General features: G+C 45.3%; 22 protein-coding genes, 4 long non-coding RNA genes and 1 pseudogene across 71 annotated transcripts; 19 read left to right on the top strand and 8 right to left on the bottom strand.

Annotated features, from left to right (window-relative positions):
• Positions 1-2,822: 2,822 nt before the first annotated feature.
• PSMD11 (proteasome 26S subunit, non-ATPase 11) lies at positions 2,823-23,050 on the bottom strand. The gene is made up of 14 exons (XM_083583311.1): positions 22,823-23,050; positions 19,814-19,915; positions 19,016-19,140; positions 18,363-18,434; positions 17,378-17,435; positions 14,442-14,636; positions 12,937-13,081; positions 12,345-12,405; positions 11,863-11,925; positions 10,258-10,383; positions 8,666-8,701; positions 7,098-7,149; positions 5,110-5,252; positions 2,823-5,001 (listed from the first exon to the last, which is right to left on the bottom strand). Exons 1-13 carry the CDS (start codon positions 22,911-22,913, stop codon positions 5,110-5,112), a joined length of 1,269 nt encoding a protein of 422 aa, XP_083439437.1. The 5' UTR covers positions 22,914-23,050; the 3' UTR covers positions 2,823-5,001.
• A 9,206-nt stretch (positions 23,051-32,256) lies between these two features.
• On the top strand, positions 32,257-142,216 carry NSF (N-ethylmaleimide sensitive factor, vesicle fusing ATPase). Of its 6 annotated transcripts, none has more exons than XM_083582864.1 (21): positions 32,257-32,387; positions 63,312-63,397; positions 67,713-67,812; positions 70,654-70,693; positions 75,894-76,060; positions 79,433-79,540; positions 80,603-80,678; positions 90,336-90,491; positions 104,311-104,510; positions 107,161-107,326; positions 111,217-111,291; positions 112,865-113,052; positions 116,101-116,196; positions 116,324-116,480; positions 118,384-118,517; positions 120,739-120,805; positions 123,344-123,423; positions 130,345-130,479; positions 132,763-132,876; positions 138,115-138,170; positions 140,010-142,216. In XM_083582864.1, the coding sequence occupies exons 1-21, from the start codon at positions 32,376-32,378 to the stop codon at positions 140,023-140,025; spliced, it is 2,229 nt and encodes a 742-aa protein (XP_083438990.1). In that variant the 5' UTR covers positions 32,257-32,375; the 3' UTR covers positions 140,026-142,216. The 6 variants fall into 6 exon arrangements, with proteins under 6 accessions (XP_083438990.1, XP_083438991.1, XP_083438994.1 ...); XM_083582865.1 differs by having other exon boundaries at positions 139,860-142,216; XM_083582868.1 differs by having other exon boundaries at positions 138,115-138,180.
• Positions 142,217-145,583: 3,367 nt separating this feature from the next.
• On the bottom strand, positions 145,584-190,921 carry WNT3 (Wnt family member 3). Its single transcript, XM_083583435.1, has 5 exons — positions 190,756-190,921; positions 158,332-158,573; positions 153,971-154,236; positions 150,480-150,963; positions 145,584-147,536 (listed from the first exon to the last, which is right to left on the bottom strand). Exons 1-4 carry the CDS (start codon positions 190,833-190,835, stop codon positions 150,484-150,486), a joined length of 1,068 nt encoding a protein of 355 aa, XP_083439561.1. The 5' UTR covers positions 190,836-190,921; the 3' UTR covers positions 145,584-147,536; positions 150,480-150,483.
• A 27,659-nt stretch (positions 190,922-218,580) lies between these two features.
• On the top strand, positions 218,581-236,826 carry WNT9B (Wnt family member 9B). Of its 2 annotated transcripts, none has more exons than XM_083583404.1 (4): positions 218,581-218,817; positions 231,717-231,973; positions 233,250-233,515; positions 234,441-236,826. In XM_083583404.1, exons 1-4 carry the CDS (start codon positions 218,711-218,713, stop codon positions 234,915-234,917), a joined length of 1,107 nt encoding a protein of 368 aa, XP_083439530.1. In that variant the 5' UTR covers positions 218,581-218,710; the 3' UTR covers positions 234,918-236,826. The 2 variants fall into 2 exon arrangements, with proteins under 2 accessions (XP_083439530.1, XP_083439531.1); XM_083583405.1 differs by lacking the exon at positions 218,581-218,817 and adding an exon at positions 229,587-229,618.
• Positions 236,827-284,658: 47,832 nt separating this feature from the next.
• On the top strand, positions 284,659-298,987 carry GOSR2 (golgi SNAP receptor complex member 2). Of its 2 annotated transcripts, XM_083583623.1 has the most exons (6): positions 284,659-284,786; positions 290,109-290,173; positions 291,982-292,090; positions 294,008-294,140; positions 294,587-294,727; positions 298,269-298,987. In XM_083583623.1, exons 1-6 carry the CDS (start codon positions 284,758-284,760, stop codon positions 298,428-298,430), a joined length of 639 nt encoding a protein of 212 aa, XP_083439749.1. In that variant the 5' UTR covers positions 284,659-284,757; the 3' UTR covers positions 298,431-298,987. The 2 variants fall into 2 exon arrangements, with proteins under 2 accessions (XP_083439749.1, XP_083439750.1); XM_083583624.1 differs by lacking the exon at positions 294,587-294,727.
• On the top strand, positions 298,948-333,178 carry LOC310747856 (la-related protein 6-like). Of its 2 annotated transcripts, XM_083583172.1 has the most exons (4): positions 298,948-299,042; positions 327,077-327,247; positions 329,756-329,969; positions 331,263-333,177. In XM_083583172.1, the coding sequence occupies exons 2-4, from the start codon at positions 327,087-327,089 to the stop codon at positions 332,379-332,381; spliced, it is 1,494 nt and encodes a 497-aa protein (XP_083439298.1). In that variant the 5' UTR covers positions 298,948-299,042; positions 327,077-327,086; the 3' UTR covers positions 332,382-333,177. The 2 variants fall into 2 exon arrangements, with proteins under 2 accessions (XP_083439298.1, XP_083439297.1); XM_083583171.1 differs by lacking the exon at positions 298,948-299,042 and having other exon boundaries at positions 331,263-333,178.
• LOC310748223 lies at positions 317,522-331,136 on the bottom strand. The gene is made up of 3 exons (XR_014541220.1): positions 330,834-331,136; positions 319,816-319,883; positions 317,522-318,125 (listed from the first exon to the last, which is right to left on the bottom strand). It is a non-coding gene; the product is annotated as an uncharacterized lncRNA (long non-coding RNA).
• Positions 333,179-375,897: 42,719 nt separating the features above from the next.
• ITGB3 (integrin subunit beta 3) lies at positions 375,898-437,336 on the top strand. Its single transcript, XM_083582771.1, has 15 exons — positions 375,898-376,310; positions 393,114-393,202; positions 405,081-405,270; positions 406,560-406,812; positions 407,816-407,987; positions 410,031-410,192; positions 411,810-411,905; positions 412,431-412,520; positions 414,001-414,135; positions 415,421-415,850; positions 424,377-424,605; positions 429,236-429,336; positions 431,540-431,659; positions 434,151-434,317; positions 434,949-437,336. The coding sequence occupies exons 1-15, from the start codon at positions 376,247-376,249 to the stop codon at positions 435,015-435,017; spliced, it is 2,367 nt and encodes a 788-aa protein (XP_083438897.1). The 5' UTR covers positions 375,898-376,246; the 3' UTR covers positions 435,018-437,336.
• A 2,666-nt stretch (positions 437,337-440,002) lies between these two features.
• LOC310747770 (uncharacterized protein) lies at positions 440,003-466,476 on the top strand. The gene is made up of 14 exons (XM_083582874.1): positions 440,003-440,241; positions 440,379-440,508; positions 443,141-443,704; positions 447,885-448,100; positions 449,073-449,169; positions 450,499-450,606; positions 453,117-453,262; positions 456,643-456,681; positions 458,008-458,099; positions 460,058-460,219; positions 461,659-461,730; positions 463,049-463,189; positions 464,325-464,396; positions 465,624-466,476. Exons 2-14 carry the CDS (start codon positions 440,480-440,482, stop codon positions 466,058-466,060), a joined length of 2,175 nt encoding a protein of 724 aa, XP_083439000.1. The 5' UTR covers positions 440,003-440,241; positions 440,379-440,479; the 3' UTR covers positions 466,061-466,476.
• Positions 466,477-469,386: 2,910 nt separating this feature from the next.
• LOC310747654 (uncharacterized protein) lies at positions 469,387-584,890 on the top strand. Of its 5 annotated transcripts, none has more exons than XM_083582303.1 (67): positions 469,387-469,672; positions 472,055-472,139; positions 473,090-473,590; positions 475,307-475,480; positions 481,982-482,078; positions 482,375-482,481; positions 485,498-485,583; positions 485,880-486,023; positions 488,143-488,214; positions 490,115-490,258; positions 491,803-491,874; positions 494,114-494,656; positions 503,427-503,570; positions 504,303-504,374; positions 505,375-505,518; positions 507,388-507,459; positions 514,829-514,972; positions 515,203-515,274; positions 516,373-516,516; positions 519,267-519,338; positions 521,037-521,183; positions 522,807-522,878; positions 524,622-524,765; positions 525,032-525,103; positions 527,566-527,709; positions 528,260-528,331; positions 528,865-529,008; positions 530,056-530,127; positions 531,895-532,038; positions 533,520-533,591; positions 535,262-535,405; positions 536,958-537,029; positions 539,528-539,668; positions 541,467-541,538; positions 543,031-543,174; positions 545,461-545,532; positions 546,131-546,274; positions 548,275-548,346; positions 548,479-548,622; positions 549,333-549,404; positions 550,275-550,379; positions 551,117-551,182; positions 554,022-554,135; positions 555,209-555,268; positions 556,361-556,465; positions 557,492-557,554; positions 558,454-558,558; positions 559,666-559,737; positions 560,142-560,246; positions 561,410-561,478; positions 563,175-563,279; positions 563,802-563,870; positions 565,811-565,915; positions 567,333-567,401; positions 567,692-567,793; positions 568,664-568,726; positions 571,039-571,143; positions 572,838-572,909; positions 573,598-573,682; positions 574,828-574,904; positions 577,197-577,340; positions 578,070-578,141; positions 578,904-579,021; positions 579,900-580,096; positions 582,053-582,240; positions 583,336-583,440; positions 584,426-584,890. In XM_083582303.1, the coding sequence occupies exons 2-67, from the start codon at positions 472,111-472,113 to the stop codon at positions 584,717-584,719; spliced, it is 7,827 nt and encodes a 2,608-aa protein (XP_083438429.1). In that variant the 5' UTR covers positions 469,387-469,672; positions 472,055-472,110; the 3' UTR covers positions 584,720-584,890. The 5 variants fall into 5 exon arrangements, with proteins under 5 accessions (XP_083438429.1, XP_083438430.1, XP_083438432.1 ...); XM_083582306.1 differs by having other exon boundaries at positions 469,388-469,672; positions 485,880-486,097; XM_083582304.1 differs by lacking the exon at positions 507,388-507,459.
• Positions 584,891-588,305: 3,415 nt separating this feature from the next.
• LOC310747905 (tRNA N(3)-cytidine methyltransferase METTL2-like) lies at positions 588,306-606,292 on the top strand. Of its 2 annotated transcripts, XM_083583302.1 has the most exons (9): positions 588,306-588,519; positions 589,898-589,989; positions 591,671-592,032; positions 593,835-593,884; positions 595,549-595,609; positions 597,395-597,534; positions 600,071-600,177; positions 602,580-602,645; positions 604,254-606,292. In XM_083583302.1, exons 1-9 carry the CDS (start codon positions 588,314-588,316, stop codon positions 604,445-604,447), a joined length of 1,278 nt encoding a protein of 425 aa, XP_083439428.1. In that variant the 5' UTR covers positions 588,306-588,313; the 3' UTR covers positions 604,448-606,292. The 2 variants fall into 2 exon arrangements, with proteins under 2 accessions (XP_083439428.1, XP_083439429.1); XM_083583303.1 differs by lacking the exon at positions 602,580-602,645 and having other exon boundaries at positions 588,397-588,519.
• Positions 602,997-875,506, bottom strand: NKIRAS2 (NFKB inhibitor interacting Ras like 2). Of its 3 annotated transcripts, XR_014541085.1 has the most exons (5): positions 875,403-875,506; positions 873,931-874,061; positions 869,368-869,609; positions 862,011-863,858; positions 602,997-603,030 (listed from the first exon to the last, which is right to left on the bottom strand). XR_014541085.1 is itself a non-coding variant. In XM_083583646.1 (4 exons), exons 2-4 carry the CDS (start codon positions 874,022-874,024, stop codon positions 863,619-863,621), a joined length of 576 nt encoding a protein of 191 aa, XP_083439772.1. In that variant the 5' UTR covers positions 874,025-874,061; positions 875,403-875,506; the 3' UTR covers positions 861,245-863,618. The 3 variants fall into 3 exon arrangements, 2 of the variants coding, with proteins under 2 accessions (XP_083439772.1, XP_083439773.1); XM_083583646.1 differs by lacking the exon at positions 602,997-603,030 and having other exon boundaries at positions 861,245-863,858; XM_083583647.1 differs by lacking the exon at positions 602,997-603,030 and having other exon boundaries at positions 861,245-863,858; positions 875,072-875,408.
• On the top strand, positions 608,675-646,020 carry TLK2 (tousled like kinase 2). 17 transcript variants are annotated; one of them, XM_083582819.1, is made up of 22 exons: positions 608,675-609,354; positions 614,688-614,770; positions 619,188-619,259; positions 619,707-619,776; positions 621,118-621,161; positions 621,503-621,598; positions 624,935-625,102; positions 627,219-627,314; positions 628,993-629,085; positions 629,530-629,640; positions 630,669-630,805; positions 631,575-631,727; positions 633,365-633,431; positions 634,278-634,375; positions 635,851-635,932; positions 636,517-636,608; positions 637,203-637,292; positions 638,157-638,326; positions 640,140-640,278; positions 640,732-640,843; positions 641,798-641,905; positions 642,790-646,020. In XM_083582819.1, exons 2-22 carry the CDS (start codon positions 614,690-614,692, stop codon positions 642,961-642,963), a joined length of 2,253 nt encoding a protein of 750 aa, XP_083438945.1. In that variant the 5' UTR covers positions 608,675-609,354; positions 614,688-614,689; the 3' UTR covers positions 642,964-646,020. The 17 variants fall into 17 exon arrangements, with proteins under 17 accessions (XP_083438945.1, XP_083438936.1, XP_083438941.1 ...); XM_083582815.1 differs by lacking the exon at positions 608,675-609,354 and adding an exon at positions 609,372-609,514; XM_083582820.1 differs by lacking the exon at positions 608,675-609,354 and adding an exon at positions 609,374-609,576.
• Positions 650,505-661,568, top strand: METTL16 (methyltransferase 16, RNA N6-adenosine). The gene is made up of 9 exons (XM_083583065.1): positions 650,505-650,976; positions 652,881-653,083; positions 654,046-654,186; positions 655,952-656,067; positions 656,302-656,444; positions 657,227-657,296; positions 658,322-658,411; positions 659,638-659,811; positions 659,933-661,568. The coding sequence occupies exons 1-9, from the start codon at positions 650,849-650,851 to the stop codon at positions 660,641-660,643; spliced, it is 1,776 nt and encodes a 591-aa protein (XP_083439191.1). The 5' UTR covers positions 650,505-650,848; the 3' UTR covers positions 660,644-661,568.
• Positions 677,315-688,186, top strand: LOC310748118 (small ribosomal subunit protein uS12-like; annotated as a pseudogene). The gene is made up of 3 exons (XR_014552314.1): positions 677,315-678,169; positions 678,954-679,055; positions 687,723-688,186. The product of XR_014552314.1 is annotated as a small ribosomal subunit protein uS12-like (transcript).
• ZNF385C (zinc finger protein 385C) lies at positions 701,499-856,181 on the top strand. Of its 11 annotated transcripts, XM_083582959.1 has the most exons (10): positions 701,499-701,625; positions 702,892-702,972; positions 758,803-759,057; positions 827,877-828,019; positions 838,599-838,709; positions 842,225-842,396; positions 844,874-845,215; positions 848,855-849,042; positions 851,833-851,946; positions 852,754-856,181. In XM_083582959.1, the coding sequence occupies exons 3-10, from the start codon at positions 758,805-758,807 to the stop codon at positions 852,973-852,975; spliced, it is 1,545 nt and encodes a 514-aa protein (XP_083439085.1). In that variant the 5' UTR covers positions 701,499-701,625; positions 702,892-702,972; positions 758,803-758,804; the 3' UTR covers positions 852,976-856,181. The 11 variants fall into 11 exon arrangements, with proteins under 11 accessions (XP_083439085.1, XP_083439087.1, XP_083439083.1 ...); XM_083582961.1 differs by lacking the exon at positions 702,892-702,972 and having other exon boundaries at positions 851,833-851,931; XM_083582957.1 differs by lacking the exon at positions 702,892-702,972.
• On the top strand, positions 805,090-811,467 carry LOC310748671 (uncharacterized protein C17orf113; the record flags this gene model as incomplete). Its single annotated transcript, XM_083584519.1, is given in 7 exon segments — positions 805,090-805,120; positions 806,639-807,012; positions 807,016-807,121; positions 809,932-810,026; positions 810,278-811,228; positions 811,230-811,270; positions 811,272-811,467. Coding segments are annotated over 7 exon segments (1,746 nt in total). The 3' UTR covers positions 811,420-811,467.
• LOC310748160 lies at positions 856,183-860,567 on the top strand. The gene is made up of 2 exons (XR_014541140.1): positions 856,183-859,530; positions 859,585-860,567. It is a non-coding gene; the product is annotated as an uncharacterized lncRNA (long non-coding RNA).
• A 1,137-nt stretch (positions 875,507-876,643) lies between the features above and the next one.
• Positions 876,644-915,619, top strand: DNAJC7 (DnaJ heat shock protein family (Hsp40) member C7). Its single transcript, XM_083583160.1, has 14 exons — positions 876,644-877,557; positions 891,377-891,465; positions 892,422-892,546; positions 893,409-893,522; positions 893,861-893,935; positions 895,724-895,842; positions 898,054-898,207; positions 900,149-900,313; positions 902,220-902,311; positions 905,309-905,382; positions 905,887-906,033; positions 907,290-907,442; positions 907,836-907,898; positions 908,732-915,619. The coding sequence occupies exons 1-14, from the start codon at positions 877,430-877,432 to the stop codon at positions 908,767-908,769; spliced, it is 1,536 nt and encodes a 511-aa protein (XP_083439286.1). The 5' UTR covers positions 876,644-877,429; the 3' UTR covers positions 908,770-915,619.
• LOC310748255 lies at positions 901,672-902,116 on the top strand. Its single transcript, XR_014541253.1, has 2 exons — positions 901,672-901,723; positions 901,765-902,116. It is a non-coding gene; the product is annotated as an uncharacterized lncRNA (long non-coding RNA).
• Positions 912,206-933,179, bottom strand: CNP (2'',3''-cyclic nucleotide 3'' phosphodiesterase). The gene is made up of 4 exons (XM_083583314.1): positions 932,928-933,179; positions 921,173-921,839; positions 917,594-917,736; positions 912,206-916,331 (listed from the first exon to the last, which is right to left on the bottom strand). Exons 1-4 carry the CDS (start codon positions 932,928-932,930, stop codon positions 915,879-915,881), a joined length of 1,266 nt encoding a protein of 421 aa, XP_083439440.1. The 5' UTR covers positions 932,931-933,179; the 3' UTR covers positions 912,206-915,878.
• Positions 933,180-935,916: 2,737 nt separating this feature from the next.
• On the bottom strand, positions 935,917-955,996 carry ODAD4 (outer dynein arm docking complex subunit 4). Its single transcript, XM_083583024.1, has 12 exons — positions 955,818-955,996; positions 954,440-954,571; positions 953,754-953,907; positions 952,584-952,645; positions 951,963-952,122; positions 950,136-950,360; positions 947,644-947,851; positions 945,445-945,531; positions 943,883-944,079; positions 940,923-941,023; positions 938,101-938,179; positions 935,917-936,492 (listed from the first exon to the last, which is right to left on the bottom strand). The coding sequence occupies exons 1-12, from the start codon at positions 955,929-955,931 to the stop codon at positions 936,185-936,187; spliced, it is 1,827 nt and encodes a 608-aa protein (XP_083439150.1). The 5' UTR covers positions 955,932-955,996; the 3' UTR covers positions 935,917-936,184.
• LOC310748257 lies at positions 941,054-942,752 on the bottom strand. The gene is made up of 2 exons (XR_014541255.1): positions 942,280-942,752; positions 941,054-941,683 (listed from the first exon to the last, which is right to left on the bottom strand). It is a non-coding gene; the product is annotated as an uncharacterized lncRNA (long non-coding RNA).
• A 26,402-nt stretch (positions 955,997-982,398) lies between the features above and the next one.
• ACLY (ATP citrate lyase) lies at positions 982,399-1,039,512 on the top strand. Of its 2 annotated transcripts, XM_083582479.1 has the most exons (29): positions 982,434-982,656; positions 997,026-997,190; positions 999,966-1,000,088; positions 1,000,573-1,000,635; positions 1,000,977-1,001,167; positions 1,003,386-1,003,465; positions 1,005,197-1,005,327; positions 1,007,621-1,007,739; positions 1,008,639-1,008,775; positions 1,010,977-1,011,038; positions 1,011,482-1,011,599; positions 1,012,388-1,012,542; positions 1,013,832-1,013,922; positions 1,014,809-1,014,838; positions 1,018,748-1,018,889; positions 1,020,625-1,020,793; positions 1,022,156-1,022,260; positions 1,022,937-1,023,133; positions 1,024,258-1,024,339; positions 1,025,823-1,025,933; positions 1,027,869-1,027,996; positions 1,028,142-1,028,235; positions 1,029,588-1,029,742; positions 1,031,519-1,031,669; positions 1,032,662-1,032,805; positions 1,032,948-1,033,061; positions 1,034,991-1,035,073; positions 1,036,947-1,037,023; positions 1,038,643-1,039,512. In XM_083582479.1, exons 1-29 carry the CDS (start codon positions 982,462-982,464, stop codon positions 1,038,735-1,038,737), a joined length of 3,507 nt encoding a protein of 1,168 aa, XP_083438605.1. In that variant the 5' UTR covers positions 982,434-982,461; the 3' UTR covers positions 1,038,738-1,039,512. The 2 variants fall into 2 exon arrangements, with proteins under 2 accessions (XP_083438606.1, XP_083438605.1); XM_083582480.1 differs by lacking the exon at positions 1,014,809-1,014,838 and having other exon boundaries at positions 982,399-982,656.
• Positions 1,039,513-1,046,970: 7,458 nt separating this feature from the next.
• On the top strand, positions 1,046,971-1,055,699 carry KLHL11 (kelch like family member 11). Its single transcript, XM_083582872.1, has 2 exons — positions 1,046,971-1,047,642; positions 1,049,838-1,055,699. Exons 1-2 carry the CDS (start codon positions 1,047,011-1,047,013, stop codon positions 1,051,414-1,051,416), a joined length of 2,211 nt encoding a protein of 736 aa, XP_083438998.1. The 5' UTR covers positions 1,046,971-1,047,010; the 3' UTR covers positions 1,051,417-1,055,699.
• A 2,908-nt stretch (positions 1,055,700-1,058,607) lies between these two features.
• NT5C3B (5'-nucleotidase, cytosolic IIIB) lies at positions 1,058,608-1,073,320 on the top strand. 2 transcript variants are annotated; one of them, XM_083583505.1, is made up of 9 exons: positions 1,058,608-1,058,882; positions 1,061,667-1,061,765; positions 1,063,115-1,063,184; positions 1,064,018-1,064,064; positions 1,064,569-1,064,654; positions 1,065,678-1,065,767; positions 1,066,995-1,067,157; positions 1,069,572-1,069,772; positions 1,071,654-1,073,320. In XM_083583505.1, exons 1-9 carry the CDS (start codon positions 1,058,880-1,058,882, stop codon positions 1,071,789-1,071,791), a joined length of 897 nt encoding a protein of 298 aa, XP_083439631.1. In that variant the 5' UTR covers positions 1,058,608-1,058,879; the 3' UTR covers positions 1,071,792-1,073,320. The 2 variants fall into 2 exon arrangements, with proteins under 2 accessions (XP_083439631.1, XP_083439632.1); XM_083583506.1 differs by having other exon boundaries at positions 1,058,632-1,058,882; positions 1,061,667-1,061,745.
• Positions 1,073,321-1,075,347: 2,027 nt separating this feature from the next.
• Positions 1,075,348-1,093,930, bottom strand: FKBP10 (FKBP prolyl isomerase 10). Of its 2 annotated transcripts, XR_014541015.1 has the most exons (11): positions 1,093,243-1,093,930; positions 1,088,563-1,088,708; positions 1,087,142-1,087,331; positions 1,085,999-1,086,144; positions 1,084,146-1,084,335; positions 1,082,333-1,082,478; positions 1,081,375-1,081,564; positions 1,079,996-1,080,138; positions 1,079,034-1,079,197; positions 1,076,788-1,077,822; positions 1,075,348-1,076,751 (listed from the first exon to the last, which is right to left on the bottom strand). XR_014541015.1 is itself a non-coding variant. In XM_083583083.1 (10 exons), the coding sequence occupies exons 1-10, from the start codon at positions 1,093,434-1,093,436 to the stop codon at positions 1,077,640-1,077,642; spliced, it is 1,692 nt and encodes a 563-aa protein (XP_083439209.1). In that variant the 5' UTR covers positions 1,093,437-1,093,930; the 3' UTR covers positions 1,075,348-1,077,639. The 2 variants fall into 2 exon arrangements, 1 of the variants encoding a protein (XP_083439209.1); XM_083583083.1 differs by having other exon boundaries at positions 1,075,348-1,077,822.
• Positions 1,093,931-1,100,824: the final 6,894 nt, after the last annotated feature.

Raw genomic sequence — 1,100,824 nt, 5'->3', positions numbered from 1 at the left:
ACTGGAACAGATCCTTCACAACATGGAAAAGCTCCAAAGGATGGCACCAAGCAGATTTAATGTTGCCGGAAAGGCAAGCTTTCATTCCCTCTGTCGCCACCACAGACTAGACACAAAATGGGCCCTAAGCTACGCTTAATCATACTTGTTTTCAGTTTTTCTCTAGTCATTTTGCTGTTTCAGTGCTCCTAGAGCCTCCGTAAACTAAGGAGCTCTCTGATCTTTAGCACTCATAGCATGGCTTGCAGCACTCTCAAGCACTTTCTTATTAAAGCAGGGATTTTCAGGAAGATAAATTACAGGCAACTTGCAACTTGTGCACATTTAACTTGTGTGCATTCAGCTTTATGCACTTGGTAAAAAATTGTTTATTTTTTTTAAAGGGAGCAGAAAGAGGGCGGGCACCCAAGGGGAGAAACTTCGGCAATCCCACCCACCATTGCAGTCAATGTGTTTCGACTACACAATTTTGGTTTGATGCGCAATCCCCGCATCATAACCCCTGCGTAAATAGAGTCTCGCCTATATATACACATTGCCATGTTTGGTACTTTTCCTGCATTCGTGCAGAATATGGAATCCGGGATACAGATCTGTGCCACAACTAAGTTGCAAATTTGGGGGGTGGGGTGGCGCGGAGGCAGTAGCAGCTGGGCAGGGGAGTCCAAAAATCACAGGAAAAGGAATCAAATTCTTCTTCTTCTTCTTCTTCTTCTTCTTCTTCTTCTTCTTCTTCTTCGATCACTTGTAGCCGAGTAAGATTGTCTTCCATTAACACGGTTTTAACAATAAGAAATATAATAATAAATTTTTATTGATACCCTGCCCTCCCCGGCCAGAACCAGGCTCAGGGCGGATAACACCAATAAAATTACAATAAAACGTAATAGGAAGAAGAAAAAAACAGTTAATTAAAATATGGGTTAAAATGCAGCCTCATTTTAGTATTAGCCCATTAATCAAATGAGTCTGCAAGTGACTATGGAGGCCAGTTCTGGAACCACACGTCCTTCCACAGTGGGTTTGGAAGACGCCTGTGCGTGAATTTGTTTTATGTGTGTAGATCAGTGCACAATGACCAACGCAGTCTTTGCAGTAGGGCTCTGTTCTGATGGCATGAGTTGTCACGACGAACCGGTAGATTTCGATCTGCTGCAGCCTTCATCCGCATTCACAGCCATTGTAACATACCGCTTGTTATCATCCGCCTGTTCTGCCGTTGAGGACTTCTTGGATCATTCTTTGTCTAGCTCCTTCCCTTTGACCTTACCGCCTTGGGTGACCCTGCTGGGAGTACAAGATTCCCAACAGCTTTGCTCACAAGGATCACAGGAACATGCAAGCCCACTCACCACGACACGGTTGATGATCAAAAGCAGGGCACATGAGAATGTTGGATAGGAAAGTTAGAGTAGGGAGCTAACACTTGAAACCAGACCTGCCGTTCCGCCCGCCCCCCCGCTTTTGCTTCTAATGCACACTTCATTCTTGCCATTAGTTCCTGCATTTACAACAGAAACAGAAATGCAAACAATGCATGCACTTAATGGACTTTTGAAACCATCTTTGAATCCCCTGCCAAATGCTGGCTGCTGAGAAACAAATTGCTACTTAATCACAATGTGCAGAAATCCCAGTAAGCAGCAGTTAGGAAGGAAGAGGGGTGCGGGGTTGTACAATATTTGCCACCCAGAAGGGACAGCTGTGGCTTGCTCCCAATAGCCAAGAATTCTTAACAGCAGAGGGAAAAGCGCTGATGGCTACCAACTGGGCTCCTGCGTGTCCACATGTGTTCAAGGTCAAATCAATGGCAAACTGGACGAGGTAAAGAATTTCATTCCAACCACTGACTAACAAGACAGAATGATGCTTGGTAGCTAAGCCTGCTGACATTTTGTCCTGTATCAAAATGTGTCAGAAATTGCAAAGATGACTGCAGTACAGTTTAACCTGCCGTATGTTCTTCATCTCTGCATTTATATTTGAAAAGGCAGATTTGTTATCGGTGTTTTAAAGAACAGAGAAAGCTGGGACTTCAGAGGAGTGTACACTTTAAACACTCAGTACAGTATCGTTTTGAGCATATACAGTGGTGTCTCGGGTTATGCGTTTTCGGGTTGCGCACCACGGTGAAGCAGGAAGTACCGGAACGGGTTACTTCCGGGTTTTGGCGCTTGCACATGCGCAGAAGCACTAAATCACGCTTTGCGCGTAAGCGCCAAATCACAACCCGCACGTGCGCAGACGCAGCGCTGCGGGTCGTGAATGCTGTGGGTTGCAAACGTGCCTCCTGCACCGATCACGTTCGCAACCCGAGGTTCCACTGTAAAGTGTTTCACACGTGCTGTCAATCATCTTTCCAACCCTTAAGAAGATACCCACCCTATTATTCTGATGGGGTGCAAGGCTGAGGCACAGCGGCTTCCCAAAAGCTCCCACAGTGAGCTTATGGCACAGATGAGATTAGGAGTAGAATCTTCCTACCATGTTCTCAGCTGCTATGCCAGCACTATTGCCTGTTAATGCTGCTTCAACGGCAGAGCTGGATAAAAAAAGGGCATGCAGAAGACCACTCTGCTCTTCCCAGGCAGCCACTAAACAGTTCCCTATGGGCCATTGTCTGAACATGGGACGAGAGTCAATAGCAGCTTGACAGAGATGACGGCTGACTGCAAGGAGGTTGTCACTAAGGAATACTGTTGTAAGGAAGACTTCCTGCTGTGTAAGGAAGACCAGCTACAGGGGATAGCCAACAAAGTCACATCATGCTGTTGAAGTTGGGCTTATGTTGCTCCTCTGCGGCTGAAGACAAGAGACGAGTCTTTTTGAAAAAGGTTTTTTTTTTATTTGTATGCCATCTGAACATCAGATATACCTGGTGTGTGTTAGCGTGAACCATTTGTACATTTGAATTCATGGTGCCAAAACCCTCCCCAAGACCAAAAAAAAAACAAAAAAAAACCCACTTCCCCAGAACATCTGGACTGGCTGAGACAGAGAGGAAGATTATAGAGTGCAGGAAGGACAAAATAAAGGGAGAACATTGGGGGGAGAGGGGGAGGAAGGTTCAGCCAGTTGAGAGAGATTTCATGCGAATGCAAAAAATATTTTGTGGCATGGGAGTATCGTTTTGCAAAATGGGAAGGAAAAAAAAAGTGTGAGAAAGCACAGAAAGGAAATGGCGATGCAGAAGGTTGCACTACTCAGATGCCGGTTAACACCTTAAATATACTTCATCGTTCAATGACATAATGCCAGGGTTAATAGCCCCCTGCCTCTTCCACACAAGAACACCACCCTCATGTTCCCCTGGACTTGAACAAAATTGTGGCGTTGGCACTACACTGTTTAGACCTGCCGCAAAAATGCCAGATAAGTGATGCTGAAGGGGCAAGTTATCCCACCTGGTCTAGGGTCAGTAACTAGCTTTCCTGGAAGATTACTTTGAGATGATGATAAGAGTGGCAAGCCAGGATCTCTTTCTTTTAATTATTCCCCACTGCCACAGACACTGCTTCCTCTACACACACACACCCTCTTCCAGGCTGGCAAGTTTCAGGAGGCTAGCTTTTGGCCCTGGGACCACCACAATTGCTGATCTAGTTTTAAGAGTGCTCGCCACATTGCAATCTCCCCTTCCCCAGTCCACACCACTGAGTGCCGTGGTGGGGAAACCCAAAGAAACCACACTGAGTCTTGCGGCAAATCCTCCTAGATCTCAATATATAGATGTGGGAAAACTGCTATGGTAATATGCCGCTTTCGATGGCATCCCCACGGCTGGTGTCATGTGCAGCCCTGACCGCTGCCTAGAACAGCTCATCCGTCTCATTTTGGATGTTCAAGGGGTGGAAAACAGTTTTAAAAGCCTCTGGGTGGCCTCAAGACGGCCAGCTGAAAATAAGACCCATCTGCAGTTTTTTTAAAAAAGGTTAATATTGTACAGAATTTCAGTTCTTTCCAACAGCATATCTTGTGAAGTTAAAAGGCAAGTACATTTCTAGCCTTTTTAAAAAAACAATAATAATAAAGGACAAACGGCATGCAGTACAGAACCAGGAAACCTTTGGAGCCACCGTTCAAAAGTGACTTGGGCCATCTCTCGCTCTTTTTATGACCGTGGGAAAACGTATTCAAGCGGGCTCCTACCTGTTAAGGCCTCAGAATTCAAGAGGGAGTTTTTAAGGTGGCTGGAGGCCTAAAATTCTTTTCACTGACATTTCAGCAGTTGTGGTTGTTGTTGTTGTGGATTAGCAAACTGGTCTCGCTTTGGCTGCCTGAAATCTCTGTATTCTGGACACAAGGTTAAGGGAACTCCCGCTTTCTAACTGGCCACTTCACAGATGACAAAATTCCTACATGGAATGCAAGACTACAAAGAGAGAGTTTGTGGGGAAAACCCACACACAAACTCACAGCTTTTTCTTTTTTTGCTGTGCATGCTCATGCTGAGAAGCTGCAATCAGCCACGGCTTCTCAGGGCATGTACACATGCATACAGTCATGTTATGCTACAGTGTACATGGAAACGCCTTCTGTGTAGGAATTTTGTGGATGTATGGAGGTGCCTTTGGCGGCTGGGTTCCTACCAGTGTCAAAAGACTTGGCCCACCCTTCTGCCGCCCTCAAGAAAATGGGAAGCACTTTTTTTTTGTTTTTTTAAGGTAGCATAAGCCTCTCTCCTTTTATTTAGGATACTGCCGCTGCTCCCTTCCCCCCACCCCCAAGAAACTCTCCTTTTTTTATTATTTTAAACATTATTATTTCCCCATCCCAGTACAAAGTTCAGCAGGTAAAAGGTTACATGGAAACTGGAACACACAATCGTATAGACAAGATGGATCAGATGAGGAAGTCTTAAAACTTTCCGAGTGAGAAGTAAGAGCAAAAGGGGGGGTGGGGAACAAAAAACACCCCACCAGTCTTCTAGCCTTTTGTCCCACCCCCCCCCAAAGGTTTCACGCACCAACTCTCCAAAGCAACAGCCAACAGTTCCCAACTCTGCAAGAAAAAAAAAAGAAAGATAGATGGAGCCACGTCATTCAACTGAACGACACTCTCGGGGGGATGCAAAATCTGTCACAGCTCATACTGTAAAGAGCCCCTCACCTATGTTAGCTTTTTGGCTTTGTTGTATAACGAATCCACTACTTTACTCATATTCTGAATGGTCTCCAGAGCAGCTTCGTACGTTTTGTCTACAGGCGGTTCATCAAAAATAATCAGGACGCCTTCGCCTTGGTCGAGGATCCCTGGCAAAAGAGAAAAGCCCCCGTTAGGCCTCTCGAGTAATGGGGCGCAAACTGATCTAACCCTCAAGTGACTGTTTCCTCAAGAAAACAGCACAAATGCCTTATTTTTCCATGTACAACAAGCCCCCGTGAATAAGACTACCCCTATTTTGGGCGACTCCCAAATTAAGGAAATGGGGGGAGATGGCAAAGAGTTGTTGAGCTTTTTTGGGGGGGAAGGGATGCCGAAAATCATTCACACGACTGAAATACGCTGACAATCAAAACCGTCTTCCCCCTCGCCACCAGCAGCAAGCAATCGCACACGTAATTGCCACAGCAGCAGCCAGTCCTAAGCAGCCCATGCCAAAGCCGCCAATCACCCACCAAATTGGTGCATAAAAGCTCCTGCTCGCGTCTGTAACCCATTGTCTGTCCTCGCTCTGCACTATCTGTGTTTAAGACGACCCCCCCTCCATTTTTTATATAATTTTACAGTAAAAAAGAAAACCTCGTCTTATACACAGAAAAGTACGGTAAGCCAGATATGGAAGGTGCCAGTCTCAACCAGGAGATGTTTTTAAGATATGAATAATGAACAACCCCCAAGGGTGTGAAGCTCCTTAGGTCTAATACAACTATAGTTACCAGATTTTTTTCAATGAATCCAGGGACACTTTTTTTTTTAAAGCTGAGTAGCAACAGGGAGTCAGTAGTGGGGATGGTGAGGCAAAAGACCCTGGGCCCAAGCACACATGCATATTGTATAAAGGTGCAAAGCCCTTCTTTCGCACCCTGTGAAACATAAATGTGCAGAGTTTTTAAAAACCTGGGCAACGTGACTCCCGAGCCTCTCCCGATCTCCTGCCCCCTTCCAGCTTTGTTTTGACTGATCAGGGGAGGCTTGGGAGTCGCGGGTGGGCGGCTGTTTCCCAGTTTTTTAAAAACTCTGCACATTTATGTTTCACAGGGTGTGAAAGAAGGGCTTTGCACCTTGCCAGGCAGAGAAACCGTGCGCCTTGCGCCCCTCCTGGGCAACGGCTGCCCGCCTGCGGCTCCTGAGCCTCCCCCGATCTGTCAAAACAAAGGAAGAAGGGGGCAGGAGATCTGTACCGCCGGACGTCCCTGGTTCCCCCTCGGCAGTGGCGGCGGCAGCCAGCAGCTCCTGAAGCCAGCCAGAGCAAACTGCGCTACCAGGCTGGCTCCGGGCTGCTGAGGCTGCCGCTGCCACGTTTCCTGGGGACAGATTTGCAAATCTGGGGACATTCTGGGGACGGAATTTGTCAGGGACAGATTTGCAAATCCAGGGACTGTCCCCGGGAACATCTGGTAACCCTAAATAGGTAAAGGTAAAGGGACCCCTGACCATTAGGTCCAGTCATGACTGACTCTGGGCTTGCGGCGCTCATCTCGCTTTATTGGCTGAGGAAGCCGGCGTACAGCTTCCGGGTCATGTGGCCAGCACGACTAAGCCGCTTCTGGCAAACCAGAGCAGTGCACGGAAACACCGTTTACCTTCCCACCGGAGTGGTATCTATTTATCTACTTGCACTTTGATGTGCTTTCGAACTGCTAGGTTGGCAGGAGCAGGGACTGAGCAACGGGAGCTCACCCCGTCATCCGGGATCTGAACCACCGACCTTCTGATCGGCAAGCCCTAGGCTCTGTGGTTTAACCCACAGCACCACCCGCATCCCTCAGCCCTAAATACAACTCCTCTTTTGTTTGTCCTCTGGCACATCTAAGCTCTTGTTCGTGCACATCATGTTCTTGGAGGTGGGGAAGCAAGGCAGGACAAGCAACCCAAGACTGTGGTGGGCATAACTCTTTCACATTGCAAAATGTGAAAAGGGGAAGGGGATTTACCGTGGAATTTCTTGTCCAGGATCATCTGAGAGAGTTTCCTTTCCACATCGGCCTGAAAGAGAACCAGGAGACGATCAGCTTCTTAGAGCCAACGACGGACCAGCTGGTTTTGCCAGCCTGAAGTTTTGCGGTTCCTGGGATAGTAATCTTGAGGTAAACCACCTAGAGGTGCCTCACATATGCTCTAGTGACAGAGAGAGTTGCTGCTCTTTTCTCCACACATGTCTCTCACACACTCTTAGCACTGAACTGAACAACGGACGCAAAAGACATGACATATGTCATTCTAATATACACAACATTTATGACACACTCTAAACCATACAGTAAAACTGTTAGTTTATGTATAAATATATTTTCGAAGGCTGAAGGCTCTCTATATAAGCAACTGATTATAACAGAAATAAGAAAGGTTTTAAACAATTCAAGTTTATGTTCTTGTTCCATGTGTTTTATAAAGGGAAGGGGGGGGAGATTATCAAATTGTTTATATTTCTTCCCTTGAATGTACCATTTCAATTAATGCTGTCATTGTGGCAAGGTAATCAATTTTTATTAAGCCATTCTCATTCTGCTGCACTATGACTGTTTGGCAACAGTTTAATTTAAAATTATGATGTTCTGACCTCACATGTTCTTCAAGATGTGCCAAAATTATTATTCAAGGGTTCCTCGGTATGGGTTATCCAATTATTTCTTGCATACACTATCTCCCTCCAAAAACACTCAAATCTTTTTGCATGTCCATAAAACACTAATATAATCTGTGACTTTCTCCCACATTTTCTCCATATTCCACTAATTTATGGATATATCTTTGTTAATCATGGTTAAATACCAGCTGCAAAACACACACATGGTAATAAAGCTGTATTTGTCATAAATCTTTATTTTCACTTTTTGCCTGTCACATTTCTAATCTTTCCCCCCACTTCTTTCTTTATTTTCTTCATATATACGATAACAGATGTTTATTTTTCCTTTGTGTAATTATTTCTCCATCAATTCAATTTTGATTCTACTTTCTCTTAAGATTCTATACTGTGTTCACTTTAGCTGAAAATACTGGTATTAGGGAGGATTATTGGCTTCTAGGCAGTTTGACAATTTATCAAGTGTTAAATAGTGACCATTTTATTATGTTGCTTATTATGCCATAAATCTATTATAATCTGGCAACTGGAAAGTCACATTATATAGAATAGGTTGAACTTATGACACCCTCAGATGTCAGGACTTTCTTATAAATGTCTCCTTCCCAGCACTGACTGAATAATTAAATTTGATTTATTAAATTTAAGACTCTTGGGATTATTTCCTCCCTATGAAATTATGCGTGAAGATCACAGCATCATTACAAGTGTCAGTTTTTGTCACATTCTCAATCAACCGATTACGGAAGTTTAACAAAACTTTAAATGCAGTTTAATGCCTGCTCTGCTCTCTCTTCCCTGAACTTTATGGCGGCAGGTAGGCCCCTTCTTTTTAGCAGCTCCTTACTAACAGGAACATTCAGAGCTGCTCATGTACATGCAAGCTTATGTAGTCTGTTGCATCCATGCTCTTACCTTTGACAGCTTGATAAGGCTAGATATGTGTTCAATCTGCAAAAAGAAATTGAGAACGAGTGCCAACACGATTCGAAAGGAACAAATACACGTGTTATGGTTTTCATTTGCTACACTTAGCTGAAGAGGCAGTCAGTATAGAACAGCTGTGTAGATTCTGACACCTTTTAGGACAGTCTCATGCCAGCAGCCAATTCCACTCATTTTAACTTAACACACAGTTCAAGTCGCTCGCATTATCCATTTATTTCTAGTAACCTTTTGATTAAATCTGCATTCCTTTCCCCAAAATGCAATGCTAGATATAACCTAAAGTCCAGTACAAGCCCAGCAGTCATCCAGTGAGTGCTTTTTTAAAAAATTAAAAATTTAGTTCTTAACATGAAGAAATGTCAGTCAAGGTCTCCAACCTATTCTATGGCCCTCAAATTACCGTATTTTTCGCTCCATAAGACGCACCTAGTTTTTAGAGGGGGAAAGCAAGAAAAAAAATTATTCTGCGAAGAGCATGCAAGCGGCTCTCGCTTTTCTTGCTTTAAACCCTTCTGTCCCTCCTTCTGCGGGATGAGGGACGAAAGGGAGCCTTTACAAGGGAACGCTGAGCCGAGCCTGGCAGCGGCTCTTGCTGGCTTTTCCGGGAGGTGGGGGACGGGACAGAGGGCAGCCCGTCAGTCCCTTCCTCCACCTCACAGAAAAGCCCCCAAGAGCCACACATACGCTCCGCGCAGCTCTTTAAAGGGAGCGCTGAGCAGAGCCTGTATGTATCTCAGATGCGAATGCAGACGGGAGGCTGCAGGCGGGGGAGCACACCAGTCCCTTCTCCCTCCTCGGGAAAAAGCCCCCAAGAGCCGCGCTCCCTTTAAAGAACCGCGTGGAGCGTGTGTGCGGCTCTTGGGGGCTTTTCCGTGAGGTGGGAGAAGGGACTGATGGGCTGCCCTTCTCCCTTCTCAGGGAAAAGCCCCCAAGAGCCGCACACATGCTCCACGCGGCTCTTTAAAGGGAGCGCTGAGCAGAGCCTCCCGCCAGCATTCGCTCCATAAGACACACACAGATTTCCCCATACTTTTTAGGAGGGAAAAAGTATGTCTTATGGAGCGAAAAATACGGTACCCAACCTGTTTATCAGCAATCCATGTTACACAAGTCATACAAACAGGCTTAGTCAGAATAATCAATTCTTAAAATGTAGGGATCTGCCACTTTCAACCATTACCTTTAATAACAAATGTCACTGCAGAATTTGGAAGCAGCAGAAGAAATTCAGCACCCCTGGAACTATCAATCAATGACTCACCTGATGTCTCAAACCACTTAGAGCTCCCCCATCTCTCTCTTTCTGCCCTGCAATTCCAGTTATACTACTCCAGAGCCTAACCAATAGTGTAAGAGAATGTTTTACCACACTCTCGAGAAATGCAAAGGAAAGATCTGCACACAGGGTTTTGAAAACAGTCTGCTGTTACTGCCAATACATTTGGCATTGGGTATGGTAATGGTGGTTTTGGAAATTTAACTGGGAAATCCAAGTAGAGGACCGCCAACCTCATGGAGGCCGAGAAGATGAGAAAGGAAGCTCTTCCAGTGCTTCTTACCTGAACTCTGGAGAAAGGCTCAATGACCCGGATCAGGTTTTGTTCCAATAAGTTATCATAGAGTTTGCCCAAATGTGTGTTGATGATGGGGTCATCCCTGAGTTCCACTTTATAATCTTTCAGAGCCTGTGAAAGATTGGATTAAGTCAGCAATGAGCACAGAGGACCAGGCTGCAACCATTCTTAGGGCCAAGGGAGTGAAAGCTCCTTGGAATCATTCTGAGACTATTTGTGTCTAATATTATACAGGGTTGTGTTTATGCTGCATTTAATAGAATCAAGACACCTGTTCCAAGAAAAGAAGAATTGTGCAAATTTGCAGATGCTTCGGCAATGTACAATTATTTTTTTTAAAAAAAATTCTACTAATCTTAGGTGAGAGTGGAATCTATGCAGAGGCCTGAAACTCCAGTCCTTGACCTCTGGGAATACCATTCACCCTCTGTGCAAGTTTATTCACATATAACTTGGACTAAAACAAAATAAAATAAACAAACGGCTTGCTCTTCATCCCCCCCCCCCATGTTTTTACCCATCCTTAGCCCAGTTACTGGAAACGTCAGGGAGCAGTTGCCAAGCAAATATCTGGAACTCTTAACACAAAAGAAGTGTTTTCACCAAGCAAAAATGTTCCTAGGACTTCAGTTGATTTACATCTGCTACCCTTTTAAAGTGTGTTGTGGAAAGAGGAATTATTGGGTTGTTTTTATTATGTATTTTCTGTTTTTTATGTTGTGATTTTCTGCTGTGAACCGCCCGGAGATTTACGGGTATAGGGTGGTACAGTGGTACCTCGGTTTTCGGACATCTCTGTTACCAAACGTTTCGGTTTTCAAACGCCGTAAATCCAGAAGTACCGTATTTTTTGCTCTATAAGACTCACTTTTTCCCTCCTAAAAAGTAAGGGGTGATGTGTGTGCGCCTTATGGAGCGAATGCAGGCTGCACAGCTATCCCAAAAGCCAGAACAGCAAGAGGGATTGCTGCTTTCGCTGCGCAGCGATCCCTCTTGCTGTTCTGGCTTCTGGGATTCAGAATTTTTTTTTTCTTGTTTTCCTCCTCCAAAAACTAGGTGCGTCTTGTGGTCTGGTGCATCTTATAGAGCAAAAATATGGTAAATGCTTACGTTTTCGAGCACGCCTCAGAAGTCAAACAGCTTCTGCTGAGTGTTTCTCAGTGAAATTTGCAGACTGCCCTCTGCATTACGTTCAAAAACTGAGGTACAAATTTAGTTTAATAATAATAAACCTAATTTCCACTCGTGTTAAGTTCCAATCCATCACAAACACCACTACTCCGGATATTTCCACTCTTCCTATTTTTAAGAACCAAGAAACAAAGCAGGAAAGGTTGCAACTCTACATCCACTTTCCTGAGAATAGGCACTAACTGAACTCAGTGGAACAGCTGAGTGAACATGACTGGATGAGGCCACAGCCTCTCTTTGTCCAACAGTGGCCAGTCAGATGTGAAAATGCCCTTCCCCGCATTCTCCCCAAGTATGCAGAGATCTACTGCCCCTCCATGTGAAAGTTCAGTTTTTAAGTCTATTAATCAACCACCTAGTCGAAGAATAATTAGCCCATTCCCCATTGTGCCTACTCACCTTTTTGAAGTCATCCAGTGATCTATTCTTACTAGCCTGTGCCACACATTTTAGAGCTTCTGTCTGTGAGGGAGAGAGAGGAGCCACCGTTAGCATTTTCTGGGGCACGTGAACGGCAGGTTGTGTTTGCGGCACTCACACTTGAGAAAAATACTTCCCAGAAGTCAGGGGGAAATTCAGGAAAGGACATCAACCAGAACGCTAAGTATCTGTTCTAATTCCATCCTCACTCAAAGCAAAACAGCTGCTATATCACAGAAGAAACAGACTATACAGCTCTAAAGAACAAGCGACCGAGACAGAAGAACCCTAGCTTGGGCAGCAGAGACCCTCAAGATGCAATTGCGCAGCACCTCAAGTCTTCCAAACGCTCCCTACTTCAGAAACCCATCTGCAAGGCAGCCCAATTCATTGAAAAATTAACAGTGGGAGATGGGATCAAAAGACTCGAGGACAAAAAAGGTAGATCGGGGTTTCTGTACCTGTCTGCCTGCATACCGCAGCGCAAGCTTCCCGCTCACCAAGGCCTGCACATCTTCAGGCCTGAAAAGGACAGAATATAAAATGAGAGGTGTTGATTCATCATGTCCCTGGCTGTTAGCAGAGCTCATTATAAGCAAGGCACTTATACATCCATTCAGTTAGAAAAACTGGGAACTCAGAATCTAGTAGCCTTTTCACCCTCCCAAGGATCTTCTTCCTTCAAATGAAGGGAAGCACTGCCTGGCCTCCATAACGACAGAGGGTTTAAGAAATCCAGGCTGCCTTCTTGTGGCAGTGCCATTTCCATGTACGAAAGAGGCTTGAACGAGACATACAGCAGAGAGAGGCAATGACAACTATGCTGCTTATCTCCACCCCTTCCTAAGACCCTTAATCCTTCTTTCTTTCCACTGCCCCCTGCATTCTTGCCTCCCTTCTGCAAGCTTTGACACTCATGAATTATGCCAGTTAAGGACCCCGGTGCTTCATCTAATACCAGAGCATGTGTCTTGACCCAAATGACTGCTGAAAAAGGGGGGGGGGACACAAGGGGCTATTTGCATTCCTTTTGCGATATAATTAGCCACATACAAGTTCAGCATGATCTTGCACAGCAGCATGTATTTCAACGCCGTGATAGCTTTGGGGCTGTCGATGGAATCGTAACCCTCAAATGCCTCGTAAAAATAGGAATATGCCGTCTTCCAGTCCTTTTCTTCCGCTGCATGAATGATGCCTGTTAGAAGGGAAGGTAAACACAAGGACCAGGTTAGAGCATTCAGTTTCGCCGGGAAGGACGGCTGCAAAGTCCTACTTATGGGTCCTTATAGGGAGAGACTGTCTCGAAGGGTCATTTCTCCCCTGCCCCTCTCTTTCTGACAAAAGAAAATCAATGTTATCAAGAGGGCTGCATCAGTTCAGCCAGTCCTCAAATTCTAATGCAATCCTCAAACACTAATGCAAGCTATTTGGCATCAGTTCACCTATGCATCATTTCAAGGGTTGCAACTGAACTGGTTTTAGCGGTTGCCCAAAGGTAAGAGGGGAGAGGCACAGCCATGAAAAATTAAAGGACTAACACAGGCACCTAATATAAAATAATATTAGAAGAAAAAAAACTTGTTTTGATGAATTGGAAGAGCCGCAAAAAGATTCCATTGAGCACATGGATTGATAACATGGACAGACTAGCTACATATGAATGAATTGCTTGTTGACGCAAAATAAGAATGGATAAATATGAAGAAATCTGGAACGAATATTTAAGTGATAAGGCGGATAGTGGAGGGAAGTAGGGGGAGGAGAGAGAGGTGGGAAAATATTGTTTAAAAAGTAGTTATAGGTATATCAGTGTATTCAAATCTGAATTGTCAAATTGTGTTATTGTTATTATGGTTTTTGTTGTATGTGTCTTTTGCGGTTGTTGTTTGTATCGAAAAAATGATTATTATTATTATTTTAAAAAAGGACTAACACAGGCACTGGGGAAAAGAGACCGTCTAAGAATGTACATCAAAAGAAGCTACATTTGTAAAGGGGGGGGGTTCCTAATAGCTCTGATTGCTTCTGCATTTAATTACTTCAGCTTAACTCTGACAAAAGGAGAACTGAGGGCCTTTTCCAAAATCTACCAAGCTCTGGCCAGTTTTGCCTTCATCTTGCATGATATGCATCAGTTAAGACAGCAATTAAGACAAGAGCTCATGTTTTTGTTTTGCTAGATTTCCCCACGCCTGCATTTTGGGTTTCACTACAGAATCTCTAGAGTGAGAGTTGAAAGCGATCCTGCAGATTACCCAGCTCAGCCACATGGCCTAAGAACCAAACCAATCTTCTTTTAAAAACCTCCTAGGGGGAAGATTCTCTAAAGCTCCCTGGGTCGACTGTTCCAATGTAGGATCTCTTTAATCGCATTTATCTTCTTTCCTTCTATTACCTGTCCTATGACAGACTACAAACTCATGATCAAACGAGCACAGCGGCCGCATCTCATTTTCACACAACACACCACGGCTAGTGTTTATTGCACAAGGCAAAGGATAATAATCCCAAACACAGCAAGCATGTATGACACAACTGCTGGCTGCATGACTTACCTGACTGCATGTCCAGCGCCGCCTGCAGCTTGGGTGGGCAATAGATTGCATTGGCTGTGGTTCGGGCAGAGGTTAATGCTGCTCTTGCTTTTGGCAGGTTGCTCAAGGCATGGTAGGTCTTGCTCTCCAACAGCTGCACTTCCACTAGGAGGGCCTTGTCGTCCATCTTTTTCAACTCCCGCAAAAGCTGTGAGCCTGACAAAAGTCATACAGTGGAGCCGGATGTCTCAGAGAATCCCTTTCTGGAGCCCCCCTCTCTGAACTCTCAAATACTTAAAATTTATCTTTGCTACTCAACAGAACTTGTGATATCAAGGGAAGGAATTCAGCACTGTGTTCTCCTGATCAATGCAAGATTTTCTGTTCGCCAGAAAAAATACAAGAGCTGATCTGGAGGAACAAATGTCCCGTTAGCTTCTGCTAGCACACCAGGTCAGTTGAATTGAGACTGGTCGGTGGAAAGCCAGGGTGGTCAACTATGTTTGACTCAAGAGTAGACTGAAATTAATGGACCTGACTCATTTCAGTGGGTCTACTGTGAGTAAAATACCACCCATGGTGTCCAGTATTGATGGGAGAAGGCAGGTTCTATCCCCAGTTCCACTATGAAGCAAACTGGGCTTTCTGTCTCATAGGACTAAGTGACACAACACTATTAGGAAACCGAGATAAGAGTTGGGTACATACAAAGCTAACATATTAAGCATGAAAATGAATCCTGTGTTCTTTGACAACTAACGTGAGACAACACTGCCCTACCTGCCTAATCAGGTCATAGAAAATCAGCCACCGTAATTAAGTATATGTGCATACCACCATTAATAAGAGAGTTAAGTGACGCAACTCTGGGCATGTGGAGAGTTCAGTGCAGATCTCAGTCAGTTAATCAGAATAACTCAGGGTCACTATGACACAGAGAAGAGGCAGAACCTCACTTGGTTATAAAACTGAATCGAAAGCATGGATGGGGAACCTGTGGTCTTCAAACTCCCATAATTCCTGATATTTAGCCATGCTGGCTGGGGCTGATGGAAGTTGGGAGTCCAACAACTTCTGGAGGGCAACAAGTCAGCCAGGCTACCAAAGTCTTACCCCCTGGCAGTGTTAGAAACTGAGTTATAAAAGCTAGGAGCAAAATTGCTCCTGGAACCTGAGTTACAGGCGCAAAAACAGAAAGGTTAGCATCTATTCCCCACCCCATAATGCAGCAGCACTTTTTATTATTATTTTTCAAAAAGCATGAACTGGTATGCAATTCACACCAGTGAGTGACATGTTGTTAATACCATTTTTAATAGCAGTTTTGAACTGGACACCACAAACGCAAATGGGGTTCAGCTCTTGCAATAGTTGCCAAAACCATGTTATTTGAATAATTAATATTTACAGATATCTGTATGGCAACACACACATACACACACACACACACACACACACACAGAGAGAGAGAGAGAGAGAGAGAGAGAGAGCCAGGAACACAAACACAAGAGACACAGCAGTGAACTCTGCAGAGAACTGGAAGGAGGGGAAAGGGGGAAACACAGCAAGCAGAATGTGCTGGATTGGGCTGCGATCAAGAGAAAATGACAATCTGGTAGAGAAACACAACCAATGAGTGCTGCCCCCAATTCAACCCAGAAGCAGACCATTTCATGCCCCCCTCCTTCATGCAACAGTGAGACAGAGAGAGAGAGAAACCAAACAAATATATAGGAACTTTTCCCTCTCTGTACTACCTGGGGAACTCTCGTCTTCAGAGGGCTCACCTTTCCTCCTCCGCCTCTCTGTTCTCTCTGCATTGTATTCAAATGAATCAGGAAACTGCTCTTAAGTTTACTCTGGAGTCCTGCAGGTGGCTTTTCTAGTCCTGCACCTTCAGCGCCAGCCCACAGAGAGAATGGAGAGAAAGGGAGGGAAGGAGGGAGAATAGCTGTTCTACTGCCTTGTGGGATGAGAGGGTCTTAGGGCTGGACGTTAACTCTAATGCAGGAGCTGCTGATGCTGGCGAAGCAGAACAATGAGGCCACCTAAACCAATCGTGGTAAGGACATTCCCTCTCACAAAATGCGACTGTTTGCATTAAGAGTTTCGAACACTGCCTCCAGGAAAGTATGTAAGGCCAAGGGTATGTCAAATGAAAACGGAGCACCTTCATAATTTTTACTTTTAACAATAATCAGGTGAATCGAAGCTTGATGTGAAAGTTGATCTCGTTTCTGCCTGAACCTAGGGAAGGTAGTTTGAGGAGTTGCCAAATCAAGTATTGCCATTTATCCAACAGCCGATACTGTGAACTGAACACATAACATTTAGGGCGAGTAATTTTGGCCTTTGTCCTGATCCAGGACTCACACGTTCTTTGGTTTTGCCCGCTGTGCTATATGCTCCATGTATTTATTTGTTTCTGCATTTAACTGTGTAGTTTCTTAAGTTACAGAAATGTTTAACTTTAAACATGTATTTATATTTGTAACTTTATATTAAAACATATGGTTCCAGACAGTTCTTATTGGAACCCAAAGACTGAATTCCCTCAAGCATCCAGGTCAATACATGATGCTAAAGCAATGAATACACTTCTATGAAGCGGGTTTAGAGTAAGACGCAAGTGAATACAGTAATATCTTCACGAACGTCCGCCTTGTCTAGCGTCATTCCGGTGAACAAACCCAGAATTACCGGAATGTGTTACTTCCGGGTTTGCAGCTCACGCATGCGCAGAAGCGCAAAAATCACACTTTGCACATGCGCAAACCGCTCTGTGAGCGTGCTCAGATGCAGCGCTTTGCCCTGCGTCCTTTTTGGCTAGCAGCCGGGGCTCCAAAACGGATCCTGGCCGCAAAACGAGGTACGACTGTATTAAGGAGCTCTATTCCTTCTAGCCAGTATGAAATCAAAATAGGGGCAAAGCGGTGCCCAGCTGGTAATCTACTTACCTAACTGCAATGCTTCTTGATACCGTTTAGTGTCAAAGTACAAAGAAACCAGCCTTGCCTAGGAGAGAGAAAGGTAAATGATGCATTTCAATGAAAATTAACTCTACGAATGTGAAATACTTATTGCAGACACGTATGAGGAACTTTCCGCCCTCCAGAACTTGTTGGAATTTAACTCCCATCAGCCCCAGCCAGTATGACCAGTGGTTAGTGATGATGGGAACTGGAGTGTGGCAATAGCTGGAGTGCCACAGACTGCTCATTCCTGACTCGGAAAGCAATATATGTGAACCACGGAAGAGGCAAGGCCTTTGCTGAGAGGAATTGCACGGCAATGCAGAGTAAAGTCGGACAGCAGAGAATGCATGGTCGTGCGGTAATAAGTTTGAAGGGGAAGCTGTTCCCAACATAGGAAGAGGCACAACGGGGGAGAAACATGAGCCAAGGAACAAAGAATGTAATTGCAGCTCATTTCTAAGCCACACAGAGCAGAAAGACCGAGAAGTAGAAATCCTCAAATACAAATGTATTTGCAGTCAAATATAAACTTCTCTGCATTGGCTAATCCAGATCATCTTCCATCTCCAACATCCACAAAACAACATCAGTGAATGCAGATGGCGTTGAAAGGATGGGAAAATACCTGTCTTTTCACCAGTCCTATACAGCAAGCACAACCGTGGGTGTTAAGAGGGAACACATGTTGACTGTTTGCATCACAGACAGCGGAGGAAAACTCCCGGAGATGCAAGTCTGCATAAAGGTGGCACGGAACTATCACACCCAAAACCACCATTTGAGAAACCTGGTAACACGTCAGCAATAACCCAGCGAAGCAACGCAGCGGAACGTGAATAGATAACAGTTGCCTGGGTTCAGCGCCCCGTCAGGTAGTATGGCAGGTTTCCAAATCCGGGGAATAAACGAGAGACCAGTGTGCACAACTTAGCTGTACCAAGTCACATGGATATACAGCATACCTTACCTCCAGAGCTTGGCGCAGGAATGTCCTCTTCTCAGATTTGGCCCATTCAATGCATTCAAGACACAGGTCAACCTTAAAAGAAAGAGAAAGAAACCACATTCAAATTGCTTTTTTTCTGGCGCTCTATACTTTCTAGAAACAATGGAAGAGATTTTTGTTTTGACAAGCTTTTCCTGACCGATGCATAGTTCTCTGGCTTAGATATGCCTTTGGTATTGATTTTAAGCATATTTTCTGTTATCTTCTATACTTTAAAAAACTTATTTCCACTTTTTTTAGACAGATAAACTTTATTCGCATTAGCCAACGGCCATAGCAACATAAAACAAGCAATATATACAATTAAAAAGACAACAATGGGTAAAAAGGACAAGTTTATCGTTCAGATAGCCTATTTTCTGTTATCTTCTACACTTTAAAAAACCCATTTCCACGTTTATGATAGGGTGAATATTGTTTATTTCATTAGCCTCATTTTACAAATGTCACAAGAAAATTTACAGTACTTGCTCCAGCACAACCGCCACCGTCTAGAGATGGTCTTTTGTATGAAGTTCTGCGTGCCTTCCTCTGAATAGGATCAGCTATAACAGAACACCTGAAAGCGACTGCAAACACCACGTTTACAGTTTTGCTTGAATTTTAATTCTCACCTCTTGTCCTGTTGCTGCCTCCATGTCTAGGAAAAGATCTAGCAGAGACCGAACCAGGCGAGCTGCCTTCGCCTTGCTGATGGAGTTTAAGAAAGGGCGCACATACTTCAGAAGTCCTCCAAGTTCTGCATTGAAAACAAAGTTGTGAAGCACAGTTCAGCTTCTGAAGCCGTACAAGAACACAACAGAAGCTTAACGGCTCATTCCTGAGGTGGCAATGACCGCACAGTTTAAAATCTAGTGCCAATTATTTCAGACAGAAGAGGAACAATCACACAAACTGGCTCCAATTCTTTGGTATTATTATTTTGGGGGGGTGGGGATTACCTGTAGCATTTTTTCAGGACAGTTTTCCATCTTCTCTATGGTGCTAACTGCATGACAAGCGTTTGTGTGGGTATGTTTCTTTCATTAAATAACAACCATGGGAGGGGAGCTTAAATGCTTGCCCCATATGTCCACCCCCACCCCCAGCAGCTGCTTTTTAGTAAAGAAAAACAAGCACACACTGACCCGTCTTGTGACTACATGTCTAGTTTGGTCTACAGTGACCAAATCCAAAATTAGCATTCTTCTCTTGTCGAGATACTTTTCCAGATCCCACAAACGTGACATTAGAGCAGTAACTATTCAGAGAGCAGTAACTTTTCTACAGTGACATTACATTCTTTTATTCTCTTTCTTATTCGTTATTCACTACCTTTCACCCTAAGGCTGTATGTTACACCATTAAAACACGGTATTAAAAACAGATTAAAACAGTTAGGTGTTATTAAGCTGCTTTAAAACGCAATTTACCTTCCGCCTGCCCCGTCTTGGCCAAGAGACTCCCCAGTTCCAGGATGCTCTGCTCTTTGACTTGTACAGCCTCTTCATCGTTTTCCTGGACATCACGCTTCACTGGAAAAACAAAAGGTTTTCGGAAGTTAAGACAAGCCTCTGCACCTAATCAAGAATTGCTCATGCATGATTCGGCTCAATCATCAGCTAGCTTCTTGTAATACCATAGCACCTGCCTCTCAGATTACGATTCGGAGTTTGTAACACAGAGTAGAGAAATTCAGTAACATGAGGCAGCTCAGTTTTGTGTCATCCAGCATATTTGGCATAATGTAATCACAGCAGTGATGTGGACACAGCTACAGCTGTGAAAAAGCATCTTCATCGCTCTCTAGCGTGTCACCAGATACTGTAAACAAGCCTCTTCACACCAAGAAGAGTGGTTATATCACTAGTTTTAGTGCACTTGCATGAAAGAACATGCACAAAAAATAGTGGTATTCAGAGAAACCAGCACAGTACCATTTCCTGCGGTATACAGCTGCCAATATGTAAAATATCAACTAAGGAATGAAAAACTACAAACCGCCTTTTAAGCATAGAATATTGGCTTCAACATTACAGAAGGACTACTTCACACTATTATAATGGAACTACTTAGGAATCCCCCCATTAGTAGGTAGCCATATCAATACTTTTCTTCTTGCCAAAACTTACATTTCTAGGCAAAGAGGCATCTCTCATAGTTTAATTGTTCCCAATCCACAAGGAACAAACGGTTCCCATCAGCCAAGAGTGAATTCCACCAAAACCTACAGGACTAGATAATTTTGTGCATTTGCATGGGACAGTATCAAGTTTTCCTTTGCTGTACACACGTTCTGCTCCTACTGTCAATCTTAAGACAAGTAAAGCTCCTCTAAGCAGGTGCTGTTCTCAGGCTAATTTTGTTTGGGGAAGGAAGAGAAGTGGTGTCTGGTGGCTTTTTTCATTTAATATGATCTACAGAAATGTAGCTCAAGTCTTGAACTAAAAAAAGGAAAAGAATATATTTTAAAATATGGGAAGGAGGAAAGGAGAGTTTGCAAGGGGCAAGCCAAAACAGAGAGGCCCTCATGTTCCCTGGCACAACACCCACATTCTAAGGGCATTCCATTTCCTAAACTTTTTATAGTTGAAGCTTTGTTTCAAAGGGTGTATTGCAGCTAGTCTTCTTTGTTTCACCCTGATTCCCTACTCTGCTCTTTGTGTGAAGTGCACTGAAGAAAGATGATCAACTCTCAGCTGCTATCAACACATGCAAACTGCAAACCTGTATGAGAACTTCAGTTGTTCTGACAGTAGGCAAAATGGATTACTACTTCCTGATCCCGAAACCCACCTTCCTAGTTATGCCTTTAGAAATCCCAAGCCATAGAACTTATTTGAACAAAGTCCAAATTGTAGAAGATCATAAGAAAATCCCTCCTAGATGTGAACATTGTCCACATAGCCTAGCAGTTTCTCTCAGTGGCTACGCAGATGACTGAGAAACCCACAAACAGGCAGGATGGCAATAGCACTCTCCGGTTGTCGATCTCAGCATTTGGTACTCAGTGGCACATTGCCTCTGAACAGAGAAAAATTCCATATAGTCGTTACGGCTAGTAGCTATAATGACTTACCCATCACAAATTTTAGCAATACCATTTTAAAGCCATCCAGAAACCATCACATTTTGTGTCCCTGTACCTCACTCCCACTCTTCAAATCTAGTTACTGGGTAAAAGAAGACTTGCACATCAATTGTCTTCCTTCCCCTAGTAAAACAGGTATGGGGGGGTGTACACAAAATGCCATCTTTCATAGCAAATATCAAGCATTAACCGTCTCACAAGAAGAAAGAGGTTAGGCACGCTCCGGAGGTGATTTGCCAACACCCTCACTACACAATCCATACTGCTTTCCCATGGAATCTCTTCACCACTAACCCCTCTTCAAATTCATCACTCCCAGTTATCTCCCCATCCTTCGTTCAGGCCTACCCTCTTCTCCTACCTCTTACTCCACAGCAAACCTCCATCACGTCTTCCTCAAAACTCACCACTTTCTTTAAAAAAAATTTTTTTTTAGTAAATAATAACATCTGTCAGGGAGATTGTCTGACTGAGCAGGGGGGGGAAGAGAACCTAGCCAGACCTCCTCCTACAAGAGGGAGAACTGTGATCTCCCAGAACCGGCATCACAAAGCACTCCCTTGTTCGCATCTGCACATCCAGTTGCTGTTAAAAGCATGGGAAACGGGATCCATGTAAAAACCACTAGGAAGCTTATTGTTGGGCCAACTCCCCCCACCCCAAAACTCCCTCTCCTACCTTTACTTCAGCCAGGAATCTCATGCCATCAAGTTGGCACCCTCTCCAACTTCCATCTTGTCGTTCCTTCTCTCCATTGGCAGCACCCACCGAGACAAACCACTTTCAGAAGTCTATGCCAGTCTTCTCCCCCCCCCCCCCGCCCGCCGCCTCTCCTCCCAACAACTTATTCCTACCTTTCTGATTGAAATCAGATTTCGGAGGGGGGGGATGTAGGGTTTGATGGCTGTCCCTAGGCTGAGATTTGGGATGCACCTAACGAGCAGCTAGGAAAGGTTAGGGAGACCTGGCAGCTCAGGACACCCGAGTCCGGCGTTCCTGCCTCCCGCGACAAAGAAGAGGCTGGGGATGGGAGAGGGGCTGGGGGAGCCTGTCAGGGGAGCCCTCCCCACTCCGCTTGCCTAGGCCCTTCCGATGCCGACCCCTGGGCCGGTTTCCGAGGCGGCCCGGACTGCCCCATTCCCACAAAGCCAAGCCTCCTTCCCCCCGAAAACATCCCCGCTCCCCAACTCCCCTCCCCGCCCCGGCTGCCTTCTCCCCCTTCAGAGTCGCTCACGGTGAGTCAGCAGCGGCTCCGGCCGCCAGCCGCCCCTGCCGCCGGCCTCCCGCGCCCGCCGGAGCCCCCGGCAGCCGGCGGAGGACGGCCGGCACTCCCTTCCCTCCGGCTCCTCACCTATGGAGTGCAGGATGCCAATGGAGGCCTCCCGGTCGGTGCTCAGCAAGGACTGGGCGCGCTGGAACTCCAAGCCCGCCGCAGCCGCCATCTTGGAAAAAAAAAGCCCAAACTCGCTCACTCACGCCGGCCGGAACCACAGGGCCTCACTTCCGCCGGAAGCCGCTCGCCCCGCTTCCTTCTCTTGGGCTTTTCCGTGCCGCGAAATCATAGAGATACGAAAGTGCTTTCTTTTTTTCCTTCCTGGCTCTATGGTCGCGGCGTCCGCGGCGGAGCGATGCTTGCTGGGAAATGTAGTACTCGATAGTGCGGGGTTGCTAGGAGACCGGAGGAGGCAGAGTGAGGCAGGTTGCTGCTTACTCATCCAAATGGGTCCAGTCGTTGTTTGACTACACCTCCCATCATCCTGCTCACTAGGAATGATGGGAGTTGTAATCCAACATGTGTAAGGAATGTATTTTTCCGACTATGTTGGGGGCTTTTTTTGTTATAAAGCCCTGGTGAAAAATGTCAAAGCAACTGCAAAAAATGTTTCTGAGCATGCACAAAGTGCAGCTTCCTCTCCCCCCCCCCAGCCCGTATATATCACATGAATATACTGTATAACCTGAGCCCCAGCCGCTATCTTTTCAGCAATGAAATCGGAATCCTGTCCATTTCAATGGAACATACCTGCTTTAAAGAGCAAGGGATCAATTGATCAAACTCTTACTGGGAAATTTCCGGGGAAAATCCGAAGCGTCCCATATTAAATATCTTTGGGAAGACAGGTCAAATGATATTACACTGGGGGTGGCAAAGTTTCTTTCCAAGGTTATAAAAAACAAATATCGTTATGCCCTAGATAAAACAAAATGACTGCCTTGGTTTCTTTCATCTTTCTGTGTGGATGTTTTAACTGTATCTAGTTTTCAAATTGTTTTGTGGGTCTTTGGGCTGCAATAAAGTATTGATTGATACCTGCTTTAAAAGTCGGTGGGCTCATAGCTGTGGTGTGAGACACGCCACAGCCTACAGACTGCTCCTCTTCCTCTTCACTGAAAGTGGTTGGATAACTCAGTTTGTTATGTACTGAGTTGAATAGGATCCAAACTGCAGCAGTCTGATTGGTCCTAGAACAATAGGATCCAAAAGGCAGCAGTCTGATTGGTCCTAGAACAATAGGATTCAGAATGCAGCAGTCTGATTGGTCCTAGAACAATGCAGCAGTATGATTGGTTGGCAGGAACCACCCAATCATGCTCCAGATAGAAGTGAATCCACAACCTGATTGGCTTACAGTAGAATTCCGGAATTAGCCAATCATGTGCAGCCCATTGTGTAAATAATGTATATAAAGCAGATGCTTTGAGGGGACTTTCATTCATTCCTCCTCACCACTATGAGCTGAATAAAGAGCATGAAATCACTTTGCGACTCTGAGTATATTTCACAGTTGATAGAGCACAAGGCTCTTAATCTCAGGTTCATGGGCCCACATTCGGCAAAAGATTCCTGAACTCCTGAGGGTTAGGCTAGATGACCCGCATGACCCCTTCCAGCTCTACAATCCTATGATTCTGTGATTCTCCTTTTTAGCGGCGTAAAAGTAAATCCAAGCTTCAGCCCACAGAGGCAATGACATATAATAAAAAACGCTTCCCGTGCATTATCTCAGTAATTACAGCAGCGTGGTGGTAAGTAAAGGTAAAGGGACCCCTGACCATTAGGTCCAGTCGTGGTCGACTCTGGGGTTACGGCGCTCATCTCGCTTTACTGGCCAAGGGAGCCGGTGTACAGCTTCCGGGTCATGTGGCCAGCATGACTAAGCCGCTTCTGGCGAACCAGAGCAGCGCACGGAAACGCCGTTTACCTTCCCGCCATAGCGGTACCTATTTATCTACTTGCACTTTGATGTGCTTTCGAACTGCTAGGTTGGCAGGAGCTGGGACCGAGCAACGGGAGCTCACCCCGTCATGGGGATTCGAACCGCCGACCTTCTGATTGGCAAGTCCTAGGCTCTGTGGTTTAACCCACAGCGCCACCCGCGTCCCTACATGGTGGTAAGCAGGTCAATATTATTAACCCACGGGTTAAGAATTAAAGCCACCTAAATGAGTTTCAAACATTATCCCTAATCTGATGTCCTCCACTGAAGTCCAGCTCCGAGGGCCTTCTGGTGGTTCCCTCACTGCGAGAAGTGAGGTTACAGGGAAACAGGCAAAGGGCCTTCTCGGTAGTGGCGCCCATCCTTTGGAAAGCCCTCCCATCAGATGTCAAGGAAATAAACAACTGTCTTACTTTAAGAAGACATCTGAAGGCAGCCCTGTTTAGGGAAGCTTTTCATGTCTAATGTTTTACATTTTTTTAATGTGCTGTAAGAGTGGCTGGGGAAGCTTAGCCAGATGAGTGGGGTATAAACAATAATAACATTATTATTATTATTATTATTATTATTATTATTATTATTATTACTAGATCGCTCACCATCCCTAGCTAACAGGACCAATGGTCTGGGATGATGGGAGTTGTCAATAACATCTAAAGGGCACCAGGTTAGAATAGGCTGACTTATTCAGTGAGCCGTGAACCAAGCTCTTCCTAGGTTAAAGGTAAAGGGACCCCTGACCATTAGGTCCAGTCGTGGCCGACTCTGGGGTTGCGGGGCTCATCTCGCTTTTTTGGCCGATGGAGCCGGCGTACAGCTTCCGGGTCATGTGGCCAGCATGACTAAGCCGTTTCTGGCGAACCAGAGCAGAGCACGGAAACGCCGTTTACCTTCCTGCCAGAGCGGTACCTATTTATCTACTTGCACTTTGATGTGCTTTCGAACTGCTAGGTTGGCAGGAGCTGGGACTGAGCAACGGGAGCTCACCCCGTCGCGGGGATTCGAACTGCTGACCTTCTGATTGGCAAGCCCTAGGCTCTGTGGTTTAACCCACAGTGCCACCCATATCCCTCTTCCTAGGTTACACACTACTTATCAGTGACAGTATTGTATTCCACACCATATAGCAGGGATTCAAACAACCTGCTATATGCTTCCTTTCATCTCCGCCCATTGGCCATGCTGGCTGGGGCTGATGGGACTTGGGAGTCCAATTACAACTACTGGAGCCCCGGCATACATACTAGTGCCTATTCCAAGTTTGCATTTCCAACAATGACATATTTAAAGTGACACACCACAGGGGGAGACTGCAGAATTTGCAGCTTCTGTTAGAATTCTGGTTTCCATGGTGATGCTTCCCCTTTCTTCCACGGTAAAGCCTAATATTATCCAGAACATTCTTTAAACGACATTGAAAAACTGCTCCGCTTCTCAGTATTATATATATAAAAATATGACCTTGGGAAACACAACTGTTCTCTACAAGAGAGATCTGTGCAAATAGGCTCCTTCAAACACACAAACACGTATTCAGTACACAAACTGTATGGTTTTTTTCCTGTACAATGCAGCAGTTCCCTTTCTAGCTGCCTCATAGCAACATCCCAAATACTGCAGTATGACCACCACAGACTGCAGTAAACCGACTCTTTAATATAAAGCACGGGAGCAGAACACGGAATTATTAGTGTCATCAATCTAACCAAGCCTTGACCTTCACACGCTCCTCTGCGGACTTCCAGGAGCATCTGTGTGGTTACGGCTGGAAAACAGACTGCTATAATAATTGTGAGATTGCGAGCCTGAGGGAAGAGACTTGGGTTTTTCATTTCTAGGCTTCATCTGCGCCGTACATTTAAAGCATTATCATCCCACTTTAAACAGGCATGACTTCCTCTAAAGAATTTTGGGAGCTGTAGTTTGTTAAGGATGTAGTTGTTAGGAGGCAACCCCCTATTCCCCACGCAAAGCGAACAAATTTCAGAGTGCTTTATTAACAACCAATCCCTTTCTCTAGATAACTCTGGGAAATGTAGTTCTGGAAGGGCAAAAACAAACAAACAAAAAAGGTTTCCTAGCACCCCTTCAGCACCCTTAACTGCCATCCCCAGGATGTTTTGAGGGGAGCCGTGGCTGTTTAAAGTTGTGCAATACTGCTTTAAAATAATAGTGCAAATGGAGCCCTTATACAAACCAGGCATGATAATAAACTAAGATAATGACTACGCTGACCTTGATCAAAGCTCTTTGATCAACAGAACAGTTTGTGAAGGATAGATATTTTGTTGTTTCCATAGTACCTCTGCAGTGTATTTTATAACAATAATTTATTTTATTAAATCTATGGTGGCAGTTGAAGGCAGTGTACATGGTTCTCCTCCTGCCATTTTATTTTCACAACAGTCTTGTGAGGTAGACAGTGGCTAGCCCAGTGGGACTAGGAACACTTTGAGGGTCTGGGCCTGCCTTTGCTCTTCTCACTTCATACATCTCTTGGTCCTGGAAGACCACTGGGTGAGGGGAGAGGAGCTTGTTGCCGCAGGAGGGGGAGACCCCCTAGTTTGTTCACCAGCCCAACTCATTTTTGCCTCTTGGCCTCCCTCCTCTCCTGCTTCAGCTTCTGCCTCTGATTCTGGACTGCTCTCTGCACAGACTCTTCCTGCTCACTAAACCCTGTTACCCCTTCAGCTTCTGACACCTCCTCCTCCTAATCTTCTCTTTCCCACCACCAATCCCCAGGCTCTGAGCCGTCTTCATTCGGGAGAATCCCCAACTAGTCCCTCCAGTCAGTCCATACAGGTGTCAGCAAACTTTTTTAGCAGGGGACTGGTCCACTGTCCCTCAGACCTTGTGGGGGACTGGACTATATTTTGAAAAAAAATAATGAACGAATTCCTATGCCCCACAAATAACCCAGAGATGCATTTCAAATAAAAGCACACATTCTACTCATGTAAAAACATGCTGATTCCTGGACCGTCCGTGGGCCGCATTTAGAAGGTGATGGGCCGGATATGGCCCCCGGGCCATAGCTGTCAACTTTCAGATTTGAAAATAAGGGATCAGCAGCCTCAAAAATAAGGGATCAGCAGCCTCACCTGTCCCGGAGACAGTCTACGGGATATGTAACAATCCGGGATAACAGCGGGAAGCAGCGGGAAACGGTGCTGGAATAAGGGAATTTCCCACAAAAAAAGAGAAGGTTGATAGCTATGCCCCAGGCCTTAGTTTGCCTACCCATGGTCCATGACATGGGCTCCGAATTTTGCACCTCTGCAGCTGCTTCCCTGTTGGGGAGGGGGACACCATTTTGTGGTTTGCCTCGGTTGCCAAAATGTCTTGGGCCAGCCCTGCCTATATCTGATCAGTCCCCCACTCACCCAAAGGTGCCTCCCGACTTTGAACCTGATCCTCTAGGGCAAGAGTTTAGGAATTGTTTGCCCCCCAAGTGCTGTTGGACTCCTCTGCTTCCATCTCTCTCAGCCGGCATGACCGGTGGTCAAAGATGATGAGAGCTGCCATCTAACAAATGAGGAATTGGGTAGATCTGCAATGTCCCTCGGATTTTTTTTTTTAAGTTGTAATTATACTATTAAATATGTGTATTGAATGAATCTATTTAGTCAATAAATATATGTATGTAAGGAATCTAATGTGCTGCTTTGCTGTGGATCTATTAAATCACTTATTAAATTGCCAAAAAAGGAAAATAAAATGCTGGGTTGTTTTATTGATGTATATTGGCAACTCTCCCTACCTCCCCGGGGGACATTTAAAAATGGCTTCTCCTATCTGAACCTGGAAATCACACACACACACAGCCAGATGCCTCTCTCTGTGTAATTATTTTCTTATCTTTGTGGACCAGGCAGTGATAGTAGAGTATGATGTCATTTAGAACGACAGGGCTTGAATGGAAATAGGAGAGGAGGAAGACCTGGCAGTAACAACTGAGCGAGGAAACTGTGGTGCTAACAACAGAGATGAAGCCTGACTGTGTCAGCTGCTCTGTGCAGAAAGACACAAAAAGTGTGGTGAGCGATATACTTTGCATTTTTGGTGGAACAGAACTACAAATCCATCATCCCTGATCATCTGTCACACAGACTAGAGCTTATGGGAGTGGGAGTCCAACATCTGTTGGCTTCACCTTTTGAACATCCTTCTTCTGATGCTTGGATGACAGGTGTCCTTTCCCTCCCGCCCCACCTGGCCCCCCAAAAGAGAGGAGAAAATATAGCAGTAGAGACAGGAATCTCTCATCTAACTAACATTATAGTGTGATTTTGTTATTGAGATTTTGAACAGTTAAAAGCACAAGCTATCTGCATGCAAATCCACAGAGGATGAGGCGTCTGCATACAACTAGGCATTGGATTTGTTTCCAGGGGATATTCTCCATAGGCATTATTATTATTATTATTATTATTATTGTTATTATTACTAAAGGTAAAGGGTAAAGGGACCCCTGACCATTAGGTCCAGTCGTGACCGACTCTGGGGTTGCGGCGCTCATCTCACTTTATTGGCCGAGGGAGCCAGCGTACAGCTTCCGGTTCATGTGGCCAGCATGACTAAGCTGCTTCTGGCGAACCAGAGCAGCGCACGGAAACGCCGTTTACCTTCCCGCTGGAGCGGTACCTATTTATCTACTTGCACTTTGACATGCTTTCGAACTGCTAGGTTGGCAGGAGCAGGGACCGGGCAATGGGAGCTCACCCCGTCACTGGGATTTGAACCGCCGACCTTCTGATTGGCAAGTCCTAGGCTCTGTGGTTTACTACCACTACTTTATTTACAACATAGTCCACAACAACTCATACACACAAACAAACCCACCACCACCGACAATTTAATTATCAAAATTAAACTCCTATCCCCTTTCACAAAGAAAACATGACATAAAAATAAGAGTCTTCCTTTATCCTGTAAATGGCCTCGTTATTTACTTCTTGTATACTGTTTCTTTTATATGTGATTGTTACAATTTTTCCTAATTATGACTTAAAAAACTGCAACGTCTCCTTTAGAAATTAATCGAAACAAGTCCAGGTGTATATTTTGGGGCACTGCTTGGTAAAGCACTCTCTGCATTTCCCCCATTCTTTTTGAAATTCTTGTCTAGGCCTCTCCATAGGCAATTTAAGCAGATTGTCAGCGTGCAACCTAAGGGTTTGTTTTGTATTGGGGTTTCTTTTGCCGGAAATTTAAATCTAAGCCCGATCTCTGATTTGCAATATCAACAGCAGACAGCATTGCAGGGCTAGGGCTGCCATAAAGCCATCTCTTCATCAGGCCCCTCCTACAATATACTGTTAGTATAAAAACAGTGGCCTATATTGCAGGGTTGTTGTACGCTACTTTCTGCAGACTGATATGGCAAAGATAGCGTATCTGAACTGCAGCCCCAACCTGTAATAGGTTCAGCAACTGGACTACATATCAGGGTTGTTGGAAACCATGCAAGGAGCTCCAGCCTGATGCCCACCTTGCAATATTGAGAGGAAACTGTGGGACTATTGTATCACCCAAAGCCTCTTCCGCCTTTTAACATGAGGATAATGGACTGCATTTGTATTGGAATATGCAGTGGTAAGTAAGGTTATTTTTTAAAATGTTGGAAAACGGAAGCGACATTCAGTTTTTCTTTCCCCCCCCTGAATAATATTTATTAAAGTTTCAAAGAAATTACAAAAATAGAAAAAAAGAAAAGAAAAGATAAAAAAAACAAAAATACAAAATACAGAAAAATAAAAAACAATTAAAAACAAATCAGTCTTTCCATGTCTTATCTTTCATTTGCTTGTTTCCCTGACCTCCTCACACCTCCCTTTTTTGTATTCTAGTTCAGTAGTTGTTTCAGCAAGTCCTTACCCTTTTTGCTTTAATCTTAATATTTTATCTTAATATATTGTAACTTTACATTTTCACCTGTTAACAATCCATTTTTACATACCCCTTTATAACATTATTGCTAAAACCACATAACTTCATTCCAGCATCCCTCTAACATTCCTTAATATTTTACAGTGTTTCTGTGAATAGTCTTTAAATTTCTTCCAATCTTCTTCTACCGACTCTTCTCCCTGGTCTCGGATTCTGCCAGTCATTTCCGCCAGCGACATTCAGTTTTTCGAGCAAAATTAAACATATCTTTTAGATTTTACTCTGTTTTAATTTTATGTTCATTGTGACGTATGTGCTATTTTTTGCAAGTCGCTTCGGGTTCCCTTTTGTGAAAAAAAAAAGTGACTAAAAAGTGCAATTATTATTATTATTAAATAAATTACTATTTTGCACAATCACAGCTATCTATGCCTTAGCTTGGACTCCCCTATTCCAAGGTCGGCCAGGAGACATTTAAAAATGGTTTCTCGGATCTAAACCCGGATGCAGCGTATAGAGAAAATGAGACAGTCGTCTTCAATTTTTTCATATCTCTGCCTCTCTGCGGACGTGATTGAAGGCAATTAGAGATGGAAAGGAAAAGAGGATTGCTTAAATATTCAACCCTCACTTCTGGTTCTTATTGGAATGCCTCCTCCGGCGGGGCAGTAATGCAGAGAAAGAGAAATGCGTCTCTTAAGGTCCACGAGTAAGCTTGCAATTCTATACTGCACCCCCTTACCTGGAAGTAAGTCCCATTGAACCGAATGGGACTTACTTCTAAGTAGAAGTAATCTTGGTTAGTTTTCAAGGTGCCGGAATGCAGGGCTTTGTCTTGTCTTAAGCTATTCTTCAGAGTCCGGATACACTTGCAAGACACGATGAGTCATGATTTATTAAGACATTTCTGCGAAGCGACAGATCTCTTTTTAAAATTATTTTTTATTTAATACATAATCATATTGCTATGATTAATGTATGTATTGTGCAAACTGGAAAAATTTCTTCCTTGTAACCCTATCTGTCTAGTTTCCTTTGAAAATAATAATAATAATAATAATAATAATAATAATAATAAAACCTCTGTAATGGGATACCTCTGTCCCTTTATTTGTTTGCATTGATTTTTTTGGGCGTCCCCCCAATATTTTTTAGAGGGATCGCTTCAGTTTTAGCGTTTGCCTATCCCACCACCCTATCCTATAGTATATTATTATTGTATATTGTATTTTAAAATGGGGTTTAAGAGTTGTTAGGGGGTTTTGAATGTAGATTTTCAGTTTCATTGTTCTATGTGGCACAATGACAATAAAGATATCGTATATCCATCTCATTGGGATTTTGATGGCATGTTGACAGGATGTTGACATTTTGCTTGGGGTTTTATCCCTGCAATTCGAGTGAACCCCCCTTAGCACACTTTGGTCGCCTTAAATAGCAATTAAATATTAAAATTAATCAGGGAAATTCCCTTTTCCCCTCCTCCTCCTCGTTTCCTTGTACGTAATTGTTCCCATCTCTCCTTCCCGCACTTTGAACTCAACCTCAGCCGCCGTCGCATTGGACTCCCGTGCGTGTATGCAGGCGGGTGCCTCTCGCGGCTCCCTTAACTCTTGAAGGCGGGGTCAGCAGACGCGAGAACGAGGCGGTTATAAAAAAAGCAGGTCCGGAAGTGGGAGGGGCGAGGACAAGCCCCACCCCTCGCGCTCTGCGTGGCTCCGCCTCCTCCCAGCCGGCTGCTTTCCGCGCTCCGCATCTCGCATCTGTCAGTCGCTGCTTCGTCGCCGGCGGAACAAGATGGCGGCTCGGGTGAGTGGACGGCTGAATGACGGGCGGGGGTGGGGGGGAGATAGTGACGTGTCAGCTTGGCGGCTTCTGCCTCCCATTCATTCTCTTAGCAGCCCACCGCCCTTCCACCCAGCCCAGTTAGGGAGGCTTCCCTGCTCCCTATGACACTGCTGCGTATATGCCGTACATTTTCAGCTCATCCCACATGCGCCCTTTAAAAAACACCCCCTGGGAACTATAGCCTGTTAAGGGTGCTGGGAACTAAGGTTCCCGGGATTCTTAGACCTGGGGGTTATAGCCTGTTAAGGGTGCTGGGAGCTACAGTTCTCGGGATTCTTAAACCTGGGGGTTATAGCCTGTTAAGGGTGCTGGGAGCTACAGTTCCCAGGATTCTTAAACCGGGGAACTATCGCCTGTTAAGGGTGCTGGATGCTACAGTTCCCAGGATTCTTAAACCGGGGAACTATCGCCTGTTAAGGGCGCTGGATGCTACAGTTCCCAGGATTCTTAAAACGGGGAACTATCATCTGTTAAGGGTGTTGGGAGCTACAGTTCCCAGGATTCTTAAACCGGGGAACTATCGCCTGTTAAGGATGCTGGGTGCTACTGTTCCCAGGATTCTTTTGGGGTGTGCTCTTCAAATTCACGGCGTGTGCGCTCTATGGGGGGACCCGAGTGCAGATCCTGCGCCACAGAGCCTTGAGTGATGCCGTGCCCTCCCCCTCAGGCTAGCCCACCTCAGCAGGCTGTTGCGAAGGGGCGCACAGACAACCTCTTTCTACCTTCCGTTTATTCTCGGTGGGTCTGCTTGCTGAAAGATAAATGGGTCTGTTTAGCGTGCTGGAAAAGAAGAAAAGCAGCGCGCCGCTTTCACGCTGGGTCTCTCAGTCATCTGAGCATTGTAGCTGAGACATTGGAGAACAGCTTGCTTTTTTGCATTCTTAATGTAAAATGGCTTTCCTCGAAGGCGGCTTGGCAAAAATGTGGCTGCCCTTCACTCCCCATCTCGCCCCCGGTCTGTTACCCTTAAATAGGACGTTGCAGGAAGAAGGGCAGCCTGAAGGGTTAATGCCGGAATTGTTTGCTGTGTCATAAATACTTCTGGGTGACCTGGAGTTAATAAGCTGTTACTGCAACAAGAGTGTCTGGTGGGTGAAAAGCTGGGAGGCTCAAGCTGTTTATGCGGTGAGCACCTTTACTGCAATGCACACTTGGCTGGCAAGCGGAAGACTCTGTCTTCGGGTTGCATATGAACCAAACTCGTGGCGATGCTGCTGGTTACAATGATGTCAGATTGCTGTTGCTTTATTTTCCCAGTGACCCAACATGTGCCTAGTACTTTGCATCCCCTAGAATGACGGGTTCAGTGCAGACGGGTTAGCAATGGAGCAGTTGGGGAAAGGCTAATGGATGTACCTTTCTCAGGTTTATTTACCTTCTGTTACGCAGATACTCCCCAGCACCAAAAAGGCTTCTTGGCCTTATGCCACGAAGAATATCTGTTTAGTATATAGGAGGAGGAGTGTTGATTCAGGATCATTTAAAATGTTCTCCCTCCCTGCAGATTGTGGCAGATTAAGGAAGCTTCGGGAGGGATGATATATAGGGGAACAAACCAGGACCTAACACAACAGGTGATTGGGGATTTTGGAAGCATAATAGTGGTTTCCCGCAAAAAGGCATCATCCAGAATTGTAGCAGGTTTGGTTCTTCCACTGGTAATGGTTCAATGATAAACCCGTTTCTTGAGTTGTGAGAACAGCAGCGTATGCCTGTAGGATTTGGCTTAAAATGCAGAAACTAGCATTAAAATAAATGGTAGTGAGATCCCTCCATTGGAACACTTCTCCATAAGAGTAAGGAGGAAGTGACAATGGTTGAGTCTCAAATTGCTCGTGATAACTCTGATTGATAACTATAAAAACAATTGTAGGCAAAATGCAAAAGTATTTAAAACCCCATCCATACTTATTGTTTTCTGGTTCAAAGAAGCAGGCATGGCGCAGGCATGGCACAACAGAAAGTGAACCAAAGATTTAACTGGCCCTTTGTCATATAAACTGGTACATACTGGAAAAGATTTCCTAAGTAACTCCTTCCCATTAGTTGCGTTGATTCTGCTTAATTATTGGAGATGCTGAATGCACACTCTGTGGCAAAAATATGTCCTTTCTACCTGCTGCTGCTGCTGCTGCTGCTGCTTCTTCTTCTTCTTCTTATTCTTCTTCTTCTTCTTCTTCTTCTTCTTCTTCTTATTCTTCTTCTTCTTATTCTTATTCTTATTCTTCTTCTTCTTCTTCTTCTTCTTATTATTATTATTATTATTATTATTATTATATTTGAATTTCACAGAACAAAAGCAAAATATAAAACCACAAAATATATAATCAAAATAAAAACAACAACCCAATAACCCCCCCCCCAGCACATTTTAAAAGGGCGTAGGATGCCAAATCAACCAAAGGCCTGTTTATAAATGTTTTTGCCTGGCGCCTAAAGGTGTATAATGAAGGCACCAGGCGAACACCCCTGGGGAGAGCATTCTACAGACGGGGAGCCACTGCAGAGAAGGCCCCGTTCTCGTGTTGTCACCCTCCTGACCTCTCGGTATACAAGACTGAGCAATGGAGATTGCACACATGACACTATCCCTGTAATTGTGACCAGGCCAATGCTTGGGGTATCTCACACTAAGATTGGGGAGAGGTGAAATCAACAGGAACACCATGATGAGGATTTAGAAGATGATGAGGAAGGCTGGTCTCCATCAGTGGAACAGAAGATGGGCAGTCTCACTCTCATATTTGCAGGCCTGGATGAGTGGCGTAAACTTCTTGTCAGACACACATAGGCCATCTTTCCTGCAATGAATTGTGGTGATAAATCACCCTCTGCAATTGCCCATCTTCACATTTCAGCAGACACTAAAAGTTTCTTCTTTCCCTTCGTACAAATCTTGATGTGTGCAAGGAAGAAAGGCATAATTTATCTATCGCTCACTCACCCATAAGTGATCGCTGACATGTATCTCAGGCACATACATGCTCAGTGACCAATGAAATGCACAAATACCATTTTACATAGAGTATTGTTTTGGTCTCCGTCTCTGGGTCACTGGGTTCTCACAACTGAACTGAGAGGTTCTGCTTGTCATATGTGGCCAGGCAGGTCTGCGATTATGAGTGCTCTAAGTCGACACAGAGTTCTCTGTTTATCTTGTCTTGCTCCACCATAAACATGTGAATCACCCTGTGGAATTTCTGTAGGACCCCAGGCACACACCTTGAGTGAATGAGCTCTCAGAAGCATCTGTTGCCCTCAACTGATATTTGGCCTCGTGTGTGGCAGAAATGACACCTCATGTAGGAGGTGCATGGTCTTAGCTGGATAGCTATCTTCTTATATAACAATCTACAGCAAGGAGGGGATCCTTTAGCTGAAACTGCCAGGGCAATTTACTGGCATCAACATCCTAGTGATGAAAAATGTCAGCCTAGTTGCTATTCATATGTTTTCCGTGGAGTAACTTTTTTCAGTGGCCCCCAGAACTAGGGACAGGCAGGTATCTATTTCTAGGTCATCTCATTTTTTTCATATGTTCATTCGTGGTTTATTTCCACCCCATTTCTACCTTTATCTGCAACTTTTATTTTAGTCCTCACAAAAACGTGTGTGTAGATATTAACTTAAATAAGTATCATAAAATGTGTGTTCTCTCAAACTACACATTTCTAAGCATATTTTGAGCATCATAGTGTTTCAGAAGTGTGAAAGGCAGTCCAGAAGTTGCAAATCAGGTCTGTTCTTATAGGAATTCACAATTAACAAATTCCCCACTCAGAGGTTGAGCTAAAAACAATCAAACACATTTCCTGTTTAATGTGTTTGAGAGTTTTGTTCACTCTTCTTAGGAGAACACTGAAACCCAAATAAGATATGATTTGTTTGTGATTTGATTGTTACCTGTTATATAATTTGATACTGTGCATATTTACTCCCAAGTTAAATGTGCATAAGATTGCTGCTTTGGTCATTTTAGGCCACATTCATGGGGAAAAGGACTGGCTAAATTTTACTCGCCATAGCTGAGTGGCTGTTTATAGACCAGATTTATTCTTGTTATGGTCATTAGTATTTAAATTTGTATACCACCCTTCATCCAAAGATCACAGGGCGGCTCATAACATAAAAATGTAGAATGAGAACACAAAATACATCATAAAAAAAAAAATTCTGGAAGCAAAAACCAAACCAATAACCCCCCTTCCCACAAACAAATTTAAAAGGCCATAGAGTGTTGAATCAGCCAGAGGCCTAGTTATAGCGGAATGTTTTCACCTGCTGTCTATGTATATGTAATGAAGGCTCCAGGCGAGCCTCTCTGGGGAGAGCATTCCACAGGTGGGGAGCCATCCCAGAAAAGGCCAATTCTTGTATAGCCACCCTCTGGACTTCTCATGGAGAAGTCACCTGAAGAAGGGCCTTCGATGATGATTGCAGGGTCCAGGTTGGTTCATATGGGGAAAGGTGGTCCTAGAGGTATTGCGGTCCGGAGTCTTTAAGGCTTTGTAGGTGAAAGTCAGCACTTTCACCTACAAGCTATAGAGCAGGGGTAGGTAAACTAAGGCCGGGGGGCTGGATACAGCCCAATTGCCTTCTCAATCCGGCCCGCGGACGGTCCGGGAATCAGCGTGTTTTTACATGAGTAGAATGTGTCCTTTTATTTAAAATGCATCTCTGGGTTATTTGTGGGGCCTGCCTGGTGTTTTTATATGAGTAGAATGTGTCCTTTTATTTAAAATGCGTCTCTGGGTTATTTGTGGGGCATAGGAATTCGTTCATTCCCCCCCCCCCCCAAATATAGTCTGGCCCACCACAGGGTCTGAGGGACGGTGGACCGGACCCCGGCTGAAAAAGGCTGCTGACCCCTGCTATAGAGCTGTAAGGGGTGGCCAACTCCCAAGAGACTGCGATCTACTCGCAGAATTAAAAACTGGCAGTGATCTACCCCCTTTTGGGGGGTTCAGGGCAAAGTTGTTGAGCTTTTTTAAGGAGGAGGAGAGCCCGATTTTTCACAATTCAAGCCTAAGCTCAAGGGAAAAAGGGGAACAGCCAATCACCAACAGCTGGGGAAACAAACAGCCTCACTGAGTAAACTCTCTCTTCTGTTCTGCAAATCGTGCAACAATGGAGGGTGGGGCGAGGGGCTGGGGCCAGATTATATTTTACTAAGGAAAGGGACCCAGCGATCGACCGCAATCTACCAAAACCTCCTGGGGAATCTACCAGTAGATCGCGACCAACCTGTTGGACATCCCTGCCATAGAGTGATGGAGAAGCAGGAGCAAGGTTGCACTCCCGATACACCGCTCTCAGTCAAGGTTGGTTTCATGGCTGGGCCTGAACCCAAATTGAAAATCTGTGTCATCCAAGATTTCCTGCCATGACCCTCTCCATGACATCTCTAGGAAGGGGATATTTGCAGCTGGTCAGTAGCTCTTCCAGACCAAAGAGTCTAGGGCCATTTTCTTTCCGAGTGGCAATGCCACAGCTTTTTTCCAGGTGACAGGGTATCCTCAAATTGTGTAGCCAGGGGACTTCCGGTCAGCGCCGGCGCTTAATGGCGGATCTCAACCGGAGCTCCGGGAGAGATCTGCTTCGTGGGTTCGGGTCCTGTCAGCTACGGCGAAGCGGGGACCCTTAAAAATCACAGGCGCGTTGCCTGTGAACTGGAGACTCGGCGGGCACCTTTGCGCCCCCCCGACGCTGCGAAATAGCCTTTTTAAAGGCTCCGGAGGAGCGGAGGGGTCTTGGAGCGGTGCTGAGAGTCGTCTTCACCCAGCCTGCGAAGCGAAGCCGCGTCGCCATTAGCGGAGAGCGCTGACTTCTTCCCGGGAAATTGGATTAAAAGAACAACTATCCGTGAGTAGGATTGACCGCTAAAATATAACTGGACACTAAAAGTAAAGAAATTGGGCACCGAGACGGACAAGCACTAAAAAGGAAGTCTGCTTTCCGTTCTGTAGCAAGATCAAAGCGAAAGGCACTCTAGCTGTAACTGCTTGAGAGGAAATTTGCGGGATTTAAGAAATCCACCACCAAAGCAAAGAACTCCCCCCCCCCGAAGGCAGGAGGAGGGGGAAGAAGATTTTAAAAGTGTTTCCCTGCCAATTTAAAAGAATTGGATTAAGTATCGCTGCTCTTTAACCTGGGATCGGACTGCCGGAGAAAAGGAACCGGCTAAGGACTGTTGCTATAAGAAGCTAAAAAATATCTCAAATTGACTTTGGTTACTTCCAATTTGAAACACTGTTTCTGTGGCATTACAAAGTTACTTACAGGACATTATTGACTGGGATCCCCTTGAAAAAGGAAAGAAAAATTGAAAGGGACTAGGAAACTTTTATTCCTTCTTTTTTGAAGAGTGTGGGATTACTTTGAGAAGTATAGAATTGACTCTACGCCCCCTAGAGGACCTACAAATTGTTTCAGCAACAAGTGGAGTTTAAAATTTGAGAACTTTGTTTGTGAGTTTCAAAGTCTGGGAATGACCTTGATTAAAAGACTTTGTTATGGCAGATGGTAAAGAGAAAGGGGAGTTACAAGAAACAACCTTGAGATCTGGCAGACAATACAAAATTGACACTTACATGCAAAGAAGGGCTTCTGTAACAGGAGCCTCTGGAACTATAGTGGCTGCAAAGCCAAAAGCGAAAGCAATGTCTACAGAAGAATCATTTGCCAAGGTATTGGAGAAGATAAATGACTCTTTGGAGGAACTAAAAAAGCAAGGGGCGGAGACTAAATTGCAAGTTGCTGAAACTAAAGTACAAGTTGCTGAAACAAATAAAAAAATTGAAGAAATCTCTGGGAAAATTGACCTAAATACTAAAAGTATAACTGACCTAGGGAATAAAGTGAACTCAAATGCAGAAGCAATTGGGAAATTATTGGAAGATTCATCTATAACACGAAAGATAGCCGAGGAAGCTAAGGAAATTGCAACTGCTGCGGAGGAAAAATTTCCACCAGTTTACAAGAAATTGGATGAATATGAACTGGCACTCTCTATGCAGGATATGCAACGCAAGGAGAGGAACCTGAGGATCAGACTTGTGCCGGAAAAGGAAGGAGAGAACTTGGTGGATGATTTGACAAAAGAATTTTCTGACTTTTGGAAGCAGGAGCTGAAGAAAGAAGATTTTAAGATAGAAAGTGCATTTAGATTGGGAATAAGACAGAAGAGAAATCGACCCAGAGATTGTCTTATTACCTTAAGATCAAAGGAGGAGCGAGATAAAATATTGAACCTGCACTACTAAACAGCCCTTCGAATTGAAGACTTTTTTATTGAGATCTTTAAAGACATCCCTAAGAGTATCTTGGACGCAAGAGGACATTATAAAGACCTGGTGACACTGCTGAAGAAGAACTACATACCATTCAGGTGGGAATTTCCCCAAGGCTTGTCTTTTAAATATAAGGGAAAGAAGAGAAGAATAAAGACTGTAAGTGATAAAGACAAGTTCTTGGGAGAACACGAAGAAGACCTACAGAAAGAGACATTTCCAGGACAAGGGCATCCATCACTGGACACGAACACGGTACCACCGACAGACGAGGAACAAAAACAGGGAGCTGTAGGAGGAAGGAGTAAATAATCCCATCATGGCTCTGCAACTTCTAACCTGGAATTGTAATGGCTTAAATATTCCCAGGAAGAGAAAAAATATATTTCATGCCTTAAAGAAAGACCAATTGGACTTGATTTGCCTACAAGAGACCCACGTGACAAGAGCACACAGAAAATTATTAATAAATAAAAGACTGGGACAGGAATTTATATCTTCAGACAGAGTAAAAAAGAGAGGAGTGGTGATCTATGCAAAAGAAAAATTGCAACCGAAACAAATTTTTAAAGATGATCAAGGAAGATATTTGGCAATTGAAATTCAATCTCAAGGAGAGAAGTATTTGATAGTGGGAATCTATGCACCAAACGAAGGGAAAGCTGAATTTTTTAAGAAGTTGCATGAAATTTTGATGGACCATATGGATTACAACTTAATTTTGATGGGAGATATGAATGGAGTGGTTTCAACAAATATGGACAAGGCACAAAGACAGGTAATAACAAAAGATGGAAGACTACCAAAGACTTTTTTTGAAATGACTGACAATATGGACTTGATTGATATTTGGAGAACAAAACACCCATTAGAAAGAGAGGGAACCTTCTTTTCTGAAGCCAAAATGACATGGACAAGGATTGACCAAATCTGGGTGACTAGCAGTATGGCTCCGAATATAAAAAAAGTAGAAATCTGCCCAAAAACTTTCTCCGACCATAATGCTGTAAAGATGGTGATGAGGCAAACAACAACTGGTTCCTTCAGATGGAGAATGAATGACACCTTATTTAGAGACGAGGAGATCTGTAAGAAGGCCCAAAAAATCTTGAAAGACTATTTTGAAATCAACTTAAGGTCTGAAGTAGAAAAAAGAATAGTATGGGACGCTAGCAAAGCCGTGATGAGAGGGTTTTTGATTCAGCAAAATACTTTAAAGAAGAGAAAGCAAAATGAGAAAAAGGAGAGAATTTTGGAAAAGATAAAAGAAGGGGAAAAACAATTAAGATCGAAGCCAAAATCCCAAGAGATTCTAAGAGAAATCAAATTTCATCAAACACAATATATGGAACTGATGAATCAAGAATTAGAGTGGAGAATTAAACAAATGAGACAAAAGACTTTCGAATCTGCTGATAAATGTGGCAAGTTACTGGCTTGGCAAATAAAGAAGAGACAAAAACTCAACACGGTAACAAATATAGAAGTGGAAGGAAAAAACATAAGCAACCCAGCGGAAATTAGGAATTGTTTTCAGAACTACTTTAGACAACTTTACACACAAGGGCCGCAAAAAGAAATGGACATACAACAGTTCCTCGAGGAAAATGGGCTGAAAAAGGTTTCGCATGAAAGTAAGATAATATTGAACCAGGAGATATCAGCACAAGAAATAGAAGATGCCATTCAAGGCATGACGCTGGGCAAATCCCCTGGACCGGATGGACTGACTTCCAAATACTACAAAGTTTTGAAGGAAGGGTTGATACAACCTTTGAAGGAAGTCTGCAATGAGATTATGGAAGGGAAAAGGGCACCCGATACGTGGAGAGAGGCCTACATTACACTTATACCAAAGACAGAGACTGAAAAGACCCAACTTAAAAACTACCGACCCATCTCGTTATTGAATGTGGATTATAAAATCTTTGCTGATATTTTGGCAAAAAAACTGAAGAGAGTTTTGATGGAGGAGATTCACGGGGACCAAGCGGGCTTTCTCCCAAAAAGGCACTTGTCGAACAATGTAAGGAATATAATTGACATTTTGGAAAAGTTGGAAGTGAACATAAACACTAAAGCTGTTTTGATATTTGTGGATGCCGAGAAAGCCTTTGACAACATTTCTTGGAGTTTTATGTTGAAGAACCTCCGGGGGATGGGGGTAGGCCAAGGGTTTGAAAATGGTATAGGTGCAATATACTCTGAACAGAAAGCCAAACTAATTGTAAATAATGTGGTTACAGAAGAGTTCAAGATTGAAAAAGGGACACGTCAGGGGTGCCCTATCTCCCCATTACTTTTTATATCGGTCCTGGAGGTTTTGCTTAATATGATTAGGAGGGACCAGTTGGTTAAAGGGATTCAGGTCGGAGCTAAACAATATAAACTGAGAGCATTTGCAGATGACTTAGTACTTACATTACAAGAGCCAGAAGCTAGCACGAAAAGAGTTTTGGAAATAATTCAAGAGTTTGGTCAAAAGGCAGGATTTAAATTGAATAAGTCTAAGACAAAGGTTTTGGAGAAAAATTTGACACAGATAGAAAAGGAAAGGTTTCAGAACGAGACAGGGTTAACTGTGGTTAAAAAAGTGAAATATTTGGGTATAAATATGACAGCTAAAAATGTGAATTTGTTTAAAGATAATTATGAAAAAACTTGGAGAGAAGTGAAAAAAGATTTGGAGATTTGGTCCAACTTAAAGCTTTCCTTGTTAGGCCGTATTGCAGCTATAAAAATGAATGTATTGCCAAGAATGTTGTTTTTGTTCCAAGCATTGCAAATAATTGATAAAATGGATTGTTTCAAGAGGTGGCAAAAAGACATATCTAAATTTGTCTGGCAGGGCAAAAAGCCCAGAATTAAATTTAAGATACTAACGGATTCAAAGGAAAGAGGGGGGTTTGCCCTGCCAGACTTCAAACTTTACTATGAAGCGGCAGCTTTCTGCTGGCTGAAAGAATGGCTACTTCTTGAAAACACAGACATTTTGGATTTGGAAGGTTTTAATAACATTTTTGGGTGGCATGCATATTTGTGGTACGATAAGGTTAAAGCACATAAAAGTTTTAAAAATCATATTGTCAGAAAAGCACTACTAAATGTCTGGGACAGATATAAAGACTTGCTGGAAAATAAAACTCCAAGGTGGCTGTCGCCAATGGAAGCTAAGGCAGTTAAAAAGTTAAATATGGAGTCCAAGTGGCCAAGATACTGGGAAATTTTGGAAAAGGAAGGGGACAAATTGAGATTGCAGAGTTTTGAGAAATTAAAAGGGAAGGTGAGAGATTGGTTCCACTACCATCAAATTAATGAAGCGTTTAAACTGGACAGTAAAATTGGCTTCCAGGTGGAAAAATCAAAATTGGAGACAGAACTGTTAGAACCCAGTACTAAGAATTTGTCCAAAATGTACAATTTGCTGCTGAAATGGAATACACAAGATGAAACGGTTAAATCGGTCATGATTAAATGGGCTCAGGACATTGGTCATAATATTTTGTTTGCTGATTGGGAAAAGTTGTGGACCACCGGGATAAAATTTACGGCATGTAATGCCTTAAGAGAAAACATTATGAAAATGATATATAGGTGGTACATAACCCCAGTCAAGCTTGCAAAGATTTACCATGTGCCTGACAACAAATGTTGGAAATGTAAAGAAACTGAAGGTACATTTTTTCATCTTTGGTGGACCTGCCCGAAGATTAAGGCATTCTGGGAAATGATCTATAATGAACTTAAAAAGGTATTTAAATATACTTTCCCCAAGAAACCAGAGGCCTTTCTCTTGGGTATTGTCGGCCAAGGGGTGTTAAAGACGGATATAACTTTCTTTATGTATGCTACAACAGCAGCTAGAATACTCATTGCAAAGTACTGGAAGACGCAAGAACTACCCACACTGGAAGAATGGCAGATGAAGGTGATAGACTATATGGGCTTGGCAGAAATGACGAGCAGAATCCGAAACCAGGGAAGAGAAGCAGCGCAAGAAGAATGGAAAAAATTCAAGGACTATTTAAAGAAATATCACAAAGTTAATGAAAGTTAGAATGATGTTGGACTGGAAAGTAAATGGTTACTATTAGCAATGGTTAAGACAAGGAAAATAAGGAAGAATAGTCTAAATTTAAATTAAAATAAGGGAAGATTTGCTGAACAATCGATAAGAATTTGGAATACAGAAAGGGGAAGCATGAGGAAGTCGGGGAAGATAGGATATGAAATTAGGATATGAAATGATACATGTTTTTTGTTTTGTTTTTGTTTTTGTATGTTTATGTTTGTTGTATTGTGTTTATATGGAAAAATAAAAATATTTAAAAAAAAACAAAAAAAACAAATTGTGTAGCCAGGTGGTCATAGCAGGTCCTTTAATGCAGAGGTCCCTTCCCGACAATGGGAGTCAGCAACGTCCAGACTAGCTACTGGAAAATGCAATGCAAGCTGCGAAATGCACCATCTTTGCCAATATGTTGGTTTTCTGGGTCTTAGAAAGTCTCTCTTCTTGTCCCTGCGCAAACGGTTTCCCTTGTTTTCATCTCCCTATGAGGCACAAACGTGGTTTCATTAATAAATTATCTTAATCAGAAATGTTTTGGAACTAAGAACCGTTAAAAGGTTTTCTGAGTAAATATGGATAGGCTTGGACTGTGAGGAGAGTGAAGGTTGTACTGGTATCTAACTGTAACATGTGACACACAAGTTACACAACTCTTGCATAAGGTTTTCTTCTGTATAATAGCAGTGCTTGAAGCTTCTCCTTATGGTCACACGAAGAGCTGTTGTCTTTAGGAAATGCTTCAAGTTCTCCCTTTCCCCCAGGATGCAGAAAAGGATAGATTTCCAGTAATAGAAATAGCCTGTATGTTCATTCCTTGGGGAGAAAACCCCCAGATAATTCTCCCAAACCTAGGCTAGGGGGCTAAGGGGTTCAGCATCGCTGGAAAGCTCTTTCCATTCCATATTACCATCTGCTTGAAAATCCTTTTGCTTCCAAAGTTCATTGCCAGGTGGAATGGGCGATGGGAGGGCTGCCGTTAAAATAACACAAACCAAGAGCCCTGTTTGGGTAACAAGATGGAACTCTGTAGGATGCCAGCAGGCAACTCACATGGTAAAAAGGTAAAGGAGCCCTGGACAGTTAAGTCCAGTCAAAGGCGACTATGGGGTTGAGGCGCTCATCTTGCTTCAGACTGAGGGAACTGGCGTTTGTCCACAGACAGGTTTCCGGGTCGTGTGGCCAGCATGACTAAACCGCTTCTGGTGCAACGGGACACCATGACGGAATCCAGAGTGCATGGAAACACCGTTTACCTTACCGCCACAGTGGTACCTATTTATCTACTTGCACTGGTGTGCTTTCGAACTGCTAGGTTGGCAGGAGCTGGGACAGAGCAATGGGAGCTCACTCTGTTGTGGGGATTCGAACCGCTGACCTTCTGATCGGCAAGCCTAAGAGGCTCAGTGGTTTAGACCACAGTGCTACCCGCATCACATGGTGGCAAGCAGTAGCCACCCATAACTAATGGCTGGCCTTGAGGGCAGGAGTGGCGTCATTGTAGCACAGTGCACTTAGTTCCCAGCCCCTGGAGTCATGTCAGAAGGATGCTATCGCCAGTGGTATCAAAAGTCTTGGAGAGGTTAAGGAGAATGAATAGGGCCACACTCCCTCATCTCTCTCCCAAGAAATGCCACCAGCCTGGACAACCAAGGCAGGCTCAGTGCTGAGACTGGGCTTCAAACTAAACTGAAATGCTGCACTTCAAACTACAGTGGTACTGTGGGTTACATACGTTTCAGGTTACATACACTTCAGGTTACAGACTCCGCTAACCCAGAAATAGTGCTTCAGGTTAAGAACTTTGCTTCAGGATAAGAACAGAAATCGTGCTCCAGTGGTGCGGCAGCAGCGGGAGGCCCCATTAGCTAAAGTGGTGCTTCAGGTTAAGAACAGTTTCAGGTTAAGAATGGACCTCCGGAACGAATTAAGTACTTAACCCGAGGTACCACTGTACCATATTTTTCGCTCCATAAGACACACTTTTCCCCTCCTAAAAGGTAAGGGGAAATGTGTGTGCGTCTTATGAAGCGAATGCAGGCAGGAGGCTCTGCTCAGCGCTCCCTTTAAAGAGCCGTGTGGAGCATGTGTGCGGCTCTTGGGGGCTTTTCTCTGAGAAGGGAGAAGGGCAGCCCATCAGTCCCTTCCAGGAGCTGCACACACGCTCTGTGCAGCTCTTTAAAGGGAGTGTGGCTGTTGGGGGCTTTTCCCAGAAGCCAGAACAGCAAGAGGGATGGCTGCGCAGCGATCCCTCTTGTTGTTCTGGCTTCGCCGTGCGAAGCCTCTTCAGGGTAGGGGGGGGGGGCCTTCATCCCGCTGCCCTGAAGAGGCTTTGCGCAGCTATCCCAGAAGCCAGAACCGCAAGAGGGATCCCTGTGCAGCCATCCCTCTTGCGGTTCTGGCTTCTGGGATTCAGAATATTTTTTCCCTTGTTTTCCTCCTCCAAAAACTAGGTGCGTCTTATGGTCTGATGCATCTTATAGAGCGAAAAATACGGTACATATGGTGTTTTGCATGATGGAATACTCCTTTCATACAAAAATAGTTCCTGCTGTGTAGAAAACCAGGTTGCCAAGGGAAAGCATTCTAACATGTCTCCCTACCTGTTTTCTCTATGTAGGGAAATTTTCTATGTAGTTTATTTTTTGGAGCAGGGAAGATTATTTCATCGTTTGAAAGGTAATTCCATCAGCAAGCTGCAGTGGTACAATCCTGTCACAAGTTGATCAATTAGACTTCTGTCGCTTACTCATTCATCCTACGAAAACACCCTCTTGTCTGTTCTCATAGAATTGAGCACTGAACCTTTCTGAACATTAGAAAAAACCCAGGTTTGCCGTAACTCTGTCACAGTTCCTCCCAGCTGCTGGCTTGAAGATTTGCCCTCTCTACATATGTTCAGTACCATATACCCACTGTGAGGATGGCCAAGGAGAATTGGCCGTTAGGAAAGACAGAGCCTAGATCAGAAAAAAAATGCTTGGGAGGTCAATTCTGCTTTATGAATCAATTCTGAGGTTGCCAGAATCTATACCTGTTTCCTACAGAAATTTGCCTGTGAGGGTGACTGGTGCAACACTTGTTTCAGAGAACAAGCCTAGCAGGAGTAAACTTTCTTACTGAAAAGGTATATAAGTATTGAAGATTTTAAGCGGCACAGAACTCTTTAATCAGCAGAATGGAAATACAGCCTTTTCTGATTAGGCATACCTGCAAGGATGATCTGTATCCAGGATACTGGGTTTATTCTTCTCATCCAGTCCTATGGTTTTTAATCTTTCTGGATAAATTGCTTCTGCCAGCGCAATTGTGGTCGTAATCTCTTTATTCTGTCTCCACTTGCTTTATCTGCTGTAGCATCATGCAACGTGAGGCTGAAAAAAACAAATACTTATTTAACAGGAATGTATATCCTGCCATTTGAATAGATTCCCGGGATAGCTTACAAAACTGCAGTACACTGGTACCTTGCTTCTCAAACTTAATCCGTTCTGGAAGTCTGTTCCAAAACCAAAGCGTTCCAAAACCAAGGCGCGCTTTCCCATAGAAAGGAATGCAAAATGGATTAATGCGTTCCAGACTTTTAAAACAACCCCTCAAAGAGCAATTTAACATGAATTTTACTATCTAACGAGAGCATTGATCCATAAAATGAAAGCAATAAACAATGTACTGCAGTCACACAATCAACCGGTAGCTGAACTCGGTTCCACACAGTCACAAAAACAAAACAAAAAAGCCGCAAAAACAAAGACGCAAAATAAATAGCAAAAAAAGACAGGCCTCAGCGTAACACTCAAAAGGGAAGGGTACCACTCAAAATGGCGCACGTTCAGCTTCTGAAGAATGTTCGCAAAGCAGAACTCTTAATTCCGGGTTTGTAGTGTTTGGGTTCCTAGTTGTTTGAGTACCAAGGTACCACTGTAAAAACCTTTTTAAAACATAAGCACACTATAGATTAAAAGAGGCAGGATCAAGAAACAGGAATTGCTCAGGAATATCTTGACCATATCTGAGCATGACACAATCATAGGAATAGAGGATCAGAGTGGATCAGATTTATTGTGTAGCTAACAGACTGTTGTTGTTTAGTCGTTTAGTCGTGTCCGCCTCTTCGTGACCCCATGGACCAGAGCACACCAGGCACTTCTGTCTTCCACTGCCTCCCGCAGTTTGGTCAAACTCATGCTGGTAGCTTCGAGAACACTATCCAACCATCTCGTCCTCATGTCGGCCCCTTCTCCTTGTGCCCTCAATCTTTCCCAACATCAGGGTCTTTTCCAGGGAGTCTTCTCTTCTCATGAGGTGGCCAAAGTATTGGAGCCTCAGCTTCAGGATCTGTCCTTCCAGTGAGCACTCAGGGCTGATTTCCTTCAGAATGGAGAGGTTTGATCTTCTTGCAGTCCATGGGACTCTCAAGAGTCTCCTCCAGCACCAGAATTCAAAAGCATCAATTCTTCGGCAATCAGCCTTCTTTATGGTCCAGCTCTCACTTCCATACATCACTACAAAGAAAAAATAAGAAAAAATGGACGATGTTATTTGGGAATCATAGAATTGTCGAGTTGGAATGGACCCCGAGGGTCAAACCCACAACCCTGAGATTAAGAGTCTCATGCTCAACTGACTGAGCTTGTTGGACTACAACTCCTGCGAACCCCATCTACCATGGCCAAAGACCAGGGGTGCTGAGAATTGTGGTCCAACAACAAATAGCCTTTCTAGTTAGCCTTTGACAGAGGCGTATTTCTCTGAAAGATCTATATTTACATTGGCCACTGAGACCATATAACACCGGTCCTGAAAGACCTACATGGGCTCCCAGTACATTTCTGAGCACAACTCAAAGTGTTGGTGCTGACCTTTAAAGCCACCCCCATTGTTCAGCCTGGACACTGAGGTCCAGCTCCGAGGGCCTTCTGGCAGTTCCCTCCCCACGAGAAGTGAGGTTACAAGGAACCAGGCAGACGGTCCTTTCGGTAGTAGCGCCCGCCCTGTGGAATGCCCTCCCATCAGATGTCAAGGAAATACCGTATTTTTTGCTCCATAGGGCATACCAGACCATAGGGCGCACCTATGCGCTCCCCAAGCTTCGGGCTGCAGGCTGCTATCCGCAAGCCTTCGGAGCCCGGCAGGAACTCCCGCCACGCTCCGAAGGCTTGCGGATAGCTGCCTGAAGCCTGCATTTGCTCCATAGGAAGCACACACATTTCCCCTTCATTTTTGGAGGGGGAAAAGTGCACCCTATAGAGCGAAAAATACGGTAAATGACTATCTGACTCTTAGAAGACATCTGAAGGCGGCAACCCTGTTTAGGGAAGTTTTTTATGTTTGAGGTTTTATCAAGTTATTAATATTCTGTTGGGAGCCGTCCATAGTGGCTGGGGAAACCCAGCCAGATGGGCGGGGTATAAATAATAAAATATTATTATTATTATTATTATTATTATTATTATTATTATTATTATTATTATTGGAATGCATTTCTTCTCTCCCCCCCCCCCGCCTTGTTTCCTCTGCCTGCCTGCCTGCCACCTTTGAGACCTATGGTCCTGGTTGAAAGGATGTCTCTAGCGCTAAACCTTTCCAGGGATAATTGGTCTCCTGCTGTTTCCCTGCTGCTAAGTGATAGCTTGCTTTTTCCTAGTGAGAAAACAGAAGCATCCGCTTTGTGTGTCCCCCACCCCCAACCAAGGCATTTATTCCCCAGGGCACACACAAACAGTCCATTCTTAGGGAATTCTGCATCCACACCTTGAATCCCCCAGGATTTCGGAGGTCTGAAACAATGTCCTTTGCCTGCAGCAGCCTTGTCCTCATTCCAGAATTAGCATGTCTAACACTGCAGTGTTCTGAGTGGGGATAGGAAGAATACAAGCAGCAGCAGCATTCTGCTACATGTTTAGCTACTAGGATGCTTTCCTGAGACTCCATAGCAGAATTATCACAGTATTATTACCAGTATCAGGGAGTTGTTGACTGCTGGTATTTAGGATTTGCCGATTAGAAGGTCGGCGGTTCGAATCTCCGCGACGGGGTGAGCTCCCGTTGCTCAGTCCCTGCTCCTGCCAACCTAGCAGTTCGAAAGCACGTCAAAGTGCAAGTAGATAAATAGGTACCGCTCCGGCGGGAAGGTAAACGGCGTTTCCGTGCACTGCTCTGGTTCGCCAGAAGCGGCTTAGTCATGCCAGCCACATGACCCGGAAGCTGTATGCCGGCTCCCTCGGCCAATAAAGCGAGATGAGCACCGCAACCCCAGAGTCAGTCACGACTGGACCTAATGGTCAGGGGTCCCTTTACCTTTACCTATAAGACATCATCTTAAATCTTAAAATCCCTCCCCACCTTTCCTTCTTAAGCTTATTCTGTAATTGCTGTGTAGCGCTGCAACTGTTTTCGAAATGCGCACCTCAGGAAAAACCTCTCAGTATTGACTTGTCTCGTCAAGAAAGTCCTACGCAGGACAGTGGATTCTGGGAGCGCCCTCGGTTTTTGCGGCACATTGGGTAGGCCTGTGAGGTCCCACCGTTGCCCTACGTCAGTGATGGCCAAACTTGGCCCTCCAGCTGTTTTGGGACTACAATTCCCATCACCCCTGACCACTGGTCCTGCTTGCTAGGGATGATGGGAGTTGTAGTCCCAAAACAGCTGGAGGGCCAAGGTTGGCCATCACTGCCCTACGTGATATGAGAGTGCACCTTAGAACATGCCCCCTATTCCCAGTGGTTGCATATCAGAGGAACATCTTGTTGGGAGAAGGCAAGGCAACTCTGAGAAGCTCTCCTACCATTTTTGAGCTTTACATTGAGAAATCTTGGATAGTGAAGTCCAGTATTCATTAGAACGGGGAGGGCTCCTTGTGGTCTTCCAGATGTTGGACTACAAACCCCATCACCCCTGGCTATTGGCTGTGCTAACTGGGGCTGGTGGGAGTTACAGTAACATCTGAAGGGCCATAAATTCCCCATTTCTGCCCTTGAACATACTGCCATGTTTTTCAAGCTCTTGGCTTGCATGCTTGAAGCTTTGAATCTAGGTCTGATGGAATGATGCAAGGAAAGGTGGACTGCATTGCTACCAGATGTTTCACTGTGAGGTGTGCGTGTTGGTTATTTAACTTAAGTAATTCTTTAATCACATGCTACTGGTGCTCTTTGCATTGTGTCCTTTCATTCTTGTTAACAGTGCATGATGAACACTGAGCCACAATCTTCTCTAGTCTCAGCCTTCTCCTTTAATTGTGGACACTTTGCTGCTGAAATAAAAAATTAAGGCCTTATATATATATAATAAATGTTCATAAATGTACCAAGCAAACACATACATAAATATCTAAACCACATGTCTGAAGCAGCACAGGAAAACAGCCTGGAAACCATTTTGACTCCCAAACTGACCAAATGATTTCTCTGCAAGGTCAAGGAAAATGGAAAAGCCTCCCCATTGTCTTTTCATTCACAAACCCTGTCTTAATGGTATATCTGTGTATGAATAGGGTGAGCCTGTGACCTGGCTCAGGAACTAAGTATTTATCATTACAAAAGACTGGCCAGGCTCCCCAGGGTATCCAGTCAAGTAAGCATTAAGAGGTAACCTGCCAGACAGGAGGTAAACAACGCACTCAGATTTCTGTTGTGAGCTACACCCTTTTCTGTGATGTGGGTATGATGTGTCTGGGGGTGGTCTTGGACTCCAGGGTGGGCAATTTAAAATATTTATATAAGGGCGGGCACACCTGGGTTCTGGGTCCTCCGCCTTCTCCTGTGTGTGAAGGGGGCACCCTGTTGCAACAGTTCAATAAAGATCAGGCTTACTAGCTGTTTTGCTTCTCCATATTCTCTGGTTGGCCTCTGTTATTTTCTCCGACGGATGGAGAACCCTCAAAGGACTCTATAAGGGCTCTTGTGTCCCCCCATAAGGGAATAAGGGCAGGTTTTCGTTTATTACACTGCAAATGTGGCCTTCTAGGTTGTACTCTGCATTTAAAAATTATTTTTTTTTACAAAAAGTCCAATCCAGCAACAAGATCCGGGTACCAAACAACGGCTTTTGGAATAATGGTGTTAGATGTACACCTAGATTTTTTTAAAACAACAATGTGTCTCTGAGCACATGCCCAGTCCATACTAGAAATGAATTCAGTCCTTTTTCACAAACACCCACTTACAGTTTTTGCCCACACGTTCTTCGTTTCAACAGCATTTAGAAAGAGAGAGCTTTTGTTGTTGTTGTTGTGAGTCAGAAATCCTTCCTGTCAGATGTAGGTTTTCGGATAGCTTCTTTCTATGCCTTCTCTTCTGAGTATATGAGTTAGAAACTGCTGTTACCAGCACCAGAACAGTGGGGAAATGAGACAAGAGCAAAGGCAACATGCACTCGGTTTTCTGCGGGGGAAAGACTATTAACTAGGGTTTTTGGATGGGGCTGATTTTTCTCTGTTTTGGACACCTTTTGAATGTCATTCTACCGAGGAAACTGAATACAAGCTGTACAATGGTACCTCGGGTTACAAACGCTTCAGGTTACAAACTCCGCTAACCCGGAAGTAGTACCTTGGGTTACAAACTTTGCCCCAGGATGAGAACGGAAATCACGCGGCGGCGGCACGGCGGCAGCGGGAAGCCCCGTTAGCGAAAGCGTGCCTCAGGTTAAGAACAGTTTTGGGTTAAGAATGGACCTCTGGAAGGAATTAAGTTTGTATCCCAAGGTACCACTGTATAGTGTTTTGTCCCCCCAAACCTGCTATCTTCCTGTCAAACCCAAATTTCTGTGACTACCTCCAACAGGGGTGGAGAACCTCTGGCGCGTGGCCTGAATGTGCCCCCCTACAAGCTTTCTGTCCTTCTATTGGTACTCTCTTAAGAATGGGAAAATTCACAACCTGTTCTTCAGTCAACAATTTTCTTGCTGATTGGTTTTTCTCTTTTGCCTGTGTCCCAGGGCTATGAGGAGTGGACACTTCTAGCTTTTGCAAGTGGAGGGGTGGGAATGCTTGGGAAGTTGGAATATATGGAAATATGAACCACTCCCCTTTTACATGTGCAAATTATGAATTGTGCTGATCCCTCCTTCCAATTCCTGTGTTCCTGGGAGGACGTGACTTACTCAAGGCCATCCTAAACAAAGAATAAGACCCAGGTTTCCCAGACCAGCAATCCGGCTAGAACTTGTGGGGGCATGGAGCCTGGAGAAAATCAGTTAGATGAAGGGAATTTGAAGGAATATCTGGGACTCTAGGATGAGAAAACTTTTTGTTGCGGTGGTGGTTGTGAATTTCAATTCTGTACAGGTTTAGAACTTAATTCGTTCTGGAGGTTCGTTCTTAACCTGAAACTGTTCTTAACCTGAGGTACCACTTTAGCTAATGGGGCCTCCCGCTGCCGCGCGATTTCTGTTCTTATCCTGAAGCAAATTTCTTAACCCGAGGTTCTGTTTCTGGGTTAGCGGAGTCTGTAACCTGAAGCGTCTGTAACCCGAGGTACCCCTGTACATCAGGGGTAGATAACTTCAGCCTGGCATAGCCTTTTTTATTTTTTACTATATTCCCTGTGGTCTCCCAAAGTGTGTTAGAAACTGAGATATATAATCTAATTGCCAAATGGCACCTTAAACCCTGCGATCACCACAATGGAATGTCTAGGCGCCATATCTTCCCCCTGATTGTAATTAATAATAATAATAATTTCATTTCTATACTACTTTATATTTTAAAGAACAAATCTCGAAGCACATTAAAACATCAAATAAAAGAACCCAGAATAAAACTGATTCAAGCTTCAAGGAAAATATTTCAGATCCTTCTCTAGGTGACATTTTGCTTTCCCCAGTCACCAGCCTGGCACTCAGAGATCTCTACGTGGGCGCGATTGGACCCGCACCAGCCGCAAAACATGCCTGGCGCCTGGCTGGTTTTGAACACTGGTTAAATGTCCAAACCCCAAAATTCCTACTCAGGAGCTCTTAGCAGTTAGGAATTCCTTAGTCTGTGCAGACTCCAATCAAGTCTAAAAGGAGTCCTTGCCGCATTAGCTAAAGAACCTTGCTACCCAGCATTCTTCCTAAGAACCCAGCAATTGTGGTCTAAATTCCTTCCTACGTCTGCATATATACCTCTAGAGAGAAGATCAAACGACTCCATTTTAGAAGCAAGCCAGGTACAGTGGTACCTCGGGTTAAGTACTTAATTTGTTCCGGAGGTCCGTTCTTAACCTGAAACTGTTCTTAACCTGAGGTACCACTTTAGCTAATGGGGCCTCCTGCTGCCGCCGCGCAATTTCTGTTCTCATCCTGAAGCAAAGTTCTTAACCCGAGGTACTATTTCTGGGTTAGCGGAGTTTGTAACCTGAAGCGTATGTAACCTGAAGCGTATGAAACCCAAGGTACCTCTGGGGAGGGCGGGGTATAAATAATAATAATAATTATTATTATTATTATTAATATTTGCCCAGGTGTTTGAGGTCTGGGGTTGCCTCCAGTGCTGCTGTTTCGTTTGTGCAGCAGATATCTGCTTGCACAACAAAACTCTTCCCTCTCCTGGAGCCCCTACCCCAAATAACCTCAAAATTTGCTCCAGAGGGTTGGGTGACCCTTTGGAGCAGATTGTGGGGGACAGGGGGAGCAAAGGGAAGCCCCATTGCATGAGCAGAACTCAGCTTACACACACAGCCCTTAGTCTTTCTACACACCTGCATTTCGGGGTTTCAGATTCCAGATTCCAGACCAGAGTGTATAATTTGTAATGGAGCTTGAGACCTGAAATGAGAAGCATTTTGCTTAGTCTTAACTGGTCCGTTTTATGAGTAATTGCCACAATTTATCCAGAGGTAGAAAAATCGATATGAACAAGAGAATTAGGCTGATTCCAGATCCCTCGAAAGAGACAGTGAATAAAATTAATCTCTGAACATGGTCTGATGATACAGTGCTTTCTTTGACACTCCCCTGAGAGCCAGTGTGGTATAGTGGTTAAGAGCGGTAGTCTCGTAATCTGGGGAACTGGGTTAACGTCTCTGCTCCTCCACATGCAGCTGCTGGGTGACCTTGGGCTAGTCACACTTCTCTGAAGTCTCTCAGCCCCACTCACCTCACAGAGTGTTTGTTGTGGGGGAGGAAGGGAAAGGAGAATGTTAGCCGCTTTGAGACTCGTTAAAGGGATCGCACTCATTTCACACGCTAGCAATGTTATGCTTAAAATTCTACAAGACAGGCTTAAGCAGTATGTGGACCGAGAACTCCCAGAAGTGCAAGCTGGATTTCGAAAGGGCAGAGGAACCAGAGACCAAATTGCAAACATGCGCTGGATTATGGAGAAAGCTAGAGAGTTCCAGAAAGACATCTACTTCTGCTTCATAGACTATGCAAAAGCCTTTGACTGTGTCAACCACAGCAAACTATGGCAAGTTCTTAAAGAAATGGGAGTGCCTGATCACCTCATCTGTCTCCCGAGAAATCTCTATGTGGGACAAGAAGCTACAGTTAGAACTGGATACGGAACAACTGATTGGTTCAACATTGGGAAAGGAGTACGACAAGGCTGTATATTGTCTCCCTGCTTATTTAACTTATATGCAGAATTCATCATGCGAAAGGCTGGGCTGGATGAATCCTTAGCCGGAATTAAGATTGCCGGAAGAAATATCAACAACCTCAGATATGCAGATGACACAACCTTGATGGCAGAAAGTGAGGAGGAATTAAAGAACCTTTTAATGAGGGTGAAATAGGAGAGCGCAAAATATGGTCTGAAGCTCAACATCAAAAAAACAAAGATCATGGCCACTGGTCCCATCACCTCCTGGCAAATAGAAAGGGAAGAAATGGAGGCAGTGAGAGATTTTACTTTCTTGGGCTCCATGATCACTGCAGATGGTGACAGCAGCCACGAAATTAAAAGACGCCTGCTTCATGGGAGGAAGGCGATGGCAAACCTAGACAGCATGTTAAAAAGCAGAGACATCATCTTGCCAACAAAGGTCCGTATAGTAAAAGCTATGGTTTTCCCAGTAGTGATATATGGAAGTGAGAGCTGGACCATAAAGAAGGCTGATCACCGAAGAATTAATGCTTTTGAATTATGGTGCTGGAGGAGACTCTTGAGAGTCCCATGGACTGCAAGAAGATCCAACCTCTCCATTGTGAAGGAAATCAGCCTTGAGTGCTCACTGGAAGGACAGATCCTGAAGCTGAGACTCCAATACTTTGGCCACCTCATGAGAAGAGAAGACTCCCTGGAAAAGACCCTGATGTTGGGAAAGATGGAGGGCACAAGGAGAAGGGGACGACAGAGGACGAGATGGTTGGACAGTGTTCTCGAAGCTACCAGCATGAGTTTGACTAAACTGCGGGAGGCAGTGGAAGACAGAAGTGCCTGGCGTGCTCTGGTCCATGGGGTCACGAAGAGTCGGACACGACTAAACGACTAAACAACAACAACAAAAAGGGAGTGAAAGGCGGGATATCAAATCCAAACTCTTCTTCTTCCCTGTAAAAATAATAAAAAATGGCAGTTCTCCATCACTTAGGAGATACTGTTTAGCATTAGTGTGTGTGAGAGAGAGAAAGATGCTCTTCGTATGACATAGGAAAAAGCTTAACTCTCTAATCCCTGCAGAGCAGGTTACAAAATAGCATTTAAATCTCCAGGAGATTTCGTGCCCCACCACTGTCTAACTCTGGCAGCCTGGGTGACATTTGAAGGCTCTAGGCAGCTTTAAATAATGGGATGCTGATGATTTATTTTCCTTTCTTCCCCCGGGTTGGCATGTGCCTTATATTTAGGCACAGACTCTGGCTTTTGGAACAGTTGTGCTTATAAGCCCAAATTCTTGACCTTTATTTCCAGGCTTTTCAGGGCAACCCTCCCAAGTCCTTCTCCTCCTGCCCCCCCCCCCAGAAGCATTGCAATCTAAGATGGCTTTGTGGACTTTTCTTTTCATGTTTACAGGTTGAGAAAATGCATCTGCTGAGGTGCAAAACGCCAGGGCAGAATCTGAGCAGGCCTCAGCATCAAAGGAGCCCAGAGCCCCTCTGCCTGGTGCTTTTTCCACTCAGCACCTAAGGCAGTTATTTGGACATAAACAAAGCATCAATGACTTAGCATAATTTAGGGCTGCATCTGCAGATCCTGGGCTTGATTTTTCAGAAGCTCTGTGTCTCATGTGGCAATTGCTAGATCTGTACTTTATATAACATGTACCTGGCCAAGAAGCGAGGTTCATTGTGATTTATTGTACAGTGGTACCTCGGGTTAAGAACTTAATTCGTTCTGGAGGTCCGTTCTTAACCTGAAACTGTTCTTAACCTGAGGTACCACTTTAGCTGATGGGGCCTCCAGCTGCCGCCGCACAATTTCTGTTCTCATCCTGAGGTAAAGTTCTTAACCCAAGGTACTATTTCTGGGTTAGAGGAGTCTGTAACCTGAAGTGTCTAACCTGAAGCGTCTGTAACCCAAGGTACCACTGTACAGCTGTAGTAGTGCTGTGATTGGTGGCATGAGAGCTAGGACATCTACCAGATTACTCAGACTATCAGCTTCTTTCTTTCTCTTTCTCTCTCTCTCTCTCTCTCTCTCACACACACACACACACACACACACACACACACAAATTTTCTGGCTAAAGGCTGATAAGCTTAACATGAGTCAACAGTGTGATGCAGCAGCAAAAAAAAGGGCAAATGCTATTCTAGGCTGCATCAACAGAAGTAATAGTACCTCGGGTTACAAACACTTTGGGTTACGCACTCCACTAACCCGAAAGTAGTACCTTGGGTTACAACCTTTGACCCAGGATGAGAACGGAAATCGCACAGCAGTGGGAGATCCCATTAGCGAAAGTACACCTCAGGTTAAGAATGGTTGCAGGTTAAGAACAGATCTCTGGAAGGAATTGAGTTTGTAACCTGAGGTACCACTGTATCCAGGTCAAGGATAGCAATAGCATCACTCTATTATGCCTTGGTCAGACCACACCTGGAATACTGTGTCCCATTCTGGGTGCCACAATTTAAGCAGGTTGTTGACAAGCTGAAACGTGTGCGGAGGAGGTCAACTAGGATGATCAAGGGTCTAGAAGCTAAGCCTTATGAGGAACGGTTAAAGGAGCTGGGTATGTTTAGCCTGGAAAAGAGGAGACTGAGAGGAGATACAATAGCCATCTTCAAATATATCAAGGGCTGTCACGTGGAAGATGGAGCAAGCTTGTTTCCCCCTGCTCTGGAAGGTAGGACTTGAACCAATGGCTTTAAGCTAAGGGGATTTTGACTAAACATCAGGAAGAGCTTTCTAACAGTGAATGCTTTTTGACAGTGGAACGGTCTCCCTCGAAAGGTTGTGGACTCTCCTTCCTTGGAGGTTTTTAAGCAGAGGTTGGATGGCCACCTGTCATGGATGCTTGAGCTGAGATTCCAGCACAGAAAGGAATAATAATAATAATAATAATAATAATAATAATAATAATAATTTATTTGTACCCCGCCCATCTGGCTGGGTTTCCCCAGTCACTCTGGGCCGCTTCCAACAAAGATTAAAAATACATTAAAATGTCACACATTAAAAACTTCCCTGAACAGGGCTGCCTTCAGATGTCTTCTAAATGTCAGGTAGTTGTTTATCTCTTTGACATCTGGTGGGAGGGCGTTCCACAGGGTGGGCACCACCACCGAGAAGGCCCTCGGCCTGGTTCCCTGTAATCTCACTTCTCGCAGTGAGGGAACCACCAAAAAGCCCTCAGAGCTGGACCTCAGCGTCCAGGCTGATCGCTGGGGGTGGAGACGCTCTTTCAGGTATACTGGGCCAAGGCCGTTTAGGGCTTTAAAGGTCAGCACCAACACTTTGAATTGTGCTCGGAAACGTACTGGGAGCCAATGTAGGTCTTTCAAGACCGGTGTTATGTGGTCTCGGCGGCCGCCCCCACTCACCAGTCTAGCTGCTGCATTCTGGATTAGTTGTAGTTTCCGAGTCACCTTCAAAGGTAGCACCACGTAGAGCACATTGCAGTAGTCCAAGCGGGTGATAACTAGAGCATGCACCACTCTGGCGAGACAGTCTGCGGGCAGGTAGGGTCTCAGTCTGCGTACCTTGGGTCCCTTCCAACTCTATGGTTCTGTGATTCTAAGCTTGTGTAAGTGTGTGAGAGAGACAGAGATAGACAGAGGAGTCCCATATTACAGCTTCTTCTGAGACTGACATCTCTCCAGTTCCCAGGAGGGGTGATGCTAGCATGGAAAAGGTCGGGGGGGAGGAAGGCAGTAGACGAATGTGGCATACAAAGGTGTCATTGTGTACGTGTGGTTTGCAGTCAGCATGGGAAGTAAGGCTCACACTTCTCTTTATTCAAAACTGGGGTTCTCAAACTGTGGTCTATAGACCACCAGTGGTCTGCAGACTTCATTCAGGTGGCCCGCGGCAGGTCTGTGGATTTCTGGTTGAATATTCCACCACGTGGCATATTCACATAGCTGTCAACGTTTCCCTTTTTTTAAAGGGAAATTCCCTTATTCCGAATAGGATTCCTCGCAAGAAAAGGGAAAAATTGACAGCTATGAATATTCATAGCGATTTTTAGTTTTATGGCTGCTTTTAAATTGTAACACAATAAGATACCATCTATGAGGAATAAAAGAAATCATTAAAGACATCGCAGAAAATCGTGCAGCATCTAGCATGGTGTGTCACTATTGCTGAAACAGGCTGAAAAATCATGATTTGGTCCACTGAGACCCCTCACCCATTTTCAAGTGATCTGTGGGAGAGGGTGGAGACGTTTAATAACCCCTGATTGAAAAGCATTTATAATCTTCTTAATCTCTAAGCCGTATACAATATCTTTTAAAAATGATAACAGTATCATTAAAAACAAAAATACAACCTGAAGCCAATAAAACCACAGGATGAAAGCATCTGAAAACAAATGCCTGGTTAGCCCACCGTATATTTTATGTAACGAGTTATAATCTGAAGGAAATAAATAATAAACTAAACTAAACTGCATCACTTAGCAGCCTTCTGCGTTGCGTTGTTTTGGAGAAGGCAGATTCACACTCTGCCTCCTGACTGCATCTGGAGACACTGCTTTGAAGAACCTGATGGATCTAACAGGATGAGCCACTAGCACTGTTCCCTTATTCATGTTCCCTGCTGCACTTTTGAGGGCACTCTGTTCTTGGCCTCTTCTCTTTTTGGAAGAGAGCTTGAGGCACCCTGCGTCCTCAGTCACATCACAGATTTTCATATTGCTTTGGGTTCACCCGTTTTGCTCCCTGTTAGGCTGCAGATGACTCATAGATCATTTATGCCGCGCACACTTGCTCCCTTGTCTTGCGGCAGATCAGTGCCCAAGTTAATCTTGTCCTCTGTGTTGTGGAAATTAATGCCAAGGGTTTGCATGTACAATATATGTCAGGACGTGAGGCTCTCCTGGCTTGCAGTTCAGAGCCATTTTTAGATCGTAATCTGCTTGCGAAGCGCCAAATTGTCTATTTTTGCTTGTGCAGCTACATAAGGTACCATGCATGTGGATAACCTGTGATAATCTGTCAGGTCCCAAATGCCTGACTTATGGCCTGTGTTAGAAACTCTGATATACAGTGGTACCTTGGGGTACATACGCTTCAGGTTACATACGCTTCAGGTTACAGACTCCGTTAACCCAGAAATAGTGCTTCAGGTTAAGAACTTTGCTTCAGGATGAGAACAGAAATTGTGCTCCCGCGGCGCGGCGGCAGCAGGAGGCCCCATTAGCTAAAGTGGTGCTTCAGGTTAAGAACAGTTTCAGGTTAAGAACAGACCTCCAGAATGAATTAAGTTCTTAACCTGAGGTACCACTATACAGTGGTACCTCGAGTTACAGATGCTTTGGGTTACAAACTCCGCTAACCAGAAAGTGGTTGCTCCAGGTTAAGAACTCCAGGATAAGAACAGAAATCGCCCTCCAGCGGTGCAGTGGCAGTAGGAGGCCCCATTATCAAAAGCACGCCTCAGGTTAAGAACAGTTTCAGGTTAAGAACGGACCTCTGGAACGAATTAAGTTCTTAACCTGAGGTACCACTGTGTAAGCTTGGTATCAAATGGCTCCTTATACCAGAGTTACAGTTGTCGAAACGGAATGCTTAGTTGCCATTTTTGGATCAGACGGCTCAAAAGTCTTATTTTTTCAAGACGACTTGTTGGTTCCTGAAATTCATCCTGATTGTCCAGATAAAATATAACGGATAGAATTCCACAGGATGTGTTGCTAGTGTGTGAAAACAGTCAAGATCCTGGCATCCCCAGGTAGGCATCTCCAGATAGTGTAGACATCAAGTGCCAACCTGGTGGTGCCTGGGCATCTTCACGTAGCTGATAGCCACGTGCAAAATGTGCCTGGTGCCTGGCAAATTTTGAGCGCTGCTTGTGGGATGTGTGTCTTGGGGGACTCAAGGGGACCCCTGTCTCAACATTATCACAGTCTGGAGATCTGATACAAAGCTTCAGAAAGAAAATATGGGGGTACCTTTTCTTGACTTGTTCCACTTGAAAGAGCAGAAGCTAAGGAACTTATGACTCTTCATTTGCCCGCTAAATATATAAACATTATTCACTTCATCCACTCCAGTAGAACAGCTAATAAAGCCACTTTCCTTAAACCATTATCTTCAATTATTAAAAAAAATGCCTTAGGCCAATGGGCTTTCGATTCTGCCTCCTGTATCTGTAATAGTTTTGGTTGATTTTTAATTGTTTGTTTTCTACGTAAGAGCCTACATAAATCACCAACGGGCAAGAGAAGAAGAAGAAGAGTTTGGATTTGATATCCCGCCTTTCACTCCCTTTAAGGAGTCTCAAACGGGCAAGAGGAATATCATGGCAGTGTGTGATAAAATAATTAAAACATAATAAAATGGGGAAATGGTAACACGGGGCAAATAACCAGCCCTGAATAAAACTCAACTCTCTGTCAAATTAACTCTCTAATTGTTAACGTTGAGGTCTGTTTATTGTATTTTGTATTTTTGCCGCAAGATTCTTTGAGGCCTTTTTTTTTTTTTAGAAAGACGTGACAAATGTGTTAATTAAAACCTCTATCTGGGCACGTTGGGCAATATACTCTTCAACCAGGTCTTTGGCTGATTAATATTCTACAGCCTTTAAAACGTGTTTGTGAGAGGAGGGTTCTTTTGTTCCGTTGTTTCTGTTTTAACTATTTATTTGTGCTTTTATCTTGTATTTTTGTCTTGTGAACCACCCTGGGAACTTTTGATGAAGGGTGGTATACAAATCTGAATAATAATAATAATAATAATAATAATAATAATAATAATAAGTAAAGGTAAAGGTACCCCTGCCCGTATGGGCCAGTCGTGTCCGACTCTAGGGTTGTGCGCCCATCTCACTTAAGAGGCCGGGGGCCAGCGCTGTCTGGAGACACTTCCTGGTCACGTGGCCAGCATGACGAAGCTGCTCTGTCGAGCCAGCACCAGCGCAGCACACGGAAACGCCGTTTACCTTCCCGCTATAAAGCGGTACCTATTTATCTACTTGCACTTAGGGGTGCTTTCGAACTGCTAGGTGGGCAGGAGCTGGGACCGAAAGACGGGAGCTCACCCCGCCGTGGGGATTTGAACCGCCGACCATGCGATCGGCAAGTCCTAGGCACTGAGGTTTTACCCACAGCGCCACCCGCGTCCCTATAATAATAATAAGCAGTAGTAGTATTAGTAGTAGTCAAAGGAAAGCTTGGCCTTTCTCTTTTCTTCCTTGATTTGCTGGCTTTCAATGTACAAGGACCCTTGTATGGTGAAGCCATACAGTCATGAGAGTCTTGTTCCAAAGCGACACAACCCAGCCAGATGGGCGGGGTATAAATAATAAAATTATTATTATTTATTATTACACAGCTTTGCTTCCTCCGTCTGATCAGTTTCCTTCCTTCCTCTATGTCATGAGTGTTCTCAGAACCAGGTTCCCACATGCACAACTAACATGTTTGTTCTGCGGAGGTGTCCCCTTAGGCAGCCTTTCTCAACCTGTGGGTCCCCAGATGTTGTTGAATTATAACTCCCATCACCCCTAGCTAGCAAGGCCAGAGCTCAGGGATGATGGGAGTTGTACTCCAACAACATCTGGGGACTCACAGGTTGAGTACAGTGGTACCTTGGTGCTCAAATGGCTTGGCTCCCAAACAAATTGGCTCCCGAACGCTGCAAACCCGGTAGTAAGTGTTCTGGTTTGCGTACATTTTTCAAAAGCCAAACTTCCGACGCAGCTTCTGATTGAGTGCAGGAAGCTCCTGCAGCCATTTGGAAGCCGCGACTTGGTTTTCGAACGGTTTCAGGAGTCGAAGGGACTCCTGGAATGGATTAAGTTTGAGAACCAAGGATACCGCTATACTAGTATTCTGAATGCCAAGCAAGTGGTAAGCAGCTGATTTGCCTTTCCCGTTCCCTCCGGCTAATTAAAATGTGGACCTTAGAGAGCAAAGCCGTCTTGTATACATGTCCTATGATGTCTTGCTGCTCTGACCTTTCCTTGCGTCTTCTCTGATTCCCTCATAGACTATGCAAGCTGCGAGATGTCCCACAGACGAACTCTCCTTAAGCAACTGTGCGGTGGTCAACGAAAAGGACTTTCAGTCTGGCTTGTAAGTTTTGGTGGTTATTATCCTCACACATTAATGGAGAATTTGCCTTTTCTTGCGGTGACTGGGGGAAATAATTTACAGGAACCTGCTGTTTCCTAGAGCCTTTAGTAGCTCATCTCCAGAGTATTGCAGGACATTGTCTGGGCTGGTTGGACAATATATTGCTCCCAGGTTCCGAACCCCTAAAGGTGGAATGTTGCCAAAAAACAGTCATTCAAATGTTGTTGTTTTAGATTGCTTCTCTTACTAGAATAGAAGGCACTTCATGAATTAATGACATAAATCTAAAACAATTACCTGCTCCAAGCAATAAACCAATGAAAAATACAGCCTGAGCCTCGTAAAAGTGGAACACTCATAACCTGCCAGCCACAGGGCATAGTAAAAAGCTTTCAGGTGCAAATGTGTGTTTATGTTTCCTGAAAGTGAACAATTAGGCATTTGCAGTTTCATTAGTCTAAAGGTCCACCGCTCCGAATGACTCCAATCTCTTCTAGTGGAGATTTGAGGTGGCGCCTTTTGTTAGGAACGATTCTGCTTTGCAGAAGGCATCGCCACACCAAAAACATTCCCTGAGAGACATACGGCACCTCTAACCCAGTTATAGCTGCCTGTTTGATGTGAGAATGTGACTTGGAGGAACAGAGGATGCTTGGACACAACACTGCAAGTTTCATGAGTCTTGCCCCCTCCCAGACCTCTGTCCTTTATTGTCTAATGTTGTAAACAAAATCTTCTCTTTTCCCCTTATGGGGTATCCAAGAGCCCATACAGAGTCCTTACGTGGGTTCCCTATTGGTAGGAGAAAATAACAGAGGCCAACCAGAGAATATTGAGAAGCAAAACAGCTAGTAAGCCTGATCTTTATTGATCACAGGGTGCTCCCCTCACACACAGGAAAGGAGGAAGACCCAGAATCCTAGGTGTGCCTGCCCTTATATAGACATTTTAAATTCTCTGCCCTGGAGCTCAAGACCACCCCTCCATACATCATACCTATGTCACAGAAAAGGTGGATTGCAACAGAAATTTGAATGTTGTTTTTTTCCTGTCTACCAGGTTATCTGATAATGCCTTATCTGATTGCCTTTCCTGGTAGTCTGTCACCCTTTGAGATGGTGATTTCCCATTTCCTGAGACAATGGGAAGGCTCCCTGACCCCCTCCCTCCTTGCAGAGAAAACATTTGGTCAGTTTGGGAGTCAAAACGGTTTCAGGTTGGTCTTCCTGTGCTGATCTATGTACGTGCTTGGTTGGTACATTTATGAATATATATATATATATATATATATATATATATATATATATATATAGACGTGGGTGGCGCTGATCCTAGGGCTTGCTGATCAGAAGGTCGGCGGTTCGAATCCCCGCGACGGGGTGAGCTCCCGTTGCTCAGTCCCTCCTCCTGTCTACCTAGCAGTTCGAAAGCACGTCAAAGTGCAAGTAGATAAATAGGTACTGCTCCTGCGGGAAGGTAAACGGCATTTCCGTGCGCTGCTCTGGTTCGCCAGAAGCAGCTTAGTCATGCTGGCCACATGACCCGGAAGCTGTACGCCGGCTCCCTCGGCCAATAAAGCGAGATGAGCGCCACAACCCCAGAGTTGATCACAACTGGACCTAATGGTCAGGGGTCCCTATTATATATATAAGACCTTAAATTTTATTATTACACTAGCAAGAAGGAGTGTGATGGGCATCAGCAGTTTCCCCCCATGGGGGGGGGGGAGTAAAACACGAAAGGTGAGAGCTAGCTAATTTCTCACCTTAAAATCAGAAGAATTGTGTCTGCACGTTTTGTCTCGTACCTCGGGTTCTACAACAGCTAGAGAAGCCTTTGTTTTTTTAAATGAAAGCTGGGAATCTGGGAGTTACGTTTCACCTCCCTCGCCCCACTGTGGGCGCTCAGCACCCAACTCCTCCTTCTGTGGCGACAGTGAGGTATCAGCTGGGACCTCATAACATCGCCAATCGTGCAACCATGTATGTTTATCAGTGCTGAGAAATGCATATCGTTCTCCATCACAGTCTCATTTTTAGCGACTACATGGATGGTTTTTCTTCAGCACCTGTCACATTTGGGATTAGAAAGGCCCGTGTGGGGGGAGCGTGGTGGTGGAAAAGATGAGGACGCTCCCATGGTAACCAGTGTAAGGGATGGGAAACTCTGCTTTCTCTGTACATTAGTGAGAGAACACTGTTTATGGCACTCTTCCTTATGAGTCAGTGGAGATGTGTGTATGTACATTTGCGGCTTCCTTTGAGTTCCCAATTTTTCTCTGCAACCGTGAAGGCTGACATTCTCATTTCATTTATACTGCAGACCAACGCTGGTAAAATCCCTGAAACAGATATTTGCCCTGCAGAAAACGACCTGCTCAGGCACGCCTTAAAGCTGAAACCTGTGTGGATTGCATACAGATTATGGGCTCAACCACGATTCCACTTGTCCTGCGATTTCCAGTCATGGGTCTGAGAATTTTTAATCTTTTAAAACCCGTTGTTTACTACTGAATCGAGGAAAAGATATTGATCAGGTTTTCTGCAAATCGATGTTTGTCCTGATTCAGCAGTAACCAGCAGGTTTAACCATGGAAAAGCGGCGGAACAAGAAAAAAAGAAACCCTCTCAGACCCATGAAAAGAAATCACAGGAGAAGTGAGCCCCACGTTTGTTGCATTTTGTTCCCATTGAAATCAGTGGGGCTTAAGTTAGTCATGACTAACTTTTCTGAAGGATTTTAATAGAGTCACTGTGCAGATAGCTTGGATCCCAGCCTTATAAGCTATATGGAATCCCCTTATTCTTTCCTGAATGTGCATACAGTGGTGCCTCGCAAGACGAAATTAATTCGTTCCGTGAATTTTTTCGTCTAGCGAATTTTTCGTCTTGCGAAGCACGAAATCCCATAGGAATGCATTGAAAATCAATTAATGCGTTCCTATGGTCAAAAAAAGTCCAAACAAAGCCAAATTTGGTACAACAAGAGTTTATTAAGTGCTCTTTAAACTCACACATACTGTAAAGAGCATTTCAAAATTCAAACCCAGAATTTTTTTTAAAAAACAGCAGAGTGGCCCAATGGTCACAGAAAATCATAAAAATGCAGGGGGAAAAAACAAGCTTCCAGATTCTTGCAAACCCCTCCCCAACACCAAGTCCTTGAATTCCAAACACCCCAACCCAAAATCCAACCCCCCCAAAAAAAGTTTTAAAAGCTTAACTTACCAAATGGCTGCAAAAGAAGTTTTGGAAAAGCTTCAAAAATCACCAAAGTCTTTAAAAACCTCAAAAAAGGCTACTATGTACACTGCATTCTATGACTTGCTCCTCGAAGTCAAGTCGCAACTGTATTAACGGTGTTAAGAAAAAGGAAACAAACTTGCAAGACGTTTTCGTCTTGCGAAGCAAGCCCATAGGGAAATTCGTCTTGCGAAGCAGCTCAAAAAACGGAAAACCCTTTTGTCTAGCGAGTTTTCCGTCTTGCAAGGCATTCGTCTTGCGGGGCACCACTGTATCCTTGAGGGCAGAACTGTGTAGCAGGAAGCTGCCCTGTCCTCCTGGGTTGTACACCGTCACTTGCTCTGCTGCCAGATCTGATGGGAAGGGCACTTCCCACAAGGGATTGCTCTTTTATCAAGGGCAAGGCAGCCAGAAGTGACCCCAGTTGCTCTTCTTGACAGCCAGAATCTGCATGGGAAGAGCTATATAGCTGTGACTTGAAGAACATGTTCTCTGTGTTGGGATGCTTCCAAGGATGCGGGGGCATTTGGCAGGAATATTGTAACAATCTGAGGGTCTTTTGGGCCAAGGGAAACTGCTTTATACTGAATCAGACTGTCGGCCCAGCCAGCTCGATACTGACTGACTACATTCTGCCGTGCTGAAGGAGGATTTCACGAAACAGTGGGTATATCACTGTTCACTACGTCTTCTTGCGGACCACTTCGGCAGCATTGGACATCATTAAAACAAAGCTTTAAGGCTTGTTTTCATCAGATAAGAATCTGACCTGTTGCTTCTTTCAGAGACTTGCATAGTTTACAAAGACTTTCAGAGACTTATAAGACCTATGTTAAATTGGCTCTATGTTTATTTCATATATTTCATATTGTTCAGTGTTTCGTATAGATTATATAAAGAGTTTATATTGACATTGCGTTGTTGTACTTGGTCATCGTGTTGCCTTGGATATTACTTAACAGGGTTTCAGGCAGGGTTCTCTCCCAGCACTACCTGGGAGATGCCAAAGATTGAGGCTGGAACTTTCTGCACGGCGTGTAGCAACCCTTGTCCATTTCTCTTCCCCCTTGCAGGCATGTAGTTGTGAAGACCTCCCCGAACCACAAATACATTTTTACGCTAAGAACTTACTCCTCCGTTGTCCCAGGCAGCATCGCCTTCAGTTTACCGCAGGTATGTTTTTGACTGTTTATTGCTTGATTGGCCAAGAGTGAAATGGAACTTCGTACTAAAAGCTATGGCTGTGTCTTGTTTTTTTAACCCACAAAAATGCAAAACCTGCATATTAAAGTTGGCTTCCCAGGGACATCTGGTCAGTCACTGTTGGGGAGTCAGAGTGTTGGACTTGGAAGCCCCTTTTGGTCTGATGTGGCAAGGAAGAAGAAGAGTTTGGATTTGATATCCCGCTTTATCACTACCCGAAGGAGTCTCAAAGCGGCTAACATTCTCCTTTCCCTTCCTCCCCCACAACAAACACTCTGTGAGTTGAGTGGGGCTGAGAGATTTCAGAGAAGTGTGACTGGCCCAAGGTCACCCAGCAGCTGCATGTGGAGGAGCGGGGAATCGAACCCAGTTCACCAGATTACGAGTCCACCGCTCTTAACCACTACACCACGCTGCGGAAAGCAAGATTGTTTAAGAGTAGAGAGCCATGAAGTATCTCTTATCTCATTCCTCAGAAAGGATGGCTGCTGTCATGTGTTGCATCCTATCAGGCAGCTGCTCCGAGACCATATAACACCGGTCCTGAAAGACCCACATTGTCTCCCAGTATGTTTCTGAGCACAATTCAAAGTGTTGGTGCTGACCTTTAAAGCCCTAAACGGCCTCGGTCCAGTATACCTGAAGGAACGTCTCCACCCCCATTGTTCAGCCCGGACACTGAGGTCCAGCTCTGAGGGCCTTCTGATGGTTCCCTCGCTGCGAGAAGTGAGGTTACAGGGAGCCAGGCAGAGGGCCTTCTCAGGAGTGGAATGCCCTTCCATCAGATGTCAAGGAAATAAACAACTATCTGACTTTTAGAAGACATCTGAAAGCAGCCCTGTTTAGGGAAGTTTTTAATGTTTGATCTTTTATAGTGTTTTTAGTATTCTGTTGGGAGCTGCCCAGAGTGGGCTGGGTAATAATAATAATAATAATAATAATAATAATTATTATTATTATTATTATTATTATTATTATTATTATTATTATTATTTTGGCCTTCTGCTTGGATCCCCTGTCATGGCTTCAGCCCTCTTAAACACAAGCAATGCGGAACAGAGGGTTATAGCTTCCCTGGGAAAGCAGTGCTGCTGCTAAATAATCTCCCAGTGATCTGGTACAGTACTTGCAAATCTCCACTGTAGCGCCAGCATCGCTGGATATTTAGCAGCAACACTTTGCAGTGTGTGATTAATCTCCTTGGCTTCCCTGAACCTCCTGCAGTGTCAGCAAACACTTTGAACCTGTGAATCAAGTGCAGCCTAGCTTGGGGAGTGAACTGCTAGATGAGATTTTTCCTTTCCTCTTTCAACAAAACAGCAAAAGAGGAATAGCCTACAGGGCTGTGAATTGCAAAAGAGGATTTTCTCTCTGTTTTTTCTTTTTTTATTCAACAACTCTGTAAGGGTGCTTGCTTGGGAGACCGGGCTGCAAATCTTTGTTTCTGTCTCTGACTCATCTGGAGGTGTTATGGAAAACCTTTGTTCCCCTGTCTTGAGGAGTGAGGAAGGTAAAGATGAACCACCATGAGGAGATCATGTTCCTAATCAAAAGGCTTAGATGGGTCAGGCTAAATAGCAATCTGAATAAAACTACTAAGTTTCTAATACAGCTAGGCATTTTGCAAAAAATTAAAATCGAGATCCTGTTCACAAGCTTATGCCAGTAATCAAAGCAATCAACAGAGAGGAAGAAAAAACCTGGAGAGGAATCTAAAAATATAGATTGCGTTGGCAAGTGCTAACTGAAACAAGTAGGTTTTGAGACACCTTCTTAAAGTGGGTGGCATTGAACAGATTGGATCTCCCCATTTCAAATGTAGGGAGCTGCTGGCAGAAATGCACACAGTTCAGAAACGGAAGTGGAAATTTCTGGTTCATAAAGCATGCATGCAGAGTTCGAGGCGAGAACAAGTTGAAAGATAAGGACATAGTTCACTTTAAAGTTAATTAGCAGTGCTTTAAACAGAATGAAGAGAAGACTCCCTGGAAAAGACCCTGATGTTGGGAAAGATGGAGGGCACAAGGAGAAGGGGACGACAGAGGATGAGATGGTTGGACAGTGTTCTTGAAGCTACTAACATGAGTTTGACCAAACTGCGGGAGGCAGTGGAAGACAGGAGTGCCTGGCGTGCTCTGGTCCATGGGGCCACGAAGAGTCGGACACGACTAAATGACTAAGCAACAATAAACAGAATATGATAGGGGTTCAGTGGTCAGTGCAACAATGGAGTAGCATAATCCGTGCTATGGATTCGCAAACCTAGGTGAAAAAAATGTGGCTACGAAATTGTTTGAGACCTACTTGCTTGCTTGGCATTGCTCTCTTCCTCAGCAGGCTAGAGGCAAAAACACTTCAAAATGCAGGGGACCTGCATATAATACCTAGCTCTTATAAGGCACTTTAGCATATTCAGAACACATCACATTATCTTTTTGTTTGTCCAAACGACCACCTTGTATGGTAGGCCAGTGGTCTCACCCCCCACCCCGTTGCGTATAGGGTGGGGTATTTGGGAGATAGCTGTCAAAGTAAAGAGCTGTGACAGCGACTTCTTGACATTAGCTCAAACCTTTAGCCACTATGCTGTCCGGACTCTCATACAGGCTATAGTCATGTGAATGTCATAAACTCTTATTGAGGATATGACTTGTAGCATGCTTGCGAAAAATTGCATATCCTTCCTCCAGCTTTGAAATTTTGTTTTTAGTTGTGATGAAGAGATGTTTTTCCTCCTAGCTCCTATATCATCTATCTATCTATCTATCTATCTATCTATCTATCATCTATCATCTTTTTGTTCTCTTTCAGAGAAAATGGGCTGGGCTTTCCATCGGGCAAGACATTGATGGTAAGTTTTTCCTGTAAGTTTGTTTATGGTACAGTCGTACCTTGGAAGTCGAACGGAATCCATTCCGGAAGTCCGTTCGACTTCTGAAATGTTCGAAAACCAAATCACAGCTTCCAACTGGCTGCAGGAAGCTCCTGCAGCCAATTGCAAGCCGTGGAAGCTCCATCGGACATTCGGCTTCCCAAAGAACATTTGAAAACCGGAACAGTCACTTCCAGTTTTCGATTGTTCGGGAGCCGGAACGTTCGACTCCCAATGTGTTCGGTACAACTGTATATAACTTTGTTTTTCTAAAGGTATTTGTATCTTTTCTTGCTCAAATCATTTCTATATTTTGTTTATGAAAGTGGCTTATAGCCTTGTTACTGTTATTTTGGGATACCTGTTAACAGCTAAATCAAAGGCAATATATAAAATAAATAAATGATTGCCACCTGATGCTAGCATGTACCGAGTGAAACAAAAAGTCTTCAGGGTTTATTTGTTTTTAAGAAAAAACAGATGTAACAGATTAAATCCCCTTTAGTGGTGCATTTCAAATACAGACAGCAGTTAAAGGGGGGGGGGGAAAGATGCCATGCTGTCAAAACAGAATTTGTGGTTTTGAAATGAACAATGAAAACAAGGCAGAATGAAACAAAGAAACCAATGAATCAATACATTTAAAAGTTATTGACATGAATGGCAATCTTGTATCCATTTAAATGGGTGCGAGCCCCATTGAATTAAATAGGATTTCTGAGTAAAGGTGCGTAAGATTGTACTGAAAAGCACCAAATGTGGAAAGGATAGGAGAATTAACAAAGATAAATACATAATGGAATAATATGACCATACGAACAGGATAAGTAAGTTGAGCAGAGCAACTAAAAACTGAAATAAAAGGTTGAAGATGAGACCAAGATTAAACCAACTAGTAAAGAATTAAAATAATCCAAATGAGAAAGAAACTAGGGGCAAACTGAATAATGAGCCAAATGAATTTGAAAGAGAAGTCCAAATCTCAGATTAAGCAGTGGGTAGCTACAGACTTTTAGGGACGCAGGTGGCGTGGTGGGTTAAACCACAGAGCCTAGGACTTGCCAATCAGAAGGTCAGCGGTTCGAATCCTTGTGACGGAGTGAGCTCCCGTTGCTCGGTCCCTGCTCCTGCTAACCTAGCAGTTCGAAAGCACGAAGTGCAAGTAGATAAATAGGTACTGCTCTGGCGGGAAGGTAAACGGTGTTTCCATGCGCTGCTCTGGTTTGCCAGAAGTGGCTTAGTCATGCTGACCACATGACCCGGAAGCTGTACGCCGGCTCCCTTGGCCAATAAAGCGAGATGAGCGCCGCAACCCCAGAGTTGGCCGCGACTGGATCTAATGGTCAGGGGTCCCCTTTACCCTTTACCTAGCTACAGACTTTACCAACAGAAGAAATATTCGAAGCAAAAGAAAGAGAAAAACCAGAACATCTAAATTATGAGGCGATGATGGTGAAGCAACAACAGATGAACCAGCAATGGGGGGTGAGAGGAAGGGAAATCCAGTATTACCTTAAGTTTGAGCTATCAACCCAGAAGAAAGTGAAAAGACGCAGAGAGATCAGAAATTGAAAAATATAACTGAATGTTGTCAGTGTAAAAAAAGACAACTTCAAAGGAGCAAATAAGAGGACTAAGAGGATGACGTTATAAAAAATATACCAGTAAAGGACTGTGTGCAGAAATGCAAAGTGTTCTTGGATAGGAATAAGCATGGAACATCTGCTCAGAGCAATATACAGTGGTACCTCGGGTTACATGCGCTTCAGGTTACAGACTCCGCTAACCCAGAAATAGTGCTTCAGGTTAAGAACTTTGCTTCAGGATGAGAACAGAAATCGGGCTCCAGCAGCGCGGCAGCAGCAGGAGGCCCCATTAGCTAAAGTGGTGCTTCAGGTTAAGTACGAACCTCCGGAACGAATTAAGTACTTAACCCGAGGTACCACTGTATATGCCTTATTCACTCTGTAGGCACTTAGTTCTAGTGCTGGGAAACCATGTAACTTGCCCATGCAGTGAAATAGTTGAATTTATTATCTTCCTACACGCTGAACTTCGCCCCAGCTTTGTGCATATTCCTACAGAAAAACGCAAATGTGTGGTGCTGCCCTGGAGACAGTTGTCAAACCTTCCCCCCTCTCCTGTCCCTTATCTTCTAAAACAGGGGTTGGCAACCTAAGGTCCTTGGGCCGGATGCAGCCCAATCGCCCCCTCTTTAAAAAAATAAAATAATTTTTTTTATTAGGAATTTGAACAAAACATATTATCTTAAAACATATCATCCTTAATTCCCCCCATCCCCCCATAAAAGGATCCCCTCCCCTCACCCCCTGACTTCACTCAGCTCCAGTCTCTGGTTTCTCTACAGATGCTACTCCCTGCATGTTACAAAATTGTATAAATCCTTAATTTATCTGACTGGTTATTGTCAATAAAAAGTTTGTGAGTGTTTATTCAAAGCCTGCCAAGGAGTCCAGTTCACTTTGTTGCTTCTTTAAGTACTTTGTGAAAGGTTCCCATTCATCTTTAAAGTCACAGTTATTCTTGTCCCATAGTTTATGTGTCAATTTTGCCAATTCTACATAGTCCATCAGTTTCTCTTGCCCTAGTTCTTTTGTCAGAGTTTCCTCATTCTTCCATCCTTGTGCTATTAAGACTCTTGCCGCCGTTGTCGCATACATGAAGATATTTTTCAGCTTCCTTGGCGGGTCTTTTCCTACAATCCCTAACAGAAATGCTTCAGGTTTCTTAACAAATGTTAGATGGAACATTTTCTTCAATTCATTGTATATCATTTCCCAAAACTTTTTAATTTCATTACAATCCCACCAATCGCCTTCTCAATCCGGCCCACGGATGGTCTGGGAATCAGTGTGTTTTTACATGAGCAGAATGTGTCCTTTTATTTAAAATGCATCTCTGGGTTATTTGTGGGGCCTGCCTGGTGTTTTTACACGGGTAGAATATGTGCTTTTATTTAAAATGCATCTCTGGGTTATTTGTGGGGCATAGGAATTTGTTCATTATCCCCCCCCTTCAAAATACAGTCTGGCCCCCCACAAGATCTGAGGGATATTGGACCGGCCCACAGCTGAAAAAGGTTTCTGACCCCTGTTCTAAAAGGTGCACTCTTAATAGTGATATCGCCGTGCACTGTCCAAGGTGCTGGATAAACAAGTTAATGGAAAAACAAGTTAATGGAAACCTAGGTTGCAGTTGGTATAATTCTGGGGATGGGCAGAGGGATATTAAAGAAGCAGAAAGCTGTGGGTTACCGTGCATTGCGCAGTAAAAGTAAATTTGTACATTGCCCAGCAATATGAAACTAACAGCACTACTGGGCATTGTGTACTGGTGTTTTAGACAAAGCTGTGCCGTCATTAATGATGCCTTAAAGTGGTAATTACATAAGCTGCATCTTTGGTGTGGCTCTTAATTCTCATTCACTCTGAAAATGAGAGCACAGAGGCCCCCATTGGCATTGTGATGCATCGCCAATAATTGGAACTTGCAACGAGAAACGGAAGATCGGTCCCAACTTTCAATGTTTATCTTTTTTGCTAAGAGCAGGAGAAGGCCGGGGAACTACTCACATCGGCGTAATGACTGTATTCTCTTTCCACTTAGAGGTTTCTTTCTGGAGGTTTGTGCCAGGAAGCAAATTCCCTGTAGGCAGCATGGAAACTGTCCCCTACCAATTGGATGCTTACAACATGTGTGCATTATGGAGGTGGCGTTATGCTTCCGAGGGCTGAAGCATATATCAAGTAGATGCATGAATGTCAAATTTTTGTTTCTCTCACCCTTCAGTGTCCCCAAGAAACAGAAACCAGGGTGCCTCTTTTTTCTTCTCTAGCGGAGGCAACCAGGGCTCCCGTCTGCTTTATTTTGTTGTCACAGTATTATGGGGGAAATTGCAAAAATTAGACGGACTGAAAAACAAAACCCCAGATACCATGATACTAGTTAATTTCGTCTCTGAAACAGCCTGATATATTGATTTTGTGGTTTTCACTCTCTTAATAGTCACCAACCATAAAATCTAATTCAAAGTTAATGGCTTTGGTGCTTTTGAAAAATATATATAACACCTGTTGCTCATTATGTTTTGATTTCTGCTTACTTCAGAAATTGTGCTCCTTTTTCCTTTCCTAATGGAGGCACCAGAGCTTCTGCTTGGCTCAAGGAGCACCCAGAAGATCAAGGAGAGTTTCCTGCTCCCCCTTCTTCTTCTTCTTCTTCTTCTTCTTCTTCTTCTTCTTCTTCTTCTTCTTCTTCTTCTTCTTCTCATTTCTATACCGCTTTATATTTTTAAGACAAAATCTCAAAGCACTTTACAACACATTAAAAACATCAAATAAAACAATCCAGAATAAAACATTACTGTACCGAATAAAGTCAAATACATTTATACCTCGGAAGTCAAATGGAAACCGTTCCGGAAGTCCATTCAACTTCCAAAACGTTCGGAAACCAAGGTGCGGCTTCTGATTGGCTGCAGGAAGCTCCTGCAGCCAATCGGAACCCACAGAACTTGCATTGGACATCCGGGTTCCAAAGAACGTTTGCAAACTGGAATGCTCACTTCCGGGTTTGCGGTGTTCGGGAGCCAAAACGTTTGACTCCCAAGGCGTTCGACTTCCGAGGTACGACTGTATAAAGTATACATTCAAAGCAACATAATTAACAGGTAACTAAAATATTATCTTAAAGATTTCAAAATAAAACATCACTGAAGGAATTCAAGTATAAAATGCACATTTAAAACAGCACAGTTAACAAGAGAATGAAATATTATTGTAAGCATTGAACGTATGTACTTCTGTTGCTGCCAGTTCTCCCAGTGGTGGTTTATGGTGGGTGACGGTTGTGGAAGTTCAAGCTGGATGACCTGGGTCTGCACTAAGAGTCAGCCAAGATACTCTTGGTTCATTTTTATACCCTCCAAGGAGGCCTCACCATACAAGGTCATAAAATAGTTGATAATCACATTAAAATGGCACTGCCATTATTCATCATTTCCATTTCCTTGGTTAAGTGTTTGTTGATTTAAGCATTTGTTGAAGACCCTTTCTATGTTCTTTGGGGACGTGGCTCTTAAGGGGATGTTGGCGACTGTCCTGAACTGAGATCCTTCAGCACTCCACTGACGTCTGTGCTTTCCCTGCCTCCCACACAGTTTCCGTGTATAACTTTGATAAGACCAAGCAGTGCGTCGGCACGATGACTATTGAGATAGACTTCCTGCAGAAGAAGAGCGTCGACTCCAACCCGTATGATTCTGACAAAATGGCGGCCGAGTTCATTCAGCAGTTCAACAACCAGGCGTTCACAGTGGGGCAGCAGGTTTGTGGTCTTTATATGCGATTCTCACTTAGCATTGAAACCATTTCTCCCTTCACGGCCTAGGACCCTCGTACCTACAGGACCGCCTCTCCTGGTATGCCCCACGGAGGACCTTAATGTCCATATATAGCAACACCCTAGAGGTCCCAGGCCCTAAGGAAGTTAGATTAGCCTCAACCAGAGCCAGGGCCTTCTCAACACTGTCTCCGGCCTGGTGGAACGCTCTGTTTCTTGAGACCAGGGCCCTGCGGGATCTGATCTCTTTCCGCAGGGCCTGTAAGACAGAGTTGTTCCACCTGGCCTTTGGCTCAGAATCAGTTTGATTCCCTCCCCCTCTTTCTTTTTCCTTTCTCCTCCTATGAAGAGATTGCTCCCTAATTGTTTTAATGTTGTATCTTAATCTTTTAAATTGTATTTTAATCTACTTGTTTTTATTATTGGTTGTTAGCCGCCCTGAGCCCGGTCTTGGCTGGGGAGGGTGGGGTATAAATAATAATAATAATAATAATAATAATAATAATAATAATAATAAATTATTCTTATTCTGAGGACTCGATTACACCAATCTTGCAAATCGACAGCCGCAGTTCACTAGAAAGTGAATCTTTGCTAAGAAATCAGTTGCACGCTCTTTCTTTTATACAGCAAATGATAAAAAGAGTTGTTTGTAGGTGGATGGCCAGTACATTTTTTGTAGACTGGACCCTTTTGAGGATTTATTTGAAAAGAAGGGATTTTTTTTTATGACCAGTGTTAGACAAGGCTCTTTTTTAGAAGCCCATTCAAGGAGTTCTTGACCCAGGATAATGAGCTTGTATATTCAGGCAGAGTTTCTGCAACCACGAAGGATAAAAAAGAGAACCATGAAAGCTGAAATTCTGAGTTGCATTAAAATCAGAAGAATCCTTAGGTTCTGCGCTAGTACCCTTGAGGCTGGAGAGAACATATGCTTTTCATATGGTTTTTTGGCACTCCCCCCCCCTCCCAAAAGCCCTACAACTGGCCAGCATTTTGTGGTCATTTATTTCTCCCTCTTGGGTTTTTTAACCAAAAATGTTACTAAAGATTTTTGGCCTTCCACGAGTCTAGTGCCTCTTGTTTGTGGCTGGTGCCATTTAGACTGCAGAAAGATCCATATTTGAAGAATGAGTTTTCTATTAGTATATAGGAGGAGAATTAATAATAATAATAATAATAATAATAATAATTTTTATTTATACCCCGCCCTCCCCAGCCAAGGCCGGGCTCAGGGCGGCTTACAAACAATAATAAAAACAAGTTGAATGATTCCAACTTAAAAACAAAATTAAAATACAACATTAAAATATTGAAACATTAAAATGTAGCCTCATCGCAGGAGGAGAAGGGGAAAAAAAAAGAAAGAGAGGGAGGGAATCCACAGGCCCTGTGGAAAGAAATCAGATCCTGCAGGGCCCTGGTCTCATGAGGCAGAGCGTTCCACCAGGCCGGAGCCAGTGTTGAAAAGGCCCTGGCTCTGTTTGAAGCTAATCTAACTTCCTTAGGGCCCGGGACCTCTAGGGTGTTGCAATTTATGGACCTTGAGGCTCTCCATGGGGTATACCAGGAGATGCGGTCCCGTAGGTACGAAGGTCCTAGGCCGTGAAGGGCTTTAAAGGTCAAAACCAGCACCTTAAATCTGACCCTGTACTCCACCGGGAGCCAGTGTAGCTGGAAAAGCACTGGGTGAATATGCTCCCATGGCAGAGACCCCGTGAGGAGCCTCGCTGCAGCATTCTGCACCCGCTGGAGTTTCTGGGACAGATATGTGTGAAGGAGGCCAAAGCCAGGCTTGACAAAAGACCCAAGGATCTTGGAGTCTTATCAGAGCCTTTTGGATAGTCTATTGACATACTCATTCATTTCATTCTCTTTTACACACTAAGAGCATGATTCTTTTAAATCTGAAGTGCAAAGTCTACAAGATTTGGTTCAAAATCTTCTGCTTATTTTCTAAGAAGCCATAGCACCAGAGTTACTACCCAAGAAAATGCATTTTTGTACCTGGGCAAAGTTACAGATTGAAAGAAGTATGGTGCATCTCCTCAAATCAATTTATTACTCCCCTTCCCACACACAGAGAGACATTTTTAGAGTACAAAGGATCAGAATCGCCAAAAAATGCAGGCAGCATCTACCAGTTGCCAAACTGACAAAATATTTATTCAGTTTCTGCCCCACCTCATTCCAGCCATATGGGACAAATACAGTCGTACCTTGGAAGTCAAACAGAATCTGTTCCGGAAGTCCATTTGACTTCTAAAACGTTTGGAAACTAAAGCACGGCTTCTGATTGCCTGCAGGAAGCTCCTGCAGCCAATTGGAAGCCCCGTTGGACGTTCAGCTTCCAAAAATAGTTCGCGAACCAGAACAGTCACTTCCGGGTTTGCGCCATTCGGGAGCTGAAACGTTCAAGAACTAAGCTGTTCAAAAACCAAGGTATGACTGTAACAATAAAGTGGAAAAAAAGTAAAAACAGGATGACATATACATATATATAGGCATTGAAGGGACACGGGTGGTGCTGTGGGTTAAACCACAGAGCCTAGGGCTTGCCGATCTGAAGGTCGGCGGTTCGAATCCCCACGATGGGGTGAGCTCCTGTTGCTCGGTCCCTGCTCCTGCCAACCTAGCAGTTCGAAAGCACCTCAAAGTGCAAGTAGATAAAAGGGTACTGCTCCGGCGGGAAGGTAAACGGTGTTTCCGTGCGCTGCTCTGGTTCGCCAGAAGCGGCTTAGCCATGCTGGCCACATGACCCGGAAGCTGTACACCGGCTCCCTTGGCCTGTAAAGCGAGATGAGCGCCACAACCCCAGAGTCATCCGTGACTGGACCTAACGGTCAGGGGTCCCTTTACCTTTACCTATATATAGGCATTATCCCATATACCTTAGCCAGTTGTTAAAAGCCCACCCAAAGAGAAATGTCTTACAGAAGTGCTGCTTGATATTCACAGTTGGACTTGGTCAGACTTGTGAGAGGAAAAGTGCCTTGGTCTAGTGAAAGAGCCCATGGGGCAAACAGAGCCAGGAGTTTCAGAACCATGGAGAGCTCCAGTAAGCAACTTGCTCCAGCAAAGGCTAGAGGTGCAACTGAAGCCTTTTGAGCTTCTGGGTCCAATCTACCTTGCCTAGGCTCCATTCCCTTTGTAAAAACTTCAGTCCTTGAAAGGGCTGGCTTGCAGGGAGGCATTGCCTCTCCTCGCTGTGCTGTTGGACCGGTGTGATGGCTTAGGAGGGAGGGACCCAAATAAATCTTGCACTGGAGCTTCATATGTTTGTTGGCTGCCACTCTAGCCACGAAAATGCAGGCAAGTGTTTCAATAACCTTATTTTCCTTCACTTTGTTTGCACAGCTTGTGTTTAGCTTCAACGACAAGCTTTTTGGCCTCTTGGTCAAGGACATTGAAGCCATGGATCCCAGTATCCTTAAAGGAGAGCCGGCCACAGGGAAAAAACAGAAGGTAAGAACTGGATCTCCCTTTCTGAGCTACCTCAATGTAAATTGCAATGATTGGAAATGGAATATGTGAATAGAGTCCACTAATCCTGAGGCAATGCCCTGATTGTGGACTTTCTGAGAGCACCTTGTCACTCAGTGCTGGACCAACTGTAGCCTTGGCCGTATCTTAGCAAGGAGGTTCATCTTGGGTACAGTGATACAGAAATGCTGATCTGCTTATTTACACATGCGTTTCCCATCTTAATTAGTGGGGAACAAGCATCTGATTAATATCTCCTTTTCATTCTGCAAAATATACAAGCAAAGTCCCAACCCTGGGCTGTCAGGCTAGAATGATTCCATAATCTCACCCCCGCCAAGATAATCCTACTTAACAACGAAATCAATCCTTAAAAAAAATGGAGGAGAGAGGAAATGGGGGGCAGAAGATAATGGAAGACTGCTATACCTAGAGTTTAAAAAATGGAGTATGACTCGCCAGAAGCTTCTAGGAATTAATCTGAAATCCTCCCAAATGTGTCAGGAATATCCTTCTGCCAAAATGGGGAGCATGCTGGCTTGAATCAGCTTTTAATTAACCAGGGTTTGTGCCAATTCCACCCTCCCTGCCCCGGAGATCTGTGTTATTTCATAAAGAGGTAAATCTCTTTTACATCTTTGTTTTCGTTGTGCCCACTTTTATATATGGTGCCAGCACCCCACTGATTTGAGCGAAACAGCATTGTAGCTCTTTCTTCACCTGCCTTCTGTTCTGGCAGCTGATTTCCTTTCCGGAGCCCTGAAGTCCAGGTCCTTTCCCCTGTTTCCGCAGCTTTGAGACGGGGGCGTATCGTCATGAATAGGTCTTCTTTGACCATATGCCGCTAGGAATCTTGTTGAAGCTGAGCACCAGCTGTGCTGGGATGACTTCATCTCCTGCCGCCTGCTGCTTTCTGCTGCTATGGAGCTTGTTTTAATATAAAAATGGCCCTCTCTTTCCATTCTGAGGCTCTCTGGGGAACACGGAGCATGAGTGTCTGTTACTACTCTTCAAGGCTTTTAATTGCGGTTTTCGTTCATTCAGATCGAAGTTGGTCTTGTCGTTGGCAACAGCCAGGTTGCGTTTGAAAAGGCCGAGAGCTCTTCCCTCACTCTCATTGGTAAGTGTGGCCCTGGGGCAACAGTTGTGCATTCCAAGCAGTCTGTTGTCTTCCTTATCGGCAAGTCCATGGAAATTACCGTATTTTTCACCCTATAGGACTCACTTTTTCCCCTCCAAAAATTAAAGGGAAATGTGTGTGTGTCCTATGGGGTGAATGCAGGCTTTAGGAAGCTATCCGCAAGCCGTGGGAGCCCGGCGCGAAGTCGCACAGCTCTCCCATGGCTTGCGGAGAGGTGCCTGCATTCCTAAGCCTGGGCCCGGGCTTCGGGCAGATATCCACAAACCTGGGGAGACCGGCACAACTTCCCGCTGGGCTCCCTAGGCTTGCGGATAGCAGCCTGTTCTGGGGGTGGGAATAATTTTTCCCCCTTTATTTCCCCCCCCAAAAAACTAGGTGCGCCCTATGGGCCGGTGCGCCCTATAGGGCGAAAAATACGGTAGTAGTCCACAGCAGTAGTTACTCGCCTGTCTGCCCTTGCGTCCTTATCTACGTGACTGTCAAACATAAACCTGGGCTGTTCGTTCAAGTTGCATCTTCTCTCCCCTTTTAATTTTTAGCTAGTTTATATAGTGGTACCTGGGTTCTCAAACCCGTTCTAGAAGTCCATTCAAAAACCAAAGTGTTACAAAGCCAACCAGGGCGCCCATTCCGATAGAAAGTAATGCAAAACAGGTTAATCCGTTCCAGACTTTTAAAAACAACCCCTAAAACAACAATTTAACATGAATTTTACTAAGACCATTGATCCATAAAATGAAAGCTATAATCAATGTACTGCACTATAAAATAAATAAGGTAGTATGGTAGATGATAAAAATTAAAATTAATTTTTTTACTTACCTGCACTGATGATAGTCATTGTTTGGATGGGGGGCTTTTATCCATTTCCCCGCAATCAATCAATAGCTGAACTAGATTCCACACAGTCACAAAAAGAAATCAACCAAAAAAACCTCAAAAACAAAAACGCCAAATAAATAGCAAAAACAAAAGCACCCAACGTAATCCGTTCCAGAAGTCCATTTGACTTCTGAAATGTTCGGAAACCAAGGCGCAGCTTCTGATTGGTGCAGGCACCCCAGAAACAATAGCCAACAGCTGCATCGGACGTTCAGCTTCCGAAAAACGTTTGAAAACCGGAACACACACTCCTGGGTTTTGGGCGTTTGAGTACCAAGGCATTTGAGAACTAAGGTACCACTATTACTATTCCAGGTCCTAAAAAACCACACACACACACACACACACACACACACACACGTAGGTTGTATCTTGACCAGTGATTTTGGCTTCCTTCCTTTTCTTTTTTCAAGTGGAAAGATAGCAAGAGTGAACAGGAGGAGATCAAGACACATATCATAAAAGAGAATGACAGGGATTTTAAAAAAAAACTTTACTAGCTGTGCTGCAGAATAAATTCCAATGGCCAGCCACTCTGCAGGTAGCAAAAGGGAATTTCAGTAACAAAGGCCCGTTCTGTTGACATGCAAGGACCAGATGACAGCTGAGGCCTCCTCTCTGATTGCATCCTGTAGCCAGAGCTGGAGAAGGCAAAGCAGCAGGATTCTTTTCCTTGTCTTGCTGGCAGTAGCTGGCTGCTGGCATCTTCTGCTGGGGGCTGGGGTAGGAAAGAGCAGAGACAAGGTTGTAGCATCTCCCAGGGAGACATAGGAAGCTGCCATATACCAAATCAAGCCACTGGTCCATTAACCTTACCATCGCCCATTCCAGTTGTTCTCAAAGGGTATGGCGTGCCACACTGGTGTGACAAAAGAGGATAGCAAGTTTGGCAGGAAGATTCAAGGGTAATCTTTCCCCCCCCAATCAGCACATTTTTTTAAAAAAACAAAATTATGTTTTTCAAGTTCATACATTTCACTAATTTTACAATCATTTTAACATTTCAAAGCTCGACTTCCTTTCCCCTCTTTCTGCGGTTGCTTGAATTTATTTTTAATATCTTCTGCATATCCAAATTAACTTAATTGGTTCATTTATTCATCTACTTTAATTATATACGCTTACAAAACTGCAGGTTATTACAACAATCCTGCCAATGTTCTTATCTGTTTACAATTTATCTGTAAATATTCAATAAACCATTTCCATTCTTTCATAAAAGATTCAAGGATAATCAAAGAAACATTTGAACATTTCAGTGTAGTATAGTATCAATTTTTTTATTTTATTTGCGTAATATGGATAGATACCTTTTCAACACGAAAGCAAGAGTGTCAAGTGTGTGGAAATGATTCGTGTTCTTACGTAGCTGCATTGTTTTATAATTTTTGGATATTGTAAGATAGTTGTGTTCTAGCTACAAATAGAACTTCTCAGCTTGTTTTTGTTTTCCAATGTATTTATATATATATTCTGAAAGTGTGGCCCTGAGGAAAAAAAGATTGAGAATCAAAGTTTGGTCTGTTCAGATTAATGGCGGTAGCTCTCCAAGGTCCTAGACAGAAACCTCTAGTTAAAATCCTTTTTAAATCTTGTGGATTCAACCTTCATTCTCCTCAGCCTTTCATTATTAAGAAAGGAGAGAGTGCCCCCTATCACCACAAGAGATCAGTTGCGATTTGAGCACTCTCACCAGCCAGCTTCGCCAGTTGTGGTTTTGTGTTAGCCGCCTCAAGTTTTATTCGTTCAGATATATAGGTAGCCAGCCCAGCTGAAAAATCAACACGAGACTGCGCAAACAGTCAGCTCTGGAGTAATAAATTAACTTCAAGAATTTCCACACTGTAGGTGATACTGTAAAAAGGTAAAGGAACCCCTGACTGTTAGGTCCAGTCGCGGATGACTCTGAGGTTGCAGCGCTCATCTCGCTTTACTGGCCGAGGGAGCCGGCGTACAGCTTCCGGGTCATGTGGCCAGCATGACTAAGCCACTTCTGGTGAACCAGAGTAGCGCATGGAAACGCCATTTACCTTCCCGCCTGAGCGGTTCCTATTTATCTACTTGCACTTTGATGTGCTTTTGAACTGCTAGGTGGGCAGGAGCAGGGACCGAGCAACGGGGGGCTCACCCCATTGCGGGGATTTGAACCGCCAACCTTCTGATCAGCAAGTCCTAGGCTCTGTGGTTTAACCCACAGCGCCACCCGCGTTCCTAGGTGATACTGTACCCTTGAATAAAATACTGTATAATAGCTTGCATCTATGCCTGTCTGTCCATCTAGCTAAACAACAACAACGTCCTTCCTCTTTTATTTTACAATTACTCCTCACTACAAATCTTCCTTCAGGCTATATTTGCATTTGCCAAATTCAGGAAACACTTAATGGGGGCGTGCACGTTGCCCTTGTGTCCTTCTCTAACCATATTCAAATAATATTTAGTTTTGTGTTCTTGCTAGAGCCTAGCAAGCAGCCCTGGCTCTTAGCTCCATGGATATCTCTCCCCTTAGTAGTTGCCTGGCATTATAATAAAAATTTATTATTATTATTATTATTATTATTACTCTTTCGATGCTCCTTTCCTTTCACACCGTGTAGGCAACAGGTGTTGCATGAAGCTGATAAAAGTGGGGCAGGATGAGGCCCAGAGGCAGGGCATTCATCAAGGTAGAACCACACAGAATAGCGGCAGAATTTTGCCTTCAATTATGGGCTGCTGCCAAGCAGCAGATTAAGTGGGTGAGGTGTTGGCATGGGAAGGTTTGCTGAAACTTTCCGCCTCCCTGTAGCTGCTTTTCTCCTAGCTGGGCTCGGAGCAAGTCTTGTGGGGGAAGGTTTGTGGGAGAAAAGCTTCTGTGGGGGAAAAGAAGCTATGGTAAAACTTCCAAATTCCCAGGAGCTCTTTTAGGCTGAGGGAGTTGACCAAAAAAGGGGTTAGTTGAAGATATGGTGGTACCTTGGTTCTCGAGCTTAATCCGTTCCACGAGTCCGTTCGACTCCCGAAAACATTCGAAAACCAAGGTGTGGCTTCCGATTGGCTGCAGGAGGTTCCTGCACTCACGCGGAACGTTCGGCTTCTGAAAAATGTTTGCAAACCAAAACACTTTCGGGGTTGCAGTGTACTGGAGCCAATTTGTTTGGGAGCCAGGCTGTTTGAGTACCAAGGTACCACTGTATGCCCAAATCAAAGCGGAGTACAGTCGTACTTTGGTTTTCGAACAGCTTAGTTCTCGAACATTTTGGCTCCCAAACACCGCAGACTCGGTAGTGAGTGTTCCGATTTGTGAACTATTTTGGGAAGCTGAATGTCCGACGTGGCTTCCGATTGGCTGCAGGAGCTTCCTGCAGCCAATCGGAAACCGTGCCTTGGTTTCCGGACATTTTGGAAGTCAAACAGACGTCTGGAACAGATGCCCTTCAAGAACCAAGGTACGACTGTATAAGCAACCGAGGTGTGTCCCCGGGGAGAAGATAATGAATGGAAAAAGCCAAGTCTCATCCCAAAGGATAAGAATTAGGGCTTTTCCGGCAGCGAAGACAAGGCCCCCTTGGAGTGTTCAGGTGGGGCGAAGCTTAACTCTGCCAGGTCCCTCTAGAAGGATGGATATTCCACTCGGCTCCCCTTCGTGTCTCTTCTCGCTGCAGGAGGAGACAGGGCAGGCCGTGGGGAAGTGGGGTTATGCCAAAGCATCCAGCAGGAACTTGCATTCTGGTTCTCACTCGTTCCCTTGAATGCCCACTTGCTCTCTGGCTCTCGTTCCTTTGTCCTCTGTGCTCGGAAGGTGCAGAGGAGCTGGCTGGGTGAGTGGGTCAAGCCGGGAGGAAAACTGCTCTGCATGGGCCCCTTTTTAGCTGCTTGCATGGCTGGAACAGGATAGGGTAGGAGGAGCTGCAGGGAGCAAAAATTATGCAAGAAAGAAGAGAAATACCTGTATTGGGGAGGTAGGTGTGAGGGGTAGGGAACTGATCAAATCTAATGGAGCCTTTACTTGTGGTGGGGGGTATCAAAAGGAGAGTTGATAGACAAGGCTGAACTTTTTTAAAAAATTAAAGGTTCAGTGACCAGGCAGTCCCAATTTTGGGTCCGGAGAAGTTGAAATCTGTTAGCATGTATACAGTCGTACGCCGGAAGTCGGACGGAATCTGTTCCAGAACTCCGTTCGACTTCCAAAACGTTCGGAAACCAAGGCGCGGCTTCTGATTGGCTGCAGGAAGCTCCTGCGGCCAATTGGAAGCTGCGGAAGCAGTGTCGGACATTTGAGTTCCAAAGAACGTTTGCAAACCGGAACAGCCACTTCTGAGTTTGCAGCGTTCGGGAGCCAAAACGTTTGACTTGCAAGGCGTCCGGGATCCAAGGTACTACTGTACGTTTCTTCAAATCGAGCAGTTTCTATTACTTTGCATAATCTATTCTGATGTAGCAAGGAGAAGCAAGGGTCTCTAGAGAGAACTGGAGCCCCACCCCAACCACTGGAAATCTTACTCAGCCGCACTTCTGACTTCTGAGATTTCCACAAGTGTTGGTTGCAGTGGATCTCTGCAGCCATAAGTGCCAGAAATATCACGGCAATGCACAAATCCCTGCTCTTACTTACTCATCTCCACTGACTGTGAAAAAGTGCCCTGTCAAAATCAGCTTTTGGCTAAGCAGGGCCCCTCTGTGCTGCCTTTGCAATGTGTTTGGGTATGATCTTTTGGGACCTATTGTGAAATCAGGGCTACTCTATGCTAACCGGTTGGGAAAATGACAATGATGCTTTTCTGCAGCTCTTCCTTTTTGATTTGGACCTGGGGAAACCCTGCCCATGTGGCAGTTAGACTTCACAGTTGCAGGTTTCTGCACCTGGGTGTGGTAGTACTGCAGGGTTGGCATTGAAATTAGCCTCCTTGTGCTGGAAAGCGGGTTCTGCTGGTTTTTGTTTTTCATCAGCATCAATCAACCCACAATCTAGTTTCAACTTGGATATTATTATTGGTGCGTTGTGTACCCTAATAGATGGCCCTCATATATTTAGCACTCATATATTTAGCACTGAGTTAGCGCAAGGTGCTGGTGACTACTTGAGTCGAAACCTTTGCTTTTTCAAAATCAGCTGTGTGCTAATTCCAGCAAGATCTGCCTTGCCTTGCCTTGCCCTGCTTTAAGTGGCTTGTTCTGTTGATAACATCATTTGCGCACATTTAAAACTGCACTCTTTAACAAGGCAGTATTGTAAAATCGGACTCTGGAATCAAGCGAAGAAAGTTTTTCTGAGCGAATGAATGGCCCCAGACATGTTGCTTTCAAATTTTAAAATACGGCCCACAACCAGCGTGTGGCAGCAGAGAATCAGAAAAGTAAAAGGTAAAAATTAAGCAGTCTTAAGAGGCCAGCTAACTCTGGGAAGAGGTTGTATGATTGCAGCCATCCTGCAGGAAACAAAATAAATGAAAACACCAAAAGCCTGCAGACGAAGACTGGCTGAGCTCTTTAAATCAATACATAAATCGCTACATGTGTGCCTCTTTCAGGTCTGCCACCGCTCCTTAGTGTTGATGGATCACAAAGCTACACCCGTATAGCAGTCGGAATCACGGCAGGCAGAATTCACTTGGCTCTAAAGCACTCTGTATGTGAAGCCTGTGGCCCTCCAGAGGCTGATGGGAATTGTAGTTCAACAACATGTGGAAGAGAATCGCAGGTCCCCCATTCCGGCTGCAAACCAAGCAGTCCTAAGCTCACTTGGTGGCATGGCTCCTTGGCCCTCGTTCCCTTGCCTCCTTCCTTCCTGCCAGTTTATATACCCCCACATGTTTCTAGAGCAGGGGTCAGCAAACTTTTTCAGCAGAGGGCCGGTCCACTGTCCCTAAGGGCCGGACTATATATTTTTTTTGGGGTGGGAATGAATGAATTCCTATGCCCCACAAGTAACCCAGAGGTGCATTTTAAATAAAAGCACACATTCTACTCATTTAAAAACACCAGGCAGGTCCCACAAATAACCCAGAGATACATTTGAAATAAAAGGGCACATTCTACTTATGTAAAAACACGCTGATTCCCGGACTGTCCACGGGCTGGATTTAAAAGACGATTGGGCTGGATCCGGCCCCTGGGCCATAGTTTGCCTACCCATGTTCTAGAGTCTAGGCCCTGTGTAGCTCTGCCCCAAACCTACCCCCCCCCCAACCGCCTTAGCACCTCTTTTTATTTCCATATCTCCTGCATCCTTGATTTGCTGAGGTTCTCCTCTGTTCAGGCCATGACCTACTTTGCTCACTTTTTAAGGCCCCTGTCTCATGACCACCTTCCTAACACTCTTGAACCCATATCATACAGGCCCTCCTGACCTCAAGCGCTGCTGAGTTTCGTTTGAGCCACCTCTCCCATTTGCCCTTCCTTGCCTCGACTCTGGCCTTTCTCTGCCCTTTCCTTTGAGCATTCTCTGTGGCAACCTCTTCTCCACCTGTCTCTGTCTGCTCTGTAACTTTCCCCAGCCTTCTTGCATCCTGTCTCCCTGTCCTCTAGCTTCCCTACCTCCCAGCGCCTCTTCCCTAGTCCTCAGCTAGCCTTTGTGTCTGCGCGGTTGTAATTAAATCCCAGCCAAACTGACAACTTCCCCTTCCTTCACTGAAGCTGGACTACGGCTAGCAGACCATTTTTTGCTGTTAAACCAGGTCAGCTAACCAGGAGGCATCACCTCTGCATGTGCATTGCAAGATAAAATACAGAAAGGGGACTTGCTGTGCTTTTGTTGGGGCTGTAAATTGGGAAACAATAACACAGAAGATAAAAGCAACTTTAAGGCTGGAGAGTAATTTTACGCCCTAATTATTATTATTTTTTTACCAACCTATCCAAAAGATGCTGTTTCTCCCGGTTTTTTTCTGATGCTTTTTCATACCGGGTAATTCTCTGCTCTGACCAGAGAATGGAATGGTGGTACAAAGATAGTAACTGGTTTCCTTTCTTCAGAAGAAAACAGTACAGTCATACCTTGGAAGTTAACAGAATCCATTCTGGAAGTCTGTTTGACTCCCAAAACATTCAAAAACCAAATCGCAGCTTCTGATTGGCTGCAGGAAGCTCCTGTAGCCAATCAGAAGCCCCGGAATCCCCATCGGACGTTCGGCTTCCAAAAGAACGTTTGCAAACCGGAACAATCACTTCTGGTTTTGCGGTGTTGGGGAGCCAAAACGTCCGAGTTGCAGGGCGTTCGACAACCAAGGTACGACTGTATTGTTTTTAGGGTTTCTATGTGTTACACAAATGTAAAACGTTATGCATTCTGTTGAAAGTCAGTTCTAAAATGTAATAGAAATATACCGCTGTTATAATAAATAGAATTAAAAAACCAAACATACTGTAATTTTAAAAGTCGCTTGAGTCATTTAGGCTGCATTCCTATAGTCACCTACCTGAGAGTAAGCTCAACTGAACGCAACAGGGCTTGCTTTTGAGTAGATGTGTATAGGACTTGCTGGCTACCTTTTCCAAAGAAATAAATCAAACAAAAACCCACTTTCCCCTTTGATGTCAGGACTACTGCAGTATTGATTTCTACTTACAGTACTTTCAACGTGAAATCAATTATAGGGTCTAGACCAGCAATGCCTGCTACGTGTTCTATATCATCTGTGGCTTCCCTATGCTGCAGTTAAAAGTATATTTAAAACGACAAGAGTGTATTGGCTCCTAGTGCTTGGTGTGTGTTTTTCTTCCATGGAAGAGAACGCTCCTTTCCACACCCTCAAGTTAGCTCAAGTATTTGATCAATTGCTTAAATTAATTGTCAGTCATCAGGATTGATCCTTTCCTATGATGTTCTCTCTCCCCCCCTCCTTCTAAATATGGAATGCATTTAGCTCACATCTTTGTAATCTTTACAATTCTGCAAGGACATCAGGGTTATCATCCCCATGTTAGATTGGTAGTATGGGGCTGAAGCTGAGATATGGTTGCCTTTCTGGGTCCGTTCAGCAGATCCAAGGCTGAACTGAGATGTGAATAGATACTTTCTGCTGGGCTGGATTAACCATTTAGCAAAATAAGGGCATCAAGGGAAGAGGGGCACCACAGAAATTTTCCATTGCTGTTTTTTTTTTTTACATTAACAGTCACAAATTGCTCATCTGAGCATTCATTTTCTCAGCTGAAGTACAGTCGTACCTTGGTTTTCAAACAGCTTAGTTCTCGAACATTTTGGAAGTCGAACGGACTTCCGGAACGGATTCCGTTCAACTTCCAAGGTACGGCTGTATATTAAAAATCCCAACAGAACAACTATTCAACAAGGCAGGCTCGAGGCCTTATCTCTACTAAGTATGGAAGCAGATGTGTATTATGTAAGATTAGTTTTGACAATCTGAGCAAAGACTTTGCAATTAGAAAAAGTAGGAGAATTTTTTATCAAATATAAATAAATTGAAAGTAGACAAAAATATTTTCCATCTTACTGTAGGCTTTGTTTTATTTCAAAAAATAGAAATTTATTTTGCTGGTTGTTATTGTTTATATTTTGAATTAGATATATATGGGGGCACCGAAATCTTTTAAGTGCTTAGGGTCTCTAAAGGTCTTAATCCAGCCCTGAATTTGTGGCTCTTGTTCTTAACCTCTATACACACACACACACACACACACACACACACACAATCTACACTGTGTTCAAAGTTTGCTTTAGCATCTTGCACACAGGAAACAGAACTCTGCAACATTCCCATGCGCTGATTGAATTTGTCATCCTTGAGCTGTCTCCTTTCTCCTTTCCCACAGGCAAATCCAAAACCAGAGAAAACCGCCAGTCAATCATCAACCCTGACTGGAACTTTGAGAAGATGGGCATTGGGGGTCTTGATAAGGAGTTCTCTGACATCTTCCGGCGGGCCTTTGCCTCCCGAGTGTTCCCACCTGAGATTGTGGAACAGATGGGTGAGTACCAAAGCTGAGGGAGAACGAAATCCCACAATGGTGTACAAGGGGGTCTCACAAAGGATGATGACGTAAAGGTAAAAGGTAAGGTAAAGGACCCCTTGGTGGTTAAGTCCAGTCAAAGGCGACTATGGAGCGGCAGCGCTCATCTTGCTTTCAGGCCAACGGAGCCGACGTTTGTCCACAGACGACTTTCCAGGTCATGTGGCCAGCATGCCTAAACCGCTTCTGGCGCAATGAGACACCATGATGGAAACCAGAGCGCACGGAAATACCTATTTATCTACTTGCACTGGTGTGCTTTCGAACTGCTAGATCGGCAGGAACTGGGACAGAGCAATGGGAGCTCCGTCGCGGGGATTTGAACCGCCAGCCTTCTGATCGGCAAGCCCAAGAGGCTCAGTGGTTTAGACCACAGCGCCACCCGCTTCCCACGGATAGTGATGTACAAAGGGGGTGAAATAGGAGATGACTAAGATAGGAGAGGAGAAGTGACAGGAGCAGGAAATGTGGAAAACTCAAGACATGCAAGCCACGAGGACTATCAAATATTACAGCATTTTGCCCCCCTTCTCCCTTAGGCAGTGGTAGCTAAACAAAACAGGGCAGTCTTTTTTTTAGGGTTTGATTTCATGGAGTATAAAGATGAAGTGGAGATTGGAGCAGTGCTTGGTTCCAGGCAAAATCAAATTATACGCCTGAGCTGAACAGCCAGTTATTGCCTGCTGGGTGCCCACTGTGCTTGAGGTTCCTTCTGTGCAACTATTGCAGGCGAACCCTAGGGATTTCACCTGGTTTGGCACCAAAATGGAACGGAAGGGCTCCTCCCGTTGGTTACGGCAGCCGCTGAAAGCAGCTTGAATTGCTAGTGTTAAATTGATGGGATTCCCTCTGAATAATCGAAGCCACAAGATGGGGTGCTGTAACCCACTCTGCTCCGTGCAGCTTCTTGGCTGGCTGGTTCCCATAACTCCAAGTTCATCAAAATGCCTGAGCCTGCAACACTAACTTGTATCTACTCAGGAGTCCCATTTAACTCAGTGGGTCTTACTCCCAGGTAAATGAGATTGGGATTGTAACCCGAGGCATGTAACTGGAGGCACCCTTCACTCTTAACCTCAACCTTATGCGGTTAGAGCAGAGCTTTCCAGACTCTTCATGTTGGTGACACACTTTTTAGACAGGCATTTCAGGATGCAGTAATTCAGTTTTACTAGCAAACTGGAGGTTAAACTAACCCCTTTCCAGTCCCAGTAGGAGCGTTTGTGTGAAATACCTACAAGGTAAAGGACCCCTGGATGGTTAAGTCCAGTCAAAGATGACTATGGGGTTGCTCCGCTCATCTCACTTTCAGGCCTAGAGAGCCGGCGTTTGTCCACAGACAGCTTTCCAGGTCATGTAGCCAGCATGATAATACTGCTTCTGGCGCAACCGGACACTGTGATAGAAACCAGAGCTCATGGAAACGCCCTTTACCTTCCCACCACAGTGGTACCTATTTATCTACTCACACTGGCATGCTTTCGAAGTGCTAGGTTGGCAGGAGTTGGGACAGAGCAATGGGAGCTCACCCCGTCACGGGGATTCGAACCACTGACCTTCTGATTCGCAAGCCCAAGAGGCTCAGTGGTTTAGACCACAGCGCCCACCCGCATTGTAAGGGTGGTATACAAATATACCGAACAACAACAACTTGGGAGCATCCCGTGGAATTGATTGGCAGTGGGTTCAGGTCTTGGAATGAGCTTGCCTCCAGTGAACCTACCATACTAGCAGCTCATTTTCTGATACCCCTTTGTCCATAACAACTTCTTCCCAGTTTTACTGTAAAATATTGAACTTTGACATTTGAAGATAGAATCCTCGTGCTGTTCCAGGGAACATATAAATGAAGCTTTAGAAGCATCCAGATGCACAGTGGAAGTATATGGACTTGCCAATCAGTATCTGTTCCTGCCAGGGTCATTGTTGTTCCTGCTGAACGCTTGTTCCTCACCGTGCTACGGCCCACTTCGAGTTGGACGCTTGCTGCCTCGCAAGCGGAGCTTTAAGCCTTCCATCCCAGTTCCCTTTCTCTTCTTCGACAGGCCTCCCTTAGGCGAAAGAAGCTTATCTGAAATTTGAAGAAAAGTGCCGCTTCCTGACACTCATCCTTCCCCCGCCGTGCATTAGTTATGACTTGCTCTTCCAACTATATTTCAGGGCTCAGATGCCAGGTTGACATCTGCTTGGGTCCGCCGTAATAATTCATGAGGGGGAGGGAAAGGAGAAGAAAGCCATTCCTCAGCCCTGCGCAAAGTAGCAGTCGCAGATCTCCCCCCAAGAACCCCTTTTGTGTTTTCTCTCTCTCTCTTGCCTTTCCCTGCTCTTGTGCCTCACAAGTGAGCAGCAGTAAATATGCCAGCTGCACCTTGGCCAGATTGACCCATCTTGCATTTCTGTTTGCTTCAGTGTGGTTTCCACCAGCTCTTATGAAAGGGAGGAGGAGAGAAGGAGTTTTATAAATCCACTTCAGCGTGCTACATCTGTGAGGCGGTGGGTTTTGGGGGGGCCATTAAGGCTGGCCCCTGGTGGGTCACACAGCCCCTGGTGGGTCACACAGCCCCAGTAAAGCGAACAGGTGTTGTACAAGAGTACGGAGCAAAACTAGGAAGTAACTACCGTATTTTTCGCTCTATAGGATGCACTTTTTCCCCTCCAAAAATTGAGGGGAAATGTGTGTGTGTCCTATGGAGCGAATGCAGGCTCCTTGGCTTCAGCGATAGCAACGCGAAGCCTCCAAAGCGCAGAGGGAGCACTCCCTCTGTGCTCCAAAGGCTTTGCGTTGCTTTTGCTGAAGCCTGGAGAGCGAGAGGCGTTGGTGCGCACCAACCCCTCTCGCTCTCCAGGCTTCAGGGATAGCCGCGCGCAGCCCCTCCGGCAGGGAGAGGCTGCACATGGCTATGGCTTCTTTAGCCCCGCGCAGCCTCTCCCGTCAGGGAGAGGTTGCGTGGGGCGAAAGAGGAAGCCAAAACAGCCAGCGGGATCCATCCCGCTGGCTGCCTTGGCTTGTGACATAGCCGCGCGCAACCCCTCTGGCTCTTTGGGGCTGGGGGGGGGGAATAAGATTTTTTTTCTTGATTTCCCCCCCCTAAAAACTAGGTACGCCCTATGGTCCGGTGCGCCCTATGGAGTGAAAAAAAGGTAAGTTGTCTTGAGCCCCATCCCCAAATTCTAGAAGACAGTGGGTAGCCGTGCTCATTTCTTGTGGCAATAATGCGAATAAATCCATCACGGAATAAAGTTTTGTGGACATTGATGACACAGTAGGTTTTAGTCAATAGAAGATCTTGCCATAATATGTATTAAAGGAACCAAAAACCTCTTTGCTGCTTTCTAGATTGGACTTGAGAGAGAGAGCCCAGAGAGGTGTCTTTCAGCATCCATGACTTGCTGGCTTGCTGGGGTACATAAAAATGAATGGAGGAGGATGGAGGGGCCCTTGGATTTGACATTATGCCTGACCGTCCTAGTGGTAATTAACGTAGCAAAGTTTCCATCCTCTAGGACAATGGAGGGGTTTGCTCCCCAATTATGAGGGGGAAATTGAACTGGGTAGCAGCCTAAAACAGTTTTGGGCTGGGTGTTTTTGTGCTCTGCCTACGGTGGCCTGTCCCATTCTGCTTCCTTCCATTTCAAGTATGGGTTTCCGGCTAAGACCTGGGACATTCCTGTTTGTCCTCACTTATTATAGTGGCTGGTTACAGTGGCAGAATCACTAGTGCTCCATGACCTATCCTAAGCCAAATGTTGACAGCCCTTTGAATTGGTTCCTGCAGAGATTTTGTCTTCCAGCGTAGTTGCTCTTGCATGTTGTTGTTGTTTAGTTGTTTAGTCATGTCCGGCTCTTCGTGACCCCATGGACCAGAGCACGCCAGGCACTCCTGTCTTCCACTGCCTCCCGCAGTTTGGTCAAACTCATGTTGGTAGCTTCGACAACACGGTCCAGCCATCTCGTCCTCTGTCGTCCCCTTCTCCTTGTGCCCTCCATCTTTCCCAACATCAGGGTCTTTTCCAGTGAGTCTTCTCTTCTCGTGAGATGGCCAAAGTATTCGAGCCTCAGCTTCAGGATCTGTCCTTCCAGTGAGCACTCAGGGCTGATTTCCTTCAGAATGGAGAGGTTGGATCTTCTTGCAGTCCATGAGACTCTCAAGAGTCTCCTCCAGCACCATAATTCAAAAGCATAAATTCTTTGGCGATCAGCCTTCTTTATGGTCCAGCTCTCACTTCCATACATCACTACTGGGAAAACCATAGCTTTAACTATACAGACCTTTGCATAGCAAATACTAGACCGGAAGGTAAATTCTATTATCAAGTCAATCCTTTGGCATCTCACTTTTTTTTTTTAAACCAAGCTTCTGGCCCTTGCCTGTAATGCTAAGCTAAACCGTGGCTTATTTCAAATGTGATCACTCCTGGAGAGGAGATCCCAGCTCCTATGCTCCTCCTGCAATCCTCTGGCTATACTGCTCGAAGCTAAGTTATGGTTTGGCTTCGTGTGTTGTCCAAACCAGGGCTTGTGGTTCATACCCTCCCAGCAATCCACAAACTGTAAACTCTATAACAAACATTGGTTAAAACGGTGGAAAGGCTGCAGGACTGGAGAAGGGACAGCTGTGAACTCTTCTCTGGCTTAGCATTATGTGTGAACCGGCTCCTAGCTCCCCAAAGGGAAGCAGGGAGCAGCACCTTTTTGTGCAAAGGAGCAGGATTCAAATGTCCAGGGCCTTCTGGGACGCCTAACCATGGTTAGCCAATTGGTTTGTGTTACGTTGAGCCAGTGTGTCTCAGCGCTTTTGTTCTAGAGGAGACGGAGAAAGAGAGAGGGACTGGATTTATAGCTCTCTATTTGACTATAAGTACCACATTGGCTGAGGGACGCGGGTGGAGCTGTGGGTTAAACCACAGGACATGCCGATCAGAAGGTCAGTGGTTCGAATCCCCACGACGGGGTGAGCTCCCGTTGCTCGGTCCCTGCTCCTGCCAACCTAGCAGTTCGAAAGCACGTCAAAGTGCAAGTAGATAAATAGGTACCGCTCCAGCGGAAAGGTAAACAGCATTTCCATGCGCTGCTCTGGTTCGCCAGAAGTGGCTTAGTCATGCTGGCCACATGACCCGGAAGCTGTACGCCAGCTCCCTTGGCCAATAAAGCGAGATGAGCGCCGCAACCCCAGAGTCGGCCACAACTGGACCTAATGGTCAGGGGTCCCTTTACCTTTACCACATTGGCTGACAGTTGGCCAATGATGAGGGCCAGTCCTGATGCCTAAAAGGCTGCCTGCAATTGATGGCTGAAACTTAAGCCTCAGCGAGCTGCAACCCATTCCTGTGCTGGTGGCCTTTCCTATAATCTTCAAGCAGCTGTTCGGCCGCCTTCTCATTTTCAAGCTCTTAGTGGATGAGGCTGCTGGCATGTCTCCTCTGCGGCTGCGATTTTGCTAAAAGCCTAAAATTACATGATGAAACATAGTTATTATTATTTTTTAAGCAAGCAAGCCTTGAGTCCCACTTTTGGGCTCAAAGTTTTTCTGAGTGTGTGTGTTTGTTTTTAAAAATGTGTGCAATTTTTACTTCGTAGCCCAGGGCTTTTCTGTATGTGTGTTAAGAATTCCTGCTTTAATCTGATCTCCCCCACATTCCATCAGAAGGAGATAATTGTTCTGCAGTTCACATAAATCCTAGAGGTCCGTTGGTTCCAATTCATCTTCCTTCTTTGTTAACTTTTCCTGCAGGTGGTCTTAGGATAAAACATAACACTAGAGGTCAATAGACGTTATGCTAAGTGCATGACAGCCACCAGAAACAACAGTTGCTGTACTGTTGCGTAAAACATGTACATGATATCACAGCACTGTGGTGTGGTGTGAAGTTCCACTTCTTGACTCCTGCCATTGGACACCAATGATGTGTAATTTGAAAATCAGAACAGGGCACGGAATGTGAATGCAAGAGGGCTAACTGGGGTGGTGTTATAGAATGCTCTGGCAGGACTTTGCCATCTCCGCTGGCTCCTTGCTTGGCCCAGGTCAAAAAGTGCTGTTTTTTTATCTTTAAATCCCTTCTTGGTTTGGTAGTTGGACTATTACCTCTCCCTGCATGTACCTTCAGACATTTGCGGCCCTTCTTCAAGTGCCTCTGCGAAGTGAGATACGATAGGGAGCTGTGAGTGATGGAGTCTTTTTAGTGGTGGCTCCCAGTTTGTGGAATGCCATACTTCTCTTGGATGTCAGGCAAAGACCTTCTTTCCGCCCCAACAGATTGTACTGCTGTTCATCATATTGCTTTAGCTTTGCAGGCCATTCAGTTTACCTGCCCCCTGCTTTTAATTGATTTGTTTTGCTCTGGTGTATTAAATGGGTGTGTTTTGTTGCCTTTTATTACGGTATGATTTTTTCATTTGTGTTGACTTATTTTGCGCTGCGCACCACCCAGAGAACTTTCTTCTATGGGGCAGCCTACAAATGGCGTGCCCAAATAAACCAATGATGAGTTCCCTTTTGGCTTAACCCCTTAATTTTAATCCCCAACTAGAACCAGGCTGAAGTTTGCATTTGCTCATATTCAGCCCTTACTATCTTTGACCGTCTCTGCCCCTCCACCTGTTTTCTTCTGCACTGTTGAAATTGAGGACCTTACTGTCTTCAAACAAAAACACCTTGGAGGTCCCAGGCCACAGAGAGGTTAGGCTGGCCTCAACCAGAGCCAGGGCTTTTTCGGCTGTGGCTCCAATCTGGTGGAACGCTCTGTCACAAGAGACTAGGGCCCTGCGGGACTTGACATTTTTCTGCAGGGCCCGCAAGACAGAGCTGTTCCACCAGGCCTTTGGCAAACCTCACAGAACTCTAGCCCAATGGTTGCCATTAATCTGATTTGAACTGATTTTATAACGAACTAATTTTAGAATGTTGTACCATTTTACTGTTGTTAGCTGCTCTGAGCCTGGCTTCGGCTGGGGAGGGCAGGATATATATAAAAAATTATTATTATTATTACTATTAGCTAAAGAGGCTGGAGGCCCCAACCTCACGAAACTCTGTACAATGCTACGTACATTAATGAAGCTGTCAAAATGGGAGCATCTCCCACCTTCCCCCTCCCAACCCATTTTAGTGCCTGCCTTTTGTGGGTACACCTGTAGGATGATGAAATTATCAAATAAAGTCTGTTCTGTTCCCACTGAGCAACATTCCCAGGCTACAAATGTCACTTATGCATGCACCTGAGTAGTATGAAAAGACTGGAAGAGTCGGTGAGTAGGTTGGGAGCAGCTAATCCCATGAATGGCACCTGAAGCTGACCTTTACAGACCAGTTTCTCGAGATACAATGAGAGTACGGTTGTCTCTGTCTAATTTTCACCATATGTCAACCTGCTGAGAATTCCTTTGTTTGTGGGGAGCCTGCTACGGTGATGACAACGTTGTCTTTGGCCCTTGATTTATCTGTTGCTCTTATTTCATTGTTTGGCTTATTTGTTTCCTGTTGTGAGCGGGTGAGCAAGTAATTAAAAGCCTCTCGATAACCCTGGTGCCCTGTTAACGCGAGTGACCTTCGGTGGGGAATGGTCCTCGCGCTAGACGGAGGCATTCAGAAATGCCCACCCAGAGGACGAGGGTGAGTTTTGTAAGGTTCTTTGTTAACCACGCTGACATTTGGAGACACTGCCTGCCTTTCTCCCGGAGCGGAGATAAGCTACGAAGCCAAGTGTTGTCTCGCTGCAGGAGGAGCCCACGGCGCAGTCTCGAGCCGTGACATTTTCCAAGTTTGTCATCACTTTCCTATTTTGAATGGAAGCCTGTCTCCGTGTTCTCATTGCTTCCCATGTTGGCCAGGTGGGCGCGATTTTTAGAGGGATGCTCTCCAGGTGGAGAAGAGGTGAGGGGATGGGGGAAGCAAGACCAGCGGCAGAGAACATGTTTAGTCTCTCTCGAAGGTCCCAGGTTTAATGGATGGTATCTCAAGCTAAACAAAAGACGGCAGATCAATTTTCCCAGGCCACTTTTGAGTTGTGATGGCTTTTGTCCTCATAATGCTAGAACAAAGCTGGGGAGGGGAGATTATTGGGTTGCTTTTGTTTTTACTGTGCATTTTGTGTTTTTATATTGTGATTTTATGTTTTAAGCAGCCTGAGACCTGCAGATGTAGGGCGGTATAGGTCAAAGGTAAAGGACCCCTGGACGGTTAGGTCCAGTCAAAGGCAACTATGGGGTTGCAGCGCTCATCTCGCTTTCAGGCCGAGGGAGCCAGCGTTTGTCCACAGACAGCTTTCGGGGTCATGTAGCCAGCATGACTAAACTGCTTCTGGCGCAACGGGACACCGTGACGGAAACCAGAGCGCACGGAAATGCCCTTTACCTTCCCGCCGCAGCAGTACCTATTTATCTACTCACACTGGTGTGCTTTCAAACTGCTAGGTTGGCAGGAGCTGGGGCAGAGCAACGGGAGCTCACCCCATCGTGGGGATTCGAACTACTGACCTTCTGATTGGCAAGCCCAAGAGGCTCAGTGGTTTAGACCACAGCGCCCACCCGCATTGTAAGGGCAGTATACAAATATACTGAACAACAACAACTTGGGAGCATCCTGTGGAATTGTTTGGCAGTGGGTTCATTTTGCAGTATTGAATTAACAGATGGAGTTCGTCGCCACGAAATGTGGCGGTTGCTGCTCAGTTAGATCACTCTGAAAGGGGGATTAGAAACATTTCTAGAGGTTAATATCTGTGTTTTTAGGTGTTGCATCTAAAACAGAACCTCCCCTGTTCAGAAGCACAGGGACACAGGAAGTTGCCTTACACAGAGTCCGTCCCTTAGGTCCATCAAGCTCAGTGTTGTCCACATAGACTGGTGGCAGAGCTCCAGACTGGAGCACCTCTCAGCCCTACCTGGAGATGCCAGGGAAGAAGAAGAAGAAGAGTTTGGATTTGATATCCCGCTTTATCACTACCCGAAGGAGTCTCAAAGCGGCTAACATTCTCCTTTCCCTTCCTCCCCCACAACAAACACTCTGTGAGGTGAGTGGGGCTGAGAGACTTCAGAGAAGTGTGACTGGCCCAAGGTCACCCAGCAGCTGCATGTGGAGGAGCAGGGAAGCGAACCCAGTTCCCCAGATTACGAGACTACCGCTCTTAACCATTACACCACACTGAGCTATGGCAGTATACCTCTCAGTACTGTAAGCTGTAGGGAGGTTTGTTGCCTTCCTGCCCAGTCTGCAGGTGTCCCAAAGGCACATAGCTGCCATTGCTGGAAACAGGACGGAGCCTTGGTGGCAGAGCAAGGTGGTTGCTGTTATGGACCGGCTGGTTGCAGAGGATTGGTGGCAGGCAGCAGCTGGGGAATCCCCAAGGAAAGCCCCAGAGGAAGAAGGCTCAGAGCCAGGGGACTGGTGGTGGGACGACGATGAGTGGTCAGAAGGAGAAGACGGGGAAACGGAGGTGTTGGAAGTGGAAGATGCAGTAATGGTTTAGTGAGCAGGAAGAGGCTGGGACAGAGAGCAGTCCAGAATCAGAGGAAGGAGTGGAAGGAGACCAAGAGACAGAGATGGGGCGGGCTGCCGAAGAAGCCAAGGGAGCCTGCCCCTTTTGCTGTGACTTGCTTCTCTCATATGTGGACCAGTCTTCCTTGTGATCTACTAGAATTTTCACTTGCTGACACATCATCCCTGCGTGCTGGAATAGCAGTCGCTTACTCCACCAATGGGGATGCGGGTGCCGCTGTGGGTTAAACCACAGAGCCCAGGGCTTGCCGATCAGAAGGTTGGTGGTTCGAATCCCCACGACAGGGTAAGCTCCTCTTGCTCGGTCCCAGCTCCTGCCAACCTAGCAGTTTGAAAGCACGTCAAAGTGCAAGTAGATAAATAGGTCCCGCTCCGGCGGGAAGGTAAACGGCATTTCTGCGCACTGCTCTGGTTTGCCACATGACCCGGAAGCTGTACGCCGGCTCCCTCGGCCAGTAAAGTGAGATGAACGCCGCAACCCCAGAGTCGGTCACGACTGGACCTAATGGTCAGGGGTCCCTTTACCTTACTCCACCAATAATTTAACACTAAACAACCACAGTTTTGTAATGTCTGCACTGACGACTCTGTTTATTCCCTATTGAGTTGGCAACGTGGACAGCTCAGGAGTAGAGTCCTTTAGTGGTGAAGCTATTGCTGGAGTGAACGACTGTTTTCTGAGAGTACAGGTGTGCGCACATCCCCTCTCTGATGCTAAGAGCGTAGTCTTATGATGGGCAAGGAGCAAGTTTTTGAGTATAACCTTTTGGTCCAGCAATGAAATGTGTGTGACTATGTATGCAGATCAATTCACAATAATTCTTGTTATTGGCCAGTTGTCTGATAACGTCGAGTCTCAAATAAGTGAAACCTTTGGGTGTTTCACCTGACCGTGTGGCCTCCTGTTTCAAGGGGGCTAGCACACAGCAGCAAGGGATTACGTCCATCTGGCTTGCCTGACAACAGAAATTCCCTAAACCTGCTTGTGCGAAATCTGCCCCAACTTGCTCGTAGCCTTTCCGTAGCCTCTCTCGTCTCGGCAAGGTGGGATTCCCCTTTGCTGGCATCACTCATCATTCGAATCCCGCCTCACTGTTTTTTTGGCTACACAAGAGATCGTGTTCCCCCAGTATGCTGAATTAACCGGCTCTACCCTGACACTAATTTGACAAGGATCACTTTTAATTTATCACCACCTTGCTGGTTCATGTGTAAAATTAGTCTTTCACCTCCAGTGATATTTTTCTTTCCTCCCCCATTTATACACTGTGTGTATATTTGCTTTTCTGGTTGTCTCTCTCGAATGCCTGAGAGCTGACTAATAAATTTTTTCGTTATCCAACTCTCCATCAAGGCAATAGCAAAGGAGAATCATTTTTGTTTTTCTTTTGTAAAAAACAACAACAACTCACAAATGTCAACAGTATTATCACATTTGCTGCTGTGACTCAGCCCATTTCAGAGCTACACACCAGCCTTTCCAAACCAGGGAACAAGTTTGCCTTAGTTCTGCTCCTGGGAGCTGCAGCGCTGTAAGGTGCCCTTCCGGGTACCACTCAAGATCAAGTGGATAGCAATCCCAGAGACCGGCAGGGAATAATCAACTGCTGCTGTTCCATGTTTGCTTCAGCGTATTTCTCATGATTCAGTAGTAGAGCATATGCCTTGATCTCAGATTCAATCCCCAGTTAAAGGAGCTTGCAAAGCAGGGCTGCAAAAGATCATCAAATTGTACAGTTGGAAGGGACCCAAAGGTTCATTTGGTGCAGGCATAGGCAAACTTGGCCTTCCAGATGTTTTGGGACTACAATTCCCATCATCCCTGACCACTGGTCCTGTTAGCTAGGGATCATGGGAGTTGTAGTCCCAAAATATCTGGAGGGCCGAGTTTGCCTATACCTGATCTAGCACATCCCCCTGCAATGCAGGAATATCAACAAAAGCATTCATGACAGATGGCCATCCAACCTCTGCTTTAAAACCTCTGTGGCAGGAGAGTCTGAGGGAGACTAAGACACTGTCAAACAGCTCATATGCCTTTAATCGGTAGCCAGCATAGTTGTTGCTGGCACCCGTCTGTCTCAAGAAACCATGGAGTGTAAAATGTACAAAACCGGGTCAAACATATGTTGGAAATGTAAAGAGAAAGAAGGGACTTTTTATCATATGTGGTGGGAATGTATATCATTTTGGGAAATGATATATAATGAATTGAAAAAAAATGTTTAAAATGGCATTTGTAAAAAAAAACCCAGAAGCATTTTTGTTAGGGATTGTAGGACAAGACCTGCCAAGAAAAACAAAGAACTTATTTATGTATGCTACAACAGTGGCAAGAGTCTTGATAGCACAAGGATGGAAGAATGAGGAAATCCCAACGAAAGAACAGTGGCAAGAAAAATTGATGAGCTACACAGTGTTGGCTAAATTGACATACAAATTGCGGGACAAGGACAACTGTAACTTTAAGGAAGAATGGGAGCTTTTTACAATTTATCTAAAAAGACAACAAAATGAATTGGACTCCTTGGCAGGTCTTGAATAAACATACACAGATTTATTAGTTGATAACACGGTAAATAGATAATGTAAGGATATGTATAATTTTATAACATGCAGAGAATAATACGTGCTGAGAAATCAGAGACAGGAGCTGAGGGAAGTCTCGGGGGGGAGGGTTTGAAGGGGGGAAAATAACGAATGTGATATGTTTTGATAATTTGTTATGTTGAAATAGTTAATAAAAACTTTTTTTAAAAAAAGAAACCACGGGGTGTGCTTCTGGGGGTGAAGTTAAACTCTTGCATTATCAGCACTGAAATGACCTCTTCAGGGTGCAAGCCTGGGCAGGGTGTCTGGAGGTCCTGGGCTGCCCAGACAACAAGACCTCCCTCTCAGCCTCACTGATATGGTCCAAAGGAAAGCAGAGCAATACGCTTGGCACCAGCTTGGATGCAGGAGTTGCTGGAAGGAGGCGTACAAGGTGCCATCCAGCCATTTTATGGGCTCTACTCCAGATTTGTGTAGGGTTTACTCCTGATCCTCGTCTTCTCCCAAAGATGTCCTGCAAGGCAGTGGAGGTTTAGGATCAGAGTTGTCCTTTTCTTAGATAATAATAATAATAATAATAATAATAATAATAATAATAAAAAAAAATTTTATTTATATCCCGCCCTCCCCAGCCGAAGCCGGGCTCAGGGCGGCTAACAACAATCAAATAATCAACAATCAAATAAACCAACATTCTAAAAATATTTCATTATAAAAATTAATTAAAATCAAGTTGATGGCAACCATTAAGCAAAACTCTGTGCAGGTTGCCAGAGGAGGGAGTCAGGCTGCGCCCTGACCAAAGGCCTGGTGGAACAACTCTGTCTTGCAGGCCCTGCGGAAAGATGTCAGGTCCCGCAGGGCCCTAGTCTCTTGTGACAGAGCGTTCCACCAGACTGGAGCCGCAGCCGAGAAGGCCCTGGCTCTAGTTGAGGCCAGCCTAACCTCTCTGAGGCCTGGGACCTTCAGGATGTTTTTATTTGCGGACCGTAGGTTTCTTTGTGGGGCATACCAGGAGAGGCGGTCCCGTAGGGTCCTAGGCCGTATAGGGCTTTAAAGGTTAAAACCAGCACCTTAAACCTGATCCTGTACTCCACCGGGAGCCAGTGCAGCTGATATAGTACCGGATGAATGTGATCTCGCAGCGAAGACCCCATAAGGAGTCTCGCCGCGGCATTCTGCACCCGCTGGAGTTTCTGGGTCAGTCTCAAGGGCAGCCCCATGTAGAGCGAGTTACAATAATCCAGTCTGGAGGTGACCGTCGCATGGATCACAGTGGCTAGGTCAGGGCGAGAGAGATAAGGGGCCAACTGCTTAGCTTGGCGGAGATGAAAAAATGCTGCCTTTGTTATAGCTGTAATCTGCGCCTCCATAGAGAGGGAGGTATCGAAGATTACACCCAAACTCTTAACGGACGGTGCTGGCACTAACTGCACCCCCGCAAGAGATGGGAGTTGCCCCCTCAATCCCATATCTCCCATCTCCCATGAGATGAGCTACATTCTCAGCTGGATGAGCCTCATCTTCCCCAGGTATCTTGTATAGTTCTGTAAACGCTGCAAAGATTTGATATGGGCACCAGTTACTGACTCAGCTGCTGTATTTTCTGTCAATCACCCTTTTCGAACAGTCCCTTGTAGAACGTGTCATTTTCTTTTGGTTACCTCCAACCAGGAAAGAACCTTTGTTTTGACTTCATGATGAGCTGCCCCTTTTTTCTTTCTTTCCAGGCTGCAAGCACGTCAAAGGCATCCTGTTGTTTGGTCCCCCTGGCTGTGGCAAGACCCTTATGGCCAGGCAGATTGGCAAGATGCTGAATGCCAGAGAGCCCAAAATAGTGAACGGGCCGGAAATCCTCAACAAATATGTCGGGGAGTCGGAGGCCAACATTCGCAAGCTCTTCGCAGATGCAGAAGAAGAACAGAGGAGGGTAAGTCGCCTTTAAAAAAAATATAAAAATGGAAGAATAAGATGCAGGTGGATGAAGATTCTATCTCAGGGGCCTCATTAGGAGGCAGAGGTGGTCCAGCGTATGGTCTGAAGGCATCTGAGGTCACCTTCTAGTTGAAGGCAAGCAGGTCTTGATCTGGTCAGTGCTTGGCTGGGTGATGGAAGAGGAGAGGAGGAGAAGTAGTTTGGATTTGATATCCCGCTGTATAACTACCCGAAGGAGTCTCAAAGCGGCTAACAATCTCCTTTCCCTTCCTCCCCCACAACAAACACTCTGTGAGGTGAGTGAGGCTGAGAGACTTCAGAGAGAAGTGTGACTAGCCCAAGGTCACCCAGCAGCTACATGTGGAGGAGCGGGGACGCGAACCCGGTTCACCAGATTACGAGTCCACCACTCTTAACCACTACGCCACACTGGCTCCCTGGAACACACCTGGGAATCACAAACACATACCCCGTTTGGGTTTGGTGACTGAAGATAGGCAGGGTGTAAATGTCAGGCTTCAGGGAATTTGATCCCTTCCCTGATGGCAGCCAAAAAGCAGATAAAAAAGAAGAGTTCTTACCGTGTAATTTATTCTGTATTCACAGAGAAGAAGGAATGCAGTCTCTATTAAATAATGGCGTTCCTCCGAGTAAAGTCCCTCCCCCACCCCCAGTCTCTCCTATTCTACGTCATCCCTGCACCGGCTGATCTGAGCTTTCTGCCTCTGAGTTTTCTGTTCTACTACTCTCAATGCCCGCCTAGTCCTGGGAGAGGGGTGCTCAGGAATGCTTTCCAAAGACATTGTCAGCTGTCTTTCCCCCAGTGCTTCTTCCTTTCGCTGTTCCTCTCCCAATATTTCTCAGCTTCTCCCCTCTGCAGCCTCTGAACTGCGTCCTTCTGCAAACCACTGTTCTAAATCTATACTGTCCTCCTGTTCTCGGGAAGGTTCAGGCGAAGGGGGAGTGACCACCATTTCTCCTCAGTCCAGCCCCTAACAAATTGTAAAAGTAAATAAACTTTATAGAATCATAGAGTTGGAAGAGACCACAAGGGCCATCGAGTCCAACCCCCTGCCAAGCAGGAAACACCATCAGAGCACTCCTGACATATGGTTGTCAAGCCTCTGCTTAAAGACCTCCAAAGAAGGAGACTCCACCACACTCCTTGGCAGCAAATTCCACTGTCGAACAGCTCTTACTGTCAGGAAGTTCTTCCTAATGTTTAGGTGGAATCTTCTTTCTTGTAGTTTGGATCCATTGCTCCGTGTCCGCTTCTCTGGAGCAGCAGAAAACAACCTTTCTCCCTCCTCTATGTGACGTCCTTTTATATATTTGAACATGGCTATCATATCACCCCTTAACCTCCTCTTCTCCAGGCTAAACATGCCCAGCCCCCTTAGCCGTTCCTATAAGGCATCGTTTCCAGGCCTTTGACCATTTTGGTTGCCCTCCTCTGGACACGTATAATGCTTACTATTATAATGCTGTGGTGTCCAGTATGTGTTGTGCTTAGCTTGCACAAGCTCTTGCATTCCTGGATATGGGCCTATTGCGTTGAAGTTAGTTCCCCCCAGCCCCCGAAGCTCATCCCGTTAAGGGGGGATGTTCAAAAAGTATCTACATGGTGCTTAGAGAATAACTTGCACCTAAATATTAGTAAGACAAAGGAGATGGTGTTGGACTTCCGGGGGAAGAGAGGGGAACCTGCCCTGTTGTATATGGGGGGGGTGTTGTGTGGAGAGAGTCTCCTCCTTTAAATTCCTGGGAGTTTACCTTAGTGATTACTTCACTTGGAAAATCAACACAACTCAGGTGGTCAGAAAGGCCCAACAGAGACTCCATTTCCTCAGGGTCTTGCGAAAGAATAATGTTCAACAACAACTGATGAACTCCTTCTACCAGTCCACAATAGAAAGTGTCCTTTCATATTGTATCACAGTGTGGTATGCTGGCCTGACAGCCACAGACAGAAAGTCTCTACAGAGGGTGGTGAATATAGCACATGATAGCATGGGCTGTCCGTTGGGTCCGCTAGATGATATCGCAAGGGATCGTTGCCTTTGGAGAGCGAGAAAAATTCTCAGGGATGACTCACACCCCGGCCATCACCTTTTTAATCTTCTACCCTAGGGCAGGAGATACAGAAGTATAATAAGCCGTACCAACAGGCTAAAAAATAGCTTCTATCCATGGGCTGTTAGGCTGTTGAACGAAAAATAACATAACAAAATTGACTTGCGAGGTGGTGTGTTGTTTGATAAGAGACTGAGGTTTTTTTTTTGGGGGGGGGAGGCTCGTTTAATTTCATTGTACAATGACAATAAAGGTACAGTGGTACCTCTGGTTAAGTACTTAATTCATTCTGGAGGTCCATACTTAACCTGAAACTGTTCTTAACCTGAAGCACCACTTTAGCTAACGGGGCCTCCTGCTGCTGCTGCGCCGCTGGAGCACGATTTCTGTTCTCATCCTGAAGCAAAGTTCTTAACCCAATGTACTATTTCTGGGTTAGTGGAGTCTGTGACCTGAAGCATATGTAACCCGAGGTACCACTGTATTATTATTATTATTAGAAAGGAAAAAGGAGGAGCAGCCCTTTTGGGGTCCATGATCTCTGGCACGCTTCTGTTTTTCTTCCTCACTAGCTTGGTGCAAACAGCGGTGTCCACATCATCATCTTTGATGAAATCGATGCCATATGCAAGCAACGCGGGAGCATGGCGGGCAGCACCGGCGTCCATGACACGGTTGTGAACCAGCTGCTGTCAAAAATCGATGGGGTTGAGCAGCTAAACAACATCTTGGTCATTGGTATGAAAGCTATTTGTTCTGTTTTGGGGTGGGGGACTCTGCTGTAGTTTCATGTCGGGCGTAGACTCTGCAGGGTTTGTGTTGGGCACCATTTGTTGTTCGAATGTCTTAATCTTCAGATTTTAGGATATCTGAAATACACAAGAAGGTGGCCTCGGGCAAGCAGTTAAATTGGATTTTAGCCAAGCTTTGCTTTGGATGGGTAGAGATTGGCTGATATTTACATTCAGTTTTAAGAATGATTTCATTCCTAAATGGATTATTCCATTCCCTAGGTTTTACAGTTCTTGCGGTAGATGAGGAAAATGCTGGCCAGTTTTTAAAACTTTTGAATTATATAAATAACAGAAAAATCAATGTAAAGCCATATATGGTTTTATTGTACATTGTAACAGTGAATGTTTTCATCTTCTGGTGCAGTTGGTTTGTTGTGTGTTTTAATTATGGATGGATTTGATAGTTGATTTGATAGCTGTAAAGTGCTTAGAAGCCATTAAAAGTGATAAAACCGGTCCAAAAAACACAGTGAGATTAAAACAGCTTTCAGCTAAAACCTTGATCTACCTTCTGTAATAAATGTTTTCGGGAGCCATCAAAAAAACATCAAGAGGTTTCCTGGTGGCTTCTCTGGAAGGGGAGATCCACAAAACAGGATGCTGTCTCTGAAAAGGCCTGCTACTTTCAAAATACAGTCATACTTTGGTTCGCGAACGCCTTGCGAGTCAAACGTGTTGGCTCCCGAATGCCGCAAACCCCGGAAGTGAGTGTTCCGGTTTGCAAATGTTCTTTGGAACACAAACATCCGTTGTGGGTTCCGATTGGCTGCAGGAGCTTCCTACAACCAATCGGACACCGCGCCTTGGTTTCCAAACGTTTTGGAAGTTGAACGGACTTCCAGAATGGATTCTGTTTGACTTCTGAGGTAAACTGTTCAGTATCAAAACGTGCTGCGTTTAAATGCCCGAGTTGTGTTTTTTTTCACCTTTCTGATTATTGGGATTTTTCTTGTTTATATATATAATTTTTATTCATTTTCCAAACATTTTTATACAATCAGCTCATATTTAATCACACATTCATCAATTTTTGACTTCCCTCAGTTTCTCTGCCAATTTTCATTAAAATTTCTATTGTTAACGCATTTCTGAAGATTATTGGGATTTTTCAGTGGCAGAACTATTACTGAAACATGAGCCCACCCCATCCAAAAAATGTTCCGGATAACAATGTAGTCTGTACCTGAAGCTAAGCTCATGGTATTAAACAAGGTAGCTGCAACCCCAGGGCTCATAATATTCGAGTTCCTCAATGCTGAATATCTTGCCCACTCCTGGCTCGTGTTTGCTCTTGAAAGCGTCTCTTCGCATAATATTCTCACAACATTTCTGCATTTCTGCTCTGCCTTGCCCCTTTGCTGAGCTGTGGGGAAGGATTTGTACAAATACTAGATGGTTCAGTTTGAAGATTGCTTGAATAATGCCTGTTTTGCAAGAGAAGAATGCTTATTCTTATTTCTATAGTACCAATTTCACATTATTATAACGTTAGTATTTATTATTATTATCTTTATAGCACCATAATTGTACCTGGCACCTTGGTTTGTATTTCTGTTTTATGAGACGCCTCGTAAAATAAAATCTCTTGGCATCGTATAGGATAAAAATTAAAACGCTGAAATAAAAACCCTTTTGCAAGAAACAGGAGAGCAACATAAACAAGACAGGGCTGTGCTCTGATTGTAAATTCAGCAGAGCAGGAAGCAAACCAAGTAGAGGGTGGGGAAGAGGGAAGGATAAATTTGAATACTACCTAAACTTCTCAGTAAGATGGTGTTTGACGCATCATTATTGCTTAATATTTATACCTTGTTCCTTCCTGTGGGCTAAAAATAGGTTGCAGCAGTACTTCCAAACACACAACAACCTCACTGTCTAATAGCAAGGGAAGCAGAAGAGCTTAGAAATAAATGAATAAAATATAGACAGGCTTGCCCCTGAGTCTGTGTTTAACAAATGGATGTAGCTGCTGAGTCTACCTGTATATTGCGTATTTCCCTGCTCACAGTTTACATTTTTAAGTGTATACGGCCCACGGGCACTTTTTCCAAGGTACTTCCTCGCATTTTTATCGTGGCCACAGCAGCAAATAATTCATCTTGACAAAATATACGGTCTTACTCGTCTAAAAGTTCATATGCTGTATATCAGGCTTCCTCAGACCCGGCCCTCCAGATGTTCTTGGCCTACAACTCCCATGATCCCTAGCTAGCAGGAGCAGTGGTCAGGGATGATGGGAATTGTAGTCTCAAAACATCTGGAGGGCCGAGGTTGAGGAAGCCTGCTGTATATAATGCATTGATCTCCCCATGCATTGAGACACATGGTGGGAAAGACACTTTGCTCTGGGAGAGTCATAGAATGGACAAAACGATAAATAATGGGCTAAGTCTTAGATGCACTAAAAACGTAAGGGGTGAAACAGCTAGTTTCCCTCGCCTTGTCTGTTCAAAGAAGTAAAGAAAAGCCTTTACTTCTTAACCCTGAAAGGCTACCCAAGGAGTGATCTGCATGTTACTGTGTGCAGCTTACGTGTGTGGGTATTTGTGTAAGCAGTCAAACATCAGCTGGCAGCTGGCAGTGCTTAAACATCTCCAGAGCATCTTTTGGAATCTTAGGTACAGTCAAACCTCGGTTTTTGAACATCTCAGCTGTTGAATGTTTCGGAAACCCAAAGTGAATTCTTCTGTTTTTGAACGTGCCTCGGAAGTCAAACGGGCTTCTGAGACACGTTTCTCAATTTCCCCCATTGAACTTGCTGACCTCCCTTTGATCCTCGGTTTTCGAATGTTTCGGAATTCAAACGGACTTCCAGAACGGATTACGTTAGAAAACCGAGGTTCCACTGTACAGTCGTACCTTGGAAGACGAACGGAATCCGTTCCAGAAGTCTGTTCGACTTCTGAAATGTTCAAAAACCAAAGTGTGGCTTCCGATTGGCTCCAGGAAGCTCCTGCAACCCATCGGAAGTCACGGAAGCCCCATCGGACATTCGGCTTCCAAAAGAACGTTCATAAACCAGAACACTCACTTCCGGTTTTCAATCATTCGGGAGCCAGAACGTTTGACTCCCAAGGCATTTGGAAGCCGTGGTACGACTGTATTGTTGGATGTGCTGCAATTTAGCCCTGTGAGCTTGCTGGCTCACACCATTCTGATCAATAGATGTTGTTGTTGTTTGTTGTTTAGTCGTGTCCGACTCTTCGTGACCCCATGGACCAGAGCATGCCAGGCACTTCTGTCTTCCACTGCCTCCCGCAGTTTGGTCAAACTCATGCTGGTAGCCTCGAGAACACCGTCCAACCATCTCATCCTCTGTCGTCCCCTTCTCCTTGTGCCCTCCATCTTTCCCAACACCAGGGTCTTTTCCAGGGAGTCTTCTCTTCTCATGAGGTGGCCAAAGTATTGGAGCCTCAGCTTCAGGATCTGTCCTTCCAGTGAGCACTCAGGGCTGATTTCCTTCAGAATGGAGAGGTTTGATCTTCTTGCAGTCCATGGGACTCTCAAGAGTCTCCTCCAGCACCATAATTCAAAAACATCCATTCTTCAGCGATCAGCCTTCTTTATGGTCAATATCAATAGATAGACACCCCCAAACACACACACACAATGTGTGAGCAAAGCAACCTCAGCTGTAATGTTTGAAATGGCTCCTGCCTCATCCTCTCGAAGGGGTGAGTTCTAAATGGGGATAAGGAACCATTGCACATCCCCATTTGTCCTTGGGGAAATGAGAACTCTGCAAAGAGGGACCAAAGGGTGACAGTGGTTCCTGGGCTCAAGCTATTGAAGGTGCTCTTGATGCTTTGCTAATGGCTTCTGTCTGATACATAGGAATGACCAACAGGCCGGACCTGATAGATGAGGCTCTCCTGCGACCTGGAAGACTGGAGGTGAAAATGGAGATTGGTAAGTAAGTCGAGGGAATGCTCGTGGCCACAGGCTGACGGTGTGAACCAGAAAAAGAACTGAAAGGTTGTTCGATTTGAGCAGACTTGCAAAATGAGTACATAGGAGTTATCATTCTCGCCATGTTTTTGCTGGCCCTTCCCCTCTGCTTTCTGAATGCCAGAGGAGGAGTCTGTAAGCTTTTGTGGTTTTAAATCCTGGCTTGTTCTTGCTAACCATAGTTTAAACAAGCCACAGTTTCTCCAAGTCTGGGTGTCATGGATTTAACTGAGGTTAGTTCATTTATTTATGTCATCTCTATGAATGAATGAATAAATAAATAAATAAATAAATAAATAAAATGAAGAAGAAGAAAAAGTAGGTTTTAAAAAAGACTTCCAAACATTCTCATTGTACGTTATCTGTTAAATACACTTTTACCGCAGTTACTTATTTCTTCTATTTTTTATCATATTTCTATGTCAATTGTCAATTACCTTTATATACTACAAGGCTCAGTCTAGGTCTGGCAGGAGATTACCCTTTATACCATGGTTCTTCAAATATTCTTCAAATATTCTCCATTCCTTGTGGACTTTTTGTTTTGTTTGGCCTCTAACTCTTCCTGTCACCTTTGCTAGCTGCAAGTATTCTACCATTAATGTTTGCCAGTCTGCTATATTAGGTGTTTTAGTATTTTTCCAGTTTCTTGCCACTAAAGTTCTGGCCGCCATTACCCCATACATGAACAATGGTATTTTCAATTTTCCTATTTCAGTTGGCAATATACTTATAAGAAATATTTCTGGTCTTTTTAAAAAATGTTATTTTAAATAATTTTTTAAATTATTCATATACATTATTCCAAAATTCTTGAATTTCCACACAGTTCCACCACATGTGTAAATAAGACCCATTTTCCTTATTGCATCCTTAATTCATTTAGTGGGGTCACCCACAGAAGGGCCTCAGAAGGTAACCTTACAGTCTAGGTAGTAAAAAAATAGTGGTTCACAAATTACAAGGAGAGTGAGCACACAAGCTTGAGAATTGCCAAGGCTCACACGCATATGTCTTTTTCCTGTAAGACCTACTGCAGTCGTTAAGAGTCGTCAACAGGCTCATCACAGCTATCTGCCAATCACCCATTCCCACCACCCTTCTGAGTAATACCCCTCCCCCCTTCTCACTATATAGAAGGATCTGGCAACTTCTGTTTCAGTGTATCTGAAGAAGTGTGCATGCACACGAAAGCTCATACCAAGAACTAACTTAGTTGGTCTTTAAGGTGCTACTGGAAGGAAAAAAATTTTTTTGTTTTGACTATGGCAGACCAACACGGCTACCTATCTGTAACACATATGTCTGAAATCCACCAATCTGATGTCCCATCAGCGCCCTCTGAATGACCCTTTTCATTCTAGATGAAGCTAGAGTAACACGTGACTTCCTTTCTTCTCTCCCAAGAAGCCCATCAGAGCCCTGGGTTTTGGAGAAGGATGGCTTATTGCGTTGCAGCACCTAGTATTGCGGCCGTGGAACGGAGCGTTGTTTTCCAACGCAAATAATTCACAGTGTTGATGATCTCGTTTAGGTTTGCCGGATGAAAAGGGCCGGATGCAGATTCTTAACATCCACACCTCAAGGATGCGGACCCATCAGCTGTTGGCCTCAGATGTTGACATTTCGGAGCTGGCTGTGGAAACCAAGAACTTCAGTGGTGCTGAGCTTGAGGGTCTGGTCCGTGCAGCACAATCCACTGCTATGAACAGACACATTAAGGTTTGCTTCTTCCCTTCAGATGGCATTGGCTATAAATCCAAGATGGATCTTCTGTTGCTTTCCTCCTTCTCCTCCTCCTCCTCCTCCACCATCATTCAATAATGCTTCTGAACATCTCCCCTGCCTCGGTTAAAGAAAAAGAGGTGGACCTTCTCAGATCTCAACCCAGAGCTTCCCTTTCTACTCCCAGCCTCCCACCCTGGGAGATCTTCCCTTCCCAGCCTCTCACACAGGGTCCTTCACCAGCCAGCTGTCACCTTCAACTGTGCACAGTCTCCTCATTAACCCAGAGTAGGGGACAACAAGTAGGGACGCTGGTGGCGCTGTGGTCTAAACCACTGAGCCCTTTGGGCTTGCCGATCAGAAGGTCAGCAGTTTGAATCCCTGCGATGGGGTGAGCTCCCATTGCTCGGTCCCAGATCCTGCCAACCTAGTAGTTCGAAAGCACGCCCAAAAGTGCAAGTAGATAAATAGGTACCGCTCTGGCGGGGAGGTAAACGGCGTTTCTGTGTGCTGCTCTGGTTCACCAGAAGCAGCTTAGTCATATGACCCGGAAAAACTGTCTGCGGACAAACGCCGGCTCCCTTGGCCTGTAAAGCAAGATGAGCGCTGCAACCCCAGAGTCGTCTGCAACTGGACTTAACTGTCTGGGGTCCTTTACCTTTTACCTTTTTAGGGGACAACAAAAGCAAAACAAAGCAAAGAGCAGAGCAAAAAAAGGAAAAGTAACAGAAAGATTAAAGTAAGAAAGAATGAGAAAGTAATCAAGGGGAAGGATTCGGAGGTGGGGAGTTGGTTTGCACCTCTCCAGTCACTGAATACAGTCGTAACTTGGTTGACGAACAGCTTAGTTGCCAAATGTTTCGGTTTTTGAACATTTTCGGAAGCCAAACATCAAATGGACTCCCGGAACACATTCTGCTCATCAACCAAAGTATGACTGTACTGGGAACCCTTCCCCATCCCACTATTGGTGTCTGAACTTTCATAAGACATTGTCACACACTTCTTCTCTGCAGCTCTAAGGAGGGACTAAGATTACGTGAGATACAACTTAAGCTTTCAACAGAAGACTCGTTGCTTCTTGCATGTACTGAACCTATAGATCTGAGGCCTCTTTCTGTGCACAGTTGTTCAGAAAAGCTAAGCATATGTGTCGTGTGCCTGTGTTGCTGTTCAGCTCCCGGAGCTGAGATTTCAAGATGGGATGTAGTTGGTGTTTGTTTCTTCCCCCTGCCCCCCCTTTTTTTAAGTTGTAAAGGTCACTGTGCCTTTAATAGGAAATGAGTGATGCAGGCTGCGAAATGTCAGAGTGAGAAGGTTAGAGATTAGCTGGAACATGCAAAATAAGGGTTTGCTATTGAAGAGTGTTGAAATGCTTATATTATTTTTTTTGTTAGCTTGCCACAGGTGTAGGGCCAGGAATGCACCCTGGAACAGGCAGGCGTTGGTGTAAATGTTTTAATGTTGTGCAGTGATTTCAAGAGGGGGAAGAGTGCTGTGGCTTGAAAAGGCACCCTAAAGATTTGGTGGCGATGGGGTCCAGACCCTTGGCTCCACTAACATCTCAAAACCGCCCCCCCAAAAAAAGCCCTTCGAATTTGCATTACCAAGCTACCGTATTTTTTGCTCTATAAGACTCACTTTTTCCCTCCTAAAAAGTAAGGGGAAATGTGTGTGCATCTTATGGAGCAAATGCAGGCTGCGCAGCTATCCCAGAAGCCAGAACAGCAAAAGGGATCGCTGCTTTCGTTGCGCAGCAATCCCTCTTGCTGTTCTGGCTTCTGGGATTCAGAATATTTTTTTCCTTGTTTTCCTTCTCCAAAAACTAGGTGCGTCTTATGGCCTGGTGCGCCTTATAGAGCGAAAAATATGGTAGTTACCCTCTGCAGGTTTGCCGACCTGCTCACATCCTCAACAGGAACCACATGAAGACTGTACACCAGCGGTTCTCAACCTGTGGGTCCCCAGATGTTGTTGGACTACAACTCCCATCATCCTTGAGCTCTGGCCTTGCTAGCTAGGGGTGATGGGAGTTGTAGTTCAACAACCTCTCGGGACCCACAGGTTGAGAAAGGCTGCTGTACACAAATGCCCCTGTTGTGTAAGAGCAACACAGAAAAGAAGGCCAGGAATGGGGAACATGTGCACCTTCAGATGCTGTTGGACAGAACCCGTTTCAGCCCCAGCCAGCATAGCAAAGGACCAGGGGATTATGGGAGTTGCAGTCCAGCAATACCTGGAAGACCATAGAGCTCAGGCTGATAATTCAAAGCAGCCATCTTGACTGGTTCTCATCATTAGAGGGGATCAGCAAAATATGATTGGGTAGGATGCAAAGAGAGATGGGAAGAAAAGGGGAAAGACTCGTGCAATTCTTCTCCCAAGCTGCTTTTTATCCTCAGAAAGGTCTAAACACATTTCCCCCTTCTGTTTCGACGGAAGCTGAGGCTCTTTAGATTTTTGCAGGGCTTCCAAAGAGCCTCGCCTCATGACCTCAGCAGCTTTCTCTGTGAATACATGCCTCCAGCTGGCTCTCTCTCTCTTTTGGGAAATATTTTTTATTCAGTTTTACAAATACAAATTTGTAACAAATACCATTATAGCTCCATATAAAGAGATTCCCCCAAATCTCCAGACTTCCCCCCCCTCATCCCCTCCATGGGTCCTAATGTCAGCATTTACACCTGCGCATCAATCCATTATCCACATATTTTATCCATCCGAGTTATCCATAGTCTTTGTTACCTTACCAGTGAGTTTAAAATCCTGCTAACGTTTCCATCTGCTTACAATGATCTCCTAAGTAAATTATAAATTTTTCCCATTCTTTTTTGAAGTTCTTGTCCTCTTGGGTCCTGAGCTTTCTAGTTAATTTTGCCACTTCAGCATAGTCCATCAACTTGGTTTGCCATTCCTACCTGGCCAGGATTGTGTCTTCTTTCCATTTCTGGGCTAGTAACATCCGTGCGGCTGTTGTCGCATACATCAGTAGTCTCTGATTCCTGCTGGCTGTCTCACTAACATGCCATCTCCTCTTGCGATCAGGCCACCACCAAAGTGGAAGTCGACATGGAGAAGGCAGAGAGCCTGCAGGTGACAAGGGTAGACTTCTTAACTTCTCTGGAGAATGACATCAAGCCGGTGAGTGAACCCCTTTTAATCCCGCAGACTTTCGTGTTGCTCCCCTCTGTGGAAGACCAGAGGCAGGCTGGAATGAACCGACAATGACGTCCTGATTTTGCATCATCTCCTTTTCTTCAACCTGCAGGCATTTGGGACCAATCAGGAGGATTATGCAAGCTACATCATGAATGGGATCATGAAATGGGGTGACCCTGTCACTCGGGTGCTGGATGACGGAGAGCTTCTTGTTCAGCAGGCCAAAAACAGTGACCGTACCCCGTTGGTCAGCGTCCTTTTGGAAGGTAGGTTTCCCTCTCAACATTGTCTTCTCAGACAGATTAGGACTGGAGAACCTGTGGGTTAAACCACAGAGCCTAGGGCTTGCTGATTAGAAGGTTGGCGGTTCGATCCCCGTGACGGGGTGAGCTCCCGTTGTTCGGTCCCTGCTCCTGCCCACCTAGCAGTTCAAAAGCACATCAAAGTGCAAGTAGATAAATAGGTACCACTCCGGTGGAAAGGTAAACAGCGTTTCCATGTGCTGCTCTGGTTCGCCAGAAGCAGCTTAGTCATGCTGGCCGCATGACCCGGAAGCTGTACGCCAGCTCCCTCGGCCAATAAAGCGAGATGAGCGCTGCAACCCCAGAGTCGTCCGTGACTGGACCTAACTGTCAGGGGTCCCTTTACCTTTAACTGAACATTCAAGCCGGGGCAAGATTCTTTCTTTGCAAGCCTGGCTAGCTGCACGGGACGAATTGGGAACACAGTTTAAGTGTGCTCCCAGTTCTTCCTTTACAAGCCAAACTAAGCCATGCAAGGAAAGAGAAAAAGTCGTCCAATTCAAAAAGTGCTGTATTTTGCCCGCAAAGGAAAAGCCGGGAGCAAATTTAGAGTGTGCTCCTGAGTCCTCCTCACTTCCTGTTCGGACTTAAAGTTTCACAGAGTGTTGGGCAGCTTGAAGCTTCATCACGCCTGCGAAAGGTGGGTCGTCCAAATGGTCTGGCGGGGCTCATTATGGGCTACATGCTGTGCACTCCTACAGCCATTACAGCAAAATTGCTTGACTTAAGTACTTTCTAGCACTTGAGAACTCCTGTAATTTGGATGGGAAAAGTACTGGAATCTTCAATCTTTTTCCTGGTGTAAAAAGAAGACTCATGTTTTCAGGGAATCAATGAGCACTGTTCTGTCACTGATTCCCTCACTGATAACTCGCCATGGCTCAAGTCAGACAACACGTCAGACCATGTTAAGGAAGCTGATTGATGTGATTTCAGTTGACAGGATGTGGTATGTAATCAGCCAGCAAACCAAAATTGGAAACTATGGTTTGAAATGATTTGCAAACCGTGATTCGGACTAGCTATGGTTTAGTGGGATGTATGGCTTCAAATAAAGCCATTGCTCCACTGCCACAGACTCCTACAACCTTGAATTCATGAGTCTGGGTGTAGCTCTGAACTATGATTTGCCTTTTGTGCATTTGAGGGCACCAACTGTAGATTGGTTGCTTAACGATGGTTAGTGCAAACCATTCTTAGTTCTGAACACCATTGCCATGTTTCTTTGGCCAATGGGATGTGAGGCACGCAGAGCAGAATCCTTGCTCTGCTGTGAGTACCCATCTTCAAGGCCGCTCAGAACTGCACATTCAGAACTGCAACACTGCTCAATGGGCACCTGATCAGAATAATTTGAGTTGCAATTCAGGCTATGCAATATTCTAGATCATGGGTAGGCAAATTAAGGCCCGGGGGCCGGATCCGGCCCAATCGCCTTCTAAATCCTGCCCACAGACGGTCTGGGAATCAGCATGTTTTTTCATGAATATGTGCCCTTTTATTTAAAATGCATCTCTGGGTTATTTGTGGGGCCTGCCTGGTGTTTTTACATGAGTAGCATGTGTGATTTTATTTAAAATGCATCTCTGGGTTATTTATGAGGCATAGGAATTCATTCATCCCCCCCCACCAAAAATATATATATAGTCCGGCCCCCCACAAGGTCTGAGGGATAGTGGACCGGCCCCCTGCTGAAAAAGTTTGCTGACCCCTGTTCTAGATCCATGACAAAACAGTAAAAAATAAACAAACCATGGAAACGAATGGGCATCTTTTCATTCGGACATGCATCTTTTATTTTTCCTTGAGCCTTTCTGAATTTGCTGTTACCTCTTACTCAGTTCTGTCTGTCCTGTGATCCTTACAGGTCCCCCACACAGCGGAAAGACGGCCTTGGCTGCAAAGATTGCAGAAGAATCTAACTTCCCATTTATCAAGATCTGCTCTCCCGATAAGATGATCGGTTTTTCAGAAACTGCCAAATGCCAGGCAATGAAGAAGGTATATTTTGCGAATTCCTTCCACGCCACATTTTTTGTCTGATGTCACGGGCATTGTGTCTACTCCGTCTATGTCCTGTGCTACTTTCAAATTTATAAAATGATGCCGCAAACTATAGAAAGTTGCGTGGCAAGGTCCCGACCCCCCACGAGGTTGAATAAAGATACTTGACACCAGTATTTTAGGTTAATGGGCTAAAAAAGGCCACAACTTTATTGGTTACAGATTGTGAGTGGTATTGGCTTAGGCATTGGACCTAACCGACTATATCTGACTCCCGCCTGTCTGCACGGAGTCCGTGAAGGGTTAACCACCAGTAGGGGGAGTCCTGCTGATGCACATTAACTAGGAGCTCCGCCGGGGTCACCAATAGGGGTCATGCCCTAGGCCCTAGCCTCCCCAGGCTTCGGACAGGGCCATTCCCCCAGAATCCTTTAACGCAACGGTTCTCAACCTGTGGGTCCACAGATGTTGTTGGACTACAACTCCCATCATCCCTGACCACTGGTCATGCTGGCTAGGAATGATGGGAGTTGTAGTCCAACAACATCTGGGGACCCACGGGTTGAGAAACACTGCTTTAACGGAATACCCTTCAATGTGTGGAGGAGGTGATAGCGCTACCTCCCTATCTCTCTTCTCCAGCAATATTCCAATGCCTAACCGCCAAACCTTACAAAGTTGTGACAATTTGCTACATGGGGTGGTGCTGTGGGTTAAACCACAGACTTGCCGATCAGAAGGTCAGCAGTTCGAATCCCCACGACGGGGTGAGCTCCCGTTGCTCAATCCCTGCTCCTGCCAACCTAGCACTTTGAAAGCACATCAAAGTGTAAGTAGATAAATAGGTACCGCTCCGGCGGGAAGGTAAACGGCGTTTCCGTGCGCTGCTCTGGTTCGCCAGAAGCGGCTTAGTCATGCTGGCCACATGACCCAGAAGCTGTATGCCGGCTCCCTCGGCCAATAAAGCGAGATGAGCGCCGCAACCCCAGAGTCGGCCAAGACTGGACCTAATGGTCAGGGGTCCCTTTACCTTTAGCTTTTTAGGTGAAAACCAAGTGGCGGAGCCAATTTGCCAAGTGGAAAAAGTCCTACCAGGCCCCTCAATGGCGACCATCTGGATTCCATAGCAAGGTCAAGGGATGAAATAACCTAAAGGGCGGGAGGGTGGGAAAACCGGAGCAGCTGGAAGCGCGGAAAGGTGTGAGATTCCCGCTGCGTCCTGCTTAAATCAAGCAGGCCACCCCCCCAGAGCAATCGGCTTGGTTGCCTGCGCAGTGGCGCAGGTGGGAAACCCCCCAATCGCGCAGGGCTGACCACACCTTTCTAAGGCGGAAGTGGCTTTGTCAAGAATAGATATTAAGCCAGATCATATTAACCGATGGCTCGGTTGAATTGAACAAACAAAGAATTTAAAAATGCAGTAAATCAAAAGGAAGATACCTTCCATTTCCGTGTCTTAAGAAGGAAATAAATGCAGTCTGTCTGCATCTATGTAAAACCTTCACAGAAAGAGAGTAAGATGAAGCAAGCATCCCCTAATGGGATGAATACATAGGGCAAAGAAAAGATTGACTTTAGAATCCTAAATATTATTCCATCTCTAGAAAGCGCATATTCCCCAGAGACATCTGAGCCACAGTTAATTATACGGCTTTCCAAATGTGGGGAAATTGTTGCTTTTTAATTGCTTTTCACCAAGATCTGCACTGGGGGGGAGGTAGTTTGAAAGAACTGAATACGGACAAGCAGAGAGGCGGCTTGGTTTTTCCGAAAAATGGGGGCATTTCCTTTCAAGAATTCCAAACATCTAACAACCTCTCCAGAGGAGGGGAGCAAAATTGCTGGCAATATATAATGTGCATGATATTTCTTCATTAATCTCCGTGTTTTTAGAAAATGACTTCAAAACACCTGTTCTTCAGGCTTGACTGTGCCTGTTCAGGGACAGCAACCATTGCCAAGTTGTTGCTCCTGGAATTTGTCTCGCATTCTAAGAATTTTTTTTTTCACAGCCTTAGAATACGCTGTGTTTTGTGTGGACGCCAACGGTGCATTTGGCTTTTGTCTGCTCCTTCAAAGCAAATAAATAAATCAAATCATGTGTTCGCAACTAAGGATTTAATTTCTTCCCTTCATGGGTCTCTCCCCCCGCCCCTTTAAAGTACAGTCATTGTAGCTAAGAGGTAAAAATTTTAACTTTTCGCTTTCCGAAAAACAGATCTTTGACGATGCTTACAAGTCTCAACTCAGCTGCGTTGTGGTGGACGACATTGAAAGACTCCTAGGTGAGAGAAGTGGAAGACTGTGAGGGGGTCTTGCATGAGGCATTTTTTGAGGCAAGATCTTCCTTTCTGTAGCCTTTTCCCCAATCCTAGGGCTCTTGTTACTGGAGCACCTGAACCTGACTCAAGTAGGTGGTTGTTGAGGGCAGGCTGAAGCGAAGACCAGGGAAGAACGTTGAAGGCCCTCTGTGCATAGACAAGAGCCAGTCTCTTATTTGCTTGGGCAAATAATAATAATAATAATAAATTTTTATTTATACCCCGCCCTCCCCAGCCAAGACCGGGCTCAGGGCGGCTAACAACCAATAATAAAATCAAGTTGATTAAAATACAATTTAAAAAGATTAAAATACAACATTAAAACATTAGGATGCAGCCTCTTCACAGGAGGAGAAAGGAAAAAGAATGAGGGGGAGGGAATCAAACTGATTCTAAGCCAAAGGCCAGGTGGAACAACTCTGTCTTACAGGCCTTGCGGAAAGAAATCAGATCCCACAGGGCCCTGGTCTCATGAGACAGAGCGTTCCACCAGGCTGGAGCCAGAGTTGAAAAGGCCCTGGCTCTGGTTGAGGCTAATCTAACTTTCTTAAGGCCCGGGACCTCTAGGGTGTTGCTACATATGGACCTTAAGGTCCTCCGTGGGGCATACCAGGAGAGGCGGTCCCATAGGTACGAGGGTCCTAGGCCGTGAAGGGCTTTAAATGTCAAAACCAGCACCTTAAATCTGACCCTGTACTCCACCGGGAGCCAGTGCAGCTGGAAAAGCACTGGGTGAATATGCTCCCATGGCAGAGACCCCATGAGGAGCCTCGCTGCGGTTTTCCTCACCTGCTGGAGTTTCTAGGACAGCTTCAAGGGCAGCCCCGCGTAGAGCGAATTACAGTAGTCAAGCCTGGAATTACAGTAGTCAAATCTGACATGGAATCCTTTATAGCAGGGCTAGAGAACCAGTAGCCCTCCATAGAGTTTTGCACTCCCATCATCTGTGACTGGCAGCTATACTGGTCGGCACTAATGGAGAGTGTTGTCGTTGGCATCCATCCGTCTCGAGAAATGATGGAGTGCACCTCCAGGGGCGAAGTCAAACCGCTGCCTTAACAGCACCCATGTGACCTTCCCAGGGCGCAAGCCTCAGCAGTTTTTATGGGGATCCCAGGCTGCCCAGATGACAAGACGCCCTCACTCGGCCTCGACAATGTGGTCCAAAGGAAAGCAGGGCAATACGTTTGGCACCAGCTTGGTTGCAGAAGTTTCCGGAACGTGCCATCCAACCATCTTAGGGACCCCACTCTGGATTTGTGTAGGGTTTACTCCAGTGTTTCCCAAACATGGCTCTCCAGCTGCTGTTGTTTTTTGGACTACAACTCCCATCATCTCTAGCCAGCAGGACCAGTGGTCAGGGATGATGGGAATTGTAGTCCGAAAAAGACCTGGAGACCCAAGTTTGGGAAGTGCTGGTTTATTCTTTAGCCTTTTCTTAGCCCAAACAAAGGCAGCAGAGGATTAGGATCAGAGTTCTCTACTTAACTGTGAAGATAACATAGAATGAAAGGGTTTAAGGTCAGTGAGAAAGAGGAGGATTGGTTTGAGAAGATATTGGATTATTTGAGTAGGTTTGAATAATTTGGGGCAGTTAAAATGTTAAAAGTTAAATAAACCTTGTGGAGGGAGGAGTGTTAAGGTATATAGAAGTGTACATATGGTTAATTTGATTATGTTATTATTGAATGTTATCGAATATGTATATTATTGAATATTGTATGCCCAATGTATCAGCCGCCTGGGGGATTTCACTGTTTGTGTTTTGGTGGTGGGTGGCGCCATGGGTTAAACCACAGAGCCTAGGACTTGCTGATCAGAAGGTTGGCGGTTCAAATTCCCGTGACAGGGTGAGCTCCCATTTCTTGGTCCCTGCTCCTGCCAACCTAGCAGTTCGAAAGCATGTCAAAGTGCAAGTATATAAATAGGTACCGCTCCAGCGGGAAGGTAAACGGCGTTTCCGTGTGCTGCTCTGGTTTGCCAGAAGCGGCTTAGTCATGCTGGCCACATGACCCAGAAGCTGTACGCCTTCGCCCTCTGCCAATAAAGCGAGATGAGCACCGCAACCCCAGAGTCGGTCACGACTGGACCTAATGGTCAGGGGTCCCTTTACCTTTAAAATTTATATATATATATAGAGAGAGAGAGAGTGTGTGTTCTTCTCCTCGGTGGACTGCCTTCCCAGGTTGATGAGCCCCATCTGCCCCTCTCTTCCCTCTACATTACATGCAGAAGGAAACCTGTGGCCCTCCTTATGTCCAACAACATCAGGAGGACTGCAAGTTTTTCCAGCTCTGCTTCTGTCTCCACAGCCCCTTCCCTTTGGACTACCCAGAGTTGGGGGACAGCATAGAAGCCGAATGCTTGCCTTACGTCCCACCCAGACCTGAAAAGAGTGTATGGCGCTTAGCAGCACCGACCCAGACACCAACATTTGAAACAGAGCCACAACTGAACTTGGTTGGAGCTCAGCGAGTCACCTTGTCCCCTTTCCTCTTTCAGATTACGTTCCAATTGGCCCCCGCTTCTCCAACCTGGTGTTACAGGCTCTTCTGGTGTTGCTGAAGAAAGCACCCCCTCAAGTAAGTCTCCCTTTCTCGCAGCAAAGTGGAATGTTTGCAAACTGTGTTGGGCACTCATTCAATGGGCCTTTCACAAATGCCTATCAGTTTTGATACATTCTGCTGAGGTGGCCCATGTGTTTCTCTCCTTGAGCACAGGAGGGCCATGCAGTCTGAGGGAAACCTTCCCGGGCTGGGTGGGCAGGTCTTTCTGACTTTAAAGCCTTAAACGGCCTCGGCCCAGTATACCTGAAAGAGCGTCTCCACCCCCATTGTTCAGCCCAGACACTGAGGTCCAGCTCCAAGGGCCTTCTGGCGGTTCCCTCACTGCGAGAAGTGAGGTTACAGAGAACCAGACAGAGGGCCTTCTCAGTAGTGGCACCCACCCTGTGGAACGCCCTCCCATCAGATGTCAAGGCAATAAGCAACTGTCTTACATTTAAAAGACATTTGAAGGCAGCCCCGTTTAGGGAAGTTTTTAATGTTTGATGTTTTATTGTGCTTTTAATGTTCTGTTGTGAGCCACCCAGAGTGGCTGGGGAACCCCAGCCAGATGGGAGGAGTATAAATTATTATTATTATTAAGTCTTCTGCAGGAAGTGGGACTTCCCTCATAGATCTCAGTCGAATTCTCAGTCGATCCCTTTACCTTTACTACCACAAAGCTGCCAAATCACAGTGAATACAGCCCTTCCTCGTGGATTGTAAGCTACTCAAAGTTTCTAGAGCAAAGTCTGATTTGCTTATTACAGTGGACGCTCGGGTTGCAAATGTGATCCGTGCGGGATGCACGTTCTCAACCCACAGCATCTGCAACCCGCAGCGGCGCGTCTGCACACGCAAGGGTTGTGATTCGGCGCTTCTGCGCATGCGCAAAGCGGATTTAGCGCTTCTGCGCATGTGCAGCCGCCGAAGCTCGAAAGTAACCCATTCCGGTACTTCTGGATTTCGGCAGTCCGTAACCCGAAAAACGCAACCTGAAGTGTCTTTAACCCAAGGTATGACTGTATTATTATTACAGTGGTACCTCGGGTTAAGAACTTAATTCGTTCTGGAGGTCCGTTCTTAACCCGAAACTGTTCTTAACCTGAGGTACCACTTTAGCTAATGGGGCCTCCTGCTGCCACCATGCTGCCACCACACGATTTCTGTTCTCATCCTGAAGCAAAGTTCTTAACCCGAGGTACTATTTCTGGGTTAGCGGAGTCTGTAACCTGAAGTGTCTGTAACCTGAAGCGTCTGTAACCCGAGATACCACTGTATTACGTTGCCAGCAAACCTACAGAATTTGGATTCCCTAAGGCTGATTCCTGCAGGGTGTTTGTGTGTGTGTGTGTGTGTGAACTTACCAAAGACATCAGGCGGCCTCTTCACCTTTGCATCTTTCAGGCAGAAAGGTGTTTGTGCAAGAGGAACCCAATTGGAGCAGGAACGGCCATATTTGCATTAATTGCTTGACCTTGACCAGGCTATTTCCCATTAAGCTCTGGGGTTACTGCTCTTGAGACCATGGGGATAACCCCACGTAGGCACTTCTGAGCCCCTTGAAGGGAAGGCTTGAGGTAGTGGTGTGACAGATAACTAAGTGTATATTATTCCACACGGTGGCACACTTGTCCAGGCACCTCCCCACACGTCATTGGTGAAGCTCCCGTGTGGAGGTTTCCATGCGGTATTTTTGTTCGGTAAGCAGCTGAAACCAGCTGAATAAAAAAAAAAGCCTAGTTTGTGGCGTGACTGCTTCCACGATCCACGTACCAAGAGATGTGAGACGGTTCTGTATGCAGCGGCTGGGTTTTATTATTCCATGTTGCTTGCCAGTCATGCAGCCTGTCTGCCTTACAGCTTCCTATAAATCCCTCCCCCCCCCCAACACACTTCTCTCACAGGGATGAAATCAGATTCTTTTCCTTCCAGAAACCGCTTTGTTGCTCCCACAGAACTCATTAGGAATACAGTGGTACCTCGGGTTACAAACACCTCAGGTTACAAACAATTCGGCTTACAGACTCCACTAGCCCGGAAGTAGTACCTCGGATTGAGAACTTTACCTCAGGATGAGAACGTAAATTGTGTGAGATTATGTTCAACAACCGAGGTTTGACTGTATGCAATGTTTTTGTAAAGAAAAAACAGTGAGAGACGTTGCACATTCTTTGTAGTTCATGAAAATCTTTAATAAAAATTATTTTTTTTAAAAAAAGAAGAGAACGGAAATCACGCGGTGACGGCAGCGGGAGACCCCACTAGCTAAAGTGGTGCCTCAGGTTAAGAACGGTTTCAGCTTAAGAATGGACCTCTGGAACGAATTCAGTTCGTAACCAGAGGTACCACTGTATTGCCGCTTGCAAAGTACCCAGACTTCCTGGGATTCTTCAGCTTTGCAAACATTCGGTGCAAAGCCATTTTGGGAACCTGACAACCCCATACAGTGGTACCTCGGGTTACATACGCTTCAGGTTACACACTCCGCTAACCCAGAAATAGTGCTTCAGGTTAAGAACTTTGCTTCAGGATAAAAACAGAAATCGGGCTCTGGCGGCGCGGCGGCAGCAGGAGGCCCCATTAGCTAAAATGGTGCTTCCGGTTAAGAACAGTTTCAGGTTAAGAACAGACCTCTGGAACGAATTAAGTACTTAACCTGAGGTACCACTGTATTCTGTACCCGCTTCCCCTAACCTGCAAAGTGTTACGATATAAGGCAAGAATACGACATATGACACAACGCCACGTCTATTTATATGTTATAAATAAATAGTCGTGGCGTTCGTGTCGTATGTCTATTTATATGTTATAAATAGTCCAAGGAGAATTTAAAACATCACCAATTTTTTATGTTTTTTGTTTCAAAGCTGTTATGAAATGAAAGGGAATCAAGTAAAACTCTTTTCTTTCTCCCTGCTCTTTTATTTCAGTCAGGTTTCCCTGGGTTTTTGCGAGGGGAAGAGATTGTGGAGGGGAGGAATGGTTGTTGGGGGGGGGGGGAGAGAAGAGAGAGAGGGAGAGGAGACTGAAAAGCGTTGCCTCAGCGGGGAGCCAAGCCAGAGAGAAAAAGGCTTCTCTGAGAACGGAGCAGCAACATCTCGCCAAACCGAGAGGCTCGCTTCATCTACATGCAGAGTCACACAAGGCATCGGATGCTCGGGAACCCCATGGAGGTTTCACATGTGGTTCCCTGCTGGTTCCTCTGAAAAAGCTAACAATTGGGCTCGGAGGGTGAAAGCCCCTTGCGGTATCTCTCCCCACCCCCTTCCCCACTCCCCCCAAAGCCGTCCTTAAGCTGGACAGACAATTTGGTCAGTGTTATAAGACGTCCGGTGGACTCTTTTTTTGGGGGGGTGGAGCGTGCTCCCTAGAAAGGCCTGCTTAAGACTTCTTCCCCAGTTTTTCCCCTGCAAGATTTCCCCAGGGAGGCAGAGGGAAGAAACAAGGATTGACGCCCTTGCGTTACTCCAAAGTTTTAGTGCAGCGACAGCCCATCTAAGGAGCTTGGAGATGCTAAGGGTGTCATCGTCCGCCCCCCCCCCCCCCGCACCCGCAAAGCTGCATTTGCATGTATCTTTGGAAAACTAAACAAAAACTGTGTTAGGTCCGGCTTTTAACTGCTTCTTCTCCGTAGGGCCCGCTCACTTTAAATTCTGCTGCGGTCCTTGCAGTTAAAGTGACCCTGCAGTCCCTTGCAAGAGACTTGCGGGCTTCTGCATCTGAAAAAGCGGCACTCTCTAGACCTGTGTTTTTAAAATAAGCTGTTGCCAGGACATCTGAAGTTCTGCAGAAGCTGTTTCCCGGTTGAAACGCTGGCCTCAGCATTCAGCGCATAGACGTTGGCGACGAACTTGCAATCCTGTTCGGAATTTTAGTGGACGTTGAGACCCCTGTGAAATCTAGAAACCCATATTGGAAATGCCAAAAGCAAAAAAAAAGAAGCTAAACCATGCTATAATGAAGGAAAAGGATGATCAACTGTGGTATTTTTTTTCGTGGCGTTTCCACTCGTGTTTCAAAACTATTTGTGCTACAAGCTCTTTGATGAACCCAGATGGGACATGTTAATTGGCTCAACGCTCCTAGGTCTCTGTTTAATACATCATTTCTGTTTATTTATTCCGCTGTACTTATAGTAATTTAGCTGCCACAGTAATATGAAGCGATGCTCCTCAGAATTATTTCCAGTATTTTTTGGCCTCTTCATAAGACCACCAACAATAAATAAAATCACCTGTTCTCCTTCCAACATAAGCTTGAACAGTCCGTGTTAACCTTAGCTGCCATCACTTTCGCCACAGTTTTCCCCGCAGAGTAGATGTAACTGTAAAAGTTATTGTTTTTCATGCAGTTAGATTTGTTAGGGTAATGCTGCCTTGGATTTTTAAATCGGTATATATTCCAAACTAGAAAGTGTTCCAGCTTGCCCCAGGCCACTTCCTGTCCAATCACTTGAAAAGCAAACTCTCTAATTTGAAGATACTTTTAAAAAAGGGAGAGGGGAAAGCAGGTTGGGGTGGGGGGGAGCCAAATGATGATTAAGAATAATACTCTTGACACAAGTGTCTTGGGTTGAAATCTAGACCCCACCGTGTAAAGGGCAATGGGAGATACGCTAACGTAAAAGGTTTTCCTGCATTTATCCCAAATCTCCTGTAGTCTGTTCACAATTTCTGCATAAACTGCTGTGGCTTACTTATGGAGGGACAGAGGGCAAACCTCAGCAGAGCATTTAGGACACGGGTAGGCAAACTAAGTTCCAGGGGCCGGATCCGGCCCAGTCGCCTTCTCAATCTGGCTCGTGGATGGTCTGGGAATCAGCGTGTTTTTACATGAGTAGAATGTGTCCTTTTATTTAAAATGCACCTCTGGGTTCTTTGTGGGGCATAGGAATCCCCCCCCCCAATATATATATATAGTCTGCCCCCCCAAGGTCTAAGGGACAGTAGACTGGCCCCCTGCTGAAAAAGTTTGCTGACCCCTGATTTAGGACAACTTGTTGTTGTTTAGTCATTTAGTCATGTCCGACTCTTCGTGACCCCGTGGGCCAGAGCATGCGAGGCACTCCTGTCTTCCACTGCCTCCCGCAGTTTAGTCAAACTCATGCTCGTAGCTTCGAGAACACTATGCAACCATCTCGTCCTCTGTTGTCCCCTTCTCCTTGTGCCCTCCATCTTTCCCAACATCAGGGTCTTTTCCAGGGAGTCTTCTCTTCTCATGAGGTGGCCAAGGTATTGGAGCCTCAGCTTCAGGATCTGTCCTTCCAGTGAGCACTCAGGGCTGATTTCCTTAAGAATGGAGAGGTTTGATCTTCTTGCAGTCCATGGGACTCTCAAGAGTCTCCTCCAGCACCATAATTCAAAAGCATCAATTCTTTGGCGATCAGCCTTCTTTAGGACAACTGTGCCGCACTTAAAATCTGAATGTTAGGGTTGATTTTTATAAAGGGGGGAGTCTAGAGGCAAGCACAGGCTTGAGAACCCTACACTTTTTTGCCATAAATTGGCTCCTGTGATTCACTGGAAAGTACAGGCAGGCAAAGGAAGGTGTATAACTACCCTCTGCCCCGCTCTTTCCCCTGCCTTGATGAAACATGTACTGTATGCACCTGAAAGTTGCTTAGCCCCCTCCAACTGCCTCTCACCTCTCTCCCAAAGATTGCACCGACTGTTAGGCAGCAAAGGCTGCTGGCTGAGGTTCCCAGTTCTTTATCCCCAAAGGTTTAGATTGGCTCCTTCATTTCATGGTTTTTTGTTTTGTGGGGGAAGAGGACAGGCTTACCATCCCGTGCGAGTTGGACCCCAGAGCAATTCTAATAATGTAATGTTTTATTGAGCACGCTCCCCGTTCGGATGAAGGGCGTGCCTGACAACCCACTCTCGACATTTTTCAGCAAGCGTTTGATAATCCAGCTCACCAGCGGGCACGTTTAAACTCTGCGACCTTCCTTCCCGCTGGCACCACTGTTATCGTTTTATGGGTGGGCTCCATCTTTCGTCACAGTGATCTCTTTTTATGGCTTTCTGCTTTTCAGCAAGGCTGTTTCTCGTTCGGATGTTTCCCCATTATTCTGGGTTTATAACGGGGAGGAGAACTTGCCAAAGCAATAGCTTGGGTGCTGGGCTGCTCTTGAGAAACAGGAAGGAAATTGATTTGTGAGAAGGTGGCACGTCTTTCATTACTTACTGGGTTCCCCTCAAGATCTTTCAAGCAGAGGCACGGACTTCTCTTGGGTTATGGCCTATGATCTCCAACTTAGTCCTCTAAATGTCTCACCGAGGGGAAAGTAGATGTGTTTGAGAATCAGGAACTGATAGAGTTTAGAACAAAGCTTCAGCATTTTTAGCCCTTTGTGTGTGCTAGGTCCCAGTCTCCAGTTTTTCTGCGCAAGAACAACCAATAATTTGTCTTTCTGTGGCTGTTGGGGAAGCTCATAGGCAACAGAGCACGGCCACTTTTCTCACTATTAAAGGTTAATACAAGCTGCGCTACAAGCATACATAGGCTGTATGGAAATGTTCAGTGAAGAGCAGTTTCAAAATACTGGGAAATAAATGTAAATAAACACAAACTATGGCTGGGTGGTTGTTGCCTTCATATCCATCCTCCTTCAACATTTTCTTGGGTCTCTGGTGGGCTCATATTAGAAATGGAAGTCTAGGCCATTTATTACTATTACTAATAACAAAAAACAAAGTTTAATAATAATAATAATAATAATAATAATAATAATAATAATAATAATGAATAATTGTATTTGTTAGTTGGGGTTTACCAAAAGGTCTCAAAGCTACTTAGCAAGATAAAATGCAACAGTTGGAAAGTTAAAAGCAGGAAAATTTAAAACTATGTATAATGCTAAATGTCTAAAATGCCTATCCGGTAGTACAATAACAATGACTTCCTCTTATTAATTTGCCCCCCTTCTCTCTCCTTGTGCTCTTTTTAAATGTGCAGGGTCGTAAGCTCTTGATCATTGGGACCACCAGTCGCAAGGATGTCCTGCAGGAGATGGAGATGCTGGATGCTTTCAGCACAACTATCCATGTTCCCAATATTGCTACAGGAGACCATCTCATGGAAGCCCTCGAGGTCAGGAGGCACCTGGGAATGGCTGGGGAAGGGAGATGAGAGAGGAGATCAATTTCTTTGGGGCCGTAGGAATGGCAAGATCTGGGCAAGCTGAGTAGTTGAGTCCCTGGCTACTGCCTGCAGTGGGCCCAAAAGCCTGGGCAAACTGACTAGTTGAGTCCCTGGCTACTGTCTGCAGTAGACCAAAAAACCTATTGTGGAGTTGTGGCATGAACATTTCAGCATTCATCCTGGAATTAAGAAGGGAAGAGGGGGCAATTGGAAATACATTAATCTCCCATCATGGTCTGGTTGGGTAAACCATCACCTGAACCATTACCAGATGTTTTCAGGGCATTTACTTGGTCAGATTTGTTAATGCCCAATCTTCCAGCCCCGGGACTTTCACTCCTGTTTTCCCTTCGTGATCTGCCATTGTGCATGAGTCTCCAGGCCCCCACCCCAAAGGTCCAAGCTGGTTTTGCAAAATATTGGAGAACTGTGCTATATAACGCCACGGCTCTGGAACCTGGGGGGTGGGGGGAGGAATTGGTAAATCAGCTTTGCTACTACTTGTAAAGGAATGTCAATCTCTGAGTTATCTGAATTTAAGGAGACGTGAAAGATGAGCTTAGGCACTGGGTTTATATAACCTGAAATGAAACAGTTAAGAACGGAACAATGGGTACTAGGACTGTGACGTTTAATCAATTAATGGCAGAATGAAAAGTGTCCTTAATTAGTAAATCAGCATTCAGATGTACATGATCTTTAAATACAAGTACCATATTTTTTGCTCTATAAGACTCACTTTTCCCCTCCTAAAAAGTAAGGGGAAATGTGTGTGCGTCTTATGGAGTGAATGCAGGCTGCGCAGCTATCCCAGAAGCCAGAACAGCAAGAGGGATTGCTGCTTTCGCCGCACAGCAATCCCTCTTGCTGTTCTGGCTTCTGAGATTCAGAATATTTTTTTCCTTGTTTTCCTCCTCCAAAAACTAGGCGCGTCTTGTGGTCTGATGCGTCTTATAGAGCGAAAAATACAGTACTTATAAAAACTGTGGGTGACACACTCAAACGTTTAAGAAGCATGTCTCTTATATAGCAAACAGAGCCCTTGTCCTTTACAGTTTACTTCCAAGTTTTGGGTCCTAGCTGCGGAATCTGGAATCATTTGCTGTTTCGTTTCGGTTTTAGGAAAAAGCAACCCTCCCCCTCAAAAACCCACCCCTGTTCATTTGCAGGATTATGCGTAGCCTCTCCAGATAGTCTTCTAAGGACTACATACCATGATGGGCATTCTGCAGTAATAAATCTGTTCAATTTAATGGGAGCACCTAAGAGGGAGTACAGAAACTCCCCCCCCCAAAGGTCACCCGCTGAATCTGCGGAGAGAAAAATTGTGGGGAGCAGAGGCACAGCTCCTGTACTCGTATATGTGGGAGTGGCTAGTGGCCTCGATTCTTCTGCAACACACAGCCCCATTCCCCCCGAATTTCTTTGCTCTGCTCTGCTCCTGGGAGCTGCTTTGGTCTGTGAGGAAGTTGTAAATATTAAGAGGCAAGCTGGTTAACCTTCAGCATGCGGATTGCACAGAAAAAGTTCCTGTTTGAGGGGCTGGAGAGGAGCTTCCTTATGGCCCAGGTCCTCTTCTGTTCCCAGCTGATGCTGTACTGGACCAATTTCCCTGTCCTTATGGCTTGTGTGATCCGATACGCCGGTGGCGCTGTGGGTTAAACCACAGAGCCTAGGACTTGACGATCAGAAGGTCGGCGGTTTGAATCCCCGTGATGGGATGAGCTCCCGTTGTTCGGTCCCTGCTCCTGCCAACCTAGCATTTCGAAAGCATGTCAAAGTGCAAGTAGATAAATAGGTATCGCTCCGGCGGGAAGGTAAACGGTGTTTCCGTATGCTGCTCTGGTTCGCCAGAAGCGGCTTAGTCATGCTGGCCACATGACCCGGAAGCTGTACACCGGCTCCCTCGGCCAATAAAGCGAGATGAGCGCTGCAACCCCAGAGTCGGCCACGTCTGGACCTAATGGTCAGGGGTCCCTTTGCCTTTACATATGGCTTGTGTGATCTGATACCTGTGCGCTTGATCAGTAGACAGATCCTTTACGACATTGCCACTCAGTGAAGTAAGAGGCTCTGCGATGGAGAGTGGCATGGAGGATCAATTTCAAGTTCTGTAGCAGTGCGTAGCATCTTCCCAATGTTACCTGTCTTACTTGCTTGTTAGACAAGGTCTTCCATTGAGTGCTGGGCTTTTCTTAACGCAGCCGGCTTCTCTCTTCTGTCCCCTCGCAGCTCCTGGGCAGCTTTAAAGACAAGGAGCGTTCCACCATTGCCCAGAACGTCAAAGGGAGGAAGGTCTGGATTGGCATCAAGAAGCTTCTGATGTTGATTGAGATGTCAATGCAGGTAAGGTGCCTTGCCCTCTGGTCAAGCCAGGGTCTGGAACTGGATTAGCTGTGGGGTAATAAGACACCCACTTGGTTTTGCCTCTCTCAGCTCCCAGGGGCTCAAAGCTCTTGACAACCTAAACACCCACACATTAAAATGTCAGTAATGATTAAGCTAAAAAAAATAGCAGCATGTACTGCAGGGTTTGCTTCCTAGCTACGATTTAACAGTTCAAAAACTACAGACCCTATCCAAGAACTTGTCATCTAGTTTGTGCATCTTTTTCTTCGCTGCAAATTAGATGGGCAAATTGACCATGGAGGACAGGCTGGATTTGCCCCTCCCTGGTGTTTTTCTGTAGCGTCGGAAAAGGAAGATTTCCTTTTTTTTTTTATAAATTTTTTATTGGTTTTTCAACACATATTAAAAGACAAAACAACACAATACATTAACAAACAAACATATAAACACGTATAATTTCTTAACCTTTCTTTCCTAAAACCTTCTTTCACCGACTTCCCCATACCTCCCCTTTCTGCATCCCTGTTTTAAATCCTTCCAGCAACCCCTAATTTCAATTTCTCATAAACACTTTCTTTAACTCTTTTTTCTTTTTCGTATCCAATTGTTTGTCACTGCAATTCTATTTTGCATTACCCAAGACATTTTAACATTCATTAATTTTACAACAATTCTTAAGATAAACTTAAAATTTCTTCCAGTCTTCTTCCACCGTCTCTTTCCCTTGGTCACGGATTCTGCCAGTCATCTCCGCCAGTCCCATGTAGTCGATCACCTTGGTCTGCCATTCTTCCAGTGTGGGTAGTTCTTGTGACTTCCAATACTTTGCTAAAAGTACTCTTGCTGCTGGAAAAGGAAGATTTCCTTAGCGGCTTTTGGTTTTTTTTTACAATAATATTTATTAAATTTCATCAATAGACATAGCAAAAAAGAAAATATACAACAACACAATAGAAAAAGTGAAAAAGAAGGGGGGGGGGAAAGTAACAAACTTAAGACACCTAAACAGAAAAAAAGAACCTCAATTAATTCATTAAAATGCATTTTCATAAACATTTTGGTTGACTTCCTCTAATCTCCTCCATCTGAATTTCCTTTTAATTTGAATGCAGCAGTTTCCAATATCATTATTTCATAAAACAATATTGCAGTCGTATTCCAATTTCTTTACCTTTCTTAGAATACATTTTTTCCTTAGCGGGTTTTTAGCTCTCTTGTTGTAGCATTTCAAAAGCAGCAGGAGCTGCAGCTAGATAACTGCTTTGCAGATAACTCTGCTAACCTGGAAGAGTTACCTCGAGTTGAGAACTTTGCCCCAGGGTGAGAACGGAAATCATGTGCCGGTGGCGTAGCAGCAGCAAGAGGCCCCATTAGCGCCTCTAGTTAAGAACAGTTTCAGGTTAAGAATGGACCTCTGGAACGAATTAAGTTCGTAACTAGAGGTACCACTATATGTAAGATGGGGAACCTGCGACTCTCCCAATGTTTCTAGATTTCAGCTCCCATCAGCCCCAGCTGACGTAACCAATGTTCTGGGGTGATGGGAATTGCATCCCAGCAACATCTGTAGGGCTGCGGGTTCCCCATCTCTGATAAATATAAGCAGAGGATAGATATACCGATGGCTGCTTTAACAACAGCTGGATGGAATTGTTCATATATAGAAGCAGTATGCTTCTGGATGTTGCAGGCAAACGGGGAAAGGCTATCCATCATCACCAAATTTAGCCACTGTTGGAGTTCAGAATATTGAACTTCGGCCTGGCCCAGCAAGCAGTTCTTACTTGGGGTTCAGTGATAAAGCTTGCGCTTTTGCACACGTTCAATTAGAGCGGTAGTCTCGTAATCTGGGGAACCGGGTTCGCTTCCCCGCTCCTCCACATGCAGCTGCTGGGTGACCTTGGGCCAGTCACACTTCTTTGAAGTCTCTCAGCCCCACTCACCTCACAGAGTGTTTGTTGTGGGGGAGGAAGGGAAAGGAGAATGTTAGCCACTTTAAGACGCCTTAAAGGGAGTGAAAGGCGGGATATCAAATCCAAACTCTTCTTCTTCTTCTTCATTTCACTTTTAATCTGTATGCCGCCTTTCGACATTACAAGGTGCTTTGCAAGCTGAAGAAACAGCTTAAATAGACTGCAAAGATCACACACCTAATGACAATCTGATCCAATACGGAAAAGTCATAATTTCAGGTTCACACCTTGGCTTCTCCGGCTAAGGGATCTCTGGCAGCAGGGAAAGATCTCTGCTTGCAGATCTGCAGCTTGCTGGAGCCAACAAACCTGGGAGTGATGGACCAGTAGCTTCATATGTTTATATTCTCACCGTGTACAGCACCATCCCGGTCTGAGTCTTTTGCGGACTCCCGGGAGTTGTGCTTTTTTCCCTTCTGCTCCAACTTTGATGGGAGCTCAAAGGGAGGCTATCCCAGTGTATGGTGCCCTCTGTCATCCGCGGGCAATGCCTCTGCACCCTTCTGGGACCGGGCCCTGTCTTCAGGTGCTACTAAATGAAGAGATTCCTCGCACCTTCCTGGGACAGGCTTCCAGGCGCAAGCCAAGAGGCATGCAGTTCGGCAATGTGTTAAGCCCGTCCCCCGCCCCTTCCCTCCCGTGTGGCTCGTTCTCTGCGATTCTGTTGAAACTTGCACAGGGCTGGGGATCTGCTCTGACTGGATGTCACCCGAGGGTACAGAGTCATTTATCTAGATTACTTTCCCCCCTCTCTCTTCCCCTTGACTCTTTAATTCCATACCCGCAGGCAAAAGTCAGTAAGTTATTGCTCACACCTATTAAAGTGTATATAATGGGCAGAGATCTGCAAGGTTACGGCCAATTTCACCCTTTTCGGGGCGCTTTTTAAAGTTGGATTAGAACTGTGGACGTGCATCCATAAAAATGTTTATCTTTTGGCAGCGGGGTGGCTGGCGGCAGGATTTGAAGTTTAGGGCCTTTCGTTTCCAAGATGCAATGTTTCAGAGGTGGGACAGTGGTATTGTGAGAGAAGAAGGGGTCTGAATGAAGGCAGGAGCCGGAGTCAAATTGTATCGCACGTTCCTTGCGACTGCGATTTCCTAGTGGTGGAGGTGTTTATTCCTGGAAGGCAGGTGGCCTTTGACTTTCCCTGCTACTCCTAGAATATGTTCAGAAACCTGAGTGTGCTGCTTTCAATGAGGTAGCATCCTATAGTCCAAAACTGGACTTGAAACAAGACCAAATTAAGTTTGCATCCCTGTGGTTGGGATATTTTTGAGGGGCTTTAGGGGACAGGGACAGAAGCATGCTTTTTTCTGCACTGACAAGAAGGAGGAAAGTGGATTTATTATATTTTTGTGGCACAGCTGGTGGCATAGGAGCCAAAATAACTCACATAGTAGGTGATATCAATGGTCCATCCAGTTTGCCATTCTTTCTTCTGCCCCTGCTCAGCCAGATGACCCAGGAAACCTCATAAACTGAGCCTGACGGCAACATTGTCCTATTTTGGGGTATTCCCCACAAAGTGAAGAGTTGAGTGCATCTCCAAAAAAGAGTTTAGTGGCTTCTCTCCCACCTCATCCTCCTTCGCCACAGACTTTGGGTTGGTTTTTCTGAGAAGCAAGAGTAGCAAAATGCTTCAACTCAAATCGCAGGATCTGAAGGGCTCCCAAGGCCTGGAACAATCTGTTTTTGAAAGCTCCCCCAGCTTCAAAACCATGTTGCCTTAAAGGGCTGGTGGTAATGGGAGTGAGCACTGCAGTTTAAAAAAATGGGAGCCCCAAGTCCTCTCGGGCAAGTGGAACTGGTTTTGTGGCACTTTGCACACTGGCCCTAACACCTTCTACAAATCGGTTTATCAGAAAAAAGCCATTGACGATTATCCTGACTGCTCATCACCACCCATAAGTTGCTTGCTTGCATTAAAATGTGGCTTCTAAATAATCACACAACCAATCTTGAATTTTATACCTGGGTCAGAATTTTAGACCCCAAATTTATAGCACTATAAGTATTGGAATTTAATGTGAACACTTTTTTTTTTTTTAAGATCACCTACAGATGTTAGATTCCTTACATTTTTCCAAAGTGAAAAATTACAAAACTTTTTAAATAGGCTGTTGCAAGAACCCCTTGGATTAGTTTGCGGATGTTAAAGGGCGGGCAACCCCTCATGCTAAGTTTCCCCCCTCCTCACTGGGGTGCAAAAATTCAGTCACTTACTGGCACCTTAAAAAAAGTGGGTCTGATCAACTGGGTTTCTGAAGGAGGCTGCAGCCCTTTGAAATGTTGACGTCTTAAAGGCTCATTCAGAAGCGTTCAGCATTATTTGTAAGGGGCTGCTTGCTTTCCACTGACAAAACCCAGGTTTAGTAGGGATTCCCTGCAGACTCCATATTTGAGGGGAATTTGAAAAATCTCACCTCACGCCTTCCCTTCCTCTGTCTTCCAGTGTTTTGCCATGTGTTGCCTCCACACTTCTCAGGCCTTTCAGCATCTCGGGCTGCTAAATTGTGCCCTGTGCAAATTTCCAGGCTTGTGCAAAGAACCGCAGAATACAAACTTGAGTTTCAAGAGAGACAGTGTGGTGTAACAGTTATAGTGTTCAGCTAGAACCAGGGTAAGGTATAAGGTAAAGGATCCCCGCGACGGGGTGAGCTCCCGTTGCTCTGTCCCAGCTCCTGCCAACCTAGCAGTTCTAAAGCACACCAGTGCAAGTAGATAAATAGGTACCACTTCGGTGGGAAGGTAAACGGTGTTTCCGTGCGCTCTGGTTTCTGTCACGGTGTCTTGTTGTGCCAGAAGCTGGCCACATGACCTGGAAAGCTGTCTGTGGACAAACGCCGGCTCACTTGGCCTGAAAGCGACATGAGCGCTGTAACCCCATAGTCGCCTTTGACTGGACTTAACGATCCAGGGGTCCTTTACCTTTTTTTTTAAAACCAAGAACCAGGGAGTCCCAAGTTCAAAGTCCCACTCAGCTATGAGTGGCTTTGGGTCGAATCATTGCCTCCCAATCTTACCTACCTCACAGGGCAGTTGTGAGGATGAAATGTGTGTGTGTGTGTGTGTACGATCACAGTCTTGAGCTCATGGAAGAAGGAAGATATAAGCCTAAGAATAAATAATAAGACAGTTTTGAGTTTGTTTAGCCCCGACTGCCCTCACCTGCTCCTTGTCCCTTCAGCAAGTTGAGCTTGCTGTGGTTCACTGGTTGATTTTGTCTCTCTCTTTGTGTCTTCCCTTTGAACTTGTGAAGATGGATCCCGAGTACCGTGTGCGAAAATTCCTGGCACTTCTAAGAGAAGAAGGAGCGTAAGTGACAGTAAGAGCATCTGACAGGGGTGTGTCCGCTTATTCTTGCCTAATCTGCGTGCATGCTTGATAACTCGCCATGTGCCATTGGCCCAGGCCAGAATTTTAGGAAGAGTCCTTTTTGTAAACCTTGGTTTTACAAAAAGAAAAAAGGTTCATCTTCGTCCTTGGTGGCTGTTTAAATTACTCCATTCCTGCTTCATCCTACTTTCGAGGTTTGGGGTTTTTCTTCTTATTTCAACATTTTGCTTATTCACACATGAGTGTGTGCGAAAATGTGTTGCATCCATTCATATGTGTGTGTGTCTGTAAAAAGGGAGGGAGTTTTGTGGCTCAAGCTTGCATAAGAACCATATTATTATTATTCATATGTGTATACTACCCTATACCCGCAGGCTTCAGGGTGGTCGCAGCATAAAATCACAGTATAAAAGCAAACAATACATAATAAAAACAAAAACAAGAATAACCCAATAATTCCCTCCTCTCCAAACATTTTAAAAGGGCATTGGATGTCAGTCAGCCCAAGGCCCAGTTGAAGAGGAACGTTTTCGCCTGGCACCTGAAGGTGTATATTGAAAGTGCCCGGCAAACCTCCTTGGGGAGAGCATTCCACAAATGGGGAGCCACTGCATAGAAGGCCCCGTTCTTGTTGCCACCCTCCAGACCTCTCGAGGAGGAGGCACACGAAGGAGGGCCTCCGAAGATGATCTCAGGGTCCGGGTAGGTTCATGTGGAGAGAGGCGGTCCTTGACGTATTGCGGTCCTGAGCCGCTTAAGGCTTTGTAGGTCAAAACCAGCACTTTGAATTGGGCCTGGAAGCTGATAGGCGTGTCATTTATCCTTTCTGTATAGCCATACTTTCTGACCCCCACAAAGCCCCTTGTTTTCATACGTCTTTTGGCTTGGCTTTGACATCACTGTGAGGGAAAGCGCTCTGAGCATGAGCGGCTAAGAGCAGCTGATGTACTGCCTTACAACCGAACCCCTGGCCACTAATCTGGGTCACCAGCAAGCTGGAACTCAAGATTAAATGCCGCGAGCTGAGCAGCGTGTTGCAAAAAAACCCAGCACCGTTCCTCCTGCTCTGCTCTGTTTCAGGCTGCAGTTGTGTGGGGGATGGTTGTGTTCAGACCCCCTGCATGTAGAAAAGCAACACACAAGGAGGAAGCGAAACTAGACCCCTTCCTCCGTCACATGGAGGGAGGTTCTGATGGAGGGGAATTTACAATCATGCCTGTCTCCCCCCTATGAAGATGTACACTCCCAGATGGCAGTACCACGTGGATATTTTTGAATGCATTGGACTCTGGAGCCATTTCTCTTCCAGTTTTCCCCACGCACGTCTAGTCACAGGGCATGGCCCGCCTCTGGGCCGGCGAGTCTGTAGATTTAGCTCTTTCACAGCGGAAGCGGTGATTCCTGGAAGAGCTCCCATAAGGGGCTAGAAGAGAGGTATAGGCAAATGCGTTCACACGCGGCTTCATGGGTTCAAGGGAGGAGTTTCCGCGGACCCCAGGTTTAGATCTGGACCCAGTTCTGTACCTCTCCAGGGTGAGATAACACAAGAGAGATTCTGCTAAAGATATGGGGCTGTGTGTTTCCCCCTCAGCTTTGGGGCTGTGCTGTTTCCCCCTCAGCCTGCTCCAGTGCAGAGCGATAGCCCGCTGAACCTCTTTCTTTTTGCAGCTTGGAGGATTAATGCCTGGTGCACAGCCATCTTTGTGACTCCGCATGCGCTTCCCATCTCTGGATGCCCAGCTGTGTGTGCCACTCACCACCCCTCCCCCAAGATATGCCCGCCCTTTGTGGAACCGGTTGCCCTCTTTTTATTTGCAGCAGCCCACTGGACTAAGAGGGAAGCCCGGAGCCTTGGGCAGAAGCCGGTGGCTGGGGAAGAAGCCAAGCGAGAGCCCACCTCCTCCAGGACCTCCTTCTCCTCCTCCTCCTCTTCCGTGTGGTGTGTCTGGACAAGAGCCTAACGTTCGGCCTCCTTCAGAGACTCCCCTCATCCCTCCTCTTTGCATGTCGGACGCAGCCGAACACTCCGCCCTTTGTTATCTATCGTCCTCGATATCCTGGTGTCTCGTGGCAAATCAAAACTCTCTATCTAGAGTAACTGCTTTCGTATTATGCTGCCTGCCGCACCTGCTCATTTGGTTTTGGCGCACAGGGGAAGGAAAAAATAAACATGCCCCATGCAGACCTGTCCATGTTAACACGCAAGCTGGCGGTAGCCCCTAAGGCCCCAAACACAGGGAAGTCCTCATTCCAGACCCGTGTATGGTCCTTCTTAAAGCTGGTGGTACCCCAAGTTCCCCCTTTCTCCCACACATTCACACAAGTGGATTGGTCCTCGTGGGTCAATACTGCGTTGTGGAGCTTCAGACTCGTCCCAGGGGAAAACGGAGAATGAAGTATTCATCACAAGACCAGGATCCAGAGAGAGTTTTTAGGAAAGAGGGGAAATGGTGACTGCACCCTTCCCTTCAGAGGCTCAACAACATTTGCAGTGGTGGCGGCTAGTTAATTCCCAGTGGCTATTGGCCACTGGGCATGGACTTTGGACACCCAGCCAGACTTTGGTGCACTAAGGCAGGGGTAGACAGCACAGGGCTACCCCGATGCTGTTGGACTTCAGCTCCCATCATCCCTGACCATTGACCATGCCGGCTGGGGCTGATGGGATTTGTAGTCCCCCCCCCCGCATGGGCTATCCCTTCACTAATGGTTTCCTATAAAACAGGCAACGTGGCCCCACCCGTAGATGCAGACAGCTGAGTATTCCTGCAAAAGTTTGAAAACAGCCTGCAGCTTTCTGTTGCAGCGTCCTTCCTCGCTGGAGTCTGGCCCCTTGTGATGTCCCACAGATCTGTCGCAAGAGGCCTGGTGTGCAGTTTCCTCCGTATGCGGTTGCCACAGGCATGAGCGCATAGCGATCTTCCCAGGTGGCTGCTGGAGACCTTGGTCTCTGCCGTCGGCTTCTTGCTTTTCAGCGTAGCGGCATCCCAAAGGCGAAAAGCTGTTACGCTTCTTCCAGAGAGCCTTCCTTTGCTGTGCACTGCAATGATGAACCAATAGTCCCATTTGCTCTTGGGAAACCACTAAGCAGCTGGCCTCAAGTAGTGTCACGCTTGTTTATGTTAGAGCCAGATGAGCTGTTCCACCTATCAAGAAGTTTCCCCATCGAGAAGTTTCCTCATCATATCAGCAGCAATTTTCTAGCTGGTTTGGGAGTGAGGAAGCTACACAAGAGGGGTGCACATGCACATAGTGCCGAGCTCTGCTAAGCCCACAGGGACAGGAGGGTAAAAAATTAATTACGGAGGTTCTGCTTCCTCTGAATCGGCTCATAACACTGATCTGTAGAAATACAGGTGGTTTAATGGCCCTGAACAATCTTCCTCCACCTCATCCACAACACAAGTGAGTGGCTGGATCGATCTTCCGTCTTGCTGAAACCCCCCTCTATATCGCTGACGGGGTCCTCATTCCCCACCTCTCTCAAGTTGCTACAATCAGGCAGCTGAAAACTACACTTGACTCCTTTCCGCCCTGTGCAGCAAAAGGAAAACAGTTGTGTTAGAAGTTGCTGCAATGTACTTGAATCACAATGGATGCATTTATTATAATGTGGGTTAGCAGCTTTATCCTCTTTTTTAGTTCCACCCCCCCCCCCCCGTTATTAGTGTTGAGGATTATGTGAATCCCTGGTGGAGCTGTAAAATCCCCTCTTCAGTTGTGCGATTGCTCTGTTTCCAGCTGCACCTTTGCCTCCACCCCTGTCCCCACCCGGCCCAAATCTCAAGAACCTTCTCCTTTCTCCACCTTCTTTCATCTTCCAGTGAAAGGGAAACACACATGTTGTATTTAACGTAATGTCTTGGAACCAAATGATGTAAAACATTTTTATTGTGGTTTTTTTTTCTCTTTTTTGTCCAAAGCTATATTCACAGAGAGAGAGAAAAATACAAATATATATGTATATATCGATTGATTGTATGTTTAAAGCGCAAGTGAACTGATGCAATAAAAAGGCACAGATATTCAGGTGTTCGGGTGGTTTGTGAATGGCGTGGGAGGTGAGTCGTTCAGCTCTCCTTGGAATGTCTGCGCAGTCAAAGGCGCATGCGGTGCCACAGAAATGTTTTAACTAGCTTGTTGCAATGTAAAGCTTTAAAGGCCAGAGCTTTGTTCAGCAGATATGTGGCTTGAGAGTGACCCTATTGTCACCGGAGAAAAGTTGGAGGGTATGAGAAGCGTCTGTGTACAGTCGTACCTCGGAAGTTGAACGGAATCCATTCCAGAAGTCTGTTCGACTTCCAAAACCAAAGTGCGGCTTCTGATTGACTGCAGGGGAAGCTCTTGCAGCCAATCGGAAGCCGCGACGGCGTTCAGCTTCCAAAAATTGTTCGAAAACTGGAACACTCACTTCCGGGTTCCGAAAGGGAGCCGATTTGTTTGGGAACCAAGGCGTTCAAGATTCAAGGTACGACTCTGTATGGAAGCAGTACCTGGAGGGTACATTCTCAAGGTTGGGTACCACTGATGCCAGAGATGCAGAGGGTCCTGCTCAGTCAACCAGATGAGGAGCAGAAGGTCAGGATTCCAGGATTTATACCAGGCCTGACCTCATACACAGGCCTTATATTGCCTGCCAGTTGCAAATTTTGCTTACTCCAGTTCCCTTTCATAGCTGAAGACGGTTCTGCCACCTCAGCATAACCAGTGCCAGGAAATTTTAGGTTAGGACTCCGAGATTCCCATTTCAAACCCACAAGTCCCAGATTCCTTTCCCCTCCCCCTCGCCTTAATGAAAAATCGAATCCACTGCCCCCACTCCCTGCTCTCGTTCCCATTAATAATTCTCTCTTTTAAATATTTCAGAATCAGTGCTCTGTGCCTTTAGAAGTCGAGATAAAAAGAACAGGGAGCTAATAACTCCCGAATTGTAAAAGTCCTTGAGTGCAAATTGCCTCCTCCGTTGTGCCTGGTGGGTTCTGACAGTAGCTTTCTCGTGTCTCTTTTCCCTCATGGAACGAGTAATGACATTTTTTAAAATTTCGATTAACCCTAGGCAGCCAACTTCTCTTTTCCACAGCACTTTATGACACACACACACACACACACACACACACACACCCTGCCTTGCACACTAACACTACAAAAAAAAAACATTCCAACAATTCTAAGGTTGCTTTTAAGTGCCTTTAACTTTATTGACTTAAAGAGGACCAAAGAGAGGTGAAATATATTTCTTCTTCTTCAAATATATATATAATATATATATTTATATAATATATAATCTTAGTTAACTCAAAGGTATATATACATTGTATAATAAATAATTATAAAAAGAGCATTTTCTGAATATAACTTTCAAAAAAGGCTGGAAACCCTCTACGGCTTTGTAAAGAACTTTGGATACAGCAGGTTGAGGGGAGGCTGGGGGGGTGGGCGGGACTTAATGTCCCCCAAAAGATGACTGGAATATATAGTTTATTAGTATGCATATGCCTGTACCAGCCCCTTTCTAGTCAAGCATAATGGATAAGAGATCGGGGACAGGCTGAGTGACTGCAGGAATGAAACTAGGATTTCTTTCACCCAGTTTGGTACACACACGGGCTGGGAACCTCAACGTTGCCCCTCTGGAGGCTTCACCCGGGGCAAAAAAACCTGGCTAGCGCCCCTGTAGCTACCACATTGCCTCTCTGGAACAGATTCCTTTTTTTAATCACAAAAATCAGCCGTGAAGTTAAGCACAGTTATTGCTAGCCAGGAATCCAGAATCTGAAGCTTACTGTTGACCGCTGATCAGCATTAACGGTAGCTAACAATACTGACCTCTTCCTCAGTTGCAGATCACAGTTTGCAATGCCATCGCCTGTTCTCAGCTTCAGTGAGTCAACTCCCATGTTAGGTCTACAGCAGCACAGGGGTCTGTTTTTGCTGCTGAGTAGACATCGGGCTTAAATATGTACACTGGCTGGCTTCTGGCTAATGCTATAAACGCCCAGACACTTTGGCTGTGGGTAAAGGTCTACTCAACCAGCATTGTGGAGATGGCTTTAGGAGGTATAGCAGATGAGAAACTTGAGTGTGTCCCATCTCACAAAAGGTCAGTACAGTGGCACCTTGGTTCTCGAACTTAATCCATTCCGGGAGTCCGTTTGACTCCCGAAAACCATTGGAAAACCAAAGCGCGGCTTCTGATTGGCTGCAGGAGCGCCCTGCAGCCAATCGGAAGTTGCGGAAGCTGTGTCAGACATTCGGTTTCCAGAAAATGTGCGCAAACCCGAACACCTACTTCTGGGTTTGTGGCATTCAGGAGCTGATTTGTTTGATAACTAAGCTGTTCGAGAACCAAGGTACCAGTGATAATGCAAGTCTTTTATGTTGCCAACAAAGACCCTTGCTTCCAAGAACTGGAAGTTCTAGTATCAGCCTGTCCCAGGCTTCAAAAGTGGCCATTGACAAGCTGGGAAGGATGAAAAGGAGAGCTGTGGAAATGATTAAGAAGGTAAAATCCCCATGAGGAAAGAAATGGTGTCAGTTCAGACCAGGGGAAACGAAATATTAATGTCTTGCGTCTTTCCAGTGGTTTAAAAAGAAAAAGAAAAAGAAAAAAATTTGGAGGATGAATAATTCTTTTCCATCTCCTTCTGCTTGGAGCTATCCAGTAAGTCTAAGGCAGGGAGCAGAAACCTGTGGCACTCCAGATCTTGTTGGACTCCCAACTCCCTTTGGCCCCAGCCAGCATGGCTAGTGGTCAAAGTTGACGGCAGTGGGGAGTCCTCATCTGCAGAGCCATGGGCTCCCTGCCCCGAAGGCAGTTTGATCTGATGGTGCTGTTGCAGTCTTTTGGAAGCTGGAGCAAGAAAAAAAGAGACATATATAGGACAAAAAGACATAATAAAAGTGATCCTGATTGACAAGATTTTAAGAGAAGCAAGAGGAAAGTATTAGCATGCTTGGGGGACCCCAAGTTGCAGAAGTGTGTGTGTGTGCCAACAACCCTAAAGGGAAAGGTAAAGGACCCCTGACAGTTAAGTCCAGTCGCAGACAACTCTGGGGTTGCGGCGCTCATCTCGCTCTATAGGCCAAGGGAGCCAGCGTTTGTCTGCAGAAAGTTTTTCCGGGTCATGTGGCCAGCATGACTAAGCCACTTCTGGTGCAACGGAACACCGGAACCAGAGCAGTGCACGGAAACACCATTTACCTTCCCGCCAGAGCGGTACCTATTTATCTACTTGCACAGGCATGCTTTCAAACTGCTAGGTTGGCAGGAGCTGGGACCGAGCAACGGGAGCTCGCCCCAGTGCGGGGATTTGAACCGCCGACCTTCTGATCGGCAAGCCCAAGAGGCTCTGTGGTTTAGACCACGGCGCCACCCACGTCCCATCCACAAAAAACCCAACCCATCCAACCCCCCCCCCCCGCAAATTCATTGACCATGAATGTTGCAGAGTGTTGGAATGCCTTGCTTGAAACTCTGAACTCCTTTTGGGAGAGAGGACACATTGTGATGCGCTATTGCAGACCTCACTTGCTCTTACAGCAAACTCCAGTGCTTGAGTCCCTTTCAAAACGGAGCCGCCCCAAAATAAGATGGCGGTCTCTCCCGACTTGCAGAAATACGTGCATTTGCAAATTAAAAGATAACGGTGTTTCTTAACAATCTAAAACCTGCCTGACGGGAACCTGTGAGCATCTTGATGGCAGCTGAGCCTGCAGAGGAAGAAACAGTCTAAAGAAACTGGAAGACTGGGAGGCGATGGGAGTATTCTAATCATGTCTGCATTTTGAGACGAGGAAGGACAGTTGACCAAACCCCCTTCCCCATCAACAGGACAAGTATTATGGGATGAGAAGGAAGAAGTGACTTGCTCAAACCCCTGACAGCTTTTCGTAAGTATCCTAAAATGAGAAGGGAAGGATAAGAGTTGGGGGGTACCTATCCCATCTCCAGAACTGTGGACCTTATAAAATACCCAGGTTTGGGGCTGACAGCCTTTTAGCCAGCTGTAAAGATAAGCAGGGGTGTGTTTTTTATTGCTTCCTTGCTCCTGAAACTCCACCCACCAACCCTGAGCCTTCACAGCACTACAAGGCTCCTATTCCATTGTCTGGAGCCATGAAGAAGCATTTCTCTTAGGGGGCAGAGAAATGCAATGTTTCGTTGCAAGTTCCGCTTGTTTCCTCTAATAGCAAACAGCCAAGTCCCTTTGTCAGTTTGGAAACAAACAAAAAACGAGCAGAAATTTTTACACAGGAAATTCGCTAGGTGTGCCGAAACCCATGTTTGCAAATTTAAAAGCAACGGCCATCGATCTCCACGAGCTGTTGAACGTTGGGTGGAGGAAAATGGAAAAAAGAGGGGAGGGGGTTGGCTTATGTGAGCCCCTAATAGCTTACAATATGCAAGAGGCTGGTTGGCTGGCTGGAACCCTCAAAGGGGAGCGGTAAGGATCCATCTCAACGTTTTGTTGTTGCAGATCCCATCGGTTGCCCTCCTGTTAACTCAACCTGCTGGGAAATGCTGTTAAGGTTTTAACAAAGGTTTACATTTTGAAGGAGGGGCTGGCGCTGCAGCTACTTCCAAGGAGCCCCTGCCACCATGCCAGTTCTTTTGGAATGTGCCCGGGTTATAGCAACACAACTGTATATACACATTAAATAGGGGGTTTGGGGAAACCCCCTGAAAGGACAACGATGAGACGCTCTTTACTCTCCCCCCCCTTCAACACCAAAATCAATCCTGCTTCCACAGTGGATGACTCAAAACTCAGGCCAGGCCTACAGGTGTGTGAGTGTGGAGGGAAGATCAAGTGCTTTTAAGGGTAAGCCCACGTATGAAGCGATTCACAAAACAACCGCAGTCGTCGCTTGATGACTCCGAGGCCTGAGGCAGCCATCACAGGGTTGCTTTTTGTTTTCTTGAGCACCAACATTCTTTTCCTCCACCTCGGTATCTGCAGTGAGCAGCTGCAACCATGCCCCTCTCGTCAGTGTCACTACAGCCTTGCTCAGTCCTTAGGGTTTTAAAAAATATATTATATTCTGATATGTGCAACAACAAAAAAACCAGACCCCTCCCGTACCCCAAAACTGTCTCGGCTTGAAATCAGGAACCTGTTTTGACAAGAAAGAAGGGAGATGCTGGCAGGATTGGCAGAAGGTCCCAGGAAGTCTTGTTATGTTGATTTCCAATGGGGTGGTTCTTCCGCCATTGCCTGCCTTGGCTAGGAAGGAGGGAGAGAAGGGCTCCTGTTTTTTCTTCTCCATGTTCAGGCGTCAGGGGCTGCAACGCTGGTGTTTCCTGGCAGTCTCTTCACATTTATCATTCCGCTCTATCAAGGGCCTCTTTCCAGGAAGACAAAGCAAGAAAAAACAACAACAGCACGATCACTGCCAATGTTTTTATTATTATTATTAAGGTTTCTTTCCCCTGTCTTAACAGCAGTCACCTTGTCCATCGCTGGCTCTCCTGCCTTGATTTTTATTTTTAAATGAAAATCCGCCATAGGGTGGGGAAGGGAGTCAAATTGGGAACATTGTGCTGCTTTGGAAGAGCATCACTGCTTTCTTGACCAAAACGGCTTCCAAAAAGCGTCTGTGCTCCATGGGAGCAAACAACTTCAGGGAAAGGTTTCAGTCGGGGAAACTGCACACTAGGGAACGGCCCACCCAAGTCACCCTCATGGTTGCTTTTAATCGTTTTAAAAAATACAAAGGAGGCCACCAGGACTTCCATACTGTCTTGGTCACAGCTATGCTATACATTTAAAAGCATAACAGTGTTTAACAGTCATAGAGAATCCTGGGAACTGCAGTTGTTTAGGGTGCTGGGAACTTTAGTTCTGTGAGGTCCACATCCTTAAAAAGAAAACCAAAAAACCTGCAGTTCCTAGGATTCCTTGTGAGAGCCCTGACTGCTAGTGATAGAGGAGCGTCTGAACAGGGGACGGTTTCACACTGTTTCACGCAGAATTATTGCCAGGTGTGCCATGTTCTACAGGGAACATGATGTTGGACTCCCAGCACCATGGCCAACGCTCAGGGAAGATAGAAGTCGTCGTTCAGCAACCTCTACAGGGCCACAGGTTCATGAACCATGTCCTAGAATCTCCTTAAAGGAGACAGGAGGCAGACTAAGCAAGAGGGATATTGTTCTGCCATCTGTGCCATAATATGGGTCAGCCTGCATCCTTATCACCTGCTCTGCATCTTGTACATAATCTTTACTCTCATCGTGAAAGGTGTTCATATTGGTGTTGAGATCTCCTAAGCTATTTAACTGTCGAATCAGGGTAACCCAAGACCTAAATAGTCCTTAACATCCCTATCCCTAAACAGCCTCGGTCCTGTATACCTGAAGGAGCATCTCCACCCCAATCATCCAGCCTGGTCCAGCTCCGAGGGCCTTCTGGCGGTTCCCTCGCTGCGAGAAGTGAGGTTACAGGGAACCAGGTAGAGGGCCTTCTCGGTGGTGGCGCCTGCCCTGTGGAACGCCCTCCCAGCAGATGTCAAGGCAATAAACAACTATTTTACTTTTAAAAGACAAATGAAGTTGGCCGTGTTTAGGGAAGTTTTTAATGTCTGACGCTGTATTGTTTTTAATATTTGGTTGTAAGCCGCCCAGAGTGGCTGGGAAAACCCAGCCAGATGGGTGGGGTATAAATAAATTATTATTATTATTATTATTATTATTATTATTATTATTATTATTATCTGTAATGAACTGGCAGGGCAACGGGGAGAAGGAAGAAAAGATCCTGGAGACGTGTCTCCGGAACTGGGATACACCACTGGGGATGGGGAAGGAGAGGTTGGTGCAGGAAGTACTCACAGGATGACAGAGGATGGTGAGGGGGTGGGGGTCAGTGCACACAAACCAGAGCAGCAGGACCCCTCACAAGACCCAGAGGGGCCCCTGTCTCCACCAACATGGCGGTCTCTGAAGTGTAGGGACCGGCGGGCAAGGTGCTCTAGGAGGCTGAGGCAAGCAAGGGTCCACAGCCCAGATCCCTAGCTGGCCCGGGTGGGGCTCACTAGCTCTGAGAGGGGTGTGTGTGATTCCTCAGCTGGAGTAGGCTTGGGACAGGTAGGGGCCCTGTGTACCTGAAGGAGCCTCTTCGTTCAGCCTGGACACTGAGATCCAGCACTGAGGGCCTTCTGGCGGTTCCCTTGCTGCGAGACGTGAAGCTACAGAGAACCAGGCACAGGGCCTTCTCAGTGATGGCACCCGTCCTGTGGAACGCCCTTCCATCAGATGTCAAGGAGATGAGTAAGGATATAACCTTTAGAAGACATCTGAAGGCAGCCCTATGCAGGGAAGGTTTTTTTTTAATGTGTGATGTTTTTATGGTGTTTATCTATGTTGGAAGCCGCCTGGAGTGGCTAAGGCAACCCAGTTAGATGGACGGGGTACAAATATTATCAATCCCAGATGCTGCAATCAGCATGCAATCAACACAACCCACACCTATAGTAATAATAATAATTTATTGCTTATATCACACCCATCTGACCAGGCCTCCATAGCCACACTGAGCGGCTTCCAACAGAATATTAAAAACACAGTAAAACATCACACTTTAAAAACTTCCCTAGACAGGGCTGCCTTCAGATGTCTTCTAAAAGTCAGGTAGTTGTTTATTTCCTTGACATCTGATGGGCGGGCACCACCACTGAGAAGACCCTCTGCCTGTTCCCTGTGAGGGAACCGCCAGAAGGCCTTTGGAGCTGGACCTCAGTGTCCGGGCTGGATGATGGGGGTGGAGGTGCTCCTTCAAGTATACTGGGCCAAGGCCGTTAAGGGCTTTAAAGATCAGCACCAACACTTTGAATTGTGCTCAGAAATGTACTGGGAGCCAATGTAGATCTTTCAGGAGTGGTGTTATATGGCCTGGGCAGCTACTCCCAGTCACCAGTCTAGCTGCCGCATTCTGGATTAATTGTAGTTTCCAGGTCAAATTAGCCCCATGCAGAGTGCATTGTAGTAGTCCAAGCAGGGGATAACCAGATCATGCACCATTCTGGCGAGACAGTTCGCGAGCAGATAGGTCTCAGCCTGATGGAGCTGGTAGACAGCTGCCCTGGACACAGAATTGACCTGTGCCTCCATGGACAGCTGTGAGTCCAAAATGACTCCCAGCTGCGCACCTGGTCCTTCAGGGGCACAGTTACCCCATTCAGGGCCATGGAGTCCCCCACACCCGCCCCCTGTCCCCCCAAAACAGCACTTCTGTCTTGCCAGGATTCAACCTCAATCTGTTAGCCGCCATCAATCCTCCCACTGCCTACCTTTTTATTTGCACGTGTGGACATCATAAACTCGGATGCATTCCTGGCAGCTGACATAGCAGCACCAGTGGAAGATGCAATGGCACTTCTCTTTCCTCTTCTCCGTCCGGGTGTTGTGGCCACGGCCGCAGCAGAGCAAGTCGCACCCGTCGATCCCGTGCGAGGTCACGTTGCACATCCTGTCTCGGGTGCCGAACGAGCCGGTCTCGGGGTTGGGCTCGCAGAAGTTGGGCGAGTTCTCGTAGTAGACCAAGTCGCGCTCCGTTGGCGGCTTGAAGAGGGCGTATTTCGCACGCAGCGTCTCCACCCACCCGCGAGACTCCCGGTGTTTCTCCACCACCATCTCTGAAGCGCTGTCATATTTGTCCTTCAAGTAGTCCCCAATGGCGCGGAAATCCGGCTGGGCCCACCAGCATGTTTTGACCTCGCAGCTGCCCGACAGCCCATGGCACTTACATTTCAGGTGCATGTGGTCCAAGATCGTCTAAACCAAAGCGAAACGAAAACATGCCAGTCAAGTCCAGAGAAGCACAGAGAAGCACCCACAGGGCATCTTCCATCTAGTCGCTATTGGGGCTATGGCCATGGACCAGGCAAGATTATTCTAATACAGTCATACCTTGTGTTGCGTTAGGTTCATGTTGCATCTTTTCGGCTTGCAAACGCGGCAAACTTGGAAGTGTATACAGTGGTACTCTGGTTATGTACTTAATTCGTTCCGGAGGTCCATTCTTAACCTGAAACTGTTCTTAACCTGAAGCACCACTTTAGCTAATGGGGCCTCCCGCTGCTGCCACGCGATTTCTGTTCTCATCCTGAAGCAAAGTTCTTAACCTGAGGTACTATTTCTGGGTTAGCAGAGTCTGTAACCTGAAGCATATGTAACTCGAGGTACCACTGTACTTCCGGATTTTACTGCCCGTGCATGCGCAGAAGTGTTCTGTGCACTTCGCACATGCGCAGAAGTGCTGTATCGCGCTCCGCGCTTGCGCAGAAGCGCTGCTCTAGTTGTGGACTTTTTGGGGTGTGAACGGCACCCCGGAACGGATCATGTCTGCAACTAGAGGTACCACTGTACAGTGGTACCTTAGTTCTTGAACGTCTCCTTTGATGAACGTTTTGGAACCCGAACGCCAAAAACCTGGAAGTAAATGCTTCCATTTTCGAACACGACTCGGAAGTTGAATGCCTTCCGCTGCGTGTTTTTCAATTTTCTCAATTGAATTTGCGGGCAGCCCTTTGCGCCTCGGTTTTCAAACGTTTCAGAACTCGAACGGTCTTCTGGAATGGATTACGTTCAAGAACCGAGGTTCCACTGTACATTATATATAAGATTACAGGGGCAAGATTGTTACATGCACAAGGATGGAAGGCTACAGTCTTGCTATGGAGGAATGGTTGATAAAATGATTGGACTGAGATGGCAAAGTTGACGTGTTTAATTAGAGAGAGAAAATCGTTGGCATTGATTAAGGATTGGAAACTTCTTATGGACTTTTTGCAGGAAAGAGAAAATGGACTTGTAATATATGGATTTGAAGACTGAAAAAATATTGGCTTATAGAAAATAAAATAGCTGGATGTTATTGAGTGAACACTATATTGAGCTGACAGACAGAGAACGGGAAGTCTTTTATCCTTTTCCATTTTCTTTTCTTTCTCTCTCTTTCCTTTTTCTTTTAAATTCTGATTTTATAACCAAAGATTCCACTAACTAGATGTAGTAGTGAAAATTTTGAGTTTTGTGTTTGGTGGTGGTTGTTTTTTTGGATTTCCCAACGATATAATCACATGATCAGCATACAGGTTAATTGTACAGTTGTCTCAGCCTCAACTTCTTCAATGTTAATATTTTGTCATTTGGCCAGGGTTAGCGATTCTAAAGCTATTGAGAAAAATAAAACAGACGAAGAGACATCTTTGCATAGTTCCTTTTTAGCTGTATCATTTTTTTTCTTGAAAGTGAACTCTGCACTCAAATGCTTCTATGCAAATTTCTCTCATTAGACTTCTTCATTAAGGAAAAATGCTACCAACCACTACTTTGCTCCATGAATTGCCATTCAAACCTTAAGGCCTTGATTTAATAAGGAAATTGGGTGGTAATTATGATAGAATAGTAAGCTGTTTGAATAGCGTTTTAGATTGTTCAGCCCTGCAAAGGCAAATTTATTTTATTATCCCCCATATTGCTGATGGGCACTGAGGATGAGAGTAGTTTGTCTAAGCGAAACTAATGGCAGAGGTCAAATTATTTGCAGCTCAGCCGTTTAACTACCATGTTACACTATATATGATTCCTGTCTTGCTAAATCATATCTGCATTTTGGCATGATTTCAGCACAATCCAGTGCACATTTACTTGCTAGTAAATGCAGACAGCTTTCAGCAGCTTTCTTTATCTCTTCTCTGTTGACCAAGGCCTCTATCTCTTCCGTATAATTCTCCTATACTCTTGGATGTCATATTTACTTAACTCAGTTCTGGGTAATATGTCTGAATTTTTATTGGGTGACTAGAAGATCAGTTCATAGGTTATGCTATGTTGAACCATGGTTTAGCACGAAGGAGCAGATGTGCAGCTTTCTGAGGAGAAGATTGTAGTAACTCCTCTCCCAGTACCACAGTCGCTAGACTACCTGGGGCTAAACCATGGTTTGGCTTAACATTGTGTCTAAACTGCAAAGCGCCCATCTGCACCTGCCAAGAGCACACCAGGAAGGCTATGGAACAAGTGCAAATATCTGCTGGAAATGTAAAGAAAAAGAAGGCACCTTTTACCATATGTGGTGGAGGTGTAAGGTAATACAGTGGTACCTCGGGTAAAAAAAGCTTCAGGTTAATACACTTCAGGTTACAGACTCCGCTAACCCAGAAATAGTACCTCGGGTTAAGAACTTTGCTTCAGAATGAGAACAGAAATCGCGCAGCGGCAGCAGGAGGCCCCATTAGCTAAAGTGGTACCTCAGGTTAAGAACAGTTTCAGGTTAAGAACGGACCTCCAGAACGAATTAAGTACTTAACCCGAGGTACAACTGTAAAAGCATTATGGGAAATGATATATAATGAATTGAAAAAAATGTTTAAAATAACGTTTGTGGAGAAACCCAGAGGCTTTTTTATTAGGAATGGTAGGTACCAATATTCCAAAGGAGCAGAAAATACTTTTTATGTATGCGACGACAGCCGCAAGGATGTTACTAGCCCAGAGATGGGAAGAAGACCAAGTCCCTACCAGAGAGGAATGGCAAACTAAGCTGTTGGATTATGCCAAAATAGCAAAACTGACCTGAAGGCTCAGGAACCAAGAAGACCAAAACTTCAATGGTTAGACAAGATGGCCTCCTTAGGCCTGGGTTTAGTCACATTTTGGATTTCTCTGTTCTTATACCAGAGGCCTTTCCAGCGAGTAAGCTAGGCAAAATGGGGCAGGACATCTTTCCCCCATGCTGTCTCGAGAAAAGGACAAAGAGGTGAAGGGGCACACTCACTGTTCTCCCAGCTTCATTGTTGTGCCTGTTCATGGCGGAGCGGGCATCCGGGCGATTTTCCCGGGCGTCGGCAAACTCCCGCGAAACCAGCACGCCAAAGTCGGCGTCCTCGCTGCAGCCTCCCCATTTCCAACCTTCGCCCGGTGGCCCCTTGTGATGCGAGTCGCAACCGCAGATGGTGGACGTGCCTTCAGCACAGGAGCGAGTGACGGCGAAGGCCACGCCGGCTGAGGCGATGGCGTGGACAAAGGCAGATTCTCGCGTGGCTGTGAACAAGAGGGAGAAAAAGACCCGGTTATTTTGCAAGCTGTGATCTTATCATTTGCCTTCCCATATGAAGCAGCTTATGGCTTTTGGATTTGAAAGTTCAGGCCCACAATCAAACAGTCCTCTCTTTGTTCTCTTTTAGCAGAATTAGATTTCTTCCAAGTTCTGCCTCCTGCTATCTGCCCTTTTAGTATTTCTTTTTAAAAAATGAGATTATGTGCTATATTTTATTTTGTATGAAATGTCGCAGAGAGCTGCTTTGAGAGTTTGCGTCCAACAGTGAGGAATAATCCATCGCCGAGCTATGCTCAGAACAGGGACTGGGGCAGAAATGTAGGGATTAGGCTCTTTGGAAAACATGTCGTGGTCCATTCACAAACTCCAGCATAAAGATTTAATTTGTTTTCTGTTAGTAGCTGCATAGCTAGGAACAGCGTATCACTGGAAATCCCAGGTGGAGCTACCTCTTGAGACTGGGTTCAACAAAATTTGGGTTATAGCTAGTTCAGAACGATTAACTGGGCTTAGAAGAATTGCAAATGGGTTTATTATAAAGAACATCTTTGGTGAAACCTGGCCTCCCCTTATTTCATACATAAGGGGAAACGGTTCTCTGTCGGTGGAAAACCTATATGGACTGCCAACATTTTAAGACCGTGTAAAATGATGCCATAGACTTGATGCTTTGTTCTATTCTTTGCGATGACTGTACTGTATAATTAAAAACTACAAAAACAAACACTTTTCAGCTGTAAAAAGAGTGCACCTTCGATTTTAAATCTGGAAAACAAGAGTGCCTCCAGCCTTGGACATTTTGGAACCGACTCGAGCCAAAGTACCTCCCCTCAGGAAGGTTGCCGTCGAAAAATAAAGTAAGATACGGCGTGCGAAGATAAAAATTCTGAGGGGAAAGTTGCTACCTCGAAACCGACGGAGGCTTCCGAAGATTTGGGAAAAGGCCGTCTGGAAGAAAGCCCAACTCTCCACCCCACCCCATGAGGCATGGGGGGTTGCCTGAGAGAGATTTCCCAGTGGCAAAATTGAAAGTTCCCAGAAGCGCTGAGGGGGCCGGGTTGGGGGGCAGAGCCTGGGTGGATTAGGGGCTCTTGACAGAGCTCCACTGTAACGGTCTCCTATCCAGACCCCGTTACCTGCTGGGACACTCAATTTGCCATTGTTTGCGGAGTGTCACACTGTATTACCCACATAATGTGGAATGTTTCTGCCAGGCCCGGCAGTACCCACGGGGCTGGCATTCCCCGCGGCCACCCCTTGGCAACGGGGCCCGCGACCGCCCTGCCCTGCCATCCCCCCGCGAGCCCACCAGTCAGGCTAGGAAATCTCTATTGAGACCTCTGGTGCCGCCGGTCCTCCCCTCCCGGGCTCCGGGTGGCGAAAGGGCGTGTGAATGGCGCGGGGTTGTGAAACAGTTCAAGGTCTGGAACGATATCCCCCTGCCCCGGTGCACAGTGGGGATGGGAGCTTAGCTCTTTTCTCCTGGATATAAGCTCATTTTCTCTCCCTCCCCACCACCCGCCGCTGCCTTTAAATCTCCAGCGTTTATATCCAGTCCCCCTCTTTAAATGCAAATTTGTCATCTGTGTCACAGCTGAGGAACACTGCTGGGTTATCACAATGCTGTAGGGCCATTTCGCAGCCTCTGATTTCCTCAGCCGAGGCCCTGGAGATGCGGGTTTTGTTTGCCACATTTGTTCCAGGGAAATGCAGTCAGCTTCTCTTACACAGAGAGTCATTTGCTACGGCTCCCTGAGGAGGTAGCCTTTTCAGTCCTGGGGGGACCTTGTTCTGCACCATGAGACCCACCTTTAACCATTTTCCCCCCTCAGCCTTTCAGAAACCTTTATTTATTTTTGAGGCCTTGAGGTGGTTAAAAGCCTGTGTCTGAGCTGTGCTACTTCAGGCTGTGGGTGATAGCTGTCAGACTCCTCCATGTAAAAAACACACACAACACACTTCACTTTAGGCCAGTGGTTCCCGACCTTTTTTTGGCCATGCCCCACCTAAAAAAGGTAAAGGACCCCTGACAGTTAAATCCAGTCACGAACGGCTCTGGGGTTGCGGTGCTCATCTCGCTTTATGGGCCAAGGGAGCTGATGTTTGTCTGCAGACAGTTTTCCGGGTCATGTGGCCAGCATGAATAAGCCGCGTCTGGCGAAACCAGAGCAGCACACGGAAACGCCGTTTACCTCCCCGCCGGAGTGGTACCTATTTATCTACTTGCACTCTGACGTGTTTTCGAACTGCTAGGTTGGCAGGAGCTGGGACCGAGCAACGGGAGCTCACCCCATCGCGGGGATTCGAACCGCCAACCTTCCAATCGGCAAGCCCAAGAGCATCTCTAAAATCCTGATGCCCCTCCCCTGTGACATATAATTCTTATTATTCAAAAAGTGAACTCCTATTCACATGGAGGAAGCCTAAAAGGCCATCAACTTGGTCTAACTCATTCTCAAATTGCTCCCCCAAAATCAAATTGGCCCCTCTGTGGGGCGTGTGCTCCACGTTAGGAACCACGGCTTTCGGCAGTGAGATATTCAGGAGATTTATCGTCCTTCAGCCTTTCGGCTGAGAAGCTAGTTTTCTATGTCAAGGAAAATGTCTGCCTGGGGGAGTGTTTGATCATGTTTCCCACCCTCCACAGCCTAAAAGCCAAGACCAGGAAACGGGATTGTTCTTCCACTTTCTTGGTCTTCCTTTAACGTGAAAATATGGTACAGTTAATATGGCCCGTTTTAAGCGTGGCACTAAGTTCAGCTCATATTTCAGATTCTGCCCCACCTTGGTTTTATTTATTAAAATTAAGCTGCTTGTTAGCTTGGGCCTGCACGCATATGCAATTCATATCTTCCCTGGTTCCTTCTTTCCAAATTGATTGATCGTGAGGTTACATCAATCATGTTGTTATGGCTGGCTGGCTAATAAATCACGACTGACTGATACATTAATCACGTCTAGGCAGAGGGGATTTTACCACTTCCCTAGAATTTTTATTATTCAGACGTGGAGTGAAATTCTCTTCCCTTTGCCCATTATTCCAAGTTGCCTCTCGATAAACTGCTGATCTGAAATTTAATGAGATGGGTGGGGGCAATAAGAGAAAACGGGAATTAAATAAACAGCTCCCCGCGAGAATGAAATATCCATTAAAAATGGTGTGTTTTTTACTACCGCGAGTTGTCACCTGTCTCCCTCCCTCGGAAAATAAAATGTACAAATTTAATGGTACGGTAAATGCCAGCGGACCTTGAGCGTGATCCACTGGGAAGGCCACCTGTCCAATGAGATGGCTGAGAACTTTGCAATGGCCTGGTAGGTTACTTTCACAGTTTCCCATTCAATTCATTGGGGTTTCCACAGGAGATCTTATTGCTGGATGGTGTGTTTTGTTCCACAAGGCCTTTATCATTCTCCTGTGGGCTGTTGGGGGTGTCTCTCTGTGTGTACAGTCTCAGTAATTTGTTAATCTGTACTTGCCCTTAAACAGAGAGGATGTGAAGTATACCTGTATGTGAGATCTTAGATCTGACTTATTGAGCAGCTTACAGTAAATGCATTTTTTCCTTCCCTCCCTCCCTGCATGATTATACTGGGACAACCTATGCAGCCTCCCTCTGTTGTTTGCAACAAAGCTGTATATATATATTTCCAGCAACATATAATTTGGTGTTGAAATCATACGTATTTTTTTTTAAAAAGGAGAGTGACACACGCATTATTTTGCAAGTCAACGCTCCACATTAGTGCCTTTAAACTGTTACCATTTAAAAATAAAAGAAATCCAGCTGTAATTTTTTAAAATTAAAATCTTTTAAATTCATGCTTTGCACAAACTGGGTGCCAGTTATTGGCATGTTCTATACGGTAACCCTGAAGCTGCCTTCTCCTTTTGGCTCAATGGGTTGATGCCTTTCAGCCAAAGCCAACTCACAGGGTTGTTGAGGGGAATAAATTAGGACTGGGAGAACCTTGAGCTCCTGGGAGGAGGAAAAAAAGTGGGGGAAGCAATGCATAATGATGAATAAAATGTGGTCCACTACTGGCAAGCTAATCCTCCAACCCGGCTTGTGCTGTACCTTTATCGAGAACAGGCCCGAAAATGGCCAAGCTGTCGTCGATGGTGGTGCAGTTCCAACGCCGCCCCCGGAACTGGTGCTGGCATTCCTGGATTCCTAGCTTCACGCCCTCAGCCACGCTGGGCATGATCTCGATGTAGTTGCGGCAGAACCGGAGCTGCTTGGGCACTAAGCCAGGAATGGAACCGCACAGGATCGGCTGGGAGCCCAACGAGGTATATTGCTGGCCTAATGCGAGGGACCTGCAAAAGGAGAACATATACAACCCCCTGCTTGAAAGGGCATCGGGCACTTTGCACGCCCGCCCTGACTCTTCCACCCGGTGGCAGACTGTCAGGAGCCAGCAGTCAATCACACCCTGCAAATGAGAGTTAACTCTTCATTCGCAAAATCAGGATCTGCACAGGAGGATCTGTCAGGCCTAAGGATCACAGCAACTCTTCTCCAGCAGGTCTTGCCCCCTATGAAGAGGTTGGTGAAACCTCCCCACGGCTGCCTAAGCCCCCTCCTCTCCAGGGTTACCCCCAAGCAATCTGAGACTATGCCTGAAGCCAACCTCTCTTCTGTCCTTTTCATGGCTCTTCTGGTTCTGGGAGACCAGGGTTGCCTTGGGATATTTAAAGTCATAACTAGTCAAAGGGCTGCCCCGGGACAGGATATCATGTATTGAAAACAATCCTGACATCTGCCTATTGAACCTGCTCCCAAGAGAGCTAATTCTTCTCTCTATGTGAAATGTCCCAAACCAAAGGTCCACCCGACTCCACTCTGTTTTCTGAAAATCTTTCAGATGTTTGAAAACAATCTGCATACCCATCCTGTCTTTCTTTAGCATTTGTTTTCTCGGGGGTAAATATGTCTAGTTCATTCGGTTTTTCTTACTATCATTCATTGTGCATGGCAGTTTATCAACGTTCCTAAATCAAACTGAGAACTGTCTCTGCCCCTAAAGATATTGCAGTCTAAAATTAACAATGAGGGAATTCGGGAGGGAGAGAGAGAGGGAAAGAAAGAAAGAAAGAAAGAAAGAAAGAAAGAAAGAAAGAAAGAAAGCGTAGCAAGGGATGGATATGAGCAATTGCATCTACAAGCACTTAAACTTTGCTACAATTGGGAACAACGATTAAGGGATTAGTCCAAAGTCCTTGCAGAAGTGATAGGAGGGAAGAAAGGAAGAAATATAAATGTTGAGGGAGAGACATCCCAGCACAGTGAAGTCATGATTCCAACATAAAACATACTGTTTTTCTTCTACCCTTTATCAATTTGCATAGTTCTCTCCTGAGTCTTTTCCCATGTTTACAATTGTGGTACACAGAGAGCGATCACAGCACCATCACCTCCTGAATCCCAGGATAAACGATGTTTCCTTAATACACCTAAGACAACCTTGTGGTGTGGGGGGATGAATGGATTGTGATATTTCCATTTCCATTTTATAGATTTGGGAGAACTCAGACGGAGAACTTGCGGTTTGCCCCTGAAATGACCCTGCACGTTCATGACCTGGGTAGGATTCGAACCTGAGCCTGATGCTCTGCTGAACCGCACTGCCTCAACCCCTCATTAAGACTGGGGAAGTGCTGCATGCCACGAAAGCACACAGGCAATTATATCACCTCATTATCTTCTTACCAGCGCTGCATTAAGCTGCGGTGCAAAGATCAAAGCCCTTGTTTTCTTTCAGGGTGCTCAAGTCTTGTCGTTCAGAATCTTTTTTTGCTAACTTGGCAGCAGAACCGTTTTCCTTCGCTGTGGTGGAAGCCGGCCTGCTTTCCAGGAAGCGGCAGCTGTAATCTTGCGGAGAGCCCAGGTTCCTCTGCAAATTTATCCCCCCGGAGAGGCATTGCGTGGAGATGATGAAGGGTGCGGTGTTAGCACCCTGCTTGTATTTTCTAGGAACGTCCAATGCTGGGATTAGATTCTACGTACAAGGCTGGTTCTACGTGGAAGCTGCCTTTTGAAGGTTACTTGCAACTACACGAAGCTAGACCATGGGTAGGCAAACTAAGGCCCAGGGGCCGGATCTGGCCCAATCGCCTTCTGAATCCGGCCCACAGACGGTCCGGGAATCAGCGTGTTTTTACATGAGTAGAATGTGTCCTTTTCTTTAAAATGGATCTCTGGGTTATTTGTGGGGCATAGGAATTCGTTAATTCCCCCCCCCCCAAATATAGTCTGCCCCCCCAAGGTCTGAGGGACAGTGGACCGGCCCCCTGCTGAAAAAGTTTGCTGACCCCTGAGCTAGACTCCCATCCTAACTAGGACTAGCCATAGGGATCATAGTACGCCTGTCCTCAAAGAATTTATGTTACCAATTGGTTCCTGGGCATACTTCAAGGGGCTGTGGTCATAACAGTGCCTTTTAAGTCTGCACACTGCTTAGCTGAAGCGAAGTCTCCTTCCAAATAATAATAATAATAATAATAATAATAATAATAATAATAATAGTTGTATTATTTATATCCTGCCCAACTGGCTAGATTGCCCCAGCCACTCTGGACAGCTTCCATCAAAATATTAAAAGCACAGCAAAACATTGACCATTAAAAACTTTATTATTATTGTGCATTGCCCTTTATCTGTAGATCTCAGGCTGTTCACAACTCAGGCCCATTCCTTTTTAGAAAGCATGCACATTTATTTATTTTTTAAATCCAATGGGCATTTGCCTCGCCATAATAAAAAATGGTATTGCAGCCAGCTGCTGTTTTGGACCATAGACGTGCTGTTTTCAATTCTTGTCCACATTTTCTTGATCTCTTGGCTTGTTATTTTAATAAACAGGAGGGGGGGACACACTATCAGATTATACTGATAACTATTCTGAGAACTTCATTCTATACAGCAAATATAGGAATCTGAGGGGGAAATAAGTTTGAGAGGCTGGTGTAGATCTATAAAGCCACCAACAGTTTATTCTATTTTTCAGTTGAAAATATCTCAGTTAAACAAAATAAAGCAAAAAAAATGAAAAAGAAGCAGAAGATGCATATTATTATTATTATTATTATTATTATTATTAAGTATATAAATGAAATTATTATTCTAATACATATATATTTATAACCTGCTATATTTTTAATAAATGCTTTGAAAATATCATAATATTTGTCCACACACAATCAATGCCTGTAAGCTATCATGTCTCTTCTCCATTGATAAAGTCCCCAACATTGTGGCTCATGCAGGTATATTTTTGCTCTCTCTTTTTGGTGACCTGCCCAAAGCCTTTTGGTGTGGCCCCTCTTGGATGGAGAATGGACCGAATGGATGGCCCTCTACGCTGAACCTTTCACAAGGTGCAGGTCAGCAATAACTCACAAGGTGTCAGTGAAGTTAACCCTTTATTCAAAGAAACAAAAGAGCTCAAGCTTAGTGAGCACAGCAACTCTTCCCAGTAGGTCTTGCAGTTGCAAGGACTGAAGGTCCCCCGCCTTCCCACATCTCCCAAAGTCTCCTCCACCCCAGGTCCTTCCCAAGCAATCTGAGGCTCCAACGCCTTGTCTGTCTCTGCTGCACCCTCTTCATACCTCCTCTGGTTCTGGCAAACCAGCGGGAGGGTAGCTAGTCACAGCAGGAGAGGGAGACGCCCTGGTTTTTTCAACAGCCGGCCTAATCTTTGCCTATTGGCCTTTCTCCTCTCAACGTCTGCCCTCTGGCACAGCCTCTTCCTGCTTACTAAACCCTGTTACCTCTTCAGCTTCCAACACCACCTCCTCCCAGTCTTCTCCATCTGCTCCCTCTGACCACTCATCATCATCCCACCACCAATCCCCTCGATCTGAGCCTTCTTCCCTTGGGGTTTTCCCAGCTAGGGCCTCTGGGGAACCGGGTTCGCTTCCCCGCTCCTCCACATGCAGCTGCTGGGTGACTTGGGCTAGTCACACTTCTCTGAAGTCTCTCAGCCCCACTCACCTCACAGAGTGTTTGTTGTGGGGGAACAAAAAAAAAATTTTGTGGGGGGGGACTGTTGTGGGGGAGGAAGGGAAAGGAGAATGTTAGCCACTTTGAGACTCCTTCAGGAAGTGATAAAGTGGGATATCAAATCCAAACTCTTCTTCTTCTTCTTCCCACCGCTCCTCTGAATCCAGCCAATCCATGGCAACAAATCTTGAGCATCTTCTTATACTCCTCCTTTCCAACTACCATAATCTAGACCAGGGGCAGGATGAACCTCAGGTTTGGGGGCAAAGACAGCCTTCCAGGACTCTCTTTTCAGGCCTCAGTATTGTCTGCAGGCCACAAGCTCCATCACCCCCAGTCTGCAACCACCATCGGTCACATCCACTGCCAGGATACACCTGGACGTTTGTCCACAAGGGAATGACACTGCCTTCCCATAGCTCAAGCCATACACATGGTGGCTTACAATAGGAAAAGACTCACATAATTACAAACAAAAGTAGTCATAAGCAATAAATAAAATTCATCAAAAAGCACACAACCAAACTGAACGATTCCCTCATAAATCATAGTAAGATCTAAAAATAAAGGTGCAAAAAATGATATTAAGAATAGCAGCAAAAAACCCCAACAACACCCACTAAAGAACATCCCAGCTCAAGAGTCCTCTCAGCAGTTTAATTTTTTGTAGCTGGAGTCAGTCCAGGTCCCACCGTCCCAGGCCAGGTGGAAAAGGTCAGCAAGGCAGGGAGCATGTCTTCCTGGAGTCAAAGCCAATGTGGTCCTTGAGTTGAGAAAGGTTTCCTACCACGGATCTAGAGTACAATCCCTTGGGGTAGTCAGGGACCTGACTCTCCCTTGCTTTCCTTTAGCCCATAAAAGTGCCGATGGCACTGTATAATAATTAGGCAGTCCTTCTGTTCTTGTTCCACACTGTCTTCTTCAGTGACCATTCATAGCTGCATAGGATTGTCTTCCATGAACACGGTTTTAACAGTGAGTCCGTAAGTGACTGTGGAGGCCAATTCTGGATCCACAGTGGGGACATAGGTTTCCAGGTGGGAGTTGATCATGGTGAGGGCTTGCCAAGTGTGCCTTCCTCTTAGCACATTTCTCCCTTTCATCCTGAGTTTGAGCATCTTCAAAGCCCATGACACCTTTGGTAAAGGCTGTTCTCCAATTGGAGCACTCAAAGCTGGTGTTTCCCCATTGTCGGTGTTTATACTACATTTTTAAAGATTTTCCTTGAGAGAGTCTTTAAACCTCTTCTGTTGACCACCAGCATTACGCTTTCCATTTTTAAGTTCGGAATAGAGTACAGTGGTACCTTAGGTTACATACACTTCAGGTTACATACGCTTCAGGTTACAGACTCCACTAACCCAGAAATAGTACCTCAGGTTAAGAACTTTGCTTCAGGATGAGAACAGAAATCGTGCTCCGGCGGCACGGCAGCAGCAGGAGGCCCCATTAGCTAAAGTGGTGCTTCAGGTTAAGAACAGTTTCAGGTTAAGAACGAACCTCCAGAACAAATTAAGTAGTTAACCTGAGGTACCACTGTAGTTGCTTTGGAAGACGGTAATCAGGCATCCGCCCAACATGAAGCTGATGTTGAAGAATCATTGGTAAGTTTGGCTTCTTCCAGTACACTTACATACTGTATGATCACTGGGGCAGGGACCACTGCAAACTTGTGAGCTCTGTACCAGCCTGCACTGCTGAATGAACTGTTATATACTAGAAGTCACTATTGAGAATTGAGAGCTGTGAATCTTTGTTTCACAAATGGGAAACATTGAATGCTAGCTGGCTGGTCAGTCTCCCTGCACAGGGAGCTATCCAAATGAAGGTGCTGAACCTATGTTTTGGGAGTTTAGCAGCCCACCTGCAGGAGATTTTGAGGCCCCTAATGTGGTAACCTGAGTTGGCTAGGGCATTTCCAATTTAACTGCAATCCATGTCAGTTCATAGGCTATTATTTATAAAGGTATTGGGTGTGGCGGGTAGTCATTTTGTCCTAACAGACTGGATGGGTGTAGGCACACGTATCTCTCTGTCCTAAATGAAACTTTAGCACAGAAGAAGGGATGAAAGGCAGAAGCAAACATCAAAGGCCTTGCCATTTTAATTTTTTTTTTTTAAAAAAAGCATCTCTCCAAAGTCATGTTTACGATTTTGAGATCAGACGTGCCCTCAGTTTGTTTTAAATCTGTGGCACTGAATTGAACTTTAGTCAAAGTCCATGAAGAAACAATTGGGCTTGGGCAAATTCCAAATCTTCAGCCAGATTTGTTTTTAGATAATTTGGCGGGTTGGGGGTGGAAACAACTTTTGAGCCTCTTGTACTTTCGTTGGAAAATCTTGTCCTGAAATAGGGAATGGTGCTTATCTACCCAGCCACACAGTTCCTCCTCAGTCCTCCAAATAAAGAGATTTTTCTTTATTTGCTGCCAGCAGGAAATCTACAAATCTACCAATTTTTACTTCCTAGAATAATCTCATACCTATGCTGTGAGGTGCTTTCAGACAGACAGCAACATGTCTGTCTGAAAGACCAGGAAGACACATATCCGCATTTCAACTCTGCAACACAGCTAACTGGGTGGCTTGGGCCAAATCCCTTTTTCTTAGCTGAACCTAGTTCACAGGGTTAATAGGAAGGTAAAATCGAGTAACCCCATATTTGTGGCCCATATGTCACTGGAAAAAGGGTTATATATGTAACAGTGTTTTATATGGGTGGTGTGGGGGGGGGTGGATAGAAACAGCACCCTTCTCTCACACACACTTGTATTCCTAGTACGGTTTATTGCAGACTCACATGCACAAACATCTATCACAGCTCTGCTTTGCCTTCCCTGAAAATGCAAATCCATGGATGCTGTGCCGCACAACGGAATTGTTCAATTTAGCAGCACCCCAGGTGACTCTTAGTCTTGGTCACACCCCGGCGTCCCCTTCCCTCCCTTTCTCCTTCCTTTCTTAGGGCTCTTGGCTGATTAAAGGATTTTTTTTTTCTTGTTAGATATCTGCTTCTTAGCCTTTTTTGAACCTTTTAAAATTCAAACCTTATCACCAGTGCTTCATAATCGGCACCTCTTCAAGACGAAAACCACGTTTAGCAATTCCACAAGCCTTTGCAAGTGCAATCCCAAGAGCCTTTGCACCAACCTTTGAGGCCTGCGGAGAGTTGGAGTTTGAGAAAGGAGGTTTTCAGGGAGCAATTGCGGTGGAGAGTTTGGTGTATTTTGGAGTGTTTCCAGAGGCTTGCTGGCTTCCTCAAACTCGGCCCTCCAGATATTTTTGGCCTACAACTCCCATGATCCCTAGCTAGCAGGACCAGTGGTCAGGGGTGATGGGAACTGTAGTCTCAAAACATCTGGAGGGCCGAGGTTGCGGAAGCCTGCATTAAAGGGACATTAGGACTGAGTTACTCTGTGTTAGAAGGAAAGTTTGTCTAAGCATTCCCACCCACCCTGATCCCTGTGAATATACCAGAACCAAAAGCTGTCTCCAAAAACGTGCCTGTTGCTGACACTCCACTGATTTAAAAGTCACTCTCCCTAATGAAAATCAACCAACCAACCAATGCTTTCGTCGGGTGGGGGGGCATGTCTGTGCAGATGTTGGGTTTCAACTCCCATCAACCAGAATGACTAACGGTCAGGGCGGATGATCTCGAGGGCCACAGCCTCCCCATGCCAGCATTCGCTGATCTGTCTGACAAATAAATGCATCCAAGTTTGCCATCCTATTAATTATCGTGACTGTATATATTCAAGTCTTCCAGGTCTGCCCCTAACACCGTTTGCTCTCTGTCACACTGTTCTCTATCTTTCAAACCCTCCTCTTTTGGCTCCCCTCCTCTGTTCCCCATTCCTTTACACTTGTAAACATCCTATTTTATTATTATTAATATTATTTTCCTTCTCTTCTCCAGTACAACTAGGGCTAGTTATTCAGTCCCAGGGTTGGGTAGCAATGCTACAGAGCAGTCAACCTCTGTTTCAGGTGATAGTTGAAACTTTGCTTCTGCACCATAGAGTTGCAGAGCTGGAATGAACCACAGGTGGCATTTTATTCAGCTAATTCCATCCCTCCCACCCCTGGCCTGAAAGGATTATCCCTCCATGGTCCACCAATCCTCCACCATTCAGTCCTTTGCAATTCAGCAAACTACAGCCTGCCTCATGCCAGAAGCGGGTGGAATCCAGGGAAACAATTTCTCCCAATTTCATCTGCTAATTGCTTCCTGGTTCGAAATACGGCCTTGAGTCATCTTAAACATGAACCAAACCCATCCCCAATACATAAAATAATGTTTGTACCTTTCATCTTTGGTATGGCTCTGAGGGAGAGGGAAGAGAGGTCTCTTAGGGATGGAAAATCCTGGAGTGTCGTATTGGAACCTGAATATGGGAAGTGACCATTGAGGATCATGAACAGAGTGTCCCTATCACCTGACATGGGGGTTATCTGGACTGTCATTTCCCCAATACATTAACTCAGCAGCGGGTGAAACATCAGCCCTCCAAATGTAGTTGGACTATGTCAGGGAATCAGGAGCAGGAGCACTGGGGAGAGAAGAATTGGAGAGCGAAGGGGAAGAATCCGAGGGAAGCGTAGGGGACTATGACAGTGGCCCGAGAGATTCCAAGAGCTTCTCCAGCGAATCAGAAGATTCCCAGAAGGGGGCTCCGATGGTCAGGGCAAGGGGGGTCCCAGGGGGGACGCACCAGAAACAAGGAGCCAGAGGGGAACCCCAAAGCAGCAGTGGAGGATCGGGACCAGTTTCCCCACCAGAGCGTAGTGGGGGGGAAGAGTCACATGTGTCAGGGCCAGCGTCTCCTCCGGAGGGGAGGGAGAGTGAGTCAGGGCTGACCACGCCTCCATCGGAGAGTGGGGGAATGGAGGGGAGGTCAGTTGCAGCTAGCCCACCCGAAGGGGGAAGCAGTGACAGCAGCAGTGAAACGGTTAGGAGGAAAACGGCTGGCTGGGCGCGCGCGCCAAGTTCAAATGTACAGGCGCGCGGGACAGCAGGAGACCCGGATGGGGAACCAGCTCCTAAAGCCCGCCGGAGGAAGGGAGAAGGCTCAGGGGAATCAGCGTCAGAGGAGGCTAGGAAGGGCGAGACCCCGGTGGGCAGGCGGACCCAGAGGAGGAAGGAGCAGCGGAAAAGGTGGAGCAAGGCTAGGGTCTTAAATTGGTGTACAGGGGGAGGAGATTCAGAAGGGTCATCAGCGGTCTGACAGTTGAGACGTGGGGCTGCGCGCTGCGGCTCTGGAAGTGAAACTGAACTTCAATAAAGACTTTTGTATTTAATTAGAAAGCAGCGTTGGTCCTTTGTGAGCTGGGACCTTGGGCAGCCTTGACAGACTACAACTCCCATCATCCTTGACCACTGACAAGGGCCGATGGGATTTGTAGTCCAATGTCTTTTGGGTCAAAGGTCCCCCAACTCCTCATTAGCTGATGATATATGGTAATATTGTCCTTAATCATTTGGCAGGATGAGCTGGACGGTCAAGTTATGCTAGGGCAAGAAAACTTACCATGGTCATCATCAGTGTAGCGTCAGTCTCCCAAATACACCAGCTCTTCAGTAGATGCAATTTGCACCTTCAGCTGGGACGGGTCCATTGAGCTATTGGGCAATTCATGCATCTCTGCAAATCAAGTCTTAAGGCTTACATACCTTTGGGGATTTCAGAAAACTGGTCAAATTAGCTAAAGGTTTTCTAGTATTCTATCCTTCCCCACCTCCAAGCAAAGGATTTTTCCTTCTCTAGTATCATGGGATGGTCCTCTTCCTTGGGGATCATTGGGGAATACATCATCTGGGGACAATGGATGGTGTTGCAGATTTGACTTCTCTCCCTGCCCCCCGATTTTCTCAGTGGATGGGTGATTGTTCATACCCAGGTTCTGACGGGCCTCCAAATTTAAGAGTCTAGAACAGCCTTTCTCAACCTGTGGGTTCCCAGATGTTGCTGAACTACAACTCCCATCACCCCTAGCTAGCAAGGCCAGAGCTCAGGGATGATGGGAGTTGTAGTCCAACAACATCTGGGGACCCACAGGTTGAGAACCGCTGATCTAGAAGGAATTTTCCCACCCAGATCAACCTTGGCATCCGGCCCTGAATTGTCTACTGTCTCTTTGTGCTTCCAGGCTGCTTTTCTATTTAACAAAAGATAAAACGACAATATAAAATGACACAGCGGACAGTGGCGGTAAAAACAAGGCTATTTAAAAGACAGAGAAGATTAACAGAACATGTATAAAATCAATATAAGTAGCAACAAGAGAGCATTAAAGTGAAAGCCCCTAAAAGGTTTGGGAGATCAGAAAGTATTAAATTGACTTTGAAATGGTGGACCTCAATTGGGCCTCAATTACCTGGTGGGGATAAACAGCAGAGGTTATAATCTGACAGGGCCCCAGAATGTCAATATATCCATGCAACACTTTATGTAAAGAACACCTTGCTGGGTTAATGCCTGCTTTTCTCTAGTACGATGTGGCTTGCCTCAGGACTTGAGTTATCTGAATTTATTACTACGTAGTCTCCTGCTCTCTTTGCTTGTAGTCTAGCGGTCTGTACTACAAAGGTTTATCTGACATGATGTTAGTGGATAATTCACACATAAATGACCATTCCTTGATTTCGCCATCACCAGATTAAGTGATACTTAGGGAAATACGTGATCTGACTCTACTATAAATTGCTGTTGAATTTATGTGCATTACTTTTGAATCGCTGTGAAACTGGCTTGCATTTCAACTGCGATGGCTCATTTACCAATGTCAGTAATTCTAAGCAGTGCAAAATGAAAACGGAATGTGATCATTTTTTGCTTTGGTTTTTAGCATGAGTGCATGCATTAGTGTTTATCAGTAAGCTGTAAGGCAGGGGTAGGCAAACTAAGGCCCGGGGGCCGGATGCGGCCCAATCGCCTTCTCAATCCGGCCCGCGGAAGGTCCCGGAATCAGTGTGTTTTTACATGAGCAGAATGTGTCCTTTTATTTAAAATGCATCTTTGGGTTATTTGTGGGGCCTGCCTGGTGTTTTTATGTGAGTAGAATGTATGCTTTTATTTAAAATGCATCTCTGGGTTATTTGTGGGGCATAGGAATTTGTTCATCCCCCCCCCAAAAAAATAGTCCGGCCCCTCACAAGGTCTGAGGGACAGTGGACCGGCCCTCTGCTGAAAAAGTTTGCTTGTCCATGCTGTCAGGGGTGGGGGAATGCACAAGACGAAATATGCACAAGACGAAAACAACAGCAAACTATGGCAATGCATTTTGAAGGTGACTCAGAAACTACAACTAAACCAGAATGTGGCAGCTAGAATGGTGACTGGGAGCAGCCGCTGGGACCATATAGCACCAGTTCTAAAGGATCTACACTGGCTCCCGGTATGTTTCCGAGCACAATTCAAGGTGTTGGTATTGACCTATAAAGCCCTAAACGTAATGTACACCTGAAGGAGCGTCTCCACCCCCATCGTTCAGCCTGGACACTGACGTCCAGCTCCGAGGGCCTTCTGGCAGTTCCTTAAGTGTGAGAAACGAATTTACAGGGCCTCTTGGTAGTGGCCCCTGCCCTGTGGAACACCCTCCCATCAGATGTCAAGGAGATAAAGAACTACCCAACTTTTAGAAGACATCTGAAGGCAGCCCTGTGTCAGAAAGTTGTTAATGTTTGACGTTTGATTATGTTTTAATACTGTATGTGTCAGAAGCTGCCCTGAGTGGCTGGGGCATAAATATATGAAGAAGAAGAAGAAGAAGAAGAAGAAGAAGAAGAAGAAGAAGAAGAAGAAGAAGAAGAAGAAGAAGAAGAAGAGGAGGGGAAGGAGGAGGAGGAGGAGGAGGAGGTCTTTGGACAAAGTCCAGAAATATCGAAGAACCGTGGGTCACAAGTGTATTAGTGCCCCTCAGGAAACAAGATAGGGTGGTTTAGAGGACAGAGCGATGGGGGGGGGGGAGCAATTTCTTAAGCATTCCTACTTGAAAATGGGGACGTATCATGCATCTGCCACAGCCTGACCTCGGAGCACTTTCATTATAAGACAAGACAGGCCAGGGGGAGTGTCCGACAGGCATTTGAGCATCTTGTGCCTTGGGCATTTTCTAAAGCCTTTCCCCTTGTGATCCTTTATTTTCACCCCTGCTGAGAGTGCTCCTTACCGAAAGGGCAACCGCAGACATTATAGGCATCTTTAACCCCACCGGGCCGTTTCCCTGGCTACCTCATTAGAAGATGCTTATACCCTCTTGTCCGTGGGGGCGGGAGGTTTCTGCTGCTGATCCCACAATGGAATCAGCCCACCATGTAAGCTGCACGGAAGTCTGCCGCTTGCGCCGGGAGGGATGATGGCTGGAGCAGGCGGCCGATGAAGGCACCATCGAAATGTGGCAAATGGAGTCTCTCCTGAGCTTGCAGCCCTAGGCCCCAAGCTTCCTTGGGAATCTAGGGGGCCTTCCCTCTCAGGAAGGCTTGCTACCAGGCAACCTTCTCTGCTCCCCTCTCCTCCGACCTTGTCAGACAAGGGCGGGGAACCTGGGACTCTCTAGATATTGTGGGGCTCCAGCTTTCATCAGCCCCAGGCAGCAGGGCCAACAGTTAGGGGATAAGGGAGTTGTAGTACAGCATGCTACATCTCCCTGCTACATTTGGTGGTAGGCCGCACATTCCTTCATATATGAAAAGCATGAAAATAATAGCAATAATAATAATAATACTATATTTATACCCTGATGGCAAGGAGATGAGTAATGATATAACCTTTAGAAGACATCTGAAGGCAGCCCTGTGTAGAGAAGCTTTTTTTAAATGTGTAATGTTTTTATGGTGTTTTTATTTATGTTGAATGCCTCCTGGAGTGGCTAAGGCAACCCGGTTGGATGGACGGGGTACAAATATTATCAATCCCAGATGCTGCAATCAGTATGCAATCAACACAACCCACACTAATAATAATAATAATTTATTACTTATACCCCACCCATCTGGCCAGGCCTCCCCAGCCACTCTGGGCAGCTTCCAACAAAATATTAAAAATACAAGAAAACATCAAAACATCCCAAAACAGGGCTGCCTTCAGATGTCTTCTAAAAGTCAGATAGTTGTTTATTTCCTTGACATCTGATGAGGGTGGGTGCCACTACCGAGAAGGCCCTCTGCCTCATTCCCTGCAACCTCACTTCTTGCAGGGAGGGAACCGCCAGAAGGCCCTTGGAGGTGGACCTCAGCATCTGAGCTGAACGATGGGGGTGGAGACACTCCCTCAGGTGTACTGGACCGAGGCAGTTTAGGGCTTTAAAGGTCAGCACCAATACTTTGAATTGTGCCCGGAAACGTACTGGGAGCCAATGTAGGTCTTTCAGGACGGGTGTTATATGGTCTTGGCGGCCACTCCCAGTCACCAGTCTAGCTGCCGCATACTGGATTAATTGCAGTTTTTGAGTCGCCTTCAAAGGTAGCCCCACGTAGAGCGCATTGAGGTAGTCCAAGTAGGAGATAACCAGAGCATGCACCACTCTGGCGAGACAGTCCATGGACAGATAGGGTCTCAGGTTGCGTACCAGGTGGAGCTGGTAGACAGCTGCCCTGGACACAGACTTGACCTGAAGAGCACTTATAACAATAGAGCATTAGAATTGTAGACTTGGAAGGGACCACAAGAGTCATCTAGTCCAACCCTCTGCAATGCGGGAATCTTTGCCCAATGTGCGGCTCGAACTCACAAGCCTAAATTAAGAGTCTCCTGCTCTTGCAACTGAGCTATCCAGCTATCCACTCAATTTTTGCATCACCTCTGAGCAATCCCGGGCAATTTCTTTCGAAAAATGAGAGCTGTCAGCCCTGCAATGCACTAGTGAAAATCCTGTGTTTCTCCTGCTGTCCCACCCAGCATGGCCAGGGGTCACCATCCAGCAACCATAAAGAGGGCCCCAGGCTTCCCACCAGTCTTAAGGTATGGTTTCATGAGCCAAGACAAACAGTGTTAGTACAGGGCTTCCTCAGGGCTCAGTGTGAGACCAGGCTCAGCCCCTGAATCAACCCAATTTCAATACAGTGGTACCTTGGGCTACAGATGCTTCAGGTTACAGACTCCGCTAACCCAGAAATAGTACCTCGGGTTAAGAACTTTGCTTCAGGATGAGAACAGAAATCGTGTGGCGGCAGCGCGGCAGCAACGGGAGGCCCCATTAGCTAAAGTGGTGCTTCAGGTTAAGAACGGACCTCCAGAACGAATTAAGTTCTTAACCCAAGGTACCACTGTACTAGCCCTAAAACCTTAGGCTTCAAATGAATCATCATCACCATGGATGCTAGTTTAACTGCCTGTTAGTTGAACCCAACTTTTGCTCCTCCGTACCTACCATCCATCTCTTTGCATCTGATGAAATGGACTCCTAAGTCCACAAGTACTTTGAGCATCTAATGCCAAACCTGGCATTATGGTGCTGACCTATAAAACCTCACGCCTCAGGTCTTCAATATCTTAAAGACTGCCTGTCCCCATACGAGCTGACCCAGACCATGTGCTTGTCGTACGAGGCCCTTGTCTATGTCCCCACTCCCTGAGAGGTTCAGAGGGTTGCCACTAAGAACAAGCCTTTTCTGTGGTGGCTCCTCATATTGAAAGGCTCTCCCTACAGAAGCTCAACGGGCGACAACATTGCAAGTCTTTAGGCGTCTGGCTAAAAACATTCCTCTTTACCCAGGCCAGGCCTTTAGCCGTTAAATAATCTATGGCCTGTGGAAGGTGGTTGTGGGGTCTGTTATTATTATTATTTTACTATTATGCTGTCTGTTATTATGCTTTGTGTTATGTTTATTATTACGATGCACTGTCAAATGTGTTTTTAATGCAATACACTGTCCTGGGATCTTGTGATAAAGAGTGGCATATAAAGCTAATAAATAATGATAATGATAATAACGATGATGCCATAGTAAATGCGCCACCACAAAACTTTTCTATTTTTGCTGCAACAGGAAGGCAAAAAGTCTTTGACACTCATTGGAGCTGAAAAGAGTTTTTCTGAGCATGTGCAAAGCGGCGTTTCCCTGGCTCTGAGTAATCAGGATCAGAAGGTACAGTGATATCCCAGATGCTTTTATTTAGGTTTCTGGCAATCAATTAGAATAAATAAATAAAAGCCCCTTCCAGTTCTTTTACTGGGGGATTTAAAGCGTGGGGTGGGAACCTTTGCCATGCCGTATATTGTTGAACTCTAGCCAGTGGCGTAGCGTGGGTTGTCACCACCCGGGGCAAGGCAAGTAATTTGCACCCCCTAACCCGTGGATTTGCGCCCCCTAACCTGTGGATTTGCGCCCCCTAACCCTAACCCCCAGATGTTGCGCCCGGTGCGGCCGGCCCCCCCTGCACCCCCCACGCTACGACACTGACTCTAGCTCCCATCAGCCCCAGCCAGCATGATGGGAATGGTCAGGAATGATGGGAACGGTAGTTCAACAACCAGTTCCCTGACACTGCTTTGAAATAATATATTCAAATTTAATACTACTGGGGAAATGGGGAAAATTACGAACGTTTCCAGGGGATATGATCTGCAATAAGCACACTGTAAACTCTAAAAGCTCAGGGGGTGGGGTGGGTTATCAGGCCAGATTCGGGGAGTTAGTTGGCAGGACAGGCCCCTGTAGGTATGGAAGGTTTTTCCTCGTACAATGAGAGGTGTGGCCCGCTCTAAAAAGAAGAACCATCTCTGCAGAGCAGCAGTGCTGATCTTTGGCAGCCTTCCCTGCCCCGGGGAAGCGATTAGGTTGAGATAATTGCTCTTTAACTGGCTGCTTGCTTTGTTGTCATTACCTCTGGAGGTAACCTGACTTGGGGGCAAGAAGCAGCGGCTTATTTTTAGCAGCAAGGAGAGGTACGAAGTTGGCACCGGCTCCTTCTGCCAAAGTCAAGAGAACTTCCAAGTTAGGTAACTGGGCTGATGACTTGGGATCTGCGAGTGTTCCTGTTTTGAAGGCTACAAGCTCTGAAGAAAGCGGGGGTCTAAAGAGAGATGTTTGGAAGGAGATCTGGGGTGCTGATGGTTGGAGGAAGCTAAGCGGACATCTTAAAACCAGGGAACACCATGACCAATTGAGATGTCTATGGGGAAAGGGGAGAAGGCCTTTCAGGTGCAGGGAGGCAAGCTTAAAGGACTCTCTTGGAAGTATTCAGAATGGTAAAAACAACCATTAGTAAGATCACTTGCTATTGGTTTGTTTATTTAAAAGCATGGCATGTTGTATAAAGCAGTTTCCTTATAGCAGTTTGTGTGTGTGCACGGGCAGGCAAAATTTTATTTCCCTCCTCTATGCTTGTATGGTGCAGGGAAAGGGGATTTTAACCTCGCAGCACGCACACCCAGTGGCGTAGCATGTGGGGGGAGGGCACGGGGCGCGAAATTCCAACCCCCGGTGCTGCCTCGATACAGCTACATGCCTCTGTCGCTGGGCTCCGTTGAAAACGGCTTCTCCGTGTGATCCAGGAAGTGACCTTGCTAGAGAATGGAACAACTCTTCTTATCTCTGTGATCTCCTGGGTGACGTGGACGCCGTTAGGCAGTTGAAAGTGCATGTGTTCTCCATTTGTTTCCTTCCCTCCCACCTCCCTCTGCATGGCCCCGGGCCCTGGCAACCCACTCTATGCCACTGTGCAACCCTCATCTCCTAACCCCCTGCTTCAGGGCAGCATCCCTCATTCTTAGTCATGCAGTTTAGTGCTGATGGGAAATGCGGATCCAACAACAACAGGAGAGACACAGGTGAACAGGCTTCCTCCGCCCCACACTTTTCTTGCCTCGACTGAACCACAACGTTACGTTTCAGTGTTTAAAAAACATTCCCCCCCCTTCTAATTAAAAAACGCATACATTTACATGTACTAATGAGGGAGTTCCTCTGTATAAGGAAGAACTACTATATCGGTGAAACATCAGAACCACTGATGTTTTATTGTATTTTTAATATTTTGTTGGAAGCTGCCCAGAGTGGCTGGGGAAACCCAGCCAGATGGGTGGGGTATAATAATAATAATAATAATAATAATAATAATAATAATAATAATAATTATTATTATTATTATTATTATTATTATTATTATTATTATTATTATTATTATTGCAGTTCAGTGTTCTCGTTCTACTTCCAAGCTTTTGGGGTGTACACCCCCCTCCCAGATTCTTATGCATTTATACATACAGTGGTACCTCAGGTTACATACGCTTCAGGTTACATACGCTTCAGGTTACAGACTCCGCTAACCTAGAAATATTACCACTATTGCTATGGGCCCAGCATGTTTGCTGTTGCATTTCACACACAAGAGGTTCTGTGTACCAGATTGTACCAGTTACAATCACCTCAAAAAGTCGATTGTAGGGTTGAAAAAGTTTCAGAAAAGGGCAAGTGAAACAGTCAAGGGAATGGAATGATTCCTCTATGTGGAGAGGTTGTAGGGTTTGGGGCTTTTTAGTTGAGAGGGAAGTAAGAGGTGACATCAGTGCTTTTTTTCTGGGGGTACACAGGGGTACGCATACCCCTAAACATTTTGTGAATCTAAGTTTGGCTTCATTGAGGGGCAGTATTTCAATATGAGTAGGAAAATGAGAGTACCCCTAATAAACATTTTTTTTTTAGAAAAAAAAGCACTGGGTGACATTATATAAGTATATGAAATTAAGCACACCATGGTTATCAGGGATAGTTTTCCTTCCTCTTTCGTAACACTTGAACTCGTGGTTATCCAATGAAGTGTTGTTGGAAGGTTCACACAGCTCATAGCCATCGCTGTCAACCTTCCCTTTTTTTGCGGGAAAATCCCTTATTCCAGTGCCGTTTCCCGCTGCTATCCCGGATTGTTAGATATCCCGTAGGCTTTCTCTGGGACAGGTGAGGCTGCTGATCCCTTATTTTCAAGGCTTCTGATCCCTTATTTTCAAATCTGAAAGTTGACAGCTATGCTCATAGTTTAACTGTGGAAATTGCTCCCACAAAGGGATGGCCACCAACTTGGCTGGCCTTAAAAGAGGATAGGACAAATTCATGGAAGAGAGGGCTCTCGATGGCCTCTAGCCACGAGGACCATGCTCAGAGGCAGAAATGCTTCTGAATGCCAGCTGCTGGAAACCCAAATTTGTGGGTTTTCTACAGGCACCCGGTTGGCTTGTGAGAACAGGATGCCAGACTAGATGGTCCATTGACCTGGTCCAGCAGGCTCTTCTTGTGGGAATGTTCAGGGAGGCAGGAGAGGATATATTGTTTAATTATATCCTTCCCAGTTACAGATAGATTCTGTAACTTCCCAGTTACAGAATCACAAGACAGAGAAACCAGTAGGAGAACACTTCAATCTCCCAGGACATTCTATACAAGATCTCAAAGTAGCTGTATTACTACAAAGGAATTTCAGAAATAGACTGGAAAGAGAAGCTGCTGAATTGCAACTCATTACCAAACTTAAAACCATGGAGAAACCTGGTCTGAACAAAGACATTGGATTCTTATCTCATTATACATGACAAAGCCATTTTTCACCTTCTCACCCCTTGCTTTTTCCTGTAAGACCTATTGCAGTCGTTAAGAGTCGTCAACAGGCTCATCACAGCTATCTGCCCATTCCCACCACCCTTCTGAGTAATACCCCTCCCCACCTTCTCACTATATAGAAGGATCTGGCAACTTCTGTTTCAGTGTATCTGAAGAAGTGTGCATGCACATGAAAGCTCATACCAAGAACTAACTTAGTTGGTCTTTAAGGTGCTACTGGAAGGAAAAAATTTTTTTGTTATATCCTTCCCAACTTGTGTTAACAAGTCCTATGATTTAGCAGAGTAACATTCCCATTTTAAACTTACACAGCGGATAGGTTTGCAGGCTTGCATAAGCCTCTAAAATAAGTTTTCTGGTAATTCCTCTTTTATTCCCTCCTGAAAAGAATAGACATGACACAGCCTTGTATGAAAGTATAAAAGAGTTTACTCACACGTTCTGTTCACAAATGGTTCCCAGAAGGCAGACTTAAGTTACAGAATATATACACGTGGAATCTATCCCATGAGGAGATAGTTTCTTTGTCCTCTCTTGGCTGGAAGCCAAGAGAGCATCTCAGGCTAAGGAGATGTTGCTTCTTCAAGGAATGGAATTAGAGAGAGATGTGGTGGCCAGTCCTGTGCTCTCGTTACCTGCACAGGTAAAGTCACGCCCACCTCTGGTCACATGTAGAGGAAGTTTGTCCCAGCACAGGAGGAAACAGGAAGTTTATCTACTGTCTGGACAAACATCCCTCTTCATGTCTAAACATGTCCACTCTAGGAATGTGGTAGTTGACTGCTCTGTGTTTCACACTCCACGCTTCTTAGGAGGCCTGGCATGCAACTCAACTACGACAGCCAGCCAGCAATGCAGGTGTGCCATTTGGGTGGCCCAAAGCCTTTGGGGGGGTGTACTGCCCCGTATTCTTGTTCATATATACGGTATCTATATTGGCAGTTATTGGTTTGGGCACGGTAGCACTGGGTCAGCAATTATGCTTCCTGTAGGGTGCCAGTCTCTCAGTGACATGGGGAAGTCTGGATAGCTCAGCTGGTTAGAGCGTGGTGCTGAAAACGCCAAGGTTGCAGGTTCGATCCCCGTATGGGACAGCTGCATTTTCCTGCACTGCAGGGGGTTGGACCAGATGCGATTCTATGATTCGAGACTTCATACCTCTCCAGGCCACACTTAAGTATTAGGGGCCAAGGGTTTTACACCCCAAAATAACATTTGGGCCATTCCAAATCTAGAGTTGGAAGGGAGCCAGAGGGTCATTAGTCCAGGTCCCTGCAGTGCAGGAATCCTGCCCACAGCTGTCCCTGGGTAGGCTTGAACCACCAACCTGGTTAATGCACTGGCCCATTGTGCATCAAGGGAGGGGTCAGGACACATGCTCCAGCCCAAAGCGTCTTGTGGAGGAGCTAAAGTCTTGCAAAGGGTCTTGGTTTGCCTTGACAGCATTACCTGTGCAGGTTTCATCTACTTAGTCTTGAAAACTGGGTTTCAGAAAAGCTGCGCTCTTGCCGCGGCTGCCGATTTCGTTTCACTGGCTTGGCTCTTGCAAAAAACCACCCAGCTCCTTTGCAGAGGAGCTGAGCTGTTGCAAAGAGCTCTGCTTCAATTGCAGCAACTTAGCGTTTAGAGAGATTTTATTCTGCTCTCTCAATTGGCGGTATGGCTTCCTAAGCGGTTTAGCTGCACTTCTGATGAAGCTAACTCCGAATCGAAAGGCAAAGATCAGCCCTAAATCAGTGCATTTCCCAGGTCTGAGACAATTCATTTCAGCAGGCCACCGTTTCCTAGAAAAGGACCTTCTTTCTAGCGTACATCCTTAGCTGCTCTATAAATAACAACAACGATAAATAAAGACACTCTAGTATTGTCTTCCTGTAGCTACCACTGTTTTCCTGCTTTGTTCCCTTCCCCCCTTCTCTTTTCCATTTTGCAGTCCCTTAGCTCCCCCACCACACCACATCGTAGCACAAAGAAAGAAAGGGGGAAGGAGAAACAGGTTTAAACATTTTTCAGGAGTCTTGTCATCGTTTATCAGATCAGCCTGGAGCTTTTAGGTTGGGAGCTTGTCAAGCTGTGCTCTGTCCCCTTACTGTACAGCAGCAGTTCACATTCCACAAAGTTCGGTCAACTCCTGTTGCACCTTCCAGCTGCCCCAAGCACCTTCCCATCAACCCATTTGCTTGCACTGCCCCAAATCATCATCATCATCAGTAGCAGCAGGCAGGCTTTACTCTCACTTCCAGGTAAATGCATCTCACATATTGCATTCAACAGGGAGCTGCTGCAGGCACTCGTAGTATGATATATACAGATCTTGCAAAAGCAAGTTTGTGACATTTACACACTGGGTTCTTTTTTGTAGCTGTACACTTAATGCGTGAAGTCAGAGCCAGGTTTAGGTTTGAGGAGGCCCTAAGCTACTGAAGGTAATGGGGCCCTTTATATATGCCAACAAAGGTCCGTATAATAAAAGCTATGGTTTTCCCAGTAGTGACGTATGGAAGTGAGAGCTGGACCATAAAGAAGGCTGATCGCCAAAGAATGGATGCTTTTGAATTCTGGTGCTGGAGGAGACTCTTGAGAGTCCCGTGGACTGCAAGAAGATCAAACCTATCCATTCTTAAGGAAATCAGCCCTGAGTGCTCACTGGAAGGACAGATCCTGAAGCTGAGGCTCCAATACCTTGGCCACCTCATGAGAAGAGAAGACTCTCTGGGAAAGACCCTGATGTCGGGAAAGATGGAGCGCACAAGGAGAAGGGGACGACAGAGGACGAGATGGTTGGACAGTGTTGTCGAAGCTACCAGCATGAGTTTGACCGAACTGCGGGCAGCAGTGGAAGACAGGAGTGCCTGGGGTGCTCTGGTCCATGGGGTCACGAAGAGTCGGACACGACTAAATGACTAAACAGCAACAACAAATATGTCCAGCTGTCCTTTGTCAACAACAAATTGTCACTGTTTTTTGTATTGAATATATGCTATATGGTAATTTGTGGACCTAATAGGTATCAAAAGCCATTTCAACATGCAGAATGTAGGCATCCTATATATAAACTAGTGATATTTTAGGGAGCAGGCTAGCAGGCGGGGCCCATGACTTACATCAGAGGAGCCTACACAACACAAAATACTGTTGCTGTATGTAGGCTTTATTTTATTTGTTTTTTATCTTATATTTTGGAAATGTACATCCAGTTTTTTTGGGGGGGCAAGAGAGTGGGGCCATAAGCTATAGTTTGTTTAGCTGATACGTAAATCTGGCACTGTGAAGTGCTCCCTCTGCAAGGAAATTATGTTCTGGCAGTTAGGGGTGCAGGGGAAAAAAATAGATTTGATTTGCATATAAAGCCGTATTTATCAAATTCGTACTTTCCCAACAAGTTGTGAACTCTGCCATCCTTCAAAATCTCGCTTCTCCAAATTTTTCAAAGCAGTTCTCCAACCAAACAATGTTTATCAGAAATGCAATGTGTCTTGGGGGGGGGGACATTTATAAAATATGAATATATTAATGTAAATAACATCAACTTGGATTATATTAGGAGAAAACTCCTGTAAAAAAATGTGTACATTAGTCCAAGCTTCAGAGAAAAAATGTGTGCGCCGGGAGAAATTCACACTACTATCCTGAAGTATTTTCATGAGGATTTTTAAAAAGGAAATTTGCTGCAGAAACCTGGAGAACCGAGCATACGATTGAAAAAAAAAGAGAAACTGAGAGACATTTCCTTCCATCCCTGTAGCAATACAATCCTAAGCATGCTTACTTAAAAGTAAACTTCACTAAGAGTACAATTTTTTATTATGTTTTTATATTCTGCTGGAAGCTGCCCAGAGTGGCTAAGGAAACCCAGCCAGATGGGCTGGGTAATAATAATAATAATAATAATAATAATAATAATAATAATAATAATAAGACGCTCATTCTAGGTAAGTGTGTATAGCATTGCAGCCTAAAGCAGATTTGGATTAAATCCTAATTTTAGACGCCTTTGTTGGAATCCCCATCTGGGGGGGAAAGTTTGAAGTCTGATATTTTGATATGGTTTGAGTCCATTCTGTGTTTCCCAGAAATGTTCACCTTTCAGCTCTTTTTGTTTTCCTTTCAACATTAGCCAGGCCTTTTTAGAATTAATTTTGCTTCTGTTGATTGTTTTTATCTGGCTTCTAAGATCTCGCTGCCTTTTCATTACTGCGCTTCATAATGGTTTTGATTGGTTGTACCTGCCTCATAATTGCTCTGCATTTTCTTTTTATGTAACCTGCCCCGGGAATTTTTGTGGAACGGTAATTTGCAAATACTTATAATAAATGCTATAAATACAACATCCAATCTCTGATGCCCCAGGGAAAGGATGAGGGGAAATCCTTCCTTACTTCATTGGATCGTGATGGAATCACAGAGATGGAAATCGCCCAAACATCTCCATGAATTTATGCAACTGTGTCAAGGCACTTTGCTCCCCTTCTTGCTAGCCTAAACTGACTCCCAAAACATAACAAGGAATTCCACATTAAAAATAAATAAATCAGTGTATATGTTGAAGGGTGTTAGGCAGGCCACAACAGTGGAAATAGGCTAAATAAAATTGTAGACAAGGAGGGCATCTTACGGGAGACGGTGCCAGATAGAAATGTCATGTCCAAACCAGGAGCATTTCTCCCTTTGTGTAAACAGAATATAATCAAGCAATTTGCCATTGCAGCAGATTTCTTCCAAGGTCTCTGATATTGTTATTTGGTTTGCCATTTACTTACGTGGGTACCATTTGCATTCCTAAGCTAGGCACTCAGATGGCAACAGTTTTAAAAGAGTGTAAAATATTAGATTTACACACAAATATACTGTGGTCCATGTCAGGGGAAAGGTGCATCTTAACATTTACGGGCAATTCCTACAATTCAGGTGTCCACTGGGAACGTATGTGTCATGTGCCTTTTTTAAACAATTGAACAGCTGCAGGTTTTCTTTTTCAGGTGGATTGAGCACGACACCTCAACGTTTACTGGAGGCATTTGGTTGTTCTTGAGATTAACCAGTAAATATCAGAATTTCCTGAAATTTCTTACTGGGCATTTTAAAATCTTACAGCTAAACATTAACATGCAGTACATTTATGGCACTCAGTAGAATATATTAAGGGACGCGGGTGGCGCTGTGGGTTAAACAACAGAGCCTAGGACTTGCTGATCAGAAGGTCGGCAGTTCGAATCCCCGTGACGGGGTGAACTCCCATTGCTCGGTCCCTGCTCCTGCCAACCTAGCAGTTCTAAAGCACGTCAACGTGCAAGTAGATAAATAGATACCGCTCTGGCGGGAAGATAAATGGTGTTTCCATGCGCTGCTCTGGTTCGCCAGAAGCGGCTTAGTCATGCTGGCCACATGACCCGGAAGCTGTACGCCGGCTCCCTTGGCCAATAAAGCGAGATGAGTGCCGCAACCCCAGAGTTGGCCACGACTGGACCTAATGGTCAGGGGTCCCTTTACCATACCTTACAATATATTATGTTTTCAAGCATTTAAAAGGGTGCCATAGAGAAAATAAAGGCCACTAAAGAATTGGGATGGGCAGTTGGTTTAGGGCGACTGCAGGGCAGGTGGGAAAATAATGAAGGCGTCTGAGATTGTCCAAAGTGCTTTCATCCTTTCCTCTGAAGGCAGCTTCCATCTTGGGAGGTTTTCACAGAACGGTTGGACAGTCATCTTTCAAGGATGCTCTATTTATCAGTGTCTGTCTCTGAAGTAAGGGTGAGGTGAGATGATCCTACAGATACCCCGTAACACTGTGAATCTGTAGCCTGGCCTAGTAAGTTGGGCAAGGATTTGATGGTATTTAGCTTAGAGCTTGTTTCTACTGCCAAAGCCACTATCTCCCTTCGATGGCTCATCCTCCAAAATTCATTTGCGTCACCTGGAAAGTTGGCACGGATGCTGATTTTTTGGATTTGCACAGGCAAAACGGCGGTGGCATCTCCTTGGTTCACTTCAGCTGCCGCCTGCCCACTGACTGGCAGCTAGCCCGCAACATTATCGGCTGCCAAGTTTTGTTCTTTTTAAGCATCTGAAGCACGCAGTCAAAATTTTGGGTGATGAAAACGAAATCCAGTCTCTAAAAATACTTCTGGGTGCGAGTTCCAGAGTTGGAGAGCAGCCGCCAAGAAAGCCTCTCTGGGTTCACTTCTCTGAGTGCTCTTGTGATGAGACCCCAGGGAACACGTTCCATTTTGTTTCCTGATAATGGTGGGTTTTTGAAACAACCCCAAACCGTGCCACAAAACGTTCACAGCCTTCCTTGTGTCCTTGGAGGGGAATGACTACTTGATTTCACGTTTTACTAGTACAGTTATGAGCCTTGAACAGAGAACCTGTGGAGGTTCAAGTTTGAGTATGTAGGTCGCAGCTGTTAACTCTCCCCACACTGAATTACAGTGAATTATTTTGGTTGCTTCTGCCCTTTCCTTCTTCTGGGATACATATATATTGCAGCTCAGGACCCCCAATATCTTAAGGAATGCCTGTCTCGATATGAACCAGAATCATCTTCTGAGGCCCTTCTTTAGATGCCTCCTCTACGAGAGGTCCGGAGGGTGGCAACATGAAAATGGGCCTTTTCTGCATGCTCCCCCTAGGGAGGTTTGGCCATTATACACCTTTAGGTGCCAGGCAAAATCCAGGCCCCGGGCTGATTGACATCCAATGCCCTTTTAATAAGTGTTGGGGAGTGTTATTGGGTTGCTCTTGTTTTTGTTTTTATTATGTATATTACATTGTGATTTTTCCCCTCCTTGTTAACTACCCTGAGATCTCCAGGTATACAGTGGTACCTTGGTTCTCAAACATTTTGGTACTCAAACAACTTGGAACCCAAACACTGCAAACCCGGAAGTAACTGTTCCGGTTTGCAAACTTTTTTCGGAAGCCAAACGTGCTCCGTTTTGATTGTTATGTTTCCGATTTCAGTGTTACGCTGAGGTCTGCCTGTTTTTTCTATTTATTTTGCGTTTTTGTGGCTTTTTTTGTGACTGTGTGGAACCCAGTTCAGCAACTGATTTATGGTGTGACTGCAGTACATTGTTTATTGCTTTCATTTTATGGATCAATGGTCTCGTTAGATAGTAAAATTCATGTCAAATTGCTGTTTTAGGGGTTGTTTTTAAAAGTCAGGAACGGATTAATCCATTTTGCATTACCTTCTATGGGAAAGTGCGCTTTGGTTTGGAACGCTTTGGTTTTGGAACGGACTTCCGGAACGGATTAAGTTTGAGAACCAAGGTACCACTGTATACAAATTTAATAAGCAACAACAACATATAAGGTATCTTAGGTGTTTCACTTAAACAAGACCTGCCTGCACTTTGAGATCAGCAGATGAGGTCCTCGTAGGAGTCCCTGAGTGGGATGAAATACATGGTATGAGGGCCTGAGAAAGGGCTTTTTTGGTGGTGGCTCCTTTTAAGTAGAACTCTCTCCCTACTGAGGTATGTCTGGCCACACCTCTCTATGGTTATGTGCACATCGCAGCTGACTCCGGCTTCAGTATGCTCCCCCTGCTGGTGTTTGAAGCCAAGTGCACATGATGTTGGCCGCAATCCGTAGGTGTCCTGTAGCTTCTTAAGAAACGCCCCCTTCGATGCACCAGCTTCTATCCCTTTAGAAAACGGAAGTTGAGGTGTGTGTACATTTCAGGCAGCTATTGCGCATGGGGCAGGCGACAGCTTCATTGAATTGGAGTTCAGCACAGGGAAATAAATCAGGTTATGGGCTTTGGGTGGAGACATCCTTGCTCCATTTATGGAGCAATGTAGGAATACCACCTTAGACTCAGCAATGGGGGGGAAGGGGGAGCAGAATGGACTCACTGCATTTCAAACAACTAACGCGTACATGTCTATAGCGTCAGGCAGTTAGTCAAGAAAACACCTATTTTGGGGAGGTTATTTGGAGGAGACCCCTGGTTGCTGCTTCTGCTCTTAGCAATTGCCGTTCAGTGATTTGTTGTGTGTTTTTAATGGACTGTGGTTTTTTTATGTATTTATTTTTACGGATTTTATGTATTCTTATCTACTTGTTTTTCTTGTACGCTGCCTTGTGGCCTGTGCAAGAGGAAGCCATTAAATAAATAAAAAATAAATAAGTGATCCCAAGCGGCATTTCAAATGTGATGAATTGCCTACAGTATTAGGAGCAAATGTGCAAAAAGTGTGTAGATTACTGTATGCGTCTATATTGCTGTGTGTACACATGTTGGGAAGTTGCAGCCAAGTGAGACTTTTCAGAACGCGTAAATCCAGTAAAGCAGATGTATACTAGATACACACACACACACACACACATATACATTTCCCCCAGAAATTTCAGCATGGCACTGCTGTACAATTAGAAAATGCCATTCCATATGAAGCAGCCCTAAGCCTGGTCCTTTCTTTGCAACAAGTTACACCGTATGTAACTGCTCCAGTGATCAAACTGCTTCCCCCATGTTAAACTGATCTCCTTTCATCACCTGATATGCTCGAAACTGTTTCATCTTCATTTAAGTTCCCTAAACATTTCCCCTTTCTTTTGCAATGACAACACACCAGCCTGCCGGGCTCTAGAAACAGAAACACTTTGCAAGACAGCTGCTCCTCTGCAAACCGTTCTAAATAAGCTTTGCAGTAGTTGAGCTGCTGGATCAAATCAAACCAAGGCAACCGCTCCCTCCCTCAATTTTTGTGCCATGGGTCAAATAGAGGGCACAGGGCGGGTAGGCGTCTTCAAGGTTAGGAGGAGGGGTCTAAATCTTGTACGTACGGTGGTACCTCCGGTGATGAACTTAATTCGTTCCGGAGGTCCGTTCTTAACCCAAAACTGTTCTTAACCTGAGGCGCGCTTTCGCTAATGGGGATTCCCGCTGCCGCTGTGCCGCCGGCGCATGACTTCCGCTCGCATCCTGGGGCAAAGTTCACTACCCAGAGAACCTACTTCCAGGTTAGTGGAACTCATAACCCGAATTCGTAAGGAGGACGGTACGTAACACGAGGTTCCATTGTACAGTAGTACCTCGGGTTAAGTACTTAATTCGTTCTGGAGGTCCGTTCTTAACCTGAAACTGTTCTTAACCTGAGGTACCACTTTAGCTAATGGGGCCTCCTGATGCTGCCGCACCCCCGGAGCACAATTTCTGTTCTCATCCTGAAGCAAAGTTCTTAACCTGAGGTACTATTTCTGGGTTAGCGGAGTCTGTAACCTGAAGCGTATGTAACCTGAAGCGTATGTAACCCAAGGTACCACTGTATTTAGTTTCAAGCTTAGTCCTATGCAACAGCACAGCTGTCAACTTTTCCCTTTACTTGCAAGGAATCCTATTTGGAATAAGGGAATTTCCCTAAAAAAAAAGGGGAAACATTGACAGCTATGATGCAACAAGCGGAAAGCCCTGGTGTGTGTGTGTGTGTGTGTGTGTGCGCGCGCACATGTGTGCATGTTCAGGTTATATGTGCTATTTGTACACAAATTTGAATGTTATTAATGTGGACGAGAACAAAGTCATTGAGTGTGCACTGGTTTAAGTAAGCCTTCTGTGGTCTCTGGCCTATAATTTGCGTCTTGTTTTGGTTCTGCTTCCTGACCCTGGCATTGTCACCTTCTGCCTCCAGGAGAAGGCTTTGACCTCTGACCCCTGTTTGACCCAGACATGGCCTAGGTTCATAGAGAACATTGGTACAGTATATCCTCCTGTTTGCAGGTCTCACCTTCGGCTGTGTCTACACATTTTTGCACTCATCCTTGGGCTGAGTTCTGCAAGGCATGAGAATACTGCAAGCACATGCCTTGCTACCCTTTTTTGCTCCATGGCACCCTAGGTCAAATCTCCCTTTCCTTTTCTTTTTAAGACAACAACTCCTAGAAAGACGTTTCCAAATTGTTTGGATGAGCATGCACCTTGAGCAGTGGCAATAACACCCCCCCCCCAGCCTACTTTATTGATGATTTTATTCTGTGAACTGCCCTGACATCTTATAATGAAGGACAGGTATAAAAAGAATAAATCAAATACATAAATAAATGATTTAGGCTGGGTGTGGTCACAGAATTCAACACATTCGTCGCAGAACGATAGCGCCGTCAGAACGGTCTTGCCCAGGAACTGGGAGCTCTCTTTTGGATAGAGATTATTTTTTGCAAAGCTGATCTTCCTGCGACGACTGCTCTTTGCATCTACGGAGCACAGTTAATCCGCAAACACCACTTGCCCTTCCCAACTAACTGCCTGAAGCTATAGCCCTTGCAACAGCTCTCTCCCGTTTCTACAGAACGGGACACACCATTCGATTCATGTCAGTTGAAGGATGCGGAAAACCTCCCCTGGATTGCACTTGACTATGCCTAGTCTGTTTGCCAACAATACCGCTTAATGGCAACTGAATGATGAAATATGCAGCAGCTAACACATCCGATGTGTTAACGGAAGCCAATTAGGACAAGCAGAAACGACAAAGCAGCAGGTAGAAAGTTAGGGAGATAAATCGTTCCCTCATAGCAGGGATATCTCTGCTGTACATGCAGGCAGTTCGTATTCGAGGGTGAAGCTAAATATCTTTCTTGCCCATGCTGCTTGCATTTTGCACACATTGCCGTGTATCCCTCCCCCAGCACAATCGTTGCCTCATCCCCAGAATTCCAGACAAGTTGGAAACTGTGCAAACATTCCTGCTCTTTTCTATTTTCCCCGTATTACTGCCACTCCATCCTTGTTTCCCAGAACCACACCTCTGAATAGCTCCTCTAGAGAAGGTACCACCTGCACCGTGAATTTCAGACTTTGCAGCTGGAATAAACTGGATACTTTTAACCCGACAAGTCTAAATTTGGCCCCATATCCAGAACTGCATTCCTAATTACATTATTTCTTTTTTAGATTGCTGGTTAGACTGGAGAATTAGGGAGGCGTTGTCTGCTTGCTTGTTTGAAACAATGAGGGATAAGCATTTTAAAAGGTAGAAGTGGATTGCGACTCTCCCAACTACCTGGCTTTAAAAGTCTGTGGCTTGCTGCTGATCTACAGCTTCCACCTCATTGCTGAAAAAGAGCTAAGTAATTTATTTAAATACTTGCAAGCATTTGTGTTCTTTCAGATAGCGTTGCTCAGTGTTTGTTAAACCGCCAAACCGTGAAGGGGCTTGAATGGGTATGTTTCAGGCTATAGAATCTATTGCAACCTTCTAATACAACCTTCAAACAATGCCTCTATTGCATTGTTTGAAGGTTGTATTAGGCTGCAATTCTATACACACTTACCTGGAAATAAGTCCCATTGAACTCAATGGAGCTTACTTCTGAGCTGACATGCATGTGGTTAATTTACTGTCTAAGCTCTTCCCAAATGTATTTATCCTGCAGGGGGAGTTGCAAGGGGCTATCTGGCTTGGTCCAGATTTGAAATTCAGCTCTTTGCAACCCACTTCTTAATATCTGGTGAAAAAGGCAAGGTGGAGGAACTAACACTTTCTATCTGGTCTCTCCAATGTGGTGCCCATGGGCACCACAGCACCCTCAGACACCCTCCTTGTCTCATGGCAAAGCTCTATGTCTCTCCAAATTTTAATTTTTATATTTAGTGGTTGTTGTTTTTTGCCTGCTGTTGATGCTTTTTTCTTCTTCAGGGGGCAAGCACTGCCTTTTTTTGTGTCTGTGTTTTATTTGTTTTGGGGATGTGTACAGGTGTTTCAGCTGTTTTGCCTGAACATTGATAGGTTTTCTCTTGGGAAATGAGTATTTTGCGATCTCTGCAATAATTTCTCCCAATATTCCGAAAGGTTGGGGAGCCCTGCGTTATGTCAGCCGAAAACAATAAACTGGACTGGAAGGGGAGGGAAGTAAAAGACTAAAAAGCAGAAAATATCCAGCAAGATTAGAGTAAAAAGATAGATCCAGGTTTAGAACATACATATCAGCTTGTGACAAATGTACACTCAGGTTCAAACGCACATTAATGTACTCAAATCGGCAATCACCTTTAAACGAAAAGCAAAACAAAGTTTGTGGTCTTAGTACTCAACGAAATTTGCCGTCCTACTTCATAATCGTCGAAGCAAAAAGTTCAATTCAGACAATGATATATTGCCTCCCTGAAATGGTTGCTGACCCTTTAAAAACCAATCTCCTAAAATATGATGAATGCAAACCCTGTTAAATTATGTATGTTACGTCATCTAGATTCTCGCAACCAGAAATTTCATCCTTTGTTTTCTATGAGGTCGTTGAAGATACCCCTTAGTGGATCTGAGGAGGTGAGGACAGGTTTTTTTGGGAAACTTTAGGGAAAGAAGGCAATTCATCCCTTCTTATTGCCATTATTTGAGAAGGCTAAAAGAGCAGATCTTGTCATTGAAATATCGAGATACCTCTTTGTGTTTCAAAAGTGGTTGACTTAATTAAGATTTAGGGGCCTGTTTTGGTCAGAAAACCCAACTGGACTCCCTGAAAGCTGTGTTTGGTAACCAAATGCATCTCTCATTAGCACTTTCTCCAATTCTAACAAAGCTTTTAACACTGGTGTTGTTCAGAGGTGCCCAATAAACAATGCAGGAAGCTGGTTTTATCAAACTGGGGTTAAGCGAGATCTGATTAATCTAAATGAAGGGATGTTGAATTGAAGACATATCCAGGCTGTGCCCTCAGTGTATGACTCATGTCCATAGAGCAAGGGAAACGGGCTTGTTTTTGCCAGCATTTAAGTCTCTATATTATTCCCACATAACGAGACAATAATAATATAAAATACTGCCCGATGTGCTAAATGTTCGTTCTTCCATGTTTTTAAAATAGGGAAACCAAGCAGAGCTTTACTGTAAACATCGAATTTCAAAATACGGTCCCTTTTTAGCCTATTTCCACAGTCTACTTTAGCTCATTTCTTTGTTGTGTCGGCTTAGAAAGGACTTAAGGAATGAATAATATGAAAAGGACTCTTGAAAGATGGAAGAGAGGCTTCTTTAGGTATTACTCAAGTTAACATTGCTTTTGTGATTTCTAGTCACATTAGGCTGAGCATTTTCCACCACATATACTTCAAGGAGGAATCTTAACAGATCAGGAGAGAAATTGCCGGGAAGGGAAACTGAATTATTAAATGCTGACATCTTTCAATGAACCTTAGATTTGCCTTTACTGTAAGTCTCTGCCCCCCAAAATACAAAGTCTTTGACCACATTTTCTTTAGTGATTATCTTTTTGGTTTGTTGGAGCCTAGAAACAACTCCAGTAGGAGCGAAAATTGCTTATTTGCTTTTCCGTGCAAAGTGGCGAAGTAAAATTCCAAGCCGTTACAAAAATCTTCGTCAAATCAGAACTTGTAACTTGCTTGGTTTTCGTTAACCGTGTTTCTGTAGCCCAATGACTTTACATACGACCAAATCATTATTATTAAAGAGAACAATTGTAGCATAGCCAAAGAAAACAGACACAGTACCCATTCAGGTCAAGTACTTAAGAGGAGACTGAAGGATGGTCACATTATTTAAAATGAAAAGACACATCTGATGAAGGGCCTTTTGAAAAACATTGTCAGTATTCCATTGTGGTCCTTGCCAAACACTTAATAACAATGAATCTGAATTATACTTCTCCCTCTGAGATGCCATCCTTTCATCCAACTGGCTTTGCAACATTCTCGTCAGCTGCCTAAAAATTACATTCAGAGGCGTTATATGAAGCTACTGAGGGCTGAGGCTGGGAGGCAAACTATCAAGCTATCAATGCAAAAAATTATTAAGAAGCATGTCACCCTTCCAAAGCGAGAAACCTTGCATTAATCGTGGAAAAAGTGGGAGAATAGAAATGTGTGAATGAAAGCAGGGCACTAAGAGAGAGAACTGAGGATGTGCAGAGACAGGATGCAAGTGGACAAAACAAGCTGCCAAAAGTTTGAGGCGAGGGGGAAAGTTAAGCCTTACCACCAAATGGGATAACCGGCTAAAACCTTGGCATCAGCGAGGAGGAAAGCTAAAATTAATCCGAGCACGTGGTAATCCATTAGTCCAGGCTTGGTGCTGAGGAGAAGACCACTCTCCCCGAAGTTTGCAGAAAAACATTTAAGTAAAAACAAGTAAATCAAAAAAACCCAGGCCCTTTCTACCCCCACCCACCCACCCCCACCAAAAACAGCCCAGGGAAAAGTCTTCCCGAAGTGGGGGAAATGACTTTATGCCTTGTCAGAAATGCACCTCACTGAACCTTTTCCCCCACCCACCCCCGACGATCTACCCAAAGCTTCTATTAAAAAGTGCTGCGCTTTGGGGATGTCAGGAGACAGCCAATCAGATTGCATGGCCTAAGGTAAGGGATGAGCCTATAGTTCAGAGCTGTCAATCATTCCAACATCTTTCTCTCTCTCTCTCTCTCTCTCTCTCTCTCTCTCTCTCTCTCTCTCTCTCTTAACCCCCCCTTTGCTTTTGCAACTTTATTCCTACCGCTTGCCAAGGGAAGGGAACAGACAAACCTTGAAAGACAGTTTTCCAGGCTAACAAGATTTCTTCTTTATATATATTTATATATATATATTTAAAATCTCCCAGGGATGTGCATTGCATGGCCCATCTGGTGTGACACGATAAGGCAAGCCTCTTGGAAGGTAAGGAAGGGGGGGCGGGGAGGGGGAGGGAGTAGCCGGATTCTGAATTTCGTTTCAGTGCAGGAAAAATGCACTAGATGCAGCTAAATGGCAAAAAGCAAAATTCAGTGCAGCTCGCAATGTGCAGGTCCATGTTAACTAGGCACCGAGTGACCCGTTCCTATTTTATTTAGACGTCTTTCCCACCCTAGCTCAAGGGCTCAGGTCTGGTTAAAATTCAGCTTTTCGCTCACATTCTTCGCAGGGCACTTTTGAGACTGAGAAGATCAGTTCACTGGGGTGAGGAGAGATTCTCTCCTTCACAGAGGGTTATCCCACACCTATGAGAGGCATGGCATTTTGCCCAGAGCAAAAGATTTTTTGGGGTTTGTGTGTGTGTGTGGGGGGATTTTTGTACACTTGATGTCAGAAACTTCCTCCCCCTTTGCGTGCACGTCTGAATGTTGTTAAGGTGCGAGCAAGAAAGAGGGAGGCAGAGGCGTTTTGAAGGAGATGGACGCCAACAGCCGGTGCAGTTTCATGTTAAAAATTGAGCGCATGGAAAATGCCCCAAGCGATTTATATGAGCAAGAACTTTGGGTGTTGCGTGTCAAACGGGTACGCAATATGGACCTGCCTTATAAATTCACCGGAGGAGTGTTCTGTACAATTACACTGACTTGGCAGGCTAAAGTGGTACAATTCTGGACAGCACCACTTCACATTGCATGAGAGAGGGGATGTTTTCTGAATGCTTCCTGGCTTTAAACAGCGACACCCTGGGAGTAGTAAACAAGCGTATCAGAGAGAGAATTATGCTGCACATTTCTCTCTGGCAGCCTGTTGTTGTTGTTTTTTCATGCCAGCGGAAAGATTTAAATGAGGGAGAAAATTCAAAAATATGACATCGCCCTCACCTGAATTTTTAAGTTGTCCAGTGCAGAATCTTACCATCTCAGCCAACTTCTTCCTTCTGCCTGACACACAGAATGGGCCCTGAATTATAATATCTGTGGACACACACACACAAACACACGCCGCTCACAGCCCACACAGAGACATGAGGGCATGTTGCGGCTTCTTAGACCATGTTAGGTCAATCCATGCGTGTGATCTGACATCCAGTGCCTTGCTCCATATCTTCCTTTTTCAGAAGCCACACTTCAGCTGCAGGAACTACTCCCTGAGTGAGCCTGCGTAGCCCAATCTCTGCTTGCTTCCTGGCAAATTTGGCCATCTGGGGAGGAGTGCTTCGATTTGAAAGCTGGTTGGAGGTTTTATCCAAATGCTGACAGCCGGTGAATTTATTTTGGGGAGATCACTTCACTCTTAATTGATTTTGCACCAGTTATTATCAAATAATTGTTTCACTGTATCTGCTGCTAGCTGCCTTGCACATCAAAATTGCCAGGAAAGATAAGGCATCGAACCCTTTAAATAAATAAAACACTGACACTAAGGGTGGGTGTTACAGTGCTCATACTGTAATATAACGGTAGATTCATTACATATGAAATGTGCCTTGGTGGATGGGGTTCTGCTCACGACCTGAGCTTTGTTTATTGCCAAATCAATCAATATTAATTGATATTGATTGATTGTCATATCTGAGGACTGACGGCTCATCACCAGTAGCAGCCATATGTGTACATTAAGAGTGACTCCGTGCAACATGACTTGAATGGCACAGCTAGATCCAGTGTGTGTCTGTAGATAAACAGATGGTTTTACCTCACAAGCAGGTGAGTACAGCTACAAGACCTTTCGGAGTTCCTACAGCACTCGTGGATCATAGGGTGATTAACAAAGTGCGTTTTGTGACAGAGAGCGGGGATTTCAAATCTGATATCCCGCAAGCAGCGGTTTACCACTCCAAAGGCACTAGAGAGCATGCGCAAGTTATGCAGCTCGCTTTGAAAAGAAGTTGTTATGTACTGAGGTTCTCACCCTGGGCCAGCAGGGGAATACTGTAGATAGTTTTCACTCAGGTCCACATATGCAAATAAGGGATTGAAAGTGAGGTTCAGTGATTGGATAGTTACAGAAAATGGTTACTGTTGCGTTCTAGTGGAGCTCTATATAAGCAGGCTGGCTGAACCCTTCAGTTCAGTTCTGGCCTGTGAATAAACGAGCTGTTTGAAGAATCGCTGTGTCGTCTGATATGTTCACCCACAACTTAACAGAAGTAACTTCATAATTTTAAAATCATAATATAAATGAATGCAAGTGACAAGCTGAAATGGTCATTGCAGATTAATGTGCACATATCACTTAACCCTGAATACTTGCTCCCCTTGAATACTTCTTTTTATTTAGCTACTTTATTGTATCAAACAATGTGGTGATTCAATTGCGGCAAATAGGTGCATTTCTGATTTCCTTTTTCCTTTCTTTAATTAGAGGAATAAAGGAAGCTGCCTTTAACTGAGAGAGACCATATTGGCCTGCCTAGTTCAGCACAGTCTACAGCCGGGATCGCCAACCTTTTTGACCAGTGGGTACATTGGAATTGTCTTGCAGGCCGGTCACAAAATGGCTGCCGGGGGGCACGGCATAGCACAAAATGGCTCCAAAATGGCTCACACGTAGAGAGAAGCTCTTTACACCTCTCCTCCATTCAGAAAAGATGGGAAGCTGAGTACCCAACCCTGACCTCCAATGAAATGTGGACATGTTTCTCTGTGTGGTGTTCAATGCAAGAGAAGCTGAGCCAATGCAAACAGGAACTGAGCAGGAATTTGTTTATGAAGTACAGTGGACGCTCGGGTTGTGAACGTGATCCGTGCGGGAAGCACGATCACAACCTGCAGTGTTCACAACCCGCAGCGCCATGTCTGCACGTGCGTGGGTTGAGATTTGGTGCTTCTGCGCATGCGCAAAGGGCGATTGAGCGCTTCTGTGCATGCGCAAGTGCCGAAACCCAGAAGTAACCTGTTCCAGTACTTCCGGGTTCGGCACGGTGCACAACCCGAAATTGCGCAACTCGAAGCGTCTATAACCCGAGGTATGACTGTATCCCATTTGAGGGAATATTCACAGTGCCATAGGAGGTACTTTAGAGCACTCTGGTGCTCATAGGTATCACGTTGACAATTCCTCTTCTACAATGACCAGCAGTTCCCAGGATTTAAGTTTCCCAGGATTTAAGTTTTTTCCAGTCCTATCTCGTGGACACGTTGTGGGGATTGAATCCTTGCGATCCAAAACATGCCACAGCCCATTTCGATGCATGTGTATCAGTTAAGAGGAGACTGTAACTTACTACACCAAGAGTTGCCAACCATGGCGGTTTTCACTGGCACTGCAGACTCCCACCCCCTTTTTAAAGCAAGTCTCTAGCTCTCCAAGAGAGAAAGTTATGGGGCAAAAGGCACAGGAACCTCCCAAGTGATTTCTGTGCAATGAGAGTGGCGTTGGGACCACCTTGCAAAAAAAGCCATAATGACAGACAGCCTAATAGTAAAATAATCGTCATAATAACAGCGCTCGTCTCCAACGTGCTCCTCGTGGGGTTCCCATCAGGGCATTTGGCTCTTCACATTGGGCAGGCCACATGTGGAACTATGCGGACCATGAAAAGACCCAGCAGGATCTTTTTAATTCCGTTCAGGACACCACAGGTCCAGTTTGAACGTCTGGCGAGCGAACCCCATGCCATTGCTTCCAGGGGCGCACAAGCAAATTTCACCTCACCCGTCCTGTTGCAGCCAGGCTCAGGAAAGAAGGGTCATGTTTTCCATAAAGCTGACTAGCTCTCAACTCCTGGGCTTCTTTGGGAGGGAAGGCACAATATATATTTATTTAAATATATTAGCTATGTTGTTTCTCTCCTGCAGAAAGCTCTCCCCCACTCCTGCCCCAACCCTAGGAAAAAGCCAGAGTGGAAATGGCCGGTGGATTTTGCCACAGGGCGCATGACGCGTCCGAGGAGAGTTTGCCTGTACTTGTCCCGCATTCTGCAGCATAATCAGCCGGCTGGCCTTGCAAAGGTGAAAGCCATCTCCGAAGCAGCTGCCTTGACTTCCACGAAATCTACCCTGAGGGGGAGAGTTTTACGCTGGTTTTGGAAGTCAGGTGAACAATTAGAACGCAGGCAAAGGAATGGTCGGTTGTGTCTAGGAGAGTCAGCAGAAAACAAAAAACTCCTGATCCGAAAAGCCAGACAGGAAGAGGAAAGGGCACAGCCGGAGGCTGTGCTGTGCCAGCTTGTCACATTCAGGAGATCAGGATGTCAGGGCACAAAATCTGACTCTTAAAACTCAACAAGATGTAAAACCATCTCCGATGAATGAGGTTGGGGCCCTATGTAGCTCAGCAGAGGCGGCTGACAGTGCATAGTGCTGATTGGCCCCTGCAACCGCCGCAAAGGAGTTTTGCCACTTAATTTTAAATTTATTTATTGTCGTGGGTTTTTTTTAAGAAAGCAAAGAGATACCGTATTTTTTTGCTCTATAAGACTCACTTTTTCCCTCCTAAAAAGTAAGGGGAAATGTGTTTGCATCTTATGGAGCGAATGCAGGCTGCGCAGCTATCCCAGAAGCCAGAACAGCAAGAGGGATTGCTGCTTTCACTGCACAGTGATCCCTCTTGCTGTGCTGTTCTGGCTTCTGAGATTCAGAATATTTTTTTTCTTGTTTTCCTCCTCTGAAAACTAGGTGCCTCTTGTGGTCTGGTGCGTGTTATAGAGCGAAAAATATGGTATTTAAATAAATAAAAAGTACAGCATGAAAAGGACATGAGGACATAGGAAGAAGAGTCCATCGGGCCCAGCATCTTCTCAGAGTGGCCAACCGGGTATCTCCAGGAAATTCGGGGAATGAAAGCAATAAGAGCCCTCTTTGCTGTCGTCCCCCGACCTCCAGGCAGACAATATTCAGAGGAAGGTTAAACTGTAAACCTAGCTATCATATCTCTGCTATATTCGAAAGGGTTCGAAATTCTGTGCTTGAGAAAAGTTGAATGATATGGCCTGCGTTGTTAATTCTGTAGCTTAAGAAAAATTACAGGGGTTCTCTTGTTTTGCATATTTTCTTGCTAATTTAAGCTGCTTTGCATACTTTGCTTTCTGTTTCTGCTAATCATGCTAATCCGTTAATCACGGGGAAAGCGAAGGAGCTTCGCAGGCCACTGCAGTGAAGTGGCTGACAGACGGATGAGGCATCGTCCACTAGGAAGTCCTCTCATGGAAGCATCCCATTCATTTCAATAAACCTTTTATTATTGCTGTTCATTTTAACATCATAGCTTTCCATAGATTACATCCCACATTTAGTCACTGAGACGGTGGCAGGGATGTTGTTTGGATTTTGTGCCTCGGACGTTGAAATAAAATGGTCCAGTCTTGGTTTAAAGAAGGAGGATTCGGAGTGGGTTACTTCTGAGGAAGAATTTGAGCAGCCATATTGAAGAGCGAATGTTAGCATCGAAGAATCGGAAAGCTCGTTTTCCCCCTCAGTCCCTGTCATAAAACTCACTCGGTGGCCTTAGAGCAGAAATGGAGACTACCAAATGTTGCTTGACTCCTTTCAGCCACAGCAGGGATGATGGAAATTGTGGATCAGAGGAAATAGCTGTGTTGGTTAGAGCATGGTGCTGAAAACGCCACGGTTGCAGGTTCGATCCCCGTATGGGGCAGCTGCATATTCCTGCATCGCAGTGGGTCGAACCAGGTGATCCTCAGGCTCCCTCCCAATACGACAACTCTATGATTCTAGGATGCAGGTTCCCTATCCCTGCCTTAGACAAATCGCTTTGCCTCAGACTGGGTTAAACCACAGAGCCTAGGACTTGCCGATCAGAAGGTGGCCGGTTCGAATCCCCGTGATGGGGTGAGCTCCCATTGCTCGGTCCCAGCTCCTGCCAACCCAGCAGTTCGAAAGCATGTCAAGGTGCAAGTAGATAAATAGGTACCGCTCCATCGGGAAGGTAAACGGCGTTTCCGTGCGCTGCTCTGGTTCGCCAGAAGCAGCTTAGTCATGCTGGCCACACAACCCGGAAGCTAGACGCCGGCTCCCTCAGCCAATAAAGCGAGATGAGCGCCGCAACCCCAGAGTTGGCCACGACTGGACCTAATGGTCGGGTCCCTTTACCTTTTTACCTGTAATAAATATGAGGGCAACATTACCGAGGTGCCGTTCAGTGTTGTAAGAGTTGCAAGATAAGGAACATGTAGTGCTCTGAAAACTAAAGAATTGTATATACACACAAACCTCGTTTGTCAAACGGCTCTGTTTTTGAATGTTTCAGCTCCCAAATGTCAAAAACCTGGAAGTAAATGGTCTGGTTTTCTAACGTTTTCCAGAAGCCGGATGTCCGACGCGGCTTCCGCTTGAATGCAAGGATTACGTTCGACAACTGAGGTTTGACTATATAAAAGGTAGTGACTCTGTGCCCTTCCAGATATCGCTCAGCTACAGCTCCCGTCTTCCCTGACTGGGCTGATGGGTGTTGGAATTCAATATCTGGAAGGCCACACAGTAAACCTTTTAACTGTAGCATCCCTTTTCGGGGACAACCTCCCGCTAAATATCCATGAGGCACCTTCACTGATTTGGGTGGCAGGTTCATTTCCCCCCCACCCCCTTGCAGTGAAAGGGCTTTGTCCTTTAAGGAATTTGGCTCAGTTTTAATGCTGCTTAATGATTTTGTGTCTTCACTTTTGCTTTTATTCGTTGAATTGTTTGATTATACATCTGGCTAAACGCATGCCACTTTGCGTACACAGGTACAAAAGTGGCTTCTTAATGTCATAAATAGACGGTGCCTATGAGAAGGGGTTTGAGTGAAGGATGGGAAGAGGTATAATTCAAAAGCCACCCAATGGGCTCAGTAAAATCCACAGCGTGACATACCGTATTTTTCGCTCCATAAGACACACTTTTTTCCTCCTAAAAAGTAAGGGGAAATGTGAGTGCTTCTTATGGAGCGAATGGCGCTGCGCAGAGAGGTAGATCTGCGTAGCGCCCCTTCAGCGAAGCGGGAGGAGGAACAGAGCCCCTTCTGTTCCTCCTCCCGCTTCGCTGAAGGGGCGCTGCGCAGCTCTCCCTCTCTGCGCAGCACCTGTCCTGCAAAGCCAGAGGAGGAACAGAAGGGACTCCTTCTGTTCCTTCTCCAGCTTCACTGAAGGGGCGCTGCACAGTTTTCCCTCTCAGAGAGGGAGAACTGCACAGCGCCCCTTCAGCGACGCACCTGTCCAGGCTTCTGCCTTGGCCGTGCGCAGCCTCTTCGGGCAGGGGGAGCCTTCATCCCGCTGCCCTGAAGAGGCTTGGCGCGGTTATCCCAGAAGCCAGAACAGCCACACCGTATCCCAGAAGCCAGATTCCTCTTGCTGTTCTGGCTTCTGGGATTCAGAATAATTTTTTTTTGTTTTCCTCCTTCCAAAACTAGGTGCGCCTTATGGTCTGGTGCATCTTTTGGAGCGAAAAATACGTTAATTATGAAGGGGATGAAATGGTTTTTTTCTCCCCACTTTCTGCTGTTGCTACTACCACCATTCCTACTTAGTTCTTGCAGAAAGGTAAATAGGAGATCTGGGGAAGAAGATTTGGGGAGCTGGTGGGGAGTGTTCACTTCCTGAGAGCTTAGATGGTGATGATGAAAATTTATATACCGCCATTTGTCCAAAGATCTCAGGGCGGTTCACAAGATAAAAATACAGGACAAAAGCACAACATAAATACAGTGGTATCTTGGTTCTCAAATGCATTGGTACTCAAACTCCTTGGTTCTCAAACGCCGAAAACCTGGAAGTAAGTGTTCTGGTTTTCAAACATTTTGGAAGTCAAAAGTACTTCTGGAACAGATTAAGTTTGGCGCTTTTGTTTTTTCTATTTATTTTGCATTTTTGTTTTTGAGGTTTTTCCGCTTAATTTGTTTTTGTGACTGCGTGGAACCCAGTTCATCTACTGATTGATTGATTGATTGTGTGATTCCAGAAATGGAAAAAAGCCCCCCAACCAAACAATGACTATCATCAGTGCAGGTAAGAAAGAAGAAAAAAAGTTTTAATTTTATCATCTACAATACTGTCTTATTTATTTTATAGTACAGTACATTGATTATTGGGACGCAGGTGGCACTGTGGGTTAAACCACAGAGCCTAGGACTTGCCGATCAGAAGGCTGGCGGTTCGAATCCCCACGACGGGGTGAGCTCCCATTGCTCGGTCCCTGCTCCTGCCAACCTAGCAGTTCGAAAGCACGTCAAAGTGCAAGTAGATAAATAGGTACCGCTCCGGCGGGAAGGTAAATGGCGTTTCCGTGTGCTGCTCTGGTTCACCAGAAGTGGCTTAGTCATGCTGGCCACATGACCCGGAAGCTGTACGCCGGCTCCCTCGGCCAGTAAAGCGAGATGAGCGCCGCAACCCCAGAGTCAGTCACGACTGGACTTAATGGTCAGAGACATGTTTTGTTGCAGCTGGGGCAGGTGAAGGCGTCCGGTTGTGCTGATGGAGATGCGCCTTTGCGTTTCTTCTCTCTGCGCTCCTCCCAGCAGTCATGACTAAGGTGGCTTATATAACCAACGTAGTCCTGGCTTGTACGGCTAATACCTGGAGGGTGACAAATGCCCCATCATGTCTGTTTCCTGCAGTGGCTGGGTGTGCTGGGAGTTCCAATGAGACATAGGCCGTGTGGGATTGAGTCTGGGCAACGTAATAGGATGGTTGCTTACCAGACATGTAAATTCGTAGAGGCAACAGTCAGTCTCTCTTTGCAGGGAACTTGTTGCTCTGTGAAGGAAATCTTCTTCTTTGGTGATCACTCGTAGCCTAGTAAGATTGTCTTCCATAAACACGGTTTTAACAGTGAGACCGTAAGTGACCGTGGAGGCTAATTCTGGATCCACACGTCCTTCCACAGTGGGGACATAGGTTTCTGGGCGGGAGTTAATCACGGTGAGGGTTTGCCAAGCATGCCTTCCTCTCCCTTTCGTCCTGAATTTGAGCGTCTTCAAAGCCTTTGGTAAAGGCTGTTCTCCAATTGGAGCGCTCACAAGCCAGTGTTTCCCAGTAGTCGGTGTTTATACTCCATTTTTAAAGAGAGTCTTTAAGCCTCTTTTGTTGACCACCAGCATTACGCTTTCCATTTTTAAGTTTGGAATAGAGTAGTTGCTTTGGAAGACGATAATCAGGCATCCGCACAACATGACCAGTCCAACGAAGTTGATGTTGAAGAATCATTGCTTCGACACTGGTGATATTTGCTTCTTCCAGTACACTGGCATTAATTCACTTGTCTTCCCAAGTGATGTGTAAATTCTTAGAGGCAACCGTCAATCCCTGTTTGCAGGGAACGTGTTGCTCTGTGAAAGAAATAGGGGACATGGGTGGCACTGTGGGTTAAACCACAGAGCCTAGGACTTGCCGATCAGAAGGTCGGTGTTCGAATCCGCACGACGGGGTTGCTCTGTCCCTGCTCCTGCCAACCTAGCAATTCGAAAGCACGTCAAAGTGCAAGTAGATAAATAGGTAACGCTCCAGCGGGAAGGTAAACGGCGTTTCTGTGCGCTGCTCTGGTTTGCCAGAAGCGGCTTAGTCATGCTGGCCACATGACCCGGAAGCTGTACGCTGGCTCCCTCGGCCAATAAAGTGAGATGAGCACCGCAACCCCAGAGTCGACCACGACTGGACCTAATGGTCAGGGGCCCCTTTACCTTTAACAACTCCCAGCACCATTAACAAATGACATTTCCCAGAATTCTTTGAGGGAAGCTGTCAGGGAACTGCCATCGGAACTAGAGGAGGAGGAGGCGAGGCTCCACAGCGATGCTGGAGAGGGGCCAAGCAGGGAGAGAGGCAGGTCTCCTGTTGGGGAAGAAAATCAGCGCAACACCAGGGATAGAGGGGGGCCAATGGTCGAAGCAGAGAGCAGGCTCCGGGACTCTTCACTGGACACCAGCGGGGAGAGCACAGGTCCTCCGCTACCCACGCCCTCCCTGCGCAGAAGACTTCCGCAACCCCTAAAGCCATCACAGAAGCCATGACTGTTTAAAGCAGGATGATACTGCTTTAAATGTGTAGTGCAGATGGGACTTGTGACAGGGATTCAAACCTCTCTAGGCATATACACAATGTTGACCTCTTACAGTCGCTCATGGAGAGCACAATGGTAGGACTAGCTGGTTTTGAACCTGGTTCACCAGATTACGAGTCCACCGCTCTTAACCACTACACCACACTGGTTGTGATTGATGGAAAGATGTCATGGGAGTGCAATGAGTGGACTGGCTCTTTCTGTGCTGTTCCTTGTGGGGGTGGTGTCCAGTTCTTTCAGGCTGCCCCCAAAGTGTTTCTGTCATAGATCAGGATGTACTGGCAGATCTCTGAGTGGTCTGCAGTTGATCAGCTAATGACTTTCCCCACTTACGTTAGGCTACTGAAGAAGACTAACTAGAAACCGGCTTTTGCATGAAAGCTCAGTTCTGTTTCGCTGCTGAGGACAAAATTCCTAAGATCCAAATATGCTCAGAGGCACCCTGTTCTTTCATTCTAAATGTAGGTCTTTTGCACCTGGCTCCATTTACTAAATCTTTAGAATTCCAGTAAGAAAACAAAGTAGATCTAAGATAAGCCTGCTCTAGATCTAGGTACACAATCCACTGGGGTGTTGTTTTGTTCCAAGTATCCAACCCAGCAGAAATGAACAGGAGCTGCACAAACAGCACTGCAATTAATTCTGTGCCAAGGCGATTCTATAACTTGAACAAGTTTATGCAAATTAAACAGATGTAGATATGGCTGCTTGTTTTGTATAATTGATTCTGCCTCTGTTAGTCATGCAGAGAGGAGGGATTGAACTAAGCCCATTTCACACTGACTGCTGAAATCCTGCTTAGTTCCCCAATCTTTCCAAACTGCTTCACTTACTTGAGGACTAGAAACTAGATTTTCTAAAAGGGAGGGCAGGGAGTACATAAACTGAGATTGTCCGCATGCTGAATTCTGTGCGCCATTATTTTCCTCAGATATAGCAGTGGGGAACACAAAGCCCTGAGTTAAAATGTATTGTGTGTTAGGAAGCATAATATTCTTGTAAAATTGCCTTGATTTTTTTTGTGTGTGCTGCAATAATAGACCAGCTTTCACCAACCTAGTATCTAGCTGAGCTAGCCAAGGCTGATGGGAGTTGTCGTTCGAAACATCTGGAAGGCCACAGCTTGGTGAAGATGGACATAGACTTTTCTTCTGTTTGTCAACTTCTAGAAATTCTGCTTTTCCACCAGCAGGGAATGGGGTCTTGGGGTCCTCAGATTGTATAATGTGCCACACCACTTCGGAGTGCAGATGAGGGCAAATCTCATTTTTTTAATGCTCCCCTATGGCAAATGGACAAATAAAAATATAAATAACAGCAGGGCATTGTGGCACTTTAAATACTAATAATTTTATTACTGCATTCATGGACCACAGTCAACATCATCAGATGCATCATGAAGTGTAGTCTGCAAAGGGTTATGCCATAATATATTTGTTAGCCCTTAACGTGCGACAAGGATCTTGAAGCCCACCCAGAAGTCGCTCTAATGTAGTCTAAGTGTCCATGCCTGCAAGATTTTTGCTGTGTCCGTATGCCGTTATTCTCACCAAAATGCCAGCCCGTATATTTTCTCCACCATTTAATCTGGATTCACCATTTCTGCTGCGGGGCCGTTATACTCTGCATATTTTCAGCTGAAACAGTAAATCCCAGGGAAAGTAATATGGGATGGTATTTGGGTGAGGCCAACAGCATGTAGACACTTCAAAACATGTACTCGTGGGTCCACAATAAAATTCCCCAGGTAAAAATGGCCTTTGTTGTTTTTGTTGCAAGAGAAAACCCTTCTGGTGACTGGGAGTGGCTGCCAAGACCATATAACACCGTCCTGAAAGATCTGCATTGGTTCCAAGTGCATTTCCAAGCACAATTCAAAGTGTTGGTGCTGACCTTTAAAGCCCTAAACAGCCTCGGCCCAGTATACCTGAAGGAGCATCTCCACCCCCATTGTTCAGCCCAGACACCGAGGTCCAGTTCCGAGGGCCTTCTGGCAGTTCCCTCGCTGCGAGAAGTGAGGTTATAGGGAACCAGGCAGAGGGCCTTCTTGGTGGTGGTGCCCGCCCTGTGGAACGCCCTCCTGTCAGATGTCAAGGAAATAAACAACTATCTGACTTTTAGAAGACATCTGAAGGCAGCCCTGTTTAGGGAAGTTTTTAATGGTTGAAGTTTTATTCTGTTTTTAGTGTTCTAAAAACAGAAGAGTGGCCGGGGAAGCCCAGCCAGATGGGCGGGGTATAAATAATAAAATTATTATTATGAATTATTACCTCCCTGGCTGTAAATGCAGATCTGACCTACAGTACATTGCTGTCACACAAGTTCCAGTGCCTGGCCACTCCTCTGAGCACTTGCACCAGCTTTCAGTCATGGGGGAATTTCAGCACAAGAGGGCAGGTGCTTTCTCAAATCGTAAGAAGAAGAAGAAGAAGAAGAGGAGGAGGAGGAGGAGGAGTTTGGATTTGATATCCCGCTTTATCACTACCCAAAGGAGTCTCAAAGCGGCTAACAATCTCTTTTCCCTTCCTCCCCCACAACAAACACTCTGTGAGGTGAGTGGGGCTGAGAGACTTCAGAGAAGTGTGACTAGCCCAAGGTCACCCAGCAGCTACATGTGGAGGAGCGGAGACGCGAACCCGGTTCCCCAGATTACGAGACTACCGCTCTTAACCACTACACCACACTCCCATCACCGAATTCCCCCATCACCGAAAGCTGGTGCAAGTGCTCGGGCTCATCCACATTTCCCATTGTCCCACTATTCCTTCATTTGTCCTTATATTTCTAGGCATGACTCCGAAAGAGCCTTTCTCTTGTCTCGCCACTCTCCCCAGGAAACCTTGCTTTCCCACTGAATGCGAACAAACTTCAACCTGCAGAAAACATGGTGTACGCTTGTTCCGATTCAGCAGCAAACAGCAGGTTTTCCCAAGAAAGACGACGGCACAAAGGAAAAACCTCTCCTGGAAATCAGGAGTGTGGATGAGCCTCATCTTCATTTCAAGGGACATAAAAGCAGGACATAAACGAAGAAGGATCTGGTGCAGCTGCCATGAGCATTCCTTGATGGAATGGTGGCTCTGAACACTTCTGCAACTAACTTTCTTCTTATCTCCAAATGCATCAAATATTTGTTAATAAAATAATCCCAGCGAAACATGTCCCCACCCAACATTGCACAAATGAAAATAGGGCTGCTCTTGAATATGCGGTTACACCCCTGTTATTTCCCCAAGGATCGTTCTCTGACTTGCTCTCTCTTTCCCACCCCCACTATGCACTGCTGAAGGTTCTTCAGCAGCAGCTAGTCAGCGAATTTACAACATACCCCTGTATTTTCCAGCGTGTTCAGTGGGGCTCGCTTCCTAGCAAATGTGTGTTAAGATTGTAGCCTGATTTGCTCGGGCCTACATGGCCTTCTGAAGCAGGAGTGTTGATAGGCTGTGTACATGCTCAGCCTTTAAAGCACACTCGAAACCAATTCTTTCCCTCAATGAATTATGGGTACTGTAGTTCACCCATCACAAAGTTACAATTCCCAGAAAGCCTCGGCCAACTACGGCACCCAGAATTCTTTCTGGGAATGGATGTGCTTTGACAGCACTTAAAAGGTACAGCATGTATGAAATGACAATTTTGTTCAACCAAGTAACATCTGGTGAGATGCTCAGGGCCAGAATGGTTCTGGTTGTGGCCATTATGGAGTACAATCGTACCTTGGAAGTCATACGGCTTAGATCCCGAACGTTTTGGCTCCCAAACGTTGCAAACCCGGAAGTGACTGTTCCAGTTTGTCAACCATTTTTGGAAGCCGAACGTCCAACGGGGCTTCCGCAGCTTCTGATTGGCTGCAGGAGCTTCCTGCAGCCAATCGGAAGCCATGCTTTGCTTTTCGAACGTTTTGGAAGTCAAACGGACTTCCGGAATGGATTGCATTCGACTTCCAAGGTATGACTGTAATTGAATCATAGAACTGTAGAGTTGGAAAAACCTGAGATGAGGCTCATCTTTTCCAACCCCTTGCAATGCAGGAATCTCAGCGTGCAGTCTCCCATCCAATTTGAAACCATACCCAACCCTGCTTAGCTTTGCAAATGTGCTTGCATTTTTATCGCTCAGAAGTATTCAAAATGTGCTCAGGCAGTTATTGGGGTGGGTGGTGGGAGGGAGAGAAAATCAAGGAATAGAAGCCCTGCAGCAGCTATTGGACCATGTGCCTCCATTTACCCGCACATGTGCTAGAATATCAGGGCACATCTCCCAGAGTTTTAAACTCAAAGACATGAGGGACTCAGGTCCAGAACTCTGGAGCTTGTGTGAAATTTTCAAGAAGGCACCTGAAGGTCTCTTCCGAAAGCAAAATACAAAATGGTACCTCGGGTTACATATGCTTCAGGTTACAGACTCCGCTAATCCAGAAATATTACCCCAGGTTAAGAACTTTGCTTCAGGATGAGAATAGAAATTGTGCTCTGGCGGCGCGGCGACAGCGGGAGGCCCCATTATCTAAAGTGGTGCTTCAGGTTAAGAACAGTTTCAGGTTAAGAACGGACCTCCGGAACGAATTAAGTTCTTAACCTGAGGTACCACTGTAAAGTTTAACGACAGCAGCGATTTACTAGGCACAGACTCTGGTGGGGGGGGGGATAGTCCCTGGCAGATAAATGTCAACTGGGGGAGCCTATAGCAAATTGGGGTGTGTGTGTGTGCTCGCACCCCAAATTGATGGCAGGGGGTGGACGGAGGCTTGGAAAACTGGTTGCTAAACACAGTATCTCTCCAAGTTCCTGGAAAGGGATTCCAAAGAGAGGGAGGGGGAGAGAAGGAGCAGGGATGGGATTGCCCTAGATTCCCTCCACCCCCCTTTTGGCGAGAGGGGAAAATGAGTCGGAGGGGGGGCTGCTGCTAACTAGAGAGGCCGGCCCTTGCGACCAAAAGAGCGCACGTCTCCCTTTATCAATGGCCATAATGCCCTCCATGACTCAAAGGCGGCTGTGAAAAGCGCAGGCCTGGTTCAAACTTCCTTGGGGTCTCCATGGGAACTGGCCCTGCGGGGGGGGGGGCAGGCTTTTCTCACTTTTCTCACTTTCCTCCTTTTCCTCTTTTGTCAGTGGTGGTGGTGGTGGTTGTTGTTTGTGTCATTAAAACTTCCTTTCTCAAGGAACTGGGAGTGAACCTCTTCTTGGCCTCTGTTACAGACTCCCCTCGCCCTCCTTTCCCGCTGCCGCTGATCACAGTCCGACCTCCAGCCTGAACGCAACGGGGGCTAGAATTGTATTTATGACACTTTTAAAGTATTCAAACCGCTCTGCCAGGCCTGTCCCCTATTCCCGACCATTAGAGACAGGGTGTCTTTCTTTGTGAAACCATTCCCAGTCCGCCATCCTCGAGGAAGGTGGACGTGTTCTGTTTGGATTTTGCTTCTGACAGGGCTCCTTCAGCACATTTCACAGCTGCACAATGACAGGTAGATGTTCAACAGGGAAAGCTTTCCCCAATACTGAGATGGAGGGAAACGCAATCATGTCGATTTCTGCGTCTGGTTGCATGGCATTCCCTCCAACATTTTTCTGATGAAAATAGGGATGTTTTATTTAACAACAACAACAGCATTTATCACCTGCCCATCTGAGTTTAATATTTTTAATTAAATTTCTGGTTTACATTTTATAATATTCATTAAACAACCTTAAATTATCAATGGCTTCCCTTCCCCTCTTGCCATGTAGGTAGCCGTGTCGGTCTGCCGTAGTCGAAACAAAATAAAAAAAATTCCTTCCAGTATCACCTTAGAGACCAGCTAAGTTTGTTATTGGTATGAGCTTTCGTGTGCATGTACACTTCTCCAGATACATGCATGCACATGAAAGCTCATGCCAATAACAAACTTAGTGAACATCCTGGCAACGTTTGGTCAGCAAGTGACAAGATGTCACTTCCGTTACCTGATCCTTTGGGGATTGCCAACGTATAAAGGGGGGAAGCACACAGGTTTTTAAGTTATTTTTAAAAAAGCAATGACCCCCAGTTGTGCAGCCCACTTTCTAGCCAGAGGAAGGACCTTGAGAATTTGCGGTGAGATTTTATTTGGGAGGGTACAGTGCCACTAGGTGGATTCTGTGATGAATTGAATAATCAAACTTTTCATTTCTTGAGTGCGGCTATGTTGCCATCTGGTGGAGAACTTGAGAGTCCTACTTTAAAGAAGATTAGCGAATGGAACTTGGCAAACCAGAAATGAGGACTAAAATAGAGTAGAACAGAAAGGAAAAGAGGTTGTGATTGAGGAGGGTTTTTTTTCTCTTAATCTCATTGCATAATATGGGGGAGGGGACACATAATTTTAAAATCCTATCTCATATCTTATGACAGGGTAACGAACAAGGGGACCTCCTGATGTTTTGGACTACCACTCCCATCAGTCCAAGTCAGCACGAACAAGAGCCAGGCATGATGGGATTTGTAGTCCCAAAACAGCTGAAGGACACCCGGTTGACTACACCTGCCTTATGCACTATGTAGGATACAGTTGATCAGTTTGAAGCCCACGGGCTGGTTTGGGACCCTGGAACAACCACAGCCAGCCACCAGCAAGCTAAACCAGATTTTTTTTTAAAAAAAATGTGGAGTTGCATTTGTTTTGGTTTTTTGGCAGACTGCTGCATGTGTGTGTTTTTTTAGGAAAAGCAGCAATGAGTCGTACATTTCATGAAATGTAACTGCACTGGTACAACATGCATGCTCTGTCTGTCTGTCTTTGATATCCTGAAACTCATGGGATTAAATATTCAGAGAATATTTGGTGAATTTCCACCTGTTTCACCGCCTGCAAATAGGATGCAGAATTTTGGGGAGGGCTTTTTTCAGATAGTTTTCAAACGTCATCTAGGGCTGTCTTTGCTTTCCCTCACATTCCAGGCATTGTGGTAGATGTTTAGGTGCCAAACCAGCACTCGTGGTCAGCATTTGCCCAGGGGCTGAGCCACAGGCAGCAGTCAGAGGTGAGGAGGGTGTCAGGAGCTGGACCACGGTGTTGGAGCTGAGGAACTGGGTTAGAGCAACAGAACAAGCCAATAATAATAATAATAATAATAATAATAATAATAATAATAATAATAATAATTTATTTGTACCCCGCCCATCTGGCTGGGTTTCCCCAGCCACTCTGGGCAGCTTCCAACAAAGAACAAAAATACACTAAGATGTCACACGTTAAAAACTTCCCTGAACAGGGCTGCCTTCAGATGTCTTCCGAATGTCAGGTAGTTGTTTATCTCTCTGACATCTGATGGGAGGGCATTCCACAGGGCGGGCGCCACCACTGAGAAGGCCCTCTGCCTGGTTCCCTGTAGCTTGTGCTTGCAATGAGGGAACGAACCGCCAGAAGGCCCTCGGCGCTGGACCTCAGCTTGGGCAAAGGGCTGAACAGTGAGGCCAAAGAATTTGCAGGAATACATCAGCCCCAGGAAGGTTTGTGGCTCAGGAATGGGCGCATTCCTGCCCAGGAGAGTCCAATCACCAGTGAGGCAGGTTGGGCTAGTCTGGAGCTTGAGAGTGTCTTTCTGTCCTAGACAGATGTTCCATGCCACACGGGGCAACTTGAAGATCCCAGTTTGAGCACTGGCAGCTCCAGACAGTAATGATCTGGATGAGGGCAAACAAACTGAAGCTTAAATCAGACAAGACAGTACCTCCATCTGCATTATACATTTAAAGGAGGACCACACCACTTTAGACAGTCATGACTCCCCCTGCAAAGACTCATGGGAAGTGTAGTTTGTTAAAGGTACTGGGAGTTGCTAGGAGACCCCTATTCCCCTCACAAAGCAACTTTTCCCAGAATTCCTTGTGGTGAGGGATTGACAATTAAGCCAGTTTTGCCCAATGAGCCTCTCTGCCCTCAACCATAATAATAATAATAATAATAATAATAATAATAATAATAATAATAATAATTTATACCTGCCCCTCTGGCTGGGTTTCCCCAGCCACTATGGGCGGCTCCCAACAGAATTAAAAGCACAGTAAAACATCAGACATTAAAAACTTCCCTAAACATGGCTGCCTTCAGATGTCTTTTAAAAGTCAGATAGTTGTTGCTTTCCTTGACATCTGATGGGAAGGCGTTCCACAGGGCGGGCGCTACTACCAAGAAGGCCCTCTGCCTGGTTCCTTGCAACCTCACTTCTTGCCGTGAAGGAACCACCAGAAGGCCCTCGGAGCTGGACCTCAGTGTCTGGGCTGGACGATGGGGGTGGAGACGCTCCTTCAGGTATACAAGACCGAGGTCATTTAGGGCTTTAAAAGTTGCCACCAACACTTTGAATTGTGCTCGGAAACGTACTGGGAGCCAATGTAGGTCTTAAAGGGAAATCAGGTCAGCCAACATGCCTTAGTTGGATCACAGCTGGATTAGTGCAATGAGTGCTACCTGAAGCTGCTGTTGAAAACCGTCTGGGAACTTCAGCCAGTCCAGAACATGGCAGCCATGCTGTTGACCGGACCCAGATGTTGGAATCTTCCTACCCACTTGGAGATTTTGGAAGCACAAAGCAGCATGTAGATGCTTTGAAATCAAATCAATAAATATAAATCCCATGACTTCTTTAATAGGCAACTTCACCTGTTTTCAATCCACTTCTAGGCCCAGTTCAAAATGCTGGTTTCTGTCCAGTCATGGCAAAGCGGAGCGCTTGTCAGCCAGGTGTAAGTCCAACACTTAGTCTGGGGCAGAAAGAGAGAACGGACAAGGTTCAGACCCTGAGGAAGAGGATTCTCAAAAATAAAGAGGTTGGGGGTTGGAGGTAGGACCCTGGACAGAGCCCAGGGAGCAGACAACTTATTCTGACAAGAATCTGGCCTCCAGTGAGCCATTCTGTTTGTTGGTTAACTGTTCTAATACGGTGGTTTTCCATATATTTTGGTACCAGTGGTCTATATTCACTCCTGATCGGTCTCCCCTTTATCACACACACAAGATAATGACCCATTCACCGCTACAGAATATGAATTGATATGGCTTATCTGACTCAGCAATACCCTGCTTTCAGGGACGCGGGCGGCACTGTGGTCTAAAACACGGAGTCACTTGGGTTTGCCAATCAGGTGGTCAGCGGTACGAATCCCTGCGACGAGGTGAGCTCCCGTTGCTCTGTCCCAGCTCCTGCCAACCTGGCAGTTCGAAAGCATGCCAGTGCAAGTAGATAAATAGGTACAGCTGTGGCGGAAAGGTAAATGTCATTTCCGTGCGCTCTGGTTTCCGTCACGGTGTCCTGTTGCGCAAGAAGTGTTTTAGTCATGGTGGCCACATGACCCGGAAAGCTGTCTGTGGACAAACGCCGGCTCCTTCGGCCTGAAAGTGAGTTGAGCGTCACAACCCCATAATCACCTTTGACTGGACTTAACCGTCTAGGGGTCCTTTACCTTTAAGGTAAAGGTAAAGGGACCCCTGACCATTAGGTCCAGTCGAGGCCGACTCTGGGGTTGCGGCGCTCATCTCACTTCATTGGCCGAGGGAGCCGGCGTACAGCTTCCAGGTCATGTGGTCAGCATGACTAAGCCGCTTCTGGCGAACCAGAGCAGCGCACGGAAACGCTGTTTACCTTCCCGCCGGAGTGGTACCTATTTATCTACTTGCACTTTGACATGCTTTCGAACTGCTAGGTTAGCAGGAGCAGGGACCGAGCAACGGGAGCTCACCCCGTTGCGGGGATTCGAACTGCCAACCTTCTGATCGGCAAGTCCTAGGCTCTGTGGTTTAACCCACAGCGCCACCCGCGTCCCACCCTTTACCTTTACCTGTTGGTTAACTGTTCTAATAGGGCAGTTTCTCATACATTTTGGTGCCAGTGGTCTATATTGACTCATGATAGCTCTCCCCTTTATCACATTCACAGAGCAAGATTATGACCTATCCCCTGCTACAGCATACAGATTGATATGGCTTATCTGACTCAGCAATGCCCCTCTTCCCCATACAAACAAACCATACTCCAAGCAACTGAACGCAAGCAACCAAGCTTTGGACCTGCCAATCTCTCGCAATGCATATACGGTGGTACCTTGGTTTAAGAACAGCTTAGTTTATGAACATCTTGGATTAAGAACGCTGCAAACCCAGAAGTAGGTGTTTTGGTTTGTGAACTTTGCCTCGGAAGCAGAACGTGTTGAGTGGTTTCCATTTGTAAACTGAGTCCTCCGCTGCTATGGGAAAGCAAGCCTTGGTTTAAGAATGCTTTGGTTTAAGAACGGACTTCCGGAACAGATTAAGTTCGTAAACCAAGGTACCACTGTATATATAATGACCTACCCATGTGATGCTCTCACAAAAACCCTGCGCAAATACTGCACAATAGAACAAAGGATCATGATCTTTCCCCATCTCTTCTCTCTTCCCCCCCAACTGCATAATGTATATGACAACAGATTCTCATACCAAATGCAAATGAACTGCGAAAATACTCAATGAATTGAAAGTGGAGACACTATGTGTACTTTTCTTTGTTTGTTTTGAAATTTTATTTATTTGCTTTTTCAAATTAAAATTTTACAGAGATATATCCAACATAAATCATAAAAATAAGATTCCAAGGAATCTCCTGGACTTCCATCCTACTATTAATAATTTCCTCCAACATCTTTTATGATAATCCAAACTCTTTACCTCTTCCACAATGTCCAGAATTCAACCTTAAACTATAAGTGATATTCCAATCCTACTAACGATTTTAACTGTCTACAATGGTCTTTAAGATAAGTTATAAATCTTCCCCATTCCTTATTAAAATTTTGGTCTTTCTGACTTCTGACTGTTAATGTTTGTTATACAATAAAACCTTTAGTAAAAACTTCTTGTTTTTTTAAGGTAGGGGCTAAGGGTACATGGGGTGTGTGGGTGAATTGATGATGAACATCCGAACATCTTTAATAAAAAGTGTGTTGCTGTTGTTAAAAGGGCCCATCTGTGCTAACTGGGCTGGACTACCCATTTTAGGTTCTGCCTCTCTGCAAAAAAAAGTGCAGAAACTTAAATGGATGCCCTCTCATTTTGGGGCCAAGTCCTCTGGTACTTCTCCATAATCTCACGTGGGGCACACTTGTTGTGTTGGTGAGCTGGATCAGTGATGCACAGTGAGAACACTGCCTGGCCAGTGGAATGAGGTTTGAGGGCTGCAGTCTCTGGGGTCCACAATCCAGAGTCCTTGGGTCTGGGGGGGGGGGCTCTGGTTGCTGGGCTCAGGATGAGATAGGCTTGGTGACTTCCTGCCCTATTTGTTGGTGTCAAAATCATGGCTGGACTTGGGAGTCCTGACACTACTGATCTTTATTTATTGATATATATATATATATATATATATATATATATATATATATACACACACACACACACCACTGTATCATAGAAATATATCACAGAAGTTTACAATGAAATAAAAGCATAAAACCACACAGTGAAATAATAAAAAAATTAAAAACAAGAGCAAAAGAATTAAAAACAAACTTCAGAAGCTCACTGTAAGGGGTGGACTCTTAAATGCCTGTATAGACCTGGCTTACTAGGTGTTGTTGAATTTTTCAACTTTCAAATTCCAAAAATGAAGGATGCTAAAAAGTTGTAACATGGCTTGGGAATTGAAAAAGATATTTTGATGAAAATAGTATAATTTAGTTTTGCTTGGTAAGTAAAATGTGTGTAAAATTGCATAGAAAACATTTAAAATTATTACCACATACATACAGTTATCTTCTATATTATGATTATTTAGCATGGCATTTTCAGAAGGTAAAATTAAAATTCTTTGGTTTTCTGAAAGCAGTTTATGCGCTGCTTCATCAAACACAGACTTACCAAGCTAAATATTGTTGGAGCACAAAAATAATAGTATATCTGAATGCCTCACACCCAAAAACACCTCCCTGAAGAAATTTGCAAAAATTAAGTTTCCCCCCTAAGAGGACACATCCTACTAGTTGGGCTAAGGTGATATCTGGTTTTCAACATCCTGATATATCACCATCTAGACATCACAATATACCAATATATCACAATGTCTGAAATAAGGATGGAGCTATATAGAGGCATTGGCTGGCTTCACGGTTTTTCCTGCATCGTGATTTTTGCCACGACCTGCTCTGGTGAGTTGCTGCCCCCTACATGAGGCAGGGGAAGGCTGAGCAAGCAGAGTTAACAGGCTGAAGGAATCAAGAGACGCATTAGTTTGCTTCCCAGTTTTTCCCACATTGTGATTTTTGCATAGGGCGCACACACACACAATTGTGATTCACAAAATATTGCCAGGTCAAAAATTATGAAACCGATATCACGATACGGACGTCAAACCGGTTTTGGACGATAAATCAATTTATTGCCCAGCCCTACATACTAGCCTATGCATAGCCCTGGCAGAATAGAAGTTTTCAGCAGGTTTTTTAAAGTTGGCACAGATACATTCCACTAGCAGGGGACAAGACCAATGACACTATGCTATGATTGGGGGAGAGTTATTCCTTTCCTTCACGGGCAGCACAGAGATGCAAAGGGCTGCTGGAGGAAGGGAGAAATCATTTTCGATCAAATCTGTGCTTCCAGGTGCTTTAAGAAAGCTGCAGAGATAGTGCAGGATAGTACGCACCCCGGAAATGATCTCTTTCAGCAGCTTCTGCCTTCTGGAAGAAGGTACAGGGTTATAAAGACTAGGACTAGCCGCCTGAGAAAGAGTTTCTATCCAAATGCGATTTTGGTTTTAAACGCAATGTAAGGAGTCTCTAGGTTGGCGGTTCGAATCCCCATGATAGGGTGAGCTCCCGTTGCTTGGTCCCAGCTCCTGCCAACCTAGCAGTTCGAAAGCACCTCAAAGTGCAAGTAGATAAATAGGTACCGCTCCGGCGGGAAGGTAAACGGCGTTTCCGTGCGCTGCTCTGGTTCGCCAGAAGTGGCTTAGTCATGCTGGCCACATGACCCGGAAACTGTACGCCGGCTCCCTCGGCCAATAAAGCAAGATGAGCACCGCAACCCCAGAGTTGGCCACGACTGGACCTAATAGTCAGGGGTCCCTTTGCCTTTACCTAAGGAGTCTCTATGGGGGTGTATTGTATTTTAAAAATGGGGTATCAGAGTTTTTAGGGGGCTAACCAGGTTGGGATAGCTGGGATATCAGCCTTGTTGGTTTTGAATGTCTTATGTAGATTTTTTCCCCAATTTCGTTGTTCTGTATGGGACAATGACAATAAAGATTATCGTATCGTATGCCTAGTCACCTACATATAGTTCCTCATCACCTATAGGACCTCCTTCCCTCCTCGGAGCCTGTCCAGTCATGAAGAGCGGCTTGTGAGGGGCCCTGTTTGGATCCCACCAGTGCTTGAATTGCATCAGGTTGGGTTACAAAGTGCAACGTTATTTTTTTGCTGGATTTTTTCGAAGGGTGGGCTAGAATGACGGAGCCATGCTCCACTCATGCTGTGTTGCAGCTGGAGCCAGCAGAACGGCTGCCAGATCCGACGCACACTCAGCACAGGAGAGGAGGAAAACATACAGAACGCAAAATAGAAGAGCCGTATCGAGATGACAGGTGTGCTCTTGGTGTCCATGGAAGCATCACCAGAGTTCACCTGCCATGTGTGCATCATGCCTGCAGCAACAAGGACCAAATGTGATGTGCAGAGAGAGCGGGTGGCGCTGTGGTCTAAACCACTGAGTCTCTTGGACTTGCCGATCAGGTCGGCGGTTTGAATCCCCGCGATGGAGTGAGCTCCCATTGCTCTGTCCCAGCTCCTGCCAACCTAGCAGTTTGAAAGCACACCAGTGCAAGTAGATAAATAAGTACTGTTGAGGCGGGAAGGTAAACGGCGTTTCCGTGCGCTCTGGTTTCCATCACGGTGTCCTGTTGCATGAGAAGTGTTTTAGTCATGCTGGCCACATGGCCTGGAAAGCTGTCTGTGGACAAAGGCCACCTCCCTTGGCCTGAAAGCGAGATGAGCGCCACAACCCCATAGTCGCCTTTGACTGGACTTAACCATCCAGGTGTCTTTTACCTTTTTAAACTTGCATCATGCCTCCAGCAACAAGGACCAAATGCAATGTCCAACATTTGTGCTGTCAAACTGGGGAGAGGGTGTCTATCATGTCTTCACACCCCCAACAAGGAAGGAACACATAGTTTTCTTAGTTTGACTTAAACCTAGGAGAAAGTTGCAGGAATAAGGGAAGCAGGCTTCTCGGTCATGGGAAAGATGAAAAACATGTATCTCTCTGAGTTTCATAAATTGGCAGGTGTGGGTAATGTTTTATCATTATTAATATTTTATTGGAAGAATTTCATTTATAAACAGAGTGAGAAAAGAAAGGAAGAAATGAGTAAGAATAAAAAAAGAAAAAATACAGTTACATTACCATAAAAGGTAAAGGGACCCCTGACCATTAGGTCCAGTCGTGACCGACTCTGCGGTTGCGGCGCTCATCTCGCTTTATTGTCCGAGGGAGCTGGCGTACAGCTTCCGGGTCATGTGGCCAGCATGACCAAGCCGCTTCTGGCGAACCAGAGTAGCGCATGAAAATGCCGTTTACCTTCCCGCCGGATCGGTCCCTATTCATCTACTTGCACTTTGACGTGCTTTCAAACTGCTAGGTTGGCAGGAGCAGGGACTGAGCAACGGGAGCTCACCCCATCGCAGGGATTCGAACCGCTGACCTTCTGATCGGCAAGTCCTAGGCTCTGTGGTTTAACCGACAGCGCCACCTGCGTCCCTCTACATTACCACACAGGTATGTATATTCTTATTCTAATACACATACAATTGTCAATAACCTAATATATCCTCTGTAAACTCATTCCAAATATCATTGCATTTATCCAAAGTCTGCATCTATAAGCTGTCTGTTCATATATTGCCGATGATGTCCTGTTGTCAAGCCACTGATTAAGGGGCATTGTATCTCTGTTCTTCCAATTCATCAGTATCCGTCTCTTGGCTACCATTAGGGTGCACAACACATATAAATAAGTATCGTATTTTAAACAGTCATAGCTTCCCCCCGGAAGAGTCCTGGGAACTGCAGTTTGTTACGGGTGCTAAGAGTTGCTAGGAGACCCCCATTCCCCTCACAGAGCTACAATTCCCAAAGTTCCCTGGAAAGAAAGATTAACTGTTAAACCAATTTTGGGGGAAATCGTAACTGTTTAAAGTGGTGTGGTGATGCTTTAAATGTATTGTGCATATGGGAGCCCAATACCCTGCAAGCGTCCTGGGGGAAAATGGGACACCCTATTTTTCCACGAGAGCACGGCGGCCATCTTGGTTGCCGTAATCTCGCACAATTTCACGCTGAAATCTCGCCCAAAAAAGTGCCTTTTCAGGGCCACGATCTCATGCGGTGCCCCAAACTGGGCATGAGAGTCCACTGGGAACAAAACTTCTGCAAAGCATTCCCCAGGTGCTGGTCCAGTTGTGGCCATGTGGAGATCTCTGGATACCAGGTTGGCGACTGAAATCTCCAAGGCCTGATTTAGGTTTGAGGAGGTCCTAAGCTACTGAAGGTAATGGGGCCCTTTATATGTCCTTTGTCAACAATCGTTACGTTTTTTGTGTTGAATATATGGTATATGGTAATTTCTGGACCTAATAGGTATCTAAAGCCACTGGCACATGTTGCCATGCAACCAGTCCATGCAGAATGCAGGCACCCTATATATAGAAATGAGCAAACCAGTGATTTTATTTTTTCCCCAATTTTTTAAAAATAATTTCCCCACAGTTATAACAAATATGACATAGAAAAAAGAAAAAATACACACAAAGAAAACACAATACAATGTTGAACAAAAACAAAAGCCAAAATGGGATCTTAAACACCTATCCCTTAAAGAAAAAAAACCAATTTCTCTTACATTGTTAATTGACCTCCTCAGATCCCTCCCTTTTGAATTTCATTATATCTGCAGGTAACAGCTCTCCAATAACATTCTTAACTAAAATTAATTCCAGCAATCTTATTCTCATTTCTTACTATTCTAAATCTAACTTACTCACAATCGCATCCTAATTTAATCCTAGGCCTATTTCGTACTTTGAAGCGATTTATATTACAATATTTATTCAAATAATCCTTAAATTTCTTCCAATCTTCTTGATCTTCCTCTTCTTTCTGGTCGTGGATCCTTCCAGTCAGGTCGGTTAGCTCCAAAAAGTCCAATATCTTCCAGTGATATTTTAGGAAGCAGGCGGGGCCTGTGACTTACATCATAGGAGCCTACACAACACAAAACACTGTTACTCTATGTAGGCTTTATTTTATTTCTTTTTTATCTTATACAGTGGTACCTCTAGATGTGAATGGGATCCGTTCCGGACTCCCGTTTGGATCTAGAAGCAAACATAACCAGCGACGGCACGTCAGCGCACGTGTGTGTTGCTTTTTGCTGCTTCTGTGCACGCGCACGATGCCATTTTGTGCGTCTGCGCAAGCAGCGAAACCCGGAAGTAACACGCTCCGTTACCTCCGGCTTGCCGCGGAGCACAACTCAAACGCGCTCATCCCGAAGCACATTCAACCCGAGGTATGACTGTATTTTGGAAATGTACATCCAGGTTTTTTTTCCTTTAATTTTTTTGGGGGGCCCCCAAGAGAGTGGGGCCCTAAGCTATAGTTTGTTTAGCTTATACAGTGGTTCCTCGGGTTAAGTACTTAATTCGTTCTGGAGGTCCGTTCTTAACCTGAAACTGTTCTTAACCTGAAGCACCACTTTAGCTAATGGGGCCTCCCGCTGCCGCACGATTTCTGTTCTCATCCTGAAGCAAAGTTCTTAACCCGAGGTACTATTTCTGGGTTAGTGGAGTCTGTAACCTGAAGCGTATGTAACCTGAAGAGTATGTAACCCGAAGTACCACTGTACATAAATCCGGCACTGACTCTTCAGCATGATGCTGTGCTGCTACACAGCGGAGAGGGTAGGCGCCAGAAGAGAGCGCGCTCTGCACATGGTCAGGGGCGCCCTTCCCGCGCTTCCCTTCGAAGTTCTCCTTCTTTCCCTCGGCGCGAGGGCGAGTCCCATGAGGTCTCCGCCCCGCACCCCATCCCATCCCACCCCGGGCGGCCCTTTGCCTCTCACCTTCCCGCGCGGGGGCGGGGCCGAGGGAGGGCGCGCCCCTCCCGCCCAGCCAGGTGCCCTTTTTAACGGGCTGCGGAGGCGCCCGGGCGCCGATTGCGCAGCGCCATGCCGAGCCCGGGAGACGGCGGAGGATCGCGACGCAGGAGCAGCGGCCGGCAACATGCGCCCGCCGGAGAAGCCTCTGCTGCTGCTGCCGCCGCCCCTGCGCGTCTCGGTCGCCGCGGCCGCTTGCTGCCTGCTGCTCCTGCAGGTGGACGCCTATTTCGGGTCAGCGGCGCTTCGCTTCCCCCCCTTTTGCGCGATCGGGCTTGCTCAGACTTTCCGCATGCAATTTCCCTTACATTTTCCCTTCCCCAATTTTGTGGTGAGATTTCCCCTCCCTTTTTGCACTTACACTCCTTTTTTTGTCTGTAGTTTCTCTTTTTTGTTGTATAATTTTATATTATTATTTTCTGTTTTGCATTTTGAAATATGCATTTAAACAACCTTAAAATATCAATGACTTATTCTCTTTCCGTGGCTCATTTTGCATACATAAATCCCTGCATATTTTTACATCAACTATACAATTATTAGTCTCTTTCCCTTTTTTTTGGTGCGATCCCGGCTCTTCTGTTTTGAAGTTCCTTCCATTCCTATGCGCAAATTCTACCTTTTCCTTCTCGTTTTGCTTTTCTTTTCCTCCCTTAGCTTTCGACTTTTCTTCACTTCCTCGCCCTGCTTTTCGAAGTTCACGCGCTCCTCTTCTTCACTTTGCATCTTGTTTTCGAAGGTCTTTTTCTTCGGTTAGCCAATCTGCTGGGTTAACTTGCCTTGTGGATTACAGCTTCACGACCTGGCTGCGATCCTAAACACACTTCAAGCCAGCCCCGCAGAATCCGGGATCCTGCTGCACACCAGCTGCTAGGTTGTTGCACATAGTTGAGACACTGGCTCGTGCACATGCACTGGGAAAATGCGGGAGCATTGAAGGGTCCAGCCTCCTGGGTCCTGCATGCATTTTAGGGGTGTTGCAGAATGAGATTCTCTTCCTCCCCTCCTCCTGCCGCTGTTCTGTGAGCTTGTGTTTCCACTTGTAGCAGCAGATCTCTACCAGCAGAAATCTCTTTCATCTGCAAAATGCATCGGAGCAGTTGATAGAAAAGTGATGTTGCTTTGCACAACAGCAATTTTGGGGTGGGAAGAGATCTGTCAGTGTAAATATTCAAGACTGGAGTTTTCAATGCAGGTGATGTTTTCCTGCATGCATGTGTGAATGTAACTGTTTTTGCACAGAGATTGATATTCGGATCTTTCCTTTCTCAATTTTTGTCTGTGAATTTGAAACCGCTTGCATTCAACCTGGTGATGTTTAGGGTTTGTATGACTGACGTACATATTCTGGAGTTCGCTTGTCCCTGTTTCTTTCTTTTTCTTTTTTTTTAAAAAGAGCTTTATCCATAACTTTTGCTAGTATGGGTGAGTTTGTTCTGTTGTGCTTAGGGCGTAATATGCAGGTTGACCTGTGGAGTGGGGAGACAAACATCTTCATTATACAGTGGTACCTAGGGTTAAGTACTTAATTCGTTCCGGAGGGCTGTACTTAACCTGAAACTGTTCTTAACCTGAAGCACCACTTTAGCTAATGGGGCCTCCTGCTGCCGCTGCACCGCCGGAGCACGATTTCTGTTCTCATCCTGAAGCAAAGTTCTTAACCTGAAGCACTATTTCTGGGTTAGCGGAGTCTTTAACCTGAAGTGTATGTAACCTGAAGCATATGTAACCTGAGGTACCACTGTACTCATCATAGAATTACACAGTTGGAAGGGACCACAAAGGTCATCCAGCCCAGCCCCCTGTAATGCAGGAATATTTTGCCCGATGTGGGATTTGAACCCATGACCCTTAGATTAAGGGTCTCATTATTCTCTGTATTTGAACAGGAGCCCTATGTTCTGGTTTAAGAAGGGAAATGCCCCATTTCAAGGCAGTCCCATGTGTCATCTTGCAACCAATTGCATATTTTATGTCTCTTAATCCACAAAGAGTTATGCACCTGCTTATCTTTCCCTGGTCTTTCCAGTAAACACAAGGATCACATGGATGCTGTTTTACAAAATCTGGGTTTGTACTGGAACGGGTGCAAAATTGAGGGATGGACATGTGTGTGCGTGCCTCTGTCTTGAAACGCAGTTGTGTGAAAATCTGGGTTTCTTAAGACTTGGATTTCAAGGGTGCATATTTGTGTGTTTGAAGTATCAAATGACTCTCCCGCTTTGGGGTGAAAAGCACGTGAGTTCCAGCTCTTGAAACGGAAAACTTGTAGTCACAAACGTATTTGACACTGAGCTCCACTTAACTTGGCAATACTGTCTTAAGAGTAACATCCATGGGATTGTGCTGTCAACATTCCAATATTCCGAGGCGATAAACAGTGTACAGTGGTACCTCGGGTTACATACACTTCAGGTTACAGACTCTGCTAACCCAGAAATAGTGCTTCAGGTTAAGAACTTTGCTTCAGGATGAGAACAGAAATTGTGCTCCAGCGGTGCGGCAGCAGCAGGAGGCCCCATTAGCTAAAGTGGCGCTTCAGGTTAAGAACAGTTTCAGGTTAAGTACGGACCTCCAGAATGAATTAAGTACTTAACCCGAAGTACCACTGTATATCGAACCCTTCTTGATGACAACGTGTGGGATTCTTGTTTCGTTTCTCTCATTTTGCTTTACATGCAAGTTTTGGATTCTCAAAACGCAAGCTTCCATTTTGCAAAACTAAGTTCTTAACACTGCACTGACAAATGCAAGTGTTGCTGTGTTTTGATAAAGAAAGAAATGGTGCTCCACTGCGGGCTATTTTTTTTTAATATAATGGTGGATAACAATATTATTTTTGCTGATCTTATTAGTCTATATGTATTTACCTTTCAGTTCTGAGTTTGCACCTCTGCTTGAAATGTTGTTTCTTCCATTGCAAAAAAAAAAAAAATCAAGCTTCCCTTTTTGCAGTCTGAATTTTGAACAGTCAACTTCTACATCAGGTTAGATTAGTACATCAGTTCTTCCCCTCTCCCCCAAACAGAACGAGGGAGCTCTGGAAATAACACCAAATATAATTAGAATAGTCTCATTCTTCATTTGTAAGAAGGCCTTAAAAATGATTCAAATAGACAATGCTGTGTGATCCATTCATTGGGGCTGGCTTCTGTGTTACGCCTGGATAAGTGCAGCCTTAGGGGAAATACGGAATCTGAGACTGCAACCCTATGCACACTTTAAATAATACTCATTGCTTCTTATTTCTGTGAGTAAATATACAAAATTCTGAGTTTCATACTTGGCACCCTGGGGCAGAACCAGAAAAAACAACAACTTGTCAATCAGATTTCTGAGAAAGATGTACAAAGTCGGGAAAACACTAAGAACTAATTAGAATGTGAAATCTTGAATTTCAAAAGTTCCGAATTTTGAGGTGGATTGCATATGCATGTACAAGGGTCATCTGCATTCCTTATACAGTGGTACCTCAGGTTACATACGCGTCTGGTAACAGATGCGTCAGGTTATAGACTCTGCTAATCCAGAAATAGTACCTATTTCTTAAAATAGTACCTAAATAAATTATTATTATTACTATTATTATTATTACTACCTCGGATTAAGAACTTTGCTTCAGGATGAGAACAGAAATTGTGCTCCAGTAGCAGCGGGAGGCCCCATTAGCTAAAGTGGCGCTTCAGGTTAAGAACAGTTTCAGGTTAAGAATGGACCACTGGAATGAATTAAGTTCTTAACCTGAAGTACCACTGTACAAGGAACTTGTTTTGGCTGTGGGAAGTGATAAGAGTGCTCCTGAGTTTGTGCAAAGTGCCTTTGCCTCACAGGCGAGTGGCTCCACTCTGCCTCCACATATCGAGGATTCTTCAGGAGAAAGGTTTTGTGATTCCTGGGCAAGCTTGAGCATCTGAACCTTTTGCAAGCATGTGGTACCGTAAGATGCACCCCAGAGTGAAAAGCAAGCTTGGAAACTCAAACAAGTTGCAAAGTTCCACGGGTACAACTGAATAACCCTCATCCTTAGATGCACAGTGAGGGTGGGTCATGATATGCACTTTCTCAGTCAGAAGCCCAGGAATATAGCTGGCCATCCATTTTAAGGCCAAATGGATGAAATACTTCTGTTTGGGTGCTTTTCGCATCCTGTGTTTTCTTATCCTGCGAGCAGCACATGCCTAGGACTTGGCGATCAGAAGGTCGGCGGTTCGAATCCCCACCATGGGGTGAGCTCCCATTGCTCCCATTTCAACCTAGCAGTTCGAAAGCATGTCAAAGTGCAAGTAGATAAATAGGTACCGCTCCTGCGGGAAGGTAAACGTCATTTCCGTGCGCTGCTCTGGTTCGCCAGAAGCGGCTTAGTCATGCTGGCCACATGACCCAGAAGCTGTACGCCGGCTCCCTCAGCCAATAAAGCGAGATGAGCGCCGCAACCCCAGAGTCGGTCACGACTGGACCTAATGATCAGGGGTCACCTTTACCTTACTTCAGTGTAGAGTCTTAGACTGGGAAACAGAGTATATACTGTATAACATTCTTTTTAAAAAGAAAAAGGCAGAAAATAAATGCTATCAAGCTGATCCTTACAAAGGCATGCCCAAACTATTGGTGTACGGTGTAAGATAGACGCCCCCGCTGTGAGTTGGCAGGTCCCTGATTTCAAATCATAAATCCAATACAGTGGAACCTCAGTTTTCGAACATAATCCTTTCCAGAAGACCGTTTGGCTTCTGAAAAGTTCGAAAACCGAGGATTAATGGGCTGGCCACAAAGTCAATTGGGGTGGGGGAGGAGAAGAAAACTCCCCGGAGGCCGTTCAACTTCCAAAAAACGTTTGAAAACAGAAGCAATTACTTCCGGGTTTTCGGCGTTCGGGTTCCGAATGGTTTGGCTTCCGAGACACTCGCAAACCAAGGTTCCACTGTAATTAATCGCCTAAGGCCACCTAAGTTCAAGACCTGTACTCTTCCAACATGGGACAAATAATACTGGGCTGCCATTTAAAAGGGCTGTTGTAAGGATTAATGTGTGCGAAATACTTGATAAGTGTGAAATGTTAGGTTTCGTAGTGCCTGTTCAGCAGAGAAACGCTCATAACCAGGCCTTTTTTCCAGCTGGAACTAAGTTTTGGCATCTCTCAGGTGGGTGCCATTACCATTTTAAGAGGATATAAACATGTAGGGCCAAGGAGGAGCCTTTTCCGCATCTGATGTTTTGTTGTTGTTTAGTCGTTTAGTCGTGTCCGACTCTTCATGATCCCATGGACCAGAGCACGCCAGGCACTCCTGTCTTCCACTGCCTCCCGCACTTTGGTCAAAGTCATTCTGGTAGCTTCGAAGACACTATCCAACCATCTCGTCCTCTGTCGTCCGCTTCTCCTTGTGCCCTCCATCTTTCCCAACATCAGGTTCTTTTCCATGGAGTCTTCTCTTCTCATGAGGTGGCCAAAGTATTGGAGCCTCAGCTTCACGATCTGTCCTTCCCATGAGCACTCAGGCCTGATTTCCTTAAGAATGGATAGGTTTGATTTTCTTGCAGTCCATGGGACTCTCAAGAGTCTCCTCCAGCACCATAATTCAAAAGCATCAATTCTTTGGTGATCAGCCTTCTTTATGGTCCAGCTCTTAGTGGTAGGTTAAGGAAGTGATGCACAAGAATCACAATGGTTTGTAGATGAGGATGTGTTGTAGTAAGTATTGGGTCAGACCTAGCGCTTTTGAGTTGTGCCTGAAAGCCAACAGAGCTGTCATAAATACTGTTAACACAAGTACAAATTGCTCCTAGCATAATGAGCCTTTGGCTAATTAAGCCGTCTTTTAAACTATGTGTGTGGGGTAGTGGTTATTGTTTCTGTTTGTTATTATGCTATAGATTTTTGTGTTTTTATATTTAAACTGATCTTCGGATGAAGGGCGGTATAAAAAATAAATAAAAGAAACACTGGCCTGGCCCCCATCAAACCTGCATTTTTGCAGATAAAACAGCCTTTTGATGGCCTGGAGAAAAGTGATAGGGCTTGCTCTCTCGTTACACAAATTGAATTGCTGCTTAAAGACACAAGAGAGGAGAGAGGCTGGTGAAAAAAGCAGGCAACTTTCTCCTGGCAACTCGCCTCCTTTTTAAGCTCAGAGGTTGAGTTCTCTCCATAGCTGAGATAGAAGAGGCTTTGCTGAACTTGATGAAACCTGCTTCTTTTGCATTTAAAGGTACCACACAACTCTAGAAGTGTCTGGGCATCATTTCTCTGGACTTAGTACAGATTTGTAAACCTAGGTTTCCCGCCCCCTAAAACACCTTGTATGTATGTTTTGGAAGACTGGAGGATTCACAGTCAATCCTTTTGTTTAAACCTATTTTCCTGGCTGCCCAAGTTCATATTTACAACCACAAATGGCAGCATACTCACTAATACAAGGCCCTTTAGGCACTGGGTGGTACGTAACTTCCTTTTACTCATAGCAGAACCATTGAAATCGTTGGACTGGACCAACGACTACACCAAAACTTGTTGAATACCACCCATTGCTCCTTACTCCTGAGCTCTCTTGTCCATGTTTACCTGTTCTCTGTGGAAACCAGTGGCCTGAGATTTCTACTTTGCAGCGGGTTGGGCTGGATGACCCTCGGGGTCCCTTCGAACTCTACAATTCTATGATTCTATAATTCACTCACCTGTGAATCCTATCAACAATGTTGGCTCCCAGTGTCCTCAGTTGTCCTCTTGTCTATGTGTAGGGATTGCCAGTGACAACTATGGAATTCTGGGACTGGCAGTTCTTGAGAGCACATGCCACTTAGATTGGCATGTTGTTGTTTTTTCCTCTTTGAAGCATCAAGTCCTAGCTCCCTGCCCATCAGTCTTTGCCAGCATGGCACCCTCTAGTTGTATTGGACTACAACTCCCATCAGTTCCAGTTAGCATGGCGGTGCTCATGTTGGCATCCATCAATCTTGAGAGACAGTGGAGTACGCCTCTGGGGATGAAGTCAAACCAAGGGGGAAATATGTCAAAACAGGAAGGTTTCTCTAGAAGCTGCAGGGTATCTCTGGATTGTGGCTAATCTCAAACACCAGCAATGAAAGTGTGCTCTGGAGTTTGCGTTAAGTTTTAGACTCTGCCTGCGCATTGGCATCGTGTTGTGTTTTTTCAGAGTCTGGATGCATCTCTTCCTAGATTTGACAGTCCCTGCTCAATACTGTTGGAGTACCTGCTTCATTCGGTTTTTTAATTTTTGTGGGGGCGGGGAGAGTGGCCCTAGCAGGGTCAGAAGCCGCTTTTAATTGCAGGGAAATTCCTGGAATGGACAGGATACCAAATGGGATTTTTCTCCTTTCAGGAAGTGTACACACGCAAACACAAACCCACACTCATCGGGACTTCTACTAAGCAAGAAGAGGCAATATTCCCTTTTCCTTCCAGCTATCATTTCCTTAACACAAAACAAATATTGATTATTGCCTTAGGTGCCTTATTGCCTTTGGTTGTTTAAGCAACTTAAGGGAGCAGCAGCCTTGTGACAGCTGCCTGCCTTTAGTTCTCGGAACATTTCACCCAGCTGTTTGTCAGAAACGGTGCGTTGGTCTTCAGACTGTCGTTTGGGGGAGAACTCTTACTAGGTGTTTCTTGGCCGCAACAAGAAACTGAGTAACGGCAGGTGATCTTCCGTGAACTTGTCCATTCTTCTCCTGCAATGCTCAGATGCAGGAAGTTCTGGGCACCTGTGTTGCGTTCTCAGTACCTGAAGAGTGATGAGGATGCCTTTTAATCCTGACCAGCACTTTGTCTGTCTGACACACTTGCTGAGGTTGCAAAGTAGGCAAAGGTAAAGGGACCATTAAGTCCAGTCGCGGACGACTATGAGGTTGCGGCGCTCATCTCGCTTTACTATTCCAGTAACATCCAGCATAGCTATCACCCTTGACATTTGGCTTGCTTTAGTAGGGCAAAACCACTGACTTGATCTCAAAACGGAGCTAGCAGGATGGCCTGTAGTTTGATGTCAGAGCATCTTCTTTGTAGGAAACCCAAGACGGACTTTCTGTGCCCAGATCTCCCTATTCCCATCATGCACTGCAGTGCGGAGGCCTTGGATCATCAACAGGCACTGGCATTGTAGCCATTATTGTGGGGTGGCAGTCACCAATGGCGTTCGTGGGGCAGGAGAGAAATGCAGTGGTACCTCGGGTTACATACGCTTCAGGTTACAGACTCTGTTAACCCAGAAATAGTGCTTCAGGTTAAGAACTTTGCTTCAGGATGAGAACAGAAATCGTGCTCCGGCGGCGCGGCAGCAGCTGGAGGCCTCATTAGCTAAAGTGGTGCTTCAGGTTAAGAACAGTTTCAGGTTAAGAAATGATTCAAATAGACACATGCTGTGTGATCCGTTCATTGGGGCTGGCTTCTGTGTTACGCCTGGATAAGTGCAGCCTTAGGGGAAATACTGAATCTAAGACTGCAACCCTATGCACACTTTAAATCATACTCATTGCTTCTTATTTCTGTGAGTAAATATACAAAATTCTGAGTTTCAAACTTGGCACCCTGAGGCTGAACCAGAAAAAACAACAACTTGTGCCAACTCCATTACAGTGGTACCTCAGGTTAAGAACTTAATTCGTTCCAGAGGTCCGTTCTTAACCTGAAACTGTTCTTAACCTGAAGCACCACTTTAGCTAATGGGGCCTCCTGCTGCTGCCGCGCTGCCGGAGCACGATTTCTGTTCTCATCCTGAAGCAAAGTTCTTAACCCAAGGTAATATTTCTGGGTTAGCGGAGTCTGTAACCTGAAGTGTATGTAACCTGAAGCATATGTAACCTGAGGTACCACTGTACTGTGGTGCCAATAAAGATATTTGATTAGATAACCCCAAGCTACGAACCCGCTCCTTCAGAGGAAGTGGAACCCCATCAAGAGCAGGCAGCCTCCCAGCGATCTGGTCTTGGGTACCACCCACAAACAGTGCTTCAGTTCTATCTGGATTGGGTTTCAGTTGGTTGGCTCTCATCATTATCGAGGCAAGACACCGGTCCAGCTCTTCCACTGCCTCACCTGCAGATGTAAAAGAGACAAAGAGATGAGTGACCGGGAAGGATGTCTGGATGCCTTGTCCCAGGGTCCTTGGAGTCCACTAAGCGTGTAGAAACAACTGTCTTCTTTTTGGGTGGAGCCTGTTTTACTTCCTGAACTGATAGAAACCTGGGAGTTAGATGGATGGAGTTGCAGGGAAAAGGACTGCAGCTGTATCAGGGGGCCACCCCGACCTAGAGCTTACATCTCCTTGAAACTGCTACCATCTTGATTTGGTAGTTTGGAAATTTACTCGTTTAATGATTAACCGCCGGCCGGAAGAAGAGTTCTGGAGAGCGGAGACGGTACGAGCATTCCACTGCCGGGGTTGTGGAGGGAGGGCAAGCGATAAGTATCTCTCTGTTGGCTTGTTCTCCTAGTGCTGGAGGCCTTTTGGCTGCACGATGGCAAAGGCATGCTTGATAGATCACAGGTTCTATCGCACAGCATCTTCAAGGGACAAGCTGTGTTGTGTCGGGTCCAGCAAGGGTCCAGCTTTGGGAATTGGCTTTTTGCATCGCAAAAGAAGCGGCCGACCACCAGTTACCCTACTAAAGGGAACATCGGGAGAGAAATATAAAGGGATCATGCTTTTCCTGCTTGCCAAGACAAACCCAGGGGAAAATTAATTGTGAAAAGGGGGGAATATGGTTCATGAACTTGATTGCAGCAGTTGTGTCCAGGGCAGCTGTCTACCAGCTCCATCTGGTACGCAGGCTGAGACCCTACCTGCCCGCAGACTGTCTCACCAGAGTGGTTCATGCTCTAGTTATCTCCCGCTTGGACTACTGCAATGTGCTCTATGTGGGGCTACCTTTGAAGGTGACTCGGAAACTGCAATAAATCCAGAATGCGGCAGCTAGACTGGTGATTGGGAGCGGCCGCCGGGACCATATAACACCGGTCCTGAGAGATCTGCATTGGCTCCTAGTACGTTTCCGAGCACAATTCAAAGTGTTGGTGCTGACCTTTAAAGCCCTAAACAGCCTCGGCCCGGTATACCTGAAGGAGTGTCTCCACCTCCATCATTGAGCCCGGACACTCAGGTCCAGCTCTGAGGGCCGCCTGGCGGTTCCTTCACTGTGAGAATGAGGTTACAGGGAACCAGGCAGAAGACCTTCTCAGTAGTGGCGCCTGCCCTGTGGAATGCCCTCCCATCAGTTGTCAAGGAAATAAACAACTATCTGACTTTTAAGGGACATCTGAAGGCAGCCTTCCCACCAGATGTCAAAGAGGAGAACAACTACCAGACTTTTAGAAGACATCTGAAGGTAGCCCTGTTTAGGGAAGCTTTTAATGTTTAACAGACCACTGTATTTTAATACTTTGTTGGAAGCCGCCCAGAGCGGCTGGGGAAACCCAGCCAGATGGGCGGGGTATAAATAATAAATTATATTAGTATTATTATGTTTTTAATATTCAGTTGGGAGCCACCCAGAGTGGCTGGGGAAACGCAGCTAGATGGGTGGGGTATAAATAAAAATAAATGATGATGATGATGATGATGATGCAGATGCAGGGAGCTTGTGCGTTTCAATCCTTCCCCCCACCCTCACAGATTTTTCAATCCCTGCTCCCAAGCTGCTTTCCCACTTATGGGAATAAAATATGGGGACTGTCTTTTGGTTCTTTTGCAGATGGCAAAGCAACTTTGCTGGGGGTCAGGGTTTTAATTGCAAAAAATAGCCTGCAGTGAAAAGGAACAAATTTTGCAGACCTGAAGGCTATGTGTTTCATTTTAGACTTTTAAAATTTATTTATAGGACCAGTCGTACATCCTTTCATTTGTAGCTTGGCTCAGAGTTTCGCTGCTGATCACAGTTGTTATTGTGCTGGCTGTATGTTGGTGTTCTCTTTAATTGGTGAGAACGATGACATTGGTGACAGCACTGGGCCCTGGTTTAAGATTAAGGAAAGCCTTGGGGTTGAGGGAAGGAGTGGCTGGCAGATGTGTGTTAACTTTATTGGGTGAGCTGTTGCAATAATTTCCATTGTTGGTGTTAAAGGAGTGGTGTCCTGCATGAGTAACTGATATTTCCTCCCTAACTTTTCAGTCTCGTTGGCCAAATACTTTCTTCCTCTCAACTAGGACAATGTAAAACTTGCGCAGTCACAGATACCTGGTTCGGATTCAAATGACACTTGTCGGTGATGTTCAATATTAACAAGCAGCGAAGGCTGGGAAGACACCAAGAAGGCCAATTTATTATATTTATAACATCACTCACATGTCCCAGACTCCCCAAGGAAGCTAACAACAGGAAAAAAAGCTATTCATAACACCAATTAAATATCAAGCACAGCAGCTAGTAAAATTACGAGGAAAAACAACCAGAGGAGGAAGAGGGCAGCATAAAAGCCAACCGGCAATGAAGCCAAAGGCCTGACAAAACCGATAGTGCAATGCCATAGAGGAGGAACAACATCTTGGAGCAAGGAGTTCCATAGGTGAAAAGGTGCTTTCTAACATTCCTGCCAATTATCAGAAGGGTGTAGCAAGTATGCAGGAGAACTTCCACAGCTGGCCTTAGTGGAGGGGCAGGTTGTATTGGAGAAGAAAACCCTTTAGGTATCGTGGTCCTAAGCCATACAGGGATTTAAAGCTAACAAGCTTGTGTCTAGAAATCTTTCGGGATTGGTTCCTAAACCAAGCTGTGCTTAAAACCCTAGCAATTGTGTTTTGCTTGCAGAAGTTAGCAGCTTCCATCCATGTATACTATGTTGACGTCAACCTGTCTTGATTTGACTTAAGACGTATATGAGTCTAGCCATTCTCTGGGCTGTCCTATCCAGAAAAGAGCTGCTATCGATCAATGTAGACAATACGCAGCTAGACGGAACAATGGTCTGACTCTGTATAAGGTAACTTCCTATGTTCCTAGGCGTTTTGGGTTCCACCCATATTTTATATGATATCAGGAGGGATTCTTGGCCTGTAGATACATCTTCAACAAACCATGTAGGTACCACCTCATGGGAGTAGGTTGGAGGGTTGCAATTTGGTTATATTTTTTCCTCCTCTATCTCTTAATACCAAATATTTCCTTTAACTAGCTCCTCACAAGCCGTCAAGCTCAGCTTTTTATTTTTTAATAATATTTTAGGGGTTTTTTTCCATATAGAAAGTGAATTTGTTACTCAAAAATTACATTCCGATTCAAGAAAACTAGTGACTTCCTTCTCACGCAACATCAATGTTTATAGCCCGAATTACATAGAATTGTGTTTTAAGGTTCCATCTTACCTAATTTCATCTTCTCAAGCACGTTTCTTAATATATTCTGCTATTTTCTTACACTTCAAACCCTGCTGTGGTCTTCATACATGGGAAGTAACTTTTGATATAGACTAGAAAGGGTTTCCAGTCCTCTTTAAAAGGTTCTAAATTTGTATCTTTTATCAGCGCCGTCAATTTTGCTATCTCTGGATATTCCAAAATTTTCATCAAACATTCTTCCTTGGAGGGCGTTCCTTCCTCCTTCCATTTCTCAGCTTAGAGGATCCTTGCCGCTGTAGTCACCTACATAAATACCGTCAAGGCTTTCTTTGGGATTTCATTCTGGATACTATTCAAGTCTTGCAATCATCATCATCATCATTAGTGCTTTTTTCTATAAAAATGTTTAGAGGTGCTCTCATTTTCCTACTCATATTGAAATACTGCCCCTCAATGAGGCCAAACTTGGATTCACAAAAATGTTTAGGAGTGTGCATACCCCTGCGTCCCCCCAGAAAAAAATGCACTGATAATAATAATAATAATTCATTCTTCTGCATGTCTGAGCCAGTGTGCATCTTGGGAGCACTGCACATATAACTACATAGAGAGCTTTCCTAGTTCATCTTGGCCTGCTGTAATTTTCAATGGAATCGGTTCACACATTCCCTTGCCATTCGTCAAACGGATAACCACTTGATTTCTTACTTGCATGTGTGAACCAGACCTGTACACACCTGGGAGAAATCCTGCGGGCAGGTGGTTTGCCAATGTTAATCTGCAGCAGGGAAATAGCTGTTGCTGGTTCTACTCTGTTTAAGGCCATAACTTATTTCTTCTACCCTTCAGCCTGACTGGGAAGGAAACGCTAACTCAGTTTCCTCTGCTGGGGCCCTCGAACAACCCTGCCCACTGGAAGGCTCACCTGAAGCAATGCGACCTGCTTCGCTTATCCCGTAAGCAGAAAAGGCTTTGCCGCCGAGAGCCAGGCCTGGCCGAGACCCTACGGGATGCCATCCGCCTCGGGGTTGTGGAGTGCCAGTATCAGTTTCGCAACGAGCGCTGGAATTGCAGTCTGGACGGACGGGCCGACCTTCTGAAACGAGGTATGAGTGCCTGCTTGTTGGTCAGCTTCCGAAAATTGGGGTGGGGAGAAAAATCTAGGCTTTCTCCGTTTGGGTCTTCCCCCTTCTCCTCACCCCCCAACGCCATCATGGAAGAAAGAAAAGCAAACCAGGGTAGAGGTTCTAAGGTTTGCATTTCTGAACATCTTATGGCCGGAGTCGATCAAGTGATAACGTAGAACCCCTGTGAAAACCTTTGCCAGGCTTGTTCGCTACTCTGAGCAACTAGGGTACCTGCTGCTGTTAAAAACAGTTGCTTATTTATTGTGTTTCTATCCTACTTTTTGGGGGGGGATGTGGGTGGCGCTGTGGGTTAAACCACAGAGCCTAGGACTTGCCGATCAGAAGGTTGGCGGTTCGAATCCCCGCAATGGGGTGAGCTCCCGTTGCTCGGTTCCTGCTCCTGCCAACCTAGCAGTTCGAAAGCACATCAACTACAAGTAGATAAATAGGTACCGCTCCGGCGGGAAGATAAACGGCGTTTCCATGCACTGCTCTGGTTCGCCAGAAGCGGCTTGGTCATGCTGACCACATGACCCTGGAGCTGTACACCAGCTCCCTCGGCCAATAAAGCGAGATGAGCGCCACAACCCCAGAGTCGGTCATGACTGGACCTTAATGCTCAGGGGTCCCTTTACCTTTACCTTTATCCTAGTTTTTGCTCCAAGGATATTATTATTATTATTATTATTATTATTATTATTATTATTATTAATACCCTGCCCATCTGAGCGGCTCCCAACAGAATATTAAAAGAATATTAAAAATAGAATTAAACATTAAAAACTTCCCTAAACAGGGCTGCCTTCAGATGTCTTCTAAAAGTCAGTTGTTTATTTCCTTGACATCTGATGGGAGGGCTTTCTACAGGGTGGGCGCCACTACCGAGAAGGCCCTCTGCCTGTTTCCCTGTAACCTCACTTCTCACAGTGAGGGAACCATCAGAAGGCCCTCGGAGCTGGAGCTCAGTGTCTGGGCTGAGCGATGGAGGTGGAGATGCTTCTTCAGGTATACTGGGCCGAGGCCGTTTAGTGTGGCATATATGGTTCTCCCACTCTTCATATAATCCTCACACAAACCCTGCGAGGTATGTTAAGGTTAGGCTTGCCCAAGGTCGCACCGTGAGCTACATGGCCAAGCGGGATTTGAACCCGGGTTTCCCAGTTCGTAGTCGGACACCCTTGCCATTCTTCTACGCTGGCTTTCCTACTCTTTCTTACTTCCTTTTCTCTGGGTTCCCTTGCTTCCTCTCCCTCAGGTTTCAAGGAAACGGCCTTCCTGTATGCGGTGTCCTCGGCAGCTCTGACCCATTCCCTTGCGCGGGCCTGCAGCGCTGGGCGCATGGAGCGCTGCACCTGCGACGACTCTCCGGACTTGGAGAACCGCAAGGCGTGGCAGTGGGGAGTGTGCGGAGACAACCTCAAGTACAGCACGAGGTTCCTGAAAAACTTCCTGGGCCAGAAGAAGGTCGGGAAAGACCTGCGCGCCAAGGTGGACATCCACAACACAAACGTGGGCATCAAGGTGAGGACAGAGGACCCACACAATTTGCCGAGAGAGAGAGAGAGAGAGAGGAGTAGCAAAAGCAGATTGTCCCTGGTTATTCCCAATCTCCAGCCTTCACCTCAAGAGCCAAGCTAGGCCCTGTAATGCCATATCTTTGTCTTTCCCTGAGAACGAATATTCTGTGCTGTGTGCCTTTTCACAGTTGCACGGCGCAAGTGCGTATTAAGCAATAGGACACTAGAGCTTTTCTTTGGAGAGTCCCAACTCTGTGCCTCAGAATCATTTTTCACGGTGAGGGCCATGTTTACCACATGGGGAACCTTTCAAGGGATGCACGCTAGTGGTGGACAGGGTCCAGAATATGGGGAACGTGTGCTTTGTACAGTTAGGGTGCACATTAATGTCTGAGTTTTTATTTTGTTTTATATCTGTTGGAAGCTGCCTGGAGTGGCTAGGGCAACCCAGCCAGAGAGGGGAGGGTACAAACAATAAAATTATTATTATAAAGAGAGAGCACACGAGATAAAGGTAATAACAAAAATGGAAAAAATAAAGAGGACTTCCGTTCAACTGTGACTAGATTTTTAAAAAACGAATACAGTCATACCTTAGTTCTCAAACAGAATCCATTCCGGAAATCTGTTGGACTTCCGAAAACATTCAAAAACCAAACCGTGGCTTCCGATTGGCTGCAGGAGCTTCCTGCAGCCAATCAGAAGCCATGTCAGGACGTTCAGCTTCCAAAAAACGTTACTTCTTCTGGGTTTGCGGCGTTCGGGAGCCAAACCGTTCGAGTCGCCAGGCGTTCGAGAACCGAGGTACGACTGCAAAAGAGTGCGCAACTGTTCAGTGGCCTTGGGATTTCCCCCCTTTATTCCCTCGCAGCGTTTTGGCTTTCCACTCGTGACCCTAGCAAATGCCTGTCTTTCTCTCCCTCCCGCAGGCCGTGAAGAACGGCCTCAAGACCACGTGCAAATGCCACGGGGTTTCTGGCTCGTGCGCCGTCCGGACCTGCTGGAAGCAGCTGTCGCCATTCCACGAGACGGGGAAGCTCCTCAAGCTCCGCTACGACGGCGCCGTCAAGGTCTTCAGTGCCACCAACGACGCGGTGGGCCAGTCGGAGCTGGCGAGCCCCCAGCCCCACAGCCACTTGCCCAAAGTCCCCGCTGGCCCACGCCCCACCGACCTGGTTTACATGGAGGACTCTCCCAGCTTCTGCCGGCCCAGCCGGTACTCAGTGGGCACGGCCGGAAGGACCTGTTCCCGGGAGGCCAACTGCGACAGCATGTGCTGCGGCCGGGGCTACAACATCCAGACGCGCATGGTGACCTTCTCCTGCCATTGCCAGGTGCAGTGGTGCTGCTACGTCGAATGCCAGCAGTGCATGCAGGAGGAAGTGGTTTATAGCTGCAAGCAGTGAGACGCGGGCGCTGGCAGATCTTGCGGGGAGACCGGCCTGCTCCTCCTTGGACCGCACGGAAGGCCGGCAGCTCGACTCGGTCCTCTCCTTTGCATCGGATATGGAAGTTAGCAAGGGGTGGGACTTGGACGCTGCAGGAGTTCTGCAGCCCTGGATTTTACGGTTCTGTGGACCAGCAGCCAATCTCCAGGACTGCCTCTGCTGTGGGAAGGCCGGCACCAAGAAAAGAGTCAAGGACCTATTCTCGTAAGATATCTAAGGAGCTGCCTTGTGTTGTCCATCTAGCCCAGCCCAGGACTCTTGGCTGGGAGTGGTTGCCTGAGGTCTTGTGCAGGGGGTCTTCCCCAGCCAAATTTTCTAAACGGCAAATGAAACTGGAACCTGAGCTGTGCAAAGCATGGACCAAGCTGCCAGAACTTCTCTAGAACAAGGCCCAAGGGTCTGGTTTAAGGCAGGGGTCTTGAGTCGCAGCTACCCCAGGAAGATCTGTTTCGATGAGCTTCCAGGAGGGTGAATGGATGGGTTTTCCATGGCCACAACGCAGCATTTTCTTTGAACCACGTGCCTCTTTCTGGGTAGCGCTGCAGTCTTTAGTCGCAGCGCCAGCTTCGGCCGATGGCACCCTCGGGCAGCTGTTGCAGCCCCGCCAGCAGGGCCCACTACTGATTTCTACACCGGTCCCCCTTTAGAAAAACAGCTGAGCACCTCCATTTAAATCTCCCACAATGCCTGGCGTAACATCGCTTGAGGTCATTGTGAGAAATCTAAATGGTTGCCCCATGCCGGCTGGCGCTGGATTCAGGCTACTGCTGCTGCCAGGACTCATTTGAGGTGTCTTATGTGAGAAGGCACTTTGTCGTGCGCCACAAAAATTTGGACCTGACCCTGCGTGGCCCCACACGACCTGCTCAAAGGGGAACTGGGCTGTACCCCCCTAGGGATAAGCATGGTCTCTGGTTCTGCCCTGCAGTGAATTTGGCGTGGGTTGTGGGGCATCACACCTGAGAAGGCAGAGATGAGGTGCTGCATTCTTAAGGGACCCGAGCACAAAGAGGAGGAGCAGAGAATTCAGGAAGTGCGAATGGACGAAGGCCAGCACCTGCCTCCATTTTGTTAGGCTAAGATTTGGGGGAGGAAGAAGAAGAAGAAGAAGAAGAAGAAGAAGAAAACTCTCATAGCTTGAATTTGCAAATAGAAGCATCTATTGGGCAATGACGGGGGGCAAACCTAGGAATGTGGACACTATTTCCAGTGGAACTATTTATAGTTGTGGGTGAGGGTAGATGGACAGGTCCACTTGTTTTTATGTGAAACGAGCAAAGAGTTAAAGCGGCTAAGGACTGGGCAGCTTCCATGACAGGTCTGTCTGTAAGCCTGAGTCAAACATACTTGCTTTCTTTCATGTGATTTTCTTGGTGTGTGTGTGTGTGTTTTTTAAAAAGAGTGTTTTATTGCATTGCTTAGATGCCGTTCATCATTCATTGCCCTCACAGCCCTTGGCCTCAGCTGCCCACAATACTGGTGTGTTTTTTTTGGTTACTTGGCTGTAGCGGCTTGTGTGATCTTCGTTAGTGTCATGATGCTAAACCAGACGTGAAGTCGCAGCAACAAAGGAGTAAAACGGACCAAAAATCTAAAGTGACCCACCCAATATCAGAAGGAGGGAGCCAGTTTGATGCTGTTTTTACTTCAGCTTGATGCTAGGGGCTTTTGGGCCTTCCCTGAGGCGGAAGTAATAACTACCCATAGAAAACAACAGAGAAATCTTTACTTTTTGTGTAGCTGCGGTTGGGCGGTAACGTTGCTGCTCAGGTAACTAAAAAGATGGGAGTTTTTGTTTTGTTTTTTAAAAAAACTTTGGTCTTATGTAACTTTTTTTAAAAAAGGTTCATAAATATATATATATTTATCCTTCCAATGCTAATAAAATCCACCATTGCTATCCCCATATCGTGGGGGGGAATGGGGGCTGTGGCTAAGGGAGCCTGGCTTACACCAGCCCTGCAAAGTATTAAAGTTTGATGGCCATATTGGGGGGGGGGAGTGGGACAAGTGTATGGCAGCCTTTGTCAACCTGGCCCCCTCCAGGTGTTCTGCACTGCAATTCCCATCAGCCCCTGCTAGCACACTGGCTGACCTGGGAGAGGAGGGTTCAGCCTCCCTGCTCTGCCACAAAACCTTAAGGCCCAGCCATTCCCCTTCAGTTAACTTGACCTCCCCTGGGATTGCTGTGAGAATAAAAGGAGAACTGTTGAACAAGAATGGGTTAAAAAAACTGTGATAGCTTGGATCTCGATGATGTGGAAATAATTTATTTCCTGCTTACTCCTACGCAAGCAATTCTTGTCAGATTCTCAGCCGGTCCCTTGCTGTGAATCATAGTTTCCCCCAGCACCTTTGACAAACTACAGTTCCCAGAATTCTTTGTGCTTTAAATGCATGGTGTGTATGCGGCCTGTCTGTGATGTAGAGGAAGTAGCGACACATCAGCCGCACAGCTATGGGTGTTGTTGCCATCCGTCTGTCTCGAGTGTACCTCCAGGGGTGAAGTCAAACAGCACCAAAGTGATGTTCTTGGCTTGCAAGCCTAGACAGTGTGTCTGGAGGTCCTGGGCTGCCCAGATGACAAGACCCCCTGTTGGCCTCGCTGATGGGGTCTAAAGGAAAACAGAGCAATACATTTGGCACCAGCTTGGTTGCAGGAGTTGCCGGAAGGAGGCGTAAAAGGCTCCAGCCAACCATCTTAGGGACTCTACTTTAGATTTGTGTAGGGTTTACTCCTTGCTTTTTCTTCTCCTGAAGATATCCCGCAAGGCAGCAGAGGTTTAGGACCAGAGTTTTCCTCCTTCTAGATGGGCTACCTTCATGGGTTGACGTGTCCCATCTGTCTTCCCTCTACATCACTTGCAGAAACTGCCTTCTTGACCATTAGACCCACTATTGGTCAGGTCTGCTTGATCCACCGGAGCCTGTCTTCTCATGCAGGGGAAGTCCCTAAGTCACAGAGCGGTTGAGACCCATTTGCTACCCTCACCCAATTTAGCCAGCCGGTCAAAGCCGTTCCCAGGATGTGGCCACGGTCACATGCTGACAGCTTCTAGGAGCCACAGGTGAGAGCTGAGTGCAGGACCAATATACAGCGGTACCTCTGGATGCGAACAGGATCCGTTCCGGAGCCCCGTTCGCATCCTGAAGTGAACGCAACCCGCTTCTGCATGTGCACGGGTTGCGACTCGCCGCTTCTGCGCATGCGCGTGACATGATTTTGAGCGTTTGCGCATGCGCGAGCGGCGATACCTGGAAGTAACGTGCTCCATTACTTCCGGGTCGGTGTGGAGCGTAACCTGAAAACGCTCAACCTGAAGCATATTTAACCTGAGGTATGACTGTACTTAAAGATCAGGTGAAGAGATGGGGAACCTCAGGCTCAGGATCTAATAGTAGTAGTAGTAATAATAATAATAATAATAATAATAATAATAATAATAATAATTTTTATGCCATCCATCTTACTGTGTTGCCCCAGCCACTCTGTGCAGATCCCAACAAATTATAAAAACCACAGTAAAACATCAAACATTAAAAACTTCCCTATACAGGGCTGCCTTCAAATATCTTCTCATCAATCCCTTTGCAATCTCTATAGGTCATGGACCCTCCCAAGCCACAACCCTCACCAGCTCTGCTTTGCACCCTTGGGTCTCCCCTGTGTACTGAGCCATCTAGGGGATGCGGGTGGTGCTGTAGTCTAAAACACTGAGCCCCTTCCCGATCAGAAGGTTGGCGGTTCAAATCCCCGCGACGGGGTGAGCTCCTGTTGCTCTGTCCCAGCTGCTGATAACCTAGCAGTTTGAAAGCACACCAGTGCAAGTAGATAAATAGGTACCGCTCCGGCGGGAAGGTAAACGGAGTTTCCATGCGGTTTAGTCATGCTGGTCACATGACCCAGAAAGCTGTCTGTGGACAAACGCCGGCTCCCTCGGCCTGAAAGCGAGATGAGTGCCGAAACCCCATAGTCGCCTTTGACTGGACTTAACCGTCCAGGGGTCCTGTCCCTTTTACTGAGCTATCTGCCAACACACACAGGAGCAGGTCAGATTATTCCTTCTGTCTTCCACCCCAGCCATTGCTCCTAGCAGCCCTGTTTGTGACCAAGAATGGAAACCTTCCTTTCTTTACAACAAGAGGTTCCATGTTGGGGACCGCATTCTACGTTCCATGGGTCACTGGGGGTTTCACCTTCTCTTTTAACCAGCGCGCAACTGCTGCATTTCTCCTGGCGATCACCCATACTCTTGCATTTGCCAAAGGCATCCTTGGAGCTCAAATCCCATTTGATGCAATGATAATCTCCACATGTTTGCCAGCTGGGCTCTAATTGGTCGTTATTCCCAACCACCCTAAGTACCCTGGCAATTATTAAGCATGAGCTGACCCATTATTTATGTGTTAATCCTTAAGGAACATTCTCTCCGAGGCTTCCCACGGGATTTGAGGACATTTGGCTGGTTTGTTAGATCAAAGGAGGATGGGGGTGGGGAGAGAAGAGGAGGGACTTTTTTATTTATTCTCCCTCCCCCACAACAACCTGCATACAGTACTAGAGCCTGCAGTGGGTCCATATGCAGAGGACAGCTTGACCAAGCCTGTGCTGCTAAATAACTCCAAATGAGTCAAGCCAGTTGCAGGAGCTGGCTCACATGACTTTTGACTTGCCATGCTGCACACAACCTAGTGTGTGGTCTACCAGGTTGGTTTTGCAAGTGTGTTGGGGGGAACTGATCCAATGAGCTGTATATGCATACCCTCCAACATTTCTCTGATGAAAATAGGGACGTCCTATTCTATTATTATTATTATTATTATTATTATGGCACTCTGGGTGGCTTCCAAAATAATAATAAAACATTAAACATTTAAAAAAACCACTTCCCTATACAGGGCTGCCTTCAGATGTCTTCTAAAGATTGTATAGTTACATATCTCCTTGGCTCGGGGGGTCGCATCACTCCATACCGTCAAACATTTCTCCAATGAAAATTAGGATGTCGTATTCCATACTACAGGGACGTGGGTGGTGCTGTGGGTTAAACCACAGAGCCTAGGACTTGCCGATCAGAAGGTCGGCGGTTCAAATCCCCGCGATGGGGTGAGCTCCCGTTGCTCGGTCCCTGCTCCTGCCAACCTAGCAGTTCGAAAGCACGTCAAAGTGCAAGTAGATAAATAGGTACTGCTCCGGCGGGAAGGTAAACGGCGTTTCCGTGCACTGCTCTGGTTTGCCAGAAGTGGCTTAGTCATGCTGGCCACATGACCCGGAAGCTGTACGCCAGCTCCCTCGGCCAGTAAAGCGAGATGAGCACCGTAACCCCAGAGTAGGTCACGACTGGACCTAATGGTCAGGGTCTCTTTACCTTTATTCCATACTACTACTAATAATAATTTTATTATTTACACCCCGCCCATCTGACTGAATTGTGCCAGCCACTCTGGGCGGCTTCCAAATTAGATGAAAACATGAAACATTAAAAAGCTACCCCATACAGGGCTGCCTTCAGATGTCTTCTGAACGTTGTAGAGTTACTTATCTCCTTGGCTCAGAGGTTGCATAACTCCATCCCCTACCAACATTTCACCAATGAAAATAGGGACATCCTAAGGGAAAGTGGGACACTCCGGAATCAAATCAGAAACTGGGACGGCTTCTCTAATTCCGGGACTGTCCCTGGAAAACAGGGATACTTGGAGGGTCTATATTAGGCACTTGTGGTTCAGAGGTTCCTTGCTGGGCTGCTGGCAAAGGCAGGAGGCTTTTCTAATCCTGTTACCCAAGATATTTTATCTGGAGATGCGCAGAATTGGTGCTGAGCTCTTCATGTCCTCTCTTTTACTAGGAAGCTGAGCTGAGGCCTGGGTGGACCTCAAATGAGAAAGGATTCGCACATGAACTCAAACAACTTTGACAAGTGTTTTGATTTGAAGTTCGCACGTTTGGTGCACGGTGACAGATAGGGCTGGGCAATATCCGGTTTTCAACATGGCGATATATCACCCGTTAAACATTGCGATATACCAATGTATCACCATGTCTGAAATGAGGATGGAGCCATGTACAGTGGTACCTTGGGCTAGGAACTTAATTCGTTCTGGAGGTCCATTCTTAACCTGAAACTGTTCTTAACCTGAGGTACCACTTTAGCTAATGGGGCCTCCCGCTGCCGCGGCGGCGTGATTTCTGTTCTCATCCTGAAGCAAAGTTCTTAACCCGAGGCACTATTTCTGGGTTAGCGGAGTCTGTAACTTGAAGTGTCTGTAACCTGAAGCGTCTGTAACTTGAAGCGTCTGTAACCCGAGTTACCACTGTAGAGGCATTGGCTGGCTTCACGGTTTTTCCCAGATTGTGATTTTTCATAGCACACGCGCATCATGATTCGCAATACATTGCCAGTTCCGAAATTATGAAACCAATATCACGATAGAGCCTTCTAACCAGTTTTAGATGATATATCGCCCAGCCCTAGTGACAGAGCAACTGGAGTCATAAGCGGGCAACTTGGTAGGTATCTGAATCATTGCAGAGGACAGTAGATGGCATTTAAAAATTTCAATTCTTGAACGTGGGGAGGTGCAATTGGAGATTTTCTAAGTAGATAGTCTGGGCAGTGGCAGTTAAGGTTTGGCCATTCAAGTGTTGCTGGACTCTCAGGGAATATGGGAACTGTAGTCCAGCAACTTTTCAGATCCAGAAATGTACTCTTGAGAAAGAACTAGATGTTTGTAGACCCGGACTTTGACAATCCTGTAAGGAAGGCAGAATTGATAATGCTGAAAGAATTCTCTCTTTAGTAGAAACATGCCTCCAGAGCAATGCATTGTGGGTACTGCTGACCTGTTTTTTAAAAAGGGAACGGTCTTTTTATCTTTGTTAATTTAACAAACCGCTGGATGCAATGCAAAGTACTGACTGTAATAAACTCTTAATTCTATTAAGGGAAGATGTGGGCTTTTTTCCTACCTCAAAAAATGTACAGCTGTTTAGGCTGGGAGAGAATATTTATATTATTTATGTCCTTTGTACAGTTCCCATAAAGTTGTATGGATAGGGTTTTGTCACTGTCCTCATTGTGTATGACTTTTAATTGTACTTAACACAGTGTGTGTCTTAATTTTTAATGGGTATATATAGATATGTGTATCTTGTACTGCTGTAGCTTTTGTGCTTTTCCAGAGCTGTTGCGCTGATCTTTGACGTGCTCATAAATCCCATAAATATCTTTTGTTCAGTTTTCACTTTTAAAAGGAGCTCTGTTTGTTCAGTTTTAAAGTAGATATGGTCATAGGGGAGGTGGCTGCTGAGCAGAGTGAAAATTATAGCAGTTCAAGGATGCATACACAGTAGACACTGAGGACACTTCCAGAAAAATGAGTATATAGGTTTTGAGTACACTGGATACCTGCAAACCACATTCTTCAACAATTGGGGTAGTTCCTATTTTGATTAAACTTAGCTGCGTCAACCCATTTAAATCACATTACTGATTATTCATCACCTGCCACACTTACAGTATGGTGTTAAACCAGGAATAGCCAATTCACTGCCCTCCACATATTTTTTTGGACTACAACTCCCATCAGTCCTAGCCAGAATGATAAATGATGAGGGATGATGGGAGTTGTAGTAAAAAAACCTGAAGGACACCATCTTGGCTACAACTCTGTGTTAAAGTTACAGACTTGGAGGGAAAGACCCACATTCAAATACATACATGGCCATGAAGCCCATTAGGTGATCTCAAACACTCTCAGCCTAACATTTCTCATGGGATTGTTTTGAGGCCAAGTCTGCTGTCTTGAGCATCCAACGAAAACCTCAGTGTTATGTACTGAGCTTGGATCCTAGAAAAATAGGTAGGTAGGATCATAGAATGCAACAATCTGATTGGCCTGCAGGAGCAGCCCAATCAGGCCCCAGGAGGAAGTTAATCAGCCTATTAGGTCAGTAGGATCCTAGAATGCAACAACCGATTGGCCTGCAGGAGCAGCCCAATCAAGCTCCAGGAGGGAAGCATCGTCAGCCAATCACACGGGACCCATTGTGTAAATAATGTATATAAAGCCTGAGGTTTTGGGAGGGAAAGTCATTCACTGTTTATGAGCTGCAATAAAGAGCATGAAATCACTACGCGACTTGGAGTATATTTTACTCAGCAAAGCAGAGGTGCCTTTCAGAGTTGCTGAAAGAGGATTGAGAGAACTTGCAATTGAATAGAAGCTATTGTTCGTTGCGGAATGACCATTGGAAAAACCATTAGTGCCTCCATTTTATTTCCTTATTGCATATCTCATAGCATGAAAACATGGGAAAGGGTTTCGAAGATGGTGGTCTTGTTGACCGGAATGGCTGCTGCTAGAACACGGTCTAAGATGGAGGGCAAACATCCATTGTGTCCTTAAAGTATGGTGAAATTCTCCATGCATTCCAGATGGTTTAATAAAAAAAAGCAAACATTGGCTATGAGAACTTCTCTCATCCCTGATTCTTCAGAAGCGGGCCTAAAGCCAACTGTCAACTACCACCAATCCATTGCTTATAAAGTTTTATGGAGGTCTGGGGGGAAGGGAGGGAGGAGTGGAGAAGGTGAGGGAGGCAATGGGATTTTCAGCATGGATGAGCAGATTCTTGCTCACTCCGTTTGCCAAGGAGCCATTTCCCATGACATTTTAATCCCAGTTTTGATGAGAACGAGGGAGCCTGAGAGACTTTTTCAAACCCATTACCTCAGCACAGTTCAGAGGCGAAATGTTTGTGGGCATCAGGGAGCAACCTATAGTTTTAGGCTGGGGCATACGAAGGTAGGAGGTAACAATGAAAATGGCCAGGTTTTTAGGAGCTCTTTGGGGCTTCTCTATGAGGTCTCTTCTACAAGTGAAGCAAAACAATGACAAGTGCGGCAAAAACATAGCCCCAGAGAGAGCTTTTTAGTGGTGGCTCCACAACTGGAATTCTCTTCCTGAGCTGCTCAGCCAAGTCCCATCTCCTGACTTCTAAGTGGGCTGTGAATAGGTTTCTATTTCACAAGGCTTTCTAATGAGTGACTTTCCCCTTAGCTCATGTGTACATATTTTGCAACACCGATGTGTTTGTGTGTGTGTGTTAAGACAGGGTACAAATGGTGGAAACATACTGATAAAAGAAATAAAACCTTTGTATGCCTCTCTTGAAATGCAATGCTTTTCAATAGAGTATGTTCCCACACTGAGCTGTGAAGAATGAAATAAATATTAAGGAAAGAGAAATCAGAAGATTGTGCACCTGTATGCACACAGTTTACCTTGATTCTCATCCTACGCCTTCTAATTCATCCCCACCATAACTCTCTCTGCATTTGTTCTCCCAACTGACTTCTCCATCTAGCCAGATCTTTCTCCATTCACCTTGCTCCATTTCTCCGAATAATAATAATAATATTTTTATATATACCCTGCCCACCTGGCTGGATTTCCCCAGCCACTCTGGGAGGCTCCCAACAGAATATTATTATTATTAACAACAACAACAACAACAACAACAACAACAACAACAAAAGCGATAAAAGATCAAACATTAAAAACTTCCCTAAACAGGGCTGCCTTCAGATGTCTTCTAAAAGTCAGATAGTTGTTTATTTCCTTGACATCTGACAGGAGGGCGTTCCACAGGGAGGGCGCCACCACTGACAAGGCCCTCTGCCTGGTTCCTTGTAACTTCTCGCAGTGAGGGAACTGCCAGAAGGCCCTTGGAGTTGGACTTCAGTGTCCAGGCTGAATGACGTGGGTGGAGACACTCCTTCAGGTATACTGGGCCAAGGCCATTTAGGGCTTTAAAGGTCAGCACCAGCACTTTGAATTGTGCTTGGAAACATATTGGGAGCCAATGTAGGTCTTTCAAGACAGGTGTTATGTAGTCTTGGCGGCCTCTCCCAGTCACCAGTCTAGCTGCCGCATTCTGGATTAGTTGTAGTTTCTGAGTCACCTTCACAGTAGTCCGTACTTCATACTGTAGTGACTTTTAATTACAGGTGCGTGAAATAATCTTGAATTTCAGATAGGGGTCTCCTCCTCAAACAGTGCAGACAGTCTTCTACGGAAACAATGGGTTCAGAGTTTCAACAACCAGAGGCCGCTGGGCCATATTTGACCCACCGAGAGAGGTAAATTCTACCTACACACTCTTCACAGGCAAACAATGGACAAAGGATATTAGACAAAGTGGTATGTGTGGTGAAAAATATTTGCTGGCAGGCCAGTTTAGAGTTGTAGTGGTTGAACCACTGGCCTGCTACTGATCACCCTAATGGCCCTCCAGGAAGTCTAGCTGATGACCATGAATCCCTCCGATAATGAATTCCTCATAATTTGCAAAGGAAGCAGTTATCATGCCGTTCCCAAATTGCACGGCCTGCAATGGAAGTTCTTTGGTAGTTGTCAAGTCCCTAAGGAAGCTCAAAGACCAAGACTTGGAGGAAACTGATATCTTAGATTGACTACAATGTGCCAAACACTTTCTCTGAAGGTGTCCCAATGTGTCACTCTTCCAGTCACTGGTGACTCCTTGGAAGTCAACGAGATATACTGGTCATTTATATCTTTTAATCTATCCCTCCAAAACTTGGACTGGGGGCACACACCATTTGTTTAAAGCACACGCCCTTTAAGAATCATGAAGATTGTAGCTTCCCCCTCACAGAGCTACAGAGTATAGTTCCCAGGATTCTTTTGCGTGAAATGTGAGGACAACGGCCAAGATGACCTGGAAACCAAGCCGTATGAGGAATGGTTGAAGGAGCTGGGTATGTTTATCCTGGAAAAGAGGAGACTGAGAGGAGTTGTGATAACCAGATATCTCAAGGACTGACACATGGAAGATTGAGAAAGCTTGTTTTCTGCTCTGGAGGGTAGGTCTTGAATCAATGGCTTCAAGTTACAAGAAAGGAGATTCCGACTACCGTGGTACCTCGGGTTAAGTACTTAATTCGTTCCGGAGGTCCATTCTTAACCTGAAACTGTTCTTAACCTGAAGCACCACTTTAGCTAATGGAGCCTCCTGCTGCCGCCGCACCGCCTGAGCATGATTTCTGTTCTCATTCTGAAGCAAAGTTCTTAATCTGAGGTAATATTTCTGGGTTAGCGGAGTCTGTAACCTGAAGCGTATGTAACCTGAGGTACCACTGTAAACGTCAGGAAGAACCGTCTGACAGTAAGCTGTTAGACTTCCTTGGGAGGTTGTGGACGCTCCTTCCTTGGAGGTTTTTAAGCAGAGATTAGTTGGCCATCTGTCATGGATGCTTCAGTTGAGATTCCTGCATTGCAGAGGGTTGGACTAGATGACCGCTGGGACCCCTTCCAACTTTACAATTCTATGATTCTTTGAAATGTATGGTGTGCATTAATGAGAGACTTAATGCTGATATTTGCCTTATATCAAGTTACTACAATGACGATGAACAACTACTTTTGTTTTCTTTAAACTTACTGTGACTTTTAAAAAATGTATTTTTTGAGCAGTATTACTGAAGCAAGAGTTTGGCCATCTTTTGTATACCCCACGCAAGGCCTAAAGTGCTACGCACCAAGACATGCAAAGAAGCTTTGAGCTACAGCTTTTAGATGATTACGGGGAGCTGCCTTGTGCTCAGAAAGCACCAACTGGTGTCGTGTGCCTCCTTTCTCTCTTTTGCAATAAGTTGATATTAGATCACACACATATCTTGCTCAGACACATATATGTATGCATTTTCCCTTCAGGGCCCAGGTGTGACCTTATTCATAAAGGCATGCGTGTATTCTTCTTAGGTTTCAAGAGCTTCCCAACTTTGCAAACCGCTCGCTACCTTTGCTGTGATGATATTGCAGGTGTTGGGGCTTTTTTCCAAAGTGTTACCTAACAAAGCAGCCACATTCCATACCACTCTCCTAAGGACTTGGCGCATGCTGCCTCTCCTCCCACCGCTCGTGCGGCATACAGGTGTTAATCCTCGGGAGTTTCCCAGAATGCTTCTCTTGAAGGCCAAGGGCCCTTCTCATATTTATATATCTACCTGATTTCTACATCACAAGCCTGCCTAATGGTTATCAGGAGGGCTTGTGGACAGAGAGATAAAATCCAGCACTAGCAAAATTATGCTTTTGGTGCAGAATGTGCAGCTGGGGTAGACAATAATAATAATAAAAAAGGTAAAGGACCCCTGGACGGTTACGTCCAGTCAAAGGTGACTATGGGGTTGCAACGCTCATCTCGCTTTCAGGCCGAGGGAGCTGGCATTTGTCCACAGATTATGTGGGCAGCATAGATAGATAGATAGATAATACTTTATTCGGCTATAAGCCCACAAGGTAAAACCAATCAATAAATAAAATAGCATTTTACATTCTAAAATATCAACTAAAATATTTCAACGCATAATCTCCTTCATGTTACATACAATCTCTAGATGTACCATATTGTGGCCTTGAATATAAAGATGGTGGATAGAGTTTACTAGATTTTTAATAGTCATGCAGCATTCCATGAAGTCTTTTATATGAAAGAACTGAATTCAGGAATCTGGCAACCTGTAATGTTCTATAAGAGTCAATGTCCTGGAGTAGATAGGCTAGATGTAATTCAGGTGGTTTAGCAACAGTTTCCAAAATGATTGAACTCAGAATCCTTGATCGGGGAACAATATATAAAGGACAATTAAACAAGATATGATAAAGGGATTCTATTGATTTGTTGTCACATGCGCATAAAACAGAGGTTTTACCGTTAGAAAATCTATTGCTCAGCACATTTGAGGGGAACACATTAAATCTGGCTCTAACAAAAGCGAATCTATGCGACGCAACCGATAAGGTAGACAGATATTGAGGTATCTGGGACATAAATGTAATGCCCTGATTTATCGGGGAACATGTACCTCCACCTGTAGTAAGATTTTGTTGCAAATCAACCTCCTCCAATCTTTGTTTGATGACCTTTTTTGCTGTAATTAGATCTAAATTTAGTATATCGGAAGGAGAGATTCCATAAGACAACAGTTTGGAATGGATTTTTGTTGCCCATGGGCTATGTGGGCAGCATGACTAAACCCCTTCTGGTGCAATGGAACACTGTGACGGAAACCAGAGCGCACGGAAACGCCGTTTACCTTCCCGCCACAGCGGTACCTATTTATCTACTTGCCCCTTCTTATGTCTTCTTTATCTTTAAACTGGACTCAGACCAGATGTCCCTTCAAATACAGTGGTACCTTGGATTAAGAACTTAATTTGTTCTGGAGGTCTGTTCTTAACCTGAAAGTGTCCTTAACCTGAGGTACCACTTTAGCTAATGGGGCCTCCTGCTGCCGCTGCAATGCCGCTGCACAATTTTTGTTCTCATCCTGAAGCAAAGTTCTTAACCCGAGGTAATATTTCTGGGTTAGTGGAGTCTGTAACCTGAAGCGTATATAACCTGAAGCGTATGTAACCCGAGGTACCACTGTAGAGGAATAACCTCTGGCAGCTGTCCAGATGGACACACGGCCACCCAACAAACACAAATTTTCTGGACACATCACTTGACTGACCTGAAGAAACCACAGCATCCAAGTCAAGGCAGATGCAAGAAATGTTATCCTCAAATTGCTTGGCAAACAGGCCTCAGCTTGCTTCTGAAAGCAGAGGGGGAAATCGGACAGGATGTTGGGTGGTAAAGAAATTCATTCCGTAAAAATTCCCCTGGAGCTTAGAAGAGATGCAATTCCCCTTGCTCCGCGTCCGTTTCTCCTCCTCCTCCTCTTCCTCCTCATGCTTAGGTTCGAACTGAATTGCAATATGTTATGACTGGGAAGAGCTGTGCAATGTATTCTGCTCCAACAGTAATATAAGTTGTGTTGTGATTTATGGGAAGAAAAAACTCTGGTTCCAAACCTCCACTGCCTTGCAGGATATCTTCAGGAGAAGAAAAGACTAAGGAGTAAGTCCTACCAGTGGTGGCCAAACTCGGCCCTCCAGATGTTTTGGGACTACAATTCCCATCACCCCTGACCACTGGTTCTGTTAGCTAGGGATGATGGGAGTTGTAGTCCCAAAACACTTGGAGGGCTGAGTTTGGCCACCACTGCAGTGGAGTCCCTAAGAAGGTTGAGTGATGCCTTGTACGCCTCCTTCCGGCAACTTCTGCAGCCAAGCCGGTGCCAAACATATTGCTCTATTTTTGTTTGGGCCACGTCAGTGAGTCCAAGAAGGGGTCTTGTCGTCTGGGCAGCCCAGGACGTCCAGACACACTGCCCAGGCTTGCACCCCAGGGAGGTCACTTCGGTGCTGCTAACACAGCGTTTTGACTTCCCCCCTGGAGGCACACTCCATTGTCTCTCGAGACAGACGGATGCCAACAAAAACAACAACAACTATTTATTTATTCCCTGCCCTTCACCATGTTATAAGAATTCTAAGGAATGTATGTATGTATGTATTTGCCTTGTAGATTTATGAACATAAGTTTATAAACCACATGTCTGAAATAGTGAAGGTAAAGGTAAAGGGACCCCTGACCATTAGGTCCAGTCGTGGCCGACTCTGGGGTTGCGGCGCTCATCTTGCTTTATTGGCTGAGGGAGCCGGCGTACAGCTTCTGGGTCATGTAGCCAGCATGACTAAACCGCTTCTGGCGAACCAGAGCAATGCACGGAAACGCCGTTTACCTTCCCACCGGAGCGGTACCTATTTATCTACTTGCACTTTGATGTGCTTTCGAACTGCTAGGTTGGCAGGAGCAGGGACCAAGCAATGGGAGCTCACCCCGTCGCGGGGATTCGAATCGCCGACCTGATCGACAAGTCCTAGGCTCTGTGGTTTAACCCACAGCGCCACCCGCGACCCTTGTCTGAAATAGTACAGGAGAACAAACCTGAAGCCATTTTGACTCTTCCACCCACCTTAAAAATTCTCTGCAGTGAGGAAGGAAATGAGAAAACCTCCCCATTTGTCTCTTTGCTCACAAATCCTGTCTTAAGGGCGTATTGTATATGAATAGGGTGAGCCTGTGTCCTAGATTCAGGAACTAAGTATTTAGCATCTCAAAAGGAATGGCTAGGCTGCCCAGGTGAATCAATCAAGTGACCATTATCAGTATCCTGCCAGATAGGAGTTCTGCTGTAGCCCGCCTCCTTCTGTGATGTATGTATGATGTTTTGGGGGGTGGTCTCTGGCTACAGGGTAGGCAACTTCAAAAGTCTATATAAGGGCTTGCGCACCGTTGTTCTGGGTCCCTCCTGCCTCCTGCGTGTGGTCGTGGGCACCCTGTTGCAACAGTTAATGAAGATGAGGCTTACTAGCTGCCTTGCTTCTCAATATTCTCTGGTTGGCCTCTGTTATTTTCTCCTGCCTGTCTCCACTGCCTCCCACAGTTTGGTCAAAGTCATGCTGGTAGCTTCGAGAACACTGTCCAACCATCTCATCCTCTGTTGTCCCCTTCTCCTTGTGCCCTCCATCTTTCCCAACATCAGGTTCTTTTCCAGGGAGTCTTCTCTTCTCATGAGGTGGCCAAAGTATTAGAGTCTCAGCTTCAGGATCTGTCCTTCCAGTGAGCACTCAGGACTGATTTCCTTAAGAATGGATAGGTTTGATCTTCTTGCAGTCCATGGGACTCTCAAGAGTCTCCTCCAGCACCATAATTCAAAAGCATCAATTCTTTGGCGATCAGCCTTCTTTATGGTCCAGCTCTCACTTACATGCATCGCTACTGGGAAAACCATAGCTTTAACTATACTGTTACTGTGCAATTACCTGATTTATATCCTCCTTTTTTTGGCTATTAATGTAGTTGTTAGAATGGGCTGCTTTTTAAAATGTTTATCCCACTTCTCTGTAAGAGTAACCAATAACAAATCTAATTTAAAATCACTTTTATTAAAAAAAACAAACGAAACCTAAAATGCAAATGAAATGAAAACCAGAAAACCTTGCAGGGAAATAATCAGCTGCACATATTAAAAAAAAAAATGTCCTGAGAAACTGAGTTCAAAAGCCTTGGGAAAGAGCATATATATTTCATACACACTCTTTATAGTCGCAAACCTCAACAGTGAGGGGGTTCTTCCACCACAGCCCTGGGGCTGCGATTCACCTTCAGATGTTCTCTCATGGCAGTAATTCCCAGGGCAAAGCCCTAGACCAGGTGTGGGGAACAAGAAGTTGCTGAGCTACAGCTCCCACCATCCCTGCCCGTTGGCCATGCTTGCTGGGGCTGATGCAAGTTGTCGTTCTGCAACCTTCCGCTGAGCTTCCCTATACCTACCTACAGTCAGTGACTGTAATCTACAAGGGAACTTGCATTCTAGGTATTTAAAGTGTTAAGAGATGCATCTATCCCTACCATTGGGCAGAATGAGGCAGTCGCCTGAGGCAGCAGAAGGCTGCGAGTGGCAGAGAGGTCTTGAGAGACAGAGCTGTGTGGCATGGATGGCATCAAGCTAAGGTGGCTTGTTGTTGCCTTCAGGGTGATGGAAGACGATGGAGTCAGATTCAGCTGCTGTTCCAGTTGGTTTTTGTGTGTCATATTCTTCTCTGCCTCAGGTGGCAGAATGTCTTCAGACCTTGGAGACGCATTTCAGGTTTCAAAACACTTGGCATGCTTTGCTGCAGTGACACAGACCCTCCAAGTGTCCCTATTTTCCAGGGACAGTCCTGGATTCACAGAAGCCGTCCCAGTTTGTTTTGGTCCCAGAACGTACTGCTTTTCCTTTGTTGTTGTTGTTTAGTCGTTTAGTCGTGTCCGACTCTTCGTGACCTCATGGACCAGAGCACGCCAGGCACTCCTGTCTTCCACTGCCTCCCACAGTTTGGTCAAACTCATGCTGGTAGCTTCGAGAACACTGTCCAACCATCTCGTCCTCTGTCGTCCCCTTCTCCTTGTGCCCTCCATCTTTCCCAACATCAGGGTCTTTTCCAGGGAGTCTTCTCTTCTCATGAGGTGGCCAAAGTATTGGAGCCTCAGCTTCAGGATCTGTCCTTCCAGTGAGCACTCAGGGCTGATTTCCTTAAGAATGGATAGGTTTGATCTTCTTGCAGTCCATGGGACTATCAAGAATCTCCTCCAGCACCATAATTCAAAAGCATCAATTCTTCGGCGATCAGCCTTCTTTATGGTCCAGCTCTCACTTCCATACATCGCTACGTATGGAACCATGGCTTTAACTATACGGACCTTTGTTGGCAGGTGATGTCTCTGCTTTTTAAGATGCTGTCTAGGTTTGTCATTGCTTTTCTCCCAAGAAGCGGGCATCTTTTAATTTTGTGACTGCTTTTCCTTAGGACATCCCTATTTTCATCAGAGAAATGTTGGAGGGTATGAAGTTATGCGACCCCCCCCCCCCCGAGCCAAGGAGATCAGGAACTAGAAAACCTTTAGAAGACATCTGAAGGTATCCCTTTATAGGGAAGTTTTTAAATGTTTAATGGTTTATTATGTTTTTAAATATGTTGGAAGCCACCCAGAGTGGCTGGGGCAACCCAGGCAGAGGGGTGGAGTATAAATATAACCACCACCACCACCACCATGGAATAGAATGATGACCTAGTATCATTCTGGGAAACTGCAAGAAACCACAAAGTGGCCAGACCCACTGGCCAAGGCTAGATCAGCCTGCCACAGCCCACTGACAGAGGAAGGGCCCCACAAGAGGACATGTTGAAGAGAGCCCCTCAAACCTAGAAGTGGCTCCGTCTCTTGGGCCTGATCCAGGCGGCCACCCCAATAGTGTGACATTGATGAGGTTTGAAGTGTGGGAGGCGGCCCTGTTTAGGGAATTTTTAATGCGTGATGTTTCATTGTGTTTTTAATATTCTGTTGGAAGCCGCCCAGAGTGGGGGAGGCCTGGCCAGATGGGCGGGGTATAAGTAATAAATTATTATTATTATTATTATTATTATTATTATTATTATTATTATTATTGTTGTCATTGTCATTATCATTATCCTCAGTCATTCAAACTTCACCTGCTCAAATGCCCTTTCCGATGAAAGCAGTATATATAGGTAAAGGTACCCCTGACCATTAGGTCCAGTCGCGGACGACTCTGGGGTTGTGCGTTCATCTCGCTCTATAGGCCGAGGGAGCCGGCGTTTGTCCGCAGACACCTTCCGGGTCATGTGGCCAGCATGACTAAGCCGCTTCTGGCGAACCAGAGCAGTGCACGGAAACGCCATTTGCCTTCCCGCCAGAGTGGTACCTATTTATCTACTTGTACTTTGATGCGCTTTCAAACTGCTAGGTGGGCAGTATATAAACAGTTGTATATCGGCCTTTCTTAGGGAATGGAGGAACATTCCAAGGGAAATCAATATTCCCCACCCCACCCCTTTGCCAGCAATTTACTGCCCTTGTGCCCGGACTAGCCCAGGAGGTTTAGATACCAAACTATTTTCAATACTCCTGGCTTCCATTCAGCTTCAGCCCCTGGCATGCCTTGCTCTGAGTAAGGGAATGAAATAGAATCCAGGGGGGAAGGGGGAGGGGGGTCATCTGAAACCGGCATGCTGCAGGTTAAGAAAAGATCTCTTTACCCCCATCCTCCTCCTCCTCCTCTGCTGCACCATGTCATTTCTAAGCCTAAAGGCATCCAAACGGCATAGGAGCACAGGTGTGCGCCTTTCCTGCTCCAGAGAAGGGATCAAGGAACTGCTGATGGGGAAAGAGACACGCAAGTGACATTCTCTCCCTCTCGCTCGCTCGCGTGCACACTCGCTCGCACTCTGCAACCCCATAGCTGCCAGCCTTGCTTCTCATGTTTCCTCCCGCTCAAAGTGCAGAGGATGGTGGGTCAGGTTTAAACATGAGGAATCTCCTGCGACTATTAGCCCCAAGGGGGACTGAGAGCAGGATTCTTTTGGGACAGACAACAACATGTCCCGAGAAATAATAATGCCTTGTGGTGCTCAACTTTGAACTCTGAGGTGTAACTAAAACCAGCGGGTGTGTCTCCAGGAATGTGCAAGGATGCGATAGCACAACGCGGCGTTCTTGCAATCGAGCTTACGCCCCCCCCCCCGCACTGTATTCCAGGGAATCAAGGCGGGTAACGTGACGTCACTGGAGTTAACACAAAAAACGCGAGAGAGCTAAACACGGCCTCCTCGTCGCTGGCCCCAAAGACACAAGTCCATCTAGTGGGGCATCGTGTGTCAGAGTTGGACGTAAGAAGAATCGCCTTGTCGAAAACCCAGCAGAAATCGCCTTGTCCCGTTTTCCATCCCCAGGAGTGCCCTGGTCAGATGTCGCTGCAAAAACCCTCAAGCGCAACTGCTAATACCGGGCACACGGAAATAAATGAAGGAATGAATGAAACCGGAGGCATTCCACTACAGTAACACATTAATGTGCCCCAACCCATAGCTTGGGAGTTACTGTTTTACACAAAACACAACGAACAATTCATTGTCACAAGATAATGGGGTGGGGTGGGGGTTGCCTAACATCTCATTGAAACAGAACAAATGCTCTTGGAATCCCAGCCAGCCAGCCAGCCAGCCAGCCAAGCCCTATCCCATCAGACTCCATTCCAGCTCCACCACCCCTGTCAGTTTTCCTTCCCCCCCCACCCAACAGTCAGCATTTTGTTTCCACAGAGCATGCTCAGACCTTGTTGGGCTGTTTTAGTTCCCCTATTATTATTATTATTATTTAATGAATTTATACACCACTCTATATGCAGAGATCTCAGGGTTCCCTTAGATTCTCACTCTCCCAAACATATATATTCCCCCCTCCAAACTTCTGCAATGTTGGGGATCCCCAACCCTGCAGATACTAACTCTGGTGCGTGGAAGATGTGTCTAATAAAAACTATTAGCCATTGTAAGAGAGAACGAAACATCCATGTTTTTTTAAAATGTATTTTTATTACAGATTTATTGGTTTACAAAAGTAGGTGCAATGTCTCTTTTTTTTCAAGTTACATTTTCTACAGTTCAGTTTCATTTGTTGAGAACATTAGCAAAGAGAACCTGCACAAACGACGCTGACACAAAACCCTACACATAGATTAAGTTAAACGGAAACTTTGCCGCATCTTTCTGCCCGGATGCTGAGGTCCAGCGCCGAGGGCTGTCTGGCGGTTCCCTCATTGCGAGAAGCAAAGCTACAGGGAACCAGGCAGAGGGCCTTCTCAGTAGTGGCGCCCGCCCTGTGGAACACCCTCCCACCAGATGTCAAAGAGATAAACAACTACCTGACATTCAGAAGACATCTGAAGGCAGCCCTGTTCAGGGAAGTTTTTAATGTGTGACATCTTAGTGTATTTTTGGTCTTTGTTGGAAGCCGCCCACAGTGGTTGGGGAAACCCAGCCAGATGGGCGGGGTATAAATAAATTATTATTATTATTATTATTATTATTATTATTATTATTATTATTGTTGTTGTTGGTGGTGGGGCCTGATGCAAAGAATACTTGGGATTATGCTTTTTTCCTCCCTACTCTCACACCGCCCTTGGATGGAATGGAACGGAACGGAATCATGCAAAATCGCAGAATCGTAAGAGACCATGAGGGATTTAGTCTAACCCCCTGCAATGCTTCAATCTTTTGCCCATCATGGGACTTGAACCCGCGACCCTAAGATTAAGAGTCTCATGCTCTACCGACTGAACTATAAGAAACCACCAAAGTACCATGGATTGGAGGCAAACAGGTTTGCTCTAACTTACTCGGAACAACTCTTAGGTTTGCCACCTTTCCTTATACCACTGCTGAACTCGGGCCTACACCTGCTTGCCCTCGTGCTGCTCCAGGATCAGATCTGCTTGATCAAACGGTGGCCAGACTCCCATCTCTTCGGCTGTCTCTGTCACATACATGTAGGTTCCCCTGTTGCTGCTAATGGCTCCCTCATCTCCACCACAACAGGGGTGGAGAAACTGGCTATGCAGATATTGTCAGCGGCCAACTCCCCAGCCTATGCAAGCAGCAGTCCAGCATCTGGGGACACTTGTGGTGGAAACAAGGAACAGATGTCCTGTTCTGGGGATATTTGAGAAGACCAAGGAGACACACACACTGGCAAACTTAACTGGTATGGCTGGTTTAGCTGTAGAAGAAGAAGAAGAAGAGTTTGGATTTGATATCCCCTTCAGGAGTCTCAAAGCGGCTAACATTCTCCTTTCCCTTCTTCCCCCACAACAAACACTCTGTGAGGTGAGTGGGGCTGAGAGACTTCAGAGAAGTGTGACTGGCCCGAGGTCACCCAGCAGCTGAATGTGGAGGAGCAGAGACGCGAACCCGGTTCCCCAGAATACGAGACTACCGCTCTTAACCACTACACCACACTGGCACTGTAGTGGCTAAGGAGCTGAACTATATCTCAGGAACATTGTGACTTGAATCTCACCTCTACCCAGTGTCATTTCTCTGGCAAAAGAGGTGCCAGAACTCACCACAAATGCCTCCTGTGTTAGAAAGGCAATGGCGCCCACCTGAGAGGTGCCAGAACTGAGTTCCGGAAAGTTCCAGCTGAAAAAAAAAGCCCTGCCTGTACCATCAACCCGTAGGTAGGCAAACTAACCCCTGTGTTGGAAAGAGAACGTCAGCAATGTCTAGGCAACACGATGACCATGTACATACACGATAGACAATCTTTATAGAATACCTTCAAACCATAGCAGTACACAATGAAATCTTTAGTCTCAAAGTCTCTGAAAATCTTTAAATGAAGCGAGGTACCAGACTTTGTACGATGAAAAACAAGCTGTGAATTCAGCAAATATGATGTCCAACACTGAAAAGTGATTCCGGATATTGACTACTGTTTCGTAGAAATCTTCGTCAGTGTGGTGGGAGGATATAGAATTGCTTCATAAACCCATCTTATTTTGAATGAATGTACGTAAATGAAAATATAAAATGCTGTAGAACAGTGCTCGTGTAATAATGACTATTGCATGAGCATTGATATTTTCATTTACCTACATTCATTCAAAATAAGATGGGTTTATGAAGCAATTCCATATCCTCCCACCAAACTGGTACCTCACTTCATTTAAAGGTTTTCAGAGACTTTCAGATTAAAGATTTCATTTTGTACTTGTTATGGTTTGAAGGTATTCTGTAAAAAATGTCTATTGCGTATGTACATGGTCATCGTGTTGCCTAGACATTGCTTATGTACCATCAAGAAGAAGAAGAGTTTGGATTTGATATCCCGCTTTATCACTACCCAAAGGAGTCTTGAAATATACTCAGAGTCGCAAAGTGATTTCATGCTCTTTATTCAGCTCATAGTGGTGAGGAGGAATGAATGAAAGTCCCCTCAAAGTATCTGCTTTATATACATTATTTACACAATGGGCTACACATGATTGGCTAATTCCGGAATTCTACTGTAAGCCAATCAGGTTGTGGATTCACTTCTATCTGGAGCATGATTGGGTGGTTCCTGCCAACCAATCATACTGCTGCATTGTTCTAGGACCAATCAGACTGCTGCATTCTGAATCCTATTGTTCTAGGACCAATCAGACTGCTGCCTTTTGGATCCTATTGTTCTAGGACCAATCAGACTGCTGCCTTTTGGATCCTATTGTTCTAGGACCAATCAGACTGCTGCAGTTTGGATCCTCTTCAACTCAGTACATAACAAGTCTCAAAGCGGCTAACATTCTCCTTTCCCTTCCTCCCCCACAACAAACACTCTGTGAGGTGAGTGGGGCTGAGAGGCTTCAAAGAAGTGTGACTAGCCCAAGGTCACCCAGCAGCTGCATGTGGAGAAGCGGAGACGCGAACCCGGTTCCCCAGATTACGAGTCTACCGCTCTTAACCACTACACCACACTGGCTCTCAACCCACCAGGTGGCCTTCAGCTGTGGGGTCTGCTTCCTTGGAGGGTTTTGTATGAGGCAAGAATATGCTGGAGATGTGTTGGGTACTGTTCCTGACAAATAAGACTTCCCCTTGACCACCAAAGGCCTTACATGCACATCCTATTCCTAGAGGCAATCGGTTCACCTCTGCTCATCACCTCTCCTCAACACCACTGCACGCCCCACTGAAAGCAGCTGCAGAGGACAATTATTTTCGTTCTTCGGGGGCTTTTCCCTCACTCTTCTCCTTCTCCCGACTCCCTCCCACCAGTGCCCTTTTGGTTGCTTGTCAGTTTGGATTACAGACCACTGTCATTCCCTTTGACTCAGCTTAAAATACTTGCGGTTTCATAATGTGTCAGAAGACCTGCATAAGGAGAGAGCTTTGCCCGGATGATAGAGGGTGTCAAGGAAGGAATGCATTGCTAGGAATTCCTCAGGGCAGTCATTTATTAGATTCCTCATGGACTATCAGAGGGCAAACGTGTTGGGAGGAGTAGAGGAAGGGATTGCCACTGCCGTAGATGTTTGCTCGGAGAAGTGCCTGAGGTGCGAGGCTGGCAACACGCTAATATTTTGTTGATTCAACTAAGAACAAAAAAGGGAGGGGGCAGAAGAAAAGTTGCTTGGGGTAACCAAAGTTGGGATCTCCAAAGACACTAGACTTTGCCAGGCTCCATTTATGGTTTGCCAGTTTTTGCCAGGTCTGCAATATCCCACTCTGTTGTCCCTAACCAACTTGCCAATCGAAATAAATTTAAAATTTTTTTAAAAAATGTCCAGTAACACCTTAAGTAAAGGTAAAGGGACCCATGACCATTAGGTCCAGTCGTAACCAACTCTGGGGTTGCGGCACTCATCTCGCTTTACTGGCCAAGGGAGCCGGCGTACAGCTTCCAGGTCATGTGGCCAGCATGACTAAGCCGCTTCTGGCGAACCAGAGCAGCGCATGGAGACGCCGTTTACCTTCCCGCTGGAGCGGTACCTATTTATCTACTTGCACTTGACGTGCTTTCGAACTGCTAGGTTGGCAGGAGCTGGGACCGAGCAACAGGAGCTCACCCCGTTGCGGGGATTTGAACTGCCGACCTTCTGATTGGCAAGTCCTAGGCTCTGTGGTTTAACCCACAGCGCCACCCGCGTCCCTGGTTGTTTGTTTGTAGGGAACATTAAAAGAAGCAGCAGAGCATGGAAAGGGGGTGAGAACAGGGGAAGAAACATGTTCGTTGCGTGCTCCATAAATAAAGTAACACACATGGCTGTCAAAAGCACCCCTCTCTCTTGGGTAAGACCATTAAATCCAAGCTGCACCACCGATATTCTCCACCAGCTGCCTCAACCAGTCTCCATCTTTGCTCTTTCTTTTGAAGCATGGAGGAGACGCCCACTCAGGAGACAGGTGTGGGAAGCTGGTAGTCTTCCTAGGAAAGAGGGTGCGGGAAAGCAGTCCTAATACAACAAAATGAAGTTGTAAATATGAGTCAGAAAAATGCAAATAAAGGCCCAAGTTCACGGAACGTGCCCCAGCAGTGGTGTAGCGTGGGCTGCCAGTGCTTGGGGGCTGTGCGGAGGGGAAGGAGGGAGGGAGGGAAATGGACCGAGTACACATGTGCATTCAACTGCCCAACGGCAACTGTGTCACCCAGGAGATAAGAAAAGAAGAGCTGCTCCATTGTCTGGAGAGGTCGCTTCCTGGTTTGCATGGAGAAGCCGTTTTCAATGAAAATGCGCAGCAGTACGCGGGTGGTGCTGTGGGTTAAACCACAGAGCCTAGAACTTGCCGATCAGAAGGTCGGTGGTTCGAATCCCCGCGACGGGGTGAGCTCCTGTTGCTCAGTCCCTGCTCCTGCCAACCTAGCAGTTCAAAAGCACCTCAAAGTGCAAGTAGATAAATAGGTACCACTCCGGCGGGAAGGTAAACGGTGTTTCCGTGCGCTGCTCTGGTTTGCCAGAAGCGACTTAGTCATGCTGGCCACGTGACCCGGAAGCTGTACGCTGGCTCCCTCAGCCAATAAAGCGAGATGAGCGCCACAGCCCCAGAGTCGGTCACGACTGGACCTAATGGTCAGGGGTCCCTTTACCTTTTATTGAGGCAGCAGGTGGTGTTGAAATGTTGCACCCTTAACTATTATGTGCCCGGGGCAACCACCCCTTTGCCCTGCCCGTGCTACGCCACTGTGCCTCAGCTCTCCATAAGGCCTTCTTGTCGAAACACTTGGTAGACGCCATTTTGGGGAGATGTGGAAGGGGAAGCCTCAACAAGGCTCACACACAGGCCTTGGTGGGACTTTTGTTTCATGACTCCTGTTTGTGCAACCTTGCCGCCCTTGTTCTAGGCGGGACGGCTGGTAGAAATCAGTGAGCAGGCCGCCCACGAGATATACCTTTCCAACAAAAAAATGGCGGAGAAAGTAATTATGGCTTCCACCGTGGCTCTGCTTCATGGAGTGGGTGGGTGGGGTCAAGCCTGGGGCGATGGGAGACGCATTAAAGATTAAACCAGAGACATGAAGAATAAAGGTTGACGGCTGGCGTTGCAGGTGGGAGCGAAAGGAAAGGAATAAATATGTTGGAGAGACTCCAGAATGGGCCAGGCCTTGGGCTCGCCAAACGGCTGATCTCCTACTTAGCTGCAGCCCCACACCTTAGATCGCTGAGCTGAACAGCATCTCGCCTGAGACGCCTGCAGCTAAAATTCCACCACCTGACCTCACAGGTTTCCTCTACCACCAACAGAGCGAGCTGAGAGGTGCAGGGCAGGGGGAGCGCTGAAGAGAGGTCAACCTCTAAGCCCGCACCTTCCCTGTGCCTCCTGAGAGGATGCAAGCTTCAGGCTCCCATATACTGTGTCTACATTATACAGTGGTACCTCAGGTTAAGTACTTAATTCGTTCCGGAGGTCTGTACTTAACCTGAAACTGTTCTTAACCTGAAGCACCACTTTAGCCTATGGGGGCCTCCTGCTGCTGCCACACCGCCGGAGCACGATTTCTGTTCTCATCCTGAAGCAAAGTTCTTAACCTGAGGTAATATTTCTGGGTTAGCGGAGTCTGTAACCTGAAGCGTATGTAACCTGAAGAGTATGCAACCTGAGGTACCACTGTATATCCTAGGCCAGCTTTCCCCCAATGTAGTGCCTTGCAGATATTTTGGACTTCAGTTCCCATCGGCTGTACCCGGCACACCTATGTGGGTTCGTGTGTGAACCACAGCATGAGGGAAGGAATTTTTATTCTTTCCTCCTCCGTCATACTCCCGATGACCCCCTGCACACACACACTGTTTGCTCCCATAGTGAGGGAAGAGGGTGGTTTTTGTCAGCCCTCCAGCAGGGGAAAAAGGATATTTGGGGCAGGTTCCCAGATCAGTGATAGAGCATGTTTTGCATGTAAAAATAATAATCCCAAATTCATTTCCCTGGCATCTCCAGTTAAGGAAAAGTCCTAAAAGTTTTGGAAAGTCTCTTGTCTGAAATGCTGGAGGGAGCTGTTGCAGGTCAGTCTAAACAACATGGAACCAGAATAATCATGGCTCGATTCTCTGGCTTGCTATAAGGCAGGTTGCTAGGTTGCTAGGTCAGTATTCTTAGGAGGTGAAGTTCAGAGGCAGTCGCTTGCTGAAGGCTTATGGTAGAGGTGAGATTCAAACCACAACGTTCCTGAGATGTAGCTCAGCTCCTTAGCCACTACAGTGGTACCTTGGTTCTCAGACTTAATCCGTTCCGGAAGTTCGTTCGAAAACCAAAGCATTCCAAAACCAAGGCATGCTTTCCCATAAAAAGTAATGCAAAATGAATTACTCTGTTCCAGACTTTTATAAACAACCCCTAAGACAGCAATTTAACATGAATTTTACTATCCAACAAGACCATTGATCCATAAAATGAAAGCAATAAACAATGTACTGCAGTCATACAATCAATCAATCAGTAGCTGAACTGGGTTCCACACAGTCACAAAAACAAAAAAAAGAGCCGCAAAAACAAAAATGCAAAATAAATAGCAAAAACAGACAGACCTCAGCGTAACACTCAAAACGGAAGCGTAACACTCAAACGGAGCACGTTCGGTTACCGAAAACAGTTCGCAAACTGGAACAATTACTTCCGGGTTTGCAGTGTTTGGGTTCCAAGTTGTTTGAGTACCAAGGCGTTTGAGGACCAAGGTACCACTGTACAGCGAAACCAGCCATACCAGCTAACTTGACCAGTATGGGTTTCTCATTTGTTTTATGCTAGCCAAGGGTGGAGTAAACACCAACAGGAAACCAAACTGATAAAGAGATCAATCAATTGCTTTCATTTGCCCTAATGGGGCAGCCTCTACCAAAAGGACTCAGACGCCAATCCACTGAGAATTAAGTCCCCACCCCCACCCCACCACTGCTGTCTAAGGACATTTCTCAACATGCCTTTCTCTTCAATTCTTTCTCTGACCACCCCGTTTTTAGCTGCAGTCCCTCCAGCCAGACTTTCTTTAACCTCTCTTGTAAAATACCCTCAGCGATGAGTTTGACAAGTTTTTCTCCTGAAGTGTGTCTTTCCTTTCTCTCTCTATCTTCATCTCCCTCAAGGCAGGAATCTTCACACACACACACACACACCCTTCTTTCAGACAACCTATCTTGTGCGTAACAACTTTGCCCTGTACCATTTGTGACACCGAAATGAGCAGCTGAATCTAATGGGTGGGCTGGTGATTAGAAAAGGTCTTGACATGGTCAGCTTCAGCCATTAGTGCAAGGTCAAAGGTTTCTACAAACATTTAGCATTCATTAAAAGCTGAAAACTTCTGTCTGTGTGTGTGTTGTGGGTTTGCCTACTGCTTCAGGCTAGCCACTGGCATGCTTGTGTACTATCAGATATACAGGATGGCCTGGCTTTTATGGAGTCACTAGCAATATCCTCTACTCAAGGCAACTAGCTTCTAAATTTAACAGTGCTTTTACCCAGATCTGACTCTATTTGCTGACGGGGGAGCAGAACGACAACATGCCTTCCTCTTTTGCCACCTGAGGCCTTTGTTCTACCTTCAAGACCACCAGGCAGCCAGATGAGAGTATTCGCGTTCAAATTGGACGTGCACACGTAAAATCCAACACGCATATGTCCAGTGTACACAGTAACTAACACAGATTAAAATATAGGCATTGACTACACCAGGGGTAAAGGTAAAGGTAAAGGGACCCTTGACCATTAGGTCCAGTCATGGCCGACTCTGGGGTTGCGGCGCTCATCTTGCTTTATTGGCCGAGGGAGCCGGCATACAGCTTCCGGGTCATGTGGCCAGCATGACTAAGCCGCTTCTGGCAAACCAGAGCAGCGCACGGAAACACCGTTTACCTTCCCGCTGGAGCGGTACCTATTTATCTACTTGCACTCTGACGTGCTTTCGAACTGCTAGGTTGGCAGGAGCAGGGACCAAGCAATGGGAGCTCACCCCGTTGTAGGGATTCGAACTGCTGACCTTCTGATCGGCAAGTCCTAGACTCTGTGGTTTAAACCACAGTGCCACCCGCGTCCCCCACATAAGCATGCCTAGATCCAGATTGTGTAGCCCAGGGGTAGTCAACCTTTTTATACCTACCGCCCACTAATGCATCTTTCTTGATGGTAAAATTTCCTTTTTTTTAAAGTGGGAATATTTATTATGATTATTTTATTTATTAAATTTATATACCGCCCCTTCATCAAAAGATCTCAGGGCAGTTCACAGAATAAAATACAAGATAAAACACAAGTAAATAATTAAACCGAAGCAACAAAACGACACAATTTATGTCCTATGTGTATACGTCATCATGTCCAATGACGTTATGCGCATGTAAGCTGTATTCAAGAATATTGCTGTCAGGGGCTCGGGAGCAAGAGCACAGGGGAGAGAGGAAATGGAGAGCGAGGGGGAAGAATCCAAGGGCAGCGTAGGGGAGTATGACAGTGGCCCGAGAGATTCCATGAGCTTCTCCAGCGAATCAGAAGATTCCCAGAAGGGGGCGCCGATGGTCAGGGCAAGGGGGGTCCCAGGGGGGACGCACCAGAAACAAGGAGCCAGCGGGGAACCCCAAAGCAGCAGCGGGGGATCAGGACCAGTTTCCCCACCAGAGCGTAGTGGGGGGGAGGAGTCACATGTGTCAGGACCAGCGTCTCCTCCAGCGGGGAGAGGAGATGAGTCATGGCTGACCACGCCTCCATCGGAGAGTGGGGGAACGGAGGGGAGGTCAGTTGCAGCTAGCCTCCCCGAAGGGGGAAGCAGTGACAGCAGCAGTGAAACGGCCAGGAGGAAAGTTGCTGGCTGGGCACGCGCGCCAAGTTCAAATGTACAGGCGCGAGGGACAGCAGGAGACCCGGATTGGGAACCAGCTCCTAAAGCCCGCCGGAGGGAGGGGGAAGGCTCAGGGGATTCAGCGTCAGAAGAGTCTAGAAAGGGTGAGACCCCGACGGACAGGCGGAACCAGAGGCGGAAAGAGCAGAGGAAAAGGTGGAGCAAGGCTAGAGTCTTAAACTGGTGTCTGGGGGGAGGAGACTCAGACGGAGCATCAGCGGTCTGCAGTTTGAGACGTAGAGCTGCACGCTGCGGCTCTGGAAGTGAAACTGAACTTCAATAAAGACTTCCTTACTTAACAACGAAGCGGCGTTGGTCCTTTGTGAGCTGGGACCTCGGGCAGCTCTGACAATTGCGAAGGCAGTCCCCAGCTTCTTAAGATTTGTATGTGTAGCAGACTACACATGTAGGACAACCAGGCGTTAAATGCGACTTTTATTTGCATTTATTCATCACTTACACACCATAAATACCTTAAAGTGGCTTACAATCTCTACTCACAGGTAATAAAGTGGTAAGATGGAGAAAGTTATGGCTACAGCCATCATCCATGAAGCCTTCACCTACTTGTTTTTATTTTTATGAAATATTTATTGAAGTTTTACAAAAACATAAATACAAGAACACATAATAAAAGAAAAAAGAAAAATAAAGATACAACATATAAAAGCACAGAAAAAATAAGAAAAATTAAAAACAACTCCATTTTTCATAACTTAAAACTCATTTGCTTGTTTCTTTGACCTCCTCACACCTCCCCTTCTTGTATTCCCATTTAAATAATCAAATCAGCAAATCCTTACCCTCTTTCATTTATCTTAACTCTATATCTTAACATTTTATAACTCTGTATTTTCATCCATTATCAATTCATTTTTGCATATTCTTATTAACTTTGTTGCTAATACCACTTATTTCCAATCCAACATCATTTTAACATTCATTAATTTTACAATGTTTCTGCAAATAATCTTTAAATTTCTTCCAATCTTCTTCCACCAACTCTTCTCCCAGGTCTCGGATTCTGCCAGTCATTTCCGCCAATTCCATAAGGTCCATCACTTTCATCTGCCACTCTTCCAGGGTGGGTAGATCTTGTGTCTTCCAATACTTTGCAATAAGTATTCTTGCTGCTGTTGTTGCATACATAAAGAACGTTCTATCCTTCTTTGGCACCAATTGGCCGACTATGCCCAGGAGAAAGGCCTCTGGCTTCTTCAGAAAGGTATATTTAAATACCTTTTTCATTTCATTATATATTTTTTTTTTATAATATTTTTATTTTTCCATATAAACACAATACAACAAACATAAACATACAAAAACAAAAACAAAACAAAAAACATGTATCATTTCATATCCTAATTTCATATCCTATCTTCCCCGACTTCCTCATGCCTCCCCTTTCTGTATTCCAAATTCTTATCGATTGTTCAGCAAATCTTCCCTTATTTTAATTTAAATTTAGACTATTCTTCCTTATTCTCCTTGTCTTAACCATTACTAATAGTAACCATTTACTTTCCAGTCCAACATCATTCTAACTTTCATTAACTTTGTAATATTTCTTTAAATAGTCCTTGAATTTTTTCCATTCTTCTTGCGCTGCTTCTCTTCCCTGGTTTCGGATTCTGCTCGTCATTTCTGCCAAGCCCATATAGTCTATCACCTTCATCTGCCATTCTTCCAGTGTGGGTAGTTCTTGCGTCTTCCAGTACTTCGCAATGAGTATTCTAGCTGCTGTTGTAGCATACATAAAGAAAGTTATATCCGTCTTTAACACCCCTTGGCCGACAATACCCAAGAGAAAGGCCTCTGGTTTCTTGGGGAAAGTATATTTAAATACCTTTTAAAGTTCATTATAGATCATTTCCCAGAATGCCTTAATCTTCGGGCAAGTCCACCAAAGATGAAAAAATGTACCTTCAGTTTCTTTACATTTCCAACATTTATTGTCAGGCAAATGGTAAATCTTTGCAAGCTTGACTGGGGTTATGTACCACCTATATATCATTTTCATAATGTTTTCTCTTAAGGCATTACATGCCGTAAATTTCATCCCGGTGGTCCACAACTTTTCCCAATCAGCAAACAAAATATTATGACCAATGTCCTGAGCCCATTTAATCATGACCGATTTAACCGTTTCATCTTGTGTATTCCATTTCAGCAGCAAATTGTACATTTTGGACAAATTCTTAGTACTGGGTTCTAACAGTTCTGTCTCCAATTTTGATTTTTCCACCTGGAAGCCAATTTTACTGTCCAGTTTAAACGCTTCATTTATTTGATGATAGTGCAACCAGTCTCTCACCTTCCCTTTTAATTTCTCAAAACTCTGCAATCTCAATTTGTCCCCTTCCTTTTCCAAAATTTCCCCGTATCTTGGCCACTTGGACTCCATATTTAACTTTTTAACTGCCTTAGCTTCCATTGGCGACAGCCACCTTGGAGTTTTAATTTCCAGCAAGTCTTTATATCTGACCCAGACATTTAATAGTGCTTTTCTGACAATATGATTTTTGAAACTTTTATGTGCTTTAACCTTGTCATACCACAAATATGCATGCCACCCAAAAATGTTATTAAAACCTTCCAAATCCAAAATGTCTGTATTTTCAAGAAGTAGCCATTCTTTCAGCCAGCAGAAAGCTGCCGCTTCATAGTAGAGTTTAAAGTCTGGCAGGGCAAACCCCCCTCTTTCCTTTGAATCCGTTAATATCTTAAATTTAATTCTGGGCTTTTTGCCCTGCCAGACAAATTTAGATATGTCTTTTTGCCACCTCTTGAAACAATCCATTTTATCAATTATTTGCAGTGCTTGGAACAAAAACAACATTCTTGGCAATACATTCATTTTTATAGCTGCAATACGGCCTAACAAGGAAAGCTTTAAGTTGGACCAAATCTCCAAATCTTTTTTCACTTCTCTCCAAGTTTTTTCATAATTATCTTTAAACAAATTCACATTTTTAGCTGTCATATTTATACCCAAATATTTCACTTTTTTAACCACAGTTAACCCTGTCTCATTCTGAAACCTTTCCTTTTCTATCTGTGTCAAATTTTTCTCCAAAACCTTTGTCTTAGACTTATTCAATTTAAATCCTGCCATTTGACCAAACTCTTGAATTATTTCCAAAACTCTTTTCGTGCTAGCTTCTGGCTCTTGTAGTGTAAGTACTAAGTCATCTGCAAATGCTCTCAGTTTATATTGTTTAGCTCCGACCTGAATCCCTTTAACCAACTGGTCCCTCCTAATCATATTAAGCAAAACCTCCAGGACCGATATAAAAAGTAATGGGGAGATAGGGCACCCCTGACGTGTCCCTTTTTCAATCTTGAACTCTTCTGTAACCACATTATTTACAATTAGTTTGGCTTTCTGTTCAGAGTATATTGCACCTATACCATTCTCAAACCCTTGGCCTACCCCCATCCCCCGGAGGTTCTTCAACATAAAACTCCAAGAAATGTTGTCAAAGGCTTTCTCGGCATCCACAAATATCAAAACAGCTTTAGTGTTTATGTTCACTTCCAGCTTTTCCAAAATGTCAATTATATTCCTTACATTGTTCGACAAATGCCTTTTTGGGAGAAAGCCCGCTTGGTCCCCGTGAATCTCCTCCATCAAAACTCTTTTCAGTCTCTTTGCTAAAATGTCAGCAAAGATTTTGTAATCCACATTCAATAACGAGATGGGTCGGTAGTTTTTAAGTTGGGTCTTTTCAGTCTCTGTCTTTGGTATAAGTGTAATGTAGGCCTCTCTCCACGTATCGGGTGCCCTTTTCCCCTCCATAATCTCATTGCAGACTTCCTTCAGAGGTTGTATCAACCCTTCCTTCAAAACTTTGTAATATTTGGAAGTCAGTCCATCCGGTCCGAGGGATTTGCCCAGCGTCATGCCTTGAATGGCATCTTCTATTTCTTGTGCTGATATCTCCTGGTTCAATATTGTCTTACTTTCTTGCGAAACCTTTTTCAGCCCATTTTCCTCGAGGAACTGTTGTATGTCCATTTCTTTCTGCGGCCCTTGTGTGTAAAGTTGTCTAAAGTAGTTCTGAAAACAATTCCTAATTTCCGCTGGGTTGCTTATGTTTTTTCCTTCCACTTCTATATTTGTTACCGTGTTGAGTTTTTGTCTCTTCTTTATTTGCCAAGCCAGTAACTTGCCACATTTATCAGCAGATTCAAAGGTCTTTTGTCTCATTTGTTTAATTTTCCACTCTAGTTCTTGATTCATCAGTTCCCTATATTGTGTTTGATGAAATTTGATTTCTCTTAAAATCTCTTGGGATTTTGGCTTCGATCTTAATTGTTTTTCCCCTTCTTTTATCTTTTCCAAAATTCTCTCCTTTTTCTCATTTTGCTTTCTCTTCTTTAAAGTATTTTGCTGAATCAAAAACCCTCTCATCACGGCTTTGCTTGCGTCCCATACTATTCTTTTTTCTACTTTAGACCTTAAGTTGATTTCAAAATAGTCTTTCAAGGTTTTTTGGGCCTTCTTACAGATCTCCTCATCTCTGAATAAGGTGTCATTCATTCTCCATCTGAAGGAACCAGTTGTTGTTTGCCTCATCACCATCTTTACAGCATTATGGTCGGAGAAAGTTTTTGGGCAGATTTCTACTTTTTTATGTTCGGAGCCATACTGCTAGTCACCCAGATTTGGTCAATCCTTGTCCATGTCATTTTGGCTTCAGAAAAGAAGGTTCCCTCTCTTTCTAATGGGTGTTTTGTTCTCCAAATATCAATCAAGTCCATATTGTCAGTCATTTCAAAAAAAGTCTTTGGTAGTCTTCCATCTTTTGTTATTACCTGTCTTTGTGCCTTGTCCATATTTGTTGAAACTACTCCATTCATATCTCCCATCAAAATTAAGTTGTAATCCATATGGTCCATCAAGATTTCATGCAACTTCTTAAAAAATTCAGCTTTCCCTTCGTTTGGTGCATAGATTCCCACTATCAAATACTTCTCTCCTTGAGATTGAATTTCAATTGCCAAATATCTTCCTTGATCATCTTTAAAGATTTGTTTCGGTTGCAATTTTTCTTTTGCATAGATCACCACTCCTCTCTTTTTTACTCTGTCTGAAGATATAAATTCCTGTCCCAGTCTTTTATTTATTAGTAATTTTCTGTGTGCTCTTGTCACGTGGGTCTCTTGTAGACAAATCAAGTCCAGTTGGTCTTTCTTTAAGGCATGAAATATACTTTTTCTCTTCCTGGGAATGTTTAAGCCGTTACAATTCCAGGTTAGAAGTTGCAGAGCCATGATGGGATTAACTCCTTCCTCCTACAGCTCCCTGTTTTTGTTCCTCGTCCGTCGGTGGTACCGTGTTCGTGTCCAATGATGGATGCCCCTGTCCTGGAAATGTCTCTTTCTGTAGGTCTTCTTCGTGCTCTCCCAAGAACTTGTCTTTATCGCTTACAGTCTTTATTCTTCTCTTCTTTCCCTTATATTTAAAAGACAAGCCTTGGGGAAATTCCCACCTGAATGGTATGTAGTTCTTCTTCAGCAGTGTCACCAGGTCCTTATAATGTCCTCTTGCGTCCAAGATACTCTTAGGGATGTCTTTAAAAATCTCAATAAAAAAGTCTTCAATTCGAAGGGCTGTTTGGTAGTGCAGGTTCAGTATTTTATCTCGCTCCTCCTTTGATCTTAAAGTAATAAGACAATCTCTGGGTCGATTCCTCTTCTGTCTTATTCCCAATCTAAATGCACTTTCTATCTTAAAGTCCTCTTTCTTCAACTCCTGCTTCCAAAAATCAGAAAATTCTTTTGTCAAATAATCCACCAAGTTGTCTCCTTCCTTTTCCGGCACATTTTTCATTTCATTATAGATCATCTCCCAGAAAGCCTTAATCTTTGGGCACGTCCACCAAAGGTGAAAGAATGTACCTTCATTCTCTTTACATTTCCAACATTTGTTATCGGGCAGATGATATATTTTTGCAAGCTTGACTGGTGTCATGTACCATCTATATATCATTTTCATAATATTCTCTCTCAAGGCATTACATGCCGTAAATTTCATACCGGTGGTCCACAACTGTTCCCAGTCAGCAAACATAATGTTATGACCAATGTCTTGTGCCCATTTAATCATAGCAGATTTAACCGTTTCATCCTGCGTATTCCATTTCAACAGCAAGTTATACATTCTTGAAAGTATCTTAGTTTTGGGATCTAACAGTTCTGTTTCCAATTTTGATTTTTCCACCTGGAAGCCAATTTTTTTATCCAAGTTATAGGCCTCTCTTATTTGATAATAATGCAGCCAATCTCGCACTTTATCTTTTAATTTCTCAAAACTCTGCAATTTCAATTTGTCTCCATCTTGTTCCAATATTTCCCAATATTTCGGCCATTTGGCCTCCATATTGAGCTTTTTCTGAGCCTTGGCTTCCATTGGTGACAACCACCTTGGGGTTTTATTTTCCAATAAGTCCTTGTATCTTATCCAGACATTAAACAATGCTTTCCTGACAATATGGTTTTTAAATGCTTTATGTGCTTTAACCTTGTCATACCACAAATATGCATGCCACCCAAAAACATTGTTGAAACCTTCTAGATCCAAAATGTCTGTGTTCTCAAGAAGCAGCCAGTCTTTCAACCAGCAGAATGCTGCTGATTCATAGTAAAGTTTAAAGTCTGGCAGGGCAAATCCACCTCTTTCCTTTGCGTCAGTTAGTATTTTAAATTTTATTCTGGGCTTCTTGCCCTGCCAGACAAATCTAGAAATATCTTTCTGCCACTTCTTGAAACAGTCCATCTTGTCCAGAATTTGCAATGACTGAAACAGAAATAACATTTTTGGCAATACATTCATCTTTATAGCTGCAATTCGACCCAACAAGGAAAGCTTCAAATTTGACCATATTTCCAAATCTTTTTTCACTTCTGTCCAACATTTCTCATAATTATCTTTAAATAAATTTAAATTATTAGCAGTCATATTCACCCCCAAGTATTTTACTTTCTTAACTAATGTTAAACCTGTCTCCTTCTGAAACCTCTCCTTCTCAATTGGTGTAAAATTTTTCTCTAAAACTTTTTAGCTTATTCAACTTAAATCCTGCCACATGACCAAATTCTTGAATCAATTCTAATACTCTTCTCATACTAGATTCTGGCTCCTGTAACGTCAAAACTAAGTCATCTGCAAAAGCTTTCAATTTGTATTGTTTGGCTCCGACCTGAATACCTTTAATCAAACGGTCCCTTCTGATCATATTTAGGAGAACCTCCAGGACCGAAATAAAAAGCAATGGGGAAATTGGGCAGCCTTGTCGTGTCCCTTTCTCTATCTTAAATTCCTCTGTCATCACATTATTGACTATTAACTTAGCCTTTTGTTCTGAGTAAATTGCACTTATACCATTTTCAAACCCTTGACCCACCCCCATTCCCTGAAGATTTTTCTTCATAAAATTCCAAGAAATATTGTCAAAGGCTTTTTCCGCATCTATAAAAATTAAAACTGCTTTGGTATTAATGTTCACTTGCAACTTCTCCAAAATGTTAATTATATTCCTCGTGTTGTCAGACAAGTGTCTACCTGGGAGAAAGCCAGCTTGGTCCTTATGTAGCTCTTCAACTAGTACCTTTTTTAATCTATTAGCCAAAATATCGGCAAAAATTTTGTAATCCACGTTGAGCAGGGATATGGGGCGGTAGTTCTTAAGTTGTGTCTTTTCAGACTCAGTTTTCGGTATAAGTGTAATGTAAGCTTCCTTACCGTATACAACTACCGCCGCGGGAATGTTGATAGCTAAATGGTGGAAGGGAGATAAAATACCAACTAAAATGGAGTGGCAGGTGAAAGTACTTGAATATGTAGAATTGGCAAAGATGACAGGAAAAATCAGGAACCAGACAGACCAAAAGTTTAACAAAGAATGGGATTTATTCAGATTATATTTAAAAGAACATTGTTCTCACATGAAATCCTTGACATGCTTTGGTTAACTTCTGCAATGTAATATGCTACAAAGATTATGGATAATTCATGTTAAGTTAAAGAATATACAAATATGCAGTCAACAAGGAAACGAAGGACCCATACTGAGGGTGACGGAAGTCTCAACATATGGAAGAACTTTATTTTATATGTAACATTTTCTTTGTATTTGATGTGATCTGTTTTTGTTGTTCTTTTTGTGGTGAAGGGACTTCAGTACATAACAAATACATCAAATAATCCAGAAAACAAGTCCAATGAAGAACCATAGCTGTCAAGTGTCCCTTATTTGAAGGGACAGTCCCTTATTCCAGCGCCATGTCCCGCTGCTGTCCCTTATTGATGGATGTCCCTTAAATGATGTCCCTTAAATTTCAAAGGAAGCAGCTCCTCTCCCTCCCTCCCTGCTGGCCAGGGAGGAGGGAGGCTCCAACTGTGTTGCTTGGCTGTGTTGCTCACCCAATAAGAAGTCTAAGAACGACTGGGGGGTGGAACTTGCATGCCTTGTGTGTGGCTAGTTAATGCAAGCTGAGGGGTTTTTTGAATGCTGGACGCCATTTTGTTGCACGTGCTGCTGCAAACTTTGCAGTGCAAAGCCAGGCCGGGGAGCCATCTTAAGTTGAGGCTGCATAGGCCTTGTGGTGCATGTGATTCAGATTCTATTCAGTTGAACTTCTGGTTACAAAGTTGGTTGGACAGTGTTCTCGAAGCTACCAGCATGAGTTTGACCAAACTGGAACGTGTCCAGAGGAGGGCAACCAAAATGGTCAAAGGCCTGGAAACGATGCCTTATGAGGAACGGCTAAGGGAGCTGGGCATGTTTAGCCTGGAGAAGAGGAGGTTAAGGGGTGATATGATAGCCATGTTCAAATATATAAAAGGATGTCACATAGAGGAGGGAGAAAGGTTGTTTTCTGCTGCTCCAGAGAAGCGGACACGGAGCAATGGATCCAAACTACAAGAAAGAAGATTCCACCTAAACATTAGGAAGAACTTCCTGACAGTAAGAGCTGTTTGACAGTGGAATTTGCTGCCAAGGAGTGTGGTGGAGGTCTTTAAGCAGAGGCTTGACAACCATATGTCAGGAGTGCTCTGATGGTGTTTCCTGCTTGGCAGGGGGTTGGACTCGATGGCCCTTGTGGTCTCTTCCAACTCTATGATTCTATGATTCTATGACCAGACTGCAGGAGGACAGGAAGACTGGAGTGCCTGGAACAGGTGAGGCTGCAGGTCCCTTATTTTGGCTGCTGGTCCCTTATTTTCAAGGCTGCTGGTCCCTTATTTTCAAATCTGTAAGTTGACAGCTATGTGAAGAACAGTAGAAAGAACTGGGTGTACTGGGTGTACTCAGCCTGCAGAAGAGAATGTTGATGGAAGGTGTGACAGCTGTTTTCAGATATATCTGAAGTGCCATCATGCAGAAAAGGGAGCAGATTTGGGATGTACGCACCATACAATGAAATCACATTAAAAGCACCTTGCTTCCCCCCCCCCAAACAAAACTTGGGAACAGTAGTTTACACCCCACAGAGCTACAATTCCTGTACCCGTATAACAAAACCCAGTTCCCAGGATTCTTTGGGGGAAATCACGTGCGTTGAATGTGCTTTCAACCTGTGGTGTGTACACAGCCTTCTAGAACCAATGAGTTGAGTGGGCAGGGAAACGATTTTGGCCAAACAAGAGAAGACACTTCCTTGGGGTAGGAGATGTTCTGCAGTGAAACAGTCTGCCTCCGAAAGTTTTCTTTTGCTGGAGATATTTAAGCAGAAGCTGCTCAAGTTGCATCCTGGACTGAGCAGGGCTTTGGGCTCGATATCATCCCAGACCCCTTCCAGAATTAAGATTCCATGCATGGGGGGTCAGAGCTGGGTGACAGTATCCTCTGACCTGGCCCACACTGACTCTGTCTTTCTTCCAACTTTGTTCACACTCCAAGAGCTCAACGGCAGCCAGTCTGAATATCCCAGGGTAAAGTCTAATTACCCCAAACTCCTAGACGCCAGGAATTTCTTTTGTTTATCTGATTTTATGCTTGTCATTAAACTAGCTGTGAGGTGGCTAGGTATTAACCGTGTGGAGAAATTGGGGGCTTTCTGCCAAGTCTTGCTTAATCCTATCTTTGCACCGTTCTTCTTCCTCCGCCTCCATCAACTTGATTGATAGGTGTCATGCTGGGATGCAGGAGAGTGAGGGTCCCTGATCCTGCACCCACACAGAGCTGCAAAAGGCTGGGAACGTGCTATGGCACCCATGGACATACGAGCCCCAGAGTATTGCTAGTCTTCCTAAACTGCTAGAGATGGACCGCATTTCCAGGTTCAGAATAGACAAAAGGAAGTATTGTTATTGTTTAGTCATTTAGTCATGTCCGACTCTTCGTGACCCCATGGACCAGAGCACGCCAGGCACTCCTGTCTTCCACTGCCTCCCACAGTTTGGTCAAACTCATGCTGGTAGCTTCGAGAACACTGTCCAACCATCTCGTCCTCTGTCGTCCCCTTCTCCTTGTGCCCTCCATCTTTCCCAACATCAGGTTCTTTTCCAGGGAGTCTTCTCTTCTCATGAGGTGGCCAAAGTATTGGAGCCTCAGCTTCAGGACCTGTCCTTCCAGTGAGCACTCAGGGCTGATTTCCTTAAGAATGGATAGGTTTGATCTTCTTGCAGTCCATGGGACTCTCAAGAGTCTCCTCCAGCACCATAATTCAAAAGCATCAATTCTTCAGCGATCAGCCTTCTTTATGGTCCAGCTCTCACTTCCATACATCCCTATTGGGAAAACCATAGCATTAACTATACGGACCTTTGTTGGCAAAAGGAAGCATACCTTTGTACAATTGGTAAATAATGTACGCAGACAGTGAGCATGCATGCGTACGATGCCCTTCCAGTTATCTCTTCTGCATAGGGAGAAGTGTAGCTGCACCTGCAGAAACCACCCAAAAGTCTTGCATTTCCAGATGGCATGCATTGTCACAAGTTAACCAAAGTTTTTGTGACAGGCCTGTGCGGCTGTCGGCTGCATTGCAAAAGCCCTGTCCCAAAATGGCTACTAGGTGAATTTGGGTTTCCTATCAGTTCCTCTCTCCCTCGGCAAATATTCTGCGCCATTAAATAGCTACTTGCTAGGCAGAAATTCAACCAGTGCAGTCTGTCTGCCCACCCACCCCGGATCAAAATGCAGTGATGGGGGAAATATTCGTATCCTGAATTGAAGCCCGTCACATATAGCTGTTCAAAGCTAAGAACTCCTGCCAGAGAAATGGTGCCACACAACGGTGGATTAAAAAGTCACAATGAATCATAGCTGGGCCCAGAAGAGTGCCTTCAACTTTTGACCTGTTTCTAATAGCTCTGTTCATGTTCTAGAAGCGATAAGACATTGAATTTCTTTCATGAAACACGTGGAGCCTGGGGGCAATTGTAATTAGACGCAGCTACATTTTTTAATCCCCAATGCACTTAAAAAGAAAAGAAAAGACGTTCTCCGTTTTAAAAAGCTGAAAATATTGCAGTCCCATAGAACAGCATCGCAGGGTCTTTAGCAATGGAAGTGGGGCGAGAGTGAGGGAAATAGTTCTGTGACAAGGGCATCCAAATAGGTTCCAGAAGGTTCCTTCCAGATTTAATACCTACAATGCCTACAGCAGGGATGGCGAATCTGCGGCCTTCCGGTGTTGTCACACTAAAACTGCCATATTTCCAGCAAGTTGGCCAGACTGGGCAGGGGCTGATGGGACCTGTAGCTTAACTGAGAACTGTAGCACACTGAGAGCCAGTGTGGTGTAGTGGTTAAGAGCAGTGGACTCGTAATCTGTTGACCCGGGTTCGCTTCCCCGCTCCTCCACATGCAGCTGCTGGGTGACCTTGGGCCAGTCCCACTTCTTTGAAGTCTCTCAGCCCCACTCACCTCACAGAGTGTTTGTTGTGGGGGAGGAAGGGAAAGGAGAACATTAGCCACTTTGAGACTCCTTTGGGTAGTCATAAAGCGGGATATCAAATCCAAACTCTTCTTCTTCTTCTTAACAACTTTTGGAGACACAACAGGTTCTCCAACTTTGGCCTACAACGAAAAAGCATCCCGGGCCTGGAAGCCTTTTGCCATATCACCTGGCATGTGTGTCTGTGGAGGAGACTCTTTCTAGTTAGTGAGCAGGACAAGGAACACAATCTGTCAAGCAGAAACCTCTCACGGGTACTTAATATTCCAGGTTTCAGAACTTGCACCAAAACCAGGCAAGCTGTGCCCTCAGTTAAGTCCATAAGTAAAGACAGCACCTCACCGTTCTGGTACTCGGTCCTTTTAAGCTTCTTCCCACTGTAGCATACCCTCCAACAATTCTCTGATGAAAATAGGGACATCCTATTCCATACCCTCCAACAATTCTCTGATGAAAATAGGGACATCCTATTCCATACCCTCCAACATGTCTCTGATGAAAATAGAGACATCCTCTCCCCTCCATTATTTCTCTGATGAAAAGAGGGACGTCCTACCATACCCTCCAACGTTTCTCTGATGAAAATAGAGGCATCCTAAGGAAAAGTGGACATTCCAGGATCTTCTGCCATGGTGCTGGGGGCCTTATAGGAATGTGTCCAATGTCTGAGTGGGAAGTAGAGGAAAATGTTAGAATGGGATTGTGTATTATTATGATTTGTTACTTAATAAATTTATATCCCGCCATTCCTCCCAGGAGGGACACGGGTGGCGCTGTGGGTTAAACCACAGAGCCTAGGACTTGCCGTTCAGAAAGTTGATGGTTCAAATCCCCGCGACGGGGTGAGCTCCTGTTGCTCGGTCCCTGCTCCTGCCAACCTAGCAGTTCGAAAGCATGTCAAAGTGCAAGTAGATAAATAGGTACCGCTCTGGCGGGAAGGTAAACGGCGTTTCCGTGCTCTGCTCTGGTTCGCCAGAAGCGGCTTAGTCATGCTGGTCACATGACCCGGAAGCTGTACGCCGTCTCCCTCGGCCAATAAAATGAGATGAGCGCCGCAACCCCAGAGTCGGCCACGAATGGACCTAATGGTCAGGGGTCCCTTTACCCTTTATTCCTCCCAGGGCAGTGAACACATCAACAATAAAACAAAGCAGCTAAAGTCAAACAGATGCAGGCTGTTTTGCATCTGTGGTCCTCTAAACTTTGGATTCTAACTCCCACCAGCCTCAGTCAGCAGTCAAAGGTGAAGAATGATGGAAACCGGGAGTCCAACAACATCCCAAAGGCACTGGTTCCCCTATACCTGTTCTAGAGCAAATAGTGAAGTATGTCAAAATAGAAACCGATCTTTTTCAACAGTCCAGTGCAGTTGCACGAAATGGTACAAAGTGGAAAAGGGAGACTATTACTAGTTGGCGGAGAGAATTTGTGCCAGACCAAGCTGGTTGCGTTCGGTCAAATTAACTATGAATATTGGTGACTTCAACAACGACAAAACACACACACCATCGGAAGAGTGCTTAGCAAATTCCTACCTCACAAGGTCTTCCTGTTCCTTGCACATAAAATCAGGACAGCTGAACGTGACTGCAGAAGCAGCTCATTTTGTAAACTGGGGGAGCCTGTCAAGTGGCCTCCTACGTGGGAACCATAAAATAATGAAAGAGTCTAGATTGCCTTTTTTTTATTTGCCCAGAGAAGTGGTTCCCTCAGAACTGAGGGCCCTCTTCAAAAAATCGAAAAAGGTTTTTTGGTGGAACTGGGATCTCATAAGCCGACTGTCACTCGTAAGCATTTTTGTTGGGGGAGCCTCTGGTACTTTTCTTGTTTTCCTCTTCCCCCTCTGAGGGCTTCGAGGCATTTTTCTGAGCTCTGGCTTGTGTAAGAGCGAATCTGTCAACGTTCGGACAGGCGGGCCCCATCGTGGCCCGAAGGGGGACCAACCAACCAAATGTGGAGGCATCCATCCAGCACTTAACTGAAATTCCTCATTCCTTCACTGTGCCCTCAGGCCCAGCACTCCTTCGCTTTAAAAAAAAAAATCCCAACCCACTATAAAATTATTGGTATTAAGAAGGGCAGGCATGTTTCTTAGACAGCTTAGGAATAGCTAGTAAAACAAGGGACATTTCTGAGCGTCTGGATCAAATTCCAAAAAGGGCAGTTGCATAAAGGCTGCTTTACATCTTGAGGGGTTGTCTCCAACAAACTTTTACTCAGAGTAGATCCATTGACATTCATGGACCTAGGCTAGGCACAGCCGTTTATTTCAGTACATCGGCTCTGAGTAAAAGTTAGCTGAATATAAACTCTCTATAGGGCACCAAGGCTTCTCTTAACAACATAGTTATTTCTCTACCATATTTCAGTAGAGCTTCCTGGATACTTACTAAAGCATGGTAAAATATATACATTTAATATAACAACCTGTGTGTTAAAAGACAAAAAAATATATTAATACACGTTGAAAAGACTTGGAGAAAATAAATATTTGCCAGGCATGGAAAGGTAGCAATGCAGGCACCAGGCAGGTCTCTCTTGGGAGGGAATTCTTAATAAAAGTCACCTCCACTCAGAAGGCTCTGTCTGTCTCTCTCTGGTTACCATTGGCCTTACCTCTGATGGTGGAAACATCTGGAGACTGTCTGAAGATGGGCCACTGTTCCATTTGCTTTGAGTGCTCTCCTAAATCAAGAATCCTCAACCTGTGGCCCTCCAGGTGTTTTGGCCTACAACTCCCATGATCCCTAGCTAACAGGACCAGTGCTCAGTGATGATGGGAATTGTAGTCCAAAACATCTGGAGGGCCGAAGGTTGGGGATGCCTGTCCTAAATGCTTGGAGGCACCTAGTGGATCATTAAAAAAACAAAACACTAAAATTATAACTGCTCTTTAGAAACACTTTGCGGGAGTTGACATTCTTTCAGAGTTGCAACAGGTGGAAAATGTTGCCAACAAACTGCTGATGGGGCAGATTGCCAGCAAAATGTAATGCAGGTGTTTAAAATCTTGCATTGGCTGCCTGTATGTTTCCGGGCCAGGTTCATGGTTCTTGTTAGCAGACTACAAGCTTTACATCAGTCAACAGTGTGATGCTGCAGCAAAAAAAAGCTAATGCTGTTCTGGGCTGCATCAACAGAAGTATAGTGTCAATATCAAGGGAAGTACCGGTAATAGTCCCACTCTATTCTGCTTTGGTCAGACCTCATTGGGAGTACTGTGTCCAGTTCTGGGCACTACAATTTAAGAAAGATACTGACAAGCTTGGAAGGTGACCAAGATTACCAAGGGTCTGGAAACGAAGCCTTATGAGGAACGGTTGAAGGAGATGGGTATGTTTAGCCTGGAAAAGAGGAAACCGAGATAAGATATGACAGCCATCTTCAAATATCTCAAGGGCCGTCACATGGAAGATGGAGCTAGCTTGTTTTCTCCTTTTCTGGAGGGTAGGATTCAAACCAATGGCTTCAAGTTACAAGAAAGGAGATTCCAACTGAACTTCAGGAAGAACTTTCTGACAGGAAGAGCTGTTTGATTGTGGAACAGACTCCCTCAGAAGGTAATGGGCTCTCCTTCCTCTGAGTTTTTAAGCAGAGATTGGGTGTCCACCTGTCAGGAATGCTTTAGTGTGGTGTAGTGGTTAAGAGCGGTAGTCTCATAATCTGGGGAACCGGGTTCGCGTCCCCACTCCTCCACATGCAGCTGCTGGGTGACCTTGGGCCAGTCACACTTCTTTGAAGTCTCTCAGCCCCACTCACCTCACAGAGTGTTTGTTGCGGGGGAGGAAGGGAAAGGAGAATGTTAGCCGCTTTGAGACTCCTGAAGGGGAGTGAAGGGCGGGATATCAAATCCAAACTCTTCTTCTTCTTCTTCTTCTTTAGTTGAGATTCCTGCATTGCAGAAGGGCTGGACTAGGTGACGGTTGAGATCCCTTCCAACTTTACAGCACCATGCTTGACATGCCACAACATTAGAAATTAATAGTTGGAAACTGAGTGTGTCAACATGCATGTTATGACCCTGTATTTTCAGTCCAGAAGGGAAGAGGGTTGGATTGCAGGATCTTTTGTTCCCTCTCAGATTCCGCACCCAACATGGCAATTCTTCTGCATTCTGATGAACAATTCTCTTTTGATATATGCTTTAAAATGACTGATATGGAAAGCTCCTTTGCTGCAGCTTTTTACTGTCCTGGGCAGCGTAGAAGATGAGAAGGCAAGCGTCCTCTGAGGCTTGAGGGGTGAATTGGTGAAAGGCTGTTGTGAGGGATTTGTGCCACAAACAAAAATGGGTAGCTCTCACCCTTGCGGAGGACCAGCAGAGAGGCCATCTCCTGCTTTTGTTGACTGCACGGTATATCTGCAAATCACTCAGTCAGACCAAGGAAATTGTAACCTTTGCCCTCAGAGTTAACAAGATCTGCTAATGTGCAATCGCCTTTTCGCCATCAGATGCTGCTGGCAAGGATCCTGCCCAGGAATGACCTGAGGACACAGCAGACAAGCCTTAAGTGATTGTCTCCATCTCATTCTATCCTGTTTACAATACAACAGCTTTTCCTCAAACAAAATGCTTTCTCTGTGTGTGTGTGCTAAACACACCCCTTCATGCTCCTGGGTGCTGGCTATTTGAGCCAATTTACTGGTCTCCCCCTTCCTCCAAACCATCCACATTTCTCGAGATGTATGTACCAGGTAGCTGCACCTGGACTAAACAAACAAATAAATTCGGTTTTCAAAATATAGAACGAGAGAGGCAGTATCAATTGACCTCTCTCACTGGGAAAGCACAATTGATCGTGTTGGTGGCTTGGTTCACACGACCACCCTGATGCTGTTCTGTCTCGCCATAACTAACTCATACAGGCCTGGATGTGTTATATTTGTGAAGGAGTGGGCCTTTTCCGTGGTGGCACCCCATATTCGGAATACCCGCCTCAACAGATTGTTGACATTACAATCTTTCCAGCCCTAGGTTAAGACTTTCTTGTTTCCCCAGGCCTGTTAAAAGCTTTACACTTGGCATTTAGCTGCTTGTCTTTTAGTTTTTATTGTTTGGGGGTGGTTTTATGATTCTGCTTTATGTTGTGCTCTATGATTGAGCATTGCATCTCCAGCACTTCTCCGATTCAGACTTATAAATTTGAGCAAGTCTGCTCAGATTTAGATACCATCTGTAAATGATTTTCAGATAGTTCTCCTTCAAAGAGGAACACTTTAACACTCTCACAAACTCTCCCTCACAATCGCCTGCCCCCTCCTCACTGTCCGCCCAAGACTTTGCCTCCTTCGGTGCCTTGTGCCTAACAGATGGTGCCAGGTGAACATGCGTCTGGAGAGAGGGCTCTCCTTCGACTGGACATCGTGTCAGAAAAAGTCCTTCTGCTGGGTAATCACCTGCCTGACCCCAGAAGCAGAAGCACTTGGAGCAGGGCCTCTGAAGATTATCTTAATTGGCAGGCAGGTTCATGTGGGAAAAGGCTTTTAGAGACACTCGCCCCAGGCAGTTGAGGGCTCCTTAGAGGTCAAAACCAGCAGATTTGAATGGTGTCTGACAACAAACTGGGAGCCACTGAAGATATTTAACCCTGGAGTGAGATGTTCATGGTGGTCGGTACCAGTTAACTATTTTGGTTACCGTCTTCTGCACTTGTTGGCATTCCTAAAGATTTTTAAAAGGCAGCTCCACAATACGAGAACAAAGATGGGGCAGCGTTAGGTCCAGGGATCCCTTGCCCTCTGTACCCAACCCCCAAGACTCTCCCAGATGATCCACGCTCCTCCCAAACTTCACATCTTGCACCACACCTTCCTCAGGCACCTTAGTATGCAAAAGCCTGCCAGCATAAAAGTGCGCTTACCAGCCAGCAAAAAAACAACAACAACACAAAAAAAACCCCAACAGTAATCCATGTGCATTAATATGACTATATTAGTTGCAGCTCCTCAATGTCCTCTGTTATTGCACCCATACTTACCGGTAATTCATGTTGTGCGGATGCCTGATTATCGCGTTTCAAAGCAACTACTCTATTTCAAACTTAAAAATGGAAAGCATAATGCTGGTGGTCAACAAAAGAGGTTTAAAGACTGTCTCAAGGCAAATCTTAAAAGATGTAGTATAAACACCAACAATTGGGTAACACTTGCCTGCGAGCCCTCCAATTGGAGAACAGCCTTTACCAAAGGTGTCATGGGCTTTGAAGACGCTTGAACTCTGGACACAAGGGAGAAACGTGCTAAGAGGAAGGCATGCTTGGCCAACCTTCGCCATGTCCCCACTGTGGAAGGACACGTGGATTCAGAATTGGCCTCCACACTCACTTACATTGTTAAAACCATGTTTATGGAAGACAATCTTACTCAGCCACGAGTGATCGCCAAAGAAGAAGACTTAATTTACTGGGACAGGACTGTAGGTGCCATTGTTAGCTGAGCTTGAGAAAGACCAACCTACAAGAACGTCACTTAAAATCAGGGGGCATCAGTCCTCAACTCCTAAAGGGCCATACAGGCCCCAGCTGGGGGTGGGAGAACAGAAGTGGGTGGAGGTGGGAGCAACGGTCAAGGAATGTGGAGTTGGCTATATTAGTGGAAAGGTAATTTCCTGTAAATTTGCGAAGTCCTCAGTTTGACCTGTGGCTGAATAATTAGAAGCACGTTTCTCCTTAATCTATTAGCAGTTGAAGGTCATGCCATGAATTTCCTGAAAGGCAATTATCTTCAGATAATACCAAGAAGGTATTTAGAAATTACCCAGCATTTTAAGTTCTCATAAGGTAAACATCAACGTAAGAGTTCCCTTGCTGCATCAGATCAAAAGGTCCCTCTTGTAGTCCAGAATTTTGCAACACCAGCCAGACCAAATGCCTTTCCAGGGGCGGGATTTGGAAAGAGAGCACAGAAAGAGCACAATTGTTCACTCAGGCAAAATATAGTCATTCACACTGGATGTACACCCCACAACAGGTGGGGCAAAGTTTTGGATTTGAAATTCTATTTCATTCCTGTTTGTCTCAATCCAGACAATCAATTAGTGTCCTCAAGAAAGTCAGAAATCTTTCCCCTCCACATCTCCGATTGCTGTTTCTGGTCCTTTTGTTTCTTGCCCTTTTCCTTTTTTAGACTGCCACAATAAGGATCAGAACCTTGAGGTTCTGTTAAATGCATGAATGCTCTTCACAGAAATTTTCCCCTTTCATGAGAGTGGGCATGGGGGGGGGAGCTGAGAAGAATCACGACAGTAGCGAATTTAATGGAAGGTGGACAAGGGTGGTGGGCAACCTTCAGGAAGGTTGAAGTAAACCGTGAGACCCACAAACCCGATACCAGATGCAAAAAGAATTATAGACGGAAGAACTGGACTGAGTTAATAGTTTGTGTGTGGCAACTTTTTGTTAGACTACACCCTCCCTCCTCTTTCCAATTTTCATTCCCGCAACATAACTGGGGTTGGAGGAGTCACTGTTGGTGGCATGGGAATCAGAAATACTTGGTGACATAGGTGTCAACTCCCTGGGGCCCTGGGTTCCCGAACACCCACAAAATTCCCCATTAAGGGGTTGGACACCCACAAATCTGGGTGCCAGGGCCATGCACACTGCATGGCACCCACGGCCACAGGGCCAAGTTGGCACTCCTGCTTGCTATCTACTTCAGATTACCCAGAGACCTACGCATCTCTGGAGCAGAGGACAAATAACATTATCCTATTCTACACTTGAGGAAGTAGTGATGGATGGAAGTGAGAGCTGGACCATAAAGAAGGCTGATCGCCAAAGAATTGATGCTTTTGAATTATGGTGCTGGAGGAGACTCCCGAGAGTCCCATGGACTGCAAGAAGATCAAACCTATCCATCCTTAAGGAAATCAGCCCTGAGTGCTCACTGGAAGGACAGATCCTGAAGCTGAGGCTCCAAGACTTTGGCCACCTCATGAGAAGAGAAGACTCCCTGGAAAAGACCCTGATGTGGGGAAAGATGGAGGGCACAAGGAGAAGGGGACGACAGAGGATGAGATGGTTGGACAGTGTTCTCGAAGCTACCAGCATGAGTTTGACCAAACTGCGGGAGGCAGTGGAAGACAGGAGTGCCTGGCGTGCTCTGGTCCATGGGGTCACGAAGAGTCGGACACAACTAAACGACTAAACAACAACAACAACACTTGAGGAAAAGAGAGAAAAGAGCGGAGCCACTGTTATTATTGTTTTATTATTCAGTTGCGCGTGTCCATTTCAGCGCGTGAAAATAACAACACGTCCAGCAGACTGAGGACAGATAGGGTTATTTTCGCCTACTGTACTCTTGCAGAACGCGGAGAGAGAGATGGAATGGACTTTGCCATTAATGTTATTATTCAGCTGCATATGTCAATTGCAGCGCATGCAAATATGAAAACGTACTGCATGATTGCAAACTGACATCAACTGTGTGTAGTAGTAGTAGTAGTAGTAGTAGTAGTAGTAGTAGTGGGGAGGCAGTTTAAATCCAAAACCCCGGCTTAGAAAGCGCAGCGACTTGATTTGATAAAAATCAACCCGGCCGCCTCTTCTGCCAGCTCCGCCCCGCTCCCCGCCTCCCCGCCTCCTTTCTCTGCAACAGTTGCTCAGGCGCCGGCAGGGGCAGACGGCGCCGAGCGGGTGACGTCACAGGCAAGGGGCCTTCGGCAAGCCGGAAACCGGAAGCGCCGGTCTAGGGACCGGGTGACGTGTTAAAGAGTGGGAGCTGTGGGGGAGCCCAGTCAGCCGAGCGGCCGCCATGGAGGCGCTTTACCACCAGACCAACAAGTGCGTGTGCGGGGCGGGAGGTTGCAGTAGTAGTAGTAGTAATAATAATAGTAATAATAATAGTAATAACAAGAGTACCTCGTTCTCGGGAGGGAAGACGGCGGCGGGGCGGAGGTGTTTCAGTAAATGGGGGGAAACCGAGGGAGAGCCGTGGGGTGGAGGGAGGTTTCAGTGGGGTGGCTGTGGGGGAGGGGAGTGGTAGTCATGGTAATGGGACGGAGGGCAGTAATATTCCAACTCATAATCTGCATTTATATGCCCCCCCCGTTCGTATATGTGAATCGTAGCAACAGCCCTGCTGTACTAGGTCAGCACTGAGGACAGTGGTACCTCGGGTTACATACGCTTCAGGTTACAGATTCCGCTAACCCAGAAATAGTGCTTCAGGTTAAGAACTTTGCTTCAGGATGAGAACAGAAATTGTTCTTCGGCGGCGCAGGAGGCCCCATTAGCTAAAGTGGTGCTTCAGGTTAAGAACAGTTTCAGGTTAAGAACAGACCTCCAGAATGAATGAAGTTCTTAACCCGAGGTACCCCTGTATTTATATCGAGAAGGAGGGGCTGAGTGGAAGGCCACGTAAGTAAAAAGTCTGTGGCAGTTTGAACGAAGTGTAACTTGGTTCTGGTGCCTGCCTGCCTGCCTGCCCACTGAAAGATCTTCATGCAACGTCTCTTAATCATTCGCCTGACAGTGTTTGAACATGAAGCACATCGCCTTCTATATTGCGGGGGGGGGGGGTTAGCCTTAGTGCTTTTGTCACTGATTCTCGGCCGAACAGCAAAGACAGTGGTAGAAACTTTTGATAAGCAGGGTGGGTGGGGGTGCGTCTGTTTGCGCCACCAAAAAAGTTCTTGTGCTATCAAAAGCTAGAGCGGCCAGTAATGCAGCAGTTGGTCAGATGTAATGATACAGAGCAGCATTCAAATGCACTGGAGTTTCACGCCCATCTGTCGCTCAAGAGGATTTTGCTTCCTGTCATGAGATCTGCTGCATAGGCACTTGTTGCTGGAACTTGCTGAGATTTTTTTTTAGGGGGAGGACCTAAGAAAGTCTTGCCGCAGTGCCGCGGCAAAAAATACAAACTGCTGCCTCCACCGCGTAACCCCGAGCACCATGCCACCCTCTGTCTCTGTCGCACAGAGGTGCCAGAACACACCAAAGATGTGCCAGAACTCAGTTATGGTGAGTTCTGGCTGAAAAAAAAAGGCAGCATTATTCCCACCCCATTTTGTTATGTTTTTTCTCACCATGCTGTTCCACAGAGTCTTTGAGTCAGATGGCGTAAGTTTTAGCATAATGCGGCTCATCATTGTAATCTCGTTCAGCAGCTATATCCCACTGGGTAGGCCTCCAGTTTCAATTCAGAAATAAGAAGTTTTGGAAACACAGCCCTGGGTGGGGGAGATTGTGAACAGCAGGATGGGGATAAATAATTGGGGGCATATTGGGAGGGAAGCGAGAACAGGAAAGAATCAGGATGATGATTCTTTGTGTAGGGGTAGAAGCAGCGTGAAGCTTGGGAAGCAGGCTGAGTATCCATGTTGGGAAGAAGGGAGGAAACAGTCATTGATATGGGACACCAAAGGGTAACATCAGGTGGCAAGGACAGGTTCACAAATAGGGACTACTTTGGAGCTGTTTCTGCCTGAAATCAGCACCAGTAAATTAGTGGATACACTTGGGGCTCTGGAGGATAGAAGAAAAGGGAGATCACCAACTTAGTGTCTGTCATGAGGGCTGCTGTTGGAAATCTTTCCTTCTCCTCTCTACTGTGAGAGACTTCATAATTGGGAAGGGGAGTAAGTAGTCCTGGTAGCAGGAGTCAGGTGATTGCTAACCATTGTTTACTGTGTAATCTTATTCCTGTCTACTCAGAGGTAAGTCTCATTGAGTTGTATGGGTCCTACACTCAGAGAAATGGGGATAAGAAATGTGCAGAGGGCTTCTCACTTGTATCTTGTTCATCCTTGTAACAACTCAAAGGTCATCCATTTGGATACTGGGCGACCGAGACTGAAACTAAGAGCGATTGCTGTGCCATTAAAATCTAAGATTAAGCTGTACTTTGATTCCCCAGATTTTCATGTGTAGTTTAATCTACACAAGGTCCAGACTCTGTTCTCTAGGCACTGGGTCACAGTGGATTCTCCCCTCCCCCCAGCCATAGACACATTCCTTTTGTATTGTGTATGGCTTTGAGTAGTAGCTGTGTTCTGACAAACTCAACCCTGGCCTGGATGGAAGGGATGGCTTTCAGATTTTTGAAATCCTGAGTGTTAAACACAGTGCCTCTTTAAAACAGACTCTTCTTTGCCATCACCCTTGTAATCCTAGAGTGATTCTCTAGGGTTGCCAATATTTTTGAACCCATGGGCAAATTAGGAATCTTGTGAGAGTGCCATGGGCACCACTTCTTCGGCTTCTCTTTCTTGCCCCAGACTGAGTAAGCACACACAGAATCTTTGATCTTCCAGGAGGTCTGGATAAAAGCTGGAACCAGTGGAACTAACATGGCTCCTCTTGAATTTGCATGATATTCACAGCATCCTCCAAAATCCACCATTATATTAAAGTTTAAAGTAGTGCAACACACAGTATGAATACGGAGCTGGTGTTTGTCCACCACAGACCCACGGCATGGATCTTCATGATTTTTGCCTGGGATGTTAAAACCGTCAACAAACCACAGAGTACATTTGTGGATAAAACGGTCTCCTATCACTTGGTGGTGATTTTCAGGAGAAATATGAGGATCTATAAGAATTCATGCATGTTGAATCCCTGTTGTATCATGGTGGTGCTAGAAAGCACCAGATATGTGAGTTTTATATTTTGGTCAGTGGAGATGGATTTGATGATGGTTAGGGAATGAGGGGAACTCATAAGAAAAGTATGCAATTTCAAAAGTATCTATTTTACTGGATCCAACGTTTATGTGTGTGCATCTGTAACAGCGAAACCAGATGTCTTCATCTGCCCCAGCTGCAATAAAACATGTCCCTCCCTTGTTGTTCTGTACAGCCACAGCAGCTGCTGTATCTTTCTAATGGTTTGACTTCATCTCTGATGGTGCATTCTTCCATTGTCTCTTGAGGCAGATGGATGCCAGCAATATATGCCTTATCCCTCTCTGTCTCCATTCCCTTTCTCTCTTTGGTTACTTGCTTCTTGTTCCCTTTTACCTCAGACACTTTATATTCTGTTAAGCTGCTGATCTGAGCTTGAAAACTATATATCATGCTGAAAGAGGAAGTGGGAAAGAGCATTACTCTTCCATCTTCTTCCTTTACAACTCTGTAGTTTTCAGTGGGTTGGGGGAGATAACAACCCATGGCACTTCATGACAAAGTGGGGTGTTCACAACTTAGTGGGTGCCAGGGGAAGACCTCAAGGGTGCCGTTATGCCCATGGGCACCATGTTGGCGAGTGCAGTTCCAGCCTATTTCTACAGTCTAGCACTGAACTTTGTAGCCAAGTCCTACATTCCTGCATCTTACACTGTTTAATCTTTAAAGCTTTAAAAACCATACACCTTGACAATCTGATGAAAAGAACATTACATGCCCTTATGGTGTTTTTCTTTTTTAAAAAAATGTCCAGAGCTAGTCATGGACATACCATGTGCTCAGTTTTGGCATGTGCTCAGGTGTTGAGTTGGCATGTTCTTGAAAACCTTCCAAACGTTAAAACATTAAGCAAGGTTGTGGAGACTTCAGAGGTTGCTGAAGCTGTTGTCATGCTTGTTTCCTCATCTGGTGGAGCCTGTTTGTGTTGACTAAAATGAAAATGAGCTAAAGATAGTTGAGTAAATCATAAAGAGTTGGACTGAAGGCCATCTCATTCAATTCTCTGTCCCAAACCAGCAGAAACCGACAGATCCAGGGGTAGCCAAGTGGGTGCTCTCCATATGTTGACGTCGTTGGACTCTCAGCACCCCTGACCATTGGCCATGCTGACTAGGGCTGATGGGAGTTGGCACCCAGCAACTGGTGCTTCCCCTGAATCAGTCCTTGATCCCTTCTAGGCTCTAGTGATAGTTGGCTGGGATGATTTCCAAGAAGGTGCTTGCAAAGCGAATGGCTCTCTGTGGCATTGCTAGTGTTGCAGCCTTTCTGTCTTGCCCATCAGACTCTAGCACACCTGAGCTGCTTCTCTTTGTCAGATGCTGAGTCTCATGATCCCCCCCCTTTTATTGACCCCTGCTTTTAGTCATTCTCTTGGTGTGCTCAAGTGATTTTTCTGCCACGCATCCCTTTCCAGGAGGTGCCCGTGGGGCAGAGCATTCTTCCCCTCCTTGCCCTACCTGATCTCCCACGTCCTGTTGCCTTTTCTCTGCCTCTGGCCTGATATCCCCAGTCTGTTTCCAAAACAGGTTTTCTAGTTGGCAGGGCTGAGCCATTCCCACTCTTTGTTTTGGAGGAGGTCCCAAAGAGAAATGCCAGATAATCACGGCGAGATATCCCAGCTTTTAACTTTCTTGCTTATAGAGTGGCTCAAGTGCTACAGTGTTCATTCAGAATTTGGATGCTCCTTTAGCCAATGGAAAGAGATTTCAAACCAACTATGCATCTCCATGCCAGTCATTTCTGCCATAAGAAGAGAAGTGCCATCTTTTGCAAATATTCCCTCTCTGGTCACCTGGAGGCAAGTCTTGCCACAAGTGATGAGGCAGATTGCTTTTTGTATTTCCGCTTTTGCCTGTGTCCTTGTTGCCTTGTAAATATTTCAGAGAATACAGTGAAACCTTGGTTCTCGAGCGCCTTGGTATTCAAACATTTCGGCTCCCGAACGCCAAAAACCCAGACGTAAGTTTTCCAGTTTCCAACCGTTTTTCAGAAGCCAAATGTCCGATGCGGTTGTCAGCTAGGGTTTCCGGGGCATCTGTGCCAACCGGAAGCCGCGCCTTGGTTTTCAAAGGTTTCAGAAGTCAAAAGGACTTCCAGAACGGATTACGTTCGAGAACCAAGGTACCACTGTATATGAGAAATGTTAAGGAAATCTGTTCTGCAAAGTATGAGATTACATACTGCCAGGATGGCCATCATAGTACCTTGTGGCTGTGGATGTTGTTGGACTCCCATCAGCTCCAGCCTGCACTGCCGGGGATGATGGGATTTGTAGTCCAGCAACATGTGGAGAACATCAGGTTGGCTACCCTTGACTTGCACAGTATTTTTCCTGTTATACCAGGGGTTTTACTTCAATATTCTGATTGCTCTGAGCACCGATGATTCCTTTCTGCCGTGTGTTTGCCTTCTTGAGAAATCCTCCTTTTCTGCCGGAACCCTTGTGGCTGACTAGAACTTTTCTTCTTTTCAACAGGCAGGTCCATGAGGTCCAGTCATACATGGGCCGCCTCGAGACATCAGACAAGCAGTCAGTCCACTGTGAGTAATTAATAGAAGAGGGTAACCTCACTGTTGCCTTGGCCAGTGCTCCCTGACCTGTGTTTCCAATATGTGTCCAAGTGAAACCATTAATATGTTTTGACCTTTAGGTGGTGTAATGGGTCTGTGCGTATGGCTGTTAGCCAGAAGGTTGGAAGTTCAAGCCCACCCAGGGACAGCTGTGGGTGGGATTCCTGCGTTGTAGGGGGTTGAAATAGATGACCTTCTGGGTCCCTTCTGACTTACAATTCTCTGATTCCATTTTGCTGTACAGTGGTACCTTGGGTTACAGGCGCTTCAGGTTGCAGACTCTGCTAACCCAGAAATAGTACCTCGGGTTAAGAACTTTGCTTCAGGATGAGAACAGAAATTGTGTGGTGGCGGCGCGGCGGGAGTGGGAGGCCCCATTAGCTAAAGTGGTGCTTCAGGTTAAGAACAGTTTCAGGTTAAGAATGGACCTCCGGAACGAATTAAGTTCTTAACCCGAGGTACCACTGTAGTGAGTGAAGGGTAGGATATGGGGAAAGCCGTGGGTGGTAGATTTTTTATATCCTCATTGGCCCAGTGGTGTAAGTTTCCTTTTGGAAAGGCACTTCAGCATACAAATAATTGCAAAAAAAGAAATGTGGCTGGCAGGTCACATTGTAGAAGAAGCATTCTTCTATGACTAGGGTGGGTAACATGTGGCCCTCCAGATGTTATTGGACCACAGCTCCTTTATCATTGGCCATCCTGGCTGGGGCTGATGGGAGTTGGAGTCCAACAAACTTGAGAGAAACCACACTGAAATATACCGCAGTTAGTACATGACCCCTGTACGGCTCTCTCACGTGCCCCTACAGGCTGGCCCAAATTGTTGGAGAGGTTTGAACCCCATGTTGGGCAAAAGATTCCTGTATGGCAGGGGCTTGAACTAGCTGTCTGTTGTGCCTTCCAGTTCTATGATTTTATAATAAACTTTGGTGATAGTGCTCTAAAATGCAAAGATTCTGGCTAACTTTTTATCAGGATTGTGGAAAACATACAGGAGAGTTGTTAATAATAATAATAATAATAATAATAATAATAATAATAATAATAATAATGGCAGCTTTTTTAGCAGAGCTTGCTTTATTATCTTGGTTTATGTGTCCAAAGAGGGAATTAAAATGTAAATTTAAAGGCTTGATAAAGCGTCCTCTGGTAGCAGTAGTCAGTAACACAAAGGTGACTCGGGCACTTGAACGATTTGGATACCGCTGCCTAGCTAAGAAACTTTTGGACAGTTGTAATTTCCGAGAAGATTATGCACAGTATCAGAATCCTGCAGCGAAAAAACAACCCACAGGTGGTTATTTCTCACAAATACATCTCAACAGCAGCAGAAATTTGGACAGCATGAATATATATATATTGTACTGCCCCCCCACCAAAATGTATGCATGTTTGCCCATCGTGCTCTGAATAGACGGGATTTGTTCCTTGTTTTGTTGCTTTATTTTCCACATTCCATAAAATACTCAAAACAAATGTTTGCAATACCACTACTGGCAAGTGGCGAAGTGTTTTCCGCATGCTGAAGTGGCAGGGCATTCCTCGCAGTCCCTGGCCCGATGGTTGTGGTGGGCACCTTCTCCACCTAGCTCTGTGATGGGTGGCACTAGGAACATGAGCACCTTCCACTTTCTCTGGTAGAAATCTCCCATTTCACACAGCGTGGGCAAGGCTTAACTGGCAAAGCCTGGCAAGAAGGTATGTGCTGGTTAAAACAGTGAGTGTCCATCTGGCCCTGATGTTTCTTACTTTCCCCCCCTCATCTCCTCTTTCAGTGGTGGAAAATGAAATCCAGGCGCGAATAGACAGGATCTTCAGCAACTTGGAACGCTTGGAAATCTTTTGTAACAAGGAGCCTCCTAGCAAGCGGCAGAACGCCAAGCTGTGAGTTACCTTCTTCCTTGCCCTCCCAAACTACTTCCTGTGTCTTGGGACATATATTAGTGCAGCCTTCTGACCTGTCCTTGGGGCAAGTTGTTGTTGTTGTTGTTGTTGTTGTTGTTGTTATGGTACTGCATTGCTTGCTGCCTTCCATATGGGATAGAAGGTGCAGGGCAATAAATTTATTATTACGAACGAATCAGGCTATGTGGCAGGCTCTTCTCTTTCTTTCTTTTTTTTAAGAAATATTTATTAAGATTTTACAAAAAACAGATATACAAAAACACATAATAAAAAAACAAGAAAAAATAATAATAAACACACAAAAAAAGATACAAAAAATTAAAAACAATTCATTTTCATAATTTAAAACTCATTTGCTTGTTTCTTTGACTTCCTCACACCTCCCCTTCTTGTATTCCCATTTAAATAATCAAATCAGCAAATCCTTACCCTCTTTCATTCATCTTATCTCTATAACTTGACATTTTATAACTCAGTATTTTCATCCATTATCAATCATTTTTGCATATTCTTATTAACTTTGTTACTAATACCACTTATTTCCATTCCAACACCATTTTAGTTATTTCCCCCCCCCTCCTATTTATACCCTTCTTCCATATTCTTAAAGCATTACAGCTGGAAACCACTTAATTTCTATCCAACATCATTCTAACTTTCATTAATTTTGCAATATTTCTGTAGATAGTCTTTAAATTTCTTCCAATCTTCTTCCACCGCCTCTTCTCCCTGGTCCCGGATTCTGCCAGTCATTTCTACCAGGCTTTTCTCTTTCTTATGCCTGTGAATGTTTTCTTAATTACACTGATTTCCAAAAGAACTTCAAGGCAGCTTAAAATTGAGCTCTTAAGGAAAGAGACCTGCTGATACAAGAAGCCTTCGGGCGGTATGGGAAAGAGACTTGGGGATCATAATTGCAGGTCATACGTGGCAATCAGTTTGGCACAACCCAACCCTACGAACAATCTCTGCTCGTCTTCAGGAGGCCTCGCTTAAAATTATATTTCGCTGTCACTGGACTCGCCTAGCCAAAATAAACACTAGCATCTCTCCTCTTGCTGGAAAAGGCTGCAGAGTGATAGGTTCATATTTTCATGCTTGGTGGAGTTGCATGATAGCATGCTCCTTTTAGGAAAAGGTGTTTCCCATTATTTCCAAAATTACACAGCAATCCCTTCCACCCAATTCAGTTCTTGCCTTATTCCCATTAGACTCAAATGTAAACAATAGCCTTTAATGCGGAGATTTTGTGTGTGTGTTTTTTTTCTATTATCAGCAACCTGATTCACAGTAGCCTGATACTGGAAACAACCCATAGAAATCCCCATTGAAATCTGGGTAAATAATATTTGGAATAATGTAGCTCTGTCGGAATGCCTCACTCGCCACAGAAGGGTAATTAAAGGCACTTCAAGGACAGACACTTTTGGCGAGACTTGGCTTCCTTTTTTTTTGCTTTATAAATAAGACAGAAGATACTTTTATTCCACCCACAGCACAAGAATCTCTGTGGAGACTATACTTGAACTGATAATGCATAAATAAATGTACAGTTGTACCTTGGAACCTGAACGCCTTGGTACTGAGACGTTTTAGACTCCGGAACGCTGCAAACCCGGAAGTGAGTGTTGCGGTTTGCGAACGTTCTTTGGAACCCGAACGTCCGACGTGGCTTCCGATTGGCTGCAGGAGCTTCCTGCAGCCAATCAGATGCTGTTCTTTGGTTTCTGGAACAGATTCCATTTGACTTCCAATATACGACTGTATTGCTTGTGTACTGCATATGAAACTTAATAAGACCGTACCATAGGACAAGTTACTGTAGCTAGACGTTGTTCTTGTATTTACATGAAAATCAAAGCTTTCTTCCTCCTTTCTGTGACTTGTCATTCTCAGACGAGTCGACCAGCTGAAATACGACATCCAGCACCTGCAGACGGCGTTGAGGAACTTCCAGCACCGGCGTTACGCACGGGAGCAGCAAGAGAGGCAGCGGGAGGAGCTTCTGGCCCGAACATTCACCACTAACGTATGTCATCCCGTAAAACCAGTAGATTTGTGCTAATATTCGCCTCCCTCCTGTGTCCCAGTGTTTATCTATTTAACAGCTGTTGTTCTCAAATGGGGTCTTTTTGGGTGGCAAGAAAACATGGGGTTTAGCACTTAAGGAGATCAGCAACGATGTCCAAACTCACACAAGGCAACTTTCCCACCACTGCCAATCTTCTCCTGTAATACATGGGGAGTTTTCTTAGTCTTTGAGGACACATGGAGCAGCAGCTCGATTTTGTGGCAGTCAGTCCTATGTGGAAAATGTAAGGACAGAAAGTTTGAACTTCACTGCTGCAGAATAATGCTGATTCTTTTTTAAAAAAACCAAAAACATGGGCTTTTGTTGACACCCTTCTCCTTCTGGGTTCAGAGTGCCAAGGAAAGATAACCAACATGCTTCCCTTCCCTCCTCCCCCTTTGCAGGATTCTGACACCACCATTCCGATCGATGAAACCTTGCAGCATAATGAGTCCCTCCAAAATGCTCACCGTGGCATGGACGATCTCATTGGCAGCGGGACCAGCATTCTGCAGGGCCTGAGGGATCAGAGAATGACATTAAAGGTGGGCATGGGATGGGACCTTCAGCTTTTTAAAATATATTTATATATGGGGAGTAGGCACCCACTTTTTCTTCTCTCCCCTCTTTTAATTCTGATAACTTTCCAGAATTCTGAGAAGTAAAACTCAGGTGCAGGTTCTTTTCATTCTTGCCCTCTGTGTCTCTTCTCCAACTTCTCCTCTGTCACCCTATCACTCCTCTGTTGTTCCTTCCCCCCCCGCCGTACGGCAAAGCCAAGTGTAGCGATCACACACAGGACCCCCGGACGTTTGACGGTCTATTGACCCTGTGCCGCCACTGCGATTGCTTTTTCTGCTGCCACCACCCCGTATCTCACGGGGACACACGGACTCCAGTCAGTTGTTAACATAAACAAATAATCAAGTTTATTTTTAAATGCAGGAACAAGCTTATGGTTTCAGTTAATTGTTCTTTTGTCAGTTTCTTATTCTTAGTTCCTAACAGCTCCAAACTGATTATTCCAACTATCTATCTGACTCCACCTAACAATTCCTCTCACTCTCTCACAATACAACTCTACCAACCCACTGCCTATTCCTCCCTCTTCCTTCTTCAACTCCCCAACCTCAACCCTCAACTCAACTCAACTCATCTCAATTTTCAAAATCTTCCACTCTTAACTTTTACTCCCCCCTTGCATTCTCACTGGCCAATCACATCCCACCTATTTTAACCCTTTCCTTATGACTCATCCCAGGAGGCAAACTCCACACCAATCTTCCCCTTTTGAAACCGCCACCGCTGTAGCTGCACTCAAGGCTTTTGGATACACCCAAATTCCACATGTTGCGAATGTAGCATTAATTCAACCTGTCAGGGTTTCTTGTAGCTTCGTTGTGCCCTGCTGCAAATTTGGACAGAGTTTTGCAAATTTACTCCTGGATAAGAAGCTCTGAGTATCGGTCCAGGGAGGGGGCAAAGCTGGGTGGTGGAGAAAATATTTTGCATGCAGAAGGTCCCAGGTTCAGGAACCTTGGCTCCACCTATTAAAAGGGTCTTCCTGAGACCATGGGGCAAGCAGACAGTAAAAGGCTAAGCTGGATAATTCCTTTGTTCCTGGTATAAGGCAGCTTCTTGTGAATTAAAAGAGAATCTGAAGGTTGCCTATCCTATCCAAAACCTTTTCCTGAATCAGGATCCTCCATGCCAGCGGTTCCTAAAAAGAGCAAGACTATTTGCATATGAGGTTTCCCCTACCTTCCCTCTTCTCATTGGCCCACCGTTCCTTCACTCCACTGTTTGCCCTCCTCCTCCTCCTCTAGCTATTGCTGGCTCTGGTCTCCTTCCGCCCTTCAACCAGTCGTTCTGCCTCCTTGCATCTCTATCACTTTCTACGCTCGGGGTCTTCTTCCTAACTCTCTGCCCTGTTCTCTGGGCATTCCACTATCAATGGCATGCAGTTTCTGGGGTCCCTAAGCCACGCCGGGTGCTATTGTCTCCCCAGCCGCCACTCCCTGCCGTGCAGAGGTTAAAAGCTCAAGTGTCCTCGGTAGCCGCTGACGTAAATGCCGTTTCCGAACCCCGTGCCTGTTTTTATTCCAACCCCAGCCCTTTTCCTCTGGAAGAAGCAGGCTGGGTGTGGTAGGCTTGAGCCACCGGGCAACCCCTGATATTCCTGCCAAGCTAGAGAAACCGCTTCCCTGCGCTGCCCTGGCCCCACTTGGAACACAGCTGTCCAAACACCCACTCCAGCCTCTTAAGGCGTTACAGGATGTGACCTTGCAGGCTTGAATGTTCATTTTGGAGTGATGTCATCCTGGAAATGAACTGTAGCCTTTTAGCATCCCGTTGGTAATCACATCGGATCAGATGAGCATGTCGACGTGGCTCTCCCTAGATGGAAGCTCACAGGCTGAATATTCCTAGATGGAAATGTGGAATGCTCCTTTTCAGAGTTCTGGGGTGAGAATTCTCATTCTTTGTGTATCTGCATCTCAGTAGGCAGCACGGAGGTATCACACCTGTAGCATTTCTTGGCTCTCTTCTCACTGTTGCCCTACACAACAGCACGCCTTTGCTGCTGTTCTTGGAGCCACTCCCGATTTTTCTATCACACCAATTGTGGCACTGCTCCAGGACAGATTCCCTGTGGAAAAGGAAGCATTGGGGTTACATGAGTCTGCAGCATAATTCTGGCTTCCTAAGGGAGGACCTCAGTGAAGTGAAAGCCTTCACCAAACACAGTTTTAAAAGTGAAATACAGTGGTATCTTGGAACTCGAACAGCTCTGTTCTTGAACGTTTTGGCTCCTGAACGGCAAAAACCCAGAAGTAAGTGCTCCGGTTTTCAGAACACAAACGTCCAACACAGCTTCCACTGTGCAAAAACCTAGCTATCGGCCAATCGGAAGCCGTGCTTCAGAACTCTAAACATTTCGGAAGTCGGACGGTGTTCTGAAACAGATAATGTTCGAGTTCCAAGGTACCACTGTATATATATGCAGTGGTATCTCGGTTCCCAAACTCCTCCGTTGTCGTACGTTTCGGTTCTCGAATGCCGAAAACCCGGAAGTAGATGCTTCTGTTTTCTAACTTTTTTTGGAACTCAAACATGAGACGCAGCTTCCGCTGAGTGCAAGAAGCTCTTGCAACCGATGGGAAGCTGTGCCTTAGTTTTTGAACCTTTTGGAAGCTAAACGGGCTTCTGGAACAGATTACAATTGAGAACTGAGGTACCACTCTATATGGAATTTGGCCACCAAAGCTTTCTTTTTAAAAAAAGGCATTCTCCACTGTGGCATTTTGTTCCATATCCCCCTGGCCTACCTGTGATTTCTGACTCCTGAAGAAGGGAGGGGTCATATACTTTTATTTTTTTGTTACTGTGCTGATTCTGATTGGTGGAAGGCTGTTCCTCCTCCTGCTTCCTGGTCCTATCGGAGCACAGGTAAAACCTGCATGGAAAAGCAGGTGGGTGATAGCCATGGGACAGGTTGTGCTTTCCTGGTGAGAGCTGTGCCTCTCTAGCACTGACCTTCCACCATATGGGCCATAACCCACAACCCTGTTGCCACCCAGCCTAAGATGCTTTGTGAGAGCACTGGTGCTGCCATTTTTTAAAAAACAGTATGTCCATTTGTCTAAAACGGAGTGTTGCTGGAAAGGAAACTTCTAAATCAAACAGAGGGTTCCATATTCCCCCCCCCCAAAAAAAATTAAGTGTTGAAAGTATGGTTTTGGGATGGCATGGTAAACCTAACCAGCTCCTGACAACAGAAGATCAGCAGGGGAGGATGGAGGCAGAGGATTCAGAGGGATGTGGAAAGCAAGTCCTTGTTCTGTAAAAGCTCATTCTGCTTGGACGGCCACCTGTCACGGATGCTTTAGCTGAGATTCCTCCATTGCAGGGGGTTGGACTAGATGACCGTGTGGGGCCCTTCCAATTCTACAATTCTGTGATTCTCAGTAAACAACACCTGACAGTGGAGGATGCCGAAGCCATTCAGAGAGTCTGCCTGTTCGTTTCCCTAACGTTGCCGCATCTCTCTCTCTCTCTCTCTCTCTCTCTCTCTCTCACCTTCAGGGCACCCAGAAGAAAATCCTGGATGTTGCAAACATGCTCGGCTTATCCAACACAGTCATGCGCCTCACTGAGAAACGTGCCTTCCAGGATAAGTACTTCATGATCGGAGGCATGATTGTGACCTGCGTGCTCATGTTCCTCGTGGTGCAGTACCTGACGTGAGCGGCGAGAGAACATCTCAGTGGACTGTGATGGACTGACTGCCTTTCTTCATAGACTCCCAACGTAATGGCGAACCTCCTGCCTTCTGGACTGGTCATGTACTCTCCTTACGGCATCATGAGATGGCTCAGATTCAGCTTACGTGGACTCGGGCGCTTGGTGCTGAAGGGGTTCTTACAAAGCCACACGGTGCCGAGATGCGATGTAATTCTTCAGCCAGGTGGTGGGCTGTCTCTCTGTGCCCCACGCAGGTTTAGCGGACATTGGCATGCGGTTGTCATCTGCTGCTCACATGAGCGGTGCACATTCATGTGGTCACAGAACCCCTGTGCAATCGTGACAGAACCTAAGAACACTGCACTTCTGTGCAGTCCGTGGAACTGCAGACCCACTTGGTGTTCTTATGAACCAGGTTACATACATGAACGTTGTGGTCAGCTGAGCGGTTTTGATTTATTTTACCTTTATATAGTCCCAGGATGCAAGTAGAGTATTGTCCTGCCATGGCTGAAACAAGTAGAAATCTTCGTGGGCCAAAAAGATCTTCTTTTTCAGAAGCTGTGTGCCTGCCTCTTATTTAGAATAAGCAGATCCCGAAGGCTAGACAGCAAGGTAACTCATTTTTGAACCATCGTAAAATATTCAGGGTAAGGGATGGCAGCGGTCACCCTCCACTTTGCAGAAGCTAGCTCTTGATGCAAAAGGTTTGGGGCAGAACTGCCGGCTCCGTAGGTACGTTTCTACGGGGACACCCTGGCTACCATTGGAAGTATTATATATTTGCAAAGTTACTTGCAAAAGGCACTTCTAAAAAAAGGTTTTATCACAATCAGGGCCACTGGGTCACTTCACAAATAATAGACTGTAGCAAGCACCCTGCACAACAGCAAAGGATATGAGATTCTCAGTTTTTAATTTCAAAAGTTTCTAGTCTTCATGGGTACAAGTGGAGGCTTACAAAGATTACGATGGCAATGCCATAAATTCCATTGAACAAGATTGACTGACTCACATTGTAACCTTCCCCCCATCTCCAAATATCTCATTTTATTTTATTTTTATTAAGTTTACATACCGCCCTATACCCAGTTCACAGAATAAAATCAAGATATAAAACCACAAAATGCATAATAAAAACAACAACCCAATAGCCGCCCCAAAAAGCCACATATTAGAGGGGCATAGGATGTAAATCAGCTCAACCAAAGGCCTGGTTAAAGGAATGTTTCTCATGAATGCTTTTGTTTGTTGGGGAACAGGAAAAGGCAAAAACTGGAAGCTGGGCAGTAGTACTCTCTCTGCTTATAGGTAAAGTAAAGGTAAAGGGACCCCTGACCATTAGGTCAAGTCGTGGGCGACTCTGGGGTTGCGGCGCTCATCTCGCTTTATTGGCCGAGGGAGCCGGCGTACAGCTTCCGGGTCACGTGGCCAGCATGACTAAGCCGCTTCTGGCGAACCAGAGCAGTGCATGGAAACGCCGTTTACCTTCCTGCCGGAGCGGTACCTATTTATCTACTTGCGCTTGACGTGCTTTCGAACTGCCAGGTTGGCAGGAGCAGGGACCGAGCAACGGGAGCTCACCCCGTCGTGGGGATTCGAACCGCCGACCTTCTGATCGGCAAACCCTAGGCTCTGGTTTAGACCACAGCGCCACCCCTGCTTATAGGTAGCTAGAGATAAACATGCAAAGATGTCACCCCTCCTTGCAGCCAGCAAAGTGGGCTCTGTAAACTGCAGGAGACCTGAGGAAGGCTGTGCCACCTGCTCAGGTTTGAGCACATCGCCGAACAGTTGGCACGTTCTCTTCTGGTTGCAGATTCCCATACTTACAGGCTGTGCTGCACTTAATCGCTGTGTTATCAGGGGTTGCAGCGTGGAGCATTTTCTGTCCCTGCCAAACGCATTAGCACAACAGCAGCTTTTTGCCTTGCGCTGAAATAAACATTGTAGTGTCACGTAAGAGTCGCTATCTGGGCCCCGTTCCTTTATAATCCCGTATTTGATTCTTGCTCCATTCAAACTGATATCAACAGTGTTTGATTTGGTTCAAGCAGATTAAAAATGGCTCCAAAATAGCCAGGGTAAACATTCAACTTAGCTGCGGTTTCTTCACTCTACTCCTTTCCCCCCACTCTGGCGTTCCTTGCCTACCCTTTTCCTCTTCAAACTGAAGTGCCTTTCCTTCCCTCTTTGGAAAATCAGGTGCTGTGTTTAAGAGGCGATCTATAGTTGAGCAGTTTTCCAGGCATCTGTAGATGTGCTATGTCACATTTTTTTCTTTTTAAGGTAGAATTCCAAGAGAGTTTGTGTACGCGTGTTTTTTGTTTAAATAGGCATTTACTGTATTTTTCGCTCCATAAGGCGCACCTAGTTTTTAGAGGGGGAAATCAAGAAAAAAAACCTTATCCCCCCCCCCCCCAGCCCCAAAGAGCAAAGAAGCCAAGATGGATCCTGCTTGCTGCCTTGGCTTTTGCTCCCAGCTGGAGAGGTTGCACGAGGCTTCCTTGGCTAAAGAGGAGGGGCTGTGCGCAGCTATGGCAATGCCCCCACCTCCTGCAAAAGCCCACAGGAGCTGTGCACCCTTTAAGGAGCACGCGGCTCCTGCGGGCTTTTCTACGAGGAGGGAGAAGGGATTGACTGGCCGCGTCAGTCCCTTTTCCCTCCTGGGGAAAAGCCTCCAAGAGCCGCACGGAGCTTGTGTACGGCTCTTGGGGGCTTTTCCTGCCTGCCTCCCCCCTGCATTCGCTCCATAAGATGCACACACATTTCCCCTTACTTTTTAGGAGGGAAAAAGTGCGTCTTATGGAGCGAAAAATACGGTAGCTCTTGTAGGTTTCAGGGAGATGCAGGAGGGACATCATGAGAGCAAATGAGCAATTAGCACTAAATAATCAGAGTCAGCAATCTGGCCTTCTCAGCTTGGATGCCAAACTTCCTAAGCAAGAAAAGCAGAAGTCTCTTCTTTGGAAGCAACCAGTTCCATTCATTCCTTTTCCCCCAACCCCTGGTTACGTGCAACTGAGAAAAAGTGGCTGTTACAGTGATGTTATAGAGCCATGGCTCCCAATTGGTGGTTCACGGACCCCAGGGGTTTCGCATACCCCCCTGGAGGGGGGGAGGGTCCGTGGCACCATTCACGTGACAAAAAGTACCACAGAGATATCAGCGTTTTCAAAAGTAGGGGGGCCATGGCTTGACTTTTGAAAAACGGGGGATCTACAGTACTTGGATAATTGGGAACCACTGTTATATGTTCATGAACATTCACAGTGTTGAGAGTTATAACCCGGAGTGACTTCGTTCAAGTGCATCAAAAGAACATGAGTGGAGGTGGAAAAAAAATCTTTTCAAAGCCTTATGATGAGAAAGGAAATGACTTAAATTCTAATCTGCACCCAGTGAAATTATGTGTGCCTGGGGTGGGAAAGGGGTCCAGTGGCCACAGAGTCCAGAACTGTAACTTCCCCCTTACCCACCTTAAACTCTCCTGATCTGCTTAATACAATCCACAACTACGATGCTCCGTATGCCCCAAGGTAGAGGTGCTACAGAAAGTATCCCTGCAAAGCAAATGGTAACAGGTGGCTCAAGTGAGTGAGCCATTCCTTTCCACACTTCAGCCAATGGCAACCATCCACCCAAGTTGGCTCACAGGCAAGTGGCCAATATGACAGTCTTTCTAGCCAGTTATCCCAAGGCACGTGCTGGAGAGATGCTTCCTTGAGCTGGCGGGACCACAGTTCAGATGCCAGGTTTGAAATTCCAGCGTATCCTTAGTGAATGTATCCGGTCCCGGCTTGCCCCTAATAACCTTAATTCTATAGGTACTGCAGGGATTTCTGGGAGCAAAGAGAAGCGATCCATAGGGCAAGTGGTTAATTATTTCCCTGTTTGGCACTGTGCCGTCGGCTGTCCAGGCTGTTGACGCCATGGAACCAAAGTTTATCGTGTGTAGTTTTAGGTTCAAGGGATTGAGAGCACAAAAGCGGGGGACACCCTTCTCTTTATGCTGGCTAAACACACTTGTGTTGGAGATAAAACTTCCCCGTGTTATCTTGTTTCCTCTTCAATCGACTTGCTGCCGCCGGACCAAGAGATCTTTAAGAGCCCTGAAGTCTTTTTGCAAGCAAGGCTCACCCTCTAGTGGTGATAAATGCGTTTTTCACCTTTTAAAAATGTTCAGGTTTTGCCTTCCCACTTCCAAAGGAATTTTAAGCAAACCATGTAGCCGCTATCCCATGGGTAGGCAAACAAAGGCCCAGGGGCTGGATCTGGCCCAATTGCCTTCTAAATCCGGCCCGCAGACAGTCCGGGAATCAGCGTGTTTTTACATGAGTAGAATGTGTGCTTTTATTTAAAATGCATCTCTGGGTTATTTGTGGGGCATAGGAGTTTGTTCACCGCCCCCCAAAAATATAGTCCACCCCCCCCACAAGGTCTGAGGGACCGGCCCCCTGCTGAAAAAGTTTGCTGACCCCATATCCTTTAATTCACTGGCAAATTATGCAAACTCCAGGCTCCTCTGGTGGTGAACTGAAAACCTCTCACCTGGCGACTGGCTTGTGTACTCCAGTACAGTACAGTGGTACCTCGGGTTACAGATGCTTCAGGATACAGACTCCGCTAACCCAGAAATAGGACCTCGGGTTAATAACTTTGCTTCAGGATGAGAACAGAAATTGTGTGGTGGCAGCGGGAGGCCCCATTAGCTAAAGTGGTACCTCAGGTTAAGAACGGTTTCAGGTTAAGAACGGACCTCCGGAACGAATTAAGTTCTTAACTCGAGGTACCACTGTACATGAATAACCTTTTTAAAAAGCTGTTGACAACACAAAATCCCTCCTTCAAAATCAGACAATGTTGGTGCCTTGGGCTGGGACACAGCCTCAGTGGCGTGGGTTGGAGGAGAGGGGTTGCCACACACACACACACACACACACACACACACACACACAGAGCCACCCACTTCTCTCCTGCAACATCACCCCCTTGAGCCAGGCAGCGGGCACATGCTTTTGCAAACCAGGATAGAAGAAAGAGCAGCCTTGCTGGCTATTGTGATTGGCTGCCAAGCCCAAAGCTCAAAAATGGTGTTTCATCAAACCTTACTGCAGATCAGCAGGTTGTCTTGGGAGCAGAGAGGCCCAGACCTTGTCCGACTTTTGAGGTCTCTAGCTGAGAGAGAGGATGCCGCATTTTGGCTGGCCCAATGTGCATAACCACAAGTTGGGTCTATATCTGAGCACCGCCTCTGAGCTTGAGGCCCAGGTCAAACAGCTCTCCTGCAGCCCCTCCCAATGTAGAAATATTTGGAAGATTGGTGGTAGGAACAGAAGAGCTGTGATGCAGAAGACCAAGGCAGTTTCCTCCCCTCTTTTTTATTTAAACTTTTGAGTTTCCATGGGAGCTTCAACCAACCACCTTAGCTTTGCATTTTATGAAGCTAACCTGCGGAAGCTGGTCCATTAGGGCAGATGGGGCACTTCCCCACTAACCTCTGCCAGCCCACAACCAGTGTTGTCTGCTTCCTCTCCTTCCTTAGTGTTGCCCTTGCAGAACTCAGCTGGGAAGCGGAATGGAGCAAAGCTGGAATGAGTCTGCTCTGCCTGCCTGTGGCTCTGGCGCCACCTACTGTTGGGCTCCCTGGATTCTTGCCAGTGCCAATGGACACAAGCCGCCACTGCTGAGCACTGGGCAACAACTGTTCACTGCAGAATGCGGTGTGTTTTGAGTCACCAAAGTTTCCAACTGAGGGCGAAGGATTGGGGCAGATCAACCTTTTTTTTTGCTTTTATGATTTGAGAGAGTTACACTAGGGGTGACCTGGCAGAAGATCATTGGGTATAAAATATAGTTGCACCCATAAGCAGAGTTACCACTCTCGCTTGGTGTCGCCTCATAGCTTAGGGCATCCCTGGGGCTGACAATGTCAAAGAGCAGCTCTCCCTTCCTTCCTCCCCGTCCCCAGATTAAAGGAAATTGGCCCCACGTCTTTCTTCACTGGAAAGGGCTTGGGATGGGTGGATTAAATTGTTCCAAGCCAGATGCGTTTTTAAAAATAAAATAAAGTTTATAGTAAAGATTTTCTTGTGCTACAAAACAAACGGGAAAGTGCATCTTTCGTCTCCGCTTTCAGCTTACAGAGTCATTTCCCCCAGTTCGTTTTCATGGAGTGAGAAACACTTTTGTCATATACATCTTGTGACTGGGAGAAAAGAGCACTGGCTGAAAAGGGAGCAGGTAGACCGCTGGTTTGCTAGTGAAACTGAATTACTGTGTCGTGAAATGATGCATGTCTAAAAAGTGTCATCAACACGAACAGTTTGGAAAGCTGTGCATTAGGGGGTCCAGAGCTTGCTTGGCTGCAGTGTGGCTTGTTTGTATGTGTGTGTTTTGGGGGGTAGGTTGACTCTCAAGTTCTAAGTGGAATATGTATATACCATGGGTAGGCAACCTAAGGCCTGGGGGCCGGGGCCAGCCCCATCGCCTTCTAAATCCGGCCTGCGGATGGTCCTGGAATCAGCGTGTTTTTACATGAGCAGAATGTGGCCTTTTATTTAAAATGCATCTCTGGGTTATTTGTGGGGCCTGCCTGCTGTGTGTACATGAGTTTAAAATGCATCTCTGGGTTATTTGTGGGGCATGGGAATTTGTTCATTCCCTCCCCAAAAATATAGTCCGGCCCCCCAAAAGGTCTAAGGGACAGTGGACTGCTAAAGAAGTTTGCTGACCCCTGGTGTATATAGTGGTACCTTGGTACTCAAACAGCTTGGCTCCCGAACAAATCGGATCCCAAACGCCACAAACCCAGAAGTAAGTGTTCCGGTTTGCAAACATTTTTCAGAAGCCGGACGTCCAACGCAGCTTCCGCAGCTTCCCGTTGAGTGCAGGAAGCTCCTGCAGCCAATCAGAAGCCGTGCCTTGGTTTTCAAACCATTTCGGGAGTCGAACGGACTCCCGGAAAGGATTAAGTTCGAGAACCAAGGTATGACTATATCAAAATACATGAGAGTGGCAATTTGGAAAGGGTCTGGCCCCCTTTCCTCAGATACTTCTGAGAAAAGCAGCCATATTCCAAAAGCACATGTGCCACTCAGGTAAACTCTACATGTGTATTTATATTGGACATCCATCCTGGAGCGCAGCACGTCAGATGAGAAGTAGCCTTGAGGAGCCTTGCTTTGTAGAAAGATAATAGTAATAATAATAATAATAATAATTTATTATTTATACTTCGCCCATCTGGCTGGGTTTCCCTAGCTACTCTGGGCGGCTCCCAACAGAATATTAATAATAATGATTATAATAAAGCAATAAAACATCAAACATTTGAAAAAATGGCTTCTATTAGGGCTTTGGTGCATTTCTGGAAATGGTGCAGTTTCTTGAAATGGGTAAAATGTAGTAATCATCTTGCTGGATCTGACCAATGGGTTCTTCTAGCAGCCAGGCATGTTAGCCTGCGATGAGAATCTCGCATGTGGGTCATGGCGGTGATGACTGCTCCTTGCTGTTTGATCCCAACATATTCTTGCTGGAGGCTGCTGCCTGTGGATGCGAAGGTTCTGCATGGGTATTGATAAGCCAGGGCAGTTAACGGCATAAGCCTGCTTCCTGTGAATTTGATTCATTTGGTTCTGGGACGAGACGGCTTCATTTCCTTGACTTTCCTGAAGAGCCCAGGAGAGGGCAGTCATGTTCTAGTTGTGTTGGCCCATGTTTGCTGCAAGAGTATTTAGGAGAGCTAATGACTCCTGCTGCGTTGGCCTCTTTGAGCAAGGTTTTGTCCAGGGGTGACTCACAATTCTCATTCCCAGGATTAAGAAAAGCCAAGTTTCTTTCTCTTTTTTTTACAGTTTTCCCATGAGCCCAGGAGGAACTGCTCCCTTAAGAATGAATTAGAAAAAAGTCAAGTGATCAAACAATTGTGCTGAAATCAATAGTACGTGTGGCTCTTCATATGCCCCTGCCTTATATTGATTGGTGGCCCATGTAGCCTTGTAGTGCACAGTCTTGGGCACAAATCAATCCCAGCTCTTCATTCTTTAAAGGAAAATGGGGTTGAATCTGGGACTTTGTACAAGCAAGGGCCGTATTTCATCACTGAGCTATGGCTCTTCCATTTCATAAAATCAAGTTGGAAGGGGTCCCAAGGGTCATCTAGTCCAACCCCATGCAAGGCAGGAATCTCGCTAAAACATCCATGACAGATGGCCACACAACCAGTGCTTAAAAACCTCCAAGGAAGAAGAGTGCACAACCTCCATCGGGAGTCCGTTCCACTGCCAAACAGCTCTTACTGAATGACCACCGAGGCTTGTCTGAAACTTACATTTATCTTCAGGCTTGGGAGAGGACCTCCGAAATTAAATGAGTGGAAAGTGGGACCCTTTTCAGTGATGGCATCTTGCATCTGAGAAGCTTGCTTGGCGCCAAGTTCAATGGTACATCAGCACTGGGTGAAGACTTTCTTTTTTAAATCCAGGCTTCCAGCTTATTTCTTTTACAGGCTTTAGCTGACTGTTCATGCTTCCAGAGTTTTTAAGCTACATTTTTTTAGTTTTCTTAGTTATATTTTGATTTTCATTATGCTTCAGATGTGAACCATGCTGAGAATGTTAATGGAAGGGAAGGCACACATTTTTTTTCCAAAATAAGCAAGTTCTTTAGACTGAGTTTGTCTTGACCAGCTAAGGGAGCCTGACCATTGTGATCCTACTATGAATGTCACCTCCTCTTCCTCAACAGTGGCGGCTGACATTCCTCATACAAGACACAGCTTTCATTGCTGTGAAACCAGAGTCAGGGCAGAGCCTTCAGAGCTTTCTTCAATGCAGTATATCTCTAAGGTTTGCCTACCGTCCTCTAGATCATTTGATGCTAGGTGGGGTTTTTTGGGTCTATGTGTAAAGTCCTGGTGTCCAGCTAGATTTGCTGGAGGTTCCCTTTTAGTGGGTATTGTGAGCACTCAGATCAAGGATGCTTGCAAATGTAGGGCCATAGAGATCTAGTAAAGGTAAAGGGACCCCTGACCATTAGGTCCAGTTGTGGCCAATTCTGGGGCTGCGGTGCTCATCTCGCTTTATTGGCCGAGGGAGCCGGCGTACAGCTTCCGGGTCATGTGGCCAGCATGACTAAGCTGCTTCTAGTGAACCAGATCAGCGCACAGAAACGCTGTTTACCTTCCCGCCAGAACGGTACCTATTTATCTACTTGCACTCTGACGTGCTTTCGAACTGCTAGGTTCGCAGGAGCAGGGACCGAGTAATGGGAGCTCACCCCGTCACGGGGATTCGAACCGCTGACCTTCTGATTGGCAAGTCCTAGGTTCTGTGGTTTAACTCACAGCGCCACCCGTGTCCCTTTGCAAGGATGCTTGCAAAGGTAGGGCCATAGAGATCTAGAACGACAGGCAATTGATGTTTGAAATAAATATTGCAACTTGACAGTGGTCTCTCTTCCTGTGCTAAGGTCCCTCCAAAAAATATTATCTTGGGGAGTCGCAGCTGTAAAGGTGGCTTTTTTGAGTTGCTCTCATGCCCTGGTGAAGCATGTGCCCCTGTCGTGGGTTAACTCTGGGGCTTCTAGTCCCAGCATCCCTTACAGGAAAATGATGCGATGCAATTCCCGCTGAGAAGACCTCAAAGTCATCTCATCAGGAATCATGTGTGCATCATCACTGTCCTGCCATGGGTGCTGGGACTATAAGTTCCAGTCCAGTTCCTGGTGTGGAAAGATGATCCATGACACGGGTAGGCAAACTAAGGCCCAGGGGCCCGGATCTGGCCCAATCGCCTTCTAAATCCGGCCCACGGATGGTCCAGGAATCAGCGTATTTTCACATGAGTAGAATGTGCCCTTTTATTTAAAATGCATCTCTGGGTTATTTGTGGGGCATAGGAATTCGTTCATCCCCCGCAAAAAAAGTCCGGCCCCCCACAAGGTTTGAGGGACAGTGGACCAGCCCCCTGCTGAAAAAGTTTGCTGACCCCTGGTCTATGAGGTCTGGCTAGCATCCCTCCCTTCTCTCTGCCCCACAGAAAGTTTCTGGAAATCTGGAGGTGGGGAGCAGCAGGGCCTTTGTGAGCATTTGCTAGGAACACAGTCAAAGGCTCAGACTCTTTTGGGGAGAGCAAGAGAGGACAAGTGGGGAGAATACATGCTTCAACTTCTCCCTAACATCTCTGGGTGGGGAGTTCTCCTGCTTAAGGTTGCTGGAGAATCTGCTGCCAGTCTGAGCAGGGCAGAATCAGGCTTGAAGAATCTGTGCCCTGACTCGCTATAAGGATGCTGGTTATTTTCTGCCCCCCAGCCCCAGTAAGCGAAGGGAAATGCGGGGGGGCATGGTTAGGGGGCTTAAAAGGTCCCTTTTGGTCAATTGAGGGGTGTATGACTAACGGCCAAAAAAGGTTGTGGGCTGGATTTAGCCCACGGGCCACCAGTAGCCCTAAGCAGATGATGCAAAGCATTTGGGTGGGTATGAAAAAAGGCCAATAAAGGGAAGCTTAACTAGCAATGCAAGGGAATGCGTGGATGGTTGATAATGAACCCTTTTGTCTTGCAAAGATGCCAAGGCAGCTGCTAGCTGGCTCCGATGCAAAACCCCAGACTAGAGGAAGAGCCTGCATCTGACTCATCTAGACAAACTGTAATTAGCAAAGTCCACGGTGGGCTTGGAGCAGCGCCTGCCTCCCTCCCTCCCTCCCTCCCCTCTTTCTTCCAGAGCTGCGTGGGCTGCAGTCCCGTTGAGAGCGAGGTGGAAGGTGTCTCATTTCAGCACCTGGACAGCTCCCAATTCCCATCTGATGCTGAGAGCCTGCCTCGCGGGGGACTGGTGGAAATGCACTTTCGGGAGGGAGCAGGAAGCTTTTCCTTTTTAGGGAGCACATTGTCAAGTAAAACAATAAAAATACTTGACCAATCATGTCGGTTCTGCTCCCCCCCCACAAAAGTCCTGCCCTTCCCCCCAAAAATCCTGGCTATGCCCCTGGGAGCAGACAATAAAATAAAATAAAATAAAAATTGGAGGGGCCTTCGGGATTTGAGATGAAACTCTCACCCGCTTCTTTCCTCAGTCCCCTTCCCTTTCTTTGTGCTGTGTTCCTGGGAGATGCTGGGTTGCTGCAGAAGCCTTATCACAGCTCCCTCCATGAGAAGGGCAAGCATTCCTGAAAGACAAGACTAGCACACTGCTAGCTGAGTACAGTGGTACCTCTGGTTGTGAACGGGATCCATTCCAGAGGCCCATTCGCAACACGAAAAAAGCGCAACCTGAAATGCCATATCTGTGCAGCTGCACTGCGTGATTTGGCGCATGCGAGCATGTGCGAGCGGCAAAAACCGGAAGTAACCCTTTCCAGTACTTCCGGGTCACCGCGGGACGTAACCTGAAAGAACGTAACATGAAGCAAACATAACATGAGGTATGACTGTACACATCTTTCCCTGTGTTGCACAGACAGTCTCAGGCAGCTGGCTTAAGGTGTTGCGAAAGGGCGGCAATCCGGCTATTTAGGAACATAGGACCCTTCCCTGCTCCCTCTAGTTCCGAATTCTCTATGCAGACTGGAAGCTGCTGTCCAAGGTTTCGGACAGGAGCCCTAACCTGGAGATGCCAGGGATTGAATCATAGAATCATGAAGTTGGAACGGACCCCCAAGAGTCATCTAGTCCAACCCTCTGCAATGCACCTGGGATCTTCTGCAAGCAAAGGAGATGCCCCACCCCTGAGCCACAGCCCTTCCCTCTATTGAAAAGGATGTGGGATTCTTCCGCGAGAGGGAACGGCATGCCTTTTGAAGCACCTGCAGCCCTCATCCATTTATAATTTACAGTGGGGGCCACACCCACTGGCCCTGACTCCATGTCCTCTCTCAGCTGCTTGTCCATTCTTTGATAGCCCCTTGTCAGGGACTGGGCAGAGGAGGGGGAGGAATGGTGGATACTGCCTCCTCAGCCTGAACCTGCCGGAGAAGAGGGAGACAGTATAGATTTAGAACAGGGGTTGGCAGACGGTCATAATTCAGAGGCTGCAGAAGGGAGAAGCTGGGAAATATTGGAGGAAGGAGGAGGAGGAGGAGGAGGAAGAGGGGAGAAACAGCTGACTTACTCGATGTCCTTAGAAAGCATGCCAGACCCCTCCTCTCCCAGAACATGGTGGGAATTGAAAGTAGGAGAACAGAAAACGCAGAGGCAGAAGGCACAGATCAGCCACCGTAGGGATGACATATAATAGGAGAGACGGAGGGGGTGGGTCTTTACTCAGAGCAATGCCATTACTGCAAGAGAAGCCTCTCTCTGTGAATATTGAATAAAAGACTTGGTAAGAAGTCTTCTTGTTTGTTTAATTATTGGCTGCCCACTGTGGGAGGGATCGGATTCCCTGAAGCCTGACACCTCTCAACCCTTCCTTTCATATTGCCCATTTCAGGGAACATAGACAGTTCCCTTAGACAGAGTCAGACCATCACTCCACCGACCTTAGTATTGTCTACACTAACTGGCAGTAGCTCTCCAGGGTTTCAGACATGCATCTCTCCCAGCCATGCCAGGAGATGTCAGGAGTCGAACCTGGGACCTTCTGCATGCAAAGGAGATGCTCAGCCACTGAGCTGTGACCCTTCCCCACACTATTAACGGTTGTATTTTTTTTTTATTTTTACTCTCAGAAAGAGCCGTTTGTAGAATGGTCTGCCTCAGGTGCCAAAATAACTTGGCCAGCCTTGAGTTCTATGTACCTTGCCTTGTGTGCCAAGGATGTGGGTGGCGCTATGGTCTAAACCACTGAGCCTCTTGGTCAGCGGTTCGAATCCCCATGACGAGGTGAGCTCCCGTTGCTCGGTCCCAGCTCCTGCCAACCTAGCAGTTCGAAAGCACGCCAGTGCAAGTAGATAAATAGGTACCACTGTGATGGGAAGGTAAATGGTGTTTCCATGTGCTCTGGTTTGCATCATGGTGTCCCGTTATGCCAGAAGCAGTTTAGTCATGCTGGCCACATGATCCAGAAAGCTCTCTGTGGACAAACGCCGGCTCCCTCGGCCTGAAAAGCGAGATGAGCGCCGCAACCCCATAGTCTCCTTTGACTGGACTTAACCATCCAGGGGTCCTTTACCTTTTTTTTTTTTTTTTTACCAAGCTAAATGTTATGGGCCATCCCTGCGCATTGCTGCTGAAGAGTAGCAGCTGCATCCTCAGTTCACAAAGCATATTCCAGATGCAGTGTGTGTGTGTTTGTGTGTTTTCCCAGAGAATGTTTCCCAGAATTCTCCGCAGTGGCTTTGGTGGTAAACAAGTCCATACGAAGCCGGAATGTTTGAAAGCCACTTTCTACGGGTAAAAGCTTTTATTAAAGGGCTTTATCCATCTAATTGCTCTGTGCTAGGGCTAATGGTGCTAGCTGCTTCATAAATAATCAAATGTTGGTTAAAAGTGATATGGATTGATTTATGGGCATATTGTGATTACACGTCTGATTCCTCCCTTTGTGGGTGTGAGAGGTGCTTTCGTTTTGTGAGAACTTCCTCTGAGGCACCACAAAGGCAACTATGGGGAAAAAGGATGGTGGCATAAAGTTGATTCAAAGCCTCGCTGAGATAGCATCCGTTAAATCTCAGTGCCTATCTGATCGTCATATTTGAGGCGGGAAAGAACACCGTCCCCACTTATACATGTAGGATTGGTTAGGGACAGTGGCGTGTTTTTCATAGGTGAACAAGGCCAGAAGCACCAGCTTTCAAGGCGATGGGGGGCTGACATGGTGTGCGTGACATCATGCCTCCCTCACTAAGCCAGGCAGAAGCCTGGGCTTTGGGAAGGAGACGCCAGGCCTCTGACAGGATGCCTGCTTCCCAAAGCCTTTGATTCCCAGGCATCTCTTAAAGGCCTTTTTACGCTGACAGGACTTTGCTTATTTGACTGGTGCTTATTTGAATTATTTTTAATGGCGCTTCACGTTTCCCAGTTGTACGTTGCCCTGGCAGCTTGTACAGTGCTACCTCAGGTTAAGAACTTAATTTGTTCTGGAGGTCCGTTCTTAACCCGAGGTACTACTTTAGCTAATGGGGCCTCCCGCTGCCGCACGATTTCTGTTCTCATCCTGAGGTAAAGTTCTTAACCCGAGGTACTATTTCTGGGTTAGCGGAGTCTGAAACCTGAAGCGTCTGTAACCCGAGGTACTACTGTAGTATGGAAAGAACAAAGGGAAGGAAGGGAAGAAAAGATGGCGGCCTGCATCTGTGAAGGAGGCGTAATAGCTTCAGGGTATCTAGGCTTTGTGCCTCCCTGTCTCCCTCGGAACGGAGGGAGGTATTCTGCACGGTTACCTAGAAAATTAGCTCGGCTGACATTATGCTGCCCGTTCTCTCGCTTAAAAAACAACAACCCAATAACAATAACGAGAGAAAGATGGCAAAACGCCTTTTCTGAAGCCCTGTCAGTGACAGCAGGGTGCCTTGGAATCCGGGTGCCTCATTAGGTGGCGCTGGCAGCCCAGGGTGCCTCACCCTTGCTGCGGCTGTGCCTGTCTGCAGGTTTCCCTAATGAGGCCAGCCGTGTCTAGCAATCCTTTGAGGCCTGCTGCCTTGGGCGGGGGGGGGGGCGCAGGGTGGGGAGCTGCCTTCAGCACCGAGTTTGCAAACGGGAGAGCAGTCAGTTGCTGCCTACCTTTTGATTAGTGCCTGGAGGCAGTGGAGAACTTTGAAAAAGCAACCGGGGAAGGGAAGGATCCCAGGCAGACACACAGCTCCCTTGTTAGTTCCTTCTGGCAGGGGAGGGAAAGGCTGACAGGCCTCGTTTGTTTTATTCGGCTTTGAAACCCACATCCAGGCGCAAACAGCGGGGAACAGCATGGGCCCACTTAATTTCTAAGTGGTAGGTGCTCATATTCTGTTTGGCTATCAGTTTTGCTTTGGAATTCCAAGAAAACAGCAGCAGCAGCAACAACAACAACAGACACATCGTTGAAACCAGTGGTTAAAATCAGTGTGGCTTTGAGAGGCTCTGTCTGCCATCTTGATTCAATACAAATTCTATGCAAACACAGGCAGAAACCTACTTCTCAAACTCTGGAACCATCGTGTTGAATTTGGTTACGCTATCTTAAGAGCGAATAAAACAAGCGTGTTTCCAAGCTATGTTGAAGAACGTGTATGATGTTGTTGGTTTTATGGTACACTGCCCAGAGATCTTACTATTATTGGGCAGTGTATGCTGTAAATACAAGTATGAACCCAGCCCTGATTCTTGAGGGGTGGGAGGTGTTGTCTAAGGCTCCCATTGTGCATTCATTGCTCCCCCACAAAAAACCCCTCCAAATGAAACCAAATAATTCTGCAAGGCCAGCCCCCAGACCACTGGCACTTAGCTAGGCTCCTAACCATTAAAGGAGTGTGAACGCTGCCATCAAACAGTGGCAGTATGTTTTTGGTTGAAAGCGGAACGCCTCTCAAATGGCAGCAAGCACACTCACAAGTGGGTGTACTCGGCGGACAGCATCAATGACAGTTTTGGCATGTGACAAAAATGGACCTAATAAAGTTCGGGAAAGCCACCTCCTTCTGTTCCCCTTTGTAGTACAGTAGCGTTGGGTAGAAGAGAGCTGTGTGTGTGTGTGTGTGTGTGTGTATCTCAGGAGTGTCACAGCCTGGTGGCAGCTTGTGCCGTACGCATTTGCCGTTCTTCCTGTGAGCTGTCCAATTACTGCAGCTCTGGGAAGCAGAAGTCGCATTTAAAATAACACCTGGTAGCCAAGGTGGAATTATAAGCACGACATGCTTGTTATGCAAAAAAGGTCTGTGTTTAACAGCAGCCCAGCATCACCCCAGCGAGGCGGTCAGTTCAGAGCTACAAAAGGTCCCGCTTGAACACTTTTTTGTGATCTGAACCTCTTTTCCTCATCTTTCCTGCTCTTCCTCCCACCATTTTGGCATTCTCTCTCTCTCTCTCTCTCTCTCTCTCTCTCTCTCTCTCTCTCTCTCTCTCTCTCTCTCTCTTTCTTTCTCTCACCCCCACCCCCACACCATCCCAGACCCAGACTTTAGGCTGCACTGGAGTCTCTTAGCAAAGCGAAGTATGACTCCTCACCCAGCCCTCCACTCTGCTCTAGGTATTATGGGGTTGGAGTAGCAGAATGTCACTGTAGGAATGGACTCATTTTCAGAATTTTGAATTGAAACGTGGAGGGCCAGTTGCTACCAAGGTTAGGGGTGGGGCAGTGATTGGATTCAGTTTGCCTTTAAAACTGACCCTCTCAAATCCACCCTTCCTGGAACAACGTGAGAACCAAAACACAGCCATCTTTCAATGTTTGCGCTTATCCAAATTTAGGAATTTCTCCGACCGCAAGCGATGTTTACAAAATTGCATCTATTAGGTGAAAGTGTGCCCCCCCCAATGAATATATTAGTGAAAATGGAAAAATGAGAAACGGAAAAAATGTTTCCACCCCTAATCAAGATGGATCTCAGGAAGAATCATAGGATTTTCTTGCAACTTGAATCCTTTGGTTTGGGTCCTAGCCTCTAGAGTAGGAGAAATTGTGTTCACCTGTTTGTTTTCTTTCCAGAAACTTGAAGGAAAATGCAGCCCAGCAGGTGCATTGCTTAGGAAACTTACGCATGACAAAAGATTAATAAAGGATGTGAAAATACAAATTAGATCAATAAGCCCCTCTGCAGCCCTCTGTGTTTGAGTTGGATTTCCTGTACAATCGCCATGGCACAAATATGTGATAAAAGGTTGCCAAGTTGCAAAGGAGGACAGTGGATCGCATGAAGCTGCCAAGACAGGTTTTTTTTTTCTGCTAACGCAACAGTCCACACAACTTGAGGGCAAATCTGTTGGCAGAGCGCTGGCAACCTCAAGTATTCCTTATTGAAGTCCAATTTTCTGTGAGATGGGCCGCTGTGAGGGCTTCAGGTGGAGCTGGTCAGACTTCAGGCTTGTTAGATCTCCAAAAACAGAGCCAAGTGCAAAGCTCAGGTTTTATCCTCCTGATTTAGAAGCAGGAGGAGAAAGGCATTTTGTGGCCACTGTTGTTAAACTGTGGGAGCCAGAAACCTGTGCCGGTCCACTGCAGATCACTTGGAGATCTACCTGTAAGATGCTGATCTGTTTTCTGCCTGCCCCATCGCTCCAAAATTCAAGACCCCAAAGAAGTACATCTAGTTCCCAGTGGCTGAATTAATTACAGTGGTGCCTCAGGTTAAGTACTTAATTCGTTCTGGAGGTCCGTACTTAACCTGAAACTGTTCTTAATCTGAAGCACCACTTTAGCTAATGGGGCCTGCTGCTGCTGCCGCACCGCTGGAGCACAATTTCTGTTCTCATCCTGAAGCAAAGTTCTTAACCCGAGGTACTATTTCTGGGTTAGCGGAGTCTGTAACCTGAAGCGAATGTAACCTGAAGCGTGTGTAACCCAAGGTACCACTGTATTTCTTTTCTTGTCCAAGAACATTCACTTCTCTTTTCCCCACTGCCATATTATTCCAACTCAGAGGGCAGGCTAAGGGCTGGCAACATGTAGTACTGCATTTACCAGATGTGGTCTTTCCTTGCCTTGGCGCAGCAATAAAAATGCTAGCACATTTGCAAAGCTAAGCAGGGTGTGGTATGGTTTTACATTGGATGGGAGACCACGTGTTGTGATACTTGCATTGCCTGTTTCCATCCTGAGGATTGTCGCTCATCACTAGGAAATACACCAGGGGTAGTGTTTCAGGAACAATGAATGAATTTGTGAGCTATTCAAATCATAGAAGGGGTCATGAGCGTCATCTTGTCTGTTGTTGTTTAGTCGTTTAGTCGTGTCCAACTCTTCGTGACCCCATGGACCAGAGCACGCCAGGCACTCCTGTCTTCCACTGCCTCCCGCAGTTTGGTCAAACTCATGCTGGTAGCTTCGAGAACACTATCCAACCATCTCATCCTCTGTTGTCCCCTTCTCTTTGTGCCCTCCATCTTTCCCAACATCAGGGTCTTTTCCAGGGAGTCTTCTCTTCTCATGAGGTGGCCAGAGTATTGGAGCCTCAGCTTCAGGATCTGTCCTTCCAGCGAGCACTCAGGGCTGATTTCCTTCAGAATGGATAGGTTTGATCTTCTTGCAGTCCATGGGACTCTCAAGAGTCTCCTCCAGCACCATAATTCAAAAGCATCCATTCTTCAGCGATCAGCCTTCCTTATGGTCCAGCTCTCACTTCCATACATCACTACTGGGAAAACCATAGCTTTAACTATACGGACCATTGTTGGCAAGGTGATGTCTCTGCTTTTTAGGATGCTGTCTAGGTTTGTCATTGCTTTTCTCCCAAGAAGTAGGTGTCTTTTAATTTCGTGAGTGCTGTCACCATCTGCAGTGATCGTCATCTCGTCTAGCCCCTTGCAAATGCAGTTATCTTTTTTGCCCAGTGTGGCACTCGAACCCGCGACCCTGAGACTGAGAGTCTCACGCTCTGCCAACTTGAGTTCAAGGTCTACGGCGCTGAACACATTTGCTCGGGTTATAGCCAGCCCAGTCTTGCTCAGAACAAACCCATCAAAAGCTATCAACATAAATTGGTCATCATGAACAACTTAAGTCTGTCTGGTGTCAGTAGTCGTACTCTTAAGCAAAGCTTGGCCTACAACCGTCTGTGTCTTAGGGACCAGGTTTCGAATTGGCTTGAGGGAAATCCATGCCTCAAATCTGAATGTTCAGATCTGCAAAATAGATTAAAAAATGTTGCATTTTTGATCTCTTTCTCTCTTTTGTTTTGAACTAAAAATCAAGGTACAGTGGTACATTGGGTTAATAACTTAATTCATTCTGGAGGTCCATTCTTAACCTGAAACTGTTCTTAACCTGAAGCACCACTTTAGCTAATGGGGCCTCCTGCTGCTGCCGCGCCGCCGGAGCACGATTTCTGTTCTCATCCTGAAGCAAAGTTCTTAACCCGAGGTACTATTTCTGGGTTAGCGGAGTCTGTAAGCGTCTGTAACCTGAAGCATCTGTAACCCGAGGTACCACTGTACTCGAGGTACCACTGTGTAGTGGAGTCCAGCTTCCATGCTGGGTGCCATGAAATGCAAAATTGGAAAGGTGGGATTTGTTGTTGTTGTTGTTGTTTAGTCGTTTAGCCGTGTCCGACTCTTCGTGACCCCATGGACCAGAGCACGCCAGGCACTCCTGTCTTCCACTGCCTCCCGCAGTTTGGTCAAACTCATACTGGTAGCTTCGAGAACACTATCCAACCATCTCGTCCTCTGTCGTCCCCTTCTCCTTGTGCCCTCCATCTTTCCCAACATCAGGGTCTTTTCCAGGGAGTCTTCTCTTCTCATGAGGTGGCAAAGTATTGGAGCCTCAGCTTCAGGATCTGTCCTTCCAGTAAGCACTCAGGGCTGATTTCCTTAAGAATGGATGGGTTTGATCTTCTTGCAGTCCATGGGACTCTCAAGAGTCTCCTCCAGCACCATAATTCTGAAGCATCAATAGACATGTTTAAAAATAAATAATGAAATATAAGACACCCAAGTTCTATTTCAGTCCCCTCCAACATCTGGGGGTTTTTTTGGGGGGGGGGTTGCCAACTAGCTGTTTCTTTCCATTTTATTCTGTCCAGCAGATGTCCATTGGCATCTGTTTTTCCTCTTCCTGTTCAATTTTCTTCTTCTGCTTTTGCATTTTGGCTTGTTCTCCACCACCCCACTCCCATCTTGTCTCTCCTAGACAAGAAAACAAGAACATCATTTCAGGGCCAGGTAGCGGCAGATGGGGCTGACAGAAGGAGAAACATATCTTTGCGCACAAGTATATATTTATATTACACGAGCCGGCGCACAACACCAAATAAGCCCAAACCTGGGACCATAATAACTCCAGCAACTGTATCTATGGTAACGCAAGCTCACATATAACTCTGGCGAGTCACAGTTAATGAAAACCTTTGGGATGTTGGCTGTTTAATTGTCTCCCTTTATGTTATTTCTTTTTGAGGGTGCTTTGAAAAATCATCGGTATTTAAAGAAATGTAACGAGAGAAGCTATAATTGTACCTGCCAAAGCCCAAAGCCCGATGTGAACCTCAAAGTCAAGGCGGGGGAAGTTTGTGTGTATGTGTGTAGGTGGGAAGGCTTCATGGGGGGCGGGGGGCGGGAATTTTTAGAGGGGAGAGAAAAAGACAATTTTGCAAGTCACCAAACTGGTTCAGCAATGGCACAATTTCACACTTGATCAAACTGGCCCGACATGGGCTCCTTTTATCCAGCATGAAACCTTTATTGTCTCATTTGGCATACATAAAGATTGAGGCTCCCGTCCAACGCTGATTTGAACCCATTGTGTGCTAGAGAGAAAGTGGCAGAAATTACGTCTGTCTGCGGCGCTCATTATGTATGGCATAAAAAGGACTGATTTGGGGGGTAAATTATACGGGGGGTCCCTGTTGATTTTATAGTTTTCCAATCAACAAACTGGATTTGGAAAAGTTAGGTGCATGCCCTGTTATTTCCACCTGGGGGTTTCATTTGACATCGTTTCCCTTTATTTTGGTCCATAAAATATGGGCTTTTCTTCTTTTTTTCCAAGAGTAAATTTTTGCTTTTGTTTAGTGAATAATCAAGTCAGGCTTTCCTAATTGCAACGGTTCCATGAATATGATCAAATATATGTGCATAAGCGGATATTATTCAAATATGAAAGTTATGCTACATATAGCTATTAAAATGTTGAGGTTTAATTATTCGTAACTGTCTTCACCATGCTGGTTCCTTCCAGACGTCTTGGATTACAATGTACATCACCCCTAGCTGATTTATAGCAACGCCAGTTACTTTTCTTTCTATGGCAACAACGAACAATTAAGAACGTAGTCCCTGAAGGATCGTAAGATCAAACAGGCACCGCCTTAGGTTCTGGAAGCATTTGCTTAAAAGAAAAGACACAATTTCGTTTTCCGTTAGATCAACTCACCAACTGACTTGTGCTTGGGTTATTTAAAATATATTTTTTATTAAATATTTCTTAGTTTACAAAAATACGTGCATTGTCTCTCTTTTTTCAAGTTGTGTTTTCTACAGATCAGTTTCATTTGTTGTGAGACATTAATGTCATATACATTGTTAGGTTAGGAAGAAAAGGGGAAGAGAAAGGGAGGGGGAATGGTGGGTTGGGTGGGGTGGCAAGGCTTCTATTCTTCTACGTAGTGTATGTGTGGGGTTTTGTGTGGGTCAGCGTCAGCTGTGTGGGTTCTCTTACTATTCGCTTGTTGTATTTCCTTGGTGGTGAAGGAGGTTGGGTGTAGCCTAGGGTGTGGTTGGTTGTCTTTGGTTGGCTGTAGTGAGATCTGTTTTTGTGTATGAGTGGGGTATGTATGTGTGTGTTTTGGGGTCTTCCAAGATAATAATGCGCACTAACATCATAAAGAGCTCATAACCCATCTAATCTCAGCAGCCAGAAGCATCATAGCCAGACACTGGAGAGACCTGTCAGGAGAAAGCATAGATCAATGATATCAAATAGTACGAGAAACAGCATTAGAAAAACTAACCAATAAACTGAAACTGACACAGGGCCAAACAGATGAAGACGCCTTCACCCCGATATGGTTCGCCTTTATCACATACACAGCCCAACAAGACAACAACAAAAATCCGCCGACAGCATACGAATCAATCTGGCTTAACTGACCAACTTACCATATTTTTCTTTCTTTTCTTTTTTTTAAATAACGTTTTTATTCAAAATTAAAACAAAACATATTATCCAGAAACATATCATCCTTATTTCCCATTTTTCCTCCCTCCCCCCACAGATGCTGCCCATCTGGTGATGTCCATGTGTAGAGTCATCTCTTGTGTTGTTGGAAAAGAGTGTTTGTGATGACCAGCTTGTTCTCTTGGCAGAACTCTATTAACCTTTGCCCTGCTTCGTTTTGAACTCCAAGGCCAAACTTGCCAGTTGTTCCTTTTATCTCTTGACTCCCTACTTTAGCATTCCAATCCCCTATAATGAGAAGAACATCCTTCTTTGGTGTCGTTTCTATAAGGTGTTGTAAGTCTTCATAGAACTGGTCAATTTCAGTTTCTTCAGCACCAGTGGTTGGTGCATAAACTTGGATTACTGTGATGTTAAAAGGTCTGCCTTGGATTCGTATCGAGATCATTCTATCATTTTTGAGATTGCATCCCAGTACAGCTTTCGACACTCTTTTGTTGACTATGAGGGCCACTCCATTTCTTTTACAGGATTCTTGCCCACAGTAGTAGATATGATGGTCATCCGAACTGAATTCGCCCATTCCTGTCCATTTAAGTTCACTGATGCCCAGGATGTCAATATTTATTCTTGCCATCTCATTTTTGACCACATCCAGCTTACCAAGGTTCATGGTTCTTACATTCCAGGTTCCTATGCAATATTTTTCTTTACAGCATTGGACTTTCCTTTCGCTTCCAGGCATATCCGCAACTGAGCGTCCTTTCGGCTTTGGCCCAGCCGCTTCATCAGCTCTGAATCTACTTGTACTTGTCCTCCGCTCTCTCTCAGTAGCGTGTTGGACGCCTTCCGACCTGAGGGGCTCATCTTCCAGCGTCATAACTTTTATATGCCTATTGTCTTTGTCCATGGAGTTTTCTTGGCAGGGATACTGGATGGCTTGCCAGTTCCTGCTCCAGGTGGATCACGTTTGGTCAAAACTCTCCACTATGACCTGTCCGTCTTGGGTGGCCCTGCATGGCATAGCTCATAGCTTCTCTGAGTTATTCAAGCCCCTTCACCATGGCAAGGCAGTGATCCATGAAGGGGCACAGTTGTTTAGCTGATTATTATCAATAAAAAGTTTGTGAATGTTTATTCAAAGCCAGCCAAGGAGTCCAGTTGCGTCTTCAAATACTATGTAAAGGGTTCCCATTCATCCTTAAAGTCACAGTTATCCTTGTCCCGTAGCTTGTATGTCAGATTTGCCAGTTCTGCATAGTCCATCAATTTTTCTTGCCATGATTCTTTAGTTGGGGTTTCTTCAGTCTTCCATCCTTACCAATTTACCATATTTTTCCATGTACAAGACAATATTTTTTCCTTAGAAATAATAGGCAAACATTGTGGGTCGTCTTATACACAGAAAGCGGGAGGGTGGGCGATTGGTGGCAGCAGCCAGCAGGAGATTGGCAGCGGCGATTGGGCGTGTGATTGGTTGCTGCGGCAAGGCCTGCTGACGATTGGCTGCGGCTGCGGCAATGGGGCGGTTGATTTACGGTAGCAGCAAGGTGTGTGTCCAATCGGCTGTGGTTGCGTCAAGTGGGCAGGTGGGCTTTTGGCAGAAAGCATGCAGACAACTGGTGGCCGCGGTTCCAAAAAATAGGGGTCGTCTTATACACGGAAAAATACGGTACTTGTTTTGTCTCGCTGGCACATCCAGTCAATATTTGAATGAAATCAACAGCTGTCACCAGAAGTAAGAGCAAGCATCATCAGTGGTGTGGTCATTTTCAGCTCCACATATTTACCTTCTGTAACACTGAATGGTAAACCCATTGAACTCACTTTGTGTGCATTTAGAATTTGTGCTCATTATTGCACCAGCATGATCCTTCTTTCAGCGCTGTTTGTCCCTACAAAACTTTCAGGGCAGACATACTACTTCATTTCCAATCAGCACATGTCCTGTCACTTCCTGCTGAAATCCTGTTATTTTATTTTATCCCACTATACTGCAAAAGTAGGGACACGGGTGGTGCTGTGGGTTAAACCACAGAGCCTAGGACTTGCCGATCAGAAGGTTGGCGGTTCGAATCTCTGTGACGGGGTGAGCTCCTGTTGCTCGGTCCCTGCTCCTGCCAACCTAGCAGTTCGAAAGCACATCAAAGTGCAAGTAGATAAATAGGTACCACTCTGGCGGGAAGGTAAATGGCATTTCTGTGCGCTGCTCTGGTTCGCCAGAAGCGGCTTAGTCATGCTGGCCACATGACCCGGAAGCTGTACGCTGGCTCCCTGGGCCAATAAAGCGAGATGAGTGCCGCAAACCCAGAGTCGGCCACAACTGGACCTAATGGTCAGGGTTCCCTTTACCTTTACCTTACTGCAAGAGTACCCTTCCAGTTAGCAGCAGTAGGCCACATTCACACCATGTATTAAAAAAAGCTATGAAACCACTTTGGAGAAGGAGAACTCTGATCCTAAACCTCTGCTGCCTTGTGGCGATACCCATTCATTATAGTGAGCAGCAGGTGGCGCTGTGGTCTAAACCACTGAGCCTCTTGGGCTTGCCGATCGGAAGGTCGCCGGTTCGAATTCCCGTGACGGAGTAAGCTCCTGTTCCCCTGTCCCAGCTCCTGCCAACCTAGCAGTTTGGAAGCACACCAGTGCAAGTAGATAAATAGGTACCGCTGCGGCGGGAAGGTAAACGGCGTTTTCGTGCACTCTGGTTTCTGCCACGGTGTCCCATTGTGCCAGAAGCAGTTTAGTCATGACCCAGAAAGCTGTCTGTAGACAAATGCTGGCTCCCTCAGCCTGAAAACGAAATGCGCGCCACAACCCTATAGTCAGCTTTGACTGGACTGAACCATCCAGGGGTCCTTTAGCTTTACCATACCCATTCATGAAAAAGGCTTCAGGAGAAAACCCCGGGGATGAATCCATACCTGCTGCCTTGCAGGACATCTTTGCGGGGCGGGAAGACTAAGAAGTAAACCAGGCTTCCTCAACCTCCAGATGTTTTGAGACTACAATTCCCAGCATCCCCGACCACTGGTCCTGCTAGCTAGGGATCATGGGAGTTGTAGGCCAAAAAACAAGTGGAGGGCCGAGGTTGAGGAAGCCTGAAGTAAACCCTATACAAATCCAGAGTCGACTCCCTCAGGAAGTTGGATGGTGGCTTGCACACCTCCTTCCAGCAACTCCTGCAGCCAACCTGGTGCCAAACGTATTGCTCTGTTTTCCTTTGGACACACCAGCGAGGCCAAGAGGGAGTCTTGTCGTCTGGGCAGCCTAGGACCTCCAGACACACTGCGCAGGCTTGCACCCCAGGTAGGTCACTTTAGTGCTGCTCATGCAGTGGTTTGACTTCACCCCCAGAGGCACACTCCATTGTCTCTCGAGATAGACGGATTTCAGCAAGTGATGCACATAGTACTAAGGATAGAAACAACCCAATTAAACACATTTTGCACCACCGTAAAGCAAGCTTAGGGGACGCGGCTGGCGCTGTGGGTTAAACCACAGAGCCTAGGACATGCCGATCAGAAGGTCAGCAATTTGAATCCCCGCGACGGGGTGAGCTCCTGTTGCTCAGTCCCTGCTCCTGCCAACCTAGCAGTTCGAAAGCACATCAAAGTACAAGTAGATAAATAGGTACCGCTCCAGCGGGAAGGTAAACGGTGTTTCCGTGTGCTGCTCTGGTTCTCCAGAAGCGGCTTAGTCATGTTGGCCACATGACCCGGAAGCTGTACATCAGCTCCCTGGGCCAATAAAGCGAGATGAGCGCCGCAACCCCAGAGTCAGCCACGACTGGACCTAATGGTCAGGGGTCCCTTTACCTTTAAAGCAAGCTTTGCATCTGGGGAAGGCAGAACCGATCCAACACAGGAGGCAGCAGTTACAAATTACTGGTCTCTGCAGCCACAGCAGGTGCTGTGATTCTCCAATAGTTTGACTTTACCCACAGAGGCACACTCCATTGCCTCTAGAGCAGGCATGGCCAAACTTGGCCCTCCGGCTGATTTGGGACTACAATTCCCATTATCCCTGACCACTGGTCCTGTTAGCTAGGGATGATGGGAGTTGTAGTCCCAAAACAGCTGGAGGGCCAAGTTTGGCCATGCCTACTCTAGAGACAGATGCCAATAAAAATACTGCTTTAAGCAGCCATGGGTTCCCCCAAAGAATTCTGGGAGCAGTAGTTTGTTAAGGGTGCTGAGCGCTGTTAGGAGATTCCTTTTCCCTTCACAGAGCCACAATTCCCAGAGTTCCCTGTGAAGATGGACAGATTGTAAAACCACTCTGAGAGAGTGGTAGCTCTGTGAGGGGAAAAGGGGCTGCTAAACGCTCAGCCCCCTGTTCTCCAAGAAATCCAGGGTGTGGGGAGCCACGACTGTTTAATTGTGGTACCAGAGTGTTTCAAACGTAATGTTGTGAAAACGTTAGGGAAGTACTGCAGAATAAATTCACGACTTGTGCACTATTATTGAGTGCTGCAGGAAATACTGGCCACAAAAACCCCACATCAGTCAGGAGAGACCCTGAGTAAACATGCACAGGAGAAAACTGATGTGTCTCCTCACACAAAGCTCCCTTGCTTCAGCTGTTAACTGTTGAACCTAATGATGGAGATTGACTTCACCTGCAGATCTCTGTTTAGGCCATTCCTCCTGCTCCTCTTGCTGCCTTAATTTTCGAAGACCACCACCTGATTTTTCCCTCTGCCCCTCATGGAGCTCCTTTCTCTCTTAAGAACCTGCTTCCTAGCAGTACAGAGGCTTTGCTCTCCACCCATCACTCTGTAGCTCTTGTCTCTGTTTCCCCCCTTCCTTCCTTTTCCCTGAACCTCCATTTTGGAAAGTCGAAGAAGTCAAAAGTCTCCTGGAGCGACTCTCATTGGCAGGAGTTCTTCGAATCTAGGTAAAGCTTCTTTTGAACCATTATAGCTGCAAGGGTGGGTTAGGGTTGAAATGTATATTCCAGAGGGCCTGCCAGACACCAGAGTATATTGGCTCTGGGATGTTTGTGTTTCTTTTTATTATTTCACTTAAAAATGGTCTCTCAGTTGGCAGCAGGAGGGTACGCTGAAAAGAGACTTAAGGACAACACTCATTCTTGACCTCCTGGATTGATTCAGTTAGGATAGGGAGACAAGCAGAAGGGTAAAATGGAAACATGTGACTTTAGGCATATGCAGAGTGCCTTTTCTGGAACTAGCAACCAGTACTTGAGTATTGGGAAGTGAGGGATGTTATATAGAATAAGAGAACAAGAAGAACATACTTTTAAAGAAGATAGGAAAATGTTTATTGAATATATGGGGGGGGGGTGGAATTTTGTACACTTGAAAACCTTGGTAGTATTACGATAAATTCAACAGTGTAAACAAGTTTCGATGGATGTAATAATGGATTACTGAATGGTTTAGTTTATGTAAAATATGCAGGGATTTATGATATGCAAAATGAACCATGGAAAGAGAAGAAAGGAAGTCATTGGCATTTTAAGGTTGCTTAAATGAATATTCTAAATTGTAAGACAGAAAATTTAATAAAAATTATACGTGAAAAAAGGAAGGGAGGGATGGGAGGCTTGGTGTGCAAGTTGAGGGGCCTGTGGGAAATGAATGGGGGCAAAAGAAGAGGCACAGACGAGAGGCCTTGACTGTTAAGGACTAGGAACTTGAAATTGTTGCAAAGAGTGGCAGAACAGCAATTAAGGGATGACTTTAGATAGAGAAATGAAATGGCTTAACTGTCACTGCTTTATCACCTCTGCCTCCAAGCCCCCTCACAATTGTAGCTTTGCACAGGTGCTGAAAGTAGCTTCTATTTTTTTTGGCAAGTTTTCACAATGCAATAAAAGAAACAAACCAATCTACAGGAAGTAAAGAAACAAAATAAAGGTAGAAGGAACAGAAAAAGAAACTACAAGATCCTTCCCTATCTTAATTTTCATCCCCTACAGAGGAAGGTGTACCCTCCCAGCTCTCACCTGGGCTCTTCCCCTTCTTCTTACAGGCTCTCAAAAGGGGTACAAACTCTCCTTTCCCTTCCTCTGTGTGCAGTTCTTACCAAGGTACAATGAGAGAGCAAGAGAGCGTGTGTGTGAGAGAGAGCGCAATAATATAAGAATAATGATAAACTCCCAAGGGAGATAAAAGTAAAGAGAAAAGGGAGAGAAGTAAAGACCTCCAGCTATCCGCCTATCAGTTGTGTATACAATTATTTCTTCAAAATAGTCAAATGCTCAATCTATTCAATTATTCCTCCCTTTGCTGGACGTTACTTTCCCAGCCTTCCAGCTGGTGCTCTCAGTTTGTTTTCGTTTCTCAATGCGGAAAGTCTGAAGATTTTCCAGTTACTGCCTTCACGACTGTAAAACACCCCCCCCCTTTATTCTTTATCTCCTTCTCCAAAAAAGGTTGTTTTTAAAAAAGGTCTGTATTTGTATATTAACGCATAGCAGCTCGGTTGCTTTAAAACCTTAATTCGTGTCCCAATCCAGGGCTGAAAGTAGCTTTTCGATTGTGTTGCTCTTTCTTAAAGCTGAGCAGTTGAATTGGCTTGAAACTGATATCACCTATAGCAGGCATCCCCAAACTCGGCCCTCCAGCTGTTTTGGGACTACAACTCCCATGATCCCTAGCTAACAGGACCAGAGGTCAGGGATGATGGGAATTGTATTCCCAAAACAGCTGGAGGGCTGAGTTTGGGGATGCCTGGCCTATAGCTGAGAGTCTTGCAGGAAGCGTTTGATCATAGAACTGCAGAACTGGAAGGGACCATGAGGGTCATGAAGCAGGAATGTTTTGGCCAATTTGAGACTCGAACCCATGACCCCAAGATTGAGTCTCACGCTCTACCTGTTTGGTTGTTTTTCCAGGTGCTCCCCATGATCTTCTGGGCATGGGGAGTCTTGTTGGAGGGCTGTGCTGTTGTGTGACTCCCCACCCCAACCACCCTCTTCTCCATCTCAACAGATGAAGGGCGATGGCCCTGTGCAATCCTGAGATGGCCTTGGCCTCCCACCTGAAGCGCAGCAGTCCGGTTCCGGTCCAGGGCGGCCCGTACTCCACTCTCCACTTCTTCCCTCGCACCAACAGGTCTTTCCCTCTGCTGACCCAAGAGGAGCTAGCAGAGACTCTGGATGGGTAAGTAGAAAGGTAAAGGACCCCTGGACGGTTAAGTCCAGTCAAAGGTGACTATGGGGTTGCGGCGCTCATCTCGCTTTCAGGCCGAGGGAGCCGGCGTTTGTCCACTGACAGCTTTCCGGGTCATGTGGCCAGCATGACTAAACTGCTTCTGGCGCAACCGGATGGAAACCAGAGTGCACAGAAACCCTGTTTACCTTCCCGCCACAGTGGTACCTATTTATCTACTTGCACTGGCATGCTTTCGAACTGCTAGGTTGGCAGGAGCTGGGACAGAGCAACGGGAGCTCACCCCGTCATGGGGATTCGAACTGCCGACCTTCTGATTGGCAAGCCCAAGAGTCTCAGTGTTTAGACCACAACGCCCCCTGCGTCCATTCCAAGTCAACTTCCTCAATGGTCCTCCTCTGGAGATACTGCTCCTTGAGGCTGCCTTGAAAACTTCTCCCTCTCTTATCCCTGTCCGAGTGAGTGGACGGGCTGTTGCTCTAGCTGTCATGATCCCTGTGGTGTGCAGAAGAAGTGCCCTCTCAACCTGGGGCCCCAGAGCTTGTTAGACTACATCTCCCATCATCCCTGTCTACTGGTCCTGCTAGCTAGGGATGATGAGAGTTGTAGTCTAGCCAACTTTTGGGACCCAAGGTTGAGAAAACCTGCTCTAGGCTGAGGGGGAAATCAATGGCCTTCTTTCAAAGTAGACCAGTGTTTCCCAAACTTAGGTCTCCAGCTGGTTTTGGACTACAATTCCCATCATCCCTGACCATTGATCTTGCAAGCTAGGCATGATGGGAGCTGTAGTCCGAAAAACAGTTGGAGACCCAAGTTTGGGAAACTCTGGGAATAAGCCCTGCTCAAAGCAGAAAAATCTCTTAAACAAGAGCTCAGAGGGTCTGGTGGCTCTAGAACGATCATGAAACTGCCAAGAAAGCTTACAAGAGTTGGCGTTGTTGCTTTTCATCTAGAATTTGCAGGGCAGCCAATATTTGGAATATTGTATACAGTGCCAGTTGCTGTATCTCAAAAATGTAATGTGCAGTGTGTGTGTGGGGGGGGAAACAGTGGCGGACTTCAGGCTTAAAATTTCAGCGGTGCAGTGTGAAATGCCAAAATCCTGCCCTCCACCGGACTCTTGCCTTTTGCTGTTCCTCGCTGTTGCAGCTCCCTCTTGGCCCAGTGAGGGTGAACCAGTTGCCCTCCCCTAAACTGCCTCTGAGGAGAACCAAGCCTGAGGAGCATAGGAGCCAGCTCCTTGAGCCAAGGTCCCTTTGGGCCCCCAAATAAAGTATTTGAGGGAGCTGGCCCCCTCCCCCAAGTTGGTGGTCATTGCCGTTCAAATGGTGTGTGTGTACCACTTCTTGTGATTGATTTTGTGGTGTGGGGTTTCCTCAGCCGTCCCCCCCCCAACCAATATCCAATGTGACACCTTTGAATTTCAGTGGCTTAATCCTATTGAGTACACCTAGTATGTGGGGACTCTTTTGCAGGCGTCACAGAGACAGCAGATTGACCGCTATTCAGTCAGAATGCTAGACCAGGCATCCAGCATTCTGAATATATAGTGGTGTATAGTGCCAGGAAACTGGGAATTATGTTCACATGTGGTGGGGGTGTAAATATGTACATTTTTTCTGGCAAAGGATGTTTAAGGAGATAACAGAAATCAATGGGTTAAAGCTGGCTGAAAGTCCAGAGGTAGCATTATTATCCATTTACGATGGGGGTGGAAGGTTCGCAGGCAGTGAAGGACTTGCTCACAAATTTATTGACAGCTGCACAAGTTATTATAGCGAGGAAGTGGAAGGGGCAAGCAGAATATAAAATGGAAGAATGGTATAAAGAGGCGTGGGGATTATAGCTATTAATGATAAATTAACATGTGCCATTAAGGTAAGACTGGGAATACGCAGGAGAAACGATTTTGAGGAGATATGGAAGGTGTCTGTAGAATTTGTACTGTTAAAACGGAAAGGGGTCAAACCATTGCAAGAGGCGTTGAAATTTTGGGAGGTTGGATAGTTGCAATAGAATGGTCTCGGGGGTGGCATGCACATTTTATTCTTGTTTATTTATTATTAATACTTTGTCGAAGTAAAATAATAATAATAAAAATACCAAAACCACCCCCAACAAAAAATGCTGGACATAGGCCTTTGGTCTGATCTGCCAGGTACAGTGGTACCTCGTGTTAAGAACTTAATTCGTTCTGGAGGTCTGTTCTTAATCTGAAACTGTTCTTAACCTGAGGTACCACTTTAGCTAATGGGGCCTCTCGCTGCCGCCGCACAATTTCTGTTCTCATCCTGAAGCAAAGTTCTTAACCCGAGGTACTATTTCTGGGTTAGCGGATTCTGTAACCTGAAGCGTCTGTAACCTGAAGCGTCTGTAACCCGAGGTACCACTGTATCTTCTGCTCTTACGACTGAAGCAATGTGAATCTGCTCACGCTTTTGACCTGCTGGCAGTAATTCTGTGTGTGGTTCCCCCCACCCTTCACTCTCCTCCTGCTAGCAGCCCCTATGACCTGAGCGACCTCCTCAGCCTGGACCTCTTTGAGAGCAGCCACTGCCCCACGCCCGACTTGCAGCTGATCAGAAGGATCGTCTCGCAGGTGGAGTTCTACCTCTCTGATGAGAACCTGTCGAAGGATGCCTTCCTCCTGAAGCACGTGCAGAAGAACAGGTTGGGCTTCGTCAGCATTAAGCTCCTGACATCTTTCAAAAAGGTAAGGCACTCGGAAAGCATTTGTGGTGGGAGGGTGGAGCAGCAAGTGTTTTTTATATATATAATATTTTTATTAATTTTCCATTTTATAATATTTAAATACATCTTCATTATTTACTTCTTTTGCTCATATGAGCCTGTTGACTTCCCTCCCTCCCTCCTCGCGGTTTTCAAAATTCATTGGTCTATCATAGCATTTATACATTTTACATTTTACGTTTTGCTCATTCAGAACGTCACAATTTTTAAATAAATAAAGGGCAGTGACAATTATCATTACAAGTCTTCTCACAACCATGCTGGTGTTGTTAATTGCTTACAATGGTCCTTCAAGTCTTGTATCAATTTACTCCAGTCTTTTTTGGAAAGTTTGATCACCTTGGTTTCAGATTTTTCCGGTCAGCTTCGCCAGTTCCGCAAAGTCCATCATCTTCATCTGCCACTCTTCTTTCGTTGGTATTTCGTGTTGTTTCCATTTTTTGCATGCGTTTGGATCCCAAGGTCAAAGCTGTGACCTCTGCATAGCTGTCAACTTTTTCCGTTTCTTGCGAGGAATCCTATTTGGAATAAGGGAATTTCCCTTTAAAAAAGGGAAACGTTGACTGCTGTGGACCTCTGTAGCTTAGTGGCCCAGCAATGACAGCTCCCCACATTAACTGGGGGGTGGCTTTTGCGTGGTCGCGCACAGCCCCCCCCCCCAAGACTATGAGACTCCCGGCAATGTAGCCTGGCTTCGCCCCCACCCCCAGCTGGGTACCTGGAGGTTCCCGCCTAGCTTCGACAATTAACCAATCCCGGCTGGGGGCGGGGCATTGCCAGGTAGAGTTAGGACTGCCCCACACTCACAAAAGAGGGTGTAGCTTACCTGTTAGTCCTCAGTCGGCTCCAGATCTTCGCCCAGTGCCTAAGTCAAGGTCTTCCTACATCTGAAAGTTTAATAAAGTTGTGGCCAATTTTAATCCCATAACACGTTGCCAGGTGTCATTATTCCACCCGGGGGTTGCCTGGGGTTTGGGGGGTCTCCGCCTGTCTGCGCAAATAAACACAGTAACACCTCAAACATTAAAAACTTCGCTCTTTGGGGTGGGGGCGTTATTGGGCAGTTGTTCTTATTTTGATTATGCATTTTGTGGTTTTATATTTTGATTTCATTCTGTGAACCGACCCGAGACCTCCGTGTATATAAATTCAATCAATCTAATCAAACCAATAATAATAATAAATTTATTACTTTAAAGCATGCAAAACTGCCTCTCTCTTTCTCTTCTACTCCCCCCCCCTCTTTTTTAACCAGGTGAAATATTTAACCAGAGATTGGCGGGTGACCCTTTATGCCCTGCAGTTTTCGGAGCTGCTGGAGGTCAACGAGGAAGGGACGAAGGTGCGCAGGAAGACCCCCGTCCCCGAACATCTGGTGAACATCCCTTCGAGCAAGATGCTGCTGGCCTGGAACGTCCTTCCGTACGAGCCGGCCGCCCACAGCTCTCTCCAGTTCCAGATGACCTTCCTCAACAACATCACCAAGCTGTTCAGCCCCTTCGGCGACATCGCCTCCATCCGCATCCTCCGGCCAGGCAAAAAGCTCCCTTCGGATGTCAGCAAGTGCTCATCGCGGTACCCAGAGCTCTTGACCAAGTGCTGCGCCGTGGTGGAGTACGACAGCTTGGAAAGCACCCGGAAGGCTTTTGAGGAGCTGGTTCGCAGCCAAGCCGCTGCCTCCTCCCTGAATGGGGACGCCATCAAGGTGGTTAGCCTCTCTGGAAGGGGCTCCAAGAAGAAGAGCGTGACCAGTCAGGAAGATGGTGAAGAGGCCGAGGAGGCTGAGAAGCCTGCAAGGATGTGGACCGGCGCGTTGCCTGAAGGCCCTCCGCTGGCCTTTGAAGACTCCTTCTACAGCTCATCGACAGAGTCCGACGGCACGCCCGTATCCACTCCCATCCTGCCTCCGAACTTCCTCTCTGCTCCAGTCTGGCCCACTGCTGGCTTCTGCACCTCTGCTGGCCAGGCCTTCAAGCCCAATTTCTTCAGCATGCCCTGCGCCGGCCCTCGACCGCTCCTGCAGAAGCCGCTGTCGTGGCCGCTCTGCTTCCCTCCTCTCTCCGCGCCCAAGCCCAGCAACGGCCCTTGCGGGTTGCAGAAGACGCCCAACTCCTGCTGGGAGACGAGCGGGCTCGGCGTGGGGGTTCTGTGGCCCCCAAAGCAGCAAGGACCAGCCTGCAGGCAGCACCAGCAGCAACAGCAACAGCCACTGCCCTCCCTGAAACCGGAGCCCCTGAGCTCAGCGCCTGCTTCCAAAAGAGTGCCTGAATCGCTCCATGCCCGGCTGAAAGTGATTCGGCGTCCTCAAGGCCCGGATGGCACTAGGGGCTTCTACAACACGATTGGCCGGGGGAAATCCTTTTTGCGGCACTAAGCTTTATGAGCCTTTGGGGGGGGGTCAACTTAATATAGGCTTACGGGGGGGGAGCAGGTAGCATTTCTGGGCTGGGGGGGTCAAAGGAGAGGGACTCGAGAGTCTGTCTGTGCTGTGGAGAACTGTCTTGTACAGACACCATGTAGACTTCTTCTTAATCTCCCCCAGCTTGGTTTTCCTCCTCCTTTTTTGGTCTTTTCGGACTCTTTCTCTTTCTCTCTTTAAACCCCCGTCCCCGTCCCCAATGCCTCGTGTGGTTTGGGCGCTTTGTGGGGTTCTCAACTTGCACCTCTGCTTTCAAGACTATCTCTCTGACTCGGGTGCTGTTGGTCTCCATCCAACCCTCCCCTTCCCCGTGACACCTTTGTTTCTTGTGTGTGTTTTTGGAACTTGACCTTCTGGATTGGTTGCATGGTACGATGAATATGGAGTGTGAATGGCTTAAGATTTGATGGATGCCGGCAGGTTTGTGCATAAGATGAGATTTTGAATGCTTGCCTTGTGTTGCTGTGAGAAATTGGTGATGGATCTGCTGTTTTTTTAAAAAACAACAGTCAATAAAAAAAGGGTGTGGACATGATCTCTTCGTTTCTCTCTCTCTTTTTTCTTGTCTATGGAAATTGTAAGATTTATGCGCGGCTCTTGATTGCAAGAAAACTCAAAAGCGGTTTACAAAACGACAGCAAGGAAATGGAGGGGAAACTCACCGCCGTTCCTTTAAATCATACAAAAGTTAAAGCAATAAAATTGCCTCCAACTTTCTAAGCTTCTTGGTGGGCTTGTCTAAACAAGAATGTTTTTAGCAAGCACCGAAAAGACCACCGTTTACATTCTGATTTTAATTTTTTTAATGTGCGTGTCGCAATATATACCGTATTTTTTGCACTATAAGACTACTTTTTCCCTCCTAAAAAGTAAGGGGAAATGTGTGTGCGTCTTATGGAGCGAATGCAGGCTGCGTAGCTATCCCAGAAGCCAGAACAGCAAGAGGGATTGCTGCTTTCGCTGCACAGCGATCCCTCTTGCTGTTCTGGCTTCTGAGATTCAGAATATTTTTTTTCTTGTTTTCCTCCTCCAAAAACTAGGTGCATCTTATGGTCTGGTGCATCTTATAGAGCGAAAAATACGGTATTTCTATGCTGTATATGAGGCCCCTAGAACCATAAGAAATGCAAAAAACAAACAAACCACTGTTAATAATAACTCATTCTCGAATTGCCCCCCCCAAATAAAATTGCACCCCCTGTGGGGCGTGTGGTTAGGAACCACGGCTCTAGGCCATTGCCATCTCTCTAATTCAGCTAAGCGCATGGTTACCAAACGTTTTGCAGATGAAAATTAAGGACGCTTCGATATTCTTGGAACACACCCCGATTTTCACGCTTGAACTGCTGCCCTCCCACTATATTACATATTGCTGAGGCTTTTCTCTGCCCACTGTTGATTAGCTCTGGAAGTTGGAGGGAGCAATTTAGAGGCAAGAGGCGTTCATCTCCATCACAACCCCAATCGGAGATCTAACTTCTGGGGTTGGGGGCTGAAGCAGGAACTGTGGCAGTTTTATCGCTGTCACCGACACACAAAGTTCACGCGCTCTCAAAATCTCTGCAAGACACACACCCTCCCTCTCTCTGTGCGTGCATACACATATCACATATTCTTACTGATCTTGATTAACTTTGGTTAACTTTTCCCCCTCTCTGAGGAAAAAAAAACAAGGGAGGGGGGAGAGGGCCTCTCTGCCAGGAGGAGGGTAAGGAAAGCTGTGGCGAGATGATAAATACAAGACAAGGCTGTCTATTCTTAGAACTCGGCACACTTGAAATGAAATTATAGCAATTAAAAATAAAGCTTTCCTCCCCCCCCCACTAGCAGTCATGCGTGTTGGCAGGTACGCTGTGCGCAAGAGAGAAAAGAGATAGCGTGTGGATGCAGAAACGCACTGCTCCTGTTCGTCATATTTAATGGTTCTAAAAAAATATCGTTTTGGATGACTGACCAGCTTCCAAAATCGGGGATAAAAATATAGAAGTGGGTTATTGTTAGCATTCTTCTCCCTTTTATTTGCATAATTGGGCTACGTGGCCGATGAACTTGCTTGCGGAGGCAAGTAGAGCTGGCATGGAATACTGGGGAGCTGTGGATGGGCTAACAAAAGAACTGGATTGATGGAAATACTTGAGGAAGGACGACAGAACTTCATGGAGGGAAAGGCTTTCAATTTGTTGTTGTTTAGTCGTGTCTGACTCTTCGTGACCCCATGGACCAGAGCAAGCCAGGCACGCCTGTCTTCCACTGCCTCCCGCAGTTTGGTCAAACTCATACTGGTAGCTTCGAGAACACTATCCAACCATCTCGTCCTCTGTCGTCCCCTTCTCCTTGTGCCCTCCATCTTTCCCAACATCAGGGTCTTTTCCAGGGAGTCTTCTCTTCTCATGAGGTGGCCAAAGTATTGGAGCCTCAGCTTCACGAGTTGCCCTTCTAGTGAGCACTCAGGGCTGATTTCCTTCAGAATGGATACGTTTGATCTTCTTGCAGTCCATGGGACTCTCAAGAGTCTCCTCCAGCACCATAATTCAAAAGCATCAATTCTTCGGCGATCAGCCTTCTTTATGGTCCAGCTCTCACTTCCATACATCACTTCTGGGAAAACCATAGCTTTAACTATACGGACCTTTGTTGGCAAGGTGATGTCTCTTTGTTGGCAAGGCTTTCAATAGCTACTGGCTATAATGCCTATGTTCTGCCTCCATAGTTTGGAACAGTTATGCTTCTGAATACCTGTTGCTGGAAGTCACATGAGGGGAGAGTGCCACTGTGCTTGGGGTCTTGCTTGCGGGTTTCCCACAAGCATCTGTTAAGTATAATAATTTAATTCACTGAAATTGCAAATGCTTGTATGCACTACTATGTGTTTACATTTGATTGATTGGTAACTGAATTCTAGAGAGTTCTCTAGTAGCTCTCATGTGATTGGCTAAGGTTAGCCACATGGGAGGTATCCAGTGAAGGAGACACTCTATTTTGTGTGAAGCATGAGGACTGTGCTTTAGAATCCACTGTGAACACTGCTAAGTTGAATAGAGTGTTGGAGCGCTTCTTCTCTGCCTGAGAGGAGGAGAGCAAAGCTGCAGGAGAAGGTAAAAGTGGAAATCTCTCATAGGAGCTGCAAGGCATGGCCTAGTTGAGATACAGAAGGCTGAGTGCTGAGTCCTGGAAAGACAGGAAAATACAGTTGTTTGGAAGTTAGAAGAAGACACTGTGTGCCCATGCTTGGATGAGCGTGCGGCAGTAAATATCATGGTGCAATTCATCTATAGCTGTAAGTTTGTGCAAGTAAAGTTTTTGAATATGGACAGTGGTTTCATATCCAAATAAGGGTGGCAGTCTCTTATGTATATATATGTAAGGGACGCGGGTGGCACTGTGGGTTAAACCACAGAGCCTAGGACTTGCTGATCAGAAGGTCAGCAGTTCGAATTCCCATGACGGGGTGAGCTCCCGTTGCTCAGTCCCTGCTCCTGCCAACCAACCTAGCAGTTCGAAAGCACATCAAAGTGCAAGTGGATAAATAGGTACCGCTCCAGCGGGAAGGTAAACGGCGTTTCCGTGCGCTGCTCTGGTTTGCCAGAAGCGGCTTAGTCACGCTGGCCACATGACCTGGAAGCCGTACGCCGGCTCCCTCGGCCAATAAAGCGAGAGGGGCACCGCAACCCCAGAGCCGGCCACGACTGGACCTAATGGTCAGGGGTCCTTTTACCTTTACATGTATATGTATATGTACAGTGGACGCTTGGGTTGCCACCTGATCCATGCAGGATGCATGTTCGCAACTTGCAGTGTCTGCAACCCACTGTAGCGCGTCTGCGCACGCACGGGTTGCGATTCAGTGTGTCTGTGCATGCACATAGCGCGATTTAGTGCTTCTGCGCCTGCGCGATTGACAAAACTCAGAAGTAACCCATTCTGGTACTTCCAGGTTTCAGCGGCCCGCAACCCAAAAAAACGCAACCTGAAGCATCTGTAACCCGAGGTATGACTATATATGTATATGTATGATTTGAGCTTCTTAGCTGCAGTTTTGCTACTCTTACTTCAACACTTTGGCCAGATCCAGAAGGCTCTTCTTTTGTTTGTTCACATGCAACACTTAAAGGAACTGTGGGGAACCCACAGACCTTCAGAGATGCTGTTGAACCACAGCTCTCATCAGCTCCAGCAAGAATGGCCAATGGCCGGGGATGGTGGGAGTTGTAGCTGAGCAATGCGTGGCAGGCTAGAGGTTCCACACACCTCCTTTATCAACAGAAGTTTCCAGATTCGATCCCTGGACAGTGCGGCGCATGCTTGACTGCAGCTGCTTTGAGCCAGATGAACCTGTTGTCTTGGACCAGGAGTTGGCTTCACCTGTTGAGCAGCAGCCTGAAGGAGCAGAAGGTGAAGTGACTCCACCTGTGGCTGATCAGCCTCCTTGCTCCTGATGAGAACCAGCTGGCACCAGCTTTCTAGCCTCAGTCGGTTGCTGGAAACAATATTCCTCGTTCCTGGCCAGGCCTCGCTGCTTCTAGATTCTCGTGACCTTGGACCTTCGGCTTTCTTGACCCCTGGATCATCTGGCTACATGAACTGAGATATTCCTGACCTTAGGACTGGACCTTGTATATGGACTCTGACTCCAGGCAAGTACCCCCATGAGATTTGGCTGGTTCGCTGGCTTCTCCCTCCACTGAGCTCTGCCATGGCTGGAAGAGCAGGACCGTAGCCTGAAGCTGGCCACAACCACACCATACATTTCAAGCACCAATATGGCACTTGGACAGTCTTGGCCAGGCATAGGCAAACTTGGCCCTCCAGATGCTTTGGGACTACAATTCCCGTCATCCATGACCACTGGTCCTGTTAGCTAGGGATCATGGGAGTTGTAGGCCAAATACATCTGGAGGGCCGAGTCTGAGGAAGCCTGGGCTAAGAGAACCAGTTTAAACCAGCTGTGCTTAGCTTCTCTGAAGGAATAACACAAACATTATGAACCTTCTGCTTGCTTCTTTCACACAGAGAAGCTTCCAGAACCCTCTGGAATTGGGTTTCACATCAGATCAATAATTTCTACACATCAGATCAATAATTTCTGTACTAAGAAATGCAAAATGACACACACCTCCCAACATCCTTAACAAACTACACTTCCCATGATTCTTTGGGAGAAGCCATGGCTTTAAAGCGGTATGAGTCTGCATTAAATGTATACAGTGGTTCCTCGGGTTACATACGCTTCAGGTTACAGACTCCTCTAACCCAGAAATATTACCTCGGGTTAAGAACTTTGCTTCAGGATAAAAACAGAAATCGTGCAGCAGCAGCGCAGCGGCAGCGGGAGGCCCCATTAGATAAAGTGGTGCTTCAGGTTAAGAACAGTTTCAAGTTAAGAACAGACCTCCAGAACGAATTAAGTACTTAACCTGAGGTACCACTGTAAATGTACACCTGAAGGAGCCTCTCCACCAATGTTGTTCAGACCTGACACTGAGGTACTGCTCTGGCCGTTCCCTCATTGCGAGAAGTCAAATTACAGGGGACAGGACAGAGGGTCATTGTGGCAGTGGTGCCCACCCTGTGGAACACCCTCCCAACAGATATCAAGGAGATAAATAACTATACAACTTTTAGAAGACATCTGAAAGCAGCCTGTATCAGAAATTTCATAATGTTTGATGCTTTGCTTTGTTTTTATTTGTGTTGGAAGCCACCCAGAGTGGCTGGGGCAATCTAGCCAGATGTGCAGGGGATAATAATAATAATAATAATAATAATAATAATAATAATAATATGGATGTGACCTTTGTGTGAGGCATTGTCACCTGTACAACAACCGAACAGTGGGAAGCCACAGTGTTTTTGCCACCGGACCTCCAGTTCAACGTCACAACATACTGTGCAATTCCATCATGCAATAAAATAGCTTCTATAAAGCATTGCTTTATTTTAGAGGCAGTTTTAGGATACATGGTTGGGGAAGTGGCGGTTCCCTCGCTGTGAGAAGCCAAGTTACAGGGAACCAGGCAGAGGGCCTTCTCAGTAGTGGCACCCGCCCTGTGGAACGCCCTCCCACCACATGTCAACGAGAACAACAACTACCAGACGTTAGAAGACATCTGAAAGCAGCCCTGTTTAGGGAACCTTTTAATGTTTAATAGACTATTGTATTTTAATATTAGCATAAGCTAGGTTTGTGTGGAAGGTGGACGCAGTTGGGTGCATAGAATTATTGGAACCTAAAGATCTTTGGGGATGCGGGTGGCGCTGTGGGTTAAACCACAGAGCCTAGGACTTGCCAGTCAGAAGGTCAGCGGTTCGAATTCCCATGACGGGGTGAGCTCCCGTTGCTCGGTCCCTGCTCCTGCCAACCTAGCAGTTTGAAAGCATGTCAAAGTGCGAGTAGATAAATAGGTACCGCTCTGGTGGGAAGGTAAACGGTGTTTCCGTGCGCTACTCTGGTTTGCCAGAAGCGGCTTAGTCATGCTGGCCACATGACCCGGAAGCTGTACGCTGGCTCCCTCGGCCAATAAAGTGAGATGAGTGCCACAACCCCAGAGTCGGTCACGACTGGACCTAATGGTCAGGGGTCCCTTTACCTTTACCTTTAAAGGTCTTTGAGGCATCTCAGCTGAGCTAACCCAGGGATGCTGGACCTGCAGTTTCCCAGCCCTCCAGACAGCTAATAGAGTGAGCCAGGAATGATGGAAGATGGAGGGTCACCTCTGCCTTAATTTCCTGACTCCCGTTCTACCATCCTCAGTGGAAGACTGAGCACGGAATGGCTCTCCAGCCCCAAACTCCTTAGTGGCTCCAATACACATGGCACAGCTTCGGACTCCAACTCCCAACAGCCCCAGGGATTACGGGAGCCGTAGTCCATTTGGAGGGCCACAGATTCCCCACCCCTTGAGTAAAATCTCTAGCCCAGAAGGAAGTTTTTGCTTTCTGCTTTTGCTGCTTCACCATTTATTGAAATTGGATCAGAACGGCATATGAGGTTGCCAGCTGACCAGATGGTGGTTTTGTTTCTGGGCTGGTTTGCGAGTTTTTTTGTTTAAATGTGTTGCACAAGGCTAGAAGCCAAGCATTTAGTCTGGTTGCCAGATTTTTAAATTTTTATTATTTTAGTAGATGTGGCACATCATTTTCACTTAATATGCACACTTTTAAGTGTGTATGCCAGGCTACAGGTATCCTTTTCTAGCACCTGATGGGATGTGGGTGGGGCTGCGGTCTAAACCACTGAGCCTCTTGGGCTTGCCGAGCGGAAGGTCGGCGGTTCGAATCCCCGCGACAGGGTGAGCTCCCGTTGCTCTGTCCCAGCTCCTGCCAACCTAGCAATTCGAAAGCATGCCAGTGCAAGTAGATAAATAGGTACCCTCTGTGGCGGGAAGGTATACGGCGTTTCTGTGTGCTCTGGTTTCCATCACTGTGTCCCGTTACGCCAGAAGCGGTTTAGTCCTGCTGGCCATATGACCCGGAAAGTTGTCTGTGGACAAACGCCATTCCCCTCGGCCTGAAAGCAAGATGAGCGCTGCAACCCCATAGTTGCCTTTGGCTGGATTTCACCATCCAGGGGTCCTTTACCTTTACCTTTTCCCTCTCATAACCTCAAAGTGATGCGATGCCCAGGATTGCATTGTTGAGTCAGTGTCATTCAATTTTGGTGTTTTTCCCTCCAGAACTTAGCTTAAAGGTAAAGGTAAAGGGATCCCTGACCATTAGGTCCAGTCGTGACCGACTCTGGGGTTGCGGCGCTCATCTCGCTTTATTGGCCAAGAGAGCTGGCGTACAGCTTCCGGGTCATGTGGCCAGCATGACTAAGCCGCTTCTGGTGAACCAGAGCAGCGCACGGAAACACCATTTACCTTCCCACCGGAGCGGTACCTATTTATCTACTTGCACTTAGATGTGCTTTCAAACTGCTAGGTTGGCAGGAGCAGGGACCGAGCAACGGGAGCTCACCCTGTCGCGGGGATTCGAACCACCAACCTTCCGATTGGCAAGCCCAATCACTTAGCTTAATCCTCCTTTATTCTTCAACCCGCCTATTTACAGATCTGTTTCTTGGCTCATATTGATCGTAGTTGGCTGGTTTTTTTGTTTAACAAAATGTGTGATCTATTATTGCCAGAAGTAGGACTGGGGGAGGAAATTGGTGCATTGTTGTGACTAGTGCAGCTTATTGATTTTCCTCTCCAGATTGACAAAGTAGGCTGTCTGATTCATGGAGATAAAATCTCCAAATAAGCACACCCTGCCGCCCACTGGTCCTCCATAAGGCTGCATCTGTGCCATTCCCCTTGTGCGCATTCGGTGAGGATGTGGGAAGGCCGCATCGCTAACCCTCCCCTGCCCAGATGCTGTGTGTGCCACAGGAAGGGGTGCTTATTTATAATACTTGTTAGTTGCTCTTTATTAGCTGCTTTTTCACCCAAAAAAGGAGAGAGAGGTGCTTGAACGAACACCCCCACCTCCACCTGAAAACCATTATCTCTGGATCACTGCAGAAAATTTCCGTAATATTGATACAGTGGTACCTCGGGTTACATACGCTTCAGGTTACAGACTCCACTAACCCAGAAATAGTACCTTGGGTTAAGAACTTTGCTTCAGGATGAGAACAGAAATCATGCTCCAGTGGTGCAGTGGCAGTGGGAGGCCCCATTAGCTAAAGTGGTGCTTCAGGTTAAGAACAGTGTCAGGTTAAGAACGGACCTCCAGAACAAATTAAGTACTTAACCCAAGGTACCACTGTATACTCACCAGAAACCATCAGGAGCTAGCTATTTATTTATTTTTTAATACTTTCTGGGGAAGATAAACAAGGAAGGAACATGCCTGATCACCCAGAAAAAGGCATTCAATAAAGGTCACATCCCCGCAACATACATTTAATGTGCACTTAAAGCATATCTCTTCCCTCAAAGAATTAGGGGAACTGTAGTATATCCCTCGCAGAGGTACACTTCCTGGCACCTTTAAGAAACTATAGCTCCCGGGATCCTTTGTACCATGGGTAGGCAAACTAAGGCCCAGGGGCCAGATCTGGCCCAATCGCCTTCTAAATCTGACCCACAGGCGGTCTGGGAATCAGCGTGTTTTTACATGAGTAGAATGTGTCCTTTTATTTAAAATGCATCTCTGGGTTATTTGTGGGGCACAGGAATTCATTCATTACTATTTTTCCCCAAAATATAATCCGGCCCCCCACAAGGGACAGTGGACCGGCCCCCTGCTGAAAAAGTTTGCTGACCCCTGCTTGTGGACGAAGCCATGCACATGAAAAGTGCTATAAATTGCATAGTGTGGGTGTGACCAAAGGAGGGGGGCACCACAACAGAAATGTTCTTGGTCCACATCCTTTCTCGTTAACTCGGCAAGCCTTCCCCAACCTGGTGCCCCTCTGGTGTTTCGAACTACAAGAGCTACCCAGCTTTCCCTCCTGGCCGGTCCACACACTCCCAGTAGGGAATCTCTACGCTGCATGGATGGGTCAGAACAGGGAGACAGAATGTCTTCCTTTCCCTGGTCTCTAAAGGCAGAGGAGTGGAACCCCTTGCCTCCATCTCAGACTGTTCCCTGGTGATGGCACCTTCCACACCATCCTCCTCCTCCAGCAGCATTTGCTACTCCTGCCCAAGCCAGCAGGGTTCTTGACAATTCGGCTGCTTTGGTTCCCCCTGCCTTGGGGTGCTGAGTGTCAGGTGTGCATGCAGGAGCCAGGCCCTGTGACCAATAGGACTTTGCAGGACTGGGGCCTTCCTAAGTTTTATCTGAAGAGGCAAGGCACAGCCACACAGGTGAGGCTGACTGGTAACTCACAGCACCTGGTGGCAAGAGCAGGCAAGAACCTTTGGCTCTTTGCCACAGCAACACGCTCCCTGCCTTCCTGCGTTTGGCTTCTTGCTTCCTGATCCTTGAACCTTGGCTTCTTGGCTCCTTGCTTCTTGATCCTTGGACCCCTGACTTCGTGACTCCTTGCTTCCTGACCCTCGGATCCTTGGCTTCTTGACTCCTGGCTTCTGAGCCCCTGTTCCTGCTCCTACCCCGCCATCTTGCCCCCGATCCCGACGTCCCCTGCCGGGACTTCGGTCGCCCGTGACACCGAGTCTGCTGCCACCTCCCTCTTGTTACAGTGGCCAGGACAGTGAGCTGGAGCTATGGTGTTACTGGCAAAGGAGCTAGAGCTCTGAGCTTGATGCTGGTGAGCAGAGGGGCATGTCCCTGAGGCTGGCAGGCAGAAACTTTAACCAGATGCCATGACACCACTGTCCACAGACACTTGCAGATGCTTATCCCAGTGCTTGAAGAACTGGGTACCACCCACAGTACCAGCTGAACAGCAGGAGATAGGCCATGGACTGCAGAGCTTGCCCTTCGCACCTCTGGGATTGCTCAACTGGTAGAGAATGAGACTCTTAATTTTAGGGTCGTGGGTTCAAGTCCTACACTGGGCAAAAGATTCCTGCATTGCAGGGGGTTGGACTAGATGACTCCCATAGTCCTTTAAAACTCTATGATCTTCAGGCCAGAGTGTTTCAACCCTGGTCAGAGCAAGTGGCTTACTTGGAGCTCTCCATGGTGCTGACTTACCCTATGAGCTCTTCTATGGGAGCCAGAACAAGAGAGGGGTGCCCCTTGGGGCTACACAGGGAATGGCACTTGAGGAATGAGTCTGTCGTTTGTACATAAGACTTGGACTAAGAGATCCCCCCCAGAACAACTCCCACAGGCGGACAGCAGTCCTCTGCTATCACATTCTGTTCGTCAGTTGGCCAAGGAATAACAGCGTTGCCAAATAACAGTGCATCCTCCCCCTGCCTCAAAATCTGGGGTGGGAACCTGTGGCCCTTCAAATATTGCTGGACTCCAATTCCCACCATCCCTGACCATTGGCCATGCTGGCTGGAGATCATCAGAGTTGTAGTCCAGTGACACCTGGCGGTACACAGGTTCCCCATCTCTGCTCACCTCTTTTCACAGTTCATTCTGATAGCTCAGTTGGTTAGAGTATGGTTCTGATAACGCCAAGGCTGCAGGTTTGATCCCCGTATGGGACAGCTGCATAGTCCTGCATTGCAAGGGGTTGTGATTCTCCCCTCCAGGCCATGCACCCCGGAGGCAGCAGTATTCCCCAGCTGCATCCAAAGTGTGATAAGGAGGAATGTCTGGATGGAAAGAGCTTTGTCTGAGCTAGAAATAACTGGCAACAGGACAGACCTCCCTGACGAGACACTGAAAACTGAGAAAGTCAGTTTTAGGGTTCAACTAGACATTTGGTAGCAAACAGGTCCATGGATCTGGATGGCGAGAAGACCAGCCACACGAAGATGTTGCCTGCTTAGAAAGTCGCCCACGGGAGAGTAGGCTGCCGACGCAAACATGAAGGAAGATGTCAAAAAATGTGTTTTTATTTTTTTCTCCTGACCATCTGTTGATCCGACAATGCAGTTTCCACAAATAGACCCAAGGCTTGGAGAGCGAAAGTTTTAACTCTTTGAGGAATGCTTGAGTTATTTCAGGCCGCCTTTTTCAGTACCGTTGTGTATACTATAGAGCTCTTTCAATTTGCCATTTTAACTGTGCTTATTCAATCCTTACAATGCAATCCCATTACACAAATTGCAAAAGCGATAATGCCGGCTACAGTGCTGTAATATTGGCACAGAAATTCTCCGTGGTTGTTTTTTAATTTATTCATTGAATTTGTATACCGCCCTGTAACCAGCACGTCTCAGGGTGGTACACAAGATAAAATCACAATATAAAATTGCAAAATACATAGAAACAAAAACCACCCAATAATCCCCCCTCCCCAACACATTTTAAAAGGGCATTGGATGTCAACCAGCCAAAAGCCTGGTTAAAGAGGAACGTTTTTGCTTGGTACTTAAAGGTGTACAATGTAGGCGCCAGTCGAACTTCCCTGGGGAGAGCATTCTACAAATGGGGAGCCACTGCAGAGAAGGCCCTGTTCTTGTGTTGCCACCCTCCAGACCTTGGAGAAAGATGCTCAGAGATGCAGACGCTTGCCCAAGGTAAACCACTTAGGACAATGATGGGGACCCTGCAGCCTTCCAGACCTTGCTGGACTCCAGTTCCCATCACAGATTACTGGTTGTGATGGCTGGGGCTGATGGGAGCTAGAGTCATGTAGCACATGGAAGACCACAAATTACTTATCCCTGACTTAGGGTACCTCCAGACTGTTGCTGATTTGCAGGAGGGATTCAAGTGCATACCAGAAATTTAGATTTGGGCAATTAAAGTTGATTGCGTGGCGAGTTCCCGCCTCCCCCCCGAAGAAATGACACAGGACACCAAGAATTAAGGTTAATGGGCAAAATTAGGCCACAACTTTATTGATTACAGGAATGAGCGGTATTGGCTTAGGCATTGGGACCTATCGACTAGCCAGCTTCAGCCCGATTGCAAGGGTTAACACCAGTAGGGGAAGTCCTGCTGAGGCACGTCAACTAGGAGCTCCCCCGGGGTCACCACTCGGGGGCGTGCCTTAGGCCCCACCTCCATAGGCTTTGGACAGGGCAACGCCCCCCAGAGTCCTTTATCAGACTACCCTTTGCTGTGGGGGAAGGCGATGGCGCTTCCTCCCCCCCTCACATACTTTTAACCTTCCCTTACCAATGCCTAACCGCCAATGCCGCGGAGTTGTGACGAGTTGCTACGAGGTAGGCGAAAAACCAAAAGGCCTCAAATTTGCCAAATGGGAAAAATTCCTACCAGGCCCCTTGCAGCGACCGACCGAAGTCCATGGCAATGTCAGGGAACCTGCCTAAAGGGAGGGAGGGCGGGGGACAAATCAGCTGGCTGGCGGAGCGAAAAGAGGGGGAGCCTCGGCCACGCCGACCCTAAATAGGGCCGGCCACGCCCCCCCAAGGCTCTTACATGAAATCAAATGCAAGAAGCTCCCTAATCGCCGGCTTAATATCGTAATAAACAATCTGACAAACAGAAAGGCAACACACAAGGAAAGGGGGCAAGGAGGGCAGAGGAAAAGGCTACTCACAAGCTCAGGCCCCAGTGTCTAGAATGCTGTTCTCATCTCTCCCACTGCAGCAGCCTGATGAAATTTCTGCCGCAAGATGACAGGGAGAGGAGGTCTGAGGGAGCTGGCACCCATGGCGCTGTTTGTCATCCGTCCTTCCTCCAGGAGCAGAGCTCCGCCAGGCCTCCTGTCTCTTCCTCACCTGCACCTGGGAGCAGCCCTTCCCTCTGATGGACTCTGTGGACAGGTGGGCAACAGAGCTCCCTGCATCAGCTCTGCAGAAAAACCAGCTCCATCCGGCACCCCCTTCTCCTCCACTGGGCCAGCCGCTCACGCTCTCTTTTCTTCTTCTGTTTTTCCTTTTCTCTTCCCAACTATAGTACAAAGATAACACCCAGCATGTAGAAATATAAATGAAGCCTCTCCCAGATTCACGTGTACATAAATCAGAAGGAATCCTCTGTTCAAAATAATATTCAATCAACTGCAATATAGAACACTAAATTTTCCTTTTTGGCATTCCTTCTCCACTTCCAAAAACTTGGGCAAAGCGCAACCCTTTCTGTGACTTTGGATAGCTCTTTGGTGATACCATTAATCTAGGTTCTAGAGTTAAGTCCACGGGCCATGGCAACCTCCACTTACCTCCAGGAGTCTTTTGGACGCCATCTTCTAATGTAGGGACTGAGCGAAGGTCACTGCAGCCCACCTCTGCAAACCTTGAGATGCTGAGGATGCAGGAACCTCCGTTCAAACTGTCACAAGCTCCGTTGCTAGGCAACAGCAGTTGAGAACATGGAATTCACAGCCATAGTGCCAAGGTTCTAGTAGAGTCTGTGTTGCCTAATGGTTAGAACAATGTTAATGCCATGCAACTCAAGGGTGATATATATATGTGTGTGTGTGTGTGTGTGTGTGTGTGTTTTCTTTTAAGTGTATAGTTTAATACTTTTCCTATTATTTTTATCCTGCTGTGTAGACTCTTGTTTCCTAAAGCAATTGACACTGATTTAAAACAAGGTGAGACAAGTCCTGCCCTCAGGTTTGGAAACTCCAGAGACAAAACACTCCAGAGACAAAACACCCCTTTCTCTAGGCCCAAGGAGAGGCCTGAGATGTCTCCAGGCAAGTCCTGTCCTGCTGGGGCCAAGCTGACCTTCCCCACCCCACAGCTCTTCTTGGACAGAGATGCAGCAACTGGCCCTGTAGGCCTTTGTGCCCAACTTCAGGGGGGCTGTGGGGCTCAAGCCCCTCTCAGATTCCCCGGGGGGGGGGCTTATCTGGGCTCCACAGGCAGCAGCAGGCAGTGCCTGGCAAATGCCCAGGCTCACCTGAGGGGCTCAGTTGCAACCGCGTTATCCTGCAGGTTCCAGGATGGGGTGGGTGGGTGTTTATGGAGAATTGGTAGCCTGGCTCCAAGGTCCCATTGCTCTCACAAAGGGGCTTCCTCCTGAGCATAGCTGTCAACCTTCCCTTTTTTTTGCGGGAAATTCCTTTATTCCAGCGCCGTTTCCCGCTGCTATCCCGGATTGTTAGTTGCGTGGCAAGTCCCCTCCCCCATGTGAAATGAAGACACTGGACACATTATGTAAGGTTAATGGGCATAAAAAGGCCACAACTTTATTGATTACAGAATTGAAAGGTATTGGCCTTAGGCATTGGCTCCTATCGACTACCCGGCATGGGGACCAGGAAGGGTTATCCACAAGCCGTGGGGGTCCTGTTGAAGTACGCCAACTAGGATCCCACGGGTGTCACCGCTCGGGGGCGTGCCGGAGGCCCTTACCTCCCTAGGTTTCGGACAAGGCAACGCCCCCCGGAGTCCTCTACCGGACTACCATTTTCATTGGGGGAAGGTGATAGCGCTTCCTTCCCCCCCTTCATTTGCATAACAATTTACCCCTGCCAATGCCTAACCGCCAATGCCGCGGAGGTTGTGACGTTTGCTACGAGGTAGGCGAAAAAACCAAAAGGCTAGAAGTGCGCCAAGTTGAAAAAATTCCTACCAGGCCCCTTGCGGCGACCAACCGGAGTCCATAGCAAGGTCATAGCTAGCTAAGCCTAAAGGGTGGGTGGGAAGGGAAAACCGCTCAGCTGGAAAGGGGAAAGAGGGTGGTCCCCGGGCGCGCCTGGCCATAAATAGGCTAGGCCACGCCTCCCCTGCTCGCCGATTGGCGGGCATGGTTGAAGGCGCGCCCAGGGATTCCCTGTTCTTGCGGGGGCAAAAGGCCAGCCCCCGCGTGTGTGGGAGGGGGTAGCCCGCAACCCCCTCTCCTCCCTAGCTCGGAAATGGCTATATCCCGTAGACTGTCCCCGGGACAGGTGAGGCTGCTAATCCCTTATTTTTGAGGCTGCTGATCCCTTATTTTCAAATCTGAAAGTTGACAGCTATGCTCCTGAGCCCTGAGGGAAGAGAGGTGGGTTTCAGCAAGACCCAAGGCAGCTTCCTTGAGCCCTCCAGAGCTCAAAACAGGGCTTTATATACACTTCCGTCCGCCCCTGGCGATACCCACCTAGGGCAGGATTGGCTGCTTTGCCCTAGGCAGCCAATCACAATGCAGGCTTCTGGCTTGTCCAGATTGAAATGTGTTCTAATATTTTCCTGGTAAGCACCCTTGAATTCCTCCTAAAAGAATAAAGACACCACAGATCTTATTCATAAGTAATAAAAATTTTTTTACTCATGATCAGGCAGAAAAGTGTGATGATCCCTAAAGGCAGGCTTTAGGCTTAAAGTTACAAACGTATAGAAACAGATGGAAAAGGAGAGATATAGTGGCAGCATGCCTTGTCCTTTTACCGGGTCTGGAAAGGTCACGCCTACCCACTAGTCACATGCAAGGAAGGATGCTCCAGGCCAGGAGGAACAGGAAGTTTAGACTGACTGGACCAAACTTTCCCTTGCATGTCCACTCTAGGAAAACAAGGAATGCCGTACTTGACTGCTCTCAGTGGATTACATCCCACAGATTTCAGCATCCATTCAGCTGCATGGGATGACCTCAGGGTCATCCTATGAAGCTGAATTTTGGACAATCCAGGATAGACAAAAATAAGTATTTCTTCGGGCAGTGCCTAGTTTTCAGGTATGAAATTCGCTATCAGAAGATGTGGAGATAGCCACTCACTTAAGCCTTTTTCAGCTGTTAACTGAAAAAGTGGGGGCCACACATTTAGCTACGAAGGCTCACCGAATGATTGAGACCCCTGAGGGAAATGCTCAACCCCACAGCCTTGCTGATGCACCTCAGTTTCCACTTAGCAGTGCTTTCAGGTGGGGTTAGAAAAAGTTTCGTCTCATTCTTAAGAGGCTTAAGGCTATCAGTGGCTATGAGGGATTATTACCACAGTGTGGGATACCCAGTCTCATGTATCCAACATGCTTGTCTAATTAATGCACGAGGGATTAAAACCATAGAGTAAACTGCCCTGCCAGGCTTAGTGAGGTCACTTCCCCTTACCTTGGGAGGAAATAAGCCTTTTGCTCAACCCCCAGTCTATCTGAGAAGTTCAATATGCTGAGGTCTGAACTGGTTGCTCCAAACTGCATGGCTCTCTCATAAGCTACTCTTGAGTTCCTGTACCAAAAATTGAGGAAATTTCACCACTCTAAGCCAAGTTTTGCTGCCTGTGCAACTTGCTTTTGAATGCTGTATAGAAAAGCACATGAACCTGACCTTTGGAGGGTTTGTAAGTAAACTAGTTTATAACTTACCAGACATGTGGGCTTTTCCTATGCTGGGGGAAGAGGGAAGTTTTGGAACTGACAAGGGCGCATTTTAAAGGTCTAACAGCCTGTATTTCCGCACTTTGCTTTGCTGCATATTTTATGATTTTTAAATCTCTGCTGGGGTTCTGTCACCAAAGACTACTTGCTCTGAACTTGGATCGTGGCATTCAGGAATTGCTTTTTTTTTTTTTTCCATTTAAGGGTTCACATGAAAATCTCCCAGCAACCCGGTGTGAATATCTTGTAATGCCAGTTTGAATGCTATTTTTTCCTAGTGTAGACATTTGAAAGCAATTTCCCCCTAATATAATGCACCTTCGTATGTTATGTTTTCATAGATGTATATGCATTTATAGCCATGCTTTACTCTGTATAGTGTGAATTATTGTACCGCATTACTTGGCTGGGAGAACAGCATTACAGAATTTTAAGAGAAATGCAAATCTCAAAAGGATGGCTGCTTTTCAGCTAGCCTGTTGTTTTAGAAAGTGAGAATGATGTAGGCCCTCCTTTAAATGCAAAATGAACTGAATTCCTTCCCTGTTCCTACGCCTGACCCAACAGGACTCTTGTTATATTCCTCTGTTTGAACAGATTCAGCAGCTTAATTTCTACATGTCAGGCTGTTGTTAAAGGACAAGAATCAGGGCTAGTGGAGAAGGGGGGTGAGTTTGCAATCCTATTAGTGGTTTTCTCCCCCCCCCCCCCGGCACAATTTAGGGGGCAATGAACTTGATCGGTGCATATTTACTCTTTTTCTCTCTCTCTCTGCCACCCTTGTCCCAGGAGCCGTGTTTATTCAGCCTGATGGACTGTATCAAACCGAGAAGCTTAGGCAGAAGCAGTGCTGGCTGGAGCACAGAATTTAGCGTGGGTGTCTAGTCTGATTTTTCCCCCAATTATCTGGAAGGACGAGCATGGCTAATTGAGGTCTAATTACATTCCTCTTGCCATATCAGCTGTCTCATTCCATTAGGCCTGCAATTTGGGGCTGGGGGAGGTGGGAGAGCAAAAGAAAATAACCTGTCTATAGGGGACATTTGTGGGGCCCCCACAAAAATAGGGAGGTGCCGGTTTTAACCCTGGAGCTCCCGCAACCCTGCTGGCTGGGGTTTAAGCTGCCACTGTCTGATTCAGAGAGGACTTGCGTGCCTTTAAGTGCCGCACAGAAGCAGCATTAGCTATTGCAGCTTTTTCTCAACTATAGTGGTACTTTGGCTCTCAAACTTAATCTGTTCTGGAAGTCAGTTCCAAAACCAAAGCGTTCCAAAACCAAGGCATGCTTTCCCATAGAAAGTAATGCATAATGGATTAATCCGTTCTGGACAACCCCTAAAACAGCAATTTAACATGAATTTTACTATCTAACCAGAACACTGATCCATAAAATGAAAGCAATAAACAATGTACTGCAGTCACACAATCAATCAATCAATCAATCAATCAGTAGCTGAACTGGGTTTCACACAATCTCTCTCTCTCTCTCTCTCTCTCTCTCTCTCTCTCTCTCTCACACACACACACACACAAACACAAAATAAATAGCAAAAACAGACAGACCTCAGCGTAACACTCAAAACGGAAGCGTAACACTAAAAAGGGAGCACATTCGGCTTCCAAAAAAAGTTTGTAAACCAGAACACTTACTTCCGGGTTTGCAGTTCCAAGTTGTTTGAGTACCAAGGCGTTTGAGAGCCAAGGTACCACTGTATTGCAGAAGTGCTGAGAGAAGCCATATCTGGCAGAAATGGCCCCCTTTGTATAACTCTTAAGGCGTTATGATTATGATCATCATCATCTACTGTACTCTACAAAATTCCAAAACATGGAAAGGCTACAATTTTCTTATAGGCACTAGGCCCTTAACAGCTGCAGGTGGAAAATCAACAGGTGATTCAGACTTTGACATGTCTTGGTTTTTGGGTGTAAAAATGGCTTCGGGAGGGGATTTACAGCTCTAAAAGTTTTGCGCAGGTTTCCCCAGAAAAGCTCAATAATGGGTGTCAGGAATTTTACTTTTTGAAATTTTGGAACCCTGACCCATCATGGGTTAAACCACAGAGCCTAGGACTTGCCAATCAGAAGGTTGGCAGTTCGAATCCCCGCAATGGGGTGAGCTCCTGTTGCTCAGTCCCTGCTCCTGCCAACCTAGCAGTTCGAAAGCACATCAAAGTGCAAGTAGATAAATAGATACCGCTCCGGCGGGAAGGTAAACAGCCTTTCCGTGCTCTGCTCTGGTTTGCCAGAACTGGCTTGGTCATGCTGGCCACATGACCCGGAAGCTGTATGCCGGCTCCCTCAGCCAATAAAGCGAGATGAGCGCCGCAATCCCAGAGTCGGCCACGACTGGACCTAATGGTCAGGGGTCCCTTTACCTTTACTTACCCATCCCGATAAATCCAAGCTCTGCCATTAAAGCTTTTCTAGAGCGCTAGTGAAACTAATGCTCTTCCCGAAAAGATAAGACTCTTTGCAAGAAGGGAAGTGACAGGAGAAACGCAGTGGGAAGTGTGGGCTGACCCTTGCGTAATGAAACATCCTCTAGTCTAAACCAGTGGGAATGAATCAATTTATTACTGTCACAGACCCGAAGCATGGACATATACAGTGAGAGAGAACATGTAAATATACATAGGTTAAAATTAAACTCTATGAGCTAGAACATGGTAAATAAAATGGATATAAAACAATTAAAATATGTAGGTTAAAATCTTAACCACTAATTTAAAATATGCATGTTAAGACATTGGCCATTCGATTCATTCAGAGGTTGTCTCCCAGGTTTTCTAGCAGCGACACAGAATTTGGCCACTTCTAAAGAAGGCTGATCACCGAAGAATTGATGCTCTTGAATTATGGTGCTGAAGGAGACTCTTGAGAGTCCCATGGACTGCAAGAAGATCAAACCTCTCCATTCTGAAGGAAATCAGCCCTGAGTGCTCACTGGAAGGACAGATCCTGAAGCTGAGACTCCAATACTTTGCCACCTCATGAGAAGAGAAGACTCCCTGGAAAAGACCCTGATGTTGGGAAAGAGGGCACAAGGAGAAGGGGACGACAGAAGACGAGATGGTTGGACAGTGTTCTCAAAGCTACCAGTATGAGTTTGACCAAACTGCGGGAGGCAGTGGAAGACAGGAGTGCCTGGCGTGCTCTGGTCCATGGGGTCACGAAGAGTCGGACACAACTAAACGACTAAACAACAACAACAAACCAGTGTGGTACAGTGACAGAATATTGGACTAAGACCTGGGAGACAAAGGTTCAAATCCCCACTCAATCTGGCGGCTGTCACTACCTCTTCATTTTCCTCAAAAGCTGCTTTTGTTGGAGGAAGAGGAGGAAGGTGACAGGCAAGGTTATTTAAAATGTTAAGTAACTTACAAAATTGTGGTTCTGAAGAACTAAGCAGCATTGCTAATACAGTGGTGCCCCGCAAGACGAATGCCTCGCAAGACGGAAAACTCGCTAGACGAAAGGGTTTTCCGTTTTTTGAGCTGCTTCGCAAGACGAATTTCCCTATGGGCTTGCTTCGCAAGACGAAAACGTCTTGCAAGTTTGTTTCCTTTTTCTTAACACCGTTAATACAGTTGCGACTTGACTTCGAGGAGCAACTCATAGAACGCAGTGTACATAGTAGCCTTTTTTGGGTTTTTTTAAGACTTTGGTGATTTTTGAAGCTTTTCCAAAACTTCTTTTGCAGCCATTTGGTAAGTTAAGCTTCTAAAACTTTTGGGGGGGGGTTTGGATTTTGGGTTGGGGTGTTTGGAATTCAAGGACTTGGTGTTGCGGAGGGGTTTGCAAGAATCTGGAAGCTTGTTTTTTCCCCCTGCATTTTTATGATTTTCTGTGACCATTGGGCCACTCTGCTGTTTTTTTTAAAAAAATCTGGATTTGAATTTCTGTGTGCTGGGTGGCTGGGGGAACAGTTGGGGAGGGGTTTGCAAGAATCTGGAAGCTTGTTTTTTTCCCCTGCATTTTTATGATTTTCTGTGACCATTGGGCCACTGTGCTGTTTTTTTAAAAAAATTCTGGGTTTGAATTTTGAAATGCTCTTTACAGTATGTGTGACTTTAAAGAGCACTTAATAAACTCTTGTTGTACGAAATTTGGCTTTGTTTGGACTTTTTTTGACCATAGGAACGTATTAATTGATTTTCAATGCATTCCTATGGGATTTCGTGCTTCGCAAGACGAAAAATTCACTAGACAAAAATTCGCGGAACGAATTAATTTTGTCTTGCGAGGCACCACTGTACCAACCTATTAGCTTAGCCTTGTCTAGGGTTGCATCTTAGAGAACTGATTATGGGTTTTTACAATTTGAAGTATTTCTTGTTCTACTTTAGGTTAAAGTTGCCGCTGGGATTCTGTGTCTCTAACTTTAAAAAAAATCCTATGAATTATTGTAATTGCCATGGTAATGATGAGACAAGTTTGATTGCTATGGTAACGGGTGGTTTTTCTTTTTCTTTTTCAATGTTTGTACTTGGGAAAATTTTTCTCCATACCAAACATGATTTTATAAACTTCTATCACGTCACCTGTTACCTTTTCTGTAAGCTAGAAAGTTCCAAATGCGGCATCCTTTCCTCAAAGGATAGTGGCTTCATCCCACTGACTGTTTTGGCTACCCTTTGCTGAACTTCTTCCAATTCTACAGTATCTTTTTTTGAGGTGAGCTGACCAGACCTGCACACAATTTTCCAAATACGGTTGCACCATATCCAAACTTTATTCTGAACTTAAAAATGGAAAGCGTCATGCTGGTGGTCAACAAAAGAGGGTTCAAAGACTCTCTCAAGGCAGATCTAAAAAAAGTAGTATAAACACCGACAATAGGTGTTAAGTTGTGGGTGAACATATCAGACGACACAGCGATTCTTCAAACAGCTCTTGTTTATTCACAGGCCAGAACAGAACTGAACTGAAGGGTTCAGTCAGCCTGCTTATATAGAGCTCCACTAGAACGCAACAGTAACCACTTTCTGTAACTATCCAATCACTGAACATCACTTTCAATCCCTTATTTGCATATGTGGATCTGAGTGAAAACTATCTACAGTATCCCTCTGTAGGCCCAGGGTGAGAACTTCAGTACATAACAATAGGGAAACACTGGCCTGCAAGCGCTTCAGTTGGAGAACAGCCTTTACCAAAGGTGTCATGGGCTTTGAAGACCCTCAAACTCAGGACGAAAGGGAGAAACGTGCTAAGCGGAAGGCACACTTGGAAAACCCTCACCATGATCAACTCCCGCCCAGAAACCTATGTCCCCACTATGGAAGGATGTGTGGATCCAGAATTGGCCTCCACAGTCACTTACGGACTCAGTTTTAAAACCGTTTTTATGGAAGACAATCTTACTCAGCTACGAGTGATTGCCAAAGGAGGAGGAGGAGGACCATAGGCATTATGTTGGTAGTTTTATTTCCAACTCCTTTCCTAATGATCCTTAGCACCGTCCCTCTGCACTTTTAGAGCTGGGGGGGTGTCTCCTTCCCTTTCCCTTACCCCTACCCTCATACTAATCACCCTTTATTAGCACAACGCCTGCTACAGACCTGCTTTATTCCTAGCAACTCCCATCTGCAGGAGGTAATTAATCTGTCATTAACTCTCACCCTGGTTTCGGGTGCATCTGTGCCGTAAATGTGCCAAAAGGCACACAATAGACTCTGCAGTCAATGAGAATGGGGTGGCAGAAGGGAGGGGGGAGGTCAATTCTGGCATTTGTGCCAAGAGGGTCCCTTTCCCCCCATCATGCAATTCAAGTAAGTACATATGACCAACATCGAAACACACTGAAATGCATAGATACCTATTGTAATGTAAAGGGACCCCTGACCATTTGGTCCAGTCGTGGCCGACTCTGGGGTTGCGGCGCTCATCTTGCTTTACTGGCCGAGGGAGCCGGCGTACAGCTTCCGGGTCATGTGGCCACCATGACTAAGCCGCTTCTGGCGAACCAGAGCAGTGCACGGAAACGCCGTTTACCTTCCCGCCAGAGCGGTACCTATTTATCTGCTTGCACTTTGACGTGCTTTTGAACCGCTAGGTTGGCAGGAGCAGGGACCAAGCAACGGGAGCTCACCCCGTCGCGGGGATTCAAACCATTGACCTTCTGATCGGCAAGTCCTAGGCTCTGTGGTTTAACCCACAGCGCCACCCGCATCCCTATTGTAATGTACTGTGCTGCTAAATTCTACGTACGAATACACTGCATGAGATCAGGGGTTTTTGACCAGTGCACCGTGGCACCCTGGGGTGCTGTGGGCAACACTGGCCTCTGTCCCTCTTTCCTTCCCTCCCTCCTCTGATGCCCTCTCGTGTCTCTGCCTCCCAAAGCCTGGCTGTTTGTTGCAGTAGCCCTGTCTACAAGCTCCTCAGGCAAATGGTGCCTCTGGGGCTGGCCAGGGGGTGCTGATGCCAGGAGCTGAGAGGCCTCGGAGCAAGCAGGCAAGTGGGTGAGGAAGTCCAGCCAGCCAGTCTGCCAGTCCTTGCTGTTGGGAAATGGACAGACAAGTGGGAGGCCGGGCAGGCAGGAGAGTGCCAGGCTGGCCTTCTTTGTGCTTGCCTTGTGCAACGCTTGCCTGGGAGCTGTATGCCCAGTGCCAGGGGGGAGCCTTTCTACCCTGTGGGCTCCTGCACAGGGGTGCTGCAGAAAGAATGTAGTTGGTCAAGGGAGCCGTGGACTCAAAAAGGTCGAAAACCTCTGCATTAGATCAAAACAATGCTGTACGTTTAATTATTGCCTGCTTAGAACACTGGTAGAAAGAAAAGCCAACTGGACCCATGGTAGCTGGCGTACCACATTATTTGTAACTGGCTCCCATTTTGAATCTTGGGAATATTCACTTTTTTTAAAAAAAAGCAATTTTCCCTAATGTAATGCAGTTTGTATGTTGTTTTCACCAACATCTGTGCTTTATACACACCATCTCTCAGTGCAAATGATATACCTCTTCAGATAGGGCCATAGCTGGTGCACCAGCCTAAACTGATAAACTACAGCCCTGACCACCATGATCACCTGGGTTTTCTCAGTTACAGTGGTACCTCGGGTTAACTACTTAATTCGTTCCGGAGGTCCGTACTTAACCTGAAACTGTTCTTAACCTAAAGCACCACTTTAGCTAATGGGGCCTCCTGCTGCTGCCACGCCGCCGGAGCACAATTTCTGTTCTCATCCTGAAGCAAAGTTCTTAACCTGAAGCACTATTTCTGGATTAGCAGAGTCTGTAACCTGAAGCGTATGTAACCTGAAGCGTATGTAACCCAAGGTACCACTGTAGTGTCATTTCCAGGAGAACATCTAAGCTACACACATGGTCCTTCCAGTTTTAGGTACCTGTAGCGGAATATATGACAGTCGGTTTTAGCTCTGCGCTTTTTACTGTGCCTGGTTTGTACTTGTATTTTTTTTTCTAGTTACCCCGTAAGTTTATTATTTTCTTACAGCTTTTTTTGGGGGGGGTGGGGGTGTTTCTCTTTTATATTTTTTGACACCTAGATACATCCTTTTATGAGGCACCTCAGAAATAAAATTGATAAAAGGCACCTGGAAGACATACGCTTCGAGTTCTGCCTTGCTGCAGAAATGTTGTTCGCCGCAACCCTGTCTTTTAAAAGCAAACCTTGGAGCCTCTTATTGAATGGAACCTGGGGGGGGGGGACCTCTCACATACTCAAGTTATCTTCATTAGGCTCCTTTTGTATCTGCTTCGCTGTGCCCCTGCCGACCTCTGTCTTGCCATCATGAAGACTTGGCAGGGGAGAACAGCCAATTATAATAATCTGCCTTTGCTTCCGAGCACGAGCAAGTAATTTTTCTCTCCTGCTTAGGTCTAGTTTTATCTCACTGGTAGTCAGGTGTTTGGCACCAGGTGTCTAAAAGCTGCTGCCTCTTCTCGCTTGCGTACCTTTTTGATTCAGAGAGTTTTATGGCTCTTCTTTTCTCCCAAACCAGCCGTTCTGCTTTGATGGCATCTCATTGCATTGGAAGGCTCCCTGCCAGGGTCACAGTAGATGTGTGCAGGGATGTGTGAACAGTCTCCGGATGATCTGTAGCCTTCCCCCAAAAAAACTATCCGAAAAGTAAATTATTCTTATCGCCATCATTTTAATCTCACTCTTCAGCTAGGTGGGTGTTGCGTTGAAATAACGACAGACAGGTAGCGAGTGTCATCTGGGAGGCATCTCCCGAGCAAGTCTCGGGGAGTCCCTTTTATTGAATATTACAGCATTGCCACATATGTGCTTATTGCTGATTGGTTAACACAAGTACAAAGCAAAGATTACATTAATCACCAATGGATTAAGGGGTGGGAAAGGGAACACAGAATTACACAGGCATGAAGACCTCCTAATTAAACTTTTGCTAGTGATTGATATAGCATTCATCCGTAGATGTGGTCAACTATGCATTAAGAACAAGTCAGGTACAATGTTTTCCTGAACTCAATGTGAGCTGAACTGGTGAGTGAATGTCTTAGTACTGTTTGTGCAGTATTGTGTGCAGGAGCGAAACTTAAGAGCAAGACTTTCCCAAACATGTCACAGTCGTGTATAGGATTATTGCATCCAGCATCCCAGCAGATGGCATCTCATTGCATTGGAAGGCTCCCTGCCAGGGTCACAGTAGATGTGTGCAGGGATGTGTGAACAGTCTCCGGATGATCTGTAGCCTTCCCCCCAAAAAAACTATCCGAAAAGTAAATTATTCTTATCGCCATCATTTTAATCTCACTCTTCAGCTAGGTGGGTGGTGGGGAAACCTACAGCACCGATCCAGGGATATTGAAATGTGCCAATCGGGAAAGACATGTCACAAAAGGAAAAGCGGATGGGGAGGGCAGAGGAGGAAAAAATGGTATTCTTTGTTACAGAACTCACCCATTCGTGGAGCTGTACCTAAGCACAGTGGCAGGGCTTCTCCTCCCTCGCCCTCTGGTGGTCTCAGTGATGGCACTTGGTAAATGGAGACAGGAGCTCGGATGGAGTCGGAGCTGCGCAAGCATGATGGAATTTGAAAGAAGCCATCAATTTCAGAAGAGGAGAGCTGGGTAGAAGGAGGTGCTTAACTCTTCCACTGAGACCATATAACACCAGTCCTGAAAGACCTACATTGGCTCCCAGTATGTTTCCAAGCACAGTTCAAAGTGTTGGTGCTGATCTTTAAAGCCCTAAATGGCCTCGGCCCAGTATATCTGAAGGAGCGTCTCCACCCCCATCATTCTACCCGGACACTGAGGTCCAGCGCCGAGGGCCTTCTGGCGGTTCCCTCACTGTGAGAAGGGAGATTACAGGGAACCAGGCAGAGGGCCTTCTCAGTGGTGGTGCCCGCTCTGTGGAACGCCCTCCCGTCAGATGTCAAGGAAATAAACAACTACCTAACTTTTAGAAGACATCTGAAGGCAGCCCTGTTTAGGGAAGTTTTTAACATTTGATGTTTTATTCTGTTTTTAATCTGTTGGGAGCTGCTCAGAGTGGCTGGGGAAACCCATCTGGATGGATGGGGTATAAATAATAAATTATTGTTATTATTACATTATCATAAACCTAAGCCGGAAGACTTTACAAATAGCAGGGTGGCAGGTGGAGAAGCAGCTGAGCTGCTAAACAACCTGCAAATCTCCATTTTGAAAGGTCTTTTTAACATTCTGTTGGCAGCTGCCCAGAGTGGCTGGGGAAACCCAGCCAGGTGGGTGGGGTATAAAAAATTATTATTTATTATTATTATTATTCCACTTAAAATAATACCTTCAACTGAAAAGCCTATTCCTTGGCCATTGCTTTGAAACCAATGGTTCTGATCTGCATTACCCAGGTGGAGGGAAGTTCAAAACAGCCTTCTGAGGTGCACCAGAGCAAAGGGTCCAGTGTTTGTGCTATAGGAATAACCACTCCTGGAGAAACCCCAACAAAAGAGGAGTTGAGCCCTGTCAGCTTGGAAGCAGATGGATCCCACAGACAGGAGGAAATGGCACAGACAAGGATGGCTGCGACCAACCGGTCTCCTTCCCACCTCATTCTGTTGGGGATTTCCCGTCGTCAGACTGAACACCGTCACAACCGTGGCTCAAGACAGTCTGTGCAGAAAGTGGGTGAACGTGTCAGTTTTGGTTTTCCCCTCCCTTTCTCATTTTTCTACTCTTTTAAGTTCAGCCCTACACATCTCAATACAGTGGTACCTCAGGTTACATACGCTTCAGGTTACAGACTCCGCTAACCCAGAAATAGTACTTCTGGTTAAGAACTTTACCTCAGGATGAGAACAGAAATCGCGTGCTGGTGGCGCGGCGGCAGCTGGAGGCCCCATTAGCTAAAGTGGTTCTTCAGGTTAAGAACAGTTTCAGGTTAAGAACGGACCATCAGAATGAATTAAGTACGTAACCAGAGGTACCACTGTACCGGCTTGCAATTTTGAGGGAACGGCAGGCAGGGCAGTGGGAGGGCTTTGTGAAACTTTGCCAGCATTTTAGAGTGTGTTTCTCATAACATGACGCATTTTTGTCTGTTCTTTTCGCTAAATATATGCATTTGAGCCTAGTAGATGCACTTCAGCACTCACTGCTTGGCTGGGAAACCCCATCACAAAATTAGGATGGGCTGTTTTTCAGTGGGCGCATTGTTTTTGGAAAGTTGGGGTTAGGTAGGTTGGTCTGTTAAATTCGAACTCATGTCCCATCCCCGTTGTCATGCAAACGGGGTCAGCGCTTTGGAGATGCCAGGGGTGGTGGCATGTGCTGATCTGATCCAGCCATTCAGTCAAGAAATGCAGCCTTTTCAGTTCATAGGGAGAAGTTCAGAGCTGTGCTTCACTGGCGCCTTTTTCTCAGTTACGCAATCGCTGCATCCAAGAGACTGGATGTTCAAAAATTGAACATTGCTGCTGATGTCTACAGCCACAGTGCCATTTATAAATCGTACAAATAAATGGCAGCTTATCTCTGGGAACTGGTCTCCCACCTTAACCTACAGCTCCCCTAGTGCGGTTCATACCAACCAACCCCCCCCCCCCATCCTGCATTGAAGAAGCACATGAGAGGTTGTTATGGGATGATGGGGACTAGCTCATCCTTCACTTGTGCAGTAGTATACAGTGGTACCTCGAGTTACAAACACTTTGGGTTACATACTCTGCTAACCCGGAAGTAGTACCTCAGGTTAAGAACTTTACCTCAGGATGAGAACAGAAATCGTGTGCCGGTGGCGCAGGAGGCCCCATTAGCTAAAGTGGTACCTCAGGTTAAGAATGGTTTCAGGTTAAGAACAGACCTCTGGAAAGAATTTAGTTTGTAACCAGAGGTATCACTGTATACCCATTTATGCCACAGGATGCCTCAGCACCTAACCCATGGGTAGGCAAACTAAGGCCCGGGGGCCGGATTCTGCCCAATCACCTTCTAAATCCGGCCCGCGGACGGACCAGGAATGTTTTTACATGAGTAGAATGTGTCCTTTTATTTAAAATGCATCTCTGGATTATTGGTGGGGCATAGGAATTCATTCATTCCCCCCCCCAAATATAGTTCAGCCCCCCAAAAGGTCTGAGGGACAGTGGACCGGCCCCCTGTTTATTCACAGGCCAGAACAGAACTGAATGGAAGGGTTCAGCCAGCCTGCTTATATAGAGCTCCACTACAACGCAACAGTAACCATTTTCTGTAACTATCCAATCACTGAACGTCACTTTGAAACCCTTATTTGCATATGATTTTAGAATGTTTTATCGTTTTACTGTTGTTAGCTGCTCTGAGCCCGGCTTCGGCTGGGGAGGGCGGGATATAAATAAAATTTATTATTATTATTATTATTATTATTATTATTATTATTATTATGTGGACCTGAGTGAAAACTATCTACAGTATCCCCCTGCTGGCCCAGGGTGAGAACTTCAGTACATAACAATTACGTATTTTGTGTTCTCATTTTGTATTTTTTTTGTCATGAACTGCCCTGTGATCTTCAGATGAAGCGCAGTATGCAAATTTTAACTAACCAAACCTTCTGGTCACGCTAACCGAAGTTAACTGTCCCCTGTCCCCTGCAAGGTTGTATGCCCACAGAGTTTCTCCATACCCTGGATCAATCACAAGGATCTTCCCCGTCCTGTGCCTGTCTTCCAGTAAGAACATATTACAAAACAGCCACAGCCACAGAAAGAATATTGCCATATGAAGGAAGCATGCAAATATGTTAGATTTGCATAATTTATGCAGACTGCAGAATCCAGGGTTTCTTGAGTACCTTATTGAGCTCTTTGAGAGCCAGGGCGATGCAAACCGATGTGGAAAACCCATTATTTGTGTTTCTTGCAAAGGCGGCGCTAGTTCTGCTGCTGCCTTTCTCCGACGACTTTTCCCTTCTCAAGCTGGAAACTCAACATGACAAGCCTGAATTTGCAATCAGTGCTTTTGACCAGCTAAGAATTACAGATGTCCTTTCACATTTATTACCCTGCCATCCAATATCTCCAGCCTAGTCTGGTGTTGTAGTGTCTTTTTATTTTATTTTTAAAGAGCTTTAAGTGGAAAGAATCTCTGGGCAAGTTTGAGGCACCAACTCCTCTCATTTCAGAAATTTAATTTCTTAATAAAACAGGTTTGGGAGTCTCTGTTATCTCTGCCTTCGTTTCCCTGTTTTGCACGTGGTTAATTCTTTTAAATATTTGTCGGGATAAAACTGCCCACTTGGAAAGACAGAATGAAAGACCTGGATTTGAATGACAACTCTAACTAGGGGCCAGCAATTAAGGCCCACCCACCCAAGACAGAATGGCATGGGAAGCCTCCTTATCTCGAGTCAGACCATTGTTCTCTCTAGCTCAATCTTGTCTACAATGACTGGTAGTGTCTTTCCAGGGTTTAAGTTCTAGGCTGGGGGTCCTACTTACAGTGGTACCTCGGGTTACATACGCTTCAGGTTACAGACTCCGTTAACCCAGGAATATTATCTCGGGTTAAGAACTTTGCTTCAGGATGAGAACAAAAATGGTGCTCCGGCGGCACAGCGGCAGCGGGAGGCCCCATTAGCTAAAGTGGTGCTTCAGGTTAAGAACAGTTTCAGGTTAAGAACGGACCTCCGGAACGAATTAAGTACTTAATCTGAGGTACCACTGTATTTTCCTTCACAACAGAAATGGCCATCTAAAGCTCACTTAAAAAGGGGGGGGGGAAGGCTGTTTGATGTAGGTCACACCTATGCAAAGTACCTGAAGCACAAATAAGGTGCCTGGCTTCCCCCCTAAAGAACTCTGGGAACTGTAGTTTGTTTGGGGTGCTGGGAATTATAGTTCTGGGAAGGGTAATTTATAGTTTCCATGGGAAAATCCATGTATTTTAAAAAATATGCTTTAGATGCACAGGGGGTGAGTGGTTTTGCCCAAAGTGCTTTCTTTTTGCCTTCTTTTTTATTTGTGGCTTAAACTAGGTCATTGCTTGGCTAGCTTCCTTGATGATGATCTAAGGCGCTTCAAGATGGGGACCAGATTTTGCAAATTCCGTTCCGATTTTTCTGTGCATGCATTTGGCGAGTTGAGCATCCACATATCCCCATGGAGTTCCTCTTAGAGGTTACCGTCCACACGCTTTTCACTGCGCAGATACTGGGGGTGAGGTAAAACCTCTCTTTAAATTGTTTTAGCGGAGTTTATCTTCTTTCTCTCGCGGAATTGGTGAACAGTGACAGAAGTTGTTTCAAAGATGACTCACAAACTCTGTGTAGTCTCGGTCAGGAGATTTTTTTATTCCCAGGCCGGGTGCAAGCATTACCGTAGCAAAGATATTTCCGACTGTTAAAATTAAACAGCAATTAACAGTGCACTTCCAAACCAAAGTTTTATCTCCAGCACGTCGTAAATTACAGGAACAGTCCTTTGACAGATTTTACAGGCAATACTCTTCGGACAGACATCTGCCATCAGGCGTCTGCAAAAATGAAGCTGAGTGGTCGTCTTATTGGCACCTCCAGCTGTTGCTAATTAAGCTCAGAGTGCCACTCCCATATATAAAGGAAAACTCTGGAACCCTTTAGAAACTTTCTACTTGTTTCTGGCAGAATAGATTTCCCCTCTAACACGTCCACCATGCTGTCCTGCTACTCGCCATGGTGGGCAGAGCCTGATGGACAGTATCTTTGCTGGAATTTATTTTTATTTCCACCCCTCCTCTGAGTCATCTGGAGATGTAGGCAGGTGTTTCAGTACCTGTGCATACCTTAAAGATTACCCAGGGTGTGTACAACAGACTAGTTATCATGTTTCATAACGGGCAGAACAGAAGCTTGTGCTTTTTCTGTGGGTGGTGGTAAAGGAGCTGGAAATAACTTTTCCATTTGCCTATCGTGTTTTTAATAAGGAGGCGTTGCACAAAACCTCCGTGATTTAATTTTTTTGAAAAACAAACAAACCCTGATCTACGTATTGCCATGTCTCCCTGTTTGCCCTGTGTTGGAGAGAATGAGAGTATATCTTCTCTGGATTGGGCATTCAGCAATTGATGGAAATAAGTTTCTTTCCTTTGGTATTGGGGGATGCTAACAAAATAGGATCTTGGGACACCTGGGGGTCATCTAGTCCAACCCCCTGCAATGCAGGAATTATCAGCTAAAGCATCCATGGACAGATGTCCATCCAACCTCTGCTTAACAACCTCCAAGGAAGGAGAGTCCACAACTTCCCAAGGGAGACCTTTCCACTATCAAACAACTTTTACTGTCAGAAAGTTATTCCCGAAGCTTAGTCAGAATCTCCTTTCTTGTAACCTGAAGCCGTTGGTTTGGGTCCCATCCTCTGGAGAAGGAGAAAACAAGCTTCCTCCATCCTCCATGGGACAGCCCTTGAGATATTTGGCTATCATATCCCCTTCTTTGGGACTGTGTTTTATGTGACCATTCTGCTCATTAAGTTGATAATGTTTGGAGAGACTGGGTGACTTTTTCCATACAGGAGACAGGCCTACGGCAAGTAATATACTGCACTTTTCTAGCAACAGAGATCAGTTATTTCAACTTTTTCAGATAGTTGGGGATGAGAGGCTTGCTTCACATCTCAATCTTGTCCGTGTGCCTGCTCAGGAGTAGGTCCCATTGAGTTCAGGGGGACTCTGGTAAGTGTGCATAGGCTTGAAGGTAAAAGGCAAAGGACCCCTGGATGGTTAAGTCCAGTCAAAGGCGACTATGGGGTTGCGGCGCTCATCTCGCTTTTCAGGCCAAGGGAGCCGGCGTTTGTCGACAGACAGCTTTCCAAGTCATATGGCCAGCATGTCTAAACTGCTTCTGGTGGCGCTGTGATTTAAACCACTGAGCCTCTTAGGCTTGCTGATCCGAAGGTCTGCGGTTCGAATCCCCGCAACAGGGTGAGCTCCCGTTGTTCTGTCCCAGCTCCTGCCAACCTAGCAGTTCGAAAGCATGCCAGTGCATGTAGATAAACAAGTACCGCTGTGGCGGGAAGGTAAACGGTGTTTCCGTGTGCTCTGGTTTCCATCACGGTGCCCTGTTGCACCAGAAGCAGTTTAGTCATGCTGGGCACATGACCCGGAAAGCTGTCTGTGGACAAACGCCGGCTCCCTCAGCCTGAAGCAAGATGAGCGCCGCAACCCCACAGTCGCCATTGACTGGACTTAACCGTCCAGGGGTCCTTTACTTTTTAACCTTTATAGGCTTGAAGCCTCATTTCTTCGTAACTTCTGTGGAGGTTTGAGCCCTGGGTTTCCCACATCCGACTTCCTCAAACAGCAAGTAGTTAAACCGTGAGATTCACTCCTGTTCATAGCTGTCAACTTTTCCCTTTTCTTGCGAGGAATCGTATTCCGAATAAGGGAATTTCCCTTAAAAAAAAGGAAAACGTTGACAGCTATGCTCCTGTAAGATGTAGTGATGGCTATCTGCTTTGATGGCTTTAAGGAGGATTAATCATGGAAGATAAAGCTATTCGTGGCTACTAGCTATGATGGTTGCAGTTTCCCTCTACTGCCAGAGGCCTCTGAAAACCAGTCGCTGATAATGGAAGGTAGGATTCTGCTCAGATTCTCCTTGCAGGCTTCCTGTGGTCATCTGTTTGGCCACTGCGAACCCAGGGTGCTGGTCTCAGGAGGAGTTTGGCACAATGTAGCTGACACTTCTAACCTTCTTCGCTCAGACTTATCGCTCATGAGGCACCCAGTTGAATGAAGCCCAGCAGCTACAAAGGCAACCCACCTGTGTGTGCTGCGTGCCAGGGGCTGAACAAAACAGGTGGGATTTTCAAGCACTTGACGTACTTCAGTTTGTGGGCAGCCTCCATCTTTTTCCCCCTCTTGAGACAACCATCCAATAGCCAGATGGGCTTAAGAAGGGAGCAAAGTACTGAAAAATACAGAATGGTTTGGGAGTTCTCTCTCACTCTCTCTTTTTTAAACCAATACAGTGGTACCTCGGGTTACATACGCTTCAGGTTACAGACTCCGCTAACCCAGAAATAGTACCTCGGGTTAAGAACTTTGCTTCAGGATGAGAATAGAAATCATGCTCCGGCGACGCGGCAGCAGCAGGAGGCCCCATTAGCTAAAGTGATGCTTCAGGTTAAGAACAGTTTCTGGTAAGAACGGACCTCTGGAACAAATTAAGTACTTAACCCGAGGTAATAATTATAATAATAATAATAAATTTTATTTATATCCTGCCCTCCCCAGCCGAGGTACCACTGTATGACTGGATTTTTTCTGAAAGGATTGGATTGTGAAGGAGGCTCAAGTTCAACCTGGGTATGATGTGCAAATATGAAAGGTAAAATAAAATAAAATATTGCACCATCCTCAGAAGTTCCTTGTTCCTTGAAGGCTGTACGCCCAATAACATATTTCTCCCCCCCTCTCTCTCTCTACACGCACAATTCTGTGCTGCCCTATTCCATACAAATCAACATACAACATACAAATCCTTCCTTCCTTTTGGTCCCCTACTTCTTTTAACTTTAGTGGGGTATAAATTGATTCCTTATTATAAGCACACAGGTAATATCCCAGTTTGGCAAAGACTTGGGCTGTATGTACACACCATACCATAAAAGCACATCTTCCCAGGAACTGTAGTTTAGTAAGGGTGCTGGGAATAGCAGCTCTGTGAGGGGGCAAACTATAGTTCCTAGGATTGGGGGGGGGCTTTAAATGCATGGTGCGTACAGTACTCAGCCTAAGTTCTGACTTCCGTTCCCTAACCTAGCAGCACATGTCATGGAAAAGAGGTGCAACAGGAACTGAGTGGTTAAGCACCCGACACCCAGCTGCGGCGAGTTAATTTCACTGGAGAAGAGAGGTTTGGTCCCTTCCTTCTCTAATGTGTTTTCTTCAGCTCCAGATCACAACCTTATAACGTTAGCGGGGAAAGTGAATTTCACTTTGCGGGAGGTAAAGTGGACTGATCTTTTCCCAAGACACCTTTGCAAGACTCTTCTGTGGCCACGAGCAATTTAACAGAGCAATTTCCCACTCGTTTATTGCAGCTTTAATTCCAACATCTCTCTCTCTCTCTTTTAATCATATGAACAGTTTCCAAAATCATTGTTCTTAAACGACAAATTAGCCATACTTGCAAAGAGGAAATATATATATATATAAAACAACAGCAGCATATGAAAGCACAACTCTTTTTTTCTTCTTCCCCAAAATAACATTGACAAAGAATTAATACCACATTGGATCTGAAAAGGATCCCAGGGAACATTTTGTTTGTTTGTTTTAAGACATGCTTTGATTCAGTTGAGATTGGGTGTATTTTTAATACGTGGGGTAAAACCAGACCCCCTTATTCACAGCACAAAATGCCATCAGCATGATTACACACACACAAACATAACAACTCTGCCAATTTGCAAAACTCCCCAGCACCCACCCCAAAGGCTCCGAGCCACAGCACTACAAAACATCTTGTTACTTAGCACTTGGTGAGCACTTTTCTCCCCTTGCAGCTGATCGATCAGTGGAGTTTATGTGTATCTGGATGTGAACGCTTGTCTCAAGCAAGGAAAGCGTTGTGTCCAGTCACTGGTATCCAAGGGAAACGACATGAAAGACTTAAACATCTTCACTTTCTTCTTCATCTTCTTCTTGCACACGGACTGTTCATGCAAAACATACGACATTTCCACATGCAGCGTTGGGCAGAAATTCAACTTTGCACAGAACTTGCTAAAAGGATTTTCGTTCTCTGCTTCAGTTTGTTTGTTTTTTTGACAGGCAGAGGACTTTATCGTTTGTAACACACACATGAGGAATCTCCCCTTCTTCTCCCCAGTTCTGTTCCTCTGTCTAGCAGCACGCTACCACAGGACTTCCATCCTCCGAAATAGAATTCTACACACACACACCCCAAGCAGAACTCTGCTCCCGTCTGCCGACCCCCAGAGAAGTGACCCAGGCAACGGTCTTAGTACAGCCCCATGATTGCGATGCCAACATCTTTGGACGGCCGGCGGTCTTTGACCAAAAAGTTGATCATGCTCTCCGATTTGATGAGCAGGTTGCAACCCAAAAAGAAGACCCCAAAGACCACAGTCAACGAGAGGACACAAAGGACCGCGATCTGGACCACTCGGGTGATGAAGAGGTTCCTCTCGTCTGGGAGCAGGACCGACGCACCTCCATCGCTGGCCACCACTGTCCCCGTCCCATTGCAGCAGCCAATCAAAGTGCTCAGGTCTTGGGACCGGTTAGAATACACCCCTTCTTCCACTAGCGTCTGATTAAATAAAGTCCCGTTCATTTTATATCCACCAGAATTTCCAGAAAATAAGAGCAACGAATGCAGACGTGAGCTTCCCTTATGGGTGACCCCACAGTTATGAAGACTTCTCAGCAAGACTTCTCTGTCTGTCTCCTTGATTCCTTCTTCTTTTCTTTTAAAAATCAAGACAGTGTCAGCCAACACAAGGGAGGGGAGAGAAAGAAAAGGAATTCCAGTATGAGCAAATCGCTCCTCGGCAACAGCTTCACCAGATCTTTAAGGAGAAGCAAGGTAATTCCAGAAGCTAAGTTTCCAGGGGGAAATGTGCAGGCAGGCTGGCTGGCTGGCTGGCTGAGCACTCAGGAAACGCACATTGCATTGTAAAGTCTCCAAGCAGCATGATAGAAAATAAGTCACATTAAAACTCCACCCCAACTGTTCCTAAGCACCACCTTCATCCCTCCTACCATTTCAGGGAGAGAGCAGCTTGCTCATATTCCTCCCCACGACACAGAGAACCCATGCAGTTCAGTGGGACACAGGGATGGGCAAATTTCGGTCAGTTTTGGTTTCTCTCAGCTTTTTGTTTTTCCAAACTTAAGTTCAGTTCTTCATTCATTCATTCATTGATATACTGCCCTATACCCAGAAGTCTCAGGGCGGTTCACAACAAAAATCACAATATATAACATCAAAAATAAAAATAATCCAATAACGTTTCTGTATCTGTTTGCAATTTTGTTGGGGGGGGGGGAGACCCAAACTCATGGAAATGCACCATCATTTTAGTGTCTATTTCTCCTAATTTTCCCATGTTTATATACAATTTCCCTAACGTAGGCATTTCATTTCAACGTAGGCAAGTTTCCTTAATATGATGCAGTTTTGCATGTTATTTTTTTACAAATAAATGCATTTTTAGGAACACTTTCTCATAACGTGCATATTTTGTGTGTGCCGTGTTTTGACTAGAGAACTGCGGAACAAAAATCTGGACAGCTGTGAATTCTGAAGAGGAGCTGTGTTTTGGTTCACATATTGTTTTGGGAGGTGTGAATAAGGTTGGTTCGCACTAAAATATAAATGGCTCCCCTATCCCTAAGTGGGACTTTGCTGATGTTTTAAGAAGAGGCGCTACCCAAATATATAGGAAGGTCTATCGTGAAGGGTGGGGTCTGTTGAAAGACATTATCCCAGACCAAAGCTGCCCACCTTATATTCCTGGAGTGTGTAAATGCAGCCATTTTGTCTCTGATCCCAGGGGCCATCCAAGACATTCTGCTGCCCGAGGAAAAATTCAAAATGGCGCTTCCTCCCCTTTCCACATGCAGAAGCCAACCAGGCTGGCAGCTGAATCTTAGTCAACGCCTGCAATGAGACAGTCCTCTCCACTGCAACTGAGGGCAGAAGCCTAGCTTGGGTGTGTGTATGAGGGCTGCATAAGTGTCTCTCTCGCACACAACCCTGTCCTCCAATATCTCATTGATGCTCTCTGCCCTCCCCAACATTTGGGGCACCTGGCACACACTGCCAGTTGGTAGGGCCGGCCCTGAATGAACTAAGTATTTTCCTGTCCATGTGTGCATGGATGCTATGAGGGCTCTTGAATCCAAAGATCTTCCTAAATGAGTTACGGTGGTACCTTGGTTCTCAAACTTAATCCATCCCAGAAGTCCGTTCCAAAACCAAAGCGTTCCAAAGCCGAGACGCGCTTTCCCATAGAAAGTAATGCAAAATGGATTAATCCGTTCCAGACTTTTAAAAACCAACCCCTAAAACTGCAATTTAACATGAATTCTACTATCTAACGAGACCATTGATTCATAAAATGAAAGCAATAAACAATGTACAGTACTGCAGTCACACAATCAATCGATCAGTAGCTGAACTGGGTTCCACACAGTCACAAAAACAGAAAAAAGAGCCACAAAAACAAAAACACAAAATAAACAGCAAAAACAGACAGACCTCAGCTTAACACTCAAATCAGAAGTGTGGCAAATCGGAAGCGTAACACTCAAAACGGAGCACATTCAGCTTCTAAAAAAAGTTCACAAACGGGAATACTTACTTTCGGGTTTGCAGTGTTTGGGTTCCAAGTTGTTTGAGTACCAAGGCATTTGAGAACCAAGATACCACTGTATTTGTTACACATGTCCAGCCATTTCTCCATTGTTGCAAACCTCCTTTCCCCAGCTAGTGCTTCTGTTCTGAGGAGATCCAAATGCGTTGTCTACAGCCACTTCCATTGCCTGTGATCATATCCATCCTTGGTTTTCACAGTAGAGGCCTATGGGTTTCTGTGTAAGTGCGCTTGCCTGTTTTTGAATTTCGCCCCGTTCTGTTCACACTGTGAAACTTTCAATATTGCCAATCATGTCTGCGTTTCACTTAAAACCTTTGGATATTTTTTAAATGCTTGTGTGATGTTGAACTCGATGTCACGCTGCAACATGGGTTTTGCAGTCCTATGACTTCTTATAAACGACAATTCTCACGCACACGTGTTTTGCTTAGAGAATAAGAGTGTTTGGTGCAAAAGTTTAAAACAACACAAGAATGCAGACAGCTTGTGTGGGGAAGATTGAAATAAGAGAATTTGGCTATTGGAAGAATGCTTAGCTCATAAACAGATATGCCAAACTTGTGGTTTCTGAGTAACTAGTAAAATATTCAGATTCAGGTTACGCCGCAACGGAAACTACCATGTTCAGCTGAAATTTGCCCAGTTTTGGTGGAACGGCGAGATAGATTTCTTTTTTCACACCTACCCCAAGAATCCTGGGAACTCTAGTTTACCCCTCACAGAGCTACACTTCCCAGCATCCTTATCAAAACTGGAATTCCCAGAATTATTTGAGGGGAAGTGAGTTTGGTATGTGCTTTAAACTTGTGCTGCATAATTGGGTCTGTATCCCTTGGTGTGAAAAATGCATTTATGGACACAAGAGGGCAGTAAAGGAACAGTATGGAAATATCAATGCAAGCTCTGGGAGGCCATTAAATAATGCACACACCTCAGTTTGACATTTGGGTGCCTGGTTTGCTATTTTAAAAGATGCTACTTACTGGAATGCAAGCAGCAGATGTTTTTACCCCCCTCCCCCGGAAACAAATAGGTAAAAATTTCTGACACGTCTTGTTGGTAGTACATTCATATACAGTGGTACGTTGGTTCTCAAACTTAATCTGCTCCGGAAGTCCGTTCGACTTCCAAAACGTTTGAAAACCAAGGTGGGGCTTCCGATTGGCGCAGGCACCCTGGAAGCAATAGCCGACAGCCACATCAGACATCCGGCTTCCGAAAAACGTTGAAAACCAGAACACTTACTTCCGGGTTTTTGGCGTTCGGGAGCCAAAATGTTCGAGAACCAAGGCATTCGAGAACCAAGGTTCCACTGAACCTATTTGGGCTGAATTACATAAACTTATTATGTATTCCCATATCAATTAGGGCTTCGCCGCGGAAAACCATGCAACGAAACTTGTTTTCAAACTGAGGAGCATTCAGGACACATCCCACAGAACTGAGTGGCATATTTATCTTTCTCAACATTGCCTGTGCAAACTTTCCCTGCTATCTTACCCCCTGCCTTGGATGGTTCAGTTAAATTGGTGATTAACCCATAACCAGCATTCTGGAGGGGTGCTGAACGTGATGGCAAGTGCAGAATCCTGCTTCCTGGGGATCCCGGTATCCATTTTGAACAGAAAGCTTCTAATCCTTATGTATCTGTGAAGATACACTTGGATGGGAAGGCATGGGGAGCTCCTGCCGGCACCTCATAAAGTAACCAAACAAACCCCTGTGTTGCAAAGAGAATGTCAGCAATGTCTAGGCAACATGATGACCATGTACATACACAATAGACAATCTTTTATAGAATTCCTTCAAACCATAACAAGTCCAAAATGAAATCTTTAGTCTCAAAATCTCTGAAAAACTTTAAATGAAGCAAGGTACCAGACTTTGTAAAAGGTACACGGGTGGCGCTGTGGGTTAAACCACAGAGCCTAGGACTTGCCAATCAGAAGGTCGGCGGTTCGAATCCCCACGACGGGGTGAGCTCCCGTTGTTCGGTCCCTGCTTCTGCCCACCTAGCAATTTGAAAGCACGTCAAAGTGCAAGTAGATAAATAGGTACCGCTCCAGCCGGAAGGTAAACAGTGTTTCTGTGCACTGCTCTGGTTCAACAGAAGTGGCTTAGTCATGCTGGCCACATGACCCGGAAGCTGTACACCGGCTCCCTCAGCCAATAAAGCGAGATGAGCGCCGCAACCCCAGAGTTGGTCATGACTGAACCTAACAGTCGGGGGTACCTTTACCTTTACCTTACCAGACTTTGTATGATGAAAGACAAGCTGTGAAGCTTTGTGTATTCAGCAAATATGATGTCCAACACTGAACAGTGATTCCGGATACTGACTACTGCTTTGTAGAATTCTTCAGCAAATATGATGTCCAACACTGAACAGTGATTCCGGATACTGACTACTGCTTTGTAGAATTCTTCGTCAGTGTGGTGGGAGGATACAGAATTGCTTCATAAACCCATCTTATTTCGAATGAATGAATGTAAATGAAAACATCAAATGCTGTGGAACAGTGCTCATGTAATGATGTAGTCACTGCCCAGCAGTTCCACAGCATTTGATATTTTCATTTACATTCATTCATTCGAAATAAGATGGGTTTATGAAGCAATTCTATATCCTCCCACCAGTGGCGTAGCGTGGGGGGTGCAGGGGGGGCGGGCCGCACCGGGCGCAACATCTGGGGTTAGGGCAAATCCATGGGTTAGGGGGCGCAAATCCACGGGTTAGGGGGCGCAAATCCACGGGTTAGGGGGCGCAAATTACTTGCCTTGCCCCGGGTGCTGACAACCCACGCTACGCCACTGCCTCCCACCACACTGACGAAGAATTCTACGAAACAGTAGTCAATATCCGGAATCACTTTTCAGCGTTGGACATCATATTTGCTGAATACACAAAGCTTCACAGCTTGTCTTTCATCGTACAAAGTCTGGCACCTGATAAACCCAGAGGGATGGGTGGCGGGTGAGGCTTCAGAACTCTGCTAGAGTCTTTGCATTTATAATCTCCCCCTGTCCCCAGAGACCCCAGTGGTATTGTGTGGAAGTGAAGGATGCTCTCGCTGTGTGTTTGTGCGTGCCTGCGTCCCCTTGACGGTTTAAGTCTTCCCAATTAGCGCATGTTTCATTTGTCCCACAAAACTCCACGGGACTGGTAGCAGAACCCCCTCCTTCACCTGCACCCTGGCTACCAATCCGTGGCCCCAGTGGCACAGAATCTTAGTTGGAAGGGACCCAAGGATTGATCTAGTCCAGCCCCCTGCAATGCAGGAATATGCAGACTCCTGTATGAGGACCAAACCTGCAACCTTGCTGTTATCAGCACCGCCAACCAGCTGAGCCATCCCATGAGCCGAATGTGGTCGACTGGGGCCAGGAGTTGGCTTCACCTGTTGAGCAGCAGCCTGAAGGAGCAGAAGGCAAAGTGACTCCACCTGCGGCTGATCAGCCTCCTTGCTTCTGATGAGAACCAGCTGGCTTCAGCTTTCTTAAGCAGGGTTTCCAGCCTCAGTCGGTTGCTGGAAACAATATTCCTCGTTCCTGGCCAGGCCTCGCTGCTTCTTGCTTCTCGTGACCTTGGATCCTTGGCTTGTCTGGCTGGATTGTCTGGCTACATGAACCGAGATATTCCTGACCTTAGGACTGGACTGGACCTTGTGTATGGACTCTGCCTCCAGGCAAAGAGAAGGGACGACCCAGGAAATGGTTCTATACATGTGAGTACCTTTTGATGATCCATGGAAGCTGCTGGGAGCTTTCACTGGTGTTGCCTCTAGCTGCGTGAAGGCTGCTTTGTGGAGTGCCCAGCTGGTACAAATGGGCATATTTTGGAGTGCTCCATGCATTCTCTTCATCCGATGCAATAGGCCTTTCCATATCCATGGGCCAAAACCAAACCATTTCCATATGCAGACACTGTCTGCCAGATTGAGATGACAGTCTATCATCTATCTATCTATCTATTCCAATTTCATTAATCTCAAAAGCCCTAGGAGGTTTGCTACTTATTGCGCCCACTTTACAGATGGGAGGCCCCCAGCTGTGATTTCAGAGGGATTTGCTGAAGGCCACCAAACTGGTATCTGAATCCCGAAGTCCTCCTCTCTGTTAACTGGCTTCGTTTTTGCTGTGCACACACTGTACATTTCAAGAACAGTCCTGGGAATTGTAGTTTAAGGGTGCTGGGGATTTTAGCTCTGAGGAAAACGTCAGTTCCAAGGATTCTATGCTTGTGATTTACATAGAAATCACATGGGGAGCTTATTACGGTTCCTGTGCAGAAAGCAGAGACACCGTATCATTTAAACCAGAAAGTGGAGCAAACCAACATATAGGTTTGTGTGTGAGAGAGATCTTCCTTCCACCCTTCCTTTGTAGAATCATAGAAATGTAGACTTTGGAAGGGACCCTGAAAGTCATCCAGTCCCAGGGCCAAAATTGGCTTTCTGTCACCCGGGGCAAAGACCTAGTTTGTCATACACACACCATGTGTGCTTGCGTACACACACAAAACCCCCATATTTGTTCATAAAGGGCATAAAAAGGAGCTTGGAAGAGGCCAGAGAAGAGCTAGTATCTGAAAGTAGAAAAACTGTGTGTACAGTGCTGGATTTGCATATAAGCTAAACAAGCTATAGCTTGGGGCCCCACTCTCTTGGGGGCCCCCAAAAACTTAAAGGAAAAAACCACTAGATGTACATTTCCAAAATAAAAGATAAAAAGCAAATAAAATAAACCCTGTGTTGTGTAGGCTCCTATGATGTAAGTCATGGGCCCTGCCTGCTAGCCTGCTCCCTAAAATATCACTGGTTTGCTCATTTCTATACACAGTGATACCTTGGCTCTCAAACTTAATCCGTTCCAGAAGTCTGTTCCAAAACCAAAGCGTTCAAAAACCAAGGCGCGCTTTCCCATAGAAAGTTATTGCCAAATACCAATATTAAGTTTGTTATGAATAAAAAAATCATTTTAAGTTAGAGCTTAATAATTATTTCACTATTAAAATACTTCTTAATTGTATTTCAGTTCAACAATTACTTTGATAAAATACATATTTTGTTATGTGCCAATGGCTTTAGATACCTATGAGGTCCATAAATGACCATATAGCATCTATTCAACACAAAAAAAGTGACAATTTGTTGTTGGCAAGGGACAGCTGGACATATAAACTGGGCCACGTTACCTTCAGTAGCTTAGGGTCTCATCAAACCTAAATCCGGCCCTGAATGCGAGTGCACCAGTTTCTCCTTTGTGCCAGCTGTTTTGGCAGAGTATCGGTGCTAGAGAAATTGCTGAGTGCGTGCTCAGATGCATATTTATTTTATTTTATTTATATCCTGCCCTATACCTGGGGGGGGGCGCGTCCTCAGGGCGGTTCACAGAATAAGGGCGGTTCACATGCATACATGTGGGGAAACTCAGAAAGTTCTAGGATTTTGTTCGTCTCCTTTGTAACAATGGGTTGTAGCCAAGTCCTATTCATAGTAGACTCACTAAAATAAACGAAACTTTGTCAATCGTGTTCATTAACATCAACTGATCTACTTTAAGCACGATTAGTATGGGCTAGCTCCATCTATTGCAGGGGTGGGCAGGGTCCAGGATAATCATAGAAAAACTTTGTGTGTAATGGGGGAATTTATGTGCACAGCCCAAAGAGGTAGCGAAGAAAGATTATTTCTTTGTGTGTTGACTTTCCTATTGTAAGCTGTTTGGGGCAGGGACTTGTTTGCATCTAGCTTTGTCAATTGCCCAGTACGCTCATAAGGTGCTATAGGGAAAACGTGTGAGAGAAGCACTGAGCTCCATTTGACATAATGCTATTTAATGCAAACAGTTTCTTTGTGTGTGTTAACTTTCCTCTTGTAAGCTGTCTGGGGCCGATCCTGGGTGTGTATATAAAATAACGCCCAGGAGATTTGGAGAAGGTGATCCTTGGGCGGCCGGGGCGAGAGCGAAGAGGGGCGGATGGAGAGCCAGTCCCCGAGGGGGCGGGCAAGGCGCGCTCCCTCCGCGGCGCTGGGAAGGCCCTTCTTCCTGGGAGGGGAGGACCGGGGAGGAGAGGGAGGGAGCTGCGAGCCAAGGCGGGGGCGATCCCACCCACCCGCTCGCCCCACTGACTCCCGTCGGACAGCTGCTTCCTCTCGCCTGCTCGTGGGATCCTCCTGCCCCGGCGCAGCCATAACGCACCATCCGCGGCGGAGGAAGCCTCGGGAGAGCTGCTCGCTTTTCCTCTGCAGCAGCAGCAGCCAAAACTTCTCTCCAGCTCGGAAACCTCCCGCTCCGCCGACATGGGCAAAGCGGGCGCCGCTTTCCGTGTCTTCGGGCTGATCCTGTTCGCCTCCGCGGTTTGGGGTAAGTGAGTTCGCTGTTGTTGTTTAGTCGTGTCTGACTCTTCGTGACCCCATGGACCAGAGCACGCCAGGCACTTCTGTCTTCCACTGCCTCCCGCAGTTTGGTCAAACTCATGTTAGTTTCGAGAACACTGTCCAACCATCTCGTCCTCTGTCGTCCCCTTCTCCTTCTGCCCTCCATCTTTCCCAACATCAGGGTCTTTCCAGGGAGTCTTCTCTTCTCATGAGGTGGCCAAAGTATTGGAGCCTCAGCTTCAGGATCTGTCCTTCCAGTGAGCACTCAGGGCTGATTTCCTTCAGAATGGAGAGGTTTGATCTTCTTGCAGTCCTTGGTTCTCTCAAGAGTCTCCTCCAGCACCATAATTCAAAAGCATCAATTCTTCGGTGATCAGCCTTCTTTATGGTCCAGCTCTCACTTCCATACATCACTACTGGGAAAATCATAGCTTTAACTATACGGACCTTTGTTGGCAAGGTGATGTCTCTGCTTTTTAAGATGCTGTCTAGGTTTGTCATCGCTTTTCTCCCAAGGAGCAGGCGTCTTTTAATTTCGTGGCTGCTGTCACCATCGGCAGTGATCATGGAACCCAAGAAAATAAAATCTCTCACTGCCTCCATTTCTTCCCCTTCTATTTGCCAGGAGGTGATGGGCCCAGTGGTCACGATCTTAGTTTTTTGATGTTGAGCTTCAGACTATATTTTGCGCTCTCCTCTTTCACCCTCATTAAGAGATTCTTTAATTCCTCCTCACTTTCTGCCATCAAGGTTGTGTCATCTGCGTATCTGAGGTTGTTGATATTTCTTCCGGCAATCTTAATTCTGGCTAGGGATTCATCCAGCCCAGCCTTTCGCATGATGAATTCTGCATATAAGTTAAATAAGCAGGGAGACAATATACAGCCTTGTCGTACTCCTTTCCCAATTTTAAACCAATCAGTTGTTCCATATCCAGTTCTAACTGTAGCTTCTTGTCCCACATAGAGATTTCTCAGGAGAAAGATGAGGTGATCAGGCATTCCCATTTCTGTAAGAACTTGCCATAGTTTGAAGCAAGTTAGTTAGCGGCGCACAAAAAAAGGGCGCCTCTCTCCTCCTGCGAGCTTTTCCACTGGTGAGCATCTCCCGTCTCTTTTCACGCATTTCCTTCCCTAGCAAGATTCCCAGTTTTAGACTCCTTTGCAAGCCGAGAAGGGAAACTTGGAAGGCGACTTTCCTTCAGGGAAACTTCGTGTGTGATCTTTTCAATTCTTTTCTTTGAATCACTGTTTGGAGCAAAACAAGACTTTTCAACTCCCTGTCCTTAGGGAAAGGGTCCAATCCGGATCTGTTGGGAATAGGTTTTCCTCCTAGATATGCACTTCCTCACCCCCAACCCCACCCCTCAGGGTCCAAGTTACTTTGGAGGCATTGGAATGCCAGCGAAGATTTAATTTAATCCGGATTTACTACCCTTTTCGCAGAAATAAGGTTGCTTCTGTTTGTTGAGCCGTCATTCGGATTCGTTCGCGGGGAGGTTATATGAGGTCAGTGCCAAGCAATTGTTATCCCACACTAATCCGTTGAGTTTCCCTGTCACTTTACTTACCGCGGAAAAGTTTGACATTTTAGAAATGCAGGTTTCTTGCAGCTCGGACTCTACTTTCTAAGCACGGCGCAAGCGCAAGTGTGAACGAGCCCTGTAATTGCACAACCTGGAACTTGCTGGCATGCGATTAAATCCCACATACAAAAGAGCAACACTTGAATCAGTTTTTAAAAACTCTTGCCAATGGTGTTTGCCATATCTAATACCTTTTGCCATAATCCCTTTGAGGGGTTCCCCCCCCCCATCAAGCAGTGCATACATTTTATGACATACAGTGGTACCTCAGGTTACATACGCTTCAGGTTACAGACTCCGCTAACCCAGAAATATTACCTCGGGTTAAGCACTTTGCTTCAGGATGAGAACAGAAATCGGGCTCTAGCGGTGCGGCAGCAGCAGGAGGCCCCATTAGTTAAAGTGGTGCTTCAGGTTAAGAACAGTTTCAGGTTAAGTACGGACCTCGGAACGAATCAAGTACTTAACCTGAGGTACCACTGTATTTATTACATTTATAAGCTATATTCCAAGAAGTTCAAGGTAGTGTACATGGTTCTCCTCCTCCCCGTTTCATCCTCACAACAACCTTGTGAGGTAGGTTCAGCTGAGAAATGGCGACTGGACCAAGGTCACCCTGTATCTGAATGACCGTTTTGCAGTCTTAAGCTCCCGGCTGGAAGCACCTCTGTTTCCTTTGGCGCTATAAAGATTCATGCCGTCTGTGGAGCTATTAAGGCTGGTCCTTGACTTGACTCTCCCCGTCGTAACTTGCAAGGCTCAGCGTCCAGTCCACAGGCTCAACCAGGCAACTGCCCTTCCATCCCATAATATCAGAGGAAGGATCCTCATGCAGAACAGTGCCCGCTTCTTTTCTCAAAACCATATAAAAGGTGACTCCAGGCAGGGGCGGCTTAATGGCACTTCCAGACTGTCTCTGCTTTCAATATCACATACCAGCCAATTGAGGTTGCGCAATTACAGGTGATGAGTAGGAAAAGTTGCACAACAAACCTGCTTCCCCCCAAAGACAAGACTTTGTGTGATAAAGAAAGTCATGGGGCAATGCCCTAGAAAGCATGATGCATCTTCCCGGCCAACAGGATGAATGCTCAGTAAAGAAGTTGTCAGGAAGTGACTAAATTTGCAAATGGGATGGCTAGAACAGGGGTCAGCAAACTTTTTCAGCAGGGGGCCGGTCCACTGTCCCTCAGATCTAGTCGGGGGCCGGACTATTTTTTGAAGGGAAAAAAAATGAACGAATTCCTATGCCCCACAAATAACCCAGAGATGCATTTTAAATAAAAGCACACATTCTACTCATGTAAAAACACCAGACAGGCCCCACAAATAACCCAGAGATGCATTTTAAGTAAAAGGACACATTCTACTCATGTAAAAACACGCTGATTTCCGGACTGTCTGCGGGCCAGATTTAGAAGGTGATTGGGCTGGATCTGGACCCCGGGGCCTTAGTTTGCCTACCCATGGGCTAGATATCACCAGCTCTTTGAGACTTTCAAACAAGACAAGAAAAATGGATTTAACAACGAGCCCTCAAAATTAGAAAAGGAATTGTTAAATAATACCAAAATCATTTCCAGAATGTACCAACTCCTCCTTGACTGGGAAGTCAAGGAGGATGAGGTGAAGGCGGTAATGATTAAATGGGCACAAGACATCGGACGCACCATCATGATGAGTGAATGGGAGACCCTTTGGAAAACTAACATGAATTTTACGGCATGTTACACCATTAAAGAAAACATGATGAAAATGCAATTTAGATGGTACCTTACACCATCAAAACTCTCCAAGATGTATAAAAATATTTCAGACAAATGCTGGCCATGTGGAGAAACAAAAGGAGATATGTACCATATGTGGTGGACATGCCGAAAAATTAAAGAGTTCTGGAACCTCATTTATGATGAGATGAAAAAGATCTTTAAATTAACATTCTCAAAGAAGCCAGAAGCATTTCTGCTTGGAATTGTAGGCAGTGATATCCTGAAAAATAGAAGAGAAATCTTTTTATATGCGACAGCCGCTGCCCGGTTATTAATTGCATCAAACTGGAAAGGGGGAAAAATACCAACAGTAAGGGAATGGCAGAATAAGTTACTAGACTATGCAGAAATGGCTCAATTGACAAATAGATTAAGGGGAAATACAAAACAATCATTCATGCAAAAATGGGATATGTTCAAGAAATACCTACAAAAATATAATAACGACATAACATCTATGGCCGCGTTTGAATGACCCTTGTGTAAATTAAACATTGATAAATAAGGGGAAATGGTACGATATGTTATAAGAAAGTATTAGAAAACATATTAAGAGTAAGGTAATAAGTACATTCAGTGTTGTAAATGTAAAGTACATCGGGAAATGACATAGTTTAGTTTTTTGTATTCTACTTTTGGTTTATTTTTGTTTAGTTAGAAAGTATAAGAAAAGAACACGTATAAGTACAAGTTTAAATCAATAACAGTATAATTCTTTAAGAGTGTTATTATCAGTTTTACCTTTTCTTTGTACATGTATTTAAGATTGTGTATGATATCCTTGGATGTCAATTAATAATAATAATAATAAATTTGCAAATGGGTTGTTGAGATACAGCAAGCCTGCAGCATACAAGCATTTAACTTGTATGCGTTCAGCTTTCCATGCTTGGCAATTAAAAAAATTAAAAGAGCTGGGAGCTATAGCTCTTGTGAGGAGGTAAACTACAGTTCCCGGGTTTATTTGCTTTAAATGTTGGAGGTGTTTGTTTGGATGGTCCCATCCCCAAATTTGGTCTCTTCCCTGCTGAAACATAGACATGCTGTTCACACACCAATATTCCTTACACCCACTCACTGCCTGCACCCCTGCCAAATACTTTAATCTCATTCTATTCCTGTGGTAATTTCTGGAGCTACATTTGTTTTATGGCTCTGTGAAACCTTGACCTTGGCACTGGTTTACCTCCAGAGATCTAGCCCCTCTCCTGGAATGCTGAGAGGATGCTGAGCTTCTCCTTTCCCTAATACAATATGGCCAGGTATTGATTTTAGGTTTGCAGGTAGATGGAGTCACCGCCTTTTCCCATAGGACATTCGTAGTTCATTTTCCCCACCCCTATTGTGTCCTGGGCAGAGTACGTGCGTGTTAACCGGTTTGGCAAATTCTGATAATTCTTCCAAAGGAAGTTTTGAATCATTCCCTTTGACCTGAGCAAATAGTTAACAGAAGTGTTTTCTAGACGGGCAGGAAAGTGGATTAGGACAGTCTGTGGGTGGGAAACGAGCATGGGAACGGAATTGCATTTCGTAATGACTGTTATTTATTTATTTATTGAATTATTGAATTTATATACTGCCCTATACCTGGAGGTCTCAGGGTGGTTGACAGAAAAGATCACAATATTTTAAATCAAAATAAGAACAATACTCACCCCCCCCCAAAAAAGAGCCACATTTTAAAAGGGTATAGGATGGCCATCAGGTCAACCAAAGGCCTGGTTAAAAAGGAATGTTTTTGCCTGGCGCCTAAAGGTGTATAATAAAGACGCCAGGCGAACCTCCCTGGGGAGAGCATTCCACAGACAGGGAGCCACTGCAGAGAAGGCCCCGTTCTCATGCTGCCTCCTCTCGAGGAGGAGGTGCACGAAGGAGGGCCTCAGAAGGTGATCTCAGGGTCTGGGTAGGCTCATATGGAAAGAAGCAGTCCTTGAGGTATTGTGGTTTTGAGCCGTTTAAGGCTTTGTAGGTCAAAACCTGCACTTTGAATTGGGCCTGGAAACTAATTGTTAGGAAGTGCAGTCGCACCAGGATTGGTGTAATATGCTCAAACTGACTTGCTCTGGTGAGCAACCTGGCCGCTGAATTCTGCACTAGCTGAAGTTTCCGAACCGTCTTCAGAGGCAGCCCCACGTATAACGCATTTCAGTGATCTAACCTTGAAGTTAACCAGAGCATAGACAACAGTAGTTAGGCTATCCCTGTCCAGGTAGGGGCGGAGCTGGAGCACCAGCCGAAGCTGATGGAAGGTACTCCGGGCCACTGAGGCCACCTGGGCCTTGAATGACATCCTTTTATTATTGATGGCCATCATTTTATTATTTAAAGGCAATGCCCTCCCAAGGTGGCTTACAAAAGAAAATGCTCTTGATTTGTGCTGCACCAGGACAGTAGCCCATCTATTCATATAATCATAGAGTTGGAAGGGACGCCAAGGGTCATCTAGTCCAACCCCCTGCAATGCAGGAATTATCACCTAAAAAAGCATCCATGACAGATGGCCATCAACCTCTGCTTAAAATCCTCCAAGGAAGGAGAGTTCACAACCTCCTGAGGGAGACCGTTCCGCTGTCGAATGGGCTCTCACCGTCAGAAAGTTCTTCCTGATGTTTACTAAAGCAATTCTGTGTTCACAGTGGCCAACCGGATCCCTTTGGGAAACCCACAAGCAGGCCTTGGACACAAAAGCACCTTCCCCTCCTGTGTTTTCCATCAGTTTCTTATTCAGAAGCATTTCTGCCTCGCAACTGTGGAGGCAGAGTACAGCCACGATGGCTAGCAAGCCATCGGTAACCCACACCTCCATGAATTTGTCTCGTCCTCTTTTAAAACCATCTAGGCTGGTGGACCTCGCTGCCTCCTGGGGAAGTGAGTAAGTAAGTAAATTTTTAATTATACCCCACCCTCCCTGGCCAAGACCGAGCTCAGGGCGGCTAAAATCAAATATCAAATACAGTGGTACCTCTGGTTGCGAACGGGATCCGTTCCGGAGGCCCGTTTGCAACATGAAAGGAACACAACCCGCAGCGACTCGTCCAGCCACTTCTCTCCATCCCCAGTTCTGATATATCCTACTCGTTGCTAGATACATGAGCAGGGAAGGCGCATGAAGAGAGACATGTGTCTGTCAAAGCTAATGTGGCCTCAAGAATCATATGATAATCTGTCCCACAAACAGCAAGTTCAGGTAGTGTGTGCCAATAAAATGGGAGCCAAGAAGGCACTCCAAGGCAGGCAGAGGCACAATACTTTTTTTTATAATTCGAAAGGCCCCAACGCCCACAGATACAGAACACAAAAGCATGCTTGATGGCTTCTCACGAGTCCTGAAATGTTGAGAGTCAATTAAGGAGAACATCACAAATATACTAAAGTGAGGAGGAGGCAGGAGGGGGAAAGATAATTGGCCTGCTTGAGCTTCTTACAGCTTAGGGTATCCTGAACAGGAGCATGGCTGGCTGGCTGATACTCTCAACACGAGCTCTCTTACTAGGAAGCGAGGATATACTGTATTACAACACATTGTTGTAGATCCCACTTGCACTCAGGCACCAATAAAAAGGAATGGAATGTTCTTATTAGCTGAAGTGATCTCCAGTGCATGGCACTGTATGTTTCTGTACACAGCTGTTTGTACAGAAACACAGGGACAAGACATAAGATGTGTGGCCTGTTGATGTTTCCGTAGCTGTTCTTTTACTTCACTTCATTATATGGAAGCAAGTAGCAGGATGGCTTAAATCTTTTCCTGTGCGCCATTTGGAAGCTTAAGAGTTACAAACACAAGATTTGGCTGCATAAGCTCTCAGGTTCATTCCCCAGCGCCTCTGGATAAAAAGGATAAAAGTGGCTGCAAAGACCTTTCTCTGCTTGAACCCCCAAAGAAATGTAGAGTACAGTGGTACCTCGGGTTAAGAACTTAATTCATTCCGGAGGTCTGTTCTTAACCTGAAACTGTTCTTAACCTGAAGCACCACTTTAGCTAATGGGGCCTCCTGCTGCCACCAGGCCGCTGGAGCACAATTTCTGTTCTCATCCTGAAGCAAAGTTCTTAGCCCGAGGTACTATTTCTGGGTTAGCGGAGTCTGTAACCTGAAGCGTATGTGACCTGAAGCGTATGTAACCCGAGGTACCACTGTAGATAATACTAGACTAGACTAGACTAGACGGACAGCATGACCTAGTATGAGGCAGGTTTCCTATTAGGGCAGGCCGTACCGTTGGGCACAGTGTAGCAACTACTTCAGGTGGCAGAGACGGGGAAGAAGAGGAGTTTGGATTTGATATCCCGCTTTATCACTACCTGAAGGAGTCTCAAAGCGGCTAACATTCTCCTTTCCCTTCCTCCCCCACAACAAACACTCTGTGAGTTGAGTGGGGCTGAGAGATTTCAGAGAAGTGTGACTGGCCCAAGGTCACCCAGCAGCTGCATGTGGAGGAGCGGGGAATTGAACCCGGTCCCCCTGATTATGAATCTACCGCTCTTAACCACTACACCACACTGGCTCTCCACACTGGGGAAAGGGAGAAGCAGCAAGGAACAACCGAGTGTACAACGCGGCCTATACACCTCCCCTCTCATGAACCACCCTGGGATCTTTGGATGAAGGGTGGTATATAAATTTCATAAATAATAATAAAAAATGAGTCTGCCACTCTCAGGTGCAGTGGAGGCAGCCAGGTTGAACAAGAGCCAACCTTGCCTGTCCAGTTGGCTGAATTGCAGGGAGCGCCATTTTGTCCTTTGCCTCAGGCAGCAAAATGTCTTGGGGTGGCCCTGTATTCTGTGTTCCCCATGTTTGTCCCTCATGTTTGTCCACTAAAACAGGGTTGGCTCTGGATCTGAGGGGGCCTTAGGCAAGCTCCCAATGCCTATACAGTGGTACCACTGGTTAAGAACTTAATTTGTTCTGGAGGTCCGTTCTTAACCTGAAACTGTTCTTAACCTGAAGCACCACTTTAGCTAATGAAGCCTCCCGCTGCCACCGCGCCACCGGAGCACGATTTCTGTTCTCATCCTGAAGCAAAGTTCTTAACCCGAGGTACTATTTCTGGGTTAGCGGAGTCTGTAACCTGAAGCGTATGTAACCCGAGGTACCACAGTAGTAGGGTATATGGAATGATGCGACCCCCCCCCCCCCACAGCCAAGGAGGTAACTATACAACTATTGGAAGACATCTGAAGGGTTTTTTTTAATGTTTAATGTTTTATTATGTTTCTTATATATATATATGTTGGAAGCTGCCCAGAGTGGCTGGGGCAACCCAGTCAGATGGGCGGGGTATAAATAATATAATTATTACCGCATTAGCCCGAATATAAGCTGCACCCAAATATAAGCCACACCTTTAACATTCGGGGGGGCGGGAGGGAGAGAATACCTGAATATAAACCGCTCTCTTAAAATTCCGCAGGCACTTACACCTGTTCCGTTTTACCGTATGTCTGTTTCAGCAGCAATATCGTCAAAGCCAGTTTTTGTAAGGTCACGAATTTTAGCCGCACTTTAACGTTTCACGGTTGGAATTTGGGGAAAAAAGTGAGGCTTATATTCAGGCCAATACGGTATTAATATTATAGAATAGGACGTCCCTGTTTTCATCAGAGAAATGTTGGAGGGTGTGCTTTATGTGTCAGTGAGCTGGACGCTTGAATCAGGATGGGCCTTTCCACATCTATTTTGGACCAGTCACATGTTTATTTAGCTGGGCCTCTTCCTCCGAATACTTATTGTTTCCTCTATGCATTTGTTCAGTCATTCGTTCATACGGCACAATCTCTTTGGATTTTCCCTTATCTTGTTGTTCGGTGCTGTTCTTTGTATTATGCACAACACGGGCACAAAGGGCAGCGAAGGGAGAATGGGGCGTCATGGCAAACCAGATCCAAGACGAATTGCGCAGAGGAAATCCTCTCCACTTAGAAGTGGGGAGGAGTTGCGGTGGACCACGTGGCCACCAACTCCCCTCCAGGGGCGGGGGACTGGGAGCCAGTGTTGTGTAGTGGTTAAGAGCAGTGGATTCATAATCTGGTGAACTGGGTTCGATTCCCCGCTCTTCCACATGCAGCTGCTGGGTGACCTTGGGCTAGTCACACTTCTGTAAAGTCTCTCACTCACCTCACAGAGTGTTTGTTATGTGGGAGGAAGGGAATGGAGATTGTGAGCCGCTTTGAGACTCCTTAGGGTACTGATAAAGCGGGATATCAAATCCAAAATCCAAATCCAAACCCAGAGGCTCCCTGCCACGCCATCACCCAGCCAGCCAATCCGCTGGCTGGGGAGGTGTGACCAGGCCCCATTTAAACAAAGGCGCGAGCCAGAGAGGTTTCTCTCGGCTCGCTTCCTCAATCTCCCACCCGCTCTCCCTAATTTGCAGGCTTTGACATTGGCCTTGCTATGGGGTTGGTCGCCATTGAGGGGTCTGGTAGGAATTTTTCCACTTGGCAGACTGGCAAGGACCGTTTGGTTTTCACCTACATCATAGCAATCGTCACAACTTTGTAAGGTTTGGCAGTTAGGCATTGGTTGATCTTATGATGGGGGGAGAGGAGGTGTGGTCATCACCTGCCCCTCCAAGCTTAAGGGTATTCCTTTAAAGGAATCCGGGGGGGGTGGATCTTGTCCGAAGTCCGGGACGAAGAAGAAGAAGAAGAGTTTGGATTTGATATCCCGCCTTTCACTCCCCTTCAGGAGTCTCAAAGCGGCTAACATTCTCCTTTCCCTTCCTCCCCCACAACAAACACTCTGTGAGGTGAGTGGGGCTGAGAGACTTCAGAGAAGTGTGACTGGCCCAAGGTCACCCAGCAGCTGCATGTGGAGGAGCGGGGAAGCGAACCCGGTTCCCCAGATTACGAGTCCACCGCTCTTAACCACTACACCAAACTGGCTCTCTACACCACACTGGGACTGGGCTAGGGCCATGCTACGACCCCGTCGGGAACCCTGGGTGAGCTCGAGTTGGTTTGCATCGACGGGGCTCCCCCTATCAGTGGTTGAAGAAGAAGAAGAGGAGGAGTTTGGACTTGATATCCCGCTTTATCACTACCCAAAGGAGTCTCAAAGTGGCTAACAATCTCCTTTCCCTTCCTCCCCCACAACAAACACTCTGTGAGGTGAGTGGGGCTGAGAGACTTCAGAGAAGTGTGACTAGCCAATGTCACCCAGCAGGTGAATGTGGAGGAGCAGGGAATCAAACCTGGTTCACCAGATTATGAGTCCACCGCTCTTACCCACTGCACCACGCTGGCTCTCCCTTACTGGACTCCCCGCATGACGGGCAGGAGTCAGATATAGTTGGGTCAACTCCAGTGCCTAAGCCAATACCACTCATATTCTGTAGCCAATAAATTTGTGGCCAAATTTTGCCCAATAACATTAACCTAATATCCGTGTCCTTGTGTCTCATTCATTGCCTAGGGGGTGGTTTCGGGGTCTTGACACGCAACTATGTTGCAGGCATGCTGCTTCCACATGGGCACTTCCGGGCTCTGTCTGTTTTTTGGGTGGGATTCAGTCACATGCCTGGAAATTCAGGTTGTGCAATTAGAGTTGATTTGGAAGTCCTGCATGATAACCCTCACCCCACCAAACTGGACTTTTTGCAAGCAGGAAATGGTTGAGGTAATGCACTGGGAAGTCTGGAATAGCAGTTAGACAACATTGTCTAATTAATGCTGAATAAGCCGGTCATTTGCAAGTGACCTTAGTCTTTTTAGAGTTTGTTGCTTTGCAGATTATCTTGGACTATGAATTAGCCCAGTCTGTATGGATTCCCCACCCAGCACTGTTTTCTAGCCTTCTAATATCAGGGACAGGGAACAGTTGGCTCTGCATATGTTGCTGGACTACAACTCCCATGTGCCTCAGCAAATATGGCCAATGGTCAGGGATGCTGGAAACTGAAGTTCAGCTGAGGTTTGAATGGCCAAATGTTCCCCACTGCTGTTCTGTGTGATTATTTGCAAGACTGTACTCTAAACATTAGGGACGCGGGTGGCGCTGTGGGTTAAACTACAGAGCCTAGGACTTTCTGATCAGAAGGTCGGCGGTTTGAATCCCTGTGACGGGGTGAGCTCCCGTTGCTCAGTCCCTGCTCCTGCCAACCTAGCAGTTCGAAAGCACGTCAAAGTGCAAGTAGATAAATAGGTACCGCTCCAGCGGGAAGGTAAACGGCGTTTCCGTGCGCTGCTTTGGTTCGCCAGAAGCAGCTTAGTCATGCTGGCCACATGACCCGGAAGCTGTACGCCGGCTCCCTCGGCCAATAAAGCGAGATGAGCCCCGCAACCCCAGAGTCGTCCGCGACTGGACCTAATGGTCAGGGGTCCCTTTACCTTTACGCTAAACATTGGTGTTGCATGCAGGCTCCACCTCTGCTTTCAGTTTACAAAACAAGTAAATTTCTAACCCTGAAGACAGCTAATATACTTGAATGTATGACCGCTATCAGGCCACAGCTCAGAAGAGGTGTGTGTATGACTCAGAGATTGTGTATGCGTGTGTGTGAGAGAAACAGAGGGAGGCTGGAATTGCACAGCGTTGACCCCCGAATTCTTCTCCTACTCAGGTTTACATCCAAACCACAGAAGAATTCCCCTCCTACTCCCTTTCTTTCCTTTCTAGTGCATTTACCAGGATGGAATTGCACTGACAGCAAGATCAGGCTGCAATACATTGAAGCAAGGCCAGTTAAGAGCCTTTGAGGGGGAGAAACATTTCCCCAGCGAGAGGGGAGAGGCCTCCATGCTTTCCTTCTCCTTGCTTGCCATGTATTGCTGCCTCACTAGAGTTGTCACTGCTGCAACAATTTGATAAGGGAGGGGGACTGGGAATCAGCAGATTGGTGGGATACAAGGGAAAGCTCTGTCTAAATTTGGACTGAACTAGGAACAAACGGAACTGTTTCATGTGACTGAATGCTCCTTGATGACGTATGATAGTGATGATATTAGTAGTAGTAGTAATTATTATTATTATTATTTATTTGGGGAAAGTCTAGTTTTCTTTGTGGAGGGAGTTAATGTTCTGTACAAAGCATGTGAGCCCCTGTCAATAAAACACAGCTTTACTTACCTAACGTACCTCACAGGGTTGTTGAGAGGATAAAATGAAGTGGGGGGGTGCATACCCACCTTGAATTCCTTTAAAGAAGAGTGGGTATCAGAATGTGATAAATATATTCAACTGTTAGCCGAATCCTTATCATACTATCGTGATAACAAGGAGTCTCCTAAATAAGTTGATTACTGCTTTTTATTTTTTATTTTTAAAATCTGTTTAGCATCAGCATGATACAAAACATAGAAAAGTATTCAGTCTCAGCCCTCAGAGGGCTTGCAGTCTATTTTGGATGGGCAGGACTGGAAGAGAGGATTGTTGGGGTTGATTTTTTGGGGGGTTTTTTTGCAAGCTCCTAGCGGTGTTGTCAGAGTTGAAGGTTGTTGTGAGACACCTGAGGAACATCAAGGAAGGCAGGGCAGGGAAGATTACTGTTGTTGGTGAGGAGAGGTGGCTCAGTGGAGGGAAGACAAGAACTAATTCCAGGACTTGGTATGGCCAAAGGTGCAAAGGGGGAGAACATGAAACACTGAGCTTTTGGAAAGGCAGAAAGCATGGAATAAGAAGGGTGGAGAATGTGCATCACATCACTTGGTGCCAGTCACACCTCACGAGCCAGACATATGAATGATCAGCACATCACAGTCTGTTACTCAGAAACCTTGATTTGGTGATGGTTCTTCATGTGGGCTGCTCAATGGGTGTGGTATGATTCAGCAAACCTCTGGGTTTCCACTATCACCAGGTGACTGGAAATGTCCTTTCACAGTGGAAAAGGGGGCAAGAGGATCTATCTGGGGTTTAGCCTAATCTCTGACCGCAGTAAGGACCTTAAATGCAATGGCTAGGGGAATATGAAGTTGCCCTTATTTGTCAAATATTTTCGTCACGCCGCTCCTCAAACTGTAGCAATAATAGCCACTTGCAGGCCCGGCCCAACCATGAGGCCAGGTAAGGAGACTGCCTCAGGCAGCACGGTCCCCAAACAGATCCTGATATCCATCTTTCTCCAGTCTTCATTCATTCCTCCTTCCCTGGTGGATATGGTGGGTGCCCCATTTTGGGGTTCTCCTCATGCGCCGAAATGTCTCAGGCCGGCCCTGGCTGCTTGCATTCAAGATCTCCAGTCCCTGAGAACATACAGAACTCCCTGTTGTGGAAGCTGGATCTGTGGAGACTCCCAGCTTTCTTTTTCTTTTCCCTCAAGTTTCTAAACTTTGCAAAGGTTGGTGGTGCTATTGAAACTGCAGCTTAGCGTTTCATGGGGAGAACGACACTCCTGTGACTCTTGTGTGTAGCCAGAGTAGCGTCAGCCTAGCTTCATTACAATAAATGGGCAAGGTTTTCAACCTTGAGGTCCGTGGGATGTGAATTGTGCCCACAAGTTTATAATCCTTGTGGTTTTGGAGAAAGAGAGAACTTGCGAAAGCCTCTTCAGTGCTATCTCTCTGTCCTCCGTCCCCTCATTCCCTCTTTGTCTCCTGTTTTTGCTTCTGTATCTGTATGGCCCATATTACACCCACATTTTATTTGTCATTTTAAACAACAACAACCAGCAGTTCTTTGTGTTTCCTGATAAGGCAAAAGAGAACTTATTCATACATTTGGATTTGTCAGCTCCTAAGCTGTGGACAAGGAGACGGGGAGGGAAAAAACTTAGCATAAACTGGTGAGAAATCTTTATGCAAGCCCACAGACGCAGTAAGAAAGAAACATAGCGGGGTGGCAGTCTTCCATAGACAAGCCAATGTGGAGTTAATAATAACTCTGGGCTGTTAATCAACAGTTTCTGAGGAAGCTGCGTAATCTCCAGCCTCTGGGAGCTGCCGAAGCCACAGCCTGTGAGTCAGCAGTCCAAGGTGGTTATTAGAGGAGGGGGTGTTTGTGCATGAACAAAGGAAGAAAAGCAATTATAGAGATAAACAAGGGGCTAGTGGAGACTCCGGAGTGCTGCCTGCCCCACCTCTCCCTTAAAAGAGGCCTGCTGTCGAAATCATTGTAGGTAGCAGGGTCCACTCGCCTACGGTGAGTCTGGTGATTTGGGAGCCCTGGGTTCAAATCCAGTCCAATGGACTCGCAGTCCACCCCACAGCTGTACAATGGGAGCAGTGCCAGATTTACGTATGAGCTAAACAAGCTCAGGGCCCCACTCTCTTGGGGGCCCCAAAAAAATTTAAAGGAGAAAAAAACTGGATGTACATTTCCAAAATATAAGATAAAAAGCAAATAAAAAAAACACCTACATACGGCAACAGCGTTTTGTGTTGTGTAGGCTCCTCTGATGTAAGTAATGGGTCCCGCCTGGACAGCGTGTAAGGAGATCTTGGGCAGCCCAGATGACAAGATGCCCCTCTCAGCCTCACTGATGTGGGCCAAAGGAAAGCAGAGTCCTGGGAAAAGCAGCAGGACGAAAGAAAAAACCTCTGACCTATGCCTAGGAATCTTGGGACAAGTGTGGACGAGCCCTTGAGTGTCTATATTAAAGTTTCCCCAGCTTCTGATAGCTGAGGCGTGTGGATGACATAAGCACACTCTCACATTTTGGAGTAGCACTTAATAACGGTACAACACAGGTTTCCTGCTACGTAAGGCATGGAGCAGTTCGGAATACCGGTAGCTGTCGTCTTTCCAAGCGAAGGGCATCGCTAAGATAAGGGGAGTTTGGCTATGTGAATACACTGGTTTTCTTTCTGTGCTGCTGTTCAGATATTGCTGATAATTCCCCTAGGAATGCACAGCTCCAGTTATGCTGGAATCCTCCTGCGAAAACATTTAGCGAACAATATTTAGTGCATTCTCTGGAAGATAAAATCTCCTAGGTATGTTTCCAGATTAGTCTTGTAAAAATTCAAGGAGCACAGGGAGGGGTGTAGTGACGGGGGCGGGGGTGGGAATGGTGAGACCTTATAATTTTGCCTCAATTCAAAATCTGGACTTTTAAAATAAAATCAGAAATTAACACATGGGGACTGGAGTATGAAAAGTGAGGTCCTTTGAGGACAAAGAAATGTCATACTTGGTACTCTTTTTGGCTGAAGTTCAAGATTTATTATTAGTGTTTGAACTCTTCCCCCCCACCCCGAGGTTGAAATTGAAAGTGGAAATTTGTTCAGGTATCACATTTTTTAATCCTGATTTTTGAAACCTGTGGTGCAGATTATCATATCCAGTTTAGGAATCTATCTGAAGGTTAACAGTCTTCCCTCCCCATTAAAATATTCATGTTATTTGCTGTAGATATTAGAGAGAAGTTCGCCTTTTTGTCAGCTTCTTGTATTCAACTTCCAGTATTCATATATTTGTCAGATTTCTAGATCACCCTTCAACCCTATGCGGCCTAGGACCCTCATACCTACGGGACCACCTCTCCTGGTATGCCCCGCGGAGGACCTTAAGGTCCACAAATGACAACACTTTGGAGGTCGCAAGGTGGTTAGATTGGTCTCAACTAGGGCCAGGGCTTTTTCAGTACTGGCCCCGACTTGGTGGAACGCTCTGTCTCAAGAGACTAGGACCCTGCGGGACTTGACATCTTTCTGCAGGGCCTGCAAGACAGAGCTGTTCCACCTGGCCTTTGGTTTGGACTCAGTCTGACCCTTATGTTTCCCTCCCCTTATGGTTTTGATCTATGGGCTACTTTTAAAATGAGGCTGCATTTTAAATTGTATTTTAACCTGTATTTTAAATTGGGGTCCCCCCCCCCATTATGTTTTTATTGTAAATTTACTGATGTTAGCTGCCCTGAGCCCAGCTCTGGCCGGGGAGGGCGGGGTATAAATATATATTTTAATTATTATTATTATTAACTGAAGTTTCCGCTTTGTGTGCGTTTGCCGTTTCTGATAAAATACCAACAATAGAAGTACAACTGGTATATAAGGAACCACCAATGGCATAACATGTGATGACACAGCAATAAATGGATCGTATTATGAGCCCACCCCACAAAGACCAGGCCAAAGAAAGAAGTCTTGAGTAGTACAGCTGGGCGATATCAGCTTTTCAACATTGCGATGTATCTAAACATCATGATATAGTGATACACTGCGATGTTGAAAAGGAAGGAGCATCATTTGGTCCTGGAAGATGTATCGATTCATTGCCCAGGCCTATTCAGTAGATGCTGAAAAAATACATCAACAAGACAGGTCTACATATCTCCACTGGGAGGGAATTCCACAGTTGGGGAGCCATGACAAAGAAGGCCCTGCTATAAGTCACTGTGCCACAAGCGGTGGGTAAAATGGAACTATTAGCAGGCCCCCCCCTTGCAGATCCATAAGCGTGCACTGGTCATATGTAGTTTTCTTACCACCCATGACCCATGAAAATGCTGTTTGAAACTGTGGTCCAATTCTTGTCTGCCTTTTCTTCTTCAGGTGACGATGACATCTGTACTACACGAGGAGTAAACTCATGTCAGCAGTGCTTGGCAGTGAACCCACAATGTGCTTGGTGTTCCCAGGAGGTGAGGCAAAAACCAAGATTATACCATGTACCTTCCCCTAATTGAACTTGCAGTTCTTGGGTGTTGGCTAGATCTTGCTTGAGCTCCCTATCTATTCATTTATTTCAAGCATTTATAACCACTGTGCCATTTCAAATTGCAGTGTCCAAGATAGCTTAACATCAATAAATATGTTATTGTTGTTTAGTCGTGTCCAACTCTTCATGACCCCATGGACCAGAGCACGTCAGGCACTATATATATATATATATATATATATATATATATATATATATATAAAAATAAAAGTACAGTGGTATCTTGGTTCTCAAATGTAATCCATTCCGGAAGTCCGTTCCAAAACCAAAGCGTTCTAAAACCAAGGCGAACTTTCCCATAGAAAGTAATGCAAAAAGAATTAATCCACTCCAGACCTTTAAAAACAACCTCTAAAACAGCAATTTAACATGAATTTTACTATCTAACGAGACCATTGATCCATAAAATGAAAGCATCAAACAAGGTCACACAATCAATCAATAGCTGAACTGGGTTCCACACAATCACAAAAACAAAACAAAAAGAGCTGCAGAAACGCAAAATAAATAGCAAAATCAGACAGACCTCAGCGTAACACTCAAAACGGAAGTGTGGCGCTCAAAACGGAAGCATAACACTCAAAACGGAGCACATTCGGCTTCCGAAAAAAGTTCGCAAACCGGAACACTTACTTCCGGGTTTGCAGTGTTTGGGTTCCAAGTTGTTTGAGTACCAAGGCATTTGAGAACCAAGGTGCCACTGTACATCAAAATACCAGTCGAGCCAAAGCTGTGCTGGAACAAAAAATATTTTAAATGGCATTGGAATGCCATCAGCAGGGGGCCCACGCAGATCTGCTGGGGCCAGGAATTGTTGCTGTCATAAAAAGAACTAAGTACAAAATAAGATTAAAATGCTACCTAAAAGAAAGTGAACAAAACAAAACAAAGCAGCAGATCGTGCAGTAATGGTCTGGGAGTTCTGGAACTATGTGCTTATTTGCTGAGATAAGCTGGATAAGTTTTTATGACGACATGGAATGTTCACATTTCAAATGTCACACCCATTGCAGCGAATGGAGTGTATAGAACAAACAGGAAAAATGCAATGGGTCAATTGCAATTCCTCTTCTAGAAGCACCAAGGAAAAGACATGGTGGTGGAGGGGTGCGGAGACCGTTGGACAGAGATGTCAAAGCAATCTGAAGAATGTCTTGTTTTAAAATAATGAAAGCCCAATTAACAGTGGAATCCTCTTGGAGTATCTGAAGAATGTTTTTTTTTGTGGCCGTTAACTCCCAAACAGCAAAGCTTGCTGGCTCTTTGGAAAAGAAGCAAAAGCTTTTTTTGAATATGCTCCCAGGACATTTTTAATCAACTGATGATGCATCGGAGTAGCTCGCTGTAGGCAAAGAGGGAACCACCAGATGTCTGCCCACCAAAAGTTGCAAGAGTAATCACAAGCTGCTGCATTAACTAGCTCCATCTGTGTCTTGCCCCCGGAGCAAATAAGTGGCGTTGATCCATGCCATTTAAACGTATTTCCATGAATGCAGTTTTAAGACCACTTAGGAAGCGGTTCTCACTAATAGAGACATTTTTTTAAAAAATGACACCAAATGTCCATTAGAACGCATTAATTCATTTTGAATTGCTGGAGCAATATACAGTGGTACCTCGGGTTAAGTACTTAATTCATTCTGGAGGTCTGTTCTTAACCTGAAACTGTTCTTAACCTGAAGCACCACTTTAGCTAATGGGGCCTCCTGCTGCTGCCGTGCCGCCGGAGCACGATTTCTGTTCTCATCCTGAAGCAAAGTTCTTAACCCGAGGTACTATTTCTGGGTTAGCGGAGTCTGTAACCTGAAGTGTCTGTAACCTGAAGGGTATGTAACCTGAAGCGTATGTAACCTGAAGTGTATGTAACCCGAGGTACCACTGTATTAAGTTTTGGAAGGAGCTTGTGCATTCCAAAGGCCATTCAGTGTCTTTCACTGGCAGGAACTGTTTTCCTAAGCAATTTTCCGGTCATTGAGAAGATCAGTAATGGCAGGCAAAACTTCTCCCCAGTGCAGCTTGCGATCACTACTGATTCCCCTCCACCGCACATCTGCAGGACAGCGTAGTTGGGTGTGTTCTGTGATACATTCTTCTGTCCTGGAAGTGAGCCCCAGTAAGTCTGGACAACGCCCCCAGATGAATTGAGATTGGAGCGCTAGAACACATCCCAGAATCCTCTGCAACAGGGCCGCTAGGCCAAATGACGCAGCTGGTTTGGGGTGTCACGAAAGGGCAGCAAATTTTGAGTCGTTGAGTTTAACCTTCATAAATAAAGGCAAATATTACAAAATGACAGTAAGCCTCCAGTGGTTTACTTCCAAAGCAAACCCACCAGTATGCCCCCTCGAGAAGAACTAGGCTGGGAATAGCCCAGTTGCTCAGAGCGGCTGAGGAAACCCAGCCAAATGGGTGGGATATAAAGAGAATATTATTATTATTTATTTATTTATTTATTAATATACAGTGGTACCTCGGGTTACATATGCTTCAGGTTACATACGCTTCAGGTTACAGACTCCGCTAACCCAGAAATATTACCTCGGGTTAAGAACTTTGCTTCAGGATGAGAACAGAAATCGTGCTCCGGCAGCGCGGCAGCAGCAGAAGGCCCCATTAGCTAAAGTGGTGCTTCAGGTTAAGAACAGACCTCCGGAACGAATTAAGTACTTAACCCGAGGTTCCACTGTATAGGGATGATGATGATTTGTATATAGAAGATGATCAAATCTTGTAGCCTGTAGTCTAACCTGTAGTCTAATGTGTTGCTGCCCAGGCACAGGTACAGTTGTACCTTGGAAGTCCAACAGCTTAGTTCCCGAACGTTTTGGCTCCCGAGCATCACAAACCTGGAAGTGACTGTTCCGGTTTGCAAACTATTTTTGGAAGCCAAACGTCCAATGGGGCTTCCGCAGCTTCTGATTGGCTGCATGAGCTTCCTGCAGCCAATCAGAAGCCTCACTTTGGTTTCTGAACGTTATGGAAGTCGAATGGACCTCCGGAATGGATTCTGTTCGACTTCCAAGATACGGCTGTATAGAGTCATCAAATCGTAGAGTTGGAGGGTCATCTAGTCCAACCCCCTGAAATACAGAAATCTCAACTAGGTTACACAATGCAGGTGGTTGGAATCTCTTGTGGCTTGAACCTTCGCTGTGAAGTCTGCATATAATGAGCAAGTGCCTTTTCCACAGAAGATGAGCCGCCTTTGTGTAGCTGAGAGGTTGACTAACCTGTGACCCTCCCAGATGTACTCCAAAGCCCATTGTTCCTGACCATTGCTTGCGCAGGGCATGGATGACAGAAGTTGCAGTCCAGCAACATAGGGGTGTGGTTGTCAAAAACTACCCATCACTGTTGTGTAGCGTAGGGATGGTGTGGTTGGCATGAAAATAAGTTGTTGTTGTTGTTTAGTCATTTAGTTGTGTCCTACTCTTCATGACCCCATGGACCAGATCACGCCAGACACTCCTGTCTTCCACTGCCTCCTGGTCAAACTCATGCTGGTAGCTTCGAGAACACTGTCCAACGATCTCGTCCTTTGTCATCCGCTTCTCCTTGTGCCCTCCATCTTTCCCAACATCAGGGTCTTTTCCAGGGAGTCTTCTCTTCTCATGAGATGGCCAAAGTATTGGAGCCTCTGCTTCAGGATCTGTCCTTCCAGGGAGCACTCAGGGCTGATTTCCTTCAGAATGGATAGGTTTGATCTTCTTGCAGTCCATGGGACTCTCAAGAGTCTCCTCCAGCACCAGAATTCAAAAGCATCAATTCTTCGGCGATAAGTAGAAAAGGTTTAACCGGGAAACCCAGGATCCCTCATAATTCTTGTCACAGCGATCTGAGGTGTTTGCCTCGGTTTTGTGCCTTAACAGCTCACCAGACATCCTGGCTGTTGATTACGTGATGAGATATTTGTGGGCGTGTGGCGGCTCGACCACAAGGCCCCGTGCCAGAAATACTTGCCAGTTTTGTGTGTAATATGATGGGGAAACTTTTTTAAAAAGCAAAGTATTGGCTGGCTCAAGCCAATACGTCACCACTTTTTCCCGCTCCCACAGCTGCCTCAGCGTTTATCCCGTGTTCCTAGACAGCAGCTATGGCTACGGAGCTGTTTTGCTTACCTCTGACAAGCGTTTCCAAAAATGGCAATGTTTTCCCCGCCAGGCCTCGGGGTCTGTTTATTGAAGAGATGTGGCAATTAGCAAAGGAGCTGTCTCCCGCCTCTCACCAAAAGTCAGGTCCCCTGAGGTGCAAAACTTGTTAGCAGAGTAACTTCCTCACATGTTGTCTTAATTTAGCAAATGAAAGTTTCCTCCCTGGCTCCCTAAGGCCCTCTGTCTTCTTGTCTGCCTTATTTGAAGAAAAAAACACACGCCCTCCTTTTGCATCTCTCTCTTCTGCACAGAAATACATTTGCCCATATTTTTCTTACCTCAGGCTGCAAAGACACTATACATTTCAAGTACAGTGGGAGAATCATGGGAACTGTAGTTTACCCCTCTCAGGGACATAATTCCCACCAACTTTTAACAAACTACAGTTCCCATGATTCTTTTTGGGGTGTGCTTTAAGTGAGCCACTCTCTCCCAGCTGCTCACACACGCACCCCGATTATCCTCATCTGCAAAATGGGTGCAATAATATTGCCCTGTCTTAAAGATGACAAGGTCACACGTGTGGAATGCTTCAAAGGCTATATAAATGTGAAGTATTTCTTATTATTAAAAAGGAAAATGTTTCACACATTGTTGGATTCCTGCCCTACACTTTAAAATTAAAGGTGGGGGGACAGTCTGGAGGAGAAAGGGCAGTACCATTCCCCATTGCCAGCCGGCAGTCACAGGCAACACCAGGAAGGAATTGTTGTGGGTAGCCAATTTTGTTCTTATCTTCCCAGCCACTGGGCAAGGAAACTGTACAGAATAACTGGCAGTTTCAGTTAACAGAAAAATGGCTAGGCAGTTGGAACACATTTGATTTTACTTGTGTCTTCCCCACTGGGCTCTTTTTTCCCTCTGGAAAAGGTTGTGTTTAAAGATCCCCCTACCTCACCCCAAGACCAACCTTCCTGGGCTCAGCTCAGTGGCAATCACATGTGTGTGGCTGAGTTTCATGGTTGAGTTGGGCTTTTGAAACTGGATCTCCACTGTCCTAATCAGGGCCGTCTTTAGCATATGCGCCGCCGGGGTGCAAAGATCCGCCCAGCACCCCCAAATTTAGTTTAGCCCCCAAATTAACTCTTATTATGCTTTTGTCAGACTTTTTTTTTAATGCTTTCTCTAAATGAATTTGAACTGTAAGTGATGAAATTAAAATGCAATTTGCAACGTTTTACTCGGGGGTCAGCGGCACCTTTGACACGACTAATATCACGCTGCCTCCTGCCGCAGCTCAATACAATGCGTAACATAATATTTTGATGTAAGAGTTAATTTCGTGTGCATGGCGCCGTTGAGAACGACAAGCGCCACCGTTGAGTCTGGCAAGCACCGCCGCAGGCGCGGCGCATCTTTAGTAAATGAGCGCACAAAGTTGAAAGTCCTTTAGTGAAACAGTAGGTATACATTTCGGTAATACCTGGTGTCAGGGAACTGCCATCGGAACTAGAGGAGGAGGCGAGGCTCCACAGCGATGCTGGAGAGGGGCCAAGCAGGGAGAGAGGCAGGTCTCTGGTTGGGGAAGAAAATCAGCGCAACACCAGGGATAGAGGGGGGCCGATGGGGGAAGCAGAGAGCAGGCTCCGGGACTCTTCACTGGACACCAGCGGGGAGAGCACAGGTCCTCCGCTACCCACGCCCTCCCTGCGCAGAAGACTTCCACGCAGGGAGAGTAGGAGGAGACTGGGCGTCAAACAACTTTTATGTTGGAAAAGGTTTAAGAAAGGCCCACTGATGGATTCTGCCAGCGACTGAACAGCCACGGAGTGGATGGCTGTCCAGCGAGAAATGGTTTAACCAGCCAACCTAGCCCAGAGCGGCGGCAATTTATGCACAAGCAACCCCTAAAGCCATTACACCTGGGTATATATGTATTTTGTTTTTCTAGCTTGATCAAAATTATTTCATAACAGGTTGATAGTTAAGAGCTTAGGCGGCTTCAGTGGCGGGCGCCTGGTGCCCCCCAGAATTCAGCGCCCGGGTGCCCTGCACCCCTTGCACCCCTGGGGAAAGATGGCCATGGTCCTAATCTAGCACCACACTATAATGTACAGTGGTACCTCGGGTTACATACGCTTCAGGTTAGACTCCGCTAACCCAGAAATAGTACCTCAGGTTAAGAACTTTGCTTCAGGATGAGAACAGAAATCGTGTTCTGGCAGTGCGGCGGCAGCAGGAGGCCCCATTAGCTAAAGTGGTGCTTCAGGTTAAGAACAGTTTCAGGTTAAGAACGGACCTCCGGAACGAATTAAGTACTTAACCCGAGGTACCACTGTATCTCATTTCCCTCCCCTATAATTCCCTGGGTGTGTACTCAAAGTGACGCAACACAGATTAGTCGCGGTGGACCATTTTGCACTGATTAAGCCATAGTTTCAAACAAACAAACAAACTGGTTTGATGCGCACTAGCAGTGTGTTGGTGCACCACTGCTCAAAAGTTCCCACAATGCTCTTCCCACACTCTAGTTTGCTAAAGTGTCATGGGCAAAACAAACCAGAGACTGGCTTGTTGACACCGCCTGCACCCCGTGGTTATTGCTCATGGCTACTTTTGGAGGAAACAAACCACAAGCCTGGTTTGGACCGTGTGAGCAAGCCAGACTCTGCATTGTTTTGTTTTTTAGTCAGCTGTAGCAGGATTGGGGCAAGAATGCCATGGCAGCTGTTTGTGCAGAGTGCACTAAGCACACTGCTCAGGCACCCTAAACCATAGTTTGTTTTAAGGTACAGTTAACACAATGTGAAGGGATGTGGGTGGCGCTGTGAGTTAAACTACAGAGCCTAGGACTTGCCGATCAGAAGGTCGGCGGTTCGAATCCCCGCAACGGGGTGAGCTCCCGTTGCTCGGTCCCTGCTCCTGCCAACCTAGCAGTTCGAAAGCACGTGAAAGTGCAAGTAGATAAATAGGTACCGCTCCTGCGGGAAGGTAAACGGCATTTTCGTGCGCTGCTCTGGTTCGCCAGAAGCGGCTTAGTCATGCTGGCCACATGACCCGGAAGCTGTACGCCGGCTCCCTCGGCCAATAAAGCGAGATGAGTGCTGCAACCCCAGAGTCGGCCACGACTGGACCTAATGGTCAGGGGTCCCTTTACCTTTACCTTTAACACAATGTGGGAACTGGGCTTTCATACCCAGAATCAGGCTGTGTAAACTATACCTTTAAAGCACATTTGAAACACATCCTAAAGAAAATCTGGGCACTGTGGTTTGTTAAATGTTGCTGGGGCTTGCAATTCTCTGCACCCTTAAGAAATCACAGTGCCCAGAATTATTTAAGGGAAATAAGGTGTTTCAAATTAGCTTTCCTGTTATGTACTGAAGTTCTCACCCTGGGCCAACAGGGGGATACTGTAGATAGTTATGCAAATAAGGGATCGAAAGTGACGTTCAGTGATTGGATAGTTTTAGAAAGTTGTTACAGTAACGTTGTACTGGAGCTCTATATAAGCAGGCTGACTGAACCCTTCAGTTCAGTTCTGTTCTGGCCTGTGAATAAACAAGAGCTGTTTGAAGAATCGCTGTGTCATCTGATATGTTCACCCACAACTTAACATTTCCCACCTCATCAGTGCTTGCTGATAAGGATAGGCTGTATGGGGTTGATTTCCTGTGACCATTGGAAAGGACTCCTGGAATCTGCTTCTCAAGGCTCTTCTCAGAAGGTCAAAATTTCTGTCTTATCCTGGGGATTCCCTTAAGGACTGCCAGTTGGGAAGAGTTTTAGTGACCCAGCAAACGTGTCACCTTTCTAGCTGTCGAAATGGGTGGATAAAAATCTTGGGAGGGAAATGCGGTCAGTCTTTCGATGACATTCACACTTCCTACAAAATGTGTGGTTTTAACTGTTTTTGGAACAGTGCCATTCAGAGGAGGCGTGCTCCTGCATTCTGTATCTTTACACTAAGGGTTTTTTAATTATTATAATAATAATTTAAAAGCATACAAGAAAACGGCTTCCTTTCAGAAGATGCAGACATGCCATGCATAATCGCAACCCCTTTGCCTTTATAGGCTTAAGGGACAAAACCAAAACCCAAACAACATATTTTTGTTTAGCTCGGGGAAATGGTAAGCTTCAAAGATACCACGGTGTGCTAACCAATTGTGGCAATCAAAGTCTCAGTTTAGCCCCAATCTATAACAGGGGAAAAAAATAGATATGGGTTTTTTTTCTCCTGGATGAACCACAAAAATATCTCGGAGTCATGTTGATCCTTTGTTTGCATTCCATTTCCTTGCCCTTCCTCCCATGGCCTCTCTGCTGCTGCTGTAGAATCACCCTTATTCCTTTTTTGGTTCTCTTTTTTTCCCCCTCTTGCAGTGCTCCTGCCCCCAGCATGCCTGGAGGAAACGATAAGTTAGAGGGCTGCTTATTTCGTTTTCCAGGCAGCTTGTGCAATCGGAGTGACACCAGATTGCCCTGTATCGGCTTGAGGGGCTTATGAGTTCCACGAAAGCCGGATTTCCTGGCAGGGTTAATGGGGCCTGTTTTCAAAATGTTTGCCAGAAAACAAGGCTACCACATGTTCATGATTCATATGGATTGCTCCTATTTTGAGAGTCCCGTTCCATAATAACTGGAACCCTTACTAAGGACAGAGGTTGTCCGTGGTTTTTTTTGTGAAGGCTGAATTGCTCATCTAAATAACTTTCAGCCAATGCTGCTGTCTTCTGCTTTAGGGAGATGTGTTTTGAGAATTAAAAGGCACCCGAAGCAGCAAAGCTTTTACTTTCCCCAAGGTTGGTTTAAAAGTTTTATAAGTTGTTGTTTTTTTAGAATACAGTGCACATAATTATTTTACTAGCTGTATGTGCTCCCAGTGTATGTCTACCTACAGAGATCAGTTTTAAACCTAGACAGCATCTTAAAAAGCAGAGACATCACCTTGCCAACAAAGGTCCGTATAGTTAAAGCTATGGTTTTCCCAGTAGTGATGTATGGAAGTGAGAGCTGGACCAGAAAGAAGGCTGATCGCCGAAGAATGGATGCTTTTGAATTCTGGTGCTGGAGGAGACTCTTGAGAGTCCCATGGACTGCAAGAAGATCAAACCTATCCATTCTGAAGGAAATCAGCCCTGAGTGCTCACTGGAAGGACAGATCCTGAAGCTGAGGCTCCAATACTTTGGCCACCTCATGAGAAGAGAAGACTCCCTGGATAAGACCCTGATGTTGGGAAAGATTGAGGGCACAAGGAGAAGGGGACGACAGAGGACGAGATCGTTGGACAGTGTTCTTGAAGCTACCAGCATGTTTTTGACCAAGCTGCGGGAGGCGGTGGAGGACAGGGGTGCCTGGCGTGCTGTGGTCCATGTGGTCACGAAGAGTCGGACACGACTCAACAACAACAACAACAACAACTGACATAGTTTCTCCCATAGAAAGTGGCACTTGTCGTTTAGTGTGAGTGTTGAGAATTATCTACCGGAGTCGCATTGCCTTCACCCCAGCTAGAGTTCTCAGAGCTTTCTTAGCTGTTAAACCAGTTTTAAAGCTGCAGTCTTATTTAAGTCCCTTTGGTAGGACTTAAACTTCCCAGTAAGCATGGCTAGGATCTGGCTGCAAATCTGGAATGCAGAAAACTGAAGTGCTGTGTGGTTTCAGGGATAATTAGTCTTTAGAGACCTATTTTTCAAGCCTGTATTTAATAAGTAAAATCATTTTTAAAAGGCAACTAGACAGCCACAAGAAAAGTTGATCAGAAATAAGCCCAAGTCCAAGACATAAAAGCGTAATAGAACATCAAACATTAATAGTAAGAATCTGATCCAATATGGAAGGCACAATAACTTTAAGAGAAGCAACTTATATCAAACAAAGCAACATTCAGCAATCCATCAGAATCTAATACTAACCAGTATAATTAAACATCAGCAAATTAAACAGTTCAACCATGATAAAGAATTACCAATCTATAATCATAAAAAGTAACAACAAATCACAATGCATAAAATATCACAAAACATATAAAACCATGTAAAAGTATCAAATTGACAAACAAAAACGTGCAACTTATAAAACTATTTTTTTTAAAAAAAATCCCTGAACTCCTCTTTTCCCAGCTGCTGCTGCTGTTCTTAAAGTCATAGTCTGGGAAGGGCTAGTTGGGGCAAGACAGGTGGAAATACAATTACCTGATGAGGAACAGAAAGTCTCTCTCTGCCATACGCCCGGATTTTCCTGGACACTCCAGTATTTCCGGCTATGTCCAGAAAATTCCAGATGTATGGCAATCCTATTTTAAACCGTTTTGGCTTCCCCCAAAGACTCCTGGGAACTGTAGTTTGTTAAGAGTGCTGAGAGTTGTTAGGAGACCCCAATTTCGCCCACAGAACTACAATTCCCAGAGTTCCCTGAGGTTGACTGTTAAACCACTCTGGAAGCGGACTTTGTGAGGGCAATGAAGGGGGTCTTCTAACAGCTCCCGGCACCCTTGACAAACTTGGGCCTGTAACTCTTTCTCAGCCTAAACTTACCTCACGTGTAGGAGCACATAGCCCCTGCCCCCTAGGATTTTTGCTTTTCTTACTGAAATTCTTTTTTCCTTCCCTCTAAATTCCTTGGATGTTTTCTTTGAACAGGGACCTCCAAATTTGGTGGCAGCTCCGCTTACAAAGTTGGGAGGCTAAATTTGTACGGTCCTGTATGCACAGCCCTTAGCTCCTTGGAAAGAAGGGCAGGATTCAAAAGGCGACATAATTTGAATAAATAAATCGAAACGAAATCGGAAGCCTTCCCTTTCTTTGCAGCGTCAGTTCTTGCTGTTTTCCCCTTTTAAATCCATTCTTTGTTTTATTTATTTATTTTACAGTTTTATAACCAGCCCACAGCCTTTCATGCTGATCAGAAGGTCGGTGGTTCGAACAGGGGTGAGCTCCTGTTGCTCTGTCCCAGCTCCTGCCAACCTAGCAGTCCGAAAGCACACCAGTGCAAGTAGATAAATAGGTACCACTGTGGCGGGAAGGTAAACAGCATTTCCATGCACCGTGGTTTCCGTCACAGTGTCCCGTTGTGCCAGAAGCGGTTTAGTCTAGCTGGCCACATGACCCGGAAAGCTGTCTGTGGACAAATGCCGGCTCCCCTGGCCTGAAGTGAGATGAGCGCCACAACCCCATAGTCGCCTTTGACTGGACCTAACCATCCAGGGGTCCTTTACCTTTTTACCTTTTTTACCATATACATTTGCAACAAGGATGGCAGGAGCTGGGACAGGGGAACGGGAGCTCAATCCGTCACCGGGATTCGAACCGCTGACCTTCTGATTGGCAAGCCCAAGAGGCTCAGTGGTTTAGACAACAGCGCCACCTGCATCAGCATCACACTGGCACGAAGCCCTTTTTAAAAAAAACAACTTTTATTTTGCTTTAAACAGGTACATATAGAATATAGACAACCAAAATTACAAAGGAAAATTCCTTAATAGTAATGGGGGAAAAAACTTTAAAAACTCCAAAAAATATCAAAGTACGTGACACAGAACATAAGCAGCTATGGAAAAAGATAAAAGAAAAGAAAAAAGAAAAATAGAAAAAAAAGAAAAGAAAAAGGAAAATGAGCCTGCACAAAGCCCATTTTGACTGGATTACTGTTTCTCTGTGAGAGCTCTCTCCTCTTTCTCTTACGGTTGGCCTTTCTCCCTCCAACAGGGCATGCCGCCAGGATTTTCCCGCTGCGACTCGAAGGACAACCTCATTAAAAATGGCTGCATGAAAAACTTGATCGAGTATCCAGTCAGCAGCACTGAAATCCTGGAGGATAGGCAGCTCAGTGACAAAGGATCAGGAAGTGACATCACTCAGATGACCCCACAGAAGATCAGGCTCCACCTGCGGCCAGGTAAACTGAGATTCACTATTCGATTTTTGCAGTTTTAGCACAACTGTGAACTTTTCCCCAAGGAATTCAGTGGTAAGTGGTTATCTATTAAAACTTCATCCCATACATAGATGACAGAGATCAGCCACAGCGGAATGGATGCCCAAGACGTATCCAGAGTTTCAAGCCATGGGAAAGAAGAGAGTTTGGGTCAGCTTATGTCTTTCTGTGTTTTTTTTTGTATATAATTTTTATTGAATTTTTTGTTTTACAATTTAAAGTCCTCATTTTTACAACCTTAAGATATCAATGACTTCCCTTCTTCTCTTTCCGTGGTTCATTTTACATATCCCTGCATATTTTACAAAAGCTATACCATCCAGTATTCCAATTATTACACCCATCAAAACTTGTTCACACTGCTGAATTTATCTTAATGCTGCCAGCCTTTTCAGCTGTGCAGCTATTTCCCATATATTCAATGGACGTTTTCCAATCTTCTTTAAATGTATGTTCTTCTTGTTCTCTTACTGTATATGTTAAGTCTGCAAGCTGCACGTATTCTGTCAACTTAAGTCGCCATTCTTCTTTGGTTGGGACCTCGCTCGTTTTCCGTTTTTGGGCTAACGAAACAAGGGCATACATAAATTACCCATGAAACATGGGAATTTCAGTCTGAATTATCCCCAACAGAAAGCACTCTGGGTTGTTGTTTTTTTTTGGGGGGGAGGAGTACTTTTAAACATTTTTTTCACTTCATTATGGATAATTTCCCAATACCCTTTCACAAGTCCACCACATATGGGTCAGCTTATGTCAATATGGGCCTATGTCAGCATAACAGGGTTAATTACTCAAGTATGTGGAAGGAAGGGACCTGGGTGGCGCTGTGGGTTAAACCACAGAGCCGAGGGCTTGCCGATCAGAATGTCGGCGGTTCGAATCCCCGCGACGGGGTGAGCTCCCGTTGCTCGGTCCCTGCTCCTGCCAACCTAGCAGTCTGAAAGCACGTCAAAGTGCAAGTAGATAAATAGGTACCACTCCGGCGGGAAGGTAAACGGCATTTCCATGCTCTGCTCTGGTTCACCAGAAGCCGCTTAGTCATGCTGGCCACGTGACCTGGAAGCTGTTCACCGGCTCCCTCGGCCAATAAAGCAAGATGAGCGCCACAACCCCAGAGTCGGTCACGACTGGACCTAATGGTCAGGGGTCCCTTTACCTTTTTTTTATGTGGAAGTAAGAATGGTGAGCTGGAGTCTTCCTGGGGAAATGACCCCTCCTCACACTTTCTCCACATTTTGACATTTCAGATGACTCCCAAACATTCACTGTGCAAGTGCGACAGGTGGAGGACTACCCTGTGGACATCTACTACCTGATGGACTTGTCCAATTCCATGAAGGATGACCTCCGCAACATACAGAACCTGGGTACCAGGCTAGCCATAGAAATGCGCAAAGTGACCAGCAACCTGAGGATTGGCTTTGGAGCCTTTGTGGACAAACCCATGCCTCCTTACATGTACATTTCCCCTCCGGAAGCCATCAAAAACCCATGCTATGAGTAAGTTCTCTGAGCGACCCTCTGATAAATGTTCATAATCTAGAGTTTGGAAGGGTTGCCAGTTTTGTGCAGTATTCCCATTCCACCTTCGCTTTGAGGCATGGTCGACCTAATGAAGGTCCTCTCTTAACCTCATTTTGAAAATCAGGTGAGCTGTGGGAATGTGTGCTCCCATCCGTAGCTTAGTCAGTGGAGCCATGAGACTCTTAATCTCAGGGTTGTGGTTTTGAGCAAAAGATTCCTTCATTGCAGGAATGGGCTAGATGTCCCTTCAGCTCTACAATTCTATGATTTCTAGGATCCCACAGCAAATCAGTCCCTCCCTTGCCTTCACTGCAGTTAAGAGATATGCCAGCCCCAACGTTAACTGTTGCTAAGGCTAAATACCTGAAGGAGCGTCTCCACCGTCCAGCGCCGAGGGCCTTCTGGCAGTTCCCTCACTGCGAGGTTACAGGGAAGCAGGCAGAGGGCCTTCTCGGTAGTGGCTCCCGCCCCGTGGAACTCCCTCCCATCAGATGTCAAGGAGATAAACAACTATCTGATTTTTAGAAGCACAGCTCCCTTCTCTTGCGAGGAATCCTATTCGGAATAAGGGAATTTCCCTTTAAAAAAGGGGAAAGTTGGCAGCTATGTTTAGAAGACATTTGAAGGCAGCCCTGCTTAGGGAAGTTTCTAATGTGTGGTGCTTTATCGTGTTTTTAATATAACGTTATACCCCGCCCATTTGGCTGGGAGGCCCAGCCAAATGGGCGGGGTATAAGTTGTTGTTTTTTTATTTTTATTTTATTATTATTATTATTATTATTATTATTATTACATGCACACTGCTGGGAGTTGGGTTTGGAAGCGTTTTGTATGTGTCAAGAAAAAGTGACTGAAATGCATAATAAGAGAGCCCCCCCCACCGCCACCTTGGGAAAAATGGCTATGGTAGTTTTAATCAGACCTCCAGGGCCCTGACTGCCTGCCTGAAGTGACTTCCTTTTTTGCTGCCTTCCTCCAGCTTGAAGCCCCCAGATAACCGCTGCCTGCCAATGTTCGGATACAAGCATGTCCTGGCGCTCACAGATGAGGTAAAGCGTTTCAATGAGGAGGTGAAGAAGCAGAGCGTGTCGAGGAACCGGGATGCACCGGAAGGCGGGTTTGATGCCATCATCCAAGCGGTCGTCTGTGATGTAAGAGCCCCCCCTTGCCGTGGGTCAAAAGGATTACTACTACTTCTTCTTCTTCTTCTTCAGTTTATATACAGTGGTACCTCGGGTTACATATGCTTCAGGTTACAGACTCCGCTAACCCAGAAATATTACCTCAGGTTAAGAATTTTGCTTCAGGATGAGAACAGAAATTGTGCTCCGGCGGCATGGCAGCAGCAGGAAGCCCCGTTAGCTAATGTGCTGCTTCAGGTTAAGAACAGTTTCAGGTTAAGTACGGACCTCCGGAACGAATTAAGTACTTAACCCGAGGTACCACTGTACTGCACTATACCCGGAGGTGTCAGGGCAGTTCAGAGAAAAGATAACGACATATATAATCAGAATAAAAACAACAACCCAGTAACAGCCCCCCCGCCAGGAAAGAGCCATATTTTAAAAAGGTATAGGAAGTAAAACAGATCAACCAAAGGCCTGGCTAAAAAAGAACTTTTTTGCCTGGCACCTAAAGGTGTATAATGAAGGCACCAGGCGAGCCTCTCTGGGGAGAGTGTTCCACAGACGGGGAGCCACTGCAGAGAAGCCCCCGTTCTCATGTTCCCACCCTCCGGACCTATCAAGCAGGAGGATAAAGAACAACTTCTTAGTGGATTGCATATGCCTGATGTTTCTTAGAGTGTGGAGGGGAAGCTAGCTGGATCTCCCAGCTCAGACAGCAACCCAATATGTATTGAGCTTGCCCTGTATTTACCCCCCCCCTCCCACAATTATTCGGCACCCTGCCTGTGAAGTTAAAGCCCTAAAGCAGGGGTCGGAGCCCTTGCAACATTCATTCAGTGGTAATCTGCCAGTGCAAGGCAGGGCCACGATGAAAGGACGACCTCCTTCTCTTTCTTCTCTGACCCCTTTCCTTCCTCTTCCGGCTTTTGAAATTAGGATGTGGGTTGGATGGCAGTTGGGCCAAGGGCTGCAGGTTCTCCATCTGGGCTTTAAAGAGATAGCCTAGGCCAGGCAAGTTCAACTCCCCAAAGTCTGCGATCTACTCAAAGTATAAAAAGACTGACTGTGATCTACCTCTTTTTTTTAATCGCTAAGGAACGCAATTCCGATTGCTATACAGTGGTACCTCGGGTTACAGACGCTTCAGGTCACATACGCTTCAGGTTACAGACTCCGCTAACCCAGAAATAGTACCTCGGGTTAAGAACTTTGCTTCAGGATGAGAACAGGAATTGCGCGGCAGCGGCGGCGCGGCGGCAGCAGCAGGAGGCCCCATTAGCTAAAGTGGTGCTTCAGGTTAAGAACAGTTTCAGGTTAAGAACAGACCTCCAGAACGAATTAAGTTCTTAACCCAAGGTACCACTGTACTGCCATCCACAATCGACCTGGGACACCCCCGAGATCAACCTGTTGGACGTCCCTGGCTTAGGCTAATTGATGTAGAGCAGTGGTTCCCAGTTGGTGGTCTGTGGACCTTAGGGGTCCATGTTGTTGTTTAGTCATGTCCGACTCTTCGTGACCCCATGGACCAGAGCACGCCAGGCACTCCTGTCTTCCACTGCCTCCCGCAGTTTGGTCAAACTCACGCTGGTAGCTTCAAGAACGCTGTCTAACCATCTCTGTCATCCCCTTCTCCTTGTGCCCTCCATCTTTCCAAACATCAGGGTCTTTTCCAGGGAGTCTTCTCTTCTCATGAGGTGGCCAAAGTATTGGAGCCTCAGCTTCAGGATCTGTCCTTCCAGTGAGCACTCAGGGCTGATTTCCTTCAGAATGGATAGGTTTGATCTTCTTGCAGTCCATGGGACTCTCAAGAGTCTCCTCCAGCACCATAATTCAAAAGCATCAATTCTTCGGAGATCAGCCTTCTTTATGGTCCAGCTCTCACTTCCATACATCACTAAATGTTCAAAAGCAGGGGGTCTGTGGCTTGACTTTTGAAATACACGGGAACCGCAGTTCTTAATAATTGGGAACCACTGATGTAGAAGAGTATATTCCTTTGTAGGGCTTGTTTGTGTTTGTGCCTGTCACGATGGAGACTGCAGCGCTATTTTTATTTTGCTTCAGGACAAGATTGGCTGGAGACCGGATGCCTCCCATTTGCTGGTCTTTACTACAGACGCCAAGACGCACATTGCTTTAGATGGGAGACTGGCAGGGATCGTGACGCCCAACGACGGACAGTGCCACATGGGAAGCAACAATTTATATGACGCTTCCACCACATTGGTAAGGCTGGGTGGCTGCAGCCACAAGGCCAGGATTGCAACCGCTACAGGTCATTCTGTTGTGTGATAGATGGTTTCAACAGGGGATAGTAGGCAAATCCTAGGATATTAGAGTATATATTACCCCCTGAGGACCAGAGACAATGTGCCTTGGAATTCCAATTGCCAGAGAAGTGCATCTGGTTGGCCACCATAGGAAATAGGATGTTAGACTAGTTAGGCCTTTGGTCTGATCCAGGAGGGCTGCTCTTAAGGTTCAGAACATACCGTATTTTTTGCCCTATAGGACACACTTTTTCCCCTCCAAAAATGAAGGGGAAATCTGTGTGCGTCCTATGGGGCGAATGCAGGCTTTCGCTGAAGCTTGGAGAGCGAGAGGGGTCGGTGCGCACCGACCCCTCTCGCTCTCCAGGCTTCAGGAAGCTATCAGCAAGCCTGGGGAGCCCGCGGATAGCAGCCTGCTGCACGGAGCACGGGGCGCACTGAAGCAGAGCGCCCCGTGCTTCGGGCAGACATCGGGCAGCCCCACAAGCTCGGGGGACAGCAGGGAGGCGCAGCACCGCCATCCAGCTGTTCCCCGACCTGGTTTGGATTCCCCAACCTGGTTTTGGGGGGGAAATAAAGGGGAAAAAATTTCCTTTATTTCCCCCCCAAAAAACTAGGTGCGTCCTATGGGACGAAAAATGCGGTATTTTGCATTCCATATTTATATTTTCAGGTTTTGGGTGAAGTTAAACCCCAGAGGCCAAAAGACCACCTGTATAAGAGCTTTGATATCTGTGTGGGTTCAAGCCATCATCTAGGTTCTATTTCTTTTCCCCCCTTTTTAAATAATTTTTTAATTAGGTTTTTTAAAAGAAATTTTTATACATATAAAACATAGCATTTTCAAATATTAAAATACAGAGTTCTTATGAATCCTTATACCTCCTTTCCTCCCTTCTTGGGTTCCCTCTTTAAGATTAAATTTACTGCATCTTTTACCTTTATCTAACTATTATATAACCATATTTATCATTAAAGCAATTCTACATTAGAAGTGTGCTATTTCTTGGTTACACTACATGTAACAGCATGTGAGAAAGAGAGGGAGATGTGCTGAGATCTGGCAATAGATAGGTACGCAGGAAATAAATAAGATTTGTGATGGCACTAACTTTGTTATGATGGTCACATTTTTTATTTTAACTGGCCATTGTTAGACACCTTCTCGTCCAGAGTTGTCCAAAATGCCTTTTCTGATGGCCCTCAGAAACATTCAAGAAAAGAAAGTCATAAAGCCTTAAAATTTTATTTTTTGTGTCATGTGTTGTGAACATGCATCTGTTTGTGTATAAACTTGTTTAATCATTAAATCTATTAATTGTGTATTTATTTACATTATTAATATAATTATATATCTTAAATAACATTAAATATTTTGAAAACACTTTAATTTACGATATGGAAATTTAGTTCAGTGTGTGGCCCGTCGGTTCTGTGTTGAAGTACTCTTGATTGCAGCCTACTTGGTCTGTTGAGGGGGGGAATAGGGTGAAAATGTGTTTATCCTGTTCCCCTCACATCAGACAGAAGTGGATTTTCTGTTCTCTAACTTTCTCTCCCCTCCCCCGCCAAGGATTATCCCTCCCTCGGCTTGATGACAGACAAACTCTCCCAGAAAAACATCAACTTGATTTTTGCCGTGACCCAGGCCATTGTGGATCTCTACCGAGTAAGTAGACCCTTTGAAGCAACAGTTTCGTCGAGAGCATTGGAGTGGAGGGTGAGGCTTGAATGAGGCTGTCCAAAAGCTAAAATATCACCTTGGGTGTTAACCTTTTAGATTGTCAAAGGTGGAGCAAACAAAAGCTCTTATCGGCCTAAATATTAGCAGAATTTACTGGAAACCCTCCACTTCTGTTATGTACTGAGTTGAATAGGATCCAAAAGGCAGCAGTCTGATTGGTCCTAGAACAATAGGATTCAGAATGCAGCAGTCTGATTGGTCCTAGAACAATGCAGCAGTATGACTGGTCCACAGGAGCCACCCAATCCAGCTCCAGGTGGAAGTGAATCCGCAACCTGATTGGCCTACAGGAGAATCCTGGAATTAGCCAATCACGTGCTGCCTATTTTGTAAATAATGTATATAAAGCAGATATTTTGGGGGAACTTTCATTCCTCGCTACTGTGAGCTGAATAAAGAGCATGAAATCCACACTCGACTCCGAGTATATTTCAACTTTTTTATTTTCAGAACTACAGTGAGCTGATCCCTGGCACTACAGTAGGGACCCTGTCAGCCGACTCCAGCAATGTTTTGCAGCTCATTGTGGATTCCTATGAGGTGAGTCCGTAGACCTGTGATATGCAGAAGCAAGGCTGATCCAGGCAAAATGGGCAACAGCCAGAGGTGCCAGATTTCCAGGGGCACAGTTAAGCCAACTGTGTTGTGTGATACAGGCAACACCTGTGTGTTTGGATGAGGTGCACAGCATTCGCTTAGCAGTTCATTGGCTGAGCGAGGCTCCCTAAATTCCAGGAGACATGATCCGGAGGCTTCTGATCTTCATTGCCTGCTGCGCATAGTTGTAAAGTTGTAAAAGTGGAGGAAATGCAGGCGTTAAAACTGAAATAGTAACCCAGCTGTGACTCTCTTGTTACTCTGTTCAGGAGGGCAGGTTTTAATTCACTTCCCATTTGCAAATTGCACAAAGGGTTTTCTGTCTAGTTTGGGCTTTCTGAGCTTTTCTCTATGGCATCTTAGCTTTCCACACTCAGAGAGATATTATCATGGGGTTGCAGAAGACGGATGTGGACTTCCAAGCACGCCCCACCCCCCCAGGTTGTTTTTTTTAAAAAAAATTATTATATTTCGTATACCACCCTTCAACTGTAGATACCAGGGCAATCTGAACTACTGCAAACTGGTGTCTCCTAGTGTAAGTGATGCATTAATATTGCTTCCACTCCAGCAGTTTGGTCTGGAAATGCTATCCTTCGTTTATTCTGTTTTTATGGAGCCATCTGGATGACCTCCTTAAAATATAGTTGCATTCTAGCATTGACTGTTTCCTCCCATGTTTTCTTTTCTCGTAACTTATCTGAAGCAGTATTTAATTAGAAGCTTCCTGCTTGACAGTTCTGCCCCCCTTTTGCTACTTCCTGCTAAACACACCGACAGGATCACTGTTGAATAATATGTATGCATGTGTGTGTGTTTATATCTACATATAAAAAACAGCTCACTTTCCAGGCTGAAAGCCCCTCTGGCATAGCAGGGAGTGGTCAGTGTCCTTTGTTGTTTTTCTGTGAGGTTTGAAAGAGGTTCCTTCTCTAGGCTGGCTGGAGCCCTAAACCTATTTCAAGTGTTTGGGGCCTGCAACAAAATGTTGCAGTGTGTTCTCTTTGTATGCCCTACCTTTGAAGGTATAATGTGACATTTCTCAAGGTGACACACTTTACTGAATCCACTGCATTACCTTGAATCAACCACACTCTGGATTGACTTTAGAGGAGTGAATTAATTAATAAAACTCCAGGCTGTAGCCAATGCTAGTCATGCTCAGGGCAGAGCCACTCAATTTAATGGACAGGACTAACAGGCTCATTAATTTCAGTGGCTTTATTCTGAATACAACCAGCACTGTATACAACCCGAAATACTGTTTTCCAGGCCTGCTCCATTTTTACGGTCTATAATTGTGTTTTAGCGTTCTGATTCAGCTCTACGGCACCCTCTGGCATTAGTGTTATAATGCATTTATAACGGTTTATTTTTACTAATGTAGCTGAATCCTAGGACATTCCCCCTGTTCCTCTTTCAGAAAATTCGTTCCAAGATTGAACTAGAAGTTCGCAATCTGCCGGATGAATTGTCCCTCTCATTCAATGCCACCTGCCTGAACAACGAAGTCATTCCTGGAGTTAAGTCCTGCGTTGGCCTTAAGATTGGAGACACGGTGAGTAAGAACTGCAAGGGGCTGGGGCAGGAGGACCACTTCTCCATGTCCCTCGTTCAAAGGGAATCCAAACCTCCACCAGCAGTCTTAAGAAGGTTCACAGCAAAGAAGCAGAGGCACGAGGAAAGTGTCAGCAGAATGTGCAAGTAATATTTCTACCTTCATCATAAACCTTTTGTGTAGAGGGTGTTGTTTTTTTATGGGTTAAAATTTGGGAGGCAGAGGGCCTCAAAAGTTAAAAAGTAAGGGACCATGTGTCTGCAGATTTGTATTCAGTAGCATCAAGCACCCCTTTCCCTTGGGACATGGGTGGCCCTGTGGTCTAAACCACTGAACCTCTTGGGCTTGCCGATCAGGAGGTCAGTGGTTTGAATCCCCGCGATGGGAGTGAGCTCCCGTCCCTCTGTCCCAGCTCCTGCCAACCTAGCAGTTTGAAAGCACACCAGTGCAAGTAGAGAAATAGGTACCACTGCGGCGAGAAGGTAAATGGTGTTTCCATGCACTCTGGTTTCCGTCCCGGTGTCCCGTTGTGCCAGAAGCGGTTTAGTCATGCTGGCTACATGACCCAGAAAGCTGTCTGTGGGCTGAAAGCAAGATGAGCACCGCAACCCCAGAGTCGCCTTTCACTGGACTTAACCTTTTACCCTGCTAAAATGATCTGATTTACTATACACCCTTCCCTAAGAATAAAAGCAGACCTGTCCTCAGCCACTCTCTATCCACTACGGTGAATCACCATGTTTGCCACTGCTGCAAAAAGAACAAGAGGCTATATATGGAATTGCCTATTGGATGCAAAAAACCAAAAAACCCCCAAAAAAGCCCCCCCTGTATAATGATATTCTTTGTTCAGTATGGGGAGAGAATTTAAATCAGTTTCATGAAACGGCACTTAACGGAACGCTTAGAAACAGAAGCACTTGAACAGAAATTCCTGTGAATTTCCTGAAAAGGTGACTGCATCTCCCCATGTCACGCAGTCCTTGGAAAGGGTGTTTGTCCTATACTGCGATTTCTAAGAGCTGTGTTAAGTGGAGAGATGTGGTCTCCCCCCCCCCCCCCAATAAATGGACTGAGATTCTGCCCAGTTACTGAGCAAGAGAATGTCATCGCAACTCATTGCATCATTGCGAATGGGCAGCTTTGGTACGAATTGGGCAATTCCATTTCCAGGCTGTGAGAGATGGGTTATTAAAAGCACAGAATCCGAACGGTTGGGGTTTTTTTTAAGGTGTTTCCTTGAGGAAGGATGTGAAGGCAGTTCCGGATGTCTTGCTCTTCCCAGGTGAGCTTCAGCATTGAAGCAAAGGTGCGTGGCTGCCCCGCGGAACCGCAGAAGACTTTCACCATCAAGCCGGTGGGCTTTGAGGACAGCCTGACGGTGCAGGTGAACTTCGACTGCGACTGCCATTGCCAAAAGTTTGCCAAGCCGGACAGCGATATCTGCAGCAATGGCAACGGCACCTTTGAATGCGGCATGTGCCGCTGCCACCCGGGCCGCCTGGGCACCCAGTGCGAGTGCTCCGAGGAGGAATACAGCCCCTCGCAGCAGGATAACTGCAGCCCCCGCCAGGGGCAACCTGCTTGCAACCAGCGGGGAGAATGTATCTGTGGCCAGTGCGTCTGCTACAGCAGTGACTTCGGCAAGATCTCCGGCAAGTACTGTGAATGCGATGACTTCTCCTGCGTCCGGTTCAAGGGCGAGCTGTGCTCTGGTAAGTGGGGAAATGTCTGTAGGGGCCTTGGAGAACTGGGGCTTTCGAGAACTTGGTGCAATTTGAAACGAAAGGGCTCATGCTGCGTTCCGTTCATCCCCTTCTCTGATCAAGCAGACTCACGGAAGTTGTAGCCCCAAACATCTGACTGCTTGGGTGGGGGGCTGTTGGCGCACCGTAGGAATGGATGGCGCTCTCAAAACGCTGCCAGCTCACTCTCAAACGTTTTGTGTCTAGCTGGAAAGGTTCGGTTTCCTCCTCTGATTTTGCAGAGGAAGCTCTGCGCCCAATTGCAATGTCCCACTTTTGAATCGATCCAAGATTATGTTGCAGAAAGAGCAGTACCTTTTTAAAGGCATGTGCAGAGGCGTAGCATTGGGGGGGGCAGGGGCGGGACAGAGAGGCCATGGCCCCAGGCACACATTTTTGAGGGAGTGGTACCTACTCACAAGTCAATAGTCAATACAGTGGTATCTCGGGTTACATACGCTTCAGGTTACATAAGCTTCAGGATACAGACTCCGCTAACCCAGAAATAGTACCTCAGGTTAAGAACTTTGCTTCAGGATGAGAACAGAAATCGTGCTCCGGCGGCGCGGCAGCAGCAGGAGGCCCCATTGCCTAAAGTGGTGCTTCAGGTTAAGAACAGTTTCAGGTTAAGAACAGACCTCCAGAACGAATTAAGTACTTAACCCGAGGTACCACTGTAGTAACAAAAACTAATCCATTCAAAAGTATGTATTCTGTGAAGAATTACAAACTCAAGTAGAAATTATAAACTCAAACTCATAAAGATATGTATAACACAATAACCCATTACAAAGATTTTCTCTTTTTCACTCGACAGTAATGTTGATCAAAGCTCAAGATACACGTTGATCTACCCCACAAGTTGTTATCCCTGAGAAACGTAGAAAATAACAGGATGTATTGATCCAAAAGTCTTCAAACTTACACAACCTTTTAAAAATTAGCTGATGAAGGTGAATACATCGAAACAGGGCCCTGTCCTGGCTTCTAATCTATAACTGACTTCTGACTTCTGCTCTATGGTTGAAACTGAGTCTCCATCTCCAAGCTGAGAAATTATAAGGATCAACATTATTGTTGAGTGAAAAAGAGAAAATCTTTGTAACGAATTATTGTGTTATACATATCTTTATGAGTTTGAGTTTGTAATCTCTACTTGAGTTTGCAATTCTTGTCAGAATACATACTTTTGAATGGATTAGTTTTTGTTACTATTGACTATTGACTTGTGAGTAATAATAATAATAATAATAATAATAATAATAATAAATTTTATTTCTGTCCCGCCCTCCCCAGCCGAAGCTGGGCTCAGGGCGGCTAACAACAATCAAAAATAATCCAGCATTCTAAAAACATTCATTATAAAATTAATTAAAATCAAATTGATGGCAACCATTAAGCAAAATTCTGTGCAGATTGCACAGGGACCACTCCCACTATTGAAACTCACATTGGCCTGAGTTCTTGGTGTGCTTTTTTCTTGGTATATTTAATAACAAGAACTCCAACTTATTTAACATATTTTTGAGGGGGCACAATCAGACGCCCCCACAACAGGCAGAGGCAGGTTGGTCTAGTGGTCAGGTGGATGGAGTCAGCAGGTGAGGGGCCTGTTGGAGGTGGGCTCTGTTCACCCTCCATGTGGGCTCCACACAGCCGGCCCCCGGTGTATGCCCCCACCCCAGCTCCCCAGTCCATCGGGTGTGGGGGGAACCACACTTACTCCACCTCGGGTACCGGCAAACCACGCTATGCCACTGGGCATGTGCCCTGGTTCCTTTTCCTTCAGAGAATAATTAATTATCGATTTTTATCAACTTGCATCCAACAGTCAATGTTTCTTTTTAAAGAGGTTTGTAGCTTTGGGCACACATCTCAAACAGAGTGCCAACTGAAGTCTTTCTAACAATAATCAATGCATAGAACCAGCCAGCGCTGGACAGAAATAAAGGTGTTCCCGAGGAATAGCACTTAACTTCCTAAGTGGTGTATCTGCTAGTCCTTGGCTCCTTTCCTTTAGAACGAGGCCCCAAATGGCAAAGATTTAATTGTAGCTGAACTTTGATGTGGGAAAAGTACTCACATACTTACTCTGTGAGGTCTGCCAGAAATCAGTTTCTTGCTGATCTATGTTAAGCAGATTACCCTGTCCAAGAGAGTTATTTGGGATACGGGAGGGAAAAAAGGGGGAAAACATGGGGTTTGGATCTTGAAGGGATTAAGAAATAAGTGCACTTTTGGCCTCCCTTCTGAAAGGGGACCTGGAGGCTCCTGGCTGAAAGATGCATCATACTGATGATAGATAGATACTGAAAGATAGACCTTTGAGGACTTTGTTTTAGCTATACATAGTAGTTTTAATTCTGTTAACCTTTAATTGGTTTTTATTCTTATTCTCCCTATGTTGTTAGCTATTTCCATTTTTATCTGTAAGCCCCCTTAAGTGTTCCCATCAGGGAAAAAGGCGGGATATAAGTAATTACTATAATTATATATACATAGGCAACAGAAACACACCACATACAGAACCTTTTGTATTCTGCCATAGGAGGTAGGATTCAAAAAGTAATATTTTTATTCGAGCATTTGGTGTTCACACCATAGTAAGCTTGTGGGTTACACAAAACTCTTATTCAGGCAGGAACTGAATTTGTTTACCTCCTCAAATAAGATTTCTGTGCAAGTGGAAAGCTTGATGTTGAAAGGGAGGGTGCCAGTTCAGCAGTGCTTCCTGGTCTGTGCTTGTAATTTATGACTTCTTGATCCAGACTTTGATTATGTCTGCTTCCCTGAAGGAGGAAAGGGCTGCTTGGGTGTGCCTTTCTTTTTAGTTACAGGATTCAGGGTGGCTCCGTGGGCGACTCAATGCGATAAGGACTGGTGGGGAAAGGGACAACTGTTGTGGCTGTGTGAGCTGGAAGAATCATCCTTGCTCCTTGTACAGAGCAGCATTCCGTTCCATATGAGTTTCTGTGTGTGTTGTGAAATACAACAAACATTGTGCAATGCGGCCGTTTGAGATGTTTACAGCCCATTGATAAAGCGGGCATGCCATTCATTGCGTAAGCCGCTGTGATTCTTCCAGGAGAATACTGACCTTTGATACTCCATTCAGAGGATATCGTAGTAGAAACAAGTCGCTCACATAAAGCATAGTTTGGCCCTGAATCCACCACTGAATTGGGAGATAATGTAGCCAAGCCGTCTCCTGCCCATCCCTAAAAGGCTGAGAGGGAACAAGAGGTGGGAATCCACAGCAGCCTTGAATCTCACTTGGAGATGAATGAATCTGTCAGTGTTGGTTTTCCCTCGGTTTATCATTTTTCCTATCTTAAGTTCTCCACATTTCCAGGTTAGGTCTGCGATTGAAATGAAAAGTACCCATGAAAATTCATCAGCATTTTAGTGTGAATTTCTCCTCTGATATACACTTTCCGTACACAGTTTTGCCTCATCCGCACACTTCCGCAAAGCCGTTTTCCCTAAGGCAACACATTTTTGTAGGTTGCGTCCGCTAATTTATGCATTGCCATGCACATGTTGTTGCAGTATGTGCTTGTTATCGTTTGTAAAACTGAGAGAATTTGGAAGACTGGCTGTGTTTCAGTTCATGTATGGTTTTCAAAAAGCATGGCTTGGCCCAAGCTCATTTCTAAATGTGAACTGAATTGAATTCCCCCAATCCCTTCTTCTTCTTTGGCGATCACTCGTAGCCGAGTAAGATTGTCTTCCATAAACACGGTTTAAATAATGAGTCCGTAAGTGACTGTGGAGGCCAATTCTGGATCCACACGTCCTTCCACAGTGGGGACGTTGGTTCCCAGGCAGGAGTTGATCAATGTGTGGATTTGCCAAGCGTGCCTTCCTCTTAGCACGTTTCTCCCTTTTGCCCTGAGTTTGAGTGTCTTCAAAGCCCATGACATCTTTGGTAAAGGCTGTTCTCCAATTGGAGCGCTCACAGGCCAGTGTTTCCCAGTTGTCGGTGTTTATACTACATTTTTTTAGATTTGCCTTGAGACAGTCTTTAAACCTCTTTTGTTGACCACCAGCATTACGCTTTCCATTTTTAAGTTTGGACTAGAGTAGTTGCTTTGGAAGACAATAGTCAGCCATTCACACAACATGACCACTCCAACGAAGTTGATGTTGAATAATCATTGCTTCAACACTGGTGATCTTTGCTTCATCCAGTACACTGATATTAGTTCGCCTGTCTTCCCAAGTGATGTGTAAGATTTTTCGGAGACACCGTTGATGGAATCTTCCAAGAAGCCTATTGCCGTAGAACAGACATGTCCAACCGGTTGATCGCAATCTACTGGTTGATCACTGGACATCTCTGGTTGATCACGTGATCCTGATTGATTGGCCCCCCCATAAAAGAGCTCAACAACTTTGGGTCTTCCTCCCCAGAAAAAGCTCAACAACTTTGGTGAAGGGTCCCCCCAAAAATCTCAACAACTTTGGTCAATCCACTGGGTAGATCACTGCCAGTTTTTTTATAGTGGGAGTAGATCGCAGTCTCTTGGGATCAGTTACAGATAGGTAGCCGTGTTGGTCTGTCATAGTCAAAACAAAACAAAAATTTTCCTTCCAGTAGCACCTTAAAGACCAGCTAAGTTAGTTCTTGGTATGAGCTTTCGTGTGCATGCACACTTCTTCAGATACCAAATATCTTCCAGATATACCAGATATCTGAAGAAGTGTGCATGCACACGAAAGCTCATACCAAGAACTAACTTAGTTGGTCTTTAAGGTGCTACTGGAAGGAATTTTTTTTTTGTTTAGTCTCTTGGGAGTTGGACATGTCTGCCATAGAGCACCCTCAGGCTTCAACATGGCAGCACTCAAAGGGAGAGGAAAGTACCCATTTCCCCCAGAGACCTTTCCTGACGGTGTGCTGCAGTGCCACACAACAGGCAAAGGAAGCTGCCATCAGGTTGAGCACACAAATCGGGTCACAAATTTCAACATTTCCGGAATGGGAAATGTGGATGCTGAGCGGGGTTGCTCCCACTTCTTAATGGACCGTGTTCCTGTACTGCTGACCAGTGGCACACCTCGGGGGTCTCAAATTTCAGCGGACGCCTAAAACTGGCACCCTCTGCCTCTCGTCTTCCATTCTACATCATAGTTGTGACGCCCCACCTGTCGTGCCCTTGAGGCTCTGCACCTGGTGCGACCAAACCGGCCACGCTCCCCTGAATTTGCCTCTGCGTTCACAGTAGCCTGATGACCAAAAGTGAAGCAGGTGGCAGTTTTCCTAGCATGGGAATAGGGTTTTTATAAAACACACCATCATCACATGCATTTATTTGTGCCTCGAGGCTGCAGTTGAGGCGTTGGAGCAAGACTGGTTTTTGTTAATTATTTAAAAAAGGGGCACAGACCTAACCCAGGGACGTGGATTCCAGTATGTAAACGTGAAAACTAGATAGATTTGCTATGGCTCCCAATTCCTTTTCTGTTCTTGTTGTTCTTTCCTCCACAAGCCTCTTCCTCCTCAGCAACGTTTGACTAGGTCATTGTCTCACTGTTCATTCCATCGGAGTAATTAATTCTAAAGCGAGTGACAAACATGCACAGCCTGTTCTCTCAGTTGGCATGTGATTTCCTCAGTGTCACTAGAGACTCCCCCCTCCCAAACCAGCTGCTCCTTCTCTCCCCCCCCCCCAACCCAGCCATGATTCACTTGAGTTTCTCATTAACCAGTCTTCTTCATAGTTAGCAGAGGGTCTGCAGGTTGCCGCCCGCCCACTGTCCCAGGAGTGCGTGGGCAGAGCTGGGCACCTCAGAGCAAACATTTCCTCTGAATATTTCCATGGCAGCCTTTCGTGGGGGCTCCAGATTGGAGCGTGCGCCGCCCGCACAACTAATGGTCTAACTGCATCAGTGGTTTAGCAAGGTCAGCACCTACTTGGGTGGGAATTAAATGTAAACACAGGCTTTGGTGTCTGGCAACTGTGAGGTAAATTATTAAGAGTATACCCTCTGTTGCCTTGGCTCTTCCCCAACCCAGGGAGAATGCACCAGCTGATACTATTTATTTTTTTAAAAAATAGAACTTTATTGAATACAGTGGTACCTCAGGTTACATACGCTTCAGGTTACATAGCTTCAGGTTACAGACCCCGCTAACCCAGAAATATTACCTCGGGTTAAGAACCTTGCTTCAGGATGAGAACAAATTGTGCAACAGTGGCAGCAGGAGGCCCCATTAGCTAAAGTGGTACCTCAGGTTAAGAACAGTTTCAGATTGAGAACAGACCTCCAGAACGAATTAAGTTCTTAACCCAAGGTACCACTGTAATACAATTAAATTTCCAAAAAACACAATTATTTACATATTTACCAAACATAAACTGTAGAAGAAAATAAAAAGTAAGAAGAAACGAAAAAAGAAGAAAGAAAAAGAAGAAAGAAAATGCTGTTTTCCATAAACAGTAATTCCAGAATTACACTTACACACATTATAAAATACAAAACTTGATTAAAATATCTTAAAAGACTTCCACCGCCTAAACCACAATTCTTTGGTTATTTAATTCTCCTTTACCTCTGCTCTTCACTTCCAGCTAATACTATTTTATGTAATTTATCACGTTCGTTTCTCACCCTTCCTCTGAGGACAGCAAAAGGGGTTATCCTGTTTTATCTTCATAGGAACCTGGGGTGACAGGTGGGGTGGAGCAGGTAAAAGTTAAGTTTGAGGGAGTTATTAAGAGGGTTGCCAACCAGCTAGGTAACCCACTGGCTTGGCTGTTTTGGGCAATTCCCTCCACCCATTGCCAGGTAATGGAGGCAAAAGTTCCCCCTCCCGGCTCTGCTCTGACCTTTTCAGCTCTTTATATATCTATTGTACACATGCCTGAAAATTACAATCATAAGATCACACATTTGTACCTTGTTTGCCACCCACCCACCCACCCACCCTCATTCTTCCTCAGTGACAGCCTGGGTGGCTGCCTTGTCATCTTGCTTGCTTGGTGGTGGCAGTAGAGCGATAAGAACGGCAATGGGGCATTTGAGCCAGTAAGTGCCACCGCCACCCCACCCACCCCCTTGGTCCACAACGCTGCTGCCTATGTTGGTTAGCCTGGCCCCGCGCCCTGCCAGTGGGATATCACCAGCCAGTTAAGCCAAGCAGACTATAGCAGCAGTAGTTACGGATGTTGGGTAATTTGTACACATACTTTCAAGCATATGTTTGCAGAAACTTTTGGAGAAAAGGTATGCAAATAATAATAATAATAATAATAATAATAATAATCAATTTCTATACTGCCCTTCATCTGAGAATCACTTGGTGGTTTTACAGTGTAAGTGGAAGCTGAATTCTGAGTCTATGGCCACATCCTGCACTTTTCATGTGCTGCGTCAGAATTATAGCACACGGACAGCTCCGATTCTTACCTCTGCATTGCAGGCAATGGTGTCAAAAGAAATTTTGCAAACCTCATAAACCATTTTTGCTCTGTCCCAATGAATGAATGGATGAATCCTTATTTGCGTCAGCCATCAGCCATAGCAATAAAACAACAATACGATGTAGAAAGAATAGAAATAAAAAGTCAATTCCATAAAATACCTTTTTGGGTTTTGAATCAATAGTCAAAAAGTGGATCGCTTCTCGGCCTTTGGCTAAGATCAAGTGTAGTATCTGCTCTGTCCTAATGTGCACTCTGCTTCAATGGGTATGGGGTTTTTGCTTTTTGTTTTGGTTGGGGAGAAAGAGGGGTGAGAGTCGGTAACTTGAATGCTAAAACTGTTCCCTTGCAGCACACACGTTGTGCTCTCTGGTAAAGGCCTCCTGCGCCCCACCCCTCCTGTTTAATTTGGACTCCAGTACTGGAACATAAGGGACGTGGGTGGCGCTGTGGGTTAAACCACAGAGCCTAGGACTTGCCTATCAGAAGGTCGGTGGTTCAAATCCCCGCGACGGGGTGAGCTCCCGTTGCTCGGTCCCTGCTCCTGCCAACCTAGCAGCTCAAAAGTACGTCAAAGTACAAGTAGATAAATAGGTACCACTCCGACGGGAAGGTAAACGGTGTTTCCGTGCACTGCTCTGGTTTGCCAGAAGCGGTTTAGTCATGCTGGCCACATGACCCGGAAGCTGTACACCGGCTCCCTCGGCCAATAAAGCAAGATGAGCGCCGCAACCCCAGAGTCGGCCACGACTGGACCTAATGGTCAGGGGTCCCTTTACCTTTACTATCTTTAAGAACAGACCTTCCAAGTACAGTGGAACCTTGGTTTTCAAACATAATCCGTTCTGGAAGACCGTTCAACTTCCGAAACATTTGAAAACCGAAAACTGAAAGTGGAAGCCTCAATGCAATAGGGAAACTCAAAACAGCTGTACGCCGGCTCCCTCGGCCAGTAAAGTGAGATGAGCGCCGCAACCCCAGAGTTGGCCACGACTGGACCTAACGGTCAGGGGTCCCGTTACCTTTACCTTTTTACTGGAACATAAGTTGCATTGTGATTTGCCCACAGGTCATGGGGAATGCGTCTGCGGCGACTGTGCATGCAACCCCGATTGGACGGGAGCCTACTGCAACTGCACCACCCGGACTGACACCTGCATGTCTAGCAACGGGCTGGTATGCAGCGGACAAGGCCGGGGCTACTGTGCCTGCGGGAAATGCGTCTGCACCCAGCCTGGCTCTTATGGAGACACCTGTGAGAAGTGCCCAACCTGCCCTGATGCCTGCACTATCAAGAAGTAAGCAAGAGGGAGCTGTGATTGTGTGTGTGTGTGTGTGTGTGTGTGTGTGTGTGTGTGTGTGTGTATGTGTGCGCCAGTTGTCTGTCGTTTCTCAAAGCAACACAAAATCATTAAAGTAAACATCATAGCAGGAGGGAGACTGCATTGGCACAGACCCCCAGGTATTTGAGTAGACTTGTAAATAGGTACAGCATCTGTAGCTTTCTCTCAGAAATGAATTACTAGTTCCCATAAATCTCTCTGGGTGTTTTGTTTTTTTTCAAAGAGAGTGTAGCGTTTTCCTGGAGTCTGCGTGTACATGCTTTAGTCTCTCTTTCCAGTGGTCATATTGCCGTTAAGATACACAATCCATATTGCTGGAGCCTTGCCAATTCACTGGTTGGGTTATCACGTAAGGCTATGCCAAATCATGGCTTGGGTAGATTTGAATTTGACATGTAGAATATTAGGGTGCAAGGTCACATTCTTAACTCCGATGATGATGATGATAAATTTATTATTTATACCCTGCCCATCTGGTTGGGTTTCCCCAGCCACTCTGGGCAGCTCCCAACCGAATATTAAAAACACAATACAGCATTAAACATTAAAAACTTTCCTATTTGCTATGCTGCTCAATTTGAACGGGCCTTTGCTGGAACAGCAAAGTACAAGTTTCAGGAAGACCGAAATTTTAATAAGGAATAGGGGAAATTTATAACTTATCTTAAAGACCATTGTGAACAGTTAAATTCGTTAGTAGGATTGGAAGAGCACTTGTAGTTTAAGGTTGGTGCTGGACATAATGGGAAGGGGTTAAAGGGTTTGGATTATCATAAAAGATGTGGGAGGAACTGATTAATAATAGGACCCACATAGGGGAGGATGGAAGTCCAGGAGATTCCTTGGAATCTTGATTTTTTATGATTTATGCTTGATATATCTCTGTAAAATTTTAAGTTGGAAAATCAAAAAAATAAATTAAAAAAACAACAACAAATTACAGTCGTACCTTGGAAGTTGAACAGCTTAGTTCTCAAATGTTTTGGCTCCTGAACGCCGCAAACCTGGAAGTGAGTGTTCCAGTTTTCAAACATTCTTTTGGAAGCCGAACGTCTGACAGGGCTTCCACGGCTTCCAGTTGGCTGCAGGAGCTGTGCTTTGATTTCCAAACATTTTGGAAGTTGAATGGACTTCCGGAACAGATTCTGTTCAACTTCCAAGTTTGAAAAGTTGACACACACAAAAGGGGGGGGGACAAGGGGCATGTAAAAGCTTTAATCAACCCTTCGTTCTTACCCGCTCATCCTGAGATTTCATTCCTTCTCATGAATAATTATAATAATAATAATAATAATAATTTATTTGTACCCTGCCCATCTGGCTGTGTTTCCCCAGCCACTCTGGGCGGCTTCCAACAAAGATTAAAAATACATTAAAATGTCGCACATTAAAAACTTCCCTGAACCTTTAGGCCTTGAGAAGTGGCCTAAAACCCTGAAATATTATTCATAATTACTATTTATAAATTCTTGCATTTTTCTAGGCACTGTGCAAATACTCCATTTTCAAATCAAGTCTGTGGCTGCAGGCCTAACAGTCTAGCCAATATGACACAGGAGGAATGGGGAGGGAGCAAGAAATGAGATAACTTGGGCACCAGTTGTTAAAGTGGCATCGCAGTTCTTCTGATGACTGGCTGAAAAAAGGAGACAGTTCAGGGAGGAGCCCAATGAATGGGGAATGTGTTCCACTTCCCCCCATCTTCCTCTGCTGCAGTTGGGTAGGACTGTGGCTAACAGAGTGACGGTTCAGGAAGAGTTAAAGGGCAGCTGGGCAAGGCTGATGGAGTGGACTGTACTGTCTCGCTCCTCTGTCAGAAGCAGCCACCGGGTCACACCCTGAGGCCTGGTGACCCCTAAAGGTGTGGCGTACTCTGGGAGGAAGGACACATGCCTTGGTTAGGTGGGAGACTGGGGGAGTGGGGTGCCAGAGATCCTGCTGAAATCCTAATGCAGTCGTACCTTGGAAGTCGAACGGAATCCGTTCCAGAAGTCCGTTCGACTTCCAAAATGTTCGGAAACCAGTATACCTGAAGGAGCGTCTCCACCTCCATCGTTCTGCCTGGTCCATTATTGTACCAATTCATAAAAAAGGTTCTCCAACGGAGCCGGAAAACTACCGTAACATCAGCCTCCTTTCGATTATAGGGAAAATTTATGCCAGCTTTTTGATGACTAAATTATTGCGATGGGTAGATGAGACTAACCAGATTGGCCATGAACAAGCAGGGTTCAGAACTAAACGCTCTACAACCGATCATGCGATAGTTCTTTATCATCTGGCACGGAAGTACTCCTCCCCCCCCCCCCCGGGGCTACCTCTGTGCTGCCTTCTTAGATCTAAAGGCAGCCTTTGACAGCGTTCCTAGAAATATTCTTTGGGAGAAACTTGCGAAACAGGGCATCGATAGAAGACTCTTATGGCTCATAAGCCAGCTCCACGAAGGTACCCTTGCCAGAGTGAGATTCACTCCAGCGGGCGACCTTACAAATTCGATAACAATAAACAAGGGAGTGCGCCAAGGATGTATATTGGCTCCCTGCCTATTCAACCTATTCATCAGCGACATGCGAGCACCCCTAGTCAACTCATCTCCAAGTACACACGCGCCTAGACTAGCGGATTACCGCTGCCCACTCCTTTTATATGCGGACGACGTGGTAATTCTATCTTATACACGTGTTGGACTAACCAGAGCTCTGAAGATCTTTGCCACGTATTGTCAACTCAATCAATTAACCATCAACCATGCCAAGTCCAAGATCCTGATCTTCTCCAGAAGCCGGAGATTATACAAATGGAAGCTTGGTGGGGCAAAAATAGAGCAAGTCCTAAAATTTCAATACCTAGGAGTTATTTTTCAATACAATTTGGGGTGGAAAGCTCACATTCAACACCTACTTAATAAGGCCAAAACCTTGTCATATGCGCTCCTCCGATTCTTCTTTTCGGACGGAGCTTTGCATGTTCCCTCGGCCCTAAAGGTGTTCAAGGCAAAAGTGGTTGCCGTGCTTGCTTATGCTGCCCCGCTCTGGGCCGTGATGACAGATCTTGCTCCCCTTGAGACTCTGCAAAGCCAATTCCTACGTCGGCTCCTAATGCTCCCCCTGTGCGTAAGCAACGCAGCCATGCGACTAGAATTGAAGGTCGCATCCCTAGAAACTTGCCTGTGGAAGCAAGTCTTCAATTACTGGTTATCATTGTGGCATAGATTACCAAACCATTACCTTGCCCAATGCTTATGGCGAGATGAATTCTCTAGCCTTTGGACTAGCAGAATTCATGCCAAACTCCTGAGTTATGGAATCTCTCCCTCAGATTCCCTAAAACTAGACCAAATCACTGCTCAGAGACTGATCCGCCAAAGACTGGATGACATCGATTTACAGCGAAATTATACGCTGGGGGGAGGTGTTTGTTCGCCCCAGAACATTGGTATCACTTTAACTTACTGCGTTCCATCATACCTCTCCTCCCTTTCGACTGTCGCACATAGACTGGCCTTCACCAAAGCGAGGTTTAACGTTTTTCCCTCCAATGTCCTGAGACATAGGTTCTCAAAGGGCCAAGCCCCCGCCGTGTGCGAATGTGATAAGGTGACGCCGGAGTCGCTCCAGCACATTATGTTCACTTGCCCCTTGTTTAATGTGCTACGGGCAAATTTGTTGGGATCAATCATACAGAAACTAGAGGGTACCCCACCAAAATTCCACCTTGCCCAAATCTTGCAGGACAAGGATACCCACACGACCCTGAAGGTGGCTAGGTTCCTAGTTGCTGTCCTTTCCCAAAAGCGACGCCAAGGAGCTCTACAAGCTAATTAAGGCGTAGTATGCCTTTCCATTTTATAGTATTTTATTGTTATAGTAGTGTTTTAGCGATTGCTTTTGTTTTTTCTCCTTACGGCACAAGCTGTTATTTATGTGTTGTTTTTACCGGTATGGGCCTATGGCCGTAATAAATGATATTCTATTCTGTTCTGCCTGGACACTGAGGTCCAGCGCCAAGGGCCTTCTGGCGGTTCCCTCGCTGCGAGAAGCCAAGTTACAGGGAACCAGGCAGAGGCCTTCTCGGTAGTGGCACCCACCCTGTGGAACGCCCTCCCACCAGATGTCAAAGAGAACAACAACTACCAAACTTTTAGAAGACATCTGAAGGCAGCCCTGTTTAGGGAAACTTTTAATGTTTAATAGGTTATTGTATTTTAGTGTTCTGCTGGAAGCCGCCCAGAGTGGCTGGGAAACCCAGCCAGATGGGCGGGGTATAAATAATAAATTATTATTATCATCATCATCATCATCATCATTAGTAAAGCGCAGCTTCTGATTGGCTGCAGGAAGCTCCTGCAGCCAATCGGAAGCCATGGAACCTGCGTCAGATTTTTGGCTTCCAAAAGAACATTTGACAACCGTAACACTCACTTCCGGGTTTCGGTCATTCGGGAGCCGATTTGTTCGGGAGCCAAGGCGTTTGAGATCTAAGATACAACTGTATAGCCTCTGTTTTTGCAGTCATGGGATGTGGAGCCAGCATCCCTCGGCCTGCTTCATTATTCTCACTGTACCTGCTTCTTCCTCTTACGCAGGGAGTGCGTGGAATGCAAGAAGTTTGAGAGGGGGACCCTGATGGAGCAAGAGACCTGCAACCACAACTGCCGGGACGAGATTGAATTGGTGCAGGAGCTTGGTGCGTAAGAAACATGGGGCTCTCTGCATGACCAAGATACCTGCCTCAGGAAGGGATGGCAACTGTGCCAGTTCTTTCTTGCGTGATTAACAGCCACCCAAACCCAACACCATTCTTCTTCTCGTATTTTAGCTGCCAGCCATCTTTTCTTTTAGACGACGCACTTTTAGAAGGGGCTCCGTTTCTCCTGCCGCTTTGCTGAAGGGGCGCTGAGCAGAGTGGGGGAGAATTTTTTTCCCTTGTTCTTCCCCTCTAAAACAAGGTGCATCCTATGGTCCGGTGCGTCCTATAGGGCGAAAAATACGTTAAATGGCCTCTAATCTCAAGTGACATTTAAAAGAAAACGGGCGAATGCTACATATTTCATGCACAAAAACCTAGGGAGCACCAATGATACCAAACAGGTACCTTAAGAGGTACCCGCTGCCTTGCGGGACATCTTTGGGAGAAGAAAAGGATAAGAGTAAACCGTCCCTAAGACGGTTGGATGGCTCCTTGTACTCCTCCTTCCGGCAACTCCTGCAGCCAAGCTGGTGCCAAATGTATTTCTCTGCTTTCCTTTGTGCCATGTCAGTGAGGCTGAGAGGGGGTCTTTGCTAGAGATGGGAAGGCCTGGGGGAAAACTGGAAAAATGGAGGGGAAACCAGGTTTTTTTCTGTTTTTTTCCAAAAGCCGTTTTCCCCCAGAAAAGAAATGAAAAAAACCAGTTTGATATAGTTTGAGTATTTCACACACTCCTCCCCCCCCCATTTTTCTGGGGGGAAAAACAGCTTTGGGGGAAAATGGGAAAAAACCTGGGTTTATTTTTTCTTCATTTTTTCTGGGTTTTTCCCCAGGCCTTCCCATCTCTAGGACTCTTGGCCCAGAACCTCCATAGGCACCACCAGGCTAGTGCCATGGAAAGCTCCATTGTCTCTCTCTCTCTCGAGGCAGATGCCAACAACCTTAAGAGGACTCCATCCAGAACTCCTCAGACTCCATTGGTTTATGGCAGTTTCCCCCAAACATGAGTCCCTAGGTGGTGTTGGACTACAATTCCCATCATTCCCAACCAGTATGGCCAATAGGGATGATGGGGCTTGTAGTCCAACAACAGCCGGTTAGGTGCAATGGTCAGGGAAGACTATGGTCTATGGGATGCAACATCTCAATAGGTCCACCACCTCCATGGAGTCGAATGATGGCTACAAACCTAAATCTCATCAGGAAGTGGCCTGACTGCGACAAGAGTGTTAGGATGAATTGCATAGATAGCTCAGTTGGTTAGAGTGTGGTGCTGATAATGCCAAGGTTTGCAGGTTTGATCCTCGTATGGGACGGCTGCATATTCCTTCATTGCAACTCTGATTCGATGAATTCCCTCACATCTAGAGTACATCTAGAGCTCAGAATACCTGACCCAGAGTGTGGCCTGCCACATGTATTGCGTGCTGTAGTCCAAAAAAATCCGAAGGGCATCGTGTTGGGAAAGGCTGATCCCTGTATCTAGAGACCAACACCAGCTACAAACATTCAACTAGACTAGAATAGGAGATGGAATTCATGTAGAGTACAGTAGCCTCTTCCCATGAGCCCTGAGACGATGTTGGCAATGAATCGAGGACCCAGGCTTACAGATTCGAATCAGCTTATGAGTATTTGAGTAGGAGCACTTGCTTTTTGTGTGGCCCCAATCTGAATGCTTGTGACACCCCTAGTCCTACTTCTGAACTTCCCAAGAGCACCTGTTGGGCCAACTCCTGAAAGCGAGGGATGCGGGTGGCGCTGTGGTCTAAACAACTGAGCCTCTTGGGCTTGCCGATCAGAAGGTCGGCAGTTTGAATCCACGCGACGGAGTGAGCACCCGTTGCTCTTTCCCAGCTCCTGCCAAGTTCGAAAGCACGCCAGTGCGAGTAGATAAATAGGTACCACTGCGGCGGGTAGGTAAACGGCATTTTCGTGCGCTCTGACTTCCTTCATGGTGTTCCGTTGCATCAGAAGAGGTTTAGCCATGCTGGCCACATGACCCGGAAAACTGTCTGCGGACAAAGGCCGGTTCCCTAGCCTGAAGCGAGATGAGCGCCACAACCCCATAGTCTCCTTTGACTGGACTTAACTGTCCAGGGGTCCTTTACTTTTTACTTTACTTACTCCTGAAAGCGGTATGTGTAGGACTAAATGTTTCCATGTTCTTTCTTCTCACCTGCCCCCTCCCCTTATGTAGGAGACAAGGGGAAGGATGCTGTGAATTGCACTTACAAGGATGAGAATGACTGCGTGGTACGTTTCCAGTACTATGAAGACTCCAGCGGCAAGTCCATCCTCTATGTCATTGAGGAGCCAGGTGAGGATGAAAAGCCACAGAAATGAGGCTTGATCTTTGGAGATTAGTCCCCCCACCCATGCTTAATCTGCAACCTGAGAAATGCAGCTGCAGCGATGCACACAAAACGTCCGATAGTTTCATTAGCTGGGGGAAACCTTTTTAAGAAGGTTCCTGCTGCAAGGAACTTACAAACTTACGTGTTGGGGAAGAAAAGAGAAGAAGTAAGGGAGATGTTCGTTTGTCAAAGAGCAAATATCTGCCAACACAGCAGAACGTACCTAAGACTGCTTCTGTAGTAGATGAGGGTCAAGCCAAAGGCTTCATGGGAAAATGGGGATTTGAAGGAAGAGAGAAACTGGAACCACATACATGGCCAAGGAAGGTATGGGGGATCAGAAACTTAATAGGCAGATCTCTGTTAAGCTAGAAGTATCAAGTTGGAGAATGAACGTCCAAGATGGGCATTTTGAGCAGTGATGAATTCAGCAAAACAAAACCAAAGCAAGCTTTATTTATAACAATGCTGCACCTTAAAAGGGCCCCCAGAGTGACTTAACAGTAATAAAAGCATAAATAGAATGAAACAGAAGACTTTTTTTTTTGCTTAGGATAGCAAATTCTGCCCCTGTCCGTGCCTGCTGATAGATCAGCAAAGGGAAGCGAGAGCTATAGTCTGTCTCCCGCCTGCCTGATAAGGCTTGTGAGCAAAAGTTCCAGGGATCGTCATATGACACCCCCCCCCAAAAAAAAGAGAATGACGGAGATTGGGCGTGTTCAGGGTAGCCTGGCCCTAGACCCCCAAAAGAGAATGAATAAAGGCACCAGCAAATGCAGCCCTAGCCACAAGGGGCGTGGACCTGGCCAGTGACTCAGATGCAACTGTGTTGCACAGAGGAGATTGACACCCAACTGGGATAGATTACATGGGCCAGGCCAGACTTCAGTGGGGAGCAGTTTTGAGGCCAGCTAATGCCTCATGGGAAACCACAAAACTGCCAGTTCTCTTGCAACTCCATGGGACTTAACGCATACATTAATGCGGAAGTAAGATAGAGCTGGAAATCTTTGGCTATCCAGTACGCTTTCTGGGGAGGATCTTGCGACAGTTGCTGCATCATCAAAACATCATCAGAGACTGTTGAGACCTGCAACTCCCTCCAGGGCAGGATTCCAACTGCTTGAGTCGTTGTACGCAGTGGCCTAACTATGCCTTGGTCTTCCAGAGAGGAGGTTCTTAACTGTGTTGATCTGGCTGTTAGGGAGGCTTTAGTTGTGCGCACATTGGATCTGATTCTCTGTCGTTTATGTCCTTGTCTTGGGCTGCGCCTAGATGAGAGTTTATCCCACGTTTGATTGAGCACTATAGCACTTAACTTGAATTGCAGAAAACGCAAGCGTTGGATCAGAACTAGGACTGAGACGAAGGGGAGGAAGTGTTTTGTGAAAATCCGATCCCCTTCTCAGTTAAGTGTAAATGTCTCCTAAAATGCCCATCTTTCACCTAGCTTGGCCTCTAGCAAATGATCCCAGCTTGCAGAAAACCTATTAGAACCGATTCACGCATGGCATGTGCAGCTGTTGATGGCTAGCAGCTGAATGTGTGGTCATAACTCGATGTGGCAGTCGTGAAGAGATGTTGAACATGCATGTGTGAAACAGAACCATCAGCTGGGCACAAAAGGCCCCCAAGCTCTCTGTTCCCACAATAAGACTCCCACAGCTCAGAAGCAGAGGCCAAGTATCTTGAGGTGGTTCTGGCAGAGCAACTGCTTCTGGTGAATCAAGCAGGGCAGCCACTCTGAAAAAAGGTTATTTATGTATGCCACAACTGTGGCTTGTGTTTCGTTAGAAGAGTTTGGATTTGATATCCCACTTTATCACTGCCCGAAGGAGTCTCAAAGCGGCTAACATTCTCCTTTCCCTTCCTCCCCCACAACAAACACTCTGTAAGGTGAGTGAGGCTGAGAGACTTCAGAGAAGTGTGACTGGCCCGAGGTCACCCAGCAGCTGCATGTGGAGGAGCGGAGACGCGAACCCGGTTCACCAGATTACGAGTCTACCGCTCTTAACCACTACACCACACTGGTGTTTTCCAAAATGGAAAACGAGCAAGGTGCCAACTATAGAGGAATGGCAACATAAACTGACAGAATATGCATAGCTTGTGAGCCTAACATATAGAATAAGAGAACAAGAAGAACATACGTTGAAAGAAAACTGGAAAATGTTTATTGAATATATGTGCATATTTGAAAACGTGGACAGCATTAAGATAAATTTGACAATGTAAATAAGTTTTGATGGATGTTGTGCAAAATGAACCATGGAAAGAGAGGAAGGGAAGTCATTGAGGGGAGCTACTCTCATATGGGATGGGAATTATCGCCATGCATCCTCAGTAGAGATCTCTACTGGTGTGCAGATGTGAGTTGTGGAGAGAGGATGGGAATACCGACGTAGGAAACTTAGGAAGTTTTGCAGCCCTGTATAACACGTGCTTCTCTTGCAGACTGTCCCAAGGGGCCGGACATCCTGGTCGTTCTCCTTTCTGTGACGGGAGCCATTTTGCTTATTGGTTTGGCTACTTTGCTCATCTGGAAACTGCTCATCACCATCCACGACCGGCGGGAGTTTGCCAAGTTTGAAGAAGAGCGGGCCAGGGCTAGATGGGACACGGTGAGAAACACGAGAGGCGGTTGATGGGGGAGTAGAGAACAGCCCTGCAACATTTCTGCTGCAGCGGGGGAAGGCGTTTCTTGCAGTGATCCCTAGTTCAGCTTCCATATTCTGGCAATCCTCATGCTGCGGATCATGCCAGCCATGGATATCAGGCTTATACCAGTTTTCAAACGAGACATTGAGGGGGAAACAGTGTGGGTGTCGCCAACTCACATCCATTCCTATTTCTCCAGCACTGCGCTGCTGAAAAAACATATGACTAGACTCATTGTGCTAGCATTTCCTGCCCTTTGCTCTGCTTCATTAACTAATGCCTGCAGGGAAGGAGAGAAAAATGCTAAAATAATGATGACATGTCATGTTCTCAGATGCGTGCTGCCAGGGAGATATGCTAGAACCCGTGTGCTTTGGGTCTATTACAGAATCCTGGGGTTGTTGGTTTGGTGAGAATAATTAGAGATTCCAATCCCTGCCTCGCTGAATTATGTTTGCCAGGGATCACTGGGGCAAGAGAACTGTTAAACTGGTTTAAGCCTATATGCAGACACCTTTTGACAATGGCCGTGAATTAGCAGGTACAGTTTATGGTTTGTGCCAATTCCTTTACTCTTCTATTTCTCTGTTTCAGGCCAACAACCCATTGTACAAAGGAGCTACCTCAACCTTCACCAACATCACGTACCGTGGGAATTCGTGAAGATAGACAAGGCCTTGCAGGGCCTTTCTTACTGATGTTTACAGAACAGTCTGTGTTGCGCTGGCATGTGTGTTGTCTGTGTGCATTGTGTGCGTATGTGAGATGTTTTAACAGCTGTTGCTCAAATGGTTCCGGAGCTTTTGCTCTGCGTTGTTCTGCTGCCGTGTGTGAACTATGCACTATGCTTCCGAGATTCTCTGTTTACCTCAGCTCACCTAGTACTGTGGGCCCAGCAGACCCCAATGCCGAAGGAGAAAGCAGGCCTCTCTCATTAGTGGGAACAGCATTGCGCAAATCCCTCAGAGGGGACCGGACACTCTAGTTGAATAAAATTAAGGGGCAGGAATGTTGAGATGCAATCTAACTTCGAAGGGTTTTACTAATCAGGTTTGGAATTGGGGAGTTTTCCCTCCAGAAACAAACTTCCCCAGTTCAGATTATTACTAACTCACTCCTAGCTGAGCCCAAACTCCTCCTGAAGTTTCACACCTGGTTTGAAACAGCATAGCTGGTGAAATCTGTCCCTTGCTGTTGCCGCCGCCGCTTTCCCTTCTCAACCGAAGTTACCAGTCAGTTGGCTCAGGTGGGCATGGGAAAGCTATCTTGCAAGGCCTCCCTGGTGTCTTAGGTGATACTTGCCAGCATTTCTGGCACAAGGATACATGGGAGAGATAGTTCCCATGGATCCTAATTCCTAAGGGGAGTAGGAAAGCTTTGAGAAAAGGGAACAGAGGAGCCGTCACTTGGCTGACAAGATCCCAAGGCTCTGTAGTGCTGTGGACACAACTGCAAGCATGGCGAGACCGAACTTCTAACTAGGTTCAGAAATAGAAAGCATTTTCTGGAATTTTGAGGGGTGTGTGAAATTATTTTCGGAACCTATTTCAAACTGATCTAGCTTTTACTGTACCAAAAACAATGCACTGCATACTGTTTTTTAAATATATATAATATACCTCTTGCTATCTTCATCCCCAGAGTAATTAATAAGTGTTTTGTATTTAACTTCTAGAAAAACAAGAGATGCTGATGTATTTACAAGCTTTGCCCCTGACCGTTTTGTGACCCTCCCTAATCATTCACAGGGCTCAGTTTGTTAAGGGACAAAAGGCACTCTGCACGTGCTTGGAGGTACTTCTTTTTGCACAATGGTTCCGCGTGTTCCGAGGCTGAGCCCCTGGGTTCAAATCAAGCCCCTTCACACAACATCTCTCACCTTTGTGCTGCATCGCCAACTTGATAAGGCTGACGGTTTGGGGAAGGGTCATTGCTCACTGATAGAGCGTGTATTACGTGATGCAGCAAGGCTGGGGAAGACCTGGGAGAGCTGCTTTCTGTCAGAGTAGACCATAGCAGGCTAGATGACTTGGTAGCTTGACAAGGTATTCTCCTAGGTTCATATGAATCAGGAGCTCCTTCGTCAAGATGTGATATGTATCTCTGAGCTGTCGTCGTCTCACATGTTCCTGAATCCTCAGAGCCTCACCATGGGGGCAAGTTCTTAGCTCCTGCTTTCTTACTCAGGGAACCAAAGATTCGCCTTAAGGAGATGAGACTCCAGGGTTCTGGGTGACCTAAAATTTTCCTCAGGTTTGTCGAAGGGGGTGGGGAATATACTGAAGCAACCTGCCCAACGAAACCGTCTTTTTCTGGGCTTGCGTCACCCAGTACAGCTAGATGGCTCCCACCCCCTCCATCCTTGTTGGGCTGTGAACTATTCTGGTAGACTCGGGTATTTTCGCCATTGGCCCTTCTGACCATGGAAGTTGGCTTCTTGACCTGAGACCCATAGTCATTAAAAGAGGCGAGGAGTCGCAGAAAGGTTGACGCCCTCTTTCCTCTCCTTCCCGATTCTCACTCCACCACTCACGCCAGCGCTTCCATCGCCCCAAGCTTCCCACGTGCAGGCTGGATCCATCAGCCAAAGTATCTCCCATTGCCGTCACAAACTTCCGACCCTGGAATTAAGAAAAGGAGGCTGCAGTTAGTCTGTTGGGAGTGACTAAATGTAGGTCGGAAGAAGTTGAGTTCACATGGCGCCAGCTTCCAAGTTACTCCTTTTCCCGTTTACACAATGGATCTATTCTTCTGGATTTCTCAGCTCCTTGCCCCATCCGACCCCCCCCCCCCCAGCCCCACCTGTCCTCTTTCGGTTTTGCTGGATTCTGGGAAGGAGAGATAGGTGCCAGGAACATATTTAGAAGGGGACAGGCAGGGCTGTGTTGATTTGGGTGAAAAGCAGGTCTTGTTGAGGGCAATGACGTGATGGAATGAAGACTCTTGTCACACGCAAATAAAATCAAATTGTTTCAACCCACAGATTTGCCTGGCTTCTCTTAGTCATTCATTTGTCTCTTCTTTTTTTGCTCTTAGCCCAATGACAACTTTAACACAACGCCGCAAATTGCTATTGCTGGTGAAATGAGAATGTGGAGGCAAAGCTGTCTATTTCCGGAACTGTGATAGGTACAGAAAGGAGCACCTAAAATAATATGTGGGATGGATTACTTTTTCCAGTGAGGAAACACACTAAAGTGTTGAGGGGGGGATGGATTGGGAGGAGGCACTGTAGAAGTTTATAAAATCATTCTCGATTTTATAGCCGGTCCAGTCCCCAGAAAGTAACAAGAGGTAGTCTTAAATGTTCAATTTTAGTGGTTGCTAGACTGCTTTATCCTTATGATTGTAAATCTAAAGAGAGATTTGGAACAAGAATTATTTTTTTACCAAATGTTCAATAGGTTCAGAATAGACAGGATGAACTGGACAAAATAGTACTGGACAGAGTTGACAGACAAAGGGAAATGTTGAGACAGCAGTGACATCTAGGGGCATTTTGTGGGATTTCATCATATCCAAACACCCTGAGCATTCTACTGTAAAACAATATTTGCATACTTCTGAGTATTCGAAACTCATGTAAAATAATATAATTAATATAATAATATATATTACAATATATACAGAATTATTTACTGATTAAAATATTTATATTTATAAAGTATCAGGATGGTGTGCAGCAATATAAACCATTTAGAAAAAACTTTAAAAAGCATTACAAAACTACCATGGAAACAATTGGTTACCCGAGTATTTTTTTAATTTGACAAAATCTGCACAGGCCTTACAGCATTAAAAAAAAAAAAAAGTATTCAAGAGGCGGCTGAAAATAATAAAAAAATGAGTTTGCAGAATGCCTTCACAGCATCAGTGACACAAAATGCTTGACTTCTGGTTGTGACCAGAAGTATCACACCCAGTGCTTTTTTCCCTGGGGGTATGCAGGGGTACGCATACCCCTAAACAACTTGTGCATGTTTGCACTTTTGTCCATTTACTGTATTTATTTTCCCCAATTTGAACTATAAAATGGTGATTTTCTTGAGTCAAAATGAGAGTACCCCTAAACATTTTTTTTAGAAAAAAAGCACTGATCATACCTATACAGTGGTACCTCAGGTTAAGTACTTAATTTGTTCCAGAGGTCCGTTCTTAACCTGAAACTGTTCTTAACCTGAAGCACCACTTTAGCTAATGGGGCCTCCTGCTGCCGCCGCGCCGCCAGAGCGTGATTTCTGTTCTTATCCTGAAGCAAAGTTCTTAACCTGAAGCACTATTTCTGGGTTAGCGGAGTCTGTAACCTGAAGCGCATGTAACCTGAAGTGTATGTAACCCGAGGTACCATTGTATACAATTACCATATTCTTCCATGTATAAGCCGAGCTTATTTTATTAAAATATTATGCTAAAAAATGGGGGTTGTCTTATACACAGATAGTGGAGAGGTGGGACAGGCGATTGGTGGCTGCCACGAGCAGGAGATTGTCAGCGGTGTTTGGGTGGGTGAGACAATGTTTGCTGGCTATAGGCAGCGGCGGCAATTGGGCAGGCGATTGGTGCTTGCTTTCGGCAAGCGTGCAGATGATTGGTTGTTTCGTCGATGTGCGTGTGATTGGCTGTGGCGGTCCTGCAGGTGAGCGTTTTTCGGCAATCCCCCCCCCACAAAAAAAACTCAGCAACTGTGGGCAATCTCTCCCCACAAAAAAAGCTCAAAAACTCTTGGCAATCTCCCCCCATTTTCTCTATTTTTAGTCCCAAGAACTATACACGGGGGCGTGTTATACACAGAAAAATACAGTACATCTTTTTTGCAGGTGGTTGGTGGGGTAGAGGGAGGGAAGTCAAAGGAGCGCAACTTGCCTAAGGTCCCGTAAACGAATTTATATCAAAACTGAGAATCAAACCGAGGACTTCTTGTTTTATAGCCCCAAATGCAACCTTTTGCACTTACTCAGAAGTAAGTCTCAGGGTGGCGCTGTGGGTTAAACCACAGAGCCTAGGACTTGCTGATCAGAAGGTTGGCGGTTCGAATCCCCATGATGGGGTGAGCTCCCGTTGCTCGGACCCTGCTCCTGCCAACCTAGCAGTTCGAAAGCACGTCAAAGTGCAAGTAGATAAATAGGTACCACTCCAGCGGGAAGGTAAATGGCATTTCCGTGTGCTACTCTGGTTCGCCAGAAGCAGCTTAGTTATGCTGGCCACATGACCCGGAAGCTGTATGCCGGCTCCCTCGGCCAATAAAGTGAGATGAGCGCTGCAACCCCAGAGTCAGTCACGACTGGACCCAATGGTCAGGGGTCCCTTTACCTTTAAGTCTCAGTGAGTTCAGTGAGGCTTCTTCCAAGACATGTAAAGCCACTCCTACTGCCCTGCGATCATGGGGTGAAGGAGGTCAGGATAAAAATGCGCGAAACAAATCAATCTTTGTGAGCTTTGTAACATTGCTGGGCGTCTTTGCCAGCCTGCATAAAATGGACCATTCTGGTCTCATGGCCATGTGTTCCTCCTACTGCTTCACTCCCAAGGATGACAGCCAGCTTGTTCAACAGACTTGCACCTTTTTTATTTTGGATAGTGATTTTCAACAACATGTGCTCTGTTTGGATCACTCGCTGCTCTATGACATCATCGGGCCGGAACCTCTCAAACAACAGTTGCCACCCAGGTGGTGGTGGTGGTGAAAAACATGGCACCGGTGGAGAACCATTGATGCCAACTCGTGGCCCTGCTTCCACCAGCCATAACACCTGAGCTGCCTTGGGGGAAATGGAAGCCCTGATCTCCACTCCATCCCCATATTTCTGGTCCTAGCTGTACCTCCCCATTGATGGTTCATCTCATCCTAGGCCCAACAAGATTGCTGATCCCTACGGCTTCTGACCAAGTGAGTTGTGGTTCTGAGGGACTGGAAAAGGCGGCAGTCTTCCCTTGGTGCTCCTCCTGTTTTATTCTTTCCCCCTTCACTTGCTCTGGATGAAGGGCCATTGAAGAAGTGCTCAATGATTTCTTTTCCACCTCCAGTGAAGAGGACCTTGTTGTGTGGCCTTCATCTTTTCTGTTGACCTTTGACTTATCCCTGCTAATGTGGAAAGAGTACATCTCCCTGCTGTGGTTCCTGGAAAATGGATGACATCATCAACAGAGTTAGCAGGTAATAGGGGCTCTTAAATGTTACCCTGTGGGATGCAGGTGGCGCTGTGGTCTAAACCACAGAGCCTAGGGCTTGCTGATTGAAAGGTCGGCGGTTCGAATCCCTGCGACGGGGTGAGCTCCCGTTGCTCAGTCCCTGCTCTTGCCCACCTAACAGTTCGAAAGCATGTCAAAGTGCAAGTAGATAAACAGGTACCGCTCAGGCGGGAAGGTAAATGGTGTTTCTGTGCACTGCTCTGGTTGGCCAGAAGTGGCTTAGTCATGCTGGCCACATGGCCCGGAAGCTGTATGCTGGCTCCCTCAGCCAGAAAAGCGAGATGAGCGCCGCAACCCCAGAGTCGTCAGCGACTGGACCTATTTGTCAGGGGTCCCTTTACCTTTAAGTTTACCCAGCTATTGATATACCCCTAATTAGGGTGATCAACTTGCTTTTTGATAATACTTTATTCTCAGGAAGTCAGTCTAAACATTTTGGGATTGCCCTGCCCTTCAAGAAAGTAGGGTAAGGAAGGTAGCTCCTAGATCAATGGGGGTGCTTTTTCCTGTGTGATGTGAGGGAGAAGAGAAAGAACAATTCAGCTCTGTCTGAGCACCATCAGATCAAGGTAAAAAAGGTAAAGGGCCCCTGGATGGTTGAGTCCAGTCAAAGGCGACTGTGGGGTTGGGGTGCTCATCTCACTTTTCAGGCCGAGGGAGCCGTCGTTTGTCCACAGACAGTTTTCTGGATCATGTGGCCAGCATGACTAAACTGCTTCTGGCACAACGGGACACCATGACGCAAACCAGAGCACATGGAAACGCCATTTACCATCCTGTCGCAGTGGTACCTGTTTATCTACTTGCACTGGCGTGCTTTCAAACTGCTAAGTTGGCAGGAGCTGGGACTGAGCAACGGAAGCTCACCCCGTCTCAGGGATTCAAACCTATTGATCAGCATGACCAAGAGGCTGGGTTGTCTAGACAAGCACTGAGGTAGCGGGGAATGATACTATGAGCAACTATGAGTATATACAGTAATTCTGAAAAAAATAGGAAGAGAAACAAAGACAAAAAGGAACAATTCCAAGGGGGATTATTTATGACAAATCCCAAGAGTCCTTACGTACTTCCTTCTACTTGTCACTTATTAAGGGTTATTTATGACATTTTTTGATCCTGAGTATGACAAGTATAAGGAAAGAACCGCTTCTTATGACCTGTGAAACATGAGGTTAATTTTTGGAATAAATTACAGGTCCCTTACTCTGTGTGCTGATCTAGATCAGTGGTTCCCAAATCTCCCCATCTCCCTGAGGGTCTTGGCAGACCGCTTAACAATGTGGTCTGTCAAGTAATGTGCTGTATGATTTCTAATTGTATTTTGACAGACAAGCTGTGGACTTTCTGAATGAAGCTTGTGAAACCAAGGGTCGCCCATATTGCCTATTCCCTTGTTGTAGTTTTTGTTGTTGCTGGAGGGTTTTTGCTCATTCGTGGTATCCTCACCACTAATGGCGTTATCCAACCATATCATAGTATTGTGTTTTCTTTTTTTCTTTTTTTAAAGATATTTATTAAAGTTTTACAAAGAGAAAAATGTTACAGAGTAAAAAAGAAGAAAAAGGAAAAATACAAAAAGTACAAAAATACATAGGAAAAAATGTGAAATACAGAAAAAATAAATAGAAAATAGTTAAAAACAAATCAATCTTTTCATATCTTAGATTTCATTTACTTATTTCCCTGACCTCCTCACACCTCCCTTTTTTCTATTCCCGTTCACATGGTTAATTCAGCAAATCCTTACCCTCTTTATTTTTATCTTAATTCTATATCTTAACCTATTATAACTTTATATTTTCATCCGTTATCAATCCATTTTTACATATTCTTATTAACCTTGTTGCTAAGGCCACTTCATTTCAATCCGACATCATTTTAACATTCATTAATTTTACAATGTTTCTGCAAATAGTCTTTGAATTTCTTCCAATCTTCTTCCACCGACTCTTCTCCCTGGTCTCGGATTCTGCCAGTCATTTCCGCCAGTTCCATATAGTCTATCACTTTCATCTGCCATTCTTCCAGGGTGGGTAAATCTTGTGTCTTCCAATACTTTGCGATGAGTATTCTTGCTGCTGTTGTGGCGTACATAAAGAAAGTTCTATCCTCCTTTGGCACCAATTGGCCGACCATGCCCAGGAGAAAGGCCTCTGGTTTCTTCAGGAAGGTATATTTAAATACCTTTTTCATTTCATTATATATCATCTCCCAGAAAGCCTTAATCCTTGGGCACGTCCACCAAAGGTGAAAGAATGTACCTTCATTCTCTTTACATTTCCAACATTTATTATCAGACAAATGATAAATTTTTGCAAGCTTGACTGGTGTCATGTACCACCTGTATATCATTTTCATAATATTCTCTCTTAAGGCATTACATGCCGTGAATTTCATACCTGTGGTCCACAACTGTTCCCAGTCAGCAAACATTATGTCATGTCCAACATCTTGTGCCCATTTAATCATAGCAGATTTAACCGTTTCATCCTGCGTATTCCATTTCAACAGCAAGTTATACATTCTTGATAGTATCTATAGTATTGTGTTTTCATTCATGTTTGTCACTGGGCCTATTTTTCCTTCCCTCGCAGTAACCAACAAGACAAAAACGAGCAAGCTGAAGAGCAGAAAAGACTCCAAGAACTAAATGAGCAGGTCAAAGAGATCAGCGAACTTCAGGAGCCAAATTTCGAAGGCGATAAACCCCCAGAAGTATCTGAGCAGGACCAGGAGAACATGCCACAAAACTTATTTGACCAGGCCGAAGAGAGCAGTGAACTTGCGGCGCCAGATCTTGAAGAAATTAAAATCCAAGATCTATCTGAGCAGGTTGACGAGTACAAGCCAGAAAACCTAATCGAGCAGGCTGAAGAGAGCAGTGAACTTACGGAGCCAAATGTCGAGGACAATAAAACCCAAGAACTAGCTGTGGAGCAGGACCAGGAGAACAAGCCACAAGGCCCAGATGAGCAGGCCAACGATGATAATCCTCAAGATCTAAAGGACAGGGTTGAGGGACGTGTGAAAACGTCACTGCTGCACCTCCCTGGTAAAGAGCCCTCCCTGTATCCTCTTTCCAGGATACCAGATTTTTATTTGGCAGAACTGCAGGATGGGCTACAAATCTCCCCTGCCTCTCAACCTCAATTGGATGAGTAAGTAACGTTCTGGCATTGTGGCAGAAATCTTGTGCTTCGCATTTGATTCCTTAAGTTGTCCCTAGCGTTGCCAACTTCAGCACCAAGCGATAGCATCCAGCACCATCCTTTGTGTGAGGAACATCACAGATGGATTTACATTAATTTATTAACTTATAAAGAGAATTATATGAAAGTGATGTATAGGTGGTATTTAACACCGGTTAAGTTGGCAAAAATGTACAAAACGAGAGAAAATGAGTGTTGGAAATGTAAAGAAGTACAAGGTATGTTTCATCATATGTGGTGGCAACGTAAGATTATTAACAAATTCTGGGAAAAGATATATAATGAATTGGAGGGGGGGAGTTAAGAATAACCTTTGTTAAAAAAACAACAACCAGAAGCCTTTTTATTAGGTATTACAGGAATGGATCTACCTAAAGAATATACGAATTTGTTTATTTATGCAACAACGGCCACCCAGATATTGCTAGCCCAACACTGGAAAGAAGAAGTAGTCCCCACCAAGGAAGATTGGCAAATTAAGTTAATGGAGTATGCTGAAATGGCTAAATTAACTGGGAAACTTAGAAATCAAGATGACAACAAATATAAAAAAAGAATGGGAAATGTTTATTGCATATTTACAACAGCAATGTACACAAGTTAATACATTAGCAGGATTAAAACAACAACACTTGTAATGTTATAGACAACGTTTAAAATTGGAGGTAATCAGAGATAAAGACTTTGTTGACATGCATGAATGAAAATAATACAAAGGAACCGGGATGGAAGGGGAAGGAAGTTGGGGGATTCAAGTAATCCCATAACATGGATTCAATACTGACTGTGTATATAGTTGTTTGAAACGTTTTATTTTATGCTTCTTTCTTTAATGCAAGGTTTTTGTTTTTGTGACAAATATTTTTTTTTGTATAATACTTTTATTATCTTGTTAACTTTAAGCATTGTTCTCTTTTTTGGTAAAAGTAACATGAACGGCTGGTATTCATATCTTGGGGTGGGAGGAAAGTGTTGTGGGTGCCAGCGTGTGCTGGTCCCGGGGGGGGGGGTTATCGTGAGGCGTGGTCAGAGTCCGGTCCTGGGTCGAGGGTCTGGAGTCTGTCCACCAAGGGCAGAGCGGGGTCCAAAGCAAGAAGCCGGCCGTGGTCGGGAACTCCGGAAGAACAGGTCTGGGTGCTGGCAGAAACAGGTTTCCAACGACGTTGCTCCCACAACCTGGGACCGGGCTGACTGGCCTTTATCTTCTCTGAGGCCAGGGGCGGTCCCAGCCCACAGGTGACCTGCCTCTCCTGGCCTTAAGGCGAGCACTCCTCCTGAGAGAACCCAGTTCCCTCCGTCTCTCTGCCCTGAGCCTCTGCAGCTCAGGAGAAGCTGAAGGGTTACTGGACCCAGGGGGAGGCTCACCTTCCCCTGACAGGGCTGGGAGAGGCGCACCTGTAGGCAATGGGTCCTCAATCACCTCCGGAGCCAGAGTGGATTCATCTGGTGTCTGCTCCTGAGGATCCAGCACAGGTGCAGGCGCTTCAGATTCAAGGCCCTGCCCCGGCTCAGCCGGCCCTGAAGGCGGGGACTCCTGTGCAGGCTGGGATTCCTCCGGTTCAACCTCTGAATCAGATTCCCAGGCCATCACACAGCGTGAAACGGCAACTGTGTGAGCAGCAAACAAGGAGAAGAGGTGATGGTACTCTGTTCTGGTGAGTACTGTCAAGGCCATCTTTAGCATATGCGCCACCAGGGTGCAAAGATCTGCCCAGCACCCCCATATTTAGTTAATTTCGTGTGAATGGCGCCATTGAGAATGAAAAGTGCCACCGTTGAGTCTGACAAACACCGCTGTTGTGAATGACAAGCACTGGCGTGGCGCGTCTTTGGTAAATGAGCGCACAAAGTCTAAAGTCCTTTAGTGAAGCAGTAGCTATACATTTCGGTAATACCTAGGTATATATGTACTTTGTTTTTCTAGCTTGATCAAAATTATTATTTCATAACAGGTAGATAGTTAAGAGCTTAGGCGGATTCAGCAGCGGGTGCCTGGCGCCCCCCAGAATTCAGCGCCCAGGCACCTCGCACCCCTTGCACCCCTGGATAAAGATGGCCCTTAGTACTATCACAAAAAGAGGTTTTAAGAACTCCAGAGACCCTGCATGAGCTCAGCCAGTAGCTTTGTATGGGTGTTAAATAGGATGAGGGACAGAACCATAGCTGTCAACTTTTCCCTTTTTCGAGGAATCCTATTTGGAATAAGGGAATTTCCCTTAAAAAAGGGGAAACGTTGACAGCTATGGACAGAACAGATGCCCAAGCAGCCGCCACCCAGCTCAAATGCCAGGGGGTGAGCTAAAATTCCTCTTGTCTGGGCTGAACTGTAAGCTGCTGTCCGAGATGAGCGAGGACCTGGGAAGGAAGCCAGTGGGTCAGAGCTGCAGCATTAAGTCAGAAATTGGGGCGAAAGTGTGAGCCAAATAAAACACAGGGAAAGCTAAGTAGGCCTCGTTGCTCAGGCAGCATCTAATTCTAACAGGAAGCTAGTTATAATCCTGTAAAAGAGGCTCTAAAGGCCACCCATTCTTAACTACTTAGGCAGACACTCCAAAAAAATAGCAGAACCACCCAAGAATATTGTCCACAGTTACTGATACCAAATGCTGTTGAGAGATCCAGGTGAATCAACAGCGTCATTCTGCCCCTGCCTTTCTCCTGAAGTAGGTTGACTAAGGCAGAAGTTGGCTTCCCTACCAGAGGATTGCAAGGTATGGGGTGGGAAAAGAAGGGTGTTTTCCTCCTTTCAGAATTTCCTCAATTCGCTAACATCTAAGATGACCCTCTGCTCAGGCTAAAGCATTGCCCTCGCTATAAAAAGACAGTTTGAGAGGAATAGTTTTTGTTATGTATTCAGTGGTCTGTGTTTGTCTGAGCTTGAGTCTGTATGAATGATTCTGAGCACCTGTGTTCTGATTCGATACATGATGTCCAATCACTGAAAATTTCAGGATTTGGGCCTCTGTCATTGGCCCTTGAACTCTGAGTCGTGATTCGCAGCTTGGAAGTTTAGACAGCCAATCACGTTGGGAGTGGGAGCGACCCAGGCTTTCAGGAATGTATATAAGCAGTTGCTTTGCCCCTGTTTCCCAGTTATGTAGTTCAAGAAAAGTTATTGCTGCTATCAGTGTGTCTTGCCTCGTGGGAACCCATCAACACTTCAGTATTCTTTTTCTTTCTTTTTTGTTTTTCAAAAAAATATATATTTGGTTTTACCGTATTTTTCGCCCTATGGGACGCACTTTTCCCCCTCCAAAAATGAAGGGGAAATGTGTGTGTGTCCTGTGGGGCGAATGCAGGCTTTCGCTGAAGCCTGGAGAGCGAGAGGGGTCGGTGCGCACTGACCCCTCTCACTCTCCAGGCTTCAGGAAGCTATCCGCAAGCCTTGCGAGCCCAGCGGCAACTCCGGAGGGCACCCATGCTTCACGCAGGTGTCCGCAAGCCTTGTGAGCCCGGCGGGAGTTGCCGCCGGGCTCGCAAGGCTTGCGGGCAGCTGCCTGCAGCCCGAAGCACAGGGCGCTTCCGGAGTTGCCGCCAGGATCGCAAGGCTTGCGGATAGCAGCCTGTTCTGGGGGCTGGGGTCGGGGGGAAGCTCGGGCTTCCCCTGCCCCAGCCCCGGTGCTGGGGGGGGGGGGAATAATTTTTTTTAATTCATTTCCCCCCCCCCCAAAAAAACGAGGTGCGTCCTATGGGCCGGTGCGCCCTATAGGGCGAAAAATACGGTACGTATTAGAATTTACAATCATACCACAACACATTTAAAACTACAAGATTCCCACGAATCTCTGGACTTCCCACCTCCCCCTTTGTGGGTCCCATTGTTAAGCCTTTTCTGCTGCATCTTTTATAATAATCCAGATTTTTATAACTCCATTATATTCGTAGTTCTCGTTACGTGTTATTAAAATCCCGCTAACAATTTTAACTGTTTACAGTGGTCTCTAAGGTAAAGTAAAATCCCCCCCCCATTCCTTATTAAAGCTTTGATTTTCCTGATTTCTGATCTTTCCGCTCATTTTTGCCATTTTGGCGTAGTCCGTCAACTTAATCTGCCATTCTTCCTATTGAGAGGAATAGTTTTCATTCATGCCTGTGACTGGACTAATTCTTTCCTCCTCCCTTGCTACAGAATTCCACAACACAAGGCTAAAGATGGCAAACTCCCCGACCTGAAGGAGGAGGTCGAGGAAGCTTCGGAGGGTCTGATGGAGAAACTGACACTACAGCCTCAAGACAAAAAATTAAAGCCGCCTTCTATTACCACCATTGTGGATTTAAAACCGCAGGCCAAAAAGAAGCTGAAGGATTCCCTCTCCTATGTCTCTGCTAGATCCACTTATTCCATGTAAGCAGAAGTAGAGAGCTGGGACCGAAGATGGCCTACAGTTCATGTCTGAGCTCAGGAACAGACCCTCCCAGTGTCCCTATTTTCCAGGGACAGTCCTGGATTTACAGACGCCATCTTGGTTTCTGATTTGATCCCAGGATGTCCCACTTTTCCTTAGGATGTCCCTACTTCCATCAGTGGAATGTTGTAGGATATGATAGGGTGTCCCTCTTTTCAGCAGAGAAATGTTGGCGGGCATGGAGTTAGGCAACTCACTGAACCAAGGAGATAAGTAACTACACAACCTTTAGAAGACATCTGAAGGCAGCCCTGTATAGGGAAGTTTTCAAATGTTTAATGTTTTATTATGATTTTATATCTGTTGGAAGCCACCTGGAGTGACTGGGGCAACCATTATTATGGAATAGGTAAAGGTAAAGGGACCCCTGACCATTAGGTCCAGTCGTGACTGACTCTGGGGTTGCGGCGCTCATCTCACTTTATTGGCCAAGGGAGCCGGCGTACAGCTTCCGGGTCATGTGGCCAGCATGACTAAGCTGCTTCTAGTGAACCAGAGCAGTGCATGGAAACGCCGTTTACCTTCCCACTGGAGCGGTACATCTTTATGTACTTGCTCTTTGATGTGCTTTCGAACTGCTAGGTTGGCAGGAGCAGGGACCAAGCAATGGGAGCTCACCCCGTCACTGGGATTCGAACCGCCAACCTTCTGATTGGCAAGTCCTAGGCTCTGTGGTTTAACCCACAACGCCACCCACGTCCCTATGGAATAGGATGTCCCTATTTTCATCAGAGAAATGTTGAAGGGTATGAAGCTAAATACCCTCCCCTCCTAAAGAAGGTCATCTTCTTTTTGCAATGATATAGATACACCAAGTATTTATCAGAATTAAGTTCCAAAGTGTCCTATTTGAAGACAGATGGATAGAAGGAAGGAGAGAACATTCTCTGATGTGCTGCTATTTTCCATAGGCGATCCGTACGGAATCTGCCAGTGCCTGTAAAGGTCCCACTTCAGAGACCCCCTTCTCCCAAAGTAAAACCTGAAACTGTTGATAAAGGAACTCAGGTAAGACGAGTATTGACTTCTGCCAGACCAGTGAGATCATGTGGGTCTCCGCCGCCAATCCAGTGCAATGGGCGGGCGGGTTGGTGTTCCGTAGTGATGCATGGCATCATGGCATGTTCACAGTTCAGGAAATCAAATCGCACAGCTCAGTGCGGCCAATAAAGTGGCAAACAGTATGCAGTTGAAATGCCACTGGCAGAATTTGAACACACATTGATAATAAATTATTCACATATAAGAACTAGTCACACCATCTAGTAATATGCATATTGGACTTTCCACATGGTCCTGGCCGCCTTCTACACCTCCCATGTGTTCACTGTGTGCACAGTTGTTGTGGGAATGTTAAGGATAGTAGGAAAGGATATATTGAATGAGTATTGTCCTTTCTTCACTCACACTACTAAGTGATGTAGCAGAGCAGATGGAAGCTAGTTTGCAGATTCGTTTGAATCTCTTCATTAAGATTATTTCCTGGTGTCCCCTTTAATCCCTCTTAGAAGAATAAAGACACAAGAGTCGCTTCTGAGTAAAGTAACAAAAAGTTTACAGTGGTACCTCAGGTTAAGTACTTAATTTGTTCCGGAGGTCCGTTCTTAACCTGAAACTGTTCTTAACCTGAAGCACCACTTTAGCTAATGCTGCTGTGCCACCAGAGCCCGATTTCTGTTCTTATCCTGAAGCAAAGTTCTTAACCTGAAGCACTATTTCTGGGTTAGAGGAGTGTGCAACCTGAAGCGTATGTAACCTGAAGCGTATGTAACCTGAAGCGTATGTAACCCGAGGTACCACTGTAATTGCATTTCAGTTTCCCAAAAGGCAGGCTTTACTTCGTGGTTACATAAAGAAAGAGACTGTGAGTTCATCTCATATGGAGGCTGAACTCATGTGCTGCTGGCTGAGAGCCAGCAAACAGCAAAATTACATTTAGATAACAAAATGGCTGCAGGAAAGCAGCCCAGCAGCAAAAGAACAGCAAGACAGCAAGATCAAGACTGAGAAAATGGCTGCATTACTCGGCTCTTTTATGGAGTCAGCCAGAGCCACACCCAGATCACATGCAGTGGGAGGATGTTCCAGACCAGTGGAACAGGAAGTTACACTGACTGGATGTCCCCCTGCCTATGCCCACTCTAGGGAGATAAGGAATGTTGTCTTTGACTGCTCCAATGGATGACATCCCACAGTTGTCACCTGAAAATTGCTACCTCTAAGATTGACAGTCGTAGCCACTGTCAACTAACAAGAGTTCTTCATATATTTCAACAGCGGGATAGTGATCAACATTGTTTGTCATCTTGGAATTGTCTTTTCTCTTGGGTTGAACAGTGCAAGCTGATGCTCATGCGGAAATTGAAGGTGCTTCCGAGGACTCCGTCCCCTCAGAGACGCCATGTACAGAGAGCAAAGCCCCCAACCGCTGATAAAGCGACCCAGGTGGGAGCCGAAATCTTTGCATATAACAAGGTGGATCCGGGGCCGGCCTACCTGTGAGGCAAGGCGAGGCAACTGCCTCAGGCAGGAGGAACCACAAAGGCAACAGATCTTACCTCCAAGGAATGCATCGGTGGCCGTCGCCGCTGCTGCTGTGGTGGCAGCAACAGCTGTGGTGTGCTCCTTGGAGACTGGATCTGTCACCTCCTCAGCAGCACCCCCATACCTTCTTCGCAAATAGGAGGTGCTCCTGGTCTCTTCTCACCCCTAGGGAGAAAGTGGTGGGGGTCGCCCTCTGGGATCTCCTGGACTCTGCAGCCCCCAGCCATGTAATTCAGGGCGAGTCCCTTTTTCTCCTACAATGACCTTTGATTTCCTCTTCAACCAGTGAATAAGGATGATTTGATCCCCTCTCTTGTTCCTGATGTAGATATTCACCTTTCTTTTCTGGCAACGAAGGGCGCCATTTTGTGGTTCACCCCAGGTTCCAAAATGTATTGTGCCAGCCCTGCATGGCTCTAACCCTAGAAGCCACGCCTTGTTAAGCTGCCTTCACTCCAAGTTCCCCTCAGTGTCCTATAGCAGGTACCTTCCCATTGCCAGTGAATTAAACCACGGGACTGGTGCTGTTCTGCCAACAGAAGAACAGCCCTGGCTTTCCTAATGGCTCGTCACCTGCCTTTTGTTCTCCTAATGTCTCATCTCCCAGGCAATTACCTCATCAGGAAACTGGCCTGGTTTATATTTTAACATTTGCTGAATCCAGGGGTTCAGTGTCTGGCACCCAGAAACTCATAACAACGTTGCCAACCTGTCGTACCTTCAATTCCCGTTACCCTCCCTCTTTTACATGCAGAAAGCAGGACAGGTAAGTTATTTTTGGAGAGAAGACGGAACTCAGGCTGCTTCAGGGATATCAGAGAGCCACAAGAACTTGTTGATACTTCCTTCCAGGAAGAGCAGTGTTAACTCATCTGTCCTAAGAGCCATTTTCTTTTTTACCCTCTTTTGTGGCAGAGTTTATTTGCATGCATGATATAGTTTGCCAGTCATAGGTTCCATACTTCATTATATATTTTTTCAGCTTAAGGAGCAATTCAAACCAAGATCCATTGGGATGAGTGAGTTTGGATCTCTGGCTCAGTCAGCTTATTCCCAGCATAGCTTGGGCTATGCCAGGCAGAGCGCCTTCTCAGTAGTGGCACCCTCTCTGTGGAACCCTTCAGATGTGATGGAAATAAACAACTATCTGGCTTTTAGAAGACATCTGAAGGCAGCCCTGTTTTTAATGTTTGATGTTTTATTGAGTTTTAATTATTCTGCTGGGAGCTGCCCAGAGTGGCTGGGGAAACCCAGCCAGATGGGCGGCGTATGAAGAATAAGAAGAAGAAAGAAGAAGAAGAAGAAGTTGTTGATGATTCCAGGTCAACAGACATTATGCTGATGTAACTCCCTCTTTCCAGCTCAGCTGGGACTCGGCCACTTCAGCTGAGACTGGTGGGCCTTTTGCTGGTGTAAGCCCTGAAAAATGGGTATTCTGAGGGAGGGGCAGGACTGGGCATGGGGGGCTGGACTTACGCTGGATCCTGACTTGGTTCAGCTCAGTCATGTGACCTCAAAACAGGTCAGAACCTATGGTAGTGGAAAGGGTGTTGCTAAGTCAAGGTCTGTTTTAAAGGCTTGTTTCTGCCTCCTCTGCCAAACCTAGGCTGCATCAGCAAGCAGTACCATTCATTTCTGAACGGAGGTTAAAATAGGGGTAATTTATGCTGGTTTAGCTGAAGACAGCATAAGTTCCGCTGCTTTCTATATACTTATGATCACACTGCAGGACCATTCATCACTTTTGGCAATGCTAATTCGCAGTTAGGGATGCCAGAAGGTATTGCTTTGCATTCCAACCTGAGTTTGTCCCACGCAGACCTTTTTTGCTCTGCTGCAATTCGGCTTCTGATGAAGAGCACAGTCTTTGTCTTCCTGTCCACTGTGGCAGACGTTTACACAATTAATCACATAATTGCATTAATATTACATCATTCCACCCCATTCATTACAGTGCAAATCAAAATCAATGCAACTGGAAAGGGGAATTTGTAATAAATTACAAATTGTTTGAGAACTGAATAAAATAACAAGAGCAAATGCTGATATTTGCTGAATCGGTTTCCATTCTGGACACAGGACAAATAATTTCTGCTCCTGCTTCCGTTGAATTCTCCGACTTCACTAAATGCAGTTGGTGATGCAATACTGATAAGCTTGCTCTTAGAATATTTATCTTCCCCAACTAACTAGAAGCGCAACAACTTCAGCTGCTGTTTTGATAAGACTACACACAGAGAAACACCACCTTCCCAAAATTTCTATCCAAGATTTGGTTGTCACCATGAGATATCTTAAAGCCAAGAGATTTCTCCTTAATCTCAACCCCATCACTCCTTAACTATCTGCGATTGCTAGGCTGTAGCTCTGAACATTTGCTGTAGCCACAACCTTGCCATCCTCACCAACAGATTAACTCCAACTATGGGAGGTTGGAGAAGAGACCGCCTGTTTTGATGAAAAAGAAGAAAACAGGGGAAACGACCATTAACAAGCCTTTTCCAAGCAAGACCAGGCCATCCATCTTACGTAAAGAAAATGACAGCTGTTATGACAAGTAAGAATCCCTGGAATAGTTAAGACCAGTGCTTTTTTTTTTTCCTGGGGGGACACGGGGTACACATACCCCTAAACATTTTGTGAATCTTTGTACTTTTGTCCATTTACTGTATTTATTTTTCCCTATTTGAACTACAAAATGGTGGTCTTATTGAGTCAAAATGAGACTACTCCCTAAACATTTTTAATTTATTTTTAGGAAAAAAGCGCTGGTTAAGACAAACTTCTCCACCCTTCCTCCATCAATTTATTTGGACACTTTCTCTTTATTGTTTTTTGGCACTTGCTAAAAGCTAAATTGTTTAGGCAGGCCAACCCAGATATGTAAGAGAGGCATGCAAGGAGGTGGGTGGCAGAATCAACTACCGTTTATATGTATACCTGGATTTATTTTTAAGGTTAGCTTGTTTTTTATTTTTGTTGATAACTTTAATGTATATTTTATATTCAGTGTAAACCTCTTAGACGTTTCTACAATTAAGAGGTATACACATATTAGAAACAAATGCCTATTTAATTCTATTGCAATTCATCTTCTCCCATATTTATGCAAGTCTGCCAGCTCGGCTTTTCAGACTGGAGACTCTCGAGTTTAGTGGTGATTTCTCATCAATTTGCCTTTGATTTTGTCAATTTCCTCACTCAAAGCAAAAGCACTTAAGCAGTATAAGAAGAGGAAAAGCCCTGCTGGATCAAAGGCCGTGTAGTCAAGAATATGTTCTCCCAGGGGCCAAAGAAAGATGCCCATGGGAAGCCAATAAGCAGAACATGAACACAGTACCACTTGTCTAAAATCTTGTTCAATGTGAAGAGTGTAAGAAAATATTCTCACTGGTTGGTCCTACTCTTGCTCCTTTATTGAAGGGACTCAGTCACCAGTGGCAAACTTGGGCAGTAAGGTAGGTAAGGAGGCACCTGGCTTTGGGAAGGAGGCGGAAGGGCTCTGGCAGAGTCCTAGAGCCCTTCCACCTCCTTCCCAAAGCTGGCAAAGTGCTAACTAGGCTTTGGGAAGAAGGAAGGAAGACTCTGGGACCCTATCAGAGCCTCACGCCTCCTTCCCAAAGGCCAGCGCCTCACTTACCAGGCTTTGAGATGGTAGCTCCCATTGTGTCTCACCATTCGCAGAGTCCTAAGTCCGCCCCTGCAGTCACTCATGGAAGTCTGAGTTAATTAAGCCTTACATAATAATAATAATAATAATAATAATAATAATAATAATAATAATAATAATAGCAGTCACGAAATTATAATAGCAGTCACGAAATTATAATAGCAGTCACGAAATTATAATAGCAGTCACGAAATTAAAAGACGCCTGCTCCTTGGGAGAAAGGCGATGGCAAACCTAGACAACATCTTAAAAAGCAAACATCACCTTGCCAACAAAGGTCCGTATAGTAAAAGCCATGGTTTTCCCAGTAGTGATGTATGGAAGTGAGAGCTGGACCATAAAGAAGGCTGATCGCCGAAGAATGGATGCTTTTGAACTGTGGTGCTGGAGGAGACTCTTGAGAGTCCCATGGACCGCAAGAAGATCAAACGTATCCATTCTTAAGGAAATCAGCCCTGAGTGCTCACTGGAAGGACAGATCGTGAAGCTGAGGCTCCAGTACTTTGGCCACCTCATGAGAAGAGAAGACTCCCTGGAAAAGACCCTGATGTTGGGAAAGATTAAGGGCACAAGAAGAAGGGGACGACAGAGGACAAGATGGTTAGACAGCGTTCTCGAAGCTACAAACATGAGTCTGACCAAACTGCGGGAGACAGTGGAAGATAGGAGCGCCTGGTGTGCTCTGGTCCATGGAGTCACGTAGAGTCGGACACGACTAAATGACTAAACAACAACAACAATAAAAATAAAAATAAAAATTTTATTTATATCCTGCCCTCCCCAGCTGAAGCGGGGCTCAGAGCGGCTAACAGTAAAATGATACAACATTCTAAAATCATTTCATTATAAAATCAGTTCAAATCAGATTAATAGCAACCATTGGGCTAGAGTTCTGTGAAGAATTGCCAAAGGAGGGGGTCAGGCTGTGCCTTGGCCAAAGGCCTGGTGGAACAGCTCTGTCTTGCAGGCCCTGCAGAAAGATGTCAAGTCCCGCAGGGCCCTAGTCTCTTGTGACAGAGTGTTCCACCAGATTGGAGCTGCAGACGAAAAAGCGCTGGCTCTGGTTGAGCCACCTCTCCAAGATGTTTTTGTTTGAAGACCGTAAGGACCTCCGTGGGAGATACCAGGAGAGGCGGTCCCGTAGGTACGAGGGTCCTAGGCCATATATATTTCACCCAGAGTGGTGGGGTTTTGCAGTCCTGTTCTTGCTCCCACACCACTTCTGGTAGTCCCTGCAGTTTCCACCCACACAATTAAGAGTTGAGTGCAAGGTTATTTCCTCTGCTAGCAATTCATCCCCATGCATTGCCAGCATGCTATGCAACCCATAATCTGTCCCAGGTGGGATCTAGAAACATATTTTTTTAAAATAACGCTGTGAAAAATGCTTTTTAAAAAACACGTTTTGAAAAATATATGCAACTTGCCATAAGCTCGCCATCGCCATCTAGGGCTGCATTTGTATAATGCACTCAAAACATTGTATTTGCAGCTATATGGCTGAGTCCTCTATCACATTGTAGATGGCAGCCCTTCACTGACACTAGGCTTGACGGAAGGAGGGCCAGATTTAGGTTTGAGGAGGCCCTACACTACTGAAGATAATGGGCCCTTTATATGTCCAGCTGTCCTTTGTCAACAACAAATTGTCACTGTTTTTTGTGTTGAATATATGCTATATGGTGATTTATGGACCTAATATAGGCATGGCCAAACTTGGCCCTCCAGATGTTTTGCGACTACAACTCCCATCATCCCTAGCTAACAGGACCAGTGGCCAGGGATGGTGGGAATTGTAGTCCCAAAACAGCTGGCGGGCCGCATTTGGCCACCACTGACCCAATAGGTATCTAAAGCCATTTGCACATGTTGCCATGCAACCAGTCCATGCAGAATGTAGGCACCCTATATATAGAAATAAGCGAACCAGTGATATTTCAGGGAGCAGGCTAGCTGGCGGGGCCCATTACTTACATCAGAGGAGCCTACACAACACAAAACACTGTTGCCGTATGTAGGTTTTATTTGTTTTTTATCTTATATTTTGGAAATGCACATCCAGTATTTTTTTCCTTTAATTTTTCTGGGGGCCCCCAAGAGAGTGGGACCCTAAGCTACAGCTTGTTTAGCTTATACGTAAATCTGGCACTGAAAGGAAGCAACCATGAATTGATGGCAGCTGTGTTGCTCCAGGTACCATGTAAATGGGATTGGGGGTGTGTGTCTTTAGGTGGCTTCTAAGTAACCACAATTTCTGTCTTCCACAGTATCTGCACGGCGGATTCCATGACTATTAAAAAGGGCAAGTGAGTATTCCAGACTCTTCTGTCCTGCCTTGACTTGACTCCCGGTCCTTTTATCTCCACCTTCCCTTGTGCATGTCAGGAGCTCGTCCTACACTCGAGTAGGACCCTGGCAGAGACACATGCCCGACTGGCATGTTCTCTCCCTCCTGGTCAGTGATTCGGGAGCTTCAAAAGCTTTCTTCAGCCCAAACATCACAGCGACCGATGCCAACAGACATTGGCACACTTAGGAATCCGCAGTCTTCGCAGTTTGCGTGACAGACCTCAGCAACTCAGCATTTTGGCTAATCAACTTTATTTACATATAAACCCACACGGAGCACTGCAACATGGCTCCCTCTCTCTCTAGCATCAGATAGCAAAGAGAAAGAACAAAGGACAATAGTCCCACTTCACGGAACACAGTAACACAAACATCCTGTCTCTATCACTTGCCACTCTGTGGAGTCGAAACATACACCATCATGTGATAGACAACAATCCCATGACTGCAATCATGGAGCAGGAATTCTAACAGTGCAGGCCTGTTGGGCCCACCAGCTTTCCTCTGATCTTCCTTTCTGCCATCTGGTTCTGCATCTTTCACAGCTTGTCTCACCTTTCATTTCCACAGGAATGCAGGAAAATGCAGTTGTCCCTTCTGGGGATTGAACCTGCAACTTTGGCATTATCAACACCATGCTCTAACCAACTGAGCTATGCCCACCCCACCGTCGTCCCTCAGCAGGCTCAAACCACACTTAACTGAAGCCCAGAGATCCCTAAGGGGGGAAATGGGATTAAATTGTGGTTTTACATTCAGTTCTGTCCTAAAGCTGTGGCAGGAATCACCAATGTGTTGTTCACAGGTGCACAAGCACCCACACAAATAACATAAATACCAATTATGTTACAACACTGGATATGTTTCCAAACCCAATTCAAAGTGCTGGCTTTGACCTATAAAGCTCTTTATTGCTCCAGACACCAGCATCTTAGGAAATGCCTCTCCTTATAGGAACACTCTTGGACACTAGATTTTCAACTGAGGTTCTTCTCGAGGTCTGCCCTCTGAGGGAGGCTCAGAGGGTGGTGACCAGGGAGAAGGCCTTTTTAGTTGTGGCTCCCAATCTGTGGAATGCTTTCCCAAGCAAGGTCCGCCTGCTGCCTTCACTGACATCTTTTTGGCACTAGGTATAGACTTATCTCCCCACCCCCACCCCCAGACATCTGATAGAATGAAATGATGTTATTGTAATTATTAGTTTGATTCTGATCCCTCAGGGATCAACAATGGGTCAAAATTAAGCAAAAATCATTTTAGTAATTCTGCATGTGTTTTGGCAGGAAAGCTAAAGCTGTCTACAATTTCCACATAACTGTTTATGAAGGGGAGAATGAAATGGATTCGATGTGTAAGGCGGGACCTAGATGGGAAGGTAATTCATGTGTTCTTTTTTCTTTTCTTTATTTTTGATAATTTTATTAGTTTTCAATTGCAATCCAATAATTTCAATTGCAATCCAGTTTCCTGCTTGGCAGGGGGTTGGACTCGATGGCCCTTGTGGTCTCTTCCAATATGATTCTATTCTATGAATAGCCTCATTATAACGATACCAATTTATGATACAATTATTAATATCAATAGTTCAAATACAATTATGTAATGTAGATAAGGGGGCCCCCCATGCGCAATAATTGATTATTTGCTTTATTTCTGTGTTCTAAAATCTTATTAATTTCAATTACACGCCAGTCAAAATAGCAATCCCTTATACAATAACTGCAATATGAATAACTTCTAAACATGTCGACACATTAAATGATTTATAAAACTACAAGTGAGGAACTCAAACTATATCCTCGTTATTCCTGTGTGTGGCAATTATTCTGTCTGTGGTGTTTTTTCCTGTCCTTGTAATATGTTGTGTCTTTCTTCCCCCCAGTTGTTGCTGTTCTCCAGGTAATTAATGTATTCTTGCCCTGACAAAAGAAATCTGTGCGGCTGAAAAATCTGCAGATTTCCTAACAGAGAAACATTTACCGTATTTTTTGCTCTATAAGACTCACTTTTTCCCTCCTAAAAAGTAAGGGGAAATGTGTGCGCGTCTTATGGAGCGAATGCAGGCTGCGCAGCTATCCCAGAAGCCAGAACAGCAAGAGGGATTGCTGCGTTCGCTGCGCAGTGATCCCTCTTGCTGTTCTGGCTTCTGAGATTCAGAATATTTTTTTCCCTTGTTTTCCTCCTCCAAAAACTAGGTGCGTCTTATGGCCTGGTGCGTCTTATAGAGCAAAAAATACGGTGCTTATTTCGATTTATAAGCCTACACAGTCCCAAGGACATAGAGTGGGGAATAAATCTCCACCTTTTGTATCTTTACCCAAATGTGCTTGGAGAGATAGCGACAACATGAAAGCAAATCAGAGCTACATTAAAGTGTATGGTGCTTTTATCTTTTTAATTCAAACATCCTGAGATGTGGAGAGCTTCTTGACATCACAAGCTTCAACCATTTCCCAGACCCATTTAAGTGCCACCATTTTCAAAGGCAGAAAGTACACAGAGTGATAATTGTGTAATTCACAGTAGTAAGTCTTTTCCCTCTGCCCCAAATGCTCTGGGTCTGAATCTGTGTGTATGTACACACACACATCACTGAAACTCAGGAGAGCATTTCATGCGCGTAACCCACAAAAGACTATGTGATAAATATGTTAGTCTTTGTGGTGCTGTAAGACTGGTGATTTCAAGCCCCATTGATTTGGGTGGGGCCTAAACACAACTGGATCTAAGCCGCTGCATTTGAATATAGCACAGGTTTTGTGTTCTAATTCGGGGGGCGGGCATTGATCCATCTAGCTCATTATTAGCTACTTTGATTGGCAGTGGATCTCCAGGGATTCAGACGGGTCTCCCAGCCCTGCTTGGTGATGCTGAGATGCTGAAAAACTGAACCTGGGGCCTTCTGCATGCAAATACTCTACCACTGAACCGGGACGTGGATGGCGCTGTGGTCTAAACCACTGAGCTTCTTGGGCTTGCTGATCAGAAGGTCGGCGGTTTGAATCCCTGCAACGGAGTGAGCTCCCGTTGCTCTGTCCCAGCTCCTGCCAGCCTAGCAGTTCGAAAGCACACCAGTGCAAGTAGATAAATAGGTACTGCTGTGGCGGGAAGGTAAACGGTGTTCCCGTGCGCTCTGGTTTCTGTCATGGTGTTCCGTTGCGCCAGAAGTGGTTTAGTCATGCTGGCCACATGACCTGGAAAGCTGTCTTTAGCTTTACCTTTAACCTTTTTACTCTACCACTAAACAATGACCCTTCCCCCAAAGTTTTTTGCCTCTTGTTCTTTTTCACAATCAGTTCCAGAAACCAATGCACTCTCAACCTTACTTTCCAGAGTCTGCATCCTCTTCAGGGCTCTCCAAGGCCTGCACTGTTTTCAGCACACTTAAGTCTGGAATGATTCACACCAGCGATCTCCTCTTGACTTTGCACACCTTGGGCATCCTAGTGACCAATGCTGAAATGCGTCGGACACTTAGGCATGTCAAGGTGACCGGTATGTGACAACCTTCATCCTCAGATCTGTGGTTTTCCCTGGCAGTAGTTTTATCTTTGTTGGATGCAATCTTGGGGAACTCTGATATGCCCAGAAGCCCTGTTGAAATCCGACTGCTATATGAAAACAGCTACGTCCCCTGATTTAGGTGGGTCAGACGCAGCACCTGCACAATTGAGGGTGGGGTGAACAGACCGAAGAACAATCTGTGTTCTACAAGAACAAATTTCTTTATACCTTGGCCACCAAGACCATATAACACCACTCCTGAAATACCTACATTGGCTCCCAGTACAGTGGTACCTCGGGTTACATACGCTTCAGATTATATACGCTTCAGGTTACAGACTCCGCTAACCCAGGAATAGTACCTCGGGTTAAGAACTTTGCTTCAGGATGAGAACAGAAATCGTGCTTCAGCGGCACGGCAGCAGCAGCAGGCCCCATTAGCTAAAGTGGTGCTTCAGGTTAAGAACAGTTTCAGGTTAAGAACGGACCTCCGGAACGAATTAAGTACTTAACCCGAGGTACCACTGTACGTTTTTGAGCACAATTCAAAGTGTTGGTGCTGACCTTTAAAGTCCTAAATGGCCTTGGCCCAGTATACCTGAAGGAGCGTCTCCACCCACATCATCCAGACTGGTCCAGCTCCAAGGGCCTTCTGGCAGTTCCCTCCCTGCGAGAAGTGAGGTTACAGGGAACCAGGCAGAGGGCCTTCTCGGTGGTGGCACCTGCCCTGTGGAATGCCCTCCCATCAGATGTCAAGGAAATAAACTATCTGACTTTTAGAAGACATCTGAAGGCAGCCCCGTTTAGGAAGTTTTAAATGTTCGATGTTTTATTCTGTTTTTAATCTGTTGGAAGCCTCCCAGAGTGGCTGGGTGGAGTATAAATAATAAATTATTATTATATTATCATAAGCCTAAGCTGGAAGACTTTACAAATAGCAGGGTGGCAGGTGGAGAAACAGCTGAGCTGCTAAACGACCTACAAATCTCCATTTTGAAAGTTCTTTTGTCTCCCAAACTTCATGGAGTGAGGATGTAAATGAAACTCTCCTGAAGGGAGAGTAAACATCCTAAGGCCAATGGAGGCTGGAAAGCAGGCTGTGGGGAGAAACTGCTTCTAGGTCTGCTTGGATTATTTCATATTTTCTAAGTTGTTGGGCCTGTGCTGGACAATGTATGGATAATTTGGATGTATCTGTGACGCTTATGTTCTGTTTTTGAAGAGTTCTGCAAGTCAAAGTTTGAATAATATTTTTCTGGGCCTGGACAATGTTTTCTTCCAAAGGAGCCAGTTTGTATGCTTCCAGTCACTTCAAACTGCACAGTATTAATTTCGGAACAGAAACACCTGAATAGTTGCACTAAACTAGGTTTCGCTGTGATGCGCCTACACATACTTCAACTCAGCTTCTGTGTCTTTCTCCATTACAGCATCTGGGACTCTGGATTTCTCTGAATTCTTGGAAGTTGTGAACAATACCTCGCCTTTCACAGACACAGAGGGTATGATAAAGGAAACTGAGGGAGCAAGGGGAAAGATGGCTGCTTTCCTATTGTTGCTCTGTATGTCACTCTCTGTCTACATTCCTGTCAACTGTTTCTCTCTCCTCCACCCTCTCTGCACAAACTAAAAGTGTTATGTACTGAAGTTCTCACCCTGGGCCAGCAGGGGGATACTGTAGATAGTTTTCACTCAGGTCCACATATGCAAATAAGGGATTGAAAGTGACGTTCAGTGATTGGATAGTTACAGAAAGTGGTTACTGTTGCGTTCTAGTGGAGCTCTATATAAGCAGGCTGGCTGAACCCTTCAGTTCCGTTCCGTTCTGGCCTGTGAATAAACAAGAGCTGTTTGAAGAATCGCTGTGTCGTTTGATATGTTCACCCACAACTTAACAAAAAGATTTATCTATTGTTGCAGTTGCTGATGCTGCTTTGCAAAAACATACTTTGTGCCAATCTGGGTGTCTGGCCTTTTGGGGGTCAGTTTTATTTCAGTGGCAGAGCTGAAGTTGGAGGCAGAGCTGTGGGTTTGTCCACCCAACACCAGCTTACCTGGATGGGACTGAATTTGGGTGGGGTAGCAGCAAGGTGGGGGTCACCTCAGCAAATTGGTAGGAGCGCCAGATCGGCTCCATCGATCTGCCTAGGCAGCCTAAACACCAACACCACCTGGCAATTAAAGGTTGAAGGTAATTTCTTTTTTCTTTTTTGAATTTGCATTTTATTTATTTGTTAACATTCTTATATTACATCGGTAAATGGTGTCATATTACATTACAGGACTTACTATAATATAATTTCCAACATGTGCACAAAAATTATATACAAATTTTATACACCTAGAAAGAAAATGAAACAAAAAAAGGAGAAAAAACAAAGAGAGAGAAAAAAACAATCCCCCCATCATATACATACCAACACACTAGACTTCCTGTCTTTCCCGTTGTATATTCCTTTTTTACAAATGAATGTACTCTTATTATTGTATATTTCTTTACATATTATCTAATACATTCCTATATCAATATGTGCTCTTAGTCTTATTTCTCAACTCAGTCTCAATCCAATGTCAATCAAATGCTAGCATAGATAGCGAACCTTTACTGTATTTTTGAACATATGTTTTATATCTATCCCACTTTTCCATAATTTTTTGTTTTGAATTGCCTCTCAGGGTATTTGTTAACTGTGCCATTTCAGCAAATTCTTGTAGCTTGTAATGCCAGTCCATTATTGTCGGGGCTTCTTGTCCTTAAAGGTTGAAGGTAATTTCAGGCTCAGTAATTGTTCTCCTTTCTCTCCCATGTGCATCCTTTAGATTTCCAGACTATTCTTTGGATTTTCAGGAAAATAAATAAAGGTATGGTGGCCGTTGATGACTTGGAAACAGTCTTGATAGGCCTGGGAGTCAACTTGAACAACGAGGAGATACAACAGGCGCTGCGATGCACTGAAGTTAGTGAGTATCTCAGTGCGCACCAAGAGAACAAGTTGCAGAAAGGATATCGCACATGGTATTAGCCTAATAATAATAATAATAATAATAATAATAATAATAATAATAATATATTATTTATACCCCGCCCATCTGGCTTGGCTTCCCCAGCCACTCTGGGCGGCTTTCAACAAAATATTAAAATACCGTAATGCATCAAACATTAAAAGCTTCCCTAAGCAGGGCTGCCTTCAGATGTCTTCTAAAAGTCTGGTAGCTGTTATTCGCTTTGACATCTGGTGGGAGTGCGTTCCACTGGGCGGGTGCCACTACTGAGAAGGCCCTCTGCCTGTTTCCCTGTAACTTCACTTCTCGCAGTGAGGGAACCACCAGAAGGCCCTCGGTGCTAGACCTCAGTTTCTGGTTAGAACGATGGGGGTGGAGACGCTCCTTCAAATATACTAGACCAAGGCCATTTAGGACTTTAAAAGTCAGCACCAACACTTTGAATTGTGCTCGGAAACGTACTGGGAGCCAATGTAGGTTTTTCAAGACTGGTGTTATATGGTCTTGACAGCCACTCCCAGTCACCAGTCTAGCTGCCGCATTCTGGATTAGTTGTAGTTTCCGGGTCACCTTCAAAGGTAGCCAAATAAAACTTGTGGAGGTGTCTGTTGGTCAGTTCTTCATCCAAATTGGTGCTGGAGCCGGAAAATTTGGCCGGTTTTCCATTTCTTTTGATGTCAACAGAAGTTCTTGTTTGATGCTTCATATTCAGTTGTGATTCCTCTCCAAGTTCTCTTCTCACTTTTAAACCATGAAACAAATTTTAGGCTTGGGGGGTGCCACTCCTGAGTCCCAGCCTTCTGTCTCGCTATGTCCAACTTTTGAAAATATTTGCCTATTTAAGACACATGCAACAACACGCCCTTCTGCAAAATCATGACGAAGGCAGATATGTCAACAATTATCCATGGATCACAACATTAAAATCAAAACATATACACACACATACACACAGTACCCTCCAAAATTAATTATTTGAATAATCGTAGGCACAATTTTAAGGCACCTATTATCTCAAAAACGTCTTCTTTATGTGATAAGCTGAAACAAACTAGGCCTTTCTCAGGAAACATACATTTTGTTCCGTTTGTAGAGAATGGGAATGTGGACATTTTGAGCTTCCTTCAGACTGCATGGGGACTGCAAAGAGGCTTTGAGGAAGAAGGTGGGTTGCCTAGTGCTTTGGCTAAACGATATCATTTTGACATAGTATGGTTTCCATTTATAACTTTTATAGCCAATGATACTGAATTGGGGGGGTTGGACTAAATGATCCACAGGGTCCCTTCCAACTCAACAATTCTATGATTGTGCATACCTACAATGACTCATGCACTGCTATAGAGGGGGTATTTGCCTTCCCATCATGGAGTCTCCTTTTGTCTGCCCTAGGACTAACGAGAGCATGGGCCCCCAAGATTTTGACTGCCTGGGGGCCTCCACAGGGTTTCATCTGACACATGAATCTGGCCCACAATATTGATTTAGTTGGCATAGATATATGTTAAATGTTCATAAGTGTACCAGCCAAGCACGTACATAGATCAGCACAGGAAGACCGACCTGAAACCATTTTGATTCCCAAACTGAGCAAATGTTTTCTCTGCAAGGTCAAAGGAAAATGGAATAGCCTCCCCATTGTCTCTTTCCTCACAAATCCTGTCTTAAAGGCACATTTAAGATATGAATAGGGTGTGAGCCTGTGACCAGGCCCAGGAACTAGGTATTTATAATTACAAAAGTCTGGCCAGGCTCCCCAGGCAATCCAATCAAGTAAGCAGGGTATCCAATCAAGTAACCTGCCAGACAGGAGATAAACAACGATGGGAGAAAAACAACATTCAAAATTCTGTTTTAGACCACCTTTTCTGTGATGTAGGTATGATGTATCTGGGGGGTGGTCTTAGGTTACACCCCTTCTGTGATGTATGTATGATGTTTCTGGGGGTGGTCTTGATCTACAGGGTGGCAATTTCAAAAGTCTATATAAGGCCTTGCGCGCCATTTTTCTGGGTTCCTCCTCCTCCTCTCCTGCGGGTGAGGGGAGCACCCTGTTGCAACAGATCAATAAAGATCAAGCTTACTAGCTGCTTTGCTTCTCAATATTCTCTGGTTGGCTTCTGTTGTTTTCTCCTACGTAAGGACTCTATATGGACTCTAGGATACCCCATAAAGGAAAAAGGGCGGGTTTTGTTTACAACAGTTCCCTGCGGCTTGTTCATCCTTCCCATACTTGTTGCTGTTTCCAATAAAGGTGTTGCATGTCTTGCTCTGAGGATCAGCTTTAAAAATCAACATCAAGGGGGTGTTTTGGAAGTCAGAGATGTAATGACATAGCACCATGTTTGTGGAAGCCTTCACAACGAATGATCTTTCTGCTTCTCCCCATCAGGTTTGCAATATGAATGTGACGCCATGGACGCGAGCCCTTTCCGTGATGTGACTGAGCTTGTCAATGCAGACGCTAGATGGAGAAAGAAATACTGCGATGAGGATTTCATCGCTACCAAGTGCCCCATCCCCCTGATGACATTGTCATGTTCAAATAAAGACCTTGTTTTTGCCCCGCAGCAGAGAAGGTTGTCCTGGAAGTCTGACCAGAAGAGGCCCAGCACTGTCATCTCATCAAAAGAGGGAGATAAAGGCAGTGGCATCAAGCTAACAAAATCCCAGTTGGATGCTACTGACCTGAGAAGTACCAGATCTACATCTTCTGTGCATAACACAGAGGGAGGAGATAAAGACCATGAAGCCATGGAGGTGACAGAGGCACAGACAGGCTCTATTGGCCAGACAGACACCATCCAGGAAGAAGAAGAAGAACAATAACAACACAAAGAAGTAAAGCCATGACATCATTGAGGAGACAAAGTCCTCGTCAGACTTTAAGTCCTCAAGTAAGGGTGCTTTGCAACCTCAAGGCACCTTTCTATCCAAGTGAGTTTAACTAATAAAAGATCTTTGGTTTCCTGTTTGGCAGAAATTCTATTTAGAAAAACTCCCCAAACCAGATACAGTTACTCCTCCTGATCAAGTACAAGGGAATCTTCGGAGTGTTTCTCATTGCTTCCCTGCGCCAGGCCATGATATGCGCCGCTGAAGCCTATTTCCAGAATGGAAGCCAGGATCGCATGGGGAGGGGACTCGATGAACGACTCGTTGGCAGACTTGAATAAAGTCTAGCAGACCTGTTTCTCCAAACCATTCTCTTCTGCTTCTTAAAAATAAACAAAAACCTTAGCCTATTTATTGCTGCTGCTGTCATCTTTTTGCAAAGTGCATTTGAAACCAACACAAATCAACATCAAGACAAGTGCCAAGGTTTTTGAAGCCTCTAGATTACATCTCTTTGGTGATGTAATCATAGCCGAGTAAGATTGTCTTCCATGAATATGGTCTTAACAGTGTGTCCATAAGTGACTGTGGAGGCCAGTCCTTCCATAGTGGGGACATAGGTTTCTGGGCGGGAGTTGATCACAGTGAGGATTTGCCAAACATGCCTTCTTAGTTCGTTCCTCCCTTTCATCCTGAGTTCCTGCTTCTTCAAAGTCCATGACGCCTTTGGTAGAGGCTATTCTCCAATTGGAGTGCTCTCAGGTCAGTGTTTCCCACTTGCCGGTGTTTATACTACGTGTTTTTAAGATTTGCCTTGAGGGCGTTTTTAAACCTCTAAACCTTTACCTTTACATATTATAGTGGGGGCTTTTAACCAGTGAAAGGGCGATGGGAAAACAAATCACCACATAGTCCTCTGCCCCCATGTCTCATCTAAGCAAACCAAGCCAAATGCCCAATACTTCTCTTCTTTCCTTTTAACCACTTCAGCTTACAGGTACCTATGGCAGAATTGTTACACTGCAACTTGTTATGTACTGAAGTTCTCACCCTGGGCCAGCAGGGGGATACTGTGGATAGTTTTCACTCAGGTCCGCATATGCAAATAAGGAATTGAAAGTGACGTTCAGTGATTGGGTAGTTACAGAAAGTTGTTACTGTTGCTTTGTAGTTGAGCTCTATATAAGCAGGTTGGCTGGACCCTTCAGTTCTGTTCTGTTCTGGCCTGTGAATAAACAAGAGCTGCTGAAGAATCGCTGTGTCGTCTGATATGTTCACCCACAACTTAACACAACTGAAGCACAGTTCGCCATTCCCCGTAGCTCTGCTGGCCAGAAACAGTTTCTTCCAAGACTATCCCAAACTCTTGGAATATTATAGAATTCTAGAGTTGGAAGGGACCACAAGGGTCGTCTAGTCCAACCCCCGGCAATGCAGGAATCTTTTTGCCCAATGTGGAGCTTGAACCCACAACCCTGAAATTAAGAACCTCATGCTCTACTGACCGAGCTATCCCAATGGATGGCAATGTAAGATCACACTTTTATATTCTGCATTCAGCCTGGATCTGCAGGATCAATTAACATCAGAGCTTAGAAGTCCCAATTCAGCCATGCAAAATATGTGCTGGAAGTGTGTAAAAATGAAATCTGTTGTTGTTTAGTCGTTTAGTTGTGTCCGACTCTTCGTGACCCCATGGACCAGAGCACGCCAGGCATTCCTGTCTTCCACTGCCACCCGCAGTTTGGTCAAACTCATGCTGGTAGCTTCGAGAACACTGTCCAACCATCTCGTCCTCTGTTGTCCCCTTCTCCCTGTGCCCTCCATCTTTCCCAACATCAGGGTCTTTTCCAGGGAGTCTTCTCTTCTCATGCGGTGGCCATGAAGATCCATGAAGATCCCTTCATGGATCACTGCCTTGCCGTGGCAAAGGGGATTGAATAACTCAGAGAAGCTATGAGCTATGCTGTGCAGGGCCACCTAAGATGGACATGTCATAGTGGAGAGTTTTGACCAAACGTGATCCACCTGGAGCAGGAACTGGCAAGCCACTCCAGTATCCCTGCCAAGAAAACTCCATGGACAAAGACAACAGGCATATATACATAAAAAAATGAAATCTGTTCACTCCAATTTAATACAACACGGTGGTTAACCCTAGCAAGCCTACTGTGAGGAGGAGACAGCCATGCTGCCCTGATTAGGCAAGTCTTTGCAGGAAGCCCCAGCAGCAATCAATCAAGTCAGTCTGGAGGCCACACCTCTCTTGTTAGCATGCAGAGATAAATCAGAAAAAGCCCTAGTGGGAGGTTCAGGCATGATGAGAAATCAGGAAGAGGAAAGTTGAGAGAAGTGGGATAGGAATTGTTGGGGTGTGTTGTATCCCACTCTCAGTGTGAATAGTTTTGCAGGAAGAGAAGTAAGAAAGCATCCAAAGAAAGATGAGAGAAATACCAACTAAACATTGGCAAGAAAAACTGGTGGAATATGCTGAAATGGCAAAGTTAACTGAAAGACTTAGAGAAAAGGACAATAGAGATTTTTAAAAGGGCTGGGAACCATTTATGTTGTATTTATGGAATCAATGTAAAGAACTGGACTCACTAGTAGGTTTTGAGTAAACACTTAAAATTAACAAAAACAAATACAGAAATTACAAAGGTGATGATAAAAACACAGCGATACTTAATTTAAAGAATATATTATTAAGATATAATAAGGCAAGCAGGAGAAGTTACTATGAAAAAAAACTAGAAGGAAAAGTTGAGGGAAGTCGCCAGTGGGGGTTGGGGGAATCTGGGAATTGAATTTGTTGTTAGCTGATATGATGTTCTTATGATAAAAATGTAAAATTTAATAAAAAATATTTTTTTAAAAAAACCAAAGTGAGAGGAGAAAGGGGTTGGAAGGGAGAGCCCTCACACTTTGTACAAATATGAAGGCAACAAGAAAAGTAAGAAGTTAGGGGTAGGAAGCAAGATAAAAGACAATTCCAGGGGAGGAATCGATGCTCTGGTAGGAACAACCCCACTCTGTAGACTCTGAAGCACAATGACGTCTTCTTCCTTGGAGGTTTTCCAACAGAATCTAGACGATCATCCATGATGTTCTTGTTGTCTTGGCCTTCAATGGGTATACGCATTATATGGAACTCATAAAGACCCTTCCAGCTCCATGATTCTATAGCTACAGGTTCAGAACAACGTCAAGTAGCCGAGTCTCTCTTTCACCTCCCAACTCAAGATGTTATTTTCTACCACGTGGGTCACCTTTTACTCTGTGACATCACTAGATTGGAACCTCTCCATGCAACAGTTGAGGTCAAAGTAGTGGGAGAGAACTTGGTGTGGAGGAGGGCTGCACATCCATCATCAGAGAGCCAATTCCACCAAACTCTCTTGGCCCTCCTATCCCTTCACTCGGCACCAAACCTAAGACCTTCTTCATGGTGCCAGGAGAAGATCAGAAGAACTTCCTCTTGCTCATGTTGACTATCCTGGCTGTGCTACATCCTTTTCTTTCCATTCTGGCTGCCCAGTCATTTCCAAGAGGTTTGCTAATCCCTGCAACTTCTTGACAAGTGGATTAGCAACAGAGGCATTTTGTGTAAGTATTTCTGTATGCATCTACGAAGGAGCAGATTCGCAGCTTGGGGGCACTCCTGGATCCTTTGCTGTCACTCAAGGCACAGGTGGCCTCTGTGGCCCGGAGTGCCTTCCATCAGCTTCGGCTGGTGGACCAGCTACGCCCCTATTAAGTACCTCAGGTTAAGTACTTAATTTGTTCCGGAGGGCCGTACTTAACCTGAAACTGTTCTTAACCTGAAGCACCACTTTAGCTAATGGGGCCTCCTGCTGCTGCCGTGCTGCCGGAGCTTGATTTCTGTTCTCATCCTGAAGCAAAGTTCTTAACCTGAAGCACTATTTCTGGGTTAGTGGAGTCTGTAACCTGAAGCATGTGTAACCTGAGGTACCACTGTACTGTAATGCATTATACGTGGGGCTGCCTCTGAAGACGGTAAGGAAACTTCAGCTCATGCAGAATTCAGCGGTCAGGTTGCTCACTGGTTTGAGCATATTACACCGATCCTGATTCAACTGCACTGGCTATCAGTTAGTTTCCGAGCCCAATTCAAAGTGCTGGTTTTGACCTACAAAGCCTTAAACGGCTCAAGACCACAATACCTCAAGGACTGCTTCTTTCCATATGAACCTACCCGGACCCTGAGATCATCTTCTGAGGCTCTCCTTCGTGTGCCTCCTCCTTGAGAGGTCCAGAGGGTGGCAACATAAGAACGGGGCCTTCTCTGCAGTGGCTCCCTGTCTGTGGAATGCTCTCCCCAGGGAGGTTCGCCTGGCGTCTTTATTATACACCTTTAGGCGCCAGGCAAAAACATTCCTTTTTAACCAGGCCTTTGGTTGACCTGATGGCCATCCTATACCCTTTTAAAATGTGGCTCTTTTTTGGGGGGGGGGGTTATTGGGTTGTTTTTTTTATTTTGATTTTGGATATTGTGATCTTTTCTGTGAACTGCCCTGAGATCTCCGGGTATAGGGTGGTATAAAAAATGAATGAATGAATGAAATCTACCAGGGACGGCCATTCCGGCCAAAGGGCTGGCTGCTAGCAAAAGATGGATTATGGCTTCTGTTCTATCCAAGGGCGGCCCATCCTGTTTCGCCACCTGAGGTGAAATGGAAAGCTTCCAGCTGGATTATGGCTTCTGTTCTATCCAAGGGCGGCCCATCCTGTTTCGCCACCTGAGGTGAAATGGAAAGCTTCCACCCCCTGCCCAAGACTCGGTTACCAGGGTTGAGTGGTGGTGGCGGCGGCAGCTTCTGGGTTTTGGTAGCATCTTGTGAGAGATCTGTGAGATTTCGCAGGAACCTGGAGGCCTCTGCTACTTCCCCTTGTTTCTCTGAAGGCAGAGAGCATGGGGGATTCTGCCGCCTATAGATAAATTGTGAAGCAACGGCAGTTTATGTTCAGCTGTCATAAGAGGCCCAGAAGATCTTGTTGAATGGTCTCTTTAAATTTGAAGGTTCATTATTGTTCCACAAGATGTGTATTTCTTTAAGGGCCAGAGCAAATAACGTGACCTAGTTTTACAGCTGTGAAGCAGTATAGCAGGTGCTGTTATGTTAATTAAGCTGTTGGGTATAGTATATAAAGAGCAGCACCTAGCTCTCTCAGTACCCTGGTGGATGGGTCGGTATTTGGGTCATGCGTATTGATATATTGTAAAAGGAGTTTTTGTTTTTGTTATTAAAGGTAAAGGTGAAGGTAAAGGGACCCCTGACCATTTGGTCCAGTCGTGGCCGACTCTGGGGTTGCGGCATTCATCTCGCTTTATTGGCCAAGGGAGCCGGCGTACAGCTTCCGGGTCATGTGGCCAGCATGACTAAGCCGCTTCTGGCGAACCAGAGCAGCGCACGGAAACGCCGTTTACCTTCCCGCCAGAGCGGTACCTATGTATCTACTTGCACTTCGATGTGCTTTCGAACTGCTAGGTTGGCAGGAGCAGGGACCGAGCAACAGGAGCTCACCCCGTCACGGGGATTCGAACCGCCAACCTTCTGATCGGCAAGTCCTAGGCTTTGTGGTTTAACCCACAGCGCCACCAGCGTCCCCGCGTTTTTGTTATTAAAACCTAGCAAAAGGATATTTTTGTGTTCCTTGTTATGTGTGGTCTCCCCAGCACGTCTTCTGCAGTGCAACTAATCTGCAAATAGGCAACAGATCTTGCTAGGTTTTGCGGGGCAAAACCTTGCCAGAACCCAGAAGCTACTGCCACAACCTCTGCCCGCTTCTCCGGTGGCAGGGGCATGCCTGCAGGGCACCCATGGGGCACCACCCCTTGGATTCCATTGCCTGAGGCAGTTCCCTCAGTCTGCCTCATGGACAGACCGGTCCTGGTTCCATCACCAGAGACCCAGGGGCATCTTCAGTTTTGCGTTGTGCCTTACTTTTAAAATTGTTGTTATTTAGGAGTCATTGCACAACAAGACTGATGTAGAAGGAGCTGCGCTTTCCACCCCAGAAGAATGGAGGCCCCGCTCAGCCCTGTGAGCAGGTGACTTCAGCCTCTTTAATATTGGTTTTATTTTGCCTTTGATTGTATTTTTATTGTCATGATTAACAATTTCAACAATGTTTTTATATAATAAACTGCGAAATTCTGCAGCGTGTTTGGCAAGGCGTAAAAAAAGAATCCTAAGTATTCTTTCAGCTTGAATTGACAAATTGTCCTTATTTTCCCCCCACTACAACAGTAGCTGATGTTTATCAAATGTTTATTCAATAGGGAACAGTACTCTTCACATGGTCAGAGGTACTCGGGTTTGCATGCTCCAGAGCTGAACTTTGACTGGCACTGAAAAATAGACCTCAGACCTGCACCATGTTTCAAACTGATCCCATAATGGAGCATAAAGCAATGGAAAGGCTTCTTAGGGATGGAATATGTTGGCTACAGCTGAAATGTAGTGTTAATTCAAAATGAGACTTTTTAAAATACATGAAACGTACCTTTTGAAACCGTCAAATTACCCAACCGCACCACTGCAGGCAGCATCCAATGTACTACGTTCTCATATTTCAGATGATTGAAAGTCCCAATTGTTATGTTCTGAAGTTCTCACCCTGAGCCAGCAGGGGGATACTGTAGATAGTTCAGGTCCACATATGCAAATAAGGGATCGAAAGTGATGTTCAGTGATTGGATAGTTACAGAAAATGGTTACTGTTGCTTTCTAGTGGAGCTCTATATAAGCAGGCTGGCTGAACCCTTCAGTTCAGTTCTGTTCTGGCCTGTGAATAAACAAGAGCTCTTTGAAGAATTGCTGTGTCGTCTGATATGTTCACCCACAACTTAACACCAATAATATCCCATGCTGAGATAGAGCAGAACTATTCTGCTGGTGGAATCTGTTCCCTAGTGGGGGGCTGGCAAAACCAGAGGAATGGTACATACACAATGTAATCCATGTCTGCGTCTGGAATCATTTCTTCCTTCCATTGCAGCAAATCCCAAGATCTAAACAAGCCAGCCGAGGAGAACAAATCCCAAGATCTAAACCAGCAAGTGGAGGACAACAAAACTCAAAATCTAAGTGAACACACCGAGGACAACAAATCCCAAGATATAATTGAGCATGGGGAAGATGACATCAAATCCCTGAATGACCGGAGCGAAGGTGGCAGCAAATCCCCAAACCCAAATGATCTGAGTGAAAGCGACAGCAAGTCCCAAGACCCAAATGATCAGAGCGAAGGCAAACCCCAAGACCTTACTGTGCTGTCTGAAGACAGTAAATCTCAAGATCGGAAGGATCAGAGCGATGAGGAGCTCGTGACACCGTCCGGGACGTCGGAGCTGCAGTCCCAAGATGGGAAGGAGAATTCTCAGACGCGCAGCTCTCGATCCTGGGGAAAGACTGCGACAGATTTGAAGGATGATCTTTCCAGCTCTCTTACTACGGAGCCGAGCACAGCTGCTCACCGCTCCTCGCGTGGCTTTGACAGGTAAGTGAAACAACCGCGCAGTAGAAAGTGAGCTACCTGGGTTTCCCTCCTTTACTTGCAGCTCCAAGTCGAGTCTTTCATGTTGGGTGAACTTTTCTTTTCTTTTTTTGAATAATATTTATTAAAGTTTCAAAGAAATTACAAAAATAGAAAAAAGAAAAGAAAAAATAAGAAAAAGAACAAAAAATACAAAATACAAAAAAATAAAAACAGTTAAAAACAAATCAGTCTTTCCATCTCTTATCTTTCATTTACTTATTTCCCTGACCTCCTCTCACCTCCCTTTTTTGTATCCTAGTTCAATAGTTGTTTCAGCAAATCCTTACCCTTTTTGCTTTTATCTTAATATTTTATCTTAATATAACTTTACATTTTCACCTGTTATCAATTCCTCTTTACTTAATCCTTTATATCTTTTCTGCTAAAACCACATAGCTTAATTCCAACGTCTTTCTAACATTCCTTAATTTTACAATATTTCTGTAGATAAACTTTAAATTTCTCCCACTCTTCTTCCACCAACTCTTCTCCTTGGTCTCGGATTCTGCCAGTCATCTCAGCCAGTTCCATGTAGTCCATCACCTTCATCTGCCATTCCACCCGGGTGGGTAGATCTTGTGTCTTCCAGTACTTTGCGATAAGTATTCTTGCTGCTATCGTAGCATACATAAAGAAAGTTCTGTCCTCCTTTAACACCAACTGGCCGACCATGCCCAAGAGAAAGGCCTCTGGTTTCTTCTGGAAGGTATATTTAAATACCTTTTTCATTTCATTATAAATCATCTCCCAGAAGGTCTTAATCTTTGGGCATGTCCACCAAAGGTGAAAAAAGGTACCTTCACATTCTTTACATTTCCAACATTTATTATCGGGCAAGTGATAAATTTTTGCAAGCTTGACTGGAGTCATGTACCATCTGTAAATCATTTTCATAATATTCTCTCTTAAGGCATTACGTGCCGTAAACTTAATACCTGTGGTCCATAACTGTTCCCAGTCAGCAAACATAATGTTGTGTCCAACATCCTGTGCCCATTTAATCATAACAGATTTAACCGTTTCATCCTGTGTATTCCATTTCAACAGCAAGTTATACATTCTTGACAGGTTCTTAGTTTTAGGTTCTAACAATTCTGTTTCCAATTTTGATTTTTCCACCTGGAAACCTATTTTTTTCATGTTGGGTGAACTTTTCAAATGCCCTTCGGTCATACGCTACGTGGGGCTTGTCTTTTCAGCTTTGTGGCCTTAACCTTCGATTGCCAAACACTTTTAGTAGAAAGGAATTTCTATGGTGTAGTGGTTAAGAGCGGTGGACTCGTAATCTGGTGAACCAGGTTCGATTCCCCGCTCCTCCACAGGCAGCTGCTGGGTGACCTTGGGCTAGTCACACTTCTCTGAAATCTCCCAGCCCCACTCACCTCACAGAGTGTTTGTTGTGGGGGAGGAAGGGAAAGGAGAATGTTAGCCGCTTTGAGACTCCTTCGGGTAGTGATAAAGCGGGATATCAAATCCAAACTCTTCTACTATGTCTTTCAAAGCCCCCGAGAATTGATTCTATCTAACCTCTAATGGATTATGCATCAATATTAGGGGGGTTGCATTATGGTTGTGTTACCCAGTTGTACCATAAGTTGTCATTCCTGAGGTCCTCCCATCCCACTATACCATAGCGATCACATCTGTGATGGGTCTCAATTTCCCTTTCCTTTTTAGCAAACTCAAAATCTTAAAGCAGGGAGATTGGGATGAGCTACAGAGTTCTCAGGACGAAGAGCTTCCTTTCTCCTTATGGAAGACTGATGATGAATGGAGGGATCACATACCTACTCAGCACACTGCAGAATGCAAGCTTTCTTACCACACCCACTGCTGCTTCAGCGCAACTGAGTAAGTTGATACAGCAAGTTGGAGTTGAAGGCAGACTCTGGGTCTGAGAGCTTGTCCACACTTCCTTTTGTTTCTAGGTACAAGCCTTGGGATTTCCAGATCCGTGTCCAAGCAGCCTGCCTTCCCTTCCTTCCTTCCTTCCTTCCTTCCTTCCTTCGGGCAGGGACCCAGACAGAGGGCCTTCTAGGTATCCCATCAGATATCAAGGAAATAAACAACTATCTGACTTTTAGAAGACATCTGAAGGCAGCCCTGTTTAGGGAAGTTTTAAATGTCTGATGTTTTATCACTTTTTTATTATTATCAATAATTCTGTTGGGAGCCTCCCAGAGTGGCTGGGGAGGCCCGGCCAGATGGGTGGGGGATAAATGATAAATCCTTCCTTCCTGTCCCAGCTCTTTCCCCGAGAAAACCTGCAATTTACCACTGAATTGGAACAAATGGCAGTGTCAGGACCTTGAGTCAGAGACAGGGCACTTTCCCCCCCCTACCATAGTCCATACACAATCTAGATCTAGTGCATGCGTGCGCGCACACACACACACACACACACACACACATATATATATGTGTGTCATGGATTGATTCTGCATTACCCTGCTGTTTGCCCATGTGAAAGCAGATGTAGGGTGTTGTGTATTGAGTCAAAGGATTTTATATCTGTATTATTGTTGTCTGTATTTGCATTAGGGTAAAGTAACTGCCTTTTGGTTCCAGAGGGTACAGCTACTATTGGTTCATTTAAGCTGCTGTATTTGGATCCTCTGTCTTATTGGTTTCCTCCAAAAGGCAGGACTGTGATTGCCTGATATTGTTCCCTCCAAAATGTATCCTTTCTTGCTAGTTCCCTGTCCCTATAAATGTAGCTCTCCCCTCCTCAGTTCTCAGTCTTGTTTGCTGTAATAAAGAAGCGTTACTACAGAACTGTCTCCAGCGTATTATGTCAAGAGAGCTGAAATCACAAACCCCACGTCACAACAACTGGCGACGAGGATGGGATCCGGAATGCTGAGGAGCGGTTAAAAGCAGCCCTGCCTCAGAGTCCGGATTGTAGCTAAGAACAAGACTCACTGGCCGGCTGAGAAGACGACCCTGCCCACAGGACAATGGAGAGTCCAAGGGTATTGGAGCCCTTCCAGCCATCAGAGCCCCACACGTGGGAAGACTACGTCGAACGCTTTGAGTTCTTCGCAGTGGCTCAAGGGATCACCGATGCCAGCAAAAGAAGGGCCACATTCCTGAGCTACTGTGGGCCTGAGACCTTCAAGCTGGCCAAGGCATTGCTTGCTCCAGCGAAGCTAAGTGAGACACCTCTCAAAGATATTCTTGCCTGCCTGACAAGCCATTTGGCGCCTACTGAGACCAAGATGGCCCGGCGGTTGGAGTTTCATAAGAGGCAGCAGCGTGCTGGGGAGTCTGTATCTGCATTCCTAGCTGAACTGCGGAAGCTCGCTCAGCACTGTGACTTCCAATGTCTGGAAGAGACTCTCCTGGATCGGTTTATCGGTGGTCTGAGCAGCAAGAAAGCCAGAAGACGCATCGTGGCTAAAGAAGAGGTTACCCTTGCTTCAGCCTTGAAGGAGGCCGCTGCCACGGAGAATTATGAAAGAGAGGAGCTTGATGCCAGTCGCAAGGCCCCTAAGATAGAAGTTGCGCATGCCATGGACGAGCTAGAGGCTACTCCGAGCCAAAGCCCAGTCCGTGGGGTTGAGTCAGTGCGTCAGGCCTGCACAGTGCACAAAGATCACCGAGGCAGGTGCCCTGGTTGTGGCGGAAACCATGAGCGGAAGAGTTGTCGTTTCCGGGATGCTATGTGCCGGACGTGCGGGAAGACAGGTCACATCGCCAGGGTCTGTAGATCGGCAGCGCTGGGAGCGACAGGAGCAACTAGACTGGAGCATCGCAGACCGTCCACAGCAAACCATGTTCTAAAGGACTGCCACTACGTAACGGAGATCAACGGGAGGGTCGTGCAGTTTCCAGCGCAAGGCAAGGCACACGTCAAGGTGAAGATTGAGGGTCAGCTGTGCGACATGGAGGTGGACTCCGGATCTGGATTCACTATCGTGTCGGACCAGACCGCGAGGACATTCTTCCCCAGGGGTAAGTTGCCCCCTCTGGAGCCCTTCCCGGCAACCTTGCAGTCATACTCAGCGGGCCGCATCCATGTCATGGGAATGTGTGCCGTGAGAGTACAGTTCCGGGACAAACAGGCGGTACTCAAACTGGTGATTGCGAAGGGCAGTCGCCCCAGTCTCCTGGGCACTGACTGGTTCCCCGCCCTGGGACTGAGTATATCAGGGCTTAATTCAATCCAAACCTGCCCTGAGATGAGCGAGGCATTATGCAAAGAATTTGCTGGTCTCTTTAATGGAAAACTGGGTTGTTATAAAGGGCCCCCAGTTGACTTCGAATTGGACCCTGGGGTGGCCCCAATCCGACTCAAACCAAGGCGAGTGCCATTTGCACTGCAACCCAAGATCGAAGCAGAGCTGGATAAATTGGTCAAGCAGGGAGTTCTCTCACCCGTGGACTCTGCTAAGTGGGAGACTCCAATTGTCACGCCCCTTAAAGCAAATGGGGAAGTCAGGATCTGTGCAGATTACAAATGTACTATCAATAAGGCACTCAGGGGAAACTCATACCCCATTCCAGTCGTATCACATCTGTTGGCTAAACTGGCTGGGGGCAAGGTGTTCGCCAAAATTGACCTGGCACAAGCTTACCAACAGCTGCCAGTAACCCCACAATCAGCAGAAGCACAGACTATTGTCACACATAAAGGGGCGTTCAGAGTTAACAGATTACAATTTGGAGTTTGTGTGGCCCCAGGGATTTTTCAAGGGCTCATGGAACGCCTGTTAAGAGGTCTGCCGGGGGTCTTGCCATTTTTTGATGACGTTTTGATTGCTGGAAAAGACCCACAGGAACTGGTTGCGCGTGTCCGTGCAGTGTTGCTCAAGTTCAAGGAGGTGGGGTTGCAACTGAAAAAGGAAAAATGCAGTTTTGGGGTGCCAACCGTGGATTTCTTGGGGTTTAAAATTGATGCATCGGGCATCCACCCCACAGATGCTAAGATTAAGGCCAACATCGAGGCACCACGACCACAGAACAAGACGCAGTTGCAGTCATTCCTGGGACTTATTAACTTTTATCATTCGTTCTTACCCCACAAAGCTTCGGTAGCTGAACCATTACATCGACTGTTGCAGAAAAAGAATGTGTGGCGATGGGGGCAGGGGCAGCAGAAGGCTTTTGACTCCTTGCGAGGAATGCTGAGTAGCAGGAGCGTCCTTGCTCATTACGATGAGTCAAAGCCGCTGGTCCTGGCATGTGATGCCTCTCAATACGGCCTGGGGGCGGTGCTGAGTCATAGGGAACCGGATGGGTCGGAAAAGCCCATCTCTTTCTATTCCCGTACGTTGTCACCCACGGAGCGCAACTATGCTCAAATTGACAAAGAGGCGCTTGCAATTGTGGCAGGAATCAAAAAGTTCCATGATTATGTGTATGGACGCCATTTCTCCATTGAAACGGACCACAAACCACTGTTAGGGTTGTTCAACCCGAACAAACAAACGCCACAAATTCTCTCCCCCAGAATGTTGCGTTGGTCTATATTCCTGAACGGGTTCCAGTACACCTTGACCCATGTGCCGGGGAAACGGTTGTGCCACGCTGATGCGCTGAGTCTATTGCCTCTTCCTGGCGGGAGCAATGTGGATCCTGCTCCAGCGGAGCACATAATGATGCTGGAAACACTTCCGGGGGCTCCTGTAATGGCTACTGATATAGCTGAGAAAACGAGGAAAGATGCTGTTCTCTCCCGTGTGCTCACTTGGGTGGGGAGGGGGTGGCCAGGTGGTCCGCATGAAGACAAATTCAGGCCTTATGCGACAAGGCAGCACGAGTTGTCCATGCATAAGGGTTGTCTCCTGTGGGGAGATAGGGTGATCATCCCAGCACCACTGAGAAACAGGGTTCTTGAGACGCTTCACATGGGACACCCGGGAATGGTCAGGATGAAGTCGCTAGCCCGATGTTATGTGTGGTGGCCTGGAATGGACCAGAACATAGAACAATGGGTACGAACATGCAAGGCATGCCAAGAGGTGCGGCCAGAAGTGGCCAGAGCACCAGTTCACTGGTGGGAGCAGTCCAGATCTCCCTGGAGCCGGCTGCACTTAGATTTTGCTGGGCCATTCCAGGGGAAGGTCTTTTTGGTTATTGTCGATGCATATTCCAAATGGTTAGAAGTGGCGATGGTCCCTAGCATGGCATCAGCTGCCGTAATCAAGGTGTTGAGGCAGCTGTTTGCAACCCACGGGTTACCTGAGACCATTGTATCAGATAATGGGGCAGCTTTTGTATCCCAAGAATTCAGGGCATTCTTGGCTGATAACTTCATAAGAGGGGTCACATCCGCGCCCTTTCACCCATCCTCCAATGGGCAGGCTGAGCGCATGGTAAGAACAGCCAAAGAATCCATTGCGCGCTTAATGGAGGGTAACTGGTCAGCTCGCATCGCGCGAATGTTATTTTTGCAGCATGCGACGCCGTGTACTGCGACGGGCAAGTCGCCAGCTGAGCTGCTCTTGGGTAGAAGACTGGTAACGGTGCTGGATTATGTCCACCCCGATAAAATGCCAAACCGTAATTCAAGAGAAACCCCCCAGGCTGAGGCTGACACAACAAGGTATCTCACCCCTGAAGATCTGGTCTGGGTGAGGAACTATTCACGAGGTCCGCGGTGGGTGGCTGGTGTGGTCACCCGGACTAGTGGACCAGTGTCCTACTATGTGACCTTGGAAAATGGGCAAGTTTGGAAGAGACATATAGATCAGCTGAGGCGCCGGGCGCTCAGCAGGGAGGGGTCAGATAATTCATCCCTGGCTAACGACGCAGAGCTGCAAGACCAGAGTGAAAATGGCCCAGAGGTGCAGTCAACAGGGGCTTCAGCAAATGAACCAGGGTCTGCTAGTCCTCAGGAGGACGAGGTACAGGTAGGGGACCCTGCGATGTCTGGGACTCCATCTGTTCCTGACGAAACCCCTATAGCACCCCCCCTACCACAGGTAACATCCAATCCAGAACCGGCAACACCTGTTGTCAGGAGATCAAGTAGAAGTTGTAGGCCCCCACAGTACCTGAGAGATTACGTCTGCAGTGCTCACTAGGGGGGGAGGGGTGTTGTGTATTGAGTCAAAGGATTTTATATCTGTATTATTGTTGTCTGTATTTGCATTAGGGTAAAGTAACTGCCTTTTGGTTCCAGAGGGTACAGCTACTATTGGTTCATTTAAGCTGCTGTATTTGGATCCTCTGTCTTATTGGTTTCCTCCAAAAGGCAGGACTGTGATTGCCTGATATTGTTCCCTCCAAAATGTATCCTTTCTTGCTAGTTCCCTGTCCCTATAAATGTAGCTCTCCCCTCCTCAGTTCTCAGTCTTGTTTGCTGTAATAAAGAAGCGTTACTACAGAACTGTCTCCAGCGTATTATGCCAAGAGAGCTGAAATCACAAACCCCACGTCACAACATAGGGGATCCTGGCAAGGGTGTGTGCGTATTGACACCTGCCCAGTGGGTTGGTGGGGGTATATCAAGATGGCAAACCAGCACTTCCTTCTTCATTCACCTGGAAGCATGTGCAGGGAGGAAAATGAATAGGTAACCTAACCAAAGGGAGGGATTTCAAATGCTGCACCGAGAAATCCTGGATTGAGAGAAGCTGTATTTTTTGCACTGCAAATGGGTTAGCGTGCAGGCAGCTTCAGCCTTCAGCCTATGTGTTTCCACTTTTTAAAACACTCTCAAAGTCCTCTAGTCCGTCTCTGAGGCCTGGGAGATCTTCTGTCAAACCCGACATGGCACTGGGAGACTTTTAAAGTCTTCTCTGAGCTTGGTTTTATGCTTGGTTGGAATCCTGATCTGTGTCAGCCCTGAGGCCAGCCCTCTGTGGCCTTTGAGAGAAAGAGAAATTCAGGGGGCAGCCTAAAGGCAAACCCCGCCCTCATGGTTTATTTCCCAGTACATTTCAGAGCACAATTCAGAGTGTTGGTGCTGAACTTTAAAGCCCTAAACGGCCTCAGTCCAGTATACCTGAAGGAGCGTCTCCACCCCTATCATTCTACCCGGACACTGAGGTCCAGCGCCGAGGGCCTTCTGGCGGTTCCCTCACTGCGAGAAGCCAAGTTACAGGGAACCAGACAGAGGGCCTTCTCGGTAGTGGCACCCGCCCTGGGAATGCCCTTTCACCAGATGTCAAGGAGATAAAGAACTACCAGAGTTTTAGAAGACATCTGAAGGCAGCCCTGTTTAGGGAAGCTTTTAACGTTTGATGTATTACGGTATTTTAATATTTTATTGGAAGCTGCCCAGAGTGGCTGGGGAAGCCCAGCCAGATGGGCAAGGTATAAATTATTATTATTATTATTATTATTATTATTATTATTATTATTATTATTATATTTCCCTCCTTCCACATTTCCCGTTTCCCACAGGCAGATGATCAGGCACAGCCCCGTGAACCCTACAAAAGGACCGTGTTACCAAGGCTTCTTTCTGAAAAAGCGGCGTGCAAAGTTCAAAAGATGTAAGGTGTGTGGCGTTCAGGTTTGGAGTCCCACTCTGTTCTGGTCTCTCCCCCAACTGGGTTGTACTGGTGGTGGTGGTAAAGGTGAAGGAGACATGCCAGCATGATGTTGTGCCAGCACATCATCTACGTTACTCCAGCCCTGCCTCTACGTCCCCCCCCCCCCAATTTCTCCCAGGTGAAAAGTGGGATGGAGTTGAATTTCCTTCACTGACCTAAGGGACTGAGAAGGTCAGCAGCTGAGTCTTTTAGGCCTGCCAGTCTTTAAAGCTAAGTCCATATTGCTGTTCTCCTATACCAGGTCTCCTCCTCAGCCGAGAGGATGCAAAAGGCTGGCAGGAAGGAGGTGAAAGAGAGCAAGATATTCAGCAAAACTCAGCCACCAAGGACCACTTCATCCAGTTTAAGGTATCTGGGCAGGTTGGAATATGAACTGCACAGGTGTTGGACCAAATTACCTTTGTTGTCCCTTCCAATTCTATGATTCTATCTGACACAATATGACAGACAGGCGTTTAACAAATTAATTCACCAGTGGCTTTGTCAGCCGCTATTAGCTGTGAAGGAACTTCCACATTCAGAATAAGTATTGAATAGCAGTACCAGGGTGGATTTCATTTAAATCAGGATTTAAATCACTAGTCAGTTAGACTTGATTCAAATCTTTTTTCTTTTTTTGTTACAGAGAGATTCATTCTTGCTGGTATAATCTTAATATATACAACCAGATTAAGATTTCATTTTTGGAATAATAAATTTTCAGAGTAGTTTTTTTTACAGTTACATCAAAAATTACTTATTTGGTTATACTATTAGACATACATAGACAGATAATTATGAAATTATTGTGAGGTTTAATAAGTTAACTGTTTATATCTGGACAACTTTTCTGCTGTACTTTATTGGAAGGAGAAAAATAATCATTTCCTTAATAACAATTTAAACAATTTATGTAACTAAGACAATAGCATTATAGCATATGGATCCATGTTTGTTAACTGATGTGGTTAAACAATTTTTTTAAAATAAAAAAAAACTTAGACTGAGTTTTAGCATACATTAAAAACTTAAATCCTTATTTCCGGATGAATAGCCTTTGGACTATACTGTAACTTAACTAGAAAACTATCTTTAGAAAGATTTTTCCTCCAAAAGCATTTTATTTTAAAAATCCAATTTAAATTTTAAAAATCTGATATATATATTTTTAAAAATCATTGATTTTTATCCACCCTGATCAGTATGAATATCAAATTCTTCTGGGATACAATGCATAAGGGATACCGGTAGCTGAAAAATCATGCTCGGCTTGTGGGCATCTAGCTAATAATCACTGTTGGAAACAGGACGCAGTGCAAAAAAGACTGACCTTTTTGGCTTAAAGCAAAAAAGACTGACCTTTTTGGCTTAAAGCAAAAAAGACTGACCTTTTTGGCGTAAAGCAAAAAAGTCTGACCTTTTTGGCTTAAAGCAAAAAAGACTGACCTTTTTGGCTCAAAGCAACAGAGCTTGAATTCTGGCATTTCTAAGAGTGAGTCCCAGAGACATCTGACTTCAGTCTGCATATTATGGGCACTGCAGAACATTGCTTTTCCATTTTAACTTTCCTCCTCTCTCCAGGATTCTCTCCAGGCCATGTCCTTCCTAACCGAAATCCTAACCGAAACCCTCCTACCAGGCCTACTTCAATTCCTCCCTCTTGCCCCCAGTGTTTTTGCTTGGGTGGAATGTGTTTACTGAATTCTCAAAGTGCTTCTTGGAGCGTGTTCACATTACCGCCTTAGATCACAGTGAAGTTGCTGTTTTCTCCAGTGCATTTCACAGTGCTTATGTCTCAACAGTTCACATCGGCGCGCCTTAAGTAGTGTCAGATTCATTTCTGTTTGGGTACACACCAACGGGCACTGATTGGGCAGGGGATGCCTTAAAAAAGGTGTTCACACCTTGACTGGAGACGAATTAGGAGTGGCTTAAGAATTCCTTTTTAAAAAAATAATTTTTATTAGTTTTCAATTACAATAATCCAATGAAAGCCTCATTATAACAACGCCAAAATATAATACCATTAATAATGCTAATCATTCAAAACCCAAATTATACCATAAAGGTGACCCATCGCGTGCTAGAATTGATGGTTTGATGATTTACTATGTTTCACAGCAGGGGTTGTGAACACAGCCTTAGTAACCTGGATAGATTACTGCAGATTACTGCAGAATGTACAAAATAATGTTCTTTCATATGTGGTGGACCTGTAAAAGTGTAAAACAGTATTGGGAAATAATTCATAATGAATTGAAAAAACCAGAGTCCTTTTTCTTTGGGATAATTCAGACACAAATTCCCAGGTGTCAAAAAGGTTATTTATGTATGCCACTACTGCGGCCTGTGTTTTGTTAGCTCAAAAATGGAAAACGAGTGAGGTCTCAACTAAAGAAGAATGGCAACTGAAACTGACAGAATATGCATAGCTTGCGGACCTAACATATAGAATAAGAGAATAAGAAGAACATATGTTTAAAGAAGATTGGGAAATGTTTATTGACTATATGGGGGGGCGGGAATTGTGTACACTTGAAAACTTTGGCAGCATTAAGATAGATTCAACAGTGTGATTAGGTTTTGATGGATGTAATAATGGAATACTGAATGGTTTCGTTTATGTAAAATATGCAGGGATTTATGCAAAATGAACCACGGAAAGAGAAGAAGGGAAGTCACTGATATTTTAAGGTTCTTTAAATGAATATTGTAAAATGTAAAACAGAAAATTTAATAAAAATTATTTTAAAAAGAAGAAAAGAAAAGAAACTAGGCTACTGTACAAAGGTAAAAATTGCCTCTAGCCTCCCCCATTATGGGGATGTTCATTAGAAGGCAACTCTGATGAAAATGTGGTTCTGTGTGGTCTGAAAAAGGTTCCCCATCGTTACAGCAGGGTGACCCTATTGGCAGCAGTGGGACTCACCTTGTCAGCTTCCAAAGTTTGAGCCAATTTTCTACTTTCTCAGTAGGATGGTAGGTAAAGGTGCATATTTTATTTTGTCACGGTTGCAGTTTTATTTCTTCGTCCTCTGTTGCGATGCCCGATTGAAACAGCAAAGATTGACTTGACGTTGTGCAGATTGCTGGGAATAACTTGCTGGGGATTGTTTAATCCTGCATCTTGCATAACGTGAAGCATCGGCCATGGCATCATTTTGACACCGGGCACGAGAATCTCCATGCCAGAACTACTGCTTCTAGGGAGGCAGCAGAAACTGGCATGGAAAGATTCGGCGGCAGCAGCAGAATGGAATATTCCATTACTGACCAGCTAGTTGAGGCCTCTGTCGTCGAAAAATTTGAGTTCATCACTGTAAAAGGGAGGGAGGGAGAGACCCAAATCGTTGTAATGATGAGCTGCATGCATGTCTCTTGGCAGGAGGAGCAAAGTTTTGTACAATCTCTACACGACCTTCTGTGATGAGGGAGAGCTGTTTGACACATGTCTTGCTCCAGGAGCAAGAGGTAATGCATGAATTGGAGGAGTTGTGTTGTGCCTCTCTTGATGGCAATGTCAGCAAAAAAATCTGGGCAAGGGGCACTTGAATTTCTTTTGCCTATGGCTTTGTAAACGTGGGTTGTCGCCGCTGCGCATGCACATCCTTTCACTGATGATGTTGCCAAAACAGCCAAATTCCACTAGAGAACAAAAAAAAAATGGCATCCAGAATTTGAAGACATTCTGGATCCGGCCAGAGGGTGTGGGGATAGGACAGTGGTGAAGGGAAAAACCAGATCCACAGTGTTGTTATTTTTTCCAGGACTCTCCAGGGCCTGCTCCATTTTTGGTGCCATCAAGAAGGGGAAGATTAACATCAGCAACCTCCTCCTTAGTTTGCACACGCTGGGAATCCTGTTAACCAAATCCGAGATGTACCAAGCTCTCAAGTTCATTCCGATGGATGGTGCGTGCTCTCACTCCCAGGCCTGTGGGTTGTCGGCAACAGTAACTTTGCATTCCTTGGAAACAAATGGGGAGGTGGGTGTTTGGAATTTGTGGGATACGTATTGTTACTGGATTGGGCGTTGGGCTGAATGACCTCTTGGGGGGTGGGCCTTCCAACTTGGGGATTCTTGACTAGAAGATTCCTCCAAATGGGTTTTATACCGGTGTAAGTTGCCTGAGGGACATGGGTGGCGCTGTGGTCTAAACCACAGAGCCCTAGGGCTAGCTGATCAGAAGGTCGGCGGTTCGAATCCCCGCGACGGGGTGAGCTCCCGTTGCTCGGTCCCTGCTCCTGCCAACCTAGCAGTTCGAAAACATGTCAAAGTGCAAGTACCGGTAGATAAATAGGTACTGTTATGTACTGAAGTTCTCACCCTGGGCCAGCAGGGGGATACTATAGATAGTTATGCAAATAAGGGATCAAAAGTGACGTTCTGTGATTGGATAGTTTTAGAAAATTGTTACAGTTACGTTGTACTGGAGCTCTATATAAGCAGGCTGACTGAACCCTTCAGTTCAGTTCTGTTCTGGCCTGTGAATAAACAAGAGCTGTTTGAAGAATCGCTGTGTCGTCGTACCGCTCCAGCGGGAAGGTAAACTGCATTTCTGTGTGCTGCTCTGGTTTGCCAGAAGCAGCTTAGTCATGCTGGCCACATGACCCGGAAGCTGTACGCCGGCTCCCTCGGCCAATAAAGCGAGATGAGCGCCGCAACCCCAGAGTCGTCCGCGACTGGACCTAATGGTCAGGGGTCCCTTTACCTTTATCTTTAAGTTGCCTGAAGTGTGGCTGGTCAGAATTTGTTAGGTGCCTTGGCAAAGTGGCCCAGAACCACTCCGTTGTTAGGGTTGCTTCTCAATACCTTGCCTATTGGATAAAGAAATTGCCAAAGGCTGTTCTGGCAGGGGAGTATGGGAGCCATTTTGAAGATGGGCATGTGTCTTTCTTCCCCTCCCCTTTCCTCTTCCTTTGGCTGGGAATAATGTCATTAAGTGGTGTGTGTAGACTGGGCAGAGACAAACAGAGAGCTGGGATGGTTCTGGAAGCATCTTACAGATGCTAGTTGACTGCCCTGTAGGAGCAGTGAACTTTGAGACATCTGACAGAGCATTCAGTACTGTTCCTCCACTTCTGATCAACCTGTCTATTTGTAAGTGAACACAAAATCGAAACGGCCTCAGCCCAGTATACCTGAAGGAGGATGTCCACCCCCATCGTTCAACCCAGACACTGAGGTCCAGCTCCGAGGGCTTTCTGGTGGTTCCCTCACTGTGAGAAGTGAGGTTACAGGGAACCAAGCAGAGGCCCTTCTCTGTAGTGGCACCCACTCTGTGGAACACCCTCCCTTCAGATGTCAAGGAAATAAACAGTTACCTGACTTTTAGAAGACATCTGAAGGCAGCCCTGCTTAGGAAGTTTTTAATGTTTGATGTTTTATCGTATTTTTAATATTCTGTTGGGAGCCTCTCAGAGAGGCTGGGGAAACCTAGCCAGTTGGGTGGGGTATAAATAAATTACTACTGCTGCTACTACTACACTCTTCCAAGCCTCCATTGACTTTCCAAAGGAAACAAAATCTGCGTATGCACTGCACCCCTGAAACCTTTTACTGCTCCGAGAATGTGCACAACAATTTGAAAACAGCTAAACCAAACATAATTTACACCTTTGCACAAACAAACTAAAAATTGATTTTTTAATCCAATTTTTTCAGCTTCACATTTTAGCTTTATTAGAAATACTAAATAATAATTGCACAACCATCAAAATATATTTTGTAGCATCCAAAACATTTTTCTTCAACCTGTTCCACTCACTTCTGACCATCAGCACAAATATCTGTGCACTGACACATGAATCTTCCCTACAGGGGAAAAAAAATAATCCTTGAGTCTACAATTTGATGTTAAAAATTTCATTGATGACTTTGTGAGAAATGGATCAAAAAAATTTCATGTGATTTTAGAAGATAAATGGCAACATCTGGAGGCACATGACTGAGGTTCAGTTGCGGAGCACATTTTGTACTGCGTACTCCACATCTCTTACCAATTTATCCTGCCTCTTTTTCTCAAAATAGTGCATGGGAATCTGGATTTTGCTGACTTCCTGGACATTTTGAAGACCACCCCATCTTTCACAGAAAGAGAGGGTACGTGGAGGAGAAATTGTGGGAATGTTGAGGAAAGTAGGAGAGGATATATTGATTAACTAGGGCCCTGCGGGACTTGACATCTTTCCGCAGGGCCTGCAAGACAGAGCTGTTCCACCAGGCCTTTGGTCAGGGCACAGCCTGACCCCCTCCTTTGGTAATCCTCACAGAACTCTAGCCCAATGGTTGCCATTAATTTGATTCTGAATTGATTTTAGAATGAATTGATTTTAGGATGTATTTCAATTAATTGATTGTGATTTTATGTAAACTGTATTACTTTTACTGTTAGCCGCTTTGAGCCTGGCTTCGGCTGGGGAGGGCGGGATATAAATAAAATTTTATTGTTATCATTATTATTAAATATTATCCCTCCTCACTCACGCTAGTGAGCAAGCAGCAGAGGACATTCCCTTGCACATTGCGGCAAGCAAGTTGATGGATTCGTTAGAATCATTTAAATTAAGCAATCCAGTCTGGCTTGTCCAGCCTGGATTGTTCCTGGTAAGTTTCCCCTTTTATTTAAAACAATAACAACACGACAGTCTTGTTTAAAAATAAGAGTAAACTTCACAGTTCACAGCAGTATTCTGAAAGCAGGCTTTATCTTGTGGTTACAGCTACATTTGTAGAGAAAAGAAGTCTGAGCTAGGCCTCAGACGTTCTACCTTGTGGCTTCCATCCTCTGTAAGGATGAGCCGTGTGCTGCTGGCTAAGAGCCAGAAGAGAGGAAGATGGCAAAAGAGGAAGATGGCTGCATGGCTAGCCCTTTTATAGGGTCTGCTAGGATCATGCCCATCTACCTGGTCACACACAGGGGGAGGATGCTTCAGAACAGGTATGACAGGAAGTCCTTCCTGTCTGGGGCAACATTACCCTGTGTGTCCACTCTGTTGTTGTTTAGTCGTTTAGTCGTGTCCGACTCTTCGTGACCCCATGGACCAGAGCACGCCAGGCACTTCTGTCTTCCACTGTCTCCCGCAGTTTGGTCAAACTCATGTTGGTAGCTTCGAGAACACTGTCCAACCATCTCGTCCTCTGTCGTCCCCTTCTCCTTGTGCCCTCCATCTTTCCCAACATCAGGGTCTTTTCCAGGGAGTCTTCTCTTCTCGTGAGGTGGCCAAAGTATTGGAGCCTCAGCTTCACGATCTGTCCTTCCAGTGAGCACTCAGGGCTAATTTCCTTAAGAATGGATGCGTTTGATCTTCTTGCAGTCCATGGGACTCTCAAGAGTCTCCTCCAGCACCATAATTCAAAAGCATCAATTCTTCAGCGATCAGCCTTCTTTATGGTCCAGCTCTCACTTCCATACATCACTACTGGGAAAACCATGGCTTTAACTATACGGACCTTTGTTGGCAAGGTGATGTCTCTGCTTTTTAAGATGCTGGTGTCCACTCTAGGAAACAGGAAATGTTGTATTTGACTGCTTCAGTGATGATACATCCCACAGAAATGGAGCAAAACATGGATGTGTTTCTCATTTTCTGACCTAGGCTGAGTACACACTCTACCTTTAAGCTCATCCTTTTCCTCAAAGAATTCTGGTGACTTCTGCACTATTAAGGATTGCTGGGAATTGTAGCACCAGGCTTAGCCACACCTGGCTTTTGCCCTGTTCTTTGCAGACACAAGTTCACGGTTATGAGTGTGAACATCGCATCAGCTCGGCCAGTCAGTGTCCTTAACTTCACTGGTATGGTAAAATATGGCAGATAGGGCCCAAGCGTGAAATTTCCTAAACTACTCCTTGGCAGGGAGAACTAGGGCAAATATAGTTGGGGGTGGATTATTCTGCTTGCCCGAATAATCCCCCCACAGGAATATATTGGAATTAAGTGGTTCTCTTGTGCACACTAATAGACTTTTTATTTCTTCTTTTCCCCTGCACTTTCTACAGCTCTCAAGAATGCTCTGTTCATTTTCAAAAACATTAGGAAAGACATGGTGGCCATTGATGACTTAGAGACCATTTTGGCTTGCCTGGGGGTCACTCTGAGCCCCAAGGTTATACAACATGCAGTGGGATCCATCCGAGTTACCTGTAAGTATCCGCCAATTTCAGTGTGTGCTGCAGTAGGACAGGGTGGGTTGTGTGAATGCACTGAATGTTTTGCTGGTGGGCTGCAAATTTCAGCCAGGCCTCTGTAGTCCTTGAGCTCAGCAAACGTTCTCCTGATCCAGGGTCAGAAAAGAACTTTGGAAGTTCATTAGTGTTAATTTACAAGACCTCAAACTCTCTTCCAGCTCAGATTCATGCCCAGTCCAGAGAGGAACATCTGGCTTTCCTGGCCTCGCCTCTTGAAAGTAACAGAGTTACATCCCTCCGTAGTATTTAGCACCGAGCCAAAATTTCCATCTGGAATATTTTTCTTCTGCAACTGGAAAGTGAGACAGAGACGGCAAAAGAAAGAGAGCGAGGAAGGCGGGTTGAATAAAATCTAAAGTTTTTAGGGTTCAGAGAAAATAGAAAAATCCTGCAGTTTAACATAAAAATATATGAAGGTCTAGTATCTCCTCCCATAGGAGCCTGCCTGCATCTTAAGATCAACTACAGAGGCCCTCTTGTTGATTCCAAATCCACATTTGCTTGGAATAAGGAAGAGACCTTTTTTTTAACCATTATTGCACTCAAACTTTGAAACTCCCTGCCTGGGGAAGTTTGTTTTCCCTCCCCCCTCCCCTTATTAGCCTGCCACAGCATTAAAAGTATGTTTTCTTAAGTATGCTGAGAGTTGGTAAACGTAAAGGGACCCCTGACCATTAAGTCCAGTCGCGGACGACTCTGGGGTTGCGGCGCTCATCTCGCTTTACTGGCCGAGGGAGCCGGTGTTTGTTCCGCTGACATGTGGCCAGCATGACTAAGCCGCTTCTGGTGAACCAGAGCAGCACACGGAAACACTGTTTACCTTCCCACCAGAGCGGTACCTATTTATCTACTTGTACTTTGACGTGCTTTCGAACTGCTAGATTGGCAGGAGCAGGGACAGAGCAACAGGAGCTCACCCCATTGCGGGGATTCGAACCGCCGACCTTCCGATCGGCAAGCCCTAGGCTCAGTGGTTTAGACCACAGCGCCACCCGCGTCCCCTATTCCCTTCGCAGAGCTACCATTCCCAAAGTTTTCTGGGAAGAGGGTTGGAATTCACAGCTCTGTGATGAAAATAGGTGCCTCCGATTTCCAGCTCTCAGAACCCTTTACAAACAACACTTCCCAGAATTCTTTAGGGGAACCTGTGGCTGCTTTAAGTGCAATGGTACTGCCTTTACTATGTAGTGCAGATGGTCCCAGAATCTGACACCCAGCCCTGCAAAATACAGATAGCCAAAGGTAAACAAATTCACAATTGTAAATCAGTTGCATCAACACCAGCTGCTGAAGAACTCTCCTCAGCCTGTTGGTCTGGAAAATCAACAGGACTGGACAACACTGGTGGGACCTCACTGGGGAAAGTGGAACTGTGGCTTAGAGGGGCCTTCTCCACATTGCACCAGGCTTGAAAACAGGAGCCCTTAAGCATGTGGGTTTAAATGGGGAGAGGCATCCCTTTGCATAAGCAGGACCCATTTCCTTTCATTCTGTTACAGGGGACGGGAAAATAAATATCTCAGAATTTCTGTCACTTGTGAGAGGACCACCAGTTTGCCATAAAGGACTAGGTAAGTGATCATTGCCCATAAATTGGACTGGGGTCCATCTAAAGGAATTTCGCAAGGCTCCTCTTTGAAGCAGAATAGGCATAGCAATTGAAACAAGTGTTTTCATAGGACTTTCACGGTGTTCAAAGTACTTCAGAAACATTTGCTTCTTGTAGAAAAATCTGTGGACATACATATGTTGCCGGAACGCAACTCCCGCCATTTTTGAACATCGGTCCTGCTGGCTGGGCTGATGGGAATTGGAGGTCAAACAACATTTGGAGAGCCAAAGGTTCTACATACTTACAGCGACATTGTACAACTGGTTGGAATTATTAACCTGACATAGCAGAATAGGATTGGGGGGGGGGGACAGGACTTGAGGGGGAAATAAAGTAACATACTTGGCTTAGTATGTGTAAAAGATTTACCCACTTTTAGAGTGTCATGAAATTCTACTCAATATTGAGCCAGAGCAGAACTCCAACATATAGTTAGCAGAGTAAAAACTTAAAACACGTTGCAGGATTCCCAAAAAATTGACCAGAGGCAATTATATTTCATCCAGCAGAGCTTTACTGCTACTAGAGGCAAATGAGCAGAATGGTCACAAATTCAGGATTGGCACTGTCAATAAGAAATCCAGTTGCAGTAGTCTTAACTTAAACTTACAATAACACCTGTATGAGTCTAAACCCGAACAGTAAGCATACTATGTACAGAATATCACATCAGAAGGAAAAGGGATAGAAAAAGAGAATGAAATCCTGGCTCCTTCTGGCCTTACTTTTATAGTCAGCATGACCTTGAAAGAGCTAAGAGAACCAGTTTAAACCAGCCGTACTCAGCTTCTCTGAAGGAATAACCCAAACATCATGAACCTTCCGCTTGTTTCTTTCACCCAGAGAAGCTTCCAGAACCCTCTTGAATTAATTAGAATAGGAAAGATCTCTACATATCAGAGCAATACTTTCTGCACTAAGAAATGCAAACTGACATAGAGAGGCATACCTTCCTTTGTTTTCTGTACAAGTCACTGATCTGGACTTTTACCTCCTAAAAGGAGGTAACCCTAGAGCAGTGACTTCTGGAAAAATGCAGTGGGTAGGTTCCGTTAACAGAAGATCATTCTCCTGTGTCTGCATGGAGAGTAAATGGCCTTGGCTCTGTATACTTGAAGGAGCGTCTCCATCCCCACCGTTCAGCACGGACACTGAGGTCCAGATCCAAGGGCCTTCTGGTGGTTCCTTCACTGCGGGAAGTGAAGCTACAGGAAACCAGGCAAGAGGGTCTTCTCAGTGGTGGCACCTACCCTGTGGAACGCCATCCTGTCAGATGTCAAGGAGATGAGTAACTATATAACCTTTAGAAGACATCTGAAGGAATCCCTGTACAGTGATACCTCGGGTTAAGTACTTAATTCGCTCCGGAGGTCCGTTCTTAACCTGAAACTGTTCTTAACCTGAAGCACCACTTTAGCTAATGGGGCCTCCTGCTGCTGGCACACCGCCGGAGCACGATTTCTGTTCTCATCCTGAAGCAAAGTTCTTAACCCAAGGTAATATTTCTGGGTTAGCGGAGTCTGTAACCTGAAGCGTATTTAACCTGAAGCGTAGGTACCACTGTATAGGGAAGCGTTTCAATGTTTACTGTTTCATTATGTTTTTATATTTGTTGGAAGATGTCCAGAGTGGCTGGGGCACATTAATAAATTGTCATTATCATTATCATCATCCTTCTCATTATTAGCCCAGTCCTGCCAGAGCACTAAATCTTGATGAGCTGCAGCAGGCAGCCTTCTCTGTGCATACACATTTTCGGTTCATAGGAGACTGGTCATTTTAATTTTATTTACTTCTTGCTCAACTCTTAACAGCTCTCTCACGGCACATTGATGCGCCCCTGCCTGCACACAGTTTAGAAGTTGTTGTGCAAAATGTTTTTGTTTCAGAGGTACAGTGGTACCTCGGGTTACAGACGCTTCAGGTTACAGACTCCGCTAACCCAGAAATAGTACCTCGGGTTAAGAACTTTACCTCAGGATGAGAACAGAAATTATGTGGCGGCAGCGGTGGGCCCCATTAGCTAAAGTGGTACCTCAGGTTAAGAACAGTTTGAGGTTAAGAACGGACCTCCAGAACAAATTAAGTTCTTAACCTGAGGTACCACTGTATATAAGGGTTATTCTGTAGAGGCCTTGTTTCAGCTGAAGCTGCAGGATCTGATAGGGTCTCTTTGCTTCTCTCTGCTACATCTGTAGATGAAAGCTCTACGTGGGGGTCTTCCCGGGGCTTTTCTAGTAATACGGATGATTCAGAGACCCAATGGAGAATGCTGCCTGCTCACCAGCCTCTCTTCTATAATCCTGATTACGACGCCGCTCTTGCCCAGCTACGGAAAAGGAAAACCAAATCCCAGAAACCTGCTGAGGCTGAGCAGACCAAACCCAGTACTGCAATTCCTGAAATCCGTGTGGAAGAGAAGACCATTGAGTGGCCAAAAGTCCGACGAAGCTTTGGCTATACAAGTCAGGACACTCTGTTTCCTCTATCCTCCACCTTGTCCTTGAAAGAAGATGCCAGGATTTCCGCCCAGAAGGCAAGAAAGATATCATTGAGCGCAAGCCAAGAAGAGGACGTTCCTTTCTCAGTGATCAACTATGACGCAATCCAGAAGCAAAAGAAGAAGAAGAGGCTGTCCTTCAACAAGGATCTTCCAAGGAGGTATGACTTTGAAGAGACCTTCCAGACATCGGATTCCGAAAGTGAAGGCAAACCATCAGAAGCAGTATCCGACCACCAAGGTGGGTTCTGAAATGTTGTCCATTCAATGCAATACATGCTTGAACTTGAGCATTTTGAATCAAATGAACTGGAGGGGTGGTTGTCATTTACAATATGGGATTTGTCTTCTAATGAATGCAGTGGACACTCGGGTTGCGAACGTGATCAGTGCGGGATGCACGTTCACAACCCGCAGTGGCGCATCTGCGCAAGCGCGGGTTGTGATTTGGCGCTTCTGCACATGCGCAAAGCGCAATTTAACACTTCTGCGCATGCGCAACTGCCAAAACCCGGAAGTAACCCGTTCCGGTACTTCCTGGTTTAGGCGGGTGCATAACCCAAAAAAAACCACAACCTGAAGCGGCTGTAACCCAAGGTATGACTGCAATAGGGAGCCAGGGTCAAGGACTGCACATTTTTTTAGCCTGAATGCTGCTAAGCCCCTATTCTGCATGGCTTCTAGGGAAGCCAGATGCTTCCACACTATAAATTTAGTGCCATGCTTCATTCACTCACTTTTATACAGGGCATCTGCACGAAGCTTTCATCCAACCATTGTTATCCTGTATTTCCACTGTGGTTCTGTTCTTTCCTCTGACTGTGCGACCCATCCATCTTTCCAAAGCATTTGGGTGATGCATCAGTAAAAGAGACCCAATCACATCTCAGCACACATTTCTATGTACACAGTGGCGGAGCTTCATGCTCTGGCACCGGGGGGGCGGCGAGCAGGCGGGGACAGGGTTGGCGCACATCCCGGAGGTGTGGCGCACCGCCCACAGGGGTGTGGCGCCCAGCGCGGGCGGGGAGGCTGCCATGATGGCACCCCACTGGGATTGCGCTGCCGGGAGCAGTACGCTTCCCCGCACACTCCTCTTCCTCCGCCACTGTATGTACACATCCCATTACGTTCTTTCCAACCGCTCAGCGTGACATGGCTGCTGTTTGTGGAGCCAACAGAAACTCAGCAAACTTTCATTATAACCTTTGGTGACGGTGCAATTTTTAAAGCCCATTTTTGCTTTCTTAATCTTTTAATTATTATTAAAGTGCTTTTCTCATAAAAAAACCTAATAATATTACTATAAAGTTTTATAAATATAGGAAAACCAAACAACCCTATTTCTGATCACTGCTGAAATGGCAGTAACTGGAATGGTTTAAAAAATAAAAATATTCATGTTATGGCATTATTGTGCTTATAGCATCATGGGTGCTTCCTGACAGGGGATTAATTTGCAAGTGGACCATTGAGATATTGCATATGGGGTTTATATCTCTCTTGAGTTTTACCCAGAAAGGGTAAATCCAGATTAAATTAGGGACAGGGATATGTTATGGCATTTCGATGCCGATGACATTATGTAGATCAGAGTTTTCCAAGCTGTGTGTTGCAACATGTTAGTGTGTCGGTTGCAATGTGTCGGTGTGTCTCACAAATGCTCCCTGTACTCCTCCCGGAACTGGAAAGAGAGAGCGCAGCTCTTTACGGTTTGCTAGTAGAACTGAATTATTGTGCCACAAAATGATGCACGTCTAAAAAATGTGTCGCCAGCGTGAAAAGTTTAGAAAGCTCTGATGTAGATGCTGCAAACAGCCACGGTGGTGGCAGCAACAGTTTGCAAACCCGAGAAGCATTAATCCTACCAAACCTGCCCCCAGATATCTGGAACCACACTCTTTAATATCATAATGCAAAACAACAACAACAACCCCATGATGGTGTTGTGGTGCTGTTGCATGATGTTGTTGTGGTGACGCGGGTGGTGCTGTGGTCTAAATCACTGAGCCTCTTGAGCTTGCTGATCGGAAGGTTGGCAGTTTGAATCCCTATGACAGGGTGAGCTCACATTGCTCTGTCCCAGCTCCTGCCAACCTAGCAGTTTGAAAGCACACCAGTGCAAGTAGATAAATGGGTACCCTTGTGGCAGGAAGGCAAACTGCATTTTTGTGCGCTTTGATTTCCATCACAGTGTCCCGTTGCGCCAGAAGCGGTTTAGTCATGCTGGCCACATGACCCAGAAAGCTGTCTGTGGGCAAATGATGGCTCCTTCAGCCTGAAAGCAAGATGCTGGGACAACCCCTTTGACTGGACTTAACTGTCCAGGGGTCCTTTACCTTTACTTCCCAGAACACGGAGCAAATTCTAGGGGCTAGACCTCCCAGGTTTACTTTCCTTCGGACAAGAGACCACTGGAGACCAATGTCCTTGTAGTTTTGCTTTATTTTCAAATATATAAGTAGAGCATAGGAGAAGCAAATAAACACTCCTAAAGCAGGCAGAAAATCAGCCAAGCTTGCTTCGGATTCCACAGGCAGTGCATCTCAGACTGCATCACTTACAGCCAATCAGAGTTCCCTCTCTCCCTTTGCCCTTCTCTTTCTCCTTCTTTGCTGACTTCAAAACAATCAGACTGTTCCTCTGCCTCCTCACACCAGCCCAAAATCTCAAAATCTGTTAGGTGCAGGCCACCACCATTTACACATGTTCAATATGTGCATGACCGTGCATACATGCAACATGCCGAACCCGGAAGTGACCTGAAAACATCACAAAAATGTCGCAAAGAAGGGGCAGAAAGGGGCAGGGGCATAACAGGGTGTTTGTAAGCTTTTACAATGGTGTTTCAAATATGTGTGATTTCATGTACGTGTGGTGCATGGGAACGTAACCCACGCATAAATGGGGGGGGGGGAGTTTTGCCTGTATTACATGCCAAAAACTGAAGATAGAATTGTAGAGCTGGAAGGGACCCTGAGGATCATCTAGTCCAACCCACTGCAATGTAGGAATATGCAGCTACCCCATACAGGGGATCAAACCTGCAACCTTGGTGGTATCAGAACCACGCTCTAACCAATGGAGCTTTCCAGATATTCCCATCAATTCGAGGCCCATTTAACTTTCTTTTCTTAATCCCCACCCACTGAGGAAATAAAAGCCAGCCATTTCCTCTCTCCCTTCCCTTCTATTATCAAGTGATCAACTTAATATGTCATTACCAACCAGAGTCAGTAATGTTATGTGTGGGCAGAGGAATAAGCTGTGTTAAAGATGAGGAAATGCAGAGCAAAAAAAGTTATGCCTCTTCACTTCAGAAAACAAGCAATGACACGGCGGGGGGTTTCGCAAAACATTTGCTCCCGTGGGCAGCCAAGATAACCATACAGTGGCGTTTTCCTGACAATTCTAGACATTATACTTGCTGTGAGAAACACCAGTGTCGTGTTGTACTGGAATCCAGCATTGCCTGAGCTCTGTGAGTGCAGCTTTCTCCCGACTGAAGTGCAGAGTGTTTGAGGACCAGGACATTCGCAGGGAAACAAAATGCTTATTTACAAAGCTATTGTACTACCAACCTTACTTGTGTGCTTGTGAAATGTGGACCACTTAAAAATGCCACCTCCAACTCCTTGAAGGATTCCGTCAATGATGTCTTCGAAAAGTTTTAGATATCACCTGGGAAGACAGTCGAACTAATGCCAGAGTACTGAAAGAAGCAAAGATCACCAGTGTCAAAGCGATGATTCTTCAACATCAACTTCGTTGGACTGGTCATGTTGTGCGGATGCCTGATGATCGTCTTCCAAAGCAACTACTCTATTCCGAACTTAAAAATGGAAAGTGTAATGCTGGTGGTCAACAAAAGAGGTTCAAAGACTCACTCAAGGCAAATCTCTAAACATGTAGCATAAACACTGACAACTGGGAAACACTGGCCTGCGAGCACTCGAATTGGAGAACAGCCTTTACCAAAGGTGTCATGGGCTTTGAAGACACTCAAACTCAGAACGAAAGGGAGAAATGTGCTAAGAGGAAGGCACATTTGGCAAACCCTCACCAAGATCAAGTCCTGCCCAGAAACCTACATCCCCACTGCGGAAGGACATGTGGATCCAGAATTGGCCTCCACAGCCACTTACGGACTCACTTTTGAAAACCATGTTTATGGAAGGCAATCTTACTTGGCTACGAGTGATTGCCAAAGAAGAAGAAGAGTTGTACTGGTATTTCTGACAGCAAATGCACAAAGCAGAGACATCTAAAGCATTTCTGTGTCTGTGAATCTGTTTTGTACCCTGGACAAAACAGGGCTCTCAGAGATGCGTTTAATGGTGTACGTGCACATGGAAAGGAGTCCCACACTTTGCATGTTTGCTGCAGGAAGCACTAGTGCCTTTTCACACATCACATGGGGCAAACACACATTGGCCTCTGAAAGTGCCCTCACCAGAGAGCCTCAACCAGTTTTTACTTCCTAATGAGTGTATTTGCATGATCCCTATGTTTGTAAATACAGGCCGGTCTTCAGTTATCGTTCAGCTTTGTTTGAAGTGCACCCTTGAAACCTCCTGGCTTTGCAGCTAAGAACAATTGCAAGTATCCATTGGATCATCCCAACTTGGCCCACATAGCATGAAGTGAATGCTACCCTCAGTTGGTGCAGAGTTCAGGTTTCAGTTCTGTGTCGAAGTTGCCTTTTCAAAGGGTGCAAAACACCACTCCTCATGAACAATCACCTTTTCGTGCGAAACAAAGTCAAGTGCTACAAGAACATGAGAAAATCCTTGTGATGGCCTGGGACTCGGGCTTAGACTCGGAACCAGAGGAGTCTCAGTCTGCACCGGATCCTTTGCCTCAGGCAGCATCTGAACCTAGTCTGGGGCCATGATTCTGAAGAGCCCCAGTCTGTACAGGTTCTCCTGCAAGAAGCACCAGCTGGGCCGAGTCAGGGGCCTGAGCCTGCCCTGGCTACAGATGCGGGGATTACCTCGTTGCCTTCAGCTGGGCAATCACTTACAGCTGCTCCACTACCAGTTGGGTCAGGAGAGGCTGAGGCGGCCTCTGGGTCCAGTAACCCACCGACATCTCCTGAGCTGCAGAGACTAAGGTCTGAGAGAAGGAGAGACCTGAGTACTCACAGAAGGAGTGCTCGCCTTCGGGCGAGACAGGGAGGTGAGTCACCGGGGGATCAGGACCGGCCGTTACCCCAACAAAGATAAAAGGCTGTCGGGCCCCGCCCCAGGTTGCGGGAGCAGCATTGCTGTTTGCTAGAACCTGCCTGAGACCCTGTGCCTGACCTTGCGTGGTTTCCTGCCTCATGTCCTGCTTTGGCCCTCGTGGAACCCTTGGATTGGTTGGTGAAGATCAGCATGGACTTGCCCATGGAAGGATCTTGATTAGCACTGGCTAACATAATTTGGAATCCCAGTCTATATTTGATCCAAGTTCTACATGGATGCTCCTCGTGACGTGCCCAAAGGGTATTGTTTTTATCTGTTACCTGTGTACCCTGCCTTTCCATTAAAATAATAGTAATGCCCAAGGAACCTAACAACAAAATTCAATACGTTACAAATAAGTAACATCACGATAAAGCCATATAAAAATATAAATGGAGTATATAAAAGGGTTGGGGGGGGAGAAAAAAATGGCACACAATCAAAAACATGGTGAGTTGTATTCACTTAAGTTGTAATCAGAACAGACCTATTGAAATTAATGAATAATGGCGAACTTAGGTCCATTGTTTTCAGTGGGTCTAACCCAATTAACTTAAAATACAGAGGAAAAGACAGAGAGGGGAACTGCCTTCTAATATATAGCCTTTTGCTTTCTGGTTGAATACGTGGGCTTAGAAAAATCTACAGTGGCACTGAAAAGTTTTTATTATTTTAGAAATTTGCCTGCCGTATCCCAAAGATTTGGAGTGAATTGCAGCCTGCTTCCCTTTGCTCTTGCTGACAATTGCGTCCCCACCTATGGGGGCTGGTGCCCAATCTCTCCCCTGCATCTCAGCCACCCCGAATGGCCATTTTAGAGACCCTAAAGTAGCAGTGGGCAAACCCACAAGCTGCGTGTGGTCCTCTAAGCCTCTTTGGCAGCCATACTCTGAGCCAGGCGTAGGCAAACTCGGCCCTCCAGGTGTTTCGGGACTACAACTCCCATCATCCCTGACCACTGGTCCTGCTAGCTAGGGATGATGGGAGTTGTAGTCCCAAAACATCTGGAAGGCCGAGTTTGCCTATGTCTGCGTCTGAGCCTTCAGTGCCTGGGTGGGGATGGAGAAACACTCTCACCACCTAAGCAGAGAGAGAGCGAGAGAGAGCAGGCTTTGGAAGGCATGGGCCCAGGGCCCAACAGGTAGTGCTCATCTTTTGAAATCCCAAACAAAAAGAGCTGGAACTGATTCTTACTTGAAGCGGGCATTACTGCAAAGATTGTAGTTTTTGTTGGTGTTTCCTAGCACTCCTCTGCTGCTGAAGGGGTTGAAATGGAACCACAGCAACTTCTTTTCTCGCGGCCCTTTGCTGTCATCTATTGCCTTGGGAAATGTGGCCACATGTTTCTAATGGCGTTGGGTGGTGGGCAGAACACAACCTTGCATTCCATTGACCAGCATTCACTGGGGATGACAGCAGAATGGGCCTCTTGTTATGTAAAACTCTGCTTACCTCACATAGCGGGTGGGGAGTTGCCCCATTACTTTAGAGGCCCTTGTATATATAATTTTGTAAATTCATTATCACTTTTAAAATTTGTCATCGTACATAAATCATAATCATTTTACTAATAGGATTCTCAGAATCCCTGAACTTCCCTCCAGGGTTTCCCCAGATATTCTTTTCAAACTGCACCCATATTTTCATAAATCTCAATTTTTACCATAGTTTTCGCTTCATTACAAGTGTTTTTAAAAACCTGCCAATGTTCTCAATTGTTTACAGTCTTCTTTCAAGTAACTTGAAAAACTTCCTCATTCTTTTCTTTATTAAATTTATTGTCCTCTTGATCTCTGATTTTCCCAGTCATTTCCACCAATTCGGCATAGTCCATCATCTTTATCAGCCATTCTTCTTTTGTAGGTAGACTGTCCTCCTCCCATCTTTGGGCAAGTAGCATCTGTGCAGCTGTTGTAGCATACATAAATAATCTGTTCTGATCCTTAGGAATTTCTGGACCTAAAATTACTAGTAAGAAAGCTGTAGGTTTTGTTTTTGTTTTGCTTTTTTTTCAAAAGTTATTTTAAACAATCTTTTCAACTTGTTATAAATCATTTTCCAATATACTTTTTTGTTGTTGTTGCATGACCACCACACCTGGTGTAATGTGCCTTCCTTCTCTATACACTTCCAACATGTATTTTTAGCAGTTCTATACATTTTTGCTAGTTTAGTAGGAGTTAGTTACCAGCGATACATCATTTTCATATAATGAGTTATAGACGCTTCAGGTTACAGACTCCACTAACCCAGAAAGAGTACCTCGGGTTAAGAACTTTACCTCAGGATGAGAACAGAAATCGTGCTCCAGCGGCGCGGCGGCAGCGGGAGGCCCCATTAGCTAAAGTGGTACCTCAGGTTAAGAACGGTTTCAGGTTAAGAATGGACCTCCAGAACGAATTAAGTTCTTAACCTGAGGCACCACTGTATATTATTATGCTTTGTAGTATGTTTGTATTATCATGCTCCGTAAAATATGTTCTTAATGTTGTATACTGCCCTGGGATCTTTTCATAAAGGGCACAACAACAACAACAAGACTGTCTCTGTCTACATGATTTGTTGTTGTTGTTGTTGTTTAGTCGTTTAGTCGTGTCCGACTCTTCGTGACCCCATGGACCAGAGCACGCCAGGCACTTCTGTCCTCCACTGCCTCCCGCAGTTTGATCAAACTCATGCTGGTAGCTTCAAGAACACCATCCAACCATCTCGTCCTCTGTCGTCCCCTTCTCCTTGTGCCCTCCATCTTTCCCAACATCAGGGTCTTTTCCAGGGAGTCTTCTCTTCTCATGAGGTGGCCAAAGTATTGGAGCCTCAGCTTCAGGATCTGTCCTTCCAGTGAGCACTCAGGGCTGATTTCCTTAAGAATGGATAGGTTTGATCTTCTTGCAGTCTATGGGACTCTCAAGAGTCTCCTCCAGCACCATAATTCAAAAGCATCAATTCTTCGGCGATCAGCCTTCTTTATGGTCCAGCTCTCACTTCCATACATCACTACTGGGAAAACCATAGCTTTAACTATACGGACCTTTGTTGGCAAGGTGATGTCTCTACTTTTTAAGATGCTGTCTAGGTTTGTCATTGCTTTTCTCTTAAGATGCTATCTAGGTTTGTCATTGCTTTTCTCGTCTACATGATTACCACCGCCCAAAAGCAGACTCAGAATTGCGAGGTGGTGGGAATCTAGGTGAATGTGAAACCTTGGTGAGAAGTAGACCTGAGAAGGGATAATTTAGAATACTGTACAACAATGGTTGGCAGAGTTAAGCATACCCTTCCCTCTGTCTCTCCTCCTCTGCTCAAATTCACCCCCTTGTGAAACTGCTTGTTCTTTAAAGAAAAACAGAGCCAGGGCTTTGTTACTTGGATCTGCATGTAAAGGTAAAGGACCCATGGATGGTTAAGTCCAGTCAAAGGCAACTATGGGGTTGCGGCGCTCATCTCGCTTTCAGGCCGAGGGAGCCGGCATTTGTCCATAGACAGCTTTCCGGGTCATGTGGCCAGCAGGACTAAACTGCTTCTGGCGCAACAGGACACCATGATGGAAGCCAGAGTGCATAGAAACGCTGTTTACCTTCCTGCCACAGTGGTATCTATTTATCTACTTGCACTGGCGTGCTTTCAAACTGCTAGGTTGGCAGGAACTGGGGCAGAGCAACGGGAGATCACCCCATCACACCGATCGGCAAGCCCAGGAGACTCAGTGGTTTCGACCACAGCGCCACCCGCGTCTCGCTGGTTCTGTGTATAGCATGTAGTTTGCCCCTAACTAGAGTCTCTCTTCAGCCTTGCAGAATGCCTTCGATATCCTCAACACACTTGCAGAAGATTACATGAAAGGCAATGAACTGCACTCCACCTTTCACAAAATGGGAGTGAGTGTGAATGAGAAAGAGTTCCAGGACGTCCTGCAGAAGGCGGGTTTGGCAAGTGAGTCTCTCCAGGGTCCTTTGGGCTTCGCCTGAGGCAGGCTTTGGGCTGGTGTGGCAAGTGTGCGGTGCTCCTTTCCATTCCAAACTTGCCTGAGCACCTCAACTCCCTCCCTTTCTTCCTTCTGGTTTTTATTTTTAAAAATCTAAAAATCTGTGTGTGCTGTTGCAGTGGCTCTGTTAGTCTGGCAGGCCTCAAAGACCATCAACCAGCAGTATAATTTATGTAACATATTTTTCGCTCTATAAGACGCACCAGACCACAAGACGCACCTGGTTTTTGTAGGAGGAAAACAAGAAAAAAAATATTCTGAATCTCAGAAGCCAGAACAGCAAGAGGGATCGCTGTGCAGTGAAAGCAGCGATCCCTCTTGCTGTTCTGGCTTCTGGGATACCTGAGCAGCCTGCATTCGCTCCATAAGATGCACACACATTTCCCCTTACTTTTTAGGAGGGGAAAAGTGAGTCTTATAGAGCAAAAAATACGGTACTTTGAACTACTAAGGGAGGCCACCTCCTGTGGCGCTTAGAGAGAATGGCTTTCTCTCCCACTACTGTTAGCTTGATTGTGGGGCTGGGGCGGCAGGTCCAGTCTCTGTTCACCAACCTCTGTGCTTCTTTGGGACCCGGACACAGAGAATGGTGTTGGGTGACGAAGGCAGGTTCATACAGTTGTCTGCCAATCCCTGTGAACAAACCCTCATGATCTCATGCTTAAAACTTGACATTGCAGGAGATGGGATGGTGAACTTCTCCAACTTCGTGTCTGCCTTGGGGAAAACAAGCCGCATCACTGAATTCGCAAGTAAGCAGACCAGACCTTCCTGCGTAAGGTTGGGTTAAATGTCTTTCCAGGGGGACGAAGGATGTTTGCTCTCACCCCTTAGTTACACCAAGAGCCAAGCTATTGCCAGTAGTGGAATATCCAAGCCCCGCATAATGATTGCCAGGGGTCGTTTTTTAAAAAAACCAGGGCAGATGTTTTCTCCAGCACTGTGACAGTGTGGGGGGAGACAAATCCTTAGAAGAAACCAAGTAAAAAAAAATTTAAAGAGGCTGATGATGACTCCTCCAGGACAAACAAATGTGTTTAGATCACCCAAAGAACTTCCTTTGCTAAAAGGACTGTACAGTGGTACCTCGGGTTACATACGCTTCAGGTTACAGACTCCGCTAACCCAGAAATAATACCTCAGGTTAAGAACAGAAATCGCGCGACGGCGGTGCGGTGGCAGTGGGAGGCCCCATTAGCTAAAGTGGTGCTTCAGGTTAAGAACAGTTTCAGGTTAAGAACGGACCTCCAGAACAAATTAAGTACTTAACCCGAGGTACCACTGTACTTGTTCTTGAAGGCATAGCTGATGTAGGATTCTGCTGCTGACATCCCATAGTCTAGTGGGAACATAGAGGCATGGAAGCACTGACCTGAACCCTCAGTATCTGCCCCTCTTCACAAGTGAAAAAAGCAGGATGGGGGGCTTCGTCCCATTTGCAAGGGGGCCTGCTGAATTTCCTCAAATATTTTCGCCCCATGCTTACCTTTGGTTGCTGCTGTGGTGATGCTTCCGTTTGTTTGTTTGCTTATTTATTTACTTAAAATTGAAAAGCTTGTTCCCATCGCTGCATGTGGACTCCAAAGCTCCAGCATTCCCAGCCAACACCGTTCACGGACGGTGGTTGTTGCAGGCCAGGAATATACAGCCCTCTCTGGGGAGTGAGAACCAACACACTGTGCGCAAGGTGTGTTCTTGGGATAAAGTTCTAGGCTGAAGTTCAGCTGAGACATCAGGTGTCCATGTCTGCAGTGTTGAAAGGTGCCATTCAAGCCATCGACAAGATTGAAGGAGGCAAGGTGGCGGTGCACGACCTCCCGGCCTTTGCGAGATGCATGGGGGTCCACCTGTCCGACCACGATTTCAAGCGAGCTCTGAAACACGTATCTGTGGATGGTAAGTACAGGAGGAAATACTTTTTCGTCCGTACTGCTGGAATACCCAGCCAGCACTGCAGCAGGGAGGTTTTCTCTGTCTTGCAATGTCTTCTGCCCAGTCTACATCAGGGGTAGTCAAAATGGTGCTCTCCATGTGTGGTTGGACTACAGCTCCCATCACCCCCCATGCCACCTGGGACCAGTGCTCCCCCCCCCTAAAAAAATGTCTAGGGGTACTCTCATTTTGACTCAAGAAAATCACCATTTTATAGTTCAGATCGGGGAAAATAAATACAGTAAATACAGCAAATGAACAAACGTACAAAGAAAGTAGGGTTAAACCACAGAGCCTAGGACTTGCCGATCAGAAGGTCGGCTGTTCGAATCCCCACAACGGGGTGAGCTCCCGTTGCTTGGTCCCTGCTCCTGCCAACCTAGCAGTTCGAAAGCACGTCAAAGTGCAAGTAGATGAATAGGTACCACTCCGGCGGGAAGGTAAACGGCGTTTCCGTGCGCTGCTCTGGTTTGCCAGAAGCGGCTTAGTCATGCTGGCCACATGACCCAGAAGTTGTACACCGGCTCCTTTGGCCAATAAAGCGAGATGAGCGCCGCAACCCCAGAGTTGGCCACGACTGGACCTAATGGTCAGGGGTCCCTTTACCTTTACAAAGAACGTACATTGCCTCATATTACACAGCTGACAGCTCACAGTAACTTCCACATTGGCATGAGGCCGTGCACACAAACATCTTCCCGACATTCATTGGTAAAACACCACACATCCACATTCCATGCTGCTTCACAAATTAAACTCTCGCTTCCGTCTTGTGACTCAGGAAACACCATGACAGGAAGTGAGGCCACCATCAGGAGTAGCAATGGAACTAATGATTCACCATGCTAGGGAAGAAACTTAAAATTTATTTACTTATTTTTAGTTTCTTCTCCTGTTAGATTCACAAAATATTTAGCGGTAGGCATACCCCTGTGTCCCCCCAGAAAAAAGCACTGCCTGGAGCTAATTAGAGTTGTAGTCCAATAACATCTGGAGGACCTTGGTCTACATCAGCCTTTCTCAACCTGTGAGTCCCCAGATGTTGTTGAACTACAACTCCCATCACCCCTAGCTAGCAAGGCCAGAGCTCAGGGATGATGGGAGTTGTAGTCCAACAACATCTGGGGACCCACAGGTTGAGAACTGCTGGTCTACATTAACCTCCCATTCTGCCCCAGAGAAACATTAGCCCAAAATGATGTCCAGATTGGCCGTTTTGCTTTTTAGAACTATTGGAAGGGACATTGGGGTTCTTGCAGGATGCATCTGTGGCATTGCTGACAGATAGCCATTCCTCCTCTGCTTAAATACCTCCGGCAATGGCGAGCCCACCGCTCTTGAAGGCTGTTCTTCCATCAAAGTGCTTTTACCGCTATGGCGATTCTCCTAGAGTTTTGCTAAAATCTTACTTCCCTGCAGTTTCCACCCACTGGGTCTTGCCCTCCCCTGTGGAACATCTGAGAGCAAGTCTGCTCCACCTTCAGCAAGACAGCACTTCAGATATTGGAAGGTTGCTTTCACACTCCCCTTAATCTCCTGTTCTCCAGGCTTAACAGACTCAGCTTTTTCGACCTTTCCTCTTGGGATTTAGTGCCCAGGCCCCCTCATGGTCCTGGTCACCCTGATTTGGGACGCAGTCCAATTTCTCCGTGTCCTTCAACTTGGCCCACACCAAAGCCCTTTCTCCAAATTCCACCCCATGACAATCAACTGGGGAGGGAAATGTGTTATGTAGGTATTATATTCATCGCCCCACCCCCTTTTCCTGTCCCCTCCTACTGGTTTAAAAAGGTAAACTTTTTAAAATATATACTTTCTAAATTTGATTTGTAGGTGATGGAAAGGTAGTTGTGAAAGACTTCATGAAAGTCTTTACCAACACTCCACACTTCTCTGATCTGACAGGTAAGTGAGATTTTCAGCTGGGGAGGGACAGAGGATATGAGCATAGCTGTCAACATTTCCCTTTTTAAAAGAGAAATTCTCTTATTCCGAATAGGATTCCTCGCAAGAAAAGGGAAAAGTTGACAGCTATGGATATGAGGCACCATCGATGCTCTGTTTGAGCTGGGATATCGTAATTCAATTCACCTATCTGCTAGGGTTTGCAGTATTATAGTTACCAATTGTTGTTGTTGTTGTTTAGTCATCTTAGTCGTGTTCGACTCTCTGTGACCCCATGAACCAGAGCATGTCTTGGAAACTCTCACTTTTTTCTCAAAGCTACTCCTTTTTTTATCTCCATGGAGTTTTCTTGGCAAAATACTGGAGTGGTTTGCCAGTTCCTTCTCTAGTCTAAATTCTCGGCTATGACCTGTCCGTCTTGGGTGACCCTGCATGGCACAGCTCAGACCTTTTTGGAGTTATTCATGCCCCTTTGCCACGATAAGGCAGTAATCCATGAAGGGGTAGTTACCAATTAATTATTACTAATTCAGTGTTATTTATTAGGTAATATTATTATGATTAACTGACTAACTCATCAACTTTCTCCACCGGATGACTTGCACAAAGTGACCTTGGGCCCAGTCACTGTCTCTCAGCCTAACCTACCTCACAGGGTTGTTGTGAGGAGAAAAATGGGGTGGGGAGAAATATGCACAGGACCTTGAGACCTCCTTGGAGGAAAAAGTGCTATATAAATGTAATAAATAAGCAAATAATATGGTGGGCCGGCACTTAATCCAGGGCTGTCTTAAGCAAAGCTCCCTCCGGTGCCCCTCCCCCCATTTCCCAGAGTTGTCCACCTTTTTCTAGGGAGGATGGCACTGCTGGTGGGGCTGGAGGAGGTGGGCAGTGGCTGAAGGGCAGCTCCTCCGGTGGGGAAGAGGCAGAGGCTGGACGTGGCGCCTCCCGGCTCAGCTGGCCACTTCGTGCCATGGTGGCCATGGCAGACGGAGGCTCTGGGCGTGGTGCTTTGGCGTGGCATGGCGGAGGCGGGCGAGGGTGGCGAGCTGATGCCGGGAGGCGCTGCATCCAGCCTCCGCCTCTTCCCTGACACCGTCCAGAACTTGGTGCCCTGGAGCCCCGCACCACTAGCCTCTGTGGGTGAGACGCCCCTGACTTAATCATTACGGTTCAGAAGGTTCCTGTGGATACAAATTATTTCGAGACAACCTGGGCGGGAGGAGGAGGAGGAGTTTGGATTTGATCTCCCGCTTTATCACTACCCGAAGGAGTCTCAAAGCGGCTAACATTCTCCTTTCCCTTCCTCCCCCACAACAAACACCCTGTGAGATGAGTGAGGCTGAGAGACTTCAGAGAAGTGTGACCAGCCCAAGGTCACCCAGCAGCTGCATGTGGGGGAGCGGAGACGCGAACCCGGTTCACCAGATTACGAGTCCACCACTCTTAACCCTTACACCACACTGGCTCTCTGATGCACGGGCGCGGGTTTGTTTTGTTTTCTTATAGAATCATAGAACTGTAGAGTTGGAAAGGACCGCAAGGGTCCTCTAGTCCAACCCTCTGCAATGCAAGAATCTTTTGCCCAATGTGGGGCTCAAACACACATCCCTGAGTTTCAGAGTCTCATGCTCTACCGACTGGTTTTGTTTGAAGTAGAGCTGCATTTTTCGGCAAACGGTGCCAATTTCCCGAACAGCCTTTTTTAGATGAAAATTACGTATTTTGCAAGGGAAAAAACGGCTTTTCTTTTTTTAAAAAAAAAAGCAACAGCAAAATATCCTTCAGATATTTGATACATCGCAGCGTTGTGCATCAGATTAAGTTGTGGGTGATATATAACTGCCTCCTGTCATTGTTAACCAGGGAAAGGTTTGCTAGCATCTGTTCTTGATAACTTTTTAAGGTTTGCTAGCATCTGTTCTTGATAACTTTTTGCCCCATTTCATTCTTGTTTGGAACCAATTGAGTGAACACCATAGGGTAGAAAGAGAGATGCAGGCAACAAGACAGTGTTCATTCCAGTCAACATAAAGGTAAAGGTAAAGGGACCCCTGACCATTAGGTCCAGTTGTGGCCCACTAAGGGGTTGCAGCACTCATCTCGCTTTACTGGCCGAGGGAGCCGGCGTACAGCTTCCGGGTCATGTGGCCAGCATGACTAAGCCGCTTCTGGCGAACCAGAGCAGCACATGGAAATGCCGTTTACCTTCCCGCCAGAGCGGTACCTATTTATCTACTTGCACTTTGAGGTGCTTTCGAACTGCTAGGTTGGCAGGAGCAGGGACCAAGAACGGGAGCTCACCCCGTCGCGGGGATTCAAACTGCTGACCTTCTGATCGGCAAGTCCTAGGCTCTGTGGTTTAACCCACAGCACCACCCGTGTCCCTCTTTCCAGTCAGCATAAGGCTTCCTAAAAATTATGGTGTTTAGAGGCAGGTCTTTCAGGACCCTGGACAGGGCTCGTGGCATGGAGATCTTCTTCCATGACAAGCTCAGGGCTCATTCACACTTATGCCTTGATTTTTAGGCAGGGGTCGGGTTTGTCCTGCCACTGTCCCTGGGAAAACCTACCGTTCGGAATAGACATCCATCTGCAAAAAACCCAATTGACATTCGTTCCAATTCAGCAGTAAACCGCAGGTTTCCCCAGGGAGACTAGCAGGTCAAACAAACAAGTCTCAGTCTCAACTCAGGCTGATTTGAACGGCTAGCACCACCCCATTCTCCCTAGGGACCCAAGATCAGGATGTCAAGCTTGGGGGGGGGCATCTCAGGCTCCAAATCAGTGGTGGGACTAGGGTCCAATCCCCACTCCGGTCAGTTCTGCTGGCTGCGCACCCTCTGTGTGTGGGTCACTGCCAGACTTCAAGGTCTTGGCATTTAGGAGTGTCATAAGTGACAGAAGACTGGTGTTGCCTTGGAAACCAGATCCCAAATCTTTGTGTGTGTGTGTGCGCGCAAATAATAATAATAATAATAATAATAATAATAATAATAATAATAATAATATATTTATACCACTCCCATCTGGCTGGGTTTCCCCAGCCATTCTGGGCAGCTTCCAGCAGAGGACTAAAAACAGAATAAAACTTCAAACATTAAAAACTTCCCTAAACAGGGCTGCCTTCAGATGTCTTCTAAAAGTCAGATAGTTTTTTATTTCCTTGACATCTGATGGGAGGGCGTTCCACAGGGCAGACGCCACTACCAAGAAGACCCTCTGCCTGGTTCCCTGCAACCTTACTTCTCACAGTGAGGGAACTGCCAGAAGGCCCTCGGAGCTGGACCTCAGTGTCCGAGCTGAACGATGGGGGTGGAGACGCTCCTTCAGGTATAAAAAGATGCACTGCTTCCACATCAGATATCCAGTGAGAGGTTCCCTACATCTCCAGATGACTTTTTGCATGCAGCTTTTCTCTCTCTCTCTCTCTCTCTCTCTCCCCAAACTACGGTTTTCTTTCCCTGAGCAGTTACACAGCTGCCTCCTCTGAGGACATCTATTTTCTGTACATCTGCTTACAGTATGATGGAATTATTCAGTTGCACAAAAAACATGGACACAGGATTGGGAGGTCAGGCCAGGCCAGGCTAGGCCATAGCAGCCTGTTGATATCAAGCCATATATCAGAGGAATTTGGCCACTCTCCAGGTGCCCGGCTTGATTTCTTGTTGATCTCCCCCGTCTCGGCTCCCGGCAAGACAAGGCCAGATCTCTATCGGCCGATCCTTCTTCAAACGTGAGAAGAACACAGCCACTCCTCCCCATTCCCTGCCATCCCCAGGGAGGGGAAAGAGACAGACAGAAATGTCTTTACATGCCTTTATTTCTGTCTTTCCAGTAGTGCAGAGAAACGTGTCAGCAGCCAGAGAGAGAATAACTCCACCCATGTACTTCCAGTACAGGGTCATGTGACACTCTGAGCTAACATCCGGTGCTCAGTGCACATAATAGACTGTCCCTTGTTCCCACGGTACAGTCCCATAACATCAACATCCTGTTTGGCTTTCCAGCCATCTGGAGCACTCAGCAGCATTGCTCCTTTTTCGTAACAACCTCCCCCAAAAGAATCAATGCATGTTGCGGCAAGCAAAGCGTGATCCAGAGAAGAAAACAAACAGTTGTTATACACATAACACTCCCCTGTTGCTTCAGTTCCACCCTTGGAACTACCCGCCACTGGTTTCCCCAGTGTACCTCTCTGGTTGTCTGGCTTCCAAGGAATGAGTGCATCTGCATTACCTTGGCTAGCAACTCTCTGTTGTGTCTTTGTCTCTGACTTAGACACAGCTCCAACCTGTCCTCGGTTGTGTACAACAGCAACACATGCAACAGCTAAATTAGCATACTCTTCTGAGTACCTTTTGGGTGGTTCACCCTTTGTGACTCTCTCAGACCTGCGTATGAGGTGCTGATCCTCTCTGCTCACTGGTTCTGTCTCAGGACTCTTAGGAGAACCAGTTCCAACAGTAAACAGTGGTTCAACCTTCACCTGTGAAGGTCTATCCATTGTGTGAGATTTCCTCTCAATGACTGTGACAACAGAGCTCTCTGAGCTATCACTGTCGCTCTCAGTACCACTGTACTCTGTGAAATCATCATCATCATCTGAATCGTCCTCTGTGGGAAATGTGTGTGCTATCACTCTCTCCTTTTCAGGAGCACTCTCTAGAAATTTTGTGAGAATCACCTGACCAGATTCAGACAAAATTACTCTGTAGAGACCCTTTTCATATCCCACAAAAATGCCTCTGGCATTCTTTACTCCACCTGGAGCTTCTGTCCTCACATGAGACCCAAAAACCTTGAAATGGGCAACAGAAGGTTTTCTCTGGAACAGTTTCTCAAAAGGAGAACTCTTTTGAAACCTTTCTCACCCACGCATGACAAAACGACATGAGTGACTCCGCCCAGAACTCATGTGGCAGATGTGAACTAAGCAATTGCGCATTCATCCCCTTTTGCAATTCTTTGTTCACCCGTACACAGACACCCCTGTTCCACGCTTCCGCTGAAACAGCAACCTTGTGTCTTATCCCTTTCTTGTGCAGGAACCTCTGGAAATCCTGTAAAAGAAAAATCTGCTTCTCATCTGTCAAAAGACAATCAATGTTAGCATCATGCATGTCTTTAACCTTGTCACAAAACTCCTGAAACCTTTCCAAGGCTTCCTGTGGCCTTTTTAACACATAAACCCAGACAAAGTTAGAGAAATGATCCACACACACAAGATAAAATCTTGCATTGCCTCTAGATGGTTCTAGAGGACCAATCACATAAGCATACACCCGCTGAAACGCTCTGTCGACCCAGGCCACCTTCTTGGCGCTTGTTTTGGTCACACCTGCAAGAGAAATCATGTTAGACTCAGAATTACATTCCATGTAATCACTTTGTTCAAAAGTCAACAAATACAGTCCATCTTTCTGTCTGGCAGAAAGATATAACTCTCCATCTTTGAAGATCTTGCAGCTCTTATCATCATAGGACAGTTTCAGTCCTTTCTTTGCAATCTGCGAAACACTCAGCAGATTGAACTTCAATTCAGGAACCAAGTAAACATTGTGTATAGTCAGGTTCAGAATCTTAAGATACACAGTTCCAACCCCGGTCGCTTCCAGCTTCTGACCGTTGGCTTGTTCCACAGCGAAGCTTTGCTTCTTAAACGTTGAAAAGAGCGCCTTGTGTGGGGACATATGAAAATTACAGCCCGTATCGATTACAAATGAATTTCCAACATCTGGCGTGGTTCCTTTCGCCATCAGGGCCTTTGCAGGTTTCACCGAAGACGTGGTATGACATTTGCCTGCTGCCTCAGGCTTTGCTGAGCGGCCCTTCGCTCCTTTCGGCTGGCGTGGCTTCTTGCAGTTCCGCTGAAGATGCCCAGCCTGTCCACAATTGTAGCATCGGACAACGTTCAAAGCTACAGCATCCTCTCCAGTAGCAACATCAGTGGGGGAATTAGAACTCCGTTCTTCCCTCCCCCTGTCCTTGGCATCCATTTTGAATCCAAGTCTCAGCTCTCACACTCGAGCTAGTAAAATCCCAAAAGCTGCTTTTTGAGCTGTTTTCTGCCTCTCTCAGGCAGGCAATCTCCAAGCTGTCTCAAAGTCAAAACAACTTTCGCTTTCCCGGCTCTGACTGAGCCAGCCCCAGGTGTCAGTAGTTTTCCACTGTCCTGACTGTCGTTGCTTAGCAACTGTGCATACTTCTCTTTCTTATCTCACCGCAAATATGCCTGGTATGCAAGCCTAGGCTCTCAGAGCTGTTTTTCCAAACGCAGCTCTCGTGAACCAGAGAATAAATCAATCTGCATTCACACTTTTAGCCCGATATTCAGCATACCTTTTTGGGGCTCCGTTGCTTGGAAAACACCCCCTCTTGGTGTCCAGCCGTCTGTTCAGCTGATCAGACGTTATCTTCTTTCCTTGGTGCAGAGGATGGCACACGATCCATCAACCTCTCACCTCTCATGCTGATTCCCATGGATCAGATAACCAGCAGCGTCTGCTACCATATGTTGATATCAAGCCATATATCAGAGGAATTTGGCCACTCTCCAGGTGCCCGGCTTGATTTCTTGTTGATCTCCCCCGTCTCGGCTCCCGGCAAGACAAGGCCAGATCTCTATCGGCCGATCCTTCTTCAAACGTGAGAAGAACACAGCCACTCCTCCCCATTCCCTGCCATCCCCAGGGAGGGGAAAGAGACAGACAGAAATGTCTTTACATGCCTTTATTTCTGTCTTTCCAGTAGTGCAGAGAAACGTGTCTGCACCCTCTCACATCAGCAGCCAGAGAGAGAATAACTCCACCCATGTACTTCCAGTACAGGGTCATGTGACACTCTGAGCTAACATCCGGTGCTCAGTGCACATAATAGACTGTCCCTTGTTCCCACGGTACAGTCCCATAACATCAACATCCTGTTTGGCTTTCCAGCCATCTGGAGCACTCAGCAGCATTGCTCCTTTTTCGTAACACAGCCTTCTTTGTAGATGAGTGCTTTAGACCAGGCACATGCAAACTTGGCCCTCCAGATGTTTTGAGACTACAATTCCCATCATCCCTGACCACTGGTCCTGTTATTTAGGGATGATGGGAGTTGTAGTCCCAAAACATCTGGAGGGCTGAATTTGCCTATGCCTGCTTTAGACTCATTGAAGACTTTCCTTGTTCCATTTAGTTCTAAAATACACTAGCAGATCAGGAAATGCTGGATTAGACCATCCTTCTAGCTCTTTGCTTCTTGGAAAGGCCTCAAAGTGGGATGAGGGGTGCAGAGGTTCACTTTTAATGTTTTGGCCAGGGGCCCATTATACCAGTTGCTGGTTAGCGTGAGTAAAACTCAACATTGCTTTACCTCTTAGTGCTGAAGGGCATCATCAAAGCCGTCGACACCCTTCAGGAAAGCAGAATCTCGCTGGACGAACTCAATCCCACTCTCAAGAGCATGGGTATTCGCTTAAACCCACACGAGTATGAACAGCTAATCACAAGGACATCTTCTGACAGTGAGTATTACTGAGTGAGGACACCTCTCGGGAGGGTGAGGCCTTGGTCTTGCCTTCTCAGTCGCCTGCTGTTGCTTGGCAACGGGAACCACGAGGTGCCTTGGGCTGCAGGTGTGTGAGAGACATAATCTATAAAAGAAGAGATCTTTAATAGAGAAAGAGTCCAGTGGGAGCGAAGGTCCCAGGACTTGATGTCCCATCGTTCGATGTAATCTCTTTCCCCTCTGCAGAAACTGGGAAAATTGATATTGGGCAAGTCTTGAAGAAGATATCCAAATTGCGACGCTTCACAGAAATGGAAGGTGAGGGGGAAGGCACAGGTTAGGAACACAGTAGTGGTGGGTGGGGAATTACGCTATTAGAGGGGGAAACCTGTGTTGAAGTTTTCTTTCAAATCCAGCTTTTTGAAAAGATCAGATTTGGAGCCTCTTTTGTATCCTGCTTCCTGCACCCCTACCACAAGGTGTCTCTTCCCTGGCTTCCAGGCCTACTGAGGGACACAGAGTCCAACACAGTCGGACGGAAAGGCTTTGTGACTGAGTTTTTAAGGCATGTTCCTCCTCTTTCTTTCTTTCATTATTATTAATATTACTATTACTGTTATTCTCCACCCATCTGGCTGGGTTGCCCAAGCCACTCTGGGCGGCTTCCAATAAATAAAAACATAATACAGTGACACCTCAGTTTTCAAACATCTCAGAAGTCAAATGTTTCGGTTTTCGAATGGCAAAAACCTGGAAGGAACCGCTTCAGGAGACTCGGGAGCCGCGGGTGGGAAGCGATTGCCCAGTTTTTTAAAAAAAACTCTGGGCATTTATGTTTCACAGGGTGCAAAAGAAGGGCTTTGCACCTTTATACAATATGCATGTGTGCTTGGCCCAGGGTCTTTTGCCTCACCACCCCCACTACTGACTCCCTGTTGCTACTCAGCTTCAAAAAAAAAAGTGTCCCCAGATTCATTGGAAAAAATCTGGTAACCATAATATAGATCCTTTAGGACTGGTGTTATACGGTTCCAGTGGCCGCTCCCAGTCACCAGTCTCATCGGTGCATATTTTATTTTATTTCGAGCTTTTGTTTCGAGTCATTCAACAGTTATATCCAATTCTACAATACAAATGGCTTCCTGCTCGCCCAACATCAATGTTTATAATCAAAATTTCCAAGTTGCATTTTATAATCTCACCATATCCAGTTTTATCTTCTTTAACAAGTTTCTTAATATGTTCGGCTATTTTCCCCCCTTAAGCTTCAAAACCCCGCTGTGGCCTTCAAATATGGAAAATACATTTTTCAAACAGACTAGAAAGGGTCTCTGGTCCTCCTTAAAAGATTCTAAAATTATGCTTCTTATTATCAGTGCCGACAGTTTTGCCATCTTCTGTTCTTCCTCCCTGTAGTTCTGAACAATGCCATCAAGACTTTTAGCCAGTTCAAGGATGAGAAAGTGAAGGTGTCGGATGTGGAGGCCTGCTTCAGAACCATCGGGGTCCATTTAACTAGACCAGAACTAAAGCAAGCCATAAATTCTGTGGTAGTTTCCGGTAAGCATTCATTCCTACACGTTATTCATTTTGCCAAGCATGTCCCAAGTTCACAGGACCCGAGTCTGGGAGAACAGGCGCGAGAACAATTCCTGCCTCTTTCAGTGCAGTCGTACCTTAGAAGTCGAACGGAATCCATTCCGAAAGTCCATTCGACATCCAAAACATTTGGAAACCAAAGCACAGCTTCTGGTTGGCTGCAGGAAGCTCCTGCAGCCAATCGGAAGCCCCGTCGGACGTTCGGGTTCCAAAGAACATTTGCAAACTGGAACACTCACTTCCGGGTTTGCGGCGTTTGGGAGCTAAACGTCTGAGTACCAAGGTGTTTGAGATCCAAGGTATGACCCAAGAAGCCATGCTCATCCCTGGAGCTTTCCTGAAGATAAAATAGCATAGGGACTCCAGACCATATTTACCGTATTTTTCGCTCTATAGGACGCACTTTTTCCCCTCCAAAAATGAAGGGGAAATGTGTGTGTGTCCTATGGAGTGAATGCAGGCTCCTTGGCTTCAGCGATAGCAACGCAAAGCCTCCGAACCGCAGAGGGAGCACTCCCTCCGCGCACCGGAGGCTTCGCGTTGCTTTTGCTGACGCCTGGAGAGGGATAGCCGCCTGAAGCCTTCGGAGTGCAGCGCGAGTTCCCACTGCGTTCTGGAGGCTTCAGGTTCCTTTCGCTGAAGCCAGGAGAGTCTTGCTCTCCCGGCTTCAGCAAAAGGAACCCGAAGCCTGAGGAGCGCAGCGGGAACTCGCGCTGCGCTCGGAAGGCTTCAGGGATAGCCGCGCACAGCCCCTCCGGCAGGGAGAGGAAGCCAAGACAGTGAGCGGGATCCATCCCGCTCACTGTCTTGGCTTGTGCCATAGCCGCGCGCAGCCCCTCCAGCCGGGAGAGATTGTGCGCGGCTAAAGAGGAAGGCAAGACAGCAAGCAGGAGCCCCAGCAGCTCTGGGAGAAGCGGACAGGCTGCGCGCAGCCTGTACGCTGCTCTTTGGGGCTGGGGGGGGAAATAAGATTTTTTTCTTGATTTCCCCCTCTAAAAACTAGGTGCACCCTATGGTCCGGTGCGCCTTATGGAGTGAAAAATACGGTAGTCTCTTTACGTTAATCCAGCCATTCTCAAGGTTAGGTCCTCAGATATTGTTGGACTAAAACTCCCATCATCCCTAGCTAGCAGGAACAGCGGTCAGGGTTGATGGGAGTTGTAGTCCAGCAACATCTGAGGACCTGATCTTGAGAAAGGCTGTGCTAACCTACAAATCAATATGGCTAACCTGATCCAAAACACCCACCCACCTCACTCACACACGAAAACAAAGATCACCACAGCCAATCACAAACAAACAATCACACCCTAGGCCAACCCCAACCTCTCTCACCACCAAAGGAACACAAGTGAACAACACAAGCACGCTGACACCAAACTCTACATACATTAAGCATAACAGAAACACCGCTACCCGACCCCACCCCCATCCATCTCCCCTCCCTCCACCCCCTTTCTTTTTTTTTTCTTTTTTTTTTTCTTCTCTCCCTAATGCCTCATCAAATGAAACAGATTTGTAAAAATGTTACATGGAAGAAAAAAAAAATACGAGGTATTACACTTACACTGTAAAACAAGAAAACCCTTAATAAAATATTTTTTAAAAAATAATAATAATAATGAGACCCCTCAACCCATGCGCCTTTCCTACAAATGTTCCTGGCTCACCAACAGGTGTCCTCCGCTCAGTAAGAGGAATTGTTGGGGATGAGAACTGGGCCAGGCTCTGGCCTGAGACTGGGCTCTGTCTGCTGTTGCTTCCTTGCTTCCTTAGGCCATCTTCCCGCTGTGATTTCCCCCTCCTCCTTACCTCTCTTCTTGGCTGCCTCTGACTCTGAGGTGGGTGGAAGGCCAGTAAGGTATTGACCGCCACTGCACCAAGCCACTTGTGACCTGACCATCCTTGCACCTAGTTGAGATGTTCTGGTACAATTACAGAGAATGGAAAATAAATATTAGACGCCCTATCCTTTTAGGCTTTAGAGTGAGTGATCTCTGGAAGGAGGCTAACGTAACGTAGAACAGAGGTGCAGTAGGTAGCCTCTCAGAGGGCAAGTAATTACACCACATTTATGAGTAGGCCCATCTCACCCAAGGCTATTGTGATAGAATTAACCACCCCAGGACTCAGCTACACTTGTCAATTGTATATTGTTATGTGTTATAAACATGTGACACCAGGTGGCGCTATAGAGCAGTGATCCGTCACCAACGGGATTTTCCATTAAGAGCTTTTACAACGTTTTTTTTCTGTAGTGTATTTTTTTAAAAAAAAAAAATCTGTATAGATCCAGCCCCAGTGGAGGCTGATTGTGAAATGAGGTGAGAGGAGTGAGATGCAGGGACACAATCTTAAGTGGGTGGGTACTTTATGTGTCACGGTGCTTTTAGACTAGTCATAATATTCCAGAAACATTATCACCTTGTGCCTACGACAACCAGTGACTGTAGGGCAGTGTGATTCTCTCCATATTACAGTCTGCTGCGAATGCTTGTGATATAGGCTATCCTCTCAGGAGATGGAGGTAGATTGCATGACACTGTTTGGTCTCTCTTAACCAGGCACCCCCAAACTCGGCCCTCCAGATGTTTTGGGACTACAACTCCCATCATCCCTAGCTAACAGGACCACTGGTCAGGGATGATGGGAATTGTAGTCCCAAAACATCTGCTCTTAATGATTCCATAACTGCTCTGCTTCTTCTGTAGCTGATGGGACTGTGGTTGTCAAGGAACTGACCGCAGCAATGAAGTCAACCAGGCGGTTTGCAAATTTTTCAGGTAAGATCTTGGGCATACACAAATGTGTGTAGAGAAGGCACACCTTAGAATGTTTGTTCTTTCATATGTGGTGGACCTGTAAAAGGATAAAACAGTATTGGGAAATAATTTATAATGAATTGAAAAAAAAATGTTTTAAAGCACCTTTCCCCCCAAGAGTCCATTTGGTTGGGGAGATGATGAGATTTTGGGATCTGTGTGGAGGTGGGAATCTTCAGTCGTTGCAACCGTGTCATCGGGGCAAGATCTACTGGGAAGCAGGGCCGGCTTACCCATAGGCACTAGGGGTGCGGGGCACCCAGGCCTTGGGCTCTCAGGGGCGCCAGGCTGAGGGTCTGGGGCCGAGATTTGGAGTCCGGGCATTGAAGAGCCAGGCCAGTCAACAGCCGCTGCTGAGCAGAGCACAGCCCGTTGGAGCACCACAGGCTTTTCTGCTGCGGACGCTGAGGCGCTGCTGGGATTGGCAGGCCGTCGAGAGGCCCGCTCAGCTCACACACACTGCTCACACGAGGTGCGTAGCTTCCCTCCCAAGCATTTGTGGAGATTGCTCTCCTCCCGCCACCAACAGTGGCATGGGAGAGAATTGTGTGCCCCCCCCAAAAAAGCTCCACAACTCTGAGCTGCCCCCCTAAAAAAAGCTCAAGAACTTTGGCCTGCCCCCCAAAAAACAATTGGGGTGCTGGGCAGTTCTTTGCACCCCGGCGCAGCATATATTAAAGCTGGCGCTGCTGGGAAGAGTTGCAGTGCTCACTAGGCCTGAGCTGGGTTTGTTTCTTTGAACTAAGAGTCGCCCTGTAAGTTATTACAGTGGTACCTCGGGTTAAGTACTTAATTCGTTCTGGAGGTCCGTTCTTAACCTGAAACTGTTCTTTGATGGGAAGTTTTGTTTCTGCACATGACTCTGGCATGATGGGAAGTTTTGCTTCTGCACATGACTCGGGCAAAACCCTTCTAAGCTGAGACATTCCTTCATCACCCTAGAATGTTCAGTTCACATTGAGTTCATGAAAACATTGTACCCTGACCTGTTCTTAATCCATGATTGACCACATCTACGGAACGTGATTATTATATCCTTTTAAGTCTTGCTATATCAATCATTAGTAATTGCTTAAGTCTTGCTATATTAATCACTAGTTATAGTTTAATAAGGAGGTTTTCGTGCCTGTCTAGTTCTGTGCTCCCTTTCCCAGCTTTTAATCTATTCATGATTAATGCTTATATGCAACCTTTGCTTTGCACTTGTGTTAACCAATCAGCAACAAGCACATATGTGGCAATGCTGTAATATTCAATAAAAGGGACTCCCCGAGACATGCTCGAGAGATGCCTCCCATATGACACTTGCCATTCGTCTGTCGTTTATTTCAACCCAACAGTTCTTAACCTGAAGCACCACTTTAGCTAATGGGGCTTCCCGCTGCTGCCGCACTGCCGGAGCACGATTTCTGTTCTCATCCTAAAGCAAAGTTCTTAACCCGAGGTACTATTTCTGGGTTAGCAGAGTCTGTAACCTGAAGCATCTGTAACCTGAAATGTATGTAATCCAAGGTGCCACTGTACTGACTTGACCCCGCAGCCCACCCTGACCCAGGGTGGGTTTTTTCTTAGCAAGTGGGCCGCAAAGGGTGTCTCCGAGCGAGAGCCTTCACTCTTAACGTGACTTTTAAATGCTGCTGCTGATGTTCCCTTCTGCAGGCGTCATGGAGAACATCTGTGCTCTCAAGTTAATAAAAGAGCACAGCGTGGGGGAGTCTCCGGCTGTGGAGGGCACCACCAGCCGCTTGGGCCTGCGCATGGCTAACAGGTTGATTGCTCAGGTGCTGAAGTCGGTACGTATGACGGGTAAGTGGTCAACTGAAGAGAAGTGGCAAGCCATTGTAGATAAGCTTTGTGTGAAAATTGCCTCCCAGTAACTATCTGTTGATGCTTTTAAATTATGGTGCTGGAGGAGACTCTTGAGAGTCCCATGGACTGCAAGAAGATCAAACCTATCCATTCTGAAGGAAATCAGCCCTGAGTGCTCACTGGAAGGACAGATCCTGAAGCTGAGGCTCAAATACTTTGGCCACCTCATGAGAAGAGAAGACTCACTGGAAAAGAACCTGATGTTGGGAAAGATGGAGGGCACAAGGAGAAGGGGATGACAGAGGACGAGATGGTTGGATAGTGTTTTCGAAGCTACCAGCATGAGTTTGACCAAACTGCGGGAGGCAATGGAAGACAGGAGTGCCTGGCGTGCTCTGGTCCATGGGGTCACGAAGAGTCGGACACGACTAAACAACTAAACAACAACAACAAACTATCTGTTCCGGGGGTCAAGAATCTTTCTAAGCCAAGGGACCACCTTGCTTTGTGGGCAGCCTGGCAGGTTCATGCCAGTGTGGGCAAGTCTAGAGACAAAAGTGGGTTATACCTAGGGCTGCCTCTGAAGACGGTACGGAAACTTCAGCTGGTGCAGAACCCAACGGCCAGGTTGCTCACCAGAGCAAGACGGTTTGAGCTTATTAAACCGATCCTAGTCCAATTGCACTGGCTACTGATTAGTTTCCGAGCCCAATTCAAAATGCTGGTTTTGACCTATAAAGCCTTAAACGGCTCAGGACCGCAATACCTCAAGAACCGCCTCTTTCCATATGAACCCTGATGTTCCCCAGATCCCTGGCTGGGGACTTGGAGGGATAAATGCCCAAGGCCTAAGCCAAAGTTTCCCTACAACTGAATCTTAGAGTTGTGGCCAATTTTAATCCCATAACACAGTGTTGTATGTCTTTATTCCACGCGGGAGCTTACCTAGGGTTGGGGGGGTGGTCTCTGCCTGTCCACTCAAAGGCTTTATTTACAAAACAAAGTTGGTAAGACAAAGGATGCATCAGGAGGTAATATTCTTTCAGGGATCGGTTAACTTATTAATTTCACTAAATATAAAGGTGTTGCAGGCATTAAAACAATCTATGGCTTTTTAAATGTGCCTGTGGGGGAGGGTTTGGTGTTTGTTTGTTTTTTGTTACGTTATATATTTCATATTTGTATACTGTAAACTGCCCTGTATGTAAATTTAATGAAAAATAACAGTAGTAATACAGTGGAACCTTGGTTCTTGAACTTAATCCATTCCAGAAGTCTGTTCGACCCCCAAAACTGTTCAAAAACCAAGGTGCGGCTTCCAATTGGCTACAGGAGCTTCTTGCACTCAAGTGGAAGCTGTGTCAGAAATTCGGCTTCCGAAAAACGTTCAAAAACCAAAACACTTACTTCTGGGTTTGCGGCATTCGGGAGCCAATTTGTTTGTCAACTATGCCATTTGAGAACCAAGGTATAACTGTATTGTGGGCATCTCTTTCAAGTATTGCAGAGCCCCCATCTGTTTTGCCTTTTAGAGCAATTATGGATTATTATTATTATTATTACTATTATTATGGCAACGATTTCAATCGATCCCCTTCTTACCACCTTTGTAACTTGCAGAAGCTGGGCAGCCACATTTCATTAATTTCTTGAGGGTTTTGACGAGGAATGATCAACTCAGAACAGTGGCAGGTAAGAATGTCGTCACAAGTGGTCATTTAATTAACGTGGCACAGTGGCGGGTCATGGAGCCTGGGCCCGCATTACCGCTTACCATCAATGGTGGGCGACATTGCAGCACAGTGGCATTCCGCTGCTCCTGCAGAGTCTCTTGCTGGGTCCCGAGACAAGGAGAGGCGTAATTCCCTCTCCAGCCAGCCAGGGAACATTTGAGTTGGCCAATAGCGGCCGGACCAAGGGGTGGGCACTTTAGGGGGACAGGGCTAACTGGTTCCCTCAAGGACTTCACTCAGGTCTGTTCCCAGAGTAAAGAATCCCAGCCTCTTACCTGGCACTTTGGACTTGCTGGATCTCCCACCTACCCTCTTTATAGTTATAGTTATATAGTTTGTTTTCTGACCTTGCTATGGATGATGATGATAAAAATTTATTATTTATACTCTGCCCATCTGGCTGGGTTTCCCCAGCCACTCTGGGCGACTCCCAACAGAATACAGTGGACGCTCGGGTTGTGAACATGATCCGTGCGGGATGCACATTCGCAAACCGCAGCATTCGCAACCTGCAGCAGTGCGTCTGCGCATGCATGGGTTGTGATTTGGCGTTTCTGCGCATGCGCAAAGCGCAATTTAGCACTTCTGCTCGTGCGCGACCACCGAAACCTGGAAGTAACCCATTCAGGTACTTTTGGGTTTCGGCAGGTCCGTAACCTGAAAAAATGCAACCTGAAGTTGCAACCGAGGTATGACTGTATTAAAAACACGATAAAATATCAAACATTAAAAACTTCCATAAACAGGGCTGCCTTCAGATGCCTTCTAAAAGTCAGATAGTTGTTTATTTCCTTGGCATCTGATGGGAGGGCGTTCCACAGGCGGGTGCCACTACCGAGAAGGCCTTCTGCCTGGATCCCTGTAACCTCACTTATCTCAGGGAGGGAATCGCCAGAAGGCCCTTGGAGCTGGACCTCAAGTGTCTGGGCTGAGCAATGGGGGTGGATTACAATTGGTTGCAGTATTTGGGACCAGGGAGGAATTTGTCCTTCAGGTCTGTTCACATCATCCCTGACCATCAATGATGTTGGAGGACCACAGGCTGGTTACCCCTGGTTTACACTAACTGTCATGGCTCCCGCCCAGAGGCTTATGGGTGTTGTGTGTGGGAAAGAGTGCTGGGGAATTATTTGGCACCAAATATATTCACTGAAGGGACGCGGGTGGCGCTGTGGGTTAAACCACAGAGCATAGGACTTGCTGATCAGAAGGTCGACGGTTCGAATCTCCGTGACGGGGTGAGCTCCCATTGCTCGGTCCCTGCTCCTGCCAACCTAGCAGTTCAAAAGCACGTCAAAGTGCAAGTAGATAAATAGGTACCGCTCCAGCGGGAAGGTAAACGGCATTTCCGTGCGCTGCTCTGGTTCGCCAGAAGCAGCTTAGTCATGCTGGCCACGTGACCCGGAAGCTGTACGCCAGCTCCCTCAGCCGAGATGAGTGCCGCAACCCCAGAGTTGGCCAGGACTGGCCCTAATGGTCAGGGGTCCCTTTACCTTTATATTCACTGAACAAGAGTTCCCCACGGTGTTCAGAACCCAGGGGAAGAAGATGGCTGTTGAACCTAAAGCCACTTCAAGCTACCCATCAGCTAGCATTGTGTAGATCTATGCCCTGTAGATATAGCTTTTTCACCTAGCTTAACCTGCCCTCTGGATTGCTGTCTGCCTGATCTCTTCCCTTCCCTTCCTCTTGAACCCTGCAGCCTTGATGGATGGTTTTGAATCCCTTGCCAAGGTGGAAAATGGGAAGATAGGCATGGAAGGATTGCAGGTGGTCCTGAACAGCTTCAACATCTTCTTGTCCCCAAAAGAGGCATCGGACGCGTTGGCCCTTTGCAATGTTGATGGTAAGTAGCTTTTGTGGCCAGTGGGGGCGTTTGTGAGGTGAGGCTGGCTTGGAAAGGCCCTAGAATTCAATTCAGTTGCAAAAGAGGCCATCCCATTGCTCCTAGAACAACCGTCTTTTTGTCTTGTGTTATGGAGAGTATACTAGTGCCATTAATAAAGACATGCAAATAGCCGCTCGCCTGGTTGTTTATGGCAAATAGGAATTGCCTCCAGGAGAGTGGACAAGGAATATTTTGTAAACTTCACCCACCCACCCCACTTTCAGGCAAAAAGACCGTGAATCTGAAGGACTTCTTCAAAGGAACAACCTATACTGCAACTTTTATTACTCATCCAGGTAAGCAAGGACATGTCTGAAAATAGCAAATATGGCTTTGAAGACTCACAGGTGCAAGGTGCTAAGATTGTGATTGGGTTTCTCTTCTTTTCATTATTTTTTTTAATATTAAAAGTTTCACACTTAAAAGGCTCAGAGAAATATACCATATTTTTCACTCTATAAGACACACCAGACCATAAGACACACCTAGTTTTTGGAGGAGGAAAACAAGAAAAAAAATATTCTGAATCTCAGAAGCCAGAACAACAAGAGGGATCGCTGCGCAGCGAAAGCAGCAATCCCTCTTGCTGTTCTGGCTTCTGGGATAGCTGCGCAGCCTGCATTCTCTCCATAAGACGCACACACATTTCCCCTTACTTTTTAGGAGGGAAAAAGTGAGTCTTATAGAGCAAAAAATACGGTATGTACCTTTTTAAGTAAGAATGTCCTTAGTTATAGGACCTTGGCTATGGCTTTCTTTCATTTTTCAAGTTTTTTATTAAATATTTTCTTGTGTTACAAAACAAGCAAATGAATGGGGGAAAGTACATGTCTTCTCCGCTTTCAGTTCATAGAGTCTTTTTCACAGTTCATTTACATGTAGTGTGAGACACTTTTGCCATAGACGTCTTGCTCAAAATCTGAGGCTAGGTGCCTCCACACACCAAGCCATACCCAGAAAGAATTGGCTAACATCACAAAAATAAAACTCTGCCACACCAACATTAGATATCATGGGATACTGACAGCATCAATTGGAATGCAATCAAAACAAGAATTAAGAAAGGAATGGAAGTGTGTTGAAGAATATATTGTACAATATTACTCCAATGGAAATCTTTGGATAAGTACTGACTGAGTTCATTAAGCTAATGATTCTAGAATAGAGGATTGATTAATGTGATGAATAAATATGAACACAATGATAGAGTTTTAATGTAGCAAGAAGGAAATCATGCACGTGGGTGAGCGAAGTCATATGGGTATTTGGGTAAATGGTGGATAGGGTATAGGGTCAGATGTGGGGAATCCGTATATTTAATATATGTTATGTACAGTGCTGAAATTGTACTGTAACTAACGTGTAATTTGAATTTAATAAATAAATAAAGGACATTTAAAAAAAATAGATATCATGGGGTACAAATAAAATAACTAGAAACCTTAACAAACGATATCTTCGAAACTATTCCCACACCCCCTCTGGTGGAAAATCAACAAAGATCTGGCGAGATGGTGTAAAACCAATTTCACCATGATTAAAATGATAATACAGTGGTACCTCGGGTTACATACGCTTCAGGTTACATACGCTTCAGGTTACAGACTCCACTAACCCAGAAATAGTACCTCGGGTTAAGAACTTTGCTTCAGGATGAGAACAGAAATGGTGCTCCGGTGGCGTGGCAGCAGCAGGAGGCCCCATTAGCTAAAGTGGTGCTTCAGGTTAAGAACAGTTTCAGGTTAAGAACGGACCTCCGAAACGAATTAAGTACTTATCCTGAGGTACCACTGTACTCCCAAAGCTAACCTACCTCTATTCCAAAGCCTTCCAAACTGGATTCCCCAACCCAACTCCATAAATAGCAGGAATAACAGCAACACTCATTTATCTTCTCGCAGAAAAAACCCAAGCTGGCCATGGCTTTCTGTGATTGGTTTTCTTTTTTAAAAAAATTGAAAGAATTTGTGGAGTCTGGAACTCGCAGCCCTTCTTTTGAATGCCAGAGATTGAACCCTGAAAGGAGGAAGGGGCAGGCTGCAAGAAAGGACTGCAGCTCGGGGTAGAACATCTTCTTTGCGTGCTGAGCGACCCAGGTTTGACTGCCAATCCGTGGAGACAAAACTGAGCTATGTGGTCTGACTCCATATAACTCGGCTTCCTGTGCTGACAAAATAGGTAGTGGAGAATGTGTAAGGGACAATAGAGGGAAGAACAGGAAAATCCATGGAACAGGAAAGGATTGGCAAAGGCTTTGCTGTTGACTGTAAAAACATGACTTGCCATGTTCATTGGATCAGACCAAAGGTTCATATAGTGTCGTGCTATGTATATCCATCAGTGCCCATCTAGATCAGCTATGGGGAATCTTTGGCCCTCCAGATGTTGGTGAACTATAACTCTCATTGTCCCTAGCCGTTAGCCATGTTTGCTGGGGCTGATTGGAGCTGTAGTCCAGAAACATCTGGAGGACCAAAGGTTCCCCACACCTGGCTTAGATGCCCCTGGAAAGCTCATAAGTAGAGTGCAGCGGAGCAGCCATCCCATGATTTTTGTCTCTGGTATCTGGTATTCAGAGGTAGAGTGCCTCTAAAACCAGAAGTTCCACTTTTTTAAATTATCATGGCTAATAGCCATTGTGGTGACCCTTTCTTTCTTTGGTTATAAATATTGAACAAGGCAAATCTACCCTTTGTGGCCTCATTGTGCAGGGCTGTTCTGTCATGTCGTGTTGACTTTGGAGTGTGTGTTTTTATAGAACTTCAACTCACCTGTATGGCTCTGAACAAGCTCAAGGGCAACCATTTTAATCTCCATGCTCTTGAGTCCACCCTGAAGACCCTGGATCTCCCAGAGGCCTATGAATTACTGCAGGAAGTAATGAAGACAGCCAAAGCCGACAGTAAGACTTCTGGGTGGGGTCTGGGTGGGAAGGTGCTATTCTCTTTTGAACAGTCTCTTGCAGACTAAACGGCCTCGGTCCAGTATACCTGAAGGAGCGTCTCCACCTCCATCGTTCTGCCCAGACACTGAGGTCTAGCGCCGAGGGACTTCTGGAGGTTCCCTCACTACAAGAAGCCAAGTTACAGGGAACCAGGCAGAGGGCCTTCTCGGTAGTGGCACCCATCCTATGGAACGCCCTCCCATCAGATGTCAAAGAGAAAAATAACTACCAAACTTTTAGAAGACATCTGAAGGCAGCCCTGTTTAGGGAAGCTTTTAATGTTTAATAGGTTATTGTATTTTAGTGTTTTGTTGGAAGCCGCCCAGAGTGGCTGGGGAAACCCAGCCAGATGGGCAGGGTATAAATAATACATTATTATTATTATTATTATTATTATTATTATTATTTGAAGAAAAAGACAGTTGTGCAGGGGCCAAATCTTGATTAGGTTGGTACAGGCTGGGATGATTTGCTCTATATTTTTTCTGATTTACACTTTGCCTTTCAGGTCACGGCAGGGTGAATTTCAGAGAATTCATGAGGGTTTATATGCTCTTACCAGAACTCCTGGAAGCAACGGGTAAGGACAAACCAGCCATTTATTTTTTGGCTCTCTGCCAACTGAGAGATCTTTCCTTGTTGCGGTACCTAGAACCGTTCATCAGGTTCCAGGGCAGCCTTGCCAAACCTGGTACCTTCCAGAATACAACTCCTATCATCCCTGCCCCATGGCTGGAGCTGATGGGAGTTGTAGTCCAAAACATCTGGGGGGCAGGAGGTTTGGGGAAGGCTTTCCCAGAAAACGTGTTTTCGTCGTCATTCCCTAGCAATCTCAAGCTCAAAGCTGATGCTCAGTTCTGTGATTCCGTGCCCTGATAGTCGACTTTATAAAATGCAGATCAGCCATAGGAGGTTGAGAGTTAGTCTCTTGGGGAGTGTGTGTGTGTGTGTGTGTGTGTGTGTGTGTGTGTGCTTAACCCTTTCCTGCCAATAAATGGCCAGGCTACTTTTCCACCTGCAGGGAGGAAATCCTTTGTTAGCCGTAGATTTAGGCTTGCTTCCAAATGAATGAAAAATGACCAACTGCATCTTCATCCCTCTTGCCCTTGGCAGTGCTGACGGATACTATGAACGCCATGAGTAATATCAGAGGCGACCAAGTCCAGGTGGATGACCTGCCCAAAACCTTGGCCAATGTGGGCATCAAATTGACACCAGAGGAACTCCAGCAGCTGGTCCACTCAGTTCCAGTCACAGGTGAGATCAGGACACTTGATTGGGGCCATGTTGTTTCTTTTTGCATTGTAAGCCTGTGGGCATGGACTGTCATTTCCCCTCCTTTTCCCTCGCTGCTTTAATGAACCACATTGCCATCAGTAGGTCCTGTGCCGGATTTACGTATAAGATAAACAAGCTATAGCTTAGGGCCCTACTCTCTTGGGGCCCCCAAAAATTTTAAAGGAAAAAAACCTGGATGTACGTTTCAGAAATATAAGATAAAAAACAAATAAAATAAAACCTACATACAGCAACAGTGTTTTGTGTTGTGTAGGCTCCTATGATATAAGTTATGGGCCCCGCCTGCTAGCCTGCTCCCTAAAATATCACTGGTTTGCTCATTTCTATACCTAGGGTGCCTACATTCTGCACGTGCAAATGGCTTTAGATACCTATTAGGTCCATAAATTACCATATAGCATATATTCAACACAAAAAACAGCGACAGTTTGTTGTTGACAAAGGACAGCTGGACATATAAAGGGCCCCATTACATTCAGTAGCTTAGGGCCTCATCAAACCTAAATCTGGCCCTGTTCACATAGAATCTAGGCTGATATCTGCAGAACTCTGGCTGCTACAGGTGCCGCATAATACTCGTTCCACAGTTATAAGAAATCAATATTTTAGTCTGACAGCACCTCCGCTTTGGAACGCCTGCCTTTTGACACCATTGTACACTTTCTGGTGCCTCCTAAAAGCCTTTTTTTTTTTTTTTTTTGGACAAGCCTGCCCAGATATGTATAATGTTTACATGTGTTTTAACCTGCTTTTAGCATACTGTTGATTTTAATTATTATTATTACAATGTTTTAAATAGCTGTTTTTAGTTGTTCTTAACTGATGCTTTTATTGTTTTGCTGTTTTCTTTTTCTGAACTGCTTTTGGGGCATTTGTTGTTGTTGTTTTTTAAGAAATCAGGCAGTATTTAAATTTTATGAAATAAATGAATAAATAAGAACGAGATTTCCCACACATAGGTATAAGTTATCCCTCTCAACTTCTCTGCTATTCTGTTCCTTACAGGCGACAGGACTGTAGCCTTTGATGAGATTATTAGGACTATAACTGGTACGCAGTCTATCTCAGAATTTGATGGTAAGACCACAGAAAACAATATCTTGATTGCCCACAAATACGTCAGTGCATCTGAAAATCTTGAGTGAATGTGCAGAGGAGGGAAGGGGTTAATAATAATAATACAGTAGCACCTCGGGTAATGTAAACTTTGGGTTGCGAAAGCGGCAAACCAGGAAGTGTTTCGCCGCACGCGCATGCACAGAAGCGGTCTACCGTCGTGTGCGCATGCGCAGAAGCAGTCCCTCTGGTTGCAGAAACCTCAGGATCCGACCGGAGCTCCGGAACGGATCCCGTCCGCAATTGGAGGTGCCAGAAGGGTACATTTTTAAGGTTTTACTGTCCATATTCAATTCCAACTATTTTCTTTGCTACGTATTTTGTGGTGTTAAATCTCAGCTGGGGCTCTCTCACCCAAAGAGTGTTTGCCCCCAGATTGGGTCTTGGCTTCCGGGATTCCAACATTTACAACAGAAGGGGGGGTCATCCCTTGCCCCTATTGTTATCTTACCGTAGATTCAGGTACTGGTAACTTTATTGCAATAATCAGTGTGCAGAAGTAGAGATACATGCTTCCGAGAAATTGTGACATGTGGTCTGATGCATGGAAGGGGTGTGTGGGTGTGTTGAGACTGGCTCTTCCATCCTTCCATCCACCATGTCCCCATACGGGCATCCTCCAGGGTGATACAGGCATGCTCTGCCATAGGGTTGCACCATGCAGCTTGCAACCGCTGGTCTTTTCAGGTGAGCTTCTCCCCTCTTGGCTTTTCTACCCCCTCTGCGAGGTCAGTCTTCCCTGCCTCACGCAGTTACTTTATCGCCCCTGGTGAGTTCCATCGTTGACCATCCCCTCTTGTTTGCTCAAATGGGTGTTAATGCCACCTTTCAAGGATGTGTCCCCTCCCGGTTCTCGCTGCCTAAAACCAGCCTGTTGCAAATCATCTTATGGTTGTCTCCGGACTGCCGGTGGTGAAATGGGAACGAGTGTAAAAATGAACACTCTTGATCCTTATTATTGAGGGGAAGTGCGTGGAACAGGTCTCAGTGTTTCAATTTCTGGGAATGGAGTTGAGAGACGACCTAACTTGGGGAGAAAACAGCAAAGACCTGATGAAGAGGTTATATTTTCTGAGAATCCTCCGGAAAAACAATCTCTCAAAGGAGCTGTTGATGGCATTTTACCATTGCACTGTGGAGAGCGTATTAACTTATGGTCTGTGTGTGTGGTTTGGGGGCTGCACGGCCAGGGGAAAAACAATGCTATCCAGGGTTGTAAAGACTGCAGAGAGAATAATTGGGTGCACTCTTCCCACCTTAGATCAAATCTATGCTGCCAGGTGCCATAAGAAAGCTGCAGAGATAGCGCAGGATAGTATGCACCCCGGAAATGATCTCTTTCAGCTTCTGCCTTCTGGAAGAAGGTATAGGGTTATAAAGGCCAGGACTAGCCGCCTGAAAAACAGTTTCTACGCAAAGGCAATTCTGGTTCTAAATGCAGCATAAGGGATCTCTATAGTATAGTGTATTTTTTAGTATAGTATAGTGTATAGTATAGTATAGTATAGTATAGTATAGTATAGTATAGTATAGTAGTGTGTTTTAAAATGGGGATTCAGAGTTTTTAGGGATTTTTATAGTATAGTATAGTGTATTTTAAAATGGGGTTTCAGAGTTTTTAGGGTTTTTTTAATGTTTTATTAGTTTTTCAATTTCATTGTTCTGTATGGGACAATGACAATAAAGATATCGTATATATCGTATATCGTATATCCTTTGCTCTGCCAGCTTTAAAGAAGGCTTTTGACGCAATCAGAGAGCTCTGCAAACAGAAGATCAAGAAGGAAGAGTTGCCAGTTGCCCTGGAAATCCTGGGCATTCGGCTATCAGCCGAGGAACTTCAGCTAGCTCTGACATCTGTCTCCATTGATGGTGAGATTTTAATTAATTTTCTATATTTGCCCAAAAGCCTCCATAACAGTGCAACCAACGTGGTTGTATTTCCTTGTTTCTCCGGCTAATATCCTAGGGTTCCATCTCCATTTAATCTTCTCCCTTCATACTTAAGAAACTGAGCGCAGGGTAGGTCTCTGTGAAGGGGGCAAGGGCATGCAAATAGGAGTGGACTAGGTTGACAAAACCTACAACAGAGAGCACTATTGGCAGAGGGCCCAGTAAAGTAGCGTGGGAGTCTCTGATGCTCCAGAATTGCTGCAGCTAAGCAGGTGTGGAAAGGAGACCACATTTGAGTTCAGATACAAGTTTAAGAAGTAAACTGTTGCAGGAGGGACAACACCTGTTTTGCACCATCTAAGGGTCCTTCTAGGGGACGTGGGTGGCACTGTGGGTTAAACCACACAGCCTTGGCTTTGGTTCGAATCCCCGTGACGGGGTGAGCTCCCATTGCTCGGTCCCTGCTCCTGCCCACCTAGCAGTTCGAAAGCACGTCAAAGTGCAAGTAGATCAATAGGTACCGCTCCGGCGGGAAGGTAAACGGCGTTTCCGTGCACTGCTCTGGTTCGCCAGAAGCGGCTTAGTCATGCTGGCCACATGACCCGGAAGCTGTACGCCGGCTCCCTCAGCCAATAAAGCGAGATGAGCGTCGCAATCCCTGAGTCGGTCACACTGGACCTAATGGTCAGGCGTCCCTTTACCTTTACCTTTACCTTTAAGGGTCCTTCTAGACTGGCTCTCTCACCATTCAGCCTGCCACAATCATGGGCATTTTGCTAGCACAAGCAGCACCTCCCTTTGGGTGGGGCACATCAGTTTTCTCCAGGGCCCAGTATCCTCATCGCGCCATAGAGCATCACTTCGCCACTGGGATTCCCGGCATCTTCAGTGGAAACAGCACACACAGCTTCAATTTCCATCTGCAAATGCTTGGACATCACTCCAGTCCTTGGTGGGAAAAGGTCATTTTCTGGGGGCTGGGAACTTCTGCGGCCACCATTGTTGCCTGGCCATTGGCATATTTCCTTTCGCCTTTCAGAAGGGTAGCAGATGGCTTCTCAGTATTTAGAATGCATGCAAAAGCTTTCCTTGCTTTCAGCGTGAACACAGGGATGTTCCTCGTGCACCTTTAGTCATGTATTTAGATGTCTTATGTACAGCTTCTCTCATTCCCCCGCCAAAGGCTGTTGAAATCCACATATTTTTATTTTATTTTAATGGTGGGGCAATTTACAAAATATATTTTTTTAAGCCATGAGCTGATGTGTGGTTGATTGAAGGGGCCATATCCCCTTTCGTGGCAAATAATAATAATAATAATAATAATAATAATAATAATAATAATAATTTATTATTTGAACCCTGCCCATCTGGCTGGGTTTCAGCCAAATGGCACCTTTCCTATGTGATCACTTGTTTATTTGTCTGTTTGTTTCCCCTTTTCTCTCAATCCGTTGAAGGTTCCGGGAGACTGGATGGGATCGAATTCCTGAAGGTTTGGTTCAATTCCCCACACTTTTTTGAATTCATAGGTAAGCATTTGGAAAGCTGGGAAAAGTGAACTTGGGCCTGAGCTCCATGGAGGTTGGCAGGCTGTGAATGCTCTGCCATTGGGAGGGCAGGTGACAGACAAGTGGGGAACGAGGAGAGAAGAGCCTTGGCTCTGTCAGTTTACTGCTCCCTCCTCATCCCTTCGCTTCCCATTCAGCAACAGTGACTTTATAACGGCCCTGTTTCTCAGCCTCTGCTCCTCTTCTGCACAATGCAGTGAGTGATCTGAGCCTAGAGTCAGAGCAGAAAATTTGGAGGGGTTTTTTTGGGGGGGGGTTGCATTTAATGAGAAACTCCCAAACTTCTTCAGCCAATATCCAAGTCAAAACACTGTGATCCAAAATGTGCACTTCTCTCAATTTTTCGATGCCGTTCTTCAACTGAAAGGTCCGTATAGTTAAAGCCATGGTTTTCCCAGTAGTGATGTATGGAAGTGAGAGCTGGACCATAAAGAAGGCTGGTCGCCGAAGAATTGATGCTTTTGAATTATGGTGCTGGAGGAGACTCTTGAGAGTCCCATGGACTGCAAGAAGATCAAACCTATCCATTCTTAAGGAAATCAGCCCTGAGTGCTCACTGGAAGGACAGATTGTGAAGCTGAGGCTCCAGTACTTTGCCACCTCATGAGAAGAGAAAACTCCCTGGAAAAGACCCTGATGTTGGGAAAGATTGAGGGCACAAGGAGAAGGGAACGACAGAGGATGAGATGGCTGGACAGTGTTCTCGAAGCTACAAACATGAGTCTGACCAAACTGCAGGAGGCAGTGGAAGACAGGAGTCCCTGGTGTGCTCTGGTCCATGGGGTCACGAAGAGTTGGACACGACTAAACGGCTAAACAACAACAAATGTACAAAATGGGGAATATAATAGGGGGAAATGTGCTCTTTTTGGTAAAGGTTACTTTAAACATTTTTTTCCAGTTCATTATATATAATTTCCCAGAATGCTTTTATTACCTTACACGTCCACCACATATGATAAAAGGTCCCTTCTTTTTCTTTACATTTCCAACAGATATTTGTACCTGTCTTCCATATTTTTTGCCAACTTGTTGTTTAGTCGTTTAGTCGTGTCCGACTCTTCGTGACCCCATGGACCACAGCATGCCAGGCACTCCTGTCTTCCACTGCCTCCCACAGTTTGGTCAAACTCAGGCTGGTAGCTTCGAGAACACTGTCCAACCATCTCATCCTCTGTCGTCCCCTTCTCTTTATGTCCTCCATCTTTCCCAACATCAGGGTCTTTTCCAGGGAGTAGTGGAGCCTCAGCTTCAGGATCTGTCCTTCCAGTGAGCACTCAGGGCTGATTTCCTTCAGAATGGATAGGTTTGATCTTCTTGCAGTCCATGGGACTCTCAAGAGTCTCCTCCAGCAGTCAACTTACTAGGGGTTAAATACCAACAGTACATCATTTCCCTATAATTTTCTTTCAACATACAGCATGCCATGAATTTCAAATCAGTTCTCCATAACCTCTCAAAATGCTGACAGATTTACAAAATGGCAAACTCATGCAGAAATGTGGCGAGTTGAACTACTCAGTACGTTGAGTAAAGGAACAGATGGCAGCCCTTCCTTCCTTCCTTCCTTCCTTCCTTCCTTCCTTCCTTCCTTCCTTCCTTCCTTCCTTCCCATTCATGTCCTCCTCCAGCGCTGCGGGATGCCATGAAGCATGTTGAAAGCATCAGAAACAAGAAGATGACAGTTCAGCAGCTGGAGGGAAGTCTGGGTGGCCTGGGACTGTACTTGCCCAATAAAACTTTCAACGATATAGTCAAATCAGTCAAAACTGACGGTAAGAAATATTTACCTGTTGTCCGTCCTCTAAGCCCCTCTCTGTTCCTAGACAGTTGACACAGGCATTGACTAAGATTAATGAAGAAGCTTTTACAAGATAACATGAGGAAAAGCTGTGTATTGTTTAGGGATAAATGGGTGGGTGAATGGATGGATGGATGGATCAATCAATCAGTCACTGAATACCTTTATACTTATTTAGTCACAGGCCAGTTCCAATTTGTTGATGAATAATGATCACATTATGGCTTTGATGCTGTTTAACATAATCATACATGTGAAAGGGATGCGGGTGGCGCTGTGCTCTAAACCACTGAGCCTCTTGGGCTTGCCAATCAGAAGATTGGCGGTTTGAAAGCACGCCACTGCAAGTAGATAAATAGGTATCGCTGTGGCAGGAAGGTAAACGGCGTTTCCATGCGCTCTGCTTTCCGTCACGGTGTCCCATTGCGCCAGAAGCTGTTTAGTCATGCAGGCCACATGACCTGGAAAACTGACTGTGGACAAAGGCCAGCTCCCTCGGCCTGAAAAGCAAGATAAGCGCCGCAACCCCAGAGTTGTGTGCGATTGGACTTAACCGTCCAGGGGTCCTTTTTACCTTTTGCATTTGAAAGGTACTGGTGGAAAAGCAGTGGCCAAAGCAGGGCTTATTCCACAATTCTATGTAAGAACATTTTAGTATTCGGAATTCATTTTCCTAAAAAACAAAACATAAAAACAACCCTGCACATTTTTAGCTTATGTGCTTGCAGAGACAAGCTTGAAACTTGTGTGGTGTCATTTCTGGAGTCTCAGAAGCCAGCAAGGTGTGAGGAGAAAAGCAGTGTGAAATAAAAACTGGAATGCGCCACTCTTGATTCTGTCATCTGCTCAGAATGGGCAGTTGATTCAAAAATCATTCTCTAAGGTGCACCAAAGGTTTGAAGGCAAAAAGAAAGGATTTTGGATTGGATTCCCTCCCCTCCCCCCCCCCATTAGTTTACCTTTAGCTTCCTAGTAGTAGAGAAAATAGAACATCTCTCCCACAATGCAGTCAGATTCTCTTTAATTTTGCAATACAGTCGTACCTTGGTTTTCGAACAGCTTAGTTCTCAAACATTTTGGCTCCCGAACGTCGCAAAGCCGGAAGTGAGTGTTCCGGTTTGCAAACTATTTTTGGAAGCTGAACGTCCAACAGGGCTTCCGATTGGCTGCAGGAATCGGAAGCCACGCTTTGGTTTCCGAACGTTTTGGAAGTCGGACAGACTTCCGGAACGGATTCCGTTCGACTTCCAAGGTACGACTGTGCAGGGATTCTTCTGCCTACAAAATCAACCCATTCATGGTCTTCCTGCACACAATGGGCAGAATAGGAGGTGGAGGAATTTAAAACTTAAAACTAATAGTGCCATCTCAGTGTGATATTTCATCTTTTGCTAGCCATTGAGTACGGATTCTGGCTTTAGCTGCATGATGCAAGAAAGGACCTAAATCTCATGCAATGTACTTTCTTTATCCCAACATTTTCCTTGCACGTTAAACTAAAAAAAAAGTGTTTCCCCCCTCTCCAGAGCATGAGCAGATCTATTTCAAAGACTTTTTGTTAGGATTGGGTGAAACGGAGGATTTCACTGAACTGGAAGGTAAGTTCAGTGCTCTTTTCTAGTCGTCTTTGGTGAAATGGATACATATATCAAATGTCCTTATTTGAGATGTAAATTTGAGCACCATTTACCCCAGCCATCCTCTTCTCTTACTTCCTGCTTCAGATTTCCTCCCCAGATGCCTTCTTGCATCTCTATCTATCTATCTATCATCTATCTAGCTATCTATCTATCATCTATCTATTTATCTCTGTCCTTTTCAAGTTCATACATTTCACTAATTTTACAATCATTCTGTCATTTCAAAACTTGACTTCCTTCCCCCTCTTTCTGTGGTTCCTTAAATTTGTTTTCAATATCTTCTGCATATCCAAATTAACTTAATTTACTCCTTTACTTCTTTAAACATATACTCTTATAAAACTGCAAGTTATTACAATAATCCTGCCAATGTTTTCATCTGTTTATAATTTATCTGTAAATATTCAACAAACCATTTCCATTCTTTTATATATAAAAAAAGTTATCTTGATTTCTTATTTTTATTCATATTTTTATTCTTCTGGTAAGTTTTTGCCATTTCTGCATATTCCATAAGTTTCTGTATCCATTCTTCCTTTGCTGGGACTTCTGCTTCTTTCCATTTGGGGGCAAGTAAGATTCTTGCTGCTGTTTTAGCATACATGAATAATCTTTCTCACCACTTTCACTCTTTCTCTCCCCCCCTGTTGCCTCCTTCAGCCTTGAAAGCACATAATGAAGTATGAGACTGGAGGACAATTTGAATTAGCAGCTGCACAGGAGGAGGGGGAATAGGAAAGCCAGATGTGGTTGTTATATGATGAATTATGTAGAAATTCAATATTTTTAAAGAAAACGTAACAGAAGGGGAGCAAAGCATAGTCATGCTGAAATCAAGACAAACTGAAAGTAGAGATGCTTGAGGATTTTGTTTGGTCTGCATGTTTAAGAATGCTTCCTGGACTAACATGTAGAATACTTGTCCTTCGGGAGGGTATTTTGGTTTTCATTTCTCAATATAGTTCTCAACTCAAAAAAGTATCAAGACACGGTCAAAAATTCGTATTTTAGGGTAAAATGCACAGGGCTGGGGGAATGTATTTTCATCCAGGTTTATTCAAAGCGGAATTATGCATAAATGGAAGGGATCAGACACTGAGATCCAGCGCCGAGGGCCTTCTGGCGGTTCCCTCACTGCAAGAAGCCAAGTTACAGGGAACCAGGCAGAGGGCCTTCTCAGTAGTGGCACCCGCCCTGTGGAATGCCCTCCCATCAGATGTCAAATAAGTTTTTAATGACTGATGTTTTAATGTATTTTTAATCTTTGTTGGAAGCTGCCCAGAGTTGCTGGGGAAACCCAGCCAGATGGGTGGGGTATAAATAAATGATGATGATGATGATGATGATGATGATGAATGTATGCTAAACTGGGACAGACCAATAATAGGCTGACCCACCCCTTGCAAGATGATATCCAAGCAGCCCTGCATATTGTGGATGACAGGGTCAGGCTAGATACATTTGTACTGTGATTGTGTACATTTCTAAATTAAGAAGAAAAAGATACCACTTTGACTTCCGAAAGTGTGCACAAGCCTCAATTCAGAGGAATCAATATGATCCACAACAATCCAATCCAATGTTTAACATAATGCTCCCCACACGTGATCTGAAATCTAGGGAAGCAGGGGAGTGAGGCAGTTATTCTTCCCTACTTGGAAGGACAATGCAGATGGCTGGGTCATCATATGGTTACACACACATTGTGGTAGACTCCCACATAGTAAATACCTGCAGTTCCCTGTATGCATACAGTCTTAGCTCTATTATGGGTAGTCCATCTTTGCTTAGACTACTGCCACCTTGCATTTCATGTGAAATTTGGCCCGGTCTAGGCATTTCTTGGGACACAGGTGGCGCTGTGGTCTAAACCACTGAGCCTAGGGCTTGTTAATCGGAAGGTCAGCAGTTCGAATCCCCGTGACGGGGTGAGCTCCCATTGTTTGTTCCCAGCTCCTGCCAACCTAGCAGTTCAAAAGCACATCAAGTACAAGTAGATAAATAGGTACCACTCCGGCGGGAAGGTAAACGGCGTTTCCGTGCGCTGCTCTGGTTCGCCAGATGCGGCTTAGTCATGCTGGCCACATGACCCGGAAGCTATGTACAGACAAACGCTGGCTCCCTCGGCCAGTAAAGCAAGATGAGCGCCACAACCCCAGAGTCATCCGCAACTGGACCTAATGGTCAGGGGTACCTTTACCTTTACTTTTTTAGGCATTTCTTAATGCATCTGACGTGAATGTGCATATCGTTTGGTAGTCCTTACTTTTAACGTGCCACATGACTCTTGTTTTTACTGCAGCAGGCTAACAACAAGGCAACTCCTCTAGAACTTCCCACTTTTCTGTCGCCCCCGAGGGGTAGCAGAAGGAATAGATGTGTGGGTATAGGCCCGTCCAGGTGTGCTGGCCTCTGTTGTTGGCATTGGATTGGAACTTACTCTTGCTTCTCTCCAGCCTTACAGCGCGCTGCCACCATCATCGACATAGGGAACAATGGCTGGATGCAACCAAAGGAGCTGCAGTCCACTCTGGATACTTTGGGCATCTACTTGAAACATGAAGAGTTCCAGGAAATTGCAAAGGAGCTCATGAATGGTGAGTTTTGTGGGCAAGGGGAAACTGAGCATGAGTTTTGGTTTTGCATGCTCAGTCTCTGCTACACAATGGAGAAAACACGATGTCTATGGCAGGCTGAGCCGGATAGCTATTCATGTTCTTCCTCATAAAAAACCCCCCTCCCTTCCAAAAGAAGTACTAATATCTAGGACTGAGGCAAGACGTGCGGACTTGCTTAGCCAAATCAAACCATCCTAGCAATGATTAAGGAGGTTATGGAACAGGGGTGGAAGATGTTCTCCCATTCCGAGTGAGGGCAAGAAGCATCCCTGTCACTCCGATTTGACTTTGCAGTGCCTTCGACAGTGAACGCCCTCATCCCTCTGAATGCGCATGAACTTAAAGATGCACAGCATCAGTGGCCCATTTCTAATTTGTTGTTGACAGGAAGCAGTGTTCAGGCCACTCTCCTGAAGATGTGTTTCCTGCTGCACCAGAAAATCATGGCCACAATATTTTTAATAATAATAATAATAATAATAATAATAATAATAATAATAATAATTTATTTATACCCCGCCCATCTGGCTGAGTTTCCCCAGCCACTCTGGGCGGCTCCCAATCAAGTATTAAAAACAATACAGCGTTAAATATTAAAAACTTCCCTGAACAGGGCTGCCTTCAGATGTCTTTTAAAAATAGGATAGCTACTTATTTCCTTCACATCTGAAGGGAGGGCGTTCCACAGGGCTGGTGCCACTACTGAGAAGGCCCTCTGTCTGGTTCCCTGTAACCTTATTTCTCACAATGAGGGAACCGCCAGAAGGCCCTCAGCGCTGGATCTCAGTGTCTGGGCTGAACGATGGGAGTGGAGACGCTCCTTCAGGTATACAGGACCGAGGCCGTTTAAGGAGGCTATGGAACAGGGGTGGAAGATGTTCTCCCATTCCGAGTGAGGGCAAGAAGCATCCCTGTCACTCTGATTTGACTTTGCAGTGCCTTCGCCAGTGAACGCCCTCATCCCTCTGAATGCGCATGAACTTAAAGATGCACAGCATCAGTGGCCCATTTCTAATTTGTTGTTGACAGGAAGCAGTGTTCAGGCCACTCTCCTGAAGATGTGTTTCCTGCTGCACCAGAAAAACATGGCCACAATATTTTTTTTAAGTCACGTCTCTACCGCAAATTTAAAACTGGTTTTATGTTATTAAGGTTTCGCTTTTCAACCCCACCCCCTAAAATGGTGAGTGCTGACAAGTTTTTCTCCTTTTCTTTTTGAGACCCTAACCATTTAAATTGCCCCCTTGGCTTGGGGCAATTACAGTTAAACAGTTCTGAAAGGAATTTATACGTGGAGTGGACTTTTCCCAAGACCATACTAAATGCCAGTGTGACCCTTTTCCAATGGAATGAGCCAGTGTTTTGGCAACTGCAGCTTATAAAATACTGTTGATTTGAAAAAATCCTTTGAAATTTCTACCCTGTTTGTCTTGCAACAATCGTGTTGGGTTACCCATTCTAGAATTGAGTTCCCCATTCTATATACTGGGGAACTGGAGCAGAGAGATACTTGCTCACAATGAATTCGGACAGGGTCACAATTCTGAGGTGGGAAAAGGGCAGGTTCATAGGCCAGGTGATATGTTCCTCGTAAGCAGGAAACCATTGCAGACTGAGGGAGAAATCGACTGCTCTGAATATTATTGGCCTTCAGTCTCTGTCTGCTCCAGGAGCAGGCAGGATCCTGACTCTTAGCAACCCAACCTCTTCTTGCTTTTTAATGGCCCTGTTCTTCTGTCGCTCAATTGTTTTGTCCTGTTTCATCTTTTCCTCCCAGACGAAGGGATTGTAAACGTCAAGGACTGCCTGATAACTCTGTCCAAGAGGCAACGCTTCAAGGACTCTTTGGGTGAGCGTCTTAACGACAAGGGCATAGATATAGGAGAGGGTGTGAGGTTGGTGCTAGCGATGGGCAAGCCTCAGTTTGGAACTGGGCTCAACAAGCTGAGCTGTTCCTGACCGCCACCAAGAAAATTAGCTTGGTTTTTATTCTGAGTCCAGTTCAGAAAGCATCAGGAGAATAACAGTGTCACAGTCCCTTCCCTTTTCTACTGTGAGACCTCTAGACCCTTTTATGTTGCTTCTGCTATGGCAGCAATGACTGTTTCTGCTGCCAATAATAATAATAATAATTAATAATAATAATAATTTTTATTTATACCCCGCCCTCCCCAGCCAAGACCAGGCTCAGGGCGGCTAACACCAAATATAAAAACGATTGATTAGAAAACAGCTTAAAAACAAAATTAAAATACAACATTAAAACATTAAAATGCAGCCTCATTTCAGTGGAACTCAATCAAAAACTTTTTGGGGGATAAAAACATCAAGTCTTCACCAAGGCTAACGATCCAGACTGGTCCTACATGAGTCAGAAAAAAGCCAGGGAAGTCCCCAAATAGGAGTTCCAACACAGAAGGAGAAAGGAAAAAAGAAAGCGGGGGAAATCAGATTGATTCCGATGCAGCTGTAAACATATTGCTCAGGAACTTTAGTTTCTAGGATGTCAAATATATTGAGAAAACTACATATCTAAGAGTCCTTGACTCTGGGGGCGCTGCTGTAGCAGCATTCCAAGTTGAAATATAAACTTTGTTGTGATTTCAGCGATAGGCTCAAATTGTGGAAATGGCATCTTGCTGTATGGAAAATGTGGCAATATATGGTTGTTGACTATCACTTGCATGTATGAAAGGGTAAACCTGAGCCAGAAATGAGCTCAAGGTACCATGGGAGCAACTCATCAGGCTCCTAGCATCTTCGCCGCTTCTTTTTCTCTCTCTTTCTGCCTTCCTGGAAGAAGCCAGTAGCTTCATGGCTCCCAGCTCAACAAAACTACACATGGGTAAACTCCCTAACTAGGAAATTTACACAGCCCGAATATCTTTGCTCACAGAGAAAATGCATAGTCCCTTTGTAATTAAACCAAGTATGTTTTTTTCCTTTTTCTTTTTAAACCAATTGGAAACTTTTTTTCTTCTTCTTTCCTTTGCTGCCTGTAGGATAGAGACATGCATAGGCTTATTTCTGTGACTACTGAAACTCTTTTAAGTACAATCTTCACCTGCTTGCAAAACAAGGTGTTTGATTTATTCTAGCCTAAGTATTTTCATGTGGAACACTTGTTTCAGATGGGTGTGGGCAGATATAAGATGTAAACAAGCCTTAACGGTGCCTGGTGCAACCAGTCATTGTGCGAACTGCTAGGAAAGAGTTAGAATCTCTTCCAAAACTCTCTCCAACAGAAAACAGATTTTCATCACGAGACTAGTATCCCTGTGAAATACTTGTTTCAGTCCCTATGAACACAGTAATTCCATATTTGATCTTTCTTCTGGCAGCACTTCAGTCTGCTGTTGTGAACTTCAGCAAGATCAGAGGTGAGAAAGTTGATGTCAGAGACTTGGAGTCCATTATGGAAAGTCTGGGTATTAACTTGAGCAACACTGAGTTCCAGAATGCCTTAAAAGCCATCCCTGTAGATGGTAAGTACTAAAGTTGTCTTCGTTCCTGGTCCCCGTAAGGCAAAGCCTTGGTGGTAGTAGGAAGTCAAGCTTAGATATGAAAATGATGTACCATTGATATTTAAAGGTAAAGGGACCCCTGACCATTAAGTCCAGTCGTGACCGACTCTGGGGTTGCGGCGCTCATCTCACTTTATTGGCCGAGGGAACTGGTGTACAGCTTCTGGGTCATGTGGCCAGCATGACTAAGCCACTTCTGGCGAACCAGAGCAGCGCACGGAAACGCCATTTACCTTCCCGCTGGAGTGGTACCTATTTATGTACTTGCTCTTTGACATGCTTTCAAACTGCTAGGTTGGCAGGAGCAGGGACTGAGCAACGGGAGCTCACCCCGTCACGGGGATTTGAACTGCTGACCTTCTGATCGACAAGCCCTAGGCTCTGTGGTTTAACCCACAGTGCCACCCGCGTCCCACACCGTTGATATTTAACACTCACTAAATTAGCAAAAAATGTATAGAACTGTTTCAAATATTTGTTGGAAATATAAGGAGAAAGAGGGCACATTCTACCATATGTGGTGGACATGCAAATGAAAAAAAGCATTCTGGGAAATGATATATAATGAGTTGGGGGGGAAAGTTTAAAATAACCTTTGTGGGGAAAAACAGAAGCTTTTCTACTAGGAATTGTAGGTTCAGAAATACCAAAGGAGCAGAAAACCGCGACAATGGCAGCGTGGTTACTTTTGGCCCAAAGATGGAATTAAGATAGAGCCCCAACTAGAGAAGAATGGTTGATAAAGATGATGCAGAAGCAACTTGTGTTATCTTTGACAAGAGTTAACTATCTGCCATGTGCATTCCTTTGGTTGGGAAGCCCCCTCTGTTAAGTTGTGGGCGAACATGTCAGACGACACAGCGATTCTTTAAACAGCTCTTCTTTATTCAGATGCCAGAACAGAACTAGGCTGAGGAGCTCAGTCAGAATGCTTATATAGAGCTCCAGAACAATGCAACTGTTGCCATTTTCTAAAACTATCCAATCACTGAACGTCACTTTTCGATCCTTCATTTGCATACAAAACTATCCAATCACTGAACGTCACTTTTCGATCCTTCATTTGCATAACTATCTACAGTATCCCCCTGCTGGCCCAGGATGAGAACTTCAGTACATAACACCCTCGACATGCAATGTTACAGGAGAGTGATGGATCCTGGGTGCTGTGGAATCTGGTTTCTAATTGGAGGAATTTTAATCCTCATCCTCAAGGGAAACGGTCAGCTTTTGAATCCTCAGGGAAAGTTTTTGAATCCGCTTCCTCTAGTTAGCCTGCAAAATGCACTTCCTCGGTCTTGGCCCACCTTGAAGTAAAGAGGATATCTGAGATAGAGCCTCACTAGCTTACATGCACTGAGCTCTCTTGCCTCAGAAAAACCAGGATGTGAAACACAGAGTGAGGCACCCCTCCCTATAAAATCATGTGGACTCTTTATTCCCATGGGTTCCAGTGTGCCTCCTCTGGTACCCATGAAACGTCTCAGCAAATATCGCCACAAAATTCCACAACGTGTGAGAGACTCTTTGCTGTTCCTGCTCAGTTCCTGTTTGCAATAGCTTGCCCACATTTGAACAAACACCCCTTAAATGTGCTCAGATAATAGGTGCAAGGAACCAATCCTTGTGAGCATGACAGCAGGTGATATAGGTGCCTTTCTTTTTTATTGGTTGGAGGTGGGCATTGTTTTGTGGGCATTTCTCTCTTTTTGCTTTCTTAGCTGTGGTGGCCATTTTGTGACAGCCATTTTGAGTTATGCTACACTGCCGCGGCAGCCATTTTGTGGCTGGCAACCGCGGTACATTCTTGTAATTCCAAATATGCCTATGGGCCCAAATAATTAAGCAAAACCCTGCCTTAAAGAGCATTACATGACTGGATCTTAGCAGAGCTCAGGGAGCCACTTCTTTCTTGTCAAACTGCAATCCCATTGCGACTCTGCTCAGTATAGCCAGGAACTTTGATTATTCAGGACAAATGGGTCAGTGATTGTGAGTGTGCATGGCAGAAGAGGGTTTGTTTCCTATTGGGCTGAGTAGCTTGACTCTCTTGAGTCATCTAGAAATACATCTTATCTATAGGCTCCCCATCTCCTTTGTATGGTGAGCTTTACTTTCATTCATTGATTTAACTTTTAAGGGCAGGGGGAAATGGTTTGACCATTCTGCCTTGTGGAGTGGCAGGAGTTAGATTGAATGGCCTCTTCGGTTCCTTGTTCCAACCTTTATGAAATGTTGGTTTTGCAGAATTTGGAAGGGTGACTTTCAAGGACTTCCTGACCAGCGTGGTGAACAATGAGCGTTTCTCTGAATCTGTAGGTTAGTGGGGTCTTCTATGCAGCTTGCAAATGATTAGTTAGAGGGGTCTGAAGATGCATAGTCAAGGTCAGACAAAATTCAAGGTCCACAGTTGCAAATGAAGATCAGAGTGTGTGGTCAATAGAAGGAAGATGCTCTGCTCTGCAAAATGCAACAGTCCAGCTGAGGCATAAAAGGTAAAGGGACCCCTGACAGTTAAAGTCCAGTTGCAAACGACTCTGGGGTTGCGGCGCTCATCTCACTTTACAGGCCGTGGGAGCCGGCGTTTATCCGCTCCCCAGACAGTTTTTCCGGGTCATGTGGCTAGCCCCTTCTGGCGCAATGGAACACTGAAACCAGAGCAGCGTTGGAGCAGTACCTATTAATCTACTTGCACTTTGACGTGCTTTCAAACTGCTAAGTTGGCAGGAGCTGGGACAGAGCAACAGGCTCTCACCCCATTGCGGGAATTGGAACCCCCGACCTTTTGATCGGCAAGCCCAAGGCTCAGTGGTTTAGACCACAGCGCCGCCCGCATCCCATCAGCTGAGGCATAGGTGCCCATAGAACAACCATTTCACCTGTCTCTTAACTTGGCAACCCGCTTTCCTCTTTGCAGCTGTACATAACCTCTACATGCTCATTAGCAAAATGGATGGTGATAAAGTCGAGGTTTCTCAGCTGAAAGACATACTGGCTCCCATGGGCATCCTGTTAACCAAGGACGACGCTAAGGAGGTGCTGAAGAGCATGTCAGTCAAAAGTAAGGAAACCTTGACACCAATTTCCAATGGGCAGAGGTGGCATGCGATTGTAGCCCTGCCTAGGTTGTGCCCACCTGGGATTTGCAGGTCTGAGGGGGCTACAGTGTTTGAGTGCTCTCCCCATGAAGAAACCCTTTTCTAAAGCTAGCACAGCAGTGTCACAGCTCAGCTAAAACCGTTATTAATGATTTACTAGCCCTCTCAGTCCAAATATGGATTATCTCCTATTCCTACCCAGCACTGTCAGGGTCGCATGCAATATAGAGTTTGATGGCCTAGAGTGGCTCAGGAGGCTCCACCCACATTCCTTCCCTACCTACTGGGTTCGGAGTAGTTTTTCTTATCTAGCTTTCTGGCAATCCATAATAATATAATTCTTATTTATATGTCTTCATCTGACTGGGTTTCCCCAGCCACTCTGGGTGGCTTCCAATAGTCCTCTTCCTGTCCTGTTTTAATACTGCTACAGAATGTGAGGGGTGCCCCCCACTAAACCCTAGATATTAATAAATGGTAGGATTTTGATTATTTGGCATATTGCAGGCAAGTGGGAAAATACAGGCTAAGTTTCCTTTCCGTGCCAGGGCTTCACTTGGGATAGAGACATTATTAACCTGACAAAAGGTGTTGATAGCCCATCTAAGAGGAAACTTGGGCCTGGGCAGACAGAAGTTTGTCATGGTAACTGTGTGAAGTGATAGGGAAAGAGTCTTTTAGCAAGGTGTGCTGGGAAGAAGAAGGAAGAGAACAAAGAGAGATCCATCTTGGGCAGGCTGGCTGAAGTCTGGCTGGGAGAGATGCCTTTGACTCCAGTGCTAGCCCAGTCTGAGATGACCAACTGTGCTGCAAGATCTGGACTTCCTGCATGCAGTCTGAAGGTGTAAATAGGTGAATAAACCATATTTCTTAAAAACTACAGCAGTCTCTGCTGTGTCTTCGGTTCTCCAAAGGAACACAAGCCCTGGGTGAGCACCTGGAACCCCCTGGAATCTTGCTACCATTCTGCAGAGACTGAGAGTGGCACCCATCTTCTGTAACAATACCATTTCCTTGCTCACTGTCTTGCCTTTTATTCCACCCTGCTCTCCATTCTGCACTGGAGGATTGCTCTGGTGGAGAAAAGTCATCTCTGCAAGGGCAAGGAACAGCTGGTCAGACTTGTGAGGGGTGACTACCAAAGTGCTGCTGACGCTGCCACTGTTTTGATGACCACCCCCAGGTCCCCAGCAGTGTGTTTCGTCCACAGAGGCCTGCTTTTCAGGCAACGGTGCCAGCTATGGGACCTTGAATTCTCCTTCCTCAGAGTGGGAAGACATGATGCTCAAAAGCAAGTTAATGTTGCCAGCTGCGGCTGCCATTCAGATCGTTCTTTGGCCTCTGAAAACCAAGGAGCCCTCTAGGATGGCATTGCTCAAACCTGGGGTCTCTGTCGGGCCTTGATTGTTTAGGGAGGGTCCTTCAGACAGAAGTGGTTTCCCCCTCCAAGCTTGGTCACGTAACCGTGAAGGTTCCTTCTGGTACAGTGAAAGGGACGCATCCAGCTCCACCCATTTTCTTCAGATAGCTAAGGATCACTGCATAGTTCAGGCATGGGCAAACTCGACCCTCTAGATGTTTTGGGACTGCAACTCCCATCATCCCTAGCTAACAGGACCAGTGGTCAGGGATGATGGGAATTGTAGTCCCAAAACATCTGGACGGCCAGGTTTGCCCATACCTGTTGCCCATCTGTGCCAGGTAATCTCAGGGGAGGCTCCTGCTCAGTCTAATGCAGGTGTGAGGAACCTTTACCTCCCCACACACCCAGATGGTGCTAAACTACAATTCCCATCACCCCTCTGGTATCAGAAATGTAGGCAACACTACCATAATATCCAAAGCTTGTTTGTGGTCCTTGGACTCATGGCCACAGACTGCAGAGACATCCCTGCCCCGTTCAGTTATTTTTTTGCAGCTAGTTCATTCTCATTTCTCTCTCCTCCTCTGCTTTGTCTTGTAGGGGATGGTATGGTGAAACTGAAAGAATTTATGAATGAATTGCCCAATACCCGGCGATTCTCCACAGCTGTAGGTAAGAGCAAAGCTTGCCACTGGCACCACATGTGAGTGAAGTTCATTGGGCATCTAGAGACTGACTGTTCAATGCTTCGTTGAGACTCCTGCCTGTGGATGGTTCATTGTGTTGACTCTTGTCTGTGTTTAGAGATGGAAGGAGCTATGAAAACAATGAATAGCATCAAACAAGGCTGGGTGGACACTGGAGAGTTGGATTCTATCATGCGCAGTATGGGCCTCAATTTACTTCCCGATGAAATGGAACAGGCATTGAAAAATGTTACCCCAAACGGTAAGGCTTTTAAAAGCCAATGGCTTCAATCAAAACTGACTAGCCTGTTAAAATTGCAAACCAAATCATAATCGGAGAGAAACCCAGTAAATCTGTCATTTTTTCCCTTAAGCACTTCAAGCTTTAATCAGCTAACCATTAGATAAATGAGCAAAAGCTTTGGTTGATTAATAGTACAGTGGTACCTCGGGTTACCTACGCTTCAGGTTACACATGCTTCAGGTTACAGACTCCGCTAACCCAGAAATAGTGCTTCAGGCTAAGAACTTTGTTTCAGGATGAGAACAGAAATCGTGCTCCGGTGGCGCAGCAGCAGCAGCAGGAGGCCCCATTAGCTAAAGTGGTGCTTCAGGTTAAGAACAGTTTCAGGTTAAGTACGGACCTCCGGAACAAATTAAGTGCTTAACCCGAGGTACCACTGTAGAAGACAGTTTAATTGGAGAGTGAAATCAAGGGCACCCGTGTATATTTTCAAGGTTATTTTTATTTCTGAAGTATTACTGTAAAATGTAAAGAAAGCAAAAATACTAATGTTGACTTTTCCTTCTAACCATCATTTAATCAACAGAAAGGTGGATGATTAACCAGCTAACATAATGACTGATGGGAGTTGTAGTCCAAAACATCTGCAGGGCACTGGGTAGGGAAGGCTGAACCAAAATACTATTTCGTTGGGTTAACATCCCTACACTTCTTTTACTAATTTGCAGATCATGGGAAAGTGAGCGTGGAACGTGTCTTGTCTGCGTTGACGAAGACTCGACGCTTTTCCCAAGCGGAAAGTAAGTGCAAATAGAGCAGTGGCTTACAATACTTTGTGTGGATATAGCTCTGGGAGCATCCCTCACCCCTATCCTAAAACCTGCTTTCCATTCCTCAGCAGAAGCTTTTGCAGCTCTGTATTCTGGAAACTTTCTTGTGAGTTCAGAGCAAACGGGAGCCACAGTGCACCTCTTGAGAAAGACAACAAGGATTCTTCCCTACGGTTATGCTTTATTTAGAGCTGGGGTGGGAGCAGTGGTGTAGCATGGGTTGCCAGTGCCCCGGGCCACATCAGAGGGGTCATCCGTGTCACCCAGGAGATCGCAGCCACAGAGAGAAGAGTCGTTCCGTTGTCTGGAGAGGTCACTTCCTGCTCTGCAGGATAAGCCATTTTCACCGGAGCCCAGCTGTATTGAGGCAGCACCGGGTGTTGAAATTTTGTCTTGCCAAGGCTTCAGTGCTGGGCACCCATGGCCTTATAAGAGGGTATTGTCCATGTCTTTAAGGAGAAGAGATATGGAAGGAGAGCTTGAACCAAGTAGGAGCTTGGCGGAAGACGTGGTAGGTAGAGTATTCCCAAGCCACAATGGTAATGCAAAGAGCAAGTTTGAATGCTATATGGGGGAATGATAATTCTATCATCAGGGGCCTAGACTTGAGGCACTATTGAGGATTTCAGCCCCCTCTCCCTTTGGAAGTTGGGGACTGTTTGTCCCTTCAGTGCAAAGAGCTAAGGGGAAATCCTACATCGCCATATGTAAAAATAAAATAAAATCCTGTTTTTGTGTTTGTTTCTTTTAAACCTAACACCGCGAGGCCAGTTTTAAATAGGCAGTTGCTCAAGAGCTGATTTCTCCTGGTCTTATGTTCAATTTCTCCTCCTATCTAAGGTAACAAGGTCCCCATCGAAAACCTGGATTCCATTCTTGAAAGCATGGGGATTGTTTTAACCAAAGAGGGGATGCAGGAGGTGCTCAAGCAAGTTAAAGTTGATGGTGAGAATTGATGGATTCCGTATTTGAGATTTTAAATCACGTGGGCAAAAAGGGCAGGGAAGAGAGGCAGCTGGAGAATGGCAAGATGGTAGGTTCATGAACCCTAAACAGTTAGTTTCTGGAAACTTATTGCGCCCCACCTTTCTATTACATCCTTTGCTACGTCCCATCCTTTGCTACGTCCCAGATCTCATTGCAGTGGGGTTCTCCCAATGCCTTATACCAGGGGTGGGCAGGCTTCAGGCTTGTGGAATTTACTAGAACTGTGAGGATAACCAACAAGAGCCAGGTGTAAAATGCTGGTTCAGGAAAGCAGACATAGGCTATGTTACACACGATACCTTTAAAACACATTACTTCCCTCAAAGAATCCTGGCCACTGTAGGTCATTAAAGGTTTCTGGGAATTGTGACTCCATGAGGGGGAAACTGCAGCGCCCACCATTCCTTAAATTGTGTTTTCCCCATACACTTTAAAGGTATAGTATGTATGCAGCCGTAAGCTAAGAATTAAGGAGGCTCAGCCCAGTCTGTACCAGAATCAAGCTTTTGCCCAAAATCCCACTCTACCTACAAAGTATCCTCTTAATACTTCATCTCTGTCACTGTGTGTCTCTTTCCATTATTCCTTGCTTTTGGTTTTGTTTTGTCTCTGGTTTTAGAAGCTGGGGTGTAAGAATTGTGCTTGTCTAAAAGGTGCCACACATGTAACTCTGCGCTTTTCTGACTCCCTCACAGAGGATGGGAAAGTGAACCTCAATGAATTTATGAATAGCCTTAGTGAAATGCAGCAGACTCTTGAAGGTGAGTGAGGTCCCTGATGCCAGGAAGACTCTGCTATGTGTGCCTACCAAACATGAGCTTGGATTTCCCTTCTCTTTCCATTATGGCTGGTACTAAAATAAATGGTAGAAATTTCAGCTTATTTTGAGCCGAGGCTTAGCCCCTGAACCTATTTTCAGTTGTTAAGCTTTCAAAATGTGGTTTTGATAGCATGGGGTGTAGTCTGTACTGTTTGAATGAAGGGGAGGCAACCAACCCGCCAACCCCATCTCTTTTCTCACAACCATCACCAAATGAATATATCTTTTTTCCTCTGACTGTCTCCTCTGAACAACCCTTTAACTAGCTCAGCCTGTTCCCTATACTAGGTAAAGCATAGCACTTAAGCACATTGTGAATAACATGGACTGAGACCAACCTTTTCCAAAACAAACAGGTTAAAAATAGGTTATTTAATCCCCCTCCCTTGATTTGATTCCTTCCCCCTTGATCCCGATGTCTTTTTTTAAAAAAATAATATTTATTAGAGTTTCAAATAAATCACAAAAATGAAAAAAATAACAAAACAAAAAAGAATAAAAAATACAAAATACAAAGAAGTAAAACCAATTAAAAACAAGTCAATCCTTCCATGTCTTATCTTTCATTTGCTTGTTTCCCTGACCTCCTCACACCTCCCTTTTTTGTATTCTAGTTCAATAGTTGTTTCAGCAAATCCTTACCATTTTTTCCTTTATCTTAATAGTTTATCTTAATATATTGTAACTTTACATTCTCACCTGTTAACAATCCATTTTTACATACCCCTTTATAACATTACTGCTAAAACCACATAACTTCATTCCAACATCCTTCTAACATTCCTTAATTTTACAATATTTCTGTAGATAATCTTTAAATTTCTTCCAATCTTCTTCTACCGACTCTTCTCCCTGGTCTCGGATTCTGCCAGTCATTTCCGCCAGTTCCATATAGTCCATCAGCTTCATCTGCCATTCTTCCCGGGTGGGTAAATATTGTGTCTTCCAATACTTTGCGATGAGTATTCTTGCTGCTGTTGTTGCATACATAAAGAGAGTTCTATCCTTCTTTGGCACCAATTGGCCGACCATGCCCAGGAGAAAGGCCTCTGGTTTCTTCAGGAAGGTATATTTAAATACCTTTTTTATTTCATTATAGATCATCTCCCAGAAAGCCTTAATCCTTGGGCACGTCCACCAAAGGTGAAAGAATGTACCTTCATTTTCTTTACATTTCCAACATTTATTATCAGGCAAATGATAGATTTTTGCAAGCTTGACTGGTGTCATGTACCACCTGTATATCATTTTCATAATATTCTCTCTTAAGGCATTACATGCCGTAAATTTCATACCTGTGGTCCATAACTGTTCCCAGTCAGCCGACATAATGTTATGTCCGACATCTTGTGCCCATTTTATCATAGCAGATTTCACCATTTCATCCTGAGTATTCCATTTCAACAGCAAGTTATTCATCCTTGATAATATCTTAGTTTTGGGGTCTAACAGTTCTGTTTCCAATTTTGATTTTTCCACCTGGAAGCCAATTTTCTTGTCCAAATTGTAAGCCTCCCTTATTTGAAAATAATGAAGCCAATCTCGCACTTTGTCTTTTAGTTTCTCAAAGCTCTGCAATTTCAATTTGTCTCCTTCTTGTTCCAAAATCTCCCAATATTTCGGCCATTTGGCCTCCATATTGAGCTTTTTCTGGGCCTTCGCTTCCATCGGTGATAACCACCTTGGAGTTTTATTTTCAAGTAAGTCTTTGTATCTTGTCCAGACATTGAACAATGCTTTCCTGACAATATGGTTTTTAAATGCTTTATGTGCTTTGACCTTATCATACCACAAATATGCATGCCACCCAAATACATTATTGAAACCTTCTAAGTCCAAAATGTCTGTGTTCTCAAGAAGCAGCCATTCTTTCAACCAGCAAAATGCTGCTGATTCATAGTAAAGTTTAAGATCTGGCAGGGCAAATCCACCTCTTTCTTTTGCATCAGTTAGTATTTTGAATTTTATTCTAGGCTTCTTGCCCTGCCAGACAAATCTAGAAATATCTCTCTGCCACTTCTTGAAACAGTCCATTTTGTCCAAAATTTGCAGTGTTTGAAACAAAAACAACATTCTTGGCAATACATTCATTTTTATCACAGCAATGCGGCCTAGCAATGAAAGCTTCAAATTTGACCATATTTCTAAATCTTTTTTGACTTCCATCCAACACCCCTTGTTCCCGATGTTAGTCTTCACTCATTCCTTCTTCCCAGGAGGAGAGGCGCCATTTTGTGTTTACCTCAGGTGCCAAAATGTCTTGGGCTGGCCCTGGAGGGAGGACATATTCTCCCATGGCAATTGGCCACGACAGCTAAATGAAACCCTTCAGGTTCAGAGGTAATAAGTATGCCACTGAAGACTAGTTGCTAGGTCTACAGTGGAGCAAGGCTGTTGCCTTTGTGCCCCACAGATGGACTTCTCAGAAGCCTTGGAGGTTTTTAAGCAGAGGTTGGATGTCATGAATGCTTTAGCTGAGATTCCTGCAACATGCAGTTGGACTAGATGCTGGATTCGACAGGCCTTTGGTCTGGCTCGTAATAATGGCCCTATGGCCGTAAAGGTCTACTTGTGAACTTCCCAGAGGTGCTGTCTGACCATTGTGGAAAACAGAATGCTGGACTAGGTAGAACTTTGATCTGACCTTGCAGGCTTATATTACGCTCTTAGGTTAACTTCTTGGGTTTTGTAGAAGCTTGACCATTTTTTTGGCAAGGCCTTGTTGATTTCCCACCAACTTCTGAACGTCTGGCCTTTGGTTCATTGTTTCCCCTGACTAGGTAACCAAGGGGATATGGTTGCTATGGAAGAGGTAGATTCCGTTTTGTCCAACTTAGGGATCCACTTAACCAAAGAGCAACTCCAAGAAGCCTTGAAGTATGTGACTGTGAATGGTGAGTGAACCTTGTTCCCTGATCTCAGGCAGGGTGGGGGTTTTTGTTTTTTGGTTTGCCCATGTTCTACTCAGCCACTGAATCTTACTCCTCAAAAAGTCCCTCAGCTCTTGGGAGGTCACCCTCAGCAAGCCCAGAGGCTGCAAGAAACATCACAATCCACCGGTACACTGGTATTCTGCCTGGCTTTCAATTTGAACTTAGCCTGATCTTTTATTCCCCTTCTTTCCCTCCCCCTCCCATTTTTATGAAGATTACCCGCTCTGGGATCCCACAGCTAATTCTCCCCTTGTCTTCTCGCTGGCCCAAATAGGACTAATTTAGCCAGCTAGCCCTGGTGATCATCTAATGTTTATTGGATGGATTTCCCCCCTAAATTGATTTTTGAATTCTGAATTTATTGTCCTTCACGTTTTATACTGTATTTTATGCTGTTTTTTGTTGCATCAATTAAGTGTTTTAAATTCGTTGTTAGGCACCCTGAGCCCAGTTTTCTGAACTGGGAAGGGCGGGGTATAAATAAAAATTTATTATTATTATTAGTATTATTATTATTATTATTATTATTACACGTGCCTCTAACACAGAGTGTGACAGCTTTAACTGTGGGCCAATCTCTGTGGAGATGGACAGAACTTACTTTTCAGTGAAAGGTCAAGCAGGAGTGTTCTGGTTGGAATCTGGCATTCTGACATCACCGGCAAGTTTCCCAGTGACTCTTTCATCATAGGTGAGGATTCACAGATGAGGAGAATGTCTTCAAGTACAGGCTGCCTATGTGAGCAGTCAAGAGCCACTGTCTTAAAGATCCAGGTCTGTCACCGAGTTTGTCCTCTCTGTCTCTCATGGAAATTAGCAAACTCCTGCCTCTCAGACATGTGATACCTGGGATCAGCATCAGTAGCATAGACCATTGAATCACTGTGTTGGACCAGGGTCATAATCATGACAGATACTGAAATATAGCAATTTTTATTTGCTTATGAGAATTTCAAAACACACACGCACAAACTTCTGCTTGGCCACTTTCTACATTGCAGATTGTTTTATCTATCAGTATTTTGTCCTTGCAGAAAATGGGAAGGTGAACATGAGCGAATTGATGGCGAGTGTAGTCAAGAACCAAGCTGAGGGTAAGTGGGTTGCAATGATTGGATTAGAAATTTGTTAAATTAAGCTGGAAGCATTTGAAGAGAGCACTTGTTTTCTGACAGGGCATAAAGCCCCAGGCAGGCTTTAGATGATGAGGAACAGACCAGCGTCGAAGCAGATGGGATAAATGGTCCATGGACAAAGCACACCTGCGCACAAGGCTGGTTTCATTCTGTGATTCCATAGGGGTGCAGAATGTGGTAAGAGAGGCTTCCCAAAGGGATGCTTGTAAAAAGCGGAGTCTCTCAGGCCCTTTTGGGTCAACACTGGGTGGCCAATCAAAGAAGGGACCCCGAGGGTCATCTAGTCCAACCCCCTGCAATGCAGGAATCTCAGCTAAAGCATCCATGACAGATGGCCACCCAACCTCTGCTTTAAAAAACCTCCAAGGAAGGAGAGTCCACAACCTCCCAAGGGAGACCATTCTGCTGCTGAGCAGCTCTTACTGCCAGAAAGTTCTTCCTGATGTTTAGTTGCAGTCTCCTTTGTTGTAACTTGAATGCATTGCTTTGATTCCTACTCTCCAGAACAGGAGAAAACAAGCTTGTTCCCTCTTCCATGTGATGGCCCTTGAGATATTTGAAGATGGCTATCAGATGCGGACATTTCAGAAAGCAGCTGAATAAGATTTCTAGGGGGTCATAGAGAGGGACATCAATGTTCTGCATGGCTCCTTGTACCCCCAGATAAGATATTATGCAAATCAGCAAAAAGTGCACAACAAATAGAATCATAGAATTGCAGAGTTGGAAGTGACCGTGAGGGTCATCTGGAACAACCATCCACAATGCAGGAATGTCAACGTGCGGTCCCCCATCCAACTATGAAACCATCCTAGACCCTGCTTAGCTTTGCAAAACGTGCTAGCAGTTTTAATTCTGCACCATGCCGTACAAGAAAAAATGCATACATTTGGGCACTTCACGCAGCTCATGGAATTCTATTCTTCGTGATACAGATTTCTAATTTTCTGAATTTGTGTTTATTGCGTGGGCAGCGTTCGAAGCTTTGTTAACCAAGCAGGGAATTCCAAGGCCCTGTAAATGTTTCCACGTTTATCATTTCTCTTTTAGAGGATCGAGTTCCTGTCGATAACCTGAATGCTATTCTGGCCACCATGAGCATTCAGCTAACAGACGATGAGCTCCAAGAAGCTCTGAAATCTACAACTGTGGATGGTGAGTCTTTAACGCGCTTGCTCTCCCACCCCTCTTGGAAGTAAAACAGATTAAGAGTATCCAGTTCAGGAAGAAAATGCACATTCCCCTTTCAGCTACTTTGGGTGATCTCACAAACTCTGGCTGAGGCCCACATGACACTCAATACAGCTGTTTAAGACGAATAAGTAACATTTCTCCCCCCTGTTTAAAAGCAATACAGTGGGACCTCGGGTTACAGACGCTTCAGATTACAGACTCCGCTAACCCAGAAATAGTACCTCGGGTTAAGAACTTTGCTTTAGGATGAGAACAGAAATTGCGCAGCAGCGCAGTAGCAGCGGGAGCTCCCATTAGCTAAAGTGGTGCTTCAGGTTAAGAACAGTTTCAGGTTCAGAACATACCTCCGGTACAAATTAAGTACGTAACCAGAGGTACCACTGTAATGAAAAGCAGCCCTAGGGAGGTTTTGAGTTTCAGAGGGGTTATGGCTTCTTAGCATTCCCCACTCTGACCTACTTCCTCCTCAAACTTCCCCCAGCTACTTTTCACCCGATGAAGGAAAATATACAGGTACCTGCATCTTCCCCCCCCCACCCCAGATTGAACTGTAACACATAAGCAGGCAATATTAAATGGGGAATGGTGGAAGGCGGAAGGGTTAAGCATGTCCCATTGGTCCTCAGCCCAAGACTGCTGCCTCTGTGATAAAGCATGCTGGGGCGGGGGATGCAGGCAATGGAGCACCATGGGTCATTCGTGCTTGAGAAATATCCCATCCCAGATCTTGAAATTTCTGTTATATCTTATGATACACGTATATCAAGAATATGCATGTGTCAAGTATGCCTTACCTCTCCACCACTCAGTAGGCAATCTCTCACTTCTCTGCCTCCTCCCTGCTGCATCTCTGTCTTGTCTGCCCAGATGCAGACTGTGCAGTTTATTTGCATTCCGTTCAGCTCCCAGCAACGCCCTTTGCAAAATAATTGTACTTCTGCTTCCCCGTCCAGTTGAGCCGTCCTCTTCCCCCATCTTGTCTTCCAGATGATGGCAAAGTTAACCTGAATGAGTTCATGGAGGGGGTGAAGAATGTGCAGCTGAAAGCAGGTACTGAAGATGAGTCTCTGGGGCTTTTTAATGATGGTGGGCTGGAGGATAATGAACATTTTTCTGTACACAAGATTAACAATTTTGTAATAGAACGTAAGAATTGCCTCCCTGGCTTAGCCTCGCAAGTGAGGCTGTGTGCACACCTTATATTAAAGCACATGCTATCTCATCAAAGGGGACGCGGGTGGCACTGTGGGTTAAACCACAGAGCCTAGGACTTGCCGATCAGATGGTTGGTGGTTCGAATCCCCGCGACGGGGTGAACTCCCGTTGCTTGGTCCCTGCTCCTGCCAACCTAGCAGTTCGAAAGCACGCCAGTGCAAGTAGATAAATAGGTACCACTCCGGCGGGAAGGTAAACGGTGTTTCCGTGTGCTGCTCTGGCTCGCCAGAAGCGGCTTAGTCATGCTGGCTATATGACCCGGAAGCTGTACGCCGGCTCCCTCGGCCGATAAAGCGAGATGAGTGCCGCAACCCCAGAGTCGGCCACGACTGGACCTAACGGTCAGGGGTCCCGTTTCCTTTATCTCATCAAAGAATCCTAGGAACTGAAGGGTGCTGGGAATTGTAGCTCTGCGAGGGAAGGGGTAAACTACAGCTCCCAGGATTTGGGTGGAATGGAGCGGATGTGCTTTAAAAGTACTTTAAATGATTGTTGTTCACAAAAGTCCACAACTTACCAGCTCAACCCCTACCCCCCATTGTCCTCATGCTAGTCTTTTGTGTAAAAAAAAATATGGTTGATGTTCTTGTCTAGTCACCAGGTCAAATTCTTATTCACCAGAGGGTGACCTGGTTAAGTAATTTTTTACAAGCCTGTTCTAATGCAATAGTATAGCCTGCAAAGTACAGAACATGGATCATTGCAGCTGACTAATTCCTGCTAATTGAACCAAGGGATCGTGGTCGAGAGTGATACCTTGAGTCCCACCTTGGAACAGAAAAGCAGCCTCCTTTCCGAAGAACAAGGGAAGAAAGATTTAACAGGCAGCAGTACTGGTGGTAAGCTGTATGTGAGGAGGTTTACAGTGCATTTAGGGCCTACATTTTGGAGAAATGTCTATCAGCAAAGATGTGTGTATCAGGAAGGAAACAGACATTTATGCAGCCATTCTGACCTTGCATTTAATGCACTCCCCCCCCCCCAAACCACATTTCTCTCTTAGAGAGCTAAGAATTGTTTGGGAGCGAAAGAGGCACATAATGGGCTTTGTTTCTCTGTTGGTTTAAATGGTTCTAAACCACACTTTCGAAGAAAATATAACAAGGTGGTGTATCAAACTATCGTGACTCGGAAGCAATTCTTCCTGTCACTTAAAACTTTCCATGAGATAGGGCCATGGCCGCCAACCTGGATGGGCTTTGAAAGAGCATTAGACATATTCAGGGAGGATAAGACTATAGACGACTATGGATTTTTATAAAGATTCTATAAGGAAAGCAGAAAGCAGCAAGAAATATCAAGTAAAAGTATCGGAGAAGAGATCAATGTAAATGAAAACATGAGACTTATGGTTTTGTTACATGTGATTTTATTTTGGAGTTGTCTGCTTATTTTGGAGTTGTTTGCTGTAAAGGGATGTATATTATGTGAATAAAAAAAATAAAGGATTTGAGAAAATAAATAAATAATAAAAAAGACTATAGATAGCAACTAGTCAAAACAGTTACGTTCTACCTCCAGTTGCCGGGAAATCACAAGTGAGCAGTGTGTTGCTGCGGCACTCATTTCCTTGCTTGTGGGCTTCCCATAGGCGTCTGGTTGGCCGCCATGAGAACACAGCAAGGGACAAGATGGGCCATCAACCTGACTCAGTAGCACTCCTCATTCTTATTTCACTCCCAACTAGTGCTATTTTTCTGGGGGGAAAGGAGCCGGAACTCACCATGAAAAATGGCACCCACCTGAGAGGTGCCAGAACTGAGTTCTGGCAAGTTTCAGCTTAAAAGGGGGCGGGGAGACCTGCTCCCACACCATGTAAATCGTCCTCTCCAGAAACCTGAGGTAAAATGTTTTGGCTAAGAACGTGAACCGAAGAATGTACTGCCATAAGAGTGAGGCAACTCTCATGACCTTAAGCCCTATGTGGGCGGCCATGTTGTTTGCAGCTGATGACAGCCTGAGCTCGAAGGAAGTCGTGGAGGGCGTCCGTCTGACGCAGCCATCTCCCACGCATGAAGGTGAGTTGAACTGAGGGGGAAGGTTTGAAATGGACATTTTAAATATGGCAGCATCTCCTTATTTCTCTTCAGAAATGGGCAGGCAATTTCTCCCCACTGTAGGACACCCTGCCCACTGCTTGCTCATCTGTCTCTTTTCCTGCTCCTCTGCACCATCCCAGAAGGATTTTTTCGTATTTCAAACCATTCCTATAATGGCTTAAGTGTAGTGAAAGAGTAACAATCAAAATACGCTAAAGCATTTATTTTATTTTATTTTTAAAAAATGCCCAGAGTTTTCCTCTGTACACAGGGGATCTGGAACAGAACTGAGGTTACCAGCCAGCTTGCTAATAACTTTCTGTGACTGACGTATGTAGGATCTGTACCCATGCCATTCCAATCTGTTCTGCACCCAATTGCAGGAGAAATGGTGGACGTTCAGGACCTAGGCAACGTTCTGGCCATTGAAGGCATCCAACTCGCAGAAGAAGAGTTCCAGGAAGCATTAAAAAATGCCCCGGTGGATGGTCAGTATGGGCTTCGGGAAAGGAGTTCTGTGAAACGGCCGAGATAATTTGCAAGCTCGGGTGGTCTGGCGCCCCGGACAAACCCCGCAATCTGAAAGTCGACGGTTCTGTAACAGAGGCATAGTAATGAAAATGTGCAGGGAATGCGCTGGTGAGCAGAGCATCTGCAGGAGTTCTGCTTCACCACTGCATTCCTCACAAGGAACGTGCTGGCAAAGCAGCACCCTGCAGGATTGAACCCAACAGCTGCTCGCCAGCAAAGGAGTGAAGGGTTCCATCCTACTGGCTTAGAGTGCGCTGGCAAAGCAGACTCCAGCAGGACTGAACCCTGCCATCCCCTCCTTCAGGGGACATCACCTGGTGATGTCAGCTGATGGAGAGGTGGGTATGGTTGTTGTTTTTTGGGGGGGGTGGCCTCAGGGGCCAACTTGGACTCCCCAGTGGGCCAAGATTGGCTCACAAGCCAGAGTTTATCCCTGTGCTAGAGGAGGAGGTACTAAGGAGGGGGCCTAGAATGTGGAGGAATCAATTTCTCGTAACTATGGCAATTTTGAAAAATACAGAATATCATTTGAAGCACAATACAAATACATATGCAAAGAGGGAATTTGCATACACTTCAGGGAACATATCCCAGCAACTAGAGAAATAAACTCTAGGCCTGTACATTCATCATGCCCCTTTACTTTCTTAAGGAAAGGTGAATAGTTGACTATTTACTGGGGCTTTCTTCTTTTTAAAAAAATTGTAGATAGGTTGGAATTTAAGTTGGTGCTTTCAGCTTTTTATCTGAACCCACAAGGACTGGAACTGAGATTTTCTGATTGATGGACCTCTCTCCCAACATGTTTGCTGGTCTCCATTTAAATTTGGAGCGGTGCTGGATTTAGGGCAGTGCAAGTGGTTCCCCCCCCCCCGGGCGCCAAGCTGAGGGGGCACAAAATAATAATCATAATCGTAATAAAAAAATGTGTACAGATACCTACTGAGAAAATCCATAACAAGCGACTGTGTGCCAAAAGGAATTATTGCGAAAATAATAAAGATTTAGAGGGGGGTGGGGCAAATTTTGTTTTCGCTCAGGGCACCCTATTATCTGCCCCTGTTGGGAGCCTCGTTGGGGAACGAGGTCTCCTCCTGATTCTGAGATCTTTTTCCATCAGCTGAAGGGAAAGTGAACCTGGAAGAATTTATGAAACAGGTGAGAAAGAGCCAGCAACATCGCCAGAGCGGTGAGTCAATAAGATGTTTGAGAATGCACTGTGAGAGGGGAAGGGCCACACCACAGAAAAATGTTTGCTTTTTGTGCTCCATGTGTTTTGGAGTCAGAATTTTGAGATCCTGTAAAATATCAGTGTTTAGCTCATGAGTCTTGCATGTCGCTCTGGGCGGGAACAACTGTGTAAGGCACACAATAAAACATCAGTTTTTATTTATTTTTGTCTTCTGATTTTGCCGCAAAACCTACATTCATGTAGACTTGAAGACACTGTAACATCTCTAGGTCCTATTGTCACCTTCCACCCCTCTGGTTGTGCTTCACATACAGTGCTGGATTTACGTATAAGCTAAACAAGCTGTAGCTTAGGGTCCCACTCTCTTGGGGGCCCCAAAAAATCTTAAAGGGCAAAAAACTATGTACATTTCCAAAATATAAGATAAAAAACCAATAAAATAGAACCTACATAGAGCAACAGTGTTTAGTGTTGTGTAGGCTCCTATGATGTAAGTAATGGGCCCCGCCTGCTAGCCTGCTCCCTAAAATATCACTGGTTTTCTCATTTCTATGTATAGGGTACCTACATTCTGCATGTGCAAATGGCTTTAGATACCTATTAGGTCCATAAATTACCATATAGCATATATTCAACACAAAAAACAGCGACAATTTGTTGTTGACAAAGGACAGCTGGACATATAAAGGGCCCCATTACCTTCAGTAGCTTAGGGCCTCATCAAACCTAAATCTGGCCCTGTTCACATAGAATCCAGGCTGATATCGCACAATTATCGGCTTATTTGTTATCCTTCCAAAATGTGATCTGCTCCCTTTTGCTATATTGGAAAAAACTGCTCTGAATTTATCTTTGCTTTTGTTTTAACTATGGTTTAAGATTTGCTGGCAATAAACAAGGCATAGTTAAGTTGCAGGGCAGAGTTCATGCACAAAGCTAAACCGTGGTTTAATAAACCATAGTTTAGAGTTATGTGCAAACCCAGTGAATGACTGGGTTCTCATTTAGTAGGGAAGAGCCACAATAGAGAGAGAGATCTAAATGCCACTCTGGAAGAATGCTTCTGGACGTGGGTGCTTTAGTAGCACTCCATCTTTGCTGTTCTGATTTAAGCTACATGTGGAAAGTAATTCTGCTTCTAGACATCTGTTATCCAAATAAAATCCTGTGGTGGGAGGGATTTTCATTGGGATCAGTCTGCAGGAAAAGGATTAAATAATCTTCCCTTCCCTCCACTTCTAATCAGGATCCCTCCTTTTTGTATTTTGATAAATTTGGGTAAAAAGAAAGAAAAGAAAGGATATGAAGGCAATGCTATTTGGAAAGAGAAAGGTTAAAGTGAAAGAGTGGATTCCTATAGAGGGGAGCTGGAAGAAGGAAACGGCTAAAAAACAATCTATACAGGCCATAACAACCCAGAAAACTATTAAATAGCTGTGAGAAGGGTTAATGGAATGTGTTTCTCCCTTTCGTCCTGCGTTTGTGCTTCTTCAGAGTCTACAACCCCTTTGGTAAAACTAGTAAACAAAGCAAAGACTGAAGAAATAAGCCATTGTTTGTTGGATAATCTGTGGGACAACTCAGGATTATCTTGTGGTTTGTTAAACAAACCCTGGTTTTAGTGTTATATGAATTTGAGTGTTCTCTTGTCTTTCCATCCCCTCACTGACTCCATTCCCCTTTTGTCCTCCAGAAGAAGAAATTTCTGTTCTGGATCTTGGATCCATTCTGGCCCGCAAGGGCTTCTTTTTGAGTGACAAAGAGCTCCAGGAAGTCTTGGCAAATGTGGATGTGAACGGTCAGTATTTATTATTCAAATGCTTATCCCTACTTTCTATACAGTGGTGCCCAAAGCAGCTAACAACAAATAAAGCAGCCCTATAACATACGAAACAATATGCAGAATATCTGATGCCCAGACTGTGGGGTTTCATTCTGAGAGAACTGACCCTATAAAAATACTCGCAAGGCAATTTGCACCCAACCATTAAGTACTTTTTCCATTGTAGGGTTTAATCTTCCTATGCTAGGAGGCAGATTTGCACATCTGGTCTTAAATCACAAGTACACATGTCCTCTGATGTGTACAATAAAGGTTAGCCTCAGAACAGTGAATTTTTAGCCTAAAAGCTGGCTGGTAACCAATGAACCTCTTTCAAAAAGCAGTGTAATGTTCTCCAGTGGCCAGTCCTGGACAACAGCCATGCTGCCATGTTCTTGACCACCCAAAGGGTCTGTAATGTTTTCAGGGGCAGTGATTTAAATGATGACAGTGGCTATGGGACTAGTCTATTGCTGTTTCTTTTTCTCTACATTACAGAGGATGGAACTGTAAACCTCAGTGAATGTCTCAAAGAAATCCAAGCACTCCGAGGGTTGTCATCAACCAGTAAGTTGAGAGCCTTAAAACCAATCACACTAACAAATCCATTGTTTAAGGTGTGTGGGGGTGGGGTGGTCTGGACATACCAATAGGTTACTGTTCTATTTGTGGACTCTATATGTGGCACAGTTTTCATATCACCCTAGACATAGTTCTGCTCAGTAGAGTTGATTCCAACATTCAGATATGAGCCATTGGGTGCTGAATATTCAAGCAGTTCAAAGGCATGTGGAAACTGGTCAAAGATGTAGGCTGTAATGCATTTCAGTCTTGCAGAAAAATGAATATAATCATTGTCAGGGACAGGTGAGTAATAACTCGCAAGGTGCCAGTGAAGTTAACTATTCAAAGAAACAAAACAGCTCAGGTCTAATGAGCCCAGTAACTCTCTGCAGTAGATGTTGCCCCAACGAGACAGTTGCGAGGACTAAAGGTCCCTATCTTCCCATAGTTCCCGAAGCCTTCTCTTCCCCTAGGTCCTTCCCCAGCATGGGACGCAGGTGGCGCTGTGGTCTAAACCACTGAACCTCTTGGGCTTGTCAATCAGAAGGTTGGTGGTTCAAATCCCCATGACGGGGTGAGCTCCCATTGCTCTGTCCCAGCTCCTGCCAACCTAGCAGTTCAAAAGCACACCAGTGCAAGTAGATAAATAGGTACCACTGCGGTGGGAAGGTAAACGGCATTTCCATGCGCTCTGGTTTCTGTCATGGTGTTCCATTGCACCAGAAGCGGTTTAGTCATGCTGGCCACATGATCTGGAAAGCTGTCTGGACAAACACCGGTTTCCTAGGCCTGAAAGTGAGATGAATGCCAAAACCCCATGTTCACCTTTGATTGGACTTAACCGTCCACGGGTCCTTTACCTTACCTACCTAGCAACTTGAGGCTCCTTCATCTTGTCTCTCTTTGCTCCTCCTTCATTTCTCTCTTGGTGGAAGTCTTCAAGCAAAGGCTTCTGGACAGCTCTAGCCCTGGATTTCCTGTGTTGGGAAGAGGGTTGGACCATGATTCTAGAATTCTAGAATTCTGTGACTAGCAGCCCTGGAATCCCTGGAGGGAAACGGACACTATGCACATCATTTCTGCCAGGGAGAAGTCCCACCTTGACCTTTGTGGGGCTTTCTCCCTGGTAGAAATGATGCACATAGTGTTAGTTTCCTGCTGGGGATTTTGGACCTGGTAGTTCTGGTTCCCGGCAGGAAAAGATGCTCTGCCAGGACCTACAGAGGTCCTCTGCTGCATTCCCATGCTGTCCCTCAAGGCAGGTTTTTAGGCAGGGCACTTCATGTGCACCCTCTGAGCAGTTAACCTGTGGACCCGGCGGGACCACATAACACCAGTCCTGAGAGATCTGCATTGGCTCCCAGTACGTTTCTGAGCACAATTCAAAGTGTTGGTGCTGACCTTTAAAGCCCTAAATGGCCTCGGTCCTGTATACTTGAAGGAGCGTCTCCACCCCCATCGTTCAGCCCAGACACTGAGATCCAGCGCCAAGGGCCTTCTGGCAGTTCCCTCATTGCAAGAAGTGAGGTTACAGGGAACCAGACAGAGGGCCTTCTCAGTAGTGGCACTCACCCCGTGGAACACCCTCCCTTCAGATGTGAAGGAAATAAGCAGCTATCCAATCTTTAAAAGACAACTGAAGGCAGCCCTGTTTAGGGAAGTTTTTAACATTTAATGCTGTACTGTTTTTAATACTTGATTGGGAGCCCCCAGAGTGGCTGGGGAAACTCAGCCAGATGGGCGGGGTATAAATAATAAATTATTATTATTATTATTATTATTATTATTATTATTATTATTATTGATGGGACACTCACAAAATCTCAACCCTTTTGAGGAGAGCATTGCACTGCGAGGACAGTGTTGTGATCTTGAGTATGTTTTGCACAATTCTTTGGACGTTCGACAAAAGGTTGTTGCCAACACTGTCGCCTCTTTTGCAGAGAAAAGGGTTGCTATCGAAAACTTGGAGGAAGTCTTGGATGAAATGGGCATCCAGTTAACCAACAAGCAGCTGTATGAGGCGTTGAAATGTACTCCGATTGACGGTTGGTTTCTTTGATTCTTTGGTTTCTTTGATTCTTTATATCTGGCTGCTGCTGAGTGCTAGACGAGCTTGATTTAATTCAGCAAGGCAACTCTTCTTCTGATCAGTTTTGTTTATGAAAGGTTGGGGGAACAGTCAAATTACTTGTGCTGCAGCCACCGCTCAAAGGCACATGGCAAAATGAACCTGAGGGGACAACCAAAAATAGCTGCGGGTGCATCCTTCAAAATCTGCATTACATATATTTTAATCATCATGTACAAAAACGCAGTGGCGTAGCGTGGGGGGTGCAGGGGGGGCCGGCCGCACCGGGCGCAACATCTGGGGTTAGGGCAAATCCATGGGTTAGGGGGCGCAAATCCACGGGTTAGGGGGCGCAAATTACTTGCCTTGCCCCGGGTGCTGACAACCCACGCTACGCCACTGCAAAAACGACAATGGTTAACAGTCATTAGCTTCTGGGCAGGAGCATGGGAGACACACAACATGAAGGACACCACTCTGAAACAGGAGTGAAGTCATGTTCCTTAGATGTACTTGGGCTGCAAGGCTCATCATCTCTGACCATTGGTCATGGTGGCTAGAGCTGATTGAGGGGGCACAGGTTCCCCGCTCCCTGCTACTCACCTCCAGGTAAAAACTATGAAAAATATACAGAAGCACTGATTTTTATTCATAGTGGCAGAGTAGTTGATCTTCACCTGTGCCAAGTCAAAATATGGGGTAGAGGACTTTCTTATGACTGCCTCTCCCTGGCCAGCAGGTAGCCTTTTGGGAAGGAAAAAACAAGAAATAGAACAGTCAGTGTTCCAAACCCTGCCCCTCCAGGTGGACTGTTGCTACTGATGCCACTCCTACCACAGATAGCTGGCAACTTGTTGGGTTGCAAAGTTATTCAGAGGGTTGCAACTCAAGACCCTGCCAGTTGCTTGATCCCTATCCTGTCTGCTTTGGTCTCTTGGTTTTTTTGTTGGCTTTTTTAACTGATTATTCTTAGGGCAATTTTTTAAATTATGCATTGGCATGTTCACTTGTTGTTTATTCAGATAGATCAGGGTTTCTGAAACGTGGGTTTCCAGCTGTTTTGGACTACAACTCCCATCATCCCTAGCTAGTAGGACCGGTGGTCAGAGACGAATGGGAATTGTAGTCCAAAAACAGCTGGAGACCCAAGTTTGGGAAACCCAGAGATAGATATTAAGACTTTGGGACTGATATATGTGCCGCTGGGGGAGGAGAAGAGTTTTTGGCCCAATTCATGCCCCTCACGTTGGCATGTTAAGAAGGTGGGTTGAGCTTGAGAGCTGTCTCTGTGCCAAACGAATAGTGAAACTGCTATTCTGGCTCCCGCTGCCGCCACCTTCTGAGCCGCTTAGCACTTTTGCGTCTTGTTCACAACTTCTTTTTGTTCCTTGCAGCGGATGGGACGGTGGACGTGGAAACATTTAAGAGAGGGGTGCATTCGGTCTTGTCAAGCCAGCAGACTGGTGAGCTGAACCGTAATATTGAATGATGGGTGGTTACAATGCCGTTGGGTTAAAAAATTATTATTAAAAACACCGATCTTTATTCTGTGCACATGGTTCATGACAACAATAAATAACTAAATAACTATAGCGCTCTTCTGACATTCTGGAGCCTCAAAGTGGGGACAGGGAGGAGCCTTTGGACCAAACTACGTTTCGTGAATAACATGGAAAATATCTGGAATTAACTTTACACAACTGAAGTGATGGATATGAATTGCTACTGAGCGTTCCCTCCCCTTCTGTTCAAGGCAAAATGGTGGATGTCAGCAAACTGGATTCTATCCTGGGTGCTATGGGGCTTCGCTTAACTCAGATGGAAGTTCAGGAGGCTATCAAAAGGACAATCAATAGTGAGTATGCATCACTGGGTTCACCATTGGATCATGTCCCTGGAAAGTCCTCACAGCCACCAGTGCTTCGCACCTGATGCTCAAGCTACATACATATTCCATGTTCACGTTCTTTTTAACTTTTGTAACCCGAAGCAGCCAGGAGCAGGCTGTGAATCGGTATGGCAGAAAGGAGGGAGGCTGGACTATAGCCCTTTCCCCCTGTTCATTTTTTTCAACTCAAAATTCTCCTCCCTAGGCTGCTTTTCACCCTCAGGGGGGAAATATGTCTTCATCTTCTCTTTCTCTCATGCTTGGAAAAGCAACTCAGGGAGGGTGCTTTGAATTTTTGCAACGTGGGGACTACATAAAGCCAGGGACGGGGGGTGGAATAATCAGCCACTCACTGCCCATCCTCCTTCCAGTTAGGACACTTCCAGGGTGCTTTTCATGTGTAACTGCCTTTTCTCCCTTATGGACATTTATGGAAGGTCCCCATGTTGTCAGCATCACCATCAAATTGCAATTCTCCCATATTTTCTCACAACTGCTTTCATCTTCCGGGGATAGAAATACAGTGGTACCTTGGTTGTCGAACGTAATCCATTCCGGAAGACCGTTTGACTTCCGAAACGTTCGACAACCAAAGCACAGAGGGCGTTCTCCAAAGTCAATGGAGAAAAACATGCAGCAGAAGCCATTCAACTTCCAAAAAGCTTTCGAAGATGGAAGCAATTACTTCTGGGTTTTTGGTGTTCGAAAACCAAAACGTACGGCTTCTGAGACGCTCGAAAACCGAGGTATTGACAGCATATGAATCAATATGAGCATTCATCCAGGGATAGGGTGGGGGTCTCTCTTTCCATCCCAGCTAATCTTTTTGCCTTACAGAGGATGGTACTGTGAATATGAAAGACTTCATGTGGGCCATTCAAGACCTCCCCAGTATTCAGGGTGAGTTTTAACCTTCACGTTGAAAATGGAGGGGCAGTGGCTATCTTCCAGATTAAGACTTGCAAGCTTTTTAACCCACCCAGGCCCTTAAGGTGGGTCTGCCTTGACCCCAAGCGTTCTTCTCCCAGCTATGGTGCCATGGCTGCACACCACCACCTCTCTTCCTTCTAGCCAGAGTACGTTCAGGGCCGTCTTATCCATAGGCACTAGGGGTGCAGGGCACCCGAGTGCTGAGCTCTCAGAGGCGCCAGGCTGAGAGTCCGGGGCTGAGAGTTGACTCCGGGGAAGAGTCTGCCCGGCAGTCGGAGCACCGCAGCGGGCTCTTCTACTGCAGGCGGCTCTGCGCCGCAAGTTCGGGGGTGACCAAGCCAGCAAGATGCTGAGATGGCCGGCTGGCTCTCCCTCCTGCGTGCCTGGGACTGGGCAACCTGGGGGGGGCGTGTCGGGCGGATCTTTGCACCCCGGCGCCGCATATGCTTAAGACAGCCCTGAATATGTTGCATGTTCATTGATGCCACTCACTCTGTGGACCAGGGAGGGGTTGGGAACAGAAGGGCCTTGCCTTACTGGAAACCACAAGAATGATAAGAAGAATAAAATCTGGCCAGAGCGGGGTGATGCAAAGCCCTGATTTCAATCCTCATGAGGATTACAGGCATTTCAAGGAAGGCAGAACAGAAAGCACGCACTAATACATTGTATTGCCTCTGCTTTTCCTCTCAGTGGGGTGGACAGATGCAAAAGAGGACTGGGCCCTCTCCTGCACCTTTAAAAGATGTGCCAAGAATGGCATTTGGGCAGGTGCAATTTGTGTGGCAAGCTATACCTGTTGAATTTCCCAGTTTTGTGTGACTATAAAATGCCCAGGAGGACCTGTCCCCTCTTGCATCTGGCCATCTTATCTCCTAACTATGCTAGTCAGAGCTGCTGAAGCTGGGAAAAGGAATAATGTACAAAAAAGGGGGGAATTGATTAAAAGGGAGGAAGTAGAAATAATCCACTCTTGGAGCAGGAAGCTGAGGATTAAAACTGATGTAGGGCTACCGTCCAAGGCTCTTGTAGTTGGGAGTAAAACAGGCCTTACTTCTGATGGGTTGTAAATATGCCATTGCCAGTGGCCTAGCATGGGTTGCCAGCTCTGGGGCCATGAGAAGCGGTGGGTGGGAGGGAAATGGACAGAGTGCACATGCACATTCAACTGCCAAACAGCGTCTGTGTCACCCAGAAGATTGCAGCCCCAGAGATAAGAAAAGAAGAGTTGTTCCGTTGTCTGGAGGGGTCACTTCCTGGTTTGCATGGAGCCCAGCGATGGAAGCACACAGCTGTATTGAGGCAACACCAGATGTGGAAATTTTGCGCCCCCTAACAATTTTGCGCCTTGGGCAACTGCCCCTATGGCACGCACACACACACCTGCTATGCCACTGACTATCGCACATTTAAATTTACTGTTTGTAAACTGAGACAGAAAGCTAATTGATGCTAGATAGTTCCGTGAATAACTCTTGATCATCCAGTGTACAACACCGGAAACACAATGGGTGCGTCCAGGCTGCCGCTATTTTGGGGGTGGGAATGAGTCACATGCTGGCAAATTTAGGTTACAGAGTTAAAGTTGATTAGGAACTTTTGAACAACAAAGTTCCTTCCTACCCTAAACGAAACTTTTTTATATAATAAGGAACGTAACAGGAAAATGCAGTGGAAAGCTGTAATGTTGTCTAACCTTCCCCCAGACTTTGGACAAACAGGTCATCTGGAAGTGTCCGAAACCTCTTTCTTTCTCTTCCTCACTTCGGATTGTGTTTTCAAATTGTGAGCTGTGTGGCATAAGGTGGAACAGAAATATAGATCACTGGTCTGAGTTCTGCTGCATTAACTTGCTCTTGCAGTGTGGTGTAGTGGTTAAGAGCAGTGGACTCGTAATCTGGGGAACCGTGTTCGCGTCTCTGCTCCTCCACATGCAGCTGCTGGGTGACCTTGGGCTAGTCACACTTCTCTGAAGTCTCTCAGCCCCACTCACCTCACAGAGTGTTTGTTGTGGGGGAGGAAGGGAAAGGAGAATGTTAGCCGCTTTGAGACTCCTACGGGTAGTGAGAAAGCGGGATATCAAATCCAAACTCCTCCTCCTCCTCCTCCTCCTCCTCCTTCTTCTTCTTCTTCTTCTTCTTCTTCTTCTTCTTCTTCTTCAGTGTTCTTCATTTGTAAAACGGGGTATTAATAATTATTGTTGTGGGGCCAAATGAGGCACCAGATGGGATTAGTTTTCCACAATTTAATATGGTGAAACATCTATTTCTTTTCCTTGAAAGATGAAAAAGTGGATATTGGCGACCTGGACACTGTCCTAGGTGGCATGGGAATCTTCTTAACGCAGGAAGAACTGGAGGAAGCGCAGAAGATTGCAATGATGAATGGTGAGTGTGTCCCACGGTCTTCTCATCTTCATTAGACCATGGAACTAAGAGTTCTAAAATGACTCCCCAAACCTTCACATCTGCACATCACACAGGTTGATGCAGCTGTTTAGTCTGCAGTCTGGATGACTCTCTTGTGGCACATCCATCGACAACTCTCTGATGGGATAACAAGGCCACAAGTCCTGCCCAAGTCCTTAGAGTCCACCCATCACCCACCATACTCTAGCGCAGACTTACTCAACCTTAGGTCCCCAAATGTTGTTAGACTACAACTCCCATCATCTCTGACCCCTGGTTCTGCTAGCTAGGGATGATGGGAATTGTAATCCAACAACATCTGGGAGTCCAAGGCTGATCAAGGCTGTTCCATAGGTTTCCCATTCATTCTGAATTTTTAATAGAGCGATTCATATTTCGGGAAATCCGTCCACTATTATGTGGTCCATTATTATTATATTTTCTACAGAGCCAGACTACTGTGAACAAATAGATTTCAGTCGCTACTGCCTTCAGTTTCAAAATGCTCTTTTCAAGGCAACTTTTGGGGCCTTGCCCTTTGGAAATTTGTATAAACCCTTACATATCAGTTGGTGTTCAGAGGGTGAGGCAAATTGTCTGTTTTTAGCTGAGCTAAGGCTTTTTTTGGGTGGCACTGTGGGTAAAAGCCTCAGTGCCTAGGGCTTGCTGATCGAAAGGTCGGCGGTTCAAATCCCCGCGGCGGGGTGCGCTCCCGTTGCTCGGTCCCAGCGCCTGCCAACCTAGCAGTTCGAAAGCACCCTCGGGTGCAAGTAGATAAATAGGGACCGCTTACTGGCGGGAAGGTAAACGGCGTTTCCGTGTGCTGTGCTGGCTCGCCAGATGCAGCTTTGTCACGCTGGCCACGTGACCCGGAAGTGTCTCCGGACAGCGCTGGCCCTCGGCCTCTTAAGTGAGATGGGCGCACAACCCTAGAGTCTGTCAAGACTGGCCCGTACGGGCAGGGGTACCTTTACCTTTACCTTAAGGCTATTTTATCTGTTCCTGTTTTTTCAAATGACTGCTGTTTTAGAATGGTCTGTATTTTTATTTTAAGTTACTTTAAATGGCAGAGCTTGTTTTAATTGGATATGTATGTGTGTGTGTGTGTGTGTGTGTGTGTGTGTGTGTACACACACACTCACACACACTTTCTCTCTGTGTGTGTCACATACACACACATACATACACAGTTATATAATATATGGCATATGGCTACTGACTGGGGCAACCCAGTCAGATGAGCATCATATAAATAATATTTTATTATTATTATTACTTGTTGCTATAATCTGTCTTGGGGAATCTGTTGCTCCATGTTAGTGAGGTAAAAATGTGGTTATGTTTATATCCTATGCACTTTTAAAATGTGTTTGGGGGGGCTATTGGGTTGTTGTTTTTATTTTTATTATGTATTTTGTGGTTTAATATCTTGATTTTATTCTGTGAACCCCTCTGAGACCCCCAGGTATAGTGCGGTGTATAAATTCAATAAATGACAATAACAATGACAATAATGTTTGTGAAGAAAACTGCAATGCAGTTCTTTAAGAGGCATTTTTCCTTTTAATCTGGAAGGAAGCCGTGTAAGGCTGTGCTGTCCCCCTTCTTTCTCTGCAGTGGGGTTAATAAGTACACTGGCCTTTCTCAAGTCCTTCTCTCTTTTTGCCTTGCAGAGGACGGGACGGTGAATTTGAAAGAGTTTGTAAGGGCTTGCAATGTCACTCTAGCCCGCTCTGAGATGGAGGGTGAGTTTGTTGTTGTTGTTTTACCTTTGGTGGAAATATAGAGGCAACAGATTGGGAAAAAGCCCATTTCTTGGACTTGGTAGCTTCGCAGCCTATGGCAGTGCTTATTGACCTCCCAGCTTTCTTGCCTCACTTCTGTTCTACAGCCTCCAAGAGACGCTTTTTGGCTGAATAGCAGGGTAAAATGCTAATAATAATAAAAATAATAATAATAGTTCATTGCCACATAACTGCCCCATAAACAAATCTGGACAAATGCTCAGTAGAGACTCAACATAGTCTATCCTGTGGAAGGAAGGCTAGGATATAAATTTAATCAAGGAAACACAGTGGTTACGAACGCTTTAGGTTACAAACTCCGCGTAACCCGGAAGTAGTTGCTCTGGGTTGCGAACTTTGCCCCAGGATGAGAATGGAAATTATGTGCCGGCGGCAGCGGGAGGCTCCATTAGCGAAAGCGGGCCTCAGGTTAAGAATGGTTTCCGGTTAAGAACGGACCTCCGGAATGAATTAAGTTCGTCTCCTGAGGTGCTGCTGTAAATAAAATGCCGTGTACGTTTTGTGCAAGTAAATCAGGATGAATGATGAATAAACGGGTTTTCTGGAGAGAGCTCCACGCGTTCTGTTTGCTGTCGGGGCTGTGCATCTCTACCACTGACGGTTTATGCAAATCTCCTTTTCTTCACAGGAACCTATGTGGGTAAAAAGTTACATGCAAAGTCCATCAGGTTTCCAAAGGTGACAGAGAGGCACCACCAAGAGGCACCAAGCAGGTTAGTCAGGATTCATTAATGCAAGCTTCCTCTACTTAACTGCAGGGCCCTGCCCCACATCTCTGGCTTTTCTGAGAGCCCCCTGACCCTCAGGAAAAAGGGGTGCAATGGCAAAGAATAGTAAAGGTAAAGGGACCCCTGACCATTAGGTCCAGTCGTGGCCGACTCTGGGGTTGCAGCGCTCATCTCGCTTTATTGGCCGAGGGAGCCAGCGTACAGCTTCCGGGTCATGTGGCCAGCATGACTAAGCTGCTTCTGGCGAGCCAGAGCAGCGCATGGAAACGCCGTTTACCTTCCCGCCGGAGCGGTACCTATTTATCTACTTGCACTTTGACATGCTTTTGAACTGCTAGGTTGGCAGAAGCTGGGACCGAGCAACGGGAGCTCACCCCATTGTGGGGATTTGAACCACCGACCTTCTGATCGGCAAGCCCTAGGCTCTGTGGTTTAACCCACAGTGCCACCCACGTCCCTAATGGCAAAGAATAGGAGTCAGGAAATTCTCCTTGCGCAAGCACCCTGCGTTGGATGTGGCCCATTATCTTAACTCTGGTCTTAATGTATTTACCGCCTTATTTAAATGAACTACAAGTATTGACATGAAAATAGTATGGGAAAACTGATCTGTATGGTTTTAGTGGAGGATAGATCCTTCTTGATCTTTGGAATGACCGTTATTCCCCTTTAATCCCAAGTTGCCTGCCTCTTCTTAAGTTCCAGTACCTTATTTGTTCCATTAATGGATTCTCAAATGAATGACATTTTTTTAAAAAACAAAAAAAAAACCCAGACAACCTGCTCTTGAAAGCTCAATCGGAGCAAACCTCAATTTGTGGAAAACCCAAACAGATGATGCAGCTTTTAAAAGTGGGCTTTCACAGGGAAAAAATTTAAATTAAAAAATGCTCAGGCACAGGGCATTAAAGCACAGACCTCTGCTCAGGAAGAGCAGGGCAAAATAACAATAATAATAATAGTAGTAGTAGTAGTAGTAATTTATTATTTGTACCCTGCCCATCTGACTGAGTTTCCCCAGCTACTCTGGGTGGCTTCCAACAAAGATCAAAAATACATTAAAAGGTAAGTTTGGAGAAGCCGTGAGTCGGCTAATCAACGTTGTGCTTCTTTCTTTGTATTTTTGGCAGAATTCAGTTTTCTGAGGCTCCCAGTGACATGGGCAAATCCAGAGCAGCAAGGAACCTGACCAAACCACAACTGGAAGGTAATTCTCCTGTTTGCAAAACATAATTCTGGGCTATCCAATCTGGAACACCTTCAGATATGGTGGACCATATATGACTCCCATTTTTCCTCACCATTGGCCATGCTGGCTGAGTCTCATGGGAATTGTAGTTCTTAACATATGGAGGGTACCACATTGGCTACCCCCCGATGCAACTGTTAAGTCTTCTTAGGAACCTGGAGACAACCTACTCATAGGTCTGAAAGCCGCTGTAGATTCTTCTGCTAGGGCCAATTTATACTACAAACCCAAACAGCTCTTTTTTATTTTGCTCAGAGGTTGGGAAGGTCAAGACCAGAGAGGTCCTAGGTGTGGAATGTTGGACTTGAGTGAAAGCTTTATATCCCACAAACCTGAATCTGAATCATATTAACACTGGGCCCATCACCTCCTGGCAAAATAAGGGGAAGAAATGGAGGCAATGAGAGATTTTACTTTCTTGGGCTCCATGATCACTACAGATGGTGACAGCAGTCACGAAATTAAAAGACGCCTGCTTCTTGGGAGGAAAGCAATGACAAACCTAGACAGCATCTTAAAAAGCAGAGACATCACCTTGCCAACAAAGATCCGTATAGTTAAAGCTATGGTTTTCCCAGTAGTGATGTATGGAAGTGAGAGCTGGACCATAAAGAAGGCTGATCGCCGAAGAATTGATGCTTTTGAATTATGGTGCTGGAGGAGACTCTTGAGAGTCCCAGGGACTGCAAGAAGATCAAACCTATCCATTCTGAAGGAAATCAGCCCTGAGTGCTCCCTGGTAGGACAGATTGTGAAGCTGAGGCTCCAATACTTTGGCCACCTCATGAGAAGAGAAGACTCCCTGGAAAAGACCCTGGTGTTGGGAAAGATGGAGGGCACAAGGAGAAGGGGACGACAGAGGATGAGATGGTTGGACAGTGTTCTCGAAGCTACCAGCATGAGTCTGACCAAACTGCGGGAGGCAGTGGAAGACAGGAGTGCCTGGCGTGCTCTGGTCCATGGGGTCACGAAGAGTTGGACACGACTAAACGACTAAGCAACAACAACTTTACTTTCAGATTCATTCAGGTTTACAGAGTTGTTCCTGAAGGCAGGTTACATAACAGATAAACTATATACTAGATAGTAGTAAGTCATGAGAAGACTGCATCCAAGCAGTTACCAGTTAACACTCCTAGCAGCAACCGACCAACCAATCGACAAAACTGCCTTCAGGAACAACGCTGTAAAGCTGAATGAATCTGAAAGTAAAGTAGTTTATGTTAATATGATTCAGATTCATGTGTGTTTTCTTTAAGAGGGACAGAAAGGGATTATCAACCAGGAAGGTATAATTACTGATAGGACTCAAACAAGTTAGCAACCCGCTTGTCGCTGCATAAACTCAAACAGGGGATCATTTAAACTCTGCTAAATTATATAAATGTTCCCACACGCTTCCCAATATCATTTGTTTTGATTTGTTTCACAAATGTATTTTACTGAATTTTAAAATACAAATTCAGTTATAAGAGAGAAGGATTAAACATACAGACAAACAAGCTAGAGAAATGCAAGCAAGAACATACACGCATTGCATGAAAGACTTGCAGCGGTCAATATCGTCATGAAACAATTTCCAGGATTGTAGCAAAGCAATGGTAGATTAATCAGTCAATGGAGGGACACAATCTAGACAAAGTTAGTACAGATTCATTTTTATTGAAAGCAATGAAACTTGCTATTTAGACCACTGGTCTTCAACGGGTGAGCTGAAACCCTGCTGAGTCACATCCTTATCTAAGGGGGGGGGGGTGCAATAGCTGCAGTTACACCATACAAATACACAGGTGTTTTCCCAACCCCATTACACAGGGGTTATGTTCTGGGCCCCCGCACACATAAATGAAAGTGTGAGCCATGAGGACTCTCCAGCAGCTCTCTCCCGCCACTTCTGGGTTTGTATCAAATTATTTGTTTCCTAGTGCTGCACCTATATGCGTTTGCGCTCAAGTTGGTCACACGTAAGTGGGGAGAAGTCTGTGTGGTAAATAATTAAATGGTTCCCCAAATGCATGTCTGTGTTAAAGGTGGGTTCTGGGTCAGAGAAGCTTGAGGACTACCGACTTTGCTAGTGAACTAAGGATAGAATTTTATGTAAACATGGGGTTTTGAATGCAGAGGTGGGGAGCATTCATAGGAGAAATTTGGTGCTCAGTCCTTTTCACAGATTCTCTCTCTGAGCAAATCATTTTTTGGTCTCCCCCTGAGTCTTCCCTCTTCTTTCCCCCACCTCAAACTTCTGTACAGCATTCCGCAATGCTTACGATTCCTTCAGCAAGGACTTTGATGGAACCATTGATCTTGGAGCCCTGCAGAGCACAGCCTATAACCTGGGAATCAACTTAACCGAGGAGGAAGCCTTTGATGAGCTGGTGTACGCAGACACAGATAGTGAGTGCTCTCAGGAGCTGAAGCAAAATATTGGGGGGGGGCACCTCTCTTTTGGGTGAGATGGGCAGCTCAGAGACCAGGGAAAGCAGGAGCAGCTGGCCGAAGGACTTCCAAGGAGAGGGGAGAGGAGGCTGAGGGAACACTCTAGGAGGAGTGGAGATGGGCGAGGTATAAATATATTATTATTATTATTATTATTATTATTATTATTATTAGGTGTTCAAGAAAGGGTGAGAGGCTGCCAGCTCTGCAGGCAAGGGGTGACATAACTGGGCTCCTCAGCCCCACAGGGGTGCTGCAGAAAGAATGTAGTTGGTTAAGGGAGCCATGGGCTCAAAAAGGTTGAAACCCTCTGTTATAATTTAGCGTTACTTGACATTTTCAGAAGGTAAAAGCAAAATCATTGGTTTTCCGAAAGCAGTTTATGTGCTTCTTCATCAAACTTACCAAGCTAAATGTGGTCCAGTCACAAATATAAAAGCAGATTTGAATTTCTCAGACCCAAAAACTGAATAAATTTGCAAAAAAATCTCGTCACCTAAAATGACATAAACATACCCTTCTCCAGCATGTGCAGAACTGAGTCACAGAATACAAGTGAATGAATGGAAGTCTGAGAGTGACAAGGTTGCCCAGCGGCAACTACTGTTAGGAGTAAGGCATTATTGTGATTCACTGTCTCAGGCCGTCTAATCAGCTCTTAATTTTTGTGTGTGTGTTGTCCTACAGGAGATGGAAAGGTGAATTTCACAGACTTCCTTAACATCATCACAGACAGCAACCGCTTCATCCAGGCCGTAGGTGAGATAAAACATGTTGTCATTTAGGGTCACATCAAAGAAGCGTTTGCAAACTTTGTATGAGAAATCGTGTTGGCAAAAACGTAGCTCCACAGCGCCATCTGGTGCCACAGCATTATAATGCGTATAAAACGCTTTTTCTTTACCAATTTAGCTGAGTCCTAGGACTGATCCCTGCTCTCTCTGTATGGACTCTGCAGCATCTTGGGAGTTTCCATGGGAAAGTGTCTTTAGCTACACAAGGCTAATTTGCTGGTGGTGGCCATTAAGATGGATATCTGAGGCTGAAATATACTCGGAGTCAAGAGTGGATTTCATGCTCTTTATTCAGCTCATAGTGGTGAGGAGGAATGAAAGTTCCCCCAAAATATCTGCTTTATATACATTATTTACACAAGGGACGGCACGTGCTTGGCTAATTCCGGGATTCTCCTGTACGCCAATCAGGTTGTGGATCCACTTCCACCTGGAGCTGGATTGGGTGGCTCCTGAGAACCAATCATACTGCTGCATTGTTCTAGGACCAATCAGACTGTTGCATTCTGAATCCTACTGTTCTAGGACCAATCAGACTGCTGCATTTTGGATCCTATTCAACTCAGTACATAACAGAGGTGTTGTTGTAGTTGTTGTTTTCTGGATTAAAATCGGAGCCACTCACCTCTCCTTCCTTTCCCCAACTGCAGCAGTTATAGCAATGGCTTGAAAGGGGGGAGGAAATGGGAGCTTCTCTAATCGCTCTGTATCCCCCCATTCCTCTCAGCCCCCAGGAAAGGTGACATGGAGACTGTTGACGCCCGAGGGATCTTGTTATTTGAGCTTTTGTCAAAGCTTGTGGAGACTTCTATGCTGCCAAGGAAAACTACTGTTAATATTGTCAGGTGAGAAACTGGGGCAGGGTATGTGTGTGATTGATTGTTTATTTATTTATTAGGGAGCCAGCTTGGTTAGAGTGCTGGTTTTAGGAGATCAGTATTCAGATCCCTGCTCAGCCATGAAACTCACTGAGTTTTGTTGTTGTTGTTTGTATTGTTTGTTTGTTTACTACAAAAATATTGTAATATAAGGTTAATTGTGAGGAATGGAATGTGAATTAGAAATAACTGGGAAAGTAATGCAGCAAGAAGCGGAAACTATGGACACATCGACAATGGAGTGCAGGAAACCAGTTTTTTGGAGGGGTATATTAAAGTTGCTTTAATTTGTGGTTGGTTTGGTAAAATTTGGGAAATCGATAAAAACGATTTGGCAAAAAAGAGGGAAGGAAGGAAGGAAGGAAGGAAGGAAGGAAGGAAGGAAGGAAGGAAGGAAATATCTCCTTCTTGAGTCATTCATTCATTCATGTGTTGGTTCATTGGCTAGCAGTTTCTGGCCTGCAGTGGGGCAGCGGCTCTTAGGTGAACAGCTCTCCTTGGAGGAACTGTGGGATAGAAATTTTGGGTTACTGGTTCAATGAATTTTGGAGTTTTTAATTCCCCCACTTTCAGATGAAGGGTGTGCAACCTCTCACATATCCAGTGGAGTTTTCATTGCCTCAGGACCTTAGCTAGATTTCCAGGCTCATCCCTAGTGAACAAACAAGAAAATATGCAGTAAAGATAAGCCTGTATGATATGCAACAGTCCACACAAGTAAAATATGTTTTCCTATGTATAATATTCAAGTCCACGCAAGTAGCCCAGGACTACAGAGTTCAGTTCCTTCACATTCTGTAGCGTTTAGCCTTTGTCTCGGTGTTGTTCCTTTGCTTGCCTCCTAGCTACTACCGGCAAAAGTTCCTGGAATCTACTGGCAAGAAAGCTTGGCGCTCCGATAGCATTACTGAGGGCAAGTCTGCTCAGAAGAAAGGTCCCATGAAAAAATCCAAATCCACTTCCCTGTCTGCTTTTGCTGGTGCTGCCCGTATCTGCGTCATGAAAGACAAGGAGTTGGAGGAGTATGTGGAACAGCTCCGAGGTGAAAAATGCCTGTGTTTGGCCGATAAAAGTAGCTGCTAAGAACAAAGTTGGGTCTGTCAGAGAGAGGGGTTCAAAAAAAGATTCTTACTCTCTTGCTTCAGTTAGCACACTGACGATTGGTACGAAGCACATTAAAACTTGGTTAGATTTTACATCTGTCCTCCATCCACCTTTAAACAAATGTTCCCCATGAAAATACTTAGGCTAGAATAAATCACAGACACTTGGCTTTGCAAATAAGTGATGCTTTTACTTACAGAGTTTCCACAATTACAATAAAGAAGTCTCCACCCATTGCCTGTAAAAGTAAGGAAGAAAAGATTCCAAACAATTTGAAAAGAAAAGAACTTGGTTTCATTACAAAATAAATCATGTAGTATTTGCATTTGCTAAGTCATTCAGGCTGTAGACATGTGGCTACTTACTTCTTCCAGGAAGGCAGAGTGCTGCCGGGGGGGGGGGGGGTAAGAAGAGGCAAAGGCTGCTGGGAGACTGCTAAGGTCCTCCATGGTCACTTGAGCTCATTTCTGGCTCACGTTAACCCTTTCATGTATGCAAGTGTCATTACCACAGGGTCATGGACTGGGAAACAGGAAGTGTTGGCCGTGAAGTGCTGTGCTGACCGCTAGCAAGCCTGCTCTGCTTTTTACTGTGAGAACTAGTTTTGGGGTCAGGTTCTCATATTCTCAGATAAGCCATTCCTCCCTTTTTTGGTATTACTATTTTACTGAAAAAGAGACGCAGGTGGCGCTGTGGGTTAAACCACAGAGCCTAGGACTTGCCGATCAGAAGGTCGGTGGTTCGAATCCCCGCGACGGGCTGAGCTCCCGTTGCTCGGTCCCTGCTCCTGCCAACCTAGCAGTTCGAAAGCACGTCAAAGTGCAAGTAGATAAATAGGTACTGCTCCGGCGGGAAGGTAAATGGCGTTTCCGTGCGCTGCTCTGGTTCGCCAGAAGCAACTTAGTCATGCTGGCCACATGACCCGGAAGCTGTATGCCGGCTCCCTCGGCCAAAAAAGTGAGATGAGCGCTGCAACCCCAGAGTCGGTCACGACTGGACCTAATGGTCAGGGGTCCCTTTACCTTTTTATTTTACTGAAAGAATTTTGATCATAAAGAAATAAAGTGATGCAGAAGAGAAGAACAAGAAAAGAAAAGAAAGAACAAAAAATGTGAGGAAAGAAACAATATACAAAAATGCAGTGTAATGTACTCCCATAGATTCTTATATAAATATATATGATGTTATTATCTTAATACATATATAGCATTGTTAGGATGTGGTTACCTGGAGAAGGGCATAACTCTGTTACTGTTGATTTACATGTAATGCACGTAGATGGCACTATGCATTTATTATTAATTGATTGCATTATTATCCCACCTTTTCCTCCAAGGAGCTCATGGTGGTGTCAATGGTTCTCCCTTTCCTCGTTTAATCCCCACAACCACCCTCTGAGATGGGTCAGGCTGAGAGGCAATAAATGACCCAAGGTCCCCCATTGACCTTCATGGACGAGTGGGGATTTGAACCCCGTTCTCCCAGGTCCTAGTCCAATACTCGAACCGCTACACCACACTGGCTCCACAGGGTATAAGAGGACAGGTCTGTGCCCCGAGGGACTCAATCTATAATTTGCTAACTGGATGAATGGATACACAGTTCGGTTCCACTTTGTTACGGCAGTATATTGGGCCTAGGGGTTGGCGCTATAGGCTTTGTAGAAAAGGTGGGTTTGGGGGAGGGATTTGATGCAAGAAGGGGTGCATCATGGAGGCGTTCTCTGGGAAGGCATTGCTGAGTGCAAGGGGGAAAGGGTTATTTGAGGGGGCAGGAGACCTACCCACTGCCCCATGGCCTTCCTGCTCAATCCAGACCTAGCTTTGCTCCCCTCCTACCTCACGCACACCCTTTCCTAACGTTTGGTTCCCTTTTTCCTTTCCTGTTTTGCCAGAAAAAATTGCCCCATCAGAGAGCCCCTATTCTCAGGTGCCCATCTTCCCCTTGATCCCTAACCAAGATGGCCTGACGTCGGGAAGGCCAAAGAAGAACCTCCAGAAGCTGGAGCAGCTGAGGAGGCAGGAGCCCCTCTCCTCTTTTGAAGACCACTTCTTCCATAAGAAAAGATGGCTAAAGCAAGAGGTGAGAGCGGATGCCTTCTGTACCAGGCTCAGACCTAGCAGCTGTTTCCAACGTCACACGCAATGAAACTCTGGAATACACATTAGTCTGTGTTCCCCATTTTCAAGGAACAAGAGGTTCCAGCGCCTCCCAGTTTAGTTTTGTTTGGATTAGTGGGCACTGAAGATTTACGTCGCCTTGTTGTTGTTGTTTAGTCGTCTTAGTTGTGTTCGACTCTCCGTGACCCCATGAACCAGAGCATGCCTTGGAAACTCACTTTATGTCCATGGAGTTTTCTTGGCAAAATACTGGAGTGGTTTAGCAGTTCCTTCTCTAGGTGGATCACAGTTAGTCTAGACTCTCGGCTATGACCTGTCCGTCTTGGGTGGCCCTGCACGGCATAGCTCATAGCTTCTTGAAGTTATTCAAGCCCCTTCGCCACAACAAGGCAATAATCCATGAAGGGGTTACGTCACCTTATTTCCCCCAAATACAGTACAGACCTAGATGGATTGATTTTTTTAAAAAAATATGAAACAGATCCTAATGATTTTTGTTCATTGCCAATCACACCCAGCTAAGTCTTACTAGATCTCAATCTCTATAATTCAGAACTAATCTTTTTGCTGAGCACTAATACATTTGCATGGGCATCTTCCCAAATTGGGGGGTGGGAACGTGCTAACACTTTTTGTGCTGCCAGTCAGAGGCGTGCAGGGCGCAATATTGAGAGGGCGAACAAACAGGCACCCCTCACAGTAGGCTCCTTCATTTGAGCCTAGCTTTGCACCAGAAGGAGCCACACCTTGGCTGCGGTGCTTGTGCCTGGCGCAGCAGCTCTGTCCCCGTATCAGGCCACCCACCCTCCTTTGCTGTGAGGCACCTTGTGCCCAGCTACAGTAGCTGAGCAGCAAAGCTGCCACCTGCTCTCCACGGCCAGGTCAGGCCTGACCATGCTGCAGAGAGTAGGAAGAGAGGGGGCAGCAGTTTCCTCACCCCTCTCCTACCCTGAACTGTGGTGTGTGAGACTTAGCTGCCGCTGCTGGTCTTTCCAGACTTGATGGTTAAGATTTTGTTTTCTTTCTCCTTTCCTTTCTTTCATTCTTTTCTGTACAGCCTAAATCCAACAAGCCCAAAAAGCTTTCCCTCACTCTCACACCACAGCTGACACATGGAAAGCGGCGTTTTACTTTCGACAATCTGGAAGAGATCCGACGGGAGGTATGCTAGTGTGTGTGTTGTTGTTGATTTTCCAGCAAACATAGAAAAACACAAACAGGAAAAAGAAAGGAAACACACAGAAATGATAACAAGATCCCCAGAGCAGTCCCCCTGCCCACATTCCCTGCAACAATATAGATTATAAAAAGACCAGGAGTTGCCAAAAGATTTCCACTCTAGTATACTGCTCCATAGATGCTCACGCGTTGAAGGTGGGCAATAAGCCGTGTTCTTTAGTCCTTACGTGAGAAAGAAAATCAGCCCAAATGAACCAAAGAGAGGTTAAGGGCCGACACCCTTCAGTAGGTTGGGTTCTGTCTAAGCCACATGTCCATATGGTGGAATCCTAACATGTCCGAGTAGAATGGAACTTTTTCCTGGCAGAGTGGCAACAGGATTGCTGCCCGGGTCCCACCGAAATCAATGGGGCTTCAGCTGGAGCCGTGGATAACTTGCCCCACCGATTTCAGTAAGCTGCAGTGAGCACAGTCTACACATTTGGCAGCCTTTCTTCCTTCATATCTTCCCCCAATGTGTGGACAGTGTGCTGTTGGAGCTCGCAGGGGGACACAGTGGCAAGGCAGGGCTAGAGCACACTCTACTCTATATAGAGGGAAGAATGCCTGACTAGGGCACGCCGATTAACTTCCCGTCTGCGTAAATTTCCCTTGCCGTTAGCCATTACAGTGGTACTTCTGGTTGCGAACGGGATCCGTTCCGGAGGCCCGTTCGCAACATGAAAAGAATGCAACCTGCAGTGGCGCATCTGCAGGTTGCGATTTGCCGCTTCTATGTATGCGCGTGACATCATTTTTGCGCTTCTGCGCATGTGCGAGCGGCGAAACCCAGAAGGAACCCTTTCCGGTACTTCCGGGTCGCCGTGGGACGTAACCTGAAAGAACGTAAGATGAAGTGGACGTAACATGAGATACGACTGTACTGTTCTGACAGCTTCATCTCCCCTTCCAACCTGTCTCCCGCTCAGGTGAAGAAAGCAACAGACGCCTACCGGATGGCAATCGCTCTTCGCGAGCGCAACAAGTCCCTGAAACTCTGGAAGAGAGTGCGCGGCGCAGAGATTGGGCTGGACTCGGGGAACCCCAGCTTCTACCAGACCTTCTCCACGTACTCCTGGTCGTGGAACGTTTGCCAGGAACTACTGACGCCCCGAGAACTCCGAGAATACGACAGGAAAACGTATCAGGACAGCTGCCGGTCATCCGCTGCCGGGGAAAAGCTGATCAAGGCAGGCGGGAGGCATAAAGGAAGCAAGAAGTAGCCCCCCCCCCCCCCGATGTTGCTTACTGTGGCATCCTCCTCTTCACCGGAGGGCGCTCCGTAGGATGATCTCGGGCTGGCATCCGGGACGCAACTCCCATGTTGGGAAATGCAGGGCTTCACCTTTGTACACTGGCAAAATACAGTGAGAAATTAAGGTAGAAAAGGCAAACCTCCTGTGTCGTGGCGTCTGCTTTTCTCCTGTTCCTGAGTCTTGCCCAACTAGGAGGCAAAGGGAAAGCAGGAAGAGGGTGGGGGAAGCATTTGATCTTGACTGCCAAGAGCCATTTCGTGATTCATACAGAAGTCTTCCGATCTGCATTTTTACAGCATCTCCATAGATTCCCCCACCTCTCGTAAACAAATAGGGATCCACTTTTAGACTGAACTTTAAGCAAACCCTGACGTTCTGAATTTCAAACTTTGGGATTTCCACACAGCCCTTTGCAAGAAATTCCCGCATCTCAATCATCCCGATTCAATTTTATTGAGAAGTACTTAGAAGTACTTAGAAGTACTTAGGGATGCGGGTGGCGTTGTGGGTTAAACCACAGAGCCTAGGACTTGCTGATCAGAAGGTCAGTGGTTCAAATCCCCGTGACGAGGTGAGCTCCCGTTGCTCGGTCCCTGCTCCTGCCAACCTAGCAGTTCAAAAGCACGTCAAAGTGCAAGTAGATAAATAGGTACCACTCCAGTGGGAAGGTAAACGGCGTTTCCGTGCGCTGCTCTGGTTCGCCAGAAACGGCTTAGTCATGCTGGCCACATGACCCGGAAGCTGTACGCCGGCTCCCTCGGCCAATAAAGCAAGATGAGTACCGCAACCCCAGAGTCGGTCACGACTGGACCTAATGGTCAGGGGTCCCTTTACCTTTACCTTTTACTTAGAATCATAGAATCCTATTGTACAAGGGGATGGGCAGTCCTCCTACCTTATTAATCCTTCCTAGAAAACTGTGAAGTGAGCCATCATTGTTCTTCTTATTTTGCTGACGAGAAATTATGCCTTGTATATATTCTCAAGCACAGGCTAGGCAAAATAATCGCTTTTTCTCTAGGAATGGGTCTAAGAAAAGGGGGGGAGCTGCAGTCCTTGGATAACACCTGAAAGAAAGAATATGTTCTATAGCCATAGCCCATGATGCTCATTTGTGTTGCTCCAGCAGTCCTTGCTTTCCTGAGGTTCTCCTTTAGGTGAGTGAAATCTTTTTGGGCATCATCAAAATGGGGGAAAGTATGAAGCATTGAGACATAGATGGCAGCAAGGAGTCATGTTCCCCAAATCTAACTCAGCCATATTTGAAAGTTAAATGAGACTGATACCAGGTCTGGGTTTACAGCATGCTTCCTAAAAGATTCTGCACCACACAAACCTGAATTTTACAACCTAGGTAATTTATACAAAGCAACACATGTGTATGCTTTTGCACAATTTAGGTTGTGTACACATTACTGCTTAACTCTGGCTCCACTGCACTCCTGCTGCTGGTATCTGAAGCTCAGTATACACATAGGATCCTGAAGCTGAGACTCCAATACTTTGGCCACCTCATGAGGAGAGAAGACTCCCTGGAAAAGACCCTGATGTTGGGAAAGATTGAGGGCACAAGGAGAAGGGGACAACAGAGGATGAGATGGTTGGATAGTGTTCTCGAAGCTACCAGCATGAGTTTGACCAAACTGCGGGAGGCAGTGGAAGACAGGAGTGCCTGGCATGCTCTGGTCCATGGGATCACAAAGAGTCGGACACGACTAAACGACTAAACAACAACAATAACATACACATAGGGTTGCCATATTTCAAAAAGTGATAATCTGGACACAAATGTAAAGTTGTTGAGCTTTTTATGGCAAAATCACAAGTTTTTGAGCTATTTTTAATGAACATTGCCAAAAACGACACTGCCGACATGGGTTGCCATATGTCCAGATTTTCCTGGGCATTTTTTAGCCATTTCTGTCCAGACACTGCTTCCAACTCAGTACCTCTGCTATGTCCGTGAAATTCCAGCAACCCTACATGGCATTACCAGCAATCCATACCTGCCCGGTAGTTTATTCAGAAATGCTGCTGCTTGATGCATTTTCCCTCAAAACAGCTTCCATCCGATTTGAAAACGGGAGCCACATTCACTTTGCAGTTAAGCTTAGGTGTGTACGTTTGAGACAGCCATTGCATGTGTGCAGATGACAGCTTCATGAATAGTTCACAAGGGTTGCAGGTGTGGGAATACCAAGCAGGTAATGTGCATCAGGTGGAAGCATTTCACCCCCCGGCCTAGGATCCTCGTACCTACGGGACCGCCTCTCCTAGTATGCCCCGCAGAGGACCTTAAGGTCCACAAATGACAATATTTTGGAGGTCCCAGGTCGCAAGGTGGTTAGATTGGTCTCAACTAGGGCCAGGGTCTTTTCAGTACTGGCCCTCACTTGGTGGAACGCTCTGTCACAAGAGACCAGGGCCCTGCGGGACTTGACATCTTTCCGCAGGGCCTGCAAGACAGAGCTGTTCTGCCTGGCCTTTGGTTTGGACTCAGTCTGACCCTTATGTTTCCCTCCCCTTATGGTTTTGATCTATGGCCTACTTTTAAAATGGGGCTGCATTTTAAATTGCATTTTAACCTGTATTTTAAATTGTGGGTTTTTTTCCTTTTCCTATTATGTTTTTACTGTAATTTTACTGGTGTTAGCCACCCTGAGCCTGGCCCTGGCCGGGGAGGGTGGGGTATAATGTTGTTGTTGTTGTTGTTCTCTTTGTTTGTACAACAACATGCAAATACAATGAGGGAGGAAGTGACCTCATTGTGCTTCAAGCCGCTGCATAACTATTCTGGTTGTGGTAATCAAGGTAGAGGGGACACCAAAGGAATGCAGGGGGCTGAAGCCGTACCTTCTCATTACAGTGGCACCTCAGGTTAAGTACTTAATTCGTTCCGGAGGTCCGTACTTAACCTGAAACTGTTCTTAACCTGAAGCACCACTTTAGCTAATGGGGCCTCCTGCTGCTGCCGCACCGCCGGAGCACGATTTCTATTCTCATCCTGAAGCAAAGTTCTTAACCTGAAGCACTATTTCTGGGTTAGCGGAGTCTGTAACCTGAAGCGTATGTAACCTGAAGCATATGTAACCTGAGGTACCACTGTACTGGAAATCTTGCTTGCTTCCTCCACTTTCCCCATCCCGCCTTAAGGTGTAGCAAACTGCCTTTTTTTTACGACTGCATAATCGCAGTTCTCCACCACAAACAAACATTCTGATTTCTCAGGGCCAATGGACTGCGCTTTCCTCGCAAGGCACCTGAGGCTGCAATCCTGTGTCCACTGCGAGAAGATGGGATACCGGACCTTCTTCGGCTTGACCCAGTTCAGTTGCTCTCTTTGATGCAGAGAGACTTCCCTCCTCTAGGCGGAGGGAAATACAACAATCTACTGAAAAACGCCATTCACTCCACGTGTCGCTCTGCAAGTTTCTCGCTCTACGAGTCGGGAAGCTTAGACGGGGTCGAATAGTTCTCATTCTGGTCCACACGAGGAAGCGCGCCGCCAGGAAAATTAAACGCGGAGGAAGGAGGCGTTGGCAAGCCCGACTGCCCTCGCGCATGCGCATTCCGCGTCTCTTTTCCTATTCCGCGCAAACGGCAGAAGCGTCACACTGCGGTCTGCTTCCGGGTTCAGTTCCCTCCGGCCTTAATTCCTTCCTTCCTCTCGTGCTTATGGCGGCGCCCAGCCAGGACGGGAGGAGAAGGAAGCAGTTTGGGAACCGCTTCCTCACCGACCCGGCTCGCCTCTTCCAGCACAACGCCTGGTAAGCAGGAGAAATGGGGGAAACGAGGACTGCGGTGCGATTTTTTCCGCATTATACCAATCTAGCTGCCATCAAAACCGAGGAGGATGGTCCCTGCCCGCGTGGAGCTTGCAGTGAAAGAGGAGGTCGTGCACTCTCCTCCCTTGGAGGTTTTTAAGCATGGCCATCTGTCATGGATGTTATAGCTGAGATTCCTGCATTGTAGGCGGTTGAGCTAGATGACCCTCGGGTCCCTTCCGATTTTTGTTGGCAAAGCTTCTCTTTCATTCCAGAATCTGTCAGTCCACCCCCCAGATTAACACAGTTGTTCAGGACTATGTTGCCCTAGATCTTCGAGGCCAGTTTGTCTGCTGGTTAATAGTAGTAGTAATAGTAGTAGTTATTTATATATTTATTCATTTATTTATGGATGGATGGATTTATTTATTTATTACTTACATATACCCTGCCCATCTGGCTGGGTTTCACCAGCCACTCTGGGAGGCTTCCAACAAAAGGGTAAAGGTAAAGGGACCCCTGACCATTAGGTCCAGTCGTGGCCGACTCTGGGGTTGCGGCGCTCATCTCGCTTTATTAGCCGACAGAGCCGGCGTACAGCTTCCAGGTCATGTGGCCAGCATGACTAAGCCGCTTCTGGCGAACCAGAGCAGCGCACGGAAACGCTGTTTACCTCCCTGCCGGAGCGGTACCTATTTATCTACTTGCACTTTGATGTGCTTTCAAACTGCTAGGTTGGCAGGAGCTGGGAACGAGCAACAGGAGCTCACCCTGTCATGGGGATTCAAACCGCCGACCTTCTGATTGGCAAGTCCTAGGCCCTGTGGTTTAACCCACAAAATACATTAAAACATCAGTCATTAAAAACTTCCCTAAACAGGGCTGCCTTCAGATGTCTTCTAAACATCAGTTAATTGTTTACAGTGGACCCTCTAGTTACGTACCGCTCTGGATACATAACTTTCGGGTGCCGTACGCAGAAGCAGCGCCTCTGCCTACGGACTTTTCAGGTTGCGGACAGACCCCCCAGAATGAATTTAATTCGTATTAGGAAGGTCTACTGTATTTCTTTGAAATCTGATGGGAGGGCGTTCCACAGGGCGGGCGCCACCACCAAGAAGGCCCTCTGTCTGGTTCCCTGTAACCTCACCTCTCTCAGGGAGGGAACCGCCAGAAGGCCCTCAGAGCTGGACCTCAGTGTCCGGGCTGAACGATGCGGGTGGAGACGCTCCTTCAGGTATACTGGGCCGAGCACTTTGAATTGTGCTCGGAAATGTAATGGGAGCCAATGGTACACTTGCAAGCAAGGCTAGCTCAGCACAGATGGATTCCGGTGTCTAGGGTTAACAAAACCAGATAAATACTTCTTTGCTTCCCGCAGGGATAACGTGGAGTGGTCTGAGGAGCAGGAAGCCGCAGCACAAGCGAAGGTCCAAGAGAACAGCACAGAGTTTGTGCCACAAGATCAGCAAGGTATTATTAGTGCACGATATCACCTCTTCTGGCGGTGATATCTCTAGCCAGTCTAGAAGAAATGAGGTGTGATTAAGCCCCACTGAAGTCAACAGAGCAAATTAGTCTTAACGTTACGCTGGAGGATCGTGCCCGTAGGTTCGTTGTATGACTCATATGCCAGTTTTGTGCCATTGGGACTTGTGTTTGTGAAGCAGAGTTCCAAATCGCTATTAACTTCAGCATTCTCACAAGTCAGCCTCAAAGGTTTGTGCTTCTTGGAACGCTGTGGGTTTGTTGGCGTTTTCCCTTTTTACACATAGGAAGGCGAGATAGATGTGCTTGCCCACTGAATCCATGTTTGCTAGGTATTGTGCTTAAGCCTCCCAATCCAATGGATCACACTGGTTATTTTGAATATTTGAAAACTGACAAAGAGTTAAGTATGCCAAGTGACGCCCAGTTCGAACATCCTTTGAAGCTTGCTAAATCTTTTCTTTTTTTTTCTCCCCCCCCCCCCCCGCTTATTACATAACAGAAAAAGGGAACAATACTGAAAAGGGGGTACAACTTAAGAGGGGAGGGAAAAGGAAAGAAAATTTACACAATCTGTTATTATGATAAAAATTATGATTACAATTTCATGTTGCAATAAAAGTAAAAAGTCTCATTATCTTTTTTACCCAACTTTGAAGCGTGCTAAATCTTCATGTGTAACACACCGTCACAGAACTCACATGGAGGTTTCCACATCTGTATGCAAAATAAGCTTGCAAAGCAACCAGGGGGAGATTTTAGCCCACCCTTCTGCTGCTTGTGCATTTTGAGGTGCCCAGTGAGTTCCATGTTTGTTTATTTTTAATTTATTTATTAAATTTGTATACTGCCTTATACCCGTAGGTCCCTGGGCAGTTCACAACACAAAGTTACGGTGTACAGAGCACAAAATACATAATAAAAATAATTGAAGCACAAAATACATAATCAAAACATAAAGGTTAGTACAGATTTGACTATCCTGTGTATAGAATGCCACCCACCCCATATTTTTAGTACGCAGGTTTCTGGAAATTATCTCCCAACAGCTGCTGGAAACTGGCTTGACCTAATACCACAAACCATAGCTTTTACAGGTCTGGGTATGTTTGTCAAAATAGATACGATGGTGGCAACCCATCATATTTGTCTTCCCCATTCAGGCATAAACTGGGGGGGGGGTGCAGGTCTGATCTTAGCATCCAAAGCTGTAAACAGTTAAGGGGAGCTGAACTCTCTGTGGTCAGTGGCTCAATCTGTCCTATTCCTCAGCTTAGCTCTGATAGCAGAAGTGAACCAACCTGGAAAGTGCTTGGTGTGATGGACTGTAGGAAGGGAGAGTTTTGGCTCCCCTCACCCACACGCCCCTTTTGATATTAAAAATTAGACCCACAGCCTGCTTTTTGAATCAATCTACGGAGGAGGTTTTTGCAAATAGGATGTTTGGAAACCTACGTCACTGGGAACAATTACATAGCAAAATACGTCTTCTGGGATTTGCCTCCTTGGAGTGAGTTTGATGGAAAAAATATTTAGCTGGCTTAATTTAAAAAAAAACCACTGAGAGTTTCTTCTAGGTTTAAGGTGTTCTCTCCTAAACTGCAAAGCTCCTTCTCTGGTCAAGGACTTGGACTGGAGTTTTTCTCACTTGTACCCTTCTTTGCAGATGCTTATGAGATCAGTGCCAGCAAGTATTGGAATGACTTTTACAAAACCCACGAAAATGGGTTTTTCAAGGACCGACACTGGCTGTTCACCGAATTTCCTGAGCTGGCTCCAAACCAGAATGCCAGTACGGTTGACGTGTGTGCCTCTGAGGCTGCTGCTGCGAAAAACACAAAAGGCCCAGGCCTTCGGGAGTGCAATGGACTTAGTTCACCGGAGACTGGGATCTTGGAGCATCAGGACTCGGAGATAAACAGTTGTAACTCCACCCACCAAACGCAAACAGAAGTGGCAGCGCAGAAACTGGAGGAACAAAAACAAAGAGACTTCCCAGGGTCATCTGCTACTTACAGAATACTAGAGGTAACTACACAGTGAATCGGAACCAAAGCATGCTTTGTTGGGCGAATAGTTCCACTTAGCTCAGCGTTCTGCCTACCAACAATAGGCTTTGGGGAGACTCACGGATGGGGTTTAGCGGTGATGTTTACCCTGTGCTATTGATCCACTCCCCCCCCCCATGTAGTTGTCAGGAGCTCAGCCTACACTCGAGTAGGACCCTGGTAGAGACACATGCCTGACTGGCATGTTCTCTCCCTTCTGGTCAGTCATTCGGGAGCTTCAAAAGCTTTCTTCAGCCCGAACATCACAGCAACTGATGCCAACCGGCACCGGCACACTTAGGGATCCGCAGAGTTTGCACAACTTGCGTGACAGACTTCAGCAACTCAGCATTTTGGCTAATCTACTTTATTTACATATAAACACACACGGAGCACTGCAACATGGCTCCCTCTCTCTCTAGCATCAGACAGCAAAGAGAAAAAGAACAAAGGACAATAGTCCCACTTCATGGAACACAGTAACACAAACATCCTGTCTCCGTCACTTCCCACTCTGTGGAGTCGAAACATACACCATCATGTGATAGACAACAATCCCATGACTGCAATCATGGAGCAGGAATTCCAACAGCTATTGGAGAGATATTAGCTGTGAACATAAAAGGTTTTGATTCTGTGTTTATGTGGTTAGTGGGCGCCAGTAGACACGTTGGCCATATAAAACTTCTTTGATGCCATTTTGTTAGAAGAGTTTCCCTTTCTGTGCATACCGCCATGATGCCTTTCAGTTTCACTGCATGATCATGAGTTTTGTAGTTTTGAGAGGCATAATTACAAGATAATTGCAGGGGGTGGTGATTAAAGGAGTCTGCAACTGGCAGCCCCTGGGCCAGACATAGTCCCTGAGTGATACCATATGATGCCCCTGTGTGGAGGGGAGGAGGGCATAGTCATGGGGCCTGGTGGCAGTCTGTTTCAGAGTGGGGTGGTGCCCTGGCCAGCCACACCCCATCATTACCGTATTTTTCTGTGTATAAGATTAGGTTTTTTTTATTAAAAGATCATGTTGTAAATTTTGAGCTCATCTTATACATCGTTAGTGCATGGGGGGCCGTGTTATATGTTGCCGGGAGCCAGATAGCGTCCGCGGCTATTGGGTGTGTTATTGGTGGCTGAGGAAAGGGCCGGGCTTGATTGGAGGTGTCAACCCCACCCCACCCCCAGAAAAGCTCAACAACTCTGGGCATTTCCCCCCGTTTTCTTAATTTGGATTCCCCCCAAATAGGGGGTGTCTTATACATGGGGGCGTGTATACCTGAAGGAGCATCTCCACCCCCAATGTTCTGCCCAGATGCTGAGATCCAGCACCAAGGGCCTTCTGGCGGTTCCCTGGCTGCGAGAAGCAAAGCTACAGGGAACCAGGCAGAGGGCCTAGTGGCACCCGCCCTGTGGAACGCTTCCCATCAGATGTCAAAGAGATAAACAACTACCTGACATTTAGAAGACATCTGAAGGCAGCCCTGTTCAGGGAAGTTTTTAATGTCTGGCATTTTAATGTATTTTTAATCTTTGTTGGAAGCTGCCCAGAGTGGCTGGAGAAACCCAGCCAGATGGGCAGGGTACAAATAAATTATTATTATTATTATTATTATTATTATTATTATTATTATTTATTATACACGGAAAAATACAGTATTTCAAGGCAGCCCTCCTGTAAAAAGCTAGTTGCTGACCCGGGGATAAAAGTATTTGATATTGGCATTAAATGAGAGCATAAGGGGAGAGGCTTGAAAATATTCACTATGTTTGCTTTATTGGCAGGTGGGCTGTGGAGCAGGAAACACTGTTTTCCCCATCCTCCAAACCAACAAGTAAGAGAGACGGCAAGCAGATCATACGCTGAGGTTTACAAACCAATAGGATGGTTTTTTAGACTTGGTATCTAGAATGGTTCTGTTTCATGTTGCTTTCATTGGGATTCCCAATGTTCCCACCATGGCAAAAATGACCCACATGTGACCTTGTCTTCTTCCTTTGCTTCCACCGTGCAGAGGATTTTTGACATTGAGGTACAGGCAACCCCCTCACTCATGCACATTCTACTCACGCATGATTGTGCATATGCATGGTGCCAGGAAATAATTCAATTCCAACCCGGAAATGGCCAGAGAGAGCCAGAAAGTTCTCGTGGCTCACAAGGAAACCCTTGTAAAGAGAAAGAAGGTTCTTTTTTTCATGTGGTGGTCTTGTAGTAAAGTTAAAGCTTACTGGGAAATGATATATAATGAAATGAAAAGGATGTTTAAAATAACCTTTGTTAAAAAATCCCCAGAAGCTTTTCTTTTGGGAATTCTAGGGACAGAACAACCTAAACTCTATAGAAACTTATTTCTATATGCGACTACAGCAGCAAGAATGTTACTCGCCCCAAAATAGAAAGAAGCAGAAATCCCAGCAAAGGAAGAATAGATACAAAAACTTATGGAATATGCAGAAATGGTGAAACTTACCAGAAGAATAAGAAATCAAGATTACAAGTTTTAAAAATAAAAGAATGGAAATAGTTTATGGAATATTTACAAACAAATTATAAACTGTTAAGAACATTGGCAGGATTGTTGCAATAACTTGCAGTTTCATAAAAGCATATATTTAAAGAAGAGGAATAAATCAGCCAATTAAGTTAATTTGGATATGCAGAAGATATTAAAAATAAATTTAAGGAACTGCAGAAAGAGGGGGAAGGAAGTCAAGTTTTGAAATGTCAAAATGATTGTAAAATTTGTGAAATGTATAAACCTGAAGAATGCATATTTTTTATAAACCAAAAAAAACACACCAAAACCCTCTAGGAAGCCCCAAAGAGAACAGAGGCACTGTGTGGCTTTGTTTACACTGTTTGGACTTCCAGTTCTCTGTCCTGCAGCTACATATGATATTCATTCCTTATGATCCCAGCCATTCTATCTTTCATAAACCAGCATTTTTTTTCTTCAAATCCAGATAATATCATTTTCTCTTTCATGCAAAAAGTCCGTAAGAAATTTCCGAACCTTAACAAATGTTGGTAATAATTTTTCTCCAATTAAACTTTGCTATCTCAGCCAAGTCCAATAGTTTTATCAGCCAATCCTCTATAGTGGCTAGGGCTGTATCTTTCCATCTTTGTGCAAATAGCAATCTGGCACTGTAATCTTCCATAACCCTTTTCTAACTGTGTATCTGTTAGCCATAAAAGAAACAAATTCTGGCATCGATTGAATATTAACCTTTAAAACGTATGTATCCACATCCAATTTTTTTTTGCCTTTTTATATGTCCACTAAGCATGATAAAATGTCCCTTCATGTTCTTTGCATTTCCAGCAAGCATTTGAAACATCTTCGTTTATTAATTTCTCAGGAGTTAAATACCAACGATACGTCACTTTGTAAAAATTCTCTTTAAGATCATAGCACAGTGTAAATTTGAACCCCTTAGTCCACATTCGTTCCCTTTTCTATCTGCCTTACCAGTCTTCTCTGGTTTATTTCAGCGATCCGGGTTTGTTTGTATATTGCTGTGACTTCTCCAAAACAGCGGTAGAGCTCGTCCAGGTAAAAAAAAACCAAAGCTTAGTAAGAGAAGGTGGTTTAATCATCTTGGCTAGGTGGGAAATGCCACTGTGTTTCTAAAAGTACTTGGCCTTTGCTGTTGTAACTTAATACAATTCTGTTGTTAATGTCAGGAAGGCTTTTGCCCTTTGATTCTTTGCCTAGTAGCTACCTCGCTGGAGAACATTGGCAGGAGCTGGGTGGAGGCCTTCCTCTTTGACCTCTGGGAGCAGCTATCTTTATTTAATAATAATAATAATAATTTATTTATACCCCGCCGATCTAGCTGGGTTTCCCCAGCCACTCTGGGCGGCTCCCAACAAAATATTAAAATACAGTAGTCCGTCAAACATTAAAAGCTTCCCTAAACAGGGCTGCCTTCAGATGTCTTCTAAAAGTCTGGTAGTTGTTGTTCTCTTTGACATCTGGTGGGAGGACATTCCACAGGGCGGGTGCCACCACCGAGAAGGCCCTCTGCCTGGTTCCCTGTAACTTGGCTTCTCACAGCGAAGGAACCACCAGAAGGCCCTCGGAGCTGGACCTCAGTGTCCGGGCAGAACGATGGGGGTGGAGACGCTCCCTCAGGTATACTGGGCCGAGGCCATTTAGGGCTTTAAAGGTCAGAACCAACACTTTATTTTATCTGCAGTATTTCTAGCCTGTTATTCATTCTTTCAATCCCGGAGGGGGGAAGAAAAGCAATAAACACAGAGGATAGCAATAGACCAAAATTACAAAATCATACAAGCAGTTCTATCATGAATAAGCAAAATGACAAGAGCATAAATTAATATTCCCAGTTTAACGAAGTGCCGTGTCGCAAGTTTAATATATGATGCATGCTTTGTTTCAGATTTAGAAATTAGGGCAGTGTGACAACAACTACTACTACTACTACTAATTATTATTATTATTATTATTATTATTATTATTAATACCCCACCCACTCTGGGTGGCTCCCAACAGAATATTAATAATAATAAAGTGATAAAACATCAAACATTAAAAACTTCCCTAAACAGGGCTGCCTTCAGATGTCTTCTAAAAATCAGATAGTTGTTGTTTCCTTGATATCTGATGGGAGGGCGTATGTTTGGTTTGCACATTTGGCCTTGAAGATCAAGATAAAAAGCTCTATTCAGCAAAAAAATTATTTAAAATACTTTGCATGCCACCTTTAAGAATCAAAGCTTTCACCAAGTCATCAAAGTGGTGGTGATAATGAATAGATAATACAGACATAAACCCAGCTCAAAACAGGACACAGAGCAGAAAAGAACGCAGTAAATAAAGATTCTTTCAGGCAAAAGCCAGTGAGAACAGGTGAGCTTTCAGATGTGTCCTAAATACAGTGCCCCCTCCCACATACCACCCAATTCAGGCTTCCTCAAACTCGGCCCTCCAGATGTTTTTGGCCTACAACTCCCATGATCCCTAGCTAGCACAGGCAAACTCCGGCCCTCCAGATGTTTGGGACTACAACTCCCATCATCCCTAGCTTACAGCACCAGTGGTCAGGGATGATGGGAATTGTAGTCCCAAACATCTGGAGGGCCGGAGTTTGCCTATGCCTGAGCTAGCAGGACCAGTGGTCAGGGATGATGGGAATTGTAGTCTCAAAACATCTGGAGGGCTGAGTTTGAGGAAACCTGAAGTAATTGAACTGCACTTTGTGACGTGTAGGGTTGACGTGGGCTGGCTGCCGATTCTCGGCTTAATCTGTTCCGCAGGGTTGTGGCGAGGGTAGAACGTGAAGTGTGCTCAAAGAATGCTTGTGTGAACATACAGGCCCATCCGGAATATGACACCTCTCGCTGCTTCGCCTTTGTCCATGACCTGTGTGAGACCGGGACCCCCTTTCCGATGCCAGACGAAAGTGTGGACGTTGTGGTTCTCATCTTCGTCCTTTCTGCTCTTCTCCCGGAAAAGTATGTATGTCATTCTGCTACTGCTGTGTGTGTGCTTGCCTAATATCACTATCAATAGCAGCACGTGTGTGGTATTTTTTTGGGGGGGGGGTTACAAAGTTGCATTTTTTATAACTGCAGCAAATCTAGAGCACCTGTAAGCACATGGGTTAACTATACTGAATACAGTGGTGCCCCGCAAGACGAATGCCTCGCAAGACGGAAAACCCGCTAGATGAAAGGGTTTTCCGTTTTGGAGGTGCTTCGCAAAACGAATTTCCTATGGGCTTGCTTCGCAAGACGAAAATGTCTTGCAAGTTCCTGCGGGGTTTTTTTTCTTTTTCCCCCCTTTTTCCCAAGCTGCTAAGCCGCTTATCAGCTGATCCGCTAGGCCGCTTAACAGCTGATCCGCTAAGCCGCTTATCAGCTGATCCGCTAAGCCGCTTAACAGCTGATCCGCTAAGCCGCTTATCAGCTGATCCGCTAAGCCGCTAATAGCGCTAATCCGCTAAGCCGCTAATGGGGTTGCTTCGCAAGACGAATAAACCGCAAGACGAAGAGACTCACGGAACGGATTCTTTTTGTCTTGCGAGGCACCACTGTACAGGCAACAAAATTACAGTGTTACCTCGGGTTAAGAACTTACCATATTTTTCGCTCTATAAGACACACTTTTTCCCTCCTAAAAAGTAAGGGGAAATGTGTGTGCGTCTTATGGAGCGCATGCAGGTTGCGCAGCCATCCCAGAAGCCAGAACAGCGAGAGGCGGCGCTGCACAGCGCTCCCTCTCGCTGTTCTAGCTTCTGGCTTAGCCAGGCGCAGCCTCTTTAAAGGGAGCTGGCTCTTGCTGGCTTTTGTTTTTTTTAAAACATACTTTTTATTAACAGGCCAATCATATCACATTATTTCAAATCACATTAATTCCAAATTATACAGCCAAATTTTTCAATTTTGATAGGGGTACCCATACATCAAGCTCCAAACGAGGATCCAAACATCACTTCTATTACTGCTTTAATTAAACAGTTCTATCCAGTTCTATCCAGATAGTCTCTTTATTACTTTCTTCATCTTCTTGTTGTTGCCAGATATTCCTTTCTTTGCAATCTCTGATAATCTTCACAGGCAGGTTGGAAGCAAACATCGTCTGTGTGGGTTTTACACACTCCACAAGTCATATCTCATAGGGACAGCCGCCATTCCCCTCCTCCTTCAAAAGTTTATCTTCGGTCTGCCCTTTAGTTTTCCCAGGCTTGTAAAATATCTCATAGAGGGCTCTGCCAGGTTAAGATCAAATTCGAATCATCATTCACATTCCAATAGTCCTGGTTCTCCTCCCCCCGTCTTTCTTAGACAAGCCTGTCTTGCGAGACGCCATTTTAAAACTGCGTCATAGAATTTTTCCATTCTCCGATATTTACCAATCCTCCATTCATCATTAATTCATCCCACGCAGTTTTTAAATTCCTGCTTGTGATTAATAAAATACGGCGATTCTTCTTTCTTTGGGGTGGAGGATTATTAATACTCATATAAGGCAAAGAAAAGAAAAGTTTTTTCCTCCACCCCCCTTCTTCACTCCAGACATACCAATCTCTTAATGGCGCTTCATCGCTTGATTTATTTGTCCTCGCCCGCCACTCCAATCCCAGAGATCCATTAATCAGCAGTCTTATCTCCCGAACTTTACTTGATGTATGTGCTTTAGCTTCTTCCAATTACATATTTCCAATTGTATTTTCGAGCTAAAGCGAACCAGCACGCGCAAATTGGAGACAGCGTCCGGGAAGAGCCGACCACCGAGGGCTGGTGCCAAGTGACCGGGGCAACCCCCTTCTCTCGAATCCGGGGGTGCATTATGGCCACCGCTGGCAAGGCAGTCCCCCCATCTCCTTGGGGGGTCGGGAAGACTGCATACTTCCCATAGCAGCCTCTTAATTACCTCGTGTGGGTCGGAGAGATGTTATTGTCGGCCATCTTCCAATGCGCCACCTGGTAGCCCCCGGCTCTTGCTGACTTTTGCGGGAGATGGGGGAAGGGGCAGAGCGTGTGGCCTGAAGCACCACTTTAGCTAATGGGGCCTCCTGCTGCCGCTGCGCCGCCACTACACGATTTCTGTTCTCATCCTGAAGGAAAGTTCTTAACCCGAGGTACTATTTCTGGGTTAGCGGAGTCTGTAACCTGAAGTGTATGTAACCTGAGGTACGACTGTAGTTCATTGGAAGCTTTATTTTGCTATTGTTATTCCAAGCTGATAGGTTACAGTGGTACCTCAAGTTACAAACGCCTGAGGTTACAAACACTTCAGGTTACAAACTCTGCTAACCTGGAAGAGTTACCTCAAGTTGAGAACTTTGCCCCAGGATGAGAACGAAAATCGTGCGCCGGCGGCACAGCGGCAGCAAGAGGCCCCATTAGCGAACGCACGCCTCTAGTTAAGAACAGTTTCAGGTTAAGAACAGACCTCCGGAATGAATTAAGTTTGTAACTAGAGGTACCACTGTACTAGCATGTTTCAGTGGCTGCTGAGTCTTTTCCCTCTGTTTTTCTCCCACAGAATGCAGTGTGTAATCAACAGACTTAGCAAACTACTGAAACCTGGCGGAATTATTTTATTACGAGATTATGGCCGTTACGATCTAGCCCAACTCCGCTTTAAAAAAGGTAAGGGGAGGGAACAGGCAGTATTGCCATTTAGTAAAGGAAGCAGTCATTCCCTCTGCATCTCAGCGGTTACAAGACAGAAGTACTGTTTTGGGGGGACAGGGGGCACGCGGGTGTGGAGGACTCCCTGGTCCTGAATGGGGTAACTGTGCCCCTGAAGGACCAGGTGTGCAGCCTGGGGGTCATTTTGGACTCACAGCTGTCCATGGAGGCGCAGGTCAATTCTGTGTCCAGGGCAGCTGTCTATCAGCTCCATCTGGTACACAGGCTGAGACCCTACCTGCCTGCAGACTGTCTTGCCAGAGTGGTGCATGCTCTGGTTATCTCCAGCTTGGACTACTGCAATGTGTTCTATGTGGGGCTACCTTTGAAGGTGACTCGGAAACTACAACTAATCCAGAATGCGTCAGCTAGAATGGTGACTGGGAGCAGCCGCCGAGACCACATAACGCCAATCTTGAAAGACCTACACTGGCTCACAGTATCACAGTATGTTTCCGAGCACAATTCAAAGTGTTGGTGCTGACCTTTAAATCCCTAAACGGCCTCAGCTCAGTATACCTGAAGGAGCGTCTCCACCCCCATCACTCAGCCCGGACACTGAGGCCCAGCTCCGAGGGCCTTCTGGCGGTTCCCTCACTGCAAGAAGTGAAGTTACAGGGAACCTTCTCGGTAGTGGCACCCGCCCTGTGGAACGCCCTCCCACCAGATGTCAAAGAGAAAAACAACTACCAGACTTTTAGAAGGCATCTGAAGGCAGCCCTGTTTAGGGAAGCTTTTAAGGTTTAATAGACTATTGTATTTTAATATTCTGTTGGAAGCTGCCCAGAGTGGCTGGGGAAACCCAACCAGATGGGCGGGGTATAAATTATTATTATTATTATTATTATTATTACTTGAGAAACAAAACCTCTAGCCTTCACCGGGAAGTTAAGGCACCTGCCACTTAAAGAAATGGAACGTGTGTTTGTGAGAGAGTGACAGAAGTAACTTCTGCTTTTAGGTACCGGGGACGGATGATGTTGTTTTCACACAGGCTAACGTTTGGGCCTCTAAGCCCACCTTTTTTCATCCCCACGCAGCCGAACGAGGAAGTAATTTTAAGCCAGGCGATGTCCCTGTTTGCTATTGCTGCACCCACTGTGAGATGAATGAATGAATCTTTATTTGCGTCAGCCATCGGCCATAGCGATAAAACAACAATACGCTATACAAAAAATAAAAAGTCAATTATATAAAATACATTTTAGGTTTTGAATCAGTAGTCAAAGAGCGGATCTTATTCTAATTGCCCCAGCTAAAAACCTTGCAACCTTTGAGATGTGTGTGCAGCATATTGAGGAGGAGCTTCTGATATGGACAGGGAAAGCAAAGGGCTGGGGAAGGCTGCTCAGCGGTGGGGTTTTTAACATGCAGTCCACAAACTTCTTCTGTACATTTAAAGGAGGGGGAATTGACACAAATATACAGCTGCAAAATGGGAGAATGCAAAACCCCAAATTTTCAGTGTTCAGTTGGTAAGGTGCTGAGTGCTTGTGAGCATGTTGGGGAGCAAAGTACGGGTTGGCTTGCTCCCTTTCAGCCAGGACATCAATCATAATTGATGTACACATTGCCAGGCCTTTTTCCTCTTCTTTCTGAACATTTTGCAACTGCTGAATTGGAGAACCACATCTCTCCGTGCAGGTGCCTGAGTATTAACCGAAGAGGGTAGATGTCTTTATTAGCCTCTTGGCCATTGATAGTTTATCGCTGTCATCACTGTATTCCAGCTGCACTGGCTCCCGGTAGAGTACAGGGTCAGATTTAAGGTGCTGGTTTTGACCTTTAAAGCCCTTCACGGCCTAGGACCCTCGTACCTACGGGACCGCCTCTCCCGGTATGCCCCACGGAGAGCCTCAAGCTCCATAAATAGCAACACCCTAGTGGCCCCGGGCCCTAAGGAAGTTAGATTAGATTCAACCAGAGCCACAGGACTTTTCAACATTGGCTCCGGCCTGGTGGAACGCTCTGCCTCATGAGACCAGGGCCCTGCAGGATCTGATTTCTTTCCGAAGGGCCTGTAAGACAGAGTTGTTCCGCCTGGCCTTTGGCTTGGAGCCAATTTGATTCCCTCCCCCTCTTTCTTTTTTCTTTTCTTTTTCCTTTCTCCTCCTGTGATGAGGCTGTATTTTAATGTTTCTATATTTTTAATGTTGTATTTTAATCTTGTTTTTAAGTTGTATTCATTCAGCTTGTTTTATTATTGCTTGTTAGCCGCCCTGAGCCCAGCCTTGGCTGGGGAGGGCAGGGTATAAATAAAAATTATTATTATTATTATTATTATTATTATTATTATTATTATGGAGGTGGAAGCAACAGTGAACTGAGTTGCAGTCAAAATTCTCATTCCTTTCTTTCAGGTCAGTGTCTGGCTGATAACTTCTACGTGAGAGGAGATGGCACCAGAGTTTATTTTTTCACTCAAGGTAACTAACTTGCAGGTCCTACCGCACTCTTTATCAATTGGCTGTCACTGATATAAAGGCTGAATCAGCTCAGGCTTGGTCTCTGGCCCAAAGCAGGCAAGAAATGATGTTTTAGAAGATGCTGGTTCAGGTGGCAGGGAGAAGAAATGACCCCAGGATGGATGGATAACCTGATGCTCTGAGCCATTTCCATTGTGGCCTTTCTACATATGTGGAGCAGTGATCCTGAGAAATGGACACCAGTTTCTTAAAAAGCAAAAACCCTGACGATGTGATAAAAAAGGGCTCAAGACTTACATGGGCTTGATTCAGATGCCACAGCCAAAGAATTCTGTTTGTTTGTTTGTTTGTTTGTTTGTTTGTTTGTTTGTTTGTTTGGAAAATGCTGCAGGCTCCCATATTTCATATCACCGTTCCTGGGTTTCTATGACATCTGAATTGGGGGAAAACTATGGTTCATGCAAAACATGATTTGTTGCCACTGAGCAGTGAGGATATTTCAAACACTTGTATCAATCATATCAACACGTACAGGGTTCTTAAGTTATTTCTGCATGGAACCTCTGTCTGAACGGGGGTGGAGGTTTGTTGTCGCTGGTCCTGTCTTGCAGGAGGTGGCTGCGCCAGAGGGTCTTTTTATTCTGTATTTCTCTTCCACATAAGATAGTAATTTATACCTGCCAGTGTTCAGACTGGAACCAGTCAACGAAATCACATTATATTTATCTTTATTTCTGGGCTCAATTCATGGTGCGGTTTGTGGCCTGGAATCAGAATTATGTCACACATCGCCTTTTGCCATATAAGCTTGCCTGATGACATTTTTTAAAAAATCCTTTTACAGCTATTATGGCAAATAATGATGATCATAATAATGATTTATTATTTATACCCCGGCCATTTGGCCGGGCCTCCCCAGCCACTCTGGGCGGCTCCCAGCAGAATATTAAAAACAGGGTAAAACATCAAGGGAGGGCATTCCACAGGGAGGGCACCACCACTGAGAAGGCCCTATGCCTGCTTCCCTGTAACCTCACTTCTCACAGCGAGGGAACCGCCAGAAAGCCCTCGGCGCTGGACCTCAGTGTCCGGGCTGAGTGATGGGGGTGGAGACGCTCCTTCAGGTATACTGGGCCAAGGCTGTTTAGGGCTTTAAAGGTCAGCACCAACACTTTGAATTGTGCTTGGAAATGTATTGGAAGCCAGTGTAGGTCTTTCAAGACCGGTGTCATATGGTGTTATATAATGGACTGAGCAGAACAATTAATATCTCAATACATCTCACTACGACATGCCATGAGGCACGAGAGGATGTATTGTATCCTTGTTCATGTTGATATAAAAAACAAATTAATACCGTAGTCCCACCAAAATGATCATCCAATCCTTTCCTTGCTTGACAATTTCCTTCTTCCAAGAGGTATTCACCTATCTTTGCCACTGCTCAGTTCGATAGGCAGCAAACCTTTTTACTCTTTCGGTCTCTTTAAAAGATTATCACTGGTTTTATTGCTATTTGTTGTCGTTATCTTGTTTTTTTCCATCTTGATCACAAACCGCCTTGCAGCGTTATACTTTAAAATCGCATTTCTTTCCTGTGTCCCTTAGATGAGCTGGATTTGCTGTTCTCCACAGCGGGCTTGGAGAAAGCCCAAAACATTGTGGACCGCCGCCTCCAAGTGAACAGAGGGAAACAAATCACCATGTACAGAGTCTGGATCCAGTGTAAATATCGCAAGCCAAAGGGCCACAAGGAATCTCTAGGAGAAAGGAGCAGCTTTCATCCTAGTGGCTGCACGTAGCGAGACTCGGACCTCTCCCCTGGCGGTTGCCTCCAATACGCTTGGGAACTCACTGCAGACCTGGTACAGCAAACAGGACTCCATGGTGTTTGTATTAGAAGCACGAAGTTTACTGGCACCAGCACCAATATGGAGCAAAATTTTTAAATTTGCAGGGTGGGTGGGGAGAACCTTCTTGAGATGCCAAGTACCTGCAATTAACTGTAATGCAACTTTGTGGCTTACAGGGTCATCCCTGGGGTCTCAGAGTTCCTTGGCCTCCTACTGAATTAGGTGGGTTTATTCCTGCAAAAACAGCACTCCCTAGTTTTGATGGCACCTCCTTCTGCAGTCCTAGCTGGAGAGGCTGCTTCTGGCCACTGACTTGACCAGGAAAGAGGGAAGTCCCTTGCCAAATGGTCAGCTCTTCTTTTCAGAGCTGAACAAATGTTCTTCAGATGCAGGAACGTGTGTCAGACCAAATGTTCTTCAGATGTAGGAACGTGTGTCAGACCAAATGTTCTTTAGATGCAGGAACGTGCATCAGACCAATGTCTCCCATATATGCAGGTCTGGCTGTTTAACTAAATCTAAACAAGATCAACATGGGTTTCAGAGCATTGCATCAGTTTCAAGGAGTTTATGATAACCATGCCTTCTTATACCGACAGCATAACTTTTCTACATTGGCGGTGGGTGGGGTGGGGAAGAGTCTAAGAAAGTGTCCTGGGAATCTTGCAGGTTTCTAGAATAATTTCAAGTTGTTTTAACAAATATTCACTGGCGTAAGTGATACTGCATCACCCTCACTGATGATCAACAAGCACGCTAGAAAAAAATGGAACAACCCTCTCCAGCCTCCAAATTTTATAAAGTTAAATTATAGTATATTTAAAACAATTCTGAATTTAATGCAAACAGAACATGTTAAAGCCTGCCTGTGTAATCTCCAAAACTGAACCAGACTTGTGAAAATAAGCTTAAAAAATTAAAAGACCTTTTTAAAGATTTTGCATATGAAGCTATGCTTTAGCATTACATCAGGGACAGCCAGTGTTACGCCATACAGATATTGGACTGCCAACTCCCATCAGCCATAGCCAGTGATCAGGGAGGATGTCCATTGGCCGAGGGACATGAAGTTGGTTTCATGAATGAGCCTCAGGTGTGCACATTAACCCCATCCTCTTCTGTGCTGTGGCAGCAAGGTAAAAAGTCTACAGCTTCCAATTCTGGCTGAACTTGGAGTAACTATATTAGCCTGCTGCTTAGTGCAAACATGCAAGATGGAAATGTGATTTATAACCCTGGCTTATTCACTAATCATAACTTAAACTAACCAGAGTTTACTGCATTCACAGATAACGGGGAATGAAGTTAGTTTTTTAAATGCAAGCAGATTCTCTGATCACCTGCTTGTGAAAAAGGGGGGGGGGGAACCATAATGAAAAATCATTCTGGCCAGTTAAGAGCCCTAATTTTGGATTGCACCTGCAGCTGTACAATAGGTAAATGTAAGAGCTTTAAACTGCTTATTTCCTTTCCATTTCCTTCGGGTTCTTCATAAATTCACTCATGTCTCCCTAGTACAGCCAATACTTGATGGGAACTTCTCTAACTTTGGTTCTGTGATTCAGACAACACAGTAAACCACGGCTTGCTTAAACTATGGTTTGCAACATCAGCTTCAAATGCTAGCTTCTTGACCCCAAAATGAACAATTTTGTGAGCAGGTTCCACTAAGGAGTTTGTCTTTAAACATGATTTGCTGTTCTGCACACTAGATTCAGGCTTGTGCCCTTCCCACTTGCCTCTCAACAAAGTGACCATGGGTCAGATGTCACAATAAACCATGGTTTACTCTTATGGGAGTCATCCTAGTTGAATAATTGACTTGTTAACTATCCTTGCCCTCTTATTTCAGCATGTTTGTGAGTTTAGAAAAATATGTTTCTGTTGTTTGTTGACAGCATTTAGTCTTATGTCTGAACCCTAAACTATGGCTAGTTTTAATTATGGTTGAAAGAAGCCATTTTCATAGTCCATTCTTTGAAGTTGACTTTTCTCAAGCAAACTAAAGATTAACATAGTCCTTAAAATTTATTCAAGTTTTGAAACTGGTTAATCAAAAACAAATAAAGGCTGTTAACGGCCATACCAGAAGAGAGAGATAAGCCATAGGCTCACCTAGTCATTACTTCCACAAATATACTGTGGCTTATTGTGATTCCAAATGGGTAACAGTGGTTAGCTGAAAACGTAAGAGAAACGTTTGTGCCCTCTTTCTGTCTGCATTAGTGGAGATGACTGTTCTTGCACATACTCTCAGGGAGCGGGCCATGGGCAGGTCAGCAATAACTCACACGGTGTCAATGAAGTTAAGTCTCTTTATTCAAAGAATAAAAACAAGCTCAGAGACCAGGCCTAGCGAGCGCAGCAACTCTTCCCAGTAGATCTTGCCCCGATGAGTCAGGTGTGAGGTCCCCACCTCCCCACAGCTCCCCAAGTCTCCTTTCACAGGTCCTTCCCAAGCAATCTTGGGTTTCTTCTTGTCTCTTGTTGCTCCATCGTCTTCATCTCTCTGCATGTTCTGGTAGACTGGGGAGAGGGGAGACCCCTGGCTTCTTCAGCAGCCTGCCTCATCTCTGCCTCTCCCTCCTCTCTAGCCACCTCTTCTGCCACTGGTTCTGGACTGCTCTCTGCCACAGCCTCTTCCTGCTCACTAAACCCTGTTGCCTCTTCAGCTTCTGACTCCTCCTTCTCCCAGTCTGTTCCCTCTTCTCCCTCTCACCACTCATCATCATCATTCCACCAACAATCCTCTGGCCCTCAGCCTTCTTCCCCTGAGGGTTTCCTTGGGGGTTCCCCAGCTGGTGTCTCTCACTACTCTGCATCCAAACCAGTTCATGACACATACTTAGCACTGTGTGAATTCCTCCATTAGCTCAGGTGTGGGAACCTTTCTACCCTGAGGGACCAGATTGACATCTTCCCTAATCCCCGATGGGCAAAGTTTGACAGGTGGGCAATGACATCAGGTGACCCTTTTCCCCCCTTGCAGAGTCTTCAGAAGCCCCACTGAAAGCACCATTTGACACAATCTTGGACTGGTGCCAACAAATACCCAATGTGGGTGTGGCTTGGCCAAAATGGCCCCAGGCTAAATGGGGAGGACTGGGCATTCCTCATCCCTGCCTTAGCAATAGCTTTAAACAAGCCACTGTTTCACAATTATATCTGAATCCCACAAATTTGGGCTTTCTCCAGGATCGGGTAAATGAAGAAGCCACACACACAAACCCTTGTCCTTTGAAATATACCCCAGCACCTCCACATGCCTGTTTGTGATTCGACCTGGTTTCCCCCCATGATGCCTAAACCTTTCCAAGGCAAAACATCCATCCATCTCCCAGCTAATCCTGTACCCACTTACCTGGGAACAACCTCCATTGAACTCGCTCTGATCGGCTTTTGAGATACATCATGCAAAGGATTGTTGTGAACTACTGGTACTAAACCACCTCGTGCCTTTTGTACAGTCACATTCTCTCCTCCGGATCAAGAAATCCCCCCACATGCTCACAAATCAGCCCAAACGCTTCCGCATCCTTCACTTCCTCCCGCAATGCCACTGATGAAAAAAACAACACCGATTGAACTGTATATATATCGCCTTGAAGCTTCCGAAGCACAAGAGGCCCCCACCCTTTGCCCTTCTGCAAATAACACCCCAGATACAGACCCGCATCCCTTTGGAGACAAACCCACCGCCTGCACCTGACCACAATGCAGAAAAAATACCCACCTACCTTAAGTCCCTATTATACAAAGGCGACCACGCCCCCCCTCTTGAGTTACAGGCGAAACACCTTCCTCTGTGTGTACCCCACCACCCCCTCGCCCACTATATGGGTCCATTCTTCGTTTTGCTGCGACCTCCAAGAAGGAATGAAGTCTCCATGCCATTAACACCCCCCCCCCCCCGATGAAAGCTCTGACTCAGCAATTATTTTTCCACCTGTCAGGCTGGACACGGTCCTGGATTCTGCAACAATCCCCACGGTGGGGGGGGGGCTGCGGGGTGTCCATCCGCCTTTGGCAAAAGCCTCGCTTAACCTCATGCCTGCAAACAAGGCACGGTTAAATAAAATTTAAAAAGCCACATGCAATGCAATGCAATGCAGCCCGGGCCCTCCCATCGCCCCACCCCGAGGTTATTAGCACCTCCTTGCACTGACCTCTCCCCTTCCCCCAACCTTTTTCTCACCACCACCGACTCAACCTCCCCCCCCGCGCCCCACCTCGCGCACCGCGCACCCGCACACCAACCTCCCACCCGTGCAAATCTCGCGAGACAACACGTGCTTTCACAAGTGGTTCACCCCCCCCAACACCTCTTCTCCTTGCACCAATCGATCCGGGGGCTGGGCTTAAAAAAAAAAAAAGCCTAAGTAAAGGGGGGCGGGGGAGAAGGGGGTGTATAGGCGAGAGCTGGGGGGGGGAGAAAAGTGAAATGTGGGGGGGCTGCCCCGCCCCCATTGATCGCAACTTGCAACCAACCCCCCCACCTGAATAGCATTTTTGGGGGTAAACGCCCCCCCTCCCACCCACCCATCCCTAATCCCTTCCTCGGGGGAAAAAGAGGAGGAGGAGGAGGAGAGCCCCAACCCTCTCGGGAACGAGGCTACCTTTGCCGGGCGGGGAGCCTACGCGAGGCCGGGGATTTTACGGCCTGCCTGCTCGCTTCTCTCCCTTCTCGGTCTCCGCCGAGAGGGCGCGGGAGGAGCAGCTGCTCTCCCACCGCCACCTTCCTCCGGTGATCCCTCCTTCTCCATCTCCCCGTCTTCTCCTTGGGGCAAAAAAGGGCCCTGCAACCAACCAACCGGCTGGCCCAGGAGCGAAGCCCAGCCGAGCCGCCGCCGCCACAGGTGAGAGAGACCGCGCGTCCCGGGCATCCCTTGCCTCGGCCCCACGTTGCGGACGGGCGCTGCGGGGAGAGAGAGGCTCGCTTCTCCCCCGCCGCCCTTCCATCCAGGCCGTGGCCGGCAGGCGAGCGGGAGAGCAGGCGAACAGGCCGGCCTTCCCCTGGTAGGCCTAAGGAGGGTCGGGGAAGAGGTGCAGCTGCGGCGGCGGCGCTTTCCGAGGGAAGGGTAGGTAGGCCTTGCAGCTGGGGCTTCTCCTTCACCCCCAGCTCCGTTGCCGTTACACTTAGTGACATTTTATTTTTTTGAGGGGGGGGGAGTCAACAGTCTGTGTAGGCCTCGCCTCCCCCCCCCCAGTCCTATCGGTTGCTATAGCAACGCCGCGGAAGAAGGCCAGTGCGCCCCCCCCCCCCGTGTCCCAACCTCGGGAAAGGGGCCCGGGTTACTATGGTAACGTTGTGGGGGGACGGACCCATACATGCCCCTGTAGGCCTTGGTGTGTGTGGAAGGGGGGGAGACCCCCCTCATATTACTGTGGGGTTGTTTTTATTGGGGCGACGTGTGTGGGTTTTTTGGGGGGGAGAGGTAACGCGCGTGGTGGCCGTTCTCTCGTGTAGGCCTCGAGACTGGCCTACGTTGCCTAATTAGAAGTTGCAAGCCCGGTGGGGGCTTAAATTAAAGGCGAGTTGGGGGGGGGCGAGCGCGCCCGGGCTGTTGCTATGGGAACGTTCTGGTCGGTTGGGGAGGGGGGCGGAAGAGCCTCCCTCTCGCGTGCTGGGTGGGGTGGGGGGGCTCCGTTGCCTTGGTAACTTTCCGTGGTTGGGAGAGGGTCGCGCCCACCCGTGTCAGTGAACGGGGCGCGGTGGGGTAGGTGGGTGGGTGGCTTGCCGGGCCTAGAGGTCTCAGGTACCGAGCCTCCTTGGGCCTGGTCGTGAGGGGATTGTTTTGTTTTCCGGTCAAGGGGAGAGTGAGATGTCAGCGGCCTCTGGGGACGGCAGGCCCCCACGGGTGGGAGTCGCCACAGCTGGAAGTGTGGGTAGGGGTTGTTATTGCTTTTGAAAAATAAAAATGGGGGGTTGATAGGTTAGCAGGGGTTAAAATCAGGAGGGGAAAGGGGTGCTGTTCTGTCACTCCCCATTGGAGTAAAAGAGGTGGTCCCCATCCCATAAGAACAAGTGGGTAAGGCTTGGAGTAAGGGAATGGATGCTTGCCTGGGTGTCGCTTGCCTGAGTGGAGAACACTTATGCAGCGGGTGGGGAGAGCCATTGGCTCCTGTTTTAACTACAGTGGTACCTCGGGTTACATACGCTTCAGGTTACATATGCTTCAGGTTACAGACTCCGCTAACCCAGAAATAGTACCTCGGGTTAAGAACTTTGCTTCAGGATGAGAACAGAAATCGTGCTCTGGCGGCGCGGCGGCAGCAGGAGGCCCCATTAGCTGAAGTGGTGCTTTAGGTTAAGAACAGTTTCAGGTTAAGAACGGACCTCCGGAAAGAATTAAGTACTTAATCCGAGGTACCAGTGTATTGTAAATTCCAACAAAGTGGTAGTCTCAGGTCCTAAACTGTAGGGCCATCTCTTGAGAAGTCAAGGATAAAGCGAGCGGGATTGGAGGTTACAAAGTGAAATAAATGTGTCTGCTGGAATAGCAAGAAGTAGAAGTCAGGGCGAGGGGGACACTCAATTGAGGGACGTTATGTATTCGTTTATCATTTCATATAATGCCACGAAACAACAGTTTGTTTGCTTTATCGTCATTCCGCACACATACATGCTTGAGAGATGCTCAATTCCCACTTCAGGGAATTTAACATGCCTTGAGGGGAAAGTGGTCAGAAGTCTGTTTAAAACATGCGCAAATGCCTTTCTCAGATGCCCGCCCACTTTAGGGGTTCAGAAATCCCTGAGGTGACAAACCCACCTTTGTGTGCCTGCTTTAAACTTGAATGCTTTTAATAATTACGAATGCTTCATTATCTTCCCAGCTGGTTCCTTTGTAGCTTATTGAGTTGTTTTAGAAGCCTTGTTGGGAGATTTTGGAATGTTTGTAAGCGCACTCGATTAGAACCATTTTCTTCCTTCTAATAGATACTATGATAAAAAATAAGCCTATTTGGACGTCCCGTCACTTGCACTGATATGTATATTTCAAAGTAAAGTGTGGCTAAGGTTGTAGCCATATGATCATATTGTTGACATGTTCTTCAGACTATCACCAGCAACACTACAGCACTGCCGTCTTATTTATCTGTTATAAGTCAAAGATGCAGAGCCTGTGACTATCCATATGTTGTTGGACTTCAGTGGAGTTGTCCATCAGCCCTAGCCAGCATACCAGTAGTTAGAGATGATGGAAGTTGTAGCGCAACCATATCTGGAAGGCCATAGGTTCCACACCCTAGCTATAAATATATAACTAGCCTTTCCGTTTTAAAATATTTCAGTGGTTGATAGCATGATAACAAGACTATTGAACAGCTAAAAGGAGGTAGCAGATAAACAGATAGCAAATACAGTGGTACCTCGTGTTACATACGCTTCAGGTTACATATGCTTCAGGTTACAGACTCCGCTAACCCAGAAATATTACCTCGGGTTAAGAACTTTGCTTCAGGATGAGAACAGAAATCGTGCTCTGGCGGCCCGGCAGCAGCGGGAGGCCCCATTAGCTAAAGTGGTGCTTCAGGTTAAGAACAGTTTCAGGTTAAGAACAGCTCTCCGGAACAAATTAAGTACTTAACCCGAGGTACCACTGTAAAATGCTAAAGAGAGATGGGGGAATGAGGTTCCCTGGGAATGGAGTTTCAAAATCTGGGTGCAGCTGTATCCCAGCCAAACACAACTGTGATGTTCGCAGGTTTCAGAAGAGAGTCTCCCCCAAATATCTTAATGAGCGGGAGAAAGCAGTCCTTTAAGTATCCTGGCTGCTGTTAAAAACTCCCTGACTAGTGATTTTTAAAAATTCCACTTGACGCTTTTTCTTCTGCTGCAGTCTTCTAGAAAAGTGATAATGGGGACAAAATGGAGAGCAAACAACAACTGATGTGAAGTCAGTAGCTGGTTCCCCCCCTTCCTCTTTCTAAAGGGTATAGGTGGTCTTCAGGAATGTTCCTTCTAAGCATGTGCTAGAGGTCCAGAGTGATTCAGTGTTTTAACTTTTAGTTGGGGAAATGAAAGTGAATAAATAGTTCTGGAAACAATGCCTTTGGAAAAGTGTGAGTCATAGGGTCATATGCACTTTGCTTTTCTACTGTTCTGTCAATCAATTATTAAATAATTGCTCCGTTTAGGGGCTATAACACAACCTGAACCATAGTTTAGGGTTATGGGAACTGGCCTGGCCTCCTTCAGGGCTTGCACTTTTCTCCTCCTATCCTTTGACACAATCGCAAAAAGGAGATTGGAAGTTTCTATTTCGGCTTTGCATATGAACCCTAAACTATGGTTAACTTTATGCTTTGTGGAACCAAGCCATCTTTATAAACTATGGCATGAAGTTGGTTTTCCCCCCTCTTCCCATATTTAAGATTAAACATAGATTCTTTTAATTATAGTTTAGTATTGCCTCTGAGCCAGTCTGAAATGTTTCCAGAACTCCCAAGAACTCTTTGCTATACACATACGCTAGCTCTGTTGGTAGAGCATGAAACCTTTAATCTCAGGGTCATGGGTTTGAGCCCCATGTTGGGTAAAAGATTCCTGAATTGCAGGGGGGTTAGACTAGATGACCCTCGTGGTCCCTTCCAATTCTACAGTTCTATTATCTGACTCATGTTGTGGCCTCTGTTTCTGTTATAGTGTTTGGTTGCGTACCCTTCAGCGGTCAAGCTCATGGTAGATCTGTCTGGGAAGATGCTAAAGGGAATTGAAAAGAAAACAGACCTTTTCTCTTTGTTATCTATAAATGTTTTCATTTCTGTGATATTTTTAGCATAACTTTTGAGGGGTTGGTCTAGAAATTGCAGGGTAGAAGAATGCATGGTCAAGGATCTATCTCTACACTGAGGAAATGACTGTTTTGCCTGCAAACACATATGTATTATTTCTGACTTTTGTAAACAGGAATGAAATATTGTATTAGCTATATTTACTAGTTAGGTTGACAGTGAACTTTTTGAAACACAATACGTTTGTTTCACTTATTTGACTTTATTGTTTGTGTATGTTTAATTGTTTATAATGGACCAGATATTGTTAACCAACTTCAGAGGAAAGTTACCAAGAGTGGCTTCACATGAACACAGAGGAGAACCCATCAGCAAACTGAAGAATTGTGCCACACTGATGGAGGACCAGAATCTCCAAGATACAATATTCATAGGAAAATAGGGTTCCAGTATATTTACAGTCGTACGTTGGTTGCCAAACGCCTTGGAACTCGTACATTTCGGCTTCCGAACAATTGAAAACCTCCTGCAGCCAATCGGAAGCTGCTTCTTGGTTTTTGAATGGTTCTGGGAGTCGAATGGACTCCTGGAACGCATTCTGTTCGAGAACCAAGGTACAACTGTATGTGGAATAGAAAGGCCAGCCCCATGTCCTGTTCTCCATTAGTGTTTTGATGTGAAATGTGGTTAATGAAGGGAGATTGTCCAGTACTTTTGAGCTGCCAGTGGAAACACATGTTGCTACTTTGGCAGAGTGTGATTTGCAAATGTAGTATCTTCAGCATTCTCTTGCTCTTCATAGGAAAGCATGGGATAGCAACATGTTTCTCAGAATGAGGAATATATTAGGGTCAAACAGGTCCTTCAGAAATGAACATACCCAGTCCTGTATGTGTGATATGGGACTGAAGCAATTAAAAATATATATAGTGCATCTCAGCATGTTAGCATTTGCCTTTTCTCTTTTTAGGAGTAGTGAATTGTTATGCATTTTCCCTTACAATCTCAGCTTCTTGATTCCTGGAGATCTTATACGGTTGCTACTAATGATATTATGTTAAAAATGCTTGTTCCACAGACATTTACTAGGGTGAGAGAGAAAGGAATTTTGGGTATCCAAACTTTGCCCTTGATCCATGTGGAGAAGGATAATTAAATCACATTCACTTGTGCATAGTAAGGGAAGAGTAGTTAGTTCATACACAAAGAAACCACCCAACAATGCCGGGAATAATTTTATTGGAGAAATAAGAATGTTACCCACAGTTCTGGTTATAATGACACCATTTAAAACAACAGTGTTGTATCACTATATACCCCTTCATGTTTGATTGGTTAATGCTATTAATGTTTCCTTATATTAATGTTTTGACTTCAACCCAATAATGGCAAGCTTTAATTATCTCTGCATTGGATACTTATACACTGTGTTGTCTATCATTGTTGGCAGATATGATGGAAGAATTGCATAGCCTGGACCCACGACGGCAGGAACTGTTGGAGGCCAGGTTCACTGGAGCTGGCGTTGCAAAGGTTGGTATCAGCACAGCTCACTGACCAAAAGCATGTGCACACTCAGTAACCTTTCATTTGATGCTTGGTGGACTTCTAATAATCTAAAGTGTCAACTTTTGGCATCTTTTGCTTGCTGTCATGGGGATGGAGAACACTCCTGAAGCAAAATGTATGTATGACCTCTAAATGTTCAGAAATCAAACATACTTCGAAAATAATCCGGCATTTCATGACCTCTGCAGCTTGTTTTGGAGTTGATGTGAAAAGTTCATAATATATGAGCAGTGAGCATTAGTAGAAGTTAAATGCTTTTTATCAGTTGAGTAATGAACTTATCTTGGAAGCTTGAGAAGTTACCTTTTCACACAATGCTAGACATTCCTATAACTAAAGTTTCTTTTCTGTCCTTATATAAAGTATCTGCTTTTGGTAACTTCTTTCATTCTTTGTTTTAAATCCCACATCAATGTTGATGGCATTCTCTTCCGTCAGCCATCTCCAGTTCTCTCAGGTTTCTTCTGTTTTCACTAGCATATCATAACATCATCCAAACTAAATGTTCAAGACTGAATTGCTCTGTGTTCCATCTTATTTTTATGGATGGAGTTGCATGTTGAATTGGTTGCAAAAATGGGATCCTGACATTCTTGGGATTCTTAGAAAAACAGCCCTCAGCGACAATAACAACTATAATTGGTTTTCAAAGTGCCTTAGGTTTTATAGGTGCTTCGAAAAGATTCAAAAACTACAACCCCCGCTCTTGGTCTTATAGTATAATGCAATAAAAAATAAAAGGAAGAGGCAACAACAAAATCAAAGGTAAACTGGTACCAGTTCTTCATAGTTCTAAATTCTTAGAGTAGATGCAGATTATATAAATGCAAATGTTGGTGAAAGGTGAGTGTGGTAGTCCTCTGAGGCTAGAGGAGAGCCTGCATGCGATAATCCTTGGGTGGTACTCCTACTCAGAATAGACGCATTGAAATTAATTGACATAACTAATTTAGATTCATTGATATTCGTGGGGCTAATCTGAGTAGGATTTAGTTGAATACAACCCCTTGCTATCTGTGTGCTTATCCATGACAGCTGCTGCTCACCCTAGGCAGGTAGCAAATAAGTCTGTGTTACATAGTTCCCATCACAGACATGTTGCTAGCCTGCCAATAATAGACTGGAGCAGGCATAGGCAAACTCGGCTCTCCAGATGTTTTGAGACTACAGTTCCCATCATCCCTGACCACTGGTCCTGTTAGCTAGGGATGATGGGAGTTGTAGTCCCAAAACATCTGGAGGGCCGAGTTTGCCTATGCCTGGACTGGAGGACTGGAGGAAACAAAGTTTTTGTAGACCATATTTGATTTGGAACTGTCATCACTCGCTTTGGGTTTCATTAAGTTTGATTTTATGTGCAGCCAAGTTTAGTGTATTCATTTTTGCTCCATTAAATCTTGTCATGAGCTTATCATTTGGCTGCAGTATTTCAAGAAGTTTTTTTTTTTTAAAGCTTGCGTCTTGGGCTTTCTTAGTGAAAACATTTGGGGAATTAATAAAACAAGACAGTCTTGTGCCCCCCCTCAAAAAAAAAACAGCCGGGAATTGGGGGACAATCAGGAATGTCATGCAGTTTTGGTTCACATGACTGCAATGAAGGTGGAATTGGCAACGCCTCCTTACCTCTTTGAGGGACAGTTTCTTATCTTAATTTTAGGTCTAATTTTGAGGTCCAGGTTGCTCCACTTCAAAGAAAGAAAGAAAAAGATTCAAATTCCCGAGATGGCCAAAATGGTACTACTTTGGTATTTTATTAATAATAATGGTGTATACATTTTGTTGTTATTATTTCAACTTATTAGTTGCTTGGCAGTAAAAAGTCTCCAAGCAATTTACAAAATGAGAAAGCAAAATGCAAAGCATACGATGAGAAAAAGAGCAATCCATTGCAGTAAAAACCATACAATACAAACAAATCCAATAGAGCATCAGCAAAAAACGTATCATCAATAGTCAGCAATATCATCTTCATTTGTCAAGTAGCTGGGAGTAGAGAGATTTTACCTGGAGCTGGAAGCGTGTTAATGATGGCACCAGGTGGGCATCACTAGCAAATGTTGTACTTAACACAAATCAGCCTAGCCACTGTGTATGTTTTGGAGCTTCATGTTCCTTTATGTAGTTATTCTAAACTTCTTCAAGGGAAATATGATGAACTAAATCCCCCACTTTCTTTCAAAGATCTCACTGCTGTTGGTTCATGTGTATAGTCTCTCAAGTCTTTGTAAATCTTCTGTTAATAGTCTGTGCGCTGACTTGCATGTCAACATTAACCTTACTTTAACAATTAAATTTGCCAGCCAGTTCCGTCTGAGACTCCCAAACGTAAAACATTCCCACGGTATTACAAAGGTATTATGGGAAAACTTCACGTTATTAAAAGTACACAAATTGTTGTTAAAAAACAGATAAGTCCACCATCTTTTGAAGACTTTTTGAATGAATAGGATATGGTTGGTGAGATAAGCTTTTATGTGTGAACTGAAAAGGAACTTAGGGAGAACTAGCCCTATTTGCCGAGCTGAGCCATTTCCCTGATGTATTAATCTGCAAGAATTTTTTTGGTTAGTTATGTGAGGCCCATCTGAAGTAACATTGTCAAGACACAAGCATACCACCTGATTGGAGTTTAAGGCCAAAGTATTCATGTGTGTTTCTCTGCAACCAGAAGGACATTTTTATTCAGTGCTTGGGCATCTGGTGCAGTTCTACTGTACAGTTTGTTGTGTGTGTTGCTTAGTCATTTAGTCTTGTCCGACTCTTTGTGACCCCATGGACCAGAGCACGCCAGGCACGCCTGTCTTCCACTGCCTCTTGCAGTTTAGTCAAACTCACGCTGGTAGCTTCGAGAACACTATCCAACCATCTCGTCCTCTGTCGTCCCCTTCTCCTTGTGCCCTCCATCTTTCCCAACATCAGGGTCTTTTCCAGGGAGTCTTCTCTTCTCATGAGGTGGCCAAAGTATTGGAGTCTCAGCTTCACAATCTGTCCTTCCAGTGAGCACTCAGGGCTGATTTCCTTAAGAATGGATAGGTTTGATCTTCTTGCAGTCCATGGGACTCTCAAGAGTCTCCTCCAGCATCATAATTCAAAAGCATCAATTCTTCGGCAATCAGCCTTCTTTATGGTCCAGCTCTCACTTCCATACCTCACTACTGGGAAAATCATAGCTTTAACTATACGGACCTTTGTTGGCAAGGTGATGTCTCTGCTTTTTAAGATGCTGTCTAGGTTTGTTGTGTAATTGTAGCCAATTCTTCCTTGTATATAAAGATAGGAATTGGCACTTAGGTGAGAATATTCCTGTTGCTTGAGACTCCTGTTGGTAATGGGAGACATAGGTATTTATGCTCTGATGGCTACCCAGAGATTAAGGTTTTTCATTTTCCCAGGTTCACTGCAGGGTCCTTCAATTTTTATATCTCTATTCTCAACATAGATATAATAGGCATGCCACTTTCCTGTTTGGTGTACTGTTTGATCTTTTTCTTTTAAATGATTTGATTTGATTTTAATATTGTATAATTATTGCATGGTTGTAGCCCATCCTGCGATCTTGTAGTAAAGGGTGGGCAAGAAATCTGTTTAAATATATAACACCCTTCCCCCACTAGGAACAGATGGCAGTGGTGCCCAACATAATGTCAGGATGCAATTGTCCTTGTGTCACCAGTGCTCCTTAAAAGTTTTTACATCAGTTTTTACACAAACAGGTTTAATCAAGTAAATGCAAGTTTTGTTTTATCCTAAGCTTATAGCATGGGGAGGCAAACTAAGGCCCAGGGGCCGGATCAGGCCCAGTCACCTTCTAAATCCGGCCTGCGGACGGGCCAGGAATCAGCTTGTTTTTACATGAGTTGAATTTTATTTATTTAAAATGCATCTCTGGGTTATTTGTGGGGCATAGGAATTTGTTCATTCCCCCCAAAAAAAAAATATAGTCCGGCCCCCCACAAGGTCTGAAGGACAGTGGACCGACCCCCTGCTGGAAAAGTTTGCTGACCCCTGGCTTATAGTCTTTGGTTCAGGTGGTAGGTATCCTGGAAATACTTTTTGCATCCAGTACCAGAAGTGGATATGGGAAGGGAACTGCACACGTGCAAAGAAACCAGGAGCTAGTTAGCACCAACAGAATTCCCTGTGATAGGTTTTGGCACTATGCTGTCCAGCATTAGAACTGAGATTTTGTAAATGCACCAAAGAAAGACACGATTACTTTAATTTCTCATTTGTAGACAGTTCATTGCACTGAAAAGGGATGCAACAAGTGTGTGTGTGTGTGTGTGTGTGTGTGTGTGTGTGTGTGTGATGCTTTTCTGGGGAGTTATAACCATCTTCAGCATATGTAAATATACTTTTGCTTTTTTGTCTATTTCGCCAGGGGCCCCTGAACAGTGAATCTTCCAATCAGAGTTTGTGCAGTGTGGGCTCACTAAGTGACAAGGAGCTGGAAGTAAGTGAACCTGGTGTTTACTGGACAGCCTGTCCTGGGGTCAAACCAGAAGATACCTGATTACTGTCAACTATGTGAAAATAGTCAGGGTTCCATTCCAGCAGGAGAAAATATGCCACCTTTTGGACTCTCTAATTCCCTGCCATGCAAATAGCCTCAACAAAATTCAAACAATTTAGCCCTCGGGAAGGTGCAAGGCAGTGATCTTAACTCTCAAGTGCCTTGCAGTCTTCCTTAATGGAGTTAATTCATTTTTGGTGTAATACTTGCTGTTAGTGGGGTTGCAGTGGTCACTGATTTTTTGTTCCCTGGTATCAAAGAGGGGAAACATAACCCTCTGTGTTTATAAACTGAGAAGTCTTCCAGGGGGTTTTGAATTTCTTAGTGTGCTTTGATGCTGAGATATCTGCAGAAATTGATTTGGGATTTGTTTTTCTCCCCCTTAAGACTCCAGAAAAAAAACAGAATGACCAGCGCAACAGGAAGAGGAAAGGGGAATCCTTTGAGACCAACCAAGGTAAGCTGTGCTTTAGGCCCCCTAATTAGGATCTCCAAACATTCAGTAATGAGCACAGTTGTTTGAGAATTCTATTTTCCCTTGATATCATTGAGTCTGACTCAAAGGTGTATTGGGCAACTTGTTATGATCTTGAGCTTGGAGCAGCACCCTTTCCTTCAGGGAAAATTTGCCGTCTGCATTATAAGACAAACAGTTTTAGTCCTGAGGCGGTCTTATTGCAATTTTCACCTGCATCTGTTTCACTACATGCACATGTCACATTTGGGCATGGTTTTCCAGTGGCTGGTTGGCAAAGATAGTCACTTGCACTGATCACACATCTCTATCACACATGATTTTCACAAAACTTGAGGCACTGAAGTACTTCCATGTAAAAATAATAATAATGGTTGAAATAGCCCTTAGGAATCCATCAGAAGTTGGTATATCAGAGAATGTAGACCTAAATTGTGAGGAAGAGTAAAAAAATTCCCTTTCTGATGCTTCCTTTCTTAAGTGGTCATTTTTGGTGTTGACAAAGCATCCAGAAGCACCTAATCCCAAGAATCATATGGAGCAACCTTTGCATAGTCTGGAATCGTGGCCCATACTGATGACACTTCCTTCTCTGGCCTCATTATGGTTTCTCCTTGTCCACTCACTTCTACCATGTCTTTCCCCATCCATCCTCAGTTTCTTTTATGTGCCTCTTCCAAGAACCTTTGCACTCAGGCACACACATTCTTTGAGCTCTTGTCAGTTGTACCTCCGTTGCCACTTGCTCCTTTTGCTGTTCTGTGTATGCTCGCATGCACACATGTCTTTCTCCTTTTCTCCAACATGCTTTTGGGGGAGCAACAGAGAATCTTTGAGAATAAGTGTTGCATTTCAGATAGTCCCTTGGTAACCATCCCCGAACTGTGTCGTTTCAGAGGTTGGTCCTAATTGGTATTTATTCTGCGTCAATACAGAGGCTCTGTCTCATTCTAGTCCACTGCTCTGACACACACCATCTGAAGTGTGAGGAGGGAGTCCTCCTAAAATGTAGTTGTCATTTACATTAAAAGTACATGCACAATCCTCACTTAAAGAAGGAAGCCAGCTATGCAGGATCCTTTTTTCCCCTCACAAAAAACATCAACAGTCTTACATGTTAAGAGGAGCAGAATGCTACAGCACATGGATAGCTGAGTCTGGAAATTCCCTTATAATAAACAGGCACATCCATAATCTTTGGTACTACCCAATTCCCTTCTTATCTCAAAACCAAGAGAATTTTTAAAAAGAAGAATTAAACCCTGAAGCATGAGAGTGTTTTGATTTTGAAGGTTTAATACCATCTGTTTTTTTTCCTTCCAGGCAAAGTCACTCCAAGGGGACATAAAATTAGTGATTATTTTGAGGTAAGCCAGTTTTACATGTAACTTTTCAGAAAACGATGTCCTTGCAAATTCTTTCCATGTAGGTTAGAGACAGGGACTCTTCTAAATAATATGTAAACATCTTAGAGAGGGGGTCCCTTGCATTTAACTGACTAAATTTTCTAGGGAACTGTCTTCTTTATATTTTTAAAACAGTTTTAGGGCAAAAAAAATCCAGATCTTAATTGTAGCTGTTCCCTCGTGTGCATAGTTTTCTGTGCCCCAGTTTCTATGCACCTGTGCAGTGTGCTTTGCTCTGTGAAACTTTCACAGTGTTTCCATGAACTTACTGGTCTACTTTTTTTGTCCCCTCCAAATTTTAGTTTGCTGGGGGAAGCGGTCCAGGAACAAGTCCTGGAAGAAGCGTGCCACCTGTTGCACGATCATCGCCACAGCATTCCTTATCAAATCCTTTACCTGTAAGTATTCACTCAAAGGGACAGAATGTGGGCTTTTGTGAGTAATGTGGCACCCTGAAAAGGGTATCATTTCTATATATTTTTTTTTAATTAAAGCTCATTTTGAACTTCAAATTTAAGCAATGTTTACAGACCTAATAGGTGGTGGTTCAGAAATCCTCGCTGGTAGTGCAAAGCTTCCAGGGTTCAGGTATTGGGATCTGAATGCTCCCCTTAACATTCCCTCTACCTGAATTCTTACTCCCGCTGTCTTTGCTGTCTGTCTAACCCAGTGTTGGGCTCTGTTTGATTAAGGTGTGTGTGCAGTAGCTAGGCAGCAGGTAATCTTCAAAGGAGGAGGCTCATACATACGAACAAGATGTGGCAGGAACTATATTTCTAGAAGAGTGAAGGCCAATCAAAAGTTGAAAACCACCATGACTCAACATTTCAAGGGCATAGGGCAAGATATAAATCTTCTTAGCACTGCATTTCCTTCTCTTGCCCACGTAAGATTTAATGGCAGTGTCTGTTATCCATTGCTGTAAATAACTACACAGAAATGACAAGTGTGTCCACCTATGTGTGTGATTTTGTCATAAGGTAGCTTGAGCTAGAAGTACCATTACTAATCCTAGGACAAATAATTTAACAAAGAGGTTTGGTCTGAGCACATCACCATACCTTTCTGTGTCTTTGCAATTTTTTTAAAGGATTCCAAATTGCTCAGGAACAAGTTTTAGAAGAGGCAGGTTAGGGAAGTTATGGGTTTGCCCCAGAGGGGGATGGGAATGGGACTACCATGATGGCAAATGGAGGTAGATATGGAGGCAAACAAAGATATACAGTGGTGGGGAGTGCTTGTTACATCAAAGCCCTTGCTCCCTCTGCTTTGCCTGCTGTGCTTCAGAGTCGGGGGTTGCCAGTCAGCTCACCTGATTGTGGTGGTAACTGCCAAGTCTGTCCAGAATAAAACATCTGTTGTCCACAATTTAATAGCAGGGGCTGAGTTGGCATTCATAACTGAGAGCTGGGCAGATGAGCTTGGTGGCTGTATGCTACTGCAGCTACATATGTCCACCTGGGTACTTGCTGCAGCACCGTTCAGGTCAGAGGGGCGGTGAGGGAGAGTCAGAATCATTCTCACTAGGAGGACAGTCCACACTGTTTCTGAATTTGAGGGAATGTTTGTGGCATTGGGCGGAACAGGGATTTTGTTGGTGTGGCATTCACCTCACTGTATTACAGCCTTCCTAACTGAGCTGACAGAGGTAATCTGAGATGTGGAAAATCCATGGTTCTAACTATGGAAAGGGGGCATACAAATAAAATGATGAAGTTGATGGAGGTGGCGGGGGGGTGACAGCTCCTAAATTGTGGAATTCCCTCCCCACATAGGTGCATCTGGCACCTTTCTTGTTGTATGCTGAAGTTGCACCTATTTACCCTATCTGTTGACACTTTTAAGACCCCCTCTAGTTGTGATTGTAATTTGTTTCAAACTGTCTTGGAGCTGTATTTTATATTGCTGTAACCCACCCTGAAACCTTCTTGTAGAGGGCACATAATAAATCATTTTTTTATAAAGACACCTTATAAAACCAAATCTAGTACTTGTTTTTACAGTTTACTCAGCTAGAAGAATTGAAAAGGAATTGTTTATTACAACCTCAATTGCACATTTATCTTCTGCAGGATATAATATTCTCAAAAAGTCATTCTGTACATGTAGACTGAGCAAGTGTGTAATTGTTATGTGCATGCGTGTTGACAAATGGCAGGGTCGGCTTTTAACTTCATCCTTTTTAGGAGGTATGGTGTATGTTTTTCCCAATGTTGTATACATATATCATTGGAAGGATGTCCTGTTTTCTGTTTTTATATGAAACATTTGCAAGATTTGGGTTTGTTTTTTTCAGGGCCCAATTGAGCATGGTAGAGATGAGCACACTTTACTGGGTCTAGAGGATCTAGCCTGGACTAGCCTCATTTTCCCCCTCATGATGAAGTGCTGATCATGCTTGAAGTTCATCCAAGCTTATTTCCCTGTATCTGTGTGTCTGTATAATATGCCTAGTTTTTGTAAGAAGCGTTAGAGCCAATCAGAAGCAGTGCTAGAACAAGTAACAGTGAGCTGTTGTTCCAGGCCCTCCTCTAGAATGAGAGGGAACTTCAGCTCATGTCATTTGAGAGACAGAGGTATGCCACACTATCTCAAAAACTACAAGTCCCCTCCTGTGCAGGCAGGAGGTGTGAACAAGGATGTGGCAACCAAGAAGCACCATTAAAAACTGGGTGCAGTGGTAGTCAAGTATTGCTGATAGAATTTGCAGGTTCCCAAACATATGAGAGTAAATAGACCCCATGTCATTTCAGCGTATAGGAAAACTGGCAATGGTACTAGACGTCATTCATGAGCAGGGGAAAAGGACTAAAGCATATTTGTTAATGTCAATGAACCTAGATCTGGCTGTTCATTCAGATCAAGCAACCAGAGATGTAAGACAATTAAGCAAAGGGAACGAAAAGAAGCTGAATGACACCAATCAACCTTAGGTGTTTTTAAGAGACGAGGCCCTTTGTCACTTCTTCTAAAGAGACAAGTCTGGAGGCAGGGTGTGTGTGTGTGTGTGTGTGTGTGTGTCTCTCTCTCTCTGTGTGTGTGTGTGTGTGTGTGTGTGTGTGTGTGTAAGAGGAGGGCCCATGTTGCAAGTTTGCACCAACCCAGATAAATTAATGCTTGGCAGTCTCTTCCATCATATTGTGATGCCTTTTTCCCTTCTGTTCTCATTCAATACATAGAGATAAGTTTTGCCTGGACAAGAGGAGACTTGGGTGGGGGTAGAATGTGATAACAACACTCCTCTACCTGATAGACTATTCTATCAGAAAGGGTAAAAACTTGTTCTCTGCTGCCACAGAGAGCAGGACAAGATCTAACAGGTTCCAGTTAAGAGAGGGTACATTTTGGTTGAACATTAGGAGAAGCTTCTTAACAGTAAGAGCAATACAGCAATAGAACTAAATGCCTGTGGTGTAGCATTTGGAGGAGAGGTGTTTGGGAAGCCTGTGAGTCTGAGGCTCAGTACTTTTCTTCCACATAATACCATAGGTTTCCATTGTGCCCCAAAAGGTGCAAAGGCATCAGGGACTGTGTCTTTTATTTGCCTAGTAGTAATGGGGCCGCTTTTGGTAGCTAGATCACACGCTTCCTCGCTCCCTCCCATTGCTTCTCCTCACTGTTTCCAAGCTGCCGTATTTACTAATGCATGGATCAGATTTGTTATCTGTGACCCTACTTCTCCCTCCTTCTTTTCTCTTCAAAGTATCTTGTGGTTTTCTTTAAATGTATTACAGCGGCGAATGGAGCAGCCGCTTTACGGGGTAGACAACAGCGCAGCCAAGGAACTGCAGGAGGATCACTCTGCTCTGCCAACGCTGGTGTCGGCGATGCTGGCGAAACAGCGGCTAGAGGGCGAGCAGCTGGCCCAGAGGGGTGCAAGCCTCTGTTTTCCATTTTCTTCGGTGAGCATGGTCTTAATGGCCACACTCAAGGGGGTCTGAACGGGTCTGACATGGGTGGATAGCATACAATCTCCCCCCCCCCATCTGTATGGCCCTCTTATTAGAATCTCAGTTTTCTTTCTTTTTCTTCAAATTCTAGTCGTCAGTGGTTGCAGCTTGCGACGGCAAAACTAGCAAACGGTTTTAGCTTTTCTTTTTTTTCTTTAGTAAGTATTCTTCCCCCAAACCCTACTTCATTGACCCCACCTTGAGGTACTCCTTTCTCTGGGGCCTCTTCTCCCTCCCATTTTCCTTGCTTTACCTCTCTCCCATCCCTTCATGGTGATGAAATGGAGCTGCCCATTTCTAAATGGAACACAAATTGAAGTTTAGAGAATTACGACTTTTCCAGTTCTCATGACTTGAAAGACTTTTTCGTTGTTTAATGGTTTCAACTTCAAGATAGGGTAGCATAGTCAGTTCTTTTGCAGCAGTGGCTCAGTGGCCATCACATATAAGTTCGGCATGTTGATTAAACTAGCAAGTAGCAACTAAAATGGGCAAAATGGCATTGTGACGTGATTCCAAGGTAGCTCTTGGCTTTGAACAATTTGTGTACTCCTTTGCTCTGACAATGACATCTTCAGATTGTGAAATGTAACCTAATCTTATTTAGAAGGCCAAGTGCTTCAACTTTAAAATGTTTATTTCTCATGATTCACACACCCCTCTTTTCTGCAATGTCTCCTAAGATTCCACATTGAAATGCATCCATAGAAAGAATCTGTACAGGTTTATTAATTGCAAAGCAAATTGCATTTCTAGGGTTGTCATTCGAGCCTCTTAGTTCCAATAGCTAAATCTTTGTGTCACTGCCCCAGACCCCAGGCATTTGGCATAGAAATGCATTCAAGACTTTACAAACAATTCATTTTCTTAAAAGCATTTTGGCTCTTTCCCTGGAAATGATCTCTAATGTGCTTTTTAAATCATCTTAACTATAGGTTGGGTCCAGATGTAGTTAGTTGTTCATTTTGTCCCATTGCAATCAAGGGGATTTAATTAGTCATGACTAGCTTATCCCATTGATTTAATGGAAATAAAGTGTGACTTAATCAGGACCTAGCCCCGTGCATGTGATCAGACAGACTTTTAAACATAAGAACATAAAAAGAGTCTGCTAAATCGGCCAGTGACAAGCGTCCTATTCTCACAGTGGCGGAACAGATGCCTATGGGAAACCGGCAAGCAGGATTGAAGCACAAGAACACTCTTCCCAACTGGTATTCGGTAGCATTGCTGCCTCCAACAGTGGAGACCATAGCCATCATGGCAAGAAGCCATTGATAGCCCTGCGCTCCATGAATTTGTCTAATTCTCTTTTAAAGCCTTTGAAGTTGGTGGCCATCACTGCCTCCTGTGGGAACTGCGTTGTGTAAAGAAGTACCGTATTTTTTGCTCTATAAGACTCACTTTTTCCCTCCTAAAAAGTAAGGGGAAATGTGTGTGCATCTTATGGAGCGAATGCAGGCTGCGCAGCTATTCCAGAAGCCAGAACAGCAAGAGGGATCGCTGCTTTCGCTGCTCAGCGATCGCTCTTGCTGTTCTGGCTTCTGGGATTCAGAATATTTTTTTTTTTCTTGTTTTCCATCTCTAAAAACTAGGTGCGTCTTATGGTCTGGTGCGTCTTATGGAGCGAAAAATACGGTACTTTCTTTTATCTGTCCTGAATCTTCCAACATTCACCTTCATTGGATGTCCACAAGTTCCAGCGTTACGAGAGAGGGAGAAAAACTTTCCCCTGTCCACTTTCTCCATGGCATGCATAGCTTTATAAACTTCTATGATGTCACTGCTTGCTCGCCTTTTCTGTAAAATAAAAAACCCCAAACACAGCTACCTTTCTTAATAGGGGAGGGAAGCTGCAGCACCCTGGCTCTGTTACTGCCGATGTTAATTCTATTTCCTTGGAAATATGAAACCTGCTGCCTATCAGAATTGACAGCACTCAACTAGGCAAGATAAGATTGCTTTCTATAACCTTAGGTAACAGCTGGGAAGAGTGTGTGTTTGACATAATGCTTTGCCATCCTGTTAATTTACAGCCCATGTACTTCATTTACTCCTTTTCTTGCAGGCCCAGCAAGGCAGTCCTTCTTCAACGGGTTCAGGGAACACAGAGCATTCCTGCACCTCCCAAAAACAGATTTCCGTCCAGCATAAACAGACACAGGTATAAAACCGATGAACAACGTACTGCAATGTCTGTGTTGTATCTTGCTTGAGTCAAACACGTATCATTGGAGAAATAATGGAGGGCAATGAGGTAGTGACATAGCTGTGCCAGAAGAAGGCTGGTGTTTATTCCATTATCAGTTGTTTCCTTCTAAGTGCCTTCAGCCTTAGGGATATTGTTGGCTTATTCAAAACAATGTGTTTTGGTCAGCAAATTTCCAGAGGAGAGGCTATTTTTCTTGCCTCCAGCCTCCCACCATTGTCACGTTCTTCTTTTCCCCCCCAATGGTAGACAAAGTTGTCTTTTACTTTGCTGTTCATTTGTTTATTTTAAAATGCTGCTGTCCTTCAGCCCTGACTCCTTTTGCAAAATGGGTGCACGCTGTCTGAACAATTCTGAGTGCTGTGATCTGCATCGGGCGTTTCCAACATATGCATCACCATCCCCAAAAGAAAGAATCTGCCTGCACATGGGATTTCCATATGTTCTTCAAAATTCCTATTCGTACTAAGAGGCCTCTGATCAGGGCAACCATATAAAATGATGGCTTTCAAACTTTTAGGACCCTTTCAGATGGATTTTTCTGCTGAGGATCCCATGTGCATCTGCTGCAGAGTCCCTTTAAATTGTAGATGAGTCTGGGATGATGTGCAATGAGGGGTCCCCAGCCTTTGGGGCTACACCATTGCACTGTGGAGGTGAGACAGCTGCCCAGTACTCACCCTTCTGGTTATATAACGGAGGGGAAATTTGGTATTGGTGGACAAGCTGCCTTTCAGGGAAACGAGTCCCCAGATTCTGATCTTCTCATTGAAGACGATAGGATCTTGTGAAACCCAGCCGTGGTTTCAGTTTTTAAGCTTTGTGGCAGTGTTGCATTTTGGAAAGGTGACCAACCAAAAATAGGTAGAAAGAGACCAGTACCCCCTGAAAGGTAGGCTGCTTTTCTGAGGGGAAAGTGGCTTGCTCAAAGGCACACCATTATGTATGGCTGTAACACGCTTTGGGAGAAGTGTGATTAAAATCTTCATAGGCAAGGCATGTCAGCTCCACACACAATCCTACCCACCCTGCCTCTCATACCCTTTATAGATTTAGTGTGCTGAGCGACAGTGGTGTGATTCTGTTTTCCCCACAAAGTTTCAGGGAATACAAACTATGCCCTAAGATAGAGGTGAGGAACCTGCACCATCCAGATGATGGTGGACTACATCTCCCACCATCCCAAACCATTAGCCTTGCTGTCAGGGGTTAATGGGGGTTAACATCTGGAGGACCACAGGTTCCCCGGCCTGTATGGCTTGTCGCTTGCTTTCCCCCCCCCCCCCCATGACCCCACATCACTGGGATTAGAATGGAGTTCTGCCAGCTTTGCTACACTTGGGAAATCTCAGCCCTTTTTTCCCCTTAGGGACTAAAGAAGGCTTTTATGACAGATGTGAAAAGATTTCAGCTCCAGTTGTACCATTTGCCTGATGTTTTGGTTTGCTTTTTGTACGGGAAAACATTTTCTCCATAATTTTAGGTTGTTCCATTCATTGGTCACGAAGGAACAAAAGACTAGTGTTTGACATGCTTTTCTGTCCCTAAAACACCCAATCACCTTTTGGGTTAGGGTTAGGGTGATTTTTTGGGTGATTTTTCACATTGAGCTCTTTCCCTCTTCCTCCTGCAGTCTGATCTCACGGTAGAAAAAATATCTGCACTAGAAAACAGTAAGAACTCTGACCTGGAGAAGAAAGAAGGCAGGATAGATGACCTATTGAGAGTAAGTACACCTGTAAACTATACTAATAATAATAATTTTTTTTAAACACATAGAGCAGTAATGTAAAGTGAGAGAATGTATCCATAACACAGGGAACTTGTTAGTAATATGATTAAATTGTAGGTGGGCTAGGATTTCTTGAAGCACCCAACCATGTACTTGCAGAACCCAGTTATTCCAATGAAGAATTTGTTTTCTATTCAAACAACCTTTTTTTTAAAAAAAATAATTTCTTATGACTACACCACTTAATACAAATGTGAAATGACTAAAATTCCTGCATGGCCCAACAGTTGAACACTGTGGTGCCTTCTATGTTCTCTGGTACTATATTTTGACAACTACAGCATCTTCATCATTTCCCTCTCTGCCTGTATGCCGTTCAGGTGAGATTTTGGCTGTTCTCTGTTTTGGCTACCTGCTTAGCATTACTTCCATTTTCAGGCAAACTGTGACTTAAGGCGACAGATAGATGAACAACAGAAAATGCTTGAGAAGTACAAAGAACGGTTGAATAGATGTGTGACAATGAGCAAGAAGCTTCTTATAGAAAAGGTAAGTTTTGGCTTCCCAATTGCCCTTTACAACCTTCTCACCTTCTCTCCTCCTTGCCCTTCAGTTCTGTGCATTTTGTTGGAACTTGTATCCTGCTGTAACTTGCATACTTGGGGGTATTGATGAACACATTAATTGGAGTAAAGATTGCACAAATGTACTGGCCCCACAAGGACATTGTTTTATCATATTCATATGGACATGCATGCAAAGGTATATTATACTGAGTCAGATCGGCTTGAGTCCACCCTGGCACTTTCTGCAAAACACTTCCTCTGCTTTTGAGCTACTGTCCCCCTCCACATTTTTATTGTAGTATAACTACCACCATCTTCTATGAGCATTGCTTTTGAGTATGCCCCTTCCTAGTGACTTCCGCTATATCCTGGAGACCCACTGAAAATCCTAAGTCAGACCTTGTCACATGAAGGTGCATTTAGAACAAATGCTTACCGTCACCGAAAGTTATTTTTGGGTTGTGGAGTCAAATTTGTAATGACATTTACAACACTAGAGAGGTGAGCAGTGAAACTTGCCAAACCTCAAAACCAGGCTGTGTTGCATCAGGAAGACAGTGTGGCTTGGGCTGTGACGTTTATTACAGTGGGGTAGCCATTGAGAACATCTCTTGCTGTTTAGAATTGATGCATGGATAAAGAGCCACTTTTTTTCCTCCTCCTTCAGCTCTGACCTAAAAGGCCCTGGCTTGAATTGTATTCAAAAGACTATAAGCTACCATTCATTTTGATGGAAATCTCCCATTTTGTTCCCTTCCAGGCATATGCATGCAGCACTTTTGGTTTGAATGTGTGTATGTAGCCCTTTTTCTTTCTTTACAAAGAATCAGTTGCTAAGCCGCATGTAAGGGACCTGATGCAGGCCACAGGTTTGCACATGTCAGACTACTTTCTACACTTGAGGAGTGTTTAACTTTGCATCATTCGTATTTTCGGTCCTCATTGACTGACTAGCAGTGTGGTGAACCCCAGTTGTGGCAGCGATGATTCATACTATCCTTCTCTCCCTAGTCAAAGCAGGAAAAGATGGCATGTCGAGATAAGAGTATGCAGGATCGGCTGAGACTGGGTCACTTTGCTACGGTGCGGCACGGAGCGTCTTACACTGAGCAGTGGACAGATGGCTACGCTTTCCAGAACCTTATCAAGTAAGTGCCGTAACTGCAACTTCTGCCTTTTCTCATGGCGGCAAAGTGTACAGGCAGTTACTTGATGTGTCCTTTTCACGAATCCATATGTAACTAAGGTGCTTCTACAAAACGTGTACATTTTTTAAAGAACCCTGTTTGCCAGGACTCAGGGCAGGTGACATACTTAACAATAGGGTTGCCATATTTCCAAAATCCAGATAGAGTTGTTAAATTGTTTTTTTGGGGGGGGGGAGGGATGTACTTTGCTAAGTAATAGTATTGCTGCGCAAAGCCATGAACTGTAGATCTGCATATACAATAACACATCTGAAATATATGTTGAGATACACCTGTATTTACCACTGATCAGTAGGTGCCCCAGTAAACATTGCCTCATGAAGAGGCATTCTAACACTTAAATATACAGTATCCTAAGGGTGAAAACCAGGAGTAGCAGGTGACAGCCTGAAAATTTGGTAGAGTAAGTCAAGGCATGTGCAGGCCTCCATCACACCTTTATAAAACTTGCCATTGCCCCTTTCCTGATAGTGTGGTATTCATGTGATCACAATAGTTGCATCACTGTCACTTGTCCCAAGTTTTATAAATTGCAAAAATTCAGGGTTGTATGTTTTCTGTAACATAGAATATGGTATGTTGTAGCAAATATGACCAGAAACCAACGCTTCTAATATGCTTGCCCAGGAATGCAGAAGATGAGCCACTTCTCTGTGTCATGGATTATATTTTGTTCTCTAATTTGTGTGCATGTCCTGCTTTTGTTTAGGCAACAAGAGAGGATAAATTCCCAAAGGGAAGAGATAGAAAGGCAACGGAAAATGTTAGCAAAGCGGAAGCCACCTGCCATGGGGCAGGCCCCTCCAGCAACCAATGAGCAGAAGCAGCGTAAAAACAAGACAAATGGAGCGGAAAATGAAACGTAAGTGCTGCAGAAAAAAAATCAGGTTGCTTTCTATGAGTCGGTTGAAATGCAGAGAATAGCTTGTGGCTGAAGTTCTCAGGTTTTCCACAGTAGATCTCCCCAAAACATACAAAATTATGGAGCCTTTTTTCTGCAGTCCACCTGTTGTTTTAAAATAATTAGTAGTTGGTTTGAAAGTGTTGCTGTTAATATTTGGCTTTGCCTCAGCCACAAACTTGCTTCTATTGGAAAAGGTACTTCTGTTTGTGCAAGTACACACATCGAATTCCACATCATGCAAAGTAAGTACAGTGGTACTTCTAGTTGCGTTCCACTCTTGTTAAAGACTTTCAGCTTATGAACGTGGCATGTTCGCCACATGCACATGCGCAGAAGCCATCTTCACGCATGTGCAGAAGCGCTTGATTGCGCCGCACACATGCGCAGAAGAGGCACTCTAGTTGTGGACTTTTCGGGGTGTGAACGGCACCCTGAAATGGATTAAGTCCGCAACTAGAGGTACCACTGTGCCTCTCATAAAGTGATGGACGAAAACTGGCGAGACAGATATTGTACTCTGCCTAGCAAAGGCTCAGTTTAATGACACTCAGGACCACGCCCTTACAATCTGCCCGTGTCCCTCTGCTCAGCACCTCTCCTGCAGAGAGAGATGCAAAAGTTCTTTGAAAAGCATAGTGATTAGCCTGGAGGAGGAAGTGGAAAAAGCAAGTGCTTTTGGCGGGGCAGAGGCACTTTTGAAGTGAAGCAGATGAAGGAGGCTTAGAATAACAGAGAGTCAGACAGCTTCTTAGAAGGGCTACATTGTGGGCCTTCCTTAAAAGCAGTGGCGTAGCGTGGGGGGTGCAGGGGGGGCCGGCCGCACCGGGCGCAACATCTGGGGTTAGGGCAAATCCATGGGTTAGGGGGCGCAAATCCACGGGTTAGGGGGCGCAAATTACTTGCCTTGCCCCGGGTGCTGACAACCCACGCTACGCCACTGCTTAAAAGAGCAACATCTGCTAGGTGGGGGGGGGTGTTTCTCTGTAGATGAGTGAGGGAAATAAATCGAAGACGGAGGATCTGTGTGAATGAGAGGAAGGGGGTGGATAGATAGATGTCTGGGGTGGTGTTAGCACCCTGTGCTGGCATTTGGCCTCCTACACATTAATCCCAAAGGAATGCATCCCTGGGCAATGGGTGAAGGAGGTTCCCCACCTGTGCCCTAGTAAGTGTGGAGTCTTAGTTGGGGCAGTCCCTTAATGCTTGGAAGGGCAGAGTGATGGATGCCAAGCACAAGAGGAGAGGGGACTTAGTTCAGTGATAAAGTATAAGATTTTTAAGTGAAAGACACACGATCAATCCTTGGCACCTCTGTTGTTGTTTTTTAAGACATTCATAGCAGAGCTGGGAAACAGACTTGCCTTGATTGCCTTGGAGTGCTGGTAGTCATACTAGACAATATTGGGCTGGGTTTAAACCAGTGGCCTGACTCTGCTGTATTCAATAGGCATAGGAAACCCCAGTAAAGTGTTACAAAAATGAAAAGGGGAAGCAGGAACGGGTCCCAGGCCTTTCTTTTTTTTTGTCACCTGCCTTTATCCCGCTATTTGTTCTTCAGAGTAATCTTTTGGACCACTTATTTTGTGCATGTGCAGGTTAACGTTAGCAGAATATCATGAACAGGAGGAAATCTTCAAACTCCGGCTAGGACATCTTAAAAAGGTAAAATATTGTATTGCAAAATGACTTCAGAGAGGCAGTGGTTTCAGCTGCCATCTTGTGTTTTGTGTCTGTATGACTCTTCAGCATTAATCCCAAAGCAGTCTAACACCCCTTGAAGTGACCGAAATACTAGCTCTTATAAACAACATTCTCGCTTATGCACATTGCAGGAGAAGATTGGGAGTGATGGGCAAGCTCTTTTCAGGGGAAGCTTGTTTTCTTTTTACTGATCGTCTCGTTTTGCTTAATCAGATGAGCTTGATCAACATACTGTTGAAAAAGCACTGATTGGAACGAGTTGATTCCCACAGTAATAAAATAAGTAGTAGAACTGTCCGTGGCATTTGTTCCTTTCCAGTGCCTCAGTTCTTAGCCCAGTAGCTGTGAAATAGACTAGGGCTTTTCCACACTGCTCAGACAATCCTATTCTAGTAGCTCTGTATTCTGTCCACAAAGGACTGATCTCCTGAGTCATTTTGCCCTGATTGTGCTGAGCATGTCACTATCATCTAGTCCAGAGAAGTAAAAGTCTAGGCTTGAGGATTGTTTCACAAGAAAAGCATGTTTATTGAGATGGAAGGTGTACTTACTATAACTGGTTCACATTGAATCATCTCAGCAGGGGGCGACAGGAAGGAACAAGATACAACCCTTAATTTTAGGAGTTGAAAGCCATAGTAGTCATGTACATTTTCTGAACACCATTAGAATCTGTAAAAATGCTTAACTTTTCCCCTGCCTACAACTGCTTTGTTGTTCAAGACAAACACGTTCCTTTGGTCAGGTATACAGAGTTTAAATTTAACTTTTGGTATAGCTGTTAAAGTGATGTTTTTCTTTGTGTAGGAAGAAGCAGAGATCCAGGCAGAACTGGAGCGGTTAGAGAGGGTTAGAAATCTACATATCAGGGAATTGAAAAGGATACATAATGAAGATAATTCACAGTGAGTATTGGGCATGAGAAAGCTGCCCAAAGTGGCTAGGCACCAAATCGCTACAATATGTCTTTTTTGCTTAAGAGTGTGTAGCGGACTTGCCACTTAATACCAACAATTAATAATGTCGCGGATTAATACTTTGGTTCATGAGCAAGGAGCATGTCTCCTCTGTTACTCACTCTCTTAACCACCCCACACCTGAGATCTTCTTAATAGTATAACAGACCCAAAGGATCACCTCACCCCTTGTTAATGGTTCGGGATTCTTCAGTACCTAGAAGAACTCTCCCCTCCTGGTTATACTGAGACCCATGTAGCCTGTATTCCCACAACAGCTACCTCTCCCGGTTCAGTCACAGCCCTCCCAGAACACTCCTGTCTGTATACCTTTCCCAGACCCCCTACCTAGTCTCCGTATCCCAGCTGCGAGGTTCTGTCCTCTCGCTATCGATAGTCTCAGTGAACCATTTCTCCTTATCTCACTCCCTAACTCACAACTCCAATCAAACCCTATCTCTTAACCTGAACCTTTGTCCTATCATCTTAAATCCAGCCCCATCAAACTCCCTCGGAAACTGCTCCTTTTATTGCCCCCCCCAAGTTCTGTTCCTCCCCCCTTTGTGGCTAGCTGACTCTGTCACCGATCAGAGAGAGGCTCCAGTACTCTGGTGTCTGTCACAGAGTGATATGTCTAACAAGCAAAAGCACTGAAGAAATATGGACGGTTCTGTAGACAGCATGGTCAGGAATGATAAGATGGCCTCAGGTTTTCCATACCTGCTATAGACAAACCATATTGTACCCTTAGGGTTGTGTTTGTTTCAGTTTAATGTCCCCACATAATTCTTTAAATAGCTCATGGTAGTCAACAATTTTAAAGACATCCTTTACTTGTCACCTTTAACTTCTGATGCTGAACGGGCCAACTCGGTGCTAGCTGTTTTAGTATTAATACAGTGTCATAAATGTTTACAGGGGAACATCAGCAAACAAAAAAGGAGCTTACATTCTAGATTGTGCTTGACCTATCATTAACAAATGCAGTATCTGTTTGAGATTTGGAGTAAGCTCTTCTAGCCCCTTTTCATTTTCACCTGCTGCTTGTGGCTGGCTGACCATAGTGGATCTCCCTGGAGATGTAACGCATATCCTGCCACACTGTCTAGTGCAGCATTTGATATGATCAAAATACAGGCCTCTGTATTCCCTGCTCTTGTAGGTGCCCTAGTGCCGTAATCTCAAAGCTCCTGATCACTCACCAGTTGTGCGGTGGCTGTAGTGCCTCCAAGCAGCATGTAAATCTAAAAGGTGCATAGCTCTACAATTTGTTGGGTTACAGATTGTGTGAGAACTAGTATACTTGGCTCAAAACCGAGAGAAACTCCCTTTTGCCCAGGATAATCACTATTCTGAGTTCTTCAGCTGAAGATCATGATATTACAGGTGCTGCATGAATAAATAAAATAATTTCTCCTCTCCAGATTTAAAGACCACCCAACACTAAATGACAGGTACTTGTTGCTACATCTCCTGGGCAGAGGCGGATTTAGTGAAGTATATAAGGTAAGTTAGATCTCCTTTGGCTGATTGGCTGTCCTAAGTTGACTCCTTGATAAAATGACTCTGAAGCCAGTGTCTTAATTATCTGGCATCTCAAGAAATAAAGGTGGGACAGACCTCTGCCTGAGATCCTCACCATTCAGCATGAATTGATAAAGGGCATCTTCATGTGCTTATCACAACCGGGCGGCTTCCCTTGTTTTTAAATTTGAATCATATTCGTCTCGCTTTGGAGGTGCCAGGTTTATAAATGCATTCATATGAACTTGCAAACACTTATGTATGTTCATATTTATATGCATTCATATTGGAGCAATTGCATTATAAGCAAGCATACTAAGGGAAATTCACATCCTTATTGACAAAAAGAATCTGACTAGGGAACAGCATTATGCATGAAGTTATTTGCCTACTAAAATACTATGTGGGGGTGTCTCAAAGAAAATGTTCAACATCCACACAAAATCGTTTAAAATTAATTTGGAATTGCTGACTTTTTCTCCCCAGTGCAAGGAAGCGAAATTTGTTTAAGGTCAAGGTGTCAGCTCTGATAGTATTCTGAATCAACTCTCTCCTTCATCTTCCAGGCATTTGATTTAACGGAACAGAGATATGTAGCAGTAAAAATCCATCAGTTAAATAAAAACTGGAGGGATGAGAAGAAAGAAAACTACCACAAGTAAGTAACTCTGGATGTTGGACTGCAGAGAAAGGGGGGGGTTCCAAAAAAAAGGCATAACTTCTAAAATGAAAATGTGGTTAGTAAAAGAGGTTCATTGCTTCTGTCTGAAAAAGAGCTGGTGGTTCTACTCTTGTGAACCAAAAAAACCCCTTAATTTCTACCCGTGTTACCACAATAAATGGTTCAAGGAGCAAGACTTGAAGGGAGCTGAAATTGCTTTGGAAAAGGAGAGGGATAAGAGCAGAGTGTTTAGGGACTCTGCAGAGAAAGACCCCTGAAAAAGAACATGTTAAACTTCAGCATCTCTGTAGGTTCCTCATTGTCCTGGAATTACAACCCTGATCCAGAGCAGTGAAGTTATATTCTCTTGCCTGAGCTATTGCTAGAAATATAGTGAAATGCAACTATGCGATAGCATTGGGTTTTGGTGGTCAAAATGTCCATTGCTAGTGATTTTACAAAAATGTTAGGTCTGATTTGTTTGATTTTTTTTAAAAAAAGTTTTGTCATTGTAACCTGCCCCAAGTTTTAGGTGGATAGTTGAGAATAAGAAAATTAAATTAAATAAGGATGTTTTCCTTGCTGTTACAGGCACGCATGTAGAGAATACAGAATCCATAAAGAGCTGGATCATCCTCGTATAGTTAAGCTGTATGACTATTTCTCGCTGGACACTGACTCGTAAGTGCTGCTCTTTTTGCAATTCTGCCGTAAACCCGGCTAATTGAATGACTGTGTTTGGGAATCTTGGGTCTCCTTATTGCTCAGAGCTCAACGTGAAAGTGGGGCGTGTGTCATGTAAGACATTCTGTGTCAAGGGTTTAGAATACAAAGGGGTCTATAAAAGAGATCAGTTGTGTTGTTCAGGGTACCCCTCACTCCCCAGTATGTATTCCCTTTCAATGTGGGATGAATTCCCATGCAGCAAGGAATTGAACGGGGCAGAGGGTATCCTGTAGCCTTGCTGCCCTGTTAATTGCCACGATTGAATGTGCAGCAGTGTGTGTGGAAGGAAACAAAGCTGTAATAGGTTTTGTAACTATTACAAAAATTACAAAAACTCTCCCACATTCGAACCACCGGACCCATTGGGAATAACAAATGACACACTTTCAGTCAAAATAAAGTTAGCAATGATGCTGTAACTGCAGATTGGTTTGTGATTTTATTTATTTTGTGTTAATTTACTTTGCTGTCTAAATTATCAATGCTGCTTTTAATGGATTCAGTTTTGTGATGCCTTGAGGCCTTGGCCAGAAGGCCAGGATGTAAATCGGTAATTGAAAAGTTCCTGTTTATCCAGAGAACAAGATCTTAAATCTCTGATAAAACCCTTGACCCAATTAAACAAATTGAAGTAAGTTAAGAGTATTTTTTTCCAGGATAACTGACTGGTGTAACCCTATCACAGTGAGACGAAAGTGGTGTTTTGTTACAAGCCAGCCCCTAGTTGCAACTACAAAATTCCTGCAGATAGAAAGGGAGGAGACTTTGCAGCACTGTTAGAATGTCATGAGCCAATATGTTTGACTTCACTTCTTTCAGGTTTTGTACAGTGTTAGAATACTGTGAGGGGAACGATCTGGACTTCTACCTGAAACAGCACAAATTAATGACTGAGAAGGAAGCCCGGTCTATTATCATGCAGATTGTGAACGCATTAAAATATTTAAATGAAATCAAGCCACCCATTATTCACTACGATCTCAAGCCAGGTATGTTGATAGTGGGTCTGAAACAGCACGAGAAAGTGGGGCAGGGCACTCTGTATTCTGCAGATTTCTGTTGTGAGAATTGCCGTGTTCATTGGTTGTGTAATAAGCAAGCTTCCAGTGCCCATAATTGCATGATCTTATCATGTATATGTAACAAGGTAAGGAATGTGAAGCAGAGCACAAGAATAAATGAACAGCTCTCTCAATGGAAGGATGTAGAAAGTGGATGTGTGCTTTTTATTTGTTCATAAATGTTCTAAATTAGGGGGGTGAGCAGTAAGGTACCCAAGTTTGCTGATGATGCCAAATAGTTCTGTGTAGTTGAAACAAAAAGGGATTATGAGAACTTCCAAAAGGCTATCTCCGAAATGGGTGAACAGATACTGAAATGGCAAATGCAATTCAGTGTAAGCAAAGTAAGGGATTCATATTGGGGGGGGGTTCTAACTTCACGTATAAGCTCATGGGGTCTGAACTGGTGGCGACTGACCAGGAATTGGGCAGGTAGCTCAACGAAGGTGTTGACTTGTATGTGACAACTGAGAACGGCGAACTCCGTGCTTGGAATCGGTAGGAAAGGGATTGAAAACAAAGCTGTCGGTATCTTAATATCGGTATACAAATCTACACTGCGATAGCCCTTGGAATATTGTGTACAGTTCTGGCACTTCACCTGAGAATGAATATTGCAGAGCTGGGAAACGTTCAGAAAAGGACAACCAAAGTGTTTGTGGGGTTGGAGCAACTCCAGTGAGGAAAAGTTACAGCAATGGGAAGCTTTTCAGTATAGAAAAAAGGCAGGGGTGGAAATGACATGATAGCAGTGCTTGCATAGTGTAGAGAAACTGGATAGGAAGAAGTAATTGGGAGAATTTGCAAGTGGGAGAATTCTGTTGCCCTCGGGAGCTGCTTGGGGTCTTCCCCTAGGCATCTGGTTGGCCACTGCGAAAACAGAGTGCTGGACCAGATGGGCCTGATTCAACAGGGGCTCTTCCTAAGTTTTTGTGTTCATTTCAGAGCCTTCAGCTGAAAAGAGCAATTTTGATTCCTATGCTCTGCTTGTGTCATGTTCCATTATAGGTAAATGTTTTAAACAGGAGGTGGGAGAAGGCTGATGGATGGGAGATGGTTGCCTTAGGACAGGGGCTGGACCTTAACAAAGGAACCCTAACCACCCTAGTTACAGATAGGTAGCCGTGTTGGTCTGCCATAGTCAAAACAAAAAAAATTTTTTTTTCTTCCAGTAGCACCTTAAAGACCAACTAAGTTAGTTCTTGGTATGAGCTTTCGTGTGCATGCACACTTCTTCAGATACACTGGTGGGATACGTGGATTGTAGAGGGTTCTTAATTCTAAGACCCTTGGGTATAATGTCCAGGTTCTTGCATTTAGTAAGAAAGAAGATATCAGTCTGTACCTGTGCAAGTTTCTTGGTGAGGTTGATGGACTTCCATTTCATGCGGCTCAATGTGGTGCCTTCCATAGTTCCAGTTCCATAGTGTGTATCTGAAGAAGTGTGCATGCACACAAAAGCTCATACCAAGAACTAACTTAGTTGGTCTTTAAGGTGCTACTGGAAGAAAAAAAATTTTTTTGTTTTGTCCTAACCACCCTGTTACTGTTTAGGAGAGTGGGGTTCTGATAAGGTCGCTTTTTGGAGGTGGTCTGTCATTCTGGCTGAAAATAAGTGTATTTGAAAATAAATAAGTGCATTCTCATTTGTAACAGGCTGCTGCTTCAGCAACCCCCTCCCACCCACCCGCAAAATGTAATGGGCATATTCACCCAGAAAGTTTGTTTTTTTATTCTCCAGGTAACATCCTCTTGGTAAATGGTACTGCATGCGGCGAGATTAAGATCACTGACTTTGGCCTCTCAAAGATCATGGATGATGACAGTTATAATTCAGTCGATGGCATGGAGCTGACATCGCAAGGGGCTGGCACTTACTGGTGGGTGCCCTGGTCTGTTTCTTGCACTGAACTACCCCTAATATCGTAGCATGTGAAGAACAGGTTATTCAGCTGAGTGGGCCAAGTCATTTTTTTTTTTTTTACAAGGGAGAAAGCTGCTGGAAGAGCCCCTGCACCTATGGTGGAGCCCACCTTGAAAAACTGTGTTAAGGTGGACAGCTCTTCCAAGTGCTTGTGTCTCACACCACCAAGAAATATAATCCATACATCCTTACAACACTGATAATTATAATAAAAACAACAATCTGACTGGATTGTCCCAGTCACTCTGGGTGGCAATAAGATTCCAACCTTGTACATGACTGCCGTACTTGGCAATATGGAGTTCACTCCTTTGGTAACTTCTGCTCAGAGGCATGGAAAGTTGATAGTGAGGAAAGATATGGATTTGAATATGGCTAGTCTGCAGCTGTTAATTTCTCTGTCCCCTAGGTATTTACCACCTGAGTGTTTTGTGGTTGGGAAAGAGCCTCCAAAGATTTCAAATAAAGTTGATGTCTGGTCAGTGGGAGTAATATTCTACCAGTGCCTCTATGGCAGAAAGGTAAGCAAAATAATTTGACTGTTGCTGAATTTACTGAACTATTGAATCATAACTGCAAACTGAGTTTTTTTGTTGAATTCTGTGGTGTCTTCGGCACAGAGTTCAGGTTCCTGAGACTCACTTAAGCTTTCTGGTTTAATTTTTACGCACGTTTGTTTTTGTCAGGACTTGAAGGAACTTTTCAGCGTGTGCAAGGAAACTTCAGTAGAAGCTCCAGTGATCAGGAAACAGAGCTTTTATAACTTCAATTAAATAATTAAATTTTGTTTATGCGAAGGTCTCCAGGCAACCATATTATACCACCAAACAACAAAAAGCACATGAATTATAAATATCATTTTAGTCTATCAAAATCCTCGGGAAAATATGTATTTACCTGGAGCCATAAAAATATCAGTGACGGCGCCAGGCAGAGCTCACTGAGAAGCACATTCCACAAATGAGGAGCACAACTGAAAATGCCCTCCTTTGTCACCAACCTTCAACCTGGAGGTGGGCCAATATTGCCTTGTTCTCCTCCAGTCATCTTACCTTAGCACTGCACCCCCTAAATGCAGCATTGATTTAATTAATATTCTAGGTTCTGCCAACTGATTTGGGATGGGGTGGTTTGGGAAGTGAGAGAGCCGATGCTTATAGGAAAAGGAGAGGGAAGCAAACTGGCAAGGAGCGATGATTGAGATGCATGTTGAGTGATCAGAAACTCTATGGGATGAATAAATCTTACTTCCTGACTGAGAACATGCTCATACTGGAATTTTGCTACCTTTTTAGCAAAAATCCCTAACACCACAGTTTTTGTACACCACAAAGTAACCTAATGTGCTTTTTTAAAAAATAAAATAAAATATGGCCATATTTCTGTGAAACCTACTGGATCCCTCTTGTTGAAATGTGAATAATGACCGTGTTCTAACATATGCATGTTGCACTCTCCCCCTCTCCCCTCCCCAGCCTTTTGGCCACAACCAGTCTCAACAAGATATTCTGCAGGAGAACACAATTCTGAAAGCAACAGAGGTGCAATTTCCTCCAAAGCCAGTGGTAACGCCAGAAGCAAAGGTAAGAGAGTGTTTCTATTTGGTATCGGCAAAGAAGCTTGGGGAAATGTAGTGGTGATCTGTACTTGAAGGACACCTTTTTAGCTTTCACTCAAATGGCAGCATTCAGTAATGGGTGACTCTTCCTATCCACTTGAAGAAATGCTTCATATTTCTACCAGGAGAGGAGGGCTCCCTGTTTACTCCTGTTTCCACTGAGGTTACAGGGATGTCCACAGCTTGTGCTGAGGAAATTGTAGAGCTATTTTCAACAGATCTTTACTCCCGCCCCCCTTTCTGTTCATGACTAGGATGATGATAAAGTCATACCTTTCATTCCAAACGCCTTGCAAGTTGAACGTTTTGACTCCCGAACGCTGAAAACCTGGAAGTGAGTCTTCCGGTTTGCTAACGTTCTTGGAACCCAAACGTCTGACAGGGCTTCCGATTGGCTGCAGGAGCTTCCTGCAGCCAATCAGAAGCTGCGCTTTGGTTTCTGAACGTTTTGGAAGTCGAATGGACTCGTCTCTTCACTTTCATTCCATGGTTCTGTTGTCAACTCACCCAGTTGCCTGATGGGTAAAATTGGGGACCAGCTTACTGCAGCAGGCTGAGGGAGGGAGCAGAAAGAAAGGGTGGGAGAAGTCCCTGCTACTGCTTTTTATGCCATTCCATCAGACTTGAAGAGCGGTGCCTGGTAAAAGCTTGGCCTGGAAGATCCTTCCATGACCATCTAGACAATTGCAGGATGCCCAGGAGGGTGTGTTTTACACACAATTTACTTACCATACCTATTTTTTTTAAAAAAAAAATTTTTAGTAAAACCAGCCTGTTTCTGCTTCTGGAAAAAAGCTACCAGTACCAACTTCTCATGCCCATTTTCTCTTCTTTCTGTTTGTCTTCCAGGCATTTATCAGGCGCTGCCTGGCCTACCGGAAGGAAGATCGAATAGATGTTCAGCAGTTAGCATGTGACCCCTACTTGCTCCCTCACATCCGCAAATCTGTATCAACAAGCAGCCCGGCTGCGGCTGCCATTGCCTCAACCTCTGGATCCTCTAATAACAGCTCTTCAAACTGAGCAGGAACAATAGGCCAAAAAGATATATATAACCGGAACTGCAGAAAGAAAACCGAGAGAGAGTCAGAGACGTTTTGAGAAGCAGCCTTCGGGATTGGCAAGGAATCCACAAAACGGCCTCCAGAAACCGGTATCGGGTGCTTTGTTTTCCTCTTGCGCTCTTGTCCCATCCGTAGAGCAAGGCATCATTGATTCTCGGCAAGGTTCTATGGCGACTTAAGTCCAACTTAAGTGGCCAAGGAAGAGGAGATTGATTGGTCTCGTGCTGAGCAACGGCAAAGGCACTAACCGCTCTGGGCAGCAGAGAGAAAAGATGGCTCCATGTACTGTGAACTTCCAAACACCACGGACCCCGGGTGCGGTTCCAAAATGCAGGGTGCACACACACTGTGTGGAGAATTGCGGACTTGGCAGCAGGGTAAAGAGGCTGGACTTGGTCCACTGTCAATATTTAAAAATATGTTCCTCTTTTTTTAAAAAAACAAGACGAAAAGCAAAATAAAGTTTAGGCTACATCTCATTTGGGGGGAAAAACCCCACAGAGCTCAATGCTGTGAGGTTCCATTGAGGGAGCGGCATTGGACTCTTGAGCCCTTTGCAAGGGAGCCAAGTATCCTGCCTGTTGATAGCACCAGCATTAGCATGTCATCCCAAATAATTTCAGTTTTAAAATAACCAACTTTTATTGGGGGGGGTTGGTTGGAAGGTGAAATAACTAGCAGGTCAATGTGGCAGCCCCCTCTCCCTTTTCTTTAGATTGGCCTCATATTCTGTGAAGGAGGAGTACAATGTAATGCAGAGGGTGCGTTACAGCTAGGAACATAGGTTTCTGTCCTCGCTCCAGCCCCCCAGAAAACTGCTTTTTGGCAGGTACTTGACGGTTTATCCCCCTTCAGAATAAAACTAAGCGTTTCTAATTTTTTATTTTCCCCCAATGTTTTCCTCGTGTGGTGTTCGGATCCATTCACTAAAGTCTCTTTTGGGTGATGGCATTCTCTTTTAACACACACAAGGATGACAGAACTCTAGACAGATTACCTCCCTTCCCCTCTTTCTCCCTCCCTTTATCTTCATTTTTTAAAAAATCTTTCTGGACTGTCTCAGAAACATCACCTACATTAACACCCCAAAAGGACACTTATCCTGAAGAACAGCTAGATTTTTTTTAAATCTTAAACTTTGTGTTTCCGTTTCTTTATCAGAGTTTTGAGTTTGCTTTTTTTTCCTTTCCTTTTTTACATTACTGCTCTTGGTCCTTGACTCTCTTTTTTTTTTTCACCTTTTAAGAAAGACATGTAAACCAAAGAAGAATCCAGTTGCTTGAATCTTGTGGCAGAATGCTACTCCTGCACGTGGCCAAAACGTTGTTTGCTGAAAACCTTGAAAGCCGTACTATATGGTCAGGTACCCTGGCCAGGACTTCGATTCTGCACCCACTAGTGATGATTCTCAACCCTCCCTCCTCAGCTTCCTGCAGATTGGGGTGCAAGTAGAAGTAGCAGGGGCGAGGCGAGGGGGACCAAGCCATATGGAGATTTAGGGGACTTGAGGGAGAGCTGAGCTGGGAAGTGGAGGCTGTATGTGTGTGTGTGCTGGTTTGTTCGTTCATCTCTAGCTACTCCTGCAGATCAGGTGGAAAGGACCTGGGTGGCCGAGTGTAGCTGTCTTGTGTGTGCCTCACCCTCCTTTTTATCCAGCGACTTAATCACCAGGATGGATGAGGTACCATTTGATCAGGAGGCGAGCCTGTGCCTCTGTTTAAATGGCGTTAAATGTTGTTGTGCAGGGAAGTGAGGAAATGTGATGTGTCATCATTACAAATGATGGCCCTGCAAAAAGGCTCTTTTAATGCTTTTTTAAATAAAGAAAGAAGGAAAAATCTCACCCCAAACAGGTGCCATGAGTCCACCTTCGGGGACAGAAGGGTTTTCCTCACTTGTTCCTGAGAACTGAGGGTGTAGCTTTTTTCAGTTCCTCTGGTGGAACAACTGGTATTTGGACTCCTTCTACTAGGCAGAAAGTAAGAGAACTCTAGGGCCAGGGGGAAAGGCGAGCATACCATTAGGCTATTGTTAAGGCTTCTGGTAAAGTTTACACACAGACACACACAAACACCCCACCCCACAATTTGCCTCTGAGCATGAGAATAAAACACACAGCCAACTTTTTTGTCTTTTCATCCCCACCCCAACCTCCTTTTCTTGTCCTAGGAGAAAACCAGGTCTTATATTAATTCCATTTAGGGTTTTTCTAGTCCACGGTTACTCGTCATTTTTTCACCAAAACGCAGCTTGGGGCTATGTGTGAGCTGGCAAAATGCAGGGGCTGGTGTCTTGGCTGCCACAGCAGAGTACAGCTGCTGTCTGCTTGCTGAGCCCTTGTCTCAGCCCGTTTGGGGTTGGGCTCGTGTTATATTTCTGCAGCTAAATTCAAGACTTGAAGCATGCTGTCCTGGAAAGCGCTCAGTCCTACCATTTTATCCCCCCGATTGCCGTTCTTGGAATTTAGCCCAAAGCAAGTTTTCACTTCAGGCAGGTTAAAACTTGGATTTACCAGCTTGTGGTGGAGCTAATTATTGATTATTCGTGGAGGGAACCCTGTCCCAAGTGAGACTTAAAAAGAAGTTTTTAAATTTTGTTTTCTAAAAGCCCAACCTGCCTTTGAGCCATCAATTGTATTTCTTTCCCTCTCTCCACCCACCCACCCCAATTTACATAGTGACTGTCAGCTGTTTCAGTCACTATTGGTTGTGCCTGGGTAGGAGCCTCCATCTTTTCATGGTGTTCATCACAGAAGCAGGATAGATCTCTCTGGATGAAAAATGCAGACTGTGACTTTCCCTTTTCTTTTCTCTCCCCCCCCCTTTTTTTTAAAAAAAAGCTGTTGCTGAAATGGGTTTTATTTCAGGTAACAAAACCTTTTTATTGCCACACTGTTCATTTTACTGAAAGGAAAGAGGAAATGTGTATGGATTTGTAACTTGAAACTAGGCCAGACTGTTTTGGCTTTGCCCAGCAGACAAAAATACGGATATTAAACAAGTTTTAAGAAACTGAACTTGATGGTTTGTTGCATTTGAACTGCTGGTTGGTCCTTATGCTATGGGGGCAGAGACACGTGGCACAACCTGAGAAACCAAATGCATATCACATTCGTTAGGATAATGCAGAATGATCAAACAGCGTATTAGGTGCCATAAAATACTATTACCCATCCACAAAGGGAACAAAAATACTCAATGGAGTCATAGTTCTGGCAACACTTTCTGTTGGATCATTTGAGTTCATAATTGATATAACTACAGTGGTACCTCGGGTTACATACGCTTCAGGTTACATAAGCGTCAGGTTACAGATTCCGCTAACCCAGAAATAGTGCTTTAGGTTAAGAACTTTGCTTCAGGATGAGAACAGAAATCGTGCAGTGGTGGCGGCAGCGGGAGGCCCCATTAGCTAAAGTGGTACCCCAGGTTAAGAACAGTTTCAGGTTAAGAACGGACCTCCGGAACGAATTAAGTTCTTAACCCGAGGTACCACTGTAATTCTACTTCTTAAACGCTCCAAAATTTGGCGGTTTGCAAATATATGGAGTCTTGGTCTTGCATATAATTGTAAACAAAGGGTGGAGGAAACCTTGGCAACAGTGACGCCAGGAGCAAAAATAATTTCCCTGCCATCAGTGATTGCTCGATGATAGAACACTGATTTGGGGCTATTTGCATACGAGAGATTTAATATGGAACTGCAGAGGTTGGCTTCTTTTTCTTCACTTACAAAATGAGAGCCTAGGTTCTGTGAATCTATATAAAAGAGCAGTAGATTTTACTGGATCCAAAGCAACCATGGTTGTAGCAGATGCTCTGGGTTTTAAATTTTACTTGCATCACGCCTGGGGTAGCTCAGTTGGTAAGAGCATGAGACTCTTAATCTCAGGGTCTGGGTTCAAGTCCCATGTTGGGTGAAAGATTCCTGCCTTGGACTAGATGACCCTCATGGTCCTCTACAATTCTATGATTTGTGGTGGTATGTGGAATCGGGCCTCATGCAAATTTCTATTTTGCCTTGCCAGTGCAGATTCTTCCTTTTATCACTAGAGGGCAGAGTAATCGCAAATACTATGTGAGAAATTTGTGACTTGCAAACACTCTTAACTTGTCCTGCAAGAAAGACAGATTCCTGTGAGTCCAAAGCACACACTCACAGGGAATATTGTGCACATAATTAATTAATTCAGTTTTGTCATTTAAAGCATTTCTACCTTGCTATTCCTCGAGAAGAGGCCAAGGTGGCCCGCAAAAAAATAAGTTAAAGCATTATCAAGGGGAAAGATCCAAAAACGTAAGATCTGTGGCCCAGTTCCATTAAAAGCATTTCCAGTATTGTTCATTGCTCAGGCCTTGCCTCTTACTGATCAACCTCAGCTACTGTCATGCATAGGTTTTGTTTTATGATTTGTATCACTCAGTCCGCCCCCAAATACAGTGGTACCTCAGGTTACATACCCTTCAGGTTACAGACTCCGCTAACCCAGAAATAGTGCTTCAGGTTAAGAACTTTGCTTCAGGATGAGAACAGAAATTGTGCTTCGGCGGCTCGGCAGCAGCAGGAGGCCCCATTAGCTAAAGTGGTGCTTCAGGTTAAGAACAGTTTCAGGTTAAGTACAGACTTCTGGAACGAATAAAGTACTTAACCTGAGACATCACTGTACAGGGATGCAGCAGAAATTGGTTTTCTCAGAGGAAGCTGTTGGTCATCTCAGCCTGAGTAATTGCTCTGGGCTTGCTTCTTTCCAGTCCAGAAACATGCCCAGAAGAGTATTGTGCAGAAGAATGGAGTGGAGTCTTCTATGGCCGTGTCATTTTCACTTCTAAATTATAAAAAATAAACATTTTGGAGTTTAACCATGAAGTGACCTCCAGTTCAAAGCCTGGAATATATGTGTCTCAGCTATCAGAAGTTTAGAAAACACTGATAAAAAATTTTTCTGCAGGATTGCTTCATAATTTAAACGGTGCTTTATTTCATCAGATGTGTTATCTGGTTTGTAGTATTGTAAGACCGAGAGGGGGAACTGGTGGCCCTCCAGATCTTCTGCCATTCAACTGCCATCGTCCCTATTTGCCATGTTGACAGGAGCAGATGGAAGTTGGGATTCAGCAACATCTAAAAGGGCTTCAGGTTCCCCATCCTAAAGATCTAACAGTATCTTGGATGTTCACTGAATTCCGTCAATGAGGTAAAAGCTGTGCAAAAAAGAGGATCCATTTTTGTCAAAGGGGCATGCAGCCTGCAATAGACAGACATGCACAGCAACTCGTTCAAAATGTGAACAGCATATGCTTTTATATTCCTTCAGGTGTGGCAATTCAAAGCGATTCTATGTGGCAGGCATGTGTTTCACAAGGAGCTGCTGATCACTATTCTACCAAGAGTGGCAAATTTGAAACAGGTCTGTGAACTCCCATCTCATTGGACAGGAATGACCAGGTTGCATCTTTTCCCCCTTAGCTAATTTTGCAACATCCTGAAGGAGCTGGGTCTCCAGTATGAATGATAAGAGAAGAAAGAACTTAGTCCTCCAATAGCCATCTTGTTACTTCATCTTTACCCAATTTACACCCGAAATTTCCACTGCAGTCTTGATCTTGGAAGGTGGACGTCGTCTGAGAGGGTGTTGGATCATGTATAAATAGGCTCTGAGCACAGCCCTAAATCCCGGTCCTGGGATATACCTAGGTGTTGACAAGGTCCCCAACTGTGTCTTGCTATTTTAAGTGGCTGCTAAGTTGCTTTCTAAACTGACCCCTCTGCATCTTAGCAATGAAGATCCAGGAAGATAACTCTGTTACGGTCAGCGAGGGCTCTTCTCGCCCATCACCAATGTTATCCAAGCCAATCTAGTTTTCTTCTGGGGTCATGCTAATTAACACCCCCCCCCCCCCGTGCTTGTCCTTCCAGCAGAAGCACCAAGAAATAGACAAGGACATCCCAGGGTAACTGTTGGACATAATGATTTTGCAAATACCAGCTCCAGATTTAGGGCAGTGTAGCTGGTTGTTCCCCTGCACACGGCTCCAACCCAAGTGGGCACAAAATAATAGTAACAGTAATACCTATATTTATATGAATACCTGCTAAGATCCATAAAAAAGCAACTGTACCAAAAGGAATTATTGTGAAAATAATATTTCGGGACGGCACCAAATTTTGTCCTCACTCCAGGCACAGTATTACCAAAGTCCACCTCTGCAAATACCATCTCTTCTAATGATGTTTTTATTAACAGGGAATATTTCTAGTCTTGGAAGATGTTGGATTTCTCCAGAATGTGTGCATTGTATGCTAAGAGCTGGAAGTATCCCAAGGCAGCCTTGAAACTTTTTTTTAAAAAAATAATTAGCTGCCTAGATCTATATTCCCTCATCCAAATTCTGCCAGGTTCTGCTGCTGCTAGTCAAAGTAGTGACGGGCTATATACTAGCCTCACTCAGTGCAAGCTACAATCATGTTCATAACTGGTGTTTTCTTTGATACCGTTTGCTAAACCCAACAGCAAAATCAAGAAGCACCCCTTCCTATTTGTGTGGCTATCCTAAAAGGCCAGGAACCATTTAGTACAATAATCTTAAGCGGAGCTTGGGTGAATGAACAGTTCATCCCTGACAGAGGGATTTACGTATAAGCTAAACAAGCTATAGTTTAGGGCCCCACTCTTGGGGGGCCCCCAAAAAAATTAAAGGGGGAAAAATGGATGTACATTTCCAAACGTGGGTGGAGCTGTGGGTTAAACCACAGAGCCTAGGACTTGCTGATCAGAAGGTCCTTGGTTCGAATCCCCGCGACGGGGTGAGCTTCTGTTGCTCGGTCCCTGCTCCTGCCAACCTAACAGTTTGAAAGCACGTCAAAGTGCAAGTAGATAAGTAGGTACTGCTCCGGCGGGAAGGTAAAAAAAAAAAAACGGCGTTTCCATGCGCTGCTCTGGTTCGCCAGAAGCGGCTTAGTCATGCTGGCCACATGACCCGGAAGCTGTACGCTGACTCCCTTGACCAATAAAGCGAGATGAACGCCGTAACCCCAGAGTCGTCCACAACTGGACCTAACAGTCAGGAGTCTCTTTACCTTTACATTTCCAAAATATAAGATAAAAAACAAAGTAAAACCTACATACAGCAACAGTGTTTTGTGTTGTGTAGGCTCCTATTTGTTATGTGCAAATAGCTTTAGATACCTATTAGGTCCAGAAATTACCATATAGCATCTATTCAACACAAAAAACAGCGACAATTTGTTGTTGACAAAGGACAGCTGGCCATATAAAGGGCCCCGTTACCTTCAGTAGCTTAGGGCCTCATCAAACCTAAATCTGGCCTTGGGTGAACTAAGTAAGAGATCCCTGCATTGCAGTGAGCTGGGCTACTGGGTGACGCTGGTGTCCCTCAGAACACTATGGTCCTATGAGAACTCGCGCAGGCGCAGCTGCCGCTCTTTGGTAGGAGGGGGGACGGGCGGACCTTTCAACCATAGAGTTGCCCAGCGTGATAGCTGGGCACAGCAACCCCTCGTCGCCTGACTTCCTGTCTGTGTCTGTGTGTGAGAGAGAGAAAGGTGACGGCTGTACCGGAAGCGCAGGGCCGCCTACAACTCTCGGGCTTCTCTCCCATTCTCTTCGCCTTGGCGTCCGGGGACGACGACGACGACTCGGCGCATCTCCTGCGAGGAGCTTGCTGAGGGGGCCCGGCATCCTGAGGGGCGAGAGATACCGCGCAGCGCAGGCCTTTTCGCGCACGAGGCGCGCGCGTGCTGCGCGGGCGCCTTTACCTGCCAACAGGTGTTTCGTTTCCCAGAGCGACCCCCGTCCGGCCCGCGCTCCCCTCTCCGACCCCGGGATGGCCCTCAACAAATCTATGCACGCGAGGAACAGATACAAGGACAAGCCGCCGGATTTCGCTTACCTGGCGTCCAAGTACCCGGAATTTAAACAACACGTGCAGATAAATTTGTCCGGGAGGGTGAGGTAAGTTCTCAGTAGCATATGTATGTATTCTGTATAATACAGTAATATAATATTATAAATATATTATTATTATTATTTATTTATTTGAAATCAGTTTTCAAAAAAGTTTCAGGAGAGTCTTTATGTATGTTACAGTTGCTGCCAGAATTCTAATCGCAAAAGGCTGGAAGGGAGAGGATATTTCCATCTAAATTAGAATGGCAAAACAAAATAAGAGAGTGCGCTGAGCTGGCGAGATTATCAGCAAGGTTAAGAGACGTTACAGATGGAAAATTTATCAGAGAGTGGGATATATGCAGAGTATATGTAGAAGAACATTGTGAAAAGTTGGCAGGTCTTGATTGAGCTTCGGTGTGTGAGTAGGATAATTTTATAAAATAAAATTTATATTAAGTCAAATAACAGAGAAAGTAAAGTTTGAGCGCATATTTAAGGAAATTAATTTGGGAACTCAAGGGGAAGATCGGAGGTCTTGTCAAATTTAATCACTGATGGATGTACAAAGCAAGTACTAGTTAAAAAATGAATAATTGTTTATTTCATATGTTGCCTATAACATCTATTGCATATTTATGTTACAAAGTTTTCAACCGATAAAGCATTTAAAAACTGGGAGGGGGGATGAAATCATTTTTATTTGATTTTACAGATATGAATTTATAACATTCCAAATGCATATCCATATATAGAGATTACTCTGAATCTCGAGACTTCCCCCCCCCCCTCCATGGGTCCTATTGTCAACATTTACAACTGCATATTATTCCATACAAAAATAATGGTATTATTTTTATAATATAGTAATATTATATTATAGAAATAATACTATAAATAATATCTATAGAAATAATATTATAAATAATAATTTTATTCTTATCAGTAGCCTAATATAATGTAACATAATTATAATTATATTAGGCTGCCAACAAGAATCACACTTCATGCCAGTAGCAAAAAGGCAAGGTTTTTTGTGGGGGTTTTTTGCCCTGCATCCAAAAACTTGAGCCACTTGGGGGTTGGAGAAGGAGGTATCACAGAATTGTAGAGTTGGAAGGGAGGCTCCCTCCCCCCCGGGGTCACTTAGTCCAACCTGCTGCAATGCAGGAATCTTTTTACCCTATGTGGCGTCCAGAGCCATGTTACTGAGATCAAGTGTCTTATGCTCTACCGGCATAAACTGGAGTTTATGATATGCGTTGTGTTCATTTGCAGGCACGGGCCTGGTTCAGCCTTGGAAATAAGCCCACAAATGCTACTATAGTCATACCTCGTGTTGTGCTCTGCTCTTCTTACGGACTTTCAGCTTACGAACATGGCAAACCCAGAAGTGTTTACTTCCAGGTTTGCCGCATGCACAGAAGCGATCTGTGCGCTTTGCGCATGTGCAGAAGTGCTTGATCATCGCGCACATGCGTGGAAGAGGCGCTCTAGTTGTGGACTTTTTGGGGTGCGAATGGCACCCCAAAACGGATTAAGTCCGCAACTAGAGGATACCACTGTAGATCACTAAGAGACTAGTAGCTTGCAGTTTCCATTCCAGCCACAGAGGAGGGAAGCCCCTTACTTTGCAGAGAGGTTTGACCACTGCGCACCAAACCGAGCTCCTCCGCATTAGTGCCCCCAAGTGGATATCTTTATTCTCTTGCCACCTCCACTGAAACAGCTTTTTAACCTCTGGAAACTTACTGGCCCAGCCAGCTTTCTGTACTGAGTAGAGTAGTGAGATAATCAGGCTTGGGTTGAACAACAAGGCCTCAAAGCTTTTTCCTTCCTTTTAAATTCCCTGCTATTCTTATTTGCAAGAGTGAACATAGCCAAGTCTGGCATCTGTAGTGCATTCCACACTATGTTCCTTGATGCAAAACAGGAATTCTTCAGCTCGCCTATTATCTTGTGCCTTTCAGTGTGAACTTCAAGGATCCAGAAGCGGTGAGAGCCTTAACATGCACCCTGTTGAAAGAAGACTTTGGACTACAAATTGACATACCTTTGGAAAGGCTCATTCCGACTGTTCCCTTGAGGCTCAACTATATCCACTGGGTCGAAGATCTGATTGCTCAGCAGGACGCTGCTGCTAAAGATTCAGCTACATGGGGAATAGACATAGGTATGCTTCATGTTGGTGACTTGCAGATCAATCCTAAGTCCCACTACACATGTGGGCCACTTGTGTTGTCACAATATCGCCATAAGTTAGCCTTTGTCCTGTGAGTTCCCAGCACAAAAGTTGAGAAGGAGCGGGGGAATGCTATTACAAAAAGCGCAGAGCAGAGCATCAGCCACACACCCCAGCATGTAATGGGAGAAGACTGTCTATGCTCCCATGATAACCAGCCCACTCACATCAGTGGGGAGACACCTCTATGATGTCCCCTTCCCCATACATAACCCACCAGGCAAAATGACACCACAGTGCCCTCCCATGTAATGAATTGGGGTTTTTGTTTATGTCCAGGAGTCCTTAGAGAGGATACATATCAGAGTTTTAAGAAGTCGGGTGTTTGCAAAGCTATTTGCGTGAACTTGTAAAGTTGACACAAAATGTCCTTTCTACATAGTTTTGATCACCAAAGATTTCCCGCATCAACTCTCATGCATGTGATATGAAGCCACATTTGCCTTTGTTGCTTTCTCCCTTTCAGGGGTTTATGTACTTCTGTGGGTGTGCTCTGACTGGGTGTAGATTTAGTCTGAATCCATTGTGAAGGAGTAAGTGCTTTTTGACCATACAGTCCAGTGGATTATTTTTCATTCATGTCACTTCTGTAGCTGGTACAGAGTTCTTCTGAGGAGAGTGTTGTGGTGAGGCTGGGTGGTTAGAGCAGGCCTTATTTCGCCTGCTTGTGAAGCATCAAGTGTTGCAAGGTATTTTGTGGAATAGGAAATACTCTTGTCAAACAGTGGCACTAAGTAGAAAGTAATTTAGCATGTTCTGCCTAATAGTACTTGCTGGCCAACTGGTAAAATCCATATATTGATAGATAGAGCCTTAGAAAATGCATTCTGGGTTGTTTATTTTGAATGCTCTGCGTTGTTTTAACTTTTGCACTTTTCTTGGGTGTGTTGCAGGAACAGGTGCCTCTTGTATTTACCCATTACTTGGTGCAACTTTGAATGGATGGTATTTCATTGCAACAGAAGTGGATGATGTGTGTTTCAGCTTTGCCAAGAAAAATGTGGAACAAAACAACTTATCCAACCTTATAAAAGGTATCATTATATCCCTCTTGTCCCTATCTTATGCTGCAAAGTAGTTTGCATACAGGCAAAATTATCCATGCATTGCATTATTTTGGGGCAGAAGCCGAGAGTTTTGTTTATACAGTGGTACCTTGGTTCTCAAACTTGATCCATTCCGGGAGTCCGTTCAGCTCCCGAAACTGTTCGAAAACCAAGGCATGGCTTCCAATTGGCTGCAGGAGCTTCCAGCACTTAATCGGAAGCCTTGTCGGACATTTGGCTTCCGAAAAACGTTCACAAACCAGAGCACTTCTGGGTTTGTGGCATTCAAGAGCCGATTTGTTCAACAACCAAGCCATTCGGGAACTAAGGTACCACTGTATTTAATGTATTTCATTGCCTTCCGTTAAGAGTTTGGGTGTAATCCTTGACGCCTCCCTTTCCATGGAGGTGCAAGTTACAGCAACAGCCAAGGCGACATTTTTCCACCTTCGCCACATCAAGCAGCTGGTCCCTTACCTTTCCCGCCCCGACCTGGCCACAGTGATCCATGTGACGGTCATCTCCAGGCTTGACTACTGTAATTCGCTCTATGCGGGGCTGCCCTTGAAGCTGTCCCAGAAACTCCAGCGGGTACAGAATGCTGCAGCGAGGCTCCTCACGGGGTCTCTGCCATGGGAGCATATTCACCCAGTGCTTTTCAAGCTGCACTGGCTCCCGTGGGAGTACAGGGTCAGATTTAAGGTGCTGCTTTTGACCTTTAAAGCCCTTCACGGCCTAGGACCCTCGTACCTACGGGACCGCCTCTCCTGGTATGCCCCACGGAGAGCCTCAAGGTCCATAAATAACAACACCCTTGTGGTCCCAGGCCCTAAGGAAGTTAGATTGGCTTCAACCAGAGCCAGGGCCTTTTCAACTCTGGCTCCGGCCTGGTGGAACGCTCTGCCTCATGAGACCAGGGCCCTGCGGGATCTGATTTCTTTCTGCAGGGCCTGTAAGACAAGAGTTGTTCCGCCTGGCCTTTGGCTTGGAACCAATTTGATTCCCTCCCTCCCTTTCTTTTTTCTTTTCCTTCTCCTCCTGCGATGAGGCTACATTTTAATATTTTAATGTTCCATTATTTTAATGTTGTTTTTTTATTTTTGTTTTTAAGTTGTAATCATTCATCTTGTTTTTATTATTGCTTGTAAGCCGCTCTGAGCTCGGCCTTGGCTGGGGAGGGTGGGGTATAAATAAAAAATTATTATTATTATAATAATGATTCCCCCACCTCGAATTTTTGTTGGAGACTAGTGCCAACAGAGAAGAAAACAATCCCCAAAATTCCTAACTGCCTTCCCAATCAACCCAACCTGTAAAGAGCAGAGAAAGAAAAAAGGGGGAAAGGTTAAAAGAGAATGGTAGGGGGTGGCTGGCAGGAAGAGGGGCCAAGAGGAAGCATAGCAACAGCAGAGGTTAGGGGACCTAAACTCTGAGAGATCTGGTGTATTATTCCTCAAAGTGGATTGCTTGTTCAGCTTTTGCTACTGAAATGGATCTCCAATCACTGTTGGAAAAGTGGGCAACTATTTTATGAGGTCTAACAATAGTGACATAATAGCATTTGTATTGTGAATGTCTATGATGCGGCCAACATGTTGTGCTATGGTTATGATATTAAGCTTTCCACCTTTATAAAAGTGGGTTGCCTTTGTCTTTTTTTGTCTGAAGTAGCATATCACGATTTCTAGAAGCTCAGTTGAAAGTAAGCAAATGTCTGGTTTTCCCTAACCCTCTGTGCTTCCTTTTCTTTCAGTGGTTAAAGTACCACAAAAGACACTCCTGCTGGATGCCTTAGAAGAAGAGTCTGGGGTCGTCTATGATTTCTGCATGTGCAACCCTCCTTTTTTTGCCAACCAGCTGGAAGCAAAGGTATGTTGATTGCTGATCCTCTGCCCTGGGCTTCTCCTGTTTGTGTTGACACATGCTCATTCTGGAAAGGCCCCTTCACAGTTGAAATGCTTGAAGTATAATTTGATGCTGTGCAGGAAGACATTTGGGAGAGGCGGAAGAACCTAAGCATCTGTAAAGTTTTTCATACAGTCAGTTTGCATGGCTACGGAAGCAATCTAAGAGGTAATGATGCCCACTTTCATTCTTTGCCAGGGAGTAAATTCTCGTAATCCCAGAAGACCCCCTCCCAGCTCTGTCAACACTGGAGGGATCACTGAGATCATGGCTGAAGGAGGAGAGTTGGAATTTGTCAAGAGAATAATCCACGATAGCCTGCAGCTTAAAAAAAGATTACGGTAAGAATTTAAGTATAAAATTTTTATTGTTTATATGCCACCCATCTGACTGGGTTGCCCCAGCCACTCTTGGCAGCTTCCAACAAAACATAGAAAACGCAATAAAATATCAAACATTCAAAACTTTCCTATACAGGGCTGCCTTCAGATAACTTCTAAAAGTCAAATAGTTGTTTATGGGATGGCGCCACTGCTGAGAAGGCCCTCTGCCTGGTTCCCTGTAACTTTACTTCTCGCAGTGAGCAAACTGGATCAAATAAAAAACTTGTTGTTTATAGCCAAAGGCCATCACAATCCAACATTAACAATAAAAAATAAATCATTTAAAATACGCACATAATAACGAGAATATCAGTATCTTCACCGTAGATTAAAAGCAAAAAAATCAATCCTCTCCAGTCTTCATAGGAAATAAAATAAAATCATCATCATCATAATGTTGATGATTTATACAACTGAAACCACTGATTAAAATTTATTTGTGATGTGGCACGAATTCCAGGGCTTGGAATAAAGTTGTTGGGCTTTGGTTTTGAGCAGCTGTTTTGCTCTAGTAGGAGGAAGAAAAGGTGCGCTCTTAACGTTATTTCCAAATCTTGGAGCATGGTTTACCCATGACTGTAATAGAGTCTGCAGTTGCTCCTCAAAGCATTTTCCTTTTTTAAATTGGCGATCATGAGACCTTTGTGTTCTGAAAGTTGAACCCCCTAAGAGGCTAGTTTTGAGAGAGCTTATTCTGATTTCTAAACTCTTAGGTTCTGAAATGCCTTTCATTACTGCAGGTGGTACAGTTGCATGCTGGGGAAGAAGTGCAGCCTGGCACCCCTGAAAGAGGAGCTTCGGGTCCATGGGGTAAGCATTTCTGTAAACACACCGCAGCTATCTGTATTACACCCTGTTTGCAGCTGCACTTTCCATTTGTGTGAAATACTAAATGGTTTTTCCACTGGCAAGCTGCAGAACCTGGCACCCCTGTCGATCTAACACACTACTTTATTATTATTATTAAAGATTTTCTTGATTTACAAAAGTGTTTGCAATGTCTCTCTCGTATTTTTTCTGAAGTAGCCCAGTCAGTCCTGTTTATGTTTGTATCTTGCTTTTTCTTCCACTGAACTCATTTTAATCACAGGAATCCAAGGTGTGCCACCATGTAGGAACTAGCCTGACCTAGACTTGCTTAGCTTCAACAAGGTGGCTGCATCTTACACCTAATTCTTCTTATAATGCTTTATTTGGCTTTTACCTCTAATCGGAAAATCCGCTGCTTGTGGTGGTGTTGGGTGGCTTTGGCAGTAGAGTGCGGTGGAGCTGTGAGCGGACTCAAGCCTCTTCCTTTCCCCCGCGCAGAAATATCAGGCAGCGGGCTCAGGAGGGCAAGTTCCCATGCTCTGCTGGACCCCTAGGACCCCCACTCCTCTGTGGGGTTTTTTGGGGGGGGGTCTCCTAGCCCTGGCGCTTGCCCCCAAGGCTCTATCCGCCAGAACCGTGACGTCCTTTAAGCAGACAACATGGAGCGCACCACCATTACCTCTGCAGCGAACCGGAAGTCTGCCTTCAGAGCATTTCCTGGCCTCCAGATTACTCTGCCCACTTCCTTGTTCCTGATCCATTCTACTGCACTATAGACCCAGCCTCATTTAGCTCCCTGTGAACTGGACAAGAAGGTATTTGTCTATGCTGCCCATGATCAGAGACTTTGGAGGAAAGGGCTGCAGACACCTCTCTGCAGTATGTGAAATGCTGTAATTTTGAGCTAAAAGAGTAAAATGCCACCATGGGATGTTTTGGGGTCCCAGCTCTGAAGTTGTAATGAGTTACTGAAGGAAATAACTCCCCAAACGTAAGGCTGGCTTGCTGTTTTTCTTTGTGTGCAGGTTCCTAAAGTCACCCACACCGAATTCTGTCAAGGTCGCACCATGAGGTGGGCACTGGCTTGGAGCTTCTATGAAAATGTCAAAGTGCCAGTAAGTGCCCTCGTGTCTTTCCCGCAATTCGTTATCTTGTGTTATCGCTTAGGACTCTCCCTTAATGTGTCGCAAGCTCCTGAGTTTCCAAAGCAATTTACATAGGCCTGGTGGGATGGGGTGAAGAAGACCTCTGTTTGATAAACACACATTCAGATCTCTGATTAGTTTCACAAAATTACTTGAGTGATTACTCAAGTAATCAAATTTCTCCCCCCCTTTTTTTTTGCTTCTTCCTTAGTTTCTTGACAGCATACGTCAACTATGTCAGTGAATGTACAGACTGCAACTATCAGATTCAGATGTACGAAATTCTCTTGGACCATAGTACATAACTGGCAGAAATTGAATTACATGCTTTGTTCAATATCAGTTAAATTTTTTCCCCAATTGCTACTGAACAGTTCATTTTTTCCTCCCTCAGTCCATATGTAATGTATTAATTTTGCAATAATTGTGTTTTTGTGTTACACATTCTCCCATTTCCCCTGTTTGGGGATTTTCTTTATTTCCAATACTAATCATACATAATTCTAGCTGCTGTTGCTGTACGATGTAGTTCTTGGTTTGGGTGCTAAGAAAGCTTAACTTACAGAAGGAATATTTCCCATTACCTCTTCTCTCTATAGCCACCTGTGCCCCCCAAGATGTTATGGGGGGTGCTCCTGAACCTCACGTGATGTAGCACAGAGTGTTATTGAGGTGTGGGGATGGGAAATTTTCCTTCCGTGAACCTCCTTAAGTCACCACGTATTGATACTAATTAAATAAAGGTAAAGGTAAAGGACCCATAACAGTTAAGTCCAGTCATGAACGACTCTGGGGTTGCGGCGCTCTTCTCGCTTTACTGTCCAGGGGAGCCGACGTTTGTCCACAGACAGTTTTTCCGGGTCATGTGGCCAGCATGACTAAGCCGCTTTCTGGCGAACCAGAGCAGCGCACGGAAACGCCGTTTACCTTCCTGCCGGAGCAGTACCTATTTATCTACTTGCACTTCAATGTGCTTTCGAACTGCTAGGTTGGCAGGAGCTGGGACCGAGCAACAGGAGCTCACCCCATCGCGGGGATTCGAACTGCTGATCCTTCTGATCGGCAAGCCCTAGGCTTACTGGGGACCACAGTGCCACCTGCGTCCCTAATTATTTACACATTTTCTATTCATGCCCTGAATACTGCGTTACTATTCTTTAGATTTTTAATTATTCCATTTCCTCTTTTCCCCTCAGTCACCTCCTTCTAAGAAACGAAAACTAGAGAAGCCTCGGAAACCAATCACGTTCCTAGTCTTGGCGTCTACAGCCAAAGAGTTAGCTACTAAAGCTTCCTCAGTGGGGATTGATGCTGTTGAAGGGATGGCAGTAGTTGCAGCATGGATTAGAAAAATCCTCACTGACCTGAAGGTAATAGTAACTGCAACAATTCTCCCTTTGCTTTCCTCTTTTAAATGTGATGCCATTTCAGGAAGCGGCAAATTTACACCAACGAATCACACTAAAACTCTGTGCGCGTTTGCTTCAATAGGTGCAGCACAAATGCATTCCCTGCGGGAAAGACGAGATCAGTTTGTTCCTAACAGCTGTAGAAAACTCCTGGATTCACTTGCGGAGAAAGAAGAGGGATCGTGTCAGGCAGCTGCGCGAACTTCCTCGAGCCTCTGTGGATTTCCTCCAAGCCACAACAGAAGGAAAGAACCTGAACGATGCAAGTAACATCACAGAAGGCGACCAAGGTGAGCCTGCTGGAGGAGACAAGGAAGGACTTGCTGAAGATGACAGAGGTGGGCCTGGGGAAGACAAAGAAGGTAGGTGCACAGATGATGGAAAAGACAAATCCACAGAAAAGACATTGGCGGGACTTGGTTGCAGCCTTGGGTCACGAGAGGATGGCAGACTGAATAGAGCACCTGATACTGAAGAAGAAAACCTTGAGGGACATACCAAAGAAAACAGCCAAGCGAAGGAACCGGCTGTTGTTTCAGCAAGCTTAGAAGATTCCAGTGATGGAAAAGAGGAGAGGTCCAAGGACTTTGGCGCTGGTTGCCTAGGTATTGAAATTGGACAGGGTGCCAACGTCTCTAGTGAATGGTTCCTTTTCAAGTGTATGTTAGTTGTGAAGAAAGAAGGGGACGATTTTTTAGTAGAAATGCACTGGATTGAGGGGCAAAACAGAGACTTAATGAACCAGCTGTGTACCTATTTAAAGAACCAAATTTTTCGGTTGGCCACAACATAAGGATATACGTGAATGAGAAACATTATGTTAGCCTTATTTTTGTAATCATGGCTTTTGTGTTAGCATATATTTAAGGACATCTTTGCTATGAAAAGTGGCTATTTTTAAATCACTTGTGAAGTTTGAAGTTCTGGAAATTCATAAAGGCCTTGAAAATAATTTGTGGATAGCATCCAGACTAAACTAGGTGCACTTAGTTCTCGTTGAAACCAATGTGAAAATTCAGTCATGACTTCAAGTTGCACAGACTTAAGTGGGAACTAAGTGCAAACTAGCATAATCCTGGACCCTACGCATTTTGTGTAACAAATTTTTAGCTGTTGAGATAACATATTAGAAAGCAGCACTGTGTCTGCCTTAAAAAGGTAACGTTGTTGTGGATTCTTCATTGGCTTTTCCATGTGCTTAGTGGAAATTTTCCACAGTTGTATCTGTCCCGTTTCCCTTGACAAGTGATATTATTGGCAACCATGAGTCAGCAGCTGTGTTCGCAAGTCACAGTAAAGTGGGATGATGAACAATTTAACCTGAATGCCTACATTACTCCTGCTTTGTTCCTCTACTGATAATAAGCAGCAAACTATGATCCTTGGCTAACCATTACATTTGAAATCAAAACTCTGGTTTGTTTCACTCAAACCCCCGTTTGGTAAGCCAAGAACCAGAACGGCAAAGGGTATTCAGGTGCAAGTTACAAAGAATTATGGGATGGATTGAAAATATATAAAGATGCTTTAGAGACTTGGCAAGCATGTGTGACATACTAGAGCCAGGTGAAACATCCTAAACATTTCAGGTTGGGAAGAATCTGAGTGCTGTAAAATGGATATTATAAAGAGAGCAAAATTGACTGTGTTAAGCTACATGATGATGATATATTGATTTTTTATATTAAAAAAATCACATAATAAAATATTTTTTTAAAGCTGCTGTTCTTTTTTCAGGTGAACAAATTGTGCAATGTTGCACCTGTTTCTTCAAGCTCCCTACTGCCATCTGGTGTACAATTCATGCAGTTCTAGTCATCCCTCTAGTTGCTCTGTGCTTGCTGTGATTTTATATATACATATATATATATATAATTGCAGTTGTTTCTTCTCTCTTACCTTGTGAGCATTGGGCCTAAGCTGGATTCTTCTGCAAACTGTGTTGTAAGGAACTTTACTGCAAGAACACACCTTTGGGATGGAGGCTTTCTCTTAAGTAAGGGAGGAAAACATCTCCCTCTGGGGATTTAAACTTGCCTGGGGATTTAAACCAGGACTCAAAGTGAAAATCATGATTCTAGAACAAGAATGGGAAGCCAGTAACTCCCACCAGCTCCAGCCAATATGGCCAGGGATGATAAAGAACAATACAAGTTCTCTGCTGCAGAACAGGAAGCTGAGCAAAAGAAATGTCTGCAGAGGGACTGGGAAGGAAAGTGGTCAAGGTCATCTTTTCTTGGTGGCACTGGCCTACAAGCACCCAGTAGACAGAACTGATACTAACATTCCCACCATCTTTTACTGTCCAGAGAATGGGGCCAAAGGCCGATCTTCTTGTACCGTTCTTTGGGCTCAGGCTAGTCAGCAGCAAAGAAACGAGCTTGAGTGATCAAGTGCCTGCTTGCTTTGTCAGACATCTGTATTCTCAGAACAGCTGGGTTTGACTTGGGATAAAGAGGAGAACAGAGAATCGTAGAGTTGGAAGGGACCCTGAGGGTCATCTAGTCCAACCCCCTGGAATGCAGGAATCTCAACTAAAGCATCCATGACAGATGGCCAACCAACCTCTGCTTAGAAACCTCCCAAGTGTCATGAACTGGCAGGATTACACAGAGGAGGAAGAGGATCCTGTCAAGGAGTGTAGCCAGCACTGGGACAAGCAGGGGATGGGGAAGGAAGTACAGGGTGACAGAGGATGGCGCGGGGGTGGGGGTCAGGGCACAGGAACCAGAGCAGCAGGATCCAGAGCCAGAGGGGCCCCTGTCTCCAACATGGTGGGCTCTGAAGCATAGGAAGCAGCAAGAGGAGTGCTCTAGGAAGCTGAGGCAAGCAAGGGCCCACAGCCCAGCTCACTAGCTGGCCAGGTGGAGCTCACTAGCTCTGGGAGGAAGTGTGTGATTCCTCAGCTGGAGAAGGCTTGGAACAGGTGAGAATCACATGCCTCATCAAGCCCAGGTGCTGCACTCAGCATGCAAAGTGCAAAAGGGAAGCAGAGGTGCTATGTCTGTTTAATTGGCTTGGATGTTCCTGGACCTCTGCAGGGCTGTGCTTTGGGTTTGACTGGACCATATCCTGTTGGACTTCAGACTTGGCCTACTTGGATTGAACCTGGCCTGTGTTTCCTGACCTTTTGGATTTTCGACTTTCCTTGTGTGGATTGATTCCTGGTCTTTGAACTTTGGACTTGACCTACTGACTTGCCACCAGGTAGGCCAGGGGTTCGGGACACCACAGCCTCCTGAGGGAGTCTGTTCCACTGTCCGAAAGTTCTTTCTGATGTTTAGCTGGAATCTTCTTTAAGCCATTGGTTTGAGTCCTACCCTCCAGAGCAGGAGAAAACAAGCTTGCTCCATCTTCCCATGAGACAGCCCCTGAGATATTTGAAAATGGCTATCATATCTCCTCTCAGTCGCCTCATTTCCAAGTGAAACATACCCAGCTCTCTCAACATGGAGACTTCTGCTTGCTTCCTTGGGCATTGGACCCATAGTCTCAGTATTAGTTGCATCTCCCTCTGATCCAACACCTCTTTCAGCTAAACCATTAACTTGTGGGTAGCATGGGCTGGTAATCATGTGAACAAATTCCTGTTCTCATGCAAACTTTGGGAATTCTGAAATTTGTCTGAAATTAATTCATTGCATGTGTTGTACCTGAAAATTTAACCTTGGTTGCCTTGAAGAAGTGGTTGCAATAGTTGCAAGCAAGTACTGTGTGCCATGACTGAACATCCTCTGCTGCTACAGATCCATTGCTAGAACTTGGCAGGTCCTGTTGGGTGACATCTGGATTTGTCATGCGCACTTTGTGGTTCTGTATTTGCTACTTTACACAGATGCTATACTACAATATCTTCTGTCTTTGCATTCAGACTGGGTCAATACATCCTTTGCCTGATGTTTCTGGAGAACTGCTCCAAGATGTCCTTCATTAATCGTTTGCAGGATACCTTTGTGCATCTCCTGGAATTGCCTGTCTACTCTTCTTTGAGCATCATGCCATTTTCTACAGCTCTGTCATTCTGAAAGTCCTTGACTGGCTTGGGAGCCTGTTTGTGCATGGGCTGTCCTGTCCTTATGCTTTCCCTTTGGAGAGTTAATGAACCAGCACTGTTTGTTGTCTGCTATTTAAACTGCCGTGCTTGCGGATGCAGGTAAGCATCATAGGAACATGTGTACCTGTTTTTCCATGACTTCCTCCCCTTTCATTTATTGCGTATCTGCCGAGTGTTAAGGCAAGAGGTCTATCATTGGGATTTCTTTTCTGGATTTTGTATTTGATGAATAAGGCGGTATTTTTGCAGGTTCAGTATCTTAAATCAATGTCGTATGAGGATGTCAGTGCTCAGAGGAGAGAAATATTTAGTATGTTCTTGAGTAGTTTGTGAGCCATTTTCACTGCTACCAGCTGCCCATGGAGGTACACTAGTGAAATTCTTGACGCCCTGCTACAATGGCAGATAATTATTTCTTTTGCTTGAAAAACACTTGATACAGTGGTACCTTGGGTTACATACGCTTCAGGTTACATACGCTTCAGGTTACAGACTCCACTAACCCAGAAATAGTACCTCGGGTTAAGAACTTTGCTTCAGGATGAGAACAGAAATCGTGCTCTGGCGGCACGGCAGCAGCAGGAGGCCCCATTAGCTAAAGTGGTACTTCAGGTTAAGGACAGTTTCAGGTTAAGAACGGACCTCTGCAACAAATCAAGTTCTTAACCCGAGTACCACTGTATTTATTTTTCCCCACCCCTCAAGGCAGATGAACGAAAAAAGCTTCCATACTTTTCCTAGCTGAAAAGCAACATTAAGCGCTACCGTGTCTGAGTATCTGTTTTCCAATAGAAGGATAAATTTATGGAGGAAATATTTGCCATATTTCCTTCCATGAGGTTAAGGTAGCCAGCTTCTGTGCCTCCCTTTCTCTGTTGTTGTTGTTCTTAATATCGACTAGACATTTAGCGCTTCTTGGTTGTCCGTAGCCAACTTTTTCTCTGCTCCTTTCTCCAGCACTGTGACTACATTTCCTGTTCTGGTGACAATCTGATCTTCCAGCGTGCTCCTAGCCAGCCCCTTCTCTCTTTGTCTTCCTGCTCTCTGAGAAATGAATTATTAATGGTGCATTAAATGGAGGCTGGCCGGGGGCCAAGGGATGGTGCTAATCAGGAGCTAATTGAGGAAGAAATGAGATACTCTTCCCAGCCGCCCAAGCATGGGGTACGCAGTGGCCTGTTACCAAAGGTGACCGCTTCCTAATGCCTAAGCTCTGGGGAATGGCGCATAAACAGCCAGTGGGGCACCCTGAGTGCAGCTGGATAGAATGCTGCTCTGCAGCCTTCCATTATTCCTCGCCTTTCCTTCCCTCTTCCCCATCACTTGCTGTCAAGGCTTATTTGAGGCAGGGGCCGTGAAGACTTTGCCCTGGAACCTGCCATTGGTTAGAACTAAGAAATTTTCACGCCTCTGAGCAAGAGCCGAATGCCATTCCTTTTCTGCCCAACGACCAGGGTCTGTTTCCGCAGGTCAGGTGTCGGAAATGAACTATGGGGCAAGGATGCATAATGTGTCTTCCTCTTTAATAGTAATAATAATAAATTTATTATTTATACCCCACCCATCTGGCTGGGTTTCCCCAGCCACTCTGGGCGGCTCCCAACAAAATATTAAAAACACGATAAAACATCAAACATTAAAAATTTTCCTTAACATGGCTGCCTTCAGATGTCTTCTGTAAGATAGTTGTTTATTTCCTTGACATCTGATGGGAGTGCGTTTCACTAGGCGGGCGCCACTACCGAGAAGGCCCTCTGCCTGGTTCCCTGTAACCTCACTTCTCGCAGGGAGGGAACTGCCATAAGGTTCTCGGAGCTGGATCTCAGTGTCTGGGCTGAATGATGGGGGTGGAGACACTCCTTCACGTATACTGGGCCGAGGCCATTGGGGATTTAAAGGTCTGACCTGCAACACCTCTTTTTTAAGGAATTAACTACTGCATACCCTCCAAGTGTCCTGATTTTCCAGGGACGGTCCTGGAATTGCAGAAGCCATTCTGGTTTCTGATTTGACCCCAGAATGCCCCGCTTTTCCTCAACTGGACGTCCCTATTTTCATCGGAGAAAGATTGTAGGGGGATGCTATTCCTTACCTCTAAATTGTATCATTAGAGTTGCTGGGATTCCAGTCTGTCTGAAAACCACACCTTTAAGGAAAACTTTGGACAGATCCTGGCAGAAACAGATGACATATTTATTGAAGGCAAAGGGCAGAGCTAGCTGATGGCTCATCTTGGCCCTAACTCGTATCTCCCAGCTAGGCCTTGCTACATCCAGCTTCTTCATTACCTAGGTCAGCTTTTTCAAACCTGGCGCACTCTCCAGATGTTATGGACTTCCGACACTCATCTACCCCAGCTAGCTGATGGAATTTGTAGTCTAAAATTTCTGCAGGGCACCAGCTTGGGGAAGGCTGGCCTAGACCAAGAGTTGCTCAGTACCTGATTGCTCTCCGCCTTTGGGAATCTGCAGTTGCTATCTGCTGTCGCTGGCATATATCACTTAGAAATCTATCCAATGAGATCACCAGAATTCTACTATTTTTTTTCAACAAATGGACCTCTCTGCAGGGGGTAATTGATGTTCAGAGCATATCCCCTTTTTATTTATTTTTAATGTTATCCAAGGATAATCTTCCTTTTAGGTCGCTCATGCCTGATACACCCAGATTTCCATTTTAGCATCATGAGAAGAATGGAGGGAGCTACTCGAATGCCCAGTAGTGGCTGTTCAAAGTTATGATATAAAATAAAATTAGGTTTATTCTGCAGGGAAACGGTTATTTCTGGAGCAGTCGTGGAATCGGCTTGCTTGACATTTTCTTAGCCCCGAAGGCAGAGGTAACCTTCAGGAAATCAAGAGCATGTTCTTCACAGCAACAGCAAAGTTGGGGAGAGGGTTGAAAGAAAATTAGGGAGGGTGTGGATAGATTGGGTTTTGAGTTGTTTTGCTGTCTTGAAGTGAGAATGTAGCCATGCTCCACTCTCTCTTCCTCTGGGCATGTCCTTGAGAGTGTTCCTGATTGTAATCCCCTCCTCCTTCCCTGTTAACATAAAATGTGAACACTTGTTCTGTGTGGGGTTAGACGTGCTATTAGTGAGGTGACCCTCTCAGGCTGCTGATTTCGCTGTTGTGAAAGGACAGCAGATTGTCGGCGATTCAGTTTGTTAGTGTTGGATTTTTGCTGCCAGGAAAGCAAGACAGGTGCTTGGGTTTTCTGCCTCAAGGGCCAAAATAACTTGGCCAGCTTTGGGTGCACCGTGATCTACGCATGTGCATGTTGTTTTCTGCTCCACCTCGGGCAAGAAAATGTCATGGGAATTGGGATAGGCTTGGGGAAGAGGAGCTGCAATTCAGAAAACATGAGGAGAAGATCGGAGGGACAACCCAATTTTCTCAGTCCACGTTTCTCATTAAAATGAAGTTACTGGAATTCTGCCATTCGAGGCAGGAAATTGCCTGTACTTTCCATTGGGTAGACCCTGACACAGGACCAATCAGAATGGAGACCCAGTGTCAGTGCATGGGTCTTGCAAGTGTCATACAAGACTAGACCCACCAAATTAGGACATCTATCTACGCAGGGCTTGATTTATATTAAGACCTTGCTAGTCCCCAAAAAACAGAGCCATGGCCTAAAATATCTGAAATATTAAACAAAGAGTTCTTCTGAAGAGCTTTTGCATTGTACAGGGCTTTCGACAATACTGCTGGATGATTCAGTCCTGTAAAATTCAAAAACTTGCATGTCCAACAGAAAGCCATCTCATCAATCTGGCTTACTTCTCTACTAGGGATGTGCAAATCTGTCAATGTTGGTTTATAACTTTTCCAGTCTTCAATTATCCACATCAGTTTGCATTTTTATTTAGGAAATGCCTCATGAAAACTCAGCAGCATTTTAGTGTGAATTTCATCATTTTTTGCAGGCGACATATTTATTTGCTGAGGAATTTTCCCCAGGGTGTTATTTTTTATCCTTATATGTTATTTTCAGTAATGTATTCATTGCCATGTATGCATTACTTGGCCAGAGAATGCGTTGCAACATTCAGAGGAGTGTGAATTAGATAGGTTTGCATTTGAATGCAAATTGATGCAAATTTCTGCCCCATTGCCGCTACCCTGCACACCGCAAGTATCCACTGGGGAGCTGACCAGATGTTGGGCTCCAGTTGCCATGAGCCCTCGGCCTGCATGGCCCTGTGGCAAGGGATTATGGGAGCTGGAATCCAGCAACATCATTGGCTGCCCTTGTTCTACTCCATCTTAAAACCTCTCTTGCTGAAATAGAGTCGCAAAGTGATTTCATGCTCTTTATTCAGCTCATAGTGGTGAGGAGGAATGAATGAATGTCCCCTCAAAGTATCTGCTTTATATACATTATTTACACAATGGGCTGCACATGATTGGCTAATTCCGGAATTCTACTGTAAGCCAATCAGGTTGTGGATTCACTTCTATCTGGAGCATGATTGGGTGGTTCCTGCCAACCAATCATACTGCTGCATTGTTCTAGGACCAATCAGACTGCTGCCTTTTGGATCCTATTGTTCTAGGACCAATCAGACTGCTGCAGTTTGGATCCTATTCAACTCAGTACATAACACTTGCTAATATGTGCATGGAGTTAATTTTCTTTAAAAAGTTGCAGCAAACTGTGACCTGGAATGAGGCAGCGGAAGGAAGGAAAGAACAGCCACCCCAAAATAAGTTTGTAGTTTCTCAGTCAGCATGCCTGATCGGATTGGGAAGGATAGGAATAGAGGTCAGCTGTAATGAAGTCTTCTGGCATTATTGATTGTATCAGAGGGAAGCTAAGCTTTTCTCCTCGCTGCACCATTCTGATAACAGCTTTGCTGAGAAGAAAATAAAAGGTACCAGAGAGGTTTGGAACATGGAGGGAAGGAAAGCAGGCATTTGTGGAAGAGATCCCCGGAGTATACCCACACCGCTTGCCTATTAGAGGCCTTCCTTGTAAACAATCCTAATTCTGTGTAAAGGGACCAGAAATTCCTCATTCCTGTTTGTTTATATATTGGTTGTGGGGATGGGACTGAGACTAAGGCATTGGGAATAAAGATCTGTGAAACAGGAAATCGTGCAAAACTCTGAAAGCTGCCCTCACTGACTACTGGAAGCCACACCCCTGACATTCATATCCTCCAACAGTTCTCCGATGAAAAGAGGGATGTCCTATTCCATAATAACAATATTAATAATAATAATAATAATAATACCCTGCCCATCGGGCTGGGTTGCCCCAGCCACTCTGGGCGGCTTCCAACATGTATATAAAACATTAAACATTCGAAAACTTCCCTATCCAAGGTTGCCTTCAGATGTCTTCTAAAGGTTGTACAGTGGTACCTCAGGTTACATATGCTTCAGGTTACATACGCTTCAGGTTACATACGCTTCAGGTTACAGACTCCGCTAACCAAGAAATAGTGCTTCAGGTTAAGAACTTTGCTTCAGGATGAGAACAGAAATTGTGCTCCGGCGGCGTGGCAGCAGCAGCAGGAGGCCCCATTAGCTAAAGTGGTGCTTCAGGTTAAGAACAGTTTCAGGTTAAGAATGGACCTCTGGAACGGATTAAGTACTTAACCCGAGGTAGCACTGTATAGTTATTTAACTCCTTGGCTCGGGGAGTCACATATCTCCATGTTGTTGTTGTTTAGTCGTTTAGTCGTGTCCGGCTCTTTGTGACCCCATGGACCAGAGCACGCCAGGCACTCCTGTCTTCCACTGCCTCCCACAGTTTCCTTACTCTCCAACAAAAATAGGGGAAAGCGGAACATTCCGGGATCAAATCAGAAACCAGGACTGCTTTTGTAAATCCAGGACTATCCCTGGAAAATAGGGACACTCGGAGGGTCTGGACATTTTGGCCAACAGTAAGTTGGAGTGGAGCCAGACATTTTGCCCGTGACTTCGGTTTTCGAATCCTCAGCACGTGTGCTGCAAACAATGAGGACTTAGAAAACTATCTTTTCTGTTTCCATAAATGTTTAAATCCTGTGGCAGCAATATCCCAACCACTGGAGGCTGGCCTGTTAGGGCAAAGAGGGTGCTGCTCCACCCCACCCCCCTTGTCTGTGAGCCCTGACGCATCTGCCATTTTGCTTGCATATAATTCAAGGAAGGACACTGACTGGAATCTTCTTGCTGCTTCTTCATCTCGGGGTTGCCATTAACAAGGAGGAAGAGGAGGATGAAATTAGACTTAGTTGTCTCTGTCTTGTCATTGGTTCCGGCTCTACTAACGGTTGGCCTTCCTCTAACCCCTGGTTGGCAGGGCTTACCTGTGCCTCCTCCCCCCCCCCCATATTTTATTCAAGTTGGCACCCCTGGGCAGCTGGATGAGTGGGCAGAAGCAGCAGCAATTTGTTGAAATTGGGCAGCTCAGTTGAGCGAACTTTGAGGAGAGATGGTCAGGGTGGCTCTGGAAATCTCAGACCCCACTTGCCCTGTGTGTCAGGTGTGCGTGCAGGAGCCAGGCCCTGTGACCAATAGGACTCGGCAGGACTGGGGCCTTCCTAAGTTTGTTCTGAAGAGGCAAGGCGCGGCCTCACAGGTGAGGCTGATTGGTAACTCACAGCCCCTGGTGGCAAGAGCTGGGAAGGGATATAAGGTCAGCATTTTCCCTTCGGCTCTTTGCCACAGCAACACGTTCCCTGCCTTGCTGCGTTTGACTCCTTGCTTCTTGATCCTCAGACCCCTGACTTCGTGACTCCCTGCTTCTTGATCCTCGGACCCCTGACTTCGTGACTCCCTGCTTCTTGATCCTCGGACCCCTGACTTCGTGACTCCTTGCTTCTTGATCCTCGGACCCCTGACATCGTGACTCCTTGCTTCTTGATCCTCTTGACTCCCAGCTCTCTGACTATTATGTACTGAAGTTCTCACCCTGGGCCAGCAGGGGGATACTGTAGATAGTTTTCACTCTGGTCCACATATGCAAATAAGGGATTGAAAGTGACGTTCAGTGATTGGCTAGTTACAGAAAATGGTTACTGTGCGTTCTAGTGGAGCTCTATATAAGCAGGCTGGCTGAACCCTTCAGTTCAGTTCAGTTCTGTTCTGGCCTGTGAATAAACAAGAGCTGTTTGAAGAATCGCTGTGTCGTCTGATATGTTCACCCACAACTTAACACTGACCCTCGGACTCTTGGCTTTCTGACTCCCGGCTTCTGGACTCCTGTTCCTGCCCCCACCCCACCATCTTGCCCCCGGGCCCAACGTCCCCAGCCGGGACTTCGATTGCCCGTGAACCGGACCGTGACACTGTGTATGCTAGTTGTTTAATTTGGCAAGCCCGAGATGCTAGACATTCTTGAACGGAGGCCTGCCTCAGTTCACACTTGAGATGTGAACTGTTTTAACAGGGAATCTCTGTCCTCAGGGAGAGGTTAAGGAATCTCTGGTACTCAATTTCCAGCACCCTCACCACATCACAAGTCCCAGGATTATGTGGGGGCAGCCGTGAGAGTTACAAGCTGGTATCAAAGTGATATTTTGTGTGTGTGTAACTAAGCCAAATGAATTCATGAGACTTAAGAAACCATTTTTAATTATCCACCTTCAAAGCAGAGCTTCAAAAGGAAAACGGGTGGGTGGCGGGGAAGAAAGTAGGCTGGATTTTAAATATGCCTGAATTCTTCCTTTCAGTCCTGTAGCCTAGACTTCTTGACCAGACTTCCTCAATCTCCTGAGTCACTAGCATTAGTAGGTTTCTTTCTGTCAAATAAGGTACTTGGCAGTTGGATCACAGAAAGAGAAGTGTCCCCAAGCGTGTTGCCTTAACCTGAATTGGTCCCTCCTTCAGAAGCTATGCAAGAACTCCTCTAAGCCAGTTAGCAGGCCAGCAGAACATGAGATTTACATGAGAGTCTGTGTAAATAAGGAGTTCATACAGGAGATCCATCAGGTAAAATCGGTCATGGGAGCAAATTGGACAGCAAAAAGTGCAGACCCTCCAAGTGTCCCTATTTTCCAGGTACGTCCCCGATTTAGAGAAGCCATCCCAGTTTCTGATTTGATCCTAGAATGTCGTGTTTTTCCTTCGTTGTTGTTTGTTGGTTAGGCGTGTCCAACTCTTTGTGACCCCATGGACCAGAGCATGCCAGGCACGCCTGTCTTCCACTGCCTCCCACACTTTGGTCAAACTCATGCTGGTAGCTTCGAGAACACTGTCCAGCCATCTTGTCCTCTGTCATCCCCTTCTCCTTGTGCCCTCAATCTTTCCCAACATCAGGGTCTTTTCCAGGGACTCTTCTCTTCTCATGAAGTGGCCAAAGTATTGGAGACTTAGCTTCAGGATTTGTCCTTCCAGTGAGGACTCAGGGCTGATTTCCTTAATAAGTTTGATCTTCTTGCAGTCCATGGGACTCTAGTACCTTAATTCAAAAGCATCAATTCTTTGGCAGTCAGCCTTCTTTATGTTCCAGCTCTCACTTCCATACATCACTACTGGGAAAACCATAGCTTTAACTATATGGACCTTAGTCGGCAAGGTGATGTCTCTGCTTTTTAAGGTGCTGTCTAGGTTTGTCACTGCTTTTCTCCCAAGAAGCAGGCGTCTTTTAATTTCTTGACTGCTGTCACCATCTGCAGTGATCATGGAGCCCAAGAAAGTAAAATCTCTCACTGCCTCCATTTCTTCCCCTTCTATTTGCCAGGAGGTGATGGGACCAGTGGCCATGATCTTAGTTTCTTTGATGTTGAGCTTCAGACCATATTTTGTGCTCTCCTCTTTTACCCTCATTAAGAAGTTCTTTAATTCCTCCTCACTTTCTGCCATCAAAGTTGTGTCATCTGCATATCTGAGGTTGCTGATATTTCTTCCAGCAATCTTAATTTTGGCTTGGAATTCATCCAGTCCAGTCTTTCGCACGATGAATTCTGCATATAAGTTAAATAAACAGGGAGACAATTTCCACTAATAACAGAATAATTAAGCTTTGGGGCTCAGTGCAAGATGGAAACCTCCAGAATTTGCTTTGGAAGTAGTTCTCAGGACTCTAATCAAAGATACCTAGGCAATAATTCAATTCTTGGAATGGGCTTTATTTGCGACTGCAAGCGGCTTAAACAGTACACCCGAGCATGTGCAGAGTGCATGTTTGTTATTGTGTAATCTCCAACTTTTTAGAGGGCTTTAATTCCTGCAGTTACGATTCTTTCTCTTTTTCTTGCATACTCTGCAGTGTGTGTGAGAGAGAAAGAGAGAGAGGGAGAGAGAGGGAGAGGGAGGGAGGGAGGTTGCTTGCATAAATATTTATACAGCTGATGTACTTTCAAACGTAAAGTTTTATCTGGAAATTTCATTTCGGCGATAAGTGTAGATAATTTATTTATAATTAATGGAGACCTCAAGTCCCATCTTAGCACAGCCTCTGAGCTTTCATCTATAATTGGGACGTACAGCCGCCTTCCAGAATCCAGCTTTCCTTATCGGCTCTCTTCTTAGTTTTTCTTTACCCATTCAACAAATGAACATGCTTCCATTTACCTTTGCATCAGAGGTGCTGCGAAAGCCTTTGAAATTGCTCGTTGTGTAGGGAAACGAGTCCTGGAAATGTTGGGGGAGGGGGTTCTTTCCTTTTTAAAAACAAACAAACAGATTTTGTAAACCCACGCAACCTTTCTCGCTGACACTTTCCTCAATACGTGTCCTCTCTGCAATATAGCATGAAGAAATGGGTCACTCACATTCATGCACTGGCGATGGAGGAGCCTCACCTTGTGGATTAGTCTGAGCAGACTTGGGAAGGGGAGGGTGAAGCCTGATCAGTGCTGGATTTATGTATAAGCTTTAGCTTAGGGTCCCACTCTCTTGGGGGGGGGCAAAAAATGTAAAGGAAAACAAACTGGATATACATTTCCAAAATATAAGATAAAAAACAAATAAAATAAAGCCTACATAGAGCAACAGTGTTTTGTCTTGTGTAGGCTCCTCTAAGTAATGGGCCCCGCCTGCTGGCCTGCTCCCTATACTATCACACGTTTGCTCATTTCTATATATTGGGTGCCTGCATTCTGCATGTGCCAATGGCTTTAGATACCTATTAGGTCCGTAAATTACCATATAGCATATATTCAACACAAAACAGCAACAATTTGTTGTTGGCAAAGGACAGCTGGACATAGAAAGGGCCCCATTACCTTTAGTAGCTTAGGGCCTCATCAAACCTAAATCCGGCCCTGAGCCTAATAGACCTGGAGGTGGGGAATGAATAGCAAAAAACACTGCAGGCAGGCAGAAAATAGCCGTCACTCTTTGCTCCTAGCGATGCTCCCTGAGATTTACCTCAGTTTGACTAGAGTCCCTGAAGAGGGAGCTCAAACTCTGAGACCAGGCAACTGTAGCAGATGGATAGACCCTTAGCACTCACTGCCCCAGACCTGGCCTATACAGAAGACCTCACAGAAGCTAGTGTTGCATGTCCTGATGAGGATCTCCCAACAGAATATTAAAAGCACGATAAAACATCAAACATTAAAAAAACTTACCTAAACAGGGCTGCCTACAGGTGTCTTCTAGAAGTCAGATAGTTTTTTATTTCCTTGACAACTGATGGGAGGGCGTTCCATGGGGTGGGTGCCACTACCGGGTAGGCCCTCTGCCTGGTTCCCTGTAACCTCACTGCCTCTGTATGTGTATAATAAAATAAAATTAGTGACGGTACTTTTTTTTGGGATTTTCCTTTGGCCACTGTTATTTTTTGCGTGTCCCCTTTCCAACCCTTGCCAAAAAACCGCAGTTTGGATTACCAATGTTCTGTATTTGCACCATTTAAGTTAATTGGGCAGCTGTCAACATAATCTTATTGGGGGGTTGTTATTTTTTACTCCTGAGTTCTTTGTTTTGTTCCTCACATAAACATTAAGAGAGCTAAGAGGTAGGTGTCATTTTTTCTTTTCAAGAATATATTTGTCATCGGGCATGTACCTTTATCATTACAACCTCTCCAACATAGTGTTTGCATTTTATCTCGTATAAAATAACAGGTATGTTTATAACCATCTAGGCAGAGGTTTTGTTTTCTCTGACGTGGGCTGAAACGGCAGTTTTCTCGTCCCGTATTGGTTGCATCAGTTGTGCTATTTAGGGAAGATCACATATTTTTTTGAGGCCCTTGGTTGTGTTTTGGAAGGTTGTTGGTTTTTTGTGTGTTTTTTAACTGCTCTTGTCACCTTCTAGAAGCTTTCCTGAATACTAATGGCACATCCCTGGCCTTGCTTTCCCTGGTACGTTTGCCTCAAGGAAAGAGAAAGTGATTGTCTGCTTTTGTCAAAATTTTCCCCAGGGCCATCCATTACCTAGCAAAGGCCCTGAGACTAGTTTGAAGGTGACTGCCACATGCATTGTGTCCCCATGACTTTCATTAAAAATAAATAAATCAGCCTGTACCAAACAGCTCAGGAAAACTGAGGGGCATTGTAATAAGACAAGCGTCAAACATGTGAAAGTATTTGCGCTTATCTGAGACGTGTAGGACGACATTACACATCGGTTTCTAAGTGATGGTGGCCTCATAGACTATTTAGTCTCACAGGAGTGTCAGCTTTTGGTGAACTGGTTGTGGGGCTTTTTTTCATGCGGAACATGCCGGAACCTCTCAGGTGGGCGCCATTGCTATTCTAAGAGAACCAGGGAGATGTTCATAGTGAGTTCTGGCACCTCTTTTTCCAGAAAAATAACACTAGGCAGAATCACTAGGGTTGTCAGGTGCTGTAGTGTGAGCCTCTCCTCATTACTACACGTTTTTAATTTTGCTGTTATCCTGACTAAGAAATCTGCTTAGGGTCAAAGTGTGCTAATCCTTAACTCTCGGCTGTCTGTGTCATGCCTTTATTTTATTTTCATTCTCCTTGAACTCTACTGAGCTTTCTAACCAAGTATGTTCAGGCCAGTAGCCCTTGTAATTCTTTGGTTCAGAAGACAATAGTCTAACCTAAATGTGCAATTTCCTCAAAAAGGATATTGTAGAGTTGGGAAAGGGCAACTGGAATGATCAAGGGTCACAGGGGTCAGCAAACTTTTTCAGCAGGGGGCCGGTCCACTGTCCCTCAGACCTTGTGGGGGGCCGGACTATATTTGGAAGGGGGAAAAAATGAACCAATTCCTATGCCCCACAAATAACCCAGAGATGCATTTTAAATAAAAGCACACATTCTAGTCATGTAAAAACACGCTGATTCCCAGACCATCTGCGGGCCGGATTTAGAAGGCGATTGGGCCGAATCCAGCCCCTGGGTCTTAGTTTGCCTACCCATGGTCTGGAGCAACTCCCCTAGGAGGAAAGCTTATGAGAAATTGGGGGGGGCACTTTTTTCTATCTACTTTCTTCATGCTTTGCATGATTTAAAAAACCCAGACCCTCCAAGTGTCCCTGTTTTCCAGCTACAGTCCTGGATTTACAGAAGCCGTCCCAGTTTCTGATTTGATCCCAGAATGTCCCGCTTTTCTTCAGGACGTCCCTGGTTTCATCAGAGAAATGTTGGAGGGTATGGAATTAAGTGACACCCCCCCCCCGAGCCAATGAGATAAGTAACTGTACAACCTTTAGAAGACATCTGAAGGCAGCCCTGTATTGGGAAGTTTTAAAATATTTGATGTTTTATTATGTTTTTATTTACGTTGGGAGTCGCCCAGAGTGGCTGGTGCAACCCAGTTACATGGGTGGGGTATAAATAGTAAAATTGTTGTTGTTGTTATGGAATAGGACGTCCCTATTTTCTTTAGAGAAATGTTGGAGGGTATGTAAACCTCTATCATAGGCATCCCCAAACTCTGCCCTCCAGATGTTTTGGGACTACAATTCCCATCATCCCTGACCACTGGTCCTGTTAGTTAGGGATGTTGGGAGTTGTAGTCTCAAAACATCTGGAGGGCAGAGTTTGGGGGTGCCTGCTCTATCATGTCCCCTCTTCCTTGCCATTTTTGTTTTTCTAAACTCCAGATTCTAAACTCACTCTTTTTTTTTTTTGGTATGGAATTGCTCGTATGCTTCCATCGTGTGGTCGCTTTTAGAGACAGTACGTAATGTAAGCCACATTCACTTTGCAGTTAAGCAGACGTGTGTACATTTGAGGCAGCTGTTGCACATGGCAGCTATGTGAATAGGGGTTGCAGGCTCAGGGAAGCCAGACATGTAATGTTCATTGGGTGAAGACACTCTGGTTTACAGTAACATGCAAATATGACTTGAAGCACAGCATGGGGAAACGACTTTGTTGCATTTGGGGTCGCTAAAAGGTATATAAAGTGCTATAGGCACACATGACTGAATTCTTCCCTCCTACATACAAAGGTTTCTACCAACCATCCAAAGCTAGCATGACAGGAAGAAAGACTAGGTTAGAATCCTTATCCTTGACATCTGGATTTCTCCATGCAGGGATTTTTATTATTTTTGGTATGGAGGCGGGTTCAGCTGCACAAGCTACAACCCAGTGTGAAATGGCACAGCCTCAACAAGGATTTCCCACCTCAGTGAAAAGCAGGCTTTGGTGTGTAACTACTTAACTCATCCCCAACAACAAGGCCTAGGTACACACTGATTGCATTTGATCACACTTATCCTGTGTCAGTTTTGCCTCTTCCTACTTCTGCTTCCATCAAAGCTTAGGTTGGAAGTTCCTCAGGTGTCTTTCTTTTGTGTTACTCAGCAGTGGATCATGTACATTGATCAGTGTATAGATAAACAATCCTAGTATACACTAGGCATCTATATCAAATCCTACGCTAGTGTAAGTAACTGCCTTACAAATCACCTGCCTTGGGAAACTGTGCTTCGGGGATGGCAAAAGCAGCTAGACGACTTGCGCTTTCATGAAAACAAACACCCACACAAACCACAGGGTTAGCGGAAGCAATTGGTTTGTCTCCAACGTGTGGGTGAGTAATTGTGGATTTGAAGGTTTGCTCATTCAGAGCCTTGATGCCCATAGCAACAACAGCCTCCAAGTTCAACTCTTCCCCTCAGAACCATCAGTAGAGGCTTCCTGTGGTCAGCTGATGAGTGTGTCTTAGGTGGTTGCAAATATAATGTCAGAAAGACAAGATCTCGGTGGCTTCCACCATCTGTGGAACTCTGTTGGGTAAAGAAGGGACATAAGTAAAATCACACAGCCATTCAGTATTCAGGGGGAAATATACATATCTCCATTGCTGGACCGCTAAAGCAAAATGCCTTTAGTAGATAGCAGCCATTTAGTGACTTTCTCGGAAAGCTCTAACTTCAAGCAGCGTTTTCCAGGTAAAAGCACTTAATCCAGGAGAAAGAAGTGAGTGCAGACCCGCCAAGGGTCCCTATTTTCTAGGGACAGTCCCAGATTTACATAAGTTGTCCTGTTTTCTGGTTTGATACTGTAATGTCCTGCTTTTCCTCAGTAAAGGTAAAGGGACCCCTGACCATTACTTCCAGTCGTGACTGACTCTGGGGTTGTGGTGCTCATCTCGCTTTATTGGCCGAGGGAGCCGGCGTACAGTTTCCAGGTCATGTGGCCAGCATGACTAAGCCACTTCTGGAGAACCAGAGCAGCACAGGGAGACGCCGTTTACCTTCCCACCGGAGCGGTACCTATTTATCTACTTGCACTTTGACGTGCTTTCGAACTGCTAGGTTGGCAGGAGCAGGGACCAAGCAACAGGAGCTCACCCCGTCGCGGGGATTCGAACTGCCAAATACCTGCGATGCCGAATCCCCTTCTGATTGGCAAGCCCTAGGCTCTGTGGTTTAACCCACAGCGCCACCCATGTCCCTTTTCCTCAATACGCCATCCCTATTTTCATCAGAGAAAGGTTGGAAGGTTTGGTAAGAGATGTCCCTATCTTGCTCTGTGGACTTGTAATGTTGTACTTTTTTATTTTTCAATAAAGAATATAAAACACCCCCCCAAAAAAAGCAAAAGAAAAAAGATGGTAAAAGAATCATTTTACTCATTCAAAACTATGATTCATGTGCAGATCTATGGAGATTTAACCGGGTAGTATAGTGAAGTTAAACGTACAATTAATTGACTAACCATTTCCTCTAACAGGGTAACGGCCCAGTTTATGACTGATCTCTTAACCATCACCATCTCGAAGGAAAGATGAAGTTCCTGCAGTCCTTTACGCCAGACGCCGTGTGGCATACTGAAGTGAGTTTTTCTCATCCAGGTATCGATCGACTGCCCCTTTGCACAATAGTTACCAATGCATCTGGTTCAGAGCTGTGATTACGGCACTGCTACAGACAAGCTGTTTGGTGGCGCTTATTGAGTCCGCTAAACGCGATTGGGAGGGGGGATTTGCTGTCTCCCTTACCTGCTGCCTTGAACGTGCGGGTGTCCCCAGCTTCCCCTCTGGTTAATCTGGTCGTGATGAGTTTATATTGCTTTCCGATCTCCACGGAAATTGCAAAGGTCATTAAGTCCCCGACAACGTTCACTTTCACTGAAGCATATGACTCAATGAGCAATTAGAGGCTTAGTGGCAGCGAGAGCAGCTGACTTTAGCTCCTTGGCAATGTCCAGGCACCCAGTGCTAGAGGGAAGAGAGACCAAAGGGAATGGATCGCTGCCTGGTGAGAGATTTCATTGGGAAGAGAAAAAGACACAGCTAAGCTTTTTTTCTGGCAGTGCGGTGGGAAAGTGATGGGAAAAACATTTATTGGCTTCATTTGTATGTGTCAGCCTGCTCTCAAAGGCACAGGGCTGCATTTTTAGCTATATACCAAATCTCCAGGGACTATTGACAAGCAGGTACAATAGCTGCTTCACAAGGTGTGAGGGTTTTGTGTGTGTGTGTGTGTGTGTGTGTGTGTGTGTGTTTTGGGGTTTTTTTTGAGTAATTAAGAAGTTAAAACTGTTGGACTCGCCATTCTTTTCTGAGCAATGGCAGGCCTTGCCAGGGATGCCAACTTGAATCAAATATTGGGGGGGGGGGTAGGTAAGCCCTACCCTGAATAACCAATCACAAGTCGCGGCACACGCAAACCATTTGAATGGCAACACCCACCAACTTTGGGGGGCGGCCATCTCAAATATTTTATTGGGGAGTTGGCTCCTATGGTGCTTGCTTACCCCGTGTTTGGTTTCCTTTCAAAAACAGCAAGTGGAGGCTTTTCAGTGTTTTGTAGTAGTCAATTTATTGGTAAACATACAGTTTGAACATAGGCAGTCTCGGGGCTTTTTTCCCCAGCTGGAACTCAGTTCTGGCACCTCTCAGGTGGGCGCCATTGCCATTCTAAGAGAACGACGGAGGCGTTTATGGTGAGTTCTGGCACCTCTTTTTCTAGAAAAATAGCACTGGGTGGACACAAAGCTTTCAATACTCCAAAAAGACAGCCAAAGTCCATTGCTCCTGCATCAGATCTCTGGGGAAACAGCTAGTACCTGAAGACACTTACAGAGCTCTAGCTCCGTCGCTTTCCCTGTGCCTGTCTCCATATCTAATCACAAACTGCATCACTTTTCTTCAGACAGCAGACACTAGGATTTCTTCAGCCTTAGCTGGGTGTGGGGAAGGTGTGGCCTCTTCTGTGAATAGTTGTTGTTTTTTCCCTTTCTACACAGAACATTCCCCCTAAATGGCCCTCTATTTGAGAAGCAACTGTGTCTAAACATCTAGTTACCATGGCAACATAACACCTGTAGTTTACCTAACAAAAGGATATGCTTATCCGGACTCTTTGACCAACCGTTAAGCTGTCCCTGAGCCCCATTAAATTTTTGTTGTCCAACCTCCAAATGGGCAATAGTGCTTTGGTCTTGCAAGGCTACAACTTCAGCTATGGCAGAGGAATGGTGTGAAAATGTGCTGAAATCTGCAGCGATGAAACATGCAGCGCTCCATAGGAGTGGCACACCACTTGTTGGAATGCAGTTTGGTGTTAGGCACTTGAGTCTGGAGGCTCAAGGCACAGAAACTATTAGGATTCCAGGGAGAGAAGGATTAGAACTGTTCCCATGTGTGCTGTGAGGCCAATCTGTGCAAAGTGCTCTTTCCCAACAGCAAAATTGTCCTTTGCGAGCTCTAAGTGTGCATGAGCTAGATAGCAGGGTACATCCTGTCATTTTAAAAAATATAATATTATAATATAATATAATATAATATAATATAATATAATATAATAATATAATATAATATAATATAATATAATATAATATAATATAATATAATATAATATAATATATTGTATTAGTTTTTATTAAAGATTTTATTGAGTAACAATAGAACACAGAACTTGTTTTCAAGTCAGAGTCATTCAAACTACAGTCGTACCTTGGAAGTCAAACGGAATCTGTCCCGGAAGTCCGTTTGACTTCCAAAACATTCTGAAACCAAAGCACGGCTTCCGATTGGCTGCAGGAGCGTCCTGAGGCCAATCGGAAGCCACGCCAGATGTTCGGCTTCTGAAAATCATTCGAAAATCAGAACACTCACTTCTGGGTTTTGATTGTTTGGGAGCCAATTTGTTCGGGAGCCAAGGCGTTGGGATCCAAGGTACGACTGTAGTTAAGTCATATTCAGAGTGAGGCATTACTGTTATAGGGTGTTATGTACTGAAGTTCTCACCCTGGGCCAGCAGGGGGATACTGTAGATAGTTATGCAAATAAGGGATCAAAAGTGCCGTTCAGTGATTGGATAGTTTTAGAAAATTGTTACTGTTACGTTGTACTGGAGCTCTATATAAGCAGGCTGACTGAACCCTTCAGTTCAGTTCTGTTCTGGCCTGTGAATAAACAAGAGCTGTTTGAGGAATCGCTGTGTCGTCTGATATGTTCACCCACAACTTAACATAGGCAATATAGGGTTGAGGGAAAAGAGAAGTAGGAAGAGAGAGGAAAGGAAAGGAAAGGAAAGGAAAAGAAAGGGGAAGACAGCAACATTTCTTTCCTTTACATAGTATACAGTGGTACCTTGGGTTAAGTACTTAATTCGTTCCGGAGGTCTGTTCTTAACATGAAACTGTTCTTAACCTGAAGCACCACTTTAACTAATGGGGCCTCCTGCTGCTGCCACGCCGCTGGAGCACAATTTCTGTTCTCATCCTGAAGCAAAGTTCTTAACCTGAGGTACTATTTCTGGGTTAGGGGAGTTTGTAACCTGAAGCATATGTAACCCGAGGTACCACTATATGTGCTAACTTTTCCTGCGGCAGAGAGAAGTCTATACTCAGAGGCAGAAGCTGAAGCTGGAGAGGAAGGACTTCAAGAGGCAGAGGGGAGTCAGGCTGTTGAAGAGTCAGGGGTGTCTCCTTCTGCTGCCGCAACAAGCTCTCTCTCCGTTGCTCTTCCAGTACCAGGAGAGGCATGAAGAGGGTGGAGGAGAAGTTAGCTTCATGCAGGCACAGTCTCCAAAAAATTGGGGGGAAACCATGGAGAGGAGGGGACTTAGGCAGTTGTGGGGAATCTCCATAACTGCTTCATGGGGGCAAGACCTGCCAGAGGAGAGTTGCTATGCTCATTAGGCCTAACAGTCTGGTGCAGATCCTATTTTTGCTTATGAAGAGTTACTGTATTTTTTGCTCTATAAGACACACTTTTTCCCTCCTAAAAAGTAAGGGGAAATGTGTGTGTATCTTATGGAGCGAATGCAGGCTGTGCAGCTATCCCAGAAGCCAGAACAGTGAGAGGGATCGCTGCGCAGCGCTCCCTCTTGCTGTTCTAGCTTCTGGCTTAGCCCCTCTGTCCCTTCCCCTACCTCCCGGAAAAGCCCCCAAGAGCCGCGCTCCCTTTAAAGAGCTGCGCGGAGCGTGTTTGCAGCTCTTGGGGGCTTTTCCCCAAGGAGGGAGAAGTCAGTGACGGGCTGCCCTTCTCCCTCCTCGGGGGAAAGCCTGCAAGCGCCGCACACACGCTCTGCGCGGCTCGTGAAAGGGAGCGCTGAGCAGAGCCTGGGATGCATACAGGCTCTGCTCAGCGCTCCCTTTAAATATTTTTTTTCTTGCATTCCCCCTCTAAAAACTAGGTGCGTCTTATGGTCAGGTGCGTCTTATGGAGCGAAAAATACGGTAACTCCAACTTGCTCAGTGTGATTTACTGCTGGCCTGCTCCTTGACATGGGGACTTGCAGTAGGCATGGGTGGGTTTGTGTGACTGTTGCTATTTCCTCCCATGCTAATGGGAGTATCCACAACTGATGCAGGAGTTGGCACAACTGACCTACTAGGGTGAAGTCAGACATAATAGAAGAAGAGAAGTTAGAGCAGGTTTTGAACCAGTGGGATGGGTCTCGACTACCTAAGCTGTATGACAGACTTAGGCTGTGTGTGCACAGAATTTTCAAGTGCTTTCTATGCACACAGAGTGTGGATGTTTTGTACATTGTTCACAACATGTCATCCATATCCAATGTGTATTCACTTAATGTACTTCTTTGCAATATTTGATGTGATTAATAGACTAAAAATGCAATATAAATTATCATTGCTCCATTGTGGACATCAGGAAGTGCATTGTGTACATGTCTGGGAATTTTACGCTGTTCAGCTCTCAGTCTTGCACTTTCTATCATGCATTAGCCCTCTCCCCTTTTATAGATGACATTTTAAAAACTGCAAAACTGATGTCACAGGCACCAGATGCCTTCCATAGTTGGGTCTTCCCCATTCCACCACAATGAAAAACTGCATCATTTCCCCCCCCCCTCTCTTAAAAGCTTTCCCTGGAACAGCAGTGGGTCTATTTACGAAGCTGCCGCCATCCCTTTCATAATGATATATGTGCCTATTTCCTCACTTGTGAGTCTCCAGCATGCTGATGCAGTGTGTCAAAGCAGGACAGTTTCTGGAGAAAGCTGTCTTCTGGAAGAACGAATGGCACCATTTTGGTGGGATTTGGGATCTTTAGCACCGAGTTCTGCTTTTGTTCATGCTGCTACTTTTCCAACTGGTGTCCCATAACCTTCTCTTAATCTACACACCAAACTGGAACCTAATTTAAGAAAGCCACAAACACAGCCTAACAGCCTTATCTTGGCAGGGATTTCCTTAAACAATAAAATTAACAGCTGCAAATAATTACGTGTGTGCCAGGTGGCACGAGCTACTGTTGCTAAGCTAGTATTTAAGCCTGTATGTGTTGGACACATGCTTTATTGGACATTGGGAATGACACATCTAATAAGATGAAGCCATCCTGAATATACTGTTTGGAGAAAAAGAGTGTAATAACTAACTCTTACATTATGCTGTGGCATACATATGTTTACCACCAGGGGTACATCCGGCAGGCCAGTCCTGGCCTCATGATTTACATATGTGTATGACGCATGTGTCTGCAAGGAAATATTTATCACATGCGCACTTAACGTTTTCACTTTTTTCCAACAAAAAAATACTTGTAATTTATTGATACATTTCAAACATAGAACAGTATGGAAAACTGGCAAGGAAAAACAAGGGAAACAAATTTGGATACAAACTTTTTTATTATTATTAACAAAAACACACAGCCAAAATGAAAATGGCGCTTATTCTGTTTGCAGTTTCAGACAACAGCGCTTGACAAATACATGTTTATCTTCTTTCTAAGTTAATGTTTATAAAATATCTGTATTTATAAATATGTATTCCCCTTCATTTTCATACACACAAAATGCATATATATATATATATATATATATATATATATATATATGCCTATCTTTCTATAGAAACAGTTATAAAGTATTTTAAAAGTAACGTTTTTAGGTGTACAGTGTTTTTTTTAAAATCACGTGTGAAGCAATCCAGAGGCAAAATTAGAGTTCTGATTATCACAAGTGGCATGGCTGAAGAGGCAGTACCCATTGCCTTAAAGTATGCCCTTAATTCTTTTGCCATTATCAAGATCTAAATCCGTATCAACAGTTATTCAGCTTCTAAATAAAGCTTGAATTCTGGGTCAGTCTTTGTAATTGGTTTATAGCTGTCTTCATCAACCACTGCGTGTGATTAATTTGGGAATATGGCAAAGTTAAATATCATGTTTTTTATTTTTTTAAAAAAATATAGGGACACGATCCTGCTTTTTGTACTCTTGGCATTTGAAACAGCAGGTTGGGTGCTCATTCAAAAATAGATCTTTCAAAGCAGGTGTCCCAGCTGCTGTTTGAAGCAGGACTGAAATGGTTAGACACTGTCTGTACCTAGGTAAAAAGGTAAAGGGACCCCTGACCATTAGGTCTAGTCGTGGCCGACTCTGGGGTTGCAGTGCTCATCACGTTTTATTGGCCGAGGGAGACGGCATACAGCTTCTGGGTCATGTGGCCAGCATGACTAAACCGCTTCTGGCGAACCAGAGCAGCACACGGAATGCCGTTTACCTTCCCGCCGGAGTGGTACCTATTTATCTACTTGCACTTTGATTGCTTTCAAAATGCTAGGTTGGAGGAGCAGGGACCGAGCAACGGGAGCTCACCCCGTCGCAGGGATTTGAACCACCGTCCTTCTGATCGGCAAGTCCTAGGCTCTGTGGTTTAACCTACCTACCTACCTACAAATGTCTTCGCGAGTAAACTCCTGAGCCCTACCATTTTACCCCATTTTGCATCTTTCTCCCTTAATTATTCTTGCAGTGCTCTTTCTACAGGCGGTATGTAATTGTGAAATATACTCACAAATTGATCGCCATGTCTTCTGACTCTGAAATTCAGGAAGTGGTGCTTAGCTGCTGAGGACTGGTGCTAACAGTTCAGTTCAACTGGAACTCTGCATATGTCCCAGGAGATAGAGCAAGCTTGTTTTCTCCTGCTCCAGCGGGTAGGACCTGAACCAATGGATTCAAGTTTCAAGAAAGGAGATTTTGACTAAACATCAGGAAGAACTTTCTGGCTGTAAGAGCTGTTTGACAGTGGAACAGACTCCCTTGGAAAGTAGGGGAGTCCCCTACTCATTGGAGGTTTTTAAGCAGAGGTTGGATGGTCATCTGTTATGGATGCTCCAGCTGAGATTCGTACATTGCAGGGGGTTGAACTAAATGATCCCCTGATTTTCTTCCAACTCTATAATTCTATGGTTCTAACTAAGCGCTTATTTCGGCTTTGCTTTGAGCAATGTGTGGCTGTATTTGCGAGGGAATCAGAGAAAGCGACACTGGTCACTGGACACCGGCTAAGTATCGTTCCATGGGAAGCCCTAGTGGTTCCTGCAAAATCTACTCTCCATAGTAGCAACTGTACGGAGAATTTGTTCCCACACATGTGCACAGTGAGATGGGATAACTTAAGTGCAAAAGCCTGATTAAGTTCAGGAAGCTTGCTTTCTACAACTGCACTCTCAGTCCTGTTTTGTTCAGTTTTCCACTTTGAAATATACTCAGAGTCGCAAAGTGATTTCATGCTCTTTATTCAGCTCATAGTGGTGAGGAGGAATGAGTGAAAGTCCCCTCAAGGTATCTGCTTTATATACATTATTTACACAATGGGCTGCACATGATTGGCTAATTCCGGAATTCTACTGTAAGCCAATAAGGGACGCGGGTGGCGCTGTGGGTAAAAGCCTCAGCGCCTAGGGCTTGCCGATCGAAAGGTCGGCGGTTCGAATCCCCGCGGCGGGGTGCGCTCCCGTTGCTCGGTCCCAGTGCCTGCCAACCTAGCAGTTCGAAAGCACCCTCGGGTGCAAGTAGATAAATAGGGACCGCTTACTGGCGGGAAGGTAAACGGCGTTTCCATGTGCTGCGCTGGCTCGCCAGATGCAGCTTTGTCACGCTGGCCACGTGACCTGGAAGTGTCTCCGGACAGCGCTGGCCCTCAGCCTCTTAAGTGAGATGGGCGCACAACCCTAGAGTCTGTCAAGACTGGCCCGTACGGGCAGGGGTACCTTTACCTTTACCTTACTGTAAGCCAATCAGGTTGTGGATTCACTTCTATCTGGAGCATGATTGGGTGGTTCCTGCCAACCAATCATACTGCTGCATTGTTCTAGAACCAATCAGACTGCTGCATTCTGAATCCTATTGTTCTAGGACCAATCAGACTGCTGCCTTTTGGATCCTATTGTTCTAGGACCAATCAGACTGCTGCCTTTTGGATCCTATTGTTCTAGGACCAATCAGACTGCTGCAGTTTGGATCCTATTCAACTCAGTACATAACACACTTGGAGGACTGTTCCACTTCTTTAAGCTGTCTGGAATCCTCCAGAAGTCTACACCGCTCTGACCTTGTTGATGCCTGCAGGAGCCAAACTCTTCTGCAGCTTATCTAGATCTATACCCTTGCCTCCATTCCCTACTTCTCATCCGTGCTTGTTATTCTTTGGTTGAAACTTCATGTGGAAAGCACAAGTCTGGGTTACCCAAAAAGGGAGCTTGTATCTGTTTTTGAACTTTCCGCAGAACTCAGGGGTGATTGGACTTAGCTGAAGTGACCAATGAAGGCTGCCCTATATTCTGCCACCCAATCATCACTTGAAGATGGGAGTCCCTTTCCTGAATGTTCATGCATTTTAAAGAAGACAAGCATCTTGTTATCAGACACCCACACCCCTATTTCATGCCTAGCCTTTGCTCATAACCTTCAAGACTCAGCTACATGGGTCACGTTGAAACTCAGGAAACTGCTTGTTTTTACTCTCCCCTCCTCTGGCCTGGTAATTATTAGCACCTCCTTCCTCCTTCCTATTTCTGTCTTTCTCATTTCCCTAATCTGTCTCTGAGCTTTTTTGTTAATCCAAACCCTAGTCATTTGCATTTGAGCATTTCCCCTCAATGTGCTTAAACCTCCACTGCATTTTGCCTGCTTCCCTGGCACCTCAGTTTAAGGCAACCTCTTTGCCTAAGTCTAGATCTTTATGGCCCAGTTTGGGTAGCCTGTGTCAAGTGTAACAACTAAACATGTTGCAGATCTCGGGTTCCTTCGGGTGAGCTGGCAGCAGCAGCTGGAGGAAGATGGGCAAGTGCCTTGGAATCTGGACAGCCAGGAAGCTGCACAGTCATCGCCGAGACCAGAAACGACATGACAAACAATACAAGAAGCCCATCTGGGTACTGCTTTGAAAGCCAACCCTTTTGGGGGAGCTTCCCATGCCAAAGGAATTGTCCTGGGAAAAGTTGGTGTTGAAGCCAAGCAGCCAAATTCTGCCATCAGGTAGTGTGTCCGAATTCAGCTTATCAAGAATGAAAAGAAAATAACATCCTCTGTTCCTAATGATGGTTGTCTGAACTTCACTGAGGAGAACAATGAAGTCGCTGGGTTTGGTCGAAAAGGGCTTGGTGACCTTGCCGGTGTCCGCTTCAAGATTGATAAAGTAGCCAGTGTTTCTCTGTTAGCATTGTACAAAGGCAAGAAAGAGAGACCAAGATCATAATATCTGTTATTCTGCATGCAGCTATAATAAAACTTCCCATTTGACAATTAAAAAACAAAAGCCCTCTAACCATATTGCAAACTCATATTTATAACTTTTGTTGTTTTCACTCTGCCAACGTCTGTGCTAGATTGCTGCCATGTGTTCTATGTGGGGCTGCCGTTGAAGACAGTTCGGAACATGTAGCTGATGCAGAATTCAGAGGCCATATTGTTGACCAAGCATATAAAATATTTTCTGGCACGATTAAACTGGCTACCAGCTAGTTTTCAGGCCTAATTCAAAGTGCTGATTTTGACCTATGAAGCCTTCTGTGGGCTCAGGATGCCAATACCTCAAGGAAACACCTCTTCCCCATGAACCAACCTCGACTCTGCATTCATAATCTGAGCTCCTTTTCTATGTGCCCCCTCTGAGAGAGGTGCAGAGGGTGGTAACACAAGAACAGTAGTTGATACATGCTTGTGCCAGAAAGGCATGCCAGCATCATTATTGGTTTTCAGGCATGAGGCAAAAACATTTCTATTTACCCAAGCTTTTGACCCTTTATCTGGAGACTATTAGGTGCACTTGTGGCCTCCCCACACCCTCATATTTTTAGTGGGATGTGGTCCAGTGTTATTTTTCTAGAAAAAGAGGTGCCGGAACTCACCACGAATGCCTCCCTTGTTCTCTTAGAATGGCAATGGCACCCACCTGACAGGTGTTAGAATGGAGTTCCATTGAGTTCTGGCTGGAAAAAAAAAAGCCCTGGTTAGAACTCCCTTCTTAAATACATTATAGATCTGCTTTCTCTGTTTTTATTCTACTCTGGTTTTTTATACTTGGTGGTCATGCTCGTTTCACTTTGTGTATTGCTTTTGGGTCCCTTTTTGTGAAAAAGTGACTAATACATTCAATAAGAAATGATAATGTAAAAGCTGGGCTCATAGATATCCCCTTCCTATCTTCAAGGAGAAAGAGGCCATTGCAAGCACATGATCCCAAAGCATGCCTTTGCAGCATGCTTCTGTTTTCTCCCAAAGTAGAAAGGGACCTCTACCAGTTAATTGCCCTCAAGCTACATCACTGCCTTCATTCTCTCTTCTAAGTCTTTGCATTCATGTTCTTGGCCTTCCTCCCACACACATCTGCTTATATACCATCCCCTGTGCTCGAAGCAGTACCCCTATTCAATCCACCAAGCCACTTTTCTATTGTTCCACCTTTCCCTGGAAAGTTGCTCCTGAATCACACTCCTCTCACCTTGCCTGCACCTCCATTTTCTTCTGACACATTCCCTCCCATATCTCCAGGTAACCGTACTCAGCCACCATGACCTTGCCCTGCTGTTTAGAAAACTGACTGCCACTGAGTATGGCTAGCTATTACAGGCAGTTGTATTAATAAGACACTTGTTGTCGGGTGCATGAGTGTTTAAAACAACGTAGGCTGACTCACGGCCATACGTTTATGGTTTACGTGAAGAACTTTCTCCTGACTGAGCTGAACTCGCTGCCAAGCAGTCTCATTGGATGAGCCCCTTCACCTTTATGAGAAGCAAGAAACATTCCTGCTTGATGCTTATTACAACTGAGTGGTGGTTCTTTCTCCTGGAGCCTTCAGATCATTTTGCAGAATCACAGGGAGGGACGAGAGAGTGCCTACCCCCAGACTGTCACCTGTAGGAATAACGGAGACGACAGGAGGTCGGATGCAGGTGAGCTGTGCGGAAGCACGCTGGCAAGCATGCTCCAAGCAAGCTGCCGGCTAGCTCTGCCGAAGCTTCTTTTATTAGCAGAAGTCAACAATTGGAAACAGTAGCAAAACCACCCTGAACTTAACAGATTTCCATCTAAGCACATTTCCAGCATTAGCAAATACACATGTCAACAGGTGTTTCCCTCAGATGTTCCCCCCGATACTTGATTACGTCCACATTCCTGGTCATGCTCCAGCCAAGCGATATGTCTAACAAACAAATTGTGGGAGGACAAAAGGTCAGGGGGGAAACCCTGTTTTCTAGCCAAGAAGGCAAAAGGTCAGGGAAAGCAGGCGCAATGCTCCTTGACATACTGTTGCACGTCTGGTGCGAGGTTTGCCTTCGCAAAGCGGAGCATTACCTCTACAGTCACCCAGTGCAGCTTCTGTGTTGCTGCCCAATATGGAACTGAGAGCTCAGTTCTTCCCAGGAGTTACCACCTGCAGGGAGACTTGAATTCCAGCCTTCCTATTGGAGCTCTGCTCTGAACCATTATGCCACTGTGGGAAACCATAGGCCCAAGTAACAACTTCTACTTCTTCTTCTTCTTCTTCTTCTTCTTCTTCTTCTTCTTCTTCCTCTTCCTCTTCCTCTTCCTCTTCCTTTTCTTCTTTATTATATTTATTGAGTTTATATACCGCCCTATACCTGGAGGTCACAGGGCAGTTCACAGAAAAGATCACAACATATATAATCAGAATAAAAGCAATAGCCCACTAACCTCCCCCCTCCCCACCAAGAGCCACATTTTAAAAGGGTACAGGATGTCAAACAGATTAACCAAAGATCTGGTTAAAAAGGAATGTTTTTGCCTGGTGCCTAAATGAAGGGGCCAGGCAAACTTCCCTGGGGAGAGCATTCCACAGGCGGGGAGCCACCGCAGAAAAGGCCCGTTCTTGTGTTGCCACCCTCCGGACCTCTCGAGGAGGAGGCACACGAAGGAGGGCCTCTGAAGATGATCTCAGGATCCAGGTAGGTTCATATGGAAAGAGGTGGTCCTTGAGGTATTGTGGTCCTGAGCCTTTACTGGCTCTTTCCTTTACTATATTCCTTTAAATTGCCCGTTCATTATTATTTCTGCTCACGGTATTGGGATGGTTAGGCACAGTCCTGCTATGAGCTCTGTTTATGTCGGCAAAAGTTTTGGACTGGGCGTACTGCTTCGTTTTGGATCAACACTTCCCCCGTAACTGCCCGCCTGAAATCCTGCAATATTTTAGACACAAACGTTCTGCTTCGTTCTGTGTCCCGCTTTTGTTGTGCTATAGTGGAAGAGTGGAATAATGCAATACCACTGGGGAAGCGCTGCAGAACAACTAATAGAGTGCAATGGCCTGGGGACGGTCCAGTATAAATTAATCACTATTACTGTGTCCATGGCATGTTGGGGGGGCAGTCTGAAGGGGCCCTGTGACTGGATTGCTGTTCTTTCCTTCCACAATAAAAACTTCCCCTTCCAGTTACTGTACTTTAGTTCCACGTTTGCTGTTCATGAACTCTATTCCTGCTGTGCTTCCCAGTCCTGAAAGCCTCCCATGTTCTGGGACAACTTTTGAGCAAACCAGATCTTTCATAGCTTCTTGATTGGGATCGAGGTAGCCAAATCTGATACAGGACTCCAGATGGCGACTTACAGGCTCCATACACACATTCTTTCCCTCAAAGAATTTTGAGTACTGTAGTTTGTTAAAGAGGCAAGGCCAGCTCCTGAGGCAAATCCCAAAATAGCATCCGTCTCCCTACCAGCAAAGGAGGGGCAAGGGAAGATCTACATCAGGAACAAGGGGTGGGGGAGAGAGAAAGATCAACATTGGGGACTGCTGCCTGAGGCGATCACCTCACCTTGCCTCATGGGTGAGCTGGGCCTGCTGTGTGAGGTAAAGTACAATGTCCAGAATTATTTGAGAGAAAGAATGTGCTTCGACTATACTTTAAAGGTATAGCATATACCAGTGCTATTTTGATAGAAAAAGAGGTGCCAGAACTCACCACAAACACCTTCCTCGTTCTCTTAGAATGGCAATGGTGCCCACCTGAGAGGTGCTGGAACTGGGGGAGGGGGGGAGCCCTGGCATATATGCAAACTACTGTGAATTTACTTGACTTTCCTATCCTGCTGCCATCCTTTTCCACACACAACGCTTCCCACTAAAGTCTACAAAACCCTTCAATATTGGGTTTAGAATGGCATGCAAACTGAAGGACATTATAGAAAGGCTGCCTTCGTGTTGCGTTTTGGTTAATGAATCGCTCGCAGAGAACTTCACTTTCTCTGGGAATTTATTAAACAAGGAATAGGGCTCCGGACTAGGCTTAAGGCGTTCGGAGAGCACTTTGAAAGAGCAAAGCTGCATACAAGTAGTCATTGCAGCAAAATACTGGCACTGTCATCTCCCCCTCTTTAAATAAGTCGGCTATAGCACTGCTATCAGCATCTTGACAGCTAAGGTATGAGATCCATTAGAGCATCTGTAATTATTTATAGAGGAGAAAACATATTGCATTGATTTTTATTTTTTTAAAACAGGATTGCCCAGCAAGGGAGCACTCCCTGTTTCTAGGGAAGAGTTCTTAAAAAGTAATAATTATCTTAGTTATAACTGCCAGCAGAATGAAAGCTCTTCACTTTTTTTCTGAACATTATTTCACTCCGTTCAGTGAACTATATAGCACTTAACCCGCAGAAAATGCTGAATGGCATTTAACAATTCTGGGGAAGGTCTAAGTTGTCCAATAGATATTATATAGTACAGATTTGGGGGCACACATATTTATGCACAATTTTTTTGGTACAAGCTACATGTTACATGGACTGTAAGTAGATCAAACCTATCCATTCTTAAGGAAATCAGCCCTGAGAGCTCACTGGAAGGACAGATCCTGAGGCTGAGGCTCCAATACTTTGGCCACCTCATGAGAAGAGAAGACTCCCTGGAAAAGACCCTGATGTTGGGAAAAATTAAGGGTACAAGGAGAAGGGGATGACAGAGGATGAGATGGTTGGACAGTGTTCTCGAAGCTACCAGCATGAGTTTGACCAAACTGCGGGAGGCAGTGGAAGACAGGAGTGCCTGGCGTGCTCTGGTCCATGGGGTCATGAAGAGTCGGACACGACTAAATGACTAAACAACAACAACATGTTACATCCTACCATTTTTGGTGACGTCACAGAATATGCTGTGGTTGAGCTCTCAGGCTGGAAGCTGGAAGCTGTACATGAATTAGAGGAATGCAACCAAGAATCCTACACAATGTCATATACTTGCTAGGTCCTATTACTGCACAATGTCATGTTGCTTAGTGTCAGGTGTGCGTGCAGGAGCCAGGCCCTGGGACCAATAGGAATTTGCAGGACTGGGGCCTTCCTAAGTTTGTTCTGAAGAGGCAAGGCGCGGCCTCACAGGTGAGGCTGATTGGTAACTCACAGCACCTGGTGGCAAGAGCTGGGAAGGGATATAAGGTCAGCATTTCCCTTCAGCTCTTTGCCACAGCAACACATTCCCTGCCTTGCTGCGTTTGATTACTTGACTCCTTGCTTCTTGATCCTCGGACCCTTGACTTTGTGACTCCTTGCTTCCTGACCCTTGGACCCTTGGCTTCTTGACTCCCGGCTCTCTGACCCTCGGACTCTTGGCTTTCTGACTCCTGGCTTCTGGACTCCCATTCTTGTTCCCACCCCGCCATCTTGCCCCTGGTCCCGAAGTCCCCAGCCGGGACTTCCACCACCCGTGAACCGGACTGTGCATGCAAGCTAAGTGTTGAGTGTCCTAGGGCAACCTGCCAACATCAAAAGGCAGCACACATTTTGGGTTAACATGTCACGGTTTTGTAGCTCCAGCCCTGCCAAGCCAAGAAGGGACAGTCTGGTTTAAGCCCCCCAGGTGAGATCCTGGAGATCCTGGCAAGTAGGGTAGGCACCGCTTTGTGGTTCATTGACCATCTCTAGTGACTCATTTGGAAGACAGAAGCTTCAGGCTAAGAAGCAATATTATAACTGATGGCGTATCTAATTTTTTTTCTCTCTGCACTGCTTATAGTCTAGATGCCACTGAATACTAGTTGCAGAGGGGCAATAGAGAAAGAGGACTACTGTGCATCCCTGGTTGTAAGCTTCTTGGAAGCATCTTGGTTGGACATTGTGGGAAACAAATGGTGGACTAGACGGGCCTTTGAGTCAGCTCAACAGGGCTTCTCCTACAGGAATTTCACCAGTCCAGACTCTGCTCCCCCTCTCCATCCCTGGCTTTCTCGCATGCTCCGGATCAGGTAGGTGCAGCACTGCTTGCAGAGAGTCAGTGGGAGATTTTGCGTGATCTATATACCAACAGCAGTGAGCTAAATCAGGTGGTGTGGAGGAAAGCAAAATAACAATTGGCCTGAGTGGTAATGATGGATATGAAAAACCTTTTCCAGATGGCAGTCCATTTTGACAGGTGGGTGTCAATCACTTGGTGACGTTAGATAACCCAAAGTTTTTTTTGGTTTTTCTCCATTTGGGGTTGTAGCTCAAGCCATACCTGCAGAGGAAGATATTTTGCATTGCCGGCTTCGGTAAAACATTGGAGGTTTATAAGCAGAGGTTGGATGGCCACCTGCCATGGGTGCTTTAGTTGAGATTCCTGTATTTCAAGAGGTTGGATCAGATGACTGGCAGTGTCCCTTCCAACTCTACAATTCTATGTACTGACAACAAGCCTGCGATGGGCAGGGATTGGAAATGCTACAGGATTCCTCAACAGGCACTCCACCGCTTTTGATCCCAGCAGGTTTTCTGTCAGTACTGATCAACTGAATGGTGCTGACAGCAAGCTTCACTTGCCAAGGAATAACCAGGAGTGTACTTTAAGGCTCCCTGTTTGCTGTCAGATTCATCTCTGCCCACCCCATATATGGCATCAGGAATGGGACTGGTGAATGTAGGTTGGGGAAAACGGCTGTGTGCCTAACTGGGACCCATGCCATGCCTACCTAGGCCCATGGAATTGAGGTTCCACACCTCTGGTGTATTTATTTATAATTTTATTTATCAAATTTGTATGCCACCCTTCATCTGAAGACCCCAGGGCGGTTTACCGCATAAAAATACAAAATAGAAACACAAAATACAAAAGAAAGAAAGAAAGAAAGAAAAAATAACACCCCTCCTTCCCACAAGCACATTTAAGATGGATGTTACTCAGCCAAAGGCCTGGTTAAAGAGGAATGTTTTCACCTGTCACCTAAAGGTGTATAATGAAGGTGCCTGACAAACCTCCCTGGGGAGAGGGAGCAACTGCAGAAAAGGCACGTTCTTGTGTTGCCACCTTTCGGGCCTCTCATGGCAGGGGCACACAAAGAAGGGCCTCCGATGATGTCCACAGGGTCTAGGTAGGTTCATATGGAGAGAGGCGGTCCTTTAGGTATTGGTATCCCAATGTAGGGCTTCCAGCCAGTAGGGTTACTGACCAAAAGAAAAATTGCTCTGTCTTTTGTGTATTTAACAGCAGCTTGATCTACAGGGATAATCAGGTGATGCTTATCATGGCAATGAGATAGGCATTATCACCTGCTAAAGTCTAGCACAGGGGTAGATATGGAACATGTGGCCCTCCAAATGTTGTTAGTCTACAACTCTTTTCATCCCTCACCACTGGCCATGCAGCTGTTGAAATGCACAAGAATGGAGGCAGATAAAAATATAAGAACTGAAAGCACCAGTGGATGGCATTCCCTTCCTGATTGCATGCATGGAAATTAGATTCCAAACATGAGCGGAGCAGTCTAGCAAATTTTTGCTGGACCACCAAACTCCTTGAGGTATTTCTATTTGGGACAGTACATGATGCCCCCAAGAAAGGATCTCTCCAAAAGTCTGGAGAGAGGGAGTCCGGACTCCAATGAGCTACAACTTGCAGGGGGTGAGGAACAAAAAATTATTTCAAATCTGCTGTTAGCCCTTGGAATGCGGCCTTCTAAAAAAACCCCTATCCATCAGATAAGTAAAACTAGTGTGCAGATTGAGTATCAGTTTGCTTGTTTCCTTGGGCGGAGGGGCATGTGTGATGAGCTTCTGTTTTTATAGCTGTCCACCCAGTGGCTTTTAAAGCCTTGAACTTTCGGATGCTGGAGAGTAATTAATAATAAAGCAGCTCTGCAAAAGGAGTCAGCAAAAGGAGTTTTAAATAAAACATCCAGTAGCCAATTTACCCTTACTTAAAAAGCAAACACCCTCTTTCCGGGAACACGAAAGGGCAATATAATTGTATATATATCTATATTGCTTTCCTGCCCTTGTAGGGTAGCTGGATTTCAGTGCCGGTTGATTTCTGTAAAACGTGGTGTGCCTGGATGGGGAAACTGTTGGTTACTCCCAACTGTGTTAAATGCTAGAAAAGAAATAAAAATTGACTACAGCATCCGAGTCAAAGCTTTCTGATGGCTGAACATGGCTTACTTGACTTGCCAAAGGTGGTTGTTGGGTCAGTGTGAACAGCAAACAACTCTGGAGGTATTTGCTTAATTTGAAGTGTTCCAAAGGCCGTGCACTCATGAAAGGGCTTTCATAACAGATGCTGTTCAACGTTATTAAGTGGCCCCAGTCCAGGACAGCTGTTATAATGTGAGCCTTTCATCGCCTCCAGCTGAACAGTACGGGATTTCCACCCCTAAACAAGCCACCCTGAGCTGTCAGTAGTGGCCTCTGTGTGATATATTCAGGCCTCCTTCTAGAAGTGTTTGTTACCCGTGTTCTTTTTCTGGGATACTGTTTTCCAAAAGCAGGCTTTTCAAAAGTCTATTACCCGCCCCTCCACAAAGTTCACCACCCACTTTTTCCATCGTTCGGTTCCCCTGCCCCCTGCAGCCAAAATCATCCATGCTGTGTATTTGGTTGCCTTCTAAGAGTAGTGTGATGCACTGGCCAGAATGTTCATCTTCTTGCCATAAAAGGTTTTGCTTTCGAACACATGCATATCAAGTTGCTGAGGAGTTGATCTGCCGGCAACCCTGATGTGGATGCGAAGCTGGCAGTGACACCATCCTGTCCCTTAAAAGATAACGAATGCATCAGACATCACCTTGCCGACAAAGGTCCGTATAGTTAGAGCTATGGTTTTCCCAGTAGTGATGTGTGGAAGTGAGAGCTGGACCATAAAGAAAGCTGATCGCCGAAGAATTGATGCTTTTGAATTATGGTGTTGGAGGAGACTCTGGAGAGTCCCATGGACTGCAAGAAGATCAAACCTATCCATTCTTAAGGAAATCAGCCCTGAGTGCTCACTGGAAGGACAGATCCTGAAGCTGAGGCTCCAATACTTTGGCCACCTCAAGAGAAGAGAAGACTCCCTGGAAAAGACCCTGATGTTGGGAAAGATGGAGGGCAGAAGGAGAAGGGAACAACAGAGGACGAGATGGTTGGACAGTGTTGTCGAAGCTACTAACATGAGTTTGACCAAACTGCGGGAGGCAGTGGAAGACAGGAGTGCCTGGCATGCTCTGGTCCATGGGGTCACGAAGAGTCGGACACAACTAAACAACAACAACAACGATGCATATATCGCGTGGTTCTCACCAACGCTGAAAGAAAAACATGGATGGGATGTTGGGCACAGAGGTGTGGTCCAGAAGGCAGGGCCCCAGGGGGCCACTAGGTGGCGCATCGGAAGATGGCTGACAATAACATCTCTCCGACCCACACGAGGTAATTTGGAGGCTATGATGGGGGTAATTAGCCTCCTTAACCCCCCCAGGATTATGGGGGGGACGGCCCTTGCCTGCTGTGCCCTATACCACCCCCGAATTTGTGGGGGTGGGGGCACTAGGCACAAAGCCCTCCTGTGGGATTCTGGCACTCCTTGATGCCGTCTCTGATCCGCGCCTCTAGTTTGCAAGAATCTTCAAAAGAAACAATTTGGACGAGATAAATTGCACATACTTCAAGGAAAAAGGGGGAGTAAAGACTGCTGACAGAAGAGATCTCTGATAACAAGGCAAGAATAAAATATGAGAAGATACGACAAGATACGGTATTGCAAATGACTGAGGGGGGAGGGGGGAAAAAACCTTCCTTTCCTTTTTATGTGATTTACAAGAATCCCCTCCCCTAATGAGTCAGAACTTTAAGGACTTAAGCTGTGATTTAAGGCTGTGTGGAGATAAACTTTCGAACCAAAGCAATGTTTCAAGACGAAGCTGGAAAGTTAAGAGTTTTGGAATGACGCAGTTAAAAATGCCGTCGCCATCTTGGGAGGCATTGTTGGAGCTCTTGGGTCTGGGAGGAGAAAGAGAGAAATAGTGCTGATTACATATCGTGGATTAACTCCTCTGTGGGATTTAAGAGCGAAAAATGCCTGATTTATGATGGAAAGAGTGATGTTATCTACGAAGGAGATATATGGAAACCATCTGGACTTAGATTGGAAGAACGGGAAATTCACACAGGATTATTATATTTGCTTATCGGCTTAAGGAGACTAACAGAAGAGATCGTAAAAGAAAAAGAGAAATTATATGAACAAGATATGATGTGGAAACACCAAGATAAGACTGGATAGAATTATGAACTTTGTCTGGACTGATTGGGACTGATTTGGACACTAACGCAGTAATAAGAAGATGATTTGAATCCCCCTTTGGATCTTGAAGTATGGGTTCCCCCAACAAAATTTAAAAATTTGGCTTTGTAATTTGGAATTTATGTGATGTGATTTAATTTGATGTGATTGGCCAGTTAATAAAAATTATTTAAAAAAAAAAAAAAAACAGAAGGCAGGGCCCCAGAACCAATAGGTAGAAACTTTTGGGAAGCAGATGTCAGCTACATGTTAAGAGAAACGTCATAACGGTATGAGTTGTTTTGCCAGTGGAACAGACTGCTTACTCAGGAAGTGATGAGCTCTCCTTTGCTGGCTGGCGGGCCACCTGCCAAGGGATGCTGTAGCTGCCGCATCCTGCGCTCGTGATCCTAAATTGAGTTGGACTGGATGACCTTATAAAGGTACCTTCAAACTCTGTGATTCATATACAAATTCAGAGCCGAACAATGTTAACTTATTATTATCAATTATAATATTGAATAACAGCAGGCTAAAATTCTTCAGGGACAGCTGGGGTGTTCTTATTTTGGGGAATGCTACAACTGTTGAATTTGACCTGTGGTTCACCTGTTCAATGCAAAGAGCAAAAAATGGACACGCTCCCACCTCCTTTCGAATGTAAGGAAGAGCCTTGACTCCTGGATGAGACAAAAAGAAAGGCCCATCTTAGCCCAGTATCCTGCTGCCAAAAGTGGCCAGCCAGATCCTTCTGGGAAGCCTGCAAAAAGGATCAGGTTAACAGCCCCCTCCCAATGCTGTTTCCCCCAGAAACTGAACACAGTGACTACAATGGTGTTTACTGACCTATCAGGCTATCTATCATCCTACATGTCTACCCAGAAAAAAGTTCCACTGAGTTCAGAGGGGTTTTACCCCAAGCAAGCAGGTACAGATCTAAGCCTATGCTGATAAGCACATTTTGTCACAGCAAATACATTTTTGTCTCATTTCAGTTGGGTGAGACCCTCTCAGTTCCATTGGGAAATGACAGAAAGCGAAGAAATCCCGTCCCTTTGCTTCACCCCTTCGTAAGTTTATTTATATCTCCTTACTGCGTCCTCTGTCAGTGAGGTGGCTGCCTCAGGCAGATTTTTTTTGAAAGGGCAGCAAAATGTTAAGTTATTTAATTTATCATTTTTGGATTTATTTATTTTTATGCCAGGGAGAGGGAAGAAATGTCTGCCACCAAAATAACTTAGCTGGCCTTGCACCTTGATGGGGGTATTTGGGGGGGGGGTCAATATGCTGTGGCATCTCAGGCAGTAAAACATCATGGTCTGGCCCTGCCCTCCATTCTTAGCTTTTCTGCCATATCTTGTATGGAATATGCTGTTCCAGCTCACCTGTGAAGCAAAGTGAGGTAACCTTGTTCCTAATGTAGATCTTCACTCACCTGTTCTTCCCTGGTGGGAGTGGGAAGCCATTTTGTGGCTTGCCTCAGGACCCAAATGTCTTGGGTCGGCCCTGTCCGTAGGAGCAAATTCCTAGGGACCCCAATAAAATTATTTGAGTGAGCTGGTCCCCTCCAGGTTGATGGGCATTGCTATTCAAATGGTGTGTGTCTTGTGATCAATTATGTGGGGTGGGGCTTACTTGGGCACCCCAATATTTTATTCAAGTTGGCACCCTTGGCCCTGTCACTCACTCTCTCTCACACACGTCTAGTCTAAGACATTTTGGCACCTGAGGTGACCACAAAATTTTTCCCCTCCCTCCCACCACCAGAGAAGAAGGGGCGGGTGAAGATCTACATCAGGGAGAATCAAGTACAGTGGTACCTCGGGTTAAGTACTTAATTTGTTCTGGAGGTCCGTTCTTAACCCGAAACTGTTCTTAACCTGAAGCACCACTTTAGCTAATGGGGCCTCCCGCTGCCGCCGCGCCGCCAGAGCACGATTTCTGTTCTCATCCTGAAGCAAAGTTCTTAACCTGAAGCACTATTTCTGGGTTAGCAGAGTTGTTTACCTGAAGCATATGTAACCTGAGGTACCACTGTAAACCTTACCTGACAGATGAAGTGGGAATCAAAGGCTGATGTTGTGGGATGGGAGGCACTCTGAATCATGCCAGGTAGGTGCAAAGCCCAGGAGAGCTCAGAGGACAGCCCCCGCCATTTCTTCCCTAGAAAGTGATCAGCAACGCATCCCATTTGCCAAGAGGCTGTTGGGGAGGGCACTGGGGGATGGCTGCTGAACTGGTGGCAGGTCTGGCTTCCAAGCAACACGTCACAGCCATCGCTGCCCCTGTGGCAGCACACGAGGCATTCCTCAGAGGCCAAAATCCACTGCCCCTGTGTATCCTGCTGCCCAAGGCGGTTGCCTCACCTTGTCTCATGCATGGACCGGCCCTGCACACCGAACCCACCCGCATGCCCTTGGTGCCCTCCCCTCCAGTGCACCTCCTGGGTTCCAGCTGTCAAAGTAAGCTGCAGCACATGGGGGCATGGGGAGACAGGGGGCCCATCTTGCCCCAAGGGTGCCAACCTGAATAAAATATTGGGGGGCAGGTAAGCCCTGTGCTGCGTAATCAATCACAAGACACGGCCCACGCACACCATTTGAATGGCAATGCCCATCAGCTTGGGAAGGGGGGCTCTCAAATATTTTATGGGGGGGCGGCGAAGGGTCTTTGGCCCCTAGGAGTTGGTTCCAATGTTTTGTCCTTTGCCTCCGGCGGCGAAAGGTCTTGGCTCCAGCCCTGGTTTGGTTCCCCTGCTATTTATTTTTGGTGATTAGGCTAAACAAGCAAGCAAACACTCCCGGATGCTTCAAGGCAGGCGGGTGATGCACCCCCCCTCTCCCCCCCAAAGGAGCCAGCAATGCAAAACGTTTTCCCCCCCCTTGGGCGCTAATTGGTGCAGCTGTCGCGCTTGGCCCTCTCGCCCGGGTCACGGCTCTCCCTCCACCGCAGCGCGAGGCGGAGGAGCGGCCGGCAGCTACGCCCCCCACGAGCCCGGGATGGCGCGCGTGCGCGTCCCCAAGGGTCCGGGGAGGCTGGCGCGCGGCGTTGGCACGCGCACTCTGCCCTAGAGCGGGCGCTGCGCTGCTGCTTGCTGCTACCTGCTAGCTGCCCGCGAGGAGGAGAAGATGTTGCAAGCCATGCCCGGCTGAGCAGCAGCTGGCCAGGTAAACTGCATGTGGGGGGCTGGGTGCGTGGGGTAGGGGGAGAAGGGGAGTGGGCGGTATAAAGAGGTGTGTGCATCTAGGCGCTTGCAGGGGATTCTGCCCCTCTCCGGAGAATCGCGTTTGGCTGTGCAAAAGGCGAAGGAGGCGGAACCGGTCTTTGCTGCTCCGTTAACTCACGGGCAGGTGTGCGTGGGGGAGGAAAAAAAGTGGGCTTTAGGAGCACGCAGGAGACTTCTGCGTGCCCCACGCAGCGGGGAAACGCTTTGGAAAGAGGGAAGGAGGGCAAGCCCATCTTAACCCACCCACCTGCCCTCCGTCAGAGCCTTGCATCTCCTGCCAGTCGCTGCTCCTACCTGTCAGTCCCTTCCATTCATTTTCTCTGGCTGTCATTCATTCAGCCTTTACTGGCATAATTTCGACAATAAAATTCATAGAAGAAAGGGAGGGGGAAATCCATAAAACGTGGGTAATCCAGACGGAAAGACTCGGTACCCACCATTAAGTAGTTTTAAATTAAACTTTAAAAATCTCAATTTAAATAATCCTGGATTACAGATTCTTTGCAAACAGATACTTTAAGCTTCGAAGGAGTCTGTTTGTCTTTGTATTCCACTTTCCCTTCCCTTCCTAATTCCTCCCCCCCTTCATGTTTTCCGCCTCTCTTTCTCTCCTTGATTCCCCACCCCCCCTGGCAATTCACTTTCTTGCCTATTTCTCCTTCCGTCCCTCTGTTCCATCTATACCTGCTCTCACCTGGTTTTATCTCTCCAGGTGATCCGGTTTCTGTAAGAGAGAAGGAAAGGGAACTTTTGGAAAACCCTCCTCTATCCCCCTCAGGAGTCTGGATGTGGTGGGGTTGCCCCCCCTCTCCCAACTTGTGTTGATTTTCCTGTATTTTTTTTATGTTTCATGAACAAGGTGTTAGTGTGCTGCAGGCCAGCAGTCGTGTAAAGATGCTTTATTTAATAGGAACCAAAAATCATGTTTCGGGAGGTGGAATGTCCTTTGCAGAAGAAGGGTAGTCGGTGACCCAAGAATGGTCATTTTGTAGGAAAACTCTGTATTGGGACACTTTTTTAACTTGACTGTGGTTTCAAGGGATTTCAGATACAAACCATGGGACTATGAACTGCATGACTTTAGCCAAATGGAAGAATATGTTCAAAAGTGCAGAGGAGATAGTCCTCATTTGTTGCTACTCCTTACAATACCATTTTTAGTGAATGTTAGGTGTCTGAAACTTGGTTTCTCATTCTTCATTGTAAGCTTCTGATTATTGGAAACCTAGTTAGTGGCCCACGGTATGAAGACTGCATCACTGCATCAGAACCAACACCCCCGGACAAGGTGAGCTGTGTAAGCTGCAAGCTTGCATGCTTTTGCAAACAAAATGCTTCCTCTGTCTCTAGTTGATGCCTGGTGCAAGAGTATGCAAGCTTTTGACATAACAGATCTCTGCCAGGCAACGGAAAAGGCAGATAATGCCTCATAGTGCACCAAGTGCTGCTGATATACGACTGTGCAGTCTTTTGAGCTACACAAGCAGTTCAGCAATGGGAAAGATAAGCAAATTGCCCTACTTTCTTTTGCTGTAGATATACACACAACACAACCTTTTTGAGTTACTCAGGTCTCAGCAGCTGCACAGAACTTTTAGGATGTGTTTGTATTACCAGCTTAAAATGCAAGTTGTTTGTCTCAATTTGGATGGAAGCTGGTTGGGGGGCGGGAATGCACAAAAATGCAGCATTTTATTAGAAACAGCAGGATTGATGTGTACACCGCTTCTCAAATTAAGTGATGGGAGTGAACTCGATGCAGAAAAAATGGGATTGGGTTTGCACCCTTAAGTCAACATTTTTTGTGTATCTAAAAGACCCTGTGTGTCAGCAGAAGCTGGATTAATAATATATATTTCCTTACATATCTTAGCCAAGCAGACCACCTTGTGAATCGTTTAACTGAAAAGGCTCAAAATCGTTTACAATGGTGGAAGAAGTTTTAATAGTGTTTCAGTGTGATCATTACAGAGCTCTTTAAGTGGCCAAACCCAGCATAATATATATATTATTTTTTTACAGTAGGCTTGTGCTAACTTTGAAATACGCATAGTAAAGAATTAATTAGGCACCGGACAGAATTCTTCACTAGGTTGATGACGAATTCTTTCTCACTTCAGTCATTTCCACACTTTAGTCCGGTGAAATTGGACAACGAAAGTAGTTGGTTAACACCATATAAACTTTCAAGTTAGACACAACTCTTTGTCATACAGCTTCATGTTGGGCTTATGGGCTGAGTTCTGCATAACTGCTATGTGGGGAAGTGTCCATTGCCGGGCAGTTTACAGCCCCACACCTCAACAAAAATTAATCCAGTTTAAATTACTAGCTGAGCCACACTGCATCATTTGAACTTTGGAGCTAACTCAAGACCAACCATTTTGCATCAACAATAGTTTGCACATAGTTTTTGTGTGTTTGTTTGAATCTATCAGTCTAACAAAAACTTTGCTTCCATTCTCGATGTGTTCTCTTTATTTGGGTCACATCCTGTGGTTGGGAATTCTCCACTACCCATAATCCTATTAAAAAAGAAGATGGGACAATGATACCTCCCTCTCTCAAGGGCACCAGTAGGGTGACTGTTAATTGTACAATAACGGTTCTGGTACAGATAGATTGTTCACAGTGAAGCTTTGACACTTTTATTAACCTTCCAAAGGAGCTTGTCCTTGGTTGGGAATCGTAGGAGGATATAGTCCTGTTTGCTTCAAGAGTACCTTGCAATCACAGGTTTTTGCAAACTTGTCACTTTACTGGACATTAAAGCACCCAAAACCAGCTGCTGCATGGCAAACATTTTGGGGTGCTCCCATATGTGAGTTTTGGACAATTTACACCAAGGGATGTTAACAGGGCAGGATCTTCTTCCGGCAACCCAGCCAGATGGGAGGGGTCTAAATAAAATAATAATAATAATAATAATTCTAAGGGTCTCTTTTGTCACAACAAATCAGACAAGAAAAAGGAAGGGATAGTAAACATCCAAACACTTTCTTAGATCCAGTGTTTGTTTGTTTTTTAAATTACAACAAGCTGCTGAACAAGAAATGGAACAATTACTCAAAAAATGTGATGGATTTTTTTGGGTTTGAATAAGGCTTGTGTGTCTCACTTTCCCAATACAAAATACAGTTGTCTGTTGTTTGGATGTGTAGTGTGCATATGAGATATTTAGTGCTTCAGTAGTCAGCACATCTCATTTTTTTTGTATTTTGTATTTCTGCAAATGCGTAACCTGAGCCCAAGTGTAGTTATAACTGCAGGTACCTTAGTTGGGGATGGAATGTACTCAAACAGGCCCCCTTGCAAACCTCAGTACTGACCAAAGCTGTGCAGTTTACGTTACTGAGAAAAATGGGATTTCTGTGCTAGAACTGTAAGAAGCTTTCATACAAATTCAGTGGGGCATTTGTGTGTGTGTGTGTGTTATTTTGGAATGTGTGTGTGTGTGTGTGTGTGTTTTTAAAAGCAATTTCAGATTCCCCCCTGAAATTCAATATTGAAATAAAAAGCAACAGCGCACCCCAACTTCTTAATTTTTGTTTATTATCCTTAAGTCAATAATATTTATATGAGCATGCCAGATCCAGATTTAGATGTATTGGTATTTAGTATTTGATTTGTTGCTAAAACAGCATTAATCATTTGTGGGCGGCAGAATATCTATTTAAAAAACCTGAATATCCCAACAGATAGCTTCTTTCTTGTCCTTTGAATCCATTTATCTGACATAAATGTGGTTGGTTTTTTTCCTTTTACATCTTGTACGGCAACAAATAAAATTATCCATAAAAAACAAGTCTTTAAGAATAAAAGGTTTGACCACCACCAGTAATTTTTTTCAGCTCCAGAAGTTCCATTAAAAAAGTTACTACAGTACATGCAAACACAATCACGATCGGCTTTTAAAAAATACAGTCCAATTGCGGTTCCTTAATGGAAAACCAAACATCATTATAAAAAGCAACTGAAGGTCTATAGCTAGTAGGTGTACGATTTTGTTGTGTTTCTTGCACCACCAGGTCTGTGTGTAAAGTTTCCAGCTCTATGGCAAGTAGTTTCGACAAAAGGGACTGGTGGGTAAGAGCGTTATTGCCGCTTATACCAGATTGATTTTGCTCAATGATTTTGTTATTATCTGAAACCATGGATGGCACTTAGGAACATAGGAAGTTGCCTTATTATGAGTTGGGCCAGCCTGTTTCGGCTGTCAGTGGCTCTCAGAATTTCAGGCAAGGGTCTCTCGCAGCCCTAATAGGCTCCCCTTTGGGCCACATAGATAATTTCAGACTGTGGACATAGGGTGGTAATGTGTATTGATTGCTTTGCTTACTTTAAAATGGGGTTAGCTAACTCTGTTTGATTTTGGGCAGGGGGCTTCAAACCTCTTGCTCCTTCTGCTGGGTGGGGGCCCTGGACTTCAGCCCCATAGTCATGCTCTGAGTGCAGCGCTGAAGAGATCCTTCAGGCTGGGCTTCCTGTTAGAATCTCATGAGAGCACGCTGTTTGAGAGCCTTGGCAGCTGGTCCATAACGTTTATAGTTTTTGTGCCCATAAAGTAATTACGCCTTTGGCAAATTAAGCTCAGTGATCGGAAGTGGGGAACCAAGAGAAATAATCTGCAAACAGAAGAGATCAGCCGTCCCCTTGTGTCTTCAGATACATTATTCAATTAATTTGGCTACTTATGCAATGTAGATTAGCGCTTGCGGTGGTTTTATATTCCCTTTAAAAGGGCATGGAATGGACTATTTGAGGAGTGGTGTGCAGTGTGTGTTTTGTGCGTGCGCGCGCATGCTTAGAAACCTTACCCATGGATCTGAAGTGAAATTTGCAGGTTGAAAAGAAAATATGCAGCACAGAAGTACAGAATTCCTGCATACATTTTTCCAGCTGTGTGTGAAAATTGAGGTAGTGTGTCTCTCTCCCCCCTACACACACACACACACACAGAGAGAGAGAGAGAGAGAGAGAGAGAGAGAGAGAGAGAGAGAGAATGAATATGCTATTAGCAACTAGACCAGCAGTGAATTTCAAGAGAGCTGTAAAAGTTTTGATAACACTAGTGAAATTCCTCAGGGGCATTTCTCTCATCTCTGCTTTAAAGATACCTGGTCACGGTGCTTAACAGAGGTGTGTGAGTGAGAGAGAAAGAGGGGGGGAAATGACAGCACTTGCTATTCACATGGGAGAGAGGTGTGGGACAAGACATACAGTGGAGAGAAAAACAGATAATGCTGTGATTATGGGGAAATGATGGGCAGAGAAAGGAGGCGGAGGGTATGCGGAGAGCGGCACATATGCAAATATCTAGCAGGGATGGAAGCAACCGCACTTGAATTCAGAGATGTAGGTGCTGTTCCAGACAATTTGGCATGTTACTTTGATGCTCTGGACGCACTCAATAAATGATTATGGTAAATAAGAGGGGTGTTTTATTCCCGAACGCCTCCTTTGATAGAAACCAGCTGTGACACAAGAGCAGTCGAGGTTCCCAGCTTGTTGTTCTTATCAAAAAGTGAAAACTACTTGGGGGATCATTGAGGCACATATATTTGCTTGCTTTAATTTATTGCAATGGTATATGCAGGTGTTCTCTCTCTCTCTCTCTCTCTCTCTCTCTCTCTCTCTCTCTCTCTCTCTCCCTCCCTCCCCAAGAACTGAACAGTTGTCCTTTCAGAAGCTGACGCTGAACGGCCTGTACTGTTTGCCTGAGACAGCTATGATAGGTGTTATAGTTGAAAACAAGATCATTATAAAGTTTGCACACTTCCATAAACAGAGCCATTACTTAGTGTTGCTAGGCTCTCAGCAAAGTCTGCAATTAAAAAAGAGAGATGTCTTTCAGCTCCTATGTCAGCAAAGTCCTTCCTGGAATTTGTCCCCACCCTTCTTAAACTTTTTTCGGTTTGGTACCCATTTTATACTCAAAACAAGCTGTTCCCTGGTCTCAGCCTTTTGCAGTACACAATCCAGGCATTGAGACAGGGCATGCCTTTTAAGTTGCTGTCTTGTGTTTGAGTACATTTTTGAAAGTTTGCCTACCTCTTTCCCGCAAGCTGTGATTTTATATGAGTGAAGTAGCCCTTGGTGTTCCTCCTCCACACCCTTCCCCGAGTTAGAAACATCTTACTGTATTTCTTTGCTCAGAACCTGGAAGGAAGTTTTGAATCGTACAAAACAAACAGAATGTACAACTCTGGAACAGTGCAGAGGAGCTGGCCAGACACTGTGCTGCCATAATTTTAGACTGATTGAAACATACAAAGACTGCTGCTCAAGCAGCAATTGCAATTTCTTTATCCGCTGTCAAGAATTATGTCCATGATCTTGAGAAATGTCAATTTGCACTGGTGAGGACAAATAAGAACTTCTTTACACGGCCCACAAACGGTCATAAAGAACGCCTGTATGTTTCAGAAACTTATTGGAAGTCTGCCGGGAGGCGTAATAACCAGAACTGGTAATATGCCTTCAAGCTGTTTGTCAAGGAATCAAAGGAGGAAATGGCCTCAAATGTTATCCAATCTGAGTGCCCGCCTAAAGGCAGGATCCTCTGAGCAACAGCAACCATTTCCCCCACAGCTGAGGGCCTTTTTATCACAAGAGTTTTAGCCCATAGCAGCTGCGGGAAGAACAAGGCTGTCCTTGTGGACATAGTTGCATACAAACTCTGAACATGAAATTCATCTCCTAATATTAATGTTGGTCCCCAGATTGCAAGTGACATAAAGAACAGAATGCCACACCTGAATAAAGGATTGGAGAGGGGACGGGGGTGGGGATAATATTTTGCACACCCCTCCCAAATTTCTTATTTTCACTATAATTCTGCTTAGCATAGTTGCTTTTTTATGGAGCTTCTCAGTATGTACCCAAATAAATATAAGTTGTTGTTGTTGTTTTGCGCCGCCTCATCTCATCACTTTTTTTGGTGGGGGGGGGATTGCTTGCACCGCCCTAAATCTGTAATGTCTGTAAAAGGATGTGGAACATGTATTTTCATATGGCAGGGATCGAATGGTAAGCCAGACACATGTCTATATTTGCAGAATGCAAACTGCACTTGAAAGTACATGCAGTCCCATTTTCTGGCTTGTTTCTGACCACAAATCTACCCTCCCTCCAAACTGAAGTTGAGGATTGTAAAGAGGTAGGCATGTGCCCATCCCTTGAGGTGCTGCTTGCCTTGTGCAACTGTATTGCTGCATCTCATGAAGTACCACAGAGTATTTTATATTCCCCACCCCCTTTTGTCACACCTCAAAAGCATGGGGTGGGGACACCCACTAATAAGCGGCCTCCCACTGTAATAACTGCTGTGTGGCAAGGATTCTGGACTAATTTTGGAGGGGGAAGTGCACGGTATTACACAACATGCGGTCAGCAAGTGATAGTGTGCCACAGCAGCAAAAAGCCATCAAGGGAAGAGACTGCTGCTTGCCAAATGTTGTACTGTACCAATCTTGAGCAGTGAGGCCTTAGTTAAAAACGTTTTCATCTGACACATTTAACTCCCCCCCTTTTTTTGCAGCCAAGCTTTTAAGCTTAAAAGCAACAACAATAAAAACACCCATCATTTTAATACATGTACACATTTGCTAGGTTCACAAGCAGCTCTCTTCGTTCTTCTTTATGCCACTTTCCAGCAATCTGAATCTCTGTTAAAGATACACAGCCAAACACACGAGACAAACAAATGAATCTAAAATTGCTCACTGAATCTACGTTGGGAATGTGGTTTTTCTTTTACCTTTAATGTAGGCGAGGATTATGACAGGTTTCAGTGTATATATTTTAATCCTTGTGCAACAGTGGAGGTTAGTGTTCCTTTTAAGGAGAGGTAGAGCCATTTGTTGAAATGGACCAACCCTATGATTAATAATAATAATAATAATAATAATAATAATTTATTTCTTGTACCCCACCCATCTGACTGGGTTGCCCCACCATTCTGGGCAGCTTCCAACAAAGTACAGTAAAGGAACGCACCAAAATATCAAATGATAAAAGCTTCTTTGTATGTGATTGGGACAGACCCAGGTCTGAACAAACTGATACAAACACATGGGTTAAAATTGTTATTTTGCCATTGTCCAGTTATAAAGCCTCCATGAACCCAAATGTGCATACTGTGTGTATAGACTGGGCCAGGCTAGAAAGATGGCCCTGGAAATATGTACTGACTTGGGGATTTTCCAAGTCGGGGTCCCTGTTTCTGGAGCTGTGTACAATTGAGGTGCGGCTTGGTTTTCAGCCTGAAATGCAAAATGCAGAAGGTAGTGTTCTATTCACCAGGCAAGGGTTGAAAGCAGGTTTGGGATTGTTGCTTTTAAAGGGTTTCGGGGGGGTATTTGTACCAGGCTTGGCCAGCCCAGTGATCTCATGCAGCCAGGTGCAGTTTGGGAGGCCTTGCATTGTACAGTCCTACTCAGTTCTGTGCTTCAAAAGGTTTTCTGCGTGCAGCTCAGTAGGCTGAGCTCAAGACTTGCGCTCCCTGACACTTTTCATTTATTCAAATACTTCTGTGCCACTTAATAGCCCTGAGTGGCTCTCAAAACGCCTTGCAAAATATTATTCCCCCCCCCCTGCGATGGTGGCGAAATGGGGGGCAGGCTCTCTGCTTGAACAGACGTTCTCCAGAGCCAGCCCAATCCCCACATACCCTGGATAACCCTGATGTTCCCCCCAGATCCCCGGCCGGGGACTTAGGCCCAATGCCTAAGCCGAGGTCTCCCTACATCTGAAGCTTTAATAAAGTTGTGGCCAAATTTTAATCCCATAACACGTTGTCTTGAGTCATTATTCCACGCGGGTGTCGCCCAGGGTCGGGGTGGTCTCCGCTTGTCCGCTCAATAAAATGCTGTGCATACGAAGCCAGGGTTATTCTTGGTCTTTGTTCTTCCTTTGTGTCATGCCAAGCGCCTGCTCCCTCCGAGTTAAGGAGTGGGCCTAAGTGGCTGGATCTCACTTGGCCTGTGATGGAAACCATCTTCCTTTAACAGCAGTTGGCAGGCAACGGGTCCTCTGAGGCAAGAGAGTGGGGCTGAGCGGCTGGATCTTGCTCAGCCTATGATGGAAGCAGTCCTTGCTTCCAGAGTGTTTTTCATTTCAAAGTCCTATGCCGTTCCCCCCCCCCCAACATTTACACAATATTCAAGAGAACCAAAGAAGTCGCTGATTTCTGTTCTGCCCCATGTTCACCTCACACAGCACCTTTTCCGACCTGCTGCCTTTCGACTTCTGACAAAAACTACGTTATTCATCCTGCTGTTGTGGAATTTTACGCGATTAATCGTGTAAGTGATTTCATTATTCCACACCATTCGTTTCCGTGCAGAGGAAACACAATCCAAATGGGTTTTAAAAACAAAACGAAAACACCCATCAATTATGTATTGTTTGCAGACAGAAAACAGCAGCAGCAGTGAATCCCAATTCTGTTCGCTGGACCGATTTCCATTCCAGACATGGGACAAATAAGTGAACAGCTTCTGCTCCCGTTTCTGTCAAAAGTCTCTGACGCCCCTAATCAAGGGTACTTTACAGTGTCTTTTGTGAAAACATAGTTCGAAGGTACATGAGCAAATAATGAGCTTTCTTGAGGTAATTTCACCAACAAGGAGGCAGTGATTAGCAGAATCTTGGGACAGTTCGGAGCAAGTTAAGTGATTTGAGCATTGGTAGACAAACTAAGGCCCAGGGGCTGGATTCGGCCTCATCGCCTTCTAAATCCAGCCTGCGGACGGTCTGGGAATCAGCGTGTTTTTACATAAGTAGAATGTGTCCTTTTATTTAAAATGCATCTCTGGGTTGTTTGTGGAGCATAGGAATTTGTGTTGTTGTTTTTCAAAATATAGTCCGGCCCCCCAAAAGGTCTGAGGGACAGTGGACTGGCCCCCTGCTGAAAAAGTTTGCTGACCCCCTGTGATTTGAGTTTGTGTTCAATGTAAGTTTAAATAAGAAGAGGTTTTTATATTTATTTAGTTTTCATGTGTTGTTAATTAGGGTTGAAGTGTTTTGTGTGGTGCAAAACACGAACCCCATTTCAGCAGTGCTTTGGAGGGGAGTGTCCCCCCAAATGAAATCGTAGGAGGAAGATCACACATCCCTTTGTTCCCTCAGTAACTTGGAGATGCTCCCCCATCTTCTGGCCTCTCCTTGTGAGGATGGCACCTCTGCAGCACATTAAGACACCCTTAAAAGGTACAGGTAAAGGACCCCTGACAGTTAAGTCCAGTCGCAAACAATTCTGGGGTTGCGGCACTCATCTTGCTTTACTGGCCGAGGGAGCTGGCGTTTGTCCGCAGACAGTTTTTCTGGGTCATGTGGCCAGCATGACTAAGCGGCTTCTGGCGAAACCAGAAGGTAATATGGCTTTCTTTGCCCTCAGTGATGCTATATAGCCATATTTGATTGGCTACATTAGCAGTGTGACATCATCTGGCTCGCTACAGGATCCCTGATTTGCTAGTATCACACAGCTAGGGAGAAGAGAAAATGGTGCCAGTGGACCATCAGAGGAGAACAGCGTCGTTGGGCGTAAGATACATTTGAGAGTTTGTCCTCCGTCCTTTTGGGCAGATTACCCCTCTTTCCACCAGACATTATCAAGGATGATAATTCGGTTTGGTCGCGGCAGTTTATTTGCTGTCTCTCTGGATTTTGCATTGGGGTATTTTCTGATAAGGTTTTGTCTTTCAACAGCAGCAACAACAAAATTATCCTGCCTTCCTGTAGTTCAAGCAAATAAAGCTTCAAAAACGTTTGTATTCACATTATGCTGGGCCCCTGCTGTGGTCTTCAGCACATGGAATGTAAAAGCTGTATTTATATTGACGTATTTGATCTATTGTAATGTATGAGGGCTGCCACAACCAGATATCCTCTGTTTTTAATAGATTCCCCCCCCCCCGGATTTTTCTTTCTCTCTTTATGGCAGTCCTAGAAATGAGAGAAATCTGTGACAGTTGAACCCCATTTATAGTGTGGACATGTCAAAGAACTTAACTTGCTGGGTTGATGATATTATTATTATTATTATTATTATTATTATTATTATTATTAATTTTATTTGTATGCCGCCCATCTGACTGGGTTGCTCTAGCCACTCTGGGCAGCTCCCTCTGGGTTAGCAGTAACACAAAGTGGTTTTGTTAAAGGATATTCCTGGGACGAGGGGCAGTGATTTTATGGGTATAGGTATGTATTACCTGTTTGTGCAGAGGTGAAAGGGAAACGATAATAGAAGTTTAACACTGTCAGACTCCCTTGTATCAGCTGTTTGTTTCCAGGGGAATTCTAAGTCATGTTTCCTTTGAACTGGTATTTATTTCTGACTAGTGCATTTTATGGGGCTAATTATTCATGGTGTGAAATGGAGACTTTGTTTTCTTTTTCAAATGTTTATTGGTATATAACGGGGAGGGAGTTGGTTTGTGAGTGGATGGAGGAAGAGGGTAGGGTGAGAGGAAAATAAAATAGCTCCTTTGGGTTGAGGCTGAAACCTAAAAGAGCCTGCACTTTTGAAGTTTTAATTTGCCTTTGGGGTGACGACTTTGTTCCAAGTCTTAGGAAATAAAGACCTCCTTTCGGTGTTCAGATCTGGACACTAGATTTCCAGCAGAATGTGTTCACAGGCTGTAAAAGGATTTGGAAGAGAGATGCAAAGATGTACACTTTTTCAGAAGTGAGAAGTCAGTGGCTGAAGGTGTTTGGCGTTTAACCCAAAATAAAGTAAACTGAATGATGGGGGAAGGGATATGCTGACAGTTTCCTCAGGCATCCTAAAGGGTTTCTGACAAAGTGAGGGAATGATGATTCAACCTATTCACTGAGGAAAACGCAAGGAATAATGGATTTTAAATTATATGGAGGCAAGATTGGAGCTGTTTTCACAAGTGCTGTCCAAACTGGGTTTTGTATGAACCGTATCTTTAATACCAGCACCAGCCTGTCAATGGCTGGAATGAATGTTCTAATTTGAAAATGGCTCTTTCTTTCTTTTTGGCTTTCTGTCCTATTTTAACACCATCCATACATGCACACAGATGGCATAATGAGAAATACTCATAGCTGCTTTAAAGTGTTATGTGAAGATGCTCTGAATATTTGTTTTCATTTATTTTCTTTCATAAAATTTATGCACTTACTATTTTAAATAGTACGTGCTGAATTGTATCCAAAGACAGGTACCTGTGTTTTCGCCCTTTCATGTTCTCAGCAGATTGGGGTAACTTAAACTGGGGGAAAAGCACCTCCCCCACGACTAATTTAACCATTAATAGATGCAGGAGGGAACACAGGTGGAAGTTGGTGTTGCAGCTTTCACTAACCTGATGTTCGGCAAATGTTTTGGACTACAAATCTTATCATATATGATCTTTGGCCACGCTGGATGGGACTGATGGGAGATTTCGTTCAAAGCATCTGGCGCTCTGCTCCTTTGAACCTTATATAGGTAAAGGGACCCCTGACCGTTAGGTCCAGTCGTGGCCGACTCTGGGGTTGCGGCGCTCATCTCGCTTTATTGGCCAAGGGAACCGGCGTACAGCTTCCAGTTCATGTGGCCACCATGACTAAGCCGCTTCTGGCGAACCAGAGCAGCGCACGGAAACGCCATTTACCTTCCCTCCGGAGTGGTACCTATTTACCTACTTGCACTTTGATGTGCTTTCAAACTGCTAGGTTGGCAGGAGCAGGGACCGAGCAATGGGAGCTCACCCTGTTGCGGGGATTCGAACCGCTGACCTTCTGATCGGCAAGTCCTAGGCTCAGTAGTTTAACCCACAGCGCCACCCGCGTCCCTTTGAACCTTATATAAAGGTACCTCTGCCCGTACGGGCCAGTCTTGACAGACTCTAGGGTTGTGCGCCCATCTCACTCAAGAGGCCGGGGGCCAGCGCTGTCCGCAGACACTTCCAGGTCACGTGGCCAGCGTGACAAAGCTGCATCTGGCGAGCCAGCGCAGCACACGGAAACGCCGTTTACCTTCCCGCCAGTAAGCGGTCCCTATTTATCTACTTGCACCTGGGGGTGCTTTTGAACTGCTAGGTTGGCAGGCGCTGGGACCGAGCAACGGGAGCGCACCCCGCCGCGGGGATTTGAACCGCCGACCTTTCGATCGGCAAGCCCTAGGCGCTGAGGCTTTTACCCACAGCGCCACCCGCGTCCCTATATATGAACCTTATATACCTCTAAGCAAATTTGCTTTCTTTCTAATCAGGTGCATCTCAAGTGCTCCCAATAAAATTAGAATGATTCCAGATAGAGATTTGATTTTCCGGCATGCATGTTTCACACATTAGCTTCCATACATTCCCATTCATTCACTCATGGATATTCATTGCTGTCCCTCTGGATAGAGGCAACCACTGAAATGTCACCATTCACCACTACCACCCACCCACCCACCCACCCACAAAGTGCTAATGGGCTTTCACACCTGCAGTGATTGTGAGTGTACAATGAATTATTTTTACTTATTGTATTTTCTGTGTTTAGAGCAATACTGGGTTAAATTTTTTTTTTAAGTGCTGGCTGGCATTTTGACATTGACAATGTGTAGTGTTGCAAAAAAAACCCCAAAACCACATGTGCATGAGCAGCACAGATTCCACAAGAAACTCTCATCTCGTGGCACCCTCAGTAATTTTAGTGGCATGGGGATGGGGAGAAGCTCAATTATTGCAAAGCTTATTTTGCAGTTTTTTCAGAGTGAATGATATTGCAGGAACTAAATTGACCTCTTACAGCTCTGGTTTTCCTCCATGCCTTGGCCAATTGGTAGGGGGTGCCACTGTTGTAAATTCTGATTCCTACCCTTTCAATGGCCCTTGACATTTAGCTAGTTCTGTTTGGTTTGAAAAGGAGTCAACTCACTGCCACAATTGCGTCAGTTTGGTTCTCCAGGTTTGTGCTTCCACATAGAGACTGTTCCGGCAGAGCTTCCACAGGAGTAGCTTTGCTAGTCTGTGGCAGCAAAAACAACAGAGAATTTTTTACAACATTAAAGACTAACCTCTAGCTTTTGTGGTCTAGAGTCCAATTCATCAGATGCATGAATTTCAGATAAATCTGCTTGGGAACTCTTTATCTAAGAAACATCAGTTTGTGTCAAGTTACGGCAATGTCTGTATTCTGGACATTTCGTGGTAGCGTAGCAAAACTTTAACTTTCCCCTCTTTTTCTTAAAAAGAGATTAAAGGGAACGACTGCACTATTTTGACTTCAGCAATCTATTGATGGCTTGCCATTTCTCCTGTTTAAAGTACAGTGGTACCTTGGGTTAAGTACTTAATTCGTTCTGGAGGTCCGTTCTTAACCTGAAGCTGTTCTTAACCTGAAGCACCACTTTAGCTAATGGGGCCTCCTGCTGCCGCTGTACAGAAATGTTCTCATCCTGAAGCAAAGTTCTTAACCTGAAGCACTATTTCTGGGTTAGCGGAGTCTGTAACCTGAAGCGTCTGTAACCTGAAGCGTCTGTAACTCGAGGTACCACAGTAATACTGTAATAAGATGTTGCTTTCTGAACCTCCACCCCTGTGGTATAATCCCCACCCTATCCTTAATATCTGAACTCTGTTAGTTTACACAGCTCTCCTCTGCTCCTTGAGAGACAGAAAGTGTTCAGAGAGAAGGGAGGTGGGGAAGAGAAAATGTTAGGGTTTTTTTTCCTTGGTCAAGAGAGCAGTTATTTTGCCTTCATTTGAACTGTTGAAATATTTAATCAACACAAAAGATTGACTGTGTGCTGCCTGGAGGCAGCATTTTTACAGCATTTGGGAAAGATTTAAAAAAAACAGGAAAAAGGCAGGTCAAACCTTGGCATTCTCAAGGGGCAGATTTGGGCCTCTGAGCCCCAGTTGCAGTATAGGGAAGGTTTGGTGTCCTTCGACCGTATCTGTATCCTTCGACCGTATCGTGTGGGAAGGTTTGGTGTCCTTCGACCGTATCTGTAACATGAGAACCACATTTATTTATTTTCTCACTTTTACCTCCATATCTATCTAGATCAGGGTGGTCCAAAGCATGACCCAAGGGCTGCATATGGCCTTCAAGGCCCTTTTTTGCAGCCTTTGATGCCCCCGCCCTCCTGCTGCCTTCTGAAAGCAAGGTAAGGAGGCAATCACCTTTGAAAAGGAGCCGTGAGTGCTCTAACAGGGCCTAGAGTCCTCCCTCTTCCCTCCCAAAGCCTTTAAAAGTTGGCCTGTCCTGATTTAGATGGTTGCCTTATCTTAGAGAGGCAGCCCAGTCCTCTCCACTTGCCATGATATTTGTGGAGGGCAGTTACACCTACACAGCTCACCACTCTGGTATTTTAAATTATGGTACATTCAATAATTCCTCAAAAACACTTACATTTCTGGATAGTTTATGAAATATACAAAAAAAATGGCAAGGAAAGCTCTTACAACTTACTGAGATTTGCAAATTAATCTTCAATAGATCCAAACAGCCTTTGGAACTTGCTGTGATATCCCTGACCCCAGGAATAGGCTTACGATGGCACTGCCGGTCTGTGTTTGTCTCCCTTCTTAAAACCCATTTCTTCCATGGAGACCTTGTTTATCCCACAACTTTCACCCCCAACTAAAATGGAAGTCTCTGAATGTGTAGATGCCTTTGGTCATCTTAAGCATTTATTATCCTTGCCTTTCTCTTTCTCTTTGTTCTCCATTTTCACATATTGAACTGTAAACTCCTTGCTAATCACATAACGTGCCATACATTAGTGGCTCTATATAAATGAATGCACCGTCATTGTCAATTTCTTCGTCTGTGCTGTGCCACCAATGTGCTGGTTGGAACTGGTGGTCTTTTGGTATCCTTTAGTCCTCTTAATCGATTTGTACGATCTAAAGAAGAAGTACTTATTTCTTTTCATGATTCCTCCAGTGAAAGGCTTGATGGTTTTTGGACGTTCTTGAATGCTGTGTTTCAGCCCACGGCTAACCGTGCAGAAATAATTTTAAAGAAATAAATGGCTCGGCTCCAAATTTTCAAGAGGTATTAGAAACCTCTTCTGGGGCCTTATTTTTCAACATCGTTATGAAAGAGTTTTAAATCAGAGATTAAAGGGCAGCTGGATTAATCTCCACTAGAGTAAAGAGAAGATTTCAGTTCAGGGATGTCTGGAGACCTCGGGGAAATGTTGGCTTAGACCAAAGAGTATGGAGTTGGGGGGATTACTATAAGGATCTTGTTAGGCTGAACTTGTCAGCTGCTTCACTCCTAGTGAAACTGTTTGATATACACAGTGGTACCTTGGGTTAAGAACTTAATTCGTTCTGGAGGTCCATTCTTAACCTGAAACTGTTCTTAACCTGAGGTACCACTTTAGCTAATGGGGCCTTCCGTGGCTGCTGCGCAATTTCTGTTCTCATCCTGAAGCAAAGTTCTTAACCCGAGGTACTATTTCTGGGTTAGCAGAGTCTGTGACCTGAAGCGTCTGTAACCTGAAGTGTCTGTAACCTGAAGCGTCTGTTACCCGAGGTACCACTGTACTGTTGCATGCCACCCCAATTTCCGAGCGGTTCAAGATTCCATAGGTTCCAGGTGCTTACCCAGGGTTCGTTTTTTTCTGGAATGAGGGACAGTGGAGACTGCGGTGTCTTTATGATATATGGTTTATTTACATATACAGCCTGAGTCTATGATGGAGGGGCTCACAGCATTAACACCCCAGAGGGTCTTGCTTCTCCTATAGCCACAGCCTTGGATTCTACCAGAAATGAGGCATGGGTCTGTTTCTCAGCTGCCAAGCCTGCAACCGCCTCTAGCTTCTGGCTCACACACCTCAACTCAGCTTTAGCTATTGTCTTTCCAGCTACCAGAGAGTTGAGGGCCTCGGCCCAGTATACCTGAAGGAGCATCTCCACACCCATCATTCAGCCCAGACACTGAGGTCCAGCTCCGAGGGCCTTCTGGCGATTCCCTCACTGCGAGAAGTGAGGTTACAGGGAACCAGACAGAGGGTCTTCTTGGTAGTGGTGCCCACCCTGTGAAATGCCCTCCCATCAGATGTCAAGGAAATAAACAGCTATCTGACTTGTAGAAGACATCTGAAGGCAGTCCAGTTTAGGGAAGTTTTTAATGTTTGATGAATGAATATGTGATTGTTTTAGTTACATGTGCTTAAGCCTAGTTACAGGTTAGGATTCAGTAGGGCATGGGAAATGGGGAAATAAACCAAAGGTTTCATAGAAAATATGGTAGGTGAAGAGTTTTTTGCTATCCTTCACTTGTAAAACAAGCCTTTTAAGGAGACATCTTTCTGCCTCTGTATTGGCATTGTTTTTAAAATGTTTTAATTGATTTTTTCACTTGCATGTTTGCTGCCCAGGCTCCCTTGGGAGGAAGGGCAGGATATAAATTATTATTATTATTATTATTATTATTATTATTATTATTATTAATAATAATACATTTGAGCAGACCAATCAAATGTCAAGGTTCAATAAAGGTGGCATTGTAAAAATAGCAAAATCTGTGCTTTGGACAGGAGGAAGCAAAATGGGCTTGTGGTTTTGTTCCTATATGTTGGAAAGAATTTATGTGTGTCCTTAAACTGCCTCTTGTAAAAAGTAATAGTAGCCATGTTGACCCATATGAAAAATTCTAACATCTCTATCAGTCCACAACCTTTATAAGGGCAACCAGAATGTTACAGAATAGTGTGCAATTTTTCAAGTTCCCCAGAATTCTTCATCAAGCTAGCTGGCTAACAAAAAGAAGGCAAAATGGTGAAATGTTGTGGTGTTATGAGATCACTATTAATCAGCTGATGTCTTTGGCAAATGGTCCATTAAAATGTGTTAATGCAATTTGCTAAGAGTGGTCCCTTTATGCAGTTCAGATCCTGCTCCAGGTTCCCTAGAATGAGGTTATCTTCAATGGGAAATGGGTGTACCTTGTCTCTAGGTGTACACACATGTGCAAATGCATGCAAATGAACTGTAAAGCTGAGGTCTGTATTTTGAAACTGTTAGCGTAGGGTAAGCCAGTTTCTGTTTTCCTAGTATATTTTAGCAACGATCACCTTTCGTTGCAGCGGAAATGAATAGTATGTACCTTAGGCGGAGTAGAGTCTTCAGCACTGTTTAATATTGGTGGGGGTGGGTGGGTGGAGCACCCAGACGCTAATCTTTGATTTCAGGAAAAGGGTATTAACAAGTATGTCACTATTTCATCGGCAGTATATTGGAGGCTATGTTCATGTCTTCATAACATGCCAGACTCGTCAACCTTGCAAGCAGCCGCCTTGTATGAGGCACCCTTGGGCCATCTCTCTTTCACAGCCTCCTTTGTAAAAACAGGTCAGGAGGGAGTTCGTGGGCAACAGCTTCCAAGAAAGCTGGATAAAGAACAGACAAGCTGTAAACAGTGAGGCCTTAGCTGTGGAAACACCCCCCCCCAGCTTTACCTAAATACAGGAAAGTGCTTGTATGCAGGAAAAGAGGGTGTGTTTCAGAGGGTGCACAGAGAGGTTACTGAGAAAGGTGACAGAGATGCTTTCTACACTGGACTCGAGGCCTTTGCTGTGTCCACAAGAGCTGCCTTGATTCCTGTAGAAAAATAATTCACTGGGGGCTCAGCCCCTTTTCAGAAAGCTTGTGGGTCCAGTTCTCTTCAACCGGAGAAAGAAAGCTGGAGAAAGATTTGGAAGGCACCCTTCTTGCTAGAAAGGGTGTTTTGGGTTGTCCTCAAGAGGGCCATTCAGACAAAATGGTACTCTTCCTCTTAAGGCTCTGCATTAATAGTTTCCATGGCTTTGGGTTCCTGATCTTTTAATTCTTACTAGCCACAGTGAGGTAAATTTGGGGTACCATTGAATTGGAGTGTTGATGAGCCCCAGATCCTTTGCCCCTTTCACTCCTTGCTTACAGATCAACCATAAAGTTCAGTGCAGATGAGTCTCCACCTACGTGCTATCTTAATTTGCCAAAAAGCAGTTTTTTGCATTAACATACATATGCAAATTTGTGTCCAGAGTGCATTATGCCCCATATGTCAGAAAAGAACATTCCTTCACCTTTAATGGCAGTGGTGTTGCTAGGTCCTTAAACGCCACTGCCATTAAGGGTGAAGGAATGAGCTCTGGCATATGGGGTATAATGCACTAGGACAATTCCTTTGCAGCCATCATTGAATGAACAGGAGAAGTTCACAGTAATTCCCCAATAATATGGCTTGAATCACAATTAAAGTATCAGTATCAAATACTTTTTCACATAGCACATAATGAAACTATGGAATTTGCTGCCTCGGTATGTGGTAAAGGCCACCAACTTGGAATATTTTAAAAGAGGGTTAGACAGATTCATGGAAGGTAAGGCAGTCAGAGGCTACCAGGTGTGGTGACTATATTCTGCTTCCACAGTACAGTCGTACCTTGGAAGTTGAATGGGATCCATTCTGGAAGTCCATTCGACTTCCGAAACATTCAGAAACCAAAGCATGGCTCCTGATTGGCGGCAGGAAGCTCCTGCCGCCAATCAGAAGCTGTGGAAGCCCTGTTGGATGTTTGGGTTCCAAAGAATGTTCACAAACTGAAACACTCACTTCCGGGTTTGCGGGGCTCGGGAGCCAAAACATTCGAGTACCAAGGCGTTCAGGATTCAAGGTACAACTGTATGCTAGTTGCTGGGAATCACAACTAGACATCTCATTGGCCACTGTGGGAACAGGATGCTGGATTAGGTGAGCCATTGATATGATCCAGCAGTGCTCTTCTTTTGATCTTAATGCCCTGTGTTAGGAGTGGGGTTTATAATGGATTTTCCAATAATGTAACATTCCTTCTTTAAGCAGTTCTGTTCTGCTGCAGGAGTATTCATCTGACATTAGTTCTAAGAAAGACATAGAATCATAGAACTGTAGAGTTGGAAGGGGCCGTGAGGGTCATCTTGTCCCACCCCCTGCAGTTCATGAATCTTTTGCCCAAAGTGGGGCTCAAACCCACGACCCTGAGAATATGAGTCTTATGGGTGCATGAGAAGCCCGGTTAACTAGGCTGGAAGAGGGATCCCAATAAAATGAATAGTGCCTCTTGTTGCTTGTCTTGTGATGGACACACTGACCCTGTGATTGTTAATGTTTGCTTTGGGGGCCCAGAGACAAAGCCCTGTGTAGGTACATTCATCCCATCAGCTTACACAGGCCAGTCTTTTTAGACTATTCCTTTGATCCTGCAAGATCTTGAATGAACTGGGAAAGATGCATCCTGATTGCTGGGGGGGGGGGAGGACAAGCCACATAGATTCCACAAGCAAATAAGACAGAAGTAGGAAAAGTGCACTAAAGAGGACAGGCAGCTGTGTAGGACCTCAGGGATTCCCATCACTTAGTGTCCAAATAACTCCATTGTCAGTTACAGTACTGGCTTCACTTACTGGCTAAAAATACCGAAAGCCGAAAACAGCCAGGCTGCCTCATCTCACAGAAATCACTTTGAAAGGTACCTGCACATTTTGTTTCATAACTTTCTTTCTAGGAGGGCTAGAAACTTACTTTTTAACAATGAAAGTTCAGAGTCTTGGGCTGTGGGCCTCGTACACCTGTGCCCACCTTTTAGTGTCCCTGACCAAGAGGGAGTGTCATGCTCAGTGCACCTCTTAGGTAAGTTCTGGTCTTTCCAGGATAAAGGTTACCTCACCATGCCAGTGCATACTTTTGTAACTTCTAGGGCCAACAACTATAATACACTAAATATGAAGCTGACCTTGGTCTCTCCTTGGAGGCTACTTCCTGGTGTAGACAGCAAATTGCATATGTTCTGTGCCAATTGCACTGGCTGCCTGTGTGCTTTGAGGGTCTAATTAAAGGTCCTGATTTTGACCTTAAAAGCCCTTTGCAACCCAAGACCCATCTATATACGGGATTGATTCTCCCAGTTTCAGCCCAGGTGCCAGTTGGGGCAAGCAAATCAGGCCCTAGTCTGTGTGTCTTGAGAAGCTGCCTGTATTGCTTTTTAAATTTTCTTAAAATACATTTTTATTTTGTATTGCTGGTATTTGAGTTTTGTGAGCTCCTTTGAACATTTGGAAATGGTATAAAATGTTTTTTTAAAATAAATATTATTCCTATGTTAGGCTGGATGGCTGTGGCTGAGAGAGAGCAGTTCATCTAAGGCCACTTTGGGAGATTAATGCTGACCTCATAATTCATTGAGGAGCCTCCTTGCTTGTGGCTAGTGGAACTCTTTACTGTTATCCTAACACTCCAAATATCCATGAACCTACAGCCTCCAAGCACTGTAGCCTTTTGTACGCCTCTTATGAAATTAATTTGCATCATTGCCAGGTTCAGAAACATTAATTTGGACTGATATTGTTGCAAGCAAGGTTCCATAAGTATGGTTGCTTGTGAAATTATGGATGAATGTGGGCTAATTCCTAAAGCAAAAGATCTTTCTTGCTGATGTTTTCCTAAGAAAAATGAAACAGCAGCATACTTTGCTCTGTTTATAGAGTACATCTTTGGAAATAAGCACTGAATTTACTTATTTATTTTGGTCTCACATTTGAATATTTTGCTCTGGCAGCTGTCAGTTGAACTCCATTGATCACAGAAAATGCTGGTTGAGATGGGGAATTGATGGTTTGTAGCTTGAACAAGGAGTGGCTCCTGAAGCCAACAAACGGTAGCTGAGTCCCATTATTGGGGGGAAATAACGGGTGGGGGTGGGTGGGTCAGAAGGGTTCTTGGACTTAGCAGATTCCTTCACAGCTGTTTGTGGTTTTGTGTGTGAGAGTACTTTTTGTAGCTGTTGGATCCCTCTTGCTGCTTCATTTTTGTCTTCAAGCACTGGGACTTTGTAGTGCTGTTGCTGTTCTCCACCCCCACCCCAGTAAATTCCTGTTTTGCATGGTGGCATTTTGGGGTGGAGTCTTTCCCAGTCTTCATAACAGCATTGTTGAGAGAAGTTTAGTGGTTTTTGTGGATAACAGAATGGACAGGAAATCTCACAAGTGATGCTGCAGCTCAAAGTACCAGTGCCATCATTTGGGTTCTTGGTTACTACAAATATCTGGATCAGCAGCCTAAGTTCTGATTAGTCCAGATGTTAGCAATTGGGCATGACTGCACTATCCATTGACTGTTAATCCATCCCAGCATATAGTTGCACTTCTTTCTGCCATGGTTAATAAGCGTTGATAGACCTAAATTCAGTGCATTTATCTAATCTTTTAAAAAGATGTTTCTACATTCATAGCATCGTATGGATCCATAGCATCGTGTGTCTGCTCTTTTGAAGAAGTGGCTTTTTCAATGTATTTTTTCTGCAAAACAAGCCTTGCAAAACAAGCCTTTTCATTTTACTAGATGACCTTCAGATCTTTTGTGTTTTCAGAATACTCTAAACTCCAAAGTGATAGCATCGTTTGTTTATCTATTTAGTCTTATTTATAACGGTATTTGTAAGCTGGCAACTCCTGAGAAGAATATTGCTCTAAACTAGTAAAAGTAACACTGTCTGGAAGAACCTTGTTCATTCCTGGGCATTCACAACGAGGTTGATGGAAGTTTGTAAGTTCCTTGCACACCATTGTACAAAATTCTCAAGAGGAGTTTAACCTTGAAATCTCTTAGCCATATACAAGATGTTGTGGGTATGCAACAAGAACAACTCTTTTTACATGTGGATCATAGAATCATAGAACCTTAGAGCTGGAAGGGATCCCAAGGGTCATCTAGTCCAACCCCCTGCAATGCAGGACTCTTAGCTAAAGCATCCATGACAGATGGCCATCCAACCTCTGCTTAAAGACCTTCAATGAAGGAGAGTCCACCACCTCTCGTGGGAGTCTGTTCCACTGCTGAACATCTCTTAATGTCAGAAAGTTTTTCCCGAATGTTTAGTTGGAATCTCCTTTCTTGCAACTTGAAGCCATTGGTTTGAGTCCTACCCTCCAGAGCAGGAGAAAACCAGCATGCTCCCTCCACCATGTGACAGCCCTTAAGATATTTGAAGATGGCTATCTCCTCCCAGTCTCCTCTTTTCCAGGCTAAACATACCCAGCTCCTTCAAGCGCTCCTCAAAAGGCTTAATTTCCAGACCCCTGGTTGTCCTTCTCTGAACACGTTCCAGCTTGTCAACATCCTTCTTAAATTGTGGTGCCCAGAACTGAACACAGTACAGTGGAACCTCGGTTGTTGAACGCTTCAGAAGTCAAACGTTTCGGCTTTTGAACGCTGACAACCCAGAAGTGAATGCTTCCAGTTTCTCCATTTTTTCGATGGATTTTGCCGACTGGCAATTGCACCTCGGTTGTCAAACATTTTGGAAGTAGAACGGTCTTGCGGATTACGTTCGACAACCGAGGTTCCACTGTATGCCAAGTGTGGTCTGACTAAGGCAGAATAAAGGTAAAGGGGCCCCTGACCATTAGGTCCAGTCGTGACCGACTCTGGGATTGCGGCGCTCATCTCGCTTTATTGGCCAAGGGAGCTGGCGTACAGCTTCCAGGTCATGTGGCCAGCATGAGTAAGCCACTTCTGGCGAACCAGAGCAGCGCACGGAAACGCCATTTACCTTCCCGCCGGAGCAGTACCTATTTATCTACTTGCACTTTGACGTGCTTTCAAACTGCTAGGTTGGCAGGAGCAGGGACCGAGCAACGGGAGCTCACCCCGTCGCAGGGATTCAAACCGACGACCTTCTGATCGGCAAGTCCTAGGCTCTGTGGTTTAACCCACAGTGCCACCTGTGTCCCTAAGGCAGAATAGAGTGGTGCTATTAATTCCCTTGATCTGGACACTCTACTTCTGTTGATGCCGAAGAGGGTAAGGAGAACAAGGAGTCTGGAAATTTCAGTCACTGCCCTTTTAAAAAAAAAAAGCATAGGAAGAGATTGGGAAGCCTCCTGCAAGGAAGATTGTCATGTGAGTTTTGTCTGCATGGCAGTGCTTCAAGAGACAAAAAGCAAGTGTGAAAGAGAAGCCAGGAAGGGCGGGTGAGGAAAAATTATCAACTGAGTCACCACTGATAAGGCACTCTGCTGCTTTCCTCTCTGTCAGAGTCTAAAGCGGTATTAAGTGTGCTGTTCAGAGAGAACATCACTGGAATGCTAATCACATTAAAACGGCGTGACTGGTAGGGAAGGCAAAGGAGAGGAAAAAGCTCGTTACTAACTCCAGATGGCTTGAAAAGCGCAACCCACTGCTGCTAAGAGATGCTCAATTAGTGATTACTCCTTTTAATCAGGAACGGCGGCGTTGAGTTGTGCTGCTTGGGGAAGCTTTGGAGGTGCTGAGTAAGGCTGGCATTGGCATCTTGTGGTTTTGCTAATCGCACATTCCACATTAACAAATAATATCCTAGTGCCTTATTGAATTGCCTCCTTGCCACACTTGCCCTATTTTAGTTAGTTAGTTAGTTTGTTTATTATTGGAAATTTTATTGACAACACAACATAACCCCCACCCCCCCAATACAGAAATCCACCCTCATTAAATACGAACATAACAAACAATAAGCTTAACAGAAAGCCACTGCCAATCACTGTGGACAATACTGAGCTAGATGGACCAATGGTGTGAGTTGGTATAAGGCACCTTCCTGTGTTCCTAAGAGTCTGCAAGGCAGAAGTTCCAAGGCTGATTGTGCTTCACCACCAGTTCTGCCTACTCATCCAATCTCCTCTCATTTCCTATACACAAAAGTAAAAAAGGTAAAGGACCCCTGACAGTTTAGTCCAGTCACAAACAACTCTGGGGTTGCGGTGCTCATCTTGCTTTACTGGCCGAGGGAGCCGATGTTTGTCCACAGACAGTTTTCCCAGGTCATGCGGCCAGCATGACTAAGCTGCTTCTGGCGAAACCAGAGCAGCGCACGGAAATGCCGTTTACCTTCCCACTGGAGCGGTACCTATTTATCTTCTTGCACTTTGATGTGCTTTTGAACTGCTAGGTTGGCAGGAGCTGGGACCGAACAACGGGAGCTCACCCTGTCGTGGGGATTCGAACCACCGACCTTCCGATCGGCAAGCCCTAGTCTCAGTGGTTTATACCACAGTGCCACCTGTGTCCCTATTACTATACATAGCTTCACCTAAATAATACCATCTCTCAACAGCTCTTTCTGTTTGCCCCTATCTGTAAGAGTGCTTTGTAAATCTAAAGTATATGTTAAGATTAGCAATGGTTTATTAAACCATTTTTATACTACTTTACATTTTTTAAGCAAACAAACAAAATCTAAGTGGTCCATCTATCTAATTTTTGTTCCTTTTCTAGAGAGTTCAGGATGGCATACTGTACAGTGTTATCCCCTTGTATCCTGCGAGAGAGGTTAACATGAGTGCAACCGGCTCAAGGTCACTGAGTAAACTTTGTCTTGGAGTGAGGTTTTGAACACTGGTCTCACTGTCTATCCAACGCACTAGCCCAGCCTTCTCTAACAAGGTGCCCTCCAGACAGGGGACGGTAGGAGTTGTAGCCTTTTGTCCTTTCTGCTTTCTGAGCTTTTGTCCTTTCTGCTTCCCCTTGTTCCTTGTCCTCCTATTGCCCATCAGTTATCTTCAAGGGTGCCTTCTGTTTGTCCCAAGGCCTGGCAGAGCAGCAGCATACACTGGGCAATTACCTACAGATGCCCCAGGTTCCCCTTTCTTTTCCAGATTCTACTTTCTCCTCTTCCTATCTGGAACTGCATCTGAATATCACCGATGCCAGTAGAATAACCTGCAGTATTCTAACTGTACTTTTATATATCTATCTATCTGTGTATTTGAAGCCAGAAACAAAAAAAATTGAGAGGAAGGGGGAGTTTGGTTGTGTTGCTGCTGCGCCAGTGAAAAATGAGTGCCTTCTTATGTAGGTGTCAACTAATGACACCAGCTGGGAATGTTAATGGAGGCCCAGCAGGCAGAACTTGTTTGCTTTCCAGCAAATAATCAAACCTGACACTAGCAAGGGAGACATTTGTAGGTTCCTGGGAGGGTGTCTCCTTGCTCATTCCCCTGCTCAGAATATCTGCCTTGCACTGAATGAGGAGGTGGAGTTCAGCATAGCCCAGGACTTGAGGACTTGTTTCCTGTATCTTGCATAAGTTGGAGGCAGACTTGATAGTTTTGACTTACACCATTAACCTGTGTCAAGTAAGAATTGCCTGCAAGCAAGCAGGCAAGAAAACATTGTTTCTCTTCTCCTCCTCACACCCTTAGGCCATAAATAAGTAGGGGAATTTGGAAAAGCTTGTAGAAATCTTTGCTGGCTAGTAACTATTGTGGATTTATTTGTAAGTTTGGTTGAGAATATTTTTTTTCTTCTTGTCTTGGAATACTGGGCCCATGACACTAAAGGTGTAGCTTCTCGTTCTCAAATGAGCCTCTCCAACTTGAGAAATCCTGCAGATGATCTCCATGACTGAGCTGAGATAAGGATTTGGATAGTCCCTGAGATTTCCACTTGGTTTAATTTGGAAGGACCACTTTTTTGTGTCAATCTGCATGACAAAGCCTCTGTCCTATTTGCTTTTTTGTTTAATTTCTATCCCACAACCTTCAGCAGACACTGCTCTCATCAGAGTGGCTAACAGTAGACGATAGCAGAAAAATCAATTGCAGAAACAGGGAAGCTGGCTCAACTTAAAATGTGATTTCTCTCTCTCTAGGTATTTTAGAATACTCTGCTAATAGATACTTAGCAGGTACCTTCTGTTTCAACTTCTAACTGCTTGCTGAAAACTTTTCTATTCTGTCGGGCTTATGCATGCATTTTCCCTCAATAGTTTGCTAATTTCTGATTTTAACGTTTTAATATGTTTTCTATGGCATAGTTTTATGTGCAATTGTTGTAAACAGCTCTGTTTTTTTTTAAAATGAATAGCAGTATAGAAATATATATTTTATAAATAAACAGACAAACAAACAAAGGAGGGCCCCTTTCTTCTCCTCCTTGCTTGGAGCATTAAGCTGCTCTGGATAAAAAGCAAAGCATCTCTCAAGTCCTGTGTGCAGAGACAGGAAAATGCTATGGGTGGGAAGGAAAGGAGAGAGCTCTGCCTAAATCCTTAGAGATTCCAAGAGACTGAAAGTCAAGAGGAAAGGCCCTGTTGGAGTGGAGAGAAATGCCAGCCTTTTGAGTCTGTTGGAGAGAGAGGGCAGAAACAGAATTCAGCAGCTGCACAGAAACTGGTGCTGAGGAGACCTTTTGCCATCAGCTGCGAAGGCACTGTCATCTGAGCAGAAGATTGCCAGCCAAGTCTCGTGTCTGTGAGGTGTGTCTGCCATCAGGGGAAAGCAGCCAGCTGGGCCCAGCTGCTACAAGACAGAAGCAAAAGCAACCACAGCCAAGGCCATGAATGAGTGTGCACACCCATACAGTTTCTCGCTCTGCGGAATGTTGTAAAAGTGAACAACAACAGGCATCATCATCTCCTCGTTTTCAGTCTTCAGACTATGGCATCCACAAGATGGAGGTAACGGCAGACGTGGGCTAACTCAAGGTTTGCAGAAATCTATAGGTAAATCCCTAAGGGCAGAATCCCCAAAATAGTTCATTAAGGAGGACTTGGTGTGCTCAGTCGCCACAGAATACTGATGGACAGGGGTGTGGAATGGAATGCAGAGGAATCACTAGATTCTGGAACATCAGCAGCCCTACACTGCAACATTTCCCTGCAGATTCTACAGTCAGTGGCCATTTTAGTCATGTCCAATTGTGCGATCGCCAAGGCGTGGGTCCTTTTGGACCTGGAAGAGGACAGAATGGGGGTAGAACGGTGGAATGGGGCTTATATGTTCTCTGCTGACATGCATAGGGTCCGAGAATGTAACTCCGCGTCACCACCTGTACTTTTTATACTCTGTGATTTTAAACAATAAACACATTTGTAAAGTTGGGTTATTAGTCAGAAGCAGTAATTTAGATGTAGTCAGTGTTATTTTTTCCTAGAAATAGGGCTGCCAGAACTCACCCTGAACGCCTTCTCTTATAATGGCAATGGTGCTCACCTGAGAGGTGCCAGAATTGAGTGCCAGCGAGTTCTGACTGGAAAAAAAACCCTGGATGTAGTTATGTTCTTTGGTAACTGATACACCATACTAATGTTTGCTTATCCTAATGCTGATTTCTTTGTCCGAAATAAATCTAATCCATATTGTGAAGTGTGGTTGAAGTAGGTGCTGTAAAGATTTTGATACACACCCAGGGAAGTATGGAGAACTAAAGTTCTTACACCCTACATAAAGGGAATCGTTCCTGGGCAACTTGCCTTCAAGCTGCTTGCCTGTTTTTACAAAGTGATAATGGTACAATGTGTGTGTGGGGAGGGGGCAGTTGGCCATTTGTATGTCTTGGGCTCTGCCACATGACCGGCCTCATAACGCTAGACTGTAAATAGTACTGGGTTAGGAGAAAGCTGCTTACTTGTGGCTAGACTCGATGTTGCATCGGTGACCTATGGAATCTCTGATAAGCTACCCAGATCGTATCTAGCAAGGCAGTTAACACCAGTGTGGAAAATAACTGTGTAATCCATCTCCCTGTTGCCTGTCAGCTGGAGGAACACTTTGCCTCTCAAGATTGCTCCGCAGCCGGACCCAGCCTTGTTTCCTTGACCGTACTAAGCCTGCAACGCTACTCTAGGACTTTGGGTCGGACGCACATCTAATTTTTCCATGTATGCTTTTGTTCATGTTCATCCACACCTGAGCACTTTTAGTGAAACTCTCAATAATTCCTGTCCACACTAGTGGGTGGTGTTTAATGGGATATATTTGCACTGTGTGTTGTTGTTCCTTCCCCAACTTCACTTAGTATTCCCCGCCCCCCTTCCCTGAGTTCCAGAAACCCGAGCTCTGTTACGGTACAGGTATTTGTCTATCTGTGTGGGTGGCCAATTTTCTATTTCTGTTTTTATGGTATTAGTTTTCTTATCTATTAGACTTGTACAAAACAAAGGTTAAAGAATAAAAAACCCACATGTCATTGCTAAACACACCAAGGAGCACCTCTGGAACAGAAGTAGGGCATGTGGAATCTTTCTGCGTTATCTGCAGATTGGGAAAATCTGAATTAAATGGAGGAAATGTGCAGGCTGTCACTTAGGGCTTATCAGGTGCGCTAACGCCAGGGGGTCAAGGTGTCTTTGTTCCCCTCAAAATCTCTGGGCAAGGGGCTGGGTCCCTTCAGTGTTGAGGGGTCGGAGGAGCCTCCTGATGGCTGGCCTTCCAGACTGTTGGCGACCTCCAGTCGCATGTGTGATGTGCATCATCACGCATCCAGCACTCTGGGACATCCCTCTGATGAGGCCAGTGCGCTGGCGCTGCATGTGAAGTCACGTTTATGTGATGTCACACATGTGCGACAGGCCCCCACAATGTTGGGCACAACTCAGCGCCTCGGGCTTATCGACACTTCGTCTAGTTCTGCTGCTTCCCCCTGGGGAAAACTGCTCTTTAGTGCTCAATCGGAGCAAAGGGCAGTTGGATTTTCTGCAGATTGATGTTTGCTCTGAATCAACATTAAAGAGCGGGTTTCCCTTGAAAAGGAGTGGGGCATGGGGAAACCCACTCAGACCTATGCCTAGAAAGTGTGGGTCAAGCAGAAAACTGCTTGCACACATGCTTTCTTCTAGGCACGGCACAAGCAGAAGTGTGGGTGAGCCCTTGAATAAGAACACTGTTGTTTGGACTGTGTGAAAAAAACACACACACGAATTGCGTCAAATCTACTTTAAACTGCCAATGGTCCAGTGCAGCAGTGGGGGATGATGTACCCTGCCGGCTATGAGAGCCCTAGAAAGAAATAGCCCTGTTTTGGAAGGGGAGCATTTTTGCTTGTGCACTGTCCTAGGTTCAATCCCACACCTCTTGGGTTAAAAAATCCAGGTGGCAGAGCTGGGAAATGGATCTCCTTGGCCTGTCCCAACTGAGGCTTCTTCAGCTGGGTTTCCAAATCACAGGCTGTTCAGTTCAACAAGGCTTTCACCTCCTCTCGATAGGATACTATGCCGTGTTCTGCTTCAGCTGCATTTGAGAGCTTTCCAGGTTTCCTTCAAGGGCCTCTATCTGATGCTGGGATTGCTGTCAGGCCACTCTGACCTCTCAGAAGTGCTATTAGTTGCTCCATCTTGGCCACTTTACCGGCTCACAGTTTCTCTCCACAGGAAATCTTTGCCTTGCATTTCCATTGTGCTCAGAGAGACTTGTAAGCAGTGGTAAAATCATACAAGTTAACAATAAAAAGCAACAAAATACAGTACAATACAATGAAACGACACAAAGGAGCAACAGTAGTAAAAAGCGGCAGGTAAGCAGGTGGGGTGCTGTGGGACGCGAGTGGCACTGTGGGTTAAACCACAGAGCCTAGGACTTGCCGATCAGAAGGTCGGCGGTTCGAATCCCCGCGACGGGGTGAGCTCCCGTTCCTCGGTCCCTGCTCCTGCCAACCTAGCAGTTCGAAAGCACGTCAAAGTGCAAGTAGATAAATAGGCACTGCTCCGGCGGGAAGGTAAATGGCGTTTCCATGCGCTGCTCTGGTTCGCCAGAAGCGACTTAGTCATGCTGGCCACATGACCCGGAAGCTGTATGCCAGCTCCCTCGGCCAATAAAGCGAGATGAGCGCCGCAACCCCAGAGTCGGCCACGACTGGACCTAATGGTCAGGGGTCCCTTTACCTTTACCTTTAAGCAGGTAGAACCAGCTTTACAAACAAGGGCTGGCACGGTCACAGAGAAGGCTCTTGTGCCTTGGCTGTCATCAGGATGTGGAAATGGGCCTCTGCAGCAGAACATCAGGAGCAGAATGGATCCTTTAGGTATCCTGGGCATTTCTTTTCTGACACTGTTGCATGTTTCCTGTTTTCCTGAGGAATGAGAAGTCCAGGAGCAGAGCAAAGGGTTTTCTTTTATATATGAACTAGGCCCTAAATGGAGTGGTCCTGTTTTGGACCTGTTAAGCCAGCCTGAAACAAGATCCATACATCTTCAGGAGGATGGGGAGGAAAGGAAAATAACACTTTTCTTTCCTCCTCCCCGATGCCAGCCTTCTCCTGCGATATAGCTCATGGAGAAGTCAAAATGCTAATCGATAAATACGAGTTCAGCCTTTCTTGGCTGAGGTAGCACTCTTACAAACCCGGGTTCACAGTTACCAGTTTAATTTTAGATCTGCATCATTATTATTAATCAGGGCGTTTTTTCAACCGGAACTTGCTAGAACTCAGTTCCAGTATCTTTCAAGGTGAGCACCATTGGCATTATAAGAGAACAAGGCATTATAAGAGTTCATGGTGTGTTCCGGTGCCTCTTTTTCTAGAAAAATAGCCATTATCATCATCGTCATCATCATCATCATTATTTCTGTTCCTCCTAAAAAAGTTCGGGGCAGCAGGTGTCAAAATGGTAAAGCAATACTATTAAAAGTAAAACCATATTTAAAATATGTTAAAAACATGCAAAACAGTCAGGTGCCCTCACATCAGGGAAAACTTTCGGACAGTAAGAGCTGTTAGACAGTGGAACAGTCTCCCTCAGTAGGTTGTGGACTCTCCTTCCTTGGAGGTTTTAAAACAGAGGTTGTATGGTTGTCTGTCATGGATGCTTTAGCTGAGATTATTGCATTACAAGGGGTTGGACTAGATGACCCTCGGGGTCCCTTTCAACTCTCTGATTCTTTGAATTAACAAGGGGCTCATCCAGACTTCCACTTGTCCTGCTGCTTTCCCCAGGGAAAACCGACTCTTGGTTTCTATTGGCTTTTCCGTGGATTGACATTTGCTCCGATTCAGCGCTAAAGAGCGGGTTTTCCTGGGGAAAGTGGCAAGGCAAATGGGAAAACCTCCCAGGTCTGTTCTTCTTATGCACAGAACAAGCAGAAGTGTGGACAAGCCCAATTCCAAAGTTGGCAGAACAGTATCTATCAACTATTGAACACCTGAGTGAACAGAGCTGTTTCTAAGTTCTAACTGGATGTTAAGAATGAGGGACACAGATACACCTCACTAGTGGAACAGGAACCTGGCTCCAATAAGACTGTGCCACAAGTCAACACCAACCAAGGAACCACCCTTGGTGGCACTGCCAAGAAGGCTTTGCTTGCCAATCTTGGGACCTAAACTTGACACTGGAGGAAGCACTGTTTTTTTTGTACTTGAATTGTATTGACACCTTGAATTGAGCCCACTATCTCACTTGCAGCCACTGTAGTGCTTTCAGGACCAGTGGAAAACTTCTGTATAAATGTTTTAAATAAGTAATATCCCATCCCCAAGAAACCTCAGCCTTGTTGCTCAAGATAGATTGCATCTCTTTTGGGCAGGAGGCAAGTCGCTTAAGGACTCTCTGTACAGCACCTAGCATAGTGTTGATGCTAATAAGTGTGTGTTTATAGAAGTAGGTAAGTGAGCCTCTAAGATGAGCTGGGCTAAAGGTGAGGAGTGCTGAGAAATATTATCACTATCGGTGAGAGCAAGGTGGAGAGTAGAACTTTAAAAGCCCTGAGTCATACATTTTAACGCCCATCTAATCATTTCTGGATTTATGTGCCGGTCACCAATGAAGGTCACACATCTTTATTATGCTGATGAGAGCAAGCCAACTCCAGCAGCTTCCAAGCGAGCTGATTGCCATCTTGCAGGAGGTCTGAGAGATTTAATTTCGGGAATGAAGTGTGTGTATGTATTCTTGTAGCAGCTGAGCCAGAGCATTTGCAGGAGCCCAGCTTGCATGGTTGGCTAAATCAGGTTGCACGCCCACCGTCTATTTTAAGCATCAAATGGCGTGGATGTTGGGAAGTGCGCCAGCGCCATCAATTGTAAAAGTACTGTAGCATTCAAAAGGTTCTGTCAACAGAAGTGCTTGCAGTTGACTGCATTCCTGGCAGGAGGAAGAAGGCTTCAGCCCAACTGTTCCTTGTCTCCTTAGCTGAAAGAAATGCTAAGTCATATTTGTGTTTATGGGTGATAGTCACATACTGTGAATGCTTTGCAAACACCCTTATGGTTTCCTAAGTGGAAGTTGAGTTTTGCCACCAAATTAACATTTTGCAGCGAAAGCGGCTTCAGCAGGATTTTCTGAGCTGATTCGTGATAATCCACCCCTGCTTCGGTTAACCTAGGTTCTTGCGAACACACGGTATGCATCAACGTTTTGTACTCATTTGAGGAACAAAAGCTCACACCTTTTTAAAAAATGAAGCTCTATACCAGTTAACCCTCTTTTATCATCCGTGTGTTTATTATAGGAGACCTTTGCATCTTCAGATTAGCTTGCTTTTCTCATGAAAATAACATTGGGCAGATCACTTGTTGTGGAAATAGCATTAATAGTAGTCAATTACTGCTAGTAATTGTTGGCACCTGTCACACTTCTCTGAAGTCTCTCAGCCCCACTCACCTCACAGAGTGTTTGTTGTGGGGGAGGAAGGGAAAGGAGAATGTTAGCTGCTTTGAGACTCTTTAAAGGGAGTGAAAGGCGGGATATCAAATCCAAACTCTTCTTCTTCTCCTTCTGTCTCAAGAGACAGTGGAGTGCGCCTCCAGGGGTGAAGTCAAACCACTGTGTTAGCAGCACCAAAGTGACCTCCCTGGAGTGCAAACCTGGGCAGTGTGTATGCAGGTCCAGATGACAAGACTCCTTTCTTGGCCTTGCTGATGTGGTCCAAAGGAAAGCAGAGCAATACGTTTGGCACCAGCTTGGATGCAGGAGTTGCTGGAAAGAGGCCATCCAACCGTCGTAGGGACTCCACTTTAGACTTGTGTAGGGTTTACTCCTCAGTCTTTGCTTCTCCAGAATATATCCTGCAAGGCAGCAGAGGTTTAGGATCAGAGTCTTTCTTCTCCTAGATGGGTTGCCTTCCCAGGTTGATGAGCCCCACCTGCCCCTCACTTCCATCTGTAGCATGTCACTAATGTGTCCATTTTAGAGATTTAGGAAGAGAGGTCAAGAGCAATAAAATGGTACAAAGTTCCAGACCCTCTGCTGAAGAAAGATGGAACCCCAACTGTGGCATTTGCTTCCGTAATATGTTAAATAGTAGTTTGCCATCTCTAGATATAAGACTACAGGTGTGATGGCAGTGAATGTGTGTGAGGAGCTAGAGTCATGCTCTCCTGTTTTATAAATCTGGTCTTGGGCCTGTGTTGGGGCTTGAGCAACGGTGTTTACAGGAAGGCAAATCTTGACCCAATTAGAAAATACGAAGACAGACACCAGAGTTAACCTCTGGCTCTGGCCTAATGGCTGGTCTGTTGCTAGGGGCCCCTTCCTATGGTTTTTATTCATGGTTATTCATGGAATAAATGGTTTTTCATGGTTATTCATGGAATAAATGGTTTTTATTCATTAATGTTGTTTATTGTAGATTTATGTAATAAATGAAGCAGTGAGATTTGTCAGGGCGAACATAGCGAAGCTCCAAGTTAAAATAACATAATAAAAATTCTAACAACAAAATAAAAGGCATAAAACCCGATAAGATATTTAGCTAAAATTTATTTGTTTTGCTTTTCAGTAAAAAGATCTGAATGGTGCAGGGAAAAGAAATATTTAACAAAATTTATATACTGCTTGATTGTAGTAAAACCTCTAAGCAGTTTACAAGAAATATTAAATTATCAATAAGAATCAACGATCAAACTAGATAACCACCTGGGTTCTAAGTGAGCCACCTTGGGGAGAGCATCTATGAAGAAGGTGACATGCCAAAAATGGAATTGTTCATGGATTGTAAACTGTGATGAGAATTTTTTTTTTTAACCTTCTGACAAGTAACTAGTTTGTGTCTGGTCTGCTGTACCAGGCTGTATGTCATCTAGCATGTGAATTAAAGATAAATAAACTTTCTTTTCCTGTTTGGCAGCTTCCATGAGATACTTGTGCCTTTTGGTTTTTAGCTCTGCTGGGTTTATGTTTATTTTTTGCTCCTTTAGGATTTTCATTAGTAAAGTTGGGAATTAATCACATTTGTTGAGCAACAGAGCATTTGCCGCTTCCAGTTTGTTAGATGAGTTGGTGAAATGTGGTGACGGCAGCAGGGAAGGCTTCCATATAAACCAGATTCAGCACTCATTTGTAGATGTGTTACAGAACATAATGTGTTTGCCAATAAAACCTGTTGCTGTGAATTGAGGCCAAATATCTCTAAGCAGAAAGTGTGTTTTCTCTCCTTCTTCCACCCAATATAAGCGATAGATATGATCACGCTTCTCACCAAGCGAAAGCTGGCAGTCAAGGCTGTTGTGGGTTGTCACTTTTTATTTCCTGATTGGAAAGAATATATTTCCATAGCACGGAGCAGCAGCACACCCGTGGGATGAAAATAAATCTACTAACTTTCTTTCAAGTGTTCACAGCTCATTCTTCACCCGCTGTATCAGCTTGACTTTGCAATAAATAAAAATACACATCAGAAAGTCTAATGCCATAAATCAGTCACACGTGGACCTGTGCTTTCTCTTTCACTGAGTTCTAATGGAGAATTTGTGTCAGTGAAGGATTTCCTCCCCATGCAAATACAGTGGTACCTCAGGTTAAGTACTTAATTCGTTCCGGAGGTCTGTACTTAACCTGAAATTGTTCTTAACCTGAAGCACCACTTTAGCTAATGGGACCTCCTGCTGCCGCTGCGCCACCAGAGCACAATTTCTGTTCTCATCCTGAAGCAAAGTTCTTAACCTGAAGCACTATTTCTGGGTCAGCGGAGTCTGTAACCTGAAGCGTATGTAACCTGAAGCGTATGTAACCTGAGCTACTACTGTAGTAGCTCCAAAAGAGTTGTCTTTGAGAGGTCTGCAGCAGGTGACGAAATGGTTAAACTCCCCCTCCCAATCTTCTGCAGCCCCGATAATTATCAACCTACCATGTGCATTCCTTATGCCAAGATGCATTTAACTTTGCTGAGATCAGAAGCTTTCGTTGTAGTTTTAATAGCGACAGGGGTTCCAAAGAAGATGACTAAACTATTTATGTATGCGACTACAGCAACTAGAATATTATATGCACAGAAATGGAAAGAGCAGGTTTCCACGAAGGAAGAGTGGCTTTCCAAAGTAGTGGACTGTGCAAAAATGGCAAAGCTGACAGCAAAATGAAGAAATCAAAACGAACTTTTTATAGAAGAATGGAGGCCTTTCATGGACTATTGAAAAAAATACTATAGTCAAATGAAATCATGGGCAGGATTTGAGATAGAAGCAGTGGAAGAAAAATGATAAAATAATGGTAATAGAGAAACTTTTGTAATAAATAAAGATATAATGCAGTAGAAAAGGTTTGAGTAAAAACATGGTGGGGTTGGGAAGTCATGAATCAGTGTAATGAAGATTGTTGTGAAAATGTTTGAGAAATGAAAAACAAATTGTACAGCAAAGGGCTCCTTTGTTGGTGAAAATAACCACCTACGGTAACTTAAATTCATTAGTTGGACTCACACATCAGTAGGTTCACTTAAAACTCAGGACTCAGTTTGTGATGTGGTTGAGTCTCAGAATCTGCAGGGTTCAGCCATGGTATTGAAACCCAATGTGTGAAGTAGTAAAGGTGCCTCTGAACATGTGCAGAGTGTGCACCCCACACCCCGCAACTCTGAATAACCACATGTGCACTTAAGCACAGGCAAATGGGACATACATTTCAAGTACATTTCCAAGCAGTTCAAGGGGTCTTGGTTTTTTCTAGTGGCAAATATCCGCGTGTGACCTCAGGCATGGCCTTCAGGGGATGACATGAGATGACTTCCCATCCATCTCCCTCTCTCTTATAGGTCTGATGTCAAGTGCATTCTGCGTGTTCTTGGCAGGCAAGCGATTGCTACGGTTACAAATGAGCACCAGTTGGCACCTGTTCTGCCTTGTAACCAAGTCTAAGGACTGTCGGGTTTTTCTTGCAAGCACCTTAGCTCAAAACTTTGGACTTCTTGCAAGCCCCTTTGCCTGGGAAAGCTTCTCTGGCAGGGGGGGGAAAAGTGGTCACTGGTTTTTAGTTCAAAATATTGGAACTTGCATGGGAGGAATTCCGATCGGCAAGACAAAAACACGTCAGGAAATCTTGACCAGACCTTTGCAATTAGGGCGCCGGCTCTTTCTCCCTGGCTGTCCTTCGCTTAGACGAAGCGGAGCAGGCAGCAGCAATCAAGGGGTGGAAACGGTCAAATTTGGCATCGTTCACGGTAAGACTTTGTCCTCCTGACACAATTAGGCTAAAGATACTGACACATCCCCTCTTTTAAACCCTTGGCTTGAATCAACTGGGAAGTCTGATTTTAACAGCTCCTCATAGCTAGTCAAGAAGATGACTATATTTTCCTTTGCTTCTCTCCCCCCCCCCCTTTCTTCCTTCAAGCTAAACGACCAGAAAAGTTGCCAGTTAAGAGTGCTACTAAAAATAGAATTTAAGACCAGTTTTCTGTTCTGCTGGATTTTAGCATTACAGGGAGTTTTTGCTGAGGGTTGCGTCTGCTGATCTGTAAGCATGCTCTCCTGTTGTCGTGTACCGAGGTGAATGAAGCATTTTAGAGAGCTGGAGGAGCCTCTTTAAACACTGCTGGGTCAAGCCAAGGACCTGTCTAACTTCACAATTCTGTTTCCAGCAGTTCAAGGGGGTCTTAGATTTTTCTAGTGGCTGCCAGAAAGGACAGGAAAGTGACAGCTTTGTCCTTTTTTTCTCCAGCAGAGTTATACTATCTGTGAACATGGAAGTTCTATTTAGCTGTCATGGTGAACGTATTTGTCTAACCTGTTGTTACTTTTTAGGCTGTTAAATCTAATGGCCATCATTACATCTTCTGGCAGCGAATTTTCTTAAGTTGTTTCATGCATTGCACAATTACCTTTTTCTGTTCAGAATTTACTGCCTGTCAAGTTCACTGAGTGACTAGTACTGTTGGTTTGTAGTGTTATGAACGTAAACAAAAAACCCACTCCCCTCATTCCCTTGATTATTGAACGAACCTCTGATATCTGCCTTCATTCCCCCCCCCAAAAGCCCCATGCACTCCAGTCCAATGATCGTTTGTATTATACTTTAAAATTGAAGGGGAAACTAAATGGGGTTGAGTGGGGAGTATTTGGGTCCTAGAACTATGCATGGTTGTGAATCCTAAGGGTTTGAGTTTTACATCACCAGCTACCACTATGTTCCTTAATTGTGACACATGTGTTACACATTAATTGTGACACAAGAATCTGCTTCCCCTGGTATTTTAAGAGTTTGAAGGGCTACAGTCCTAACTTTACATACCTGGGAGTAAGCTGCATTGAATTAAATTACATTGTTAGGATTGCATCCTTGGTCCTGATTATTTTGCCTGCTGTGCTATTGGTTGATGTTTGGATGCCTTAATTTGTTACGTTTGAAAATTTTATTATTGCTATATGGTGTGGGGTTTTTTAATGTACCCCGCCTTGGTGCATCCATATGGGTGAAGGGAGGGCTATGGATATTTTTCATAAATAAACAAACTGAAAACAAGTCCAGTTCTCTGGGCACTTTGCAAAACTTAAAATACAAAACACAGCTTTTAAAAGCTTCAATAAAGCTTCCATTTCAATATCAAAAGCTTCAAAAAGCTGCAGCATTGATCCTCGGGCAGAACATTTTCTTGAAAACCTCCAGAGAAAGAAATTGCACAAGAAACCTATTCTACAGTAAAGTTTAAGAAGCTTTTCCTTACGTTCCCTCTAGTTCTGTCTCCTCGCATCTTTCTACCAAGGCGCATTTCTCTCCTCCTCTAAATGCACACAGAAAACCTGCTTATACTTTTCTCCTGTTGGACCTGTGTTGCAGCACGTCCTCAGATCAGAAAGGTGCCTGCAGGCCTTTCAACAAAATGCCGTCTTTTCCAAGGCTAGAATATGTTGTTTCCTTGAAGCAACTTGGTGGGAGGACAGAGGCACCATTCACCAATGGTGTGCAGACAGCTGTATCCCACTGGTTGACCAGAGACGAACAGGCTTGGAATTATTTGAATCAATACAAGAACCTGTCAATCTTTTTTAACCAGGTGTGATAGTGCAATTGGGGCACACTGTCAAAGCAATCCTTCTTTCATAGCATATTCAATGTACAGATAGCGGGGAGGAGAGAAAGCACATTTTAATGTTTCTTATCATAGCTCCTTTTCCTTTCAATCCATGCATATACCTGCTATTTTGCTTCCCTGGCCCTGTTTCTCTAAATCAGCCTTCCCTGGCCCAGTGCTCTCCAGGTGATTTTAGACCCCACTTACCCCTAGCCAGCATGACCAGTGGTCAGGGACAGTGGGAGTTGAAATATACTCGGAGTCGAGAGTGGATTTCATGCTCTTTATTCAGCTCATAGTGGTGAGGAGGAATTGAAGTTCCCCCAGAATGTCTGCTTTATATACATTATTTACACAATGGGCCCCACGTGATTGGTTAATTCCGGGATTCACCTGTAGGCCAATCAGGTTGCGGATTCACTTCCACCTGGAGCTGGATTGGGTGGCTCCTGTGGACCAATCAGACTGCTGCATTCTGGACCCTATTGTTCTAGGACCAATCAGACTGCTGCATTCTGAATCCTATTGTTCTAGGACCAGTCAGACTGCTCCATTCTGAATCCTATTGTTCTAGGACCAATCAGACTGCTGCCTTTTGGATCCTATTCAACTCAGTACATAACAGGAGTTGTAGTCAAAAACATCTGTAGGGTACCAGGTCAGCCTGGATAGCTCAGTTGATTAGAGCATGGCGCTGATAATGCCAAAGTTTGCAAGTTCAATCCCTGTATGGGACAGTTGCATATTCCTCAACTGCAAGGGCTTGGACTAAGATGATCCTCAGGGTCCCTTGCAACTCTACAATTCTATGTTTTCCATTGTCACTTTCCAAACAGGTTGGGGAAGCCTGCTCGATAGTTTTATAGGTTCCTCGTTCTGCCTTTGTCCGAGTGAAAACATTTCCTGACTGTTGCAAGTCGTGCAGTGTGTGGAACCAAGCAGTGTTCAGTGCAGGCTGTGCAAGCTCATTCAGAGCAAAGCTTGTGTGATTTAACAGGAGTGAACATACTTGCCTGGGGCACACACACTGAAGATGTGGACCCAGACCATGTATTTATTTACTCATGTTTCTCTGTGCACCCTCAGCCATTGTTTGGCTATAATTTGATGAGTTGCTTTGGAATCCTAAGGTGTCTTTCACCTTGGCCTGTGCAGCTTAGAGGGAACTTGTTAAGAGTCTGGATTCTGAATTTCAAGGGCTTGAGGTCCATGCACTTGTGGTCCTCTTCACTAGAGCTTTCTGACTTTATTGATGTAGATTGGTTCTGTGCAGCCCTGTAAAAGAGCCAGTCACCTGGCTGCCTGTGTGACAAGTAATTTTCCTCCAGGCAACTGGGGAGTTACCCCTACCGTACTCTTTTCTCCTTTCGACCAAATACGTGCAGACTGTTTTGGTGGATTGGTTTGCAAGGCTGGCTTTTGTAGTCCAGGATGCTTTCAATTAAATTCAACAGGCAACACACCATACTTGCAGGTGAATCAATATGGTTAAAAAACAAACAGGGGTCAATTTCTCAGTAGACAATTTCTCAGACAAAGTAGAACATCCTACTTTGGAAAACACACACACACACACACACACACACACACACACACACACACACACACCACACACTTTCCTCAGTGCTTATATTCTTAGTTTGAAAGTTATACTTTTTAAAGAACAATACCTTGAGTAACTTCTAACAAAATTAGTAACAAAATAAAAAAGCTTTCAGATTCAGGAACCACTATAACTTTATCATGCAATTTGAGGTCTATTTGTTTGTCCTCCTTTCTACCTGTTTTTCCTTCTTCGATTTTTGTCTTTCCCCCTTTCCTGCGTTCTGTCTTTAAAAAAACCAACCATTAGTGTAGTTATATTCCATGAATTTAATAGAAACTGTGAACAAAATCTGTAACAGATTTAATAAAAGTTCTATGCCTGTGCAAATCACTCCAGCAGTTCTTCTTCCTATTGTATTGGTAATGTAGGGCACTTAAATGTTGTTCAGTGACAGAAGACATACTTTGCATGCATGTAGTAGCAGTTTCAGTCACTGATGTTATTGGTTTAAACCTCACGCAGCAGTTCTCAACCTGTGGGTCCCCAGATGTTGTTGGACTACAACTCCCATCATCCCTGAGCTCTGGCCTTGCTAGCTAGGGGTGATGGGAATTGTAGTTCAACAACATCTGGGGACCCATAGGTTGGGAAAGGCTGGGAGTTGTGGAAGAGAGGCAGGATTGAGAAGAACCACTACCTAAGAATCTGGGGGATTCCTGCCTTATCCCAACCTTTCCAAATGCCTGGAGTAGCTTTGTAACTACAGTCACAAATTTATCTTTAATAAGGTGAAGAATGACTGTGAATACACTCTTGCAATCAATGGGACTTAAGTTGCATTGATTTCAGTGTGTCGAAGCATGACTGCCCTGAATCCAACCATGTATAAATAGATAAATATGCATAACCTACCCCCCACCCCAGTACAGTGGTACCTTGGTTCCCGAACTCAATCCGTTCTGGAAGTCCGTTCGCCTTCCAAAACGTTCGCAAACCAAGGCGCGGCTTCTGATTGGCTGATTAGTCCCAGAAACAATGCCGACAGCCAAAATGGATGTTTGGCTTCTGAAAAATGTTCGCAAACCGGAACACTTACTTCTGGGTTTGTGGCGTTCGGGAGCTGATTTGTTTGGGAGCCAAGCCGTTCAGAAACCAAGGTACCACTGTACTGACATGGAGAGGGATTTAGACTGGCCGCCAAATCAGTGTTTAGCTCACTGATCTGCACATACAGATGACAGGTCTGTGAAATCTGGCTGGAGTGGACTTAACACCAGCGCAGAACCTGCTGTGGCCATGGATAAAACATTCTTACTGTTGCAGGAAGATGACCCTTGGGGTCCCTTCCAACTCTTCGATTCTGTGAGTCCATGATTCATCAGTCTTAGATTGCTAACTCAAATAGTGTCAATCCCTATCCTCAGGCTATTCCGGCTCCCAGTAGTTTTAGTAAGCTGGTTGCAGCCTTTGCAGTGACTCTAATTTACTTGCTTAGAACATGACAATCTGAGAGCTGGAGGTAAATCCGTCACCCAGCAGGGGTGGCAGAGGAAAACGCCAAGTCTTCTGTGGTAGCTGTAACTTAGATGTAATTGAGTAGGATGACACACTTGTCCTGAGGCTGTATTTGTCTCCAGCCCACACAGGCCGGGCATATTCTTTTGGGAAGGGGATGCCTGAGGAGTGAAGGTTGCAACTCCTCTTGACCCTTTGCTGCTGTCTTTGATACAGCTTGTAGTGGAAAATGGCTTCACTAGGGTACATTTGCAATAGCAAAATGTTCCAGCTTTATAGCTCTTTCACGTCTGGAGCTTAATTTCCAGACGGGCCTCAACTCTCAGCACTTGTTTTCCCTGCTGACAAGTAAAAACGATGCATTGATCATTCCAGCTATTAGCAGGGTTAACATTCTGAAACAGTGTCCACCTTTGGGACAAATAATTTAACTGGGTTTAAGGTAGAGGTTAGTGGGACGCGGGTGGCGCTGTGGGTAAAACCTCAGCGCCTAGGACTTGCCGATCGCATGGTCGGCGGTTCGAATCCCCGCGGTGGGGTGCGCTCCCGTCGTTCGTTCCCAGCGCCTGCCAACCTAGCAGTTCGAAAGCACCCCCAGGTGCAAGTAGATAAATAGGGACCGCTTTCCAGCGGGAAGGTAAACGGCGTTCCGTGTGCTGCGCTGGCTCGCCAGATGCAGCTTGTCACGCTGGCCACGTGACCCGGAAGTGTCTGCGGACAGCGCTGGCTACCGGCCAATAGAGTGAGATGAGCGCACAACCCTAGAGTCTGGCAAGACTGGCCCGTACGGGCAGGGGTACCTTTACCTTTACCTTTAAGGTAGAGGTAAAAAACCAAAACAATGTTGATTGACAAAATTATTTCTGGTACCACAGTTGCAGCAAGTTGGGGACAGGATGCTTGTTTTAAAATAAATAAAAACTCACCCTGGCTTCATCACATGCTCAGGACAAAGGTGGACAGGTAGACCTAGAATAAGGCTGGAGACCTTAAGTTTGTGTGTTAGTGCGGGGAGCACAGGGAGAGAACTGAACGGCCCCCTGCAGCAACACATTGCCCAGACTGTGAGGTTAGCTGGTTTGTGAAGCTTTATAATATTTCTAAACAACTGGTTGGCCCTTCAGCATCACTTCTAGGGCAAAGAGGATCATGGGCTGCTGTTGAGATCTCACAGCTGGAAGGACCTGTAGTCTTTCCCCTGGACAGCAATCCAGGTACCATAGGGAGTCTGGATTTCTCCCTGCACTCCTTCTCTAGACAGGATGATGAGTAGTATGAGTTGTGGTTGCCAATCACCCAGGATGCTTCCTTAACCATCATTGCTGTGTTCTGCTAGACAACCTCTACTGGGGTATACAAAACCAAGGAACTCCTCATCCTGCCAGATTTTGACAGGTTCTGGCCATAAGGTGCAGTGGCAAGTACTTTTTAAATAGAAAGTTGCCAATCTGAAGCACTGAGCCAGCTCCTCCTCTGTGTGTTTCCCTTCTGCAGTGTCAAGTCCGGATCTGGCTCCAAACACACCTTAAGAAATGAGTCACTCTGGCTTCCTTGTGCAGAACAAACTGTATGATAGCATCTAGATCAAGGGAAGTAATAGTGCCACTGTATGCTGCTCTGGTCAGACCTCACCTGGAGTACTGTGTCCAGTTCTGGGCACCACAGTTCAAGAAGGACACTGACAAACTGGAACGTGTCCAGAGGAGGGCAACCAAAATGGTCAAAGGCCTGGAAACAATGCCTTATGAGGAACGGCTAAGGGAGCTGGGCATGTTTAGCCTGGAGAAGAGGAGGTTAAGGGGTGATATGATAGCCATGTTCAAATATATAAAAGGATGTCACATAGAGGAGGGAGAAAGGTTGTTTTCTGCTGCTCCAGAGAAGCGGACACGGAGCAATGGATCCAAACTACAAGAAAGAAGATTCCACCTAAACATTAGGAAGAACTTCCTGACAGTAAGAGCTGTTCGACAGTGGAATTTGCTGCCAAGGAGTGTGGTGGAGTCTCCTTCTTTGGAGGTCTTTAAGCAGAGGCTTGACAACCATATGTCAGGAGTGCTCTGATGGTGTTTCCTGCTTGGCAGGGGGTTGGACTCGATGGCCCTTGTGGTCTCTTCCAACTCTATGATTCTATGATTCTATTCTATGATACTCTTTTTAAAAAGTGTTTCTAACTGACAGCTTTTTCTTTTTTCTTAATTTAATTGTTTTTTGAATTTCTGAAATTTTAACAAACGTAACAACACATAATTCCCTTAGTGTTTTGACTTCCCACCCTTACCTCCATGATGTTTTTATTCCCACCCTTTTTTCTACTGCATTATGAAACATACTTTTACCTATTACATATTTCCTCTTTTACAATTACTTTTTCCATTTCCCTTATGTGCTCATATTTCAAATCCTGCCCACGATTTCATTTGACTATACAGTGGTACGTCGGGTTAAGAACTTAATTTGTTCTGGAGGTCCGCTCTTAACCTGAAACGGTTCTTAACCTGAGGTACCACTTTAGCTAATGGGGCCTCCCGCTGCCACCACGCTGCCAGTGTGCAATTTCTGTTCTCATCCTGAAGCAAAGTTCTTAACCCGAGGTACTACTTCCGGGTTAGCGGAGTCTGTAACCTGAAGCGTCTGTAACCCGAGGTACCACTGTGATACTTTCTCAGGTAATCCAAAAGGGCGCTCCACTCCTCAATAAAAAGTTTGTTGCTTTGGTCTATTAAAATTAAAATGGACTGTGCGGAAATGGAAAAACTGACAGCAAGACTAAGAGTTCTAATTGTCAGCTTTTTCAACTTCCAACCCGCCAACACAGGAAGTCCCGACAAGAGATGTTCTCAAGTTTGAGAAGCTGACATTATGCTGGCTTGATAGGATGCCAGACTAGCAGAGGCAGCGAATAGTTCCAACAGCGATCAGGACAGTGACTTTTGTATGGTGTTATGCACAACAGAGCAGATAGATACTCATAAATGGCCCCATCCTGGAAGGAACCCGACTGTGTGAGTGGGTGGAGCAGCAGAGCAACCAGTTATTTAGTTAGAGGTGTGGTGGAATCTGCATCTGTAGAGATCATTAAGAGCCGTTAAACAAGTGTTTGGCTGGATTTGTTTTCAGCGGCATTGAATCCTGTGGCAGGAGTAACCGGAGAACCTTTTGCAGTTACTTCCAGCTGCCTATCAGAGGGTTGCCATAAGTGGGAGAGGGATGCACAGTCCTTTGACAATGGTAGCTGTTATTTAGCTGTATTCATGCTTCAGCCTCAAGGACACGGGTGGCGCTGTGGTCTAAACCACTGAGCTTCTTAGGCTTGCCGATGAGAAGGTCGGCAGTTCGAATCCCCACGATGGAGTGAGCTCCTGTTGCTCAGTCCCAGCTGCTGCCAACCTAGCAGTCTGAAAGCATGCCAAAAAGTGCAAGTAGATAAATAGGTACTGCTCCGGCGGGAAGGTAAACGGCATTTCCGTGCGCTGCTCTGGTTTCAGAAGTGGCTTAGTCATGCTGGCCACATGACCCGGAAAAACTGTCTGCGGACAAACATCGGCTCCCTCGGCCAGTAAAGCGAGATGAGCGCTGCAATCCCAGAGTCGTCTGTGACTGGACTTAACTGTCAGGGGTCCTTTACCTCTTTTTTTTATGCTTCAGCCTCAGGGAGGTGAGCTTGATTTGACGCACTTGACTCATCCGTCCAACTTGATGGCTTTGTGGTTCAATAATTGAGCGCAGCAATCTCTTAAACTTAACTCTGTTATGACCCAAGCCTCTAGTACAGTGTTTCCCAAACTTGGGTCTCCAGCTGTTTTTTGGACTACAAATCCCATCATCCCTTGCTAGCAGGACTAGGTGTGATGGGAAACGTAGTCCAAAAACAGCTGGAGACCCAAGTTTCGGAAACACTACTTTAGTACAAGGGTGGCTAGCCTGCGGCCCTGCAGATGCTGTTGGTCTCCAACTCCCATCAGCCCCAGCCAGGATGTTTGTTGGCCAGGGATGATGGGACTTGTTGTCCAGCAACATCCAGAGGACCACAGGCTAGCTACCCAGATACCAGAAGCATACTTCTTTGTAAAAGACCAGCTTTTCTTATGTCCACCACTGTGTGCAAGGCTGCTTGAAAAAGGCCTTGAAATTAAAGCTCAACACCTTTAGCATTCCTGTGCACTTGCACTGCACCTCTGGGGTGAAGGGAAAGCGTTGCTAGGAAGTGGGCAAATGTTGCTAGGTTTGTGCATGCTCTGTCTGGTGACAAGCTCCTTTGATGGCATGCCTGCCAGCAATATGAAGTGTGCAAGCCTAGCAACAGTTTCTTTCCCCTTCACTCTGTGTGTCCCAATACAGCTGTATCCAAGTGCAGTGGCTGATTTGGCATTAGTCACACTCTTTGCTCTGGGAAAGACTAGGGCTGGGCGATATCTCGATATATTGTCCAAAACCGGTTTAAAGTCCACACTGTATTGTGATAGAGGCTTCATAATTTCTGACCTGGCAATATATCGTGAATTGTGTGTATGTGTGCTATGCAAAAATCATAATGTGGGAAAAACTGTGAAGCCAATACTTCTACATAGCTCCATCCTTATTATGATATACAGTGGAACCTCGGGTTGTGGATGTAATCCATGATGGAATCACGTCCACAACCCACAGCGTTCGTAACCCGCAGCGCCGCATCTGTGCACACGTGCCATGCGATTTGGCACTTCTGCGCATGCACAAGCGGCGAAACCCGGAAGTAACCCTTTCCAGTACTTCAGGTTTCCCGTGGTCCGCAACCTGAAAACGCGTAGCCCGAAGCATCTGTAACCTGAGGTACCACTGTATAAGTATATCACATTTAAAAAAAAAAAATGTAAAGGACCCCTGACAGTTATGTCCAGTCGCAGACGACTCTGGGGTTGAGGTGCTCATCTCACTTTACTGGCCGAAGGAGCCGACGTTTGTCCGCAGACAGTTTTTCCGGGTCATGTGGCCAGCATGACTAAGACGCTTCTGCCGCAACAGAACACCGAAACCAGAGCAGCACACAGAAATCCCATTTACCTTCCTGCTAAAGAGATAACTATTTATCTACTTTCACTTTTTGGCATGCTTTCAAACTGCTAGGTTGGCAGGAGCTGGAACAGAGCAACAGGAGCTCACCCCGTTGTGGGGATTTGAACCGCCTACCTTCTGATCGGCAAGCCCAAGAGGCTCAGTGGTTTAGACCACAGTGTTTTCCTCTGTTTTCATTGCTGTCTTTTGGACCATCTGAAAACAGACTTTTGAGTGCTGCTGGTGGTCTTTGGAAGACATGATTGTACTGCTCTCAAGTTGCACTGGAGACATAATTGTAATGCAGCCAATAAGACTTGGATGGAGGCGCCATTTCCCATAGTGTACAGCAGTAGTTTCCAACCACGTTTTTGATTGAAGAACCCCTGCAATGTGTTGTTACATCCAGCAGAAACCCACCCCCTCTCTTTGCCTCTTAAAGTTTTAAAAAAAAAATCACAGCTAAAACTGGTAATAAGCAATTTATTTAAAAATATAAGGGGAAAGTCAAGTGCATGGGCAGGGTAGATTGTAAAATTTAGTGGACGCTCTCCCACCTCTCCTAGCAAATCCTCAGAGAACTCTGGTTGAAAAATATAAGTGTGCATGCACAGGTACTTTTGCTTCCCATCAAACAGACATTGCTGGTTTAAAGTGCCAGGAAAAAATAGAAACATATTCCATTCAATGGAAATGAAAGTGAAATGAGCGTCTACTCAGCAATCAGTCTTCAGCTCTTTGGGAAAAAATGTCTTCTATCTAGAAAACTTCATGCTGATATGCACATTTATATACAGTTTTGGGCACGGTGATCTTGAGATGTTCAAGGCAAAATGTTTGCAAAATATAGACATAGTCTATTTATATACTGCATTTCCCACAGATTTGTGCTGAAAGTAGTTTACAAAAAAAAAGAAAGCTTAAATTCAATAATGCATTCATGGCCGCTGACTTGCGATGTCTCTCAAACAGGATTATCATTAGCCACATTTGTGAAGGATGGATCTGTCAGTGGGAATTAGATATGAGAGTAATAGGAAAACTCGTGCAGCTGGCTGAAGAGCTTTTTGCTGAAGTGTGGTGTGCTTCACAAGCGGAACCTATGCAGTCAGAAGTAAGTGCCACTGACTGCTTATGACGGCTTGCAGTGACGCTGATCCTAATAAATTGGGTATTATTCTGTGCACTTCTGGTTCCTCCTTCCCTCCTGTGTGTACATGCACAGCTGCTGACATTTTGGGGCTCTCCTTCAGGGCATGGCTATGGGAACTGTCACAACAACCTCTTGCACTTCAAAATTTACCACTACACCACTGTATCTGGCTGGCTAATGTTGGAAACAGACTCCTAGGCTTGGAATGAGATCCTTTAGGATTAACTCTGAGAATTATTACATTTCTAGAAATACAAGCCAAATCGCACAAGGAAAGCTTGCAGGACAAACAAGGAGCCAAGCTAGATAGGACACCGGAGATCTGAGACTGAAGATCTCATGGCAGGGAAATTGCGCTGAAAAAGTGTGGGATGAACTCACAATTAACGGAAAGATGTGTAAACACTCAGCAAGCAAATCGGGATCAACGCTCATGGTCACATAGCCACCTTGTAAACAAATTGGAATGAATGCTCAGGGAGGAAAAATGAGACACAGTCTGACTTTGTGCAAGCAAAATAAGCTGAATAAACAGGTCATCTGCGGGAGCCCTTATACCACAGAGAGGCAGATGTAAACACTGGAAGCCTGTTCTGCTTTGCATCACTGAAGACTTAGAACTTACTGTTGGGGGCGGAGAAGCTGCAAGTCTCAGGTTGCTGATTTTTGTGTGTGCCAAAGACCAGTATCTACATGGGAAGGTGCAATTGCATAATATTTTCAATAATATTTAGGAAGAAGGCTGAATGAATTGGCCTTTGCTCCTCCCCTCCCACCTGGTAAATAAAACCTTATAGGCATACACTAAATGGTTAAGGAGTTGTCCAAGGTTCTAAAAATACAGCCTCCTTGGGCTACCAAGAATTACTCTCCATAACTTTCCCCTTAAAAGTGTGTGTTGGTGTCTCTGAGAGAGTCTCCCCTCCCTTATCTACTTGTGCCCTGTCTATAAACCAGACCCGTTTCAGATTTATTTGTGCCATTCTGAATTCTCGCTAGCATTTGTCACTGCCATGCACCTGCTCCACCTTTTCCGCTTTATTCCCCCCCCCTTTTGCAGCATTGTGTTTTATGGCATTATTAAGATTTAAAATAGAAAAAAGACCCCGGGTTATGGACTGTATTACGAGAGCTATAAAACTGACCTCAGGGGATTATAAATGAGGTGGCGAGCCTCTCTTCCTGACAGCTTGCTTACTGTTTTCAGATTTACTGTCAACCCAACGTGGTTTGGGAGTTGTAATTCCTACAACTGGCCTGTTGTTCAATGGGAGTGTGTGTTTAAAGTTAGTTGTAGCTAGAGAGCTAGAAAGGAGTGAATTATCTACTATAGCAGAGAGCTTGGAAGGAAGAAACCAATTCTGATTGTGCAGATAAAATATAATTGAATAGAGTTCTACAGGATGTGTTGCTAGTGTGTGAAAACAGTCCAGATCCAAGGATCCTCAGATATGCACCTCCAGATGGTGGAAATGTCAGGTGCCATCTTGGCTCCCAGGCATCTATCTTCGCTTGGTCGCAAGTGGCCGATAACAAAGTACAAAATGCGCCTGGCGAAGTTCGAACACTGCATCTATCCCCCACCCCAGTCTATAATGAAAAGACATATATCATATGTATCATATATCAGGCATGCAGCTCAATTAATATTATTTCATATATTTCAGGGCTTCCATCCTAGCGCTGAACAAACTTACAGGGCTAAGCCTCATTGTAGTATAACACAAAAACTCTGTACTGTAGAGTGTTTCTGTCCAGTGTTCCAGTTAACCGGCCATGCCACTTACAGGACACTCCATTCCAGTCCTCATCCCACCCAATTTTCTATCCTTTATCAATAGTCTGTCAGCTTTCGCTGCCCAGTGAGTGCACTCGATCCTCATTCATCTGCTTCAGGGTTCTCCCCCTTTGGATATTCTTTTCTAAAGATTTTTTGTACTTCTGCAGGTCCATACTCATCTCTTCCCCATTCCCAAAATTGTATTTTATAGGATTTTTTAAATTGCACAGCAAAAAACAAAAACCTACTCTGGGGTAATACAGACAAAATTTGTACACACAGTACATATTTGGCCTGTAATGCAAATATTGTAGCAAAGAAAAGTTAAGGAGAACCTAAAGCTGACTTTGTGATCCACACTCACCTCTGAACTTCAGAAATGGAGCGAAAAAGTATTGGCTGTGCAAAATGAGATGCTGGATATAATCTCCCTTGGACTTTAAGATCTTACATTGAAATTCCCTCGAACTTTGTGATCTCCCTTGAACTTCAAGCTCTTACACTGAAACTTGGTATGCACGTTCATGACACAATTCTGCATTCAAAGTTTGAAGGCTGGCCTGATCTGTGGGACTGTTTTTAAGGGAGTGGCAGGAAATATATATTCATTGCAGGCCCATGTAAACTGTTCATTTTGAAGAAATGACAAGGCTTCCCAGCTGGAAAGTCAGATAGAAAAGAACCCAATCAAACAGCAAACCAGGAAATATAATTTTGTGTGCGTGTTGTTGAGGGGGTATAACAGCGGATAGCTCAACCTCATTATGAAGTGATGCCTCTTCAACTATGTGATTTACCTGTCTGTTAGGCTGGGGAAATGGGAGACAAATACCTGAGCATGTTCAGATGCTTGGGTAAAAGGGAGCAGTGTTTTCCAGAGGCTTAGCACTTGGCAAAGTCACATAAAAGTGCAGAGTGAATATCGCAGGCTTGGTATCATGTTGCATTTTGTTTGTGTTGGGGTGAGAAATGGCTCTCTGTGCTTACACTTTTTCCTGCCGTGGTCCAAGCAGCCCTTGCTTGGAAGTAGGGGTGCTTGAAAAGGTATTAATGCAAAGTGCTTTTTTGAGTTGTCCCGGAGTGTGACTTCTGACCTTCTTTTATTTCAAAGAGATTTAGACATCTGTCAAGGATCTCTTGCCATCCATCATCCACATCCAGTGTCCCTTTTCCTCCTTCTCTCTCCCTCTCTCTCTCTCTCTCTCTCTCTCTCTCTCTCTCTCTCTCTCTCTCTCTCTCCAACCCCCTCCCCCTCACATTGCTGCTTGTTCTGACAGCTGCTGCTGGAAGATCTTCATTTTTTATTTTAAAACCTGGGCCACTTAAGGTCTTGTTAGGGGACAGAAGTTTGTCTGCTATAGCTGAGGATTTAAAAAGAAGAAAGAAACTTGCCTAAAGCATCTTGGCTACCGTAGGCTCCTGCTTGGGAATGCAGTGAAGCAGTCGTAAAAAGTGCGGCTGTAAGCGAGCCATGTGCAGAGTGATTTGCCCTAACCACTAAGTAACCGCAATAGCTGTCTACACAGATGGGTGTAGCTCGTCTTTCATAGAATCATAAAGATAATAGAGTTGGAAGGAATCTTGAGAATAACCCCCTACGACGCAGGAATATCCAGCTGCCCCTTACGGGGATCGAACCTGCAACCTTGCCATTACCAGCACCACACTCTAACCAACTGAACTATCTGACTTGGTCATAGCGTAGCTTCCAAGAAGCCTCGAGTCCCAGTATTGGACCTCAGAGCTGCTTGCTGTGACCTCACAGTTAAATTGCATTTCTTGTTCCTTTTTTTCTCTTTCCATGGCTACATAGGCAAGGGTGAGTTTGCCCTGCTGTGTATTCTGTGTACTTCACAAATTCCCGAATTGGAGGCTGACACTGGAAATATGATCCAGGGCTGAGCCCCACTTGAGGTTCAGTCTCAAATTATACATGACATTAATCACATGCCATTGTTCCCTGACATATTATTTTCATATCTCAAAAAGCAGACACAGGTATCATTTCCCTGTGGACCAAATGCATCTCAGGGGGAGGAGTCTGTTCAGAGGAGAAAAATGGACAGAGAGAAAAGGGTCAAGATGCACTGGACATCGGCTGGAGACTGCAGTATGGGCAGTTGCTTTAGAAAATGACATACAGTCGTACCTTGGATCCCAAATGCCTTGCAAGTTGAACGTTTTGGCTCCCAAACACCGCAAACCAAGAAGTGAGTGTTCCGGTTTGCGTTCTTTGGAACCCAAACTTCCAATGCAACTTCCACAGCTTCTGATTGGCTGCAGGAGCTTTCTGCAGCCAATCAGAAGCCGCACATTGTTTTCTGAATGTTTTGGAAGTCGAACAGACTTCTGGAATGGATTCCGTTTGACTTCCGAGGTACCACTGTATGTGTATGTGTGTGTGGTTAATATTACATACAGTTCAAGGACATACAGTTGTGTATGCATGTGTGTATGGTTAATACATACAGTTTAAATCTAAGACACAGAGATGGTACTTCTAAAATTGCACAAGCCTTGCAATGATGAGAAGCTCTCCTCCTAAACCCATTGGCAAGACTCATTTGTGGGCAAATCTCTTCCACTCAGTTGTCCCACAGAAAATGTTTGTTGGAATGAGTGGCTGTGTACACACAATACATTTAAAGCATATTTCATGCCCCACCCCCAATCCTCGGGTCTGTAGTTTGTTAATGGTGCAGGAAATTAAAACTCTGTGGGGGATAAACTACAGTTCCCAGGATTCTTTCGGGGAGGACGTGTGCTTTAAATCATAGTATGTATGCACACAGCACCCGGTTTTCCTTCATAGTATTATGCGAGGCACATGCAAAGCAATGTAGCTCCAGAGAATGACTAATACCATGGTAATTATCACACCTAGAGTTCTCGTTATTAATTCTGTTCATCTGTTTGGGGAGAATGGCAGATTGCTGAATTGCAGTGCCTAATATTCCAGGAGGGACAAATGGGCACCGGAGAGATTAAGTGAATGAGATGAGCACATCCACAATATTTAATGGTTATTTAAAACTCTGTAACTGGAGCTGTGATGGTGGGCCAAGCTAATTTGAGTGGCCGTGTATCCTTTTTTTAGAGAGCAGTGGCCTTTTGAAAGTATTTTGTCCAGATAACTTTCCAATTTTAATTTCTGCCAATATTAAAAATAACCTGGTCACCTGTGGGAAAGCAGTTAATGAAATATAGCCACCGGAAACTCAGTAGCACACCATAGCACATCTGGGTCAGAGATCGTGTGAGACTTTGGCAGGGTGCAAGAGCTTGCTGGTGTACCTTGAGTCTTGGAGCCCGTATACAGACTTAACCTGTTCAGCACAGTTTTAACCAGTGCTGAATCTATTCCCATATTACTTTCCCCCACAAATTTCACTAGTGTCATAAAGTCTCATAGAAATCAATCATGCTATTTGCTTGCTTTAAACTCCTGCGCCATCTCATCTCAGAGACCTCAGAAACATCATTGCCGCATCCTCTTCATATAATTGTATTATTATTATTATTATTATTAATGATTCAGTTTTATACATTTCAATAATTATACAATCATTTTAACATTTTGAAACTCGACTTCCTACCCCCTCTTTCTGCTGTTCCTTAATTTTTTTTATATTTTCTGCATATTCTGAATTAACTTAATTTACTCATTTATTCATCTACTTTAAATATATACTCTTATAAAACTGCAGGTTATTGCACTAATCCTGCCAATGCTCTTATCTGTTTACAATTGGTTTGTAAATATTCAATAAGCCATTTCCATTATTTTATAAAAAGTTTGTTATCTTGATTTCTTATTCTTTAATTTCTTATTCTTCCAGTAAGTTTTGCCATTTCTGCATATTCCATAAGTTTTTGTATCCATTCTTCTTTTGCTGGGACTTCTTCTTTCCATTTTGGGGCAAGTAACATTCTTGCCGCTATAGTGAATAAATTTCTATACAGTTGGGGTAGTTCTGTCCCTGTAATTCCCAAAAGAAGGCTTCTAGTGTTTTTACAAACATTATTTTAAATATCTTTTTCAATTCATCATATATCATTTCCCAGTAAGCTTTAACCTTACTACAAGACTACCACATATGATAAAAAGAACCTTCTTTCTCTTTACATTTCCAACACTTCATATAATTGTAGAATTGTAGAGTTGGAAGTGGCCCTGGGGGTCATCTAGGCCAAACCCATGCAATGCAGGGATCTCAATTAAAGCATGTATAACAGAAGACCATCCAACCTCTGCTTAAAAACCTTCAATGAAGGAAAGTCCACTACCTTCCAAGGGAGTCCGTTCCACTGTCAAACAGCTCTTACAGCCAGAAAGTTCTTCCTGATGTTTAGTCGGAATCTCCTTTCTTGTAACTTGAAGCCATTGGTTCGGATCCTACCCTGCGGAGCAGGAGAACACAAGCTTGCTCCCTCTTCCATGTGACGGCCCTTAAGATATTTGAAGGTGGCTATCATATCTCCTCTCAGTCTCCTCTTATCCAGGCTAAACATTCCCAACTCCCTCAACTGTTCCTCATAAGGCTTGGTTTCCAGACCCTTCATCATCTTGGTTGCCCTCCTCTGCACATGTTCCAGGCTGTCAGCATCCCACATGATGTTCTGCTGCGCACCTGCTCTCAGCTTGTGGCACCCCATGGTGCGGATGTTAGAGGACATTCTGTGAGAAGGTCGTGGATCAGCATTCCTATTTTGGGGCACTCTGCATGCTCCCAGGGTGTGAGGTTCAGCTGGAGTTGTCGTATTTGTGGGAGTCTGCACTCCGTGACCCCAGCAGTACACGTAAATAACATTTTAAAGACGTCTCCCTCAAAGAATCCTGGGAACTGTGGTTTAAGTGTGCTGGGAATTGTAACTCTGTGCCTATGATTCTTTGACGGGGGGGCATTGCTTTAAATCATGGGTAGGCAAACTAAGGCCCAGTCGCCTTCTAAATCTGGCCTGCGGACAGTCCAGGAATCAGCATGTTTTTACATGAGTAGAATGTGTGCTTTTATTTAAAATGCATCTCTGGGTTATTTGTGGGGCCTGCCTGGTGTTTTTACATGAGTAGAATGTGTGCTTTATTTAAAATGCATCTCTGGGTTATTTGTGGGGCATAGGAATCCGTTCATTTCCCCCCCCCCAAATATAGTCTGGCCCCCCACAAGGTCTAAGGGACAGTGGACCGGCCCCCTGCTGAAAAAGTTTTCTGACCCCTGCTTTAAATGTATGGTGTGTAGGCAGATCTTCAGTAATGGCCATGGGAGGTACAGGATTTTTGTTGGGGGGAGAGGCAAAATGTTGTTGAGCTTTTGGGGGGAGATCTTCGAAAAAGGTTGAGTCTCCCTGAGCTAAGAAAAGGTAAAGGACCCCTGAACGGTTAAGTCCAGTCAAAGGCGACTATGAGGTTGTGGTGCTCATCTCGCTTTCAGGCCGAGGGAGCCGGTGTTTGTCCACAGACGGTTTTCCAGGTCAAGTAGCCAGCATCCCACCTTCTAATCCCAAACTGGTTTCAGTAACTAGATGCTGTGTGGCAGAGTGGCACTATTGAATTCTGCTTTCCAACAAAATTCCCCTAAGCAAAATCAGCCAGTTCCACCCAGTTGATTATTTGCTCAGTGTTAGTGCTGGGCTTGCTACCATATAATGTATGGAACAGACTTTAGTTTGAAGAGGAATCAGGGAAAAGATCAGTATTATTTTTAAATATTTATTGTTTATTACAGGGGTTCCCAAACTGGTTTGTGGGCCACCAGTGGCCCTCAAGCTTCATTCAGCTGGTCCATGGCCTACCTGTGGATTTGTGTTTGAAGACAGGAGATGGCACATCCTTCGCAATAACTGTTGATTGTATTTTTATTTCTTCTTTTATTTATTGTATTTTATTGTCTTATGGCATGCAAATTTTAATACAATGAATACAATATATAAGAAATAAACGAAGCAATAAAAATGCGATTAAAGCTCATACAGCATCTAGCATAGAACATTAGAATTGCTACAACAGGCAGAAAAATAGTTACACGGTCCGCAAATAGCCTTAGCGGTTTTCAGGTTGGGGGGGGGATAGTTTGGAAACCACTTGAATCTTATATTTGTTCCTCACTTTCTACGTCTCAAAGGGAACTTACAGAACATTTTACAATGTAAAGTATGAAATACCATCAAATAAATATGAAATAAAACATAAAAATATGAAAACTGTTTAACAACAAGAATAAAATGGGCGAGTCCTATGATCATTCATATTGAGTCATGATCCATTGAAGGCACAACACAAATAATACTTAGCGTTTATATGGTACATTTAAAGGCTTTTTAAGGCTGTTTGCATAATTGCAGTAATTTTTAGAGCACTCTTGTAAGGCGGGCAACTTCTGTCTTCGTATTTCAAATGGGAGGGGCAGTGGAGGGATTAGAACCGGTGCTCAGGTCCTGTTTGTTACCAGGGTGTTTCAGCCACATTCCTTTGCTGTTTTGCTATTCCTCTAGGCAAGCGTGAACTCCCTTCTGGAGATAATCGCCTTGCAATTGTTTTGTATTGTCACATACTGTGGAATGAAAGAGGAGTAACTTTCTCTTTCTGCGTGCATCGCTAAAACCTCTGAATTGCCCTTTGAACACATCCAGGAAGCCAAAGCGGGTCTGTTTCAAACTCACTTAACCCTGGAATGACACTGTGTAAATTCGGGCTTTAGACAACATTTGGAGTTGCCAAGGAACGGGTCGTTGCAAAGTTAGATGATCTGATGTCTCCAGTGATTTCCCCTCCAGAGAAAAATAGACCTGTAAAGGCTGCCTCAAAGTTCCACTATGTAGCAAAGAGGGAGCGCTGAGGTCGAGACCAGTGAAATAAAGATGCTGTAATGCTTGCAGTTCTGCCTAGCAGTGATTTCAGCTGAATTAAGCTGTATTCTAGGCAAAAGCGAAGGCAGTTAACTCCATCTAGAGGACGCTTCTATGTACTGCTTGTTGGTTTTGTAGCTAGATCACCAGCACAGATGGATGGGGAAGACTGAAGCTGTTTATGGTGACTTTTGCTCCCCAAATCCACTGCGTGTGTCTCAGCAGGCAGATTCCGGTACCTATTTTAATTCTTTTTCTCCTTCCCGCCCCCACAGGGATGAAGCGGCCCCTGAGCCCACCCCACTCCCCAGGGAGGAGCAGCATCTTTGGGACCCTCACAGAGAGCTCTGGTATAGGGTGCGCACCAGAGCAGCGCACAAAAAGGGAGAAGAAGCACCCGTCATTCACGCTCTGTGAAGTGTGCAATATCCAGCTCAATTCAGCAGTACAGGCCCAGATCCACTACAATGGCAAGTCTCACCAGAAGCGCCTCAAGCAGCTCAACAAAGGCAAAGTGCTGCCACGCCAAGGTAAGGCACCGCCCTGGGACGCGGGTGGCGCTGTGGTCTAAACCACTGAGCCTCTTGGGCTTCCCGATCGGAAGGTCGGCAGTTCGATTCCCCGCAACGGAGTGAGCTCCCGTTGCTCTGTCCCAGCTCATGCCAACCTAGCAGTTTGAAAGCACGCCAGTGCAAGTAGATAAATAGGTACCACTGTGGCGGGAAGGTAAACAGCGTTTCCGTGTGCTCTGGCACTCGTCACGGTCTTCCGTGCTCCAGAAGCAGTTTAGCCATGCTGGCCACATGATGCGGAAACCTGTCTGTGGACAAACGCCAGCTCCCTTGGCCTGAAAGTGAGATGAGCGCTGCAACCCCATAGTCACCTTTGACTGGACTTAACTGTCCAGGGGTCCTTTACCTTTTTACCTTTACCTAAGGCACCCCCCCCCCCCCGTCTATACACGCATCCTCCGGGAAGTGTGATAGAGAGTCTGAACTGTGATTGTCATTGAAAACATTGCCACAACCACAGTATTTCCTTAAGGGCAACCCCTGTGGGGGGCAATCCGTATGATAACAGGTGTCTCCCTCGACCCATACAACAGTAGTTATCACCCTCTGCTGCCCAAATATCTCTTATTGTCTTGGTGCGCCTTAGGCAGGACCGGCCTGGGCTAGGCCTCAAAACGGCGTCTCTCCCTGCCAAGGAAAAAGGGGTCAGGGACGATCTATATCAGGAACAAGGGAGCAGGGAAAGAAAGATCGACATCAGGATCTCCTGCCCTGGGTGGACCCTGCCGCCTGAGGCGGTCGCTTTGCCTTGTCGCATGGATGGGCCGGCGCTACCCTTATTCCTCGAACACCCTTCCAGAATACGGACGTACCATTTCCCTTTTATTCCCCATCTCAAAACTCACCTTTTCCATTGGCTTAACCCATTATGTTCTCATCCTCTGCCTGAAACTGAGGACCCTTCTGCTAATTTGGGGTAAGTTCCAGTAACATACCTGCAAATTCAGGTTGCAAAGTTATAGCTGATTTGGGAGGTCTTGTGAAACAAACTTGCTTTCCCCAAAGGTCAGACTTTTCACAATAAGAAAAGAGAAGAGAAAATGCCCTGGAGAGTGTGGGATAACACTTGATTTTAGCATGGCCGTCAGCTAACCTCCCCGCAAACATATTGGAATGTTAATTAAATACCCTAAGAAATTAGGATTAATGCTCAATAAACAGGCCATTTGGAAGTACTCCCAAAGTGGATTTATATTATTTCCCCTCTTTGCACTCACCTCAGTCTGCCTCCCGTCCCTCTTTTACTTCCTCATGCAAAAATTTAGATTGTTTGCTGCTCGGGACAGGAACCTGTCTTTTTGTTAAGTCATTAGTAGATTAATCAGTGGTGAAAATGGCAAATCTTTTTGAGCCTACTTTGGCTTTCAAGGATCATTAGGAGAAACATAATTTTAAAATGATGGCCTTTCTTTCTCATTAGTCATTTTTGTTCATTAAATTTTAAATTATCTCACACTTTGTATTAACTTTGATATCTTAGGAGGGCACCTGTTTTGAAATATTGGTAATATTGCAAACTGTATTTGAATGTGACAGATAAATTGGTTAAAGGGCTGATGACTTGTCAACTTTTTAAAAAAATCAATTCGACTGCCCTGAATATGGGATACATATGACTGTTCAATTTAAAGAAATAAGTATAGAATGAGTGTGCTAAGAGATGATGTTAATGTCTTCTGTAAACCAAATACTGCCTAATCTAACTGTGCGGCTTCCACATCCTTCTCCCATGAAAATTTCCACCTTCCTTTCCTTTTTGTTGCAATCCATAGTTACTGTTGTGCCTTCATCTTTATTTTTTTGGGTAAACATAGCTTAACTCGGACTTCAGTTTGCAAGCTATTTCTAGTCATGACTGCTAACATTGGTTCAGAAATAATGCTAACTATGATTGGCTTGGGAAAATGAACAAGAAAAATAGAAGGCTCCTGAGCAAGGGAAGAGTGTTTGCTAGCCGCTGGACCGCTCCTGATCTAGTTAGAAAGTCAGGCAGCCTTGCATCTGCAGTGAGCCTAAGGAAATGCCACGTAGAAAGCAAAAGAAGATTGTTTTGAAATCAAATGTATATTCTAACCAGTGTAGGTTTTACATTCAAATTGCACACATGGGAAACACAAAAGCTGTCTTAAGAATTGCTTGTGATGACGGAGTGCTGGGTTTTGGTTTCTCTCCGTTGCATACAATCTATGGTTCACTTTACTCATAGACATCCTAAGGCTGCTGCAAATCCCATTGGACTTACTTCTGAGTAGACACGTGGAGTGAACTGTGCATTATGCCCCTTTGAATGGAACATGTGGTTGTATGGAGCCAGTTCATGCAGAAATCAAATTATAAGGAGAAAGAGGAAAAAGCAGGGGCCAGAAATGTGCTCCAAATGCTGTTGTGATCACTACCGCATCACCACCCTTGTTTGGTTTCTGGTGTTGGTTTAAAAATGTCACCACCAGCCGCATTGCTACTCATCTTTGCCAACTTCTCTGAGCATGAATTTAGAAAAGGCAAAGCTGAGCTTGGGGGTAGCGTGCTTGCTTGCTTTTGCTTGACTGGGATCTTTTTCAACAGGGGTGTCAAAAGCAGCTCATAAAAACGCTACACATTCTGCTGTTGGAGGGAATGAATATGATTTGCTGTTTATTCGCCTCGGTAACTTGTAAGCAGTGAGTATCACCAGGCTGCTTTCAGCTTGGGGTGGGAGGAATTTAGTAAGTGGGTCAGTGTTGCTTCTTTTGAATAGATCCCAGTTGGAGCTTATCGGACTGCTGTTGCAGTCGACTCGGTGGCGGTCCCATTTCACTCACTGCTGTACCTGAGCACTGTTTAAATTTCATATGTTTGCATATTCCCTGCCATCTTTTTCCCTTCCTTAAATAATTCTCACTTTCTTTCTCTTTCAAACAGCAACAACCCCATATTTAGATTTATGTTCACCAGTTACAGAACTGCAACCCAAAACATCTTAAATCATTCATATCCAGTTACGGTCCTTACTATATTCTTCCTTTTACATACAGGGCTAGCATCAGAGGTAGGCACCACTGAGTACCTGCTGAGGCCCACATCTCTACAGGGCGACTCCTGTTCACACACATCCCGGCCTCCAGGCTCGCTGCTTTTCCTATGTGCTGTTCACTGGCCCTCTTTGTGCCTGCAATAAGTAACAAGAATGGAGAGGCAGATCATCATCCTTCACTTCCCCTGCTCTCTTCCACTGGGCAGCTGAACGGGCAATGGGGACATTAATGAGGGGCTACTCAAAGAGGTGGTCCCATTGAGGGCCTCTTTCCCAACAGCCCTCTAGAACTTGGAGCTGGCACTGTTTATATTAATAAATAAACGACCTCTCTATTTATTTAGTTCACCGTGAACACGCCATGTGTTCCTTAACCATTCATTCTAATTCATTGCCCCTAGAACTGAATTTTATTAGCGTGCCAAACGATAGATTTTAACACCTTTTCCTCCTCTCTTCCCTGTTTTTCATCCAGTGATTTAGTAGAGTTAATGTCCAACCCATCACTTTTGACTTGTCAACCCATCACTTTTGGCACATCTACTTTTTCCCAATATAGAGCTCAATGAACCCCATTTTCTTAACGTTGGGCATTTTTTAAAGGGTATTCCAATCAGAACTTAGAGTCTTTGGGCTAGACTTAGTTGAACCTACCTACTCTTTGTCTGAAAAGTTCGGAAACTTCAACTGGTGCTGAATTCAGCAGCCAGATTGCTCACTGGGACAATACGGTTTGCGCATGTATTGCCAATCCTGGGAGTGCACTGGCTGCTAATTAATTTCTGGGCCCAGTTCAAAGCACTGGTTTTGACCTATAAAGCCTTAAACTGCTCAGGACCGCAATACCTCAAGGACCGTTTCTCCTCATATGAACTGACCTGGACCCTTAAGTCATCATCCGAGGCCCTTCCTCATGCCTCCTCTGTGAGAGGTCTGGAAGGTGGCAACATGAGAGCAGGGCCTTTTCTGCAGTGGCTTCCTGCCTGTGGGATGTTCTCCAAAGGGAGACTCGTATCTTTAAGCATCAGACAAAACATTCCTCTTCTCCCAGGCCTTTGGCTAATTAAACAATCCACGGCCTTTTAAATGGGGGGGGGGTATGTTTGTTACTATGGTATGAATGTTTGTCTTTTTGATGTTTGATTGATTGAAGCATGGTATAGAATAACAAACAACAACAGTTCCCCATCTCAGCTCTCTGGACTGGCAGCCTCTGGCATGATCTACCTCAGGCATAGGTAGCCTTTGGCCCTCCAGATGTTTTGGCCTACAACTCCCATGATCCCTAGCTAACAGAACCAGTGGTCAGGGATGATGGGAGTTGTAGTCCAAAACATCTGGAGGGCCGAAGGTTGCCTATATAGGCCTGACCTACCTGTACCTGGACTGCAGCATAACTTGGGAATCAGTTGCAGTAGAGAAGCTGCATTGCTGGAAGCATGCCTTGCCATTTCCCACAGTTTTCTAGTATCCTCTGAATTCTGGAGGGGGCAGCAGAGCCACACACAGCACAGCCAGACTTACTCACCAGCATCTCTGCATTGAGCACTTTGATATGGCTGCTACTAAAGGGATCACAGGAACTCTTTTTTTCAGGGTATCTGAGGCTAGTTGCAGAACTTGTGGGTTGTGCATAGCTCGCTTTCTCCCCCCATTTCTAACTCAGGATTTGGTGGAGGGGAAAAGCATGCTCTTTATAGCAATACTTCTCAGGCTACTTTCTCTACACTATAGTGCTGATAGAATGGGTTATTGCCACATTATGTGGCAGCAGAAATTTAGACTGAATGGGAAGAAAGGCTCTCATTCTTTGTAAACGAAGACATAGTGCTTGAAGCTACTTCTATTTTGGGGGGATGCTTCCATGCTTGCCTTTTAGTCTGTAGTTACCATCTTCCCCACATTTTAGGGAGAATTCATTAAACATAATTAGAAACCCATTGTGTTCCAGGTTTTCCTTCCTGGTTGCAGCACCAGCCTGGCCAGTGCAGATTAGAAATAGAATTGTTTCGTGATTATTGTGTCTTTAATTAGAAGATTCCTTCTCTAGATGGAATAATTTCTGCTGCCTCTAATTGCTTCCTGTTTAGCACAGCCCACCTAAACTAATTACTGTTTGCCACGTAATTAGTCAATTTATGTTCTCTGCAGGGAATGGATTTTAATTACTGAGTTGTTGTTTTCCATTTATTTTCTTTTGCTGTTTTCATTGTTGTTTTCTGTTTATTTTATTTTGTTGATAAATCAGGCCAATTTTTTATATAAAAAAGGAACCCAATAACAAAAATCTTTCTGATCCCAGGGAATAGGAACTAGCTATTTACAGGGCGATCAAAGGACACTTGATCAGTAATACTAGTCTGCACTGATTAGAAAACAGCAAAAACAGAAGTCACAAGGAGAAAGTTTCTAATTAAAGTTGTAGGGGATCTTTGCTGTATAGAACTTGTTTACATTAGGGCTGTATCCATGAGGATTAAAGTTTTCAGATAATATAAAACTTCCCTCTCTTTCTGATGTTTAGGCACCTGCAAATCGCACTATGAAATTGGGCTGCCCAATTTCTGATCCAGCCTGATTATGGATTACAGTTCTTTAATTCATAAATGGCCTTTATGTGACTTGTTGGTACTGGTGTTGCTGAGGTGCAAGGTGCCAGAATTTCAGCTTGTGTTCATGATTTTGTCATATCTCTTCCCATTGCTCCTCAGTCTGCCCTCCTAAGTCCGTGGCCCCAAAAAGTCAGCAAACATCCACAGCCACCTCATCTTGAGCTCCCCAATCAGCCTTGCCTTGGGCCCTGTCAGTTTGCATCTGATCAAGTCCGCAGTGTAACATTTGGGGGGCAGGAAGGACGTTCTCCTTAGGGCTTGTCTACACTGCCGTCTATTGCAGCGATGCTTTGCAAGGCCTGAACAGCCTTTATTTTGCATTTGACCATCTGCTTTTTTAAAAAAAGCTGGTGCTGAATTCATCAGACCCGTTATTTATTCAGAAGCGGGTTATCTCTAGGTAACTCTTTCCCACCTCTCCCAGGTTAAATGAGATGCTATGGAAATCATACAGCCACAACTGAAAGCAGCAGCCCTGCAGCTCCTCACAGCCTCTGAATTCAGTCCCCACAAAGTGTGGTGAACCAAAATATGACACCATCGCATTGCAGGCTCCCTTGCCTCCTCAGCGCTTTATTGACTGTCACTTGTGAAAGCAGGGAATGTCACATTTTTAGTGAATGCTGGGTGGGGGGTGAGAGAGGAGGAGGAGCCATGGGGCTGCCACTCTTGGTTAGTCACATGATTTCTGTAATGTCTACTTTCAATGCAAGCCAGACGTCATTATAGGGACATGCCGCTTCCACCAAGCTGCATCCCTGACCTGCATCACCCAGTAACATCTATTAAGAGACAGTGCCTAATGCGATGTGATATTGTGCTCAGAGCTTTCCCTGCCCTTGCTCAGCTTCATTGGCTGGTGCTGGCAGGGGTCAGGGGAGCTCTGAGTGAGACGGTGTCATGTCGCACATGCATCTTTGGCTAGACGTTACTGGGGGGGGGGTGAGAGTTGGCAGCAGCTCTGTGTCCCCAGTTCTGTGTGCTTTTGCCAGAGTGTGGCGAGGATTGCAGCTTGCTTGACTCAGCTTAGTCCTTCCAAGGACTAAATGCCATTTCCCCACTTGGTTTGGCATCCTTATCTATACCATGGGTAGGCAAACTAAGGCCCGGGGGCTGGATCTGGCCCAATCACCTTCTCAATCCGGCCCGTGGACTGTCCGGGAATCAGTGTGTTTTTACATGAGTAGAATGTGTGCTTTTATTTAGAATGCATCTCTGGGTTATTTGCAGAGCGTAGGAATTCATTATTATTTTTCAAAATATAGTCCGGCCCCCCACAAGGTCTGAGGATCAGTGGACTGGCCCCCTGCCGAAAAAGTTTGCTGACCCCTGTACAGGTAACTCACAACTTGCGTGTATTTAACTTGCGCACATCCAGCTATATGTGCTTGGCAATTAAATAATTATTAAAAAATCAGAAGCTGGGGACAGGTGTCCAGGTAAAAAAAGACTTCGGCAATCCCATCCGCCATTGAACTCCATGTTTTTTGACCATACACAATTTTGACTTTGCGTGTGATCCCTGGAACGTTAACTCCCCCATAATTCGAGAGTTGCCTGCATTCCTTTCCCTTTCTGTGATAGCCAAAGTCCGGAACAGAACTAAGGGAAAGATCTGAACGTGCCAAATAATTCCATTTTCCTTAACTTCGGAGGAGGAAAGCAATTCTTGCATTGGCTTTGCTCTGCTTAGCCCTCTCCTCCCTGCTCAGTCTCCTCCTCCTCCTCTGCACCAAAATAAGAGCAGGAAATTATCAGCACATGATTTTGAAAATTATTTGCTGATTTCCTGCTCTTATTTTAGTGCGGGGGGAGGAGGGGTGGCAAGCAATTTCGTTTTGCATTGTGGCAGAGGGAGAGTTTTTGGCACAAACAGCAAAGGGTACAGCTGGGCTGCAAGGGAGGCTGGGGGGGCTCATTTGCCTGCGATGGTTGAGCACATCCGTGATGATAATGCCAGCTGACAGGTTCAGCTAGATAAAGGGGGGTTTTTTTCAGGGGGGGGAGTGCAAAAAATGGGACTATGGCAGTTTTTTTGTGAGCAGAGCTATGGATTGGAGATGGTCAAACAAAAGCGAAAGTTACCTTTTCCTCCAAGGTGGGCTACCGTTGTTCCAGAGGACAGGATAGCTCTGAAAGCATGTTGGGATATGCTCTGGTGGCGACAAGAATAAATGACGATGTCTTCCCAAAAAAAAAAAAAGCCTCATATCAAGCCAGGGCTAGTTCAGACCATGTTACTGCCCTAGGCAAAAAAATATTGTTATCTGCTCCCTTCCTGCCCCCCAACCTTTGCTGGCGTTTCTTATATACATATGGCGTGGTGGGAGGGGAAGCTGGAGAATTCTGACGAAAACCAACGTGAGCAGAAACTCCCATTTCCAAATCAGCTTCCGAAATCAAGGCAGCTAGCTGGCCTCTCCTTTTATTTATTTTGGGTGTTTTGAGCTTTGAACCTTTTCATAGTGAAACAGTCATTGCACAGGAGATGATTGGACTGCATTTGGTTCGATCAGAAAGTTCGAAATCCAATTCTGGGGGTATGTCAAATGTTTGCCCTTGAACTTCCCCTCAAATCTCCCAGTTCTTTCCTCTCCACCCCCAGTAACTGAGCCATTGCATCAGTGTCACACACCCCTCCGTGTCATCCCTGTTTGAGGCATCCCAGCCAATCAGAAATCATGTAGGCATCAGAGCACCAAACCACTGATGGCAAACAAAGTTGTAGTGCTGCCTGATCCTGCTGCCAAGGGAGGTAGGCCAGTACTCTGTGTCTTGCAACGCTGTGCTACAACAGCTTTTAAAGCTGCAGCTTGGCACCATAAAACAGAACCCGTGCGACTGGTTGGGATATGTGTGCTCTTCCAGGGCAACTGACCTCATGAACACTCTCACTCTCCTTCGGAGGGATCCATGAAAAATTGCCAAAAGGAGATCCCTTTTCATCTCAGTCATCAGAAGCCTGAAAGCATGCCAGGCGTAAAGCATGCCGTACATTTAAAGCATGCCCCCCATAGCCCTGGGAGCTGTAGTTTGTTAAGGGTACTGGGAACTGTAGCTCGGTAGAGGGTAGACGGTGGAGGGTAGACTGTGGGGGGAAGGAAATGTGCTTTAAACATATGGTGTGTATGTAGCCAGCATCTGTAATCCTTTTCGACATGTTGACATGTATGGATCTTTCCTTTTTTGACATATTTGTTGCTGTTGTTACTGCTGCTGGTGCTGCTGCTGTTTTGGTTGTTTGCATATAGCGCCCCAATGCGACTATATCCTTAAAAATAAACTAAAATGCAATACCCTTGGTGCCAAAGCTATCTATGGGGTTCAGTACAACAGTATGAGATTAAAATCCTATCAAGAACAGCACACAAGTTCCCATCCCTTCTAGAAGAGAAAACAACACTTCTTCTTTCCAGGGGTCCCCAGATATCAGTTGGGTTTACTAGTCAAGCGCCTATTTGTCCTTGTGGCCATTCAAGGTAAAGGAAGGGGCTTCTCTTGTTTGTTCCAGAGTTTAGAGCAGGTAAGAAAGATAATAGAATCATAGAATTGTAGAGTTGGAGGGACCCCAGGGGTCATCTAGTCCAACCCCCTGCAATATGCAGCTGTCCCGTATAGGGTTTGAACCTGCAACCTTTGTGTTATCAGCACCATGCTCTAACACGATGAGCTACTCTTGCTTTTTCTTTCTTATTCCTTTTTGTTCGGGAGTAGATCTATATACCCAAAAACAATTTTCCTGACTGCTGCTTCCCCCAATGTTTAGAGGATCAAAAGTGAGAATTGTGTAGTGCCCAAAGCATTAGGAGGAAAAATGAATATTTAGTTCTGTTCACCAACTTTGAACTTTTTGTTTTCCTTTTTCATCATTGGTAGCAGTCGTCTAATTTCCATGATGATAAATAAAACATGAGGTGAAATACATTAAGTAAGTTAAATATGCATTAAGGGTCTGGATGTAAAGGAGTTTAACTCAGCTACATAAACCAACAGCAAATTATAGCCTGGTCCACTTTTAGAACCAGGCATTGATGCTCATCCCATACAACCTGCCAAATAGATGACTGACTGTCCAGTGACATTTTTGCAGATTATTCATTGGGGGTGCATTTAATTCCTCTCAGCTTTTCATTGATTCAGTATCCTGATACCAGTTAAGTTTGAAGGTAGCGAGACACATCCTGACACTGGGGTATCTAAACCAGCTTTATCCAACCTGGTGCACTCCAGCCAGACTCTTGCTTTTTTCTAACCTTCTCCCAGCTGCTGTACAAGTTAGAGCAGAGCTTTCCAAACTTTTCACGTTGGTGACACACTTTTTAGATGTGCATCATTTCGCGACACGGTGATTCATTTTACTAGCAAGCTGGAGGTTGAACTAACCCCTTTCCAGCCCCGGGAGGTGTGCGGGGAGCATTCGCACGACACACTTGCACACCGCAGCCGACACACTAACGTGTCGTGACACACGGTTTGGAAAGTTCTGAGTTCGAGGAAGCTCTACCTTCCTCCCAAGCCCACTGTCAGATATAGTAGCAATCTCTCCAGATTTTTGTTGTCCTGTTTAATAACCACCGCTTCTGCTCCACGTCCCCTGCGCTTATCAAAGAACTTGAGGATGAGGCAGAGTCTTGTCCAGTTTGCATGGAGGTGCAGCAAAGTTTAGAAACTGCAGGTGCTTTTTCTACTCTTTCTTCTTCTTCTTGTTGTTTAGTCGTGTCTGACTCTTCGTGACCCTGTGGACCAGACCACGCCAGGCACTCCTGTCTTCCACTGCCTCCCGCAGTTTGGTCAGGCTCATGTTTGTAGCTTCGAGAACACTGTCCAACCATCTCGTCCTCTGTCGTCCCCTTCTCCTTGTGCCCTCCATCTTTCCCAGCATCAGGGTCTTTTCCAGGGAGTCTTCTCTTCTCATGAGGTGGCCAAAGTATTGGAGCCTCAGCTTCATGATCTGTCCTTCCAGTGAGCACTCAGGGCTGATTTCCTTAAGAATGGATACGTTTGATCTTCTTGCAGTCCATGGGACTCTCAAGAGTCTCCTCCAGCACCATAATTCAAAAGCATCAATTCTTCGGCAATCAGCCTTCTTTATGGTCCAGCTCTCACTTCCATACATCACTACTGGGAAAACCATGGCTTTAACTATACGGACCTTTGCTGGCTCTTTCTTAATCTTTTGCAAATCTCTGCACAGAACAAGACACAGCCTGTTTGGAGTTGCTTCTTCTCTTTTCTAAACTGAAGTGCAAAGAGGGGCTGCTGCTGGGGCTTCTTCTTGCCAGAGGGTTCTCTGTGACATGATGGCAAGTGGAATTGTGGGCATCTGCTTCTCCCCCCTCCCTGGAGGGAAAAGATGGCCAGTGGGCCGCAAACAATATTATATCCATTTCAGTATATTATAAATGCTTCTGTATGTGAAGGTATAATTACTGTTGTTTTTAATTTCAATGTATGAAACAATTGGCAATTTAAAGCAGTAACAAAAATTAACAAAAATTAAATTAAGACAAAAATGAAACCAACCTATTGCAGTATTTTAAATCAATCCTCAATATGTTTAACCCTTCCTTTAGTATTCCATCTCTGCTCCCAAGTTAGGATCAGCAAGGAGTTGAGAAGCTTAAAAATTAGGGTCCAAAATTCTGGAATGGTGGCAGTGCTTTTTTTTCTTCTAAAAAAATGTTTAGGGGTACTCTCATTTTCCTATTCATATTGAAATACTGCCCTTCAGTGAGGCACTGAATGGTGGTATTCACTTTCTAGCAAGTACTTTGCTAGGGCTTGTGTAATGTAGTAAAAGATTCCATGTGAAAATGAATTTTTGGAGTGTAGTTAAGCCTGTTGTTTCTTTTAAAATGCTACAGCAGTTTAGAACTGTATTTAACATGCTAACAGTCTCAGATGCCATCAGACTGTGCTGCATGCTTGACAAGCAAGTGAACAGCCTCTGAAACTTGGAGAAGGGCAAACGCCGTAGGAAGCAGCTGATCCATTCAACTGCAAGCAGATTTATCCTCAAATATCTGTGTGGTGCAGCTGACTAGCACAGAATCTCTGGAGGGAAAATGAATATCTATGCATTGGAGGGATTTTTGGGTGGGAGGGAGGATCAGGGATTCAAATTGAAGTAGGTGACGTGTGTGAAATCTTAAGGTTATGCCGGTCTTCTTTGTGTCATAGGAGTGTGATTCTTTTGGTTTTTGTGTGTGCTGAGAAATGTAAGAATTGCATTGCTGAGTCAAACTGAGATCCATCGGTGTCAGGAAACTGTCATCTGAGACGAAGGAGGTGAAAGGGCTCATGGAGGGTGAGAGAGACCACTCAGCGGAGGAGGGGACCAGCAGGGGGAGAAGTGGAGTTCCAAGGGAAAGTGAGTCGGAGGGAGGGCTCAGAGACACTTCAAGCGAGAACAGTGGGGAGGTTTCAGGACCTCCCGTAGGGACACCCACTCCTCGGCGGAAACTGTCACGCCGAGAGTCCAGAAGACGCGTTTCCGTTAAGGAGCTTTTATGCTGGAAGAAGTTCCGTAAACGCCCACTGTCCGATTCAACGAGCGATTGATGGAGCCATGCTTAAGGAGCTCCATCACAGACAGAGGTTTGGGGACTTAGCCAAACTCTGAGGGATCAGGATTTTACGCACAAGCAGCTCACCATCCCATCACAATCGGGTTCTGTTCTCTGTCTCTGCGGTGACCCACTGTCACTTGGGTAGTCACAAACAGGACCTGGCAGATCACCATTCCCTGTTGTTTGTCCATTAATACCTTGTAATCAGAGAACCCTGACTCAGGAGATTTCACCCTTTCCTATAATATTGTTGCATTCACATGCAACATTAAACCGTGGTTTAGCACCATGTGCACAAGCTCGAGTGAAAACTCAGGCCCACGACCGCGCCCCTTGTCCTCCTCCTGCATGACCAGAAGGAGGACTACTTTGCCAGTGTTCACTTTCGCAGAATCTCAACGTGTCCTGTCCTATTAAGCAAGCATCTTTCTATCTGAATTGTCAGTAGGATAACATGACGACGTCTGGAGAATGAGTGTGTTTTGTATTGCATTTAACATATTACGACATTTGTAAATTTTTTTGTAAGTGTTTAGGTTAATGTCAGAAGGGAATGTGTAGCTTCTCTCTCTCTCTCTCTCTCCCTCTCTCTCTCTCTCTCTCTCTCTCTCACACACACACACACACACACACACATGCATGCTTGGTAATGTTAAATGAATGTGTAATGTGACAGTACTGTGTGGCTTGTGGCTTAGGGCCCTCGTATTTACGGGACTGCCTCTCCTGGTATGCCCTGCAGAGGACCTTAAGGTCCATGAATAACCATAGCTTAGAGGTCCCGGGCCCTAAGGAAGTCAGACTATCCTCCACCAGGGCCAGGACCTTTTCAGTAATGGCTCCGACTTGGTGGAATGCCCTTCAGGATTTAACCTCCTTCCGTTGGGCCTGTAAGACAGAGCTATTCCACCTGGCCTTTAATTTGAATTCAGCCTGGTCTTTTATTTCCCTTCTCTTCCTTCCCCCTCCCCTTTTATGAAGATTACCTGCTCTGAGACCCCACAGCTAATTCTCACCTGGCCTCCTCGCTGGCCCAAGTAGGACTAATTCAGCCAGCTAGCCCTGGTGATTATCTAATGCTTATTAGATGGATTTCCCCTAAATTGATTTCTGAACTTTGAATTTTATTGTTAGTCATGTTTTTATACTATATTTTATGCTGCTTTTACAATTAAGTGTTTTAAATTTGTTGTTAGCTGCCTTGAGCCTGGTTTTTGAACTGGGAAGGGCGGGGTATAAATAAAAATTTATTATTATTATTATTTATTAGTGTATCTACCCCTGGATATAAGGGATATGAGTTTACCAATGTGATGATGTAATATGCTTCATCCACAAAACATAACAGGGAGATGCATGAGCGTACAAACAAGGGAGATTGGCAGCAGCCACACAAGTCCAAATAAACTCCTTCCCAAGAGGAGTGGCTAGCAAAAGTATGGGACATTGCACTGTCAGGACATTGGACATTCCTGCATTGTAGGGGGTTGGACTAGATGACCCTTGGGGTCCCTACCACATCTATGATTCCGTAACCTCTAACATGTTCTTAGACCTCCACCATTGTGCTTCAAAATCTTCAGGGTGAACCCCACAGTAGATATCATTGCCTTTCCCTACATACAGTACTTCGTATCCATGACTAGTTTTTGGTTTCTGTTTACCCATAGGGAATAACGTGTTATATTTTATGAATATAACATATAATTTAGCTTGTAAGCTCCTTGGACGCATTGATAGCATTAACAGTAACGAAAGCGGCAATAGAACATGGCCATCCCTAAATGGCTTACACAACCAGGTTAGAAAAACAGAACTCCTAGCTTTGAAAAGTTTAATTTCAGATAGGGTTTATTCCTGTCATTCCCCAGAGTTAAGTTTCCTCAGTTATATTTGGGTCATCAGAGGCTCTTGAGTGTTACCGTTTTCTTATTTTTACAAATTGTTCATCCATTAACAAGGGCATTTATGTTCACAGTAGGATTCAATAGTCCTACCAGTTTATGAAGTGAGTATATTTTATTCATGCTGTGCCAGCGTGAGGATTTTGTGGGCCAAAGAGTAGCAGACCTGCCTTAAGGAAAGTGCTGGAGGAATAGACCCAAATTCTGACTTCCTTGGGGGCTCAGTTTCTGCCCCTCCCCAGTTCACCTTCTGGAATAGTTGATAGGATAAAGATTTTTGCAGTGCCAGATGTTCAGATGAAAATGTGTTTCCAGTTTGTCTCTACCTTGCTAACACATGGTAGGCCCACGTTGATCAGGATGAAGTAAAACGATCTGGGCTTTTTTCTCCCCTCCACCTCAGTGCACAAACCAAGTGGATATTTGGAGAGATCTTTAAAGATAGAAATTGCCGTAGCCATTGGCTAACCCTGAGCAGCGGAGACTTATGGGTAAAGTACAAAGCTGTCGTTTTTCATTCAGCCTCAAAGACTGAGCTGTTTTATATGCCCAGATTGGAAGTCATGTGCAATATACAATCTGGTGATCTGCTCAAGCCCTGCTCTCTTCTTGTCACTTTTTCTCAGGCTGTAAAAAATGAAGGGGATGGTAGACCTTGATAGAAAGTGAAGAGGGGGCTATGGGGAAGAGGTGGAAAAAATGGATAGGAGGAGTGGCTTTTTCACAATTATTTTGTGCAAGCAGACAATAAGAGATGCACACACACAAAGAAATTGAGGAGCACGTCATTAAAACCACCAGCAAAATATTATCTAAATACCATCCAAGGAGGTGGTTGGACCTTTGGACACCAATGCATAGAAAGTGCACTAAAGGAGGAAAATGAGATTGCAGAACAGCTAAATAAATTATTTGCATCTATCTTTATATTGGAAGATATAGGGACAATCCCTGTTCCTGACCTAAGTTTCTCAGGAAGATAGTCTGAGGAACCAAGGCGAGTAGTGGTGGCAAGAGACTAAGCTTGCATACACTCTATATATTTTAAAAACATTGCCTCATTCCACCCCAAGATTCCTGGGAACTGTGCTTTACTCTGTACAGAGCTACAATTCCTAGCACCTTTAACAAACTACAGTTCCCAGGATTCTTGTGGGGTTGTGGGGGTGCTTTAAAAGGATGGTGTGTATATAGTCAAAGTTCTATACCTTACAGACAAATTAAAAACTCTCAGATCACTGGGTCCAGATGGCATTCATCCAAGAGTTCTTAACGAACTCAAATGTGAAATTGCTGATCTTCTAACAAAGTATGAAACTTGTCCCTGCTCAGCCTCCATACACAAGGGCTGGATATTAACCAATGTGGCACCCTTTGGGGGGGCTATCTGGGAAATTACAGGCTGGTGACCTTAATGTCTGTTCCAGGAAAACTGGTGGAAAGCGTTATTAAAGATAGAATTACCGTGCATGTAGAAGAACAAGTTTTTCTGAAGCAGAACCAGCATGGATTTTGGAAGGGTAAGTCCTGACTCACTAATGTAGTGGAAGGCTTTGAGAGTGCCAACAAGCATATAGATAGAGGTGACTTAGACTTTCAACAACCTTTGAAAAAAATCCTCACCAAAGACCTTATAAACTTAGCAGTCATGGGACAGATCGCCTGATACTGTAGATAGGGACTGATTAAGGAACAGGAAGCAGAGAGTGGGGGCCCCTCCAGAGTGGGGTTTTTTGGGGTTTTTTAAGAGATGTTGTTGTTGTTTAGTCATTTAGTCGTGTCCAACTCTTTGTGACACCATGGACCAGAGCACGCCAGGCACTCCTGTCTTCCACTGCCTCCCGCAGTTTGGTCAAACTCATGCTGGTAGCTTCGAGAACACTGTCCAACCATCTTGTCCTCTATCGTCCCCTTTTCCAGGGAGTCTTCTCTTCTCATGATGTGGCCAAAGTCTTGGAGCCTCAGCTTCAGGATCTGTCCTTCCAGTGAGCACTCAGGGCTGATTTCCTTAAGAATGGATAGGTTTGATCTTCTTCCAGTCCATGGGACTCTCAAGAGTCTCCTCCAGCACCATAATTCAAAAGCATCAATTCTTCGGCAATCAGCCTTCTTTATGGTCCAGCTCTCACTTCCATACATCACTACTGGGAAAACCATAGCTTTAACTATACGGACCTTTGTCGGCAAGGTGATGTTTCTGCTTTTTAAAGAGTACATTCTACAAAATGCCATTGATGCAATCATTATAATATGCATCAATAATTGTGTGCTTCTGGTAGATTTATACTTGACTCTCCACCCATCATTCTACTTCATTAGTTGTTCCACGGCGCTTCCCCGGTGCTATCATATTATTGCTGTCTGGAGTATGATATATGCTCTATAGTGCAACAAAAGCGGGACAACCTCCCCACCCCTTAGAACATCTGTGATATTAAAAGTTATAGGAATTCCAATTCAGTTATAGGAATGGGACATGGACTGACTGGAAATAGTACTGAAAGCTTATAATCACCCTAATACTATCATGAGCACAAATAATCAGAAATCTACAATAAAAAAGGACATCTGGAGAGCCCTAGCAATAAATGGACAGTTCTCCCAATTGAGGAATGCAGAAAGTAGAGTCTCCCAAGGACCATACTGGGATCTGTGCTTTTTAACTAGTTCATAAATTACCTGGAGTCACGGATAAACAATGAAGTAGCAAAGTTTGCTTTTAGTACCATCTTGAACAAAGATGGTTTATACAGAAAGGGATTGTGAGGAGTTCCGAAAGGATCTCTCCAGACTGGTTGAATGGGCAGTAAAATGACAAATGCAATTCAGTGTAAACAAGAGTACAGTGATATATTGGGGCATAAATGCTCATTTCTGAACTGGCAGTGACTGACCGGGAACGTCAGAGTAGAAAGCTTGATGAAGATATTGAGCCAACGTGCAGCAGCTGTGACAAAGGTGAATTCAATGTTAGGGGTCATTAGGAAAGGGATTTAAATTAAAACTGCCAATATCACAATGCCATTATACAAATCCATGGTGAGACCATTCTTGGAATACTTTGGGTAGTTCTGGTCTCTATGCCTCAAAAACGGATATCGTGGAGCTGGAAAAGCTTCAGAAAAAAGCAACCCAAATAATCAAAGGGCTGCAGCAACTCTACTGTTTCGGAAGGTTACAACATCTGGGGCTTTTTATTTGAAAGAAATGCAAGTAATAATGGCCCATGATAACTGTGTGTATAAGAAAAAAAAATTTCCCTTCCAGTAGCACCTTAAAGACCAACTAAGTTAGTTCTTGGTATGAGCTTTCGTGTGCATGCACACTTCTTCAGATACACTGAAGAATCTGTATCTGAATCTGTATCTGTATCTGTATCTGAAGAATCTGTATCTGAAGAATCTGTATGTGTATCTGTATCTGAAGAAGTGTGCATGCACACAAAAGCTCATACCAAGAACTAACTTAGTTGGTCTTTAAGGTGCTACTGGAAGGAAAAAAAATTTTTTTTGTTTTGACTATGGCAGACCAACACGGCTACCTATCTGTAACTGTGTGTATAAGGTTATATATGGCTTGGAGAAAACGAATAAGGGGAAGTGTTTTCTCCTCTCTCTTGTACTAGAACCCAGGGCCATCTGTGAATATGAATGTTGAAAGATTCAGGACAGACGAATAAATTTTCCACAGAGTGCGTAGTTAAACTGGGAGTGACCTAGCTAAGCCTGGCAGGGCAGCTTACTCTATGGCATTAACCCTTTCATGCATTAATTAGAATTAAACATGTTGGTTTTATGAGGCTGGTTATCCCATGCCATCAGCCCCAGCTATTTTGGCTAGGAATGATGGTAGTTGTAAGCTAGCAATATCTGGAGGATATTGTATATTGGGATAGAGCATTGCAGCTAAGAAAGAGTGGCTTGTCTACGACAATCAGTTATGTTCATGGCGGGGGTGAGATTTGAATCAGGAACGTTTTGGTTCATGGTTCAGTTTCTGAGCCACCGTGCTACAGCAGCTTTCTAGCAGGGATGGTGTTAGGGAGACTTGAGAGATAATGTGAATCCTTCCTATAAATAGTTTCCTTCTTTCTGCATATGTGCTGGAAAACTGTGGTTAGAATGTCAGCCTTCAAGCAGCTATTCATCACCTTTAAAACCTTAAGTGATTTGTGAAGGGTAAATGATGGATGGGTGCTGATTGGATACAGCTCCTCAGAACGGACGTAAGGAAAGAAAAGCTCGTGTGTAACATCTGGAGAGGGGGGGAAATGCTAGTGGACAGGGAAACCTTACGCATGAGTGTCACTTTATTTCAGAATATTGTGGCATAAAGTATCCTTCATGAGATACCAAAGGAGCAAATAAGTCCATTAGGCACACTCTGGAAGGACTCCGGGAAGAGTGAGTATGGAGAGGGCTGGGAATATGCTCTCATTCCACAAAACAAAACAAAAACAAAAACAAAACAAATAAACCTGCAGAAAGTGATGGAGGGCATGGAATTCAGCTTCCCGAGAATCCCACCTTGGTTATTTATTTTTAATTAAAAAATTCAGGCAGCAAAGAAAGTATGGTCGTGGCTGCTGAAATTTCAGCCAAAGAGCTGACTTGAGTAAAACAGAGCTTTCCAAAACTGTGTGTTGCGACACTTTAGTGTGTTGGCTGCATTGTGGAGTAGTGTCATGCGAATGCTCCCTGCGATCCTTCCGGTGCTGGAAAGGGGTTAGTTTCCCCTCTGGTTTGCTAGTCGCGGAATGATGCATATCTAAAAAGTGTGAAACCAACATGTAAAGTTTGGAAAGCTCCGGAGTAAGATTTCCATTAGTTTGGAGTGGGGCCTCTGTCTTTTGCACAGACATCTCCTCTTGATTAGCAACCCGGAATAAATTGTGCAAATACCATGTAAATATGATAACGTTGCTTAATTTATATGGGTTGCAGAATTCACTTTTCTTGCCTTGCAATTTATTTGTTTGTTTAGCATAACGAGTGCATACTACTTGATCCTGAAAAGGGACTGACGCAGGGGAGCCAAACAGATTGAAGTAGGGGAGAACACTTCTAGAACTGGGAATGTCATGTTAGAAGACACAAAGATGCAAGTGGTATATGAAAACAAGATCAGCCTTGTGGAATTGATCGCGTGGTCCCTTAAGGTGTTTTGGTTAACTCAGCCCCCCATCTCTGTAGGTCATGCCATCAAACACAGGTGAGCGCTCTGTGACACACAGACAGTAACATCTAAAAATAGGAGAATAGCGCCTGGCTTCAAAATCAGTCAGAAGCTGCCAGGCAAGCCATGATCTGCCAGTTTGTTGTGAGCATACATGCAAAGGAATCGGTGTGTAGCTACTTCAGATGTGTACATGCTTAACAAGGGAAATTTTGTTTTGGGCAAAACTCCACATTGCCTGGCATCCTGCCTTTAACTGTAGCAGTCCATGATGGTCCAGAGGAAAGGAGGGAAGAAAACCAATTGGACGCAGCCGAGGTACCAGATTTCAGTGTGGAATTTTTTAAAAAAACCACAGATTATAGATAGCGGATGTATTCCACTTAATAAAGAACGTAATAAAAACTGCTTTTTGTTAAGCAGAACCGTTCTCTCTCACACCCACACATTCATTTTCCCTTAGGATCATGAGGACTAGAACCCTCTCTTTGAAGGAAAAAAAGAAAGAACATTGTCATCAGTTTGCTTAGGAATCTATTAAGAATCTACAGACCATAGAGAAGTGCTTTGGGGGAGCAGCCTACTTCTTGCCTAGCTAATGGAATGGAAATCGGTTATCATCCCGAGCGGTTTCCATGCCAACCTGTTCAGCAGAGCAGATACCATTGAAATGCGATGGATTAAAAAGCCCCTTGCTTAACTGACCCTTGATACCTGTTAAGGGCTAGTGTGATTATAATGAGTGCTAATTACACACACTTAGATCAGAGCCGTTTGTCTTTCTGTGTGGATATGAAGGCGGCATCTCAACTTGGTTTCTTATAGAGGAGAGGGCCTTTTCTGGCAGAGCTTGTTTGTGTACGGATCAGGTTTTGTAGCTGTTAACCTGGATTAAATTATTACTTGCTCTCTGCACCAGTGTTACCCTGAAAGGCTCTAGTTGCCTCTACGCTTGCACATACCTGAGTGGAGTTCTTTTTATGGATGCTTATTACTATTTTAACATTTGTATAGCATTGTCACTGTGTGAAATGCAGCCAGAGCTCATCTCACGGCCTTTGGGGTGGAAGGACACTGCCTCCATATTAATGGAACACACGTGGAGTTGAGGAACAGGCAAGCTCTCTGCTTTCTTCCCAAGAAATGCACACAAAAATACTAGGAAATGCATTTAGGAAGGGGATAAGTTCAACGAATTTGATCAGCATGATAGCAAATTATATGGTGAGGAAAGGAGTCTTAAAAAATAAGAGGGCAGAAATGTCCATCTTACTTTATAATTGGGGTATGCATATTACCATTAAATGTGTTTTGAATATAGAACAAATCCCCAAGGAGTAGTTGTGCTTGTTGCAACAAAAACAGCCAAGAGCACTGTGGCTGTTCAGTTGCTTCCACACCAGCCCTTTTCTCTGAAACGATTGTCCTTTGTTAACTCACTTTTTACAGAGCATCCAGACAATATTGTCAAGCTGTTGCAGTCCAGTATTTTTTGTTGCAGTCCGGAGTTGTCCTCCCGCGTTCCGCCCAGCCACCCCACATTCACGATTACTTAACAGTTGTTTTGTACATAATAAAACAAAATTGTGACACCAGCTGTCTAGTGTGGAAAGGACAGCACTATTATGGCTATTGAACACTTCTTGATTCAGCCTGTTTCTCCTTCTTGACAAACACAGCTGGTTCCAGGTGAGCACTGCTGGGGAAATTAGTGGTTTTATTCATAAAATCATATAATTGCAAAGTTGGAAGGGACCATGGGTCATCTAGTCCAACCCCTGCAGTGCAGGATTTCTTTGCCCAAGATGGGGCTCAAACCCACAACCTGACATTAAGAGTCTCATGCTCTACTGCAGAGCTTTCCAAACTTTTCATGTTAGGTAAAGGTAAAGGGACCCCTGACCATTAGGTCCAGTCGTGGCCGACTCTGGGGTTGCGGCGCTCATCTTGCTTTATTGGCTGAGGGAGCCAGCGTACAGCTTCCGGGTCATGTGGCCAGCAGGACTAAGCCGCTTCTGGCGAACCAGAGCAGCGCACGGAAACACTGTTTACCTTCCTGCCGGAGCGGTACCTATTTATCTGCTTGCACTTTGACGTGCTTTCGAACTGCTAGGTTGGCAGGAGCAGGGACCGAGCAACGGGAGCTCACCCCGTCGCGGGGGTTTGAATCTGCCGGCCTTCTGATCGGCAAGTCCTAGGCTCTGTGGTTTAACCCACAGCACCACCGTGACACGCTTTTTAGACATGCATCATTTCGCGACACAGTAATTCAGTTTTACTAGCAAACCGGAGGTTAAACTAACCCCTTTCCTGCCCCAGGAGGAGCATTCTCGCGACACACCTACACGCTGCAGCCAGCACATTAACGTGTCGTGACACACAGTTTGGAAAACTCTCCTCTGCTGACTGAGCTGTCAGCAGCTGAAACTGACATTAGGGCAAAAATGTCAGTTTCTGCTGCCACAGAGGGCAGTTTCCTCATTGTTTGTCCGTTTATAAATAGCAATCATACTATTTCGTTATAAGCGACGGAAATAAAAGAATTTGAGGAAACCAGGAAAGTCTCTCCCCACCCTCAATTGCAGGAAGAGAAAATTACCAATTTAAAGGGCAAAACCTGGACACTATTCAAGGGGCAAGTGAGCAGATGTTCATCACAAATCCGCCAGCCGTGTTCATCTGGAAGCAATAAAACGGGCTATACCTACGAGGATAGAACTTCTGATTATTGTTGCAGGGATGCTGAATCAAACTTGTAGGTGAACCAAGGAAGGTTCTAGTGTGTGTGTGTATTAATATAATATTAATATGATACTATTATATAAAATATTAATACTACAATATACTATAACTGTTCAACAGTGGAAAGGTCTCCCTTGGGAGGTTGTGAACTCTTTTTCCTTGGAGGTTTTTAAGCAGATGGTGGACGTCTGTCATGGATGCTTTAGCTGAGATTCCTGCATTGCAGGGGGTTGGACTAGATGACCCTTGCGGTCCCTTCCAGCTCTATGATTCTGTGGTGTGTGTGTGTGTGTGGAGGGGGCATTATTGGTTTGTTTTCGTTCTTATTACGACTATTTATTTTGTGCTTTTTGCCTTGTATTTTTATGCTGAGACCTGTGGATGAAGGGCAGGATGCAAATTTAATAAATAGTAATAATAAATAAGGGACGCGGGTGGCACTGTGGGTTAAACCACAGAGCCTAGGACTTGCTGCTCAGAAGGTCAGTGATTCGAATCCCCACGACGGGGTGAGCTCCCATTGCTCGGTCCCTGCTCCTGCCAACCTAGCAGTTCGAAAGCACGTCAAAGTGCAAGTAGATAAATAGGTACCGCTCCGGCGGGAAGGTAAACGGTGTTTCCGTGCGCTGCTCTGGTTCGCCAGAAGCGGCTTAGTCATGCTGGCCACATGACCCGGAAGCTGTATGCCGGCTCCCTTGGCCAATAAAGCGAGATGAGCGCCGCAACCCCAGAGTCGGCCACGACTGGACCTAATGATCAGGGTTCTCTTTACCTTTACCTTACTAATAAATAAGAATACATACAGGTTGTACCTTGGTTTTTGAATAGCTTAATTCTCAAACGTTTTGGCACCCGAACCCCACCAACCAATCAGAAGCCCAGGCTTTGGTTTCCAAACATTTTGGAAGTCGGACGGACTTCCGGAACGGATTCCGTTTGACTTCCAAGGCACGACTGTGTATGGAGTGTGAGTTCTGAAACAGTAGCATCAAAAGAAAAAGAAGAGGCACAGTAGGTCTGTGACATTTTTAGACAAAGCTCAAATGTATACAAGTTAACCACAGGGACCATTCACAACAGCAGAAGCTGATGACAAATCGTAGCTTTGATATGCTAGTTTTACAACTGTGGTGTTGGGCGGGAGTCCATCGTGCCAATTAATAATAGAAAGCACAATATAGAATAGACGTTCTCACTGAGCTAGAGACTGGTCGTGCCTGACTTCTTGCAGGTTGCCTCTGTCTTAACAGCACAGGTAATTCATTCATAGCCAAGGAATGTTTGCCTTTCAGCAACCTGCTCGGCATCCACATCCGTTAGCTGGTTGGGCGGCTGCCTGATTAGGGGAAGGGGACACTGGATGGACCAGTGGTTTTCATCTGATAACAGAGAAGTCAATGCTTCTATTTAAAAAGAAAGCCTCCCCCCCCCAATCTGAGAGCAGTGCCTTATTTGCTTATGCTCATATGTATTTTAAATCTAAGAAGATATTACTTTCCTTTCCTTGACTTTTTAAACAGCTAAGCAAAAAGGAAAAATCTGTGTGTGTGTGTGTGTGTGTGTGTGTGTGTGTGTGTGTGTGTTTGCTATCAAACACTGCATTTTTGTTCAGTAGGTTTTGCACTTCCTAACACTCAAGATTTCAAGCTGTTAAGAATTCCCTTAGCATTTTGTGCCCTCTCTGATGCTCCCTTTTCCCAGTTGTGCTGTACAGAACTCTTTGAAGCCCTGGGTACAGCAGATCCGTTCGCAGAAGCATGTTCAACTGATTGGTTAGATTAGGTTATTAACTCTATGGAACACTGTCCTTCCTGAGCATGCTTACTTGGAATTAAGTCCCACTGTAGACAATGAATCTTACTTCCCAGTAAGCATGTACAGGATTGCAGTTGAACAATATTTTATTTAGTTAGAGAGGTGCATCCTGATTACCGTATTTTTTGGTCTATAAGACTCACTTTTTCCCTCCTAAAAAGTAAGGGGAAATGTGTGTGCATCTTATGGAGCGAATGCAGGCTGCGCAGCTATCCCAGAAGCCAGAACAGCAAGAGGGATTGCTGCTTTCGCTGCGCAGCAATCCCTCTTGCTGTTCTGGCTTCTGGGATTCAGAATAATTTTTTTCTTGTTTTCCTCCTCCAAAAACTAGGCGCATCTTATGGTCTGGTGCGTCTTATAGAGCGAAAAATACGGTAATCTGGAAGAAGATTTATTTATTTATAAATAAATAAATAAATAGGGGACGCGGGTGGCGCTGTGGGTAAAAGCCTCAGTGCCTAGGACTTGCCGATCGAAAGGTCGGCAGTTCGAATCACCGCGGCGGGGTGTGCTCCCGTCGCTTGGTCCCAGCGCCTGCCAACCTAGCAGTTCGAAAGCACCCCCGGGTGCAAGTAGATAAATAGGGACCGCTTACCGGCGGGAAGGTAAACAGCGTTCCGTGTGTTGCGCTGGCTCGCCAGATGCAGCTTGTCACACTGGCCACGTGACCCGGAAGTGTCTGCGGACAGCGCTGGCTCCTGGCCTCTAGAGTGAGATGAGCGCACAACCCTAGAGTCTGGCAAGACTGGCCCGTACGGGCAGGGGTACCTTTGCCTTTACCTTTAAAGAAAGAAAGAAAGAAAGAAAGAAAGAAAGAAAGAAAGAAAGAAAGAAAGCAGGTATTATAACAATCATCTTGGAAGAGGCATTCTAGAAGGCAGGAATGCCTCTACTGGGGGGTCTACTGTGTACAAGCACTGAGCGACTCAAATGCCCCACATACCAGGGACTAAGCCTTGTTAGACTCAGTACCATTTACTTCTGAGTAGACATGGTTAGCATTGCGCCGCAAAGCACTTAATTGATTTGATTGACAGCTTTAATATTTAGCATGAGGATAGTGTTTCTGAATCAGAATGCGGAGCATGTGAGAATGAAAGACAGGGCCAGACCTCTTGATTTCTACTCTATATTTTCTCTGTCTGCAGCCATATTTTTCCCCCCAAAACAGCAATTCTGTGCATAAGTTTGTATCCGCTTTTAGAAAGCAGAGACTGATTCCTTGCCCTTTCCATGATGAAAGATAGCATATCTCCCTCTCCCTGCCCCCACCCTGGTTCAACACCTGAGTCTTTATTCTGATTGCTGATTCTCCAGTTACAGAGCCAGCAAAAGGCAGGGAGGGGGGGGAGAGCAGGGAGAGGAAGAGAGACATTTCTTTCAGCTTTATTAATTTGGGTCCTAATCTTCTTCCCGATCAACCTGCTCCCCTTCCTATGGCCCCTGGAATGACTAAGCGAAGAAAATTTGCTTGGGGAAGCTAGTGATCTTGGTTGACCCTAGAATTAGGTCTACCAAAATTACTTCTTTTTCCTCTCCAGAATGGATCAGTCAGTCAGTCAGTCAGTCTCCTCCAGATTTGTTAGAGAGGTCTTAAGAAAGTATGTGGACGGATAGACGGACAGACAGCAGGGACTTCGCAGCAGGCATTTCTGAGCAGCAGTTAAAATAAAAGAACCGTATGCAAGGTGCTTATGTACGCTTCAGTGATACTCAACAGAAACACGCACAACCCAACCAGACGCCATATTTTCAGATACTATTTTAGGTCTCTTGATAGGTTTAGCATCTAGATATGTTTCCAGTTTCCTTGCCCCACTGGTAGGACTGTTCCAAGCAGGGTGCTACAGGGCAAGGTTTGCTGGCAAAGCTTGGACACAGCACCTTTAGTCACACTTTGGCGTTTAGTACCACCATCCTGGGGATGCGGGTGGTGCTGTGGGTTAAACCACAGAGCCTAGGACTTGCTGATCAGAAGGTCGGTGGTTCGAATCCCCGCGACGGGGTGAGCTCCCATTGCTTGGTCCCTGCTCCTGCCAACCTAGCAGTTTGAAAGCATGTCAAAGTGAAAGTAGATAAATAGGTACCGCTCCGGCGGGAAGGTAAACGGTGTTTCCGTGCGCTGCTCTGGTTCGCCAGAAGCGGCTTAGTCATGCTGGCCACATGACCTGGAAGCTGTATGCCGGCTCCCTTGGCCAATAAAGCGAGATGAGCGCCGCAACCCCAGAGTCGGTCGCGACTGGACCTAATGGTCAGGGGTTTCTTTACCTTTACTTTACCACCATCCTGATATAGCAGGTGATGCTTTTCCTGGCATGGAGACAGGTCGACGGTTGGGGAAAGGTTTACCTGTGCATGTCAGGTTAGTGTTAAAGGCCCAGGAACAAGATCAGTGACTCATTGGTGGAGCACATATTCCAGGTTCCAGGCCCTGGTAGGAGCTTCTTAAGCCCCCGTGTTAACACTGCTCCACCTCTCCACCCACAAACCTGCTACTATTACAAACCTTTTAACAAAGTGGTCCTTAGGATGCTGTGTGTTTAAAAACATTCCTTTTGTCATTTGTTCTATATAACACATTGGAATCATGACAATAACTGTGTGGGTGGCTAGGCAGGACCTCCATGTTTCAGAGACACCACAGCAGCAGCTGGATAGCTCAGTTGGCTAGCTCATGGTGCTGATAATGCCAAGGTTGCAGGTTCAATCCCTGTGTGAAACAAGTGCATATTCCTGCATTGCAAGAGGTTGGACTGCTATTGGGAGCCGCCGCCGAGACCACATAACACCGGTCTTGAAAGACCTACATTGGCTCCCAGTGCATTTCCGAGCACAATTCAAAGTGTTGGTGCTGACCTTGAAAGCCCTAAATGACCTCGGTCCAGTATACCTGAAGGAGCGTCTCCATCCCCATTGTTCTGCCCGGACACTGAGGTCCAGTGCCGAGGGCCTTTTGGCAGTTCCCTCACTGCAAGAAGCCAAGTTACAGGGAACCAGGCAGAGGGCCTTCTCGGTAGTGGCACCCGCCCCGTGGAACGCCCTCCCACCAGATGTCAAAGAGAAGAACAACTACCAGATTTTTAGAAGACATCTGAAGGCAGCCCTCTTTAGAGAAGCTTTTAATGTTCAACAGACTACTGTATTTTAATACTTTGTTGGAAGCCGCCCAGAGTGACTGGGAAACCCAGCCAGATGGGCGAGGAGTAAATAATAAATTCTATTCTATTCTAGATGATCCTCAAGGTCCCTTCCAACTATGACCCTGTGTATTCTTGCACAAGAGTGGTCTCTCTCGGTGTAGGCCGCCCTGGGGACTCAGCAGATTTTTACCCCAAGTGCAGTAGGAGAAAATGGCAGTCCTTTGTTTCTACGTGAAAAAATAAATAAAGGGGTGGATTTGGCAACACCATTAGGAGTGGTGCAAACTGAGGGATATCCCGTATAATCCTAACAGGTGTGAGGTTACAGTGATTTGCCCAAGGTCTCTGAAGTTGCATCCACACCATCCATTTAAAACACATGGCTTTCCACAAATAATCCTGGGAACTGTAGTTCTGTGGGGGCTGGGGAGTAAACTACAGCTCCCAATAGTCTTCAGAGGAAACCATGTGCTTTAAACGTGATGTAAATGTGACCTCAGTGAGCATTAAGGCAGAGCAGAGATTTGAACCCAGATCTTATTCTACCACATCTAAAGCTCCATTTGCTGTGCCAAGTTGACTCTCTGCTTGGTTACATTTTCAAACAACAGTCCATTGACTGTTGTGACCTGACCTGACCTGAAATTATATAATTTCATACAAAATTGAATGTGCAAAGTGCTCTTGGGCTCTCCTCTCATTCATCCTTGGATCAACCCTGTGAAAGTTCCAAAGCCCATATTAGAGCAATACCTATATTGTTGTTGTTGTTGTTTAGTCGTGTCCGACTCTTTGTGACCCCATGGACCAGAGCACGCCAGGCACTCCTGTCTTCCACTGCCTCCCGCAGTTTGGTCAAACTCATGCTGGTAGTTTCGAGAACACTATCCAGCCATCTCGTCCTCTGTCGTCCCCTTCTCCTTGTGCCCTCCATCTTTCCCAACATCAGGGTCTTTTCCAGGGAGTCTTCTCTTCTCATGAGGTGGCCAAAGTATTGGAGCCTCAGCTTCAGGATCTGTCCTTCCAGTGAGCTCTCAGGGCTGATTTCCTTAAGAATGGATAGCTTCTTGCAGTCCATGGGACTCTCAAGAGTCTCCTCCAGCACCATAATTCAAAAGCATCAATTCTTCGGCAATCAGCCTTCTTTATGGTCCAGCTCTCACTTCCATACATATACATATATATATACACATATATATGTGTGTGTGTGTGTGTGTGTGTGTATGTATATATATATATATATATATATATATATATACACGTATATATACGTATATATACGTATATACATATATTAGGCTAACCAAAATATCACTAAACAGTGTGGGGACTTTTTAGTTCTCCAAACTCTTCAGTATTTCCATTTTACAAATTGAGGGAGAAATGAGGTTCCAGGTGTGGGAGAAACATCCCCAAGGCCACCCACGAAGCCCATGGCTGAATAGACATTTGGTTATTCTGTGGGATGTCATCAGTTCTCACGTGGGCCATTGGCTCAAAGGCACTGCTGCCCAATTACGCAGCGGAACTCATTGCCACATGATCTCCAGTCATTAAAACAACAACAAAAGGATGAGCAAGTTGAGCTTTCAGATGGGGAAGGAAGGCCATCAACAGCTGTTAACTGCTGTCCAGTTGAACTGAAGTGTCAGTGAATGCTTTTTAAAAATAACAAGGTCATATGAAGTCTTTTGAGTGTGCGTGCGTGGCTGAAAGTTGTTGGTTTTTGTTTTCGTTTTGCTTTTGGCAGCGTTTCTTAGCCAGGTTTGTTTTAGTGGCGAAAGAATACTGTCTGCGTCTTCTTTCGCCTTTCAAAGAAGCTAAAAGAGTGGTGGGTGTTTTCTGAACCCCCCTTCCTCTTTCATCTCCCGCCCCCCTCCCGCACGCTTCCCCCCCACCCCACCCCACCATCCAATTTCGATGTTAATGCCTCATCTTTGTTTGCGCGGACCTCTGCTGAGAGCAGTTACGGAGGCTAATTTTTCCATCTGTCCTGCTTGGGCCAGCGACTGGGAAAGCGTGGCTGCCGTTCCCTCCTTTAGGGCACTGATCAGCCGAGCGTTAAGCTTTTAATTGAGGTGTAAGTGTATCGGCTCAAGGGGGGAGGCAGTGGTCGGCGGGGGGTGGCGCGCTGGCGCAGCAGTTGCGCGCCGCGCGTCTCGGCGAAGCAGCAGCAGCACACAGCGGCGCCTTGGCGAACCCGAAGAAGCGGCCAGCTCTCCAAGCTCCGTTGCGATGCTGCTAGGTGAGTGCCGCGCAACTTTCTTCCCACCGCCTCCTGCTTTTGGATGAAAACTGTGCCGATTGCATGTGTCTCTGTCCCCTCTCCTCCTCTCCAACCCCGCCATCCCAATGGAAAGCAGTGTCGTGTGAATTTAGGAGGTGAGTGTTTTTTCTTTCCCCCGGTGTGCGTGTGTGTGCGCGCGCGAGTTGGTGTGATTGTAGAGGTTTTGGCAGCCCAGGAGGGCATCGGTGCCCTCACCTGCTTCGCCTTATTGCCCCCAGAGTGGGGTGTTTATACAAGGCAGAAAAAAAAAGGCTCAAGGGGAGTCCTTAGGAAAGGTTTAAGTGGCATCCTGTAGGCAGAGAGGGTGGAGGTTTTTTAGCCGGTTGCGAAGAGGTTGAGAGCGCTTCCATCGGAGTTTTTTGAAACCAGGACATTCCCTGAACTGTTTGGCGAAGCCTAGGTGTTCCCTACTTCTAAGATGCGTATGTTCTCCTTGAGCCTACCTTTTGTGCATTTCACGCAGCCATCCTTTACATGTTAAGGGCAACCCAAGTTGACTTTCCCACTGGCGGCAGCGGCCGCTGTCTTCTTGTATCACTTTTGTGAATGTTCCTGCATCACTTTTGATGGCAAATTGCCAGATCCTTAAAAAGCCTTTTGCAAGGCGATGGATTGCAGGGTGCAGTGGAGTTTTGATCCAAGTACAGGTGAGAATATTGGTTAGATCAAGTCTGCATGTTCAGATCGACTAAAAAAATTAAGCGGCTCACATATGTTTGTGGGTGTTTCCGTTGGTCCTAAGTGATGTTGTGAGCACATTGGACGCTATCGTCAGAATCCATTCTCTTCTGTTTTCCTTTTCGTCCCCGTCCCCCCCATATTTTGGATCCTTGTCCCCTTTCCTTTCTGCACTCTGCCTTATTCCTCTTCCCATTTTCTTAGGCTTTAAGCTAGCATATTAATTCAGGGCACAGTCTGCATGATAGAATGAAACAGGGTGAGGAAATGATTCAATTGCCAAAAAAAAAAAAAAAAATGTGTGCAGCATCTTTAAAAATAACTGCTGTTTATGCATGATTCTAAACTAAAATCAGATCAAATATTAATTTAATAATCCAGGCCAGATTTAGAAATGCACCATTTTTGCCTCATCTAGGATGAATTCAGTTTTTAAAAAATAAAAAATCTAAGGTGGAATATATGGGAAATATCTGTTTTTTCCCCTAGCACGGACAAAAAGAATTCTGCGACGAGGAGCACAGGAATTCATTGACTGCCTTTATGTCCCTCCATTTAATAACATGCTTTCCTCATAAAACAAAGTGAGCATTGTCACTTTTGATGCACCCTTGTTTTCCAGAATCCTCTTTTGTGGAAAACACATTCATACGCTCTCAGTCTTTCCCCACATCTTGATTACAAGTAGGGTTTGAGTGGGGCTTTTGTTGGGCTAAACGCAGGTTCTAGTCCTGCTAGAGAAATCAAAACGAAAGCAGACAAGGGCCCCCAGTTTACCCTTTGCTCTCCTGATTTCTCTGCAGCTCCGGAGCACTTTGCGGCATTTCCTGGGCTTTTTTTGTGGTGGGGGCTGTTATACATTGGTGATGGTAATTGCAATTATTTATTGATTGCTTGGCCTGGGATGGAATGCAATTCCGCAGCATGGATTAGTGCGTGTATATGTGCGTGTGTGCACAAAAACCTGGGAGGTGATAAAGCACGGGTGGCAAGAACACGATTAAACGGCTTGGGATCTTGGGGTCCGTTTTGGATTCCTCTGCTTTTGGTGGCCAGATAGGCACTGCTGAAAGAGCAGCGTCTAAGGAGCTGCAGTGCACATTTCTGCCCCCATACATGTGCCAATAGGGGATTGTTTAGCAGGTTTTGCACCAGTACCACCTTTAGCTTTCGCTTGTGTGGTTGATATGGCTTTTATGATATGAGATTTCGGTCCATCTCCTTGCTGTACTTGTTAGTCTGGAGAGGCAGTTGCCATTCTGAACAGTGTACGTGTATTGCATATACGTGACATAGAGAAAGCGAAATAAAAATCTCTCCCCCCATCCCTCTTTCTGTGCTCATTTTGCTCAGATCTGTCCAGTTGTTGTATACGTGTGTGCCTATTTATAAGATCACCGAGTCTAAGAAAGTCAACCATCTTCTTCATTTGGGCCCTTTTGGACGGCGCTATTTTTCACTGGCAGTGTTGCATGTCAGCTGTCTCGCATGGATCGCTTTAATTTCTCGAATAATCTGAAATGTAATCCATGCCGCCCGCCCTTGTCTCACATGGAGCAGCCTTTCCTCATATTCCTGGGATGCGGAACCATTGCTGAGATAATATATCTGGAAATATTTGCCAGGTCCTGTTTGCTTTGGTTTCCTCTTTGCTCGCTTGTTGTCGGGAAGCATATCAGAAAAACAGATACCCCAGATCTTTGGAAGAAAAGAAAAGAACATAACCTGCAACATAACCTTGGGGGGGGGGCAAGGAATGCACATTTCCCCCTGCTGAAATGACAAATTCAAAATGGGGGAATTTCCCCTTTTGTTGTATTAGATTTTTAAAAACTTATTTAAAAAGACCACAGTATAGCATTAATGACCTTTGCTGGGGGGGGGGAATGATTTGTGGTGAGCGCATTTTAAAAGATAGTCTTACATTTGAACAAAAGGTCTGTATTTTATCACACACACAAAAGAAACAAAGTGTGGTTTTCTTTTATAATTTCTTTAAAATTGAAAAATAGCTTTGGGTTCCTTTTCTCTAGTCTGTATGTATAATAACGTATTTTCAAGCACTGATTTGCTGTGCTAAGTGTCCAAATACAGGAACAGTATGCCGGGCGGAGAGGAGGGGATATGAATTCAGCAATCTGACGATGCCTCTGGAAACCTATATTTTCCCCAACAGAGAGCTATGTGCCACCCCTGGTTTATACACCAATCATGGATACAGCAGCAGGATGTATCCATCAGTCTCCTGTTCTTCTGATCTTTTTGATCAGGATGATTATATAGGGGCATGTCCATATATAAAAGTTTGCAATGTGCTGTGCTGTGGTTGCTGAAAGGACTGAAGAGGCATGGGGCACATTGCAGAAAGCGATATTGATGTCCTTGCATTTAGACCAGTGGTGCATGCGTGTTTGAAATAACGTTGCTGATCTAATCAGCCTTTCTCAAGAAAGCTAGAGAAATCTGCAGAAATTGACTATGCAACAAGGGTCCAATGACATCGTTTAACAAATTAATATAAAATGCGCACTAAATGAATGAAAGGAACAAAGTAGATAACCCTTGTGTCTTTAACCAGGCCAGATTAATTTGCTGCATTGGTATACAAGCTTAAGAACCCATTGGTTAGAATAGTAAGGTAGCAGAATTGTGTTTGTGCGTAATATCTAGTATATGAAAACACGCTGAATTGCAATGATTGAAAAATTGTCATTGCTTATAAAGCTTTTTTTTAAAGAAACAAAGAAGCTTTTCCTTTAGCAAGATCAAGGAAAAAAGAACAGATTTTACCATATATTAAGGAGATATTCCAATGAAATGCAACCAGGCAGCTCAAAAAATAATATTAATAATAATAAACCACATATTTTTATGTATATCAGTGTATTGATACAGTGGTGCCTCTTTTTCCAGGCCTTTTCTGAGCATCTATATATATATATTATCATATCGTATATATATATCTCATATCTCTCTCATATATATATATATATATATATATATATATATATATATATGAATGAGAATGGCTGCCCCTGGCCATTGGGAAGGAGATGCTCAGAAAAGGCCTGGATGAAACCTCAGGAGCTGTAATGGAAGGAAAGAGAGAAAATTAGCTAGCGGTAGCTTGCATGAGTGGGAGCTCTGCTTGCTTTTGAGAGGTTCTGCTCTTGTGCTGTAGCTTTTCTCACAGGCCTTTCCTAAGGGTCCCTCGACCCCCCCAGGAGTGGCTTTGGGGACCAGTTTCAAGGGGCTGTTGTGGGTGAAGAGGGCAGGAAAGTCATGTTGCATGCACTAGTACATAATTTTTAGATACACAATCCCATATCTTCTCCAGAGTTCACTATCACAAGATGTGAAGATGGCATGAAACATATCGGGCATGCATTCTCCCCCCGCCCCCCCCATGCCCGTGCATTTTAATCATGTAAGAAAGTTGTCAGTTTGGCTCCCAGTATTATCAGTTTCCTTACTCATTTACAGAAATGAGTGTCCATAATTGTAGACATTCATTGTCTGAAACAGAGCAGGGCAAAAGACAAACAAACCACAATTCCTTTGGATATAAAACAGCATTGAAGGTTAATTTGTGATAAAATTACAGTGGGAAATATTACAGGTTTGTGTTTCCTTAATTTTGTGTGTGCGAAAGGCTTGAACTGATTTGAAACTTTATCTGATTAATATAAATTTTAGGGTTTGCCATAAAGCCTAATGAATTATCATATGGGGATAATTATGCAGTTTTTTTTTCCAAAAGGAAGCCCTACTGAACCCAGTGGGAATTACTCTCAAGTAAGTTTACACACCATTGCAGAATAAATCTTTTAAAGTTTACTAGCATAGAATTGGATCAAAGTGTCCCAGATCTGTTTTCTTTGTCAACATATTTTGATTGTAATGTTGAAACATTCTCAATTCCTGCTTGTTGTTTTCCCACGTCTAATAATGAACTGTTCCCTTTCTCCAAGAAGGCAAAAAACTTCCTTGTTCCCCCACTCCTTTCAGGGGCACTTTTAAATTTATTTTCACATTACACATTTCTATACTACAATGTTTTGCATCTGTAAGCAGTGTACATAAAAACAGTCTTCTTAATATTAGACAAAACTGTCATTTATATAACCTAGTTCTTCAATACTAGATGATATTTTTGCTTGACCTTATTTCGGCTAAAACCATTCCCCCCCCCCAGTGTTTCGCACCCAACCATTTATTCTGAGAAGGTAATATTGCTTTTTCAACCTTCCAAATGTGCAGTGCAGAATAAACGGCTATCTGCAAAGTCAGAAGCTTATACAATGTTGTCAACGGGCTGTTTGCAAGGTTACGTTAGTAGTTGCTGCACACATTTTCATCACTTGTAACCAAGCTATGTACTGATGATTATGCTTGAAGAAGAGGTGTATTCTGAAGAAGAGGTGTATTTTATTACAGGTGTATTCTGCAACATGTTCTTGGTGGATTCATTACAGTGGTACCTCGTGTTAAGTACTTAATTCGTTCCGGAGGTCCGTACTTAACCTGAAACTGTTCTTAACCTGAAGCACTACTTTAGCTAATGGGGCCTCCTGCTGCTGGCGCACCGCCGGAGCACGATTTCTGTTCTCATCCTGAAGCAAAGTTCTTAACCTGAAGCACTATTTCTGGGTTAGCAGAGGCTGTAACCTGAAATGTATGTAACCTGAAGCGTATGTAACCCGAGGTACCACTGTATTCTATTTTATTAGTTGTTCTGTGATGCTTCCCCAGTGTAACCATGACATTGCTGTCCAGAGGGTCTACAGTGCAGCTAAATCAGAACAACCACCTTACCTTAACCTCACCCACCAATATTTGTGGCATGAAAATTATGGGATTTCAGCAGGAAGTTACAGGATGTGCACCAACTGGAAATGAAGCAGTGTGGCTGTGATTCCAGCATTCAGGAGGTTGTACTAGATTGCTTCTTTCACCTCTAATATTCAATGATTCTAAACTTCTGCTGCAGGTGGAAGGAATATTTTCTACCTTCTGAGGTTTCCCAGAACGTCAGCCTCTGGACACGTGACTGAGCATTCACACAAGCAGCTCGGTCCATGAGAAGGGGGCTGGGGAGAGAAAGAAACAAAGGCTTGGGACCTTAAAATTCAGTCCTACGTTCCTCAACCAGTCCCCCACTCTCTGCTCCTGTTGAATCAGAAACTCTCCTGTAGCAATTTGGGCAGACTTCTTCTGTGGAGCAGCAGATCTAGGGGGATTAGCATAATTCTTCTGTCTTGTTATACAATATGACTTTGTTTTCTGCATAATGCTGTCGGAATTAACCATGCTTCCAGATATTCACCCTCCAGCATTTTCGGAAATTTTGCAGCAAAGTCCACAAAGATGAAGTTGTAACTAGGAGCATATGTGATGGTGTTTGGCAAAAATGAGTTTTGAGCTGCTTTGCCTAGCCATTGTGCATCAAATGACCTTGCCTAAAGAGATGATTTAGGAGACTAGGGGAATAAACCCTGCTGTCCAGGCAAGGATAGTATTCTTTTTCATATATATATATATATTATTAAATTTTCTGTTTTACAATTTCAAATGTTCATTTTACATCCTTAAGATATCAATGACTTCCCTTCTTCTCTTTCCATGGTTCATTTTACATATCTTAAATCCCCGCATATTTTACAAAAATGATACCAATCAGTTTTCAGTTTATTACATCCACCAAAACGTATTTGCACTGTTGAATTTATCTTAATGCTGCCATCATTTTCAGCTGTACACAATTATTTTCCATATATTCAATAAACGTTTTCCAATCTTCTTTAAACGTATGTTCTTCTTGTTCTCTTATTCTATATGTTAAGTCTTCAAGTTGTGCATATTCTGTCACTTAAGTTGCCATCCTTCGGTTGGGCTTTCCATTTTTGGGCTTACAAAACACCAACCTCAGTTGTTGCATACATAAATAACTTTTTCTGGGGATTTCAGTCCGAATTATCCCCAACTCTGGTTTTTTTGGGAAAGTAATTTAAACATTTTTTCCCCAATTCATTATAGATCATTTCCCAGGCAAGGATAATATTCAGAACTTTCTAATGTTATATCAAAGAAAACTATTTTCTTCAGAATCTTTGAATTGCTGATATTGCCAGAAATTTAGTGTTATTTAGAGAATTGTCAGTGTTTCACTATTGCTCTTCCTAAGCCTACAGCTGTTTGCAGACCATATATTTAAAGCATGCTTACACATTCTCCCCACCCCAAGAATCCTGGGAACTGTAGTTTGTTAAGGGTGCTGGGAACGGTAGCTCTGTTAGGGGCAAACTACAATTCTCAGGATTCTTGTGCGGGTGCTTTAAAATATATGTGGTTTTCACAGCCTTAATGTTGATTCAGGTTATCCATTTAATAGTTATCTTAACAAATTTAGATCAGAAGTCTCAACAGCAGCAGCAGCAGCAACAACAACAACAACATTTTAGCTTAGTGGGGTTTTCACCTTTTCTTAAAACCCCAAAGGGAATATCTATTGGAAATGTTTCAACATGAACATCTGGTTGCTAATTGCAGCCACTCAACAGGCACTCTGAGAAAAGGTGTTTCATAAATCTGTTGACTAGCTCCTAGCAATCTCCTTTAGAACAGAGATAATTTAGCTTAATAATAATAATAATACCCAACCCAAGGACAAGAGCTATAATATTTTAGAGCTTGGCTCTTGTAGGATTGATTCCTTTGGACCATCCAGCACAGAAACGGTGTCTAAGCTGCTCAAAGTATTTTGCCGTTGCCATTGCAAAGTACGGTATCTTTCTGTCTACCTTCTGCCTTCTCTTTCCATCCAGTAGTTCTTTTGACTGTAACAAACTGAGAAGGTTATAATTTACAGATTAAACCCTTCCCAGAATGGGAGCTGTATCCTCTATCTTTGATCCAGGGAAGAAAGGAAGGGGTATATTTTTTTTACTTTCTCATGAAGCACAGTCTCTCCCTCTTTGCCTCCCCATCCCCACAAAAACAAATTGGTGGAAACAGAGACCAACATTGCTGCAGGGGTTAGAAGAGACTGAGCTTGAATTGGACAATTACCTCTTCCTTTTTCCTCTTTTTGAGTTTCCTAGTTCTTCCTGCCCCGGGTCAAGATTAAGCTTGCTCCCCTCTCTTGATGAGTTCCACATTATGTACCTGTCACAGAGATGCATTCTTTAGCACAGATGAGTCAAATTTTTGGTCCATTGGTTCCTGTGAATGCTGAAGGTTTTAGCGATGTGTTGGGCCTATCAAGGACACTAATCTCCTTTGAATCCTGGGGCACCACCCAGGTGCCTCAAATCCGGCATCCCAAACTCTGTCTACCTTACTTGTCTTGTTGTGAGTGGGGAGCTTATCAGTGGAATATGAGGCTGCAATCCTATACCCCTCACCTTGGAAACTCAGTAGGGTTTGCTTCCAGCTATATTTGTAAAGATTGCTCTGTTGATTGCAATTAGGACCACTGGTTTCAGACCTAAAACCTTGTGGTTCTTGCTCTTTTTTTGTAGAATATTTGGGAATGTGGGGGCTTCACCTTGGTCATCAGCCCAGAAAGGACAACTAATTTTGGACCAACCCACTAAAAAATGGTACTTACTCTTCTTACACTCAGCATGCTTTCAGTAGAAAATTGCACTGATTTTTATACCAGTTTAAGGGTTCATCTAGACTTCCCCTTGTCCCACTTCTTTGTCCCGGGAAAAGAAGGTCCCAACCTTTACTGCTGAATTGGAGCAAATGTCAATCAGGTTTTTCATGGATTGGTGTTTGCTCTGATTCAGCGCTAAAAAGCGTGTTTTCCTGGGGAAAGCAGTGGGGCAAACAGAAAACTGCTCGGACCCATGCTTTCTAGGCACGGGGAAAGCAGAAATGTGGACGCCATGGGTTTCTCCAAGGTTCTTGGGAGTTATAGATTGGCAAAGGTGCTGGAACTTATCTTTAAGAGATTTTCTGCTCACAGAACGTCAGTATCTAGCTTCCTCATGGAGATGGCAAGGTGGTTGGTATCTGTCTGTCTTGGGAGACAATGGAGGAGTGCGCCTTTGGAGGTGAAGTCAGATTGTTGGAGAGTTACAGTGCCTGCTATGGCTGTAGAGACAGATGTGGGAGAAACATGTTCTGTTGCAACTGGGGCAAATGAAAGCATCTGGTAGGGCTGCTGCAGATACACCATGGCAGTGTGGTGTAGTGGTCAAGAGCGGTAGACTCGTAATCTGGTGAACCGTCTCCACTTCTCCACATGCAGCTGCTGGGTGACCTTGGGCTAGTCACACTTCTTTGACGTCTCTCAGCCCCACTAACCTCATAGAGTGTTTGTTTTGGGGGAGGAAGGGAAAGGAGAATGTTAGCTGCTTTGAGATTCCTTCGGGTTGTGATAAAGCAGGATATCAAATCCAAACTACTACTACTACTACTACTACTACTACTACTACTACTATTCTTCTTCTTCTTCTTCTTCTTCTTCTTCTTCTTCTTCTTCTTCTTCTTCTTCTTCTTCTTCTTCTTTTGTCTGTACTTCTCCCAGTAGTCATTCTTCCTCTGGCCATTGCCATGGTACTATGAAACCAATGTAAGTCTTTGCAGACATACATTCAAACTCTTCTTTTTCAGCTTGCACAATCCTTTAGGGACTCAGATCCCAAGTGAGCCATTTCTCTTTGGGATCCGGTAATGATGCTATGTCCTTCTGCTGGAATTTACATAAAAAGAGTCCTGATGTATCTGACTAAAGATCCAGTTGGTTCAGCAACATTTCCCCAGCAGTGGAAATCCAGAAGCAGAGTCTGAAAGCTTTGTGCAAAATTCCCCCCCCCGCCCCCAATTTGGTATGTAGAGGTATAATGCTTCTTTGCAGCTATCCTGGCTGTTTATAGACAAATTCTTAGAATTATCCCCCCTTTTAATATTCTTTCAAGTCACCTAAGCCATAACCACATATTGTAGTGCAAGGATCCTCACACTTTCTACCCCCAGTGCTCACTGGAGACCCCAGAAAATCCCTATTCTGGAGCCTGATAATACATTTCCAGATCTCTGTTCCAGGGCACTTTTACAACCATGATGGAGCATTGCAGACCCTCCAGGTGTCCCTATTTTCCAGGGACAGTCCTAGATTTACAGAAGCCGTCTCGGTTTCTGATTTGATCCCAGAATGTCCCTCTTTTCTTTAGGATGTCCCTATTTTAATTGGAGAAATGCTGGTGGGTATGGAGTTATGCAACCCCTGAGCCAAGGAGGTACGTAACTATGCAACCTTTAGAAAACATCTGAAGGCAGTCCTGTATAGGAAAGGTTTTTTAAAAAATGTTTAATGTTTTATTATGTTTTTATATATGTCAGATGGGTGTGGTATAAATAATAAAATTGTTATTATTATGGAATAGGACGTCCCTCTTTTCATCGGAGAAATGTTGGAAGGTATGAGCATGTGCTTTGCATGAATAAGGTTGCAGTTCCAATCCTTGGCCTCTTCAAGAAGGCCTGGGAAAGACCCCTGGTCTGCTACCACTGAGAGCTACAGTCAGGCAGCATGGGCAGATTCTATACAAGGCAGCTTCCGATTTACCTATGTTCACTTCTGCACCCTTCTTGCAGTTTCTGTTTGAGGAGAAGTCACCCAAGTCCATACTGGGCAGATGGGGATGCAGTCAAAATGGAGTATCCTTGTCAGAAGCATTCTTTGTTTCAACGCAGCATCTTCTCTATGCTAGCTTGACAGAATATGGCCAGCAGCTCCTGTAGCTACCCTGAAGATGCTGTCACCAGCACGGATCACTGAGCCGGCTGCAACTGGGGACCACGTGATGCAGGCTAAAAACATATTCTGCCTCTACGAAGCTGGCGTAACCAAAAGGCTCCCACAAATCTCTTTCCTGATGCTCAAGGTATAGGGGCACAGTTTTCACAGAATGGCCTGAGAATTTGGGAGATGTGGTGGCCCATTATTAAAAAAGGAGTGGACTCTTAGCATGATATGAGCACATAATGCGGCAGAGTAGCAGTTCTGCGCCTGGCTTCGCTGTGTCCTATTTCATTAAACTCTTTTGTGACAAATTGCAAAGGGTAAGGCGGGAGGGACAGGGGAAGAGAGGTTGGGGTGGTTCTTTTAGTGCCTTCAAAAATAATAAATGCTGTTTTTAAAATGCATATCTAAAATATAACATACCTAAGATATTAGAGACCTTTTTAAACAGTTATAGCAAGACTGGTGTTGGTACAAGAGCACCCAAAATCAGAAAAGAGATTCAGTTTCCCATAAATCTGTGTGTCTTCATAGCGAGAATTTGGAATCAGGCAGCAATTTTCTCTTCTGACCTGTATTCATCACAATTGCCTCATTACATCTGTATTCACATACATATAAATCATTCTTGTACCACTTGAACAGCTCCCTCCCAAAAAATCCTGAAGACTGTAGTTTGTTAGGGGGCTGGGAATTGCACGTCAAAGTGCAAGTAGATAAATAGGTACCCCTCCGGCGGGAAGGTAAACGGCGTTTCCGTGCACTGCTCTGGTTCGCCAGAAGTGGCTTAGTCATGCTGGCCACATGACCCAGAAGCTTTACGCTGGCTCCCTCGGCCAATAAAGCGAGATGAGTGCTGCAACCCCAGAGTCGGCCACGACTGGACCTAATGGTCAGGGGTCCCTTTACCTTTTTAACAGCTGTCAGAACCTTTAAACTACCGTTCCCAGGATTCTTTTGGGGAAGCCATGAATGCTAAAATATTGCTTTGAATGTGTGGTGTTGAGGTGATGGAGTGTTTTGGGACTGGGAATAGGTTGTGCTCCTTTTGTCCTCCATACAAACAACATTCTCTAACCTCCTGATCAGTTTTTCATGCACCCAAGCCAAGGGACATCAGGCCGTCATTGTGTTGGGGTTTTTTTTTTCTATTCAATAAGGCTACAACCTGGGGATTTTCTCCCCCCCCCTCCCATAATATTTATTAGGTTTCTTACAAATATAACACATACTGTAAAACAAATAAAAGTAAAGTAAAAATAGAAATAAAACAAATAAAGCAAATAACAAGAAAAGTTAGAACAACAGACACATAAACACAATACAAATTAATAATTAATTAAACTTCCAACCTCATAAGCATATTACATGATTTCCTCTGGTCCCTCCCATCTGAATTTCTTTGTAACTAAATGTAGCAGTTTTCCAATATCATTATTCAAAAACAATATTCCAGTTATGGTCAAATTTCTTAACTTTTCTTAACCTTCTAAATCTCATTTAGTTAATTAAATCCTAATTTAATCCTAGGCCTAATTGGTACTTTCAGGTAACTTCTAGTTTTGAATGTTACAATATTTATTCAAATAGTCTTTAAATTTCTTCCAATCTTCTTGATGTTCCTCATCTTTCTGGTCGTGGATTCTTCCAGTGAGGTCAGCTAGCTCCACGAAGTCCATCATCTTCATCTGCCATTCTTCCACAGTTGGTAATTCTTGTGTTTTCCATTTCTTGGCTATTAAAATTTGTGCAGCAGTTGCGTGGCGATACCCGCCCCCTCCCACAGATGGAGTAAATAAAGACACCGGACACCAGAATTAAGGTTAATGGGCGAAAATGGCCACAACTTTATTGATTACAGGTAAGAGCGGTATTGGCTTTTAGGCATTGGCCCTAACAGACTATCCGGTCTAACCGGGAAGGGTTAAGCACCAACAGGGGGAGCCCCCGAGATGCACATCCCTGGGCGCTCCCCAAGGGGTTACCGCTCGGGGGCGCGCTTTAGGCCCTAGCCTCCGTAGGTTTCGGACGAGGCGACGCCCCCCGGAGTCCTTTAACGAACTACCCATCAAGATTTGGGGGAGGTGATGGCGTTCCTCCCCCCCGACTTCATTTGCATAACAATACCCCCGGCCAATGCCTAACCGCCAAAACCAGGAGTTGTGACGTTTTGCTACGAGGTGGGCGAAAAAACCAAGTGGCTTCAAAATATAGCCAATTAGCCAAATGGAAAAACTCCTACCAGGCCCCTTGCGGCGACCAGCCGAAGCCCATAGCAAAGTCCGAATGCAAACCTAGAGGGCGGGTGGGTGGGAAACCGCAGCTGCTGTAAGAAAGAAAAGGGGCGAGGCAGGGCTGCCCTGACCTTAAGTGCACCTGGTAAGCCCGCCCCCAGCGCCAGCCGATTGGCTGGCGATGAGGGTGATGAATATTGATGAGCTAGGGGAATCCCTGAGTCCCGCGGGGCTGACGCCAGCCCCGCGAGATTGTAGTTGGGGGTGTGAGCCCGCAACCCCACCCCCTCTTTATGTCGGGAGTGTCTTTGTGGCATACAAAAATACCTTTACATTTTTCTTGGGCTACAACCTGGGGATTTTCTTCTCAATGTTTTCATGTTCTCAGGGGTCTTCTTGCAATCCTTTTCGAAGGGCAGCACCCTCATCAGAACAGTGATGCTCAGACTGAGGCCTCAGGAGTCTTGAAGCGAGTGATGCAGTTATTTATTGGAAATGATACTTTTCTTAATGTTTCTGTGGGCGACCCAAATAATCAAGTACTGCACACCTTCCACGTTATGCTCCTTTTCCCTGTGCTGTCCCCCTCTCCCAGTTGCCTAGGCTCCAGTAGGGGCCACTTCAGCTGCCAGTAAGCAGTAGAAAGAAGAACCACAGAGTGAAAATATGGCAGCTTCTATAGCTGGATAGAGAGGGGTGTGTGTGTTTGAGAGAAAGAGGAGCATTTACAAAAGGCATGTAGGCAGGGGCTTAGTTTGCAGAGTTCCATGCCCCTTGCCTCTTAAATTCTCTGATTTATTTTCAACAGAGGAAAACTGGGAGAGTAAAGGGGTCGTTGGGCTGTGGGTAACTAGGGCCAGGGCCTTTTCAGTAATGGCCCCGACTTGGTGGAATGCTCTGTCACAAGGGACTAGGGCCCTGTGGGACTTGACATCTTTCCGCAGGGCCTGCAAAACAGAGCTGTTCTACCTGGCCTTTGGTTTGGACTCAGTCTGGCCCTTATTTTTCCCTCCCTTGTGGTTTTGATCTATGGGCCACTTTAAAAATGAGGCTGCATTTTAAATTGCATTTTATCCTGCATTTTAAATTGTTTTTTCCCTATTATGTTTTTACTGTAATTTTACTGGTGTTAGCTGCCCTGAGTCTGGCTCTGGCCAGGAAGGGCTAGGTATAAATAAAATTATTATTATTACTATTACTATTACTATTATTATTAATTGTGATGCATCCTTTGCAGGCTTTGCAGATCAAACACATTAGGAATACACTTCTGATGGGAGAGTGGGTGAATGGATGAAATGTGGGTGTATGCATTTTATTGTGACTTTTTCTTGTTCCTGCTTACTATTTAAAAAAAAAAAATCAACGAAGTTTTCCAGTGTCAGCTTTGCAAAAAAATAATAATAATTACGGTATGCATCTGTCATAAAGGAGGTGTGTCAGAGAAAGGGGGGAGTTTTCAGATCCTTTTGAGAAGCAAGTTTTGCCTGAGCTGTTGTCAGAAAAAGGCAGAATCTGCCCATATTTTGAAACCTTGTTGTGGGGCCAAAACGCATGTGGCACAGTTGATCTCCCCATGTTTTGCTTTAATGAAGGAAATGGGGGTGGGTTACTTCAGATTGGATTGCAGCAGCACCGCAGGCAGTTTAATCCTTCTCCTGTGGGCCGTTTTGTAATCAACCTCTCCCCACACAGCTGCTTTCCAACTCTCACCTGTGTCTCACCTGCTCTTGCCAACGTGGGTGGTAAAGCAGCAGGGTGGTTTGGGGCAGGGGAGTCATCACAAGAACAGCCTGAGAAGAAAAGGGTCCCCCACCCAAAAAACAAAAACAAACACCCTCTCACAACAATACAGTGGTACCTCGGGTTACAGACGCTTCAGGTTACAGACTCCACTAACCCAGAAATAGTACCTTGGGTTAAGAACTTTGCTACAGGATGAGAACAGAAATCGTGTGGCGGTGGCGCGGTGGCAGCAGGAGGCCCCATTAGCTAAAGTGGTACCTCAGGTTAAGAACAGTTTCAGGTTAAGAATGGACCTCCAGAACGAATTAAGTTCTTAACCCGAGGTACCACTGTACTTGATTCCAGGTCTCCCAGCTTCATTTGTAGTTTGATCCCAAGATATTGCTTGAAGCAGGAAACTGATTTTCTTACTTTTCTGCAGCATATACAATATTTTAACAGTCCAATAGATGTCATCATCTTGTACCTATTGCAAGCTTTCCTACCTAGCAGCTTATAGTCCACCCCGATTTATCCTCCATTCTTCCCTGCTTTTCAGCTAGAAAAATCATTTGAATGCTTGATTCCCTTCCCAGGACATTCTATACAAGATCTCAAAGTAGCTGTATTACTACAAAGGAATTTCAGAAATAGACTGGAAAGAGAAGCTGCTGAATTGCAACTCATTACCAAACTTAAAACCATGGAGAGACCTGGTCTGAACAAAGACATTGGATTCTTATCTCATTATACATGACAAAGCCATTTTTCACCTTCTCACCCCTTGCTTTTTCCTGTAAGACCTATTGCAGTCGTTAAGAGTCGTCAACAGGCTCATCGCAGCTATCTGCCAACCACCCATTCCCACCACCCTTCTGAGTAATACCCCTCCCCACCTTCTCACTATATAGAAGGATCTGGCAACTTCTGTTTCAGTGTATCTGAAGAAGTGTGCATGCACACGAAAGCTCATACCAAGAACTAACTTAGTTGGTCTTTAAGGTGCTACTGGAAGAAAAAAAATTTTTTTTTTTTGTTTTGATTCCCTTTTCTCACTCCTTTTGACCCCTTGAACTGACCCCAAGGACTCTTGTTTTCCGTGCCAGGGCTCCCCCTGGAACATACAACAAAGTAGGACCTTTACTTTAGCCTTTGTGCATCCTTATCTCCAATGGAAGAGGGATCATTTCTTCCACTCTCCGTTAGGATCTTTTTCAGATGCTCCTGTCTGAAATAGGGTTCAGTTTTTTGTACGGGGAGAGTTGTGTGCTTCTTACGATAGAAGCAAAAAAAATTCTAAATTCTGGACTCAAGGAAAGCAGTAATCTGTGAGTTGTGTGCAACCTGTGATTATGCATTATTATGCATGGTTGATTTTGCTTTTGCTATTATTGATGTCTTGGATCCCACAGCCACTTCAGATGCTGTGATTAGCAGAGAATCGGGCTAAAACGTTTAAAACAAGAATACGTTACGAGGCAACCATTGGAAATCCTGTTCAGCCTCCACCACTCTGGGCTAAAACATCGCCTTTATACTTTTGGACTTTGCAGCCGTGAAGGCTAGAATGATGCTTTTAAAAAGAAAGGATTGAGGCTGAGATTCTTGCTGTGCACAGATTTCTGCACTTTCGTGGTGGAATTGTGACATCCGCAGTCTTGTGTAATGGGCAGTGAACATAACATCTGTTCTTCCTGCCAAGCTAATGCACCCAAGGGGCAGTGATTTTCAGCAGATAGCTAGTGTGGTCCCAAATACTTTTCAGGAGCCTGTTCTGAAACAGGGCCACACCACCCTCCCTCTCTTGAAGATAAAAGCAGCCAAGTTAAGCAGATATGTTTAAATTCATGGCGTTAGTCAAGTCTGTGATGCTACCCTGTGACGCTACTTGCATACCTGGAACAGAGTTGAAAAGATATTCTTCACGGCAGTATAAAATGTCTTGATGTTAAACATACGTTTTAGAAATACATTCTCAGTGAATGGAAATGTTAAACTTATGAACCCATTTTGTGGGTCAGGGTTTTTTGAGTGCAACTGTGAGAAGCAGTATCTTCAAGGTCAGGGAAAGAGTCATGTGGTGCTTCCAGGTATCGACTGCCTCAGGAACAGCAAGACTACAAGGGGAAGTGCATATAAGTCAGGGCTCAGCAACCTAAGGCCCATGGACTGGAAGCAGCCCACAGAGGTCGTTTGACCGGCCCACGAGCCACCCCAGAACCGAGCTTCCCACTCAAGCGCTGCGCTAAATCGAAGCATGGGGACTCGCTTCTGTGGTGCTGGAAATCACATATGCGCAGATACCAAAAATTGTGGGCTTGCGTGCACGCACCATCCGACCCATGGAGGGTCTGCGGGACCGATCTGGCCCAGGCAAGATATACCTTGCTGACTCCTGATCTAAGTAATAATAGGTACTAGTGAATGGAGAGGGGTGGCTATGCCACTGTTTTTGAGCACCCTACGGAGGTGCTGCTCTAACGATATGATACGATGCAATACGATAATCTTTATTGTCATTGTCCCATACAGAACAACGAAATTGAAAATCTACGCCAGACATTCAGAAACCAACAAGTCTGCTATCCCAGCCTGGTTAGCCCCCTAAAAACTCTGATACCCCATAATTAAATACAATATACTCCCATAGAGACTATCCTACACTGCGTTTAAAACCAAAATCGCATTTGAATAGAAACTGTTTCTCAGGCGGCTAGTCCTAGTCTTTATAACTCTGTACCTTCTTCCAGAAGGCAGAAGCTGAAAGAGAACATTTCCGGGGTGTGCACTATCCTGCACTAGCTCTGCTGCTTTCTTATGGCACCTGGAAGCATACATTTGATCCAAGGTGGGGAGAGTGCACCCAATTATTCTCTCTGCAGTCTTTACAACCCTGGACAACATTGTTTTTTCCCTGACCGTGCAGCTCCCAAACCACACACACAGACCATAAGTTAATACACTCTCAACAGTACAATGGTAAAATGCCAGAGTGAAGTGGAATATGGAAGCAGCCTAATCTACATCTTCTCAGTTTTGAAATGAGGCAGTCAGTGGTGCTGCGCATGAGATGCTGCTTATTGCTTCAGGGGAGAGGTCCTTCTCAAATGTGTGCTGCTGGACAGCAGTAAGCTCTTGGCGCAGAAATCTGTGGTTCGGCAGGCATGGGATGAAGCTTAATTCAGGTCCTTCATTCCTGCTCCATGCAGAATTTGGGGCAAGCACTTCCTTAACATTCCTTAACTGTACTCAAACCTCTGGAGGGTCAGACGCGCACAAATTTTTGTTGGCTACTTTAGTTTCCTAAATCGTTCCGATGCTAACCATGGGATAAAATCCAGCAGAAAGCTCTGTGGGCAACTCCCCTTGAAACGAGACCTGCTCAAGGGCACTACTAATCTCTTGTGCAGCACCTGTTCATTACCCTGTTCATTTTGCGCGAAATGTTTTCACTGGGTCCTGCCTGCAGTGGTTCACTCCTCCTTGTCCCCCTGCCCCGAATCTAGTTTTGCATGTTTTGGAGCACAGATTAGCAACCCTGATGGACAACAAATGCCAAATAAAATAGAGGTTAATGATACGGCTTTAGTACACCTCGGCACTGATCAACTTCCTCTGCAAAAGGGTTCTCCAAGGGTGTCCTATGTTTGTTCACAATGCATAGTTCTTTGTCTCATGCCTTTGGCCATTCAAATAGATAGCTAACTGGAAAAGTTGGACAAGATCTGTCAGTTCCCTAATCCCTTTCCCTCTTATCTTTCGTTTCCAGTCAAACCAAGGAAGTGATAAATAGGCCTTCTTTTCTAAATTATATGTAAAAGGCTGCTTCTCCTCCTTCAAGGGAAACAAAAGTTCAGTTCTTCCTCCATAGTGTTTGGTTCCCCGGCCCAGGAGCAAGCTCTGGTGCCGCCTGGGAAACATCCGATTCAAATAAGAAGTGTAAGTGGTATTTCACTGAGCAATGGAAGGACGAATTCAGCTGGTTGCAGTTTCACTGTGAACGAAAGCTATGTTCTGCAACGTGCCGCCAGGCCCTTGTGAGAAACAAGCACTGCAAAGCTGAGAAGGCCTTCACCGTGGGCACAGATAACTTCCAGCGTTGTACCCTCCTGCATCATGTCACCCCGGGGGCTCACTGGCAGGTCCTGGCAGTCAACAGGGAGCAGTTGGCTTTTGAGACACAGGTGCAAAGCCCCCAGGAGCTGTATTCAGATGTCAAAGCAGAAGTCAGCCCCATCAAGGTAGCTGTCTTCACCGCAGTCAACTGAATGGCCAAGGAGGAGGTTTCCAATGAGAAATACTCCTCTTTGCTTGAGCTGCAGAAGTTCAGTCTCTGCCCAGCACTGCTGACCTGTGAGCACAGCAGATACAGTCGTACCTCGGGTTACATACACTTCAGGTTACATACGCTTCAGGTTACAGACTCTGCTAACCCAGAAATATTACCTCGTGTTAAGAACTTTGCTTCAGGATGAGAACAGAAAGCGTTCTCCGGCAGCACAGCAGCAGCAGGAGGTCCCATTAGCTAAAGTGGTGCTTCAGGTTAAGAACAGTTTCAGGTTAAGAACGGACCTCCAGAACGAATTAAGTACTTAACCCGAGGTACCACTGTACTGCCATTCCACCGGCATCTAAGCAACACAGGTGCATATCTCTTGAGTGCACGCTGACTTTTTGTGTGCACTGCTTGAAGTGCTCTCTCTCTCTCTCTCTCTCTCTCTCTCTCTCTCTCTCTCTCTCTCATGTGTGTGTGTCAGAGAGAGAGAGAGAGAGAGAGAGAGAGAGAGAGAGAGAGAATACACATTCTGTATTCCAGAAGTGTCCAAAATCTTTGCCTAGAAAACCCAGATTTTGTGATTGGAATAAAATGTGCAACAAAGGTTTCTTGGCATTAATTTCTTTTGTATAATTTATTGAGCTTCAGTTTATTTAGGGTTTTTTTTACTTACTCGGGAAACAAAAAAAAGCGGGGTGCTGGCAGTGATAACGTTTTAACATTTACTTTGGGGTATTAATCCTTGTAACAACCTTGTTAAGATTAGGCCAGTATTGTCTCCATGTTCTTTAAAAAAATATATTATTAGTATTATTATTAAAAATGTTTATTACAGAAAAAGTCTGTACACACACACACACACACACACACACACACACAAATTCATATATACATAATCTCCATATTCTTAACCAGTATGCCTTGCATTGCTAGAGAGGAATGGGAAAATACAGAGTTTAGCTTACATTGCTAGAAGGGTTAGAGACGAGGGGTTGTATCCATTGTTAGTCACATTCAGATTAGCCCTACTGAAATTAATGGACCTGGTTAACTAGGATACATTAATTTCAATGGGTTTGTTCTAAGTTGGGGTGAAAACCACTCTCTTGAAGCTACTTTCTGCACATCGCCCCAATGGTAGGATTGGAACCACTGTAATACAGTTGACCCAGTTCCCATTCTTTGGATCTGGTCCAGGAGGATACCGCAGTCGATTGTATCAAAAGCCAACAAGAGATCAAGAAACAGGGGCAAAGTCACATTGTTCCTGTCCTCCTTTCTACAGAGGTTATTCATAAGAGCGACCAATGCCAATTCAGTTCCATGGCCAGACCTGAACCCAAATTCGAATTGTTCTAAATTATCTAAATATGCCTACACCAGAAGCTTTTAACAGTTTCATAGAGAGGAATTGCTAACTGTAAAGAGTCTTCAAAAATGAGACTTTTTCTATTTAAATAAGAGGCCCATAATAGTTAAATACTGAGCCCTGTAATGAGAAAAGCAACTTAAATTAGCATAATAGACTACGGAGGTTTCCTTTTTAAAGCAAATTCTTTTTCCACATTCTCAGCTAGTCCATGAACATAGTCACCCAGCCAAAGCAACGAGAGCTCAGAGGAAGAGGAAGAACGGGGAAAATCTTTTAATTTTACCAGCATTTCATGCCTATTAAAATCAAATTAATTTGCCTGATCTTGAGCGTTTGCCAGTTGTTTTGCATAAATAAGGGTCTCTGTTTTATGGAAGATAAACATGCTAATTAGATTTCTCTCTATTTCACTCACATACACACACACACATGCACATACACTATCCTGCAGACTTTGCTTTTTTAAAAAAAAGAAGCGGGTAGGGTAAGTAATTAAAATATTGCAACAAAATGGAATGAAATGTACCCAGACCTTGCAGCAGCGTTCCCTGGAAGGAACTAGTGAAATGAGCAATAATGGCCAGTCTTTGGTTTGCAAATGGAGATAAGTTCATACAAAATTGGACAATCCTGCTTTTGCATGGTAGTGAGATGCACAAGGCTGGCATGCTTTCTGAAAGTAATTACCCCCCTTTAAAAAAAATTAAATCCACAGTGCACCTGGATATTCTGAGCCTGTGAAATAAAGATCAGTATATTGAGAAGGGAGGAAAGTGTATTGGGTCTCCTAATGCCTCCTGTATGGATCACAAAAATGGGGTGACATGTCGTCTTGTCCCACAGGGATCACTGCATACCCCAAGTAGTGTTTCTCTATCACTGCAGGATGTGTGTGCAAACTGGTATCATCCTCTGCTAGATATAATTGTCACAAACCAAAGAAGGTTTAGCTGGCAATCATAATTCTTGCCCTAAGCAAGGCAAAAGACCTTTCAAAAGGGAGGCAACATGGTCACAGGACCCTGTGGCATAGGGCTCATCCAGACCTCATTTTGTGCCACATTTCCAGGCATAGGTCCGTGCTATAAAGCCTATGTCCGAGTGCTTTTTTTGGGGGGGTTTCCCCACAAAAACTCACTCTTTATGGACAAATAGGAGCAAACAGCAAACCATGGAAAACCCAATTTGCTGTTTGCTCCGATTCAGCATTAAAGAGTGAGTTTTCGCGGGGAAAGCACCGGGGGCGGGGCAGGGGGAGCGCTTGGACACGGCAGGTGCCTAGAAAGCACAGGGCAAAATGTAAGTGTGGATGAGCCTATAGCTGAAAATCATCAAGGAAAGCAAAATCAGAGATACAAAAAAGAAGAAATTTCTCTTTCCTGTTAACAGTCTACATATTTTTAAGAGGCTCACTTCATTTCTAAAGAACCCGAGTTTTCTGCAAGTTGAAACTTGTTCTAAGCATTCATATATGCATTTCCCCACACACACTCTGTCCCCCTGAACTTTGGTCCTAATCTCACTGATGCCAGACAGCCATTGCCAAAGTCCTACATAATGAAGACAAGCTTAGGCTGAAGATCTCACCTTTCATTTGGTTAGTGGTGGAAGAGACGCTGGATGCACTGGAATGAAGAAACCTTGGTTTTTTTTTAACACCACTAGCTCCCCTCATGAAGGCCAAACTTCCATCGTGTTCCTTGGCATCATTCAGCTTCCAGACAGTGAGGGCTACACAGCAGTCAAGGCGTGCCAACCATGAAAGTTGCATGGCTGAAACTCTGGAGGTTCCTCCCTGTTAACCCACAGACACTGTGGTGTGGGATCTAAGGTGAAATCCAGCTTTCCTCTTCTCACTGAGATACACTCCCTCTCTCACCAGTGGAGCGGTCTGCTGCTGGCATCAAAGCAAATCTTAGATATAAAATTATGCACCAAAGTCGTGGATGCTGTCTACCCGCTGTGTGCCAGCTTCACAGCAGAAAACAATCGTATCCAGCACTTGCAGAGTGTCTTTGAGTTCTGTGAAGTAAACATGGAAAGGTCAAGGGCCATCCACTGGAGTGCCATCTTGCCAGCCATGGAGATTATAGATGCCTCTTGGCCAGCCTTGTTGTGTCCGCTGGAGGCCGAGTCAGAGAGATATCCACTGGCATTTGGTCTCTGTGGGGAGCTGAAGAAATTCAGTTCCCTTGCTTTCACTAATCTGCTTCCAGACACCTTGCCCGTTTTCCAGAAACTGAACAAGTTATTCCAGCTAAAGAACTTTGATCTCTCCATATTGAAACCTGTTGTGTCTGCCACCATTATCAGCCTCCAAAACCAGATCAAAACTAATGGCTACAACTTCAAAGGGTTCCTTAATGAACTCAATGAGCAGCACCACTGTGAGGACCAGAATGTACGGAGTTGGTTCTGCGACGAAGGTGTGGAATTGACTGACTGTTCCAGGGCACGCTTGACAAAATTTGAACATTTCAAGGATACTTTCTTAAAGTGTGTGTGGTGCAAACTGCAGGATACATTCCCTAGCACTTCTCTGGAAATGATAAACACTTTCTCCACCATATTTAACCCCAAATGCTATCCTCACGTTTTAGAGGAAATTGGGAGCTATGGTGCGGATGAACTGAACTTCCTTTTGCAGACGTATTCCTGTGTGGTGAGACTCGAGCGAGCACTGAACGACTGTCCCTTCTTTAAAAAGGTAGTATTTAGCCTCAACCAGCTTTCCTACAAAGACCTTTGTGCTAAGCTGGTCTATTGGAATTCTGAGATGCATGAATTGTTCCCAGACTTTGCCATCATGGCTGCAATAGCTTTGGTGATGCCTTTTGTTCTCTGCATTGTATGACAAAATCAGCAAAGGAATTCAACTCCCAGTGGGGCTTTTCAAAAGAAGACCAGGGCTTCTCCAGCATTCCCATTGATCGACCAACCCTCAACAAGTTTGATTTCACTTTAGCCATTGAGTATTACGAAAGCATGAGAGGAATGGACTTTCTAATGGCACAGGCCAAGTAAGGTTTAGAAAGGGATGTTAGGAACACAACTTGAACTGAACCACAGCATTCTGTGAAAGTGTTAAATTTTGCCAAAATTACTTGGACTGAGGGGCAGGTAGAGAATGGAGTGCCTTACATTTTTAACTAAAGTACTTAAAGGTCAATGTGCTTTTTCCTACCTACTTTTTTCCTACCCAGCAAACAATCATCTTACTCCATCCTTAACTGCATTGAGTTTCAGGTTCCCAAATTCTGTGTATAACTAGTCCCAATATGAGTTTCCTGCATTTGGAAAGGGTCTGTTATTACTGAAAAAAGAGGGAAGGATGTGTCTTCTGGTTTATCCCCAGGTCTCCTAAGGTCACTGTTTTTCTGAGTTTACAGAACCCTTTCCTGTATGTCTCGCAAGTTGCTCTAAGTAAGTTATGACTTTGGCCCTCCAGGTTTGCTGAAGCACATCTTCCATCGGTCCCAGCAAGCATGGCCAAGGACCAGCGATGATGGGAATTGTAGTTCAGCAACATCTGGAGGACAAAAGGTTCCCCACATCTGGTAGAAGTCGTCAATAAATCTGTTCCCTTACTGGAGAGCAAGAGATACCAGCTACCCCTTCTGCAAAATTCTGGAAGGTGAAAGAGACACCCACATAACCTTCTAGGTGTGGGTGGAGAGGAAGGATGAACTCGTCTATAATTGTCTCTGTAATTGTCACTGATCTTTTTCATGCTGGGAGCAGAACCCTTGGGCACTTCCAGGCTGCTATTTTTGGATGGGATTTGATCACATACTAGCAAATTCAGGTTGCAGAGTTTTAGTTAATTGGAAGGTCTTACAAAACAAACCCTCTGCCCCCTAATGATCAGAATTTTTTGTTTTTTATTTTTTTATTTTGCAACAAGGAAAGGTAACAGGAAAATGCAGAAGGAATGCTTCTTAAATAACGGAGTCATCTAATCTCCTGTAAACAAATCAAGATAAGTAGTCAATAAACAGGTTGTCTGGAAACAACCTTACTCCAGGACTGGGAATTCTCTCTACTCATGACCTAAAACAGCCTTTCCAATTCATTTAAATTTATTTGCTTGTATACAACTTAGAGGACTTTCTACAACCAACTGGTGTTCACATTTTGTTAAATAAATAAAATTGTATTAAATCCCACTCTCCCCCCCCCAAACAAAAAAGAAGTTGATCAAAGAGATTTATAGAATGCTTTTTTAAAAAAAAAACAAGCACAAAAATAGCAAAACCCTGTCCTTAAAACACAATTGACAGACTAAAAGCAGTACCAGAGAGCAAGAACACAAAGAGCCAAAGCAAGCAGTCAATAAATAAAATAAAGGAACAAGACAACGACAACAACAACTTGCTTAAAGAGAGATGTCTTCAGTTGCCAGCAGAACACGAATAGGGAAGAAGATAACCAGTGTGCTGAAGTGGTTAAGAGCGGTAGACTCATAATCTGGTGAACAGGGTTCACATCTCCGCTCCTCCACATGCAGCTGCTGGGTGACCTTGGGCTAGTCACACTTCTCTGAAGTCTCTCAGCCCCACTCACCTCACAGAGTGTTTGTTGTGGGGGAGGAAGGGAAAGGAGAATGTTAGCTGCTTTGAGACTCCTTCGGGTAGTGATAAAGCGGGATATCAAATCCAAGCTCTTCTTCTTCTTCTAACCTAACCTCTTGCAATTTGTGTTGCAAATCCCACCGTGCCATTTCCTGTCCTTTTTCTGCCATTCCAGCCCCTTTCTTTGTGGGGTATGCCAGTGTAGGCAGTCAGACTTTGGCTCAAAGGGGATGGCTTGAGAACGTTGCCGGCAGGGAGGAAGCATGGTGCATGGCTGGCCCAGGAGGTTTTGGGGTCAGTATGATGGCCAAGGATTCTCATATGGTTTAGCAGAGGCTGTGGTGTGCTGCCCCCAGTAGGAAGGTGCTGTATGAGTTTGTGTTTGTGTGTGCATTTGTGTATTTCCAGGATGCAGCTGAGAAGAAGAGGCACCCCATCACTCTCCATGCAACCTTCGCCTACCTGGGAGGGAAAGAACAATGATTCTCTTCTCTGGAGGTGGGAGGAGGAGGTGGGAAGAGAATGACACAGCTTAGAATGACACATCTATTGCCTGTGAAAGCTGATGGTCTGGAAGCAAATAAACACCAGCCCTAAAATCACAGGAGTTGCAGCCATTCAATTAATAAAATTCAATAAAACTGTAAATCCAGTTATGAAGCATGCTCGGCAAAAATTTTAAAAGTCTTCCGCTCTTACAAAGAAAAAGCAAGCAACACCTCCAACCCATGCAAAACAGTTGCCACCTGATGAGCAACACTAAAGAGGACACTCCAAAAACAAGGCAACATGAATGGGGTGGGGGTGGGCTTTAGTGCTGGGGAACAGGGGGAGATTCCAGAAAATTGGGTGGAGGCCACTCACAGGAGCCACTACCTGATTTTCCACAATCTTCGCCTTCAGCCCCCATGCCACGGTGCACCCCATTAAACAGGGTCCCCCCGAAACTGTTCGGAGAGCCTTTCTCAGTAGCTACCATGGTTGGGAAGGTCACCTTCACCTCACTCCCTTCTGTATGTTAATCTATAGATCCAAGTCAGTATACTCTGCTCCAGCTTGCAAAATAATAATTATTACTATTTATTTATTTATTTATTTATTTCCCAGCCAAAGCCAGGCTCAGGGTGGCTAACAACAGTAAAAGTAATACAGCATTCTAAAATCAATTCATTCTAAAATCAATTCAAAATCAAATTAATGGCAAGCATTGGGCTAGAGTTCTGTGAGGATTACCAAAGGAGGGGGTCAGGCTGTGCCTTGGCCAAAGGCCTGGTGGAACAGCTCTGTCTTGCAGGCCCTGCAGAAAGATGTCAATTGCAGCAGGGCCATTGAGGGGGCATGTGGGAAGCTGCCAAGGAAAGGAGAGGGTGGGAAAATCAACTGCCCAAATCAATTTCTCCCACAAGAGGATCTCCGGATCCCACCCTGAGTCTTCCTGGAGCAGAATGTCAGTCCAAGCACCAGTGCAGTGTTCACACCTGGCCTCCTTCCCTTTCATCTGCCATCGGGCTCAGCTTGCAATAATCGGAGAAAAGGATGGTTTCTACTAATATCAACCTCCTTACCCAGCAGGCTCCTTCCTTCTTTGTAGCCAAGCAAGGAAATGGCTCGTCTCCACTAAGATTGTGTCATTCTATCCAGGTCTCTGAAGACCTCACCGTTCTTGTTGAGGCAAATCCTTTTAATTGAGTGTCTAAATTAACTGCTAAAAATACATCCCACAGCTGCTGCATTGGAATATCGCTGACAAGAAATTGCAGTCGGGGAGAGAGAGGAGAGGACAGGCTAAGAAGCACAGGCCTGCTTGAAAAATAACCCAAAAGGTTAACCTTGTTTTGAATGAGACCTAGAAATGGGAAGTAGAGAATCACCCAACAGCCATGCCCACAGGCAGAATGGCTTGTTCTGTTTATTTAATATATCCAACTCTTCCTCCAGGGCAATTGGAAAAGTGTTGGTCGCTTCCTCATCACATTGTAAAGAAGGAACAATAAGCGTCTGGTAGCACCTTAAAAGCTTAACGTGTTTTTGCAGCCTGAGTTTTTGTGGACTAGAGCCCATTTGGTCCTAAGTTGAAACATGTTATGTGTGCAATGCACACTCCTGTCCCTATACAGTACATAAGGTAAAGGTAAAGGGACCCCAGACCATTAGGTCCAGTCGTGGCCGACTCTGGGGTTGTGTGCTCATCTCGCTTTATTGGCTGAGGTAGCCGGTGTACAGCTTCCGGGTCATGTGGCCAGCATGACTAAGCCGCTTCTGGTGAACCAGAGCAGCGCATGGAAACGCCGTTTACCTTCCCGCCAGAGCGGTACCCATTTATCTACTTGCAGTTTGATGTGCTTTCGAACTGCTAGGTTGGCAGGAGCTGGGACTGAGCAACGGGAGCTCACCCTGTCGCGGGGATTCGAACCGCCGACCTTCTGATCGGCAAGTCCTAGGCTCTGTGGACAGCGCCATCCGCGTCCCTATACAGTACATACATGCGTGAAAATAATGGATGGAAAAGTTTGCCATCAGGGCATACTGGATCAAAAGGGCATGGAAGGTGGCGCTGCAGTAAGTCTGACACATTTCTGTGTGAAACCAAAATGGAGGATAAGAATTTTGTTCACAGCAGCAGCAACTGATGACAATACAGTCCTTATTGCTATTCTAATTTGCCATCTGAAGTCAGCCGATTATAGGTGACAAATATATCTTCAGTCTTGAATGAGTCTGGCATCAATGGAATCAAGTTGAATTTTACTGAATTCTAGTCCCCCTTTGAAGTCTTCTTGTTGAAGTAGCTAACTTTGAGGTCAGCAGCCTATCCTGAGTAGTAGACAGAGTTCATTCCATATTGTTGGTGGACTATCCAATCGAATCTACCCTCCAAGCACACGTTACTGAATAAGCTATTCATTACATCTGGATGTCTGTAACGTTTTCTAGTTTATGTAGTATATGTACTTAATTCTTACTCATTAGACACATATGTCTTATAGTCTGATTTATTGGGAACTAGGATTGAATCTCGTGACCTTGCTAACATGTGCTGGAGTCCAAAATAGTAAACACTCATGTTTTGAGGAAGCAAGACGTGTGCTGTAATCATTCTAGAAATGAATACAGTTATCACATCCAAATGTAAAATTTTGCACTTACTGCAAGAATATACTGTATTTACTCGAATCTAATGTTCACCCTTTTTGGCCAAATTACGTTGCGAAAATTGAGATGCGCATTTGATTCAATGGCACCTTCACATTTCGCCAGTAGATACTTTTTTTGGTTTCAAGGTTCTGAAAATTGAGGTGCGCATTAGATTCGATGCCTCATTAGACTCGAGTAAGTATGGTAGATTGCATTTTGACGTAGATGTGAATGGCAACTGTGAAGGTAAAAGGAATGCATCTTATGTACTGGGCAGGGTTATCTCCCCTTTTCTCATAGACTTTTGTCACATAGAAAATGGGAGGCATTAACAATAAAGGCTCCGCCTCCTCACTACTGCTGGGTTCTGTATGTTACCAGGGCTAACGCTGGGAAAGCATATAGCTCCTTGTTCCACGTGGCAACCAATTTGGCAGAACACAAACGGACACGGTGGACGTGATGTAGTGCTGCTGAAATGTGGATGGCATGTGAATGCGGCAGCTAGACTGGTAACTGGGAGCGGAGGCCAAGACCACATAACACTGGTCTTGAAAGATCTACATTGGCTCCCAGTACGTTTCCGAGCACAATTCAAAGTGTTGGTGCTGACCTTGAAAGCCCTAAATGGCCTCAGTCCAGTATACCTGAAGGAGCGTCTCTACCCCCATCGTTCTGCCCGGATACTGAGGTCTAGCGCCGAGGGCTTTCTGGCGGTTTCCTTGCTGCGATAAGCCAAGTTACAGGGAACCAGGCAGAGGGCCTTCTCGGTAGTGGCACCCACCCTGTGGAATGCCCTCCCACCAGATGTCAAAGAGAACAACAACTACCAGACTTTTAGAAGACATCTGAAGACAGCCCTGTTTAGGGAAGCTTTTAATGTTTAACAGACTATTGTATTTTAATATTTTGTTGGAAGCCACCCAGAATGGTTGGGGAAACCCAGCCAGATGGGCAGGGTATAAATAAATTATTATTATTATTATTATTATTATTATTATTATTATGCACACCCTAAGGGAATATAATATAAACACTTCTCTGGGACTGGATGGCAGGCAGACGAGTGAGTCAGAGGAGGGAAAGGGTGGAGAATTGAGGGAGCCCTGACAAGCGCAGCAGGAGAGTCAGTGATACTGCATGAGATTGGGATGGTTGTATAGGCTGGGTATTGGGGCTGAAGGGAAAAGGGATACCTGAAGAAAACAAAACCTGGAGAGGAGGGGTGGGGAAGGGAAGGGTTCTTCTTCCTCCTCCTCCTCCTCTTCTTCTTCTTCTTCTTTGGTGATCACTCGTAGCCTAGTAAGATTGTCTTCCATAAACATGGTTTTAACAATGAGTCCGTAAGTGACCTTGGAGGCCAATTCTGGACCCACACATCCTTCCACAGTGGGGACATTGGTTCCCGGGCGGGAGTTGCAACAAAGTTGTTGTTGTTGTTGTTGTTATAATGCCCCACCCATCTGACTGGGTTGCCCCAGACACTCTGGGTGTCTCCCAATATATTTAAGGCATCATAAAACATTAAACATTTAAAAAACTTCCCTATACAGGGCTGCCTTCAGATGTCTTCTAAAGGTTGTCTAGTTACTTATCTCCTTGGCTCAGGGGTCGCGTAACTCCACACCCTCTAACATTTCTCTGATGAAAGTAGGGAAATCCTAAGGAAAAGCAAGACATTTTGGGATCAAATCAGAAACCAGGACGGCTTCTGTAAATCCGGGACTGTTCCTCCTGGAAAATGGGGACACTTGGAGGAAGACTAGAGGAGGCAGGTTCCTTACACTACCCCAAAAAAGTGAGGTGGGCAGAGCCTTGAGTATGGCTACTGAGCTGGAATTAAGGAAGAAGTAGCACTCTTGAACCCTTTTTAATAAGAACATAAGGAGGATCCTGTTGGATTAGGACAAATGGCCTTCTAGCCCAGCATCCTGTTCTCTCATAGTGGCCCACCAGGTACCCACAAGCAAGACCTGAGTGCAACAATACTCTCCCCAACAAATATATAAAGGCCTACCGCCTGTGACAGTGGAAGTATAACAGACATAACTCCACCCTCTGTGAATTGGTCTAATACTTTTTGAAAAGTCTTCCGAATTGATACCCATTAACACATAATAATAATAATAATAATATCTTTATTGTCATTGCCCCCTCTCAGGGACAACGAAATTACTTGACTGCTCCATAAAAACACTAATTAAAACAATACAGTATAGTACAGCAAGGAAGATTAGATGACTTTCAAAGTCCAGGCTTCCCATTCAGGGCCGAGATCGCTCTGGAAAAGAAGCTGTTCTTAAGACGGCTCGTTCTTGTTTTCATCGTCCTGTATCTCCGTCCCGACGGCAGGAGCTCGAAGAGACAGTGACCAGGTTGCGATGGATCTTTTACTATGTCCAGTGCCTTCCTATGGCACCTTGTGGCATAAATCTGCTCTAAGGTGGAAAGTGGGCAGCCAACAATGCTCTCTGCTGCCTTAACAACTCTGCACAACCCCATCCTGTCCTGGGTAGTACAGCTTCCGTACCACACACATAAGCCATAAGTGAGCACGCTCTCAATGGCACAGTGATAGAAGGCAAGCAGCAGTTTCTGCGGAAGATGGTTTTTCTGAGAAAGTGAATTCCATAGTTCAGTCATGCGCTGTGTGGAGAAGTATTTTGCTTTGTCTGTCCTGAATCTTCCTGGAATTCAGCTTCGTTGAATGCCCCCTGGTGCTGGTATTATGAAAGCAGGGGATCATCATCTGCCTGATAAGTACACAGAAAGAAAACTGAGGTGCTTCATCCAGACTGCAGGATTGTAAGAGCAACGAAAAGAGGCAAGCAAGATAATGCCATGTAGATTGCAATATTCTAGATGACAAGAACAGGTTCTCCCCAAATTGTCCAAGTCCCCTAGGAGAGCCATTTTATCTTTTTAGTTGGGCTCCATCCAGCCACACTAATATCCTCATCACAGAGAAATCGCTCCCTATTAACGACATGGGGAAGGATGTCAGAGCTGGGTCTCATGACAGGAGGCAAGGTCCTGGAAACAAGGCAAAATTGAGTGTAGTGACATAAGGCGAGGTTGATCTGTTGGAAGAAATAGGAGTAGCAGGCGAGTCCTCATATAGCCCAGACTAGATAAATCTGAACTGAAAGCTTTCACAGAGATCAGCCTTACCACCTGGCCTAATTTGGCCTATTGCTCTCCAAGTGCCTCATTTGCTGGTTTGGCTTGTTACCCTATACTCCAGCTAGAGGTTTTGGTGGCATACAGGCTGAATATATCTCTTAGGCTCCAGGTTTAAAACTTGCTGCAGACTCATGCTATAAAGTAGCCTGTCCTCTAGCACTCCTGTTAGATTTTTCCATCATAAAAACTTTGCACCATAATTCTGTAAGAGAGAGAGAGAGGGATGTTGTTACAGTGCCAGTGTCCTAATGATGGGTAGGCAAACTAAGGCCCGGGGGCTGGATCCGGCCCAATCACCTTCTAAATCCAGCCCGTGGACGGTCCAGAAATCAGCGTGTTTTTACTTGAGTAGAATGTATTCTTTTATTTAAAATGCATCTCTGGGTTATTTGTGGGGCCTGCCTGGTGTTTTTACATGAGTAGAATGTGTGCTTTTATTTAAAATGCATCTCTGGGTTATTTGTGGGGCCTGCCTGGTGTTTTTACATGAGTAGAATGTGTGCTTTTATTTAGAATGCATCTCTGGGTTATTTGTTGTTGTTGTTTAGTCGTTTAGTCGTGTCCGACTCTTCGTGACCCCATGGACCAGAGCACGCTAGGCACTCCTGTCTTCCACTGCCTCCCACAGTTTGGTCAAACTCATGCTGGTAGCTTCGAGAACACTATCCAACCATCTCGTCCTCTGCCGTCCCCTTCTCCTTGTGCCCTCCATCTTTCCCAACATCAGGGTTTTTTCCAGGGAGTCTTCTCTTCTCATGAGGTGGCCCAAGTACTGGAGCCTCAGCTTCAGGATCTGTCCTTCCAGTGAGCACTCAGGGCTGATTTGCTTCAGAATGGATAGGTTTGATCTTCTGGCTCCATCTTTGGGTTATTTGTAGGGCATAAGAATTCATCCTTCCCCCCCCCTTCAAAATATAGTCTGGCCTCCCACAAGGTCTGAGGGACTGGCCCCCTGCTGAAAACGTTTACTGACCCCTGGTCCTAACCATCAGAAATGTAATAGGATTTGTTTTAATAATAAAAAAAATTGAATCCCTTTCGCCTGCCTACACTGCAAGATGATCTCAGTGACAGTGATAAGTGTCGCTTGCTTACATATTTACATACAAAGGAAGACAACAGAAAAAGCTTTGAGTGGGCATCCAAGAAGGAACAGCACATCACTGGTGGAGGAATGCAATAACTTTGTTTTGTGTGGTTCAGGAATCCTGCAATAACATTTCTAATTCAGCCACTGCATTGAACTAAATTATGCACATGGGTACTCCCCCCCCCTTTGCTCAGATTGAATTTGCTTTATTACCAACTACGTTTTGGGTGCTTTGATAGAACTTGCAGAATGTGGGATTTTGTGGTCCCCGTTTCCACCTCCCAATTCCTCATGGAACTATGAAGAAAGGAGTTTGGAGCTGTACTTAAACACCTTAGGCCATGGGTAGGCAAACTAAGGCCCGGGGGCCGGATCCGGCCCAGTCACCTTCTAAACCCGGCCTGGGAATCAGCATGTTTTTACATGAGTAGAATGTGTCCTTTTATTTAAAATGCATCTCTGGGTTATTTGTGGGGCATAGGAATGTGTTCATTTTTTTCTCCAAAATATAGTCCGGCCCCCCACAAGGTCTGAGGGACAGTGGACCGGCCCCCTGCTGAAAAAGTTTGCTGACCCCTGGCTTAGGCGAACCACAAAATGGCATCCCCCCCAGCTAGGGAAGATGGGGTGAGTGAATATTTACATTAGGGACATAGGCGCTGACTCCTGGATGCCCAAGCACCCAGAAAATTGCCCATGACGGGACCAGGCACCACAAATTGTGTTGGCAGAGGCACACTGCACGGTGTGTACGTGTGACGTCAGTAAATGTGGGGGACAAATTTTGGTGGCGGATGCACAGGCACGCTGCAGGGGGAAAGTCCAAATTCCCATTATGATTCTTCTAGAAAGATGTCCCCAGATGTTGTACACGTGGTCATTTATAACTGACCAGTGAAGAAATCCAACAGAATAATGAAAGCAGAATCTGAACTGCAAGCAGGAATTCAAGCCATTGTAGGGGCTTCCCTGGATTTAGGAAATGGTTTACGTTGTAAATACCTGTTTAATTGTGACCAGAGAGACAGCATCGAACTAACCTTTCAGGATCCAGATGTATGGTATAAATTTTGCTCTCTAATTCATGTTTGCCAACAGAGAGCTGTTACTAGAATTAAAAAGTTGTCCGACTTCAGACTTCTTCTATTGATCCAAGTGCTATACAGTAACACAGAAATGAGGGTGAGAGTAGGTTTAAATAGTGGTGCTTTAAAATGTTTTATCGGTACAGTGGAACCTCAGAAGCCGAACGCCTGTAAACTCAAATGTTTCAGCTCCCAAACAATCGAAAACAGGAAGTGATTGTTCCAGTTTTTGAATGATTTTTTGGAAGCCAAACGTCCAGTGTGGCTTATTCAGCTTCCTGCAGCCAATCGGAAGCCGCTCCTTGGAAGTTGAATGTTTTGGAAGTCGAACAGACTTCCGGAATGGATTCCGTTCGACTTCCAAGGTAAGACTGTACTGTTACTGCGGGTTTATCATGGCCTTTGGCTAGAACAATAAAGTTACTGAAATTGAAAAAGTAAAACAAAACAAAACACATGTTCCACAAACAAGGAAGTAATGGTAGTCCCACCGTAGAGATTTGCTTTAGTCAGTGGTGTTAGGCAGAAATTTCCTTCCAAACCTTACAATATGCCGTATTTTTACGTGTATAAAACGCCCCCCCACGTATAAGACACCCCCTATTTTGGGGGACTCCAAATTAAGAAAACACCCCTCAGCACTACCCGTGTATAAGGCGAGCCCCAATTTAAAACCTGTTTTTGGTAAAAAACAACAACAACATAGTCTTATACTTGGAAAAATACAGTAATTATGTACACATTCACTTCTAGCTTGTATTCTGCTTTCTTGTGTGGGAGAGCCATGTTAGTGTGTTGAGATTAGAGTTGGACTATTGTTGAGGAGACCTTTCCCCCTTGAGCTTAGGCCGCTCAGTATCTCTCAGCCCATCACTGCCTCACAAGCCAGTTGGGAGGACTAAAAGGACAAGGGATAACGGGCAGTTGAGGTGGGTGAGGTAATATATAACAAATTATTGCATGCTTGTTTGTCACTTTAAAACGAATAAATGAGAAACATTTTTTGGGAGGGGGGGGGGAGTTGTTGCCTGCTGTTCTCCAGATTTCCCTTCTGGGTGACTTTGGTATTAATTTGATCAGTACATGCCTGACGAAGCAAGCTGTAGTTTACCCCCCTGGAGTCAGAGCTGGTTCGGGGAGCAGTTCCCTCTACAAAGACGGGAACAAATTTGTCCAATCTGCTAGAAAGAGGCCACTTGTGCCTTCCAGGCATCTTTGGGCCTGTTACACTACAATCTGTAGAAAAATGTGCACACTGAGATTTTTATTATTTTTAAAAAAATATATATTATGGTCTTTGATCCATTCTCTTCCTACCGCTTCTGGTTTAACACTGGAAAATAAAGTTAAATAAATAACAGAAGAATTCACCTACCTATGGAATTAGGGGGTGAAGAACAGAGCCATCAACTGGTGGGAAAGGCAGAGCATATACTTTGAAGTGTTTTATTGCCAGTCATCATGATAGAAGCTGTGTATTGAAAGACTGTAGATTGCAAGGATCGCTGAAGGGTGCCCTGCATTACTCTGAGTATTTCACGTGCTCTGCCATCACTTGAATAGTGCTGTCAATATCTTTTGTACATTACACCCCCACCACCATAGGAGTCGGTGGCAGATGTTATTTGACAGAAGCGAAAGTAATATACCCCGCATCAGAGGTATAAGGGGCTAGACATGCTACCCTGTGCCTGGAAACCCCAGTGTCTTAAAGCGTTGGTCCCCAACGCAGTTGTGCCCCATATTTCAATCTGTGCATCTTGAGTTGTATTCAAGTGAACCCATTAATGTTAAAGGACTTAAGTTGGTCGTGCCCATAAATTTCAGCGGGGCTACTCTGAGCAGAATTGACGTTTGCTACAATCCTTTGTTAGCCAAAAGTGGGAGGGAGGGAGAAGAGAAGATAGATGCCATCAAGGTCATTCCCTTCTTCATAGCTCAGTTAGGCCATTTAAGCCATGTTTGCACTAGGAAATCTCAGATTCAGGCCTTACATGGGTGGAATTTGAACAGAGAGTATTCAGGCTGGGAGGAGGACTGAAGGCCAAACTATACATTCATCTGCATGGTTTCTGTTATGTAAACAGTGGGTATGAGGAAACCCTGAGCAGTTTTGGGACTGTAGGGTGTGGGGAAGGGAAACCCCTCCCTCCCACAACCATGGCCTTGAGTAAAATAACCTCTCCAACACTACAGTTTGCATTTTAAGGGAAACCGCCATGGGTCCACCCAAGATAGTGCACCAATTTCCCCAGTTCCTATGGAGGGTCGCTGCTTGAGCATCTCTCCTGTCAGAAGCTGGAAACTTACCACTAGAAACCTGAATGTGGTGAGATCTCCCATTTCCTGGTCTGAGGAGTTCCTGGATGAGGCCGCAGGCTGTCGCTGTTCAACGTTTTTTGTTGTTGTTAAATTAAAAGGTAAAGGGACCCTTGACCAGTAGGTCCAGTCGTGACCGACTCTGGGGTTGCGGCGCTCATCTCGCTCTACTGGCTGAGGGAGCCAGCGTACAGCTTCCGGGTCATGTGGCCAGCATGACTAAGCCGCTTCTAGCAAACCAGAGCAGCGCACGGAAACGCCGTTTACCTTCCCGCCGGAGCGGTACCTATTTATCTACTTGCACTTTGACGTGCTTTCAAACTGCTAGGTTGGCAGGAGAAGGGACCGAGCAACGGGAGCTCACCCCGTCGTGGGGATTCAAACCGCCGACCTTCTGATCGGCAAGTCCTAGGCTCTGTGGTTTAACCCACAGCGCCACCCGCGTCCCATACTGTTGTTACATTACTGCTGTGCAAATTGCTTGACTCCATAAAACATAATGAAATATGGCCAAACACGTTTTGAGCCTATGGCTCATAATCACCGCACTGGACTTAGAGACCTGAGGCATATTTACACTCCTACCTGAGTAGACTCACTCTTGCCTGGCCCGGCCCCAAAGTCAGCACACAGGAACAGAGCCCGATGGATCAGAACAATGGCCCATGTAGTCCAGCATCTGTTTTTCTCTGACCAACCAGGATGCCTGTGGGAGATTTTTAAGCAGTACCTGAGCACAAGAGCGTTCTCCCCTCCTGTGGTTTCCAGCAATTGGTATTCAGAAGCAGATGAAGTTGTCCTACAGGTTCTTATCATTTAAACAAAAACTGAAAACACTGTTTGCGGATAAACTGTGGTAAAGCTGAAGAGTCAAATTATCTTTTTTCCCCATTCTTTTTTTATTGTTGATATAGACTAATGTTTATTATAGTTACTATTTTTTAAGTTGATTGTATATCATGGAGGTTGTTGTTAGCTACACTGGGCTCCTATGGGAGGAAGGGTAGGATGTAAGCATTAAGAAATGGTAGTAATAAGAAAGTTTGTATGGAGCAGGAAAAAGGGAGCTACAGTGAAGCTTGGGAAACCCTTGAGATGTGATCTCTCCTCCCCAGCCCAGACTGTGCTGGCCTTGTGGATAGATGCGACTGGCCTCTGAATAGTTTTCCTAAATTGCAATCCCTTCCCTTCCATTCAAGGGGTCTTGGACCAGAAGGCACATTTTGAATTTTGAGAGAGTGGGTGCCAGTCACAAAATGGCTACCATGGCATAACACAAAATTAGAAGTACAGTGGTACCTTGGGTTACATACTCTTCAGGTTACAGACTCTGCTAACCCAGAAATATTACCTCGGGTTAAGAACTTTGCTTCAGGATGAGAACAGAAATCGTGCAGCGGCGGTGCAGCGGCAGCAGGAGGCCCCATTAGCTAAAGTGGTACTTCAGGTTAAGAACAGTTTCAGGTTAAGAACAGACCTCCAGTACGAATTAAGATCTTAACCCGAGGTACCACTGTATAGTAATTGCTTCTCCCTCCTCCCCAGGACAACTTCAAGCTTGCCATGGAAGTCAGCTGTGTCCTGCTGGTTCAGATTGTGCAGATCACACAACATTGATTTCCCCACTCTACAGCACAAAATACACAAAGTGTTGCAGCTGTATTTTCTAGTACCAAGAAAAATACACATCTCTTTCTCTCTGTCCTCCCTCTCTCACACAGCTAAGCACAGAATGCAAAAAATTAAAATCTCTCCCCTTTTTTCTGCTTAAGTGCATCTCTCTCAATCAGACACATAGAGCATGTTTGAGCAACCCATTCACCCCAATTCAGAAAAGCCTCTTCACAAGCAAAGGAAACAAGAACAACAACAACATTTTTTTATTTATACCCCAGCCATTCTGGGTGGCTTCCAACACACATAAAAATAACAATAAAACCTCAAACATTAATAGTAACAATCTGATCCAATATAAAAGTCACAGTAACAATAATGTAGAAGTCACAATGCCTGCCATTAAATAAATGTTCACCGACCTGGTACCCAAGGGCACCAGTGAATGCCTTTGGAGGTTTAGGGTTGGCAATCGCTGCTCTATTCATATGTGTGGAAGCTGGAAAAGGGGCAGGAATTAGGAAAGGCCTTGAATGACCTTGAGAGCCCCCCACACCTTGCCAAATGCAACAGAACGTTGGGGCAAGGACAGCAAAATTAAATGACCTTTAGGGCAGAAAAATATGTTGTGTTTACCTTGTATGCAGTGGCCTCTCTATGGTGCAGGTCACCAACAATTTGTGTTTTACAAAGGAACAACATACTGGGAAAGGTTCAGAGAGAAACTTTTAAGGAGGACACGTTGGATCTAAGAAAGAAAACTGTTTAAAGGGAAGACAGAAGAAGCTGGGTATGGCCAGCCTAGAAGAAAGAAAAGTAGTAAGATATTATGTTGGCCATTTTCAGTTATGGAAATAGATGCTAGTTAAAAAGAGCAAGGGGAAAGCAGCTGCTCACACTTTCCCTTTGGATGTGTGGCTTGAATAGTTTGTGTATATATCCACCCAAGACAGCAAAGTACATTCCTTGCAGTTAATTGCTTTCCTTTCCTTACGGAGTATGTAATCCACCAAGTGATCACTTTCCAGCTCAGTAGCTAGCAGGACAGCAGAAGTGGGCAGTTACAGGGTGAGCAATTAGCATCAGTATGGTTGCACTAATCTTGCTTTCAGAAATCTGATTGCTGCATGGCCAAGGCCAAGACTGTAAAATTAAAATCAGTGTCTCTGAAACTTCTAATATAGCCTTTTTCTGAATTAAAAACTGAAGGCACACTTCACTCCGTACCCTCCAACATTTCTCTGATGAAAATAGGGACGTCCATTAACACCTCCCTCGTTCTCTTAGAATGGCAAAGGTGCCAGAACTAAGTTCCGGTGAGTTCCAGTTGAAAAACAGCCCTGGGGATGTTCTATTCCATACCCTCCAACATTTAGCCAAGTATCTAAAGGCCTGTCACATGGAAGATGGAGCAAGCTTGTTTTTTCCTGCTCCGGAGGCTAGGACCAGGACCAATGGCTTCGAGTGACAAGAAAGGAGATTCCATCTAACATCTGGAAGAACTTTCTGACAGTCATGGATGCTTTGGTTGAGATTCCTGTATTGCAGGCGTTCGGACTAGATGACTCTTGGGGTCCCTTCCATCTCTACAGTTCTGTGATTCCAGGTGAACACAGAACAAAAGATGCTGTCTTAAGTTATTTATTATTTAATTATTTTCATTTAATTTATTAAATTGGCATACCGCCCTTTGTCCTTAGATCTCGTGGTGGCTCACAGCATCAATTACATTGAGTCAGACCCTCAGTCCTTCTAGCTCAGTATTGTGCGCAAAGACTGGTAGCAGCTATTGAGGATTTCAGGCAAGAGCCTTTCCTAGAGATCAGGTGCCAGGAGTTGAACATGGGATCTTTTGCATCTGCAAGGTAGCCAACAGCAGAAAGCGATTACAAATGGCATGACAGAAAAATCACACGCAGTGAGCAGCTTATTCTCCTGTGCGTATACGTTTATTGGGCTTACTTATTTCATATGGCAAACTAAAGGTAAAGGACGACTATGGGGATGTGGCGCTCATCTCATTTTCAGGCCAATGGAGCCGGCGTTCGTCCACAGACATGACTTTCTGGGTCACGTGGCCAGCATGACTAAACCGTTTCTGGCGCAACAGGACACCGTGACGGAAACCAGAGTGCACAGAAACGCCATTTACCTTCCCGCCGCAGTGGTACCTATTTATCTACTTGCACTGGCGTGCTTTCAAACTGCTAGGTTGGCAGGAGCTGGGGACAGAGCAGCGGGAGCTCACCCTGTTGCAGGGTCTTAAACCGCCAATCTTCCGATCGGCAAGCCGAAGAGGCTTAGTGGTTTAGACCACAACACCACCCACTATCCCTATATATGGCAAACTATATGGCAAACTAGTGCTTCTCTCGCACATCCCATTTGTGAATGATACAACGTATGCAGGCCTCCTTCTCATTCTACTCTGTTTCCTCTTAAACTTGCGGTATTTCTTATCTCCCTTCTCTTCTTGCCTCTTAGGTCCAGCCAGCCACAATAGCTCCCTCTTGACATCGCTCCCCATCCCAGGACGGTCCCTGCATTCGCCGCTGGACATCAAGCATTTCCTGACCTTCCGCTTCAATGGGGCCCCCCAGCTCAACCTCTTCCCCAACTTCAACACGGTGAGTTTGTTACTTGACCTGGTCTAAATGTTACTGAGGAGGAAGCATCCTGCTCAGCCAGAGAGCTTTCCCCATCTGCGGAGGGCTAACTGCAAAACTGTCCTACATCTCCCAGGTCAAAACGTGCAATGGAATCGCCGCTTGCCCCACCGTGTGATTGCTGATGTGTCACTGCTTTCTTCCGGCCTCCTTTGCTGGTTCAATTTCGTAATTTCTCCTGTCGATCTGCTGACTTCAAGGTCACCCAGAACACACATGCTCAGGGCTGGAGTTATGTGCGGTATCTATAGAAATACTGCAAGTGCAGCATGCCTCCACACACCCGCTCACGCCCATCAAGTTATGCCAGCCTTCTTTCGTTACAGTTGGGAAGCTTAAGCTGTCCGACTACACTTAACAAGGGACGTGAAGGTCACTGAGCATTGTTACGATGCCATGGGAATGGTCATTTGATAAGGTTGCCACTGTTGGGTGGTCTTTTGGTGGTCAGGAGATAGCTGGGGATTCCCAGAAAGGTGTGTTCAACTCACTTTTCTCTTCCATTGATTTCCTGGAAATTTTTGTGCTGCGTTTCCTCTGCAAATTTAGTTTTCCTTGTGTTATATGGAAGGTGGAAATAATAGCTGGATTATCAATCCCCAGAAAGTCTAAAAATACGGAGAAGGTGCTCTCCAAGGAGAGTCATGCCTCCATTTTCTTGAGTGTCTTTCATAAGGATAGGAGTAGCTGCTGTGCTTGACCATACCAATGGTGCATCCTGTTTCCCAGTGGACAGATGTTTCCAAGAAGCCTGTGATCAAAGCATGAACTTAACAGCTCTCTCCTGTTTTTCTCCTTAGTACTTGATATTCAGAAATGCACTGCCTCTGAACATGGAGGTTCCATTCAGCAGTCAAGGCTAATGGCCATTGGTAGACGTGCCCTCCATTAATTTATCTGCTCCAGTTTTAAATCACCACATATTTTGATAGAAAAATCTGTAAGTGTTGTGTGAAGAAGTATTCCGCCAATCGGTTTGATTGGGTGGCCCTAATTTCATCCATCTCAAACACAAATGCTGATTTTTTTTGTCAATTCCCAGACAAAGCAGAGCACATCCAAAGTAGTTGGGTGGGAGACTCGCATGCCAGATACGCCAAAAAGCCAACATCTCCTTGGTTTCTGAATCATGGCAGGTCACAGAATTTCATCTTTTTCTTAACCCCCTCACCCCTTGCTCTCTTAACATCTGTTTGAAACCACTGGGTGAAACTGGCCACAGAAATGAGATGAAGTGATGACATCTAGCTTTATTTTAGATGCCTTTTTTGATCACACTCTAGGGAGGCAGTGGAAACCTTGAACATTGTCAGCTATGAGATACTGGACCACGCAGCAAAACAAGATGAAACTTAATCCAGATTAGATAAAACAATTGTTGTCTGGGGGTGGAGAATTTGATAATCCAGATATAGGTGTTCAGTTCATTTTGAATGATATTGCACAAGTTCACAGCCTGAGGTGCTACTTGAATTGAATGATCCGTTGGGGCAGTGAGTAGTAGTACATTTTTACCAGCTTTGGCTGATGTGATTTCCTGTAAAAGTTAGAGCTGGCCATAGTCATTTATATTGTAGCACTCTCCAGATTGAACTACTGTCGAGTGCTCTGTGTGGGGTTGCCCTTAACACATCTGGAAACTTAAAACTGGTGCAAGTTGTCTGGGGCCAGACAGTTGGCACAGTCTGTTGCTGTTTGTTCTGCCCTGATTACTTATTGGTTTCCAGGTTCAATTTGAGGTGCTAGTTCTTACCTTTAAAGCCTACATGACTTGATACATGGATACCTTTTGGACCATATAGTCTTCTGTTCCTCCTCCTCCCATGCACCCAATGTAACATCTGAGGTCCTGCTCTGTTTCCCCCACTGAATTTACTACACCAGCCATTCACGAGGAGCACGGTCTCTTGGGTTGTGGTGGTGAGCAACTAAGGAATGTCCTTTCCACCGAGGTCCACCTGACCCCATGCTGAAATTTTAGGTGCCTGGCTGGAGCCTGTCTTTTCTCTAAAGGACTTTGGTGTCATCTAACAGCTGGTTCTGTTTCCTTTCTCTCTGTTGCAGTGTATTCTATGTCCACCTTTTATTGATCTGCCTGTTGATGTGGTTCCTTTGTTGGGTCTGCTGTTGTCAGTGGCTTCTGTTACTATTTGTTTTTCTGTTTTGTGTTCTTGAAAATTGGTTATTGTTTTACTGTCACTATTTTTGCAAGAGGGATTCAAGCACCTACCTACTGCAAATTTAGATTTGCACAGTTCAAGTGGCTTAAAGCGCTCTGTTACCCCAGGACAGCAAATCCACTTTAAAAAAGAAATGGACTTTATTCAGTTTGGAAATGACAGGGAAATGTATTGAAAAATGTGGAATGACTTGAACACCTACAAGTAAATCAGGAGGGATGCAGGACAAATACTTACTGTAATATACCTGACCTGCAAACAGATCAGAACATATGCTGAACGGAGGCCAAACCTAATCTATGGGTAGAACAACTAAGGCCCGGGAGCTGGATCTGGCCCAATCTCCTTCTAAATCCGGTCCGTGGACGGTCCGGAAATCAGCGTGTGTTTACATGAGTAGAATGTGTGCTTTTATTTAAACTGCATCTCTGGGTTATTTGTGGGGCATAGGAATTTGTTCTCTCCCCCCCAAAAATATAGTGTGGCCCCCCACAAGGTCTGAGGGACAGTGGACCGGCCCCCTGCTGAAAAATTCGCTGGCCCCTGATCTAGGTCCGCTGCATAAGCTTAACACAAGCTATCAGGATGAATGCCAAATAAACAGGTTGTCTGAAGGAGCCCGTAGCCACTTGGGCCCCTCCTAACATCCTTTTTATTGTGCATTCATAATGATTTGTGCTCATGATGCTATCAGGGAGGTCACACACAATCCTGCTTTCAATACTGTCGGCGCCTGCAGAGGTTTTATGACGGTCATGCTGCTTCATTTCCAATCAGTGCCTATCCTGTAGATTTCCTTCTGAAATCCTGTAGCTTCTTATGCCACAAATGTTCTGGCTTATTTTGGTTCTCCTTTTGTTGCGCCATAGCGCCTCCACGCAGCAACAATGTGGTAGCATCAGGGAAGCATTGCAGAACAAACGCAAGCAGAATAAATCCCCCACTATGATGTACTGTCGTTGTGTCCTGAACACGTTGTAGAGGACACCCACAATAAACACCGGTCTGGAGGGGCCCTGAATTAGAATGTGAGATCTAAGTTGAAAGAGAAAGAAGGAAGGAAGGATGGAAATGTTGCTTAATGGAACACCGAGGACCACAACATTTGTGTTCCTTGCTTGCTCTGCTTCTGGAAATCTGAACTGCATTCGTTCTGCCTTCTTCCTCTGCCTAATCTGCTGCAAGGACATACTGAAGATTCTTTCTGGCAGCTGGGACTCCTATCTAGATGTTAAGGTAACAATATAATGTCCTTAAGCGGTGCCCTACTGCTGCTGCATACCGAATTGGAAGGAGGCTCCTGCAGGATCATCTCCTCAACCTCCTATGCCTCAAGGCAGAATACCTGTTCCAAGCAAAGCTGAATAAACAAAGCCCCTGATCGTTCTGATTGCTTTGCTTTGCAAAAACATTCCAAGCTAATCAAAAATAATTTGTGTTTTAAGGTTTTCCAGGGCCTCCTCCCCAGATTTTGTGATCGTGGTATGGTACCTCCCCCTTGCAGCCTTCTCCCTTTTCTTCCTCTGACCCCTCATTGGCGTCCCATCACCAGCCCCCTGGCTCTGAGCCTTCTTCCCTTGGGGGTTCCCTAGCTGGTGCCTCCCAGCACTCCTCTGCATCCAGCCAGTCCATGACGGAAGGGAATCTAAGGAACTCACCCAAGATTTCGTAAAGGAAATCAAATGTGAAATTGCTTGTCTCCTAACAAAGACAATATAAATTAGCAGCCACGCAATAAGAAGGCAGGTTCTTTTATGGATCAGTAATTGGTTAAGGAATAGGAAGCAGAGAGTAGGAATATATGGAAAGCTATCTCAGTGGTTGGGACGCAGGTGGCGCTGTGGGTTAAACCACAGAGCCTAGGACTTGCCGATCAGAAGATCGGCGGTTCGAATCCCCGCAACAGGGTGAACTCCCATTGCTCGGTCCCTGCTCCTGCCAACCTAGCAGTTCAAAAGCACGTCAAAAGTGCAAGTAGATAAATAGGTACCCCTCCGGCGGGAAGGTAAATGGCGTTTCCGTGCACTGCTCTGGTTCGCTAGAAGCGGCTTAGTCATGCTGGCCACATGACCCGGAAGCTGTACGCCGGCTCCCTCGGCCAATAAAGTGAGATGAGCGCCGCAACCCCAGAGTCAGGCACGACTGGACCTAATGGTCAGGGGTCCCTTTACCTTTACCTTTATCTCAGTGGTAAGAGGTGGGGTCCCCCAAAGATATGTATTCTGACTGGTGCTTTTTAACTTGATCTGGAGTTAGGGTGAGCAGTGACATGAGGTGGCCTAATTTCTTGATGACATCAAATTATTCAGGGTGCTAAAAACAAAAATTGTTCGTGACGTGCCCCCAAAGAATCTGTTAAAACTGGGTAAATGGGCAACATTATGACAAATGTGATTCAGTGCCAGTAAGTGTGAAATGATGCACCGTGGGGGCAAAACATCCTTATATTTCATAGGCGCTGATGCTGTCCAAGCTGAAGGTGTGTGACCAGGAAAGAGAGATTGGGGTGGTGGTGGGTAGCTCAAGGAAAATATTGACCTGCGTTAAGCAACTGTGAAAAAAGTTGAACAGCATGCTGAGTGCCAGAACCTCATGATAATTGCTTCCAAATTCTTCTTGATACTCACAGTGAAGAATCCAGTGAAGGCCACTTCTCTCCCCACCGCTGTCACTATGAAAAGTGGGGAACGAATAGGAGCAACTACTCTGGCTAATTTTGAGCTGAGCCTCAATTTTGGAGTGGTTGGCCTTGACTCCTAAGTAGCCCAGCAGTTCTGAACTGGGAAGTTCGTCTTCCAAACTTCGTTGGCATCACTTTTGCTTTCCTTTTATTTCAGATTTCCCCTTTATTTAACTCACCCACAGAGCACTAAAAAATAAAATGGTGGCGGTGCTTATCTGATCTATCGTTAACTGGTATGCAAACCCATCTCTTGATCCTGACCCACAAGCTGCAAACTACTAGCATACATAAACCTTCCAAGCTCCAGTGGTTCTATGGAAACTATTCATTTCCAAACAAACAATTCCAGGCTAGGAAGGTGTCCTGAAGTCCTCTCAGATGTGCAAAGCTCTTGAAGATTTAACAGCCACTTGCAAAAAGGCACAGTTTGAACCCCTCCTGTGTCTCTCTCTTTGCTTACCCATCTCTGACCTCCAGAGACTTGACAGGAAGTTCAGCGCCACAGTCTCTATTTATATATCGGTGGGAACATCCCAGGGATAAAACAGAAGTAATTCGAGTCAATGCAAATTGGTTATAAAGCAGAGATATAGGATTTTTTTTTTAAAAAAACAACTCGGAATACACTGCCCTCAAAATAACGCTCTTCGGTTTTCTGACAGTTCACTCCCTTAGCTGGGAGGTGCAGAAAGACCTTTCCAGCAAACCTTCTGGAATAAGCACATCAAGAGCAGGAGAAATTGGTAGGTAGGTACCATTTTTGGTACAGGAGACACAACTACAGCCTGTCGGAACGCAACTGACGTTTTAAGTTTTTCCCTTCAAGGTAAATGAGGAGAGCCATTGCCTGTGCTGTGCTTTCTTGAATCGGGATTTTGCGTATATAGGTAGGGAGAGTGTAGCTGCCTGCCTGATGGTTTTAAAAATGGAAGTGTTTGGATTCTCAAGCAACCGTGAAGCATCAGGAGTGCTTGGGATTCATTGGATGAATGGTTTGTTCTCCAAGGGGGAGCGGGGCAGTATGTCAGCTCATGATTGAGCTTGCTGTTAGGGTCAAGGAACTAGGCTGGGAAATCTCAGCAGGCTTGCATGGTCCCATGGATAGGCTATTGATACTTCATTTGGGTGCATAATTTGAGGACCTTTAGGAAAGGCTGTGAGCACCCCTGTTGATCTCATATCCCAATGCCACACTGAATTGGACCAACCAATCCCAGTAGCTATCTTGATCTCTGATGCTAGAACTCAGTATTGCCTCAAATTGGCAACAGTGACCAGAAATGATGAAAATTTGCAAAGAGCATATTTGTGATTCTTGGTGAAACCTTGCTCTAGGTCTCTTTGCTGCATGTTCCATAATATTGTGTGTGTGTGTGTGTGCGCGCGCGCATGTAATTGTGGAAGGGGCCCTTTTATGCGTTGCACGACTGCTTTGGACCCAGCCACCCAGAAAAATCTGTCAGGCCACCTCACTTCTAGATCCCATGTTGTAAAAGCCGCCTCATTCACCCTGCGGCTTTTATGCTGAATTGCTGGACTGATTGTTGATGATTGCCTTTGTCTGCCAATTTGTTACTCATTTGTTTTATTGCTTTACCCCTGTCATAAATGATTGACTTTTAGAATGGGGAAGCTGTACATCTAATTTTGCGGGAAGTCGATTGATACAGTTTTGTAAATAAATTAAATATAAATAAATTATGGCAGTCGCGACCCCAAGATGCGCTGATAGCCACTTGCTGTGATAATAACGGGAATTATTATCATCAGCACCACAACAAATAAGGGACTGTGTGGAAATTAGACAGCAGTCCTGTGCACACTTATCCAGAAGTAGCATGCATAGGATTTTGGCCTCAGCATACAGGAAGAGCCCCTGGCCACTTATAATCTAAAGATGGCTTTTGAAAAAGATGAGACAAATTCATGCAGACGATTAGCTATGCTACAAGTGAAGCATCCATGAGCAGAGGGGGCATACCTCAGAATTTGAGTTGTTACTTTTTCTTTCCCTTCTTTGCTTGGCTCTTGCTTCTGTTTTGTTTGTTAATGTCCTCTATTTTGGGTCAATGGAGGGATTGTACTCAGATGAAGGTGATGGCTGGCTGTTGAAAGGTCCTGTGTAAGAGGCAGGGAAGGGAAGATCTCCCAGAGTGGGAAGCTGGGAGAAGAAGCTCCCAGGTGAAATCTTAACCCTTGTCTTAGCACAGAAAGAGGTGGAAGATCTACCTGTGAGATAATATTTTGCATTCTTCTTCCTCTTTTTTCTGTTTTTGTCTAGATGAGTTTAGGTTTTTTATTGTATTGTATTATGAAAAGCCTTAATAAAATCTTTTTTAAAAAGAAAAGAGCATGAGTCGTGGTGGTGGAACTGTTAAGTCCATGCTTCTTAACGTGTCAGGGGCCACCTTTTAGGAAAAAAACGCTGGGTTGTGGATCTTTGGTTCTGTCCTGCATGTCAGCTCTTGTTTTCCAATTGTGTGCTGCCATGGATGCTTTTTTAACTGGAGAAAAGAATTGTTAACTGTTATGTACTAAGCTTGGATCCTAGAACAATAGGCAGGTAGGATCCTAGAATGCAACAACTGATTGGCTTGCAGGAGAAAACCAATCAGGCTCTGGGAGGAAGTTAATCAGCCTATTAGGCTGGTAGGATCGTAGAATGCAACAACTGATTGGCCGGAAAAGACCAATCAGGCTCCAGGAGGGAAGCAGAATCAGTCAGTCAGACGGGACTCATTGTGTGAATAATGTATATAAAAGCCTAAGGTTTGGGGGGACAATCCAATCACTGTTTACAAGCTGCAATAAAGAGCATGAAATCACTGCCGGACTCTGAGTATATTTCACTAACCATTGAGGGTGAAATGGAGTAAATGAAAAGAGATCTCTCTTCCCCCTCACCTCTTCCTCCTGTGATCAGGTGATGGACCTGCCTCCATCTTGCACGGCATCCCTGCACCAGGTGGTTCCTGCTTTGAGCACGCCACCTTCAAGATTGGGACAGAAGGTTCCTTTGATCACTCAAAATTCTCTGATCCAACACCAACACTGTCCTTCCTGCCTCTGAACCTGCATGTGCCGCTTCATTTTTATTCCAGATGAGTGAGTAAAAATTTCATCACGAGCATGGGAAGGCACCACTTCATTAATCACTTTCTGTTGCCAGTTCTGCTCCCTTTGGGGATGGAATTTAGGGGTCCAGATAATGATTCCCTTGTCTGCGCGCTTTGCCTGCTAGACTGATGCACCTGTCTGGACAACTAAATAGCTTTGTTGAGAAATACGATCACCTTCAAACCTCAATCTCTCTCCCCTCTTCCTGACAGCCAGCCTCGGATAAGATAATCTTCCAGAGCCACAGGGCTAAGAGAACAATACGTGCATTATAGATTATGGTTGTGCTCAAACACACACATTATTTTTATATTAGTTTCCCCCACCCCTTCCCTTCCCCCCTTTCTACCTCCCTGTTCTCTCCTCTAATCCGTTTCTACGTTACTTAGTGCAATCATTTTTTTTGAACTTAAAGTAGATTTTCGAACACTATGGAAACAAATGAAACCAGCAAAATGCAGTAGTGGATGTAGATTCCACCCTAGGTTGCTGCAGAAGTTCCTGACTCCAGTTGACCATTTAACCTAGGTTTTTAAAGTCCTGCACATTACTTTTAAGTTATCAGAAAACCATGGAAGACTACATGGCCAGGCTCCAGTTTCCTGGTATTGCATAAATAAGTTCCAGAAAAAACAAAAAAAGGCAATATTCTAGGGATGAGGAAATTTTGGTCTCTCACAAGTTTCTAATTTTTCCAGTCTTGGGTTTAGTTCACCATATTTCTGCATTGCTTTGCCATTTCATTTGATTTTTTAAAAAAAGTCATCAGCATTTAGTGTGCATTTCTCTTAATATATAAATATTTGCATGCAATTTTGCCTAATGTGCACAATATTGCAAGCAGTTTCCCCTGATATAATGCATTGTATCTTTTCACCAGGATATGCATTTTTATGCACACGCCCCCCTAAAATATGCATTTCTGTACATTTCGGGGGTGCTGGAGAACCGCGTTGCAAAATTTGTAGAAGTGCAAATTTCAAAAGATGGACGCTTTTTGGTTTGCATTTTGTGACAAGAAGCATGATTTAAATAGGTTTGTATTGAAATTCAAAGCTGAACTGAATTTCTCTCTCGTTCCTGCTTGTGTCACCTTAAAGACCTAACAAATTCATTATGGGACTTCACTTTGGGAAACGGCTTACCAGGTGAGGGCAGCTGATGGGTCTCAAACCGTTGGTGAGTTAGGGACTTCCTCTACATGTGACGACAGGCTCTGGCAGATTGAGCAGACAAGACAAATAGTGGGTTTCCTTTTTTTTGTATTTTTGTTCAAGAATACCCACATTAAGGTCATAGGCGTGGTGTTCTGGGGGACTGAAATGCTTCGCTTGGTAGTTCTTGAATTCTGCCATTTCTGACATCATATTTGTGTCCTGTCCGTTTGTTTTTTTGAATAGAAACTGGGCTGCTTGTCTTATGCAGAAGGACTTTGCCAGCATATACACCATGGGTAGCCAAACTAAGGCCCAGGGGCCAGATCCGGCCCAATCGCCTTCTAAATCCAACCCATGGATGGTCCGGGAATCAGTGTGTGTTTACATGAGTAGAATGTGTCCTTTTATTTAAAATGCATCTCTGGGTTATTTGTGGGGCTTGCCTGGTGTTTTTACATGAGTAGAATGTGTGCTTTTACTTAAAATGCATCTCTGGGTTATTTGTGGGCCCTGCCTGGTGTTTTTACATGAGTAGAATGTGTGCTTTTATTTAAAATGCATCTCTGGGTTATTTGTGGGGCATAGGAATTTGTTCATTTCCCCCCCAAAATATAGTCCAGCCCCCCACAAGGTCTGAGGGACAGTGGACCAGCCCCCTGATGGAAAAGTTTGCTGACCTCTGAGATACACTATGTCTCATTGGAAGATGAGCAGGTGGATGAAACCATGATGCAGTAATGAGTATGGTCTACAGAAGCCATTGGCATCTGGGTCTGCTACAGGGCCTGATCTCTGTATTTGTGTGGCCTATCATTTCTGATGAGCAGCTGTTTTAGGTTAGCGGGCTGACCGAGAGCAAGACCTGTGATCAATTCCCAGAATGGGCTGCAGATCCCTGATGTGTTGGAGTGCTTTTAGCTAGGAGCTATGGGTCACAAGTGATGTTGTGTCACTTTCTCTTCTAGGTCTGTCCTGGAATAGAGGCAGACTGTGTTGATCTGTCTTTTCTCTTCACTGGGTGGCTATTGCAGTGTATAAGGAGTTTATTTGCATCTGTTCCATCAGTTATGACTGATAAACTCCTCGTTTCCTCAGCAACACACAGCTGGGGGAGTGTTTGTGGTATTGTAGGGTACGTTCTCAGCTCATAGGGGGCAACAGTGAGGTCCAGTAAGTCGGGCAAGCACCTTGCAAGAACTGCAGAACATTTCCCCCACCATGAGAATCCTCTTCCAATATACAGGGGTTCTGTGGCAGGTGAGTGTGTGATTTTCGGCAAAAAGTTAAATGTGGAATGGGTTCCCTAGTAGCAGAACATTTTTTGAGATGTGTTGCTGTAGCCTCCTGTCTCTCTCAAGCATCGGCTAACTCGTGTCTGCTTTTCTCCACACCCTCCCTTCTAGATGGATCCAGTACAGAAAGCAGTGATCAACCACACTTTTGGTGTCCCCAACCTACTCAAGAAAAAGCAGTTCATCTCTTGTAATATTTGCCACCTCAGATTCAACTCTGCGGTAAGGCATGTCTCTATGGGAGCTGGGACAGGCGGGGAATGGGGGCGGGCAAGCCTGGTGTGTCTGGTGGGAAGGAGGCCCACTCCAAATCCCAAATTCTTCAGTTCCTTGGAGTGAATAAGGAAAGAGAGCCTTGAAAAGGATACTGGGGTGGCTATTGGAGACCATTTCATATGGATGCTCCATTTGTGTTGGCTTGGAAAACAACAGTTTGCCAACAGTAGCCTCTTGTTCAGCTTCTGACTAGCCTCAGTCAGATGCTAACTGGTTCAGTTGGGTAGGAGCCACAACTTGAAAATACCCTAGTCGGAGTCAGACTTCCTTACAAATCATCAACATTCTAACTTACATTTGTAGGCTAGCTTTAGAGCACTAAAAGTAGCCCTCGTGTTACTTTGTCAGTCTTCCCAGCAACTCTATAAGGTAGGTCAGTAATATTATTACACCCTTATTGCATATGGGAGGCTAACACTAAGGCATGGGTAGGCAAACTAAGGCCCAGGGGCCGGATCCGGCCCAATCGTCTTCTAAATCTGGCCCGTGGACGGTCCAGGAATCAGTGTGTTTTTACGTGAGTAGAATGTGTGCTTTTATTTAAAATGCATCTCTGGGTTATTTGTGGGGCATAGGAATTCGTTCATCCCCCCCCCATATAGTCCGCCCCCCCCCCCCAAGGTGTGAGGGGCAGTGGACTGGCCCCCTGCTGAAAAAGTTTGCTGATCCCTGCACTAAGGGGTCATCCACACTTCTGTTGCCCCGCAGCTTCTCCCTGGAAAAACGCATGGTTTAGCGCTGAATCACAACAGCAGTATTCGGGTTTTCCATGGCCTGCCCTTTGTTCCGATTTAGCACTAAAGAGCGGGTTTTTCTAGGGGAAGACAAAACTGCTTGGACTCATGCTTTCCAGACACGGGGCAAGCAGAATTGTGGACAACCCCTTAGATAATAGCTTGCTTTAGGGCATTTGTTGCCTTTTGTCAATGGCAAGATTTGAACTCGGGTGTCCTCCTCTCTTTTCACCACGCGTCCTGGAACTTGTAATCCCAGGCCCAGATCCCCAGAAGGAAATAGATATACTCCATGCGTTTTTGAGAGTGACTGCCTCTGCTGCCACCTTAACATGATGCAAGCTTCTGGCCTTTGAGGAAGAGGGCAGCGGAGGAGATGGCAGAGTGGAGAATCGAGGCGAGGTTGTTTGCCCTCTTCTGTTTCACTCCCCAGAATTCAAGGGCACTTTAAGAGTCAAAACATTCCTGCATCATCTTACGTTCTTCGGGCCATGCGCTGTTATTTGGCTCTGGCGAAAGGAAGGAACTGCAGCAGGGAGAGGAGCCAAGGAATATTTGTACTGCCAGTAGGCCACAGGCGACCTGTCAGTGCTCCTTTGCCCCTGTAAAAGCTCCTGGTTCAGGGTTTCTCCCTGGTCTTCTAATAAGCTACAAACCAGCCATTGTGTAGCTTTTCCTCTCCCTTTTGCTTTTCCTTTACCCTAGACTGCTCAGGCCCGGGGGGCCTCACAATTCGGCTATGTCACTTTTGGCTCTGTAGTGATTGCTGGTCATCCAGCAAAAGCAATGTGTCCTTCTTGCCTCACCCTGCCCCGCCACTCTCTCACACACACTCCACCCCTTGCTTTTTGCTATAAGCCTCCCATTTTATACCGTGACAACTTCCACCCCTCCCTCCCTCCCTCCCTCCCTCCCTCACGCTGCGCACCCATATAATTCAATTCCTGGCATTGTTCACTGCCTGGCAAAGTGGAGATAAGGCACATTGCCCCTGATTAAATGCAACCCATTGCTTGTTTCAAAAGGAGCTTTTGGGCAAAAGGAAATAAAAATGGGAGGCGTCATAAAAGAACGCATACGGCGAACAGCTTCAACATACAAAATAAAGTAACATAGCTAAATCTATATCCTTTAGGAGGAGGAGGAGGAGGAGGACGTGACTGTCAGCTATTGTCACTTCCCGGGGTGCATGTCTAACATGCAGTGTATGTTCACAGGCGGGCAGGCCAGAATATGTGTGTGTGTAATAGTGTATATTCTTTCCTTTATCCTTCCCCACCTTTCTGTGGGAAGGTTGAATCAATTAGCACACACTTCATGTCCTCCTGCCTGTGCGATGCTGATAATATTTTTTTTTAAAAAAAAGACTACAAAAGGATATTGAGTGACCACCCTCCCCTGCTCCCCCCCCCCAAAAAAATGCTTGTGTGTTTAGCAGTCAGAGACAATTCTCCCCATTGTCGCCAGAATGAATAGCTCTGCGGCAAATTCATGGAAACTTAAAATCCAATCTGAATTAAAATGAGGGTGCTGCTTGGCGGTTCGTCCTCGTTTGCATAATGTTTGAGGCAGGAGGGGCTGTTGCAGACCCCCTTGCACACAGAATGAGGAGGCAGGCAATGGGGAACTCTTCCGAGTGACAGAGTTTCCTACCACTCCCCACCCCCCACTGTAAAAGTTGTGGGAAGTATCTCTAAGGTCACGTGTTATGCTGTGCTCTTTTTTAAAAAAAGCAAGTCTGGGTCAATTTCACTTTTGGAGAGTAAGGGCTCATCCACACTTCTTCAGGTTTTCTGCCAATTGGCATTTGCTATGATTCAGCGATAAAGAGTATGTTTTTCCTGGGAAAGCCGCTGGGCAAACGGAAAAGCTCTTGGGCCCATGTTTCCAAGCCGTGACACCCTGTCAGTTTTGTCTCCCTCTTCTGGACCTTTCCTGCTTTCCCCCCAAAGACATTTCCCTCTAGGGATGGGGAGGGGATGTACACAGAATTGTATGTAGGGATTAAATACTCACGTTTTGTTTTTGCTGCCTGTGGTGCTCTCCAGCACCCCAGAAGGAATGGGTGGCAGGTGCAAGATAAATAAATCCTCCTTCTAAGTGTAGCTCCACCAGGTAAGGGCTTGTCCAAACTTTCATTTGGCCCACTGCTTTCCCCCAGAAAAAAACCTCTGTGTATCACTAAATCGGAGCAAATGTCAATTGGGTTTTCTGCAGATTGACTTTTGCTCCAATTCAGCAGTAAAGAGAGGGTTTTCCTGGAGAAAGCAGCATGGCAAACCACTTGGGCCTTTGCCTAGAAAGCACAGGACAAGCATGAAACCTCTCGGACGCTTTTTAGGCCCAGGACAAACAGAAATGTGGATGAGCCCTTTAAAAAGGTGGTAATTCGCGCCATAGACTTTCTTTGAATTTACATACAGTGGTACCCTGGGTTACATACGCTTCAGGTTACATACGCTTCAGGTTACAGACTCCGCTAACCCAGAAATATTACCTCGGGTTAAGAACTTTGCTTCAGGATGAGAACAGAAATCGTGCTCTGGCGGCGCAGTGGCAGCAGGAGGCCCCATTAGCTAAAGTGGTGCTTCAGGTTAAGAACAGTTTCAGGTTAAGAACGGACCTCCAGAACGAATTAAGTACTTAACCCGAGGTACCACTGTACTGCAGAATGGCCTTTGAAACCACCTTTCATTCTCTCATCGCTCCATATTTGCCATCTCGCAGAATCAAGCTGAGGCGCATTACAGAGGCCACAAGCATGCCCGGAGACTCAAAGCCATTGAAGCAGTGAAAAACAAGCAGAAGACTGTGGATGGCAGCGGCAGCCAAGAAAAAACAGCTGCTGACTTTGACACCGCGCTGGACCTCAGCGGAGACACCGGCCACAGCAATGCAGGTACCAGTGGTGGCCCACAAAGCCCTGCCCTCCGTCCTGCGTGACGTTCCGAGTTTGTGGAAATGCTCTCTCCACTTGGAAACTGGGTGGGGTGATAACCTGGATGCATTTTTAAGGCAATATAAGATGGTGCGTGGGGGTTATTTAGTTAATCTTGGTCAAATTAGACCTGGTGTCGAACACATCTGTCAGATGGCAAAGGTGGTTGCTCACGACTAACCAGGCAGGACTCCGACCTGTCTTTTACAGGTTTTATTTAGGTGCAAAACTGTTTACAGTGCAGAACCCCAAAGTTCATGTCTGCCTCAATCGCTAGCAGAATCCGGGAGTGCTTGTTTCCTGGACCTCCCCCCACATAGAAGCCTCGTTACGCCCAGCCTTTTCCTTCCCTCTTTGCACTTTAGACTTCATCGCAGGGTGGGCGATGGAAGGGGCATGCTTCCCTCCTGGCCAGCTTTGCCAGGAGCGGTGTTGAGGCTCCTACCAGCATCCTCCGGTCCTTTCACCTCTTCCCCACTGGAGGTGGGGTTCCCCCATTGCCGGAAGAAGAACTGCTTTGCAAGATTTTCGGAGGCTCCCTGTAACACAACTGCCCCTCTGTTTCCCGCCCCTGTTCTGATGGCAGTTCCCTGACAACATCCCTTTGCCTCCCGCCAGAATGGGAGCTACTGTGCTGTCATGGTTAGAGTGCTGGACTAGGATCTGGGTTCAAATCCCCACTCAGCCATGAATCTCACTGGGCAACCTTTGGCCAGTCACTCACTCTTGGCCTAGTCAAGCTCACAGGGTTGTTGTGGAGATTAAATGAGGAGTGGGAAGAACCATGGAAGCCACCTCGAGTTCTTTGGAGAAAAATGTTGACTATAAGTGCAATAAATCATAGAATTGTAGAGTTGGAAGGGACACTGACGGTCATCTGGTCCAGCCCCCTGCAATGCAGGAATAATCCGCTGTCCCATACGGGGATCGAACCTGCAACCTTGGCATTATCAGCACCATGCTCTAACCAACTGAGCTACCCAGAGAAGTTCATCGATAATAATAAATAAATACAATGAAGTAGGGGGTTGTTTTCCCACTGAAAATCCCTCCCCATGCGCTGCTAGCCATTTCAAAAGGGAATCTGCAAATAGCAGCTATGAAGGAGAGATGATTTTCAGTAGGAAAATGGCATTGGCAAAAGTGTTGAATCTCTTTCTCATCCATGGCCCTGATGTGGAGTGGGCCCTCCTCTGTGCAGCTGCTATTTTGGTTATAGGAGAGGGAAAATGACACCAGACCTCCTCTAGAGTAAGTAAAAAGGTAAAGGACCCCTGACAATTAGGTCCATTCGTGACCGACTCTGGGGTTGCGGCGCTCATCTCACTTTATTGGCTGAGGGAGCTGGCATACAGCTTCCGGGTCATGTGGCCAGCATGACTAAACTACTTCTGGCGAACCAGAGCAGCGCACAGAAACACCGTTTACCTTCCCGCTGGAGTGGTACCTATTTATCTACTTGCACTTTGACGTGCTTTCGAACTGCTAGGTTGGCAGGAGCTGAGACTGAGCAACGGGAGCTCACCCTGTTGCGGGGATTCGAACCCCTGACCTTCCGATTGGGCAAGCCCTAGGCTCAGTTGTTTAGACCACAGTGCCACCCGCGTCCCATAGAGTAAGTACTACATCCCATTCTGGGAAAAGCGGGTCTCCCTTGAAGAGGTCATTCCAGATATGATTGAAAAAGTCCCTGCCTCACCACCAGAGGCGTACTGAGGTCCTGGTGAAACTGGTCTCCACCAGGTAAAGGGCACAAAAATCACCTGCCTGGTGTTGGAGTCTTCCCGTGACACCTGGAGCGCCCCCCCCGACTTAACACTCCAGCACTTGCTTTGCCTGAAGAAGGAATCTGCCAGCTTCTCCAGCAGGAAAAACTGCTCCTGCTGCCGCCGCCACCTCCGGAGGGAATGGAAAGGGATCTTTGGAGTGCGTGGCTTTCAGGCAGAGAGCAATGCTGGTACCCCATGATGCCCCAAGGAAGTGTGTTCCTCCTGTCCAGGCAGCCTCACCCGCTCAGATTTTGGGGGGGGCAGGGAGGGGCACCGAGAGCTCAAGGAGTCCTAGGGATACCTCTGAACACCACTGATCAGCTTTAGAGGGCAGCTTCAGTTAAAAAGAGGTTAGTCTGAAGAAGGATTGTAGCTCAGCAGTAGAATACAGTATCTGCTTTCCCAGCTGTAATCCCCAGCATCTCCAGGTAGGACTGGGAATGTCTGGTCTGAAACTGGAGAGATCACCTGCCTGTCATTGTGGACAGTAATGTTCAGTATAGGCCAGTGTTCTGAGTTCCTGTGTTCCTGCCTCTGCAGATTCTTTTGCCAATGCCATTTTCCTACTGAAAATCATCTCTAGCTCCAGTCTAGAGAAAAAAAGCAGGAAGGGGGGAAGCTGCAACATACTCCGAGGGAAAGTAAAAACGTTTCCTTCTCTTTTGTTAGCACAATCCAATGGCCTGCTGGGATTGAATCAGCCGGCAGCAGAGCCCTGCAGCCTCATCCTGATGTCCCCTGTTGAGGAGTCACCTGCCGAGCTGGCTGGCGGAATCCTGTCCCTCGTCTCCCCACCTGTTTCGGAGCCGTCGGAAGGAGCTCCAGACACTGCAAGTGTGTCGTCGTCGTCTGCGGCTCCTGGAGCGGAGACTCCAGCCACTGAACTGGGCAGAAGCACCAGCTCAGCGCCAGACGCGGAGAAAGAGGGGAAGAAGAACAAGCAGCATCTATACTGTCCCACTTGCAAGGTGACAGTTAACTCTGCCTCTCAGCTCGAGGCTCACAATTCTGGTAAGAAGGAGCCCTTTGTTGGCTAAATCCCAGAAAAGCTCGGGCCAGCCTCCACATACATGTATGTGTGTTCGGAGCCGATTGCATGCAGCCCATGGAGACTCACTTCCCCCTCTGAAATGTGTTTGTCCAGTTATCTAGCTACTGATGATGGGTGAGAGCTCATCCCATAGCAGCAGTAGGAGGGAAGATATTTTTCTCGTTGCACAGAAATAATTATCTGTACACAGCCTCAGGGTGTAGCATCCCGCCTCATTGCCCCGGTATACGTGATATCTGAGGATGGTAAAATTGCAGACCTATCTTTTAAGGCCACGCTTTCCCAGATTTCCCCCCCCCTAAAAACAGAAACTAAATTTTGCCCCAAGGAAACCCAGATGTTGTGCTAAAATGAAAGGTTTCTGATTTGCATAACTTTAGGCCGATCCGCTGATAATAAACCTGTGTTCAGAACCTGAATGTTAGCTTGGCACCGTTTAGTATTTTGTGGCATGGAGCAGTGAAGGAGACGAAACGAAGATGTTAGCAGATAGTTGCCCAGTTTGTACACAACGTTCTTACAAGCTTTAAGAACAAACCTTGGCTTCTGCTTGCGGTTTGTTTGGAGAGAAACACAACATGGGTGTGAGTTCCTACGTAACAAACCAGGCTCTTGTCTTGTTCCTACCTTATTTCCTCCCGTGTGTGGCATTGGTCAGTAATGGAAGTGTTTGTGCTCATTAAACCATAGTTTAATGATCTATGGTCTAATGTTACGTGTGAACAAGCTCAGTGGATATGGAGTGGAAAATGTGACATTAAGGCCGTGAGGGTGAGATAGGGTAAAGAAACCTCCTGCCTTCAACACAGAAATTTTTTGCTGACTTTGAAATAGCCACTCACCTGGTCTCCTCTGGTGAAAGTTTCCTCCAAGTGGCTAGGTAGAAAACTTGATAACAACTGCCTCTTTTTTTATTTTTATGTCACCACTTACTGCATGGTTCGGTGAGGGTGGGCTAGTAAGTTTCTTGGAGGGGGGCGTTATTTGCAAGGGCACTGACTGCAATACTTTCAAATACCATTATAAACCCACAGCATGTCTAGAGGGGAAAGCTGAGATCCCAGATTCTATTCAGACAAAAAACCTCTGGCTTTTATGGCTGTATACACATTACTCGTTACTCTGGCTCCAGTGCACTCCCACTGCTGGTATTTGAAGCCAAGTACTCATGACGTTAGCCACAATTCCTAGGTATCCTGTAGTTTCTTGAGAAACACCCCTGTTTGATGTGCTTTCCCTCAAACCAGCTTCCATCTGATTGGAAAAAGCAAGCTTGCAGTTAAGCTGAATGAAGTGTGTACATTTTGGGCTTCTGTTGTGCATGTACAAATGACAGCTCCTCTGATGTGTACAGCCGCATAAAAATGCAACTTGAAACAGTGGCGTAGCGTGGGTTGTCAGCACCCGGGGCAAGGCAAGTAATTTGCGCCCCCTAACCCTGAGTGAGCCAGGTAGGGGCAGAGAGCTGCGAGTGCGAGCGCCCCCCCCCAGATGTTGTGCCCGGTGCGGCCGGCCCCCCCTGCACCCCCCACGCTACGCCACTGACTTGAAACACAGTAGGGGGGAGCAACCTTACTGCCTTTTAAGCTGCTGATGTGTACATAACCTATATTTCAAATCTGAGAGAGAGCAGCTTTGTATCTCTCTTCCTGTACCCTACCGTGCCACCTGAGATCTTGCTACAAGCCTTACATAATGTAGGTTTCTTTTAGCATCTCCTCCATTCCATCTAAAACTGTTCCACGTTGCAGGCTTGGGCTTTTTGTCATGTTTAGCAACATCTATTTCTCCCTCCTCTCCCCCCACCCTCTCTCCTGATGAAGGATTTTTATGAACTCGGGAAGCTTACTTTCTTCTTTGTGACTCCTTAGTTGATCCAAAGAAAAGTTGCTTTTAAATTCTATGCAGAACTTTCTCTTGGTGAGATAACAAAGGGCATCCAGCATTGCTCTCACCCTTAATTTTTCAGGCTGTCATTTTTGATGCCTTACACTTTCAAACAGGACAAGGAATTGAAATAATCAGAGTAGCTAGAAATAATAATAATAATAATAATAATAATAAAATGAATTCATTTGGGATTTGTCTTTGCTTTCCTGTTCAACTTCAGCACCAGGGAAGATAATGCAGTTTGTGATCCCTGGAGCGTATTTGAAATGTCAGTGTGATTCAGGCTTAATAAGATTAACATATATAATATACAGCACAAAAAGAACACATAAACATACACCATAGTGTTTGTTTTAAAGAAATAATGGGTAGGGGACACTTCAGTTTTGAATTTAACAGAAAGCAATGCATAGAACTATTCCTATGTTCATAAAAGCTGGCACCAAACCATATACCCTTGACTCATGGCAGATAAGGACAGCTGTCCTTGGAATATATGGCACAGCCTACTGCTTTTTTTGAAAAAAGAAAAAAGCCAGGGCTACAAATTTAGAAATAGGCTTGGAGCAAGGGAAGGAGCTCAGAAATCCTTCGTAGTTTTCACTAACACACACACATGCTGAGAAAACTACAAAAATGCCCTACATCAGGGGTGAGGGGTAGAATCCCACTGACAGGCCAGATCCTGAGCTCCCCCACCCTCAGGTGGCTACATTGACAGGTAGGTGGGGCTGCCCACTTGACAATCACCTGAGGTCAACTGGCTCCCTTTTTCCTTTGCAGCACAGCTTGAGTTAAAGCCAGGATGAAAAGGAAGAACATTCCTCTGCAGATGTGGTTTGGAGTTAAACCACACCTGCAAAAGAACTCAGGGAGGCTGACCAGCTGTGACTTCAGTCCTCACTTTTGCAAGAATCAGCTATACAGTGGTACCTCGGGTTACATACGCTTCAGGTTACAGACGCTTCAGGTTACAGACTCTGCTAACCCAGAAATAGTACCTCGGGTTAAGAACTTTGCTTCAGGATGAGCACAGAAATCGTGGCAGCAGTGGGAGACCCCATTAGCTAAAGTGGTGCTTCAGGTTAAGAACAATTTCTGATTAAGAACGGACCTCCGGAACGAGTTAAGTACGTAGCCAGAGGTACCACTGTATTCCAAAGTTCCAGACTGGGCCTTGCACTTGGTAGCAAGTTTAAAAGTCATTGAGTACAAGCCTCACCAGCCAAGGAACAATGGGAGAGTTCTTGTTAGGGTTCCTGATTGTTCTTGGTCTTTACCTCCCGCGACACTTGACATCACGTTTGACATCTGATGTGGGTCGGGTGGGCATGGCTTGGGGTGGGGGGGAAATGGCCTTTGGGGCCAAATGAGGACCCCTGCCAGGTCTTATTTGGCCTGCAGGCTAGATGTTCTCCTTTTCTGTCCAACACTCTCCTTTGCGAAGACTCTCGACAAGGCTAAATCCCAGAGTCTTTGTTTTGTTCAGCATCATGCTAGATGAGAATTACGAGGTCACTCGGGGAGACTGCCTAAGGTAGCACTTGTTAAGGGCTAGTATTTCCAGTGTGGCAGCAGCTGCCTTCATTCTGGTATCCTTTGACCCCCTACATGCCTCTTATCCTGAAACGCCTCACATTTCCAAGAGCCAAGGAGCGGTCGCTGCTTCTCCTTGAACTCATGCTCTCTCTTTTTCCCCCCTCCCCCAGGAGCAAAGCACAAGTCAATGCTGGAAGGCCAAGCCGTTCTGCCAAGGCGAGGCAGGGGCAAGATCCTCTCTCGAGTAGGGCACAAGCCCAAGCGGATTGGCAGCAAAGGCAGCCTCAGCATCCAAAATAAAGCCTTCCAATGCCAGGTGTGCGAGATCTTTGTCAACTCAGAAACCCAGCTCAATCAGGTAAGCAGAATGGTCTGGGCAGAAAAAGAGTTTCTCCTTCGGCTGCTCTGATTGGCCGTACTGTTATGACGTGGGTCGTGAGACCGATATTCCTGAGGCCAAAATATTTCCTGAAAAAATCTACAGTTGAAACTTGCTGATTCAGAGCTGTGCATGGCTATTGCTATTTCCCCTCTCTGGCTGCTTTGCTGGCATTATTTTAGGGTTTCTTCTCCTTCCTAAAGTGATCCCAGCCAGGCGGGGATCATATGAACATTAATTCAGCCATTCACATTTAATGACTTCACTGAAAGAAAACAAATGTAGTTCAGAGTTAGGGCAATAATTCTGCATCTCCTGATCTGAAATGGGGAAAAAAGCGCTTTTACACTCCTTGGATGTTATGTTGCTCCTGAAAACCCACAGTGGAAGTAAACACATTAGTTTTTCATTTGCCACATAACTCTTTGTTTTAGCTACAACAGACAAACATTTCTACAAACCTTCTGAGATTTTTCAGTGAAGTTTCCAGGTTGGGTTTCCCCCTAAAATTCTAGAGTTGGAGCTGTTGGAAGCAGAATGTGACGCGGCAGTGTGACGCGGCAGCTAAAAAAGCCAATGCAATTCTGGGCTGCATCAATAGGAGTATAGCATCTAGATCAAGGGAAGTAATAGTGCCACTGTATTCTGCTCTGGTCAGACCTCACCTGGAGTACTGTGTCCAGTTCTGGGCACCACAGTTCAAGAAGGACACTGACAAACTGGAACGTGTCCAGAGGAGGGCAACCAAAATGGTCAAAGGCCTGGAAACGATGCCTTATGAGGAACGGCTAAGGGAGCTGGGCATGTTTAGCCTGGAGAAGAGGAGGTTAAGGGGTGATATGATAGCCATGTTCAAATATATAAAAGGATGTCACATACAGGAGGGAGAAAGGTTGTTTTCTGCTGCTCCAGAGAAGCGTACACGGAGCAATGGATCCAAACTACAAGAAAGAAGATTCCACCTAAACATTAGGAAGAACTTCCTGACAGTAAGAGCTGTTTGACAGTGGAATTTGCTGCCAAGGAGTGTGGTGGAGTCTCCTTCTTTGGAGGTCTTTAAGCAGAGGCTTGACAACCATATGTCGAGTGCTCTGATGGTGTTTCCTGCTTGGCAGGGGGTTGGACTCGATGGCCCTTGTGGTCTCTTCCAACTCTATGATTCTATGATTCTAAGAATCTTTAACCTGGACATATTCAGCTAATTCTGAAATTTAAAAGGATTTCCACCATATTTGAGAGCTTTTTTTCAACTTCAGTTGAATAAAAAGTGAATAAGAAATATTCTAGGTGAATATTTTTTTGGGGGGGGGGAAATAGGTGTTCCTCAAAATTTTTGAGAGAGAGGTGATCCCCCTGTACTGCTCTCTCTCTCTCTCTCTCTCTCTCTCTCTCTCTCTCGCTCTCTCTCTCTCTCTTCCTCTTCTTATTCTTTACAGATTTCCCCCCAAATTTGTATTGTGGAGTTTCCACTGAAAAACAAATTGCATGAGGAAATTGGTCCCCAAGTGATAGCATCAGGTTCAAGTAAAGGACAGAGGGTAGCAATCATTTTTGACAAAGGAATAAACTTTAAAACCCAGTTGATACTGAAAGACAAGAATAGTGGATACATATTTATTAAAGGGACAATGAATGGTAATAATAATGTTTTTTTTTTAAAAAAAAACCCTGTTCGATCTATATTTGCACCAAACTAGAAACAACTTGACTTTTGTTCAGAATGTATGATTGTAAATTCAGTAAATTTGCTAAAGGAGAAGCCATACTAGGGGGTGACTTCAACCTTAATGTACAAGGAGTTGAGCAAGGGCGCCACCTGGAGGAGCTTTTTAAAAGATAGGCAAAAATACCCTCAAACTACTACAACTCTTCCAAAAATGGGGCTTATATGATTAAATGGAGTGAAGAAAATATATTTTAAAAATCAGTTTTTGTGGGGATGATTAAGGAGGCAGGAGAGGATATATTATTTAATCATATCCTTCCTAACTTGCGCTAGCAAGTTCTATATTCTAGCCAAGTTCCAAACATCCCCCTTTTTAAATTACGCAGCGATCAGCTTGTTGCTGACTCATCTGAGTCTTACTGTTAAAGATTCCTTCCTGGTAAAATCCATTCTAATCCCTCTTTAAAAGAATAAACACAAGAATCTGTTTAATGTTAATATAAAAGTAGCTTACTCACAGATTCATTCAGGTTCACAGACATATCCCTGAAGGCAGGCTTAGGTTACATAACAACTAGACCTATTCCATAAAGAAGTTAGTAAAAAGAAGAAAAAATCTAAGTCAGGGGTACACAGTACGGTCGTACCTTGGTTTTTGAACAGCTTAGTTTTCGAACGTTTTGACTCCTGAACACCGCAAACCCGGAAGTGACTGTTCTGGTTTGCGAACTATTTTTGGAACCCAAATGTCTGATGGGGTTTTGGTTTCCGAACGTTTTGGAAGTTGAATGGACTTCTGGAACGGATTCCGTTCGACTTCCAAGGTACGACTGTATTAAAAAAAGTGATGGCACTAAAACATTCTCTCATAAAACATCTGCACAGAATTTGCCTCCTTTTATTCTAAATTATGTATATTGCAATCCCCTAATAAAAAAGATCTCCACAATTTCTTAGAAAACTTAACCTGTACCCTCCCTGTGGAATGCCCTCCTATCAGATGTCAAGGAAATAAAAAAGCGATCTGGCTTTTGGAAGACACCTGAAGGCAGCCCTGTTTAGGGAAGTTTTTAATGTTTAACATCTGATGTCTCCACCCACAGCACATGAACAGCAGGAGGCATAAGGACAGACTGGCAGGGAAGCCAGCAAAGCCCAAATACAGCCCATACAGCAAGCTGCAGAAGAATACGGCCCTGGCAGTGAGTATTCTGAAGGTACTTGTCGCTCGAGGTGCTGACCAACTGCGCGGCTTATCGGAAAATACCTTTAAAGAACGGCTGGAGCTATGGGTTTGCTCTGGGGATCCTGGTCCCCTTTCTTGGTCTAGGTGCTGAACAGTCTGCAGCAAAACTTCAGGCATTGTTGTCGTTGGGAAGTTAGAGAGAGAAAGGTAATGGCATAACATGGGAGGAGGGTACTAGTTCAGCAGTAGAGCACCAGCTTTTTTAAAAAGCTGAGCAGTCAGCTTTTGAAATCACAGATGAAACCGTAGGAAGACCGATTTTATACACATCTTTTTGAATTCATTCTTTTTTTGGAGGAGAGCAGGTGTTATTAGGTGTGGTGGGTGGGCTGCTAACTGTAAACTGCAGGCTGAATCCATGGTCCAAGGCAACAACAAGATTTTGGGGACATTCTCAGCGGTTTACTAAGGTTTTTAAATACTTAACCTCTATAAAGAGCGGTGCCGGGGCTTGAGTTTGCTTCAGAAGGTACAGCATGACCCTGGAAGCCAAGTCCACAATCTCGGATGTGGTTTGGGTTGGCCTTACTGCTCAGTGTGGCAGAAGTGCCCTCTGTGTATGCTCAGGAGCATTGTTTGTCTTCACTGTTATTTCACACCTTCCAGAGCTGAGCCAAGGCTTTCAAAATAGATTCTGGGCTTGGGGCCTAGTAGGGCCCGGCTTAAGTTAACTGCACTGTGTCCCCATCTCCTGTTGCAGCTCATTGATTCACATGGTGCGTGTCTCTCTCTCTTTCTGTGTGTCTCTGCCCCCGCCCTCCTTCTCTCCCTCCCACAGTCCAAACTGGCTTTGCAGAAGCACCTTACGAAGACCTTGGCTGCACGGTTCCTGCCGGGCCCCCTCACCCCAGCCACCATGTGTGCTCTCCCCAGCCCGCTAACGCTCCGACCAGCTGCCGCTACCCTCTTCCAAGCTCCCATCTTTGGACCAGCGCTTTTCCGAACCCCCCCAGGCCCTGTGCGAGCGGCTACAGGCCCTATCGTCTTTGCCCCCTACTAGAGAACTTTGGCACGGTTTTTTTGGTTCATTTAGTTAACCAATGTGGGGAAGATCAGGGGAGAAGCGGTACAGGGAAGGAGGGCATCTTAATCAGGCTGTACTCTGAGCAGAGGCAAACCAGAAACCTTCCACTGCTTTCAGCGCCAATCTTTTCACCTCCGTTTCCGCCTATGTCATTGTTTCGATTACACATTGGGGAAAGAGAGTATTCCCCTCTGTCCGCCTGTGTTGTCCTCCCTCTTAGTTTCAGGCAGGCCTGCGATGCGCCAGGTTTTCAGGCATTGGTTGATCTACCTAGAAGCACAACCCACCTTATGCAGGTGAGCAGGTGGAGCTTGTCAAGAACATTTGGTTCATTAGAAATCTGGACATCTGGAGGTGCCATTTTACACAGGGTTACTGCCATCCAGGAACCATGTGAGATTCAGTGTCTGGGGTTTGCTGGGTGGTGAATAACTGAGGTCCAAAGAGGATGTGATGTGGGATGTACTCACCTTTTCAACAAGCAAATGTGGGGGGAGGCCAGGTTTAGATGGGGGGGGCTCTCCCCGCATGCTGTAGCCCTGATCCAGATCACTTCCTGCCCCCCCCCCGCTGCTTTTTCAAAATAAAGACATAAGGAGTTCCTGTCACAGAACCTTAACACCATGTCTGCTTGGTCCTAAGACTCTGGCATGTAGGTGAATGTCAGTATTTCTCCCTTTAATGAGAGGTGCTAGAATACCCCTGTACTACTGAAGGGATTGAGCTAGTTTGTTGAGTAGAGACATTAGAGGGAGAATAAGGGTATGCACAAAATGAGTATTTCTCATACGAACAAAATTAGTTACACACACAGACACACAGAGAGTACAGATTAAACCCTCCCCACCATCTCAAGCCTTAATGTTTCAGATGGCAAAAATATTTTTTTTTTAAAAAAAAGTTTTCAAAATGACCAAATAGTTTTCAGATTAGGAACTGAAAAGCCCAGATTTTGGTTTCTTCTTGGGTTCATGTGTGTGTTTAAAAGAGAGAGAGAGAGAATGTGAAGGAGTATTGCATCGGTTTTAGGTGCAAAATGAGCCAGAACTTTGGTTTTTTTCATTTTTTGAAACAGTATTTTTATCCACAGCTTTGGAAAGTGAATAGGATTTAGATGTGTTTTGGAAAAGGAGTATCCAGGAGCCAGGAGTTCTCACCTATTAGGACCACTCATACTTTACATGGCACTTGTGTTTTTTCACACATGCAACAGTGTCTGGTGTCATGAGAGTTGCAGCATGTGAAGGGAAGGTTATGTTCTTTAAACACATAGTGAACGTACACCAGGAAGTCATGAATGTCCCATCACATGTCCATGAGTGTTTAGAGATGTTAGACTCCTCTTTAATGTTTTACATATTCATGTCTGTGCAGTATGGATCATCCCCCAAAGTAGGGTTCAGTTGGACACTACTGGTTGGGGAAGGAGGTTTGTGTGAAATAGGAACGTCAGGGAGCATTTTCAATAGATCTTGCTAGTGGTGTCTGTGTGGTGGTGGATGCCGAGATTTCGGCTTTTGGTTGCAGAGTTCAGAAGATAAAAGGTTGCTCTTGGGAACAGCTTACCAAGAACAAGTTCCGATGTAACGTTTTTGCATCTATCACAGATCTTGCAGCTTATTCCTAGAAAACACTGTGAGCTGAAGTCAGATCCCTCTAGTTCAGGTTCACTCTAAACATCAGCCGCTGAGTTCCTAGAATCAGAAGGCTGGAAAGAATTGTAAATTACTGTCCTTTCTCCTATGCTGCAAGATAGGATGGGATCATCCCTCTGCTTTCCCCTGCTCTTTACTGCTGAATCGGAGCAAACATCAGTTGGGTTTTTCCGCAGATTGCAAATTCGCAATTCAGCGTTAGAGCGGGTTTTCCTGGGGAAAGCAGCGGGGCAAATGGAAAACCAAGTTTTCTAGGACAAGTGAAGTGTGGATGAGTCTGCTGTCAGCCTGCACAATCCACGCCACAGACTGTAATAATAATAATAATAATAATAATAATAATAATAATAATAATTTATTTGTACCCCGCCCATCTGGCTGGCACGTGCCTTCAAAGCACAAAGCTCTCTGTTCCTTTAGCAAGGGAAGCAGACTGCATGCTGGAAGGAAAATAATAGGAGAGCCCTCCAGCATCAATGGCTGCTTGCACACCTTACACTGAAAGCACATGGCTGAGGAGTGATTCACTTTGGTTGCTTACCAGCTACCGCACTTCTGCGCCCAACAACGGAAGCAGGAGGTGAATTGGTAAAATGCCCCGCCACCTGGCAGGAAAAAACAAACGACCTGTTTACCAAGTGGCGACAGGCACACCCCAGCGACATTACCTCTGGGTCAACTGAAATGCAAGGACATGCACACTATCAGAAGTTATTATTAAATTCGCCAGACAATCGTGTATTGAAAGAGTGCCCTAAAACCTAATAGCCACTTCCTCCCCTTTGATTGTCTTAGGGCTTGGTGCATCAACAGACCAAAGTGGTACTTCTGCCACAAACTGACAGGTGCATCAAGAGAGGGTTCCAGGAGTCCTACCCACCTGGTCCTCCTTCCGTGTCCAAGTCTAAGCCTACCTTGCCACTCTATCCTGTGCCCTTCTCAGCCAAGTGGTAGAGCCCCGCAGCTGCTTCCCTCTCTGAATGCCACCTCCTCGTGTAACTCTGTCCTTTCTCAGTTCTGCAAGCTGCCATGCAGTGGTCTTTCCCAGCCCTGCTGCTTGAGCTCCTCCAGTGTGGTGTAGTGGTTAAGAGCAGTAGTCTCGTAATCTGGTGAACTGGGTTCACGTCTCCGCTCCTCCACATGCAGCTGCTGGGTTACCTTGGGCCAGTCACACTTCTCTGAAGTCTCTCAGCCCCACTCACCTCACAGAGTGTTTGTTGTGGGGGAGGAAGGGAAAGGAGAATGTTAGCCGCTTTGAGACTCCTTCGGGTTGTGATAAAGCGGGATATCAAATCCAAAACTCTCTCTAATTGGAGATGGCAGAAACTGAACTTGGGATGTTGTACTCACCAGGCATGTGCTCTGCCACCACTTAAGCAGTGGCCCCGCTCTCCAAGCCCCACTGCGTCAAGTGTTGGGCAGTTCTCCTGGCTGCACTTCTGAGAAGTCTCTTCTTTGTTTGGGGCACCACAGATTCTAAAGGCTGGGGGGTGCCAAACAATGAGGGCAAACAGCAAGTGCAGATGACCCTGGAGAGCCGGCAGCCCTTCACCCCTTTTCAAATACCATTAAATGTTTCCTCAGCCTCTTCTCTGCTCCCCTCTCCTTGAGAGTCCGTCCTCTGGGCAGCCACAGCTGTCGCCCCTGGTCTCTGAACTGCCCCCCCCACCTCAAAGAGAAGTGCCTCCTCGCACTGGCCCACAGGGGCCTGAGGAGCACCCCCTGGCCATCCCCAGAGGCACCATTCGCCTGGGGAGCTTATAGCCAGGGCTGCTGCAATAAATAGCTGTGCAAGCCTTTGGGAGGCAGAGAGGTGAGAAGGCATCAGAGGAGGGAGGGAAGGACAGAGGCTAGTGTTGTCCGTGGCACCCCTGACCATCATTCAAGGCACCCCAGGGTGCCACAGCACATTGGTTGAAAACCACTGTTCTACTGTGTTTAAGAGAGCTGTCAACAGACTTTAGTCTTATAAACCCAATAACTTGAGGGCACTCCTGAATGCAAACATATACCCAGCAGCTGTCCCGCAAGGATAATTATGGACCCTACTGGAATAAAAACAGCAAGGTTGCTGGCCACGATGAAGCAACGAGCCATTCTAATCTATGCAAAAATACTAATGGAGTGGTTCAGTTCTTCTTGGGTTTCTTTGCCTGTTTCTGGTTCCTGTGCTGTGCTTGTTTCTGCTGTATGGCAAGAAGGGAGCCCATAGCGCGCGCACAGACACACACACAACACAATAGTTTCCTTGCTGCAGTGGTCTCCTTGTTGCAGCTTTGAAATGTACCTTCCTGTCCCAGGGGACACTAAAACCCATGTCCATTTATGGCAGACAACATCAAAAATGTAAAATAGGTTCGTTCAAGGAATCAGGACAGGTTCGCCCTACTCCAAAAGGAGTTACGGTTGCTATAACAAGCATATTTAAAGTCTCAGGGTGTAGATCTCACGGGTTCCTTTATGCTTCAGAGAATGCACACAAAATGACATTTCTCTCCATTTGTGTGGCTTTTGCCATTTCCCAAGCCAGTAGATGAAGCTCAGCCGGCAGCCTGCCATCTGGCAAGAAGTAGCAAGTAACTCTGATTTGCTCCCCACTTCGGTGGCATTTTGAGAGAGGACTCTCCAGTTTCAAGAGAGACTTTAGGCTGGATCTAGATGCATCAAAGAAATGTTTCAGTTGAGCGTATTGCAAACTTTGTATGAGAAATCACGTTGGCCAAAACGGTCATCTGGTGTCACAGTGTTAGAACACATAAACAACATATGTAAAGTGTTTTTTTCTTTGCCAGTGTAGCTGAGTTCTGGGGATGAGGACAGATATAATTTTGGTAGAGGGCAGGGGCCAATCTGTAAGCGTCTTCACTGTGTTCAAGACAAGTGCAAATCTCTCTCTCCAGTGCCAAGTAGTGTGTGTGTTAAGGGGATAGTTCTGCAAGCACACTTTGGATTATGCCAATTGGCTAGTGCCTGTGACTTCACCAAGGCACACACTCCAACCTCCAGATCAGGCCTTGTCCACATTTCCACTTGTCCACTGCCTAGAAAGCAAGGGTCTGAGCAGTTTCCCGCTTGACCTGTGCTTTCCCCTTTGCTCCATTCATTTCCCAGGGAAATCTCACTCATTAGGAGTGCTGACATCTCTAATGCAGTCAGGTGTGAGGCGGGAGGGCACGGTTTGGGGAAAACGGACTCACAAGCCAAATTGGAACCTGTGCTATACCTAGTTAGGCCTGTAGAGATTCCCCCACACCTCCGTTAGAAGGCAGAGAAAGGACAGGTTTGGAAATAAGAGGGCTAGCAGATTATGCGAGAAAGCAGGGAGAACTACATTCAGGACTGGGAGGGCTTGTTACAAGTTTGAAGAGCCATGACAGGTATACACTTTAACCTCATTTGGGGAGTGAGTCTGTTTTGGTGCTAAACTGGACAGGGCACTTCTAGTTTGAACACTAGGAGGAGCTGATACTCTGGGAGCTGGAGCTGGTGATGAGAATATCACCCCTGAGAACAGGTACCCTTGGCTCCAACCCTCTAGCAATTCAGCAGACTCTGCAAACAGACTTATGGGTGTGGGTACTATTTTTATAGTACCCACCTACCCCTTAACTGCAGTCACAGCGAGTTTGCCGTGAGAAATGTGTTTTTATTTCGTCCATTTGCCGTTATTTTTGGTTCATGCGGTAGACCTGTACTCTTGCTTTGTTTAGGCAATGTTAAAACCACAGCAAAGTCATGAGATTCCAGCCCTCTGCTCCCAAAGTTTGGCACCAAGGAAGAACGCCACCTTCGCCCCATGGCACTTACAAAGAGAATGGGCCTGATTCGATTAAGGAGAAGGAAACTCACGTGTAGAACGAGAGGGTCTCCTACCTAAACTTGGACGGTGTTAACAAACTGTTTCTGTAGCATGATACTCTCAAAATGGATTGAAAACACAACCCCCAGCTACCGCCCAGCATTCTTTCTTTCCTGTTGCATCTTCTTCCGTTTCTGTTGGATGTTACCAATGCCCTTCTGTTGTAGAGTCCCCTGAATGTTTACTTTTTTGTAAGGTTCTCAGTTTTAGCTGATGCCACCCTTCCTAATTCCAACAACCCACTAGCTTGTCCACTGGGCTCCCCTCTGCTTTTCTTTTTAAGTCGAGGCACTCCAAAGATAACACCCATCGCTCATGTCTCTTTCCCTGTATTATTCTCAGTCCTCCTGATATCTGGCCTATCACTGTGCTTTCCGTTCCAGGTTTTACAATGGTGTATCACTGTGCTTCCCTTTCTGGAGATACAAAGTAGGTTAAAATACTTTACTGGGCCAACCTAGGGCTGCTTCACTCTTTGGGTCTGTAATGTGCACAACAGAAAATATGTTGCAGGTACCTATATTTTTGAAAAACAATGTGGACATGTGACAGACACATATTTTAAACAGTGTGTATACACACCAGGGAGCCGCGGTTGGCGTTGGCTTCCCACTGTCTCTCTCTCCACACACTGACTCACAAGGTGTGAAGACATCCCTAGGTTGGCAAAGGAGTATGAAAACTTTTTGAGTTTCAAGCAATTCCTTATCGGGCAGATAGAGAGCATGCAAATTACCAATAGGTGAAATGTTTGCATTCCTGATAACGGGCTGTTTATTTACAAGCTAGAAAAATCTGCATTGCCCATACTGGGCTGTTTGTAAAGCTACATTCCAAAAATGGCTGGAGAAACGTACACCTAGCAACACACATCTCATCAAGCGGTCAGCATTTGCAAAATAGGGCATTGGAGCTGTAATAGTAGCGAGCAAGAGATCTCTGCTCTTTAAACCACTTCCTTCCCTTTCTCTTCCTGAAAAAGTGTTCTAGGTTCATCTTTAGTCTATGTGGTTCTAGGTTCATCTCCAGTCTACGTGGTTCTAGGTTCATCTCCAGTCTATGTGGTTCCAGGTTCATCTCCCGTCTATGTGGTTCCAGGTTCATCTTCATTCTGTGCGGTTCTAGGTTCATCTTCATTCTCTGTGGTTCTAGGTTCATCAACATGCTTCCCATCCTCATGGTTCAGAATTGTCCTATAACAGCTCAATTGCTGTGCCTCTCTTTCTGAGTAGTCCTACCTAGGCTTGCCAACTGGTTGTCCCTATGGCCGTGCTTCCTTTCCTCCCTTTCGGAAATCTTCCTGCCCTAGCCCCGTGGTTTGTTTCTCCCGCCTTCGCTCTTCGTTGCCCTGCTCACAATGGTAGGTCTGGGGAAATGTAGGGAGCTACGTGCCAAGCGCTGGGCGCACTTTGAATCCCAGCGGTGCTGCCTGCAGCTTTATTCGCTACCTTAATATTTCGCGTAAAGCCATAAGACCTTCTGACCAGACTCTCAGCCTAAAGGCAGCTGCTCTCCGCTGCCCACTCCGGCGCTGGTGTTTCGAAACACTCGGCACTTTAACCCCGTTGAAGCCATTCCTTCTGCTAATAATAATATAGCAAGAGGCTGCTTTAGGAACACAATGTGGACGCTTTCTTCCGTCGCCCCTTTTTTCCTTTGTATCCAAAGCATTAATGCCTTTGAACATAGCATATAATGTACTCCAGGTAGTAGGTAGGGCGCCTAGGCCATAGCTCTCAGTAGTGTGTGTGCCCCCACCCTACCCAAAAATGTAAATTTTTCTTCTTTAAAAAAAAAAGGAGTGATGCGTAACCATGCTTGATCCTTAAAAAAACAAAGAAGTGAAAGGAAAACCCAACACAAATGTAGGGACTTGGGCCAGTACGTTGTTCCCCCACTCCACCCTCTGATGGTTCAATGTATATTTTTGATGTACTATATATAAATATAAATATATAAAAATGTTGAGATTTAAGTAAAAAAAAATATTTTGATAACCATTGCTCTACTGTGTTACTTGGTCAATAAATGGAACACAGGTGAATGAAGAACAACTCTCGGCTCATTGGTTTGTTGTCGGATGATGGGACAGAGAGCGGCTCAGGCAAGACCAGGTGGACTGGCATAGCGTGATCTGCAGCCACCTCAAAAAAGTGTCCGGAGCCTTTTGAATCCCTTCAGCTCATTTCCATGTATTTGTTGCGACTTTGCATTGCCTGTTGGCGTTGGAATTTGCAACCCGTTTTCTCTCTGGCTCTGCGGCAGATTGAAGCAGCATTGCAAAATGGGTAGAGTGAGCTCGAGTCTAAGGTCTACACAAACTGGTCTACACAAGTCAGCAAAATGGGGCTGTAAATCTGGACTGCACCACTTCAAATTGCAGCTGGGTGGAATCTCTTCCCCTATACAAAAGAAATTTACGTCTGGATATGGAAAACGGCATCTAGGATGAAGGGTTCAATTCTAGGTTTAACCCTAATATTGGGGGGGGGGCAATCTGCTCCTACAGAGAGTTGCTGAACTACAACTCTCAGATGCCACCCCTACTCCACATCTGTAGTGTGTGTGTGTTTAAATTTCTAATGTTACAAATCTAGCAATAAGTAGAAGGGAGTGTCTGCGATGGTCTCAGATCCTCTGTAGCCTTTATGTAGTTCAGTGCATCTCTGAGTTCAGCTGCTTGTCCAGATTCTACCATTCTTGAACAGGAACAAAGTGCCAGGGCTGCTCATTGGTTACAGATTTATTTATTTTTGGGTGGCCAATTATATTTTGCAAAACCAGTTGGTTTACATATATTTGCATATTGCCCAAATAAACATGCAGCCTAACTATCACCTCGATGGAAGACACCAGTTTCCAGTGTGCAGGAAGAAAGTGCAATAACCTAAAACTTTTATTAACAAAAGATGTAATAATATATTCTGCATTCCTCATAATAGTTTTACACACCAGAGCTAAAAGGATTCCAATACACTTATTAGCCGTTATCATAACCAGCGATCTCTGGACGACTATTACCGTATACTTCATTCTTGACCCCAGCTAAGTAGTGATCTTTCCATGGATAGCGCTCAGTGGAGTTTACTTCCAGGTAAGTATGTATAGGATTGCAGTCTTAATTTGATGCCAGCTGTCCAAGAAATTGCTTATAACTGTTCCTAAACCAGATTGGGAAAGCAGGGTCACTATGTTTGGAAAAGCTATTCATGAGATGTCCAAAATCAAACCCATCTCATGTACTGGAGTGTTTTTAAATATATATACAATCATAGAATTGTAGAGTTGGAAGGGACTCTGAGGATCATCTGTGCAGGAATATGCAGCTGCCCCATACAGGGATCAAACCTGTGGCCTTGACATTATGAGCACCACATTCTACCCAACTGAGCTACCTATTTAACCAAAATCAGCTTTCCCAAAGCGTTAAATCCCATTCCTGGGATGACACTTTGCCCATACTTCTGTTTGTTTGTTTGTTTGTTGAATTTATATACCGCCCTACACCCGGAGGTCTCAGGGTGGTTCACAGAACAAAATCAAAATATAAAACCACAAAATATATAATCAAAATAAAAACAACAACCCAATAACCCCCTCCCCCCAAAAAAACACATTTTAAATGGGCATTGGATGTCAATCAAATTAAACAAAGGCCTGGTTAAAAAGGAACGTTTTTGCCTGGCGCCTAAAGATGTTTAATGAAGGCACCAGGCGAACTTCCCTGGGGAGAGCATTCCACAGGAAGGGAGCCACTGCAGAGAAGTCCCCGTTCTCGTGACCTCTCGAGGAGGAGGCACAAGAAGAAGGTCCTCAGAAGATGATCTCAGGATCCGGGTCGGTTCATATGGAAAGAGGCGGTCCTTGAGATACTGCGGTCCTGAGCCATTTAAGGCTTTATAGGTCAAAACCACTACTCTGAATTGGGCCTGGAAACTAATTGTTAGTAAGTGCAGTCGCACCAGGATCGACCTTGAACTTAAGGCATGTCACTGTTTGCTTTTCTTCCATCCGCAATTACTCAGCATTCTCTTCTCAATAAACAAATACAAGCCTTTCTGCAGATATTTCCTGCTAGCCCAGAAGTCTGGGAGATAACAGATTAGCTTGGCCATGAGCTTGCTCCCATGTTGAACAGCACATTCCACTGTCCTCATTCCCCCCATAGCCTTGCAGCTTCACCCTATAGCATTCATCCTCCCTTGGTGGGCAGGAGGAGAAGGAAGGGAAGGGAACTGAATCAGGGTCACCACTGAAATGGGGCCGGTCAAGGAAGACTCCCCTCTCTGCTGCTCATGCTGCTCTTTGGGACCCAAATCAAAAGCAAAAATTTAGTACCCTTAACACAGGTTTCCAAGGCTAAAATCAAAGCCGCTTGGAAAATAAGAATGGCTCCAAACATGGTTGAATATTCAACAATGGCTGGGTACACATTACCACTTCCTCTGACTCCAGTGGCACTTCCGCCATTGGTGTCCGAAGCCAAATACACATGTTAGCCGCAATCCATCCTTATCCTGTAGTTTCTTGAGAAATACTGCCGTGTGGTGTTTCCCCCTCGTCTCAAACCAACGCCCACCCCACTGGAAACATAAGCTGAGGTGTGTACACTTGTGAAAGCCACTGCACATTCAGATGACAACTTCATTGAATAGGACACTTTGCTTTGGGTGCAGGAAAACAGATCAGGTAACATGCCTCAGGTTAAGACATCCCCACCCTCTCTCTGTAAAAATGCGGACTTGAACCTCAGTGAGGAGAAAGCAACCTCACTGTGTTTTACACCACCAATGTGCCCCTAACGCGTGACAGCAACCAGGCTGCTCTTTTTTTATCGCACAACACACCTGCTGGCACTTCACTCAGGCATGTGGTGTCAGCTTCAGACATTTTTTCCCCCATTCAAGTCAAAAGTGGCGTCCACCGCTGTGAACTTGTGGTGTTCTCCTTTTTTAAAAAAAGAGGGGGGAACATGCAAAGAGAGGAAGGAAAGAAGTGGCTCATGAGGAATCTGCTACTGGGTGTTCCCTTTTCACATTGGCTCAAGGTAAGGCCAGCCCTATGTGCATGCAGGTCCACGAGATACAGCGGGCACAGCACCCAAGTCACCCGTCCACGGAACCACTGCTTTTGTTCTTGCGGCTGAGCGGAAAGGCGGACTTGCTCTGCGGCTGCGTCATCTTGCTGGCAAGGTAGACAAAGGGCTCGATGAGGGTCCGGCGGTCGGCGACGGAGATTTCCCACAGCTTCACTTTCTCGGCCTTGGCCCAGTGCTGCACCGCGTCGTGGTCCACGCGTCTCTGCTCCTGCAAGTCGCACTTGTTGCCTAAGACCACGATGGTGACCTGTCGCAAATGGAACAAAATGACAAGTTGGCATGAAACGAACGAGAAATGCACAGATCTGCATGTAAGCAAGGCTGGTGGGCCCTTAAGGATGCAGGATAGAGGGGCAACCAGTTACGGGCGAGTTTCATTCTTGTATAGCCAGTGTGGTATAGTTGTTAAAGAGTGTTGGACTAGGACAGGGGTCAGCAAACTTTTTCAGCAGGGGGCCGGTCCACTGTTCCTCAGACCTTGGGGGGGGGCGGACTATATTGGGGGGGGATGAATGAATTCCTATGCCCCACAAACAACCCAGAGATGCATTTTAAATAAAATCGTGCATTCTACTCATGTAAAAACACCAGGCAGGCTCCACAAATAACCCAGAGATGCATTTTAAATAAAAGGACACATTCTACTCATGTAAAAACACGCTGATTCCCGGACCGTCCATGGGCCGGATTGAGAAGGTGATTGGGCCGGATCCAGCCCCCATGGACTAGGACCTGGGAGACGGGGGTTCAAATCTCATTTGGCCATGAAGCTTGCTGGGTAACCTTGGGCCAGTCACTGCCTATCAGCCTAACCTGCCTCACAGGGTTGTTACAGGGATTAAATGAGGAGGAAGAGAACTGTGTATTATTATTATTACTACTACTATTATTATTATTATTATTATTATTATTATTATTATTAGTTATACCCCGCCCACTCTGGGTGGCTGCCAACAGAATATTAAAAACACGATAAAACTTCAAACCTTAAAAATTTCCCTAAACAGTGCTGCCTTCAGATGTCTTCTAAAAGTCAGATAGTTGCTTATTTCCTTGACGTCTGATGGGAGGGCATTCCACAGGGCGGGCGCCACTACAGAGAAGGTCCTCTGCCTGGTTTCCAACCTCACTTCTCACAGTGAGGGAACCGCCAGAAGGCTGTTGGCATTGGACCTCAGTGTCCAGGCTGAATGATGGAGGTGGAGACGCTCCTTCAGGTATACTGGGCCATGTACACTACTTTGAGCTCCTTGGTGGGACATAAAGGCAAAAACTTAATAATTTCCCTTATCAATAGTTTGGTCGGGCTCAAAAGCCAAGGGGAGGGAGGCAGTTTCTCCACTTGAGTACCGGTGTTTATAGTAGTAGGTGTACCTTGAAGCTCTGAAGTTGGTGGGAATGACTCCCAGGGAACTGAGTCAATGAGCAGGACAGGAAGCCTGGGGTTGTGACACAGGAAAGAGCCCAACTGTTATGTTGCTTGTTCAGCAATAGCAACCTAACCTTCCCCTGTCAGGAAAGTACAAGATGTGCTCTCAGCTCATGGGACATGATAGCTAGACCTAGCTCAGGGTCAGCTTGAGGTTTTAGTGGCTTTTCTTCGTCAGTTTGGTGCCGTGGGGAGAATACACCCTCTCCTCTAGCTACACTTCCCCCCCCCTTTGGCCTTTCTCCTAAAAGCATTATTTATGAATACTCATAGCAAGATGACTCTAGAGCAAAGTGTCCCAAACTCTGTCTCCAGCTTGGTTTTTTTGGGACTACAGTTCCCATCATCCCTGACCACTGGTCCCGCTAGCAAGGGAAGATGGGAGTTGTAGTCCAAAAACAGCTGGAGACACAGGTTTGGGAAACCCTGTTCTAGAGTAAAACAGGGTTTAAGGAAATTATGACGGTCTAAACAGAGGTTAAAAATACCCCGTGTGCAAGTCACCAGATAAAGTTTCTTTTAATGCCCTTTTACAATCAATCATAAATAACCCTTCAAAACTCTTGTTGCCTTTGGTGCCAAGTAGGTTTAAGTACACCTTAAGAGACACGGGTGGCGCTGTGGTCTAAACCACTGAATCTCTTGCGCTTGCCGATCGGAGAGTCGGTGGTTCAAATCCCCACAACATTTACCGTATTGTTTTTCACTGCTGTTCATATTTCTAACCCTACTTGGAAATTAATTAGTTTATTGTATTTCTTTAAATCCTCCCCCAAAATCCCCACTCTTCCCATATCCTTCTCTCATCTTGGACCCTTATTCTCACTGACATAGTTGCAAGTTCCATATATTTAATCAAGCAATATTGCCATTGTTCTTTTGTTGGGAGTTTTTTGCCCTTCCGTTTTTGAGCATATAATATTCTAACTGCTAGCAGTGAGAAGCCATTTTTAAATGTCCCCTGGGGCAGAAGTTAGAGTCCCCACAGAACACCGAATGAAGAAGATTTTTAGTGGAACGGACTCTCACGAGACATGGTGGACTCTTCTTCCTCAGAGGTTTTTAAGCAGAAGTTGGACGACCCTCTGTCATATATGATTTAGGTGAGATTTCTGCACTAGATAACTATTGGGGTCCCTTACAGCTGTACAATTTTGTGATTCTTAACCTGAATTATTCTACCGGACCGCCATTCACTCGTGTGATTTGATTACAAGTTTTACAGTGCAGAAGGATTTCTTAAGAGCTAAAATGTCAAAACTCAAAATAAGAGGGCAAATACTGTCTATTTTGCAGAGTGGGTGGATGAGGGGGTGAGGAAACACCAGTATTTTTTGCCCTTTTAGCTACTGCTTACAAGCTAACAATACAGGCTCTGCTGGCTATTATATGTAATTATTACACATTTTTCTCTGGCAATTGCATTCAAATCAGTTCAAGGTTTCATCATGTTTTTCAAAAGGCACTGTGGCTGAAATCTTTTTAATGCAAGTTTAAAAGTGCTTATTGGTTTTTCCCTCACGTGTTAAGTTTATGGCCCTCAAACACAGCTGTTATTGTTTTTGCAGGCCTTGACCCAAATATTCCCAAAGCTTGCCCGACCTGAGAGACTAGCCAGACCTGAGCCCAAGTGCATTCTTCGCTCCTCTCCTCAGCAACAGTCCTCATGTTTTTCCATGACTCACTTTAAATCGAGTCGCGACCTTGTAGCGGGAACTGACCCGTCAGTTGAAGACAGGCCCTTTACAGCACGCAAGAGAATCTGTGGCATCTCTTCCACACCGTATAGTTAAAGCACATGACCTCTCATGCCCCTCACAGAGCTATAATTACCAGAACCCTTAACAAATTACTGCTCCCAGGATGCTTTGGGGGGAAGTCACATACTTTAAATATGCTTTAAATCATGGGTAGGCAAACCAAGACCCAATCGCCATCTAAATCCGGCCTGTGGACGGTCCGGGAATCAGCGTGTTTTTACATGTGTAGAATATGTGCTTTTGTTTAAAATGCATCTCTGGGTTATTTGTAAAGGTAAAGGGACCCCTGACCATTTGGTCCAGTCACAGACGACTCTGGGGTTGCGGCGCTCATCTCGCTTTATTGGCCGAGGGAGCCGGCGTACAGCTTCTGGGTCATGTGGCCAGCAGGACTAAGCCACTTCTGGCAAGCCGGAGCAGTGCACGGAAACGCTGTTTACCTTCCCACCTATTTATCTACTTGCACTTTGGCGTGCTTTCGAACTGCTAGGTTGGCAGGAGCAGGGACCAAGCAAAGGGAGCTCACCCCGTCGCGGGGATTCAAACCGCCAACCTTCTGATCAGCAAGCCCTAGGCTCTGTGGTTTAACTCACAGCGCCATCTGCGTCCCTGGGTTATTTGTAGGGCATAAGAATTCATTCATTTCCCCGCCCCCCAAAAAATATAGTCCGGCCCCCCACAAGGTCTGAGGGACAGTGGACCGGGCCCCTGCTGGCAAAGTTTGCTGACCTCTGCTTTAAATGTATGATGTACAGGCAAGCGCACTTGAGATTGAGGGGGCTGGGGCCTTGTGACTTAAGCATGTCACGTGCGCACTTCTCGGTGCGTACTGACATGTTATGCGTACGCCGTGCTGGCTTACGTGCACGGCGCAAGCACGTCCTGCAGAGTGTGAATGCATGGCTCCTGTGGAATTTTGAGGGGGCCTGGTCCCCTCCTTGAAAATTGTGGGGGAGCCTTGCCCTCCCGTAGATTGCGCCCCATGACCATGTGATGCTAATCTGTAAAGCGTTGGAGGAAAGGAAGTTCAAAAACTCAGGTGGCCTCTGTGGCCCGGAGTGCCTTCCGTCAGCTTTGGCTGGTGGCCCAGCTCCGCCCCTACCTGGACAGGGATAGCCTAACTACTGTTGTCTATGCTCTATGTAACCTCAAGTTTAGATCACTGCAATGCGTTATACGTGGGGCTGCCTCTGAAGACGGTTCAGAAACTTCAGCTAGTGCAGAATTCAGCGGCCAGGTTGCTCACCGGAACAAGATGGTTTGAGCATATTACACCCATCCTGGTCCAACAGCACTGGTTACCAATTACCGTATTTTTCGTCCTATAGGGCGCACCGGCCCATAGGACGCACCTCGTTTTTTGGGGGGGGGTGAATAAAAAAAAATTATTCCCCCCCCCAGCCGCGGCTGCCGCCCCAAGCCTTGCACACGCCTGCCCGAAGCACGGGGCACCCTCCGGAGGGCTCCGCGTGCTTCGGGCTGCAGGCTGCCGCCCCAAGCCTCGTGCGCCCAGCGGGACCTCCCTCCGGGCGCGTAAGGCATGCGGATAGCTTCCTGAAGCCTGGAGAGCGAGAGGGGTCGGTGCGCACCAATGCCTCTCGCTCTCCAGGCTTCAGCGAAAGCCTGCATTCGCCCCATAGGACGCACACACATTTCCCCTTCATTTTTGGAGGGGGAAAAGTGCGTCCTATGGGGCGAAAAATACGGTAGTTTCTGGGCCCAATTCAGAGTGGTGGTTTTGATCTATAAAGCCTTAAACAGCTCAGAACCGCAATACCTCAAGGACTACCTCTTTCCATATGAACCTACCCCGACCCTGAGATCATCTTCCGAGACCCTCCTTCATGTGCCTCCTCCTCGAGAGGTCCAGAGGGTGGCAACACGAGAACAGAGCCTTCTCTGCAGTGGCTCCCCATATGTGGAATGCTCTCCCCAAGGCGCCTTCATTATACACCTTTAGGTGCCAGGCAAAAACGTTCCTTTTTAACCAGGCCTTTGGTTGATCTGATTGGCATCCTATACCCTTTTAAAATGTGGCTCTTTGGGTGCGGGGGGAGGTTATTGTGTTATTGTTTTCCTTTTGATTTTATATACTGTCATCTTTTCTGTGAACCGCCCTGAGACAGTGGTGCCTTGGGTTACAAACACCTTGGGTAACAAACACTTGGGGTTGCAGACTCCGCTAACCTGGAAGTAGTACCTCAAGTTAAGAACTTTGCCCCAGGATCAGAAAAGAAATCGCGCTGCGGCAGCAGCGGGAGGCCCCCCATTAGCTAAAGTGGTACCTCGGGTTAAGAACGGTTTCAGGTTAAGAACGGACCTCCGGAACGAATTAAGTTCGTAACCAGAGGTACCACTGTATATAAATTCAATAAATATAATAAAAGCCAGAGATCTCTAGACCAGGAGTGGCGACGTTATGGCTGTCAGAGGGACTCCGTTATCCCGCAGCACTGGCCATCTTGAATGGGGCTGATGGGAGTCCAACTGCATCTGGAGGGCCACAGGTTGCCCACCTCCCACTTCAGGACCCCCCCCCACACACCTTATGGTTTAAGCGCACCAACCTCCTTTTTATCCTTGCTCTTGTCGATCTCCTTCTTCAGAATCTCCACCCTCTTGAAGGACTCCTTGCTGTCAATGCTGTAAACCAGCACGTATCCATCAGTGCAGGAGAAGCAGTGCTTGGGCAATTCCAGCCCATCCCTCAAGCCTCGAGTGTCATAGAAGCGCACCAGCTCCCGTACCCCCCGGTCCGTCTCGATGGAGCCCACGTAAATGTCCTCTTGGGTTTCGATCATCTCTGAACCTGCACACAGCCAACGGGACAGAGAGCAGCAATTACTGGACACGCAGAAATTATCGGGAGTGTTTTCTCGGAAGGAGTCGTTCTCTCCATACTCGCAGCAGCCAGGGGCAGTGCTTTTGTTAGGCCAACCAGAACAAAATAACACGCAAGCTCTTGAGTTCTCCAGAACTCTTCCATCAGGTAAACTAGGAGTTCTGGAGAACTCATAATCTCGTGTGATATTTTGGCAGCTGGCCTAATAAACTTAGTACCCTACTATGGATTTAGGGTTTTATTTACAAATTGAAAATATCATACACATGTTCACAAAATATTGTGTAGTTACCGTATTTTTCCGTGTATAAGACGTAAGTTTTTTTACCAAAAAATTAGGTTTAAAATTGGGGCTCGTCTTATATACGGGTAGTGCTGAGGGGTGTTTTCTTAATTTGGAGTCCCCCAAAATAGGAGGCGTCTTATACACGGAGAAATACGGCATACACAATATTTACCTTATGCTTTGCATAATTTAAAAAATACATATAAATAATGTAATTCGTTTAAATACAGTTATTTGCACCTTGCGAAGCTTAAAGATGAGAGAGAAGAGCCTATTCATATCTAATTGGGAACTTATCCTCCTTTATAGCAACTTATTCCAATTCTTGGAAGCCCCATGTCCTTTCTTGATATACCAAGTTACTAAATTCCACCTGTTTATTATTTCCATACAATGTTCTTTTTCTTATGGGCCAACACTGTTACCTTTACTTTGTACAGTAGCCAGAGAATCTTTTGCTAACTCCCCGCCCACCCAAAAAAGCAAATGTCTCTGCAGTTGCTATCTACATTTGGAAGAAATCTTCCATTAGCGCCTGTGAATAATTTCCTCCAAATGCAAATCTCAGTTCTAGAAGAGGGATTTTCCATATGGAAAAAGTTACATTCTCCACTTCTGATCTGGTAACTACCAGCCATACTAAGCTGATGGAATTTGCCTTTAAAAACAAAACAGCCACTTTGTACTGAAGGCAAAGATGCATTTAATGTCATATTCAGTTTGGCCCTAAATAACTGAAGCAAAGTGCCATTGGTGCATCTCTATGCCAGGAAAAAGCAGCACCTGTTGGATTTCTGCCTGCCATGCAGCTGTTAAACACAATTGGACCTGTGCTGGGGGCAGGGAGAACCAACTCTTGGTCTGACTGATTGCCATACTTAGTGTCAGGGACCAGGGCTGTGTCCACACTCCGATTTGCCCTGCATCGGGTCTGTTCCCACCACTGCTTTGGAAAGCAGTGTTAAAATTATGTTATACACTATCCATACATGTTCTCTAATTTCTTAGGAAATACTGCATTTTTGTGTGTTTCTCCCTCAAACCAGCTCCAACCCGAATTGAGAAAAAGAACGACCTAGGGCTTATCCACACTTACAGTGGTACCTCAGGTTAAGTACTTAATTCGTTCTGAAGGTCCATTCTTAACCTGAAACTGTACTTAACCTGAAGCACCACTTTAGCTAATGGGGCCTCCTGCTGCTGCCGCGCCAGCGGAGCATGATTTCTGTTCTCATCCTGAAGCAAAGTTCTTAAGCCGAGGTAATATTTCTGGGTTAGCAGAGTCTGTAACCTGAAGCGTCTGTAACCCGAGGTACCACTGTACTTTTTGCCCTGCTCTTTCCAGGCAGAAGTCTGTGATTTAAAGATCTGTCTCCAAGTACCCAGGGTTATTTTGCTCCAAGCATTCCTTGCGAAAACCGCTCTTTAAAGCTGAATTGGAGCAAATGTCAATTTGGGTTTTCTGCGGATTGCTGTTTACTCCGATTGAGCTTTAAAGAGCGAGTTTTTGTGAGGAAAGCTCTGGAGCAAAAAGGAAAAGAAAGGAAAAGAAAGGGTGCTCAGACACGGAGCTTTTAATTGCGAACCATGCCTGGTAAGATTGGAGGACAGGTAAATGTGGATAAGCCCCTAGCTGCACTTTAAGCCAGTAACTTGGGAAGACAGGCGAACTAATGCCAGTGTACTGGAAGAAGCAAAGATCACCAGTGTTGAAGCAACGATTCTTCAACATCTGCTTCGTTGGACTGGTCATGTTGTGCGGATGCCTGATTATCGTCTTCCAAAGCAACTACTCTATTCTGAACTTAAAAATGGAAAGCGTAATGCTGGTGGTCAACAAAAGAGGTTTAAAGACTGCCTCAGGGCAAATCTTTAAAAATGTAGTATAAACACCAACAATTGGGAAACACTTGCCTGCGAGTGCTCCAACTGGAGAACAGTCTTTACCAAAGATGTCATGGGCTTTGAAGACGCTTAAACGCAGGACGCAAGGGAGAAACATGCTAAGAGGAAGGCACGCTTGGCAAATCCACACCGTGATCAACTCCTGCCCGGAAACCAATGTCCCACTGCGGAAGGAGGTGTGGATCCAGAATTGGCCTCCACAGTCACTTACGGACTCATTGTTAAAACCATGTTTATGGAAGACAATCTTACTCGGCTACGAGTGATCACCAAAGAAGGAGAAGAATGCAGCCTGAGTGCAATTGGTATGTGGCCCAAGGTTTCTGTCTTCTGCAGTATTTGGTTTGCCCCATATTCCTGACTGGTTGAGACAGATTTGCCTGTTGTGTAAGACTCCAAAGCTGCCTCACCTGTCTGCAGTTTTTCTGCCAGCAGCACTCTACTCCTTCTACATTTTTCTTGACAATCTGCCTATGCCGTTTTTTTGTCTCCAGAATTCAATTTTGTCAGCTGACCAGCCTTTCGGCCCTTTACCCACCCTCAGTATAGACTCCAGGATTTTTGGGGGGGTGGGGGTGGCGATGGGCGCCCTCAACAACAGTATCGTTTGTGGGAGCCCTTAACCTGAAAGAGGTGGGGTTTGCAAACTGAGAATGATCTTGTGCTGCATTTGATCTTCTTAGGTGCTCTCTACAAAGTGGGAATGGTAATACAGTCATACCTCGGGTTACAGACACTTCAGGTTGCACATTTTCGGGTTACGGATGCACTGAAACCCAGAAGTACCGGAACAGGTTACTTCCAGATTTCGGCACTCGCACATGCACAGAAGCGCTAAATTGTGCTTTGCGCATGCGCAGAAGCACCAAATCGCGACCCGCACATGCGCAGACACGGTGCTGCGGGTTGTGAATGCTGCGGGTTGTGAACGTGCCTCCTGCACGGATCATGTTCGCAACCCGAGCATCCACTGTACTGCTAGGGTAATGAACCCTCTGCTGGCCTTGGGCCCCTAGCAAACACCCAACCGTCTGTGTTCTCCTGCCTGCCTAACTAACACCACATCAAATTCCCCCTCTCCCTGGGTCCCGTGTAACCCAGTCAAACTGAACTTCCACTTTGCTCACAATTCTGCACTGCATGTTAACTTTCTAGTGGCTATATATTTAATTCTTCAAGCTGCATCTCTAGGCAGTGTGCAAAGAATCCAAAATAATTATTAACCCCCTACAAAGAAAACAGAGTGAACGGCACTTAACGAAAGAACTAACCAGCTGAGCTGTGGGTCAGACAGAAGAGTGGGGTTCTAGACCCTCTCCAGAAGACCCGCCAATGAGAGAGAGAGGGACATTCATTCTGGAGCTACAGAGTAACTGATAGAAACACATTACTTCTTGCTGCTACCTTTTTGTGAATCAGGGCCTGAGAAGAGCATTGGAGCTGAGGCCAGGGGGTGGTAAAACAGGTGACACTCCCCAATAAACATGGCACCCAGGCTAGGATAGTTTCTCCCTGGCCACTTAGAATCACTCCCAATGATGGGCAGGATATACATAGGCAAGCAACAGACTCTTTTTAATATTCGCAATGGCTCTGTACAGTAAATTAGCCTTAAAAAATGGTTTAGGCTTGAACAAGCAGGATAGTCATACCCTCCAACATTTCTCTGATGAAAATGGGAAAATGGGACGTATTATTATTATTATTATTATTATTATTACCCCAAGCATCTCTGGGTGGTGTCCAACATATAAAAACATAATTAAACTTTAAACAAAAACCTCCCCATACAGGTCTGCCTTCAGGTGTCTTCTAAAGGCTGTATAGTTCCTTATCTCCATACCCTCCAACATTTCTCCAGTGAAAACAGGGATGTCCTACCATACACTCCAATATTTCTCTGATGAAAATAGGGAAGTCCTAAGGAAATGCAGGACATTCCGGGATCAACTCAGAAACCGGGACGGCTTCTGTAAATCCAGGGCTGTCCCCAGAAAGTAGGGACACTTGGAGGGGGTCTGAATTAGCTTTAAAATCCAGTTTAGGCCTGAACAAGCAAGGCTAGTGAGCTGTGCCCAGCTGAAAGCCAACACTCACCGACCACATGATTCCCATAGAGGAGCTGCTCCAGGATAGAGGTCTTCCCAACCGACGCTTGCCCACATACTACCACTTTGCAGCTCTTCCCCATCTTCTGGTCGGTGGGGGAAGAGGAAGAATGCAAGAAGCTGCAAATGGAAGGCATGCGGTGAAAACATACATACGCATACAAACACCCACACATCTCTGTGTGGGCGCAGGAGCAAAGGAAGCACCAAAGGACATCGGTCTGTCTAGTTCCGTATTGTCTATGCGGACTGACAACAGCTTTCCAAGGTTTAAGGCAGGAGTCTGTCCCCAGCCACACCAAGAGGAGCCGGGGTCTGAACCTGGAACCTACTGCATGCAAACACTCTGTCACTGAGCTATGTGCCTGAGGCTGTTTTTTGGAGTTTCAGGGAGGGACTTCCAGCAGAACAGCCAGGCTGCCTGGAGCCCAGGTTTGTACCAGCAAATTGGGGGAAAGGGCGTGAGCAGGAATGCAAGCGGCCTTAAAAGGATCAGTCGTCTGCGGAAAGACACACTGCAAGGTCCAGCAGTCTTGCTTTCGGCTGACCCCCGTCAGGAGCTCTAGAAACTTATCTCCAGCTCTGCGAATCCAATTCACACATTTTATTATTTGAGGAATGTTTATCGTTCCAATGCTGCGATGTATCAAATGTTATCCTGCAATCTGATTTAATCACATCCATGCATTTATTTATTTTTTAAAAAAAATATTAAACAGTTTCAACATAACAATTTATCAATCCAGGCATTCAATTACATTATTTTTTCCCTTCCCCTCCCCCATCCCTCCCTCTCCCACCCAGGACTTCCCTCAGCTCCCCTCTCTGGTTTCTTTGCACATATTATTCTCTGCATATTATAAAATTGTACATATCCTTGCCTTGTCTATCATATATTCGACTAATAAATTTGTGGATGTTAATTCAAAACCTGCTAAGGAGTCCAAGTCATGCGTTTCTTGCCCATTGCAAGCATTGCGCAGAAAAGAAAAATTTTCATTGTTGTTGCAAAAAGTTCGCTATTTTCATCTTGCATACATTTTCTACGTCACATAGAAGTGTCAAATTTCACTAGACTTTTGCCCCACTATTCCTAATCCTTTTTACTCCATGCCCAGCATAGGATTCACCTTGCATTGAAGTAGGCTCTAATTCACAAAAGGTTATGCCAACAACAAATGCATTCCTCTTCAAGGCACTGCCAGACACTTTTCCTTGTGCGTCATACAGGTATGCTAACCAAAAAGCCTGGACTGGTGGCTGTTCCCTGTTGGGCCTGTGCACAGGTCTGCTGTCACATAAAAAAGTGGCATAAACCCTTGGTATGACGTGAGCATGCAATTCCACATTGATCTTGCTTTTCTGCATGGTGCATCCTGTTTTAAGAGCTTCATCTGAGAAAGTTCGGCTGATCCTGACCGGCTGATCAGCGCACACCTGCATGGGGCTATATAGACTTACCTTCCCAAGGCGCCTGCCCCTTTGTTTCGTTACTTTCTGCCTTCAGCTTCAGCCTGGAGAGGAACTGAGGGCCAACAAGTCAGCGGAGCTAGGAGAAGTGGCAGAAAGAGAAGGATGCAGCCCACAGCTCCATCTAGGGTTGCATGTGAAATGTTGCTTTGCTATGCTCAGCAATTGCCAAGGGCGCTTCAGATGCAGAACACTTAAGACAGCAGCATAAATTGCACACTGTGGAAGAGTTGCGCAGTGTGCAGTGTGCGTTTCTGTGGGACGGGGGAAATGGTGGAATACTACAACAGAAAGAACGGTTATGCACTGTGGTCACACTTTTTTCACAATTAACTTATGAATTCTCTGCCACAAGGTGGATAGCCACTGGCTGCTTTCCCCCGGGGAAAACCTGCTGTTAATAATAATAATAATAATAATAATATTTATATCCCGCCCTCCCCAGCCGAAGCCGGGCTCAGAGTGGCTAACAACAAAAGAAGTAACACAGCATTCTAAAATCAATTCATTTTAAAATCAATTCAAAATCAAATCAATGGCAACCATTGGGCTAGAGTTCTGTTAGGATTACCAGAGGGGGGGGGGGTCAGACTGTGCCTTGGCCAAAGGCCTGGTGGAACAGCTCTGTCTTGCAGGCCCTGTGGAAAGATGTCAAGTCCCGCAGGGCCCTAGTCTCTTGTGACAGAGCGTCCCACCAGATCGGGGCCACTGATGGGAGTTGGATTGGATTTACCACTGAATCAGAACAAACAAGAATGGTGGGGTAACCTAAAAACCTCTTGGACCCATGCTTTCTAGGCACAGCACAAGAGGAAGTGCGGGCGAGCCCTAAGATGACTAAAAATACATTAGTTGAGAAGGATAGGTTTATTAACAACCATTAGCCATAAAAAGCCACCATTAGTAATGCTAGCTAAAGGAAAATCTAGTGTTCTGAAGCTATATAGCAGGGATGAAGAACCTGCAGCAGCCAGCCACTTTTTGGGACTACAGCTCCCATAATCCCTGACCATTGACCATGCTGGTTGGGGCTGATGGGAGTTGGAGTTCAACAGCATCTGGACAAGCCACAGGTTCCGATTAAAGCTTTGAGTGGACCAGATGTTGGAAATGAGGACTATAGGAAAGTTATCACTGTCATATCCTTCTGGTGTGTTTCTCAGGGTGATTGAATATAATTATGTAAAATGTTAGTTATGTTTTTACATAGGTTTTTTTTCTTTAAAGTGATGAATCCAGCTGAGTTCAACGAAGCTCCTTCCTAAACAGGCAAAAATAAGGACTGAGGGAACCCAGTACCAGCAACGAGCCCCAGTAAGAACAGGCCAGCCTCAGATTTTGGTTTTTTCTTGTTTAAATTGTCCTTTTATTGATTTTGTAAAATTCAAAACAAAAATAAATATAAAAATATTTGCACAGACTTACAAACTTGGTTGCATGTGAACATACAGTAATAAAGTAAAACAGTTGCAACAATTATCATTTTTTACTTGTGGACTGACATGAGAGAGAATGAATGCAAGAGCATCATATCATGATGTACAACAACTTTTTAATAATAATAATAATGATGATGATGATGATGATGATATGCAACCCATCTGGTTGGGTTGCCCCAGCCACTCTGGGCGTCTCCCAACACGCATAAAAACATAATAAAATATCAAACATTAGAAATTTCCGGATACAGATCAGATTTGGATTGGTGAATAATAATTATCTATCTTTTTGAGTCCCTTTTATGCTTATTCCTCTCACGGGGTGAGGGGACTCCTCCCGCCACACAGAAAAAAAAAGGAGGAGCCGGGGTTCCCTCTTGGCGGATTCCGATCCTTCCTCTCCTTGTTCAGCCAAGCCGGAAGTGGGCGTTCTACCTGCCACGACTCGTTCTCCGGAAGTGGACGTGTGAGCTTCCGTTCCCGTCCTCCTTTCGCTCTCGCTCTCCCGCTCTCTCTCTCTCCCTTTTCTCTCCCTTCCCGGCTCGCCGGCCGTTGATCGCCTGCAACAAGGAAGCCAAGATGGCGGCGGCGGGAGGAGGCGAGTGCGACGTGATCATGACGCCCGCGGCGGCGAACCTGGTGGCGCCTTCTCACCCTGAGGGGCCGGCGATGTTGAGCGACGAGGACGAGGACGCGGGGACGCGCAGGTAAGGGCCTCCGCCCGAGGGCCCCCTTCCCCACACGGGTTCTCCCGTCCCCTCGAGCGGGGGGGGGGAGAGAGAGAGACCTATGGAGGGGGGAGGGGCTGCCTCGGTGTGCGGGTGGGGGAGGGGAGAAGGCGGCGAGGGGCGGGGCCTGGATTGCAGGTGAGGGAGGGGGAAGTAAGTGGGGGTTGGGGGTGCGCGCGAGAGAGAGGTGCATTGTCGTCAGCTGTGCCCCCAAAGGACCGTAGGATAAAGCCAATTAATTGTGTGTATTCCCTGTAGGTGTCGCTGGACTACAACCCCCATCATCCCTAGATGGCCAGGGGGTGCTGGGAGCTGTAGTCCATCGAGATGCGGGGGGCCAAGGTTGAGAGAGGCTGGTCTGTGTGGACCCGTGTGCTGCTTCTGAAATGCCAGGTGCTGGGAGGGTGAGTCATGGGAGAGGGGCTACCCCTCAAGAGTCTGCCTTGCAAGGAGAAGGTCCCCGGTTCAGTCCCCGCTGGCAACTCCAGGTTGGGCTGGGGAGAGGCTTCCTGGGCTGAAACTCCAGAGAGATGCTGCCAGCCAGTGCAGGCAGTACTGAGCAAAATGGGCCAGCGGTTCTGACTTGGTATAAGGCAGCTTACTATGTTCCTAGAAGGTTCCTCCTTTAATTCTCCACTTATTAGGCTTTGTTGAAGCCTCTTAACTGCACACCGTTAGGAATAGCATGTTGTGCAAGAGGGGTCCTTGGTCCCATACAGTAAAGTGGTACAGTAGTACCTCGGGTTACATATGCTTCAGGTTACAGACTCCGCTAACCCAGAAATAGTACCTCGGGTTAAGAACTTTGCTTCAGGATGAGAACAGAAATCATGCTCTGGCGGCAGCGGCAGGAGGGCCCATTAGCTAAAGTGGTGCTTCAGGTTCAGAACAGTTTCAGGTTAAGAACAGACCTCCAGAACGAATTAAGTCCTTAACCCGAGGTACCACTGTATTTGACGTTTTAAAGTGTGTATGTGTGAGGGTTTAACAGTAGGATTTAGTCCCCAAAAGAGCCCAAGGCTCAGCCCAGGAGTCTTCATCCTCTTTTGAGCCTGACATGTGCGCTTAAGGCAGAGTTCAATGGGCTTTGTTCCCTAATGCTGCAGTTCTAAGTGTATTTAGGTTTACGTTATTATTTATCAAAGTCCTTGAAGTGCTTCACATACCTTCACAAGCCAGGGATCCTTGGCATATGACCCAGTATTGCTGTAGTGTAACTGTATTTGTTTGGTTCATTTTTATTTGTTAAATTTATGTCCCACCTTTCCACAAAATGGTGCTCAAGGCAGCTAATGGTGCTCATGGTGGCTAAAAGTTTTAGAAGCATTGGGGTTAGGGATTGTGGTGGCGTACACATCATATGCTTAAAACACATAAACACAGCTGCAGCTGTAAAGAATCCAGGGGACTGAAGGGTGGTGGGAATTGTAGTTCTGTTAGGGGTAAACTACAGTTCCCAAGATTCTTTGGGAGAAGTCATGTGCTTTTGACAGTGTGATGAGTGCAGCATGTGGTGCCCTCTCGGGTTGGGGATGGATCAAAGCTGTTCTTCCAGTGGCAAGTTGCCATACAACTTCTATAAATGGGGATGAATACCATATTGGTGTTTCTGGTTGGTTTGTATTAGTTCACTTATTGCAGAGAACTAATTGGAGTTCCAGTTTGAAATATTTGGTGGGACACTGCATTTCCCCATCTTGTTGATAAAAGTTGCAAGTCTGGTGTTAAGTGGAAGCAATCAATTGTTTTACGAAAGTGACTAGAAGACTGCTTCAATAGAAATGAGGGTTTAACCTTCCACTCGTTCCTCACTTATAAGCCTGGTTGGCTTACAGCCAGGTCTGTTCTTTGGGGAGAAAAATAAATATTTTAAACTTAGCTTGTTGCTAAGTCAGTGACTAGCCCAGAGGTGCATGGTGAAAACCGATTGCCCTTGAGTCGTGGTTTGCGGAGAGTTTCGGATAACAATTCAAGAACTTGTGATTTGTTCTCTGTGAGGGAATGGCTAGATCTCACACTTTGCATCAGGTCCAGGAAACCTTTGGCCCTCCAGATGTCGCTGGGTTACAACTCTCGCCATACCTGGCCTTTGGCTGTGTTTGTAGGGGTGATGGGAGTTGTCATTCAGCAACATCTGGATGGTCAAAAGCTCCCATGTTCAATCCCTGGTATCTCCCAAGTAAGACTGATGGGGGTAGTATGTATCTGAAATGCTGGACAGCAACTGCCTTTCAGTGTAAAGTAGATAAGAATGAGCTACATAGACTAGTCATCTGATTAAGTATAGTAGCAACTTCCAGGGTAACTACTGGAGCGGTGACCTTGTCTGACCGAATGAGCAGGGAGATATGACAGAAGGGGGAAAAATTCTTTTCTGGCTGCCTAACTTAACTGAATGAGATTTTTGTGGGGAAAGGAAATGGCACGTGTTTCTTTGGACTTTTTCCCTGCCCTACGGTCTTGGGGTGTGTCACAGTTATTACAGTAATGAGAGATAGGGAACGGTTAATTTAGCTGTCCTGCTCCCAGTTTGACTCACAGCACTTGTGATTAACCATTTTGCAAAAGGTAAACAATGTGGTTTTTCCTTAAGGGAGTCTGGTAAAATGGGTTAGACTCGAGTGAGAAAGAGTGATGTGCCCTTGGTGAGCTCATGGCTTAGGTGGGGTTTGAATGTTAGCTTCCCATAGGCAAAGCCAAGGCTGATTCTCCAAAAGTAGCAGCAGCTACTAAACCACCCCCACCCCAGTCACAAGGAGTACCATATGGTCTCTTGTTACCCACACACAGGTCCAGAGGAGATGTCTGGAAGCAATGGGCTGTCTTCAAAGAAGTTGTCCTCTCCCTGTGCGAGCGCACCCCCCCTCCCAACCACACACCCAACTTTGGAGATTTGCAGGGCACAGGGATAGAAGAGGGTGAAGAAGTCCCATCCGTTGTGCAGGTGGAAGTTCTTGTGCTAACAGAACAACTTTGTTAGATGCTACCCAATGGATCTGCCCTTAAACTTTCTAACAGTTAACTTTGGCATACCAGGGCATGAGGTCACTGTTTTGATAAAAGAAAGGAGACAAAAACTTTCTTCCTACCTCCTTTAAACTACACCTGGTACTGTTGTTGTGTGAATTTTTAAATGGTATAGTAGGGGGTGCTCTGTGGTTGCTTGGAAGCTTATTAGGGGTTTCTTTAATGAGAAGAGTATTAACTGCAGAAAACACCAAACTGTTTCCCTGTCATTACTGGTCTCTTCCTTTATGTGCAGATGCAAGACAGTATTTAACAATACTGTACTCCTTTTTAAACAAAGCAAAACTGTCACCAAGTAGACCTTGCCAGTGCCCTACATGTGCTAACTGCTTCCCCAAATGCATCCCCCAATCTTGTTCTTCAGCAGGTAACTCAATATAGAAAGGGTTCTCTGAAACTTGAAAGCCACAGCAGTACAACATAGCTTGGGTGATCCTGGTTACGGCCGCAAAAGGTGATATTATGAATGGCTGAGAGTCACATTAGGTTATTAGTACCTCTGGAATTCCCTGCAAATGCTCACCGGAAAAGCCAATATTGTAAGCAAGTTCAAAAAAGGACAAGGTGGTAGGGCTTCTTTTCCACAATTTGGTAGGATGCTCAATGTATCTAGCCTAACACCCGTTCCTAATATTTGTGATTTAAACAGACTGGGATTGGGAGCAGAGGTCTCTTCTTCAACATCCTGAGGCATCTAGCTATAAACCCTGTCCGTGATCCAACTGAGCTCTTCTTATTTTGATAAACACATTGGTTCCTGCTGTGATCCAGGCCTTTGCTCTCTTTGTGTTGAGTCATAGAATTGTAGAGTTGGGAGGGATCCCGAGGCCAAGGATCATCTAGTCCAGCCCCCTTCAATGCAGGAATCTCAACTAAAGCATCCATGGCAGATGGCCATCCATCCTCTGCTAAAACTTCCAAGGAAGGAGAGTCCCACTCTTCATGGGAGTCTATTCCACTATCAAACGTATCTTAGTTTCAGAAGTCTTTTGGTGTTACACTTTGAGAACTATGGGAGAAGAACAGAACCACTTTTAATCTAGGCAGCCCTGTGGGATGCTGAAATGTTTGTGGAAGAGTGCAGAAGAGGGAGAGAAGTAACTTGGGGAAGCTGACTTACAGAGCATGTTATTGGCATGGCATCTTGGCAGAGATGGCCCAAGCAATAAATAGTCAGTGTCAAAGTTATAAAAATACACGGGAGTCAAAGAGATGACAAATATTGTCCATTGACCTTACTTCCAAGTCACCCTGCAGATGAAGTTCATCTGTTCACTGCAGAGCGTGGAAAGCAAATAGCTTAGAAGTTACCCACTCATTGTATTTTGCCCTTGGGTGGTGGCTCCAAGAAGGTCCTTGGAGTGTATATCAGAACTGTATCTAGAATAAGACTTTTCTCTTGAGTAGTCTTTAGTCTGCAGCATGCCTTGGAGACTGGGGCAACTCCCCAAGAGACAGCATGCAAGTTGACAAGGAAGCTAGAAATGTGTTCATCACCATTCATGTGGAAATTTCCAGGCGTAACTTGGGACTCTGGAAAAACCTGGGTGGTTATTTTTGTTTGTTTGTTTGTTTGTTTGTTTGTTTGTTTGTTTACAGTTCCTGGCTGCTAAAATAGATAGATACATATTTTTGGACATTCCCAATGTAATTCTAAAACTCGCCATTTGCTTTACCTGCATTCAGAGGTAAAATTACTCTTTCCTTAGTATTGCTGCAGTGGGATAATTCCACCAGAGTAACTGCAGGTGTTGAGAGGCATTATTTATTTTAAAGTGTTTTTAACTCTGCTCATCTTCCCAAAAGTCTCACAGAGTGGCCTGCGCGTTATTTGTGATATCCACCAACTAATCTACTGGGTTCTCAGAGACTTTTAACAGGAAATACATTGTATGTTTGACCAGATTCCTTTAGGAAAGTGAACTGTGTTTTTTGTTCAAATCAAGATGTGAGTTCTAAAGGGCCAGATGATAGATAACACAGCTAACTTTGTGGCCCAGAGGTAGGTCTCCTGTGATATTAAACTATCCCCTACTTACTTTCCCTTTTAAGTCAGAAATTAACAAATGTAATCCGGAGCACAGGAACAAGTGAGTTATGTTGCAGAAACACATTTGGACTCTGCTCATGAGGCCTGTCCCTATCCCTTATGACTTTCTGAGGGTCTTTTCACATGTTACAAGGAAAGGCATGCCTATTCTCTGCATGGTGCCATGGCAACTCCATAGAAGGTGTGAAGGGAAAGTGTATCTCTGAAAGCACAGGGTGAGAGTACTGCCATGGATCCATGATTACTTGAATACCATGGAAGCGTCCCTCTGCTGTGTTTGTTATGAGGCCATGGCGTCTGGTATTCTGGAGCTCTTAACAAGAAGAGGAATAGCTATCAAGATTTGCTGTGGGTGTAGTTTTGTACAATGGTGCCTTGGTTCTCGAACAAAATCCATTCTGGAAGCTCGTTCGGCTTCCGAAATATTCGAAAACCGAGGCATGGCTTCCCATTGGTTGCAAGAGCTTCTTGCATTCAGCAGAAGCTGTGTCTCACGTTCGGGTTCCAAAAAATGTTCAAAAAAGGAAGAATTTACTTCTGGGTTTTTGGCATTCAAGAACTGAAATGTACGACAACGGAGGCGTTTGGGAACCAAGATTCCGCTGTATATTTAAATGGTAAAGCAGCACAGCTATGAAGACTTAATGCCTATTTTCTTAAATACAGTAACCCTGCAGGTTACATTCCAGGGATTGTGCCGATAGCCAAAACTGCTTCATTCAGAACCCATTGCGTTTGAAGGCAAGTGGGGTTGCCAGAGTCATTTTTCCTGGAACCCCATCCCCTTTCTGCCCCCTTCATTTTTATTTTTTTATTTGCCATGTATGAGCTTTAAGGCTTTCTTGACAGAACTGTTCTTGTTCTCTGCTTTGAGAGTGCCCTATCCAAGAATTCTCTCTGGCCAGACCTATTTAGAGCACGAGGACTCAGCAGCTCCTTGAGTCTCTTACAGTTCCTGGATATTTGGCAGCTTACTAGTTTCCAGGAAAACGAAACCAAAGGCTGCTGAATTCCTAGGGAGGCAGTGCAGTGGTGTGCTGCAGGCAAAGTGATCTGTGGCACGACCTTAACAGGAAAGAGAATCTCAGTGGTGTGGTTTTGAGGTTGCAGTTTGTCAGCAGCAGCTTTCCCAGCTCCTTTCCTGCCCTGCCCATGTGTATACGAAAGAAATCTGCAGAATGAAGCGCAAGCCATGTGGCTCGGTGCCTGCTTTTTGAACACCTTGCTGGAGCAGGCAGACTACTGTTTTTCATGTTAAACACTAGAGGGCACCAGCGCACAGATGGATATTTTTTCTCGTGCCACAATAACCTGCATTGTGTGTTGTTTGGCCTGCCATCATACAAGTCAGATCTGGAGCAGGCACAAAAATCATCTCTGGGCAGGCCCTACCTTCGATCCCAGCCTCCCATATTTAATTTCCTCATTTTGCAATGATTTCCCTGCACCTTAGGTTGTATCTCCCTGTTCACGGAGTGCTGCAGGAAGAGAGAAACAGCCACTGCATGCCCGTGGTGCTTGCTAGATGCAAAAGGATAATTTTGTGAGCCACAGCCTGAAAGAAGAAAGGGGAAACTTTAAGGTAAATAGGATGTGTTAGGCCCCAGGCATGAAAAAAAACGTGAATCCCTATTATTGCTTCATGCCTGGTCTTAAGTTGAATTTTGTATGTGGAAAAGCTAGTCAGAGATTTTCCTGTTTTCTCAGGAAACTCAATGCTTTCCATATAGATTATTTGGCATGAGAACATCTCCTGCACATCTGCTGCAGAATCCTAGCACATTGCAGAAAAATATGCAATACACTCTAGACCTCACACTTGGTTCATGCAGGTTCCCCAGCCAAACCTGTTGCTCTGCTTTAACTGAAAGTGTGACCTGGAACATAATCTAGCATTCTCCTGCAGTTGTATATTGTAAGAAAGGATTAGTGGTGGGCAAGCTGTCCATCTTAGGAGCTTGGCCACCCTTAGTGATCTCATTGCCATTCGTAGAATGCCAGTTCTACACAGTTTGAAAGTCGCATATCTGGGACACCTAAAAACGGTGCTGAAGGAATGGCAGCTTACATAAATTGTCCTACATATGCATATATTTTGCATATGCTGCATGATCTAGTCTGCTGAACTCAGCCTGGCATAAAAACAAAAAACTCTGAGGCCCTGGGCAGTGGAAATACTGCTCACCCCTGACCTGAGATTGAACCAGGATGAGTATGTAAGGGAATTCATAAGGGAATTGTAGAATTGGAAAGGACCGTGAGGGTCACTTAGTCCAGGGGTCAGCAAACGTACTGCACCTCGGGCCGGTGTCTCCAGCACCAATTGCACGGAGGGTGGAGGAGCACGTGCCCATACGCATGCGCACATGCTATTTCTGGCACACTTCCGGGTCGGAGAAGCACCAGAAATAGCTTGTGCGCATGTCCACGGGCCTCCTCCAACCCGGATGTGCACCGCAAACAACACTTGCGCATGCGCACAAGCTATTTCCGGTGCTCCTCAGACCCAGAAGTGGGCAGCCGCGCCACACAGCGCTGGTAAGAGCGGGCGGCGGGGGGCGCCGCGGGCCGAATAAACAAGTCCCTCAGGCCTTATCTAGCCCGTGGGCCTTAGTTTGGGGACCCCTGACCTAGTCCAACATCTACCGTTTGGGAATCTTTTGCCCTACGTGGGGCTCAAACCCACAACCCTGAAATTTAGTCTCATGCTCTACCAACTGAGCTACTCTCACAATCTTTCTTCTTCAATGATATTTCTGTTTAGCAGGCATCTGAGAGTCTTTCCTCAGCCTTGATTGAGCCATTAACTAATGGAAGCCATGGAAAACAGAGTGAGGATGTCATTCCACCCACTTCTTTTTTGATTTTTCAGGTCTTGCCATTTTTGCTGCTGCGTTTTCGAATTTAGCTGCAGCCCTTGGGACTAGGTACTGAGTATTATTTTAATCGAAGCGGGATATCTCTTTCCTTGCAGGTGGAACCAGAAGCTGTGTGCATTTTTTCCATCTTTTCTCTTAACACTTGGATTCAATTGCTTATCAGTATTTTGTCCCTGAAATGGCCTGTTGGTTTTTTTTATCTTGGTTTGCTGTTCCAACTGGCTGCGAGGGGCCGAGTTTCACACCTGCTTCGGTACTGTGTAAGTGTACTGGTGTGTGGTACCCGAGAGGTATGGACATCTTAGTCCTTCCTGGCACAGCTGTGCAATGCCTAGGACCTTAGCAGTGGTGGGTGGTTCCTTTTTTAGATGCTTATTGTAACTGTCCCCCACCCCCAGGGTTCACCAGAGAGGGACGCCAACTCCTCGCCCAACAAAGAGACCCATTCAGAGAACTGGATTGTATTTTTAGCCGAGCCAGATTCTTTCTCCAGCTTTAAAAGTAGCAAATGGGGGAACGCAGCCTACATCAGTGCGGGCCTTGCAGAATGACCTCATTCAGGCTTTGGCATCTGTTCGGAGCAGAAACAATCACTCATGATATCAGGAGATCAGAATTTTCCCCCTTGTTGTGGTAGTAGGAGCAGTTCGTAAACAAGTGCAGGGCTCACTTCTGAAATATATCTGATACGTGTCTTCTCCACATTGATGAAACATGATGGACATCAGTAGCTGTAGTTTTGGTGTGTGAACTGTGAGCTTCTGTTGATTTGTCTGCTTCAGATCCTTCAAAAAAGCCTAGTGCATTTTGCTCCCCCCCCCCCCCGCCGCTTAGCGTCCTTGGTGCAAAAGGCTGTATATCTCTTCTCCTAGCAAAGCAACAGTGAAAGCTCTAATAGAGCAGTCAAAGCGAAACCCTCTTTGTAGTGTTCAATACTTGTTGCAGGCACTTTTGCTGTTTCTCAGAAGCTTACTGGAGATTTTTAATGAGAACATCAGTAACAACCTCCTAAAAAACAGCTTGCCTGCCATTATTAATCTTCTCTTTGGAGATATGTATCCGCAGGATATTTTAAGGAGCGTTCTAAGGCAAATATGTATAGGGCAGATTCACAGAGCCCCCACATGCTTGGCCTAGGGCCCTGCATGAATTGATTATACATCTAGAACAGGACCCAGAATCCTGTTCAATAAAGTGGCATTAAGCCACAGTAGCCCATTTCATCAGACACAATGAGAAACTGGTTCATCTTAACCAGGATTTCACATTCCAAAGCCCAGGCCCAACAATCAACGGCATAAGCAAAAATATGTTAAGATACCATGCATAACCCTTTAATGCACAAATTAAATATGAGTTGTTACAAAGCTATCTAATACTTCATTAATTAATAAACAAGAATGAAGGAGTTCAGAATCCGATTAGACTGTTCTTAGTGCAGACCAGACAATAACCTTAAGAAGATGCTTCATCTAATATAATAAAACCAGTTCCCTTCTCTGGAGTTCCAACTACCGTATTTTTCGCCCTATAGGACGCACCGTCCCATAAGGCGCACCTAGTTTTTTTGGGGGGGGGAAGGGGGGGGAAATTATTTTTCCCCCCCAGGCGCGGGGCTGGGGCGGGGGAGGCCCGAGCTTCCCCCGACCCCAGCCCCCAAACAGGCAGCTCTCTGCAAGCCGTGGGAGCCCAGCGCTGGCTCCCGCTGCTTGCTGAGAGGTCCGCGAAGCCTGGGCGCGCTGAGCTCAGCGCGCGCAGGCTTCGGCATGCTGGCAACTCTCCGCAAGCAGCGGGAGCGCTCCCGCTGCTTGCGGAGAGGTCCGCGAAGCCTGGAGAGCGAGAGGGGTCGGTGCCCACCGACCCCTCTCGCTCTCCAGGCTTCAGCGAAAGCCTGCATTCGCCCCATAGGACACACACACATTTCCCCTTCATTTTTGGAGGGGAAAAGGTGCGTCCTATAGGGCGAAAAATACGGTATTTTCTTTTTGAGTAATCAACTTCCAGCCATTTAATACTTCTGTAATTTCCCCTCTCCTCCATTCCTGCAGTTGGCTTTATTACTTCTAATCGTCCCCAAAGTTTTCTTACCTAATCTTTTAAAATACAGTGGACCCTCCAGATACAGTGGTACCTCAGGTTACAGACTCCGCTAACTCAGAAATAGTGCTTCAGGTTAAGACCTTTGCTTCAGGATGAGAACAGAAATTGTGCTCTGGCAGTGCGGCAGCAGCAGGAGGCCCCATTAGCTAAAGTGGCCCTTCAGGTTAAGAACGGACCTCCGGAACGAATTAAGTACTTAACCCGAGGTACCACTGTACAAACTTAATTCATCCTGGGGGTCTGTACTTACCCTGAAAAGTCCGTATCCAGAGGCGCTGCTTCTGCGCATGTGCGTGGCGCGATAGAGCGCTTCTGCACATGTGGCGCACAGAGAAACCTGGAAGTATACACTTTCGGGATTGCCGTGTTCGCAACCCAAAATTACGTTACCCGAAGGTAACAACTCGAGGTACCACTGTATCTTTCCATTCTCTAACATGAGCAATTACAAAATTACAAAAATTTACATGGCCCAGGTCCAATAAGGATATCTCTTCCCTTTCTATTTAAATAAGCTTTTATCTGGATAAATGGGGAAGAGACTCAGCTGACATGGCAGCTTCCATACTGCTTGTTCACATGTGGTAATCTGGGCCCAATCTTGATATAAATCTAACCTGCTGAACAAACCAGTTTTATTGTGGGGAAATGTCTGGGATATGAAGTGGGACCAGTCCATTAGTTATGACGTGGGAGCGTTAAAGATAAGCACTTGCTGTTACTCCTTTGGCAGTCACCTGATTGGGTGTCCAGAATTTCAGGGGTTTTTTTGTTTTTTTAAAAAAGACCAACTGTAGTTCTTCAAGTGCAGAAAGGTTTCAAGAGATGGTATCAGTATCTCTTTAAAGAGGCTATGAACTCGAGAATGGGGGAGAAGGTTTGAGTGGGTGGAGCAGGAAACGCGTCTTGCGATTTCAACATTGTGGCAGTCATCCATTTCTCTTGCCCTTGTACGTGCCCATCTGCAGTCCATAATGGGACAGACTGCCAGCACAGGTTTACCATGTCACCTGCTATTTGTAAGAACTAGGCCTAAACCTCCTAATATTCCAACCAGACTCACTGGTCTGGTTCTGACAAAATAAGCTACAGTGAGCCTTGGACTCAAATCTGTTGCCCTCTCCTCTCCCATTTCGTGCCTGTGAGGAGGAAGTTGGAGCTTTTGCTCTTGACTTCAAACAAGCCACAGTTCCGTGTGACGGTCCAGACCTGAAAAACTGTGGTTTGTTCTACATTCTTTTTAGTGAGAACAAACCAGGGTCAGTCGTATGTTTCTGATCCAGGCTTGTTCTGAAACCATTTTCCAGTGTGTTGATGTGGGGAACTGGTTTTCACTTCTGTTAAGTGAGCCCAAAACCCATCCACAGAGTGGGAAATCCTGGTTTCAAATTATGTCTTAATGTGGACCTTGTTTATTTAACAGTAAATAACAGTAATTTTTTTTAAAAGTAAAAATGAGGGGTTTGGGAACTTTTAAAATTGTTCTTTGACTGTCCCAAACCCATTGAACTGCCTGTGCCACTCCTCTTAAACCACTATATTATGTATAAGCAAGGGACGAATCAGGGCCATGGTTAGCTTCTTGAGCCAAATTTGATTGGCTGCAGTAAACGTGAGCTGCACATGTCATGGCTTTCACCGCCCCTGAGCCCCCTGGGGAGATGAGGTGTCCTTGGCTTCTATTGTATTGGCAGAATGGATGAACCATGCCATTCTAGTGAGAACACCCTTGGGGGAAGGGAATCCAGAGGGGGTGGACAGTGTTGGGGCCAGAATGAGGTTAAAACCATGTTAACACACCCCAACACAACTCTCTATTGTTTTGCTCTTTTCTCCAAGGGGCTGTCCTAACATAGCTGGCATTGTCCACTCCAAAGTGCCTTTCTCTTGCCTCTTGCCTGGGAGTAGTGAGGAGGTGGCACTCTGCTGAATAGATCTGCTTAAAGCTATCTCTCCATTATGATTTGGGTCCGCTTTGCAGCTATTACTTGATTAGCCCATTGAAAACATTCTGGTCAACTAAAAATATTGCCCGTGAGTATGTCAGTTTGGGCTATTGCAAGAACATAAGAGACTCACTGTATAAGCCAACGTCCTTTCAGACCAGCATCCTACAAGGAAGGGGGTGAAGCTAGTACCATCCCATCACTTTGTGTCCTCCGAAATTAGTATTCACTGGCATATTTTCTTTCAACTTGGGAGGTTCTTTATAACAATCAGGAGGAATAGCCACATAGGCCATTTTGTTCAGGTCTTCACAGTAGAAACAAAGGTACAGGTGTAATTTCCTGATTCATTAACCACATGCAAACCTACATACCCTTAATGTGGGAAACCTGTGGCCCATGGGCCTAATTAGGGCCCCCCATGCTTCCTAATTTGGCCCACCAGGCCATTTCCCCTGGCCATGGCCACCTCTAACCCGATGTCATGTGATGTTAGGTGTGAGACAGGTAATGGTACGGTTGCAAAGGAAAAATCGAGAAACTTGCTCAGCTTGCATAGTTAATAATAATAATAATAAATTTTATTTATACCCTGCCCTCCCCAGCCAGGACCGGGCTCATGGCGGCTAACACCAGGTATAAAAACAATTTATTAAAATGCAGCTTAAAAACAAGATTAAGTACAACATTAAAATGCAGCCTCGTTTCAATAGAAACTCAAATCAAAAACTTTTTGGGGATGAAAACGTCAAATCTTCACCAAGGCCAGCTATCCAGACTGGTCCTACATGGGCCAGAAAAAAGCCAGGGAAGTCCCCAAATAGGAGTTCCATCAAAGAAGGAAAAAGGAAAGAGGGGGAGGGGTTAGTTAACACATGAATTCCTCCAAGAGCACCAATGGTGGCCACAGTGGGTACAAACCAGATCTCCCTCTTAACCAGGATCTGAAACTCACTTTGAACCATGGTTAGGACAGAGGAGAGAAGACAATGGGGAGAGCACCTACTTGCATGCCTCGTTCCCAGCCACGTGACCTCAGTTTGAAACATGACAGGCCACACACAGAGTTTCTAGAGTAAAGCATTCCATGGGATCTCAGTTTGGTTGAGTTGTGCACCCCTGGATTAAGGTGATCCATTCCCCAGGGCTGGGGGAGCTTCTGTATGGCCTCTTAAAATCATTCTCAGCCATGTATCCTTGGTGATTGTCTAGAAATGGTGCGCAATTCCTTACGAACAACAGCTTTGGGTGGGTTTCCTGCTTCTGGGAGGAGTCTCTGCCATTAGCTCCATGGTTAGCTGATTGCGTGACCCTCTATCCCGGGGTTTCCCAAAGTGGTTGATATTGGGGTCAGTGGGACTGTGCAGGATGTAAATAAAGACCTGTGCTTCCAAAAGAGCCTAGGGTGGAAAAGAAGCTCAAGTGGTGTAGTATGAAAAAATATATTGGGAACTACGAGTCTCCAAAACAAAAGGCGCAGGCATGTACAGAATGCACATCCCTTGCCAATGAGGAACCTGTATTTAATCATTTGCTTTCTCAGTATAACAGTATTCCTTATTACTTACATATTATGAGTCCTAGCAATGGAGACCGAGTAATAAATGCTGTTTATATATTGACATTCTTCATTTCATTTACGTTCCTAAGAATTTGGACTGGGGTTGATGACAACTTCAGAAGCTCATCAGGGGGTTAATTAACTCAGACGTTTGGAAGCCCTTCTCTGTCCTGTTGTCTTGCCTATGCTGGATCTTGCTGCCTCTTCTTGGTTGTGATAGCTTGTTTCTTTTCAGAGAAGCAGAGTCCTTCAAGGAGCAAGGAAATGCCTTTTACGCCAAGAAGGACTACAATGAAGCATTCAACTACTACACAAAAGCGATAGGTGAGGAGAGAGAGAGAGAATGGCTTTCTTGGTTTGTTAATCGGAGAATTGGTGCAATGTGCCGGTGGGTCTTTGGTGCTGGTCACAAGGGCCTTGATTTCCTTCGTCTGAAAGCTCACGCTTCTGCTCTGATTTGTAATACTTCGCCTCAGTTCAGGGCAGGCAATACATAGTTATCAACAGAATTCCACAGTTAGATCCAGCATCCTGGATGCAGAGGTCCTTGTAACACCTGTGTAATGGCAAGGTTTCTCTTGTGCACCAAGTAACACTGTGATTCTCAATATCATAGTTGAACCATATTTGTGTAAGCAAGCTGTCACATACCTGACAGTGTCACATTCAGAAATGTAAAATCTCCAAAGTCCTGAGAATCCCAGCCTTACAAACTAGATTTTTAAAAGTTGCTGTACATGGTTTTGGAGGCAGCTTGAAAAATATGCTAGCAGTATTGGGCTGAAATTTCAGAGTAGATCTTTCCTGGGTCTTCCCCCTCACCCCACCGCATTTTTTGCCCTCTGAACTTTCCTTAACTTTCCTGCTGATTCTAAGCTCTGTTCTCTCCACTCGCCCTATTTCTTTCCTTTTCTTTCCTCGCCGTTTATATGCCCAGAGCAAAGGCACAAACATTGGAATGAATGGTTTCTACTAAGTGCCATTTTGCTGGGAGTGGGGAGAGAAGAAAATCTATTGGGAGTTGGTGGTGAGGGTTGGCACAAGATCTAAAAAATTAACCTTTCGGTTTTTATCAAACTTTAATTGTTAAAGAATAATAACGTGCAAACAAAACCACAGACCTCTGAATTTCATTAGGGATCCAGAATTTAGCTTACCAGTGAATGGTGTTTGCTTTCTGCTTCCATCTTATTGAAAGGGCAAGGATTTGGGGACAGGGTAAGGTGGGGATTTCTACTCTGTCTTTGTTGTGCTTAACGCTTCTGCTCCCTGCCCTCCAGATGCCTGCCCCAGCAATGCCAGCTACTATGGGAACCGTGCTGCCACGCTCATGATGCTGGGCAAATTCCGGGAGGCCCTGGGGGATGCCCAGCAGTCCGTCAGGATGGACGACAGCTTTTTGCGGGTATGTTATTCCATGTGGCAAGACGGTATCAGCATATAGCACCAATCCTGGCTGCCAATCCCATTTCCAAGCCCAGTTCAGAGTGCTGGCTTTGACATATATAGCCTTAAACGGCTCAGGACCACAACAAGGACTGCCTCCTCCCAATATGAGTTCACCTGGACCCTGTGATTATCATCTGAGGCCCTCCTTCATGTGCCTTCTCTGTGAGAGGTCTGGAGGACAGCAGTGCAAGAACAGGGCCTTTTCTGCGGTGGCTCCCTGTTTGCGGAATGTGCTCCCCAGGGAGGCTCGCCTGGCATCGTCATTTTGTATCCTTAGGCATCAAGCGAAAACTTTCCTCTATTAACCAGGCCTTTGGCCTTTAACTATCTGTGGCTTTTTAGAAGTGGATGGGATGCTTCTGATGTACAGCGGTACCTTGGTTTACGAACTTAATCTGTTCTGGAAGTCCATTCTTAAACCGAAACCGTTCTTAAACTGAGGCGCGTTTTCCCTAATGAGGCCTCCCGCCGCTGGTGCCCTTCTACTGTTCGGATTCCGTTCCTAGACCGAGGTAAAGTTCGCAAACCAGGACACTACTTCCAGTTCTGCACAGTTCGTAAACCGAATAGTTTGTAAACAGGGCTAAACTTAAACCGAGGTACCACTGTAGTTTTCTTTCCTCTTGGTTTTAATGTATCTATGTGGGTTTTACTGTCTTGTCTGTTTTAAGTTGCTTTTGGTTGCCGTGGGCAAGATTAAACTACCCACAAATTTAATAAATAATGAAAATAATATGTGCATCTCCCCTGCTGATGATCCACATTTACACTGCATGCTGTCGAGATTCTCTCAGTCACCACCTCCTCTCCATTCTCAGGGACACCTACGGGAGGGGAAGTGTCACCTATCTCTGGGCAACGCCATGGCTGCCAGCCGCTGCTTCCAACGAGTTTTAGAACTGGATCATAAAAACGCACAAGCTCAGCAAGAGGTATGGTTTTCTCGAGTCTGAGTTTGCCTGAAAAGAGGGATACTCATCTGGCAGAACTAGGGTGGTTGTCCCGAATCGACAACCTTGGCTTGCTTGTATCTGATAGCATCTAAGGATGTCTTAGCTTGATTCTTAAATATAGAGATTCTCGAGAGTGTCTACAAGGTATAAGGCAAGTATTTGTGGAATTCAAGATACGCAGAAAAGCAGCCTGCAGTCTTGTTCTTCGGAAGGGGTGGCGGTGGTTACAAATATCTTGAATAAAAATAACTTTAGAATTATTTGCTGCATAGGCTGTTAACAATGGAAACTGACAGTGTTCTTGCTTTGCGTTGCAGCTGAACAACGCCAGAACTGTTCTAGAGTACGAGAAAATTGCCGAAATTGACTTTGAGAAACGGGATTTCCGAAAGGTACAAACGAAGCAGCCTTGCAGTTGACCGACCACCGCCTTATCCGCACGACAATGCGGTCTTTCCCTGGGAGTGATTTGGAAATAGGGTTGATTCCCTCCTCACCACCCCAGGACTGAAAGGTCTAGGGTTGTTTCTGGTTACTCAATGGAACCAGAATCCAGTCTCCCTTGAATGGCTCATTGCTTGTCCCTGTGTGCCCCCCGCTCATGCTCAGAGTGCATCTTAAGACAGAATAACTTTGCCCCTTCGACCCCGGTGTTAAGGCCTCCGTATATCCCAGTGAATTCCTAGCTCACTTGTCTCCTAATGGCTGAGAGCAGCTGGCTCTCCAGGGACAATCTCAAGTTTGTCTTAAGGAAGAACCCTGCCTTGTCTGAGACTCGAGCCAGTTCTCCCCGGGCTTCTCTGTCCCTTGGGCAGCGTCAAACGTGCCCTTTGTTTCTGGAGAAGGAGCATCTCCTTCTCATGGCCTCCATCATTTGGAGAGTCTCGGCGCTTCCCGCTGCCCCCAGCAGTGATGTCACCTATGGGAAGGGGCGGGGGGGGGAGCCGAAAGCCCAGCTGAGCCTGAGGCCAAACAATGGTCCCCTTCTTGTGCAGCTGTCACTTCTCTGGAGCAGCAAGAGAGCCCGTGAAGTCACTCATTGAGGCCTGGAGCTTGAGTTAGCCATTTGTCATAGTAGCTTCACTCCACCCTCCCTTGTCTTAACACTCCGGGCCTGTTGGGTTAGTCTGATGGCTGTTGCAGCAGGGTGGTTTCAGGAATGCTTCTTGTTACCTCGAAATGCAAGTAAAAAAAGTCAATCCTTTATTAGGCATAGCAAACCACACATTATCCAACAAACACCGTATACAAATTGTGCAAAATACAAATTCAGCATAACAAGGTTTGTCCCAGTCAGATCTTTAACTCCAGAGAGAATCAATTTGCATAAATAATACAATATAACACTACCACATCACCGATCAATTAAGAACCACAAAATCTCTCTATAATGGCCCAGTCTTTCTACATGGACATCACTCAAAAATTCAGCCACCATTAAAGTAATTTGATCATTCCTGTCCGAGAGCAGGTCCTGAACTGTTGGTGGCATAGAATTGAGGCTGTTAAGTTGTAAGGCCTCTAATAATTGTCTTCTGGGATAAATGCCAAAATCACAAGAAAAGAAAATATGCTCCAAAGTATCAGGTTCCTGTTTGCCACATTTGCAGAGACGCTCTGCTCCTGGGAGAGCTAAATATCTTCCTCTTACTATCATTGAGGGAAACACATTAAATCTGGCTAACATAAACAGCCCCCAGTCGAAAAGTTAGTGGTTTACGGGGGGGTTCTATGGCAGACAAATGAGGAGCTCAGAGATCTGCAGCTTCCCCATCTACTCTTCCCCATTTTTCTTCTGCCGGGTTCTGCTGCTGGAAGAAAATAACCTCTGAGGACGGACTGCGGGGCAGCAAGCCCACAGACCCAGAGGAGAATGCAGCTTCTGCTGCCCATGTGTTTATTTTGCACATAAAATAGAAGCAACAGCAATTTTTTTCTTTGTGTGTTTGGAGCAGATTTGGGTTACCTTTGCAGTGAGAAGAAGCTAGTGTGTTCTGCATTCCATCAAGCAAGGGTTGGTGCTCCACCCAAAGGAATTGGTTCATTTTTACTCCAAATTGCCTGGAACCCAGCACATGGGGGCTGTTCTAGGTTATTCAAGTCCCTTGATCTGACAGGCATGGAACTGACTCCTGTGCTTCCTTGTTCTCACTGACTGTTTCCCCCCCACCCCCCTCCAGGTTGTCTTCTGCATGGATCGTGCTCTGGAGTTTGCCCCCGCTTGCCACCGGTTCAAAATCCTCAAAGCGGAATGCTTAGCATTGCTGGGTCGCTACCCTGAAGCACAGTCTGTGGCCAGGTGGGAACTGCAACCGCTAGAAACAGGCTTGGTGGGGAAATTCCCTGTGCTGCGTAGGGATGGGGGAGGAATTTGTCAACCTCAGGTTCCAAAGTGGAGTTCCTTGATCCGATCCAGGCAGAGCAGAACCTGGACTGGATCATGGATCCACTTCAGAATCCACATTCCCATGGATTCCTTTGAAAAGGAGAAGTCCAAACACAGATACACCAGCCGCCCACTGCCTGAGGCAAGCTAGCATGTGGGGTTCCTTGCTGTCACACACTCTCCATGCAATGAAAGTAAGCTCCCCCTGGGAACAATGGGACTTGGTGTTTTCTTGCTCTCGTGGCGAAATGCAAGGAGATTGCTGGGGGCAGCCATGTTTTTCCCCTGAGAGTGATGGAACATCATCAAGTCCCATTGCTCCTTCGGGGACTTTCTGCCGCTTGTATTAAAAGCTCACGACAGCAACGAGCCCTGCATGCTAGCTGGTCCAAGCTGTGAGCAGTTGGACGACTGGGTTTTGAACTTTTAAAAAAGGCAATAAAAAGCTTTTACAAGAACACAGGCAGCACGGCAGCCCTCGGACCGCTTTCGGAGTACTTTTTTAATCAGAGTTTCTGCATGGATTTTAAAGTATTTTCCCTTTTTTTTAAAAAAAAAAAACCTGCACAGAAATTGGATTTAGTCCCATCTCCATGCAGAACAGACGGACCAGACTTTAATTGGATTTGATATCCCGCCTTTCACTCCCCTTCAGGAAAAATCCAATTTAAAAAAACCCCCAATTTATTATTATTATTATTATTATTAATAATAATAATAATAATAATAATAACTGGTTGATGATCTCCGGCGGGCTAGGGACAAAGGTGAGAGCTGTTTCCTAGTTCTGCTGGATCTCTCAGCGGCGTTTGATACCATCGACCATAACATCCTTCTGGACCGTCTTCAGGGGCTGGGAGCTGGAGGCACTGTCATACAGTGGTTCCGCTCCTTCCTCCTGGGCCGTGTTCAGAAAGTGGTGGTGGGGGATGAGTGTTCAGACCCCTGGGCTCTCACTTGTGGGGTGCCTCAGGGTTCTGTCCTCTCCCCCATGCTTTTCAACATTTACATGCAGCCGCTGGGAGAGATCATCAGGAGGTTTGGGCTGGGTGTTCATCAGTATGCGGATGATACCCAGCTATACCTCTCTTTTAAATCAGAACCAGTGAGGGCGGTGAAGGTCCTGTGTGAGTGTCTGGAAGCGGTTGGAGGATGGATGGCGGCTAACAGATTGAGGTTGAATCCTGACAAGACAGAAGTACTGTTTTTGGGGGACAGGAGGCGGGCAGGTGTGGAGGATTCCCTGGTCCTGAATGGGGTAACTGTGCCCCTGAAGGACCAGGTGCGCAGCCTGGGAGTCATTTTGGACTCACAGCTGTCCATGGAGGCACAGGTCAAATCTGTGTCCAGGGCAGCTGTTTACCAGCTCCAACTGGTACGTAGGCTGAGACCCTATCTGCCTGCAGACTGTCTCGCCAGAGTGGTGCATGCTCTGGTTATCTCCCGCTTGGACTACTGCAATGCACTCTACGTGGGGCTACCTTTGAAGGTGACTCGGAAACTACAACTAATCCAGAATGCGGCAGCTAGACTGGTGACTGGGGGCGGCCGCCGAGACCATATAACACCGGTCTTGAAAGACCTACATTGGCTCCCAGTACGTTTCCGAGCACAATTCAAAGTGTTGGTGCTGACCTTTAAAGCCCTAAACGGCCTCGGTCCAGTATACCTGAAGGAGCGTCTCCACCCCCATCATTCTGCCCGGACGCTGAGGTCCAGCGCCGAGGGCCTTCTGGCGGTTCCCTCATTGCGAGAAGCAAAGCTACAGGGAACCAGGCAGAGGGCCTTCTCGGTAGTGGCGCCCGCCCTGTGGAACGCCCTTCCAGCAGATGTCAAAGCGATAAACAACTACCTGACATTCAGAAGACATCTTAAGGCAGCCCTGTTCAGGGAAGTTTTTAACGTGTGATATTTTATTGTATTTTTGGTTTTTATGGAAGCCGCCCAGAGTGGCTGGGGAGGCCCAGCCAGATGGGCGGGGTATAAATAATAAATTATTATTATTATTATTATTATTATTATTATTATTATTATTAAATCATTGATTTTGATCCACCCTGGATGTGACCAGCTCTCCTTTGGTGACCAACAGTTCTGTGACTCTGCTTTTGTCTCTGTGCTTAGCGACATCTTGCGAATAGACTCCACAAACGCTGATGCCCTGTACGTCCGAGGTCTGTGCCTTTACTACGAAGACTGCATTGAGAAGGCTGTGCAGTTCTTCATCCAGGCACTCAAAATGGCTCCCGACCACGACAAGGCCTGCCTCGCCTGCCGCGTAAGTATGAAAGGAAGCAGCCAGGCTGGCTTTTGCTTTTGACAGGCCTGCGGGCGATGGAGGGGGCGGGGCTGCCTTAACCTATGCTTAGAAGGAACAGCGGCAAGATCACTTGGCAGGTGGCATTCAGGAACGAGGGCAAATGTTGCGCTGCTTGTTCCTTTCTAGAGATGAAGTCAGAAGATACCTTTCTTCCCCCCACTTTTTTTCTTCTTTTTCTTTTTTTCTCACCATACTTTTTATTTTAGGCATGCACACTTACTATTTCACTGATAACATTAAGCCCGACTAAAACAGGCCCATTGAAATAAAGGAATCCGACTAATACAGACCTATTATGAACTGGTCTTTGACCGTAATAATAAAGAATTACTATTACTATTATCACAGACCTGTTAACTGGTCAAGGCAGCTTCAGTTCCGCACCAAGAAAGGTTGAATTCTGCAAGCTGTATAAATTATGCAGGCTGAGTAAACTTGCATATTTTTGCTCATGGTGCATACCGTATTTTTCGCTCTATAAGACGCACCGGACCACAAGACGCACCTAGTTTTTGGAGGAGGAAAACAAGAAGAAAAATATTCTGAATCTCAGAAGCCAGAACAGCAAGCGGGATCGCTGCGCAGTGAAAGCAGCAATCCCTCTTGCTGTTCTGCCTTCTGGGATAGCTGCGCAGCCTGCATTCGCTCCATAAGACGCACACACGTTTCCCCTTACTTTTTAGGAGGGGAAAAGTGAGTCTTATGGAGCAAAAAATACGGTAATTTATTCTGCACATTTTTCTGTCTTTCATAATTCTCTGTTTGCAAATCCTGGGGTGTTGTCAGGGACACTGACTTCCATACCTTGAGAATCTTAATCGGACACCTCTGGCTTTTGAGTTTTCAGCAGATATTTTCCATATGCTTTCAAGCATATATTCACAACCAGAAAATGGTCAGAAGCTGAGTTTCGTGGCACCAATTATTACATTATGCCCTTTTGTTGTGCAAACATCTAGTCCTGGCCCTAGTATGGGAATGCTCATGAAGAAATACCTTGGGGAGCAAATGATGGATTTGGCTACTTAACTGATGATAAGAATGCAAATTCTGTGGGCACATAACGTCAGCAGGCAGTCCTATCCCAGCTATGAAGTAATTGCAAGTGGATCCAGAGTACAGAGCAAGTCGGTGTGTGTTTAATATACATTGTTTTGTGTGCTCTTGGCATCATACTAATCATCTTTGCTGTTCTTGGATTTTAAAAGGCCTGCAATGTTTTGCCAGTTAAACAGTGTAGATTAAAATCTTCAGATCAGTTTAAAAGGGTGCCTCACAGCTGTTGGGAGCCTTAACTGTTGATAGCTCTCAATTATTATTGTTTTTTTTTAAAGAAAAACACAATACAGACTGGGAGCTAAACAGAGGATCAACACAAACTAGGGGATGCACAAATCTCAGGTGTGTTGATACATTGCTGAGAAAGGAAGGCAAGGACTTAAAGGAGAGCGTTGGTTTCAGAACAGTCAAAATCAGTATTTATTTATTTTGTGTGTGTGTGTGTGAGAGAGAGAGAGAGAGAGAAATACAAAGTCGACGTGGTACCTTCCTTTATGCCACATGATTACCTGTCAAATGACATACTTATTATGATAGAAGTTTTTTGTTGTTTTTAATTAAGTAAGTTGATATATTGTTATATCATCCAACCCTAATGGCAACTATGGTAAGCGCCAACCCTCCCTTCTCCCAAACAGTATGAATCATTTTGCCCGGCCGCCCTAGGCTTCTTTTATGGTTTCCCTGAAATTCCCACCCTCCAGGCCTCGTTCTCGCTCGCAAATTTATGCCAGTTACTCAACTGCAGTTTCTTGAGTTAGGTGACAGGCCTGATGGTGATGGGTTTGGGGTTTTTGCTGCTCCAGTTCTTCAGTGCCTGATGAATGCCTTCTCTTCCAGAACGCCAAAGCGTTAAAAGCGAAGAAGGACGATGGCAACAAGGCCTTCAAGGAAGGGAACTACAAGCTCGCCTTCGACCTTTACACAGAGGCCCTTGCAATAGACCCAAACAACAGGAAAACAAATGCCAAACTCTTCTGTAACCGCGGGACGGTTAATGCAAAGGTAAGGAGGCGTAATAAAGTTTGGTGGTGGTTCTTTTTTTAATCAGATACAGTCGTACCTTGGTTCTCGAACACCTTGGTACTCGTATGTTTCCGCTCCCGAACGCCGCAAACCTGGAAGTAAGTGTTCCAGTTTGCGAACATTTTTCGGAAGCTGAACGTCCGATGCAACTTCCACTTGACTGCAGGAACCAATTGGAAGCCACGCCTTGGTTTTTGAACGGTTTCGGGAGTCAAACCCTGACTCTCTTTTAACCTCTTTTACATTTATTTTTCTTTATTCCTTCTCTTTATGATTTTATTTTATTTAGATCAAAGTCTTAGGTTGGGGGGGGGGAAAGGAAATGATACTTGATCTTAAATTTTGTGTTTTTCTCTATAAGCACTAATATTTTTCTTTTCAAAAAAAGGGAAACTGAGGTCTAGGATTAAACAATCTAGTCAGTAGCTAACTTTGTTGGAAAGCAACTTGGGCAGGATAGAGAGAGTTGAACAAAGCCTACCAACAAATGCTGTTCCCTCCACACCTCTTCCTTGCTCCTGGGTGTCTGTGATTTGTGTTAAATGCCCCACCCACCCACCATCCTTCACTTCCTCCCAAGAGAGCCCAGGGCAGCAAACGCCAAAGTGGTGAAACAGTACAATTGAAATCATCTAATGCTTAGCCAACTTGGCAGGTGCTCAAACTGTGCCCAATGACTATACGATTTGTTTCCGGATGATGGCTGTCCCATCACCATCCCTGCCCCATTAGAGGAAGCTAGGTTTGGCTCAGATGTCGCCAGTTCCTGACTGCAAATGGGGCAGTTGGGGTTGCATTATGATGACGACTCTGCATCTGCTGTTGAGATGAGGTGGGAGAGACTTTAGAAGTTTAAAGCACACAAAAAAAACAGAAGATAGAACAGATTTTTGGAAAGGAGAGTTCAACAAAACCAGGAAGAAGGTTATTGCACAAGAACCGAAGAGTGGTGTTGTGAACCACTAGGGTTAACCAACGGGCTTTCTTGTTCCTTAAGGAAACTGTTCACTGTGATTCTTGGGAAGCCAAGGAGAACCTTTCAACCCACTGATAAGTTGAGGAAGCTCTTGGGTACTGGGCTTCTTGCATTCTGAAATTGTTTAGAAATTGAGGGCCAGTGTGGTGTAGTGGTTAAGAGCGGTAGTCTCGTAATCTGGGGAACCGGGTTCGCGTCTCCGCTCCACCACATGCAGCTGCTGGGTGACCTTGGGCTAGTCACACTTCTTTGAAGTCTCTCAGCCCCACTCACCTCACAGTGTGTTTGTTGTGGGGGAGGAAGGGAAAGGAGAATGTTAGCCGCTTTGAGACTCCTGAAGGGCGGGATATCAAATCCCAACTCTTCTTCTTCTTTAAAAACTCTCCAGTGTGTTTCTCATAAACTAACATGGAGTGGTTCACTCCCCCCCCCCCCAATAAGAAGGGATCTGCAGGGTGGGCACCTGTGAAAATGCATTCAAGCTAATGAATAGCGTAATGTGGATTGCTGAAATGTTATATGGAAGCTAGCTCAGCCACTCCTCCTCCCCACCTCCCCTCCCGGATAATTTTTGGTCCTTTGTTTCATCCTATGTTTCATCCACACATTCAGTGATTGATCCCCTATCTATCAAGCAGCCTAATGTTTCTGGGCTATTCAGTGTGGTCGTATCACGGTGTGCATCTTTATTTTGTTACCCCCTAGTTTGCTTTTCATCCTTTGAGGAGTGGTATCATCATATTTCTGGGCAACAAAAGTAATTAAAAACATTTTTGTTTCTTGGCTTGAAAAAAAAGCAAACAGCAGATCCAGTTTGAGGAAAACTGTTTGCTGCCTTCCACTCTTAGAGACCGAAATGAAAATTAATGCAGAGGGGTCCGTTTCCTAACCTTGCAGCTTGTCTTGCAGCTTAGAAAGCTAGATGAAGCAATAGAAGACTGCACGAGTGCCATCAAACTGGACGATACGTACATCAAAGCCTACCTGAGGAGAGCACAGTGGTGAGTGTGTGTTGTTTATATTAAATACTGCTGATGCCTAGTTGGTGATGCCCAGTTCCAGTTCTCATTCCTGATATCACCATTTAAAAAAGATCAGGTGAAACACAGCCAGGAAGCATCTCTCCCTGAAACCGTGCTGGATTGCTGTCCAGATGGTGTTGGATGAGAGGTGGACTGGTGATCATGTCTTTGCATAAGACAGGTGTTCATATTAAGTAAAAGGGAAGCATCACACTTTTGGTTCCGACTGCCAATTGGATTAGGTCAGTGGTTCCCAACCTTTTTTTGGCCATGGCCCACCTAAGCATCTCTCAAATCCTGATGCCCCTCCCCTGTGACATATAATTCTTATTCAAAAAGTGAACTATTCATGTGGAGGAAGCCTAAAAGACTATTAACTGTTAATAACTCATTCTCGAATTGCCCCCCTGTAGAGCGTGTGGTTGGGAACCACAGGATTAGGTAAATCAAGCTTGATGTGACTAGGAACGTGGAGAAATGTCCAAAGGGCAGTACGTTTCCAAGCACAATTCAAAGTGTTGGTGCTGACCTTTAAATGGCCTTTGTCTTGTATACCTGAGGGAGTGTCTCCACCCCCATTGTTCAGCCCGGACACTGAGGTCCAACTCTGAGGGCCTTCTGGCGGTTCCCTCACTGTGAGAAGTGAGGTTACAGGGAACCAGGCAGAGGGCCTTCTCGGTAGTGGCGCCCGCCCTGTGGAACGCCCTCCTATCAGATGTCAAGGAGATAAATAACTATACAACTTTTTGAAGGCATCTGAAGGCAGCCTAGCCTTGTATCGGGAAGTTTTTAATGTTTGGTGTCTTACTGTGCTTAACGTTTTAATTTGTTGGAAGCTGCCCAGAGTTGCTAGGGCAACCTAGTCAGATGGGTGGTATACGAATAATAATAATAATAATAATAATTTATTATTTGTACCCCGCCCATCTGGCTGGGTTTCCCCAGCCACTCTGGGCGGCTTCCATAGAAAACCAAAAATACACTAAGATATCACAGATTAAAAACTTCCCTGAACAGGGCTGCCTTAAGATGTCTTCTGAATGTCAGGTAGTTATTTATCGCTTTGACATCCGATGGGAGGGCGTTCCACAGGGCAGGCGCCACTACCGAGAAGGCCCTCTGCCTGGTTCCCTGTAGCTTTGCTTCTCGCAATGAGGGAACCGCCAGAAGGCCCTCGGCGCTGGACCTCAGCATCCGGGCAGAACGATGGGGGTGGAGACGCTCCTTCAGGTATACTGGGCCGAGGCCGTTTAGGGCTTTAAAGGTCAACACCAGCACTTTGAATTGTGCTCGGAAACGTACTGGGAGCCAATGTAGGTCTTTCAAGACCGGTGTTATGTGGTCTCAGCGGCCGCCCCCAGTCACCAGTCTAGCTGCCGCATTCTGGATTAGTTGTAGTTTCCGAGTCACCTTCAAAGGTAGTCCCACATAGAGCGCATTGCAGTAGTCCAAGCGGGAGATAACCAGAGCATGCACCACTCTGGCGAGACAGTCCGCGGGCAGGTAGGGTCTCAGCCTGCGTACCAGAATAACTATATATAAATTGTATACAGATATTGGGAGCGGGTGGTGCTGTGGTCTAAACCACTGAGCCTCTTCAGCTTCCTGATTAGGTGGTCGGCGGTTCGGATCCCCACGACGGGGTGAGCTCCCGTTGCTCTGTCCCAGCTCCTGCCAACCTAGCAGTTCGAAAGCACGCCAGTGCAAGTAGATAAACAGGTACGGCTGTGGCGGAAAGGTAAATGGCATTTCCATGTGCTCTGGCTTCCGTCATGGTGTTCTGTTGCACCAGAAGCTGTTTAGGATGGCCACATGACCCAGAAAGCTGTCTGTGGAAAAACGCTTGCTCCCTTGGCCTGAAAGCAAGATGAGCGCCACAACCCCATAGTCACCTTTGACTGCACTTAACCATCTAGGGGTCCTTTACCTTTACTTATACAAGTAATAAATTGTGGTGGTTGTTTTGTTGGTGGTGCTGTAGTCAGATGGGTGGCATATGAATACAGTGGTATCTCAGGTTAAGAACAGTTTCAGGTTAAGAACGGACCTCCAGAACGAATTAAGTTCTGAACCCAAGGTACCACTGTAATAATATGTTGTTGTTGTTGTTGTTGTTGTTGTTGTTGTTTATTGACTTGTATAAACACTTGTGGTCTCACTTTTAAGATCACCGTTGTTGTTTTTTATCCCACTGCTTCCGCCAAGAAGATTAGGACCTGGGTACAGTGGTGCCCCGCAAGACGAATGCCTCGCAAGACGGAAAACCCGCTAGATGAAAGGGTTTTCCGTTTTGGAGGTGCTTCGCAAAACGAATTTCCTATGGGCTTGCTTTGCAAGACGAAAATGTCTTGCGAGTTCCTGCGGGGTTTTTTTCCTTTCCCCCCCTTTTTCCCAAGCCACTAAGCCGCTTATCAACTGATCCGCTAAGCCGCTTAACAGCTAAGCCGCTAAGCCGCTTAACAGCTGATCGCTAAGCTGCTTATCAGCTGATCCGCTAAGTCGCTAATAGCGCTAAGCCGCTAATGGGCTTGCTTCGCAAGACGAAAAAACCGCAAGACGAAGAGACTCGCGGAACGGATTCTTTTCGTCTTGCGAGGCACCACTGTACATGTTTCTCTGCCTTCCCTGGGAAGTAGGGTAGGCTGAGAAATAACAGCAGACGGGAACCTGTGCGGTGCAAGGCTGGCATGTCTATTTGGTGTGGGGTTCTCAGTCCTGATCAGCTGCTTTTATCAACTATACCACAATACTGCATTGGCTTTTTGTGCTGGATTTTTATTCCTGGTTCCTATTCACATCAGAGTTGCCTCGCCAAGGGCAGTGGGTGACTTTGCAATGCTTCCTTCAGCTCTGAATTTGGGGCTGGGAAGGAATAGTTTCCTAAACCCCAGGGCACAGGTTGGCGAGTGACTCATTTGCCTCGTTCTTAAGCTGTTGCCATTTAGATATCACTAAATGTGCTTCCCTTGCTTATAGTTACATGGACACAGAGCAATACGAAGACGCTGTGAGGGATTATGAAAAGGTTTACCAGACGGAGAAAACAAAAGGTAAAAATACAGCATGCCATTTTCAGAAGATCTTGAAAGCTGGCATCCTTCGCCGTGATCTCTTGCGGGTACGAAATGCAGGGTACTCAAAATTCAAATCTCTGACCTTCTTAAACTGGTAGAGAAATCCTGTGACTTGGTGGACTGTTTGGTTTAAATGGGTCTTGGAGGGTTTCCTGCCAGGCAGAGAGTATTGATGTTTCATTTAATTCTCCCTCTTCCTTCATAGACTAGTAGGCATGTGTGGATTCCCCGTATGCCCACCCTGATAAGCGTCCACACACAATTCCATCCCCAGTTTTCCTGACTTGCATCTGACTCTTGACTTCTTCAACTGTATGTGTTGTGATTTGCAAAGGAAATTGTATCAAAGAGGGGAACATCCCGTGCATGCAAACTTCTGTTTATAAACCTTCTGGTGTTTGGTGTGGGTTGGGGGCAGTTCCTTTCTGATGCAGTTAGGGCTGCTTTTTGAGACTTCCCCTTCTCTGTACTATCTTCTAGAACACAAACAACTCCTTAAGAACGCGCAGGTGGAGCTGAAGAAAAGCAAGAGAAAAGACTATTACAAGATCCTGGGTGTGGACAAGAACGCGTCTGAAGACGAGATCAAAAAGGCTTATCGGAAGCGGGCCCTGATGCATCACCCAGGTACAGAGAGATTCTCTCAGCATCCTCATTCAGAATCCGCTGGTTCCCAGACCGTGGGAGCTCGCATACTATGAAGGGAGCTGAAGCGTGCCTTGCAAAATTAAGCTTCCACACCATATGCTTGCAGCACGTTGCGCTTGGCAAGCATAACATCCTAAGAGAGAGGGAGCAACGGGACTTGGGCAAAACTTTAGACTGACCTGTGAGGGGGAGGGAGCAGGTATGTTGGGATGGGGCGGGACTCTTCGTAATTGTGTTTGTACACTGAAAATCAAGAAGACTTATTATTAAAGAAAAACAGAGGACGAGTAAGGATGTGTCTGGATTTTTTTTTATTGATTTTAATTCATTTTATAACAACATACATTAAAATAAACAAATGACACACACATAACACATTCACACAAAAAGGAATACATAAAAAAGTAAAAAAGAAAAATAATAGTAAAAAGGACAAAAGAAAACTACATTAACTACGTAACACACAACACTGACTGACTGGATTAATAGCATATGAAGCCCTGCTGGATCCAACCGGTAGCTCATGCAGGGCACAAATTGCAAAGGTCTTTTTGAGCTCCACTGAGGAAGGGCATGCTAGAAATATAAGAAATTCTTAAGAATTCAATCCAGGGAGAAGAGTGGCACACTTGTTAATGCACAGGCAGCGGAGAAGAGAAAGATTGCCTCATTTCCCTTACAACACAATAACTCATGTCCCCCTTTTGGGTCTTTCCCCCTTCTTTAACTGACTGCGTTCCTAAAACTTTCTGTATGCCCATCAATTCTTTATTTAAAGGTCTGACCTAAGTATATTCTAAATATGCACCAAGAACTACTTTTGCCTTATTTTGTGAGTTCTAACCGCTTTCAGCTGCGATTTTGCCTTGCCCCTATCCTGCCTCTTATTTACTCAAAGTGTGCTTCATTGGCCCATATATTACATGAATAGGTTTGTGGCATTCATGTCTTCCAGGCTTCAGTGCCTTGAATGTCTCCTTGTTCCTTTACGTGACAGGAAAAACCAGGATACTTTTGTGTGACAAACATGTGGATGATCAATCACGCAGATCTGCTTCAATTGCATATGTATCAAAGGGCCAGAAAATGGGCTTCTCTTGTCTATAGAATTTGGATTGCCTTGACAGAGAACATCATCTATTATTAGCACAGAATATGCACACCTGGGCTTCTGGGATGTATCACTCTTTTCTCAATGCAGCTGAGATCTTTCCTTCTCTCCCAACCTTCGACAGATCGGCATAGTGGTGCAAGTGCTGAGATCCAGAAAGAGGAAGAAAAGAAGTTCAAAGAGGTCGGTGAAGCCTTCACCATCCTCTCTGATCCAAAGAAGAAGGCCCGCTACGACAGTGGGCAGGATCTGGAGGAAGACGGCATGAATATGGGAGGTGAGTGCTGAGCCCAGGAGTCCATCCCCCTTGGCTTCTTTTTCCACAAGGGAATCTCTGGGATGGGACGGGACAATATTACCAAAACCTTTGCAATAGTTGTAGTGTGTGTTTTTCCGAAAGCATCAGTAATTTTTGAGTCTGAGCATAGGATCTGTTGGTCCCTTCTGCCTATTAGGTCTGGCTCGAATGACACCTGGCAATTTTTGTAAAAGGCTTGGACAAGAGAAAAAAAAATTGATTCTCACAAAACTGCCACGCAGAGGGAAGGGAACCATGCTATGAACATATTTTTATAGACTAGTTGTGCGCACGTAAGATGCTCATCAGAAACTTTTTCTCACCTGCTCTTACTATTCATTTCCTTTTTCCATCTCCACCTTCCCTAAATAGATTTTGATGCTAATAATATCTTCAAGGCGTTCTTTGGAGGGCCAGGAGGCTTCAGTTTTGAAGGTAAGTGCGGTCAGTTAAACAGAGGGAGTCCTGAGTTTGTGCAGAGAGAGGCTGTAAGCTTCAGCTCTGGCAGTGCCTCTTGAATCTACATCTCCAGGCCCCTAGGAATTTGAGAAATCCATTAAGTTCATCTGGACTGGTTTAGGGCCAACTCTGTGGGTAACAGAAACGTATTGCAATTGTATTCCTTAAGCCACACAGTTCTCCCAAATTCTGGGTGGAATCAAGATTTAGGCCCCCTTGTTTGTTTGTTTTAAAAAATATATCACTTAATATTTCATAAATCTCCAAGCCCAAGGCATGTGGCCTGGAGTTCAGCTGTGGCTCCTTCCCTTTCATTCAGCCCATCATTTATCTTGTTGCCTTAACCTTTTAAGGGCTCCTTAAATGCTTGTGAAGCATTTGTAGTATTTGCTGGCACAAAGTTTATGCAGTGATTAGACTATGTCTATTGAGCATTTGTTTTAATTTGAGATGTTTACATCTCTTCCCATTAATCATTAGGTCACGCCCTGTTTCTCAGTGCATTTCCCCTCACTTTTCAAACTGCAAAAAGTCGGGGCAAGGGGGAGAGTTAAGAGGACACCAAAGTGCTTTAATCCGCTTTAAATGTGCAAACATGAAGTCCAGTACATACTTAAATCTCCCCTGCAAAGTACTGACAGTCTGTATGAACCGAAGAGACTTTTTGTTTTGTCAGTAGAGTGTGGTGTCCATCCTCCTAAGCTCTTGGGTATCCAGAGCTGTGCTGTCACTCAGCTTCCGGTGGGGAGGGAGCAGAATTGCGCCCCAGAGGGATGCCAATTCTAAATCCGTGTCTCTGTGTCTTTTAGCTTCTGGACCAGGGAATTTCTTTTTCCAGTTTGGCTAAGCTGCAGAAGAGTCCCATCTCTACCGAGACACACCTACTTTGCCAGACCTGCTTCTTTTAACCTTGAGTTATGTTCTCCCTTCATCACATCTCGACGTTTCTTAGGGCCGTGGCGTTTTCTCTGTTGGAGACCTCAGTTTTTTTGTGTGTGCTTTAGAGTGTTAACGAGAAAACCAGCGCTTGAAGAGAGAAGGGGGAGGGGCAGTGAAGGAATATACTTTTTTGTTGTTTGTTTTATTGTTAACTTTATTAAAAAAACGAGAGAGAGAGAAATAATAATAATAAAAATGATTCCTCCATGATAAGTAATTTCAGACACCCAAAGCTGCTGGGATTGAACTGGTGGAATTCCTCACCTTCTGAGACAGGCCTGAGACTTTTCTTAAGGACATAACATGCCTTCATATTTATGTAAGTAAGAAGAACCTAATAATGAGGGGTTTTCATGCTTCGGGTCCATCATCCTGGCTGTAGCCACACCAGACCATATAAACAAAGGTATTCACACACTTACGGAACACAGGCAAATAGGGAAGTTCATGCCACTAATATAAGTGATATTAATCTTTGGAATAAGGAGATGCCCCCACCCTCACTTTTCAGCTCCTGCTGTAATACCTCCAAAGAGTCTGTTTAATTTGGGGGGGCGGGGAGCTTCTTTGTTTCCAATTTCTTGAGTACTTCAAGGAAATGGTAAGGGCTGATTTACCACGTAGGTGTTTGTCGTTTGGTGACGACCCCCGTAGTGCAGCTGTAAACCTGACTGCATTGAAAAGCGTATGGTGAATGTCAGGTGTCATGAAAGATCTCTGTATGTGTGCATGTGTGTGTGTGGTTTTGGATCTGCAGTGGCCATTTCACACATGCAAATCATCACTCGATGTCAAGGGTCACGGTTCATACACGCCACGTGCAAATCCACCCTAAGCGTCGGAACCTGTTCCTTAACCAATGTATGGGATCTTCAAAACCACATTTCCCCCTCTCGGAAATGATTTTTCGGAATTGACCGACAATATGTACAGCCTTGAAGAGGACAAAAATCAGTAAGCATTTTTGGGGTGTGGGGTGTGTGGGGCTTCTGGGGTAAAGAGGACTGCGGAGTTTCTGCTGGGCAGTCCTTGTAGCATGCTGTAAAGGTGCTTGTCGTCTCCAAGCACAAATCTTTTGTGCCGAGAGCTGAGTTCAAAATATTCTTCATACATCTTTGTACTCATGGAACCTCAGATTTTGCTCAGAGCTGAGCTGTGAACCTACCCGATGGGCTGTTTCACAAGATGATAATTTGCAGTTGAAGTAGTAACAACCAGCCACCCTGGAATTGTTGGCTGGCTTAAAAAAACCTGGTGGTAATTACTGTGAATATTGGCCACACCAAGTAACTGCGTTCATAATACCTCCTTGTTTGCAGCAGTTGGCTCATTCCTTTCCTTCGCAGTGACAAGCCATCTTAAGTAAGTGTTTGTCCCTTCCCTGCCCTACTCCAAACATGTGAGCCGTTTTCGATCAGCGATACTTTAATTTACTGCTCCATCTTAAGAGGTGTCCTCAGGCCTTGCGAGTTGCTTGCTACTTTTGAAGCGGGTCACCTCCTGGCAGATGAAGGCTTAACAGTAGGTTTTACCTTGATCCCTGGTTCCCAACCCCAGCCTCCTCCTGAAGTACTTGGGAGGAGAATCTCTCTTGGCAGAGGTGCAGTTGATAGCAGGAAGCACATATTGCCAGCTAGGCTGAAGGGAGGAGACAGCAAGGAAATCAGCACCAGAACTGGGGAGCGGGATCTAGGTGTCTCGGGTTACATGAGGATCTTTTCGTGTTAACACATGGTCTTGGGAACACCGTCTCTCTGGTTTAGGCTTGCATGATGTAGTTTTCATTGATGGGCATGTATTTCATTGGCAGAGTATACACATCCCGGAGTCGAATCAAGTGGGTGTTTTGACTTGCGTATACTTGGAAATCACAAAAATAGGACAGTTGTGTTCAAAAATTGGCAGGAAAGGATACGAAGCCACAAAATTGCTCTTCATAATTGTCTTACGCTGAAGCAAATTATACAAGCAGGGTGTTGACCTTTGGTAGCCTGATGCTACTGGACACCTGGGAAAAGTAGGACTGAAGCATCCTCTGAAGTATTCCCCTCCCCACCTTAGATTCTTGGCTGATTGAGATCCCTTTGTCTAGAGAAATGAGGCTTCCAGGGACAATATTTTTTCAGTGAATGGGCTGCCTAGCCAGCTGCAGATGGACATCTTCTTAAAGCTTTCATGGGAAGTCACTTCCAGGCATTTTGAATCCTTTTGCGATCTAAAAGCTAACAATAGGCAGAAGTTTCTGGGACCGGACTTTGATTGTGAAGCTGGTGAGTGCCAATTTCAAACCAACTACTGCAGGGTTTTTGTTTTTTTGTTTTGCCTTTTTATCGTGTGTTTCTGACTACCTGAAGGTCTGCTTCCATTCCACTAAGGAGGCCTCATAGGTTTTTGATTATATGTTAAAAAGTAGAAAGCAGGAACTGTAGGATCTGCTTCTAAAAATCATCCACACCTAACGTGGCATTTTAAACTTTTGCATCTCATTCTTAAGTTTATTTTTGAATTTATTCGCATTGCATTTAAGAGCTACCAGAATGTTTTGTTGCCGATGGCCCCCGTAGGCTCTGCCTCGCCATCTGTATCTGTGTGTGACCTGATAGTGGTAGAGCAGGCTGGTTGCAGGTGGGAATTGCATTTCTGAATGCTCTCTTAAGTGAACAACTCCCTGAAAGTAGAGAACTGGCTCGGAGGCGGGCTTGAGCTTTTCTCCCTGCTGCGCTGGCTTTGTTTTGTATCGTGCACTTAAGCCTCAGTGGGAAGGTGGGGTGAGAGGAAAAACCAGGGGACCTTTTCCAAGTAGAGAGACCTGGGGCAGCTTCCACCTTGCTTGTGAGCCACTGCGCTCAAGGGCGAAGTTTTCTAGGAAAGCTCGCCATTTTGCCTCGACGTTTCTAATTCTGTTTCCCCACCCCACCCCAAAAGACACACACTTTTTTATTTCTGTGCACTGCCTTATATTTCCTTGCATGCACTGCATCCTTTTTGGAACTTCCGCCTGAGAGAAGGACAGGTAAAACTAGTGTTGAAGCCATTTGGAGCGGAGGCCATTTAGCTAGAAATATTCAACATACTCTGTTTTGCCTCAAGTGTGAGGATCTAGCCTTCCCCCCGTTAAAACGTTTGTTGCATGATCTCTTCTAGAGCGACACCCCACTTCCCCCTCTCTCCTGGGGATGGCTTCACACTTGGATTAAGTGACACACTGTCCCACTTGAACTCTTTCACCTTTCCAAAATGAAGATGATTAGCGGAGAACAAAAACTGGTGACTGTTTTGTTAGGCAGGATTCATAATGTGTTTATATGCAGAAAATTTCAAACCAGACTGAAGCAAAAACCGTATGCAATTGATATTAACTTTATTATAAACTGTATATGATGTACAAAATAAAAAATAAAACAATCCAGATCTCACTAGTGACTTTTGCTTCCTTGAATAGATTGGACACTGCTGAAGTTTCGTGTGAATGTGGTGGTATGAAGCTAGATTGAATGAGTAGCAACCGTAGAGCCCATCCCAAGAAATCTTTGGTGGCCAAATTGTAAGTTGTGTAGCTAGTTTTCCCTTTGCTGGCACTGAGGGTGGGAGAGGACAAAAAAATGATGATTCTTCGGGAGAGGCCTTGACCTGGTCTTCAGATCATTTGCAGAAGGGGAGTATATACTCAGGTGCTTTGGGAAAGTTGGCATACAAATAAAATTACAAGAGAGCAAAACCCAAATCTCACCAAGCACCAATTCTTACTCTCCCCCCCCCCCCCCCGGAGATACCCTTCTGGCACGTGAATATCACATGAAAAGCACTCTCCGAGAGACCCACAAACTGCAAGAGAAAGTCTATTGGGGAGTTTAGCCCCTCTTGTGGCTCATTTCCAAGAGAAAATCTCTGGTAGCAAGTAATTGCCAATTTGGGTACCCAGTGACGATGCCCTCGGCTTCTATCTGTGTAACCTCAAAGTTCACCTAGTGATGGCTTGAGCAAGCATCTTTTAAGTATAAACTCAGCAAACATTTCTGTATATTAATAACAGATTTATTTAAGTATATTTTACAGTTGCTATGAGTCTTAAGCTCCTATTTGGCCCTGGATCAGAGTTAAAAGGTATTTTTTTAAAATAAATAAAAAGTTACACCAGTCAGAACCACAAAGATGTACTACTTTCCTCATAAGTAAAAATAAGGATTTGACTGTATTCAAGACAGACATATTAACAGAAACTTGACCATTAGATAACCAGTATGTGAAATCTTAATCTGGCACAGGTATTATGCACAAATACAAGTTATGATGATGTGATGGATGTTTCCTGAGCGACAGTTAGCATAACCAATTCCCCCCCCCACCTTGTGTAACTAAACATTCAAGTGAATTAGACTTACAATTGTACAAACCAAAAAGACCCATCTTGCTTTAAATCAGTGTTTCCCAACGTTGGGTCTCCAGCTGCTTTTGGACTATAATTCTCATCATCCCTGACCGCTGGTCCTGTTAGCTAGGGATGATGGGAGTTGTAGTCCCAAAAAATCTGGCGGGCTGAGTTTGCCTAGGTCTGGTTTAGAGCAAGTTTAAACCTTCTGTTTCAAGTTCAATCCCGTGCCAGGCACTTGCTCATATTACTCTCAGGAGCATTCACATGAACAAAGCAGTAGGTGTGCTTTACTTCCAAGCTGTTCCCATGGTTGAGCTCAGAGCTGCTCTTCCCTCTTTTTTGCCCCAAGTGAGGGTCATTATTCAGTGAGGTTATACAAGAATAAGCACTGAGGGATGGGAGAAAAACCCTGGTCTTCTAGTAGCATAAATAAGCCAACTCTGGAGTGGGAGGTATTTTAGATCCTGTGCTTTGTACAACTTCAAACAGAAAGTAAAAGCACACACTACAGATTTCAGCATGTACAGTGGTACCTCAGTTTACGAAGTTAATCTGTTCTGGAAGTCCGTACTTAAACCAAAACCATTCTTAAACTGAGGCGTGCTTTCGGTGCCCTTCCACTATTCAGATTCCGTTCTTAGACCGAGGTAAAGGTTCGCAAAGCGGGACACTGCTTCCGGTTTTGCAGAGTTTGTAAACCGAATCATTCATAAACTGGACTGTTCTTAAACTGAGGTACCACTGTACTTGATAAAAAAACAGCGTGCTCAGATGTCGTACATAACTACTGCTGGAATGCAGTCAGGTAAACAACGCGCTCAACAGGACATGTCAAAGTTGCAAGGCGAGAGGAGGATATTTAATAGGAAACTGAAATATTCAGTAAGTGAGCAGCAGTTCTATTCACAAAATTAAAAAAAAAATTATTGCAATAAGAGTGGCTGGGAGTTTTATTTACTTTATATCTAAAATAGGCCACTGTCAAGAGTCTAACCATGATCCAGCCGAGTTGTAAAAAAAATACGCTGCACTTGTCTCATACGTCTGTAGACCGGCATACTAGTCTGCATAAAAGGCAGATATAAAAACTAAACAGTACCTTTATTTATTCAGAATCTGATGTATCCAGAGGAGAAAGATGGGAAACCTGTGGCCGTTGTGTTGTTGAATTCCAATTCCTATCACCACTGGCCATTGGTCATGCTGGCTGAGGCTCTACATACTTATCTGAGAATAATTTTATTATTTATATTTTTATTTATTGAATATACCGCCCTATACCCGGAGGTCTCGGGGCGGTTCGCTGAAAAGATCACAATATAATAAAATAAAAATAACCCAATAGCACCCCCCCCAAAAAAAGAGCCACATTTTAAAAGGGTATGGGGTGTCCATCAGGTCAACCAAAGGCCTGGTTAAAAAGGAATGTTTTTGCCTGGCTCCTAAAGGTATATAATGAAGGCGCCAGTCAAGCTTCCCTGAAATAAATCACATTAAACTCAATGGGATGGCTGAGTAAAGATGCACAAGACTGTGCCATATAAATATCTATATAGCGCTTGGCCATATAAATATCTGTATAGCACTTGTCTGTGTTCACATGCTAGCAAAAAGGCACAGGTTACACCACTGTCTTGACCAACTTAAATTTTTTTTTTGGGGGGGGGGTCATTTGCTATACACAAACTGCCATATAAGTCCTTGATTAAATACACTTCATGTTAGGATTTACGGACGCTCCTGACGTCACAAGAACCCTGTTGGTCCTTGCAGCAGATTAACTGCTGATCCAGTTCTAGCTTTTGAAACCCTTTCGGAAATGAAGTGACCGAAGAGAGATGCTATTAAACCACTGTAACTAAGTTGAGATCTGAATCCAGCAAATCCAAGGCAAGTGCATGGAACTTGTCCTTTATTCCTTTCAATCTGCATTTCACAGAATTCTGGGGGAGCAGTGTGAGATCCCAAACCAGGCAGATTGGGCCTACCTATTCAGCAGAACATGGTGGGTGGAGAATGGATTGTACCACTTCATACTACAGGTGAATCACATCAGCTACCCGGAGTGGCTGGGGCACAAATAAATATTTGTATTAAATAATTATTATTTTGACTATACCCCTCTGTAAATATGTCCCCTGCAAATAACAAACCAGCATGGTTCTCGCCTTTTCCTTGCTCTGCTGGCTTTCTACTTGCAGAGACCATTGAGAAAAAACATAACTTCTCACACATAAACATTTGCAGTCTGACGTGATATAACCCATTCTACCACTTCATTCTGCGAGAGCCCTAACAGCACAAGGTCTAGTGGATTTACAAGCAGTGGCCATGCTTAAAGGATGTTTCTCTACCTTTAAAACAAAACAAAACAAATGTGTTTTTTTTTAACCCACCACAAATCCAGTTGCATTAATCTTAATTCACACATATAACAAAGGCGCTAATTTTCCATTACCGGCCTCTAGTGGTGTTTTTCCCTGAACGAGAAGAAAATTCTCTGAAGAGACCAGCTAAGCTAGAATTTAACAAGAGTTGGCTTTAGTTGGAGGACGATACTTGGATGTGTGTGGCTTGGGGAGTTGTTTATAAAAAGGTTGCACATTGCTGCCAACGGATAAAGGCTGCACTAGCAAGAAGGGCTCTTAGATGATGATGCAGGCGTTAAAAGGTGAGCCCCGCTTACTCCCACCCTGAGTGGGCACCAGTTTCCCCTTTCCATAGTACCCAGAAAAGACACACCTCACCTCAATCTTTTTAGAAAGCTGGAGCATCCACAGGCCATTCCCGTAGGACAAAAGTCTCCCGCCCCCAATTTCCCCGATTTCCTCTCCTTTGTTCCCTGCCTTTTCCAGCTTAACAAACTCGAGGAGGTCAATGCCGGTTTGGACAGCTTCTACGCCGCTGGCACAGCCCAGGGTGATGTGTGCCCGACTGCCTTTCGGGAGGCTGACGGCTGGCTGAAGCACGTCCACGTCGCCAGGCCACAGAAGCATCTGCTGGTCGCTCAGTTCCACGCGGGCACCAGCCGTTCTCGGTGTGATGAAGAGAGCAGAGATGGTCAGGAAGAAGGCTTTTCCATAAGATGATTTAACAGCCTGAGTGGGGTGGAGGGGAGAAAGGATTTCTGTTAGGGCTGCCAGTGCACTCAAAGACTTGTTTTAAGATTGTCTTGCTTCATCAGTTATTGGTTGTGTTTAAATGACTGGATTTGCTCGTTAAAATCCACGGAGGCTTTTGCTGTTGTCGACTGAAAACAGCCTTGCAAAGAACTCCACAAAAGCTACTAGCCTACAGTGTAAAAACAGAAACTAGCTGGACTTCCATGAACACAAAAAGCTATCACACACACAGGAACACCACCCGAGAAACCACAGGATTGCAGCCTAAGATAAAGTGGGACATAAAGCTAGTGTCATCTAATTTACAAAAGCTTCACTGTCTGGTTGCAAGTAGCCATTTGCCAGTCTGACAAGGTTTCAAAATAAATTTTTGCAAATGTATATCCTGCCCTTCCATTCAGGTAGTTGCAGAGCAGTTAACAACAAAACAATAAGCACTGTAAAATCAAAGGAAGGAAGAATAAGGAATGATCACTTGAAGCATAAATATATTTTAAAATAAATAAATAAATCTGGGAGATGTGATTGTGGAGCTATATGTAATCCTATTCAGGTACTTCTCCCCAAGTTGGGGGAAGGAAGGGGTAACTGTGCAGAGTCTCTAAACTATTTGTTCTTGTTTCCACTTATGTCTGCTTACAACATACAAGTCACGTTTCATTTTGGGGACTTCACTGGAATCTCTTATTGGCTTAAAAAAAACCCAAAACCCAAAACCAGAATTTGTGCAAAATATCAAGGCAAGTTTCGAAAGAGACTATATGCAAGATTGACTTGATTTATGTAACATGTCATTTGTAGGGACTTGAATTGAGTTGCATACTCTCTGCTGAGCTGTTTGCTTTCTTGATTGGATTTTTAAAAACCTCAGCTGGGCACCCAGGGTCATATTCAGCCCGACTCTTCCACTAGCACAACATAACTTCCTCTCCCCTGCAGCCCCCCAAGCACTCTCAAAATCTGCTCTAGAAGTTTGGCGGATCTTCTGGAGCAGATTTTGAGGGCATGCAGGGAGGGGAAAGGAAGGGAAAGCCCCAGAGTGCAAGAGGAATTCTGCACTCAAAGTGTTGGGTGCAACTGCAAGGATACATATGGATTCCCTTGGAAATGGTCCGCTCCCATCTCAAAAGACAGAGGAGGGTGAAGAAGTTGCAGTTTCCAACACAAGAACATATGAAAAGCTCCTACAAGAACCACCCCTTTTTCCTGGTCAGAGTGGATGAAAGCAAAGTCATCACCTCCTGCTGTGCGTAGTCATCTGATCCGGGAGCCTTCCCGTAGTCGGTGAATTTCGTGGTACAGTGCAAGACCCCCGGTGGCCTTTTCACAAAGTAGCCGGTCAAGTCAATTTTTGCTTTGGGGTCTTCGCTGGGTTGTCCAACTGCAAAGGAAGGAGGAAAATAATGAGTCTTGGCAAACTGATTTAGTTGTTTCTTCCCACTTGCTTTTCCTACCCCAATTATTATTACCATATTGCCCCAAATATAAGCCACACCCAGAAATAAGCCGCACCTTTAAAATTCAAGGGGAGGGAAAGACAATATCCAAATATAAGCCGCTCCCTTAAAATTCCACAGGCACTCACACCCGTTCTGTTTCAGCAGCGATATTGCAAAAGCCATTTTTTGTAAGGTTGCGAATTTAAGCCACACTTTATCTTTTCAGCATCAGAATTTGGAGAGAAAAAAGTGAGGCTTATATTCAGGCCAATATGGTATTATTCTTTTACTTGGACAATCTGCAGGGTTAGTTTAAAGCTGGAAAGCAGTGGGCATTAAACACCTGCTGACAAAAACAAGATCTGGCTCTCCCTTTGCTAATTTTTAGAACTTCTATAGACCAGGTAATATACTGAAACCAGATACTGGCATTTGATTAAGACTATACACTATACACATGCAATGTACAGATTTTTATAAAATTTAATATAAATTTAAGTTTTTTTAAAAAAGAAAACTGCCGCTGCCTAGTTATGTTAAATTTCTCACAGTTTTTAATCACTGCTTGGAGGCCAGGTGCCTAAAGTGTTTAAGCACAGTCCTTGCTATGTCTTGGCAATGCAATCAAGAATTAATATGAGCATTTTTGGCCAGAAGTGCACATTCACAGGAGCAGTGTGGCTGTTGACAAAAGCAGCAGCTTACACTATCTGCCCCCTGGATAATGTTTAGAAGAGGTGGTGGGAAGCTGTGCTCCCCACCCACCACCCCCAGATAATATCAGACTTTCAATTCCCCATCATCCCTGATCATGCTGGCTGGGGGTCATGGGAGTAGGAGCCTGAGAACATCTGGAAGGTCAACGGTTCTCCACCCTGATCAAGCTTCATGGGCTGCCATTTGTAGGGGTGAAGACACCTGATAGCTGGCTATGTTGTATTGCAAAGTTTGTAATTCCAGAGATGTTACAATGGAGGAAGAGAACAAGGGATGCAGCCTGCTAGCCAAGGAATCTGTGTCACGTGGAGCGCTTGGTAGCCTTGCCAATGTAGGTTATCTCCTTAAGTAGCACTGTCCAAATCATTTTATCATTTCTTAGGGATCCAAATGGAAAGCAGACTGAATGTGTTAGTACGGCAAGGTCACGGCGTAGAATGCAGAAACTACATTCATAAGACTTAACCGAGATGTGGATGCTAACTTTCTAACTGCAAGTGCTGCTGCAGCTTAACTTAGGAATGTGGTGGTAAACTTCCACCAAGCTGGGTTGGCTTCATTAGGGGCAATTTGATGCCAGTAACTAGGGAACATCTTTAAGATGAACTGCCAGTTGTGGCACGTTTAAAGGTGCCCTGTTCCTGGAAATGGAGGGTGGCTAATGGATGGAAAATATTCCCATTTGGGTAGGGCTGTGTGGCACATACGTTGAAACATCCCATGCGCACACAGGGGAAAAAACAGCATTTAACATCCATTAAATATTGGCTTTCATTAAATAAAAGGAAGTAAGAATCACTAAAGAGCCCCAACCCATCCATTTTGTGTGTGCTTCTGTGATCCAAAGGGGCTGCCTCCCTACCCCACCTGAGAGACTCCATGTTTTGAAAGCAAATGGGACAATGGCTGCCCAAAATCACAAAAGATTTGCTGGGAGAGCACATGGATTTGTCAGTGGTCTAAACTCAGGTGGTGCTGAAGAGCTGCTCTGCCCTCCATGAAAGTAGCAGAAGCCACGCATCATGCACAAGCTATGCGCATGGGAAAAGTTACCTAACCTACAGGCGCAGGTTGTGCTCTTGGACCTGCTCTTGGTCCACAATGGGGTGGGTGTTATGTAGCCAAGAGTCCAGACAGGTCAGGCTTTGGACAGGGCTTCTGCTTCTGCCATTAAGCTAGAAAGCCAAGTTCTTCCAAGCCAGGAGACCCCACCCAATCCTGTTTGTAGGATCCTACTTTGATACTAGGTTGGCCCTGCCTTTATACTGGCAAGCACCAGAGTGTCATAAGCCTTGCACAGGGAAGGCAGTGTGGATGAGCTGCATAGTCCTTGTGACGAGCACTCTGGTTCTTTTGTAGACTTTTGTGGTGGACTCTCCTCCATTGGAGGTTTTTAAGCAGAGGTTGGGTGGCCATGTGTCAGGGATGCTTCAGTTGAGATTCCTGCATTGCAGGGGCTTAAGACCTGATGACCCATGGGGTCCCTTCCAACTCTACAATTCTAGGAGTCTATGACCATGCAGGTGGTGGTGACAGTGGCAGCTCTCCTTGGTCCCCGCTTGTGCCATGAATTTTCCACTACTCTGGCACAGAGGTGAAGGGAGGATGCTAGAGGATTCATTCTAGCACAGTGTGGTGGCTTTCTCTAGGGCAGAACTAACTTACTTTGGGATATACGCTGCCCCCCCAAAAAAAATTGGCACACTTGATATTCCATAGTGCAACCTAAAGCTTGTTTCTGGCTCGTAACACCCACAGCCTGCCTATAGATTTGATCCAGGAGTGAACGTGAGCAGCTTTCTGCACAGCCTCCCGAAACCAAACATTGGAGAACACTGAGACGCCTCAAAACAGAACTGCTGAAGCGAAGGAGAGGCGGGAAGGAGATCCCCTGCTACTCCCCAATGGGGGCTGATTTCTTGGCAGCGTCTTTAACGAAGATGGACCGGGGGTCCCTGCAGCCATTGGGAGGCTGCTGCTATTGTAGGATGGGGAAGAGGGGCTGGTCTTATTGGTAACATGGGTGCATATTTAGAGGCAGGAGCTCAGGGAACATGGGCAGGATTAGGCAGTGGCCCACAACATCTAAGTGCTTTAGATGTTAGAACAGATCCCCTTCGTTCACAGCAAGAGTGAGGAATGTTTGCTCCTACAGATATTGTTGGACTACAACTCCCATCAACCGCAGTCAGCATGGCCAAGGGCTAGGGATGATGGGAGTTGAGCTCTAGCAACAACTTCAAGAGGACTGCACAAGTTCCCCAAACCTGCAGCACACAGAACATTCTCGAAGGGTGAACTTGTGGGTTCTGAACCAGTGTCTCCCTTAACAATATTCACTCAGAATTAACAGAGTATTGATTCTGCATAATTCCTTTTGTTTCCCCAAATGATTCAGTAATTATTGGATTCAACAGGGTGCGGCACAAATGGGTAATGAGCTTTCTCGTCAACAGGACAACTGGAAACTTGGATATCTTAAAAAAGAGAGAGTTTGCTGAACAGGTATAGGGTACCATCAATTAACCTCAAAGGAAACAACATGGGAGCTAGATAGAAATTGCTTATCTTATGCTCAACTAGTAGAAAGCCAGGTCTCGTGGGTTAGTTAGTAGAAGGCAAATCTGACACAAAAGCCAAACATGTTTTGGGGGGACCCACAGTGCTTAGCTTCCTTTCTGAAGACTTTGATACTGGCAAGCTCGTCCAAAAATGCCTGCCCGGTCTTCCGCAAGTTCTCTGAGCTCCTTTTGCTCAAAAACCACCCATAATACAAGGGAAGGAAATCCTTTTCCAAACTGGGCTTCAGCTTCTTGAGCTCATCCGCCGAGAGTTTCCACTGGTTCTTATCCTTCAGCTGCAAGCAATCCATTTTCCACGTCGTCTTGGGCTCCACGATGATGACCTGGTAGCGGAAGGTGTCGGCGATGTCCAAGATCTGATCCAGGCGCTCCCTCTCATGGTGGGTGTCGTCTACCACCAGCACACTGATGTCGCGCTTGCAGTAGTCGCTTAGGTCCTCGTCGACCTTGCTGTAGTCGTCGGGAATGGCGCTCCGGACAGCGGGCTGGATTTTGTAGTTGTCAGCGGAGATGACCTTGCAAGCATCCTTGTACTTGTCGTGGATGGCCTGCGCCAAAGTGGACTTCCCGCTGCCGGGCAGGCCCCGCAGAATGAACAACGTCTTCGACTCCCGGATGGTGGTGATGGTGTCGTTGTCATCCAGGAAAGGGAACTGCAAGCTCTCGGGGCGCTCCTTGGGCTGGGAAGACATTTTCCTAAATATCTTGGGCAGGAACGTGTGGCTCTTCCGGCCGAAGCCTTTGTTCTGGAAGGGAAGGGAAAGAAAAGGAATAGTTGTGCGCGTTCAGCTGGAACATTCCAGAGAGAGATACCATCTTTGGGCCCTCAATAATAGGGCCACTGTTTTCAGTCTGAACCAGAGAGGGGATTTTTGTTTTTGTTGCTGCTGCTGCTGCTGGGCTATTCAGATGGGCACAAATGGCCCAGTGATGGCTTTTAAATGATGCTATTATGTCAGCTAAGAACATGGTGCATTCCAGAAGCAGCAGCCCTGTAGGAAAAAGGGGAGGGAGAGGGGAAAACCACACACCCTATGGCACCTTTCAAAGACTAACGTTTCTTGAGGCCTACAGAACCCCATGCCACAAATACCTCTAATTTATGTACTAATCTTCCTCTAGAGAGCACCTTGCATAGGAAATTCCACAGCTCTTTTCTTAAAAAAAATCCAAGTTCTGATCAGCCCCATATCATCTTGCGGCCTAAGTGGCTTTTACCAGGGGGTGGGATGTATGTCTGCCAAAATCTTCCCTAGTAACAAACCATGAAAATGTTGTGTTGTATGTTCAGTGTTTCCCCGCCTCCTGCCAGCAAGCAAGATGGAGAAATGAGCTGTTTTTGGACTACAGTTCCCATCATCCCCAACCACTGGTCCTGCTAGCTAGCGATGATGGGAGTTGTAGACACAAGAACTACCCACGCTGGAAGAATGGCAGACAAAGGTGATAGACTACATGGGACTGGCTGAGATGACGGGCAGAATCCGCGACCAAGGGAAAGAGACGGTGGAAGAAGATTGGAAGAAATTTAAAGTTTACCTTAAGAACTGTTGCAAAATTAATGAGTGTTAAAATGTCATGGGTAAGGCAAAATAGAATTGCAGGGACAAACAATTGGATATGAGAAAAAGGATATAAAAAAAAAGTGTTATAAGAAATTGAAATTAGGGGTTGCTGGAAAGATTTAAAACAGGGATGCAGAAAAGGGAGGTATGGGGAAGTCGCTGAAAGAAGGTTTAAAGAAAAAAAGGTTAAGAAATTATACGTGTTTATATGTTTGTTTGTTTATGTATTGTTTTGTATTGTCCTTTAATATGTGTTGAAAAACCAATAAAAATCTATATATATAAAAAAAAATATGATGGGAGTTGTAGTCCAACGACAGCTGGAGACCCAAGTTTGGGAAACCCTGAACTAGGGAATTGGTTCCCACAACAGGAAGTGATGGCTCAACAAGTTTGTGGAGGATATCGGTGGCGATCACCCACATTGGCCACGTTCTCCCCTCCAGTGTCAGAAGAGGTATGGTTCTGCATACCAGCTGATTGGGATCGCAGGTAGGGAAAGCCCTGCTTCTGGGCTTCCCATGGGCATCTGGGTGGCCACTGTGGTAAAAGGAAGATGGGCCTTTGGCCTGATCCAGTTTACGAGGTAACCCGCTTTCTCCCTCCCTCGATCAATACACACATGCAAGCACAAGCAATTCAGGCTCTGCCACCCAGAAGCACCAACTGTGACAGAGGGCATGCCGTTTCAAAGTTTCCTTCTTCCAAAGCTTAAAACAAACGAAAAACGGCATGAAACTGAAGATGCAAAATACTTGCTGCCCCCACAGCTGCTGAGGAAGTGAAGATGTTCCCTGTGAGCCTATGACAGGCAGCAGAGGAAGCGAAAGAAGAGCTGGCTCTTTCAAGTGTGACCATTAACACACAACCTCTCTCTTATTCTTCCCCAAAGAGATACTTTAGTGTGAAGGCAAGGACTTATGAGTGGTAAGGTAAAGGGACCCCTGACCATTAGGTCCAGTCGTGACCGACTCTGGGGTTGCGGAGCTCATCTTGCTTTATTGGCCGAGGGAGCCGGCGCACAGTCATGTGGCCAGCATGACTAAGCTGCTTCTAGCAAACCAGAGCAATGCATGGAAACACCGTTTACCTTCCTGCCAGAGCGGTATCTATTTATCTACTTGCACTCTGAGGTGCTTTCGAATTGCTAGCTTGGCAGGAGCAGGGACCGAGCAACGAGAGCTCACCCCGTCACGGGGATTCGAACTGTTGACCTTCTGATTGGCAAGCCCTAGTCTCTGTGGTTTAGACCACAGTGCCACCCGCGTCCCTATCTTATGACTGGTGCTGTGTGACAAATGTATTGAGGTGGTGCAAAGGCTGGAAGAAGGGAGAGGAATCCCTGAGAAGATAGACCACAGTACCAGCAGAGTTGGGCAGATTCTGTGCAAACATTGGCCATTTTTTAAAAAATGGCAGTCTTCCGTTTCTCACTGTGAAGCCTGGTGAAATGGCCAAACTCAAAACGGGGCTGAATGGTAGTGAAAGTCCCACCCTACACACAGCCCTCTTTACCCCTTCCTGCAATAAGCAGAATAATAACATTTCTCAGTGTCTGCAGTGTGTAACCTGCCGAGCTCAGCTTTTATCAGTGCAGAATTTTGATACTTAGCTCAGAACAAAACCCTCGGGGGTAGGTTAAATGAGCAGAGCAGGCAAAAATCTGAAGAGAGAGGGCAGAGGAGCAAAAGGTGTGGGCCTGGCAAGAGAGAAAGATCATGGCTCAAAGAGAATTTGCAGAAGCAGCCGGCTTTAGCAAAAAAACAACAAAAAACAGGCTTCCCCAGGTGTGCCGGGTCCTTGGCAGAGCCAGTCCCTACCATTAGGCAGAGGGAGGCAGCTGCCTCAGGCAACACGTTGTTACTTACCGTAATTGGTTATTACTGTCTCGGAATTCCCAGGGAGAGGCACTTGTGGGATTTTTCTGGCTCAGGTACTGAAATAACTTGGCTAATAGGCTATGACTTGGCAGGGTGCAGTGATGGTTGATGTTCAGCCTCAGGCAGCAAAAATGCCACGGGGCCAGTTCTGCCATGGGGGACGGAAGCAGAAAACAAAGGTGGTGAGCCTCAAGCTGGGTGCAGAGTTTGAGAGAAGATGCAGGATAAAGAGAGATGGAAAGAGGTAGAGTGAGTCTGAAGCTGTTAGAAGTTGGGTGCTGCTGTTCAAGAAGGGGTAGCCAACCTGGCGCTCCCAGATGTCAGATATCCAGTCCCCACTGGTCCCAGCCAAGATGGCTGATGGCTAGGGACGATGGGAGTGATGCTGGAACAGCAACACCTGGAAGGCAGTCCTGCTCTTCTGAATTTCAGAGACATTACACACAGTTGTTTCGCAACCACCAAAGCAAGCTTTTAGAAGCCTTTATCAGGGGATTGAGACTACAATTTAAGGATCTAGGGGCCTTAAGAGACCACAAGCTTAACATGAGTAAACAGTGTGATGCAGCAACAGCAGAAAAGCTAATGCTATTCTAAGGCTGCATCAGTAGAAAAATATTGTCTCGATCAAGGGAATTAATAGTACTGATCTATTCTGCCTCGGTCAGACCACACCTGGAATACTGTGTTCAGTTCTGGGTGCCACAATTAAAGGATATTGGCAAGCTGGAATGTGTGATGATGAGGGAGACCAAGATGATCAAGCATCTGGAAAACAAGCCTAATGATGAATGGTTGAGAGAGTTGGGTATGTTTAGCCTGGAAAAGAGGAGACAGAGGAGATAGGATAGCCATCTTCAAGTGTCTAAAGGGATGTCACATGGAAGATGGAGCAAGCTTGTCTCCTCGTGCTCTGGAGGGCAGGTCTTGAGCCAATGGATTCAAGTTATGAGAAAGGAGATTTCTACTAAACACCATGAAGAACTTTCTGACAGTAAGAGCTGTTTGACCATGGAATGGACTCGCTTGGAAGGTGGTGGACTCTCCTCCCTTGAAGGTTTTTAAGCAGAGGTTGGGCGGCCATCTGTCATGGATGCATTAGTTGAGATTCCTGCATTGCAGGGGGTTGGACTAGATGACCCTCAGGGTCCCTTCCAGCTCAGCAGTTCTATAACTACATGTCTCCCAGATCACTGAAGATAAACAAGGCATCTGTGCCGCCTTAATGACTATCAAAGTAGTTATTACAGCCAAAGGGATAAACCATTCACTACTTTTGTTGACTCAGAAGCAGGCAAGACCGAGTGGCGCAAGTCGACTAAGACTTGTACTACAATGTGAAAAAAAGAAAGAAAACCCGTCTCTGTTCCAGTGTCCAGTTTCAAGTCACAGTGAAGATGCTGCCTGTGTTTGGTCAAGACAAGGGCGTTTGAGTAGCTATTGCACTATTTTGACAAAAACAGCTGCCTGGGGAACAGCGGTTAACAATGGCTTAAAAAAACACACACAGAAGACAAAACAAAACAATAATTGTGGGTGGGAGGGCATACACTGTGAGCACCAATTGTTTTGCAAGTGAAACTGAAATAATAAATGCTTGTGTTAAAAATGAGGGGGAGGAGGCAAGGACAATGGTACCACACAAGCCAGTCTAAAGAGGAGAACTTGGATGGTTTTCCAGTGCGGAACAATTTGTCCCATTCTGCACAAAACAGGCCCCCTCCTCACTTTCCTTCCCTGTACCGCACCACACCAACAAGCAAAAAGGGAGGGACCAAATAGCAAGGAGGGATCAGCTGCTTAGCTAGCTCCCCCCGCCCCCACAACCTTTACATTACAGACTGCCATAATTTGTTGGGAACCCAAGTTCCCAATCCTGCAATGCAAAAAGAAGATTGCACTACAATGCAATTGTCCTACACTGTGTCACACAAGCCAAAACCACTGCCTTCTGTATCGTTTTAACGTTATAAATTTTTTAAGCACCTTCTCTACGATCAAACCCAATGCTGTGTACATATAATAATATACAATGGCCTGGATCCATAGCTAGCCATCCTTGTTGGAAAGCCCACCGAAGTCCATGCAACTAAAATAAATGGGACACACGACTAATTTAAGTGTAGCTGATTTCAGTGAATAAAACTTACCAAAGAGACGTCCAAATTAATTAAAGCCTGCTCCTACAAACCCTCCAAGAAACAGCTGGATCATAAGTAACTACTAGAGATACCTCCTACATAACACATTTTCCACATTCCACTGAAGGGTCTGGTGTACAAACTGTTACTTGCAGTATTCAAGGTGAACCGAGATTGAAAAGCTGCAGCAAAATAAGGGAGTGGGAGGCTGTGTGTGTGTGTGTGTGTGTGTGTGTGTGTGTGTGTGTATGTGTGTGTATACTTGGTATTTTGTACAAAAATATTAAAGTTTTATACTGGTTTTCTTTTTTATCGTGTAATGAATTTCTGTTTATATTTTTAAACGCAAGTCCATTGGAAACATTTTATGCAAGCGACTATGTAGTAATGCACTGCTATGTAGTAACAACAGAAAAAGGCACCAGGAGCTGAAATGGTCTAAGACATTTCTGTGTAAGAAAAAGTGCACTGAGAAGAAGGCTTCAAGCTCTTCTTTTTGTGCCAAGTGAAAACTACGAACATCAAATGGAAAGTTGGATGCTAGTTTCTTCTTGCAAGTTGTCACAAGATTGCTTTCCACTTTTGCCAATTGCTGAGTGATGTGTTTTTCATTTTTGGTTACTGGTTGACTGCTGTTCACACATGATCCATCAGCAAGCCTTTTTTAAATGTGATCAAACCTACCTCCCCTCTAATCCAGCACCCTTTTCTCAAGGATGAAAAGCTCCCCCAAAAGCAGAACACGAACACAACAGCTCTCTCCCTACTTCCGCATCCTGGCAACAGCCTCCAAGACTGGAGTATTTCACAGCTCGATAAAAATGTGTGGCGACTCCAAGATGAGTCAGTGAGCACCAGTTCAGACCCCGTCAATGTATATGTGAAGTCAGGATTTATTGCCCCATTTACTGCCCTCTTTACACTTGCTCTGTGTTAAACCACAGAGACTAGAGCTTGCCGATCAGAAGCTCGGCGGTTTGAATCCCCGCGATGGGGTGAGCTCCCGTTGCTCTGTCCCAGCTCCTGCCAACCTAGCAGTTCGAAAGCACGTCAAAGTGCAAGTAGATAAATAGGTACTGCTCCGGCGGCAAGGTAAACGGCGTTTCTGTGCACTGCTCTGGTTCGCCAGAAGCGGCTTTTAGTCATGCTGGCCACATGACCCGGAAGCTGTACGCCGGCTCCCTCGGCCAATAAAGCGAGATGGGCGTTGCAACCCCAGAGTTGGCCACGACTGGACCTAATGGTCAGGGGTCCCTTTACCTTACACTTGTTTACATTGACTCACATCTGCTATTTTAACATCCATCCACCCAGTTTGGAGATACTCTTTTTAGGCTCGTCAGAATCTTATTTTTATTCTTACCACCCTGAACGATTTGGTGCCATCCGCAAGCTCAGCTATGTAATGTTTCACCCATCGGTCCAAATTGTTTATGTACAAGGTAAGAAGCACAGGTACCGATACCAGTGATTGGGGGACCCCACTTCTTAGAGCCCTCCCTTGAGAGGACCATCCATGTACCCCTACTCTCTGCTTCCTAAACTTGAACCAGTTACTGATCTACAAAAGGATCCATGACTGCTACACTGACTCTGGAGTCTTTGGTGAAGGCAGAGGTGTACATAGGGTCCCTTGCAGCGCTCCCCAAGAGGAAAAATCGCTTTACCACATGCCTTTGTGCCACGGTGTGAGGACAGGAAGCTTCTTCTGCGTTTGATCTCACCATAACAGCATACGTCATACATTCCATAGTCCGATAGGTGATTTTTGTGCCCCCCAGGACTGGGCCCTTGGCCTCTAGGCGAAGGACTTTACTGAAAGTTTTCTGAAAGTCACAACGCACGTTGTCTGCTAGATCACACCTATCCATATGCTTAACGGCATTCTCAAATTAATCTGAAAGATTAGATAGAAAGCCATGCTGGTTCTGCTTTAGTAAGGCTTGTTCTTCTATACACTTGGCAATTCTATCCTTAATCACGCTTTTTGCTAGCTGGCCTGTAATTTCCCAGATGCCTTTTTAAGAAAATAGTCTTGCATTAGTTACTTTGCAGCCTTCAGCTATAGAGGCTGATTTTCAGGAGAGGTTGCACGTTTTTCTTAAAAGTTCAGCAACGTCATATTTGTTTCTTAAAACCTCTTGGGTGGGTACTATCAGGACCCAGCGATCTGATGTTTCTTAATCTGCCAACAAGGCCTTCTCTGGGCACATTTCTCCACATTCGCCCTATATTTGTATATAGTCACATTTTGTCACCGGTAGCACCTAAGACCCATCCCTAAGCCACAGGGCCAGCCCGGGGCATTATGCCACTTAAAGCACAATGCCCTGTCGCCCCCTGCTACTGCTGCCATCTCACCACAGATCCATGCCCCTGCCCCTCCTGTACTCACACCACCACAGGCATGGCAAGCAGGGCACACACCTTGGGTCCAGATCTGCCGCCTGTGGCGAGAGTCTCACCCTGCCAAGCAGGAGGGGAAGCAGTTTATTTACAGCATTGGTAGGCAAACTAAGGCCCTGGGGCTGGATCTGGCCCAATCGCCTTCTAAATCCGGCCCGCGGATGGTCCGGGAATCAGTGTGTTTTACATGAGTAGAATGTGTCCTTTCATTTAAAATGCATCTCTGGGTTATTTGTGGGACATAGTGAGTTCTTTTTTTTTCTTTTCAGAATATAGTCCGGCCCCCCACAAGGTCTGAGGGACAATGGACCGGCGCCCTGCTGAAAGTTTGCTGACCCTGAATTTTACAGGATTGGAGTAATCTGTGCCACCATATGCTGTTTTTATTCTTAAAAACAATGTAATGGCTGCCTCTAAGCTGGCAGTTCCACACAGGATCGTGTGTGTGTGTGTGTGTGTGTGTGTGTGTGTGTGTGTCTGGTGTGAGTTGCTACTCTGGCCTCGCCTCTGCACCAAGTGTGATTGGATCAGTCATTCCCACTGGAGTGATACAGTGGAATTGTCTGCCTTGAGCAGAAGCTGCCTTATGTGTCTCTGTATGAGTCACTGGTCTGGATTTGCCTCCTTCCAATCAGCCTCTACAGAAGGACAGACAATTCTGCCCCATCTCTGCACTGCAGACAATAGGAGTATTCAGTGCCTTAATATGGAGATGCACCAGAATGACCCATCCTCACATGACTCATGCTCTGGGCTTCCTCCAATCAAAAGGCATGCTCGGAACAGAACATGGAAACAGCGCTGATCAGCTTCCCTGCGGGCATGTAATTTAAAATCGTGTCACATTAAGAAGCAAATACTTTATTTAGGTTGTAAAACTGAAATTGCCCCGCATTTAAATTCAGTAAAAGTGCACCTGTCATCAGATTGGTCGACGTGCTTGGTTCAGGATAACCTATAGTCCAATCAAGAAGGAATGTGATAAATAGTAGGCACTCTTTTTTTTTCACCAAAATGGAAAACTAAATTGGACGCTGGAGCGCTACAACCCACAGCAGGCTGCTTCTTCTTCTGGGACCAGTTTGGAATGCAAAATGTTTGTCTTGCATTTGCCTAAAATACTATTGGCACGTTCAGTGACCACAAATATGCAAGCAGAATGAAGTGGGATTGAGTGGAGAAAGAAAAGTTTTGCAATACTATTCTAAACAAACAGATCTGAACATTTTTTTAAAAAAGATGAAAGCAGTAAGTGGTAGATTTTTAGAGCAAATCCAGAGTTTCTAAGAACACTGATAGCCCCCCATGACTTCTCAGGGTACCTGACCCAAATTTGAAAAAACTCATGGAGCAATAAACTGTTCTGAGCCTGTGCTGAGAGAGAGACAGAGAGAGATTTTCTATTCCAGCTGCCATTCTGTTGCCCAGCTGTTTGTGTGCTTTAGATAAAAACAGGAAAACCAAGGTTGGTCATAAGCCTAAATATAGATCAAATGCTTCCCCCCCCCCCAATTTCTTTAGCTGTAAATTGCTGTTTTATCGTTTTGAAACAATATAAAAATGCATTGGTTTTTCAACAAATAAGGAAGGGTAGAGTTTTTTTAAAACTAGGCTATGTCAGTGAAAGAGTTTGGTTCCAGCTGTACACCAAAAAAAAAAACACACACCCTGAAAATAATTTTGTTTAACGAGTTGCTCGTTGGCGAGGGAAAGCACCCTAGTTTTGTTTCCAAGCAGACTGCTTCTCTAAAAATATCTCAAATTTCTTCCTGTTCCCCCAGGGTTTTACAGGTGGAGAGGAAGTATCACAGAACTCTCTTGCCTCCTGCATGCCCAATATAAGCCAAGCAAGTGCATAGCGCTCTCCAAGGCTGCAAAAAAGTAAGCATTCCTCATGCAAAATGGCATTTGCTGTCGAATGGAGAACAAATGGGGTGTGGAAAGCTGGTGCAAGGGGTTGCACCAACAACTTGGAGCAGATGCTTGTAAATAGTGAATGACAGCCTAGGCAGCCAAGAAGAGCTCAAACATTAGGTGCTGATACAAAAAAAAGAGAGAAAAAAAGTTTTAAATCTCATACTTTGCAGGGGATCTCAAACTTTGGTGGGGATAAGTACGCTCTCCTCACCCCTCCTCCCATTTTAGAGACTTTTCACCACTACTCACAGGGTATTTCCAGCTTTACTTTATTTATTGAAAAAATTGTAAACTTCCCCCTAACAAAACCCCCAAAAAAGCATCAGCTGTAGTGTAAAATTACACCCCACCTGTGAAGCAACAGAATACAACTCCAACTAAATCAAGGAGGAACAACCCATGTAAACTGACGTTTTCTCTTGCAAACTGATGTTTTCTTTTCCTTAAGTTGGGTTGGCATTCTCCGCCATGCTCGATGAAGAGTTTTGTGAAACTGAAGAGAGTTTAAGTGAACATATGTCCGTCACCAGGAGAAACCAATCTCCATGTAGCTCGCATCTGAGGCTGAAAAGTCTCTTACAAAATCAATTGTATATTCCGTATCCAGCTCTGTCATTCATAATGGTTGCAAACCTGACAAAGGCCCCCACCCTGGCCATAAATCTGTCTGAAAAGGGATGCCTTACCGTCCTTGCAAAATGCACCCTGCACAGGTGAATTTTAAAGCCATGCGACAAATGCAGAGCTCTCTTCCTATGCTCAGAGACCTGTCCCCCAGAAGTTAACTTCCACAAGTGTCTGTCATCCACTGCCCAGGCCCATCTCCCTCTACCTTCCTTTCCCCCTAAAATGAGGCTCATGCTGTAGCTTATGCCAGAAAACAAAACAAAAGCACTTGGGGAAATGCTCCCTGCCCCTGTAGAGTGTCGCCGCACATCAGCCACTGTCAGGAAAATTGTGGCATATTGAAAAATGTATTTCTGACAATATGCCTCCCGGACTCACCCCATCCCATACAAAACACCCCATCCCATACAGAAGTGGTCTGGGTGACCTGCATGCAGAAGGGTGAACGCCCTCCCATCAGATGCCAAGGAGATCAAGAACTACACATCTTTTAAAAGACACCCGAAGCAAGTTTTCAATGTCTTATTGTGCTTTCAAATGTGCTGGAAGCCGCCCAGAGCGGCTGGGTCAACCCTTTCAGATGGGTGGGGTATAAATAAAACAACTATCTGACTTTTAGAAGACATCTGAAGGCAGCCCTGCTTAGGGAAGTTTTTAACGTTCGACGTTTTATCGTGTTTTTGATATTCCGTTGGGAGCCGCCCAGAGTGGCTGCGGAAACCCAGCCAGATGGGCGGGGTATAAATAATAAAATTATTATGGTTATCATTTAAAGTCTAAAACTGGTCCTCACTTCACACCCATCTTACCATTCCCCCCCCTCACAGCTCTGGGGAACAACCTTGAGAATATTCCCCCCCAAAATAAAAATTTCTACAAGCCATCCCCCCCCCAAGCCCAAGACAATGAAAGAGGAAGGCTACCCCTGTGGGGTATAAATAAAAAAATATTATTGTTGTTGTTATTGTTATTATTATTACCTGTCTATATACGCTTAGGACTGGTCCCTTATTTCCCTGAGAAACACAAGGGCAGGCAGAAACCCAACAGGTAAGGAGGAGAAGCGCTTGAGCTACTGAGCACCAGGCAGACTCAAAGCTTTTGTCTGGAGACAAAAGTCTCATTTTTTCCTCCAGCTGCTCGCTTACCTGCTGCTGCTGCTGCAGATCCGGAGACGCGCGCGCGCCTCTCGCCCCTTTGCTCCGCCCGCTTCCCCACACTTTCGTTTCCCGCCTACGAGCCCCTTCATTCCGCGCCCCCCCCCCCCGCCGACCCAGGACGACGACGAGCCCACTCACCATGGCAGCGCCACCGAGCGGAGGGTCCCGGACGCAGCGGAATCGACGCCTCGGGAAGGTGCAAAACCGCTTAATGGACTTCGCCTGCGTTTAGAGGGACGGAGACCCCTCGCAGCTGCTTTTCATACACCCGGGGGGGGGCGGGGGGGCGAGGCGGGAGTGAGGGGAGGAGCAAGCCACGCCCCCCCCAAGTCCCTGCCTGGCACGGCAGGAGGGAAGGCGCGGTTTCGCGGCGCAAGAGCGCGGAAGCGGAGCGCGGGTCGCGCTGCCCCCCAGAGGCCGCTTGGCTGCAGGTTCCTGCGGAAACCCCGCTTAAAAAAATACTTTCGGGACCCGAAAGGAAGAAGTAGAGGTTAGCTAAACAAGCTATAGCTTAGGGCCCCTCTCTCTTGGGGGCCCCCAAAAACATTTAAAGGGGGGGAAAAGCTGGATGTACATTTCCAAAACATAAGATAAAAAGCAAATAAAATAAAACCTACATAAAGCAACAGTGTTTTGTTTTGTGTAGGCTTCTGTGATGTACGGTAAGTCATGGGCCCTGCCTGCTAGCCTGCTCCCTAAAATATCACTGCTTTGCTCCTTTCTATATACAGTGGACGCTCGAGTTGCGAACATGATCCGTGCAGGATGCACATTCACAAACCGCAGCACTGCATCTGCGCAAGCGTGGATTGCAATTCGGCATGTCTGCGCATGTGCAAAGCGTGATTTTGTGCTTCTGCACATGCGCGACCGCTGAAACCTGGAAGTAACCCGTTGCAGTACTTCCGGGTTTCGGCAGTCCGCAACCCAAAAAAACACAACCTGAAGCATCTGTAACCCGAGGTATGACTGTATAGGGTGCCTACATTCTGCATGGACTGGTTGCATGACAACATGTGCAATGGCTTTAGATACCTATTAGGTCCAGAAATTACCATATAGCATATATTCAACACAAAAACCAGCGACAATTTGTTGTTGACGAAGGACAGCTGGACATATAAAGGGCCCATTACCTTCAGTAGCTTAGGGCCTCATCAAACCTAAATCTGGCCCTGGGAGGGAGGGATATGTTTTCTTCGGTGCAGCAGGGGTTGCAAGAAGGAAAGAAAGCAATCGCCCCAGGTAACTCTGGAGGAGGAGAGCCAGCCAGGATCGCAGCCAAACGTGAAGAAATAGCAAGGGAGGCATCCTACGAAAATGTTGCGCCCTAAGGGGGGCCCTTCCTCGCACTGCCCCAAGAAAATAAAGCAGCCTAGTAAGGACTGAGCATGCTTTAGTAGACGGATAATTTCACTTTTTTTAGTAGATCAGTAATGTAAGCGTGATGGTGGTGGTTGGGAAAGAAACATGGGGGTGGAATCCCGGTCTGAAAGGGATGCTCTGCTTTTTAAGGAAGATACACTATAACAATTTTGTTGCAAACCTCACTGGTGATACCAATTGCCCTTTTCTCATATATGTTTTATGATCTTGCAACTCTTAAAACGGCCTGAGCGGCACTTTGATTCTTTAAAACAACCACCACCATACTTTGGCTAATAATAATTTATTTATATCCCGTGGCTCCCAACAGAATATTAAAAACACGAGAAAACAGCAAACATTAAAAACTTCCCTAAACTTCTTCTAAAAGTCAGACAGTTGCTTATCCTGGACATCTGAAGGGAGGGCGTTCCACAGGGCGGGCACCACCACCAAGAAGGCCCTCTGCCTGGTTCACCGTAACCTCGCTTCTCGCAGGGAGGGAACCCCAGAAGGCCCTCGGAGCTGGACCTCAGTGTCTGGGCTGGACGATGGGGGTGGAGATGCTCCTTCAGGTATACTGGGCCGAGGCCGTTTAGGGCTTAAAAGTCAGCACCTTTAATAGTTTAACATATGAAGAAATTACCCATTTCCTATCCCTGGATAGTTGGATACCGACGGGAGGGAAATGTTAGCGTACCTTCACTTGCCACAGGCACCTGGAAGAAATTCACAGTTTTGCTGTGTGTGTGTGTGTTTTCTCCCCCTGTACTCTACATGTTACGATATGAATTGGATGGTTTAATTTGCGGCAGAAAGGTGGGTAGGTGGTCTGAAGAGATGTCTCTCTAAGCAGACGGTTACTAGACCAGCTTTCCCCCCCCCACACACACATCTAGTGCCATCCAGATGTTTTGGACTACAATTCCCATCAGCCCTAGCTAGCAATAGCTTTGAACATATTGATCTAATTAATGTGCTGCCTGTTTTCTACCAGTGTATATAGACAATATGGCCCATTGTCTACACCACTGCAGAGCCTACATCATTATTACTTGAGGAGGGTGCAAGCATTCTGGAGTTCTGAAAACTTTTTGTATTTGGGGAGCAAGATGAGGAAAACCCACACAAATCTATGACCTCCATTCCCACCACCTCCATTTGCTACATTTGAATGCCCGCAAGAATTGCAACTGCCCTACTCACGCCAAAGAAGTAGCATGTCAAAAAGAAATACTTGTGGACGCAGGTGCCCACCATTGCCATGATTTACAGTAATAGCTCTTTTTGCAAACTTTGATGCATGTGTGCATATGTATACTTCTCAATGATACGCTAGGCCACATGGAAGAAAGAGTGTGACTTCTGCACTTATGCTGGACAGAAAGGCATATTTTGAAGTTTAGATTTCTAAATATCTCTGGTGAACTGCATCGCTCCAGACCGTGCAGAAATGGCTCATATCTCAACGTGAGGCCTTTGTTCAATGTAACATTAAAAAAAACCCCACTACCTTCTGTATTTCCCTCAGTTGAATGCCTAAATGCATAACTCCCTGCATGCATTTATGGGTGAATCTCAGGCCCTAACCAGTTGAACTGTCTTCCCAGCACCTTAAAAAAAGGTTTCTTGTTCCTTTGCTTACATTAGAACTATGGCATTAACTGATTGAAGGATTTCCCTAATCGGTTATCTAGCTTGCAATTAAGATTAATCTCAGTTGCTTAAGATGGTCAGTGAAAACAAAATATATCACTACAGGTAGCATTTGAAGGCTTTTTAATGGTTAGAACAGTTCCTTCTTCCTGAAGTTACCTAAACAGTAGCTTTTGGGGGTGTCTTACATAAAATGGCAACTTTCCCTACATTTTTAGAGCCCCCTTGAAACTACCCGAAAGCAAAATAGTTATTTTTGAATGCCCTGAAAGTGACTTGGGGAGAAGACATCTGGAGCAAAACAGATGACACCATGGAAAAGACACTTCCAGAGTTATAAACCAAGAGTTTCCAAGGGCAAGCTTTCACAGGCCTCATCCTGGAATGTCCTCACCCGACTTTCCTGTGTCGTCCTCTTCTGTTTTCTGACTTCCTCCCCCACTTTCTCCTTGTGGCTTTTCTCCCTCCTCCTCTTGCTTCTTCTCCCCATCCTTGGGTGCAATTGTCTCTCCGCCCTCCGTGCCTGATACCTGTTTCTCTCCTTCAGTTTCAGTTTTCCCAGACTTTTCCTCTTCTTGCTTTTTTAATGTACGCTCTCCTGTATCTGCAGCCCCAGCAGCTTCCTTCTTCTCCTCCTCCTCTTGTTCTTCTTCTTCCTCCTCCTCCTCTTCATCTTCTAACTCTGGGAAAGAAATGGAATCTCAGAGAAGATCCTACCTAAGATTTCTTAGCTCGCTTCTACCCTCCCAGTTTATGGTCTTATGGCATTCACCCCATTTTACAGACTGTGACAACAAGGCAGTTTGCCTGAGGCTATAATCATGGCAGTTTTGTGGCTGGGCCAATGGGGAAACTCGGTTAATGGGTTTCGCTTCCCATTTAGAACTTCTGCAAGAGCTTAGACAGATAGTGTGCCTTCTCCTCGGTGTCTTGATATAATGTGACTGCTCTTTGAATAGAGATGTGGAAGACTCCTGCGTTGGGAGGAGCGTGGTGTGTAAGGCAGACTCAAAAATTCTCTTTTTTATTATTCCAGAAAATGCAGGACGACACTCAGAGTACATCGCTAACAGTAAAACTTAAGGCTAAACTCAAGCAACCTATAAAACCTATGATTAGCCAAGAACAAAAGGAGAGAGTTTATCCATTTGCTGGATAAGAACAAGAAGGAAACTGGAGAAATACTACCACCTACAGGTTAGTCTTGATACAATACTTCAAAACATCTGGATGAATTTTATTCATATGGGTTATATGGGTTAAGGATGTTTACACATTAGCCCTTTCCCTTGAAATTGCCATCCTTTACTCACTTCTTTTTGCAGAGTGTCCAGACAAGCTGGTTACCAAACTGCTGTATTATTGTTTAGTTTTCCATTCTCCTACTGTTTTTCAAGAGGTGATTTGTGGTTATTTTTTTCCCAATTAAAATTAAAATCTAATTGCACTGCCTGTTTCTTCAACATGGGCTGCTACTGAGGTTTTCTCCTTTTTTAAGGGCTTTTGTGCTTTTAATTAAAAGCTTCCTGTTCTCAGGTTTTCGCCATTTTATTGCTTTAACAAGATGGAGGGGGATTTATGATGAATTGCCCCTGAAGTAATCAACATTTGTTCAGGGCATGGGGCTTTAAGTACTAGTTTTCTTTATCTGCCTCTCTTTTCTTTATTTGACAGCACAGCGATTATATGCCTGGGAAAATGGTATGGACTTGCCGATCAGAAGGTTGGCGGTTCGAATCCCCGCGATGGGATGAGCTCCCATTGCTCGGTCCCTGCTCCTGCCAACCTAGCATTTCGAAAGCATGTCAAAGTGCAAGTAGATAAATAGGTACCGCTCCAGCGGGAAGGTAAATGGCGTTTCCGTGCGCTGCTCTGGTTCGCCAGAAGCGGCTTAGTCATGCTGACCACATGACCTGGAAGCTGTATGCCAGCTCCCTCGGCCAATAAAGCGAGATGAGCACCGCAACCCCAGAGTCGGCCACGACTGGACCTAATGGTCAGGGGTCCCTTTACCTTTATTCTTCAAAATGTGCTAGGGAGGCTCTTGATGCAATCTGTGTTGACACTTTCTAGGTTTAAACTCTGGAATGAAGCACCTTTTCTTGTAGGTTTTTCTAAAAGCGTGCTCCACATGCTGGGCCCACCACTGTACAAACACCCCAAATTACTTCAGACCCAGTTAATCTCCTTAATCGGCTGGTTAGCATGTCTGTGTGTATACACCCTGCAAATGAAGATAGAGCATAGGATGCCTGAAATCCTCTGTACAGAGCTTGGTATGTGAACCAACCTTTCAACTCACGCATCCTTTCAAGCCTCTGTTCTTCTTTCAATTCTTTGATGAATCCCTTGTTGGCTTCATCCAGTGCCTGCAAAAATAAGGTGGCTATCTTCAGTGGGAAACTTGAGTCAGGCCTCAGTCTCTCTTCCCACTACTGCCATATGCATATAGTGGCATTGCCATGAGATAGGACTATTTGTGGGGGACAGGACCGAAATCCTGTTTTGCTTCTTCTTCAAGAGGTTCACACAGAGAAGAGAGACCTGAAAGTGAAAAAACTTCCTGGCTTAAACCCAGCAGATGGCAAAAGAGATGAGGTTGGGTCAGGTGAGTTGTTGTCAGACCAGGTGAATTGCAGGTATAATGATTATGAACTGTCAGGTAAGTTACGGGGGGGGGGGGGAATAAATGAATCAGTAATAATTTTTGAATTATGTAGGGCCCCTTTGTAAAGACAAGAACCAATGCATAGCTGTTATATCAGAGAAATATCTCTGCTGGGTCAAACCAAATATCCGTCCAGTCTAGCATCCCGTTTCCCACAGTGACCAGCCACATATTTCTAAAAAGTCAACAAGCAAAATATGAAGGCAATCTCCTCCTATAGTTTAACCCAGCATCTGGTATTCAGAAGTATATTACCTCTTAACAAGAAGGTTCCATATAACTAACATATGTCCAGAAGTATATAGAGGTGATCCAGCTGAATTGTGTGCTTAGACCCAAGCTTTCCCAAACCTGGGCCGCCAGCTGTTTCTGGACTACATTTACCATCATCCCTGACCATTGGTCCTGCTAGCTAGGGATGATGGGAGTTGTAGTCCAAAACCAGACCCAAGTTGGGGAAACCCTGGCTTAAGATTATCAAAAGGCTTTTGACAAAAGTACCACACTAGAATCATAGAATCATAGAATCATAGAGTTGGAAGAGACCACAAGGGCCATCGAGTCCAACCCCCTGCCAAGCAGGAAACACCATCAGAGCACTCCTGACATATGGTTGTCAAGCCTCTGCTTAAAGACCTCCAAAGAAGGAGACTCCACCACACTCCTTGGCAGCAAATTCCACTGTCGAACAGCTCTTACTGTCAGGAAGTTCTTCCTAATGTTTAGGTGGAATCTTCTTTCTTGTAGTTTGGATCCATTGCTCCGTGTCCGCTTCTCTGGAGCAGCAGAAAACAACCTTTCTCCCTCCTCTATGTGACATCCTTTTATATATTTGAACATGGCTATCATACCACCCCTTAACCTCCTCTTCTCCAGGCTAAACATGCCCAGCTCCCTTAGCCGTTCCTCATAAGGCATCGTTTCCAGGCCTTTGACCATTTTGGTTGCCCTCCTCTGGACACGTTCCAGTTTGTCAGTGTCCTTCTTGAACTGTGGTGCCCAGAACTGGACACAGTACTCCAGGTGAGGTCTGACCAGAGCAGAATACAGTGGCACTATTACTTCCCTTGATCTAGATGCTATACTCCTATTGATGCAGCCCAGAATTGCATTGGCTTTTTTAGCTGCCGCGTCACACTGTTGGCTCATGTCAAGTTTGTGGTCAACCAAGACTCCTAGATCCTTTTCACATGTACTGCTCTCAAGCCAGGTGTCACCCATCTTGTATTTGTGCCTCTCATTTTTTTTGCCCAAGTGCAATACTTTACATTTCTCCCTGTTAAAATTCATCTTGTTTGTTTTAGCCCAGTTCTCTAATCTCTTTTTATTCAGGAGTCTAAAGACTCCTGAATAAGCGTAGCAGTCATGGAACAAGAGGAAAGGTCCTCTTATGGATCAGTAATTGGTTAAGAAACAGAAAACAGAAAGGAGGAATAAATGGACAGTTCTTCCACTAGCAGAAAGTGTAGAAAGTGGAATTTCCCCAAGGATGGGTATTTGGGTCTGTGCTTCTTAACCGTTTTATCAATGATCCAGACCTAGAGTTAGGAGTGAGAAATGACATAGCCAAGTCTGATGCTGATACCAAATTCTTCAGGACAGGAATGTACAGGAATGATAAGGAGCACTACAAAAGGATCTCTCCAGATTGGGTGAGCAGGCAGTAAAATGGCAAATGCAATTCAATATAAGCAAGTGTAAAATGATGCACACAGACAAAAAATCCTAATTTCACATATATGCCCATGAGGTCTGGACAAGGAATGGGACCTTGGGGTTACAGCTTTATGAAGACATTCACCCAGTGTGCGGCAGTTGTGTAAAGGGTGAATTCCATACTAGGAATAATTTGGAAAGGGACTGAAAACAGAACTGCCAGTGTTGTAATGCAATACTGAATATCACAATACTCAATAAACAAACGCAGATATACAAATCTGTGCGTACAACCATAGTTGGAATACTATGTACAGTTAGCTACACTTCAAATGGAAGATTATAGAGCTGGAATAGGTTCAGAAAAGGGCAAAAAAAATGATAGAGTGGTTGGGGCAACGGCCCTGGAAGGAAAGGTTACAACATTTGGGACTTTTTAGTTTAGAGAAAAGACGAACAAGAGGGGACATGATAAGACATATATAACATTATGCACCGTGTGGCTCAGGAGAAGCTTTTTCTTTCCTTCCCATAATACTAGAACCCAGGAACATCCAGTGAAGCTGAACAATGAAAGATTCAGGACCAACAAAAGGAAGTACTTAATTTTTTTAATTGCATAGCATGCAATTAAACTATTGAATTCACTCCCACAAAAATGTACTTTACCTAACAACATGCACAAAATATCCTGCTCTCCCCACAGTGGTTCCTTTGGTCTCCCCCTGCCCCCCCCTTTTGGGGCCATGTCATCTCCCCCCCCCCTTTAGTTATAGCCAACCACTTACAATAATGATCGCCTGCATAGCAGCAACATTATGGATACGTTTCGCCTGCTCCAGAGCCTTCTCAAAGTAGGTGACTGCGGACTGGAAATCTTCCAGTTTCACTGTGTGTTAATAATTTTTTTAAAAAGAAGAAGAAGAAGAAGAAGAAAGAATCAACTTCAACACAAGATATAGACTTCAGAGAAACTTATACAAATAAACATGTGGTACAGTTGATTATTGAAACTCTCTAGGATAAGGAATGTAAGATGCAGCCCCCAAAACCCAGGATATTCCATCTGCTTTCATTTTATTTTATTGGGGTGGGAGATTGTCATTTAAGGATGAAGCAATAAAGGCTCAAATAAAATAAATTTATATGTGTGTAGACCCTCACTGAAGTGCGGTTGGGAAGCAGGATCCATGTCTTTCCTGTCCCCCCTGCCCCGACCCCTGGGCACACATATTACATCTTGATGTTCCAGATATCTGAATGCAATATCTGCATAGGAACTAGGTGTGTAACGTCTACTGTACCATGCACAAACCTAAACTGCAGATTCATGAACCTTCATACAATTTGGGAAAGGGCCACACAGTTTGAACCCACAAATTCTGGACTTTATACACCTCAGTTCAATGTAAACAATATATCCAGCATGTGGCTGTCCGGTGGCCTAGTACTGACTGCCAGGTGTGAAAGAAGGGAAAACATGCAAGCTTCATTTCCCATCCTGGGATACACAATGTAGTCTCTTCCCTGCTAAAAATATTCTGGATACCTTCCATAAGAAACCAGAGGCCTTTCTCCTGGGCATGGTGGGCCAATTGGTGTCAAGGAAAGATAGGACGTTCTTTATGTATGCTACAACAGCAGCAAGAGTTCTTTTAGCAAAGTATTGGAAGACACAAGAACTACCCACGCTGGAAGAGTGGCAGACGAAGGTGATTGACTATATGGGACTGGCTGAGATGACTGGCAGAATCCGCGACCAAGGGAAAGAGACGGTGGAAGAAGATTGGAAGAAATTTAAAGTTTATCTTAAGAACTGTTGTAAAATTAATGAGTGCTAAAATGTCATGGGTAATGTAAAACAGAATTGCAGTGATAAATAATTGGGTAAGAGAAAAAGGATTAAAGAAAGTGACATAAGTAATTGAAATTAGGGGTTGCTGGAAAAGTTTAAAATGGATGCAGAAAAGGGAGGTATGGGGAAGTCGTTGAAATAAGGTTTAAGAAAAAGAGGTTATGAAATTATACGTGTTTATATGTTTGTTTGTTTATGTGTTGTTAGTTGTATTGTGTTTTAATATATGTTGGAAAATCAATAAAAATTTATTTAAAAATAAAAAAAAATATTCTGGATACCATCAATACCATTTTTGGCACTGTAAACAAATTACCGTATTTTTTGCTCTATAAGACTCACTTTTTCCCTCCTAAAAAGTAAGGGGAAATGTGTGTGTGTGTCTTATGGAGCAAATGCAGGCTGCGCAGCTATCCCAGAAGCCAGAACAGCAAGAGGGATTGCTGCTTTCTCTGCGCAGCGATCCCTCTTGCTGTTCTGGCTTCTGAGATTCAGAATATTTTTTTTCTTGTTTTCCTCCTCCAAAAACTAGGTGCGTCTTATGGTCTGGTGCGTCTTATAGAGGGAAAAATACAGTAAATTAAGTGAGTTGGTGGCAATATAAGCATACATACTTTTAAATATGCATAATTTAGTCCAACCATGAGTTTCCTTCAGCAAAATAAAACCAGCATTTTAATCCTGGACTGTGAATATTCCATACCATAGGGTTGCCAAATGTCCGGAATTTTCCAGACATACCCAGAATACTGCTGTTGGAAGCAGTGTCCGGGAAGAAATTGGCAAAACTAAAAAAAATAATATTAAATTTTTTAAAGGATTTTTCTTTTTAACTCAGGAGCAGGGAATGGACATTTGCATAATTCTCATTACAGGATTCAACACAATGTTTTTGATTTCTCTCATTCACCCCAGCAATTGCATGCCCTTGTCCAAAGCTCCATTTGGTTTGAGGCACAAGAACCAAAGCATTCAAAATTTTTCCCCCATCAGCATGTCAAGGTCTGAGTAAGAATTCTAGTTCTATACTCTGGATCCGTCAAATTATTTGCTGCCCATGTCAAATGAAAACAATTTTGCACAACATATCCAAACACTGGTGTCCTAAGGAGTGTAGTAGTAGTAGTAGTAATAATAATAATAATAATAATAATAGTAATAATAAAAAAATTATTTATACCCTGCCCTCCCCAGCCAAGACCAGGCTCAGGGCGGCTAACACCAATAATAAAAACAAGTTGATTAAAATACAATTTAAAAGATTAAGATATAACATTAAAACATTAGGATGCAGCCTCTTCACAGGAGGAGAAAGGAAAAAGAAAGAGGGGGAGGGAATCAAACTGATTCTAAGCCAAAGGCCAGGTGGAACAACTCTGTCTTACAGGCCCTACGGAAAGAAATTAGATCCCGCAGGGCCCTGGTCTCATGAGACAGAGCGTTCCACCAGGCCAGAGCCAGTGTTGAGAAGGCCCTGGCTCTGGTTGAGGCTAATCTAACTTCCTTAGGTGTAACAGAATTGACTAGAATATAATTTATTCATTTCTGTTCTTAATATGCTACTCCCCACCCACCCACCCACCCACCACTTCCTCTTGAACAAGTGTCTATGCTCTAGGCAGCAAACAGAAATCCATAAGAGATTGTGTCCCTTTAAATGCAGGAGATTTAAAAAAAACAACAACCAGCTGACAAGATGCTAAGCTGTCTCTAGTAGTCATCTCCCAATGTGCTCTCTTTTTCAGGAAAACAGCCTCCCCACCTAGATCCTGGCACTCCAGGCAATTGCCTAGCCTGCTCCTATGGGGGGGGGGAGTGGCCCTAGAGCCTTGTGGAGCTCACACAGACCCTGCTAGTGAAGAAAGCTATTTAGGTTAGTGCAAAGCGATTCACCTTGTGCTTGTGCCACCAATACACCACCGTTGAGCTGCCACTCAATGTCTCCTTCTTCCTCTGCACACTGCAAGGACCTTTCGCCAAAGTCCCGAGCCTCCGCCGCTTTGTTGAGCTCCAGGTAGCACCTGCCCATTTCGTGGAACAGCCAAGTCTTCTCCAGGTTGCTCTTCACAAGTGGAATCTTTTCTTCCCAGCTTTTCGAAATAAAACAGAATTTTGCAACGAACCGCGGAAATAATTCAGGCCTGAAGAGTAGCTTTCCTGGCTCTTTCAAGATCAGGGCTTCTTCCCTGATTGGGTTACCCCGGCTATGCTGGGTGGCTTCCAACAAATTAAAACACAGTAAGACATCAAACATTAAAAACTTCCCTACACAGTGGACGCTCGGGTTGCAAACGTGATCCGTGCAGGATGCACGTTCGCAACCTGCAGCATTCGCAACCCATGTCTGTGTGTCTGTGCATGCGCGGGGTGCGATCCAGTGCTTCTGCGCATGCGCAAAGCGCAATTTAGCGCCTCTGCACATGCGTGACCGCTGAAACCCAGAAGTAACCCGTTCTGGTACTTCCAGGTTTCGGTGGTCTGAAACCCGAAAAAAACGCAACCTGAAGTGGCTGTAACCCGAGGTATGACTGTACAAGGGATGTCTTCTAAAAGTCAAATAGTTCTTTATTTCCTTGACATCCGAAGGGAGGGCGTTCCACAGGGTGGGCGCAACCACCAAGAAGACCCTCTTTGTGGTTCCCTATAACCTCACTTTTCACAATAAGGGAACTGCCAGAAGGCCCTCGGAGCTGGATCTCAGTGTCCGGACTGAACGATGGGGGTGGAGACTCTCTTTCAGGTATGCATTGTGAAAGCCGTTTAAGAGTGCACTCAGCCCTCCACAGGATCTTGGCCCCAACTTTCCATTTCCTTATAGATGCTACTTAGGGTTATCAGGCCTGCTGAGTCTCAGGGATGATGGAAGTTATACACCAGCAACATCTGCAGAGCCACAGATTTCCCATCCCCAAGTTAAGAATTGGTACCCAGCAGGCCAGGGATGGAGACAAAAGGACTTGGTGGGATGCGGGGGGGGGGGGGCGGGGAGAGAGATGGCAACTAATGGCCTCTCTATTTGTACCCTTCTATTCTTTGTACCTGCCTGACCTTCACAGTATTCAATGCCCCTCACCCCTTGGGAAATCCCTTCCCTAGTCAATGACATTCTGTAGAACCTAGATGATCCAACCTCCGAAACTCCCATCCCTTCACCCTCACGTAGCAGAAGTATGGGAGAAAATCATCTCTGTGTGTCAAGATGTGTGTGTCAAGTATGCCACTGCTTCTTTCAAAAGATTTAGAAGCAGCACATTTGTGGGGTGGCTGGCCACCCGCTGTTGAGGGTCCTTCACCCTCTCCAAACGCTACAACTCCAAGAATCCCTTGAAAGGAAACCATGAGAGTAAAAGCAGTTTCAGTTTACAGAATGAAGGTAAGGCAGATGCGTTAGGAGACCATCCTTAAATATGCAAGAGGCATGGAGGCCTGACTATTTTTCTTTGGGTTCCACCTACGTGTCAATGGCGTTCTGGAAGTTGCCCATGCGGGCATGCACTCTGCCAATATTGTCAAGGGCTCTGGAGATGGCATCAGTCAGGTTGCTGCAAGAAGAAGCAAAAATGAGTGATCTGAAATATGGGTTGCTACTTCAAAATCTCCCGAGAGGTTTTCTTCCCCAGCCCCTGTATGTTGCCCCAGCTGTATGTATTAATTTACAGTTCATTGTCAGTGCTTGTAGCAGTTTAAAGGATTTTAGGTCTATGGACCAAAAGAAAGCTCTGTGTGTGAGAGAGAGTTTAAAGAGGATAACGAAGAAGCTGGGCGATCCATGCCACAATCTAAAATGTAGGTACAGGGGACTTTGCCCAAAAACTGTGCTGCAGAGCCATCTTTAAAATGCCATGATGCTTTTCTGGGGTGTGATAAAGCCATTCCAATCATGAATTTGTCCAGAGACGTTGGACAACAAAAGAACAAGGTATGAAATGGAGGGACATTAGGACACAGCAGGTATCTGCTGGATTCTACTCTAAAGTGCTGAACTAGGAAGAAACAAAAGAAAACAACTAAGAAAGCAGGAAACAAGTGTATAAGGAGGAAAGGAAGAGGCTGATTTTAAAACGTTATTTATTCGCAGTAGGTCAGGGATTCTGGAACAGATCTGTACCTTGCTTGGAGCACCACCTTCCCTGAGGGAAGATATCACTATGGATTTGAATACTCACATTCTGGGAGGGCAATATGGCAAGGAATAGAGATTTGACTTTGATTTTAATGGCTTGCCCTAAACATTTTAGCCGCTAGAGAGCGCAATCATTCTATGAGTAGCTTTCATGGCTCACCCAGAGATAATGATGATGATTACAAACTGGAACCCTAGTGCTTGCAATTCTGGAAAGACTGGTACTCATGGGTCAGAAGAAGGCAAGTTAAGGCAACTTAATACTAACTGACAGTATGGGAAGTCTGTATCCTAGCTTTCCTTCTAGACAGCATACATATGGTTCCCTATGGTTCCCAGGAGGTCTCCTGCTGAAGACACACAGACCTGATCGACTTGAGACCATGCCCTGGTTGAACTAGAAATACACTTGTTCCTGTGGCTAGTTTTCCTCCCAGTCCCCACACTCTCCCCTCTATCTGCCTCTTATTCCAAGCACCCAGTCTAACTAACCCCTGCTTCATGGCCTTCTGATGTAAGCCCTGAGCAGGACAAATAACCTAGCATACACATGAAAGCTTATGCCAAGAACAAACTTAGTTGGTCTCTAAGGTGCTACTGGACATTTTTTTAAAAATATATTTCGACTGCATCAGACCAACATGGCTACCTACCTGAATCTTGCAATACTAAACTAACATTCGAAATGCTGGTAAGCGTGTGTCCTTCTAAGTAAAACACAAACAAATCTGCCAGTATCTGTTCATCCTGCTCCTGAGAACAAGGTTTTCAAAGACACAGGCATTTGGAGCAAGGAATAGGAGAGGGGAGAGAAGAAAATGGGGAGAGCTTGTGGAACAGGTTGTTGGGCTAGATCAGGGGTGAGCAAACTTACCATGTCTCCGGCGCCGATCGCATGGCGGGCCGGAGGGTGGGGGAGCGCATGCCCATACACATGCGCACACGCTATTTCCAGCACACATCCGGGTCGGAAGAGCACTGGAAATAGCTTGTATGCATGTGCACGGGCCTCCTCCGACCCAAATGTGCACCAGAAATAATGCTTGCACATGCGTAAATAATACTTGTGCATGTGCACAAGCTATTTCCGGTGCTCCTCTGACCTGGAAGTGGGCAGTGCCGGTAAGAGCGGGCGGCGGCAGCAGGGGTCACCGCAGGCCAGATAAATGAGTCCGGCCCGCGGGCCTTAGTTTGGGGACCCCTGGGCTAGATTCTCCAACTCTGTTGGATTGGGGAAGCTGTACAGAGTACCGGAGCCTCTTCTGCCAACAGGTAGGCCCAATTCTGTCATCTCCAGCTCAGGAGATATCACCAGGCACTGCCTGCATACATTTTTTACAAAACCATAAGGGCTAGAAACCCTAAGTGTTCCCCTACCCCTCTTTTTTCCAGTAGAAACTGAGATTTGAACAATTCAACACATTCCGAACTCCTGTCCTGAAATAAAGAGTACACACAGCTATGGCTAAATGATGGCAGCATGAAACGGGGACTCAAGCAGCCTCAAAAGGAGTAGGGTGCCCTTCCTTACTTTTCTTTTGCGATGTCCAGATCCACCTGGTGGCTCTGCAAAGCTGCTGCCATGTTCCCCATCTCAATCTGAGCATTTCCAATGCAGCTGTAGAGGTTTCCAACCAGTTCGCTCCTGTTGGGGATCTCTTCGTCAGACCAGCCTTGGATCTTTTTCAGCACTTGTTCAGCTTTCTGGCAGCTTCTTTCAGGGCTGCCGCTAGTCAACACTTGACAGGGAAGGGAAGAAGAAGAAGAAAGTGTGTGCTCATATGATGCATGTTAACTACCCCCAATTCATTAGGATATCCCAAATTTGGACACCCTCCCCCTCCAAAATGGCATCTCACACTACCCATTTTCACTATCCATCTTGTTTGCTAGCACTTACATCAGCTCCTACCATCTGCCAGGTCACTACTGAAAACAGAATGCCAGACAAGGAGGAGACCTTTAGCCTGTTCCAGCAATACAATTCTTTCTCAAGATTTGTCTACAGTTCAATGTAAGGAGTCAGATCATTGGTCTCTCTTACTGGTCAACTCTGACTGGCAATGGTTCAGGTACAGATCTTTCCCGTTCTTGACACCCGAGTCCCTTTTACCTGGGGATACGTTTACCAAATGTTTATGTAATCTACCGTTTATCATAGAGGGAAACAGTTGCTGCAAATGTAAGGAGAAACTCTGGTGGCTTCTGAAATGGATTTGGGGGCTTGCTCCTTATAATCCCTGGAAGAAGTTCAGAAAGAAAAGGCAACTTTTCTTTCAAGCTATGAAAGTGACCTGACTACATAGACCAACCTGAGTCCGTTTTGTTCTATATTTCATTGGGTCCCTATAGAATAAGAGAGAGGCTACATCCAGAGAATCGGCCAACAGGTACTGGCTCTTGTTTTGTTTTTTTAGCAAGAATTTAAATACACAACACCCTACTTTTTATACCTCCAGGGTCTAAGCTCAGTTAATACAGGAGTCAGGTGAAATTCTGAAGCCTATATATATTTGTGGAATGTTAGAGTTTAGAAAAGTACATTTTCATGCTCAGAACATCCTGCCTAGAGTGCTATAATTCAATTCTTATTTGATGGGGCAAACAAATGTCTCCATTAATATCTGTTATTTCAAGTCAGCATATTTTCTGTTATATATATGGGGAATCGATTGAATCAATGGGACCCCTCACAGGTCTTAAAATGCTTCAGGGAAACAGATTTGGATTTTACCGTATTGGCCAGTAAATGGAATTGTAAACATGTTTCTGACTCCTGTGTATCAGGAACCGTCTAAGATCTTAAAGACTTCTGTACCAACCACCTTACAACTCTCACTCCTGAATCTATGGGACAAGCATCGTCCACAACTTCACTACAAAGATTTTACCACATGGCTATTGGTGGCAGCCATTATTACCATTATTTATTAAATTTATATACTGCCCTTCTTCCAAAGATCACAGGGCAACTCGCAACATAAACTAGGGTAGAGGTTTTCAACCTTTTTGAGTCCACAGCTCCCTTGACTACCTACATTCTTTCTGCGGCACCCCTGTGGGGCTCAGGAGCCCAGTTATGTCACCCCTTGCCTGCAGAGCTCTCACCCTTTTTCAAACACCCTCCCTTGTGGAGTGTTCCCTCAGCCTTCTCCCCTCTCCTTGGGAGTCCTCCGAGCAGCCATGGCTGCCGCCCCTGGTCTCTGAGCTGCCCCCACCCCAGGGAGAGGTGTCTCCTCACACGACCCCACAGGGGCCTGAGACTTGTCTGTCTATTCCCAACAAAACAACAACAAACAAACCTATGGTCATGTAAAGCATCATCAATAAACACCCGAGACGTAACCGGTTGTGTTCTTAAATAAATAAGTTATACTATTCATTGTATCAAATTGTAAATTTCAACAGAAGTAACTCATAAACAAACGAACAAGACCCAGCGGATCAGTTCATTCTAAATATAAAATGGAAGAATGGTATAAAGAGGTGTGGGATTATAGCTATTCATGATAAATTAACACGTGCCATTAACATAAGATGGGGAATACGCAGGAGAAATGATTTTGAGGAGATATGGAAGGTGTTCGTAGAATTACGGAAAGGGGTGAAACCATCGCAAGAGGTGTTGAAATTTTGGGAGGTTGGATAGTTACAAAGGACTGTTCTTGGTGGTGGGGTGCACATTTTTATTCTTATTTGTTTATGATTATTGCTATGTATGTATGTATGTATGTATAAATAAATAAATAAACAAATAAACAGGGGGAAGAAAGAAATAATAATAACAACAACAATAATAATAATAATAATAATAATAATAATAATAATATGGTTTTCTTATTTACAGATGCTCCCTCATGTTTTATAACCTTGTGGGTGTATTTAACAAAGAAACCATGCATGGGGCCTTTTATTTGCATTTCCACCCCCCCCCCTTCTTTTTGTTTCATTGTGCATAATTGCAACCAAATGTTTAAAACAAAACCAAAAAACATCCAGCACATTTTCAACCAAGCCACCTACACATATCAATGTCCTCCATGCTCTTTAAGATGTATCTGGCCACCTCAGATGGCTTCCGCTTTTGATCTCTTGTCCATCTCTTAAGCATGAGCTTGCGGTCTCTGATCCGGGCGTAGATAGGTTTCTGTTGCTGCCAGAAATCTGTGCGGGTATCGAGGTAGGAAAGCCCTTCCTGGATCAGGCGTCCAACAGTCACCCCTTGCTTCGTGGTGCTTTTGGTCAAGTCTGCAGGGAGACCATAGGCAGAGACAGACAGATTAAAAAACAAACGAAAAGGGAGAGTTTACATTATTTACATATATATAACTGGCTTAGGGAAGATGCCTCTTTAGAGACACATCCTCTCTTTGCTGGAACACACTTTGTGTGGACTTCATATTGTTATGAGTTTGTGGGTACCAGATTTCTAATCCGTATATTCCAAGTTGGTTTTTGTAAGGGCATAGTTTGCTGTCATGTGACCTAGAGGGAAAAGATGCAGGTTGAAATAGCAGAGAAAAAAGCCACGGCTGATTTCTGCTTGAATCCAAGGCTTTGGCTATAGGAGAAGCAAGACCCTTTTGGGGTGCTGATGCTGCGAACGCCTCCATAGAAGGCTCGGGTTGTATATATGGGTAAATAAACCATATATCCTAAAGACACCACAGTTTCCACTGTGCCTCATTTCCAAAAGGAAACACAGACCCTGGGCAAGTGACTGGAATTCCTAAAATCTCGTACCGCTCAGAGGTTAGGGAGCCATGCAACCATATTTTCAGTAATGAAGTAATGTTTGTAACTTGTAATTGGATGCTGCTATAGGGCTAGGTAAACAGCGAATAGTAGCACTGTTTTTATTTTGGTGTTGGAATTTGCCTGCCACTCTTCAGCCAGAAAGCTGTGAAAGCAGCAAACAGTACAGTTGTACCTTGGATCTCAAACGCCTGAACAAATTGGCTCCCAAACGATCGAAACCCGGAAGCGAGTATTCCGGTTTTCGAATGATTTTCGGAAGCCGGACATCCAGCACAGCTTCCACGGCTTCCGATTGGCTGCAGGAGCTTCCTGCAGCCAATTGGAAGCCATGTTTTGCTTTCTGAACATTTTGGAAGTTGAATGGACTTCCAGAATGGATTCCGTTCGACTTCCAAGGTACGACTGTACTATAATAAATAAATATAAAAATGACATAAAACAATAAAACACAATTCAGCATGGGTGACAATTAAAACCAATACAACCTGTGAGGCAGATGCTGCTCATGACCCTTAACATGGTGGTTTATCTTCAAGAATCTTAATTTATTAGGAAACTCTGTGCATTGTTGAAGATTTGGGGACACGTTCTAGGGCAGGAGTAAGTGATACGGTGCCCTCCAGGTGTGATTGGACTACAACTCCCATCATCCCTGATCACTGGCCATGAAGGATGGGGCTGATGGGAGTTGGTGTCCAACAGCATCTAGAGGGCACCACATTTGCTATCCCTGTTCAAGGGTATTCACAGAGTTGACATGAGGCACTGGCTAAGCCTTGTGAGCTCCACCAACATCCCCCATGAACCAAACATGTGTCCAACTGGTAATCCATTCCTAAGGTTTCATATTGCAGGGGAAGACCAATTCAGTGAGCAAGCCATTTTTTGAGGAAGTTTGTTGGTCTTTTTTTATCGAAGAGCCCAGAAACAAGAGTTTGAAAATCACTGTTTTAGGAAATCCCTTAGAAACCTTGCATTCCTTCAAATACCCAGTCAGCCTCACAGGGGGGTTGTAATTGCTAGACTGCCTGATGACATTTGCAGTCCTGAAACTCCCAAGCCCGGCATTAGCCAAATGAAGTAAACGAAAACCTTCATCCTTGAGCAATTTCTCCAGAAAAGCCTTGTCAACGTAGAGCTCCCCCAACAGCTGCCGTTCGGTTTTCTCATTCCTCACAGGCTCCTGTCTGCCTAGGTACTTTGCATCCTTCTTAGGAAATTTGACCTGAAGCTTCTGTTTTGCTCTTTTACTCTGCCACATACATAAAAAAGCGTAAGAAATAAATTTTGCAAGGGAAAAAACTTATCATTTTCTCCACAGTACTTCTTGTGGGAAGAAAAGCAGCACAGCAGGTAGAAATCATGACATGCAACTAAACTGTAACTGTGGGGGGGAGACAAACTACAGATTCAGATGTAACCTTAAGCCAGATCATGGCTTAGCCCTGGGTAGTGTGGCAGGATCAAAAAGAACACTGCAGTCAAGATTCTCCATCTGGGAACCTGCACTTGTTCACGCTAAAGTTTAGCATTATGTGTGAACCATGTTATTGTGATGCAAGAGAAAGACCAAATAGCTGCAGACTCAAACATCCTTCCTGTGCCCATGCCGCAACAACCTATATCTATGCCTTGAACTCCTTACCATATCTTCTATTCCCTCCTAATGAAGGGATCAGAGACCCACTTTGGGAAAAGCTAGTGAGACCATACCTCTGCCTGGCGACTCAGAAAGAAGAGGTCTGCTCTGTTCTCCAGTTTCACAGAAGAAGGGCCTACAAACAGAGAAAGCACCAGCCAAGACAAGGGTCAGCAACATTTTTCAGCCGTGGGCTGGTCCACTGTCCCTCAGACCTTGTGGGGGGGCCGGACTATATTCCGAAGGGAAAAAATGAACGAATTCCTATGCCCCACAAATAACCCAGAGATGCATTTTAAATAAAAGGACACATTCTACTCATGTAAAAACACCAGGCAGGCCCCAAAAATAACCCAGAGATGCATTTTAAATAAAAGCACGCATTCTACTCATGTAAAAACACGCTGATTCCCGGACCGTCCGTGGGCCGGATTGAGAAGGCGATTGAGCTGCATCCGGCCCACGGGCCTTAGGTTTCCTACCCAAGCCAAGAAGTCAGAAAGGCCCTGAAAATCACCTGCCAAAAACATTAGCAAGCAATCCCTTGGGAAGTAGCATGCAAACCGTGCAAGAGAAGAGGACAGAACTCCTTGATCATTTTAGTTGCCCCTTTCTGTATCTTTTTCAGCTTTGACATTTTTCTAGAAACAGCCTGGACCAGAACTCCACAAAATATTCGAATTGCGGATGAACCACAGCTTTCTGTAAGAGCCTATGATACCTCCTTTAATTTTAACTCTCTCCTAATAACAACGAATTTGCTTTTTTCACTGCTGTAGCACACAAGCCTTTCAAAATAGAAGTTGGAGGTTGAGACTTTTTCTGAAAGGAGTTTCACACGAGCAGCTCCATCATCAAAAAGGCTCAGTAATTTTGTGCATAGATAAGAAAATAGGGTGGCAATGAAAAATAAAATCTCTACCTGGACTTTGAAGACTCAAAGGATTTTCTGTTGGATTGCTTGTATGTGTAATCTAGAGTTTATTTTACTGTCTGCTTTATTGACAAAATTCAATTCAAATAAAATTAAAGGGATACAAATATGTCCTTGGTTTTGCAAAATACCTTCATACCTTCTCTAAGGTCCTTGCTCTGCTCTGCCTTGCACTCTGCTTAGCTAGTTTAGACAGCCTATTATCTTTGTTGTTAGTTTCTCTTTTATTCATGCATTCTCAGTCAAGTTGAAGCTCAGGTCTAGCAGTCAATTAGATTCCATCCCCTAATAAAAAAATCACATGGCTTACTTCCAACAGAATTTTCAATTGCCTCCTGTGATTTTTGAATGCCCAGCCTGAACTGTGGCAACTCTGGGCGGATCTTGTGGCCTCGATGGTAATAGACCAAAGCAAATTCAAAATCCCCCATAGTGTACAATGCCTCTGCTTTCTGGTATAGGCCCTGAAACAAAGAGGGGAAATGTTGGGGGCGGGGACAGACAACAGATAGACAACAAGAGAGCTATGCATTGTAAACTGGTTCGTGCGAGTAGACAAAAAATACCATCCTCAAGAAATGCACCCAAGCAGCTTGCTTATCCCAGTCTGATAATTTCTGAGATGTGGACAATTTGAAGAAGGGTCTTTCCCCCATCCTCATATTTACATATTCTCACTTAGCTTGAAGTTAATTCAAGAGACTCCCTTCCAATCCAACTGTCCCTTTGAACCTCTGCTCTGGTTTGCTTGCAACAGAATTTTCTAACCTGGTTAATATGCCAAATGGTTTAGAAAGATAGTTGCAGAACAAAGAATGACATGAAGGCTGGGTTCTTTTATGGAAGTTATTAGTTACCCTTCTTTCCTTCTGGGTTAAGAAAAGAGGGGTGACAGATCCATAACTCCCTTCCACCATCAAACCAGATACTCCACAATAAATTTTGAAAGGGAACCCTTTGAGTTGGTTCAGGCTTTTCCACCTTTTGGTTACTTACCTTGGTAAACCCTTTGTCAGCTGCCAGGGAGGCTTCTGCATCCTTCAAGGCATTTTCTGTATCTCCAAGTCTCAGGTAGCATTTTGAACGGGCAACAAGGCAATTCCTGTCACCTGGCTGGAGTTGCAGGGCCTAGCAACACACAAAAACACGACGCCCAGTCTCAAAAGTATAGTTACAGCTGCTAACTGATCATTATATACCATCCAACATTTCGTGGATGAAAACTGGGGTGTGCTTTTATCCTACCAAGGATCACTTGACGAACCACAGTTCCTTTACTATTCCCCATTTCTTAGCAATGGATCTTGTATTACAGTGGTAAAGGTAAAGGGACCCCTGACCATTAGGTCCAGTCACAGACGACTCTGGGGTTGTGGCGCTCATCTCACTTTATTGGCTGAGGGAGCCAGCATACAGCTTCCGGGTCATGTGGCCAGCATGACTAAGCCGCTTCTGGCGAACCAGAGCAGCGCGTGGAAATGCTGTTTACCTTCCCGCCAGAGCGGTACCTATTTATCTACTTGCCCTTTGACGTGCTTTCGAACTGCTAGGTTGGCAGGAGCAGGGAACAAGCGACAGGAGCTCACCCCGTCACGGGGATTCGAACTGCCGACCTTCTGATTGGCAAGCCCTAGGCTCTGTGGTTTAACCCACAGCGCCACCCGCGTCACATTACAGTGGTACCTTGGGTTAAGAACTTAATTCGTTCTGGAGGTCCGTTCTTAACCTGAAACTGTTCTTAACCTGAGGTACCACTTTAGCTAATGGGGCGTTCCGCTGCTACCGTGCGATTTCTGTTCTCATCCTGAAGCAAAGTTCTTAACCCGAGGTACCATTTCTGGGTTAGTGGAGTGTGCAACCTGAAGCGTATGTAACCCGAGGTACCACTGTAATTTTCTCTACAACTAGCAGAGGTTGGATGGCCACCTGTCATGGATGCTTGAGCTGAGATTTCTGCATGGCAAGAGGTTGGGCTAGATGACCCTTGGGGGTGGCTCCTAACTCTACGATTATACTAATGAATGAATGAATGAATCGGCCTGATCCAGCAAGGCTCTTCTTATACCCTCAGCACACATGGGGCTTCTCAAAGGCTACATCTGGAGTATGTGGGGGGAGCATAGCTGTCAACTTTCCCCCTTTTTAAAGGGAAATTCCCTTATTCCGAATAGGATTCCTCGCAAGAAAAGGGAAAAGTTGACAGCTATGGGGGGGGGAGGCGCTTCTTCTCGTATTTGAGGGTCCCAGGTATGCCTGGCCATCAGCTCCCCTCCTCCCTTCATGCCTATTCACGAACCAGCTTCACCCCCTCCCTTCCTTCCTTCTTCCTTCCTTCCCACCCCCATCCTGCCCCACGAGCACGGCAAATTCTCACGTAGGTGTAGCAAGTCAGCGCCTTGGCAAGCTCCCCTCGCCGGCTCAGCATCGTCCCTTCCGCCATGAGGCTGGGGAAGGTCCCCCGCAAAACCTCGCCCTCCGAGTCCCCCATGCCTGGGAGCCGGGCAAGGCCCAAGTGAGACGCGACGCCGCTGCCTAGCAACCTGCAGCCTAGCAACCGCGGAACTTCCGGGAACTCTACGGAAGCTCGGAAGTATCAGAAACAAAATGCGTAGGACCGCCGGGGGAAGAGCAGCTCTAGTGTACCGCTTTCTGATTGGTTTGCTGATGCCCCGCCTCCTTTTCGGGCTGCTGCCACCAAAATTCCAATCTCTTCCTGTCTCTGGTCGTTGGCTAAGTCGGTCATTCGCTTGTTTCCTGGACACACCGCAGTCTTTTCTTAGCATTTTTAAGCCTGCGATTTGCCTGGGTAGCCTCGTCATCTTCTCCAATAGAACACAGCAGGCAGCCGCTGTGACATTCTTTTTTTTTTTACTGTATATAATTTTATTACATTTTCTGTTTTACACTTTAGAATACTCATTTAAACATCCTTGAAATATCAATTACTTCCCGTCTTCTCTTTCCATAGTTCATTTTGCATATCATAAATCCCTGCATATTTTAGCTATAATAATAATAATAATAATTTATTATTTGTACCCCGCCCATCTGGCTGGGTTTCCCCAGCCACTCTGGGCGGCTTCCATAGAAAACCAAAAATACACTAAGATATCACAGATTAAAAACTTCCCTGAACAGGGCTGCCTTAAGATGTCTTCTGAATGTCAGGTAGTTATTTATCGCTTTGACATCCGATGGGAGGGCGTTCCACAGGGCAGGCGCCACTACCGAGAAGGCCCTCTGCCTGGTTCCCTGTAGCTTTGCTTCTCGCAATGAGGGAACCGCCAGAAGGCCCTCGGCGCTGGACCTCAGCATCCGGGCAGAACGATGGGGGTGGAGACGCTCCTTCAGGTATACTGGGCCGAGGCCGTTTAGGGCTTTAAAGGTCAACACCAGCACTTTGAATTGTGCTCGGAAACGTACTGGGAGCCAATGTAGGTCTTTCAAGACCGGTGTTATGTGGTCTCGGCGGCCGCCCCCAGTCACCAGTCTAGCTGCCGCATTCTGGATTAGTTGTAGTTTCCGAGTCACCTTCAAAGGTAGCCCCACGTAGAGCGCATTGCAGTAGTCCAAGCGGGAGATAACCAGAGCATGCACCACTCTGGCGAGACAGTCCGCGGGCAGGTAGGGTCTCAGCCTGCGTACCAGGTGGAGTTGGTAGACAGCTGCCCTGGACACAGAATTGACCTGTGCCTCCATGGACAGCTGTGAGTCCAAAATGACTCCCAGGCTGCGCACCTGGTCCTTCAGGGGCACAGTTACCCCATTCAGGACCAGGGAGTCCTCCACACCAGCCCGCCCCCTGTCCCCCAAAAACAGTACTTCTGTCTTGTCAGGATTCAACCTCAATCCATTAGCCACCATCCATCCTCCAACTGCCTCCAGGCACTCACACAGGACCTTCACCGCCTTCACTGGTTCTGATTTGAAAGAGAGGTAGAGCTGGGTATCATCCGCATATTGATGGACACCCAGTCCAAACCCCCTGATGATCTCTCCCAGTGGCTTCATATAGATGTTAAAAAGCATGGGGGAGAGGACGGAACCCTGAGGCACCCCACAAGTGAGGGCCCAGGGGTCTGAGCACTCATCCCCCACCACCACTTTCTGAACACGGCCCAGGAGGAAGGAGCGAAACCACTGCATAACAGTGCCCCCAGCTCCCAGCCCCTCTAGACGGTCCAGAAGGATGTTATGGTCGATTGTATCAAAGGCCGCTGAGAGATCCAGCAGAACTAGGAAACAACTCTCACCTTTGTCCCTAGCTCGCCGGAGATCATCAACCAGCGCAACCAAGGCAGTTTCAGTCCCATGATGAGGCCTGAATCCTGATTGGAAGGGATCCAAATGGTCCGCATCCTCCAGGCGTGCCTGGAGTTGTTCAGCAACCACGCGCTCAATCACCTTGCCCAAGAATGGAAGATTTGAGACTGGGCGATAGTTGGCCATACTGGCCGGGTCTAAAGATGGTTTTTTAAGAAGCGGTTTAATGACCGCCTCTTTCAGCGGATCTGGGAATGTTCCCTCACAGAGGGAAGCATTCACCACCCCGCAGAGCCCATCGCCCAGCCCTTCCCGGCTTGCTTTTATTAGCCAGGATGGGCAAGGATCAAGGAGACAGGTGGTTGGTTTCACGCGTCCAAGCAGCCTGTCCACATCCTCGGGGGTAACGGATTGAAATTGATTCCATGCAACTTGACCAGACAGAGCTCTAGCACTCTCCCGCCCCAGCCCTGCTCCCACGGTGGTGTCTAGCTCCTTCCGAATATGAGTGATTTTATCTGCAAAAAACTTTGCAAAATCGTTGCAGAAGATCTTGGGGTCTTTACAAGGCCCCGGTGGTAAAGGTGGTTCCGTTAAATTGCGAACCACCTGAAAGAGTCTCCTGCTACTATTTTCTGCAGATGCAATAGAGGCGGTGAAGAAAGTCTTCTTCGCCGTCGCTATCGCCACTTGGTAGGCTCGAAGTTGAGCTCTAACCTGTGTCCGGTCAGATTCGGAGTGAGTTTTTTGCCACTGACGCTCTAGCCGTCTCAGCGATTGTTTCATCGCCCTCAGCTCCGGAGAAAACCACGGGGCTGTCCGGGCTCCATGCAATCGGAGAGGGCGCTTCGGAGCCAGACAGTCGATAGCCCTGGTTAACTCCGCATTCCAGCGGGCCACCAGGGAATCAGCTGAAAGGCCATCAACATGGGATAAAGCATCCCCTACCACTCTCTGGAAACCATTTGGATCCATTAAGTGGCGGGGGCGGACCATCCGAATTGGTCCCACCTCCCTGCAGAGGGGAAGGGTCGCGGAGAAGTCCAGTTGCACCAGGAAGTGATCTGACCATGGCACTTCTTTTGTTTCACTTTTACTTAGTGTCAGATCACCCACGTCACTAGAGGTGAACACCAGGTGAACACTTCCTAAAAATCGCTGCAACCCCCCCTCCCCGCCCACATGACCTGGGTTGCTGTGCGTAAGAGAAACCTGGTGGGCAAGCAGCGGCAAGGACAGGCCCATCTGCTTCCTCCAACCAGGTCTCTGTCACACATGCCAGGTCAAATCCTCCATCCACAATCAGGTCGTGGATGGCAGTGGTTTTATTCATCATTGACCTGGCATTACACAGCAACACCTTCAGGTCATGTAGGTTTCCCCTGTTGATTCCAGTATCCATCCGGTCAAGGCCAGACCCGGAGGCAGGGATAGTCTTCAAACAACGACTAAACCTGCCTCCTCGGTAATGACATGGTCTGGTCTTAGCGTAACTCCGCCTCCTGCCCATGATCACCGAGATCGGATGTCCCAGTGCTTCCCCCCCTGTGGAACTTGTCCCAGCCATCGTGTTGGCTGGGGCCCCACTCCCAGGCAGCCCTGATCCCGCCCCTTAAAAACAAAACGCAAACTATACAGAACCAATAAAACAACAACAACAAAAAAGAACAGAACAATTATAATAAAATTAATCCCCAACCAAATATCCATCCCACCCACCCCCAACAAAGGAAAAAAGGGAAAAAAGAAATAAAAATTTAAATTGCCACCGACTGCTTGAGGACATTTTAAAGCACATTAACCCCCTGGAACAGGGAAGCAATGGCAGAACACTTCCCACCCTTCCCAAAAAGTTTGTTCCAAAAAGGGCCTGGGCCACGCCCCCTGGGCCAGTTGGAAAAGGCCCTGGAATGGAGCAGGCCCTGCAGTCCTCACCCAGCCGATGGTCCGAGGCTTCCCCGCAGCAGGAGTCCCTTTATAGCTGGGGAGAGGGCCTGGGCCACGCCCCCTGGGCCAGTTGGAAAAGGCCCTGGAAGGGAGCAGGCCCTGCAGTCCTCACCCAGCCGATGGTCCCTAAACTAAACTAAACTAAACTAAACTAAACTAAACTAAACTAAAGCATTCAGTATGCCATTATTACATCCATCAAAACTTATTTACACTGTTGAATTTATCTTAATGCTGCCAACGTTTTCAAGCGTACACAATTTCCCCCCATATATTCAATAAACATTTTGCAATCTTCTCTAAACGTATGTTCTTCTTGTTCTCTTATTCTGTATGTTAGGTCCGCAAGCTGTGCATATTCCATCAGTGTAATTTGCCATTCTTCTTTGGTTGGGACCTCGCTCGTTTTCCATTTTGGGGCTAACAAAACACGGGCTGCAGTAGTGGCATACATAAATAACCTTTTTTGACACCTGGAAATTTCCCACTGAATTATCCCCAACAAAAAGGACTCTGGTTGTTGTTGCTGTTGAAGTACTTTTGAACTTCTTTTTTCAATTCATCATGGATCATTTCCCAATATTCTTTTACCCTTTTACAAGTCCACCACATATGAAAGAACGTTACAGCTGCTGTGACATTCAGCCCTGCCCAATGGCATGGGCATAGCAGGAGAGGGAGTTAGGTAAATAACTAGAAAATTCTTAACTAAAAGTAAATAGAATCAGAATATTTGAAATGCAAATGCTCGTGAGATTGCTTGGATGATGTCGTGGTGGCGCATTCTAGTGACGCAACCGGCAACCCGACAGAGTGATAGACTCCCACCCCGAAACTGAACTGTGGTACACCATTTGGAAGGAGAAGAAACTCTGCAAACAGCAGTTAAAAGAGCTGAACATAGCAGACCTAGTAAAAGAGGTGGGTAATCTTTTACCCTACCACAAAAAAGGCTCTGCTCATGTCTCTTGCTCAGTCATACACGACTTGTACCAGAGAGCAGTCATTCGGTACTTTGTGGAGAGTGAAGAACTGGCTAAGGCCGATGATAAGGGAATGTCTCTTTTTTAAAAAATAACATTTTATTGATTTTCCAAAAATAAAAACAACAACAATACAGAAACAAAACACAACAAACTGACTTCCAGTCTAGTCCCTTCCTTGGTTCTATTATTTATCAACATCCTGCATGTCTATTGTTAAATTTTAACCTATTTAAATCCCTATTATCCATTCATAACAAAATTACAAGTAATCTTAAAACCCTGCTAATGTATTAACCTGTGTACATTGCTTCTGTAAATATGCAATAAACATCTTCCACTCTTCCTTAAATTCATTGTCATCTCTTCCTCTTAGTTTCATAGTCAATTTTGCCATTTCAGCATATTCAATTAATTTAACTTGCCAATTTTCTTTAGATGGGACACCTTCTTCTTACCAATGTTGTGCTAATAAGGTCCATGTGGCTGTTGTTGCATACATAAACAAGTTCTTTTGAGATTTTAATAGGTCCACTCCTATAATTCCTAATAAGAAAGCTTCTGGGTTTTTTTAACAAAGGTTGTTTTAAACATCTTCTTCATTTCATCATAAATCATTTCCCAATATTTCTTTATAATTTTACAATCCCACCACATATGGAAAAATGTCCCCTCTGTTATTTTACATTTCTAACACTTGCTTTCCTTAGTTTTATACTGTACATTTTTGCTAATTTAGCTGGAGTTAGATACAATCTATACATCATTTTCATATAATTTTCTTTAATCACCACACATGCTATAAATTTTATATCATTCTTCCATAGTTTTTTCCCATTCCACCATCTGAATATTATGTCCCACATCTTGTACCCATTTAATCATAACTGATTTGACCTCTTCTTCTTTTGTTTCCACCAGATGTCAAAGAAAAAAATAACTACCAAACTTTTAGAAGACATCTGAAGGCAGCCCTGTGTAGGGAAGCTTTTAATGTTTAATAGGTTATTGTATTTTAGTGTTTTATTGGAAGCCACCCAGAGTGGCTGGGGAAACCCAGCCAGATGGGCAGGGTATAAATAAATAAATAAATAAATAATAATAATAATAATAATTATTATTATTATTATTATTATTATTACAACAAATGTAACTGATTTGTAAGGAAGACTGTAGAACCTGAAAAAAGAGACAAGGCGTGTACTTTTGTAAACCAAGTAAATCTTTATTTTTTATTTTTTTTAAAGCACTGGGGGAAAATGAGGAACTTGAGAAGGAAGTGCTGAAATGGTTTTCAGCAAATCCAAGATAACTTGTTTTAGTTTAGATGTTTTTAAAATAAGAGGAAAAAAGGTGTGTTCTTTGTAATTTTGCAAAACATGCTCATTAACCGCATGAAAGGTACTCCCTTATGTTCATTTTTAAAATTTAACTTCCTAGTTTTCAAATGACTGAAGATTTTGACAGATTTTTCTGAGACTCTGGGGTCAAATGAAAGTAATTTAAAACAACTGTTGCTGAGACATTTCATCCCAAATGTCAATGTGCCTCGCTTCCCCCCTACCACAACTTCTATGATGCCATTCTTAAACATGGCGGCCTCCCCATCTGTCATTTGCTCACAAAGCCCACAATAGCCTCTGTGGCCTACCTGTCTGAGGAGCTAGGAGACAGAAAGGAAAATAAAAACAGAGGAAGAGGTTAAAGATGGGAAATAAGCAGAGATGCTGTCTTAATGAAAGGAAACTTTGGCTGCTGCTTCTGCGCCAAAAATGGCTGAGACGGAGCCATGCCCACAAGGAGAAGGGGCAGTGGGGAAGAGGCGTGATGGATGGCAACCAGGAATCGCCTGGATGTCCTTTGGTCCTTCATCCTGGGAGCTGGAGCTGGAGCTTGATCCCTGGAGGCGTGGCCCTGTGGACCAAGCAGGGTATATTATGGGCTCTCATGTGAATGGGCTCTCACTGTCCATGGATTCCCCAATTAACGCATTGCCACACCATGCTGCTGGGCAAACTCGCAGGGCATAAAATCACTGGTGGCTCCTGAGTTTTGTAATGCTTGAAGTTGACCTCTGCGTCCATCTGGGAGCTGTAGCCACATGCAAGCTGAGACCGGGAATAGCCAGTGGTGGTGGAAGTCCTGTGTTGTCACAGAGGTTACATATGGGAAAAGCCGGGGAACCCAGAAGATCCTGGCTTATGTCAGCAGGACTCTGGGACCACCACAGATACAAGCTCAGTTAGTTGATTGGTTGGAGGAGTTCCAGATAAATATATAGATAATTATATGTATCTATTTTATTCTAGGGAGGGACGCGGGTGGCACCGTAGTCTAAACCACAGAGCCTAGGGCTTGCCGATCAGAAGATCAGCGGTTCAAATCCCCACGACAGGGTGAACTCCTCTTGCTTGGTCCCAGCTCCTGCCCACCTAGCAGTTTGAAAGCGCATCAAAGTGCAAGTAGATAAATAGGTACCACTCCGATGGGAAGGTAAACAGCGTTTCCATGCGCTGCTCTGGTTCACCAGAAGCGGCTTAGTCATGCTGGCCACATGACCTGGAAGCTGTGTGTGGACAAATGCTAACTCCCTCAACCTATAGAGCGAGATGAGCGTGCAACCCCAGAGTCGTCCGTGACTGGACCTAACGGTCAGAGGTACCTTTACCTTTATTTTATTCTAAGGTTCATTATGGTAAGTGAGACCACTAGTTGGTGCTGCCTGGTATCTCAGGAAGGATGTTTTCATGGGATGCAGAAATTAGAGAAAAATATGGGCTAAAAAGGCAAGGAAAGAACCTCAAATGCATTCCATTTTGGTCAACATGTGAGATTTCATAAAATTTCTCAACCTAGTTCTAGTGTTAGTATTTTGGGGGCAACATTGAAGAAGAAGAAGAAGAAGAAGAAGAAGAAGAAGAAGAAGGCAAGAAAGAACATGCCCTAGTTTGAGATCTAGGTGGTCCGGGACAGCAATATGCGTAATTTGAAGCACAAACATGGAAAACTATCTATTTCCCAAAATATTTAGGTTTGGACTAGTAGGCTGGCCTTGATTCCTGCAGGTCTGAAACCATAGCCATGGAGACAGCTCCGGGGGACCTGTTTCCCCAAGGCAATAACCAGGGGGAAGAGAAGTGGCTGCCCCATTGCTGGCATGAGGAAATGGCAATCACCCATCGCCAGCAATGGGAGAGTCACTTCTTCCTGGTCCAGTTCCACACACCATGTCCGTTTCTGTCTGAAAGAAGGAAGGACGTGGGGGGGAGAATTCTGGGATTCATCTCGGCAGAAGCATTCCCAAGCAGTGCCGGATTGCCCAATGGATCAAAATAAATACTGTTAGTATTGTGTAATAAAAGTGGTTTATTACTATTGTTGGTTGGTAAAATCAAAAACCTATCAGGAGATAATTTGCAAGGAGCCCAGCGATATTTTTACTGCCTCAGGGACTCCACAGGTTTTAATCTGAAACTGTGCCTAACCAAGGGCAAACTTTGGGCTCTCAAATGTCAACGGTGCCCTGCATGACCCTAAAATTCATCACCCCTCCCTCTTGTTCTTCAGCATTGTTTTGGCCCCCTCTGCAGCGTGGTGCCCAGTGTGAGCACACCGGTCGTGCCATACTAAAACTGCCCCGACCCAGCCTTGGGATGTGGTGTTGGCATGGGAGAGAATCACGCCCCTTGTCCTGCCCAGGTGGACTGCAGAGAAACTCTTCCCATAAAACTATAGGAATATCTAAATCAGGCCTTCCTCCTCCAGCTGGGAAGATCACTGGGAAACCCTTCCTCTGCTACTGAAGGTCACAGCATACCTGCAAATTCTGGGTTTTCCCCGGCACCGCTGGGCTGCTGCTTGGCCAGAGCCTTTCCCAAATCATGACCCTGCGATGGAAGAAGGACTTGGTATTCTCCTGGCATAGGCATCCACAACAGAAAATATAATCTGGGGATCACAGCTGAGGACCTGCCAAGCTTTCTGTGGACAAGTCAAGCCAGTGAGCCAAGCCACATGCACTAGTGATGGGTGACACATAATAATAATAATAATAATAATAATAATAATAATAATAATAATAATTCTATGCCACTCATTTCCTCTGAGTCTCAGATCTCCTTCTACATTTAGAGTTCCTTCTCATGGTCACTGATGGGCACACTTGATCCTACTACTAGACTTCTGATGCTGAAGAGCTGCCCAGCCCAGCTTCAGGTCCCCCACCAACTGCCCCCCTTCTAGAACCCACTACTCTCAACCGACTCTAAACAGTCTGCCCCCCCCAACATTCATTCTCCCTTTCTAAGCCTCCTCCAACCTTCCGTCTCCACCAGAATTCCACTCTCTCTCTTCCCCCCTCCCTCCCTGCTTGATATACACTTGGGAATTCTAATAGAATCACCTTAATTACCCTATTGCAAAAAGAGAGGAAGAGGTTACAGATGGGAAATGTCCAGGGATCCCAAAATCTAAACTCACAGACCCTGACTTCTGTCTCGCAGGAGGACTCAGGATCCACCTTGCACCTCAACCTTTCCCTGTTCCCTCCCTGTGTCAAATTAAAGATTGTAAGCACCTCAGGGCAGGAACCTCTTTCTCAAGGGTCACACACAGCGATGGTGCAAACAAATAACACAAAATAAATCTCGCTACGCTCCTGCCCCGTGCAAGATGAAGCCCGCTAGACGCCTTTCCCTTAAAACCAAAGGATCCATTGGGGGCCCCTGCAGCATGAAAAGGGGCTAAGTCCACAGAACTGCATCGCTGAGAGGCAGGGACCTGGCAAGCTATCTACAGCTGTTGACAAGTCAAGCCAGGGAGCCAAGCCATATGCACCAGTGATGGGTGGCAAGAAGAAGAAGAAGAAGAAGAAGAAGAAGAAGAAGAAGAAGAAGAAGAAGATTTCTATGCCACTCCTCTCCTCTGGGCCTTGTGCTCCTCCTACCTTCACAGTTCCTATTCATGATCAGTGATGGCCAAGTATCTTGCCAAGTCTCTCACTATCATCTGACAGGCATCCCTCTTGCAGGACAATAAAAGGCTTGCTTGCTAAGTAGCACTTTGTGACATCAGCTGGCAACCAGGGCCAGGCAGCTGGGTTGCCAGGCAGCTGAATTAATACAAATAAAATCAGGGAGGGTCAAAGTGTGCTGGGATGAGGCCACCGTGGGTCTGGCCAGAGTGTGCTGTTGGGGTGTGACTCCCCTTGTTCTGCATCTTGCTCCCCTGCCCCTTCCTTTAGCTGCTTGATAGAATCATAGCATGGCAGAGTTGGAAGGGATCACAAGGGTCATCTAGTCAAACCCCCAGCAATGCAAGGATCCTGCCCATAGCCAGCCCTGACTGGGCTCGAAACTCTGACCTTCTTCTTACCAGTCAGATGCACTGACCCCCTGCAATTCTGCATGGGGTGGAGAAAGGGGAGAGAGAAAGGTTTGCTCTCTTTCTCAGGACATGGATATGAGAGCCACACCATGCAGCCCTGTCAATATCTCAAGGGCTGTCACCGGGAGGAGGGAGCAAGCTTGTTTTCTTCTGCTCCAGGGGCCCTCAGGACCTGAAGCCGTGGTTTCAAGCTACAAGAAAGGAGATTCTGACTCAACTTCAGGAAGACACCTTTCCCTTAAAACCAAAGGATGTGTACACACCATCCATTTGGGGCCCCTGCAGTGAATAGGGTCTAAGTCTGCAGAGCTGCATTGCTGAGAGGCAGGGGCAAATTGTGTTTTTATGTGTATGAATGTGTTGCGAATGAAAACTAGTGGATATTCACAAACTCATGGAAGTTGGCGGCTGAAGTTAGCAAATCAAGTTGACAGGCAGAAACTGGTGGAGATGCCTGGGTGAAGCTGTTGGTTTTCGTATTTTGGTTTAAAGAAAAATATGCTAGGTAAAATAAGAAGAGAATTCACTGGATGTCTAAGATCCAGGTTTGGGACAAGTACTCTTTGGTGAGAGGGCTCCAGCAGTGATTTAAAATCACAAAATATACAGCAAAGCAAAGCGTGGAAATACTGGCTGTTAGACGATTAAAATATCCCCTTCTAAGTTGCTTCCAAAGTTCCCCACTTCCCTTAGCATAGAAAGAGACCCCACATCTGGTAAGTTAAAAATGGTTTCCTTACAAACTCTTTAAAGGTCAGATTCATGTGCTTTCCCATACAGCAGTAAGAAAACGCAGGCAGCAAAAATAAGGTTCCAGTGTGGTAAATGCAATGCTTTTTTTCGGGGGGTACTCAAGAGTACACAGTGCCAGCACCTCTTCTGGTTGTTGTTAAAAGGTGTAACAACTTCATGGTGAGTACCAACACCTCTTTTTCTAGAAAAAAAAGCACTGGGTAAATGTTACTAAATTATTTGTTTAGAAACACAAAGATGGCTTGCTTAAGCCATGTGGTCAAAGCTTGGAGCGCCCAGCTTAGACCTCTGTAGGGTTCCCATAGTAGAATAGGAAGAACAAAGGCTTGATAACCCTACGTTTCCGAGCACAATTCAAAGTGTTGGTGCTGACCTTTAAAGCCCTAAACGGCCTCGGCCCAGTATACCTAAAGGAGCACCTCCACCCATATCGTTCTGCCTGGACACTGAGGTCCAGCACCGAGGGCCTTCTGACGGTTCCCTCACTGTGAGAAGCCAAGTTACAGGGAACCAGGCAGAGGGCCTTCTCAGTAGAGGCACCCGCCCTGTGGAATGCTCTCCCATCAGATGTCAAAGAGAACAACAACGACCAGACTCGTAGAAGACATCTGAAGGCAGCCCTGTTTAGGGAAGCTTTTAATGTTTGATGGACTACTGTATTTTAATATTTTGTTGGAAGCCACCCAGAGTGGCTGGGGAAACCCAGCCAGATGGGAGGGGTATAGATAGATAGATAGATAGATAGATAGATAGATAGATAGATAAAATAATAATAGTAATAGTAATAATAATAATAATAATAATAATAATAATAATAATAATAATTGCCCTTCCTCCCAAGGTGAGTCACAACTCAGCTCCCCCAAGGGTTTAAAAAGCTTTCTCTTAACTGAAACATTTCTAACAGGTGTAGTAAGGTACTTCAAGAGCAATATTTGGGCTTTTTTAGAAGAGCCTCAATGAATTGTAAGGGTTCAACATGTGATCTATGATGGGCTACAAAGACTTGGGTTTGAATCTCACTTCTGCTTCAGGGATATGTGGTGTAAATGGTTTTGTTGGCTGATTTCCCCCCACCCCCTTGTGAATCGGCAGTCAGGGATAGAATATGCTAAAAATAGAAAACAAACAAAAACTTAACCGGAGTTAAGAATCTACAGTAGAATAATTGCATTTGTGTAGCTTAGTTCAATGTGCCTTGCGAGTTTCAAAACTCCTGGAAAAACCAGTTGAGGGACAGCAGTAGACTCTGACAGCATTTTGCTTCTGCAGAACAGATCAAACTGGTTTCCTGGCTTAATCAACCAAAGAAGGTTGGAATGATGCAAGGTGCAATAAACATCATGTCACGAAGAGGCCTTCAGCCAAGTGCATTCAGAGGCATGGAAGGACGTTTCGGCCACTGTGTCTTCACAGTCACTGCACACATGACATTTTATCTACATGGGGCCTCATGGGTGCAGGAGGGAAGCTATACACTTGTCACATGTTAAGAAGTACCGGTAGGTGTTTACTTGCATGATTCTTAAACACACACAAATCACTTTATTTCTCTATGTGTGATTGCTGCATATATGTGAACTGATGGCACTGAAAATTTATGAGTCAAGGTGATGTGAAAAATTGTTTGTGGCGCTGTATTTGTGATGCCTGAATAACACACGCAAGTTATTAATTCATGTTACTATCTTCAGCAAACGAACATGCATTAATTAGCCCTTATCTACCGCTGGTTTATGCTTCAGAAAGCTGTAATTGGTGTTGTTCTAAAATGCGGCTTTGCCAGCAATGCTTCATTTATACCGACAGGTTTGCGCCCACGCTAGTGTTTTCCAAACTTCTGAAAGTTGCCACACACTTTTAAAATGTAAATTGGTAATGAAAGAAAATTACCCAGGCAGAGAGGCAACAGGAGGCCACCTGAGGGCAGGCAATTCTCCGGTGCCTACGTACCGTGGGGTGATGAAATGCTCCAATCACACCTGATGTAAAAACAGGACATAATGAACCATCTCGACTGGAGACTGGAAGCAGGTAAACCCAGAGCAGTTAATAATACAGACACAGCTGGCACCCGCCTCTACAGATGGGTGTTTTGGGCTCCCAGAACGTATTTTAATTATTTTATTGAATACCTCACAGTGCCCTGACAGTTCCCTCGTGACACACACGTTTTCCCAAGCACACATATGGGAATCATTATCCTGCACTGTTTCCGAACTTAGTTGACCATTGGCGAGTTTGCTGGAATGATTAATGTCTGCCTGTGGTGCTTCTCCCAGATGACTGATTCAGGGTGTGGTGGTCTTACAGTGTATTTGGAAAATGTCATTTGGCCAATGTTGATATTTTTGTGGAGGGAAAATGCAGCTCCTTCCACACAGCACATACTTTTAATTAGGCTTTCTTTCTTTCTCTCTTTCTTTCTTTCTTTATTTCTTTCTTTTAGAATAAGTTTCAAATGTTTTGAAGTTTGTATTAGCTATTAAGGGGCATAACATACGTCACAGGTGCACCTTCATTTATTTTATTTATAAAGAACAACAAAATAAATACTTCTCTGTAGCAGAAACAGCCTTCCCCCGCCCCCTCAATTCTGAATATGCTTATCATATGGCTAGCTAAACTCAGATTGTACTACGGCTGATGGAATTATTTGTCAAAGCAAAGCAAAAAAATCTGCCAATGGTTGTATGAATGTTTAGTGCATCTTTTTAAATTTTTGACTGATTTATTTATTTCTACCCTTGGGGGTGGGGGAGGAAAGAAAACGAGCTTTGCAATGCACCAAAGTTTGCTTGCTCCTTCTGACTAATGAAAATTTTACTTTTTAACACTAGGTGCTGGCAGTTCACTTTCCAACCTATCCTTCCTGCCTTAAGGAACTGACACATTATTTGAAAAGTCAGACTGCATGCCAAGAAAATACTCTAGCGGATTGAGCCGAGGAGACCAAGAGTGGATCCAACGGTCATGAAGGTGGTTTCTGCATGTGCTGTAGAGGGAAGTGAGGGGCAGGTGGGGCTCATCGACCTGGGAAGATAGCCCATCTAGGAGAAGGAAGACTCTGATCCTAAACCTCTGTTGCCTTTTCAGAAGAAAAGGCTAAGGAATAATAATCTGGAGTGGATGGTTGGATGGCTCCTTGTACGCCTCCTACTGGCAACTCCTGCAGCCAAGCGGATGACAAACATCTTGCTCTGCTTTCCTTTGGACCACATCAGACAGGTTAAGAGTGGGGTCTGGTGGTCTGGACAACCCAAGACCTCCAGATGTTGTAAACAAAATCTGCCCTTTTTCCCTTATGGGGTATCCAAGAGCCCGTATAGAGTCCTTACGTGGGTTCCCTATTGGTAGGAGAAAATAACAGAGGCCAACCAGAGAATATTGAGAAGCAAAGCAGCTAGTAAGCCTGATCTTTATTAAAGCTGTTGCGACAGGGTGCCTCCCTCACACGCAGGAGGACGGAGGAGGACCCAGAACAAAGGTGTACCTGCCCTTATATAAACATTTTAAATTCCCTGCCCTGAAGCTCAAGACCACCCCTCCATACATCATACAGAAGGGGTGTAACCCAAGACCACCCCCCACAAACATCATACCTACATCACAGAAAAGGTGGTCTACAACAGAAATTTGAATGTTGTTGTTTTTCCTGTCTGCCAGGTTATCTGATAATGCCTTATCTGATTGCCTTTCCTGGTAGTCTGCCCATTCCTTTGAAATGGTGATTACCCAATTCCTGCCCTCCCTCCTTGCAGAGAAAACATTTGGTCAGTTTGGGAGTCAAAATGGTTTCAGGATGGTCTTCCTGTGCTGCTCCAGACATGTGATCCACATGTCTATGTTTGTGCTTGGTTGGTACATTTATGAACATTTATTATGTATCTAAGACCTTAAAATTCTTAGAACACAGACACACTGCCCAAGGATCCCTTTGGTGCTGCTAACACAACGGTTTGACTTCACTCTCGGAGGCGTACTCCACTGTCTCTTCAGAAAGACGGATGCCGACAACAATACCAATTTAAATAGTCATGGCTTCCCTCAAAGATTCCTGTTTTCAAACCTCACAACAAACAACTAAACATACACAATCATAATTCCATGAATAGTGTGTAGCTAGATTCACTTGTTTTGAGATAGCTGACTCTTTCCGTTTACATGAACCGCGCTGCTGATCTATTGAGGAAACATTCCTGGCATAAAATAGTGTTCTCCCTTTCATCTGTCAGAACAGTTGCTTCCAGTTATTTGGGCCTTAAGATGGGGTGGTTGGTAACATTTTGAGAGATCAAACTAGACATTATTTTTGAAAGCCAAATGACCCATGTGGGTGTCCTTAATAAGCAGATCTCACTGCGAAAAACACCCTGGTTGTGTTTAAAATAGCCAAGAATATGTCATACTGAAATGTGAGCAGCCTGTGACCATGGATACGGGGGTTCCCCAAATAAAAGGAGAGCTAATTTCATCTGAGTTGACCAAAATTTCTGATAGGCGCAGCTTTCGCTCTTCTTTCTATGTCAGCATTCATGTCTGGTGACAGTAGGACAACATAGCTGTCAACGTTTCCCTTTTTTTAAGGGAAATTCCCTTATTCCGAATAGGATTCCTCACAAGAAAAAGGAAAAGTTGACAGCTATGTAGGACAATCCATACCCTTCATTTGTATTCTACACCAAAGTGGCCTTCACATACTCTTCATGTACTCATTTAATGTATCTTATCTGTCATGGACCTTTGAAGAAGATGCCATCTAGAACTGAGAGCTCTTCTTTGGATGTAGTGCAGGCATAGGCAAACTTGGCCCTCCAGATGTTTTGGGACTACAACTCCCATCATCCCTAGCTAACAGGACAGTGGTCAGGGATGATGGGAGTTGTAGTCCCCAAACATCTGGAGGGCTGAGTTTGCCTATGCCTGATGTAGTGTATGGGCTTGCCACGTGATAATTTTAGGCAACTCATCTCAGTTGCTCTAATTACATTTTGTCTGGTTCCATCCTGGTTCGTGGGCTGGGCAAACATTTACTGTTATCAGAATTTTGATCAGGTTTGTGCACATGGAATTGGTACCTCTGCTCTGTCAAAAGGTCTGGATCACATTTTGGAGGAGAGCTGTGGAGGCCAGTCACAAAATGGCATCCCTAACACAAAATGGTTGCCATGTGGGGCATGGCACAACTCATGTGTGTGTCATGAGTCCCAAAAAGACATTCTGGAGAAGCTGGTCAGATCAGGATCAGGAATGGGAGGTGTTTTGCCCTGTGTATCACTAATGATGTCAAGATGCCTGTGTCTGGCTGTGTCTTACCTGTGATTGCTGTTTTTCCACCCCTAGTTACTGAGCCAGCTCTGTTGCTATGAAAGGAAAACCTATCCTTCCATGCTGTTTATCATTTCTACTTCCTTTGTTTTTTTGGGTCATGCAACCAAAATGAGCAATTTCCTATTCTGTGCAATTAATAATCCCAAACACGATTTCTGGAAGGTGTGGATTTCAAGGGTTGGAAAACAGGCATTTTTGTGTGTATTTACAATTTCAACCCTATATTCCTACTTTCTGCATAAAAAAATGCTTGTTAATAAATATTCTATCAATAATAAAAGATTTTGCCGGGAAATAACTTGGGGAAGACCCAGATTAGTCCTGAAGTTCCATGTTGTGTGGGAAACTGCAAAAGAAAAACTGGTTGGCTGCCTAAACTCAAAAATGCACGTGGCTTGGCCCACTCTCTAGTCAAAAGAGCCCCCAGCAGAGTTTGAAACAGAAATGTATGAAGTCTTTGCAAAGCACCAGAATATATACCATATTTTTCCGTGTATAACACGCCCCCATGTATAAGACACCCCCTTTTGGGGGGACTCAAATTTAAGAAAATGGGGGAAAATTTCCCAGAGTTGTTGAGCTTTTGGGGGGGGGGAGGATTGCAAATAAAAAACTACCCAACACGAGCGTGATTGCCAAAGCTACCAATCTTCTGCCCCCTCGCCACCAGCAGCCGGCGACCACCCACACAATAGCCTCCGCAGCAGCAGCCAATCAGCAGCAGCCCTTGCCGCAGCCAATAATCAACCGCCTTTTCACCGCTGGCAAGCTCCTGCTCCTGGCAGCAACCAATCCCACGTCCCACCAATGCACTACCCATGTATAAGACGAGCCCAAATTTTTTACATGATTTTCTCAGGAAAAAGCCTAGTCTTATACACAGAAAACTATTGTTATGTACTGAAGTTCTCACCCTGGGCCAGCAGGGGGATACTATAGATAGTTCAGGTCCACATATGCAAATAAGGGATCGAAAGTGACGTTCAGTGATTGGATAGTTACAGAAAATGGTTACTGTTGCGTTCTAGTGGAGCGCTATATAAGCCGGCTGGCTGAACCCTTCAGTTCAGTTCTGTTCTGGCCTGTGAATAAACAAGAGCTGTTTGAAGAATCGCTGTGTCGTCTGATATGTTCACCCACAACTTAACACAAATATTTGGAGATAAAGCGATCCATCTTAATGGATTGCTTTATCTCCAATGTAATGTAGCCATATTAATGGTCCATATTTACCATCAGGATTAATTTGGGTGTATATTTTTGGTCTGGTTTTAAGAACTAGGTGTTTAGGTAACCTATGGGGTTTATTATTACTATTATTGTGGCACCTAAATTATGATCAGATGGGGTGTTGTTTTATTCTCGTGCCCCTTATCAAATATTTTGCTTCTGAACATTTTGTGATGGTGACCAGAGGTGCCAACTTGTATAAAATATTGTGGGGGCCCAGGTAAGCCTTGCCCTGCATAATTGATCACATGATGCAGTGAATCATAGAATCATAGAATCATAGAGTTGGAAGAGACCACAAGGGCCATCGAGTCCAACCCCCTGCCAAGCAGGAAACACCATCAGAGCACTCCTGACATATGGTTGTCAAGCCTCTGCTTAAAGACCTCCAAAGAAGGAGACTCCACCACACTCCTTGGCAGCAAATTCCACTGTCAAACAGCTCTTACTGTCAGGAAGTTCTTCCTAATGTTTAGGTGGAATCTTCTTTCTTGTAGTTTGGATCCATTGCTCCGTGTCCGCTTCTCTGGAGCAGCAGAAAACAACCTTTCTCCCTCCTCTATGTGACATCCTTTTATATATTTGAACATGGCTATCATATCACCCCTTAACCTCCTCTTCTCCAGGCTAAACATGCCCAGCTCCCTTAGCCGTTCCTCATAAGGCATTGTTTCCAGGCCTTTGACCATTTTGGTTGCCCTCCTCTGGACACGTTCCAGTTTGTCAGTGTCCTTCTTGAACTGTGGTGCCCAGAACTGGACACAGTACTCCAGGTGAGGTCTGACCAGAGCAGAATACAGTGGCACTATTACTTCCCTTGATCTAGATGCTATACTCCTATTGATGCAGCCCAGAATTGCATTGGCTTTTTTAGCTGCCGCGTCACACTGTTGGCTCATGTCGAGTTTGTGGTCAACCAAGACTCCTAGATCCTTTTCACATGTACTGCTCTCAAGCCAGGTGTCACCTATCTTGTATTTGTGCCTCTCATTTTTTTTGCCCAAGTGCAATACTTTACATTTCTCCCTGTTAAAATTCATCTTGTTTGTTTTGGCCCAGTTCTCTAATCTGTCAAGGTCGTTTTGAAGTGTGATCCTGTCCTCTGGGGTGTTAGCCACCCCTCCCAGTTTGGTGTCATCTGCAAATTTGATCAGGATGCCCTTGAGTCCATCATCCAAGTCGTTGATAAAGATGTTGAATAAGACCGGGCCCAAGACAGAACCCTGTGGCACCCCACTAGTCACTCTTCTCCAGGATGAAGAGGAACCATTGATGAGCACCCTTTGGGTTCGGTCAGTCAGCCAGTTACAAATCCACTGAGTGGTAGCATAGTCAAGACTGCATTTTACCAGCTTCTTTACAAGAATATCATGGGGCACCTTGTCACACACACCATTGCACACACACCATTTGAATGGGAATGTCCATCAACATTGTGGGGCCAAAGCCCCTAGGAGTTGGGTTCTATGATGGTGACCTGTGTAATAGTCAAAACAATTGTTACAAGTAGCCCTTGAATTAATCTTTCTAATCCTTTTCTAGCATTTCTTTAAAAACGCCACCACATCTTGTATTAGCCAATTCCATATATTAATTGTGTGCTGTGTGAATAACCTAATATCTGTCTCCAGGTGTTTTCCCACCCCCCTCTCTGAGCTTCTCAGTGGCTTCCGGCTGGCCACGGTTTAAAAGAGAATGTTGGACTAGGATTTGGCAAGATTTGGCAATGCAAAACTTTTTTTTCTCTCCAAGTTAAGGCTGCAGTCTGAAAAACACTTACTAGGGGTTAAACCTCATTGGATGCAGCAGGACTTACTTCTGAGTAGGAATGCTGGAGAATTCAGATGAAAACAGAAATGGGAGTGGAAGTGGCCAGTGCTTGTTTATTCATTCCATGTCTTGAACGGAAATCAATCTGTTTTCGTTGCTTTCAGCCAACAAACAATCTATCTACTGATTGTGTTCCCCTCCCCCTTTTGCATTGTGTTTCCTCTGAACAGAAATGAATGGTGTGGCGTAATGTAATGATAGTTAATTCTATGCGTTGCATAAATTGCACTCTGTAAATTATGTGATGTAATTTTGCCACAGCAGAGACAAATAATGTAGGTTTTGGTGGAAGATGAACTGCAGTGGAAGAGAAACGGGGCTGCATGCAATGGATGCATGGCAGAATGGCAAACGATCCCTACTTCTGAGTAAACATGCCTAGGCTTGTGCTGCAAAGCTGTAACCATGGAGGTTAGAAATATTGCTTGCTAATGCCAGCTCCTTGAGCTTCTGTTAAAGGTTTTAAAGGAGCAGGTGCTGGTCAGAAAAGTTAGCAAATCTACCTAAGGTGATGTGTTTGTGTAATACTTAAACTGAGAATTGAATAATGTGGAATAAAAGCATGTGGTATTGGGTGGTAGCCTACTAAGTTTTACAGAGTAGAGCCATTAAAATTAATGAGAGTGACTAAGTTAGGTTCATTAATTTCACCAGGTCTGCTCTGAGCAAAACCCAGTTGAATACCACCCACTGTGTGTTTCCCGTTACTTGAAGTGGTTTTCTGACACATCCATGCTTCTGTCCCCAAGTTCCTATCATTTCCAACCTCACCTTTTCCTTTAATAAGCAGCATTCGCAGTTCAGGTTGTGTTCGTTTGCATAGATGATGTAATGAGAGCAAGCAGGCTTGGGTCAATGAAAGGAGGAGTGAGGAAACTCCTCTTGTTTTGCCAAATGACGCCTCCCCAATCCTCCTCCTCCAGAGTTTTGCAATCCTCCTCTGGCCCGCTTTTGGAAGGACACCAGGATTGGGCCATGCATGCTGCAGGCATTCAACATACGCGCTTGTAGCATCTGCACACCCTTCAAGATCTTGCCCAAAGAGTGAGCAATCATTTACACACAGTCCAGTCAACATCAGGCCACTACTTGAGATTTTAACTTCAGAGCAGTTTTGTCATGCTGACACCTTCTGACGGTTACACACCCTTTCCTCAGGCTTAGAGCAAATTCAGTCTCCCCAGCTCCTCCTCTCCTGACTTATTTCTCTTTTGCAACCTTCCTCTTGCTTAAGATAGCCAGATCCAAGTTTAAGAAATAAGAGGCAGGCGAGTGTGTAGCTAACCAGATATTAGTGCTAAGCCAAAGCTGTGTGTGTGTTTAGGTTGATGTTTTGTCCTTCTGTCCCTTGAAGTAAGCTCCCATCCTTTCTGGCTGTGGTTTGTTTTTTTTTTTTAATTTGCACCCCTTTGCAAAAGGGTTGGGTATCTCCAGTGCTTTTTCCCCCCTTAAAAAATGTTTAAGGGGTACTCTCATTTTCCTACTCATATTGAAATACTACCCTTCAATGAGGCCAAACTTAGTTTCACAAAATGTTTAGGGATATGCGTACCCCTGCGTCTCCCCAGAGAAAAAGCACTGGGTATCTCAAAGGGAATGTGCCCTTGTTATGAACGCAATTGGACCATCATCCCTTCCCTACTATTTCTGGGTTAGCGGAGTCTGTAACCTGAAGTGTCTGTAACTCGAGGTACCACTGTATTTTCTTCTCCTTCTCCTTCTTCTGTGATCACTCATAGCCGAGTAAGATTGCCTTCCATAAATATATGGTCTTAACAGTGTGTCCGTAGGTGACTGTGGAGGCCAGTTCTGGCTCCGCTCATCTTTCCACAGTGGGAGACATAGGTTTCCTGGCGGGAGTTGATCATGGTGAGGATTTGCGAAACTTGCCTTCCTCTTCGGCTGTTACAGGAAGAGAATGCAACTGAAGAACTAGGACAGAGTAAAACAAAATCTAATGTACTGAGATCAAGCACCAGCAAAGGCCTGGGAGCTCAAAGGAGTTTTTAAGAGACACCTGGATGTCATTACTGTGGATGCTTGCCTAAGCTCAGAGGCAACAAGTCATGCGTTATGTACCACTAGAGCTAAATCAAGACAAAGCCTAATTATGCTGCACTGATGGGTAATAAAACTGCTAGTGCAACACCACAAGTCAGGGCATATTGGCTGGGTTGCCTTGGTAATGGGGACACACTCTCCTCTCCAGAACACAGGCAGAGTGAGCATAATATGAGGGCTTTGCTTGCACTCAGTCACATAGCCAAATCTTATTAGCTATTTGTGGAGATACTCTGGGATACCTAATTGACTAGAATCGCATGGTGAAGGCCTTTCAAGTTAAAAAAATACACAGGGAAGATGGTAAGGTAGCAGCAGACCAGCAGTTCAATTGCAACAGAAAGGTGTCTGAAATCTATCGAGACGATTGGGCATCAATACAGTGGTACCTCAGGTTAAGTACTTAATTCGTTCCGGAGGTCCGTTCTTAACCTGAAACTGTTCTTAACCTGAAGTACCACTTTAGCTAATGGGGCCTCCTGCTGCCACTGTGCCGCTGGAGCACAATTTCTGTTCTCATCCTGAAGCAAAGTTCTTAACCCGAGGTAGTATTTCTGGGTTAGCGGAGTCTGTAACCTGAAGTGTATGTAACCTGAAGCGTATGTAACCCGAGGTACCACTGTACTGGCCAGTTCATTTACACGAATTAACATCATGGAGATTTCCCTACAAAACTGAACCAAAATGTGTAGGGTTGATTTGTGGTTAGTAGTGAATGAAAGGCATTCTGCACAATGTGTACAAAATGGGAATCATATATTGTCAGAGCTGCCCGAGGTCCCAGCTCACAAAGGACCAACGCCGCTTCGTTGTTAAGTACGAAAGTCTTTATTGAAGTTCAGTTTCACTTCCAGAGCCGCAGCGTGCGGCTCTACGTCTCAAACTCTAGATCGCTGATGCTCCGTCTGAATCTCCTCCCCCCAGACACCAGTTTAAGACTCTAGCCTTGCTCCACCTCTTCCTCTGTTCTTTCCGCCTCTGGTTCCGCCTGTCCGTCGGGGTCTCGCCCTTTCTAGACTCTTCTGACGCTGAATCCCCTGAGCCTTCCCCCTCCCTCCGGCGGGCTTTAGGAGCTGGTTCCCAATCTGGGTCTCCTGCTGTCCCCCGCGCCTGTACATTTGAACTTGGCGCGCGCGCCCAGCCAGCAACTTTCCTCCTGACTGTTTCACTGCTGCTGTCACTGCTTCCCCCTTCGGGGAGGCTAGCTGCAACTGACCTCCCCTCCGTTCCCCCACTCTCCGATGGAGGCGTGGTCAGCCCTGACTCATCTTCTCTCCCCGCTGGAGGAGACGCTGGTCCTGACACATGTGACTCTTCCCCCCCACTACGCTCTGGTGGGGAAACTGGTCCTGATCCCCCGCTGCTGCTTTGGGGTTCCCCGCTGGCTCCTTGTTTCTGGTGCGTCCCCCCTGGGACCCCCCCTTGCCCTGACCATCGACGCCCCCTTCTGGGAATCTTCTGATTCGCTGGAGAAGCTCATGGAATCTCTCGGGTCACTGTCATACTCCCCTACGCTGCCCTCGGATTCTTCCCCTTCGCTCTCCATTTCCTCTCTCCCCAGTGCTCCTGCTCCCGAGCCCCTGACATATATTATTCCAGGACTGGAGATATACTACTTTTTTTTTTTTTTTTTTTTTAAATATTTTTTATTGCTTTTTTTCCAGAATCTGAATCCATCATCAATAACACAACAAAAGCAGTTTTACAGGAAAAAAAGAGATTAAACAAGAAAAAATTCATCTTTCAACATCTTTTTCCATCATCCACTGGACTTCCCCATCCCCTCCATCCCTGCATTCTTTATAATAAATGTAAACAGCAAATTAGTACCTTGTTTCCTGTGTTTTTGTATTTTCGTCTAGTTATTCACTCTGAAATTAAAACTTTCTCAATCATTAACTTTGTTTCTATCGTCTCCGAATTTCAATACTGAAGCCTATTTACCTCAAACCTTAGCAAATTTTTAACATTCATATATCTTATAATGTTTTTGTAAATAGCAGGACTGGAGATATACTACTACTGCACTGGCAAAACAGCTGCCATATCTAATGTGTGCTCAGGCCGGGGGGAAATACAGAACTGGAAAACACAAAAACAGCTTCAAAAGCAAATAAGACACACACACATTAGCATCTTTGGAAACATGTCACAGCACACCAGCCAGGGATCTCACTGCCACCCGTGCACCGTGCAGGAATAGAGGGAGCCCATCTGGTCAAGCCAGTACTCACATTGCCACACACCCTAATATGCAAGAAATATAGACAACTAGCCACAGGCTGTTAAAGCAGCAACGGTCAGGAAATTGCTGGTTTGAACCACACCCAAGGGTAAAAAGGTTACCCTCCCCCCCAAAAAATACTATACAAGGAAGCCATAAAAATCAGGTAGCAGCAGCAGTAGCAGCAAGGAACACTGTTTGTTCTCAGGGTGTTGCTGGATCAAATCCATGCAGAAGGATTCCTTCCAATTTCCTTGTAGGCACCATTTATTGAAAAAATGAGATGGCTAATGCACACAAACAAATGCACACATGCTCCCAGGGGCAAGGGAATGGGAGGGAAGCCAGCGGGAGAGAAGTTTCCTGTGTTTTTTAAATATATTGTATCTTTGTGAACCACTTAGAAACAATTGTAGTTCAGCGGTATATGAATTGTTTAAATAAATAAAAGTGAATACCCTTAAACGGCTCAGGACCGCAATACCTCATGGATTGCTGCTTTCCATATGAACCTACCCGGACCCTGAGATCATCTTCTGAGGCCCTCCTTTGTGTGCCTCCTCACTGAGAGGTTCAGAGGGTGGCAACACAAGAACGGGGCCTTCTCTGCAGTGGCTCCCCATCTGTGGAATGCTCTCTCCAGGGAAATTCGCTTGACACCTTCATTATACACCTTTGGGCACCAGGCAAAATGTTCCTTTTTAACCAGGCCTTTGGTTTACCTGATCCGACATCCCATGCCCTTTTAAAATGCGGCTCTTTTGGGGGGGGGCGTGTTATAGGGTTATTGTTTGTATTTTGATTTTATATATTGTGATTTTTTCTGTGAACTGCCCTGAGACCTCCAGGTATAAGGCGGTATATAAATTCAATCAATCAATCAATCAATCAATCAATTGGTCTCAAATAAAGTTGTGCCACTGATAGTGTCAGGGCTCTGAATTGAAGGGGTACAGTATATGGCGCATGTGCGATCTTCCCCAGTGCAGTTCATGCCCTGCCAGTGATGCTGCACCTTTTAACCTGTTTCACCAGCATGCATATGTTGAGTTGTTCTGCCAGCACCTTCACCTCTGCAGTGGTGTATCTGACATTCTGTTTTGGTGTACTGGGGCTTCCACTGAATCTTATTGTGCTGGAGGATCTCCAGTGTTGCTCATAGCCTCCAAAATTTGTTCTAGATACCTGTTTTCTAAGGGCTCGTTCAAACTTCCACTTGCCTGCTCCTTAAACCCCCTCTTTAGTGTTCAGCTGGAAATCCAGATTGCCAATTGTTCCGATTGAGCACTAAAGAGTGGCTTTTCCCAAGGGAGAGCAGCTGGATAAAAGGCAGTGTGGAGGAGTCTTAAATTGGAAGTTTGGGCTGAGATTAATAAAGTTTTCACCAAGGAACAGGTGGGTGTTAGGCCTGGGCACCCTACAGTCAATAACTGTGTGGTTGCCGAATACACTTTGCTGCCTGAGGCGAAAGGACAAGATGGCACCTCTTCTACTGATGGTGGGCCAGAATTTCCGCTGCACCTGAGAGCTGCCTCACTCTGACTAATGGTGGGGCTGGCCCTGTGTCCGCCGTCTGACGAATAAAATACATAGATAAAATGAATATATGAATAATAATCAGAAATTGTATGCTGCACAATTGCAGCCTAAATTATAAACCGATAAGGGGAAATGTTCTCAGAAGCACTGGGAGTTGCCACGTGTTCCAAGGAACTCTAGCTTCTGTGTGAGCCTATAGTGACCTATTTTATAAACATAATTATACATTTGAATCATAAAATTGCAGAGCAGCACCAGATGTAGGGTGGTGTGGGTGGTTCCCTGCACAGGGCACCGAGCTAAGGGGGTACAAAATAACAATAATAATTAAAAAACCTGTATTTATAGGGGTAAATATATAAGTAAAATAATAATAATGATAATAATAATTTTAAAACCTATATTTATATGGATAAATATACAAGTAAACATAGGGGAAAACTGTACCAAAAGGAATTGTGAAAATAAGAAATATCTGGGGGAGAGGGCTGCCAAATTTTGTCCTTGCTTAGGGTGCCCTATTACCAAGTCCACCCCTGTTGCAGAGTTGGAAGGTACCCCAAGGGTCATCTAGTCAAACCCCCAGTATTCAGTTTCCACTTTTTTAAAAAAATGATAATTTCACTTTAACAAAAAATTAAAAGTAACCCACATGGGCGTAACCTCAGGGAAGGCAGGAGGGCAGGCTGCCCCCCTCAAAATCAAATAAATAAATAAATTAAAAATACTTAAATAAAAGTAGAAATTGTGGAAAGATTTTGACAGATTTTTCTGAGCGCTTGGGGTCAAAAGGAAGTAATTTAGAACTGTTCTTGAGACATTTCATTCCAAATCTGCTCGACAGACCTGGATGGAGGATGTTGATAGGTGTCTTGCCCCCTCAACATAAATCCTGGCTACGCCCATGGTAACCCATTTACATTATTTTAAATAAAATCGAAATGTGGTTGCTTAGCCTCCCTTCAAGCGTCCCTAATTTCCAGGGACATCCCGATTTAGAGAAGCCGGTTTCTGATTTGATCCTGGAATGTCCCACTTTTCCTTAGGAGGTCGATATTTTTCATTGGAGAAATGTTGGAGGGTTATGGAGTTATCCGAGCCGTCTAAAGGCAATCCTGTGTAAGGAAGTTTTTACAAATATTTCGCGTTTTATTATGTTTTTATATATGTTGGAAGCTGCCCAGAGTGGCTGGAGCAACCCAGTTAGATGTGTGGGGTATAAATAGTAAAATTATAGAATGGGACGTCCCTATTTTCATCGGGGGAAAGTTGGAGGGTATGAAACACCCGTCTTGTCAAGTTACAGTAAGGAAAGTGGGAGCCGGCAGATAGGGAAAACTACAGCTCCCATAAGCCTTTGCAACACCTCCTCGCCACGCATCCCCGTCCCCCAAGCATCCCGTGTTCAGCTCGCGGGCGGTGAGCCAATGGGCGAAGTCAGGCATCGCTCAGGCAAGCAGCACGTGGGGGCCATGCTGCCCAATGGCAGGGCCGGGAGTGCATCTAGCCATATGAGAAGAGGCAGAGAAGGAGGAGTGAGCCAAAAAGAGGGGAAGGCGACGGGAAGGAGAAAGACTCCGACAAGAAAGCAGCAGCGGGGAGCAGCAGCTTCCGAAGTTGGGAAAGGCCCGGGGGAGGGAAGAAGGACAAGGCACTTTGCAGCAAAGGTAAGAGGAGGGAGACATTGATGATGATGATGATGATGATGATGATAGTAATAATAATAATAATAATGCAAACTCAAATGAATAAATGCATCTGTTTATTTCCATCGCCTCGTTCCCCGCATGGATGCAATGGGGGTAAATATATATATTTATATATCATTGCATCTCCTGGGCTGTCAAGGGGAGCTGGGAAGAAATGATTTTAGAGGAGCATTGTTCGAGAACGACCAGGGACCCATCACTTTTTCTCCACCCCAACATCCCTGCAAGAGGTCCTAGAGAAAAGCAGGGCCCCTTCACCCCAGTGAGTTTACCTATTGCTAGCTTTAGATTGTAAAGTCATCGGGGCAAATGCCTGCTCGGTTTTCTCATTAAAACTGAGTGTAAATCTTGGTTGTTAAACTTTTTTTCTTTAAACACAATGCACTTGGCACAATTTTAATAACTAGTCTTCCATTCCGTGTGCTTAGCACCAGAAGTGCATCGCTGTTTTTATTTCCCAAGAATACATCTATGCGCCAGGATAGAAGTGAATTGTCTGCTCCCCCTCCCCCCCCCCCACGCAGAGGGGTTGCAGCCAAATTATTTGGGCGAAATATTGTCAAGAACATTGGAGGTCTCGCTTGTTCCATCAGCCCTTGATAGGTTTAAGATGACAAAGGGGTAAGTCTTGGGTAGAGAAAGGAAGGTCTGAAGTTTTGAACTTCAGAGACCTTCAGAGGGAGAAAGGGATACCTGCTTAGGTGTGTTTTGGGAGAATGGAAAGTTGAATCAAGAGAGAGACTTTCCTCCTTTTCATAAGTGCTAGCATGTAGGCATGACCTAGTGAAACTGACTGCCACAGGTTCAGGTCAGAGACAAGGAAGTACTTGCACATCACATAATGAAATTACGGAATGCTTGGTCACAACATGTGGTCATGGTTGATACCTTTAGATGGCTTTTAAAAGGCTTAACAAATCTTGTGGAAGTTGGACCTGGCACTGGATATCAGTCTTAAGAGCCAAAATAGGGTCCGTATTCTCAGGCAGTGTTGCATCAGAGATGTTTGGGAGCAGAACAAAGGAGGGCTTAATGTGCCCTTGTTGTGGGCTTCCAAAAAGCTACCAATGTGGGAAATAAGATGCTGAACTACACAGATCTTATACCTTGATATAGAATGCCATTCTTGCTAAATTTTACCTTACCATCCTAAATGTAACCGGGAAATCAGTATGGTGTGATCAAATCAATCATCTGCCAAAGCTTCCTATGGTTCTTACTGAGTTTTTTTGTTTTCTTAATTCTTTTAAGGAAAGGTGTTGTAAGTCCTTTGGCTCATCAGGTAACAGGAGATTAACAAGTTTAAGAAATCATCATTACCATCTCCTCCCCTGGCCTTGCCACACTTTTGTCAAGTCTTTTGCCTCAGCTGTTGACTTCATTTTGTCTCTGGGCAGATCATACTCTCTCTTGATAGTTTTCTGTAGGTCCTACAGTGTTATGTTGGCATCAGCTAAATGTTAAAAAAATAATAAGACAGCAACATGATAGAGAGCATAGGACACAGGAACCTTTAACTCAAACAAACACATATTTCACTACCCACTGAGAATGCCCATGTTATTTTTGCTGTTAAGGATATATGGAGCTGCCTCATGGTGACTCAAAACAATGGCTTAGTATTGTCTCCTCTGGCTGGTAGCTGGTCCACCAATGTTTTGGGCCAAGATACCTTTTACAGCTCTGCGATGGCAGATCATTTTTAATTGGAGACATTGGGAATTAAACCTGGAATCTTCCACATGTGGTCTTTTCCCCTTAGTTGTGACCCCCATCTCAGAGGACCCGAGAGATTGTTTTCTTTTTACTGGAAGAGTTTATGTGTAGTAAAAAGGCAAGAACATTGGTCAGTGATCCAGTCTGAGAAAGTTGGAAGGCTTACGGTATTTAAAGGGCAGGTTATTGGTAACAAAATATTCCAGAGCCCCTATGATGAGTATCTTGCCTCCATCGAAGCAATGCCACTCTCTGCTGTTGGAGTTCACGTGGGCTAAACAAGCAGGTACCAAACAGAGAATTCAGGGTGAGGGGGTAAATATTATTGAGATTTTACTTAGCTGACCTCTGGTATATCATGTCGGAGACATCAAAGTTATATTGACATGTAAACCTGGGAAATCAAGAAAAACAGCTGAAAATTCTGCTGGCCAAAACATTATCCTATAGAAGTCTGGGTGCTCTTTTGGTATATATCAGTATTTCACATCTCTAAGTCGAATGGTGAATTGTTTTCTTTTACTGTAGAAAGAGGACTGGAGTGTATAATTAATGATATTGGGAGTTCTTTGAAGGATGTTCTGGGTAGGTTTTGTAGTTGTTGATCAGAGGGGCATCAGGATTATTGCTAAGTGCTTAAGCCCAGGCTGCTGACACACATTTGCAAGTGCTAATTTATTTGTACAGGAGCCTCTGGACAAGTTAAGTTGGTAGCTGGCTGGGCTGGGGTGGGGGAGTCTTACCAACATGCTGCTTTGGAGGATGCCCAACTGCCTTATAATAAGATTAAAATATTTTTAAAATGGGGGGGGGGGAGTAGGTCAGGAGACATGTAAAAACCGCAGGGTTTGGGCCCCCCTGAGACCCACCACTCTTGTCTGATCTTCCCATATGCCAAAGCAACCCAATAATGGGGCCGGAGGGAACCAGGAGGTTATGAAGTCCGACACTGCAACACAGGCTTTCTTGTAAGTGTGCAGTTTTGACCTTCTTTTAAGCAGCAAATTGGGAGCTTTCAGAGATGCTCTGTTTCATTCAAATCAGAGGCTGGGAACCTGGTTCCTTCATGTTGTTGGACTACAACTTCCATCATCCATCATCCATGACCATTGGCCATGTTAGCTGGGGCTGATGGAAGTTGGGAACCCAGCAATATCTGGAGAACTGCAGGTTCCCAGCCTCTGATTTAAATGCTCCAGTTTTCAGACCATAGAGTTGTTTGGAGGGACTATTCCAGTGTTAAAAGCTTGAGACTTCATATAAACGATTTCTTCCCACCACCATTTTTAAAAAGCACAAAATGTGTTCTGAGACATTCTGCCCGATACTGGTTCTAGCCAGAGCCCACAAACCCAAAGTGCTGCTTAGTTTTCTTAGCTTATTGTAAGCAAGATGAAAGATGCACTTTTAACTCACAGATTCGTGGTATCTGTGCAGATATGAGGGATTTTAACTGTGCAACTGAGCAGCTCTTTACACATGTGTGTTATTTAAAAATGGAAAAAAATAAGAATGTAGGCAGGCTCCATTGAAATCCATGGTCTGTTGGTTTCCCTCTCCCTTGCCTCATGTCATCTTTCACTGACTCCAATCAAAGACGGATTGCAGCCATAGATTTCAGGTATGACCTGTGTTACGAAAGCACAAAAATGACAGACTCAGGCTGCTTGAAGCCATGCGTTGGCTTCTTTAATAAATCAGAGTGAATAATGGGGAAAGCTGATCTTGATCAGTGTTTTTGTGTCTTGGCTGGCACCTTCCCACCCACTATCCTCCGCTAATCCAGAACGAGACCTGTCTGTTAAGTACCCATTGAACTTTCTTTACAAAGCAAAGATTACTTGGGGTTGGCTGGACTGCGTAGCCGGGACTGCAGTTTGCCTGCCTTCTGAAGGTGGCACACGCTTGTAGAAATTACAGTTTTCAAAAACCTGGATACTTCTGCAGTCGGATGGCATAACATTTGGTGTAACAGTGGTGATCTGTTGTGCTTCTTAAGCTTCTTGGTCAGTGTCATTTCAGTGCTTTCGCCCCAATTGTCCAACGGGAGAATTAAGGTCAAGGGATTAGGTGGTAGAGAAGAGGAAGGACTTCGACATTTCTTCCCCTGCGAGTTCTGTTAGGAACCAGTGTGGATAGCTAATCGGTGCTAGGGCATTGAGCTCTGTGCGTCGGTCCATATCTAATCCCTTGCAATGGCTGTGGATTGTCTCGTCTGAAGACCAGTTGCTGGGGAAAGTGCTTTAGTCCTCATGCCCTCATTGCGGGCTTTCCATAGGCCGTGAGAACAGGATTGTAGAACCATAGAGTCCAACCCCCTGCAATGCAGCTGTCTCTTATGGGGATTGAACCTGCAACCTTGATATTATCAGCCTCATGCTCTGAGCTTTTGGTCAGATGCAACAGGGCCCTTCTTATGGGTGCAGTGCTCTTACATTACAGACACAAAGTCTTCCTGAATGCCAAGTCTGATGCTTTCTTTGTCTTGGGCAACAATGGACACTTAATCTCCTGCTTTGCTCTCCTTATCTGTATACAGGAGACAGTGGATAGGAATTGAGGTTAGCTGTGTTGTCCTTCTTCCTAAGTGTTGGCTAAACTGTCACTGCAGACTCAAGCTGGCTGAATACAACTGGTTAGTTTCTTATGGGGTGTTTCTGTTTTCGTCGGCTGGGTGGTGGTCATTATGGTCTAGATGTTGGGGGAACTGTGAGTGAAGGCAGTAGAGGATGGAGCTGTTCTTAACATTTGCATTATTTTCTGTGCTTTAACCAGAATTCTTAAGACACGTCTTCTTTTTGTGTGTTAAATTTACTGTTACCTGTCCAGGACTTTGGGATGAAGCAGGTGCCTACCTGCCTTTTATTATCAGTCCGCACTACAAGATGCATCAGTAAGTCTAGACACAACGTCGTATTTGTCATGATTATTATTATTTATTGGTCCAAACAATAATTTTAAAGACCTTGCAAGATTTTTAGTGTGATGGAACTCTTACATCAATCAGGTAGAACAGGCATGGATCTAGAATAGCTGTTTTCAAGCTATATTCCCAGGTGCTTAGTGGTTCCTTGCCAGGCAATCCTGTCCAAGTTTACCTAGAAGTAAGCCCTGTTGACTTCAATGGGACTTACTCCCAGGTAAGTGTGTATAGTATTACAGCTTATTGGAGGTTCTGCAATGGTTGACTAACCATTTAGTTTGGCAACATATGGGGGGCTATCAGTGTTCAAAATTAAAAGGTAAAGGGACCCCTGACCATTAGGTCCAGTCGCGGACGACTCTGGGGTTGCAGCGCTCATCTCGCTTTATTGGCCGAGGGAGCCGGCGTACAGCTTCCCGGTCATGTGGCCAGCATGACTAAGTCACTTCTGGCGAACCAGAGCAGCACACGGAAACGCCGTTTACCTTCCCGCCGGAGCGGTACCTATTTGTTTACTTGCACTTTGATGTGCTTTCGAACTGCTAGGTTGGCAGGAGCAGGGACTGAGCAACGGGAGCTCATCCCGTCACGGGGATTCGAACCGCCGACCTTCTGATCAGCAGGCCCTAGTCTCTGTGGTTTAGACCACAGCGCCACCCGTGTTCCTTGTTCAAAATTAGCCGGGCACATTTTGCACCTGGCTATTGGCCCCTTGCAACTAAGTGAATACGCATGGGCTCCAGGATAGTGCCTGACATCTCCACTATCTGGAGGTGCATGCCTGGGAATCATTGGTTCTTGACTGTTTTCACACACACATTCTGTAGAATTCTATCAGTTATGTTTATCTACACAATCAGAATGAATTTCAGGAACAAAAATGCTTTTTTTCTGTGCAGCCTGAGCAGGGAACAACGTTATAGTTAATCATTGTTGCTTGTCTTCATTTACCGTACCCCACTGCCCTACATTATGAATGGCCTGTGTCACCATTAAGAAAAATAGGTTGGAATGGGATCAAGCGACTTGTCTTCTTTAAGTTCTCCAAGCTCTTAACTTTGCTCAAGGTTGTCTTCTGAAGCAGCCGGGTGTTGAACTGATAATCAGTCACAGCCAGTCCATCGTTTGAAAAACTAAGACTCTAGAGCCACCTGGCCCCAAGATGGCAACCAGACATTCCGTTTGGGTGACTGTAACCATGGTTTAAGGAGCCATTTGGCGCCTAACTTATACAGTATATCCTGAGTTCCGAACACTGTTTCTAAACCTGGCTTATACCTGCTGATTGTCTCTACCTGTAGGGCCTAGGAAAGGTTATTGTAAGGCTTGCCTTGTTTGTTAGGGAGAAAATGTTCAGTTGCATCGGGGAAAGGAATGTTTCGGCAATTAGGTATTGGGCAATATTTAATATTCCAATCCTTTTGCAAGCCAAGATCCTGTTCCCAGTATTTGCAGAGGGGCAAAAGTGACGGAGGAAGCTCAGCTGCTGACGTAGCCATGCTTTGGCTGAGGTGGCCTCCTGTCTGTTAGCACAAGGCAACTTGCCAGCTGTTACACCTTTTTGTGGAGTCGAAACCCCCGTTGAGAATGGCAGCTGTTCTGCCTGAGATCAGGCAAGCAGAACAAAGATGTGTACTCTTTCCTGTGCATTTGACAGCTACTTGAGGAAGGCTTTGAATATTTATGGTTGATGTGGCATTTTGTCTTCTTGCTTTAATTTGGTTTTTTTATTTCTTTTAAAAATAAAACCTTATTGTATGCTGAGCACCAATGGGGAGATTGCCCCAGAGTGACGATGCATGTTAATTTATGAGAGCAGGAGGACAATAGCAATTCATCCAGTCCATTTCCCATTTAATCCATAGAAGTGCATGGTCATTCCTGGACCCACTTTCAGGGAACCTAAACCGAACATCTCTCCCCTGTATGACTTAGCTCACGTAAGTGTTTCGCTAGCGGTGCTTGAATTTTATTTATCTGCTCTTAGAACATTTTCTGTTTGCGCTTCTCTACACCCCCCCCAAAAAAGAAAAAAGTTTTCCTTTTTGATGGATGCCAGTGGGGAAGCTCCTGTGATGGTGCATATTAATGTTACAAATTTGGTCAGAGGCAGACAGAAAAGCAAATGGCAGGTGCAAGGCCAACAGCAAATGCTTTGTTTACTCAGCAAAAGCAGACACTGAGATAGCTGTTTTGCATGAAGACTTTTGTGAAAGCAACTGAAATGTGGCAACCTGTAAAAGGGTAAAAGAGTGCTGGGAAATAATTCATAATGAATTGGAAAAAAAATGTTTAAAAGTACTTTTCCAAAACAATCCAGAGTCCTTTTTGTTGGGGATAATTTAGACTGAAATTCCCAGGTGTCAAAAAAGGTTATTTATGTATGCCACTACTGCAGACCTTGGTTTTGTTAGCCCAAAGATGGAAAAAAAGCGAGGTCCCAACCAAAGAAGAATGGCAACTTAAGCTGATGGAATATGCGCAGCTTGCAGACCTTACAGAATAAGACAGGCTTCCCCAACCTCGGCCCTCCAGATGTTTTGAGACTACAATTCTCAGCATCCCTGACCACTGGTCCTGCTAGCTAGGATCATGGGAGTTGTAGGCCAAAAACATCTGGCGGGCCAAGGCTGAGGAAGCCTGGAATAAGAGAACAAGAAAAACATACGTTTGAAGAAGATTGGAAAATGTTTATTGAATAGTTGGGGGGGGGGATTGTGTACACTTGAAAACGTTGGCAGCATTAAGATAAATTCAACAGTGTACACAAGTTTTGATGAATGTAATAATGGAATACTGAATGGTTTAGTTATGTAAAGTATGCAGGGATTTATGATAGGAAGAAGAAGGGAAGTCATTGACGTTTTAAGGTTGCTTAAACAAATATTCTAAATTGTAAAACAGAACATTTCATAAAAATTATAAACATAAAAAAATACTTTTGTGAAAGCTCCTTATGCAGATTTTAAGATCCTGTGCTGGTAACCAAAGAGTGTAGGGCAGGGGTCAGCAAACTTTTTCAGCAGGGGGCCGGTCCACTGCCCCTCAGACCTTGGGGGGGGCTGGACTATATTTTTTGGGGGGCAAATGAACAAATTCCTATGTTCCACAAATAACCCAGAGATGCATTTTAAATAAAAGGACACATTCTACTCATGTAAAACACACGGATTCCCGGACCATCCGTGGGCCTGATTTAGAAGGCGATTGGGCCGGATCCGGCCCCCAGGCCTTAATTTGCCTACCCGTGCCCTATATGATGACCTGTTTTTACATGAGCAGAATGTGCCCTTTTATTTAAAATGCATCTCTGGGTTATTTGTGGGGCATAGGAATTCATTAATTATTTTTTTTCAAAATATAGTCCAGCCCCCCACAAGGTCTGAGTGACAGTGGACCGGCCCCCTGTTGAAAAAGTTTGCTGACCCCTGAATAGGGTGATCAAAGCAGTTTCTGATGCTCAGGAACCTTGCTCAAGAAGGGTAATCTTTGGTTAGGACCCCTTGGTTGGGGGTCTGTGTGGCCCCCATGCAGTGTAGGAGTTAGAGGGGAAAGTGGAGTTCTTTGTATGGAATTGCTTGTCTTGTCACGCTCTTTGGAACTGCTCCGATCTCCCTTCTTCCTGTCATGCTCCCCTGCCCTTTTCCGTCAGATTCGGAGCGCTGTTTGACAACAGCGTCTGGAAGATTGATGTGACCTCCGTTCATAGAAGACCTTTGAGAAGCAGGTCTCTTGCAACATTCCAGGGGGGAAACGAATCCTTTGCAAGCTTTTCATGACTACTCCTTAAAATGAAATGGAGACTTGTGTCTCTTTCAGCGCCATGAGAAGTAGCAAGTGTTTGTGGTGGGTGGAGGTCTTCCAGAATAGGGACCTGGGTGCAATTCATTCTCTCCCTACCCTGGCAAAAGGTGGGTTGTACCCAAAGCAGGAGTGGGGAGGAGTGAAATGATGGGGGCATGGCTCTTGGGCCTGAAGAAATTAGACACACCTTCAGTTCAGAGATGTAGCAGAATTGACTGCCCTCAAAGGAGGTACAGACAGAAAAGTGATGTGTGCTGAGGGACAGGAGATGAGCTTCCGTAAGGGCAGTTAGTTCTCTTTCTTGTACCTTCTAAGGCTCTGTGCACATCATTTGTAGCTCAACCCCTCCCAAGAACCCTGGGAATTATGGTTTACTCCCATTGGAATTCCCAGCACCCATTACAAACTACAGTTCCCATTTTTGAGTGGTAGGGGAAACATGCTTTAAATGTATGTTGTGTGCACAGCCTAAGAATAAAGTTGCTGTTTTAAGTGAAGCGTACCATCACCTTTAATTCAGAGAAAAGTGTTCCTCTACTGCCAGACATTGGGAAGCCGAGCCCTATGGGAAGATGCAAATGTTTGAGAGTTGCACAGAGGTCTTCTGTGTCTTTAGCAGGTGCATGGCAGACAGAAACCTGGCCAACACAGTCTTTTTCAGCTTGGCACTATGGCGTTTGGGAAAATGCTGTACTTCTGGTGTGGGCAGTGATGAGCAAACTTGGCCCTTCAGCTGTTTTGGGACTACAGTTCCCATCACCCCTCACCACTGGTCCTGTTAGCTAGGGATGATGGGAGTTGTAGTCCCAAAACATCTGGAGGGCCAAGTTTGGCCATCACTGGGTGTGGGGAACCTTTAGCTGCCAGAAAAAGATGGCAGCCCTTGGCTGGGGGACAGGCAGTATCTTGGAACTCTCTCTAGCCCTGTTCAGGTGTTCAAAGAATGTGTGAGGACACCCATGTGCACACTAGCCTCCCACTACTAATGTCTCCATCTCTTCCGCCCCCAAATTCATGATCTTTGACTCCCCTAATGGGGCTTCTGTAAATGCATGCTTATTGTGGGTTTATTTGGGAATAAGAATGCAAGGCCAGCCTTTATCTTAAATGTTCAGTTAAGGGTGGATTTGCTTCATGTGCTTGGGTCTGTTTTCATCCTGGCATCTTGATGGGGTTTCTTGTAGTTATGGCTCCAAAATGCATCCATGCAAAAGCTGGCCCTGGGCCTGTTGGAGAAACAAGTGCTTTGACGGTTCTCCCCGCCACGTTTGGGTGCTGTTGAGAGAGTGCAACTGTGGCTCAGTGTGACTAGGGATGCTGGATGTGTCCATGTGTGGATGTCCATTTAAGAAAGGGAAGGATAGCAGGACCGTTCGTGGCTGTGTTGACTTTTCAGCTAGCTTGGTGGCCCAGGTGCTGTGGAAATGACTCTGCAGCAACGCGTTTGACAGCAAAGGAAAGATGTAGCTTGAGAATGCCTGATTGACTTGTGTTCTCTCTCCTTTTAACTGCACTGGCCTGGTGCATTAGTGGCAGGGCGTCTGTAGCTGATCTCAAAGGCAGGGGAACAAGAGTTGGTCTGATTCCTGCCTTTCTGCCGTCTGTGAATTAAAATACTGTGCGTCCTTGTCTGTCCTGCTCCTTCATGCCATATCGCATGCCGTTCAGCATAGCAATCGTCCGTCAACTGAGCAAGGGGTGAGCAGGATCCTATTTTCTCATGTTCTCACTGTCGAGAGAAGTCTATCATTTCTTTATTCTCCCCATGTACAACTCTGTGCTCTGAGATCCAAAGCTGTCTTTGTGCGTGTACACACTGTCTTCCCTTGGAGCAAAGATAATTGATTATCTGTCGCCGGTTACATGCATAAGCAATTGACAGCCTTCATTGGGTTTGTCTGGGCATGTTGAATTGCGAGAGTTCTCGGATTTATCATCCAAGAAAACCACTCTACCAAGAAAGCTCTACCAGGTGATTTCCAACTTCTGGTGGCCGGGGGGACACTTTGCTTTCATGCACCGCAAAAGGTTTCTCCTGCAGTGTGAAAAACTTAATAATTTCCTTGTCTTTCCAATGGAGCCTTCTTGCTATTATTCTACGTGTATTGCTCCTCTGAGCTTGCTGCCTGTTTAGAGGAGAATTACGATGCAAGCAAGCCTTTCTCTGCAGAGATCCAACAGGATGGGGGTTTGGAATTATAGGCATCTTGAATTATTTAATTTCTCACAGCACAGCTAGGAATTCTCTTGTGGTCCAAGCTTTGGGAATTGTTTTTCTTCCTGAAATGTGGCTGGAAAGGACGGAAAAAGGAAAGCGAAACAACACTTTCACAAAAGCACCCTGCCGGTCTCTTCAGTTCCTTTTTTTCTCCCCAGCATCCTACAAATTTCTCTGTTGATAAAGGCTCTTCAATCAGCAACCTCATCAGCCTGATTGCTTTGTGTGTAATTGTGTCCTTAACGCTCTCCTGCAGTGCTGAGATTGTGGTGTCTTCAGGCTTGAAAATGTAAAGGAGAGAACTTTGGTGGATGCCTTTGTCTTTTAAAATTTGTTTCTAGTTAGTACAGTGGTACCTCGGGTTACAGATGCTTTAGTTTACAGACTCTGCTAACCCAGAAATAGTACCTCGGGTTAAGAACTTTGCTTCAGGATGAGAACAGAAATCGTGCTCTGACGGCGCCGCAGCAGCAGCAGCAGGAGGCCCCATTAGCTAAAGTGGTGCTTCAGGTTAAGAACAGTTTCAGGTTAAGAATGGATCTCCGGAACGAATTAAGTTCTTAACCCGAGGTACCACTGTAGAATTATACACGGCCTCGGATGTTTGGGATGACGGGTGATACAGAAACGTGAAGGCCAGGGGTCAGCAAACTTTTTCAACATGGAGCTGGTCCACTGTCCCTCAGACCTTGTGGGGGGCCGGACTATATTTGGGGGGGGAAATATGAATGAATTCCTATGCCCCACAAATAACCCAGAGATGCATTTTAAATAAAAGGACACTTTCTTCTCATGTAAAAACATGCTGATTCCCGGACCATCCGTAGGCTTGATTTAGAAGGCGATTGGGCCGGATCCGGCCCCCAGGCCTTAGTTGCCTACCCATGGTGAAGGCTATAGCTGCCTTTAAATGTGAAGGAGGAGTATCTGTGCAGAATTCATTCCTTTCGCCAGATTTATTTTGCAAGGTATCTTGTCCCCCTGCCCCCCACCAGTCCATCCACATTCTCAAGGCAGGTACTAATTTGCAACATGTTTCACGGAGCAATAGGGAATTGGAGATCTCACGGGGGACCCCATCCCTTTCCCTAAAACCTACCATTAACAAAAACGTTTGCCTGAAAAGAGAGCATTTTCTAGCTCTTGTAAAACAAGTAAACCTGGATGTTAGAGATAAGATTGGTAACAGCATCTGATTTGCTATGAAGGAATAGCCTAAAGTACAGAATTGTCTAAATGGGGTCTCCTTCTCCGTATTTTGAGTGGGAGTGGCAGTGGATTAGAGCATGGGTAGGCAAACTAAGGCCCAGGGGGCCGGATCCGGTCCAATCGCCTTCTAAATCCGGCCTGCGGATGGTCTGGGAATCAGTGTGTTTTTACTTGAGTAGAAAGTGTGCTTTTATTTAAAATGCATCTCTGGGTTGTTTGTGGGGCATAGGAATTCGTTCATTCCCCCCCCAAAAAAATATAGTCTGGCCCCCCACAAGGTCTGAGGGACAGTGGACTGGCCCTCTGCTGGAAACGTTTGCTGACCTCTGGATTAGAGGTTTGTTTCAGCATCCATTAAAAAACTCTTTAAGTTTGGCTCTTTGTCACAAAGGGCAGCACACTGGACTCCCAGGCAACTTAAATACAATTCCTTCAATGAGCTCCCTTTAGGTTTCCAAGGGCTGTGGGTTTGAGTACCACACAGTTGCTTGGGAATCCAGTCTTGTGCTGAAGACCCGCCGGCTGAGGTGCTTCAGGATTCAGCCTTGATTGCGCAACAATCTGGCCATGACAGCACAACTTTTAGCAAACCACATCGCAAAGAAGCGTTGCCAGTTTAAACCCATTGTCTGAAGTAGGAACCGAATCAAAGAATGGGAAAGAAGTACCCAGCCTCCTCACACCTTTACTTTTTGCTTTTTTTAAGTTCCTCGCAGTTAAGAACAACACTTCCCGCTATCTCCCAACATTTCTTAGAGACTTCAAAGGTTGTAGATCGAAAGTGATTATTAAACTCTTCCCTTTATTCTCTCAACCCTGCTTTAATCTGTGTTCTCTGCTTGCTCCAGTTCATTAGCATAGGGACAATCACTTGAACAAATATAACTGCCTTGACTTCCTCTATCTCCTTTTGAATTTCGACTAATAATGATAGGCAATAGTAAAACATAAAACCCCACTATTACCTAATTCATCTGCTGGAGTAGGGGCGAGACCCTGTCGCCATAGTAACCCTGGTGAGTGGTTTTGTTAATGCCTTTTTAAAAATAAATTCCTTCCCCGGAAGACAAGTTCAAAATATTATACATATTTGTACGTTTCTGGGACTAATGGGTTGAGAGCACGGTCAAATGCTTTTGAACTTCCATATTCTTTTTGGAAAGCTTTATTTGGTCTCGACTTGGTTATTGGCACAGAGTGGGCTCACCAAAAGCCAAAAAACCACAGTGGGACTGAAAATTCAGACGGGGTAACGTTTGCACTATACATTTAAATTACATGGCTTCCCCCAAAGAATCCTGGGAATTGTAGTTTATTAAGAGCGTTGGGAATTAAGACTCGGTAAGGGATAAACTACAGTTCCCAGGATTCTTTGGGGAAGCCCATGTGCTTTAAGGTGTGGGTGTGACCTTGAATTTGGGAAAAAGGCAGTCACTTCTGCCTTGGAGGACAGAAGCTCTTATGTGCCATCACTCCAGTTTGTTTTACAAAGGGGAGCATCCATGCATTCTGTTCCCCCCCTGCATTTCGAGTGGTACTGCCCATTAGGAATATTGTACAGTGGTACGTCGCAAGACGAATGCCTCGGAAGACGAAAAACTCGCAAGACGAAAGAGTTTTTCGTTTTTTGAGTTGCTTTGCAAGACGATTTTCCCTATGGGCTTGCTTCGCAAGACGAAAACGTCTTGCGAGTTTGTTTCCTTTTTTCTTGAAACCGCTTGAAGAGGTGCAGTTGCGACTGAGCGTGCTTCGCAAGACGAAAAACCGCGCAAGACGAAAAGACTCGCGGAACGAATTAATTTCGTCTTCCGAGGCACCACTGTATTACATGATTCCCCCCCCCCCAACCTCAGTGTGACTACCATTGGGGACTCTGCTGGGAAGCAGTACCTCCAGATCAAAGGCCGTATTAATTTACATTCTAGGATTTACGTTTTTCATCAGAACCTTTAAAAATCACTGACCTAGTGTGATCTAGTGGGTCAGTGATTTTAAAATGTTCTGATGAAAAACGTAAATCCTAGAATGTAATTTAGAGATCACACTAGACAAGAGTTTCAGAAAGCATGGGGGAAATGCAGAAAATACTTCACAAAACAGTACCCTAAAATACATACCTGGACTTGTTTCGATTAATGTCTGCAGGAGACTTTGTGGATATTTAAGTTATAATTAGAAAAATCTTAATAATTATTCATAAAGGAAACAGTTTATAAGAAGCAAATAAGGAGACCAGATACAGGATAAAGGAAGTCTTTTATTTGGTTGTTTGTATTGTTGTATGTTGTGCTCATTGTATGTTATGTTCACGTTTAACGAGGGTGGATTTGTGTATTGGGAGTGTGGGGGGGGGTTTCTGTTATGTTGTAAATAAAATTCCAATAAAAATTTAAAAAATAAAAATAAAATAAAATCACTGACCTAGGTGTATCCTTTTTTTTAAAACGTTTGCATTAGGTAGCCATGTCCGCCAAAGCAATTTCAGAGCAGACGGGGAAGGAATTCTTGTACAAATACATCTGCACGTCCTCAGCCATCCAGAACCGCTTCAGATATGCCAGAGTGACTCCTGATACAGACTGGGATCGGCTAATCCAAGATCACCCCTGGCTCTTGACTGAGGTGAGCAGAACCGGCTGTAGTTGTTGTTCCACCCCACCCCACCCCACCCCAAAGCGAGAACCCATAGAGTAAGAAGCTATACTGGCCCAGAACAAAATGCTTTTAAGCCTCCTTGTTGTGCAAACAATGGAACGTACACAGCTGAAAGTTCATCGGCATCAGGAACGCTTACATAAAGGACTCCAGCCACTCTAACATGATTGACGAAGAAGAGCTTTCCAAAGCAGGATAAACCTTTTGCCCATGGGCAAGAAGTGTTTGGTCCCCCTATGTGCTGGCATTCGTCATGCTTGCCTTGGTGCTGAAATAGACCCTTGTCTTCTCGGTTATAAAAGATAATGATAATACATTTTTATTTATACCCCGCCCTCCCTGGCCAGAACCGGGCTCAGGGTGGCTAACACCAATAAAATTACTATAACACATCATCAGAAAGGGGAAAAAAAACAGTTAATTAAAATACGGGTTAAAATACAATTTAAAATGCAGCCTCATTTTAGTAGTAGCCATAAATCAAAACCATAAGGGGAGGGAAACGTCAGGGTCAGGCAGAGTCCAAACCAAAGGCCAGGTGGAACAGCTCTGTCTTGCAGGTTCTGCAGAAAGATGTCAAGTCCTGCAGGGCCCTGGTCTCTTGTGACAGAGCGTTCCACCAAGTGAGGGCCAGTACTGAAAAGGCCCTGGCCCTCGTTGAGGCCAGTCTAACCACCGTGCGGCTCTGGACCTTGTTGTTATTTGTGGACTTTAAGGTCCTCCGTGGGGCATACCAGGAGAGGCGGTCCCGTAGGTACGAGGGTCCTAGGCCGCATAGGGCTAGGACAGTTGGCTGACAAAATATTCAAAAACCATTCCTTCTTTTTTAAATTAGAAAGATGACAAAACTATTGTGATCATCGGCAGCTTCGATTCCTTACCCTAGTTACAAAAACAAATCAAGTTAGCTGTTAATATTAACACGTTAACAAACCCGGATAGCTCAGTTGGTTAGAGCAGGCACCCCCAAACTCTGCTCTCCATATGTTTTTGGGACTACAATTCCCATCATCCTTGACCACTGGTCCTGTTAGCTAGGGATGATGGGAGTTGTAGTCCCAAAACATCTGGAGGGCTGAGTTTGGGGATGTCTGGGTTAGAGCGTAGTGCTGATAACGCCATGGTTGCAGGTTTGATTCCATTATGGGACAGCTGCATATTCCTGCATTACGGGGGGGGGGGGGGGTTGGACTAGATGATATTCTGGCTCCCTTCTAACTCTACGATTCACAGTATTTGACCAGTCAGCTGACAAGTGTAGCCAGTTGCAAACTTTAACTGGCACAGAATCTTAGGTCTCTGTGTCACCACCTTGGGAAGTTTTAGGGCCTCGCCCCAGTTTTTAACTGTGCAAGGAGACATCCTGTCCCCAGTTCCTTTCTATAGCTTGATCTCCTGGCTGCCATCCAGTTTAATCACATTTAGCCAAACACAGATCTGCCACACAGTCCCATTTTTCTCTCTGATGGAAGGCAGCTGTACTGTTGGCTAATTAAATACCCTGCACTTAGTTATGTGAGTCAGTGGCTGGCATGCCTCAGCGAGGAGAATATAGTTTTCCGTGAGCTTTGCCGGAAGGCAGCAAGGGCTCCGGGTGGCTTTCTGAATTAATTCAAGGATTAATAGGATCCTTAAAGCAGGAGCTGGAAGAAATATTTTCGGATCCTTAGATGCTGGATAAATGTTTCAGCTTGCGGTTATGTTAGGGCACTCGCTCCCCTGTGGTGAGTGGAATTACCTACAGCAGACCAGACAGGGAAGTGGAACAAGCATTTGAGGGGAGGCGATTTAAGATAGTTAAAGCTATGGTTTTCCCAGTACAGTGGTACCTCGGGCTACATACGCTTCAGGTTACAGACTCTGCTAACCCAGAAATAGTACCTCGGGTTAAGAACTTTGCTTCAGGATGAGAATAGAAATTGCGGCGTGGCGGTAGCAGGAGGCCCCATTAGCTAAAGTGGTGCTTCAGGTTAAGAACAGTTTCAGGTTAAGAACAGACCTCCAAAATAAATTAAGTACTTAACCCGAGGTACTTAACCCGAGGTACCACTCTAGTAATGTACCATAAAGCTGGACCATAAAGAAGGCTGATCGCCGAAGAATTGATGCTTTTGAATTATGGTGCTGGAGGAGACTCTTGAGAGTCCCATGGACTGCAAGAAGATCAAACCTATCCATTCTGAAGGAAATCAATTATGTTATATGTTATTATTGTAATTTTACTGTTGTTAGCTGCCCCGAGCCTGGTTGTGGCTGGGGAGGGCAGGGTATAAATAAAATTATTATTATTATTATTATTATTATTATTATTATTATTATTAAGCCTGCACAGTTGTGACTGCTTTCTTGTGCTAAAAATGTGTACAGATTGCTTCCAAGAAGCAACACTTATCTATGATCTTAGCTGTGCCGGTTTCTTTGTTACTTCTGCTATGTGACCTCTTTGCATGAACAGCATACGAGAACCTAAACTAGGCCTCGCCCTTCTCGGAAACTGGCAAGTTGTTTGCAAATTTTTCACTTATCACCTGTAGGGATAGTTTTCCAGTTTTGGTTTTCCTTTTGCTAGAACATTACCAGTGGCAAATTTTTTATCTGTGGTTGCAAGAACCAATGATCCCTATATTCTGAACAAAATGCTTGTTTAACCTGGAGGTAGGCTGTATGAAATGTGTATTGCTTTGTAACGATTTGTTGGGTCTCTGGACCATAATAAAGATTGTTGTTGTTTCCAAATCCCAGCGTCTCGTGGTGAAACCTGATCAGCTGATAAAGCGGCGTGGCAAACTTGGCTTGGTAGGGGTGAATCTTGACCTGGAACAGGTGAAGGCCTGGTTGAAGCCGCGTCTCGGACATGAAACCACAGTGAGTGTTGCCATTATTTCTCTGCCCCACCTGCTTAACCGAGCTGCTGTCAAGATGAAATGCTGCAATAAGCTTCCTTTTGAGGACAGGCAGGATATTAACGAAGCAAATAAAAAGCGACAAGATTAATTTATGACCTTGAAAGAAGGCATTTTCCGTGGCAGCTCACTAAGTTGTGGAACCGAGGCACCTTTATTAATATACCTTCTGGTGAATGCTGAAGACACACCTCTTTGCCCTGGCCTTTGAGGTGCATCTTTTTAAGACCCACCTTATTTCTGTAATTTAAAGTTATTTTAAACTGTTTTTAGTATTGTGCTTTAATGTAGTAACCCACTCTGGGAACTTAGGGTAGGGGCAGGGAAATAATAATAATTTTGTGAGAATGTAGCACTTCATAATGCAGGGGCGAATAATACCTTTTGTTTTCGATATCTGGGTGGGGCTTCTCATTCAGAGTATGTTTGTTTCTCATTTTCCACAGATTGCCAAAGCTAAGGGCATCCTAAAGAACTTCTTGATAGAGCCTTTTGTTCCACACAAACAGGTTAGTTTTATTTGTATGTGCAAGGGGAGATTTTCACACATAACAGTTATTGCAGGAACATCTTTAGTCTTGCATCATAAAGGTTGCTACTCCTTTCCTCCAGGACCCTTTCCCCCACGGAGTGGCTTTTATTAATCAAACCAAAGAATTTTGAAAACCTTGCAGAGAAATTGTATAACCTCGCCTTGAGGCAACGAACACTGTTGCAGGGAAGGGTATTGGAAGCTTTCGGCTTGCCCGTATTCTCCTTCATATACTTCCATTGGTTCCGAAAATGCAAAAAGCTCTGCTGCTCTTTGGTCTGGTAAAACCTTTACCATCCCGGTGTCTCAAATCCACAGGAGGAGGAATTCTACGTGTGCATTTACGCAGCCCGCGAGGGAGACTACGTGCTGTTCTACCACGAGGGCGGCGTGGATGTGGGGGATGTTGACACTAAGGCTCAGAAGCTGCTGGTGCGCGTGGACGAGAAGTTGGACGAGCCCAGCGTCAAGAAGCATCTACTGGCACATGCCCCGCCGAACAAGAGAGAGTAATTCTGAAACCTTGCTCTTTTTATACATATATTAAAATGTTAATTGTGGGTTATGGACAGTCGTGTTTTACATGACCGTGCAGGCTAGGTACCCCAGCTCCCCCCACACCCCCGAGTAGAGCTGGGCGATATATTGATAAGTTGTCCGAAACCGGTATGGCATTCAGATCACACCAGCTCCAGTTGCCTGCGGATGGAAAAGGCTTAGGCAGGCAGGCAGGCAGATCCCGAGAAGGTTCTGGTGAGCACCTTCTTGGACTCCATCTGCCTATGCCCTTGAGGAAGCCCCCTCCCACTCGTGAACCTGAGCAGTATCGGGGCTTGCTCAGCTGGGGGTGGGGGTGGAAGGCTTCCCACCCCCCATCTGAGCAGTTTAACGAAGGACCGACACTCCTCGTTTGCGCAAGAGCCAGGGAGGTATCTGGCCTTGTTCACTAGGGCTGGGCGATGCATCCCTGCTGCTGTTTCTACCTCCCCTAACGCAGTGGAACAAGAAGCAGGCGAGATACATTCCAGACGTGGTATATCAGCACATCACGGTATTTAGCTGCCCATATAGCACAATGTTGAGAACCAGCCCTACTCCTGAGAAGAGCTTTGTTTCGAAGTCATCCGAAAGGCGTCCTCTGTTTTGCTTTTACAGTGGTACCTTGGTTTACAACCATAATCCGCTCCGGAGGCCCGGTTGTAAACCAAAACAGGTTGTAACCCAAGGTGCGCTTTCGCCAATGGGGCCTCCCCCCCAAAAAAAGTTGTAATTAAAAAAAAGGGTTGTAATGCAAAAAAGGGGACACGCACTTCCAGGTTTGACGTGGTTGTAATCCAAAATGGTTGCAAACCAGGGTACCATTGTATATGGTAGGCAGAGGTCCCCGGGAACCGGGAAGTGTTTGGAAAATGCTTCTGGGCCAGCTTTAGTTTAAAGGGGCAGGAAGGAACTGCTTTTCAGTACAGTGGTACCTCTGGATGAGAACGGGATCCGTTCTGGAGCCCCGTTCGCATCCTGAAGCAAACGCAACCTGCGCCTGTGCGGGTTGCAATTCGCTGCCTCTGCGCATGCGTGTTACGTCATTTTGAGCACCTGCGCATGCGCGAGTGGCGAAACCCGGAAGTAACGTGTTCCGTTACTTCTGGGTCGCCGCGGAGCGCAACCCGAAAATGCTCAACCTGAAGCAACTTCAACCCGAGGTATGACCATCAGATTTCAGTTATTTTCCTCCTCTAGCATCTGAAGCTGTCAGGCAGGACTTCCACGCTCAAGTCCTGGGTATACCTGTGGCTGGGGCAGGCCAGCCCTATAGTGGTTGGCTGGGCTTGAACCAAAGCTTGTAGTCGCCACTTGCTTTGCCCCCTCTGCCCCTCTCTGGACAAGATGCCCTGCAACCAGCCATTCCCATGGGAGACACCAGTGGGTAGGGGAACATACCCTGCTGGACAACAATGCTTGAAGGTGCCCTGAACAACTTTGGGTAGCAGTGCCCAGCTCTCCTCCGCTTGCGTTCCTTGCTGTAGCAAGAAAAGCCGGCCCAGGGAGGGCTTCCTGTTGGGCCCTGCATGGCAGAGGCTCTTTAGGCATCTTGACCAAACAACCCCCAAGCCTTCATCTCAGCGTAGGAGCTGGGGCAGTGGCAGGGACTGCAGCGCAACCCATAGGACAACCCTTCACCTGCCTCTGTGGCTTCAAAATCTAGAGGAAGGCCATCAGCTGCTTGCTATGGCAAGCATAATTGTCTGAAGTCCACCTGTGGTCTTTAAGAAAAGCAGCCTTAGTACTCACAAAGGATGGTAGAGAAAACATCCTCTGTTTTTCTCCTGTCCTTTTTTTGTTTCTGTGGTGGTGAACAGCTGGGTTCTTTCCCCCCCCTTTTTCTTTTCTTTTTACACTAAAAAATCCTTTTCTCGACATGGAGGTGCCCTGCTGACATTTTGAAGGAGCCTGCTTTCCTTTTAATGTCGTCTTCAGGCGGATAATAAATGGCCTTTAGGGAGGGATCGCGATGGCAGATGACGCAGTCCCAATGTCTGACTCATTCAGGCCTGGGCGCCTGAAACCTCAGCTGGACTGACGGCAGACAGACTGAAGGAACTAACGATAGGGCTGTATAACAGGCCCAATGTGGACTGTCTTTGGTGTGCACCCATTTGGTTTTGATGAAATTGTCTGTGTCTGTGTCTGTTTTCCCATTTTGTGTGTGTTTCTGCCTTCTTTATATAGTGTCTTGGCGAGCTTCATCTCTGGCCTCTTCAATCTTTACGAAGACTTATATTTTACGTACCTGGAAATCAATCCGCTAGGTAACTCCTCTCTGTTGTTTTCAGTGAAATGTCCACATCTCATTCATTCTGTATTCTGCAGTTCTCAATTATACGGCGAAGTGTGGTGGAATAGAAAATGAAGATGGAGCACAGGGGCACCACTGCAGACAGGCAATGTGTTTCCATGAACTTGTTCTTGTCAGAATAATTTAAATTAGACCTCCTCCACAAACAGGGAGCGTAGAATGTGTCCATCAGTCTTTGAGAGTGCTGATGCAAGCAAATCTTTTCAGAGATTAATTTTGACGTCGAGTTCTCGTAAGCCGCCAGAAACCAAAGTCTTCGCCAACAGTGTAGAAAACAAATCTTCAACCTCTGTAAATCAAACGAGGGTCAAACTAGATGCAATATAAAATGCACTGTCGTCATTCTCCCTCCCTTGTGAGTTTAAAATAACAACCATGTCCCCTCCCAGCTTTTTTAAAAAATACATTAAAATAAATGAAAAAGAGGGTAAATGATGAACAATGATGTTTAGCATCACATCTAGTCCGGTCCTGAGAAATCCACTTTGATCAGAACATGTAGCATCCTTTATTTCTGAGGAACACTTAATAGTTTTATTTATCTAGGAATTTTATTCGTCTAGGGATATATTGTGCAAATTCACTGCATCCTTGCTGCACGTAGCAGGCATGGTTGGTGTATTGCATGATGTGTGACCTTCCCTTCCCCCAGCTCTATAATTCCCAGGGGCTTCTTTTGGCCCATGGTGGGTATACGCAGGAAGCAGAGGTGGGGGTGGGGATGACAAATTTGCCTCCCACTTCTTGTTGTTGTTGTTAAAGATACATACTGCTTATATGCCAACATGGCTTCCAAGTGGTTTGCAACTATAAAATCAACCCACAATTAAAATACACGTAATATTAAAACATCCTTAATTGAAATATACAATCAAACAAATAACAAAAAAAGCCACTAAAAACCCACCTCTCAGATTAAAAGAACTAAATACTTAATAACCAGACCCAGGTGTCTTCATGAAAAAGGAGGGGGGACGACCCACAGATCATCATTAAACTATTATACACTTAATGCATTCAGGAGATAGTTGTAAGAGAGGTATTTGTAAGAGAGCACATTTCTATCCAGTGAAAGTTGGCTTATTCACGTGTTACGCAATGTTACTGGCCTTTCACCCAGTAAAGATAAAAGGGAAAAGTCTAGCTCCTCTTTCAGGCCCTGAGGGAGACACATTTTTTAAAAATACTTCAGGATCCACTGTGTTTATTTTCTAAGTAAAGGTTTTGTTCTGAGTCTTTGGATGCTTTTTTTGTTTGTTTTGTTTTCTGGGGTACTCCTGCGATGTGAAGCAGCCTGCAGCCATGTTCATAATGGTCAGAAGTAGTTTGCTGCAGACTAAAAGGCACTTTGGCACATAAATATCACAGAAAGTGACCATGTATGGAGTTGACCTTGTTCAGCATGGACTGGCTGTGGGTCTTGGGTAGATGTTAGCCACCCCTGTCTTTTCTGCGTCCAGATTTATTCCAGAAGTGTGCCCCAGCCATTGGAAGGTGCTGGTTGTGCTATGATGGTGGATCTGGTTCAGCACTCAACAGGGAAAGACCCCATGAAATTGAGAACCATTTCCTACCTAGGCAACACCTTGAAACTAGATGTTTTCCATTCGTTTTTACTTGTTAGCTGGTTCATGCTGACCTCCTCCTTCTTCTTCTGTCTCCCCCTCTCCCTTCACCAACAAAGTTGTAACCGCAGATGGCGTTTATGTTCTTGACCTTGCTGCGAAGATTGACGCAACGGCTGACTATATCTGCAAAGTGAAATGGGGCGATGTGGATTTCCCCCCTCCTTTTGGAAGAGAAGCTTATCCAGAGGTAAAAGAAAAGGGCTGCTCTTAGGGTGGTGTTAGGGAATTAAGGTAGCCTAAGTGCGTTCTGTTGAGCGTGAGGCTCCTTGACTTCAGCTAACGTGCAAAAAAGCCTCCATCTCGAAATCCGAATTCCCATCAGAACAGTTTGGTCCCACTTTGGTCTCCCAAAATCCCCTGTGTCTTGTTGCTTGGCAGAATGTCTCCAGTGTTTATCTGATGCTCTGGCATTTCTTAATTTAGTAATTACAGCAATTGCACAAAATACAAACCAAGGTGGAAGGTTGTTGTTTTTTAAAAAAAAGAATTGTTGTCTAGCCAAGAAATCCATTTAGATACCTTTTTTCTTCCCTGCCCGCCAATCCCCATTAGTATGTTATGGCTCAAGTGCTGACACTTAACTCAATTTGGCCAGGTTTCTAATGGATGAGTTTTTTTTAAAAAAAACACAACCTCACTGAATCATCCCCCTTGCCAGGCACTAATGAAGACTCTTAGACTCTACACTTGTTAAGAATGTTAATGAACTTGGGTCTGGCCTCTGCAAGAACAGAAATGAATGTTCTCAAAATGCACAGGGTAGGAGCAGCTCCCATAGGAAGGCTCAATCTCTGTTATTAACTGAGGTTTGGGCCCCTACCTAATCACTTCATCAACCCCCTTTTTCTTCGTACACCTTTCTTGAACATCGGTCCTCTCGTCTGTCCCTCCAGTGGTAGCTGTGGTAGTTTGGCTAACCTTGGAGATGAACAGAAAGCACCTCTCCTGTTTTTCACTGGTTTTCCTCTCTCTCATTTTGGGGGGTGCTTCTGCAGCATTATTTGGGACCTGGGGTAGTCCAACTTCCTTCCTCTTCAGATCTAATATTTGCACCAGAGATTTACATTGGCCTGGAATAATTTAACTATAATTTGTCAGTTTCCCATAGCACCTCACAGTATAAAATTGCCAGGATGACAAGTCTGGTATCCATACTTGACAGGGTGGGGCAAGCACAGGGGTCCATTATCCCTGGAGGACCAAACACAACTGATACCTAGCTGCCTTTTTTAGAAATAATAATAATAATAAGGGTGTTTTTTTTAGTGGCTTGATACTTTGAAGAGAAACCCCAGTCCAGGCGGTGGCTGAATCCTTCCAAAGTTGTTATCCTCAGTACCTCTGCCCCCATCAAACACCACTGGGGAATGCTATTGAAGTACTACTGAGCAGATAGAGTTTTGCTGCTTTCAACACTGCCACCCATCCCTTCTGCCTCGTTAGTTTTTTTGGGTGAAAGAGTGGGAAAGTTTATCATGCCTGTGGCCTCCTCAGACCGGGCCTTGACCTTACAGGCTTGTTTACATCATCATCATCATCATCATTATTATTATTATATTCAGCTTAACAGGAGACTTGGGCTGAGAGATCAGGGGAATGCCTGTGTAAAAGGTATGCCAAATGTTGTGACCTCCCTCAAGGAATCATGGAATCGTATTGATGTAGGGGGAGAGGAGCCATGATCGATGACACACCTTGTAAAGTCCTGAGGGTGGGACTAGATTTTATCTTTGGGAACATTGGTTTCAATATACGTGTTTGAAAACACAGAAATGAGTGCAAAGATGTGCACCTTGCCCCATTTTGACTCCAGAAAAGACATTTATCTGGCTTCATAACTCAATGAGTGAGCGAGTGTCATTTAAATTGATCTATGGGCATTTGTGGGTGTAAAGGGAATTGGGGGTTGCTCGTGCGTAAGGGGGCTGCTGCTCTAGGCAACGTTGTCTGGCTAAACCTTTCCCTGGCTGGACAGCCCTTTCTCCGTGGCTGTGTCAGTCACTGGCAGAATCCGTCAGTGGGCGTTTCCTGAACTTCTTCCAACATAAAAGCTCTTTGACGCCAAGTCTCCGCCTAGCCTCCCTGCGCGGAAGTCTTCTGCGCAGAGTGGGCGTGGCCAGCGGAGGTCCTGGGCTCTCCCCGCTGGTCTCTGTGGAAGAGTCTTGGAGCCATCTCTCCGAAGTCCTTCCCTGCTCCCCTTTCTTCCTGGTGTCACGCCGATTTCCTTCCCCAAAGGAAGTGTTCTCTCTCTCCCTGCTGGTCCCTTCTCCTGCATCGTTGGGGAGCCTTACCTCCACTCTTGGCTCCGATGGCAGTTCCCTGACAGTGGGGGGAAATGGAAATATGGGGAAAGGATTACTTGCTCCTCCTTTATTTCCCCCCACAAATGCCCCTGGCTTTGTGTTATGAGAGAAGTGCGGAGTTTACTGTTTTGTCCTTAGAAGTTTTGATTCTAATAATATGCGGGCTCTTTTCTGCAGGAAGCCTATATCGCTGACCTAGACGCCAAGAGTGGAGCCAGCCTAAAGTTGACCATCTTGAATCCCAAAGGCAGAATATGGACCATGGTGGCTGGAGGCGGCGCCTCCGTAGTGTACAGGTACCAAGCACATATTTTGTGGGAGTGGCAGCTGAATAATGTATGGTTCATCCTAAACTCCAAGTTCCATCTTTTCATTAGTCATCGTTTGCTCTTCCTTGCCCAATCATCCCACACGGGTTAATCATTGTTGGAATGGAATGATGAGACTTTTGAGAGGTCCCTGGAACTCTCTCGGCGGTACATTGCCCTTAATACTTAGGAGATTTTGCTGTCCCTGAAATGGAGCCTATGCTTAGGCCTTAGACAACATATTCCATATAAATACACAGACTGATAACCTGATACATGATTTGCCACCCTGGGAATCTCTGCTATTTTGGCTTTGCTTTCAAAATGCAGTTGTAGCAAAAATGTACAGTGAGAATTCTCAGGTGTTTAGGCTTGTGGAGCGTGGCTTCACATATCAATGCTTGAGAGGCATGGTGGTCCTGCCACATTTTTCTCCAGTTGCCATGGTGGCTGGAAGAAACTGTGCTTAGGCTCAGTTATGACCACTGCTGGGTAAATTCTTACCAACACTTAACTTTGGGAAGCCGAGCATATTTTATGCAAGATAATTTGATACGCATGCACACACTTCAATTCTGCTAAGCGGGTTCTAATCCTCGCTAACTAAACTGGCTTCTCTGTTTCTGCAAAGTTCAAAACCCCACCACCACCTCCCGCTGTTGGCTGAGCTACCGTGTTGTCAAGTGGACATTTTATTTAACTACTGTGGCAGAATTTTCTGACTCTGAAGAGCAGTTCAGCCAGGCTAGCTGATGCTCTTGCCTCAGTTCCTCGTCGTGAGCTAGGAACACAGCCTCGTTCTTGCTCCGCTTTCCACCGGGCCTTATAGGCATCCTTGGTTTCGCTGACTAAACCTTCTTAATATCACTTGTGTGCCTTCCACTTAGTGACACCATCTGTGACCTTGGTGGGGTGAACGAACTCGCCAACTATGGCGAATATTCTGGAGCTCCCAGTGAACAGCAGACCTACGACTATGCCAAGACTATCCTCTCCCTCATGACACGGGAAAAGCACCCAGAAGGTAAAAGAGAACGTGTGGGGTGGGTGGCACCTCAAGCCTGGGGACTGTTAGAATTCCTGCTCCATGATTACAGTCACGGGATTGTTGTCTTTCACACGACAGTATGTATTTTGACTCCACAGAGTGGGAAGTGATGGAGACAGGATGTTTGTGTTACTCTGTTCCATGAAGTGGGACCTATTGTCCCTCGTTCTTTTTCTCTTTGCTGTCTGATGCTAGAGAGAGAGGGAGCCATGTTGCAGTGCTCCGTGTGTGTTTATATGTAAATAAAGTAGATTAGCCAAAATGCTGAGTTGCTGAGGTCTGTTATGCATGATGCACAAACTCTACGGATCCCTAAGTGTGCCGGTGTCGGTTGGCATCGGTTGCTGTGACGTTCATGCTGAAGAAAGCTTTTGAAGCTCCCAAACGATCGACCAGGAGGGAGAGAGCATGCCAGTTGGGCATGTTTCTCTGCAAGGGTCCTACTCGAGTGTAGGCCGAGCTCCTGGCAGGGACCATTCTGATTGGCCAAGGAGGTCATGCCCACTCCCCAACCAACTCCCCCTCTGACCAGTCATGCTCCACACCTTCCTCAAGCGTTTTTGGCCTTCCTGGAATGTGCCGCTGAACTGTGATAATGCTTGGATGTGGAATGGAGAAAGGTGTGTTTGGTGTGTGGATGTAGAAACCTTGGGTGCGCCTTTTGTGTGTCAGGTGTGTGGTTTACTGTGGAAAGCTGTTTCATAGAAAAACTTGTTGCTCTTCGATGCAACACCTTGGTGGTCGGACGTTGGAACCACCGTTATCTTGAACCCATCCTAGTGCCTAGAAATGACCCAGTTAATGGTCCAGGCGGGATTGGCCAGGAAAAAGAATGTGACGACAAGCGAGGGAGAAGCAGATAAAGAGAAGAGAGGGAGCTGGCAGGTAGAGAAACTCAGATGGAGAAAGAGGAGAAGCTCAATGAGAGGTGAGAGGAAGAGGCACAAGAGGAAGGAACAGTAGCAGGAGGGACCTGGTTTCTGACCTGGAAATGCTCCTACCTGGCTCGATGAAAGCCGAGGGGAAGCTTAATGGCCTCCTGGCCCCACAACCAGCTAGATTCTTTGGGGACTGAGATTCCCTGCCCCAATGGTCCTCTAGGAAGGCCTAGCCTCAACCAGACCCTACAGGACTTCTACCCTGGTGCATTTTCAATAACACCTTCCAAAGAAGCTGGTAAGGATTTAAGTCCTGCAACTGCTTGCTGCTGAATGTGGTGATAATGAGCGACTGGGTTTCCAAAAGACAGCTTTTCTTCCACCCCCAGAGACATCTAGGTGCATTCAGAATTGCTTCAGGGAACCAATGTGTGCATGTTATTTTAAAATGACCCACAGCTATATTGGAGCATCTTCCTGGCCAGTGCTGGAATTACGTATAAGCTAAACAAGCTATAGCTCTTGCCCCCCCCCCAAATTAAAGGAAAACTGGATGTACATATCACTAGAAATACCGTCTTTTACACACACTAAGTGCAACAGGGTACAAAGGTCTGCTGTCCCAGTGAACAGTGTGGACTACTATGGTGATACTGACATTATATAAAAAATGCATTGTATTAACTACAATTGCATTGTACAGGTTATAACACTTAATTTCATATTAATAAAGCTATTTATAATTATTAGTAGTTTGCATCATATATTTACACCTATTACTATTTCATGTTATAGCGAGTTTCTAGAGACTAGATTATGAGTCTTTGTAAACTGTGTTTCTAAGGGAACTTTTGTTATTGGCGAATGCCAATGTGTTTGCATTATTAAGTTTGTTATGAATAAAAAATAATTTTAAGTTAGAGCTTAATAATTATTTCACTATTAATATACTTCTTCATTGTATTTCACTGTTAATATACTTCTTCATTGTATTTCAGTTCAACAATTGCTTTGATAAAATACATATTTTGTTATGTGCAAATGGCTTTAGATACCTATTAGGTCCATAAATTACCATATGGTATATATTCAACACAAAAAACAGCGACAATTTGTTGTTGACAAAGGACAGCTGGACATATAAAGGGCCCCATTACCTTCAGTAGCATTGGGCCTCATCAAACCTAAATCCGGCCCTGCTTCTGCCTAAAGCGCTCCAGTCCTAGGATTATGTTCTGGTATTTCTTAACAAATCAACTCCTTTCTCTTTCCTCTTGTTGCTTCCTCTACCTTGCACAGGTAAAATCCTGATCATCGGAGGGAGCATTGCTAACTTTACCAACGTGGCTGCTACCTTTAAGGTAAAATTGATCCCGAAAAGGTGCCTGGCACTGGTCATTCATATTAGCATCCTCATCTGAGTACGCTGGTAAAGAAACATTTACGTTTTGCTGAGTTTCCAGGGTGGATTTGAACTGAACTGAATGGGCTGTTGACTCAGCACTGTCTGTGCGAGTGCTGAGGGGAACTTAGGTTTTGTCTGGGGCAAGTTGCAGCACTGTGATAAGGTTCAGTACTCTTGCGAGGATCAGAAAATAGGTACTGCCTCTGGTCTTTCATCCTAATTGCAGTGCACTGACCAAGGTAGCCTGTCCTTTAGCTTCTGCGGTGAGAGGAGGCAAGATCAGGCGAGGCAGAGAGATGTGGTGTGAGCATCATTAATGTGGATTTTGTTGGCTTGATAGCTAGAGCTAGCCATGAGTGTCTGTGCATGATTCTCTGTTTTTCATATTTCCTTCTGCAGGGCATTGTGAGGGCTATTAAAGATTATCAGGGCCCTCTGAAAGAGCATGAGGTCAGGATCTTCGTGAGGAGAGGAGGCCCAAACTACCAGGAGGGCTTACGAGTCATGGGGGAAGTAGGTGAGCAAAGCCCTGAGGATTATTTAAACTTCGATTACTTCCTGCTTCCTCATTTGCTTTCATTTATTTTTGCTCTCAACCCGGGTCCTTAGCCTCATTTAAAGAGCGTTGATGACAGCTGGCAACAAAGGTTTCTCAATATGGCCCCTGGGGTTCCCCATCTGTCTTCCAACATGGCTGATGAAAAGAACCTTTATGCCCCTCAGCCAATCTCTTGAACTGGAGCCCAGAAGCAGGAGAAGGAAAGCCAGCAGACTTTCCAGTGCTTGCTCCGTTCAAAACATGGTTCTCTGTTTAAAAACCAGTGGCTGGCCCCAGGGCATTAAAGACTTGGTAACTCCAACTTTTGATATTTGGGCTACATTTTTTTTATGCTGCTAGATTAAGACTTCTCTCTTACACCTTCTCCCAGTAGTCCTAAACTTAACCGGTGATGGTCATTGCTGTGCACCCATGATAAAGCAAGGCCTCTCTTTAACTTCACCATACAGTGGATGCTCGGGTTGCGAACGTGACCCATGTGAGATGCACATGCGCAGGCGCGCCGCTGCGGGTTGCGATTTGGCGCTTCTGCGCATGCGCAAAGCGTAATTTAGCGCTTCTGTGCATGCGCGACTGCCAAAACCCGGACGTAACCCGTTCTGGTACTTTCGGGTTTCGGGGGTCCATAACCAGAAAAAACGCAACCTGAAGCGTCTGTAACCCGAGGTATGACTGTATTTCTATACTGAGTCTTTGCAGGGAGGCTGCAGCCTGTTCTGATTCTGCTCTTTTTCTTTTGCATTCAGGGAAAACTACTGGCATTCCTATCCACGTCTTTGGTACGGAGACCCACATGACTGCCATTGTCGGCATGGCACTGGGACACCGGCCCATCCCAAACCAGCCTCCCACGGCAGCCCACACGGCAAACTTCCTCCTCAACGCCAGCGGCAGCTCCTCGGTAAGGCTGGTACTACAATCCTGAGAGCCAGTGTGGCGTAGTGGTTAAGAGTGTAAGACTAGGACCTGGGAGTAAAGGGACCCCTGACCATTAGGTCCAGTCGTTGCTGGGGTTGCAGCGCTCATTCGCTTTATTGGCCGAGGGAGCCGGCGTACAGCTTCCGGGTCATGTAGTCATGACTAAGTCGCTTCTGGCGAACCAGAGCAGCGCACGGAAATGCCGTCTACCTTCCCGCCGGAGTGGTACCTGTTTATCTACTTGCACTTTGATGTGCTTTCGAACTGCTAGGTTGGCAGGAGCTGGGACCGAGCAATGGGAGCTCACCCCGTCATGGGGATTCAAACCACCGACCTTCTGATTGGCAAGTCCTAGGCTCTGTGGTTTAACCCACAGCGCCACCCACGTGCCACCAGGGTTCAAAACTCCAGATGGCCTTGAAGCTCGCTAGGTGACCCTGGGCCTAGTCACTGCCTCTCAGTCTAACCTACCTCACAGGGTTGTTGCAGAGGGATTAATGGAGGGAGGAGAGAACCTTGTAAGGCCACCTTGAGCTCCTTGCAGGAAAAGGCGGGATCTGGAGGCAATAAATAATAATAATCCTACAGCACAAGAGTGGCTTATTTCCTGGCCCGAGGACCCACACTGATCCAGCCACCCCTTCAAGGGTCACATGCCAGCTCACACATTGATCACACGCAGGCACACTCAGTACGCATGCATGCTCACCACAGGAACAAATGCACACACACTTAGGTAGACAGCCCTCCCTACTCCAGCACTGGCATGGAGCTGGGAATGTTGCCTTTTACACTTAAAAAGTAAGGATTTACAGTATTTTTTGCTCTATAAGACTCACTTTTTTCCTCCTAAAAAGTAAAGGGAAATGTGTGTGCGTCTTATGGAGCGAATGCAGGCTGCGCAGCTATCACAGAAGCCAGAACAGCAAGAGGGATCACTGCTTTCACTGTGCAGCGATCCCTCTTGCTGTTCTGGCTTCTGCGATTCAGAATATTTTTTTTTCTTGTTTTCCTCCTCCAAAAACTAGGTGCATCTTGTGGTCTGGTGCGTCTTATAGAGCGAAAAATACAGTATCTCCTGATTTGGTGCTGTGGCGTTCAGCACTAAGATGAGAGGTGGAAGTTTCCTCTTCCTGCCCTTTAGAGGAGATTTCTAAAGAGCAGGCAGAGGGATTTCATCTCCTTCCACTGTGGTTTGGTGGGCTGGATTGGGGCTGTGTGTGTTAGCGAGCCACTAACCCCCTTTTTTCTGGCTTCTCTGTTCCCCTTCAGACCCCAGCAACAAGCAGAACGGCATCTTTTTCTGAGTGCAGACCTGACGATCTGGCTCCGGCAAAGAAGGCAAAGCAAACAACGCTTTCTGGTAAGCTCCCGGTTTCTCTCCTGTTTCTTCGGATTCCCTCGCAGTGCTGCTTTCCCATTCCTGCGTGCTCTCCCTTTGCACTGGCTGCTGGAGCGTGGAAATCAGAAACGTAATATTTTCAGGGAATCCTTTCCATGCCTGTCCGTCCGTCCCCCTCTGCCCCCGCCCTGCCAAGGAACATTCGCCATGGAATCCCTGCATTTTGCAGATAATTTTGGTAGCACGCTCTCTCCTTTTGCATGTTGCGTTGACCAGGTCTGTTGTGCCTTGTTTCTTGCCTTGAGGAAAAAACCCCTAGGCATCACTGTGTCTTTCTTTCTTTAAATTCAGGGACGGGGTGGGTGGGTGGGTTGGAGATCTTCTAAGCATCGCCTTCCACTGGAAACCTCCCCGTCAGGATATGAGCATGTAACGTCTTTGCACATAGCACCACCCACTTCCTGATTTGTGCAAGGCAAGGTTTTTAGCTTCCGTTGCTGGCAGCTGCGATGCGAAATCAGTGCTGTTTGCAGGAATGTGGCTCTGGGTCTGCCTCTTGTGGGATCCTCTCCCTTCCCTGGAACTTTTATCTCCCACACCAACTCCCCTTGCACATCCCTGGGGTTGATGCCCCAAAGTTTGAGATCCGCCGATTCTGGGCCAGTTGCCCGCCACGATAGTTTTCAACTGTCCCGCATTGATTGACACCTTTCCCCCTTTCCCTACTAGCCTGGTAAGATTTGAAAGAGCTCCTGGGTTCCTAGACACCCGGTTTGAAAACCACTATACTTAAGATTGCAGTCGCTTAAACCCCTATCCCAACCGCCCCCCCCAGCATAATGTGAGATGAAAGCCAAGACAGGCAGCCTTGTCGGATTTCTTGCAATGGTGATTCTCTCTTTAACAGATGCGTCCCCACCTCCAAGACCTGTTCAAGGTAGGACCCCACCACTAGCTCAGCTCAGTGTCCAGCCTTGCTACCAGCTGCTTGTGCAGTTAATTTTCAACGGGTGTCCTGTGTGGTTTTTGGTTTGGGTTGGCCGGTGTTATTCCTGCTCTTTACCCTTGCAGTTTTGTTGCCTGGTTTGTTCCTGTCCCCTCTTGTCCCTGGTAATGTGGCTTTTTTAAAACACCTCTCTCTATCCCTCTTCTTTCCCCTCTTGCCTCTTATTTATTTTATTTTTTTCACCCTAAAACACAATTGTGGGAAAAGAAGGGCCTGTGATCACCAACTACCATATTAGTCTGCATATAAGTCGCCCTCGAATGCAGGCCACACCCCTAAAATGAAATATCTGTGAAAGTGGGGAGGAAAAATACCGTAAATCGCTGGCAGCATCCAGTGTCTTTCATGGTCTCTGGATTCCGCTCACAATGAACAATTCTCTTGGCAACCAGTGCCACCTGTTGAGAAAGACGGGCAAGGGTTATACAAAAGGTCCCACCTTAAATCACAGCTTTTCTACCTGTTAAGACTGTGATTATAGACATGTCTCAGGTATTATGCAAGCCAGAATTGGAGAAAGAGTGCAGACTATATTCAGACTGATGTGGTATTATTGTCAGGTCTTTTTAAATCTCTCCCTTGCTCTCAGAGTGGTACAGTTCCAATGCAATCTTTATTGACCCTCCTGCTATTGAATTGTGAGCTGGTTTGCCACTGACATTGAAGATGTCAGGCATATAGTGTTTTCGCCCCCCATAGCCAGTGGTTTTTAGTGCAGTGCTGCAAATTCAGACAGTGTGTCTCTTTATCTTTTCCTGTCTCTATTCCTGCTCTTTGATCGGCACCATCTTATCCTTTAGTCACTGGAGTTTAGAGTAAGCTATTCTTACTGAGGGATTTTCTGTTGGGAATCTTCATCTGCATGATTTTAATAGGCTCACAGGAATGCAGTGCTATAGTACAGGAGATGCTATTCCAACAACGACAACAGTGTCCTTCCATCAAAATATTCCCAGGAGGGATCACACCAATAAAACCATTGCAAAACAAGTTTTTTTCCTGTGGCTTACAGTTTGTGGTTTGTCTGGGGAAGCTGAACCACCAGCTGGGTTTGGATGACACGCTAAGCCCAAATAATGGCTTGGTTTAGCTTAGCACAGCAAAGAAACAGCTGGGGAGCCCCAGTCTCCTCTCTGGGAGCCCACATGTTGGTTCGCTTGCTCACATTAAGCCATAGCACAGGGTAGGCAACCTAAGGCCCATGGGCCACAAGTGGCCCAGGGGGGTCGTTTAACTGGCCCATGAGCCACCCCCGAACTGAGCTGCCCTCTCGGCGAATCCCCGTGCGCTGCACTAAACTGGTGCAGCACAGCACTGGGACTTGCTTCTGCAGTGCCAGAAATTGCGTCTGCGCAGACGCAGATGCCGAAAATCACATCTGCGCAGATGCCAAAAATCGCGTGCGCAATCCGATCCCTGCATAGCATTACCTTAGCGTTGCATGTGGACGAGGGCGCTAAAATAACTTCTTGCATATTGCCTGGCGTTCCTTGATGGAAGAGCAGCAATAAGCGAATCAAATCCTGGATTTCTCCTTCCAGATAGGAGACGGGATACTTGTTTTCTCCCTTGTTTTCATCCTGCCTCTGTTTCCTGCTCCCTCCCCCCCGATCCTTTACGCACTTTAAGGTTTGGTCTGTCATAAAAAAACCAAATACCTACCCTTTTTTGACCCTATCCCACTTCAGCATTTGTGGTAGATTGTGGTGGTTTTTAGAAGTCTGGTTGGTGTGTTTAAGCTGCTTTTGTGTGCTGCCACTCAGCAGAATGAAACTTTGGGTGGGTAGCTGGGGTCTCTGGTTGGGGACTTCCCTGGGAGTGTGTTTGCGTGTTGGCGATAGAGTGGCTGCCATTGTAATGAAAACCATTGGGGCAACCTTTCTCAGCCCAGTGCTCTCCAGATGTTGACTCCATCCTCCCTGACCATTGGCCAGGCTGGCTTGAAGGTCTGATGGAAGTTGGAACCCAACAATACCTGGAGGGCCACTCCTGTTTTAGAGTCATCATCACAGCTCCTAGTTCTAATATAGCTTTCAGTACCTACAATGTACCTATTGCAATGGAGGGATTGCCCACCTTCGTAATTAAATACTGGGCAACCTTGTTGGTTACTCCTCTGTCCCCACAGGTGTCAGGGATTACAATTGAGGAGCTCTCAAACTTTGCTATAAGTGAACTTTCAAGTCTCAAATCACTGCTTCCCAAGTCTCTGCAGATGTACCACAAGACAAGTCCAGATACCCATATACTCACCTTTACAGGTGCTGCTGTGGTTGGCTGGTTTTCAGTCTTGTGGTTTCAATATTGAGCAGGTTCCGTTTTATGCAAGTGGCCTTGGGGATCCCTCTGAGATAGGAGGGAGGTGTAGAAAGCTGTGGGACACCTGTTGTTCCCCCTGCGCCTTCAGCACTTCCAGGTACGCTCCGAAACGTGTAGCTGGGCATTTTGGCATTATTTCGAAACTCCTGATAGCTGAATTCAAATGGGAGGCATGTCACTCTTATACTTGAAAATACTTGTGGGTTTTTTTTGTTTGTTTTGTTTTTCGAGGATAAGATCTGCCCTGAGAGAAGTTGCACAAGTTGCTGTTTAGAGCCAGAGGCGGAGCAAGGTCAGGTGGTACCCAGTGCGGAAATCTTTTTGTTGCCCCCCACATTGCAATTTTTGGGAACGTGGCCCAAAGTTGGTGAGCTTCTTTTAGGGAGGGTGCCCCCAAGTTGTTGAGCTTTTTTCGCGATCGGTGGTTGGATTTTCGCAGTCGGTGGGCGGCGCTTGCACCGCCCATGGCTGCCGATTGTGAAAATCCGACCACTGATTGCAAAAATACGTCTGCTGGGGATGCGAGCGCTGCCCTCTGGGGAGTGCCAGGCTGATCGCCGGCTGTATTTGCGTGATCAGCGGGTGGATTTTCACGACAACGATCGTGCCAATAGCAAAAATCCGCCTGCTGGGCATGCGAACACCACTACACTGATCCACCTGGGGGGATTTTGTAACCCACCCCCTAGGCATGACACCAGGGGCGGCCCGCACCCCTCACACCCACCTTCCATCGCCCCTGTTTAGAGCATACCCTTGATTTGGAGAAAAGCAGAGACTCATGCAGAGATGCAATGGGCAGCTTCCTCTAAAGCTCTATAGTTTTGTAATGGCTCTGCACCAGGGGTCACTGAATGATCCAATGTAGAGGCACACCAAAATTGTTCAGTTCAGAGTGTTTCACTCTCCTGGTGGGTGCTTAGGGTTCACAGAAGCTTTCCAATATGAGTCTTTATTTATTACAGCTTCGTAGTTTCTCTCTCTCTCTCTCTTTGTGTGTGTGTGTGTGTGTGTGTGTGTGTGTGTGGGGCAATATTTTGTGTCCACCATCTTGTAGTTTCTCTCATACTTTCTGGAGAGCACCGACCTTCGGGAGTCAGAAGTGCAGCCGCTTTTCATTGTACTGATTTAGGGGAGCAGTCGGGTCAGTCAAGATGTCCATTTAAGAGGGGATTTTCAGAAACGCCCCAAGATTGTCTGAGCCCCCTTTGGAAGAAGCTTACAGCTCTGTTTACATATCTTTGTAAGAATAGCCAGTGTGTAAGAATAGCCAGTGTGGTGGACAGGAAACCTTCCCAGTAAGAAGCTGGCGACTTTGGCTGCTTTCTGTCTCTCATGCTTCGCTTCCTACGAATGGCTGGTATGCGCCTCCTTCCTGTAATGCAGAGAGAGATGCTTGGCCAGGGATGGCTTTTGCGGTCGCGTGCCTGGCCATGCGCCGCCGCTTGGAGCCTTTCTGTATGGATGTTAAATGTCTGGCCCTGGGCGGGCGGGGTCGTCTTCTCTTTCCCCCTCATGCAGGTAAAGCCACCACCTTGTTCAGCCGCCACACCAAGGCGATCGTCTGGGGGATGCAGACCCGGGCTGTGCAAGGCATGCTGGACTTCGACTACGTCTGCTCCAGAGACGAGCCTTCAGTGGCTGCCATGGTTTATCCATTCACGTATGTTCGCAGCGCCTCTGTCCCACGTGGGGGTGGGGGGCTGCTCCCGTTGCATCTTCCTGCTGCATCTCAATTCCTTTCTGCCATTTTTCTGTGGCTGTGGAACTTTGTAGCTAAGGCTGGGACAAGTGCTGTCCTGCTAAATACTATATTTTTCCTCTTTTCCCCCTCATGTATTGTGAACATTGTTTTCGTGCTTTTCCCTCCTCAGTCTGATTCCCTTTCATCTCTTGTCTCGGATTGAGGCCCCAGTGCTGTGCCAGATTTACGTATAAGCTAAACAAGCTATAGCTTAGGGCCCCATTCTCTTGGGGCCCCCAAAAAAATTCAAAAGAAAAAACTGGATGTACATTTCCAAAATATAACATAAAAAATGAATAAAATAAAACCTACATACAGTAACAGTGTTTTGTGTTGTGTAGGCTCCTATGATGCAAGTCATGGGCCCCACCTGCTAGCCTAAAATATCGCTGGTTTGCTCCTTTCTATATATATAGGGTGCCTACATTCTGCATGGACTGGTTGCCTCGCAACATGTGCAAATGGCTTGAGATACCTATTAGGTCCAGAAATTACCATACAGCATATATTCAACACAAAAAACAGCGACAATTTGTTGTTGACAAAGGACAGCTGGACATAGAAAGGACCCCATTACCTTCAGTGGCTTAGGGCCTCATCAGACCTAAATCCGGCTCTGCCCCATTACATCCCATACCCTCCTGCATCATCTAAGGCACATCTACCGTGCATTGCAGCCTGTGTCATGGTCCTTGGCATCATTTGACATTACCTGGTCCTGGGGATTACATAGTACTTGTAGAATCTCTGCCATGCATGTACTTGTTGCTTCTTTCCACAAACTAGCAAGCTGGTAGAATTCCATTATCGCCCATTGCATTTGCATAGCTGCCCCTTTCCTGTCCTGTTTCCTTCCTTTTCTTTTCCGTGCTCCCGTTAGGGCTGGGCGATAACTTGTTTTCAACATCGTGATATATCACCAGCTAGACATCGCAATATCTGAAATAAGGATGGAGCTATGTAGAGGCATTGGCTGGCTTCATGGTTTTCCCCGCATCGTGGTTTTTGCATAGAGCACACACACACACACACACACCCATCTTTGATTTGCAACATATTGCCAGGTCAAGAATTATGTAACTGATATCACAATACGGACCTCAAACTGGTTTTGGACGATATATCGCCTAGCCCTAACACACGTCATGATTCGTGATTTATTGCCAGGCCAAAAATTATGAAACCAATATCAAGACAATAGACTTCAAACTGGTTTTGGACGATAGATCAATATATTGCCCAGCCCTAGGAAACTCGGCCACAGGTAAATTAGCTTCATCTTGGCTGTGCATAGAAAACTAGCCTGCTCCAAAGGAGACTAGGCTGGAGCCCTCCTGCTTGTGAGCTCTCTTCCTGAGGGATTGTTGTTTCTGTTGTATGGATGAGCATTCAGACATGTTTGCCCCTACCCTGAAGTCTGGCATACCAGATGGAGATTGACCACCTCAGGGAGAACTAAGGCTTAGATGGAGCTGGGAAAAGAAGTTCCCATTTACCTACAGCAACAGAAGCTCCACAAGTGTTGCCCAAAGCAGTAATGCACATTCCCCACACCGGGAAACGTGCCACTGTTTTCGCACGCATGTGCACCTTCGTTTCTCTCTCCGTTGCAGCAGATAATTAATGTTGGGGCTTGTGATGCGTTTCCTTGCAGTGGGGACCACAAACAGAAGTTCTACTGGGGCCACAAAGAGATACTCATCCCCGTCTTCAAGAACATGGCAGACGCCATGAAGAAGCACCCGGAAGTGGATGTGCTGATCAACTTTGCATCCCTCCGCTCGGCCTACGACAGCACCGTGGAGACCATGAACCACCCGCAGGTGAGTGCAGTGGAGTTGGTGGGATCTGTGACCCAAGTTCTGAGGAGGAACAGAAGCGAACAAAAAAATAATACAGTGGTACCTCGGGTTACATACGCTTCAGGTTACATACGCTTCAGGTTACAGACTCCGCTAACCCAGAAATATTACCTTGGGTTAAGAACTTTGCTTCAGGATAAGAACAGAAATCGCGCGGCGGCAGCAGCGGGAGACCCCATTAGCTAAAGTGGTGCTTCAGGTTAAGAACAGTTCCAGGTTAAGAACGGACCTCCGGAACGAATTAAGTACGTAACCCAAGGTACCACTGTAATTCTGTTCCTGTGCAAGCAGTTACACCACAGCTTCCAGTCACACGTAGACTGAATGTGCAAAGGGCAGGGGGGGGGGTTGGGCCTGCTGGCTCCCCCTGTGCAGGGTTCCTGATCTTGTATGACCCCTGTGCACATAGGGCTAGGGGGATGCGGGTGGCGCTGTGGTCCAAACCACTGAGCCTCTTGGGCTTGCCGATCAGAAAGTCGGTGGTTCGAATCCCCATGATGGGGTGAGCTCCCATTGCTCTGTCCCAGCTCCTGCCAACCTAGCAGTTCGAAAGCACGCCAGTGCAAGTAGATAAATAGGTACCGCTGCGGTGGGAAGGTAAAAGGCGTTTCTGTGCGCTCTGGTTTCCTTCACAGTGTCCCGTTGCGCCAGAAGCGGTTTAGTCATGCTGGCCACATGACCCGGAAAGCTGTTTGCGGACAAATTCTGGCTCCTTCGGCCTGAAAGCGAGATGAGCGCCACACCCCTTAGTTGCCTTTGACTGGACTTAACCGTCCAGGGTCCTTTACCTTTTTAGCTTTACTTTTACACAAGGCTATATACACATATATCTAATTGTGTCTAAGGGCCACATTCACAACTTCTATGAAATACATAAAAGTCAGGAGGTAGAAACATCGGGCACAGTCTTCCCATCTGCCTCATCCCTGGCCAAAATGATCAGTATACACAAGATCTGAAAAGCCGTAGCATTTGGGCAGTTCTGGATGAATGAGATATTTTCAAAGTTTGGGGGGACAGAGCTGCTTTGCTTTTTCTGCGCGCACCCCAACTAGCAATGCTATGCAGAATAATGTAAATTTAACTTGCCTAATTTATACAGGTTGCAAAATCCAGCTTTTATTGTGGCAGATGTTTGATTGTCTGATGATACCCACAGTCCTGGTTTTAGGATTTCTAAGGAAACGTCTTCATTTTTAAATCCTGCACCCAAGAGCTTTAAAAGCCTTGATACTTGCCAATGCTTTTCTGATCCTCCCTATCGCTGAGGAGGGAGAGACTCCAGGAGCTCATTGCCAGTGTTGATTCTCTCTTGGTCTGCAGATCCGCACTGTGGCCATCATTGCAGAAGGTATCCCAGAGGCGCTGACTCGCCGGTTGATCAAGATGGCAGACGAGAAAGGTGTCACCATTATCGGGCCTGCAACGGTGAGAGAAGAAGGAACCATGGCTTTCTGTGGCTTATTCTGCTTCGTTGATTTGTTTTAAACTTGCGTTGATGTGAAAATCTATAAATTCTTTACTGCACAGTGGTAAAGTATAATAATAATAGTAATAATAATAATAATAATAATAATAATAATAATAATAATAATAATTTATTACTTATACACCACCTATCTGGCCAGGCCTCCCCAGCCACTCTGGGTAGCTCCCAACAGAATATTAAAAACGCAATAAAACATCAAACATTAAAGACTTCCCTGAACAGGGTTACCTTCAGATGTCTTCCCCGCCCCCTTTTTGTTCCCACCACAAAAATTGTGGGATCTTGTGAGGCCATAAATAAATACATGTGGGCTGAATCAGATCCCCAAATTGTGGGACACACCTTCTACTCTCACAGATGGATCTGTTACTGCTACGTTGATGAAAGACCTTTTTTTTTGAAAAGGCAAATTGAGGGTAAATCAGTTAGGAGCAAATATACTCTGTGATTGGCTCTGGGCCTGATTTGCATATCCAAAAATCCCTTGTCACATGTACAAAAATTCTGGATTTGAATTTCCCATTTTATGAAAGAGAGAGTTTTCGAAACTGTTGAGCTGTTACTACACAAACTACAACCGCTCCTATATTTCATCGCCTTCGTTTTTGTTTGTAGGTAGGTGGAATCAAGCCCGGCTGCTTCAAGATCGGAAACACAGGTGGAATGCTAGATAACATCTTGGCATCTAAGCTGTACCGCCCCGGAAGTGTAGCTTATGTCTCCCGCTCAGGAGGGATGTCCAATGAACTTAACAACATCATCTCCAGGACCACAGACGGCGTCTTTGAAGGGGTGGCCATTGGTGGGGATAGGTGAGAGCGGCGGCCCAAGCGATATTCCGTGTATTCTGAAATCCTTGTTCAATCCATCCATCCATCTCCTTTATTGGCACACACAGGATACAAAAGTATACAAGTCAAAGCGTAAAATTGACATCTGTTCGTAAAAGGAGATACTTTTAAGACGAATCTCTTACAGTGATACCTTGGGCTACAAACTTAATTTGTTCCGGTGGTCCGTTCTTAACCTGAGACCGTTCTTAACCTGAAGCGCGCTTTCGCTAATGGGGCTTCCCGCTGTTGCCATGCCGCCAGCACATGATTTTCGTTCTCATCCTGGGGCAAAGTTCCTAACCCGAGGTACTGCTTCCGGGTTAGTGGAGTTTGTAACCCGAAGCATCTGTAACCCAAGGTGTTTGTAACCCGAGGTACCACTGTACCGTGGTACCTCGGGTTACATATGCTTCAGGTTACAGACTCTGCTAACCCAGAAATAGTACCTTGGGTTAAGAACTTTGCTTCAGGATGAGAACAGAAATCGTGCTCCAGCGGCGCAGCAGCAGCAGGAGGCCCCATTAGCTAAAGTGCTTCAGGTTAAGAACAGTTTCAGGTTAATAGTAGACCACCGGAACAAATTAAGTTTGTAGCCCAAGGTATCACTGTACAGACATAATAAGGCTAAAAAGTGCCTCTCAAGTCTTACGGAGACATAGTTTTAATTCCACAATCTCCCTAATGCCATGCCTACAACTGTTCCGTTGAAAGGAAACCCTGAAGAAGCCAGAGCAATCTTAACTTTTCTTTCAGCATAGGGTTTAAATATTTACCACAGATTTTTGCATGATATGGGCAGTAAAATAGAACATTTGCAATGGTTTTGACCTGTTTTACACCTCAAGGAAATCCTTGTTGTGTGAATTGTACTTCTGGTTTTAAAATACACCCACCCACACAAGTTGTGCAGCCCAGTGTTTTGTGTAATGTAATAAATTCTTCTGTCCCTCTCTGTTGTGGACAGAGAGCCGTCGATAAAAATTGTTGAGCCTTTGAGACCGGAGTTGAAATCTGGGCTGTTTGTGTTGTACAATATTCTTTAAGCAGCAGAATCTTCTTAACATAAACGCCTGATAAAAGAAATGTTGTTCCCTTGTGCCTAGATACCCTGGCTCCACTTTCATGGACCACGTTTTACGCTACCAAGACACGCCTGGGGTGAAGATGATAGTGGTGTTAGGAGAAGTGAGTACCTTCACGTTTGTTTTTCCGTCTCCAGCATCACTTGGCAATGGTATCTTTGTGGCTTCATCTCAACATAGGAACATACGGAGCTGCCTTATAAGTCCCGTTGCTCCATCTAGCTCTGTATTGTCTACATTGACTGATAGTGGCTCTGAGAGTTTCATCTAGAAGTAGATGATGATCTGTGTGGTCAGTATGCCTAGTATCCACTGTACACTACAGAAGTAGGAATGTTTGGCCGCAGAGTCATCTGACTGAGTCCTCACATGACTGTCTTCTCAGCTGTGCCACCACTCTTGCGAAAGCCCCTCCTTCCAGGAGGAAGCTTGACCAACAGCACCTCTGTATTCCCTTTAGACATCTTGCGCTCTTATTTTGCCTGGCATTTGGCATACGGGCTTTGGGAAAGTATTTTATTTTGCAGCTGCTTTTTCTCTGAAGATATGGGACTTCTATGAGATCTTTTAAATACAGTGGTACCTTGGTTTTTGAACACCGTAAACCCAAAAGTAAATGCTTCAGTTTTCGAACACGTCTCAGAAGTCAGACGTGCCACACAGTTTCTGTACTGAGTTTTCCGTATTGAGTTTTCCATATTGAGGCTTCCATATTGAGTTTTAGGATGTCAAACATTTCGGAACTCGGAATGGTCTTACGGAATGGATTACATTCGAAAACCGAGGTACAAGACTCTCTCTCTCTCTCTCTCTCTCTCTCTCTCTCTCTCTCTCTCTCTGTGTGTGTGTGTGTGTGTACACACACACACACACACACGCACACACACAGTCAAACCTTGGAAGTCGAATGGAATCTGTTCAGGAAGTCCGTCCAACTTCCAAAACGTTCATAAATCACAGTGCGGCTTCTGATTGGCTGTGGGAAGGTTCTGCAGCCAATCAGAAGCCGTCAGACATTCAGCTTCCAAAAATAGTTTGCAAACCGGAACAGCCACTTCCGGGTTTATGACGTTTGAGAGCCAAAATGTTTGGGAACAAAACTGTTCAACTTCCAAGGTGTGTGTGTGTGTGTGTGTGTGTGTGAGAGAGAGAGAGAGAGAGAGAGAGAGAGAGAGAGTGAGTTGTAGGTAGCCTTTAAAAAAAGCAACCTCACTGGCCTTTCATTTTATGGGGTTTACTTTAAACTGCATTGAATGGAACAACAGCATACAAATGTTTAAATTAAAACAAAACCTGCACATCTTCTCCTTCGATACAGGGTTTCCCAAACTTGGGTCTTCGGCAGTTTTTGGACTACAGTTCCCACCGTCCCTAACTACTGGTCTTGCTCGTTAGGGATGATGGGAGTTGTAATCTTTTTATGTGGCTCTCTTTATAGTTCTGTAGCCCTTGTGGTCCAATTTCACCTGCAAAAGTGGGGACTGATTTGGCGAAATACTTTTTTCAATTTTAAAGAGCGCTGTGCCCACATGGGTTGAGTTGTTGCCCTTGACTCCTTTTTCTTTTCTTTTCTTTTCTTTTTTTAGATTGGAGGAACGGAGGAGTACAAGATCTGTAGGGGTGTTAAAGAAGGCCGGATCACTAAGCCTGTTGTCTGCTGGTGCATTGGGACCTGTGCCACGATGTTCTCTTCAGAGGTAAGGGAGGAATACATTGAATGGGGGTAGAAAAGCTATTTATTATAGTTGGGAGTGCTGGGTCTCTGATTATATTAAACAGCTGTCGATTCTAAAACTGGGAATGCATATGGGGGTGGGTACGTTTCAACGGCAGCAGAATTCCCGGACCTGTAGCAGAGTGGCTCAGCAAGTGCTGCTTGTGTGCATGAGCTTGCAGAAGAGAGAGTCCATATGCTGTTGTTTAAGTAAACTAGACAGCTTTATTTACAGCAAGATAAACAATCCATCAGGGACGCGGGTGGCGCTGTGGGTTAAACCACAGAGCCTAGGACGTGCTGATCAGAAGGTTGGCGGTTCGAATCCCCGCGATGGGGTGAGCTCCCGTTGCTTGGTCCCTGCTCCTGCCAACCTAGCAGTTCAAAAGCACATCAAAGTAGATAAATAGGTACCACTCTGGCGGGAAGGTAATCAGCATTTCCGTGCGCTACTCTGGTTTGCCAGAAGCGGCTTAGTCATGCTGGCCACATGACTCGGAAGCTGTTCGCCGGCTCCCTCGGCCAATAAAGCGAGATGAGCGCCGCAACCCCAGAGTCGGTCACGACTGGACCTGATGGTCAGGGGTCCCTTTACCTTTACTTAAACAATCCATCGGAAGATGCAGGCATTGCGTCTTCCTTGTCACAGCAGAAAAACAAAAGTAACTCACAGACCAAGAAAACAGCCTCCCCCCCCCATGTGGAGAAAGCCCCTCCCCAGATGCAGGACACACTGAGCTGTTAACCCTGTAAGCTCTAAACCTCACAATGCAAGCCCGGCAGCAACCCAAAAGGGCTCCTAGGTGCAAGTTACATTGTGATGAAGCTTTTGGCACCGAGAGAGGAGACCGCTGGATTCTCGGTGGGAAAATGAGGTCGAGGTACATCCATATACGAACAGAAGAAAAGCCCTTTTGGATCAGGCCCATAGTCCAGCATCCTGTTCCTGCAGTGGCTGCGGGAAACCGTCAAGCAGGGCTCGAAAATGAAAGCAAACCCCCCCCCTAAAAAAACCTCCTGTGGTTTCCAGGAGCTGGCATTAAGGAGCATTTGTTTGCTATGATGTTAATTTAATGAATCGAACACTTGTCTTTGCTAAAGGCCAGGGCCGGATTTAGGTTTGATGAGGCCCTAAGCTACTGAAGGTAATGGGGCCCTTTATATGTCCAGCTGTCCTTTGTTAACAACAAATTGTCGCTGTTTTTTTGTGCTGAATATATGTGCTATATCATGGGTGGGCAAACTAAGGCCCGGGGGCCGGATCTGGCCCAATCGCCTTCTAAATCCGGCCCACGGACAGTCAGTCTGGGAATCAGTGTGTTTTTATATGAGTAGAATGTGCCCTTTTATTTAAAATGCGTCTCTGGGTTATTTGTGGGGCCTGCCTGGTGTTTTTACATGAGTAGAATATGTGCTTTTATTTAAAATGCATCTCTGGGTTATTTGAGGGGCATAGGAATTTGTTCATTCCCCCCCCCCCAAATATAGTCTGCCCCCCCATAAGGTCTGAGGGACAGTGGACCGGCCCCCTGCTGAAAAAGTTTGCTGACCCCTGTGCTATATGGTAATTTATGGACCTAATGGATATCTAAAGCCATTTGCACATGTTACCATGCAACCAGTCCCATGCAGAATGTAGGCACCTTATATATAGAAAGGAGCAAACCAGTGATATTTCAGGGAGCAGGCGGGGCCCATTACTTACATCAGAGGAGCCTACACAACACAAAACACTATTGCTGTATGTAGGTTTTATTTTATTTGTTTTTTATCTTATATTTTGGAAATGTACATCTAGTTTTTTTTCCCCTTTAAATTTTTTTTGGGGCCCCAAGAGAGTGGGGCCCTAAGCTATAGCTTGTTTAGCTTATATGTAAATCCGGCACTGCTAAAGACTCACCTATCCTTGTTATAACAGGTGCAGTTTGGCCATGCCGGAGCTTGTGCCAATCAGGCATCTGAAACCGCAGTGGCCAAGAACCAAGCTCTGAAGGAAGTGGGCGTTTTTGTACCGCATAGTTTTGACGAGCTGGGCGATGTGATTCAGTAAGTAATATTTTTTTCAAACAAGCAAACATCAAGCTGCATTGTTGTTTCATTGCTATGGCCGATGGCTGACGCAAATAAAGATTCATTCATTCATCAAACTGTAACAGACCAACACATAGCCTCTTCCATGTCTTTCTTTCAGGTCAGTGTACGAAGACCTGGTTTCCAAGGGAGTGATTGAACCAGCCCAGGAAGTGCCTCCCCCTACTGTGCCAATGGATTACTCGTGGGCAAGGGTAGGTTTGCTCTTTTCCAAGCAGTTACTGAAAGAGCTAGGAGGATGCCTGACTTCTTGGAATAAAACAATCAAAGTGTTATGTATGTATAGAAAGCTTGCATAAGCTTATGCTAAGAGAAACTGGTGTGATTATTTAAATGGGAATACAAAAAGGGGAGGTGTGAGGAGGCCAAGGAAACAAGCTAATGAGTTTAAAGTTACTAAAAACGGATTTGTTTTTTAATTCTTTTTTATCTATTTGTTTTTTGTATTTTGTATCTTTATTCCTCTTTTTTCTCTTTTATGTATTTTTCTATGTCTTCTTTTTTGTATCTTTTTCTTTCTATGTGACTTTTTTCTATTTTGTAAACTTATGTTTTTGTAAAATCTCAATAAATATCTTTAAAAAAAAAGAAAGAAAAGAAACTGGTGGACGCAAAAGAACAATTGCACTATCCACAACCAGGGTGGATTTGATTTAAATCACTAGTCAGTAAGACTTGATTTAAATCACTAGTCCATAAGTCTTGTTTTAAATCTTTTTCTTTTTTTACTGACTCATTCTTGCTGTTATAATCTTAATATTCACAACCAGATGAAGGTTTCATTTTTGGAATAATAAATTTTCAGAGTAGTTTTTACAGTTATATCAAAAATTGCTGATGTGGTTATACTATTAGAAATACACAGACAGATAATTATGAAATTATTGTGAGGTTTAATAAGTTAACTGTTTATATTTGGACTGCTTTTCTGCTGTACTTTATTGGAAGGAGAAAAATAAACATTTCATTAATAACAATTTAGACAATTTAATTAACTCAGCAATAAGATTATAGCATATGTATCCATGTTTAACTGATGTGGTTAAACAATTTTTTTAAAAAAACACACACCTTAGACGGAATTTTAGCACACATGAAAAACTTAAAACAAATCCTTATTTCCTGATGAATAGCCTTTGGAATATAATGTAACTTAAATGGAAAACGCATCTTTAGAAAGATTTCACCTCCAAAAGCATTTTATTTTAAAAATCCGATTTAAATCACAAAAATCCGATTTTTATTTATTTATTTATTGTAAAAAATCATTGATTTTTATTCACCCTGTCCACAACATGTCTTCTACAAACCTTTCTGAACTGAATATATAAAAGCATTTCCTTTACAAAGAAAACAGTTCTAGAAGAGTTCTAGCATTGTTTCTACACGGAGGGGATTCTCTGTTTGGAAGGGTGTCTGTTCGTCCCCACCATCAGTTTGACACGAAATTGCTCAAGCTCAGGTCTGCAACTTCCACAAGGTCTAGATCAGGTTGTCTCTTGTTGTTTATACAACTTCTTTGTTTGTTTGTGCACTCAATTTTCAGGAGCTTGGTTTGATTCGGAAGCCAGCTTCTTTCATGACTAGCATCTGTGATGAACGGGGCCAGGAACTGATCTATGCCGGCATGCCCATCACTGAGGTCTTCAAGGAAGAAATGGGAATTGGGGGTGTTCTGGGCTTATTGTGGTTCCAGAGAAGGTAGGTGTAGTCACTGCGCTGCTTATTTGTCTATTATTAGTGTACAGTGGTACCTCAGTTTAAGAACAGTCCAGTTTAAGAACGATTTGGTTTACAAACTCCACAAAACCGGAAATACAGTGGTACCTCGGGTTACATACGCTTCAGGTTACATACGCTTCAGGTTACAGACTCCACTAACCCAGAAATATTACCTCAGGTTAAGAACTTTGCTTCAGGATGAGAACAGAAATTGTGCAGCAGCAGTAGGGGAGGCCCCATTAGCTAAAGTGGTGCTTCAGGTTAAGAACAATTTCAGGTTAAGAACAGACCTCCAGAACGAATTAAGTTCTTAACCCAAGGTACCACTGTAGTGTCTTGGTTTGAGAACTTTACCACCTTGGTCTAAGAATGGAATCCGAATGGTGGAAGGGCACCGGCGGTGGGAGGCTTCATTAGGGAAAACGCGCCTTGGTTTAAGAACGGTTTTGGTTTAAGAACGGACTTCCGGAACGGATTAAGTTCGTAAACTGAGATACCACTGTATTTATAATCCTCTTCAGTGAAGAACATTGCACATAATAAAGCTGTAGATAAAACACAACTGAAATCCACAAAAAACATATGAAATAATTATAATTGAAAGTTGTAGGGATAGTGTAGCTGTTCGCCTGCCAGCCTTGGACGTAATCAATCGATAAATGGCATGGGTCAGTCGGGCTGTGCTATTCTGTTGGTTGCTTTTTTTAAATAATAATTTTTATTAGTTTTCAGTTACAACAATCCAGTAATAGACTCATTGTAACGATGCCAAATTATAATACAATTAATAATACCTATCATTGAGATACCAAATTATACAATTTAGGTGGCCCCCCGCGTGCTAGAATTGATGGTTTGATGATTTATCAATTATCTTGTCCATAATGTTTCTTCCTGTCCTTGTAATATATTGTGTCTATCAGTTGTTGTTGTTCTCCATTATTTCGTGGGTGGAGCGACTGTCTCATTGTTGTTTCATGAGTTCCCCATTGCTCCGCCCCAGCTTCATCGTTTTGCAACTTCAGAAGCAGCTGCAAAAATCACACTGTCCTGATAAATATCCCGTCCTCGCCATTTTTCTCTCAGCCTGGGAAGGAGATTGAGCTGTCGAACTTCAAATACAGTGGTACCTTGGTTCTCAAACTTAATCCGTTCCAGAAGTCCGTTCCGAAACCAAAGTGTTCCAAAACCAAGGCGTGCTTTCCTGTAGAAAGTAATGCAAAACGGATTAATACGTTGCAGACTTTTAAAAACAACCCCTAAAACAACAATTTAACATGAATTTTACTACCCAATGAGACCATTGGTCCATAAAATGAAAGCAGTAAACAATGTACTGCAATCACACAATCAATCAATCAGTAGCTGAACTGGGTTCCACACGGTCACAAAAACAAAACAAAAGAGCCACAAAAACGCAAAATAAATAGCAAAAACAGCGGAAATATGGCACTCGGATCGGAAGCGTAACACTTAAAATGGAGCACTTTTGGCTTCTGAAAAAAGTTCGCAAACCGGAACACTTATTTCCGGATTTGCAGTGTTTGGATTCCAAGTTGTTTGAGTACCAAGGCGTTTGAGAACCGAGGAACCACTGTAACTCAGTAATGAATCTTATCAACTCCTTGGCAAACTCACAGATTTCTCTCATCCATCCGTTCAAGTTGGTTGCTTTTTGTGACACGATTGAAAACAGTTGCGAAATGAAACTTCTAAAGGAAAAAGTACGTAACAATTGCATCTCTGGCCCCCCAGGTTGCCCAAATACGCCTGCCACTTCATAGAGATGTGCTTGATGGTGACGGCAGATCACGGCCCAGCGGTGTCAGGAGCTCATAACACTATTGTCTGTGCAAGAGCTGGGAAGGACCTCGTATCCAGCCTCACCTCGGGCCTGCTCACAATCGTAAGCATTTGAACAACAGCCGGGCGAAAGTTGCCAATGATGCCTTTGTTGGAATGTAGCCGAAGTTCTGTGCAGGATGAGCTTCAGCTCCCATAATTACAATGTAAAGATGGCCTTGCAATGGGGCGACCTTTAATCTGTGTAGCAAATATTCTAGAGTGTCTGCATGACTCTTCTGCCCCCTGTTTGCCATCTGGCTGGGCTTCCCCAGCCACTCTGGGCGGCTTCCAACAAAATATTAAAATACAGTAATGCATCAAACTTTGAAAGCTTCCCTAAACAGGGCTGCCTTCAGATGTCTTCTAAAAGTCTTGTAGTTGTTGTTCTCTTTGACATCTGGTGGGAGGGCGTTCCACAGGGCGGGTGCCACTACCGAGAAGGCCCTCTGCCTGGTTCCCATTGTCTTCTCGCAGTGAGGGAACTGCCAGAAGGCCCTCGGCGCTGCGCTGGACATCAGGATTCCCTCCCCCCCAATGTCAGGCTTTGGGGACCCTTGGCCGTAGATAAGCAGGACAAAGCGAAAAGAGATGCTTACCATTTAAAGAGTCTTTAACGATCACAGCGAAAGAACAAAGCAGCCATTCTCAGAATGACGGTGTTCCTAATTAAGGTTTACACCTTGCAACCTGATCTCACAGCCACTGTGCTTTTTGTGTAGCCCACCTTATCTGCTCTACGTGACCTTGGACTGATAGGCAGGAAACTTTCCGGCGAGAGAGAGTTTGTTAGCTCTCTCTCTCTTCCAGTTCTTCTTCAGTTTGCTGTTCACCCCCCAGTTTGCCCCAACTTTTGTCTTCAGAACTATGCCCCTCTGCAAACCATTGTTCCAAATCTCTGCTGCTCCTGGGCAGCTTCAGGATCCTGAGCAGAGGGGGGGGGGCTCCCACAATTCCTCATCAGAGCTGTACTCCTCAGCCTGGTCTCTTGACACCCACCCATCCCCAGAAGTTTTGGTTTTAGTGTGAGTTTCTTTCTTGTTTGCTGCTATCCAGGGAGATAGGTTTGGCGGTGCTCTGGATGCAGCGGCAAAGATGTTCAGCAAAGCATTTGACAGCGGCATCATCCCCATGGAGTTTGTGAACAAGATGAAGAAAGAAGGGAAGCTGATCATGGGCATTGGGCACCGGGTCAAATCGGTAGGTGCTGAGAACAGAGTCTGGTACGGTGAAGTGGGAAAGGAGCACACAGCTGCCTGTTCGAAGTTGAGTTCCAAGGGAGGGATTGTTAATTGAGATTACTTTTTCCAAAGTGTTTCCTTTCTGTTTTCCAAATTCGTAGATCAATAATCCAGATATGAGAGTTCAGATCCTCAAGGATTACGTGAAGCAACATTTCCCTGCGACGCCTCTGCTAGACTATGCACTGGAAGTGGAAAAAATTACGACTTCCAAGGTATCAGCCTTCTCTTTTTCTTTTCCTCCCCCCCCCTTTTTTTTGGTGACAACTTTTTAAACCTACCCCATCACTCTGGGAGGTACATGTTTATTTGTTTGCTTATTATTATATTTATATCCCACCTCTCTTCCTAAGGAGCTCACGGTGGTGTAGATGTTTCCCCTCCCTCTCCATTTTATCCTCACAACAACCTTGTGAGGTAGGTTAGGCTGAGAGGTGGTGACTGGCCCAAGATCACTCTGTAAACTTTATGGCTGAGTGGGGATTTGAACCCGAGTCACCCAGGTCCTAGTCCAGTACTCTTTAACTACTGCACCACACTAGTTTTAAGTGTACATAAATATTCTGGGTCCATAAAATAAGAGTTACTGGGCTGTTGTTTTATTTTACTAGCCCGTCTGCCCCAATATTCTTACTCCTCATCACTAGAGGTACATACAGAGCCTGAAAAAATGGATGCATCTGGTTAGGATGGATGGTTGGGAAAGAACTGTGCCAATAATAATAATAATAATAATAATAATAATAATAATAATAATAATAATTTTTGTATGCTACCCATCTGACTGGGTTGCCCCAGCCACTCTGGGTGGCTCCAAACGAAAAACAGTAAAAAGCACAATACAACATCACACACTAAAAACGTCCCCAAACAGGACTCCTTGCAAGCAATTCTTACTTGCCGTAGGCGACCAAGCAAATGGTTATTAGCAAGCTGTGCTACATAATGGATGCCTGGACACGATTAACACCTAGATGTAAGGAACTGCCAGTGGCCCAGCTAAGCCAGTCAGTTGTCACAGGGGAATTTTACTGGAGAAGTGATATATGAAGCATGCAAATAAAATTAGGAATATGATACAGTCTAAATCTGGCCTGCAGTTGACTCTCCAGGATTTCAGGCAAAGTGCTGTTCCCTTCGGAATAATAATTATAATTATACATACATACCCTGCCCATCTGGCTGGGTTCTCCCAGCCACTCTGGCCAGCTCCCAACAGAATAATAATAATAATAATAATAATAATAATAATAATAATAAAGTGATAAAAGATCAAACATTAAAAACTTCCCTAAACGGGGCTGCCTTCAGATGTCTTCTAAAAGTCAGATAGTTGTTTATTTCCTTGACATCCGAAGGGAGGGCATTCCCAGAGGGCTGGCACCACTACCGAGAAGGCCCTCTGCCTGGCTCCCTGTAACTTTGCTTCTCGCAGTGAGGGAACCGCCAGAAGGCCCTCGGAGCTGGGCCTCAGTGTCCGGGCTGAACAATGGGGGTGGAGACGCTCCTTCAGGTATACTGGGCCGAGGCCGTTTAGGGTTTTAAAGGTCAGCACCAACACTTTGAGTTGCGCTCGGAATTGTACTGGGAGCCAATGTAGGTCTTTCAGGATTGGTGTTATATGGTCTTGGCGGCCACTCCCAGTCACGAGTCTAGCCGCTGCATCTGGATTAGTTGTAGTTTCCGCGTCAACTTCAAAAGTGCCCCCACGTAGAGCGCATTGCAGTATTCAACTGTAGGTGCAAGGGACTGGACCAGATAATCTCAGGTTCTTCCCATGGCCCAGCCCTTGTTTTCATATTCTGTAGGCAATGTTTTCTGTACAGCTTAGAACCTGAAAGCTGTGGTACCTCTTGCTGTGGAGAATCTCGGGAATAGGAGGTCTATGGCAGTGCCAGGGATCCCTTTAAAGTCTGTGTTCCCTCACTCCTCTGCATGTGACTAAACTTAGGTTTTTTAATTTCAGCGGGTCCACTCTAAGTAGATTTGTATGTCCCCAGCCAGAGAGATCAGTTGAAAAACGCCTCACAATTTATCACTGAAATACTTCCAGCTGAATTCAAGTCCCTGCATGTTGCTACAATCTCTTGAAGGAAGAAGCTTAACTTTTCCATCCCTCCCCCTCCCCTTTTCTTCCACCCCAGAAACCCAACCTCATCCTCAATGTCGATGGGTTCATTGGTGTGGCCTTTGTTGATGTGCTCAGGAACTGTGGCTCCTTCACACGGTGAGCAGTCTATTATTCTCCAGCTGTGTCTGTATTGTGGTTCAGAAGTTTGGTTATGGTGAATTGCCCTGATCAAATGAGACAACTGTGAGTTGAAGTAAACCCAATAGGTAGAAGCTGTAGTTTAGAGTCAGAGCATGTGCTAGACTTCAGTCAATCTGATTAATTATTTTATTAGCCACAGGCAGGTTTAAATAGCATCTTTTGATGCCCCAGTAGCCACCTCAGATGCAAAAGGGGTATGTGGAGACAGTGGAAAAGAAGAGGCCGCTGGATCAGGCCAGTGGCCCATGTAGTCTAGCATCCGTTCTCACAGTTGCCCAACAGATTCCTGTGGAAAAACACACAAGCAAGGACCCAAGCACAGGAGCGCTCTCCCCTCCTGCAGTTTCTAGCCACTGGTACTCAGGACGTCTAAACCACTGAGCCTCTTGGGCCTGCTGATCAAAAGGTTGGCGGTTTGAAACCCCGTGACAGAGTGAGCTTGCGTTGCTCTGTCCCAGCTCCTGCCAACCTAGCAGTTCGAAAGCACACCAGTTCAAGCATATAAATAGGTACAGCTGTGGCGGGAAGGTAAACAGCGTTTCCGTGTGCTCTGGCTTCCGTTACGGTGTCCCGTTGTGCCAGAAGCAGTTTAGTCATGCTGGCCACATGACCCGGAAAGCTGTATGTGGACAAACGCCGGCTCCCTCGGCCTGAAAACGAGGTGAGCTCTGCAACCCCATAGTCACCTTTGACTGCACTTAACTATCCAGGGGTCCTTTACCTTTTACCTTATTCAGAACCGCTGCTGTGCTGTGACCGTGGATGCAGAGCATAGAGATCATTGCTTGTAGCCTTGAGTTTGTCCAATCCACTTTTAAAGCCACTTTTAAAGTTGGAGGGAAGGTACGCTGCTGCTGTTAAATAGTGGGTAGACATAGCAGACGACGCAGCGATTTCTCCAAAGCAGCTCTTTATTTGTAAGCTGGAACAGAATTGAACAGCAAACAGCTCAGCCGGCCTGCTTTTATAGGCAGCCGGCTGTCAGCATTGTAGCAACAACAACCCAGGGTTTCCTGCCTAAAGTAACTGACGTGGACCTGAGTGAAAACTATATACACGATACTCCTGGTGGCCAGGGTGAGAACTTCAATACATAACAGCTGCCATGTGAGGTGTGAAATGGCCTTTGCGTTTGTAAGAACTGTTCGCATGTTCCCAAATACAAAGTAAGATGGACTCAAACGACTGAAGCATCCTTCCCTAACCTGGTGCCTTCCAGATGATGTTGGACTCTCAAGTCTCCTCAGCCCCAGCCAGCATGTTTAATCGTCTGGGATGGTGGGAATTGTAGTTCAGCAACTTCTAAAGGGCACCACACGAGTTACACCTGGTTTACCCAGACCCACAGCAACCCTCCAAGGTCTCAGACAGCGGCCTTTCCTGTTCCTGCTTCCTGTGATCCTTGTGAACCTTCCCCATACCATGTGGTTGCCCGGTCACTGAGCTATAACCTCTTGACTAAAGTATATTAGAAGCTTCCTTCATTAAAAAAATAATAATCCATTGCCAACAGCTGAGTTGCAGCGGGGCCTAAGGGATAGTAGGTTTGCACAACCAAACAATTTCAACATAGAAGTATGGTCACTCATGTTACCTTGACTGGGTTGTGATGGGAAAGCTCGTTTAAATGTCAGGAAAAAGAGCGTCTCATCTCTGGCAACTGCTCTTGCCTACATCTTGATTTTTTTTAGAACCAGGATTCTGCGGTATGTGTCAGATGGGAGCAGGGGTGGCTTCTATGTGGCTTTTATATGTTAGCCAGCCTCTGAAAATATGCAATGCAATAGGATTAATGTTTTAAGCAAGAATTGCTTGGTTTGTATTGCAGGGAAGAAGCTGATGAATATATTGACATTGGTGCCCTCAATGGCATTTTTGTGCTTGGTAGAAGTATGGGGTTCATAGGTAAGTCTTAAAGCACAAGTTTTCTTCCATAAGGCAGTGGGGCTGGGCTGGACGGATTTTTATACTGGGGTGGAGAACTTCAGGCCTGCGTGCGAACTCAGGCTCACCAAGTCTCCCTATGGCCCGTGAGGATAATTTGGCCAAGCCACACACACCCTTACCTATTGCCTGACTACAGTGGTACCTTGGGTTACAGACGCTTCAGGTTACAGACTCCGCTAACCCAGAAATATTACCTCAGGTTAAGAACTTTGCTTCAGGATGAGAACAGAAGTTGGGCCGCGGCGGCACAGCGGCAGCAGGAGGCCCCATTAGCTAAAGTGGTACCTCAGGTTAAGAACAGTTTCAGCTTAAGAACGGACCTCCAGAATGAATTACGTTCTTAACCCGAGGTACCACTGTATATGACGTCTGGTGAAAGGCAAGGTTTGGACATAGGCTTTGGCAGCCCTCATTGTCAGGGCTAGGGAAGAATTGCTTATAGGGCTTCCTCAGTGCCGAGAAACTGCTGATCATCAGTGCTTGGGTAGCAGCACACAAACGTTTTTTGCCCTCAGCAGTTTGATTCCTAACTGTACGGACCAGAAATGGGTCATCTTGACACCACTGTGTCAGACTTGGCTTGACCCACCTGTCAACCTGGGCCTGTCAGGAGTTTAGCCTACACTTGAGTAGGACCCTGGCAGACACACATGCCCAACTGGCATGTTCTCTCCCTCCTGGTCGATCGTTCGGGAGCTTCATAAGCTTTCTTCAGTCCGAACATCACAGCAACCGATGCCAACTGACACCGGCACACTTAGGGATCCGCAGAGTTTGCGCACCATGCGTGTTACAGAACTCAGCATTTTGGCGAGTCTACTTTATTTACATATAAACGCACACGGAGCACTACAACATGGCTCCCTCTCTCTCTAGCATCAGACAGCAAAGAGAAAGAACAAAGGACAATAGTCCCACTTCACGGAACACAGTAACACAAACATCCTGTCTCCGTCACTTCCCACTCTGTGGAGTCAAAACATACACCGTCATGTGAAAGACAACAATCCTATGACTGCAACCACAGAGCAGGAATTCTAACAGGGGGTATGGAGATAAGGATCTGCCGCAGCCAGCTGCTTTTATGCCACCTGAGCTCATTTGCGCTGCAGAGCTGCAAAACCACATTCTTGCTAGGCTGTACATTGCAAACCTTGATCCATCCGCAAAGGGATAGGCAGATTGTTCTGTACCTGTCTCCTCTTCCATCCAAGTTGCCCATCCCAAGCTGCAGAGCAGCGACAGCCTTCCACCTGCTTCTAGGCCCCTCTCCTACATAGGGCTGGCAAAAACCTGTGTCGTCCCCACAGTTCCTTTGAGACAAAAAAACACGTTTGCACAAAAGGGGTGGCAGGAAGCTGTTGCAGACCTGTCCAACAGATGCTGCGGTTAAGAGTGGTAGAGTTGTGTTTTGGGTCTTCACCTCTTGCTCAGCAGCTACTGGGACTGTGACGTGGAGTGGGAAGAATTTTAATTTCTCCCGTTTTAGTTATTTTTAAATTTTATTTTAAGAAAACATTGTTTCAATTGAATCTGAAAGATTGTACACAGTAAGAACCCTCTTGTGTTATTTTCAGGGCATTACCTGGACCAGAAGAGGTTGAAGCAGGGTTTGTACCGTCACCCTTGGGACGACATCTCCTATGTTTTGCCGGAACATATGACCATGTGACAACAACAGGGGGCGAAATGAGTTGCCTTTATGGAAGGCCAGTATGGGCATGATTGTACTATATGCCCCGGCTGCTGATGTATAGGAAAACGAGGACTGGCTGGGCTGAAATTCTATACAAGGCAGATTTTTATAGCCCTAGAAGTGGATTCTATTAAAAAAAAAAGATAAACCAAAACCCTTCGCTATTTCCTGCTGTATTTAATATATATAAGCAGTTGCACTGTCTTGCTTGTTCTGTGTTTTTATTTTTCTCCCCTCTGCTTTTCCGCAGTGTTTTCTGACCAAGTTTTAATGTTTTTATTTTGATCCATGACCTCATTAGACTTGAAGAACCAGGGAGTCATGACTCCTGAATTACCAAACCCTTGAAGAATGTTGTCCTCACAAGCTGTATAATTTTGTGGTACATTTGTCCTTTTTTGTCTTCTGTGTGTTCATCTGCACAGTCTGATTGTATTTCTAGTCGGGGGGGACTACTGCTGATTTAATAAGCCATTCCAAGTCGGGTGTAGTCATTTTAAAATGTAAACTGGTGATATAAGCTGTTCTTCAAAACTGTGAAATCTGCGAGTATTCCAGTTTCTGTATTTATGCAGCTAATGTTTTTACTTATCATAAAATAAAACCTAGATCTACGATTCTTGCAAAGACTGACCTGTCAGTCACCTTACAAGATACACCATTTCTCGGCCCTTAACTTATATTCACAACAGTATTCAGTGCTCTGTCTCTGTATCATATAACCTGTCTCAAATAAATAGTACAATAATAAGTTGTCTTGGTTTGATTTTGTAAAGGGAGGCGCAGAGCCCCTTAAACCCAAATTTGAGCTATCTACGAAGAAAATATTTTTACGCGACAAAGCTACATGCTTTCCCCAAAGTGGTAAAATTTGGCTCACATTCAAGCATATACAGTTATTTTAATTATCTGTTCTGCTGCTTTGCATTTTTATTTATTTTTATTTTATTAATTTTGCAAATTTCAGTAAAAATGCCTTATGGAAGATCTTGAAGACATGGGGCAGTTTGTCCTCAAGTGTGAGAACATACCGTATTTTTCGCTCTATAAGACGCACCAGACCACAAGACGCACCTGGTTTTTGGAGGAGGAAAACAGGAAAAAAAATATTCTGAATCTCAGAAGCCAGAAGAGCAAGAGGGATCGCTACGCAGTGAAAGCAGCAATCCCTCTTGCTGTTCTGGCTTCTGGGATAGCTGCGCAGCCTGCATTCGCTCCATAAGATGCACACACATTTCCCCATACTTTTTAAGATGGAAAAAGTGAGTCTTATAGAGCAAAAAATATGGTAACTTAATGAATAGCAGCCGTCCTATCCATTGTTAGAAGTGTTTGTTTATTTATTTAAAGGAAAGATGGGGAATGTTGGCGTTGCTGTGGCCTCCCCTGCAGGACCATTATTTCCAGAGAGCAATGAGCAAGTTCAGGTCTAATTAACTAAGCTTGGTGACTCCAGCTGACATTTTAAGCATTGTAAACCCTAACTGTCAGACTGGTTGGATGCAGAGGAATGGTGGGAGGAGCCAGCCGAAGAAGCTTCAGAGCCAGAGGATTGGTGGTTGGAGGACGATGAGTGGTCAGAGGGAGACCGCTCCTGCTATGACAAGCTCCCCTCCCCGCTGGTCTCCCAGAGCCAGGAGAGGCATGAAGTGAGAGGAGCAAAGGTAGGCATGCAGGCGCAGTCTCCCGATTGCTTGGGGAGGGGGACTACAGAGAGGAGGAGACACAGGCGACTGTGGCAAGGCAGGGTCCTTTTTCTCAACAACTGCTTCATGGGACCAAGACCTGACAGATGAGTTGCTGTGCTCCTTAGACCTGGCACTCCTGTGCAGATCTCTTTTGCTAATAAAGAGTTAACTACAACTCAACTTGGTGTGATTGACTGCCCCTCCTGTCAATAACATAATACAGATTTGGCATCCAAAGAGAATAATCAACACTGCAACAGAACCTTGTAGTTTAGAATAGAGTCCCATTCACTGTTCCAGTCAACCATGCTTCCTTCCAAGCTGCTTAATTCCATTGCCTCCATTAGTGAAGATAGCATTCCTTGGCCACTGAAGATGCCCCGTACTAACACTCACTGGGCTGTTTTTTGAGTCCCCTCAGTTTAGGATTTGTTTTCCCTAATTAATTTTTTATGCTACTTCTTCTGCACACCTTGGTGTTCCTTTAAAGCCATTTTGGCCACCTAAGGATCCATTATTTCATAACGAATTTGCTGTCGATAAGTTGCAGAGCTAGTATAGAAGACTTTCCAAACCACCTTTATAAAATTAGCGAAGCAAAAGTTTTACATTGCCTTTCCATGATAATAATTAGAGGGAAATTTGGTTCCTGGATGTAAAGCAGTATTCATTCTTGTGTTAATAACTATGCGGATGTTGACATTTTGGGACTGTACTTGAGATTTTGCAATCATTCTTGCTGCAGCCTGGGAAGCAATTAAAAGACAGCCTGTCAGCAATAGATTTTTTTACTGTGCTACCCCAGCCCAGCCCCAAACATGCTTTGTTTACTTTTTATCAGGCACAGTCACATATTTCGCTGTTCCTACTTCTACCCTCCACTTTCTTCAGTTAAATATTCCATCCTCTGTTGAGTGTGTGTGTGTGTGTGTGTGTGTGATTGAGAAACCCCCAGCCAGTACTTCATGCTTGGAGTGGGGAAATTGTTCACAGAAGACGGCAATTTACCACCCACCTCATCCCTTCTTCCTTTATAAACAATGGATGCTTATCATATAAGCTGCCATGTCTCTTCCTACTAATAACTACTTCTACCTGTTGCCTTGTGATGCTTTGCTTTTCCCTGTGAAACTGGCATGAAACAATGTGTCCCCTGTGATGTTGTCGTTGATATGCTTTTTAATTTTTTAATTTTAAATTTTTATTGGAATTTTATTTACAACATAACACAACCCCCCAATACACATTAAACGTGAACATAACACAACAATACAGACAACCAAATAAAAGACTTCCTTTATCCTGTATCTGGCCTCCTTATTTACTTCTTATAAACTCTGTCCTTTATGAATAATTATTAAGCTTTTTCTAATTACAACTTAAATATCCACAAAGTCTCCTGCAGACATTAATCAAAACAAGTCCAGGTATGTATTTTAGGGCACTGTTTTGTGAAGTATTCTCTGCATTTCCCCCATGCTTTTTGAAACTCTTGTCTAGTGTGATCTCTAATTGCTTCTGTTAATCTAACCAGTTCAATATACTCTTAACAGTTTATCTTGCCATTCCATTTTTGTTGGCACAGTTTCTTTTTTCCAGTTTTTAGCAATTAGGATATTTGCTGCTTCTGTGGCATAGAGGAATATTTTCTGATCTTTTCTTGCTATGCCTGTGTCCGTTATCCCTAGTAGTGAAGGGCCTCAGAAATAGAAATTCCAGCATGCAATTATCATGCTACTGTTACAAGGTGAGCAAGGCCATAGCAGGCAGACAAACAAAGCAGCTGTTAAAAGGCGAGCAAGGCCATAGCAGGCAGACAAACAAAGCAGCTGTTAAAAGGCGAGCAAGGCCATAGCAGGCAGACAAACAAAGAAGCCTTCAAAAGGGGAAACATGGAAAGGTAGAGCCTGATTGGATAAGAATGTAGAATTTCACTCTCTGTTTATTTGTATCATCTATAAAACGTGGGCACCCCCTGATTGGGGTGTGCAGATTGCGAACATATTGTGCCGCACCATTTGCTATGCATATGCAAATCAAATAAACCTAATTGAAACCTGAATTGGTGTTTGCCTCCTTGTGTCCAGTCCGTGCTCCAGAATATCCGAGTCACATGCGGTCCAACAGTAGAAACGCGTTGTATTTTTCATAAAGTTATACTTAAACATTTTTAAAACTCGTCATACACTGTGTTCCAGAAGCGCTTGATTTTTTCACAGGTCCACCAAACGGTGGACATGTTTGGTACATTGTTGATATGCTTTTAAATTGTTTTATTGTGTCCCACCCAACATCATGATGGACGTTGGGATAGTGCAGTGGGTAGAGCATGGGACTCTTACATCTCGAGTTGTGAGTTTGAGCCCCACGTTGGACAAAAGATTCCTGCAATGCAAGGGGTTGGACTAGATGCCCCTCATGGTCTCTTCCAACTCTACAAGCCTATAGTTCTATGAAAAAGCGCAGGCAGGACCTATTTTAATTAAATAATAGGAGAGTTCATTTGGTGAGCTGTGGAGTCCCTATAACTGCCTTGTTCAGTACAGTGGTACCTCAGGTTACATACGCTTCAGGTTACAAGCTCCGCTAACCCAGAAATAGTGCTTCAGGTTAAGAACTTCGCTTCAGGATAAGAACAGAAATCGTGTTTCGGCTGCACGGTGGCAGCAGGAGGCCCCATTAGCTAAAGTGGTGCTTCAAGTTAAGAACAGTTTCAGGTTAAGAACAGACCTCCAGAACGAATTAAGTACTTAACCCGAGGTACCACTGTAATTATTCCTATTAAGACTGGAATGAGGTGCTGGCTCACAGAAACTCAACGCCTGCTTGCACCTAAGCTGCTTTTCTGATCCCCTGTATATCAACTTGTTCTCTGAGAAACCAGCACTAAAAAGCAGTGGGGGAGATGATGAGAGGTGAACCAGTTGTGGACAGGGGGCAGATCTCTGATTTGTAATGTTGATCTGTGATGTTGTCTTTGTCATAAGAGAATCAGGGTCAGAGAGGGGAATAAAGGAAAAATGATCCCAATGATATAATCCTACCCCAAAGTCCCACAACAATAATAAATAATAAACTGTGCCTTAAAGAATGCATTGTTGGGAATATGCCATCTTACTGTGTCATTTCACGTATCATTGAATGTAAAATAATGTGTGCCTTTTAATGCATCATCTTAACGTAACGTGCCTGTTGCCATTCCTGTGTACCTCTTTCTCCATGAAGCTATCCTTTTAAAATGTATTCGTGGATGTATCTTTAATGAAATGCCGTACTGTGCTGTACTTTTCTGAATGTATCCAAAATGTAGTTTTTAAAGAATGTAACAATCTAAATATTTCAAAATGTATATACTTGACTCAATATTGTATCCAAAAGGCTGCCAAAACTCAATCCACCACACTGCCTCCTACTGGGTCTGCAAACCATACCATGAATACACACAGATATGAGCTCAAAATAAAGCAGTCCTATTTTCCAAAAAGTATGCAAACATCAGGCTATCACACCAGAATTGATAGCAATGCAGAATAGGATTTCACATTAACATTTAAGTCATTTCCTGAACATCTTCTCAAACATCCAACCTCACATCTGCATGCTGATTATCAGCAGTTGTGGAGGTTTTCCTGTAGATAAAGGAAAAGCCATTTTAAGCAGATCCAAAATTAAATAACACGGAAGATCGACACATACCACCCAAGCCCTTCAGCAAATTTACACCTCCAGAAAGTCTTTCAACATCCTGCTTACTTTATGTTAATCCACTCTTCACACCCCTCATATCGCTCCCCCCCCCACCTCCTTGCTATTGATCTGAATGAAAATCAAAAGGTATAAGAATCGAGGCAGTCCTTTTGTTCGGGGTCTCTGACTCCGTGTCATTGCGTGAGCGGGGACCCTGTTGCAACAGTTTTTTGTGTTGTTGTTTTTTTCTGTTATTTCAATAAAAATCAGGCTTTGCTTTTTCCAAATTTTGGGTGGTCTCTGTCTTTTCCCGACGGGTACAGAGCCTTCATTTGCGCTCCTTCCAAGGTCCTGGTCCTCCTTCTGAGGCAGGGGCCCCTTGGGGAGGCAATTAAATATTTATTTCATCTTTCAGCAATAAAGATCAAAGAGGACACAACAGTTCTTTCCTGCTAATGCCTGGTGCTAGTGTAGGGGTTTGTGTCAGTATCATGTGGGTACTAGGTCCTTTGTTTACTTTTTTATTGATATTGCCCATCTTCCCCCTCCCTCTATTTCCCCCCCAACCGAAATATGTCCGTGGCAAAAGTGTCTTACTAAACGTAAACGAACTGTGATGAAGACTCCTGGACTATGGTTGGCTACTTTTGCTTTTGCATTTGCTGTGCAACAGCAATGTTTTAATATTTGTTAAGTATACTCAAGAGTCCTGTAGTGATTTCATGCTCTTTATTGCAGCTTGTAAAACAGTGATGGAATTGACCCCCATACCTCAGGCTTTTATATACATTATTTACACAATGAGTCCCGTCTGATTGGCTGATTCTGCTTCCCTCCTGGAGCCTGATTGGTCTTTTCCTGCAAGCCAATCAGTTGTTGCATTCTAGGATCCTACTTGCCTATTGTTCTAGGATCCAAGCTTAGTACATAACAATTTGGAAACTAAAAAACAGCAGCCCCCACCCCCTTATATGTTGCACGGAGAAAATCCATAGAGAATTTTTTTATCTCCCGTGTTGTAAACAAAAACTGCCCTTTTCCATTATGGGGTATCCAAGAGCCCATATAGAGTCCTTACATAGGTTCCCTATTGGTAGGAGAGAATAACAGAGGCCAACTAGAGAATATTGAGAAGCAAAGCAGCTAGTAAGCTTGATCTTTATTTGATCTGTTGCAACAGGGTGCTCCTCTCACCCGCAGGAGAGAGGAGGAACCCAGAAAAATGGCGTGCAAGGCCTTATAAAGACTTTTGAAATTCCCACCCTGTAGATCAAGACCACCCCCAGAAACATCATACATACATCATAGAAGGGGTGTAACCTAAGACCACCCCTCAGATACATCGTACCTACATCACATTAAAGGTGGTCTTAAAACAAATTTGAATGTTGTTTTTCTCCTGTCGTTGTTTATCTCTGGCAGGTTACTTGATTGGATTGCCTGGGTAGCCTGGCCAGTCTTTTGTAATGATAAATACTTAGTTTCTGGGCCACGTCACAGGCTCACACCCTATTCATATCTTAAATGTGCCCTTAAGACAGGATTTGTGAGGAAAGAGACAATGGGAGGTTTCCCACTTTGACCTCGCAGAGAAAACATTTGCTCAGTTAGGAATCAAAATGGTTCCAGGTTGGCCTTCCTGTGCTGATCTATGTACGTGCTTGGTTGGTACACTTATGAACATTACCATATATCTAAGACCTCAAAATTCCTATCACACCCGCTTTCCTAACACTGGGCCTAGTGGGCATCTAGTGATGATCATTGGATTCAGGAAATATAAAAGAAAATGAAAGGGAGAATTGCAATGCTCTTGTGCTCAGGTTTGCTTGAGGGTTTTTCCCATAGGGGCAACTGGTTAGCAACTGTGAGATCAGGATGCTAGACTAGAGGGGCCATTGACCTGATCCAGCAGGACAACGCTTATGTTCTTGTGTTCAAATTGGAGTTGCCTCCCAGAGATTACAGATTGGCAGATACTCATGTTAGAATATCTACAATTAGCACAATTGATGGGATCATTTAGAGGAATATCGAAACAAAAAACAACTAGAGAATGGATAATATTTAAGAATTATGTAAAACTTAATTGTACAAATAACTCCACATTAGCAGAAATTGAGTGATATTTGTACAGAAAAAGATCAAAGGAATGTATACAAAGCAGAAAGAAATATTATACAATGTAAACCTGTGTAAAAAAGAATGTTATATCAAACAGTATAATGAGAAGGATGGGAAGAACTGTGCGGATGAGTACTTTTACTATGTAAATAGCTTTCTCTCTCTCTCTCTCTTCAAATTTGATTTCTTTGTTTCTTATCTTTGTTACTTCTTTATTTCTTTTTTTCTTTATAAGTTTTCTATTTTATATAATTTTCTTTTTTTTAACCTGTTAACGAGATAGTATATAATGTTTGTATAGAGATGCAAATCTTTTAATCAATAAAGAATTGATAGTTAAAAAAACCAAAAAACAAATCGGAGTTGCAATGATCATGGGATCCCCAAAGGTCATCCAGTCCAACCCGCTGCAATGCAAGGGATCAGAGTACCGGGATCTTTTTTCCTAGAGGGGGGGGGGAAAGCATTGATTACAACCATTTGCCACGGTGGGAGCTGGAAGCCAGCAACACCTGGAAGACCACTGGTTATCCACCCTCTGCCCTTTCCTATGTGCAGCTTTCCACAGCGTGGGAAGAGACGGCGACAGGGCAGGACACAGACAAACCCCGCCGTCACGCGATGGGCTTATCCATCTAACCCCGTTCGTAAGTCTATGTTTGGGAAACGACGCCGGGCGCGCGCGGAGGCCGTCAGCGGCCGGCCGGAAGCCCGCTCCTTGTTTCTTTCGCCGCTCTGCCCTGCGTCTCTATGGTCACGCGGGCGACGCCGCCTCACAAGAGGAAGAGAACCAGCTCGAGCCGGGCTGAGGGAGAAGAGAGAGCGCTCAAGATGGCGGCGGCTGGAGGCGGAGGGGACTTGGACGGCGGCGGCGGCGGCCACGGCGGCGTCCCAGAGAGCGGCGCCCTCTCCCAGGAAGCGGAGGGCGGCCCGGACGCGGAGAGCGACTCGGAGGTGTTTTCGTGCGTGGCTCACTGCTCCGAGCTGGCCTGGCGGCAGAACGAGCAGCGGCAGTTGGGCCTCTTCTGTGACGTCACGTTGGCTTTCACCGGCGGCAGTAACGGCGGCGCGGAGCAGGAGGCGGCGGCGGAGGGGCGGAGGGAGAAGGGCGCCGGCCTCGGAGCCGCCTTCCCCAGCGCCGAACCGCCCGCTCGGGAGTTCCGCGCCCACCGCTCGGTCCTCGCGGCCGCCACCGAATACTTCGCCCCTCTCCTCTCGGGGGACTTCGCCGAGTCCCGGTCGGGCCGCGTGGAGCTGCGCAGATGGAGCTCCGAGGCCGGGCCGGACCCGGAGACGGTGGAGGCCGTCATCGGCTTCATGTACACGGGCCGCGTCCGCGTCAGCCCCGGCAACGTCCACGAGGTCCTGGAGCTGGCCGACAGGTGAGGCGGGTGGCCGGGGTTGGGGGTCATGGGTTCAAGAGGAGCGCGGCTGCTTGGCGGGCTGGTGGCAGTGATCAGAAACAGCGGAAGCTTCGTTTAACGTCGAGTGATACAGTTCTTTAAATATTATTATTTTACTATTTTGGGGGGTGGGGGTGGGGAAGATACATTCAGTGCACTGTTTATTTTTTTTAAGAAAAGTTTGCGATTGCTGGCACGTCAAGATGTATTGGGAGTATAGATAGACATCAGGCAAATGCATTCCTCTTCTCCCAGACCGTTGGCCTTTAATTATCCGTGGCCTTTTAGAAGTGGGTGGAATGTATTTCTTTTTCCTCTTGGTTTTAATGTATTAATTGGGAGGTTGTCTGTTTGGTTGTAAGTTGCTTTGGGTTGCCTGGTCAAGATAATGCAACTCAACAAATTCGATGGAATCATAATAATATACTCCAGGGTTTATTTTATCAATATTTATAGCATCTAATAAGTTATAAGGATTTGATAGCACATTTTTGGTGGCACCTACTAGAAGAACAATAGTACAATTTTGGGAGAAATCTGGATAATGTGTCTTGGTATGGAAACATATGGTATATAGCAGAAAGCATATGGTATATAGCAGTATCAGAAAAAGTTTGTCCGCATACTCAAAAAGGAAAAGCACAGCCCCAGGATGTTAGCACTGTGGGTTGGGACTTTATATGCAATGGACACTGGAGAATATGAGACATTATCACAGGTGGCCAGAAGGGTGTGGCTGGGGCACTGTCTCCATCAGCTACGGACAATTAATTAGAATACACTTGGAACCATAATGCAAGATTTAGATAAGATATATGTGAGGGATACTGTATCATTTATATCACCTCCATAATAGTTTGTGGTTATAAACTATATTTTGTATTTCATTTGTTGATGTTGAGACCCCCCCCCGCCTCCATGTACTGTCATTTCTGTCCTCATGCATGAAAACTCTCCCTTACCATGTTCTTTGGTAGGTAGAAAAAAATTAACGCAGAGAGTGCTGAGCCAGTTGTACATACAGCTGAAGTAAAGACAACCCACTTAGGTCAGTGGGGTAAACTGCCAACCCCAACCATCCTATAAATACATGAAATTCTGTGATGTATGATGACTGACTGACATATCAGTTTTTCTGATTGCCAGTGTGGTGTAGTGGTTAAGAGCGGTAGATTCGTAATCTGGGGAGCTGGTTCGTGTCTCTGCTCCTCCACATGCAGCTGCTGGGTGACCTTGGGCCAGTCACACTTCTTTGAAGTCTCTCAGCCCCACTCACCTCACAGAGTGTTTGTTGTGGGGGAGGAAGGGAAAGGAGAATGTTAGCTGCTTTGAGACTCCTTTGGGTAGTGATAAAGCGGGATATCAAATCCAAACTCTTCTTCATAAATTTATAGCAGGGCCATGAATTTATTTTTAAGATATCATATGTTTGCATTAAATTTGGATTTTATTTTAAAATGGGTTACTTTTTATAGGTGAATTTTTTTGAAATTCACAAGATTTAAGGAGACGATCTGTAAGAAGGATGGGTTTCTGAAGGGGGAGAAGCTGCCCAAATGATAATGCTGTCCAGTTAGTTGTGACTTTCCATATCATGGAAGTTAGTTCCCGAAAAGGATCAACAGTTCAGTAGTGGAGCATATGATTGCAATACATATAAGGTCTGAGGTTTAGTCCCTAGTGCATCTTTACAAAGCATATTGGAAAGTGGGACAGGAGGAAAAAGATCCGTACTTGAGTCCTTGGGAACCATTGCTAGTTGGAAAAGAGTGGACAATACTGGACTAGGTGGACCATTGAGCTGACTGGGTATAATGGTAATATACTTGTATATAGACTGAGTGGAACAATGAAGTTTGCACAAGATTGGAGATGGGCGAGATGAAACCATGCAGGTGAATGTTGAGATCTTATTAAATGTTTCTGTTTCTGCCCCACCTGTATAAATCATGTCCCATCTGAGTCATGGTTTTATGTGACTTTATATTTTGTGGAGCTGAACAGTTAAAGCATCTTTAATGTAGCTACATGAAGGTGCAGAAAGGGTAATGTCACCTGTCCCTATTAGGTGTTTGTAAAGTGAAGAGCAGGGTACAAGTTGTTAGTTAGATAGTATGATGTTTCTTCACTCCTCTCTTTGAGCTATTTAAAATATATGTATATTTGTTTTGCAGGTTTTTATTGTTGCGTTTAAAGGAGTTCTGTGGGGAATTCCTGAAAAAGAAACTGAACCTCTCCAACTCTGTAGCCATACATAGCTTGGCTCATATGTATTCGCTGAATCAACTGGCACTGAAAGCTGCTGACATGATCAGGAGGAACTTCTACAAAGTCATCCAAGATGAGGAGTTTTTCACTTTGCCATTTCACCTCATCAGAGACTGGCTTTCAGATTCAGAAATCACAGTGGACTCAGAAGAAGTTCTCTTTGAGATGGTTTTAAAGTGGGTACAAAGAAACCCTGATGAAAGAGAAAAGTACTTTGGGGAACTCTTTAAACTTCTCCGTCTTTCTCAGATGAAACCCACTTACTTGACCCGACACGTCAAATCTGAAAGGCTTGTGTCCAGAGATGAAGCTTGCCTCAATCTTGTGTCAGAAGCAGTAGAAAGCCATGCTCTCAGGGCTGAGAATTTGCAGTTAGGCACCCTCCAACAAGTCACTTCTGCAACATGCCTGCCTCGCTTTGGGCAAAACATGGATGTTATCATGGTTATTGGTGGTGTGTCCGAGGGAGGCGACTACTTGAGTGAGTGTGTGGGGTATTTTATTGACGAAGATAGATGGGTGAATTTACCTCACATACACAATCATCTCGATGGACATGCTGTTGTAGTGACAGAATCCTATGTTTATGTAGCAGGATCCATGGAGCCTGGCTTTGCCAAAACTGTAGAAAGATACAACCCAAATCGAAATGTCTGGGAGCAGGTTTCCAATCTGATAACCAGGAAGCATTCTTTTGGCCTTGCTGAGGTAAAAGGGAGCCTGTACAGCATTGGTGGGCATGGGAATTTTATCCCTGGTTTCAAAGATGTAGCTGTCTACCACCCTGATCAAGACAAGTGGCAAAATTTGGAGTCTGCACCAAAGATACTTCGGGATGTCAAAGTAGTCACTGTAGATGACAGGTTTGTGTATATGGCTGCCCGCACCCCGGTTGACGGGGATAGTGAGGAAGGCTTAAGAGCTTTCATCATCCGATATGATGTAGATGCAAGACAGTGGCAGGATTCTGAATCTCTGCCACTCCTGGACAACTATTGTTGTTTTCAGATGGCTGTGGCCAACACAAACTTTTACCACACAGCCTCATGTTGTCCTAGGAGCTACCCACAGGATCATGAGGAAGTCAAGAGAAAGATCTCTAGCCAGGTGTCCGATGACATTCTGGAAAGTTTACCACCAGAGGTTCTTAGTATTGAAGGGGCAGCCGTCTGCTATTACAAAGACGATGTGTTCATCATAGGTGGATGGAAGAACAGTGATGACACAGACAAACAATACAGGAAAGAGGCTTACCGCTACTGTGCTGAGAGGAAGCGCTGGCTGTTGCTCCCTCCCATGCCCCAGCCTCGCTGTCGTGCAACAGCCTGTCATGTGAGAATCCCCTTCCGGTCCTTGCATGGTACCCAGCGATATCCAATGCCGCAAAACCTAATGTGGCAGAAGGACCGGATCCGGCAGATGCAGGAGATACACCGTCATTCCTTAAGCTTGCGGAGGATGCCACGGTCACAGATAGAGTGCTAACTTGAATAAATGGAGTTTGCAAAATGCCTTTCTGTCTTGCCATGCTCAGCATGGTTCTCCAACTGTAACCTAAGCAGTTATGTTTAGGCACTGAGGATTATTGAAGGGGATCCAGTTTTCTGGGCTTTAAATAGGTTGGCAGGATTGTGAGCATCACATGTGAACTTGGATGTATTTTAGCCATAATATGGAGGTAGGCATAGTTTTCAAGCTCTTGAATCCTTTCGTTTTCCCCACAGATGGGATGCAGATATAGAGCCCAGCAAAATAATTGTTCTGGAAATCTGTAGATGTGTTCACAGATGTCCAGTGTCACAGCACAGCCCCTCCCCTCCCTTTCCTTGGAGTTTATTCCATTTAGGTGTGGGTGAAGGGGAATTTCCCAGTGTATGGGGGCCTCTCACTCCTCTTAAAGCATTTATACAGGCTGTGTGAAGTATTTTTTTACTTACTTTAAAATACTGATAAATCTCATACCATTTCAAAATTTGCATTTTAACCCGTTAGTTTTATTTGCTTTCGCAAAATTATTTCTTTTTTTTTTAAAAAAATCTGCAATTGCTTTGAATGCGCTTGCTTTTCTTAAACTTGGAGCCATGTGCAATAGTTTAATAACAAACCAACCCCTATATATTATAAGTAAAGCACAATCTTTCACAGAACTTCAAAACGTTCCTATGCTTATAAATATTTTATAGTTATATTTATCTAGAAGCATTTGCGTTTACAAAGAGATTGTGGTGAAAACCGGATATTCTAATAGTTGAATTATTTTCAGTCCTATATTAAAAGATTTCAGAGTCCTTACTTTTGAGGGTTTCACTGTAATTTTTGGTGATGCCCTTTTCTACTTTGGAGTAGTCCCATTGATTTCAATAAAATTAATATGTATATGGTTCAGGATTGTGGCCTTAAAGGAATGAGTGGAAAGACCAAAAAGATAAGCACTACAAGTCCAAATTCATAATCTGAAGGAATTGGGGGTTCATTAATGCAGGGAGAAAGCTCAATGAACTCTGTGTGTTCAGGTAAGTCTGGTTAGGAAAAAAAAAAACACTCAACCTGCCTTTGACAATCAAATATATTTGCCTTTATGATGCTCCATTCCTTGTTATGACTGTGTTGAGTACTTGAGACTGGTTGGAGTGGAACAGTTGCCTCAGTTATAATTTTGATAGTAAGGGTCCAAGTCTCACCAATGTCTTAATGGTGTTTTGGCAGAAAATAAAATAGAGAAAAATTATTTTGAGTCTGGTGGAAGTTCTGTGCTGCTTTCGTCCCTCAAAAAAGCAAGGTGTTTGCTTTCTCTAGAATTTTGTTAATTTTATTGGAGATGTAACTTACTGGTCCAACTTAGGGGCACACTTAAGCTTTAGACCATTACAGAATTATGTCTCAGGCAGGCAAACTGCACAGTAAATAATTAATGAAACTCTGTAATATCGTAAGTTGGTCCAACAAAATATTTCATTTTACCTTTGTGAATTTTGTCCTTTTGGGATCAATGTGACCACTTTCTACTGATACCTTACCAAGTTATCCAAGGCAGGTTTCTCATTGATTTCCTCTGGCCTCATCACTTCCCTCCCCCTACCCTCCACTGACACCCAAACATACAGTGGCAGTATTTATCCTGCCCCTACTATTATCTTCAATAAATTACTTCTGGCATCATTGTTGACATGAGGCAGTTGTGCCCCCTCCACTCCACTGTCAATGTGTACAGAAGCTTAAGGTGTGATGGTAAAGTTAAAGGGAAGTCCTCAGGTGAGATCAAGGCCTGAGTCATGCAGTCACTCGGCTCTTGTGTAAGTAGAATGCTTGGAATAAAATTGGTCACTATTTCCAAGTTTCTCCAAAAAAGCTCAAATGTTATTTCCCCTGGTTTCTGCCCTTCCTATGTCTTTTGGTGGTTTCCCCTCTGTTAACTTGTCCAGGTTTATATGATGCTTAATTCAGGATAATTGAGATGGGACAAGGAGAAATCAGTATGTGAGAAACCTGCATTGATCAAGATTGTTATGAAAATTAATTACAGTATTGTTAAACAGCAGGGACTTAAATACTGTCAATTCTTGTTTTCCAATTTAGCAAGAAGCATAACTCATGTCTGATACAGTGGGGTAAGTCTTTAAACTGCATGGGTGTGCACAGGTTTTCTTGACTTGCATTTGACCCTTAATAATTGCCTTTTACAATATATTTTTGGATTAGAAATCTGTGTTCATTAAATAACTGTCTCGTTATCAAGTTCAGACTAACGCAGCCTTGTCAAACAAAGGAAGTCACAAACATTTAAGAATCCAGTAATGCCCACTTGCTTGCTTTATGATATATTGTATGCACCAGCCAATTATTTATGGAGAAGATAGATACTTCAAAAAGCTTGTTGAAAATTCAGGGCTCAAACAGCCCTGCTCAGTCCATTGGTAGAGGTACTGATTAAGAGAAATACACAGAATCTTTGCCTAGCATCAAATTTTGGATGCATCTATATGGAAAACAAACTTTAAAAACTGGGAATTGTGGTTTTTTTTACAAGGTCTGCATGTTGTATGTTAGAAATTTCTCACAGCATTGAATGGGAAAAGCAATGAGACTTTAAGCAGTTTAAGCTTGTAGTGGAGACACGGCCCTATGTGTGTCTGTTAAATGAAACACTAGCTGAAATGCAACACAAGTTTTGAGATTTCATGACAGATTATCTGGCCTGCGGTGCAGAATGGTTGGTAGTCACCACAAAAGAGTATAATCATATTGACTGTGTACTGTATCTGTGCAGTTGTTCAGTCTGGCTGGTAAGCTTTGCTTTTTAAATTAAATCCTATGTCACTTTGGATGTTGCTTGTGAATGCCAGTCACTTAGTATACAAGTGTCTACATGTCTTGCTTTGAGATTTCTGTTTGCATGGAGAGTTAAGAGCACACTAGAGAACAGTCCCATTGTTCCACATGTAGTGTTAAATGTTGGGACTTCTTAATGTATACTCGGATGTTAGGCTACTAACTTGCTCCGTTGTTCTGAGTGCCTCTTAGCCCCCCTGAATAGCACAGCTCATGTGCTGCATGCAAAAGTCCTATCTACTTAGTCATGTCATTCCTTGATGAAACACAGCAGTTGATAATTATTGTTGCCTGGCAAAGGGAAATCCTGTTGGACCATCCAGATTACTCCCAGTTGGTGAAGACTGATAGCTGTAGGCTACATTTCTAAACATCACTGAGAGTCCCAAATCATTGGACGTGTACTTCGCTGGCTACGATAGGGCTACTCACCATAGATAGGTCCTTTTGTTCTCAGCAACTTAAAAGACCTCAAGAAAATTGCAGTTGAGTTACAGAACAGGCAAGCATGCCAGCTGTCAGACTTGGGGAAACAATCTCTCTTAAGCTGTACTGATTCTCTGCTATGGCTGAATGCATGTTTCACACACTGCCTTCCTCTTGTGATGCTAGTGGACACAGCTAGATCTTTCTGTGATGCCTGAGCTGACATTATTACTAAAGTAATACTGTCTGTAGGTTACATAGTCTTTCCATTAGTAGATTTAAACATCTGTCTTGTGTCTGTATTTCCGTGAGGCTTACCCTTACAGAGTGAGAGTTAACAGTCATGTTAATGCAATGTTATTTCTGTAATCTCTGCAGCATTGCCACAAATGACTCCTCTGTGCTTGCTGCAGCCTCTAACCACAGGAGGGCAGAAATCATATATAAAAATTAAGATACCAGTATTTGCAGTGTGACCAGTGGTCCATTTTTAGGAGGCCACTTAGAAGTGCTACTAGTATGAGCGCCTATCATTTAATAATAGTAGTAGTATTCCAGGGAAACATCTGCTCACAGAAGCCAAGCTGAATTGGTGGTATGCACATCAGTCTGTTCCGCCTCCCTATTTCTGGGACACTTGCCACAAAGCTATCCTAGTTGGAAGCCATTTTTCTTCTTGCTTCCCCTGAACCCAGTTAAGGTGGCGTTGAATGTAAGTCTAAAAGTTAGTTGGTAGTCCCAATAATTTCTCATGGATCAGTGAACCTCGAAAACAACACATGGTTTTTTTCTTTCTTCCTTCCTCATTCCAGCCCCGATTTGCCTTGTGTCTGCTGCTTAATAAACTGGGTAACATAAGCTTCATATAATGAAATGCAGACATCCATCCCTTTGGGTAGAGTCCTTTTGAAGCTATGTCCCTAAAGTCTATTTTTTAAACCTGCAAATCAATATATGTTGTACTACGGTTCTGTAACACTAAACTTGATCTCAATAAACATTTTATTTCTCTATTTCTGTTCTGACTGCTTCATGTTATTGCTCATAATTGTTTATGGATGTGTTCCAGAACAGTATTCCCCAACAGTCTGGGGAATTTAGATTCCATTTGTCTCCTGCCTTCAAATTCAGCTTATGGTTGGGGCATTCTTCAGCCATGAAGGAGTCTTCAGTCCCCATTTTTTATCCCAGTTTTGGTCACTTGGACAAGAATTAAAATGGATTGCATCAAAGATAGTGACTGGGAATGTTCAGTATTCATCATTTTGTCAGTTTGTAGCTGTAGAAAATTGACAAAAGCTTAGCCTACCTGTCCAAGCTGTCTTATGTTAGCAAATTACTGTGTGTTGGACTGCAATTAAATTAGTTGCACTTTGGTTTCATTGAAATCAATGTGAAGTTAGTCATAATGAACTTAAGTTTTCATGTAGCCTGAATAACTGCATATTCCTGCATTGCAGGGGGTCTCTTCCAACTCTGTACAGTGGTGCCTCGCAAGACGAAATTAATTCGTTCTGCGAGTTTTTTCGTCTTGTGAAGCATGGAACTGCACCTCTTCAAGCAATGCACCCTGGGTATTAATGGTTTTAAGAAAAAGGAAACAAACTTGCAGGACGTTTCGTCTTGCGAAGCAAGCCCATAGGGAAATTCGTCTTGCGAAGCAACTCAAAAAACGAAAAACTCTTTCGTCTTGCGAGTTTTTCGTCTTACGAGGCATTCGTTTTGCGAGGTACCACTGTAATTCTGTGTTTCTATTGATCATAATGAGGCCTATGGAAAATTAGTCTAGCTCCAAGCTATTGGGGTGCAATAAATCCAGTATTAGCAAGCATATAGGAATTTAGAATGTTTCTATAAAAAGTGCAAAAGCCTGAAATTCTCTTCTGGGAGTACCCATAAGAACAAAAAGCACTGGTTTTAGCAGATTTGGTGTACGTACTCCAACAAACATGTTTATATTGACAGCTGGGTTTGAGGGACGCAGGTGGCGCTGTGGGTTAAACCACAGCAGAGGCTAGGACTTGTCGATCAGAAGGTCGGTGGTTCAAATCCTCGTGACGGGGTGAGCTCCTGTTGCTCGGTCCCTGCTCCTGCCAACCTAGCGGTTCAAAAGCATGTCAAAGTGCAAGTAGATAAATAGGTACCGCTCCGGAGGGAAGGTAAACGGCGTTTCCGTGCGCTGCTCTGGTTCGCCAGAAGCGGCTTAGTCATGCTGGCCACATGTACGCTGTCTCCCTCAGCTGTACACTGTCTCCCTCAGCCAATAAAGCGAGATGAGCGCCGGAACCCCAGAGTCGGTCACGACTGGACCTAATGGTCAGGGGTCCCTTTACCTTACTCCAAACAAACATGTTTATATTGACAGCTGGGTTCCACTCTGGGTGGCTTCCAAGAAAATATTAAAATACAATAGTGTGTTAAACATTAAAAGCTCCCCTAAACAGGGCTACCTTCAGATGTCTTGGCCTAGAATTCCTTGGTTTTCATAATGAAAGGCAGTAAATTGAGTCAAACCCCCTGGCCTGTCTTGCTCAGTGACCTGCTTGAGACATCCTCCAAGAGACTCAGGCAGGAGTCTGAGATTCCACTGAGCTAGGGCCCTTTCACCTTCCCCCATAGACGTCCACGTGTAGAATCTGGAGCAGGACCTGCACTTGGAACAAGCAAAGGTGGTATGCAGAGGGAGGAAGTGTCATGTGGCGGGGCCAGCTTGCCTGCTCTTCTGCGACACCTACAGCCTCCAGGGCAAACTACACACTGTTTTGGACTAAGTACACTTCGAACACCTTCCAGCCTTCGGAAGAAATAAACAGGAGAGGCAGGTCTCGGGTTGCGCCGCTGTTCAGCCTGGACATCTTTCATCGTCCCTTAGAAACACAGTGCGAAATGATGATCCCAGCACAAACGGCATTTCCTCCTGTCGTACTTCCTGGCCTTAATGATTTTGGGAAGGATTTCCACGTGAGAGGGAGGAGGCACTTATTTAATCATCCGCTCGGTTGTTTCCTAACGGAATGATGCAGCCCTTAAAATAAAATAAAAATCCCTTTGCAAATGCTCTTTTATATGCTTTATTGGGGGGAGGACTACAAAACCACAAGCGCACAGAGTAAGGTAAGAAGAAAAAACAAGAAATACAACCCATGTAGAAAACAAAGAAAAGATACTGTGTACGGTCCCAAAAAAAGAAGAAAAAATGTCATTGTAGTTAACCAGATCTCTTTGCAAATCACAATAGAAGAGACAAATGAATGCCTGCCAATTATCTATCTATCTATCTATCTATCTATCTATCTATCTATCTATCTAAAAGGTGCTTCACTTTGGCTGAGGGATCATTCCTTAAATCCAGGGGTTAGCAAACTTTTTCAGCAGGGGGCCAGTCCACTGTCCCTCAGACCTTGTGGGGGGCCAGACTATGTTTCGAAAAAATAAATAAATGAACGAATTCCTATGCCCCACAAATAACCCAGAGATGCATTTTAAATAAAAGCACACACTCTACTCATGTAAAAACACCAGGCAGGCCCCACAAATAACCCAAGAGATGCATTTCAAATAAAAGGACACATTCTACTCATGTAAAAACACCAGGCAGGCCCCACAAATAACCCAGAGATGCATTTTAAATAAAAGGACACATTCTACTCATGTAAAAACACACCGATTCCCGGACCATCCCCGGGCCGGAATTAGAAGGCGATTGGGATGGATCCGGCCCCCGGGCCTTAGTTTACCTACCCATGCTTAAATCTGACTTTTTGAGTCTGGCAATGCCACTAATAGGAACATCGCACGCACTGGCTCACATTAAGCTGCCGCGTAGCTGTGCGCGAGAGCAGGATCTTGCAGGCGGCAACTCCGCCCGGGGTGGAACTAAGGCAGGGTGACCCCAGATGCCTCACCCCACCCCGGGGTGGGGTTGGGGGGCGGGAAATGCAGCGAGCAACTCGGCCGCGATCGAAGCAGCTTGGAGGAAACCTCTCCCCGGATCTTAGCCAGCAGCAGCAGCAGCAGCCAAGAACTCGGCCCAGACCCCGAGGGGCGGAGACGCAGGAAGGAGGCGCCTGCGGAGCCCAGCCCAGCTCAGGGAAGGAGACCTCCCTCTTCTCCTTCCTTCTCCGGCTTTCTCCATTCTCGATCCCAGTTACAAAACTCCTCGTCGTCCGGGGACGGCTTGCTGGGCGAAGATCATGGTTAGATCCTGGGGAAGGCGGGCGGGAAAAGGAGGTGGCTTTGCTAAAAGGCGATTATTATTATTTTTGCAAGCCGTCGGAGGATACGCGTTCCAAAAAAACACGAGGTGCATTAATTCAAGATCTGTGGGGTTTTTTGGCTGCAAAGCAAATTGCACAGCGCTTCCAAGCGATCTCCCCTACCATCGGCTATGAATATGCTCGTTTTGTAGGGTGAGGTGTGGGAAGGCGGAAGTGTGTTGGGTTGTGGGGGGGTGGGGTTGGGGGTGGGGAGACATGTTGGGAACCCATTTTCTGAGCCAGAACTGGTAGGAAGGGGATGCGGCTTTTAGAGGCGGCCTTGCGCTTGTCCAAACAGAGTATGGGGTGTGTTTATATGACAGAATTAGGGGCTGAACTTTTCATAAGGCGGGTGTTTAGTATGAAGGAGGGGGTGGGGGTCCAGGAAAGCAGCTGTCTGCGGGGCGTGAGTTCCCCGTCTTTATTAGGAGGTCGCCAAACACTGGAGGGATTCTGTGCCAGGGAGACAGCTGTCAGGAGCAGCTTTGCTTTGCTTATGATATTATGCTTATGTAATGATTACAACAACCCTGTAAGGTAGGCCATTGTTATTATTTCCCCAACCCCCCCCCCATTGCAGACAGGAGGGGTGGAGGCTAAAGCCGAGAGAGAGAGAGAGGGGGAGTGGCTTGTGCAAATTCAAGCTGGCAGTGACCCGATCTTGTAGCTTAGGCTCTGCTAAGCCAGCTGCCCTGATGCAAGGTGATCTGGGAGGGGGGGTCAGGTTTGTGGGGTCAGGTTTCACGTGGTTTGAGGAGAGAGAGGGTCTCTGGGGTGGAATCGTGGGGGGTCCGTGACTGGGGATGAGGAGGGGGAAATTAGATCGTTATAGGTCTTTCCCCTCGGTGAACATGGTGGGAGATTTAAAGCAGAACATTGACTGCAAGAAGATCAAACCTCTCCATTCTGAAGGAAATCAGCCCTGAGTGCTCACTGGAAGGACAGATCCTGAAGCTGAGGCTCCAATACTTTGGCCACCTCATGAGAAGAGAAGACTCCCTGGAAAAGACCCTGATGTTGGGAAAGATGGAGGGCAGAAGGAGAAGGGAACGACAGAGGACGAGATGGTTGGACAGTGTTCTCGAAGCTACCAGCATGAGTTTGACCAAACTGTGGGAGACAGTGGAAGACAGGAGTGCCTGGGCATGCTCTGGTCCACGGGGTCACGAAGAGTCGGACACGACTAAACAACAACAACAACAAAATACTAAGGATGAATACTCTAGGTCAGCGGTTCTCAACTTGTGGGTCCCCGTATGTTGTTGGACTACAACTCTCATCATCCCTGAGCTCTGGCCTTGCTAGCTAGGGGTGATGGGAGTTGTAGTCCAACAACGTCTGGGGACCCACAAGTTGAGAAAGGCTGCTCTAGGTGCTTGTTCATTGGTGCAACTGGGGAATGGAGGAAAAGCAAGGAGCCTTTGGAAGTAGAGGTTGGGAATCCACCGCCCTCCAGATGTTGATGGACTCCAGCTCCCATCAGCCTGCCAATTAAATAGTCAGGGACAGTGGAAGTTGTAGTCCCAGTGGTCTTTCAGGGAAGGCTGAAGGTCTTGGAAGGAAGTGCAGGGAGGTCCTTGGGAAGTAGAGGGTGCAGGTTGGAGGTGAGAAATTGTGTCCTTTTGCAAGACTGTCAAGAAGACTAGACTGGGGAGGGGGCAGGAATTGTCTGGGATGGTATGGGAGACTTGCTCTCATCCCATTAGCTCCCAATGCCAATTTGTCGAAGTCCCTCAAACCCTTTGAGGCTTTGGTCTTCTCTGCAACTTGGCACTGACTCCTCAGAGTAGCAGCAAGTTGGGCAGAAAGGTACCCACAAACACACCTGTGTACACCATGCTCGCATTTGGGGATGCTGTGGGTGTACTTGGGCTTTGGGTCTTTCTTCCCAAGGAGGTCAAGTTAGCCTTCTCTCTGTTAAACTTTACATCAAAAAGTGGAGACTTTTTTATTGGCCCACTGAGATAATTCTTATTCAGCTGTGATTATTTTTTAAAGCCTCTGCTGTTTTTTTTTATAATTCATTTTTATTAAGTTTTTCATTTTTACAATGTCTGTAATCATTACATTACATTCAAGTTTCAATTTCCCCTTTCCCTGCTGACTTCCCTCAACTTCCATCCCTGGTTTATTACATCTCATATTACATCCTGCTGTTTATATATACTTCTGTATTATCGTGCTATTAAGTTTCTTGTTTTTTTAATAAATAAAATTGCCAATGTTTATTTAAATCCTGCCAATGACACTGTATTTTTTTGTTGTTTCTGCAAATATGATGTAAAAGGTTCCCATTCTTTTTCAAAGTCACTATTGTCTTTTTCACGTAGTTAATCTGTTAACTTTACCAACTCTGCATAGTTCATTAACTTCTCTTGCCATTGTTCCTTTGATGGTATTTCTCCAGTCTTCTGGTTTCTTAGTAAATGTCATTTTAAAAGGCTCTGCTGTTTATATTTATTTATTTTTAACTGTAGTTTTATATTTATGCTGACCTTTATATAGCATTAATTCTGCATATCACTTATATGCTCCGCTTTTAACAATGTGTATTATTTGCATGCCATTTATACGTGCTGCTTTTCTGTGCTAGGGGCTCAATAACCGTATTGCTATTGGGGCCCCTAGTACAGAAATGTAGCACATATAAAATACCGTAAATAAAAAATAACCGAACACGCAAAGAGCACTGTTGAAAACGTCACGTGCTGTGTCTTTCCCTAGGTGCCCGAGCTGGAGAAAGCGACCGTCCGAATGAAGGATCCTGAACGCGTAAAAAATGTAATTTCAGCCCTCAGAAAAGGTGGGGTAGGAAAATTGCAGGTGCGTGCTCCTGTATTCATCTGTTTGTTGTACCCTTAATTTATCCCTCCCACCCATCCTCTTCCCAGATGTATTGCACAAGCAGCTGCATGAACCTCGGAACAAATTTTTATCTCAGGCGCCGCCTGGTTTTTGTCTTTGTCTATTTACTAGTGAAATGCCTGTCAAATGATGAGAACAGCATGGGTTTAATGCAGTGCTCAGGGTGTTTAAGCATATAGGTAAACCGTGAAGGCCTTAACATTCTGCACCAAGAAAGCCTTCACCTTAAAGTTGTTTCTTGGGAAATATGGCAATTTGGGGGTCATCTGGATTTCAAAAGTCAGGTTCCCCAAACAAGTTCTGTTAGCAATGCTTTCTGCTGGTATCTCTCCAGCCTGCATCAGAGAAGTGATTTAAGAGCAGTTGGCAGACTAACATTCACCAACATCCAAAATTTTATTACACATAGATATAGGAGCTATAGAAATGCTAAAATGAAACCGTGGCAAAGATTGAATGGACTCATTTGTCATGTGTCACCAAAGCACAACAATTGTAGTAAATGGTAACAGAGACTTTTATTTCTTTCTTAAAATTGCACTTATTTGACTATCATGCGTCAAAGGTAATTTGCTTTAGCTCGGGTGAAGATGTATTGAATTTACTGGCCACGGCCTGACTAGTTTATGCTAGATATTGCTTTCTTCAAAGCAAGAAGAAACAAGGTTATTTTGGCAAATTATTATTTGTCTTAAGCTGAGTTTCCCTCTGTAAATGAAACCTGGCATCCTGTGACTTTGCTGCAAAAAACAAATGTTTTGATGGTTTGACAGGACAACTTGGAATGACTCCAGCCCACTGTAACTTTATAATTTATTTGGTTCCTTCTCGGTCTCAGTTTTGAGCCTGTTTAGTGTGAAGCACCAATCATCAGGTGGAATCACTTGATGTGCAGAGATTCCATCGTGCCTTCCCACCTCCCCAGTTGATAGGCGCTGGGAATCGTCCCTTAGCCCACCAAACAGCAGATGGGCAGGCTGAAGAGAGTGCAGTTGTGCAAATGGGGAGATCACCTTCCTCCCCATTTAAATCACACCCCATGCAGGCAGCTCCATCAGCTGTTTGATGAGCTAAGTTAGTGACACTTGACAAATTCAGCAGTGGTGATGGTAGCAGTGGCAGGCGGCATTGAAGGCCTGAAGGCTGCCCACCTGAGATTACTTGGTAACTCTTGAGAGTTACAAATTTCTTGGTTCCCTGAATCTGTAGAGTAGTTTCTTGGGCTAGGCAATGAATCCCTTGTAATCTCTCTCTCTCTCTCTCTCTCTCACTCTCTCTCACACATTTTCCCTCCTTGTTCTCTCCAGGTCATTTCCGATTTTGACATGACTCTGACTCGGTTCGGGTTCAACGGTCGACGCTGCCCTACTTCTTACAGTGAGTCCAGTTTTGGCCCTTTGCTATTTCATCTTTCTGTTGTAAAACACCACTGACTTTTATCTCTCCCTCTTGGTCCCTCCAAGCCTTTGGGACAGTCCACATATATATTGGCCTATTCCTATCTCTTTTTTAAAAAAATGGTGACACAGACCATTCATAACGTAAGAATATTATTCACCACCGTGAGCGGGGCAGTGGGAGCGGGGGTAACGGAAGACAAGTTACAATAATTAACTATAACATTGTTCACTGCTCCTGCTCAGGCTGCACAGAAAAAGCATTTTGGTTCCTGAAATTCTTTCCAATTGTGCATATAAAATATAACTGATAGAATTCTACTGGATGTGGAATTAGTGTGTGAAAGCAGTCCAGATGCCATGATGCTCCAGATGGTGGAGATGTCAGGCACTATTCTGGTGCCCAGGCATTAGAACTTGGTCACAAGTGGTCAATAGCCAGGTGCAAAATGCGCCTGGCGCCTGGCTAATTTCGAACACTCACCCCAAATGAGAGTAAACTGATTCAGAGTTATTTGCAGATGGTACCTGAGTAAATATTTTCACAAGTGGTGGTCCTGGGAGAAGCTACAAGAATTCTGGAAAACAATTATTTTACAAAATTGGGCTTATCATGGGTCAGATACTAGATTTAGATCTCGGGATGGTGTTATTTTCCATATTTGATGAGGGGAACAAAAATGTTACTAAAAATTGTATACGTGACAAAAAATAATAATTGTTATAGTAGTTAACCAGGCCTTAATATGGTATTTATAAAAATGAATTCGATATTTGGAATTTGGCATATATTTTGTGTGTGTGTCTCTTCAGATATCATAGATAACAGCCGGGTCATCAGCGAAGAAGGCAAAAAAAAGGTATGAGCTTTCATATCTTGGCATGGTGAAGTCTAAATCGACTTTCCAGTTCCATTCCCTCCTGCTGTTAGGAGCTCAAGGAGCCTTGAGTTCTATGAGGGGACTAAGACTTTGAGACAGAGAATTCTCCATTCCTTCTATTGAGAAGTTAAGACCTCATGAATGACTTTTTGAGTTCCCTCTATTCTGCAGCCTCCGTGTAGGTTTGACTTCCCTGCAACTAGTCCCCCAAGCAAGAAACCAAATAACAGATAACCTGAAGATGCTTTTCCTGTTTCTGTCGCCCACCCCCTTGGGGGACTATACCCTGCAAGTACTGGCTAACGATCAATACCCATCCCATCCTCCTAATATGATGGGGAGCAGGATATGCAGTTGGTTGTCCCAGTCCTAGCCAGAACCTCCATCTTGGAAAACCTCCACCTTGAAATGTGCATGTTTTATCTTCTGACTAGCTAAATATCCCCCCCCCCTTTCTTTTCTTGATACTGGGAACTGTTCCAGCTAAAAGATCTGCTCCATCATTACTACCCTATTGAAATTGATCCTTACCGGACCACGGAGGACAAGTTGCCCCTCATGATAGAATGGTGAGTATTTGTGTCAGAGGAGGTGATGTTTTCCTTAACGGGGAGGAAGGGTGCTTTCTTCCATTACAGAACACACACCCCCCAACTCCATTAATGAGAGGCCCCCCCCAATTTTTAAAATTAATTTTCCAATTTTATAACAAACATAAAAGAAAAACATTACAATATAAAAAAAGAACAAACATATATCCTAGCTGTTAAAATCCTAATTTAAATATCATTGTTAGATGACTTCCTGGAATCCTCCCTAGCTGAGTTTCCATAGAACTCATTGTAGCAGTTTTCCAATATCCACTTTCAAATAAAATTAACTTATTCAATTAACATCTTTCGTTCTTTTCATAGTATTTTCAATCCAAAATGTTGTACAATTCAGCATATTTTACTCCTAGGCCAATTTGGTACTTACAAGTAATTCTACTTACGTTATCTTAGAATATCTATCTAAATAGTCCTTGATATTCTTCCATTCGTCTTGATGCTCCTCCTCTTTCTGTTCGCGGATTCTTCCAGTCAGGTCGGCCAGCTCCAAAAAGTCCATCATCTTCATCTGCCATTCCTCCACTGTTGGTATTTCTTTAATTTCCAGTTTTTGGCTAACAAAATTCTTGCTGCAGTTGTGGCATACAAAAACAGTCTAACATCTTTCTTGGGCAATTCCAAACCTATTATTCCAAGTAGAAAGGCTTCTGGCTTTTTAAGAAATTTATATATTTCAACATTTTTTCAACTCATTATAAATCTTTCCCCAGAAGTCTTTCACCTTGGGACATGTCCACCACATATGATAAAAGGTACCTTCCTTTTCTTTACATTTCCACCATTAACGAGAGTTTTGAGGATCTTAAAAGGGATCGGGGGCACAGACACTTCATCTAAGACAGGTCTGATCTGTGGCGGTCAAGCAAACAGGAGAATCGCTCATGTGTCTGGAGAAACAAGCTAACTAGAGGTTCTGTAAGCTCAATAGATACATCCACAGAGGACTCCTGGTCCCTGATAGGACAGGTGTGTGTGTTCCAGGTGGACTAAGGCCCACGACCTCCTGGCCCAACAGAAGATAAAGAAAAGCGATATCGCCCAGGTTGTGAAAGAGTCGGATGTCATGCTCAGGTACAAAATTTGCATGTTGTGTGCAAGAAGAGGGGGGCAGGTGGGATGGGGGAACAACTTTATTTTTGTGGTCTGTGTCCTCCTCTGCCTCAACCCTTCCGGAATTCGCTGTCAGGGCAAGGTGGAATTTTGACACACTTGAAATTGAAGTGTGCCATTGTGTTCCGGAGTTTGAGGGCTTGCTGATTTTTCACACGCCTACTTGACACACAGAATGCAGATATTTTAAACTTGCGAGAAGCCAAGTTACAGGGAACCAGGCAGAGGGCCTTCCCGGTAGTGGCACCCACCCGGTGGAACGCCCTCCCACCAGATGTCAAAGAGAAAAACAACTTACCAGATTTTTACAAGACATCTGAAGGCAGCCCTGTTTAGGGAAGCTTTTAATGTTTAATAAATTACTGTATTTTAATATTCTGTTGGAAGCCGCCCAGAGTGGCTGGGGAAACCCAGCCAGATGGGCGAGGTATAAATAATAAATTATTATTATTGTGCAGTCGTTGGCCAGATTTGGCAAGGAAAAACATGGCTGTGGATGGGGAGATTTGGGGGAGCAGCAGGACTGGAAGCCGTAAACGAGGGAGAAGCAGCCAGAGCCCGAAAGGCAGTTCTGTCACAATTGATAGCATTTATATATCATGTCCGATGTATTCAAAGCATTTCACATTTATTAACATTTAGGCTAGTAGGGTAGGTCAGCTTTATTATCCTTGTGGAAGGGGTTGAGGAGACAGAGGCTTATCTAAGGATCTCTCCACACATTCATTTTTTGTTTTTGTTTTTAGTTAACTGCACAATTAAGATGTAAATCGTGATTACAAGAAGTGTGTCTCATGCATGTACACTAGTTGGTGATCTAGGATTAATGGCGGCTTCCTACCAGTCGAAAGTGGGTTTGTCCCATGTAACGTGTGCCATATCCCTACAGCAGAGTGGATTTTCAAGGCAACTGAAATAATAAGCAAAAACGTTGTGTTAAAATGATTGCCAAGCAAAACGTTGTGTTAAAAGAATTGCTTTACATCGAGTTTCCCATTGTTATATTGTATATTTCCTTTTTTTAAAAACCATGCTTACATACAAATTGGTTAATTTAATCACTGCAATATTTTTACTGTGTTTGGACATTGCAGTAAGCCGTGGTTTAGTGAGCCATGAATTGAAATAGCCTTGTGTGTTTCACTATTTCAGTCGAACGTTAACACTTACTCTCTTTCTTGCATTCAGAGACGGCTTCAACATCTTATTTGACCAGCTTCACCAGAACAAAGTACCCCTCTTCATCTTCTCGGCAGGTGTGGGTGATGTGCTAGAGGAGATAATTCGCCAGGCTGGGGCGTTCTATCCCAATGTCAACGTGGTCTCCAACTACATGGATTTTGACGACAGCGTGAGTTGATCCCACTTCACTTTCCCCAACTCCTATCTGCCCTGGCGTGGAAGCGGTGTGCCAATCTGAACACCGTGTGTGTGGGTCTTAGAAAGGTTTGGGATGGTATTAATAGGAGGGGGTAAAATGGAAGTCATGTGTGTGCCTTCTGGGGTCAGCCGGAAAGTGCCAGGCACTACAAGGATGAACAGAATTTTGGTTGTAGTGATAAAAATTATTTATAAGAGACTCAGTCCCAGCTCTCATTGAGCCATCAACACAACCACGCCTCTCTGGTGCTGTTCAACGAAGAGCATGGGCAAAGAAATAAGCTGGATGAGAGCTTTAAGTGCATATGGCGGAGAATTTGTCACAAAGATGATTGAACAGGCGCTATAGGACATATTCATGTTTACTACATCCAGGTGAGGAATCATTTTGCTGTATAGGGAAGTTTTTTTTTAATGTTTTTGTATATGGAAACCACCGAGTGACTGGGGCAACCCAGTCAGATGGGCAGGGTACAAAGAATAAAATTATTATTGTGTCATCAAGTAGTCCACCAGTGCTGTTTGGAGTGTTTTGGAGTTTATTCACACTTGCCTGGTGATGAGGGTACTTGAACCCTTGGAGGTGTGCTGTGTGACATGTTTGCTAGGCACTTTGAAGGTAAAATCACTCATCTCTGTGATGACTTGGATTCCATATTTGTGACAAATTTGGGTGAAGTGTCCAATGCAATGTCTAGGCCAGTTTCGTGGGATCAGTTTAAGTCGTTGAGGCATGAGGATGTAGATAAGGTGCTTCAAAGAAGCACCAAGGCTGTTGTCCATTCAGCATCTGTGCAAGACTTTCCTTTTCCTTTTCTTTTTTTCTATAATTTTTTATTAAATTTTCTGTTTTTACATTTTAGAATGTTCATTTAACCAACCTTAAAATTTCAGTCACTTCCCTTCTGCTCTTTCCATGGTTCATTTTACAAAACATAAATCCCTGTATATTTTATATAAACTAAACCATTCAGTATTCCATTATTACATCCATCAAAACTTTTTTCTTAAAAAATGTTTAGGGCTGCTCTCATTTTCCTACTCATATTGAAATACTGCCCCTCAATGAGGCCAAACTTAGATTCACAAAATGTTTAGGGGTATGCGTCCCTCTGCGTCCCCCCCCCCCCGAAAAAAAGCACTGATTACATCCATCAAGCTTATTTACACTGTTGAATTTATCTTAATGCTGCCCATGTTTTCAAATAGACACAATTTTCCTCCATATATATTCAAAAAAACATTTTCCAATTTTCTTTAAATGTATGTTCTTCTTGTTCTCTTATTCTATGTGTTAGGTCTGCAAGCTGCACATTTTCTATCAGTTTGAGTTGCCAGGGAATTCCCAGGTGTTAAAAAAGGTTATTTATGCATGCCACTACTGCGTCGGTTGTTTCCTTAGCCCCAAAATGGAAATTGAGCAAAGTCCCAACTAAAGAAGAATGGCAACTTAAAGACTTTGCTTTTTCAGTGAGCTTTCTAAGAGGAGATTTCCATTTGTGTTGGATCTTGAAGGATTTCTGTACATGCAATTGTTTTAACTGTTTTTATATAGGTGTTTACTGTTTATTGTGAAATTGCCTGGATAAGCTTCAGATGAAATGATTTGTAAATTGAAAAGGACACTGGACCTGTGAAAAAATCAAAAGCTTCTGGAACATAGTACTGTATATGACGAGCTTAAAAAAATGTTTAAGTATAACTTTATGAAAAATACAGAAGCTTTTCTACTAGGGATAACGGACACAGGTATAGCAAGAGAAGATCAGAAAATATTCCTCTATGCCACAGGAGTGGCAAGGATCTTAACTGCTAAAAACTGGAAAAAGAAATTGTGCCAACAAAAAAGAAATGGCAAGACAAACTGTTAGAATATATTGAACTTGCTAGAGTAACAGAGGCAATTAGAGATCACACTGGACAAGAGTTTCAAAAAACATGGGGGAAATGCAGAGAATACTTCACAAAACAGTGCCCTAAAATACATACCTGGACTTGTTTTGATTAATGTCTGCAGGAGACTTTGTGGATATTTAAGTTATAACTAGAAAAATCTTAATAATTATTCATAAAGGACACAGCTTATAAGAAGTAAATAAGGAAGCCAGATACAGGATAAAGGAGGTCTTTTATTTGGTTGTTTGTATTGTTGTATGTTATGCTTATTGTATGTCATGTTCATGTTTAATGAGGGCAGATTTCTATATGGGGGGGTTATGTTATGTTAAATTTCCAATAAAAATTATTTTTAAAAAAGAAAGAAAAGGACACTTAACGACTTTGAAGTAATTACTGCTGAGTAGTTTGGCTGCACACAAACGCAGCACAGAAGCTGCTTATCTCTGTGACTCGTTTATCTCATTTGTTTTTGTGTCCTCCATGCAGGGAGTTCTGCGAGGTTTCAAAGAGCCCCTCATCCACACCTACAACAAGAACAACACGGTCCTGAAGGATACAGAGTATTTCCAGCAGCTGTGCACAAGGACAAACATCTTACTCCTTGGAGATTCCATGGGCGATCTCAGTATGGCAGATGGTGTCGTTGATGTGGAGAACATCCTCCGGGTTGGCTTTCTGAATGACAGGGTGAGTTGGGATTACCCAGCCGGGCACAGCTGACTGTGGAAGGGCTGTGAGACAAGGTGAGATGGCCCTTTCGGGTAGCAGACTTGGAGAGCTGGGAAAGTGGCCCTCGGACCATGAAAAGATTGTGCCCCACCCCTTCTTGTGCTGCCAACAAAGGCTTGATCTGCAGAAATTAGCAGAAAAAAGCATGGAGCATAGCTGTCAACCGTCCCTTTTTGGCGGGAAAGTCCCTTATCCCAGTGCTGTGTCCCGCTGCTGTCCCTTATTGATGATGTCCCTTAAATTTCCCGAGTTTCAAAGGAAGCAGCTCCTCTCCCTCCCTCCCTCCCTGCCGGCCAGGGAGGAGGGAGGCTCCAACTGTGTTGCTTGGCTGCGTTGCTCACCCAATAAGGAGTCTAAGAATGACTGGGGGGTGGAACTTGCATGCCTTGTGCCAATCAAATCGGCCGCGTTGCCTGGGGACTTGTCTTTGCTCAGTGCTTCCCAGCGGAGAGGTGACGGTGGTTTCCCTTGCTGCATCCCCTTTGCCGGGTTGCTGCGCTGTGGGAACCACCGCTTGAGGCTTCGTTTGGCTGCTGGCTGGGCTTTCTGCCTTTGGCTTGGAGGGGCTCAGAATTTGAACATACCTGTGCTGGGAAAATCCCTTATTTTGGCTGCTGATCCCTTATTTTTGAGGCTGCTGGTCCCTTATTTTCAAATCTGTAAGTTGACAGCTATGACATGGAGATATATATATTATTACCTGCAGATCAAAACTGGTGTTAAAGGCATCACTGCGGTGGCTGATTATAAGGCAAAGCAACAGGCAAATATGAAGATTCATTCAAGTGGCTAAACAAACAAAGCATGCAGTTTGCTTGCAAGCCTGCAGTTCTCATGCTCAACTCTGACACCCCCTTTTCTGGATCTTTTGCTGTTGATATCTGAGTGCATTCTAGAATTTGTGAGAACTGCAGGCTTGCAGGCAAGCGGCACATTTCGTAACGAACAGTAAATGTAACCCTGCGGATTTATTTAAACTAACTTTAAAACACATGTTCTAGTGCAAGGCTGAACTGTTAGGTTAGAGGTTATTTTATTGGCATTGGTAACTGGCTCCTCTGGGATCATTTTGGGTGATGAAGAGCAGGGTGGAAGCAATAGCTGATCTCATGGAGGAACCCCTGAGGATCTTTGAAGTAACTTCAGGCTAGAACACCGCTTGGAAACCACTGTAACAACACTGTGCTAGCCAATGCTGAGTGCCTGTAAGACCTATTCATCCTGCCTATGAAGGTGACCCAGAAACTACAACTAATCCAGAATGCAGCAGCTAGACTGGTGACTCAGAGTGGCCACCGAGACCATATAACACCAGTCCTGAAATATGTACATTGGCTGCCAATACATTTCTGAACGCAATTCAAAGTGTTGGTGCTGACCTTTAAAGCCCTAAACGGCCTTGGCCCAGTATACCCGAATGGGCGTCTCCACCCCCATCATTCAGCCCGGACACTGAGGTCCAGTACCGAGGGCCTTCTGGCGGTTCCCTCATTGTGAGAAGTGAGGTTACAGGGAACCAGGCTTCTAGGTGGTGGTGCCCTCACTGTGAAACGCCCTCCCACCAAATGTCAAGGAGATAAAACAACTATCTGACTTTTAGAAGACATGTGAAGGCAGCCTTGTTTAGGGAAGTTTAGAATGTTTGATCGCATTTTTAACATTCTGTTGGGAGCCGCCCAGAGTGGCTGGGGAAACCCAGCCAGATGGGCGGAGTATAAGAAATTCTTCTTCTTCTTCTTCTTCTTCTTCTTCTTCTTCTTCTTCTTCTTCTTCTTCTCCTTCTCCTCCTCCTCCTCCTCCTCCTCCTCCTCCTCCTCCTCCCCCCCCCCCCCCGTGCAGGTGGAAGAACAGCGGGGGAAGTACCTTGAAGCCTATGATATTGTGCTGGAGAAAGATGAAACGTTGGACGTGGCAAATGGCATCCTTCGTTTTGTTTTGGCCGAAACCGCCCAAGGCACACAGCCCACTTGCCCTTGACGACAAGCTGCCAAGATACTCCCTCCTCCATTTCCTACTGCCCTTTGCTATGCCATAGACACATACCAGTTCTCCCCGTTACTTGCCATTGTCAGTATCCTAGATCATTAAAACTGAGCCGAGCTGACATGTAGCCTCTTCTCTCAGCCACCCTGTTCCTTACTTAAAACCCAATCCTGGCTGCACAAGGCAAGACACGTGGAATCGCCTTGCGGTACATTTCTCGGCGGACCAAAATGTAGAATTTGTGAGGAAGCAATCGGGACTCTAAAAGGCAAGCCAACGCTTGAAGTTTCTCCTGCTGGTACTGCTAGATTTAGTTACGAGAACGAATTTCCAGAGCGAACCAATTGCATTTAAAATCACCCCAGGGCTATGGCAACTTTCAGGTGGTTGTGGACTCCAAACTGGGCTGTTTGCACCTCCTTGTGGCTTTGCCGCATTGTGCAACCCGATTGTGCACATAGCGATTGCTTCATATAAGCAGAGAACACCCAGATTCCATGTTTTGCAGTGGATTCTTGCAAAGTGTTGCTGCAGGTTTGCAGCCTGCTGTCTGCTAGGTGTGGGTCAATGCAATTTCAGCCACTCTGTTCCTCTTTAAGCCACGCCATCCCTGGCTCTCCTATGGCTTCCTCTGTTGCAGCAGACACTCGGACAATGTTTCCTTAACGGCATTGTCTTGTTTTTTTAAAAGGCCACAATTCACGTTTATTCATACGCAGTGTCCCCCTGCCCCACTGCATGTGAAACATCTCTTAAAACGAAAATCTAAACATAATAGGGGGTGCCAATGGTGAAATTCATTTTTCAGTCAAAGCACAAGCCAGTGATTTAAGAGGACATGAATGCTCGTCTGCTGTATTGAACCAATCTGATAAAGTTGGAGGTCTTGGGCAGAAACTCAGGCCTGTAAAGTTGGGTAAAATACCTTGGCTATACTCTTGGCAGGGGAACAGCCTAGCTGGAATCCTACAAGCTTGAGGCAAATGTTTTGTTTGCGTGGAACTGGTGTGTGCTGGTATAATTTCAGTTTCCTTTAGGAGTGTAACTGTTGTTGCACGCTGGATGAAACAAATGTTTGCCTTGGGTAGTTTTGCCCTTTAAATGCCAGTTCAAATGTGTGGTAAATCATCTTTTTAAAAGATACCTTGTTTGTTACGGGGGGAGCTTTATATGATTGGAAGTTTGAAAGCCAAGTTGAATATTCATAATTGAGACGGCACAGTAGAATGGGATATTCTTGTATGAGTTATACAAGACAGTTTTAAATAAGAGCAGGGGAATGGCATCTTCTGAGCATTCAATTCCACCCCCTAAAAAACGATACGTTTTGACAGGGTTTCTTTTGCACTATTTTTGTTTTCACCTTTCCCCTGCCCCAATTTGTTTTACAAAGAACAAATCACCCCTTCCCAGTTTTCTGCACAGAATCCAAGAACGTTGAATTGTTTGGGTGTGTTTGTTTTTATTATTCAAAGGACATGTAAAGATAATAAAACAGAGATTTCCTATTTTGGAAAAAAAAATCGTATGCATATTGCTTGTCTGGCTGCTTTAATCTAAATTTTTTCTTTTTAAAAATACAACACCACCACAATATGCAAGGACGTTATGAACCACTCTGCAACCTTTGTAAGATGGGATCTTTTACCAAACCTTTCATGCCTCCTCCTCCTCCTTCAAGAAACCTGGGTCCTGTAGGTTTGAGTGGGTGCTGACAATTGTGCTCGGAGTTCCTACCCATTGTCACAGAACCACGGGTCCTGGAATGCTTTGAGCCGGGTTGAGGATATGACAAAGCATTTCAGTTCATGGCCTAGTATGACGATAAATATTTCTTCAAGCCTATTGAAAGCTCTTAGAATGGCCTGCAGCAGACACAACTGCTAAGCTGCTACTGTCTCCGTTGACGTTCGTGCCACACGGGAAAACTATGCAGCTAAATTGCTCCATTCACAAGAGTTGCTGGCTTTTTTCTCCGGCACGGCCTGTGTCTTCAAGGCCTGACTGAAGTGCAAAAATTCAGCAAGCCAGGCTTTGCCTGGCATGCATTGAAAAGAAAAGCTTTGCCTGCTGAATAGCTGAATGTCCTACAGCTACTCTGAGGTGTCGGAGCTCTGCCCAAAGAAGTAAGAGCTGGCCAACCTGCCAGCACCCTTTATCGCCGCTGCTGCTTCTAGGCTGAGCAACCACACTCCTGATGTAGCAAGGGCACAGCCGCCCTTACCTTACACCTTCATCAGAGCAGTAGTGAAACTTCTTAAAGAGCTTTTATAACCTACAATAGTTCGGGATAAAGGCAACGAATCTAGAATCTAGTTGCAGAACGCAACCAAAGTTTGGGCACAACCGACAAACTTTTCTTAGAAAAAAGGTTAAAGGGACAGCAACAAGGCACCTACTGCCATCTTTATTGCAACTGCACACAATACACTGGGTTGTATGCAGCCAGGGTTCCAAGATGGCAGCAGGCGCAGACAAAATGGCCGCCACTGCTGCCTAAAATCTGTCAGGAATTCTAACATCATCTCCCTTGCTCTGCCGTCCCTCTGTTATAAAATGAAGGTGCAGGGGTGGGGGTAAGGAATAGGGAAATATCAAAACCAAAAGAAAGCCGGCGGTCTCGCCACCCTGTTCCTCCTTAACACTAAATCCTTGCAGTTAATTTAGTCAGAGACAAATCAGAACAGACAACCCCTCACTTCAATGGAAGGGTGTTAATGTGCGTGCCTCACGAGCCGTTTTTTTAAAATTGTAAAACTGGCTCTACTCATTTCTAAAGTTGGGGATCTTGTAGCCCCCATGCTATTGAGAAGCTTTCACCCACACCACGTGCCCACGATGGCGTTTGCTTCTCAAGATGGAGATCAGCCAGGGAAAGAAAATAGCGGTAGGCTATGCAGAGCTAGTTATCTCCCTCTTGGATAGTAACAACCACAGCAGTTGGGGGGGGCTATTACAGCTCACTGCGTTTTTCAGTGTAGCTACAGCTCCCTAAAGAAAAATATATGGTAAGGCCCAGCCCTGTGTTTCAGATTTAAGGTATTTTGCAAGCCCTGAATAATCCCATTCCAGAGGTTTTGGGACTAAAGGATTAGAGTAAACAAAAAACAAAACAAAAAGGAGAAGCAATGGGGAATGTTTGCAGGAGGAAATGTGTTAAGTGTTGGAAGAGTTAACTCTCACATAAGACCCAGAAATGGTCAAGCCTTTCTGGAACCCCACAATTGCCAAAAAAACCCCACTGACATGCCACACACAACACTGAACAAGATTGTGGGGCTGTAATCTTTTCAGGCTGCAGATGGAGGACGATGTTTTTGAATTCTCCCCCCTGTAAATTCACTGGGGAGAGCTTTACTACATGCAGGGACGTTTTTTATTTCTTCTTTAGTGTGGGGGAGTATTAAAAAAAATGCATTTCCCCATCTTCCCTCAAGAGGTATCGCAGTCCAGAATTTTTCCACCTCATTTATCTCCACCAACGCGTAGGGCAAATGAAACAAACTGGTTGCAGTGAGTAAAAATGAAGATACAGGACTGCTTGGAAGGGTACAGGCAGGAAGGATGAGTTTGTTTAATGTTCAGGTTGAAGTAGATGATCTGTTTGTATTCACTGGTGGCTCTGTAAAAGTTTACTGTAAAAAGTCAGCTGGTATGGTATGTGGTTTGCAGAGCAGTTTTTCGAGCAAAACAAGGGCATTTTTCTTACCCAGTTTATATCCGAAGTTGTCAACAGGTCTGCTCTCCTCTTGGACCTTTTAACAGGAGCTTGTCTGCAAAAACCCCCCACAGCTGAGCATTTTCACCACCATTTTCATCATCACCTGCTATTGTCTGCTGCCGATCAAGTTAATGTTGAAACGCACAGATGCAAGGGGAAGCCAAAAAGTTGGCAACCCCTTGCATGTTTTGACGCAAGGCAGGTGATGGAAGGTTGCTCCCATGCCACCCTCCTTGCACTTAAATCTCCAGTTTCTATCTCAGCCTAATCTTCTGAAGTAGGGCTTGTGGAACAAAAGTGGGCATCATCTATGAATTCAGAATCCTCAGAGGTAGGACACTTGTTGGAAGCCTCATGCAAATGACTCAAGAGACTGGAAACCCAGGTAGCACTTAAAAGAAACCCTGTAATGTGCGTGATTGTGTGTGAGGGAACAAGACTGCAAGTAGGGGTTATGTGCACTGCACATTTTTTGGTGGGGGTCGGGAAGGGAGAAGTAGAGCTTGGAAGAAACGGTGTTTGCTGTGCTTATGTTATGCTCCTTCCAAGATTTGCAGCTGAAGGAACTTGGGATTTTATTGCTGTACACAAGATATCAAATTGGTGAGGAGAAGGAGGCAAGCAGGACTAGTACAGTGGACGCTCGGGTTGCGAACGTGATCCATGCGGGAAGCACGTTCACAACCCGCAGCGCCGTGTGCGCGCACGCGCGGGTTGCGATTTGGTGCTTCTGCGCATGCGCCGAAACCCGGAAGTAACCCGTTCTGGTACTTCCGGGTTCAGCATGATGCGCAACCCAAAATCGTGCAACCCGAAGCGTCTGTAATCCAAGGGATGACTGTATAGGGAAAGAGAGCAGTCCTTATTCCCTACCCTTTTGGCTGCAGGGAGGCCAGACTGACTCATCTTGAAATTTCCAAGTCTGTCCTTCTAACATCTAGCAGTTGCTAAGCCTTCTTAAAAAATACCAGTTCCAGTTGCTGCAGAAATCCAGCAGGTATTTCTGAGAGTGTTGCTGCCCTCTGGTCCTGCCTGCTTGCTTTCTGTAGGCATCTTGCGATAGCAGGATTCTGGGCCACTGGCCTGATCTAGCCAGGTTCCTTATGTAGGCACAGACTTTCCTGGCATAAACAAGCAGCAATGAGGGAAAGCTGCACCTATTAAGAGTCCGCCATCACAACCTGGTCACAGAGGCGGCCAGCCAGCAGTCCCTTGGCCTAATCTCGTGTAGTCCTTGAACTGATTTCAGAAGCCCTCAGGGGGCAACACAGGCAGCTCAGGACTACAAGAATGAGCAGTCCTTTCCTCAGCAGCCTGCTGGGTGAGGAGGGAGGCGGAGAGAGAAGCAGGGCCAGAAAAAGGAGGAAAGAGGGACAGAAAGGAAAGGATGTGGCAGAAAGAATGGTTAAAGCGGTGCACCCTTTTGGCCACACTCACTCCTGTCTTCTGCCCCGCCCACTGCCATTGCACGGTCTGATTACATCAGAACGCACCCGCCATTCAAAGAATATTGGAGCAGATAGGTAACCTTATCTCCACGTTTCCGCTCCACTCCTTTCTAGTTTTGCCCCGAAAGAAAAACTTAATAGCTCATTCTTGGAAATACACTTAAGTAATGCATTTGTTTGGTTCCCGTCACACGTTTCGGGATTCCTTAATATAGAATTCAGCTTCCTCGATTTGGCAAGAGAACACACAAAAATCCAATGGGGGGGGGCAGGGTGTGCGCCTGGAAGCAGCAGAAGGCCGGAGTCGATGGGACGGCTCCTGCTCACGACAATTTTGTTGCAGATGGGATGCCTGAGGAAATAGAAGGGATTCAGTAAATGGTGTGGTGTGTGGTGGTTGTCTGGAAAGGCAATCGTTGCAAGCGCTAACTCCCTGATTTTGGTATGTCGAAACAGGATCTCAGTTAAATAGTTCTCAAAAAAGGGGAGAGGGAAAAAAAGAGCAAAGGTACAAAATGTGGAACAAAATAGGTTTGCGTCTGTAGGTTCAGTCTCTTTAACTCAGGAAAGGGAGTTAGTGAGCTTCTGGCCCCGCAAAGTAGGGGAAGAGGCACCAAACTGGAGTGCTTTTTTAAAAACAACAACGAAGCCCAATCCCAGAGTCCTTTCTTTTTTAAAGTTCCTCGTGTTTAACTTGATCCTCGTCTGATTTCAGCTTCAGTTCCTCTGCTGTGATCTTCCCATCCTTATTCCGGTCTTGGTTTTGGAACATGTCATTGACCACTTTTTCCGGGTCAGGGCCTGGCATGAGACGACCTTTGCCTTCAGAGATCTGAGCTTTGATGAACTCTGAGAACTGCAGAGGGGGGGAAAGAGAAAGCAGGGAAAAGGATAAGCCATTTCCACTGGGAAGGGTGTGTGTGGCATATGCATTCAACAACATGGGAAACAGCATTTCAAGACATCCAGCTCCTATGTCTGGCTTCCTTTATATCAGTCTCTTAACTTTCCTTTGCCTACTGCTTGCCATTTTTCAAGGTTGAGCAAGATGCCAGACTGATGGGGAGAAAAATGAATTGCTAAAGGTGCATTAACTTGAGTAGCTCTAGATGACAACGCAAGAGACGGACAAGACAACTGGAAAAGGGCTGCAGCGTTCACAGGCTGTGCCCTCTGCAGCAAGACGAAGGAAAACCAGGTCCTTAATTGTGTTGGGAGTTTCCATGAGTATAAAAGGCTCTCTACTGCAAGTTACATGGGAACACGAAGGACCCACCAGATGATGGGGCTTAAATGCATGACCCTACAACCCTTTTCTACCCAGGTTGCTCCCTCACGTCTGTAACACCTTAAAAGGGCCCACATCTCACTGCAAGTTATAACCAAAATATTTATCATCTGCTACACATAGCTGTAGCAACCCAATGCTTCCTCTTCCTCTTGCTTTCTCTAGCAACCCAATAATGTACAGATTGTTTTTGGGTGTGTGATGTAACGTTGCATTTTTGATTTCACCATCACTGCAGAAGGGAAAGGACTTCTATAGATGATTTGTTAATTGTTTTATATGATTTAAGCTGTATTTGTGATGTTCTGTAGGGCTATAATGTTAAATCAATTGGTCAGTTAGTTTTTTTTAAATAAAATTAAAAAAGCTTTTCAGCTGAATGATATGGTGCTCCTGGTTAACCAGCCAACCAATTTTCTAAAAAGAAAAATATTTTCAATGCAATGCTTATACAAACTGTAAATGGTGAGCACCATCATATAGGCAGGGATGTCTCTTCCAAGACAATGCCTCCAAGACAACACACATGTGCATCTTCTTAAAATAAAAAGTTTGCTCTTTGCTCCAAGCTATTGTTTTTACCCGTATACAAATGGAATAATTTTTTCCCTATTAATTTACTAAAACTTGAACAACTAACTATAGGGTAGATGCTCTTACTCTGGTGGAACGAACAGTTAGTACAAATGGATCCAGCCGTGGATCCTGTCACCCCGCCCCCCAGTTCAGATTCTTCAGTACCAGCTGCACCCTTTCTAATACGGAATGCAAAATCTCACCTCCTCAGGTGGCACTTCACCATCTTTGTTGAGATCCATGGCTTCAAACAGGTTTTCTGGTAGGTCGCTGTGCCAGACAAACAGGTATCCTTCTGGAACTCCTGGCTCCCGGTGTAGCAGCTCCAACTCAAAGTAGAGAACGGCACTGCCAGGTACACCCCGGGCTGAAAAAGCAAGGTGCACATATCAACAGGGTGAGGTCATCCACAGAGGCACTGGCTAGGCAGCAGAGACCCGGAGTCAAAGCTAGGAGAAACCTATTGACAGGAAGTGACCTCGCTTCTTGAGAGGAAGTGGTATCAGAGGGTTTAGCTACTATTTCTCCTCCTCCTCACTGTTTAATGCCATCACAAGGCCATATAAGGAGCCGTATTGCCACTGCCTACTGGCTATAACGTTATTACTCCTAAATTATAATCATGAATTCAATTCATATAGCCTAGTTTCTCACAAGAACGTCTATAAAACCTGGACCTCAAAATATTTTTGTCCTGAAGCACAGCTCCTGTGATAAACCGACAATGCCCATGTCAAGTTTGAACTACTCTTTCTTAGCATTTGGGCTCTGTAAATATTGGCTACTAATCATGCCTAGTGATGAATAGCAAAAAAGTTTCTGTATGTTCTGTGCTAAAATATAATTGTAAAACTCTACAAAAGGCAATGCGAATTATGTGAAGTTGCGTGTTGCCTTGCGTCATTTATTTTCCTGCTAGTCACAGGGAAGACCACTCTGTCCTACTCTGGCTTCTGAGATTTTACCAGGCAATGCATGCACAGACTTCCAACTATATTTCTGCAGCCTTAGGAGCTAGAAAGTCACTTTAGGGAAAAAGAAAAAAGAAAAAAAAAAGGAAGGGACTGTCCGGTTGCTGAACCCTGAGTCCAGTATCCATTTCTTCTGCTGTCTCTGTGATGTGGACTCTGAAAACAGCTGCCAGAGGCATTGCCCACAACCTTACCTCCACTTTCGCCATGACCCAAATGGGGAGGAACGATGACGGAACGTTTTTCCCCCACGCACATGTTGAGCAGGCCATTGTTCAGACCTTCAATTATCTTGTTGGTCCCCAGCGTGGCTTCTTGAGGGCTTTCATAGTCATGGCTGTCAAGCAGGAAAACGGGGAGATCATTGGAATCCATGGAAATATGATCTGCAGGAATCTCAGAAGTGTGTCTGGGGACCCCTTCCCCAGAATTCTGCTCTTAAGAAAATCATACACACACACACACACACACTGATTGGCATATATATTTATTTTGCATAATTTACTTTGCTACTCTCAGGTTTCAGTGAATTCCGATCCTCTCACAGCAGACAGCCAAGGAAGCTCTTACCGAGTCTTTATTCAATATTCACAGAGAGACGCCTCTGCACGCTGCCTCTTAGGTCAATGGCATTTCTCCAACTGAGCTCCTCCCCCCTCCCTTCCCCTTATGCTGGCTGCCAGGGGCTAATTGTCTCTGAGTCCTTTGCTCTTCCACTTTCAATGCATGCCGGGTTCTGGGAGAAGGGGGGTCAGAAATGCTCTCCAGTGATAACGCGTCAGCTGGCTGCTCTGGCCCTGTCTCCTTCTCTTCTCCCAGCACCTCCCAACTCTTCTGTTCACCTGTCTCTGAGCTGTGACCTTCCTCAAACCACTGCTGGAAGCCACATGACTCAGAAGCTGTATGCCGGCTCCCTCAGCCAATAAAGCGAGATGAGCACTGCAACCCCAGAGTCGGCCACGACTGGACCGAATGGTCAGGGGTCCCTTTACCTTTACAACTCTGTGAGGCACTGACGTAGCCCCAAGGTCACCCAGTGAGCTTCATGGCTGAGTGGGGATTTGAACTGTGGTCTCTCAGGTCCTAGTCTGACACTTGTAACCAATATACCACACTGGGAAGCAACAGTGAAATGGCCCAGGTGAGTGCTGCTGCCCCATCAGGCCGTCCACTACTTCCCTTTAGGTTACTCTGTGATAAGGCAATGTAGGTATTTGTTGACATTTAAATTCCTGCATTGCAGGGGGTTGGGAGCAGATGATCCTTGAGGTCCCACCCAACTCTACAATTCTATGAGATAAGAAGAAGAAGAAGAGTTTGGATTTGATATCCCGCCTTTCACTCCCTTTAAGGAGTCTCAAAGCGGCTAACATTCTCCTTTCCCTTCCTCCCCCACAACAAACACTCTGTGAGGTGAGTGGGATTGAGAGACTTCAAGAAGTGTGACTGGCCCAAGGTCACCCAGCAGCTGCATGTGGAAGAGCGGAGACACGAACCCGGTTCCCCAGATGACGAGACTACCGCTCTTAACCACTACACCACACTGGCTCTAAACTTTAAGCAAAAGACTCACGAGGAGAAGAGTTTTGTGCCATCCAGGAGGGAGCAGTTGTAATGGTAGCGGACAAAGTCTCTGTCTTGGGTGGTGACGTTGCAGTCCGCAGGCCGGTGGGTAGTCTGTATTTCCACAGGGTCTGCGGGATTGTGGAAATCGATGACATGGACGTCGAAGATGAGCACAGCCGAGCCAGGAATCTTGTTCCCTAGAGGACAAGTAGGACAGAGACTTCTTTTTTGGGGGGGTTTAAAGAGTGAGGATGCAAATACACAAAAGTCCTCCAAGGGTCACAGCTGATTCAAGGAAATTTGCAACCTCTAGTCGCAGCATGGAGTATGTTTCTGGGATCTCTTGCCAATGTCCCAGAATACATTCGGGGGCCATTACTTCCATTTTTTTATGTTTCGTTGTTTGGCCCAGTGTTTTCAGCCTTTATACCTTCTGGGTAAAGGTAAAGGGACCCCTGACCATTAGGTCCAGTCGTGACCGACTCTGGGGTTGCGGCGCCCATCTTGCTCTATATGCCGAGGGAGCCAGCGTACAGCTTCCGGGCCATGTGGCCAGCATGACTAAGCCGCTTCTGGCGAACCAGAGCAGTGCACGGAGTGGTACCTATTTATCTACTTGCACTTTGAAGTGCTTTCGAACTGCTAGGTTGGCAGGAGCTGGGAACGAGCAACGGGAGCTCACCCCGTCATGGGGATTCGAACCGCCGACCTTCTGATCAGCAAGTCCTAGGCTCTGTGGTTTAACCCACAGTGCCACCCATATCCCAACACCTTCTGGGAGCCCTCCCCAAATCAACCTTTGTTTTCTTTGCATTCGAAAGCCAAAGCAACATTGGTGGATTTGTGTGGCCACTCAAACCAAGCAGAGATTTCAAAGCTGGGGGGGTGGTGGTTTGTAGATATAAGCCTTCAAAGGGTTCCGCTGAGGGGCTCCCCACACACCTCAACCTGTTCACTCTACTTACCTGCCCCAGTTTCTCCATAGGCCAAGTGGGGCGGGATAATGACTCTTCTCCTTTCACCAATACAGACTCCTTGAAGTCCTTGGTCCATTCCTGGAATAATGTAGCCTTTCCCAATGTAAGTGTCGTAGGTGTGGTTTCGTGAATAACTGGAATTGGAGAGAATCCGTGGGGAAGAAGTGTCTTACAAACTGACATTACAGCAGAGCCTGAAGTTTTCCCCTCCAGATTTCTTAAACCGTGGCTGAGCCCATCCAGAAACAGACCGAAAGAGCAGGGCGAGACATGAGCTCTGTGGCTCGATAGGTTGGAAAGTGAGAATATGTCATCTTCTCACTCTGACAAAAACTTATTGGGCAAGGTTCAGGCCATTGATAGCCTAAGTAACGGAAGGACTTCCAGGTCTCGCTGCTCAGCCTGCACTTTGAGCTGGCTTTGTTTACACTTCCTCTCTCTCTATATATATTTTAATAATTTTTATTAGAATTTTATTTACAACATAACATAAACCGCCCAATACACAATCCACCCTCATTAAACATGAACATAACATGCAGTGAGCATAACAGACAACAATATAAACAACTAAATAAAAGACTTCCTTTATCCTGTATCTGGCCTCCTTATTTACTTCTTATAAACTGTTTCCTTTATGAATAATTATTAAGATTTTTCTAATTATAACTCAAATATCCACAAAGTCTCCTGCAGACATTAATCAAAACAAGTCCAGTATGTATTTTAGGGCACTGTTTTGTAAAGTATTATCTGCATTTCCCCCATGCTTTTTGAAACTCTTGTCTAGTGTGATCTCTAATGGCCTCTGTTAATCTAGACTTTAACAGTTTGTCTTGCCATTCCTTTTTTGATGGCACCGTTTCTTTTTTCCACTTTTTAGCAATTAGGATCCTTGCCGCTCCTATGGCATGGAGGAGTATTTTCTGATCTTCTCTTGCTATACCTGTGTCCATTATCCCTAGTAGAAAAGCTTCTGTATTTTTAATAAAGTTATACTTAAACATTTTTTTAAGCTCGTCATATACTGTGTTCCAGAAGCTTTTGATTTTTTTCACAGGTCCACCAAACATGTATAAGTGTCCCCTCTGCACACTTCCTCTATATTTTGATCCTCTTCTCACCTTCCCCTGTCCTGTTCTGCCTTGGATAGACTCCTTCTGGGCTAGGGATATAAAGGGCGTTGTTTTCTGTTCTGCCTTGCATCTGTTGCACACCCTGCCTGGGATAGCTCAGTCGGTAGAGAATGAAACTCTTAATCTCAGGGTTGTGGGTTCAAGTCCCACATTAGGCAAAAGATTCCTGCATTGTAGGGGGTTGGACTAGATGACCCTCGTGGTCCCTTCCAACTCTACAATTCTATGATTTCTGTTGCACTGCAATTAAAGTTCCATGAAAACGACATTATTCAGCTCGCTGTTCACTGTGGCCAAATATAACAATGTAATTAACTACATTATTATTGCATAATTTCAAGAGGGAGGAGGCGATATTAAATAACACAATAAAAAATGATTATAGAAAATTGGAGACTGGGGAATGGCGGCTGTGAATACTGATCATAATCACCTCCCTGATTTCTATTTCTGTTTGCAGATGGCTATGCAAATTGACTCAATTTCAGGTAGAGCTTCCCATTTTGACGGAATTTCCCAAGAACCCTATTCTAGAAAAAACTGAACTTCTGGTTACGTTAACCTAGCCATATGAAGAATACTGAGGAATGACAGCTCGGTGTAGAAGGGAAGGGAAGATGGTAGAGCTTTCTTATCAATGACAGCTGCATTTCAGTCCCCGTTACCTGGAATCAAAGAGGGTCCCGTCCATCAAGGTGCCATTATAATGGTACCGCACAAAATCTCCGGTCACGGCCTTGCGCTTGCAAGACGCTGGCACTTCCAAGTGCTCCAGGGAGATGCCATCTTTTGGGTTGTGCAGGTCCACCAGGAGAACATCAAAAACCAGGGAGGCTTGAGGGGGGATGACAGTGCCTGAGAAAAGGAAAGGAGGAGCAACTCAGCTCAGGTGGCCACATGGAGCCAGGTCACGGGGAGGAACACTTTAAATCACCCCATTTTTTAGAGGGGACGCCAGCTAATCTGCTTATGAAATACCATTCCTTTCTTCAAGAGAACCGTACGGCAAAGTGTGCCAAGGTTGTGGTTTCTGCCATTTGTGATAAATCCACAATTGAATGTAGCTGACTTCAGCCCACAAAAGTTGTGGCTTTGAGGCTTTTAGTTCTGGGGCCCCCAACACGGTGCCAGTGAACCCTCAGATACCCCTCTCAGTGCCCACCACAGCCCCCTACCAGTACATTCTTTTTTATATTTGTACAGTTTCGTTTGGCTTTGTGAAGAAGAGTTTGGATTTGATATCCCGCTTTATCACTACCCGAAGGAGACTCAAAGCAGCTAATATTCTCCTTTCCCTTCCTCCCCCACAACAAACACTCTGTGAGGTGAGTGGGGCTGAGAGACTTCAGAGAAGTGTGACTAGCCCAAGGTCACCCAGCAGCTGAATGTGGAGGAGCGGAGATGCGAACCCGGTTCACCAGATTACGAGTCTACTGCTCTTAACCACTACACCACACTGGCTTGTGAGCTGTTGTATGGTTGGGAGGGGTTTGTCTGTGTTTTGGAGGCGTTCACTTGTTGTGTGCTTTGCAAGGAGGGGGTCTGGTGCATGCGTCCACCCTTGCATTTCCAAATGTCCCCCCCAGGCCTTGAAAGATGGAGGACCCGTCTTAAACATTAGTGCAGACGCCATGTTTTTAAAGACATCTCTGTGTATGGATGCTTTAGCTGAGATCCCTGCACTGCAGGAAGTTGGACTAGATGACCCTCGGGGTCCTTTCCAACTCTACAATTCTACAAATTCTTGTCCCTCATCACCAAGTATTTGTACAAGAGCCCCTTGTATGTATGCAAAAACGTACATACAGTTTTATGTAAGCGGGACCCTTGAGATCTGCTAGCAGGTACAATCCTATCCCCCCCCCAAAGATATTTATTTCTAAGTACAATAAAGTCTTATTGTCCTTTTTTTTTTGGAAAGAAACAAAGAAAGAATTGATTTGTGGATTTCTTTGACACAGAATCTGAGGTGATTTCTTGCATACTTTCAGAATAATAATTAAATTTAAATAATATAATAAATTTAAATTCTTCTGCAGATATGTAACAATAATATAATAATTTATTATTTATACCCCGCCCATCTGGCTGGGTTTCCCCAGCCACTCTGCGGCTCCCAACAGAATATTTAAAATGCCTTAAAATATAACACATTAAAAACTTCCCTAAACAGGGCTTCCTTCAGATGTCTTCTAAAAGTCAGATAGTTGTTTATTTCCTTGATATCTGGTGGGAGGGCATTCCACTGGGCGGGTGCCACTACCGAGAAGGGCCTCTGCCTGGTTCCCTGCAACCTCACTTCTCGCAGTGAGGGAACCACCAAAAGGCCCTCGGAGCTGGACCTCAGTGTCCGGGCTGAACGATGGGGGTGGAGATGTTCCTTCAGCTATACAGTACTGGGCCACGGCCATTTAGGGCTTTTAAGGTCAGCACCAACACTTTGAATTGTGCTCAGAAAAGTACCGAGTGAATACAGTTCACCTTGTGGTTCAGACTCACAATTTCTTGACCACCTTACCGTAGCCTTTCTCTCCGTAGGCCAGGAACGGGGGGATCACTATTTGTCGTTTCTCTCCAGCACACATGCCTAGCAGGCCCTCGTCCATCCCTTTGATCAGCCAACCTGAACCCACGTAGGTGTCATAAGTACTGTCTTTTCCATAGCTGGGAGACAGGTGAGGATGGAGAAAGGGAAAGAGACATCAGGCAAGGAAGCGGTTCGGAGAAAACAACGCCACCTTCGCAGCACAGCACTGGTCAAAAACAGCCACCCACTAAAAGGTAAAAAAACAAAAAGGTAAAGGACCCCTGGACGGTTAAGTCCAGTCAAAGACGACTATGGGGTTGCAGCGCTCATCTCGCATTCAGGCCGAGGGAGTCGGCATTTGTCCACAGACAGCTTTCCAGGTCATGTGGCCAGCATAACTAAACCGCTTCTGGCGCAACGGAACACCGTGATGGAAATCAGAGTGCATGGAAACATCATTTACCTTCCCGCCACAGCGGTACCTATTTATCTACTTGAACTAGTGTGCTTTCGAATTGCTAGGTTGGCAGGAGCTGGGACAGAGCAACGGGAGCTCACCACCATCACGCAGATTCGAACTGCTAATCTTCTGATCAGCAAGCCCAAGAGGCTCAGTGGTTTAGACCACAGCGCCGCCTGCTCCTCATCTTATTCTTATTCTACATCAGGCTTCCTCAACCTTGGCCCTCCAGATGTTTTGAGACTACGATTCCCATCATCCCTGACCACTGGTCCTGCTAGCTAGGGATCATGGGAGGTGTAGGCCAAAAACATCTGGAGGGCTGAGTTTGAGGAAGCCTGTTCTACATTGTTCTTAATCACTGCATTTAACTGCAATTAACACCACTACCAGAGATCCGGCATCTTTGACCGGACAGCTGCTCTACCTATTATACAGAACGAGAGTCAACTTAAAAACATAATGCTAAATGCATCTTTGAATCCTGTGGCTGGAATCCTCCTCCTGTTTTTTAAACCACCAGCAGCCTTGGAAGGGTAGGGGTCAATCCAGTTCGGGACTGTAGCCAAGGGACTGCTATAATTGCAACTGCAATGACATTATTTTGCTGTCTTTCACTCTCTGTACCAAACCTCTGAGCCAAAACACGCCATCTCCCCTTCAGCACATCCTACCTGGAGTCGAAGGGGGTGCCGTCGAGAAGTGTGCCGTTGTAGTGGTAGCGCACGAAGTCGGAGTTCTCCACAGTGCGGTTGCAGCGCTGCGGCTTGGAGACGGTGGTGATCTGCAGCTTGTCTTCTTTGTTCCAAATGTCAAGCAGGATGACATCGAAGTAGAGGGTGGTGTCCGGGGGAATCAGGCCAGCTATGGGGTTGAAAACGAGGAACGACCATGTAGACCGAAACGACAATTTACAGGGGGACTGGGAGGACACCACAACCACTGCCCCTTCGCTAATGGCACCAGGCCATTCAATACAGTGGTACCTCGGGTTACATACGCTTCAGGTTACAGACTCTGCTAACCCAGAAATGGTACCTCGGGTTAAGAACTTTGCTTCAGAATGAGAACAGGAATCGTGCGGCGGCAGTGGGAGGCCCCATTAGTTAAAGTGGTACCTCCGGTTAAGAACAGTTTCAGGTTAAGAACGAACCTCCAGAACGAATTAAGTACGTAACCCGAGGTACCATTATTTATCTATTTCTATACTGCCATCCATCTGCGTGGTCCTTTACCAAGTACAGGAAATGCATAAAATGGAGGAGAAAAGAGTGGTGGATGGGGAAGCCATGTAAAGCGAAACGGGTGGAACCGGAAATGACAAGAAGTAGGGAAGCTCAAGCGTGTTTGGAGGCGGGAAACAACTTCTCAGTATAGAGCTCAGGGCCTTCCAAAACCCCAAAACGTATTTTATATAATTGACTTTTTATTTCTATTATTTGTATATCATATTTTTGCTTTATTACTATGGCCGATGGCTGATGCAAATAAAGAAGAAGAAGAAGAAGAAGAGTTTGAATTTGATATCCCGCTTTATCACTACCCGAAAGAGTCTCAAAGCGGCTAACATTCTCCTTTCCCTTCCTCCCCCACAACAAACACTCTGTGAGGTGAGTGGGGCTGAGAGACTTCAGAGAAGTGTGACTAGCCCAAGGTCACCCAGCACCTGCATGTGGAGGAGCGGGGAAGCGAACCCGGTTCCCCAGATTACGAATCTACTGCTCTTAACCACTACACCATGCAAGATTCATTCATTCATTCTCAGGGCCTTGCAATGCAGTACAGTGCTATCCTTGCTATGGCTAGCTCAGTCGGTTAGAGCATGGTGCTGACAATGCCAAGGTTGCAGGTTCAATCCCCGTAAGCGACAGCTGCTTATTCCTGCATTGCAGGGGCTTGGACTAGATGATCCTCAGGGTCCCTTTGAACTCTTATGATTCTCCTACCCCCATGCCAGGATCTAGTTGATCAGATCACCATGCACACTCCCTGGCATTTTTGCTTTTTTAATGCACCCTTAAAGGCACAGATATGCAGCTAACATATTGTCAGGCTCGGGCCATGCCTGTCAACCCTGGACTCTCTTGCCACTCACCCACGCCGATGCTGCCGTAGCCAAGATGAGGGGGCACAATGAGGTGCCTTCTCTCGTTCACACACATCCCCTGCAGGCCTCTGTCCATGCCGGTGATGAGCCGCCCCACGCCAGCCACGCCGGCCACTGTGGCACCCCGATCATAGCTGGAAAGGGAAGAAGGCATTGATGGAAGGGATGAGCAGAAACAACAAAAATGGAGCAAAGAGAACTCTAAAATGGCCAGTTAACAGATAACATGATGTGTGGTCATGGCCACTGGCTTAGATTGCTTTAAAAGGGACTGGACCAATTCACGGAGGATGAGATGATCAAAGTCTACTTGCTATGGCTCCAGGCAAGCTCCAGGTTCTCAGGCGGCATATTGGCAAATGCCATTTGCTGGGGAGCAACACTACAAAGTGGTGTGGTGTGGCGCTGTGGGTTAAACCACAGAGCCTAGGACTTGCCGATCAGAAGGTCGGTGGTTTGAATCCCCGTGATGGGGTGAGTTCCCGTTGCTCGGTCCCTGCTCCTGCCAACCTAGCAGTTCAAAAGCACATCAAAGTGCAAGTAGATAAATAGGCGGGAAGGTAAACGGCGTTTCCATGCGCTGCTCTGTTTCGCCAGAAGCGGCTTAGTCATGCTGGCCACATGACCTGGAAGTTGTACGCCGGCTCCCTTGGCCAATAAAGCGAGATGAGCGCCACAACCCCAGAGTCAGCCATGACTGGACCTAATGGTCAGGGGTCCCTTTACCTTTAACACCACATGAAGGTAAGGTAAAAGGTAAAGGACCCCTGGACGGTTAAGTCCAGCCAAAGGTGACTATGGGGTTGTGGTGCTCATCTCGCTTTCAGGCCAAGGGAGCCGGCGTTTGTCCACAGACAGCTTTCCGGGTCATGTGGCCAGCATGACTAAACTGCTTCCGGTGCAACGGAACACCATGATGGAAACCAGAGCACATGGAAATGCTGTTTACCTTCCCGCCACAGCATACCTATTTATCTACTTGCACTGGTGTGCTTTCGAACTGCTAGGATGGCAGGGGCTGAAATGGGAATGGGAGCTCACTCCATCGCGGGGAATCAAACCGCCAACCTTCTGATCGGCAAGCCCAGGAGGCTCAGTGGTTTAGACCACAGCGCCACCCACATCCCCTGGAACACCAGGTGAGGGCTGTGGCTCTCATATTCTGGCTACAGGCTTATCCCATCCGTGCGGTTGGCTGGCAACTGTGAGAAACAGGATGTTAGACTAGCTAGGCCACCCTTAGCCAACTACCAGATGTTTGGCACTACAATTCCCAGCAACATATGCATAAGCCCAGCAACAATTCTGGCCAATTCAGAGGCAAAGGAAGTTTGTGTGGCATGGTGGAAGTGGAAACACGTCTCCCTGAGTTCACTTTGAGGCCTGGCCTGGCTGTTCCCTCCTCAGAGTGGACCTCGTGGAAAACTATTTGAGAACCAGAGATAAGGCTGAAAAGCAGCATTATAGTATAACCCCCCCCCCAAACTCTTCCTGTAACTGTTGAGGGAGCAAAAAGGAAAATAATTCTTGCTGGCTTCAAGATGCGCTTGGATACATTTACGAAAACTATTTTAGGACCGATACAATTATTTACCCAAATTGCACCGCAACAGCAGAAACCACCTTTTTAAACAAAACTATGCCCTGAAGCAAGGAATGTGGGTGTATGCCCGTTTTAGTAAGGCAGAGATTCCGTAAAGTTTTGCTGATGAGGAAAAAAACACCAAACCTCCCAAACTACTCCTACTAGCAGGGAGAGGAGCAAATGAAACCCGATCTCCAACTTCCTTTCAGTCAGAAAAGGAGGAGCAGAATAGCCTGATCCTGCACTCTGAATTCGCCAAGAGGATCAGCCTGCATGTCATGATATGGGGGAGGAAAGGCAGTTAGCACCGAGGTTTCAAATCAAGACCAAGTTTTCTTCCAGATCTCTAGAAAACTGGATCCAGGCATTTTATAGGACTGCTGCTTCCAGTGTGTGCATTTTGGACGGGAAAAGGAGTCACCATCCTAAGTTGCAAAATCCAGCCTTTTAAAATGCATAAGCAGCTGCAGCCTCGTGCGGATGACACGTCTACAGCCGAAACGGCAGATCCCATCATGGACGCCATCTCCTCCCACAGCCTATAGCAGCTCACTGCCTGCCCCCTTCTTTCCGACACACCGCTATCTTGCTTCGTAGCTCAACCTGGCTCTGTGGGCAGTGAAGTTTGATGCTTGAGACACGATTTCAAAATGCCCTAATAGTTTTGTTATGGTTCACTCTAATATACCTTAGGATGTGCCAGCTAAATTACATAGATTCAGCGATGCTGAACCAAGGGATAATGTAATAGCAAAGGACAGGGGTTGTTGCATCCATTCTCAGTCAAACAATTTGTCTTTTGATGCAAGGGAACTACCAGAAAAGTGAGTGAGTGTTCCTTATTTATTAAGGGAGTTTGGACGCATGACAGGTTTAACTAAAAGTTCCACATCTTTATTTTTTTCAGTTTTAAAATGAAGCCTGCAGAAGTTCAGATCTAAAACATCCTTACGTGAAAACGTCCTACTCTAGATGTGTTCCCTTCTCCCTCTTAAAATTTATTTTATCAATTCTGTCCTTATTTGAATTTCGCTTTACTATATCATGTAGAATGTTGGGCTGCAATTTGGTTTGATCCGGCAAAGGAATTCTTACACAGATGACTTTAACTTTCCTTTCCTTTGACGCCCCCCCATATCCACCCTCAAATTCTGCTCCAGAGGGTTGGAAGAAGATTTTGGGGACATGGGGGGGGGGAGAGAAGAGAAGGGAAGTCCGATTGCCTGAATGGGAATCCATGCATGCAACACTGGCTACAATTCTATGTTCAGAAATTCCAAATAGTGCACCGTGGTACTATGCTTGCAACCATAGAAAATGAGTCCGTCCTTTAAAAAACAACCACCAGCCATTCAGCAATGATAATCTTTCCTTCTCCCTCTCTCTCCTTTGATACCCATTTACCTGGGGGAAAGTCCCACTGAACTCTATGGGACTTATTTCCAAGGACTGCACGGATGGAGAAGGGAGTGTCAAGGAGAGGTGCAAACTGAAGGTTTATTATCCTTTGATGTGATCTGATTTTATCATCTGTGGACTTGAGGAATGTGGGTTGCTCTGAGTTTTCACAGGAACAGCCTACAGCAAAAACAGGCCAGACCTAATAGAATGACGTCCATTTTGTCTTATTTCAAACACTTCGCCCTCCCCAAAACACTCCTTGCAGCTCCTTACCCCCCACAATACTAATTGTTGTTATTTTAACAAGTTCCTGGGACTAAATCTCAGATTCCACAATGATATAACCTAAATTTAGCCGATGGGAAGAAATTATCTAAAGTATGTTTGCTAAGGCAAGGGTTTCTGGCCTGAGTTGCCCCCGCTTTCTCAGAGATTTTATATGTCCTTTTCCTGAATATCCAGCATTTCTGAATGGAAATCTCTAATTCTGATAAAAAGAAAAACATGTCAACAGTATTCTATCCAGTTCCCCCCAAAACAAACAAACCTCTTTCCAATGCTCTGGTCACAGAGTCATGACCAATATGTACTTTTAAATATATGCTTTTAATTAAATTATTTTAATTTGAAGCATTACATGCATTTCGTGTCCACCTTCACCCTTGCTTTGCTCCTCATCCCAGTACAACGCAGGAAAGCGCCCCCACAAAATTTATTGCATGCCTGTCCATGTTTGTACCAGGGTGGACCCCTTATTTTTTCCAGACCTGGCTCTCTGCAAAGTCTACCCTGCACCCTTCTAGCCAGAAGATGGCTTGGCAGCTGCAAACCACTGTGCAAAAGCATCTGAAGTTATGCGAGGGATCAGCGGCTCCATATTTCTCTTTCCCCCGAGGCCCCAAAGAAAGGCAGAAGATAGAAGGCACATACCGCCAGAGGCACGCAATTCCTCTTCCAAGGGAGAGAGAGGGAAGGAAGGTCTCTCATTGCTGGCGGGCTGTTGTTTTATTTTTTAAAAGGAAGGGCTGTTTTTCTACAGTTGCATGCATGGCTATTTCAAAAGTGCAAAGATGAAACATTAAAACGTGGGTCTCCCGTCTCTCAACTTATGGGGGACTCTCCTAAGTGGAGGGGCAGGGACAGTGTTAGAAACTGAGATATGAAATCTAGGCACAATGGCACCTTAAAGGTAGGTTATGGACCCATCAATGGAATGTCTAGGCGCACTTTTTGATAACAAGAATACAAAGCTGAAAAGGAATGAACTGCAGCTAAAATATTATGCTCCTTTTCCACATGGTCTAGTGCTTCCCCTGCCCACCCCCCTAATATTCTTAAGAGGGTCTCTTCTCCAGTCCTCAGAGAGTAGCGGGAAGCAGGGGAGGCGAAAAAAGGTCCTCCTTTCCTTCCACGCTGCAGTTTTAATCTGAAATCTTGCACCCAGTACTCAGAAACCACTTTTGCTCGTGAAATAATTCCCTGTCGCAAAATGCGCCTAGAACAATGGGAGTTTCGAACACGGGGCGGGGAAGATATTTTGCCACTCCTTAATTCCAATTTGCCAGGGGCTGCAGGTGAGCCACCACCTAACCCTTTGTCTCTGGATCGAAGGACCCAATCCTGCCCTGGACGGGCGCTGCTGCGCATTTCTCAGCGAGGGAAACGAGAAGGGGGGAAAGTACCTGGAGTCGAACTTGGTGCCGTCCTGAAAAGTGCCATTGTAATGGTACCGGACGAAGTCGCCCATCTGGACTTCTCGCAGGCACACTTTGGGGATGTAGTATCTGTCGATGACGACGTCCTCCAACGGGCCGGGGTCTCCCAAGCCGCGGACCCCGAGCAGGCTCAGCGCCAAGACGAGGCACAGCAAGCTCATGGTGATGATCTTCGACGGTGCGCCCTCGGGCAGGAAAAGGAAGGCTCGGCAGCTGCGCCTGGCGCTGGAAGCAGGCGAAGGGGGAGCGGACGGGGGGTGGGAGGGAGGGAGAGAAGAGCAGAGGAGGCGCTTTCCTAAAAAAAGAAGAAGAAAAAACCCGAAACGGAGGCCTGGAGGATCGCAAGCCAGCCGCTCCGATTTCTGTAGACGTGTAAAAAAGCGGCCTGCGGTTGGCTTGCAAAAAGGGATCGTGGCGGGATCCGATCGCTCTCAGCAGGCAGGGATTGCTTTGCAACCGATTTGGGAATGTGCGCGTGTCTCCCCCACCCCCTTGCTTTTAGGCTTTTGCAGCAAAAACTATTTCAAAGCGTGTCCGGGCAGCCAGAAAAGCCCTGAGAAGAGAGGGCTTGCTTTAAAAAAAGTTTTTTTTCCCCCTTTTTGTTCGCCAGGTCCTAGTGCTTGTTGGCTACCCGACTGGAGAGTCAGGGAAAAGACATGCTTACGTGGTCCCCGAGGGTGCGGTGGGGCAGGAACTGAGCTTTACTGTGCAACATCCCATGGAGAACCCTCCCCCGGGACCGGTTTTTTTGCACAAACTTTTGGAATGCGCTGCCTCAGTATGAACTGATGGCTTTGAAAGGGGTTTAAATAACTTTTTAGTGGGCATTGGGTATGAAAGCTAAATGGACAGTGTTTAGAGAATCAGCATATCCGATGCTGTTAGAAATAGTCTGGAGGTGTGGGTCTTTATAGTTGCTTGGCCTGGTTTTTATTTTTTATTTTTTCCAGACTGCAGAGTTAACTGCATTTCTCAAACCTATAGTCTGAAAAGTGCCACGGACTGGATTTGTGCGCGTTTTTGCCTAATGATTTGTCCATGCAAATAAACTTACGTGAGCTAGAACAGACATTTGATTTTAAATTGCCTCCCTTTTTATCCGTTATAAACCGTTTTAACAAAGCTGTATAAGCAGGGGGGAGAGCGACTCCAAACTGCTTTTCTAAAGCTTTCTAAACTACATTGTGCATTCTTGATTTTTAGATGTTTGTTTTGTTGCTCCTCACAGTGCCTTACAAATACCCTAAAGCAAACCCAAATTCAAAAATGCACAGTACAAAATAAAACCAACACAACAACACTCCAATCCCCGCCATTCATAAACGTAGGCAGGATTTATGCTGGGGGGGGCATAACCTCAGTTAGTTAAGTATTTTTTATTGATTTTTATTGATTTAGGGGGGCACCTGTTCCTCCCTGCCCCCCAGGCTATGTCCATGCCACCATTGAAAGCCAGCATAAAGAGGTAGACTTGTAACGGTCCGTTTAAAAAATCCAAGAGCCATCCTAATTTCTGTGAGAAATCGGGTCCTCCCTTATTGCGCTGAGACCTGGAAACCGGCACCCTGTGTTGTGGGTGGGTACGATTGGCCAATCTGGGATGCAGTCCAGATGGTACAAGGGACCTATTTATGCCCATGCACGTGACCCAGAGCTTCCTCTTTTGGCATGTGCATTCGGAACACCCGTCCACCTTTCCCTGCTTTTAGGGCTTTGCGCTTGACCTTGCTATGCCGTCGTGTGTCGTCTGTCATGGGGACAGGGGCAGGAATTTTCCCCACTTGGCTGATTGGCTGTTGCCATTTGGGTTTCGCCTGCCGCGTAGCAAATCGTCACAACTTGTAAGGTTGCGGATAGGCTCTGGTTCAGGTGATAGGGATGGGGGAACGCTCTCGCTCTTGCTCTCGCCATCTGTTATGTACTGAGTTGAATAGGATCCAAAATGCAGCAGTCTGATTGGTCCTAGAACAATAGGATTCAGAATGCAGCAGTCTGATTGGTCTTAGAACAATGCAGCAGTATGATTGGTCCGCAGGAGCCACCCAATCCAGCTCCAGGTGGAAGTGAATCCACAACCTGATTGGCCTACAGGAGAATCCCGGAATTAGCCAATCACGTGCAGCCCATTGTGTAAATAATGTATATAAAGCAGATATTGTGGGGGAACTTCCATTCCTCCTCACCACTATGAGCTGAATAAAGAGCATGAAATCCACTCTCGACTCCAAGTATATTTCACCATCCCTATGTGAAGGGTATTCCGTTAAAGGAATCCAGGGACTTTATGGTTTGGTCAACCCCTAAGAGGGGTTTGTGCCCGTGCCTGAAGCCAGGGAGGCATCAGGGTGGCGGAGTTAGCCCGTTCCCGGCTTTCCGCTTATCCAGGTGTTCACCCTTGGCTGACCTGTTCCTGAACCCTGGGTCAGCGCTACCTGCATGGCAGGGAGCTAGTCGAACCAGAGCCTATGCAACCAATCACTTTCTGTAATCAATAAAGTTGTGGTCTAAATACTGCCAAAAAGCAAAATTTGCGTCAAGTGTGAATTTATTTAGGGGGGTGGTTTCTGGGTCTGAAGACACGAGAGTTCACTCAGAGTCTTGCTGAGAAGACTTCTTTCAAGCTCTCGCCAACCTGATTTTCTTCATCGGCTGGCACTACCTCAGACCCACTGATACAGATCTAAGGCAGAATGATTTTATTTTACTTTTTGGCCATTTTTAAACTCCTGACCTGAAGGCCATGAGATTGGGGTTTTTCAATGCCATTTTTTGGCTCCTGACCTATGGGTCATATTTGCAGCCATATTTCAAAGTCCTGACCTGTGGGTTTTCAGCCTTTGTTTTTTTCTTGAGCTTCTACCAGCAGGTCACATTTTTGGCCATTTTCCAGCTCCTAACCTATGTGCCAGGTTTTCAGCCATTTTTGGTCTCCTGACCTGTGTGGGTCACTTCTTGGAAAATGAGCGAAAATGTGAGCCACAGGTCAGAACTCCAAAAAAGTAATAATGAGCGGAAACAGGACCTGAGGGTGAGGATGGCATGAAAATAAATTTTTTTGGAGGGGAGACACATTTTGTCTTCGCTCAGGGTGCCATATTACCAAAGTCTGCCCTCGCCTTTGTACTTTTCTTTCAGCCAATTACAGTCACATGAGTGGACAGCAAGAAAGAGCCTACTGGACATGCCCTATGCATCATATCCTTGTCACCTGTGTCACCAACTTTTGTGAGTTGTAAGGGGAAGAACATGTCTACCTGTGTAAGTTCCAGGCATGAATTGCAACCCCAACTTTCTAGGACTCTGAACAGGGCCGGATTTAGGTTTGAGGAGGCCCTAAGCTACTGAAGGTAAAGGGGCCCGTGGCACTGTGGGTTAAACCACAGAGTTAAACCTTCTGATCGGACTTGCCGATCAGAAGGTCGGTGGTTCGAATCCCCACAACGGGGTGAGCTCCCGTTGCTCGGTGCCTGCTCCTGCCAACCTAGCAGTTCGAAAGCACATCAAAGTGCAAGTAGATAAATAGGTACCGCTCCGGCGGGAAGGTAAACGGCGTTTCCGTGCGCTGCTCTGGTTCGCCAGAAGCGGCTTAGGCGTGCTGGCCACATGACTTGGAAGCTGTACGCCGGTTCCCTCGGCCAATAAAGCGAGATGAGCACCGCAACCCCAGAGTCAGCCACGACTGGACCTAATGGTCAGGGGTCCCTTTACCTTTATATGTCCAGCTGTCCTTTGCCAACAACAAATTGTCACTGTTTTTTGTGTTGAATATATGCTATATGGTCATTTATGGACGTAATAGGTATCTAAAGCCATTTGCACCTAACAAAATATGTATTTTATTAAAGTAATTTATATAGAAATGAGCAAACCAGTGATATTTTAGGGAGCAGGCTAGCAGGCGGGGCCCATTACATCATAGGAGCCTACATAACACAAAACACTGTTGCTGTATGTAGGTTTTATTTTATTTGTTTTTTATCTTATATTTGGAAATGTACATCCAGTTTTTCCCCCTTTAATTTTTTTGGGGGGCCCCCAAGGGAGTGGGGCCCTATGCTATAGCTTGTTTAGCTTGTACATAAATCTGGCACTGGCTCTGAACTGCACATAAAACCTATATGAGCTGAGGAAGATCATGGAACAAAGTTCATTTCTGAACACATGGTAGGTGATGGAGCTGATGACGGGGATGTGAGGGACACCTGAAGATGGCTACTGTGGTTCTTTCTCCATGGGACATTGCTGCTTCACAAAGGCGGAGAGGCCACATCTGGTAAGATTTAACAAACATGTTGTCTTTGTTTCTTCCAATGGACCACATGATGCAAAGGGATCATTATTATCTCCCCTGTCATTATCAAGTCTGCTTCTGATTAGACCTCCAAAGATTTGCAGAGAGCAACGTCAAAAGCCTAAAGGCGTTTATGAAAACCCTCTATGCCACTCCAAATGTTAGAACAGAAGACGAGGCAGCGTTCATTAGCTCGGTGCTAATTTTTCTCTTGAGTGTTTAAGGCAGACCACTACTGATGCTGCTCCTAATGCTTTTTTGGTGGAATCGGGAGCTGCTGTCTAGGAAAAGGTTTTTTTCCCTCCTGAGTATGGCAGTGTTGGTGATGTTAATATTCTTGCTGCTACAAACGGTGAGCCAGTCACATGTCAATCACTGCACCATCAGGGATCTTCTCTACATCCCACACAAGTACTACCAGCCAGGTGACCTTATCATTGGTGGACTTGCTTCTCATCTTCTGTCCTCTCTTGACTATGAAACCTTCAAAGAATGCCAGGCCATCTATCAGATTCTTAGTCTCCTGTAAGGAATTTATTTTTCTTTCCTTTTTTAAAGAGTTTTTAATGCTTTATTGAGATTAAAAAGAAATAACAAGCATAAAAGTTAATGGCAAAAAATAAGTGAAACAATTTGTTACATCATTTCATTATACATTATTCTTAGATTTCTAATGACTTTCTGTCACCACATGGTGTATTTACCACTTAATCTAGCACACTGTTACTCTTCATTTACTTTTTATTGATTTTAATCCATATTACTGTTTCTCATGATTATTCATCCTATCACAGAAGTTACTCAAGTCCTGCCACTGATGTCATATTGTCAAAATATTCAATAAGGTATTTTTAATGCATGTCCCATTTCCTAATAAATGCCTGGTCAGTATTACCTCTCAACTTGTCTGTCATTTTTGCCAACTCAGCGTACTCAAATAACTTTGTTTGCCACTCCAGCTTTGTTGAGATTTCCTCTCCTTTCCGATTTGTGGCAATTAGTATTCTTGTGACAACTGTAGCATACAAGTATTTTTTGGTTTGTTGCATTTTTAGGTATATCTGGGCCAAGTATCCCCAGGAGAAAAGCCTCCAGGTTTTTTTTTAAAGAAGGATACCTTAAACATTCTTTTAAGCTCATTGTAAATAACATTCCAAAATCCCTTAATTTTGTTACACGTCCACCACATGTGCAACATTGAGCCTTCCACCTCCCTATACCTCCAACGTATATTTGAAATATTCTTACACATTTTTGATAACTTCAGTGGTGTCAGGTACCAACGGAATTGCATCTTCATAAAGTTTTCTTTTAGAGTGTAACATGCGGTGATTTTCATATTAACCTTCCATAAATTTTCCCAGGCACTCATTGGAATGTTGTAGCCAAAGTCTTGGGCCCATTTGATCATTACAGATTTAACCTCCTCCTCCTTGACTTCCCAGTCAAGGAGGAGTTGGTACATTTTTTTTCAATCCCCCCCCCCGCATTGCCAGGTGATATTAATGCCTAACAATATCTGCTCAAAAGTAAGTCCCATTGATTTCAGCGATAGGGAGGGGTGCGAAATATTTCCTTCCAAAAAGATTCAGATCAGTCTTAAGAGTTTTCTCCTCCAAGTGCCATTCCCCTTTCAGCATTTTTTAAATGAGAGAGAGTGAGAGTGAGTGTATATCTATATTAAATTTTCTGTTTTACAATTTAAAATATTCATTTAACCAACCTTAAAACATCAATGACTTCCCTTCTTCTCCTTCTATGGTTCATTTTGCACAACATAAATCCCTGCATATTTTAAATAAACCAAGCCATTCAGTATTTCATTATTACATCCATCAAAATTTATTTACACTGTTGAATTTATCTCAATGCTGCCAACTTTTTCAAGTGTACACAATTCTGCCCCCCCTATATATTCAATAAACATTTCCCAATCTTCTTTAAATGTATGTTCTTCTTTCTCTCTAATTCTGTATGTTAGCTCCGCAAGCTGATATTCCATCGGTTTAAGTTGTCATTCTTTTTTCATTTGGGACCTCGCTCGTTTTCCATTTTTGGGCTAACAATTTTTTTAGCTTAAATGAAAGTTTTAACATCTAAAAGGATCAAAGACTGTTGATGAATCTCCAATGTCCGATGAAGTCAGGTCTGTAGGAACGAAGCAGATTTTCTAGGATCCAGCTCGAAAACGGAGATCAGTCTGCCAAGTGAGATTGCTTCCAGCTGTCCTGCTCATTGAGTATTCATCCAGATTGGTTTGCACAAGTTTTGCAGGAAAGTTAGATGATGTCGACTAGGCATTTTTCACCATTTCAAAGATTTTTTTCCCTTGCGGTGTGATAGCGGCTCAATATATCTGAATATATGCTATAATAGTGACTCTGGAAGCACCCAAAAATGTGAGGTTGTGTTCACAGTGATGTGCTGTCCTCTCCCATCTCTACCCCACTTTTTAAAGCAGTGCTTAAATGAGAGGCAGTGTCGCAGGACACAGCCTACTAAACCTGGAAATCTAAGACTCCCAGTGCAATTGTATACATGCCTACTCTGTAGTAAGTCCTATCGAGTTTAACAATAAATGAGCATAGGTCTACAGTCTAAGGGGCAGAGCTGATACAATGAATTTAATTGTTTTATGGTGCTCTGATTTTGTGAGGTGCCTCGGAAGACTGTGCTCTGAAAGAGGGGCTAAAAATCTAACAATGAATGAGTGAATAAAAGCCACCGCACAGGTGATGCATTCTAGGAAAGGCTTGGTGCTTTGTTATTGCTGTTTTCATTGTTTTCGTTTTAATCTCTTTGTGAGATGCTTTTGTGTCTTTTATACTCTGTGCCTTTCGATTTTAAATTTCCTTAAAAACAGAAATGAATGTTTCACAGCCTATCTCCCTGATGTATAACTTTCTTTCCCTTTCTTTCTTTTTATTAATTTTCCAATAACAACAATCCAATAATAGCCTCATTATAACAATGCCAAATTATAATACCATTCCAAATACCAAATTATATAATTTAGGTGACCCCCACGTGCTAGAATTGATGGCTTGGTGATATTGTTTCTGCGCTCCAAAATCTTATTGATTTCAATGACATTCCCATCATATTAGTAATCCCTTATACAACAGCTGCAATATTTATAACTTCTATTTGTGTTGACACGTTAAGTAATTTATAAGACTACAAGTGAATAGCTCGTACTGTATCGTTGTTCTTCCTGTGTGTGACATTTATTCTGCCCATGATGTTTCTTCCTGTCCT

Source organism: Podarcis filfolensis, assembly GCF_964270895.1.
Source record: "Podarcis filfolensis genome assembly, chromosome: 13".
NCBI lineage: Eukaryota > Metazoa > Chordata > Lepidosauria > Squamata > Lacertidae > Podarcis > Podarcis filfolensis.
The sequence above is the reverse complement of the archived record's forward strand: the minus strand, read 5'-3'. Positions and strand labels throughout refer to the sequence as shown.

Excerpts from the sequence above, each read along its gene's own strand:
- PSMD11 (XM_083583311.1), bottom strand. The coding sequence starts at position 22,913 with ATGGCGGCTGCGGCGGGCTTGGAGTTCCAGCGCGCCCAGTCCTTGCTG. Across the intron at positions 18,435-19,015 it reads AGGCAGCAACAGGACAAGAG|GTTGACCTGTGTCTTGAATG; the intron begins GTGAGAATTAAA and ends CTTTCTTTTAAG. Across the intron at positions 12,406-12,936 it reads TGCAAGATCATGCTGAACTT|GCCTGAAGATGTGCAGGCCT; the intron begins GTATGTGGCTAA and ends TGTCCTTTTCAG.
- NSF (XM_083582864.1), top strand. Across the intron at positions 111,292-112,864 it reads GGAGGTGAAAATGGAGATTG|GTTTGCCGGATGAAAAGGGC; the intron begins GTAAGTAAGTCG and ends GATCTCGTTTAG. Across the intron at positions 130,480-132,762 it reads ATCTCATGGAAGCCCTCGAG|CTCCTGGGCAGCTTTAAAGA; the intron begins GTCAGGAGGCAC and ends GTCCCCTCGCAG.
- WNT3 (XM_083583435.1), bottom strand. The coding sequence starts at position 190,835 with ATGGATTACCACGTGCTCGGATTAATTTTAGCTTTCCTCCTCGCTGAT. Across the intron at positions 158,574-190,755 it reads GCCGGTTATCCCATTTGGTG|GTCCCTCGCATTAGGCCAGC; the intron begins GTAAGGCTTAAC and ends CTCCTTTTGCAG. Across the intron at positions 154,237-158,331 it reads CGGGCCTGTTCTCGATAAAG|CCACGCGAGAATCTGCCTTT; the intron begins GTACAGCACAAG and ends TCTTGTTCACAG.
- WNT9B (XM_083583404.1), top strand. The coding sequence starts at position 218,711 with ATGCGCCCGCCGGAGAAGCCTCTGCTGCTGCTGCCGCCGCCCCTGCGC. Across the intron at positions 218,818-231,716 it reads CAGGTGGACGCCTATTTCGG|CCTGACTGGGAAGGAAACGC; the intron begins GTCAGCGGCGCT and ends TCTACCCTTCAG. Across the intron at positions 231,974-233,249 it reads GGCCGACCTTCTGAAACGAG|GTTTCAAGGAAACGGCCTTC; the intron begins GTATGAGTGCCT and ends CCTCTCCCTCAG.
- GOSR2 (XM_083583623.1), top strand. The coding sequence starts at position 284,758 with ATGGAGGCGCTTTACCACCAGACCAACAA. Across the intron at positions 284,787-290,108 it reads CTTTACCACCAGACCAACAA|GCAGGTCCATGAGGTCCAGT; the intron begins GTGCGTGTGCGG and ends TCTTTTCAACAG. Across the intron at positions 290,174-291,981 it reads AGACAAGCAGTCAGTCCACT|TGGTGGAAAATGAAATCCAG; the intron begins GTGAGTAATTAA and ends CTCCTCTTTCAG.
- LOC310747856 (XM_083583171.1), top strand. The coding sequence starts at position 327,087 with ATGGCCCTGTGCAATCCTGAGATGGCCTTGGCCTCCCACCTGAAGCGC. Across the intron at positions 327,248-329,755 it reads CTAGCAGAGACTCTGGATGG|CAGCCCCTATGACCTGAGCG; the intron begins GTAAGTAGAAAG and ends TCCTCCTGCTAG. Across the intron at positions 329,970-331,262 it reads TCCTGACATCTTTCAAAAAG|GTGAAATATTTAACCAGAGA; the intron begins GTAAGGCACTCG and ends TTTTTTAACCAG.
- ITGB3 (XM_083582771.1), top strand. The coding sequence starts at position 376,247 with ATGGGCAAAGCGGGCGCCGCTTTCCGTGTCTTCGGGCTGATCCTGTTC. Across the intron at positions 406,813-407,815 it reads ATCAAAAACCCATGCTATGA|CTTGAAGCCCCCAGATAACC; the intron begins GTAAGTTCTCTG and ends GCCTTCCTCCAG. Across the intron at positions 407,988-410,030 it reads TCCAAGCGGTCGTCTGTGAT|GACAAGATTGGCTGGAGACC; the intron begins GTAAGAGCCCCC and ends ATTTTGCTTCAG.
- LOC310747770 (XM_083582874.1), top strand. The coding sequence starts at position 440,480 with ATGGATGACATCATCAACAGAGTTAGCAG. Across the intron at positions 448,101-449,072 it reads GCTAGATCCACTTATTCCAT|GCGATCCGTACGGAATCTGC; the intron begins GTAAGCAGAAGT and ends TATTTTCCATAG. Across the intron at positions 458,100-460,057 it reads GGCGGGACCTAGATGGGAAG|AGTCTGCATCCTCTTCAGGG; the intron begins GTAATTCATGTG and ends CTTACTTTCCAG.
- LOC310747654 (XM_083582303.1), top strand. The coding sequence starts at position 472,111 with ATGGAGGCCCCGCTCAGCCCTGTGAGCAG. Across the intron at positions 521,184-522,806 it reads GAAGTCGGTACGTATGACGG|AAGCTGGGCAGCCACATTTC; the intron begins GTAAGTGGTCAA and ends TGTAACTTGCAG. Across the intron at positions 565,916-567,332 it reads GAAATGTACTCCGATTGACG|CGGATGGGACGGTGGACGTG; the intron begins GTTGGTTTCTTT and ends TGTTCCTTGCAG.
- LOC310747905 (XM_083583302.1), top strand. The coding sequence starts at position 588,314 with ATGCGCATTCCGCGTCTCTTTTCCTATTCCGCGCAAACGGCAGAAGCG. Across the intron at positions 588,520-589,897 it reads CTCTTCCAGCACAACGCCTG|GGATAACGTGGAGTGGTCTG; the intron begins GTAAGCAGGAGA and ends TGCTTCCCGCAG. Across the intron at positions 602,646-604,253 it reads AGTTTATTTTTTCACTCAAG|ATGAGCTGGATTTGCTGTTC; the intron begins GTAACTAACTTG and ends TGTGTCCCTTAG.
- TLK2 (XM_083582814.1), top strand. The coding sequence starts at position 610,321 with ATGTCAGCGGCCTCTGGGGACGGCAGGCCCCCACGGGTGGGAGTCGCC. Across the intron at positions 619,777-621,117 it reads ATCCTTTGAGACCAACCAAG|GCAAAGTCACTCCAAGGGGA; the intron begins GTAAGCTGTGCT and ends TTTTCCTTCCAG. Across the intron at positions 634,376-635,850 it reads CATAATGAAGATAATTCACA|ATTTAAAGACCACCCAACAC; the intron begins GTGAGTATTGGG and ends TCTCCTCTCCAG.
- METTL16 (XM_083583065.1), top strand. The coding sequence starts at position 650,849 with ATGGCCCTCAACAAATCTATGCACGCGAGGAACAGATACAAGGACAAG. Across the intron at positions 654,187-655,951 it reads CTTATCCAACCTTATAAAAG|TGGTTAAAGTACCACAAAAG; the intron begins GTATCATTATAT and ends CTTTTCTTTCAG. Across the intron at positions 656,445-657,226 it reads CAGCTTAAAAAAAGATTACG|GTGGTACAGTTGCATGCTGG; the intron begins GTAAGAATTTAA and ends TCATTACTGCAG.
- ZNF385C (XM_083582951.1), top strand. The coding sequence starts at position 738,457 with ATGAGCACCAGTTGGCACCTGTTCTGCCTTGTAACCAAGTCTAAGGAC. Across the intron at positions 838,710-842,224 it reads ACCTCAGATTCAACTCTGCG|AATCAAGCTGAGGCGCATTA; the intron begins GTAAGGCATGTC and ends GCCATCTCGCAG. Across the intron at positions 851,947-852,753 it reads TGGCAGTGAGTATTCTGAAG|TCCAAACTGGCTTTGCAGAA; the intron begins GTACTTGTCGCT and ends TCCCTCCCACAG.
- NKIRAS2 (XM_083583646.1), bottom strand. The coding sequence starts at position 874,024 with ATGGGGAAGAGCTGCAAAGTGGTAGTATGTGGGCAAGCGTCGGTTGGG. Across the intron at positions 869,610-873,930 it reads CTATGGGAATCATGTGGTCG|GTTCAGAGATGATCGAAACC; the intron begins GTGAGTGTTGGC and ends GGCTGTGTGCAG. Across the intron at positions 863,859-869,367 it reads AGAGCAAGGATAAAAAGGAG|GTCACCATCGTGGTCTTAGG; the intron begins GTTGGTGCGCTT and ends CATTTGCGACAG.
- DNAJC7 (XM_083583160.1), top strand. The coding sequence starts at position 877,430 with ATGGCGGCGGCGGGAGGAGGCGAGTGCGACGTGATCATGACGCCCGCG. Across the intron at positions 895,843-898,053 it reads GAAGCACAGTCTGTGGCCAG|CGACATCTTGCGAATAGACT; the intron begins GTGGGAACTGCA and ends CTCTGTGCTTAG. Across the intron at positions 907,443-907,835 it reads AGACGGCATGAATATGGGAG|ATTTTGATGCTAATAATATC; the intron begins GTGAGTGCTGAG and ends TTCCCTAAATAG.
- CNP (XM_083583314.1), bottom strand. Across the intron at positions 917,737-921,172 it reads CAGAAAGGAAGCTAAGCACT|TTGGACAACCCAGCGAAGAC; the intron begins GTGGGTCCCCCC and ends CTTCCTTTGCAG. Across the intron at positions 916,332-917,593 it reads ATGACTACGCACAGCAGGAG|GCTGTTAAATCATCTTATGG; the intron begins GTGATGACTTTG and ends CACCCCACTCAG.
- ODAD4 (XM_083583024.1), bottom strand. The coding sequence starts at position 955,931 with ATGGGGGACTCGGAGGGCGAGGTTTTGCGGGGGACCTTCCCCAGCCTC. Across the intron at positions 953,908-954,439 it reads CTGACAAAGGGTTTACCAAG|GGCCTATACCAGAAAGCAGA; the intron begins GTAAGTAACCAA and ends TCTTTGTTTCAG. Across the intron at positions 938,180-940,922 it reads CTATGCAGGCGATCATTATT|GCACTGGATGAAGCCAACAA; the intron begins GTAAGTGGTTGG and ends TTATTTTTGCAG.
- ACLY (XM_083582480.1), top strand. The coding sequence starts at position 982,417 with ATGGGCGAAGTCAGGCATCGCTCAGGCAAGCAGCACGTGGGGGCCATG. Across the intron at positions 1,022,261-1,022,936 it reads CCATTATCGGGCCTGCAACG|GTAGGTGGAATCAAGCCCGG; the intron begins GTGAGAGAAGAA and ends TTTTGTTTGTAG. Across the intron at positions 1,025,934-1,027,868 it reads CCACGATGTTCTCTTCAGAG|GTGCAGTTTGGCCATGCCGG; the intron begins GTAAGGGAGGAA and ends TTGTTATAACAG.
- KLHL11 (XM_083582872.1), top strand. The coding sequence starts at position 1,047,011 with ATGGTCACGCGGGCGACGCCGCCTCACAAGAGGAAGAGAACCAGCTCG. Across the intron at positions 1,047,643-1,049,837 it reads GTCCTGGAGCTGGCCGACAG|GTTTTTATTGTTGCGTTTAA; the intron begins GTGAGGCGGGTG and ends TTTGTTTTGCAG.
- NT5C3B (XM_083583505.1), top strand. Across the intron at positions 1,064,065-1,064,568 it reads GCGAAGAAGGCAAAAAAAAG|CTAAAAGATCTGCTCCATCA; the intron begins GTATGAGCTTTC and ends GAACTGTTCCAG. Across the intron at positions 1,067,158-1,069,571 it reads ACATGGATTTTGACGACAGC|GGAGTTCTGCGAGGTTTCAA; the intron begins GTGAGTTGATCC and ends TCCTCCATGCAG.
- FKBP10 (XM_083583083.1), bottom strand. The coding sequence starts at position 1,093,436 with ATGAGCTTGCTGTGCCTCGTCTTGGCGCTGAGCCTGCTCGGGGTCCGC. Across the intron at positions 1,088,709-1,093,242 it reads GGCACCAAGTTCGACTCCAG|CTATGATCGGGGTGCCACAG; the intron begins GTACTTTCCCCC and ends TTCCCTTTCCAG. Across the intron at positions 1,081,565-1,082,332 it reads CTATGGAGAAACTGGGGCAG|GGAACAAGATTCCTGGCTCG; the intron begins GTAAGTAGAGTG and ends CTTGTCCTCTAG.